Genomic DNA, 1,153,433 nt, shown 5'->3' on the forward strand with positions numbered 1-1,153,433 from the left:
GTGCTTGATCCTTCGGGTTTCCAGTTCACGTCCACGTCATCAGCAGTCGACCTGGGCAACTTTACAAGGGTTGAAATGACCCTGATGGGATTTGTTACTGAGGCGACGGCCAATGAGCAGTCGATGAATGAAGTAAATGAGCCCACCTGTCCAACTATTCTGGTGTTATACACTACTGGCCGACCTTTGGAGAGAAGAGAACCACTTGTATGAATACCAAGAGCTCAGATGGCAACCCAGTTCTAAGCAAAGAAGAGAAAGCAGAAAGGTGGAAGGAGTATATAAAGGGTTTATACAAGGGCGATGTACTTGAGGACAATATTATTGAAAGGGAGGAGGATGTAGATGAAGACGAAATGGGAGATAGGATACTGCGTGAAGAGTTTGACAGAGCACTGAAAGACCTGAGTCGAAACAAGGCCCCGGGAGTAGACAACATTCCGTTAGAGCTACTGATGGCCTTGGGAGAGCCAGTCATGACAAAACTCTACCAGCTAGTGAGCAAGATGTATGAGACAGGCGAAATACCCTCAGACTTCAAGAAGAATATAATAATTCCAATCCCAAAGAAAGTAGGTGCTGACAAATGTGAAAATTACCGAACTATCAGTTTAATAAGTCACAGCTGCAAAATACTAACGCGAATTCTTTACAGACGAATGGAAAAACTGGTAGATGCGGATCTCGGGGAGGATCACTTTGGATTCCGTCGAAATGTTGGAACACGTGAGGCAATACTGACCTTACGACTTATCTTAGAAGAAAGATTAAAGAAAAGGGAAACCTACGTTTCTAGCATTTGTAGACTTGGAGAAAGCTTTTGATAATGTTGAATGGAACACTATCTTTCAAATTCTGAACGTAGCAGGGGTAAAGTACATGGAGCGAAAGGCTATTTACAATTTGTACAGAAACCAGATGGCAGTCATGAGTCGAGGGGCATGAAAGGGAAGCAGTGGTTGGGAAAGGAGTGAGACATGGTTCTAGCCTCTCCCCGATGTTATTCAATCTGTATATTGAGCAAGCAGTAAAGGAAACAGAAGAAAAATTCGGAGTAGGTATTAAAATTCATGGAGAAGAAGTAAAAACTTTGAGGTTCGCCGATGACATTGTAATTCTGTCAGAGACAGCAAAGGACCTGGAAGAGCAGTTGAACGGAATGGACATTGTCTTGAAAGGAGGATATAAGATTAACATCAACAAAAGAAAAACGAGGATTATGGAATGTAGTCAAATTAAATCGGGTGATGCTGAGGGAATTAGATTAGGAAATGAGACACTTAAAGTAGTAAAGGGATTTTGCTATTTGGGGAGCCAAATAACTGATGATGGTCGAAGTAGAGAGGATCTAAAATGTAGACTGTCAATGGCAAGGAAAGCGTTTCTGAAGAAGAGAAATTTGTTAACATCGAGTATAAATTTATGTGTCAGGAAGTCGTTTCTGAAATTATTTGTATGGAGTGTAGCCATGTATGGAAGTGAAACATGGACGATAACTAGTTTGGACAAGAAGAGAATAGAAGCTTTCGAAATGTGGTGTTACAGAAGAATGCTGAAGATAAGGTGGATAGGTCATGTAACTAATGAGGAGGTATTGAATAGGATTGTGGAGAAGAGAAGTTTGTGGCACAACTTGACTAGAAGAAGTGATCGTTTGCTAGGACATGTTTTGAGGCTTCAAGGGATCACAAATTTAGCATTGGAGGGCAGCGTGGAGGGTAAAAATCGTAGAGGGAGACCAAGAGATGAATACACTAAGCACATTCAGAAGGATGTAGGTTGCAGTAGGTACTGGGAGATGAAGAAGCTTGCACAGGACAGAGTAGCATGGAGAGCTGCATCAAACCAATCTCAGGACTGAAGACCACAGCAACAACAACAACACACTACTGGCCATTACGATTGCTTCACCAATAAGAATTGCAGATGATAAACGGGTATTTGTTGGACAAATATACTATACTAGAACTGACATGTGATTATATTTTCACGCAAGTTGGGTGCAGAGATCCTGAGAAATCAGTACCCAGAACAACCACGTCTCGCCGTAATAACGGCCTTGATAAGCCTGGGCATTGAGTCAAACAAAGCTTGGATGGCGTGTACAAGTACAGCTACCCATGCAGCTTCAACACGATACTACAGTTCATCAAGAGTAGTGGCTGGCGTATTGTGACGAGCCAGTTGCTCGGCCACCATTGACCAGATGTTTTCAGTTGGTGAGAGATCTGGAGAATGTGCTGGCCATGGCAGAAGTCGAACATTTTCTGTATCCAGAAAGGCCCGTACACGACCTGCAACATTCGGTCGTGCATTATCCTGCTGAAATGTACGGTTTCGCAGGGATCGAATGAAGGGTAGAGGCACAGATCGTAACACATCTGAAATGTAACGTCCACTGTTCAAAGTGCCGTCAATGCAAACAAGAGGTGACCGAGATGTGTAACCTGTGGCACCCCATACCATCACGCCCGGTGACACGTCAGTATGGCGATGACAAATACACGCTTCCAATGTGCGTTCACAGAGATGTCGCCAAACACGGATGCGACCATCATGATGCTGTAAACAGAACCTCGATTCATCCGAAAAAATGACGTTTTGCCATTCGTGCACCCAGGTTCGTCGTTGAGTACACAATCGCAGAGGCTCCTGTCTCTGATGCAGCATCAAGTGTAACCGCAGCCATGGTCTCCGAGCTGATCTGCAAACGTCTTCGAACTGTTCGTGCGGATGGTTGTTGTCTTACAAACGTCCCCATCTGTCGACTCAGAGATGGTGACGTCGCTGCACGTACCGTTACAGCCATGCGGATAATATGCCTGTCATCTCGACTACTAGTGATACGAGGCCGTTGGGATCCATCACGGCGTTCCGTGTTACCCTCGTGAACCCACCGATTCCATATTCTGCTAACAGTCATTGGTTCTCGACCAACGCGAACAGCAATGTCGCGATACGATAATCCGCAATCGCGATAGGCTACAATCCGACCTTTATCAAAGTCGGAAACGTGATGGTGTGCGTTTCTTCTCCTTACACTAGCCATCACAAGAACGTTTCACCAGGCAACGCCGGTCAACTGCTGTGTGTGTGTGAGAAATCGGTTGGAAACTTTCCTCATGTCAGCAAGTTGTAGGTGTCGCCACGGGCGCCAACTTAGTGTGAATGCTCTGAAAAGTTAATCATTTGCATATCACAGCATCTTCTTCCTGTCGGCTAAATTTCGCGTGTTTAGCACGTCATCTTCGTGGAGTAGGAATTTTAACAGCCAGTAGTGTATATTGAGGTAGTATCTGTTCCCGAAAGAACATATACCATTGACGACCGTGCAGGTTGTCTAGAATGAAATGATAATTAGATCGACACCCTAGCTGCAAACATGCCCTGATACACATCATTGGGGACATGTTGAAAATGTGTGCCCTGACTGGGACTCGAAACTTGGATCTCCTGCTTACATGGCAGACGCTCTATCCATCTGAGACATCGAGGGCACAGAGGATAGTGCGCCTTCAGGGACTTATCCCTTACACGCTCCCCGTGAGACCCACATTCCCATGTCCACACCACTACATTCGTCGTGCGCCTAATAGATGGTTGCCCATCACACTCATTACTCGTGGCAGATTTATCTACCAAGTCACGTACGAGTTTGGGCATAGCGTGTGCGTTCGCACAAGAAGGTCAATGGCCGGGTAGCCATGTTTTAACTCTATATGAAGGTATTTCATTCTAGAGAGGCTGTACGGTCATCAATGGTATCTGTTCTTCTGGGAACAGATACTACCTTCATATAGAGTTAAAACATGGCTACCCGACCATTGACCGTCTTGTGCGAACGCACACACTATGCTCCAACTCGTACGGGACTTGGTATATTAATCTGCCACGAGTAATGAGTGTGATGGGCAAACGTCTATTAGGCGCCCTACGAATGTAGTGGTGTGGACATGCTGGGAATGTGAGGGCCTCACGGGTAGCGTGCAAGGGATATGTCCCTGTAGGCGTACTATCCTCTGTGCTCTTGATGGCTCACATGGAGGCAGCACGGTAGCTCAGCGTGTTCGGTCAGAGGGTTTAGCTACCCCCTGCAATGAAAAAACTGAGTGAACGGATCAACGAACAACGTGAACGAGTGACATCGGACGTCCGCCACGAACAATTTCAACGAGCAATATAGCCATCTAAGCAGGAGATCCCGGGTTCGAGTCCCGGTCGGGGTACACATTTGCAACATGTCCTCAATGATGTATACCATCACTTGTTTGCAGCTAGGGTGTCGATTTAATTATCATTTCATTCTGGTGTTTCTGCTTCTCGACTGATAACTCACTCACCTCTTCTTTTTATGCTGGCATGCTTGTTTCTCGTGTCATCCATCCGTCAGTTCCATATTACGTAGAGGTGTCCGGACACTTCTGATGAGATACCGTGTGTAGACGTAGAACAACGTACCATCATTATCACGGCGTCAGAAAAAAACTGGGGTACGTTAAAACAAAGAAAACAGTTTTATGAAATGAAGGCCGGTGGTGAACTGCGGAAGGGTTTTGCTGCTGTCACGTAAAGTGATGTATTTGCTAATGGAGTTTTATGACAAAACACGTGCTCGTTAACGGCTGTGACACCCCATCAATTACCCTGTCCGGCAAAATTAATATCGTATCCGCGTCGGCGGCCGTCATTGCTGCCAATGCAGTTAGTGATTACGCTAATGGATCCGACTTTCAGTGTTGAGCAGCCAGCTGTGAACGCTGTCTAAACTGGACGCATTCGCTGCTCCTTCATTCTGAAGCGTCACCGGCAGCCAACAACTTCCTTCTTTAAGGTAATCACGTTAACCACATTAGGGTGTCTTTCCCGATTTTGATACTCAACGGCGTTTTCAGTATCCGTATGATATTACTGAGAGTTTTGAACACTGGCCTGTTCCAGTTTTTCGTCTCGTGGTGTGTATGCTATGTTGGGAAGACTGTCTTCAAGGGTCTGCCAATGCAGGTGTGTCATCGTTTCTGTGAAGCCCTCCCGCTATTCAAATAAACCTGCGGCCATACGTACAACCCTTCTTTGTATGAGCCCTATTCAGTGCGTATCCCACACATTTCAGCAGTATTCTAAGATAGGACGTACAAGTGAATCAGTTTTCTGTAGTCCGCCGTTGATGCACTTCATCATGCAGAATGAGATTTTCACTCTGCAGCGGAGTGTGCGCTGATATGAAACTTCCGATTAAAACTGTGTGCCAGACCGAGACTCGAACTCAGGACCAATATGGTTATCAACGCACACTCCGGTGCAGAGTGAAATTCTCATTCTCGAAACATCCCCCAGGCTCTGGCTAAGTCATATCTCCGCAATATCCTTTGCTCCAGGAGTGTGAGTTCTGCAAGGTTCGCAGAAGAGCTTCTGTGAAGTTTGGAAGGTAGGAGACGAGATACTGGCAGAAGTAAAGCTGTGAGGACGGGGTGTGAGTCGTGCTTGGGTAGCTCAGATGGTAGAGCACTTGCCCGCGCAAGGCAAAGGTCCCGAGTTCGAGTCTCGGTCTGGCACACAGTTTTAATCTGCCAGGAAGTTTCACTTCATCATGTTTCGTACCTCAGTTACTTCTCATCAAACCATTCCATCACCAATTCCTTCGCATCTACAGTCATGATATCACGGCAAAGACTACCCCTCTGCTCGAGGTCTGGGAAATATATATTTTTCTGCAGATACAGAGAATTCCTCTAACTAATTGAAGCATATAGATGACTTGTGTAGCTGTGCTTGTTTCAAATAAGAAAGTCTCATTCCCAAGCCGTTTTACCGATTTCAGTGTCGTAGGGCTACATTGTAATGGTTCCTGAATATGGAATAGCAACAGCTTCCCGAATGACCTTCCATTCTTTTCGGTTATTGTAAGTACAGGGTGACAATTATTGAACTATATGAAAAGGACGTTAATTAATTACAAACTACGGCGTGCACATACTTTATGCAACATATACACGTCACTACAGATATTCGTATTTAGGATATGACATGTTCGATATGCCTGCAGTCTTTGGCGATGATTTGGCGCAGTAGAATAGCGAAATTCTGCATGACCCGCTGAAGTATCGGAACATCGATGATGTCGATGACTTCCTGAACGGCTGTTTTCAGCTCAGGAATGGTTTCGGGGTTATTGCTGCACACCTTGTCTTTATCATGTGTTCAGTTACGGAGGATATGGTGTTTAATGGAGGCCCATGCCAGTTGGTCTTGGATACATCAGAGCCAAAATGCAACCCCGAAGTGCACCTCCAGAACATCACTCTCCTGCTTCTATGGGGTCGAGCTGCGTCTTGCACGAATCATGTATTGTCGAAATCAGGGTCACTTTGGATAATGGAAATGAAATATTCTTCCGAAACCTTGACGTACCGTTCGGTAGTCAGTGCACCATCAAGGAATATCGCACTGATTATTACGTGACATAATACTGCAAGTCACAGTTGAGCCGTGGTAAAAATTGCTGTTTTGAAGAGCGCGCCGCAGCGCATATTGTGAAGCAGTCGCCCTCCTTTTCTGGCGGTGGGGCCGCTGTGGCATCGCAGCTTTGGTGTCTCCCTCTGGTGGGAAAGGGGAAAGGTTGCCTGTTCACGTCCATTTAACGGGCGCTATGAGCTCACCAGTCTTAATGCCACCTTACCTATCAACTCGTCCAAGTACTGGTCAGCCTTCCGCCGCCTTACCGGATCTAAACCCTCTCCCTACTACCCTCTCCTTCATGATGACCACCCCTTCCCTGATGCCCTTAGTAAGGCCAACCATTTCGCCTCCTACCTCTCCGATATCCTTACCATCCCTGACGATCCCCAGTTCGATTATTCCCTCTTTCCTGATGTCCGTGATCGAACTGATACCTCTGTCCCCCCGCTTGCTCCTGGCTTCCAGTACTTGGACAACATCACACACACAGAACTAAATACCCCAATCACCACTCAAGATATCATTGCTACACTTCGCCCTAAACGCAACACTGCTCCCGGTCACGATCGTGTTACTTACCGTCACCTCCGTGAAGCTCCTGCCTCCTTCCTCTCCACATTGGCCAGGCTCTACAATGTGATCCTGTCCACCGGCTACTACCCCGACCTGTGGAAAACCTCCCGGATCCTGATGTTCCTCAAGCCCGACAAACCGCCTTCCGCTGTCTCCTCCTACCGTCCCATCAGCCTTACCTCGGTCTTCAGCAAGGTCCTGGAATCCATTCTTACCCGCCGCCTACACAAGCACCTTCACCAACACCGCCTCCTCCCCCCTACCCAATGTGGCTTTCGGCCGTCCTTCTCAGCCGATGACCTCCTCCTTCACCTCACTCACCTCCTCTCCGAACAACTCAATTCCCGTCGTTCCGCCATCTTCCTTTCCCTCGACCTCGAACGCGCATATGACCGTGTGTGGCATTCCGGTCTCCTTTTCAAGCTCCAAACCTTTGCTCTTCCTCTCAACTATGTCCGTCTGGTCGCTTCCTTCCTTTCCCACCGTCCTTCCTATGTCACCATCCACAACACTGATTCCTACACCTTCTACCCCTCCGCCGGTGTGCCCCAAGGTTCCGTCCTTTCCCCTCTTCTCTACCTCCTTTACACGGCAGACATGCCTCCACCTGCACCTCCCCTACACCTTCTCCAGTACGCCGATGACACTGCCTTCCTTGCCCTCGCTCCCACCCTGCAACGCTCCCAGCACCTTCTCCAATCCTATCTTGACCGGTTCACCACTTGGTGTAACCAGTGGTTGCTCAAGGTCAATCCTTCCAAGACCCAGGCGATCATTGTAGGCAAAACCACTCGTTCCTTCCGTCTCCTTGATTTCTATCTTACTATTTATGGCCGTCCCATCACCCTCACACCTACTCTCAAGTACCTTGGTGTCACCCTCGACCGTCGCCTCTCCTGGAACCCACATCTCCGGACGATCCAAGCCAAGGCACGCTCCCGCCTCCGCCTCCTTAAGCTCCTTTCTGGCCGTACATGGGGTCTGGACCCTTCCACCATCCTCTACACCTACAAGTCCCTCATCCGTCCTATCCTTTGCTATGCTCATCCCGCCTGGATCTCTGCCCCTCCTACCTTCTACAAGTCCATTCAGATCCTAGAACGCCATGCGCTCCGCCTCGCCTATCGCATCCGTCTCCCTTCCCCCACGCGGATCCTCTATGACCTGATTCCCTTCCCGCACCTCCTCCTTTTCCTCGAACGGTTACGGATCCTCTACACCTCCCGCAAGCTTGATCCTCCACACCCTCTTGTCTCTCCCATCCTCTCCCACCCCAACCCGCTGCCGCGCCTGCATTCCTATATCCCACCTGCTCTCCATCTTTACACCCTCTACACCCTCTCCCTCGGTGGCTTCCGTCAACTCCCCCTCCCTGATGATGCCCTCCTCCCCTCCATCTACCCCTCCTACCAACTTTGAGCCTTACCTTCCCTCTCCTCTCCTTTTCCTGTGGGCACCCTCTCTCCCTTCTCTCCCTCCCTCCCCTCCCCTTTCTCCTTGGGCTTCCACTCCCCCTACCCTCCCCCTTCTCCTCCATCCCTCTCCTCCACTGGCATCTTCCCCTCCCCCTCTCTCTCCTCTTCCCCACACCTTTTCCCCTTGGCAGGCCACGACTCTGCTGTCTTCCATCAGTTACTTTCATCGTCCTACGCCGAAGACCATCGCATGTGTTTGTGCCTCGACTCTCCTGCAGTGTGTTTGTGTTTCGTCGTTTGTGCTCCGCTGGTTCACGTGTGGCCATCTGCCATCTGCGTTTGTGCACCATGTTTCTCCGCTTTTATCCATTGTGCTACGCACGTGACCGACTCCGTTTTAACTCTGTTTTGTCTACTGTTTGTACCCCGCCGTCTTGATTGTTTTTATATCTCACTCATCTCTGTTCTGTGTATACTCTGAGGCCGAAGAGCGGCATACTTGGTCCGCTGCCGGCCTACCTGTTTGTCACAGGTATTAAAATCACAATAAAGGAAAAAAAAAAAAAAAAAAAACTCACCAGTCGGTCAGTCGGGGCCAGTCCGGAGTGAGTCTGGGTCAGTCTCTCGCCCAGAGCTTGCTAGTCTGTCTCTCGTCCGAATCTGTGAGGCAGTTAGTGTCTATCTGTCGTCCGGAGTGCCAGTATGTCTGTCGTTCGGATCAACCTTTATAGCCGGCAAAATGAGAGTCTTTCCACTCCGCCAGTAAGAGAACGTAGCGAGTGGTCGCCCGGTCGGGGCTTAGTTCCTGCATCTGAGTCTGCGCCTTAGGCCGCCAGTTTGCTCGAGTTGTTCAGGCAATGGTCATTGGCAGTTGATCGATCGGTTGGTCGGTCGCGCACTGAGACACAAGATGACTTGTCCGTCTTGCGCGACGGCGCATGTGAGGTCGCCACGTGAGTCCAGTGGACCGCGGCGTATAGCGAGGGGTAGTGACGTCGCGGTCGACATGAGAGCAACAGGAGTCAACCCACGACATCGGCCTGGCCGGTGCGAGCTGCGACGCCGTGGTGTAACTGGTTCTACGAGCGCTTCTGGGCCCCTTCAGTTACCATGTTGTGGAGCTTGGCTCGGTCCTTTCCTGGTGCAGGGATGTCGTTTTTTCAGTGAGCGTGTTTCCTCTGCACGGTTGTTTCCGAGCCATTATTTCCGCCGTCGTGTGTCTGGAAGTGAGTGGGAGACGCACCAGCAGTGCAGTCGTGACGCAGCAGCAGTCGCGGACGGAGCAGCGGGCAGTCGGTCGGTTGGTGTGGACCAGGAGAGACGAGAGATCGGCGCGCCTTCCTGCGTCCGTTGAAGCGGCTGGCAGCGGACGGTTCGTGAGAGCGATTTGGGGGTGCTGCGCCAGGTCTTCTCGAGAAATCGCAGTTTATTATAACTTAAGTGATTGTTGTCTCTCGTCCGCATTTTTTAGGCAGTTAGTGTCTGTCTTTCGTTCGGCACTGCCTCTGCCAAATTTGACGGATTTGGTGTGTTTACGAATTTATTGCTGGGAGTGTAACGGCCTAATTCCTGAAACATGTTTTGATCTTGCCTGTCATCTTGAGAGGCGGTATCTGTGTACTGCAGAGAGTCTTAACGTGTTTGGCCAACCCTGTAGAATTTTATAAAAGATTGAATTTCATAGGCTTTTATTAAATGATCATTTTAGTATATAAAGTTGCCACCTTTCACCATGAGACTTTCTTAGAAGTTAAAATCAAGTTGCTTCTTTTGTGGCAAAGTTAATATTTTAATTTTTAGTGTTTTTTACCATTTCCATCCCTCCTACCGGGGTGCATAGTTTGTGTGCATGTGTAAATTGTTAAACCTTTTAGTTTAAAGTAATCTGGTGTGTTGCAGGTTTGCACCAGTGTAATCTTTCAGAGGCTGTTGTAAGCGGCAGTAACTACGGTCGTGTCGAAAGGGAGTGGCAAGGCTCCCTGCCCGGAAGCTCATTCAGTCAAAACTTGTTTGTTTCTGTCTCTGAATAAATTGAAACTTGATATTTAGAGAGTGCCTTCTGATTATAATTTTAAATTTGTTTCTTTAAAAAAATATTTTTGGCACCATTAAAGGGAATAAATTATCGTTTGTTAAAAAGGAATTTGCCTATGATTGTATCAGTTACTCCCTGGCAACTACTTCCACGCCCTCGTAGTGTGATTAAATGTGTTAATGTTCTTGATGAATCGCTAGTAAAATGGTTCAAATGGCTCTGAGCACTATGGGACTTAACTTCTGAGGTCAACAGTTCCCTAGAACTTAGAACTACTTAAACCAAACTAACCTAAGGACATCACAAACATCCATGCCCGAGGCAGGATTCGAACCTACGACCGTAGCGGTCGAGCGGTTCCAGACTGTAGCGCCTAGAACCGCTCGGCCACCACGGCCGGCGAATCGTTAGTAAATAAAATAAATTCTTAAGAATATTCATTGAAAATAAATAACGGTTCAACAGTCACCCGTGTAGTGTGAAGAGATTTCTCGATCGCGAAGTGCGGTTTCTCATTCACGCAAATGGGCCAATTTTGCTTATTGACTAACGCATCCAAATGAAAGTGGTGGGCTTCGTCTATCAACCAAACCACATTCACATCAAAGACGTGTTCGTCAATTCTGTGGACAGCAGTGCTGACGAAACAAAAATTACTGTTCCATGGCCCCGGGGGCTTAATGGCTGATGCATTTGAATTTTGTGTGGGGAGATATTCAGATCTTCAACAGCAATTTCTCGCAGTGTCTCCCGGCTGGTTCTCGCCTGTTCTGCATCTCGTTTTATCGATTTCCTGGGGCTGGTTTGAAACACAGCGCGTGTCTTCTCGACGTTTTCACCCTTTTTGGACGACCGACATTGCCAACACTATCATCACGAACACTACCCTTTCTCTCAAACTTACAAATCAAATTCTTGATTGTTAGCGCACTTGGACCGGTTGTCCTTAGCTTGAACTCCGTCGCAAACTTCCTTCTAGCCGCAGTTGGGCTGTTATTGCTCGCACAGTAGGCCTTCACAAGCTCTATATGCTCAGGCACACTGTACCGTGACATTTTCACGTGCAAATAGCCGATAACAACATCACGCCCCGCGGCCAACCGTGCAGTTGAAACGTCCTAATGCAAACCGAAGTCATGACGATTTTATTTCATGTAGTTCAATAACTGTCACCCTGACAAGTCAAAGAAAAAAAAACCGAAGCATCACGAAGGAATTATCAGAATGGGACGGAAATCGGTAGATGTGATGTCCTTGATGTCCTGCTCCTTCAGCAAGGTCCGAGCAGGCACACGGGGGGAGGGGTTTATTAGTTATTGGGAGCTCCAACGTTAGGCGGGTGATGGAGCCCCTTAGGGAAATAGCGGAAAGGTCGGGGAAGAAGGCCAGTGTTCACTCTGTCTGCTTGCCGGGGGGTCTCATCCGAGATGTGGAGGAGGCCCTACCCGCGGCGATAGAGAGCACTGGGTGCACCCGACTGCAAATTGTTGCTCATGTCGGCACCAATGACTCTTGCCGTCTGGGTTCAGAGGTCATCCTCAGTTCGTACAGGCGGTTGGCGGAGTTGGTGAAGGTGGAAAGCCTCGCTCGCGGGGTGGAATCAGAGCTAACTATTTGTAGTATCGTTCCGAGAACCGATCGCGGTCCTCTGGTTTGGAGCCGAGTGGAAGGCTTAAACCAGAGGCTCAGACGATTCTGCGGAGAGCTGGGGTGCAAATTTCTCGACCTCCGCTATCGGGTGGAGAAATGTAGGGTCCCCCTGAATAGGTCAGGCGTGCACTACACGCCGGAAGCGGCTACGAGGGTAGCGGAGTACGTGTGGAGTGCACATGGGGTTTTTTTAGGTTAGAGAATTCCCTCCCTAGGCCCGACAAGACGCCTCCTGAGACGCGGCAAAGCAGGAGTAGGCAAAATGCAACAAGGAATAACAATATTAATGTGCTAATAGTAAACTGCAGAAGCGTCTATAGAAAGGTCCCAGAACTGCTCTCATTAATAAACGGTCACAACGCCCATATAGTACTAGGAACAGAAAGTTGGCTGAAACCAGACGTAAACAGTAATGAAATCCTAAACTCTGATTGGAATGTATACCGCAGAGATAGGCTGGACAGTGAAGGGGGAGGCGTGTTTATAGCGATAAGAAGTGCAATAGTATCGAAGGAAATTGACGGAGATTCGAATTGTGAAATGATTTGGGTGAAGGTCACGGTTAAAGCAGGCTCAGACATGGTAATTGGATGTCTCTATAGGCCCCCGGGCTCAGCAGCTGTTGTGGCTCAGCACCTGAAGAATAATTTGGAAAATATTTCGAGTAGATTTCCCCACCATGTTATAGTTCTGGGTGGAGATTTTAATTTGCCGGATATAGACTGGGAGACTCAAACGTTCATAACGGGTGGCAAGGACAAAGAATCCAGTGAAATATTTTTAAGTGCTTTATCTGAAAACTACCTTGAGCAGTTAAACAGAAAACCGACTCGTGGCGATAACATATTAGACCTTCTGGTGACAAACAGACCCGAACTATTTGAATCAGTTAATGCAGAACAGGGAATCAGCGATCATAAAGCGGTTACTGCGTCGATGATTTCAGCCGTAAATAGAAATATTAAAAAAGGTAGGAAGATTTTTCTGTTTAGCAAAAGTGACAAAAAGCAGATTACAGAGTACCTGACGGCTCAACACAAAAGTTTTGTCTCAAGTGCAGATAGTGTTGAGGATCAGTGGACAAAGTTCAAAACCATGGTACAATATGCGTTAGATGAGTATGTGCCAAGCAAGATCGTAAGAGATGGAAAAGAGCCACCGTGGTACAACAACCGAGTTAGAAAACTGCTGCGGAAGCAAAGGGAACTTCACAGCAAACATAAACATAGCCAAAGCCTTGCAGACAAACAAAAATTACGCGAAGCGAAATGTAGTGTGAGGAGGGCTATGCGAGAGGCTTTCAATGAATTCGAAAGTAACGTTCTATGTACTGACTTGGCAGAAAATCCTAAGAAATTTTGGTCCTATGTCAAAGCGGTAGGTGGATCAAAACAAAATGTCCAGACACTCTGTGACCAAAATGGTACTGAAACAGAGGATGACAGACTAAAGGCCGAATTACTAAATGTCTTCTTCCAAAGCTGTTTCACAGAGGAAGACTGCACTGTGCTTCCTTCTCTAGATTGTCGCACAGTTGACAAAATGGTAGATATCGAAGTAGACGACAGAGGGATAGAGAAACAATTAAAATCGCTCAAAAGAGGAAAGGCCGCTGGTCCTGATGGGATACCAGTTCGATTTTACACAGAGTACGCGAAGGAACTTGCCCCCCTTCTTGCAGCGGTGTACCGTAGGTCTCTAGAAGAGCGAAGCGTTCCAAAGGATTGGAAAAGGGCACAGGTCATCCCCGTTCTCAAGAAGGGACGTCGAACAGATGTGCAGAACTATAGACCTATATCTCTAACGTCGATCAGTTGTAGAATTTTGGAACACGTATTATGTTCGAGTATAATGTCTTTTCTGGAGACTAGAAATCTACTCTGTAGGAATCAGCATGGGTTTCGAAAAAGACGATCGTGTGAAACCCAGCTCGCGCTATTCGTCCACGAGACTCAGAGGGCCTTAGACACGGGTTCACAGGTAGATGCCGTGTTTCTTGACTTCCGCAAGGCGTTTGACACAGTCCCCCATAGTCGTTTAATGAACAAAGTAAGAGCATACGGACTATCAGATCAATTGTGTGATTGGATTGAGGAGTTCCTAGATAGCAGAACGCAGCACGTCATTCTCAATGGAGAGAAGTCTTCCGAAGTAAGAGTGATTTCAGGTGTGCCGCAGGGGAGTGTCATAGGACCGTTGCTATTCACAATATACATAAATGACCTGGTGGATGACATCGGAAGTTCACTGAGGCTTTTTGCAGATGATGCTGTGGTGTATCGAGAGGTTGCAACAATGGAAAATTGTACTGAAATGCAGGAGGATCTGCAGCGAATTGACGCATGGTGCACGGAATGGCAATTGAATCTCAATGTAGCGAAGTGTAATGTGATGCGAATACATAGAAAGATAGGTCCCTTATCATTTAGCTACAAAATAGCAGGTCAGCAACTGGAAGCAGTTAATTCCATAAATTATCTGGGAGTACGCATTAGGAGTGATTTAAAATGGAATGATCATATAAAGTTGATCGTCGGTAAAGCAGATGCCAGACTGAGATTCATTGGAAGAATCCTAAGGAAATGCAATCCGACAACAAAGGAAGTAGGTTACAGTACGCTTGTTCGCCCAATGCTTGAATACTGCTCAGCAGTGTGGGATCCGCACCAGGTAGGGTTGATAGAAGAGATAGAGAAGATCCAACGGAGAGCAGCGCGCTTCGTTACAGGATCATTTAGTAATTGCGAAAGCGTTACGGAGATGATAGATAAACTCCAGTGGAAGACTCTGCAGGAGAGACGCTCAGTAGCTCGGTACGGGCTTTTGTTGAAGTTTCGAGAACATACCTTCACCGAAGAGTCAAGCAGTATATTGCTCCCTCCTACATATATCTCGCGAAGAGACCATGAGGATAAAATCAGAGAGATTAGAGCCCACACAGAGGCATACCGACAGTCCTTCTTTCCACGTACAATACGAGACTGGAATAGAAGGGAGAACCGATAGAGGTACTCAGGGTACCCTCCGCCACACACCGTCAGGTGGCTTGCGGAGTACGGATGTAGATGTAGATGTAGAAATGAATACAAGTTCAGAAAAAAACAGCTTGATTTATTCAAGAGAAAAACTTCAGAAATTGAACAAGTCATTAACGCGTTGAGTCACCTCTGGCCCTTATGCAAGCATTTATTCGGCTTGGCACTGATTGACAGAGTTGTTGGAGTCCTCCTGAGGGATGTCGTGCCAAATTACGTCCAGTTGGCGCGTTGGATCACCAATATCCCGAGCTGGTTGGAAGGCTCTGTACATAAAGCTCCAAGCTTTCTCAATTGGAGATAGATTCCGAAGCCTTGCTGGCCAAGGTACGGTTTGGTAACCGCGAAGACAAGCACTAGAAAGTCTCGCAGCATGCGGAAGGCCATTATCTTGCTGAAATGTAAGCCCAGGATGGCTTGTCACGAAGGTCAACAAAACTGAAACGTTCCTCTACGGGGAATAGGGAAACAAATAGCGAGGACTGGACCCTTTTCGTTATCACTCGTTTTATTTAACAATCATATAAACAAATTCCTTTAAAACAACAATATCTTATTCTGTTACCAATGTCTTTTATGAAACAAGGTCTATCTCACATATAAGAAAAATTTAAAAAAACAACCAATTATGTACCTGACGGCTTCAAATTAATTCACAATTGTATGTTGCTCTTCAGACAGAGTTTAATAAATGTAATAAGTACCCGAGTAAACGTAATTAGCACCAGAATAATTAGCGAGGAGTGACGCCAGATCGCTCGAAGGCGGAACGGAAACTTAACCTGGAGAAGCCAAGGCGGAAGGCGGAATCCGGCAGTTCGTACAAGAGCTACTTCTCGAGCTTCGACCCGGAGTCACTTGCCGCTACCCAGGTTTTCTCAGCACCGGTACCCGTAGGTGGAAAGGTAGCGCTTACTCCAAAACACCAGCCAGCCAACTGTAACGTTTAACAAGCGCACAGAACATGCCCAAAGGGACAACGTAAACAACCAGCAAAAGATATTAAATACAGGTTGGATTGTTCACTAATAAAACGGCACACTGCCTTCTTTAAGATCAAGTACTTAATGTTTCGGCCGGACGGTGTGGCCGAATGGTTCTAGGCGCTTCAGTCTGGAACCGCGCGACCGCTACGGTCGCAGGTTCGAATCCTGCCTCGGGCGTGGATGTGTGTGATGTCCTTAGAACTACTTAAACCTAACTAACCTAAGTTCTAGGGGACTGATGACATCAGGTGTTAAGTCCCATAGTGCTCAGAGCCATTTGAACCATTTTTTGAACTTAATGTTTCGATTAACATTTATAAACATTTCTCCTCCGGAGTGACGACCATGCAGACACAGCTAAACAGCTTCCAAATATAAATACACTGTACAACAGGTCTTATCACTTATCTGATAGATGAAGGCACAAAATCAGTTTTAACAACTATGTGCATCTATTTTCAATGAAAAATACTGAATCTTGGATTAATTGTGGCAATACAGTGAAGCATACACATTTGATGGTAAAAGAAGACTTACACACCTCACTAAATAAATGGTTCCTACATACAAAGCTTATTACATAGCATATCACTCTGAACATCTTCAGAACTGATACACCCAAGTTTTCAGCAAAACACTCAATAGTGGATCCACAGAATGCATTCACACCACAGGAAGTTTATTATGGCATAAGATAAATACACTACTGGCCATTAAAATTGCTACACCACGAAGATGACGTTCTACAGACGCGAAATTTAACCGACAGGAAGAAGATGCTGTGATATGCAAATGATTAGCTTTTCAGAGCATTCACACAAGGTTGGCGCCGGTGGCGACACCTACAACGTGCTGACATGAGGAAAGTTTCCAACCGAATTCTCATACACAAACAGCAGTTAACCGGCGTCGTCTGGTGAAACGTTGTTGTGATGCCTCGTGTAAGGAGGAGAAATGCGTACCATTACGTTTCCGACTTTGGTAAAGGTCGGATTGTAGCCATTGAGAAAGCGATTTATCGTATCGCGACATTGCTGCTCGAGTTGGTCGAGATCCAATGACTGTTGGCAGAATATGGAAAACTTCTGAGTACACGACAGAGAATCTTTAGTGATGGATTCTCTAAACTAATGTATGCTCGTTAGGCCTATACTTTGGTAACAACAACTTCCTTCAGTAATATAACACCACAGTTTTATTTAGGCCGTTAGTGTTGAAAAGAGTAGGCAACCTGTACGCGTACGTTATATGCAACAAAATTAATCTGACACCGACACATTGGATAAAATAGTTTTTTTTTCTTTTCAGCAGATGTCCAGCTCCTCTTCAATTCAACACCCAAATATAAACTCAAAACGTTGTAATTCCAAGTCGGCAAATCACAAATTCACAAATTACTTCCCTACTTATAACTTCCGCTCAAATAAATGCCAATATACACTCCTGGAAATTGAAATAAGAACACCGTGAATTCATTGTCCCAGGAAGGGGAAACTTTATTGACACATTCCTGGGGTCAGATACATCACATGATTACACTGACAGAACCACAGGCACATAGACACAGGCAACAGAGCATGCACAATGTCGGCACTAATACAGTGTATATCCACCTTTCGCAGCAATGCAGGCTGCTATTCTCCCATGGAGACGATCGTAGAGATGCTGGATGTAGTCCTGTGGAACGGCTTGCCATGCCATTTCCACCTGGCGCCTCAGTTGGACCAGAGTTCCTGCTGGACGTGCAGACCGCGTGAGACGACGCTTCATCCAGTCCCAAACATTCTCAATGGGGGACTGATCCGGAGATCTTGCTGGCCAGGGTAGTTGACTTACACCTTCTAGAGCATGTTGGGTGGCACGGGATACATGCGGACGTGCATTGTCCTGTTGGAACAGGAAGTTCCCTTGCCGGTCTAGGAATGGTAGAACGATGGGTTCGATGACGGTTTGGATGTACCGTGCACTATTCAGTGCCTCTCGACGATCACCAGAGGTGTACGGCCAGTGTAGGAGATCGCTCCCCACACCATGATGCCGGGTGTTGGCCCTGTGTGCCTCGGTCGTATGCAGTCCTGATTGTGGCGCTCACCTGCACGGCGCCAAACACGCATACGACCATCATTGGCACCAAGGCAGAAGCGACTCTCATCGCTGAAGACGACACGTCTCCATTCGCGACACCACTGGAGGCGGGCTGCACGATGTTGGGGCGTGAGCGGAAGACGGCCTAACGGTGTGCGGGACCGTAGCCCAGCTTCATGGAGACGGTTGCGAATGGTCCTCGCCGATACCCCAGGAGCAACAGTGTCCCTAATTTGCTGGGAAGTGGCGGTGCGGTCCCCTACGGCACTGCGTAGGATCCTACGGTCTTGGCGTGCATCCGTGCGTCGCTGCGATCCGGTCCCAGGTCGACGGGCATGTGCACTTTCCGCCGACTACTGGCGACAACATCGATGTACTGTGGAGACCTCACGCCCCACGTGTTGAGCAATTCGGCGGTACGTCCGCCCAGCCTCCCGCATGCCCACTATACGCCCTCGCTCAAAGTCCGTTAACTGCACATACGGTTCACGTCCACGCTGTCGCGGCATGCTACCAGTGTTAAAGACTGCGATGGAGCTCCGTATGCCATGGCAAACTGGCTAACACTGACGGCGGCGGTGCACAAATGCTGCGCAGCTAGCGCCATTCGACTGCCAACACCGCGGTTCCTGGTGTGTCCGCTGTGCCGTGCGTGTGATCATTGCTTGTACAGCCCTCTCGCAGTGTCCGGAGCGAGTATGGTGGGTCTGACACACCGGTGTCAATGTGTTCTTTTTTCCATTTCCAGGAGTGTAGATACTAGTGGGACTCACAGTGCATAGACGCTCAAAATATTACGTATCCGAGTATTGCAATCTGTATGTCATGTTTGCTTACGGTAAAACAATCCTATGTCTGTGCCCTGTATTTGAAGACGAATAATATAAAAAGGTATTTCTTTAGATAATAAAAGAAATCGTTATTTACATCAGATTGTTAAATCAACGTTAAAGAAAATTAACGACACAAAAACGCCTATTTGCGATCAGCTGATTTGATGGACAAATTACTACTGTTTGCGCATTGTTTCGATGTGATAAAAGATATCTTTTCTACCAGAGGCAGTTAACCTCTCTGACAGCTGAATCTTATGCTTTTCTTTTCACTTTAGAGAAAAACGTTACTAAATATTTCTGTTCAGAAGCATTTGTATTATTATTTCTACATTTAAAATGCTCAGAGACATTGACACAAGAATATAAGTAGTATTGACTAACTACACAATAAGTTAGGATACCAGTGGAACTTTGATTTTAATTTAACCATGAACGTTACTTTATTGCCCTTGAGGAACGTTACACAATATTTCAGTCTTTTATGCTTCAACAATTTCAGTTGTTATATAATCTTTTGCTGGAAAATATTTTAAAAAAAATCCCTATTTTCGGTATGAATATTAAATCAAAAATAAAGAAAAACAAATCACTAAACTCCACCGCCACTTTTGTCCCTGTATGAAATAATGTATAAGACTCAACATCTTCAGGCGTTGGACATTCGCCGTTACTAACCCTTTTTAAAATATCTTTTCCAGCAATGTAGAATAAGAACTTTTTTTTTAGTATGACCGGTAATTGTTCACTTTACTTACTATTCAAGAGTAATGTCATCACCGTAAGTGCTCACAGTTATTGAACTCGCAATTGCTTATTTCAGTATGAAACGGGAAGAACAACTATTACAATAGTACAATTTCTTTAGGTGAAATGACCAGGATATAATCACACAATCGTTTACACTCTCCACAGGGGTTAGTAGTCACAACCACCAACAAATATACCGACACCTATCATTAAAATAAATCAATATACGACAGAGGCTTCACTTACGCTAGTCGTCACTTTTTCATCAATTGATAGGTTCGCGTTTTTTTACAATATAGAACTAATAACACGAATTCCACCAAAATCAAGTGCGTCACTTTCGACCCAAACAAAACTTATTCTGAAATTAACTTCAGATACTACACTGAACCTCTGTTCAACTTTCTAGGACAGCTCAGTCCTTACTTTATAAACCATTTGGAAGCGTCTAGCTTCAAAACTTCCCATTTCAATCGACATAAGAACAATCTCCGACCGAGAATTATTTCCTTTTTTTACAACGAACTTTATATGGTTGTTCACTCACCGTAAGTGAAAACAGACTTATCTTCTTCAGAATTAAACGAAAACATGAGCCTTACGTAAGTGATGACAAATTTCAAACTTTCCAATCAGGATAGAATCCAATATTATCTTGCTAATTTTCCTTTCTTTGCGTATCGATGTAAATACGTCAGTCAGTTCATAAATTCTCCTACTGCCAGATATAGTATTAATTAAGCGTCAAACACCGAACTAGTGTCCTAACCATGAACAAACGACAAACTCTGTGTCTACTTCAGACCTACTTCGGATATACTACTAAAGTTCTTATTCTTTTACATCATTGCTGTTTTAATGATTAACTCTTCTTTGGCCTTCTGTATTCTTTGTTCTTTAGACGCCAGGTCGTTGTACAGCGATCGGCAGCCAAGCCCACCTCTTCAGCGTGCGGTCTATAACATATAACAGAATTCCTTTTAACAAATACAATTTATATATTTATTATCCAATCACTTTGCGTATTTTGAGGCTACGTACATCTTATGCTGATAAAATATGAGCAAATTTTTACTCAGGGACAGCACATAGGTTCAGGAGGGTAATACGGAACGCCGTGGTGGATCCCAACGGCCTCGTATCACTAGCAGTCGAGATGACAGGCATCTTATCCACATGGCTGTATTGGATCGTGCAGCCACGTCTCGATCCATGAGTCAACAGAGGGGGACGTTTGCAAGACGACAACCATCTGCAGGAACAGTTCGACGACGTTTGCAGCAGCATGGACTATCAGCTCGGAGACCATGGCTGCGGTTACCTTTGACGCTGCATCACAGACAGGAACGCCTGCGATGGTGTATGGCAAAAACGTCATTTTTTCGGATGAATCGAGGTTCTGTTTACAGCATCATGATTGTCGTATCCGTGTTTGGCGACATCGCGGTAAACGCACATTGGAAGCGTGTATTCGTCATCGCCATACTGGCGTATCACCCGACATGATGGTATGGGGTGCCATTGGTTACACGTCTCGGTCACCTCTTGTTCTCACTGACGGCACTCTGAACAGTGGACGTTACATTTCAGATGTGTTACTACCCTTTATTCGATCCCTGCGAAACCGTACATTTCAGCAGGCTAATGCACGACCGCATGTTGCAAGTCCTGTTCGGGCCTTTCTGGATACAGAAAATTTTCGACTGCTGTCCTGGCCAGCACATTCTCCAGATCTCTCACCAACTGAAAACGTCTGGTTAATGGTGGCCGAGCAACTGGGTCGTCACAATACGCTAGTCACTACTCTTGATGAACTGTGGTATCGTGTTGAAGCTGCATGGACAACTGTACCTGTACACGCCGTCCAAGCTCTGTTTGACTCAATGCCCAGGCGTATCAAGGCCGTTATTACGGCCAGAGGTGGTTGTTGTGGGTACTGATTTCTCAGGATCTACGCACCTAAGTTGCGTGAAAATGTAATCACATGTCAGTTCTAGTACAATATATTTGTCGAATGAATATCCGTTTATCATCTGCATTTCTTGTTGGTGTAGCAATTTTAATGGCCAGTAGTGTAAAAACGTTCGATATATTTTAAAGCACTACAGCAATGTTGGCAACTCTGCCAGTCACGGACAAATTCACTTAACTTTTCGTTGGACGACCGATATTGCTTGCGTCGGGTACAGCAGGCGGCAATAAGGCAGCCGACGACCGTAGACAGCCGCGTGCGGAACTGGCAGCACGCAATCCAAGGCAGCAACAAGCCTCCTCGCAGGTGACAGGGAAGGCTCTCCACCAAGCTGCCCCATACACGTGGTCGGTTCCCGCTCCACCACAAGCGCACCCCAGCCTCAGGTAACATCGAACGCCAACTGTCCACGTCCTTGGCGAGAGCAACCAGTCAACTCCTCCGGCAAGACTCAGTACGCACAACAAGCAAAGATAAGAGCTCGAAGGCGAGGTACTTGCAAATACACTGGCGCGCCAGCAAAACGCCACGGCTAAAAAACGAAGCGTAGAATCTCGTGGACGTACCGCTGTGCTGTAAGGGTGCCGCGACTGACAACCAAAGGGCTCCTGCTATGAAATGAAACGGCACCCCAGGCGAGCACACCTGGTTGTCGGGCCGTATGAAGGGCGACAGTCGCGTTGGCATCCCGTCGCTGTCTGGAGCGTCTCCAGACACGTCTTCGGCAGTCACGGAGCCTGGAATAGCAGCACTGTCTTCAGCGTCGAGTCCCAGTTCGTACTGAATCCTGACGATCAGCGAAGACGTGAAGACATAACGATGCACAGATGTATCAAAGTACAGGCTCTAAGAAAGAAAACGACGTACCACGAAATAATTATCCGGGTGGCACTGAAATTAATAGGTGTGGCGTACAGACAAATTAATGCTTACTATTTCTGGTATATAGGGTAAACCACTAGCGACTTTTCAGACTAATTCGACGATGTTTGAACCTGACCGAAAACAGCAATGTATGCTTCTGCTTTTCCAGCACTCTGTTTCGCACCCTGCTGTAGGGTGAGTGCAGGGAAGGAGGGGTGTGGGGTACAAAATTGTCTCACGCATGAATAAAATGGCAAAGGGTCCCTCTAAGACCATGTAGTTCGGCAACACTCCCGGTGCCATCCACTCACTTTTCGTGAGCACATTAAAAATGTACCTATACAGAGACAATATTCGACTGATTTCTAGGCTACCCATCCGATATCCCCTATATTCCACATGTCCACGAGCAGGCGCTAGATCAGCAGCACAATGTGTCTCAGTAAGGGGTGCCGAAGGTTTTGTTATTCACAGGCACCTAGGAATCGGTCAAGGGTTGTCTTTGCACAAGTGCTCAATAAAGGTTGCCGAACTGTGGTGTCTTAAAGGCAACCTCTACCATTTTATTCATGCAACCCTCTCTGATCACCGCACACCAGTGTGTGAAATGGAGGGCTGGACAAGCATAAACACCCTTTGCAGCCACTGATCACAATCAAATATTGTCGTATGGCTTTCAACAGTCTCTTACTGGTACTGTAAACCGGAGCACAAACTGGGGTCACGCTATGCTCCAGAGGAGTCACGTTACGTCCAATGGTGTTGCAGCCCCACTCTAACAACCCTATCTCAACAAACGTCAAAAATTAATTATGATTATAGTGTTGCTCAAGCTGCTAAATATTGCATTTTCGGGCAACAACAAAGTTATATTATTTGGCAGGTGTCATTAGAGCACAGTTAATAAAGTAATTTCATGAAATAATGGATAAACTAGCACTCATCTTTTCGAATTTCCCACGCTGCTCTCGTTGAGAACTCATGGCTCAATCGTCGAAAATATAGGTGGTGATGATTCCAAGCTCGGATGCAAAGAGGCCTAGGTGTTATTCTGCGATATTCAAAAGCTTTATAGATGTGTTTCATAAACCATTCTTGAAGATTAAACTTTTGCAAGTTAGCACAGTGGTGGTGTAAAAAAGCAATCAGCACTACGAATTTAAGTTACACTTCTTTTTTATTACTTTTGTTGCAATATCACGTAACTCAAAAAACATCACTTCAAAATATAAAACATACTTGAAAATATCTTCCTCACTGTTAAAGTTCACATTTTATAAACTGACTACAATTTGCGTCTTTTCAACATGACGACCAAGACTTGAATCTCTAATAACCGCTTACGCGCCCAAAAATCATAGTTACAAGTACGTCAAAGATCATAGTGACAAAGAAAGAATTCACATAAGAATAATATCATTGCAATATAAACATATCGATGTATCAAACTACCTCTACCTTAATGAAATCAAATCTGAATGGTGTCTCAGAAATATGTTAACTACTTTACAGAAACACAGTAGAATATTGCTGGTATCGAGAGGTTGAGGTCAGGTGCCGTAATGGTTACGTAATTCAATTACCATTACACCACGAAGACCTTAGATGAGGGTAGAATCTTCTGGAGGATATGAGCAGTATCAATCGTTGTCAAGAACGTCGTGCCAGGGCAGTACACACTGCAAACTGCCATTTTGGACCTCTAAATGTGTGTAAATGAACGTCTCAGAGGTAAAGGGTGATTTTATTGACGCTCCAGACGATTCCGAGCGGTGGCGAGTCTGAGATGTTTTACTCGCCCACCCATTACAAAATCGAGCGTTCGGTTCTAGTCTCTCTCGCAGAGCCGTCAGGAGAGAGAGTGAGACGTGGGTGAAGAGGGTTGCGACGACCTACCCATTATGTGACACGTCCACAATGCCACTGGGCAGAATTGTGGTGAAAGTTGGCGCCAATGTGACATCACTATCGCACCCTGCGCCTCACATGAACTTCTGAGCTGTGGCCTTTCTCCCGCATGTGTCGACACCTTATTGTTCGAAGCGTTGTCGAGCCGTAGGGACCCAGGCTGTTCCACCATTACAAAGGAAGCTTGCAGGCACGTCTGAGCCCCAATTCAAACTTCTGATTCGCAGTGGGAGCCAGTTATGATGTTTCGAAATAGTGCCCCTTTAATTGCCATGCGCAGTGTATTTACGCTGCACTGTGCCCACTACGTTTGTTACTGGGACGCCCGACTGAGAGATAATGTGTGGATGTGAAGGAGAAGAGACGTGAATTTTTCCGTGCGCATTTTACGTAACTTTTCTGGGCAATAGTGTCATTTGAACTGAACTTGCTGATTGATAACCAGAAATTACAAATCAATTTACAGCTAGAGTGCTTTTGTGACAAGACAGAGTCGTTATACGCTACCCTGTACGTACGCAATCCCTAACCTTGCACAGGCAACCCAGACAAGAACATCCGAGAACCAACGATTACGTCACCGCTCGGTTTTTCTCACAAACCACGGAGTTGGAGCGCATGAACGACATGAGGCGTGGAAGGCACACACCAATTTCGAGCCGAGAATCCGAGTTACGTTTTAGCTTCCCTGCACTGTTCGCAGGAAGTTACGTGTGGGTGAAGTAAAACGTGTTATGCCTGAGTGTTTTTTCTGTATTCGTGCTTGTTCACTGGGAGCAGCTTGTTGTCGTGCAGGATCGTCATAATGTTTGAGCTTCGATTACGCTGAAGGTTCATGCAACATACGAATGTTAACGGTTGTTCTTGTTATTGTGGTCTTCAGTCGAGAGACCTGTTTGATGCAGCCCTCATGCTACTCTCTCCTGTGCAAGCCTATTCATCTTCGAGGAACTACTGCAACCTACATCTTAGTAAATCTGCCTACTGAAGTCGTCTCTTCGTCTCCCTCTACGATTTTTTACCCGCTAAACTTCCCTCCAGTACTAAATTGGTCAAAAAATGGCTCTGAGCTCTATGGGACTTAACATTTGACGTCATAAGTCTCCTAGAACTTAAAACTACTTAAACCTAACTAACCTAAGGACATCACGCATATTCATCCCCGAGGCAGGATTCGAGCCTGCGACAGTAGCGGTCGCGCGGTTAAAAACTGAAGCGCCTAGAACCACTCGGCTACAGCGGCTGGCACTAAATTGGTGATCCCTTAATGTCTCAGAATGTGTCATACCAACCGATCCCTTCTTCTACTCAGGCTGTGACAAATTTCTCTTCTCCTCAATTCTGTTCCGTACCTCCTCATTAGTTAGCTGATGTACCCATCTAATCGTCAGCATTCTTCTTTTGCACCACATTCCGAAAGCTTATATTCTCTTCTTGTCTAAACTGTTTATCGTCCATGTTTCACTTCCACATATGGCTACACTCCAGACAAATACTTTCAGAAGAGACTTCTTCACATTTAAATCTATTCTGAATGTTAACGATTGTCTCTTCTTCAGAAACGCATTTCTTGCCATTGCCGGTCTATATTTTATATCTTTCTTAATTCGACATTGATCAGTTATTTTGTTGCCCAAATAGCAGATCTCATGTACTACTTTAAGTGTCTCATTTCCTAATCTAATTCCCTCAGCACCACCTGATTTAATTCGACTACATCCATTACCCTAATATTGCTTTTGTTGATGTTAATCTTACATCCTTCTGTCAAGACACTATCCATTCCGTTCAAATGGTCTTCCAAGTCCCTTACTGTCCCTGACAGTATTACAAAGTCATCGGCAAACTTCAACATTTTACTTCTCGTCCCTGGACTTTAATTCCTACTCCAAATTTTTCTTTTGCTTCCTTTACTGCTTGCTGACTATAGAGATTTAATAACAGCGGGGATAGGCTACAAGCACTGCTTCCCTTTCGTAACCTCGACACTTATAACTACAATCTGGTTTCTGTACAAATTGTAAATAGCCTTACGCTCCCTTTATTTTACCCTTCTACCTTTAGAATGTGAACGAGAACATCCCAGTCAGCATTATCAAAAACTTTCTCTAAGTATACAAATGCTATAAACGTAGGTTTGCCATTCCATAACCTATCTTCTATGAGAAGTCGTAGGGCTAGTATTGCCTCGTGTGTTCCTACATTTCTCTGGAATCCAAACAGATCTTCCCCTAGGTCGGCTTCTACGAGTTTATCCATTTTTCTGTAAATGATTGGTGTTATGATTTTGCAGTGGTGACCTTTTAAAATGTTACTTTGGTGATTTTCACACCTTTGAGCACCTGATTTCCTTAGAACTGGGATTGTTATATTCTTCTTAAAGTCTGGTGGTATTTCGTCTGTCTCATACATCTTGCTTACCAGAAGGAACAGTTTTGTCATGGCTGGCTCTCTGAACGCCATGAGGAGTTAGCGGTATTGCTGTATAGGTCTCTGCACCAGACGTTTTATCATTTTTCTGAACAGGAGTGAGCTGCACTCATTTCCAGTCACATTGCAGTAGCTATTCGCTGCGTGGCGGGAGCGATTCTTGATAAGCATCTGTTACGCCTGCGAAACACCGCCCCTGCCAGGCAGACTACACTCAAGACACCCCTGTGTACCATATAACATACACAAGCACTTGCAGGCGCAACCAAGAGGAAAACAAGTCTTCAAAACAAACCGAACCTGCTAGAGACTAATGCGAACCTTTTTCTGTAGAGGTCGCCTCACAGATACAGGGAAAGTTGGAGTATTCCGCCGGCCTCCTCTGGTTTTATAAGGCCAGTGCAGCAGCAGTACTGCCAGTTCCTCGCCGAACTAGGACCAGCTCCGACGGACCTCACCGACGCTCTTGAGGAATGGTCGTCTACAATTTTTTTTTGGGTGTATAGTGATTGTTTGAGAAGTGTAGTTCAGTTTCAATAAACGACATTATACTGAGTGTTCTACAATACTGAGTATTCCTCAGCATCAGTTCCAGCCGCGATACACTCAATTAGCAGGGAAGATGAGAGAAGTTTGGTACGCCAGGAGGCTGTTCCCAGGTGACGGGAAGCACGCCACGCCCCATCCCCCTGGTGGCGCGTGTACTAACTTGGAGGGCTGGTCGCTAATCACCGAGACAGCACCTCGCCTGCTGTCTGGGGAGCGGCTATTAGGAGCGGAGCGGGATTAATCCTCGCTGCGTACTGCTCGGCTCATCCGCCACAGTGGGACGAAGCGTCGCAAACGCACCTGAGGCGCCTTCGAGGCGGACGGAGCGGCGAAGCTGTACAGCACTCCAGCTGGTCTCGCCACAGGATGCGGACTCGTTACCCCGTGTATCCACTGTGGTGACAGCTACACGTGCTGTTCGCTTAGAACTGGCAACGAGCAGAAGAGAGGTACGCAATGTTCACACTTAGCTCCGAGGTTTCTGATAGCGCGGACAGGTGAAAAGCGTGCGAAGGTACATCTACATCTACATCTTCGTGATTACTCCGCTATTCACAATAAAGTGCCTGGCAGAGGGTTCAATGAACCATCTTCATGCTGTCTCTCCACCGTTCCTCTCTCAAACGGCACGCGGAAAAAAACGAGCACTTAAATTTTTCCGTGCGAGCCCTGATTTAGCTTATTTTATCGTGATGATCATTTCTCCCTATGTAGGTGGGTGCCAACAGAATGTTTTCGCAATCGGAGGAGAAAACTGGTGATTGAAATTTCGTGAGAAGATCCCGTCGCAACGAAAACGCCTTTGTTTTAATGATTGCCACTCCAATTCATGTATAATGTCTGTGGCACTATCTCCCCTATTTCACGATAATACAAAACGAGATGCCCTTCTTTGAACTTTTTCCGATGTCATCCGTCAGTCCCACCTGATGCGGATCCCACACCGCACACCAGCACTCCAGAATAGGGCGGACAAGCGTAGTGTAAGCAGTACCTTTAGTAGACCTGTTGCACCTTCTAAGTGTTCTGACAATGAATCGCAGCCTTTGGTTTGCTCTACCCACAATATTATCTATGTGAGCGTTCCAATTTAGGTTATTAATAATTGTAATCCCTGAGTATTTAGTTGAATTTACAGCCCTCAGATTTGTGTGACTTATCGCGTAATCGAAATTTAGCTGATTTCTTTTAGTACTCATGCCACTTTTCGCACCATACAGATATCTTATCTAAATCATTTTGCAAGTCGTTTTGATCATCTGATGACTTTACAAGGCGGTAAATGACAGCAATATCTGCAAGCAATCTAAGACGGCTACTTAGATTGTCTTCTATGTCGTTAATATAGATCAGGAACAATAGACGGCCTAAAACACTTACTTGGGGAACGCCGGAAATTATTTCTGTTTTACTCGATGACTTTCCGTCTGTTACTACGAACTGTGACCTTTCTGACAGGAAATCACGAATCCAGTCGCACAACTGAGGCGATACTCCGTAGGCACGTAGATTGATTAGAACACACTTGTGAGGAACTGTGTCAAAAGTCTTCTGGAAATTTAAAAATATGGAATCAATTTGACATCCTCTGTCGATAGCTCCCAATACTTCATGAGTATAAAGAGCTAGTTGTGTTTCACAAGAATGATATTTTCTGAATGCGTGCTGACTGTGTCAATAAATCGTTTTATTCGAGTACTTCATAATGTTCGAAAACAGTATGTGCTCCAAAACCCTACTGCAAATCGACGTTAGTGCTATGGGCCTATAATTTAGTGGATTACTCCTATTTCCCTTTTTCGGTATTAGTGTGCCTTGAGCAATTTTCCTGTCTTTAGATACGGATCTTTCTGTGAGCGTGCGGTTGTATATAATTGCTAAATATGGAGCTTTTGTATCAGCATACTCTGAGAGGAACCTGACTGGTATACAATCTGGATCGGAGGCTTTGCCTTTAGTAAGTGATTTAAGCTGCTTTGTACACCGAGGTTATCTACTTCTATTTTTCTCATCTTGACAGTTGTTATTGGTTGGAATTCACTAATACTTACTTTGTCTTCTTCGGTGAAGGAGTTTCGGAAAACCGTGTTTAATAACTCTGCTTTAGTGGCACTGTCATCAGTCAGTTCACCGTTGTTATCGCACACTGAAGGTTTGATTGTGTCTTGCCTCTGGTGTGGTTTATGTATGACCAGAATCTCTTTGGGTTTTCTGCCAGATTTCGAGACAGAATTTTGTTGTGGAAATTATTAAAAGGACCTCGGATTGAAGTACCCGCCATATTTCGCACTTCTGTAAAACTTTGCCAATCTTGGGGATTTTGCATTCTTTTAAATTTGGCATGCTTTTTTCGTTGCTTCTGCAACAACGATCTGACCCGTTTTGTGTACCATGGGGAATGAGTACCATCACTTCTTAATTTATGTGGTATATATCTCTCAATTGCTGTTGATACTATCTCTTTGAAGACATCCACAACTTTTCTACACTCACATGATCAGATCGGAAGGAGTGAAGAATGTCTCTTAAAAAGGCGTTAAGAGCATTATCAGCTTTTTTAAATAGATATACTTTGCGTTTCTTTTTGATAGTTGTAGGTGTTACGGTATTCAGCCTAGCAGCAACTGCCTTGTGGTCGCTAATCCCTGTATTCGTCACAACACTCACTATTTGTCCAGGATAATTTCTTGCTAAAAGGTCAAGTATGCTTTCGCAACCATTTACGCTTCGAGTGGGCTCATGAACTAATTGTTCAAAATAATTTTCTGAGAAAGCATTCAGTACAATTTCGGATGATGTTTTATGCCTGCCGCCGGCTTTAAACGTATAATTTTTCCATCATATGGAGTGCAGATTGAAGTCACCACCGACCATAATTGTATGAGCGAGGTACTTATTTGAATGAGACTCAAGTTTTCTTTGAACTGGTCAGCAACTATGTCTTCTGAGTCGGGGGGGGGGGTCGGTAAAACGATCCAATTAAGTTTAGTCCGATTGTCAGGTATAGCCTCTACCCGTACTATTTCACATCAACTATCTACTTCAATTTCGCTACAAGGAAGCCAGTGTGTTGAGATTGGATTACGTTAGATATATCGTTTGTTCTGTAGTTAGGAGCTACTCAAAACTGTACAACAGGTCGTAAACCGAGAATACGTAATACATATTTACAACAAACGACGTGCTAATGTCACTGCCAAAAATCCTACGTGAAAAGGTCCCAATAGATGTGCAATAAACCGAAAATCTTAAACATACACTGACGGATAAAAAATCTCAACACCCAAAAATATTTAAAATAGAGTAATTAAATTTCGGGAATATATTTGTCTAGGCGACATATAAAAGCGATTAACAATGTGAGATCTCGCGTTATTGTTAGCGTGAGATAACCAATGACAAATGTGAAATGCGGGTACATTAACAACCGGAGCAACTTCCAGAATGTTAAATTCAAGCATGATAACGTGAATGCTTGTTTTGTACTGGTGCCAGATGTCAGTCTGTGGGATGGACTTCCATGCCTGTTGCACTAGGTCGGTCAGTACGGGGACAATTAATATTGGTTGTGAATGGCGCTGGCGTTTTCGTCCGATGATGTCCATGTGCTCTATTCGAGACAGATCTGGTGATCGAGCAAGCCACTCTGTTGAGCATGTTGGGTTACAACGTTGGTACGTCAGCAGCCGTTATCCTGTTGGATAACGGCTGCTGACACCCCTTGGAGTACTGTTCATGAATGGCAGTACAACAGGTCCAGTCAACAGACTGACGTACAATTTTGCAGTCCGGCTGTGTGGGATAACCACGATAGCGCTCCTGCTGTCATTTGAGATCGCACCCCAGACCATAATTCCGGGTGTAAATCCAGTGTGGCTAGCACGTAGACAGGTTGGATGCAGGCTCTCAACTGGCCTCCTCTACATCTACGTCTACATCCATACTCCGCAAGCCACCTGACGGTGTGTGGCGGAGGGTACTTTATGTACCTCTATAGGTTCTCTTTTCTATTCCAATCTCGTATCGTTCGTGGAATGAAAGATTGTCGGTATGCCCCTGTGTGAGCTCTAATCTCTCTGATTTTATCCTCATGGTCTCTTCGCGAGATATACGGGTGAGGGAGAAATATACTGCTTGACTCCTCGGTGAAGGTATGTTCTCGAAACTTCAACAAAATCCTGTACCGAGCTACTGTACGTCTCTCTTGCAGATTCTCCCACTGGAGTTTATCATTTCCGTAACGCTTTCGCGACTACTAAATGATCCTGTAACGAAGCGCGCTGCTCGCCGTTGGATCTTCTCTATCTCTTCTATCAACGCTACCTCGTACGGATTCCACACTGGTGAGCAATATTCAAGCAGTGGGCGAACAAGTGTACTGTAACCTACTTCCTTTGTTTTCGGATTCCATTTCCTTAGGACTCTTTCACTGAATCTCAGTCGGGCATCTGCTTTACCGACGATCAACTTTATACGATCAGTCCATTTTAAATCACTCCTAATGCCTACTCCCAGATAATTTATGGAATTAACTGCTTCCAGTTGCTGACCTGATATACTGTAGTTAAATGATAAAGGATCTTTCTTTCTGTGTATTCGCAGCACATTACACTTGTCTACATTGAGATTGAATTGCCATTCCCTTGCACCATGCATCAATTCGTTGCAGATCCTCCTGAATTTCAGTACAGTTTTCCATTGCTACAACCTCTCGATATGCCACAGCATCATCCGCAAAAAGCCTCAGCGAACTTCCGATGTTATCCACAAGGTCATTTATGTATATTGTGAATAGCAACGGTCCTAGGACACTCCCCTGTGGCACACATGAAATCACTCTTACTTTGGAAGACTTCTCTCCATTGAGAATGTCATGCTGCGTTCTGTTATCTAGGAACTCTTCAATCCAATCACGCAATTGGTCTGATAGTCCATATGCTCTTACTTTGTTCATTAAACGACTATGGGGAGCTGTATCGAACGCCTTGTCGTAGTCAAGAAACATGGCATCTACCTGGGAACCACTGTCTATGGCCCTCTGACTCTTGTGAACGAATAGCGCGAGCTGGGTTTCACACGATCGTCTTTTTCGAAACCTATGCTGATTCCTACAGAGTAGATTTCTAGACTCCAGGAAAGTCTTTCTTGTTGTTATGGTCTTCAGTCCTGAGACTGGTTTGATGCAGCTCTCCATGCTTCTCTACCCTGTGCAAGCTTCTTCATCTCCCAGTACCTACTGCAACATACATCCGTCTGAATCTGCTTAGTGTATTCATCTCTTGGTCTCCCTCTACAATTTTTACCTTCTACGCTGCCCTCCAATACTAAGCTGGTGATCCCTTGATGCCTCAGAACATGTCCTACCAACCGATCCCTTCTTCTAGTCACGTTGTGGCACAAACGTCTCTTCTCCCCAATCCTATTCAATACTTCCTCATTAGTTATGTGATCTACCCATCTAAGCTTCAGCATTCTTCTGTAGCACCACATTTCGAAAGCTCTATTCTCTTCTTGTCTAAACTATTTATCGTCCATGTTTCCCTTGCATACATGGCTACACTCCATACAAATACTTTCAGAAACGACTTCCTGACAATTAAATCTATACTTTGCTCCCCAAATAGCAAAACTCATTTACTACTTTAAGTGTCTCATTTCCTAATCTAATTCCCTCAGCATCAACCGACTTAATTCGACAACATTCCATTGTCCTAGTTTTGATTTTGTTGATGTTAATCTTACATCCTCCTTTCAAGACACTATCCATTCCATTCAACTTCTCTTCCAAGTTCTTTGCTGTCTCTGACAGAATTACACTGTCACCGGAGAACGTCAAAGTTTTTATTTCTTCTTCGTGGATTTTAATACCTACTCCGAATTTTTCTTTTGTTTCCTTCACTGCTTGCTCAATATACAGATTGAATAACATCGGGGAGAGGCTACAACCCTGTCTCACTCCCTTCCCAATCGCTGTTTCCCTTTCATGCCCCTCGACTGTTATAACTACAATTTGGTTTCTGTACAAATTGTAAATACCTTTTCGCTCCCTGTATGTTACACCTGCCATCTTCATAATATGAAAGAGATAATTCCAGTCATCATTATCAAAAGCTTTCTCTAAGTCTACATATGCTAGAAATGTAAGTTTGCCTTTCCTTAATCTAGCTTCTAAGATAAGTTGTAGGGTCAGTATTGCCTCACGTGTTCCGATATTTCTACGGAATCCAAACTGATCATCCTCGAGGTCGGTTTCTACTAGTTTTTCCATTCGTCTGTAAAGAATTCGCGTCAGTATTTTGCAGCCGCGACTTATTAAACTGTCGCATCTGTCAACACCTGCTTTCTTTGGGATTGGAATTATTATATTCTTCTTGAAGTCTGAGTGTATTTCGCCGGTCTCATACATCTGGCTCGCCAGATGGTATAGTTTTGTCAGGACTGGCTCTCCCAAGGCTGTCAGTAGTTCTAATGGAATGTTGTCTACTCCCGTGGCCTTGTTTCGACTCAGGTCTTTCAGTGCTCTGTCAAACTCTTCACGCAGTATCATATCTCCCATTTCATCTTCATCTACGTCCTCTTCCATTTCCAGAATATTGTACTCAAGTACATCGCCTTTGTATAGACCCTCTATATACTCCTTCCACCTTTCTGCTTTCCTTTCTTAGCTGGGTTTCCATCTGAGCTCTTGATATTCATACAAGTGGTTCTCTTTACTCCAAAGGTCTCTTTAATTTTCCTGTAGGCAGTATGAATTTCACCCCTCGTGAGATAAGCCTCTACATCCTTACATTTGTCCTCTAGCCATCCCTGCTTAGCCATTTTGCACTTCCTGTCGATCTCATTTTTGAGACGTTTGTATTCCTTTTTGCCTGCTTCATTTACTGCATTTTTATATTTTCTCCTTTCGTCAATTAAATTCAATATTTCTTGTTACCCAAGGATTTCTACTAGCCGTCGTCTTTTTACCTACTTGATCCTCTGCTGCCTTCACTACTTCATCCCTCAGAGCTACCCATTCTTCTTCTACTGTATTTCTTTCCCCCATTCCTGTCAATTTTTCCCTTAAGCCCTCCCTGAAACTCTGTGCAACCTCTGTTTTAGTCAGTTTATCCAGGTCCCATCTCCTTTTTGTAGTTTCTTCAGTTTTAAGCTACAGTTCATAACCAATAGATTGTGGTCAGAGTCCACATCTGCCCCTGGAAATGTCTTATAATTTAAAACATGGTTCCTAAATCTCTGTCTCACCATTATATAATCTATCTGAAACTTGTCAGTATCTCTAGGCTTCTTCCATGTATACAATCTTCTTTTATGATTCTTGAACCAAGTGTTAGCTATGATTATGTTGTTCTCTGTGCAAAATTCTACCAGGCGGCTTCCTCTTTCATTTCTTACCCCCAATCCATATTCACCTACTACGTTTCCTTCCCTCCCTTTTCCTACTGACGAATTCCAGTCACCCAAGACTATTAAATTTTCGTCTCCCTTCACTATCTGAATAATTTCTTTTATTTCTTCATACATTTCTTCAATTTCTTCGTCATCTGGAGAGCTAGGTGGCATATAAACTTGTACTACTGTGGTAGGCATGGGCTTTGTATCTATTTTGGCCACAATAATGCGTTCGCTGTGCTGTTTGTAGTAGCTTACCCGCATTCCTATTTTCCTATTCATTATTGAACCTACTCCTGCATTACCCCTTTTTGATTTTGTGTTTATAACCCTGTATTCACCTGACCAAAAGTCTTGCTCCTCCTGCCACCGAACTTCAATAATTCCTACTATATCTAACTTTAACCTATTCATTTCCCTTTTTAAATTTTCTAACCTACCTGCCCGATTAAGGGATCTGACATTCCACGCTCCGATCCGTAGAACGCCAGTTTTCTTTCTCCTGATTATAAGTCTTTATACTCGAACCTTATACGTGTTCAAAAATTCTACAACTGATCGACGTTAGAGATATAGGTCTATAATTCTGCACATCTGCTCGACGTCACTTCTTGAAAACTTTTCCAATACTTCGGAACGCTACGGTCTTCTAGAGACCTACGGTCCGCTGCAAGAAGGGGGGGCAAGTTCCTTCGCGTACTCTGTGTAAAATCGAACTGGTATGCCATCCGGTCCAGCGGCCTTTCCTCTTTTGAGCGATTTTAATTGTTTTTCTATCCCTCTGTCATCTATTTCGATAACTACCATTTTGTCATCTGTGCGACAATCTAGAGAAGGAACTACAGTGCAGTCTTCCTCTGTGAAACAGCTTAGTATTTCGGCCTTTAGTCTGTCATTCTCTGTTTCAGTACCATTTTGGTCACAGCCATCATTGGCACCAAGGCAGAACCAGCTTTCATCAGAAGACACAAGAGACCTCGATCCTGCCCTACAATTAGTTCCCGCTTGACATCACTGAAGTCACAAATGGGGGTCAGTGAAATGCACGCTATACGGCGTCTGCCTCGGAGCTGTCCCTGAAATGACCGATTTGTAACAGTTCGTTGTGTCACTGTGGTGTCAACTTCTGCTCCAGTTGCTTTTGTAGATGCATTACGATGCTCGAGAGCCACACGCCGAACACGGTGGTCTTCCCTCTTGGTAGTTCCACTTGGCCGTCCGAAGCCAGGTCTCCTTGCGACCATCCATTCTCGTGACCACCGCTGCCAGCAGTCATGTACATAGGCTACGTTCCTCCAAGTCTTTCTGCAATATAGCATAGGGAACATCCAGATTCTCGTAGCCCTATTACAAGACATCTCAACTCAGTGATGTGTTCATAATGGTGTCTTTGTACAATTAATGGCACTACTGACTAGCAACAACTTACCGTTTCCAATCTCAAAGGCAACTAATGCTCACGACCGTTACACCGTGCATTTAAAGTAAAACTCATTTGCTTCCTCATAGATGCATTAGTAGAGCCACTCTTATGCGACTGCGGGCGGGATTTGCCGAGCGGTCTTGGCGCTGCAGTCGTGGACGGTGCCGCTGGTCCCGGCGGAGATTCGAGTCCTCCCTCGGGCATGAGTGTGTGTTTGTCATTAGGATAATTTAGATTAAGTAGTGTGTAAGCTAAGGGACTGATGACCTTAGCAGTTAAGTCCCATAAGATTTCGCACACATCTGAACATTTCTTATGCGACTGGCGCGAAATATGAACAGAGAGCTTCTTTCAGATGTAGATAAAATTCCTCAGTAGAATAGTATTACTTCGTAACAAAGTAAATCCTTGACACTCCTCTTAAACTGAACTTTAGTAGCTAAGCTTTTTATGTCTGCTCGCACGTTATTGAAAATGGGCTTTTCTCAATCAAAGCAAGTATTTAAATCTTTATGAAGACTCCACGAACTGAGGAGATGGTTTGAAAATAATACATTTTGTGGTAAATTTCATAAAAGAATAAACGTACTGCCAGTTTTCGTCAATGACGTAGATGTGTGTAACGAAGTACTATCTGAAAAAAGCTCCATAACTTTTCTGTCAGGTCCTGACACGCTTTCAGATTGGCCCAGCGATTGGGAACTTGCATAACTGCTCAGAAATGTACAATTGCGCACTTCAAAAAACGAAAAAGACATAATATCCCATGACGAAAATATCAGTGACTCACGGTTGGATTCGGCCACCTCTTCACTGAAGAGCCAAATAAACTGGTACACCTACCTAATATCGTGTAGAGCCCCCGCTGCAACTCGACGTGGCATGGACTCGACTGATGTCTGAAGTAGAGCTGGAGGGAATTGACACCATGAATCCTGCTGGGTTGTCCATAAATTCGTGAGTACGACGGGGCGGAGATCTCTTCTGAACAGAACGTTGCAGGGCATCCCAAATACGCTCAATAATGTTCATGTCTGGGGAGTTTGGTGGCCAGCGGAAGTGTTTGAACTCGGAAGCGTGCTCCTGGAGCCACTCTGTGGCACTTCTGGACGTGTGGGGTGTAGCATTGTCCTGCTGGGACTGCTCAAGTCCGTCGGAATGCACAATGGACATGAATGGATGCAGCTGATCAGATAGGATGCTTCGTGTTACCTATCAGAGACGTATCTATACGTATCAGGGGTTCATATCACTCCAACTGCACACGCCCCACAGCATTACAGAGCCTCCACCAACTTGAACAGTCCCCTATTGACATGCAGAATTCACTGATTCACGAGGTTGTCTTCATAACCGTACACGTCTATCCGCTCCATACAATTTGAAACGAGACTCGTCTGGCCAGGCATCATGTTTCCAGTCATCAACAATCCAGTGTAGATGTTGACGGGCCCAAGCGAGGCGTAAAGCTTTGTGTCGTGCAGTCATCAACGCAGCCATCAAGGGTATACGAGTGGGGCTTTGGCTCCGAAAGCCCTTATCGATGATGTTTCGTTGAATGGTTCGCATGGTGACACTTGTTGATCGCCCAGCATTGAAATCTGCAGCAATTTGCGGAAGAGTTTCACTTCTGTCTCGTTGAACGATTGTCTTCAGTCGTCGTTGGTCCTGTTCTTGCAGAATCTTCTTCCGGCCTCAGTAATGTTGGAGATTTGATGTTTTACCGGGTTCCTGATATTCACGGTACACTTGTGAAATGTTCGTATGCGAAAATCGCCACTTCATCGCTACCTCGGAGATACTGTGTCCCATCGCTCCTTTGCCGACTGTAACACCACGTCCAAACTCAGTTAAATGTTGATATCCTGCCATTGCAGTAGCAGTAACCGACGTAAGAACTGCCCCAGACACTTATTGTCTTATACAGACGTTGCCGACAGCATCGCCGTATTCTTCCTATATTTCAATACGCATGCGTCCACAGCTTGAAAGATGGCCATTTCTTTTTTAAGCTGTGAACCTCAGAAAAGTCGTAGAAATTAGTCTTGCTTCCTCTTCCTATATTTCTGTTACTTTAAACCTGCGTAATTTGTGGCCACTTTTTTTGTTATAAACTGAAATATAGTTCCAATGTTGTACTATGTAATATGAATAAACAGTTTCTTGTTTTATTCAAAAGCAAAATGTTCATGTAATATTCCACTCTTGTCCGGATAAGATACTTAGCAAAATAGAGAAGAAAAACTGAATTGTGTGTATGTGTATGTGTGTGTGTGTGAGATAGAGAGATAGAGAGATAGAGATAGATAGAGAGATATAGAGATAGAGAGAGATAGAGAGATAGATAGAGATATAGAGATAGAGAGATAGAGACAGAAGTCGAACTGTGAGCAACAAATACTCTCGGTTATAACACAGTCTATGTTTCTAGTACTATACAACGACACAACAAAACTGTTTGGTTGTATCGCTCAAGTATAACAGTAGAACGCATGAATGTTAAAATGTTAGTGCAACTACATACCACAAAAATTCTATTACGTCTACAAGTCTGAAACTACAGTGCCTGGTGTGTAGTACTTTGCCCCGAGACACAGCCACAAACACTGAGCGACAGACACAGAAGAACCCACTCAACCCAGAATGACCAGAACAGCAGCTCGCTCGCGCTCTTAAACCCTCGCAACCCCTCGGAAATTCGCAACATACTTAAAATGTAAAAAATGGACCACCATTCAAAATATGCATGTTACGAATACGTCACATACGTTATATCAGAAGTCTTTCTCTCCTCGCCACCATCAGCCCATACAAATTGTTCTATAACTAATAGTTTAAGCACAAGCATAATCAATCAGAACAAGAATTTTGTACATGCAGACTTACGAAAAATAACAAAGAAGAAGTTGCTAAAACCTGTAAAACAATAAAGTAGAAGCGGGTTTTTATGCACGTTCCATTGGCGGTAACAAATTCACATTCTTATTACCATTTAAAAATGACAAGTGTCTTTAATATAGCCTGAATTAACGTTTAATCGCATGATTAAAACATCAAGTAATAATATAGACATTTATGACATGTTTAACTAGGGTGAGGTATGGAAAATCCCATACTACGTTCACTTGCTGTTTAACTGTGGACAATCCAATGATAGGTCACATTTAAATAATTATTAAAAATGTAATAAGTAAATAAATGAAAAATGTAAAAATGTGTGACTTTCAGGGATTATTGCTAATGCCTTAAACTATCATCCAATATCTTGTTTGTCTGGATTGCATGATGCGATCAGAAGTTATTAGGTCTTAATGGTTTTTATAAGATTTTTCATTTATTGTAACTACCTACTACAGTACCTTTTGTGATACTGATAGTATTAATATCTCAACACGTGCACCTCTGTGCCATGAATATGTTGGTGTGGCTGATTTTGCGTTACGCTGAAACTGTGAATTTCGAAGTATTTCAGTGTAGTCACATTGCAGCATGTTGAGGAGGCAGCGGTCTCATAAACCACTGGCACGCCAGACGTCGCGTTCTGATGGCCGACCGCCTGCCCGCGAACTCCTGCTGCCTGGGGACAACCACTGGGTGCTTGCTTGCCGGTGACCGCGGGGCTTAGCGTCACCGTCTCAGCCATTGGCTTTCGTCTCGGCTTCTCCACCCACTCCAACACTTTGAACGGTTCGACTCGACGACTTTTATCTGCCTTGTAGTTCCCTAGCATAAGCGTTACGTTACTGATCGTAATGCACTGACGGAAAAAGAATCGCAACACCACAAACTAATTAATGTAGAGAAATGAAATTTCGTACACACATTTTTGTAGGAAACATATTTAAGTTATCAACACTGCAAGATCCGTAAGTGCGAGATAAGCCATTGCAAATGTGAAATGCTGGTACTTTAATAACCGATGTAAGCGCCAGAAAGGTGAATGCAATGATACAAACATGCGTGTATTGTGTTGCACATGTGCCGGCTGTCAGTTTGTGGGATTTCTGTTACACTCAATCGGTCAATACAGGGACTATTAACCCTTTAACTGCTCTGGACGTGTTAATGCGCGCCTTTGTACCTGTCCCTGTCTGCTCTGAACGTGTTTGCGTGCGCCACCAGTCCATCTACCTGGTTCAAAAAATGGTTCAAGTGGCTCTGAGCACTATGGGACTCAACTGCTGTGGTCATCAGTCCCCTAGAACTTAGAACTACTTAAACCTAACTAACCTAAGGACATCACACACATCCATGCCCGAGACAGGACTCGAACCTGCGACCGTAGCGGTCACACGGTTCCGGACTCCGCGCCTAGCACCGCGAGACCACCGCGGCCGGCCCTTCTACCTCGTACTCTAGAACGTGTCTACGCGCGCCGCCTTAAGCCTTCGGCACACGGACCGTGCATCTGAACGTTGAGCGTTGAGAGTGCAGAGTTTCTGACGTCATAGGGTGGAACAGCAAGTTCGGGAGTCTTTTCGAACGTGCAGAGCAATATCTGGCATGTCAGATATTCTGTGCATGCGTCTCAGCGTTGACCAATGAGATGGCACAACGCCACCTACGTCACACGCACGCCGTCTCCCTTCAGTACACACTTGTGAGGCGCCATATTGGCATTCACTTCAAGCCTATATGTATATATGCCGTTTCTGAGCGCCAGCAAATTGAGAAACACTGGAAAACCCGTCGTTAACTGCGTGATTCGTTCAAATAAAATATTGAGAAACATCATATTCGTGGAAAAAGAATTATTGTAACTTGTGTATTATGAGAGTAGGCTGTTTGAAGGCAGCGACACATTGAAGATCTACCTAAAACGCATTGTTTTTGGTACAATTTGTTATAATTAAATTGCAGTTAGTAACGTATCTACGATTAAGGTTTTCAGCTAGGGGTAACATACTACGATTAGGAAAGAAAGCAGTGATATTGGTTTAGCGTAATGAGTAACAGTACTGTCCTGCATTGAGTTACTTTGTTGGGGCGGTTGTTAGCGTCTTGCCACAACCGAATTTTTTTCTAACATTGGCGTTTTTATTAGGTTCTGATACTTTATTATTAGTTTAATGTAGGTATTTACTATAATATTTGATGTTATGTAAATATAAGTTCACCTTTTTTTTGAGGGGGGACTTTGTTCGACTGGCTTAATCTACAGGACAGCTTGCGCTACTTGTATAAAGATACTTTGCTCCTTTTTCTTTTACGCTTCATAATTCACACGTTGCAAAGATTCTGCTACTGGATACGAACAGTGATGAAGTAAGACTGACCTTGGAGTTCTACTAAAATGTGGGAATGATGAAATAATGTTTATCTTATGTGGAGAAGTATTCCAAATTTGTAACGCACTTTTTGTAATGGAACTTTAATAAACCTGCGACCTTAATGATTGGACATGGTACTTTCCTTTTCGTGGACGATGGAGGAAATGTGCGTTTTAATAGATCTGACGTGGGAATTTTACGAGCGCCCGTTGAGTAAACAGTGTGATTTACGAACTAGAAACATCCCTCAACTGCCGCTGGAGTGCGTTGCGATCGCATATACGACGTTGGGGCCCACGTACCGTGTGCACAAGGCGCATCGTTCCTGAGCGTTCAGCAGCACGTGGAACTCGGCACGCTCAACGTTAACGTTCGACAGCACGGTCCGTGTGGCGACGGCTTTAGTGCCACGTGTGTCTTCGTGACGTGTTGAGACGCGCTGCCGCTTCTTCCCCTGTGGCCTCTGGCAAAGCCTTGCAGATACAAGGCCTAAGCACAGTGGCCATATTGGCACGTGGCGTCACAAACTGTTGGCCATCTTACCTGTAGTCGGCAGTTCTGTTGACGTGTATGTTGTGTTGAAAGTGTGTGCCACGTGAGACTGATATAGATTCCATACAGTTCCTCGAAGTGTTGCGTTCCCTTTTGCCAGGGAAATTATAACTCCCAGAAAGGCATGAAAGTGCACATGTTTCGATTTCCCAAATGTGGGAAGCTGAGAAATCGCTAGATTGCAGCTATTCCCAGACAGGAATTTGTGTCTACGCATCATTCAAGGGTAAGTAAATGACAAAAAATTTATAGCGTGTTACTTGTTTCCATTGCACCACATTTGCCAATTGTATTTAAAAGCAGTTATGTATCATGTACCATTATAATGTGTTTCTTAATTCTGGACCATTGCTGCGAAGTTAATACGAAGCTGGCTGTGAAATGTCTCTCATATTTGCAACTATTGTCACACACAACGGTTATATTAATTAGCGTGACTTGAAAATGTTTAGTATTCCTTATGATTCCTTCCAGATTATTGAGTTTCCAGTAATTTATTTGGAAGAGCTACAGAATGATTTTATTCAGTTTTACATATACAGCTATTCGGAAATAATTTCAATTTGAGTAAACTACCTTTGAAAATGGTTTTAATGAATTCAGCAGTATATAAAGCAGAATTCCGAGGTAAGCGCATTGTGATTAAATTAACAGCACTCTGTGACACGAATTTCAGTCAAAGATATAGGAGAAACCATCTTTTCATATTTAAGGTTCTGAAGTTCTGGAGAAAGAGGGAAATAAAATATTTTTTCGGGTTTTTTGATTTATTAAACATTATGTCATGAGGTGCTCCATTTCGTCGAATGATCTGAGTTTCGTGTGAGGTCAGCAAATTTTGAAGTGGAGAGGAAAATTTACGAAAATAACTGGGGAAACAAATTCTTAAATTCTGTAGGAGCTCCAGCTGCTTTATTTAGAACCGAAACGCATGCTTGTTGTTGCATATTGGCGATTTTTTACTGCAAGAAAGCGTAGCTCCTGAGGTAAAAGACAGAATTTAAAATTACAGTTTGTATTCAAGCCTAGAAACGCGTATTTAAGGCAAATCGTCAAAATAATTTTACTTCTTCAAATAACATAGGGCAGTTTTGTTCAGTTACTTTATGCAGTGATATAAATTTCCATACATCCATTACAAGGCCGTGTAGACGAGGAAAGCACGAGCATCCCTATGCGGTCTCAGCTCTAAAACTCGTTAAGTTCGTACAGCTGCAGAGTGCTTAACCGGAGCGTTCCGATACAGACCCGGCCATCAGTATGTGACGTCACAAGCGTGCGCGCAGGCCTGTAGTCTAGGTGGTGTTGCCTCTGGCAGGGTTAACGCGCCCATCCGTATATTCGTGCCGAGCGCCTAGTAGCTATTCAGCGTTCCGCCGGCAGTCTCGTGAGCGTTTGCTGCTGTCTTCTTGTGTTGCAGTTTTCGTCTGTGATTGTACTGACTGTTGACGTTGTTAATGTTTTGAGAAGAAAATGGCACGCCGTCGTGGTTGTGGAGACGAAGTAATCGTCGAAATTCTCACTAGAAGCGACAGTGAGAATGAAAATTTCCATAGCGATGGTAGTGATTATTCTTCGAGTGAATCTCGAAGTAACATTCCTGTGCCGTGTGCTTCATCTGGAACAACGCATCTGTCATCAAGGGAGGGATATCATTCAGAATCTGATGAGTCTGAGAGTGATAGTGAAGTGACAGTGCAAAGAGCTCACTTTAGCGACACGTTTGACTCGAAGAAAAGTGATTTTCGTCAATTTATGCATGCGTTAGATGCTTCAGATTCTGGGCACAAGTGTGGTTTACTGCCAGATTCAAGTGTTTTGTCATATTTCCTGATATTTTTAACGGAGGAACTGATGAAATTTGTGGGACATGAAACTAACGGATCTATTTATATACGAAAGAAAATACGCCAGAATCAGAGCATTCTCGTTTGTCCAGATGGAAAGAAACGAGTTTCGAGGAACTGTATTTCTTCGTCGCTGTTTTTATGCTAATGGCTCGCGCGAAAAAGCTGAAAATCAGTGACTGTAGGTCCACAGACATACTCTTGAACACTCCTGTTTTCGGCGAAACTATGTCCGGGGACCGTTTTCGGTTAATTTTAAGAATGCTTCACTTCAGTGGTAACTCTGTCAGCAATGAAGGGGACACGTTATTTAAAGTTAAGTAAGATTCGCGCAACATTTCGCAGCACATTTCATCCATACGAAAATCTCTGCATTGACAAAGCCTCTTGTTGTTCATAGGGCGATTATCGTTCAAACAATACATTCCCTCCAAAAGAAGTAGGTTTGGAATAAAAACATTTGTGCTGTGCGACCGCGAGACGGGCTATATCCTGGATTTCATTGTTTACACGGGAACAAATACTGAAATTGACTTCCACAGCCTGGGGAAAAGTGGCGACACAGTAGCAACATTGATGAAACCATTTTTATGAAGGGGACATACGCTCTATGTCGATAATTGGTATTCAAGTCCAGACCTGTTCCTCAGGCTTCATAACCATGGAACAAATGCATGTGATACTGTGCGCAAAAACAGACGCAACATGCCAAAATTACAGAGCAAACTAAAATGAGAAGAAACACAGTTTATGTCCACTGACAAATCCTTGTGATGAAATGGGGTGACAAAAGAGAAGTGTGGATGCTGACCACCTGTAAAACTGCAGAAATTGTTGAGATGGAAAAGACAAACACAAAAACAGGTGAAAGATTAAGGAAACCACGATGTGTTGCAGATTACAACAGGAGTATGGGTGCTGTTGGCCGCTGTAATATTCTGCTGAGTTCAGTGCAATCAATACGAAAGACCGTCAAGTAGTACAAAAGGCTATTTTTCCACGTACTGGATCCGTGCATTTTAAATGCCCGTGCACTCCACAGAGTAGTAACAGGACGAAAAATGCAAGCTTACGCAAAGGAACGGAGGAAAACTGGCAGCGGAAGGTCATTGAGATGGAAAACTCGAAGAAACATACGCCAATGCATCGGTGGGCAGTATGCTCTAAGCAGAAAGTGCGCCGAGAATAGAGATACGAATGTAAAGCATGCAACATACTACTATGCGTAGTGCCACATTTTGAGGCCTCTCACACTATACAAAACAATCAACCGTCTATAATCACTCAGAAGAGAAGAAGCGACTTCGATAATTTTCTCGAGTTCTATAAGTGAGGTGAGCTACAGTGCCAATGCAGTGTAAGAAAAAGCTGAAAACAGCAAAAGAGACTGCCAGCTTTATGTGTACAAGGCCGTCGTCTTTAGATGTCAACCTCCGATAATGAAGAGAGGGAAAGGAATGGTGTGCAAAGGATGTAAACATGAAGCAGGAATACCAGTGAGCAGAGAAGATGCTTTGTAAATAAAAGCGAAATACGTCTGTAGTGAAAATCTTTTTCATTAACTGCAGTAAGCTTACGACGGCAAGGAAAACCAGTGAGCAGAGAAGATACTTTGTAAATAAAAGCGAAATACGTCTGTAGTGAAATTCTTTTTCATTAACTGCAGTAAGCTTAAGACGGCGAAGTTGACAATAATTAATTCAAATGGTTCAAATGGCTCTGAGCACTATGGGACTTAACTTCTAAGGTCATCAGTCCCCTAGAACTTAGAACTAATTAAACCTAACTAACCTAAGGACATCACACACATCCATGCCCGAGGCGGGATTCGAACCTGCGACCGCAGCGGTAGGGTCGTTCCAGACTGTAGCGCCCAGAATCGCTCGGCCACCCCGGCCGGCTAATAATTAATTCTACATATCGTTTATTATAGTGATTCTTAGCAACACAAGCAGTTTCAATGCACATCATGTGTGTCCAGTAACTGATCTGCAGATTCAAACGCACGGAAAAAGTACATCGTGTGTCAGTGATCACACTTAGAAGGCGAGATAGCCGCGAACTCCCTGGCTCGAGAAATATTCATCACAGGGCGATCTCGGCCAAGCAGTGAGCTCAGCCGCAGGCAACGGTCCGTGGGGAAAGCCATTAGTGCATATACCAGGATTAGACAGCGTCAACGGCGCGCTCGACCCGGCTAGATGGATGCACGGCTGCAGTAGCCAAGGGGTTGATGCTGTTGTGGATGACACTGGAGATGTCGTCCGATGATGTCCCGTATGTGGTCCACTGGAGACGGATCTGGTATCGAACAGGCCAAGGCAACATGTCGACACTCCGAAAGGCATGTTGGCTTACAACAGCGGTGTGTGGGCGAGCGTTATCCTGTTTGAAAACACCCCTCAAAAATGGTTCAAATGGCTCTGAACACTATGCGACTTAACGTCTGAGGTCATCAGTCGCCTAGAACTTAGAACTAATTAAACCTAACTAACCTAAGGACATCACACACATCCGTCCCCGAGGCAGGATTCGAACCTGCGATCGTAGCGGTCGTTCGGCTCCAGACTGTAGGGCCTAGAACCGCACGGCCACTCCGGCCGGCAACGCCCCTTAGAATGCTGTTCATGAATGGCACCACAACAGGTCGAATCACCAGACTGGCGTACATATTTTCAGTTGGCATGCTTGGGACAACCTTAAGAGTGCTCCTGCTATCATACGAAATTACATCCCAGACCACAGGTTCAGGTGTAGGTCCAGTGTATCTACCACGCAGACTGGTTGGTTTCAGGGCCGCAATTGGCCTCCTTATAACCAACACACGGCCGCCACTGGCACCGAGAGAGAACCAGCTTTCATCAGAGAACACAACAGACGTCCACTATGTCCTCCAATGAGCTCATGCTTGTCATCACTGAAATCGCAAATGGCGGTGATTTGGGGTCAGTGGACTGCACGATATACGGCGTCTGGTTCGGGGTTGTCCTTAAAGTAACCAATTTGTAACGGTTCATTATGGCGCAGTGGTTCCAACTGCTGCTCAGATTACTGCTGCAGATGCCGTAGGATGCGCCAGAGCCATACGCCGAACACAATGGTCTTCCCTCTCGGTAGTGCCAACTGGCCGTCCCGAGCCCGGTCTTCTCGTACATTCTCGTCACCACGGCTGCCAGCAGTCATGTACGGTGACTGCTTTCCTGCCAAGTCTTTCTGCAGTACCGGTACTGCGGAAGGAACATGCACCCTCTCTGTTACACGACCTCATTCAAACCGAGTGAGGTGTTGATAATGCCGTCTTTGTCACTTTAAAGGCTCTCTTTACTAACAACAACTCACTCCAGTCTGAAAGGTAACTAACGCTGACGGCCGTTACAACGTGTATTTAAAGCAAATGTGATTTGGATCCTCATAGTGGCACTACTACCGCCACTGTTCTGCAGCTCGTGCGAAATCTGCATAGACATCATCTTTCAGACGTAGAAACACGCCTACCAACTTTCGCCTCGCAGGATTAGCCGAGCGGTCGAGGCGCTGCAGTCATGGACTGTGCGGCTGGTCGCGGCGGAGGTTCGAGTCCTCCCTCGGGCATGCGTGTGTGTGTGTGTGTGTGTGTGTGTGTGTGTGTGTGTGTGTGTGTGTGTTTGTCCTTAGGATAATTTAGGCTAAGTTGTATGTAAGCTTAGGGACTGATGATCTTAGCAGTTAAGTCCCATAAGATTTCATACACAGCTGAACCAACTTTCGTTTGTCTCATACAACTCTTCTTGGTGTTGTGATTGTTCTTGCAGTCAGTGCACACATAAACGTGATTCTTCGCGGTTAGTGTCTCATGTCACACTCAGCAGAAGAGGGGTTGAAATCACCGTACGCCCAACCTTTTATACATTTTCATCGATTTCCGTAAGTTACTTAAGAAGATAGCCGGATTTCTCCTTCAAGAAACTTACAAAAATTGGCAATTGACCCTAGATAATGAAAAGTGTGAGGTCATCAACATGAGTGCTAAAAGGAATGCGGTAAACTTCGGTTACGCGATAAATCAGTCTAATCTAAAGGCCGTAAATTCAACTAAATACCTAGGAATTACAGTTACGATCAATTTAAATTGGAAAGAACACATATAAATTGTTGTTGGGAAGGCAAACCAAAGACTGCGTTTTATTGGCAGAACGCTTAGAAAAGAGACTACCTACACTACGCTTGTACCTATTCTTTTGGATTACCACTGCACGGTGTGGATCCTTACCAGATAGTATTAGCGGGATACGCAGAGAAAGTACAAAGAACAGTAGTACTTTTTGTATTATCACAAAATAGAGGAGAGAGTGTCACGGCCGTAATAAAGAATTTGGGATGGATACCACTAAAACAATGGCTTTTCCCGTTGAGGCGGAATCTTCTCACGAAATTTCAATCATCAAGTTTCTCGTCCTAATACGACAATAGTTTGTTGACTCCGATCTACAGAGGGAGAAAAGATCACCATGATAAATTAAATAAGGGAAATCAGAGCTCGCACGGAAAGATATAGGTGTTCATGTTTTCCGCGCGCCCTTCGAGAGTGGAATAATAGAGAATTATTCTGAAGGTGGTTCGATGAATCCTCTGCCAGGCACTTATGTGTGATTTGCAGAGTATCCATGTAAATGCAGCTGTAGATACGGTTCATTCACTTCCTACTCCCTCTCTACCTGAAAGTGGATCGTGGTTCTTGTGACCCGGATATCGACGACACGAAACTTTTGGTCCTTACTCTACTTCTAGACGGTACTTTACTACACACTGTATCATTCCACTGATGTAATAATAACTTTTCTTCTACGAAATTTATTAACATGAGAAGGAAAGTGATGGTTGAAATACATTTCTTCAGCATTATTATGTTTCATTTGTCTGGTTACAAATTTGAAATATTTGAGAAAAGCATTGGGAATACTAGGCGAGGACGTTGTAGTTTCAACAGGATTGGATTCGTCAACAGGATCAACTCTCTATGCATGTAAAAGGGAATCTGATTGACGTTACAAAGTGTACTGAAAAAAAAAAAACAGTACCACAAGCACGAAATATCGAGAGTAAGTTCTTTCTTTTACTTAGGCGCTTGGTAAGAAATATTTTCTGAAAATTCGACCCCAAGGGCGTTAAGCTGGAGTCCAACATTTCTCGCTGAATCGACATTCACTTAATCAGTTCGTTCTAGAAACATGAAATTTGTTGGCAATATTTTTGATTTATCTCTTGCTGAGATAGGGGTTGTAAAATTGAACCAATGAGGGGTTGAGGTGGATTTTAATGTAGTTTGTGGGAGCACGACGTGGTACAGTATAAGACTCAACGGCGAGGCTAAACAGCACTGCCCAACAAATGAGTAAAAGACACGAGGACGTCACCAGATGTCAATGTAACCTAGCACATCTACGCACAATCGGCTGGTATGTACATGATTAGAATGGCAGTTCTCTGTCACAGGTAGAATGCTCACCACCGTAACTTAGAGTTGTTAGTGTTTAATGTTGTTACCGGGCGTAGTAGGGCATATAAGGAGTGTAAATAGCGCCGGATGTTGAGTGAGCACCCTGAAGAACCCCGGCTCTGGCAGTTGACTCTGAACGTAAATAAATGTAACGTACTGCGCATACACAGTAAAAGAATTCCTCTACTGTAAAGTTACACTATTGATGACAAAGAGCTGGAGACAGTATCTGTCGTCAAATATCTAGGCGCAACTATCCAGAGACCTTAAGTGGAACAACCATATAAAACAGATAGTGGGAAAAGCAGGCACCAGACTCAGATTGCCGGCCTGAGTGGCCGAGCGGTTCTAGCCGTTGCATCCTGGAACAGCGATATCGCTACGGCCGCAGATTAGAATCCTGCCTCGGGCATTGATGAGTGTGAAGTCCTTAGGTTACTTAAGTTGTTCTAAGTTCTAGGGGACTGGTGACCTCATAAGTTAAGTCCCATAGAGCTCAGGGCCATTTAAAACTTTTTTTTTTTTTTGACTGAGATTCATCGGAAGAATCTTAAGGAAATGTAACTCATCCACGAAAGAAGTGGCTTATAAGGCACTTGTGCGCCCGATTCTTGAGTATTATTCGTCTATCTGGGATCCCTATGAGGTAGACTGACAGAGGAGATAGAGAAGATCCAACGAAGAACGGCGCGTTTCGTCACGGGATCGTTTAGCTGGCGAGAACGTTACGGGAAAGCTGAACAAACTCCACTGGCAGACATTAGAATAAAGGCGTTGTGCATCACGGAGAGAGCTACTACTGAAATTTCGAGAGAGCATTTTCTGGGAAGAGTCGGACAGAATATTAATTCTCCCCACATACATCTCGCGTGTTGACCACGAGGAGAACATTCGAGAAATTAGAGCCAATATAATGTTTACCGACAATCATTCTTCTCACACACTATTCGCGAGTGGAACGGGGTTTGAGGGTTCAGATAGTGGCGCCTAAAGTACCCTCCGCCACACAGCCGTAGGGGGTTTGCGGAGTATGATGTAAATGTAGATGAGATGGCGCGCATCCGTGTGACACAGCATATCAGCAACCAACAGAGTTTGAAAGAGGCTGAGTGTGGGTCTCAATTTTATTGGCGGGCGAAAGCGTGCAGTATCGAGATTTGCCACTCGGATGCGACAGTGGCCTGATGTTGAACTGCATGGGATCTTCAAGGCAGACATGCTCATTGTCAAAGTTCCTGTTGACCACGTCTGGCCACCAAATACGAGAAGCGTGCAGTCGTGCATCAAGTAAATCTTAACACCTTCGCATCTGTGCCTGCTGTCTGAGAACAAGCAGTGGACTGTCAGCAGTATCCTGTGTCTTCCAGCAACATTAGTCGGACTAGGGAGTTACCATCTCATGTAAAGGCTGCCGTTAAAACCACAACACAAACGGCGGCGTTTTGAATGTTGCCACAACTAGGAAACATGGATTGCTGATCAATGGCTGCCCATTATGTTCAGCGACAAAACACGGTTATGTACTGTACCGGACGACCGTCATCGGTTGAGTATGGCGATGATGTGGTAGAGCTCCCATTCCTCCAACGTTTCGGACAGGCGCAGCGTTGTAACTGCTAGATTCATGGTGTGGAAAGCCATCGGTTACGACTTGATGTCAAGGCTAGGACTGCCTGGCCCCAAAACCACCAGATGTCAGATACTCAGATCGGTACGAAACGTTGTGCGTCCATACGGTATCAGCCGAAACACCGATGTAGTTCGTACTGTGTGTTGTCGTACAGTAGAACATATGTAAACTGTAATCAAATGTAACACCAGAAAAATACGGAGAATAGGTAAAGCGTATCTTTAAGGTATTAGTATGAAGATATCTGGTAGGTGAGTTGGTAGAGCGTCACATCCTCGTAACAAAGGTCCCGAGTTCCAGCGTCACTGATAATTTTTTTTTAATTACTATTATATCAGGAGAAAGAAAACTGGCGTTCTACCGATCGGAGCGTGGAATGTCAGATCCCTTAATCGGGCAGGTAGGTTAGAAAATTTAAAAAGGGAAATGGATAGGATGAAGTTAGATATAGTGGGAATTAGTGAAGTTCGGTGGCAGGAGGAACAAGACTTTTGGTCAGGTGAATACAGGGTTATAAACACAAAATCAAATGGGGGTAATGCAGGAGTAGGTTTAATAATGAATAAAAAAATAGGAGTGCGGGTAAGCTACTACAAACAGCATAGTGAACGCATTATTGTGGCCAAGATAGACACGAAGCCCAGGCCTACTACAGTAGTACAAGTTTATACGCCAACTAGCTCTGCAGATGATGAAGAAATTGATGAAATGTATGATGAGATAAAATAAATTATTCAGGTAGTGAGGGGAGATGAAAATTTAATAGTCATGGGTGACTGGAATTCGAGAGTAGGAAAAGGGAGAGAAGGAAACATAGTGGGTTAATATGGATTGGGGAAGAGAAATGAAAGAGGAAGCCGTCTTGTAGAATTTTGCACAGAGCATAACTTAATCATAGCTAACACTTGGTTTAAGAATCATAAAAAAGGTTGTTTACATGGAAGAATCCTGGAGATACTAGAAGGTATCAGATAGATTATATAATGGTAAGACAGAGATTTCGGAACCAGGTTTTAAATTATAAGACATATCCAGGGGCAGATGTGGACTCTGACCACAATCTGTTGGTTATGAACTGTAGATTAAAACTGAAGAAAGTGCAAAAAGGTGAGAATTTAAGGAGATGGTACCTGGATAAACAGACTAAGGCAGAGGTTGTACAGAGTTTCATGGAGACTATAAGGGATCAACTGACAGGAATGGGGGAAAGAAATACAGTAGAAGAAGAATGGGTAGCTTTGAGGAATGAAGTAGTGAAGGCAGCAGAGGAGCAGGTAGGTAAAAAGACGAGGGCGAGTAGAAATCCTTTGGTAAGAGAAGAAATATTGAATTTAATTGATGAAAGGAGAAAGTATAAAAACACAGTAAATGAAGCAGGCAAAAAGGAATACAAACGTCTCAAAAATAAGATCGACAGGAAGTGCAAAATGTCTAAGCAGGGATGGCTAGAGGACAAATGTAAGGATGTAGAGGCTTATCTCACTAGAGGTAAGATAGATACTGCCTACAGGAAAATTAGAGAGACCTTTGGAGAAAAGAGAGCCACTTGTATGTATATCAAGAGCTCAGATGGAAACCCAATTCTAAGCAAAGAAGGGAAAGCAGAAAGGTGGAAGGAGTATATAGAGGGTCTATACAAGGGCGATGTACTCGAGGACAATATTATGGAAATGGAAGAGGATGTAGATGAAGATGAAATGAGAGATACGACACGGCGTGGAGTTTAACAGAGCACTGAAAGACCTGAGTCGAAACAAGGCCCCGGGAGTAGACAACATTCCATTGGAACTACTGACGTCCTTGGGTGAGCCAGTCCTGCCAAATTCTACCATCTGGTGAGCAAGATGTATGAGACAGGTGAAATACTTCAAGAAGAATATAATAATTCCAATCCCAAAGAAATCAGGTGTTGACAGATGTGAAAATTACCAACAATCAGTTTAATAAGTCACGGCTCCAAAAACCTAACACGAATTCTTTACACACGAATGGAAAAACTGGTAGAAGCCGACCTCGGGGAAGATCAGTTTGGATTCCGCAGAAATGTTGGAACACGTGAGGCAATACTGACGCTACGACTTATCTTAGAAAATAGATTATGGAAAGGCAAACCTATATTTCTAGTATCTGTAGACTTAGAGAAAGCTTTTGGCAATGTGGACTGGAATATTCTCTTTGAAATTCTAAAAGTGGCAGAGGTAAAAAGAGGCAGCGAAAGGCTATTTACAATTTGTAAAGAAACCAGATGTCAGTTATGAGTCGAGGGGCATGAAAGAGAAGCAGTGGAGGATAATGGAATGTAGTCGAATTAAGTCGGGTGATGCTGAGGGAATTAGATTAGGAAATGAGACACTTAAAGTAGTAAAGTGATTTTGCTATTTGGGGAGCCACATAACTGATGATGGTCGAAGTAGAGAGGATCTAAAATGTAGACTGGCATTGGCAAGGAAAGCGTTTCTGAAGAAGAGAGATTTGTTAACATCGAGGATTGATTTAAGTGTCAGGAAGTCGTCTCTGAAAGTATTTGTATGGTGTGTAGCCATGTATGGAAGTGAAACATGTACAATAAATAGTTTGGAGAAGAAGAGAATAGAAGCTTTCGAAATGTGGTGTTACGGAAGAACGCTGAAGAGTAGATTGGTAGATCACATAACTAATGGGGAGGTATTGAACAGAATTGGGGTGAGAGGATTTTGTGGCACAACTTGACAAGAAGAAGGGACCGGTTGGTAGGACATGTTCTGAGGGATCAAGGGATCACAAATTTAGCATTGGAGGGCAGCGTAGAGGGTAAAAATCATAGAGGGAGACCAAGAGATGAATACACGAAGCAGATTCAGAAGGATGTAGGTTGCAGTAGGTACTGGGAGATGAAGAAGCTTGCACAGGATGAGTAGCATGGAGAGCTGCATCAAACCAGTCTCAGGACTGAAGACAACAACAACAACAACAACAACATACTATTATAATTACGAACGAAACAGTTACCTGGGAGATAGTTTTCCTGACATGTAAAATGACTTTTCGGAGTTTGTAGCAATATTCTTTTGGCAGTCTGCTTCCGCTTCATTAGCTGAATGTAGCAAATCTATAGAGTACAATTGTCTAAATGGGTGTGGTGTTATAAATACAAATGTATGCTACTGGTTTGCTACTTTCAACTAACGAAGAGATAGCAGACTACAAAGGAACATTGCTACAAACTCCGAAACGTCCTGTTGCGTGTCAGAAAAAATGTTCTCCTACATAACTGTTTCATGTATAAATTGTTAAAAAAGTCACAATCATTGGGTTTCGATCTCGGTACCATTAATTTAACGATCTAAGACACACCTACCCAAAGACCTATTTTGTTACCTGACAGATACGCTTTCCTGTTATCGGTACGTCTGGCGTTACTTTTAATTACTGTTTACGCATGTTCTACTAAATGACAGCACAGAGCACGAACTAAATCGGTGTTCAGATTGATACGCTATGGACGCACAATGTCTGGTGCCGATCTGAGGGCAGGCGGACGGGCGTGAGAAACTCAGAGGACACAGAGGTACGACACGGACACACTGCGACCTCGTGTGTTACTTCTCATGCGGTAGTGTCGTGGTGCCATTTTTCAACAGGACAATGCTCTTCCACACGCAGTACGTGTCTCTATGAACTATCTGCGTGGTACTGAGCTACTCCTGTGTGCCAGCAATAACTCCAGAACTGTCCTAGATAGAAAATGTCTGGTATCAGTTCGGACGTCAACATTGCTCCACTGTCAGTGTCCAGGATATCGATGACCAGCTGTGGGCCAGCTTGCCTCAGGAATACAAAGGCCTTAAGACGCCTGGGACACAGCGTATATCGAAAACCGACACACACGGACCGATACCTGCACAAACTGTCAAATCACTACCCGAGCCAGAACAGGGTCATGATTAACATGCTCGTAACGCGAACAAGACAAATATGTGACCTGCAGTACCTCAGACGCGAATTGCAAATCCTAGAAAGCGTTTTGAGGAGCATCGAGTACTCCGCGAGTAACATAAGAAGTGTTGCAGAATCAAACAAAATTATAGCCATTGCACACAGACAATTTCGGCTTCCCTTGAAGACAGAGTTTACCACCAATTTACATTAGCATCAGTCGTAGGATATGGTGTGAGCATTTGGGCTCATAGATTGCAGCTAGTGAAACCAGCCTCAGTAGTGACAAGAGTTCAACGGAGCGTGTTATTAAGATTATTGGGCGCGCCTACTGCACTACCCCGAATGATACTATGTTAGTACCTCTACCAATATTCCCACTGGACTTGGCAATAAGGAAAAGGGGAGCCTTTTACTAGCTAAAGAAAGGCAATCAAATGGAAGTACGAAGAGTGCTTGGAACTGAGGCTAATTCGAAAAAGTCAATAAAAGATGTCGTATTACAACTGTGGCAAAATGTATGGGACACTTCAGACACTGGGAAGAGAACATATGAATTTCTCCCTAACATCAGGGAGAGATTATAAATGAGATTTCTTAACTCATTGAGTGCACTGGTGCAATAGCTGACTGGCCATGGCCCCTATGCCACCTATCTGTATAAAATCAGAAGACAGATGAATGATAGCTGCTCCTGCGCCAGTGTGGGCACAGTGGAACACACACTGAGGGACTGCAGGCTCTATCAAGCTGCTAATGGACGTCAGGTATTAAGGACACTGGATTCCAAAGCAGCACTGAGGAACCAGTCGACCTGGTCCATCTTGGACGATACCGCAGCCACAGTATGCAGGAAGGGCAAGAAAGACATCACGAGGCATTCAACCATAAGTCATCATTCTGTAGTATACGCTAGAGCCGACCGGTTCTAGGCGCTACAGTCTGGAACCGCGCGACCGCTACGGTCGCAGGCTCGAACCCTGCCTCGGGCATGGATGTGTGTGATGTCCTTAGGTTAGTTAGGTTTAAGTAGGTCTAAGTGCTAGGGGACTGATGACCTCAGATGTTAAGTCCCATAGTGCTCAGAGCCATTTGAACTATTTTGTTATATCTACGGGGCAAGCCTGGTGGTCGCTTGGAAGACCGATTTACAAGTTTACTCCCGTCCTTTATAAGGAGCCTTGTTCAAATAACCTCGCATGCCGTTTCACTTTCTCTTCTCGGTTCATTCGAGGTTCTTGTCTACTACGACAAATACACCTCCGTTTTCCCTTATCCTATCCTTTCGATATACACTTAGGATTTACCTAAAAAATCTCAGTGCTAATCAGCTTTCTGTACCTTGTATTTTGTGAGGTCGACAGCTTTTTAGCACTTCTTCAAACTCTGGGAGATTGTTGCGAATGCTTCGGCAGCTGATCAATAGAATTCTCATAGATTCGTCTCTGGAGACCATTTGTTTGAAGCTTACACTAATGTGTCGGAGTGTCCTACAATTATCATTATCTGGAATTGATAGAGAGTCGTCTTAGCGAAAACCCCCTTGTGTGTAGTCCACACTCAGTCAGCCACTTGGATAGCAGCCTCTGATACACATAGGGGGCACCTACAATTCTCATCCCTACGGTACACGTCCAGGAAGTCACAGCACCCTAGAAGTGTTTGGTTCAAGACTTCTACTCAGCTCGGAACCAGAGAGTCCCGACCATTTCAGGAGACAATACTGCAGACTGCGAATGAGTTTTGTTGAAACTCCTTCAGCAAGGGCGGGCTTCTCAGCCCCGTCTGGCAGTCACCGGATTGATCCAAATGCGTCCTCAGATGACAGTAGGAAAAGGAAGAGAAGGAAACGAAGTAGGTGAATATGGATTGGGGGTAAGAAATGAATGAGGACGCCGCATGATAGAATTTTGTACGAAGCATAACTTAATCATAGCTATCACTACTAGGTTCAAGAATCATCAAAGAAGGTTGTATACATGGAAGAAGCCTGGAGATACTGACAGGTTTCAGGTAGATTATATAATTGTAAGACAGAGATTTAGGAACCAGGTTTTAAATTGTAAGACATTTTAAGGGGCAGATGTGGACTCTGACCACAATCTATTGGTTATTAACTATAGATTAAAACTGAAGAAATTAAAAAGAGGTGGGAATTTAAGGAGATGGGACCTGGATAAGCTGGCTAACCCAGAAGTTGTGCAGAGTTTCAGGGAGAGAATAAGGGAACAGTTGATAAGAATGGGGGAAAGAAATAAAGTAGAAGAAGAATGGGTAGCATTGAGGGATGAAGTAGTGAAGGCAAAGAGGATCAAGTTGGTAAAAAGACAGGGCTAGTAGAATTCCTTGGGTAACAAAAGATTTATTCAATTTAATTGATGAAAGGAGAGAATATAAAAATGCAGTAAATGAAGCAGGCAAAAAGGAATACTAAGGTCTTAAAATGCGATCGACAGGAAATGCAAAATGGCTAAGAAGGGATGACTAGGGGACAAATGTAAATATATAGAGGCATATCTCACAAGGAGTAAGATAGATACGGGCTACAGGAAATTAAAGAGACCTTTTGAGAAAAGAGAACCACTTGTATGAGTATCAGGAGCTCAGATGGGAACCCCTTTCTAAGCAAAGAAGGGAAAGCAGAAAGGTGGCAGGAATATATAGAGGGTCTATACACGGCCGATGTACTTGAGGACAATATTATGGAAATGTAAGAGGATGTAGTTGAAGATGAAATGGGAGATATGATACTACGTGAAGAGTTTGACAAAGCACTGAAAGACCTAAGTCGAAACAAGGCCTTGGGAATAGACAACATTCCTTCAGAACTACTGACAGAGCGAGCTTTGACAAAACTCTACCATCTGGTGAGAAAGATGTATGAGACAGGTGAAATACCCTCAGACTTCAAGAAGAATATAATAATTCAAATCCCAAAAAAAGCAGGTGTGGACAGATGTGAAAATTACCGAACTATCAGTTTAATAAGCCACGGCTGCAAAATACTAACATGAATTCTTTACAGACGGATGGAAAACCTGGTAGAAGCCGACCTCGGGGAAGATCAGTTTGTATTCCGTAGAAATACTGGATCACTTGAGGCAATACTGACGCTACGACTTATCTTAGAAGAAAGATTAAGGAAAGGCAAACCTACGTTTCTAGCATTTGTAGACTTAGAGAAAGCTTTTGACAATGTTGACTGGAATATTCTCTTTGAAATTTTGAATGTGGCAGTGGTAAAATACAGGGAGCGAAAGGCTATTTACAATTCGTACAGAAACCAGATGGCAGTTAGAAGAGTCGAAGGGCATGAAAGGGAAGCAGTGGTTAGGAAAGGAGTGAGACAGGGTTGTAGCATCTCCCCGATGTTATTCAATCTGTATATTGAGCAAGCAGTGAAGGAAACAAAAGAAAAATTCGGAGTAGCTATTAAAGTCAATGGAGAAGAAATAAAAACTTTGTGGTTTGCCGATGACATTGTAATTCTGTCAGAGACAGCAAAGGACATGGAAGAGCAGTTGAACGGAATGGATAGTGTCTTGAAAGGAGGATATAAGATTAACATCAACAAAACCAAAACGAGGATAATGGAATGTAATCGAATTAAGTTGGGTGATGCTGAGCGAATTAGATTAGGAAATGAGACACTTAAAGTAGTAAAGTGATTTTGCTATTTGGGGAGCCACATAACTGATGATGGTCGAAGTAGAGAGGATATAAAATGTAGACTGGCAATGGCAAGGAAAGCGTTTCTGAAGAAGAGAAATTTGTTAACATCGAGTATAGATTTAAGTGCCAGGAAGTCGTTTCTGAAAGTATTTGTTTGGGGTGTACCCATGTATGGAAGTGAAACGTGGACGATAAATAGTTTAGACAAGAAGAGAATAGAAGCTTTCGAAATGTGGTGCTTCAGAAGAATACTGAAGATTACATGGGTAGATTACATAACTAATAAGGAGGTACTGAACAAAATTAGGGAGAAGAGAAATTTGTGAGACAACTTGACTAGAAGAAGTGATCGGTTGGTAGGACATGTTCTAAGGCATCAGGGGATCACCAACGTAGTATTGGAGGGCAGCGTGGAGGGTAAAAATCGTAGAGGGAGACAAAGTCGACAAATCCTATGAACATGTCTTGATTTTTCTTTAGTCTTGCTTCCATTATTAACCGCAACGTCAGAATTGCCTCTCTCGTGCCTTTACCTTTTCTAAAGCCGAAGTGATCGTCATGTAGCGCATTCTCAATTTTCTTTTCCATTCTTCTGTATATTATTCTTGTAAGCAGCTTCGATGCATGAGCTGTTTAGCTGATTGTCGATAATTCTCGCACTTGTCAGCTCTTGCCGTCTTCGGAATTGTGCGCATGATGCTTTTTCGAAGGTGAGATGGTATGTCGCGAGACTCATACATTCTACACACCAACATGAACAGTCGTTTAGTTGACACTTCCCCAAATGATTTTAGAAATTCTGATGGAATGTTATCTATCCCTTCTGCCTTATTTGACCGTAAGTCCTCCAAAGCTCTTTTAAATTCTGATTCTAATACTGGATCCCCTGTCTATTCTAAATCGATACCTGTTTCTTCTTCCAGCACATCAGACAAATCTTCCCCTCTCTTAGAGGCTTTCAATGTATTCTTTCCACCTACCTGCTCTCTCCTCTGCATTTGACAGTGGAATTCCCATTGCACTCTTAATTTTGTCACCGAAGGTTGTTTTTACTTTCCTGTATGCTGAGTCTGTCCTTCCGACAATCATTTCTTTTTCGATGTCTTCACATTTTTCCTACAGCCATTTCGTCTTAGCTTTCCTGCACTTCCTATTTATTTCATTCCTCAGCGACTTTTATTTCTTTATTCCTGAGTTCCCCGGAACATTTTTGTACTTCTTCCTTTCACCGATCAATTGAAGATTTCTTCTGTTACCCATGGTTTATCTGCAGTTACGTTGTTTGTACCTGTGTTTTCCTTCCCAACTTCTGTGATAGCCCTTTTTAGAGGTGTTCAATTCCTCTTCAACTGTACTGCCTATTGAACTATTCCTTATTGCTGTATCTACAGCATTAGAGAACTTTAACCGTATCTCGTTACTCTGTAGTACTTTCGTATCCCACTTCTTTGTGTATTGATTCTTCCTGATTAATGTCTTAAACTTCAGCCTACTCTTCATCACTACTATTTTGCGATCTGAGTCTACGTCTGCTCCTGGGTACGTTTTAAAACCCAGCATCTGATTTTGGAATCTCTGTCTGACCATGGTGTAATGTAACTGAAATCCTCACGTATCACGCGGCCTTTTCTATGTATACCTCTTCCTCTTGTGATTATTGAACACAGTATTCGCTATTACTAACTGAAACTTGTTACAGAACTCAATTATTCTCATCTCTCATGCCTTGTCTCAAGCCCATATTCTCCTGTAACCTCTCATCTACATGCATGCATCTACATCTACATCTACATGACTACTCTGCAATTCACATTTAAGTGCTTGGCAGAGGGTTCATCGAACCACAATCATACTATCTCTCTACTATTCCACTCCCGAACAGCGAGCGGGAAAAACGAACACCTAAACCTTTCTGTTCGAGCTCTGATTTCTCTTATTTTATTTTGATGATCATTCCTACCTATGTAGGTTGGGCTCAACAAAATATTTTCGCATTCGGAAGAGAAAGTTGGTGACTGAAATTTCGTAAAAAGGTCTCGCCGCGACGAAAAACGTCTATGCTGTAATGACTTCCATCCCAACTCGTGTATCATATCTGCCACACTCTCTCCCCTATAACGCGATAATACAAAACGAGCTGCCCTTCTTTGCACCCTCTCGATGTCCTCCGTCAATCCCACCTGGTAAGGATCCCACACCTTCTACACCTTCCGCTACAACTGCCTTTCAGTCTCCCACGACTATTAGATTTTGATATCCCTTTACATACTGTATTTCCCTTTCATTATCTTTATACGCTTTCTCTATCTCTTCATCTTCAACTTGCGACGTCGGCATGTATACCCGAACTATCGTTGTCGGTTGGTTTGCTGTCGATTCTGATAAGAACAACCCTATCAATGAACTGTTGACAGTTCCTGAATACACAATTAAATAAGTAACTATTTTTATTAGAGAAAGATAACTATTCTCAAAAGTTTCTAAGAAGCACAAACTAAATATGCAGTCACGATACGTTACGAATTTCGCGCGGCACTCAGAGAATGCTCGAAAATACTCCCAGTATATCACGATACACTAAAGCTTACACGCAGTCAATGAAAGACAATGCGAAGACGACATGAGCAGTAGAATGTTAGAATCCAGAATTTAGAATGGGGCCTATTTGGCACACATTGTCTCAAATAAAGGCCACAAGTGCCAAAGATATACGCTGCAGTTTCTATCACAGTGAAAATGGCGAAAATAGTCTTCCTCTTTCGGTGGCTAACGGTGTGGATACTATGGAGTTTTCTGTCTCTTTCATACTGCCGCGTTCTTGAGTTCTGTTCAACTTGAGTGGTTCACTCCCTCTCTTTTATGCCCGGTGATGAACTGCAGCTTGAAGACAAATTGTTAAGGTGAATTTCTGTGTGGAAGCCACATTACAGAAGACGTGTGAACTCGATCCATCACTTCGTGTTTGCATTATAACAGTAGCATAGTAATCCCAAGTCGTGGCGGACAAGCTCTCTCCTATTGAGTTCAATGATCCTGGGTGAAAAATATTGTGCAACAAAATATACATATTGGTGTTCGGTTTATTTTTATAAGCTTGATATTTTCCGAGACTCAACACTTCTCAAATACTTCTAGACTTCGGTGCACCTCTTAAGGGAGAATCCGACCCCGAAATGAAAGACACTTCACGTTAAAAAAATTGTAACTTTTGCGGGAATGTTTTTGTTTCATTATTATTTAGCATGCATTTCTACCAAAACCACATCGCGCTACTTGTTACGCTTTTTGAACTGTTAATTTTTCACTTTTTGACGGTAATGCTCTCGATCACTCGGTATATTTCCCGATGTTTTTCTGTAATTATAGGGGATGTGTTTTTAATGCAATTGAACGTCATTAATTGACGTCGTTCATTTATTTCAAGCGAATGCGTAACGTATCTACACGCAATTAAACCTCCCAGAGCTAACATTGACGTAGTAATGACTGCAGATTGGTTTACATTCGTTAGCGCAGTTCTCACTTCCGCGCAGCAATTTACACATTCTAGAGCCAGCGGTCAGTATACAGTATGATCTCTCGCTACGATTGGCGTTGTATCTCATTCGCTGGAATACTCAATCGGCTTTAAGAGGACTTGTTATGACCCCAAAAAATAATGTCTCTGGCTCGAGATTCGTTTAGACACAGAGAATTACATTTCTTCACCCTAAATGTCTGCTATTTCATACGAGGAAACGGAATTTTAAAGTTGTTGCCAGTACCGCTTGGTCAACATTTTTTGGTAAGGCACAAATTCTTTGTTTTCCAGTGAGTAGAAATACTGTGTGTGGGAAGTAATTTTTGCGAAGTCTTATTTTTCAGGCGTCAATGTAAAACGGATGCTAAAATATTGAGGAAGTTCCGATCATTAGCTTCAGATTTCCTTAAAGTGACAGCTACAGCGCGCAGGAGGAAACAGAGAAAGCCCAGGAAAATCAGGAAAACACTCAGTATGTGTATCGCGAGAAACTGACACCGGTAACTGTGCACCGGTAACGTCCGGGTAGCCTCTATCACATATCACGCACGTGAACCGATAGTAAAACAAGAGCAGCAACACTTGATCGCTAAAACTGACTCCGCTGGGACACACAACAACCGTCATCACAGTGTGTTTTGGGGAAGTGTAAAGTGCTTTTTCACGACAAAATTTCTGAAAATATGTGTTATATGTACGGGTGCTTCTCACCTCATCAGGATGCTGATGAAAAAGGACTTGCCACACAAAAACATGAGAAGCTACCAGTACGAAATAACACGCAAGTGGTCCTGCGAAACTATATAAACCGAATGTAAAGATTAAATAAAACCGAAAGCCTCTGATGATGGCACAGAGATGCTGAAACATGTATGGGAGCTTAAAAAACGGTGTTTTGCATGACTGGCGTACCTTACATCCAACAATTTTAACTGAAAACACGAAAAACACAAGAGCTGCAAGCCAAAAAGATGAATAGCTTTTATGCATATTCATAAATCGCCGACCTTCAGTCTCGGCGGAAAGCGTGGAAGCAGTAGGATAATATTTTGAGAGGAGGTCAGCTCGAATGACCTCAAGTAAATTACCAGTTTGTATACATATCACCCTATTAAAAATTTATTGAGGGAGCCACCTGGAAAGCAACGTCCGTTGTCATGTAACAAGCGACGTAGCGGCAGGACTGTAAGAATCGCCTCACTGACTCGCTGAGTAGTTCAGCGTTCTTAGAGCTGCGAAACCATGTAAAGAAAAGCCACACTGCTTTTCTTTCATTTGCGGCAGCCGCTCACAATGATCGTTGCAAATCGAAAATCCAGCCGTATGTAAAATGTATACTGTAGTACTCTTTTTAGTGACAAAAAAATCTGAAAGTTAAGAAACAAAGGAATCAGAGACATTGGCTGCCATTGGGCGTTGATTTAGATCAATGGGGAAAGTTGAAAAGTTGTGTCGGACGGGAATTCGAACCTGGGTCTTCTGCTTACTAGGCAGATGTTCTGACCACTACGCCATCCGGACACAGTGGTCGTCGCAACTGCACGGAATACCCTAGCACGCCCCCCCCTCCCCCCTCAGATCCAAATTCTCAACCTACCCACACACTACTGATGTAGTGCCCCGAAAGAACGGACAACACATATATATATATATATATATATATATATATATATATATATATATATATAACTGAGGGAAGGACAGCCCCTCTTCAATGGGATGCACAACAAGCTAAAACTCTTACGGGAATCTGCGGAATTCCGGGAGTAAAGGGTACTGCATCAGTAGTGTGTGGACAGGTTGAGAATTTGGATCTGAGGGGAAGCGTGCCAGGGAAGTCGTTGGAGTTGCGTCCGGATGGCGTAGAGGTCAGAGCGTCTGCCTAGTAAGCGGAAGACGCAGGTTCGAAACCCGGTCCGACACAACTTTCCAACTTTCCTCATTGATGTAAATCAATCCCCACCCGCACACAATGACTGTAATTCCTTTGTGTTTTAATTCATAGTGGCTGTTGGGTGAAAATAATGTCTTTCGTACTTGTCCGAAAGAACAGACACAGCATATATACGGGGTGTACAAACTCTAGAGATTGGGTTATTTACACTTCACATTTGTAAACTCAACTGAACTTACGTGTGTTTCTCACTCTGCACAATGTGATAAATGAAAGCGCAACGCTTCTAGTGTGATTTTCTGTAATTAAACTGCAGTAAGCTCAAGATGGAAAACCAATAAAACCTTATTTTAACAGCTACTGCGGAAAATCTTCTTGCAAAGAAACATAACACTTATCTAACTTTACAGTGAGAAAACATTCTGTTTCATCGTACAAACATTAGTACACTTGCTTAAAAACTTTGAATCATAAAAAAATTCATCGAAAAGTAAAACTGGAAGGAAAAAGTTTGGTAGTGCACAGAGTTTGGGCCCTGAACGGTTGAGGCTTGGGACATTCCAGGCAGCTATGATGAAATCGTTTATCATTTCTTCTTGCGGAGTTTATCTTGCATTAAGTCCCTCTGATATCTGAGACTGATGTGACTTTTCAATTTGATTCGATTTTTTGGTATACGATAGTCAGTTTGCCCACTTTCCCTTCCCCGCTTCCCTGCACACACCAACCTGGAGGACCTGGAAATCTCCTGTCAGGGTCGCCATAACCTGGCTGAAAGGAACAGTTTAAAGGCGCCTGTCATTACCCTTCATCCTTCCCATCAAGGGATAGGATTTACTGGTTTCAAACATAAAGATGTGTATATACCAGTTCGACATCGGTATATGTCTCAAGACTTATCATATAGTCATTTACTCTTCCTCCTTCTTCCAAATTGACTTGGGGCCAGCTACCTCCCTGCCCTTTCACATTCATATAGAAACTGACTGCATTTGTCTATTGGCATTGTTCACCTCCTGTAGTGATAAAGTAAGTAATGGGAGGGTATCAGGAGATGGAAAGGAATAGGGAGGGTGCGGAACATGAAGGAAGACGGGATGCTGTGAGACATACTTTGTCACACCTTGTCTGGCTCCTCTGCTGAGACCTGTGCAGATAGGTTAGAGCCCATACTGCACTGGATCACCACTACAGCTCTGCCTCCAGCGTTCCAGTCAGCCGTTACGTCTGACAACAGGGCCACCAGTTATACCTTCAGTCTGCACTCAGTAGCTATCGTCTGTGGTTTGCGTCACATAAACAGGTTATTTCAAACACTATACAATGATTTAAGGTATACTGTAAACTAAATAGAAGGGCAATTGTAGGTAGATTGTTATATTTAATTAATGATACTATGTGTCACATAAGTAGTACGAATTTCTAAAGTCAGAAATATGAAACACCATGGGATCCTCGCTGAGAAATGTACCACCGTTACCTTACAGCTCTGCAACTTCTTTGTTGTTACCAAGGAATTGGCAGAAAACTGAATTCTGATGAAATCTTGTTAAGTCAACGACTTCAAATCTGTAAGCATATGTAGCAGACATGCAGGTCTTCAGGTACAAATGCCTTGCACAAGCCTCTTCCTCTTCTTGAAGACCCTATCATATGGCAAGTGCTTATTGCCAGATACTAAGAACTTTTTCCAATGATGCCAAAATTTCCAAGTGACCCTAGATAAAAAAAGGAAGATCATCAGACTCTTTTTTTCTGTAGTGCTGAATTGTCACTCTCTAATGTCAAGTGTGTTATTAAGTCAACACTGTTTATTACATGAAGGAAACAGGACGCTATCTCATTGCCTCGCCAGTGTGTACTAAGGTCATGCCACATACACGTATAGGCTTTATTAAAATCACACACACATGGATACAAATGTTATAGTAGTGTAACTGTGTCTTATGTCCCAGTGGAGGTTAGAATCCTCCCTCGGGCATGGGTGTGTGTGTTTGTCCTTAGGTTAGTTTAGGTTAAGTAGTGTGTAAGCTTAGGGACTGAAACCTTAGCTGTTAAGTCCCATAAGATTTCACAAGCATTTGAACATAACTGTGTCTTATACAACATATCAGAATGCGCAAGTGTCAGAACAAATAAAACCTGCTCGAGGCCTATTTACTTACGGTGCTACCAGGCACCTCAGACTTTTAGGCCTTACCTTTAAGGAGTCTCATTGCCATTTCAGATTTAATGTGGTATATAACCACATTTCTAAAAAGTATTAAATATATTTCCTTTATGCTGATGTATCGAAGTACTGCATTTGTATCGACACTTCCATGCAGCCCACACAAAGAGATGAACAGAGGTTATACAGAACTTTAAAAGTATAAATAGTATGAAATAATAACTGTTTCACATTACCAATTTATGTGAAATATTCTGCAAGAACAATAATTGCGTCCAGTTTTCAGGCTGGACATGGTGGCTTTTTTCTGGTTTCTGCTTATTCGAAGATATTTTATATGGTTTGCCATTAATTATCAGTTCCTCCTGCACATCTAACTCTTATCCAATTCCTTTCTTTCTTCTCTTCTCCCCAACTACAACATTATTTGAATGCGAAATGCTTGAATCATTACCCTCCATTGTTCAAATCAGCTGTTGGTACTTAGCAGACTTGGGGGTAAACAGGTGAGCAACATAGCAAAACCTCCATCTTGTGCAGAATTTATGAAGTTAAGTACCCAATGCGCCACATAACCATGTCTTGCATCCATTGACAATATTACATACATAGGTTAAAATACAAAAACTAGATCATTTCAAAAGTGGTACATAGCACTTTTTTGGGTCACATTCTTCAGTCTTAGTTGTAATAGTAATAAATACATAGAATTTAATGATTTCTTGAATACCACATGCTTCCAAGTCCTTCCTAAACCCCCTAATACATTATTCAAAGAGGATGTTACATATGGAATCAATTCATGCAAAAGCATATTCTCCAAGTTTGAAGGAAAACTGTTAACTGATATGAACCCAGTGCCTCCTAGAATGTATGGGTTTCCTAAACTACATAAACAAGATGTTCCTATTCATCCAGTTGTATCATCATTCACTATGCCATCTTACAAACTAGCTAGTAAATTGGATGTCCTAATTAAGAGCAAGACTAAATTCAAACCAAAGCAGGGTATTTCAAACTTTGTGGACCTAGTAAACAAGTTAAAAGGTAAATCTGTCTCACACAGTGATAAATCGGTATCCTTTGATGTCTGCAGTTTTGTTCCAACATACCAGTGGTAGAATGTATTGATATCCTGACAGAGCTGATGCGCAAGTCTGTCAATACTGTGGAACTGAATGACTTGAGACTGGGCCTTCAGACATTCTTATTTCTAGTTCCAAGGGTGTCTTATAAACAATTAGATAGCTTAGCTACGGGTTTCCCTCTTAGTACACTGTTGGCTGAAATATTTATGGACCATTATGAACAAAACTTTTTTATAAACAGAGCCTTTGAGAGCAAATATCAAATACTGGTTTAGAAAATGTAGATGATGTCCTGTGTAATTGGACTAGTACTACAAGACAACTCAACACATTTTTGAAAAGCCTAAACAGTCAACATAAAAATATTCAGTTCACAATGAAGATTAGCAACAAATCCATAAACTTCTTAGATCACACCATTGACATCAGTACATACACACACATTATTTCAAAATTTATAGAAAAATACGACTACAGAAACATTAATACCTTCCTGTTCACAACATCCTATAGCTCAGAAACATGCAGCTTTCCACTCAATAGTACACTGTCTCATATCTATCCCCATGTCCATAGATGATTTTAAAGCAGAGTTAGATACAATAAAATTTATTGCCACAGCAAATGGCTAAAGTCCAGTTCTTATTGACCACAACTTGCATAGGAAACATACCTGCTTCCCCATCCACTGTCTGCAAGAAATGGTGTACACTACCATTTCTAGGTGAGGTATCACACACTACCATTTCTAGGTGAGGTATCACAGATTGTTGCCATAGCACTGAAAGCCTGCAAGTATAGGCTTTCCTACTATGTTAAGAACACGGAAGCCCAGTGTGTTTTAGTAGCAAAGATAACATACAGTTATTAGCTAACATTGGGTATACGAAATGACCTGTTCTGATTGTGACAAATTTTACATCGGTTAGTCAGGAAGAGACATAGCAACTAGGCTGACTGAACATGAATGCAGCTGGAGGTTGAAGAATTCTGTCTCTGTCATTTGCTGAGCATGTACTGAGTGAAGGTCACAACTACCAGCCAGTGCCCCATGTACTTCACTTAGCCAGCAAAGGCCATAAAGTCAACCATCTGGAAGCTCTGGAAATTAACAAACATCTTCCTCACAGTCCAGATCTAATCATAAATGACCAGACACAGCTCAACACTTCCCCTCTCCTAAACTTTATATAATTATCTCTGTTGTTCATTACTTCCCACACTCTCTCTTCCTACATATTCCCATTTTCCTGGGTTCATTAAGTTATTTTGTTTTAGCAAAGAATATATTCCAAATAGACTGTAGTTTCAATAGATGAGGCTTTCGTTTAACTGGTACTTGTGTTACTGTCCATGTTTAACACCCCTTGCAGTTGTCTCATCAAATATTGTTCATAATTTACTTTGTTCATTTATTTAATGCAAACTGTTACATAGCCACTGTTTTGAATACAATGTTACTGTTAAAATGCAGTAACACCACATCATCAAAGATTGCATTTACTTTATGTTCCCTCAGACGCCTCCGTTTTCCTGAATTCATTTATTTCTGTTTATCTTGTTGACATTGCATAAGTTATGTATGTATTCTGTACTTACATTGATGATTGTTTCTTCTTAGTTTGTGTATCACTCTCCATGTTTCATACCTCCTGATGTAGCCTTGTCAAGTACTAATTTTATTCTATTAGTTTTGTTTATTAACAGAAACTGTTATGTAGGCATGCTATTCCTATTTTCTGTTAAGGTTTTTCATGTCTACTCCATTTTTATTTATTTACTGTTCAATTTTTTACTTTTTCATTATATTACCACCATACTGTCAAGGATGTTACTTCCTGTATGTTTCTGCTACGGTCTAGACGTGTTACTTTTCTTCCATTGTTGCTTACAAACATTGTAATTTCTTTGGTAACAGTAATCAGTAAATTTCTGAAGATGGCCTTGTAAGCCGAAAACCGGTTAACACAATAAAAATAATATTGTTGAACAAAGGCAAACTGGTGCTTTTCATTTATTATAATGTTGTTCTACCAAAAACCGACGGAAGATTCTGTTAATAAATAGAAGTGATTTTTCAGTTTTCGTTTGAAAAGTACTTGATCATAGAATCAACAAAATCAGCTTCATTTATTTATCTCACATTTCTTAACATAACTAAACTCTGTTTGACATATCAGAGCCATTAGCATCAGTTGCTCCAGCAGAAAATGTAGTTGTCGTATTTCGTTATGAAAGAAGATTTTGAGAAGAACTTTCATATTATGGATAGATAATGTGCTTTGTTTGTGTTGTAAAGTTCTTGTGATTGGGGTGCAGCAACAGCAACAGGCTGTGAAAAAATCGACGATCGATAATTTCCACGTTTTCCAGGTGCCCAGTGTCTAGAAAGTGCCTTATTATACACTACTGGCCATTAAAATTGCTACACCACGAAGATGATATGCTACAGACACGAAATTTGACCGACATGAGGAAGATACTGTGAAATGCAAATAATTAGCTTTTCAGGGCATTCACATAAGGTTGACGACACCTATGACGTGCTGACATGAGGAAAGTTTCCAACTGATTTCTCCTACACAAACAGCAGTTGACCGGCATTGCCTGGTGAAACGTTCTTATCATGCCTCGTGTAAGGAGGAGAAATGCGTACCATCACGTTTCCGACTTTGTTAAAGGTCGGATTGTAGACTATCTCGATTCCGATTTATCGTATCGCGACATTGCTCCTCGCATTGGTCGAGATCCAATGACTGTTAGCAGGATATGGAATCCGTGGGTACAGGAGGGTAATACGCCAACGGCCTCGTATCACTAGCAGTCGAGGTGGCAGGCATCTTATCCGCATGGCTGTAACGGATCGTGCAGCCACGTCTCGATCCATTAGTCAACAGATGGGGACGTTTGCAAGACAACAACCATCTGCACGAACAGTTCGACGACGTTTGCAGCAGCATGGACTATCAGCTCGGAGAACATGGCTGCGGTTACCCTTGACGCTGCATGACAGACAGGAGCGCCTGCGATGGTGTACTCAAAGACGAACCTGACTGCACGAATGGCAAAACATCATTTTTTCGGATGAATTCAGGTTCTGCTTACAGCATCATGATGGTCGCATCCGTGTTTGGAGACATCGCGGTGAACGCACATTGGAAGCGTTTATTCGTCATCGCCATACTGGCATATCACCCGGCGTGATGGTATGGGGTGCCACTGGTTGCACTTCTCGGTCACCTCTTGTTCGCATTGACGGCACTTTGAACAGTGGACGTTACATTTCAGATGTGTTACGACCCGTGGCTCTACCCTTCGTTCGATCCCTGCAAAACCCTATATTTCAGCCTGATAATGCACGACCGCATGTTGCAGGTCCTGTACGGATCTTTCTGGATACAGAAAATGTTCGACTGCTGCCCTGGTCAGCACATTCTCCAGATCTCTCACCAACTGTAAACGTCTGGTCAATGGTGGCCGAGCAACTGGCTCGTCACAATGCACCAGTCACTACTCTTGATGAACTGTGGTATCGTGTTGAAGGTGTATGGGCAGCTGTAGCCGTAGACGCCATCCAAGCACTGTTTGACTGAATGCCGGGGTGTATCAAATCCGTTATTAATGCCAGAGGTGGTTGTTCTGGGTAATGATTTCTCAGGATCTATGCACCCAAATTGCGTGAAAACGTAATAACATGTCAGTTCTAGTATAATATATTTGTCCAATGAATACCCGTGTATCGTCGCATTTCTTCTTGGTGTAGCAATTTTAATGGCCAGTAATGTATGTAGTTGGAGTGTGAGTTTATGCTGTGTGGAGGGGAATATGCATGAAGCTTGGCTTCACTCAGTAATTTCATTCTTTTCTCTTCAGAATTTGAATAGTTCTGAGATGAAATGACACAAAGTACTTATCTTGTTTGAATCTTGCATATGAAAGATTCGGTGTCAAGACTATCCGCAGCATTCACTTGGTCCATGAAAAGTACGTATGGGTGAGCGGAAGTTGGAAGCTTGGCAGATCTGCTGGAACTCTGGCACACTACTACCGCTAGATGGTAGGGGCAGCACGCTCCATTTAGAGAGCCTGTATAGGCAGAGAGAGGCCAACCGGACGATACGGCGGCCATATTTCTGCCAAACTGCGGGCGGAACTTTTGAATGGCCAGTAGTGGAGTAAACACTCACCGAACCAAAGGCGCAAGACAATATGGCGAAATAATTCGTTAAATGCCTTTGTTTATAACAATAATGTGTTATAATAATTTTCATACAGCCGATTTACAGGTCTGTTTTCAAATTTAACTATGTATATTGCAAGTTGTTTTATATGTACTAAAAAGCAAAAACGACTTACTTCGCATAGATAAGAGTGCTTGGTTGGTCTCCACACGGCTCCTGTGTGATTTATGTCAGCCCTGTTGACTGCGACTGCCCACTGCTTTCGTCTTCCTTCATTGCGTAGAAATGCTAACATGGGAAATCCACTTTCGCCTCTATTGGAACAACCAAATGCAGCGCAGTCTGGCATCGTTTACGAATGTCTGCAGAACGAATTACAGATGTCAAAAACAATACTGTAAAATTACTAACGTGTTTACTTCAAACATGTAGGCCTACCAACATCATCACAAAACGCTTCATTATTTCAACTCGTATTTAAGATCGCAAACGCTAATTACGTACTAATAACGATATACAACTAAAACGAACATTCATGCACAACGCATGCCAAGACTCTCAATAATTCAAGTACGTTTTAATCGTTTCCAAAAGTCCTCTGAACTTTAGTTCAACTCAAAAGCACGGCGAACATAGGAAGAGCGAGAGGCGTTTGGCGCCATTTTTCTGCCAAAGCTAATCAACCAATCACGGGCAACTTCACCTATGGACCCTCTCTTCCTCTACAGGCTCTCTAGCTCCATTGCGGCCCATGCATTTTGTCTAACATCGGCGCTCGGGCTCACAGCACCAAGCACAACGCCTGAAGGCGGGCGTATAAGAGCCCGTAACCGGTCGTGTTTTAAATAAAAGAACCTTACAACTGTAACGATATTTTCAATCTCTGGTATAATGCTCAGTTGCGGATGTTCCTGCGACAGGATTGTTTGTACATTGACAAGGTTGAATCGGAGCAACCTTGGAATCCTTCTAAAATAAAATTAAAAAAGAAATTCTTTTTAGGCACTTTAAATGCAAATTCTCCAATCTACTTTATTTATTACTGTCAGATGCTCCCCTTGGTTAGACATTTCATTTCTTACTTTTAGATATTTCACTTAGCATTTCAAGGTGTTTTGCTCATTTAAAAAAAAAAAATTATCCTTCATGACGAAGCCGAAAGTTTGCAGTCGCAGCAGTGGTTACTTTTATAGCAAGTGCAACCGTGCGGTGGTAGGCAGGTTGCAGCATAGCTGGCGCAAGGGGCGGCAATCCCTGCGGCCCCCACACGCGCCGCTGCGCCGGAGGAATGTTCCGCCTCGCAGCCATACAGGCCGCGCGATCAACTTCTGCTCCACACACCACACCACAACACAACACTGCAAAACCTCTCGCCCTCGGCAGAAGGGAAGGCGACGAAATTCCGTCACACACAGAAGCCCGCAAGCGCGGAGACGAAAGAGAGAGAAAAAGAGAAGAAACGACAAGTAGAGGGAGGGTGGGAGGGGGGGGGGGGGGGGGAGAGACGCGTGGAACCGATGCTGCCCTGCGGACGGAACTCTGCGCCGTAACTCACGGGATGGCCCGCTGTGGTGAGCGGCGGACGTTAACGGCGCATCGCCTAGGCACCGCTACACCCTCCACCCTCCTTCCTCTTTCTGCGAGAAGAACGCCACGCCGTGTCGCCGCCGACTGCCAGTCGTAAACAACGCGAAAGCCAGCCGCCGAGGCGACTCCGCCGCCCCGATTCCCCCCACTGAAAACACGCGGAAAAATATAAGCACGCCGTTAAACGGCGCAAGAAACATGGAAATGAAGAGCCGGCAGCCACACGTATATATACACCTATACGTCTCAAGGCGCTCCACAAATCTCTGCGGCCTTCGAGTGGCCTCTCGTCTCTCCATTCTGGGAAGCATCGTTCCCCGACAATGGCCTGGCCTCTTCGGAGGAACTCATAACATTATACCGTACCGTTCCCTGTGCGGCAGTATAGCACGCACACACATGTGGAGCACCACCGTCTACGGCTCAGTTTTCAGTGAACCCATTCCGTTATCTGGCAATAGCTTACTTCCAGATCGTGCAGGTCAATTTTGCGCGCAAGGCGGCTCCAAGAGAACTCTACGAATATGATAAGAAGTTAGTAATGACGCTTTTGGACCGTGATAAGGCGTATGATCGTGTGAAAAGAAGCAAGATCTGGGAAACACATCAGAAACGCAGTATAGGAAGACTGACTCTGTGAATATTAACGGAAATGTGTAAAGAAAGTGTGAGTTCTGTAAAAGTAGTGGGAGAGGAGAGAGTCCAATTACACTACTGGCCATTAAAATTGCTACACCAAGAAGAAATGCAAATGATAAACGGGTATTCTATGCACACATATATTTTACTAGAACTGACTTGTGATTACATTTTCACGCAGTTTGGGTGCATAGATCCTGAGAAATAAGTGCCGCCGGCCGCGGTGGTCTCGCGGTTCTAGGCGCGCAGTCCGGAACCGTGCGACATCTACGGTCGCAGGTTCGAATCCTGCCTCGGGCATGGTTGTGTGTGATGTCCTTAGGTTAGTTAGGTTTAAGTAGTTCTAAGTTCTAGGGGACTGATGACCAAGGCAGTTAAGTCCCATAGTGCTCAGAACCATTTGAACCAAATAAGTGCCCAGAACAACCACCTCTGGCCGTAATAACGGCCTTGATACGCCTGTGCATTGAGTCAAACAGAGCTTGGATGGCGTCTACAGGTACAGCTGCCCATGCAACTTCAGCACGATACCACAGTTCATCAAGAGTAGTGACTGTGTGTTGTGACGAGCCAGTTGCTCGGCCACCATTGACCAGACGTTTAAAATTGGTGAGAGATCTGGAGAATGTGCGGCCAGGGCAGCAGTGGAACATTTTCTGTATCCAGAAACGCCCGTACAGGACCTGAAACATGCGGTCGCGCATTATCGTGTTGAAATGTAGAGTTTCGCAGGAATGGAATGAAGGGTAGAGCCAAGGGGCGTAACACATCTGAAATGTAACGTCCACTGTTCAAAGTGCCGTCAATGCGAACAAGAGGTGACCGAGACGTGTAACCAATGGCACTCCATAACATCACGCCGGGTGATACGCCAGTATGGCGATGACGAATACACGCTTCTATTGTGCGTTCACCGAGACGTCGCCAAACACGGATGCGACCATCATGATGCTCTAAACAGATCCTGAATTCATCCGAAAAAATGACGTTTTGCCATTCGTGCACCCAGGATCGTCGTTGAGTGCACCATCGCAGGCGCTCCTGTCTGTGATGCAGCATCAAGGGTAACCGCAGCCATGGCCTCCGCGATGATAGTCCATGCTGCTGAAAACGTCGTCGAACTGTTCGTGAAGATGGTTGTTGTCTTTCAAACGTCCCCATCTGTTGACTTAGGGGTCGAGACGTGTCTGCACGATCCGTTACAGCCATGCGCATAAGATGCCTGTCATCTCGACTGCTAGTGATACGAGGCCGTTGGGATCCAGCATGGCTTTCCGTATTACTCTCCTGAACCCACGGATTCCATATTCTGCTAACAGTCATTGGATCTCGACGAACACGAGCAGCAATGTCGCGATACGATAAACCGCAATGGCGATAGGCTACAATCCGACCTTTATGAATGTCGGAAATGCCATGGTACGCATTCCTCCTCCTTACACGAGGCATCACAACAACGTTTCACCAGGCAACGCCGGTCAACTGCTGTTTGTGTATGAGAAATCGGTTGGAAACTTTCCTCATGTCAGCACGTTGTAGGAGTCGCCACCGGCTCCAGCCTTGTGTTAATGCTCTGAAAAGCTAATCATTTGCATATCACAGCATCTTATTCCTGTAAGGTAAATTCCGCGTCTGTAACACGTCATCTTCCTGGTGTAGCAGTTATTAATGGCCAGTAGTGTAGAAAAAAAAATTGGAGTGAGGAATTGGACTTCTCCCTCTACTTGTCATTTGTTTACGAATTAGTTAATGGCTGAGTGTCAGTCCAAATAGGAGATGAAAATATGACAGCAGTTACGTTTGCAGATGGTTAATTGATGTGGGGAAGTGGAGACTGAGAGGAACAAAATGGCATGATTATGGAAAGAAATGATGGGTGAGTAGGGATTGAAATTTATTGCGAAGAAACCTGTCCGTCCACAGAAACTCATACAGGAGCAGGCAAAATTCTAAAATTGCCATTTCGTTTACGTAAGAGACTGGACAAGTTTGAGAATGTGTCGTGTCGCAACAACTAAATTTGACAGTAAAGCCAACAAATTCACATCTCAAACGTGTAACACATATCCAAAAAGTTATTAATATCGATTGCTTTAATCTCTAAAAAGTTAAGCGTTTATCACTATCCCTCTTCATGGACTAACACCATAATATAGTGAGGAGGTTTGTATGTCTCAGTGATGCACAGAGCCACGCAGGCAGAAGCTATGCTCCTGATAGGATCACCCAAGGCACTTTTGTTAGTAGGTAAGATACCATACAAAGAGTAGTCTGCCTAAAGAGATCTCTTTTTCGGAGTATTCAGGCGGTAACCACAGGGGCATTTGGACAAGTCTGACATTGTCTCTGCTTACTTGTGTCAGACTTCTTCTGTTTTCTGTTCTATCGGTCTCTCCTGGCCAACTTACCGACACTGACAGTATTACGATACTCGCCATTAAAATTGCTACACCACGAAGGTGACGTACTACAGACGCGAAATTTAACCGACAGGAAGGAGATGCTGTGATATGCAAATGATTAGCTTTTCAGAGCATTCACACAAGGTTGGCGCCAGTAGCGACACCTACAACGTGCTGACATGAGGAAAGTTTACAACCGATTTCTCTTACACAAACAGCAGTTGGCAGGAGGTGCCTGGTGAAACGTTGTCGTGATACCTCGTGTAAGGAGGAGGAATGCGTACCATCACGTTTCCGACCTTGATAAAGGTCGGATTGTAGCCTATTGCGATTGCCGTTTATCGTATCGCAACATTGCTGCTCTCATTGGTCGAGATCCAATGACTGTTGGCAGAATGTGGAATCGGTGGGTTCAGGAGGGTAATACGGAATGCCATGCTGGATCCCAACGGCCGCGTATCACTAGCAATCTAGATGACAGACATCTTATACGCATGGCTGTAACGGATCGTGCAACCAAGCCTCGATCCCTGAGTCAACAGACGGGGACGTTTGAAAGACAACAACCATCTTCACGAACAGTTCGACGACGTTTGCAGCAGCATGGAGTATCAGCTCGGAGACCTTGACTGCGGTTACTCTTGACGCTGCATCACAGAGAGGAGCGCCTGCGATGGTGTACTCAACGACGAATCTGCTTGCACGAATGCCAAACGTCATTTCTTCGGATGAATCCAGGTTCTGTTTAGAGCACCATGATGGTCGGATCCGTGTTTGGCAACATCGCGGTGAACACACATTGGAAGCGTCTATTCTTCATCGCCATGCTGGCGTATCACCCAGCGTGATGGTATGGGGTGCCATTGGTTACACGCCTTGGTCACCTCTTGTTCGCATAGACGGCGTTCAAATGTCTCTGAGCACTATGGGACTTACCTTCTATGGTCATCAGTCCCATAAAACTTAGAACTACTTAAACCTAACTAACCTAAGGACATCACACAACACCCACCCATAACGAGGCAGAGAAAATCCCTGACCCCGCCGGGAATCGAACCCGGGAACCCGGGCGTGGGAGAAGGTGGTTCGATGAACCCTCTGCCAGGCACGTAATTGTCAATTGCAGAGTAATCGCGTAAGTGCAGATGCGGTCGTCTGTTTGTCTCGCGACAACGTGACTGACTAAACGAAAATGCCAGGACTTTACTCCTGAAGTATATGAGTATCAGTGAACTTAGCGGCTTTCAACTAACTTAACTCATAATTTCAAACATCTTTGAAACGTTTCCTTGCACACACTAGCACAAAAGGACGAGCGGAAAATAGTTCATCTCTTACTACATTTTCACTGTTCATGTAGTAAAAAGACAGCATCAGGTATGACGTATTAATTTTTTACTTCTTTACTGCCATTCGAACACAGTTTGCAGAACGTAGCAACATGTACCCATTTAATTTAACTGCAAAATTACGTCATTGTATTACATGTAGTTCAGGAGATATGGCGTCATAAACAGTTAGATGAGTTAAAAACTAGCTCTTGCTTGAAATGCCTCTCAGTAAAACATCAGTATCACGCATGACGTACCAATTTATTGCTTCTTTACAACTCTGTTGGTAATGCGCTTTGCAGACGTTATCTACGTGTACCACTCATGTACCTGGCAAGTTCTAACATTGTACGACAGATAATGTTTGGACTTATGACTTCATAAACACTAAGATGCGTAGTAAATTAGTTTTTACTTAAAATGCAGCACAAATCAGCCAGTTTAAATTCATCCAGTGTTTCATAATGAAAGTAGGCTTTTTGAGTAATGAGTCCGAAGCTACCGGCCACGAATTCCTCTCCTGTGACAACCTCTTCATCTCAGAGTAGCACCTGCAACCTACGTCCTCGATTATTTGCTGGGTGTACTCCAATGTTGACTGGAATACTCTCTTTCAAATTCTGAAGGTGGCAGGGAGCGAAAGGGTCTTTACAATATGTACAGAAACCAGATGGCAGTTATAAGAGTCGAGGGACATGAAAGGGAAGCAGTGGTTGGGAAGGGAGTGAGACAGGGTTGTCGCCTCTCCCCGATGCTGTTCAATCTGTATATTGAGCAAGCAGTAAAGGAAACAAAAGAAAAGTTCGGAGTAGGTATTAAAATCCATGGAGGAGAAATAATAACTTTGAGGTTCGCCGATGACATTGTAATTCTGTCAGAGCAGCATATGACTTGGAAGAGCAATTGAACGGAATGGACAGTGTCTTGAAAGGAGGGTATAAGATGAACATCAACAAAAGCAAAGGAGGATATTGGAATGTAGTCGAATTAAGTCGGGTGATGGTGAGGGAATTATATTAGGAAATGAGACACTTAAAGTAGTAAAGGAGTTTTGCTATTTGGGGAGCAAAATAACTGATGATGGTCGAAGTAGAGAGGATATAAAATGTAGACTGGCAACAGCAAGGAAATCATTTCTGAAGAAGAGAAATTTGTTAATACCGAGTATTGATTTAAGTACCAGGAAGTTGTTTCTGAAAGTATTTGTATGAAGTGTAGCCATGTATGGATGTGAAACATGGACGGTAAGTAATTTGGACAAGAAGAGAATAGAAGATTTCGAAATGAGGTGCTACAGAAGAATGCTGAAGATTAGATGGGTAGATCACATAACTAATGAGGAGGTATTGAATAGAATTGGGGAGAAGAGGAGTTTGTGGCACCACTTGACTAGAAGAAGGGATCGATTGGTGGGACATGTTCTGAGGCATCAAGGGATCACCAATTTAATACTGGAGGGCAGCGTGGAGGGTAAAAATCGTAGACGGAGGCCAAGAGATGAATACACTAAGCAGATTCAGAAGGATGTTGGCTGCAGCAGGTACTGGGAGATGAAGAAGCTTGCACAGGATGGAGTAGCAAGGGGAGCTGCATCAAACCAGTCTCAGGACTGAAGACCAACAACTGCAGTCTCTGTTTTCCTCTGCAGTTTTTGCCCTCAACAGCTCTCTAGTACCATTGTAGTCATTCCCTGATGTCTTAACAGATGTCCTACCACCCTGTCCCTTTTTCTTATAGTGTTTTCCATATACTCCTTTCCTTGCCGATTTTGTGGACACCCCACTCATTCCTTATCTTATCAGTCTACCTAATTCTCATCGTTCTTCTGTAGCACAACATCTCAGATGCATTGATTCTCTTCTTTTTCGGCTCTCCCACAGTCCATGTGTGAAAGTACTTAGAGTCTTACAACATACTTAAGCGTAATTTCAAAACTTTCCTAAACTTTTTATGCCTTACATGCTTCATGCAAATATTTAACACATTAACACGTATGTAATCAAAATTTCGAACCTGTTCCACACGTGGGAGTTCCAATCTACACTACTGGCCATTAAAATTGCTACACATCGAAGATAACGTGCTATAGACGCGAAATTTAACCGACAGGAAGAAGATGCTGTGATATGCAAAAGATTAGCTTCTCAGAGCATTCACACAAGGTTGGCGCCGATGACGACACCTACAACGTGCCGACACGAGGAAAGTTTCCATCGATTTATCATACACAAACAGCAGTTGACCGGTGTTGCCTGGTGAAACGTTGTTGTGATGCCTCGTGTAAGGAGGAGAAATGCGTACCATCACGTTCCCGACTTTGATAAAGGTCGGTTTGTGGTCTATCGCGATTGCGGTTTATCGTATCGCGACATTGCTGCTCGTGTTGGTCGAGATCCAATGACTGATAGCAGAATTTGGAATCGGAGGGTTCAGGAGGGTAATACGAAACGCCGTGCTGGATCACAACGGCCGCGTATCACTAGCAGTCGAGATGACAGGCATCTTATCCGCAAGGCTGTAACGGCTCGTGCAGGCACGTCTCGATCCCTGAGTCAAGAGATGGGGATGTTTGCAAGACAGCAACCATCTGCACGAACAGTTCGACGTCGTTTTCAGCAGCATGGACTATCATCTCGGAGACCCTTGATGCTGCATCACAGACAGGAGCGCCTGCAATGGTGTAATGAACGACGATCCTGGGTGCACGAATGGCAAAACGTCATTTCTTCGTATGAATCCAGGTTCTGTTTACAGTATCATGATGGTCGGATCCGTGTTTGGCGACATCGCGGTGAACACACATTGGAAGCCTGTATTCTTCATCGCCATGCTGGCGTATCACCCGGCGTGATGGTATGGGGTGCCATTGGTTACACGCCTTGGTCACCTCTTGTTCGCATTGACGGCGTTTTGAATAGTGGGCGTTGCATTTCAGATGTGTTACGACCCGTGGGTCTACCCTTCATTCGATCCTTGCGAAACCCCACATTTCATCAGGATAATGCACGACCGCATGTTGCAAGTCCTGTATGGGCCTTTCTGGATACAGAAAATGTTCAACTGCTGCCCTGGCCAGCACATTCTCCAGATCTCTCACCAATTGAAAACGTCTGGTCAATGGTGGCCTAGCAACTGGCTCGCCACAATACGCCAGTCACCAATCTTTATGAACTGTGGTATCGTGCTGAATCAGCATGGGCAGCTGTACCTGTACACTCCATCCAAGCTCTGTTTGACTCAGTGCCGGGGCGTATCAAGGCCGTCATTACGGCCAGAGGTGGTTGTTATGGGTACTGATTTCTCAGGATCTATGGACTCAAATTGCGTGAAAATATAATTACATGTCAGTTCTTGTATAATATATTTGTCCAATGAATACTCGTTTATCATATGCGTTTCTTCTTGGTGTAGCAATGTTAATAGCCAGTAGTGTAGGTTTCGAGCCTTGAGTATTTTCTTCATACTTATCTTCACCCAAAATGCCAACGGCTTCGGGTGTTATGGAGGGATATGGTTCCACAGTGGAGGAAAAGTCACTGGACAGCATAATGACAGAGGGCAGCAACTTCGTTATTAGTGGATATCTGTGCCAGTCTAGATACGGGCTGGTATCGTGTCATAACACATTTGAGAGCACAGCCACAGTGGCGTAAGCGATCTCGAAACTATACGAAGAAGGCAAGAGAATCTCCAGGAAAATTGGAAATTTGTGGTAAGGTCTTCTGGAACCAAACTGCTGAGGTCATCGGTCCATAAGGTTACGCACTACTTGATCTAACTTAAACTAACTTACGATAAGGACAACACACACACGCATGTCCGAGGGAGGACTCGAACCTCCGACTGGGGGAGCCGCGAGGACTGTGACAATACGCCTCAAATGTATGTGGGGGGAAGTAATATGTTGTCTTCTCCTGAGACGCCCAGAATCTCCAGTACAGTCGAAAGAAGGATATCTACTTCGAACGACCGCAACTTATTTAAAAGAGGACAGATTCAAAACACTGATCTAATTTGGAAAAAAATGTAACGTTGCTGCTTATCAGAATACTGGTTGTAAAAAAAGTAGTCTGTATTTTGAGAGATGGTAGTGTCCAGTAAATATAGTCTCTGAAACGCATACCTTAAGCGCTATGAGCACTTTGCTACTGTTAAACACATCTCTCCTACTGCAAGCTGTTTGCTGTTATAAACGACCTAGAGAAGGCAGGCAAACACATGAGCACACATCACTCTATTACTGTCCATGAATACAGCGTGCAGTAAACATCATCTGTTAGTTCTGTCTCCCGCCTACAAGACGGCAGCCTGCAACACAGCCGCGTTTTACCGGTGGCCACGCTCCGGGTAATTGTCTGTCGACACAGGCACAACCGCCTGCAAGTCAAACACAGATGGAACCTCGTCTCGTATATTGGTAAATATTCCGGACAAAAAGAATGCAAAAAAAAGTTATTCTCGGAATCTCTGGCAGCAGCCACGAGCGGCGCCTAGGACGCTGCCAGCAGAGCACGTTTCCACGACCAATCTACATCTATATCTAAAACATACTCCGCAAGCTACCTAATGGTGTGTCGCGGAGGGTACTTTCGGTACCACTATCTGATCCCTCCAACCCTGTTCCACACGCGAATTGGGCGTTGGAAGAATGATTGTCGGTAAGCCTCTGTATTGGCTCTAATTTCTCGGATTTTTTTCCTCGTGATCAATACACGAGATGTATGTGGGGGGAAGTAATATGTTGTCCGACTCCTCCTGCAAAGTGCTGCCAGTGGAGTTTGTTCAGCATCTCCTTAACGCTATCTCGCCAGCTAAGCGATCCCGTGACGAAACGCACCGCTTTTCGTTGTATCTTCTCCATCTCCTCTGTCAGTCCTACCTGATAGGGATCCAAGATATACGAACAATAAAGAATCTGGCGAACAAGCTCAAAATAAGCCACTTCTTTGGTGGATGAGTTACATTTCCGTAAGATTCTTCCGATGGATCTGAGTCTTGTGTCTGCTCTACCCACTATCTGTTTTATATGGTCATTCCACTTAAGGTCGCTCTGGGTAGTTATTCCTAGATATTTTACGGCAGACACTGTCTCCAGCTGTTTGTAATCAATAGTGTAGCTGTACAGTAGTGGATTTCTCTTCCTATGAATGCGCAATATGTTACATTTATTTACGCTCAGGGTCAACTGCCAGAGTCTGCGCCATTTATCAATTCTCTGCAGGTCGTTCTGCAAATTCTTACTATCTTCTGGCGTTGCTACTGTGGTATAAACAACTGCATCATCTGCGAATAGACTTAAAGAGCATCCGACGCTTTCTACTAGATCATATATATATATATATATATATATATATATATATATATATATATATATATATATATATATATTGTGAACAGCAACGGTGCTATCACACTTCCCTGTGGTACTCCGGATATTACGTTTACATCTGTCGCTTTAGTTCCAATGGGCTGCGATCGCTGGCGCTACTTTGCTGCGCCACGTCACATGCCCATCAGCCGCTCGCGTTGAATCCGTGCGTCGTGACGGTATTTAGGCCGGGGCTCAACCACGGATCGGCAGTTCGGTCACTTGCTATTGAACCAGTCACTCCTTCGAGTCCTCTGGGCCAGGTGTCATCAATCAGTGATCTCACTAGGAATCATAGTCGTATAGCCGCCATACAGTAACTTCTAACCTCTATCGAGTTTAGGGCTGTGACTTTACTTCTTTGGTCTTTGGCTTCACACCAGCTAAGCACTGATGGCAAAACGTCATTGTAGAGACCATCAACTGTTTATTTTTATGTTCAATGCTACCCGTTTCGATCAGTAGACCATTATGAAACCGAAGCCTAACGGACAGACAAAGCCTTTAAACAGTATAGTTCAAAATCTGCTGGCAAAGTTAAAATTATTACGTTTAATAACGTAGAAATTACTCACCTAGCGTGACCAGCTTGTCACTGCTATGTTTGAAGCGGACAACTTCGATGTAGGTAGAAAAACATAGCTTCTGTTATGGTAAATAATCTCCAGAACACATAGATATGGAGGAGGCCCACACAGAACGATAATACATTTCAAACCGAAGGAAAATATAACGGACATGTAGCAAAACAAAATTAACAGCAAATATCAAAGACAAATTGCTGTGAACCTTATACAGAGATCTTAAGAGTGTTTCTATAGCTATAATATCGATAATTTACACATATTACAGGTGCATGTGAGATCTTTTGAGTATTTTGGAGTACAATTTTAGAACGATGTAAACAGTGAAGTGGCTTAACAAAAAAGTACATAAAAAAGTATCAACAAATCATAATCATAAAAACCTGTGATATGCATAGATTATCGATGTTATAGCTACAGACACTTGATCTTTGTCAAAAATTCATAGCAAATTGCCTCTGATCTTTGCTGTCTTTTTTTTTTTTTTTTTTGTTGCTACAAGTCCATTACAGTTTTCTTTAGTTTGAGATGTATGATCGTCTTGTGTGCGTCTCTTATCTGTGTCTTTCGGATAGCATTTATTGTAACAGAAGCTGTGTTTTTCCACCTTGTTGTGCACTTCAGATGTTATAGTGACACGGTGGTTACGCTTTATCAGTAATTTCTACGTTATTTAACGTTATAATTTTAATTTTGTCAGCATATTCTGACCAGTGCACTGTAAAGGTTTTGGCTGTTCGTTAGGCTTCGGCTTGATAACGCTCTACTGTTGGAAACCTGTAGTACTGAGCGTAAAAATAAACAGCTGAAAGTTTCACAACTATCTGACAGCTATAAAGCCCCACCTCATCACAAATCTAAATAAATACTGATCGTTTTATTAAATTCAGAACATTCCAGGTGAGCCTGGAATTGTAACTTTTGTTACTTATTTTGGTCTTCTGCCGCTTAATTATTACGTCATTTAGTTGTTGGGACCCAAGGTACCAACCAAATTTTCATTTGTAAATAACTTACTCCGAGAAAGAGCTTTTGTTTGTGTGGTTGTAAATAAACTTCTGCTGCATTTGTCTTCGTGGGTGGTGCTCTCATTGCGTCTCCACTGGCGCAAGAAACATCAGTTGGTGTTGCTAATGTACAGCGTATTCATAGTTCTGGGTGAGTGCAGCAATTAGATTAGTACTAATGGAACCAGGTTGTGTTGATTTAAGTTTGTGAAATGTTTTTACACTGTAGTTTTGTCTTCGCACTCACCAGCATAATGGTAGCCTATTATTCTACATAGGAATGTCAAACATGATAACTTTTTATGGTCTGGCAAATGGATGCAACCGACGATTCTGTTCAAATGGTTCAAATGGCTCTGAGCACTATGAGACTTAACATCTGAGGTCATGTCCCCTAGAACTTAGAACTAATTGAACCTAACAAACCTAAGAACATCACACACATCCATGCCCGAGGCAGGATTCGAACCTGCGACTGTAGCGGTCGCGCGGTTCCAGTCTGAAGCGCTTAGAACAGCTAGGCCACTCCGTCCGGCGACGATTCTGTGTCCTTTGCTGAAACACGTCGAGAATGCTGGTTCAAACAACGGCGGATCGTGACAGACGTAACATCGGTACTCGTATTGTGGAGGAGCGAGTATTGCAACGAGTCGAAAAGAGCCTGGGGCAAGGGTATGTAGAACTTCAGCGCCTATCGGCGTTAGTGATCCTCTAGTCTTTTCTATTCTACATTACTATTTGCTACGCATATATCACGTACAGCGTGTCACAGTCCTTCGACCACAAGATAAGTCTACCGGAATGCAGTTCCGCCAATGACTGTTGCAAAGATGTGCTGAAGATGCACTTTTCACAACGAAGATGCTGTTCACAGACGAGGCTGGTTTCACTGAATATGGGATTATCAGTTTTCATAACAAGCATGTGTAGGCTGATACAAATTCATAGCCGATTCAAAAAGCAAGGCAGCAGCAGCGATTTTCAATCAATTTATGGGCAGGAATTATTGGCAATAGACTAACAGGACCTTAACAGGCTACCAAACAGGTTAACTGGCGCCAAGAGTCATAAATTCCTATCAAAGGGGTTGCGGTTTCTGTTACAGGAGGTACTGCTCCTATAACCGCTGGAGGTATGGTTCAAACATGATGGAGCACTTGCCATTTTTTCCGAAACGTGCGGTAACGCCCCACATAGACACTTGATGAACAAAGAATGGACGGAGGAGATTCAGTACGTTGACCAGATCGTTCTCCCGATTTTAATCTCTTGGATTTTTGCTCGTGGGACACTGTAAATCTTTGGTGTATCTATGCCTGACTGATGAGTAGAAACACTGTAGGACCACATCATCAGTGTCAGTGAATTTCTTCAGAGTTCGTGAGTCCCTAATACGTCGGCCAGATGCGTCCCTTACTCTGAATAGAAACCATATTCAGCAAATTATTTACCTCAGAAGAGCAGGTCGTGTGTGACTAGAAGAAATGCTCTTCGCAGTAACCCAATAATGCGTTCTCATTTTCTTACTGAATTCTGTAGGTCTTTCGCAACAGCAAATAGCTTTTTGTAGAAGAGATGTATTCCAAAGTAGTATAGCCATTGAGGTATACATCTTAGAGCCGATGTTTGCTACACTTTTTCTCTTGTTGTGGTCCATAATACCACATCTTAAAATATGGAATAAGTTTTATTTTACAATTCTACACTATGGAGACACCAAATTCCTCATCACTTCGTTGGAGCAGCTTTCACAGTACACCCATTATCAATGCCAACATACATATATACATAAGCAGCGAGCACAGGCCCTGCAGAGCAAGTGCTGCTTCCACAAATTGCCTCCACTGTGTTCTGACTTGTGATCTCGGTTCCTCCAGGTGTCTTCAGTCCCCAGAACTGGCAGGTCATTCGCCAGCTCGTCCATCCAGCTTTGCTCTTGTCGTCTTAAAGGGGCGTCTGCTGTTTCGTTTCCTCCCATGTTTCTTCTTCACCTACCTTTGTTCTGGAATGAGGGCTACATGGCGCGCCCACTGGATTCTTTTACTCTTCAGATCTGTGGGCTTATTGGTTGTTACATACAGAGGTAGATTTCATCGTTCTTCCTCTTCGTCCGTTGTCCTCTGTTTAAGATTCGTCCCCATATCTCCCTCATAACTTTTCTATCAAATATTGAAACTTTGTCCTTTTCTCGTTTAGTCATGTTCGAGGTTTCTGAACCTTACATGTATTGCTGGGCACTTAATTGTCTTACAGATTCTCGTCTTCGTGTTTGCTGATAACTGATTTTGAGGTGAGCGTCTCGTGGTGGGATACACGCTTTTCTTGCTCACTGTTATTTGTAATCTGTTCCCTCCTTCCTAATTGTAGCTGTTGTCTACATTAGTCTTTTATGAAGATTTGAGAGTAGCTAAGATTACAATAAACTTTCTAATTTACTTATCTTTTCACGTAGAGTTGCCTTCAGTTCTTCTTGTCCAGGGGTCTGATCCTTGAAGCTGAAATTCTCTCATTTTCGGACATAATGATTGAATTGATCCACATAAATTTGAAGATTGTTGTTGCAAATTTTTTGTTTTTATGTAGCTATATTTTCTCACATTTTAGTATATCATAAAATCTTCTGGTTTTTCACGTTAACAAAGCCGAAATTACATTGTTCACACATAGTACAAAAATACGTCCGATCACATCAGAGGCATGCTGTCTCATTCAGCGAAAATAACAATATTCCAAAGGGTTTACAAGTTTCGTGACAAATGAATTTATATTAGTTTCGATTATTATTTTGTAAACGAATCCAGAAATAAACATAATAAACAGTACTGGCTTGCGTAATTAATAACAGAAATTTTAAGTGTGCCAAATAATTTGCAATTTGAAATGTTTCCGAAAAAATAATTTTAACTGTACATTCAGAGCTAGTATTTATCGATTACAACATCCGAAATAAAGTAATTCCTTTTCATAAATTTTAGCTTGAAATATAAAATACTGTGTAAAAAAATATATATGAATGTTTTTAGAAAAGCCGCTGAGATAATGCTGACTTGTCCAAAATTCTAAAAATAATACTGGTATCGACAATTACAATTGAGGAAAAGTAATGCTAGAGAAGGATTTCCCGTTACACATTCTATCGTTGATATCCATTTCGATGTTATTGTCACTAATAAACCAAGATCACAAGTATTTCAACTCGGAAAATGGCAAGAAATTTGCGTGTTTGCATCTTTTTGTATTGTTAAATGCAGAACCCATTTTGACGAATGCTGGCCAGGCGTATGGCCCAACTGGTGATGCATCAGGTGACGACATCGAAACTCTTTACACTTAGTCCTGTTTTTCACCAAATTAACAGAGAATACCATAGTGAGTGACGATTCCAGCGCCAAGTTCTGCTCGCTGGTATGGTAGATAGTCTTCGTTTAGGGACTGCTAATGTTCGAGGTGATCGGCTGGTCCAGCTATGCCAGGAGAGGGAGTTCATAATAGAAAACACTCATTTTCAGTTGCCTCTACGTCGTATCTACACGGGGACTTAATCCATCGACGAAAATCTCAGGAATCAAATTGACTACGTCCTCATCAATAAACGGTCGAGATATTCGTTAAGAAGTGTAAAAAGATATCATGACGCCGCTATTGACTATGACCACAAACATCTACAAACCGCAATGAATATGGAAATGAGAAAAAAAAGGATCTAAGTGAAACAAATTAGTAGAATTGCCATCCATAAACTCCAAGATACAGTATTGTCGGACGAAGTTCAGACACCGTTGCGTACAAAACTAGATTACTTTTAGTCAAACATCATACGAATACCGTTGAAGACACAAGGAACCAAGCCAGATGTATAGAAAATGAAGTGACCAAACAGAAACTAAACGAAACAGAGAATAAGAAATGCAATCCTTGGCTGACAGGTGAAATGCTTCGACTGACAGACCGCAGAACATACGTGCACATATAACTGCACAAAGTAATGCAAAAGACATTAGGTAATAAAAAGGAATAACATCTTACAAAAGCATATTACTAAACAGAGAAACAGAATTCAGAGCATGACTCAGTCAACATGCCCAAGAAAGTAAGGAAAACAGTAGGGATTTACAACAGCGGAGGAAACGGGCTTCTCATAAAGATGGAAACATCCTCCCAAATATTGAAGAGAAACTGGGTAAGTGGAAGGAATAGAGCGAAAATCGCTTCAAGTACAACAGTGTGTTGATAATGGTGTCAGAAAGAGTGATGATACGGATGGAAAGTAGAGCCATGCCATAACAGTATCAAAGAGTGGGAAGTGTCCAGTTCCTAATGAAATGCACTTTGAAATACTAAAGCTGCTCAAGGATGAACGATCTTATTCCTTGATGGCTTCTTCAACAGTATATATCGAAGCGGAATAATACCACATGGCTGGCTCATATCAAAGTTTGTTCCATTTATCAACAAGTCCAACGCAAAGTGCTCTAATGACTACAGTATGATCAATTTAATGAGACGTGCCCTCACATTATTCCTTCAAATATTAGGTTTCGGAATATACCAGTATTGGAGATTCTTAGTTTGAGTTCAGGAGTGGTTTCTGGACGCTGGAGGCTTTACTCAGTCTTTAAGTGTTGATCAAACAATGTCGTGACGTTTATGTTGATGTTTACGCTTATTTAATAGATTATTAAAAAGCTTTTGTCGCTACTGAGCATGACAGACTGTTGCACATCGTGGGTGAACTGGGGCTGGATAGTTGTGACATCAGACTGAGGGGAAAGCTGTACTGGAACCAAAGTTCTGATGTGCGTGTCGACGGTCAGAAGGGAGTTCGTCAGGGCTGCATATTCTCCACGTTACGTTTCATCGCCTATCCTGAAAAGTTTTTGTGAGATGCTGTTGATAGAATGTATCAAGGAGTGGTGGTTAACAGAATTATCATCGGTAACATCAGATATATTGATCATACCGCAGCCATGTATGAAGGTCTGCATGAACTACTAAACACTGTTACATAAGAGAGCAAGAAGACGAAATGTGTCAGCAGAAATCGAAACTCAATTCAGGGGACTCTTGCACTCGGTGATGATATGATCGAAAGGCTCCATCGCATGATTACTTGGGGTGTCGAAGCAACGATAATTAGGACAGAATTGAACGGTCCAGAAGTTCTTTTCAGAAACTAAAGAAAGATCTGAGTAACTGTGACGGAAGTATTATACTTCGCAGTCAACTACTTCCGCGCTACATGTTCAGCATCCTACTCTATGGAAATGAGTTGTGGGCACTTATCACAGTATTAGGTAAGAGACTGGGGGCATTTAAACGTCGAAATAAATATATTAAGTACCGTGGAGAGAAAAAGTCACAAATGTGGCACTAATGCATCGTATGACCAAAGAACTAGAACTTCTCAGTACCATCAAGATTAGATTAGATTAGATTAATAATTGTCCCATAGATCATGAATGCGACACTTCGATATGATGTGGAACGTGTCAGTTAATAAAAGATGTCTGTACAAGATATTACATTACACAAAATATTGCATGACACTAATGTTTAAGTTGGTTTTTTCCCTTAATTTATATCTAAAAATTCAGCCAATGAGTAGAAGGAGTTGTCATCTAGAAATTCTTTTAATTTATTTTTAAATGTTGGTTGGCAATCTGTCAGGCTTTTGATGCTGTTTGGTAGGTGACCAAAGACTTTTGTGGCAAAATAATTTACCCCTTTCTGTACCAAAGTCAGATTTAACCCTGCATAGTGAAGATCATCCTTTCTCCTGGTGTTATAGCTGTGCACACTGCCATTACTTTTGAACTGGGTTGGATTATTAACAACAAATTTCATAAGTGAATATATATATACTGTGAGGTTACTGTGAGGATCCCTAGATCCTTAAACAGATGTCTGCAGGATGACCGTGGGTGGGCTCCAGCAATTATTCTGATTACACGTTTTTGAGCAATGAATACTTTTCTACTCAACGATGAATTACCCCAGAATATTATGCCATACGAAAGCAGTGAATGAAAGTAGGCATAATAAGCTAATTTACTGAGATTCGTATCACCAAAATTTGCAATAACCCTAATAGCATACGCAGCTGAACTCAGACGTTTCAGCAGACCATCAATGTGTTGCTTCCAGTTTAACCTCTCATCAATGGACACACCTAAAATTTTTGAAAATTCTACCTTAGCTACAGACTTCTGTTCAAAGTCTATATTTATCACTGGAGTTGTGCCATTTACTGTACGGAACTGTATATACGGTGTTTTATCAAAATTTAAAGAGAGTCCGTTTGCTGAGAATCACTTAATAATTTTGCGAAAAACATCATTTACAATTACATCACTTAGTTCTTGGTTTTTTGGATGTTATTACTATACTTGTATCATCAGCAAAAAGAACTAACTTTGCTTTGAATATACAGGGTGATTTTTTCCACTCTGTACAGCCTCTGGGGATTGATCGATGAGAGGATACGGTATAAAAAAGGTCTTATGAAGCTATGTTCGGAAATCCATGGTTTCCATGCTAGAGACCATTTATTCAATCACGCTTTGGGCCCACCTTTACGCGGAGTGGTATCTCCAACTTTTATAACAGTGATCTGTGGGATGCTGTTAGAACCCTCATGGTATGGTAACAGCTAACCATCAGCATCGATGCGGCCGGAATGTGTGAGCCGGGATAACTGGCGACCGTATTTCGGGACCAGTCTTGCTTCCACGACGTCTAACAGGCCGGAACTATCGGCATTTCTTGCGGGTGACTTTGCATCCCCTGCTGGAAGAAGTGCCATAGATGATTCGAAGGGTTATGTGGCTGCTACATGATGGTGCTCCAGCTCAGTTCGCAGTTAACGTTCGGACGAATCTCAATTGTGTCTTTTCTGGTTGACGGATCGGATGAGGGGGTCCTGTTGCATGGCCTGCTCGTCCACCGGATCTCAACCCGTACTATTTATGGTTATGGGCCCATTTCATAAGTATCGTGTATGCAGAACCCATTAAGATGTGGAGACAATGGAGAAGCGTATTCATGCTGCCTTTGGCCTGTTCGGATGCAGCCTGGTCGGTGTGAACGTGTCAGGCAGAACATGGTACGGCGCATACACGTATGCGTTGAGGCACATGGAAACCATTTTCAGCACATACTGTAACTGTGGCTACATGGTACAGCGCTTATTAGACCGCAGTCTCTGTAACAAGGTGTGACTGAAAACATGGAAACGATGCACTACCGGACATAAGTCCATTAGAACTTGTTTGTTCCGTTTCCTCCCATCGATCAATCCCTAGAGTTTGTACGCGGTGGAAAAAAAAAATCATGCTGTATAATGCCATGTGTTCAAACTAATATTTCAAGTAAAGATTGATGACAGACGTGATCCAGTACGTAGAAGTGTATCCTGGTTCAAGAAGAGAAGCCAGTGGTTTGGACAGGCGCAGAATCGCTTTCCAGAAAAGCCGTGGTCAAAAAGTGATCATGCCACTGATCGCCAATGTTGTTGGAGATAAAGGCACTTAAAGATATTCTACCCACATTACCAACTTTCCATGGGAATCGTCATCTTAGCCGGCGCGAGTAATGAGTGAATGGGCAAATATCTATTAAGTACATTCATTACGTATGTAGATTGTGGACAGTTGGCAATGTGGGTCACACGGGAAGCGTGCAAGTGAAAAGTCCCTGCAGTCGCCCTATTCATCTGTGTCCTCAGTGGCTCAGATGAATAGAGCGTTGCCATGTAAGCAGGATATCCTGGGTTCGAGTCCCGGTCGGGGCACACATTTTCAACTGTCCCCATCGAGGCATATCAAAAATTCCTGTCGGCAGCTGAGGGTTTCAATTAATTACCATTTATTCTAGAGAAGCTGCACTGTCATCAATGGCGTCTGTTCTTTCGGGAACAGTTACTGTCTTCAAATGCAGCGTAGAGAATTACAGGAAAGCACATGCGGCTGCCTTCTATAACGATGGCGTTGGAAATTTGATATAATGCTCCGACAAATGTCTAAGTCGGACTGTCGGCTATGTTGAGAAGTATCCGGAAAGTGTGGCTAATTCTTGCAAATAAAATGTTTCTGATTTTCACTGTGTTTCCAGTTAGCGACCGAAGGAACTTACTTTCTGGACAGCCCTCGTATATATGGTGAGTTATGTAAGACGCAACACCCCTTTTATTTCGTGAACGATTACATATATCGAAACGCGGTTTCCGGCAATGTGAGAGTGTCGTTTCCAGTTACCGACCGAAGGAACTTACTTTCTGGACAGCCGTCGTATATATGGTGAGTCACGTAAGACCCAACACCCCTTTTATTTCGTCAACGATTAAATATATCGAAACGCGGTTTTCGGCAATGTCAGAGTGTCGAGAGACTCGTACGTTTTTGTGTGGTTAATGTTCCTAGCGCTGATGTCAGCGCACATGTTGAACCAAATACGTGTTTTTTTTTAATGGGACCTTACACTGCATTCGATAGCTCTGGAGAAGACAATTACAGTGATACAGCGTTTGTCAAGGTTGAAATCTATCGTAAAAAACTTCTAGGGATGTCCTGGAATTTGAGAGCTCGATGGTCGGAATCGCCATGAGCGGCGCAAACACCGCCAAGCAGAGCTCTCGTGATACACCCTATCAAAATAATAATACATTTGCCCGTTTACTTGTCTACACTCCAGGATGCTCATTTCCGCTTCGATATCCATTGCGTGTATACATGTATACCAGTGAGAAGACGTTGGATATGCTACTTTTGTATGGAGGACGTAAAATAAATGCCGTAAAAACAGTACAGCGGTTCAGGGCTACCTATGCCGATCGCCAATGTCCGACGCGTCAGGCAGTTGCACAAATTATTAACACGCTCGTGTGGACAGGCTGAGGACAAAAAAGAAGACTGCAGCTGACAGAGAACATAAAGAACCTGTTCTGGCTACGACGCTAATGAATCCGCACAGTGATACGAGATTATTGCCAAGGAATGTGGAATCAGCCAGACCAGTGCGTTTCGCATCCTGCATCGACAGAATTTCGATCCCTATCGTCTGTCATTACATCAGGCTCCCGACAACCGTGATTTCGAACGTCGTATAGAATTTTCTTGGTTTTTCGTATCAGCTACTGAGCGATGACGCTACGTTTCTTCAATGTGTGCTCTTTACCGATTAAGCAACGTTTACTAACCACGCTAATGTATATTTGCATAACATGCACTACTGGGCAGCCGAAAATCCACACTGGCTTCGTCAGGTGCAACATCAAACGGCCGTGGAGAGTAAACATATGGTGTGGCAGCATAAGAAATTACATTGTGGGACCTTACTTCATCTCAGGCGTTCTAAATCGATATTCGTGCTCACATTTTCTGTCGAACATTCTGCCAGTTCTTCTAGAAGAGGTACCCTGGATATTCGACAGTGTGTGTGGTTGCAACACGACTGATCTCTGTGCTCTACCATATCATATAGTTTAATTGCATTTGTTCTAGTTTCTTTGGTACAGCGATTGCAAATGTGCCTTTCAGTCCATGGACAAAAGTTTGAATGCATGCTTAAGCAAAGGATGAAATAATTTTTTTGGAAGACAAAGTTTATGTTATTTGAATTGCCTGGTTACCAGATCATTGTTAGTAAACTTTTATTTTATTTACGTGTTTACGAAATTGCGTTGCAGTGTCGAATTAGTCGACAGCGTATTTTGCACGTAGCTGGTAACACTGTCATTTCACGTATTCAGCACGAAACGACGTTTAGTCAAGAAGAAGATTTATTTTGCTGTGTGCAGGTGGTCACCAAAGTATTTTTTTAAAAAAATGTTTAGTTCAAATGGTTCAAATGGCTCCAAGCACTATGGGACTTAACATCTGAGGTCATCATTGTCCCCTAGACTTAGATCTACTTATACCTAACCAACCTAAGGACATCACACACATCCATGTCCGAGGCTGGATTCGAACCTGCGACCGTAGCAGCAGCGCGGTTCCGGACTGAAGCACCTAGAAACGCTCGGCCACCACGGCTGGCGTTTAGTTTAACGAATGTATCTCATATGATTTAATTTAGAGCAGTATAGTTAGAGACAATTGTCTGACAGCATGTATTTTACCTCTAAGAAGCAGACAACCACCTACAGGAAAATATAGGTCAAATCTTCCTTCTAACATTTAGATACGTAATACAGCTGTTGGTTTTTGCACCCTATAAGACCTCTTTATTTTTTGTAGAATGAACAGTTGATTTCTGTGTTTCAGCTCTCGTTAATCTGGGAGGATAAACAAAGGTGAAATAGTTTTCCTAAGCGCAGGTGTTGACAGATGTGAAAATTACCGACCTATCGTTTTAATAAGTCACAGCAGCAAAATACTGACACGAATTCTTTACAGACGAATGGAAAAACTGATAGAAGCCGACCTCGGGTAAGATCAGTTTGGATTCCATAGAAATGTTGGAACACGTGAGGCAATACTGACCCTACGACTTATCTTAGAAGCTACATTAAGGAAAGGCAAACCTATGTTTCTAGCGTTTGTAGACTTAGAGAAAGCTTTTGACAATGCTGATTGGAATACTCTCTTTCAAATTCTGAAGGTGGCAGGGATAAAATACAGGAGGCGAAAGGCTATTTACAATTTGTACAGAAACCAGAAGGCAGTTATTAGAGTCGAGGGACATCAAAGGGAAGCAGTGGCTGGGAAGGGAGTGAGACAGGGTTGTAGCCTATTCCCCATGTTATTCAATAAGTGTATTGACCAGGCGATAAAGAAAACAAAAGAAAAGTTCGGAGTAGGTATTAAAATCCATGGAGAAGAAATAAAAAACTTTGAGGTTCGCTGATGACATTGTAATTCTGTCAGAGACAGCAAATGATTTGGAAGAGCAGTTGAACGGAATGGACAGTGTCTTGAAAGGAGGGAATAAGATGAACATCAACAAAAGCAAACCGAGGATAATTGACTGTAGTGGAATTAAGTCGGGTGATGCCGAGGGAATTAGATTAGAAATGAGATACTTAAAGTAGTAAAGGAGTTTTGCTATTTGGGGAGCGAAATAACGGATGATGGTTGAAGTAGAGAGGATCTAAAATGTAGACTGGCAATGGCAAGGAAAGCGTTTCTCTAGAAGAAAAATTTGTTAACATCGAGTATAGATTTAAATGTCAGGAAGTCGTTTCTGAAAGTATTTGTATGGCGTGTAGCCATGTATGGAAGTGAAACGTGGATGACAATTAGTTTAGACAAGAAGAGAATAGAAGCTTTCGAAATGTGGTGCTACGAAAGAATGCTGAAGATTAGATGGGTAGATCACATAACTAATGAGGAGGTATTGAATAGAATTGGGGAGAAGATGAGGTTGTGGCAGAACTTGACTAGAAGAAGGGGTCCGTTGGTGGGACATGTTCTGAGATATCGAGGGATCACCATTTTAATATTGGAGGGCAGCGTGAGGGGTAAAACTCGTAGAGAGAGACCAAGAGATGAATACACTATCAGATTCAAAAGGATGTAGGCTGCAGTAGGTACTGGGAGATGAAGAAGCTTGCACAGGATAGAGTAGCATGTAGAGCTGCATCAAACCAGTCTCAGGACTGAAGACCACATCAACAACAACAAGATAGTACGTGAAGCTGCATCTAAGTCGTAAGTTGGTTCAAGTGGAGATAAAGCTTTCGTCTCGTAGCGCAGGCTTACCTCACGGTACACAACCAAGCAGACTGGTCCGAGACGCCTGACTGGTAAATGCCGCTTCCGGCCACAGTGCTCTCACAGTCTAGGACATTTCACGAATTTTTAAGACATCTTTCAACGTCAACACTAAAAAACGCTGTATCACTGTAATTGTCTTCTCAAGAGCTACCGAATACATTTATAGAAAGTAGACAGTTCTATTAAGAAAAGGGTACTTACTTCAGTACCTCAGTTGATACCAGTGCTAAAAACATTACAAGAAACACTTCCTGATATTTCTGCGCTGTAGCGATTTATGGCCGTTCAGGTACACCCAAGTCTGATGCCTGTCGACGAGTCGAGCTTTGCTCTGAGACCCATTGTCGACACGCAGGCAGTAATAGCCCTCGCGTGTCCACCGGTCCATTACTGCATCAGAGGCGGGGAGGGGTAAAAATGTCGGACGCACGCCGCCATCCGTCTGAGACAGAGGCGACACACACACACACACACTCTCACACACACACACACACACACATACACCACTCCGGCGCCAGTGCGAGCTGCATCTCCACCCTGTAATGATGCAATTTTCCTTTCCCTCGCCACGTATCTGATATGCCTTCTGTTTCGATATCTTCAAAGGTGAACTGCCGCCTGCTGTTAACAGTATCGCGAAAGGTCATCGCGCAGGTAGTTGATTTAAAGCGTCTCCGAGTTAATGATGCTCGCATTTCGTTTTCCGTCTTTTGTTTCTCCTTTCATCGTCCCGTCGACAGCCGGGTCATTAAGGAGGAAGAATAGCTCCCAGACAGACGTCGGTATCCGCCACTCAAAAAAGAGAAAGCACTCCAGCACGCGACTGAGCGATTTCAGGGAAGTCTCGAGAATTTCAGATCAATAGGACTGGCACGGAATTTAAAGATACATTTGGACTTTTCCCAGCTATATGCCGTCAGGGTCAAAAAGTGCTGCTAAAGTGTCGGCTGCAGGTGCTGTTGCCTACAGGGAAGAATAGTCTTTGAACAATCATAACGGAACGCCCGAACGACTCGGCATAATTTCCACTTCGCGTAATGTATGACTTCTCTCATTAACTGCTGACGAACATAAGGCATGTTGTGGGCATAGAAAGAACTAGATAGTACCCGTCCAGTGAAGCCTACCCTAGATTCTTTAAAGAATCCAACTGTCATGTGTAAAATTTTCGCATTTCATCGTAGCAGGCTGATACAGCAACCGGTTTAAAAATGTCTCAGAACAAAAACAATCTCGGTTGCGAAATTATTTAATGTCAATGACGCATTTCATCCTTTTGGGGCATCATCAGATTATCTACAAAAACAAGAAAGCAGTCAATTAGATACAAATGGAGAAACGGGCATGGTCGTAACTTACAAGGCTACGCAGACAACTTGAACTAAAAGTAAGAAAAGCTTATGTAAAAGTAGCTGGAAACGTGACCCATCTGTCATGAAACAATGTACAGTGTAATGTGAAATAGACACCAAGGGCCGGCCACCGTGGCCGTGCGGTTCTAGGCGCTTCAGTCCGGAACCGGGCGACTGCTAAGGTCGCAGGTTCGAATCCTGCCTCGGGCATGGATGTGTGTGATATGCCTAGGTTAGTTAGGTTTCATTAGTTATAAGTTCTAGGGGACTGATGACCTCCGATGTTAAGTCCCATAGTACTCAGAGCCATTTGAACCATTTCAAGGTAACCGGATGTATAATCCTTCATGAAACATCTAAATATGAAGTGGACCTAGTGAAAGGAGAGAAACAGCCAGAATAACACCGAGAAAGTGCAAATACACTCCTGGAAATTGAAATAAGAACACCGTGAATTCATTGTCCCAGGAAGGGGAAACTTTATTGACACATTCCTGGGGTAAGATACATCACATGATCACACTGACAGAACCACAGGCACATAGACACAGGCAACAGAGCATGCACAATGTCGGCACTAGTACAGTGTATATCCACCTTTCGCAACAATGCAGGCTGCTATTCTCCCATGGAGACTATCGTAGAGATGCTGGATGTAGTCCTGTGGAACGGCTTGCCGTGCCATTTCCACCTGGCGCCTCAGTTGGACCAGCGTTCGTGCTGGACGTGCAGACCGCGTGAGACGACGCTTCATCCAGTCCCAAACATGCGCAATGGGGGACAGATCCGGAGATCTTGCTGGCCAGGATAGTTGACTTACACCTTCTAGAGCACGCTGGGTGGCACGGGATACATGCGGACGTGCATTGTCCTGTTGGAACAGCAAGTTCCCTTGCCGGTCTAGGAATGGTAGAACGATGGGTTCGATGACGGTTTGGATGTACCGTGCACTATTCAGTGTCCCCTCGACGATCACCAGAGGTGTACGGCCAGTGTAGGAGATCGCTCCCCACACCATGATGCCGGGTGTTGGCCCTGTGTGCCTCGGTCGTATGCAGTCCTGATTGTGGCGCTCACCTGCACGGCGCCAAACACGCATACGACCATCATTGGCACCAAGGCAGAAGCGACTCTCATCGCTGAAGACGACACGTCTCCATTCGTCCCTCCATTCACGCCTGTCGTGACACCACTGGAGGCGGGCTGCACGATGTTGGGGCGTGAGCGGAAGACGGCCTAACGGTGTGCGGGACCGTAGCCCAGCTTCATGGAGACGGTTGCGAATGGTCCTCGCCGGTACCCCAGGAGCAACAGTGTCCCTAATTTGCTGGGAAGTGGCGGTGCGGTCCCCTACGGCACTGCGTAGCATCCTACGGTCTTGGCGTGCATCCGTGCGTCGCTGCGGTCCGGTCCCAGGTCGACGGGCACGTGCACCTTCCGCCGACCACTGGCGACAACATCGATGTACTGTGGAGACCTCACGCCCCACGTGTTGAGCAATTCGGCGGTACGTCCACTCGGCCTCCCGCATATCCACTATACGCCCTCGTTCAAAGTCCGTCAACTGCACATACGGTTCACGTCCACCCTGTCGCGGCATGCTACCAGTGTTAAAGACTGCGATGGAGCTCCGTATGCCACGGCAAACTGGCTGACACTGACGGCGGCGGTGCACAAATGCTGCGCAGCTAGCGCCATTCGACGGCCAACACCGCGGTTCCTGGTGTGTCCGCTGTGCCGTGCGTGTGATCATTGGTTGTACAGCCCTCTCGCAGTGTCCGGAGCAAGTATGGTGGGTCTGACACACCGGTGTCAATGTGTTCTTTTTTCCATTTCCAGGAGTGTATTAGGCGGAAAAATTTTGAACAGTTATCGTATGTTACCTTGAGTTCACCAGCCGCGTCCACCGTGGCAATACAAGGTAGGGCCACACTTACAAAACTGGGGTACGAGCCGCACACGGCGCAGTGTTCGTATTGGCGCCCAAATTTGAAATACAGCGCTGTAAACAACGCGTACAGTCCTGCAATCGTTAATAATCTATATAACGAAAAACATCAGTAGAAGAGTGTAGAGGTCTGCCGACCGCGCGGGGTAGCCGCGCGGTCTTAGGCGCCTTGTCAGAGTTCGTGCAGCTTCCCACGTCGGAGGTTTGAGTCCTCCCTCGGGCATGGGTGTGTGTGTTGTCTTTAGTGTAAATCAGCTTAAGTTAGCTTAAGTAGAGTGTAGGCCTAGGGCCGATGACCTCTGCAGTTTGGCCCCATAAGACCTTACCCCATATTTCCAATCTCCTCGTCTCACGGCTTTCGCGATTCAAGTTCGTGGGGATCCTCTCCTATGATTTAACCACATTTTTTTTAAAACTAGGATTCGAGCGTTGTTTACATTACTGGTAACAAGATTAAGTATAATTATATTCACAATGAACGCCCCCAGAGATATAAGTATGCATGGTCAAACGTATATAAATTGCCTAGACTGGCAGAAGGGTCAAGACCAGGTTCAGGGAACACTTGCTAACTAAGAAAGGTCAGATTAAACAAAATTCCGCATTTGCTGAGCATCTAAACCCCAACACGCACCAGTTCTACTTAATAGAAAATCTGAGGATACTACACCTTGCTCAGAAAGGAAAGAAGTTGAATCTACTGGAGCAGCTGGAAATTGTTAAACTTCTCGATATTGACAAAGACAGGGTGTTGAAAATCAGTTGACTAGTCAAATATATTAGGATGCAATGTTTCCGGTGTTCCGAATGTTGGTGCAATGATTATGTCGACATTATCACTCTCAATTTGTTGGTCCTTTGTGTATGTGTTGGGGAACCATATTTTAAAGGGTGCTGTCTGATGTACTTTTTTTAGATGTTTTTCCTCTTTAGATTTTATAGCTTATGGTTCTTTATTTTAACAACTGTTGTTGTTGTTGAGGTCTTGAGTACACTGACTGGTTTGATGCAGCTCTCCGTGCTTCTGTATCCTGTGCAAGCTTCTTCATCTGCGAGTAAATACTGCAACCTATATCCTTTTCAATCTGCTTAGTGTATTCATGCCTTAGTCTCCCTCTACGATTTTTACGCTCCGCACTTCCCTCCAATACTACATTGTTGATTCGTTGATGCCTCAGGACGTGTCCTACCAACCGATCCCTTCTTCTAGTCACGTTGTGCCACAAATTACTCTTCTCCCCAATTCTATTCACTATATCCTCATTAGTTGCGTGACATACCCATCTAATGTTCAGCATTCTTCCGTAGCACCACATTTCGAAAGCTTTTATTCTCTTCTTGTCCAAAGTATTTATCGTCCATGTTTCACTTCCATGCATGGCTACACGCAATAAAAATACTTTCAGAAACGACTTCCTCACACTTCAATATATACTCGTTGTTAACAAATTCCTATTCTTCAGATACACTTTCCTTGCGATATCCAGTCTATTTTTTATACCCTCTCTACTTAGACCGTCATCAGATATTTTGCTGCCCAAATAGCAAAACCCATCGACAACTTTAAGTGTCTCATTTCCTAATCTAATTCCCTCAGCATCACCTGATTTAATTTCTACATTCCATTATCCTCGTACTGCTTTTGTTGATTTTCATCTTATATACTCCATTCAAGACACTATCCATTCCGTGTAACTGCTCTTCCAGGTCCTTTGCTGTCTCTGACAGAATTACAATGTCGACGGAAAACCTCAAAGTTTTTTTAGTCTCCATGGATTTTAATTCCTACTCCAAATTTTTATGATGTTTCCTTTACTGTTTGCTCAATATACTGATAGAATAACATGTCTCACTTCCTTCCCGACCGCTGCTTCCCTTTCATATCCCTCGACTCTTATAACTGCCATCTGGTTTCTGTACAAATTGTAAATAGCCTTTCACTCCCCGTATTTGACCCCTGCCACCTTCAGAATTTGAAAGAGAGTATTCCACTCAGCATTTCAAAAGCTTTCTCTAAGTCTACAAATGCTAGAAACGTAGGTTTGCCTTTCCTTAATCTAGCTTCTAAGATAAGTCGTAGGGTCAGTATTGCCTCACATGTTCCAACATTTCTACGGAATCCAAACTGATCTTGCCCGACGTCGGCGCGTACCAGTTTTTCCATTCGTCTGTAAAGAATTCGTATTAGTATTTTGCAGCCGTGACATTAAACTTATAGTTCGGTAATTTTCACATGTGTCAAATCCTGCTTTCTTTGGAATATGAATTATTATATTCTTCTGGAAGTCTGAGGGTATTTCGCCTGTCTCATACATCTTGCTCACCAGATGGTGAGGCTGTGAGTAGTTCTGAAGGAATGTTGACTATTCCCAGGGCCTTGTTTCGACTTAGGTCTTTCAGTGCTCTGTCGAACTCTTCACGCAGTACCACATCTCCAATTTCATCTTCATCAACGTCCTCTTCCATTTTCATAGTATTGCCCTCAATTCATAGCCCTTGTATGGGCCCTCTATATTCTCCTTCCACTTTTCTGTCTTCCCTTCTTTGCTTAGAACTGGTTTTCCATCTGAGCTCTTTATATTGATACAAGTGGTTCTCTTTTCTCCAAAGGTCTCTCTAATTTTCCGGTAGGCAGTATCTATCTTACTCCTAGTGATACATCGCTGCATAGCCATTTTGATCTTCCTGTCGATATCATTTTTGAGACGTTTGTATACCTTTTTGCAAGCTACATTTAGAGCATTTTTTAAATTTTCTCCTTTCATCACTTAAATTCAATATCTCTTTTTTTACTCAAGGATATCCTGAAGACCTCGTCTTCTTACCTACTTGATCCTCTGCTGCCTTTACTATTGATCTCTCAAAGCTACGCATTCTTCTTCTACCGTATTTCTTTCCCCCGTTCTTGTCAATCGTTCCCTGATGCTGTCTCTGAAAAACTCAAAAACCTCCAGTTCTTTCGGTTTATCCAGGTCCCATCTCCTTAAATCCCCACTTTTTTGCAGTTTTTTCAGTTTTAATCTACAGTTCATAACCAATAGATTTTTGCCTGCCCCTGGAAATGTATTACAATTTAAAAAATGGTTCCTAAATCTCTGTCTTATCATTATATAATCTACCTGAGACCTTCCGGTGTTTACAGACCTCTTCCACGTACACAACTTTCTTTCATGATACTTGATCCAAGTGTTAGCTATGATTAAGTTATGCTCTGTGCAAAATTCTACCACGAAGCTTCCTCTTTCATTCCTTACCCCCATTCAATATTCATCTACTATTTTTCCTTCGCTTCCTTTTCCTACTGTCGAATTCCAGTCCCCCCTGACTATTATTTCGTCTCCGTTCACTATCTGAATAATCTCTTTTATGTCACCTTACATTTCGTCAATCTCTTCGTCATCTGAAGAACTAGTTGGCATTTAAACTTGTAGTATTGTGATAGGGATGGGATTCATGTCTATTTTTGCTATAATAATGCGTTCACTATGCTGTTCGTAATAGCGTAGCCGCGCTCCTACTCTTTTGTTCATTATTAACCCTACTCCTGCATTATCCCTCTGTATTCACCTGATCAGAAGTCTTGTTCCTCCTGCCATCGAACTTATCCACTTCCCTCTATACCTAAATTTTAACCTATCCATATCCCTTTTTAAATTTTGTAACTTACCTGCCCGATTAAGGGATCGACATTCCACGCTCCGACCCGTAGAACGCCAGTTTTCTGTATCCTGAGTAGTCCCCACTCGGAGGTCAGAATGGAGTACTATTTTACTTCTAGAATATTTTACCCAAGAGGATGCCATTATAATTTAACCACGCAGTAGAGCTGCACGCCCGCTTTGGTTGATGTTACAAGGCCAGCTCAGTCAATCATCCAGACTGTTGCCCCTGCAACTGCTGAAAAGGCTGCTGTCCCTCTTTAGGAACCACACGTTTGTGTGGCCTCTCAACAGATACCCCTCCATTGTGGTTGCACCTATGGTACGGCTAACTGTATCGCTGGGGCACGCAAGCCTCCCCACCTACTTCAAGATCCATGGTTCATTGGTGGAGGTAACGCCTAAGAATATTTTTGTCTCTTGCTTGCAATGCTTAAGACTGCCCCAATCCTGGTGTCGTGAAGTTTTATCGATTCAGAATGTGTACGCTATGAATGTGCTCCAAAATTTAGCTGTTTTACTCAGTGTGACGGTGTTTTAATGACATATTTTGATTCCTTGTAATCATTCTACATATTCTTTTTGCTATGGGTTTTTTTTATTTTATGAGAGTTGGAACTTAAATAGTGGCAACTATTTATTCACAACCAATACAAAATAGTTACATGTTTTCACCTGTTACTACCCTTAAACGCAGTCACCAGAGTGTGTGGAATCAATTGCCAGCGACATGGAAGGCATAGAATACTGTTAGCAGAGCATGTTCTGTTGATGGTGCGAATGGAGCGGTCTACTGCCTGTCGAATCACTGGAACAGTTCTGAAGCGAATGCCACGAAGTTGTGTCTTCATCCTCGGAATCAAATCAAAGTCACAAGGACTTAAGTCCGGGGAGTATGGTGGATGGTACAGTAGTTCTCAGGCCCATCGACCGAACAGAGCAGCCACAGCCTGCGCGGTATGCGCCCGCGCATTGTCGGGTGGGTTGCGTAGAAAGTGTCGCCGCTTCTTTTTGAAAGCTGGTCGCGGGTGATGCTCCAAAACGATCACTAATACTGTGCATTGACGGTCTGCCGTGAAGGAACGTAATGAGTTAGGATAGCACCATCACAGTCGTACACGAGAATCACCATAACTTTCACCATACTGTGGCTCTGACGCACTTTAGACTTCCGCGCGACCCATAATGACGCCATTCGTTGAATTGGCCTTTCAGTTTTGGCTTTTACGATGTGGCCCATGTCTCATCCAGTGTTAAGATATGGCGTAAGAAAGCCTCTCATTCGCGCTCACAGTGCTCCAAGTGCGTCTTAGCAGCGTCGTAATGGATCCATTTCTGAATTTCCGTCAAGTCGTGTGGAACCTATCGTGATGCTATTTTTCGCTTGTCCAGCCGTTCCTTCTGGATGCGAAGCACAGTCGTGGGCGACCTCACGAATCGTATGGCTTCGATCACTGTCCACTAACGCGGCAACAGCACGCACTTATTCTGCAGAGACGGTAGGACGACCTGCCCGATGCATGTCTGCCACAGTTTGCCGACCTTCGTTGAAGGCTTTTACCCAACGTGGCACTGTTCTGTACGGCAATGCCGATTCCCCGCACGCCTTTTGAAGACCTTGATGACACTGTCGTGTTGTACAACCTCTGGTACATTCAATCTTGATCCATCTCCGTTGTTCCTGTTTCGAAAACATAGTGACACCGTTACGTTAGACCGTTCGCTCACAAGTGACTGTGTTTCCCACGATTGTGCGCACACCGGTGACGTAGGACGGGCGAGTCCATTTGCTCGGAGGTAAGGTAGGTATGTCAATAACGTGTGCTATCAGCGACAATAGTAGATTACATTTCATAGTGTCTCCACAACAGTGTTGCCTATATTTAAGTTCCAACCTACGTATGTTTGGGTTTTATGCGTCTGCACTGGTTTGCGTATACGTGTTTTTAATTTCTAGTTTCACGCCCTTTCGTTTTTCGAAACTGCCCCTTAAGCCGATCACGCGCACCTCCTGGGTTTTTGTTGCCGCACTATACGCGGCAACTATATCTCAGTTTGTCATAGTAATGGTTGTGTGAGCGCCAATACAGACACTGTGCGGCGCTCGTAGCGCGGTTTTGTAAGCGTGGCTCCATCTTACACTGCCACGGCGAAGATGGTTGGTGTGCTCAAGGCAACATAGGATAACGTTGGAAAATTTTTCCGCCACATATTTGTACTTTCTCGGTGTTATTCGGGCTGTTTCTCTCCTTTCGCTAGGTCCACTTCATGGTTTAGATGTTTCAAGACAGATGGATTATATATGCGATTAGATTTGTGTCTATTTTACGTTATTTGTGGTTTTATGGCTGAAGGGTCAGTATCCACCTACTTTTACGTAAGCTTTCATTACTTTTAATCCACGTTGTCTGCGTGGCCGTGCAAGATTGGGCCATGCCCTTTTCTCCATTTGTATGTAATTGGCTGGTTTCTTGTTTTTGTAGACAATCCGATGATGCCCCAAAAGGTGAATCACGTCATTGGCATTCACAAGCGAGACTGTTTTTCTTGTGGACATATCACTCGTAAAACTGATTAAAACGTCTAAACCACTCTCCCGGAATACGGGACACGGTACCGCGTCCCACTTACGGTTTAAGATACTCTTGCAGTACATCCACAACTGTTGCTAAAATTTTTCATGATGAATAAATCCGCTCTAGTTGTACATGACAAGCCGGCCCTGTGACCGAGCGGTTCTAGATGCTTCAGTCTGGAACCGTGCGACCGCCACCGTCGGAGGCTCGAATCATGCCTCGGGCATGGCTGTGTGTGATGTCCTTAGGTTTATGTAGTTATAAGTGAAACCTTCCCGTCTCCTCTATACCTCTTTTGTTAATGATAACCTTCCCTTTTACAATAACCTATGTACCCTTCCTTTAGGATTTCTATCTCTTGCTTAATAATAACAAATGAAATCTTCCCTTTGAAATTTATGCTCTTTCTCAATCTTCGCATACAAATTTAATTGCTGATTATTAAAAGTGATTATCTGATTATTTCGACGAAACATAGAATGTGTCGTCATCGTGTGGCCCTCTGTCGTTATCTGCAATAACCCAAAACTGTTCCTTGCCTTTCTTTACTGTTACTGGATCGCCATCTGATTGCTACATCGAACTGCGACATGAATATACTTACTCTGGTTTACTAGACTCTGTTAACTGCTGGTGGGATGTCATAATGAGTGGCTGTACTTACTACCAAAGCTGACGTTATTCTTTATTAGCAAAGCTGACGTTATTCTTTAATTAATTTGACTGAAGTTACGTAATTCATAGTTACACTTTCTCTTGACAACAATAAAATTTTTGCAAAGTTTTATGTGGATGGTTTTTGGGATGGATTATAATCAGTAATGCAACATTGCTGGCAAAAAAATAATTATATTCCGAAAACGCTTGAAATATTTACTGTTGGTAATGAAATGATTTTACAAACGTTCAAATGGGACTTACTTTTTACAATAATCTTACAACTAGCATTACGCAAACATAGCTTCAGTAGTCTTGAGTTTCACAAAGAAAATAATTCAATAATATTAGTTCCTCTTATTAAAATAGTTAGCTGATGTCTCCGTACATCCGTTTATAGTCTCTTATAAATCGTAGCTGGTGGCTGGCAGGCACACTACTCCTCTCAACCTCTCGCTTCAGACCTGCTACCGACTCGCTTCACATCTCGCTTACTACTGACTTCCTACGGACGCTAAAGTGCGGTCTCTCCTGCCAGCAATGCTTTCTGGTGCAGACAATCCCTGCTACCATTACAAAATGTATCAATGCGCGGTCTTTCCCGCTCTTTTCTTAAAATGTATCCTTACGCGGCCTCTCCCGCCCTTTTTAAAATTATGTCAATTTGCGGTCTCTCTTGTCAGTGCAGAAATTCCCTGCTACCACAATTATTTCCAACATGACAAATATTAATTATTCCTACTTAATCCTATTAATAAAATACACACATCTTTCATAAATTGTGATTTGACAATAGACAATTGAAATATACACGTTGTATTTTTTACTACATGAACAGTGAAAATGTAGTAAGAGATGAACTATTTTCCGCTCGTCATTTTGTGATAGTGTGTGCAAGGAAACGTTTCAAAGATGTTTGAAATTATGAGTAAAGTCAGTTAAAAGCCGCTAAGTTCACTGATTCTCATATACTTCAGGAGTAAAGTCCTGGCATTTTCGTTTAGTCAGTCACGTTGTCACGAGACAAACAGAAGACCGCATCTGCACTTACGTGATTACTCTGCAATTGACAATTACGTGCCTGGCAGAGGGTTCATCGAACCACCTACTCCCACGCCCGGGTTCCCGGGTTTGATTCCCGGCGGGGTCAGGGATTTTCTCTGCCTCCTTATGGCTGGGTGTTGTGTGATGTCCTTAGGTTAGTTAGGTTTAAGTAGTTCTAAGTTCTAGGGGACTGATGACCATAGATGTTAAGTCCCATAGTGCTCAGAGCCATTTGAACCATTTTTGAACCACCTTCAAGCTATTTTTCTATCGTTCCACTCTGGAATGGCGCGGAAAAGAAGAGTACTTAAATCTCTCCGTGCGTGCTCTGATTTCTTTTTCGCAATCAGAGAAGAAATTGGTAGTTGAAATTTCACGAGAAGATGCCTTTCTTTCAATGATTGCCACCCCAGTTCCCGTATCATATCCGTGGCACTCCCTCCTCTTTACCGCGGTGGTACAAACCGAGCTGCCCTTCTCTGAACTTTTTCGACATCCTCCGTCAGTCCTACCTGATGCGGAATCCACAGCGCACAGCAATACTCCAGAAGAGGTCGGACAAGCGTGGTGCAAGCAGTCTCTCTACACGACCCGTTGCACTTTCTAAGTATTCTGGTAATAACCGGCAGTCTACAAATTTATCTATATGCTCGTTCTCGTAATTGTAATCCCTAAGTATTTAGTTGAATCTACAGCCTTTAGATTTGTGACATCTAACGTCCAACCGAAATTTAGCGGATTTCTTTTAGTACTCATGTGGACGACTTCACACTTTCCATTATGTAGAGTCAATTGCTACTTTTCACACCATACAGATATCTTATTGAAATCATTTTGCAATTAGTTTTGATCATCTCATGACATTAGAAGACGGTAAAGGATTGCGTTATCGATAAACAATATAAGAGAGCTGCTCAGATTGTGTCTCAAGTCGCTTATGTAGATCAGGACCAGCAGAGGGACTATAACATTTCCTTGGGGAACGCCAGATATTACTCTAGTTTTACTGGATGTCTTTCCATCAATTACTATGAACTGTGACCTTCCTGACAGGAAATCACAAATCCAGTCGCACAATTGAGGCGATACTCCATAAGCACGCAATCAATTTAATTAGCATCGCTTATGAGGAACGGTGTCAAAAGCCTACTGGAAATAAAGAGCTAGTTGTGTTTCACAATAAAGATATTTTTTGAATCTGTGCAGTCTATTTATCAATAAATTGCTTTCTTCCAGGCAATTAATAATGCTCGAACACAGTTTATGTTCCAAAACCCTACAGTAAATCGACGTCAGTTATGTGGGTGTGTAATTCAGTCTATTACTCATATTTCCTTTCTTGAATATTGGTGTGACCTGTGCAACTTTCCTGTCTTCAGGTACGGATCTTTCGAAAAGCGAGCGGTTGTATGTGATTTCTAAGTATAGTGCCATTGTGTCAACACCGTCTGAAAGGAAGCTGACTGGTATACAATCTGGACCGTGTAATCTCCCCCTCACTTTGCGACCTTAATGACAGCGAAAAATTAAACCGCGTGTACCTAATGGAAATTTGGGAAAAGCAATCGTCACCGAAGGTAATCTGTCGGTAAAGAGGGAGGAAGGGTTCCATCTAAATGAAAGGAAAAATGCAAATGAAATTGGTGGAAATTAATTTTGAAAAAGGGTAAAGTTAATAAAGCAAGTAAATGTGCGGTCGTTACGTTCACAATTAACTGGCGTTAATTAGATATTTGAGATTTGGGGAAAATTATTGTCGCCAGTCCTATGGACAACTACTATAATAACTGAAAAAGAAAGGTTAATGCACATATAATTAGCACTAAAAGTGTGGCAACTGAAGGTTGACGCTTGTTGTCTGAAAACTGAATGTCTGTCAGAATTAATAAATTTCGCTACACTCTGACTTAATTTAGCAAAACAAATAATAAAACCGGAAAATTGAAAGTTAATTTAGTGACTGAAATTAATAGTGAACTTTGCTTCTGAAGCACTACGAAATAAATTAAAATAAGGTTAGTCTTGGGCTACCTCAACAATCATTTCAAAAGCTACATGAATCTACGCAATTTAGAAATAAGAGATTTAACTTTGAACTTGAATTGAATGATTTTGAAAAATTAACCTGTTACATCTGCCATTACGGCCCACGCCAGGCAGACTACACTCAAGACACCCCTGTGTACCATATAACATACACAAGCACTTGCAGGCGCAACCAAGAGGAAAACAATTCTTCAAAATAAACAGAACTTGCTAGAGACTAATGCGAACTTTTTTCTTCAGAGGTCGCCTCACAGATACAGGGAAAGTTGGAGTACACCGCCGACCTCCGCCGGCTTCATAAGGCCAGCGCAGCAGCAGTACAGCCAGTTGGCGTGCAATGTCCTGGGGGCGTGGTCCACCAAGTGGCGACTCAAATTTAACGCCGCCAAGAGCCAGGCGGTCGTCTTCACTCGGAGACGGCTGCCTCCTGCCCTGCCGCCTGTCTCGATCTCGGGAGGCCCCATCCCGTGGTCACCGACCGGTACATACCTCGGTGTGACGCTGGACAGGCATCTCACGTGGCTGCCGCACATCAGAGACATTAGGGGGCGGGCGATTGGGCGTCTCCGGGCGCTCTACCCGCTGCTGGACACCTCATCCACCCTCCCCCCTCGGCACGGCCTGACCGTGTACTTGGCCCTCATCCGGCCGGTACTCGAGTACGCCGCCGTAGTGTGGGGGAATGCTGCTCCGTCGCACGTTGCGATGTTCTAGCGTGTCCAGAATTGGGTGCTAAGACTCGCTCTCCAAAAGCCGCCTCGTTACTCGACGAGGCTCCTTCATGAGGAAGCTGGCGTCCCGTTGCTGCGGGATCGCTTCAGGCAGTCCGCCAGGGTGTTCTATGCCTCTGCCGAACACTCTGGCAGTCGTCTTATACGCTGACTGGGACACTAAGTCCACCACAGGCCGACCACGCGTTTGCCTGATCTGCTGCTGGAGTAGTTTCTTCCGCAGCCCCGATGACGATTTTACCGCAGCGTCCGCACACACGCGGACGCTCACATAGGCCAATCCTAACCGTGAGGCCAAACATAGTTCTCGAGGTCCACACGGGAACAGCAGCTTCGCTGCTTAGCCTGTCTCACTTCTGGTAGATGTAACCAGAGATTTGCAGTGCAGTGCAGTGCAGTACAGCCAGTTCCTCGCCGAGTTAGGACCAGCTCCAACGGACCTCACCGACGCTCTTGATGAATAGTCGTCTACATGTTATTTGTTTTCTTTGTGTGTATATAGTGATTGTTCGAGAAATGTAGTTCAGTTTCAATAAACGACATTATATTGAGTGTCCTACAAAACTGAGTATTCTTCATAATCATACTAAACTTTAGTATGTACCACGCTGAGCTGCAGTCACAGGAAAGCTAAAATATGTTAAAACAGCACTCGCATCTTAATTTGTGCTTGTGTAATCTAAATATTTTAGCCAGCTATGAACACTTTAACTGAACTTTGAAATTAAAGCAGTGAAATGGAATGATATTACTTTAATCCTGGCGTTTGAATTTCAACGACACTCGGGCTCATTTCGGAAAAGGAAGTGACCGTGCTTGGTAATGCAATTGGGACAATGAGCAACAAAGGTTCATGCTAATTTGCTGTATTTTAGTGATGCAAATGGAACAGTTTGAAAAGCTGAGATCTGCCATACAGTTCTAAAACTTTACGTGCTTTCAGTCTTCCTTGTTGGTTGATTGAAGATTTGAAGTCGTCGATAGAGGAGATTGCGACAATCACTTATTGTCGGCTGTCGCTGTTGCAGAAGCTGGATGTTGGCGCGCCTTCTTCTCGACATCGTCACCAGGCGAAACGGGCTCTTGATGTGTGACAGCTAATGTTTCCCGTCCGCGACACCTTGCCAGAAACTATCACAGCAAGTCGAGCGCAATTACATGCTGCCAAACCCCAAAAGAGCGGCAACTCGCAGGAGCTTCACTCAACACAGCTGCTCCACCGCCCTACTCCAGCCACACTCCGCTCTGCACGCGCTCCGTGTAGCAGAGTTAACACTACCAAAGATCCTAAACACTTTGGTTCTCCACACGTCCTATTGATGCAATCGTTCGATAGCATAGTTTTCCCTAGGCAAGGCCCAGCGTAAAAATAGAAATAATATTTACAAAACAAACCAATTATACATCGACATTTATATATATATATATATATATATATATATATATATATATATATATATATATATATATATATATATATAAATTGTAAAACAATTACAATATAGGAAGACACAGAAATGTCATATCTTCAGGTAACAAAGTAAGGAAAAAATTTATAGTACAATAAATGGAAATAGGAGGATATGCATTTCCGGCGTTACAACCAGAGGCCTTGTCTTTATTAAGAGATTTAAGCTGTTTCGCTACACTGAGGATATTTACTTGTAAGTACTCGTATTGGCAGTTATTCATGATTGAAATTCTGGAATATTTACTTCGTCTTCTTTGGTGAAGGAGTTTCGGGAACCTGTATTTAGTAACTCTGCTTTAGCAGCACTGTCATGAGTGACATTAATATTTTTATCACAGACTGAAAGAATTAATTGCGTCTTGCCACTGGTGTACTTTACATATGTCAGGGACCGTTTTGGATTCTCTGCCAAATTTCGAGACACTGTTTCGTCCTGAAAACTATTAAAATCATCTGGCGTTGAAGTTCGCGCTAAATTTCGAACTTCCGTAAAACTTTATCAATCTTAGGGATTTCTGCTTTCATTTAAATTTGGCATGCTTTTTTCGTTGCTTCTGCAACAGCGTTCGGAGCCGATTTGAGTACCGTGGGGGATTAGTACCATCTCTTATTTATTTATATGGTATCTAATCGTAATACTGTGTTAAAGCGTTGACGTAAGATTATACCTCTTAATAAGTAGATTATGACCGCATTTGGAATTTGGAATTCAGTTAATAACAACACGAAATAATAAAAATCAAATTTTGTTGTACCTGGAGCATTCGGGAGGACGACAATTCAAAGCCGTGTCCGGCCGTCGAGATTTAGGTTTTCCGTGATTTCTCTAAATCGCTCCAGCCAAATCCCGGGGTGCTTCCTTTGAAAGGGCTCGTCCAATTTCCTTCCCCTTCCCCGAAACAATATGAGCTTGTGCTCCTTTCTAATGACCTCGGTATCGACAGGACGTTAAGCCGTAATCTTCCTTCCTTCCTTCCTTTGGCTCCGCTCGAAGCAGTTAGACAGGAAACCTGTAAATGTTTTTCTTGATGAATAAATCCTCTCCAGTTGCTGTTGTCAAATCCTTTATTTGGATAAAGTCGTACACACGACCCACATGTAAATCCCATCTCCAAGGGCTAAAAAAACTAAGAGAAATTCTTGATAAAACTAATTAAAGTGGCCCATACAAATGTGAAAATCCGGCCTATCTTGGACAATTCCCTGCACAATTAAGGTGGTTTCAGCGCTATTAATAGCGGGTGGTGTTTTGGAGGAAACTTGGGGGTAGGGGTGGCCATGTTGTCAGATACGATTTCTTCAGTGGTCCTTCCCGACCTCAGTATTAGTTCCGGTAGCGGCCACTTTCTCACACGGGAGTGGCATTGCGGTTCGCGCGGCAGTGTGTTGACAGGTCTTGCTGGGCGTCCCCGATGTGCAGTGGGCTGGGCACTTACATGGCGAGCTGCAGCTGAAGTTACCGAAGTGGCCTCCTACGGCTACTATGCCTTCATTTTAATTTCTAAAGCCCGAACCACGTGTTCAGTAGTTCACATTCGGTACATAGGTTACATTAAGTGCGCAGTGTGTGCTTACCCACTGTTACATTGATGTTATTTCGGTTAGTACCCGGTTATCAGGTGTGGTACTCGTTGACTCAGAGAAACTTCTCATGTCTCACCCCCAAGGGATCATGCACACTGCCTGATAAATTTCCTGGATTTTCTATGTGGCTGGTACGACTTTCTCGTACGCAATTCGAATACTACCTGATTTTCACATTTTTAGAGGCTCTTTTAATTTTTATTAATTTTCGTAGCGCTTGAAGATGGGATTTGCATCCTGAAACTCGGGTAGTGTGTATGATTTTATCCAAATAAAAGGTTTGTCATGTACAAATAAATGGTTCAAATGGCTCTGAGCACTATGGGACTTAACATCTGAGGTCATCAGTCCCCTAGAACTTTCGTAGTCGAATTAAGTCGGGTGATGCTGAGGGAATTAGATTAGAAAATGAGACACTTAAAGTAGTAAAGGAGTTTTACTATTTGGGGAGCAAAATAACTGATGATGGTCGAAGTAGAGAGGATATAAAATGCAGACTGGGAATGACAAGGAAATCATTTCTGAAGAAGAGAAATTTGTTAATATCGAGTATTGATTTAAGTGTCAGGAAGTCGTCTCTGAAAGTATTTGTATGGAGTGTAGCCATGTATGGAAGTGCAACATGAACGGTAAGTAATTTGGACAAGAAGAGAATAGAAGCTTTCGAAATGCGGTGCTACAGAAGAATGCCGAAGATTAGATGGGTAGATCACATAACTAATGAGGAGGTATTGAATAGATTTGGGGAGAAGAGGAGTTTGTGGCACCACTTGACCAAAAGAAGGGATCGGTTGGTAGGACATGTTCTGAGGCATCAAGGGATCACCAATTTAGTACTGGAGGGCAGCGTGGAGGGTAAAATTCGTAGACGGAGACCAAGAGATGAATACACTAAGCAGATTCAGAAGGATGTAGGCTGCAGCAGGTACTGGGAGATGAAGAAGCTTGCACAGGATAGAGTAGCATGGGGAACTGCATCAAACCAGTCTCAGGACTGAAGACCACAACAGCAACAACTGCAGTCTCTGTTTTCCTCTGCACTTTTTGCCCTCAACAGCTCTCTCTAGTACCATTGTAGTCATTCCCTGATGTCTTAACAGATGTCCTACCAGCCTGTCCCTTTTTCTTATAGTGTTTTCCATATACTCCTTTCCTCGCCGATTTTGTGGACACCCCACTCATTCCTTATCTTATCAGTCTTCCTAATTCTCAACATTCTTCTGTAGCACAACATCTCAGATGCATTGATTCTCTTCTTTTCGGCTCTCCCACAGTCCATGTGTGAAAGTACTTAAAATCTTACAACATACTTAAGCATAATTTCAAAACTTTCCTAAACTTTTTATGCCTTACATGCTTCATGCAAATATTTAACACATTAACACGTATGTAATCAAAATTTTGAACCTGTTCCCTACATGGGAGCTCCAATCTACACTACTGGCCATTAAAATTTCTACACATCGAAGATAATGTGCTACAGACGCGAAATTTAACCGACAGGAAGAAGATGCTGTGATTTGCAAATGATTAGCTTTTCAGAGCATTCACACAAGGTTGGCGCCGATTTCTCATACACAAACAGCAGTTGACCGGCGTTGCCTGGTGAAAAGTTGATGTGATGCCTCGTGTAAGGAGGAGAAATGCGTACCATCACGTTTCCGACTTTGATAAAGGTCGGATTGTGGCCTATCGCGATTGCGGTTTATCGTATCGCGACATTGCTGCTCGCGTTGGTCGAGATCCAATGACTGTTAGCAGAATTTGGAATCGGAGGGTTCAGGAGGGTAATACGAAACGCCATGCTGGATCCCAACGGCCGCGTATCACTAGCAGTCGAGATTACAGGCATATTATCCGCATGGCTGTAACGTATCGTGCAACCAAGTCTCGAACCCTAGTCAACAGACGGGGACGTTTGCAAGACAACAACCATTTCCACGAACAGTTCGACGACGTTTGCAGCAGCATGGAGTATCAGCTCGGAGACCATGACTGCGGTTACTCTTGACGCTGCATCACAGAGAGGAGCGCCTGCGATGGTGTACTCAACGACGAATCTGGTTGCACGAATGGCAAAACGTCATTTCTTCGGATGAATCCAGGTTCTGTTTAGAGCACCATGATGGTCGCATCCGTGTTTGGCGACATCGCTGTGAACGCACATTCGTCATCGCCATGCTGGCGTATCACCCGGCGTATGGGGTGCAACTGTGTACACGTCTCGGTCACCTCTTGTTCGCATTGACTGCATTTCGAACAGTGAATGTTCCATTACAGTTGTGTCATGACCCGTGGCTCTACCCATCATTCGATCCTTGCGGATCGCTACACTTCAAAAGGATAATGCACGTCCGCATGTTACAGGTCCTGTACGGGCTTTTTCTGGATACAGAGAATGTACAACTGCTGCCCTGGCCAGCACATTCTCTAGATCTCTCATCAATTGAAAACGTCTGGTCAATGGTGGCCGAGCAACTGGCTCGTCACAATACGCCAGTCACTACACTTGATGAACTGTGGTAGCGTGTTGAAGCCACATGGGCGGCTGTACCTCTGCACGCCATCCGAGCTCTGTCTGACTCAATGTCGGGGCGTATCAAGGCCGTTATTACGGCCAGAGGTGGTTGTTCTGGGTACTGATTTCTCAGGATCTATGCACACAAATTGCGTGAAAATGTAATCACATATCAGTTATAGTATAATATATTTGTCCAATGAATACCCGTTTATCATCTGCATTTCTTCTTGGTGTAGTAATTTTAATGGCCAGTAGTGTATAAAGAGGCGCAGAGTTATTGGCTACTTTACAGATGTTTTAACGTGTTAACTACTTGACGTTAATCATGTAAAACTTTCATGGCTGAAGGTGGAAAACCGTAATTATGTTACTTTTATTAGGTACTGGTAATTCATCCATGGTTTTGTGAAACCGTTCGAAATTACGCTTACATTCTAGTGTAAGTCGCTTAAGTGCATTCAGTACCAAAGACTGTATGATAGTAGTCTGCCTGGACGCCAGTAAGTGGGGGAAGGGAGGGGGGACGTAGGGACGGCATTTCCCCTTCTTTGAATCTCGGTACAGGCATTTTACTCATTGCAAAATTCCTTCGAATTTCTAGCGATGATTATCTGCGATGTTTTTGAACTGCAAAGTAACATTGCCTGGAGCGATGAGAAACACTGCGAGTTTAACAATGACTTCTTGTCTTTTTTTTTGTTGATATCACGTTGTTGACGAAAAGTTACGCTGATTCCTTGGTGCAGTGGAAGTTCCGGTTCTATTCTGCAGTCGACACGGACGTGAATTTTTGTGGAACACTGCAGAAATAGAGCCACCAATCGTTTCTGTGTCTGTTCCTCGTACAGAATTTTTCGATCCCTGACCGGTACACTGCCGTGTGACTCCGATTCGAGTACAATGTGAGCATCGCAGCGGTGCACGTTCCTGTCATCCGTTCCCAGCTTCCAGTAGTCTACTGTCTGTCTGTGTACCAACTGGACGCTTGATTGCTTGCAAAGTCTGCCTTTAGTTTTACACGGCATAGCTACTGCAGCAGACTCTGAAAAACACTGTTGCCTTTCCTTAATTCAAGAGACCAAACGCTTCAGTCGAAACAGAAAATCCATTTCTTTTTGGCCTAGAAGAGAAGAAAACGAGCGTGAAATTTCAAACTCCAATAGATGTACTTTTCACTGGTGTAAAACTGCGCTACTTGAAGTCATAGTGCTACGAGTTAGACAGTCGATATGGCTGCACATTAAGAGGACTGACTTCGTTCCGTAGTAGGCTGTTAAAAGTCGATTTTACTGAGCAATTTGAGGGTGCTTTTGGAAGATGTCTCATGTTCGTCTAGTCGCTTACGGTATTCAAACCTTGCGGGCGGTAACATACATGAGCCGCGCGGGATTAGCCAAGCGGTCTTAGGCGCTGCAGTCATGGACTGTGCGGCTGGTCCCAGCGGAGCTTCGAGTCCTCCTTCGGGCATGGGTGTGTGTGTTTGTCCTTAGGATAATTTAGGTTAAGTAGTGTGTAAGCTTGGGGACTGATGATCTCAGCAGTTAAGTCCCATAAGCTTTCACACACATTGGAACATTTGTACATTCATGAAATCGACTGCCCTGCCCAGAGTGTCGATTTGAACCCAATGGAACAACAGCTCTAGAACGACTTAAAACGTCGATTTCTCTCTACACTTCACCATCAGGTATCACTACCTTTGCTGGTTTCGGCAGGGAATGGGTAGCCATTCGTCCACAGCCATTTGGTCAACTCATTGAGGATATCTCCAGCAGAGTTCAAGCGGTCGTATAGGTGAAGGATAGACACAGCCCGTTTTAATGTGCATTAACAGATGTCCGCATACTTTTAATCAGTAAATGTATGTTGATTGGGATGATCGACAGTCACTGATGTATACAAAATATCGAATTTTAAACATCGATGTTTCAGTGTCGATACTAGAGCGTGATTCGTCGATACACCGGTGTTAAAGAGAGAATATCGGCTTTATAAGTTGGCAAAGAACAAGGCAGCTAGTTACCACTGTAAATAATTTTTTCGTCACTTAAACGAATCCTTTTCTGAACCCAGTGCAGTGGTCAAAGAAGTAGTGATAGCATTTGTAAGGAAAGTTTAAATATCGTGTTTTACCCACATGCTCAATTTGATAGCTAACTATTCTACTGCAAAGACTGACAAACTTCCTGAGTTGATTACAGCTGTGGAAAAGATTGCTATGTGATTCAGACAAAGCGTAGTAGCAAGGAATGAGCTAAGAAAAGCGTAATGCCTCAAACTAATTGAAGATGTATCCACTAGATGGAATTCAACGTTTTGCACAACTGAAAGATTTTTGGCGCTGCGTCCAGTGCTGATGATATCGTTAATTGCGGTGCTAGTGCACCATCCATGCTTACAGTCTCATATATTGTAGGTGTGGTGTGCGTACTGTAAGACCTTCGGTACACACACCATCAGATTATTTGACTTGTCGCTCTAATGAAGTAGGCAAGTGTCAGCAATATGTCTCGTGGTCTTATCGTGGCGTGTTTATCTTCTGCCGTTAAGTCAGACGATAGAAATGCCACTTGCGCGCTTACAGTAGCAGATTGACAGTGACCGACTTTAAACAGAACTTGATTAATTTTCACACACATTTATTAAAATAATAAAGAACATAGACATTACGTAACTTGATTCTGGATGCTGTTTACAATTGACAATCTGAAGTTCCTTTGGTCTTGGTACGTTAATATTATTCTCACATATCTCTGATACTTGACAAAGTGTCCATACATTTCTCTTCATGGCTATGTACAGGAATATGATAATCTTATTAGGCGCAGACTGAAACTTGACTATATACTGGTACAGGCTAATGCACACAAATGCAGACTAATACAGACTAATGCTGACTGACTAATCGGAGGTCTGTACACTCGTTATAATACCTCAAGCGTTCAGGTATCACTGCGCGAGTGTGATCCGCCAGGAGAAAAGGTTCTATGTTAGCAGCAGTCTCATTGGCTGCGTTACATATTAATACACGGATCGGCGGAAGCAGAATTTGGTCCGTCTCTAAGACAGCGCCATCTCGCAGTGCGGAGACGGACGAGCGCTGAGCCTGCGCTGTTGTGCTTAGCGGGGCGCGCTTTAGTCGGAAAGTTGTGTACACAACAGTAGGTCTGACCGACTGTTGTGATATTCTGCGGCCTGCGGATGTAGCTACTCGTGAAATCTGCGCAGAGGAGTACGTTGTAAGCTCTGAAGTTATCCCAGTGACTAGTAATTTAAATATCGAAATACCTGGCTTGCAACGAATGTAGACTATTTGACAGATTCTGTAGACTGACAACGAACGGAAATCAAAAGCGCTTATTATCATCTGAACATGTCAACATATTAACCATATTAATCTTATTCGATCCTAAATTCAAGAGCATACACTTTCAAGATGCTTTAGCGTACGGCCAGGAATTTACTTGCAGCTGTCGAAATTATTGTCATTGCGGATGGAGAACACGCTGAAACATTACAGAGAAACAGAGAAGGGTATTTTGATTTATGGAGAGAACATTATACAATTGCAGACTGGTACATGGAAATGAAAAATGGAAATGAGCGTTTGGCGTCATTGGCCGGGGGGCCCCCTTACGGGGTAGGTCCGACCGCCCTGGTGCAGGTATCATTACATTCGACGCCACATTGGGCGATCTGCGGACCGGATGGGATGAAATGATGATGAAGACAACACAACACCCAGTTTCTGAGCAGAGAAAATCCTCGACCCAGCCGGTAATCGAATCCGTGCCGCTAACCACTCAGCTATCGGGGCCAACAGACGGGTACAGAAATGGAGCTACCATCGGAGTTCAGTTAAAATGTGGAAGGTCCCCTTCTCGATTTTAAACAAATTCCATTAGAAGTATGGAATCACTTCATCGGTACGACCTATCCAAAACTTCAATAGATACGCTGAAATGTTTGAACAGCATAGTCACGTCGTCAGCTTCTGAAAGCTTTTCTCAAAATCTGGATACTCTCTCTGTCAGCAACACAACAGAATGCAGGGGAAATCTCTCGCAAAAACATTATTTTTGTAGTCTGTGTACAAAAACCTGTGGCATATGTAATGTTAATTATTGTTATTTTCATTGATTACTAAATGTGACATTTGATGTTTTAGTATGTTGTTTTTTACACCATTCTACATTCTATAAATCCACCATTTTGAACCGATGGCAGAAGAATCTCTGTTTTGGGATCGGTTATTATCAGTAATAGATGTTTAGACGTCGACGACGAACATTAAATGAGTCGATAATTTGCTAACATCACACATTCCTGTAGGTGTAGTCGCACATGTTGATGTAGATTCGTAGCACTGGCTGAGTGAGTCGGGGTGCGTGCGGTTCCGATACCATCTCGAGAAAACAGAACTCATTTTGCGAACGTCCGCATATCCAATGTACTGCAGCACCCGCTGTGTTACAGCGAGAGCACTCTGAGAAAAGCCCTCTACTGCTGAAGCAGTATAAGTGAAGCGGACGGGAATTAAATTAGAGTTCCGCTATGGAGCGAATTATAGCCGAAATGGCCGTCTAGAAATTGCTGAAGTACAAATGTACCGTCTTGTTCTGTCTTTAGAAAGCGTCGAAATATTTCACTACAGATGTTAACACAATTTATCTAGCAGTTTATACTATCGGAAGATGCAGTCCACCTACTGCTGTTCTTCACTAGTTTTTACCCATTATGAGCACATACCTGTATAAAACAGCTGCTGGAATATCTGCACAATAGATTAAGAACTTTATTTTGTTGGTACTACATTTAATAGTCCAGAATCGCATGTCCGCAAATTCACAGTTTTGAAATTGCTCGTTGAGTTGATGGGCGCCAACTTATTACATGAAAAAGAAACTGTTGCTAATATTAGGCGTTTATATCATAATCAGACAAAGACGGGTCACAGTAACGGACTAATACGCATGAAAGCACGAGAAGAGACTATTTTCCCCCGTGTACCAAATTTTCTGCCTTTTTTTTTACTACTGGCAACGTGTTTAAAATTTTTTCCCTCTGCTGTCATTACATTACTTTATTAGGTCGTTTGCTGCCCGATTCATCCAATCACGTTCTGAGAGGTAATATGACTCAAACTTTTGTACCAGGTTTGGTTTATTTAGTTATTTTTCTCTGTTCTATGATCGATATTATTGGCTTTCTTTTATGGCTTGATACGCCACGTACTAGTAAATAATTAAAGAAAGTATCTACAGCCGCGTCCATTGCACAAAATTTTGTCAACTGATCGCGGTTCGATTGCACTAGGGCAATGATGTCCTTAGGTTAGTTAGGTTTAAGTAGTTCTAAGTTCTAGGGGACTGATGACCTTAGAAGTTAAGTCCCATAGTGCTCAGAGCCATTTGAACCATTTTCAAAAAACTGCGCCAGACACTTGTTGGCTCATATAGGGGTTTTCGACCGCAGTGCCGTATTCTACCTGTTTACATATCTCTTATTTGAATACGCATGCCTATAACAGTTTCTTTGGCGGTTCAGTGTAAACTGTATTGGAAATTTGGGTCATTGTATAAAGATTATTTGAAGACTTTTGCTCATAATGTAAGGTGGACATGTCAGTTTCATTTTTGTAAGTTATCAATGTGCACATCAGAAATGGAACTGGCCATGTTACTGTTAAACAATCTGCGGTCATGTTGTGGCACAGTCTTTGCCTCTGTGCAGTCTGATGCTTTCTTAGTTAAAGCGTGGCAGGTAATGGAGGTTCTCAATAGTGCTGTGTTGACTTGTGATTGTATCAGTTACATGAACAATTTGGTTGTAATGGAGAGCAAGGATGATGAATGTATCGAAAGGCGAAAAGAATGTAAATTCGGATTTTTTTTTGAAGAGAAGACGTTTGAGGTAAGACTGTAGCATTGGGCAGCTAGTTTCTCGGAATGATTATTGTCAGCTAATTAACATGTTCAGAGCTGAGAGACAGACCATCCCACTTCCGTGAGTCATGCATTGAGATATCAATTGATTAAGATGTTTCATTTTGATAGAAATTCTCTGTTAACATTTCAACCTTTGCAAATCACTGTTCATTTTATTAAGCATAGTATTGTTGAGATCAGTGTTGTGTGTGTGTGTGTGTGTGTGTGTGTGTGCATGTAAGTTCTAGTTTGTATTTTTTAATACATACTTCATTTTAAAATCGTTGTTTTGGAATATCATTTCATAGAAATAATTACTCTTCAAAAATGGTTGAGCTGTGAACGTATGTTAGGACACAAAATAGTGGCGCCTGCTACCTGTTTACACTGCAAACGTAATGGGTGAGAAGAATTATTTGCAGTTCTTGTGGTTCCCAAGTTTTCAAAACTAGATTAATTATGTTTGCACATGAAATTGCTCTCTATAAGAGGTATAACATGCATCTTAATAGTAACAAACGTCTCTTCTGATGCACAGCTCAGTTACAATATTATGTTACGCCTAGGTGTGCCATTTGAAAGAAAGGCCACTTCTGTGACTTAAAGTTAGTAGATGCCTGGTGCTTGTTGATTTGTTGACACATGAAATCCACTGGTTGAAATTCAAATGGCTCTGAGCACTTTGGGACTTAACATCTGAAGTCATCAGTCCCCTAGATCTTAGAACTACTTAAACCTAACTAACCTAAGGACATGACACACATCCATACCCGAGGCAGGGTTCGAACCTGGCGTAGCGGTCGCGCGGTTCCAGACTAAAGCGCCTAGAACCGCTCGGCTACGATGGTCGGCTAGTAATTACTTTCCCCATCCCTCTATTTAGAGAAGATTTATCATTCCACATTACCAAATTGCACCACACTGTACGCAACAGTCTGAATATTGTTCGGAAATTTTATTTAAAAATATAAATTTAGCGTAGCCGTTGCAGCTTGCTGTTTGCCGTTGTGTTTTCGATAAACCTGCAACAATGTTGCCAAGACGCGAGCTGAGTGACAACATTTATCAGGCTCAGACAATTGCTTTGCTTCAGTTACGCATTTTACGTAAAGATAAGTTGTATCCAGACCAGTTACAGTACAATTCAACTTAGGTTCTGCTTAGTCAAACGCAAGTATACGAGTTAAAGTTGGATAACAGTTTATGGGTACATACTTTTGGTAATACGTAGTCTTTTATAGAGTGGGAGGTAAATTTGGGGTAAATTTTATACAGAAATACGTAGTGAGGAATTAGAACAAATATTATTGCACTAACCCACAATAAGTGAACTCAGCGTTCTTCATCAAGGTTTTGTCTTTCAGATAAGGTTGCGGTCGTGGTCTTCAGTCCTGAAACTGGTTTGATGCAGCTCTCCATGCAACCCTATCCTGTGCAAGCTTCATCTCCCTGTACCTACTGCAACCCACATCCTTCTGAATCCGCTTAGTGTATTCATCTCTTGGTCTCCCTCTACGATTTTTACCCTCCACGCTGCCATCCAGTACTAAACTGGTGATCCCTTAATGCCTCAGAACATGTCCTACCAAACGATCCCTTCTTCTGGTCAAGTTGTGCCGCAAACTTCTCTTCTCCCCAATCCTATTCAATACCTCCTCATTAGTTACGTGATCTATCCACCTTATCTTCAGCATTCTTCTGTAGCACCACATTTCGAAAGCTTCTATTCTCTTCTTGTTCAAACTATTTATCGCCCATGTTTCACTTCCATACATGGCTACAGTCAATACAAATACTATTAGAAACGACTTCCTGACACTTAAATCTATACTCGATGTTAACAAATTTCTCTTCTTCGGAAACGCTTTCCTTGCCTTTGCCAGTCTATAATTTATATCCTCTCTACTTCGTCCATGGGCAGTTATTTTGCTCCCCAAATAGTAAACTCCTTTAGTACTTTAAGCGTCTCGTTTCGTAATATAATTCCCTTAGCATCACCTGATTTAATTTTACTACATTCCATTATCCTCGTTTTGATTTTGTTGATATTCATCTTATATCCTCCTTTGAAGACACTGCCCATTCCGTTCAACTGATCTTCTAGGTCCTTTGCTGTCTCTGACAGAATTACAATGTATTGCCTTTCTTAACCGTACAAGCAATCGAAGTTCCAAATACATTATGTTACCTTAAATCCAACTGACCGTCCAACATGTTTTGTCCATTACCTTTCTTGTATCTAAAAATTTCCACTTCCTCTAATAGATTCTGAACTTGGCCTTTATCTTTGCGATGGACGATTACAACGTTTTCGGCAAGACGTGATACTGTGTTGCGCTTCTCATAGGTGCGAAGTTAAGGCAGATTTGGAATATTTTAAATTAAGACGTTCTTTGACCTCCTTCTGAATGACCTACCAGTTTGCCCTACGTATTTTTGGGGGGCAATTATTGCATTGATACAGTAAACACCCGCTGCTTTAAACATGTCACAGGAAACACTTTCTCTACGTCTAAGTTTTACATTCAGTTTAGAAGAAACGAAATGTGCGGAAAAAATATTTTTGCCTCTCATACAGCGGCCAATTTTCTCCAAGTTCGAACCTGGATGGCCGGCCGGGGTGGCCGAGCCTTTCTAGGCGCTACAGTCTGGAACCGCGCTACCACTACGGTCGCAGGTTCGAATCCTGCCTCGGGCAGGGATGTGTGTGATGTCCTTAGGTTAGTTAGGTTTAAGTAGTTCTAAGTTCTAGGGGACTGATGACGTTAGACGTTAAGTCCCATAGTGCTCAGAGCCATTTGAACCATTTTGAACTTGGATAGAAAATTTAGACGTAAAATTAGTAGTTATTGTACATTGATATCCACCATAAGCTGTGCTCATATTACACTGTGGTGACAAGTCATGGGACATCTCCTGATGTCGTGTCGCACCCCCTTTTACTTGGCATAGTGTAGCATCTTGTTGTGGCAACTCAACAAGTCGCTGGAAGCCCCTGCAGAAATACTGAGCCATGCTGCCTCTACAGCCGTCCAAAACAGCGGGCGTGTTGCTGGTGCAGGATTTTGTGCATGAACGGCCCTCTCGATTATGCCTCATAAATGTTCGATGTGAATCATGGTGGGTTATTTGTGTGGCCAAACCCATCGCTTGAATTGTTCATAGTGTTTCTCAAACCAATTGCGAACACTTATGACCTGGTGACGCAGCGCATTGTCTTCCATAAAAATGCCAATGTTATTTGGGAATATGAAATCCATGAATGGCTACAATGTGTCTTGAAGTAGCCGAATATAACCATTTAGAGACAGTGATCCGTTCATTTGGACCACAGGACCCAGTATATCCTATTATGAGTTAACGAGCATTGCGCTCTTATTTAAATATATGGCCGAAAGAGTCAGCCAACAGGAATCGTGGAACGAACCCTGTCGTCCAGGACCGGTTGCCACAAAGGGCGCAGATTCTCCTCGATATGGGGAAACCCACAGGCGTCTACTGTCTATTGAGGCATAAGGGCTGTAGCGTGCGAGTGAGACGGACGAGAACCTACGTCATAGGGAAATCCAACAGAAGGCGTTTGTGGCCAGGGAGACGTAGCAGTGTTAAGTATGGCGGACCTGAGATCGGCCATAAACGGAAACATTTATGCAAGCTATTTAATTCTGTACTAGTTCAGGGAATGAAACCACTGTAATTTTAATCTGCCATCCTCCATAAATTTTCATGGCAATCTCAATAAAACTTGAATACTGATCATATCTATAATATGATTCTTGAGTTTCTCCCGGCGTATTTGATAATCAAAATATCCACGGGTGTACTGCCGGTCTATAGTGTCCAACGGGCACAATATTTCGGCGATCAAACATGTCGCCATCATCAGGTGAACTGACGGACTGAGCTCCTGTGAACGTGCCGGCACGGAGATCCGTACGCTATGGCTGCTCAGGGGGAACTGGGTTCGGTCGCGGCGGCGGCCGATTTAAATACCCTCCGCCCGCGGTGCGCTCCCTACGCCGTCCGCGCCCCGCGCCACGGTAGCGGGGTGGAACAGATCACGACGACGTCTGAGATGACGTCGGTGTGATGGCTCTGTCCGCCGTGGTCGTCACAACTATGCGTTTGCTCGATTTACTCTTGGTTAACCCAATCGCTGGTTCCCAAGCCTTGCTAAGATTATAGCCACAGGCATCGATCCTCGACAGTACGCATGCCATGAACACCAGAGGCACACTCGACTAATGTATCCGAGCAAGTCGGCGGTCGCTGAACATTGTTTGTCGGAAAATCACGCTATGGAGTATGACCGCAAGAGGATTCTGGTACAGACGTCGAGATACTGGGACAGCGTTGTTAGAGAGGCCATCGAAATTCGCACCAATGACGACCTCATAAACCGTGACTGTGGCTATAATCTTAGCAAGGCTTGGGAACCAGCGATTGGGTTAATCAAGAGTAAATCGAGCAAACGCATAGTTGTGACGACCACGGCGGACAGAGCCATCACACCGACGTCATCTCAGACGCCGTCGCAATCTGTTCCACCGCGAGACCGTGGCGCGGGGCGCGGACGGCGGAGGGAGCGCACCGCGGGCGGAGGGTATTTAAATCGGCCGCCGCCGCGACCGAACCCAGTTCCCCCTGAGCAGCCATAGCGTACGGATCTCCGTGCCGGCACGTTCACAGGAGCTCAGTCCGTCAGTTCACCTGATGATGGCGACATGTTTGATCGCCGAAATATTGTGCCCGTTGGACACTATAGACCGCCAGTACACCCGTGGATATTTTGAATATCTATAATAGTTTAGGATTTGCTGTTAAAGTGAAATTAACAAGTATGGTAACAAAGACCTGAATGCTAAAATCTGAATGCTTTGGCCGACCTTAACGATCGACATTTCACATAGAAGCGCATCATTAAAATGACAAACATTGTGAATACAAACTCTGTAACTTTAATTGTTTAAAAGATACAGTAAATTTAAAGTATCGGTATTTTCAGTTAAGCATCAGATCATCATTTCCTCCACACAAAACACATTGAACGATGACAGTATGGCACCATATTGAATCATTAGGTAATATAATCTTTGTTGTAAAGTTTTGTGCATAATAGTTACTTTTGTTCTTTATGTATTTATCAGAAAGCACATTGGTACAAGGCTACTGACCATGGCATTCAAAGCTAAGAAGCAAATTCTATTTGTTTTTTGTAAGAGAATGTAACGTTTATTATGTAATGGTTATTATTGTGACTTTATTTAGAATGTGAAAGTGGTCACGCTTTGATTATTTAATTATGTCAAAATGTAAAATGATGTAGAATAAGCCTGCAGCCAATCAGATGGACGGCTTCAGGAACTGGAACTGCCCCACTCAGCTGAGCGAGGATATTCGGCGTGCGGGAAACGCGCTCGGGGACGGCCAGAGGGACAGTTCGGGAGCGTGCGCGAAAGCGGACGCTCGCTCTTTAGGCAGCTAGGAAGAGAAACAACTTAGAAAATTTCGCGCTGTATGGTATTGCGGGTCTTAGTCTGTGAGCGGTGAGCAGCTGCACGCCCGGTGTGAACTCTTAACATTTCGTGCAGTTTACTAGATGGACATGTATTTCGCGATGAGATTCTGAATGATCGAACTGTGTCAAATGTGCCCTCGAGTGTAACAGTAACTCTAAATACCACCACTTCCGCTGTTAGTTTGCTTTCTGAATAAACATTATGCTTATCAAATCGCAACTGAGTGGCCTACATCATTTATGGGTCGTTAATTTAGTTCCCGATACTACTATTACCGTTATTATGTATCATACAGGGTGTTTCAAAAATGACCGGTATATTTGAAACGGCAATAAAAACTAAACGAGCAGCGATAGAAATACACCGTTTGTTGCAATATGCTCGGGACAACAGTACATTTTCAGGCGGACAAACTTTAGAAATTATAGTAGTTACAATTTTCAACAACAGATGGCGCTGCAAGTGATGTGAAAGATATAGAAGACGACGCAGTCTGTGGATGCGCCATTCTGTACGTCGTCTTTCTGCTGTAAGCGTGTGCTGTTCACAACGTGCAAGTGTGCTGTGGACAACATGGTTTATTCCTCAGAACAGAGGATTTTTCTGGTGTTGGAATTCCACCGCCTAGAACACAGTGTTGTTGCAACAAGACGAAGTTTTCAACGGAGGTTTAATGTAACCAAAGGACCGAAAAGCGATACAATAAAGGACCTGTTTGAAAAATTTCAACGGACTGGGAACGTGACGGATGAACGTGCTGGAAAGGTAGGGCGACCGCGTACGGCAACCACAGAGGGCAACGCACAGCTAGTGCAGCAGGTGATCCAACAGCGGCCTCGGGTTTCCGTTCACCGTGTTGCAGCTGCGGTCCAAATGACGCCAACGTCCACGTATCGTCTCATCCGCCAGAGTTTACACCTCTATCCATACAAAATTCAAACGCGGCAACCCCTCAGCGCCGCTACCATTGCTGCACGAGAGACATTCGCTAACGATATAGTGCACAGGATTGATGATGGCGATATGCATGTGGGCAGTATTTGGTTTACTGACGAAGCTTATTTTTACCTGGACGGCTTCGTCAATAAACAGAACTGGCGCATATGGGGAACCGAAAAGCCACATGTTGCAGTCCCATCGTCCTTGCATCCTCAAAAAGTACTGGTCTGGGCCGCCATTTCTTCCAAAGGAATCATTGGCCCATTTTTCAGATCCGAAACGATTACTGCATCACGCTATCTGGACATTCTTCGTGAATTTGTGGCGGTACAAACTGCCTTAGACGTCACTGCGAACACCTCGTGGTTTATGCAAGATGGTGCCCGGCCACATCGCACGGCCGACGTCTTTAATTTCCTGAATGAATATTTCGATGATCGTGTGATTGCTTTGGGCTATCCGAAACATACAGGAGGCGGCGTGGATTGGCCTCCCTATTCGCCAGACATGAACCCCTGTGACTTCTTTCTGTGGGGACACTTGAAAGACCAGGTGTACCGCCAGAATCCAGAAACAATTGAACAGCTGAAGCAGTACATCTTATCTGGATGTGAAACCATTCCGCCAGACACGTTGTCAAAGGTTTCGGGTAATTTCATCCAGAGACTACGCCATATTATTGCTACACATGGTGCATATGTGGAAAATATCGTACTATAGAGTTTCCCAGACCGCAGCGCCATCTGTTGTTGACAATTGTAACTACTGTAACTTCGAAAGTTTGTCTGCCTGAAAATGTACTGTTGTCCCAAGCATATTGCACCAAACGGTGTATTTCTTTCGCTGCTCCTTTAGTCTGTATTGCCGTTTCAAATATACCGTTCATTTTTGAAACACCCTGTATTAACTTTGTATTTCGCAAACTTGCCATCAGCCAGACAATTTAACCAAAGGGTCACAAGTATATAATTTAGGGCGTGTAATGCGACACGTGCGGCTCAATCCCTAGAAGAGTTTGAGCTAAGACATTTCGATGAAGGGGAACCGCATGTGAGCCGGAACATCTTTGATGTGTTAGCTCGCACCATGTAAACACAGCCCACACAACTATGGAGCCCACATCAGGTTGCAATGTGCCCTGTTGACGATGTGGGTCCATTAGCGCCACACTCGTGCCCTATCGTCAGCTCTTACCAACTGAAATCTGGACTATTGTGAGCAGGTCACGGTTTTCCAGTCGTCTAGGGTCTCACTGATATGGTTGCGGGCCAAGGAGAGGTGCTGCAGGCGATGTCGTGCTGCTAACAAAGGCACTGCCATAGCCCATTAACGCCAAATTTCGTCGTATATGCTACATTGCGGTTATTTCACGCAGTATTGCTTGTCTGTCAGCACTAACAATTTTTCTGAAACTCCACTGCTCTCGGTAATTAAGTGAAGGCAGTTGGCCACTGCGCTGTCCGTGGTGAGATGTAATGCTTGAATTGGTATTTTCTACACATTCCTGACACTGTGGATCTCGGAATACTGAATTCCCTAAACATTTTCGAAACGGAACGTCTCACACGTCTGGCTCCAACTACCATTCCACCTCCTATGTCTGTTAATTCCCGCCGGAGCCGGCCGCTGTGGCCTAGCATTTCTAGACGCTTCAGTCCGCAAAAGGCGCGACCGCTACTGTCGCAGGTTCGAATCCTGCCTTGGGCATGGATGTGTGTGATGTCCTTAGGTTAGCTAGGTTAAGCAATTCTAAGTTGTAGGGGACTGATGCCCTCAGATTTTAAGTCCCATAGTGCTACGAGCCATTTGAACCATTTGAATTCCCGTCGGAGACCTTCCCCCATGAATCAGCTGAGTACAAATTACAGCTCCGCCAGCTCACTGCCGTTTCATAGCTGTCCAAGATGCTACTCCAGGCGGGTGTAAAATAAATGTGCGAACGGAGAATAATACACGCTAAAATGAAGATTTGGCCTTGTCTGACTACCCTCTGAAGCAGATCTTACGATCTCTTAATTGTATAAATTACAATCTAAACTTAAATAATGATGAAGGCAACTAATCCTCCTAATGATAAACGTTCTTCCTGCTCTACCATCTGGTGAGCAAGATGTATGAGACAGGCGAAATACCCTCAGACTTCAAGAAGAATATAATAATTCCCATCCCAAAGAAAGCAGGTGTTGACAGATGTGAAAATTACCGAACTATCAGTTTAATAAGTCACGGCTGCAAAATACTAACGCGAATTCTTTACAGACGAATGGAAAAACTAGTAGAAGCCGACCTCGGGGAAGATCAGTTTGGATTCCGTAGAAATGTTGGAACACGTGAGGCAATACTAACCTTACGACTTATCTTAGAAGAAAGATTAAGAAAAGGCAAACCTACGTTTCTAGCATTTGTAGAGTTAGAGAAAGCTTTTGACAATGTTGACTGGAATACTCTCTTTCAAATTCTGATGGTGGCAGGAGTAAAATACAGGGAGCTAAAGGCTATTTACAATTTGTACACAAACCAGATGGCAGTTGTAAGAGTCGAGGGACATGAAAGGGAAGCAGTGATTGGGAAGGGAGTGAGACAGGGTTGTAGCCTATCCACGATGTTATTCAATCTTTATATTTAGCAAGCAGTGAAGGAAACAAAAGAAAAATTCGGAGTACGTATTAAAATCCATCAAGGAGTTATGAAAACTTTGAAGCTTGCCGATGACATTGTAATTCTGTCAGAGACAGAAAAAGACTTGGAAGAGCAGTTGAACGAAATGGATAGTGTCTGGAAAGGAGGATTCATGAACAGAAGTAAAACGAGGATAATGGAATGTAGTCGAATTAAGTCGGGTGATGCTGAGGGAATTAGACTAGGAAATGAGACACTTAAAGTAGTAAAGGAGTTTTTCTATTTGGGGAGCAAAATAACTTATGATGGTCGAAGGGGAGAGGATATAAAATGTAGACTGGCAATGGCAAGGAAGGTGTTTCTGAAGAAGAGAAATTTGTTAACATCGAATATAGATTTAAGTGTCAGGAAGTCATTTCTGAAAGTATTTGTATGGAGCGTGGCCATGTATGGATGTGAAACGTGAACGGTAATTAGTTTGGACAAGAAGAGAATAGAAGCTTTCTAATTGTGGTGCAACAGAAGCATGCTGAAGATTAGATGGGTACATAACTAATAAGTAGGTATTGAATAGGATTGGGGAGAAGAGAAGTTTGTGGCACAACTTGACCAGAAGAAGGGATCGGTTGGTAGGACATGTTCTGAGGCATCAAGGGATCACCAATGCAGTATTGGAGGGCAGCGTGGAGAGTAAAAATCATAGAGGGAGACCAAGAGATGAATACACTAAGCATATTCAAAAGAATGTAGGTTGCAGTAGGTACTGGGAGATGAAGAAGCTTGCACAGGGTAGAGTAGCATGGAGAGCTGTATCAAACCAGTCTAAGGACTGAAGACCACAACAACGATATAATTATCGTAGATTAAAAAACCTTTATATTACAAAGTTTATATTTACTAAGTAAAATTACTAATGAATTGCCCAACTCTGCCCCTCATTATGACTGTGCGGTCTAACATGAATAACGCGATATGACTGACATCATCTACGTACCAAACATTAGAAGACACTACTTTCAAAGGTGATCTACGATGGTGTGAAACCTCAGTGGAAGTAAACTAACGTGATCACAGCTGTTTAGCATTTATAGCCCTAATAAGCGGAAGCAATTTGCGATATCATCGTATGTACAGCGCCTGGTGCGTCGGCGTGCTGGTTCTCGTACACGTCTGCGTCGGTGGAAGAACTCCAGCCGGAAATGAACTGTTTCAAACACTGGGCCCGCAGAAGGCGGTCCTCTGACTAATATATTCTAATACTTTCTTCTCCTCTCTGTGTTCTACAGACGAGAAACGCGAACTCCCAGCCACAAGGACGGAGTTCAGGTAACGTCTCAACGTAAGTATAGGAAGAGGAGGTGCTCTCAATTACTGAACGTTGTGTGTTCAACGACCACTTCCAACCTCGAGGTGAAGTCCAGAATCGTATAGGTTCGCCACAGTACAATGCCTAACCGTTCTAACTGTAAACTCTCCTGAAAGCAAAGACAGCAAGTCCGTCCGTACCAACAAAGCTGATATCGAGCGACTGTCACACACGGGCGCTCACAACGGAAGACCACGTCTCTCCACCGCTGGCCTCCCAGCAAGGCTCAGCCCCCCACCATCGTAATTCCGAAAACGAATCATATTCCCGAAACCACGGAATATTCTCTCTCTCTCTCTCTCTCTCTCTCTCTCTCTCTCTCTCTCTCTACAGATTCTTCCGAACGACAACCGACCATATTTTTGTCTTTTGTCGTCCAGCGCGTAAAGTTTGCGAGGAAATACCTATACTCATACAATGGTACACTTCTGAGTAAAAAGCCTTGGAAATAACCCAACCTGCGTGGTTTCCGAGGTGCCGCTTCTTCGTTCCTCTCAACTGCGTCCAAGATTTGCAACGTTCGGAAGTATTACCCGGTTTATCCTTCTGGCCCTACTACTCGTACAATAGCGGCCGGTCGCGACTCTTTTGTGCTCCAGTGCTCAGGTGTCTCAACGCCCGCCTTGCTACTTCCTGTTTTTAAGCAGGACCAACACACCTGTCTGGGCCTTCCACCCAGGGGTTGAATTCCGTCTGCGGTTTCATTTCCACTGGCGTTCTAACCTCTACTATCATAGGCAATCATTCATTACGCCGTTTTTATAATAACAAAACTCCGTCATCTTTCATGCAATAAGCGTTAACAATTATTTACAAGGCCTACGTGACAATATCAGTCTCCTTTAAATATTCATATATACGATGTACAACCTATCAAATGATATCTAATTGTGGTTATACTTCACGACAAAGTATGTGGATGTGTGCTTGTAAGGTGCGAAATTATAGCCACCTTACAGCTTCTGTACGCGATACTACCGTACTTGTATACGTGCTTTTGCTATCCCGTGAGTTTTGTACTCTCAGTGCAACGTGACCGGACCATGTACTTTGTAAAGCAAAATTAGAATTTATGAAAATTTATCAGGTCCAACACCTGGAAATTTTGCTTGTTCTGTGAAAAACTCAATTTAAAAAATTCACAGAAATATTTTTATAATTAATTTCGAATTAATAATTGTTCTTCAAAGATAGCTAAAATGTGTTAGAGTATAATACTATTTCCTATCATTACAGTAACAAAGAATATAGAATTAATATGTTTGCATTTTTAATTCAAGCAATTCATAGACCGGCAACATGCAGAAGTCGCTTACGTCGTGGCCACAGCAGACTCAGCGTACACGGCTGATGTTGTGAACATACCTCCATCAGAATGTTGCACTGCGTGTGCGCTGCGCACGAAACGTTCAAAAATAATCAAAGGGGGGCTCTGAGCACTATGCGACTTAACTTCTGAGGTCATCAGTCGCCTAGAACTTAGAACTAATTAAACCTAACTAACCTAAGGACATCACACACGTCCATGCCCGAGGCAGGATTCGAACCTGCGACCGTAGTGGTCGCTCGGCTCCAGACTGTAGCGCCTAGAACTGCACGGCCACTACGGCCGGCCAAAAATATTCATGAAGAGTGAGTTACAAGTAAGTTCCTTAACACACAGAATCAAATTAATGAGGGGAACACCATAGCACCTCATTATACAGCATGTTTCAGTAATAGTACACATTTGAGAGGACGACTGTGTAGACTAATTTGCATAAATCATTCCGCAGAACTTGTGTCCAGTTTTTGTTGGTTACTGAGGTAAGTTATTACGTAGGGTTGGTATTCCAGGTTTTTTTATCGACAGTCATTTTTGTTTTGACATTCAATTTATGAATTTATCCTAGAGTTCACATAATCCAGTTTTTGAACTGTTATTGTGTAGCATGGGATTTAGGTGGAATGTTTCTCAGGTTGGGGGTTGTACAGACATAGGGCTCAGTATTTTCGTTACCATTTTATTTACAATCCAAAGACCAATTTAAGAAAACAGAAAACACAATTGTAAAAAAAAAAAGAGTCCTTGAGGCCCAAGTAAACCTGATCAGGGCTTCAACAACACAAAATGTCTTCTTGAAATAACAACAGTAATTAAAACAAAACAATCCAACCTCACCCGATACAGGTAATCCAAATAACGATGTAAAACTTTACAACTCACCGCGTTTGGTCTGTAGTAGTCATGACAATAGTACCTTACCATACCAGAAAATATCCACTTATCAATAATCGAAAACTGAGTAAAATGGCTATTAACCACTTCTTGCTTAGCTACTGTTAGCTACCCCCTGTCACGAATACCAACGGACAGCACTACTCAGCTATCCACACTTACGTCTAAGTTATCTGTATGCCTATTACATATATGAGGATTCATTTATTTAATCAGTTATTTCACAGTTAGCCAGACCAGACAAGCGCTTTAAGGCCCTTTCTTACGGCTAACGGGGAACAACACGATTATTTATTAATGAAAATGATAATTGCCGAAATTAATAATAACACTAATAATAATAAAATAATGGGGCATTAAGAATAACATAGGTTAGTTATTTCATAACAATTTCAATAATAATAATAATAATAATAATAATAATAATAATAATTTGCATTACTTACAAAAATAATAATTTGTAGTAATAAAAGTAACACCAGTAATAATAATAAAATAATAGATGCATTAAGAATGATATTGATTAGTTTAGCACATTTGTAGCCTTGTTTGGTATTGGAAGAAGTGGAAGAGAGAATGAAAGAGGAGAAGATGGGAACGAAAGCGACAACATCTGTCAGGAAAGAAGAGAATTTCAATAGAGAATTCTGTAGACAAGGGAGAGGGGAAAGTGGTGAGAGAAGGGTGGTACTCGAGAGTGGGTTGCAGACGAGAGAGCTGTTGCGATAGAAGGTGGGCTGTTAGCTGTATTTTGAAGTTTGAAAGAATTCTAATTTCTTTTATATTTTTAAGAAGATTGTTACAAAATCGGGCTCCTGATACAGAAAAAAGATTTGTAGAACAGAGCAAGATTGTGCACCGTTGGAGAGATGGTATTTCTCTTATGCTATTCAAATAGAAGCGTAAGGGTTGAAGACAAATAAGAAGCAGTGTTTAGGAATGAGTACTTCTACAGTGCTGTTCAGATAGTAGCATAAGGATTGAAGATGAAGAGGAAGGAGTGCAATGATTGAGAAGGAGATACAGCAGACACGGAGTACGATAACATCTACGCACGTATCGATGATAACTGTTCGCAGATAGGAGTGATATGGTCTAAATGGTACATGTCACAAATCTATCACAGACAAGCAATCATCGGAAGCTTGAGAGGAAGTACTTCTTTATATTTCTGTAGTGGAGTGATGCTGACACCTTCTTACAGACTGCAGTTGTGTGTTCAGTCCAATCTACGTGATGGTCCAGAATTGTGCTCAAGTTCTTTGCAGAAAGAGAGTAGGGTATTTCTATCACGTTTAGGATTAACGGTGGAACAGGTTCTCTGAACTGAGGATTAAGAAGCTGTCAGCGACTATGATTACTTGCGTTTTACATGGGTTAAGTTTCAAACCTGTGTTCTCTGCCCACTCTGATGAAGCAAGTAATTTAGCATGGCTGTGTGCAAGTTTGATGGACTTGTACTTAGGTATAACTGAAGATAGTCAGCACATAATGATATTTTTAATGGGAGATAATAGTCGACTCAGCAGTGACGTATAATAAGAAAAGTAGCAGGTCCAATACTAATGCTTGCAAGACGCCTGGTACTGCGACCTCTTTGTTTCGATCATTATACAACGTTGGAGGGATGAAAGGTATGAGTGAACCCTTTTTACAGCACTTGCAGAAAAATTATGACTTAAGTTTAGCAACTAGCTATCAAAGTCGACCGTGTCGAAAGTTCTGCTGAAATCCAAAAAGCACATAAGTCACCTCTTATCTGTTCAGGCCTTGTTTCAGTCCATGTAACTTTGATAACAGCAGTCGTGGTGCTGTGATTTTTCCGGAAACCAGGCTGGAAACATTCAGAAGTTTATATGATCTGAAGTAATTTGTAATTTTTATCCTTCTCTATATTTCTTGTCCTTTGCTCTTAATCATTATCTTAAAGTGCACTATGTACAGGAACACCTCACTTCGTTCTTATTTTGTACTATTTTCTTTACAATGTGTTAGTGGAACATTTTGTAGTCTAATTATAATTGATTTTTTTAGTCCTGCTTTCAAGCTTGCTTTATTACTTTCTTCCATTCGCTTCCGAAGTTTTTTTGCAGGGAAGGCTAACAGTACCCAGAAAGAATGTGGTACACGCATGTTACACAAATGCGTTGGCCTATTCTTCTTAATTTTTTCATTTTATCGCCGTACAGACTTCTCTGTCAGAGCTGACAAGTATTTTGCTGATATGAGATATTCTTGTGTGACGCCTTTTTCAGTTCTGAATTAAAGGGATCTACGGAGGAAAGTGGTAATCTACAAAGGTGTATTTGGAGGTAGTGTACTAAGTACGAGGGTTGAAACTTTAATAGTGACAACTATTTATTTAAAACTAATACAAAATAGGTATATGTTTCACACTCTTACTGTCCTTCAAAGTAGCCACCAACATTGTGCATAACCCGCTGCAAGCGATGTGGAAGTCGTAGCAAACCCTTCGCAATGCGAGTTGTGTTGATAGTTCGAGTGGAGCGGTCTATTGCCCCATGAACCTCAGTAACAGTCTTGAAGCGAATGCCATGAGGTGCTTCCTTCAATTTAGGAATAAATTGAAGTTACACTACCTAAAGTCCGGGAGTGTAGATGGTACAGCACTTTGATCGAACATTTGTGTTACAACTTGGCCGGCTGGAGTGGCCGAGCGGTTCTAGGCGCATTAGTCCGGAACCGTGCGACCGCTACGGTCGCAGGTTCGAATCCTGCTTCGGGCATGGATGTGTGTGATGTCCTTAGGTTAGTTAGGTTTAAGTAATTCTAAGTTCTAGGGGACTGATGACCTCAGTAGTTAAGTCCCATAGTGCTCAGAGCCATTTGAACCATTTGTTACAACTTGGGCGGCATGCGCCAGAGCAATGTCCTGCTAAATTATGGGTGGGTGCTGCAGAAATTGCCTCCGCTTCTTTCTCTATTCTGGTCGCAGACTAAGGTCTGTAAATGAACAGCTTTCTCCAGAATTAGTTTCAGTACCTCTTCATTAATTACACGATGTACCCAACTAATCTTCTGCATTCACTGACAATACACCATATTAAGAATTTCTATTATCTTCTTGCCTCTACTGTACGTTATCCTGTTTCACTTCTGTGCAGTCCACCCAGATAGATGAATTGTCAGCGTGACGGGCTGTCTTCCTAAGGGGCCCAGTTCGATTCCTGGCTGGGTCGGGGATTTTCTCCGCTCAGGGACTGGGTGTTCTGTTGTCTTCATCATCATTTCATCCCCCATCTGGGACGCCGATCGCCCAATGTGGCGTCGAATGTAATAAGACCTGCACCAAGACGGCCGGACCTGCCCTGTAAGGGGCTCCCGGCCAATGACGCCAAACGCTCATTTCCATTTTACTTGTGTACAAGACTACATACTGGGCAAAGACGTTGAGGAAATAGTTTCTCACACTCATATTTATGTTAGATTTTTAAATGTGTGTCTTGTCTAGTCCAGAAACGATTATCATGCTATTAGCAGCTTACAGTTTATATGCCCTTTACGTCTGCTAATATCAGTTATTTTGTATCCAAAATAGTGCAACTCGTCTTCTACTTTCAGTGCCTAATCTAATCCTTCAGGATCGCCTGATTTAACTAGATTACGCTCCATTTCCCCTATTTTAATTCTGTCGATGTTCACTTTACAATCCCTTTTCAAGACACTATCGACTGCATTGCAGTCTCTGAGGGAACTACCTTGTCATTGACAACTGCAAAGTAATTATTTCTTGCCGAATGAGATTTTCACTCTGCACCGGAGTGTGCGCTGATATGAAACTTCCTGGCAGATTACAACTGTTAAGTTTGGATGGTAGGAGACGAGGTACTGGCAGAAGTGTAGCTGTGAGGACGGGGCGTGAGTCGTGCTTGGGTGGTTCAGTCGATAGAGCACTTGCCCACGAAAGGCAAAGGTCCCGAGTTCGAGTCTCGGTCCGGCACACAGTTTTAATCTGCCAGGAAGTTTCTTAATTATTTCTTGTCTCTGTACTTTAAATTCTTTCCAAATTTCTCCTTGGTTTCCTTTACTGTGTGTTCAACGTGCAGAATGAATAACATCAGAGGTAGGCTACATCACTGTGTCACTCCCTTCTACATTACCGCCTATTTTCCATGTGTTCCACTCCATATGAAAGCATACAACTTCCCATCGCATCTGGACGTGTTCTCCTGATGACAGATCACAGGCCTAGGCAGGTCAGTCAAAGATCGGTACATTTCGTAACACGTTTGTGATGAAACTTCGGTGTCACACCTCGCGTTATCCTACTGGAATACAAAATTTCGTGCCTCAGACATGAAGGGCGTGTTACAGGGTTTCTCATTCTTGCCATGCTGTTTTGAGCATTCAGCCTCCTTTCAGTATTTCCAGATCATTCATCTTGTCATATCCGATAGCTCCGCACACAGTGATTACAAGAGTTGGAAAGGTATGCTGCTTGCTGCGACCTTTGACCAAGTCATGTACAGACATACTGACGTTGGTTTGATCGCCACAAAGAGAAGCGAAACTCATCATTGACTAACAAAGCAGGTCACTCACAATGTCCCTGTTGACTTTGACTCCGCGCCACACAACTATGGTTACCACCATGCAGGTCTCCGTTGTGTGGCAAGTGAGGCAGGGCAACTCGAAATGTCAACCTAGTTTCCAGTAACCTACTCCCGACCGTTGAAGATGAAACTCTGCCGGCCGGCCGGGGTGGCCATGCGGTTCTAGGCGCTACAGTCTGGAACCGAGCGACCGCTACGGTCGCAGGTTCGAATCCTGCCTCGGGCATGGATGTGTGTGATGTCCTTAGGTTAGTTAGGTTTAATTAGTTCTAAGTTCTAGGCGACCGATGACCTCAGAAGTTAAGTCGCATACTGCTTAGAGCCATTTGAAACTCTGCCTATAATCTCCAGGCAGAGCATTCGAGAGCATTCGAAAGTGGTGATTCTGCTTACTAGGCAGATGTGCTAACCTTTACGCCACACTGGCACACTGGGACTACCACAGCCACGATAAATATTCTAGTACGTGTCCCTCCACAATAAAAATTGCAACTTACACCTCAGCCCATTGCTATTCCCCTTCTAAACTTGTGTCAGTAGTGAGAAGGCTCTCCAATACTAGAATAGCACTTTAGTAATGAGCGAAATGGGTTTAATCTGCTTGTACGTCGGGTTTAAGTTGCATATTAATCATACACAGCTGATGTTCCTCTTCTGGGAATGCAGAATCTGTAGTAGAAATAAGTTGATAGAGGAACAGGAGTGTAAGATCTGTGCCATTCAGGTGCAGTTACAATGTGCAAAAGAGCAACTAGATAGATTGAGGAGGGTGAAGGATGGTGGGGCATGGGAACTGGCAGTTGGCAAGAAGGCAGGTATTCAGACAGTTATACATTGCATATATGTAATAGATTTGACCAACCGTCAGAGTTGAATGGAGAGGAGCCTCTCACAGCCGTAAGTGTAGGGAACATGCAGCAGTCCTCAGCAGTTAGGAGGCCTAGGTCAGTTGTAGAGTCTAACAGAAAGAAGAAGGTTCTGCTGCTAGGTAGTTCGTGCGGTACAGGTGTGGGCCAGCAGTTGCAGGAACTGTTGGTGAGTGAGTACCAGGCCACCAGCATTGTGAAGCCTAGTGCAGGGTTGGCTCAGGTGGCTGACAGCACAGGGGAGTTATATAGGAATTTTACGAAGGAGGATCAGGTAGTGATAGTTGGGGGGGGGGGGCAGGGAACAGTCTTGATAGGGATGGGGAATATGATATAGGTGGTGACCTGGTAAACATAGTTACTCAAGCTGGTGGCACTAATGTGCATTTCGAGCAACTTTTTTAGTGTCATGATCGGCCTCACCTTAATGCGGCTGTTAGGCGCGATAACGTGGGGCTGGTGAGGGCGCTTATGACAGAGGGCATGGGTCTCATTTCAGTGTTGCCAGTTGGGTCTATCAGTAGATCAGGTTCCACAAGGTATGGCCTGCACATCAATAGGCATTGGAAGGGGAGGCTGGCAAATCTTATAGGTGACAGTGTAGTGAGTGGTGGTGATGGGATCACTCATGGAAAAATTCCTGCAGTAGTTGGTGTTAGAGCTGCAGCTATTTTAGGCTGAAGTCAGCTGATAGATATACCTGCTTAAAGGAAGTCCCTCTAACTAAGGGCTCACCTCCAAAGGATGTAATGTTTCCAAGTAGGGAAGGAATTACCAAATTTCATCCAAATATGAGAGGTTTTAGAGATAAAGTTAGTTAACTGCTTATAGATGTTGGCTCTGAAATTAGTTGTATATCAGAGCACCACTCAAATAATTTGCCAATTAGAGGCCTCCTTTACCAGGTTACAGATTAGCTGGCTGCTTTTCAAGGAGTTCCTTGCGGGGTGGAGGATTGGCTATGTACGTAAAAAACATATCACCGCACAGCACTGAACAGATACTTGAATGTTGTGCAGGGGCAGTTGAATTTAGTGATCCGAAACGTCTAATTATTGTTGTTTATAGGTCCCCTAACTCTGATTTCACAGAATTTCTGTTCAAGCTAGAGAGGGTTCTTGATTCGCTTTGTAGGAAGTACCAGAAATTAGTTATATGTGGTGACTTCAATATAAATTTTGTATATTTTGTTGCAGGAAAAAGGTTGTTGGTAGGTCTCCTAAATTCATATGATCTGATGCAGACTGTGTAATTTTCCAGCTAGGGTGCAGGGGAACAGTAGCACAGCCATAGTCAATATTTTTATTCATTCTTCTTATAAGATGGACGTTCTGTTAGTAAAACGGTGAATGGCATTTCAGATCATGGTGCACAAATTTTAACACAGAAAGGCTTTTGTACTCAAACAAATGTCACATATAATTACAAACTCTGTAGGAAAATTAATACAACAGCAGTAGAGTGTTCTTTAAACCTTGTGAAGGAACAGGAGTGGTAGGATGTTTATAGTGCCGATAATACAGATGATAAATATAATGCTTTCCTTAACGCATTTCTTATGCTCTTTGAGAGCTGCTTTCCATTTGAACGTTCTAAACGTGGTACTAGCAGTAACAGGCAGCCCAGGTGGCTGACTAGTTGGGTAAGGATATGATGTAGAACAAAGTGGGAATGATATCAAAATGTTAGAAATAGTCACAATCAAGCTACAGTAGCCCATTACAAGCAGTATTGTAAGGTGCTTAAAATGTTATTAGGAAGCCAAAGAGTATTTGGTGTGCAAATAGAATAGCTAATTCACATGCTAAAACTAAAACCATATGGCTACTTGTGAAGAAATTGTCTGGTCAGCAGCACAACGTCAACAATATAAAGTCAGTTTGCAGTAAAACCATTTCTGTTACTGATATATCAGATATATGTACAGTATTTAACAATCATTTTCTGAGCATTGCTGGTGAATTAAATAAAAATTTAGTTTCTACAGGGAATCATATAACTTTCTTGACAAATGCCTTTCTGAGATTGATGTCTGAAATACGTCTCTGTGAAACAGACAAGAGGGAGATTGAGTCAATAATTAAATCACGAATGACAAAGGACTCTCATGGTTATGACAGAGTGCCTAGCAGAATATTAAAGTACTGTGCTGCACACTTTTGCCCTGTATTTAGACATATTTGTAATTTTTCCTTTAGGAATAGTCAGTTTCCTGAGCGATTAAAGTACTCAGTAGCAAAGCCGCTTTGTAGAAAGGGAGAAAGGGATGATATAGATAATTTTAGACCAATTTCTATGCCATCATTGTTTACTAAACGTATTGTAAAAGCTGTGTATGTAAGGAAAATTGATCATTTTATATCACACGATTTGCTCTTAGCTGGTCACTGTGCCAACCGGTGTGGCCGAGCGGTTCTAGGAGCTTCAGTCTGGAACCACGTGACCACTATGGTCGCAGGTTCGCATCCTGCCTCGGGCATGGATGTGTGTGAAGTTAGTTAGGTTTAAGTAGTACTAAGATCTAGGGGACTGATGACCTCAGATGTTAAGTCCCATAGTCCTCAGAGCCATTTGAACCACCTGAATCGGCCGCTGTGGCCTAGCGCTTCTAGACGCTTCGGTCAACAACTGTGCTGTTGCTATGGTCGCAGGTTCTAATCCTGCCTCGGGTATTGATGTGTGTGGTGTCCTTAGGTTAGTTAGGTTTAAGTAGTTGTAAGTTCTAGGGGATTGATGATCTCAGTTCTTAAGTTCCATAGTGCTTAGAGCAATTTGAACCATTTGATTTGCTCTCAAATGTACAGTTCGGATTTAGAAGTCATTTAACAACTGAAAATGCTATATTCTCTTTTCCCTGTGACGTACTGGATGGATTAAATAAAAGGTTTCTAAGGCTAGGCACATTTTTTGGTTTAACTATGGCATTTGACTGTGGTGATCACAAAATATTTCTCCAGAAGTTGGACCCTTACGGAATAAGGTGAGTAGCTCACAGTTGGTTCACGTCTTACTTTAGCAACAGGTTATTATTCACGATCTTGAGAATGGCTGTGATTTAGGGTCTGAGAGGGGTACTGTCAAGTGGGGGGTGCCCCAGGGATTATTGTTGCGGCCACTCCTGTTCCTTATTTATATAAATGATATCCCATCTAGTCTTATGGCTAACTATAAAATATTTCTGTTTGCTGATGACAATAACTTGGTAGTAAAGGATGTCGTGTGCAACATTGGCTCGTTTTCAAATAGTTCAGGTCATGACCTAAGCTCATGGCTTGTAGAAAATAAACTAACGCTAAATCACAGTAATACTCAGTTGTTACGGTTTCTAACACACAATTCAACAAAACCTGACGTTTTAATTTCACAGAATGGGCATATAATTAGTGAAACTGAATAGTTCAGATGTTTAGGTGTTCAGATAGATAGTAAGCTGTCGTGTATAGCCGACGTTCGGGATCTTGTTGAAAGACATAATGCTGCCATTTTTACTATTCGAACGGTATCTGAAGTGAGTGAGCGTTCGACGCGAAAATTAGTCTACTTTGCTCATTTTCAATGGCTTATGACGTATGGTATTATATTTTCGGGTAACTCTTCCTACTCTAAAAGGATGTTTTTGGCTCATAAACGGGCGGTTCGGGCAATAAGTGGTGTAAGTTCACAAACCTCTTGTCGACCCCTGTTCAGGTGTCTGGGTATTTTGACATTGACCTCGGAGTATATATATTTCTTACTGTCATTTCTTGTTAACAATATTAGCTTATTCCCAAGAATAAGCAGCTTTCACTCAGTTAATACTCGGCAGATATCAAACCTGCATTTGGATCAGGCTTCCTTAACTCTTGTGCAGAAAGGTGTGCAATATACTGTGGCATCCATTTTCAATAAGCTACCACTTGAATTCAAAAATCTTTGCAGTAATCCACGCTCTTTCAAATCGAAACTGAAGAGTTTCCTCGTGGGTCACTCCTTCTATTCTGTCCAGGAGTTCCCTGAAAAATTAAGCTGATTCTTGTTGTATTGTTGATTGCGTTTACTTAAAACTTATGGAGTGACATTTTTTGGCTTCATAAACATTTATTTTTATCTGTTATTACTTTTATGTTGTAATTTCATGTTCTGATGCGTCCCATGACCTTGGCAATTTGCTCCTCAGTTTGGTCCTACGAGACTCGAGGTGTAAATAAATAAATAAATAACATATTGAGTCTCACCTTTATCTAAGATAGTGACTTAGACGAAGTGATGAACAAAAATTCGTACCAGCGTCGGGATTCGTACGTAGGTCTTCTGATTACTAGCCTACATCATTATCATAGGCAAAGGCGATACTCAATATGTCTTGGGAGCATCAGCTCTATACAGTGTTCCTGTGGTTTTGTCTTTCTGGAAAGACCCGAGGCTAACCTTGTTACCACACTACTCCTCCACGTCCGCACCATAAGCACTCGTTTTGCCGTCCTTGCACGACAGCCAACTGGATGTGTCGGTGTAATGGCTTCAAGTCCCTCATTCTAATAATTCGACATATCTGATAGTGTGAAAGTTGGAGATAAGTTGCAAGTGCAAGTCCCCTGGGGATACTGTTTTGTGATCTTTACCTGAAGAGGCTCAATGAAGTTACACAGACTGAACAGACATCACATAGTAACACAATTCTTAATCTGGAGGAATGGATACAATGAGAATCACACACTCAGATAACCGAAACTCAAAAGATTATTCAAACGTTTACCTAGGTTCTTCCTCTGAAGTCATATTTACAAATAAAAGAAACATAAAAAATACATACAGTAGACGTATAAAATAAACATGTGTTTTACATATTGCATTGGCATTTCAAGTACACCATTATTTTGTCCAGCTGTGTTGTTGCCTCTGTATGTGCCATAATGACATTAGACTGAGTGCCACATCCGGCTCATCCATCGTCACTACTGTCATTGTTATTTTGCAGCCAATCATTTACATCTATGTGAGCAGCCTGTGTGTTGGTGGACCTTCCTTCCGAATTATCAAATAGTGAACACAATTACTAAACAAACTATCCAGATTAAATAGGTATGTGACATCGTCACACTTTTGGAGATTAAACATCATGTGCGAAATAGTTTAAATCAGGCTGTAACTTTAAATGTAATTTCCTCAGATTGGCCATAAAGATGCATTCGATCCTAAGTTTACTAAATGGCCTGATACATGCCAATTTCTGAAACATATAGCTTGTCTGTTCAGGTTTTTGGCATGCACATGTAGTTTTGAATAAATAACTGGTATATTTGGTTACTAGTTGGAGGATTTTCCCTCAGTCTGTATTTGGCAAGTTAATCAGACTGTGATGCATATTGTTGCCATGTCGTTCATTGAACACACACACATACAGAGAGAAAGAGAGAGAGAGGGGGGGGGGAAGCGGCAATGGTTCCTTGCTTGAATTTTAATATGCCTACCAATCCATTTTGCAGGCTTTACTGGAGGATAATAACAGGTCACATCTTTCTTTTCTCTTTTCACGCAAGATGACACATAAGTTCATTTTATATTTCTGTTGTATGTAATGTTTGATGTTTCTTTATGCTACATATGTGATTTTCATGTGTTGGTTGTAACATATCCTATTTTAGATGTTATTAGTTCGTTTGATGAAAACAGATTTATATCTGTCGAAACTTAGGTAGAGTTTTGAATAAACTGCCACATACAATTGGAGACTCGATGTTCCCCATTGTGTCCATAATTCTACAGTTACTGACTGCTGCCATGTTCAAATTTTACTGGAGAATTCGCTTTTGTTATGTCCTGAAAATAAGCTCACATAAGGATAAATTCTAATCAGCGTATCACTCAGGCTTCGAAATACTGGAATACCGGAATGAATTTTCACTCTGCACAAGAGTCTGCGTTGATTTGAAACTGCGTGCTGGAGCAGGACTCGAACCTGGATCCTTTGCCTTCTGTGGGCAAGTGCTCTACCGATTGAGCTACCGTAACACGACCAGCCCTCACAGCTTTACTTCCACCAGTTTATCTCCTACCTTCGAAACTTCTCAAAATTTCTTCTGCTGCGTACTTTGTCTAGCACCCTAGACAAAAGGACATTGCTGAGAAAAAGGCGCTGGTGATTGTTCAGTCGCACTTGGCGTCGTTAAGTGACACCAAGACACTGTTGCGTGGTTGGTTTGTGGCCAGCTGCCTGCAGAGGTCGCCGGCCCACGCTGTGGCGTGGCGTGCCGTGGCTCGGGCACACTCTGCAGCCAGGCGGCTCTCTAATGACGGCGGCCGCGCCCGGCAGTGCTGCCTGGCTCCGCTCCGCCTCCGCCCGCTCGCTCGTCAGTAATCAGCCAAATTACTGTGCGCCGCGTCGCCGGCCGCCCGCCGGCCCTCTGTGCCGTGTGTGCTGCCGCCTGCAGGCGCTCGGCGCGGCAACAGCACGGCACACAGTTACGCACACACGTACACACAGGAGAGCGGCCGACACACCAACACGTACACACTGGAGAGCAGTCTACACACCCACGTGAACACGTACATACAGGAGAGCAGCCAACAGGATCCTGCTTGTGGACGCGCCCGCGGTCCTCTGGTCACGCGCACAGTTCTAGCTGCAGTACACTGCCCTTAGCTGGACGCCCAAGAGCACCTCGGTGAGGATGAGGGAGAGTTAGTGTGTGGCCATGTGACACGTAGGTATTCGGTATTTTTTGGTTTGTGTGCACTGGAGCAACTTTTTGTGACAGGCACCTTGAGCAGGTGTCATGATACGAGTGTTACATACACCATATTCCTACAGAACTGAACATCCAATCCCATACAGCTGTTCACATGCCATGAGAGACTATTCAGTGAGCACTAGACTACTCCATCCCCTATTATGAGACTTCCTGACACACTGCTTGAATACAAGACTTAAGTGTACTGGGTGTTACACACATAAGGCAAGCATTGTATCCTGTATTGCATGGAAACAAGTACTGGGGAGACAGACTATGATTTCCACACAGGGCTCAACGTGTACCTCAGACTTTGACAAGTGGTGTATTGATTTTAGCCACGCTATACGGTAAATAATGGCTTTGGAATAAGTTCAAGTAAATCCTCTGGTGTGTCAGTGTCATCTCCTCACAGAGCTGTGCAGAAACTCAGACTGAAGCCTTACAAAGTATTAATGATGCATTGACTGGCATACTGAGATAGTATAGTTTTTATCTGGAAAAACATGTCATTGATAGTGGTGTGTATTCTTGCATCATCCTGTTCGAAATAGATGTATATTTTTTGTTAGTACTCTGAAAAAAAAATGTTTATTGGTCCCATTGCTATCGGAAGTTATTTTTTGACAGATAACAACTGGTGCTGTAAGTCATGTTGCACCAACTGTTTACCAGACCCTTGCTTGCAATGCAAATGCTCTTACTGTACCTCGCTATGCTACAAGATAGCCGCCGTAAGGTGGAATTGATCAAATTAATTTGGATTGGATTGGATTGATCTGGGTTAGGTTGTTTGGTGAAGGAGACCAGACAGCGAGGTCATCGGTCTCGTCGGGTTAGGGAAGGATGGGGAAGGAAGTCAGCCCTGCCCTGTGAAACAACCATCCCGGAATTCGCCTGAAGCGATTTGGGGAAATCATGGGAAATCTAACTCAGGAAGGCCGGACGTGGGATTGAACCGTCGTCCTCCCGAATGCGAGTCCAGTATGCTAACCACTGCGCCATCTCGCTCGATCCAAATTAATTTATTATAAGTGCACCAGCGGAATTTTCTGCCTTGTGGCCATTAGTGTTCAGGTTACCTGCCCTGGCCGCTAACGTAATTTCAGGCAGAGTCCATTTTGGGTGAAGTTAACTGTATTATCTTCTTTCGTAGTTAAATGAACCAGTGGAATTTTCTGCCTTGTAGTCAATAGTGTTCTGGTTACCTGCCCTGGCCGCTAACATAATTTTTAGGCAGTGTCTTTTCCTCACCTGTTGTTGCTGCCCAACATGGTGTGTAGTTTTGGCAGCTCAGTTGACATACGTGTTTGTTTGGGCATAGTGATACTTGCAATTTTGAGGGCCTTGAATTCTCGTGTACTCTGTCGTGGCAAGCAAGCGATTGGTCGGTCCGTGACTGTCCCTTGGTTGGGTTCGCACGAATTAGGTGTAGTTGGACTCACCACTTGTCTCGCATAAGTGAACGAGGGCAGACCGATCCACTGGAGACTCCTGAGTGCAACTCTCTTAATCATGCTTTTGGCAGTGTTAATTTTGTTGTAATTTAACTGTATTCTATATTTTTAATTTGGAAATGTTAGTTGTGGGCCTTCAGCCCTTGAAACATGTTCTCAGACGTTCCTTCAAGTCCAAACATTATCGCCTACTGCTCTTGAAAGGTTATTGTACTTTCCTCTGAAAGATTTTACAAGTTAATGTGGGCCTTCCGCCTTTGGTGTTGCAAAAGGAAATTTTTAAAATTAATGTATTGTTTCACGGATTGTTGCAGTATATATTTCCTTAATTTGCAGAATTTAACTTTGTGGTCTTCAGCCATCTTATTGCGTTTGTTTATCTCTTTCTTTGCACATTGTGGGCCATCAGCCCTGTTATCGTCTTAAAACATTGTGGCCTTCTCCATTCAGTAATCATCATAGTATATTTGGAATTTTGGTGATTTAATCCAGTGGCCTTCAGCCGCTCCACATGCTGATATCATGTATGTATACTATTTATCTTATTCGTAAATTTAACTGCCTTTCCAAAATTAAACTTTCTCTAAAGCATCTGAGTGGAGTCCTTCAGCCGTGAAGCAAATTTAATTCTTTCAAAAGTATATTTGTGAACTAAATGATACTAAATTACTATTGTGAAATGAATCCGACCGCAACCCCCTAAGCCTGGTTTCCACAAACCTAATTACCTGTTAGCCCTGCGTGATTTAGAGGGCGTTTCAAGAATTTTCAGAATATTTAAATAAGTTGTCATTTACTGTTCTGTCTCAGTTGTGCATTTTATATTAGATTACATGTTTTGATCACTCTGGGTCATCTTCAGCTCTAAAACAAAATAAAATGAAATATGTACCATCTAATATTTTACAATAGGTAAAAAAAGAAAAGAATTGTACATAAATATACATTTTATCTAAGTAGTTGCGTCAGCGAACCGTCTTGTCTACTCAAAACTGCATATCAGACTACTGTATTTCCAACTGTATTCAATGTTTAAAATAGGTATATGTTGGAGGTTAGGAGGAGAGGGGAAGGGGAAATGGAGAGACGCTGATCGAACGAGCGGCAAGGGAAGCAGGGCGGGGGTGGTGGGATTGCCATGAGTTTAACAAGAGGAGTATGATAAAGTTATAGAATGTACAATTACGTAAAAATTCTCGTTGAAATATTAAGTGTGGAACAATGGGTATGTAAAATGTAAACGTCATAGAATGATGAAGTATAAAATGGAGCAAGGTTAATGAAACATAAAATGGAGCAAGGTTAATTGAGAGTGGGCAGGGAGAATTATCTAAAACATCTTTGCAGTTGCTGAATCTCTCATGATGTCGACTATACTGAATTTTCAAAATGCTGTCGATTGTTCAGGACATTCACGTTCCCCAAGAGCAGCAGTCATGTCTCACCAGAAAAAAATAGCGTTTATGGATCAATTTCTCCATCATGTACGGGCTACAATAGCCATTTTCAATACTAACGGTGTTAAGCAGTCGTATCAGAATCGGTCAGTTGATGTGCTGTTATTGATATGTGAGGATTCAGTTGGAGTTTGCACACAGCTCTCCCCTAGTTTGTCAAAATCCGGCAGATCACCTGCAAGAAGCTCAGACTGCCATGTCCTTGGCTACCGACCCTGCCACTACCACTGTTTACGTATCGTGTTGGCTCTGCCATCTTCCCTTACCCTCCCCCCCCCCACCTCTCCCCCACTCCCGCCACCGAAGGGGAGAGGAGTGCCCTGTACGGCTGGTGCCTGATGACGTGGCACATCCACCACACAGCACTGCCCTGCAGTTTGCCATCCAGCCAGTTGTCTGCTGCTCGAATTCACTGTGCCATCCATCACCGGACACAGCCATCACTGTTTCGCATCCGTGAAGCCACATGATTGTGGCCACTTCCAGTATCCATACATCAGGTGCCCTTTGTGTGACTATTGCCTGCAGTTCTCTCTCAGTCTATCGACAAATCTGATGTCATGTCTCATTCCGAGTCTGACTGCAAGTAAACAACGAGGCAACGATGAAGCAATGCTGGACCAAGACACTGCCGGTGTAATTGTGTACATGCCCGATTCTGATTTTGTAGAGTAACCTATGGCGACAGACTGTGTGCTTTCTCTTGCACATTTGTTGAATTATACTCAATGAGTGACAATTTTCTGACTAGATCAGGGCGACCTCATGTGTTCTTTAATAGATAATCAGTATTCTGATGTTCATGTTTTTTGTAGCTTTCTTATAGAAATAAATTTCTATTGCTCAGTGTTATCCGGGCACCTTCTCCTTTTCTGCATACCCCATCACGCACAGTATACATTTATATGTGAAGACTGACTCCTTGGTATTCACTCCCCCTCCAACACCAGAGACAGCAATTGTATTGGACATGATTCACAGTGCATGACCCATCTATCTACATCTACATGACTACTCTGCAATTCACATTTAAGTGCTTGGCAGAGGGTTCATCGAACCACAATCATACTATCTCTCTACTATTCCACTCCCGAACAGCGAGCGGGAAAAACGAACACCTAAACCTTTCTGTTCGAGCTCTGATGTCTCTTATTTTATTTTGATGATCATTCCTACCTATGTAGGTTGGGATCAACAAAATATTTTCGCATTCGGAAGAGAAAGTTGGTGACTGAAATTTCGTAAAAAGGTCTCGCCGCGACGAAAAACGTCTATGCTGTAATGACTTCCATCCCAACTCGTGTATCATATCTGCCACACTCTCTCCCCTATAACGTGATAATACAAAACGAGCTGCCCTTTTTTGCACCCTTTCGATGTCCTCCGTCAATCCCACCTGGTAAGGATCCCACACCGCGCAGCAATATTCTAACAGAGGACGAACGAGTGTAGTGTAAGCTGTCCCTTTAGTGCACTTGTTGCATCTTCTAAGTGTCCTGCCAATGAAACGCAACCTTTGGCTCGCCTTCCCGACAATATTATCTATGTGGTCCTTCCAACTGAAGTTGTTCGTAATTTTAACACCCAGGTACTTAGTTGAATTGACAGCCTTGAGAATTGTACTACTTATCGAGTAATCGAATTCCAACGGATTTCTTTTGGAACTCATGTGGATCATCTCACACTTTTCGTTATTTAGCGTCAACTGCCACCTGACACACCATACAGCAATCTTTTCTAAATCGCTTTGCAACTGATACTGGTCTTCGGATGACCTTACTAGACGGTAAATTACAGCATCATCTGCGAACAGTCTAAGAGAACTGCTCAGATTGTCACCCATGTCATTTATATAGATCAGGAACAGTAGAGGTCCCAGGACGCTTCCCTGGGGAACACCTGATATCACTTCAGTTTTACTCGATGATTTGCCGTCTATTACTACGAACTGCGACCTTCCTGACAGGAAATCACGAATCCAGTCGCACAACTGAGACGATACCCCATAGCTCCGCAGCTTGATTAGAAGTCGCTTGTGAGGAACGGTGTCAAAAGCTTTCCGGAAATCTAGAAATACGAAATCAACTTGAGATCCCCTGTCGATAGCGGCCATTACTTCGTGCGAATAAAGAGCTAGCTGCGTTGCACAAGAGCGATGTTTTCTGAAGCCATGCTGATTACGTGTCAATAGATCGTTCCCTTCGAGGTGATTCATAATCTTTGAGTACAGTATATGCTCCTAAACCCTACTGCAAACCGACGTCAATGATATAGGTCTGTAGTTAAATGGATTACTCCTACTACCCATCTTGAACACTGGTGCGACCTGCGCAATTTTCCAATCTGTAGGTACAGATCTATCGGTGAGCGAGTGGTTGTATATGAGTGCTAAGTAGGGAGCTATAGTATCAGCGTAATCTGAAAGGAACCTAATCGGTATACAATCTGGACCTGAAGACTTGCCCGTATCAAGCGATTTGAGTTGCTTCGCAACCCCTAAGATATCTACTTCTAAGAGACTCATGCTAGCAGACGTTCGTGTTTCAAATTCTGGAATATTCCATTCGTCTTCCCTGGTGAAGGAATTTCGGAAAACTGCGTTCAATAACTCCTCCTTAGCGGCACAGTCGTCGATAACAGTACCATCGGCACTGCGCAGCGAAGGTATTGACTGCGTCTTGCCGCTTGTGTACTTTACATACGACCAGAATTTCTTCGGATTTTCTACCAAATTTCGAGACAATGTTTCGTTGTGGAACCTATTAAAGGCATCTCGCATCGAAGTACGTGCCAAATTTCGCGCGTCTGTAAATTTAACCCGTCTTCGGGATTTCGCGTTCTTCTGAACTTCGCATGCTTTTTCCGTTGCCTCTGCAACAGCGTTCGGACCTTTTTTGTGTACCACGGGGGATCCGTTCCAGCTCTTACCAATTTATGAGGTATGAATATCTCAATTGCTGTTGCTACTATATCTTTGAATTTGAGCCACATCTCGTCTACATTCGCATAGTCAGTTCGGAAGGAATGGAAATTGTCTTTTAGGAAGGCTTCTAGTGGCACTTTATCCGCTTTTTTAAATAAAATTATTTTGCGTTTGTTTCTGATGGATTTGGAAGAAATGGTTTTGAGCCTAGCTGCAATGACCTTGTGATCACTAATCCCTGTATCAGTCATGATGCTCTCTATCAGCTCTGGATTGTTTGTGGCTAAGAGGTCAAGTGTGTTTTCGCAACCATTTACAATTCGCGTGGGTTCGTGGACTAACTGCTCGAAATAATTTTCGGAGAATGCATTTAGGACAATCTCGGAAGACGTTTTCTGTCTACCACCGGTTTTGAACAAGTATTTTTGCCAACATACCGAGGGTAGGTTGAAGTCCCCACCAACTATAACCGTATGAGTGGGGTATTTATTTGTTACGAGACTCAAACTTTCTCTGAACTGTTCCGCAACTGTATCATCGGAGTCTGGGGGTCGGTAGAAGGAGCCAATTATTAACTTAATTCGGGTGTTAAGTATAACCTCCACCCACACCAATTCGCACGGAGTATCTACTTCGACTTCACTACAAGATAAACCACTACTGACAGACACAAACACTCCACCACCAATTCTGCCTAATCTATCTTTCCTGAACACCGTCTAAGACTCCGTAAAAATTTCTGCAGAACTTATTTCAGGCTTTAGCCAGCTTTTTGTACCTATAACGATATCAGCTTCTGTGCTTTCTATTAGCGCTTGAACCTCAGGGACTTTTTCAGCGCAACTACAACAATTTACAACTATAATTCCGACTGTTCCTTGATCCAAGCACGTCCTGTAATTGCCAAGCACCCTTTGACATTGCAGCCCATCCCGCACTTTCCCGAGGCCTTCTAACCTAAAAAACCGCCCAGTTCACGCCACACAGCCTCCGCTACCCATGTAGCCGCCAGCTGAATGTAGTGAACTCCTGACCTATTCAGCGGAACCCGAAACCCCACCACCCTATGGCGCAAGTCAAGGAATCTGCAGCCAATACGGTCGCAAAACCGTCTGAGCCTCTGATTCAGACCCTCCACCCGGCTCTGCACCAAAGGTCCGCAGTCGGTTCTGTCAACGATGCTGCAGATGGTGAGCTCTGCCTTCATCTCGTAAGAAAGACCGGCAGCCTTCACCAAATCAGATAACCGCTGGAATCCAGAGAGAATTTCCTCAGATCCAAAGCGACACACGTCATTAGTGCCGACAAGTGCCACCACCTGCAGCTGGCTGCACCCTGTGCTCTCATGGCATCCGGAAGGACCCTTCCACATCAGGAATGACTCCTCCCGGAATGCACACGGAGTGCACACCGGATTTCTTCCCCTCCTTAGCCGCCGTATCCCTAAGGGGCCCCATTACGCTCCTAACATTGGAGCTCCCAACTACCAGTAAGCCCACCCTCTGCGATTGCCCGGACCTTGAAGGCTGAGAATGATCCTCTGAAACAGGGCAGGCAGCTGCATCTGGCTCAGCCAGAGACAGTGCCTGAAACCGGTTTGTCAGACGCACCGGGGAGGCTTTCTGATCAGCCTCCGGGGACGCCTTTCGCTGCCTGCCACGCCTTGGAACCCATGTAAAAAAGAAAACCTCATGTAAGTACCTTGAATCATTCACAAAATAATGAAAGTGATAGAGGTTACTTACCTTGCAATACGCAACATGGACATTCTTAATTGGACAATATTTGAGAAAATTGTGAGACACAGTAGTAATTGTCTAATGTAAAGGAAAGAGTAGAAAATGGACAGCTAAAAGGCAACTGAGATGGGTTTCATGCTGTCATGTCATTGGTCTCTATCACATTTGTTATCCAGGTATCAGCCCTTGCCTTGCTCCTCTACAATTTTTATACAATATTTCTGTCATTATGAACACACAGTCCTGGACGTTTGGCTACATGGATGACTGAGCTATACCTGCACAATATGAATCCACTTGAATCACCTTGAGTTGCAACTTAAATCTTCCGAGTGGCTCATTTGACAAATGGAGACTGCATCTGAACCCAAATGAAGGCAAAAGAATAATTAATCCCCCTTTGTAAGAGCTCCGCAGGAAGAGAACTTAATGTCAGCTTTGGAGGGAAATGTCTCAACGATTATTTTTTTTCCCTTCATCAGTCACTGCTTGATGCGGCCCACCACGAATTCTGTTCCTGTGCCAACTTCTTCATCTCAGAGTGGTACTTTCTGCCTACGTCCTCAATTATTTGCTGGATGTATCCCAATCTCTGTCTTCCTCTACAGTTTTTGCCCTCTACAGTACCCTCAAGTACCACGGCAGACATTCCATGATGTCTTGACAGATGTCCTGTCATCCTGTCCCTTCTTCTTGTCAGTGATTTCCATATATTACTTTCCTCTCTGATTATGCACAGAATTTTCCTTGTCTTTCAGTCCACTTAATTCTCAACATTCTTCTGTAGCACCACATCTCAAATGCTTCGATTCTCTTCTGTTCCAGTTTTCCCACAGTCCATGTTTCACTACCATACAATGCTGTACTCCATACGTACGTTCTCAGAAATTTCTTCCTCAAATTAAGGCCTGTGTATGATACTAGTAGATTTCTCTTAGGCAGGATTGCTGTTTTTGCTATTGCGAGCACTTTTGATGTCCTCCTTGCTCCGCCTGTCATTGGTTATTTTACTGCCTAGATAGCTGAGTTCCTGAACTTCATCTACTTCGTTACCATCAATCCTGATGTTTAGTTTGTCGCTGTTCTCATTTCTGCTACTTCTCATTACTTTCGTCTTTCTTCGATTTACTTTCAATCCATATTCTGTACCCACTGGGTTGTTCATTCCGTTCGGCAGATCATGTAATTCATCTTCAGTTACACAGGATAGTAATGTCATCAGCGAATCGTATCATTGATGCCATTTCACCTTGAATTTTAATTCCACTCGTGAACCTTTCTTTTATTTCTATCTTTGCTTCCTCGATGTACAGATTGAACAGTAGGTGGGAAAAACTACATCCCTGTCTTACACCCTTTTTAATCCGAGTACTTCGTTCTTGGTCGTCCACTCTTATTATTCCCTCTTGGCTCTTGTACTCACTGTATATTACCCATCTATCTCTGTAGCTCACCCCTGTTTTTCTCAGAATTTCGAACATCTTTCACCATTTTACGTTGTCGAAGGCTTTTTCCAGGTCGACAAATCCTTTAAATGTTTCTTGATTTTTCTTTATTCTTGCTTCCATTATCAATTGCAACGCTATAATTGCCTCCCTTGTGTCTTTACCTTTTCTAAAGCCAAAGTTATCGTCATCAAGCACATCCTCAATTTTCTTTTCCATTCTTCAGTATATTATTCTTGTCAGCAACTTGGATGCATGAACTTTTAAGCTGATTGTGCGATAATTCCCTCACTTGTCAGTTCTTGCAGTCTTCGGCACTGTGTGGGTGATATTTTCCCGAAAGTGAACCGGTATGTCGCCAGACTCATAAATTCTCACACCACCCTGAATAGTCGATTTGTTGCCACTTCCCCCAATGATTTTAGAAATTCTGAGGGAATGTTGTTTATCCCTTCTGCCTTATTTGATCTTAAGTCCTCGAAAGCTCTTTTAAATTCTGATTCTAATAGTGGCTCCCCTATCTCTTCTAAATCGACTTCTGTTTCCTCTTCCATCACATCATACAAACCTTACCCCTCAAAGAGGCTTTCTATGTATTTTTTCTACCTATCCGTTCTCTCCTCTGCACTTAGCAGTGTAATTCCCGTTACACTATTAATGTTACCACTGTCGTTTTTAACGTCACCGAGGATTGTTTTGACTTTCCCGTATGCTGAGTCTGTCCTTGCAACAATCATTTCGTTTTAGATTTCTGCACATCTTTCATGCAGCCATCATCTGCATTTCCTATTTATTTCAATCCTCAGCAACTTGTATTTCTGTATTCCTGAGTTTCCAGAAATATTTTTGTACTTCCTCCATTCTTCGAATTTTTTTATTTCCCATTGTTTCTTCGTAAATACCTTCTTTATACCTATGTTTTCCAATCCATTTTCTGTAATGGCTCATTTAGAGATGTCCATTTCTCGTCAACTGTACTGCCTACTGGGCTATTCGTTATCGCTGTGTCTGTAGCCTTAGAGAACTTCAAGCATATCTCATCATTCCCTAGTACTTCTGCATCCCATTTCTTTGCGTATTGATTTTTCTTGACTAATGTCTTGAACTTCAACCTACTCTTCATCACTACTGTATTGCGACCTTAGTCTACATCTGCTTCTGGGTATGCCTTACAATCCAGAATCTTATTTCAGAATCCCTTTATGACCATGATGTGACCATGATGGAATCTAATTGAAATCTTTCCGTATCATCTATCCTTCACCAAATATGCCTCCGCCTCTTGTGATTCTTGAACAGAGTATTCGCTGCTACTAGCTGAAACTTGTTACACAACTCAATTAGTCTTTCCCTTCTCTCATTCCTTGTCCCAAGCCCATATTCTCCTGTAACCTTTTCATCTGCTCCTTCCTCTACAACTGCATTCCAATCTCCCACGGCTATTAGATTTTCATCTCCCTTTATGTACTATATTACCCTTTCAATATCCTCACATACTTTGTGTATCTCTTTATCTTCAGCTTGCGAAGTCGGCATATACACCTGAAATATCGTTGTCGGTGTTGGCTTGCTGTCGATTCTGATAAATTCAACAAAAACAGTTGATACTATGTGGATTCACATTAAAATTACAGGTATAGAGATGCTACAGAATTAGGTTTTCGTCATCCTTGATTTCATGCTGTGACAGTTTGAGCCTTTTATTGCAGCACATATGGGTTCTGTACCTTAGTCCTTAATGACGTAAATCATGCACACTTTTTTAATCGTTGTTAGTCCACTGCCTTTTATAAACCTGCATATAATATCTTCACTTCATCACATAACTCTTTATTAGGCTATTTAATAAGGTTCAAGGTATAAAAACAAACTTTTTGCTATGAAGCAGTACGTGGAGGAACACCGATGTAATATTATTATCTACCTAGATTGAGAAAAATTGAAAATTTTCCTTTTTAATTAAACAGTGCAGCTAGAACCACATTACTGTATCTCTGGATGACAATAATTATAGTACCCTATCATCTGTTAAAGTGTAGTGCACTACTTGTGATTTGTTAAGTACGTAGGCATTTACTGTATGGATGAGTCTTTCATGTTGTATGTCTTAAATTTCGTAATAAGCAGTCCATAATTAATTCAGTGAAAGGATTTAGAGAGATTCAAGAAGGTGACTGTTGTCATGCGCCTTCTCCTAGGAGATGACACACTTCATAGAGAAATTCAGTAACTGCGGTAGTTATGTTGCGGTCTTTCCTAAAGCCATACAATATTTTGTTAGCAATTTGTTTTGTGCAAAGTGAGTAGTGAACTGTGAAAGGATAACTGCTCCAAAAAGCTGATGGGGAACAATAATATTTGGTTGTAATTTGAAGTCTGCTTTGTATTTCCCTTCTTATACACTGGTTTAACAAAGCGTATTTATAGAGCCCTTGCATAAGTGTTTCCTCTATTTTGGCAGTGTGTGAAATAGGTTACCAGTTAACATTTTATATGCATTTTTTAGCTAAAGCACTTGACGTACTATTCCACTTATCTGAATATTCCTTCTTTGGCGCGAAGTTTATTTTGATTATTTCACGTTCATTAGCCTACTCAGATTCAAAAAGCACTGCTTCAGTGGCGCGATTTGGTATCACTCAATGCATGCCAATAGTTTGAGTTGGGTTGTCTAAACACCAACATCAATAAGCCCCAGCTACTAATATTTAAAGCAATCAGCCCTTATCAGATCGAAGTAAACACTGTAACATTTCATAGATATATATAAAATTAAATTTCTTTGTTATAAATCTTCGTTGAGTGAACAATATTAATTCTGAATGTGAGAAAATCAGGAGTGGTCTGTATCTGATAATCCAGTGGGCAAAAATAGTCCCCAGATAAATCTTAAAAATTGTGTACTTGGGAACAGTTCAATCATTTCTCAGTCATGGTGTTGACTAGGGACTGTGCAACAGACAGATACCTGAATACAATATTGATATTACGGAAGAGAGATTAAATTGATGAATCGAGTAATGTCTTGAGAGCCCTGTGAGGGATCCTTTGTTCAGCATAAGTATCTGATAATATATTCCTTGTGTCTACACAAACTGATTATACTTCCTGTGCATAGTCAAAAGAAAGTGGGCATGTGCAGTAATACATATATTTAATATATATGGCACCAAAAGTAAGGACTCCTCAGCAAGGGGACAAAATTACAAATAACAGACCGTAGTCAGTATATAAACAGGCGTATATGTTTCAAGAATCTGGCACATTCTTTGAAAACTTTTAAAATAAAGCTGTTCCACAAGAAGTTACAAGCTTTCTTAGCAAATATGTGTTTGTATTCACTCAGTGAATGCTAAGCAACAGGGCTTCTGTACAATATGTAATAGATTAAGAATATTAAGATAAAACAGGACCGTGAGGATAAGATTACAATAATTACTGCACGCACAGAAGCATTCAGTCAATCAATCATTCTTCCCATGTTCCATATGTGAATGGAACAGGAAGAAATCCTAATAACTGGTACAATGGACGTACCCTCTGCCATACACGTCAAGGTTGTTTGCAAAATATAGATGTAGATGTAAAATTATGTACCATTACTGTGTGTAAATATTATTTATATTATTTGGTTCGAACTGATTGTGACGTTTGTAAAAGTTATCAACTTGATAGCTACTTACAAAGAAACGTAAATAAAAATGAACGCACAATACGGTATTAAATGACAATGAAACACAGTTTGGTTGAGTTTCTGGCAACAACTGGGACTCAGGCTATGACATGAATGAATGAGTTTTAGAATTATGGTAGCAGAGAGTTGTACTTTGGAACACTTTTCACGCTATCGCCTCTAGAATGCTCCAGAATAGAAATGTAATATATTTTCTTATTCCATTTTGTCCACCCCGATAGCTGAGTGGTCAGCGTGACGGATTGCCGTCCTGCAGGCCCGGGTTTGATTTCCGGCTGGGTCGGGAATTTGTTCCGCTAAGGGACTGGGTGTTGTGCTGTCTTCATCATCATTTCATCCCCATCTGGCGCATGGGTCGCCCAATGTGGCGTCGAATGTAATAAGACCTGCACCAAGGCGGCAAGACCTGCCCCGCAAGAGGCCTCTCAGCCAATGACGCCAAGTGCTCATTTCCATTTTTTATTCTATTTTGAAATGATACAATTCACTTTGTGTGGGCTGCAGTCTTCTTCTGAAATTACAGAAATTACTCCAAAAAAGTAAGTTTTTTTCAAAGTTGAAAAACTATTACAACGTACAACATGGTCATGTACCTAGGAACAAATATTCTACTCAAACTTAAAGTATTACAATCGATAAAGTCTTACCAAAATCGTACTTAATAGTCTATAGGTTACATTGTTATTCTACCATACATCAGTATTCAGTAAGTGAAATGAAATTAAGAAGTGTTATTCAACACCAGTTAAAAGTGAAAAACCTTTTGAAACAGAAGCTATTGGCAACTAACAAGTTTCCATTTTCGAGACTGAGAAACTTTTCAAAACATTAAAGAAACGCAACTATTGCACGGCAGAGAGACTTCCCATTTCAGGGTAAAAGACGGTGTACTACTAATGAAATAAGGCTTAAACGTCCACGTGTTGTGTAACTGGTTTTAAAACTGTAGAGAATTTTACTCGCCATAAAAATTTGTAACTGAAGAATTAACAATGGCCCCAAAATAGTTTTAATAGATAATTATTATACAGCACTTAAATAGTGGAACTGATAACATTTCCAAACGCTGCACAAAACACAACGTCATGTCTTACAACAGCAAATACTTGTAACCTCCCCCTCACTTATCGACCTTAATGACAGTGAAAAATTAAACCTCGTGCACCTAATGAAAAGCAATCTTCACCGAAGTTAATTTGTGGGTAAAGAGGGAGGAAAGGGTTACATCTAAATCAAAGAAAAAATCAAAATGAAATTGGTGAAAATTAATTTTGAGAAAAGGGTAAAATTAATAAAGAAAGTAAATGTGCAGTCTTTACGTTAACAATTAATTGGTGTTAATTGGATATTTGAGATTTGGGGAAAATTACGGTCGCCAGTCCTATGGACAACTACTATAATAACTGAAAATGAAAGACTAATGCACATATAATTAGCACCAAAAGCGTGGCAACTGAAGGTTGACACATGTAGTGTGAAAACCGAATGTTTGCCAGAAGTAATAAATTTCACTACACCCTGACTTAATTTAGCAAAAGAATTAATAAAACCGGGAAATTGAAAGTTAATTTAGTGACTGAAATTAATAGTGAACTTTGTTTCTGACGCACTACGAAATTTAATAAAATAAGGTTAGTCTTGGGCTACCTCAACAATCATTTCAAAAGCTACTTGAATCTATGCAATTTACAAATAAGAGAGTTAACTTTGAACTCGAATTAAATGATTCTGAACAATTAACAATAGTAAAATTTAGTACGTACCAAGCTGAGCTGCAGTCACAGGTAAGCTAAAGTATGGTAACAGAACTCGCACTCTTAATTTCTCCTTGTGTAATCTAAATATTATAGCCAGCTATGAGTACTTTAAGTGAACTTTGAAATTAAAGCAGTGAAATGGAATTATATTACTTTAATTCTGGCGTAGGAATTTCAACGAGACTCGGGTTCATTCCAGAAAAGGAAGGGACCCTGCTTGGTAATGCCATTGGGACAATGAGCAACAAAGGTTCATGCTAAGTTGCTGTAATTTAGTCAGAAAAATTTAGCAGTTTGGAAAGCTGAGGTCTGCCATACAGTTCTAAAACTTTACGTGCTTTTAGTCTTCCTTGTTGGTTGATTGAAGGTTTGCAGTCGTCGATAAGGGAGGTGGCGACAGTCACTCATTGTCGGCCATCGCTGTTGCAGAAGCTGGATGTTGGCGCGTCTTCTTCTCGACACGGTCACCATTCGAAACGGGCTCTCGATGTGCGCCAGCTAATGCTTCCTGTCCGCGAGACCGTGTCAGAAGCTATCATAGCAAGTCTAGTACAATTACATGCTGCCAAACCCCCGAAAGCGCGGCAACTCGTGGGAGCGTCACTCAACACACCTGCTCCACCGCCCTACTCCATACAGACTCCCTCCACCTGCGCTCCGTGTGGCAGAGTTAACAATACCAAAGTTCCTACACACTTTGGTTCTCCACACGTCCTGTCGATGTAATCGTTCGATAGCATAGTTTTCCCTAGGCCAGACCCAGCATAAAAATACAAGTAATATTTAAAAAAACAAAACAATTATACATCGGTATAAATGCGTAAATACATATATACAAATAGTAAAAGAATTACAATATATAAAGACACAGAAATGTCAGATCTTCAGGTAACAAAATAGGGAAAAAATAGTACATACTGTAGGAAATTCTGGAAGCTGCTTATGGCGGTCTGTAGTGCTCTAATGCGCGTTCCTTCACGTGATTCTCATGTCGGTCACTAGGCTGAAGTAACGACCGGAAAAAATCATGTGCTGCTAGGTATAGTACACTACCGTGCAGGTGCGCCACTGTCCCCTACACATGATTAAGAAAGCAATGTCAACATACTGTGTTAAGATTTTTCGCCAACCACTTTTTTGACTGTCGTATACAAAATCTGAACAGCTTCACGGAAAAGTATTCTAGGTGCCGGCCGGTCGCTGTGGTCAAGCAGTTATAGGTGCATCAGTCCGTAATAGCGCGACTGCTACCATAGCAGGTTCGAATGCTGCCTCGGGCATGGATGTGTGTGATGTCCTTAGGTTAGTTAGGTTTAAGTAGTTCTAAGTTCTAGGGGACTGATGACCTCAGCTGTTGAGTCCCATAGCGCTCAGAGCGATTTGAACCATTTGCCTAGCAGCCACAACAGAAGAGCGCAGGCTGACAGCCTTAATCGCACAGGTGAACACACAAGTCGTACCTTGGTTAAGTGCTTTCTTACATTCGGTGCCCAAAGGCAGACTTTATGGGACCTTTCCTCGTGTCAGCGGTGCAGTGGTTCGTGGCGCTGGTGCCTTGCTACTGTTTGATGAAGTTTAGTGCACGTCATCTCGCTGACGTCTTCTTTTATGACCCTTTCCGATGAGAGAGCGAAAGTACAAAAGTGCAAAATACTACAACTACGTCTGCTTCTACAGAACTACAATAAAACCCGTAACCAATTACCAAACTACTAATATAAGCCCCGAAGAATGTGTATAACCTTCGTACAGAGGGGTTAGGGAGGATAAAACACAGTGACGTTAATAACTAGCGGACATGGCCGATGGCTGCGTAAGTTTTTAATTAGATGTGGAAAGTACACGGAAAGATAGGAAGGACCAGCATAAGATTGTCAAAAATGCGCCGTGGGAGCAAGAAACTAGATGCGTGAATTTAAGATCGCGTACTCGCATTTTGAAGGGAGCCAATCAGATTAGTTTATAAACTGCTTCGCTTGCCGCGAAGCTGCTCCATCTTACAAATCTAGCAGTGCGTAAATAAACAGGCTGGCGAAGGCAGCGAGTGGTAGGTGTGATTTCAGCCATCCTTCTGTACTCAGAGTTTTTAAGTGCAGACATCCTCACGTCGGCAGAGAGGCTCGACTCGCCTCTGTTGTGCCGACTTGACATCTTTACTCTGAACTGAAGTCATTACTGGACGAAAGCCTAACACGAAGTGCTTACTACACAGGAATGATAGAAGCTGTCTGAAACTCATCTGCCTTGCTGCCAGAAGTGGAACTCGCCGCCAACGATTGTGCAGATTCCAAGAACCGACGAACGAAAAATACATAACAATGTTGAACGATTTTTAGCTGTTTCCTATTACGCTGCAGCCAGTCGCTCAGAGGCGGGCAATTAGAGCAAGAAGACTTCTCCCACTCGATGACATGATTATTAAATTGACGAATGAGAGACTCTGCACTGAACAAAAATACGGGCTTTCCCGAAAACTACAGAATGACGCAATTAGAAGACAGCATTATGAAAGTTTAATCTGAATGGTATTCCGAGGAATCGTAGCGAACAGTCACAAGCCTTCAGAGGAACGACATCTTCGTAGAGCGTTATTGTTGTTGTTGTTGTTGTTGTTGTTGTTGTTGTTGTGGTCTTCAGTCCTGAGACTGGTTTGATGCAGCTCCCCATGCTACTCTACCCTGTACAAGCTTCTTCATCTCCCAGTACCTACTGCAGCCTACATCCTTCTGAATCTGATAGTGTATTCATCTCTTGGTCTCTCTCTACGAGTTTTACCCCTCACGCTGACCTCCAATATTAAATTTGTGATCCCTCGATATCTCAGAACATGTCCCACCAACCGACCCCTTTTTCTAGTCAAGTTGTGCCACAAGCTCCTCTTCTCCCTAATTCTATTCAATACCTCCTCATTAGTTATGTGATCTACCCATCTAATCTTCAGAAATCTTTCGTAACACCACATTTCGAAAGCTTCTATTCTCTTCTTGTCTAAACTAATTGTCATCCACGTTTCACTTCCATACATAGCTACACTCCATAGAAATACTTTCAGAAACGACTTCCTGACATTTAAATCTATACTCGATTTTTCTTCTACAGAAACGCTTTCCTTGCCATTGCCAGTATACATTTTATATCCTCTGTACTTCGACCAACATCAGTTATTTTGCTGCCCAAATAGCAAAACTCCTTTACTACTTTAAGTGTCTCATTTCCTAATCTAATTCCCTCAGCATCACCCGACTTAATTCGACTACATTCCATTATCCTCGTTTGCTTTTGTTGATGTTCATCTTATACCCTCATTTCAAGACACTGTCCATTCCGTTCAAGTGCTCTTCTGAGTCCTTTGTTGTCTCTCATAGAATTATAATGTCATCGGCGAACCTCAAAGTTTTCATTTCTTCTCCATGGATTTTAATACTTACTCTGAACTTTTCTTTTGTTTCCTTTACTCCTTGCTCAAAATACAGATTGAATAGAATCGAGGAGTGGCTACAACTCTGTCTCACTCGCTTCCCAACCACTACATCCCGTTTATGTCCCTCGACTCTTATAACTGCCATCTGGTTTTTGTACAAATTTTAAATAGCCTTTCGCTCCCTTTATTTTACCTCTGCCACCTTCAGAATTCGAAACAGAGTATTCCAGACAACATTGTCAAAAGCTTTCTCTAAGTCTACAAATGCTAGAAACGAAGGTTTGCCTTTTCTTAATCTTTCTTCTAAGATAAGACGTAAGGCCAGTACTGCCTCACGTGTTCCAACATTTATACGGAACCCAAACTGATTTTCCCCGAGGATGGCTTCTACCAGTTTTTCCATTCGTCTGTAAAGAATTCGCGTTAGTATTTTGCAGCCGTGACTTATTAAGCTGATAGTTCGGTAATTTTCACATCTGTTAACACCTGCTTTTTTTCGGATTGGAATTATTATATTCTTCTTGAAGTCTGCGGGTATTTCACCCGTCTCATACATTTTTCTCACCAGATGGTAGAGTTTTGTCAGGACTGGCTCTCCCAAGGCTGTCAATAGTTCTAATGGAATGTTGTCTACTCCCGGGGCCTTGTTTCGTCTCATGTCTTTCAGTGCTCTGTCAAACTCTTCACGCAGTGTCGTATCTCCAATTTCATCTTCATATACCTCCTCTTCCATTCCCATAATATTGTCCTCAAGAACATTGCCCCTGTATAGACCCTGTGTATACTCCTTCCACCTTTCTGCTTTCCCTTCTTTGCTTAGAACTGGGATTCCATCTGTGCTCTTGGCTAAAATGGTTTCTGTAAGGAATTTTACGTTCCCTTCGAGAGAGGAAAGCGTGTCCAGCAACCCCTCTGCAGTGTGAGCTGGGGGAACTCCAAGGCCAGCGTCGCTACCCGCGGACTAGGGTTTGTCCATAGCACTACAGCTTTCTAGCGGCAGTTCCTTTTAAGAGGATCCTCATCTCGCGCATCCAACTTGTTAGGTCTCAGACTGACGAAACGTTCACCAAAAGCACAAAAACAAACAGTGAGGTGAAAGCATCCACTGGCGTTGTTAATCTAGATATGCAATTACAAAGCGGTGTAATGAAAAAGGGGATTTGCATAACATCCCCTAAAACACGTTAGTGGACGTTTGCAGCGAGAAATTGCTACTTCACACGGTCGTGCTGGGCCAATCATTGGTCGACAGACGAACTTGGAAATTGGATGCCACTGTAGCGTGTGGATTTTCCAGCAGCCATCGATGATTTTTTACGAGTGTTGTTGATCCAGTTCCGTGTAAATGTGGCTTCACCAGTGAACAGTATTAATGGGAGCAAACCACGATTTTCGTATAACCAGTGACAAAATTGGAATCGCGTGGCACTGTGGCTACTGTGGACACGCTGCATGTGAAATGGGTACAAGTTTTCGCATGTAGTGTTCACCATGCTCGATACGTGCAGAAAGTCGCCGTGTGGTGGTGGTAGAACTACACTGCGCCATTTCAACAAAGTGTTGCTGTTCCTGTATAGGTTGTTGAAGATACGTTCAGAATAAAAACGAGAACTTGGAGGAATGCTTACTCCACACAGTGTGATGAAAACTCTGGTAGAGGCTCTTACGATGAGGAATTCGATGTGTCCGAAAGCGCCAACGGTATTCTTCGAGAGCAGCAGGGGTATTACCGTTGCACAAGCCGTAACATACACCGTACCTGCATTTTCTTCATTAGTGTAGATGTGTGGCATTGTAGCCAGCTGTTGTACGAACTCAGTTAATCGATGCTTCTCTCTGATACACGCTCATTCCCTCGCAGTACTCCACTTATAACTCACCATGAACAACTGCACCTTAAGTGGGCTAGTTTAAGGGGACATCGTATGCCCTACACCCCCAATGTTAAATTATCGAATTTTGTGGCCCATTATCTCGGAAGCTTTTTAAGACACCAACTTACAATTTTCCATAATTAATGAATGCACCTTTCTAGATACACAGAACTAGAATTACTAATAAAATTGCATTGTGGGGCATGTTATCTCACTCAATTTTTTGACAGAATTTTGTAAACAGTTGAACTTAAAAACAAAACAACTCAGGATATTTCAATTATTCTAGTTCCATATGTGTTGAATCTCACCCTTGGCATACTCTGAAAACTTTGTGTCTCTACCATCAGTACTTTTTTTAGAAAACGGGTAATTTATTGCAAAAAATGTAGTCCAGAAATATTGAGGTTAAAAACTTTATTTACTACAAATTTCTATACAGACATTTCTGCGTCTTTTATGCACTAGAATTGCCCTGGTCCATAGGCCCTGTCTTTTTCAGTATCACAACAGCCCAGTGCTTGCCTCCTCCTTTTCTTTCTTGCTTCTTTTGTCATTTGCTGAGCAGCCAACTCTGATTCACGTACACGCAGCTCATCCAGTTCCCGCATTCCTTTAGCTGTGTTCTGTCCTAATCTTACCCCTAACTTCTCCAGAACCTTAAGTTTTCATAGTTCCCACTATTAAAAGTAATTACAGCATCAGACGCTGCTAACTATAGAGTCATAAGGCCAACAAATACATTTTTAGGCACACGGCACCACACAGCATTACTGAAGGACTCATTCACATTCTGGGTCTTCCCATGTAAACACTTCTTCAGTAGTTCCAGATTTGTCAAATCTCTGTAAATAGGTTTTATTGGCTCCATTATTGTTAAAGGAAGAGAATGTAACTTCATGCAGTGTGCCAGAAAATTCAGCTTGCCTATGTTTACACCAAGTGTTTGGTGAAGATGGACACAAAGCATGACATGGCTTTTCATCGGTTGATATTCAATGACAGAGAGTGCTCCACACAGCTCTTTTCATCTTCCTAAATTGTCAAGAGTTATCTCTAATGGCCTTCCCATAATATTCCTGTAAGTCATCAATTACTTTGTCCATTAGTATTCCAGCATATTTTATTGTCTTGCCATCAGACAGTTTTGTGTTACGCAGCTTGGTTTTGCAAGGACTTGAAGATCAGTAATGACGTTGTCCATAATATCATTACTTTTACCACTGAAATCCGTTTCTAAAGCTACTTTCCTTTTCGATGAAATTCACAGCCTTCTAGACTGTGTATTTCCCAAGATATGACTGCTCGACTGTGGCATTAAATGAGTAGCCCCGAAATTTGACAGTCACATGTTGACATTCAAAATATTATTTGAAGGTCTCACAATTGTCTGATTTTAATGTATTACATACCAAAATGTTCAGGAAAGTCCAAATACATTATGGAGTGTAGAAAACAAAAAATATCAAATTTTAGCGAATTTCACTTACAATGGTCCCATTAATGGCAGATATACGTCCCCAGCAAAGAGGTTGAAAGCAACAAACTAGATTGGCTTAGAATAAAACGTGGAAGAGGCGCAAATGGTTCAAATGGTCAAAATGTCTCTGAGCACTATGGGACTTAACAACTGAGGTCATCATTCCCCTAGAACTTAGAACTACTTAAACCTAACTAACGTAAGGACATCACACGCATCCATGCCTGAGGCAGGATTCGAACCTGCGACCGTTGCGCTCGCGTGGTTCCAGACTGAAGCGCCTAGAACCACTCGGCCACACTGGCCGGCCGCAAAGAAGTTGCGTGGGTAAGACACATACGTTTGCACCATTAGCCCAAAACCAAATGTATATTAAATGTGTTCTATCCCGAAAACCATTCGGAATAGGGCATATGTGTGTCCTTATGAGCTTTTTGCTTCAAGTGAGACTTCCTATGACATCCATGAATATAGAACAGCCTTACTGGGGCGCCCTGAACACGGGATGTGTCATAAGTAATAACGAAAACTGACACAGGTCAAAGTATACGATAAGAGGGGTAAAAAAGTGCCAGTACACATGGGTCTGCGAAAGAGCCTGTTGTGGGGCACCTGCGGACGTGTGGTTAACATCTGCATCTACATCCACATCACTGCTCTGCAATTCACATCCAAGTACTTGGCAGAGAGTTCATCGACCCAATTACAGAGTGTTCCTCTTCATTTCCACTTTCGAACAGCACGAGGGAAAAACGTGTACCTCAATCTTTCCGTGCAACCTCTGATGTCTCGTATTTTATTGCGATGGTTGTTTCTCACTATGTGGGTTCAAATGGTTCAAATGGCTCTGAGCACTACGGGACTTAACAGCTGAAGTCATCAGTCCCCCAGAGCTTAGAACTATTTAAACCTAACTAACCTAAGGACATCACACACATCCATGCCCGAGGCAGGATTCGAACCTGCGACCGTAGCGGTGTGGATGGAAGAAAACAAAATGTTTTCGCACTCTGAGAGAAAGATGCTGACTGAACTTTTTTGAAAAGACCTCACTGCAATGAAAAGCGCCTTTATTTTAATGATTGACACCCCACTTCACGTATAACATCCGTGACAGTTTTCCGCATTTCGTGCAACAGTAAAGAACGACCTGCCTTCGTATTAACTTTCTCGATGTCCTACGTGGATGCTGTGTGGTAATGATGCCTACAGGGCAGTAGTACCTCCAGCAAAGGACAAGTGTTGGCACTCCCTGTAGTACAAGGGACAGTCAAACAAAAGCGAGATAGACGGAAAAAAGTAAGTAAACTGGTTATTGTTTCAAATCTAATCGCCATAACTGTTAATAAATTTAGGTCACTGTCAGACAAGACGGTTAGTGTCTTCATGGAAAAATGTTCACTGTCGCCTACAGAACCAGAACTGTACGTGCAACTTCTCGAGCGAAGAAAATCCACAGCCACGTTTTTCTTAAGAACTGCAAATATACGGAGATCGCATGGCGAGAGATCGGGACCGTATATAAGACGTGTAAGCGCCTCCCGTTGAAAGATTTGCGACGTAGTCGAAACAGTCTGCCGGCGAAACGCCCGCCTGCACGTTGTCAAGTTAGTTTCGAATACGCTGCAGAAGTTTCGTTTGGGGCTGTTGATATTTTTACAAAATTGGGATTCCAATATGTCGATATTAAAAAAAATATCACTATCGGCCCTCGTTATATTGAAAAAGTTATCGAAATATCGATATTACAACGGAAAAATTATCGAAGAAACGGCAAAATGAAAAAAAAAAATCGACTACACATTGTAAATATACTTCCAGTTTTAAAGTTGTATTTGAGGGTCGTTCCAAAAGTAAGTTCCGTTTGGTTATATAAAACAAACATGAACAGATACAGAAAAAAATATTTATTGTACGAAAATATGCAACTGTTAAACTACTTTTCTACATAGCTTCCGAAATTTTCTAGGCACTTGTCATAGCGTGGCATAAGTTTTTGTATGCCTTCTGCATAGAAAGTTCATGTATTCAATCATGTGGGGACATGTTCTTTCAGTTCGTCATCATCATTGAAGTGTTGACCACCAAGGACAGATTTTAGGTTTAAGAAGAGATGAAAGTTGCTAGGAGCGAGGTCCAAACTGTTCGGAGGATGATCAAACGCGTCCCAGTGAAATTCCGGTAAGAATTGTTTGGTCACATTCGCCGTGTGAGGTCGGGCATTATGGTGGAAAAAACAACACCTTTTGACAGTAATCCTCGGCGCTTGTTTTGTATTGCGCTGCGAAATTTCTTAATGGTCTCGCAATAACCATGTGCATTGATTGTTTGGCCTCGAGGTAAGAAATCAATCAGCAAAATGCCTTTTCTGTCCCAAAAAATTTGCACATGAATTTTCGAGGTGTCAAGTTTTGATTAGGCTTAATCTTAGTTGGGGATGAAGTGTGCCTCCATTCATTTGATTGCCATTTTGTTTCAGGGGTGTCGTACGATACCCAAGTTTCATCCCCCGTGACTATTCGAGAGAGAAAACCATCGCCTTCTTCATTGCAGCGTGTCAAAAACTGAAGTGCACTGCTCTTATGTTGCTTTTTATGTTGTTCGGCAAGAAATTTGGGTACCCAAAGTGAGAAAAGTTTTCGAAATTTCAGTTTTTCAGTAACAATTTCATGAATTAGTGAACTGCGGAACTTCCATAGCAAGGGCACTAACAAGGGAACCTCACCATCGCACCCCCCTCAGATTTAGTTATAAGTTGGCACAGGGGATAGGCCTTGAAAAACTGAACACAGATCACTCGAGAAAACAGGAAGAAGTTGTGTGGAACTATGAAAAAAATAAGCAAAATATTCAAACTGAGTAGCCCATGTGCAAGATAGACAACATCAAGGAGAACGTGATCTTAGGAGCGCCGTGGTCCCGTGGTTAGCGTAAGCAGCTGGCGTACGAAAGGCCCTTGGTTCAAGTATTCCCTCGAGTGACAATTTTAATATTTTATTTTCTGTTAATGTGACAAACTTTTATGTTTCTATCACTTTTTGGGAGTGATTATCACATCCACAAGAAAACCTAACACGGGCAAAGTATAAGAATCTCTTTGCCCATTCGCCAAGTCTACAAGTCAGGTGGGTCGACAACATATTCCTGTCATGTGACGCACCTGCTGTCACCATTGTCGTATAGAATATTTCAGACGTGGTTTCCTGTGGAGGAATCGGTTGACCTATGACCTTGCTATCAAATGTTTTCGGTTTCCATTGGAGAGGGGAACGCACGGTTTTGCGGTGCGGTTGCAAGACACAGACACTAAACTTATTACAGTGAACAGAGACGTCAATGAAGGAACGGACAGATCATAACTTTGAGAAAATAATGAAAGTAAACTTTTCACTCGACGGAAAACTTGAACCAAGGACCTCTCGGTTCGTAGCTAACCTCGGGACCACAGCGCTCCTAAGCTCACGCTCTCCTTGATGTTGTCTATCTTACGCATGGACTACTCAGTTTGTATATTTCGGTTATTTTTTCATAGTTCCACACAGCTTCTTCCTGTTTTCTCGAGTGATCTGTGTTCAGTTTTTCAAGGCCTATCCACTGTGCCAACTCATAACTAAATCTGAGGGGGATGCGATGGGGATGTTCCCTTGTAAGTGTAAACTTACGGTTGTGCTTAATCTTCTCTTCAGTTGTGTGGACCAGTTCATCAGTAAGCACAAATGGGCGTCCTCTTCGTTCTTCATCGTGCCCTTCATCACATCCTTCATTGAACGGTCTGACCCATCTTCTAACCATTGAAGCACCCGTAGCATTTTGTCCGTAAACCTAGCAGATTTGCAGATGAATTTCCTTTGGTTTAAATTTCTTTGCATTTTGAAACCGAACCACAGATCTGATTTCAAACGTGGCAGCATTTTCAATTACGGCTGACATTATAAAGAAGCACTATGATGCACTCGTCGGCAGCAGCGATCTGAAAATGGAGCATGCTCGGAACTGCCATCGTAGCGTTGCCGCGTATAGAAATAGAAACTGAACTTGCTTTGTAGACGATACTCGTATTAACTACTGATTTATTATTAGATATTCTGCACATCAACAATCTAGCAGCCTGATTATTCCGCTTAGAGCAACAACTGAAGGGAGATCGATGTACCTTCACGCTTTGCGATAGCCATTTTGCTAACAATGGTAACTGGATGTAAATGGTACAACAGAGAGTGTCCGTTGGGCCGGTCGTTCGGTTTCGTCACAGCGGATTTGTTTGGAACACTTCATGTCGATTTCTTTGTTTTTCCATTTCTCCAGACGCCGACGAACTACCAATCGTAGTGTCAAAATTGCGTAATGAAGTTAAACGTTGCAGTTTCTGTTGGTAGCTCCGAGCGTCGATTACGTCAGCATTTACCCTCACATGTCTCCCCCTATCGCAAAGACTAATCTTAGAATTTACGTTTTCGTTCATCATTTTCACCAGGTGTTTTTGAGGAATGCGGATGCGAAGCAATAGCACAATACTTGCATTAAAAGTTGTTTTGTAACGTAACTGGTGTGCTATTTCTTAACATCAGATATTTTGTTATTCCATTCACACCCCAATCCCCAGGACTTCCTCTTTGTGCCATCTATATTTGCTTCTCACAGTCTAAGAGGAAGACTGGACGTGATGAGAGCTCAAAAAATAGTAAGACACATTAACACAGTGAAAGTAAAATTATGTTCTACTACAATTTCAAGAGAGCAGTTTCAACTATTTACCGAAAATTGCTAAATAATATGATATAACTAAAAATATAGACACTGATATTGCCATTTCAAAAAATATCATCGATATATATCAATATCTTTTTGGAAGAATTATCGGTATATCCGTATTTTATCAACATCCCTAGTTTCGTTGCAAGCCCTTACACATCCTTCATACATCCCCCATACACTCCCAACCTGTTCCCATCAGAAATCCTTACTTTTTTGGACATCTTGAGAAAAACATTCGTGGCTGTCGATTTGCTTCATACGAAGAGGTACACGACGGGGTACAATCGTGTTGTCGTAGGCAACCATAAACAATTTTTCATGAACACACTGACCGTCTCGTCTGGCAGGGAGATAAATGTATTAACAGTTATGGTGATAACTTTTGAAATAATGAACAGTTTACTTGCTTTTTTCCGTCTGTCTCGTTTTCATTTGCCGGTGGCTTATACATTTGTTGCATCTTCTGAGTGTCCTGCCAATAAAACGGAGCCTTCGCTTAACCTTCTCCTGCAACATTCCCTACGTCATGGTTCCATCTGAAGTTATTCTTAATTGTAATACCCAGGCCAGGTACTAAATGTAATTGACAACCCTTTAAATTCGTATTATTTATAGCGTAACATAAATTAAAGGGATTGTTTTTAATACTCAAGCGGATGATATCGCACCCTTTATTGTTGAGGATCAATTCCCACTTTCCGCCCCATGCAGACACCTTGTCTATATCAGTATGAAATATTGTCCTGGTTTGTGGAAAATTATTTGAAATGTAAAGTTTCCTGTCATCTGACTGGCACTAAATTCCTACCCATTGTTGAATAAAGGCATATCCTGCCGTCTTGAGATGCATGCCTTCAACTTCTCGCCCATGCTTTCTAACGTCTTCCGCCCACTTTGTGCTAGGTCGTCACCTCAGCCTTTACCTGCCACTTGTGACAGGCGACGAACTTCTTTGGTCCTGCTGCCATCCATTCGGCTGCCTATATGACCCACTCGACGCCATTTAATTTTCTTAACGATCACAGTCACTCCATTCGATGCTATTCTGTTTTCTGATCCAGTTCATGTTTTCTTATCTCTCGTAGCAATTCTCAACAGTGTCTTGCCACGGTTCCCGCGGCTCCCCATGTCGGAGGTTCGAATCCTCCCTCGGACATGGGTGTGTGCGTTGTCCTTAGCGTAAGTTAGTTTAAGTCAGATTAAGTAGTGTGTAAGCCTAGGGACTGATGACCTCAGCAGTTTGATCCCACAGGAACTTAGCACAAATTTCCAAAAATTCTCGACAATTCACGATGAGCAAACATCATCATTTCAATGAATTTTCCATTAAACGTCCATTTATCGATGTCATTAAGTCAGCGTTATGCATACTGACTGAAAGTTTCGCTTTTCACAGACTTACAATTGAAACTCTCCATCGCACTCCTTTCAGTTTTAGTGCTAAAAAGGCACAGAGGACAGCCCATCAAAAACTGAACAGAGATCAAGCAGGAAAACAGGAAGAAGGTGTAGTGGACTGTGGAAAACGAAGCAAAATAGAAACAGAGAACAGTCCTAGTTCAAGATATCCAACATCGAGCAAATTGCAAGAAGGGCGTAGTTGTAGTTGTGTGGTCACGATGTTGGACGGCAAAACGGCAAATCTTTTTTCAAATCTTCTTTCTTTCGCTGACACCTTAGTCCCGCAGCGATTGCAGGGTCGTCGTGATTACAACGGATTTAGCAATGTTAGGGTTAGGGATGGCCGGATGCCCTTACTGCCGCCACCCCGTACCCCCCAGAACGGAATCAGTGCACCCCAACTGTCTGCGTCTAGTGTAAAACCTGAAATAGTGCGGACGTGTTTCACATGCCTGCGACGCGTGTAACTGAGGCGGAACGTGGGGACCAGCCTGGTATTCACCTAGCGGGATGTGGAAAACCGCCTAAAAACCACATCCAGGCTGGCTGGCACACCGACCCTAGTCATTAATCCGCTGGGCGGATTCGATCCGGGGCCGGCGCATCTGCCCGAGTCATGGAAGCAGCGCGTTAGCGCTTTCGGCTACCCTGGCGGGTTAGATCTTTCTTCAAATCTAGCTCGTGCCTATTTTTTTTTCACAAAGTTATGAACTTTCCATCCGGTCATTGACGTATCTGTTCTCCTTCTGTAGTATTGGCAAAAGTGCTATACATTGGTTATAGAACATGAATCACATGGTAAGAATGTATTACCAGGTAAACGTGGTGAATAATGACAGCAGGCGAGATGACGCATAGAGCTGCACAACAATGAAAACAACAAACTGCTGTAAACTACGTTTCAACAAATTAATTCAAGAATCAAAACTTTCAAAACGGAACTTAAGAGTCATAACATGCGGTACCTGCGTAGAGCAAATAGATTGTACCGCCGTCTGGAGGTGCCTTCCTTACATCTCACTATCACAAACTGGCGTTAAACCACGACACAGACACAAATCTGAATACAGTCAACAGACACGGTCAGTTCATAATTTTGCGAAGAAAATATGTATGTGGCGCACGAGGGAGATTAGAACAAGGGCCTCCTTCTAAGCAGTCCAACACAGTCACCACACAACCACGAAGCCCTAGCTATTTACACTCCATCGATGTTGGAAATCTTAAGCTTGGACTGTTCATTGTTTCTATTTCGCTTCTTTCTTCGCAGTTCAGAACGCGTTCTTCCTGTTTGAACCCTTGATCTCTGTTCAGTTTTTGACGGGCTACCCACTGGGCATCTTACCACTAAATCTGAACGGGGTGCGATGGGGAGTTACCATTTTCAGGCGATAGTCTCAGAAAGCAGGCTGCAAGCGGCGTTCGTGCCGGCATGGGCTACGATACGCAGTCGGTCGCACTCAGTGCTTTCAGAAGCCCTCGGCAGAGCCTCCTCCACATCTTGGACGGCGAACACATCGAGAACACATTGGCCTTCTTTCCTGAACTGCCTGCTTTTTCTCCGAGGGCCTCCATTACTCGTCTAACTTTCGAGCTCCTAGTCTCCGGCATGCGGACATCTGCACCTGTCCGGACCTCACAGGATAACCGACCATGGCCGAACAGGAGAGGCAAACAGTGCCTGCTCTGATGTTTCGTCAGTAGTCGTAATCGAAAAAGTCTCGTTAATAATGGTGGCTGCACTAGCGCCTGTGGCTGACAAGATCTTGGCCTTTAAATTTGACAACTTTTTCTTTCAGAATGAGATTTTCACTCTGCAGCGGAGTGTGCGCTGATATGAAACTTCCTGGCAGATTAAAACTGTGTGCCCGACCGAGACTCGAACTGTCTGCCAGGAAGTTTCAACTTTTTCTTTATTGTGAATGGATTTATGTGTTTACAACTATCTAGGGGAGTCGTACCGCCCGCTTTGCTTGGCAAGATCCTGAAACATAGGTTTCATGGCAAGCATAACAACATTTGGTATGGTAATTTTGTGCGAGGAAGTGTCTACTTAACCCTCCTCTATCGCCTTCAAGTATTTACACCATTCAGTGGAACACAGGTTGTGTATTGGTTCAGCATCTGTAGACAGCTTGTGAAAATAAATTGCCCAAACAGCTCTCTTCATACCATCTAAACTATCTCTGTTACTTCTAATTGCCATACCATAATATTGTGTAATCTGATCAATTTGTTTATCAGTTAGTCGACGTCTTATACTTAGACCATCATATAACTTGGTACACCCAACTGCTGTTTGAGTCTACTTAGTCTCGTGCCCATCCTTTTTTTGCACATGATTAATGCACTCTAGTTTTGTAATTGACAAATCACCAAAGGATTTACTCTCCACCACTGCCTTATACGATTGTGAGTCTCCATCACCAAGAAAACTCATGTAGCTAACAGCACGGTCATGCTGGGAACGTTGGAATATTTTCACTGCATAAGCAACCTCCATCCCTCCACTAGTTCCTTTATAGTTTCTCTGACAATTCATTTCATGCTTAGTCTGCTTTTCAGTACTCTCGCCTGCTTGCCTACAACCCTGACAGTACACGGTCGGTCAACACATCAACATCCAACACTTTCCCATTGTCGATGCTGATAATAGATGTACATGAATTCTTTGACTGCAAACTTCTTTTTTGCCAGGATCCGTCGAATGACATTGCTGTGTCAGAACTACCATTTTTTCCTACAGCCTGCTCTGCTGCTGTAGTCATTGACTCCATAGCACACGCCTTGGCACTACTTCTTTCTATGGAGTTGTATTTGATAGATTTTGTAGGGGGACTAGGGAGGTTCAGCAAGCCACAAAGAACCTTACCAGCGTAACACCTTTTCTTATGCATCTAAGTCCATAGAAGTATCTTAGATTAGTGTCAAAAAGTCCATTCTTTACGCTTACTTCTGAAGTCGTGAAAGTCTTTCCGCTTTAAAAGTCCAAACACATTATTTGTAAAGTGCGCACTAGACCACTGCGTTGAGATAGCTTTTCAGAAATTTCCATTACCCCTCCACATATACGACAACACCCTGTTTCACACAAAGCTGAAAGAAGTATATGGATATTAATAATGATATTGCAGTTTGTTTCACTGCCTGAAGCTGCGTATGTATTTTACATAATTACCCAGCACTTTTTTCTTGGAAACACTCAGAGGAGTAGAAGGACTGTCACTATTTACAACCAAATTATTACGCCCTTCGGCGCTAGCCACTGTTTTTACTGCTGCTATATTTGTTCTGTAATATCTGTTTCCTTTGTTTCGTATTTTTTTAAACACTCCTTTTGGTTTAGTCATGACGAAAACTATCACAGGAAACACAGAAACTAAAACTCGGCTAGTGGATAACATCTACAGTTCAAAGAGTTTACTGCGAAGTACCGCCAGTGTAGGCAACTTATGAAACGGACATTCTCTACAAAACAAAAGAAACCACAGCTTTGTAGACTATATAGTTCCAGAGGAAAATGCCAATATGCGAAATGATGGAAAACAAAATTCTCGGAAATATCATTGCTTGATTGTTTTCAAAAATTAATTTAAAATAGTAAATAATCGAATATTTCAATAAAACCAATACCAAATTAAGCATTAACATCCATATTTTCATAAATTGCATAAAAGTAAAATGTCAAATTTTGTCATTTCGGGCGGTACGATTCCCCTTAAGTTGAAGAGCAGAGTAGCTGTAACGAAGACAGTTCACTCCTCCTGTGTATGTTGGGCAAGAGGTATGAAATTACAACAACGGAAAAAAAGATAATTATGTGATAAAGCTCACATTAAATTTGACCAGCTGCTATGACTTAACTATATAACGCTAGTCTCTAGTAGCAGTATGTTCTGAACCACACTGCAGGACCTTCCGCTTCAAGATGGAGCATTCGAATTTTTTTTGTTATACTAGCGCAAAGGCCGGAGCAATCGCGGCCATTGTCTCGCCCTGCGTAACGTATTAGACGCGGTCTGGCCGGGACGTGTAGTCGATAAGCACCGCCGCAGTTGGTCGCCTTTCTTCCCGCTACCCACCCGTGATCCGTGCACAGTGCAGCAGGATGTATGTCCGCTCGTGTCTCGGGAGAGATGAATCTTGCTGACTGACGTTCAGATCCACTGCGTGAAAACTGTCATTGACATTGTTCCTTAAATTGCTACACCAAGAAGAAATGGAGATGATAAACGGGTGTTTATTGGACAAATATATTATACTACAACTGACATATGATTACATTTTCACGCAATTTGGGTGCATAGATCCTGAGAAATCAGTACCCAGAACAACCACCTCTGGCCGTAATAACGGCCTTGATACGCCTGGGCATTGATTCAAACAGAGCTTGGGTGGCGTGTGCATGCTGCCCATGCAGCTTCAACACGATACCACAAGTTCATCAAGAGCAGTGACTGGCGTATTGTGACGAGCCAGTTGCTCGGCCACCATTGACCAGACATTTTCAACTGGTGAGAGATCTGGAGAATGTGCTGGCAAGGGCAGCAGTCGAGCACTTTCTGTATCCAAAAAGGCCCGTACAAGACCTGCAACATGCGGTCGTGCATTATCCTGCTAAAATGTAAAGTTTAGCAGGGATCGAATCAAGGGTAGAGCCACGAACAAGAGGTGACAGAGACGTGTAACCAATGGCACCCCATACCATCACGTCGGGTGATACGCCAGCATGGCGACGACGAATACACGCTTCCAATGTGCGTTCACCGCGATGTCGTCAAACACGGATACGACCAACACGATGCTGTAAACAGAACCTGGATTCATCCGAAAAAATGACGTTTTGCCATTCGCGCACCGAGGTTCGTCGTTGAGTACACCATCGCAGGTGCCCCTGTCTGTGATGCAGCGACAAGGGTAAGCCATGGTCTCCGAGCTGATAGTCCATGCTGCTGCAAACGTCGTCGTCCTGTTCACTCAGGGATCGAGACGTGGCTGCACGATCCGTTACAGCCATGCTTATAAGATGCCTGTCATCTTGACTGCTAGTGATATGAGGCCGTTGGGATCCAGCATGGCGTTCCGTATTAGCCTCCTGAACCCACTGATTCCATATTCTGCTAACAGTCATTGGATCGCGACCAACGCGAGCAGCACTGTCGCGATACGATAAACCGCAATCGCGATAGGCTACAATCCGACCTTTATCAAAGTCGGAAACGTGATGTTACGCATGTCTCCTCCTTATACGAGGCATCACAACAACGTTTCATCAGACAACGCCGGTCAACTGGTGTTTGTGTATGAGAAATCAATTGGAAACTTTCTTCATGTCGGCACGTTGTAGGTGTCGACACCGGCGCCAACCTTGTGTGAATGCTATGAAAAGCTAGTCATTTGCATATCACAGCATCTTCTTCCTTTCGGTAGAATCTCGCGTCTGTAGCACGTCACCTTCGTGGTGTAGCAATTTTAATGGCCAGTAGTGTATGTGCCGATACATGGACGATTATTTAAAGGATACCGAAGTTGCTCAAGAGTGAGAACGCGTCAGGTATCCAGATGATGTTATACAGACCAACCTTTCGGCCAACGTTGCCTGTTACCTAAATAATCAAGCTGCTGTATTCCACGGCTGTTGCCACACTTTTGGTGGATAAATTTGGGTTTCCTTCAGTCTCATTCCAGTAACACTCTTATTATTTAATACCATTTTAACAGCCTCGAGTATCACCTCCCACTCTTGCCCAGGCTGTGCACGTTACGGATACGGCAGCTGTTTGAGTGCACACCGACATGTTCTCTAGCGTCTAGGGCCATGTGTCCTATCATCGTGTCAGGTATATCTTAAACAGAAATACCACAGCTCCGAAATAGTTGATTGCCAGTTTTCAACCTCAAACTAAAAAACACAGCAACAGCAATATCGTGGATTTTACCGGATAAAACACGCCGAATTGTCTTCAGTTAAACTTTTCTGGCAAGTGACCACATTGTCTTGTTGTTATGTAGACCGACGGATTTTCGGCCAACGTTGCACATTACCTTCATCAGGGTGCTGTGTTTGCGACTGTGCAAGGCCCACGTTCAGATCTTACATAACAACATACCGACCTCGTCACATACCTCGAAAAGTTTTACTGAAAATCGCAGTAACCGAAACAAGCCTATGATTGAGCTCAGTGGACAGGAAACAGTAACATGTGTAGGCGATGATGGTACTTTAAAGTTCTTTGGGAAACTATTTTATGTTTCACGACCGATTTATTATAACATGCAGCTTGTAATCGAATTTCCATAAATCAACTTTATTAATTTGTTCCACCAATCAACTTATTTGTTAAGAACTTTCACTGTTGTTATGAAACGCTTCTTTTTGGAAGCTAAATGAAACGCAGATTTTCTAAAATTGTGTGTCTAAGAACATCCCGTAATGCGCGATGTTGTATGTATGTGAAACGCGGAGAATAAACAGTTCACATAGGAAGAAAACAGAGAATTTTGAAATGCTGTCTTACAGAAGAATACTGAAGATTAGACGAGTAGCTCGAGAAATTAATAAGGAAGCACTCAACCAAATTGAGGAAAAACATTATAGTATAATGTGACGAAAAGAAGGGGTAAGTCGACAGGACACATTCTGAGACATCAAGGAACTGTCAGTTTGGTAATGGAGGTGAATAGGAAGTATGTAAACAAGGGAGCCAGGGGGGAATTAGTAGAAGTCGATCAATGCTTGGCTACGTTAACCACATCGTCATGAAGGAGACGTTCCAGGAATGTGAGTGAAGGTATACACTAACAGGCAGAAGCAGCCACTGCAGGCTAGTGTTGTAAGATATACTAAGAACAAGTTGCGACTAGTGGTGATTTATCCACACTGACAACTATGGAAATATCTTTCTCCTCTCCGTCTCTCTCTCTCTCTCTCTCTCTCTCTCTCTCTCTCTCTCTCTCTCTCTCTCTCTCTCTCTGCCTCTGCCTCTGTCTCTGTCTCTCTAATATATAGATAGTGTTTCAGAGGTGATAGTCAGTATTCAGGCAAATCTCAGTAATGATCATGCGAAACAAAAAAGTCAAGTGAACATGGGCTCTGAAACGCATATCGTAAGAGCTATGAGCAATTCTTGATCTTCGATACTGCGAAACAAATATCTTCTACTGTAAAGTCTATAGTTATTTTGGAAAGTGGTAGTACGGACCCAAATATGTGCTCTAAAATGCATACCTTACGAGCACTTGTTCATCTTTGCTAATTTGAAACACAATTCTTCTAATGAACAAGAGCTCATAACTTTTAAGGTATGCGTTTTAGAGCATATGTTTACTGCACGTTTCTTTCCTGTTTTGGTCCATACTAACACTTCCCAAAATATGGAGAGCAAAGAGCTTGCAGTAGGAGGGATTTGTTTCACAGCATCGGAGATCAAGAATTGTTCACAGCTCTTGAGGTATACCCTTTAGAGTCCATGTTTACTTCACTTTTTTGTTTCGAATGATCATTTCTGTGCAGAATGAGATGTTCATTCTGCAGCGGAGTGTGCGCTGATATGTAACTTCCTGGCAGATTAAAACTGTGTGCCGGACCGAGACTCGAACTCGGGACCTTTGTCTTTCGCGGACAAGTGCTCTGCCATCTGAACTACCCAAGTACGACTCTCGCCCCGTCCTCACAGCTTTACTTCTGCCAGTATCTCGTCTCCTACCTTCCCAACTTCACAGAAGCTCTTCTGCGGACCTGGCAGAACTAGCACACCTGAAAGAAAGGATATTGCGGAGACATGCTTAGCCGTAGCCTAGGGGATGTTTCCAGAGTGAGATTTTCACTCTGCAGCGGAGTGTGCGCTGATATGAAACTTCCTGGCAGATTAAAACTGTGTGCCGGACAACAAATAAGTTTTAATCTGCCAGGAAGTTTCATCATTCCTGTCGTATCCCTGAATATTGACCATCACTTCTTAAACACTATGGTATATACCACTGGGAAAAAAACATTAGTCACTCTTCAAAAACACCTCTCTGATCGCGTGCAGACAATATGGCTCCCATATCAAGCGGTCATGTGGCCCTCCACTGCTGGCGCAAGTTACAACATTGAGTGGTGTGTGTGTGTGTGTGTGTGTGTGTGTGTGTGTGTGTGTGTGTGTGTGTCAGTCTGTCGTTTGACTCAACGGAGGAAGATGGGTCGACATCGAGACATAAGAGAATGGCAGAGAGCGCCTATCGTGTTCAGACGTGCTCACTCGTGAATGACGTTGCCATCCTTGTTGGCTTATCAACGCGGACCATCCAATGTGCCTACAGGGCATGCTGCAGTACTGACAGCCACTTAGCAAGGCGTAAGGGCAGCGGTCGTAAAAAGATCCTAATCGACAGACGGCAGGGAGGAGAGCACGTCTCGTCAGTGACGAGCGGTTTCAAACCCGGCACGCACTATTGCTATCAGTAAATACAGGCCTGTCTCAACCAGTTTCCGAGCGAACGTTCCGAACGGAACCACATCCAGTGCCCATCTTGTAGTCGGGTACCTCGCAAAAGGACATTGCTCAGAGCAGCAACATAAAGGTGCACGGCTTCAGTGGCCCAAACGACACACGTACCGGGCAGTCCTGACTGGAGGCGTGCAGTGCGGTCGGAAGAGTCGCGACGCCGCGACGCCTCTTCTGAGACGGTGGACGCCGACGAGTGAACCCCGACAACCTGACGAGGTGTTTAACCCGCGATGTGTGTCGCGTGTGCTTCAGGCCAGAGGCCGTGCCGCGATGTTTTGCGGCTGTTTTCCGCACCACGATTACAGCCCACTCACTCGGGTTATCGTTAACAGGAACCGCGGTCTTTACCTCAAAGTGCCAGAATCTGTGTTTGCTATGAACACGACTTCTTGCTCATCTACATCTACATCCATACTCCGCAAGCCACCTGACGCGGTGTATGGCGGAGGGTACTTTGAGTACCTGTATCGGTTCTCTACTCTATTCCGGTCTCATATTGTTCGTCGAAAGAAATATTGTCGGTATACCTCTTTGTGGGCTTTAATCTGTCTGATTTTGTCCTCATGGTCTCTTCGCGAGATATACGTAGGAGGGAGCAATATACTGCTTGACTCCTCGGTGGAGGTATATTCTCGAAACTTCAACAAAAGCCCGTACCGAGCTACTGAGCGTCTCTCCCGCAGAGTCTTCCACTGGAGTTTATCTATTACTAAACGATCCTGTAACGAAAAGCTCTGCTCTCCGTTAGATCCTCTCTATCTCTTCTATCAACCCTATCTGGTACGGATCCCACACTGCTGAGCAGTACTCAAGCAGTGGGCGGACAAGTCTAGTGTAACCTACTTTCTTTGTTTTCGGATTGCATTTCCTTAGGATTCTTCCAATGAATCTCAGTCTGGCATCTGCTTTACCGACGATCAACTTTATATGATCATTCCATTTTAAATCACTCCTGATGCCTACTCCCAGATAATTTATGGAATTAACTCCTTCCAGTTGCTGACCTGCTATATTGTAGCTAAATGATAAAGGATCTTTCTTTCTATGTATTCGCAGCGCATTACACTTGTCTACATTGAGATCCAATTGCCATTCTCTGCACCATGTGTTAATACGTTGCAGATCCTTCTGAATTTCAGTACAATTTTCCGTTGTTACAAACTCTCGAAATACTACAGCATTATCCACAAAAACCCTCAGTGAACTTCCTATGTTATCCACAAGGTCATTTATATATACTGTGAATAGCAACGGTCCTACAACACTCCCCTGCGGCACAACTGAAATCACTCTTAATTCGGAAGACTTCTCTCCATTGAGAATGACATTCGTTCTGCTATGAAGGAACTCTTCAATCCAATCACACAATTGGTCTGATAGTCCATATGCTCTTACTTTGTTCATTAAACGACTGTGGTGAACTATATCAAACGCCTTGCGGAAGTCAAGAAACACGGCTTCTACCTGGGAACTCGTATCTATGGCCCTCTGAGTCTCCTGGACGAATTGCGTGAGCTGGGTTTCAAACTATCGTCTTTATCGAAACCCATGCTGATTCCTGCAGAGTAGATTTCTAGTCTCCAGAAAAGTCATTATACTCGAACATAATGCGTGTTCCAAAGTTCTACAACTGATCGAATTTAGAGATATACACTCCTGGAAATTGAAATAAGAACACCGTGAATTCATTGTCCCAGGAAGGGGAAACTTTATTGACACATTCCTGGGGTCAGATACATCACATGATCACACTGACAGAACCACAGGCACATATACACTGGCAACATAGCATGCACAATGTCGGCACTCGTACAGTGTATATCCACCTTTCGCAGCAATGCAGGCTGCTATTCTCCAATGGAGACGATCGTAGAGATGCTGGATGTAGTCCTGTAGAACGGCTTGCATTGCCATTTCCACCTGGCGCCTCATTTGGACCAGCGTTCGTTCTGGACGTGCAGATCGCGTGAGACGACGCTTCATCCAGTCCCAAACATGCTCAATGGGGGACAGATCCGGAGATCTTGCTGGCCAAGGTAGTTGAATTACACCTTCTAGAGCACGTTGGGTGGTACGGGATACATGCGGACGTGCATTGTCCTGTTGGGACAGCAAGTTTCCTTGCCGGTCTAGGAATGGTAGAACGATGGGTTCGATGACGGTTTGGATGTACCGTGCACTATTCAGTGTCCCCTCGACGATCACCAGAGGTGTACGGCCAGTGTAGCAGATCGCTCCCCACACCATGATGCCGGGTGTTGGCCCTGTGTGCCTCGGTCGTATGCAGTCCTGATTGTGGGGCTCATCTGCACGGCGCCAAACACGCATACGACCATCATTGGCACCAAGGCAGAAGCGACTCTCATCGCTGAAGACGACACGTCTCCATTAGTCCCTCCATTCACGCCTGTCGCGACACCACTGGAGGCGGGCTGCACGATGTTGGGGCGTGAGCGGAAGACGGCCTAACGGTGTGCGGGAATGTAGCCCAGCATTATGGAGACGGTTGCGAATGGTCCTCGCCGATACCCCAGGACCAACAGTGTCCCTAATTTGCTGGGAAGTGGCGGTGCGGTCCCCTACGGCACTGCGTAGGATCCTACGGTCTTGGCGTGCATCCGTGCGTCGCTGCGCCCGGTCCCAGGTCGACGGCCACGTGCACCTTCCGCCGACCACTGGCGACAACATCGATGTACTGTGGAGACCTCACGCCCCACGTGTTGAGCAATTCGGCGGTACGTCCACCCGGCCTCCCGCATGCTACCAGTGTTAAAGACTGCGATGGAGCTCCGTATGCCACGGCAAACTGGCTGACACTGACGGCGGCGGTGCGCAAATGCTGCGTAGCTAGCGCCATTCGACGGCCAACACCGCGGTTCCTGGTGTGTCCGCTGTGCTGTGCGTGTGATCATTGCTTGTACAGCCCTCTCGCAGTGTCCGGAGCAAGTATGGTGGGTCTGACACACCGGTGTCAATGTGTTCTTTTTTTCATTTTCAGGAGTGTAGCTCTATATTTATCCACTTTTGTTCGATGTCCCTTCTTGAAAACGGGAATGACCTTTGCCCTTTTCTAATCTTTTGGAACGCTACGCTCTTCTAGAGACCTACGATACACCGCTGCAAGAAGGGGGGCAAGTTCCTTCGCGTACTCTGTGTAAAATCGAACTGGTATCCCATCAGGTCCAGCGGCATTCCCTCTTTTGAGCGATTTTAATTGTTTCTCTATCCCTCTGTCGTCTATTTCGATATCTGCCATTTTGTCATCTGTGCGTCAATCTAGAGAAGAAACTAGAGTTGGTTGGATGGGAACATCAGGACAGGCATATTCAAGGGGGGGTCGACTTTTTGTGCACCATAACATATCATAATATCTTCACATCTGTGCCTGCCTCCCGAAAAAAAGCAATCAACTCCTTGCAGCATTCTGTGTCGTCGCACACCACTGGTTGCTGACTGGTAGCAGCCGGATAAGGGAATTTCTGTCTGCCGTTAACGCGTCAGCACAAGCGGCCACTGTTTGAGTGGTGGCGTGACCAGAAATGACGAACAGAGCCTCACTGTGATCACAGATGAATCTCAGTCCAGCATCATCCTGGATGACCACAGTCGGCGAATTTGGCTGCGACCCAAAGAGTGGCCCAACTCTTCCAGTAGTTTGGAGAGGCACTACGATGTTACGCCTGGCGGCACGATGCGGGGAGTCATCGGTGTGCCTCCACGTCACGACTGGTAGCGATTGAGGGAACTCTGGCAGCACAGCGATCGTCACAGACATCCTGCGCCCTCAAGTGTTACCTATTTTGCGACAGTATCGTGGTGCCAATTTTGAACAGGATAATGTTCGTCCATATGTCACGTGCCACTAGAAACAGTATGCGTGGAGTTGAGGTACTCCTGTGGCCAGAAAGATTCCCAGATCTGTCTCCAACAGAGTGCGTGTGGGATCAGCTCGGACGTCAACTCAACACCGATCTAATATCAAGGACCAGTTACGACAGCCCTGAGCCAAGTAGTCTCAGGAGAGCATGCAACGACTTTATGACTCCCTTACTAACCTAATCAGTGCACGCATCCAGGCCAGAGGGGGTGCAACGTCATACCGATAAGTCCATACACCCTGGCAAGTACACTGCTGGCAATTAAAATTGCTACACCACGAGGATGACATGCTACAGATGCGAATTTTAACCGACGGGAAGAAGATGCTGTGATATGCAAGTGATTAGCTTTGCAGAGCACTCACACAAGGCTGTCGCCGGTGGCGACACCTACAACGTGCTGACATGAAGAAAGTTTCCAATCGATTTCTCATACATAAACAGCAGTTGACCGGCGTTGCCTGGTGAAACGTTGTTGTGATGCCTCGAGTAAGGAGGAGAAATGCGCACCATGACGTTTCCGACTTTGATACAGGTCGGATTGTGGCCTATCGCGATTGCGGTTTATGGTATCGCGACGTTGCTGCTCGCGTTGGTCGAGATCCTATGACTGTTAGCAGAATCAGGAATCGGTGGGTTCAGGAGGCTAATACGGAACGCCGTGCTGGATCCCAACGGCCTCGTATCACTAGCAGTAGAGATGACAGGCATCTTATCCGCATAGCTGTAACGGATCGTGCAGCCACGTCTCGATCCCTGAGTTAACAGATAGGGACGTTTACAAGGCAACAACCACGAACAGTTCGACGACTTTTGCAGCAGCATGGACTATCAGCTCGGAGACCATGGCTGCGGCTACCCTCGACGCTGCACCACAGACAGGAGCGCCTGCGATAGTGTACCCAACGACGAACCTGGGTGCACAAATGGCAACACGTAATTTTTTCGGATGAATCCAGGTTCTGTTTACAGCATCTTGATGGTCGCATCCGTGTTTGGCGACATCGCGGTGAACGCACATTGCAAGCGTGTATTCGTCATCGCCATACTCGCGTATCACCTGGCGTGATGTTACGGGGTGCCATTGGTTACACGTCTCGGTCACCTCTTGTTCGTATTGACGGCACTTTGAACAGTGGACGTTACATATCAGATGCGTTACGACCCTTGGCTGTACCCTTCATTCGATCCCTGCGAAACCCTACATTTCAGCAGGACAATGCACGGCAGCATGTTGCAGGTCCTGTACAGGCCTTTCTGGATACAGAAAATGTTCGACTGCTGCCCTGACCAGCACATTCTCCAGATCTCTCACCAATTGAAAACGTCTGGTCAATGGTGGCCGAGCAACTGGCTCGTCACAATACGCCAGTCACTACTCTTTATGAACTGTGGTATCCTGTTGAAGCTGCATGGGCAGCTGTACCTGTACACGCCATCCAAGCTCTGTTTGACTCAATGCCGGGGCGTATCAAGGCCGTTATTACGGTCAGAGGTGGTTGTTCTGGGTACTGATGTCTCAGGATCTGTGCACCCAAACTGCGTGAAGATGTAATCACATATCAGTTGTAGTATAATATATTTGTCCAATGACTACCCGTTTATCATGTGCATTTCTTCTAGGTGTAGCAATTTTAATGGCCAGTGGTGTATTTTGCAAATTTTACTCGATTTTGTGTGAATTAAGATCAGATACCCTCTCAACCCTACAAGTTTCTTTTCGCTTCCTCCTCACCTTCTGCGTGCTAGCCTTTTTTTAAACAGGCAGTGTACGCTGGTAATGTTTTCAATTGAATTTGTAATTGCTGTTACTCGTACACTGATCAGTCACAAGATTGCGGCCTCCTATTTGATAACCGGTATGTCTACCTTCGGCAAGGATGACCGCGGCGACGCGTCGTGGGATGTACTCAATGAGGCCTTGGTGGGTCGCTGGAGCTAGTAGGTATCACATCTTCACACGCTAGTCAGCTAATTCCCATAAATTCCGTGGAGGGGCCCGATGAGCTCTGACGCCACGTTCAATCACATCCAAGATGTGTTCGATCCGGTTCATATCTGGCCAGTTCTTGGCCAGCACGGCAATTGGAATTCGCCACTGTGTTACTCTAACCACTTCATCACTCTCCTGGCCTTGTGACATGGCGCATTATCTTGCTGAATAATGCCACTGTCGTCGAGAAACATGATCTTCGTGAAGGACTGTACGTGGTCTTCAGCCATTGCACGATACTCCTTGGCCATCATGGTGCCTTGCACGAGCTCCACTGGAGCCACTGATGGCCACATGAGTGATCCGCAGAGCATACCATGGGCCTCGCCAGCTTGTCTCTGTCCCGCAGGTGTCTAGGAGAGCAGTTCCCCTGGTACTCTCTCCCATCGGTATGATGATGAAGGTATCGGGGTTCATCAGACCATGCAACGCTCTGTCACTGCGCCAACGTCCATTGCCAATGGTCACAGTCTCATTTCAGTCATATTTGCCGATGTTGTGTCGTTGAATTTTGCCATATGCATGCTTCGGCGGCTTCGGAGGCTCATCGTTAGGAGCGTTCGGTGCACTGTGTGTTCAGACACACTTGTATATTTGTCCAGCATTAAAATCTGATGTTAGTTTAATAATCCGCCCATCCTACGACGGCCGACATTGTAATGAGGAGTGGCCGCCCAACCCCATGACGTCTGGCCATCACATTGTACCCTCGGTCAAATTCAGATAGATCGCGCGCCTTCCCGTCTACACACAAGGACAGCACACTCCCTGTGCCTTAAAGTGAGTAATAGTCTTTTCTGTTTCGAACTACCTTTTGAAGGATGCATTTTCACTGGTTAGATCATGCAAAACTCAGTCAAGCGAACCTTAAATTTCTCGTGAGTTGTCGATAGTTGTTGCTGTTGTGGTTTGATGGGCTCTCCATGTTACTCTTCCCTCTGCAAGCCTCTTCATCTCCAAATAATTATTGCAATCCACATCCATTTGAACCTGTTTACTGGGTTCATCCCTTGGTCTCCCTCTAAGATTTTTAACACCCGACCCTGAAATTTGTTATCATTACGCTTCCTTATTGTGTTCTATCAACCGATCCTTTATTTTAGTTAAATTCTGCCAGAAATTTGTTTTTCCTCTATCCCATTCAGAGCTTCCTCATTATTGGCCCAATCTACCCACCTAACCTGCATCATTCTCCTGTTAATACCACGTTTCAAAAGTTTCTATTCTCTTACTGTCTGAAATGCTTACCGTCTACGTTTTTCTTCCACACAAGACTACATTGCGTACAATTACCTATAGAACATTCTTCCTGACACTCCAATTTATGTTAAAGGTTAGCAAACTTCTATTTTTGTGCTGTAGCCACTTTCCATATTTCATCATCTCTACTTCGGCAGTCATCAGTTATTTTGCTGTTCAAATAGAGAAACACAACTAATACTTTTATTTTGTCTGTTCCTAATCTGATTCCGTCAGTATCATCTGTTTCAGTTCTACTGCATTCCATTACACTTGTTTCTTTGTTCATGTTCATCTTATTACCACCTTTCAAGACACTATCCATGCCATTTAGTTACTGTACCAAGTCTTTCGATGTTTGTGAAAAATTTATAATGTCATAGACAAATCTTAGTGTTATTTCTTCTCTGTGAGATTTAGTTCCCTCTCCAAACTTTTCGTAAGTTTTCTTCATTGCTTGCACAATGTACAGACTGAATAACACAGAGGATAGCGTACAACCCTGCCTCACTCTGTTCTCAATCATTGCTTGCCTTTCATTTCCTTCGAAACTTGTAAGTACCGCCAGTTTTCTATACGACTTGTAAATAACCTTTCGCTTCCTGAATTTTAACCACGCTACCGTCAGAATTTTGAAGCGTGTGTTGCCGTAAATATTGTCAAAACTTCATGGAAATCTGCAAATGCTATATAGATAGAACCACCATGAATAAAAGTCATCTTCCTCCAGATCCTAAAATAGAGTTTTGTACTGTCCATGTTCGCATATTTTGCTGTAAATATTATGCTCCATATATCTTTTACGTAATCTTTTCTTCTTCTTTTTGCTTACATCGAGCACAATGAGAGCTACTTATATAACTCTTCATCATTACACAGTATGTAGCAGAAGTTGAGAGTCGCATTCAGATTCAATCTGTACACTGAGAGAAACGTGGCTAGCTCGCTTGCTTACGGTGCAGTCGTTGCTGGTGGTTGGCATACCTGTCATCTACATCTACGTGATTATTCACAATAACGTGCCTGGCAGAGGGTGCAATAAACCACCTTCAAGATGTCATCTACCGTTCCACTCTCGAACAGCACGCGGGGAAAAGACGCATTTAAATTTATCTATGCAATCCTGATTTCGATTTTTTTTTTCGTGATGATCATTTCTCCCTGTGTAGGTAGGTGCCAACAGAATGTTTTCGCAATCGGAGGAGAAAACTGGTGATTGAAATTTCACGAGAAGATCCCGTCGCAACGAAAATCGCCTTTGTTTTAATGACTGCCACTCCAATTCATGTATCATGTCTGTGGCACTATGTCTGCTATTTTGGGATAATACAAAACGAGATTCCCTTCTTTGAACTTTTTCGATGTCATCCGTCAGTCCCACCTGATGCTGATCCCACACCGCACAGCTATACTCCAGAATGGAGCGGACAAGCGTGGAGTAAGCAGGCTCTTTAGTAGAGATGTTGCACCTTCTAAGTGCTCTGCCAATGAATCGCAGCTTTGGTTTGCTCTACCCACAACATTATCTATATGATCATTCCAATTTAAATTATTTGTAATTGTAATCCCTAAGTGTTTAGTTGAATTTACAGCCTTCAGGTTTCTTTGACTTTTGCATAATTGAAATTTGGCGGATTTCTTTTAGTACTCATGTGAACAACTTCACAATTCTCTCTATTCAGGGTCAATTGCCACTTTTCGCACCATACAGATATCTTAAAAAAGCACTTGCCCGCGAAAGGCACAGGTCCCGAGTTCGAGTCTCGGTCGGGCACACAGTTTTAATCTGCCAGGAAGATTCATATCAGCGCACACTCCGCTGCAGAGTGAAAATCTCATTCTGGAAACATCCCCCAGGCTGTGGCTAAGCCATGTCTCCGCTATATCCTTTCTTTCAGGAGTGCTAGTTCTGCAAAGCTCGCAGAAGAGCTTCTGTAAAGTTTGGAAGGTAGGAGACGAGATACTGGCAGAAGTAAAGCTGTGAGTACCGGGCGTGTGTCGTGCTTCGGTAGCTCAGTTGGTAGAGCACTTGCCCGCGAAAGGCAAAGGTCCCGAGTTCGAGTCTCGGTCAGGCACACAGTTTTAATCTGCCAGGAAGTTTCATCTTAAAAAATGTTCAAATGTGTATGAAATCTTTTGAGACTTAACTGCTAAGGTCATCAGTCCCTAAGCTTACACACTACTTAACCTAAATTATCCTAAGAACAAACACACACACCCTTACCCGAGGGAGGACTCGAACCTCCGCTGGGACCAGCCGCACAGTTCATGACTGCAGCGCCTAAGGCCGCTCGGCTGATCCTACGCGACAATTCAAATACCTTATCTAAATCATTTTTCAATTCGTTTTGGTCATCTGATGACTGTAGAAGACGGTAGATGACAGCATCATCCGCAAACAATCTAATAGGACTACTCAGATTGTCTCCTATGTCATTAATATAAATCAGGAACAATAGTGGGCCTATAACACTTTCTTGGGGAACGCTGGATATTAATTTTTCTTTACTCGATGACTTTCCATCTATTATTATGAACTGTGACCTTTCTGACAGGAAATCAAGAATCCAGTATCACAACTAAGACGATATTCTATAGGCACACAGTTTGATTAGAAGACGCTTGTGAGGAACTGTGTCGAAACCCTTCTGGAAATGTAAAAATATTGAATCATTTTGACATCCCCTGTCGATAGCACTAATTACTTTATGAGTATAGAGAGCTAGTTGTGTTTCACAAGACGATATTTTCGGAATCCGTGCTGACTATCTGTATATAAATCGTTTTCTTTGAGTTAATTCATAATGTTCGAAAATAGTATATGTTCCAAAACCCTACTGCAAATAGTCGTCAGTGACATGGGGCTGTTTTTCAGCGGATTACTCCTATTTCCATTTTTGGATATTGGTGTGACTTGAGCAATTTTCCAGTCTTTAGGTAAGGAACTTTCTGTGAGCAAGCGGTTGTATATAACTGCTAAATATGGAGTTATTGTATCAGCATACTCTGAAAGGAACCTGACTGGTATACAATCTGGACCGGAGGCCTTGCCTTTATTAAGGTAACCCAGTGAATACTTACCTTTAGGGGATACTGCCCCGCGAAGTAATTTTCCGATAGCTTTCGAGCTTGCTGTCTCGTACATCACGCAGAAAAGTCAGGGTTCGGAATACCGGAGGAGTGGTTCAGAAGCTGGGGAGTTAATGTTTACAGCTGGAGCACCACACGAGGGCCCGCGGTGCAGCTTCCAGTGGCGCTGGAGGAGAGGAGAAACAGTGGCACGGCGGCGCCTGCGGCCGACAGCGCAGACAAAAGCCTGCCGACTCTGGAGAGGCCCGTGTATCCGCTCTGCAGAACGGAAGCGCGCGACGAAACAGAAAGAACCGAATGGACGTCACGGGCAGGGCCGCGCGCGCCGCTCCGCTTTTGTTTCGGCGGCCGCTGCTTTTGACGAGTGTCGCTGGCGCCCGGTGTGTTTGTTATCTGTGGCGAGTGCTGCAGTAGCATCTCTGGTCGCAGGCCTCATTAGCGAGTCCGGCCCCCGCTGGAGCGGCTTTTTTTCAGCTCCCGCCTGCGTGTTTATTTCCGGCGAGAGCTCCGCTGCTTCGAGGTGGAGGCTGGCTGTGTCAATGAGTCCTGCTCGCCGAGGTGAACGCGTCATCAGGTATATTGGTTGCTAGGAGCGCGGATGCGAATTATGGGGTGACAGCATGGTAGCACACTGTAGGTCTTCATGTATGACGTCAAAGCTGACACGAACATGGTGTTGGAAGCATTTTGTGACGTCACAACATCGATTCAGGAAAGACAAGAAGGTAACTGTGACAAAATAACAGCTGTTGTCCTAAAACTCTTCGAAAAATGAGCAGTACATGAAACGACTAATGTTATAAACACTCCAGTTTAGGGGAAAAATTCGCACAGTGGCAAATTTTTGGACAGTGGCGGGGGGAAGGGGGCAGAGTAATACTAAAATCCTGATCAGTGTGATGTGATCTTGGGGTTGGGAGGGCGTTTGTAGGTCAGTTTTTTAAGTTTTTCTTGAATAACTTGAAAACTGCAGCTTCTGGTTGTGGAGTCCTAAGGCATCGACGGCACACCTACCAGCACAGCGACACGAAACAGCATCAAGAAGGCCCTAACCCGCCTGACAATGGAAAGAGTGGGCAGCGCCACACCACGAGGAAGACAGAGTTCAGCGCCCCCTGTCACTGTTGACTTAACCGGCAGCCCATCGCTGGTCGGCCCAGTTTGGTCGCAGACTTCGAGAGCATTAGTGCTGAGTAACAGGAAGACGATACCAGTATGAGATTTTCTCTCTGCAGCGCAGTGTGCGCTGATATGAAACTTCCTGGCACATTAAAACTGTGTGCCGGACCGAGACTCGAACTCGGGACCTTTGCCTTTCGCGGGCAAGTGCTGTACCGACTGAGCTCGAGTATCGGTCCGGGACAGTTTTAATCTGCCAGGAAGTTTCATATCAGCGCGCACTCCGCTGCAGAGTGAAAATTTCATTCTGGAAACATCCCCCAGGCTGTGGCTAAGCCTTGTCTCCGCAATATCCTTTCTTTCAGGAGTGCTAGTTCTGCAAGGTTCGCAGGAGAGCTTCTGTTAAGTTTGGAAGGTAGGAGACGAAGTACTGGCAGAAGTAAAGCTGTGAGGACGGGGCGTGAGTTGTGCTTGGGTAGCTCGTCGGTACAGCACTTGCCAGCGAAAGGCAAAGGTCCCGAGTTCGAGTCTCGGTCCGGCACACAGTTTTTATCTGCCAGGAAGTTTCAGAAAGACGATACTTAGCCTGTGTTCTGCAAGTAGTAATACTGTGTGAAAATAAATGCTAGGAGGCATAAAAGCACATCAGATAAGTTGTGGTTCTATTTTAGAAATAAATTGTTCTATTAAGTTGAAAGTGTATGCACAGATCATTTTGGATTTCTGCCACTGGGTATCGGAACTTCTTTCCTTCCTTGTTTATGTAGGTGCTTACTCCCACAGTAACCGACATAACACTGATGACAAAGTTTCCCACAAAAAAAACTACATTAAATGTCCTCAAGAATGTTCTTATTCATTTTTACAATAGGACTAACAATTTCCACGTTTGAGCAGATGGAAATGTCGCATATTATTGTTTTAATAGTAGAGAACTGATGTTTATTGTCAAATGAAGTATGTTAAGAACAGATATTAAATACATACATAGCACATGGAAGGTAATACAAACATAAAAAAATGAGATTGACTTGAAGTGCAAAATGATTAAGCAAGAATGGCTAGAGGTTGGATTTAGAAGTAGATGGCACTATGAGAAACATAGATACTACCTACAGGAAAATGAAAGAGGTTTTTGGAGCAAAGAGAAGCAGCTGTATGCGCATCAAGAGGTCAGATGGAAAACCACTCCTATGCAAAGAAGGGAAAGCAGAAAGGTGGAGTGTGGAAGGAGTATATAAGGAACCTGTATAAGGAAGATGAACTTCGAGGTAATGTTATTGAAATGGAAGAGGGCATAGATGAAGATTACATGGGAAATGTGATACTTCGAGAAGAATTTGACAGAGCACTGAAATATTTAAGTCGAAACAAGGCCCAGGGAGTAGAAGACATTCTATCAGAACTAATGATAGCCTTGGGAGATCTAGCCATGACAAAACTCTTCAACCTGGTGAGGAAAATGTATGACACAAATCAAACACTCCCAGACTTCAAGAAGAATCTACTAATTGCAATTCAAAAGAAAACAGGTGCTGGCAGATGTGAATATTAGCGAACAAGTCACGGTTGATAAATACTAAAACAAATTCCTTACAGAAGAATGGAAAAAGTTGGTAGAAGCCGACCTCAGGGAGGATCAGTTTGGATTCTGGAGAAATATAGGAACAAAAGAAGCAAAACTGCCCCTACGACTTATCTTAGAAGATAAGTTAAAGAAAGACAAACCTACCTTTAAAGCATACAGTGAGTGAAATGCTATTTACAACTTGTACATTAACCAGACGGCAGTAATGAGAGTTGAGGGGCCTGAAGGGGAGGCAGTGGTTGAGAAGAGAGTGAGACAGGATTGTAGCCTGTTCCAGATGTTATTCAATCCCTGCACTGAACAAACATAAAGCACACCAAAGAAAAATCTGGTGCTGAAATCAAAGTCCAATAAGGAGAAATAAAGACTTTGAGGTTTGTCAATGACTTTGTAATTCTCTAAGAGACAACAAAGGACTTGGAAGAGCAGTTGAACGGAATGGACAGTGTCTTGAAAGGAGGGTATACGATTAACATCAACAGCAGCAAATCGAGGATAATGGAATGTAATCGAATTAAATCAGATGATGCTCAGGGAACTATATTATGAAAGGAAGCACTTAAAATGTAGATGAGTTTTGTTATTTGGGCAGAAAAATAACTGATGATGACCGAAATAGAGAGCATATAAAACGTAGATTGACAATTTCAAGAAAGACTTTTTTGAAGAAAGGAAATTTCTTAACATAGAGTATAGCTTTAAGTGCCAGGTAGTCTTTCCTGAAAGTATTTGTATGGGGTGTAGCCATGTGAGGAAATGAAATAAGAATGATAAACAGTTTAGTCAAGAAGAGAATTGAAGCTTTTGTACTGTAGTGCTACAGAAGAATGCTGAAGATTAAATAAGAAAATCATGTAAGTAATGAGGAGGTGCTGAACAGAGTTCGAGAGAAAAGAAAATTGTGGCCCAACCTGTCTAGAAGAAGGCATCGATTGCTAGGAAGCAGTCTAAGACATCAGGGGATCACCGATTTAGTACTGAAGGGAAGTGTGGAAGGGTAAAAATCGTAGTGGGAGAAAAAGAGATGAATACAGTAAGTAGATTCAGAAGGATGTAGGTTGCAGTCGTTATTTGGAGCTGAAGAGGCTCGCACAGAATAGGGCAGCACGAACAGCTGCATTAAACCAGTCTTCGGACTGAATGCCACAACAACAACAACAACAACACAAACAACAACTTTAGCAACATCTAACTGCAGTAGAGCTTTGTTAAGGGATAAATTGTGTTCAGCGGGTGTAACGGTGTAGAGGATGCAAGCGCGAGGGAAGGTAAGTCGGCGGATTGTGGTTCGAGGACTTTCCTCTGTTACAGACTTACAAAATGGAGAGCGAGCAGGAAATTCCCCATTCTCTCTACCGTACTACACTACAAAGACAACCGCAGGGTATTTCCCAAAGTTAGAACGAACGTCCCACAAGATCCCTTATGAATCACTGGCAACACAGGGCGAAGACACTCCTTTGGGGTGGTGCTTATTTTCGGCTGACTGTGTTAATGCTACATTGAATACAAATATGGGCTGCTAATAATACACACACAAGAAAAGAAAATGGATAGGTTCTACGTAAAACTTTGCACAAAGTTCTACATTGTTACAGGGAAATTGATCCTTCCTCGCTCTCTACAGCAGATGTAGCATAAATCCGCGGAAAGCGACTTCCTCCACCGAGTTGCCAATGAAAGTGATTTCCTGTTGCATTTATGACCCGAAAAGGACACGTTGTCCATCCGTCTAAATGTTGGTGCTTGTCGAAGACGCTTCTCGGTGTATCCATCTAGGTTATTTAATCCCTCGACCTACAACCACGTGTGAGACTCGTGGTCCAGTATTCGTGCTAGTGTGATTATCAAAGACCTCACCTGTCCTACGTCAGGCGGGCGAAAGGTAAACTTCATGGTGCTGGCCCGTGGTACATTATTCGGGCCACATGGAAACTTCACTTGCTTAGCCCGTGGTACGACGGTCGCGACTTATGTGTGTTCACCACACACAGCACAGACTACGCTCAGGATAGAGTCTTATTGTCTCTTTGTATTGCACTCAGTTACATGTTATTCTTGGTCGCGTTCCCACGTCGAAATACAGTGTGTTAAAAAAAAAATACTTTGAGAGGTGACAGTACTCGTCGAAACAAGAAAAATTAGTCCAATAAACATGGATCAGCAAACGCATATTTTCTGAGATAAAGACATGTTTATGGGAAGGGCTGTGCGACGCCTGGTTGCGGATTCCAGCAGAGCCATTGCATTAGCGTCCTGTCAAAAGTGTCGACAGGGTATTAAGATGTCTTATTCACGGTACTCTACCTGCCATTGGGTGGTCTGCAGTCAGTTGTGTGGGTCGAGTAGTGTTGCAGGCTACGTTAGTTTTTCTCATGTTTGTGTGCCTTATTGTACAATACTGTCAACCCTGAGTACGTACCATGGTGTTTTACCTTCTTCCAAACACGGATTAGCTTATGTGTGTACTGTTACTGCGCTTTTGTACCTACAACTGTTGTAAGACACTAATTTCCATTAAAATTTCTACACCAAGAAGAAATGCAGATGATAATCGGGTATTCATTGGACAAATATATTATACTAGAACACACGTGTGATTACATTTTCACGCAGTTTGGGTGCACAGATCCTGAGAAATCAGTACCCAGAACAACCACCTCTGGCCGTAATAACGGCCTTGATACGCCTGGGCATTGAGTCAAACACAACTTGGATGGCGTGTACATGTACAGCTGCCCATGCAGCTTCAACACGATACCACAGTTCATGAAGAGTAGTGACTGGCGTATTGTGACGAGCCAATTGCTCGGCCCCCATTGACCAGACGTTTTTAATTGGTGAGAGATCTGGAGAATGTGCTGGCCAGGGCAGCAGTCGAACATTTTACGTATCCAGAAAGGCCCGTACAGGGCCTGCAACATGTGGTCCTGCTGAACTGTAGGATTTCTCACGAATCGAATGAAGGGTAGAGCCACGAGTCGAAACACATCTGAAATGTAACGTCCACTGTTTAAAGTGCCGTCAATGCGAACAAGGGGTAACCGAGAAGTGTAACCAATCGCAACCCATACCATCACGCCAGTATCGCAATGACGAATACACGCTTCCTATGTGCGTTCATCACGATGTCGCCAAACACGGATGCGACCCTCATGATGCTGTAAACAGCACCTGGATTCATCCAAAAAATTACGATTCGCCATTTGTGCACCCAGACTCGTCGCTGAATACACCATCGCAGGAGCTCCTGTCTGTGATGCAGCTTCGAGGTTAACCGCAGCCATGGTCTCCGAGCTGATAGTCCATGCTGCTGCAAACGTCGTCAAACTGTTCGTGCAGATGGTTGTTGTCTTGCAAACGTCCTATCTGTTAATTCAGGGATCGAGACGTGGCTGCACGATCCGTTACAGCTATGCGGGTAAGAGGCCTGTCATCTCGACTGCTAGTGAAACGAGGCCGTTGGGATCCAGCACGGCGTTCCGTATTACCCTCCTGAAACCACCGATTCCATATTCTGATAACAGTCATTGGATATCGACCAACGCGAGCAGCAATGTCGCGATATGATAAACCGCAATCTCGATAGGCTACAATCCGACCTTTATGAAAGTCGGAAACGTGATGGTACGCATGTCTCCTCCTTACACGAGGCATCACAACGTTTCACCAGGCAACGCCGCTCAACTGCTGTTTGTGTATGAAAATTGGTTGGAAACTTTCCCCATGTCAGCACGCTGTAGGTGTCGGCACTGGCGCCAACCTTGTGTGAATGCTCTGAAAAGCTAATCACTTGCAGATCACAGCATGTTCTTCCTGTCGGTTAAATTTCGGGTTTGTAGCACGTCATCTTCGTGGTGTAGCAATTTTAATGGCCAGTAGTGTACATTTAAATTTCCTCTCATCTACGATATGTTAGCAATGGAAGCCTACTACTCGACAAATGAAGTGTCGGATATGATAATCTGCTACAGTTTAGCAAATGAACATAGCCTGCGATCCAGTGCCCTCTACGCTGAAAATATCCACAGCGTGGTGTGCCTTCTGATAAGCTGTTCGGCAAAGTTTTCCAGCGGCTGAGGGACACAGGTGCCTTCGCACCTCGGAAGACTAACAGCGGAAGGCACTGCAAAGTCCGCACTCCTGACACGAAGGTGCGTGTGATATGTCTCTCTGTTATCGGGGGGGGGGGGGGGGGAGGGGGGGGGGGGAGTGGGTACGTCATGAATAATTGCTGTATCCATGTCACCTACAGCGCGTTCAGGCCATAAGGCCACAGGATCGTGACGGCGATACTGTCAACGGCTGTTGCAGAAATGCACCACACTGTTCACATTCAAGATTTAATTTACCAATGAGGCAGGGTTCACGAGAGATGGTGTTTTGAATTCCCGTATCCAGCATGTATGGGCGGATGTAAATCTCCAAGCAATACAGGAAAGAGGGCTTCAACACCGATTCTCAATCACTGTATCGGCAGGCGTACTTGGCAATAGATTAATAGGGCCATACGTGTTCCCGTAAAGGTTAACTGGGGAGCATTAACTGGACTTTCTCATTAATGTATTGCCTAATTTGCTGGAGATTGCGCCATTGCAGCAACGAGTACAAATGTTGTTCATGCATGATGGCCCACCAGCAACATTTTCGTTACATCGTGTACGAACATCTGACGCAGACATTTCAGGACCTCTGGATTGGTCGGTGGGGCCCCACAACTTGGCCTGCTCGTTCACTCAGTCTTTACGCTTTCGGTTACGGATACACTTGACGGAACTGGTCAGTCAACGATGTGCGGATAATACAGGGTCACGTCTTCATTGCTTGCCAGCAGGTATAGCAACAACTCGGTATACTGCAAAGAGTGCGTCATTTCTTATGCCGGAGGGCAGATGGGTCTATCACAGAACGCATGCATTTCTGGGCCAATGTTTATTGGACTTATGTCGGAAAATATGCATTTCTGGTCCCATGTTTGTTGGACTTATCTCGGAAAGTATGCATTTCTGGTCCCATGTTTATTAGAATTATTTTTCTTTTTTCGATGAGTAGTACTACCTCTCAGAGTATTCGACACTATTTTTTGGACACCCTGTATATATGTTCGTAAATATTAGAATGCATGCGCACAGAATGTCTTCAAAACATGTTTCTACGATTTTATGGTGACTGAACGTTATCTTTCTACCGACAGTGACAATAGTGACGTCACACATCCTGTGCGATAAAAACGCAATCGGTCAGTCACTGAAGAATGACAGAGCCGGTAAACATCAACTGCCATAGCGCTGGATTTCGAAAGAAATATGAAATTGCCCGAAACTCTGAAACTAACCAATGACTCTCGGCATAAAAGAGGCAATCTTACGTCAGGTAGGAGTAAATAAAAGGTAATTATATACGTTTAACATATGTGATAACTTGTTTTGGGAGAATATTGTAACCGCGACTAACTGGTGCTCAGAACAAATACGAACGAGTTGAAATAGAATCTTGTGGATTGTAATGAAATTAAAAGATATTGTGCATTGTACACAATAATGCCGTATGAGGGAAAACTGGTAGATGAGGGCCATCACAGGAACGCACTTATTTAGAAAAACAGTGGCGCTGAAGAGATATCTGCAAATAATGATGTGGTTGGAAATGGAGAAAAATTGAACAAAATAAGACAAAATAAGAACTGTGTGGATCGAAAATTTAAGGAAGTGTGTACAGTAAAACGGGACTTTACTATAGATGAATTGCCAATGCAATTTAAGGGATGTATATCTTACAAACACTTCAGTCCATCAAAATGGGCACGATTCTGTATTAAATTTGACAATTTATGTGAGTAAGAGTCAGGTTATTGTTTTGAATGTAAAATATACACAGGCCATGATAGGTAAATTGTGTTGATACCGCCTCCGAAATGTAAAACAAATGTGACTGACACAGTACTCACAAACAGAAAGAATACGCCAAAAAATTTCTGTAAAGCGGGAATACGGAATGAGGAGTGTGCTGGCGTAAGCTGCCGCTCGCACACCAGTCGGCAAATATGAAGCGCGAAGATCGATCAGTAGGTGCAGGATGAAATGCGCCTATCACGAGAGAGGCCAGAGACACACCGACAAGCAACACGCCGCCAATGCCCTCTCCACAGGATGTATTTAGGCCGCCGCCGCTGATCCGACTCACTGTCCCTAGGCATCACTCATCTTCCAGTTGGTGTCTGTCATTCACTCACAGTGTGGGCTCAGTTCAGGTGAGAGGCTACGACAGGGCATAGCGACTAGATTAGTGACTACAGCGAGAGTAAAGTTTGTAATAGCAAGGTTACTGAAGACCTTGTACCACAACACATGAACTCTATTCAAGCTACGTAAAAGTACAAGTCCATAAAGAATCCTATTAATCCACGTTGCAGAAGGACGGTACCGGCAACCCATAATGACATCCTCTCCTTTGCTTCCTTGCTGTACAAGACTCTACAACGAGCTGCTGTGGAATACTTACTGTAAAATGAGAAGATAAGCGAGATGTTCATATTATGGCGACAAAACACGAAACATTAGAAATGATTACACAAGGATCCAATCGTAATTCGAAACCGAGTTGTGTTATCGAGTACAGTAAGGGAATGATTGAGATTGATCGGCAAGACCAAATACGGGCATGCTTCCCAATCACGAGAAATTATATGAAGGATATCGAAAAACCTTTTTATGTGACGATATGGTGGTGTTTTCATTTCGTACATTTAGTGCAGACGAATGAATAACGGGAAAAAATAGAGTTACTATGATTATAGTGTTGAAACATCCGAATCATTACTGAAGAATATACCAAAACCAGATTATAAAGGATGAGGACGAGCGTCGTACGGAGATTTACCGGAGAGACTGGTCCCGTTTCGGTTCCAACAGTATTAAAATGAAGACCATAAAGAGTGCCAAGTTTGCACTGTATATGTATATAACGTGGTGAAACAACGTGGGAGTGTAAGAGATGAAAAGCTCCATTACATGTATTCGTATGTTAAGAACGATATCGTACTTTTGAACATTACTGATTTGTGTTATTGCTTTTTGTAAGAGTGCTAACTACTTGAACTGTGAATGTATTCAGGAATAAGAGACAAATGGTACTGATTTATATTGTATAGTATTGACTGAATAAATCTTTTGTGGTCTTTCTCACATAATTATTACGTGAGATGGTGATTACTTATCAGATATTTCACAAAATTAAATCAGTTGGAGCTTATGTACGTAGTTACATTTCCTAAGTCGTGCACGGTTTACTACAACGTCGGACAGATCTGGCGAACGTAGAATGGCTCGAAGGCCGGGTGAAAGTGCTTACTTTTCGAGTCCAGGCCGTCGGAACTTAAATCGTATGTTAAAGGGTTAAATACTATTCCCTGGCCTAGCGACTGCGTTATGCTGGTATATTTTTAGAGGAAGTTATGATTATGCATATGAAGAATTGAACTTGTTATAAAAAGACAGTTGTGAATGGACACTATGGCCGCTGACGCAGGATGGATGCTTGTTTACTGGATCCACACGGCAGTGTATCATGTATAGGGGCAACTTCTCAAGAAGTTTCACATTTTTGTTTTGGTAATTTCTGTTGCATGCTGTCAGTATTGTGGCGGAGGGAAAAATACCGGGTTTCCCCGCGAAGTCACCTACCTGTCCTCGCTGTTTATCTCGAGCCTCTGTGCTCTACCTATCTCTAATACTGTCCACCTGTACCATACACTGCTGGATCGGCCAAATCCACGAACAGCCGTGTAGGCAGGCCACTGATCAACACTGAAAGCCGGACTGGCAGCCACTACGTTAACGCCAGCACGAAATTCCTGCGTGCCAATAAAGCGAGTAACGCACGTCGACTCACGCACCTCGTTACGTGGGCAGCGGTTTCTGTCCGCGCGTTCTGATCGATATTCATACTCGCACAGTACACTGGTGTCGATCATCTGAGAGAATTTCGTAATGGAGAAACAAACAGCCTAATAACGGCCCTTCCGAGTTTAGGGGCAAAAAGCATCCATATCGCGACATCTCACTTGCTCGCTCACAGACGTGTCATATCAGCCTGAACTTAATTATAACAGACAAATACACGTAACTGTAATGCTACCACTTCTCATCAATGCACATGTAACTGAGAAGTAATGAGTACGTTTACAAAATGTCCAACAGCGGTTCATAACTTTTTATGTTGTTTTCACCCATATGACACCTTTCCCGACATTTTAAGTTTTCGGGTATTACTGTCATCTCTCCTAATTATCTCGGAGAAATGCGGTGTAGACACTGTGCTGTGTTACAATATATCTATTCACAACCGGTTTCGATCATTGATCATCTTCACAGTGGAAAAATACTGTGACGACTTCACATATCATACCTGCTATTTAACCAGAAAAGATGTTGCAAACAAGGGGTGAAGTATTTTCTTCTGATGTTTGCAAGTCAGATATGGCATTCTTTCTGGTTAAATAGCATGTATGACATGTGAATTTGTCACAATATTTTTCCAGTGTCAAGGTTGTAAGTAGGCTGTTTAGGTTTTTATGTTGGTAACGCCATGTGGCGCTCTATTGAAAATCACTGACTGTGCTGTGTGCAGTCTGTGGCTGGTTTGCATGGTTGGAATTTGCTATTGTAGTGTTGGGCAGTTGGCTGTTAGCAGCGCGTAGCGTTGCGTAGTTGGAGGTAGGCCGCCAGCAGTGGTGGATGTGGGGAGAGAGATGGCGGAGTTTTGAGAGCGGATGATGTGGACGTGTGTCCATCAGAGACAGTAAATTTTTAAGACTGGCTGTCATGAACTGATGTATACATTATGACTTTTGAACACTATTAAGGTAAATACATTGTTTGTTCGCTATCAAAATCAATCATTTGCTAACTATGCCTATCAGCAGTTAGTGCCTTCAGTAGTTAGAATCTTTTATTTAGCTGGCAGTAGTGGCGCTCGCTCTATTGCAGTAGTTTGAGTAACAAAGATTTTTGTGAGGTAAATGATTCATGAAAGGTATAGGTTATTGTTAGCCAGGGCCATTCTTTTGTAGTGATTTTTGAAAATAAGATTGAGTTGCGCTAAAAATATTGTGTGTCAGTTTAGTGATGATCAGAATAAGTAAAGAGAGAAATGTCTGAGTACGTTCAGTTTTGCTCAGCTGTTTGAAAATCAAATAACGTAAGCGGTTTATCAGCACAGTAATTCATTAATTTTTCTAAGGGGACGTTTCATAAGGTGATCAATAATCGAAAAGGGTTGTGAATAAATATACTCTAAGACAGCACAGTGTTTACCATGCAATTGTCCAAGTGTTTTAATGGTGTTGACAGTCGCCTCAAAAAAAAAAAAAAAAAAAAAAAAAAAAAAAAAAAAAAAAAAAAAAAATCTTCATTTAATTCTCACGGTTTCCTTCTGTCTTTTCTCCTCCGTGTCTAGGTGGCAGATTGCTCTAAATGTAGAAAAATGTAAGTTAGTGCAGATGAGGAGAAAAAAAGGTCCAGGCGCGAATAGGACTCGCGCATTTATGGTTCTGTAGAAACTTAATTATATATATGTGGACAGTTCATTCATTTTCCTGCCGTTATCATTGTGGCGTAGCTAGAACACTCCGATTGCGTGGCATAGGAGAGTTGTGGACAGCCGCTCACTGATTGGCTCATCGTGTGTAGCCTTCGATACTTTGAGATCATTTTAGCGTTATCCGTTCGTTGCACGATTTAGTCTCTGATCACCATGCAAATGTGGTATTACAATTATTAAGGGCCGATATTCTTCATCCGTGATACAGTCGTGTGTTTCGTGAAGGATGGACCTTATACTCCTGGAAATTGAAATAAGAACACCGTGAATTCATTGTCCCAGGAAGGGGAAACTTTATTGACACATTCCTGGGGTCAGATACATCACATGATCACACTGACAGAACCACAGGCACATAGACACAGGCAACAGAGCATGCACAATGTCGGCACTAGTACAGTGTATATCCACCTTTCGCAGCAATGCAGGCTGCTATTCTCCCATGGAGACGATCGTAGAGATGCTGGATGTAGTCCTGTGGAACGGCTTGCCATGCCATTTCCACCTGGCGCCTCAGTTGGACCAGCGTTCGTGCTGGACGTGCAGACCGCGTGAGACGACGCTTCATCCAGTCGCAAACATGCTCAATGGGGGACAGATCCGGAGATCTTGCTGGCCAGGGTAGTTGACTTACACCTTCTAGAGCACGTTGGGTGGCACGGGATACAAGCGGACGTGCATTGTCCTGTTGGAACAGCAAGTTCCCTTGCCGGTCTAGGAATGGTAGAACAATGGGTTCGAAGACGGTTTGGATGTACCGTGCACTATTCAATGTCCCCTCGACGATCACCAGAGGTGTACGGCCAGTGTAAGAGATCGCTCCCCACACCATGATGCCGGGTGTTGGCCCTGTGTGCCTCGGTCGTATGCAGTCCTGATTGTGGCGCTCACCTGCACGGCGCCAAACACGCATACGACCATCATTGGCACCAAGGCAGAAGCGACTCTCATCGCTGAAGACGACACGTCTCCATTCGTCCGTCCATTCACGCCTGTCGCGACACCACTGGAGGCGGGCTGCACGATGTTGGGGCGTGAGCGGAAGACGGCCTAACGGTGTGCGGGACCGTAGCCCAGCTTCATGAAGACGGTTGCGAATGGTCCTCGCCGATACCCCAGGAGCAACAGTGTCTCTAATTTGCTGGGAAGTGGCGGTGCGGTCCCCTACGGCACTGCGTAGGATCCTACGGTCTTGGCGTGCATCCGTGCGTCGCTGCGATCCGGTCCGGTCCCAGGTCGACGGGCACGTGCACCTTCCGCCGACCACTGGCGACAACATCGATGTACTGTGGAGAGCTCACGCCCCACGTGTTGAGCAATTCGGCGGTACGTCCACCCGGCCTCCCGCATGCCCACTATACGCCCTCGCACAAAGTCCGTCAACTGCACATATGGTTCACGTCCACGCTGTCGCGGCATGCTACCAGTGTTAAAGAGTGCGATGGAGCTCCGTATGCCACGGCAAACTGGCTGACACTGACGGCGGCGGTGCACAAATGCTACGCAGCTAGCGCCATTCGACGGCCAATACCACGGTTCCTGGTGTGTCCGCTGTGCCGTGCGTGTGATCATTGCTTGTACAGCCCTCTCGTAGTGTCCGGAACAAGTATGGTGGGTCTGACACACCGGTGTCAACGTGTTCTTTTTTCCATTTCCAGGAGTATATATATATATATATATATATATATATATATATATATATATATATATACCCTGCCAGGGTGGCCGAGCGGTTCTAGGCGCTACAGTCTGGAACCGCGCGACCGCAGGTTCGAATCCTGCCTCGGGCATGGATGTGCGTGATGTCCTTAGGTTAGTTAGATTTAAGTAGTTCTAAGTACTAGGGGACTGATGACCACTGCAGTTGAGTCCCATAGTGCTCAGAGCCATTTTGAACCATATATGATCGGGGCTGTGACCACATTACGTCTGGCCACCTCGTACTTGCACACATCTCTTGTCTAAGGTAGCGTGACTCTGATACACTAGGAGTAGGGATTCGTTATGTCATAATAATATTCAGCTAGAGCCACGGTACAGCAAAAAAAAAAAAAAAAAAAAAAAAAAAAAAAACACAGGAAAATACTAGAAACAAAATAATTCTGACCACACCCTCTCAAAATATCTAGGCTAACGTTGCAAACCGATCTGAGATGGAACGATCATCTAACGGCGGTTGTAGGGAAGGCAAATGTAGACTTCGGTTTAATGGGGTAATTTTAGGATAGTATCGTTCTTGTGTAATGGAGACCGGGTACAGAGCACTGAAGCGTCCATCCTTGAGTGTTTTGGATCCCGAACAGGTCGAATTAACGGAAGAGATCGAACCATTTCAGAGGCTAACCGCTAGATTTGGTACCGATAGGCTGCATCACCACGCGAAAGGCATCGTACTTTAAATACTGCTGAGAAAATTGCGAGAACCATCATTTGAGGCCGAACGATTCTACTGCCTCCAATGTACATTTCACGTAAGGACCATGAAGATAGGATTAGAGTTGTTAGGGCTGGTGCGGAGCCATGTAGACCATCGTTTATCTCTCGCTCTGTCTGAGAGTGGATCAGGAAAGGAAATGAAACTTCCTGGCAGATTAAAACTGTGTGCCGGACCGAGACTCGAACTCAGGACTTTTGCCTTTGGTGGGCAAGTGCTCTACCAACTGGGCTACCCAAGCACGACTCACAGCCTTACTTCTGCCAGGACCTCGTCTCCTACCTTCCAAACTTTACAGAAGCTCTCCTGCGAACCTTGCAGAACTAGCACTCCTGAAAGAAAGGATATTGCAGAGACATGGCTAGCCACAGCCCGGGGGATGTTTCCAGAATGAAATTTTCACTCTGCAGCAGCGGAGTATGCGCTGATATGAAACTTCCTGCAGATTAAAACTGTGTGCCGTACCGAGACTCGAACTCGGGACCTTTGCCTTTCGCGGGCAAATGACTAGAATTGGTACAGGGTACCCTCCGCTACGCAAAAAAATGGTTCAAATGGCTCTGAGCACTATGGGACTCAACTTCTGAGGTCATCAGTCCCCTAGAACTTAGAAATACTTAAACCTAACTAATCTACGGACGTCACACACATCCATGCCCGGCCGGCTCCGCTACGCACCATACGGTGATTTGCACAGTATGTATGTAGATGCAGACGAACCTTTTTCCCATAAAATGTATTATTTGCTGCCATTGTAGTCTTCTGTTTCTGCTAGCGTCTTTTAGTGTACACAGAGGTGATAAAATTCATGGGGTACCTCCTCATAACGTGCCGGACCACCTATTGCTCGGCGTAGTGCAGCAACTGGACGTTTCAAAGACTTAACAAGCCGTTCAAAGTACCCTGAAGAAATATTGAGCCATACTGCCTCTATAGCCGTCAACATTTGCTGAAGTACGGTCGGTGCAAGATTTTCTGTACCATCCGGCCTCTCAGTTATGTCCCATAAATCTTCGATGGGATTCATGACGGGAGGTCTGGGTGGCCAAATCATTCGCTCACATTCTCCAGAGTGTTCTTCAAAACAATCACGAGCAACTGTGACCCGGTGACATGGCTCACTGTCATTTGTAAAAATTCTATCTTTGTTTGGGAACACGAAAGTCCATGAATGGCTGCAAATGGTCTCCATGTAGGCGAACACAGGCATTTCATGTCAATGATCGATTCAGTTTGACTGGAGGACCATTCTGTGTAGACACCACTCACATTATGATGGAGCCACGTCAGCATGCACAGTGCCTTATTGACAACTTGGTTCCATGGTTTCGTCGGAACTGCGCCACCCTTGAACCCGACAATCAGCTCTTACCAGCGGAAAACGGGACAGTTTTCCTGTCATCTAGGCTCCAGACCGACATTGATTTCAGCCGTTATTTCACGTAGTGTTGCTTGTCTGTTAGCACTGACAACTCTACGCAAAAGCCACTTATCTCGGTCTTTAAGTGAAGCAGTCGGCGACTGCATTGTTCCGTGGTGAGAGGTAATGCCTGAAATTTGGTATGCCGGCACTCTCTTTGACACTGTAGATCTTGGAATAGTGAGTTCTCCAACGATTTGCGAAATACACGACTAGCCATTAAAATTGTTACACCAAAAAGAAATGCAGATGATCAACGGGTATTCATTGGACAAATATATTATAGTAGAACTGACATGTGATTACATTTTTACGCAGTGTGGGTGCATAGATCCTGAACAATCAGTACCCAGAACAACCACCTCTGGCCGTAATAACGGCCTTGATACGCCTGGGCATTGAGTCAAACACAACTTGGATGGCGTGTACATGTACAGCTGCCCATGCAGCTTCAACACGATACCACAGTTCATGAAGAGTAGTGACTGGCGTATTGTGACGAGCCAGTTGCTCGGCCCCCATTGACCAGACGTTTTTAATTGGTGAGAGATCTGGAGAATGTGCTGGCCAGGGCAGCAGTCGAACATTTTACGTATCCAGAAAGGCCCGTACAGGGCCTGCAACATGTGGTCCTGCTGAACTGTAGGATTTCTCACGAATCGAATGAAGGGTAGAGCCACGAGTCGAAACACATCTGAAATGTAACGTCCACTGTTTAAAGTGCCGTCAATGCGAACAAGGGGTAACCGAGAAGTGTAACCAATCGCAACCCATACCATCACGCCAGTATCGCAATGACGAATACACGCTTCCTATGTGCGTTCATCACGATGTCGCCAAACACGGATGCGACCCTCATGATGCTGTAAACAGAACCTGGATTCATCCGAAAAAATGACGTTTTCCCATTCGTGCACCCAGGTACGTCGTTGAGTACACCATCGCAGGCGCTGTGATGCAGCGTCAAGGGTAACTGCAGCCATGGTCTCAGAGCTGATAGTCCATGCTACTGCAAACGTCGTCGAACTGTTCGTGCAGATGGTTGTTGTCTTGCAAATGTCCCCGTCTGTTGACTCAGGAATCGAGAAGTGACTGCACGATCTGTTAAAGCAATGCTGATAAGATGCCTGTCATCTCGACTGCTAGTGAAACGAGGCCGTTGGGATCCAGCATGGCGCTCCGTATTACCCTCCGGAACCCACCGACTCCATATTCTGCTAACAGTCATTGGATCTCGACCATCCCGAGCAGAAATGTCGTTATACGATGAACCGCAATCGCGATAGCTACAATCCGACCTTTATGAAAGTCGGAAACGTGATGGTACGCATGTCTCCTCCTTACACGAGGCATCACAATAACGTTACACCAGGCAACGCCCGTCAACTGCTGTTTGTGTATGAGAAATCAGTTGGATACTTTCCTCACGTCAGCACGTCGTTGGTGTTGCCACCGGCGCCAACCTTGTGTGAATGCTCTGAAAAGCTAATCGCAAGATGTACCGAGTCATTCCTCGAGTGTGTGCCAGTTAAGGTTTCCCGACAGTCCTGTTACACTCGGTTGCCATTCAGACCAGCACACACTTACAACGTCCTCCTTTTTAAACGCAGTCTCTCGATTCCGTTCACTCTAACAATATTAAAGTATGTACGGGTCAAGTGTTTTACAGTAGTCTCTCTTTTTTTTTGGCAAACTGCTGTTTACCAGTACCTTATCAGTACATCGTTGTCTGTAATTTACTTAACGTACGACTGAGAACATGCGGTCATTCCACTCGCGATCCAGCGTTCGAATGACCTCGATAATTCAACGCGGAGTGTGTACGCATCTGGACTCATCGAATTCGAAAACCTGCCACTCGAGACACGAATGCTTCTCATCTTTAATAAATCAGAAAAATAAAAATTCTCGGAAGGCGTATACATCAAAAGTACAAGAAAATTTATGTTTACAACGGGAGAAAGTCTCAGGACAGTTTCTTTTAAATACACACTCTAAGACAAAAAAGACGACGGGTCTTGAAGAAATTATCCGAATGAGACGGAATCGGAAAATGTGATGTGCATGTGCAGACAAGCAAGTGATTACGATTCCAGAAGGTGCAAAGATTCACAAAATGAGCAAGTCAGTAAAACGTTGGTCCACCTCTGACCCTCATTAAGAAGTTATATGGCTCGACATTTATTGACAAGTTGTTGGGTATCCTCCTAAGGGGCACCGTGTCAAATTCTGGCGCGTTATATCACAAAAATGCAGTTAATTGAAGGGACCTGTCCCTAACGCTCCTAACGTTCTCAGTTGGCGAGAGATCCGGAGACCACGCTGGCCAAAGTAGGTCATGCCAAGCACGAACACAAGTTCTAGAAACTCTCGTGTACAGGCAGGCATTATCTTGCTGAAATGTAAGCCGAGGATGTCTTGCCACAAAATGAAAAAAAATCGGGGGGTAGAATTAGGGGAGCACCTCACAATTGGTTCACCTCTTACTTTAGCAACAGGCAGCAAAAGGTCATTATTCACAATGTTGATAACGGCTATGATGTGGGATCTGAGTGGGGTACTGTCAAGTGGGGGGTACCCCAGGGATCAGTGTTGGAGCCGCTCCTGTTCCTTAGTTATATAAATGATGTGCCCTCTAGTATTATGGGTAACTCTGAAATATTTCTGTTTGATGATGACACTAGCTTGGTAGTAAAGGATGTTGTGTGCAACATTGACGCGGTTTCAAGTAGTGCAGTTGACCTCAGTTCATGGCTTGTAGAAAATAAACTAACGTTAAATCGCAGTAAGACTCAGCTTTTACAGTTTCTAACACATAATTGAACAAAATATGACGTTTTAATCTCACAGAACGGGCACATGATTAGTGAAAGTGAACAGTTCAAATTCCTAGGTGTTCAGATAGATAGTAAGCTGTCGTGGAAAGCCCACGTTCAGGATCTTGTTCAAAGACTTAATACTGCAATTTTCACTATTCGAACGGTATCGAAAGTGAGTGATACTTTGACACATAAATTAGTCTACTTTGCTTATTTTCATTCACTTATGTCGTATGGTATTATGTTTTGGAGTAACTCTTCCCATTCTAGAAGGATATTTTTGGCTCAGAAACGGGCGGTTCGGGCAATAAGTGGTGTGAGTTCACGAACCTCTTGTCGACCTCTGTTCACAAGTCTGGGTATTTTGACATTGGCCTCTCAATATGTATATTCCTTATTGTCGTTTCTTGTTACCAAAATTAGTCTATTTCCAACAATAAGCAGCTTTGACTCGGTTAATACTCAGCAGAAATCAGACCTCCATTTGGATCGGTTTTCCTTAACTCTTTTCCAATAAGGTGTGCAGTATACTGCCGCATCCATTTTCAATAAGCTGCCACTCGAATTCAAAAATCTTAGCAGTAATCCACGCGTTTTCAAATCGGAACTGAAGAGTTTCCTCATGCGTCACTCCTTCTATTCTGTTGAGGAAATCCTTGAAAAATTAATCTGATTCTCATTGTATTGCTGATAGCGTTTGCTTAAACTTATGGACTGATTTTATTTCAGGTTCATGAATATTTATTTTTATCTATTATTACTTTTATGTCGTACGTTGGTGTACTGACACGTTCCATGACCTTGGAGATTTGCTCCTGAATTTGGTCCTACGGAACTTGGTATGTAAATAAATAAATAAAAAAAATACCGCTTATGTGCCTCCTTGCGTTGCGGATGACAACGTAACGGGTCCTGCTATGAAATCAAGTGGCACACCAGGCCATCAGTGCTGGCTGTCGGACCGTATGACGAGTGTCAGTCGGGGTTGGTACCCGTCCGCTGTCCTCAGTGTCTCCAGACACGTCTTCGCTGGTTCTAAACATTCATGGTGGTGTCTGATTGTACTATATCGTGTCTCCCTACCACTTTCGCGCAACGACGCTCTGAGCGTGTTTTTTAGGGAATTAACTAGTTTGAACGAGGGACCTGTTGCTGGTAAGGAGACGCCAGACCACACATGACATGTAGAATTCAGAAGAGTTCAGTGAGACTAGCGATGATATAACCAAATACTAAATGATCTCAGCGTCAGCTCCACTGCACTCCCTGTAAAGGAATCTTAATACTAACTAAATTTAGTGGAAAGGGTTCAAGGCTTTCCTATTTTTAGTTAGATGGTAAAATAACGTCGAAAAAGCAGTTAAGTTTACCATTGGAAATTTTATTCTACTCTCAAAACATTGTTTATAAATTACACTATTGATAAAAGGAAATGTTTTAATACAGGATGGTAAAAACCAACTGCGTTCAACAAAAATGTGAACGAATATTCCCTGAATGGGTTTCCAAGTTCTACAATCGATCGAAGGATGACCTATGCCATATCACATCTATAATCTCGGTTTAATTTAAGTTTCACAAAAGAGAAAACTATCAAAATGGTCTACAACTATCAAAATGGTCTACAGTGACCCTTAATTATCTTTAATTACTTATTTAACTTGTCGTAAATTACAGTGGCTGATGGGGCTTCTCAATAACTATATAAAAGAAAAATCATCGCGTTTCAGATCTGTTCTTCAAGTGGCAAATGTGAACACCTTGAGTTTTAATTAACGATCGACACTAGTATTATGCAAAAAAGGGGTGTAACAGATGAGACTTCTGCAGTTCTGAGTGAAGTCTTATGCGCTCAAAAATGCGGCATCGCGTGCGTTCATTACCTTGTCGGTGTTTAAGCAGCGTCGGGGCGGCAGCGGCCGGCGCAGCAGCCATCCAGCTCGCCGTCTCGGAACCAACTCCCTAACTTCTCCTTACTACAATTTACCGAAGTTAGTTAAAAAAAAACTATCTGGCTCTGTTTTCATCTGACCAATCAGGGTCTCAATGTTAACCTTAAGCTCCACCTACAAAAATTCTGTCTATCCAGTGAGAAACGTTATACTTTTCGTGGTGGGGCAATGTTTTTTAAAGTTTGCAACGTAACAGAGACGCTAAAAAGTCTCACGCTAAAACCTGCAGCTAGTGTGGTCCTTTTAGCGTTATCGTGAGATCTATACTGTTCTTCTGGAGGGCTCTATCTTTTAACATGGGCTGGAGGATTGTCCTAATGTAACAGACACGCGAAAAAGTCTCACACTAAAACTTGTGGGTGGTAGTGGCCCTTTTTGTATTATCGTAAGATCTATACTGCTTTTCTGTAGGGCTCTAGCTTTTAACATGGGCTGGGGGTTGTCATTGACGTACCTGAGACGCGAAAAAGCCTCACGCTAAAACGAGCGGGTTGTATAGTCGTACAGGTAGGCTCGCGGCGTGGGTGTCCAGCCCCTCACTTATCTAGCTTAACACGGTTCTGCTCTCGGCTTCTGTCCTCGTTCTCCCCTCGGAACTGCGTCTGCCTCACGGTGGGAAGGTACGACATGCATTTAGGCATTCTTGTGTCAGTCTGTGGTATTCCATTTGCTCACTCGTTACTCGTATTACTTTGGTTAATTTAATGCCACGATTTATTCGGAGCTATGTGACATACTACTGGATTTGCTTATCATGTCTGGGTTTTCATGTAAGGTGTTGGATTTGCCTGACACCTTACATGGTCACAGAAGACTGTTCCGCTCCGGCCAGTGAGAATCCAGGCCGAAGACTCGTCAGGAGATGCTCCGGACCAACGCGTTATTGACATGCTCAATTTATGAAGCTCTTTCTCTTGGATAAATATTTTTTTCTGAAACAGCATTCATTTATTTGTCTGCACACGCACATCTCATCTACGGATTTCCGTCGCATTCAGATAATTTCTTGGTGGTCCGTCGCTTTCTGGCCTTAGAGAGGATAATACGGTCGCTAATCTCATTGCGAAAATAGTAGATCGCAGCAGAGTAATAACAAAAAGCTACTATTTAAATTACTTGCAGTAATTACGATGTAAGGTAAGTCCGCTCCAAAACTGTAGATAAATATATTTTCAAGCCACGTGGTAAATGAAGCACGAGTAGTGCAATCATAGCAATGCCTAACTTAGTGTGGTCCACCAGAGTAGTACTCTTTCATAATTTTATCTAACACTTCACGCACTGTACGGATCAGTAATGTTGAATACAGCGTGAGGGCAAGCTTGATTGTATTTTCAGCGCCGTAGATGAAACACAACGGTCTAGACAACAGTTTGAAACAGTTCTTCATAAATAAAGATTTCTGAAAACACTGTAAATGAATAACCAGACTTCAATAGTCCGTCACTCTAGTAGTTTTACTGACTTCATTATTTTAAAAAAAATGCAACTGCTATAACCATACTGGGTATACAAATCACTTGTGATATATGTCGGAAGCTATCATCTACATCTACATCTACGTGATTACTCTGCTATGCACAATAAAGTGCCTGGTAGAGGGTTCAATGAACCACCTTCCAGCTCTCTCTCTGCCCGCATCTCGTGGTCGTGCGGTAGCGTTCTTGCTTCCCGCGCCCGGGTTCCCGGGTTCGATTCCCGGCGGGATCAGGGATTTTCTCTGCCTCGTGATGGCTGGGTGTTGTGTGTTGTCCTTAGGTTAGTTAGGTCTAAGTAGTTCTAGGGGACTGATGACCATAGATGTTAAGTCCCATAGTGCTCAGAGCCATTTTTTTGAGCTCTCTCTCTCTACCGTTCCACTCTTGAACGACGAGCGGGAAAAAGAGCACTTTAATTTTTCTGTGCGAGCCCTGATTTCCCTTATTTTATCGTGCTGATCATTTCTCCCTATGTAGGCGGGTGCCAACAGAATGTTTTCGCAATTGGACAATAATGTTAATGATAGTCACGACTTAGATAGAAACATGCAATTTGTTTATATATAATTACTCCGCAAAGTGTGCATATTCTTATAGTCTACACAGATACCAAAAATGTTAACATGCGAAGGAAAGCCTGCATAATACTCAATAGTGTCGGTTACACAGCGTGTACTATATGTACTGCAAGTTTGTTCAAAAGCAGTTGTAAGTAGGCTGTTTAGGTTTTTTATGTTGGTAACGCCACGTAGCGCTCTGTATGAAAATCACTGACTGTGCTGTGTGCAGCTGTGGCTGGTTGGCATTGATGAAATATTCGCTATTGTAGTGTTGGGCAGTTGGATGTGAACAGCACGTAGTGTTGCGCAGTTGGAGGTGAGCCACCAGCAGGCCTCCGATTTTGTATACAGGTTCTAATGGTTATAGGTTGCAGTAGTCGTGGAGAAATGAAGTGACTTGCACATGGGACATTAGATAGACCACAGCAACTAAAATGATGTTAAGAACCAGAAGATAGTCCTTCCCACTCGTAATACATCAGACTTCCTAATGAGAACCACGATTGTGACTCAAGGATGGTGTGACCGTAAGTCAGTCATGGCTCCAGAAGTACCTGTTTTTTCCCTTTATTGTATTTCGATTTCCCCCAAAGGGGACGGGCTGGCAGCAGCTCATTACGCTGCTCTGCAGCCTGCAGACTTTGTAAAACGTAAGAAGAAGATAAGAAACAATAAAAGTGGGCAATAAAACGGTGACTGAAATTGTAAAACGGAGGAAAATTGTGGAAAGGTAAAACATAAAGCAAAGGGTTGGCAAAGCTAATAAAATACACAGGAAGCAGACAGGTAACATAGTAGACAGACAATTAAAAAACATGGCGACAGTCTGGTTTCCGTTTACAAGAGATATAAAAATCACACCCAGCGACAGTATGATGTCTGTTCACAACACTTCGGAGAAGACACACGACACTGAACACTCACTGTAAACACTGCACTAAAATGTCGGCACAAAGATAACACACCAGAGCCGAGGGCAGATAGGGGGGGGGGACCTGGACAGATGGGGGGGTGGGGGGGAAACAAGGAGGGACGAGAGTAAAAACAAAATGAGGGGAACCAAAGGAGGGAGAGGACTCATAAGGGGGGGGGGGGGGGAGGGGCAGGGCAGATGCAAGAGGGAATGGGGAAAGGCAGAGGAGGGAAATGCAAAAGGACTCGGGGGAGAGAAGGGGGGAAAAAGATGACAGGTGGGGAAAGAAAGAGGATGGAAGGGGCGAAAGGGAGCCCAGGAAAAGGACAGAGGAAAGGATTGGGGGTGAGGATCAGAGTTGATAGGAGGGATAAATGGAGGGAGAGAGGGCATCATCCAGGAGGGGGAGTTGATGGAAGCCACCTTGGGAAAGGAGATGAAGGGTGTAGAAATGGAAGGTAGGAGGGACACTACAGGGGCAGGGGGCAGGGATAGGAGAGGAGAGGAGCAACCAGGGGGTGAGGGGGATCAAGGTGGTGGGAGTTGTAGAGTATGCGGATATGTCCAAGGAACAGGAGCAGATGGGGGAGAGGAATGAGGTCATAGAGGATCTGCGTGGGGGACGGGAGGCCTATACAGAAGGTGAGGCGGAGCACATGACGCTCAAGGATCTGGAGGGACTTATAGAATTTGGGGGGAGGCAGATATCCAGGTGGGACTGGCATAACAGGGGATGGGACAGATTAAGGATTTGTAGGTGTGGAGGATGGTAGAGGGGCTCAACCCCCATGTCTGGCCAAAGAGGAGTTTGAGGAGTCAGAGGTGATTGTGGGCTTTGGACTGGATGTAGTGGAGATGAGGGATCCAGGTGAGGTGACGGTCAATGGTGAGGCCAAGGTAAGTGGGGGGGGGGGGAGGGGGGGAGTGAGATGGACAGGACGGGTGCAGACGGTAAGGGAGAAATCCAGGAACCGGTAGGAGCAAGTGGTACGACCTGCGATACTTGCCTGCGATTGATTTTCAGGAGTCAGTGGTTACACCATGCTGCAAAAAGGTCAAGCCAGAAGTACCCACTATGGGTAAAATAAAAGCCGTTATTTGTCACGCAGCCGTCTCGTTGAAGACTCCGAACCACGGTACAGTTAACTATAGTGGAAAACAATGGATGCCTGCTGTATCATGACAGCGCATTGTAAAGGGAAAAGACACTTTATTCAGTCACAAACTGCGACCGTGGAAGCACAGGCGGCTGCTGAGATCGGGGCATGTTCGTGCTGACAGCTGAAATCAGCTTGACAGGAGGCCAGTTTCACACTGTGCTCCACAGATGGCGTTGTCTCCGGACTTCCACCGGCCTCTACGGTGACAGCGTGACCGGGAAAACCCGTCCGCTGGGCAACACAATGGCTGCTCGTTTGTCACGGCGACTTTTCGTGTCCAGTTCAAAATTAAAGCTTACCCCAGAATTAATGAATATTGAACCAAATGTTTGGCTGAAGAGCCAGTAGGGTCATTTGAAGCGGTAAAGGTGGACGATTCCGCGAGTGAAGAAGAAACTTCGATATCCGTATTAGTTTATTAGTTACTGTGAGTTGAATGTTATAAATAATTCCTGTATAGGAGAAAAGAATACATCGGCAATGCATTATGTGATTGCAACAAACGAGGTGTCTGCGAACAGCAGATTTACTGAAATTATTTACATATTTAAATGAAAGGCCGAAAAGTGGATTTGGTGTAATTAAAAACAGCTTTGCTTACTAAACAAATAGAAAGGCATTAAAGGTATCGGAAATAGTGTAAACTTCAGGCTAATTTAAATTGTTTGTTAATATTTACACGTATAAATCCAAAAACGGAGGAAAATCATATAAATTATTGTTTATACATAAACATGGCAAGACATAGTCAATACCTTCGCTGCGCAGTGCCGATGGTACTGTTATCGACGACTGTGCCGCTAAAGCGGAGTTATTGAACGCAGTTTTCCGAAATTCCTTCACCATGGAAGACGAATGGAATATTCCAGAATTTGAAACACGAACATCTGCTAGCATGAGTTTCTTAGAAGTAGATACCTTAGGGGTTGGGAAGCAACTCAAATCGCTTCATACGGGCAAGTCTTCAGGTCCAGATTGTATACCGATTAGGTTCCTTTCAGATTACGCTGATACTATAGCTCCCTACTTAGCACTCATATACAACCGCTCGCTCACCGATAGATCTGTACCTACAGATTGGAAAATTGCACAGGTCGCACCAGTGTTCAAGAAGGGTAGTAGGAGTAATCCATTTAACTACATCTACATCTACATCTACATCTACATGACTACTCTGCAATTCACATTTAAGTGCTTGGCAGAGGGTTCATCGAACCACAATCATACTATCTCTCTACTATTCCACTCCCGAACAGCGAGCGGGAAAAACGAACACCTAAACCTTTCTGTTCGAGCTCTGATTTCTCTTATTTTATTTTGATGATCATTCCTACCTATGTAGGTTGGGCTCAACAAAATATTTTCGCATTCGGAAGAGAAAGTTGGTGACTGAAATTTCGTAAAAAGGTCTCGCCGCGACGAAAAACGTCTATGCTGTAATGACTTCCATCCCAACTCGTGTATCATATCTGCCACACTCTCTCCCCCATAACGCGATAATACAAAACGAGCTGCCCTTCTTTGCACCCTCTCGATGTCCTCCGTCAATCCCACCTGGTAAGGATCCCAAACCGCGCAGCAATATTCTAACAGAGGACGAACGAGTGTAGTGTAAGCTGTCTCTTTAGTGGACTTGTTGCATCTTCTAAGTGTCCTGCCAATGAAACGCAACCTTTGGCTCGCCTTCCCGACAATATTATCTATGTGGTCCTTCCAACTGAAGTTGTTTGTAATTTTAACACCCAGGTACTTAGTTGAATTGACAGCCTTGAGAATTGTACTATTTATCGAGTAATCGAATTCCAACGGATTTCTTTTGGAACTCATGTGGATCATCTCACACGTTTCGTTATTTAGCGTCAACTGCCACCTGTCACACCATACAGCAATCTTTTCTAAATCGCTTTGCAGCTGATACTGGTCTTCGGATGACCTTACTAGACGGTAAATTACAGCATCATCTGCGAACAACCTAAGAGAACTGCTCAGATTGTCACCCAGGTCATTTATATAGATCAGGAACAGTAGAGGTCCCAGGACGCTTCCCTGGGGAACACCTGATATCACTTCAGTTTTACTCGATGATTTGCCGTCTATTACTACGAACTGCGACCTTCCTGACAGGAAATCACGAATCCAGTCGCACAACTGAGACGATACCCCATAGCTCCGCAGCTTGATTAGAAGTCGCTTGTGAGGAACGGTGTCAAAAGCTTTCCGGAAATCTAGAAATATGGAATCAACTTGAGATCCCCTGTCGATAGCGGCCATTACTTCGTGCGAATAAAGAGCTAGCTGCGTTGCACAAGAGCGATGTTTTCTGAAGCCATGCTGATTACGTGTCAATAGATCGTTCCCTTCGAGGTGATTCATAATGTTTGAATACAGTATATGCTCCAAAACCCTACTGCAAACCGACGTCAATGATATAGGTCTGTAGTTAAATGGATTACTCCTACTACCCTTCTTGAACACTGGTGCGACCTGCGCAATTTTCCAATCTGTAGGTACAGATCTATCGGTGAGCGAGCGGTTGTATATGAGTGCTAAGTAGGGAGCTATAGTATCAGCGTAATCTGAGAGGAACCTAATCGGTATACAATCTGGACCTGAAGACTTGCCCGTATCAAGCGATTTGAGTTGCTTCGCAACCCCTAAGGTATCTACTTCTAAGAAACTCATGCTAGCAGATGTTCGTGTTTCAAATTCTGGAATATTCCATTCGTCTTCCCTGGTGAAGGAATTTCGGAAAACTGCGTTCAATAACTCCGCTTTAGCGGCGCAGTCGTCGATAACAGTACCATCGGCACTGCGCAACGAAGGTATTGACTGCGTCTTGCCGCTTGTGTACTTTACATACGACCAGAATTTCTTCGGATTTTCTACCAAATTTCGAGACAATGTTTCGTTGTGGAACCTATTAAAGGCATCTCGCATCGAAGTACGTGCCAAATTTCGCGCGTCAGTAAATTTTAGCCCATCTTCAGGATTTCGCGTTCTTCTGAACTTCGCATGCTTTTTCCGTTGCCTCTGCAACAGCGTTCGGACCTTTTTTGTGTACCACGGGGGATCCGTTCCATCTCTTACCAATTTATGAGGTATGAATATCTCAATTGCTGTTGCTACTATATCTTTGAATTTGAGCCACATCTCGTCTACATTCGCATAGTCAGTTCGGAAGGAATGGAAATTGTCTTTTAGGAAGGCTTCTGGTGGCACTTTATCCGCTTTTTTAAATAAAATTATTTTGCGTTTGTTTCTGATGGATTTGGAAGAAATGGTATTGAGCCTAGCTACTATGACCTTGTGATCACTAATCCCTGTATCAGTCATGATGCTCTCTATCAGCTACAGACCGATATCATTGACGTCGGTTTGCAGTAGGGTATAGGAGCATATACTGCATTCAAACATTATGAATCACCTCGAAGGGAACGATCTATTGACACGTAATCAGCATGGCTTCAGAAAACATCGCTCTTGTGCAACGGAGCTAGCTCTTTATTCGCACGAAGTAATGGCCGCTATCGACAGGGGATCTCAAGTTGATTCCATATTTCTAGATTTCCGGAAAGCTTTTGACACCGTTCCTCACAAGCGACTTCTAATCAAGCTGCGGAGCTATGGGGTATCGTCTCAGTTGTGCGACTGGATTCATGATTTCCTGTCAGGAAGGTCGCAGTTCGTAGTAATAGACGGCAAATCATCGAGTAAAACTGAAGTGATATCAGGTGTTCCCCAGGGAAGTGTCCTGGGACCTCTGCTGTTCCTGATCTATATAAATGACCTGGGTGACAATCTGAGCAGTTCTCTTAGATTGTTCGCAGATGATGCTGTAATTTACCGTCTAGTAAGGTCATCCGAAGACCAGTATCAGTTGCAAAGCGATTTAGAAAAGATTGCTGTATGGTGTGTCAGGTGGCAGTTGACGCTAAATAACGAAACGTGTGAGATGATCCACATGAGTTCCAAAAGAAATCCGTTGGAATTCGATTACTCGATAAATAGTACAATTCTCAAGGCTGTCAATTCAACTAAGTACCTGGGTGTTAAAATTACGAACAACTTCAGTTGGAAGGACCACATAGATAATATTGTCGGGAAGGCGAGCCAAAGGTTGCGTTTCATTGGCAGGACACTTAGAAGATGCAACAAGTCCACTAAAGAGACAGCTTACACTACACTCGTTCGTCCTCTTTTAGAATATTGCTGCTCGGTGTGGGATCCTTACCAGGTGGGATTGACGGAGGTCATCGAAAGGGTGCAAAGAAGGGCAGCTCGTTTTGTATTATCACGTTATAGGGGAGAGAGTGTGGCAGATATGATACACGAGTTAGGATGGAAGTCATTACAGCATAGACGTTTTTCGTCGCGGTGAGACCTTTTTACGAAATTTCAGTCACCAACTTTCTCTTCCGAATGCGAAAATATTTTCTTGAGCCTAACCTACATAGGTAGGAATGATCATCAAAATAAAATAAGAGAAATCAGAGCTCGAACAGAAAGGTTTAGGTGTTCGTTTTTCCCGCTCGCTGTTCGGGAGTGGAATAGTAGAGAGATAGTACGATTGTGGTTCGATGATCCCTCTGCCAAGCACTTAAATGTGAATTGCAGAGTAGTCATGTAGATGTAGATGTAGATGGCAAAGAAAAGAAAACTAATGAATGCGTAATATTTCTCTTAAAATTTCCATTTGATTTGATGTATCGTGTGTGTATAAAAAGTTAAAATTAAAAATTTCAGCAACTTCCATGTTCAGTAGTTTGACATCAGCGGTGCCTGACCGAGGTTTCCTAGGTGAACGACATTTTGGAGGGAGTCTATGTTCGGACGCCGTTGGAGGCAGTCAGGCTGTGTTAGTCTTTGTTTCGAGAAAGTTTTATATGACGAGAAGCGAAATAGCAACTAGTTCGTGTGTGTGAGTTACTCAGCGTTCCTTCTTTCGGAGACGGAATTTTTTCGGCATCTGATCGACTTATTTCTGGATTGCATGTGGTACAAGCCGCACTTGCAAGTTTTCAGTGCAATTAATCGTGGCTCATTCAGCCGGCTCCAAGATCTTAAGAAACTCGGTCGGGCGCTGAAATTAATTTACTGTGAACTGTGACTCGATTTTTATATGTTCTTATTGGAAATAAAATCAAATTTGAGAATTTGTTTTTTAAAAAATAGTTAAGTGCTTACATGATTTTTGAATAGTAGATTCTGCCTGCATTTATATTAAATACTTTTGTGAAACATTGAGCACATTGCGACGAATGTGAGTTGGCGTCCCATAAACGAAATGTAGCGAAATTTTTAAGTCCAACTACACTCATGGGGGTCCACTGAAGTCTTTGCGCTGAGTAATGTGTGGTTAAGTCTTTTCGTGCAGTACCACCTGGAGGCTCCGAGCTGCTATTGTTGTCAGCAGTTTAGAACTCTGATTTTCAGCGTGATGATGACAGAGGTAGAAATTTATTTCGTCTTCCGTATCATATGCACATTCCCGTACAACCTGTATGGTCGCACTGTCTACACAGCGATCGTTGAATGTTCAGATTCAAAGAAGGACATCGGACAGTAGCAAAAATTCCTAACTTTGTGCAGGTCTACATATAGACTGTAACGTAGTCATCATCGGTGCATTACCAGAAGAGTCACACAAGTACCTACATATCAGAGCACAAACCTGTGACAAATGACACTGGCCTTTACACACCATTAGTCACAAGTTTTTGCCCTGACATGTTGGTACTCGTATGACACTTATGGTAATGCACCAAAGATGGTTACGTTACTGTTGGAATCTAGACCTCGAATAAGTTACGGATTTTTGCTACTGATTGTGTCCCTTCTGCAACACTTAACTGATACAATGAGGGTCAAAACGCCGCTTCTGAGGTCCTTCTTTTAAAAATTCTGTTATGTTTTATGATCTAATCCTCGTGATTACAGTACTTTCTCTCTCAGCGTCACAAATCAACTATCACCAAAATCCCTTTGTTGAAAAAAATCCGATTGGTTATCAAAACGCACAGTATACCAGTTGCAGAAGGTGACTCATTTCTTTCATTACTGTAGTCTAATAAAAGGTTAGCAGTGGCAAAGCAGTTTATTCAGGTTGTATTTATTTAACAGTTTTGATACTGAAGAAGGAAGTGAAGCTGACGAGACAGCATACTAAGAGAGTGAACATGATCTAGGCGCTAAATTGTCTCCTTGTGAAGATGAATGGCCAGATACAGGTAACAATTCTTATTTGTTTAGGAAAGGAAATAATTTCAGATGGTCATCACAGACTCCAGTGCGCTATTGAGAACACTAGCGCTTAAATTTGTCGGGAAATTTCCAGACTTGCGAGGTGTTGCAAGGAATATTGACAGTGAGGCAAATGAAATCTAATTTTGGTCGTGTCTCTTCTCTGATAGTATGGTGAATGAACCACTAAAATATATAAATGAAAAGAAATTGCAAAAAACTGCAGCAACATGGTTTATGAAGAAGACATGATTGAAATGAAAGCGTTTTTCGGTCTGCTGTACTTTTCTGGTGAATTCAAATCAGGATATAAAGATATGAATTCTCTCTTTGCATCTGCTGGAACCAGTCGTGATGTGTTTCGATCCTCCATGACTCCCAAGCGCCTCCCGCTTCCGCTCACGTTTGTTCAAATGTGTGTGAAATCTTATGGGACTTAACTGCTAAGGTCATCAGTCCCTAAGCTTACACATTATTTAACCTAAATTATCCTAAGGACAAACACACACATCCATGCCCGAGGGAGGAGTCGAACCTCCGCCGGGATCAGCCGCACAGTCCATGACTGCAGCGCCCCAGACTGCTCGGCTAATCCCACGCGGCCCGCTCACCTTTCTTAGATTTGACAATATGCATGACCGTGATCAGAGGGAACTGGAAGACCCTCTCGCTGCTGTTATATACGTATATAACTAGTGAAAAACCGTCAGGCTTCGTTTACTCGAGGCACAGACTTAGGCATTAACGAAATATTGGTTGGATTCAGCGACAGATGCTCCCTCGAAATGCATATGGCGTACAAACACACCAAATATGGACTAAAGGTACTGATCTTGGCGGATGTGAAAATGGGCTACTTCTGAAATGTTTATTACTACACAGGAAAAGATATTAATGGTTGAGGCCTAATTGTCAATCTGGTAAAATTACCAAAGCTAATTCAAGCTGTTGTCAGGCTTATAAAACCTATAAAGAAGACATATATGAACATTACATTGGAGAACTAGTTCACCTCAATTCCTTTGTTGGAATATCTACTAGAAAGAGACCTGACATACGTTGGCACAATGGAAAAGGACAAGCGTGAAATATCTGCTCAATTTCTTTCACAGAGAATGAAAGAAGTAAATTCAACACTGTATGGATTTAAAAGAAAATTACAATTTTATCTCATGTTCCTAGAAAGAACAAGAACTTTTCACAAGATACTGAACCTGAAATTATAGCGCTTTACAGTTCCACAAAATATGCTGTCCATAGTCTTGGGCAGAAATGTGCCAGCTGTTTTGTCACTAGGAGAAGTCGTCGGTGGCCAATGCTCTCTTATGGGCCATTCCAAATACTTGCAGAATAAATGCCTATGTTCTTCGGTAGTGCCGGCCGGTGTGGCCGAGCGGTTCTAGGCGCTACAGTCTGGAACCGCGCGACCGCTACGGTCGCAGGTTCGAATCCTGCCTTTGTCATGGGTGTATGTGATGTCCTTAGTTTAGTTAGGTTTAAGTAGATCTATGTTCTAGGAGACTGATGACCTCAGAAGTAAAGTCCCATAGTGCTCAGAGCCATTCTTCGGTAGTTGGCGAACAAAGACTATGGGCTGACCCGACTAACGTTTCTAAAAAAATCTAGGATAGCAGTCGATAAACCAACAACTAATGAGGAGGATTCATAATCTCAGTCTGCGCACAGAAAAGCGTCATTCCATTGGTTGGCAGACTCCAGTTCCTCTCAAAAGACACGCAGGAAGTTCCGTCAACATCAAGGAAGAAATGTTACAGCTGTCCTTCAGAACATGAGGACCAGCTAATCTTGCAATACCTGCAAAAGAATCATATGTGGAATGTGCACTGTGCATGTTTTTAAAGTGTGTGCCTCGCAAAGTAATGAGAATCTATATAAAAAACCTCTTCAGTTTTCTTGATTGTATACAGTAATTTTATAAGAGAAGAAAGTGTTGACATCACTCCTTGTTCTAGGCAGTGTATATATTTGTCATACATTATACATTGTATATGTTTTACTGGTTATCCAGCAGTCTCGCAACAACCTCAAGGAACTCATAAAGACTATTATTCAAAGTAATTTTTGTAATGCAGCATAATCTGTTACATGATTTGCTAACCATTACTGTATTTTGCATAGTTGTCAAAGGGACACATAAAGCGTGTTTCTTAGTGGTAATCTGAAAGATAATACTGTTTTCACAATTTAAGAAGATTGGTCATTTTGGCTTGCACCATACTAGTTACGCAACAATTTCTGTCCATACCAGTCATGGGCTAAATTCGGACTTAGTTATTAAATCTGTTCCTGTAACCACTCAGTTGCTTGGAAACCTACCAACAAATTGGAGGAGTGATGTGTTCCCACAGTGGTTAGTTGTGGCTCTCTGTCAAGGTGTGACCGACCATACACTGGCACAATATCTTCCTGAATCTGATTGTCTGTAGCTGCCTGTGCTGTAATTCAACTTTTAGAAATGTCACAGAATTAGCCTTAGGAGACAGTTCTCAGTTTAATCTTGAGAGAGAACAAGTTAATCTCTCACCCTATTTCGTATATGGAAAATAATTAAAGATTTCATTACAATCTGATGCACCTTAAGCGAGACTCTAGAAAGTTAAAGGCCTGAGCAGATGTTTGATGGAGCTTGGTAGGGCGCTAAAAGCATGAGGGATTTTTATGATTCTTAGCTCATGGAAACGGCTTATTTGGAGTTAAAAGCAATTGGTGGCGAGCCCATCCCTCAGTATATCTTGCTGGACGGGTCCAAAGCCATACAGGGCAGACAGGGAAGCCCCTCTTGGGACAGGGCTCTAGCAGAACAATGCCATGATACCTGCTGCAGCAACAGTGAAAACCTGGGAAGGGGCGACAGTCTAAAGGAACACGACTACACAGTGGAGTCATAAAACGGGAATTGTGTGCACAGCCACATATAATAAAAATTCACATGTTTTTGTGTTCGCCACTAGTGCAAGTGCCTGTGAACCACTTCCCTCGACCGCCTCAGTTGTATAAGAAAAGTCTGGTGTCTGAGAAACGTTTGGAGACAGAATCTTGATTACACCTCATAGCTAGGACTAACAAGCGCCAAGGCACAGGTGATTTAGATAAAGATCTTTGAGATTGTCTCTGTTCGCCTGTTGCTGTGGAAAGAGACGTGACTTCGAAAAAAATCACTTTCCCCCTCTGCAAAAATTTAAAAAAAGCTGGTAATTGGCGGTTTCTTTTTTTTTTTTATCAGAGACACAGGTTTTTCATCTCTTTTCATCTCTTGAGTTGGTGCTGTCATATGGGGGAGGGGGGGGGGGGGGGAGAGATTTAACGCCTCTAAAGCTTTGTGATTGGCTCAAGATAGGGTGAAGGCGGTATCGTTCACGCACTTTGCAGGACAACGGAATTTTTTTCTGGAGAGGTGCTAGGTACTCAGGTATGGGACTTTGGGCCTGGTAAGCACTTGTGGTCGAAGCTCTGGATTGTGTGGTTTGTAATAGGGACCTGTCCTGAAGGCTACTTTACTTGTGAGTAGTTTGGACTGGGAGCCTGTGGTGAAGTTCTTACTGTATCGACAATGTGGCTTCAAACGTCTCGGACGACTCGTTTGCCGAGGCACACTTATTCGAATTTGGTGGTTTACCAGTCTTGACGTTTGGTATCCTTGTGCGCTCTGTCGTATAAGTGAGACAAATTAGTACTTGGTACGACCAGCGAACAGGTGTCTCACACACTGAAATCCACTGTGATTTCAAGGCTCTAGTAGAAAGAGTAAATTATGATCCGTCTGCCCGATCGCTAGACCGTCAGATTTTTCTCTCGCGGCCGCGATCGATTCACAGGTGCTGTCTCCACGACTCTGCTTCTCAGCCGCACACATCTCTTCAGTAATTTTGTGTCACGTCGCCGCACGAAGTACGCAGGGTAATGTACTGCCACTCCGGCACTGTCAGTGGTACATATCTCAATCGCCACTTGCTCTCAGCTGCACCTATGTAGAGAAACTTCAGTAGATTTGATCAATAAAAGTCTGGTTAGCGTCAGATCAATTCTGCTTGTGTTATCCACATTTTTAGGGCCGAGTACTTGACTCACTGATCACATAGTTAAACTGTTTTTGCCACCCAGGATCCACTCAGTGGAGTGGTAAATAACCTGATAGTAGTTTTCAATCTATAACTTGTTTAGTATAGTTTATGTCTGGTTTCATAAAAATAAATGTTGTTAGTACACAAAATTTTGCCTACATTCTCAACCATTTAAAGAGTCCCACCAGAGTTACCTTTCATTATGGTGTCCCATGCCAGGATCTCGGATTGATGGCACCTTCTGTGACTGTCAGATCACGTTACCTAGCGTAGTTGTTCAATTTGGCGGCCCTTGCGCAGAATTTTGAATTGATGGCACTTTCTGTGACCTTCAGATAGTAGATCGTATTGTCTACTGAAGTTTCTGTTTCCCATATTTCATGTGGTGCACGGGGTAGAGTAGATTCGCGTTGCTGGCACGTAGACATAGTACTAATACCTAATTATTGTATCTGTGTTTTTTCATGTTGTGGTTGTGACGTCTGTGTCACTTGATTGTTAGTTTCTGTCGCCGAAAGGCGTTGCGCTGATTTGTTAGGGTAGATTGAGATTTTCATTTGTGAGCATAGACCAACGTGCTGTTATTTGAATTCGTTGTCAGGAATAAGGAATCAGTAGCTCAAGGGAGTAAAATTTAGGGTAGAATCTGTGTGGCATAGGAATGTGTAGAGCTTAAATTCGTTTGGGTCGGAATTAGAGTGTATGCTTACAAGAAGCAAGGCACGTTTGTTACAGAGTAGTGGGAGTAATTGTGTTTTGTTAAGCATGGATCCACGTCAGATTATTAGTGTTGACCATGCAGATATTAGACAGGATTCTCAGGTAAATTCAGTGGCAGACCGGGCAGAAATGCCGAACGCGGAATCTGCAGGGTATGCCGACATGCCTCAGTCAGGTGACGAAAGTGGACGGGAGGCCGCAGCAGAACGAAATGGAGGAGCTACTGGCACAGGACGCACGATAAGTCAGATTGGCAGACCAGAATCACAAAGGAAACCTCACGGAATGATGGAATCTCTTAAATCTAGTCCTGGAAGTGTTGACGATGGATATCAGTGTCAGGCTCTCATGCAATTCATGCAAGAGGGAGTAAGGAAGAAACTACAGACGGAAGGAAAAGACAAGAAGCAGAGAAAAAGAGAGGGGAGGAAGAGGAGGAAAGGCGCAAATTAGTCATAAGAAAGGTCACAGATGATATAGTTGGGATAAAGAAAGAGATCGCAGGAATCCAAAAAGAGCTAGAGAATGTCAAGAAAACGACAGTAGATACGTGTGAGTTCGCAGACCAGGGGAAGCACGATGCCAAAACAGCGCGATTGGTAGCGCAAGTAACACGAAAGGACGTATCAGTGGCCAAAGAACAAGTTAAACTGGCAAGAACTGAGGTGTGTAAGAGATAAAAAGGCAATTGTTCAAGAAACGCAGGAAAAAATGAGTCACGTGGCGAAGCGAACCGAACAAATAGAAATCAAACAGGCCGAAGTCTCTGAAGTTGAAGATCAGCAGACCCGAGTCGCCGCTCGACTAAACGAGTTGGCAAAGGACGATCGGCCGGCTCACGACCGGGTCTTTGCAAACACGATCTCGCCCGGCAGAGCGCCCTTGAGAACATCAAAGAAGTGAAGAAAATGTTTTGCGACTCTCCGGACCGCTATATGAGGACACACCTCCTGCATTTGGGCGAATGCAGCAGGAATATGCTCCTGCCACGGGGGAACGCGTAATATAAAATCAGAGACAGGGCCGGAAAACAACTGTACACGTCTACAGAGGTCAGAAACGTTATTACGTGAATCTGACAACACGAGGGGTTACCATAACAGTGCACGAGGATCGATGAGGCTCGGATACATGGAATCGCGCTGCAGACGAGAGGGAAAATTCGTACGGTGGATACGCCGAACCTTTCGACCACAAACTTTTCTTGACCTTCCAGAATTTTCAAGTCTACAAGGAGGCAAACAACGCATTACATCCAGAGACCTGGATGACTCAGTACGACCACGTGCTACCAGAATGTTGGCCACTGAAGTACAAGCTTTAGTTTATCTGTGGTTTTTTAGAAAGGTTGATTGCAGAACACATGCGCGGAGTTGCGGAGTGTTGTAGCTCCTGCCAAGAATTTAAGGACGCATTCCTTAGCACATACTGGTCGCAAGACTCTCAGGAGAGGATAAATCAGGAGATCATGTTAGGAAAGGACTTACAAGGAGACGGCACGGGGATTTGTCCGAAATTTTTTGTGGTGAAAGAGGACATTAGGGCGCACTACCCAGAAAATCTAGGGAAAAATCGATCCAAAGTTTCTTAGGTGCCTTATGAGTATACAATGTTAGTGCGCTGCCGAGCCGTCGTCTGGTCTAGATGGTTAGGACTCGGACCCTTACGCCAGATGCCTCGGGTTCGATTCCTCCTCCGGCGCTTTTTTCCCTTCTGTTTCATTTTCTTTTGTTATTCCACCAATTATTCAAAAAGTTTCTCAAACGTACATTATTTTAAAACATTATTTTAACACAAGAACGTAAAGTTTTTCATTCACTGAAAAATATTCGTGTTCGTTGCTCTATTTCGTTTCATGGGATTTCAAGGTTTAAAGGGGCTTTGTAAGGGTCCCCTTGGGATTATAATGGTGTAAAGTTTTTCATTCACTGAAAAATATTCGTGTTCGTTGCTCTATTTCGTTTCATGGGATTTCAAGGTTTAAAGGGGCTTTGTAAGGGTCCCCTTGGGATTATAATGGTGTAAAGTTTTTCATTCACTGAAAAATATTCGTGTTCGTTGCTCTATTTCGTTTCATGGGATTTCAAGGTTTAAAGGGGCTTTGTAAGGGTCCCCTTGGGATTATAATGGTGTAAAGTTTTTCATTCACTGAAAAATATTCGTGTTCGTTGCTCTATTTCGTTTCATGGGATTTCAAGGTTTAAAGGGGCTTTGTAAGGGTCCCCTTGGGATTATAACGGTCATCTGCGCATAGGACTGTGCGCGACCCGTGAGAAGTAAATGGCAGTTTGTTTTTCGATTTCGTCATGAACAGACGTGCCTGTCTCAAATTTCAAAGTATTATTCCGATTCGAGGCTAAACATGTCGACTGAAGAAGTTGCTGGCTCGTCAGGAATAGGGGAAGAAATTCCTGAAGAATCCATTCATAGTGATCTATCACAATTACGATTGAAGGACGCAGTGGTGTATTATGAAAGCTGTTGATGAAAAATAATTTAATTGCATCGACATCTTCGGAAGAAATCTCTCGCGATGCTATGTATAAAAATTGAATGTTTCCCATTCGACTTTGTTATTCTGATTAAAAATCCAATGTTTCTCCTCATATACTTTACAATGAAAAACCGCCATGAATTGTATTGTTCGACAAAAAGAAAATAATTTTTATTCAATAATGTAACTAATTTGTTAAAGATAATGTAGGTTTGGGAAACTTTCTGAATAATTGTGGAACAACAACAAAAAATGAAACAGAAGAAAAAGTGACAGAGGAGGTATCGAACCCGAGACATCTGGGGTTAGAGTGCGAGCCCTAACCATCTAGGCCAGACGGCGTCTTGGCAGTGGACTAACATTGTATACTCATAAGGCACCTACAAAACTTTTTCCGGGTAGTGCGTCCTGATATTTTAACCACGTGGGGTGTTAGGGGTCCTCTTTCACCACAAAAAATTTCGGACAAATCCCCAACCCCACGGTCGTGCCGTCTCCTTGTTAGAAGTGTCAAGATTCCGCAGGCCTGTCAAATTCTTCGGATCCCTGGTCAAGAAGAACCGATTCTTGGATCCACCGTGCAGTCCCAAAGAAATTATTAGGCACTGCTGCATTAAATTACCTTTACGTTACAAACAACTGCTCATCGGTAGATGCAGTGATTCAACCGAAGACTTCAAGAGTGCGCTGCGCGAACTCGATTACGTGAATGAAATTCACAGCTCGCGGGAAAGAAGTACAAATAATGAACGTAACTGGCCAGATTCGCCACAGAGGAATGACAATGGGGGAAAACATCGATCGAAGCGAAACCAAAATTCAAACTTCAATGGGAATAACTAACCACCATGGGAAAATAGAAGGAGATGAGGACATTATAATCATAACAACAACAACAACTACTACCGACGAAACGGGAACTGGAGAGAGCAACAGAACTCGAACCAGGATCAACAGGAGTCTAGGGGCTAACAGCAAAGCAATAGCAGGACATACAACGGTCAAGGTCAATGGAATGGCTAACGTAGCGAACATGTTGAACTGAGGCCACCTAACCCATCGCAGGGGTCAGGCAGGGAAAATTAAAACAGGAATTGATACACAGCCGCTGCGGACTCAGCTCAAAACAACGCCGCAGAAACTATCGGATCGAGTAATACACTCCTGGAAATTGAAATAAGAACACCGTGAATTCATTGTTCCAGGAAGGGGAAACTTTATTGACACATTCCTGGGGTCAGATACATCACATGATCACACTGACAGAACCACAGGCACATAGACACAGGCAACAGAGCATGCACAATGTCGGCACTAGTACAGTGTATATCCACCTTTCGCAGCAATGCAGGTTGCTATTCTCCCATGGAGACGATCGTAGAGATGCTGGATGTAGTCCTGTGGAACGGCTTGCCATGCCATTTCCACCTGGCGCCTCAGTTGGACCAGCGTTCGTGCTGGACGTGCAGACCGCGTGAGACGACGCTTCATCCAGTCCCAAACATGCTCAATGGGGGACAGATCCGGAGATCTTGCTGGCCACGGTAGTTGACTTACACCTTCTAGAATACGTTGGGTGGCACGGGATACATGCGGACGTGCATTGTCCTGTTGGAACAGCAAGTTCCCATGCCGGTCTAGGAATTGTAGAACGATAGGTTCGATGACGGTTTGGATGTACCGTGCACGGCCAGTGTAGGAGATCGCTCCCCACACCATGATGCCGGGTGTTGGCCCTGTGTGCCTCGGTCGTATGCAGTCCTGATTGTGGCGCTCACCTGCACGGCGCCAAACACGCATACGACCATCATTGGCACCAAGCCAGAAGCGACTCTCATCGCTGAAGACGACACGTCTCCATTCGTCCCTCCATTCACGCCTGTCGCGACACCACTGGAGGCGGGCTGCACGATGTTGGGGCGTGAGCGGAAGACGGCCTAACGGTGTGCGGGACCGTAGCCCAGCTTCATGGAGACGGTTGCGAATGGTCCTCGCCGATACTCCAGGAGCAACAGTGTCCCTAATTTGCTGGGAAGTGGCGGTGCGGTCCCCTATGGCACTGCGTAGGATCCTACGGTCTTGGCGTGCATCCGTGCGTCGCTGCGGTCCGGTCCCAGGTCGACGGGCACGTGCACCTTCCGCCGACCACTGGCGACAACATCGATGTACTGTGGAGACCTCACGCCCCACGTGTTGAGCAATTCGGCGGTACGTCCACCCGGCCTCCCGCATGCCCACTATACGCCCTCGCTCAAAGTCCGTCAACTGCACATACGGTTCACGTCCACGCTGTCGCGGCTTGCTACCAGTGTTAAAGACTGCGATGGACCTCCGTATGCCACGGCAAACTGGCTGACACTGACGGCGGCGGTGCACAAATGCTGCGCAGCTAGCGCCATTCGACGGCCAACACCGCGGTTCCTGGTGTTTCCGCTGTGCCGTGCGTGTGATCATTGCTTGTACAGCCCTCTCGTAGTGTCCGGAGGAAGTATGGTGGGTCTGACACACCGGTGTCAATGTGTTCTTTTTTCCATTTCCAGGAGTGTATTAACCTGTTGGAGTACGAAGATACAAGAGAGCTGCAAAGGTTGGAGAAGGTGCAGTATGTAAATAGTCTCCATGGGCGAACTGTTTAACGTAATTTAATGTTGATATTGTGTTGCTTAGCGTAATTTTCCATTTGTTCTATTTCGGTGTTACTTTGTTTGCTTGTCATTTCCATTAGTTTTCAGCATGAGTCCTTGTTGAACGTAGTCAAATGAGTTGCGTATTTGTGACATCTTCACGCCAACATTCATTGGCAGTTGGCAATTCCGTTGCAAGTTATATGTCATCACCAGCTGGCACTTTTTGTGGCGTACCAAACCAGGCACGTTGCAATACTGAGTACTCCAAAGAACTTACTACTGCTATTAGTTCTTTGGACCTTACAATTGTTGTCCGATTTCCACAATTGAGCATCGTATGCTGTCATAGCATTCGCGTAGAAGAGCCTTCACTATTATCACCATGGTGGTGAAATTGTTTCTGTTTACTTTCTTGTACACTGTCCAAGGGACGTGTATACGCCACTTTATGTTTTTCGTGATATCAAGACGGTAAATCGTGCCATAGAGCATGTGCGTCTCTATTTTTGGATGAGTTTCGTATTATGTTAGCGCACCATGATTTGGGCATGTGTCGACGCGAAGACTCACTGTGTTATGAGCGTGTGCGTCTCGATCTTCGGATGTGTTTCCTATGTTGTTATCGGTGCACGCTTTGGGCGCGTGTCGACGCTAAGACTCGGTGTGTTACGAGCCATTCATCGCCTGTCGTGCAGTGTAGCCTGTCTCATGGTGAAATTTTGCCAGCGCCATGTGAGCGCCATCGAAAGAAATATTGTGTATGGGAAATTAGCACGGACAACTGCAAGTCACATTAGAGTGGCGAACCCCAGACCCGGAAATAGGAAGCAGTAACGAAATGATCGACCATGGATGAGACCTAAACGAGAAATATATAATGATCGTGTTTCATTTCAGCAGCATCGATCCTGACAGAGGAGACCAGAAGCATCATTGCACTATGTAAAATTTCGTGTGCATATTCATAAATGCCACTACAAAGGTTTCAGGTAAATCACCAGCATCTGAGTGAGTAGACGCACTTACTGACTACTTCAGCGGCAGCAGACACCACCGGACATCGGAAAATAAAAGAGGAGTATACAAGAAATAAAATGCATGAAAAATCGCTTCAGTAGTATTAGCAAAGACATAGGGTAGCACAATAAGTTAGTATGTAGTACTGGGAGAAGTCAGCACGTTTGGTGGAGGTATAGAAGTAGCGCGAGCGTAAAATTAGAGTGCATGACAGAACTAACCAAAAACCAACAAAGGCAGGTGCACACACAAACAAAGACACCTCAAAGCACATAATCTAAGTCCATACAACGTTAACAGGGCCCTGCAGTCATTAAATTTATTTTTGGATTTGCATCCTTAGTAATACTGCCAACTGCCTTGCCGCAGTGGTAACACCGGTTCCCGTCAGATCACCGAAGTTAAGCGCTGCAGGCCTGGGCTAGCACTTGGATGGGTGACCATCCGGTGTGCCGAGCGCTGTTGGCAAGCGGGCTGCAGTCAGCCCCTGTGAGGCAAACTGAGGAGCTAATTGATTGAGAAGTAGCGGCTTCGGTCTCGGAAACTGACATACGGCCGGGAGAGCAGTGTGCTGACCACATGCCCCTCCATATCCGCATCCAGTGACGCCTATGAGCTGAGGATGACACGGCGGACGGTTAGTACCGATGGGCCTTCATGGCCTGTTCTGGAGTGGTTTAGTTTAGTTCATCCTTAGTAATATTATAGAAAAAAATAAAGAAAAAATTTCGCTCTTCATTTTTTTTCTGTAAATTGATTATATCAATGTAATGACATTTGTCAGAGAATATAGCAGTTGAACATACTTGAGGATTCTGCAGATTGCGGAACCAACATGGGAGACCGACGGCACGGCCCACACCAGCAAGTCAGGGGCGAATGTAGTGGGCATCTGTAATGAGTCAGCTGTAGCGGTCCAGGTGTGGGGGACGCCCCTTTGAGACAGAACTGGCCGTTGCCAGCTGACGTGCCTACGTCACGCAGCCCGGCCGTCTACCAGTGCAGGAGGCATGTCTCAAGCCAGCGCAGACAGCGGGACTCCACCACGCGCCAATCACGACCCTCTAGTAGCCAACGATCCGCCATGCAGCTAATCGAGGGACAAGCGACTCACGTGGCACCACAGCTGATGCATGCGCGGAACCTAACCGACTCAGCGGGTTGCGGAGAGTGATGTGTTCCGTCGACAAAAGGCGAGCTAATCCAGCTAATTAGATGTCCCGCGCAGGCAGGGGCGCGTTTGATGCAGAGGTTGTGGCGTTCGCTGTGTTATTCAGTGGTTTGGTATTTAATTAATTTGTAAATGGAAATGATAATCTTATTTTATTACATTGAGTAATTAGTAAATAATTTTTCTCCCGTCTAAAGAGTTGATCAACTTGCTAAAGAACTCCAAGTTAACGTCGTGTTTAAGTGTTGTCTGTAAGTTGTGTAAGTGTCACTAAATCACAGTTCATACAACAGATTCTATACAACTATGGATTAAGATGGAAACAGTCATCTTCAGCAAAATCATCATTAAAACCACAGAATATCAGCCGCGCACAACACTGACCTATGTTACCTGAAACAATATTCTTCGCAACTCGTGCATAATTAATTTCGGCTCCATACATCAGCTAGAAAAGTTTGTTATAACGATCGTGCTATGAGCACTGTTTTTAAGAACCAATCTGATTCGAACTATTTTCATTAAAATGAGTTCGGGACCACCGGTGCACATTTATTTTTACACATTTGTATTACCTTCGGAATTTATGTCTGCAGAGTTGCGTAATTTGAACTTGCCGCTGTGATAATTGTCAAGATGGCGGCAGACAATTGATAGAGGCTTTCTATTGTTAGAGCAAATAAGTAAATATTTAAAATGTTTATTAAACGCTATAAACTATACTTTCATATTGTGCAGTATTTAGACCTCATCAAGCAAACATTTGATTTGTTTCTAAGGAAAACACAGACAAAAACGCGATACAAAGCGCTATAATCAATGGATGCGCTCGTTGCAGCGGAGAGAAATAATTAACACAGATAATGCATACTGAGAGAGGAATTAAAGTTACAAATAATTATTCACTCATATTTATAATAATAATAAACTCTATTTTCAAGTAATAATTAACAAATAAATACAGTATCTTAACAGACCTCAGTTTGATATGCGTCCGCAACCTACATAAGCCAACCAACAAAAGATAAAAACAAAGGAAGACAAACACAGATCATAAAAGGATTTTACAATTATCATTGTCTTTGTATGATACACATCGATATGTCCAATTACATCATAGAATGTTATATAAATAATTAATATTTTAAAGTTTTCAGCGTTTTTTCATATGTCGAATAGATAATGTTTATAACTGTTAGAGGCATAATTTCCTCTCGTCGCACTGTAGCCAAAAACTTATCACGTGGGTGTTACAAGGTGAATGGGAAGAGTAGGACTGTCCCACGGCCCACTAACGCTGAATGAATTTCTACACAAGGGGCAGCTTCCATGTCAAATGCACTGCTGACCCGCCAGTCCCTGAGGGCTGACTGCGTCCTGACCAGGATGAGGCCAAGGGTCCAGCTGTGGTCCGGAAGCTGCCAAAGATGGCGGTTGCTGCCAAGACACCAATTGCTGCCAGAGATGCGAGGAAACGCCAGGGACGACTGCCGCCACTTCTGCCATGTCAGGCGCTGAGTGAGAAGCCATTCCACTCTGGCGCAAATTGCTGTTCTTCAGCCCTATCACTCACGGCTGGCGCGTGTGTGCATAAGTGCGATGTTCTGAATTCGTGTGACATTTTCAATTGTAAAATTTATCTCACCGGGCTGACTTATGCAGGGAGCAATAGGCTACCTTTCTATAATATCATTATGTAATAGCTTATTGTGTTTTTCTATGTATCAACTGAACTGTCTTGATTGTGAGGCCTATGTTTTTTTCTGCATGTTCATTAATGCTCTCAACACTGATTTTGTAGTAACCACAACCAACAGCGGGAACGCCTTGGGCTGCGGATCTGAGCCGCCAGGCGGGGAAGCCGCCGGCGGTGGAGCAGGCACCACCGGGTAAACACAGGACGAGTCGGACGACAGACCAACGACAACTGACAACAACCGACCACGACCGACTATGAGCGACACAACGAGGAAGACAGAAACAACGGAGGCTTGTAGAAACCACAACACCAAACACCAAACGTAAATCCACTCGGAACCAGAGCCACGCAAATGTAAACAACCAGCGACGGCCAGAACGCAGTACCGCCGAGATAGAAACGAAATCCAGAGCGAGTACCAGATTGGCTGGACTAGGGCAGAGCGGGTCCCTATATACGAAACCGGAGGGAGCGGCTATTGGCCGCTGTCTGCACGTGGCTTAGCGGTGGCGCCCTCACTGCCGCGGAGGCGGAGCCCTCTATGGGCTGACCACGTCCATTTGTTCTGCCGCGTGTTCGACTTCCGCGGCGGAAGATACTAGAGATTTCGTGCCTGTATTTCTTTTCATGTCATAGAAAATAATACACAAATTTTCACAACTTAGGTAATAAAACAAACAGATTACACATGTGATTTCCTTGTTCACTGAGAATTTGAGAATGTATGTGTTTGATGATTGAGACCAAATGAGTGATAGAGCGGGGGTAAATCAGTGAGCAGATAACAGTTCATACTCCAGGCCATTGTAGATGATTAGGGACATTAGGCATCTCTGATGTTAGGATATGATGTGAATGGGTACATTTCACTCGTGCAAGGCGCTTTAACCACACATCAAATGTTTAAAGGTAGTCTGTGATGTAGCAATGACCCCTGGGTGTAACATAATTCATACTACTCACAGCAGTGCTTTCATGTACTTTTGATGGCTTGCAGCTGCATGTGAGCGAATGACCCCTGGAACGAATGAGGTCAAGGTAGGATGTGTTCTAGCCATGGGCAATCCTGATTGGCAAAGTTACCTTTTCCATATATATATCGGTTGTCACGATGAGATTCTCCTACTATTTTCAATTGTTTGCTCTGGTTCATGTAACACTAAACAATATTGAAGTGAGACACTACCCATGCAGAAATTAACGGCGGGTAGGGGGTAGTCAGAGAGGACAACTTACTCCCTCACCCATTTGTAGCATACGGAAAATTATTAAAGATTTCATTACAAACTGACGCACCTTGAGCATGAGGTATTTTTATGTTTCTTAGTCCATAGAAACGGCTTGTTGGGAGTTGAAAGCAATTGGCAGCGAGACTATTCCTTAGTAAATCTTGCAGCCCCTCCACCAGAAGAATGCCACGATTCCTACCGCAGAGCCAGCAGAAGCCTGGGCTAGGGCAACGGTCTAAAGGAGCATGAGTACGCAGTGGAATCGTAAACCGGCATTGCGTGCAGAGCTACGTATAATAAAAATGACATGTTTTCGTGTTCGCGGCCAATGCACATAGGCCAGTGAACCACTTTCCTCCGGCATCTGAGAAACGTTTAGAGATAGAATCTTTATTATACCTCATAGCTAGGACTAACAAGCTCCAAAGCACAGGCAATTTAAATAAAGATCTTTGAGATTGTATATGTTCGCCTGCTGCCGTGGGAAGAGACAAGATTTCGAAAAAAATCACCTTCCACCTCTGCGAACCCTTAAAAAAGCCAGTAATTGCTGGTTTCTCTTTTCTTCAGAGACGTAGGTTTCTTAACTCTTTCCCTGGTTCGACATGAGTTGGTGCTGTCGTGTGGGAGGGGAGATTTAGCGCCTCTAAGGTCTTGTGATTGGCTCAAGACGGGGTAAAGGTGTTGTTGTCCATGCAACATGCGGGAAAACGGAATTTTTTTCTGGGAAGGTGTGAGGTACTCGGGTGCGGGAGTTTGGTATGGTAAGCACTTCTTGTCGATGCTCTGGCATGGGTGGTTGGTACTTGGGACCTGTCCTGACTTTGACTTTACTTGCGAGTAGTTTAGACTAGTGAGCCTGTGGTGATGTTCTTACTGTACCAACAGTGTGACTTCAAACGTCTCGTACTACTCGTTTGCCGAAGGCAAACTTATCGTTCTTTTTTTTTTTTGTTTACCAATCTAGACATTTGGTATCCTTGTAAACTCTGTCGTATAAGTGAACCAAATTGGTCCTTGGTACGACCAGCGAACGGGTGTCTTACACAGTGAAATCCACTGCGATTTCAAGGCTGTGGTAGAAAGAGTAAATTGCCATCCGTCTGCCTGATCGCTAGATGGTGAGTTTTTTAAATTTCTTTCGTGGCCGCGATCGATTCACAGGTGCCACCTCGACGTCTCACCTGCTCCGCCGAACACATCTCGCCCGCTGCAAGTCACGTCGCCGCACGAAGTACACAGGGTAACGTAATGCTGCTCTGGCAGTGTCAGAGGGTACAGATCTCAATCGCCACTTGCTCTCAGCTGCACCTATGTAGAGAAACGTCAGTAGATTTGATCAATCAGCGTCAGATCAATTCAGCTTGTGTTATCCCCATCCGCATTTTTAGGGCCGAGTTCAAATGGTTCAAATGGCTCTGAGCACTATGGGACTTAACATCTATGGTCATCAGTCCCCTAGAACTTATAACTACTTAAACCTAACTAACCTAAGGACAACACACAACAGCCAGCCATCATGAGGCAGAGGAAATCGCTGATCCCGCCGGGAATCGAACCTGGGAATCCGGGCGCGGGAAGCGAGAACGCTACCGCACGACCACGAGATGCGGGCTTAGGGCCGAGTACTTGACTCACTGATCACCTAATTAAAATGTCTTTGCCACCCAGAATCCACCCAGTGGAATAGTAAATAACCTGGTAGTTGTTTAGGGTATTCAATCTATAACTTGTTTAGTATCATTTATGTCTGGTTTCATAAAAATAAATGTTGTTAGTACACAAAATTTTGCCTTCATTCTCAATCATTTACATAGATCCGCCAGAGTTGCCTTTCAATCTTAAGTTCAGGAGTTTACTTATTAAAATATCAGCCCTAAATGGCACTTGTGTACGCTTTATTGTGGACACAGAGACTAAACACAATTGCGAGTAACAACTATGATCAGCTGGAGAATTTAATGAAGACAATGAAAATTTGTGCCGGACCAGGACTCGAACCTGAATTTCCCGCTTATGGCGAGCTGTCACCTTAAAATTTGACTATACGTGCACGACTCACAGTTAGTCAACCATTGTTGTCATTTGATTCTACTGCTGATGGTAGTCCGTATTTGAAACTGTGAATTCATTTGATATGTGTCGTAATGGCCGTGGTGGTCGCAGTGCCTGTTCCTTTGGACATGCATGCATGACCAAGGAACTTTGCACCGTAATCAGAATAACAGAGACACGATGCAAGTCCATGTGCTACCCTGTCAGTCCAACAGTTTAGAGATTAGAGTAATAAAGAATAGAGAAAGTTAAGACGATGGTTTTAAAGCTTCAGAAGTTCTACGTGATCTGCCCCTACTTGAGTACAAAGCATAGAAGTTCAACAACCGTGTGAAACTATAAGAACAAATTCTTCTTTGGGATGTTGTTCAACTGGCGCATGACGCTGGCTAGGATGCCGATTATTTCGTCAAAGTGTTGACGCTTCAGGTGGATTTATTTACTTTGCCGTCGTGGTTGGTTCGTATTGATAACACTAATTTTCCCCACCTGTGATGAGTTTCACCAGAAAACAATAGTCAGCGTTCTGCACTTCAGTCAAGTCGCGGGATGCGCCCACACGCCTCTGTTTCTGCTCGGGAGTCAAGATTTGAGAAACAAAATTTACACACATTTTTCTCTTCTTCAGTATAGTCTGGAGAATGTCTTGAATACTTGATTTAGTGATGTTCAACTGCGATTTGTGGCACAACATATTACAGTCGCATCTTCACTACTTAATACATCCTGGTCACAAGCAACTGCTCGAACAGACATCTATTGTTTACGGCTACAAACTGACACCATAGTTACTGATCTGACGTCGCCGATAAGCGAGGAATAAAATCAACCTCGCAACTTTTTCGACGGATGGTGTATGTTCCCATACTTGGCTTAGTAATTCACAAGTTCCAAGTTAATGATCAACAGTACTACATTTAATAGCAAATTCAACACTGAATTTATTTCCAAGTCACGAACTGTAGCTCTCGGCAACTCAGATTAATCCTGTAGCTACTAATATAGATGATAACGAGTTTTAAATCCCTATCATGCGATGACAGCGCCTTACAGCTGCCTAGAGCAGTCTTACAAAGTCCGCAGCACTGGGGTTCACGACGGACTATAGTAATAATCTACGACACCTGTAACCTCCCCCTCACTTATCGACCTTAATGACAGGGAAAAATTAAACCGCGTGAACCTAATGGAAATTTGGGAAAAGCAATCGTCACCGAAGTTAATTTCTCGGTAAAGAGGGAGGAAAGGGTTACATATAAATGAAACGAAAAATGCAAATGTCGGTGGAAATAAAATATGAGAAAAGGGTAAAATTAATAAAGAAAGAAAATGTGCAGTCGTTATGTTAACAATTAATTGGCGTTAATTAGATACTTGAGATTTGGGGAAAATTACGGTCGCCAGTCCTATGGACAACTACTATAATGACTGAAATTGAAAGATTAATGCACATATAATTAGCACTAAAAGCGTGGCAACTGAAGGTTGACACGTGCTGTATGAAAACTGATTGTTTGTCAGAAGTAATAAATTTCGCTACACTCTGACTTAATTTAGCAAAAGAATTAATAAAACCGGAAAATTGAAAGTTAATTTAGTGACTGAAATTAATAGTGAACTTTGTTTATGAAGCATTACGAAATTCAGTAAAATAAGGTTAGTCTTGGGCTACCTCAACAATCATTTCAAAAACTACTTGAATATACGCAATTTAGAAATAAGAGATTTAACTTTGAACTTGAATTAAACGATTCTGGACAATTAACAATAGTAACATTTAGTACGTACCAAGCCGAGCTGCAGTCACAGGTAAGCTAAAATATGGTAACAAAACTCGCAGTCTTAATTTGTGCTTGTGTAATCTAAATATTGTAGCCAGCTATAAATACTTTAACCGAACTTTGAAATTAAAACAGTGAAATGGAATTATATTACTTTAATGCTGGCGTTTGAATTTGAACGACACTCGGTTTCATTCCGGAAAAGGAAAGGATCCTGCTTGGTAATGCCATTGGGACAATGAGCAACAAAGATTCATGCTACGTTTCTGTAATTTGGTGACACAAATCGAGCAGTTTGAAAAGCTGAGATCTGCCATATAGTTCTAAAACTTTACGTGCTTCCAGTCTTCCTTGTTGGTTGATTGAAGGTTTGAAGTCGTCGATCGAGGAGGTGGCGACAGTCACTCATTGTCGGCCGTCGCTGTTGCAGAAGGTGGATGTTGGCGCGCCTTCTTCTCGATACGGTCTCCAGCAGAAACGGGCTCTTGATGTGTGCCAGCTAACGCTTCCCGTCCGCGACACCATGTCAGAAACTAACATAGCAAGTCGAGCGCAATTACATGCTACCAAACCCCGAAAGCGCGGCAACTCGCGGGGGCGTCACACAACACACCAACACCGAGCGAGGTGGCGCAGTGGTTAGCACACTGGACTCGCATTCAGGAGGACGACGGTTCAATCCCGTCTCCAGCCATCCTGATTTAGGTTTTCCGTGATTTCCCTAAATCGTTTCAGGCAAATGCCGGGGTGGTTCCTCTGAAAGGGCACGGCCGATTTCCTTCCCAATCCTTCCCTAACCCGAGCTTTCGCTCCGTCTCTAATGACCTCGTTGTCGACGGGACGTTAAACACTAACCACCCCCCCCCCCCCCACAACACACCTGCTCCACTGCCCTCCTCCAGCCAGACTCTCCCTGCTCTGCCCGCGCTCCACGCGGCAAAGTTAACACTACCAAAGATCCTAAACACTTTGGTTCTCCACACGATCTATCGATGTATTCGTTCGATAGCATAGTTTTTCCTAGGCAAGACCCAGCGTAAAAATACAAATAATATTTACAAAACCAACCAATTACGTAAAACAATTACAACATATAAAGACACAGAAATGCCATATCTTCAGGTAACAAAATAAGGAAAAGATTCATAGTATATTAGATGGAAATAGGGGGATATGCATTTCCGGCGTTACACACCACAGTAATGGAGATGTATAGTACGGGCAGGCATTACTCTCTTCACGTATGAAATACCTGTCATAATTCTGTAACTGCAATACAAGATATTTCATACGCTCAGCATCTTGATTTTACTCTTCCCATAACCATAATTCTGCCTATTCATCCATCTCCTTTTGTCGCGTCTCGGCGCAGGTTCCCTATCCCTATGTGGCACACTGATGACGTTAACGATATGTGCGTTTAGTCCGCTATGTTGTCAAACTTTATAGCGGAGATGAGAGGGAGAAAATCTCCTTGGTTGAAGGGCGTTAGTTTACAGAAGATTGGTAACTTTCATGGAGTTGGCATAAATGTTTTGCTTCTGTAACCAATTTGTAACTCTATACAAACACATTTACTTAATGAGGTGTTGAATTAAAACCCCTTATCAGAACATCAGATACTCTGAGTGATTATGAGAAAGAATATCTATCAGAGACGAATGCATGACTGTCACTCGATCTGTTAACTACCGGCCACTTGGCCCAGATAATCAATAATCAATAGTGTGTACTACTTCCCTAGTACTCACAGGACATTTTGCCTACCGTACAAGAAAGAAGCACCAACCAGTAACTTGTCCCTGATATTCAATGAAATTGATCTATTCTCTTTGTGACAGAGTCACTGTTCAGCACTTTTCCAGTGAATACTGTGAAACGCTACTTAGCTTTCAGTTACTGTGTATCTACCAGACTCTGTCACCGTCTTCTCACAGTTGAAGTATTCACTGCTCCATCAGGTGCCGCTGCGTAGCTTCGCTGCCCTCTGGATGCTCGACGATGAAACTGAATACTAAACCTACTCACTGCTAACATGATTCTTTCATATCGTTGTTAACTGACTCTGGTTGCAAAGGGCCCTCTTCAATCTCTTTCAGGGAGATCCCATTCGGCTCTTCCCTCAATACTTGATAGCCTCAATATTTAATTACATTTCTAAATCGTATTTAGAATTCTTCCATTATGCACGTTGGAAAGTTACACCGCTCACCACGACCTTCGCTGCCACTGGCGAGGTGCCAAGTGCACTACTTGCTAGCGTGTTTGCCCAGCCTTGAAGAAGGAAACAGCGTCCATGTGGTATCACGAATCAGTACGACACAAAAGCACATGAAGGTTGGTAACGGAATTGCAAGTATCCACCCAACGCTAATAGTGGTCGTGTGGGATATGACGGGCCCAATGGTGCGCGCCCTCTGAGCCAGGCCTCCACTGGGTCTGGACTTCGAGCGTCCTCTGCCACTGCAACATCATATGACTGGCAGAAGACACAGAACACACTTGTGGTTGGAGGCTCTTCGTTGTGATACCGATAGCTGGACTCTGTTTCTTGGTGTATTATTTGCGATGACTCTTTGTACCCTTGGAGAAATACAAGTTAGATAAATCTTCTGTCTGCTGTGATACCTTGTTTGCTTCTCATTTCTGCCCCTGTCCAGCTTCCCTACGACGACAGTTGCTGCCCCACAATTTAGCCCACCTTTCTTAACCGTTGTGTAAAAAAGTATTCACAGCAGTCCAGTTGCCCCTGATAACCTGTTAGGTTTTCCTCTCCTATGCACCCCTGCTGTCTTGCATACGAAACATAACTACTTTCTCTCATTATGATCTAAATGTAATACAATTTATTAGACATTTCTGGAGTCGCTGTATCTTCCCGTTTCAGCCATACGTCGCTGGAGCGACCTGCATCTTATACAAACCCACGATGGATTGAGGAGAGGACTAAACTTTTTATTTATTTATTGTTCCGTGGGACCAAATTAAGGAGAAGTCTCCATGGTGATGGAACGAGTCAATACATGAAATTATAACACGACAGTAGAAACAGATAAAATTAAATATAAGAAACATAGCCGGCCGTGATGGCCGTGCGGTTCTGGCGCTGAGATCCGGAACCGCGAGACTGCTACGGTCGCAAGTTCGAATCCTGCCTCGGGCATGGGTGTGTGTGATGTCCTTAGGTTAGTTAGGTTTAAGTAGTTCTAAGTTCTAGGGGACTTATGACCTAAGATGTTGAGTTCCATAGTGCTCAGAGCCATTTGAACCATTTGAACCAAGAAACATATTCAGGCGACAAGTCGTAAGTTTAAATGAAGAAAATTAACAATGTAACACTGGAATCTGCTTAATTTTTCAGCTCTTCCAGGAGCTCCTCGACAGAATAGAAGGAGTGAGCTATGAGGAAACTCTTCAGTTGTACATTTGACAGCAAATTACGTGAATTAATGCTCCAGTAACCTTGTATATACAACCTTCTCGATAACTTTAACAAACACCGATGGCATAGAAATAGGTCTAATATTGTCAACATTGTCCCTGTCTCCCTTTTTATAAAGTGGCTTAACTACTGAGTACTTTAATCGCTCAGGAAACCGACCACTCCTAAAGGAAAAGTTACAGATATGGCTAAGTACTGGGCCAACATACATAGAATAATACTTCAGTATTCTGTTAGATACCCCGTAATATCCATGAGAGTTCTTGGTCTTTAGTGATTTAATTATTAACTCAATCTCCCTCTTGTCAGTGTCATGAAGGAGCATTTCAGGTAACAGTCTCGGAACACTTTTTTCTAAGAGCGCTATATGATTCCCTGTTGGGACTAGGTTTCTATTTAGTCCACTTGCTATATTCAGAAAGTGATTATTAAATACTGTACATATATGCGACTTATCAGTAACACGGACATTCCCACTACGCACTGATTCTATATCCTCGACCTGTCTCTGCAGACCAGCCACTTCCTTTACGACTAATCATATGGTTTTAATTTTATCCTGAGACTTGGCTATTCTATCTGCATAGCATATACTTTTTGCCTTCCTAATAACATTTTTAAGCACCTTACAATACTGTTTGTAATGGGCTGCTGCAATTAGATTTTGACTGTTTCTAACGTTTTGATATAATTGCCACTTTGTTCTACAAGATTTTCTTATCCCTCTAGTCAGCCACCCAGGCTGCCTGTTTGAGCTAGTACCCTGTTTTGAACGTTCTAACGGAAAGCAACTTTCAAAGAGCACGAGGAGAGTCTTGAGGAAAGCATTATATCCATCGTCTACTGTATCAGCACTATAAACATGTTGCCAGTTTTGTTCCTTGATAAGGTTTACAAAGGTCTCTACAGCAACTGGATCAGCTTTCCTAAAGCGTTGATAACAATATTTAACATGTGTTGCAGCACAAAAATCTTTTAGAGTTAAAATTTGTGCATCATGATCTGAAAGGCCATTCACCTTTTTGCTAACAGAATGCCCTACCAGTAATGATGAATGAATAAAAATGTTGTCTACGGTTGTCCTACTGTTCTCTTACACTCTCGTTGGAAAGAATACTGTTTGCATAAGATTATATGAATTAAGGAGTTCTACCAGTATCCTTTTCCTTGCAAAATCACTTATACAATTAATATTGAAGTCACCACATATAACTAACTTTTTGTATTTCCTATAAAGTGAACCAAGAACCTCCTCTAGCTGTAGCAAAAATGTTGTGAAATCGGAGTCTGGGGATCTATAAATAACAACAGTTAGAAGTTTAGCTCCACTAAATTTAACCACACCTGCACAACATTCAAACACCTTTTCAGTGCAGTACTTTGAAACATCAATTGACTCAAATGGGATGCCGTTTTTCACATACATGGCTACGCCCCCATACCGCAAAGAGCTACTAGAAAAGCTGCCAGCCAACCTGAATCATGGTAAAGAAAGCGTCTGAATTATCTCTTTATTTAAGAAGTGTTCAGATATACCAATAATTTCAGAGTTAATAGCTATAAGTAGTTCACTAACTTTATCTCTAATACCTTGTATATTTTGATGAAATATACTAATTCCCTCATTACTCGGATACATTTTCCTGTTATCATCGGGATAATTTTCCTCTCGCCATATCGCAAGTGCCTTGCTTCCGTCCAGCAGTAAACTACAGTGTATTCTCGAATTTCTAGCAGCGTCAGTACTGCCTGCGACCTCGAGCTAATGGCAGTTGCGCCCATCATAGTCTTCAGGATCCACTGACCGTCGTGGCTGCTGCTGTGGTGACCTACTGTAGGCAATGTGCGGAATCTGACTGTTTGGATGGTTCCTCATGCTGCCACTGATGGTGTCGACGTCTTCGCTGGTGGCGCCAGCCTTCCAGTAGGAGCGTTAAAAATGTGTATCCTGTTACAAGGGGACCAAACGAACGTTCCCCCACCCATCTGATTCATATTGACAGGGTATGATGTCACGACTAGGACTTCAGTATATGTAAAGAGGAAGACGAAACTCTCAAGCGTTTCCGAGAGAATCGAGTTTGAAAATTTTAAGCGCGCTGAATAGTTCGAATGGGCGGCGATATTCAAGGATGTCGTAGTCGAGCGAGGGAGCGCTTAGTTTCATAACTGTTTATTAGTTTCATATCTGTGGATCGAATATCGCTGGCGGGACGTTTTTTCTCCATTTGCCAAAAAATGTTCAAATGTGTGTGAAATCTTATGGGACGTAACTGCTAAGGTCATCAGTCCTCACCCTCCCAGCCCATGTTAAAAGCTAGAGCCCTCCAGAAAAACAGTATAGATCTTACGATAACACAAAGAGGGCCACTACCACCCGCAAGTTTTAGCATGAGACTTTTTCGCGTCTCTGTTACATTAGGACCACCCCCAGCCCATGTTAAAAGATAGAGCCCTCCAGAAGAACAGTATAGATCTTACGATAACGCTAAAAGGACCACACCAGCTGCAGGTTTTAGCGTGAGACTTTTTCGCGTCTCTGTTACGTTGCAAACTTTAATAACGTTGCCCCACCACGAAAAGTATAACGTTTCTCATTGGATGGACAGAATTTTTGTAGGCGGAGCTTAAGGTCAACATTGAGACCCTGATTGGTCAGATGAAAACACAGCCAGATAGTTTTTTTAAACCAACTTCGGTAAATTGTAGTAAGGAGAAGTTAGGAGGGTTAGTCGGAGACGGCGAGCTGGGTGGCTGCTGCGCCGGCCGCTGCCCCCCCCCCCCCCTACTCCCCCCGAAGCTGCCAAAACACCGACAAGGTAATGAACGCACGCGATGCCTCATTTTTGAGCTCATAAGGCTTCACTCAGAACTGCAGAAGTCTTATCTGTTACACCCCCTTTTTGCGTAATACTAGTGTCGGTCGTCAATTAAAGCTCATGGTGTTCACATTTGCCACTTTAGGTAAAAATCTGAAACGCGATGATTTTTCTGTTATATAAGTATTGAGAAGCCACATCAGCCACTGTAATTTACGACAAGTTAGATAAGTAATTAAAGATAATTGAGGGTCACTGTAGACCATTTTGATAGTTTTCTCTTTTGCGAAACTTAATTTAAACCTAGATTATAGATGTGATATGGCATAGGTCATCCTTCGATCCATTGTAGAACTTGGAAACCCATTCAGGGAATATTCGTTCACATTTTTGTTGAACGCAGTTGGTTTTTACCATCCTGTATTAAAACATTTCCTTTTATCAATAGTGCAATTTATGAACGATGTTTTGTGAGTAGAATAAAATTTCCAATGGTAAACTTAACTGCTTTCTCGACGTTATTTTACCAGCTAACTAAAAATAGGAAAGCCTTGAACCTCTTCCACTAAATTTAGTTAGTATTAAGATTCTTTTACAGGGAGTGCAGTGCAGCCGACGCTGAAATAATTATTTGGTTATATCATCGTTAGTCTCACTGAACTCTTCTGAATTCTACATGTCATGTGTGATCTGGCGTCTCCTTACCAGCAACAGGTCCGAGGTTCAAACTAGTCAATTTCCTAAAAAACAGGATCAGAGCGTCGTTGCGCGAAAGTGGTAGGGAAACACGATATAGAACAAACAGACACCACCATGAATGTTTAGATGTAGAAGCTGTGGACAAAACTGTCGTTTCATGAAACAGTATTTTGTGTCTATTTATGAGGCTTAGCAACTATAGTTTCTCGTTCGTGATTTCTAATGTGCCGTTGATGTTCTGCGCAGCGGTCGGAAACTGTACCGACCGATACCGTTGTTTCCCTGCACACAAGCGATATCATGAAGCCCAGGGACGTGAGGCCGAGATTGTCCTCAGCCAGGTGCTGCGTCTCCTTTATCTTCTCAGGTTGTCGGGAAACAGGTCGTACACCTCGTCTGCTGAGAATGCCGCCATTTTGCTAGTCGCATCACCACAGACAGGAGCTCAATGGATCGCCCATCACGTGATTTTTCGATATTTCACGTTTCCGTTTCTTGCGTGACCTGTTGCCATTCTCTCTGAACACGTTCTTCAGACGATTAATTTTGAAGTGGGACTAGTTCGAAACTGTTGTAGCTGTGTATGTCAATATATTTAAAACGGCTCTCTGCTGGACTGAATGGTAAAAACTGCACGCTGAGATAGAAACAAAAGTGCGTCGTCTTGCAGTACACGACGTGGACGAGACGCCCATCCAACTTTTGTTGCAACAAAACATGTAAAGTTTCTGCGTATAAATTTAATATCTAATAGCCACAGTTTACGCGTTTTCGTTTGCGTAGGAAAGTAAACCAATTTTGTGACATATTACAAGTTCCTAATCAGGGCCAAATTATTTAATTCCACCTGAGTGCTTTGGTAGTTAGGTTTTCAACTATCTGCTTATTACTAGACACTGTTCGTGTGTTTCCAACAGGGTCTAAAGTTCCGCAGCACGTGCCAATAGTACTTTTATCTGCATAGTTTAGTTTTCCACGCTCTTTGGTACAGACAGGGACTGCTATTGTTGTGTGCGGATGCGAGCCAAGTTTCTGACACTTCGCTCTCAGCGTCAGGCTGTGATGGCTTCGGTTACACAGCTTGAGGCTGCAGTGGATGTCCAACACTGTTGTGGGCCGGCTGTGGGGATTCAACGGACGTCCAGCACGTCAGAGTTCTCAGATCGGTCCTCACCTGTGGCCATCCCACTTACTGCTTGCACTAACCCTTCACCTGTGGTCGAGTGGGAGGTCCTCCTTTGGGCGAAGCAGGGGGCGAAAGACTTCCCAGGCAGCCGCACGTAAGGCCTCCCCGGTTTGTCTGACAAACGGGTTCCAGGTGCTGTCTGTGGCTGACACTGTCGCTAAGCCAGATGCTGTCACCTGTCCTGTTTCAGAGGAAACCACTCAGCCTGCAAAATCCGGGCAATCGCAGAGGGTGGGATTACTGGTAGTTGGGAGCTCCAACGTTAGGCGCGTTATGTGGCCCCTTAGAGACTTGGCTGACAAGAAGAGTAAGACAACCAGTGTGCACTCCTTGTGCAAACCGGATGGAGTCATTCCAGATGTGGGAAGGGTCCTCCTAGATGCCATGAAGAGCACTGGATGCAGCCAACTGCAGGTGGTTGCTCACGTCAGCTCCAATCATGTGTGTCCCTTTGGATCAGAAGAGATTCTCTCTGGTTTCGAGCAGCTAACAGAAGTGGTAAAGGGAGCCAGTCTTGCTTGCAAGATGAAAGCAGAGATGACCATTTGCACCATAGTCGACAGGACCGATTGCGGACCTCTGGTACAGGGTCTGAATAAGAGGCTCAGACGCCAAAGAGTGGTTGGGTTTCGGGTTCTGCTGGATAGGTCAGGTATCCACTATACGCAGGAGGCGGCAACACGGGTAGCAGGGGCTGTGTGGCGTGGATTGGGAGGTTTTTTAGGTTAGAGGGCTCAAATTGTTCAAATGGCTCTGAGCACTTTGGGACTTAACATCTATGGTCATCAGTCCCCTAGAACTACTTAAACCTAACTAACCTAAGGACAGTTCACAACACCCAGCCATCACGAGGCAGAGAAAATCCCTAACCCCGCCGAGAATCGAACGCGGGCGTGGGAAGCGAGAACGCTACCGCACGACCACGAGATGCGAGCAGGTTAGAGGGTCTCGGGAGAACACAAGAAGGGCTTCAGTCACAAAGGGTGCAGGCTGAACACAAGAAGAACCTAGATACAGCAACCATTGTTTCGCTGTCTCTATTTGCTTGTTATTGCTCGCGTAACAACTAATATGTGAGATAAAATATGTTGCTACGAAAAGAGCCCTGAAATACTTTTTAGTGATGCTGTGCTGTGACTTTCTTTTGATTATTAATTTTCAACAAAACAAAATATATTATGTTCTTATTATTGTGGATCTTGCTTTCTATTAAAGGAACATTGTTTCGTTACTGTAACTCGCTATAAAGTTCAACATATCTTCCTTACTTTACAGTTATTGAAAAGGTTACAGAAAATTATTTCGTTATCAATACTGATGTTACAGTACGCAATGTTTGTTCAACATCAAAATTTTGCAGTGGATTTTTGTTGACAGTAAAACACCAATAAGTACCACGACTAACACGAGAACATGAGACTATTGTCAGAGAAAAAGACGTTTTTACTGTAATGTTTACCAGAACAGAACTACGCACAGCAAGATTTCTTTTATGGTTGAAATGGCTCTGAGCACTGTGGGACTTAACATCTGTGGTCATCAGTCCCCTAGAACTTAGAACTACTTAAACCTAACTAGGACATCACACACATCCATGCCCGAGGCAGGATTCGAACCTGCGACCGTAGCAGTCGCGCGGCTCCTGACTGAGAGCCTAGAACCGCGAGATTTCTTTTATGTTATGAAGGTAAATTATCTTTTTGCACTGTTAATATTATATATCCGCAGCCCGTGTCCACCTGTAAAACACACAATAAAATCTGTTGCTCTGCCCTGCAATTCCGAAAGCTGAAAGAAATAATTTTAGTTCACTATTACCTGTCCGCTTCTTTGCGGTATGATTGGTTTCATTTAATGTAGTTTGAATGCGCCGCGGCAGCGGCTCGTTCGTTCGTAGCGCAGCTCTGCACCACGAATAATATTTACATAGCTGAAAATGCCTTAAAAGGGTGGGACAAAATACCACGCAAGCTTATTACAAATCATAATGCAAGTTTTCACTAAGTAACTCTATTGAAAACATTTAGACAGATTAAATTATTACACACCTTTACAAATCAATACCTAATGGCGTCCTTCTCTCAATCTTGACAAAAGAATGCTACACGAGCATATAAAATAGCGTCACAGGCTCTTCCTACTCACGTAACTCCAAGAAGACGACAGAGAAATTAATGCTAGGTCACTACTGTTTATACTCGTTATGACATATTCGCATCTTTGTTTCATATTTAATAAGTATCGTCTGTGGCGGTTTCAGTACTCGCCGACACAGATATTATCTTTTAAAAATTCGGTACATAATTCTATACAAGTATAAAACATGACTCATAATGTTTTCCCTTTATTACATAACGTTCACACAATAATTGTCCACGCAATTACAATCACCCAGTTCAATTATTCTTTTCTCCTTTTTTACCACATATAATAAGTGTTTTGCCAGGAGACGTTACAGTGCCCCCTGGCAGCAACTGATTAACGTTAAGAATGTTCGGCAATATGCCGCCACTAGCGTCCGTTTCGTCATTGTTTCTCACCTTATTTGCGATATTCACTATTTACTTTGTTTGCTCTTTTGAACTATAGTTAGCTCGCATGTCGTGATCGTGCGGTAGCGTTGTCGCTTTCCACGCCCGGGTTCCCGGGTTCGATTCCTGGCGGGGTCAGGGATTTTCTCTGCGTCGTGATGCCTGGGTGTTGTGTGATGTCCTTAGGTTAGTTAGGTTTAAATAGGTCTAAGTTCTAGGGGACTGATGACCTAAGATGTTAAGTCCCACAGTGCTCAGAGCCATTTTTTGTACTATAATTTCATTTACACTGTTTATGGTTTTCTAACACTTTGCTAGGTGACTGTAAAACTAGTCTCAGGGTCACTATAGTTTTCTGGCTCCCCAATTTGGGCTATGTGCGTTCAGGAAACCTGGGAAAAGTGCGCTGGAGCCATGGTCACCTCACCTGGTTTGCAGTGAATCGCAGTCTGATTGTTCATAACAAAAGGTTGGCATTCATCAAATGTTCATAGATAACAAAAATTATTTATGACAAAATGTTAAACTTTTCGTCCCCTTGTTGAAAATGTACTTTCTACACTCTACCACATCCGTGGCAATGTTTGAGTTTGTGTTCCTTGTCACACAGAAAGTCAATCATTATATATTTTTACAGTAGTATAGAAACTTGTCTCTACAATTATTCACGACAAATGTTCTGCCATGGTATGGCATTCGTGGCAGTTTGCTTGTCTAATATGACGAAAACATATAACATATATCATCTAACAAATTAATATTTTGAGTTTATAAAGAAAAATTGTCTGTCACGTAATTTCGTGTCCAATAAATCATTTTCATGTTAGTACATTAACAGCGTAGTTAGTAATGTACGGTTGAATGTCGACAGTGTTGTTCGGAGGTGGCGGCGCGAAGCAATTGTTGCGTAGGGTCGTCTGGAACGCGGCGTGCCAACGACCGCTGGGTTCGCCGTCCTGCCCGCCGTAACAGCGACGGGGTGTTGGGGTGGCGCCCGCGCAGTCGCGAACTGCGCCGAACGATTTACCAATGTCGGCGTGTTGCAGTTGTTTCCCGCGACCGGCTGGCGGGCGGCACGGCACCCGTCTCTGCTTCTCCGCACGGCTCCGCGTCACAACGTATGAAACAAATATTCCGCAACGGTATACTGTCTTTAAGGGTACAGGTTATTAGCTGTGGAAGAAAAGGCAACTTGGTTAAAAGCGTTTACTGTTCAGTAGACCGTCGTTTCGCTAGTCTGCACAGAATGTTTTGGCGTGATAACGTCTTTCTTGTGGATTCACAACTGAATCGCAATTTGACACTGGTATTTAGGGTTCGTCACACGCACGTTCTACTACACACTTTCATTATTTCTCACGGTCGATACGCTGCCGGAGCGTCTCTCAACACGCGAAAATATTTCGGATCACACACACTAAATGTTTCTGTCGAGCGATGTTTGTTTTAATCGACTCCGAGCGGGTCACTAACTACCATTTTTATACACAGTAAATGTATTGTTCGTTGAGCACTGGACTGTGACAGTGTCACTCAACACTTGACTTACTCCGACGTATATATTGGTGCAGATCCAACATTCATTTTCTGTCCCTGCTACACACAATATTCCGTCCTTCCCTAGATTGTTTGTGCACACTGTTTATTTTTAATGCATATCAACTGTTCTTCGCATAATCACTCTCACATATATTGAGTCCATCGTGTTTGGCTCTGATGGTTCAAATGGCTCTGAGCACTATGGGACTTAACATCTGTGGTCATCAGTTCCCTAGAACTTAGAACTACTTAAACCTAACTGACCTAAGGACATCACACACATCCATGCCCGAGGCAGGATTCGAACCTGCGACCGTAGCAGTCGCGCGGTTCCGGACTGAGCGCCTAGAACCGCTAGACCACCGCGGCCGGCTCATCGTGTTTACCATGTTCATTACACACTTTTAGTATTGTTACTAGGCATATGGCTTTTTTGTAATTGTTTAAAGGTGTGTGATTACTGGTACATAGTTTTCTTTTCCTTTTTCGGTGTAGCTTCCCAGGTTATCACCAATCCAACAAAAAGATTTTACCATGTGTATGACAGCTGGACTTGGGCGTAATGCTCAATAAATACTTCACTTGGCATTAGAATTCTTTTTTTTTTTAATGAATGATCTGTCCTACGGGACTACAGTGTAGATTCCGCGTGGATTGACTTGATTCGCGTACCGCGTAGTTTATATTCGGATGTACCAAGTACACGGGTTTCAATTGAAGCATCGATACATACAAAAAGTAGGTTACACGGAACGGGTTTGCCTTTGATTGAATCCTGCTCCAGTGTCGTTCTCAGATAACTATTGGCAGTAACATTACTGCACATAATTGTTTTGTACTACAAAGTAATTTTTTGTCCAGTAGTGACTCTCTCAGGATTCCTTAATTCTAACACAATTACACCTGTTACATTACTATATGAAATCTCATAATTAATTGTACATACTGACAACAAATGAAAAATGATTCAAGAAATTATTCATTACCCTGTCAAAGAAAAAAAAAATGGTTCAATTGGCTCTGAGCACTATGGGACTCAACTGCTGTGGTCATTAGTTCCCTAGAACTTAGAACTACTTAAACCTAACTAACCTAAGGACATCATACACATCAATGCCCGAGGCAGGATTCGAACCTCCGACCGTAGCAGTCGCACGGTTCCGGACTGCGTGCCTAGAACCGCGATACCACCGCGGCCGGCTGTCAACAAACAGATTGTTCATTGCTTGATGAGCATATAGTATTTTAACGACATTAATTGTCTGTAAAAAATCTTCAATTTGCATGCTGTTGCCCAGTTTATTGATTCTACTATCATGATATACATATGTATTAAATGTTTTACTTTCTCAAAATTTTAAATACACATAAATTCTTTCTTAAATCTAACATAAATGGTTCAAATGGCTCTGAGCACTATGGGACTCAACATCTATAGTGATCAGTCCCCTAGAACGTAAAACTACTTAAAGCTAACTAACCTAAGGACAACACACAACACCCAGCCATGACGAAGCACAGAAAATCCCTGACTCCGCCGGGAATCGAACCCGGGTACCCGGGCGCGTGAAGCGAGAACGCTACCGCACCACCACGAGATGCAGTCTGAATCTAACATACTTATACTCTAAAACACAATTGAAATCTTCTTACTGCCACTATTTAATCAGACAGATCATTGAATAAATAATTTTACTCCCCACTCTAAAATCTTCCGAATCTCTTTAGCCACTACTTCCCTTCTCGACCAAGGGATGGAGTAAGATGCGCGACAGTATGTTTTGTGGGGCATCACTTCTATGTGATAGTGGTACCCCTTGATTATTCGTAGTCGGGCGGTAAATACCATGGTATATTCCAATAGCAGGTGCGTTAACTGTTGCTTTTGTACGTTGCTTAAACTTTCAGATTCCTGTACTTTGGTTTGAAATGCAACAACATTTGTTCCAAAATTTCTATCTTCCACACTAAGATAATCGAGATCTGCCACATGTGAATAATCATGTAGGTGTAGTACCCAGGGTTTCTTACATTTGATATTAATTCGGTTGCAACAAGGCACAAGTACCTCCTTCGATTTCATCATAGACAACTCAATCCTCGTACTTTTATTAACTAAGCTTAGTTTTCCCGAGGAGAGGTCACAAGTACCTCCTTCGATTTCATCATAGACAACTCAATCCTCGTACTTTTATTAACTAAGCTTAGTTTTCCCGAGGAGAGGTCGATCACTGCGCCTCTCTCACGAAAAAATCTACTCACAGAACTTTAACAATGAGGGACGAGCTCACTATGACTTCGCCCTCCTTACAAATCTCCACCTGCACTTGGTGCTTAACTAATTGGCTCTGTGCACTGGGAAAGTCGGTATGCTACGTCCCTTCCCCAGCGCTTTAAACAATACTGTACTCATTACTCTCACTGAGGCACCTGTTTCGATGATTATATTCACTGCAACATCATTGATTTTCGCTTCTATTATGGCTTGCAAATTTTCGTTGCTATCTTTATTACACTCATGGGGTTCGGTCAGTAGATCTTGCTCCACACTGGTGCCGTCGTCGTATCGCAGCGTATGTATTCCAGGCATATTATTGGCATTCGTATTGCTCTCACTCCACCCCTCGGCCAGCGACGCAGAGCATATCGTGGTCGATTCTAGTTTGTTGGATGGCTTGCTTGCGAGGTACTTGGATGGCTATTGTCCGTGACCTCCACTATGTGTACGTTTTTATTTGTAGGCCGTCACGATTGCGCAATAGACGCGTTTTGCAGCGGTGGTCTGTTGTTATAGTACTGGTCATTACCTTGCCGCTCTGTGTCTGGGCGGTGATTCTGATTCCAAATGCGATTACTGTCGCTGTAATTGCTATGCCACTGACCTCGCGCATATTTCCAGCGGTTGGTCCCGGGCGGTCCGGAATCGTACCAGTCATCAAATTGACTCTTTTAATTATGGGACTGCTTCCCATAGCCGTTCTGACTTCTGCCATTATTACCATTTTGCGAGTGCTCTTGCCGCTTGTTACCGCTCCCATCATTTCTATGATTGTGGTTTGGTGCACTGTCATTTTTACACCCTGATCCATTGTTCCGTGAGTTATCACACGCTGCTTTTGCGTCTTCCTGGATTAAGTCTATTGAATCTAGAACAGCCAGGAAATGTTCCATGTCGTTCTCTGGAACGTGTATTAGTTTCTCTTTGATATGAATGGGTAAATGTGATTTTACGAGTCTTATTATGTCTCTTGGTGGTAGAGGCTCATCCCAGTAGCGCGTGTTGTTTATATACTTCTTGAAATACCGTCTCAGATTCCCAAGACGGGCTGAGAACGGTTCGGGATTGCATACTTCTTTTCTTAGCCGCTCTTGTATACAAGGCGACCAGTACTTCGACAAAAACGCCCTTTCTAGCTGTTCATACGTCATGAAGCTGTCTGCTGCTTCCGTAGCCCACAACGCTGCATCACCCTGAATGTATGACAGTCCGTATTGCGTTTTCTGTGCTTCGTTCCACGCACTATTCAAGATATTTCTAAATTTTTTTTATGAATACTACTGGGTGTACTGACTTCCGTTCAGTAGTAAACGTTTGAAACTACCTATTTTTGATCAAACTTTCTTCAACCCACTATACTGGTTTGCTCCTTGGACATAGGCTGTGTGTTCCGAACCGAAGCTACAGCTCTTCGCATTATCGCCTAAGATTCACCGTTGTTGCATCGCGCATAAGTTTGTGCGTTGCCAAAAACATTGGCTGTTGGCGACATAGTTTCATGTTCAAGATGTTTGCTGCTCTATGCTAAACCCTTATCCAAGTCGGATATCCGTTTGGTGATATTCACTTGCCACTGCGGAACATCCACATTGAGTATTTGTTTGACGGTTTGCGCGTCATTCTGTACTTGACTATTTACTGCGGTACTGAACGATTCGGAATCTCTATCTGCCATGGCTTAGAATCAATATTTTTGTCGATCTCGCTCTCCTCCGCTTCTACCCATGAGTTGAATTCTGTTTTAGACGCTTGTTCGTTCCACTTCTGCTCTACAAGCTGTGTGGTACCTATTTCTAGTTTTTCTAATCGGTTGGCAAAAACACCCATCTCGTCTACTATGTTAGGGTTTGCTACTTGCAGGTTGTTGGCCTGTACAGTGAACTCCTGCACGGCCTTAGGTATCGACTCATAATTCTATTCCAGACAGGCAACCTCTCTTTTCATAATTTCTAACGATTGCACAAGTTGCTGGTCATGCTCAGCTTGCTAGCGATCCCGCTCAGCCTACTGGGCAAGAAACTTTTCCTCTAGCTGGCTTCCTGGGAAGGAAATTTTCCGTTAGCTAGCGATCTCGCTCAGCTTGCTGTGCGAGAAAGCTCTCATTTTTTTCGTTCTTTTAAGCTATTTGTTACGCAAAGTTTGACTGGCAATCCAGCACGAGCTCTTAATATTGCCTGAAGTGAATACCCATCAGGCAGATTACCACTCTCTGGTTCCTGCTTTTCTGGGGGTGGTACAATTTCTTTATCTACATCTCCTTGAGCACTTGTGGGCGGTAGCACCACTTCCAATGCATCCACCCCCACATTTTCATGTGCTATATCCTCAAAGAGAGTACTTGTACTGCTTAATGCAACCGTTCCTACATTTCATGCACTGACTAATTGCTGTCCCTCAGTATCTATATTGCTCGGACGTTGACTACGCAATTTAAGCATATTCATAAATTACCTACTCGAACACAAAATATGTCAGTTTTGCCACTAGCACACAAAACATGGTAATTCATCTACAATACACTGCACACTAAAAATTACTATCTACACTCAATTTTGCCCTGTCATAAATACTGACGTCAAACTCGGCGCACCACTAGCGATATGAGATCACATCACTGGAGTTAAGCTTCTACGAACAGGACAACTACCCTGTAGTATTACTTTTAGTTTATCTGATTTCGGAGTTCAGCTGCCTCCTGATTATGTAGCTGTTACAGTTTCTTAGTAGTATCAGGATTTTTTCATCTGACTCGCTTGCAATGGTGCGTTTTTTCATGAAAGAATTTTTGTACATTCATTAATACATGCCATTAATCATGAGACACATACATACATTTATCACGAAATATGTGGATGTATATAACAATAAACAATGAAAGAAAACACATAAAACAGTTACTATTTTCGTGGCCCCTGCAAATTCTGCCCCACGCTTTAGGGCGACAGTTTCGCTGTCTCTGCTTTGCTTTGTTATTACTCGCGTAACAACTAATATATGAGATCAAATTTGTTGCTACGAAAAGTGCCCTAAAATACTTTTTAGGGATGCTGTGCTGTGACTTTCTTTTGATCATTAATTTTCAACAAAACAAAATATATTATGTTCTTATTATTAGGGAGCTGGCTTTCTATGAAAGGAACATTGTATCGTTACTGTAACTCAATATAAAGTTCAACATATCTTCCTTACTTTACAGTTATTGAAAAGGTTACAGAAAATTATTTCGTTATCAGTACTGATGTTACAGTAAGCAATGTTTGTTCAACATAAAAATTTTGCATTTGATATTTGTTAACAGCAAAACATCAATAAGTACTACAACTAACACGAGAACTTGAGACTATTGTCAGAGAAAAAGATGTTTTTACTATAATGTTTGCCTAACCAGAATTAGGCACAGCAAGATTTCTTTTATGTTATGAAGGTAAATTATCTTTTTGCACTGTTAATACTATATTATCCGCAGCCCGCGTCCACCTGTAAAACACATAATAAAATCTGCTGCTCTGCTCTGCAATTCCTAAAGCTGAAAGAAATAATTTTAGTTCACTATTACCTGTCCACTTCTTTGCGGTATGATTGGTTTCATTTAATACAGATTGAATGCACCGCCGCAGCGGCTCATTCGTTCGTACCGCAGCTCTGCACCACGAATAATATTTACATAGCTGAAAATGCCTTAAAAGGGTGGGACAAAATACCACGCAAGCTTATTACAAATCATAATGCAAGTTTTCACTAAGTAACTCTATTGAAAACATTTAGACAGATTAAATTATTACACACCTTTACAAATAAATACCTAATGGAGTCCTTTCAATCTTGACAAAGAATGCTACACCAGCATACAATATAGCGTCACAGGCTCTTCCTACTCACGTAGGTCCAGGAAGACGACAGAGAAATTAATGCTAGGTCATTACTACTTATACTAGTTGTGACATATTCTCATCTTTGTTTGATATTTAATAAGTATCTTCTGTGGCGGTTTCAGTACTCGCCGACACAGATATTATCTTTATAAAAATCGGTACATAATTCTATACAAATATAAAACATGACTCATAATGATTTCCCTATATTACATAAAGTTCACACAATCATTGTCCACCCAATTACAATCATCCAGTTCAATTATTCTTTTCTCCTTTTTTACCACATATAATATGTGTTTTGCCAGGAGACATTACAATTGGTATTACAGTTGTAAATTGTCGTAGCTATGTTGGGAAAGTACCAGAGCTCCAAGCGCTAATAGAAAGCACATATGCTCAAATTGTTATAGGCACTGAAAGCTTGCTAAAGCGGGATATAAGCTCAGCCGAAATTTTTGCGAAGAACCTAACGGTGTTCCGAAAGGATAGGCTAAACACGGTTGGCGGTGGCGTGCTTATTGCTGTCAGGAGTAGTTTATCTTTCGCGAAATTGATGTAGATAATTCCTGTGAGTTAGTATGGGCAGAGGTCATTGTTGGCAACCGGAATAAGATAATAATTGGATCATTTTACCGACCTCCCAATTCAGATGATACAGTTGCTGAAAGGTTCAAAGAAAACTTGAGTTTGATTTCAAACACGTACCCGACTCATACGACAATAGTTCGTGTGGACTTTAATTTACCCTCGATATGTTAGCGAAAATATATGTTGAATTCCGGAGGTACGCATAAAATATCATCCGAAATTGCGCTGAACGCGTTCTCTGAAAATTATTTCGAGCAGTTAGTTCATGAGCCCACGCGAATAGTAAGCGGTTGTGAAAACACAGTTGACTTCTTAGCAACAAATAATCAAGAGTTAATAACGAGAACCAAAACCTATGTACGGATTAGTGAACACAGGATTGTCGTAGCGAGACTGAATACTGTAATCCCCAAATCCTCGAAAAATAAGCGAAAAATATACTCATTAAAAAAGCAGATAAAATTTCACTTGACGCCTTCCTGAGAGACAATCTCCACTCATTCCAAATTCATAACGTAAGTGTAGACCAGATGTGGCTTAAATTCAAAGAAATAGTATCGGCCGCAACTGAGAGATTTATACCAAATAAATTAACAAACGACGGAGCTGATCCTCCTTGGTACACAAAACAGTCTCCACAACGAAACTTTGTCTCGAAACCTGGCAGAAAATCCAAAAAGATTCTGGTCGTATGTGAAGTATGTTAGCGGCAAGAAACAATCAATGCCTTCTCTGCGCGATAGCAATGGAGATACTATCAAAGACAATGCTGCCAAAGCAGAGTTACTAAACACAGTCTTCTGAAATGCTTTTACAAAAAAAGACGAAGTAAATATTCCAGAATTCGAATCGAGATCAGCTGCCAATATGAGTAACGTAGAAGTAAATATCCTCGGAGTAGTGAAGCAACTTAAATCACTAAATAAAAGCAAGTCTTCTGGTCCAGACTGTTTACCAATTAGTTTCCTTTCGGAGTATGCTGATACATTTGCTCCCTGCTTAAGAATCAAACAACCGTTCGCTCGAGGTGGCGCAGTGGTTAGCACACTGGACTCGCATTCGGGAGGAAGACGGTTCAATCACGTCTCCGGCCATCCAGAATTAGGTTTTCCGTGATTTCCCTAAATCGTTTCAGGCAAATGCCGGGAAGGATCCTTTGAAAGGGCACGGCCGATTTCCTTCCCAATCTTTCCCTAACCCGAGCTTGCGCTCCGTCTCTAATGACTTCGTTGTCAACGGGACGTTAAACACTAACAACCACCACCACCACGTTCGCTCGACGAAAGATCCGTACGCAAAGACTGAAAAGTTTCACAGGTCACACCAATATTCCAGAAAGGTAGTAGGAGTAATCCACTAAATTACAGGCCCATATCGTTAACGTCGATATGCAGCAGTATTTTCGAACATATATTGTGTTCGAACATTATGAATTACCTCGAAGAAAACGGTCTATTGACACATAGTCAACATGGATTTAGAAAACATTGTTCCTGTGAAACACAACTAGCTCTTTATTCACATGAAGCGTTGAGAGCTATTGACAAGAGATTTCAGATCGATTCCGTATTTCTGGATTTCCGGAAGGCTTTTGATACTGTTCCATACAAGCGACTGACAGTGAAATCGAGTGCTTATGGAATATCGTCTCAGTTCTGTGACTGGATTTGTGATTTCCTGTCAGAGAGGTCATAGTTCGTAGTATCTGACGTAAAGTCATCGAGTAAACAGAAGTGATTTCTGGCGTTCCCCAAGGTACTGTTACAGGCCCTTTGCTGTTCCTTATCTACATAAACGATTTTGGAGACAATCTGAGCAGCCGCCTTCGGCTATTTACAGATGATGCTGTCGTTTATCGACTAATAAAGTCATTTTTTGTTTTGATCATCAGAAGATCCAAACCAATTGAAAAAAGATTTAGAAAAGATGTCTGAATGGTGCGAAAAGTGGCAGTTGACACTAAATAACGAAAAGTGTGAAGTCATCCACATGAGTGCTAAAAAGGAACTCACTAAACTTCGGTTACACGATAAATCAGTGTAATCTAAAAGCCGTAAATTCAACTAAATACCTTGGTATTACAATTACTGACAACTTAAATTGGTAGGAACAGATAGAAAGTACTGTGGGGAAGGCTAACCAAAGACTGTGTTTTATTGGCAGGACACTTGGAAAATTTAACAGACCTACTAAAGAGACTGCCTACACTACGCTTGTCCGTCCTCTTTTATAATACTGCTGCACGTTGTGGGATCCCTACCAGATAGGACTGACAGAACACATCGAAAAAGTACAAAGAAAGACAGCACGTTTTGTATTATTGCGAAATATGGGAGAGAGTGTCACAGAAATGATACAGGATTTGGGCTGGAAATCATTAAAAGAAAGGCGTTTTGGCCGGCTGGTGTGGCCGAGCGGTTCTAGGCGCTTCAGTCTGGAACGGCGCGACCGCTCCGGTCTCAGTTTCGAATCCTGCCTCGGTCATGGATGTGTCTAATGTCCTTAGGTTAGTTAGGTTTAAGTAGTTCTAAGTTCTAGGGGACTGATGACCTCAGCTGTTAAGTCTCATAGTGCTCAGAGTCATTTGAACCATTTTTGAAAGACTGTGCCCACTGGAATCATAACTGACGATGTTGTTGAGTCAGCATGGGAACACACAGGGGTCCTTGGTGCGGAACACCATGTTTACAACTGTGCTCTGAACGGTGTGCTCCGAAACACTCGTGTCTGTGTCGCCAGCACTATGCTCTGCCGTCAGATTCGCCACAGATCGCCGCCTTTGTTGCTTTAGATAGCGGGCAAGCCTCCAACGCTGTGTTCTGTGACGAGGTGTGGACGTCCGACTGCTTGTCACCTACCAGTGGTTTCAGCATTCGTCAACCACTTTCCACAGACGCTCACGACGGTGGCACACGAGTATTCGACCAGCACCGCCGTTTCCGTGACTCTCGCTCCCAGCCACTGGGCCACAACAACCTGGCTTTTGTCAAAGCCGCTTAAGTCGGCCGATTTTCGCATCTGCGTCACTAATCGTCACTAGACCAATTCCCCATTCCTCTCTTATCCCCTTCATATACCTCTCTTACCACGTCACGTGCCCTCTGCGCCACCACGCAGCATAAAATCGCGCGGTGGGCCGTGGTCACAAAGTTTTGGTTCATCAGTGTACTCTATTGCTTTCTAATTGGCGACGAAAAACAACAGAGTCCGAGGAATAGGATAACATTTGTAGAAGTGTCTACTAACTCACAATATGTTCCGTTTGGAAATTTTCACTTTCGTATTTTTCTGAGAGCTTAGTGCCACAAGTTGTAGCTACACTACTGGCCATTAAAATTTCTACAAGAAGAAGAAATGAAGATGATAAACGGGTATTCATTGGTCAAATATATTATACTAGAACTGACTTGTGATTACATTTCCACGCAGTTTGAGTGCATAGATCCCGAGAAATTAGTACCCAGAACAACCACCTCTGGCTGTAATAACGGTCTTGATACGCCTGGGCACTGAGCCAAACATCGCTTGGATGACGTGTACAGGTTCAGCTGCCCATGCAGCTTCAACACGATACCACAGTTCATCGAGAGTAGTAACAGGCGTATTGTGAGGAGTCAGTTGCTCGGCCACCATTGACCAGACGTTTTCAATTGGTGAGAGATATGGAGAATATGCTGGCCACGGCAGCAGTAGAACATTTTCTCTATCCAGAAAGGCCCTATAGGACCTGCAACATGCGGTCGCGCATTATCCTGCTGAAATGTAGGGTTTCGCAGGGATTAAATGAAGGGTACAGCCACGGGTCGTAACACATCTGAAATGTAACGTCTACTGTTCAAAGTGCCGTCAATGCGAACAAGAGGTGACCTAGACGTGTAACCAATGGCACCCCATACCATCACACCGAGTGATACGCCAGTATGGCGATGACGAATACACGCTTCCAATGTGCGTTCACCGCGATGTCGCCAAACACGGATGCGACCATCATGATGCTGTAAACAGAATGACGTTTTGCTATTCGTGCACCCAGGATCGTCGTTAAGTACACCATCGCATGCGCTCCTGTCTGTGATGCAGCGTCAAGGGTAACCGCAGCCATGGTCTCCGAGCTGATAGTCCATGCTGCTGCAAACGTCATCGAACTGTTCGTGCAGATGGCTGTTGTCTTGCAAATGCCTGTCATCTCGACTCCTAGTGATACGAGGCCATTGGGATCCAGCACGACGTTCCGTATTACACTCCTGAACCCACCTATTTCATATTCTGCTAACAGTCATTGGATCTCGACCAACGTGAGCAGCAATGCCGTGATACGATCGCGATAGGCTACAATCCGACCTTTATCGAAGTCGGAAACGTGATGGTAAGCATTTATGCTCCATACACGAGCCATCACAACACTGTTTCACCAGGAAATGCCGGTCAACTGCTTTTTGTGTGTGGGAAATCGGTTGGAATCTTTCCTCATGTCAGCACGTTGTAGGTGTCGCCATCGGCGCCAAACTTGTGTGAATGGTCTGAAAAGCTAATCATTTGCATATCACAGCATCTTCTTCCTGTCGGTTAAATTTCGGGTCTGTGGTACGTCATCTTCGTGGTGTAGCAATTTTAATGGCCAGTAGTGTAATTACCTCTCATATCCGTCCCAGAGGAGCCTTGATTTCGATTTTTCAATTTTAACGGGAAGAAGGGAGGAAGATTAGGATTTAATGTCCTGTCGATCGAGGTCATTAGAGACGGTTAAGAAAAAGAATAATGGGCGGTTTCAGCGTACCCTCAAGCAGTGCAGGGTCAGTAAACTAATTACCGTCGGTCGATACAGGTGTGCTCCCCAATGTCATTTTTCCTCTTTTTTCCCCTTGGCACGCCGAGCCGCAAGGACATAGGAATCCTCATTGTTCGACAGCCGGTATACAAGATCGTAGATAACGCATGCTCTTACATCAGTATTACATCAGTTTTTCATCACCAGATAGTCTATGCTATCATATAGAACGATGACTTCATTACTTTATTTGGATTGTTTTGGTACTGCAGTGACTCGTCAGGTTTTTAAGTACAGCAGAAATATGAGGTTGTGGACTCATGCCGTGTATAGCAACAGGCTATTAGTAGAGAGTACTTTACATAAATAAGTAAAACCATCCCCAAAAATTTTACTCGTATTTCAGAATGGATGATTAATACATTTCATGATGTGCTGCAGAACATTCAAGATCTAAGACACATCAGGAAGTAATTAGCGTCATCGTCTCCGGTAATATCTTGCTGCGCCTTCATCAGAGGCATTTCGAACTAGAAATATTCAATGTGTTTCCCATTAGGTGTTTTCTTTATTCTTAATGATCTTCATCGACTGGAACCAATGACAGCTTTTCAGAATAAACTTCATTGTACTGTGACACAGACTGATAAATTCTTGACATAATACCATTTGGCTCACAGGGTCTGTTTTCATTCACGAGGACCTGCATGGGTCTTGGTATTAAGGCAGCTTTCAAGAAATTGAGATTAGACCAATGGCAAACGGAACTACTTTTCGATGAACTTATTCCTGGATTTTACCAAGCTTTTCTCTGTAACTGTATCTGAGGTGTTTCTATTTGAATTACATCATTTTCATTTGAAGAATAATGAAAAGGTGGATAAAAACTGTGGCTCTTTAGTTCTGTATTGATATAGATGTATAAAAAAGATGGAATAAGTAAACATAATCGGACTAAGTAACCTAGCATGTATCATTACTATACTTATACGAGGGGCGTTCAATACAACACATTTTTTCTCGGCCTATTTCAGTTTCAAAAGTGCAGAACTTGTGGGACAACCTGGAATATTTCCGCCTCAGCTCGCATCGTCTCATGGAACTCCGATAGCTCGTGGCTCTATCCAAACCCGACTGAATGAGGTAGGTACATGTGTTGCACAACTGAAATAATTTCAGAAAAATTGGATGAATTATTCAATAGAAAGAGCTTCAAAAATTGAGCAAGTGAACAACGCGTTGGTTTACCTCTCGGCTCTCATGTAAGCAGTTATTCGGCTTGACACTGACTGACAGAGTTATTGGATGTCCTCCTGGCAGATGTTGTACCAAATGATGTTCAACTGGCGCGCTAGATCTTCAAAATGCCGAGCTGGTTGGAGGGCCCTTCCTGTAATGCTCCAAACGTTCTCAGTTGGGGACAAATCGGCGTCCTCGCTGCCCAAGGTAGGGTTGGGCAACCACGAAGACAAGGAGCACAAACCCTCGTCGTATGCAACGTGCAGCTATTAAAAATTATCTGGACACTTTTAAGTGACTATGAAAATGTTCGTGTTGAGGCAAGAGGAAGGACTTTGATCACGTAATCGAAGAAAAAACATGAGTCGACACGTTAGAGATAGACCATCCAGTATGAAAATCAGGATTTGAAATACTTTTGGACGACTTAATATCAAATAAGACAGAAGGAAAAGATAACATTCCATTGGTATTTCTACAATCGTTGGAGGAAGTAGCAATAAAACAACTATTTATGTTGGTGCGTAGAATATATGAGACCGGTGATATGCCATCAGACTTTCGGAAAAATATTATGCTCAAAATCCCGTAGAATTCAAGAGCAGATAACTGTGAGGATTATCGCACAATGTTTAACAGCTCATGCGTCGTAGTTTCTGACGAGAGTAACAGACAGAAGAATGGAAAAGAAAATTGAGAGTCTATTAGATGAGGATGAGGTTGGGTTTAGGAAATGTAAAGGCACCAGAGAGTTTTGACGTTGCGGTTGATAATGGAAGGAAGGCTGAAGAAAAATCAAGAAACGTCCATAGGATCTGTTGAACTGGAAAAGCTCTTATGAAATTTAAAATGCTCCAAGATATTCGAAATTCTGAGAAAGATAGTGATAAGCTATAGGGAAAGACAAGTAATATACGATATATACAAAAAACAAGAGGAAACAATAATACGGGAAGACCAAGAACGAAGTGATGAAATGAAAAAGGATGTAAGACAGGTGCGTAGTCTTTCGCCCCTACTGTTCAGTCTATACCTGGAAGAAGCAATGATGGAATTAAAAAAAGAGGTTGAAGAGTGAAATTAAAATTGAAGTGAAAGGAAGTCAATGATAAAATTCGCTGGTGACTTTCCTATCTTCGGTGAAAATGAGGAAGAATTACAGATGTGTTGAATAGAATGAACAGTGTAATGAGTACAGAATACGAATTGAGAGTAAATCGAAGAAAGACGAAAGTAATGAGAAGTAGTAGAAATGAGGACAGCCAGAAACTTAATATCAGGATTGATGGTCACGAAGTAGATGAAGTTAAGGAATTCTGCTGCCTAGGCAGTAAAATAACCAGTGAGGGACGCAGCAAGGAGGACATCAAAAGCTGAGTAGCTGTGGCAAAAATGCCATTCCTGGACAAGAGAAGTCTACTAGTATCAAATATAGACCATAATTCAAGGAAGAAATTTCTGAGAACGTACTGTTGGAGCGTAGCATTGTCTGGTGGTGGAACATGGACTTTGAGAAAACCGGAAAGACAATCGAAGCATTTGATTTGTGGTGCTGCAGGGAAATACAAAATTATATCGACTGATTAGGAGAGAAATGAGGAGGTTCTCCGCATAATCGGAGAGAAAAGAAACAGGTGGAAAACATTGAAAAGAAGCAGGGATGAGAAGGCATCTGTTAAGACATGAGGGAATGACTTCCATGGTACTAGAGGGAGCTGTAGAGGGCAACAACTGTAGAGGAAGACAGGGACTGGGATACATCCAGCAAGTAATTGAGGACGTGGGTTGCAAGTGCTACTCTGAGATGAGGAGGTTAGCACACGAGAAGAATTCGTGGCGGGCTGCATCAAACCAGACAGGAGACTGTTGCTGTTGTTGTGGTCTTCAGTCCTGAGACTGGTTTGATGCAGCTCTCCATGCTACTCTGTCCTGTGCAAGCTTCTTCATCTCCCAGTACCTACTGCAACCTACATCCTTCTGAATCCGTTTAGTGTATTCATCTCTTGGTCTCCCTCTACGATTTTTACCCTCCACGCTGCCCTCCAATGCTAAATTTGTGATCCCTTGATGCCTCAAAGGATGTCCTACCAACCGATCCCTTCTTCTAGTCAAGTTGTGCCACAAACTTCTCTTCTCCCCAATCCTATTCAATACCTCCTCATTAGTTACTATATGCAGGAGGCGGCTACACGGGTAGCAGGGGCTGTGTGGCGTGGACTGGGCGGCTTTTTAGGTTAGAGGGTCTCGGGAAAACACAAGAAGGGTTTCAGTCACAAATGGTGCAGGCTGAACACAGGATGAAGTAGATACATGAACCATTGGTATAATAGTTGTAAATTGTCGTAGTTGTGTTGGGAAAGTATCAGAGCTCTAAGCGCTAGTACAAAGCACTGATGCTCAAATTGAAAGCTGGCTAAAGCTGGATATAAGCTCAGCCGAAATTTTTGCGAAGAACCTAACGGTGTTCCGAAAAGATAGGCGAAACACTGTTGGCAGTGGCGTGTTTGTTGCTGTTAGACGTAGTTTAACTTGTCTCGAAATTGAAGTAGATACTTCCTGTGAGTTAGTATGGGCAGAGGTCATTGTTGGTAACCGAAATAAAATAATAATTGGATCCTTTTACCAACCTCCCAGTTCAGATGATGCTGTTTCTGAAAGGTTCAAAGAAAACTTAAGTCTGATTTCAAACACGTACCCGACTCATACCAAAATAGTTGGTGGTGACTTTAATTTTCCCTCGATATGTTGGCGAAAATACATGTTGAATTCCGGAAGTACGCATAAAATATCATCCGAAACTGTGCTAAAAGCATTCTTGAAAATTGTTTCGAGCAGTTAGTTCATGAGCCTACGCGAATAGTAAACAGTTGTGAAAACACAGTTGAGCTTTTAGCAACAAATAATCCAGAGTTAATAACCAGCATAAAAAACCAATTTAGGGATTAGTGAACACAGGATTGTCGTAGCGAGACTAAATATTGTAGTCCCTAAATCCTCGAAAAATAAGCGTAAAATATACCCATTAAACAAGGAGATAAAAATTCACTTGACGACTAGTTGTTGTTGTTATTGTTGTCTTCAGTCCTGAGACTGGTTTGATGCAGCTCTCCATGCTACTCTATCCTGTGCAAGCTTCTTCATCTTCATCTCCCAATACCTACTGCAACCCACATTCTTCTGAATCTGCTTAGTGTATTCATCTCTTGGTCTCCCTCTACGATTTTTACCCTCCACGCTGCCCTCCAATGTTAAATTTCTGATCCCTTGTTGCCTCAAAACATGTCCTACCAACAGATCCCTTCTTATAGTCAAGTTGTGCCACAAACTTCTCTTCCCCCCAATCCTATTCAATACCTCCTTTTTAGTTACGTGATCTATCCACCTTATCTTCAGCATTCTTCTGTAGCACCACATTTCGAAAGCTTCTATTCTCTTCTTGTCCAAACTAGTTATCGTCCATGTTTCACTTCCATACATGGCTCCACTCCATACAAATACTTTCAGAAAAGACTTCCTGACACTTAAATCTATATTCGATGTTAACAAATTTCTCTTCTTCAGAAACGCTTTCCTTGCCATTGCCAGTCTACATTTTGTATCCTCTCTACTTCGACCATCATAAGTTATTTTACTTCCTAAATAGTAAAACTGCTTTACTACTTTAAGTGTCTCATTTCATAATCTAATTCCCTCATCATCACCCGACTTAATACGACTACATTCCATTATCCTCGTTTTGCTTTTGTTGATGTTGATCTTATATCCGCCTTCCTGAGAGATAATCTCCACTCATTCCAAATTCATAAGTGTAGACCAGATGTGGCTTAAATTCGAAGAAATAGTATCGGCAGCAATTGAGAGGTTTATACCAAATAAACTAATAAACGACGGCGCTGATCCTTCTTGGTACACAAAACGGGTTAAAACACTGTTGCAGAAACAACGTAACAAACATGCCAAATTTAAACAGACGCAAAATGCCCAAGATTGGCGATCCTTTATAGAAGCTCGAAACTTGGCGCGGAGTTCAATGCGGGACGCCTATAACAGTTTCCTTAAAGAAACTTTGTCTCGATACCTGGCATAAAATCCAAAGAGATTCTGGTCGTATGTGAAGTATGTTAGCGGCAAGAAACAATCAATGCCTTCTCTGTGCGATAGCAATGGAGATACTATCGAAGACAGTGCTTCAAAAGCAGATTTAGTAAACACAGCCTTCCGAAACGCCTTCTCAAAAGAAGACGAAGTAAATATTCCAGAATTCGAATCGAGAACACCTGCCAACATAAGTAACGTAGAAGTAAATATCCTCGGAGTAGTGAAGCAACTTAAATCACTAAATAAAAGCAAGTCTTCTGGTCCAGACTGTATACCAATTAGTTTCCTTTCGGAGTATGCTGATGTATTAGCTCCATACTTAAGAATCATATACAACCGTTCGCTCGACGAAAGATCCGTACCCAAAGCCTGAAAAGTTGCACAGGTCACACCAATATTCAAGAAAGGCAGTAGGAATAATCCATTAAATTACAGGCCCATATCGTTAACGTCGATATGCAGCAGGATTTTCGAACATATATTGTGTTCGAACATTATGAATTACCTATAAGAAAACGGTCTACTGACACACGGTCAACATGGGTTTAGAAAACATCCTTCCTGTGAAACTCGACTAGCTCTTTATTCACATGAAGAGCTGTGTGCTTTTGATAAGGGATTTCAGATCGATTCCGTATTCCTGGATTTCCGGAAGGCTTTTGATGCCGTCGTAGTAAAATTGGGTGCTTATGGAATATCGTCTCAATTATGTGACTGGATTTGTGATTTCCTGTCAGAGAGGTCACAGTTCGTAGTAATTGAAGGAAAATCATCGAGTAAAACAGAAGTGATATCAGGCCTTCCCCAAGGAAGTGTTATAGTTCCTTTGCTGTTCCTTATCTATATAAAAGTTTTGGGAGACAATCTGAGCAGCCTTCTTCGGTTGTTTGCAGATGACGCTGTCGTTTATCGGATAATAAAGTCATCAGAAGACCAAAAGGAACTGCAAAACGGTTTAGAACAGATATCTGAATGGTGCGAAAAGTGGCAGTTGACCCTAAATAACGAAAAGTGTGAGGTCATCCACATGAGTGCTACAAGGAACTTTTTAAACTTCGGTTAGACAATAAATCAGTGTAATTTAAAAGCCTTAAATTTGACTTAATACCTAGGTATTACAATTACGAACAACTTTAATTGGAAAGAACACATAGGAAATGTTGTGGGGAAGGCTAACCAAAGGTTGCGTTTTATTGACAGGACACTTAGAAAATGTAACAGACCTACTAAGGAGACTGTCTACACTACGCTTGTCCGTCGTCTTTTAGAATGCTGCTGTGCCGTATGGGATCCTTACCAGACAGGACTGACGAAGTGCATCTAAAAAGTTCAAAAAAAAAAAAAAAAAAGCAGCGCGTTTTTTATTATCGCGAAATATGGGAGAGAGTGTCACAAAATTGATACGGGATTTGGGTTGTAAATCATTAGAAGTAAGGCGTTTTTCCTTGCGACGGAATCTTCTCACGAAATTCCAATCACCAAATTTCTCCCCCGAATGCGAAAATATTTTGTTGACACCTACCTACACAGAGCGGAACGATCACCACGATAAAATAAGGGAAATCAGAGCTCGTACGGAAAGATATAGGTTTAGATTCTTTCCGCGTGTTATACGAGATTGGAATAATAGAGAATTGTGAAGGTGGTTCGATGAACCCTCTGCCAGGCACGTAAATGTGATTTGCACAGTATCTATGTAGATGTAGATGTAGAAGTCCTAACCGTCCTGATATGTCTGCTTTTACAAAGACAACTTTTGTACCCACCCGTAAATAGATTGTCTGGTTTGTGGGACCGTGTGAAACGTGTTCTAGAATTTCCAATGCACGGCAGCTGGGGACTCGCTCTTGCAGAACTCTTTCACACAAAACGCCTTTTTTCGTTGGTCTGGCAGCCACGTTGCTGGAGATCAATCTAATTAAAAAAAACTTCTTGGGTTGTTGTCTTCATACATGTAATACCTTCCCTCTCTCCGTCATAACTGGCCTTGTAAGGCCAACGGTACCGACCGAACTGCGTGTCATTCTCTCCCGCTAAGCGTCACTGGATGCGGATACAGAGGAGCACATGGTCAGCACACAGTTCTACCAGCCGTTGTCAGTTTTCGTGATCGGAGCCGCTTCTTCTCTGTCAAGTAGCTCCTTACAAGGGCTGAGTGCAGCCCGCTTGCCAACAGCGCTTGGCAGACCCGGAGGGTCACCTATCCGAGTGTTAGCCAAGTCTGACGGCGCTTAATGTCGATGATTTGACGGAAACAGGTATTACCACTGCGGCAAGGCCGTTACCTGAATACAAACAAATGTAAAATCACTAGAAACTGTCCAAACAATTTTTAATAACCCTGTATTTGTTGACTCGTCTAGAATAGTATGCGCTCGGAACTTCAACGACAATCCACAACGTGATGCACAACTCCTCCCCTGTAGCGTCTGCCGCTGCAGTTGGTTAACCGCCTCTCTGACGATTTCTTGCTTACTGAATGAATCAGTAACGAAACGCGCTGCCCTACTTCGGTGGATCTTCTCTATTTTTATATCAAAAATGAATAAATTCCTCCAGCTGTATTTAAGGTGTCGATTTTATTTTGGCAAATAGTTTCAACGTTGTAACAACGTCATCTGCAAGCCCATACACTTGTTGAAGTCAGTAGTGAGATACGGACGTGCTCCGTGTGGAAGGGGGTTTGAGTTACTAACCACCTTCCACAAATAGTTGCCAAAATAAAATCGACACCTTAAATACAGCTGGAGGAATTTCTTCACCTTTAATATAAATTTATATCAGCTGTCGTCCCACTGTCCTCCAGCTGACCGGTGTGGCCGTGCGGTTCTAGGCGCTTCAGTCTGGAACCGCGTGACCGCTACGGTCGCAGGTTCGAATCCTGTCTCGGGTATGGGTGTGTGTGATGTCCTTAGGTTAGTTAGGTTTAAGTAGTTCTAAGTTCTAGGGGACTGATGACCACAGATGTCAAGTCCCATAGTGCTCAGAGCCAGTTGAACCCACTGTCCTCCATTTCAAATATGGATGTACGAAGACTTCTCTATTTTCTCTGTCAATTCTGTGTGGTACAGCTGCCAGACCAATAGGTAGTAATGAAGTATCGGACTAAAGAGGGTTTGGTATACCACATCATTTGTTGATGGACTCCATTTCCTGAGGATTCTTCCAATATGAGATTTTCGCTCTGCAGCGGAGTGTGCTCTGACACGAAACTTCCTGGCAGATTATAACTGGTTGCCCGTCCGAGACTCGAACTCGGGACCTTTGCCTTTCGCGGGCAAGTGCTCTACCATCAGAGGTACCCGTCTTCAAAGCTTTACTTCTGCCATTATCTCGTCTCTTACCTTCCTAACTGCACAGAAACTCTACTGCGAACATTGCAGAACTAGCACTCCTGGAAGAAAGGATATTGCGGAGACATGGCTTAGCCACAGCCTGGGGGATGTTTCCAGACTGAGATTTTCACTCTGCAGCGGAGTGTGCACTGATATGAAACTTCCTGGCAGATTACTGATCCTTCCAATGATTCTCAGTCTGGCATGTACACTACTGGCCATTAAAATTGCTACACCACGACGATGACGCGCTACAGACGCGAAATTTAACCGACAGGAAAAAGATGCTGTGATATGCAAATAATTAGCTTTTCAGAGCATTCACACAAAGTTGGCGCCTGTGGCGACACCTACAACGTGCTGATATGAGGAAAGTTTCCAACCGATTTCTCATACACAAACAACAGTTGACTGGCGTTTGCCTGCTGAAAAGGTGTTGTGATGCCTCGTGTAAGGAGCAGAAATGCGTGCCATCACGTATCCGACTTTGATAAAGGTCGGATTGTAGCCTATCGCGATTGCGGTTTATCGTATCGCGACATTGCTGCTCGCGTTGGTCGACATCCAATGACTGTTAGCAGGATATGGAATTGGTGGGTTCAGGAGGGTAATAGGGAACGCCGTGCTGGATCCCAACGGCCTCTTATCACTAGCAGTCGAGATGACAGGCATCTTATCTGCATGGCTGTAACGGATCCTGCAGCCACGTCTCAATCCCTGAGTCAACAGATGGGGACGAAAAAATGGTACAAATGGCTCTGAGCACTATGGGACTTACCATCTATGGTCATCAGTCCCCTAGAACTTAGAACTACTTAAACCTTACTAACCTAAGGGCATCACACAACACCCAGTCATCACGAGGCAGAGAAAATCCCTGACCCAGATGGGGACGTTTGCAAGACAACAACCATCTGCACGAACAGTTCGACGACGTTTGTAGCAGCATGGGCTATCAACTAGGAGCCCATGGCTGCGATTACTCTTGACGCTGCATCACAGATAGGAGCGCCGGCCGCGGTGGTCTCGCGGTTCTAGGCGCGCAGTCCGGAACCGTGCGACTGCTACGTTCGCAGGTTCGAATCCTGCCTCGGGCATGGATGTGTGTGATGTCGTTAGATTAGTTAAGTTTAAGTAGTTCTAAGTTCTAGGGGACTAATGACCACAGCAGTTGAGTCCGATAGTGCTCAAAGCCATTTGAACCATTTGAACAGATAGCAGCGCCTATGATGGTGTACTCATACGACGAACCTGGGTGCAAGAATGGCACAACGTCATTTTTTTGGATGAATCCAGGTTCTGTTTACAGCAGCATGATGGTCGCATCCGCATCGCCATACTGGCGTATCACCCGGCGTAATGGTATGGGGTGCCATTAGTTACACGTCTGGGTCACCTCTTGTTCGCATTGACGGCACTTTGAACAGTGGACGTTACATTTCAGATGTGGTTCTACCCTTCATTCGATCCTTGCGAAACCCTCATTTCAGCAGGATAATGCACGACCGCATGTTGCAGGTCCTGTACGGGCCTTTCTGGATAAGGAAAATGTTCGATTGCTGCCCTGGCCAGCACATTCTCCAGATCTCTCATCAATTGAAAACGTCTGGTCAATGGTGGCCGAACAACTGGCTCCTCAGAATACACCAGTCACTACTCTTGATGAACTGTGGTATCGTGTTGAAGCTGCATGGGCAGCTGTACTTGTACACGCCACCCAAGCTTTCTTTGACTCAATGCCCAGGCGTAACAAGGCCGTTATTACGGCCAGAGGTGGTTGTTCTGGGTACTGATTTCTTAGGATCTATGCACCCAAATTTCGTGAAAATGTAATCACATTTAAGTTCTAGTGTAATATATATTTATCCAGTGAATACCAGTTTATCATCTGCATTTCTTCTTGGTGTAGCAATTTTAATGGCCAGTAGTGTAAGAACCGGTATTCGTTTTTAAATTTCAGTTACGATGTAAATGTAAACCTTTGTGTTTGAACGGTGAAGTTTATGTTCGAAATTTACTTCAGTGATGAAAATTTGATTGGACTCTACAATATAACCAGCCGTTTCAATGACTGGTTGTCCGTCCCCGGTAGCTGAGTGGATATGCCAGCACGGTAACTCAGCGTGTTCGGTCTGAGGGCTGCGTGCTCAATGTATTAAAAAAAAAAACTGAGCCAAGGAATCAACGATCAACTTGAACGGATGTCTTGTGACGTCCGCCCACACCAAACGCAACGAACTATATCGAACAAAATGAAAAAAAAGTGGTCAGCGCGACAGAATGTCAGTCCTAAGGGTCCGGGTTGGATTTCCGGCTGGGTCGGAGATTTTCTCCGCTCAGGGAGTGGGTGTTGTGTTGTCCTAATCATCATCATTTCAACCCCATCGACGCCCAAGTCGCCGCAGTGCCGTCAACTCGAGAGACTTGCACCCGGCGAACGGTCTTCCCGACGGGAGGCCCTAGTCACACGACATTTTTTTTTTAAATGACTGATTAGAAACTACGTTTAGCGTAATCTAGAAGCACCGTCATGGATATGAAAGTTTTCTTTTTCCGTCCAAATGCTTGACATCGGTGAATTCCCTTGCCTCTGACAACTGGGTGTCTGATTTCGGTGTGACGTCCTACCACTCACCTTTGGAGTACTTTAGTTCGGTGACAGTCCGTGGGAGGTGCGCCTGTTACTACCACCTCGTGGATATTTTACCTTACTACAGTGGCTGTGGTTTGTATTCTACAGGCAGCCCCGTAGCACCAACACGAGATTTACGGCGGCTGGAAGGAGACACACATCGAAATCGGTCACTGTGGTGGCGGGGCTCGAGGGCGGCCACCGAAATCAACCGTTCCGATGACGGGGGATCCGCCAAAATCAACCCCTTAGAGAAAAGAAAACTGCGTCACCGCACAAGTGACTTGCCTGCCATACTAGCCATACTACACTCCTGGAAATTGAAATAAGAACACCGTGAATTCATTGTCCCAGGAAGGGGAAACTTTATTGACACATTCCTGGGGTCAGATACATCACATGATCACACTGACAGAACCACAGGCACATAGACACAGGCAACAGAGCATGCACAATGGCACTAGTACAGTGTATATCCACCTTTCGCAGCAATGCAGGCTGCTATTCTCCCATGGAGACGATCGTAGAGATGCTGGATGTAGTCCTGTGGAACGGCTTGACATGCCATTTCCACCTGGCGCCTCAGTTGGACAAGCGTTCGTGCTGGACGTGCAGACCGCGTGAGACGACGCTTCATCCAGTCCCAAACATGCTCAATGGGGGACAGATCCGGAGATCTTGCTGGCCAGGGTAGTTGACTTAGACCTTCTAGAGCACGTAGGGTGGCACGGGATACATGCGGACGTGCATTGTCCTGTTGGAACAGCAAGTTCCCTTGCCGGTCTAGGAATGGTAGAACGATGGGTTCGATGACGGTTTGGATGTACCGTGCACTATTCAGTGTCCCCTCGACGATCACCAGAGGTGTACGGCCAGTGTAGGAGATCGCTCCCCACACCATGACGCCGGGTGTTGGCCCTGTGTGCCTCGGTCGTGTGCAGTCCTGATTGTGGCGCTCACCTACACGGCGCCAAACACGCATACAACCATCATTGGCACCAAGGCAGAAGCGACTCTCATCGCTGAAGACGACACGTCTCCATTCGTCACTCCATTCACGCCTGTCGCGACACCACTGGAGGCGGGCTGCACGATGTTGGGGCGTGAGCGGAAGACGGCCTAACGGTGTGCGGGACCGTAGCCCAGCTTCATGGAGACGGTTGCGAATGGTCCTCGCCGATACCCCAGGAGCAACAGTGTCCCTAATTTGCTGGGAAGTGGCGGTGCGGTCCCCTACGGCACTGCGTAGGATCCTACGGTCTTTGCGTGCATCCGTGCGTCACTGCGGTCCGGTCCCAGGTCGACGGGCACGTGCACCTTCCGCCGACCACTGGCGACAACATCGATGTACTGTGGAGACCTCACGCCCCACGTGTTGAGCAATTCGGCGGTACGTCCACCCGGCCTCCTGCATGCCCACTATACGCCCTCGCTCAAAGTCCATCAACTGCACATACGGTTCACGTCGACGCTGTCGCGGCATGCTACCAGTGTTAAAGACTGCGATGGAGCTCCGTATGCCACGGCAAACTGGCTGACACTGACGGCGGCGGTGAACAAATGCTGCGCAGCTAGCGCCATTCGACAGCCAACACCGCGGTTCCTGGTGTGTCCGCTGTGCCGTGCGTGTGATCATTGCTTGTACAGCCCTCTCGCAGTGTCCGGAGCAAGTATGGTGGGTCTGACACACCGGTGTCAATGTGTTCTTTTTTCCATTTCCAGGAGTGTATTTGTGATGTACAGTCACATTTGCAGTACTCCATTAACATCTAAACGTATGTGTAAACCGTTAGAACACAAAGGTTTACATTTATATCGTAAATCTACATCTACATATAAATTCGCTAGCCACCAAGCGGTGTGTTGGGAAGGGCACAATTCGCGCCAAAGTTACATTCCCCCCCCCCCCCCCCCCCCCCGTCTGTTCCACTTGCGGATCGCACGAGGCAAAAACGACTGTCTAAACGCCTCAGCACAAGCTTTGAATGGTGGTCATTTCGACATTTGAAAGTTGCTGGTAATAATATATGTTCTACATCCTCGACGAAGATCGAATTTCGGCATTTAGTGAGCAGCCACTTCCGTTTAGCCCGTCGTCTATCTGCAAGTGTATCCCACTTAAAACTTTCTATGAGATTTGTAACTCTCTCGCGATGGCTAAATGTACCAGTCACGAATCTTGCTGCTCTTCTTTGGACCTTCTCAATCTTTTGTATGAGACCCAACTGGTAAGGGTCCGATACAGACGAACAATACTCTAATACTGGACGAACTAACGTATTGTAAGCAATTTCCTTTGTTGAAGGACTACATCGCTTCAGGACTCTGCCAATAAACCGAAATCTAGAGCTCGCCTTGCCCGTTACTTGTGTAGTCTGATCATTCCATTTGAGATCATTTCGAATAGTCACACCCAGATACTTGACCGGTGTTACCACTTCCAAAGACTGGGCCTTTATATTGTACTCGTATATTAATAGGAATTTTCGCTTTGATATACACAGTAAGTTACACTTACTAATATTGAGAGATAACTGCCAGTCATTAGACCAAGCATTTAATTTCTGCAAGTCCTCATTGATTTGTTCACAACTTTCGTGTGATACTACTTTCCTGTAGACTACAGCATCATAGGCAAACAGTCTAATGCCGCTGTCAATACCATCAACGAGATCGTTTACGTAAATAGTAAAAAGCAGCGGACTTATTACGCTGCCCTGGGGCGCACCTGAAGTTACGATTGTTTCTGTTGAAGTCTCCACATTCAGGACCACATACTGCTCTCTGTCTGTTAGAAAACTTTCTATCCAACCGCATATGTCATCTGATAGACCGTAAGCCCGCACTTTTTGTAGCAAGCGGCAGTGCGGAACTGAGTCTAAGGTCTTTCGAAAGTCGAGAAATATGGCATCAACCTGGAAGTCGATATCTAGAGCTTGTTGTATATCATGCACAAAGAGGGTCAGCTGTGTCTTGCATGACCGCTTTTTCCTAAAACCGTGCTGGTTTCTGCAGATGAGCTTCTCAGAGTCTAGAAATGTCATTATGTCTGAACACAAAATATATTTCGTGATTCTACAACAAATCAATGTCAGCGAAACTGGCCGGTAATTATGTGCACCCGATTTTCTACCCTTTTTATAGATTGCTATGACCTGGACCTTCTTCCAGTCTCGTGGAACTTTCCCCTATTCCAATGATCTCTGATAGATGATGGACAACTATGGTGCTATATTTGTAGCATAGTCAGCATATAATCTTACGGTGATATCGTTTGGGCCAAGTGCCTTCCTGGATCTTAACTGTTTTACAGTCCCAGATACACTATGTCAGCCATCCTTGCGTTTGTTCGATAATTGAAAGGGGGAATGGTGCAGCAGTCCTCTACCGTAAACGAGTTTTTGAAAGCTGGGTTAAGAATTTCTCCCTTCCTTTTATCATCATCCGTGACATTACCCGTACTGTCAGCAAGAGAAGGTATTGAATTATTCGTAGCGTTCATAGATTTTACGTCCGACCAAAATTTTTTGGTGTTATTTTTAGAATCTGCAGATAAAATATTTTTTTTCAAATTCGTTAAAAGAATCTCTCATTGACCTTGCGACAGCTGCTTTCATTTCGCATAATATCTGTTTGTCAGCGGGGCAGTGACTACGTTTAAAACGGCTGTGTAAAACTTTCTGCTTTGTCAGCAATTTCCTAGTATGTTTGTTGTACCAAGGTGATCCTTCCTTTCCCCTATATTTTTGCTAGGTACATACTTCTCTAGCACGTGGTGCACAATACCTTTAAATTCCAACCAAAGATGCTCAATATCTTTGTGTCCCGCGGTGAATGCTTGGAGCTGACTATGAAGATATTCATTAATGACACTTTTATTTGCTTTCCCAAACGTAGAATGAAATGCGTCGGTTCTTAATTGGAAAAACAGGCACACATGATATTTATCGATTACGGTGTCATCTACCACGAGTGTGAAACAATGGTCCGAGTAAATCACACGTATTTTGTGTGTAGCATCCGAATATGGAGTAAAATAGGGGGTTCACCAGTTGAAAATACCAAGTTGATCCACTGAGGAGTGATGGTTAGGAAACGGTCAGTTGTGGCACAGCTAGTATTAACTTTTCACCTAGAAAATTTTTTTCCGTATCACGCGGCTGCTTCGAGAAACTTAGTTGTCTCAAGTTAAAAAAAATGGCTCTCGGCGCTATGGGACTTAACATCTGAGGTCATCAGTCCCCTAGACTTAGAACTACTTAAACCTGACAAACCTAAGGACATCACACACATCCATGCCCGAGGCAGGATTTGAACCTGAGACGGCAGCAGCAGCGCGGTTCCGGACTGAAGCGCCTAGAACCGCTCGGCCACAGCGGCCGGCTGTCTAAAGTTAAGACAAACACCTGTATAGTTGTGAAAGTAATGGTCCTATACAGTAGTGGAAATCAGTATAAAGACAGGACTTCTATGAAAGTAATAGTGCAATGTCTGAAACAATTATGAATTAATTATGAAAGTAGTAGATACACATAAGACATAAATAGTCATGACGGAATTAAGTAGTCCCTTTCATAATAGGAATGACAAAATAAGGCTTTTACATCTCCTGGATGGGAATAGGTATAAAGATGCTGATTCTCCTGTTGTGGTATCGCATTGTTAGTACTTTATCCAAACTGTGTTCTGCCTACTCATCTCAAATATTGTCATTTGCTTTGATTTTGTTAGTATTTGTTCCTGTAACGAAAGTGTTGCGTATTCTTTTCAGCTCACAAACGGCCTCAAATTGTCTTCCGTTGCAATACACATACCTTGAAAATATTCCAGGCTACGTTAAGGCTAGATCAAGACGTAAATATGTTTATCTTAAAACCACCTCTTTGTTGTAGCTGAAACATGCACAGATGCAGTGTCTTGTTGAAACATTAGACTTCCGTGCCCTAGGTCCTCATTCATTCTAATCAGTTCTGCCTCTAGTATCTCAGTGCACATGTTTCAGTTCATTCTAGTGCTCAAATAAGGAGTGTGTGACTTACCTTTAGCGCAGAAAGCTGCCCAAATCATAACACTTCCACCACGAAAATTTGTCCTCATTCTTATCTGCTGCTCTGATCTCAGATAGTGCCAATGAAATCCATCTGGCCCATCTAAATGAAACGTCTTACCGTCACCGGAAATCACTTCATCCTATTCCGAAGTACATGGCTTATGTGTTTCAACAAAAATTTAGGCAGTTTAAGTTCTGGTATTAGAGCAAGTTTCTGCATTAGTTTCTCGAATGCAAGATTTTTGTCATGCAATAAAATTTGTCATACACATCTGCCAGTAACTGATAGCTGTAAATCACCGACAAGGAGACAAGAATGACGGTTTGTGGCCATTGCTTTGCGCAAAAGGAACCGTTTCGATGCCTCAAATAATTTTCTACTTTGTCCATATTTTCCGCTCTGTCCATATCGTGCGCCCAATCTACCGAAATTATCAATCACTGTACTTGAGGGGTTCAGCTTCTTGGCGATTTGACAATTAGAGAATCCCATTTTCTAGTGCGCACCGACTTCTGCATTTTCATCACGTGACAATTGTTTTGCGGATAGCATTGTCACAGTCGTGGTTTATGTAGACATGATTCAGTGTCACTATTGGTGTCTGTTCGTTGCGCGCTGTAAAAGCTCGTACGTACACACTAACACCGCACAGAGCCGAGTGCCGTTATGCCTGAATCGCTGACGTCTTATTTTATACTGTACTACTGCTATGAAATGGTATACTATTTGACTGAATTTATCAGTATACTAGATCTCATACTATTACATGTACACTGGGCACAACGATTCCAACCGACAACATTAATTTTCCTACAAATAGCCATGTCTGCACACTGATTTCCAGTACTGTAAGTCTTCGTCTGGAGCACGCCCGAATGTACTTTTACGTCTGAAGATTTCTCTCCGTTCAAATGACATACTATATTGTCTTTGCCAGGAGATCTTCAGTCCAATCACAGATCTTGTTTCATATTCCATATGCTGGTGTTTTGTTTATTGGGCGGCAGTGTAGAACTGTATGGAATGCCTTTCGGGAGTCAAGGAACAAAGGCCTGCATCCACTTGTATCTGGGTCTCGTGGACGTGAAGAGCGACCTGGGATTCACACGATTGTTGTTATGGAATCCACTTTGGCTCCTACAGAGATTTTCGGTCTCCAGCAATGTCAAGGGACTTTTTTCCTGATGGATTGTAGATAGACAGTAATGGCGTAATTGCCGACCAACTAATAAGCTCACGTATGTAATAGCTCTTTGGAGCAGGGTGTTTTCCCTGATAGACTGAAATATGCCATTGTAAAACCATTGCATAAAAAGGGGGATATGTCGGATGTCAACAACTACCGCCCAATCTCTCTTCTGACAGCTCTATCAAAAATTTTTGAGAAAGTAATGTATTCAAGAGTAGCCTCCCATATTTGTAAAAATAAAGTACTAACAAAATGTCAGTTTGGTTTTCAGAAAGGCTTTTCAACAGAAAATGCTATATATGCTTTCACTGATCAAATATTAAATGCTCTGAATAACCGGACATCACCCATTGGTATTTTTTGTGATCTCTCAAAGGCCTTTGATTGTGTAAATCATGGAATTCTTTTAGATAAGCTAAATCATTATGGTTTGAGTGGGGCAGTGCACAAATGGTTTAATTCATACTTAACTGGAAGAATGCAGAAAGTTGAAATAAGTGGTTCGTGTAATGTTAAAACAGCTGATTCCTCAAACTGGGGTGCTATCAAGCACGGGGTCCCACAGGGTTCGGTCTTAGGTCCTTTACTGTTCTTGATATACATTAATGACTTACCATTCCACATTGATGAAGATGCAAAGTTAGTTCTTTTTGCTGATGATACAAGTATAGTAATAACATCCAAAAACCAAGAACTAAGTGATGTAATTGTAAATGATGTTTTTCACAAAATTATTAAGTGGTTCTCAGCAAACGGACTCTCTTTAAATTTTGATAAAACACAGTATATACAGTTCCGTACAGTAAATGGCAAAACTCCAGTAATAAATATAGAATTTGAACAGAAGTCTGTAGCTAAGGTAGAATTTTCAAAATTTTTAGGTGTGTCCATTGATGAGAGGTTAAACTGGAAGCAACACATTGATGGTCTGCTGAAACGTCTGAGTTCAGCTACGTATGCTATTAGGGTTATTGCAAATTTTGGTGATAAGAATCTCAGTAAATTAGCTTACTATGCCTACTTTCATTCACTGCTTTCGTATGGCATCATATTCTGGGGTAATTCATCGTTGAGTAGAAAAGTATTCATTGCACAAAAACGTGTAATCAGAATAATTGCTGGAGCCCACCCACGGTCATCCTGCAGACATCTATTTAAGGATCTAGGGATCCTCACAGTAACCTCACAGTATATATATTCCCTTATGAAATTTGTTGATAATAATCCAACCCAATTCAAAAGTAATAGCAGTGTGCATACCTATAACACCAGGAGAAAGGATGATCTTCACTATGCAGGGTTAAATCTGACTTTGGCACAGAAAGGGGTAAATTATGCTGCCACAAAAGTCTTTGGGCACCTACCAAACAGCATCAAAAGCCTGACAGATAGCCAACTAACATTTAAAAATAAATTAAAAGAATTTCTAGATGACAACTCCTTCTACTCATTGGCTGAATTTTTAGATATAAAGTAAGTAAAAAAAAAAAAAAAAAAAAAAAACTTAATCATTAGTGTCATGCAATATTTTGTGTAATGTAATTTCTTGTACAGACATCTTTTATTAACCTGACACGTTCCACATCATTACGAAGTGTCGTATTCATGATCTATGGAACAAGTATTAATCTAATCTAATCTAATCTAATCTAATCTAATCTAAGAAGCCACCCACGAGCTATCCCAGGCCTCCGCAGCAACGTCCACGACAATTAATTGTTCTGACGACTTGGGTGGTGGTAACTGTCGAACGTTCGAGGTTTTACCCAGAACTGATGTGGCAAGAAGTCCGAAAATATGTTACACGAGAGTGTCATTTCTGAAAATTTCCTTCTCGGTAAAATAAATTTCTTTGTCAGATTGCCAACGTTATCAGTGCTCTCCTCATCCCTATCTATTTCTCTGTGTCTTCTTTCTCTCTCATCTGTTAACTGTGCCGTATTTCTGTCACTCTTCTCTTAGCCAGTAAACTTTTTCACGACATTTGATTCCTTCCGTACTGGTGCTGTGCGTTTGTTTTAGTAAGTTATTGCTCCCTTTATACAAGGACATTATGATTGAGAAAATTACTTATCACAACGCTAATAAGACTGACATTACTGTAGTAACATACATTGGTTACTCTAAGTATTATTGCGATTATGTACAATAACGGTACAGTGGATTTAAGCTTCCGAATCTGTTTAAACCTTTAAGGATTGGGATGAAGGAAAATGTCATGGAAATATAATTCTAACAGTTTTCTTTGTTTTCTTTTTGGTAAAGGTCTCCTTTTTTAATTTTCGTGTGTGTACATACTGTAATGTGAACGTTCTTTTCAGTGAACAATTCAAGGGGTATGATTACATAAGGGCTATCTGATGAAAGAGCTCGCCAGCAATTATCTTCTAGCAAAAAGTAATTTAAAAACCAAAAACTATATACTAAATGACGCATCATGTGAAACTCCGTATTATGCAGTGCAGTCAACAGTGCTTGACGTCACTGTACATATCTCGCAATTATAACACATAAAACTAAAAGAGTAAAAATCCTACACCAAATTACATAGGTATGAAAAAAAAATTTTTGTCAGCTGCATGAGGTATTTTTACTAAATTACATGTTTTAGAATGCGCTGATTTCAGAAGTGATGTCCATTTTTTCTATCACATAAGGTGTTTTTGCAAATTGAAACCAAAAAAACTGGTAAAAGCACTCGTTTATTCAAAATTAAAACATAATATTTTTTACAACCAATGAAACATTATTTTGAGGCACATAGTAACAGTATTATACTTATTAATGTTTTTTTGAAACCTTTTCTTCTTATGCTTGATACTTTGCTGAGTCATTTTCCGATTTCCATCTTTAGTTTCCCACTTAAGCATACAACAGTAGTCAGCGAGCATAGTGACATCCCATCTTCCTTGGCACCGTCTCTCGATATCGCGCACATCCTGGTGAAACCGCTCCCCCTATTCTTCACTGTAAGCTCCCATGTTGTTAGGAAAACTGTCTATGTGGGAGTGTAAAAACTGGACCTTCAAGCTCATCTTGCAGCCTTGAGCTTCGTATGCTGCTAGCATCCGTTGAACAATGCTTTTGTAGTCAGGATCCTTAGTATTTCCCCAAAACTTTCGTACTACATCCTTGAACGATACCGAAGCTTCTTTTTCCTTCTCATTCATACTTTCCACAAAGAGGGTGTCAGTTAAAAGTTTTCTTATGCCGGGGCTGGTGAAAACTCCCTCTTTCATCTTTGCTTCTGGCAGCTTCGAGAATTTTGTACATAGATATTTAAGACAGTCCCCATCCTGTTGCAGCTATTTTAGAAATTGTTTCACCAATCCCAATTTGATATGGAAAGGGGGCAACAAAGCTTTTTCTGGTGGCACCAATGTAGTATTGATAACATTTTCTCTCCAGGATTTAAAGTTTCTCGGGGTGGCCAATCACTTTTAGTCCAATGCTATTCTCTGGCTGTACTATCCCACAAGCGTAAGAAGCATGGATATTTTGTATAGCTTGCCTGCTGACCAAAAAGCATCGTGAGTATTTTGAAGTCCCTACAAACCATCCATTGATGGTCATGATATTTGATTTTTGTCAGGATAATGGTCAAATCGTTATAGTTTTCGTCCGCATGCACGAATGTCCCATCGGAAGTGGTGCAAATTTATTTCCATTGTGCAATAATACTACTTTAAGACTAATTTTGGATGAATCAATGAATAGGCGCCATTCAGATGAGTCACACTATATATCAAAGCAATACATGAGTCCTTCCACATCATTGCAAAAAACTAAATTTCCTTCTTCTGAGAAAAACTTAGTCATTTCTTTTTCTCGGTATCTGTACCAAGAAAATGAGGTGCCAGATGATAAAAGGTTTTTATTTTTTAACGTGGAACCTAACAGTTCGGCTGCATCTTTTGAAAGGCCTAAATCTCCTTCTAGATCATTGACCTCACTTTGAGAAAATAGTTGAGGCCTTTCGTCTTCGTCTGAAGAAAAATGTGAGCTTGATTCACCCTGAGGAGGTAATGTAGCTTCGTCCTCCAGCTCACTCAGGTATTTATCCAAACTGGAAGGTAGCTGTGGGACAGGTATTTCAGAGCTGTGGGGCACTGGTCTTGTAGCTGAGTCAAGGTTAGGATAAATTATGCTTCTTTAGTTTTTTGAATTGAATCCCTCTACGTCATCTGAATGGAAGTAGCAATCAGTGGTATGGTTTTTCTGCTCATGCTGTATCAAAGCAATTCCAAATCGAAATGCAATTTTCTTACCCTTAAAACCACAAACGAAGATCTCTTCACATCTTCTACACACCTTACGCAGGGCCCATGGTTTATCTTGATCACCAAATTTTAATTTAAAGTAAGAAAAATAAACTTTCCTCGAAAAATCACTTATATTTCTCTGTCGACTTTTAATAGTATATTCACCACAGATATAACAAAAACTGTTTGGAGAAATAACACAACCTCTTGTAGCTATGACTAGATAGAAACAACAACACTGTTCACTTGAATAGCAATATGTCTACTGAGAGTTTCTCTTCATTTCATGCGAGATACAAATCGTCATTTGACTTGTCGCAACATGATAAAACTGAACAATAAAATCGTTTGCATTTGTTTCTGGCGACCAGGAGTTCACAGTGAAACCTGCAAGTGGTAACAAAGAATAGTTAAAATCGTAATTTTTTATAATTTAAGTTTATTTTATCAATTATAATTGATATAATTTTTAATAATTATTAAATTGGATAACACATAGGTTTATTACTAATAAACATAGATACTCCAATATGCATAAAAACCTGTGTGACAGAAGTTTTTGAAGATTTTCCTTGGTTTTGGGAGAAAATTTATGTATACAGATTAAGTAAAATTCTGAACATTGAGTGACATGCACATGAACGTATAACGCAGCACCTTAAGAGTAAGAATGTATGACCAAAGAAATGAGACTTGAACTAAACAGTGGAGATTTTGTAGCTAAACTAAGAAATTCGGGAATTATATGCTAAAAAGCAGTCTGTCAACACTGAACTTTACCAAACACATTTCGATTTGGCCAACAAATTTACAAAACCAGCTCACTTTGAGAAAATAACAGAGAGAGAAAAGGCGTATATTCGGTAAGTAATGCAACAAAAAAGAGAGAAACCAAACAGAAAACTCAACAGAATAATCTACAGCACAAACACACCAACTAAAAACAATCTCAACCAACAATATAAGTTCCATGACAGAATCGTTAACCTACTACAAAAAGGGGCAAAACACAACATTAACACAAACATAGCACACAAAACAATAGAAAACCTCATAACGGAATCAGAACACATTATACTGGAACAAGAAAGACTGAGCACACCAAATTTTAATGCAAACTTGACAGGAGAGTTAGTAGCCGCAGAAATAACACAGATAATCAGAACACACAAATCCATCATTATTTCTAATAAAAAAACATCAGAGGAAATCACAGCCAGAAAACTTAAACAAAACCTAAACAGGACAGTGCCATAGTAACAAGAGCAGACAAAGGGAATATTACTGTAATTATGGATGAAAAATAATACATAGAGAAAACACTAGGTTTTCTCAAAGACAACATCACAAAACTGATCAGTGACCCAAAAGCAATATACCAGAAGGACATTCAACAGACACTGAAAAACATCAATAACACATTCTCACAAGGCCAGGTAAAGAGGATGACACAGAAAAATCCAAAAGCACTTACCCTCAATGCCCTACCAAAGGTTCACAAGGATAATATCCCATTAAGACCTGTCATTAACTTCCAAAATGCTCCAGCCTACCACCTAGCCCAACAAACACACACACTACTGAAATTAACTGTACACGTTTGATAACAACAGGAATCTGAAAAACTCAAAGGAGTTAATAGACAGTATCAAGAACATACATGTACCGGACACAGCAACCCTCATATCATTCGACGTCACATCAATGTACACTTGCATTCCAATAAATGAAACACTCAACATCATCACACAAAGATTAAAACAACAAGGAAACATACCAGACACACACATCAATGATATAACAATCACACTCAAGACCATAAGACCACAAAATTATTTTGTATCCAACAAAGAATTTTATTCTCAACATGAAGGACTGCCAATGGAATCACCAATTAGTGGCCTCCTAGCTAACATACTCATGAACAACCTGGAGAACATGATCTTCAGACATATAATAAAACAAAGAACTACAAAATTATTTGCTGGTACTGTTATATCAGTGACATAATATGCCCGATTGATGAACCACATACAGACATAGAACAGCTACAGAATGAAATAAACAACTTACACCCAAAAATTAACTTCACAGTATGAACAGAAACTGACAACACACTAAACTTTCTAGATCTCACCATACAAAAACAAACAACACACAAAACTTCACAACATTCAGGAAACTGACAACCACAAGCACTACCATTCACAACCTATCAAACCACCCATGGACACATAAGCATTTAAACTTCAGATTCATGTCCCACAGATTAAACAGAACACCCTTGAAGAAACAGAACTACACACAAGAACGAAACACAATAAAACAAATAGTAGTAGAAAATGGTTGTACTACCCATATGGTACACAAGTTAAATAAAAAAAATATGCAACACCACACACACACAAATCCTCACCTGGCACAAAACAACACAAAACACAAACAATGACCATGCACAAGACACAACAGAGCAACAACACACATACAAAACGATATGGCACATACTCACCTACAATAACAAGATTGTTCACAGAATAAAGAAACAGGAATTCTAAATAGGGTACAAGATGGAGAACACAACACAGAAAAAGATCAGAACACAAGAAACACCCATGGATAAATTTAACAGATCAGGAATATATGAACTCACATGTAACACTTGCCAGTCAGTGTACATAGGACAAACACGCAGAAACTTCAAAACATCTCAGAGCTTTAAAAAGCAACAGCCCCCATAGCACATTTGCTGACCACCTTGTAGACAACAAGCACCACCTTATCACAATAGAAACAGACCTAAAAATATTAAAACCCAGCCACAGCCAATATAGCAAATTGACCATTGAGGAAAATTTCTATATACAGAAGGCAGTAGCAGAAGGAAAAAAGGTCTTAAACGAATACAACACACGCTGCAAGGGCACACTATTTAACACATTAAAGGAACTTTACAAATAAAAGCAGCACAAACGGATAATGTCTACACACACACACTCACACACTCAAAAGCAGATAAACTAAAATCTGCAAAGACGCACCATTTACACACAAAAGGAATACCATATAAAAGTCAACACACACAGCAAAAAGCGCACAGAAAACACGCACGCACACACACACACACACACACACACACACACACACACACACACACGCACGCACACACACACACACAAAGATAAAATGCAAACAAAATTCAAATTTGTCGCCGTACCCTCTGGCGAAAGAATGAACACTGACTGGGCTGGGACACATAACAAACCACAATCACACTGTGTTCTGGTGAAGTGAAAAGATTTTTACTACGTTATTTGTGAAAAATACCTGTTTCAGATACGTGTGCATCACAACACCTCAGTATTATGCTAAGAATGGAAGTACTTGTTACACGAAAACGTAAGTAAAAATGAATATAGGCGCGAAAACATCGCGAAAAACTGATTTACATTCTAGAAGATAGGTTGACTCTCATGGAAAGAAACAAAAAGAACATCAACATCGTTTGGTTGCAGATGACAGGCTACATGCACTCCAAATGTAGAGGTATTTACAAAAAGAAACGATCTGTTGTTTGAACTAGAAATGCACATAATTTTATAATCATTCAACAAAAATATTCACATTGCAGAATAAATAAAAACGAAAACCCACTGACGATGGCACAGTGGTGCCGAAACATGTTCGGGTACTGAGAAAAACGGTGTTTTACATAACTGTCGGACCTCACATTCAACAATTTTAACTGCAAACACGGCCAATACAAGGAGCTGCAAATCAAAATGATGGATAATATATTTCCTTTATTATATTACCATGTTCTTCATAGATCTATTTCTGATAACATAGAATATTTCTCATTTGGTTATGTAGTGTAGAATATGAAGTATGTGTGTCTATGTTTACTTTGCTATTTTCTGTACGAGTTCCTTATGGAAAGACTTGGATTTTTTTCTGACGATCTTTCAGATAGTTTTATTAAATGTATTTTGTGAAACAGAATGCAGTAGGCAGAAGTGTTTTAAGAACTGTGGAGCGAGAGAGGTATCTATAGTTGTCGAGACGAACATTGTGTAGCAGACAGTCGCTGATGACGCTTAAGCGTGGCGGTACGAAAGCAAGAGCTGCGTGTAATAATGTTGTGCGTTTAACGCGATATTAATACCGGACTTTCTTGTGTTAGATCGGTTAGAAATTTGTCTTTATGATGGATATTCTAAACGGACGCTGAGTTACGCAAACGCTGTTGGTTTTTGCAAAACGATGGGCGTTGCAGTGACAATACTCTCGTGAACAGACAGTATTGTCGTCGATTTCGAATTGAGCTGCATTACATAAACTGTGAATTTAGTATTGCCTATTTTCTTGACTACGATATATGAATTGTGTTAAAACACAAACTGTCAATGTGGTGCTACGTAAATGACTATTTTCGAGGGAACCATGAATATTAACTGTAGATGGACAAATTACAGCAAATAGAATGTTAATTTAAACACGTCATGCTGACTTTGCCAAACTATCGTGTGTGAAAGTTGCAATTGAAGTAATACGACCTTCAGGTGCTGCATAAGCAGTTACTTTGTTCCGGCCTACGACAAATGGATGCTACGCAACTTATTATCAGTGCCATCTCAAACAGGATATAAGGAAAGAGGATATTTTAATGCCACGGACACGACAGGATGAACTTATAGGATTCATATCAGCAACTTCAAACTGCTTCTACCACCGTAGCCACATCACGCCGACCCAGAACAGATAAGACTCAAAATCATACCTCTCTTCGAGAAACACAATTGTAACCAATTTATTTCTGTCTGCTTTGTAATAGGGTATCTCTTAATGTTTCTCTCTGTAGTTAAAAGTGAAACGTCCCCTTAGAAAACTTTATACACGACTGTGGTTAAACTGACACACAATATTTTTAGTGCAACGCAATCTGACTTCCAAAAATCCCTGCGAAAGAATGGCCCTGACTAACAATAACCTATACGTTTCACAAATCACTTACCTCACAAAAATCTTCGTTACTCAAGCTACTGCAATACAGCGAGCGCCACTACTGCCAGCTAAATAAAAGATTCAAACTACTGAAGGCACTAACTGCTGATAGGCATAGTTAGCAAATGAAAGATTTTAATACAGAACAAACAATGTATTTACCTTAATAGTCATAATATATATAGCAGTTCATGACATCCAGTCTTACAAATTTCAAAACTCCGCCATCTCTCTCCCCACGTCCACCACTGATGGCGGCTCACCTCCAACTGCGCAACGCTACGCGCTGTTAACATCCAGCTGCCGCTGCCCAACACTACAATGGCAGACAACAATGCAAACCAGCCACAGATTGCACACGGCACAGCCAGTGACTTTCATACAGAGCGCTACGTGGTGGCGGCATTACCAATAAAAAACCTAAACATCCTACTTACATAGCCCCTATGCTCCCCACAAAAAGATTTACAAATTGTTTTGGGCAGTGGCCAATACAGATTTGAAAATTTTTTTCATAATTACAATAACAAAGAAATGAAATGCACACACTTATCGATAAAATGTTGGTCAAAGGCTAACATTTTCTCACAGTCCATAAAGACAGTCCTGATCATTCATCAAAGTAAAATTGCAGTGTTTTTCTCGAAGTCTGAGTAGTAAAAGAAAATTAACACGGAAGTTGTGGATTTCCATGCAGTCTTGAACAAGTAGTGGTGTCCTTCCAACGGAAAGACAGTGCTGACTCTTGACATGCAGACAGGTAATGGGCCACAACAGAGCAAACCCACAGCAGAGTCAGTCGAAGTTTTAAAGAATATTGGTAGGTAGGTCGTCACAGAGTAGACCCATTGTAGTCCTGGTAGAGATTACAGTATTGGTGGGCCACCAGAGGTGCAGACCCACTACACTCCTTGTAGAAATAATGGTATTGGAGAGTCATCAAAGATGTAGACCCACTGTAGACCTTGCAGTGATGGCCAGCAGCCATCTGTTTGACTGTGCAAGCGCACAATCACCATTGAAGAGTCTTGTGGATAATATAGCAAGTCCATAACCCACGACTTGTCCACTCACAAAGTTTTTGGAATTGTCCTTAGAACCAGCAATGCTGTTAACCAGTCCCTTTCTGAATTATCAACACACTTGCAAACACTATCAGTCCGTACTTCTCACATATTGTCCATATACTATGACCAACAGAAATGTGTGCAGTGAAATGTAACTTACAAGTTACTTAATTTGATGAACAGGTGTCAATTACAATTTTATAACATGAGAATACAATAACAAAGGCACAAAATATATTATTAAAGAACATAATAGTACAGATAACATTTGCAGTAATACAGGCTTTACAAAAGAATCGAAATAGCAAATACATCAGTGTTAAAAAAATTTACGACATAAGTACATACATAAAAGATCAGAATAACTTTTGAAACATCAACTTCACACATGAGCATTAGAACAAAACAGAATAAATAATGTGTAAACATCTTTACAAAGTAAATAACATGTTATTAATGCAAATTATATTTGAGGATAACAGTATTCCTCATCATAGTGAATGTAGCTTAGTATTAGAAAAATTCTGCAACATAAGTCTTATCAGATAAACATATAAAGACTGGTAGAACATAAATACACAAGGGTACACAAACACATAGTGGGATAACAGAAGGAAAGGACAGGGTTTGTTTTCAGTGTAACATTTGGTACTGCAGTCCAACTCAAAACTTCATTCTGTAGATCTTTCGTCATATCTCAACATTTGTTTCCACCAAAAACGTCCTACCCAAGCATGCTTTCTGTATTTTGTTCACATCCTCTTTCAAAAATAGTTTTTATCCACTGTACACTACATTTTTTTGACCAAATCATTTCTTATAGCTTCTCAATGCATTTCTTCCAATTCATCACAACTCGTTCTCTTTTATTACCTACCCCATCTTAAGCTAACTTAAAGCTACTGAGCTCAGATGCTAAACTAAGGGACGAGGCAATGCAGCAGCACAAAACAATTAATACAAACAGCAATAACAAAAGAAAATAGAAATTGGCAAAGCAAGCAGCAGTAAATGTAATAACTTATATCTAAACATGACAAACCCACAAGCAGAAAAAAATAGTACACTAAAGACAACAATGCAGATAAGGGAAATGTATATTCACATCTTAATATCTATGAAATTAAAGTGGCGCACAACAAAAACCAATTCTAAAAAAAATTCACCAAGTACTGGAAAAGAAAATTATATATGCAGTTACTGTTACTAGTCCCTTCTTATTGTTCTTTCCTTTCCAAGTGCTCCTTTTTTTGAAGAATGTGTATCATAAAATTATTATTTAACATATCTGTTGACAGAAAGTTTTCACATTAGCAAATGCATTTAATTTTATTTTATAAAACCAATGCGGTAACACAGCTGGAAAACAGATATCAAATGAAACAAGCAACTATGAAAGGCAAAGCATAAAAATATCATTTAATAGTCATGTGACATTTCATAAGTTAGTACAAATTCTATCAACTCTCGTAGAAAGACGCTTGTCATTATCAGGTGTGCAGATGTAAGAAAGTATCTTTCCAAGTAATGAGCGTGTCGTTTTTGCGATGCTTTCTACAAAGGAATGTCAATAGCGACAATAATGGCCTCTTTATTTTTTTCGCCACCTGTGCCTCTGAAAGGCACACACTAATGGCTTGTTTCCAGGTGGCTGTCGCCCAGCTGGGTGCCCACGCCGCATTACGTGCAGGTGGTCACTTAACTTTCTTACCGAAATATTTACGACACCAGTTTCCGCTACAGTGGCAGTCTCATATAAAAAATTTCACAGGTCAAGAATTTGCGTTACACATCTGTAGAAACAAAATTCTATTAATATAACAGTGTCCAAAAAAGTTCTGTCGGCATTGTAATACATTCACGCATTTACATACATTTCATAAATCTTAAAGTACGATTCTCGGTTTCCAACATCCTTTTTCACAAACCAGAGTCCCTAACCACTACTCATTATTCCTTACCTTATTACACATATACATATTCGTCGACACTTATTCAATATTTCATCATAACAAATAAGTAGCATAATCAAATTCCTCATATAGCATCAGCTTATTAATCGTAAACATACCTCAACAGCGTAATACACATAGTCATTCTAATAATAACATCATAACACTTCAGTCAACTCTCAAAAACGTCGTAGCTTTCTTCAATAATGTCAAAACCTAAAAAAAATTCTCTGCTCATGTGAAAAGTGTCATCTACCTCAAACGTACTTTAAAAATCATGATCTCACCAAATATGTCATTCACAGCTCTCATAGTATCACAATGGTTCCGAAAAAATATGAACAGTTCACAAAGTACAGACAAAATACAATTTCGTAAGTGTGAAGTTATCCAACTGTGTAATTACGTAAACATCTGTCACTGATGTAGTAAAAGAAATGTTTGTCTCTCCCAGTTAAATGATCAGATAGCTGTGTAGTTCTGTGTTAGAGAAATATGGTACCGATGTGTAAAGTTGTATAAGCAAATACCATATTAGCTAGGGCTCCTTATGCTTGCCAAACACATGGTACACAAAGTAAGCCTGTACCCCCCTGAGGATTAATGTTATTATATCCTCAGGTGTTGCAGATTACAACAATGGAATGAAATGTATCACGGAAAATCTCTGTATCATTGTACTTCAAATATCTTTAAAATAAATGTTTTAAGTACAAAATTAGTCACTCAAATACGTGTATTGCAGCGCTAAACTGTGCGTCGTGTTGTAAGATAATCTCTGTGGAAGTGTCGTAGTTATCGTCCTCCGAAAGCTAAGTTCTGCAGAAGTCAATGTACTTACCTCATGATAAACAAAAGTGAAATGCTTTGCGTATAGGTATCGTAGTTACTACGCTTATTGCCGTGATAAAGTACTGTACTGTAACGTATTTTTGTGCTACAGAAAAGGCTGTCTCATTGAAGCTATACCACAAAGTTACTACTAAAACATGTTTTACTTTCCAAAATAATTCAGAAAAACTGTGCAGATATAAAACAGATACACCGCAAAAGCGACAATGTAAATCGTGTCACATATTAGTGGCGTCGTGATATAATCGTGTAGCTGTCAGAGAAACCAAATGCTAAGTCATCTTTAATCTCACCGAATGTACTTCAAATAAAGAATGTATTTTCAAGTAAACCAAAATGTTGTATTAAAATCTCATTAACAGTACTGGTATATGTTCTAAGTATGTAAGCCTTATAGTCGTTAGTAATCGTGAAACTATCAAGCAAAAACGTACACACACAATAACAATGTAACGTCTGTTCACTATAACAATGCATTCGTAATTTCTGTTAAAATAAGTTCTCTTGGTTCTTGACTGGGTATTTAACTTCAAAAATTATTGCATGTTAACAGTTTCTCAGTGTGACAAATTGTACTAGCAGCGTGAAGTGAAAATTTTTATGGCAAAGACTAAGTTAAAAAGCAGATTATCGCTCAATAACGGTTTTACATGTGAAATATGGTGAAATCCTTTGCTCTTCATAGTACTCAGACTTTCAACTTGAACGCAATTATCATGCGGTAAACGTCGGTAAAGAATACTGGAGTTTTTCTCACGGTTAGCGCCTATGTTATTTTTCTCTGAGCCAGCCAGCGCACGTGGCTGCCTGCGGTGCGAGTCATTGTCTGCTATCTCTTTGCTGGCGTGCGTCGTTATTGGGATTAGGAGACCTAACTTCTACAAATTCACCTTGCCGAGAGGGCCCAGCTCTGTTTGAATCCCGCCAGTTCTGACGAAATTCCGGTCTGTCGTTATGATTATATCGTCTGTCGTCATGTCGGTAGTTCCTGTAGTTTCTTTCTTGTCGGTTAAGTGGTGCAGAATTTCTCCCTGAATTATCACTGCGCGGTGGACCCTTGCGTCTGAAATTATTCTGCCTCCCCTGATAATAATAGTTCTGGTTGCCATATTGTCTGTTTCTATGATTGTCTCTGTTATATTCATTACTACGGAAATGCGATCTTTCTCTGTAACTATTACTCTGCCAGTGGTTGTCATATGGGTGGTGTCTGTTTTGTTCACGATTTGCGTTGTACGAATAGCCATGTGGTGTGTTATTTCTGTCATCGCGGAATTGTGACAGGTGTGACCTGTAATTGTTGTGCTCCTGTTTTCGCGTTCCACGATTGTCAGTGTCAATTTCCAGTTCTTGTAACAGTCTCTGAAAAGCTTCAATGTCGTCTTTGCATCGTCCTGTTAAAATAATCTGTCGTAAACGTTCAGGTAATTTGATTAAGCAAATGCGGATGAGTTCTGGGGGGCTGTATGGGTTTGAAAGATACTGATTCTTATGTAACATGTCTTCAAAATATTTGACAAGACTGGAAAATTCAGATTGTTCGAAATGTTTCATCATTATGATGCTATGTTTTACTCGGTCTTGTGTAGCTTGAGACCAATATGCTGAGAGGAAGGCACGATAAAATTCTCCTTCGCTATGACAATCGTGAATGACCGATCGCATTCTTACAGCTGGTTCATTCTCCAAGTAGCCACACATAAATTCTAATCTGTGCTCTAATGACCAGTTGGGAGGAAAACAATGAGAGAATTGATGGAGCCACGCTTGTGGATGAATGTCGTTGCCAGAATTCTTAAATGTTTTGAATTTACGTGTAGTAATGAACAGCTTATAGTCAAAATCATCGTGTCGGCGAGTAGCATATCGGTCATTGTTACGTCGTGTCGGCGGTTCCATCTCAAAATTCGGTGCACCTTGCCAATTTCTTTCATAATTTCCGAAATGCCCTGAGTTATTATTTTGTGGCTTTTCCGTATTTCTAAGTCCCTCTTCCCGTGTTGGAGCGCGAGTGTCCTCTGAAATACGTAATTCTTGTATTACCTGTCTCAGCTGATCTTGTACTTCCCGGAATTCTCTTTGGTGTTGCGTATTAATTTGATTCTAATTTTGTTTGAATTTCCTAATTTGTTCGCACTCTTCTGTATCATTCAGATCATCATCTACCTTTGTAGATAAGTTAGTGAACTGATCTGAAAGTTCGGCTACTTTCTCTGATAGTGAACACATTTCCTCAGTGTGTTTTTCTGAACCAAGTTTCAGAGTGTCCATTTGTGTTGAAATCGAATCTACTGTGTCCTTTAAGTTTTCCTGAGTTCTTGCAAGTTGCGCAACCGAATCGGTGGATGCAACTGAGTCCATTTTAGCTTGCAAGGTGTCGTGATTTTCACAAACAATAGCTTGCAGTTCTTTTATGGCTGCTTCATGATTCTGTAATGCATTTTCATGCCGCGAAAAAATAGGTTGAAAATGCTCACAAATTTGTGTTTTTACCTCATTACAGATTTTTTGGCACTTCGATTCAATGTTATGTAACTCAGTAGTTAAATCTTCACGTGTTTGTTCAAGTGTGGTGTCTAACTTTTGAAGCATTTGCTGTGTTTGTCTCTGGTGTTGTTCCATTGTGTCCAACTTTTGAAGATTTTGTTCGATTGTGTCTAACTTTTGAAGCTTTTGCTGTGTTTGTCTCTGATTTTGTTCCATTGTGTCTAACTTTTGAAGATTTTGTCCCATTCGTTTCTGATTTTGTTCAAGCGTTGTGTCTAACTTTTGTAGCCTTTGTCCCATTTGTTGCATTAACTGTAATAACAGTGCACTGGTGTCTGAAACATGTTGCTCAGTGCTTTTCGGCAGTTCATTTGAACCGGCAATATTCGCATTTTGAAAAGCAGAAAATGTGTCTTGATTTATTTGAGAAAACGGCGAGGACCCAAAATCTGAATCTACAGTATTTGCAAGATTGTTTCCTGTCATTTCGGAATCCTGAGGCGAGCTGTTGCCGACCGATCGATCGATAATGCGTCCCTGTTCACTACCTGTTTGACTGTCTACACCATTGTTTGACGCCCGCTCCATTTCCCTATGCATAGTTACCAAATTACTACTTATAATGTCTGTTAATTCATTACACAGTGGTGCTGGTAAGCTACGCTCGTCGTCACTATTATTTCTCAGTTTACTTTGGAGCCTAGTGTTACGTTTTTCACACGCCATTATTGTCACAATATTTCACACGACAACACAGAAAACCACAATTTGAAGAGCAAAATAAGAGAATACATTAACATAGCACTGAAAATAATATCTAGTTAATTGCAAGTGTAGCTGCGAAATACTTGGTGTAAATCTACATGCATGCCACAACTGTTTTACTGTACAACAATGAAAAACTACAACTACAGAGGAAATTCTATCTACAATTACGCGCTAGCAATAAACAAAGGCTACACTAACTACAAGAAAAAATCAGAAGATTCCAGTGAGGTATCCTCAGCTAAGGGTCGACATATGAAACGTCCCCTTTGAAAAATTATCCAAGACTGTGCTTAAACTGAACACAATATTTTTTGCGCAACGCAATCTGACTTCCAAAAATCCCTGCAAAAGAATGGCACTGACTAACATTAACCTATACGTTTCACAAATCACTTACCTGACAAAAATCTTCGTTACTCAAGCTACTGCAATACAGCGAGCGCCACTACTGCCAGCTAAATAAAAGATTCAAACTACTGAAGGCACTAACTACTGATAGGCATAGTTAGCAAATGAAAGATTTTAATACAGAACAAACAATGTATTTACCTTAATAGTCATAATATATATAGCAGTTCATGACATCCAGTCTTACAAATTTCAAAACTCCGCCATTTCTCTCCCCACGTCCACCACTGAAGGTGGCTCACCTCTAACTGCGCAACGCTACGCGCTGTTAGCATCCATCTGCCGCTGCCCAACAGTACAATGGCAGACAACAATGCAAACCAGCCACAGATTGCACACGGCACAGCCAGTGATTTTCATGCAGAGCGCTACGTGGCGGCGGCATTACCAATAAAAAAAAACTAAACATCCTACTTACAAAAGTAGCATATTGTAAAGTCTATTCACCTTCAGTGATTGTTGACTCCCGGGTTCGATTCACTGCGGGGTCAGGGATTTTCTCTGCCTTGTGATCTACATACACATCTACGTTTATACTCCGCAAGCCACCCAACGGTGTGTGGCGGAGGGCACTTTACGTGCCACTGGTATTACCTCTCTTTCCTGTTCCAGTCTCGTATGGTTCGCGGGAAGAACGACTGTCTGAAAGCCTCCGTGCACGCTCTAATCTCTCTAATTTTACATTCGTGTCTCCTCGGGAGGTATAAGTAGGGGGAAGCAATATATTCGATACCTCATCCAGAAACGCACTCTCTCGAAACCTGGTGAGCAAGCTACACCGCGATGCAGATGACTGGGTGCACCCAGATGACTGGGTGTTGGGTGATGTCCTTAGGCTAGTTAGGTTTAAGTAGTTCTAAGTTTTAGGGGACTGATGACCATGGATGTTAAGTCCCATAGTGCTCAGAGCCATTTGAACCATTTTTTTTATTGTTGACCTCACCACTAACAGTAGTTATTGCCTTCATTTATTTGTTTTTTGCTTTTCATTGCATTTGTACTAGTCGTTGCATGCGTTGTGTGTGTCTTTTGGAAGGGTGTGCTTCAATGTGTGTATACAGTAATTTAAAAAGGAGAATTTATGTGTTGCACTGTGAAATGTTGCCAAACGTGTAAGTTGAGGCATCTGCCATTGAAGTGATTTACAGCGACCAATTACAAAGATGTAGATTATATGCTATTGGTTCAAGTTAGTGTATTAGAAGGAACTTTGAATCTGACCACTGTCAAAGTATGCGATTTTGTTTACATGGTGCTTAATGTCATATTTCCATTCATTCAAGTTTAGATGGAAATTTATCTGGGTTTAACTGTTACTGGTAAGCAAAATTACAGTATACTGTACTTTTATTTGTCAAATTAGCTTCAGAGTGTTTTACTGCTTTCCACGATCAAAGGAGTTTATAATCAAAATTTTAACAGCATTGGGAAACTTCTCATAAGGAGGTTTGCTTTTGAAGTTTCCAAATGTAAAACGGGTTAGAGGGGTTTCCATAATATTAATTTACTTCATGCAGTTTTTCTTTGAACTTTTTCTGATTACAAATTCACAGTCATTGTAAATCTCCAGGAACCATTTTCTTCACATACGTCGACTGTGGAGTGACAGGACAGGGTAGTTCGAAACTATCTTAAAGAATTAGCAATCTTTGAATCGAAGTTTCAAAATGATTGGGAATGGTTTGTTTGTGTTTGTAACATATATTAGAAAAGATCACTATCAAAGAGGATGAATGGGTAGCCAGTTTTAGGGTGTGGGGTGATGAGCAAGGGGAAAGTAAGGAACAGAAAAGTGCAAGGTAAAACATGGGAAAAGATGTAGTAAGTAAGGCAGAATCAGGTATTTAGAGAGAAGTAGGGGAGAAAGTTCAAATAGTGTGTTTGCTGTACTGTTAGCGGAAATGAAAGGAATTAAAGAAGGTTTATGAGAAGATTTAATGAATGTAAGACAAGAAATGATGTAAAAGGATTGAGTAGAAAGATGGAAGCAAGCTGTTAGTAGGGAGGTAGAACGGGTTAAGAAATTTCAAAAGGATATGGAAGAAGAGGAATTTAGATATGAAATTTGAAGAAAGGTTTAAGGTTTTTAAAAGGGATCTAAATTATGGAATAGAAAAGAAGATTTCTGAGATACAGTCAGATGTACGTAAAGATTATGACAAATTTTAAAGATCATGTTAAAGAGACATTTAAAGAATTCGAGTTGGTGGAAAAGCAAAAGAGGTTCAGGGAGGAGGTAAATGGAAGGGTGGAATGTTTGGATAAAATCATAATATACAAGCTGAAGCGTGCGATAAAAGAAAGACAAAAGAAAAGGAGAATTGTGATAGAATGTTGTAGGAACATAACAAGGAAGCTCAAGCAGAAGTAGAAGAAAACAAAGGGTCCATATCTATGATTGAGAAGAGAGTAGGGACTCTGGAAAGAAAGGTAGAAGATAGGAATTGCACAGCTCTGTCTGTGGTGGTACATTTGAGAGATGGTAGTAATTTTAATTTTGTGTTTTATTGTAAAGGCAATGTCCATCCAGTGTCTTTTTTTAATAGTTTAAGAAGCCAGTTTACTGTAGAGTGGATTAAGAAAGATAAATTAAGAAGGACCAGCGTTTGTTTCAATGGTGAGAGTTTAGATAAATATGAAACTTTTGAGGATTTTATGCTAACTTTCCTAGCAGAGTACTGGTCTAAGGACAAACAGAGTGATATGATAAAGGCTGTTAAGAAAACACCGCGGTCTGATAGCCAAAATATGGAGAGTATGAAAGAATATTGTGAGAGATGGATCAATAGGTTGAAACATTTGGATAGTACTTTGAGTGATCTAGGTACTGTAGAGTTATTGATCGGGAAATTACCTCCTAATACGAGATGTGGATTACTTGTGCATAATAATAATCTGGAAGATTATTAGGGTGATAGATGTAGATAGATGGCAGTCAAATTGTTTATTTAGTGAAGATAGAGATTCTTGGAGTTATCAAGAGAACAGGGAACAGACCAACACAGTGAATGAAGTAAATGCGAGAGATAGAGGAGAAAGAGGTCAAGGAAATTTTAGGGGTAGTACTAGAGGTTATGATAGGAGAGGAAGTTTTAATATGGGAACAGTACCCCGAAACAGGGAAGGCCCATGATGGAGCAGGTCAACTGTCTGGACCTACCAATGTTTCCAATTGCTCCAACGATGATAGATGTTTTGTAATGAGCAGCAATAGTAATGCTAATCATGGTGATAGGGATTGTGAAAGTCAGAGCTTGGTGATTGAAGAGATAGGGCCCAAAATTAACAGTGGGAATAATGTAGAATCAGGTGGTTAATGTATGGAGGTGTTTTCCCAAATGTATGATGGTGTTAAAGAATATGAAAGAGAGCAAGTAGACAAGGAGAAGGAGGCTAAAGTAATACAATTGGAAAGTAGTGGAAGTGGGGACGAAGAAAAAGGCAGTGAGAGTAGTGATAGTGTGGAGGGAGAAGATGAGGTTCAGGAGGAGACATTTCTTTAGCAAAGTAATTTGCATAACAGTAGCGAGGGTGAGATAGGGCCAATTTCTGAGATTATTGAGGGAAGGACGTCTACCATTTTCTTGGGCTGTAGCATAGATACTAATGAGGAGGAGAAAGTTAATATGTACATTATTGGCAAGGTTAAGGGTGTGACAAGTGGTAGCGAGGAGGAAGAGAGTTTATGTGCAATCAGAAAGGGGTCAAAAGAGGAAGAAAGCTCAGAGATAGGTCATAGAAAGTGGGAATATGACAATTTTAAAAGAGATTTGTTACATGCAGATGAAGATGTGGGGGATATTAAAGCAGGACTACCTTTTGTGAAAATAAAAGCGTATGGCAGGGAGTAAAATGCTCTTTTGTTCACAGGAAGCGAAATAAGTGGCATAGCTGAAGAATTCTATAATTCTATAAAGGAAGGTAATTAGTTAATGGACGTACTTTTGTTTGGGTCGAAAATAATGAGTGCCACAGACAAATTGAGCAAAGCTGTCAAGTGACAGAAGATTTATAATTTGAACTTGGCATAAGCTTAGTACATAATTTTTTTGTGGTTCCTGGGCTCACTGTCGATATTATCCTGGGAATGGACTGGTTGATAGAGTGTAAAGCAGAAGTAAATTATGTGGACAGTTTTATCACTTGTCATAGTGAAGGATCAGAAACAAGTGTGAATTTTGATGGAATGAAAGTGGATAGCAATGATTTAACTGGTCAGTTAAAAACGAGAGTGATGAGAGTAGGAGTCGATATGGGAGATTTAGGATTGACCTTGGATTATGGGGGTAGCAGATTTAATGCGATTCTTTCTGTTTTAATTATTCGGGAGTTGACCGTCTGGTTTTAAGCTTTCTTTGCTTTTCGTGTTTAATTTGAATGCGAAATGGTTGATATTGAACTTAACACGTACATGTATGGACATGAGAAATGAAAGGTTGCAATGAATTTTTCATCTGTGATTATTACTTTACGTATGAAATATTCTGTTGCAGATTAATAAAAATGAATTCCTTGGAATATTCCAAAATAATGATTCAAGTTTTACTTTTATTCAAGTACTAATGCTGTTTGTGTAAGAATGAAAATATTATTGTCAGCAAACATTCTCACATTGCAGTGGATTTTTGTTTAACTGGATATACCCCGACTAGCTTTGAAGCATAAGACTATCTTTACTATATGAAAATATTTTCTTTTTTTATATTGCTAAGCTCTCATGAAAATTATCCACTTTTAAATACACTTTACGATATGTTCAGATTTTTCACTTTTTTGAATGAAAATTGTACCCACCTGTGAAAGCACAAGATAAAATCTACTATCTCTTTTTATTCTGCGTCTGGGATACAGAGAAGAGAAACACTATTATTTTCCTTCACCTCTACCTGTACCCTTTTTAGGATGTGGTCGTTATTGCGATCGTATATTTAAATCTGCCACTGCTGCGGACTGCTCGTTTGCAGCGCAGCTCCGTACCGCCAGCCATATCCAATAAATGCCGAAATTTCTTAAACAAAATGGGTAATGTCTGGTGTGAATTTCGCAGTAATTGTGACACAGATTTTACTAGATAAATATATTTTAACAGAAACAATTAAAATCTTAACACACCTTTTACAATCCCAGCTACAAATGGCGTCGATCATCGACTTGTGAGAAATGAAGACCACCTAAGAGCCTAATGCAACATAATGGGTTCCTCTCCCATTCAGTCTGTGCAGAAGACAACCGATTCTATTACAATACATTGCCTATTTATATCTTAACTAATTCTTGTACAGTCTTTGTCATTTTTAATTACATATCGTTTCTTCTGTGGAGGATTTCACATCTTCCGCCACAGATAGTATTTCTCACTCTGAATAATCATTTATAATAGCAAAATTCATAATTATCTTTTTCCTCAGAAAATTAAATGTCATTTTGAAATTCAATTAACAGAAATACATATAAATTTTCACAGTGAGCATTATACATCAAAATGTTCTTTTAACTTTCACTTTGCGTGTGTGCTGCCTGAGAACGTTACATTGCCCCCTGGCAGCATTGCACAATGCTGCCATTAACGTTCATACTACCGTTGTCCTTTGGTTTATGAACACTTATACTTCACTTATGGGATGACCACTTCCTAGACCCAGGGTTATATTAGCTTTTACGGCTCCCCCATTCGGGTAAGGTGCAAACAGGAAACCTGGGCAAAACTGTGCCGGATCCCAGCCATCCCATCTGGTTCGTAATCGGATTTGTCGATTTTTCCATTAAGCTCTAACAGTCTATAATCAAATGTCACATATTAACACTGTCACATACATTGATATTATAGTTTTGTTGTGTAAAAGTCTCTCTCGTGCTTACTATGTCATGATACTACTTAGGTTTTGCGTATGTTTTGACCTATCGCATCAGTTTGTAAATGTTATTCACACGACACTTTATCGTTAAAGTTTCATCACAACACATGGTTTTACTTGGTTCATTCTGCCAAATCATTTACGTATATTATATACAGTCAATGTTTTTAGAATTTAAATACAGCAAATCTTAAGTGTCTTTTGCATAAATCGTGTTCATACATATGTTTGTGTTTTGAAAGCAATACATGAAGACTTTCCTACTGGCTTGCTAGGCCTAACGCAAGAAAGGATTTTCTGTTGGGGTTGTCTCCCTTAGCCTTTGGAGTTTCTCCTCCACCACAAGGCAGTAGTTCCCTTCTCATTTAATCCCAAGAAAGGAGGGTTACCTCATCTGCCAGCTACGCCGTTCCGAAGTCTTTCATTTCCTATTATCTTGAATGGAGAACCTCTCAAAGCGGTAGAAAGTTTCACTTATTTAGGGACTGAAATATCTAGGCATGGAAGAATAACTAACGAAATTAATAGGAGGTTGCAGAAGGGAGGCAATTTATACCAAACAATAAAACACCTGATTTGGAATAATGAAGTTTCAGAAAGAGCAAAACTCCTTATGTATAAGAATTATTGCATCCCTATTGTCACCTGTGGTGGAGAAACATGGACAATGACACAAAGGGACTGGAGCAGACTGTAAGCAGGGGAAATGAAATTTCTCAGAGCAGTTAAGGGAAAAACAAGAATGGACAGAGTAAGGAATGTAGAGATTAGAAAGGACCTTAAACAAGAAAGTATGAGAGAAGAAATTGAAAGAAACAGATTAAGATGGTGTGGGCATGTTAAGAGGATGCATAGGCAGAGACTCCCTAAAATTATGGAAGAACTAAAGATGGACAGGAAAAGACTTAGAGGGCGCCCAAGAACACGGTGGAAAATGGGAGTGAGAATATCTGTAGAAAGCAGATGTGTGACCTGGCAGCAAGTCGAGGAAGAAAAGTGGTGGGAGGACCGAGCGAAGTGGAGAGGACTCATCAACACCCAGACCCGGCAGTAGCTGGAGCGGGATTCGGGTATGGATAAACAAATGTTTGTCGTGGTATTTTATTTGGAAGTTTTGGCAAACGTTTAATTACAAATCGACAATGACATATTCGCCGAGCGACGTGAAGTAATTGTTGCACGGCGAGTCGCGTCGCGTCGGCCCCCGCTGAGGTCGATGCCCGCGGTGTTGACAGCCAAGGCGGGGAGGAGAGTGGCGCTGTCGCAGCTGCTTCGTACCGCCACGACCACTGCGTGGTTGAAGTTACCGCAGACGCGTATTACAGTCCAGACTCCCAGCGTGCCCTCTTCTTGTGGTACTCCATCAAACATGGAACAAATTCACACACAGTGTAGTATCTACATCTACATACATACTCTGCAATCGACCATACTGTGCGTGGCGGAGGGTGCCTCGTACCACAACTAGCATCTTCTCTCCCTGTTCCACTCCCAAACAGAACGAGGGAAAAATGCCTGCCTATATGCCTCTGTACGAGCCCTAATCTCTCTTATCTTATCATTGTGGTCTTTCCGCGAAATGTAAGTTGGCGGCAGTAAAATTGTACAGCAGTCAGCTTCAAATGCTCGTTCTCTAAATTTCCTCAGTAGCGATTCACGAAAAGAACGCCTCCTTTCCTCTAGAGACGCCCACCCGACTTCCTGAAGTATATCCGTAACACTCGCGCGATGATCAAACCTACCAGTAACAAATCTAGCAGCCCGCCTCTGAATTGCTTCTATGTCCTCCCTCAATCCGACGTGATACGGATCCCAAACGCTCGAGCAGTACTCAAGAACAGCTCGTATTAGTGTTTTATAAGCGGTCTCCTTTACAGATGAACCACATCTTCCCAAAATTCTACCAATGAACCGATGACGACTATCCGCCTTCCCCAACAACTGCCATTACATGCTAGTCCCAATTCATATCGCTCTGCAAAGTTACGTCCAAATATTTAATCGACGTGACTGTGTCAAGCGGTACACTACTAATGGAGTATTCAAACATTACAGGATTCTTTTTCCTATTCATCTGCATTAATTTACAATGAAGCGATCGTATGGCATTGTTGGCTGGGAGGCCCCATACGGGGAAGTACGGCCGCCGTATTGCAAGTCCTTTTTAGTTGACGACACTTGAGCGCTTTGCGAGTCAATGATGATGAAATGATGAAAGACACACAACACCCAGTCATCACGAAGCAGAGAAAACCCCTAACCCCTCCGGGAATCGAACCCGGGACCCCGTGAGCGGGAAGCGAGAAGGCTACCGCAAGACTACGAGCTGCGGACATTAATTTACATTTATCTATATTTAGAGTTAGCTGCCATTCTTTACACCAATCACAAATCCTGTCCAAGTCATCTTGTATCTTCCTACAGGCACTCAACGACGACACCTTCCTGTACACCACAGCATCATCAGCAAACAGCCGCACATTGCTGTCCACCCTGTCCAAAAGATCATTTATGTAGCGGACCTACCACACTTCCCTGGGGCACTCCAGATGATACCCTCGCCTCCGATGAACACTCACCATCGAGGACAACGTACTGGGTTCTATTACTTAAGAAGTCTTCGAGCCACTCACATACTTGGGAACCAATCCCATATGCTCGTACCTTAGTTAGGAGTCTTCAGTGCGTCACCGAGTCAAACGATTTCCGGAAGTCAAGGAATATGGCGTCCGTCTGACACCCTTCATCCATGGTTCGCAAAATATCATGTGAAAAAAAGGGCGAGTTGCGTTTCGCAGGAGCGATGCTTTTTAGAGCCGTGCTGATGCATGGACAGCAACTTCTCTGCCTCAAGGAAATTCATTATATTCGAACTGAGAATGTGTTCGAGAATCCTGCAACAAACCAATGTTAAGGATATTGGTCTGTAATTTTGAGGATCCGTCCTTCCACCCTTCTTATATACAGGCGTCACCTGCGCTTTTTTCCAGTCGCTCGGACTTTACGCTGAGCAAGAGATTCCCGAAAAACGCAAGCTAAGTAAGGAGCCAATGCAGTAGAGTACTCTCTATGAAACCGAACTGGAATCCCATCAGAACCTGGCGATTTATTTATTTTCAGCCCATTCAGCTGCTTCACAACCCCAGGGACGTCTATCAATATGTCCTCCCTACGGGAATCTGTACGAGACTCAAACGCTGGTACGTTTGTACTATCTTCCTGCATGAAAGATTTCTCAAATGCTACATTTAAAATTTGAGCTTTCGTTTTGCTGTCTTCCGTTGCCAGGCCAGACTGATCAGTGAGTGACTGGATGGAAGCCTTCGCCCTGCTTACCGATTTTACTAGTATTCTAATTGACGTTACTTTTAGCTGTGGGAGAGAATGCACACAGTTAGCGGCAGTTATCACTCAGTAGGCCTTCACTGATCTGTTTTGCACAATGTCGTTTGGGTATGATAACATGTTTCACTGGGCACACAATATCCCTACACCATGTCACGACTCTGTCGTCCGTCACATGCAAGTCTATGTCTCAGTATAAATATATCTCCGCAGTCAATGCGCTTTCACAGCGTCCCTTGACAGACAAAGACCTTTTTTTTAGGTTCATAGACACTGTAAATGTTGCTGTTAGACACTAATGTGTTTCACCGTCCTTTCGCTGATCACTGTTTGTGTCTTGTGGATTACTTATTTTCCTATGAACACTGCAATGACACAGTTTTCTTTTGTTTGGCATTAATAATCTCTCGACGTATTGCTGTAGTCTTAACAGTCACTATCTATCTCTGCTGTACGATACTTCGTTTGTTCTTATATGTCTTTGGTTACAATGTCCATTATGCCATCTTTGTAACAGTACAACTGTAACTTAGTCATTCGTTTATATTAAAGGTGTGTGACTTTGCATACATGGTCACATTTACAGTATTTTTCCTTTCTGAGTTTTCCCGGTTATCACCCATTTTATTCTTAAGCAGACTTTACTTGTGCATCCCAGCCGGATTCAGGCGTATTGTTCAATAACTTTTTTTGTTTTTTGTATATAAAACAACATCACATTTCATTTACAGGTTCCTACATGACTACAGTGTAGTTTCTGTAGGGGAAGGTTGGTTTCATAAGTTTTGGCTAGCTATTCTTACACGTGCAATTCACATGTGCTCTAATTGGAGCTTTACTTATCAGTAACTTTATGTTACCTCAATTGGATTTATCGCCATTGAATTTGTCTCCAGTGGTGTACTCAGATCGCTACTGGTTGCATTATTGCCTTTCATAATATAACTTCAAAACATAATTGTCTCAGGGTTTCTTAACACTAACATCATTCTGGTCCAGTATACAGGGTGTTACAAAAAGGTACGGCCAAACTTTCAGGAAACATCCCTCACACACAAAGAAAGAAAATATGTAATGTGGACATGTATCCGGAAACGCTTACTTTCCATGTTAGAGCTCATTTTATTACTTCTCTTCAAATCACATTAATCATGGAATGGAAACACACAGCAACAGAACGTACCAGCGTGACTTCAAACACTTTGTTACAGGAAATGTTCAAAATGTCCTCCGTTAGCGAGGATACATACATCCACCCTCCGTCGCATGGAATCCCTGATGCGCTGATGCAGCCCTGGAGAATGGCGTTTTGTATCACAGCTGTCCACAATACGAGCACGAAGAGTCTCTACATTTGGTACCGGGGTTGCGTAGACAAGAGCTTTCAAATGCCCCCAAAAATGAAAGTCAAGAGGGTTGAGGTCAGGAGAGCGTGGAGGCCATGGAATCGGACCGCCTCTACCAATCCATCGGTCACCGAATCTGTTGTTGAGAAGCGTACGGACACTTCGACTGAAATGTGCAGGAGCTTCATCGTGCATGAACAATACGTTGTGTCGTACTTGTAAAGGCACATGTTCTAGCAGCACAAATAGAGTATCCCGTATGAAATCATGATAACGTGCTCCATTGAGCGTATGTGGAAGAACATGGGGCCCAATCAAGACATCACCAAAAATGCCTGCCCAAATGTCAAATGTCAAAAGAGTGGCATGTCAACACAGGCACCGAAGTCAACATTACCTTCCTTCAATTGGGCAAACTGGTGGTGAATCGAGGAAGTACAGTACATACTGACGAAACTAAAATGAGCTCTAACATGGAAATTAAGCGTTTCCGGACACATGTTCACATAACATCTTGTCTTTATTTGTGTGTGAGGAATGTTTCCTGAAAGTTTGGCAGTACCTCTTTGTAACACCCTGTATACTAACTGCCACTTGCTGTTTTGTTTTAGTGTCGCTGAGGACTTAGGGTGCTTGCGTATAAGTACTAAGTCCCAACACTGAGTTTTTCGTCATTTGTCACACTTCGGTCATATTTCTCCTTTCTTATCCGTGCACAACTGGTTAAGTTGTACATTGCCTTTCTTATCTTCTCTTCTTTAGTTTCTGGAATGACTGGTAACCTCGGCAGAGGTATCAGAAATTCGTTCAGTATTCTATAATTGTCCTTTACAATTTCTGATGGTGTGTGCCCTGTAGAGACGCGTGGGGTTGAATTATGAATTTCCAGAAACTTGGGTATAAAGTCTGGCCATTTTGGGTGTTGATGAGCAATGTACAGTCTGAAAAATTTATGTAGTTCCCCAAAGGTCCTCTCAACTAAGTTTGGCTGTGGATGGAATCGGGATATCAATATTTGCTTTATGACTTGTTCTTTCATAAAATTTCCCGAGGTATATCCTGTGAAATAAGAGGCATTGTCCGATAGTATTGCTTCGGGATTCCCCACTTGTATTAAGCATTCTTTGTCCAACCATCTGACTATGCCTTTGGCTGTGGCTAACTTGAGACGGAATATTTCTAAATACTTGGAGAAAATATCATACACAGCTAAGATATATTTTAATCCTCCCCTGGCCCGCGAGTAGGGGCTGGCTATATTCACATATACTAATTGAAGTGGTTTCTGGGGTACTATTGGATATAGCTCAAACTTTATTGATCTGTTTTTGAATTTCGCTTTTTGACATAAGACACAAGTTCTAATTATTGCACTTGTCTGTAGGCTCATTTCTTTAAAATAACAGTATCTTGACCTTATTCTTATACATTTGCCAATCCGAGAATGACCCCACGATATATGCGTGTGCCATACTACAGTTTTGTTTGCCTGCTGTGGTATGCACACTACCCAGCTGACACTTGTTACATTTACCTTATGGTATAAAATATTGTCAACAATTTTGAAGCTTTGTTTATCTTTAAAATTATTATCGTCTTTAATCTTCTTAATGAACTCATGCCAGATTGGGTCGGTTTTCCGCAATTCTGATATGTTCTTACACGTGTGCAGAAAGTCCCTTCTATGAATTTTTTCTTGTACCAGAAGTACACGGTATTCTTCATCCTGTTCCAAAATATCTACAACTGCTGGTAATCCCACCGGTAATCTCGACACGGCGTCGGCTACGACGTTATCCTCTTCTTTTACATACATGATCTTAATGCTATACTCTTTGTAATGTTAGCCTCCATCTCCTGAGGCGAGTATGAAATAGTTTACGTGACATGAGAAAACTTAGTGTCCGATGGTCACTATATACTTTTGATTTCCTTTCCGTAGGCTTACTAATTGAACTTCTTTACTGCCCAGACAAACGCAAGCGCTTCTAACTCCTCTCGCAGTTATTTAGCGTACTGCTGGCGAACCCCATTATTTTGATTGTTGTGAGGTCATCGTCTCTTTCCCACTGGAATAAGCAAGCGCCTAAGCCGTAGGAACAAGAATCCGTTCCAAGGCAAAAATCCTTCGTCATATCTGGGTGCTGCAATATATTCGAATTCACCAAAGCATCTTTATATGCTTCAAATGCACGCTGACATCTTTCGTCCACACCTATTGCACATTCTTCCGCAATAAGGTTCAGTAATGATTCGTCATTATTTAATTGATTCGGTATGAATCTCCTGAAAAAAGACGCAAGACCTATAAATGTCTTTAATTGTTTGTTGGTCCTCGGATTTGGAAAACCACGGATCGCCTCGAGTTTTTTGCTTTCTGAAGTGACACCTTGCGGTGTTAACGATATGACCTAAAAACTTGATCGTACTACGTCCAAACATAGATTTTTCTAGATATGCCGTCACTCCAGCTTGATTAATTCTCTCCAAAACCCTACACAGTAATTCCAGGTGTTCTTGTTACTTTTTCCAGCAAATCCGGACCCAGAACCGCGCCGAGGGCTGTGATAAAAACCCCTGCACTTACATTTAGGCCGTAACGTAGCACATTAAACTGGTAGCTCCTTCTCCCAAATATAGACCCAGTGTATTTCCGCGACTCGGGTGTGAGTGGGATTTGCCAATATGAACTTTTCATATCAACTGATGTTAAATACTGTATTCCATGGAACTTTTGAATCCGTTCGTCCAAGTTTTCAGGGCGAGTACTGACAGGTACGATGAGTTCATTTATATCTCTAGCATCCAGTACTAGTCTTATCTTTGCTACTGCCACCAAGGGGCTACTATACGGAGATAAGGACGACTCTATAATATCCCAACCCAGCATCTTTCGGATTTCTTTTGCGACTACCTCTCTCTTGGACCAAGGAATGCAATACGACGCACGACAGTATGTTTCATGTGGTTTCACTTAGATGTTGTATTGAAACCCTTTTACGATTCCAGGTCGGTCATAAAACCCTTCCGTGTAGTCCGATAACAACTGTACTAAATCTCGTTGCTGTGCTAAGTTTAAATTCTCTGATTGTGTCACTTTATCCATAAGTGCTTCTCCATTTGCACTAAATTGACCTCTTTGTACATCCGGATAATAGAGATCCCTTCCTAATGAGTGATTATCTAAATGTAGTATCCATTGATTCCCACATTTGACATTAATCTCATTACGGCTGGGCGCAAGTGCCTCCTCAGATTTCAGCATGGGCAACTCCACTCTTCTACCTGAATTCATTAAACTTAATTTTCCCAGACAAAGGTCAATAATTGTGTCCCTTTCTCTCAAGAAATCTACACCCAAGATACAGGCTACCTTCAAACCCTTTACTGTTAAGAACGAGCACGCTATGGTTTCGCTTCCTATATACACTTCCACCCTCGCTTGGTGTTTGATTATCTGTTCAAAAAGGTTCAGATGGCTCTGAGCACTATGGGACTTAACGTCTGAAGTCATCAGTCTCCTAGAACTTAGAACTACTTAAACCTAACTAACCTAAGGACATCACACACATCCATACCCGAGGCAGGATTCGAACCTTCGATCGATTATCTGTCCCTGTGCACTAATGGGATTCTACAATTATTCACGGGAAAAGTCGGCATATTCCTTTATCTTCCCTGAACCTTGAACAACCATGCTCATATCGCTGACAGTGGCTACTGTATCCACTAGAGCTTTCACTTCAATGTCATTGATTTTGACCTCTAGTATCGCCCGTACCTTTTCATTATGTTCTCTTGAACATTTGTGTCCTTCTGTCAATAGCTCCTGTCCCATATGTATTCCGTTATTGTACCTTAGCATATAGATTCCAGGTATGTCGTATTGCGTTGAATTGCTCTCACTCCATTCCTCGGCCAACGATGGAGAGCGTATCTCGGCCGCACTTAGTTTGTTGGATTGCTGGTTGTCGACGTGTAAGGTCGTTCCGTGTCATTGACCTCCACTAGATGTACAGTTTGGTGCGCCGGCCTCCACGGTTGCGCAATTGGCGCGTTTTGTGTTATTGTCCTACTATTATCGTGTCTCTCGCCGTTTTGCCGTTCCGGGCGAGGCCTGCGAGTTTGTTGCCAGGTTCGGTTTCCGTCACTGTAATTATTGTTATTCCATGGACCTCTGGAATTTTTCCATCGGCTATTTCCTGGGTGTCCAGCTTCGTACGGGTCATCGAACCTCCGTTCCTATCGTTATTGAACGGTGGACCATTGCCGTTTCGGTTCCTCCCATTATTCCCGTTCTGCACTAATTCTTGCCGTTCCTTGCTTCCTCCGCCGTTTCCGCAATTAGTGTTTGGCGTATTATTATTTCGGTCATTTCTGTATCCGGATCCGTGATGTGTCGCCTGATCAGATGTTGCCTTTACGTCTTCTTGAATAAGATCAATGGAATCAAGAACAGACAAAAAAATGCTCCCTGTCATTTTCTGGCACATGTATGAGTTTTTATTTTACATGGATTGGTAAGCGCGTCTTGAAGAGTCTTATTAGATCTCTTGCTGAAATTTTTTCATACCAGTAGCAGGTTTTATTTATATACTTTTTTAAATATTTCCTAAAATTTCCTAGGCGTGGGGAATATGGCTTCATTACGCAGTCGCTCTTGTATGCATGCTGACCAGTATTTAGCCAAAAATGCTTTCTCAAATTGTTCGTAGGTTGTGAAGTTGCCAGCTACTTCTGTGGCCCACAATGCGGCATCTCCTTGTGTATATGACATCACGTACGGTATTTTTTGAACGTGGCGCCATACACTGGGTAGGATGTTCCTAAACCCCTTTATAAACTCGACGGGGTTGACAGATTTTTTTGTCTGTGGTAAATATCTCAAATTGTCTATTCTTTGTGAAACTTTCTTCGATTACCACTTTCGAAAGATACTTGTTTACTTCACCTGCGTCAATCGCCTGCTCCATTTTACAGTCAAATGCTTCAAATGGCTCTGAGCATTATGGGACTTAACATCTGTGGTGATCAGTCCCGTAGAACTCAGAACTACTTAAACCTAACTAACCTAAGGACATCACATACACTCCTGGAAATGGAAAAAAGAACACATTGACACCGGTGTGTCAGACCCACCATACTTGCTCCGGACACTGCGAGAGGGCTGTACAAGCAATGATCACACGCACGGCACAGCGGACACACCAGGAACCGCGGTGTTGGCCGTCGAATGGCGCTAGCTGCGCAGCATTTGTGCACCGCCGCCGTCAGTGTCAGCCAGTTTGCCGTGGCATACGGAGCTCCATCGCAGCCTTTAACACTGGTAACATGCCGCGACAGCGTGGACGTGAACCGTATGTGCAGTTGACGGACTTTGAGTGAGGGCGTATAGTGGGCATGCGGGAGGCCGGGTGGACGTACCGCCGAATTGCTCAACACGTGGGGCGTGAGCTCTCCACAGTACATCGATGTTGTCGCCAGTGGTCGGCGGAAGGTGCATGTACCCGTCGACCTGGGACCGGACCGCAGCGACGCACGGGTGCACGCCAAGACCGTAGGATCCTACGCAGTGCCGTAGAGGACCGCACCGCCACTTCCCAGCAAATTAGGGACACTGTTGCTCCTGGGGTATCGGCGAGGACCATTCGCAACCGTCTCCATGAAGCTGGGCTACGGTCCCGCACACCGTTAGGCCGTCTTCCGCTCACGCCCCAACATCGTGCAGCCCGCCTCCAGTGGTGTCGCGACAGGCGTGAATAGAGGGACGAATGGAGACGTGTCGTCTTCAGCGATGAGAGTCGCTTCTGCCTTGGTGCCAATGATGGTCGTATGCGTGTTTGGCGCCGTGCAGGTGAGCGCCACAATCAGGACTGCATACGACCTAGGCACACAGGGCCAACACCCGGCATCATGGTGTGGGGAGCGATCTCCTACACTGGCCGTACACCTCTGGTGATCGTCGAGGGGACACTGAATAGTGCACGGTACATCCAAACCGTCATCGAACCCATCGTTCTACCATTCCTAGACCGGCAAGGGAACTTGCTGTTCCAACAGGACAATGCACGTCCGCATGTATCCCGTGCCACCCAACGTGCTCTAGAAGGTGTAAGTCAACTACCCTGGCCAGCAAGATCTCCGGATCTGTCCCCCATTGAGCATGTTTGGGACTGGATGAAGCGTCGTCTCACGCGGTCTGCACGTCCAGCACGAACGCTGGTCCAACTGAGGCACCAGGTGGAAATGGCATGGCAAGCCGTTCCACAGGACTACATCCAGCATATCTACGATCGTCTCCATGGGAGAATAGCAGCTTGCATTGCTGCGAAAGGTGGATATACACTGTACTAGTGCCGACATTATGCATGCTCTGTTGCCTGTGTCTATGTGCCTGTGGTTCTGTCAGTGTGATCATGTGATGTATCTGACCCCAGGAATGTGTCAATAAAGTTTCCCCTTCCTGGGACAATGAATTCACGGTGTTCTTATTTCAATTTCCATGCCCGAGGCAGGATACGAACCTGCGACCGTAGCGGTCACGCGGTTCCAGACTGAAGCGCCTAGAACCGCAAGGCGACACCGGCCGGTCGCAGTCATTTCTTTTCGCTTCGTCATTGTTGGGCCTGGCTAACGTTCGTGCATTTCCGTACGATTCCGTACTTGTCCGAGTCACAGACCACCGCACGGTATGTTTGTCACTCTGTGACAGTTCTTTCTCGGGTTTGTCCATACGTCTGCTGATATTCCACTGCCATTGTGGAATATCGTTGTGCAGTATTCGTTTAAGGTTCTGCACTTCTTTATTGGATCCTAAGTCTTTTTCTTCTACTGCTGCTTGTACCTTTTCATCAATTTTTTTGTCAATGTCAGTATCTTTCGTCTCTAAACACGTATTAAATTCCTTTTCAATTTTATTGTCTTGTTCTCACAGTTTTTGTGCTATGACTTGTGTCGTGTCTATTTCTAGTTTCTCCATTCTGTTGGCCAGTACACCTATATCATCATCTATGCTGGTGCTGGTCACCTGTAGGTTGTTAACCTTTTCGCTCAGTTCTCGTACGGCTTACGGGATTGCTTCATAATTCTGCTTTAAGCTAGCAGTCTCGCTCAGCGTAACTTCTAGCGACTGCATTAGTTGCAGGTCTCTCTCTTGTTTCTGATCACGTTCAGCCTGCTTACCGTGACGCTCTGCCTGTTGTTGGACAAACCTAACCGGAAAATTGAGTATGTGTTCTGACACTGCTTGCACCGACTGGTTCCCTGACACCTCACCACTCTCTGGTTCTTGTCCTGTTTGCGTGGGTGGTACAGTTCCTTTACTTCCTACTGGAGCACTGGTAGGCTGTGCAACCGTTCCTAGCGCCCTGCCCCCAGATTCTCACACTGTATATCCTTGAATAAATTGCTAGTGCTACTCAGAGCCACACCTACTTCAGCATCACCGCTTACTTATTGCTGTTCCGAATACATATTGATGTTCCTTTGGCTACGCAACTTAACCATAGTCAGGCAAAAATTAACTTAAATATTCTGTCACTCAGATTTGGAGTGCCTAATCACACACAAAAAATTGTCATTCCTTGTAAACACACTACACACAAAGATAACTAATTACTTTCACTTGGTCCTGTTGTATTCACTACAAGCACACCATTAATGATCACTGCGCTGGAGCTACTCCACTACCAATAGGACAACTACACCGTAGTCTTACCTTTCGTTGATTTACCTTGAGGTGCAGCTGCCCATTGGTACTATGGTATGTACTATTTCTTAATGGTATGTGAAGTTGTCTTCAGCCTCTCTACCGATGTTGTTTTTTCCCATGTAAAAGATCGTTTACACAGATTACCACACAGTATGGATTGTATAACACATAGAACACATTTGAAAATGATTTATCTTTTTACAACAAAGTTCAATCGCAACGATTCCCAAACTATTTCTCAGTTATTGTGGACACTGCATATTCGAGCCCCACGTTCTGGGCGACAGTTTAATGCGATTCTGTCTGTTTTAATTATTCGGGAGTTGACCGTCTGGTTTTAAAATTTCTTTGCTTTTTGCGTTGAATTTGATTGGGAAACCGTTGAGATTGAACTTAACATATACATGGATGGACATGAGAAATGAAAGGTTGCAATGAATTTTCATCTGTGATTATTACTTTAGATATGAAATATCCTGTTGCGGATTAATGAAAATGAATTTCTTGAAATATTCCAAAATAGTGATTCAAGTTTTACTTTTATTCGAGTACTAAGGCTGTTTGTGCAAGAATGAAAATATTATTGTCCATCGAACTTAGCAAACATTCGCACGTTGCAGTGGATTATTGTTTAACTGGATGTATCCCGACTAGCTTTGAAGCATAAGACTATCTTTACTATATGAAAATATTTTCTTTTTTTATATTACTAAGCTCTCATGAAAATTATCCACTTTTAAATACACTTGTTCAGAATTTTTCACTTTTTTGAATGAAAATGTACAAAAGCTGCAGCTTGTATCCACCTGTGAATGCACGACATAAAATCTACTATCTCCTTTTATTCTGCATCTGGAATGCTGTGAAAAGAAACACTTTATTATTTTCCTTCACCTTCACCTCTACCTGTACCCTTTTTAGGATGTGGTCGTTATTGCGATCGTATATTTAAATCTACCACTGCTGCGGACTGCTCAACTGCGGCGCAATAAAATGCTGAAATTTCTTAAATAAAATGGGTAATGTCCGTTGCGAACTTCGCAGTAATTGCGACAAACAGATTGTACTGGATAAATATATTTTAACAGAAACAATTAAAATATTTGCACACCTTTAACAATCCCATCGACTTATGACAAATGAAGACTACCTAAGAGCCTAATGCAACGTCACTGGTTTCTCTTCCATTCAGTCCGTGCAGAAGACAAGAGATTCTATTACAATATATTGCCTATTTACATCTTAACTAATTCTTGTACAGTCTTTGTCATTTTTAATTACATATCGTTTCTTTTGTTGCAGTTTTCACATCCTCCGGCGCAGATAGTATTTCACACTCTTTGAATAATCATTTATATTAGCAAAATTCATAATTATCTTTTTCCTCACAAAATTAAGTGTCCTTTTGAAATTCACTTAACAGAAATACATATAAATTATTTGTCACAGTGAGCATTATACATCGAGATGTTCTTTTAACTTTCACTTTTCGTGCGTGGTGCCAGAGACGCGTAATACAGAGAGGAAAGAGAGATATTATTTGAATTGAAGAACCAGATGGACAAGGTAGAAGGGTTAAGTAAGCAACAGAAAGAAGAATTAAAGGAAGTCGTATGGGTAAATAGGTATTTATGGACAGGCCTGGTAAAGTTAAGAACTTAGAATGTAAACTAGATGTGAAACCACATGAACCTTTTGCAAGAAAACCTTTTTCTATACCATTTTCTTTGAGGGCAGTTGTATATAAAGAAATTGAGAGGACGGTAGACTGTAGGGGTAATAGAAAGGAGTAAGAGTGAATAAAAATAGTCCCTTAATAGTATTGGGTAAGAAAGATGGTAGTGTAATCGTGGTCATTGATGCTAGGGCTTTGAATACCATAGTTAGTAGAGAGACGGATCACCCAGAGAAAATGGATGGGATATTGCAAAAATATTATAAAATGAACTACATGACTAGCCTCAATCTCACAGCTGGGTACTGGCAAGTCCCATTAGTGGAGGAATATAGGAAGTATACGGCATTACTGGTAAATGGGAAATATTACCAATATATTGCAGTACCATTGTTTGAATATTAGTGTGTCAGTGTTCATTCGGCCACTGGAGCAAGTCTTAGGACCAGAATTGACTTCGAAAATAACTGTATATGTAGGTGATTTGTTAATTGCTACTGAATTGTGGTATTTTAGGGTTTGAGAAAAGGGGGCATGACCCTTAGACTTAAGAAATGCGAGTTTGAGAGAAAGGAAATTAACTTCCCAGGTAGAATCTAATCCACTATAGGTATCAAAGTTGACCCTGAAAAGATCAAAGCTATTAAGGAATGTCCATCTCTGAAGAATCGAAAACAATTGAAATCTTTTCTCAGTTTATGTAACTTTTATAGAAATTTTGTATCAGGACAAATATTTAACAATCCAAGTTTGAATAAGTTATTAAGCCCTAAAGAGCCATTTGTTTGGACCAGTGAGTGTCAGGAAGCTTTTAACCAGCTTAAGGAAGCTTTAAAAGAGGATAGAATTTGGCATCATCCTGACTTTAATAGACCATTTTGTTTGGGGACTGATTCTGGTTGATATAGTATTGGAGTAGAATTGTTTCAGGATTTTGGAGAAAACGGGAAGGAAGAGCATAGAGCAATTGCATTTGCGAGCACGTCATTAACTAAGTAAGAAACAAATTGTAGTGTGACAGAAAAAGAGGCTTTTGCAATTATTTGGCGGTTTAAAAAGGTTCAGGGATTATCTCTGGGGAAATAAAACCATCGTATATACTGATCATAGGGATCTGATATTTTTCAAGAAGTTTAGGTTGATGCATAATGGGCTGACAAGGTGGGTAGTATTCACACAACAACTTGCAGATGCTTTGTCCAGATTGCCTTTAGGGGAAAATGGGAGTATAAGACAAGAGACCCAGATGAAGAACATGTGAAATTGTTTTATATTAAAGGGTTAAATGGGAAAAGAAAATAGAGAATATATGTAAATACACGAGGAGGTATTAAAAAACCTTGATGAGATATGGAAATTGATCAAGAGGGAGTTAGATATGCCAAATGGTAATGATAAATTGCCGAAATACTATAAGGTCCACGATGGGATCTTGTTTAGGCGAACTAATGAGGATTGGAACTTGTGTTGGCCTAGTGAGTGCATTGATGAAATAATTGACTATATTCATCTGAGTTTTGGGCATATAGGTGAAGGAAGTGCATACAGAAAATAAGGGAGCTTGTAGCTTTTGAAAATATGGTAAAGAGAGTAAATAACCGGATTAAATGGCTCTGAGCACTATGCGACTTAGCTTCTGAGGTCATCAGTCGCCTAGAACATAGAACTAATTAAACCTAACTAACCTAAGGACATCATACACATCCATGCCCGAGGCAGGATTCGAACCTGCCACCGTAGCGGTCGCTCGGCTCCAGACTGTAGCGCCTACAACCGCACGGCCACTTCGGCCGGCTTAACCATATTAAGACGTGTGATAAATGTCAGAGAGCCAAGGATACAGATCAGAAGTGCCGGCTTCCAATGCAAAATGTAAAACCTAAGCATTTGATGGAGTTATTAGCTGTGGGTTTCCACAGACCTTTTCCAAAGACAAGAGGAGGTTTTGCCTGTATTTTTGCAGTATTGGAAGTATTTTCTAAATTCATAAGGTTGTAGTCTTTGTGTAAAGCAACTGGTAAGGCGATTCTGACTGAACTTGAAAGGACTATTTTATAAAACTTAACCAAAGGCAATACTTTCCGACAATGGATCACAGTTGACTGGTAAGCATTAGAAGGCAGATCATACAAACCAGGGAACAGCAGTGACATATACTGAGACTTACCACCCAGCAGAGAGCCCAGCCAAGCGTTATGTGATGGAAATTGGAAGGTTATGCCACACGTATTGCAGTAGTAATCGTAGTTCATGGGGAGATATTGTGGAAAATAGGATGTAATGAACACTGTACCTCATGATGTAACTGGGTTTACCCCATATGAGATTATGAAGGGAGAGAGATCCTTGAGTTTTATACAGGAGAAGTTGTCGTTTCCCCCCAAAGGATGAGTTGAGCTGGGGTGAAAAGAAGATAGGACTGAGAGAATTAGTGGAATATAGGGTAGAGGAGAGGAGCAGACGGCATGATGAAAAGATAAGGAAGGTCGAGATAAAGGTGGGACTGAAGACTTATGAGAAATCTAAGGAGATTATCAACGAGATATCAAAGTTTTTGATGTAGTTTGAGGTAGTGGATGCAACTGATCCGAATGCATATTATCTGGTGTATCCAAAGTCAAGGAAGAAGTTTGATCTGAAGAATATAGTAGTTTTGAAACCGTATGGACCCAAAGTGTAAGACCTCAGGTAATTCACTACATTTTGGTGAATATGTGCCGTAGCATGCACAGGACCCCAAGCTGTAGTAGTGCTATTTCTTCTTTAGTTTTCTATGCTGCTGCCTACTATTTTACTATTCTTTATATCAAAGCAACTCTTGAACTGTCAACCTGTCCAGGATTAGGAATGAGTAAAGATAACCTGATATGAACAAGTTTTACCTGAAAGTGACAGTTTTCATGATGATGAATTAAAGATATAAGAGTGGTTAGGAATCAATGAGCAGAGTAAAGTTGTTTGGGAATATCTTGTTGGGAAACAGTAGTGGCGCTATGTAGGAATATTTCTGGCTCAAAGCGCACAATTTATAAAGGACTAACAAGGAATTTTAGGTATTTGTTTCTGTGTGATAGAATTAAAGATTGAAGATATGTCAGGGTCAGTGATGCATAATAAATATAGCGTGGAGAGTAACTAAGAGGTATGGTTGTTTTGCTGATGTGAGTGAATAAAAGTGTTAGGTGTGAGGGCTGAAAGAGGTCAGTAATTTTGATGAACAGTGGAAAGGAAAACTATATATTACATAATTGGTAGAATGAAGAAGGAATAAATGGGAATAATAAATAGGGAACGAGGAATAAGTGAAGTAAGATGAGGAGTAAGAAAGTGAAAAGTAGTAAGAGTATTATATTAAGATGAGTTGAGGCAGAGTGTGTAATTTTGCTTTGAAAGACAAGAAGGGAAAATGGATGAATGGGGTTGAAGGTAGTTCTCAGCATCTAGATGGAGGACTTAATTGCAATATTGATGACTTAATCTAAAGATATGGTTAAAGAGAACTTCTTGCTGATAGGATTTTGTAGTATTGTGATTTGCAATAATGAAGAAGTAAGCTGACAGAAGGGGCGAGAACTTTGGAAATATGACACGAAATTAAATTAGTAATTTGATAATCGAGTTTGAGTTGTTACAGCATATGATGAGAAGCAATAACTTCCTAGGAAGTTACGGCATATAATACGAAAACCACATGCAATGACTATTTGTAAAGGAATTTAATGACTGAGAATTCAAGTACCTATAAATGGGACTTCCTGATTTAGAGCCATTAGTGTGAAGAAGTAGTAAAGACACTCAAAGGAGTGATGAAAAGTGTTGTGTAATGTGCAATGTAGGAAAGAACTGATCGGATATGGCTTCAGTTTTAGAATGTAAATTTATGGTAATTAATAATTTTGCTTGACTATTTGTACCAGTGCATACATCTCTTGTTATTGTTTTTGGGATCATAAACCCAATGATGTGTTTAATTATTGAACTTTTGATATTCTTCGATACAAGTTTGTAGACAACTCTTTCATTATTATTGGACAAATTCAATACTTTTTCATGATATATTGAATTATTGACGCTATATGTAGTGAATGTAATTTTAAAACTTAAAATGACATAATCAGAGACCATGACTAGAATTAGGTAGATGGGACTCGCATGTGTTAAGGACATTTTATCTAGAGAGGTTCTTGGGAAAATCTCATGATAAAATGGGAGGCACTATGAAGCCATGACTAATGAAGAGATGTAATGTATTTCCTTTCTTGTACTACCTCGTACGCCGGCCGGTGTGGCCAAGCGGTTCTAGGTGCTTCAGTTTGGAACCGCGCGACAACTACGGTCGCAGGTTGGAATCCTGCCTTGGGCATGGATGTGTGTGATGTCCTTAGGTTAGTTACGTTTAAGTAGTTCTAAGTCTAGGGGACTGTTGACCCCAGATGTTAAGTCGAATAGTGCTCAGAGCCATTTTAACCATTTGAACTATCTTGTACTTCATAGATCTATTTTTGCTGACAGAATATTTCTCATTTGGTTATGTAGTGTAGAATATGAAGTACATGTGTCTATGTTTACTGTGCTATTTTCTGTACGAGTTCCTTATGCAAAGACTTTCTTCTGATGATCTTTCAGATAGTTGTATTGTGTGAAACAGAACGCAGTGGGCAGAAGTGTTTTAAGAACTGTGGAGCGAGAGAGGTATCTATAGTTGTCGGATCGAACAGTATGTAACAGACAGTCGCAGATGGCGCTTAAGCATGGCGGTACGGAAGCAAGTACTGTGTGTAATAATGTTGTGCGTTTAACGCGATATTGATACCGGACTGTCTTGTGTTAGATTGGTTAGAAATTTGATTTTATGATGGATATTCTAAACGGACGTTGTATGACGCAAATCTGTTGGTTTTTGCAAAACGATGCTCGTTGCAGTGACAATGCACTCGTGAACAGACAGTATTGTCGTCGGTTTAGATTTAAGTTTCATTACATAAACTGTGAATTTAGTATTGCCCATTTTCTTGACTACGATATATGACGAGTGCTACAACACAAACAACCAATGTAAAAACTGTGTTACATAAGTGACTGGTTTTGCGGGAACAGTGTTATCGTGATACATGAATATTAACAGTAGAGTAACTGTCTAGCTTCGAAGTTGGCGAAGTATAGCAAGTGGAATGTTAATTTAAACACGTCATGCTGACTTTGCCAAACTATCGTGTGTGAAAGTTGCAATTGAAGTAATACGACCTTCAGGTGCTGCATAAGCAGTTACTTTGTTCCAGCCTACGACAAATGGATGCTACGTAACTTATTACCACCACCAGCTGAAACAGGATGTAAGGAAAGAGGATATTTTAATGCCACGGACACGACTGGATGAACTTATAGGATTCATATAAGCAACTTCAAACAGCTTCTTCCGCCGTCACCACATCACGCCGACCCAGAACAGATAACACTCAAAACTATACCTCTCTTCGAGAAACACGATTGCAACCAATTTAATTTCTATCTGCTTTGTAATAGACTATCTTTTAGTGTTTCTCTCTCTAATTAAAAGCAGTATAATGTAAAGACTGTTCACCTTCATTGTTTGTTGACCCCACCACTAACAGTAGTTATTGCCATCATTTATTTGTTTTTTGCTTTTCATTGTATTTATACTAGTCGTTGCATGCATTGTTGTGTGTCTTTTGGAAGGGTGTGCTTCGATGTGTGTGTATAGTAATTTCGAAAGGAGAATTTATGTGTTGCACTGTGAAATGTTGCCAAACGTGTAAGTTTACACCGACCAATTAGAAAGATGTAGGTTATATTCCATTGGTTAAAGTTAGCGTATTAGAGGGAACTTTGAATCTGACAACTGTCAAAGTACGCGTATCTTTGTTTACATGGCACTTAATGTCATATTTCCATTCATTCATGTTTAGATGGAAATTTATCTGGGTTTAACTGTTAATGGTATGCAAAATTACAGTTTACAGTGTTTTTATTTGCCAAACTAGCTTCAGAGTGTTTTATTGTTTTCCACAATCAAAGGTTTTTATTATCAAAAATTTGACGGGATTGAGAAACTTCTCATACAGAGATTTGCTTTTGAAGTTGCATGGGGGCTTAATTAAATAAAATGCAAATATTTTTAATTTTAGTCGCTGTTTGTCCGGTTACGCAGTCTCATAACCGGTTGGACCTGAATAATATTAGTACGCAATCTGACTGCATGGAATAACAAGAAAGAATGAAAGGAAATTTCCGTTAACACAATTAATTAATGAAGTCCCCAGCAATTATAAAAGCTACGAAACAACAAAGCATGTGTTTAGCTGTTCTGTGTGTGGAAGTGTGATCTAACGTACACATGTGCCACGGTTCTAGCTCAATACGATAAGATGCTTTAAACGCCATTTACAATGCAGTAATTTAAAAAACCAGAAATACTATGATTGCACATAGAAACCAGAACACGAGCCAGATGCTTTGTTGACTGAACCTGTGACCAAGAGGCATTGTTATTTAGGACATTTAAAATAAAATAAATCTTTACCTTCATATATATTGACGAAAAATACACTTTTATCATTACAACATCCCCAATCGAATAATATATGGTGTCTTGCCCAACAGAACAACTGCACACGACATGCTCACAACTAGTACTCTATCGACACCGTCTCAACAAGCACTGATCACGCCTAACTACAACTACCCACAGCAACTTCTCAGCTGCAACTGCCAGGGGAGGCGGCTGAATAATAATCTTTGGCGCAATCTCTGGCGCTGTGACTCAGTGTAGCCACCTTTCATATGCACCTCCTCCACGGGCTAGAATTTGATGGTATTTTTGCCAACATTGATGGTGAAAATACCACCAAATTCGTCAAAAAAATACAGACAAAAAGAAAAGATAATATTAAATAAGTAAATACCACATAACTAAATAAATTTTGGCTTTTCACTGACCTTTCAATAACCTAATATATAAAACACCGTAAGGAATACAAATGCTTGCATACATCTGATTTTACATAATAGTTTACACCAGTATCATGTGGTTAAACAATTCAATCAATAGCGTCAGCAATGACTAATAGGTGCAGGTAAGAGTCTCATAACATTTCATAAACAGTAAACACATAAAAAATCAGTTTATACAAATATTCACATAAAATCCTTTCAGTAGTTCAATAAACAAGTACCACTCCTCAGAGTAGTTGACAGTTCCAGCAGTATCACCCAGCAATGGTCAACAGGTGCAAATAGCAGTCTCATAACATTTCATCAGCAGTATTTAAACAGCTTCAACAGTGGCACCCAGAAATCGCCAGCAGGTGCAGACAGCATCAACTGACATTATCGTAGTAGCAGCAGTTCCATCAGTGGCACCCAGCACTGTTGAACAGGTGCAGACACCAACAAGTGACATTATCGTAGTAGCAGCAGTTCCATCAGTGGCACCCAGCAATGTTGAACAGGTGCAGACACCAACAAGTGACATTATCTTAGTAGCAGCAGTTCCATCAGTGGCACCCAGCAATGTTGAACAGGTGCAGACACCAACAAGTGACATTATCTTAGTAGCAGCAGTTCCATCAGTGGCACCCAGCAATGTTGAACAGGTGCAGACACCAACCAGTGACATTATCTTAGTAGCAGCAGTTCCATCAGTGGCACCCAGCAATGTTGAACAGGTGCAGACACCAACAAGTGACATCATTTCAGTAGAAGCAGTTCCATCAGTGGCACCCAGCAATGTTGAACAGGTGCAGACACCAACAAGTGACATCATTTCAGTAGAAGCAGTTCCATCAGTGGCACCCAGCAATGTTGAGCAGGTGCAGACACCAGCAGGTGACATCATTTCATTAGAAACAGTTCCATCAGTGACACCCAGCAATGTTTAGCAAGTGCAGGTAACAGTACGTAATATTCACTATCACTAATCAGACAGTTCATCAGAGTTCATCAGCAGAAATTAAACATTTCCAAGTGGCACCCATCAATGTTAATACGTGTAAGCACGAACAACCGTTTGAATGCACACACAATTGCTTTTACAAAATTATCATCAATGCTCTTACACTAAACATACAAATTATAATAAACACACAAATGGTATCAGATAATTGTCATATTAACTATTACAAATACACAAATATCAGTAAACCTATAATATTTAAGGGTGTCAGTGCAAGCCACAACAAACAAGTAAAATAATATTTAGGAGATAGGTCGGAACCAATTATTTGGGATTAGGAAAGGAAAACACACAAAACACACTCACTCATCTTTCATCCACATTTAAGTACTACTATGTAATTGAATGGTGTTAACTGTGTAAATGCAATTCTGTCAAAATTTGATGCTCAATATGTGTATCAAATAGTGGTGGTACAGTGTATAACAGTCAATAACAGTTAGTCAACGTCATAGTCATCATGTCAAGACCAATGTTTGTTAAGCCAAATTTTTCTGAACAACTGTCAATGTACCATGATATGCAAATACTTACTTTATCCAAAAAAAAGTATATACTGCTTATTGATTTAACAAAGTGTGTGTGTAGACAATCTTCTAGTGTTTTAGTCTGCCATCTTCATCCTCCTTGTTCCATATAAAGCAACAACAACAACAAAAATTATGCTCCTCACTTACTTTACCTCTTATCCACCAAAACCCCAATAATCATCAGCACCACATAATCTTAATACTTCAATAATACCTCTTACGTCGATACATATAAACCTTACCATCAGTATCATTCACCTTACCTCTTGTCCACCAAAACTCCAATAATCATCAACTTCACACAATCTCAATACCTCAATAATACCTCTTCGATACGTCGATACATATAAACCTTATCGCCATCAGTTCACTTCCATAACAACTATTTCCTCTAGTCAGTCTCCTCGAACAAGTACAGATAAAATTCTAGAGCAAACTTCAGTTCATCATCCCATACAATCCGAAGACACAATGTCCACACACAACCTCTGTGTAACCCATCTGACCCAAATCTTCTACTCATTATGAATTGTTGTTGTTGTTGTTGTTGTCTTCAGTCCTGAGACTGGTTTGATGCAGCTCTCCACGCTACTCTATCCTGTGCAAGCTGCTTCATCTCCCAGTACCTACTGCAACCTTCATCCTTCTGAATCTGCTTAGTGTACTCATCTCTCGGTCTCCCTCTACGATTTTTACCCTCCACGCTGCCCTCCAATGCTAAATTTGTGATCCCTTGATGCCTCAAAACATGTCCTACCAACCGATCCCTTCTTCTAGTCAAGTTGTGCCACAAACTTCTCTTCTCCCCAATCCTATTCAATACCTCCTCATTAGTTACGTGATCTATCCACCTTATCTTCAGTATTCTTCTGTAGCACCACATTTCGAAAGCTTCTATTCTCTTCTTGTCCAAACTAGTTATCGTCCATGTTTCACTTCCATACATGGCTACACTCCAAACAAATACTTTCAGAAACGACTTCCTGATACATAAATCTATATTCGATGTTAACAAATTTCTCTTCTTCAGAAACGCTTTCCTTGCCATTGCCAGTCTACATTTTATATCCTCTCTACTTCGACCATCATCAGTTATTTTACTTCCTAAATAGCAAAACTCCTTTACTACTTTAAGTGTCTCATTTCCTAATCTAATTCCCTCAGCATCACCCGATTTAATTTGACTACATTCCATTATCCTCGTTTTGCTTTTGTTAATGTTCATCTTATATCCTCCTTTCAAGACACTGTCCATTCCGTTCAACTGCTCTTCCAAGTCCTTTGCCGTCTCTGACAGAATTACAATGTCATCGGCGAACCTCAAAGTTTTTACTTCGTCTCCATGAATTTTAATACCTACTCCAAATTTTTCTTTTGTTTCCTTTACTGCCTGCTCAATATACAGATTGAATAACATCGGGGAGAGGCTACAACCCTGTCTCACTCCTTTCCCAACCACTGCTTCCCTTTCATGCCCCTCGACTCTTATTACTGCCATCTGGTTTCTGTACAAATTATAAATAGCCTTTCGCTCCCTGTATTTTACCCCTGCCACCTTTAGAATTTGAAAAAGAGTATTCCAGTCAACATTGTCAAAAGCTTTCTCTAAGTCTACAAATGCTAGAAACGTAGGTTTGCCTTTTCTTAATCTTTCTTCTAAGATAAGTCGTAAGGTCAGTATTGCCTCACGTGTTCCAACATTTCGACGGAATCCAAACTGATCCTCCCCGAGGTCTGCATCTACCAGTTTTTCCATTCGTCTGTAAAGAATTCGCGTTAGTATTTTGCAGCCGTGGCTTATTAAACTGATAGTTCGGTAATTTTCACATCTGTCAGCACCTGCTTTCTTTGGGATTGGAATTATTATATTCTTCTTGAAGTCTGAGGGTACTTCGCCTGTCTCATACATCTTGCTCACCAGCTGGTAGAGTTTTGTCATGACTGGCTCTCCCAAGGCCGTCAGTAGTTCTAATGGAATGTTGTCTACTCCCGGGGCCTTGTTTCGACTCAGGTCTTTCAGTGCTCTGTCAAACTCTTCACGCAGTATCGTATCTCCCATTTCGTCTTCATCTACATCCTCTTCTATTTCCATAATATTGTCCTCAAGTACATCGCCCTTGTATAAACCTTCTATATACTCCTTCCACCTTTCTGCCTTCCCTTCTTTGCTTAGAACTGGGCTGCCATCTGAGCTCTTGATATTCATACACGTGGTTCTCTTCCCTCCAAAGGTCTCTTTAATTTTCCTGTAGGCAGTATCTATCTTACCCCTAGTGAGGTAAGCTTCTACATCCTTACATTTGTCCTCTAGCCATCCCTGTTTAGCCATTTTGCACTTCCTGTCGATCTCATTTTTGAGACGTTTGTATTCCTTTTTGCCTGCTTCATTTACTGCATTTTTATATTTTCTCCTTTCATCAATTAAATTCAATATTTCTTCTGTTACCCAAGGATTTCTAGCAGCCCTCGTCTTTGTACCTACTTTATCCTCTGCTGCCTTCACTACTACATCCCTCAGAGCTACCCATTCTTCTTCTACTGTATTTCTTTCCCCTATTCCTGTCAATTGTTCCCTTATGCTCTCTCTGAAACTCTGTACAACCTCTGGTTCTTTCAGTTTATCCAGGTCCCATCTCATTAATTTCCCACATTTTTGCAGTTTCTTCAGTTTTAATCTACCATTATGAATTATAAAATACATTTTGGTTACCTTGTCCATCATTAAATAAAAGAAATGCATACATGACCTCTAACAGCCTTTAGTTTGAATAACTTTCAATAAGTAAGTACGAGTAGGGAGTGGGAATGATCGTAATATTTCACAGTGCGTACACCACTTCAAGAACCATGGCACAACAGAAGCAAACATGTGGAGTATTTCTTGTGTCAAGTGTCTTTTGTTATTTCAATTTCTCACGAAGAATGCAGTGTAATAACTGTCAATCGTCTAAACCTAGTGTTGGTATGTCATATCGTTAGCTTCCTTCCTATTAGCATAAATTTATACAGCTTCCATAAAACCTCCAGCTCATGTGACTTCAATGAAGTTTCTTGTACCAATGTCGTTCGTAGAATTATAGCAGTCCATTTTCTTATCTTAAAATATAAGGCACTGAGCGTAAGCAAAACATGCAATAGCGAATAAATGTACCAGTAGAGAACAGAATGTCAACAAGTGGATGTATCACAATCATTATAACGAGGCTCTGCCAAGCGAACAATCTATAATTAATACCATAGTGTGGCCTAAACTTCATGTTCGTACACCGTATATCAGCATTTCTATATACCAAATTAAAGAGTAGTTATGACAACAAAACATAAATGTGTAAATATGCAATCCATACGCAAAACAGCAAATATATACCAGAATGAGATTTTCACTCTGCAGCGGAGTGTGCGCTGATATGAAACTTCCTGGCAAATTGAAACTGTCTGCCCGACCGAGACTCGAACTCGGGACCTTTGCCTTTCGCGGACAAGTGCTCTACCAACTGAGCTACCGAAGCACTACTCACGCCCGGTACTCACAGCATCATATCAGCATAAGCAAATAAATGTTCATATGTAATCTTAATAAGTAAACATGAGGGCGCAAGCAGATAAATCACAAAGTATAACTTACATACATAACCATATCAGCACAATTTGTCAGGTGACAAATATAATTTAAATCAATAAGCACAGCAGGCACATAATAAAAAAAATGTGACATCACTGAAAAAGCAGTGCAGCCAAGCGATGCATAATATACATAATTAACAACCCTGTTCATTAATCAATCATTGTCAAAATCAGTTAACACAACGTATAAATCACGTAATCGCGAGCAGCAAATTACGTCTAAAGTACGTAGCTAAGTGGAAATATGTTTCCTGAAAAATAAACTCAATTAATAGTTACTTCTTTAGTTTATTACTTTCTTCTTCGAAATTACATTCTTCGTAAAATTTTCTCGATAGCAAGTCCTCTTAACGTCGGACACACACAGGATTTACCTGAAGTTCTTAAATATTTTATACAACTGTATCCTGAAAAATACTGAACGTTAATAACATAATTCATCAAGTCACTATAGCTTTATACTCAATCAGAGAAATTAGACTGTGTATTTCTTTACGGCTGTCAGTACATTCGCACTGAGCAGCGCTCGATCAGCTGTTGGTACGCGTGACGTAAGAAGTAATTGTTTGCGGTCAACGACTGCCTTGTGCGGCGCGCAGACTTCCCTGTTGCTTTGTGTATGTGCCGCCGCCGAAACACGGCGCGGTATCCTTGTACTCTCCGTGTGTTTACGTATAACTGTTAGTTTCTCAAAAGTATGTCATTCCACAAAAATTTTAACGTTCGATATATGATGTATTCCCTTAGAGCGCCGTGATTTAAGAGTTTCTACTTCGACAGTATCATCATGAATAATTTTGCTAATTCTATATGGACCGTTATAAAGCAGAAAAAATGTGTGACACAAGCCTTTTTCTTTGTGAGACAAACGATGAGACTTAATTAACACCTTTTGACCAACTGACAAGGTTTTTATACGACCAAGACGTTTAGCTGATTTCTCTCTTCTAGCAGGCGCAGATGCAATATTTTGTACAGCCAGATTGACAACTTCAGAATGCCGCAGTTTCCGTGAAGGCGGAGAAATGCGATTTGTCGGTGCTTTAATTTTTAATATCAATGTAGGCGGTAAGGAAGTTGAATCATAACGGAGTTCATTCAGAATGTTTTGAAAAATATGAAGATACTGATCCCACGTTCTGTAATTCTGATGACAATAAAGTCGACACAGTTTATTGATTTCCTTCATCCATCTCTCTGCACCGTTATATTGAGGGTGAAAAAGTGAAATGAAAATTGATTTAATCTTACGACACCGTAGAGTACGAAGCCAAATTTTAGAGCGAAACTGTGATCCATTATCTGATATAACCTTATTAACATGACACACTTCTTTAAGAAAACGTTGGATGAAAGCATTAGATACTGAACGAGCTGTTGCTTTGCGTAAAGGTGTAAAACACACATATTTTTATTTCAATTCCACTGCTACCAAAATGTACGCAAAATCATTAGTAGAACGAACCACTGAATAATACTCTTTGGCGCAACCTCTGGCGCTGTGACTCAGTGTAGCCACCTTTCAAAGTTTCCAGACGTAAAACGAGTTAGAGGGGTTTACACAATATTAATTTACTTCATGCTGTTTTTCTTTAAACATTTTCTGATTACAAATTGACAGTCATAGTAAATCCCTAGGGACAGTTTTCTTCACAACCGGAAACTCGATACTGGACAGGTAACGGGGGTCGTAAGGGAGTGGTGAATCTATGACTCTGGGTCCAAGCCATTAAAGTAGATTATTTTGTTTAATCTCCTCTCCACAGTCTGACTTATCCTAATCAATAAAGAAAAATCATTCCGAAAATTTGCCTTTCTCAAACCCACCATAAATTTACACGGGCAAGCTATGCATTTCCAACATGATCTGAATTTTTTCAAACTTCTAGAAGCGCTCTTTACAGAACCATATTACCAAAAAATTGCATCCTCTGCTTCTGCATCTCATGTTCTGGTAGTCATTTTCCGAAACCGTTCAGCAGGTTGATCGACACCAGACCCTAGCATTCTTGAATGCTAGACTGGCAACGACAAACTACTGAGAAAAAAGATCTCTCTGGTTGCACTGATATCTCTGTGAGGTAGCATATCGACTGTTAAATATACCTGTCTGAAAAATATCAAGTGTGCAAGTATGAAGTACGAATCACCGTCTAACACTGTCGCGATAATCACTGCTGTGAAAATTGTTACCGTCTGACATTTCATGCGAGACTAGCGCCCCAAGAGGGAAAGAAGCAGCCGCAAAATTAAAATTCGTTTTTAATTATTTTTCTAGTTAATTAGCGAAATATTCACTACATTTTTGAATCCGTATAATTAGTAAATTATCAAGAGACGTGAATGATTATGAAATACATACAAAAACAACCGAATCTCCGTCGTTCAGTGACGTAAGCTACAGATTAATGGTGAAGATACTTTCATCTTACTCCGCTGAAAACCAGTGAATGTAAACGTATATTTCATGTATGAGAAGAATAAATTTCTTTTGTGTGGTACTAGGCAAGGCACTTTCCTTGACACGTAACTACTTTGTAAGGAGCCTAATGTTTTGCACAGTCATATACTTCATTCGACTTTTTGATACATAAACCTTTCTGTAAGTGTAGTTAGTTTTGCTCCAAAAGCGGATATGTTGAGGATTCCTGTAGTTTGTTTCTCAGATTCAGCAACAACTGCAGAAATGGTTTCTTTTGTGTTGGGAAACAGTTTTATTGTTTTTGTTCTTTTATTATCACGTCTGTGTAGTTTTCCCTTCAGCTACAGTTGTGGTAGATACTGCATTTCATACACTTTTCCTATGTTCCGGATTAACTGATTTGACTGGAAGTGTAGTGAAGAATACTTGATGTTTTTGAGTAGATGTACTATGCTTTTCTACAAAAGATCGTGTCTTTTGCTGCTTACTAGAAATTTTTTGTTCTTTAAGAACACCACATTCTCCAGTAAACATCTGTAGGACACAAGAAAATCGTAAATAAACTGTTCTGTAATGTAGCAGTGCACACCTCATAGGATCGTTAAAAAAAGACGAATGTGGTGCCTTTTACTTATTGTTGCTACAATTTATTGCGCTACAGAAACTCCAGTTTGTAAAAGCCGATGTACACATTGATATAAGCAACTACGATTCGGTTTAGCTTTCACATGATCTCGCCAAACTGAGTAGTATAACTTGCTGGCCACTAGGCGCACTGCAGTTGCTGTGGGTAACAAAAGAGAGAAAGAGTGTCGCGACTCTTATGTTAGACTATGGCATGACTCATTGAATAAAAAGAGAAGTTGCATCACTTTCATCGATTACCAAAAGTGAGCTAGAGACCTTAGATCATCTTACGTACCGTTTAGCTTTCGTAGATGAAATGTCAGCCTTAATGACAGATGGAGTCCCATGCTTCTTGACATAGCATAGGAGCATGGGACACCCACACCGCCGTACTGGGCAAAATCCTAATGGGGGTGGTTTGCCGTTGCCTTCCTCCGACCGTAATGAGGATGAATGGTGATGATGAAGACGACACAACAATATCCAATCATCTCGGGGGTCATGCCTGACCCTGCCGGGAATCGAACAAGGTACCCCGTGATAGGGGAGCGAGGACGCTACCACGAGACCAAGAGCTACAGACCGAGCTACAGACCTTAATGACTGAAGATTTTGTAATAACAAAAGAAGGAAGTGGTCAAAGGAGTAGCGGAACATAATGCCTTGCAAATATCTCCTGTAAACAGAAGAACGTAACTTACTTTAATCTATTAAGGACAAAACAACCCAATAAGACACCAGATATGGACCAAAAACTGGAAACTTGCCAGAATGGACTAAACCTAAAAGAATAGGTACAGATATCTCGAAAGTAAAAATCTAAAAAGTGGCAACTGACTTCCAAGCGACACAAAACATTTAGAGCAAAACATCCTTGTCCACAACTAGCAAAATTCATCAGTAGAAATTCGTCATTAACGGGGAGCTGCTATTGTAACTGAGTGTTCCCCACCGCGCGGCCAAATATAACTCGCCGTCACCGTGCGCTTTCAACGTGCCACAGAAACCTCGGAGTTTAAGAACAATGACAATAATGTACTCAAACGTGAAAACTACGCGCGCCGCTTTGCATTAATAGGCGATGCAGTCGGCGATTCGGAACGACTTATTTTTATGGCCATCGATCCACACTCATACCTGTTTTACGACATGCGCCTACATACTTATTTTATTTTCGATTTTTCATTACTGTCTCATTTGATGGAAGCTGTCTGAAGGTAACGCTTTGAGAATGTTCTTGTTGCGGTCTTTAGTCAGAAGACTTATTAGACACAGCTCTCCTTGTTAGGCTCGTCATCTCTCCGTAACCGCTTTACACTATGTCCATCCGAAGCTGCTTTCTGTATCAAGTCTTGGTCTTCGTCCACCAAATCTTAATGTTTAACCACCATACTATAACTACAAAATGGTTCAAATGGCTCTGAGCACTATGGGACTTAACATCTTAGGTCAACAGCCCCCTAGAACTTAGAACTACTTAAACCTAACAAACATAAGGACATCACAGACATCCATGCCCGAGGCAGGATTCTAACCTGCGACCGTACCACTTTCCTAATAGGAGTACTTTGGACTGCAGTTAGTTTCGCTACAACGGATGCTCTGAGTATTCACTAATGAGAGCAGTTATCTGTGGCAGTAGGTGCTGTTGTATCATTCAGCTGCACATCGCACACACACTAACAGGAAGCTGGTTTCGGACGCATTTGATCAAAGGCAGTTGTCTGTCTCTGAACAGCATACCAGCATTAGCACGCAGAATTGTGAAATGTGAAACAGACAGTGCAGTGTGATTCGCTCACAAGATGAAAATTGAAAACACGTAATGGCAAGAGCCTATTCTATGTAAATGGTAATTAATACCAATATCACATATGGGAGAGAGAATTCGACTTTACGAATCGAAAGAAATTAACTGCGCTTAGTAACATTACGTGGACACTCTCACTGTTCAACACTACGTTTAAAAAAATATTCAGGTCGAAGCACCTTATCTTTGTTTCACATATTTCTACTTAATGATAGTTAATTCCGCCTGCTGCAGTAACTTCAGCATGTATTAGCGGAGATAAGAGGCTACCCATCGCCACTCCTTCAGTCTGTTCATAAAATTGTCCTCCACATAGGACGAAGCACTTCGTCCTCAGGCCACAAGTGGCCCATCGAGACCATCCGACCGCCGTGTCATCCTCACAGAGGATGCGGATAGGAGGGGCGTGTGGTGAGCACACCACTCTCCCGGTCGTTATGATGGTTTTCTGTGACCAGAGCCGCTACTGTTCGGTCGAGTAGCTCCTCAATTGGCATCACGAGGCTGAGTGCACCCCGAAAAATGGCAACAGCGCATGGCGGTCTGGATGGTCACCCATCCATGTTACGGCCACGCGCGACAGCGCATAACTTCGGTGATCTGACGGGAACCGGTGAACCCACTGCAGCAATGCCGGTGCCCACACAGGAAGAAAGTCGATGTTAAAATATGTTTGTAAAGGTCGAGCAATGCTCCATCATATCTCTCACTGATTAAATAACTAATATTACTGGCGACAAGATTGGGATGTTGTGCAGAAAGGGTGTGATTACAGGTTGTAGAACGTCATTCACGTAGGTCACACTGGTCACAGTGCCCTGGACACACACCAACTGTGATTTGTGGTTGCACCCAATAACATCTCATACCATAAGGCCTTGAGTTGGCGCTGTATGTCGTGTGCGTATGCAGTCACTGTGATGCCACTCCTGCTGTCTGCGGCGAAGCAAAATGCGGGCATCATTTTCCAACAATCAGAAATTGGATTCTTCCGAAGACACTATCTGATGCCAGTCCTGATCCACTCAGTACACACCCGTAGTCCTGCCAAACACTTCGTCCCATACGAACAGCAGTTTCCCGGAAGGATGCATCACATTCTCTCATGCCAGTAATGCGCCCTCTTTCAAACCAGCTGATTTGACGGTAGGGTTCACGTATACGTCTGCTCAAGTCACACTGAGCCATCACTTTGGGTTTATAGCGACAACGAGAACCGCAGGCACGCTTTATTGGTAGGTGATGTTGCATCACGATATCGACGTTGGCCTTGAAACCGCGGGCCGACACAGTACCGATGCTAGTCATTTCTGCAGAACTTACTAACGTACATGTCCTGTGAATATGGACGTCCTGTCTCTAGTCGTACAAGGTGTTCTGTTTTTTTTTCTGAACAGGGGCGTGTATCGTTTGATTTATATTCATATCTATTTATTTCAATATTGAATGGAATGAAGAAGTACTGTGAGAGTTCACGGAGTGAATGGAACGAATCTTTTGGTTGAGGAAGACGTGTTAAGACGAGTATGAGGTGGTGGACGATGAAGACCGAAAGTTGGGAAAGGGAGAGGGGATTAGTTGCAAGACGGAGAAGGGGGGTGGCAGCATAAGGTGAAATATTGAGAGAGACAGAGAGACAAAAATTTTTTTTTTATACCCATGCGATCGTTCTTTCATTCATAAGCTTTGGTGTGTTACTGAGACGTCCGAGATGGACGAGCGGTTCTAGGCGCTGCAGTCTGGAACCGCTCGACCGCTACGGTCGCAGGTTCGAATCCTGCCTCGGGCATGGATGTGTGTGATGTCCTTAGGTTAGTTAGGTTTGAGTAGTTCTAAGTTCTAGGGGACTGATGACATCAGAAATTAACTCCCATAATGCTCAGAGCCACTTGAACCATTTTTTGTGTTACTGAGATAAATTCTTTTCGGAATTCAAGGAATACTTCGTGTACCAGTTTACATAGATCTATCTCTTCCAGTATGTGATGTGACGAAAGCGCGAATTGGGTTTTGTATGACCGATTATTTCGGTATTCCAAATTGGCTGTCATGGCCATTTATTCTGTTCAAGATACATAATTTTGTCGGAGCTCAGAATAAGTTCTACGATTCTACTGCAAATGGACGTCAATGAGAAAGCACTGTCGTTTTGTGGCTCGCTTCTGCCACAGCAGATGGGTGAGACCTGCGTTTTTTGCCACTCTATGGGCACAATGTTTTGCTTAACGGATATAGAATACATTACGGTCAGGATGGGAGCTACACTATGTGATCAAAAGTATCCGGACACCCTCAAAAACATACGTTTTTCATACTAGGTGCACTGAGCTACCACGTACTCCATATGAGCCACCTCAGTAGTCATTAGGCGTTGTGAGAGAGCAGAATGCGGAGCTCCGCGAACTCACGGACTTCGAACATGGTCAGGTGAGTGGTTGTCGCTTGTCTCATACGTATGCGCACGTAATTTCCACACTCCCAAACATCCCTAGGTCCACTGTTTCCAATGTGTTAGTAAAGTGGAAACGTGAAGGGAGACGTACAGCACAAAAGCGTACAGGCTGATCTCGTCTGTTGACTGACAGAGACTGCCGGCAATTGAAGAGGTTCGTAAAGTGTAATAGGCAGTCATCTATACAGACCGTCACACAGGAATTCTAAACTACATCAGGATCCACTGCAAGTGCTATGACAGGTAGGCGGGAGGTGAGAAAACTTGGATTTCATGGTCGAGCGGCTGCTCATAAGCCACACATCGCGCCCGCGAATGCCAAACAACGCCTCACTTGGTGTAAGGAGCACACTATGTAGTACATTGGATGATCGAACAGTGTAAAACCGTTGTATGGAGTGACGAATCAAGAAACACAGTGTTGCTATCCTATGGCAGGATGTGGGTATTTGCCCGTGTGTGTAGTGCCAACAGTAAAATTCGGAGGCGGGAAGAGGGGTTATGGTGTGGTTGTGTTTCTCATGGAGGGGCCGTGCAACCCTTATTATTTTGTGTGGCACTATCACAGTACAGGCCTACATTGACGTTTTAAACACGTTCTAGCTTCCCACTGTTGAAGAGCAATTTGGTTATGGCGATTACATCTTTCAACACCTTCGAGGACCTATTCATACTGCACGGCCTGTGGCGGAGTGGTTGCACGACAATAACATCCCTGTAATGGACTGTCCAGCACACAGTGCTGATCTGTATCCTATAAAACACCTTTGAGATGTTTTGGAACGTCGACTTCGTGCCAGGCTTCACCGACCGACATCGCTCCTCTCCTCAGTGCAGCACTCCGTGAAGAATGGGCTGCCATTTCCCAAGAAACCTTCCAGCACCTGATTGAACCTGCGAGAGTGGAAGCTGTCGTCAAGCCTAAGGGTGGGCCAACACAATGTTGATTTCCAGCATTACCGATGGAGGGCGCCGCAAACATGTAAGTCACTTTCAGCCAGGTGTCCAGATACTTTTCATCACATAGTGTAACTCAGTTGCAAATTCTTATAGAATCTGACGGGCAATCCATCTGGCACTGGAGTCTTGTCTAATTTCAGCGATATTCGTTGTTTCTCAATGAAACTTTAATATCCGAATCATTAATCTTAGAAGTAATGTGGGAAGTCCACGGGTTTCAGGAAGTCATGTGAGAAAACTACGACGTGGGATTAGCATTTATCGAATCCATTCCAGCTTGTTTAAAGAAGGCCATTCTGTCGGAGATACTCCGCTACGCTTGAGTTCAAAGTAAGTTCTACGATTCTACAAAAGACGTACGTCAGTGACACTGGACGGTAGTTTTGTGGATCGCTTGTGCTAGCCTTTTTGTAAACCGATGTGATTTGGGCTTCCTTCTAACTATTGGGCGTAGTTGCTTTTTTTTTCAGGATCTACAGGGTGAAACGGTTAAAAGATGGGCTAATTCAGGAGAAAACTGCATACAGAATCTGCTACAGATTGCATGGGACCCTGGAATGTTGATAAATTTTGTCGATTTTCAGCTGTTCCTCGACACGGGTAACTCTATTAAGAATATGAGTCGACATTACTGTGCTGCACGTATCATGACACTAGATCGCGTGTTGAACCATAACGGCAGCGAACAATACACTAGAAATATTCTCTCCTCTCCACCCTGCTGGTGCCAGAAAATAGACTGAGTTCACAACTCACCTCTTACTGAAGGTATCATCTAAAGTCCTCCTCACTATAATCTATTAGACTTTTATACAGGAGCAATCACTTCAGTTCTTTTTCGGTAGGAAGTATTTCTGCACACATCTGTGCGTGAACTGTTCAACATTGTCGGCGAGTATGGCGTTGTTCACTGTTGGAGCAAAGTAAGAAAAACAGCACTACACATTTTTCATGTGAGGCTTACGTGCTACATTTCTACGTCATTGGGTATGGCTTATGTGAATACGTTTGTGTTTTCAAAGCCCAAAGAAGGCAATATAGCATCCACCATTTAAATATATTGTAATGGACTGTACCAGGTTATCATGTCACGCGCTCTAAATGCGTAGTGCGCATAAGCAACTAAGGACATGAAAGGGAAGCCATCGCTGACAAGGGAGTAAGAGAGCGTTGACGTTTATCCTCAGTATTAGGCAATCTGTTCACTGATCATGTAGTAAAGCAAAACTAATTTTATACAGTTGCAACCCGAATAACTTACCATCTGCTTCGCATGGTTGTAGTGCGTTGAATAACCGCAAGAAAAATAGGCCAAGGAAACAGTGTGAATAGCATACCAGCAAGTCCACAACCAAATGTGGTTTAAAAAGAGAAATTGTTATCTAGAAGTTGTGGGGTCTAATAATTTTACTTTACAAAGTTTACAGTTTCGAAGTGGTCAGACCTCGACACCAACAGAGCAGCGATTCTGCATGACTTTCATTCGACAACGTCCTTGATGGGTCTCTAGAGGGATTTAGTATCAGATGCCTACGCACAGGTTGCACAGTTCCAGTAACCTACGTGCCAGTGATCGATTGTGTCGGAGAGTGCGCCCAATAGCGTCCCAGATGCATTCTGTAATGGCTCAGCCACCGACAACCGGGACCGCAGCCCAGCAGCCGAAACCAGGCCGCAGCCAGAAGCCAATGCCCTGCCAGCTCAGCAGAGTCAGCAGACATGGCTTCTGCAGCTGGCGCTTGCGCGTGAGGGACGTCACCGCTAGAGCGACTGACCTACCGATTACGCCACCCCAGGCCGTCGACACCGCTCCAGACTTTTCTGTCCGTCCTCAATATAGGGGGCCTTCCACAACTGTCAGCTCGTGGAAATGGGAATTAAAACATCGGGACCAGCCCATCAACAACCGGTCACTGCTGGAATGTCTGATGATGTACAGGCTGCGACGGTCGTCAGCGCATCTACGACAGTGCCTCCGCCGGGCTGTGAACCAACGACCGCAACCTGAGTGTCCAACTTGGGCAGAGAGACGGCTCGTTGCTGACGCACCACCTCCCTGCAGCCGTCAGCTGCCATCCGTCGGCGTCTTGTGCTAGAGTCTGCGCAAAATGCCACGGTTGGTAGATGCGCAGACGGCAGGGCACAGGTGAGGAGAGCGGAAGTGGTGGGGGCTGAGGCCAGGCGCCGCACGCGAAAAGCCAAGCGTCGGAGACGAAGTGCCATTATAAACTGAAGCCTACACTCACATTTTTTGTATATAGTAAGTGAACTCCCTCCACACCCTCACTTGTACGTTGACCTTTCAAAATGATGTGTTACCTCTGCATGAAAGGGAAGCAGTGGTTGGGAAGGGAGTGAGACAGGGTTGTAGCCTCTCCCCGGTGTTATTCAATCTGTTTATTGAGCAAGCACTAAAGGAAAAAAAAGAAAAGTTCGGAGTAGGTATTAAAATCCATGGAGAAGAAATAAAAACTTTGAGGTTCGCCGATGACATTGTAATTCTGTCAGAGACAGCAAAGGACTTGGAAGAGCAGTTGAACGGAATGGACAGTGTCCTGAAAGGAGGATATAAGATGAACATCAACAAAAGCAAAACAAGGATAATGGAATGTAGTCGAATTAAGTCGGGTGATGCTGAGGGAATTAGATTAGGAAATGAGACGCTTAAAGTAGTAAATGAGTTTTGCTATTTGGGGAGCAAAATAACTGATGATGGTCGAAGTAGAGAGGATATAAAATGTAGACTGGCAATGGCAAGGAAAGCGTTTCTGAAGAAGAGAAATTTGTTAACATCGAGTATAGATTTCAGTGTCAGGAAGTCGTTTCTGTATGGAGTGTAGCCATGTATGGAAGTGAAACATGGACGATAAATAGTTTGGACAGGAAGAGAATAGAAGCTTTCGAAATGTGGTGCTACAGAAGAATGCCGAAAATTAGATCGGTAGATCATGTAACTAATGAGGAGGTATTGAATAGAATAGGGGAGAAGAGGAGTTTGTGGCACAACTTGACAATAAGAAGGGACTGATTGGTAGGGCATGTACTGAGGCATCAAGGGATCATAAACTTAGCATTGGAGGGCAGCGTGGAGGGTAAAAATCGTGTAGGGAGACCAAGAGATGAATACACTAAGCAGATTCAGAAGGATGTAGGTTGTAGTACGTACTGGGAGATGAAGAAGCTTGCACAGGATAGAGTAGCATGGAGAGTTGCATCAAACCAGTCTCAGGACTGAAGACCGCAACAACAAACTCTGCATTCGCTACTATCTCATAAGAATTCCTCTGAAGATGCAGCGATTTATTTTCGCTTGGTTTCTTAACAATTTGTAATTTTTTTGAGTACTGCGATCTTAAAATTTCCTTCTTTGGCCAAAACACAGTGGAGTTTACAAACTGTCGTCTCACGAAGATTTGTGCAGACGCAATGGCGAGAGAATTCTGAAACACTGGTTTATTAAGTTTATGAAGTATGGAACTGACCGAAAGTAAGACCAATAACTTATGAAAAAACACATTCTCGGAGAAAATAAACGTGTAATGTCTTCAATCATATTGTTTGAAAACCCATACCATATCTCGTTTCACCAGCTGACGATGGCTCTTAAAAATTGCTTTCTTTCATTGAAAAAGTCTGTAATTAGTGTAATAACACGATAGATAATGAAGTGTCGCAGCAGGCCGCTGTGCCGGGCGGTTCTAGGCGCTTCAGTCCGGAACCGCGCTGCTGCTACGGTCGCAGGTTCGAATCCTGCCTCGGGCATGGATGTCAGCAATGTCCTTAGGTTTAGGTAGTTCTACGTCTAGGGGACTGGTGACCTCAGATGTCAAGTCCCATAGTGCTTAGAGCCATTTGAAGTTTTGCATAATAAACACACGCCAAAATGGTCTCCTCTTTGCGTGCTGTCTTTTGATATCTCAAATCGTTGTGCATATTTCACTCCGGTCTTATCGCTGGTGTGACGCGATCGCAAATGAGTGTGCTACATGAGATCAATTTTCTCGAGTTTTGTGGCAGAGACCAGCACCCATGCCTAAGCAGTGTCGGACTGGGCTAGCAATTTGATGGGTGACCATCCAGTCTGCCGAGCTCTGTTAGCAAGCGGGTGTACTCAGCCCTTGTGAGGCAAACTGAGGAGCTACTCGATTGAGAAGTAGCGGCTCCAGTCTCGTAAACTGACATACGGCCGTGAGAGCGGTGTGCTGGCGACATGCCGCTCTGTATCCGCATTAAGTGACGCCTGTGGCTGAGGATGACACGGCGGCCGGTCGGAACCGTTGGGCCTTCATGGGCTGTTCAATTTCAAACGGAGCATCAGGGTGTGCGCCTTGATTCTGTTATCGCCGATCGGCCGAAGTAGGGCAAACAGTGTACGCCCCCCCCCCCCCCCCCACCCGAAAAAGGGGAATGAACTTGCCCATCGCTAGTTAGTCACTGCATATCGGCCTCCGTATCCTATGTGAACTCTTATCTGGGCCACTGCTACGGTTTGCGAGAAACGCTTGTGTCAGCACACCCATTCCAGTGTTTTGGGGTCTGAGAATCATCTCCTGTCATTTGCCGTCTAGTCTCTCTGTCTGCCTGTTCGTGTTCTGTCAACTGATTTGTTGCTTTCTTTGCCAACCTCCAGCAGAGAATCGCTCGTCCACGTCTGCCTTGCAGTAAGACCATTTACAGTTCCATCGAGTTAAGGTCAGACGAACTTGTAGCCAAGGCCTCAAGGTGCGTTTACTATCGAGCTCCACGAGCCATGCTAGTCCCATTCTGGGCTTGTGACACGGGCAGTTATCATCCTGTAACATGTCATACCAGTGAGGCAAGATATGACACATTAAGGGATACAGTCAGTCCGCAGTAATGTTCTCATAGTTCACAGATTAAACGGTACCTTTGATTAGTATCACTGGTCCCATGTTACCCATGGCATAATACTGCCCCCATCAGCGTGCATCCATGGCGCGGCGCATGTTTAGAGCAACCATTTGTCTGTTTGTGAATACGGTCGTGGACCTGGTGTAACGAAAAACGAGTTTACTTGACCAGACGATGCGTTTCCATTGTTCTGTGGTTCAATCTAGAGGTTCACGTCCCCCTGCAAACGTAACTGATGAAGTCGTTGATCCGTCATAGCAACACGTAGCAGCCGTCTGCTGTGGACCCCTATGTTCAACAATGTTGACTGAACAGTGTAGTGCCGGCCGGTGTGGCCGAGTGGTTCTAGGCACTTCAGTCTGGAACCGCGCGACCACTACTGTCGCGGGTTCGAATCTTGCCTCGGGCATGGATGTGTGTGATGTCCTTAGGTTAGTTAGGTTTAACTAGCTCCAAGTTCTAGGGTGCTGATGACCTCAGATGTTAAGTCCCATAGTGCTCAGAGCAATTTGAACCATTTGAACAGTGTACTCCGAATCACTTGTGCCTACAACCAGCATTGATCTTTGTCGTAAAATTTGCCAGAGATCGCCTCCTGTTCTGCTTTGCATAGTGGGCTAACCTCCCACCTCCGCCTTTTGTGACGATGCGTGGACGTCCAACTTGCTCTTTACAACTACATACATAAGAAACAAACACTGAAAAGGGTGCCGTCATATTTGAATCCAACTCAAACTTATTCGCCATGTTTTGCAACATCATGTTGTGCAATCCCGGTCATCTGCTCCCACGGAATTGTTGCCGGTTATAGAAACGACGCCTTTCGGCAAATGATCCCGACAATGAAGTGCGTTTGTCGTGCACAATGTCACCGTAAGCGAAATATTTGCTATGTGCGAGCTGGTGCAATATTTTGGTAACTTTACCGTAATGTATTAATGCGCGAAGGGAAGTGGTAATCTCGTCACGGGGGCGCCACCATAGTTATTACGCCCGAGATGGAGGGGGGGAGGAGGGGGGGAAATAATACTGCCGTACACTGGACCAGTGTCACACACCGCGCCTATCACCACATTTACACGCGACTCAATTTGCCAAAGAAGAAAATCTAATAACGACATACGAATGCGCTATCCACTGTGTGTTTACATGTTCATCCTGTATCTGTTTCGCTAACCCGATCAAATATCAGTTATCAAGTGACACTTGGCTAATGCGAATAGATTATGTAAACGTGCAATTATGATTTAGTCAACTGTGTTAAGTGAGGTTGCCAGCGTGTAACACCGATAATACAGATCAAATACCTTCTGCATCATGTAAAATTTATCGCCGTCTACTGTCAGTTGATAACTTCAACTGTACTTCTAATTCTGAATCTGTAAGCCTTCTTACAGAAACTATATTTAATATGTAAGTAGGCTGTTTAGGTTTTCTTGTTGGTAACGCCGCTTAGCGCTCGGTATGAAAAATCACTGGCTGTGCCGTGTACAGTCTGTGTTTAGTCTGCATTGTTGTCTGCCATTGTAGTGTTGGGCAGCGGCAGCTGGATGCTAACAGCGCGTAGCGTTGCGCAGTTGGAGGTGAGCCGCCAGCAGTGGTGGACGTGGGGAGAGAGATGGCGGAGTTTTGTAATTTGTAAGACTGGATGTCATGAACTATCATATATATTTTGACTATTAAGGTAAATACACTGTTTGTTCTCTATTAAAATCTTTCATTTGCTAACTATACCTATCAGTAGTTAGTGCCTTCCGTAGTTAGAATCTTTTATTTAGCTGGCAGTAGTGGTGCACGCTGTATTGCAGTAGTTCGAGTAACGAAGATTTTTTGTGAGGTAAGTGATTTGTGAAAGGTATAGGTTAATGTTAGTCAGGGCCATTCTTTTGTAGGGATTATTGAAAGTCAGATTGCGTTGCGCTAAAAATCTTGTGTGTCAGATTAAGCACAGTCGTGTATAAATTTTTCAAAGAGGACGTTTCACATAGACCAGTCGTGTATAATTTTTCTAAGGGGACGTTTCAAATATGTAATCGATGTAATAGTGTGTTTATTTGTGACTGTATATCATTGATTGTAATTATTATTTAAAAAATTTAAATTGTTGGGTAATCGCCAAGGGAACTTTGTTCAAACGTATCGACAGCAGCGACGAAATGGCAGTAGCTGTACTGTTGTTTATCTTTTGCGCATGGAGAGTCTCTGCCGCGTTGCGAGCAGAGAGGAGGCAGAGCAGCTTGAGTCACGGAAGAGTGTGGAGGTGTTTGTTGGGTGCTGCTGCAGACGCGGTGTGCAGCCATGGTCACGCCAGTGTAGGCGCAAATAATTCGTTAACCCGCGAGTATTGAGGGCACGGATGGTGTGGGCAGGCTGAAGGAGCTGCTATCATAACCATTGACTGTCCTGTAATTATCTGTGGCTCTGGAGACGAATCGGTGTTCTCGTCTGCACAGCTACAACATCATAAGACTGTTAACTGACAGAATAAACTAATATTGTACAGGCATTACCCAGTGGCATTACGTTCATAAAGTTTAATGATTTTTGTCAGTAATAACCTGCAATAGTTAAAACTTGTATAGCAGCTTTGTTGTCATTGTCCACAGACGTCATATTACCAAACTGGGGCCCTTTCTTTTCCATACAGTCACCGAGTGTCGTAAAAATATGAAAATTGATTAACTATTTACTGACAGATCTGCTTGTTTGCTAATCACCAGTTTCAGTCCAAATTTCGCTGCTTCAGCAACTGTTCATTCTTGTATTGCATAATAGTGGCTTAACTAATTTGCAGTTTTGAATATTAACTTCACTCACTTAAAGTAACGTAAAATTTCAATGGCAAAACTAATAACTAAACATACAGAACCAATTAAGAGTGCGCAATTGCATTTACTCTGCTTTAGCTTAGCGAGCGACTTCTAATGGCTTGGTATGTATTTTATTTTTGTTATATTAAAAGTAAAATCAATTGCTCATTTGCTTAAAGTAAATTCAGTTCAGTATTTCAATAATTATAAGTAAATTGCTTGCCTTTTTCCAAATTTTGCTTTACGGTATGCTAAGGTTATTGAAAATCGTATTTTAGGAGAAAGTTTCAGTTACAGTCAGTCATTTATTTAACCCGCAACTTCGTTTAACTAAAATTTAGTATTTCAGAATAAGTAGCTGCCTACTCAGTTCTGTCTGATTCATTTATTTTCTCGTGGACTGTTGTGTTGTCGAAAAGTGTGACAACGTTCTGTTGCCACCCCAGTGATTATTTGCTTAATTTCTTTTGCCCTTACTTATCTTAAGATTCTGCAGATCCAATGTCTTAGTTGGCTGATGACCGTTTAATTATCCCATTTTTACTAATCAGTATGTTTTGTATTCATTTTTTTGTATTGAAAATATTATGTGGTACCCTTTTCCACCCCTGTGTGGTTCATGAGCGATTGGACTAAATTTCCACCCATTTCAAAATTATTGGCAGCATTTAAATAAGGTTTAGAAAAGATTCTTCCTTCAGGAGAGTCTGTTGTACACTTTCCTCCTACTAACTAGCATTATTTTCATTGGGGACTGATAGCCTTATTCACCGTAAAATTTCATTAGGTATATGCAATCAAGGTCAATTATATGGCAATCCTGTAGGCCGATTAGGAAGGGGGAGGCTACAAGCGCCTTCGTACCTTTTTTTTCAAATTTAATAGAGAGAGAAGACACTTCAAGCAGAGATGTATAAAAATCTTATCCGTTCGAGAAGGTTTTATACTCCCACAAAATTACGTGCATTATGAAAAACAACTGCGTAGAGGTCACTGGTTTGACGCTATTGTAATCAAACATTTTGGGCACTTAAAATGGCTAGAAACATATCTCAAGGTAGAGATATTGCGAATAATCAACTAAAAGTATTTGCATAATGATCTGGACTCAAGAGTCTACATCTCAAAACCAAGAATGTTGTCATGATGAGTGGTGTAGTGTAGAAGTATAACACATATACCTGCCACGCAAGAGATTGTGAGTCCGAACCGCTTCGGGTGCGTTGAAATTTTGAAATTTTTATCAAAACGGCTGTATTCGTCATTTAATTAACTGTATTTACGTTATTCCTAATCCTTTATCGCATCATTTACTCATCCTATTAGCTTATTTATTTGCTCTTCACCGTATACAGTGTTTGAAAAAGCCGATCCAATGCCTCCCATTGTGAGTTACGGAATGTCTCGTCAGGAGCAAATGATTGCGAACAAGAGTATGTGCCAGTTTGGGAAATTTGGTATAATAATTTAAAAATTAGCCTGCTGCGAAGAACAACACGGTTGTCGCCAGTTATTTTGATTTGTTCAGTTAGAAAACATTTGAGCATTTGTAGATCTTGTTCTGTCAAAGACAGATAAAATACGACTTTCCTTAAATAAATAACGAAAAAGTTCATGGTCTGTTTCTGAGTGACAGTCCGACGTTTTGGTGTTTGAGGGATATATGTGGAGTGAACATTTAATAATCCGCCCATGTCTCTACCTGCATGCACAACAATTAAAAGCTGACTGGCGCTTTCATTCGGTAACACTTCTTGCACGTTTTCTCTTTGCCAACATATGTTTTCGGTGTAATGTGTTCGAATCCATGTCTCATCTAAGTAAACCACTGGCCTCTTGGATTATCACGGTTCATTCTTCCGCATGAAACTAATGTAATGGGCCCTTTTTACAACTGCGCCCTTTCATTCACCCGTAACACGTTTACTTTAACGGCTTTTAAAATTAATTCTCATGGACAGGTTCCTTGTTAGAATTGTAGCTCATTTCTGCGCGACAAAAGCTGTATAATTTTCCCAAAGTTCATATCGTTTGTCATGTTCGCAATGGAGTAGAAACTTCTACGTTTATCCACATCATCACAGGATCACTTATTGTGAGCACCTCGCGTCTCCGTCTTTGGGGAATTCCACCCTGCTCGGCTTCCTGCCCCTCCATCCGTAATTTGCAAACCGTCCTCTTGCTCAACTTTAATGTTTTGGCAGCAAGTTCCCTCATCTTCTCCGACGCCACGGTAAATCCCTTTTCTTAATCTCGTCGTCAGCAAATTTTGTCACGTTAACCGGAAGCCGTCGCGACAGCGGGCGAAGAAATTTTCCACTCTGAGTTCCACTCCTGCACTGCGACGTAACAACACGCCGTACTTAAATCGGAGCGCGACTGTACCTAGTCACGTGAGAAAGTTATGGCCTGCTGTTGCTGCATTACCACGTCGCTTTGTCGGTTAATAAACGAGCGTATTTTTGTAATTACCAATGCATTCTTTCCGTATACATACAGGCGATTTCGTTTATAACTTTTACATGTAGCCCAGTAGAGGAGCCGGCCGCTGTGACCGAGCGGTTCTAGGCCCTTCAGTCTGGAACCGCGGGACCGCCACGGTCGCAGGTTCAAATCCTGCCTCGGGCATGGATGTGTGTGATCCCCTTAGGTTAGTTAGGTTTAAGAAGTTCTAAGTTCTAGTGGACTGTTGCCCTCAGATGTTAAGTCCCATAGAGCTCAGAGCCAGTTGAACCATTTTTTAACCCAGTAGAGGTAGATGGGTCAGACTGTTCAATGAAGGACGTGATCAAGTGCACGATGAAGAACGAAGTGAACGCCCGTTTGTGGTTACTGATGAACTGGTTCACACAATTGAAAAGAAGATTAAGCACAACCGTAAGTTTACAGTTAGTGCCCTTGTTATGGAATTTCCACAAATCTCACGATCACTGATTCATTAAATTGTTACTGAAAAACTGAAATTTCGAAAACTTTGCTCATGTTGGGTACCCAAAATTCTTACTGAACCACACAAAAAAGAACGGATGGGCAGTGCAATTCAGTTTTTGACGCGCTACGATGAATAAGGCGATGGCTTTCTTTCTCGGATAGTCACGGGGGATGAAACTTGGGTATCATACGACACCCCTGAAACAAAACGGCAACCAATGGAATCGAGGCACACTTCATCCCCAACGGAGGTTAAGCCTAAGCAAATCTTGACACTTCGGAAAGTTATGTGCACCGTTTTTTGGGACAGAAAAGGTATTTTGCTGATTGATTTCTTACCACGAGACCAAACAATCAATGCACATGATTACTGCGAGACCATTAAGAAATTGCGCCGCGCAATACAGATAATGCCCGACCTCACACGGAGAACGTGACCAAACAACTCTTGCGGGAATTTCACTGAGACGCGTTTGATCACCCTCCGTACAGCCCGGACCTCGCTCCTAGCGACTTTCATCTCTTCTTGCACCTAAAATATGTCCTTGGTGGTCAACACTTCAAGGATGATGACGAGTTGAAAGAACATGTTACCACTTGGATGAATGAAGAAGGCTTACAAAATCTTGTGCCACGCTATGCCAAGTGCCTACAAAATTTCGGAAGCTGTTTAGAAAAGTAGTTTAACAGTTGTTGATTTTTATACAGTAAATATTTTTTCTGTATTGTACTTGTTTGTTTTATATAACCAAACGGAACTTACTTTGTGGACGACCCTCGTACTTAAGGGGTAGAAGGTCTAAAACTTGAATTTTTCACGAGAGGGGTAATACATACAACATACCTGAAAATCAAGTTTTCTCCACCTTTTGCATTCCAAAATGTTGCCTCTACTGGGTTAATTCGGTTGTTCTTCTTCTGACTCGGGGAACCACTGCCTTGCATATTTATCACAAGTACATAGAAAAACATCGGTGGTATTTATAGTGAAAGCGAATGATGAGTAAAACCTCTTAAAAAACGTGGTTCTTAAGTTTAATTGTCATTGTTGTTTAGGAGAATTACGTAAGTGTAAGCACGATTTTTCGTTGTTGTAGCGTTACGTTGTGTTCGTGTGGTATTGTGTTGCGATATTTCTTTCCTGGAAAAGTGCAATGATCAATTCATTTAAGTTGAATATTCATACAGTTGGGTGACCTGCTGCATGATTCGTCATCGTACAGGACACCCTAAATCTGATGGCAACTCTCTGCTGTCAGCGTACAAAAACAGGTATTACTGTTTAGCAAGCAAATTCAATTATTTTTACAGAGAAAGACTTTCAAAGACACTTTGATAATGAACAAAATCAAACTGATTATTATTATTATTATTATTATTACTATACGTTGTACACTGAGCTAATAAGCAAATCTCTAATGAAAATGTAATATTTCTGTTGTAAAGCTGATAGTAGGTAAGAGAAATGAAGTAAAACACGTTCATGGTATACATTAGTTGAAAGTTTAGCAATAAATAGTGCTCTGTTACGGATGCCTATAACCATTCGACATTAAAATGTAGTTGAGAATATATTTCTACATTAAGAAGGACAATTTACAAGAAAGGGTAACCATTGTTTTGTAAACAATATTGACATTGTGTACATTTTTCTGATCGGTTTTACTCTGTCCTCCATTGACTTAGTTTCGAACAAATGATGTAACCTACAAGTGAGGTAATGTTTCTTTGTTTTTTTACTTTTTTTTCCATCAGTTTCCTAACTGGTTTGTTGCGTCTTGCCACGAATTTTTCTGCTGCGCTCATATCTTCATCTCAGAGTAGCACTTGCAAGCTACGTCCTCAGTTTTTTGTTGGATGTAATCATATCTTCAGCTTTCCCTACAGTTTTTACCACCTGCAGGTCCCTCTACGATCATGCAGGTTATGCCCTGTAAGCCTTTTTTTAACAACAGCTTTATCAGAATGCAGTAATGGTATTCTTCTCCTAATGCAGAGAAAAGCATTACGCGATTAAACCCAGTAAACAAACTCAGTCTATATCTCAGCATGCTGAATGTGTAGAGGTATAAGCTTAAAATAAAATTATCGTTGCGTGCTGATGTTTGACAGTTCCTTAATACGCTTTCTGCCACTTTCAACAAACACTGCGCGTGATATACAAGTCAGAAAAAATACGTTAGATTTCTATCACAAAACAAAGCTTCTGCTGCTTGGGAGAGACGTGTAATGTTCATATAGGTGGTTGTGTTGCATCCACGTAGCTGATTTGGCATGTGTGCTGACGTTGCAAAATATGTTAGCCTGTGTTTCTTGCTACTGCCACCCAGAGCACTGTTAACCCGTAGTTAGCCTCTCTACGCTGATCATAAACCTCTTTGCCTTGCCATCTACACGTGGTTGCACTGTCCTTAAACCGGTTTCCATTCGTACTCCCGGCAGATGCCCGTCCTCAGGCGCTGATCAATGACAGTCTGCCCCTTTCCCAAATCACTTGTCTCATATGTTTTACCGATCTGCGGACCCGGCCGCCGCTGCAGTGATGCCCCGTTCGTCTCTGCTTGGCTCATGTGCTTTCCTTATTGCGTCAGCTTCCCTTATTGGCACCAGTTGGTATTCAGTCTCGCTATGGGCAGTGCTCATAATGTTCCGGCTCCTGAGTGTACAATCGATACACCAAGTAGCATCAGTACTTGCTCATGGAAATTCACTTCTGTCAAGACTTTTGCTACCAAGCGGGTCTTTAATCAAAACTGTTAAGGATCCGGAGTATTAGATCTGCCTTAAACAAAATTACACTTGCGAAGCCGAGGTAGAGTCTCCTGCAGAAGTGAATTTCATCGGCGATTGTTACCTCTACAACGTATCATGTTATTGTTGTGGTCTTCAGACCAGTTTATTGCAGCTCTCCATGCTACTCTGACTTGTGCAAGCCTCTTCATCTCCGAGTAACTACTGCAACATACGTCCTTCTGAATCTGCTTACTGTATTCCTCTCTCGGTCTCCCTCTATGACTTTTACACCCATCACGCCTCCCTACAGTACTAAATCAGTAATCCCTTGATGCCTCAGAAAGTGTCCTACCAACCGATCCCTTCTTCTAGTCAGTTTATACTTCAAATTTTTATTCTCCCCAGTTCTGTTCACTACCTCCTCATTAGTTATATGATCTACCCATCTAATCTTCAGCATTCTTCTGTAGCACCACATTTCAGAAGCTTCTATTCTTGTCTACACTGTTTATCGGCCATGTTTCACTTCCATAAAGGCTGCACTTCATACAAATACTTTCACAAAAGACTACCTGACACATAAATCTATACTCGATGCTAAGAAATTTCTCTTCTTCAGAAACACTTTCCTTGCCATAGCAAGTCTACATATTATATCCTCTCTGCTTCGACTATCATCAGTTATTTTGTTTCCCAGATAGCAAAATTCATCTACTGCTTTGAGTGTCTCATTTCCTAATCTAATTCCCGCAGCATCCTCTTATTTAATTCGACTGCACTCCGTTATCCTCGTTTTGCTTTTATTGATGTTCATCTTATATCCTCCTTTCAAGACACAGTACATTGCGTTCAGCCACTCTCCCAGGTCCTTTGCTGTCTCTGAGAGAATTACAATGTCGTCGGCAAACATCAAAGTTTTTATTTGTTCTCCATGGATTTTAATTCCTTCTCTAAATTTTTCTTTTGTTTCCTTTATTGCTTGCTCAGTATACAGATTGTATAACATCGGGGATAGGCTACAACTCTGTCTCACACTGTTCCCAACCACTGCTTCCCTTTCATGCCTCTCGACTCCTATAACTGCCGTCTGGTTTCTGTATAAATTGTAAATAGCCTTTCGCTCCCTCTGTTTTACCCCTGCCACCTTCAGAATTTGAAAGAGAGTATTCCAATCAACATTGTCAAAAGCTTTCTCTAAAGCTATAAATGCTATAAACGTAGGTTTGCCTTTCCTTAATCTATCTTCTAAGATAAGTTGTGAGTCAATATTGCCTCGCGTATTTTTATGGAATCCAAAGCGATCTTCACCGAGGTCGGCTTCTACCAGTTTACCGATCTTCACCGAGGTCGGCTGTAAAGGACTGGTGTTAATATTGTGCAAGCGAGACCTATTAAACTGATATTTCGGTTATTTTCACATCTGTCAACACTTGCTCTCTTTGGGATTGAAATTATTATATCCTTCTTGAAGTCTGAAGGTATTTCGCCTGTCTCATACATCTCCCTCGCCAGATGGAAAGTTTCGTCCTTGCTGGCTCTCCCAAGTCTACCAATAGCTCTAACGTAATGTTGTCTATCCTGAGGCCTTGTTTCGACTTGTCTTTCAGTGCTTTGACCATTTCTTCACGCAGTACCATATCTCGTTTCTCATCTTTATCTACGTCCTCTTCTATTTTCACTGTATATACCCTCTATATACTCCTTCCACCTTTCTGCTTTCCCATCTTTGCTTACGACTGGATTTACATCTGAGCTCTTGATATCCATATGGGTGGTTCTCTTTTCTACAGTTTCCTGTAGGTACCGCCTATTTTACCCCTTAGTGATATATGCTTCTACATACTTACATTTGTCCTCTAGCCATCCCTGTGCAGCCATTTTGAACTTCCTGCCGATCTCATTTTTTAGACGTTTGTATTCCTTTTCACCTGCTTCATTTATTGCATTTATGTATTTTCTCCGTCCGTTTATTAAATTCAGTATCTTTTGTGTTACCCAGGGATTTCTTTCTCGTCTTTTTACCAACTTGATCCTCTGCTGCCTTCACTATTTCATCTCTCAAAGCTACCCATTCTTCTTCTACTGTATTGCTTTCCCCTGTCCTTTTCAATCGTTCCCTAATGCTCCCTCTGAAACTCTGTACGATCTCTTTCTAGTTCCTGACCAATAAAAGGTTGTCAGAGTCCTCATCCTCACCAAAGGCAAGGTCCATTGTTCATGGGGGGGGGGGGGGGGAAGAGGGCGCCAAGGTCCATTGTTCATGGGGGGGAGGTTAAGAGGGCACAAAGGTCCATTGTTCATGGGGGGAGGGGGAAGAGGGCGCCAAGGTCCATTGTTCATGGGGGGGAGGGGAAGAGGGCGCCAAGGTCCATTGTTCATAGGGGGGAAGAGGGCGCCAAGGTCCATTGTTCATGGGGGGGGAAGAGGGCGCCAAGGTCCATTGTTCATGGGGGGAGGGGAAGAGGGCGCCAAAGTCCATTGTTCATGGGGGGGGGGGGAAGAGGGCGCCAAAGTCCATTGTTCATAGGGGGGGAAGAGGGCGCCAAGGTCCATTGTTCATGGGGGGGGGAGGTTAAGAGGGCGCAAAGGTCCATTGTTCATGGGGGGGAAGAGGGCGCCAAGGTCCATTGTTCATGGGGGGAAGAGGGCGCCAAGGTCCATTGTTCATGGGGGGGGGGGAGGGCAGAGGGCGCCAAAGTCCATTGTTCATGGTTGGGGGAAGAGGGCGCCAAGGTCCATTGTTCATGGGGAGGGGGAGGGAAAGAGGGCGCCAAGGTCCATTGTTCATGGGGGGGAGGGGAAGAGGGCGCCAAGGTTCATTGTTCATGGGGGGGGGGAAGAGGGCGCCAAGGTCCATTGTTCATGGGGGGGAAGAGGGCGCCAAGGTCCATTGTTCATGGGGGGGAAGAGGGCGCCAAGGTCCATTGTTCATGGGGGGGGAAGAGGGCGCCAAGGACCATTGTTCATGGGGAGGGGGAGGGGAAGTGGGCGCCAAAGTTCATTGTTCATGGAGGGGGAGGGGAAGAGGGCGCCAACGTCCATTGTTCATGGGGGGGAAGAGGGTGCAATATATCATAATATATGGTAATTATTGAGTAAAATGATGATCAGATGAAACAAATCGTTGTTATTTCCTCAGATATGTCCAAACTATAGGATGTAAGAAATAACGTAATTCTGTGGTTGTTCAAGTCTGGCACAGTTTGAGTGACATTAGACACATGATGCCACGGGTTATGCTACGCAAAACTAAAAGTGTATTCAGAATTCACCTCGTAGTTAAATTCTTTTTATAATTAACTGTCGCTGATAAATAAATACAATTTTTAATACCTAATGTTATTCTGTTTTCGGATAAACTCACTAAGTCTTGAATGTTATAGATCAAGACTAATGCACTCTGAAAAGAAGGGATCAAAATGCTATGTATTCGTATTCAAGTCCCCATAATTTCAGAGGCAATAGAAAAATAGAAAGGTGGGACTATGTTCAATACGACGTATCAATTAGCAGTATCTTACCTTCCTCTGTTAGGCCATTTCAGTGAAATTCAGTGACGCTGTATTTACAGATTCTGTAATTTCGCTGTGGTTTGAGGAGAGACTGTATGTCAAATTTAGGTGAAATTTGTATTCCCTAATGTATTTTAGTTTGTGTTGAAAATTTGGAACGTCATACACTAAAAATAGACAGTTTTAACACCTTCAAATAACATTATTGAATTTGACATGCGACAGCCAGTTTCCTGCACCTCGTATATACTGCCGAAGTTGAACAGTCGTATCTTGGGAACCATAAAGTCTAAAAGGCTGTGAATTGCCTTCTTTTGGTGCCCCTGTCACATCGCTAAAGCTGGCAATACAAACAAACAAATTAATTCTTTGTTCCTGGCCAGCGATTTCTGTAGTGTACTTGTAAATGTTGTTCTTTTATACGTATATAATATGAGTAAAAGTATCTTTAAGAAACGTAGATTCGCAGGTAACAGGTATGTCATATCCAAATCTGCTTCTGAAGCTGTAGAAAGCACGTATGCAAGCAGGGAAGGAAGCATAAACAACCAGAGTAATGGGACCTGGCTCCCTATTACTCGGTGTAAGTATAGACAAGCTGAATTTTCTGGTAACGTTTGGTAGAAATGGTGACAGTGAAATCTCTATTAAAAAATTTGGTACATCCAGAGCTGCTAAAGACATGTTTGTGGTAAGACACGGAATGTGAATAAAACCTTCACTAATTTTGTACTGTACGACGTGCCTTAAAGTGTTTTCTTGGCCTCATTACTCTAAAATTTGGCACTGTCTGATGCTTTAAGATTCTGGGAGAAGGTAGGGTTGAGATTAGGGCAGAACACAGCTAGAGTTATGCGAGAAGTGGATGTGCTGAGAATAGGCCAAGCGGAGTTTGCTCCTCATTGAATGACAAAAGAAGCACGAAAGAAAAGAAGAAGGTAAGCACTGGGCGATTGTGACACTGCAGAGGATTCAGATAATGGACCAGGATAATTCTAGTGCATAAAAAAGGCAGAACTATAAGTGTGTATAAATGTTTGTAAGTAAAAAACTTTGGATCTCAATATCTCAGAACTGCTGTTTTTGGTATAAATGACCTGTTCTCTCAAAATGTACTGAAAGTAGAGGCACAAAATTTTCACAGCATGCCAATAATAAGATTCAACACATTTGAAAATAGATAAATTAAAATGTTCTATGTTGCTTAGTTTTTATGTTCATTTATTTACAAAGTTCTGGCAAAAAATTAAGAGTTTGTGAAAAAATCAGAATACAATTTTTGCAATAATTCTAATTCATAATATCTACAAAAGTGTACTCATTAGTTATGCAAAATTGGAAGCTGGTGTCTTAAACGCTTTCCAAGATAATGGGTCATAACTTTTGATAATGTAATATTTGCAGCAGATGGCGTACAATATCGCCTTGAGTGTAATAGTCACAGTCAGAAATGCGAAGTGTGTAATAATTGCAGAGCACAAAATTTGAGATTGGTATGAAGGACAAGGTAAATAATGGCTTTGATATTCTTAATATTAATACATTTATAGGCACAGTGGTAATCACGTAACAAAGACGTGTCCGCGAGTAAGAGCTAGAAATCAGGACCGTTAGAATTTCAGAGGTACGTAAAAAATAGAAATAAATAGGAACACCAATGAATGTGTCTCATGAAAAAAAGACTATATTTGTACAAAACATACACACAGACATTATCATTGTACACCAATCACATGTACGTCCGCTTACACACACACATTACTAATAAAGCACCAATGAGCAACATGGAAGAGTTCTTTTAAGTTAAACATACAGACTAGTTTAAGGAAGAAGGAAATTAAAACAATGTGTAGTATTTTGTACATCACACAACGACGTTACTGTAGAATCATATCGGAAGCATATGTCCCCTAGCGCTTTTAAAATCCAGCTTTTGCAAAAATCCATCTGTTTATCTGAACACTTCACCTCGACGTCGCTTTGCTCACAGTTGCAGAAAATGTGTGAGCACTGTGCTCTAGAAATGCAGGGCTGCAGTCTGAATGAGCATGTAAAATACAATTTTTCTCTTACCTGTATCGACACAACCACATTTATGTAAAACTAATCCCCATTATTCTTCACCACCGTGCATTATCACGTAGCACAACACATCCAAGAGAAAATAATATCTACCAGAACGCTTAACGTAACGCAGACAGCTTCGTAGTTGAAGCTAGGCCGATTTGCTAAGATGAAGGATTACATTAAGAAATTGTTCGAAATAAATACATGATGCATGTACATTTCTGTATAGCAGTTTTAAAATCAAGTCATAGTAGTAATGTTTTGGATACAAATGAATTAGTTCCAAGTCTGTTTATGAAAGTGACAGCATCACGGAGGATTCATCAAAAAATAAAAAATAAAATAATTCTTCGTGTGGTCGGGTCAGTGATGATATGGTGAGACAAAAGACGGTTCCTTTCGTGACAGTAGCTGGGTAGAATCTTGTCGGTACCTCTCAAGAGCGCGACAGTGTAAATCAGGATAAATGCGCATTGGTATGAATCCCGCTACTTGCGAGTATGAATAAGGAAGAATGGAAGATTACTGTCTAAGATCCCGTTAACTGTACTTAGGGCCGGCAGCATAAGGCAGCATTGCTGGGAGGCTGAGGAAGAAAAGCGGCCACACGCTTTTCAAACGACCAGCTGTTTTCCTTGAGAGGTTTAGGGGAAACATGAAAAGCTGAATCCCACAGACCTTATCTGGATGGTTCGACGGGGATTTGACGCGCCGTCTTCACCAGTGCGAGTCCAGTGCTGTCCTGACCAATGCGAACTTTCTTACGGTGGCCCAAAGCAAATGTCGAGATTTCCTGTTCGTGCAGTGGTGGAGAGTTGCAGACCCACTACCGGAGTACACTTTCGCTGTTCACTGCCGAGCGCACTTTGGCTGACGCGAGACACTGCTCAGCTGTGGAGCACATCTTGCTCTCACAGTCTCCCACGTAAAGGCGACGTAAAAGGTGTGCTCATCTTATCCGGACAATACAATACAATATGATTTTGTGAGGAAAGCAATGAAAAATTTTGCAACTCCTGTAGACATATACGTTCACCTTCCATCCCTTGTGTCTCGTTATTCAGCGCTTACGTAGCGAAGTCAACAGGAGGGTGGGTCGGGGATTTTCTTTGCTAGGGATTGGGTGTATGTGTGTATGTATATGTTGTGCTCAACATCGTCGACAAGCAAGTCCTCGAATAAAAGGCTTCTACTTGGCGGCCGAACTCGGATCACAAATATACCATATGCACATTCATTTTTTTTAATTTTTTTTTTTTAACGTAGCGAAAGGAGTGAGACTGTGCTGTGCTGGCATTTATTCCGGATGACAAGAGATAGTGCGCCTCGCTTATTTTGGCAAAACATTAGAAACCTGAATTTCTCGCGACATACGAAAATTTCAGGCACACGGAGTCTGAAAAACAGACTATCTGGTTATTATGAGCACGCATCTCAAAAATATAATTATTAATTGTTGCCTTCGCAGGAGAAATCTGATTTTCTACACGATTGTATTTTCTTGAGTAACTGTTTAAACAACATTACAATATGATTAACGAACAAACTCTTTACGTAATACAACACCAAATGTGTAGCTGAAAGTGGGAAGGCATGCATAAGTAAGATCCTAATTACAGATGCCGATTACAATGTGTTTCCAGTAAGGAATGGGAAGCATCTTCATTGTCAGTCTCAAATGGTAGCGGCTTTGTGTTTCCATTTCGATGTTGAGGAGGAACAGAGGAATGAGCTGAATTTATGGCGTGACTACGAGAGCGCCTTCTGCGTCAGTGCAGAGTCTCTAGTAGCATAACGTAATGATGGCGTATGCTGAGCAATTAAAAGCCATCTGTGGGCTATAAGTGGTCACCACGAAAGAAGCTACGATAGTCAGTTGTTCCTGACAACCAACGAACAAGATTTTACGCAGTAAGTGAACCGAGAATGACGTGAAGGTCGATGGCAGCATGTCATGACCTCCCACAAATGCAGGATGCTTTTCGATCGGTACCCCTGGGATTTGCAGTGGGATGATAGAGGCTAGCTCCAGCAGACTCCTTTTATTTCCAAAGTTGAAAACCCCGTTGAAAGGACAAAGATTTACAACGATAGACGAGACAAAAGAAAAGCTGCAGACGCGCGCTTCGCGCGATCCAGAAAGAGACGTACCGAGACTGCTTCCGGAAGTGGAAAAGGCGTTGAGGGTGATGTTTCAATTGTGGAGGAGAGTATTTGAAAAGAGCTATTGGACAATAATGAGCGTAGAAAAAAATTGTCGACAAATTTCCGCAGTTATTTATTTTTTTAAACAGACCTCGTTAATTTACTCTCTAGTTACTTCACTAGGTGTATTGTATAGTGTTTCAGGGAGCAGATTTTGCTGGCGAGAAGCTATGTGGCTGAGACGGTCGTCCCCGGATGTTTCGTAGACTGCAGCAGTCTCAGCCACGCTGGTCTTCACGAAGGCGCCGCAGTCTTCCCGTCGGAGCGGCAGGTGGTTCTGAGGGCAGAGGCGCCCTGCAGTCGCCTCCTCCCTGCCAGAGTGGTACGCTGGCGGCTGGCAGCGGCGAGCTGTCCCTGGTCTCAGGAGGCACCCGGGCTCCTGTCCGGAGCACACCTTCCCTGCACACACCAAGAAACGAAATAAGCGCTGCAGTTGCTTCGCGATCTGGACTTTTCAGCGAGAGAGAAAGTACACTACTGGCCATTAAAATTGCTACACCAAGAAGAAATGCAGATGATAAACGGGTATTCAATTGGACAAATATATTATACTAGAACTGACATGTGATTACATTTTCACGCAATTTGGGTGCATAGATCCTGAGAAATCAGTGGCCAGAACAACCACCTCTGGCCGTAATAACGGCCTTAACACGTCTGGGCATTGAGTCAAGCAGAGCTTGGATGGCGTGTACAAATATAGCTGCCCATGCAGCTTCAACACGATACCACAGTTCATCAAGAGCAGTGACTGGTGTATTGTGACGAGCCAGTTGCTTGGCCACCATTGACCAGACGTTTTCAATTGGTGCAAGATCTGGAGAATATTCTGGCCAGGGCAGCAGTCGAATATTTTCTGTATCCAGACAGGCCCGTACAGGACCTGCAACATGCAGTCGTGCATTTTCCTGTTGAAGTGTAGGGTTTCCCAGGGATCGAATGAAGGGTAAAGCCACGGGTCGTAAGCCATCTGAAATGTAACGTCCACTGTTCAAAATGCAGTCAAATCGAACAAGAGGTGAACGAGAAGTGTAACCAGTGGCATCCAATACCATCACGCCGGGTGATTCACCAGTATGGCGATGACAAATACACGCTTCCAATGTGCGTTCACCGCGATGTCGCAACACGCGGATGCTACCATCATGATACTGAAAACAGAACCGCGATTTATCCGGAAAAAAAGACCTGTTGCCATTTGTGCACCCAGGCTCGTCGTTGAGTACACCATCGCAGACACTCCTGTCTGTGACGCAGCGTTAAGGTTAACCGCAGCCATGTTCTCCGAGCTGATAGTCCATGCTGCTACAAACGTAGTCGAACTGTTCGTGCAGATGATTGTTGTCTTGCAAGCGTCCCCATCTGTTGACTTAGGAAACGAGACGTGGCTGCACGATCCGTTACAGCCATGCGGATAAGATGCCTGTCATCTCGACTGCTAGTGACACGAGGCCTTTGGGATCCAGCACGGCGTTCCGTCTTACCCTCCTGAACCCACTGATTCCATATTCTGCTAACAGTCATTGGATCTCGACCAACGCGAGCAGCAATGTCGCGATACGATAAAACTCAATCGCGATAAGCTACAATCCGACCTTTATCAAAGTCGGAAACGTGATGGTACGCATTTATCCTCCTTACACGAGGCATCACAAAAACCTTTCACCAGGCAACGCCGGTCAACGGCTGTTTGTGTATGAGAAATCGGTTGGAAACTTTCCTCATGTCAGCACGTTGTAGGTGTCGCCACCGGCGCCAGCCTTGTGTGAATGCTCTGAAAAGCTAATCATTTGCATATCATAGCATATTCTTCCTGTCGGTTAAATTTCGCGTCTGTATGACGTCATATTCGTGGTGTAGCAATTGTAATGGTCAGTAGTGTATTTTGTAACTAAAATAGCTCTGAGCACTATGGGATTCAACTGCTGTGGTCATCAGTCCCCTAGAACTTAGAACTACTTAAACCTAAATAACCTAAGGACATCACACACATCCATGCCCGAGGCAGGATTCGAACCTGCGACCGTAGCAGTCCCACGGTTCTGGACTGCGCGCCTAGAACCGCGAGACCACCGCGACCGGCCTTATTTTGATACACTAATGAGCAAAACGTTATGACCAGCTACTGAACAATATAAATATTTCCTTGTGGGACATTCACAACTGTTCTGCAACATGTTCGTGGTAAACAAATTCGCCACACCGAGCGAGGTGGCGCAGTGGTTAGCACATTGGATTTAAATTGGGGAGAACGACGTTTCAAATTCGCATCCGGCCATCCTGATTTAGGTTTTCCACGATTTCCCTAAATCGCTTCAGGCAATTGCGGGGATGGTTCCCTTGATAGAGCACGGCCGTCTTCCTTCCCCTTCCTTCACTAATCCGATGGGACCGATGACCTCGTGGTTTGATCCTCTCCCCCAAATCAACCAACCAACCAAATCCACAACAGTTGTAAATAAGTTATTGACAGCAGTCTTGCACGACAGGAGACGCTACACAGCTTCAAGAATTCAGGGGTACCTGATATCTGACGCATTTGTTTACCACAAGTGTGTACTTAACAATGTTTCGGTCCACCTAGAAACACAATAACGCTGCGATTCTACATTCGAAAAGACCCTGGTAGGATCCTGGAAGCATGTCACTACACATATTTATGCACAGGTTACGCGTGGCCATAAATTATGGACCGGTGGTTCGCGGGCACAGAGCCCGACAGCGTTGCAGATGTTCCATAGGACCCAGATCAGGCGAATTTAATGGCAAAGACATCAAATTTGACTCCACTCTCACGCTCCTCAAATCAATGTAACAAGGTTATAGCCTTCTGACACGGACATTTGTCTTGCAGGAAAATGTCATCGCCATCGGGGAGACATCAGGCATGGAGGGACGCTGGACGTCTGCAGTCACGTTCACGCAGTCCACAGCTGTCATGGTGTCTTCGACTAGCACCACAGATCCCATGGAAGACCTGGACAGTGTCTCCCATGGTATAATACTGCCCCTTTGCTCTCACCCCCTAAGCTTTGTCTGTGGCGCCTTGCGTGTTTCATTCAGGAGTTCGCCAGGATAACGGCTTATCCAAGACACCCACAACCTCGTGTAACCAGAATGTGGTTGATCCGATCAGGTGACGCGGTGTCTTCGACTAGTACCACAGACCCCATGGAAGACCTGGACAGTGTCTCCCATGGTATAATACCTCCCCTTTGCTCGCACCCCCTTGGCTTTTGTCTGTGGCGCCGTGCATGTTTCATTCAGGAGTTCGCCTGGGTAACGGCTTATCCGAGACAACCACAACCTCGTGTAACCAGAATGTGGTTGATCCGATCAGGTGACTCGGTGTCTTCGATTAGTACCCCACGTCCCATGGAAGTCCTGGTCAGTGACTCCCATGGCATAATACCGCCCCTTTGCTCCCACCCCCTAGGCGTTTGTCTGTGGCGCCGTACGTGTTTCATTCAGGAGTTCGCCTGGGTAACGGCTTATACAAGACACCCACAACCTCGTGTAACCAGAATGTGGTTGATCCGATCAGGTGATACGGTGTCTTCGACTAGTACCACAGACCCCATGGAAGACCTGGAGAGTGTCTCCCATGCCATAATACTGCCCCTTTGCTCCCACCCCCGTGGCATTTGTCTGTGGCGCCGTGCGTGTTTCACTCAGGAGTTCGCCTGGGAAACGGCTTATCCGAGACAACCACAACCTCGTGTAATCAGAATGTGGTTGATCCGATCAGGTGACATTGTGTCTTCGATTAGTACCCCACGTCCCATGGAAGTCCTGGTCAGTGACTCCCATGGCATAATACCGCCCCTTTGCTCCCACCCCCTATGCTTTGTCTGTGGCGCCGTGCGTGTTTCATTCAGGAGTTCGCCTGGGTAACGGCTTATCCAAGACACCCACAACCTCGTGTAACCAGAATGTGGTTGATCCGATCAGGTGACACGGTGTCTTCGACTAGTACCACAGACCCCATGGAAGACCTGGAGAGTGTCTCCCATGCCATAATACTGCCCCTTTGCTCCCACCCCCGTGGCATTTGTCTGTGGCGCCGTGCGTGTTTCACTCAGGAGTTCGCCTGGGAAACGGCTTATCCGAGACAACCACAACCTCGTGTAATCAGAATGTGGTTGATCCGATCAGGTGACATTGTGTCTTCGATTAGTACCCCACGTCCCATGGAAGTCCTGGTCAGTGACTCCCATGGCATAATACCGCCCCTTTGCTCCCACCCCCTAGGCGTTTGTCTGTGGCGCCGTACGTGTTTCATTCAGGAGTTCGCCTGGGTAACGGCTTATACAAGACACCCACAACCTCGTGTAACCAGAATGTGGTTGATCCGATCAGGTGACACGGTGTCTTCGACTAGTACCACAGACCCCATGGAAGACCTGGAGAGTGTCTCCCATGCCATAATACTGCCCCTTTGCTCCCACCCCCGTGGCATTTGTCTGTGGCGCCGTGCGTGTTTCACTCAGGAGTTCGCCTGGGAAACGGCTTATCCGAGACAACCACAACCTCGTGTAATCAGAATGTGGTTGATCCGATCAGGTGACATTGTGTCTTCGATTAGTACCCCACGTCCCATGGAAGTCCTGGTCAGTGACTCCCATGGCATAATACCGCCCCTTTGCTCCCACCCCCTAGGCGTTTGTCTGTGGCGCCGTACGTGTTTCATTCAGGAGTTCGCCTGGGTAACGGCTTATACAAGACACCCACAACCTCGTGTAACCAGAATGTGGTTGATCCGATCAGGTGACACGGTGTCTTCGACTAGTACCACAGACCCCATGGAAGACCTGGAGAGTGTCTCCCATGCCATAATACTGCCCCTTTGCTCCCACCCCCGTGGCATTTGTCTGTGGCGCCGTGCGTGTTTCACTCAGGAGTTCGCCTGGGAAACGGCTTATCCGAGACAACCACAACCTCGTGTAATCAGAATGTGGTTGATCCGATCAGGTGACATTGTGTCTTCGATTAGTACCCCACGTCCCATGGAAGTCCTGGTCAGTGACTCCCATGGCATAATACCGCCCCTTTGCTCCCACCCCCTATGCTTTGTCTGTGGCACCGTGCGTGTTTCATTCAGGAGTTCGCCTGGGTAACGGCTTATCCAAGACACCCACAACCTCGTGTAACCAGAATGTGGTTGATCCGATCAGGTGACACGGTGTCTTCGACTAGTACCACAGACCCCATGGAAGACCTGGAGAGTGTCTCCCATGCCATAATACTGCCCCTTTGCTCCCACCCCCGTGGCATTTGTCTGTGGCGCCGTGCGTGTTTCATTCAGGAGTTCGCCTGGGAAACGTCTTATCCGAGACAACCACAACCTCGTGTAATCAGAATGTGGTTGATCCGATCAGGTGACATTGTGTCTTCGATTAGTACCCCACGTCCCATGGAAGGCCTGGTCAGTGTCTCCCATGGCATAATACCGCCCCTTTGCTCCCACCCCCTAGGCGTTTGTCTGTGGCGCCGTGCGTGTTTCATTCAGGAGTTCGCCTGGGTAACGTCTTATCCAAGACACCCACAACCTCGTGTAACCAGAATGTGGTTGATCCGATCAGGTGACGCGGTGTCTTCGACTAGTACCACAGACCCCATGGAAGACCTGGAGAGTGTCTCCCATGCCATAATACTGCCCCTTTGCTCCCACCCCCGTGGCATTTGTCTGTGGCGCCGTGCGTGTTTCACTCAGGAGTTCGCCTGGGAAACGGCTTATCCGAGACAACCACAACCTCGTGTAATCAGAATGTGGTTGATCCGATCAGGTGACATTGTGTCTTCGATTAGTACCCCACGTCCCATGGAAGTCCTGGTCAGTGACTCCCATGGCATAATACCGCCCCTTTGCTCCCACCCCCTATGCTTTGTCTGTGGCGCCGTGCGTGTTTCATTCAGGAGTTCGCCTGGGTAACGGCTTATCCAAGACACCCACAACCTCGTGTAACCAGAATGTGGTTGATCCGATCAGGTGACACGGTGTCTTCGACTAGTACCACAGACCCCATGGAAGACCTGGAGAGTGTCTCCCATGCCATAATACTGCCCCTTTGCTCCCACCCCCGTGGCATTTGTCTGTGGCGCCGTGCGTGTTTCATTCAGGAGTTCGCCTGGGAAACGGCTTATCCGAGACAACCACAACCTCGTGTAATCAGAATGTGGTTGATCCGATCAGGTGACATTGTGTCTTCGATTAGTACCCCACGTCCCATGGAAGTCCTGGTCAGTGACTCCCATGGCATAATACCGCCCCTTTGCTCCCACCCCCTATGCTTTGTCTGTGGCGCCGTGCGTGTTTCATTCAGGAGTTCGCCTGGGTAACGGCTTATCCAAGACACCCACAACCTCGTGTAACCAGAATGTGGTTGATCCGATCAGGTGACACGGTGTCTTCGACTAGTACCACAGACCCCATGGAAGACCTGGAGAGTGTCTCCCATGCCATAATACTGCCCCTTTGCTCCCACCCCCGTGGCATTTGTCTGTGGCGCCGTGCGTGTTTCATTCAGGAGTTCGCCTGGGAAACGGCTTATCCGAGACAACCACAACCTCGTGTGATCAGAATGTGGTTGATCCGATCAGGTGACATTGTGTCTTCGATTAGTACCCCACGTCCCATGGAAGTCCTGGTCAGTGACTCCCATGGCATAATACCGCCCCTTTGCTCCCACCCCCTATGCTTTGTCTGTGGCGCCGTGCGTGTTTCATTCAGGAGTTCGCCTGGGTAACGGCTTATCCAAGACACCCACAACCTCGTGTAACCAGAATGTGGTTGATCCGATCAGGTGACACGGTGTCTTCGACTAGTACCACAGACCCCATGGAAGACCTGGAGAGTGTCTCCCATGCCATAATACTGCCCCTTTGCTCCCACCCCCGTGGCATTTGTCTGTGGCGCCGTGCGTGTTTCATTCAGGAGTTCGCCTGGGAAACGGCTTATCCGAGACAACCACAACCTCGTGTAATCAGAATGTGGTTGATCCGATCAGGTGACATTGTGTCTTCGATTAGTACCCCACGTCCCATGGAAGGCCTGGTCAGTGTCTCCCATGGCATAATACCGCCCCTTTGCTCCCACCCCCTAGGCGTTTGTCTGTGGCGCCGTGCGTGTTTCATTCAGGAGTTCGCCTGGGTAACGTCTTATCCGAGACAACCACAACCTCGTGTAACCAGAATGTGGTTGATCCAATCAGGTGACACGCGTCCATTGATCCACAGTCCATACACGACGATCCCGTACGATCTTCAATCGTCGCTCACGATGTCGTATGATCGGCAGGTAAGATGTATGGATCGGGTTCTACATAAACCCCATCTCCAACAATGTGAATTTAACGATGCGCTGTGAGAACACTTTCGCCTGCACCAGCATTGTGACCTATAGTCAGTTCTACGACACATCACCGCCTATCCTGCTTCACAGACTGGACAAACCTCTAACCTCCACGATCTATGACGAGGTGTGGAATTCCAACACCGTGCTGCTCGCTGGTGGTTTTACTGTCCTTCAACCTCTCTCGACACATGTTCACAACAGTATCGCGCGAAAAACTAACCATCTTCGCCGCTTCTCAGATCCTCGCTTCCGTTCCGGCACCGCACCACAATAATGTGTACGTTTGTCAAAGTAGCGAGTGTTAGTGAACTCCCTTATCTTATTCCCGTATCGTCGCTAGAACGGTACGGGGATGTATGTCCAATTCTCATACAAACGTAGCAATTGTAAAGCACTGTCGCGTTCGCTAGTTAAAAAGTGCATGTTTACGCCAACAAAAAAATTAACCTCTAAGCACTAGTTTACTATCTCAACGTACTCATTTCGAAGCTCTGGCAGGTGATAGCAAAACAGCACACACTCCACTGCAGAGTGACAAATCCATTATGGAAATTACCCTACGCAAAGGCAAAGGAATTTCTCCACAATATCCTTTCTTCCAGGAGCGCTGATCCATGAAGGTATACAGCAGAGTGTAGCTTCTGTGAACTTGGCAAATAGGCAAGTCAAGTTCTAAGGGAGGGCGGGAGGTGGGGGGGGGGGGGGGGCGGCGCGCAAGCAGGGGTATCTGCCCCGGTCGCCAAACTCATATTCTTGAAGAAAAAAACCTTGTTTCGCAAAGTGCCTGGCATACAGCACACGTTGGTCCATGTATTATTCATTTGATTTTGAATCGCACAACTGTTGGTTTTTGGACATTTTTGGACACATTCTAAGTACATTTCTGAACGAATCATAAGCTGACTTTTAGATGCATGCATAGTGCACGTGATGTCTCTGCCAGAGGCATCCCGGTGTCGCATCTAGAAGTAAAAAAACTTTCCCGCAGATAAAAGGGGACGACGCTATACGATCTGAGAGAAATAGACCCGAACGGGTGACTGCCAATCAGCGCTGTTACAGTTCGCGAAATACATAGATTCAGACTACCAGAGTGGAAATAAACGACTAATAGGAATAACAGGTAAGAAATATTACATATTATCTTTTCAGTGTGTGCAAGAAAATGAAATTTTGATAGAATATTTTTGCCAGATTGCTACAGCATGGACCATTTGTACAGTCCCCGTTTAGCAGCCGATAAAGTTCTATTCTCGGAATAGTGAGGGACATGCGTTGTACGAACAGGTAATAACGCCTAACAGGAGAATAAACGCGTGATAATTAAACCAGCGAACTGGCCGGGTAAGTGAAGTTAACCGAAGGATGAGTTTTCACAATGGCAGGAACAGTTACAGAAATAGTGATGAGAAGATTGTTTGCCAGAACAAGGAAGGAGAAGAAACTGGGACATTATACAAATGAATATGACGATTTCTAATCCGTATAAAAATTTCGTACTGCTACTTTTCGATCTCATGCTTGATAAACTGGAGCATATGAATGAAATGTGAAACTATTTTCTAAAATAAAATTTTTCGGTTGTAGTGCCTAATGGACATATAATGTTGGTACTTCGCGAATTCCATGCTGTTATGTTACAGAAAGACCGTTTGTGCCAAAACAGTCTCGCTTATTTGGCGTGTGTTACAATTGCTCCAATATTAGAAAGACCCACTTCGTTTTGTCCAGCAGACGGTGACAAAATAGATGTAATCAGATCGAGAAACCACACCAGTCTCCGGTACTATTCAGACTAACAGCCTTTTCAGTATTAGACAAATAACTTTCTAATTTTTCATGTAGCGAAACGTTCGACGAACGTTGATGAGGTAATAGATTCATTCGGAAAAAGGAAAGCACGCCGTCTAAAGCTGTAGCAAGATTAGAGAGGAAAAAATGCTGGGACCCAAGAATTGAAGATATGTGTTCTGTCTTGCTTGTCTCTCGTCTTTACTGGTTTTATGTTTCCTACATTTCATTTTATGTCACTCAAGAGAGAACGTTATTAGGTAATAGGCAATAAAGAGTGCAAATTTTATGAACAGTTTTCGTTCTCTCGGTTAGAAATATTTGTAGGATGTCAAATCGGCCGACTGGAAGCAGGAGAAGGACCAGAGGCCACTTTAGTTTCCACTGTCCTGAATGTACGTTTGATGGCTTCCTTTACAAAATATACACGTTTGAATTCCATAGGGCAAAATACAGTGACGTTCGATAGAAGAATGCTGTGTGAAAAGGCGTGGCACTGCAGTTTGGCACACTTAAGACCTTACAACACGTCTTACATTTCCTCGAACATATACACTACTGGCCATTAAAATTGCTACACCACGAAGATGACGTGCTACACACGCGAAATTTAACCGACCGGAAGAAGATGCTGTGATACGTAAATACACGCCACCCAAGCTCTGTTTGGCTCAATGCCCAGGCGTATCAAGGCCGTTATTGCGGCCAGAGGCGGTTGTTCTGGGTACTGATTTCTCAGGATCTATGCACCCAAATTGTGTGAAATTGTAATCACATGTGAGTTCTAGTATAATATACACTCCTGGAAATGGAAAAAAGAACACATTGACACAGGTGTGTCAGAGCCACCATACTTGCTCCGGACACTGCGAGAGGGCTGTACAAGCAATGATCACACGCACGGCACAGCGGACACACCAGAAACCGCGGTGTTGGCCGTCGAATGGCGCTAGCTGCGCAGCATTTGTGCACCGCCGCCGTCAGTGTCAGCCAGTTTGCCGTGGCATACGGAGCTCCATCGCAGTCTTTAACACTGGTAGCATGCCGCGACAGCGTGGACGTGAACCATATGTGCAGTTGACGGACTTTGAGCGAGAGCGTATAGTGGGCATGCGGGAGGCCGGGTGGACGTACCGCCGAATTGCTCAACACGTGGGGCGTGAGGTCTCCACAGTACATCGAAGTTGTCGCCAGTGGTCGGCGGAAGGTGCACGTGCCCGTCGACCTGGGACCAGACAGCAGCGACGCACGGATGCACGCCAAGACCGTAGGATCCTACGCAGTGCCGTAGGGGACCGCACCGCCACTTCCCAGCAAATTAGGGACACTGTTGCTCCTGGGGTATCGGCGAGGACCATTCGCAACCGTCTCCATGAAGCTGGGCTACGGTCCCGCACACCGTTAGGCCATCTTCCGCTCACGCCCCAACATCGTGCAGCCCGCCTCCAGTGGTGTCGCGACAGGCGAGAATGGAGGGACGAATGGAGACGTGTCGTCTTCAGCGATGAGAGTCGCTTCTGCCTTGGTGCCAATGATGGTCGTATGCGTGTTTGGCGCCGTGCAGGTGAGCGCCACAATCAGGACTGCATACGACCGAGGCACACAGGGCCAACACCCGGCATCATGGTGTGGTGAGCGATCTCCTACACTGGCCGTACACCTCTGGTGATCGTCGAGGGGACACTGAATAGTGCACGGTAAATCCAAACCGTCATCGAACCCATCGTTCTACCATTCCTAGACCGGCAAGGGAACTTGCTGTTCCAACAGGACAATGCACGTCTGCATGTATCCCGTGCCACCCAACGTGCTCTAGAAGGTGTAAGTCAACTACCCTGGCCAGCAAGATCTCCGGATCTGTCCCCCATTGAGCATGTTTGGGACTGGATGAAGCGTCGTCTCACGCGGTCTGCACGTCCAGCACGAACGCTGGTCCAACTGTGGTGCCAGGTGGAAATGGCACGGCAAGCCGTTCCACAGGACTGTTCAGGAAGATGTGCTCTACAAAATGAATTTATTTTTTGAAAAATCAATTTTTTAAAAATTTGTGACGTCGTATTTCAGGGCGCTCGAAAGGGTGGGGGCCTATCAAGTTTTACTCCTGGTCGGAAGCCTGCGACGGCGGTTCCTTAGTAGCTCTTGGGAAGCTTAGTCGGTAGAAGACTTGTATGCAAAAGGCAAAGGTCCCAGATTCGGACACTAGTCCAGTCCAGCGTACAGCTTTGATCTACCAGGGAGTTTTACAACAGTGCACACTCCGTGGCGTGTATAGAGATTCAGCCCCAAAGCTCTGAAGTATTTCAAAAGACTGCGTTTCGTTTAGCGACCACGTGTATACGAAAGAGAGAAATGTTTACTCCGCGCGCAGGTTGCACCACGTCCGAGAGACATTGCAGTATCGAGTTACGAACAGATGGGCGACGCCAGTTGTGCCGGGCCGGTGTGCTTCTGGGAACGCTCCGTTGTTTTGGTAGCGGCGCGCTGCGAGGAGCAGGCAGTGGGTCAGGTCAGGTGAAGGGCGCACGTCGCGACGCATCGACCTGTCGGCGCCCAACAGGTGGCTGGATGAGCCTGCTGACGTCGCTCTGTCTTCCAGAGAGAGGTTGGGCCACGCGAGGACCGCCGCCGAGTATACGGACGCAGGCCCCGTCCCTCGGATTCATTCAACATACGTTACATACATTTGCTGACTCCTAACAACAACATCTCTAGCCTTATTTGTTCATGGGACCCAGAAAATATTAGATACAGGCTCCCAGGTAGATGCCATTTTCTTTGGCTTCTTGAAGGCGTTCGATACCGTTCCGCACTGTCGCCTGATAAACAAAGTAAGAGCCTACGGAATATCTGACCAGCTCGGTGGCTGGATTGAAGAGTTTTTAGCAAACAGAACGCAGCATGTTGTTCTCAATGGAGAGACGTCTACAGACGTTAAAGTAACCTCTGGCGTGCCGCAGGGGAGTGTTATGGGTCCATTGCTTTTCGCAATGACCTAGTAGATAGTGTTGGAAGTCCCATGCGGCTTTTCGCGGATGATGCTGTAGTATACAGAGAAGTTGCAGCATTAGAAAATTGCTGCGAAATGCAGGAAGATCTGCAGCGGATAGACACTTGGTGCAGGGAGTGGCAACTGACCCTTAACATAGACAAATGTAATGTATTGCGAATACATAGAAAGAAGGATCGCGAATACATAGAAAGAAGGATCCTTTATTGTATGATTGATTATATGATAGCGGAACAAATATCTGGGAATGTGCGTGCGGAACGATTTGAAGTGGAATGATCATATAAAATTAATTGTTGGTAAGGTGGGTACCAGGTTGAGATTCATTGGGGGAGTCCTCCGAAAACGTAGTCCATCAACAAAGGAGATGGCTTACAAAACACTCGTTCGACCTATACTTGAGTATTGCTCATCAGTGTTCGATCCGTACCAGGTCTGGTTGACAGAGGAGACAGAAAAGATCCAAAAAAGAGCGGCGCGTTTCGTCACAGGGTTATTTAGTAAGCGTGATAGCGTTACGGATATGTTTAACAAACTCAAGTGACAGACTCTGCAAAAGAGGCGCTCTGCATCGCGGTGTAGCTTGCTGTCCAGGTTTCGAGAGGGTGCGTCTCTGGATGAGGTATCGAATATATTGCTTCCCTCTACTTATACCTCCCGAGGAGATCACGAATGTAATATTAGAGAGATTCGAGCCCGCACGGAGGCTTTCCAGCAGTCGTTCTTCCCGCAAACCATACGCGACTGGGGCAGGAAAGGGAGGTAATGACAGTGGGCACGTAAAGTGCCCTCCACCACACACCATTGGGTGGGTTGCGGAGTATAAATGTAGATGCAGATGTAGATGTATCACTCACGGACCTAAGGTTACCGGGGTGGTAGAGAACCGTACAAAACATTAGCCACACCTCAAATTGGGACACTGTTCACTTCGGATCGCTGCAGACCGTCCACAACTGACCCTCCATCGTTGACACGGAGGTGATGTGCTCGGTATGAGATGTGTGAGAAAAGTAATGGGAGTGATTTTTTATCTATAATTTTTTTTCAAACAATAACAACATTATTGCTCCCCTCGAAGTAGTTCCCTTCAGCAATGCTGAAGGGGTTCAACTGGTAGTGACTTTAACATGTCAGTCACATCTTTTTGAATGTACTCCAGAGTCCTAAAACGACGTTGATTTTTATTTTTTTTTAAACGTGTGTGGGCCCTTATGGGACTTAACTGGTAAGGTCATCAGTCCCTAAGCTTACACACTACTTAACCTAAATTATCCTAAGGACAAACACACACATCTATGCACGAGGGAGGACTCGAACCTCCGCTGCGACCAGCCGCACAGTCCATGACTGCAGCGCCTCAGACCACTCGGCTAAACCCGCGGGGCAAATGACGTTGTTTTAAGAAAAGAAAGGCGTCACAGGGCCTCAGATCAGGTGAATAGGGGGGGGGGGGGGGCTGTGGAAGAACGGGAATTCCTTTTGAGATCAAAAATTCCTTATAGAGGCGGCGTGCGACTTGGGGTGTTGTCATGATGGGGCATCCACTTGCCTGAGATGTCTCGTCGTAACACCGAAAATGCACACAAAATACCTTCTGCACCATTCAATATTTTTCGCCATTTAATATCCGTTGATAAATTGTACTGTACTTCTGATTCAGAATCTGTAAGCTTCATTACAGAAAATATAGTTAACACGTAATGGATGTACACTATTGACCATTAAAATTGCTACACCACGAATATGACGTGCTACAGACGCGAAATTTAAGCGACAGGAAGAAAATACTGTGATATGCAAATGATTAGCTTTTCAGAGCGTTCACATAAGGCTGGCGCCGGTGGCGACACCCACAACGTGCTCACATGAGCAAAGTTTACAACTGATTTCTCATACACAAACAGCAGTTGACCGGCGTTGCCTGGTGAAACGTCGTTGTGATGACTCTTGTAAGGAAGAGATACGCGTACCATCACGTTTCCGACTTTGATAAAGGTCGGATTGTAGCCCATCACAATGCGGTTTTTTCGTATGACTACATTGCTGCTCGCTTTGGTCGAGATCCAATGACTGTTAGCAGAATATGGAATCGGTCGGTTCAGGAGGGTAATACGGAACGCCGTGCTGGATCCCAACGGTCTCATATCACTAGCAGTGGAGATGACAGCCATCTTATCCGCATGGCTCTAATGGATCGTGCAGCCACGTCTCGATCCCTGAGTCAACAGATGGGCACGTTTGCAAGACACCAACCATCTGCACGAACAGTTCGACTACGTTTGTAGCAGCATGGACTATCAGCTCGAAGACCATGGCTGCGGTTACCCTTGACGCTGAATCACAGACAGGAGCATCTGTGAAGGTGTACTCAACGACGAACCTGGGTGCACGAATGGCGAAACGTCTTTTTTTCGGATGAATCCAGGTTCTGTTTACAGTATCATGACAGTTGCATCCGTGTTTGGCGACATCACGGTGAACGCACATTGTAAGCGTGTATTCGTCATCGCCATACTGGCGTATCACCCGGCGTGATTATATGGGGTGCCATTGGTTACAAGTCTCGTGACCTCTTGTTCGCACTGACGGCACTTTGAACAGTGGACGTTACATTTCAGATGTGTTGCCACCCGTGGCTCTACCCTTCATTCGATCCCTGCAAAACCCTACTTTTCAGCAGGATAATGCGCGACCGCATGTTGCAGGTTCTATACGGGCCTTTCTGGATACAGAAAATGTTCTACTGCTGCCGTGGCCAGCATATTCTCCAGATCTCTCACCAACTGAAAACGTCTGGTCAATGGTGGCCGAGCAACTGACTCGTCACAATACGCCTGTTACTACTCTCGATGAACTGTGGTATCGTGTTGAAGCTGCATGGGCAGCTGTACCTGTAGACGCCGTTCAAGCTCTGTTTGACTCAATGCCCAGGCACATCAAGGCCGTCATTACGGCCAGATTTGGTTGTTCTAGGTACTGTTTTCTCTGGATCGATGCACCCAAATTGGGTGAAAATATAATCACATGTCAGTTCTAGTAAAATATATTTGTCCAATGAATACCCGTTTATCATCTGCATTTTTTCTTGGTGTAGCAATTTTAATGGCCAGTAGTGTAATAATGTATTTATTTACGACTGTATGCAATTAATTATAAATATAATGAAAATATTGTAAATTTATGGTAATAGCCCAGGGAACTTTATTCAAATATATGTATAGCAACGACGAAATGGCACTAGGAAAAATTATATACTTACGTAGGCATAACCCAGTGAGATGTCTTTCACAAAGTAGGGTACCTTGTATAATTACCTGCGATAGTTAATCTTGTAGGACACCTGTGTTGCAATTGTCCTCAGACATTATTACCGGGCAGGGTCTCTTTCCTCTCCATGCAATCAGAGAGTGTCGTAAGAGTATGAAAACTGATTAACTATTTACTGCCAGTTTTGTGTGTTTGCTAATGGTCAGTGTCAGTAGAAATTTTCTGCCTCAGTGACTGTTCATTCTTTTATTGCATAACAGTAATATGATATTTTGCCAATTAACTCAATTCACTTAAAGTAACGTTAAATTTCACACGCAAAGCTAATAACTAAAGATACAGCAGAAATTAAGAGTGCACATCTCATTTATCCTGTGTTTAGCTTAGCGAGCGACTTCTGCTGGCTTGGTATGTATCTTATTGCTATTTTATAAATTAAAATCAGTCATTTCCTTACAGTAAACTTAATTCAGTCATTCAATAATCAAAAGTACATTTCTTGCCGTTTTCTAAATTTTGCATTACGTTGCACTGAAGTGAGTTGAGTTTCAAGCCAATCACTTATTTAACCGGCAAATTTCATTTAACGTTACTTTTAAAATTTAGTATTTCAGAATGACTAACTGCAAACTTAGTGATTTCTGATTCATTTATTTTCTCGTGAAGTGTTGTACTGTGGAAAAGCGTGACAAGCGTCTGTTGCCATGCCAGTGATTATTTGCTTAAATTTCCTAGCCATTACCTTTCTTAACAGTCTGGAGATTCATTGCCCCAGCAGGCATGTGACCGTTTAATTATCCCGTTTTTAGCTAATCAGTGTTGTATTTGTATTACCAGTGATTTTTGTAGTAAATATTACGTGGTACCATTTTACACCCTGTGTGGTTCCTGAGCAATCGCACTACATTCAACCTACTTCAAAATTATCATCAATATTTAGCTTAAGTTTAGCATAGATTTTTCCTTCAGAAGAGTCTGTTGTACACTTTCCTCCAAGTACCCCGACTTATTTTCCTTCGGTAAAGAAAGATTTAGTCACTGTAAAATTTCGCCAGCCGCTGTGGCCGAGCGGTTCTAGGCGCTACAGTTCGGAACCGCACTGCTGCTACGGTCGCAGTTTCGAATCCTGCCTCGGGCATGGATGCGTGTGATGTCCTTAGTTAGGTTTCAGTAGTTCTAAGTCTAGGGGACTGATGAACTCAGATGTTAAGTCGCATACTGCTTAGAACCGTTTGAACTATTCTGTAAAATTTCGGTAGGCTTATGCGATTGCGGTCATTTATATCGCAATCCAGTGGGCCGATTAGGAAGGGGGAGGTTACACGGTCTTACTCGATTCACCCTTTTCCTCGGGCTTTGCAGGGCATCTTTGTAAAACACTTGAGTGACGGTTTTTCCTCGAAGAATAAATTCTTTATGCACGATATCCCTAATGTCATAAAAGGAAATCCGCATTGTTTCAGAGCTTTTTTCGTTCTACTAGGCGCCTGAGTGGGACACTCACCCTTTTGTGCTTTGTCTGAGGATCGTACTCAAAAACCTAGGACTCATCATTTGCGATCACGCGACTGACCATTCGTCATCACTGTCAATCCTCTGCCAGGCACTTAAATATAATTTGCAGAGTATCCGTGTACATATAGACTTAGAAGATCTACACATACGTTTCTTAGGTTGTCCTTCCACTCATTTCTGACGTTTTAGGCACCATTTTGGCATAAACCTTTCCCATGTGGAAATTTTCGATCAAACTTTGATGTGCGGTGAAAGTGTTTAGTAAGCCGCGCATCAGCGTGATTGCTAAATGTCGGTCTGATCGCACACGTTTGACGTTTTCGGCAGTTTTTGAAGATCTCCTTGAGCGAGGTCCGTTCAAATGGCTCTGAGCACTATGAGACTTAACATCGGTGGTCATCAGTCCCCTAGAACTTAGAACTACTTAAACCTAACTAACCTAAGGACATCACACACATCCATGCCCGAGGCAGGATTCGAACATGCGACAGTAGCAATCGCGCGGTTCTGGACTGAGCGCCTAGAACCGCTAGACCACCGCGGCCGGCAGTGAGGTCCGTCTTCATCTGATCTCGGCCTTCCAAAAATGATTTGTATCGAAGAAAAGCTTGTGCTCTCGAAGAGGAATGCTGTGCATGGCCAATTTCAACTTTTGAAAGGTCACTCTTTCGGACTTCCAACGTTTAACACGAAACTTGGTTACATAACGTTGCTCTAAATTCCGATGTTCCATTTTCGTAACATAGACTAAAACACAGCTTCATTGATGGCGCTCACAAAAATCTCGTGATGGAGCTTGAACTCGGACTGAGCATGTTAAGGGGATGAACGCACCGGTCTAAACAAGTAGAACAACACAGCTTTGCCATATCTACGCAGTGTTGTCAGTCATCTCTCACATACCTCGTGCGCGCCAGTCGGTTGTTTGGAATCAGGACAGTACAATGGGAGACCTGACAGAGTGGCAGGAAGCAGCTGTGGTCTTAAGACGTGCCCGTGAGCACACCATGGTAGAAGCTGGTCAGGTTTTTTTTTGCTGTGTGAAAGCATTTCTACAAGGAACTACGTACCAGTAGCAGCCATGAAACACGGTATAAGGAGAGTAATCGTATGAAGAGTACTACCGGCAGGGGCTGGATGCAAGTGTCCGGTCCTCGTTAGTGAGTGAACTGCTGCGGTCGGTGAATGCAGGTCCACAAACAGTCAGCTTCTGAGTGAACTGCGTGCGAGTCGGGGACTTTGCAGAACTAACGTCACGATCGCTTTGTTCACAACGTTGAAGGCTAAAGTCTACGACCAAACTCAAGATTAAGAATATCGTAATATGTTTGTTTCCATAGCCATCTTCGGCAGCAGAATTTCGGTTTCAGCAGGAAAAGCATGCTTTAATTTCTGGTTGTCAGGCTGTCCTCGCACTGGCTGCATGGGATGCCACTGGTACCAACCGATGAGCAGTCGTTTTTGGACTTGGTTGCAGATAGGAGACACAAGCAGATTCCAAACGAAAAAAGAGTTGCAGGAAGAAAAATAGGAACAAATAAAAGAGTCAGTACGATGGTGTAAATGACACGGCAAGGTATTACATTACCGGCCATTAAAATTGCTACACCAAGAAGAAATGCAGATATTAACAGGAATTCATGGGGCAAACATATTGTGTAGGAACTTGTAAGCTGTCAGGCAAATCCAACACCTTCCATGAAAACCCTGACATGATAAGCAAATCCAGTAGTATGTCACATAGCTCCGAATAAATCGTGACATTAAATTAACCAAAGTAATATGAGTAACGAGTGAGAAAATGGAATACCACAGACTAACACAAGAATACCTAAATGCATGTCGTACCTTCCCACCGAGAGACCGACGCAGTTGCGAGGGGAGAAACGAGAACAGAAGCCGAGAGCAGAACCGTGTTAAGCTAGAAGGCCCTACGATAAGGGACAGACTAGACACCCACGTCGGCAGCCTACCGCTAAGACTACAACCCACACGTTTTAGCGTGAGACTTTTTCGCGTCTCTGTTACGTCAAGGACCACCCCCCAGGCCATGTTAAAAACTAGAGTCCTCCAGATAAACAGTATAGATCTTACGATAACACAAAAAGGGCCACTACCACCAGCAAGTTTTAGCGTGAACCTTTTCGCGTGTCTGTTATATTAGGACCACTCCCCAGCCCATGTTAAAAGATAGAGCACTCCAGAAGAACAGTATAGATCTTACGATAACGCTAAAAGGACCACACCAGCTGCAGGTTTTAGCGTGAAACTTTTCAGCGTCTCTCTAACGTTGCAAACTTTAAAAACATTGCCCCACCACGAAAAGTATAACGTTTCTCTTTGGACAGACAGAATTTTTGTAGGCAGAGCTTAAGGTTAACATTGAGACCCTGATTGGTCAGATGAAAACACAGCCAGATAGTGTTTTTTAAACCTAATTCGGTAAATTGTAGTAAGGAGAAATTAGGAGAGAGTTGCTGTGCTGCCCGCCGCTGCCCTGACGCTGCCTAAACACCGACAAGGTAATGAACGCACGCGATGCCGCATTTTTGAGCTCATAAGGCTTCACTCAGAACTGCAGAAGTCTCATCTGTTACACCCCCTTTTTGCGTAATACTAGTGTCGATCGTTAATTAAAACTGATGGTGTTCACATTTGCCACTTGAAGTAAAAATCTGAAACGCGATAATTGCTCTGTTATATAGTTATTGAGAAGCCACATCAGCCACTGTAATTTACGACAAGTTAGATAAGTAATTAAAGATAATTGAGGGTCACTGTGTAGACACTTTTGATAGTTTTCTCTTTTGTGAAACTTTATTTAAACCTAGATTATAGATGTGATATGGCATAGGTCATCCTTCGATCCATTGTAGAACTTGGAAAACCCTTCAGCGAATATTCGTTCACATTTTTGTTGAACGCAGTTGGTTTTTACCATCATGTATTAAAACATTTCCTCTTATCAATAGTGCAATTTATAAACGATGTTTTGTGACTAGAATAAAATTTCCAATGGTAAACTTAACTGCTTTTTCGGCGTTTTTTTTACCAGCTAACTAAAAACAGGAAAGCCTTGGACCCCTTCCACTAAATTTAGTTATTATTAAGATTCTTTTACAGGGAGGACAGTGGAGCGGACACTGAGATCGTTTAGTATTTGGTTATATCATCGCTAGTCTCACTGAACTCTTCTGAATTCTAAATGTCATGTGTGGTCTGGCGTCTCCTTACCAGCAACAGGTCCCAGGTTCAAACAAGTCAATTTCCTAAAAAACACGCTCAGAGCATCGTTGCGTGAAAGTGGTATGGAGACACGATATAGAACAGACACCACCATGAATGTTTAGAAAATGGCGACCCTGCCAGGATGGTAAAATACCATGATTGAAGGTTGACCACATGCCTAACTAAGTCAGAAAAATATCTTGTTGAAAAAATTTTCGTAGTAAAATTTTTTTTCTAATGTTATAAATAGTCGAGAACAGTAGCTGCAGCGATAGATAGTAATAAACTATTCAATAGATAGACAGTCTAGCAGAGACAAAGCATATTTAAGTTATGAATTTTAATATTGTTAGAATTAAGTTTTCTCTGCAATGCAAACGCACAGGTGGCGGATACATCATTGATAAGTTGGTTCTGACCCAACAAGTACGTGAATGGATTGTCAGTCTTGGTAGTGTGAAGTCGTGTGAAAAAAAAGTTTATGACACGCGTGAGAGCGTATGAGCGCATGTTGACGCGAAGTAGGGCGCGTGAATTGCTTTTAAAACAGAAAATAAGGGGTTCTGAAAGATTAGCAGTGGCAGATCGAGACCTTGACAGAATTGAGGTAAAGACCCAGAATGAAAATGGGCAGAGAATAGAGGACAGTACAACAGACGATGCAGTATCGCGAGAAATAGGACATATAACGCACCATAACGAGGATAATGTACGCCAAGGTACAGAGAACATAAGTCAGCATACGACAGAGGAGCAGGAAAGTAGTGAGACAGGCGATGAGGATTCTAACTTGCGTCTTGAATATGTAGAACCCATAGTACAAGTAATCAGAGCTCCCTCACCACAGAGTACAAGGAATGCGAGCAGAAACGTGTCACAGCACAGTTCAATGCAATCGGTTGCGACCCAACACTTGGGAGAAAACACAGAACGTAGGACGACGGAAGAAAACCGCGATAGGACCTACCAATCTGGCAGAATTATTATAACAAATTACGGAAATCATGACAAGGCAAAATAAAGACATAGCGGACCAAATTCAAATTCAGAATGCAGAAACCACGAGACAAATGCGTGAGATTAAAGAACAAAACAAAGAAATTCAGTTACACCTACGTCATATTGAAGACGAGGCAAAAGAATCTCGAGAAGTGATAGGAAACTTAATAATAGGTCACAATGAATTGAGAATAGACATTGACAAGGTACAAGCGGACGTACAAACATTGCGTAATGACATTCAGGACGAGTTCAAAACATTACGTAACAACACCCAGGGAGAAGTCAAGAAACTAAAGAAACAGACAAACGTAATTACTAGACAAGCAGCAGGTACAGCGCGTGAGATTGTTGAAAACAGTGTGTTACACAAACGTATCACAAAAGCAACGCTGAAAAGATATGATAACCGCATAGTCAAAATATAAGAGCAAACGGAGCGATAATTTCTGAAATTGCGAACAGAGTTGTTGCAAACTATTGAAGAGGGTAGTGAACAGGATCGAACAAGCCCAGAGTCTGCAACCACATCAGAATCTGTAACAATACCGGAAAAACAAGCAATTAACGAAGATATTACGAATTTGCGATTCCAATCACATGCGGAAAGTAACATACGTGAAATGAGACAGCCTGCACAGCAACAAACACGTTTCGAAATTCTTGATGAACAAACGTCATCACAAACACATGCGGAACCACAAATGTATGTTTGAAGACAGTTTGGATCATGCAATGAAGCAGCAAGGTTAGCCAGACAAGATACCCAACCAATACGTGACAATGGGAAGCTAGGTAGCGAAGAGTACAGTGCAATGCATTCAGCTACACGTTCACAACCGATGGAAGAAAATTATTGCGTACCACTCCAACGATACTACGCAAGGGTAGACGAAAGTTACAGTGGACAATATCCAATGGATCTACCACAACCGGAAAGAACGACGGGAGAAATGATCAGAAACAAAAGTGGCGAAGAATCGCGAATTTCATATGGAACTATGACGAAGTACGACAACGATCATTTCCTCACATTCAGAAAATTTCAACACTTTCGAGAAGGAAACTCATTACATCCACGAACTTTTATTGATCAGTTCCGAGTAGGATTACCAGAGCACTGGACGCTAGCACACAAATTAGACTTTATATGTGCACACATGTCAGGAACAGTCGCAGAAACCATGCAGAATGTTGCAGCGACATGCCGATCGTACGAAGATTTCAGAGAGAAGTTTCTCTCACGATATTGGTCCAGCGAAGCACAGAACAGAGTGAAGTACGAATTATTACAGAACCCATATTTTGAAAATTCAGGAGAGAAGAGTCCCGTGAAATTTTTCGAAGTAAGGGCAAACAAAAATCAATGGTTAGATGTACCATACAGTGACGGAGAGTTGATTAAATTATGCGCGATGAAGCTACCATTGAAATACCAGCAATCATTAGTAGGTCGCGGAGGCAATGACATTGAAGCATTTAAAGGTATTCTAAGAGAACTAGAGTTCATATTTTCGGAAGATGACGCAAGAAAAAGACGAAGCGCACGTGAAAACGAAAGCAAAAGGCAGTGGAATCCACAAGACACAGCACGAAGAAACAATAATTACGAACCACGTGCTAACTTGGCACCAAGAAACTACGGTTATGGATTTAGAAGACAATATGGCAATAACTATAATTCACCCAGGAACGGCAACAACTATTACAGAGGGAATAACGACAACTGGAACAGGTACTGGAGAACCAATAGACCGACAAATTATCAACAAAGAAACCACTATCAACAAGCTGAACAAGAAAAGCGAATACAGACAGAAGAGGTGGAGGTAAGCCCACCAAACCCCGATAAACGTTCGAATTGACAGCTAAGTGCCCATGCCAAAGAGAATGATTCACCGACCCATGACAATTGCAGCACCTTGAACAGAGAGGTAAAAATCTTATCACGAGGAGAGAAGAAGGAAGAAACAAATCCGCAGGGACCAGACAAAAACGAAGACAAGAAAATAACACTATTGTGTTGGAACGAAATTAATTGGGAGAATACTGACGAGGAAGATGAATTACCAGAGGCATGCACAACGAATGTAGGAGGAAAGGACGAAGTAATGAGTGTTGCAGAGCTATTTGAGATGGAAACCAGGGAAAGCGAATTCAATGAGGATAATGCGCAGTCGACAGAAGTTGAAAATAAGTTACCAGTGGGCACACAACCCAACGTATATAATGAAGGAAGTTATGAAGCGATAATTAGTGCATTTAGATGGGATAGTGTGGAAGTAGCGACGAAGAAAGAGAAGATAGATGAGGATGAGGAAAACGTAGAGGATGTAGAAGAAAGCGTAAATGAAGGAAGAAATAGAGAAGAGGAAATAAAAGAGAGAGAAGTAGCAGTCAAAGCTTATCCTATAGAAAGCTCGAACTCACAAGGGAAATTCCTAAAAAGACTCATGTATGATTCAGTGGAGGATTCGTTGATGCAAGAAGAAGAAGAACAGAACCAACCCTTTGAAATTCAACCAATTGTGAAGGCCATGGTAAAGCATATCCCAGTCAATATTGTAACTGATAGCGGAATTGAATTTACTGCGATCTCAGAAAATTTATTCATGCAGTGTAATGCCAATGAGGAATTGCCAGTTCTGAAAACACGTAAGATTAAAGTAAGAGGTCCTATTATAAACAATGCTGCGGAAGTTATGAGACAAACAAGGTTAACTCTTTCGTGCCAAGATCAAAATATCGAAGCCAACTTCGTGATTATACGTAAATAACTGTAGATTTGATTATAGGTGCAGATTTTTTAAATGAGAGACGAGCGATAATAGATATGGGGAAAGGTAGCGTAACATTCGGGAATATCACACTTCTCTTTGAGCACAAGCTAAAATTAGAAGAAGTACCAGTTATAAACAAACAATTAAGAATGATGCGAGATAAAGAGGATGAAAACTTAGAATGGTATGCACAAAAGGAGGAATCGCCTCAACTCATGTTAGAAGTCCATAAAGAAATCGACGAAAAATTGCAAGAAGTTCAAGGTATTTCAGAACACAGTAAAAGAGAATTAGAGGGTATTTTACGAGATAAAGCAGGGGTATTTTTACCTAAGACTGGCAGTATTAAACACTTTCAGTACAAGTTTGAAGATTAATTTTATTACTGGTAAATAATCAGCACAATATTGCAAGATTATGTTGCAGATAAGATCGTCAGGAGAAAGAAGAATGAAGAGAGAGGAAGGTGTGAAAAAGAAAGTAGTTTCAATAATAACACCAATAGTACCATAGATTAAGGTGAAGGGATAAAGCGTAGATAGTATAACAGCATGAAATACTAAAATGCTATACACCACGACACTACACAAAAATAAAAAACGAATTTGAGGATTCTTAAGTAGACGTTAAGACTCCAAATATCTTAGAATTGTAACATGGAAAGGGCGTCGAAATTTGTAAAGCTTTTTAAGAAGGCGTAAAACAAGTAGATACTAGACATACGTTAGATGATTATAAGTAAAACTTTTTGTAAGAACCATTGTAAAAACTCCAACAAAGACCAGATGCAACGACCCACAAGTTGGAATGCAAGATGTATCAAGAAAGAAAAGGACGTAATTAGCAAGACATGATTCTTACATAGCAGGAGCGTCGAGAGAAGGAAAAGGACAGTGAAACCAACAGAAGGCCCTTGTATAGAAAGTGAGCAATAAATTTGACCGCTAGGTGGAACCCTGCTGGGATGTACAGTGACAGAGCCCTGCAGAGACGCGCTGAACGTCAGAAGGGGCTGGTTGCACGGACAGACAAGCAGACACCGGATTTTCACTGCTCGTAAACCCCCCAGCGCCCCGACTCAGCGGAGCAAGCAAAAAAAACTGCCAGACGAGAAGACCACTTGGGCAAGCCACCGCTGGCAAAAAATATGTGTAAAAGTCACACTACTGCTATTAAACAGCACGCTGATTAAAGAAACTGAAGAAAACTTCCACAAAGTAAAAATGAAGCGCTCAAACAATTTATCAAACTGTTACTAGGAGGAGAACTTCAAAGCGACTAGTTATCAATAAATATTTCCATATCCTGCCCAAAGAAGAACCAAGAAGCAAGTAAGAAGCAGAGGAAAAGCAGGAAGAACAGAAGTTGAAGATTCGCAAGATTGAGACCAAGAAAGAAGATGGGTGAAGAATAGACGACATACCTTCCCAAATCCCTATCCTATTGTAAACTAGTCGTCTGCGAAGTATCACAACGAAAAACTACCGCATTCAGCGACACATAACGATGACTTTCATGCATACAAAGCCAGTAAACCACGAGATTCTGCACTCAGAGCTCCATTCCGTTATGGGACCTCCACAACAGCAACACACACTTGAAAAGCCAACAAGGAACGATGAATGAAGATGTACATCAAATACTTGCCCACATCCATCTCGCTCAAGTCCATCACCATCGTGCAAAAACATTCGCCAACCTCGTGCTTGAACATTCATAGGATTGTGTGAATGTGTGAAATCAAATTATGTGATGTAGGAATTGTGCAAAAGAAACGTGTAAAAACTAAATAAGTTAAGCACACCACACAGTTAATAAACTACTTCTTAACAGTCATTGACTATGGACTTAAGTAAAAAATAGACTATCGATAAAAATAAGTCATTAGTTCTGAAATGGACAGTATACAAAGAAACTATATACCACTTATTTTCTCCTCATAAAAATAAAAGAATAACTGTATTTTACTTATTTCCTCCTTATAAAAACAAAGAATAAAAAATTATCTTGTTGGATGTTTTCCCTTTCTTTAACATTTGTACCATTTATTAGGATAATACCTCCAAATGTGTATTTCTTTGTCAAAACAAATTTTTTAACATTTGTACCATTTATTAGGATAATATCTCAATACTTGTGTATGTATATTTCCTTGTCAAAGCAATTCATGAAAATAATTCTTATTTGTTAGTGTAACAATGTTGAAATGAGTGTCTAGAAACAAAAACATTTTACTTGTACATGATATTTAGAAAATGTTTTAGGAATAGATTTTACTTATTTACTACATTTATAAAAACAATATTTCTAAGAAAATCGGTGTGAAAGACTCCTCACTTTCGATAACAAACTTCTTAAAAAAAAACAATCTTCACAGTTAAATAAAGAAAGAAAAATAATTAAAAATTAATAATAGCATAAAAATATTCTTCTCTTGTCATTTTTAATTATAATCTTGAATAATATAAAAATATAAATTAGTAATACAAACTAGCATAGAACAGAATAACATGGCTGAACAGTAGGCAACAAAAATGAAATAAATTAGAAAATTTTTGCCTGACTTAGACAACGATTCAATCATTGCCTAAATTCAGTGCAAAAATTAAGTTCGAAGGGTGGTGATATGTAAGGTGTCAGGCAAATCCAACACCTTCCATTAAAACCCTGACATGATAAGCAAATCCAGTAGTATGTCACATAACTCCGAATAAATCGTGACATTAAATTAACCAAAGTAATACGACACGGCGTTCCGTATTACCCTCCTGAACCGACCGATTCCATATTCTGCTAACAGTCATTGGATCTCGACCAACGCGAGCAGCAGTGTCGTCATACGATAAACCGCAATCGCGATAGGCTACAATCCGACCTTTATCAAAATCGGAAACGTGATGGTACCCATTTCTCCTTACACGAGGCATCACAACAACGTTTCACCAGGCAACGCCGGTCAACTGCTGTTTGTATATGAGAAATCGGTTGGAAACTTTCCTCATGTCAGCACGTTGTGGGTGTCGCCACCGGCCGCAACCTTGTGTGAATGCTCTGAAAAGCTAGTCATTTGCATATCACAGCATCTTCTTCCTGTCTGTGGTGTAGCAATTCTAATGACCAGTAGTGTATAAATAAAAAAATTACATTTAAACCATTTAATTGAATAAAACTGATAATCACTCGTTTGACTACATTTTAAAAAGTAAGAAAATTTAGCTGCATTTGACGGGATTCGAACCTTCGACATGAGGAGTTTATACGCCAATAGCAACAAGCTGTTATATTTATGACCATGCTGTCCCAACGCCAACGATTAACTGGTAGCCTTCAAAAAAGTGTTGCTGATACGCGTCTCGTTGGAAAGGATCCTATAGTGCTCGTCAGTGCTGTGTTTGAAATACGTGTACTTCTTTAGCATCGTTATGTGTGTGTGTTGCTTATTGGTGTGATTATTATGTGTGATAAAATACGAAGTAAAAGGACCAGACGCAGGATCCGGTATGCAAGCACATCAAGAAGAAAAGTCACACTAGTAATTGGAAGTGAACTGAGCGATTGTTGTGGCAGTTTGGCAACGGCGATCGGTTCGGACGTGATGACTGTAGGAAACTAGTTACAACGTGTGAAGTATCAACTATCAATTTTAATCGGGCTTTAGGGTCCAATTTTTAATAGTTAATATCTGCATGGATAATACTTGAAGTTGAAGACTACTCGTTTCAGAACAATGAACAATTGAAAAAAGCTTGAGTAATTTGCATGTCAAATACACATGATGTGCAGATAAAATTAAAAAGAAAAAAGAAAAAGTGCGTATACTTGGCAAAATTATGAGAAATCACGGTACAATTTTTGTGTGGTATGAAGATGAGAAAAGCGAGAGGGTGAAACCTATTGCCGACTCCTGACCTACTCCTTCTAGGATACCACCAACACCGTCGACCTTAACGCCCCCTGGCGATGGATGGTTCACCATGAAGAGTGTCACATGCCTTCATTCCACGCAATCTTATGGAGACGTCTGGAATTTAATCAAAGACCGTGACGCCAAGTCTAGTGAGCAGAGACTATTCACCACAACTTCTTGCCCCTTGCCGTCCAAATACTGGCAATGATTTTCCAACAACAGGATTGGAAGTGGCTATCTCCAGACATTAATGCTTTAGCGATCTCTGTTACGGAGGCGGCTGCTGCGCTTACAGCTTAGCGATGAAATTTTATTTTTGTAACCTCTTGTCTCATAACTTCAAAATTGACCCTATAATTATTAAATTATTCAATCTGTATATTGAGCAAGCGCTAAATGAAACAAAAGAAAAATGTGGAGTAGGTATTAAAATCCATGGAGAAGAAGTAAAAACTTTGAGGTTCGCCGATGACATTGTAATTCTGTCAGAGACAGCAAAGGACTTGGAAGAGAAGTTGAACGGAATGGACAGTGTCTTGAAAGGAGGATATAAGATGAACATCAACAAAAGCAAAACGAGGATAATGGAATGTAGTCGAATTAAGTCGGGTGATGCTGAAGGAATTAGATTAGGAAATGAGACACTTAAAGTAGTAAAGGAGTTTTGCTATTTGGGGAGCAAAATAACTAATAATGGTCGAAGTAGAGAAGACATAAAATGTGGACTGGGAATGGCAAGGAAAGCGTTTCTGAACAAGAGAAATTTGTTAACATCGAGTATAGATTTAAGTGTGAGAAAGTCGTTTCTGAAAGTAATTGTACGGAGTGTAGCCATGTATGGAAGCGAATCATGGACAATAAATAGTTTGACAAGAAGAGAATAGAAGCTTTCAAAATGATGTGCTACAGAAGAATGCTGAAGATTAGATTCGTAGATCACATAACTAATGGTGAAGTATTGAATAGAATTGGGGATAAGAGGAGTTTGTGTCACAACTTGACAAAAAGAAGGGACCGGTTAGCAGGACATGTTCTCAGGCATCAAGGGATCACAAATTTAGCTTTGGAAGGCAGCGTGGAGGGTAAAAATCGTAGAGGGAGACCAGGAGATGAATACACTAAGCAGATTCAGAAGGAGAGCTGCATCAAACCAGTCTCAGGACTGAAGACCACAACAACAACAACAACAACAACAACAACAATTACTAAAAAAACTGTGTTGTTATGAAGAGAAAGGACCCTACAATACCCGATTAGAAGATTAGTGGAAAATACCTGAAGAACCTCACAGAAACTTGAGGGTGCTAGTAAGAAGTAGTCTGAAATATAACGCGTTTGCAAATGACGAACGGGAGACTTAGTTTTGTTGGAAATGTTTTGAGGATGCGCTGTACTACAACAAAGGAAGGCTCATACAAGAGGCCAGTGGGACTAATTGTAAATTACTGTTACTGGACTACTTCTCAAGTAAGCATGACAACAAAATGCAACACATTCAGAGACGAACTCTCAGGTCCGTCCATTTGAAAGTGTAACAGATTTACTCGGTGTACGTAGACGGTAATCTTTGGACGAAAGGCTGCGTCGTTTTCACGGAACCTGCTGGGTAAGGACTCTGTGACTATTCCGCTCGCACGATCTTATACCCCGGGTAGTGACCAAGAGAGTAATAGAAGACAGCTTAGGAGGCGTACAGCGGTACCGAAAAATGTCTTCGAGAACAGCTACTGTGACAAAACACGTTTGGAACTTGATCAGATAGCAACAACATAACAACGCAGCAAACTTCTGTAACGAGACGAGGTCACAGAAAGGTCCCCCCCTACTGCACCTGATATGAGCAGGAGAGGTGACTCGGGTACGGTTCGTACCTTTATTGTTGTGACTGTCATCGCATCAAGCGCTCAAATGAATGACGTTAGGTACTGGAAATGATTCCGCAAAGACAGAACTACACGTTGACTTTGCTCTGTAATTATTGCCCTGTTGTATCGTGTATCATGTTCTCGGGAGACGCCGGTGTTTCTTTGCAGACTTTTAATGTTTTACTTTTTCCCACAAATGGATGTCCAGAGGTGTTATGCGCCACGAGGAAGTAGGTAGACCTGTGTTTCCCGATGGAACGATCTGCAAATGTCATTTCAAGAACGTGTGTAGCTGTGTGTGCTGCCTTCTATACGCGCAGTGGCAGCTTAGTAGTTAGGGACAGTAGATACTTACCGCTATTTAGAATCCATGAATAAAACAGGGACCAATAATGCGATTCTTGAAACGTTGAAGTCACACATTGACAGGCGAAAGTCATTGTGTGTCCGTTCCTCTCTGCCAGCGTGGATTTTAGACTGACAGCAGCACATTTTGGAAGATCAGTGATTTGTCCGTGGTTTGGAAGGTACTCTTCGTCCGTAAACAAAATTTGACATGGAGACGCCACATCACTTTGTAGATTTTGTAGATACCATTCGAAGAACTCTAAGCTATATTTAATGTAGTTGGCACGAAAGTGTTGATGGAGGGAAGAGTGGAAAGGATGAATCAGGATGGAACGTAGTATTCGTTGCGGAACACTAATGGTTGATCTCACTGACACATTCAAGCTGCCTGGCACTGACGTGTGAATTGCGTCTTGCCCCTGCTAAAACGTTAGCTGCATTTGTCTTGTCAGTTGTTCCCCTTTTATGTTGTCGTGATTCATTCTTCACACTCACAGTTTCTTGAGCTTTTTTCATTCTGTTTGGAAAAAGACAGAACCTGAGGGATCGTCATGGTTATAATACCTCTCAGCACACAGCCACAACGCTGCTCCAACAGTTCAGCGACATTCGTCGTAAACGAAAACCGAAACCTATTTTCCGACAGTTGTATGCAATGTGAAAGTCTGAATAATTTCGCTAGCAGGTTTTCCGATCGATTAAACACCAGGAGCTGAATTACTATTTTCTGACATCTAGTACAGTTGTACAGTAGTACAGACGTCTGTTGGCTCCTGGCGGCAGGACGGTGGTTTTCGCCGATATCAGCTGGTTACTACGTGATCAAGTTGTAAGATTTCGTAGTTGAGCACACCATCGCAGGCGCTCCTGTCTGTGCTGCAGCGTCAAGGGTAACAGCAGCCACGGTCTCAGAGCACATAGTCTATGCTGCTGCAAACGTCGTCGAACTGTTCGTGCAGATGGCTGTTTTCTTGCAAATGTCTCCATCTGTTGACTCAGGGATCGAGACGTGGCTGCACGATCCGTTACAGCCATGCGGATAAGATGCCTGTCATCTTGACTGCTAGTGATACGAGGCCGTTGGGATCCAGCACGGCGTTCCGTATTACCCTACTGAACCCACCAATTCCATATTCTGCTAACAGTCATTGGATCTCGACCAACGCGAGCGGCAATATCGTGTTACGATAAACCGCAATAGCGATACGCTACAATCCGACCTTTATCAAAGTCAGAAACGTGACAGTACGCTTTTCTCCAACTTACACGAGGCATCACAACGACGTTTCACCAGGCAATGCCCGTCAACTGCTGTTTGTGTCTGAGAAATCGGTCGTAAACTTTCCTCATGTCAGCTCGTTGTAGGTGTCACCACCGGCCCCAACCTTGTGTGAATGCTCTGAAAAGCTAATCGTTCACATGTCACAGCATCTTCTTCCTGTCGGTTAAGTTTCGCGTCTGTAGCACGTCATCACCGTGGTATAGCAATTTTAATGGCCAGTAGTGTATGTTGTGATTTGGTACGGACTTTATGGTGTATAAATTCATAGTGTATCGTTTCTAAAGCTGACTTTAAATTCAAAGAAAACTAATAAAGTTCATTTCAAATCATAACTAAGAAGAGTAGCAATAATCAACAGTAAATGGTGTCACATTCGTTATCTCTGGAAGGGAAACAATTAATGTAGCGCTATACACCTTGTAATACACTCCTGGAAATGGAAAAAAGAACACATTGACACTGGTGTGTCAGACCCACCATACTTGCTCCGGACACTGCGAGAGGGCTGTACAAGCAATGATCACACGCACGGCACAGCGGACACACCAGGAACCGCGGTGTTGGCCGTCGAATGGCGCTAGCTGCGCAGCATTTGTGCACCGCCGCCGTCAGTGTCAGCCAGTTTGCCGTGGCATACGGAGCTCCATCGCAGTCGAACACTGGTAGCATGCCGCGACAGCGTGGACGTGAACCGTATGTGCAGTTGACGGACTTTGAGCGAGGGCGTATAGTGGGCATGCGGGAGGCCGGGTGGACGTACCGCCGAATTGCTCAACACGTGGGGCGTGAGGTCTCCACAGTACATCGATGTTGTCGCCAGTGGTCGGCGGAAGGTGCACGTGTCCGTCGACCTGGGACCGGACCGGACCGCAGCGACGCACGGATGCACGCCAAGACCGTAAGATCCTTCGCAGTGCCGTAGGGGACAGCACCGCCACTTCCCAGCAAATTAGGGACACTGTTGCTCCTGGGGTATCGGCGAGGACCATTCGCAACCGTCTCCATGAAGCTGGGCTACGGTCCCGCACACCGTTAGGCCGTCTTCCGATCACGCCCCAACATCGTGCAGCCCGCCTCCAGTGGTGTCGCGACAGGCGTGAATGGAGGGACGAATGGAGACGTGTCGTCTTCAGCGATGAGAGTCGCTTCTGCCTTGGTGCCAATGATGGTCGTATGCGTGTTTGGCGCCGTGCAGGTGAGCGCCACAATCAGGACTGCATACGACCGAGGCACACAGGGCCAACATCCGGCATCATGGTGTGGGTAGCGATCTTCTACACGGGCCGTACACCTCTGGTGATCGTCGAGGTATCCCGTGCCACCCAACGTGCTCTAGAAGGTGTAAGTCAACTACCCTGGCCAGCAAGATCTCCGGATCTGTCCCCCATTGAGCATGTTTGGGACTGGATGAAGGGTTGTCTCACGCGGTCTGCACGTCCAGCACGAACGCTGGTCCAACTGAGGCACCAGGTGGAAATGGCATGGCAAGCCGTTCCACAGGACTACATCCAGCATCTCTACGATCGTCTCCATGGGAGAATAGCAGCCTGTATTGCTGCGAAAGGTACACTGTACTAGTGCCGACATTGTGCATGCTCTGTTGCCTGTGTCTATGTGCCTGAGGTTCTGTCAGTGTGATCACGTGATGTATCTGACCCCAGTCAATAAAGTTTCCCCTTCCAGGGACAATGAATTCACGGTGTTCTTATTTCAATTTCCAGGAGTGTACATAGGCAAGTAGTGTTAGAAAGTTGCGCACATGTCATGTCGTGATAACTGTCTTAGAAAGCATTAATAGAAAAAATATTGAGATCTATTACCAAAACGTCCATGTCCTAATTCGGCAGTTGTAAACGTTAACTATTTGCGTATGCTAGAAAGTTAACCAGTGTCTGAGAAAACCCGCAGCTCGGTGCATTTGGTCGTGCTGAACACATTTGGGGTAGCATGTCTTAGCTTACTGATGCTTTATGTTCGGCGTCAGATTATTTACTGACTTATGCAACCCTGTCTTACATATAGCCAGGTGTTCTACATGTTTTACATTTCATTCGTAACCATAAGCTTGTCATAAGTTTGGTTAAATATACAACATTCCAAAACATTTTGGGATTACTACAGAGCACAAAGAGGAAAAAATGAATACATTTTACATTCATTCACCCAAAACATTTTGGGATTACTACAGAGCACAAAGAGAAAAAAATGAATACATTTTACATTCATTCATGCGTAAATCAATAGAGACGGGTTACAGGAACATAGTTTTAAATTATATGCGCTGGTGGCAGCAGAGATGGCAGAAGGAGTGCAAGGAGGAGAGAGAGAGAGGAACGAAACAAAAACACTTTTAATGAATGTAGGGGTATAGAAACTGACGTATTTGATGGAGAAAGAAGTGTAAATAGAAGACTATGGAAGCATTTCTTTTACTGTTTAACGGACGGGAAAACTAACCCTTATGTGTACGTTAATACAGCGACGGAAAGAAATCGTAACACCAAGCAGGAATTGTGCTATATAAAATAAAGATGTTAGGAGTGTCTACATCTGAAAGATGATGTCTATTTGAGTTTCGCGCCAGTTGCATAAGAGTGCAGCTAATAGCGTCAGTATGAGGATGGAAATCTAGATTGCTTTAAATACACGCAACAACGGTCGTGAGAGTTAGCTAGCTTTGGGATCGGACGTGGTGCGTTGATGTTAGTAAAGAATGCCTTTAAGGCGACGTAGACGTCGTCATCAACACCTCACTGAGTCTCAACGACGTCTTGTAATAGCTACACGAGACGCTGGATGTTCCTTCCGCCATACTGCAGAAAGACTGGGCGGGAATGTAACAGTTGTACGTGATTGCTAACAACGGTGGTCGCGGCAATGTGTGGTCGCAATAATACCGGGCTCCGGACGATTACGTGACACTATGGAGAAGGAGCACCATCGTATTCGGCGTATGGCTCTGGCACATCGTACTGAATCTGCAGCAACAATATGAGCAGTAACTGATACCACAGTGTCACAACGAACTTTACAAATCGGTTAGTTCAAGGACAGGTCCGAGTCAGATGCCCTGCAGCATGCGTTCCACTGACCCCAGCCAATTACGGGTTGGGATGCGACTTCGTGTGACTTCAGGGGCACTCTCGTGGTTATCCGCAGCACGCTGATTGCAAATTTGTATGTCAGTCTGGCAATTCGACCTGTAGTGCTGCCGTTCATAAACAATGTTCCAGGAGCTGTTTTCCAACAGGATAATGCTCTGCCACATACTGCTGTTGTAGCCCAACATGCTCTATAGAGTTCCGACGTGTTGTCCTGGCCTGCTCAATCATCAGATCTGTCTCCAGTCGAGCACATATGGGGCACCATCGGACACCAACTATACTGTCATCCACAACCAGCATTAACCATCCCTGTACTGAGCGACCAAGAGAAACACACATGGAATTCTATCACATAAACTGGCACCTGCATAATACAATTTGTTCAAGTTTGCATGCTTGCATTCAACGTTCTGGCGGTTACATCGGTTTTTAAAATACCAGCATTTTACATTTGCAGTGCCCCATCTCGCGCTTACATTAATATGCGATCTTACAATGTTAATAACTTAATATGTTACCTAGAGAAATGTATTCCCGAAATTTCGTAACTCTACCTTAATCATTCTTTGTTGATGTGATATATTTACATCTACATCTACATCTAAGTTTATACTCCGCAACCCACCCAACGGTGTGTGGCGGAGGGCACTTTACGTGCTACTGTCATTACCTCCCTTTCCTGCCCCAGTCGCGTATGGTTTGCGGGAAGAACGCTGCTGAAAAGCCTCCTTGCACCAAGTGCCTATCCGCTGCAGATCTTCCTGCATTTCGCTGCAATTTTGTAATGCTGCAACTTCTCTGTATACTACAGAACCATCCGCGAAAAGCCGCATGGAACTTCCGACACTATCTACTAGGTCATTTATATGTATTGTGAATACTTGGGGAAACTCTACGAGGGTGATGGCAGGAAGTGTTCCAGCATGTTCTTAAAAGCAACAGCGAGTTTGATTCTGAGCAGCCAGCAGGGTAGTTTCTTTCAGGAGCGTACGGTAGCAACAGAGGAGGAGTGTACAAATATGTAAGTTTTGTGGCTGCACACAGTAAGGGTATAAGGGTGCTAGTTAAGTGAGGTCTTGTGGGTCGACTGTGATGAGGTGACAGGTACATAATTTATGGTGCAAGGCACTGCGATGCATTCTCACTGAGAGGCCGATGAAGCGGATATGGCGACAGTATGCTGTAGCAGAAGAGACAATACAATAATTGTAGCTGCGGGGAAAACAGATTTTTGTCACGTTTTTCTTTTAGTAGTACTGCGTCAGCGTATCGTTTTGGACTTGGCGGGAGCCTTGGGGTGCTTTGGAAGTACCGTTAGCTGGTTGACAGCTGCCGGCCGCTCGCGTGTCTGCCACACTGCTTGTCTACACAGAGCGACAAGCAAACAGGTGCTACTACGCAATACGATCCCGACTGCCTGTATCTAGTCTATTCTTATTCCCGTGGTACAGCAATGCAGCAGATACAGACGGATTGGTAACGTAAGGCGTCATCTAGAGCGATTCAGAATGAAAAAGTTATGTATCGTAGAGTAGCTTCACACCTTTGTAAAAATAAAGTTTTAGTAAAATGTCAGTTTGGTTTCCAGAACGGTTTTTCAACGGAAAATGCTATATGTACTTTCACTAATTAAGTATTAAATGCTCTGAGTAACCAGAAGTTACCCGTTTTTGTGGCCTATCAAAGGCTTTTGATTGTGTAAATCATTGAATACTTCTAGATAAGCTCAAGTACTGCGGTATGAATGGGACTGTCCTCAAATGGTTTAAATCACACCTAACTGGAAGAGTGCAGAATGTTGAAATAGACAGATCACATAATATACAAAAAACTGGTTATTTCTCAAACTGGGGAACAATCAAGAATGGCGTGCTGCAAGGTTCGGGCTTGGGGCCCCTTCTGTTATTAATATATATTGATGACTTGCCATTCTATATTCACGAAGATGCAAAGCTGGTACTTTTTGCCGATGATACAAGTATAGCTATCACACCCAACAGACAAGAATTAACTGGTGAAATTGTAAACGATGATTTTCAGAAAATCATGAAGTTGTTCTCTGCAAATGGGCTCTCATTAAACTTTGACAAAACACAGTATATACAGTTCCACACAGTAAATGGAATGACACCATTAATAAATATAGATTTCGATCAGAAATCTGTAGCTAAAGTAGAATATTCAAAATTTCTAGGTGTATGCATTGATGAGGGGTTGAACTGAAAAAAAAAAAAAACACACTGAGGATCTGTTGAAACGTTTGCTACTTATGCTATTAGGGTCATTGCAAATTTTGACGATATACATCTGAGTAAATTAGCTTACCACGCCTATTTTCATTCTCTGCTTTCGTATGACATTATATTCTGGGGTAACTAATCATTGAGTAAAAGAGTGTTCATAGCACAAAAGCGTGTAACCATAATAATTGCTGGAGCTCATGCAACATCATCCGGCAGACACTTATTTAAGGAGCTAGAAATCTTCACTGTACCCTCACAAAATATATATTCACTTATGAAATTTGTTATTAACAATCCAAACGAATTCAAAAGTAATAGCAGTGTACATGGCTACAACACTAGGAGAAAGGATGATCATCACTGCTCAAGGTTAAATATAACTTTGGCTCAGAAGGGGGTAAATTATGCTGCATCAAAAGTCTGACAGACAGCCATAAAGCATTTAAAAGGAAATTAAAAGAATTTCTTAATGGCAACTCCTTCTACTCATTAGATGAATTTTTGGATATAGTTAGTGGGTAATTTCCCAACCCCCACAAAACAAATTGAGTCTCGTGTAATATTTTGTCTAATGTAATATCTTGTATAGACACCTTTTATTAACCTGACTCGTTCAACATCATTACGAAGTGTCGATTCATGATCTATGGAACAAGTACTAGTGTAATCTAATCTAATTTAATCTGAACTACACCATGGGCACACATGCAGGGCTTAACTGTGAAACACATAGCACATGTGACACCCCACTATGAGAGGTCTTGGGCATAGCTCACCTGACCGCGTCGTGTATATTTTGCACACACCGATTTGGAAGTAGAATAACGTAGTGAGATGTAGTTCTCAGGTTGTGAGCTTACCTAACCTACCGGGACCAGGCTCCTAACCGCGAGGCAAACAGTGGGAATTTAGGAATTTTCATTTGAGGACGTGAGCCAAGACTGATATAGACAATGAGAAAAGCTTTTGAAATGTGATGAGAGAAAGCATATTAATCAGTGACGTGGGTGATACTAGCAGTAGATTTTAATAGCACAGTAGGCAAAGACAGGGACCGCAAACCGGATGGGATGTATGAGTAGGGTGTTACGAATGAGAATGGCAAAAGGTTCGTGGATTTATGGGAGCCTTACCATTTTTTATATTTACCTGTCTTCTGACTGGATTGGTGAGACCTGCCAACATTTTTGTCTCAAAGTAGTACACTACTGGCCATTAAAATTGCTACACCACGATGATGACGTGCTACAGACGTGAAATTAACCGACAGGAAGAAGATTCTGTGATTTGCACATGATTAGCTTTTCAGAGCATTCACACAAGGTTGGCGCCGGTGGTGACACCCACAACGTGCTGACATGAGAAAAGTTTGCAACCGATTTCTCATACACAAACAGCAGTTGACCGGCGTTGCCTGGTGAAACGTTGTTGTGATGCCTCGTGTAAGGAGGAAAAATGCGTACCATCACATTTCCGTCTTTGATAAAGGTCGGTTTGTAGCCTATCGCGATTGCGGTTTATCGTAACACGATATTGCCGCTCGCGTTGGTCGAGATCCAATGACTGTTAGCAGAATATGGAATCGGTGGGTTCAGGAGGGTAATACGGAACGCCGTGCTGAATCCAAACGGCCTCGTATCACTAGCAGTCAAGTTGGCAGGCATTTGTTCCTCATGGCTGTAACTATGGGGACGGTTGCAAGACAACAACCATCTGCACGAACAGTTCGACGACGTTTGCAGCAGCATGGTCTATCAACTCGGAGACCATGGCTGTGTTTACCCTTGACGCTACATCACAGACAGGAGCGACTGCGATGATGTACTCAACGACGAACCAGGGTGCACGTATAGCAAAACATGTTTTTTTCGAATGAATCCAGGTCCTGTTTACAGCATCGCGGTGAACGCATACTGGAAGCGTGTATTCGTCATCGCTATACTGACGTATCACCCGGCGTGATGGTATGGTTACACGTCTGTTTACAACATCGCGGTGAACGCATATTGGAAGCGTGTATTCGTCATCGCCATACTGGCGTATCACCCGGCGTGATGGTATGATTACACGCCTCGATCACCTCTTGTTCGCACTGACGGCACTTTGAACAATGGACGTTACATTTAAGATGTGTTACGACCCGTGGCTCTACCCTTCATTCGATCCATGCGAAACCCTACGTCTCAGCAGGCTAATGCACGAACGCATGTTGCAGGTCTTGTACAGAAAATGTGCGACTGCTGCCCTGGCCAGCACATTCTCCAGTTTTCTCACCAATCGAAAACGTCTGGTCAATCGTGACCGAGCAACTGGCTCGTCATAATACGCCAGTCACTACTCTTGATGAACTGTGGTATCGTGTTGAAGTTGCAGGGGCAGCTGTACCTGTACACGCCATCCAAGCTCTGTTTGACTCAATGCCCAGGCGTATCAAGTCCGTTATAACTGCCAGAGGTGATTGTTCTGGGTACTGATTTCTCAGGACCTGTGCACCTAAATTGCGTGAAAATGTAATCACACGTCAGTTCTAGTATAATATATTTGTCCAATGAATACCCGTTTATCATCTGCACTTCTTCGTGGTGTAACAATTTTAATGGCCAGTAGTGTAATTGCAATCTACATCCTCAATTATTTGCTGAATGTGTTCCAAACTCTGTCTTCCTCTACAGTTTTAACTCGCTACAGTTCCCGCTAGAATGATGCCTTGACAGATACTCTATCACCCTGCCCCTTCTTCTTGTCACTGATTGTCATATATTACTTTCCTCTACGATTCTGTGGATAACATCTTCGTTTCTTACTTTATCAATCCATCTAACTTTCAGCATTCTTCTGTAGCACCATATCTTCCATTCCCTTCTGTACCAGTTTTCCCACAGTTCATTTTTCACTGCCACACACCACTGTGCGCTGAAGGTATATTCTCAGAAATTTCTCCTGAAGTTGAGGCCTGTGTATGATGCTTGTAGACTTCTCCTAGCCAGGAATGTTCTTTTAGCCAATGATAGTGTGCTTTTTATATCATTCTTATTCCGTCCGTCATGCGTAATTTTGCTGCCTACGTAGAAGAATTCCTTGATTTGTCTAATTCGTAACCCACAATTCTGATCTTAAGTTTCTCGCTACGGTACTCTCATTTCTGCTACTTCTCATTAATTTAATCATTCTTTCGTTTACTCTTAATCAATATCCTGTATTGATTAGATTGTTCATTCCATTCAATACAGCTTGTAATTCTTCCTCACATTCACCGAAGACAGCATAGTCGTCCGTCAATCTTATCATTGATATCCTTTCACACTGAATTTTAATCCCACTCTTAAAACTGTTTTTCTTTCCGTCATTATTTCTTCGATTTTTGAATTTAACATTAGGGGCGTTTGTGAATCTTACCATTGATATCCTTTCACTCTGAATTTTAATCCCACTCTTAAAACTTCCTTTAGTCGAGCACTTCGTCCTTGGTCTTCCAGTCTTATTGTTCCCTCTTGGTTCTAGTACACTTCGTATATTACGTGACTTTCCCTATGGCTTACCCCTACTTTTCTCAGAATTTCGAACATCTTGCACCATTTTACATTGTCGAACGCTTTTATCAGGTTGACAGATCCAATGAACTTGTCTCGATGTTTCTTCCGTCTTGTTTTTATTTTCAACCGCAACGTCAGAACTGCCTATCTGATGCCTCTATCTTCCAAATGATCGCCAACTAACAAATCCTCAGTTTCATTTTCCATCCTTGTGTGTATTATTCGGTCAGAAAATTGGATGCATGAGCTGTGTGATAATTTTCGCACTTGTCGGTTCTTTCTATCTTCGTAATTACGTGGATGATGTTTTCCCGAAAGACAGACGGTATATCGCCAGGCTCGTACATTCTACATGCAGATGTGAACAGTCGTTCTGGATCCACTTTGTAAATGATTTTAGGGATCGCAGTGGAGTATTATGTATGCCTTCCTCATTATTTGATCTTAAGTTTTCCAAAGCTATATTAAATTCTGATTCTAGTACTGGGTCTCTCATCGACTCTTGTTTCTTCTCCTATCAGGTCACCAGTCAAGTTCTTCGCCTCACAGACGCCTTCAACATACTCTTTCCATCATCTTCTCTCTCCTCCTCATTTAACAGTGGAATTCTCACTGCACTGTTAATGTTACTTTGTTTTTGTACTTTTATTTCCGTATTCCGGAATTTACCTGAAGATTTATGTACTTCCTTCTTTTGTCGATCATCTGAAGTATTTTTTCTGTTACCCATTGTTTCTTGGCAGTTAACTTAGTTTGACCTATGTTTTTCTTTCCAGTTTCTGCGATAGGCCTTTGTAGAGAAGCCCATTCCTCTTCAACGGAACTGCCTACTAGCTACTAAATATCGCATTATCTACAGCCTCTGAGAACTTCAAGCGAATCTCTTCATTCCTTAATACTTCTGTGTCCCACTTGCTCCCGCATTGGTTCTTCCTGAGTAATCTCTTGAATTTCAGTCTGCAATTCACCATTACTAAATTGTGATCTCAGTCTACATCTGTTCCTGGGTACGCCTTACAATTCAGTATCTGATTTTGGTGTCTCTGCCTGACCATTATGTAGGCTAATTGAAATTTTCCCTTACATAATTTTTTCCTATCCATCCTATTACAGCCTGAGATTCGTCTTAAGTAATCCATCTCAGTGACAAACAATTTTTCCCCAGATAACGTCCCAAGCTTCCACGCTGTACAAAACTACAACACTCTGTGATGTAACACTATACATTCTCTTCTTTGTTGCTCTTTTTATCTTTTTGTTCCACAAAACAGAGTTCATTGCCCTTTTTATAACTCCTCCTTTATTGATCCAAAGAGTGATTTCATCATTACTTGTGCTCTATTTATTAAACGGCCTTATACCCCAAGATATTTTCTCTTTCTTACACCTACTCTTACTTCTCCATCTACGTCCAAATTACTTATTTTTCCCGTTCCAACGGCGAAGGACGCACACTTCTTCATATTCAACTTCAGAACAACCTTATTCCTCTATTACATGTATCCTTAAACTTACTTATCATACAGCTCAGATCATCTTCATCTAGTAGAATCTGATCATCTGGAAAACATAGGCTGCATATCTTGTTGTCCTCTGCTGCCATCCCCACAACCATGCCTTTTGTATGCCAAGTTTGAGGGACAGCGTCTAAATACTGTTTAAAGTGGTTAGGTGACAACCTACATCGCTGTCAAAGACCCTCATTCACCTTGAATTCATCTGTCCAGCTATTCTCCATACTTACTCTCGTTGCATTATTTTCATATAATCTCACAACAGCCCTTAACTGTCTTTGACCAAATTCTGTCTTTTTCAACTTTTCCCACAGATTGTAGGTGGACACATTATAATAGGCTTTTTCTGGGTCAATCAATGCAACACCCGTCTCCAGTCCAAACTTTGTACGTTTTTCACGTATTAATATCATTGTAAATATAGCGGAAAGGTCGGGGAAGAAGGCCAGTGTTCACTCTGTCTGCTTGCCGGGGGGTCTCATCCGAGATGTGGAGGACGCCCTACCGGCGGCGACAGAGAGCACTGGGTGCACCCGACTGCAAATTGTTGCTCATGTCGGCACCAATGACTCCTGCCGTCTGGGTTCAGAGGTCATCCTCAGTTCGTCCAGGCGGTTGGCGGAGTTGGTGAAGGCGGAAAGCCTCGCTCGCGGGGTGGAATCAGAGCTAACTATTTGTAGAATCGTTCCCAGAACCGATCGCGGTCCTCTGGTTTGGAGCCGAGTGGAAGGCTTAAACCAGAGGCTCAGACGATTCTGCGGAGAGCTGGGGTGCAAATTTCTCGACCTCCGCTATCGGGTGGAGAAATGTAGGATCCCCCTGAATAGGTCAGACGTGCACTACACGCCGGAAGCGGCTACGAGGGTAGCGGAGTACGTGTGGAGTGCACATGGGGTTTTTTTAGGTTAGAGAATTCCCTCCCTAGGCCCGACAAGACGCCTCCTGAGACGCGGCAAGGCAGGAGTAGGCAAAATGCAACAAGGAATAACAATATTAATGTGCTAATAGTAAACTGCAGGAGCGTCTATAGAAAGGTCCCAGAACTGCTCTCATTAATAAACGGTCACAACGCCCATATACTACTAGGAACAGGAAGTTGGCTGAAACCAGACGTAAACAGTAATGAAATCCTAAACTCTGATTGGAATGTATACCGCAGAGATAGGCTGGACAGTGAAGGGGGAGTCGTGTTTATAGCGATAAGAAGTGCAATAGTATCGAAGGAAATTGACGGAGATTCGAATTGTGAAATGATTTGGGTGAAGGTCACGGTTAAAGCAGGCTCAGACATGGGAAGTGGATGTCTCTATAGGCCCCCGGGCTCAGCAGCTGTTGTGGCTCAGCACCTGAAGAATAATTTGGAAAATATTTCGAGTAGATTTCCCCACCATGTTATAGTTCTGGGTGGAGATTTTAATTTGCCGGATATAGACTGGGAGACTCAAACTTCATAACGGGTGGCAGGGACAAAGAATCCAGTGAAATATTTTTAAGTGCTTTATCTGAAAACTACCTTGAGCAGTTAAACAGAAAACCGACTCGTGGCGGTAACATATTAGACCTTCTGGTGACAAACAGACCCGAACTATTTGAATCAGTTAATGCAGAATAGGGAATCAGCGATCATAAAGCGGTTACTGCATCGATGATTTCAGCCGTAAATAGAAATATTAAAAAAGGTAGGGAGATTTTTCTGTTTAGCAAAAGTGACAAAAAGCAGATTACAGAGTACCTGACGGCTCAACACAGAAGTTTTGTCTCAAGTGCAGATAGTGTTAAGGATCAGTGGACAAAGTTCAAAACCATGGTACAATATGCGTTAGATGAGTATGTGCCAAGCAAGATCGTAAAAGATGGGAATGAGCCACCGTGGTACAACAACCGAGTTAGAAAACTGCTGCGGAAGCAAAGGGAACTTCACAGCAAACATAAACGTAGCCAAAGCCTTGCAGACAAACAAAAATTACGCGAAGCGAAATGTAGTGTGAGGAGGGCTATGCGAGAGGCTTTCAATGAATTCGAAAATAAAGTTCTATGTACTGACTTGGCAGAAAATCCTAAGAAATTTTGGTCCTATGTCAAAGCGGTAGGTGGATCAAAACAAAATGTCCAGACACTCTGTGACCAAAATGGTACTGAAACAGAGGATGACAGACTAAAGACCGAAATACTAAATGTCTTCTTCAAAAGCTGTTTCACAGAGGAAGACTGCACTGTGCTTCCTTCTCTAGATTGTCGCAGAGCTGACAAAATGGTAGATATCGAAGTAGACGACAGAGGGAGAGAGAAACAATTAAAATCGCACAAAAGAGGAAAGGCCGCTGGTCCTGATGGGATAACAGTTCGAGTTTACACAGAGTACGCGAAGGAACTTGCCCCCCTTCTTGCAGCGGTGTACCGTAGGTCTCTAGAAGAGCGAAGCGTTCCAAAGGATTGGAAAAGGGCACAGGTCATCCCCGTTTTCAAGAAGGGACGTCGAACAGATGTGCAGAACTATAGACCTATAACTCTAACGTCGATCAGTTGTAGAATTTTGGAACACGTATTATGTTCGAATATAATGTCTTTTCTGGAGACTAAAAAACTACTCTGTAGGAATCAGCATGGGATTCGAAAAAGACGGTCGTGTGAAACCCAGCTCGCGCTATTCGTCCATGAGACTCAGAGGGCCTTAGACACGGGTTCACAGGTAGATGCCGTGTTTCTTGATTTCCGCAAGGCGTTTGACACAGTTCCCCACAGTCGTTTAATGAACAAAGTAAGAGCATACGGACTATTAGATCAATTGTGTGATTGGATTGAGGAGTTCCTAGATAACAGAACGCAGCATGTCATTCTCAATGGAGAGAAGTCTTCCGAAGTAAGAGTGATTTCAGGTGTGCCGCAGGGGAGTGTCATAGGACCGTTGCTATTCACAATATACATAAATGACCTGGTGGATGACATCGGAAGTTCACTGAGGCTTTTTGCAGATGATGCTGTGGTGTATCGAGAGGTTGCAACAATGGAAAATTGTACTGAAATGCAGGAGGATCTGCAGCGAATTGGCGCATGGTGCACGGAATGGCAATTGAATCTCAATGTAGCGAAGTGTAATGTGATGCGAATACATAGAAAGATAGGTCCCTGATCATTTAGCTACAAAATAGCAGGTCAGCAACTGGAAGCAGTTAATTCCATAAATTATCTGGGAGTACGCATTAGGAGTGATTTAAAATGGAATGATCATATAAAGTTGATCGTCGGTAAAGCAGATGCCAGACTGAGATTCATTGGAAGAATCCTAAGGAAATGCAATCCGACAACAAAGGAAGTAGGTTACAGTACGCTTGTTCGCCCAATGCTTGAATACTGCTCAGCAGTGTGGGATCCGCACCAGGTAGGGTTGATAGAAGAGATAGAGAAGATCCAACGGAGAGCAGCGCGCTTCGTTACAGGATCATTTAGTAATTGCGAAAGCGTTACGGAGATGATAGATAAACTCCAGTGGAAGACTCTGCAGGAGAGACGCTCAGTAGCTCGGTACGGGCTTTTGTTAAAGTTTCGTAGATGTAAAGATGCTGTTCATTACCGGTCTTCCAGCTCGGAATCCTGCTTGCTCTTCTTGCTACATGTGACCCGTTTCTTACTCTACCAGATCTTTCAGTTTCTGCGAGTACAGTCTTCCAACGAAAGGGATCACTGCCAATCACCTATAATTATTTGTGTTATTACGTGACCCTTTCTTATGCGCCGGTCTAATGTAACTTGTTTCCCATTCCGATGGAACACCTTCTCTATCAGTACTCTTTCAAATAGCACCTTTAGCATCTTCAGTGCTCCAATCTTCGCCAGCTCTGGATGTGTTGCTCTTTATCCTCGTGCCTTCTTCATCTTACAGCTGCTCACAGGATGTTGAAGACTTTTTTTTTATCTAAAGGCCGTAACTCCTGTTCCATCTTCACGTCACATCTACGTGGAATTTCAGACCGAATTTCCCGGAATAAATGCTTAAAATAGTTTCTCCGCTGACTATAAGTAATATTATTATGATGTGTCACTAGTTAGCACTCGCATTTACTTGATTGTTCTCCATGCCTCAGCACTACGAGCCCCACAAATTATCCCTATTTAATGCCCTATTTAGAGACCTGTATTTATCTCTACTTTGATTGTCGTCCACACGGGGGAACGTCAAACAAATTTCGTTTACCTTTCAGTCATCTGTGCTAGTTTTACATTCTACCAAACTGATTCCTTCTTCTCTTCATGTTTTCCAATGGCTTCTTTTGCAGGTATGACCTTCTTTATATGCTCATACTGCTGTTCTGCTGTTCTCTCTGCACTCTCCAATTTCTTCGTCAGTTGCTGTTAGTATAAATATTTAATACTATCTTCCCTTAGACTGTCAAACGTACACATTATTACCTCAGGTTGGCCAGCACGTAGCGATCTCTTCTGGTCACTACTACTCCAGAGACTGTAGGGGAAATAAATTGTACATTCCTCTACATACTGGTCAAGTCCACAACTCCCTCCCTTAAATTCTAACATACTGAATTTTTAAATTGTCCTTTTGCTTCGAGACTGGATAATCAGTAATTGATTTCAGCCGTCTAGTCTGCTTGTACGATATAAATTAAAGTACGTCTTTATAACCAAAGAATGTATTTTCTGCTCTTAGTTCATACAGCGTACCCTTGGTCTACAGGATAGCGTTCTTGACTAATACTCAAAATATCATGGATCCCGGGTTCGAAACTCGCTACCCGTTAAATTTAGAATAAAAATCACCAGCAATGGCGTCGAAATTTTCTATATAAAAAGTCACCATCGTTCTAGCAACGGCCTTGTGTAAGAGGACAGAGTAGCGGACAGAGGTTCAGCGCATTCTCTTGCACTTGGGGTAGGAAAATACCCCTATGGGAGAAGAATCATCAGTGGTCAACGGCATGAGGATGCAGAAGGCAATGGAAACCACTGCATTAAAGACACATGTGGCCTGTAATTGAAAAATTGTCATGATGAGTTCTCCGTTGACAAAAGATTCCAGAATAGTACCCCATTCGCATCACCACGAGGGAACTGCCAAGAGTGGAGGTGACCATGAGAAAAAGACTGAACAATCAATGAAAGGATAACGTTCTACGAGTCGGGGCGTGGAATGTAGGGAAGCTAGAAAATCTGAAAAGGGAAATGCAAAGGCTCAACTAGATATGGTGAGAGTCAGTGGAGTTTAATGGAATGAAGGCAAGGATTTCTGGCTAAATGAGTATAGGGAAAAATTAACAGCAGCAGAAAATGGTATAACTGGAGTAGGATTCGTTATGAATAGGAAGGTAGAGCAGACTGAACTGTCGTTAACAGTTTAGTGATAGGATTGTTATCATCAGAACTGACAGCAAACCAACATCGTCAACAATAGTTCAGGTGCACATGTTAACGTAGCAATTAGAAGATGGAGAGATAGAGAATATACACTCCTGGAAATTGAAATAAGAACACCGTGAATTCATTGTCCCAGGAGGGGGAAACTTTATTGACACATTCCTGGGGTCAGATACATCACATGATCGCACTGACAGAACCACAAGCATATAGACACAGGCAACAGAGCATGCACAATGTCTGCACTAGTACAGTGTATATCCACCTTTCGCAGCAATGCAGGCTGCTATTCTCCCATGGAGACGATCGTAGAGTTGCTGGATGTAGTCCGGTGGAACGGCTTGCCATGACATTTCCACCTGGCGCCTCAGTTGGACCAGCGTTCGTGCTGGACGTGCAGACCGCGTGAGACGACGCTTCATCTAGTCCCAAACATGCTCAATGGGGGACAGATCCGGAGATCTTGCTGGCCAGGGTAGTTGACTTACACCTTCTAGAGCACGTTGGGTGGCACGGGATACATGCGGACGTGGATTGTCTTGTTGGGACAGCAAGTTCCCTTGCCGGTCTAGGAATGGTAGAACGATGGGTTCGATGACGGTTTGGATGTACCGTGCACTATTCAGTGTCCCCTCGACGATCACCAGAGGTGTACGGCCAGTGTAGGAGATCGCTCCCCACACCATGATGCTGGGTGTTGGCCCTGTGTGCCTCGGTCGTATGCAGTCCTGATTGTGGCGCTCACCTGCACGGCTCCAAACACGCATACGACCATCATTGGCACCAAGGCAGAAGCGACTCTCATCGCTGAAGACGACACGTCTCCATTCGTCCCTCCATTCACGCCTGTCGCGACACCACTGGAGGCGGGCTGCACGATGTTGGGGCGTGAGCGGAAGACGGCCTAACGGTGTGCGGGATCGTAGCCCAGCTTCATGGAGACGGTTGCGAATGGTCCTCGCCAATACCCCAGGAGCAACAGTGTCCCTAATTTGCTGGGAAGTGGCGGTGCGGTCCCCTACGGCACTGCGTAGGATCCTACGGTCTTGGCGTGCATCCGTGCGTCGCTGCGGTCCGGTCCCAGGTCGACGGGCACGTGCACCTTCCGCTGACCACTGGCGACAACATCGATGTACTGCGGAGACCTCACGCCCCACGTGTTGAGCAATTCGGCAGTACGTCCACCCGGCCTCCCGCATGCCCACTATACGCCCTCGCTCAAAGTCCGTCAACTGCACATACGGTTCACGTCCACGCTGTCGCGGCATGCTACCAGTGTTCGACTGCGATGGAGCTCCGTATGCCACGGCAAACTGGCTGACACTGACGGCGGCGGTGCACAAATGCTGCGCAGCTAGCGCCATTCGACGGCCAACACCGCGGATCCTGGTGTGTCCGCTGTGCCGTGCGTGTGATCATTGCTTGTACAGCCCTCTCGCAGTGTCCGGAGAAAGTATGGTGGGTCTGACACACCGGTGTCAATGTGTTCTTTTTTCCATTTCCAGGAGTGTATATAAGGATACCGAATGACAATCTCATAACTTAAAGGGAGACAAAAATCTAATGGTCCTTTGGGAATGGAATGTAGCTGCATGGGAAGGAGTAGAAAAAAGGGTTATGGGAGAGTATGGACTTGGTACTAGAAATGAGCGAGGAGGAAGACAAGTTCTACAATAAATTTCATTTAGTAACACTGAATACTCTGTTCAAGAAACACAAGAGAAGCAGTTATACTTGGAAAAGATTCGATCAAAATGGATAAGGATATCTGTGACGACAACCAAGAAAAACAGCTCACGTGGTTTGGTAATGTCAGTAAGCTGTAGTAAGACAGGATAGTACGATGGATACCATCCAAGAAAAGGGGTTGCTCAAGAAACAACTGGCCAAATGATGTGGAGGAGCCAATGGAAACAAGGAATATGGATGATGAGGAAAGTCAAGGCAAAAGAAGGAAGCGACTGGGGGCAGAGAGGTGGCGCCAGCAGTAGATAATCGTCAAGTGAAAGTAGTGAAAGGGCTGCGATGATGAGGTACTTGAGCAGTTATACTCAGATGAAGAGTCGGTACGCTACTTTGCTACCGGGCCTCTGTCTCACAGACTTTACGGGAAAATGTAAGTAACGCAGATGAGTAGCAAAACAATCCTTCAATTTTGAAATAAAGTGTTAGTAATACGTTGCTTGAAGCATTCATGTAGATTAAATACCTAGGCGTTACCATGAAAAGCGACATGAAATGGAACGAGCACATCAGGATGGTAGAAGGTAGGCGAATGGATGACTTCGGTGTGTTTTGAGAATTGTAGAAAAGAGTAGCTCATCTAGAAATCAGACCACGTACAGAACACTTGTGCAATCCATTCTTGAATACCGCTCAAATGTTTTGAATCACTACTAGGTCTTATCATGGGAAGATACTGAAACAATTCAGAGGTGTGCTATGAGAGAAGTTTCCTGAAGGATTCGGATGGGAATCTCTGGAGGGAAGAATTCGATATTTTCATGAAATACTGGTGAGAAACTTTCAGGGACAAGTATTTGATACAAACTGCAGAAAGATCCTACCACCATCAACATGTACCTCACGCAAGTGACACGAATACACCAGACATCACGGTTCGTACGAAAGCATGCAGACAGTCGTTTTTCCTTCACTCCATGTGCGAATGGAACAAAAAGGAAATGACTATCAGTGGTACAAGGAACCCTCCACCATGGACAATACAATGACTTGCACACTACACCTGTGGACAGATGCCCTCACTCCTGCCTCCAGTAGGGAGGCAATTTGCATCCGGTCTTTTATAATGCCAGGCATTGCACTCGTTTACCAACATGGTTACACAGTGTATTTATGTTGCCAATATGCACATTCAGAGAAATCTGGTAAGTACTCTTCAGTTTTCACAACTCTGGAAGTAGCCGAAACAGAATAAAAGAAGTCGTTCTTGGGCCATCTTGGAGAGTGGAAGAATCAAGTAATTCAATCGGAAGAACTATGTCCAGTCTCCATTGTACCACAAAAAGACATTAACATATTTTGTAATAATTTTATGTCTCACTTGTGTACATTTTCAGAGAGCACTTTAATGCACAAAATATGCCACTTGATTTATTTGGAAGGTAGACAAAAGTCTGAAGTATCGGATTTTTCCACTGACTAGGCAGATATAGGGATCAGATAGTTGACGACCAAAACAGTTTGCAGGATACATGGAGACGTTGAGTGTCGATCAAAATGAGGAGGGAAATTTCTCACTGAGAACTCCTGGAGCAGTTCAGTAGATAATAGGTCTCAAGCGCATGGACTTATTTACAAGAACCCCAGCCTCGGACACTTCGAGCAGACACGGAAATGCTTCTTATAGGTAGGGCGAGAACGGCTTCCGGCGCACCCACCTGTTGAGCGGGCAAGTGCGGCGCCGCCGCGGCATGTCGGTAGAGGTCTCTGTCGGCGGCCTTGGCGGCGCCGGTGTCGGGCTCTGGCGCGGCCTGCAGCAACTGCGCCAGTCGGCGTCCTGCCGCCGCCGTGGCCGCTTCGTGCGCGGCGGGGTCCCGCAGGCCCTCGCTGCTGAGCCGTGCGCACCGGGCGTACAGCTGCGCCGCCTCCGGGCGCCGACCCATCGCCTCCAGCAGGCGGCCCAGCGACACGTAAGCCACTGCAACACGTTAAGCGTGTTACATTGGTACACTAGATGCCCTATCCGACACCAAAAATATGACGTGCAAAGGTTTAAACCTTTTCGCTTTCTAAATATATATATTTTTTTAAAAAAAGTTTTGCCTCACCCCACTTCCCAGAACTCCTGAATATAGACGTTCACTGTGGATATTGTATCACAGACACAGTCCCTTTCACTGTAGAGATATCACTAAACCCGCCCAAAGATTTAACAACAATGCATGAGCAGCGCCTGTTAGACGGAGGGGGTCCGACTGCCGATCAGTTTCAGTCATTCCACCAGGAAGGAGATACACAGCTAGAGTTGTCTGCAGTTGAACAATGCCTAGACGGTCAATACCGCGGTTCCATCGCGTCCGCATTTCTACATCTACATCTACATCCATACTCCGCAAGCCACCTGACGGTGTGTGGCGGAGTGTACCTTGAGTACCTCTATCGGTTCTCCCTTCTATTCCAGTCTCGTATTGTTCGTGGAAAGAAGGATTGTCAGTATGCCTCTGTGTGGGCTCTAATCTATCTGATTTTATCCTCATGGTCTCTTCGCGAGATATACGTAGGAAGGAGCAATATGCTGCTTGACTCCTCGGTGAAGGTATGTTCTCGAAACTTCAACAAAAGCCCATACCGAGCTACTGAGCGTCTCTCCTGCAGAGTCTTCCACTGGAGTTTATCTATCATCTCCGTAACGCTTTCGCGAATACTAAATGATCCTGTAACGAAGCGCGCTGCTCTCCGTTGGATCTTCTCTATCTCTTCTGTCAACCCTATCTGGTACGGATTCCACACTGCTGAGCAGTATTCAAGCAGTGGGCGAATAAGCGTACTGTAAACTACTTCCTTTGTTTTCGGATTGTATTTCCTTAGGATTCTTCCAATGAATCTCAGTCTGGCATCTGCTTTACCGACGATCAATTTTATATGATCATTCCATTTTAAATCACTCCTAATGCGTACTCCCAGATAATTTATGGAATTAACTCCTTCCAGTTGCTGACCTGCTATATTGTAGCTAAATGATAAGGGATCTTTCTTTCTATGTATTCGCAGCACATTACACTTGTCTACATTGAGATTCAATTGCCATTCCCTGCATCATGCGTCAATTCGCTGCAGATCCTCCTGCATTTCAGCACAATTTTCCATTGTTACAATCTCTTGATATACCACAGTACCATCCGCAAAAAGCCTCACTGACTTTCCGATGCCAGCCACAAGGTCAATTATGTACATTGTGAATGGCAACGCTCCTACGACACTCCCTGCGGCACATCTGAAATCACTCTTACTTCGGAAGAGACATGCTGCGTTCTGTTATCTAGGAACTCTTCAATCCAATCACACAATTGGTCTGATAGTCCATATGCTCTTACTTTGTTCATTAAACAACTGTGGGGAACTGTATCGAACGCCTTGGGGATGTCAAGAAACACGGCATCTACCTAGGAACCCGTGTCTATGGCCCTCTGAGTCCCGTGGACGAAGAGCGCGAACTGGGTTTCACAAGATCGTCTTTTTGGAAACCCATGCTGAGTCCTACAGAGTAGATTTCTAGTCTCCAGAAAAGTCATTATACTCGAAGATAATACGTGTTCCAAAATTCTACAACTGATAGACGTTAGAGATATAGGTCTATAGTTTTGTACATCTGTTCGACGTCCCTTCTTGAAAACTGGGAAACCTGTGCCCTTTTCCAATCCTCTGGAACGCTACGCTCTTCTAGAGACATACGGTACACCGCTGCAAGAAGGGGGTCAAGTTCTTTTGCGTACTCTGTGTGACAGGAAGGGCTCTCAACAGCCGGCCGCAGTGGCCGAGCTGATCTAGGCGCTTCAGTCTGGAACGGCGCGGCCACTACTGTCGCAGGTTCGAATCCTACCTCGGGCATGGATGTGTGTGATGTCCTTAGGTTAGTTATAAGAAGTTCTAAGTTCTAGGGGACTGATGACCTCAGATTTTAAGTCCCATTGTGCTCAGAGCCATTTGAACCATTTGGCTCTCAACAAGGGAAGTGTCCAGGCGTCTCAGAGTTAACCAAAGCGATGTTGTTCGGACATGGAGGAGATACAGAGAGAGAGGAACTGTTAATTACATGCCTCGCTCAGGCCTCCCAAAGGCTACTGCTGCAGTGGATGACCGCTACCTATCGATTATGGCTCGGAGGATCCCTGACAGCAATGCGACCATGTTGAATAATGCTTTTCGTGCAGCCACACGACGTCGTGTTACGACTCAAATTGTGTGCAATACGCTGCATGATGCGTAATTTTACTCCCGACTTCAATGGCGAGGTCCATCTTTGCAACCATGACACCTTGCAGCGCGGTACAGATGAGCCCAACAACATACCGAATCGACCGCTCAGGATTGGCGTCACGTTCTCTTCACCAATGAGCGTCGGATATGCCTTCAACCAGACAATCGTCGGAGACGTGTCTGGAGCCAACCCGGTCAGGCTGAACGCCTTAGACACATTTTCCAGAGAGTGCTGCAAGGTGGAGTTTCCCTGCTGTTTTGGGGTGGCATTATGTGGGGCCGACGTACGCCGCTGGTAGTCATTGAAGGCGCCATAACGGCTTTACGATACGTAAATGTCCTCCTCCGAACGATAGTGCAACCATATCGGCAGCATATTGGCGAGGCATTCGTCTTCATGAACGACAATTCGCGCCCCCATCGTGCACATCTTGTGAATGACTTCCTTCAGGATAATGACACCACTCGACTACAGTGGCCAGCATGTTCTTCAGACATGAATCGTATCGAAAATGCCTGAGATAGACTCAAAAGTACTGTTTATGGACGACGCAACCCAACAACCACTCTGAGGGATCTAAGCCGAATCGCCGTTGAGGAGTGGGACAATCTGGACCAACAGGGTCTTGATAAACTTGCGAATAGTATGCCACGATGAATACAGGCATGCATCAATGCAAGAGGACGTGCTTTTGGGTGTTAGAGGTACCGATGTGTACAGCAATCTGGACCTCCACCTCTGAAGGTTTCGCTGTATGGTGGTACAGCATGCATGTGTGATTTTCATGAGCAATAAAAAGAGGGGAAATGATCTTTATGTTGATTTCTATTCCAGTTTTCTTTATAGGTTCCGGAACTCACCAAACCGAGGTTATTCAAAACTTTTTTTGATGTGTGTATTAGTTGTTTGTTGTTGTTGTTGTTGTTGTTGTTGTTGTTGTTGTTGTAAGAGCACAGTCGAGAGCAGTAATGTATGCAAGCAAGCGCCACACCTTCCACATGATACGAGAAAGGTGTTAAGGTCACAGAGAATCGGATATTACTTACGATGCTGCATATAACCCTCAAAAAATGAGCTTTAATATAAAAATATAATATAACACAATGGAACGATCTTGTTGTGACATGTAAAAATTCGTTTTCACTTAATATTTTTAAATTTTGCATGAAACATTTATAATATTTTATGCAAGTGAGACGAAATTGATGAAAAATGTTGTGCAAAAGGGACAAGGAGGGAAAATTAAGATATTGCTGTAAGAATTTTACAGACTACTAAGTCGAACCAAGGCCTGTAGAGTAGATGGAATTCCCTTAGTATTATTGTAATCCTTGCAAGTCATATGAGAGAGCCGAAATGCCCTCAAACGTCAAGAAGAACGTAGTAATTCTATTACCAAGAAAGGCAAGTGGTCATAAATGTGAATATTACCGAAAAATCATACGTCATGGCCGCAAAGTACCGCTATCAGCATTATTTACGTAGTAATTGTAAATACTAATAGATGTAGACCTCAGGGAGTACCAGTTTGCGTTCTAGAAAAATGTATGTGCGTGGAAAGGAATTATAGCACTGTGACATACCTTACAAGAAAGGCAAATGTAGGTTTATAGCATTTTTAGATTTGGAGAAAGCATTTGATAATGTTGAGTGGATACACCCTTTGAAATTCTTATGGTAGCAGGGATAAAATACAGGAAACTGAACGTTACTCTCAACTTGTGCAGAAATCAAACTGTAAGAATCGAAGGGCGTTAAAGGGAAGCAGTGATCGAGAGGGGAATGAGACAGAGACGTTATTCAGCCTGTAGTAAAGGAGATCAGGGGGAAATTCGGAAAGCGACTTAAAGTTGAAGGACAAGAAATAAAAAAATTGTTATTGGAATCCTGTCAGAGAAAGTGAACGATTTAGAAGATCACGTGACCGTTTTGCATAGAGTCTTGGAAAGATAACGCTAGATAAAAATTAACCAAAGAGAAGCAGAGGTATTTCAATGTATTCGAATTAAACCACATGATGCTGAGGGAATAAGATTAGGAAATGAAAAGCTGAAAGTAGTAGGCGATGATCGCTGAAGAAGAGACGATATAAAATGCAGACAGGCAAAAACAAGAAAAGCTTTACTGACAAGATAAAATTGTTATAATAAATTATAAATTTAAGTGTCAGACAGCTTTTCCTCAAGGTATTGGTATAGCTTGTTGCCTCACATGGAAATGAAACGTGGACGATAAACAGTCAAGACATTAATAGCAGTTTTCGAAATGCGGTGCTACAGAAGAATGTTGAAGGTTCCATGGGTAGATCGAATCACTAATGTGGAGGTAATGAATCGAGTTGCGGAGAAAAGAAAGGTATGGCACAACTCAACTAAAAGAAAAACACATTCAAAAGCGTCAAGGAATCATCGATTTGGTAACGGAGGAAATGTAAGGAGAAAAACACTGTAGAGGGAGACGAAGACTTGACTACACTGAACAGGTGCAAATGGATGTAGTTTGCTGCATAAAGCCAGTCTTCGGACTGAAGACAACAATTTCAACAAGAACGACAACATTATTATAGTTATCTTCAGACATCTCCCATTAAATGTAAAACAGTACTTAAAAGTCGAAAGTAAAAACAAAATGTCGACGCTTCCATATTTCATTAAATATCCATGTCTATGTTTCGGTGGTGGCAACAATAAATCCTTTGGAACCACCATTCAAATTTCTGAATAATGCAACGTGGTTCATGTAGTTTTCACTTGTGCCTCACCGCAGCCAGTATGAAATCCTAATATGGCAACGAGCAGCAGATTCGTGAATGATACAGACCTAGTGGTTGCCACAGTTCACAGGCCTTTGGTCCCACACACTATCCTAAACTTAGAAAATATTAATCAGCTGTTGTGACACACTATACAGTTCAGATGTACATACTAGATCTGGCCAGTGCATGAAGCCTGAATTTCTGAATAGGGTGCTCTGTCCAGTTATCTCTAGTATTTGAGGCCAAAAGAAGCTTAAGAAAATTTGTAACTCGTGGAATGTGGCACTGGCCTGTGTCTCCAGTCCACTCAATGCTTCATTGGACATATTTGCATCATAAAGGTAATTATTACATAATTACTTTGTGTACAAATACAAATAAAGGAAATAAATAATGAGGTAGGACAAATTTTTTATTGAATGACTAGCATTTGCCACATAACTTTGCCTGTATATGTTTTCGACACTTACACTGAACATACCTCCTCCTGCTTCTCTTTGTGTTCACCTCTTCCTCCCTCTGTTCACCTCGTCCTCTCATCTATCTGTCTCCTTCTTTCCACTCTCTCTGTCCCTTCATCTCTTCCTCCACCTTTTTGTACATTTCCTCTACCCCCTCTCTCTGGCCATATTTTCCTCCATTTCTCTCTGGTCATGTCCTACTCTTCCTCCTACTCCTCCTCTCTCTTCCCATCTCCCACTCTCCCTCTTCCTTTTCCACTTGCTCACTATGCCTCTACACCTTCCACCTACTTCATAAATCTCCTCCTCCCCCTGTCCCTGTTCATTTCCTCCTCTTCTCACACAGTCCATCCCCACCTCTTCTCATCTTAACTTGTCCCTAGCCATGTTCATTGGCATTTGCAACCCCTGCGATACATTTCAATAAAGCTGGCTGATACTCCCATAACATGCTTGTCATGCAGGGTGGGCTATGCATCAGAGGCCTGACAATAATTTATGTGCCCCCTGAGGTACAGGCCACCATGCAAAGCAGGTCGGTAAAGCAGGCTGATACTACTCCAAACCAATATACCTGTCATGCAAGGTAGCCTACATATGTTTCTTTCAAGGTAGCCCACATATAGGCTGCCTTGCAAAGCAGGTTGATTTGGCAGCCCAATACTGTTCCAATACCTGATGTGCAGGACACCCCATACACTAGGAGTTGGACAAAAAACATTTTTGCTATAAGCTCTTTCTTGGAGCTAGGAGGTTTACATTGCTTATACTCAGAGATCTGCTGTTTCTGTGCCACATTTGGTTGAAATCGATCCAGGAGTTTTGGAGGAAATCCTAGATGTATATACATACACTACACTTTGATTTATATAGGCCTATATAACAGATTTTGATAGGTAATTGATTTTGCAATACACTGTCTGCTCGAAAGATGCATAAAAGGAATTAAAGCAGAGAGAGCCAATACGGTCGACTTTATGGCACATCTCATAGCAGAGGTGTAGATAGTTGGATCTCTGGGTGATGTAAGGTGGAGGCAACGGATACAATTTGAGTTGCACGTCTCGAAGCTTCTAGTACATCAGCGCTTCTTTATGTTGTTCGAGCACTGGCCTAATAGTTGGGGAGGAGGAGGCAGGGAAAGGTGTATAAATCAACTTCATTGAGTTCCCAAGGTATTTCAGAAGAAAGATTTACTCAAAATGGCTATAAGTTCTTTCTTGCTTTTGGTTTTTAAGGAGAAGTTTCCATGTCAGAATGCTCGACAGAAGATCTTTGTGACTCATAGTCATGACTTCTGGATCTTATCCTCCCAAGAGTTTCAGGGAATCTGCTTTACTATTCCGTCATTTGATCACTATGAATTATGCTGAGGGCACCTCCAGCGTCCTCATAGAATTCCAGCAGTTGATGTAAAACCATCCACTACTGTTAGAGACTAATCCGCAGTTCTGCAACTTGCCTCTTCTGTGAAATGAGTCTCTCAAGCGCTAGCACTTCCTGCCTGCGTCTTCTTAGCGACACTAGATAAACCGATGATGGCCACTGGGTCGCGATTAGTATCGTTCCTCTGTAAGTTCTCCCCTTTTTGGTGAGGTTCTCTGAGTGATTTTATATGTAGGACCTCCTGACAAAACCAGTATTAAAGGGAGTAGCCCATTAATTTATCATTGCCTCACGAGAAGTAGAAAAACGTATGTCAGCTGGACAATGCTAAAGGACACCTGTCTGGGAACGTACGGGTTCGGCGTCATTTAGAACGATTTGGCTCTCTCCTCTTTGGTGGTAGAAGTGGAGTTGGGGAAGTGCTTTGTCTTTTATTTGCAAGTCCAGAAAGTCTCTGGGCTTCTAAATGCACAGTATTCCTTTTTTAATGGCAATTCTGTTCTGACTGGCCAATCGGCCCTTATTCGCATGTGTAATGGGGAAAAATGCGCCACTTGCTGACATTTCCAAAGATCGATAAGCACTTAGGTGTCGCAGACCTCCACCCATCGTCAGCTGGGCGATGTATACAAAGGGCTTCACTTGCACGCTAACTGGGCGCCAGTAGAACAGTGGCGGCAGGCGTCTTCCTCAAGGTCAGAAACATGCATCGACGCAGGTCACTGTGGTCCTCCTAACGCAGTATACCTATTCTGCGTACACGGAAGAGCGAAACTATTACGACCGCCTGTTTATAGCGCGTTGGTCTACCTTGGAGCAGAATACAGCAGCGATTATGCGAAGCATGAATTCCAAAAGCCTTTGTTCGGTTCCCCGAGATATTTGGCATCAGATGTCTACGATCAGGTCAGGCAATTCCTGTTAGTTACGGTCCAGTGTCTTACGCGCGAGGAGAGGCCGCCCGACAGCGTCCCAGACGAGCTCCATTGGTTTCAGATCAGTCGAATGCGGTGGCCAAGGCACCAGTTTGAGTCAGTAGCAAACGCCTGAAACCAATGTAGTACAATTCTGGAATTATCACACGGACAGTTATCTTACTGGAAGATGATATCGCTGTCTAGGAAGACGTCCAGCCGACAGGTGGTTCACGATAATGTCCATATAGGCCCCAGGTGTCATAGTGCCTTTGATTACCAGCGCAGAATCCACGGTAGCCGAGGTGAATGTCTCCTTTAGCACAATACTGCACCCCTATTCATTACGTATGTGATTAACCTCCGTCTTAACATTCAACAAGAAAGAATGGTACTTTTCGCATACGATACCAGTGTGATACTAGAGCCTCCTAGAGAGAGAGCAACAGAAGAATTGGTAAATGACATTTTCCAAAGAATTATTAAATGGTTCTCTGAAAATTGACTCTCCTTAAATTTTGAAAAAGCACACTACAGTCAGAGGCATACCAACAGCTGATGTAGCATATGATCAGGAGTCAGTTAATATAGGGTAGAATGCTCCAAAGTTTTGGGTTTACATATTGATGTAAACTTGAAGGAGCATATTACTGCGCTTTTGAAACAATTCAGTTCAGCTACTTTTGCGCGTCTTCTAATTGCTAATCTTGGAAACAAACGTATCGGCCTCATTATATCCAGAATGAGATTTTCACTCTGCAGCGGAATGTGCGCTGATATGAGACTTCCTGGCAGATTAAAACTGTGTGCCGGACCGAGCCTCGAACTCTGGAACTTACCCTTTCGCGGGCAAGTGCTCTACCAACTGAGCTACCCAAGCATGACTCACGTCCCCTCCTCACAGCTTTCCTTCCGTCAGTACCTCGTCCCTACTTTTCAAACTTTACACAAGCTCTCCTTGGAAGAGCACTTGACCGCGAAAGGCAAAGGTCCCGAGTTCGAGCCTCGGTCCGACACACAGTTTTAATCTGCCAAGAGTTTCAGCCTCATGATATATTTTGCATATTTCCACTCAATAATGTCTTACCGAATAATTTTCTGCAGTAACACATCACTTGGAAAAACAGTACTGATTGCACAAATGCTAGCTGTAAGAATAATATGTGGTTCATCAAATGATCAAATGTGTGTGAAATCTTATGGGACTTAACTGCTAAGGTCATCAGGCCCTAAGCTTTCACACTACTTAACCTTTACAAGGGGCGGTCAACCCTCATAACACCCGATTGATGGCTTCGGAGAATTCGTATCATACGGTAGCAGCAAACCATCAGCACCGGATTTAACCTCAATGTGTGGCTGGGGAGTGTTGGCGACCACCTCAGGGGGCCAGTCACCCTTCCACAACCCTCACAGGCGAGGCATATCTGCACTTCCTGGGGGGGGGGGGGGGGGCGAGCCAGCCTCCTCTGCTGGAAGACATGCCTTTGGTGGTACGAAGAGTAATGTGGGTACTACACGATGGTTCTCCAGCTCATTCTTTCTCTTTGTTTCGTGAGGAGACATCTCGACATCTCATACACTGTAAGGTGTCAGGCAAATCCAACACCTTCCATGAAAACCCTGACATGATAAGCAAATTCAATAGCATGTCACATAGCTCCGAATAAATCGTGACATTAAATTAACCAAAGTAATACGAGTAACGAGTGAGCAAATGGAATACCACAGACTAACACAAGAATGCCTAAATGCATGTCATACCTTCCCACCGTGAGACAGACGCAGTTCCAAGGGGAGAAACGAAAACAGAAGCCGAGAGCAGAACCGTGTTAAGCTAGAAGGCCCTACGATAATGGACGGACTGGACACCCACGTCGCCAGCTAACCACTAGGACAACGCCAGCTGCAAGTTTTAGCGTAAGACTTTTTCGCGTCTCTGTTACTTTGCGAACTTTAAAAACATTGCCCCACAACGAAAAGTATAACGTTTCTCATTGGATAGACAGAATTTTTGTAGGCGGAGCTTAAGGTTAGCATTGAGATCCTGATTGGTCAGATGAAAACACAGCCAGACAGTTTTTTATCAAACCAACTTCGGTAAATGGTAGTAAGGAAAAGTTAGGAGAAGTGAGTTACTTTCGAGACGGCGAGGTGAACAGAGCTGTGCTGATCGCCGCCCCCTGACGATCACCGACAAGGTAATGAACGCGCGCGATGCCGCATAACAGCGCATAAAGCTTCACTCAGAACTGCAGAAGTCTCATCTGTTACATCTCCTTTTTGTGTAATACTACTATCGATCGTCAATTAAAGCTCATGGTATTCACATTTGCCACTTGAAGTAAAAATCTGAAACGCGATGATTTTTCTGTTATATAGTTATGGAGAAGCCACATCAGCCACTGTAATTTACGACAAGTTAGATAAACAATTAAAGATAATTGAGGGTCACTGTAGACCATTTTGATAGTTTTCTCTTTTGTGAAACTTAATTTAAACCTGGATTATAGATGTGATACGGCCTAGGCCATCCTTCGATCCATTGTAGAACTTGGAAACCCATTCAGGGAATATTCGTTCACATTTTTGTTGAACGCAGTTGGTGTTTACCATCCTGTATTAAAACACTTCCTTTTATCAATAGTGCAGTTTATAAACAATGTTTTGTGAGAAAAATAAAATTTTCAATGGTAAACGTAACTGCTTTTTCGACGTTATTTTACCAGCTAACTAAAAATAGGAAAGCCTTGAACCCCTTCCACTAAATTTGGTTCGTATTAAGATTCTTTTACAGGGAGTGCAGTGGAACTTGCGGTGAAATCATTAAGTATTTGGTTATATCATCGCTAGTCTCACTGAACTCTTCTGAATTCTACATGTCATGTGTGGTCTGGCGTCTCCTTACCAGCAACAGGTCCCAGGTTCAAACAAGTCAATTCCCTAAAAAACACGCTCAGACCGTCGTTGCGCGAAAGTGGTAGGGAGACACGATATAGAACAAACAGACACCACCCAGAATGTTAGAACACTCAAAACTTGTTTCTTTTGCATCCGAATATATTGTAACATCAATATTTAGATCGTGCTTTCTGATTATAATCTTAAATCTGTTTCTTTTAAAAAGATGCTTTTACGCACTATTAAAGTGAATAAAATTGCCATTTGTTAAAGGGAATTTGGTTATGATTTCATCAGTTACTCCTTGGCAACTACTCCCATGCTTACATAGTGTGATTAAATGTGTTAATGTTCTTGATGAATCGCTAGTAAATAAAATAAATTCTTAAGAACGTTGTTTGAAAATAAATCACGGTTCATATGGGTCAACACATAAGATATAATGTTATTGAAGAACGTCTTGTGCTTGATGATGATTAGGATCAATTGGACGTGGTAGCAGTAGTAAAGGTTTTCATAGCGTTTGAGGGTTCCTCGACACGGTCTGCCTCACAGAGCTGGCAGCTGCCTGCTGGCAGTACTTGCGACTCACCCGCCAGGGAGGGTCGGTAGTGGATGGCCGCCCGGTAGCTGCGCTCCGCCTCCTCGACGCGCCCCAGCCGCGCCAGCAGGTTGCCCCTGCAACACACGCAACCAGGCGCTACACGGCAGGCGTACCACGTTAAGGGCCCTTGTAAACGACAGAACGTGTTTGTCAAATCCGCTCTTCTCATGCCACGTGTTTGTCAGAAATACCCGTAAACCGACCAGCAAAGTTTGTCAATTCAACCTCACTTTTAAAGCAGACGCTGTTCGTGTATGCTGCATTTTGACAGTAGCGGGAATCCCCACAAATGCAGATAAAACATGCATTGACTCTGGTACTGTATTTAAAGAAGAAGAAGAAAAAGAGAACATGGCGCTGGTCCAGAGATTGGTTTAAACTGAACGGAAATATAAACATGAAAATCTGTTAAAATATGACACTCGGAGCATGATGATTATATCAACTTTCTCTGATTGGACAGTGCAACTTTTAATAGCTTGTTTAGAGTTACCTCATCTTCACATTGAAAAAGAAGGCAAAAGCAAGAGAAAATTTATTTTCTGCTTCGTCCTCTAATGACAGTTCATTAAAATACCACAGCGTGGTGGCCTACATAACTGTTGAAGAACTGGAGAGCTTCGACCATTTTTATTTTATTCCACTTTCACTTGTATGTTGTGTGTACGACATCGACATTTCTCTTAATATATCACTGGGAAAGACGCGACATCTCTACTATTTTGCCAATTGCCAGTGCTTCTATGTTTTTATTCTTGATCCTAATTTCCATAGTCGTGGAAGCATTAAGATAACTTGTAACAGAACTCTTTTTCATTGAACATATGCAGCGAAACATCAACACAAACAACGTCTACCGTCTTGCCAAATTTTCCATGTGTCAGAATTTCTCCCAAACACGTCTAACAGGCGCTATGTTTGACAAACACATCAGGCAGCACGGTAAACGGTAAAATATTTGGCATAGATAGTAAATTTTGACAAACTGTTTCATCGTTTACAGGGTCCGATATATTCACCTCCACCACGCGGCGCAGCCAGACCTGTAGTTTCCCCTGCAGCATACGCAACCAGGCACTCCACAACAGGCACACAATGCAGCTTACCTCAGCAGCTAGCTCCTGCGACACTCGCAGCCAGGCGCTACACAGCTGTCCCACTCTTCACGTTACCAGGTGGAGTCATAAATTTACAAATATCACCTACGACAAATTCAAGCTTCATCTCTACATACTCATTGTGTAATATACCACGTTTTCACCTCATCGTAATGCTGGGGATGGCCGTCACTGCATGCTTTCTTCATCCGACAAAGGAGAAAGTAGTCACCGTGAGCTATGTCAGGACAGTACAGAGAGGTGAAACAAAATTTGATAGCCAAAGAAGCAGCATGTGTGACTCTGCACTGTGCAGAACGAGGTGGTGCATTGTCGTAGGACAAAACAACCCACTCAAACGGCTTCCCACGACACTCCGACCTCACAGAGACTCCGGTAGTACGCTAATGTGACGGTTTGTCGCTTACAGGCATAATCTGTAAGCACAACACTGTGGCAGTCCCAAAAAACGTTCTTCAATATCGTCCATGCAATCGACGTTTCGTCCCCACTGCTGGGGTCTTCTTCAGAATCTTCTGGTGTTCATAGTCAGCCAGACACTGTCAACGACCATTGTCATGTTCACTTATGAAAGGGGAGTTTTCCTGTGTTTATTCTGAAAAAGTAGGATTACTGGATAACATTCGTCCAGTTACTGTTGGTGGACCATCGTTATATGATAGAAAGCGAAATAGGCAAAGTACAAGAGGGTGTATGCTTATCGAAATATTATCATACCAGAGAGGTCGTTACTTGTATACCTCGCGTACTGTGGCTGTCTATTTACTTCCTTGATGGCAGGAATTCACGAAGCTGTAAGCCTATATCAGTCTTCTGTACTGAAGTGTGAAATCTGAGGTATCGGAATGACAGGAACGCTGCGGCCATGATATTCATTTCAACAACGTATGCATGCGGCCAAGGAAAATCAACACTTATAGAAGGAAGTCCGAGAAGGGGATTAGGTTTCCAAGAACGAATGTAATTTTAATAGAGAGCACGACAACAGGACATTTTTACCTTAAAAAAAAAGAATAAAGCGCGAGGTTGCGCAGTGATCAGCACACTGGACTCGCATTCGGAAAGACAAAAAAATTGGGTTTCCAATGACTTCCCTAAATCGCTCCCACTGAAAAGAGCTTGGCTGATTTCCTTCTCCTTCCTTCCATAATCCGAGCTTGTGGTCCGTCTCGAATGACCTCGTTATCGGCGGGACGTTAAAGTCTAATCTTCCTTTTTTTCAAAAAAGGAAATGATAGTTTGTCGTTTTTAAACTTAAATATTGCGCTAAAATAAAGCAGAAATAAAACATGAAAGATAGCTCAGAATGGAAGGATGTGTTAAAAATAAGCTTGTCACGTTCACTGAACTGGTAAGGTCTGCATTGGAAGAGCTAATTATCAGAGGAGGATAGTGGTTCTGCAGGGTTGTAGGGTGCGTGTATAATGAAAGGGATTGGGTGGGTTGCAGTGAGCCGATGAGGGTAGAAGAGGAGAGCGGGGCGGCGATAGTAGGAGGTGGAAATGAAGAGGATAGGGGTCTGTGTGTCTTGTGGGGGGAGGGGGGGAAGGGGACTTGGTGAATGAGAGGAGGTGGATGGCAGAGAGAGGCAGACACGATGTGGAGCAGGACAGTGAGGAAAGATGCTGTACTCAGATGTGTGTCTCAAATGCTGTACATCTCCTCTGCAGATAAGCCTCAAATACCTCCAAGACGAAAATCAATGATCTTTTTCTATGTGACTGGTTGCAAGTAGCTGCAAATATAAATGATAAACGATTATTTTTCTTATCTAAACGAAACCAATATATGGATGCACACTAAATGTTTAATTTGCCGATATCATTGATCTGTTTTGATCTATGACGTCACCGAAATGGAGAACATGAACCACTTTCTGAAATGCAATATGCATAAAATAAACATCGTAAGATGACCGTAAGGCATGTAGCGTGTGGTTCAAAAACTGTCAGAATGATAATTCGGTTGGCAAAAGATTCCAGATTGGTTCTTTCCAAAGAGGAGATGACCATCACAGAAATATCAGAAAACCAACTAAAGGGTAACATTCTCCGAGTTGTGGCGTGGAATGTCGGAGGTGTTAATATGGCTGGGAAGATAGAAAATCTCAAAAGAGAAATAGAAAGGCTACATCTACACACACATAGGGCCAGTGAAAGGAAATGAAAAGAAGATAAGGATTTCTGATCAGAGGAATATGGGGTAATAGCAATATCAGCAGAAAATGATACAACGGGAGTAGGATTAGTTATGAATAGGAAGGTAGTGGAGGGTGTGAGCTACTGTAAACAGTTCGATGATAGGATTCTTCTCATTGCAACTGACAGCAAACCAACGCCAATAACAACAGTGCAGCTATACATGTCGACGTTACTAACAGAAGATCAAGAGGTACAGAAACGGTGTGAAGATATTGAACAGGTAATTCTGTAAGTGAATGGAGAAGATAAACTAATAAACAAGAGGATTTGGAATGAATTAGTAGAAGAAGGAATAGAAGAGAGAGTTACGGGAGAATCTGGGCTTGGTAACAATGAGATAGGAGAAAGCCTAATTGAGTTTTGCAATAAATTTTAGTTAGTAATGGTCAATACTCTGTTCATGAATCAGAAGAGGGGGAGGTATAATATGGCTTTGAGGTACTAGAAGAGTCGAGCGGGATTCCATCATGGTCAGACAGAGATTACGAAGTCAGAAATTGGACTGTAAGGTGTACCCGGGAGCAAATGCGCTATGTGATCAAAAGTATCCGGACACTCCAAAAGCATACGTTTTTCGTATTAGGTGCATTGTGCTACCACCTACTGCCAGGTACTCCATATCAGCGACCTCATTATTCATTAGAAATCATATGAGAGCAGAATGGGGCGCTCCGCGCAACACACGGACTTCGAACGTCGTCAGATGATTAGGTGTCACTTGCGTCACACGTCTGTGCGCTAGATTTCCACACTCCTCAACATCGCTAGGTCCACTGTTTTCGATGTGATACTGAAGTGGAAATGTGAAAGGACACATACAACACAAAAGCGTACAAGCCGACCTCGTCTGTTGACTGACAGAGACCGCCGACAGTTGAAGAGGGGCGTAATGTGTGATAGGCAGACATCTATCCAGACCATCACACAGGAATTCCAAACTGCATCAGAATCCACTACAAGTACAACGATAGTTAGGCGGGAGTTGGGAAAACTTGGATTTCATGGTCGAGCGGTTGCACATAAGCCGGTAAATGCCAAACGACGCCTCGCTTGGTGTAAGGAGCGAAAAAATTGGACGACTGAACAGTGGAAAAACGTTGTGTGGAGTGACGAATTCCGGTACACAATGTGGCGATCCGACGGCAGGGTGTTGGTAGGACGAATGTCCAGCGAAAGTCTTCTGCCAGCGTGTGCAGTGCCAACAGTTAAATTCGGAGGCTGTGGTGTTATGGTGTGGTCGTGTTTTTCGTGGTGGGGCTTGCACCCGTTGTTGCTTTGCGTGGCACTAACACAGCACAGGGCTACATTGATGTTTTATGCCCCTTCTTGCTTCCCACTGTTGAAGAGCAATTCGGGGATGACGATCGAACACCTTTTCATAATCCACGGCCTGTGGCGGAGTAGTTTCACGACAATAACATCCCTGTAATCGATTGGCCTGAACAGCGTCCTAACCTGAATCCTATAGAACACCTTTGGGGTGTTTTGGAATGCCGAATTCGTGCCAAGCCTCGCCGACCGTCATCGATACCTCTCCTCAGTGTACCATTCCGTGAAGAATGGGCTGCTATTCCCAAAGAAACCTTCCAGCAGCTGACTGAATTTATGTGTGCGAGAGTGGAACGTGTCATCAAAGCTAAGGGTGGGCCAACACCATATTGAGTTCCAGCATTACCGATGGAGGGCGCCACGAACTTGTAAGTAATATTCAGCCAGGTGACCGGTTACTTTTGATCACGTAGTGTATAAAGTCGGATGACATTTTAGTAATGATGAACGACAGAATGAAGCTAAAGAGAACTGTTCGTAAAAATCAGTACAGAAAGAAACTGGATACTGAAGTACTGAGAAATATTAAGATGCCTCTGAAGTTCTCTAAGGCTGTAGAGAGGGTGGTCATGAATGTTGCAGTAAGCAGTCGAGGTGAAGAAGAATGAAAACTTGTGATAAAGGAAGGTAACTGCGAAAGAACCAAAGGATGACTGAAGAAATAATTCAATTGATTGACGAAGGATGTAACTACAAAAACAGAAATACGACGAAGGATGTAACTACAAAAACAGGAATACGACGATATAAATCACTTAGGAATGAAATAAACAGGAAGAGCAAGGAAGCCCCTTGGCTGTAGGAAAAAATCGTATAAATCCGGAAGGAAATGATCGTCGGAAGGACTGAATGAACATGTAGGCACGTCAAGTCAACCTTCTGTGAAATTCAGCTGCTGAGAATTCTTCCGGGCTGTATGGCCGTGCTCCATGGAACTCTTCAATCCCTGGCGTTCCGTCAAGGCTACGTCCGACATCTTCGGAGGTGCTCCTGGTTGTGCTGAGTCTTGCCGACTGACGAGTCGGACGTCGAAGAGCGGCCTAAATACAGTGGAAAGTGGGCGTGGTCTGGATTTCACGTGATAGCAGAGATAAACCTTATCAAAGATAAAATTCTTTAACTATCGATCATAGTACGTCAAAGATAAAAACTTCACTGAGTTTCATGGCTTCTTCTTTTCTGTTAAAATTATCCTCATGTTTATTTATTTCGATGATAATAGTTCATCGTATTACATAAAACTTCAGTTTCCGAAAATTGCACTACGTGATCACCTGATTGAAGAGCATGTTCCGCCACGGCTGATTTGTCTGTTTTCCCTAGTCGGCAAAGACTTTTATGTTCCTTCAACCGAGTATTGAAAATTAAAAGTAACGATTGCAATGTGAATTCCGCTGTTAAACGCAGAGGCGTGAAGTGGATAAGTGGAAAGACTATACTAAGTAAGGTAGAAGGGATAGGTAACATTCCTTCGGAATTTCTGAAATCATTGCTAGAAGTTGAAAGATGATTAATCGCGAATGCTTACATCCTTTCCATTTTTATTACTATTATGACGTTTCATGAAATGGGTTGACAGTGATTGCATACTGCATGCCACATCATCTAGTTGCACTGGCTAATTAGAGGCGACGGCTCTTTCCTTCTGATGACTAAGGTATTGTGATGTGTTTGTGCTACCGCTCGGTGGGCACAGACACACTGCTCTGAGTGCTTAACTACAAATTTCAGCCCTCTCTAATGACGGGTTGTCAACCTCGAAATTGTTCCATATTGGGAGAAAAACGTTTCTGGAATCGGCAGGTATTTGCGGGATGATGGCAGAGAACCTTTTTCAGAGTGCCACATCTGTTAGCATGGTGAAACCCTTCTCCTCGGAGTCGAAGCCACTCGCTGTTGGGTGTCCGACAGTTTATTGCCAATGCAGCCGGTAATTTTTTAAGACGTTTTGGTTCCCATGCAAAGTGATTTCCTACGCAATCTGAAAATAAGCGGCATGTCTGGAAATCATGCTGTGTCGTCAGAAGCCGCACCGAGGGCGTCAGTGACCTTTGCTGACAAGCCACCCCGTTATGGAAGGGACTTTCACTCGCTGCTGTTGGGAGACAGTGCGAGGAGTTTTGATTACGCGATTTACGTGGAGAAAATCCTGCTACATGCAGTTGGTACTTTGAGTTTTTTGAGACATTCCACGTGGACTGTTTTTTGTGAGCTCGTGCGGGGGTGCCAGTCTAGGGAGAGTTCATTTGGGTGCAGAGTCTTGTACGCAACACATAGTTCACCTGAGAGAGGAGAGTCCAACGTGTGAGACTGGGTGCCGTGGACTTAAGAGATTTTTGCAGTGCTGAGCACAGGGTTAACTTAGGACGGCAGAGCTTTGTGGTGAGCATATTTGCAGCTCCGGCACACAGGGATGTTTCTGTGTTCCCTCACACCATCTGCAGTTGTTTACTTAATGCAGGCACCACAGCCTCACAATCGCTAACACGTAAGATAGAGTGTTAGGTAGCGCTAATGTTCATATTGTCACACAGATGACAAAATGGTAGATATCGAAATAGACGACAGAGGGATAGAGAAACAATTAAAATCGCTCAAAAGAGGAAAGGCGGCAGGACCTGATGGGATACCAGTTCGATTTTACACAGAGTACGCGAAGGAACTTGCCCCCATTCTTGCAGCGGTGTACCGAAGGTCTCTAGAAGAGCGTAGCGTGCCAAAGGATTGGAAAAGGGCACAGGTCATCCCCGTTTTCAAGAAGGGACGTCGAACAGACGTGCAGAACTATATCTCTAACGTCGATCATTTGGAGAATTTTGGAACACGTATTATGTTCGAGAATAATGACTTTTCTGGAGACTAGAAATCTAGCCTGTACGAATCAGCATGGGTTTCGAAAAAGACGATCGTGTGAAACCAAACTCGCGCTATTTGTCCACGAGACCCAGACGGCCACAGACATGGGTTCCCAGGTATATGCCGTGTTTCCTGACTTCCGCAAGGCATTCGATACAGTTTCCCACAGTCGTTTAATGAACAAAGTAAGAGCATATGGACTATCAGACCAATTGTGTGATTGGATTGAAGAGTTCCTAGATAACAGAACGCAACACGTCATTCTCAATGCAGAGAAGTCTTCCGAAGTAAGAGTGATTTCAGGTGTGCCGCAGGGAGTGTCATAGGACCGTTGCTGTTCACAATATACGTAAATGACCTTGTGGATGACATCGGAAGTTCACTGAGGCTTTTTGCGGAGGATGCTGTGGTATATCGAGAGGTTGTAACAATGGAAAATTATACGGAGATGCAGGAGCATCTGCAGCGAATTGACGCATGGTGCTAGGAATGGCAATTGAATCTCAATGTAGACAAGTGTAATGTGCTGCGAATACATAGCAAGAAACATCCCTTGTCATTTAGCTACAATATAGCAGGTCAACAACTCGAAGCAGTTAATTCCATAAATTATCTGGGAGTACGCATTTGGAGTGGTTTAAAATGGAATGATCATGTAAAGTTGATCGTCGGTAAAGCAGATGCCAGACTGAGATTCATTGGAAGAATCATAAGGAAATGCAATCCGAAAACAAAGGAAGTAGGTTACACTACGCTTGTTCGCCCACTGCTTGAATACTGCTCAGCAGTGTGGAATCCGTACCAGATAGGATTGATAGAAGAGATAGAGAAGATCCAACGGAAAGCAGCGCGCTTCCTTACAGGATCATTTAGTAATCGCGAAAGCGTTACGGAGATGATAGATAAACTCCAGTGTAGGACTGCAGGAGAGACGCTCAGTAGCTCGGTACGGGCTTTTGTTGAAGTTTCGAGAACATACCTTCACCGAGGAGTCAAGCAGTATATTGCTCCCTCCTACGTATATCTCGCGAAGAGACCATGAGGACAAAATCAGAGAGATTAGAGCCCACACAGAGGCATACCGACAATCCTTCTTTCCACTAACAATACGAGACTGGAACAGAAGGGAGAACCGATAGAGGTACTCAAGGTACCCTCCGTCACACACCGTCAGGTGGCTTGCGGAGTATGGATGTAGATGCAGATGTAGATATTCGCAGAGGGAGGCGTCACATAGAGAATTTCAATTCTTCATGCCATCATCGCCAGTCAATCATTACTACTGATACAATTTTGATTTATAAATGTCTTGTTGGTCACATTCCACGCAACTATTTCAATCAATAACCTCCCTCATTTCAGTAGAGAAGATTGCTCGTTCATGTAATAATTCTGTCTCTGTTTGTGGGATATTTCATGTTATTTATCTTCTCATCACAAGATGCCAACTTGAGGGTACCACAAGTGCCACATAATATTAATTCGCATTTAGATAGACAAATTTCAGTGATATGTCCGAAGGGTTGTCCAGAGCCAGGAGTTATTCCAGTACAGAAATTAATATCGGCTAATTCCCACATTACCATACCACCGGGGCATCTTGTAGAAAGGTAACAAAGCGACTATTGGGGTTGGTGCATAGAGTCTGTGAGACTGGAGATATACGGTTAGATCAATCAGATTTTCTTTAAAGTATTGTCGACACCATCCCAAAGACAGCAAGGACAGACAAGTACGAGAATCACAGCACAATCAGCTTAACAACCCACACACTCAAGGTACTGTGAAGGATATTCTACGGAAAGATGGAAAAGAAAAAAAGACCATGAATATTACTTTGGCAATAGGAGAGGTAAAGAGAAAAGAGAGGCAGTTCTGACCTTATGAGTTTATAATTGGAACAAGACTGAAGAAAAACTGAGAGACATTGATAGGAGTTTTTTATTTAGAAAAAGCGTTCGAGAATTTAAAATGGTGCAAGAGGATCGGAATTCTTACAAAAATAGGAACAAGATATAGGTAATGATGAGTAATATAAAGAATAATCAAGACAGTCTGAAAAGGTTGTAGAGGCGTTGCACGGTCGTTTCTGCTGAGAAATAATTGTTAAGAAAAAAATTTCAAACGTTGTGTCGTTTCCGAGTTAATTTGCGTCGAAGTTAACCAATCAGGCTGCTCCACGCGCAAATTCAAGCAGCTCGCCAGAGATGCTGTCACCAACAGTGTCCTATTTTGTTTTTCTAAAATCGAAAAAGAGATCGATACAAAAATTGGACTTGCAAAGGTAGTAAGGATCGAACCCGAGCCAAAAGGCCTATCACTCTCGAGCGCTATCACCTACGCTATGAGAACAACTGTCTTAATTGCGTCTCGCGTTCTGTTTGAATTTGTGCGCTCAACGACCTGATTGTCTAACTACAGTACTAATTAACTCGGAAACGGCGTAACGTATCACATTTTTTTCTTGATAGTGATTTGTCAGCAGAGCCCTCCCTGCAACATCATTAAAAGCCCTTAAACCTGTTTCTGACCATCCTGTACAATGCGTACAATAACTAAGAGAGAACAGTAAGAACAGAAGACCAACAATGAGATTATCTAATCAAAAAGGGTGTAAGACAGCGATGTAGAGTACCGCCCCTGCTATTCACATTGTGCATCGAAGAAGCAACAACAGAAATAATATACAGTTTCAAAAGTGCGATTAAAATTCAAGTTGAGATGATATCAATGATAAGATTCGCTTACGACATTGTTGAGTGAAAGTAAGGAAGAATTACAGGACCTGTTGAACAGAATCAACAATTTAATGAGCACAGTGTATGGATTAAGGGTAAACCGAAGGAAGACGAAAGTAATGAGGAGCAGGAGAAATGAAATTAGCGGTAAACTTACCATCAAAATTAGTGCTCCTACCTTGGAGGCCAAATAACCCACAACGGAAGAAACAAGGAGAACATAAAAAAGACAGACTAGCGCAGGCAAAGTGGGTATTTCTGGGCAAGAGAAGTCTGCTGGTATCAAACATTTGACAAAATTTCTGAGAATGTACATTTCTTCTTCTTCTTCTTCTTCTTCTCCTCAGCGATCACAGGCCCTGCAGACCACGCGCTGCATCAACTATCTGCTTCCAATACCTTCTATCTCTCGCAGTCTCTCTCCTCCCTACGGAAATTCCTAATGCTGCGATGTCCTTCTCTATGTTATTTTTCCACCTTATAAGAGTCGGCCCAATGGTCTTGTCGCCTGGAGAGTTCCTTCAAATGCTTTTTTTGGTGATTCTGTTGTTTTCCGTTCTAGCCACATGCTTAGACCATTCCAATCTCCTACTTTTTAATTTCTGGTTGATAGTGGTTGCTTTATTAGCTGATAAATTTCATTGTTCTTTCGGATTCTCCATCTGTCATTCTCCAACACAGGTCCCCAGATTTTTCTCATTACTTTTCTTTCGCAAACATTCAGTTTTTCTCTTTCATTCTTCGTAAGCGTCCAGTTTTCTGAACCGTACAGTACTATGGGGCAGATGATAGTATTGTATATCTTCATCTTTGTGGTGATTGACATAGCTTTGCTTTTGAGTGGGTTGCTTAGTGAGTACTGAAATGTTGACCCTGAGGCTATTCTTTCGTTTATATCCATTGTTATGATATTTTTACAATTGAAACGTAATCCAAGGTATTTAAACTGAAGAATTTAGAATGTTAGTCAATTTAAAAGTAAGGATTTGGGCTTATGACTCGAGCTATTTCCATATATTCTGTTTTCTCTTGGTTAACCAAAAGCCATATTTTGCTGGCACTGTGCCTGAGAGATATGTACATGTCTTTCAGTTCTTCTTTAGTTTGACTCAGCAACGCTATATCATCTGCATAAGCCAGGAGTTTTACTTCGAATCGGAGACCATTTTATAGATGTAAATTAATCTCCTGAACCACTTTCTCTAATGCAAGGTTGAAGAGGACCCATGAAAGAGCGTCTCCTTGTCGTAAGCCTGTTTTAATTGGAAAGGCGGGGGTAAGGATCCTCTAAATTTCATTGCTGCCTGGGAGCCATCCATGCACAGTTGTATCATCTTAATGATTGTACTGGGTATACTAAATTCTCATAACTTGTTGTAGAGGCTACTTCTGTGGATGCTGCCATAGGCCCGCTGAAAGTCAATGAAGAGACAGTGGATGTTTTTGTTGAATTCTCAGGATTTCTCAAACATCTACATTTACATCTACATGGTTACTCTGAAATTTACACTTAAGTGCCTGGCAGAGGGTTCATCGAACCATTTTCATACTACTTCTCTACCATTCCACTCTCGAATGGCCTGTGGGAAAAAGGAACACCTAAATCTTTCCGTTCGAACTCTAATTTCTCTTATTTTATTATGATGATCATTTCTCCCTACGTAGGCGGGCGTCAACAAAATATTTACGCATTCGGAAGAGAAAGTTGGTGATTGAAATTTCGTAAATAGATCTCGCCACAAAGAAATCCACCTTTGTTTCAGTGACTGCCACCTGAAATCGTGTATCAATCAGTGACACTCTCACCCCTATTGCGCGATAACACGAAACGAGCTTCCCTTCTTTTCACCTTTTCGATGTCCTTCGTCAATCCTACGTGGTAAGGATCCCATACCGCGGAGCAGTATTCCAGCAGAGGACGGACAACTGTAATGTAGGCTGTCTCTTTAGCGGGTTTGTCGCACCTTCTAAGTGTTCAGCCAACAAAGCCCACTCTTTGTTTCGCCTTCCCCATAATATTACCTATGGAGTCTTTCCAATTTGCTCGTAATTGTAATTCCTAGCCCTTAGATCTGTCGTGGCAACGGCCTTGCCGCAAAGGATCCACCGGTTCTTGTGAGATCACCGAAGTTAAGCGCTGTTGGGCGTGGCCGGCACTTGGATGGGTGACCATCCAGCCACCATGCGCTGTTGCCATTTTCCAGGGTACACTCAGCCTCGTGATGCCAATTGAGGAGCCACTCGACCGAATAGTAGTGGCTTCGGTCAAGAATACCATCATAACGACCGGGAGAGTGGTGTGCTAACCCCAAGCCCCTCCTATCCGCATCTTCGTCTGAGGATGACACGGCGGTCGGATGGTCCCATTAAGCCACCCGTGGCCTGAAGAAGGAGTGCCAGATATGTCGTATAGTGAACAAATTATCAGTCGTGGAACGGTTTGTTCGAAATCCAGCCTGGTAATCTTGAATAATGTTTTCTGTGTAAGTTATGTATGGCAGGGAATCATATACTAGGTGAGTGGGAATAGAAGAGAATCTAAGCGTTTGTAAAGTGGTACTATAGAAGGATGTTGAAAATTAGGTTGACTGATAAGATAAGAATTAGTGAATAAAGGAATGTTTGGAAAAGACTGACAAGAACAGGGGACGGGATGGTAGGGCATTTATTGGGACATGACAGAATAATTTCCATGGTGCTAGAGGGAACTGTAGAGGGCAAAAATTGTAGCAGTAGACACAGAATGGAATAGATCCACGAAGTAACTGAAGAAGTATTGTGTAAACATTACTTTGAGAGGAAGAGGCTGCCATGGGTGAGGAATTCGTGGCTGGCTGCACCAAACCAATCAGAAAACTGAAAAAATCACAGACAAAAAGACAAGAATTGCAGTTATACTGACGACACCACCTAATTCGTTTCATCAGTTCCCAACCGAAGTGCCACCTTGAAGTGCAAACTAGACCTCGTACTGTGCTGAAGATCAGTCGGCCACCACAGTTTACACTGCAGGAAATACCACAGAAACAAAGTCAATATTGTCAGTGTTCTACTTCTGCTTGAGTTCGTGCCTGACGATGCTACAACACTGTTGCGTCACAGCCCTAAGCCGATGTCCGGTGTACGCAGGCTCCACTTGCACCTCCGCACAGAGCGCGCGCTGCTGGCTGGCGGGGCAGAGCAGTCGTAGCACCAGTGGCAGTGGCGGCGGCGGCGGCAGCGCTGCTGGGGCGCTGCTGGGGTACTCACAGGTTGTAGTGGACGTCGGCCATGTTGGGCCTGTGCCTGAGCGCCTGCCTCAGCGCCCACTCCGCCTCCTGCAGGCGGCCGGCGGAACTCAGCACCGAACCCAGGTTGCCGTAAGCTGTCAACAATAACAACAACCACAACACTTGTAATGAGTCATTTCTAAGGTTGGCGCGTCACTCACAAACTACATTCTAATCTTCTTCAGTTAGTAAGTTTTACGTTCCATGGATTATTTAACATTCACATTACTCGGTGGCAGCAATGTGTACCCTTCTTTGTGCCAACGAAAACTTTAATGTGGAATAATGAATGAACATTTTTCTTCTGGTAACGGTCTTGCCACAGTGGGTACACCGGTTCCCGTCAGATCACCGAAGTTAAGCACTGTCGAGCGTGGCCGGCACTTGGATCGGTGACCATCCAGGCCGCCATGCACTGTTGCCATTTGTCGGGGTGCACTCAGCCTCGTGATGCCAATTGAGGACCTACTCGACCGAATAGTATCGGCTCCGGTCAAAGAAAACCATCGTAACGACTGGGAGATTGGTGTGCTGACCGCACGACCCTCCTATCCGCATCCTCATCTGAGGATGACACGGATGGTCCCGATGGGCCACTTCTGGCCTGATGAAGGAGTGCTGTAAATTTTTCTTCTGGTGTTGTATTTATTTAAGTACGTTATCGTCCCTTTTGAACTGCAGCGGGTTGTTTACAACGAACTTCACGAGGAATTAAACATACAGTGATGCAGTAATCAAAATGTCTAACTCCTGAGAGAGATATCTACAAGATGATTGTGTGTGAGCACCACATTTTATTCTCACAGCATGTTTTCGTGCAATGGACACTTTTTTTTGTATATATGGGTAACCCAAGAACATAATTCCATATGACACCACTGAAGGAAAATATGCAAAATATGTTAACTTACTGATTTGCGTCTCCCCAAGTAAAAATGTGACTGAAGAGTCCACAAATGTATTTCTTTCCAATTTAAATTCCCGTCAATACGGGCATATAAATGTTTTGAAATTACCACCTTACTTACCACTTCCTTACCACGTGTTACATTCATCACTGGTATAGTGCCTCTACATGTCCAGAATCGAAGGTTTTGTGTTTTTGAAGTTGAGACAGACCGGTTGCAGAATACTTTCGAGAACATGCAATATTCGGCAGGTTTAATTTTCAGTGGGTTTCCAACAGAGCTGAAAAAATTGAGTGATGAACCTCAACTATTCAAATCCAAGTTTGGGCGGGCACAATACAGCTCAGCGCAGACTGTGGAATATGAGGCTCTGGATGATACTACCCCTACGGGTTCATCTGTTGTCTCAACGACATCAGCAACAGGACGGGTGGTAGGGACAGAGCATCGAGTGACATTATACTGAGTGCACTATCTGAAAATTACCTCGAGCAATTAAACAGAGAGCCGACTCGTGGAGATAACATCTTGGACCTACTGATAACAAACAGACCCGAACTTTTCGACTCTGTATGTGCAGAACAGGGAATAGGTGATCATAAGGCCGTTGCAGCATCCCTGAATATGGAAGTTAATAGGAATATAAAAAAAGGGAGGAAGGTTTATCTGTTTAGCAAGCAGATTTCAGACTACCTAACAGATCAAAACGAAAATTTCTGTTCCGACACTGACAATGTTGAGTGTTTATGGAAAAAGTTCAAGGCAATCGTAAAATGCGTTTTAGACAGGTATGTGCAGAGTAAAACTGTGAGGGACGGGAAAAACCCACCGTGGTTCAACAAAAAAGTTAGGAAACTACTGTGAAAGCAAAGAGAGCTTCACTCCAAGTGTAAATGCAGCCAAAACCTCTCAGACAAACAGAAGCTAAACGCTGTCAAAGTTAGCGTAAGGAGGGCTATGCATGAAGCGTTCAGTGAATTCGAAAGTAAAATTCTATGTACCGACTTTACAGGAAGTCCTAGGAAGTTCTGGTCTTACGTTAAATCAGTAATTGGCTCGAAACATGATATCCAGACACTCCGGGATGATGATGGCATTGAAACAGAGGATGACACGCGTAAAGCTGAAATACTAAACACCTTTTTCCAAACCTGTTTCACAGAGGGAGACCGCACTGCAGTTCCTTCTCTAAATCCTCGCACAAACGAAAAAATGGCTCACATCGAAATAAGTGTCCAAGGAATAGAAAAGCAACTGGAATCACTCAACAGAGGAAAGTCCACTGGACCTGACGGGATACCAATTCGATTCTACACAGAGTACGAGAAAGAACTTGCCCTCCTTCTAATAGCCGTGTACCGCAAGTCTCTAGAGGAACGCAAGGTTCCAAATGATTGGAAAAGAGCACAGGTAGTCCCAGTCTTCAAGAATGGTCGTCGAGCAGATGCGCAAAACTATAGACCTATATATCTGACGTCGATCTGATGTAGAATTTTAGAACATGTTTTTTGCTCGAGTATCATGTCGGTTTTGGAAACCCAGAATCTACTCTGTAGGAATCAACATGGATTCCGGAAACAGCGATCGTGTGAGACCCAACTCGCTTTATTTGTTCATGAGACCCCGAAAATATTAGATACAGGCTCCCAGGTAGATGCTATTTTTCGTGACTTCCGGAAGGCGTTCGATATAGTTCCGCACTGTTGCCTGATAAACAAAGTAAGAGCCTACGGAATATCAGATCAGCTGTGTGGCTGGATTGAAGAGTTTTTAGCAAACAGAACACAGCATGAGACGTCTACAGACGTTAATGTAACCTCTGGGTGCCACAGGGGAGTGTTATGGGACCATTGCTTTTCACAATATATATATATATATATATGACCTAGTAGATAGTGTCGGAAGTTCCATGCAGCTTTTCGGGGATCATGCTGTAGTATACAGAGAAGTTGAAGCATTAGAAAATTGTAGCGAAATGCAGGAATATCTGCAGCGGATAGGCACTTGGTGCAGGGAGTGGCAACTGACCTTTAACATAGACAAATGTAATGTATTGCGAATACATAGAAAGAAGGATCCTTTATTGTATGATTATATGATAGTGGAACAAACACTGGTAGCAGTTACTTCTGTAAAATATCTGGGAGTATGCGTACGGAATGATTTGAAGTGGAATGATCATATAAAACTAATTGTTGGTAAGGCGAGTACCAGGTTGAGATTAATTGGGAGAGTCCTTAGAAAATGTAGTCCATCAACGAAAGAGGTGGCTTACAAAACACTCGTTCGACCTATACTTGAGTATTGCTCATCAGTGTGGGATCCGTACCAGATCGGGTTGGCGGAGGAGATAGAGAAGATCCAAAGAAGAGCGGCGCGTTTTGTCACAGGGTTATTTGGTAACCGTGATAGCGTTCCGGAGATGTTTAAGAAACTCAAGTGGCAGACTCTGCAAGAGAGGAGCTCTGCATCGCGGTGTAGTTTGATCGCCAGGTTTCGAGAGGGTGCGTTTCTGGATGAGGTATCGAATATATTGCTTCCCCCTACTTATACCTCCCGAGGAGATCACGAATGTAAAATTAGAGACATTAGAGCGCGCACGGAGGCTTTCAGACAGTCGTTCTTCCCGCGAACCATACGCCACACACCGTTGGCTGGCTTGCGGAGTATAAATGTAGACGTAGATGTAGCAATAACGACTGCAGTGTGCACGGGGCCATCGAGATTGGACCTTGGAGCAGTGGATACATGCCGCCTGGACGGAGGTGTCACTTTTTTTGTTATACCAGGTGGGTCTTCGTGTCCCGATAACACGACATCCAGGTGAACGACTGCTCGGAACACGCACCGCGTCGTGGACACGGAACAGTAGGACCTGCTGGTAGTAACAGAAGGCTCCAAGGCAGCCGTGAACAGCGTGAACATTATTGAGGACCATCTGCATCGCTTCATGCTCGGTGTTTTCCCCGACGGCATGGAATCTTCCAGCAAGATATCTGTCCGTGTCAGAAGGCAAGGATCGTGCTACACTGGGTTGAAAAGCGTTGTTCGGAGCTGACGTTGACGCGTTGGCCATCATATTCGCCTGTTCTGAACCCGGAGGGACACAACCGAGGCTCCGTCGGGCGTCAGCTCCGCTCGCGTAAACCATCGTCCTGTAATTTACGAGAACTGCGAGACCCGTGCGTAGACGTCTGGTGCGACGTACCTCGGGAGAGCTGACAACAACTTGTCGTAACCATCAGAGGCACAGTGTCTTCCGACTGTGTTCTAGAGGTGGACCACACACTTCCTCTTTTTTAGTTTACACGTCTAGTCCCGTAGGACGAAATTGAGGAGTAAATCTCCAATGTCATGTAATGTCTCAGTACATGAAATTACAACATAAAAATAATAACAGATAAGATAAAATGTTTATGAACCCGAAAAAAAAGAAAAGCCATACGTTTATGTAAAGGCAGTCAGCAATACAACATAGGGTTGAGTTGTATGGGGAAGGAGACCAGACAGCGAGGTCATCGGTCTCATCGGATTAGGGAAGGATGGGGAAGGAAGTCGGCCGTGCCCTTTCAGAGAAACCATCCCGGCATTTGCCTGGAGTGATTTAGGGAAATCACGGAAGACCTAAATCAGGATGGCCGTCGTCCTCCCGAATGTGAGTCCAGTGTCTACAACATAGGAATCGGCTTAATTTTTCAAGGACAGAACAGAAGGAATGACCCATAAGAGAACTCTTCAGTTTCAATTGCTAGGATTTTTGAATTCTTCTGGTAGCTTATTGAAAATGGTTGCAGCAGCACTGTTAAACTTCATAATATTTAGTCTCTTCTGTGTATTGGTTTGAAATTAGATTTTGCTTAGAGAGTAAGGAGATCTTCCGTTTCTGGAAATACTGGTCTACAGAAAGGACATTGGGACTCTGCCACAGCACCAAGGCCGGTATCTACACGCGACGAGTTGTCGCAGACCGTACCAAAGGACTGGTTCTTGCGGACGTTGTCAAGGAGGTCTTACGCCATCCAGGACGCGGTAAGCTAGACAAAAAAATCTAGAATACCTTAAACTCGTCTTCAAGCAGAATGGCTACGCTAATAAACAGATCCGTTGTGCCTTCCACAATGGAACCTGGCCGGAAACAGTACACCATGTTTATTGATCGCTTGTTGTCTTATCAAAGCTCGTGGTGTATCTTCAAAGATGGGAGGGATTTTGAAGATATATGGTATTATTTCGCCCACCAGTCCACATTAGAGTGCTCCTTGCCTCGGTAAAAGATGATGTAGGATTGAGAAAGCCCGGCTTTTACAGAATCCCTTACCATTGTGGGAAAATGTGTACTGGCCATACCATTCGCACCATGCACGACAGATGTGTTGAGCACCATCGTCATATACTATATACTACTACTATGAACTGAGAGTACTACACACTGAGAAATGTGCATTCACAGACCAATCTCTAACATAGTGTCACATAATGATGCATGATGAGATGCAAATAGTTACCAATGCATCTCGCTGTTGGCTCTCTGTATCTAAGAAATCATGAGTTACACTACTGGTCATTAACATTGCTACACCAAGAAGAATTGCAGATGTTAGACGGGTATTCATTGGTCAAATATATTACACCAGAAATGACATAAGATTACATTTTCACGCAATTTGAGTGCATAGATGCTGAGAAATCAGTACCCAGAACAACCACCTCTGGCCGTAATAACGGCCTTTATACGCCTGGGCATTGAATCAAACAGAGCTTGGATGGCGTGTACAGGTACAGCTGCCAATGCAGCTTCAACACGATACCACAGTTCATCAAGAGTTCGTATTGTGGCGAACCAGTTACTCGGTCACCATTGACCAGACGTTTTCAGTTGGTGAAAGATCTGGAGAATGTGCTGGCCAGGGCAGCAGTCGAACATTTTCTGTTTCCAGAACGGCCCGTACAGGACCTGTAACATGCGGTCGTGCATTATCCTGCTGAAATGTAGCGTTTCGCAGGGATCGAATGAAGGGTAGAGACACGGGTCGTAACACATGAAATGTCACGTCCACTGTTGAATGTGCCGTCAATGCGAACAATAGGCGAGCGAGACGTGTAACCAATGGCACCCCATACCATCACACCGGGTGATACGCCAGTATGGCGATGACGAATACACGCTTCCAATATGCGTTCACTGCAATGTCACCAAACACGGATGCGACCATCATGATGCTGTAAACAGAACCTGAATTCATCCGAAAAATGACATTTTGCCATTCGTGCACCCAGGTTGGTCGTTGAGTACACCATCGCAGGCTCTCCTGCCTCTGATGCAGCGTCAAGGGTAACCGCAGCCGTGGTCTCCGAGCTGATAGTCCGTGCTGGTGCAAACGTCGTCGAACTGTTCGTGGAGGTGGTTGTTGTCTTGCAAACGTCCCCATCTGTTGACTCAGGGATCGAGTCGTGGCTACACGATCCGTTACAGCCATGCGGATAAAATGCCTGTCATCTCGACTGCTAGTGATACGCGGCCGTTGGGATACAGCACGAGGTTCCGTATTACCCTCCTGAACCCACCGATTCCATATTCTGCTAACAGTCACTGGATCTCGATCAACGTGAGCAGAAATGTCGCGATATGATAAACCGCAAATGCGATAGGCTACAATCCGATCTTTATCAAAGTCGGAAAGGTGATGGTACGCATTTCTCCTCCTTACACGAGGCATCACAACAACGTTTCACCAGGCAACGCCGGTCAACTGCTGTTTGTGTATAAGAAAACGGTTGGAAACTTCCCTCATGTCAACACGTTGTAGGTGTCACCACCGGCGCCAACCTTGTGTGAACGCTCTGAAAAGCTAATGATTTGCATATCACAGCATAGTCTTCTTGTCGGTTGAATTTGGCGTCTGTAGCACGTCATCTTCGTGCTGTAGCAATTTTAATGGCTAATAGTGTAGTAGAGTGCCAAACAATATTTTCAATGGACATAAGGGCTAAGCACTAAGCGAATATGTGGTATCCTGTTTTATCTGAGACTATAAAACAATGGTCTTTCAGTCAGCAGGTACTCACAGCGAATCATCGTTTCTGTTACCTCTCACCGCTGGGACCAGCTGCTTTCACGTGCGGTACAAAGCAGCAGCGACATTTCCTGACACATGCTCTGTGGCTCTACCACGGTGAATAAAAACACCGGTGTTCGCAGTATCAATCATTTCTGGGGAGATCAGCAAACAGGTTTCTCACCTCAAGATGGCGGCCAGAATGATCGTAGAAACACTGTGTCTAAGTGACTGTAAGACCGCTCTGCAGTCCCACCAAGAATAGCATCAGTTATTATGCCGGGAAAGCCTACGTAATCACATCAAATTACAAAATCACTTACCAAATATTTTCTTGTGGCAAATAGTCGCAGTTGACTCCGAACAACAGAAAACGTGAGGTCCTCCACATGAGTGCTTAAAAAAATTCCCTTACATTTCAGTTACACGACAAATCAAACTGATTTAAAGATTAACGATTCAATTAAATAATCAGGCTTACAATTACGAAGAATTTAAATTGGAAGCATCACAGAGCAGACGTAGTGAGGAAGACAAACCGAAGACTGCTTTTTATTGGCAAAAGCATTAGGAAGTAGAACAAATCCACTAAAATGGCTGCCTGCACTAGACTAGCCCGTCTTCTTGTAGCACTGCTGGGCGATGTGGGATGCTCACCAGACAGGACAGATGGAGGGGAAAACACATTAAAAGTGTGGCAGCTCGTTTTGTATCATCACGAAATAATGGCGAAGGTGTCAGAAGTGACAAGCATATTGAAATGCCAATAACTAGGCTTTTTCAACAGTGGGTTAGATATTTTCAAGGAATTTTATTGAGAAACTCTCTCCTCTGAATGCCGAAACGTTTTGTGGGCTAACCCATACATAAGACGAATTGATTGTTGCTGTGTTAAAATGAGAGAAAGCAGAGCTAGCACGGAAAGATTTATGTGTTCATTTTCCCATGTGCTATTACAGTAGCGACATAATGAAAATTCCACTTTGCAGAGGTGTCTGCGCTGATATGAAACTTCGTGGCAGATGTATGTGACGGACCGAGACTCAAACTCGGGACCTTTGTCATTCGCGGGCAAGTGCTCTACCGACTGAGCTTCCCATCCGCTCCTAGCTCTACTTCCGCCAGTACCTGACCGCGAAAGCAAAGGTTCTGAGTTCGAGTCTCCGTCCTGTACACAGTTTTAATCTGCCAGCAAGTTTCAAAAGGAAAATAGTCTGTAAGTGACTCTTCGAGAGGACTTCACACGTATTTATGACAGTAATTTTTGTCGAACATAGCAGTACACTTCAATGTGACACTCCTGTACAGCGACACTATCGATGACAAACCGCTGAAAACAGTATCTGGCGTAGAATATCTAGGAGTAACTATCCGGTGTGTCCTTAAGTGGAACGACGACATAAAACAAATAGTGGGATAAGCAGATGCCAGGCTCAGATTGACAGGAAGAATCTTGAGGGAATGCCGACCGCGGTGGTCTCGCGGTTAAGGCGCTCACTCCGAAACCGCGTGACTGCTACGGTCGCAGGTTCGAATCCTGCCTCGGGCATGGATGTGTGTGATGTCCTTAGGTTAGTTAGGTTTAAGTAGTTCTAAGTTCTAGGGGACTGATGACCACAGTCCCATAGTGCTCAGAGCCATTTGAACCATCTTGAGGGAATGTAGCTCATCCACGAAGGAAGTGGCTTATAAGGTGCTTGTTCGACTCATTCTTGAGTAGTGTTCATCTATCTGGGATCCCGACCACATAGGACTGTTAGAGAGGTAGAGAAGAAACTTCCTGACAGATTAAAATGTGTGCCCGACCGAGACTCGAACTCGGGACCTTTGCCTTTCGTGGGCAAGTGCTCTACCACCTGAGCTACCGAAGCACGACTCACGCCCGGTACTCACAGCTTTACTTCTGCCAGTATCTCATCTCCTACCTTCCAGTAGGTTCGCAGGAGAGCATCTGCAAAGTTTGGAAGGTAGGAGACGAGATACTGGCAGAAGTAAAGCTGTGAGTACCGGGCGTGAGTCGTGCTTCGGCAGCTCAGCTGGTAGAGCACTTGCCCTCTAAAGGCAAAGGTCCCGAGTTCGAGTCTCGGTCGGGCACACAGTTTTAATCTGCCAGGAAGTTTCATATCAGCGCACACTCCGCTGCAGAGTGAAAGTCTCATTCAGGCAGAGAAGATTCAGCGAAGAGCGGCACGTTTTTCACGGGATCGTTTAGATAGCGAGAGAGCGTTAAAGAGATGCTCAACAAACTACTTTTGCAGTCATTAGAAGCGAGGCTTTGTTCATTACGGAGATATTTGCTATTGAAATTTCGAGAGAGCACTTTCTAGGAAGAGTCGGACAACATATTACTTCCCCCTACGTACGTCTCGCGTAATGACCACGAGGAGAAAATTCGATAAATTAGAGCCAATATAGAGGGCTACTGACAATCATTCTTTCCACACCCTATTAACGAGTGGAACAAGATTGGCTCAGTTACTGGTTCAAAAAGTACCCTTCGCTACACATCTTTAGGTGCCTTGCGGAGTATGACGTATATGTAGATTCGTGACAAAAATTTTCAACGTAGTCATTGAGCCTCTGTAAACAACTGTTACAACTATCTACCAGTTGCTGAGTTCCTCGGCGATACAAATCCGCCCGTTGACTATTCGAGAACAGCTGCGTCAACGCCTTTATCGTAAAACGCCCTGTTAGCCTTCATAAAGGATGTAAATCCCACGGTGCCAGATCTGGACTTGTCGATCGGCGTCACCCAAGTCCGAACTGGACCGTGTCACCTCTGCCGACATCGTGTCACTACGGCTGGTTGCGACCATGTATTTGGTCCACATACCGCCGGAACTTCACAGTCAATACGTGGGCAACTTAGACGTTTTGCTCACAAGAATCGTACTGTTTGGCTTGGTTCCACTACGGAGTAGACTGCCGCGCCAGTGCTCTTCCACTCTGTGACTACACCTGCTATAACTGTGTCTGCAGGAAACCCGAAACAACATCGTTCCCTGCCTTCTGACAATCCGCCACTCTTGTTGCGCAGTGGTATTAGCGTGGGGCCATGTTTGTGACTTACTTCTTGCAGTCACAACGTATGATGCCTGTGCCAAATAGATCAATATGAATTTCTGAGCAATGACTCAGGAGTAGATGCAGAGACGTACATCAACTTCCAGTTACAGATGCCACAAGAGGGGAGGTTCTGCATTTAAGCGAAAATTTTAGGTTCAATATAAAACGCAGAAGACCTCCATTTAACAAGCAATGATACCATAAATATCGAGCGATAGAAAATAGCACAAATAATGGGGGAAAGAAACCGATAGTTTTTGGTCATTTGCAGACGATGAACAACAGGCTAACAAAAGATGTGTTGAAGTATCTCTGGAAGAAATCAATAAGAATTTGGATTCGACAAGTTGAAAACGATTTAGAAATGTAAATCATAGAAGGAGAAAACAAGAAAGAAATGCTTGCAGAGGTGAAGGAGCCGAAGGCAGAACTGGGAACAGAAATGTAAATCATAGAAGGAGAAAACAAGAAAGAAATGTTTGCAGAAGTGAAGGAGCCGAAGGCAGAACTGGGAACAGAGCAATTGTAAAATTATCATTTTTTAAAATATAGCTGTTGGAAGTCAGCTGTCAAAATAGAATATTAGAAATTGATTATAAAACGGTCTAGATCGAAAAGGTACTTTTATTACAAAGTGATTCCTTTCGATTATGACATGATCATCTTGAGACCTTCGAAACTGTAATATGATACAGGATTTAAAGTATAGGGATACATAGAAGGAACTTAAAATTAATTATGAAATTACGAAATGCAGATATATCCAAGTTGATGAACAAAAGCTGTACATGGTGCAGATTCCGTTCAGTGACGACATTCAGTTGTTGGAGAGAACAGCGCAGCTATTCTTAAACCCTGCGGACTCCACCTACAGCTGATGGCATGGTGTCAGCGTTAGGCAATCAGGTATACGTCGAAAGAATTGTGTACAAAAAGACATACTTATTAGTAAACAGAACGTCAAAATTTCATGGAGTAATTTTCTAGCAAAGCTTGTTACTGCAATTATTGTCAGATAAATATAATAAGAACTTTAGAATGGGAACAAATAGCCATCGCGTTCATTGTGTATAGGTTGCCCTCTACTGGCATGTTAGAAAAATAATTTCGATGTTGTTAATTTATATGGAGAGAGTCTACGCCATCCCGAAGATGCACCAGTACGGTGATTTTCAAAGAGATAGTATCGATAGGTGGCGTCCAATAGACGATATTCTCTACTACGATCCATCTCTCGATGGTTGTGGCCGCTACAATAGAAACCACCCGACATCAGCGTCTTCCATTTCCATAGTAACCAACAACTTCGTTCGGCTACAGAATATCGCCTGCTGAACATCACCTGTCGATAATCACCGCCATGTCTTTGGAAATCGCCCTGCTGATACATCTTTGGAACGCCGTCCATCACCTCCGTAGAAACCAACAACATAGTAATTAGTTTTCGAACATGCTCCTAGAGGGCAACCTATATACAACGAATGCGATATTTATTTGTTTACTTTTTAGAGTTCTTAGTATCTTCATTTGACAACAGTGGCAGTAACAAGCTCTCTTATTATAAAATTATTCGATGTTCTATTTACTATAGGTAAATCAACCAAGAGGGCTCTGCTGTACTGGTACTGCGAACACCTCAAAGCAATCCGAAACCTCAGCCGTAATATTTCCCGAGGCCATCAAGCTTTACTGTGTAGTTAAATGATGATGGAGTCCTCTTGGGTAAAATATTCCGACGGTAAAATAGTCCCCCATTCGGATCTCTTGGCGGGGACAGCTCAGGAGGACGTAGTTATCAGGAGAAAGTAACTGGCGTTCTATGCATCGGAGAGTTGAATGTTAGATCCCTTAATCGCTTAGGTAGGTTAGACAATTAAAAAAGGGAGATGGATAGATTAAGTATTATAGTGGAAGTTAGTGAAGTTCCGTGGCAGGACAGGAGCAATCGGAAATTCTGGTCAGGTGAATACAGGGTTATAAATACAAAATATAATGGAGATAATGCAGGAATTGGTTGAATAAAGAGTAAGAAAATAGGAATGCAGGTGAGGCAGTGTGATCAGCATACTGTATGCATTATCGAGATCAAGATGGACACGAAGCCCACACCCAGTAAAAGTTTATATGCCAAATAGCTCCGCAAATGTTGAAGAGAATGAAGAAATATATGCTATATCATGATAAAAGAAATTATTCAGATAGTCAAGGGAGACGAAAATTTAACTGCTATGTGGGAATGAAATCCGACTGCAGGAAAAGCAAGAGAAAGAAAAATAGTAGGTGAATATGGACCTGGGAGAAAGGAATGAGAGAGGAAGGGCCTAGTAGAATTTTGCACAAAGCATAATTTAATCATCACTAACACTTGATTTAATAATCATGAAAGAAGGTTATACTTACAGGTGCAGATGTGGACTCACGTCACAACTGGTAAGGAATTGTAGATTAAAACTGAAGGAATTGCAAAAAGACAAGAAATTAAAGAGATGGAACATGGATAAGTTGAAAGAGCCCAAGGTTGTTGAGAACTTCAGATGGAGCATTAGGCAACTACTGACAAAAAAGGGGGAAATGAATACAGTAAAAGATGAATGGGTAGCTTTGAGACATCATATAGTAATGGCAAGAAAGGATCAAGGAGGTCAAAACACAAGGCCTAGTAGAAATCCTAGGATAACACAGGAGATACTGAATGCAACTCACGAAAGGAGAAAAATATAAAAATACGGTCTATGAAGCTGGCGAAAGTGAATACAAACGTCTAAAAATAAGATTGACGGGAAGAGCAAAATGGCTAAGCAGGAATGGCTAAACGATAAATGCAAGGATGTAAAACCATATAACACTAGTGGAAAGACTGATACTGCCTCCTGGAAAATCAAACAGACCTTTGGAGAAATAGTAGGCAGGTGTGTGAATATTAAAAGATCAAATGAAAAACCAAGCAAACTAAGCAATGTAGGGAAAGTTGAAAGTTGGAAGGAATATATAGCGGGTCACTACAAGGGGGATGTACTTGACAACAATATTATAGAAATGGAAGAGGGCGTAGATGAAGATGATAGGGGAGATATGATACTGCTAGATGAATCTGAAAGAGAACTGAAAGGCCTATGTCAAAACAAGGTCACAGAAGTAGATGACACTCTCTCAGAATTACTGACAGCATTACGAGAGCCAGCCATCACAGAACTAGTCAGTACGGTGTGCAAGTTGTACGACACAGGCGAAATACCCCCAGACTTCAAGAAGAATGTAATAATTCCTACTCCGAAGAAACAAGGTCCTGACAAGTATGTATATTACCAAACTATCAGTTTAATAAAACGTGTTTGCAAAATACTATCACGAATTATTAACAGGAAAATGGAAAAAACTGGCGACCCCGGACAAGATCAATTTAGCATCTGGTGAAATGCGGGAACACGCTAGGTAATACTGACCCTACAACTTATAGCATCTGTAGACTTAGAGAAAGTTTTGTGCAATGCCAACTGAAATACTCTATTTCAAATTCTAAAGGTGGCACGGGTAAAATACAGGGAGCGAAAGGCTATTTACAGTTTGAAAGGAAACCAAATTGCAATTATAAGAGTCGAAGGGCAGGAAAGGGAAGTAATGGTTGATAAGGGAGTGAGACAGGGTTGTAGCCTATCCCCAGTGTTATTCGAACTGTGTATTGAGCAATCAAAAAGGAAACAAATGAAAAATTGGGAGTAGGAATTAAAGTCCATGGAGAAGAAATGAAAACTTTGAGATTTGCCGCTGCAGAGGCGCTGACTTATAAAAAATATTTGGGGTGCACATACTGGGGGTATTGCCCCGGGAAATTTTCGAAATTTTATTTGAAAAATAGTGAGATTTAATGTTTTTATAGAATTTTGGAGTCATACGATCAGCATTAGACCCACGAAAACTGGACTCTCGATAACTTGACACTCCAGGAAACTCGACAACCCTGATACATTTTGTGGCTTTGAAAAAAGAAACGAAACATAAACACGCAACGTATTTTCGTAAAAAGCTAATTTAATTTACAGCAATAATCATGCTCATAGGCTATTATAGAGCAGTGAATATAGAGCTCTGAAAAGACTGAAATTACGTTTAAAGAAATCCTAAACTATCCTTAAAAGAATAAAACATAAAATATTGCTGTTGCACAGTAATGGCACTTTGATTTGTAAGTGAAATAGCTAATTTAAGCTTACTTTGATAAGGCTCAGGGTTCATTAAATAAAAACAATATCTCAAAGTTAATGCTTTAATACAATTAATAAAGTTAATACAGTACGCCTAATACTTTCAGTAAAAAAAAAAAAATATCTAAAGAGAAGGTATTAATTGGGTTTTACAACCTAAAAATATTTAAGTATTTGAAAATAACTAATACAGTACTATAGTAATATAGTAATACAATACTAAACTAGTACCAATACTTCGAAACTGAAAATTTAACATTATTTATGTATTTAATTCTCTATTTTATAAAGATTTTTAATATTGCTCGAAATGCCATTATTACGGCTAAAGTGTCTTTAGAAAGGTGCAAATGTCGACTATATGACAGGATTACTGAATATGAAGTCATTGATGACTGGTCAGATATTTAATTCATCCAAAACGTCTCGGTGGGTATGAAGAACAGCCAAGTTGTTCAATATCTTCTGTCCCATTGTTGATGGGAGATATGACTTCAGACATCTAAGGGCGCTAAATGGCTGTTTTGCTATTCCTGTAGTGATTGGAATTACTTGGAGAAGCTTAATGCACTTAACTACTTCACATAACATTTCTTCAACTGCAGACTCTTGTGTAATGTACGAGGGTCGGTCAAAAAGTAATGCCCCCCATTTTTTTTCTACTTAAAAAAATTAAGTTAAGTGAAAAATTTGAATTTGGCGCCATTCCTCAAACCTTCTGCAATCCACTGCAGTAGTAACTTTCTGTGTCAACAGGTGGCAGCACAGCAGAAGTTTGTAAGATGGCCGACATCGATATTCGTTTGAGACAGCGTTGTGTGATTGAATTCTTGAATGCAGAAGGTGAAACGCCCATACGCATTCATGAAAGACTGAAGAAGGTGTATGGTGTTGTGACAGTGGATGTCAGCACTGTTAGACGATGGGTTCGTCGTTGTAAGGAAGCTGAAGGGCAAACACCGTTGACTGACGAAAAGCGGAGCGGCAGGCCGGTGAGTGCAGTGACTCCACACAACATTCAGCAAGTTGATGACATCATTCGTGGTGACCGTCGGGTGACTGCAGATGAAGTGTGTCGCATTATTTCTCTTAGTAAAGGCAGTGTGATCACGATTATTAAACAATTGGGGTACTCAAAAGTTTGTGCACGGTGGGTTCCAAGAATGTTAACCGATCAGAATAAAGAGGCAAGGAAAACAATAGCCTCCCAACACTTGCAGCGCTTCCGTTTGGACGGAGATGAGTTTCTGAAAAAAATTGTGACCGGGGACGAAACATGGGTGCATTTTTTTGAACCCGAATCAAAGAGGCAGTCAATGGAGTGGCGTCACACAAGCTCGCCGAGGAAGAAAAAATTCAAAACTGTGCGATCGGCAGGGAAAGTTATGGCAACAGTTTTCTGGGATACAGAGGGTGTGATTGTGGTTGATTTTTTGGAGCAGGTATGCACAATAAATTCTGTTCAATACGTCACAACCCTCAAAAAACTTAAAGCACGTCTTCAGCGAGTTCGCCCAACAAAATCAATGGCAGATGTTCTTCTTTTGCATGACAATGCAAGACCACACACCAGTCGTCACACCTCTGACGAGATTGTCAAAATTGGATGGGAAGTTTTGCCTCATCCCCCATACAGCCCTGACCTGGCACCATCAGACTTCCATCTGTTCGGGCTACTAAAAGAAGCTCATCGTGGGATTCATTTTGAAGATGAGGAGGCCGTCAAAACATCCGTGCGTCAATGGCTTAGGAAGCAGAGCTGTGATTTTTACCGTGCTGGGATACATGCCCTTGTTCAAAGATGGACCAAAACTGTAGAGATGGGCGGAGACTACATTGAAAAATACAAAATGATCCTCAATGTTGTGGTTTTCAACCTATGTAATTGCATTTAAATTTCCTGACAATTAAAAGTAGAAAAAAAATAGGAGGCATTACTTTTTGACTGACCCTCGTACTTTCTACAGCCACATGTGTTTTTTAAGACCAGCTGCTTTTTTATTAGCGATATTGGCTAACACACTCAAGTGTAAGCGCAGTCTATCAATGTCTAGGTCATTTTTGAAAAACGCAGTTGATTTTTCCAAATTTGTTACACCTCTGTTTACTAAAAGCAAGCACTCTTGTTCAACTGCAATGACCTGTATGAGTCCAGTTAAAGAAAACCGCTCTGTTACGGCTTCTGCACCACTTGTTAGCAGCAGACACAGTGGCTGCACCAAAGACTGAGATGGCGTGGAGTTTTACAATTATTTATTGAACTTTCTTCACAATTTCTCCCTCGTCGTCGCTACCCAGCCCGGCGGATCCCTCTGCCTGGCTGCTGGTGTGTAGATCCTCCGACAATGCTCTCAACGTGCGCCGCTGATCGTACTCAGGAGCTTCGGGCCACCAGTGCTCCACAGAAACCAGGATGCCCTGTGGTTGAGATGAAATCATCGCCGCTCAGCGCCCCAGTACGGGCACGTCCACGGAACCGCGTCGCCGTGAGGTGAGCTGCTGACGCCTGCTGCACCGGCGGCTGGGAAGCCGTCAGTCACGATGTCCGCGAGGTCCCGTCATGGACGGACCACGTGCTGTGTGGCAGGGTCGTCATGAAGTCCGGGCGTCTGTCACCGGCGGTGCCTGTGACCAAGACCGCGCTGCGGCTGGTCCTGTTGTAAGTTCTGACTGTAGTAAGTCAGCCATGGTGCCGACCGTACTCGGACCGACCTCCACAGCTGAAGTATCATCTGGCGGCGAACGGCTGACTCCTACGAGCTGGAACAGACTTCCAGAATCGTCACCTACGAAGACTGAACATTCGGACGCGGACCACGTCCGTCCTCAGATCCGAACAGCTTCTTAATGGCTTCTCCTGTTGCTGCCTGTGCTCAATATTTATATCCGGCAGGAGGGCATGTTTTACCCTCGGTTGTAGCTTTTTGTTATTACTCCTGCAATATATTGCAGCATAACTTAGCGCGCTGTCCTCACGTCCCCTTACTCAGCACTCACCAGTCTTCGCTCGGCGCTCGGTCTGTGTGCGTCCTTGCGTCAGTCTGTTGGTAGACTGCTGCTGTCAGCAAGGCTATCTGTGCCTGCCTACTTCGCAACGCCTCGGTCGCCGGCGTGCCTCTGTTTTGCCATTTTCCACTGTGTGAAGCAATGCTTACTACATGTGGCCGCAACAGCTCAGTAATTTTGCACTGTTTCATAAACTTCAGTGTAAATAGCTATGCAGTATTCCTTTGGGGTTTTGAAAGTGTGCAGTGAGCTGGCTTCATTGATTTCGTACTTCTTTGGTATACTTGAGTTGGGTGGACGCGAAGGACCATTAACTTGTGAAGGTTTTTCTTTCAAACACAATTCCCAAAAGTGTTCAAAACTATAACGCCTTCCATTCAATATACAAATCAAGTCCTCAAATATTTTTTCTAGATCAGCAACACTTAGATGAGGGCATTGAATTTTTTCATTGACATATTCTACTGGGTTCACTGTATAGCAATAAAGACGTAAAAAGAATTAAGTCTTGAATTGACATTGACTCAAGGTAGCCTGCACATTTATAACTTGCCTCTGATTTGTCCTCTGCAGAAAATGTTTCAAAAAACTCTAGCAGTTCTCCAAAGTTTTTCACTATTCTCAAGATACTAGAAGCTCGCATAGTCCATCGAGTAGGGCAAAGGGGTCGTAGACCATCTTGGGCGTTGGTGCTCTCACAGCGTATGCTTCTCAAAAGTCCCATCCATTTGTTGGATTCCCTTACGGTGTCTATTAAGGCCTTGGCTAAAACCATAATATCCCTCATAGACGTAAGATGGTGGAGACTGTCTAAACTGTGGGCAGTGCAGTGCACATAATGTGCTTTTCGTTGTATATCCAAAGCTAACTTTTTTAAGTCCTTAGAACTTACTTCTCATTTTCGAGGCACCATCATAGCACTATCCTCCTACGTTATCCATTGACAAATCAAGACGAGCAAAAACATCTTTTAAAATACTAAACAGAGTTTGTAATTTAGTGTTAGGGGTCTCGTATAAGCCAATAAAGTCTTCATTGATGATTAAAGAATCATCGACAGTACGAATACAAAATGGTACTTGTTCGTTAATTGAAGAATCACTTGTTTCGTCAACCATAATAGAAAAATGTTCAGTCTTCTTGATTGAAGCTAATACCTTTCTCAACACAGACTTTCCTAGTAGATCAATGATCTCGTTTTGAATATCGTGGGACGTCCACTTATACCCCGAACGCTCTAACCAACCTTTAACCTCAGGTATGTCATTCTTACAGAGTTCCAACAATTGAAAAAAAAATTGAGTTTTCACCTTTGTGCCTTCTAATTGCTAGTCCTTGTCGGCATAGAAATTGCACGGAAGTAAAAATTGTCTCAAGAGCTAAACAGCCTATCTTCATATCACTATCTAGCTGTTCATTCAATTGAGATGCCACACTTCGGTTAGTGATAGAATTTAGTTTCAGAACATCATAGTTATGTGTAAACGTATTTTTATGAAGACAGAATTTTTCTAAACCCTTTTTCTAGTTACAAAACCCTACAGAAGTAGATGCATCTTCTTTTTTTTTTTTTGAAGAAAATTTTAATAGGTTTTTAGCATCTGCCTCTTTGCAGGTTTTGCCAAAAACTTTTTCGTTAGGTGCTTCATATTCTAGCCATATATATCTGATCAAGCAAGACTTCTGAAATGATCTTCCCTTACTGGATTGTCCAGGTTTTGGCTGTGAACGGTTCTCACCTGAAGCCGACGAAGCAATTGACGACACAATAATTTTGGACGTTGACTTGCAGTATCATCAACTTCCAAGCGCGCCTTTTTGGTGACAAATTTATCCATTGCAAACCAAATGCACAATACACTAAGATACTAAAGTAAACGAATAAAATATAGTCATATAAAATAGCTCACTAGACACTAAAGTTGGAACACTAAACACGTCTGCAGCGTGCACTGAACGAAACTATCCACTCTAAATGACTACGACAGAGGGTGGATTTTATATAGCCACAGTGTCATAATGTCTCGAAGCGTCAAGGTGACGCAAGGCAGAAGGTTCCAGGCACTTCTGCTCCAGTCCTTTTGATATCGCGGCAGCCGCATCGCTGGCCCATCGGCGCCGGACTTTACTCGAAAGTTTGCTCACCAGGACAACTTCTAAGTGCGCCCGCAGCACCGTAACACTATCTTGATTCACACCACTCGTTTTCAGTTAAACCGCGTACTCCGTAATAATAATTTGTTTTAACTCATTACTGAGTGTACTGAGTGTATTTTAAGAGGTAACTATCGTCAAACATGGAAAATAAAAAATTCCAACATAATTTTGTGATTTTACAAAGCATAACATAACTAATAATTTTCTTAAATTACTGGTGGGTCTCCACCCCACAAATGAATTTTTGAGGGGGCTCGGGCCCCCTCAGGCCCCATGGAGTCGGCACCTGTGTGCTGATGACATTGTAATCCTGTCACAGACAGCAAAGGACTTGGAAGAACAGTAGAGCGGAATGGACACTGTCTTGAAACTGGGATATAAGATGAACATCAACAAAAGCAAAACAAGGATAATGGAATTTAGTCGAATTAAATCAGGTGATGCTGAAGGAATTAGATTAGGAAATGAAACATTTCAAGTAGTAGATGAGTTTTGCTATTTGGGCAGTAAAATAACTGATGATGATGTCCGAAGTAACTAGGATATAAGATATAAACTGGCACCAGAAAGAAAAGCGTTTCTGAAAAAGAGAAAAATGTTAACATCGAATACAGATTTAAGTGTGAGGAAGCCTGCTGTGAAAATATGTGTATGGAGTGTAGCCATGTATGAAAGTGAAACATGGACGATAAACAATTTAGATAAAAAGAGAATAGAAGCTTTCGAAATGTGGTACTACGGAAGAATGCTGAAAATTAGGTGGATAGATCATGTAACTAATGAGAAGGTACTGAATAGAACTGGGGAGAAGAGGAATTAGTGGCACAACTTGACTAGAAGTAAACAGATTCAGAAGACTGAAGTTGCAGTAGTTAAGTGGAGACGAAGAAACTCACACAGGATAGAGTAACAGAGAGCTACATTGAACCACTGTTCGGAGTGAAGACTAGAATAGTAGCAACAACGACAACAGCAACATCTTTTTGTGCATAATTCTTTCGATTTATACCTGGTTGGCTAACGCTGATAGCATGCTGTCAGCTGTAGGCAGAGCCTCCATTATTTAAGAAATAGCAGCGCTTCTCTCTACAACATTTGACTGTTGTCATTCCTGCTCTGTGTAGAGCCATTATCCATCAGTAAGGTTATATCAGTGCTTTTTAAATTTATAGCTAGTATGAAGTAGTTTTTATGTATCCCCCCAGTTTAAATCCTGTACCATATTACACTTCTGAAGGTCTGAAGATGATCATGTAATGCCCGAAACCGATCACCTTGTAATGAGCATGCCTCTACGATCTACACTGTTTTGTGATTAATTTCAAGTATAAAGCGATCTGAAGAAAGGAAACAGATACAGTGAATAAAAGGAAGTTCTGGTGCTAAGGAAAACTTCTAATGCGACACAACATAAATTGACATCTGACCACATCGGAAAGAAATAAAAATGGGCGCTGGTTCTTAAAAATACAGTTCAGACCATGTAATGATAGCTCCTTTTCATTTTTTTCCGATTACGACAGCATATTTCGTCTTGACTCATCGGCGTTCAACAACAACAATAAATTACGAGAACACATTTCACATTTTATCTTACTTAGAAGACCTCCGGCAACTGCGGTTATATTGCCACCTATTTCGCAAAATAGACGCTATAAAAAGCAGAGCGGGGAACAGATGTATAAGCATCGCCCATTTAAAGTTGCGAATGTCTTTTTTCTCCTTCTTCTACGAGAAAGGCAACAGCTCGAAGAACTTTCGCTTTCACGAATTCAGCAGTCGCGCGCGGTCCATAAAGCCTGAACTAGCGGTATAAGAAGCGCAGGAAATCTGATTACCTCCCGAGATGGAGTTAATAAAATACGCCTCGCGAATACCCACGCCGGCGGCCTTGTCTTGAGGGCTCCGACTCCTCCATATTTTGCGGTCGGATCCGCGCTGAATGGGGAGATAATTTCATTAGTACCAACCGCGCGCGCTTGATTTCCCTTGTCGTCGTCGTCCTCTTCTATTTCGGATGCAAATTGACTCCTTCAATTACGTTGTCCCTAATAGGATTTCAGCTGTCGGATTAATCTGACGCGCCGGCGACGCGCTGAAGAGCTGACGGCGCGCAGTGAAAATTCTCTAACCGATCGGCCTTTCCTAGGGGTGTGTTTTTCGCTAGCGGCTCTCCCGAGTAACTGGGGAAAGTGCGGTACAGATCTCGCCAAAATAAACAGCCCCTTACAAGCAGAGTAGGCCTAAAGTCTTGGATCGCCTTTTAACGCACAGAGCAAAGTTGGTTGCCAATCGCTGCAAAGTAATATGTTTTTTCTCTCACCTCTTGTTCTAGACCCCGTGGGCAACAGGCAAAATAGTAAAAATATTTGCTTAAGCGAGACGCTATGAGGCCAAAGCGAAATGTCCCTTGCCTGGTAGTCAATGAGTTTTCTTCACAAAGTACTTCACTTATTTTTCGACATTCGCTGCCTTCAGGTGAATGTATTTTGTTGTTGTTGTGGTCCTGTCAGTCCGAAGACAGGTTCGATGCAGCTCTCCATGCCACTCTATCCCGTGCAAGCCTCTTCATATACTAATAATATTGCCGGCTTACTGTATTCATTTCTTGGTCTCCCTCTACGGTTTTTACTCCCTCCCACTCTTCCCTCTAGTGTGATAACTTGATGTGTCAGAATGAGTCATATATACGGATCCCCTCCTTTAGTAAGGTTACGCCACAAATTTCTTTTCTTCCAAATCCTATTCAGTATTTACTAATTGGTAAGATGATCTACTCATCTGATCCTCAGCATTCCTCCGTAGCACTACATTTTAAAACCTTGTGTTCTCTTCTTTTTTGAACAGTTTATCGCCCACATTTCACTTTCACACAAGGCTACCCGCCAGGCAAATCTTCAGAAAAGACTTACTAACATTTAAATCTATGTTCCGTGTTAACAAATTTCTCTTCTTCAGAAACGCTGTTCTTGGCATTGCCAGTGTACATTTTATATCCTCTCTACTACAGCCACCATCAGTTCTTCTATTGCCGAAATAGCAAACCTCATCTACTACTTTTAGTATTCATTTCCTAATCCAATTCTTTCAGCATCACCTGATTCGTTCGAATACGTTCTGTTATCTTTATTTTGCTTTTGTTGGTGTTCATCTTACATCTTTCTTTCAAAACACTACCCATTCCATTGAACTGCCCTTGCGAGTCCTTTGCTGCCTCTGACAGAATTACGAAGTCATCGGCAAATCTCAAAGTTTTTATTTCTTCTTCCTAGACTTTAGTGCCCACTTCAAACTTTTCTTTGGTTTCCTGTACTGCTTGCTCAATGTACAGATTGAATAACATTTGGGATAGGATACAATCCTATCTCACTTCCATTCTCTACCACTGCATCCCTTTCATACCCCTCGACTCTTATAACCAACACCTGGTTTCTGTGCAAGTTGTAGATAGCCTTTCGCTCCCTGTATTTTACCACTGCTATCAGCAGAATTTCAAAGAGCACGCCAGTCAGCATATTCAAAACCTTTCTCTAAGTCTACAATGCTGTAAACGTAGATTTGACTTTTTTTAACCTTCTTGTTAGGTGAGAAGTATTGCCTCGTGTGTCCTACATTTCTCTGCAATCAAAACTGATCTCCCCTGAGGTCGTCTTCTTCAGCTTTTCCAGTCTTCTGTAAAGAACTAGTGTTAGTATTTTGCATCCATGACTCGTTAAACTGATAGTTAGGTAATGTTCACACACATCAGAAAATGGAGTCCTTGGAATCGGAATTATTGTATTCTTCTTGAAGTCAGAGTATATCGCGTCTCACATACATATTGCACATCAGACGGAACAGTTTTGTCATGGCTGGCTCTCCTGAGACAATCAGTAATTCTGACGGTATGTCGTCTACTTCCGGGTTCTTGCTTCGACTTGGGTCTTACATTTTCTATCAAATTCTTCTGGCAGTGTTATATCTCCCATCTCATCTTCATTTATCTCCTCTTCCATTTCCACCATATTGCCCTCAAGTACATCTCCCCTTGTGAATTAACAAGCATTTCGCACTCATTTAAATATATGGCAGAAAGAGTCAGCCTTCAGGAACTGTGAAACGATCCCTGTCGTTCAGGACCGTTTGCCGCAAAGAGTGCAGACTCGCCACGAGATGGGGAAACTCACAGACGTCTATTGTCTATTGAGGCCTAAGCGCTGAAGTGTGTGAGTGAGACAGACGAACCTACGTCTTAGGGAAACCCAGCAGGAGCCATTTGTGGCCAAGCAGACGTAGCAGTGTTAAATACGGCGGATCTAAGATAAGCCATAAAGGAAAACATTTATGGAAACTATTTAATTCTGAATTAATTAAGGAAATGAAAAAAAAACAGTAATTTTAATCTGCCATCCTCCGTAAATTTTCATGGTGATCCCAATAAAACTTCAATATTCATCATATCTATAATAGTTTAGGATTTACTGTTAAAGTGAAATTAACGAGTTTTGTAACAAAGACCTCAATAATAAAATCTGAACGCTTGGGTCGATCTAAACGATGGACATTTAATATAGAAGCGCATCATTAAAATGACAAACGTTGTAAATATCACTTCCTCCACACAAAACCCATTGAAAGATGACAGCATGACACCTTATTGAATCATTAGGTAATAGAATATTAGTTGTAAAGTTTAGTGCACAATAGTTATTTTTGTTTTTAATTTATTTATTTATCAGAAAGCACACTGGTGCAAGGCTACTGGCCGTGGCATTCAAAGCTAAGAAGGTTCAAATGGCTTTGAGCACTATGCGACTTAACATCGGAGGTCATCAGTCCCCTAGAACTTAGAACTACTTAAATCTAAGTAACCTAAGGACATCACACACATCCATACCCGAGGCATGATTCGATCCTGCCACCGTAGCGGTCGCACGGTTCCAAACCGTAGCGCCTAGAACCGCTCGGCCACAGCGACCGGCGCGAAAGCGGACAGTTCGGCTGGAGACATCAAAGGGTACAGTTGGGACAGTCAGTCTTTAGGCAGCTAGGAAGTGAAACGACAGAAAATTTCGCGTTGTGTGGTATCGCGGAACTTAGTCTCTGAGCGGTGAGCAGCCGCGCGCCTGGTGTAAACTTTAACTTTTCGTGTAAATATCGAGGTGGAGTATCGGACTTGTGTTTCGTGATGAGACTGTGAATGATCGAACGGTGTCAAATTGATATACGCTCAAGTGTAATAGTAATTCTAAATTCGACCACTTTCGCTATTAGTTTTCTTTCTGAATACACATTATTCTAACCAAGTCGCAACTGTGTGGCCTACATCAATTATGGGTCGTTATTTTAGTTCTCATATTATTATTACTGTTATTATATGTTACATTAAAACTCTTTCATAGAATTTGGCAAACTTGCCATCAGCCAGCCAATTTAACCAAAGTGTCACAAGTGTCTAAGTTAGGGCGTGTAATGCGACACGTGCGATTCAACCCCTAGACATGTTTGAGCCAAGACTTTTCGACGAAGAGGAACCGCATGTGAGCCGGAACATCTTTTGGTTGTTAACTCGCATCCTGTATAGACCCTTTATATGTTCCTTCCACCTTTCAGCTGTCCCTTTTTTCCTTAGGACTGGTTTTCCGTTTGAACTTTTGATTTTCATACAGCTGCTTCTCTTTTCTCCAAAGGCCATTTTAATTATTCTTTAGGCGGTATCCATCTTTCCTCTAGTGATACACGCTTCTAAATTCTTAAATTTGTCATGTAGCCATTCCCGCTAGCCTTTTTGCTCTTCCTAGCAATCTAATTTTTAGACTTTGTAGTCCTTTCGACTGCTCCATTTGCTGCATTTTTACAGTTTCTCTTTCCATCAATTACATTCAATATCTCTTGAGTTACCCAAGGATTACTAGGCCTTGTGTTTTCACGTATTTGATCACCTACTGCCTTCCTTGTTTCATCTCTCAAAGCTACTAGTTCGTCAGTCTATGCCTAATGCTTCCTCTGAAACTCCCAACAACCTCTGGTTCCTGCAACTTATCCACGTCCCATCTCTTTGATTTCCTGCCTTTTTGCAATTTCTACAGTTGTAATTTACAGTACATAATCTACAGTTCATACTTTTTTATTTCGAAGACCACCTTCCGTCATTTTCAAAGGCTATAAAATTCGACACAAAACTGAAATCAGAAGATATGAAAATATGTTACATTTGACCGTTGATTATAGACATAGCGTAATGAGTAAAACACCACATTCTAGCTCACCACTGTTATGTCAATCATATAAAATTGTTCATTAGATCCATTGTATCTCGTCAACATTCTTAGTCAGGAGACAAGTGTAAACTACTACCAAGGGACAAATTGGAAAAAAATGGACTAAACCACTATACGACGCTGGATGTGTGGTACACGCTGCATTTGTTTGCTTAGGTCTGCATTTTCATCGTTACATCGTATAAAACAATATAATCATTAAACCATTCATGGAAAAAGCAATTACAATTTTCTACAAAAGGTATTTCCTTACAAGACTCTGTGTAACAGATCTTTTAAGTGGTGGACTGAAAGAGTACGAGAAGTGGCGCTAGCGTATGTGCGTCTAATTTTATATCTATAAACAATGTTTTATATACAACTTGCAGTGCATGAATTACCAGCATCAGAAAAATTCATAAAAAACCATTTTATAAGAATTTACAAAGTCTAGAAATACCAGTTGAGGCACGTAGCACATTTCTGTTTCTGCCAGTGGGGCATATGCATGTATACAGGAAATTCAAACAATTTGAGAAGGTGCAATCTTGGAAACCCATCCACTAATTCCATCCCAGACTGCCTCATGGACACTCTTTAACCCCGAAAATCAGTTTAAAGTACCATCCGAAGTACAATGATGTAAAAGCTAGTGCAGTATTACTGCAATGATACAATGGCAATTGTTCTACCTTACACAACATGTTCTCTCTTATTTAAATTACATGACACAGTTAACAGAACATATCTGTAATTGTTACATATTAAATTAAGAATTAACAAAAGTTACAGAGATTAGTAGAGGGTGGGAAGGGTATACCGTTAGAAATGTTACATAAGGTCTTCTGTGCTTCTAAGAGCATAAAACTGTTTTCTGTGAACAGCAAACATTAGAAAATGTCCATGATGCCATTAAAGAGGTTGGGGGGGGGGGGGGGTGGATTGAAGGGGTGAACAAGATTGTGGCTAACTGAAAAATCAGTTTAAACTGTTTGTAGAACTGTAACTACAAATGTTTTATAAAATGACAACATTAAATAAAACAACGCGAATACATTTTGGAACAGCATAATTGTGGCATGGTATGTTGGTTGGACACAGAAAACACTTTAATGGGTATAAAATCACAGAAGATTATTTCTAACATTTCAAAACCTATACCCTTACCCCTCTTTCAATTTCTATTATTTTTTGATAATTTTTGATTGTAGCATATTTAATAACAGCTATGGTTTGTTACATAGTTATCTCTATTTGTGTAAGATTTTTATTTGATTACTGGAGAGAGAACTGTTACATGAAACATAAATGAAAGATAACAGGTTATGTGAAGTAGTACAATTGCCAGCGTACCATAGCAGTAATATTCCACTGGTTTTTACACGATTGTATTTTGGGTGATGCTTTAAACGTATGATTGGGGTTTAAGGAGTGTCGATAAGCCAGTCTGGGATGGCTGTCGTATGCTATTGACGGAACTGATGGATGGGGTTCCAAGACTGCACATTTTCAAATGGTTTAGATTTCCTGTATACATGCATTTGCTCCCATTGGCGCAAATAGCAATGAATGGGCGCCACCTGTTCCTCATAAGTGAATACAACATGCCTCAACAGATACTTCTAGAATTTGTAAACTCATATAAAATTGTTTGTATCAACTATTACTGATGCTAATAATTTATACGTTGTGAGTTGAGTGTAAAAGAATCATTTACTAATGGACAGCCAACTCATGTACCCTACCGCCTCCCAGCGTACTCTTCCAGTATTATTTTCGACCACTCAATGGATCTGTTACACATTGTCTGTAAGGAAATACCTGTTGTAAAACACTGTAATAGTATTTTCCATGAATGGTTTAGTGATAAAATTGTTTTATACAATGTAACGATGATAACGCAGCTCTAAGCAAACAAATGCAGCGTGTACCACGTATCCAGGGCCACCTAGCGGTTTAGTCCACCTGGCTTCTAACTTCCCCCTAGGTAGTAGTTTGCACTTGTCTCGTGACCGAGAATGTTGATCAGAAATCAGTGATGGCTCTAAGCACATGGGACTTAATATCTGAGGTCATCAGTCTCCTAGACTTAGAACTACTTAAAATCTAACTAACCTAAGGACATCAGACACATTCATGCCCGAGGCATGGATTCGAAACTGCGACCTTAGCAGTAACGTGGTTCCCGACTGAAGCGCCTAGAACCCCTCAGCCACAGCGGCCGGCTCTAATCAATGGTGAATTGTAATATACTTTGATATCCTCTGATACCAGTTTTGTGTTGTATTTTGTAGCGTTTTAGAATGACGGAGTGTCGAAAAATGTAAGGTGATCTTAGAAATAATTAAATGTGCGGTCAAGAAATCAGAAAAGTTATTATAGTGCATCCAATGGCCGCTCCGTCTAGAGCATTTTCACGAAAATTGCATAAGCGCTAAATTGTGCTCAGCGTCCACAACTGCCCCCGGAAATCTGTTAGAATTTAAGGTCTGTTTCCGAAATCTTTTCGTTACCATTATATAATCAGTCTGAAACCTTTCGGTGTTTCCAGGTCTCTTCCACGTAGACAGCCTTCTTTCGTGATACTTGAACCAAGTGTTAGCCATGGTTAAACAGCTAGCGACTGTTAAATTATGCTCTAGCGGCCGGCTTACTCTGTCATTTCTTTCCCCCATTCCAGATTCACCTACTTTTTCCCTTCTCTTCCTTTTCCTATTAACGATTTCCAGTCCTCACTAACTGAATAATTTCTTTTATCGCATCATACATTTCTTCCATCTTTTCATCATCTATTGGGCCAGTTGTACTACTCTAGTGGGTGTGGACTTCGCGTCCACCTCGGTTATGACAATGCGCTCGCTATGCTGTTCATAGTAGGTCACCGGCATTCCTATTTAGTTATCCATTACTAAACCCACTCCTGTATTACACCTATTTGACTTTGTATTTTTACTCCTGATGTGGCCGTGGTGAACCTATCCCTTAGTCTCCTAATAGCCCCCATCTAACTCCTACAGACTTTTTTGTGTTTGGCGGGGGGCGGGGCTTCGTCAAATGTCAACAGTGTACGCACAGTGCAAGATGGCTGCGAGGTATGATACGTGGTGCATTCGCAATGGCAGACATGCTGAGTGCTACTGTGGAGTGACAGAAACTTCAGACACAAACTCCATACTCTCCTACACATGTATGTACCGTTAACAAACAATAAATTTGCTTCGTTCTTGAAAATGGTGTTTTACTTTTCTGACATCTCAATCCGATCACTGTGTAGAATCAGATGGTGAACACCAAGCGAATATGAGTGAAATTGGTATTGAAACATTACACACTAAAGTTAGTGATGTTGTCAAAACAAAGGATGAGATTAGTGAACTCGGCGGCACAGGTCATCCACTTGAGGGTGCATGGGCTGATTCAACGTCTGTAAAGACAACACTAATGTGATTTGCGTCAGTTTGAGAGAATTTGCGGCTAAAGAGAAATTTACCGTAGTAGTGAACGAAACTATAACAGTTAATGTCACTGAACGTACACGGAAGGCTAAATCCCAAGCGTAATAACGGCGTCATCGGGAAAAAAGAGAAAATAGCATTATTAAAAATGACACAGTACATTAGGTTACTCCATGCAAGGTTCACACTTTGTCGAAGAGAAAGAAATGTGTGGTCATTGACAGTCATGAGTCAGCTAGTCCAATGCAATGGGCACAACAACAAGTATTCCAGTGGGCTGCATGAATATTTAAAGTACCTCAGATGTGAATAGTGATTACCAAAGGTGCATACAATGTTGTTGGTTTGCATGTGAAAGCAATAACGGCAGATGTAAATACGATGTTGTAGTGTTGGTGCAAATGATGTTTGAATAGTTATCTCAGGGGGCAAGCAATCTTTGCTATGTCAGGTAACTGAAGACTACCAGCAGCCCGAGTTATTTGACAATATTATCTAATTTATTCAATTCTTCCTTTTTCTGTAATTCAGATCTACACCTGTCGTATTCATTATTCTTTACTATTAGAGTTAAGTTTTAGAGAAGGAAGCAACGTAATTTAAGAGCAGTGAGAAAAGTATATTGAGTAAGTAAAAATAGATGTAGACAGAAAATCTTCTGCATACGTAAACATTATGTAAGTATGACAAGAGAGTATGGAGACATAACAGTATTATACCAACATGTCACGATGATATGTAAAGAAAAAAAGAAACGAAGACATTGTGAAGCACTCTGGGTATCTAGAAAAGCAACAAGCAATAACATGTCTTGATTTAGAGAACAACTTTACCTTTGCGTTAGCAGTAAGAACACTTGACTGAAACGAGACTGGAACATTTATGACTCAAACTATACAGTGAAACAACAAATTATTTCCTAATGTACACGAAATCTATAGTAGCATGAGACTCATTATTGTGCACAGTTTGTCAATGATCAGAGTTTCTTAAAATATAAAACAAAGATATCAAAGCTCTTAAGAAACAAATGACACCGAGAAACACAGTATTGTATAGTATTTTATACGTTCGCCGCAGCAGAAGAAGTGGATTAGATAAAACTAGGCAAGTGGTCTGACGAAATAACGAAGCAATGAAGTAGGTGTTATTACACACAGCTAGTACACTCCCTCGTGGTCATAATGAAGTGTGAACTATGAACAGTGGTTCAAATGGTTCATATGGCTCTGAACACTATGGGACTTAACATCTATGGTCATCAGTCCCCTAGAACTTAGAACTACTTAAACCTAACTAACCTAAGGACAGCACACAACACCCAGACATCACGAGGCAGAGAAAATCCCTGACCCCGCAGGGAATGGAACCCGGGGACCTGGGCGCGGGAAGTGAGAACGCTACCGCACGACCACGAGCTGCGGACTATGAACAATGTTTTGTATTTGTAGCAACAGTTTATTAGGCGAGGTGTATTTCTTCCAATACGATTTATGTTGAAGTTTAGAAGCGAAAGGATGCTCCTGCCAATGAGGTTTATGGTGTACTAGGGAGCAGTCAACAAGTAAGCTCGCCAAAAGAGTTGTGTTTGTGGAGATTATTTAAGGTGATGTGTAAGTCGGCCAATTACTTATTTGTTAGAGATTGAGGTACTAGGAGATTTAAGGCGATGTGGTTTCTACCAATGATTACTAAAAAGTAAGGGAGTAGACATACACAGCTGGTAAGAATAGCATAGCGTTAGCGATATGAAAGACATTAGTGAGGCAAGGTATAGTATTTAAAAAAAAATATTACGACTAATTCCACAATGTAGTGAACAAGCGGGAACCTCATGTACTTAACAGAACCCGTGTTTTCTTTGCACATAGGATTAACTCGGGGGTGGAGTATTTAATTAGCTTAATGACATGAGTCACACTTTCATAAGAAAAGTTTTATTGCAACAGAGACAATAACAGACCGAGAAGATAGCTTGAGACGTTGATCCGTGCGTACACATGCACACATATAGTTAACGAATACTGTTCCACAGGTTTTGAAATAGAGACGAGATGACGGATACGTTTTGGGTTTGTAAAAATGAATTTAGGTCACAAGTAACAACAGAGAAAAAGGAATGAACGTCTAACTGTCGACGGAAACCAGCAGAAGACAAGGAACAGCCAGATGAAAACGAGACAGATAGAAAAAGTAAACTGTCTATTATTTCAAAAGTAAACGCCATAACAGTTAATACGTTTATCCCACTGTGATATAAGACGATCAATACCTTCATGGAAAAATGTTTGGGGTTGCCTGTGGCACCATGATTGTACCCAGAAGGAAATGGACGGTGGCGAATGTCTTTCTTGAGGGCTCGGAAAATATGAAAATCGTGCGTGCTGTATGGAGGAAACGTCTAGTTGTGACTACGTCACGTCATGGGGAACAACAATATGTTCACTGATGTTTCCCGTCGAAGCTAAGTGTCCTGTACTTTTCACCAACCCTGGGATGACGAGAATTCACCGAACTGGCTTGCTCCATTAGTCCAGTACGCTGCATACTGCCTACCCCAGTAAACTGATAGGGTGATTTTCAACAGCAAAACGCTAAGACTGAGTGTTTCTCAGTGGTGAAAGACATTTTGGACCCAAAACAGAAACTTTGCTGAGCCTATCTCCTTTCTAACTTTGATGAGCCTGTTCCCTTTCATATGGAGCACATGATGAGTGCTATTTTTTCTTCAGCCTCTGACCGGGAACGAAATGAAAACCACAATGAACATCCAATGAAGCAGTATCTGTAGTATGCTCGCCGACCGCGCTACCCAGTACTTTCCAGTTCTGAGCACACAGATGGCTAGAACAGAGTCTCCCGCCAAGTCTGAAGTACCTGCTGCTGACAGGTTCCGCCTGATTTCATGCAACCCATACAACGTAACTGCTATGCGTTTCCCTCTTCATGACAGTGCTCAGCTGCACACAGCCGATGCAACGACTCTTCTGCAGTGTTTTCGATGGGAAGTGTTTGATCACCCGCCACATAGCAAGAACTTGACTCCATTTGGGTTTTATCTCTTGGCTCACATGAGTCGCTGGCTACGAGGACAGCATTTTGGCACAGACAGCGAGCTGCTGAGCAGCGCAGAAAAGTAGCACAAAGACATGCAGCTGTCTTCTATGATGAGGGTGTTGGAAAGCTGTTAGCACATTACGACAAAATGTCTAAGTCTGAGAAGCGACAATGTAGAGAAGTAGGTGGAAGGTGTAGCTAAATATTTGAAATAAAACATTTTTGGTTTTCACTGTGGCTTCAATTTCGCGATCATCTACATCTATGTTTATACTCAGGAATCTAATGTAAAGTGCATGACGATAGGGTACATCCCACTGTAATAGTTTTGGTGTGGGAAAAATGATTGTGCAGGAAGAATGATTGTTTAAATGCCTCTGTGCGTGCTCCATTTAATCTAATCTTGTCTTCACGATTCCTATGAAAGTGATGTATAGGGACTTGTAGTATATTCCTAGAGTCATCAATGAAAACCTGTTTTTGAAACTTTGTTACTACTAACAAGCAGATTCTTGGCAGGGTTTCCATCTATCTTCAAGAGTCTGTTAGTTCAGTTCTTTCAGTATCAGTGTGACACTCACCGAAGGGTCAAATAAAACCATGACCATTCGTGTTGCCCTTTTCTGTATGTATTCAATATCCCCTGGTAGTCTTATTTGGTATGGCTCCTACACACATGAGCAATATTCTAGAACCGGTTGTATGAGTGATTTGTAAGCAATATCTTTTGTAGACTGACTGCACTTACCCACTATCTTGCCCATAAACCAAAGTCCACCACCTCCTTCACCCACGACTGACCCTATGTGATCGTTCCATTTCATGTCCCTGCTAAGTGTCACACTCACATACTTTTATGAGTGAACCCACTCCATATGTGACTCACTGATATTATATTCACAGAATACTAAGCTTTTTCTAGATTTGTGAAGTGCACAATTTAAAATTTCTGATCTTTTAAAGTAAGTTGCCAATCCTTGAACCACTCTGAAATCTTATCAAGACCTGACTGAATATTTGTACAGCTTCGTCCAGACTACTTCGTTGTAAATAACTACATCATTCGCGAAAAGTTTGAGGTTGCTATTAATATAATCCGCAAGATCATTAATATACAACACGAGCAGCAGGGGTCCCAACAGGCTTCCCTGGGGTACACGAGAAGTTAGTTCCCCATCTATTGTTGACTGTCCATTCAAGACAACATCCTGCGTCCCCCTTGTCAATAAATACTTAATCCATTCACTAATTTCGTCTGATATCCCATACGATCTTATTTTCGATAATAAGCGTAGGTGTAATATTGATTCAAACGCTTTTCGCAAATCGACAAATCACAACATCTACATGACTGCCTTGATCCATGACTTTCAGGATGTCATGTGAGAAAAGTGAGAGTTGGATTTCACATGATCTGGGTTTAAGAAATCCATGCTGTTTGGCTTGGAACAGGTCTCTCTGTTCGAGGTTTCGCATTATGTTTGAGCTTAGAATATATTATAAGATTCTGCAACAAATAATGTCAAGAATATTGGACCTTAGTCCTGTGGATCACTTACATTACGCTTCTGGCCGAAAGACGTGACTTGTGCTTTCTTCCAGCTACTGGGCACAGTCCTTTGTTCGAGGGATCGACGATAGATTATAGTTGACAAAGGGCGTAACTCAGCCGCTAATGGGATATATAACCCGATAGTGACCCAATCGAGGCCTGGTGTTTCGCTCAATTTTATCAGTTTTAGTTGTTTCTCAACGCCAGTGGCACTAATATGTGTTTCACTCATCTCTTCAGTACTACAAGAATTAAACAGGGCCATTAAGTCTTGGTTTTCCTTTGTAAAGGAACATTTTCAAACAGAGCTAAACATTTCTGCTTCTTCTTTGCTACCTTCAGCTTCAGTTCCTGCCTTATGCGTGAGTGATTTTAGTTCTGTGAAAGATCTTTAGACAATATTCTGATATGAAAATCACTGAAGAATTCACACATTACTCCATTGATTGCAAAAAGAGTTTCATTCATCATCTCTCTATCTATAGCCCTACGCTTCATTTTATACCTGTTATACAGTAGGCTCTGTTTCTTTAGAAGTTTCTTTCCAGTGCTTGTATACCATGGAGGATCTCTCCATCATGAACTGTTCTCCTGCTTACATACACTCCTGGAAATTGAAATAAGAACACCGTGAATTCATTGTCCCAGGAAGGGGAAACTTTATTGACACATTCCTGGGGTCAGATACATCACATGATCACACTGAGAGAACCACAGGCACATAGACACAGGCAATAGAGCATGCACAATGTCGGCACTAGTACAGTGTATATCCACCTTTCGCAGCAATGCAAGCTGCTATTCTCCCATGGAGACGATCGTAGAGATGCTGGATGTAGTCCTGTGGAACGGCTTGCCATGTCATTTCCACCTGGCGCCTCAATTGGATCGTCGTTCGTGCTGGACGTGCAGACCGCGTGAGACGACGCTTCATCCAGTCCCAAACATGCTTAATGGGGGACAGATCCGGAGATCTTGCTGGCCAGGGTATTTGACTTACACCTTCTTGAGCACGTTGGGTGGCACGGGATACATGCGGACGTGCATTGTCCTGTTGGAACAGCAAGTTCCCTTGCCGGTCTAGGAATGGTAGAACGATGGGTTCGATGACGGCTTGGATGTACCGTGCACTATTCAGTGTCCCCTCGACGATCACCAGAGGTGTACGGCCAGTGTAGGAGATCGCTCCCCACACCATGATGGCGGGTGTTGGCCCTGTGTGCCTCGGTCGTATGCAGTCCTGATTGTGGCGCTCACCTGCACGGCGCCAAACACGCATACGACCATCATTGGCACCAAGGCAGAAGCGACTCTCATCGCTGAAGACGACACGTCTCCATTCGTCCCTCCATTCTCGCCTGTCGCGACACCACTGGAGACGGGCTGCACGATGTTGGGGCGTGAGACGGCCTAACGATGAGCGGGACCGTAGCCCAGCTTCATGGAGACAGTTGCGAATGCTCCTCGCCGATACCCCAGGAGCAACAGTGTCCCTAATTTGCTGGGAAGTGGCGGTGCGGTCCCCTACAGCACTGCGTAGGATCCTACGGTCTTGGCGTGCTTCCGTGCGTCGCTGCGGTCCGGTCCCTAGTCGACGGGCACGTGCACCTTCCGCCGACCACTGGCGACAACATCGATGTGCTGTGGAGACCTCACGCCCCACGTGTTGAGCAATTCGGCGGTACGTCCACCCGGCCTCCCGCATGCCCACTATACGCCCTCGCTCAAAGTCCGTCAACTCTACATACGGTTCACGTCCACGCTGTCGCGGCATGCTACCAGTGTTAAAGACTGCGATGGAGCTCCGTATGCTACGGCAAACTGGCTGACACTGACGGCGGCGGTGCACAAATGCTGCGCAGCTAGCGCCATTCGACGGCCAACACCGCGGTTCCTGGTGTGTCCGCTGTGCCGTGCGTGTGATTATTGCTTGTACAGCCCTTTCGCAGTGTCCGGAGCAAGTATGGTGGGTCTGACACACCGGTGTCAATGTGTTCTTTTTTCCATTTCCAGGAGTGTATATGGTGCAGGGTCAACTATAACTCTGAATTTTAGCCTTAGTTCCTCTACATGCTCCTGTTATGAACTAAAACTATCAAGTTCCTCATTGAGATATGACACTATCCTGCTTATATCTCTAGTTTGATGAACATATCTTTCTGCTTGTTTCAGTTTCCCATTGTAATTTGGTATTTATTGCTGCTGTAAATGTATCATGGTATCTGACATCAGTTTTGATGTGGAAGTGCTCAAAGAGGTCAAGTCTGTTGTTGCTATTAAATATATTTCCACCATGAGTTGAGTGTGTTTCTGAACTATCTGTTCCAGGTAGTTTAGAGGGATGGCATTTAGTAACGTTTCACATGATTTCTTGTCACGTCCATCACCACTACAGCTATAATTATTCCAGTTGACTGTTGGATGATTAAAGTCTCCTCCAATCATTACAGTATGATTAGGGAACTTACATACAATCGATCTGAGGTTTTCTCTGTAGTTTTCAGTTACATCTGCTGGGTTTCCTGCAGCTGTCGTTATCTGAATTAGATGGAGAGTCACATAATCTACAAAACCCTTGTGTCCACCTCACGTACAGTCATCTATGTGGGTAGCTGCCTCTGATGTGTAGTGCACACCTGGTACATTTGCGTGTACCATACGTCTCTTAGCGTTATGGCCAAGTCTAGGAAGTCACAGAACCTTTGAAGTTTCTAGTCCAAGCATTACACTCGAATCAGAGACGGGAGGCACGATCTGTTCCGGGAACAATTTTGCACATTGTGAGCTTCGTTGAATTTCCGTGAGCAAGGGCCGCTATTCTCAACCCCGTCTGTTAGGCGTTGGAATGATCCAAGTATGACCTTGGAGCCCAGACGACAGGCACAATTTGTTCGAACGTGCGCCACAATCTGTTCTGCATGCTGAATGAGGTCTCCATGTGTACACACTGAGTGTACCTGGTGTTCTTTCTCATCCCTTGCTGCCATTCCTCTGAGGGTCGCCATTATTCGTCGTACGTTTGAATTGCTGACAATGACAAAAATCAGAGATGTGCAATTCGTTTTGTACTATCACGAGACAGGTGAGAGAGTGTTACTGACATGATAAGGAGTTGGTATGGGAAACATTAAAAAGAGGCGTTTATCATTGCGGAGATATATTTTCACGGAATCCCAGTCACCAATTTTCTCCTCTGAATGTGAAAACTTTTTATTTCCACCAACCTATATAGGAAAAAAAGGATCACCATAATAAAGTAACAGAAATCAGAGCTCGTACAGAAAGATTTAAGTGTTCATTTTCAACTTGTGCTTTAGACTGTGGAACGGTAGGGAAACAGTCTGAAGGTGGTTCGAAGAAACCTCTGCCAGGCACGTCATTGTGAATTGTAGGGTAGTCACGTGTATGTAGATTACAAGCCACCTAACGCTTTGCTTTTGCTGCCCCTTGACACAAGACACAGCAGGTTTCCCAATGCAATATACATTGTACAAGGCATACACACGACGCAGAGCGTCACAGGTATAGCCAACACATTATTAAAAAGTCTTTCCTGAAAGTAGTTGTCTACGTATGGCTTTGTACAGAAGTGAAACGTTAGATGAGGAGATACTGAATCGAACTGAAAAAAAAAGATCATTGCATGCATTTAGACTATATGAGGTGTAACGTCATTCTGATAACTGGCAAATCATGCCATATAATTTTTAAATTTGACTCGATTTTGCAATGAGTGAAATAAAATCACATACCCCATCAAGCTGTGGAGTTTGATTTCCTTCCCTCTTTCCCTTCTGGAAGGTTAACATTTTTTGGTCAGGCAGTGTATTTCGCTAACGAAAAGCAAAATTTTTCTACTACTTCTAGCGTCTCATTTCTTAATCTAATTCCGTCTGCATCTATCGATTTAATCCGACAACATTCCATTACCCTTACTTTACTTTTCTTCTTAATTATGTTATATCCTCTATTGAAGACACTGTCCATTTCATTAAATTGATCTTGTAAGTACTTTGCAGTCTCTGATAAAATTACTATGTCATCGGCAAAGCTTAAAGTTTTTATTTCTTCGAACTCTAACACAGTTTCAAAGTTTCTCCTTGATTCTCTTTACTGCTCGGTCATTATGCAAACCGAATAACGAAGGGGATAGCCTACAGCTCTGTCTCGCTCCATTTGATAACTGCTGTCTGGTTTTGTTCTAGTAGTCGATAACCTTGCGTTCCTTATATTTATATATTTTATCCGTTTTGGGTTATGAAAGAGTGGATTCCAGTTAAGACTGCCAAAACCTTTCACTAAAAAATCTATGAATTTTATAAATAAGGTTTGACTCTTTTTTAGTCTGTGTGCTCGTATATTGCAACCGAAACTGAACATCTCCTTCAAGGTTTTCAGTTCTTATACAATTCTTGAGAGTATTTCGCAACCATGACTGACGAAACTGAAGTTTGCATTAATATTCACACATGTCAGAAACTGCCGTCTGTGGAATTAGAACTGCCACATTCTTCTTGAAGTCTGAGGGTACTTCACCTGTCTCCAATCTCTTGTATGCAAAGTGGATCTCCCATGGAGCTCTGTGATTGTAGAAGTTACAACCTGTTGCTATGTTTATTTGAGTCTGAGTGCGAATCTCATTTCAGAAACTTGCTAATAGCACACTACTGGCCATTAAAATTGCTACACCACGAGGATGACCTGCTACAGACGCGAAATTTAACCGACAGGAAGAAGAAGCTGTGATATGCAAATGATTAGCTTTTCAGAGCATTCACACAAGGTTTGCACCGGTGGCGACACCTATAACGTGCTGACACGAGGAAAGTTTCTAACCGATTTCTCATACACAAACAGCAGTTGACCGGCGTTGCCTGGTGAAACGTTGTTGTGATGCCTCGTGTAAGGAGGAGAAATGCGTACCATCACGTTTCCGACTTTGATAAAGGTTGGATTGTAGCCTATCGCGATTGCGGTTTATCTTATAGCGACATTGCTGCTCGCGTTGGTCGAGATCCAATGACTGTTATCGGAATATGGAATCGCTGGGTTCAGGAAGGTAGTACGGAACGCCGTGCAGGATTACAACGGCCTCGCATCACTTGCAGTCGACATGACAGGCATCTTATCCGCATGGCTGTAACGGATCGTGCAGCCACGTCTCGATCCCTGAGTCAACAGATGAGGACGTTTCTAAGAGAACAACCACCTGCACGAACAGTTCGACGGCGTTTGCAGCAGCATGGACTGTCAGCTCGAAGACCATGGCTGCGGTTACCCTAGGCGCTGCATCACAGACAGGGGCGCCTGCGATGGTGTACTCAACGACGAACCTGTGTGCGCGAATGGCAAAACATTATTCTTTCGGATGAATCGCAGTGCTGTTTACAGCATCATGATGGTCGCATCCGTGTTTGGCGACATTGCGGTGAACGCACATTGGAAGCGTGTATACGTCATCGCCATACTGGCGTATCACCCGGTGAGATGGTATGTGGTGCCATTGGTTCCACGTCTCCATCACCTCTTGTTCGCATTGACGGGACTTTGAACAGCGGACGTTACATTTCAGATATGTTAGGACCCGTGGCTCTACCCGTCATTCGATTGCTGCGAAATCCTACATTTCAGCAGGGTAATGCATGATTGCATTTTGGAGGTCCTGGACGAGCCTTTCTGGATACAGAAAATGTTCGACTGCTGCCCTGGCCAGCACATTCTCCAGATGTCTCACGAATTGAAAAAGTCTGGTCAATGGTGGCCGAGCAACTGGCTCGTCACAATACGCCAGTCACTACTCTTGATGAACTGTGATATGGTGTTGAATCTGCATGGACAGCTGTACCTGTACACGTCATCCAATCTCTGTTTCACTCAATGCCCAGTCGTATCAAGGCATTTATTACGGCCAGAGGTGGTTGTTCTGGGTACTGATTTCTCAGGATCTATGCACCCAAACTGCGTGAAAATGAAATAACATGTCAGTTGTAGTATAATATATTTGTCCAATGTATACCCATTTATCATCTGCATTTCTTCTTGGTGCAGCAATTTTAATGGCCAGTAGCGTAGCTTTAATCATGACAACTGCAATGAAACAAAATTCTGCTTTTAATCTCACATGCTAGCGGGCAATGAAAATTGGTGCCCAGGTCACGGCCCGCACAGGCAAGCTGTGAGGATGGCGTGTTCGCAACTGAGCAGGACCTGAGAGCACAGTAGAGGGATTACCGGCGTATAGGGTCCACAGCCGACCCGTGCCTGTGTTTCGCTTCTGAGACCTGAGGACGCCGACGTTTCGACCTAGCAGGCGCGCGCTCTGGATTCCAGTAAGGGCGGCAGAAGATCGTACACCCCTTCTGCGTGCGCACACGTCGTGGGGTGAGGGTGGGACTACCTCTCCCTCCAATAACATCACTGGCCCCCCCTCCCCCGCTGGGGTTCCAGCCAGTGTTTTCGGCCGCCCTCATTGCGTATTCCGCCAAGACGCGCCTCCACGCCTTCAGAACAAAGAAATTTAATCTCCCCCCCATCTCCCCCCCCTCCCCGTTCTGTCTCCGCCCGACGTTCGCCATTCTGTGCCGCAAGGCGAGTGACTCCTACACAGCAGGAGACGGCCTCTTCTGAATGTATTGGGCGGCGGCGCGCCGTATTTCCACTGTGGCAGATGCTATTAAATACCAGGCGTTCTTTCCGCCCGGCAAGCGGCCGGAATCGAATTCCTTTTCGATCGCTCTGCCGCCACTGCTCCCCCCCCCCCCCCCACCCTAGTTGTTGTATTGATGACGTTGCGGCCGGCGCCACGCCTCCAGGAGCCTCCCTGCAAGTCGGCCGCTTCTGCCAGCCCTTTCTTCCCCCTCCACCCTCCTCCACCTCCCACTCGTCCAGCAAGCAACTTGAATCGCTCTTACTTGGATCCTTCACTCTAGCACTGGAGCACACTTTCACGGAGTTGGCAAGTGATCTTATTTTATAATGTTATGACCAAAATAGTATGGATCACGTTTTCTCTATTTAAGTCTGATAATCGTTTTCCACCAACTTAGTCCAAGTTTGGTAATGCACTTATCAGAGTCTCCATGTAAGAGATAAGACACAGATTTATACAGGGTGAAAATATTTAAACCGACAGACTCTGGGAGGTTGTAGGGGACATCAAAACAAATATTTTTCCCTAATGTCATTTTTTCCTACGAGGATTATTTAAACAGTTGAAGGCCGTATTACGCTCTTCAGTTGATAAAGCCGTATTGCGATCTTCAGTAGTTAGAGGGCGTATTAAGCTCTTCAGTTGTAGGCAACTGCTGTCTACCAGTGTAGTAGTGCATTGTCTCTGTTTGCTAATGGAACGATACACCTGGGGTGAGTACACTGATATGGTTTGTTCGTACTACATAGGGCACCACAATGGACGAGCTGCACAGCAGGTTTATCAACAACAATATCCTAATCGCCGTCTCCCGCATCATACGACCTTTGATGCTGTGTACCAACGTCTGCGTGATACCAGGTCATTTAGCACATTTCCTGGACAGGAATGACGTCGCACGGTAAGAACGTTGCAACTTGAGGTAGCTGTCTTGCAGCATGTGGAGTGGGATCCTTCAATCAGCACTCGTGCAATTGCACGTAACATGGGGACGAATCTGACGAACGTAAGAACAGTCCTTCGAGAGCAATTGTTAATTCGATTTCACTTACAGCGTGCCCACAACATGGAACGAGTTGATCATCCACCTGGAGCACAGTTTTCGCAGTGGTACCTGGAAGAGTGTGAAATGCACCCTACATTTCCATCCTGTGTGTTTTTTTACCTATGAAGCAACGTTCGGGCGTGATGGAGTCTTCAACATGCACAATTCGCATGTTTGGAGTGAGGATGACCCACTCGCGCTCATCAAGTGTGGTTATTCGTTAATGTGTGGGTCGGTGTTGTTGGAGACTGTTTAATTGGGCCGTATCTGCTACCTAGTTGTTGTCTCTTGGTCATAAAAAATGGAAAAGTTTTTGTTGTTTTAATTAATTTGTCGCCAGAGAAACATTCCTCTACCGGTTTAAATAGTCCTCGTAGGAAAAAATGACATTAGGGAAAAATATTTGTTTTGATGTCCCCTACAACCTCCCAGAGTTTGTCGGTTTAAATACTTTTCACCCTGTAGAATAGTGACATTGTGTCAAAGCAAGACTGTTTAATTCGGCCAAAAACGGTTATTACATTTAAATGAAACATTTAAATTAAAGACACGTGGTTTAATTTTTTTTAATAGGCGGTCTGACATCATTCACATTCAGTCAGTGATACACATGACAGTTGCAACTCAGAAACTCATAAGTGCTGCCGGTGTCTTTGTCCCAAAATCTCTCGTTCCCGTTAGTAAATAAACCATGTACCAAGCTTGGTTGAAATCTCTCTAGAACATTCAATAATTATGCATCCATGTGGTTCCTTACAACCGCTATCCAAAGTTCTAAGGGTAAAATGTCACCTACAAATCAACAGCAGTGTCTACAGGACACTGATAATGGTTTCGATTATTTTTACTCCGTCACCCCTCTCTAACACCAACAGCCCAGTCTTAAGGCTACTAACAAGGGAACCTCCCTATCGCACCCCCCTCAGATGTAGTTATAATTTGGCTCAGTGGATAGGCCTTGAAAAACTGAACACAGATCAATCGACAAAACAGGAAGAAGTCGTTTGGAACTATGAAAAAAAAAGCAAAATATACAAACTGAGTAGCCCATGCGCAAGATAGGCAACATAAAGGATTGTTTGAGCTCAGGAGCGCCGTTGTCCCGTGGTTAGCGTAAGCAGCTGTAGAACGAGAGGTCCTTGCTTCAAGTCTTCTCTCAAGTGAAAAGTTTAATTTTTTATTTTCAGACAATTATTATCTGACAACCTCTTATGTTTCCATCACTTTTTTGGGAGTGATTATCACATCCACAAGGCAGAAGAATCTTTTTACCTATTCGCCAAGTGTTCAAGTTAGGTGGGTCGACAACGTATTCATGTCATGTGACGCACATGCCGTCACCAGTGTCGTAAAGAACATATCAGACGTGTTTACCTGTGGAGGAATCGATTGACCTATGACCTTGCGATCAAATGGTCTCGGTTCCCATTGGAGAGGCACGTCCTTTCATCTACCAATCGCACGGTTTTGCGCAAAACACAGACACTAAACTTATTACAGTGAACAGAGACGTCAATGAACGAACGGACAGAGCATATCTTTGCGAAAATAAAAAAGTAAACTTTTCACTCAAGGAAAGACTTGAACCAAGAACCTCTCGTCCCGCAGCTGCTCACGCTAACCACGGGACCACGGCGCTCCTTTATGTTGTCTGTCTTGTGCATGGACTACTCAGTTTGTATATTTTGATTTTTTTTTTCATAGTTCCACACAACTTCTTCCTGTTTTCTCGATTGATCTGTATTCAGTTTTTCAAGGCCTATACCACTGTGCCAACTTATAACTAAATCTGGAGGGGGGGGGGGGGGGGAGGGCTGGGGAGGTTCCCTTGTAAGTCTCGTTCTGGATAAGAAGTCACGATGCATCACACTTGGCCACGATTGTTCCAGAGTTATGCTGGGACATACATATCTACGAGGTCTGTTTGGAAAGTAATTTCCGTTCGGTCACGAAATGGAAAGCACCGCGAAAATCGAAAATGTTTTATTTGCAAAAGTCAGATACACCTTCCAGCTACTACTCTACATAGTCACTTCACCCACTGAGGATTTTGTCGTCGTGTTGTGCCAACTTTCCAATACTCTCCCGGTAGAAGCCACCTCCTGTGCTTTCGACCAATACTCTACGCTGGTCTGCAGCTCTTTGGGACTGTGCCAAAATGTTGTCCTCAAAGTCAGCGGTTCAAGTGAGGAAAGATGAAACTCAGGGGCATCTAGTTCCGCGCTGTATTGTTGGTGTTTAACATTTCCAATCGAAAACACTGAAGGGGTATGTTCATTTCCCCTCCAAAGTGCGGCCGAGAATTGTCAAGAGGCCGGTCGCTATGGCCGAGCGGTTCTAGGCACTTCAGTCTGGAACCGAGCGACCGCTGCTGTCACAGATTCGAATCCTGCCTCGGGCACGGATGTGTGTGATGTCCTTAGGTCAGTTAGGTTTAAGTAGTTGTGAGTTCTAGGGGACTGATGACCTCAGCTGTTAAGTCCCATAGTGCTCAGAGCCATTTGAACCATTTTTGTCAAGAACAAGGAACCACATGACAGTTACGTTATGTGGGATGCGTGACATCAGGCGAAATCCCTCAACAGGCCCTCGTACTTGGCGGGAGACACTATCATTGTAGGCAACTTTACGCATTCACCGTGCGGGCATACTGGAGACACTGCCCATCACATCTGACAACTGCACAAAGCTTCATCGGATTTTTGCAATAGTTTCCATTTGTTGACCAACTGGAACTCACTTTCCGAATAGTCCTTGACATAAATGCATACATAGACACACACACACACACACACACACACACACACACACACACACACACACAAACACACACACTGATGAAGCAAATCATTACGCCGGCAGCCCCCTGAAAAATTCAGTGCCGACTGGTTGCATAGTGGACACGTGACGCGGTATGGAAAGTACACAAGAGGAGCGTAGACGAATGGAGAATCACTGTAGCAAGGATATGGTCCACAAATGGGGAATCGGGCAATCGGCTGCGGTCCGGCGCCTGGGACTGAAGATTTCTGAGACAGCGAAACTGGTCCGCCTTTCGCATGCTGCTGCTGTCGGAAGTGCTTATGGCAAGTGTTTGACTATGAAACCACAAGCAGGTGACGAGGTGTCAGACTCCCACAGCTCATCACAGAGCGTGGAGGTCGGAGGCTCTGTGACGCATGATAGGCGGCGATCTGACGACACGATACAGCGCTGCTGCAATGTTGCGGAGCATACCACTTAAGTGCACATTGCTGAAGATGGGGCTCTGCAGCAGACAGTTTCTAGAGTGCCCCCTCGCTGGCTCAACAACATCCACCATGGGATCTTCGGTATTGGACCATGGATCCATGGAAATGTGGCGCCTGGCTGATGGATCTCGCTTCTTGTTACACTACGTCGATGGCATGTCGAGACACGCCTTCATCCAGGAGAACAGCAGCTCTAAACATCCACCACACCAAGGACGATGGCCAACGGGGCCCATGTTATACTATGGGAGAATTGGTTGGGGGGGGGGGGGGAGTTCACACTAATTTACGTGGGACCACTCGAGTTAAGTGGAGGCATCATGTGAGCTGTACACATAATTGCAGACCACCTGCATATTTTCATGCTATGTGTCTTCTCCTATGGCTATGACATCTTCCAGCACAATAACCATCCTGTGTCACAGGGCCAGAATCGTGCTACAGGGGTTTGAGGAGCATTACTGTGATTTTTTGGTGACCAAATTCGCGTGATTCTTTATTATGTCATAGTTACTTAATAAGAAATAACAATTTTAATGTGACAAATAATATTAAAATGATTTGAGTGTGTACGTGCTCGTATAGTGGTTAAAGATGGTAGGAATTCCCGATATTTCGGGCTAATGAGCCTAGGATGACCAACCAGTACTGTGTGGGTTTTGGCTGGGTGGAGCTTTAATTCTACATCCTGCGCCCATTTTCAAAGTGCATACACAACTGTGTTGACATTCTCAATAGCTGTGTTCAGATTTATTGGTTTTGAATTCAGATAGAACTGGAGGGCATCAGTGTACATGTGGTATGTGCAGTAGGATAAGATTGATGACACATCATGTACATACAATGAAAGGAGTATAGGGCCTAACTCCAAACCCTGGGGGACAACTCATACTTCCTGCCCACGTTGGTAGATATTTCATCAACTGTCTTCTAATGTTTGAGATGTTATTCAGTTTTCTAATATAATGCAGGAGATTATGCCAAAGTCGGTTCCCTGCTACTGAGAAGGGCATGACACACTGCTGGCGAGACTTCCGATATGAGTGGAACCATGGCACTGCACTTGGCGAGAAATTGAGGTTGCGAAGTTTGAAAGTAAAATGTCGCTGTCGTCAGTGTCAAATGCTTTGATGAAGTCTAAGGAGAACATGATAATTTTCTCTTGTGCATCCACAGCAAGCCTCAGGTCATCTGTCACCTTTATCAAGGTAGATCTTGTGCTGTGATGTTTGCTAAAACCTGATTGGCATTCTTCTAGAAGGTTGTTTGTAGTTAGACAGTTTTTTAGCTGGTCGTGGACTATAGCTATATTCCAAGGCGTCGGATAGTGCTGGAAGAATCGGAACATGTCACTAAGCGGAGGGTTCTATGGCAACATCCCTTTTTTTACCGATTTTTCATAACCTGTGCCTAGACTTCAGGTGTCATATACCTCCAGAAACCTACCAAGTCGAATCCATGGCATACAGAATCTCTACTGTATTGGGGTGTAAAGGTGGGTAGGCACTCTATTAAGCAATGGATACAATATTTTGCCTCATCAACGTACATTCATCTACGATATATAGACAATAGACTTAACTATTGCATTTTGTACTTCCTATAAACGTGTTCTGTGTACAACACATCTCTACAGGTCGTTAGTAAAGTTAGTCAGGAACACGTGTCACAAAATTATCAGCCTGCCCGGTGCGAGGAGAGGCAAAATGGATACACGCTTTCAATTTTCGTGCCAACAAAATCACTTAAAAAGATGTCACTTTGAATGAAGTAAATTCACTTGCAACACGATCCTGCAGATTCTAGTGCATCTTTATCAAGGTGTGAGCACGTGTCATCAAAGTTGTTATAATTGGTGTCTTCCTCACCACCAACTGACCTCCCTGAAGAGTTGTGACTGGAGTTACTGAAGGGAGCAACATTCATGAAAACATGGTGGTCCAACGTGACATGTAAGCACGTGACATGCAGATCTCATGTCAGAACAGTTGGTCCCCACAATTTGCATATAATTTGGCTGTATACACTACACAGTGGATTTCTCTACGTAGTTAGTTCCAGTATACACTGTTATTTATTTTGGGTCCACAATCTTGTGACTGGTTTGATGCGGCCCACTGTGACTTTCTCTACTGTACCCAACTCTCCATCTCAGAGTTGCAGTTACACCCAACGTCCTCAGTTATTTGTTGGCTATATTCTGGCCTGTCTGCACCTACAGATTTTCCCCCTCTGCAGTTCCCTCTAGTGTCATGGAAATTATTCCCTGATGTCTCAACATATTTCCTATCATACTGTTCCTTCCTCTTGTCAGTGTTTACCATGTTCCTTCCCTCGCTAATTCTGTGGAGAACCCCATCATTCACTATATTATCAGTCCAATTAATTTTCAACGACATTCTACAACACCAAATCTCAAACACTTATACTCTCATCTTTTCCGGTTTTCTTACTGTCCATGATTCACTTCCGTTCAGTGCTCTGCTCCAAACGAACATCCTCAGAAAATTTTTCCTCCAATTAAGGCCCTTGATCGATACCAGTGCTAGTCTGTGTTCTCTGTCTTATTTGCTTTGTCTGTTGTGTGATTTTTCCTTCAAGGCAACAGAATTCCTTCACCTTGACTACTTTGTGGTCATTATCTTAAGATCTTTTCTGCTCCTCCTAATCACTTTGTACTTTATTCAGTCTGTTCTGCATTCATTGTGTACGCTCATTGCACTGTTCATTTCATTCAACAGGTATCGCGACTATTCTTGACTGTCACTGAGGATGGCCAGTCTCATCATTGATATCCTTTTACCCTGAATTTTAATCCCACTCCTGAGCCTTTCTTTTATTTTCATCACTGCTTCTTCGATGTTTAGATTCACCTGTAGAGGCGAAACATTGCATATCTTACACTCTTTCGAATCTGAACATTTCGTTCTTGGTCTCCCTTTCTGATTCTTCCCTCTTGGTGTTTGTACATATTTTGTATTACCTGCCTTTCTTTATACCTTACTTTTTCTGACAATTTTGAACATCCTGCTCAATTTCACCATTTCAAGCCCTATAACGTGTCTTGATTTTTCTTAAGTCTTGCTTCTTTTATCAAGTGCAATGCCACAACTGGCTCCTTAATGCCTTTACCTTTCCTAAACGGAAACTGATCAGCAACTAACGGATACTTATTTATTTTTCCATTCGTCTTTACTTCTCCTAATATCTCTTACCTTACTCCCAGAATTTCTGTGTGAGATATTTTATAGTGGTAGCATAACTCACACAGTTTTCTCCCAGTATATGTTCTAGAAATATATCCAACAGGCTGATGGTTGAGTGGAGATAATTTGTAAGATTTCGATTTGAGTCTTTGCACAGATCTCTGAGCAGATGCTAGTCACATGCATATCTTAGGTGTTAAACAGCACCATGATTTTCACAGACACCTTTTTAATGCCTCTCCTAACTCATCTAGTTTATTTTGAACTGAAAACCAATATGGTACCTGATGTACTGACCAAGCAACAAGGCACGGTGTCATGTGATGATCACAGCCTGCTTACAAGGCTTACACATTGCTGTTCATATGCTGGTGATAGCATTTGTATCGTGTGTCATGTAGATCCATAGACCCATGAAAGAAAAAAAACTTCAGGCGGTTCTGTAATGTATTACCTGCTGTTACTTCACCAAGGAACCATAATACATGGTAGAATAGAATGTACCCTGTGCCATACACATAAGAATGGCTTGCATAGTGTTCTTGCAGACCACGTTTTTCTTGACAGTTATAAAGATTGCAGTGTGTACGATAGTCCCCGACAGCGGCAGAGTGAGAATGTGGCGACCCTGCCAGAGGAAGGAACTACGAGCTACAGTAGAAGAGAAATTAATTTACAGTAGTACGCAGATTGTGGTTGTAGCTTCTGGTTTTCTGCCGCTTGTAGAGACTGCGATGTAGTCTGCTTGACAAGCAGCGGAGCAGTGAGAATGTGGCGACCACACCAGGCGGAAGGAAGTCGTCCAGAGACAGCGGCGGTCAGTGCCGGCTGCAGTTGGGACTGGGGTTGGGGGTGGGGGTGGCTGTTTGGCACCACAGACCCCCTCCTCCTCCTCCTCCTCCCCCACTGCTCTCTCATTTCCAACACTGACGCCCTCTGGGCGCCCGCAGAAGATTTAACGAGTCTCAGGATCAAAGGCGAATTTTAATGAGAAACATCCCTCTGCGTGCCTCGGCATTCTCCCTCACCTCCTTTGTTCCCAGGACTGAAACTTTTCAAGTTAAATTTGTTATCCGTTACGTTTGGCCGAGGAAGGGTCGCGCCAACTTTTCCATTTATATTCCTCAGCTGTCTTCCATATTATTTCTTTCCCTATGCCTGATCAAAGGCCGCGGCAGCTCCGGCGATAACAACCGGTACCGTATTGAGAAATGACTTTGTGGCACACTAACTTCCCTTATCCACCTGAACTAATGCAGTCACCTCGTTAGTGTGAGACCATTTAGGTCACTGGTATCTGCTGTCTTTAATATAACAGAGAAATTAATTTTCGTGCTTTTGCTGAGAGAAACGCTGGCGTAGACGCAGGTGTTCGTGCAGTAGATAGATGGTACATCTGTTCAGTTAAAGATGTGTCCATCTCGTGATCCACATGGTCAATGTTCAAAATCGTTACATCAGAGCACAGGTGTGTGATATGTCCTACAAAATTGACGCTGGTGTTGTGTATAACCGATATGAAATTCACTCTCTGATGTCCTGATCGAAAATGTGTCAGTGAACAACGGCAACAAGAGAGACCAATAGGAATATCTGACTGAGTGCCACAACAACGCATATTAACTAAAGTATGCTGATGTGGCGCAAGATGTGGAATTTCCGATTGGACTATAAATTTATGGTAGGGAAGATGCAGCCCACTTTTTCTATTAGTTTTTCCATTCGTCTGTAAAGAATTCGTGTTAATATTTTGCAGCTGTGGCTTATTAAACTGATAGTTCGGTAATTTTCACATCTGTCAACACCTGCTTTCTTTGGGATTGGAAATATTATATTCTTCTTGAAGTTCGAGGGTATTTCGCCCGTTTCATACATCTTGCTCACCAGATGGTAGAGTTTTGTCAGGACTGGCTCTCCCAAGGCCGTCAGTTGTTCCAATGGAATGTTATCTACTCCAGGGGCCTTGTTTCGACTCAGGTCATTCAGTGCTCTGTCAAACTCTTCACGCAGGATCTTATCTCCCATTTCATCTTCATCTACATCCTCTTCCATTTCCATAATATTGTCCTCAAGTACATCGCCCTTGTATAGACCCTCTATATACTCCTTCCACCTTTCTGCTTTCCCTTCTTTGGTTAGAGCTGGGTTTCCATCTGAGCTCTTGATATTCATACAAGTGGTTCTCTTTTCTCCAAGGGTCTCTTTAATTTTCCTGTAGGCAGTATCTATCTTACCCCTAGTGAGATAAGCCTCTACATCCTTACATTTGGCCGCTAGCCAACCCTGCTTAGCCGTTTTGCACTTCCTGTCGATCTCATTTTTGAGACGTTTGTATTCCTTTTTGCCTGCTTCATTTATTGCATTTTTGTATTTTCTCCTTTCATCAATTAAATTCAATATTTCTTCTGTTACCCAAGGATTTCTACTAGCCCTCGTCTTTTTACCTACTTGATCCTCTGCTGCCTTCACTACTTCATCTCTCAAAACTACCCATTCTTCTTCTACTGTATTTCTTTCCCCCATTCCTGTCAATTGTTCCCTTATGCTCTCCCTGATACTCTGTACAACCTCTGGTTCTTTCAGTTTTAATCTACAGGTCATAAGCAATAGATTGTGGTCAGAGTCCACATCTGTCCCTGGAAATGTCTTACAATTTAAACCTGGTTCCTAAATCTCTGTCTTACCATTATATAATCTATCTGATACCTTTTCGTATCTCCAGTGTCTCTCTGTATCTCCTACATATCCGAACAACGTCGCTTTGGTTCACTTCGAGGCGCCTGGACTCTCCCCTGGTTGAGAGTCCTTCCTGGCACAAAGTAACAATGCGGACGCGTTCGAACCGCGGTATTGACCGTCTAGGCATGGTTGAACTACAGACAAGACGAGCCGTGTACCTCCATCCTGGTGGAATGACTGGAACTGATCGGCTGTCGGACCCCCTCCGTCTGCTAGGCGCTGCTCATTGATGGGTATTCACATCTTTGGATGGGTTTAGTGACATCTCTGAACAGTCAACATCTATCTTCAGGAGTTCTGGGAACCGTGGTTGATGCAAGACTTTTTTCGAGGTGTGTATAAATAAGTATTATATAGAACGCTAAGCCTCGCGGTTCTTAACTATCCCGCTTAAAATACAGGGTTATTCTAAGTGATAGACCCGTTTTCAAAACTTCGTACTTATTCAAGTACAAATCCAAAATGAACAAGCTTTATGCCATTGAAAAGAGGAAGTTTCAACAGTTTTTTTAATAACGTTTGATATAAATTTAATATATTTAATAATTTATAATAATTTGTAATTAATTAGTTTCTAATAATTAGTTAATAATGAGAAATGTGATAAATAATATAAATGTTCAACGTGGCCACCGTTGGCTGCACCTCAAACATCCACGCGGAAGCCAACCTCTTCCCACACACGCGAAAGGGCATCTGCTCTTGCTGAGTGCACGGCAGCAGCGAGCCGGTTCCGCAGATCGTTCAGAGTGGTTGGTAGAAGCGGGACGTAAACAGCTTCCTTCACATAACCCCAATAAGAAATAGTTGCAGGGTGTGAGATCAGGAGATCTCGGTGGCCAGAAGTGCAGAGCCAGGTCCTCAAGTCCGCTGCGACCGATCCAGCGCTGAGGAAGGGAGTTATTCAAAAAGGCTCGTACATCACGGTGCAAATGAGGAGGAGCTCCATCCTATTCGGAAATGAAGTCCTGGGAATCTTTCATAAATTTGAGGGAGCAGCCATTGTTCCAACATGTCCAGGTACGTGATACCCATTAAAGTTCTTTCTGCAAAGAAAAGTGGTCCCTAAACCTTTCTACGAGATACGGCACAGAACAACTTGATCTTCGGTGAGTCTCTTTCCTGTTGCAACCATGAATATGGATGAGACGCTTCTCTTTGTCACTGGGGTTGAGAGTCTGCACAAGTTGTAATCTGTAGGGATTCTGCAGCATACGCCGTCTCAGAACTTTTCGTACAGTTGGTTAAGGTATTCCAAGTTCTCGATTAGCTCTATTGGTAAAATTACTGGAACTGCGCAAAAAACTTTCTCGAATCCTTCGGACATCATTCCCTGACAGACGCAGTCGGCCTGTGCTTTTTTCTTTGCACACACTCCCAGACTGTTCAAATTGCTTAAGCCAACGGATAAAGCTTTTGCGAGTTGGTGGTTGTATACCGAATTTGGTACGAAATGCCCGCTACACTGCAATTTGCAACTCACGTTTCGCGAAGTAATGAACTCAGGAAACCTTGTGCTCTACAGCCGATATCTCACTCACAATTGACAGTGAAACGAAACGACGGCCCAATGTCCCGCGACCTCTACCGGCCGCTTCTGAAACCATCACCACCCGCCCGCTGCCGTCCGCCAAAAGCTTTGAAACATTCTCTTTTCATTTGTATAAGGCTTGTTCAATTTGGATTTGTACTTGAATGCGTACGAATTTTTCAAAATGGGCCCATCATTTAGAATAACCCTGTATTAAATTTCAGTAACGGGGTTCGAGGTATGACCACATATTCAGATTGATCAGCTGATTACGTTACATTTTTGTTTCCTCCTTGTAATCACTTGGTTGTTTTGAACTTCATTTCACTACAATGAAGGTATAATTTGCAGTTGCTACCGTAATATGGGACTGAGATTGTAAATTTTAAGTAATAAGAATAAAAGTAATGTCATAAATCACGAAAACAACTCAGAAGTCACCAAACCGATACGGTAATGATTTGCGCATTTTTGAGTTACAATAACGATACCAATACAACACATGACCATACGTAGACTTAAATATTTTTTAGTCTCGACGGGTGCTGTGGATTGCCCACGAAGAAAGAGAAGTTTAACACAAATCAGAGATTGTTTTATTGGTTTGGTTCATTATAAATGGTTGTCCGCTGGCGTTCTAACATTGATACATACGAACTGAAGTCTTACAAAGCTTTGTTGGAATCGCCACATTAGTTCTAGTGTACAGCGATATTGTGTACAACAAACAACATGTTAAGAGAGCAATTCACGAGGCTGCAGGCAGTGAATAACAAATCCTTAGAACCGCAGATCTGAGAGGAGCGCAATACAAATACACCGATTGGAGTTGCGCTAGAGTGTGTGTTGATGTCTCTAGAGGAGATTATGTTCATCAAGAAAATTTATCAAACGTGTTTCATAATTCCACAATGAACAGACGTGAAGAAACTGGTAAACTGTCGTCTTGCCGAAGCTGTAACACGGACGCTGCTAGACGTCGCCTGTGAGTAGGGCTGCTTACACACACAGCAGCAACCGAGATGGACGTAAGCGTGGGCTTTAGGCTAGACCTCAGAGTAATTCTGTTTCGACCACGAGGTAAATAAAAGCAAATCTGATTCACGAACTGGTCTACAACATGCTCCTGCTCTGATACGGAGAGCAGTAATACCACCTCTGGTTTGCGACAGCTTAAGTTATTTTCACAGCTAGCTGCCACGGCTGATTGTACCAGATATACGGAGTGTCGAGCTCCAAGGCTACTGAGGGGGTGGGGAAACCCTGGCGAATTACTTCCCTGCCGTGGGCAGCCGCTGCCGTGTTGAAGGAACTGGTCGCGTGACACGGCGCAATTTATCAGGCGTCCTGTAGCCGTTGTATCATGCTTACCAATGCACGCCTGCTCCCAATGACAGTGTCACCTCGTAGCCTTGACGAAATCGATCCTTGAATGTTACGACCCATGCCTCGTACTCCCCGTAACAGCTCTCGATTGTGTGACTTTTCATTGTTCAAGAACTTCACAACTGCATTTGCTTCCGTCTGCGCTATCGCGTTGTGGACCTTATAACTCATTAAAGCATTACATAAATTATATAACAGACTTGCATATGTATGCGGCATTTTTTACGACCGTCGTCATTTCTCGCTCTCAAATTTAATTAATCGCATCTTTTAACATCAGATAAGAATTCACTTGACGCTTTCCTGAGAGACAATCTCCACTCATTCCAAATTAATAATATAAGTGTAGACCAGATGTGGCTTAAATTCAAAGAAATAGTATCGGCAGCAATTGAGAGATTTACACCAAATAAATTAACAAACGACGGAGCTGATACTCCTTGGTACAGAAAATGGATTAGAACACTCTTGCAGAAACAACGAAACAAACGTGCCAAATTTAAACAGACGCAATATCCCCAAGATTGGCGATCTTTTACAGAAGCTCGAAATTTAGCGCGTAATTCAATGCGAGATGCCTATAACAGTTTCCACAAAGAAACTTTGTCTCGAAACCTGGCAGAAAATACAAAGAGAATCTGATCGTATGTGAACTATGGTGCTCCAAAAGCGGAGTTACTAAACACAGCCTTCTGAAACGCTTTCACAAAAGAAGACAAAGTAAATATTCCAGAATTCGAATCGTGAACAGCAGCCAACATGAGTAATATAGAAGTAAATATCCTCGGAGTAGTGAAGCAACTTAAATCACTTAATAAAAGCAAGTCTTCTGGTTCAGATTGTATACCAATTACGTTCCTTTCGGAGTATATTGATGCATTAGCTCCATACTTAACAATCATATACAACCGTTCGCTCGACGAAAGATGCGTAACCAAAGATTGGAAAGTTGCACAGGTCACACCAATATTCAAGAAAGGTAGTAGGAGTAAGCCACTAAATTACAGGCCCATATCGTTAACGTCGATATGCAGCAGGACTTTAGAATATATATTGTGTCAGAACGTATTGAATTACCTCGAAGAAAACGGTCTATTGACACACAGTCAACATGGGTTTAGAAAATATCGTCCTTGTGAAACACAACTTGCTCTTTATTCACATGAAGTGCTGGGTGTTATTAGCAAGGGATTTCTGATCGATTCCGTATTTCTGGATTTGCGGAAGGCTTTTGACACTGTACCACACAAGCGGCTGGTAGTGAAATTGCGTGATTATGGAATATCGTCTCAGTTATGTGACTGGATCTGTGATTTCCTCTCAGAGAGGTTACAGTTCGTTGTAATTGACGGAAAGCCATCGAGTAAAACAGAAGTGATTTCTGGCGTTCCCCAAGGTAGTGTTATAGGCCCTTTGCTGTTCCGTATCTATATAAACGATTTTGGAGACAATCTGAGCAGCCGTCTTCGGTTGTTTGCAGATGATGCTGCCGTTTATCGTCTAATAAAGTCATCAGAAGATCAAAACAAACTGGAAAACAATTTAGAAGAAATATCGAAATGGTGCGAAAAGTGGCAGTTGACTTTAAATAACGAAAAGTGTGAGGTCATCCACATGAGTATTAAAAATAAGGCGTTGAACGTCGGTTACACGATAAATCAGTCTAATCTAAAAGCCGTAAATTCAACTCAATACCTAGGAATTACAATTACGAACAATTTAAATTGGAAGGAACACATAGAAAATGTTGTGGGGGAGGCTAACCAGTTACTGCGTTTCATTGGCAGGACACTTAGAAAATGTAACAGACGTACTAAGGAGACTGCCTACACTACGCTTGTCTGTCCTCTTTTAGAATACAGTTGTGCGGTGTAAGATCATTACCAGATAGAACTGACTGAGTACACCGAAAACGTTCAACGAAAGGCAGCACGTTTTATCACGAATTATGGAAGAGAATGTCACAGGATTTGGGCTGGACATCATTAAAAGAAAGGCGTTTTTCTTTGCGACATAATGTTCTCGCGAAATCCCAATCACCAACTTTTTCCTCCGAATGCGAAAATATTTTGTCGACACCGACTGACATAGGGACGAACGATCACGAAGATAAAATAAGGGAAATCAGAGCTCGTACGGAAAGATATAGGTGTTCATTCTTCCCGCGCGCTATATGAGATTGGAATAATAGAGAATTGTGAAGGTGGTTTCATGAAACCTCTGCCAGGCACTTACATGTGATTTGCAGAGTATCCATGTAGATGTAGATGTAGATCTTGCATCCATCTTCTAGTCGGTTTTGCGATCATCTGGTGTACATTCATTTATATTTTGTAGCCATCGGTTAACATTCATTCGTTGGAGGTGGCCGCACCAAGTTAACATTTAGCTATCCGTGGCATCGAGTGTCTTTTTCTCGTACAGTTTCCGGTATTTTTTGGTTTCTGTTACGTTCCAATCTGTAAATGCTACATCTTCTTCGCCAAAAATCAATCTCAAGCTTAACCAAATTTATTTTTGTCCTTTTCGGCTAGCTAATATATTTCAGCACCATACGTGGTGATACTCGCTACGAGTATCCTGGGCAGCAAGACCTCCGGTTTGTTTGTAATTTTGTCACTTCATAGGAGGAACGTAAGGTGGCCACTTATTCTTTTGCTTCCCCAATTTTATTTGTCATGACTTGTGCGCTTCTTCCGTTTCTTGTAACAGTGATGCCTAAGTATTTGAATGAACAGACATTTTTAATTTGCAGAATGTTACAGCCTAGGTCAGCGAGAAGATTTGAACGTAGTATTATGCAAAAATAAAAATATCTGTACGTTTTAATACAAATGGAAGAAGAGCACGAGAGATCACAAATAAAACTGGCAAGTAAAATGAGTAACTGGCCAACTTAACTCTTTGCTTTGGAGTGACAAAATTACAAAGAAAACGAAGGTCTTTCCGTACAAGTCAGTTGCGGAGAGTATCAGCTCATATGGCGCTGAAATATGGGAGCTAAACAAAAAAGTTGTATCAGAATAAGGTTTTAAAAATTTGGGGAAAGATGGCCAACATCAGAACAAGAAAAACATATGCTGAAAGCATCGGCTGTAAAATGCATACCTTAATAGCTATGAGCACAGTTGTTCACCCTCGATACTGTTAAACACATCTCTTCAACTACAAGCTCTTTCCTTTCCATATTTTGCGAGGAGGTAATACGAAAAAGAACAAGAACAAGGAAAAAAAGTCCAGTAAACATGGGCTCTAAACAACATACCTTAAGAACTATGAAAACTTCTTCATCATCTCTACTGTGACACACATCTCTTCTAGTCACCGAGTGCTTATAGCTCTTAAGATACGAACTTTAGAACCAGTGCTTAGCGTACATCTTTGTTTTGTTTCGATCCATGCTACTGCCTCACAGAAAAGGAAGAGCAAAGAGCTGCAGTAGAAGAGATGTATTTCAAGTAACAAGGAGGAACAAGAGCTCAAAACTCTTAAGATATACATATGAAAGCCCATGTTTACTGGATATGCTTTCTTATTTTGGTGTAAGGAAACTGTCCCCAAAGTTTTAAAATGTCCTTCTGAAACACCCTGTACATAAATATAAAATATAAATTTTAGCATATGTGATTCGAAATATGTACCTGTCCTGTGTGTGTGTGTGTGTGTGTGTGTGTGTGTGTGTGCATCCAAAATCTCGCACTACAGATCAGAAACGGAGAGGGTACAACTCGAGTGTTGCGGGTAGCGTACTTCACAAAACAAGGCGTTGCTCTTACACTAATGCTGACGGTCTTCCTTTGTTCTTGCTGCAGTTTCGTGGGAATGACGAGTCTCAGAACTGTGGCGCTGCGGTCACTTCATACTTGTAGACTCGTTCTCACTTACTGAATAGAGCACGAATGTAAGACAAATCGTGACTTAATGATAATACAGAAGATGAGTACACGACTTTGCTGGTGTAAAGTAGCATGACAAAGCGGAATGACCGATTCACGGAATCAGATGACCTTTATTGAAGCTGTGTTATGTGGGAATCTGGAGGATGCAAGACGAAAACTAATTGATTTAAAGTACACAACCGCGGATGTTTTCCATTAGAGGAGGAGTTATATAGGGAATAAGTTTCATGTTATACAATCATGACGTGAAACATACAAATTTCGTCGAATACAAACAAAAGGATTGTATTATTTTTTTATTCCACATCCACCATGAGAAAACATACGTTCTGCGTCAAACGAAAAGTGGGCACAAAGCAAAGTCAGAGTTATATTCATTGGACAAAAAAAGCGCTCTATATCAGTATGCATTTGGTCGTGGAAACTTGCGTTTTTGGGCTAAGAGCAAGTTGTGTAGCTTATCATTTATTTCTGTAATTTATTTTAATAATTAATAACCTTTTAGAGATTTCAGTTCATCCTCATTTCATGTTTTTTCTTGTACTGTTGTTGCAAATTCTGAAACGCCTTGAATTTGTGTGTATGTCATCTAAATTGTTAGACATCCTGAGAATATACAGGGTGGATAGCTGAAGACTTGCACCACTAATACTGCGGAAATTGAAAGTTCTATTGACGTGCAGTTTTCGTAGAATGGATCGGTATCAGTCGCTTGTATTGTTAGCCAATCAACAGATCGCAATAATATTTACAAAGTGCACTTTTTCAGCAAACATACGCTTTACTTAATGGAACAATGCCTATTGACATTAACTAACTGAAAGTAGCGTATATTAGAATGTCAGTGTTGTTTGTTGCAGGTTTCTAGTGCGAGTCGTTTATGAGGTATCGTATTTTGAAAAGTTTCCACAGTGACACTTGTTTGTGCCATTCAGACTGAGTAGTTGCTAGGTGTGATGTTGTTATGTTTGCTTACAGTGTGCTTCTGTGTTCCTTGAGTGCACTGCAGACACAGAACCCAAATGAATATTTCAATAGCATAATTTGGAAATGCCTTCCTAAAACGGCATTTGTAGGCATGCATACAATGAAACTAGAAGTTCGTGATGTTGTTATTACATTCAGTTGTGGTAATATTGGAAAGTGGTGGGTACTGAAAAAGATGGGAATCAATCCTGGTGAAAATATGATCACTGGGCTGCAACACTGCGATAAAATGAGGAAAGCTGATGCAGACAGGTCTACATCTAATATGGCTAAGAAAGCAAAATAAACATCCAGGAAGGTGAAAAAGAAGCTGGAAGACCTGCTAGAGGCCAAAGAAGGGTCATCATATGCAGCAGGACAGTTTTAATTAACTGTAAGTGACAAATTTCAAAGTTTTTTCCTTAAAGTCAGTTTCCCAAAACTAAAATTTTCAGTACTTATTCCCCATTATATCAGAAACTATCATAGATAAATGAATTAATTTTCAATGACTCATAAAAAGCCACCTCTGCTACTACATTCATTAATATTACCCCATTAGGAAGTTCACAAAAAATATTTTCTGCAGAAAAAACTTATTATTTTTTGTTAATAAACTTAAAAAAGTATTTCTTAAAAACTATAAAATGGATAAAGTAGATTTTAGTACATTTGACTCTATTAGCATCATGTAACATACAGTAAAAATATTAAGGTCTTGCATCAAATAGTTTTTTCGAAAATGGGTCAAATTCTTGCCTGAATTAACGTGGGTTATATAGGCAGAGTGTGGTCCCCTTAACCTGTGAACTTGCAATGTTACTGTAGTCCAGAAACTTCATTACTCTACATTCATTATTTTTCGGTGTTGCGATTTTTTTCCATCACTATAGAAAAACAAAAAATAAAAAGCCTGCATTTTTGCAATTCTGTTTAATGTAAAAATGAAAGGAAAAAAGAAAGAGGAAAAGGATGACTTTGTAATTTCGTTTTTGTAATGTGTAGCTGGTGCTAGCGCAAACAAATGCTGCTAATCATGTCTTTTATGTGATGCCCTGCTTATGCAGATCGATATTAGCTTTTTATATCGATACCTATTAACAGGAAGGGCAAAACGCCAAGAATACCCAGTACTCCAGCAGTGAGTGAGCAGTGCTGCTGCATGTCGATAGAAGTCAGTGCTGGCCAGGTCGGTACGCGAGTCGGTGCTGGAGTACCGGGTGTTCTTCGCGTTTTGCGGTTCCTGTTAAAACGTATCGATAAAAAACTATCGTTGTGCATAAGCAGGACACCGCATAATAGACGTGATGATCTGCATTTTTTTGGGTTGTTTCCAGCTACACACTGAGAAACCTAAATTACATGTACTTGCCGTAACAGCAGGAAAAATGCACCTGCCGACTCTCAGAAAACACACCCAGTATGTCGGATTATTACAGCTTATTACGCATACCTGGATATGGTGTGTTTCGATCGAGTCTTGACATATCTCTCAATGCAAAGCGTTTTGGATAGCCAGCTGGTTAGGCAATATTCCGCATGTTCTGTGGTTCTTAACCATGACGTCTTACTGTGGTGTGAAACAAGTTTGTTTTACAATGATAATATATCCTCGGGGTGATTAATTATAGCAGCGTCCAGGCCATTTTCATGATCTAGTTTACTGTGTTTTAAGCTTAACCATGTTCATTGTGTACGCCCTCTTGAACACACACAAACCATACACCACACCTCATACTTCTACACATTCAGAATTGCTGGCCCACCCACTGGAACCAACTCTCGCAGCCTTGCTTCCCACATCAGTCTTCAGTACACTACAGCCGTCCTTTCGTCCCATCTTAGACTCCCCTGATCAGCCCCGTTCTCTCGAAGGTTCACATCTGCACACAGTTGTTCATTGACCGTAAGCTGCCATTTGCTGTCTCACAGACTATAACCTGTACGTGATCGTTGCTATCCAATACCGATTTATTCATTTATCTAACATGAACACAATTTTTAATCCTTTAACAGTGTTGTGCTATATTTACAGTTTACTGTAACCTCCTTTTTATGTTCATCAGATTCAGATTCAAAATGGTTAGTTACGTTTGCTTCTACGAATGCTGGTAGCTTTAACTCTGTATTCACAATAAAGCGGCTCTGTCCGCAAGCAGGTGACAACAGGGTCTGTTACATTGAATAGGTTGTTTGACGAGGGGCGGGCACTGCGATTGTAACTTCTGTAATTATAACTTCATTGATGTAGCTATCAATAAGCCAGCAGAAGACCACACCAGCGATTGCATATGGCAATAGCACGACAAAATTACAGTATATATCCGCTCTTGCCAGAAAACTAAAACAGCCTGACTGGATTAAATACCAATAAACTGCGCTTAGCACTCACTAATGTTGTGATGACTGATCGGATAGCAGTGAATATTGTTCTGTTTATACACACATTTGTATAGATAAAACTTTTTCGAATAGTGGTGTCAATTTATTGTAATATTTGATATACACTCCTGGAAATGGAAAAAAGAACACATTGACACAGGTGTGTCAGACTCACCATACTTTCTCCGGACACTGCGAGAGGGCTGTACAAGCAATGATCACACGCTCGGCACAGCGGACACACCACAATATTTATGAAGTGTACTTTTTGTGGAAACATACTTTTTAAATGGAACAGTAAGAAACTAAAAGTAGGGTAGATTGTAATGTTAGTAGTGTTTGTTTCAGGATTCTAGTGGGAGTCATTTACGAGGTTTCGTATTTTGGAAACTTCCCATACTGACAGTTGTACACTACCTGTGGTAGCACACACTAAAGAACACTACGCATGTCGTCTGCGACCAGTAACTAGACAACTGACCATCACAGCTTGTGTTCGAAATGACCACCGGCAGCGGCCGTACACCCTTCTAGTATGGAAAGGAACGACTGCTGCATGCGTGCTAGTATTTCAGAGCGAAGATGTCCGTGCAGGCGGCAGTAATGCGTCGTTGCGTATCATCTGGTGTGGTTGTTACCTCTTTGTAGACAGCGTCTTTCATCTTTCCCCATAGATATAAGTCTACAGGCGTCAAATCTGGGGAACGGACCGGCTAAGCTACAGCTCCTCGGTGTCCATTCCAACGATTCGGAAGCAGTTCGTGAGGATATGCTGTGGTACTTCGTGCACTATGGGCTGGACAGCCATCATGTTAGTACGAACGTCATCTAACATCCTTTGAAGCTGCTATACTTGTGTGTGTTCAGTGTTCCCGTTTATGAAACACCTGATGAAGTTAATCGGATTGTCGACAGACAAGCAGTGAATGTGTCGTGTATTTATCTAGACATGACTGGTAAATGTGACTGCATCACTAAACAAGATACATGGTATCCTGTCATAATAGTCATATACAGAAGTTAACACCTTCTCATAATCGATTCCATGCAGCTCTTGATGGAGAGAGGTGTGATAGTGATGCAACCTATGTCTATGGAGAATGCGTAGGACAGTGACCTGAGTCATGCCGCTTCCTCGTGCAATTGCGCTGGAGCTAACGTGCGGATCAACTGCAACACCAGCAAGAAAATTCATTTCACCTCTTCTATCATCACTTGTTTCCTTCTGTTACGTTGTCTAGGTGTTCCAGTACCACATTCATGTAACTGGTTGAAGAGATTGATAAATAACTGCCGAGACGGTTTACCTTGCTGCAAACACCGTACAAGAACGAACTGCATTCTTCCTAAACTCGACTCACGACCTAAGTATGCCGGCTTTGCCGGCCGCAGTGGTCTCGCGGTTCTAGGCGCGCAGTCCGGAACCGTGGGACTGCTACGGTCGCAGGTTGGTATCCTGCCTCGGGCATGGATGTGTGTGATGTCCTTAGGTTAGTTAGATTTAAGTAGTTCTAAGTTCTAGGGGACTAATGACCACAGCAGTTGAGTCCCATAGTGCTCAGAGCCATTAGAACCATTATGCCGGCTTTTTCTGCATTCGTAAATCCCACAGCCCACTCACGACTTACTGTTTGACTGTCTCACGCTAACCCTGTCCGGTCAACAATTTTCCATCTTCTAATTTTGTTTCCTCTCAATATCAACAGTTAGTTTTCTCAGCCTTCTTCTCAAACGTTTTTGAACATGGCTTACACATTCTATTTTGCTAATAATGGCATCTCCATATGGCTTAGAGTTCACCACATTGTTGTATGCCTTACTGTCACCATCACCCAAATATTTGGTGTACCGTACGCCTCTTGTTTCTACAGAGCTATGAAATATTTGTTGTGCTCCATGAACTTCCATACCATCACTTGTGCCTCTAAAATTAGCCACACAGTTGTGTTCTTTATGTTCATTGACTTTAAAACATTTGCAATATTTAGACATTATCTCCACATCTAACACTTTACTGGTGTCTACACTCGTGGCAGTCACTACTCCATTAAGAGAAGTATGTCCTCCTTTCTGCCAAATTCCATCAAGTGCAACTGCAACATCTGAATATCTATCATTTTCTTCCACTGCTTCCCTAGCAGCCAGTTTCATGCTTCCCTCGCTGACCTCACATACAGCTTTCTCTAATATTGCAGTCAGTTTTTCAAATTTATTTGGTGGTTGATGTAAGTTCATCACAGAAGAAAATGTTCTCCCTGGAGCCCTGCCCTTGCCAGTGGATCGTAAGGCATAAACTAATGTAGTATTGATTTCATAAGGGCCACTTGCATCTGGTTTTGAAGCACTCATAAATAAAATCACAGCTGAGCATTTAGTGTAAATTAAATCCAAAGTAATTGCTAGGTCTTTTCTCCCACTGGCACTCTCACAAATTTTCACACTCTATGACTCACCAAACTGTCTACATGTACAAATATAGAAATTTCATCTGATAATATTCTCAAATTTATAATAATGTTACAGCACTCCTTGTCGCTTACGGTAAATTCATTGTAACTCTCTTGAAATGATGAGAGCTTCTTTGGTGATGCACTTGTTGAAGAATTACAATTAGAAAGATCGTTGCCAGGCGACAGAAAGCTTTCTTCTACAGAAAGCTTCCTTAACTTGTTTCCTCTAAACTGTTGTTTCTTGAAAATGCCTTTACGTTTCGTCGTCTTCAATAAACACAACAAAACACACGTAAACAAACACTGAAAACGTAAGTATAACAACTACTCGCAATCACACTTGAACAAAACTAACCACGTGTTTGAAAGCGTGTTCTTTACAAACAGCAGAAACACGAGAATACCGACCATTTCCTTCCAAGGATAGCCGACACACTCGGGAGTAAAAAAATCCCTAACGTGCAATGTAGGGCATATATAAGATCTAAAACATATGCAGAAAAGTGGGTGACTGAAAAGTGGGCGTAGCATATAAATACATGTGGTAGTAATTTGCTCTTTAAACGCTCGAAAAAAAAATTTTCAGCAATATCCTTTTCAGAGTACTTCAATAAAACCTTAATTTATCGAAATATGATGAAAACCGAAAATCGATTTTTTTCGACCTGAACCGCGGTGTGATCCCCTTAATACAAGCCAAATTAAGCAGTCGCAGATGTGAAATGCTGGTACTTTAATAACCGGCGTAGCCTCCAAAACATTGAATGCAAACATGCAAACGTGCATGCATTGTGTTGCACGATTGGCGTTTGTCTGTTTGTGGGATAGAATTCAATACCTGTTGCCGTTGATCAATCAATACAGGATTGGTTAATGCTGTTTTATGGATGACGCTGGAGTTGTAGTTGGACAATGTCCCATATGTGCTCAACTGGAGACAGATCTGGCGATAGACCAGGCCAAAGCAACATGTCTACACTCTGTAGAGCATGTTGGATTTGAACAGCGGTATGTGGGCGAGCGTTATCCTGTTGGCAAACGCCATCTGGAATGCTATTCATAAATGGCAGCACAGTAGATCGAATCACCAGCTCTTCCTGTCATAAGAGATCACACCGCAGACCATGCCTCCAGGTGTAATTCCAGTATGTGTAGCTCGCAGACAGGTTGCTTGCAGGCCCTCAACTGTCCTCCTCCTAACCAACACGTGGCCATCACCGGCACCGAGGCAGAACGACCTTTCATGGCAAACATAACAGACCTTCATCCTGTACTTCAATGAGCTCTCGCTTGACATCACTGAAGGCGTAGATGTGGTGGTTTGGGATAAGTTGAATGCACTGCTACAGAGCGTATGATTCGGAGCTGTCCTTGAAATAACCGATTGTAACAGTTCGTTGTCTGACTGTGGTGCCAACTGCTGCTCAAATTGCTGCTACAGATACAGCACGATGTACCAAAACCATCCGCCGCACACGATGGTCTTCCCTCTCGGCAGTTCCACATGGCAGTCCAGAGCTCGGTCTCCTTGCGACCATCCATTCTTGTGACCACCGCTGCAGCAGTCATGTACAGAAGCTACGTTCCTGTCAAGACTCCAGCTTTTAGTACCTCTATTAGGCGACCTCGTTCAAACTTAATAGGGCGTTCATAATAACGTCATTATCGTCTTGACTAACATCAACTCAACACGTCCAATCTCAAAGGAAACTAACGCTCACTACCGTTACAGCGTGTATTTAAAGCAAACCTGATTTGCATCCTCATAGTGGCGCTGCTAGTTTCATTCTAATGCGAATGGCACGAAATATGAATAGACCTCATTCTACCGACTTTCATTTATGTCGCACAACTCATCCTTGGTGCTGCGATCTTTTTTCCGTCAGAAGATACCAGATAGATTATATAATGGTAAGACAGAGATTTAGGAACCAGGTTTTAATTTGTAAGCCATTTCCAGGGGCAGATGTGGACTCTGGCCACAATCTATTGGCAATGAACTATAGATTATAACTGAAGAAACTGCAAAAAGATGGAAATTTAAGGATATGGGACCTGGATAAACTGGAAGAACCAGAGGTTGTACAGGGTTTCAGGGAGAGCATAAGGGGACAATTGACAGAATTGGGGAAAGAAATACAGTAGAAAAAGAATGGCTAGTTTTGAGGAATGAAATAGTGAAGGCAGCAGAGGATCAAGTAGGTAAAAAGACGAGGGATAGTAGAAATCCTTGGGTAACGGAAGAGATACTGAATTTAATTAATGAAAGGAGAAAATACAAAAATGCAGTAAACGAAGTAGGCAAAAGGAATATAAACATCTCAAAAATGAGATCTACAGGAAGTGCAAAATGGCTAAGCACGGATGGATAGAGGACAAATGTAAAGATGTAGAGGCTTATCTCACTAGGGTAAGATAGATACTGCCTACAGGAAAATTTAAGAGACCTTTGGAGAAAGGAGAACAACTTGCATGAATATCAAGAGCTTTGATGGAAACCCAGTACTAAGCAAAGAAGGGAAAACAGAAAGGTGGAAGGAGTATGTAGAGGGTCTATACAAGGGCGATGTACTTGATGACAATATTATGGAAATGGAAGAGGATGTAGATGAAGATGAAATGGGAGATAAGATCCTGCGTGAAGAGTTTGACAGAGCACTGAAAGACCTGAGTCGAAACAAGGCCGCCGGAGTAGACAACATTCCATTAGAACTACTGACGGCCTTGGGAGAGCCAGTCCTGACAAAATTCTACCATCTGGTGAGCAAGATGTATGAGACAGGCGAAATACCCTCAGACTTCAAGAAGAATACAATAATTCCAATCCCAAAGAAAGCAGGTGTTGACAGATGTTAAAATTACCGAACTATCAGTTTAATAAGTCACAGCTGCAAAATACTGACGCGGATTCTTTGCAGACGAATGGAAAAACTGATAGAAGCTGACCTCGAGGAAGATCAGTTGGATTCCGTAGAAATGTTGGAACACGTGAGGCAATACTGACCTTACGACTTATCTTAGAAGAAATATTAAGGAAAGGCAAACCTACGTTTCTTGCATTTATAGACTTTAGAAAGCGGTTGACAATGTTGATTGGAATACTCTCTTTCAAATTCTAAAGCTGACAGGCGTAAAATACAGGGAGCGAAAGGCTAATTACAATTTGTACAGAAACCAGATGACAGTTATAAGAGTCCCCAAAGTTATTCAATCTCTATATTGAGCAAGCAGTAAAGGAAACAAAAGAAAAATTCGGAGTAGGTATTAAAATCCATGGAGAAGAAATACAAAACTTTGAGGTTCGCCGATGACATTATAATTCTGTCAGAGACAGCAAAGGACCTGGAAGAGCAGATGAACGGAATGGACAGCGTCTTGAAAGTAGGATATAGCATGAATATCAACAAAAGCAAAACGAGGATAATGGAATGTAGTCGAATCAAGTGTGGTGATGCAGAGGGAATTAGGTTAGGAAATGAGACACTTAAAGTAGCAAAGGAGTTTTGCTATTTGGGGAGCAAAATAATTGATGATGGTCGAAGTAGAGAGGATATAAAATGCAGATTGGCAATGGCGAGGAAAGCGTTTCTGAAGAAGAGAAATTTGTTAATATCGAGCATAGATTTAAATGTTAGGAAGTCGTTTCTGAAAGTATTTGCATGGAGTGTAGCCTTGTATGGAAGTGAAACTTAGGCGATAATTAGTTTAGAAAAGAAGATAATAGAAGCTTTCGAAATGTGGTGCTACAGAAGAATGCTGAAGATTAGATGGTTAGATCACATAACTAGTGAGGAGGTGTGGAATAGAATTCGGGAGAAGAGAAATTTATGGCACAACTTGACTAGAAGGAGGGATCGGTTCGTAGGACATATTCTGAGACATCGAGGGGTCGCCAACTTATTATTGGAGGGCAGCATGGAGAGTAAAAATCGAACAGGGAGACCAAGAGATGAATACACTAAGCAGATTCAGAAAGCTGTAGGCTGCAGTAGGTACTGGGAGATGAAGAGGCTTGCACAGGATAGAGTAGCATGGAGAGCTGCATCAAACCAGTCTCAGGACTGAAGACCACAACAACAGCATGCACGTTTTGTAACTCCAATTCATATAATTCTCTGCTTTTGCGTACGTAAAATATTTCGACGTGTGTAACATTATACATTAATGTAAATTCGTAATTTCGATTAAAAGTTTAAAATATTGAAATCTACGTAATATTCTGCGAGAAATCATCTCTGAAGTGTATCGGGAGGGCGCCATGAGGAAACGGTGTCAAACGAGTCTGGGCAGCACAGAAGGGGCTGATTAATACTGCAGTGCGTGAGCGAGGGGCTAGCGTGTTCGTAACAGCGGTTTTAGACCGTGTTTTCAGTGTATAACGCGGACTGTTTTCGATACATATCGCGGACTGTGAATTTGAAATATACATAAATTAGTGTCTCCTGCCGTGGACAGCCATCTCACAAAGTAAACTTTAAAATTACGGGGTGCGGGCAGAGTAGTAACAAGTTTGCTTATTGGAGCGTTTCCGGTACGTAGCGTGGACTGCCAGCTTAATAGACGTACGGAACAAAGGTTATTTTTTCTACACGAAGTGACCTCAGAAAATAATAATCTGAGAGCTACGATGTTCGGACAGTGCAGTAACGTGCTTACCATGTGGACTGTTTTCGATGCATAGTGCGTAATCTGAAATATAAATGTAGTGAACAGCTTGCCGGTATAAACTACACTGATGCGATAAAAGTCAGGGGGTATACAGACGGCAGTAGTATCGACAACAAAAGGTATAAAAGGGCAGTGCATTGGCGGAGCTGTCTTTTGTACTCTGTGGATTCATGTGAAAAGGTTTCCAACGCGACTATGGCCGCACGACGGGGATAAACTGACTTTCAACGCAGAATGGTCAATGATCGAGTCAGTTATACCAGAGGCCTCCCTCCATTCCGTGCAAATAAAGCCCACACATTTAAGGAGCCTACACCAGGTTGCAGAGTGCCTTGACGGCTTGGGTCCATGGGTTCGTGGGGGCTGCACCACACTAACCTTACCACCAGCTCTAACCAGCTGCCCTTGGGACTCATCTGATAAGGCCACGGTTTTCCAGTCGTCTAGTTTCATGCAGTGCCTGAGATCCATCCGCGGAGTAACGTGGAAGGACCGAGTGACCAACGAAGCAGTGCTATCTAAAACTAACTGCAACAGTATCTCAGCTATCTTGAAGCAGAGACGACTCCGCTGGCTGGGACACGTCCACCGTATGGATCCTGACAGATTACCACGTGAGGTGATGCTTGGAGAGATCTCTATAGCCAAAAGACCTGTAGGAGGTCCTGTATTGAGGTTCAAGGACTCCTGTAAACGAGATATGGACAGCTTTGGAATCGACACAAACTGATGGAAGGTAAGGACTAGCATGAGACCAGAGTGGCGTGATGATATATCATCTGGCATGTCGAAGCATGATGAAGGATTGTTAGACAGATTAAGACAGAAAAAGCTGCGCAATGCCACCACTGCTCCTGCCTCAGCAGCCAGACACACTTGTGACAATTGCGGCAAGAGATGCCGTGCTGCCATTGGCTTGACAAGTCATATGAAAAAATGCAACCCATAAACACACAGACACTGAAACAATCATCTACCAAGATGTCGTGGCCAATTTAATTATTGTCTAATCGATATGGTCACGAGCCCATGAGAGGCGAGATCTTGCTGTTGGCAAAGGCTTTCGCATAGGTCGTATGCTGACATAGCCCGTTAAAGCCGAATTGCGCCACGATATCATAATGAATACATTCATCGTACATCCCATATTGATTTCTGTGGTTTTAGCTTTAACACTCATAGGCTGACGCTGCTGCTCCCGATCGTTAAGTGAAGCCAGTCAGCCACTGCGTCATCCGTGATGAGTGATGAGAGGTAATGGTTCAAATGGCTCTGAGCACTATGAGACTTAACATCTGTGGTCATCAGTGCCCTAGAACTTAGAACTACTTAAACCTAACTAACCTAAGGACATCACACACATCCATGTCCGAGGCAGGATTCGAACCTGCGACCATAGCAGTCACGCGGTTCCAAGCTGAACCGCACGATGAGAGGTAGTGCCTGAAATCTGATATCCTCAGCACGCTCTTGACACTGTGTATCTCGGAATATTGAATTTCCTAACAATTTCCGAAATGGAATATCCCATGCATCTAGCTCCATGTGCCACTCCACATTCAAAGTCTCTTCATTCCCATTGTGCGGCCATAAACACGTCGGAAACCTTCTCACATGAATCACCTGAGTATAAATGACAGCTCCGCCAACACATTGTCCTTTTATACCTTGTGTATGCGATTTTAAACCCATCTGTATATGTGCATGTTGCTGTCCCATGACTTTTGTTACCTCGTTGTTGTGTGACCTTTGGGTATGTTAGTAGAGAAGAATCGGGTCAGAAGAGAGTTACTTACCCTTGGGCGGGTTGATGTGCAGCGCAGACCGGAAGAGGCTCTCCTCGTCTCGCCAGTCGCGGTTGCGCACGACGGTGCGGGCGCCCAGGCTGGCCAACGTGACTGCGAGCGCGACGAGCAGCAGTGCGTGCAGGCGGCCGCCGCCAGCAGAGGTGGCAGCCCTGAGGCGCGCCCAGCCGAGACCGAGCAGCAGGCAGTGGCCGGCGCTGGGCAGGTAGAGCACGCGCTCCGCCGCCACGAAGCCCACGTAGAAGAGCGCGTTGCTCGCCGGCACGTACGGCAGCACCAGCAGCGACAGCGACACCAGCAGCGCCACGCGGCCCGGCACCGCGCACCTGCCGCACCAGCAGGGGGCGCGTACTATGGTGCTGTAGGACTGGTAGCAGCTGAAGATATACCACTGCCAGTAGGGGGCACTGTTAGGCCGCCACTAGCAGGGGGCACATGCTGTGGCTCTGTTGGACGGCGGGCAGCTGGCAATATACCACTGGCAGTAGGGACACTGTTAGGCCACCACCAGCAGGGGGCACATACTGTGGCACTGCAGGACGGCAGGCAGCTGGCAGCTGGCAATATACCACTGGCAGTAGGGGGCACTCCTAGGCATCCACCAGCAGGAGGCACATACTGTGGCGCTGTGGGACGGCGGGCAGCTGGCAGTATACCACTGGCAGTAGGGAGCGCTGTTATGCCACCATTAGCAGGGGGCACATACTGTGGCACTGTGGGACTGTGGGCAGCTGGCAATATACCACTGGTAGCATGGGGCGCTGCTAGGTCGCCACCAGCAGTGGGCGCGCCACTAGTGGTTTTATAAGCTGCCTGAGGGTCCATCAAATGGTCAACTGGTGGCGCAAGTTTTCTATGATAACTCACTTGTCTTGAGGAAATACACTGGTGAATGATGACACTATGACCACCTGCCTCACATCGTGCTGATCCACCTCTAGAATGCAAAGTATTAGTGAATCTGCATGTAATGGATTCGACAAGTCCTTAGTCAGTTGCCAGATGTATTGCTACCAGATATACAAACACAGGTCTCGCACTATCCTGGAAATGACTGGCAGTGGTTTGTGGGCCCTGTGCCATGATGGAATGATGAGTTATATTGGCACTAACCGGTCTGGGTCGGTCAGACTGCATTGCCCATGCATGTGGAACTCCTCTGAGGAGGAGAGAGATTTACCTGTGGAATGAGGAGGCTTGAAAGTGGGCAGATCAGTGGTTGTAAGGACAGAGGGTGGACACACAGATTTGGAAGTGTGACACCAGCTGACTGCGCCAGTGTGTACTTGAAGAAAGCTACACTGGCAACAGTGTTTAACTCTCTACACACAGGATGCAAGAGGCACAGTGCCTCAAAGCAGATACCGCAGCATGTAACATGACGCAAGGGGCCAGATATGTGAAGTGTTAATGTGGCCTCTGGGTTAATGGAAAAATCGGCAAAAGGTACTGTCATTTGTCAGTTTTATAGGAGAACCGTCTTGGTTGAACATTAACGTATGATGCGTCAGTATCACATTACTCAGTCTTGTGGTTAAAGACTTCTCTTCTGTAGGTTGGGAAAACTTTGAGTTACAAACTAACTGATTGCTTAAGTGTGTTGTGGTACAGACGTTCATGGAGTTAGGAATTTCACTCATTATGGAATTAGTTGTTGCTCACTTTTTGTCTAACTGTTTGTTGAGCAAGTTGGTAAAGGCTGCTTGCAGGGACTGTGGTATCAACTGGCTGCAATCGAAACTATTTGCCAATAAAAACTGTTATTTCTGGTTTCTGATACTAATTGACACTCATGGATGGAGCATTTAGTTGGACAAGGTGTGATGTAGTAATGGTCCTGACGCATACATTACTAAAAGAGAAGCTGTGTTCCATTTGTTATTGTATCAAAACAAATTTTAGTGTATGGTAAGATCATTTAATTACCAGTGAGTCTTCTACAATTTCTAAACAAAATTTGCATTTTCATTTGTATATTCTTATAAGTTTAGATATTTGGTAATTGATATGGTTATCCACATTCTGCCTCATAAGTAAGTTTGGAAAAGATGGAGTTGATTATGGCTTAAGTAATGAAATGTCTAAGGATTGAATTGAAATGTGCAAGGAAGAACAGTAGTTGAAAAACTTGTATAAAACTTTCAGTTTATAAGATGTTAAATTGCAAATTTTGTTATCAGTATTGGTATGGTTGCAATTTTTATAAAAAAAATGCTTTTGTTAATGAAATATTTTAATTGGAGTTGTTTATGCTATGTTGGATAACTGTATTGACTACTGTTGTTGGATTATAACTGACTCTCCAGTTTTAAAATCAATGTTTCATGTGGTGAAGTTGTCTCTACTTAAGAAATTGCTACACCCATTTCCATTGTGGCTCAGCTACCTTACAGCTGTACACCATCAACTCAGATCAGGTGAATGTGGTGGCCAAGACAACAAAGTCAGTTCACCATCATGCTCCTTAGACTATAGTAGCACAATTATGACCTTATGACACAGATAGTTATCCTAATGGAATATGCCATCCTTGTCATGAAGACATTACGCACTAACTGATGCAGGTGGTGTACAAAAATGTTCATGCAGTATATTGGTGTCATACTACCTCTGGTTATTACCACAGATCCAATGGCAGCCCAGGTAACTCTCCTCCATAACATTAGACTGCCACCACCAGCTTGTGTCTGTGAGACAGTGCATATGCAAGCGACATTTACCCTCGATAACAGCGTATTAAGACACAACTACAATTTTGGTATAGCAACAAACGTGGTTCAGGTGACCAGGCAAACACGTTTTCAGTGATTCAGGGTCCAATCCTGATGACCCAATGCACACTGCAATTGTATTTAACGATTGAGTTGGGCCACCAGGGGGACATGTAAGGGTTGTCTTCTGTGGAGGTCCATGACCAACAGTATACAATGATTAGTGTTTTCCAAAACAGATGTACATGCGCTAGCATTTAGTCTGTCATCTGGTGTGCCATGGGTAGTAGCCTGTCCTGCTTTAAAGACCAAGTAAGCCTCAAAGCACTACGTTCTGTAACAAGTTATCGACATCTAACACCTTGTCGCCTACTTCTTGTTTCACTGTTCTTAAACCGCTCTATATCAGTGTTCAAGACAGTAGCTGACCTGCTTTGGCGTTTCTAATATGCTCGTACCCAGTGCATAATCATAACCATCTGCCCTGTGCAAAGGAGTTTGCGGCAGTGTATTTGCCATTTACGGTTTGTAGCATAGCTAGACTGATTCTCCATTCGACTCTGCTCTGTTTATACACGTTCGTAATGGGTACATGCCGGCAACACCATCAGGTAGCACTTAGTCTCACTGTGGGAGACGGTTCACAATGAAATTCCCTGTCAGATTAGAACTGTTTACACATCGTTACTTGAACATAGGACCTTTACCTTTCACAGGCAAAATGCTGTACCAACTGAGCTAACCAAGCACGACTCACGACCCATCCTCAGACTTTTAGTTTCAAACTTCACAGAAGTTCTCCTGTGAAACTTGTAGCATTCCTGGACGAAAGGAAAGGTCACATGTTCAAGCCCTTGTCTGGCACACTGTTTTCATCTCATAAGGAGTTCGATATCAGCATGTATTTTGCCACAGGGCATAAATTCACTTTTGAATAATCATAATGTTTCGTCTCATCAGCATACTCGTTTGGGAGAAGGGCGTCCTATAAAGGAACTTTTATCTTTAGACTTTAATTCAAAAGAAATTACTGGAGGTTAGGATAATGGTAAAACACCCTACATATGTTACCCTAGTCCATGGAGGTATATATTATATGCTATTCGATAACATAAATGTAGATGACAGTAAATTTTTCAGCTATTCTTCAGTTCCAGAATCGATGTTTTATAAAGTGGCTTGGCTGCATAACGGAGTTCATTGCAGAGCTAAATAAACGTTTCTGTGCAAGAAATAAGCCTTTTCTAATACTGAGGCATTTAAAACTGCACCATTGCATTAATTAAAAATTAAAAATAACTGTAAAAATCGCAGGTTATTTTTATTCCACTGAAGGCTAATGAATTTCCGTTATACAAGTAATAACCAATATAAGACGAGAATCCTGACTCATGATCACAGTGGGGGCTGCTACACTGGACAGCTGTGTAAGACTATAAACTACCCACCACCACTGAAGAGTCTGGGAGAGAAGTTCACAATATGAACAGGGTTGTTCAGTTGACTACTTAGTAAATGTATCTGACGATGACCTCGTAAGAAGCTGAAACGTGACACTATTTCTGTGACTTGAGGATGAAAATACAAAAAGTAATTGCGTTTACATGATAGTCACTGAGTTTCCCTTAGGCAGTATGCCCAGTCTGTGTAACATTACATTGCTATGTCCCTTGATTTGTCTATATATGTATCCTAATGTGAGTTGGCATGCTACTGTGTATACTTTTTTCCAGGTTAGTTAGGCTAGGTGCCAGGCCTGCAGTGGCAGCTCACCTGGAGCAGGTGCAGAGTGGTGAGCCATGACTGCAGGGGCTGCTGCTGCTGCTGCTGGCAGGAGTGGTGACGTCGCTGGTGACAGTGGCGGTGACTGGCTGCCTGGCGGTTCTGACCCTCTTGCTGACGGAGAGGGGGTGGGTGTTCGCCGGCGCCCTGCTGTGGCGGGGAGGGGGCGGCCCGGCTGACCCCACCTGTTGAACAGTGGGGCGCCACAGGTCATCACCGGCAGCAGGGAGAGAGAGAGATGAAGGAGAAGTAGAAACAACACACACTGTGGAACACTGATATCCAGCAGATTGTAATATGTTGCAACATGTCACATGACCTACTCTGTGTCTAAAGTAGGGGTTCCCAACAAAATTTTCTCAAGGACCCCCAGACCCCCCTCATCGAGCATGATTGGTACCTTGTGGTATCACAGTATCAAGTACCTAAAAAAGTCTTTTTATACGTTTTCTATTTTTGGTACTTAGAAAAAACATTGACATATTCATTACTGAAAAAATATTGAGCGGTCAAAACAAAAAATCTGTTATCATATGAAATATGTTTAATGTATTTTTTTTATTCTAATAGCAACTTGCGGACCCCTCTGGCATAGCTTGCGGACCCCTGGAGGTCTGCGGACCATCTGATGCGAACCACTGGTCTAAAGGATAGTGTCATAACCCACCGGGAAACAGCGTCGTTATTTGCTGCTGATAGGTGAAAGTACGACCGTATAAGATAGCACAGATTTCCTGGCCTGTGATTGGTTAAAACGCTCAAGACAGAAGCTCTCTTGTGGTGGCAGACAGAGTTGGGCACAACCTGTAGACAAGGGCAGTTGCGAATGTAATGGTGGGTTAACAGTTTTCATATCTTATTGGAAAGAGACTCAGGCATGGACTGGAAATCAGTGCATATATGAACTAATATGTTAGTAGTTCTGACGATTTGTGAGAGGGAGTCAGATAACATCCATAGCTTAATGTGTTCACAAATGTTATCTCGCACAATACCAAGGGGGACAGAGATGTAGAGCTGTACTTTACGTTTTTGAAAATATTGTTACCTACTCAATTAATTTATAGTTTAAAACTTTGAAAAAATATTCATTGTTTTAATGAATTGTTCTGGTAGATTCCATAATTTTATTTAATTTTCTAGTTAAACTAAAAAATTTAAGTATTATGAATGCATATTCAGTATTTTCAGGTTCAGGGCATCATTTACACATGAATACCTCTTTAAATACAATGTTGTGAGTAAAAGTCCACAACAATTTTTATGGTGTGCATAAAGTATGCCCTGTTAGTAGTCCACATAACTGAAAGTGTTTTGGTATTTTTAATGTATAGGATCCCACTTCTGGTCACCAATGTTAATGTATACAGACAGGGGAGTGGGGAGAAGATTGTTACATATGCCTCTTGAAGACAGTGTGCAGGAGGTTGAGCGGTCAGGATTAGAAAGTGGGCATCCAGGGTTGCCGTTAAAAGACAAAACAGGAAATTACGTACAACAAAGACGATATATTTCAGTGTACGTTGTACAAGGGGCGCGCCTAGGATCGGAAGTTAACAGGTTTACGCCAGTCTAGGAGGTCGAACAATTAACTGAAATGGGCAACGGATGGGGAAGCGGTTCATGTTAACTCATGCTGGTGGCCGGTCGTGAAACGCAGAGCCAGAGGCTCTGCCTTCCGAAAATACGTCTGTTCTGCTCGAGGTCTGGATTACAAGAGAGAGAGGCAACTGTGTTCCGCACCGCAGAACGCTCCAGCGTCCACACACTTGACCTGTATCCCACGCACGCTATTGGCTAATACCAATGGAGTGAATTCGCTGGCAGTTTCAGCAGAGGGCTCAGGGCGTCTTCTGTCAGCAGCTTTAACTGGACGGATCTGCCTCGGTTTAGCAAGACAGGCGACTTGTGTCACGTAGGTACAGCGTAAGAAACTCTGGGACAAAACATGTAAGATTTCCCTGGGCCTTTGAAATAAATTTCTTAAACGAATTCCCTAAAATATTCCATGACTTGCTGCCACCATGTACAGTATTGTTAAGAGTGTGCTAAAAGACATCTTCAGGTTCTGGACCCTACTTACACATCAGTATGTCTTTAAAAATGCATGTTGTTGTTATGACTCAATAACAGACACCGAATTTCACATTTTGTCAATATTTTTAGAATGTGTATGAAGGAATTCCCCTCCCCCACAATTGTAATGTACATTATGGAAAATGCGTTTTTATTGCTAGGTACAAGTTACTGTATGATTATTATAGTGTGAAATTTTGTTAATATTCCTCATCGTTTTCTGACACATTGCAGTCTAGTCATGGACTGGTGCATCTCATGTACCAATCATAATATGATTTATAAGTATTACTATACGAATGTTATTCCTGTCACTTAGCAAAATACTTAACTACTGTAAAGAATAGTGTCAGTGACAACCAGAAGAAGCTGCCTACCACGATATAAAATCCTTCTTTTACCAGTGGAGGTTTTTCACGTAATTTTCTTTGTAGGAAAGTTACGTGCATAATGATCCAAGCCAGGCAGACAATCCATACAGGCAGGTATGGGACACCGACCCTGCCACTGAAAAGAGCTGCTGTTTTCGTGTAATGCCTTGTGTGATGGGGGTCCAGGACTGCTTTCGCCAAGAAAGGTAATGTAACATGTCGAACATCTGCATTCGTGAGGACTTTTTGCTAGCAGGGACATCCAAACAAAAACAAACATCAAAGGAATTTTGTTTAGTGCCGAGAAAATGAGCATGGGAATGCGGTGTGAGTGGCAGCCACTGATAGATAAACGTCTCGACATGCTATGAGAAGCATCTGGCCTGCCTTGTGAATAGAAATTCCTTTCTGTTTAAACAGGATAAGGTCGAGTCGCTGTCACCACTTTATGCAAGCAGGATGTTCTCTTACCTGTAAAGTTGTAAGAGGCCTTCTTATTGAAAAACCCAAACAAATATGAGAGTAGGGGAAGCCAAGATCATTTTTCGAGAAGTGAACACAGGAGGCGAACTCATTGGCTGAAATACCAAAGTGGCTGAAGGCTGCAAGAGTAACTTAGCATTGTTTAAGAACTGCAAGCTCGGATGTGTAACGATTGGTTAATCTCACAAAATTTGAGCATGGAGTGGACATTGTTGACTTACCAAGGAATATATCATTGCACAGCAGTTCTCATAGGCAAATGAGAATTGCACAGATTTGCAGAGTGGAGAATGAACTGAATTCTCGATATAGACTGCATTTCTATTCGAGGTACAGTAGAGCACATCTCGGTTCAAGGAGCTGTAGAGGAGTATGGCTTGAAGTATGAAGAAGGAGACTTTGGTGGAGGGACGAAAAAGAATACTTGACTTAGAGCCTATATCTATAGATGTGAGGCAGAGCTGATATGTTGCAATTCATGGCAGATTATAGCGTACGTTTCCGAGGAGGTGAAGCTTCATTACAACTCATTTGCAAATACTAGTTGCATGCACAGCTCTTTCACTCTTCTGGCAAATTCAGGCATTCACTTCACGACAACCGCAGAATTACCTTCCCATAATTCATGTATGGATTACAGCCTTGTCCTGGTCACTCGAATCATTCAATCTTTGCTGAGGTATTCACACATTAGATTTGTATTGACGCACGTTGACAATCGTATTATGTGCAGTGCGTGTAATTGAGCTGATCCTGTAATAATTTCTTTACGATAACGTTGGAAGTTGAAGAAGTGAATTAAAATTCGTGCTGCAGTCGGGACTCGAACGCCTGTCTTCTTACTTATTAGGCAGATATGTTGACAATTACATCACTGCAGCATTATGGTGAACATAGCTGCACGAACTACCCAAGTCACTGCTGGTCCCGGCGGAGGTTCGAGTCCTCCCTCGGGCATGGGTGTGCGTGTTTGTCCTTAGGATAATTTAGGTTAAGTAGTGTGTAAGCTTAGGGACTGATGACCTTAGCAGTTAAGTCCCATAAGATTTCACACACATTTGAACATTTATGTTTACTCGTTGTTAATATATCTTCTATTCTCTCTCACTCTCTCTCTCTCTCTCTCTCTGACACTCTTACCCAAGCCAAGTACCTTCCCCAACACAAACTCCAATTCGCAGCTCCCCTTATATTGTCACTAATACCAGGGCTCTCCGACATTGGAATAGCACCCCAGCATTATTATACACGCAATTGAGCAATGAACTTTATAATAAATAGAGCTTAATGAGGTATCAAACATGGGCCTTAGTTTGAGGAAGAGAATTCTGAGAATGTACATTTGGAGCACAGTACTCTATGGCTGTGAGCCACGGAGTATGGTAAAACCGGAAGACAAGGGAATCGGAGTACTTGAGATGTGATGCTTCAGAAGATATTGAAAATCAGGTTTACTGGTAACATAAAAAATGAGGAGGTTCTCTGCAGAATTCAGAAAGAAGGGAATTTATGGAAAACACTGACGAGAAGATGGGACAGGATGGTAGGATATGTGTTAATACATCAGGGAATAACTCCCATGGAACAGTAGGGAGCAGTAGAGAGTAAAAGCTGTAGTACAATACGAACTCTGAAATACATCCAACAAATAACTGAGGAGGTAGGGGGCAGTTGCTTCTCTGAGATGAAGAGATTTGCGTAGCAGAGAAATTAATGGTGGGCAGCATCAGTACAATCAGAACACTGATGATTCAAAAGAAAAAAAATATGTTGTGTGAATTAAAGCAGCCTTGTGTCGCGTTCGCTAGGGCACCCCTGTCCCGATGGTTTTCTGTTTCATTAAGTGCACCCGGATCTATGGGGAACGGTCGAAATATCGGCCAGTCTAGTCGATGTAGATCATTCTAACAGCCACAGGATTACGTCAGAGAATCAGTCATAATCTTATATTACATTAAAACTCATCTTAAAGGTTGGTAATGGATTCATGATTTTAAGATTTGTTCAACATGGTTATTATTTAGAAGCGTCCATTGCTGATTTATACGAAAGACGTGTAACACCTTGTGTGTAACGGTACCAGAGCTGTATCAAGAAATACAGCACTCAATAAAAAGGTATCGCTTGGGAAAAAAATGCGTGGCTTGTGTATTGAAAGGTAGTTCCGCGTTTTCCTTTGATCACCACAGCTGCAGCAGTACTTCGAAGCCGCGACCGAGCGTTACCGTCTGCTTGCCTTCTGCAGCGAGAGATACATCTTTAGAAAATGTGACGTGAGTTCTAACCACAAACATTGCGAGGTGTGTTTCCACTACAGCTCTCAGGTGTATGTTCAGTCTCTTACAACCAGCTACCAGCTTTCTAAGTGGTGGAGGCGTTGTAACTGTGCGACAGGTCACCACCAGCAGCAGCAGAGGGAGACTTCCTTTGGGGCCGATGCAGGCTTGAAGACTGAAGGCTATCCACTTCTACATCTATGCGATTACCCTGCAATTCACAGTTGCTTGGCTCAGGACTCAAAATCTGGAGGACCTTGGTTCAAATTTGCATGGGTGCATCCAAATTTATATTTACCGTGACTTCCCTAATCCGCTCCACCCAAATGCCACGTTGGTTACTTTTAAAGGGCACGACGATTCCCTTCTCAATTCTTGAATCTGTGAGAGCCTGTACCCCGTCTCTACTGACCCTGATGTCGACGGAATGTTAACCCTTAGTTTCCTTCCTTGAGGGACTCGTGACACCACTTCTAAACAATATCTATTCTTGCGTTATTTGCAGTACCTGTTCTAATTATGACGCAATGTTGCACGACGCACGGCCATATACCAACTTCCGTATGTCGTCAACCGATCTCAATGACGAGAAATCAGGGTTCGAGTGCCTATCCGTCACAAATTTTCAATGTCTTCACTCCATTAGTCAGCTGATGGTTGTCTATATTCGCAACTGCGAATACATTTCATGAATATCTCTTGTTCCGTTCTCAAATAGCACATGACGAAATGTACTGGGAGGCAAAAAATTATTTTAGCGTTAAAATTGGGTGAAAAGATTTAATTGCAATGAGAAACATCTTTGCTTCATGCCATCCCAAGTCGCTTATCGTATCCTTGAAATTTTCTAGCCTGTTTCATGATAATACAGAACGAGGCGCCATTCTTTGAACTTTTCAGTGTCTTTCTACAAACCCTGTCTGCTAAGTATCCAATAATTGTTTTCTATTTGGATAAATAAAGCGGTGAATAGACAGTTATATACAAGTACTTCATCATGGTCGCTTACCTCTACAACTACAACTCTGTCTTCCATTTCAGTGTGCAGTGATAGTGTAGAAAGCGTGTACAAGCATAGTACGAGCAGTTTCCTCAGTAGGGTTGTTGCAGTATTTGTTGTACCAACAAAAAGATGTCTTTGGTTTTCAGTCTCAGACTGATGAGCAATACTCAAGAACTGAGTGAACAATATGGCAGCAAGACACTTCTTTCGTGGCTGAATTGCATTTCTTTAAGATTGTTTCAATGTACCTCAGCCAGGCTTCTGGTTTTCCTGCTGTTTTTCATGTGGTCATTCCAATTTATGTTCGTAAGGTTGGCTACTCACAGATAATTAGCGTTCGTCATAATTCCCAGAGATTTTTCATCAACAGGCTGACAATCTAATGTTTTCGCCATTTTACGTGCAATGCGTTACATTTATTTGTGTTCAGGTTCAAATGGCTCTGAGCACTACGTGACTTAGCTTCTGAGGTCATCAGTACCTTAGAACTCAGAACTACTTAAACCTAACTAACCTACTAACCTAAGGACCTGACACACATCCATGCCCGAGGCAGGATTCGAACCTGCGACTGTAGCGGTCGCGCAGTTACAGACTATAGCGCCTAGAACCGTTCGGCCACTTCGGCCGGCATTTGCGATCAGGATCAGTCTCTGCACCAAAAGTCGATCCCCCCAGTAGTTCTTCCTTCATTTTGCTACAGTCTCGTCCCGTTGCAACCCTCTTACAGCCAATAGCATCAACTCTGAACAGTGCCACGCAGTTTCTGACGTTACGCACTAGATTCTTTATATACACTGTCCAGACTAATTAATGTGACCACCTGGCAGAAGCCTGAATAACCAACTTTTGTGGCACGGGATGCTGCGATACGTGCAGGAAGAGAGACAATCATTGTCTGGAAGATACAGACAGAGATGTGGAACCATGCCCATTCCAGGGCTGTCGCCAGCTGTGCTAGGTTTCTCGGCTGAGGATGGGATTCTCGACTGGATTAAATCTGAAGGTATAACTAAATTTTCCTTGAGACATTTGAGTCTGAACTTTACCTACGATAATGATAGAAGCCGAAGAAAGGAATTAAAATTTGTGCCATGGATGGGACTTGACCACAGGCCTGCTTGGTAACTAGGCAGGTGTACTAGCCACTTCACCACCGCACCAGCATAGCTAACACAGGTGCACGGACTACCACAGTTCACAGCCCTATATCGTAGATAAAATTGAGACTCAAATTTCTCAAGGAAAACTTAATTATGTCAGATCTACAGATCACTTACGCCTGAGGTACAGGCAAGATTTCCCCATTCAATCCAACGCTGGAGTGCTGTTCCAGTACCGGAGAGCTTCGACAGTAGTGACGATCTAATGAGGGTAAAATAAGGTAAATACGTGAACTGAAGTTTGTGTTATGGAGGGCACTGGATTAGGGCAGTCCACTCAGGGGCATTAGCTATAATGCTACTATAGTGGTGTAATACCTAACACGCCTGCCTAGCAGGTAAGGAAACCTGGGTTCAGGTCCTAGCTGTGGTAGGAATTTTATGTCATTTCAGCTTCTACCATAATCAGGGGAGAACGGTAAACAAATCCTGCTGCTCTTAGAACGACGCACGTACACTGCGAGCTATGTGTCGCATTGCACTGTCCTCTTGTTAGATGCTACTGTACCAAAGGGATGAATACTGCAACGAATTAATGACATTTAGTTGCTGGTGGACATTTATTTACATCCATGGGGAAGTAGAAAATTTGTGTTGAGCTGGGATTCGCACACGTGTCTCCAGTTTACTAGGCCGTTGCTCTTACCACTAAGCCAACCGGGCACAGTGGCCAGCCTAACTGCACGCACCACCCTAACGCGCCTCCCGTCAGACCCAAATTCTCAACCTGTCCACACACTACTGACGTAGTGCCCCATGCCCATTACCCTCATTACTCGCGGCATTTCGCCGAATTCCGTAAAAGTGTGCATCTGCACTGAAGGGATCATTGGCCTGTCTCGCATTGATTGTATATGTGGTGTCCGTTCTTTCAGACATGCCCGAAAGAACAGGCACCACGCAAATGCAAGTATAGACAGTTCACTTGCTCGGAGTACGATAAAGACACGGTACCATTAGTCTAAAGTACCCACCACCAGACTCTCTGGAGATATGCAGACTACGAAAATATGCTTTAAATGCTTCTATTTTAGTACAATGTGAATGGAAAAATGTTTTTAAATGACATGTTGATGGTCAAGATTGCTACCAAGCATTTAACTGCAAACAAAAGGGGGGGGGGGAAATAGTGGTAAGACAGAGATTTAGGAACCAGGTTTTAAATTGTAAGACATTTCCAGGGGCAGATGTGGACTCTGACCACAATCTGTTGGTTATGACCAGTAGATTAAAACTGAAGAAACTGCAAAAAGTTGGGAATTTAAGGAGATGGGACCTGGATAAACTAAAAGAACCAGAGGTTGTACGGAGTTTCAAGGAGAGCATAAGGGAGCAATTGACAGGAATGGGGGAAAGAAATAGAATAGAAGAAGAATGGGTAGCTTTGAGGGATGAAGTAGTGAAGGCAGTAGAGGATCAAGTAGGTAAAAAGACGAGGGCTAGTAGAAATCCTTGGGTAACAGAAGAAATATTGAATTTAATTGATGAAAGGAGAAAATATAAAAATGCAGTAAATGAAGCAGGCAAAAAGGAATACAAACGTCTCAAAAATGACATCGACAGGAAGTGTAAAATGGGTAAGCAGGGATGGCTAGAGGACAAATGTAAGGATGTAGAGGCTTATCTCACTAGGGGTAAGATAGATACTGCGTATAGGAAAATTAAAGAGACCTTTGAACGAAAGAGAACGACTTGTATGAATATCAAGAGCTCAGATGGAAACCCAGTTCTAAGCAAAGAAGGGAAAGCAGAAAGGTGGAAGGAGTACATAGAGGGTCTATACAAGGGCGATGTACTTGAGGACAATATTATGGAAATGCAAGAGGATGTACTTGAGGACAATATTATGGAAATGGAAGAGGATGTAGATGAAGATGAAATGGGAGATACGATACTGCGTGAAGAGTTTGACAGAGCACTGAAAGACCTGAGTCGAAACAAGGCCCCTGGAGTAGACAACATTCCATTGGAACTACTGACGGCCTTGGGAGAGCCAGTCCTGACAAAACTCCACCATCTGGTGAGCAAGATGTATGAGACAGGCGAAATACCCTCAGACTTCAAGAAGAATATAATAATTCCAATACCAAAGAAAGCAGGTGTTGACAGATGTGAAAATTACCGAACTATCAGTTTAATAAGTCACAGCTGCAAAATACTAACGCGAGTTCTTTACAGACGAATGGAAAAACTAGTAGAAGCCGACCTCGGGGAAGATCAGTTTGGATTCCGTACAAATGTAGGAACACGTGAGGCAATACTGACCCTACGACTTATCTTAGAAGCTAGATTAAGGAAGGGCAAACCTACGTATCTAGCATTTGTAGACTTAGAGAAAGCTTTTGACAATGTTGACTGGAATACTCTCTTTAAAATTCTGAAGGTGGCAGGGTTAAAATACAGGGAGCGAAAGGCTATTTAAAATTTGTACAGAAACCAGATGGCAGTTATAAGATTCGAGGGACATGAAAGGGAAGCAGTGGTGGGGAAGGGAGTGAGACAGGGCTGTAGTCTATCCCCGATGTTATTCAGTCTGTATATTGAGCAAGCAGTGAAGGAAACAAAAGAAAAATTCGGAGTAGGTATTAAAATCCATGGAGAAGAAATAAAAACTTTGAGGTTCGCCGATGACATCGTAATTCTGTCAGAGACAGCAAAGGACTTGGAAGAGCAGTTGAACGGAATGGATAGTGTCTTGAAAGGAGGATATAAGATGACTAACAACAAAAGCAAAACGAGGATAATGTAATGTAGTAGAATTAAGTCGGGTGATGCTGAGGGAATTAGATTAGGAAGTGAGACACTTAAAGTAGTAAAGGAGTTTTGCTATTTGGGGAGCAAAATAACTGATGATGGTCGAAGTAGAGAGGATATAAAATGTAGACTGGCAATGGCAAGAAAAGCGTTTCTGAAGGAGAGAAATTCGTTAACATCGAGTATAGATTTAAGTGTCAGGAAGTCATTTCTGAAAGTATTTGTGTGGAGTGTAGCCATGTATGGAAGTGAATCATGGACGATAAATAGTTTGGACAAGAAGAGAATAGAAGCTTTCGAAATGTGGTGCTACAGAAGAATGCTGAAGATTAGATGGGTAGATCACATAACTAATGAGGAAGTATTGAACAGAATTGGGGAGAAGAGGAGTTTGTGGCACAACTTGACCAGAAGGAGGGATCGGTTCGTAGGACATGTTCTGAGGCGTCAAGGGATCACCAGTTTAGTATTGAAGGGCAGCGTGGAGGGTAAAAATCGTAGAGGGAGACCAAGAGATGACTACTCTAAGCAGATTCAGAAGGATGTAGGTTGCAGTAGGTACTGGGAGATGAAGAAGCTTGCACAGGATAGAGTAGCATGGAGAGCTGCATCAAACCAGTTTCAGGACTGAAGACCACAACAACAACATAAACTTTTCGAAAAAGTTTTCCTCACCGTATGTTCTTGAGCATCTTCAGTGTTATTGTAAGCAGGTTAGAGCAGGAGAATTAATTCTCGTTAGTAAAAATTAAAGGTTTAATACGTTCCATGGGAATTTTGGTCATTTACACATTCTAAATGTATAAGAAAGATTTTTATTGATACAAAAAGTAGCTATTGTGCTTTTATTTATTGAGCCGGAGGACGTCTCACAAAGAAACTTTAGATCCGACATTTTCTTTCGACCTGTCATTGATTGTACTCGTATGTTGTTGGGCAAAAGATTGAAAGAACTTCATTCTGCTTCATTATGCAGTGAACATCTTCCTCCGCCACTGGCAGCAGTGTAGCAAGAAATCATGATTACTTCAGGCACGTAGTGAGCGGTGTGAGCTTCCAGGATTGTTGGCAGCATTTTCTTAGTTCTTTGATAGGACCGTACGCACTGCAGTTTATCCGGACCAGGGATTAAATTCAAGGTGAAAAGATATCAGTGTTAATATTACTTGATGATGTTGTTAACTTCTGGGAACACAGTGAAAAATTACAGGATCTATTGGGTGGAGTGAAGTGTTCATTGAGGACAAAATACTGACTTAGAATAACCCAAAGAAAGACGAGACGACTGAATGAACTGTTCACTGAACGCAAAATACAGACTGAGAGTAACCCAAAGAAAGACGAGGCGACTGAATGAACTGTTCATTGAGCACAAAATACTGACAAAGTAAACCAAAGAAAGACAAGACGACTGAATGAAATGTTCATTGAGCACAAAATACAGACTGAGAGTAACCCAAAGAAAGACGAGACGACTGAACGAACTGTTCATTGAGCACAAAATACAGACTGAGAGTAACCCAAAGAAAGACGAGGCGACTGAATGAACTGTTCATTGAGCACAAAATAAAGACTGAGACTAACCCAAAGAAAGATGAGACGACTGAATGAACTGTTCATTGAGCACAAAATACAGACTGAGAGTAACCCAAAGAAAGACGAGACGACTGAACGAACTGTTCATTGAGCACAAAATACAGACTGAGAGTAACCCAAAGAAAGACGAGACGACTGAATGAACTGTTCACTGAACACAAAATACAGACTGAGAGTAACCCAAAGAAAGACGAGGCGACTGAATGAACTGTTCATTGAGCACAAAATACTGACAAAGTACCCCAAAGAAAGACGAGACGACTGAATGAATTGTTCATTGAGCACGAAATACTGAATGAGAGTAACCCAAAGAACTACGAGACGACTGAGCTGCTGCAGCAGTGAGAACAGCGACAAACAAAACAAAATCGATGATCTGGTAGCAGACGAAGTGGAAGAATTTATCCAGCTTCAGAGCAATGTAACGAGTGATGGACAAATCGAGAAATCTTTGCCAAAGTACGTCTACAAGCATGAGACGAGGGGCTTACTTCGAAAAAGACATTCCTAAGAATGCACGTAAATAGCACAGAACTATGTTAAACTGAATATGATCTCTGGGAAAAAATGAAAAAGTAGGGAATGGAAGTGCTGGAGATGTGGCGTTACAGAGGAAAGCCGAATAGGCGAGGGAAGAGATATACGCAAAAACACCGAATAGAAGTAAGGGCGTGACGGTGGATCGAGTGTTAAGACATCGGGGAATAACTTTCTAGTATTTAAGTGACACGGAGCAGAGAAGTGCAATTAGTCTACAAAAGAGATTGCTTGAAAATCACTCGTGCGACCGTTTCTAGAATATTACTCAGGTGTGTGGGGTCCATATCAGATAGGTTTAACGGGGACACTGAACGTATGCAGAGAAGCGCAACACGAATGGTCGCAGGTTTGTTTAATCCGTGGGAGAGTGTCACAGAGATACTGAAGGAATTAAACTGGAAGACTCATGAAGAAAAACGTGAGACATCCCCAGAAAGCCTATTAACAAAGTTAAAAGAACAAGCTTTAAATGATTACTCTATGGCTATACTACAACCCCCAAAGTATCGCTCACAAATGGATCGTGAAGATAAGAATGGTTCAAATGGCTCTGAGCACTATGGGACTTAACTTCTGAGGTGATCAGTCCCCTAGAACTTAGAACTACTTAAACCTAACTAACCTAAGGATATCACACACACCCATGCCCGATGCAGGATTCGAACCCGCAACCGTAGCCGTCGCGCGGTTCCAAACTGTAGCGCCGAGAACCGCTCGGCCACATCGGCCGGCGTGAAGATAAGAGTAGAATAATTACTGCACACACAGAGGAATTCAAAGAACAATTCTTCCCGCTCTCCATACGTGAATGGAACGGGAAGAATCCCTAATAACTGGTGCAGTGGAACGTACCTTCTACCTTGTACCTCACCGTGGTTTGTAGAGTATATATGTAGACGTAAATGGTGCTTTGATATGAAGATATTTTCACAAGAGGCGAAATAGTGCTAGACTGCATGAAACCAGTCAGATGATTTCCCGCACCCGTTCCCTCGCACCACCCACGGCCAAATAAATAAAAAAAATATAGTTAGTTGTTGATGCCTTCTAGTTGTTCCTGGAGTTTTCTAAATGTAAGTAATTCTGCGTACAAAGGAATCTCATGGCTCTCCAAGTCACACGATTTGTGTTGCCTACATTTAGTGCGAGGCCCAGTGTTGACCCGTCTGAAGTCTGGGTCACATAATCCCCTGACGTAATCCTGATGTTTACCTTCATTTCTCGCCACACTCTGCTAGTGGCTGAGGAAGATGTTCAGTGCAGAAAGAAGTATCTTTTAATCTTTTGCCCAACAACATACGAGTCAGTCAATGACAAGTCGAAAGAAAATGTTGAATTTAAAGTTCCTTTGTGAGACGTCCTCCTGTTCAGTAAATAAAAGCACAATAGCTACTGTTTATCTCAATAAAAATCTTTTTTAAACATTTAGAAGTTGTAAATCATTGCCTCCTTGCAATAATTAATTTTTTGTTTTTGTTTGTTTCTTTTTTTTCGCTCGTTTCCGCTATTTCCACGTAATATTCTCCTGCAGCTGATAGAGCTGATCGCCTTCACTTTAAATAGTCTTCTTAAAAACTAGTCACATTTGTGCTAGGAAAGGAAGAGATGATCACTTTCGCTGTCGAATTTGAGGACTAGTGTTAACAAGAGCAGAGTTGAAACAAGCAGTGTCATTTTTGTAGAATTTAAGTCTGATGGTTATCCACGAACAAGCCAGGGATGTTTTACACCCTCAAATAACGGTGTTTAGAAACAATTTCGTCGTGGCTTTGTACACCGCAGTATGTCCATGCATTCCAAAAATGGCATTTTCACCTGGAGAGGTGAATTCATTCCGTTTAGGGTTAAAATTAGTTAAACAGTTTGCGGGGAAAATTTTCTGTTTTTACTACTAGGAAAAAGGCGTTAGCTTCAAACAGCGATATTTTTGCATACCAGGCACACCACGCGAACGCAGGAATTTCCAATAAAGCGCCACCAAATATTGTTTGCCGCAAAAGCTCCGAAACAATATTTGTTTTTGCAAGGAAGGGAATGAAAAGCAGTGCGGAGATACCGTTAAAAAAATTCGTTTTAGAAACTCCAGTCAGCATTACTCGAAGTTTTCGCGTTTATCTCAGATCAAAGACTGGTGTAAACTGAGACGTAAAACCCTTAACTGTGCAACACAAATACTCTTTGAGGTATAATCAGAGAGATTATTCTGTGGAAATAGTCTCGTTTACGATGTAGTTACCCTTTTTCTGGTACAGTATGGTCAGTGTTGGACGGCTGTTACTTCGTGATTATTCTATACGGAGTCGATAGACGTGTGGTATTCTACACTATCCTTTTAGGCTCTTCCTACACGTATGCATCCGTACTTCGCAAGCCAGGATACCAGTGGCCAGCACCATTTTCCTCCCCTTACCTACATTCACAGCGAGCACGCGAGAAAAGAGACTACAAATAACATTCAATATGAGTCCATATTTCTCTAATCGTTACGTTATGTGGTCATTACGCGGGCTGTACATCGATGAGACAAACTTTATGGCCGCCGACTGCCACGAGATTAAAAACCTCCTGCTGGCGTTGATGGCACTTGACACAGTTAGGAAAATATGGGGCGATCCACACAAGCCTTAACTGCTTCAATGATCATAACTTACCTCAGAAAGCTCGTACAAACAGGAAAGTTGTTTTAATGACCTCGGTAGCTCTGAGAGAATCAGAAGTACCGCCTTTTGTTGGCAAGTTGATTGTTGTTTGTGCGCATGAGGTCCTTTCTCCGGTGAAATGCCGCCTTTGCTCCCCTCTTGTTAATGTTTTCGTAACCTCGTTGGTCACTGTTTGTTAAGTCTCTGAATGTGCAGTTAGATCCGCGTGACAATAAGAAGCAAATTAGTGGTTCGCTCGCAGTCTTTAGTTGGCAGAACATGCAGCAGGTACACAGGTTTTTATTGTGAAAACATACTGCCAGACAGACGCATTGGTTACAACGCCATGGGCATTCTGGAGAGAATTCAATGTGCACGGCGTTCCAGCAAATGAAGCAATTTTGTCGACTACGAGGAAACTAGAGACAAATGGAATACTAAACAGTGACACTAGTAAAAACAGACCATCACTGTGTGCAGCGATTGTTGATAATGTTCGAAGACACTTGGAAAACTCTCGAAGGAAATCGTTGCTCCGATTGAGTCAGGAGTCTGGTATTTCATACGGGACACGTCACAGGGCTGCGAAGAAATCGATACAGCGACGGTACAGAGTGCACATGATGCAAGCATTTCAAGAAACAGATAATGAGAGAATTAGTGTCGATTGTTTCAGGTGTTTCTTATTTACCGTCCAGACATTCTCTCCATAACTTGGTTTACACATGAGGCGTGGTTCCGTCTTTCAGGTTACGTCAACACACTAAATAGCAGATACTGGGCTGGTCTAAGTCCCCATCTCATGCGCGAAACTCCACCCCAAGATGAAAAGGTTGGATTGTAGTGCGCGGGGCTAGCCGATCGCTCTTGGGCGCTGCAGTCATAGACAGTGCGGCTGGTCCTGGCGGAGGTTCGAGTCCTCCCTCGGGCATGGGTGTGTTTGTTTGTCCTTAGGATAATTTAGTTTAAGTAGTGTGTAAGCTTAGGGACTAATGACCTTAGTCGTTAAGTCCCAAGAGATTTCACACACATTTGAACATTTTTTTGTAGTGCGCGGTGCGAGCTTCCGGGATTGTTGGTCGCATTTTCTTTGTTCAGGACCATACGCACTGCAGTTTATACGGACATATTCAACACATTTGTGGAACAGCTGGATGACGTCGAACATACCGGAGAATATTTTCAACAAGATGGAGCAACGTGTCATTCGTCTAACGCTTCCATGGATCTTGCAAGCAGGTTCTTCGGTGACCGAATAATATCAAAAAAATTGTGCCCTCTCCCCCCCCCCCCCCCCCCCTCCCCGTTCCCTTATCACTGACATAACCGCATACGCACACGGATTTTGCCTTGTAATGGCATCTTAAAAAGCTGAGTGTACAAGAATAGGCCATGGACAACTGCAGACCTCCGTGAGGCCATTAAACACGAAATTAGCAACATTGGCGAGGACACACTTTACCCAACGTTGCGGAAGATGGTGAAACGAGTACAGTCGGGCTACGATATGTGGTGAAGAGCACTTCCAAAATTTGCTATGACGACTTTGTGTGTACGCATGTGATTTCTCAATTGTGTACTATCATCCACCAAAATTGCAAATGTGTCCCACTATTGGTTCAAATGTTACGATCCATCAAAGTAGTTCAGGATCATATGGATGGTACTGTTTATGAGCGCTGAAGAGACGAATAGCGAATCGTTCTAGTGACAGAACGCGCTGCGAAAGGGAAATTTACCGACATAAGCAACTGTGAGAAAGGGTAGATTGTTAAGAACCGGCTTCACGGAAAAGCAACTCGGAAGTGGCTAAGCTGTTCGGCTGCTCGCGTGCCACTGTCGTGAGCATATGTGGGAAGTGGTTGAACCACGAGTAGGCGAGAGTTGTTTGGGAGGTCGGAGGCTTGCTCTCTATATATATCAAGACGGCCATCAGTGGTAAATCTGACGAAAGAGTACAGAGTTGGTGCAGATAAGAGGGTTTCAATACACACCGGTCAGCGCACATCGCTGGACATGAGTCTTCGCGGCAGATAACTCCTCAATGCTCTCAGGTTGGCCAAATAACGTTGTCGTTTACGATAGCAATGGGGATGGAAGTATCGAGGGACGAGCGTCTGTTAGTAAAAGCCTGTCCACTGGTCTGATGAAATAGTTTTCTTGTTACACTAGGTTGAGGATCGTATCAGCATATGCCGTCATTGGGTGACCGGCTGCTCGAAACATTCATCTCGCCGCGTTCACTGGCCGGTGGGGGCAGTATTACGCTATGGGCCAGAGTCACCGATGGTTTCGCGGGACAAGTGGCAGCAACCAATGGCACCATGACACCTGTGGACTACGTGAACATTAATGCGGACCACCTACGTCCCTTCATACTTGATGTCTTCCATGTCGGGGATGGCATTTTCCAGCAACACTGATGTCCGTGCCATAAGGCCAGCATAGTGCTACAGTAGTTCGTTCTGATCCCGAGAGGACACATCTCGGAAGCTATGGTGTGCCAGCTCCGCGCACACGCACTATGGGCCCAATTTGCATTTATTGCCTAACCTGTGTGTAGACATTTGGTGCCACGTACCTCTGGAACCTATCAAAGACTTGATGAAGCCATGCCACGTTGAACTGCTGCTTTATCGGTCTTCAACGGAGAGCCAACACGCTATTGACCAGGTGGTCACAATGTTTCGTCTTGCAAAAAGAATAAGAAAACGATGTTAGTAGTATGTGCAGCAGATGGACAAGCACGGTGAATGAATGTTAAACATGATGAAAAGATTCTTGAAGAGGTGAAGGAATTCTGTTTTCTAGGAAGTAGAGTAGAGAAAGAAGATACAATGAAAACGCAGTAGCCAATATTTCACAAGATAAAAATACTCTCTGTAAAAGCAAAATACCTGCTAAGATCGAAAAATATAAATTCTTTGATGAGAAGAAGATTCTTGACAAACTGTGTTTGGAATACAGCAGTGTATGGGTGTGAAACGCGGCCAGAAGGGAACACTGTAAGGGAGCGATCAGAAGCGGGAGACCGATTAACTTCAAATGGTTTATTGAGGCATAGAATTTAAATCGTCCGCAAGGAAAATGGCTAATAAAGAACATAATCAAAGGAAGAGATAGAATAGTTGCTCACACATTACAAGAGGCGTTGCTGAAAACCATAGTTGAAAGGTTGATGGAAGGAAAGAACTAGAGGGAGAGGCGTGTATACGAGTTGATGATGTAGTACGCAGTAGTTGTGTTGAAATGAAGAGGGTAGTCGGAAAGGCACAGGAAAGGAGGTAAGTTCATGTGGAGTCTCCCTGCATACATCCAAATGGATAACTGACTGTCTAACAGAACATACTACATCATACTGGACGTCGAACTTTCGAAAGAAATTTAAAAAAATAATCGGACGCTCTCCAAGTAAGCGCAACAAGGCTTCTAATTCTCTCAGAATAAGTCAGCCACTTACCAGATAGGGTCAGAAGTAACGTCAGGTTGTTCGCTGACGTATCTATTGTCTTGGACGGAAGTAAGGAAATGCGGAAGGACTTCAAAAATAATTCCACTTGTACAGCGACTGTCTTTAAATGTGAATAAACGCGAAATAATGCATGTTACGAAGACAAGGAAGCCGATGGTACTCGACAAAAATATGAGGGACGAAAGTATGGAACACGTCACATAGTATAAGTACACTGGTGTGCAAACAAAGGACGAAAGTACCTTTCGCATGGTGTCTCACCTCCAAAATGGGTTCAAATGACTCTGAGCACTATGGGACTGCTGTGGTCATCAGTCCCCTAGAACGTAGAACTACTTAAACCTAACTAACCTAAGGACATCACACACATCCATGCCCGAGGCAGGATTCGAACCTGCGACCGTAGCGATCACGCGGTTCCAGACTGTAGCGCCTAGAACCGCACGGCCACTACGGCCGGCTCTCACCTCCAAGCAACGTACATCGGTGAAAATTGTACTATAAATAGAAACAACTGCTAATGTGTAAAAAACAGAACGTAATTAAAAGAAATACGAGTACGCAGTGAGAGAAGTAGTGATCACACTTTTATTCAAAGACAATAGTCACACTGAATTCACCGCTCTTAATGGTCCCCTGAACATCTAAAAACGGGCGACATAGTTTATGCTTTGGTTCATTTAGTTCATCATGAACGGCAATGCATACTCTACAATGCGCTACCATGTTGTAAACAAGGCTGGTAAGGCATTCTTATGGTAGGACGCTCCATTCCTCGACCAGTGCGGTTGTCAAGCGCTGGATGATCGTTTGTGTATGTAGACGTGATGCAGTACGTCCACCCAACTCATCTCACTGGCGGCCGATGGGACTTAAGTCGGGGAACGGGATGGACAGTCCATTCGACGAATCTCCCCTCCTTCCAAGAACCCCTCCACCTGGGGTGTTCGATACGGCCATCCATAAAAATCATGAAACGGCCGAATGCACCAACAATCCGGAAATCTAAACACTCATATATCCAGAACAATGACAGACACTCGCACCACTACCATAACAAATAAACGAAGAACACATCTCGCAATAGCCAAACAAAACACACGAAGTGGCGAGATGACAGTACTTCTTCACAAGACAAAAACGTGGGTATTGGGTATGTTTAGTGTTAGCGAAAGCGGGTGTGCTAAAATCTAGCACATGTATGTGGAAGAACAGGAACTATTGTGTAAACAACAAAAAACCATAGATACCAACAAAAATTAATGCTGTTTATGATAGTAAGAGAAAACATGAGAACTGTTCATGATCCTAGCAAACAAAATTGTGACAGAAGAAACCATATCGTTACAGTGACTACTGAAGACGCTTTAGAATAAACCGAAACGCGTTTGGTCTTAATAAGACTCACTGCAGTTCCAAAAGACAGTTGCAAAAGATGGTATTTAACCTACACAACTTTTATATCTGCAACTGAGGAAATTAGAAGCCAAAAAGAAGACAACATGTAAAGCAATTAGTGCCATAGTACGGAGGTCAACTATTCATGTGTAAGTTATGTACTGCATGCACCGTACGTTTTTCGTTTTAAAGCATAGCTATCAAAAACACATTCACCAATTTTCAGGACTGCATGTGTGGGCTTAGGAACCAATGTGGGCCTTGGAGAAATAGTTGCATACTTTTTAGTCTTTTAAAAAACGATGTATATTAAAAATTCGTTTTTATTTAAATAATTATTTTGAGCTTTTTAGTGTTGTGTGTGTGAATTTTGTCAACTGATTCCAACATTTTGATGATATTACAACATACATATGTAAATTTTCGGTTTATTGAGTTTCTCTTCTCATGACGCAACCGGTATTTTGGCTCCTTCCTCTGTACCTCCTAAAAGACTGCGAAGGTAAAAATGAGAGATATTTGAATTCACACTAAGGCTTATCAGCAATAGTATCTTCTGCTGTAATACACTCCTGGAAATGGAAAAAAGTACACATTGACACCGGTGTGTCAGACCCACCATACTTGCTCCGGACACTGCGAGAGTGCTGTACAAGCAATGATCACACGCACGGCACAGCGGACACACCAGGAACCGCGGTGTTGGCCGTCGAATGGCGCTAGCTGCGCAGCATTTGTGCACCGCCGCCGTCAGTGTCAGCCAGTTTGCCGTGGCATACGGAGCTCCATCGCAGTCTTTAACACTGGTAGCATGCCGCGACAGCGTGGACGTGAACCGTATGTGCAGTTGACGGACTTTGAGCGAGGGCGTATAGTGGGCATGCGGGAGGCCGGGTGGACGTACCGCCGAATTGCTCAACACGTGGGGCGTGAGGTCTCCACAGTACATCGATGTTGTCGCCAGTGGTCGGCGGAAGGTGCAGGTGCCCGTCAACCTGGGACCGGACCGCAGCGACGCACGGATGCACGCCAAGACCGTAGGATCCTACGCAGTGCCGTAGGGGATGCACCGCCACTTCCCAGCAAATTAGGGACACTGTTGCTCCTGGGGGATGGGTGAGGACCATTCGCAACCGTCTCCATGAATCTGGGCTACGGTCCCGCACACTGTTAGGCCGTCTTCCGCTCACGCCCCAACATCGTGCAGCCCGCCTCCAGTGGTGTCGCGACAGGCGTGAATGGAGGGACGAATGGAGACGTGTCGTCTTCAGCGATGAGAGTCGCTTCTGCCTTGGTGCCAATGATGGTCGTATGCGTGTTTGGCGCCGTGCAGGTGAGCGCCACAATCAGGACTGCATACGACCGAATCACACAGGGCCAACACCCGGCATCATGGTGTGGGGAGCGATCTCCTACACTGGCCGTACACCTCTGGTGATCGTCGAGGGGACACTGAATAGTGCACGGTACATCCAAACCGCCATCAAACCCTTCGTTCTACCATTCCTAGACCGGCAAGGAAACTTGCTGTTCCAACAGGACAATGCACGTCCGCATGTATCCCGTGCCACCCAACGTGCTCTAGAAGGTGTAAGTCAACTACCCTGGCCAGCAAGATCTTCGGATCTGTCCCCAATTGAGCATGTTTGGGACTGGATGAAGCGTCGTCTCACGCGGTCTGCACGTCCAGCACGAACGTTGGTCCAACTGAGGCGCCAGGTGGAAATGGCATGGCAAGCCGTTCCACAGGACTACATCCAGTATCTCTACGATCGTCTCCATGGGAGAATAGCAGCCTGCATTGCTGCGAAAGGTGGATATACACTGTACTAGTGCCGATATTGTGCATGCTCTGTTGCCTGTGTCTATGTGCCTGTGGTTCTGTCAGTGTGGTCATGTGATGTATCTGACCCCAGGAATGTGTCAATAAAGTTTCCCCTTCCTGGGACAATGAATTCACGGTGTTCTTATTTCAATTTCCAGGAGTGTACTTTCGCCTATTATCGATTGTGTGCTATGTGTATTCTTTCTTCTTTGACTCGACACATACGTAAATATGTTTCTTTTTTTCTAATTCTGTGACGTTATGTAATTCCAGATATTCATAAATATCTTTTTCAAAGTTGTGACATGTTGTGTTACATTTGTAATAAGTTGTAGTGCATGAGTGTGTAACTGGACCATGCTTAATGACTGTATTACTGTATAGAGTAGAAAACGTGGGGGCAAGTCTTCCCATAACAAAAAGGTTTGGGCGGTAATGTAAATAATGGATACGTTGAATTTGCATGTGTAGTCTTTGTGTGGCAAGGAGTCAGCGGTTGGCCTTCGAACAGCACACATCTGGAGAGCTCTGTGAGTCAAGCATATCTGGAAAATAGGATTAAATATGCCTAAATGTGAACTGGTATTGGCCGTTGGAATTTATTGAACTGATCTGACATTTTGATTTCCAACGCCAAGAAGAAATATTCAGGGCACAGTACTTCAAGAGCCATGACTGCTCCACACTGTATTGTTTTATTATCACAGCAAATCACCTCCACATCCACGTTCGGACAAACTAATATTTAGCTTTGTATATACTTCGCGTGGAGTAGTGTGTGGTTGAAGTTTTCAGATTATGTGTGCGTTACCTTAACTGTTTGTCACAGACCTTGATTTATCCTAAATCAGTCACGTTGTCAGGTTCTTACCCAAGTTCGAAGAATATTTCAAGTATTAAAATCATCAAACTGAGCTAATGCGATAATGGGAAGAAGAAGAGGAGGTACTGGCGGAAGTAAAGTTATGGGGATGGTTTGTGAGTCATGCTCGGATAGCTCCGATGGTGGAGCACCTGCCTGCGAGAGGCAAAGGTCCCGTGTTCGAGTCTCGACCCGGCACACAATTTTAATCTGCCAGTAAGTTTCAACTGGAAGAAATGATGAATTCTTGGAGCAATAGTCTTTTGTGTAACGTGCTCCGTGTGGTATTCACGGTTAGTAAGTTGGATTCATAATAACAGGATATTTACGTGAGATACCTATTTAGAGAAGTAACATTTTGGAATTTCTAGAATCATTTCACAGAATATAAAATTTACTAGTAAAAACGGTGATTACCAAATCGATCCTATACCATAACAGATTAAAGGCCTGCTGTATTTATAGTCGTATAACAGATCTGTAATAGTCAATATGTGTATTTATTGGTATGTGGGTTTGGTGCTATTATTTTGTGTTGAAGATGTTTGTGTGAGCGCTTCCTGTAAGAAGGAACAGTTTTAGGGTCCCTTCCCCCCCCCCCCCCCCCCCCTTCACCCGCCCCTTCACCCGCCCCTTCACCGCCGTACTGTAGAAACTCTGTCAGGAATGTTACATTCAAAGTTTGTCTAAAGCTTAGGTATGTTGTTGTGGTCTTCAGTCCAGAGACTGATTTGATGCAGCTCTCCATGCTACTCTACCCTGTGCAAGGTTCTTTATCTCCCAATACCTACTGCATCCCTTGATACCTCAGAACATGTCCTACCAACCGGTGCCTTCTTCTGGTCAAGTTGTGTCACAAATTTCTCTTCTCCCCAGTTCTAATCCGTACCTCCTCATTAGTTATGTGATCTATCCATCTGATCTTCAGCATTATTCTGTACCTCCACATTTTGAAAGCTTCTTTCTCTTCTTGTCTAAACTGTTTATCGTCCACTTTTCGCTTCCAGCAGGGGAGCAAAGATTTAAAGCATTACCAAATTTTTCACTCTCTACCACACCCCTAACGAACACGCCGAAAAGAAAGCGAGTTAATATCGTGTTTCTCTGCTGTCCTGAGCTACATTTAAAATTTCCGTTGTACAGCTCATATGGAAGCTAGTCAAACATGATTTCCAGACAGACAAGAAAGTGGCCCAATAGAAAGTTTTAGAAACGCCCTTCCACAGTCGGTCAACGACGCAGCGACTCACCTGCTGTGCGGGCGGCCGGCAGAGAGCGGCGCGCAGAGCGCAGGCGAGCGCCGCGTAGAAGGCTGCGGCGGCGGCGGCCCGCGGCTCCAGCGGCGAGTGGAGCAGCGGCAGCGCCGACATGCCCCAGTCGAAGCAGAGCGCGTGCGGCGCCAGCAGCAGCCGCAGCCAGCAGAAGGCGGGCGCGTAGCCCAGCGTGAGGCAGCGCGTCAGCAGCCGCGGCGCGCCGCGCGCCGGGTTGTCCGCCCTGGAGAAGGCGGCGCGGCCTCCGCTGCCGGCCACGGCGAGCCGCGCAGCCACCAGGCAGCACAGGCACACGCAGAGCGCCGCCAGCGAGGCCAGCGCCCGCCGCCCGCACCGCTGCCGACACCACACCAGCGCCGCGTCTCATTCACACTGAAGCGCCGAGGAATCTGCTACAGACGTGCGTATTCAAACACACAGGTATGTAAACAAGCGGGATACAACCCTGTGGTTGGCAACGCCTATACAGGGTGTTACAAACAGGTACGGCCAAACTTTCAGGAAACATTCCTCACACACAAAGAAAGAAAATATGTTATGTGGACATGTGCCCGGAAACGCTTATTTTCCTTGTTAGAGCTCATTTTATTACTTCTCATCAAATCACATTAATCGTGGAATGGAAACACACAGCAACAGAACGTACCAGCGTCACTTCAAACACTTTGTTACAGGAAATGTTCAAAATGTCCTCCGTTAGCGACGATACATGCATCCACCCTCCGTCGCATGGAATCCCTGATGCGTTGATGCAGCCCTGGAGAATGGCGTATTGAATCACAGCCGCCCACAATACGAGCACGAAGAGTCTCTACATTTGGAACCGGGGTTGCGTAGACAAAAGCTTTCAAATGCCCCCCCCATAAATGAATGTCAAGATGGTTGAGGTCAGGAGAGCGTGGAGGCCATGGAATTGGTCCGCCTCTACCAATCCATCGGTCATCGAAACTATTGTTGAGAAGCGTACGAACACTTCGACTGAAATGTGCAGGAACTCCATCGTGCATGAACCACATGTTGTGTCGTACTTGTAAAGGCACATGTTCTAGCAGCACAGGTAGAGTATCCCGTATGAAATCATGACAACGTGCTCCATTGAGCATGGGACCCAATCGAGACATCACCAACAATGCCTGCCCAAACGTTCACAGAAAATCTGTGTTGATGACGTGATTGCGCAATTGCGTGCGGATTCTCGTCAGCCCACACATGCTGATTGTGAAAATTTACAATTTGATCACGTTGGAATGAAGCCTCATCCGTAAAGAGAACAGTTACACTGAAATGAGGATTGAAACATTGTTGGATGAAGCGAGGACGCCAATCAGCTGCTGACAGTGCCTGCACACGCTGTACATGGTACGGAAACAACTGGTTCTCCCGTAGCACTCTCCATACAGTGACGTGGTCAACGTTACCTTGTGCAGCAGCAACTTCTCTGACGCTGACATTAGGGTTATCGTCAACTGCACGAAGAATTGCCTCGTCCATTGCAGGTGTCCTCGTTCTTCTAGGTCTTCCCCAGTCGCGAGTCATAGGCTGGAACGTTCCGTGCTCCCTGAGAAGCCGATCAATTGCCTCGAACGTCATCCTGTCGGGACACCTTCGTTCTGGAAATCTGTCTCGATACAAACGTACCGCGCCACAGCTATTGACCCGTGCTAATCCATACATCAAATGGGCATCTGCCAACTCCGCATCTGTAAACATTGCACTGACTGCAAAAACACGTTCGTGATGAACACTAACCTGTTGATGCTACGTACTGATGTGCTTGATGCTAGTACTGTAGAGAAATGAGTCTCACGTCAACACAAGCACCGAAGTCAACATTACCTTCCTTCAATTGGGCCAACTGGCGGTGAATCGAGGAAGTAAAGTACATACTGACGAAACTAAAATGAGCTCTAACATGGAAAGTAAGCGTTTCCGGACACATGTCCACATAATATCTTTTCTTTATTTGTGTGTGTGAGAAATGTTTCCTGAAAGTTTGGCCGTACCTTTTTGTAACACCCTGTATAAGACAACAAGTTTTGGATGCAGTTGCAAACCCATCCTGACAGGTTCACCACTTGGTGCAACTAGTGGCTGCTCAAGGTCAATCCTTCCAAAACCCAGGCGATCATTGTAGGCAAAACCACCCCTTCCTTCCGCCTCCTCGACTTCTATGTCACCATCTATGGCCGTCCTATCGCCCTCACCCCCACCCTTAAGTACCTCGGCGACACCCTCGACCGTCGCCTCTCCTGGACGCCCCACCTTCGGACAATCCGAGCCGAGGCACGCTCCCGACTCCATCTCCTCGAGCTCCTTTCTGACCGTATGTGGGGTCTGGACCCCTCCACCATCCTCCATACCTATAAATCCCTCATCCGCCCTATCCTCTGCTACTCCCAACCTGCCTGGATCTCCACCCCTCCTATCTTTTACAAATCCCTTCAAATCCTCGAACGCTATGCTCTGCACCTCGCCTATTGTATCTGTATCACCTCCCCTACGCGGATCCTGTACGACCTTATCCCGTTTCCGCACCTCCTCCTTTTCCTCGAACTGATACAGATCGCCTACACCTCCCGTAAACTAGATCCCCCTCACCTGCTCGTCTCTCACATCCTATCCTATCCCATCCGCTGCTGCGCCTGGGGTGTTGTGTGATGTCCTTAGGTTAGTTAGGTTTAAGTAGTTCTACGTTCTAGGGGACTGATGACCATAGATCTTAAGTCCCATAGTGCTCAGAGCCATTTAAACCTTTTTTTTTGCTGCGCCTGTATTTCCACGTCCCACCAGCTCCCCATCTCTCCACCCTTCTTACCCTCTCCCAAGGTGGCTTCCGCCAGCTCCCACTCCCTGATAATGTCCTCCTCCCCTCCATTTACCCCTCCTATAAACTTTGATACTCTCCTCCCACTTCCTGTGTTCTTTACTAGGGGCACTCTCTCACCCTTCTCTTTCCCTTCCCCCCCTCCTCCCTTCCTCCCCCCTCCACCCCGGGCTTCCCCTACCCCCATACCTTCGTTCCTCCCACAATCTCCTCTGCCATTGGCATCTCTGCTCTCTCCGCTCCCGCCCCCACCCCCACCACCTTCTTTCCCCCTTGGTTGGTGCCCGGACATTCGCGCGCCGGAGATCATCGCCGTCAGTTTTTCGTGTGTGTGTGCCGTCGTGTTTGTGATTCAGAGGTTTTCGCCGCCCACACTCCTTCGTTCACCTGTATCGTCTAAATCATCAGTGTTTGTGTATAGTGCCGACAGTTTTTCATGCTTTTCGTCGAGTGTGAACGGCTTCATGTTTTTTAATTATTGTATCTACTGTTTTTTAACCGCCATTGTGTTAATTTTCTTTCTTCATTGATTTTCTCGTTTATTGTACTGCTTGTGGCTGAAGAGCGGAATAACCATTTCCGCTGCCAGCTCACCTTGTATGAGGTGCAAAATAACAACAAAGAAAAAAAATGACGCAGTTGTTAAATCGCTTAATGCTGTTACAATGGCAAATTATCTAGATTGAAGTGAGTGTGAATGTGGTGTTATAGTCGGCTCACATGCGATGGGACACAGCATCTCCGAGATAGCAATGAAGAGGGGATTTTCTCGTATGACCATTTCAAGAGGGTACCATGAATATCTATATACGCTCTACCATCTGGTGAGCAAAATGTATGACACAGGCGAAATACCCTCAGACTTCAAGAAGAATATAATAATTACAATCTCAAAGAAAGCAAGTGTTGACAGATGTGAAAATAACCGAACTATCAGTTTAATAAGTCACAGCTGCAAAATACTAACGCGAATTCTTTACAGACGAGTGGAAAAACTGCTAGAAGCCGACCTCGGGAAAGATCAGTTTGGATTCCGTAGAAATATTGGAACACATGAGGCAATACTGATCCTACGACTTATCTTAGAAGCTAGATTAAGAAAAGGCAAACCTACGTTTCTAGCACTTGTAGGCTGAGAGAAACCTTTCGACAATGTTGACTGGAATACTCTCTTTCAAATTCTGAAGGTGGCAGGGGTAAAACAGAGGGAACGAATGGCTGTTTACAATTTATGCAGAAACCAAAAGGCAGTTATAGCTTGCACAGGATAGAGTAGAATGGACACCTGCATCAAACCAGTCTCAGGACTGAAGACCACAACAACAACAACAACAACATCATGGATATCAGGAATCCAGTAAAACATCAAGTCTTCGACATCGTTGCGGCCGGAAAAAGATCCTTCAATAACAGGACCAACAACGACTAAAAGAATCGTTCAACGTGACACAAGTGCAACCCTTCCGGAAATGTCTGCAGATTTCAATGCTGGACCATCAACAAGTGTCAGCGTGTGGACCATTCAACGAAACATCATCGAAATGGGCTTTCAGAGCCGAAGGTCCACTCGTGTACCCTTGATGACTTCACAACAAAAAGCTTTACGCCTCGCCTGGGCCCATCAACAACATCGGACTGTTGATGGCTGGAAACATGTAGTCTGGGTATCGTATGAAATTGTATCGAGAGGATGGACGTGTACATGTATGGAGACAGCCTTACGAATCCGTGGGCCCTGCATGTCGGAATGGGACTGTTCAAGGTGGTGGAGGCTCTGTAATGGTGTGGGGCATGTGCAGTTAGAGTAATATGGGACCACTGATACTCCTACGTCACACATACGTAAGCAACCTGTCTGGTCAACTGCATCCATTCATGTTAATTGTGCATCCCGACGGATTTGGAAAATTCCAGCAGGACAATGCGACGCCCCACACGTTCAAAATTGCTACGGAGTGGCTCTAGGAACACTCTTCTGAGTTTAAACACTTTCGCTGGCCACCAAGCTCCCGAGACATGAACATTATTGAGCATATTGTCTCTGGGATGCCTTGCAATGTCTTGTTCAGGAGAGATCTCCACCCTCTCTTACATTTACGGATTTATGGACAGCCCTGTAGGATTCATGGAGTCAGTTTCCTCCAGCACTGCTTCAGATATTAATCGAGTCTATGTGAAGTGGTGTTGCGACACTTCTGCGTGCTCCCGAAGGCCCTATACGAAATTAGGCAGCTGTACCAGTATCATTGGCTTTTCAGTGTACTTACTACTGGCTTTTTTACCTGAGGCTTCGCCCGCGTACAACTACGTCACACATATTCCAAAGCTGCACTGACAGACAAATATTTCAACACAAAAAAGTACAGTAATGAAGTTTCGGAAATACATTTGACTAGGTAATTTATTTAAGTGATGAACATTGCCAATTCACCGGTTAATGTAAGCACGAGATAAGCCATTACAAATGTAAAATGCTGGTACATTAATAACCAGTGCAATTCCCGGTATTCTGAATGCAATGATTCTCATGTGTATACATTGTGTTGTACAGGCGCCAGATGCCAGTTCGTGAGATGAAATTCCAAGCCTGTTAAATTTCGTCAGTCAGTACAGGCACAGTTAATGCTGGTTGTAGATGACGGTGGAATTGTTGCCCGATGACCTACAATATGTGCTCGACTGCAGAAAGATCTGGTAGTTGAGCATGCCAAAGAAACATGTCGACATTCTGTACAGCATGTTGGGATTGAACGCCTGTGGGCGAGTGTTATCCAGCTGGAAAACAGCCCCTGGAATGCCGTTTCTGAATGGCAGCACAACAGGTCGAATCACCAGATTGACGTACAAATTTGCAGTTATGGTGCTTGGATTAGCGACGAGAGTGTTCCTCCTGTCGTTAAAGTCGTTAAAGTCACATACCAGACCAGAACTCCTAGTCCAGTGTGCCTAGCACGCAAACAGGTTCGTTGCATGCCCTCAACTGACTTCCTCCTAACCAACAGCTAACCAAGACTGACGCAGAGACAGAAAGAGGTTTCATCAGAAAACACAATACACCTCCAGCCTGCCCTCCAATGGGCCATCGCTTGACACCACTGAAGTCGTAAACGGTAGCAGTTAGGGGGCAGTGGAATGCGCACTTCAGAGCGTGTGGTTAGGAGCTGTCGTTGAAGTAATCGACATCTAATAGTTTGTTGACAGACTGTGGTGCCAACTGCTGTTCACATTGCTGCTGTAGATACAGTACGATACGACAGAGCCATACTCCGAATACGATGTTCTTCCTTCTCCACCGTGTCACATGCCCATCAGGAGTCTGGTCTTCTTGCTACCGCACATTGTCGAGACCACCGCTGCCAACAGTTACGTACAGTGGCTATATTTCTGTCACGTCTTCCTGCAATAGCACAGGCTGAACATCCAGCTTCTCGTAACCCCACTGCATGACCTTCTTCACACTCGGTGAGCTGTTGATAAAGCAACCTTGTCTCCTTAAAAGCACTTTTGAGTAACATCAACTGACTACGTCCAGTGTCAAAGGTAACAAGCGCGAACGACCATTACAGCTCGTACGTAAGGCAAACTTGATTTACAACCTCATAATGGCGCTACTAGCACTACTCTTGTGCGACTGGCACGAAATTTGAATAGACATCATCTTTTAGGAGTAGAAACACGCCTACCAACTTTCGTGTATGTCGCATAGCTCCTTCCTGGTGTTAGAATTTTTTTCCTCAGTGTAGATACGACAACAGACCGAATATTGTACAGAAACCATTGTGCAGTTATCCCAGGATTAATGGTCAGAATTCAAAGATATGACAGGAACGATCATTCGAAACAAAAAAGTCCACTAAACATGGGCTCTAACCTGCGTATCTGGACAGTTGTGAGCACGTCATCCTCGCTATTGTCCAAGACGTCTCTTCTGCAGAACAGGTGCTCGTACCTCTTAAAATATTCAGTTTAAAGCTCGTGTTTACTGGATTTCTTTGCTTGTTTTGGACCATACTACCTCCTCCCATAGTACGGAAAGCAAAGAGCTTCCACTAGAAGAGATTTGTTTCACAATATCTAACATGAGCAAGTGCTCATAGCTCTTAAGTTATGCGTTTTAGAGGGCGCGTTTACTACACTTTTTTACCTCGAATTTCTGTCATTCCCCTGAATACTGACCATTCTTCCAGAACCACCCTGTTTATCAGTGGACTAATCCTTAGCAACATTACAAATGCGAAAGTAACTTCATCTCTTACGTTTTCACGAGTAAACTATGAGCCGATTTTTATGAAATTTGATATGGATGCAGCGTGAACCCTGGGTAGCTTGAACCCAGGGGGATAACACGGGCTACTTCAGAACGTAAAGCAAAAATGTCGACTCGTAAGACGATGAAGCTGGGAGGCACCCGACGCTTGCGCAGAGGTCAGCGACTGGGATTGCTTATACATTATTCCGTGACAGTGCGAATCGAACAATAACTTGTTCGTTCACGCAGTTTCTGAAACTTTAAAAAGAATTGGTACACCACCTGGCGAAGCTGTACAGGTGTTACACCGAATCATAGTAGAGAACAATAATAAAATTCGACATTAAACCAGTGAACCACATTTATAACTGTTACGGTATATACCGGACTTACTGCTAGGTGGCAGAGATTGGTAACCGAGTAAGTTGAATTCACGCACTTCGCCGTCCAATTTTGTATATACATGCAGTGCCAAAGTTACGGTAATGTATAAGGCTACATTAAATCTAACAATGTACTCTGAGGAGTCAATTTTTGTCTTGTCACGCAAAATTTCGTAATAGGAGGCTGGTAAATTTTTTATTCCCCGTTTCGTTGCAGGAATGCGCATTTCTATTGAGTCTACATTTTCTAAGATCTCTAACTACTTTTCAATTGCACTGAGACCCTTCCGTCAAGATTGTGACTACCAATTCATCTGACTGAACTCGGTCTAGACAATGAGATTGCTCTTGCTCACGCATTTCTATAAGCTCATCCTGAATGTATGAATCAAGCGTTTCTTCAACTTCATCACCATCCACCTCTATATTTTGTTGTCTGGCATGATCGACCACTTCTTCACTCACATTATCAATTTGACAAAAATGTGGTACTAATTGCCCTGGGTTTCGGTTTTGAAAAAATGGACAAAGCTTTATCCAGACGCCATTTAAAGGTTTTTGTGAAACTTCATTTCAAGATTGTCCAATGTTTTCATGGCATCCAAAACAATGAATTGCTTCCAAATGTCTTTAACGGAGAGTTTATACTTTTGTCTCCTAGTTTGATGTAGATGTTCAGACAATCGTCTCCTGTAGTAAGCTTTAAATGTTTAAATGTCCTCCTGCCCCATCGGTTGAAGCAAGCTGGTGGTGTTCGGTGCCAAAAATACAACATTTACATGTCGGTCGAGATTAATTAGAACAGGAGGATGAAATGGTGCGTTCTCGATTAATAGCGTCACTTTAAGTGTTTTTTTTTTCAATTTGCAATAACGTTTGGCTTCAGGTATGAAAAGTTGCCCAAACCAGTCCTCAAAAATGGAAGCTCTCACCCAAGCTTCAGCATTCGAATTCCAAATCACGGGCAACACAGCTTTAGTTGAATTATTTAAAGCTCTGGGGTTTCCTGAACGATAAACTAAGAGAAGCTTTTAATTTACAATCACCAGGTGCATTTGCACCACTATCACTGTCAACAAACGTTTTCACTTTAGGCGTGATAAAACTGCTTTAAGGCAATTTCTTTTAGAGCAAACCAGTTTCGTCTACGTTGAATGTGGTTTGACTGGTATAACCATCTTCTTCTACCATTGCTTTGAATTTCTCTGCATGGAGAACGAAGTCTATTCACCAGCACCTGCTGCCCCTCCACTTTCTACGATGCTTAGCCAATTTCAACGACTTTTCAATCGGTTAAACCAACCATTATGACCTTTAAACAGTTCGCCTTTGACCGCCTCCCGAACTTCACTGTTCAGTCTCTTAAAAATCAGCTCAGGTTCACACCACAGCACGTTCGGACGAACAACGCAATTTTTCACTCTTACTTAATTACCACACCATCATTTTAACATTGATACTATCTGAATGATAATAGTATGACGTTTACGAGTGATACTCGAATTCAAATATCGAGCATTTTTCATAGGTTCGAGAATTTTTTCTTTACCTGTTACAATTATTCTGACTGCTCATTACGGTAGATGAAACTTCTTCGCGAATCGAAACATTTTTGCGCCGTACTCTTTGATAGTATTAAGTTTACATTCCTATCATAATGATTTATTTTCTTATTTGATGGAAATGAATCAGTTTTGCTTCGTTCGGGTGGCACAGGATCTATCAATCAGTCCTACTCCGTCGATAAAACAGTTTCGCACGAAACGCGCCAGAACCTGTCGAAAGCCGAACACAGTGTGGGTGGCTTAGGGGAATGGAGAGGTGCACAGCGTTCAAACAGAAAAATCTCACAACTCCAGATTAGCATAAAACGGGAGACCGCAAAGTCGGGGTATTGCTATACTTCTGGAAAGTCTTAAGTAAAACATTATTTTACAATATGTCTCGTACATGTAAGTCAGATTCAGCGCGTAGTTCTGAGAGAGCTCGAACCCAACAAGCCGGCCGGAGTAGCCAAGCGGTTCTAGGCGCTACAGTCTGGAACTGCGCAACCGCTACGGTCGCAGGTTCGAATCCTGCCTCGGGTATGGATATGTGTGATGTCCTTAGGTTAGTTAGGTTTAAGTAGTTCTAAGTTCTAGGGGACTGATGACCTTAGAAGTTTAGTCCCATAGTGCTCAGAGCCATTTGAACCATTTTTGAACCCAACAGACCCTGGAGCAATCTCACATCCGAAGGGAGTTAGAAACACAACGTAATGTGGTCTGAGCTACACAGAAATTGGAACAGGTACAAGCCCGTCGCATTTTAGATGCTGTGCGTCACGGCCGGCCTTTGTGACCGATCGGTTCTAATCGCTTCAGTCTGGAACCGCGCGATTGCTACGGTCGCAGTTTCGAATCCTGCCTCGGGCATGGATGTATTTGATGTCATTAGATTAGTTAGGTTTAAGTAGTTCTACCTTCTAGGGGACTGATGACCTCAGATGTTAAGTCACATAGTGCTCAGAGCCATTTGAACCATTTGTGCGTCACCCGTTTCTTATAGCTTCTGATACGCTCGAAGACGCAGAACGACGACATCATTTAAAATCTTTGGACACTAAAGTCACATACCGCTTTGCAACAGTAAGCACATTTCGCATCTGTATTTTTTTTAACTTTGCTGGAGGGATAAACGTTAGACTCTTTAATTTTCTTTCCCTGAGGCAGGCGAGCGGATGTGTTGGCAAAAGTCAGGGTGCTCTTGGCAGTTTGAATACTGGACAGCTTAGAATCCCCCGTTCAGCTGCTGGTTCACAACACTGCTTGGCCACATACCAGCCAAGTTCCGTTCCCCGAGAGATTACACGAGTCTTAGAAGTTGTTAGTAGGTTGTTTAGGGTTATTTATTGGTAACGCCACATAGCGCTCTGTATGAAAAATTACTGGCTGCGCTGTATGCAGTCAGTGGATGGTTGGCATTGTTGTAATACTCGCCATTGTAGTGTTGGGCGGCTGGATGTTAACAGCGCGTAGCGTTGCGCAGTTGGAGGTGAGCCGCCAGCAGTGGTGGACGTGGGGAGAGAGATGGCGGAGTTTTGAAATTTGTAAGAATTGATGTCATGAACTGATATATATAGTATGACTATTAAGATAAATACATTGTTTGTTCTCTATTAAAATCTTTCATTTGCTAACTGTGCCTATCAGTAGTTAGTGACTTCCGTAGTTTGAATCTTTTAGTTAGCTGGCAGTAGTGGCGCTCGCTGTATTGCAATAGTTCGAGTAACGAAGATTTTTAGTGAGGTAAGCGATTTGTGAAAGGTATAGGTTAATGTTAGTCAGGGCTATTCTTTTGTAGGGATTATTCAAAGTCAGATTGCGTTGCGCTAAAAATATTGTGTGTCAGTTTAAGCACAGTCGTGTATAATTGTTTTGAGGGGACGTTTCAAAGTTACAGCAGAGCGACAGCATGTCCGCGTTAGTATTTCTGGCGTGACTAATCAACACATATTGTGAGTTGATGCAAACACGGAACACCACCACTTTGGTGTCCACACTATGCGAAAATTTCACACTCTTACATACCGGATGTAGCAGGATGTAGCTGTGGCGTGAATGTCTGAACCAGCAAGTGGCGAGACAGCAAATACAATGGTACCAACCTCCGCTCAGGCTTTTAACATACAGTAAGCGATGATGGAGAAATTTTAACATGTTTCCCCTGCTTTTTGGCTTATTCAGAGAAATTCTTGTCCATCACTGCGGCGACAGCTGTGAATCGTCCCCTGTAAGCCGAGGGCATCTAGGAGCGGAGAGGAACGTAGGGAAGACACGTGGTGGCGCCGTGTGACCGTGGGGTCATGTCGGGGAGGCAAGGGCACGTGGCTGCAGCCTTGCGTGATTTTTATGAGTCCTTTGAGTAAAGACCGTTTTTAGCGTTAGCACTGCCTTCGCTCTGAGCAACTCACTATTTGCGAGATCTATTCCGCAACCTGTGTTGCTTCTTCAGTGATTTTGCTTATTTGGGTCTTCGATTCTTTGTTATCTAGCATTTGTGAACTGCACAGATTTGGAAAGACAATTGTTGTTCCGTAAGGATCTTCCATATCGCTTGAGGTATTGACCAGTTATTAACAGGACATTCTGCATCTGCATGAGCTTGACTCAAATAATAATTTATTGTACTTTTACACACATCAGCGTGCATTTCGTTGTGGACTTGAAAGTCCCAAAGACATTTTTTCAAAGCATACAATTTCCTTTGTGCTCCAAATAAACAGTCATTTGAGATATAAACATGTGAATTAACGTTCACTTTTGGTACAAAAATTTAACTACACATCATCCATTTGTGACACTAATTTGAGGAAATAAAGTAAGGACTGAACCAAGACTGAATTCCTTTTTTTTCCTACAACGGTTCAGATCAAGCGCCCTGATTAAAAAATATATATATACGACCCATTCCTTTTGCGTAATGTAAGAGCTGTCACTGTAGCACCCTAATTGGAAGAGTGGCAGGAAATGTAACTTATTTGCTTTATTAGTGATTAATGAAACTTTCTCTCATTTGTACAAGGGTATGTCAATTATTATCTGCAATTTAGTTATATTTTTTTATTTTGGCAGTACTGTCGTTTTACGTTGAAGACGGTTCAAAAATGGTTCAGATGGCTCTGAGCACTATGGGACATAACATCTGTGGTCATCAATCCCCTAGAACTTAGAACTACTTAAACCTAACTAAGCTAAGGACATCACACACATCCATGCCCGAGGCAGGATTCGAACCTGCGACCGTAGCAGTCCCGCGGTTCCTGACTGAGCGCCTAGAACCGCTAGACCACCGCGGCCGGCTACGTTGAAGACGCATGCTTAGTTTATTTGTTGTTATATCTTTGCAATTTTCAAGCTGCTGGGTTAGTTTCGTTATCACTGTCGTGCTGTGAATCAAGGCTGCTCCGCTGTCTGTTTGCACTGAAGAAGAGTAACGTTCAGTGATCCGTTTTTTGTGGTTGAAAGGAGTATCAGGGGCCGAAATTCACTGAAGACGTTCGGTACAGTACGGGAACAGTGTGTTGCCACAACAGAGCGTCTCGAATGGATTGAAAAATTCCGAAATGGTCGCACAAGTGTTACGCATGATGAAGTAGCCGGACGACCGTTTACCGCCACAAATGAAGAAACTATTGAGCGTTCACGTGAAATGATTCTCTCAGACAGACGATTATCTATTAACAAAGTGGTACATCGTCTGAAAATTAGTCACGATACTGCTTACGAAATCATCCACAACAGACTTGGGTTTCATAAAGTTTGTACAAAATGGGTCCCAAAACAACTCACACAGTTGCATAAACAATGGCTCTTGGACATCTGCAAAACCAAATTGGATCGCTTTGGTAACGAAGGGGACAACTTCTTATGATCATTACGAGTAACGAAATATGGATCCATCATTACGAGTCGGAGAGTAAACGGCTGAGTATGGAATGGAAACATCCAAGTTCGTCGTACAAGAAAAAGTTCAAGACCCAACAGGACGCAGGAAAACTGATGCTTGTGGCTTTTTGGGACGCACAAGATCCAGTACCGGAACATCACAGAGAGAAGTCGTGCCTTTACATTTACAGCGGGTCTGTAACTAGGGCACCAGTCTCAAAACGCTGTGGAAAGAGAACCACAGCTCAGAATGATGTTAAAATTGAACAGGGTGTTACCGACTCACGGAGGATCGTTGCCGGCCGGGTTGACCGTGCGGCTCTAGGCGCTTCAGTCTAGAACCGCGCGACCGCTACGGTCGCAGGTTCGAATCCCGCCTCGGGCATGGATGTGTGTGATGCCCTTAGGTTAGTTAGGTTTAAGTACTTCTAAGTTCTATGGGACTGATGACCTCAGATGTTAAGTCCCATAGTGCTCAGAGCCATTTGAACCATTTGAGGATCGTTATGAAAAAAAATCAACGAAAATTTAACCAATAGATGGTGCTTAAGCGTCAGAATATGCATATCAATAGACACGCGGCACACAGCTGTTTCTCAGTCTGCGTCCAAGACGCCCAGCGTTACTGTCTCCATGAAGGATAGCGCGCTCCTTCTGTTAAAGCACTTTTACAACAACGGCGAGTGGGCGCCAGTAGCTCTACAGAAGTTCCAGACACTGAAGGATATGAAAAAGTTATTGGCCCGATGACTGCTAAGGGTCCAGGCAAAATGATCACAAAATTCGAAAATACAGCTTCTTTTGAAGTGCAATGTCACACAGAGAGGAAAACAACTGATCCGACGTCTGTCGATAATGTGGCCACAGCATTGCAGAAGCGTGAGAGCGGTGGTGTTCAAACACGCAGTGCATGGGGAATTGCCTGAACATGGACTTGCTTGCGAGAACGGTGCATAAAATCCTGCGCGACAGCCTGCACTGCTGTCCACACAAAATGACCCATGTTCAGGGGTTGCATCCTGCTGACCTGCCAGCAATAGAAACGTTTGCTTTTGTATTTCCAGCTCAGATGGAAGTGGACAATGAATGACCATGGAACGTTCTGTGGAGAGACGAAGCCCATTTCCATCTGCAAGGACATATCAATATGCAGAATAGCAGAATATGGGCCCTAGTCCAGTGACATTTCATTTCACCTCACTGACAGGGCCACAGCTTTTGAATACCGAAGTTGTGTGATCTGTAGCCGATCCTATATACATTAAGAAGCTTATATCACCATCCATTGGCACAACTGTAGTTAAGTTGCTTTTGTTCTATGACGTTTCCCTTGCGTCAGTAATATGCTGTTCAAGTCATTGTGAGCAGTGGTTCTCATTATACAGTATTTTTAAACTGGAACTTAATTGTGAACACCTTGTAGGACGTGGGAGGCTTAGAGTGAGACTGAATTTGATTATGATGTATTAACTGACTGAGTTAATCATCGATCAGTTATCTAGCTTACTCAACATCATTCGCGGGTAGCAGATATTATTTAACATAGAATTTAATTCAAATGTATCAGTACAGTATGATTCAGAAAAACAGGAAATGTTGAAACTTGTGTTGGTAGTCCTCGGCGATTGTGAACGATGAGACGAATACAGAGACCAACCCACGCCTGTACTTGACGTGGGTACCAGTGGTGGTGCGCGACGTTTTCCTGCCTTCAAAGCTTTTTACAGAAACAGTGGCTATTTGGAGGTTGCACGTAGAAAATTTCGCCAACACTTCATTTTAGAATCACACGTTCACGTCACGTCAGCACATACAGCGACCCTATGGATACGTAATTTTGAGGAAATAGGTTCAACAATGAAAAAGAAACGTCTAGGTCGTGATCTATACGTTCGCAAACCGGACAATATCAAAGTTGTTCGAACTACTGTCATAAGAAGCCCGTTACATTCAATCCGGCGTTATGCACCGCTTTTACAGCACCTTACTTCAATGGTCGAAGAAAACTGGTGCAAAACTTACAGTAGCGACCATACAAGTTGCACATTGGCCGCCAACTTGGCATTTCAGAGTTGCTGCATCTCGACCGAAACGGGGACAAACACAAGCTCTGCGAGATGAGATAATCCAAGATTAACCACCTCTACGCTGAACAGTGTTACGGCGCTGCGATTTTTAGCTCGCCCAAAGGCGACAGCCGTTTATGTGGAGACTCGGGTGTCGTCGGCCACGAATTAGTAGCCGGAGAAAGTCACGGTCGCATGTCGGAGGTATATTCAAGAGTAATTTGCAAGTAGGGATTGACAACCAAGACATGACTATGAAAGTTTAACCTTTGCTCGAATCCCATGGCATGATTTCTTTGCTTTAAGTTAATAATACCTTTTCACACAGGATTTATTTAGCTAGTAGTAATATCTCAGTTCACTTTGCTTAATTTACTTCATCCAGCAGGTCATCAAATAATACTACTGATGGAACAAAACATCATCCATAAGCAGAAGGTTAATTATCAACAGAGTGAGGCAAGACCAGCTTCCTTACAATCTCAACCCCAACAATCACCTAATTTGACGACATTTCCGTGAACTAGTGCTTGAAAAGATACAAGGCGACAATCAGTTTAATAACAACTCGTGGTTGTCGGACGAAGCCCATTTACATCTTAGTTTTCATTATTGGGTACAAAAACTCCTACTCAGTTTCACCAACTTCCATTGCATAGCAAAAAAGTTATCGTGTGGTGTGCTCTCCCAATATGAGAGCGAAAATGGAATTCGACTACAGACAAATCCGATCATAAATACTTACTGACGTTTATACAGGTCATTGCACAACAGCAGGCTTCAGCAAGACAGGTCAAAATCACACACAGCGCGAATATCGATTATTCTTGTAAGCCAGTTGTATGGTAACCGTGTAGCTTCTCGAGACTGTCATATTTGATGGTGTCCCAGATCCCCTGAACAGTCAGCGAGCGATTTTTCTTGTGGGACCACCTTAAAAGTAAAGTGTATCGTAGTCCACCTGCTACAGTAGAAAACTTGAGAGCTAAGATCCGAGAAGAAATTGCCAAAACTCCCTTGGAAATGTTGCCTCGTAATACCCACAGATCTACCAGACAGCAAGAAAGGTTGCGCAGAAATCTTGTTCGCCTGCAATGTGTCATTATCATGCCGGCCAAGTGGTCGACCGGTTCTAGGCGCTTCAGGCCGGAACAATGCGACTGCTACGGTCGCAGGTTCGAAACCTGCCTCGGACGTGGATATGTGTGATGTCATTAGGTTAGTTAGGTTTAGGTAGTTCTAAGTTCTAGGGGACTGATGACCTCAGATGTTAAGTCCCATAGTGCTCAGATCGATTTGAACCATTTTATGTGCAAAGTTGCCCCGGCACGCCTTTCGACGTCTGCTGAAACTTGAGTGAAATTCACAACTCGGACAGTTTCTTTCTGAAAACGAGACTTGGTGTTGGTAATTACGAACCTACGACAAAACGATGGAGAGGAGAAATTGACGCAAAGAGTGAACACTTTTACGACGTAACCGACAGCCAAGAAAATGTGAAGCACGAGATGAACAACGTCTCACTGAAGGCCTTCTTACCATGGTTATATGAACGCTTCCTGCTTTTAACTCTAGTGGGGGGGGGGGGGGGGGGGGGAGATTATGTAGAACACATGAAGCCTTAAAACGATCACCGTAAACTCTTATCTACTTTTATTAATCCAGTCTCGAAACTTCTTTTGGAGTTACTGTATATGCTCATCCGGACTACAGAAGGCACAGGCTCCATCCTCCTCTACTTCATTCCTGCAACGCAGATATTGTAATGTATAGTTCTAGAGTATTCTGTATAGCACTTAACGACAATACACTTCACTGCCGTACTTGATGTCAGCAGGAAAAGATAATTTACTCATTTTGTATGGATTGTTATCCCCTGGTGCTCTGACGCAGATCTCAGTAGTCAGAGGGGCTGTACTGCTGTAGATGTGGCTTTGGGGATGTCAGAAAATCTTTCCCAGTGCTCATCTCCTCGCTGTTTACGGATGGTCGTTATGGCTGTATGTTCAGCCATGGAATGTTGCGCTGTCTTTTTTATTGTGTTTCGGCCATGTAAGCTAACAGTTCGAAAACCGATATTTTTGGCTGTCAGCAGGTTTACATTGATCCCCAGAACCTCATTCCTTAAGATACTATAGGCAGGTGTATTACCCGAGATGCGGGGGACAAGGAAGGAGCCTCCACGCGTGCACTATCTGAGATAAGAGACCGAGAATCATCTGTCAGATAATGCCGGCGTCCCCCGGAAACGTTGCAATACAAGACAACGGCCAATCCTTCCAACACCGAAAAAGCAAAAAGAATGGGCCCTTCTAAGAGCCAACTCTGACGAGTACAAGCCTAAACGTAGAGGGTATCACCAAAAACAAACAACAAATCATATCACAACTTTGCCGCACGCACAAATGAGACATACTGTATATACAAGAAACACACAAGAAAGAAGGGGCAATAAGACTAGAAATAGAAGGAATGAAATTAGCCATAGAAAATCCACATCCTAAATATGGCAGCGATGTCTTCACAAAACCTGAGATGGCCATAATATCAACTAACAGAACTACATACAATAACATAGAATTACTGACTGTCGAGTGTAGCACCTTCACCGTAACGTCAGTATACAAGCCGCCCGGAGAGAAGTTCAACTTGACTTTGCCGCCAAACTTCAACAACCAGACAACACAGTTCATCTTAGGAGACTTCAACTGCCACAGCACATCATGGGGCTACAAACATACAGACGCCAACGGACATAAATTAGAGCAGTGGGTGGAAATAAATAACTTATCCCTGATCCATGATCCCAAGCTACCATGCTCGTTCAGCAGCAACATCTGGAAGCGCGAATACAACCCTGATATTTGTTTTGTAAGCGCAAACGTGGAAGACCGATCTTTAAAAACTGCATACGCACCTCTTCCTAAAACACAACACCGATCTATCGAAATCCAAATATACGCTGCTCTGAGAATAACGAAATTACCATTCCGCACACGCTTCAACTTTAAAAAAGCTAAATGGACAGAATATTCTGTGGAAGTGGATGCAGAAATAAAAAATCTACACCCAATTCCAGAAAATTATCAAACTTTCGTAGAGACCCTCCAAAATATTTCTCGAAGACACATGCCCCGAGGCTACAGAGAGAATTTCATCCCAGGTCTCTCTGACGAATCAAAGAACATCCTGAGGGAGTACGAAATGCTTTACGAACAGGACCCCTTTAGTGAAGAAGTAGTCCAATGTGGAGAAACACTAATGGAAATGATTAGAGAATCAAGACAAAGGAAATGGGTCGAACTCTGGAAAGAATGGATATGACCCACAGCAGCAAAGTCGCCTGGAACTTAATAAAAAACTCTAATTATGACTTTGGGACAGCTAAACAATGCTCTTCAGTAACACCCAATCAAATTGCCCGTCAGCTCCTACTAAATGGAAAACCCAACAAGAAATGTCAGAAAATAAAAATCAGCAGAATTCAGAGTCAAGAGTCATGAATGTTCGAAATAACATTTACCATGAAAGATCTTAATCATGGAAGGAACTCAATGAAAAACGGGAAGGCAGCGAGAGTCGACAATATATGCGTGGAACAGATCAAACAGCTCGTACCTAGTGCCAAGCAATGGATCCTGCAGCTCTTTAATCATTGCTTAAAAACGTGTGAGATCCCAAAGATGTGGAGGAAATCAAAGGTAGTGGCGCTACTAATACCTGGGAAAGACGCAGGTCAACCGGAGAACTACCGCCCAGTAGCACTCCTGTGCCATCTGTACAAACCTTACGAACCGCGTAGCAAATGTCGCAGACCAAAATCTCATTCCCCAACAGGCTGAATTCAGACCCGGTAAATCATGCACCAGTCAAATCCTAGCACTCACAGAACACATAGAGGAAGGGTTTGAAAACAAACAAATAACAGGTGTAGCATAGGTGGACTTAAGTTCTGCATACGACACCGTCAACCACAGAAAGCTCATGGAAAAACTGTACTGTACAATTAAGGATTATCAGTTCACAAAAATCATTGAATCTCTGCTGCAAAACAGACAGTTCTATGTAATGCTGGAGAGAAAAAAAGCCGATGGTGTCGACAAAAGAACGGTCTCGCCCAGGGCAGCGTGCTGGCCCCCCTACTATTTAACCTATCAACCAACACCGGAACGTACTACACATTTCTTGTACGCCAATGATCTGGCCATTACAGCGCAAGGAAATAGCTTCGAGGAAGTAGAAGAGAACTAGAAAGCTCGCTACACGTAATGTCTGAATACTATAAAGAGAACTGCCTCAAACCAAATCCATCTAAGACACAGGTTAGCGCTTTCCACCTTCGCACAAAACAGGCAAACAGGAAGCTGAACGTCACCTGGAATGACAACAAATTGGACCATACGGACAAACCAACATACCTTGGTGTCGTGCTGGATAGATCACTGACGTACAGATATCACTGTGAAAAAAACCGCCAAAAAGTTGCTGCCAGGAACAATATTTTAAGAAAACTGACGAATAGTAAATGGGGAGCTAGTCCGCCTGTATTACGAACAACTGCTCAAGTACTTTGCTTCTCCACGGCAGAATATGCATGCCCTGTATGGTCTCGATCTACACATGCCAAAAAAAGGCACTACAGTCCTTAATGAAACATGCTTGGGAAAATATACAAAGCAGCTGGATTATCATCAAAAAAATGGCTCTGAGCACTATGGGACTTAACTACTCTGGTCATCAGTCCCCTAGAACTTAGAACTACTTAAACCTAACTAACCTAAGGACATCACACACATCCATGCCCGAGGCAGGATTCGAACCTGCGTCCGTAGCAGTCGCGCGGTTCCGGACTGCGCGCCTAGAACCGCTAGACCACCGTGGCAGGCCGATTATCATCTCCTGAATCCCGAAGAATTGCGCACGAACATACAGAAAAATTTAAACAGATTTTCGACGAGCGCCACCCGCTGCATGGTTCTTCATGTGGACGTAGCAGACTTAAATCCCGCAAGAGATTTCTCACTAGTGAATTGAACGAGCCTCCGAAGGACTACCCTGCCTCACGAGAAATACCCAGTGGCAGTACATCAAGCTGGAAGATTTGGAGAACACTGAAGCGCATCAGATCAGGCGTAGCACCAGTTAAAGCAAACCTAGTCAAATGGGGCTTCAAGGACGAAGGCGACAACAAATGCGACTGTGGTGAAGCTCAGAATATGGAACACCTTCTACAGTGTTCCATCTGCCCTACAACGTGTACCCCTGACGAACTATGGCTTGAGAAGAGAGAAACATTGGACTTTGCCCGACATTGGGCTGAAAGGCTTTGAAACAAATCTCCGGACACGAAAAAGTAAAGTAAGTACCAAAGATGTTCCTTTCCGGGTCTGTTGCACCATGTCTATGGGACATTCACAAGTATATACGGTGCGTTGGCGTATTTTCAGTAACTCGTCTATGGGACACATCGCGAGATGCAGTGTATTGCCCCCTTGGCTGGAGAGAAGTATAATGTTTTTTATCTTTCCATTATGTTAGGAAGTGGTAGGTTCTCTTCCCTGTTACTGCGCTGTCCCACATTTCCTAACATTCAACCTTTGTTATCTTTTCGATGTAGCTCTTACCTTATCATGTTCCCTCTTTTTAAGCCAATATTGTGCCCCTCGTCTAGGTCCAGTGATAGTAAGGCTAGTATCACCGGCAGCACCTCAATCGGTGTTAAATCTAGACGCACTTTTTAAGGATACCATTATCGCTAGCTTTAGTGATAATCGACCACAGCCACCTACTTCCGGTGACTGCTATATAGTTGGCCTTCAAGTGGTTACAGAAGGAATGGTCTCGCTCGTGGTTCGGATGGAGAAGCGGACGAAGGTGACAGTCCGGGATACGGCGCCAGTGTTGGAGAAAGTTTATGTCGTGGAAAAAAATATTTATTTGATCATGATTATGGAAAGTACTGTGAATAGAGAAAGTGTATCTGTACACGTGGAAGACGTTTCATGAACTTATAAGTGAAGCATCGAAAGCTATTAGTGGAAATGAGGATTGTGGCAATTTGAATATTGAAACTTCCTGGCAGATTAAAACTGTGTGCCCGACCGAGACTCGAACTCAGGACCTTTGCCTTTCGCGGGCAAATGCTCTACCAACTGAGCTACCGAAGTGCTTCGGTAGCTCAGTTGGTAGAGGACTTGCCCGCGGAAGGCAAAGGTCCTGAGTTCGAGTCTCGGTCGGGCACACAGTTTTAATCTGCCAGGAAGTTTCATATCAGCGCACACTCCGCTGCAGAGTGAAAATCTCCTTCTGGAGTTTGATTATTGTTAAGGTGACCATCGACATAACTGGTACACTTGCCCAATATCGTGAAGGGCCCCCCGAGCACGCAGTATTTCTGCAATACGACTGATGTCTGACTTTGTGGTGGAAGGAACTAACACCATGAATCCTGCACGGCTGTCCATAAATCCGTAAGAGTACGAGGGGGTGGAGATCTCTTCTGAACAGCCCGTTGCTAGGCATCCCAGATATGCTTAATGATGTTCATCCCTGTGGAGTTTGTTGGTGGCCAGCGAAAGTGCTTAAACTCAGAAGAGTGTTCCTGGAGCCAGTCTGTAGCACTTCTGCACATGTGGGGTGTTGCATTGTCATGCTAGAATTGCCTTAGTCCGTCGCAACGTACAATAGACATGAATGGATGCAGGTGCTCAGACAGGATTCTTACGCACGTGTCAGAGTCGTATCTAGACGTATCAGGGGTCCTATATCACTCCAACTGCACACATACCACACCATTACAGAGCCTCCACCACCTTAAACAGTCCTCTGTTGGCATGCAGGGGATGTCTCCATACCCGTACACATCCATCCGCTCGTTACAATCTGAAACGTGACTCATCAGATCAAGCAACATATCTCCGGTCATCAACAGTCCAGTGTCGTTGTAGATGGGCTCAGGCGAGGCGTAGAGCATTGTGTTGTGGGGTCATAAAGGATACACGAGTGGGCTTTCGGCTCTGAAAGCCCATATCGATGACATTTCATTGAATGGTTCGCACGCTGACACTTGTTGATGTTCCAGCACTGAAATCTGCAGCAATTTGTGGAAGGGTTGCACTTTTGTCACGTTGAGCGATTCTTTTCAGTCGCCGTTGGTTCCGTTCTTGCAGGATCTTTTCCCGGCCGCAGCGATGTCGGATAGTGATGTTTTACTGGATTCCTGATATTCACGGCACACTCGTGAAATGGTCGTATGTGAAAGTCCCCAATTGATGCTACCTCTGAGATGGTGTGTCCTATCGCTCGTGCGGAGACTATAGCATCAAATTCAAACTCACTTAAATCTTGATAACCTGCCATTGTAGCAACAGTACCTGATCTAACAACTGCACCAGACACTTGTTGACTTATATAGGCGTTGCCGACCGCAGCTCCTTATTCCGCCTGTTTACATATCTCTGTGTTTGAATACGCTGAACTGAACCAGTTTCTTTGGCAGTTTAGTGTGTTAGAAGCTATATTGTTTATTGAATGACCTACAGAGACAGTTAAATCTACCTACGTGTTATTTACAAGGTGAATCTTTTCGTTGTGGCTAGACAGTGAGTGGTGTGTGACTGGTGAGGAAGAAAATGGTTCAAATGGCTCTGAGCACTATGGGACTTAACATCTGAGGTCATCAGTCCCCTAGAACTTAGAACTACTTGAACCTAACTAACCTAAGGACATCACACACATCCATGCCCGAGGCAGGATTCGAACCGGCGACCGTAGCAGCCATGTGAGGTAGACCAGACGCCATTTAGTTATTTCAAGGATTTCAAGGATAAACAAAATGTGCATACATCAAAGTTTGGGATGTTAAAATCTACATCTACATCTACATCTACATCCATACTCCGCAAGCCACCTGACGGTGTGTGGCGGAGGGTACCCTGAGTACCTCTATCGGTTCTCCCTTCTATTCCAGTCTCGTATTGTACGTGGAAAGAAGGATTGTCGGTATGCTTCTGTGTGGGCTCTAATCTCTCTGATTTTATCCTCATGGTCTCTTCGCGAGATATACGTAGGAGGGAGCAATATACTGCTTGACTCTTCGGTGAAGGTATGTTCTCGAAACTTTAACAAAAGCCCGTACCGAGCTACTGAGCGTCTCTCCTGCAGAGTCTTCCACTGGAGTTTATCTATCATCTCCGTAACGCTTTCGCAATTACTAAATGATCCTGTAACGAAGCGCTCTGCTCTCCGTTGGATCTTCTCTATCTCTTCTATCAACCCTACCTGGTGCGGATCCCACACTGCTGAGCAGTATTCAAGCATTGGGCGAACAAGCGTACTGCAACCTACTTCCTTTGTTGTCGGATTGCATTTCCTTAGGATTCTTCCAATGAATCTCAGTCTGGCATCTGCTTTACCGACGATCAACTTTATATGATCATTCCATTTTAAATCACTCCTAATGCGTACTCCCAGATAATTTATGGAATTAACTGCTTCCAGTTGCTGATCTGCTATTTTGTAGCTAAATGATAAGGGACCTATCTTTCTATGTATTCGCATCACATTACACTTGTCTACATTGAGATTCAATTGCCATTCCCTGCACCATGCGTCAATTCGCTGCAGATCCTCCTGCATTTCAGTACAATTTTCCATTGTTGCAACCTCTCGATACACCACAGCATCATCTGCAAAAAGCCTCAGTGAACTTCCGATGTCATCCACCAGGTCATTTATGTATATTGTGAATAGCAACGGTCCTATGACACTCCCCTGCGGCACACCTGAAATCACTCTTACTTCGGAAGACTTCTCTCCATTGAGAATGACATGCTGCGTTCTGTTATCTAGGAACTCCTCAATCCAATCACACAATTGATCTGATAGTCCGTATGCTCTTACTTTGTTCATTAAACGACTGTGGGGAACTGTGTCAAACGTCTTGCGGAAGTCAAGAAACACGGCATCTACCTGGAAACCCGTGTCTATGGCCCTCTGAGTCTCGTGGACGAATAGCGCGAGCTGGGTTTCACACGACCGTCGTTTTCGAAACCCATGCTGATTCCTACAAAGTAGATTTCTAGTCTCCAGAAAAGACATTATACATAATACGTGTTCCAAAATTCTATAACTTATAGACGTTAGAGATATAGGTCTATAGTTCTGCACATCTGTTCGACGTCCCTTCTTGAAAACGGGGATGACCTGTGCCCTTTTCCAATCCTTTGGAACGTTTCGCTCTTCTAGAGACCTACGGTACACCGCTGCAAGAAGGGGGGCAAGTTCCTTCGCGTACTCTGTGTAAAATCGAACTGGTATCCCATCAGGACCAGCGGCCTTTCCTCTTTTGAGCGATTTTAATTGTTTCTCTATCCCTCTGTCGCCTACTTCGATATCTACCATTTTGTCAACTGTGCGACAATCTAGAGAAGGAAGCACAGTGCAGTCTTCCTCTGTGAAACAGCTTTGGAAGAAGACATTTAGTATTTCGGCCTTTAGTCTGTCATCCTCTGTTTCAGTACCATTTTGGTCACAGAGTGTCTGGACATTTTGTTTTGATCCACCTACCGCTTTGACATAGGACCAAAATTTCTTAGGATTTTCTGCCAAGTCAGTACATAGAACTTTACTTTCGAATTCATTGAAAGCCTCTCGCATAGCCCTCCTCACACTGCATTTCGCTTCGCGTAATTTTTGTTTGTCTGCAAGGCTTTGGCTATGTTTATGTTCCCTTTGCTTCCGCAGCAGTTTTCTAACTCGGTTGTTGTACCACGGTGGCTCTTTCCCATCTCTTACGATCTTGCTTGGCACATACTCATCTAACGCATATTGTACCATGGTTTTGAACTTTGTCCACTGATCCTCAACACTATCTGCATATGCATTCGTTACTGAGTAACGTGTATTTCACGAGACTATAGATAGAGTTAATTCATTACTGCCTGAAACGCTTCATTACTCGCATGTTTTCTTCCCCATACCTGGGGGGGCCTAAACAGGGCCACGACAAGTCCCAGAACACAGCTACTGCCGTCCGGCGACCGTGCGGTACAGTCTATATGGTCAGAAGTATCCGAACATTGGTAAGTTTACATTAACATTGGGCATTAACAGGCGATCGGTACACCCTTCGCGTTTATGATACCTTGAGTTTGTTGCGAGCAGATTGAATCAGGTGTCTGAATATCTGTGATGCAATGGGAGCCCATTCTTCCTCAGGCCTCGAAACAAAAGAAGGTAGTGATGTTGGACGCTAGCGTCTGGAAAGAAGTCCGCGTTGTAACTCACAACATGAGTATTCCATTAGATTAGATTTGGACTCTTGACAGGCCATCCATTTTAGGAATGTTTTTGTCTACAGATCATTGCCCCACAGATGCTACTTTGTAACAGACTGCTCTACCAGTCACCGTCTCCGATCTGCTCGTCTACTGCACACTGTACACAATGCTGTGAATGTGTTCACTTCATTCCGCATCCAGCGTTCTAATAAGCGCAACAACGGGAACCCAGCATAACCGCGAAATACACTCCCGTAACATCAACTACTCTGTTCCTCTGTACTTCAGTGTTGTGGCACTACACGTGGTGTCAGGTTCGTTTTCCAGGCATTCGACAAACCCAAACCCTGCCATCGCATTGCGACAGCGTGTAATGGGATACATCACTCCAAATCACTTGTTTCCAGCCCTCCACAACACAATGTCGGGACTACCGTATTTAGACACACCTCAAGCGTCTTTTAGCAATGACTGCGGAAACTTGTGGCTCATGAGAAGCTGCTCGACCATTCTATCCCATACTTTTTAATTCGTAACGTGCCATTCTTGTACTAACTATAGTTTGCAACTAGCGAGTGCTTCTCTCCGCTGATCTGATACGATCTTTTGCACCACCCTCCATATTGCTTGACGATCACTATCCATCAGCGCATGAGATCAGATGGTGCGGTGTGCGTAGTGTTGGTTTAGCCGCTGTTGTTGTTCCTTCGCGTTCCCATTTCACAGTCGCATCACCAGCAATAGACTTGGGCACAGTCACAAGAGCTGAAACGTTTCTGATGGTTTTGTTACTCAGATGTCATCCAATGACTACTCAAATAAATGTCGCGTTTGCAGCCGGTCGTCGTTTAATTCATCGCACGATATTTCGACTGGCCATCTTCAAGTGACCACGTTCGAAGTCAATGAACTCTCCTGACAACATACACTCTGTTGTTAGCGCTTCGTCACTGACAACACACGACGGTACTCGACGCTTCCTCTTAAACTGGTGAGCCCGTGACATCCTGTGACTCCTGGTGGTCAAGTGCGCATCATATAGGAGTGTACGGATACTTTTGATCAGAAAGCGTATACATGTTTCGACACCAGTGTAGCATCTTCAGCATGTCTCATTTTATATCTGTGGCATACTAAGCAAACATGTGGTAACTTGTATATTTTCGAACTAAAGGCTGTAACTTGTATTTTATTTTAGTGCATCGCGTATCTTAAAGTGTATTAATTTTTTAGGCTGGATTGCACAGAGTGACCGTTTTTGTAGCAGCTATAGGAAGTAGTTGCTGTATGAAGGACTTGACTTCAGTTCCCGGTACCGCCAGAGATTTTTTGGTTGTTGGGAGGACTGTAGCAGGATCCTCTCAAACTCGTGATACAAATCGAGGAGTTAAGTAGCGCCTCTGAGATGTGGAGAGCCGAGAACGTCCGCAAGAGCTGTTTGCTGACAACACGCCCCTCCATCTGATATAGGATGACACGGTGACCGGTGGGCATAGAGCAGTTTTGAGGACCAGATCGAGGAGTTTATTTATTTATTTATTTACTTTAGAGTGCATTGAGGCCTGCATTTATGCATTTTATGGTCATCTGCAAACTAGGTGGGGGAAAAAATATTTTTCGCTAAAAATGTCACTCTTTTTCAGCATGCTTTCCCCGAGAACAGCGGTACTTATAGTGCATTGGAAATCAGAGGTAGTTACACCAAGTTTCTTACCCCCATCTTTGTATAGGTAACAAGAAAAGAAAATGGTATTATAGTCATCGGAGTCCGAATTTGTTAAATATGTTGTTTCGATATTTTTTGCACATAAATGTTTGTTTCTGTTTCTTTCATCTCGTTAGGAAGAGTACAGCAACGTATGATGAGTGCTGAAAGTGCTTTTGCTCCTCTAAGTGTTTATCAGAAAACTTCAGGCATTTAATTGAAACTGATAACCGAAATACGAACACCGTCAAGAACGATTAAATGAAATATTTAATTGACTGCAAGGATGATTAACTGAAAATCGAACTTCTGCTTCACTTATACCTTGGAACCAGGGACCGTAAAGCCGCATAAGGCATGTTGTATGCTTATGTTTTTCGTTACAACACGTATCCTAGGACTTTTTTGTGGGTTGTATACATGCGCACTTTCACACTTTTTTTTCACTTCAGTCTCACCTAATATAGCAAGTTGTCATACGCAAAAAAAAAAAATTAAAAAAAGTGTTACCACACTCGTCTTTCGCCACACAGAGTCGCTGCAGACATTCAAAATTGGTGCCACAATGCACGAGAAAACCGCAAAGAACAAGTGAACAGCAGCTGCAAAGTATTTTTTACTTACTTATTAAACCATCTTCCGTTGAGGATGACTAAATAAGTAAATAACCAGTTGATCAATAGTTTAGCTTCGTAGAACTCCCACCGTCCAACACGTTCGATGCGATTTACTAGAAAATAACAATTTCGCCACACCGAGTTACAAATTGTTTGCCACGCTTAGATGTGCAAAGAAAACCGACCCGAGCTCCTAGCGTTATTGCATGCGCTTTACACTGCAAACCGTGAGCAGCTGTGTGCTTAATGACGTCACATTCGACATTGCGACAGAGCTTCGTCGGAGACAAAAGAATAGTTGGGAACTATTTTAATCGTGTGTCCTCTGTTGGTCCTCATTAAGAAAGACAAATGAAGACTCCAGGTTAGCAACGGTAGTGTGACTCTAGTCGCACATTTCTCGTCTCTCCTTAATTAAGGACTGGCAGCACCGCTGCGTATTACCTGCTGGCTCTCCAACGTAGCCAGACCACACTACGATACAGTTGGAACAAGTTCAGAGTGACATTAACTCGCTTTGACGTGTAACGACGTACGAACAGCGTCCGTAACTCATGAAGCTAGACGGGTCATTATTAAGAAAGAGCTGCTTGCAGTCTAGGTGGTGAACGTTTCTGTTACATTTCTCTTACATTTTTGCATCCTTTTACGGAAACACCCTGCATATATGATAAACTGTACACTGAATTAGAAAATTCTTTTACGTAGCAACAAATAATGGTTAAATATATAGAAAATGGAGTACATGCAATGTGAATCTCATACAAGCGAGGAGAGAACCAACCACTCAGTAAAACGACGCACATTCAACACCTCATCTTTCTTGTAACTTACAGGGCGACGTGGCTAAGATACTGCTATGACACTTGACTCGTATTCAGGATGATTCCAGTTCAGATCCTGTACTACCATCCACGTTTAGGTTTTCCACGGTATCTTCAAATTTCTCAAGACTAATCCCGGGATGATGGCTATGCAAAGAACGCGGCCGATTTCCTTCCCTCGACTTTCCCCAAAGCATCGCTAATGTGTGTGTGTGTGTGTGTGTGTGAATTCCTAAGAGACCAAACTTCTGAGGTCGTCGGTCCCTAGACTTAAACACTGCTTAGACTAACTTGCGCTAAGGGCAACACACATACCCATGCCCGAGGGAGGACTCAAACCTCCGGCGGGAGGGCATGGCTAATGATCTTATCGACGGTACATTAAACCCTACGCTGCTTTCCTTGTGACTCTGAATGTCAAGGCGTTCCCAGACGCTCGAGCACGAGTCGGAGCCGCCCGGCTGAAATTGCGCCGAGTCACTGTAGTGTTGCGCGGCAGGTACGTACACGCCAGTGTCCCCACGCCCATCGTCCGCCCTGTGGCTCTGCACGACTTAGAAAGTAGGACAGCAGCAACTACACGAGGACCAGCGATGCCCAGAATGTAAAATATGACGCTCCGTTTGCGTCATGAGGTTGGAAAGTGGAACGTCCGGTGGCACAGATGAAACTAACAAGAGTCTCTAACAGACTGAGAGAGACACTTCCTCAGTACGTACCGGTAGCACACTCACACACACATACCCCGATTCCGTGGGTGAGTATAGTCTGGATAATTTGCGTTCCATTTTAAGCACAGGCTAGTTTTTCGGCCATCTCAGTGTTTATGATGCCATTCCTTGGCAATTACATAATTTTGCAGCCACATCCAGTGGTATGTGTGGAGACTGTGTACAAAATGTGCTGCGACAAGATTAAACAGCAAGGAAGTAATATATTTTGTGTCATGCCTGATGCTAAAGTCTTACAACATCAAAAGCGAAAATGTAATAAGCGACAGACTTATTATCTTTCATCATATTGTGGAGGGGACAGCGAGAAAAAGTTTCCAAAAGCTTTGAAACTCTGTGTAAAGTATTTGCAAGTCGCTCAATGAGGTCATTCTGAAACACAGGGTGAATATCCTCTGTGTATTTAGAGCGCCGTGACTTATCTCTCCTCAAGGCAGATACACAGTTTGAACTTAATGATACTTGAGTTATTGTGTGCAGGATTTATGCATCTCAATGAATACATTATGAAAGTACACTACTAGCCATTAAAATTGCTACACCAAGAAGAAATGCAGATGATAAACGGGTATTCATTGGACATATATGTTATACTAGAACTGACATGTGATTACATTTTCACTCAATTTGGGTGCATAAATCCTGAGAAACCAGTGCCCCGAACAACCGCCTTTGGCCGTAATAACGGCCTTGATACGACAGAGCATTGAGTCAAACAGACCTTGGATGGAGTGCACAGGTACAGCTGCCCATGCAGCTTCAACACGATACCACAGTTCCACAGTTCATCAAGAGTAGTGACTGGCGTATTGTCACGAGCCAGTTGCTCGGCCACCATTGACCAGACGTTTTCAATTGGTGAGAGATCTGGAGAATGTGCTGGCCAGGGCAGCAGTCGAACATTTTCTGTATCCAGAAAGGCCCGTGCAGTACCTGCAACATGCGGTCCTGCATCATCCTATTGAAGTGTAGCGTTTCGCAGGGATCGAATGAACGGTAGAGCCACGGATCGTAACACATCTGAAATGTAACGACCACTGTTCAAAGTGCCGTCAATGGGAACAAGAGGTGACCGAGACGTGTAACCAATGGCACCTCATATCATCACGTCGGGTGATACACCAGCATGCCGATGACGAATACACGCTTCCAATGTGCGTTCATCTCAAAAAATGACGTTTTGCCATTCGTGCACCCAGGTTTGTCGTTGAGTACACCATCGCAGGCGCTCCTGTCTCTGATGCAGCGTCAAGGGTAACCGCAGCCATAGCCTCCGAGCTGGTAGTCCATGCTGCTGCAAACGCCGTCGAACTGTTCGTGCAAGTGGTTGTTCTCTTGCAAACGTCCCCATCTGTTGACTCAGGGATCGAGACGTGGCTGCACTCCGTTACAGCCATGCGGATAAGATGCCTGTCATCTCCACTGCTAGTGATACGAGGCCGTTGGGATCCACCACGGCTTTCCGCATTGCCCTCCTGAACCTACCGATTCCATTTTCTGCTAACAGTCATTGGATCTCGACCAACGCTAGCAGCAGTGTCGCAATATGATGAACCGCAATCGCGGTAGGCTACAATCCGACCTTATCAAAGTTGGAAACGTGATGGTACGCATTTCTCCTCCTTACACGAGGCATCACAACAACGTTTCACCAGGCAACGCTGGTCAATTGCTGTTTGTGTATGGCAAATCGGTTGGAAACTTTCCTCATGTCAGCTCGTTGTGGGTGTCGCCACCGGTGCCAACGTTTTGTGAATGCTCTGAAAAGCTAATCATTTGCACATCACAACATCTTCTTCCTGTTGATTAAAATTCGCGTGTTTAGCACGTCATCTTAGTGGTGTAGCAATTTTAATGACCTGTAGTATGTATTAAATTGTTAACTAGGTCAATAATTATATGAAAATTAAATTTTTGTTGCCCTGGAAGCCATAAGACAGTCAACGTGCAACTCATATCGTGTGACTTCTGAGCCATTCGCTAATATACTCATAGAAGTGCAAGAGATGACAGCACATTACCAAAATTCGACCCGTGTTACCATCTAGAAGGAAGTCGACCCTATATCTGTCCCACAAAACGGTGCTTAGAGAAGTGAACAGACCACATGAAATTGGCGGGCGGACCACTGCCTCTCCAGTAAACATAGCACGAATTATAATGGCGCCAACTTGTTAAAACATGCCAACACATTCCGGGACTGTGTTTTAAGCCAATCTATAGATATCTAGCTATACAATGTGATGAAAAATAGCACTGCGCTGAGTAAGGCTCGGAACCCAGCCCTGGCCGTCTTCAAAGCACAGCGACAGTCTGTGGGGATATTAATCCATGCTGCACCAACTGAAAGCCAGAGACCACACGATGAACACAAGCTTCCATCGCGTCTGCTGCGTCCCGACCCCCGCAGTTGTGTCGCAGAGGCAGAGGGTCGTGATTCGTGTCCCGGCACACCAGTTTCCCCTCGAGCTCGTCAGCAGAGCCGTCCAAGTTTACTACGAACCGGAGAGCCAGGGCTGGAGGGAAGATGTATATAGCACGGCCACCTTGAGAACAAATCGGTGATCAGGAAAGTCTGAAGATGACAGCGAATCAGTATGGGGGAAATATCACACCATTTGGACTATGGCACCCGTGTGAGCACCCAAGAATATTTCAAAAATAGTAAAATGCGAGAGCAGTCGAACGAAAGTGCAATAAATCTAATTTTAGCAAGCGGAAAAGCTGGGAGAGAAACGACAGTACCAGTTTCACCTGTCATTAGCAACAGACAATAAACAGCTCTTAGCCAATGACAACATCGAAACATGCCAGGAGTCAACATTTTCATCATGCTCCTATTAGAAGACTCTCAGATACTAGAGGACTCCCAGATGGGAGATGACTATCAGATACTAGACGACTCTCAGATACTGGATCACTCTCAGATACTAGAGGACCCTTGGATACTACAAAACTCTCTGAATCTAGAGGACTGTCAGGTACTGAAGAACTCTTTCAACAAGTCTCAGGTGCTACACAAATCTCTATTATATATGACTGTCACATACTAGAGGAGTCACAGGTAGTAGAGGACTCTTCTGTACAAGAGGACTGTCAGGTACTAGAGGGCTCTCAGATACTAGAGGACGTATACTATAGAGGACTCTCAGGCAGTAGAGACTCTCAGGTACTAGTGGAGTCCGAGATACTAGACTAGCCTCGATTCCAGAGGGTTCACAGATGCTAGAAGATACTGAGAAGTTGGCGTACTCTCAGATGTTAGAGTTCTCTCAGATGCTAGAGGACATTCAGAAAGAAGAGAAGTCTCAGAGAGTAGAGGACTCTCAGATTCTACTTGACTCTGAGATATTAGTTCTTTAGTCGGAGCTTCATGGAAATGCTGACTCCATGTATTGAGAAAGCCGCCAGCTAAGATCTGTTTACGGATAGTGATTACAACTAATGAGTAGAAACCGGTACAGCTATCAAACAATTTATGTGAGAATTGATTTAAATTCGAATTGTTCAGATGGACATGTCTATGGTAGCCAATGACAACGAATTTGGTAGCGAGTGTACAGTCTGCAACAGGTCGTAAAGAATTAATACGTTTGACGCAAAATAGACTATGAAAAGATATAATATAATAAGAAATAAAAGATATCTTACATAATTGTTTTTTCGCTCTAAAACTATTGTTTGCAAAGTGCTTTTGTTTTTGATACCAGTGTTTGTATGTTTCTGAAAGTATCATTGCTAATGAGAAAAACCATCTCTAAGCAAGTGGGGTCACGGGCATGTACAAAATCCATATTGCAGCAGTGCCCGAGTACGTCGGAGAGCGATGTGCCCTGCGGAGATTTCACTGTAGGGTGGGGCGACATGATGGGGTGTTGAGAGAGTGTGCCGAGCCAGACAGAGCGTGGAGTGGTGCGGTGGCGGTGGTGGCAGCTGCCACTACAGCGGCGGGGGCGGCGGGGGTGGCGGGGGCGGCGGGGGCGGCGCCAGGTGGGCCGACATGGCAGCCGCTGGCGCCGGCTGCCGCCACGAGAGGCGCCGCCCCGGCCGCAGCCGCAACCCGGCGCACACCACTGCGCCGCACGTCTGCCTGAACTGCCGGCGCTTCACCGCACTGTGGAGTCTGCTCACTCCTGGCGCTCCGCTCTCACGCTGTGACGTCATGCGGCTATCTCTCAGTTCGCGCCAAAGTTTATGGAAAAAAACGCCAGTTTCCGGTAATCGTGTTTCAGCGGTATATAATCCGTGCTAGATCTTGTTGAAGTCCTTGACTGTTGTTCAGTTAAAGACTATTAAGTGAGCCTGCACCAGTAATAAGTACAAAACAATGGTTTCTCCATTATTACGACCGGCTTCAGGGTATTACGTCCATTTAAGATTGCTGCCACTGTTTCATTACACGATCAACGCAGAAGGCATCCAGCCCGGTAATACACTGACAAGCCAGAACATTACGAACACTGCCCACCTCGAGGAGGAATGGTGTCCGAAGGAGATACGGGCACGACACGCAAAGAGGAAAGTATATAAACGGAGCAAAGACGAATGAGGAATCATTCTAGCAACTCACAAATGCGTAAATCCTGTGGCGTAAGCGACTTTGGCAAAGTGTAGATAGTTACGACCGAGGCCTGGTGTAATGTCTCTTGCAGCGGTCTGTCCGCGATATTTTTCAGAAATTTTATAAGTTATATAACTCACTACATATCTCTAAATATCTCTTCTTATCTTACCAATTCCTAAACTTTAATATACGATGATTATCAATGCAAAGTAGTTTCAAGCCCTATTATTCCTTGGATCGTTCATTTACTCCATGGAATAGCTTCTCTGTTAGCTATGTATTCTCTTATGAAAAGAATGATTCAGATCTTGCGGATTAGCAGTGAAAGAACGAAGATGTATATGTATGTATTGTTGAGCTAGTCACCATCCTGATGAGATTCTGTATGAGAAGGATTTAATTAAAGAACTAAACTAAAGTAAGTGTGTTCGCGTATTATTTAATTGGTTATTATTGACAGTGTCTGCTTACTACGCTGTGTTGAACGGTATCAGTGGGGAATGTCTAATTTACACTGGACGAACCTGCCGCTTTGTATGCTCAAGATATCCAGTTTATTACTTCAAATAAATAGGCTAACACGGTCTTACCAGCAGATCTCCGTTCTTCCCCATGAGATCACCAAAAGTTAATAATTATTACAAATGTTTTCAGGAGATCGACTGTCAATTTTCGTCGCATCGAGACTTCGAAATTGCTTCACTGCCTTATGGAATTTAAGTTAAGCTCAATTTAATCAGGATAGAACAGTATTTAACTGTGTGAATATGATAATCCTGCCTTGTGAATGAAAATTCCCTTAATATACGCATGTTTTTTACTATCCTTATCAGTGAAGCTAAATCAGGCCGGTGTGAGAGAGGTTTTTAAATTTCAGATCCCACAAAAATATTAAACTGGGAATAGCATCTCGAAAACAGCGGAAGGTGGTCTACTGTTCGCGTGCTGCTGTCGTCAGCTTCTATGGAAAGTGTCTTGAAGAACACTGAAACCACGACGAGGCGACAAGGTGTTGCACTCCCAAGCTTCATGACAGAATGTTGGCCTCGGAATCTTACCCTCTCTGTAAACCAGGACGCCAGCGATTTGTGGTATGTCTGACAACAGAGTACAGTGTTGGTATTTCCGAACGTGACGTTCGGTGCACACTGCTGAACATGGGAGTCCGTACGTTGACACAGCAACATTACGATTCAGTGGGCATGGGACCATCGAGACTGAACCGTGGATCAATGGAAACGTGTCGCCTAATCGGATGAACCACGTTTCTTTTTCCACGTGATGAACAGTCGTGACCGGGGTGGCATTATCATGCAGGATAGTGACTGCTAGAGAGATGCACCGCGCAACTTGCGCGTGCCGTTGAGTGCATTATTATTATGCATAACGTTTACCAGGGCTTCGATGAGACCTTTGATAATAATCGAAAGCACCGTGAAAGCTACGCACTACGTGAAAATTATTGTGGACCAGGTGCATCCCTTCATGCTTCATGTTTACCCCAACGGCAACGAAATATTCCAGCTTTGGAATTGTCCATGCAACAAGACCTGAATCGTGCTACAGTGGTTCGGGAAGCCGCCATGATGTGGTTTGACTCTTGGCCGCAAGCTTAGCATGATCTCAATTGGATAGAACACATGTGGGTCACTATCGGCTCCCGCTTCGACCCCACAATCCAATGGCCCGTAATTCACGGGAATTGCGTGTCCTGTTCGTAGACATCTAGTGTCACATACCTTTGGAAAACTACCGGGGACTTCTCGGATCTACACCAAGCAGTGTTATGTTCTAAAGGCGACTTATGATGTTCATGAGATGGTCATAATCTTTTCTATCAATCGGCTATTGTCCACAAACGCATAATAATATTCTTCAAAAGAGTTGCAGCTACCGACATCTTTAATCAGATCTCATACTGGCTGCAGAGAACCTCCACAAATTATAATCTCGGCTATAACCAATATTGATTGACATTTTGGTTTTTTCGAGTATTCGCGCAGTCAAGTTTCAATAAGTTGTCGTAAATAAAATGTTACATGTACATACAATGTGATTATTTTATCCATATACTTCATTGATTTCACATATATTCACCGCATCGACTTATTTTTAGAATGGTAAATTGTACACACAATTTTGTTCTTAACGTTTCGTAAACGGGTACTTAACATCGTTTACTTGCAAACCGAGTGCGCATTGCATTAGTTACAATTGACTTACCATTCTTTACTTGGTCTACTCCAAAAACTCTTCACAATATAGAAATCCTTTTGACCGCAAACAACCTTGTAGGTACGAATGCTGCCTATCATAGGAATTCAGCTGCTGAATACGCGTTGCTGCTCTTCTTCACTTATACACCCAAAACGCGTTTTAGAGCATGCACATGGAGAGCCTATGTTCTCATACAACAACACCTCCGTTGACCATGTAAATCCTACACTCCTTTCCTTCTTTTCTCTTTTTCTTCATTTGTTTCTGGATACCTCCATGTTTTACCCTCTTCATCCTCCGGTTCGTACAGCTCGTTCCAGGAAAGCATTTTCTTCGCACGGTCAATGCACACGTTATGACTGCAGGCAGCCATGTTTGCGGTACTAGCCACTGTTTGCATGCACACATCCTGCCAAAGTCGCCACTAGCTAGAATCTGAATAATTACATGATATAGCTGCCATCGCTCAGATTATCGTGGAACTCAGAAGTAATAAGATTGAAGCACGTAACCTACTATGTTTTGTAAACCAAGACTCTGTTTCCCATCTAGTGCCGCTTACCATTGTTTACTGTAGAGGTCTTAAAATATCCAAGTGGCTCGTCCAGTGTTAAACTGAACGGCCAATTTTCATCAGAAAAGAAAAGAAAATTGCATGTACCACAAAAGAGCACATTTGCTGTTGTTGTTCTCAAAGTGCATAAATGATTTATTAGAGAGAATCAGCGGCGCTATAGGAGTTTAGATGACGATTTTGTTGTCTACAGTCTTCCACGTTCGTAAGGAGATACAGAAAGAACTGCTCAAAATTTCTACTTCGTGTAATGAATAACATCCCTCATTCATCAAGGATCGGTGTAAGATGATGTCTATAACAAAAGTAACCTCATAGTATCAGATTGGAGGATTATTGGGGAGGGTCTGCAGCATGTCATATCATTTACGTATTTAGAGGCAATAATAAGAGGCGATATCAAATAGGTGTAGCACATGAAATCAAGCGTGTTGATTAAGATTGAGATTAAATTACGAACTGTAAAATGGAGTAAACAAGGAACATACAAATGCACCGTAAATATCGTATTTATTAAATTTCAAACTGATAGGCATTATGTATCGTACAATCCCTCGTATACTGAGCGTGATATTTTTGGCAGACGTTTCGCCTTCAGGCCATTTCCTGCTTCTTCGAATTCGGCTTTCGGTAACGGACGATGTGCCCATATAGCTCACTATTTAAGTGTCTCGTTGTTAACTTCGGATAGGTTATATCAACGACGAAATTCCACTTTTGTGATAGATATTGTGTTAGTCCTAAAAGAGGGTCTTGCTGGTAATACTTCACCATGGTGACACGTCTATTTCAGTTACAGCTAGTGAACTATTTCTCTTGTGGTATTTTATAATGGTCATCAAGAAATCAAACTTAGTTTCACTGTTTCCCTACTACCCGCAATAACATATTGCCACAACGTATTCTCAAGCAGGTCGTAGCTTTCGAATATTCTGTCATGCAACATTATCTTGAAGGTATGTGTTCATGTATCTCCTATCGGCCAACGTTGATATGGCCAAAATGTTTACTTATTCCAACTGGCAGTAAGTGCCTCTCAATATGAGTTATGACATTGCTCATATTTGGCCCATTTGGCTGTTTTTGCTACACGTCGGATGTTTCTCTGAATTTACCGTCCTAGATCATGGAATCGTTTGTGTGACCGTTATAAATTCAGTGCAGAGAAAGATTCCTTTAAATAATATAAACTGCTGACAATCGCATCAAATAGTCTGGAAATTCTGGCATAACCAAATGTCGCTATTCTGCTTTAAACACAGGCTTTGCGAAGTTCCCTCGAATTAAGAATCGATATTGCACCGTTGATGATCTAGATTGCAAACATTGATATTTTGTAAATGTCTGTTTGCTACAGAGAAAAATCTGAAGGGAACATTTCACCTCACCATGTGTGTCTTATCAAGTCTTTTATAATCAAGGGGTCAAATCTCAATTTGTCAATAAAGCATTCCTGCACCAACAACTTTCAGCAACACAAAAGGAACTTAAATTCTAAATTGCTCTCATATAAGAAGTTTCCATACGAAGTTTTGACTTCCAGATACTCTACTACGAAATAACCTGAGCCGCAGTATCAACTAAGTTACAGACTTCTCCAGTCTCACACAAATATTAATCGATTATCTTCCAAAGTAACTAGAGATCAGAGGAAAGTTCACTGTGAATTTATTTATTCACTACACTGTGTTGTTGCAGAAGACTAACTCTCTTCATCGTATGTCTATCATTTAAAACAAACAAGCAAGTAACTATTTAACACTAAAACAATAATGAATTAGAAAATCAGGTAAGTCACTTACGAAACATGATAATTAAATTTTTTTTATAAGTGGATAACAAACGAAACTCACTAGTGACAATTTTAGAAATCTATTAAAAAAATTTCAGTTAATCAGTTACCAATAAAGAAAACGATAAAAAATTAGTAAAGTCGAGAGGTTAATAAATATGAATGCACAAGAGCCCATAGGGGCAAGTTATAGGAATGGTAATTCACTAAATTATAAAAATTCAAGTACAAAAACTGTCCATTTGAATAGAGTGACATAAATAGCTAATAAAAAAACACCCAAAAAACCAATTGATAGTAGCAGAAAAAGCATGGCAATGTCAAACAACGCCTTACATGAAGGAGTGATGCCGCCAGTATGGAGGAACCAAATCCATGAAAACACACTACAACTAGGCTACAGAAGTGTAGATGATCACAAAGCTCCTCCATGGTAATCGAAAGAACGACAAGGACATAAGCTAATACACGGCTTCCAGTTCCATCCTACAGCAGTGAGTGGAAGTTATTTTATATACGATAGAATAGAAATACGATAAAACAAAAATTTCTGATCACGTAATCGTGAAGGAAATTACTACTAGCCCTTCCTTTTGGCTAGCACAGCGTGAACAATCCTGTAGAACAGACACCGTCATTTCGTGAGAGTGAGATCATACTAACGTCACGTTTCCATGATGTGGACTACCTATCCGCATATCAGTGACGTTATGTATCCTCGTATTTCACTGCGTGATCACCCCACTTTGCTTCTGCTCTGCTCTAATTGCGTGGTGACATTCGCCGAGGTATAGATTCAGTGCAGACTCTGAAACGCGATATTTCAGTAACGGTGAAAATGATACTCTCTCTGCCAGTTAACTCAGCACGAACAAAATAATCATTACAGCAGAAATCTTCATAGCATTTATCCTGTCAGGATCTTCGTTATTAGAAAGCACATAGTTCGTAGAAATTTACAGAAAGTTCACGAGTGAAACAGAAGTGATAGCTGTCGTTGCAGAAGCGTATGTTGCTGACCCCCTGCTGTTAATGATCTATAGAAAAGATTTAGGAGACAATATGAACAGCCGTCTTAGATTGTTTTCAGATAATGCAGTCGTTTACCGTTTAGTAAAGTCATTAGAAGATCAATGCAAGTTACAAAATCATTTAGTCATCTGTATTGTGCGAAAAGTGGTAACTGACCCCGAAAAGTAAAAACTGTAAGATCCTCAATACCAGTGATAAAGAGCATCCATTAAGGATCAGTTGCACGGAAAATCACGCAGATTTAAAGATTGTTTACACAGTCGAATACCTGTGGATTGCTATTAAGAACAACAGAAAATGATTTGGGGAAAGCGAAAAAAAGACTGCGTTTTACTGACAGAACACTTAGAAGATGCAACAGATCTACTAAACACAGCGGAACCCATAACAGACAGGGCAGACGGAGGATGTCGAAAAAGTTGAAATAACGACAGAACGTTTTGTAGTATCGCTAAACAGGGGAGAGAGTTTCACGCATAAAAAGCGCGAGTTGGGATGGCAATCGCCAAAAAGAAAAAAAAAATGCATTTTCCGTTGCGGTGGGGTGTTTTAAGGAAATTTCAGTCACCGTCGTTGTTATCCGAATCCGCAAACAATTTTGTGCCTGCAATCTATGCAGGGTGTATCATAATTAATGTCATAAACGTATAAAGTAGAAAGTATACGACACTAGAATCAAAAAAGTCTCAGCAAACATGGGGTCGATAATGCATACCTTAAAAGTTATGAGCACTTGTTCATTAGAAGAGTTATGTTTCAGAGTAGCGAAGATGAACAAGGGCTCTTCGTTCTTAAGGACCGGCTGCTTTGGCCGAGCGGTTCTAGGCGCTTCAGCCTGGAACCGCGTTGCTGCTACTGTCGCAGGTTCGAATCTTGCATCGGGCGTGGATGTGTATGATGTACTTAGGCTATTTAGGTTTAAGTAGTAGGGGACTGATGACCTCAGATGTCATGTCCCACAGTGCTTATACCCATTTGAACCATTTTTGAAGCTCTTAAGTTATGTACACTCCTGGAAATTGAAATAAGAACATCGTGAATTCATTGTCCCAGGAAGGGGAAACTTTATTGACACATTCCTGGGGTCAGATACATCACATGATCACACTGACAGAACCACAGGCACATAGACACAGGCAACAGAGCATGCACAATGTCGCCACTAGTACAGTGTATATTCACCTTTCGCAGCAATGCAGGCTGCTATTCTCCCATGGAGACGATCGTAGAGATGCTGGATGTAGTCCTGTGGAACGGCTTGCCATGCCATTTCCACCTGGCGCCTCAGTTGGACCAGCGTTCGTGCTGGACGTGCAGACCGCGTGAGACGACGCTTCATCCAGTCCCAAACATGCTCAATGGGGGACAGATCCGGAGATGTTGCTGGCCAGGGTAGTTGACTTACACCTTCTAGAGCACGTTGGGTGGCACGGGATACATGCGGACGTGCATTATCCTGTTGGAACAGCAAGTTCCCTTGCCGGTCTAGGAATGGTAGAACGATGGGTTCGATGACGGTTTGGATGTACCGTGCACTATTCAGTGTCCCCTCGACGATCACCATAGGTGTACGGCCAGTGTAGGAGATCGCTCCCCACACCATGATGCCGGGTGTTGGCCATGTGTGCCTCGGTCGTATGCAGTCCTCATTGTGGCGCTCACCTGCACGGCGCCAAACACGCATACGACCATCATTGGCACCAAAGCAGAAGCGACTCTCATCGCTGAAGACGACACGTCTCCATTCGTCCCTCCATTCACGCCTGTCGCGACACCACTGGAGGCGGGCTGCACGATGTTGGGACGTGAGCGAAAGACGGCCTAACGGTGTGCGGGACCGTAGCCCAGCTTCATGGAGACGGTTGCGAATGGTCCTCGCCGATACCCCAGGAGCAACAGTGTCCCTAATTTGCTGGGAAGTGGCGGTGCGGTCCCCTACGGCACTGCGTAGGATCCTACGGTCTTGGCGTGCATCCGTGCGTCGCTGCGGTCCGGTCCCAGGTCGACGGGCACGTGCACCTTCCGCCGACCACTGGTGACAACATCGATGTACTGTGGAGACCTCACGCCCCACGTGTTGAGCAATTCGGCGGTACGTCCACCCGGCCTCCCGCATGCCCACTATACGCCCTCGCTCAAAGTCCGTCAACTGCACATACGGTTCACGTCCACGCTGTCGCGACATACTACCAGTGTTAAAGACTGCGATGGAGCTCCGTATGTCACGGCAAACTGGCTGACACTGACGGCGGCGGTGCACAAATGCTGCGCAGCTAGCGCCATTCGACGGCCAACAGCGCAGTTCCTGGTGTGTCCGCTGTGCCGTGCGTGTGATCATTGCTTGTACAGCCCTCTCGCAGTGTCCGGAGCAAGTATGGTGGGTCTGACACACCGGTGTCAATGTGTTCTTTTTTCCATTTCCAGGAGCGTATTTTCGACTTCATGTTCACTGAGACCTTCTTGCTTCTAGTATCGTGTACTTTCAGCTGTGTGCGTTTACGTCGTTAATTATGATACACTCTGTATAGCTAGAAACGACCATCGGAACAAAATAAGTGAAAGTAGTTACGAGAATCTCACGATTATAAGTAGACAAACAAAGCTTTGGCAGTAAATAGTCGCCGAAAAAAAAACCTTTTCAATCCGAACGTTCGTTTTAACACCACATTGCTTCACTATGCTTCGTGCTGTGTAGGAGGTTGCCCGTACCTGATGTAAGCCCTCTACTAATAACGTGTTAATACAATTAATTTTGGCAGTTGGCCCGTGTGACTAGTAGTAGAACTCAAATTCGTTGGTCAAATTAGCTTCTAACAATGGCAGTGTGTCCTAAACCAAAACGTTCATGACTAAGGACATTATTAGGATATGTGTTATTAATGATCGTTCTACCATTTTCCTATATCTCCATCCTTCCTACCAATCTGTCCCACCTTTGCATCCGCTCTTAACAGTCCTGATTGGCATTGGCACTTGGCTAAGGCGAGAAAAGCTGTTCTGTGGTTGTTTTCCCTTAGTGGTGAATACTCTGAAAAAAGAAATACCTGAATCTGTAAAATTAGCATCACTCTTTGATCGCAAATATTTTTTATTTGAATACTACTTTTCATAAGTGATGGTCGTCTTCAGAACGGCCTATGTCAGTAAAATGGTATGAAAAGCCTAAAAATTTTAACTAGGAATCTGGAGCGTCAAAAATGTAAATCATGATAATTATGAAAGATAAACAATAGTAAGTGACCAATGTGAAGGTCAACGAGGATCCCAACCGTATGGGTCACGCACAACTGTTAATCTTCCTTATTTATAAACATTTATATTTTAGACGCTTCTTTTTGGTTCAAAAATGGCTCTGAACACTATGGGACTTAACATCTATGGACATCAGTCCCCTAGAACATTTTTTTTTTTTTTTGGTCATCAGTTTACTGACTGGTTTGATGCGGCCCGCCATGAATTCCTTTCCTGTGCTAACCTCTTCATCTCAGAGTAGCACTTGCAACCTACGTCCTCAATTATTTGCTTGACGTATTCCAATCTCTGTCTTCCTCTACAGTTTTTGCCCTCTACAGCTCCCTCTAGTACCATGGAAGTCATTCCCTCATGCCTTAGCATCCTGTCCCTTCTCCTTATCAGTGTTTTCCACATATTCCTTTCCTCTCCGATTCTGCGTAGAATCTCCTCATTCCTTACCTTATCAGTCCACCCAATTTTCAACATTCGTCTATAGCACCACATCTCAAATGCTTCGATTCTCTTCTGTTCCGGTTTTCCCACAGTCCATGTTTCACTACCATACAATGCTGTACTCCAGACGTACATTCTCAGAAATTTCTTCCTCAAATTAAGGCCGGTATTGGATATTAGTAGACTTCTCTTGGCCAGAAATGCCTTTTTTGCCATAGCGAGTCTGCTTTTGATGTCCTCCTTGCTCCGTCCGTCATTGGTTATTTTACTGTCTAGGTAGCAGAATTCCTTAACTTCATTGACTTCGTGACCATCAATCCTGATGTTAAGTTTCTCGCTGTTCTCATTTCTACTACTTGTCATTATCTTCGTCTTTCTCCGATTTACTCTCAAACCATACTGTGTACTCATTAGACTGTTCATTCCGTTCAGCAGATCATTTAATTCTTCTTCACTTTTCAGTCAGGATAGCAATGTCATCAGCGAATCGTATCATTGATATCCTTTCACCTTGTATTTTAATTCCACTCCTGAACCTTTCTTTTATTTCCATCATTGCTTCCTCGATGTAAAGATTGAAGAGTAAGGGCGAAAGGCTACAGCCTTGTCTTACTCCCTTCTTAATACGAGCACTTCGTTCTTGATTGTCCACTCTTATTATTCCCTCTTGGTTGTTGTACATGTTGTATATGACCCGTCTCTCATTATAGCTTACCCCTACTTTTTTCAGAATCTTGAACAGCTTGCACCATTTTATATTGTGGAACGCTTTTTCCAGGTCGACAAATCCTATGAACGTGTCTTGATTTTTCTTTTGCCTTGCTTCCATTATTAGCCGTAACGTCAGAATTGCCTCTCTCGTGCCTTTACTTTTCCTAAAGCCAAACTGATCGTCACCTAGCGCATTCTCAGTTTTTTTTTCCATTCTTCTTTATATTATTCGTGTAAGCAGCTTCGATGCATGAGCTGTTAAGCTGATTGTGCGATAATTCTCGCACTTGTCAGCTCTTGCCGTCTTCGGAATTGTGTGGATGATGCTTTTATGAAGGTCAGATGGTATGTCGCCAGACTCATATATTCTACACACCAACGTGAATAGTCGTTTTGTTGCCACTTCCCCTAATGATTTTAGATGGAATGTTATTTATCCCTTCTGCCTTATTTGACCGTAAGTCCTCCAAAGCTCTTTTAAATTCCGATTCTAATTCTGGATCCCCTATCTCTTCTAAATCGACTCCTGTTTCTTCTTCTATCACATCAGACAAATCTTCACCCTCATACAGGCTTTCAATGTATTCTTTCCACCTATCTGCTCTCTCCTCTGCATTTAACACTGGAATTCCCGTTGCACTCTTAATGTTACCTCCGTTGCTTTTAATGTCACCAAAGGTTGTTTTGACTTTCCTGTATGCTGTGTCTGTCCTTACGACAATCATATCTTTTTCGATGGATTCACATTTTTCCTGCAGCCATTTCGTCTTAGCTTCCCTGCACTTCCTATTTATTTCATTCCTCAGCCACTTGTGTTTCTGTATTCCTGTTTTCCCGGAACATGTTTGTACTTCCTCCTTTCATCAATCAACTGAAGAATTTCTTCTGTTACCCATGGTTTCTTGGCAGCTACCTTCTTTGTACCTTTACTTTCGTTCCCAACTTCTGTGATGGCGCTTTTTAGAGACGTCCATTCCTCTTCAACTGTGTTGCCTACTGCGCTATTCCTTATTGCTGTATCTATAGCGTTAGAGAACTTAAACGTATCTCGTCATTCCTTGGAACTTCCGTATCCCACTTCTTTGCGTATTGATTCTTCCTGACTAATGTCTTGTACTTCAGCCTACTCTTCATCAGTACTATATTGTGATCTGAATCTATATCTGCTCCTGGGTACGCCTTACAATCCAGTATATGATTTCGGAATCTCTGTCTGACCATGATGTAATCTAATTGAAATCTTAGCGTATCTCCCGGCCTTTTCCAAGTATACCTCCTCCTCTTGTGATTGTGGACAGGGTATTCGCTATTACTAGCTGAAACTTGTTACAGAACTCAATTAGTCGTTCTCCTCTTTCATTCCTTGTCGGAAGCCCATATTCTCCTGTAACGTTTTCTTCTAGTCCTTCCCCTACAACTGCATTCCAGTCGCCCATGACTATTAGATTTTCGTCCCCCTTTACATGCTGCATTACCCTTTCAATATCCTCATACACTTTCTCTATCTGTTCATCTTCAGCATGTATACCTGAACTATCGTTGTCGGTGTTGGTCTGCTGTCGATTCTGATTAGAACAACCCGGTCACTGAACTGTTTACAGTAACAGACCCTCTGCCCTACCTTCCTATTCATAACGAATCCTACACCTGTTATACCATTTTCTGCTGCTGTTGATATTACCCGATACTCATCTGACCAGAAATCCTTGTCTTCCTTCCACTTCACTTCACTGTCCCCTTATATCTAGATTGAGCCTTTGCATTTCCCTTTTCAGATTTTCTAGTTTCCCTACTACGTTCAAGCTCCTGACATTCCACGCCCCGACTCGTAGAGCATTATCCTTTCGTTGGTTATTCAATCTTTTTCTCATGGTAACCTCCCCCTTGGCAGTCCCCTCCCGGAGATCCGAATGGAGGACTATTCCGGAATCTTTTTCCAATGGGGAGATCATCATGACACTTCTTCAACTACCGGCCACATGTCCTGCATCCTCATGTCGTTGATCATTGCTGATTCTTTCGCCTTGAGGGGCAATTTCCCACCCCTAGGAGAAGAGAGTGCCCTGAACCTCTATCCGCTCCTCCGCCCTCTTTGACAAGGCCGTTGGCAGAATGAGGCTGATTTCTTATGCCGGAAGTCTTCGGCCGCCAATGCTGATTATTTATCAAAATTTAGGCAGTGGCGGGGATCGAACCCGGGACAGAAGACGTTTTTGATTATGAATCAACGACGCTACCCCTAGACTACGGGTACTCCCCCTAGAACCTAACTAACCTAAGGACATCACTTAATACCCAGTCATCACGAGGCAGAGCTTGGTTAAAATTCCTATTTTAATACCGCATACCGATTAGAAAATGATCGTAAATGAAGCAAACTTGTACTCAAATAGAAATATTTGCTCTCAGAGAGTGATAAAATTTCTAGAGTTCAGACTATGGAACCCTGTACCCTAAACGCGACCATGTCAGTTTCGAAACCGAAATCTTTGCCAAGAATTGGAACTCTAAGGAAATAAAGTCCCTGTCTACAAAACGACTACAACGATTATCTAGTCGTAGTTTCAGATGGTCTATCTGTTGGTTTCCAGGGGCAACAAAATTTTATCTTTTTATTGTATGGTTATTCACCGAATATAAAAATTTAGATAGTTGTCATGAGCTGCTCATTAAGAGGTATAATATTGTATTAAAAGTTTAATGCAGATATTACGAGTACAATTATAAACTGTGTTATATTCATCCAGTGCTCGAGTAGGACCGCAGTTAGCGACTTCCTACAAGCTTTACACATAATTTCAAATCTTTCTGAAACTTTCCCTCGTAGACAACCCTCACAAAATCACGAAATAATTTTTTTTATCGTTTGCTACATTTTCACCGCACCTGTCCTAAAACTTCAGCTTTAGGACTGACGTTGTAATTTATTACCTCTTTGCTACCTACTCCATTCGTAACACAGTTTGGGGAAAGTATCCACATTCACCACAGAATGTGCCTGAAAGACAGCCAATATGTCCACCTTTGGCACGGATAACAACAGCGACGCATCGTGGCATGGAAGCAGTGAGGCCTTGGTTGGTCGCTGGAGGGAGTTTGAACCGCACTTAAGCTCACAAGTCACCTAATTCCCGTTAATTCCGGGGACAGGGGTGATGAGCTCTGACGCCACGTTCAGTCACATCCCAAATGTGTTCGATTCATCTGGCGAGTTGGAGGGCCAGCACAGAAACTGTAACTCGCCACTGTGTTCTGCGAATCACTCCATCACATTCCTGGCCTTGTGAAATGGCGTATTAACTTGTTGAAAAATGTCTCTGCCGTCGGGAAACACGATCGTCTTAAAGGAGTGTACGAGGTCTGTGACCAGCGCGCGATACTCCTTGGCCGTCACGGTGTCTCGCACGAGCTGCACTAGACCCATGGATGCCCACGTGAATCTTCCCCAGAGCTTAATGCGGCCGCTGCCAGCTTGTCTCTGTCCTTCAGTACAAGTGTCAAAGAGCTGTTTCCCTGGAAGGCGACGGATTCACGCTCTCCCATCGTCACGGTGAAGAGGCTATCGAGATTCATCACGTCATGCAATGCCCTGCTAGTGCGCCAGCGTCCAGTGACGATGGTCACGTGCCGATTTCAGTCGTAGTTGCCGATATCGTGGTGTTAACATTGGCGGATGCATGGGTCGTTGGCTGCGGAGGCCCATCGTTGAGAGAGTTCGGCGCACTGTGTGTTCAGACACACTTGTACTCTGCCCAGTATTAAAGTCTGATGTTAGTTACGCCACATTTCGTCGTGTGTCCTATGTCACCAGTCTTCCCAGCCTACGACGTCCGACATCTGTAATGAGGGGTGGCCGCCTGTAATGTCTCTTGCAGCGGTCTCTCCGCGATATTTTCATAAATTTTATAAATTATATAAGTCAGTGCATATCTTGAAATATCTCTTCTTATCTTACCAATTCCTAAACTTTAATATACGATGATTATCAATGCAAAGTAGTTTCAAGCCCTATTATTCTTTGGATCGTTCATTTACTCCACGGAATAGCTTCTCTGTTAGCTATGTATTCTCTTATGAAAAGAATGATTCAGATCTTGCGGATTAGCAGTGAAAGAACGAAGATGTATATGTATGTATTGTTGAGCTAGTCACCATCTTGATGAGATTCTGTATGAGAAGGATTTAATTAAAGAACTAAACTAAAGTAAGTGTGTTCGCGTATTATTTAATTGGTTATTATTGACAGTGTCTGCTTACTACGCTGTGTTGAACGGTATCAGTGGGGAATGTCTAATTTACACTGGACGAACCTGCCGCTTTGTATGCTCAAGATATCCAGTTTATTACTTCAAATAAATAGGCTAACACGGTCTTACCAGCAGATCTCCGTTCTTCCCCATGAGATCACCAAAAGTTAATAATTATTACAAATGTTTTCAGGAGATCGACTGTCAATTTTCGTCGCATCGAGACTTCGAAATTGCTTCACTGACTTATGGAATTTAAGTTAAGCTCAATTTAATCAGGATAGAACAGTATTTAACTGTGTGAATGTGATAAGCCTGCCTTGTGAATGAAAATTCCCTTAATATACGCATGTTTTTTACTATCCTTATCAGTGAAGCTAAATCAGGCCGGTGTGAGAGAGGTTTTTAAATTTTGGATCCCATAAAAAATATTAAACGCCCAACCTCACGACGTGTGGAAGTCGTTTCAGCTTGGTTTCGCCACTCAGCACAGCGCTCTTCGAACACCCGACAACTCGTGCGGTTTCCAAAATGCTCGTGCCGAGCCTCCAGGCCATCACAATCTGCTTTCGGTCAAACGCAGATAGATCGCGCACCTTCCCCATTCTCGACAAGCGCAGAACGCTCACTGGTACTACATGCACCGAGCTCTGTCTGAGTAGCTGTCATTCCTTGCCAGGTGACGCCCCTATCACATAGACGGGATTATATCGGTAGCAGGTTGGTGGTCATAACTTTCTGGCTGATCAGTATATACGAGGGTTGAAACTTAAATATTGGCAACTATTTGTTCACAACCGACATAAAAGAGCTACATCTTCGCACCTGCTAATGGTATACTACGCCTTCCACATCGCTGCCAATGGGTTCTATACAACGGTGGTAACTACTCTGAAGGACAGTAACAGGTGCAAACATGTTTTGTATCGGTTTTGAATAAATAGTTGCCACTATTTAAGTTCCAATCCTCGTAGTTCAGGAAATAATGCATCGTAGACGTCATACGTGGAAAACTAGCTTTTCTTAAGACGGAGCGCAAATCTCCCGGACTACACTGTTCCAATGTTTTATAATGAGACCACCTGGCGGATTTCAAAGTAAGGTAATTAGACGTTTAAAGCTGTTTTATACATGGAAGTGCGATTGTTAGGAATCGGTGGTTGGGGGGTACGGTTACTGGTTGATGCTAAAGCCATCTTGATGTCATGTAAACACTATGTCACAGGGAAAGGACTAAGAGACGAACACAACCAATTAGAAATTAGCAGTGAATTCCAGAACTGAGGCAGCCCACATCACTGATCACTGGTCGTTCTCGACACGAGTAAAAGAGACCACATCTCAGCAAGGGTTCGCTCCCGGAGATACTATTAAGGCAGCTTTTCCTAGTGCTATGTACTGTAAGAATTTGGGACACCTTCTTTTTAACACCCACTAAAGGAAGAAGTAAAGTTTTCACCACATGAAGGTTGAACAGCAAAGGGTATTACATGGCATTGTCCGATTGCATGTGCGATTCCAGTCTCTGAACTGACTTACCAAGACAGTCAGTTGACGGAGGGAATGGGGGCGGAGATGGTGGGGTGGGGGGAGGGGGCTGGACACGATGACGACGACGACTTACCATTTAACATTGACATCGGATCACGGTGCAACTTTCAATTTTTCACACCAACAAATTTTGACCTAGGTGACACATAAAATCACTAGGAATGACCACACATTGAACCGTAGCGCCTCGCTGCGTTGCAAAGCAATCTGTGTTTACTAGAAGAATTCCTTCTCTGACACACCGAATCGTATTGTTCATGTTGTTACACCAGTTGTTTGGATGTGTAATGAAGTGAAATAACCAACTCTCTTTGACATACACCTAGATCACGCGTATCTTCTCTGGCCTGGAATGTGGGCATTAGCCTCTTCTGCGTCTAATATTTCTTAACGGTAAGATATAATTTCGAAAAGTTTCTTAAATGTTTTCTGGCACTCGGACTGGTTTCAAATGACTCTGAGCACTATGGGACTTCACTATGGAGGTAATCAGTCCCCTAGAACTTAGAACTACTTAAACCTAACTAAGAACATCACACACATCCATTTCCGAGGCAGGATTCGAACCTGCGACTGTAGCGGTTGCGCGGTTCCAGGCTGTAGCGCCTAGAACCGCTCGGCCACTCCGGCCGGCACACTCGCACTGAAACAAATATGTTAGTTAATATATGGGGGTTTATAAGATAACGTTTTCAGCAATCACTCACAATTTTCTTTTTATTTATATTTCGCACAATGCGTTTAGGGAAAGGATCCAGTTTCTATGTACGCTTTTCGTGTGATATTCTATTTATTCGTGATGTCACTCAAACAAGCAGCGTGTTTATCAGCGCTGCACGGGGCAGTTAAATCACCTTTGAACAAAGAAAACATGCAATGGAAGTAAACATAAGAAACAGATTGATGGAGCCAATGACCACTGCTTCCATGGTTTACAAGACAAAGTAAAGAAAGTCCCAGACACAAACCGACACGACGGAAGATATAGATAAAAACAGATGTATATCTTAGCACCCCATAAATTGACTATATATCATAAAAGGTTGCAAACATCTTCAAGAACCTCAGGATAGAAACACGATTCTGTACATCTAATACACTCCAACAGGTACTAATGCATGTCATGAAGTATAATCTTAACCTGTATTGAACAAAGCAATATGCCCGAAATGCTCCATGGCCTACATAGAACAAACAGGCTGGTACGCAGAGCACATTTAAGCCTATAGACGGTACAGAGACGTAATATCAGCAGTAGCCACACACATACGCAGTGCAAGCCACCCACTTGGAAAAACAGAACAACATGTAAAAATACTTCACTCTTTAAAAGAAGGTCATAAGCTGGACCTGTTGGAAGAACTGTAGATATATTCTTATCACCAAAAATTTGAACAAAAAGTATTAAACGAAAAACTGGAAGAAGATCAGTGATTTTCTTAAAATGCTCGGATAGTAGATTTAAATAAAAGTAGTGATGCCCAGAAATAGAGAGATTTGTCAATATGCGTAAGCAAATAATTATCAAGGCTATTGAGATAAACTCGAAAAGAAAGAGTAGTATATCACACTCTGTGGACGACGAGCCACGATATGTCCATTGGGTATATATAACAATAATTTTAGTTTTACTGTGCGTGGGAAATTGTGCCTGATATTTAATATGTGGGGATTTCTGCGAAATGGATCACAAGAAAACAGTGAATACAGTAAAAAAAAAAGGTCCAAATGGCTCTGAGCACAATGGTACTTAACATCTGAGGTTCCAGACTGAAGCGCCTAGAACCGCTCGGCCACAACGGCCGGCCAAATACAGTATACACAAATTCTTTCCCAAGCCCCCATTAACTCTATATAAGCATCGACCATTAATTAAAATTTGCCCCTGTTTTTATGCAGGGCGTTCCAGAAGGAATGGTCATTATCCCGGGATATGACTGGAACGATCATTCGAAGAAAAAAAAAATCCAGTAAACATGGGCTCTAAAATGGATGACCTGAGAGTTATGAGCACTTCTTCATTTTCGATACTGTGAAACTAATCCCTTCTACTGCAAGCTCTTTGCTTTCCATATTTTGACAGGTGGTGGTATGGACCAAAACAATGAAAAACGCATCGTAAACAGGGTCTATAAAGTGCATACCTTAAGTAATGTGAGGACTTGTTCATTTTCGCTAGTGCGAAAGAGATCTATTCACTGTACAAGTGCTCATAGCTCAAAACGTATGCATTTTAGAGGCCGTTTAACTCAACAATTTTTTCTTGTTTTGATCAATACTACCTCCCCCAAAATATGGAAAGCAAAGAGCTTGGAGTAGAACAGATTATTTTCACAGTATCGAGAATGAAGAAGTGATTGTAGCTGTTAAGGCAGGCATTCAGAGCCCGTGTGTACTCGACATTTGCTTCGACTGATAGTTCTTGTCATACCCCTGAAAGATAACCATTTCTCCTGTGGTACTCTGTATGTTACACTAAAGACAACAGAACCATGAATTACCTCAAGCATCGAAATCAACACAAGTAAATGGCATAGCACAGACAAAACACACTTGAAAATAAGAACCAATTTCCGAATCACGTCGTGCAAAATATAAACAAAAATAAAATTGTGACTGATAGCATAAAAATTTATTTCCGAAGCAAATCCATTATTTCTAGAGTCACAGGCTTTCACCAACAATTTGTAATGGATCAGATCAATAACTATAATTGGGGTATCAACATATCTTAGTGGATTTCAAAATATGGAGCACTTATGTCTATTTGTGTATCAGGCTACGTAACGATTAAGTCCTTTCATTTTCGGTGTTCTCCAATTATATTTAATTTCTCCTGTTATATTTTACATAGTCTTATGAAATGACTCAGTAATTTGATTTACAGTTTGTTTGAATTAATATTATCTCTGTGCACACAAAAGATTTTTATTTACGATGTTCTTTTTTTAAGTTATCATCCTTTCTTCTGTTTGATGCTGTGCCCTACCTTTTTCCATTTCGCACTACTTTTTCCATCCCTGCTTAGCTACTACACTACACATCCTCTTTAATCTGTCATGCTTATTCTAGTTACTTTCTACCACTACTGTTTCTCCCATCTACCGCTCCTCCAAAAACAAAGTTAACTCGTGCTAGATGCTCCGATTAATGTCGTACTACACTCCATCTTCGCATTTAAGACTTTCCCCACGTATTGTTTTTAGTACGTCATCATTTCGTGTTTTACCTGTGCAATATATTTTCCAAATTCTTAGATAGCAATTGCCGCCTGTTTCTTTCTCTACACATAGTTTAACGTAACTTAGAACCTCAGTATCCCATTCGTCCCATACTGGTTGGAATCGTGTATGTCCTGACACGTCAAATACCGTTTCACGGTACACGGGAACTCAGGGTTAGATCGCAAACGGTGCCCTCTTGTGCTTATTGTCGAACGTTAGCGCCCGTACACTTTAGAGTGTCCCAGTTCCAGGCTGTTGCTGCAATGCACTACGGACCCCTGGAGGACAATCGATGTGTAGCGCAGCACTTCAGTCTCATCCCCCCACCCAACCCCTCCAACCCTATCACTAGCCCCTACTACGCGCCATCGCATCACAACCGATTTCACGTGTCCAGCGGGAGCGATGCATGGCACCAGTCTCTGTGTTGGCGAGCAATGCTGCAGTTACTGGCGCCAGCATCGTGTTTCCAGATGCTGCATTCACCGATCCTGATGCTTCGAGATAGCTGGTCAGTATCAACGCGTCCCGACATAAATTCTGTTGCTCCATGTAGTGTGTTGTAGCAGTTTGCGTATTTAACTAGCTATGCGCAAGGTGTGCTTAGCGAGACGCAAGATGTCAGTGACCCGACTAAGTCTGATTAGAGACACGAGGTCCAAAATGGCTCGTGTAAACATTATTTTGCGAAAATCAGCTCCTCTCATAATATTTGTATAAAATGATCATTACCAGTGATAGAGATAATTACCAGTAGACGGGCACTGAAACTTCAACCTAATACACCTGATTAAATAGAAGTAACAGAATTGAAAAGAATATATATATATATATATATATATATATATATATATATATATATATATATATGCTGGTTTCTCCCCCCCATCCCCCCCCCCCCCCCCCCATGAACCATGGACCTTGCCGTTGGTGGGGAGGCTTGCGTGCCTCAGTGATACAGATGGCCCTACCGTAGGTGCAACCACAACGGAGGGGTATCTGTTGAGAGATCAGACAAACATGTGGTTCCTGAAGAGGGACAGCAGCCTTTCCAGTAGTTGCAGGGGCAACAGTCTGGGTGATTGACTGATCTGGCCTTGCAACATTAACCAAAACGGCCTTGCTTTGCTGGTACTGCGAACGGCTGAAAGCAAGGAGAAACTACAGCCGTAATTTTTCCCGAGGACATGCAGCTTTACTGTATGATTAAATGATGATGGCGTCCCCTTGAGTAAAATATTCCGGAGGTAAAATAGTCCCCCATACGGATCTCCGGGTGGGGACTACTCAGGATGACGTCGTTATCAGGAGAAAGAAATCTGGCGTTCTACGGATCGGAGTGTGGAATGTCAGATCCCTTAATCGGGCAGGTAGGTTAGTAAATTTAAAAAGGGAAATGGATAGGTTAGAGTTAGATATAGTGGGAATTAGTGAAGTTCGGTGGCAGGAGGAACAAGACTTTTGGTCAGGTGAATACAGGGTTATAAATACAAAATCAAATAGGGGTAATGCAGGAGTAGGTTTAATAATGAATTAAAAAATAGGAGTGCGGGTAAGCTACTACAAACAGCATAGTGAATGCGTTATTGTGGCCACGATAGACACAAAGCCCATGCCTACTACAGTAGTACAAGTTTATATGCCAACTAGCTCTGCAGATGATGAAGAAATTGATGAATGTATGATGAGATAAAAGAAATTATTCAGGTAGTGAAGGGAGACGAAAATTTAATAGTCATGGGCGACTGGAATTCGTCAGTAGGAAAAGGGAGAGAAGGAAACATGGTGGGTGAATATGGATTGGGGCTAAGGAATGAAAGAGGAAGCCGTCTGGTAGAATTTTGCACAGAGCATAACTTAATCATAGCTAACACTTGGTTCAAGAATCATAAAAGAAGGTTGTATACATCCTGGAGATACTGACACGTTTCAGATAGATTATATAATGGTAAGACAGAGATTTAGGAATCAGGTTTTAAATTGTAGGACATTTCCATGGGCAGACGTGGACTCTGACCACAATCTGTTAGTTATGACCTGTAGATTAAAACTGAAGAAACTGCAAAAAGGTGGGTATTTAAGGACATGGGATCTGGACAAGCTGAAAGAACCAGACGTTGTACAGAGTTTCAAGGAGAGCATAAGGGAACAATTTACAGGAATGGGGGAAAGAAACACAGTAGAAGAAGAATGGGTAGCTCTGAGGGATGAAGTAGTGAAGGCAGGAGAGGATCAAGTAGGTAAAAAGACGAGGGCTGCTAGAAATCCTTGGGTAACTGAAGAAATATTGAATTTAATTGATGAAAGGAGAAAATATAAAAATGCAGTAAATGAAGCAGGTAAAAAGGAATACAAACGTCTCAAAAATGTGATCGGCAGAAAGTGCAGAAAGGCTAAGCAGGGATGGCTAGAGGACAAATGTAAGGATGTAGAGGCTTATCTCACTAGGGGTAAAATTAAAGGGACCTTTGGAGAGAAGAGAACCACCTGTATGAATATCAAGAGCTCAGATGGTAACGCAGTTCTAAGGAAAGAAGGGAAAGCAGAAAGGTGGAAGGAGTATATAGAGGGTTTATACAAGGGCGATGTACTTGAGGACAAGACTATGGAAAGGGAAGAGGATGTAGATGAAGAGGAAATGGGAGATAAGCTACTGCGTGAAGAGTTTGACAGAGCACTGAAAGACCTGAATCGAAACAAGGCCCCAGGAGTAGACAACATTCCATTAGAACTACTGACGGCCTTGGGAGAGCCAGTCATAACAAAACTCTACCAGCTGGTGAGCAAGATGTATGAGACAGGCGAAATACCCTCAGCCTTCAAGAAGAATATAATAATTCAAATCCCAAAGAAAGCAGGTGCTGACAGATGTGAAAATTACTGAACTATCATTTTAATAAGTCACAGCTGCAAAATACTAACGCGAATTCTTTACAGACGAATGGAAAAACTGGTAGATGCGGACCTCGGGGAGGATCAGTTTGGATTCCGTAGAAATGTTGGAACACGTGAGGCAATACTGACCTTACGACTTATCTTAGATGAAAGATTAAGAAAAGGCAAACCTACGTTTCTAGCATTTGTAGGGGAACTTCGTAGGACATCTGCTGAGGCGTCAGGGTAGAGCTTCGATGGAACTAGAGGGAACTGTAGAGGGTGAAAACTGTAGAGGAAGACAGAGACAGGAATACATCCAAATACATGCAGGATGTAGGTTGCAAGTGCTACTCTGAGATGAAGAGGTTGACAAAGGAGAGGAATCTATGGTAGGCTGCGTCAAAACAGTCAGAATGCTCATGACTCGAAAAAAAAGTTAATGACGCTTCTCAGCAATGCTACATGTCTTTTTATTGAATTCCCCACCCCTGGGACAACGATGTTTCACTGAACTAGTAGGATCTACTAATCACGTGTGCTGCCTACTACCTACCCATTAAATTGATAGAGTGATTTTCAACAACAAAACCTCTAGAACAAATTAGTAGTGGGGCTAGGCCATATATGGCACAGATTGTATTGTTGCCAAATTTATCCAAGGATCCAAGATATGGCAACATTGCAGTGAAAGTGTGGAGTGTTAAAATGTGAGAACTGCAGTCATATTATAAAACTGAACTACTGATATCTGCTACCAATAATCACACCGCCGGCCGCTGTGGCCGAGCAGTTCTAGGCGCATCAGTCCGGAACTGCGCTGCTGCTACAGTCGCCGGTTTGAATCCTGCCTCGGGCATGGATGTGTGTGATGTCCATAGGTTAGTTTTGTATAAGTAGTTCTAAGTCTAGGGGACTGATGACCTCAGATTTTAAGTCCCATAGTGCTTAAAGCCATTTGAACCAATAGCAAAACGGATTTAGTAGCAGTGACATAAGGTATGCTCCACAATGTGTTGTATGCAGGCGCGCCGAGTACGCATTTCAGTCCTATTTGTAAGGTTCTAGGCTTAGCAGAAGCTGCGTCAGAGCCTTTAACACCTCGTTTCTGATAGTTTGCAAAGATGCTGATACAGGAAAATATATCGTAGTAGTTCATACAGAATTATCATCCTGATGTACCATAGCGATCTACATACAATTTTCATGGATAGCACAATAACTTTTTAACTAATTCCGCTTCTCGCTGTATACTTGCCTTGGTCCGATGAGAATTTGCTATCCATGCAGGCGAAATGTTAAACTCCAAGCATTCTTCCTATAAACAGAACGTGGTCCAGTGTCAGGGCTGACTCTGTGTTTGTAAGTGGTTCCTCACATAAGTTTTAGGTGTCTTATGTTGTACACTGAACATGTAATATTTCCAACAGATTTCTATCCACTACACACCTGTAGTGTCCAGGCGTACTACCCATCAATAATGAAGTCTCTGCTACAAATTTCTAACATTTTAGCCGCACCTGACATTTCAAAACAGTACACCATCGAACAGGGTAATGTTATTTCCATGACATCATCTTGAAGGTACTAACCTGCATAGTTCTATGTGTAGAATTCATGACGCCTTCAGTGACGTCAGAATAGAAGATAACTTACTTGGGGAGATGAATGCTTGCCAGAATATTCATTCCAGTTCCCAATGTAATGTGAAACGATCACACACGTGGACTTTGAGAAACTACTCAGCACTGTGCAAGGATGCCAGATATGACAGAGAAACGATATAGTTGAAACACCGTCATTTGTGTCCTCGTTTGGCAGACTAACTTCAATAAGGAATGAAATTTGATTTTTCAGTTTGAGCTGAAATAAAGTTTTCCAGTTTTTTGATTTTGATGAGATACGATGTCAATATACCTGTTTTTCTGAGGCCATTGTAGCTTAGCAGAAGAAGCGTGAATGTCTCATACTGAGGTGCCTCAAACACCTCTAGACATGAGAGAACAATCTTTTTTAGTAGTGAAACCCTCGCCTTGGTGTCTGCCAGATAAACAGAGGTAAGTGCCGTGGTTTTGTGATCGGAGACAACATCGGAGGCACACATATCCATCGAAATGTGTATGTTTCATGGAAACGTCAGAGCGAGCAGCGATGTATGATAGCAAAAGGCAAAGTGATCCCATGATAGTGAAAGAGGCAACGTCTGCATCTACATCTACATCGTTACTCTGCAATTCACACTTAAGTGCCTGGCAGAGGGTTCATCAAATCATTTTCATACTACTTCTCTACCATTCCACTCTCGAATGGCACGTGGGAAAAATGAACACCTAAATCTTTCCGTTCGAGATCTGATTTCTCTATTTTATTATGATGATCATTTCTCTCTTCGTAGGTGAGTGTCAACAAAATATTTTCGCATTCGGAAGAGAAAGTTGGTGATTGAAATTTCGTGAATAGATCTCGCCGCAAAGAAAACCGCCTTTGTTTCAGTGACTGTCACCCCAACTCGCGTATCATATCAGTGACACTCTCATCCCTATTGCGCGATAACACGAAACGAGCTGCCCTTCTTTTCACTTGTTCGATGTCCTCTGTCAATCCTACCTGGTAAGGATCCCACACCGCGCATCAATATTCCAGCAGAGGACGGACAGGTGTAATGTAGGCTGTCTGTTTAGTGGGTTTGTCGCATCTTCTAAGTGTTCTGCCAACAAAGCGCAGTCCCCACAATATTATCTATGTGGTCTTTCCAATTTAAGTTGCTCGAAATTGTAATTCCGAGGTATTTAGTCGAATTGACAGCCCTTAGATTTGTGCGATTTATCGTATACCCAAAAATCAGATTTCTTTTAGTACCCATGTGGATGACCCCGGACGTTTCTTTGTTCAGTGCCAATTACCACTTCTCACACTATACAGAAATTCTCTCTAGATCATTTTGTAATTGGAACTGATCGTCTGATGATTTTACTAGATGGTAAATTACTGAGCCATCTGCAAACAATCTAAGGGGGCTCCTCAGATTATCACCTTGATCATTTATGTAAATCATAAACAACAGAGAGCCTATGACACTACCTTGCGGAACGCCAGATATCACTTCTGTTCTACTCAATGATTTACCGTCCATCACTACGAACCGTGACCTCTCTGACAGGAAATCACGAATCCAGTCACACAACTGAGACAATACTCCAAATGCACGCAATTTGATTAATAATCGATTGTGAGGTACGAGGCTTCTGTCTCTGTAAGACATACTCACATTACAGACCTGAGAAAGACTGTCCTGCACACCGGTAGAACTAAACCTTAAGTGGGTAAATCTTACATGAGTCCGAAACAAATCTTCGGTTGTGATCCGCCCATCTTATTCGAAACTCTCTGAGTCTTTATTCGAGTGACATTTAAGTAATAAAATTCAGTGCGTTATAACAGCTGAATATATCCAACCGGTTGGATGAAGTGTAATTTCACATCAACAATTTCGCACACACTTTATCATGCAACTGTCAGTTCGTCTGTACGTGAAGGAGGCAAAACAGGAGCCAAACGTCACAAATCTGCTAGAAGCGTGTAGAGGTACCGTTATCTAGTGCTATGGCAGCTCGCATAGTCTCTGGAGCTCATAATATAAGAAGAATGACTACAAATCTGAAATCAACATAACAGATGCAACGTCAGCAGGACGCAGAACCGGTTCCTTACAAACTCTGTGATACGCGGGAACAGGGCACGCATAACTGTTTCCAGACTTTGCTTTGACGGAGCGTGTTATTTCTAGTCTGCACCCAACTACATTGTTGCATTACAGTTAGAGAACAGTATGTGCACGTCTAACAAGAAACGCATTCCATCTACTATTTATAGCTGTCCTGGTCCCACCCCAAAACAGTTTCAAGTGTGCAAACACGTTTTTCACTCACCTCGAATGTAACAGAGTAATCTACATTGAAGGGTAATGGTATTTCTGTGACAATACCCTGCAGGTGCTTACCTGCAGCGGACCTGCTTCATCGAAGTCTCTTAGGTAGTTCCCACTGCAACGACAGCATAAGTCAGTCATCGGAACGAGCACTTCATTTTGTATGTTAGATCAGTAGTACTCGCATGTGAGTTTTGTAAGGTGATAGGACAAATCTTTACGTATTTCGATAAATAATACCCGAAACTTCCGTGGTGTATTTATTGTCATGACACGAAGAGCCTAAGAGTTAGATTTTCAGCTGCAGTTCCTCGCAGTTTCTTTCAACACATGACCATTACCAGGTATCTTCCTATCATATTTCTGTAGTGGTGGACGGAAGAATCTGCTACACGGTCAATCTGCTACACGGTCACACGGACACACAGTAACACAATTTTCTGGTACCAGTTTTCGAAGATTTTGTGGAGTTTTAATATTAGCTGCAACCTTTGGCGTAACCTTTCCGTCTCTCTTCTGACAAATGTTGTCTACAAAATGCTTACACCTCGCAAAAAGCACAAACAGCCTCCTGGAAAACCACACAGCATGTTGAACCCATGGGTTATTCACTTATTGCAATATTTCAATCCTTCACGACAATGGAAACAGTGGTTTCTTCTCTGTCATCGGTACGAAAGAATCCAGCTTCATTTAGTTTGTGAGGACGCATCTTAACAGCTACAGACCGATCTTCAAAAGATACCAGGCTTGCATCGTATGTTCTACATTTAGGGTGAGCTAATCTAATCCGCTGCACATCACAGTTTGAACTGCATATCAATGTCCATTCTGTACAGGTTACAAAACAAACAGTTCGACCGACCGGTATACCTCCGCAACACCCTCAGACATCTATTATATTACAGAGCAACCTGCTTTCAAAGCTCCCTTTATATACAGCCTTCTCTAAGAGTCCAAGATGCCAATACTTCTGTTCATGTTATCATGATGTCACTTCAGAAGACATATTCTAAATTTTCTTGCAAATGCAGTGCAATTGTAAGCATTTAGCACAACAGCATTATTTTTCTATATGTGTATGTATCAGTTTCTCACAGGGGGCTCCACGGTAAAGAGTAGGTCTGGCACAGGAATGGGATAGATCTCGTAGGGGGATTCACCACGTGTTACATCTGGGATAGAGTTTGGACAAACATCCGTCACAAATGGCTCTGAGTACAATGCGACTTAACTTCTAAGGTTATCATTCGCCTAGAACTTCGAACTAATTAAACCTAACAAACCTAAGGACATCACACACATCCATGCCCGAGGCAGGATTCGAATCTGTGACCGTAGCGGTCGTTCGGTTCCAGACTGTAGCGCCTAGAACCGCACTGCCACTCTGCCCGGCAAACATCCATCACATGTTATGGTTTGGATAGAATTCAAATGTGAATACAACCACGATACTTTTGGGACGATGGCTGAAGATGGATACATCGACGGTGGGTTCGAGGTAGGGTCCGGCGGCAAAACCACTCCTAGTTCTTTTTTGGTCTTCCAATGACAAGAAGCCTGTTACAACACTGGGGACGTGGTTATGGCAGCAATGTGCCTGGCCCTGCTTGCTGTTTTTGGCAGTGCACAGCTGTGGCAGTCCCTTGAGGGTTTTTGGACAATCTGTCGATTGTGAACTTACAGGAAGAGGCCTTCCCTGGAGTGATGCTTGAGATGCGGTTGTTCCTATCCTAATTTTGTTCTTAGTGGGGGTTCCATGGACAGGGTGATGGTGGACTTCTCGGCCTGTCTGGTGATTATGAACTTTGCGACCACAGAATAGGGAGCTCTCCCCCTGCAAGGTATTTGTTGAAATAAGGATGTAGGTGTTCCTACTGTACAGTGTGTACTTTGAACTTTAACTTAGGGGAATATGACAGGTCTGCTGCCTAGTGGTGCTAGCACAGTGGGAGACGGTTATACACTGTGATGTCGGCCAGACTGGCCGTGCGGTTCTAGGCGCTACAGTCTGGAACCGAACGACCACTAAGATCGCAGGTTCGAATCCTGCCTCGGACATGGATGTGTGTGCTGTCCTTAGGTTAGTTAGGTTTAATTAGTTCTACGTTATAGGCGACTGGTGGCCTCAGAAGTTAAGTCGCATAGTGCTCAGAGCCATTTTTACGCTGTGATGGAGGATAGCAGCAGCCACAGATATTATTTGCGAGTTGGAGCAGTAATCAAGCGTTTTTCATTGCAGGACAGGTTTCTTTTACTGGGTGAGACAATGCTTACAGGAAATGTATGACACACTGAAGTATAGGAATTTTATGATACTTTAGCAACGTGAAAACATGTGTTTGCTCCAGTTTCCTCAGTCATTACTAATACGGGGCTAGATATACATTTAGGAAAGGACGGTTAGCAGACATGTATTTTATTGTTGGTCATGGGGCTGGCATCTGTCAGTTTTCAGAAAGCATTTTCTTCAGCGTTCAGAAAGATCTTTAAATACTTAATAGTTGGTGAGTTACTCTAGAAAGGAAAATTGTTTATGAAGAACTGTTCGGTTTTGTCAGGTATTACCTCTCTCTCTCCCTCTATGCTGCAAATGCTTTTAGCATTAATGTCAGAATGCTGTGGAAATGTCCGCAACATTGCAGGCTTTTGCTGAAAGTTTTGACAGTGGGTGGTTAGAGCTGTATCTCTTGAAGGACTATCTGTGAAAACGATCGACAAATTCCATTATTTATGAATGGAGAGGACCGCTGGCGGTACACTGCACACACACACTCACACACACACACACACACACACACACACACACACACACACTGGGGTTGTGGAAGTGTGATATTGTTCTAGACTGGCAGCAGTTTCTGTTTGCTGTTGTCCATCTATAAAAGTGAAGATGAGTGCATATTTGTGTTTGTATCCTGCAGACTGGATCCTGTCGCTCTTGTGAAATCATAACAGGAATCTCCATGCCTCGCTATAGTTCCACTGGCGGCCATAAGGTATTGTGACAGTCAGCTGCAGTCGCCTATAGAGTGTCAAGTGTAGAACAAAATGCGTCACGCCCTCCCACAACAGCCCAGAACCTCGCGCCATGCCACACTGTGCAATGTGTACGTATTGGTGAGCGTCCTGTGCAGTAGTTTTCATCCCCCACTGCACTTGCAACTGGTAATGCACAAAGCTTTTTCATATTGCTTTTATATCCCTCAGCATACAGCTGTAATTTACATATGAAGTGGTGTTACACTTAGTACAGTCGTTATTGGCACAGCGTTGTTATCAGTAACAGGTATGTGTTGTCAGATTTGTTAACATCACTCTAGTCCTCGGTTTTTAACACTCCATAATTTATATCTTTATACCAGTGTATGTGGTTGTTTCAATTATCATTTTAGACCAAGTCTTTTTCCTGTCAATTCACGAGTGAAGCAGAGTGATTTATTTCGACTTGTAGGTGACAGGAGTCTCCTATGTAGAGCTACTATTTATTTTGAGTCCACCTACTACTAGTTTCGAGTGGTATAGTGAACTTATTCCAGAAGGACAACACCAGTTGTGTTACATTGTCAATTTTGAGCCATTTCATGATTTTAGGCACTTTTTGTGTAGCACTATTCGTATAGACGTGTAATTACGAGCGATATTTCCTTCAGTTTTCCACGAAAAATAAACAAAGTACACTAATCTAACCTTCCTCTCTGGCAGCTGGACAGAGAGTGGCCGTTTTCCACCATTTTCAGGGGAGCAGTGATGACGAGGGTTGCATGATGTTGTAAGAGTGGGGGGAGAGGTGGAGGTACCCCAATTGCCATGTTGTCCACAAAAATTTGATTTTCCTGTAGTGACGTCAATGCGACGTCGACAGCTGTCATCTTGGAGCGCCATCTTGCATACATTTTGCAAGAATGCAAGCTGCGCCAGGAACAACCTAACCTCACTACTCAGGTGTCACTAAGTTGACAAAGATATTTCAGAAGCGATTCAGGAACTATTGTTTTGTTTGGCCTACCCACTTTCACGTGGAGAGTGACTGGAGTATAGGCAACACATATTGCGTACGGCCTCTGCAGAATGCCCACATCCTGCTGTTTGTCAAGGGCATAACTAGTAATAAAAGACGCCTAGCGTCGCTAGGAAATGGCAGCAATATTTTCTCTCAACAAAAGTTGTTCCCCATGACGTGATCCATCACGTCTAAAATTTTGATGCAAGCATTTCGAAATATCCTTTACGCAGATGACTTAGTGCATAACGCTAGCCGCTGCATAAAATTTTTCACGGATGATGAAGTTTTATACAGAGAAATCGGAGTGAAATGAAAGTGTAGTGAAATGCAGGAAGACATACAGAGGATCGCTGCTTCGTGCAGGGACTGCCACTTGAACCTCAACATAAACAAAAGTAACGCACTGCGAATAAAAAGACGTAAAGACCCTGTATTGTATGATTACGTAATTTGCCGAACAATCTTTGGGAGCAGTCACATACATTAAATATCAGGGAGCATGCGCTTGGAGTGATTTAATGAGGGATGACCACGTAAAATTAATTGAGGGAATGGCAGATGCCGTATTAACATTCACTGGAAGAACATTGAGGCACTGTAGTCGACCTTTGAAGGAAGTAGCTTGCAAAACAGTCGTTCGAGCAAAAGTTGAATATTACTCGTCACTGCAGCCCTTACCACATAGGGTCGATACAGGATATGAGAAGCTCCTAAGAACATTTCTAGATTTACGAAAAGCATTGGATACAATACTCAACTGCATACAGTATACGAAGGTATTTGCATACAGAATAGGCTCCCAGAGATGTGACTGGCTCACAAACTTCTTAATTAATAGAGCCTAGTATGTTGTCCTCGATGATGAGTGTTCACTGTAGACAGGAGTAATATCAGGAGTCCCCGATGGAGGTGTGATAGGATTGTTGCTATTTTCTGTAAACGAGGGTTGGAAATTTAATTGTGGAAACTATTTATTTACAGATCGTACAAAATGGATACGTGTTTCAAAGTTTTACTGACCTTCAAAGTAGTCACCAGCATTGTATATAAGCCGTTGCTAGCGATGCGGAAGTCATAGGATACTCTTAGCAGTGCCAGTTGTGTTGACAGTTTGAGCGGTACAGTCTAGTGCTCGACGAATATGCAGCATTTCTGAAGCGAATACCGTGAAGTGCTACCTTCAGTTTAGAAATCTAGTTGAACTCACGAGGGCTAAAGTCAGGGGACTGCAGTAGGTGGTACAGCACTTAACAGCTCCATCAGTCAAACAAATCGGTAACAGCTTGCACTGTACATGCTTGAGCACTGTCCTGCAAAATGATGGTCTGGTCGAGCAGAAAGTGTAATCACTTCTGTCTCAAAGCTGGTCATAGGTTGACTTACTAAAATGAACAACATAGACACAGAAGTGACGACACTTTCTGCAGGACCTGACTATCATTTTACAGGACAATGCTCAAGCACGTACAGTGCAAGCTGTTAGTGATTTGTTTGACTGACGGGGCTGCTAAGTGCTATACCACCTACTGCACTCTCCTGACTTGAACTCCTACAAATTCGTCGGGCAATAGACCGCGCCGCTCGAACTGTCAACACAACTGGCACTGCTAAGACTATCCTACGACTTCCACATCGCTGGCAACGGGTTATACACAATGCTGGTGACTACTTTGAAGGAAAGTAAGACTTTGGAACACGTATCTATTTTGTACGATCTGTAAATAAATAGTTGACCCTGTTGAAGTTCCAACCATGGTACATAAATGATCTGGCAGACAGGGCGGGCAGCAATCTGCTAACGAAGCTATGGTGTACAGGCAGGTGTCGAAGATACGTGACTGTGAGTTGATACAGGATGGCCTAGACAAAATTTCTTGTTTGTGTGATGAAAATGGCTCAAATGGCTCTGAGCACTATGCGACTTAACATCTGAGGTCATCAGTCGCCTAGAACGTTTTTTTTTTTTTTTTTTTTTTTTTTTTGGTCATCAGTCTAATGACTGGTTTGATGCGGCCCTGTGCTAACCTCTTCATCTCAGAGTAGCACTTGCAACCTACGTCCTCAATTATTTGCTTGACGTATTCCAATCTCTGTCTTCCTCTACAGTTTTTGCCCTCTACAGCTCCCTCTAGTACCATGGAAGTCATTCCCTCATGCCTTAACAGATGTCCTATCATCCTGTCCCTTCTCCTTATCAGTGTTTTCCACTTCTTCCTTTCCTCTCCGATTCTGCGTAGAACCTCCTCATTCCTTACCTTATCAGGCCACCTAATTTTCAACATTCGTCTATAACACCACATCTCAAATGCTTCGATTGTCTTCTGTTCCGGTTTTCCCACAGTCCATACAATGCTGTACTCCAGACGTACATTCTCAGAAATTTCTTCCTCAAATTAAGGCCGGTATTTGATATCAGTAGACTTCTCTTGGCCAGAAATGCCTTTTTTGCCATAGCGAGTCTGCTTTTGATATCTTCCTTCCTCCGTCCGTCATTGGTTATTTTACTGCCTAGGTAGCAGAATTCCTTAACTTCATTGACTTCGTGACCACCAATCCTGATGTTAAGTTTCTCGCTGTTCTCATTTCTACTACTTCTCATTACCTTCGTCTTTCTCCGATTTACTCTCAAACCATACTGTGTACTCATTAGACTGCTCATTCCGTTCAGCAGATCATTTAATTCTTCTTCACTTTCAGTCAGGATAGCAATGTCATCAGCGAATCGTATCATTGATATCCTTTCACCTTGTATTTTAATTCCACTCCTGAACCTTTCTTTTATTTCCATCATTGCTTCCTGGATGTACAGATTGAAGAGTAGGGGCGAAAGGCTACAGCCTTGTCTTACACCCTTCTTAATACGAGCACTTCGTTCTTGATCGTCCACTCTTATTATTCCCTCTTCGTTGTTGTACGTATTGTATATGACCCGTCTCTCCCTATAGCTTACCCCTACATTTTTCAGAATCTTGAAGAGCTTGCACCATTTTATATTGTCGAACGCTTTTTCCAGGTCGACAAATCCTATGAACGTGTCTTGATTTTTCTTTAGCCTTGCTTCCATTATTAGCCGTAACGTCAGAATTGCCTCTCTCGTGCCGTTACTTTTTCTAAAGCCAAATTGATCGTCACCTAGCGCATTCTCAATTTTCTTTTCCATTCTTCTGTATATTATTCTTGTAATCAGCTTCGATGCATGAGATGTTAAGCTGATTGTGCGATAATTCTCGCACTTGTCAGCTCTTGCCGTATTCGGAATTGTGTGGATGATGCTTTTCCGAAAGTCAGATAGTATGTCGCCAGACTCATATATCCTACACACCAACGTGAATAGTCGTTTTGTTGCCACTTCCCCTAATTATTTTAGAAATTGCGATGGAATGTTATCTATCCCTTCTGCCTTATTTGACCGTAAGTCCTCCAAAGCTCTTTTAAATTCCCATTCTAATACTGGATATCCTATCTCTTCTAAATCGACTCCTGTTTCTTCTTCTATCACATCAGACAAATCTTCACCCTCATAGAGGCTTTCAATGTATTCTTTCCACCTATCTGCTCTCTCGTCTGCATTTAACAGTGGAATTCCCGTTGCACTCTTAATGTTGCCTCCGTTGCTTTTAATGTCACGAAAGGTTGTTTTGACTTTCCTGTATGCTGTGTCTGTCCTTCCGACAATCATATCTTCACATTTTTCCTGCAGCCATTTCGTCTTAGTTTCCCTGCACTTCCTATTTATTTCATTCCTCAGCGACTTGTATTTCTGTATTCCTGATTTTCCCGGAACATGTTTGTATTTCCTCCTTTCATCAATCAACTGAAGTATTTCTTCTGTTCCCGATGGTTTTTTGGCAGCTACCTTCTTTGTACCTATGTTTTCCTTCCCAACTTCTGTGATGGCCCTTTTTAGAGACGTCCATTCCTCTTCAACTGTGTTGCCTACTGCGCTATTCCATATTATAATGTTACTTAAAAACTGTCTTGATTGCAAATATTTTTAGTCATATGACCGGTTTCGGTTCATTCAGAACCATCTTCAGATCTGATATTTCAGTTACAGGAGTAACCCGTCCAAATCCAGCAGTTTTCACATGCTACGTCAAGTTCTTAATGAACCGAAACCGGTCATATGAATATAAATATTTTCAATCAAGGCGGTTTTTAAGTAACATTATAAAATCACTGATTGCTGTTGTCCCATAATACATTATGTCTGTTTTTGCAAAACTATTCCTTATTGCTGTGTCTATAGCGTTAGAGAACTTCAAACGTATCTCGTCATTCCTTAGAACTTCCGTATCCCACTTCTTAGCGTATTGATTCTTCCTGACTAATGTCTTAAACTTCAGTCTACTCTTCATCACTACTATATTGTGATCTGAGTCTATATCTGCTCCTGGGTACGCCTTACAATCCAGTATCTGATTTCGGAATCTCTGTCTGACCATGATGTAATCTAATTGAAATCTTCCCGTATCTCCCGGCCTTTTCCAAGTATACCTCCTCCTCTTGTGATTCTTGAACAGGGTTTTCGCTATTACTAGCTGAAACTTGTTACAGAACTCAATTAGTCGTTCTCCTCTTTCATTCCTTGTCCCAAGCCCATATTCTCCTGTAACCTTTTCTTCTACTCCTTCCCCTACAACTGCATTCCAGTCGCCCATGACTATTAGATTTTCGTCCCCCTTTACACACTGCATTACCCTTTCAATATCCTCATACACTTTCTCTAACTGTTCATCTTTAGCTTGCGACGTCGGCATGTATACCTGAACTATCGTTGTCGGTGTTGGTCTGCTGTCCATTCTGATTAGAACAACCCGGTCACTGAACTGTTCACAGTAACACACCCTCTGCCCTACCTTCCTATTCATAAGGAATCCTACACCTCATATACCATTTTCTGCTGCTGTTGATATTACCCGATACTCATCTGACCAGAAATCCTTGTCTTCCTTCCACTTCACTTCACTGACCCCTACTATATCTAGATTGAGCCTTTGCATTTCCTTTTTCAGATTTTCTAGTTTCCCTACCACGTTCAAGCTTCTGACATTCCATGCCCCGACTCGTAGAACGTTATCCTTTCGTTGATTATTCAATCTTTTTCTGATGGTAAGTTCCCCCTTGGCAGTCCCCTCCCGGAGATCCGAATGGGGGACTATTCCGGAATCTTTTGCCAATGGAGAGATAATCATGACACTTCTTTAACTACAGGCCACATGTCCTGTGGATACACGTTACGTGTCTTTAATGCAGTGGTTTCCATTGCCTTCTGCATTCTCATGTCGTTGATCATTGCTGAGTCTTCGGCCTTTAGGGGCAATTTCCCACCCCTAGGACAAGAGAGTGCCCTGAACCTCTATCCGCTCCTCCGCCCTCATTGACAAGGACGTTGGCAGAATGAGGCTGACTTCTTATGCCGGAAGTCTTCGGCCGCCAATGCTGATTATTTATCAACATTTAGGCAGTGGCGGGGATCGAACCCGGGACCGAAGACGTTTTGATTATGAATCAAAATCAAGCTACCCTTACACCACGGGTATCGAGGCCTAGAACGTAGAACTGATTAAACCTAACTAACCTAAGGACATCACACACATCCATGCCCGAGGCAGGATTCGAACCTGCGACCGTAGCGGTCGCCCGGTTCTGGACTGTAGCGCCTAGAACCGGACGGCCACTAGTGTGATGAATGGCAGCTGGATCTTTATATAGAAATATCTAAGTTAATACGGATGAGTGGAAAAAACAAACCCGTAATGTTCGGGTACAGCGTTGGCAGTGTCCTGCTTGACACAGCCACGTCGTTGAAATATCTGGGAGAAACGCTGCAAAGCGATATGAAGTGGAACCCGCATGTGAGGATTGTGGCAAAGAAGGCGAATGGTCGACATCGGTTTGTTGAGAGAACTTTAGCAAAGTGTGGTTCATCTGTAAAGGAGCCCATATATAGGACACTATTGCGGCCTATTCTTGAGTACTGCTCAAGTGTTTAAGATCTGCACGATGTCGGATTGAAAGAAGACATCGAAGGTGCTAGATTTGTTACCGGTTGGTCCAATCATCATGCAAGTGGTACACATATGCTTCGGGACCACGAAGATAAGACACGAGAAAAGGGCTTATACGGAGGCATCCAAACAATCGCTTTTCCCTCGCTCTGTCTGCGAGTGGAACATGAAAGGAAATGACAAGGAGTGGTACAGGGTACCCTCCGCCACTCACCGTGCTGTGGCCTGCGGAGTATGTCTATAGATGAAGATGTAGAAGCGCAGCGCATTTGGTTACTGGTTCATTTAGCACGCGCGGAAGCGCCATGCAGATGCTGAGCCAACTCCACTGGCAGACGTTACAAGAGAGGTGGTGTGCATCACGGTGTGATTAAGAGTTAAAATACCGAGAGTACTTGCCAAGAAGAGTCAACCAATATATGCGTTCCTCCTACTTATTTCTCGCGAAAAGATCTTGAACGTAAAATTACAGAGATTTGTGGAGCCCACACAAAGCATTAACAGTAATCGTCCTTCCCGCGAACCATTGGCGATTGGAACGGGAATGGAGGGGGTGGGAGGGGGGGGGGGGAGGGGGTTACAGTGGCAGGCACAGTACCCTTTGCCACACACAAAAAGATGTCTTGAGGAATTCAGATTCATTTGTAGATGTAATGCTGTCTTTCACGCTCAAAAAACACAATGTATTATACCATAAGCCTGTTGAATACATTTCATTTCACTAATTCGGCCAAGAGCCGCTTCTTATACGCAGTAGGTGTTTTGTGTGTGTATTGTCACTACGTCTCTTTGCTAGTTTCAGTGCTATTCCGCTGCGATTGGCACTGTGGGCCATCCTTACGACGTCGCTGCTTTTTATGTTGTTTTTTATGTAGAATGTTGTTGCCTGTCGTTAATGAGGCCACTTGTAACCTGCTATATAAGTAGCACACGTGCAGGACCCGTGCTGTTTTTGGAAGCAGTAACATTTCCGTTCGTCAGATGAGCGCTCTAACGGAAATCTGTGTTATTTTGCACTTTATTCCGCGTAAGCTGGTTAAAAAGTCATCTTTTTTATATTAAGGATAGAAAATCCTCAAAGTTAAGATGGAAAATAATTTTTTGTTTATTGTGGTAACTAGCGTTAGTTGCACACGAGCGATCGACGGATCGACGTTATAAAATAGCACGTAAGGAAACAGCAACGTTACAGATCCAAAATATGAAACTGCATATAAAATTATACAAAGTCGAAAGTATATAAAAAGGAAATTACAGGATGCATATCATAAACCATTCTCGGTAAGTGTAATTGCCATGACTCATGGTTAAAGTCTACTCGATTGGCTATGAAAGATGTAAAGTTATTTTACCTATGCCTTCTGTATGGATGTTCCGAATTAAAAAAAAAAAAAAAATAATGATGTGTTGACCTGTCATGGCAGTTACAGTAATTAAGACTAGTTTTATGGTATGTAACCTGTAATTACTTTTTATACAGTTTTTAACTTTGCTATAATTTCATTTGCAGTTTTATATTTTGGATCTGTGATGTTGAGTTCTAAAAGCTGTTGTACGTTCCTGTATTTTTATGCTGAGTTTTATATCTTAGATCTGAATGACTCATGTGTTTTCAATTCTTCGTATAAAAATTACGAAGGATCGCTTGTATCTAATCTTGATAAATCTTGATAATACCAACAAAGATGGCAAAAGTATTTCGATGCCAATATTAATTGCTTTGAACCAAAAACTGGACAAGTTTAATTTTACATCTCAGTATTTCAATTGGTGACGTGTATTACTAGTGTTAGTATAATTAAGAATCCCATGGGTAAATATGTTAATCTTGTGACTCACAGTAGACACAGAGCTATTTCTGGTCATCCATTGGTGCTTGTTTTTCGAAACATTCGGTTCGTGATCCATTTGTATCAGGTATCTTAATAAAGCTATTACTTAAAAGCCTTCCGCGGAAACATTTTTCTAGGACACTTTGATGATTTGCTTATCATATACGTGGGGACGTAAAGGAGACGCAACAATAATGTCCAAAATCTGTTCATATGAAGAATCTGTGTGTCATGGAAAAAATAAATGCACTGACTTACGAAATATCATGCATCAGAATAACTAATTTTTTCTACGCTTGCCACCGATTTATAAGCACACACACACCTTCATGATTATCGCAGATACATTAAGCTGTGACTGTTCTCGTTGATCGGACGGTACCACACGTTACACACACCTACAGAAATGAGGTAGGTCCGATCCAAAGAACAACAGTCCTACATTATTCACATGTATGTGTCGCAATACACAAGAACTTATTCCGAGTTCAGACATTTTGGATCTACCTAGAAAAAATAGCTTTTTTGTGGAAAGCAGCATGGTTTCCAGTAACCTCGATCACGCAAAACCAACGTATGACGTACACTCATCTACATTCATCTACAGACAGGGAAATATCTGATATGCTCCAGGAGCGTGTAATATAACATTTGCAGTTCAAATTACTCCCCGATGAATTACCGGATACAGCAGCGATGTGCAAAACTGATGGACGAAAATAATTTTTCCATGACGTGTCACTGCCAAGTAACATAACTCGCTGAGACTTGGAGCATGCATAGAAAGAACTGCTGCAGTATAGTACAGACGCTAACTGAAAGAAATGCGCAATGACAAGAACAGAAATGACAGTTTCATTTGAAGAGAATGGTTACACTCAAGTTACGGCTATTCTTGACGGTCTCCTGGACATTACAAAAGCCGGGACGTGTTTGTTAACAAGATGTGGGACAGTCACGGATGCAGTGCGTGCTCTGCAACGTGCTTCCATGCTGGGCAGGAGACTGGTAACGTGTTGTTGTGGTACGACGTTCCATCGCTCCATACGCGCTGCTAACAGCTGCTGTATGTTCGCTGGTGTGTGTGGACTGTGCTGCAACATGTCTCCACAACGAATCCAACACGTGCTCCATGAGATTTAAGTCGGGGGAACGGAAGGCCAGCCCATTAGCCGAAAATTCCATCGTTCCAGCATTACCATCGACAAAAGTGAAGTCAGAACCGGGTGCATCCCTGAAAACACGCACATGGTGAAGCAGCAGAGTGTGACATTAACTCTGATGGGTGAGTCTCCTGTGTGCGGCGGGGCGGGGTTTGTGGGACTCGTTTTGCGATTTATTTAATGTCCACCTACCTCAGTATAGCGTCCATTCACCACCCGTTGCTCTGCATTCGTAGGTACTATGTAGAAGATGGGAAAAGCAGAGTTGAAGAAAATCACCGTCCAGATTTACGATTACGCAGTCCTTGTAACCCAAGTAACAAGATAAACCTGTAAATCTCTATTAAAAACTGCAAAAGTGGGTGCTTTTATTACGGTCCTTTTCATTTACACTCCTGGAAATGGAAAAAAGAACACATTGACACCGGTGTGTCAGACCCACCATACTTGCTCCGGACACTGCGAGAGGGCTGTACAAGCAATGATCACACTCACGGCACAGCGGACACACCAGGAACCGCGGTGTTGGCCGTCGAATGGCGCTAGCTGCGCAGCATTTGTGCACCGCCGCCGTCAGTGTCAGCCAGTTTGCCGTGGCATAAGGAGCTCCATCGCAGTCTTTAACACTGGTAGCATGCCGCGACAGCGTGGACGTGAACTGTATGTCCAGTTGACGGACTTTGAGCGAGGGCGTATAGTGGGCATGCGGGAGGCCGGGTGGACGTACCGCCGAATTGCTCAACACGTGGGGCGTGAGGTCTCCACAGTACATCGATGTTGTCGCCAGTGGTCGGCGGAAGGTGCACGTGCCCGTCGACCTGGGACCGGACCGCAGAGACGCACGGATGCACGCTAAGACCGTTGGATCCTACGGAGTACCGTAGGTGACCGCACCGCCACTTCCCAGCAAATTAGGGACACTGTTGCTCCTGGGGTATCGGCGAGGACCATTCGCAACCGTCTCCATGAAGCTGGGCTACGGTCCCGCACACCGTTAGGCCGTCTTCCGCCCACGCCCCAACATCGTGCAGCCCGCCTCCAGTGGTGTCGCGACAGGCGTGAATGGAGGGACGAATGGAGACGTGTCGTCTTCAGCGATGAGAGTCGCTTCTGCCTTGATGCCAATGATGGTCGTATGCGTGTTTGGCGCCGTGCAGGTGAGCGCCACAATCAGGACTGCATACGACCGAGGCATACAGGGCCAACACCCGACATCATGGTGTGGGGAGCGATCTCCTACACTGGCCGTACAATTCTAGTGATCGTCGAGGGGACACTGAATAGTGCACGGTACATCCAAACCGTCATCGAACCCATCGTTCTACCATTCCTAGACCGGCAAGGGTACTTGCTGTTCCAACAGGACAATGCACGTCCGCATGTATCCCGTGCCACCCAACGTGCTCAAGAAGGTGTAAGTCAACTACCCTGGCCAGCAAGATCTCCGGATCTGTCCCCCATTGAGCATGTTTGGGACTGGATGAAGCGTCGTCTCACGCGGTCTGCACGTCCAGCACGAACGCTGGTCCAACTGAGGCGCCAGGTGGAAATGGCATGGCAAGCCGTTCCACAGGACTACATCCAGCATCTCTACGATCGTCTCCATGGGAGAATAGCAGCCTGCATTGCTGCGAAAGGTGGATATACACTGTACTAGTGCCGACATTGTGCATGCTCTGTTGCCTGTGTCTATGTGCCTGTGGTTCTGTCAGTGTGATCATGTGATGTATCTGACCCCAGGAATGTGTCAATAAAGTTTCCCCTTCCTGGGACAATGAATTCACGGTGTTCTTATTTCAATTTCCAGGAGTGTATGATGTCACCAAGCCCCCATTTACGTTGGTAGTACATCTACTACTAGTTCGTACAGCTTATATCACCCGCAAGACAGGCAGAAATGTGCTAAGTCCAGTCCGAAATATTACGAGATACACACAGGCAACACACAGTTACAAAATGAGTTCACATTCGTTTCTTTTCAGGGATTCTTCGAAAGAAGATGCTCTCCAAAATGTTCTGCCCATGCATACGGAACACGCCACGCAGAATATTCACAAAAGCCGATAGTCTCACACGCGGTTTATTCTACGTCAACACCGACATTGAACTGTTTATGATTGGAAACATGTTGCCTGGTCGGACGAGGAACGTTTCAAAATTGTATCGAGCAGATGTATGTGTAGGGGTGTGGAGACAATCTCATGAATCCATGGACCCTGCATTTCAGCAGGGGCTGTTCAACGTGGTGGAGGCTCTGTAATGGAGTGGGGCGTGTGCAGCTGGAGTGATATTGGACCACTGATACGTCTAGATACGACTCTGACTGGTGACACGTATTTATGCATCCTGTCTGATCACCTGTATCCATTTACGTCCATTATGCATTCCGACAGACTTGGGCAATTCCAACAGGACAGTGAGATACCCCTCACGTCTAGAATTGCTACAGAGTGGCTCCAGGAACACTGTTCTGAATTTGAACACTTCCGTTGGCCACACCAAACTCCACAAACATGAACATTATTGTGCATACCTGGGGTGCCTTACAACGTGCTGATCAGAAGAGATCTCCATCCCCTCGTACTTTTATGGATTTATGGACAGCCCTGCAGGATTCATGCTGTCAGTTCTCTCCAGCACTTCTACGGACATTAGTCGATCCATGCCACGTCATGTTGCGGCACTTCTGAGTGCTCGCGGGGGCCCTGCATAGCATTAGGCAGTTGTAAAGTTTCTCTGGCTCTTCAGTGTATATACACGTCACTGCTAACACAACCATACGGAAGGCATTTGCCACTACAGAAGGCTTTATGATAAAACACGACGTATTGTTACTTCATTACGCTTGCCTCATGACCCAGTCCCTGGAAAGGTTTTGCAAGAAAGCGCGGCTCTGTCCTAGATATGGGGAGAGTAAAGATGAGTTTCCGACATTTTGGAAGACCTGGATTAAGTGTTGAGAGAACGCACGTGGGGGGCGCATGCAAGTGGAGGCGGTACGGTACTTTCAGGAGCCCTTACCTTAAAGTCAAACCTAGCTTCAGGCATCTTACGTTACATGTAGCACATCTCATCGACGCCGCGGAGAGATTCGGCAGACGAGATACATGCAAGATATCGACGTGCGAGGTATCGATGTAGGAGCACCTACACGTGTCGTTATGAGAACGTAATACCGTGTTAGTTATTCTGCGCCCTACCTCTTTGGTTACCAAACGGCGTGCGTTAATTAACTGTCGTCTGGTTTCTCGAAATACAACCGCTTAGTTTACTAGCGTTGGCGTGGAGCACACGAAATCAATGCGACCCCTGTCGGCGAACATCGGTTCCTTTTTCACGTACTTCACAAATAAATTTCCCTCAGTAAATACGTAACAAGCTTAGGAACACAACTGGCTTCAGTCCATATGCACTAATGAGCAAATTAACGACCGGCCTTAAACTCAGTAGCGTATAGTAGAAGCCGACCTGGACTATGATTAGTTTGAGTTCCGGAGAAAGAAAGATACACGCTGCATTGTATCTACCCTACAAAATATCTTAAGAAATTGATTGAAGAAAGACAGATCTACAATTACAGCATTTGTAGACGTAGAGAAAGCTTCTGGAAATGTTAACTGGAATACACTTTTTGCAGTTTTGTAGGTGGAAGGGATAAAACACAGGGAATGAGACGCTATCTACAATTTATACAAAAGACAGACGGCAGTTCACGCACGGGAAGCAGTAGCCGCGGAATGAGTAAGATAGGATAATTGCCTATCCCCGATGCCATTCAGTCTGAACACTGAGAAAGCCGTAACAGAAACTAAATTAAAGTTCACGAGGAAAAAAAAAAAAGTTTTGAGTTTTGATGATGATACAGCAATTCAATGTGAGGTGAACATCAGTCGAAGGGCCCTTTAAAAGAGGATCTGAGATGAATGTAAAACAATGGTGGTGAAATGTAGACGAATTTAATAAGGTGATTATGAGAAATTAGATTACGAACTGAGATAATGAAATTATTTTTTGTTTACTGGCTTCTACACTAATTTAGGAATGTATACATTTTAAGATGTGGCTCTGATTGCACGTATTTATGCACAGTCGCGATTTGGACCTGCTTTCCCCCTCTCAAGTGACAGTGCACAATAATTAGTTTTTAGAGAACACTACCCCTATGACAGGCATGCATATAAACGAACATAGTCCTTCGAGCACTGAAACACCGCAGTCGAAACAAGCCCACTGAAGTAGATGACAATCCCACAGAACTACTGATATCCTTGGGAGATCCACCCATGACAAAACCATTCCACTTGGTATGCAAAATGTATGTGGCAAACTAAATACCCTCAGACTTGAAGAAGAATATAGTAATTCCATTTCCGAAGAAAGCGAATGATGACAAATGTGAACATTATCGAACTATCAGTTCAGTAAGTCATGATTTCAAAATACTGTCACGAATTATTTAGAGAAGAATGGAAGAAGTGGTAGAAGCCGACTTCGGGGAAGATCAGTTAGGATTCCGGAGAAACGTAGAGAGACATGAGGAAATACTGACCCTACTAACTATCTTAGAAGAAAAGTTAAGCAAAGGCAAACCTTCCCTCATAGCATCTTTAGACTTGGAGAAAGCTTTTGACAGTGTTGCCTAGAATACACTTTTAGCAGTTCTGCAGGCAGCGGAGTAAAATCTACAGAACTAAAGATTATATACAAATTGTACAAAAACAAGACGGCGGTTATGAGTAGAAGGGCATGAAACGGAAGCAATGGTTGAGAAGGAAGTCAGACACGGTCTTAGCCTAACACCTATGTTATTCAATCTGTACGTTTAGCAAGTGATTTAGGGAACTCTCGGAAAACCTAAATCAGGATGGCCGCATGCGGGATTGAACCGTCGTCCTCCCGAATGAGAGTTCAGCGTGCTAACCACTGCGCCACCTCGCTCGGTTAGACAGTGTCGCAAAACGAGGATTTAAGATGAAACATCAACAAAGCAGAACAAGTGTAACTGAAAAAAGTCGAATTAAATAAGGCGATGCTGAGGGAAATATATTAGGTTATGAAACTCTAAATGTAGTAGATGAGGTTTCCTATGCGGGCAGTAAAATAACTCGAGGTGGCAGACCTAGAGAGAATATAGAAGGTAGACTGGCAACTGCAAGAAAAGCGTTTCTGATGAAGAGAAATTTGTTAATATCGAACATAAATTTAAATGTTTTGACGTCTTTTACGAAGCAATTTGTCTGGAGTGTAGCCTTCAACGCAAGCGAAACGTGGATGATAAGTAGTTCAGAAAAGTAGGGAATAGAACCTTTCGCAATGTGGCGCTACTGAAGAATACTGTAGATTAGATGGCTGGATCGTGTAACTAATGAGGAGGTAATGGATCGAAGAGGGGACGCAACGGTACCACCGACCACCTTAATCGATAATGATGCTCACATGATATCTCTACAAGGAATTTTTAAGTAGTTGTGACCGTGAGAAAACGTAATGGAAACAGAGCAATCAAACTGGGATTCGTTTCCGAAATACTCTAGCAGAGTACAAACAGTAGTAAACAGCGGGTCAGGAACAGATGTTCTCCCAGCACAAAAGCAAGTTGTAACATTACATATTAAAACCGGTCGCCAGCCTAATTAGGCATTCTTGTGTCAAGCAAAATAATAAAGCAGAAGGCAGTGCTAAGGCTGACCTAACCTTCCTTGACACACACACTAAACTCTTTCCTTACATCTGTTCACATTACAACACAGTAACCTAACCTTGCAGATAAAAGTGTTACTAACTAGTAAGTCAGATAAGCAAATGGCCAATGTGATAGTAAGCAGCAGAAAATGCCTCTCAACACCACGTACCTTAAATGAATCAGGTGCAGCAGTTTATAAAACCAAATACACACATGAAATTAGTTGGAATGCTGAACAGGGAAAAACCTGAAATGATTCTGCATTTAAATCAGGGGGTCTAAAAATGATCATAATCTATAACTTCATTGCCTGTTACAGGGTCTCTCTGCCTGTGCACTAATCAACTTGTATTACAGTACATAACATAATGAACAGTTCTTTCGTAAACTCGTTTTGAAGCACCTAAACAGAATTCAGATCTAACTACATAGGCTCTGAAGAAGCTTTTGTATTGCTTCATTAAGCAACTTTCATGGTTTGAAGAACCATGCTCATTAACAAAAACTACACCATTATGTATGAGAAAAGGTAAGTATTCTTATCATTAATTATTAGTTAAGTAAATCAGAACAAACTATAACTCTTAAAATAACAAATGTACTTTCATAAGCAGTCTTTTGACTTACTCAAAAGTGTAATTGGCTCTGCAAATTACAATACAACGTTAAATTCAAATTCAGCCACTTTCTCATAATAATTTACGGCACTCGAAATTAAATTCACTGGTATAGGAATCCTGTCTAGGTTTATGATTTGGGATAATCACACGTGTAAGATACAGTTTTTAGTAACACCACGATTATTATTACAATCAAGCAAAGTTCACAAAAACATGGTCCATTTACAGGGTGCAAAATACAGAACAATTTAGTGGAAGGCTGGTGACACTGGTGGCGCGATTTGAAGTGGTTATTAACCGGGCGGCGATGCACTCATGACAGTACTGTTGGCCTCGCTCTATTACTGATTTTGTTGGCGTCGAAATAATGTCTTCATAGGGTCAAAACCATGCCGTGATGATGATAATGGTATCACCAAATTCAGCATCCGATCCGCATTAATACTGCCCTTAAGCTCTTGTGGCCTCAAAACTGCAGGAACATGGGCCACTGTGATCTGCTGGTGTTAGCGAGGTGTTAACCACAGCACTGCTCAGCCCAGACTCGTTACCCGCCACAAAGGACGAGTCGCCACGTCTCGCGAACCACATCTTTTCCAATCCGCCAGGCTACTTCCGTAGCTGCGGGGCTAACCCGCATCTTTTACATTTAACCCTACGTTCCCTAACTATGGAACAAGTCATGTATAGTACATTACATAACCATCATTTCAGTAGTTATTTAAATCCACAAACAACATCGTTCAAAATTTCACATAACTGAAACATAAAATACATAAAATGTAGACTGGCAATGGCAAGAAAAGCATTTCTGAAGAAGAGAAATTTGTTAACATCGAGTATAGATTTAAGGGTCAGGAAGTCGTTTCTGAAAGTATTTGTATGGAAATGAAACATGGACGATAAATAGTTTGGACAAGAAGAGAATAGAAGCTTTTGAAATGTAGTGCTACAGAAGAATGCTGAAGATTAGATGCGTAGATCACATAACTAATGAGGAGGTACTGAATGGGATTGGGGAGAAGAGAAGTTTCTGGCACAATTTGACTAGAAGAAGGGATAGGTTGGTAGGACATGTTCTGAGGCATCAAGGGATCACCAATTTGGTATTGGAGGGCAGCATGGAGGGTAAAAATCGTAGAGGGAGACCAAGAGATGAATACACCAAACAGATACAGAAGGATGTACGTTGCAGTAAGTACTGGGAGATGAAGAAGCTTGCACAGGATAGAGTAGCGTGGAGAGCTGCATCAAACCAGTCTCAGGACTGAAAATCACAACAACAACAACATGAAACATATATACATAGTCAAAGAATTTTCATGACAGATACAACATCATAAATAAGCTATGCTACAAACTGACACAGAAATATCGATACAGATACAAAACAGATCAAAATTAGGTGATACAGGAAGAAAAGAAAAGGGTCGTTTGATAGGACACATTCTGAGACATCGAAGAATTGTCTGTTCAGTGCTGGAGGGAACTGTGAGAGGTGTAAAATTTGTAGAGGGAGACCAACGCTTGAATAGAGTTAGCAGGTTCAGATGGATGTAGGTTGCGGTAGTTACTCGGAGATAAAGAGGCTTGCACAGGATAGAGTGGCACGGAGGGCTGTATCAAGCTAACAAAACAACAGCGGAAATTCTTGAAATAACTCCTGTTGAAGTCATGTCACATACTCACTTAATGCACGCTGTGCTTCCGCCAGCTGCAAGGCAAGTGTGGGCAGTTCTGAAGAGTGTTCAGTTAGCTAGACGGAGTGCTTCTGATGGTTCGGCGCGGTTAAATACAGGGTGTTTCATAAAGAACGACTTGATTTCTAAACTCCATATTTATTGATAAAAACATAGTACAAACATAGGATTAATTGCAAAACACTTAAGAAACCCTAACGTTTTAGCTGTGCTATTACAAATGCTCTATATTTCAACCAGCAGCAGCACGGATAATCTGTAGATGATACGTAAATTCGTCATAAACTTTGCACAACGTATCTGCTTTTGCAGCAGGTATGAGGGCTGTCACGAGGTAAAGGATTGGTGAACACACTTTCCTTCACACCCCTAAGCGAATAAATCGCATGGAGTTATGACTGACGGTCTTGGAGGCCAAGAATGCAGGGCAGTGTCTCGGAGTCCTGTGAGGCCTGTACAGCGTTGATGCAGAGTGTCACAATGAGAAACTGACGTCCTTTGTTGTGCCAGTGAGGTGTAGCTCCATCGTGTTGGAAAATGAAGTCATCGGAGTCCTTCTGAAGTTCTGGAGAAAGCCAGCTCTGCAATATTTCAAGGTAGCTCGTTCCAGTCAATGTGTTTTCTTCAAAGAAGAAGGGACCATACACTTTTTGACGAAAAATAGTACAAAAGACGTTAGCTTTAGGTGAGTCTCTTTCGTGCTCAGTAATGTTATGAGGGTTCTGGAGTCTCCATATGTGCATACTTAGCGCTAACATGAAATGTTGCTTCATCACAGAAAATTAACCATGGTAAAAATGTATCGTCTTCCATGTCCTATATCAGAGCACTTCGGTAGATAACCCATTTCCTTTCATCACCAGCCAGAAGAAGTTGCACCAGTTGCAGTCTATATGGTTTATAGTCCAAACGACGGCTAAACAATCGCCAGAAATTCGTGTGAAGCATTGCCAGTTCTCTGCTGAAACGTTTGCCGAATTCTTTCCACCATCTCATCTGAAGTGCGGGGTCGACGTGGACTCTTTCCATTGCACAAGCATCCTGTCTTTTCAAATTTGTGACACCAATAACGAATTTTTTGGATGTAGGCGGATCAGTGTCAAAATGCTGACGAAAAGCACGCTGGACCGTAATCACTAACATACTTTTTGCGAACTGCAGCACACGAAACGCCTTCTGTTGAACGGACGCCATCTTACCTGGAATGACTGCAAACTGAGAAGACCCATTGACTGATATCTAACGACGATTTACTGAAACTTTAGGCTACGCCCATTCAAAAAACACACATTTCCTTGCCGATACGTCTTATCTTTCGTAATTACAAAGGGCGTTCAAAATGTTTTGTACAGTCGTCTCTAATTGTTTTATTTTGTGCAGGAGGAGTAAGAAATTTGTTGTGAACATACTTGGAACATTTAGCTATAAGTTGGTATATAAAAGCATTTTCTTTTATTTACAGGTGAGCCATAATGTACCGTGAAGTGGATGTCAAGTTGCGACAACGGTCGATGATGGAGTTCAAGACCGGCGATGACTCTGCCACATCGATTCACAGGAAGTTGCTCCCTGTTTATGGGAAGTAAACAGTTGATCACAGCAGTATCCAGCGGTGGTTGCAGAGGTTTAAAGAAGGTGATTTCTCTCTACTGGACAATCCACGATGCGGTAGAACATCGACGTCATTGTGTGATGTGAATAAGGAGACCATTGATCAAATCATACAAAATGACAGATGTGTGACGACACGACAGCTTGCTGAAATGACTCGCTTGTCATTGGGTAGTGTGGTACCACTGGCACAGAAAAATCTGTGCTCGTTGGGTGCCTAGCTTATTGACAAGAGAAATGAAAACAATGAGGAAGAATGTGTGCGAGGTGCTAAATGGCTCTGCGTACTAAGGGACTTAACACCTGAGATCATCAGACCCCTATAACTTACAACTACTTAAACCTAACTAACCTAAGGACATCACACATATCCATGCCCGAGAAAGGATTCGAACTTGCGACCGTAGCAGTTGGGCGGTTCCGGACTGACGCGCCTAGAACCGCTCGACCACCGCGGCCGGCTGCGAGGGTCTCATGAAGACCTTTACGGAAGAGTGGAAACAGTGTTTTGACGGCGTCATTACCCAGAATGGAACATGGTTGTTTTTGTCCGAACCTGAGAGCAAAACCCAATCCGTGGAATGGCGTCAGCCGGATTCCCCCCGGAAGAAGAAACCAAGACTTTCACTAACAGCAGACCGAAAGGTGTTGCCTCCTTCTTCTGGGATCAGTGTGGAGTCACTTTCATTGACTTTTTGGTACGTGGCTCCACAATTAACCGGGACCGTTAGGCTGCGTTCACACTGCCGGCCGGGCCGAGCCGAGCCTGGCTGGGCCGCCGCCCGCTTTGATATCAAACACATTGTTTTGAATTGCGGTGTTCACACTGGCGGCCGGGCCGCGCCGATATGGCGTGAGCCTCCCGGAGCCGAGCCGGCGACATCCCGAGTGTTTAATATTGCCGGCGCGAACCGACCGCAGGCGCGAGCCTGTGGAGCAGCACTACAGCTTCTGAACTACACGCATCACACGTCTCCCTTCTGCTTTCGTCACAAGTGTGACTGCACACGTCTTTTATTTTAAGATGTTACCTCACATTTCACAATCAGTGAGGAAAAATTACGTTTATTATAATGATGCATGCGAAATTACTTTTATTTCATTCATTTAATCTATCGTATTTACATGCATTTACAACAGTAGCCTGCCAGCGATCGCGACATTGCCGCCACTGAATAGTTCGCATTTACTTGTAAACGGAGGCAGATATGAGTGTCACCGAGGGACGGAAATGTGTCCCTACCGGATGACAATGCATTGTAAAGTCATGCTGTGGCACGTTACTATTAGCTGTTGTCTGTGACTTCTTTTTGTGATGTTCTTACTTTAATGAATGCAATATAACATATACATGACATTAACTTGTGTCCATCAATTTGGTATCAGAAATTCGGCTAGTATGACAGTAATGATGCAGTATCCACATCATGGAACGAAGTAACCAAGGAGAGTGTTTCAGATAGTACGCACAAATATAAATTATTTTCCTTTATAATTTTATTTGTTTCATTTACAGTGAAACGAGATACACAAAAATACAGTAAATAGCTAAGTACTTTCAAGTCCAAAATTTATTTTTGAAAGGTTTTTTAATTATTTTAAGTTGCATTTTTAACGAAATATTCAACAAAAGTGTTCCTGACAGTGTTTGAACGTAATGTGGAATTTCTGTTGAATGTGGCACCAGCTGTCTGCATATCAGCATTGTTACAAAACTTTTCAGCTTCAACGTTGCATCCTTCTCTGTCAATGACAATATTATGAAGTAGACAAATGCACTTGACTATGTGATCAGCTAAGTCAATGGATGTTTCATTTTCCATCCTCAGTAGTCTCCATTTATTGGTCATTATACCAAATGCACATACAACAACTTCTCTTGCTCTGGAATGCATATCATTGTATAGAATCTTCTCGTTGTCCAAATTTCTGCGAGGAAAAGGTCTCATCAAATTCTCTAATAAGGGGTAAGCTTCATCTCCCAAAATGACGTACGGTAGTTCCTGACACATTCCTTCAAGTCTTGTTGGTGGCGGTAATAACAGCTCCCCATTTGTAAGTTTCTTATATAGCACACTTTCTTTAAACATGCCTGCATCAGTCTGTTTACCGTAGGCACCAACATCTACAGCTATAAATTTGTAATTTGCATCAGCAACTGTTTGGAGTACAATCGAATAATACTGTTTGTAATTGTAAAACATGCTGCCAGAAAGTTTAGGACATTGAACACGTATGTTCATCCCATCTATACGTCCGACACAGTTTGGAAATCCCCATCTCGTATGCATTTCAATGGCAATTTATTTAAATCGAGAAACAGTTGGCGTTGGTAAATGAATGGGAGCAAGTGACTCCCATATGGCCATACAAACGTCTTTCACCACCACTGATAGGGTGGACACTCCTAATCGGAATGACGATGCTAGTGCATGAAAGGAGATGCCACTGGACAAATACCTGAGAAAAAAAATCGTAAAATGTGTTACTCAAGTGTGGTGTTGGGCGAAGTTTTTACAGTTTTGTTTGCACAGTAGATATTTACATAATCCATGTCATTTCACAGTTGTACAACAACAAATAATTAAAGAGGCATGGCCATACTATATTCTTTCAATTAAGATAATGAAATCGAAATGCAAAGACCTGGGAGACAGTTACAGAGAATAACTTGTATAACTTGGCAAAATGTCATGTGATCCAGGGAATAGTATATTAAAATGAAATTCCACTCGGGCTTTGTTCTGATTTTCCTAAGTTCCAAGAGCTATGCGCAGTTCCTTATCAGTGGACATAGAACCACCGAGTCAAAGGGCATTATATCAAAACTCTTAGCCTGTCAATATGCCTATCTTACAAGGTAATGAAAAGAATTCTGTGAGGTCATCAGTGGCTCAACATGATGAACCATCACCACTGCCCAGCGCTCCATCATGAAGAAAAAAGTTGGAAAATTCTGAAGGAGTATTTCTGCGATTCTTCGTTGAAGGCACAGCAAGACATTACCCAAAATGACGAAGCTAATTACTTACTAATCATTCTCAGTAGTCCTATAAAGTATCTTCCTCTCAGAGTTAAGCTTTTGTGAAATTTAAAATACAAAAGCATGACTACAATTAATTGGAGGTAGTGAATGCTGCACAAAGTTCTGCTGCAAACCAAAAAGTGTGTACTCACGAATCTTCCCTTATCATTATAGACAAGTTATATTCTGCTGTTATACTTCTGTGAAAATTTGTGTTCCGTTTCGAAATTTTGTCTTGAATGTTCTGCAGCACATACTGAAATGTATTATGATTCATTCTGTAATATGAATAAAAATTTTCAGGATAGTTTTTAAGTTCTTCATGTAAAGAAAAAACTCTCCTAAATGTCTGTCGCTATTTATGGGATGAATCCATAACCTACGAGTTCTTCTGTACTTCAAAACTCGAAGAGTACTGTAGAGTCAAAACAATACCAATAAAAGAGTGAAGTCATTGTTCTACCGACAGCACAGACTAGCTAAAGGCGAGCAACTGTTGACTGCAGCTGCGTTTTCCACTGATTTGCTTGTCAGCTGTCGAAGGGTCAGGATTTTTTTAAATTTATTTATTTGGCCTCCGGCAGCTAACAGCCATTTAGCCAAAGAGTGGGGATTACCTTGACAGCGCAGCGCAGCCCGCCAAGGAAAAAAAAAAAAAAAAAATGAAGAACAATGAAACGCACATCTGTGTCGATCTACAGTAAATTCATTAACTCTCCATTATTTTTTATTTTTTCACAACGTAAGTAATTCTTTTAAGAAAGAAATAAGTTCATAAAACGATGTGGCAAAGTCTCACATAGCGCTAAGAATTTTTAAGACATGAAAATCGGAGAAGTGGGTTTTCCCCCATTTCACCGTCCCGGCTCGGCGCGGCGCGCTATGTGTATGTACCACACGTCGGCCTGAGCTGGCTAGGCACGAGCCGAGCCAGCATGCATCAGCTCGGCCCGGCCCGGCCGGCAGTGTGAACGCAGCCTCACTGTTCGTCACTGGACAAGCTGCGACGTGCCATGAAGGCGCACAGACCACAGCTTCAGGGTCAGCTCATCAGAGTACACCATGACTATGCCTAAGCCCAGACAGCCCTTACAACGCAGGGGAAATATCAGGAAAATGTGTTGGAAAATTGTTCCTCATCCTCCCTACAGTTCGGACTTGGCTCCGTCTGATTTTTAGCTCTTTTGGTCGTCTGAAGGCCCACCTGCACGGTAAAACAGTTGATAGTGAGAAAGACCTTATTTCCTGTGTCAAGCGATGGTGTAAAAGTCAATCCACAGAATTTTACCACAGTGCATTTACATCATGGACAGAACGTTGGGGCACATGCGTCACAGCTGATGAAGGCTTCATTGAGTAGGCTTAATGTATAGCTAAATGTTACAGGTATGTCCACAAAATAATTCAGTCATCTCTTGCAAAGAATAAAAAAAATTAGAGAGGACTGTGCAAAACTTTTTGACCGTCCTTTGTACTACCGTCCAACATTAAGTCATACTTTTTGAAACGCTCAGTGGTGTGGTGTGCCAGGTGAAAGCGGAACAATATACCTTCATCTTCTCCTGAACCACGATAAAGAAACATTACGGAACTTGAACGTATAATCTTGGACGAAACAACGATTACAAGAAAGGTGTAAACAAATCCAGTTGAATTGTGAGTATGAGGATCTATTGGAGTATCATCTTTTATTAAAAAAATAACAGAAAGTTTCTGAGTGCACAGAATGATAACGCCAATGTCTATAGCGCGTGTCATTTGCGAACGCAGCAGGAACGGGGAAAATACGCTGACTGATGCAAACACTACTCACCTCGCACCACGCAAGGTACGCTTGCTGGTTATGCGCATATGGTGTAGACGTAGTGAGTATCGCAGATTACGTCATCGTTGTCTCCTTCACCACAGTAACAGGTTACGGCTTGCGTAGTTGTCATCTAGGTCAGCGTTTCAAAATTTTTGGATGCGCAGCTCCAGTGACGAGAACATAATCATCTGCGCCCTCTTTCGGACGTGACATCCGATTCGATGGTTGGGGTAAATAAACACAAACTTGAAGAAAATACTATTTATTTCTTTATTAACTGTTGACGTAATGCATTTAGTTAACTTTTTAAAGTTATTCTTACAACGAAATCAACGGTAAGAGTGAGCATGCTTCTACATGAGTTCTTGAATTCTCGGCATTAGAGTGAAAATTGCGACACGGAACTTCTTTCTCGACATTCATTCACGATCTAGATTTGTGTTGATGACTGTCAATGCTCTAAAACCTGCTTCATATAAGTACAATAGGTAACAAAAGACCTTGTTATCTACTTGCGTATACTTCTGCTTCGCCAAGCTCCATAACAGAAGCAGTGAGAAAGAAACGAACTTCGATGTATGCGTAGAATGTAAAGAAATATCAATAAATTGCTCTTGTTCCTCAGTGGTAAGTGTTAATAGATGTTCTGTACGGAAAGGATCTTTGATCGAGTTGTGTTGATCAACTTATTCTGGAAACGACACATTCAACGAATTGGATTTTTCAGAGATGTCAAAAAGATATACCAGCTTCAAAACGAAGTCACTGTCCATGAACTTCTCGGAACCACCATGTTTCCCTTTAACAACATAAGAGCGAAATTCATTCTTGAGTTGATATACTCTTTTCGAAACAAACCCACCTGAAAGCCATCGAGAATGATTGTAATGAATTGGGGAAGTGTTCTGAGCCTCCAAATCAACGCAAATTACTTACGTGGCCGACTTTTAATGAAGTTTATCGCTTCGATAACTGACTGAATAACCACGTGACGGATAGACATCATACTTCTTCATACCAGAGCTTCTTAGTGAATAAAACAGTGTGTACAAACAGCATGAGGAGCCTCTTCGCTAACCAGATCTTGCAGTTAGGCGTTGCAGCCAGCCATCCTGCACGTCTACAAAATTTTCCCAGTTAATGTTGCTTTGTTCCACAAAAGTATGCAATATTTAACAGAATAGTTTTGCTTTTGTTCTAAGAGCTATTTTCCTGCAGAAAAAAAATTGCCATGAAATTCTTTGCCATGTACAGAACGCACATATCAATTTCGATGCGAATCATTGTGATCGGCTGCAGCTTCATCCAACTGAATAGTGAAATCACCGTTACCTTTGACTTTTGCATCGAACTCACCATTAATGGGGTCAGACATATCAGGTATTCGACGGCTAATAGCTAAACCTACCAATTTTTTCCCACGAGAATAAGGAACACCTGAGAAGTCTGTGATCAAATGATCAATAATTTCTGAAGTAATGTGTTAACAGAACACTAAAATGACAGAAATATAATATTGAATAAATGCAGTTCGCATCAGAACAATGTTTATTAACACCATGAGTGAAGAACACTTACAAATCCTTCATTTTACTATAATTGCCCAAGTGTACTTGCTCACATAACTGAAATCTATCGGTAAAAGTCTACACACGAAGTACTTAGATTACACTTGAGAGTCAATGCATTGGCAATTGTATATCTAAAACTTTCATTGTATCACATGACCAAGAATGATTTATTTTTGAAAACAGATTTCCAGTTCCTGCATCAACACCAGGATGCACAGAGTAAATTCTAAAATTTTTACTTTTACTTTTATGCAATTTTCGTTTAAAACTTTAAATATTCTGAACTGGGGACCTAGAAACGACGGAGAGGCTTCATCCCCGCCGTAGCCCTCAGTGGTTCACAATCCCACAACAAGCTACAGCAGTTCACCCACCCCACCGCTGCCACAGACCGAAATATCCAAGTGCTACATTACTGAATGAATGAACCTACGAATGAAACCTGCTGTGAGCAGCTTGTTCACTGTCATACAATTCCTTCAGCATAGATTTAAGCTTAAAACTCACAACATTACTTTCTTTACTGTTTAGGGAATAATGCGTAACAAGATATTGTCTGCAAGGCAGGCATTCTGCTTTTCGATTGCTAGAATACTTGTTTCAGAAAGACTGATCTGACTATGCGCAACCCAAAGAAGTAATTCAAATTCCTCGTTGTTAAAAACTGATTGTAAAGATAAAGGCCAACCTGGCACAGACAGGAAAAATTATTTTTTATCAGGTTACAAATTCAAAATTCTTTCTGTAACAGGAAGCAATGCCAACCATGCTGTACTGCTGTAGCCTAGTTATTGACTGTAATTGACATGTACACAATTACAGAACTCTTTCAGTCTTTCCACCCTTGTAATATAAATATGCAAATATTTCAAAATTTTACGAATGAATGGCTGTTTCGACGCTGTTGTGGTTGACGTGTGCCATGCAACCCACCCCTAATGCGTAATTCCTACCAAGACATGCTCGTAATTTAGTAAAAACACTTCTCTGACACTTCTCTTTACTCCACAGACATACTGTTCGTAATGACAGCAGATAAACACTGAACCTTTCATTCTAGACAGTGATCACACAGAACAGACATCACATTTTTAGATATTAGATTAGTAATTTTATTTTCAATAGAAATGAATACCAATATTTTTCATGCACCTCGCTTTCCGAAATTAAACATTTTGCTGAAACTGGAACAAACTTCGTTGATTTGTAGTTACTGGTATCAATGGATAAACTTACAAAGTTTGCAAAAAAAATGGTTCAAATGGCTCTGAGCACTATGGGACTTAACTTCTGAGGTTATCAGTCCCCTAGAACTTAGAACTACTTAAACCTCACTAACCTAAGGACATCACACACATACATGCCCGAGGCAGGATTCGAACCTGCGACCGTAGCGGTCGCGCGGTTCCAGACTGTAGCGCCTAGAACCGCTCGGTCACTCTGGCCGGCACAAAGTTTGCATGTCAATATCGTTATCAAGGGCGTCAGATTTAGTTCATGCAGAACTAAACTTGACATTATAGAGTTTTTTAATAACATTTTTTCTTTGCAATCCGTGAAACTGTAGCTGTGATTATGACCCAGAGTATGGTGTGCAAAAGTTCCTCAGCTGCAGCCAGTGTAGCTTATTCTTTTCCTGGGGAGTCACAGATTACGCTTTTACTATTTGCCCCTTCTATCTTGATACAAATTGGAGCTCATAACTGTAACTTGTGTTGTTCTCACTATATAGAGCCGACTTTAAGGAAATGTCTTATAGCAACTACCGTGCGGTGGGTGCGCCGCGGTATTCTATGGGTACAATATATTTATTCCAGGTAAAGTTATATTGTAAGGAATCCTGAAGAGGTACTACGACTTCTAGCGGAAATTTTGGAAGACACGTTGACGCGTGGTGAATCTGATGACGACTTTGATATGGAAGAGGAAATTATTGACGCTAACAACCACAGCAGTGAATCCTAACAGTCACAGGAAGAAGATGACAGTCAGGAAACAGCAGCACATTATTTTACGGAAGGTAACTATACATTTTATATTGGAAAAGACTGTGAAACTGTTTGGATTAATCAGCCCCTAACTGCAGGAAAACAAGTGCTAAAAACATTATCAGAACTTTACCAAGTCAAAAATGGACTGCTGGAAACGCACTTACACCTTTAGATGCATTTTATCTTCTTATCACTAAAAACATGATAGAAGACATCGAAGCTCATACCAAGAGAGGGATTGGGAAAAACGTAGTGATGTCAATATTCTAGAGCTCGGGATTGCAAAGACACTTCAGCAGAAAAATTCATGCTCTTTTTAGGGAACGTTTTTTGATTGGCATAAAAAAGTACATCATGCCATCTAGAGTGAACTGTGGGCATCTAATGGTACTGGAATGACTATCTTAAACCGCTCTTCAGTTATAAGCGTTTCTGGTTTTTTCTTAGAACAATTAGGTTTGACAATATAGAAACAAGAATTGAAAGAAGCTCTACAGATAAACTAGAACCTCTTCGTGAGTTTCACCGTGAATTTGTAAATAACTGTATTGCTCACTATAATGTCAGTGAATTTGTGACAACTGATGAAATTCTGCAGGCTTCTAGAGGCCGATGCGCGTTTGTTCAGTACATTTCAAATAAGCCTGCGGAGTATATCAAAATATACGCTCGTGGTGACGCAAAAAAAAAATTATATCCTCAATTTCGAAGTTTATTGTGGCAAAGAGTTCGCTGGGCCTAATTAAAATCAACTACTCTTGAAGATGTCGTCGAAAGATCGGTAACTCCAATAGAGGGCACGAACAGGAATGTTACGACTGATAACTACTTTATCAGTTACGGTCTAGCTCAGAATATACTAGATAAAAGTTGACCATCATAGGCACTTCGAAAAAAAAAAAAAAGAAAAACGAGAAGGAAATTGCACCTGAATTTCAGGCTAGTAACATAAGGGAAAGCAAATCGACACTCAATGGCTTTCAGCAAGACTTCTGTTTATCTTCAACAGTCACTAAAAAACGATGCTCTGATCCTTCTCTCTACGATGCACGATACATATGAAATTCACCTCGAAACTGGGAAATCAGCAGTAAATTGAACTATAACACAACCGAGACAGGAATGGATACTGTAGATCAGATGTGTGCATCATATACAAAAGTCAGAATAACCAGGAGATGGCCGCTGTCATTATTCTATTGACATACTGATATCGGAGGAATAAATTCGAACGTCATCTCTAGCCACAACAACCTAGACAATAAAGCCAGACGACGGCTTTTTCTAAAAAACCTATCGTATAGTCTTATGCATGCCCATCTAGGACAAAGAGCCAAACTAACGAACCTTCCGAAAGATATACAAATATTTCTTTAAAAAATTCAGAAGACGAGGCCCAGTTAGTCACGAACCCAAACCTGGAATATGTCAAATATGTGGACGACACAAAAATGTCAGGACGAAGACAGCGTGCAACAATCGTAGAAACAATGTCTGCAAGAAACATTTTCATCAGAAAGTTATCTGTTCCTCTTGTAATGCTAATGACCAGTGGATGGAAATTTGTTCAGACTGAAGACGTTTACTTATTTAACCTATTTTAATAGAGTTGGTAGATTTTTTCTGTTACTTTCAAACGAAATAAATAATTAACGCAATGAAGCGCTGTTTTATTTCAGTTTTAAAACTTTGGTTTGCCTAAAAACGATAACAATGTGAAGACGAAATTGCAATGTAAATCCCACGGCGGGCCCACTCACGTGAAATCAGAAGACGCGCCATCAGAGGGTTTATCTTATAGCAAAATACAAATGAAACTCTGTGATTCCAGAGAGGTTTTCAAGTCTCAAACACCTGTGATGTATAAATGGCTCTGAGCACTATGGGACTTAACATCTATGGTCATCAGTCTCCTAGAACTTAGAATTACTTAAACCTAACTAAACTAAGGACATCACACAACACCCAGTCATCACGAGGCACAGAGACAATCCCTGACCCCGCCGGGAATCGAACCCGGGAACCCGGGCGCGGGAAGCGAGAACGCTACCGCACGACCACGATCTCCGGACCCTGTGATGTATAAATGCATACTGAAACGACAAATGAAAATTTGTGCAATGCTGATTTAGTTCAGGGGAATACCAAGTAGGCTCAGGTGTGGATGGGAATTTGGACTGAGGGGAGCGGCGTGCTAGGGTACCCAGCGCTGTTGTTCATTGCCCTTGTGCAAGGGCAATGATTAGTTCATCTGCCTAGTCAGCTCGAGAGCAGGATTCGAGTTCCACCTTTGGAAAAAATTTTCATTTGTTGCTTCAGTCTGCATATACAGATACATGAATTCTTAAGGTTTGTTAACCAAAATACTGCGATTTGACTCCAAATGTTTCATCCTGCTAGGAAGCATACTGTCGGCTGCTAGGACTCCGAAACAAATGCTAAACAGTGGTTGTTCTTAATTTTAAACAGGAGTACACGTAACAACGAAATTCAAGACTCTGTTCTCTTACTTCCTGAATTTTTATCTAATTATGTCTTTAGAACTTTTGCACTTACAATTAAAATTTTGTCTATGCTGAAAGAGAAACATAAATCACAGAAGAAAAACAACAAATAAAGACGATCTGCGGTCGAAAAACCTAACCTCCAACCTGATTGTTACTGAAAACAAATGAGTCATGTACTACGAGCTGACTGCCATCTAGCAAGCTGGCACGGTAACACCACCTCCTCGCCGGCTAGCTAGGTGTCGGTATTAGGGCACATGTTGTTCCGTAACTCAGAAAGCAGATTATTATCACCCTTACTGGAAGGCTGCGACACACAGTTTGGAAACAGCTGCTCCAGGCGACACAGCGAGAGTGCTCCATTTAAGTTCCCATACCAGAACTGTTTCAATTTAACTCGAATTCCATCTGTGCCGAGTTCTGTATTCGCTGCCTCGTTCGCTTAGGCTGACGTGCAATAGCTTTCTTAATTTAAAACGAATTCCACTTACGGCAAAGTTTCCATATTTTGATTGGTCCATTTACGTTGAGACGTAATAGCATTTTTAATTTAAAATGTGTTTTTGTTGTGATATATTGAGGATAGACTTGTTATATTCCGTTGCGAACATGATAACTTTATCAACTTGAAACGCTTTTAATATTGTTATGTGTTTTATACGCACTGTATGGTTCATCCAAGTTACGATGGAATAGCTTTTACAATTTCAAGTGAATTCATCCTACGATAGGATCCAGTACAGAGCTTTTTTTTTAGTTTATAGAAACGAGAATTTTTATATCATATTCTTGTACAACGTGAATCGTAGTCCCCATATCAGTGATGCCGTTAGAGTGCACATTTCACGTTTAGACACCCTCCTGCGATGAACCTGTTTTCCCTGAGAGTTGTTTTGCACCAACGAAATAAATTACTGTGAGCAAAAAGCTGTGCTGCCAACAGAGATAGCGAGACATCCCGATTAGTCACTACAAATCCGGTCTGTTACGCCGTGCTCTAATGGATTTCACATTAAAACACAGCGTTTCGTCTCTATCTGCAGAAGACATAATCAAGGGGGTTCGTGACTTCTGTAAGTGTCCTACTTCACACCATGGCTCGCTACTGACTGCGGGAAAATTCCATGTAGCGTGCTCCCGCGCAGCGACGGGACGTCATATACTATGAATACCACAGCGATGATGATTTCTATGAACAGACGGATGGCGTGGCTGTGGGGAGCCCCTTAAGCCCAATTATAGCGAAAATTCTTTATGGAAAAGTTAGAAGAGCAGGCACTGAAGACTGCCAACAGGAACCCGAGTATCCACACTACTGGCCACTAAAAATGCTACACCAAGAAGAAATTGAGATGATAAATGGGTATCCATTGGACAAATATATATTATACTAGAACTGTCATGTGATTACATTTTCACGCAATTTGGGTGCATAGATCCGGAGAAATAAGTACCCAGAACAACCACCTCTGGCCGTAATAACGGCGTTGATACGCCTGGGCTTTGAGTCAAACAGAGCTTGGATGGCGTGAACAGGTACAGCTGCTCATTCAGCTTCAACACGGCACCACAGTTCATCAAGAGTAGTGACTCGCATATTGTGACGAGCCAGGTGCTCGGCCACCATTGACCAGACGTTTTAAATTGGTGAGGGATCTGGAGAATGTGCTGCCCAGGGCAGCAGTCGAACATTTTCTGTATCCAGAAAGTCCCGTACAGGACCTGCAACATGCGGTCGTGCATTATCCTGATGAACTGTAGGGTTTCGGATGGATCGAATGAAGGGTAGAGCCACGGGTCATAACACATCTAAAATGCATCGTTCACTGTTCAAAATGCCGTCAACGCGAACAAGAGGTGACCGAGACGTGTAACCAATGGCACCCCATACCATCACGTCGGGTGATACGACAGTATGGCGTTGACGAATACACGCTTCCAATGTGCGTTCACCGCCATGTCGCCAAACACGGGTGCGACCATCATGATGCTATAAACAGAACCTGGATTCATCCGAAAAAATAACGTTTAGCCATTCGTGCACCCAGGTTCGTCGTTGAGTACACCATCGCAAGCGCTCCTGTCTCTGCTGCAGCGTCAAGGGTAACCGCAGCCATGGTCTCCGAGCTGATAGTCCATGCTGCTGCAAACGTCGTCGAACTGTTCGTGCAGATGGTTGTTGTCTTTTGACTCAGGGATCGAGACGTGGCTGCACGATCCGTTGTAGCCAAACGGATAAGATATGTGTCATCTCGACTGCTAGTGATACGAGGCAGTTGGGATCCAGCACGGCGTTCCGTATTACCCTCCTGAACCTATCGATTCCATATTCTGCTAACAGTCATTGGATCTCGATCAACGCGAGCAGCAGTGTCGCGATACGATAAAATGCAATCGTGTTAGCTTACAATCCGATCCTTATCAAAGTCGGAAACGTGATGGTACGCATTTCTCCTCCTTAGATGAGGCATCACAACGTTTCTACAGGCAACACCGGTCAACTGATGTTTGTGTGTGAGAAATCGGTTGGAAACGTTCCTCATGTCAGCACCTTGTAGGTGTGGCCAACTTTGTGTCAATGCTCTGACAAACTAATCATTTGCACATCACAGCATCTTCTTCCTGTCTGTTAAATGTTGCGTCTGTAGCAAGTCATCTTCGTGGTGCAGCAATTTTAATGGCTAGTAGTGTAGATGCGCAGCGCGGGCAATACGTTTATTTCATGAAGCATCTCGAAGGCATTAATGCGAAGATTCAGTTTCTGATGTCTGAGGAGGCAGGCGAAAGATTAAATTTTCTTTATGCGCTAGTTTCCAAGAAAGAAGACGGTAGCTGAGGCCACACGGTTTACTGAAAGCCCAAGCACACAGACTATTACGTACACTTGTATTCGAACCACCGCTCTCAACAAAAGTGAGGCATCATTGGAACATTGGTGCATAGAACAAGAAACATTTGCGAAGCAGAGCTGCTAGGCGCGGACTTAAATCACCTCACTAACTCTTTGCTCAAGAATGAATATGCGCCTGCTGCGGTAAAAGAGGTGTTAAGACCGCCGCGCAAAAATCATAGGGATGCACAAGTGCCTGTGATGTCACAAGTTTTCCTGCCTTTCATTGAGAACGTTCGCACGGGAATGCAAAAATCTGGAACAAACCCACCCGGAATACAGGGGATCACCTAAATAGTTGCGGAGAGGTGTACGTGGGTACTACAAAAAGAGCGGCTAGAACATAAGGGCTACTGCTGAAGGGGGGGGGGGGGATGGAGATTGACAGACCACCTGTTTTGGAACGTGCTTCGCAGCCAGTAGTCCACCAAATTCATTTTGATAGGAGTCAAGTACTGGCAGACATAAGCCGGTACCATCAAAGGCTATACAGGGAGTCCATAGAGATTGTAAAACACCCCAGAAATTTTTTTAGGAAGGAGGAGGTTGTCAAAAGTGTATGACATGTGGATTCCGGTGCTGAGGATGTGTTTGCGGCAGTCAGTAGCGAGGCAAGGTGTGAATGGAGCACTCAAAGAAGCTACGATTCCCCTTGGAAACATCCTCCGCACATGGGGACGAAACGTTGCGTTTTTAATATGATATTCATTCGACCGTGGCAAAATAGCCCGGAATATTTTATTAATTGTGAATTTTCCGGCCGTTAAAGTTTACATTTTAGAGTTTGCTTGTACGCTCTCATCTTGACATTGCCCGCCCCCGGCAGCTGAGTGGTCAGCGCGACAGAATGTCAATCCCAAGGGCCCGGGTTCGATTCCCGGCTGGGTCGGAGGTTTTCTCCGCTCAGGGACTGGGTGTTGTGTTGTGCTAATAGTCATTATTTCATCGCCAGCGACGCGCAGGTCGGCGAAGTGCGTCAAATTGAAAAACTTGCACCCGGCGAACGGTCTACCCGACGCGAGGCCCTAGTCACACGACATTTCATCTTGACGTTAATCATCAGTTGCGGAGGTAGAATTTTAATAGAAAAACAAATACTGATGAACAAGCTGCAAGGGAAGAACAGTGCGGTGTTAAACAAAATAAAAAGATACTAATGAACAACCTGCAATCTCATTTCCACTGCGTGCAGAAACCCTTTGCGGCATACGAACGAGGGTGCCACAAAATGTTTTCATAAGACGATCCTCACCACTGAGAGCTCTAGACCTTAATGAAACATTCGAAAAGTTGTTGGAATCACTGTGATGAAATCCAGTGAAGTGATTGTGTAGGGAGTACTGCTACCTTTGATTTTACGACGTATAGATATTGTACTCCTTACTTGTCGCTGGCTTGTGGAATTTCCGAAGCTGAGCGCGCCTTTCCTGTAGAAGGTATATTGTCTTACTGCTTAACGTCAACAGTGCCCCAGCTGTGGTAGTCGGGCGACAAGTTTGTGCGGAGGGTCGTTAGTCGGGATCAGCGCAGCCGCGTCGCGGATGATTAGTATGGAGAATTTGGTAGAAATTTGTCTTTTTATAAAAAGCTGAAGATGTGGCCTGCCACAGAAACTGACGAAGGTGACTGAAACCTGGGTAGAACGAATCATATTTTGTAACACGTTTCGTATTTATTTTAGGACAGTTTTGTGAACACTTACAGACATAAAGTTAATACTGAATATATTCAGTGGTTTAGGTTCAAAAACATTGAGAAACAATAACTTATTTGGTGATCCAGATCTACATCTATGCTCGGCAAACCACCGTGAGGTGCATGGTGCTAGCTAACATTCTATAGATGTCCGGGCTCACATGCGGTTCGTCTTCGTCGAAATGTCTTGGCTCAAACTCGTCTAGGGGTTGAACCGCACGTGTCGCAGTACACGCCCTAAATTAGACGCTTGTGACCCTTTGGTTAAATTGTCTGGCTGATGGCAAGTCTGCGAAATACAAATTTAACATAACATATAATGACAGTAATAATAATATCTGGAACTAAATTAACGACCCTTATATGATGTAGGCCACACAGTTGCGATTTAGTTTGAATAATGTTTATTCAGAAAGCAAACTAACAGCGAAAGTGGTAGTATTTAGAGGTACACTCGAACGCATATCCATTTGACACAGTTAGATCATTCACAATCTCATCGCGAAATACAAGTCCAATACTCCACCTCATTAACTATGCGAGAAGTTAGAGTTCACGCCAGGCACACGGCTGCTCACCGCTCAGAGATTAAGTCCCCCGACACCACACAACCCGAAATTTTCTAAGTCATTTCACTTCCTAGCTGTCTAAAGAAGTACTGTCCGCTTCTACGTCTCAATCCTAACTGTACTCTTTGGTGTATCGAGCCGAACTGCCCGCGTTTCCCTCGCGCCGAATATCCTCACTCAACTGACTACGGCAGTTCCCTGTACCTGTCCATCTGATTGGTTACAGCTTATCTATATTATTTTACATTTTACCATATTTAAATAATCAAAGCTTGGCCACTTTCACGTTCTAAATAAAGTAACAAGAATATACATTACATAATAAACGTTAAATTCTTTTACATAGAACGATTAGATTATCCTTCTTAGGTTTGAATGCCATGGCCAGCAGCCTTGCACCAATGTGCTTTCTGTTAAGTAAATGAAGAAAAAAAGTAACTGTTGTGCACTAAAATTAACAACCAATATTCTGTTACCTTATGATCGAAGAAGGTGTTATGCTGTCATCGTTCAATGCGTTTTGTGTGGAGGAAATGATGATGTGATGCTTAACTGAAAATATTGATAATTTAAATTTACTATATATTTTAAACAAGTAAAGTTATAGAGTTGATATTTACAATGTTTGTCATTTTAATGATGTGCTTCTATATGAAATGTCGATCCTTAAAATCGACCTAAGCGTCAGATTTTGGCATTCAGGCCTTTGCTGCAAAACTTGTGGATTTCACTTTAACAGTAAATCCTAAACTATTATAGATATGATCAATATTCAAGTTTTATTGGGATCACCGTGAAAGTTTATGGAGGATGACAGATTAAAATTGCTGTGGCTTGATTCCCTGCCTTACTACAGAATTAAATAGTTTTCATGAATGGTTCCCTTTATGGCCGATCTTAGGCCCTCCATATTTAACACTGCTACGTCTCCTCGGCTACTAATGGATCCTACTGGGTTTCCCTGTGACGTAGGTTCTCGTCTGTCTCACTCGCACACTACAGCGCTTAGGCCTCAATACACAATAGATGCCTGTGAGTTTCCCCATCTCGTGGTGGATCTGCGCCCTTTCTGTCACACGGTCCTCGATGACATTGTTCGTTTCACAATTACTGCAGGCTGACTCTTTGGGCCATATATTTAAATGAGAGCACAATTCTCGTTAACTAAAAACGGTACAGCGTCTGTCCCACTCTACCAGTTATTACGGTTCATTCTTGTTCCATTCACGTATGAGAGCGGGAAGAATGAAAGCTTGAATGGCCCTGTGCGTGCAGTAATTATTCTAATGTTATCCTCATTATCCCCACGTGGGCGGTACGTAGGGGGTTGTAGTATATCCCAAGCGTAATCATTTAAAGCCCGTTCTTGAAACTTTGTTAATAAACTTCCTCGGCATAGTTTACATCTGTCTTCAAGAGTCAACTGTTTCAGTTCCTTCAGTATCTCTGTGAGATCTCCGGAGGATTAAACAAACCTGTGACCATTCGTCCTGCCCTTCTCTGTATACGTTCGGTATCCCCTGTTAGTCCTATCTGGTACGGGTGCCACACACTCGTATGTATATCATTTAAATGTATTTCGTAACGTAATTACGTTCCCTAGCAACGCATTGTTCTGTGCAATAGTAAGTTCGTGATAGACATACTTACTTTATATTACACTTATTTAGCACTAAATATTGAAATTTATTATTTATAATTAATATATTCGCAGTAAAATATATGTTTCCTGTTTTACGTTTTGATATGAAGTGGGACAAGCATGTAATGGCAGTCGTGGGAAAGGCGGATGGTCGTCTTCGGTTCATTGGTAGAATTTTGGGTAGATGTGTTTCATGTGTAAAGGAGACCGCTTATAGAACGCTGGTGCGCCCTATTCTTGAGTACTGCTCGAGCGTTTGGGATCCCTATCAGGTCAGATTGAGGGAGGACATAGAAGCAATTCAGAGGCGGGCTGCTAGATTTGTTACTGGTTTGATCATCGCGCGAGTGTTACGGAAATGCTTCAGGAACTCGGGTGGGAGTCTCTAGAGGCAAGGAGTCGTTGTTTTCGTGAATCGCTACTGAGGAAATTTAGAGAACCAGCATTTGAGGCGGACTGCAGTACAATTTTACTGCCGCCAACTTACATTTCGCGGAAAGACAACAAAGATAAGATAAGAGAGGCATATAGGCAGTCATTTTTCCCTCGTTTTGTTTGGGAGTGGAACAGGGAGAGAAGATGCTAGTTGTGGTACGAGGTGCCCTCCGCGACGCACCGTATGGTGGACTGCGGAGTATATATGTAGATGTAGATATAGCGGGAAGGCGAGAAGTCGCTACAAACATTTCAAGCTAAGTAATATTGCCCTCATCCATTCCAGAGAACGAATTATTTCACACTGCAGAAAGAAACTCGCTATTGAATTGTTTAACAAGTTTGTGGCATCTTATTCTTCCTGCTAAATGATTTATCAATCGTTAGTTGTTTCCCTTTAGAAACGAGCGACTCAATTTCCGTGTTTATGAGGGATAGAGGAACGAATCGTGGTACCAGAAGTATCGTCCGCCACACGCCTAAGGTGGTTTGTACAGTGCAGCTGTGGATGCAGAACAGGAGATAGGTTACGAGTTCACCCACAAACAGTGCACGTGGAGCTGAAATAATCAGCAACGCAAAATGTAGAACGCGAAGTTGCGAACCAACGATTTACGATGCAGGCGGAAGCGTTCGGCTTCTATATGGAACCACGCTAATCCCCCGCGCTGTAGCGTCACAGATTCGCAGCAGAGCCGCATTATCTTTCACCAGCGCAACAGGGCGGCAGCAGCGATGATTTATTAATGACTTTAATTGGAGACGAGGCCGACAGCGGCTCGCCCTGCCGGATGGTTTCCATTGTCGTCCGCGCAGGGTTTTGCGCTGATTGATTGGACAGCTGGATGCGTCTCTTTCATCCGGCCTCTCTCTCTCTCTCTTCTGTGTTCTGCGGTCGGTGCGCCTGTCTTTGGAAATGGCGGCGGTGATTAATCGGATTCCGCCAAACGTTGTGACCTCTGCTGATTGTCGTCCGCCATTGTCAGAACCCCCCGTGTAATTTTCACTCCGCTCTCGCTAACTTTCTCAGCTTCCAACTCCTTTCACTTCTCGAGTCTGGAAGTCACTTCAGGAAGTTCTTCACCGGATAGAAAGGTTGCCACTAGAGTCGAGTCAGCAATACTTGAAACTTAGACGCTAGGCCTACGTCGTAATACTGTCAGGTAGATCTTCAATGTGAATATAAAAAATAATGACTCAGACGTTCTGAAATGTATTTGTTGTTGGTAGTTATCCATGTAGTTATTTCTGCTGTAAATACTTCCGCGCATGGTCAACATCTGTATTAAACATTATAAGTAATATTTATTGTAGAATGTTATGCCCACAGAGATTAATACAGCGATGTAAATTCCATGTAGACTCTGTGGAAGAGAACATAGATTAGGAATATCTATGACGTGAGCATAGTGGACTACGCATGCCGTCAACATCAAACTGATATACTCAGCAACGTTAGTCTGTTGCTGTTGTTTACGTTTTCCTCTTCAACCGAGACTTTGATATTACTTGCATTTACCGGTTTTCATTCATGTAGTTTTAATAATAGCAAGGGTGCTGAATTATTGCTGCTGTGGATGCAAATTGAAATTCTTACGTAAGTACCAAAAAGATATAGTTATCATACTAGTAAGAGGCACATAATTTGTTGATTAATATCGAGACAAAATGTCAGGAAACCATAAAATCGCATGGTAAATTTATGTGACTGTACGGCCACATATTTTTCAGATAAGATAAAAGTGATAGTGTGGGAGTGTCCTGCTATTACACGCGTAAACGAAGTTGAAACTCGGCGCGGTGGCTAATGGGAGCGACAGTAAAGGCATTTCCCGTCAACTTTGCGCGAGTAATACTAAATCCGTTGAATTTATACGCATTGCGAGTATCCGCAGATGACATTCCTGTTTGACAGTCTGAGTTATTGCCTCCGTATTTCATAAAGTTACAAACTGTTATGCTTTTTTAGGTAGTCGCAATAGGAAGTTATTCAACTAATATCTGCGGCGTGCAGACTAATTATGTGCGATTAATGTTTTGGAGTTCCTAAGGATAAACGATGATTAAGAAGACTTGGAGAAATTCGTCCCCAAAAATACTTAAAAATGTTATAAGTCGCTAATTTGTTGTATTTAGTAGTTCTAAATTTATTGATTTCAGGAAAAGTTTTGACTTTGGTTTACTAGGATACCATTGCGCTATGCCACCTAAGCATAATTTATTAAATTAGTGACCATCAAATGCAGTAAAATACTTAAAAAGCTGAAGTGTCTATTTCTTCCTATCACAAGGCAAACCTACGTTTCTAGCATTTGTAGACTTAGAGAAAGCTTTTGACAATGTAGATTGGAATACTCTCCTTCAAATTCTAAACGTGGCAGGGGTGAAATACAGGGAGCGAAAGGCTATTTACAATTAGTACAGAAACCAGATGGCAGTTATAAGAGTCGAGGGGCATGAAAGGGAAGCAGTGGTTGGGAAGGGGGTGAGACAGGGTTGTAGCCTGTCCCCGATGTTATTCAGTCTGTATATTGAGCAAGCAGTGAAGGAAACAAAAGAAAAATTCGGAGTAGGTAATAAAATCCAGGGAGAAGAAATAAAAACTTTGAGGTTCGACGATGATATTGTAATTCTGGCAGAGACAGCAAAGGACTTGGAAGAGCAGTTGAACGGAATGGACAGTGTCCTGAAAGGAGGGTATAAGATGAACATCAACAAAAGCAAATCGAGGATAATGGAATGTAGTCAAATTAAGTCAGGTGATGCTGAGGGAATTAGATTAGGAAATGAGACACTTAAAGTAATAAAGGAGTTTTTCTATTTGGGGAGCAAATTAACTGATGATGGTCGAAGTAGAGAGGATATAAAATGTAGACTGGCAATGGCAAGGAAAGCATTTCTGAAGAAGAGAAATTTGTTAACATCGAGTGTAGATCTAAGTGTCAGGAAGTCGTTTCTGAAAGTATTTGTATGGAGTGTAGCCATGTATGAAAGTGAAACATGGAAGATAAATAGCTTAGACAAGAAGAGAATAGAAGCTTTCGAAATGTGCTGCTACAGAAGAATGTTGAAGATTATATGGGTAGATCACATAACTAACGAGGAGGTATTGAACAGGATTGGGGAGAAGAGGAGTTTGTGGCACAACTTGACTAGAAGAAGGGATCGGTTGGTAGGACATGTTCTGAGGCATCAAGGGATCACATATTTAGCATTGGAGGGCAGTGTGGAGGGTAAAAATCGTAGAGGGAGACCAAGAGATGAATACACTAAGCAGATTCAGAAGGATGTAGGTTGCAGTAGGTACTGGGAGTTGAAGAGGCTTGCACAGGATAGAGTGGCATGGAGAGCTGCATCAAACCAGTCTCAGGACTGAAGACTACAACAACAACAACAATGAAACAAGCGAAATGCCCTTGCGTTTATCTCTTCAAAGCTTTCAGCTAAATTTTTTCCAGGTATCGAATGCAAATAGTTAATGTGCCTATAAAACTCATGTAAAAACGTCCACGGTAGTTTTGAGGGGAACATATCTGTACTAGAGAAGAAGCGACCTTCAGAGTAATCTGCAGGGGGTTAAGGTCAATCCTTATGCCGCACGAAGTTACAAGTGCATAGCGCTGTGACGTCATGGTGAAAGCTTGTTGAGATTTTGGTAACAGTTTCTGAAAGGTGAGGAGCTTCAATACGAGCCGTAATAGAAGAAAGTAATTTACTTCGTGGTGAAATCTTCCTAGTAATTAACAGTGAGTAGTGACTAATTACCGAGCAATAGTTTTGTTACGGTATAGCACATCTATTTTATTTGTGACTTTTTTTCCTATTAATAAATGATCGCTCTTCTACGATATGATGTTGTAATACATGCAACTAAAAATGCGCTTGGGAGAAAAATCTAAAATATTAGTACTTGGGTTTTCCTACATACTCTGCTACGAATACATTTGTACTATTCAGATAACCTATTTAATTCAACTAATTCGTCGCGTAGACCGACAGCAATAATTGTGGTGAGCGTTCACATAAAATGCAGAAAGGTGGCGCTACATCTTAGCACAATCGGTGAGAGACGTTCAGAGATATTGCTGCCGCACCGCCTTTAGAACAGAAGACGATAAACAGCAGACGGTTGCAGATAATAAAATTTAACAGTTTCTGCTTCAGTAGACAAAAAACTTAATTAATTAGAAAAAAGTCATTGTTGCAACAGTGGTTATACATGATTCGTCCAGAATTTTCAAAATGAGCATGGAGATAAGAATTATTCTTGCTGTTTCTTGTGATGAATCGAAGCTGGTAGTTCAAAAGCAGTTTGGCAGCATAGTTTCTTTTCAGTAGAGATGTAATACTGCGTAACTGTTTGTCGGTTTACCAGTAGCCTAACACTGATCAGTGATAAACCATAACATTTAACTGATAGTTAAAAGTTATCCAATGCCATTAATATTTATCATTATCACCTCTGTAAACGTAAATATTAAGAGAGCTGTTCATTTGCAGTTCATTTTAATATGACAACACGCCACATACTATCTATAAACGCAGCACTATATTAGTTGATTTTCATGTAATCCGGCCCGCGATTGATTTCATTCCGGCCCGCAGAAGATGGCTCAAATGGTTCAAATGGCTCTGTTCACTATGGGACTTAACATCTGTGGTCATCAGTCCCCTAGAACTTAGAACTACTTAAACCTAACTAACCTAAGGACATCACACACATCCATGCCCGAGGCAGGATTCGAACCTGCGACCGTAGCAGTCCCGCGGTTCCGGACTGAGCGCCTAGAACCGCTAGTCCACCGCGGCCGGCTCCGCGGAAGAAGTTCCAGGTCAACATAAATTAAGTGTACTCTCAAAACCACGCGTTTTGAGGCATAATTTGTGGGCATGGACGGTGTAGTTTTGACTCTATGCACTAGAAGCGTTGCTATCGTGTCACGTGACAAATGGGCCAAAGCGAGTTTGAGTAAGTATGTCAATCAGGCCTGCGAGTCATCAAAGGTTGCCCATGGCTGGTTTTGAGTCTAACGCAAAATGAGAAAAGTACGCAGCATATTGGGGAAAGTGAAAACCAAGTCTTATCGAAATACTTCCAGTGACACTTTAAAATTAATACGTTGCGTGTTACTGTTGTTAGGGAGATCTCTTATGAGTACACATCAACTACTATAGCGCACACATTGACGTCTTTCATTGGGAGTACAAAAGTAAATCTCTCATCACCTGGAAGGTTAGTTAAGTTTTTACAATACTCATACCAATACGTGAGCTTTTTCTAAATGTTCCCGCAAAACAATGCTATGATGCGTTGCTTAATAGAATTATAAAAGTCGATGTTACAAGAAAATACGTTCGTTGATTTCTTAATATTTTTATTCCTTTGCAGTGTGGTTCTTTTAAATTTTACGGGTGTGTATCGGACGTGAAACGGAAATGTGTAAAAAAAAAGTCATTTTGTTGCAAAAACGTTTTAATAGAGCCGTAAATGGCTATAAACTTCAACTTAAACATCAGCTCACCTAGTTTGTCAAGGAATCTGTTAATTGCTCCTTGTTGAAACCTGGTTTTACGCTGCAAACTCCTGAACTGGGCTGGCCTCAGCAGAGAGTCCTCATGCCTTATCATAAAATCATAGCAAAAGTCTTTCCGCTATCATTTTTGTTTTCTTGAACCTGTGCTTTATTTTCAATTGCTGTCCATGTTTGTGCACTACATTTAATAACATACGCTGACCTTGGCCGCAGATCCCGTTGCCTCCCCGGGCACCTACCCCCTCCCCTTCCCGGCCGCTTTCACTGCACATAACTGGGAGGACACTCCCTCACCCCCCTCCTTCACACGCCTTTTGCATTCCTCATGCCAGACCCTCTAGTCACCGCCAACCACGACCCGCAAACATCGGTCGGCAACCTCCTCGGGCAATCAACACCCGAACGCACCAAGTTGCATATTGCACATGCAAATGTCCAGTCTCTGCCAGCTCACTTCGACGAGTTCAAATATATATTTCAAACTGCTGATATACACGTAATACTTTTGTCAGAGACTTGGCTCAAACCAAGTATTCCTACAACTTCCGTAAACCTAGATGGCTATATCTTTCTCAGGCACGACAGATGCAACAGACGAGGGGGCGGAATAGGGGCGTACATACGCTCTGATTTGTCACCTACAGTACTACACATATCCGACAACAATGTAGATAAACAAGTGGAATATATGTTCATAGAGATCAAATCACTTAACAGAAAGTGCTTAATATGTGTCCTTTACAAACCTCCTAAAGTAGGTGGGTTCGCCTGCTTCGAAACTGCCCTCTCTAGTCTCGAATCGTCATATGAACATGTAATTATAGCAGGTGCCACTAACATTAATTTTCTGTGCAATAGTCCTTCCACTGGGAAATTTAAGAGGATGCTTTCTTCCTCAAATATGACGCTACTTGAGCTGGCGCCTACTCATCACACGACTACCAGTCACACGTTCATTGATATATTCGCAACGAAATCTCCGAACAGAATAATCCGCACCTCTCAAATGTCTGCGCCTGGCATGTCTGCCCATGACATCATTTCCATGACGTATTCACTAGAATGTCCTAGAAAGAAACAAAAACTGTCTACATACCGAGACCTCAAACGCAAAAATTTGCCTGAACTCGAAACTGAGGCACAAGAAATAGTTTGGTGGGATGACCTCTATTCCCCTCATGGACATAAACGACAAACTACAGGATTTCACTAACAAAATTACTCAACTGTATGACAAATATGCTCCAATAAAGACCAGAAAAGTAAAAAGGCATCCTGCACCCTGGCTGACTGATGAACTAAAACAGCTCTTGAATCTCAGAGATGCTGCACATCGAGCATACAAGATACGCCCTACACCTGAAAATCATGCTGTATACAAGCAGAAACGAAACAAAGTCACTCAAGCGGTGAGAAACGCTAAGCTCAGACATGCCCGTACATTAGCTGACAATAGATGTAGACCAGCTATCCTGTGGAAAAATCTTCGTAGTCTCGGTTTAGGCAAAATAAAAGTTGCAGAAAATCACATGGTCCCAGCTGAAGAACTAAACCGTTTCTTCACGTTACCTACAAACAAAATTGTACCGCAAAAAAAAACAGAGAATCATTGATTACTTCATGGGGTTGAACGACTGTAGCAAAGAAAAAATTTATCCACAGCACGTCACTTGCAGTACTGTCAAGAAAGCCATAATGCGGATTAGATCAGCATCTACTGGACATGATGGTATCACTATCCAGATGGTAAAACTTATTATTGACCAACTACTGCCCTCTGTAACAGACATTTTCAACGATTCATTAATCACAAGTGTTTTCTCTGAGGTCTGGAAACTGGGACAAATTAAGCCACTGCCTAAAAAGGACATAGCCACAGCACCCTCTGACTACCGCCCCATCTGCCTTCTTCCTGCACTATCAAAGGCCTTAGAATATATAGTTCATGACCAGCTCACCATCTACCTCACTACTAACAACCTTTTAGACGAATACCAATCAGGTTTCCGTAAACATCGAAGCACAACATCTGCTCTGATAAAGGTGACAGATGACCTGAAACTTGCCATGGACAGACAAGAAGCGACTATCATTTGCTTCTTAGATTTCAGCAAAGCATTTGATACTGTCGACTTCGACATCTTACTGGCCAAACTTAGCTGTACAAATTTCTCACGAAGTGCAGTGCAATGGTTTCGCTCATACATGACGTCTCGTCAGCAACGCGTCCTGTCTGGGAATATAAAATCACAATGGCGGCAGGTAGTGTCAGGCATTCCCCAAGGCTCAGTATTAGGTCCTATACTCTTCTCCCTGTATGTCAGTGATGTGTCATCGGTTCTGACCTATTGCAAATACCATATGTATGCTGATGACCTTCAGTTGTATCTAAGTGCGAAACCAAGCAATCCCAAGAAAGCTATTGAAAATGTCAATACTGACCTCGATGCACTGTCAAAATGGGCACAGGACATAGGTCTAAAACTATACCCATCTAAAACACAAGCGGTACTTGTTGGTCACTCTAAGCTCATTAGCCCAAAACATCGGGAATCTGTACCATCTCTTATCCTAAATGGAACAAATATTAACTTCTCTCCCTCAGCAAAGAGTTTGGGAGTAATAATAGATGAAAATCTAAACTGGACAGAGCACGTAACTGCAGTGTGCAAAAAGGCATCAGCATCCCTTCATGTCCTACAAAAATATAAAAAACTCTTCCCTTTCGACCTGAAAAGGAAATTAGTACAAACGCATATACTCCCAATCATTGACTACAGCGATATTATCCTACAAGGCCTCTCTCAGGAAAATTCCCGACGTCTAGAACTGGTCATGAATGCCTGCGTCCGATATATTTGTGACGTTCGACTTTTTGATCACATTTCACCAGCATATGCAAAATTGTCCTGGCTGCGTGCAGACAAACGCAGAGATTTCCATACACTCTGTCTCATCTACTGCCTTATAAATGTAAACTGTCCCTCATATCTCTCCTCGTCCCTAACGCTCATGTCGGAACAACATGACAGAAACACACGTTCCCATTATAATAAAATCCTCTCCGTTCCACTGCATCGCTCAGTCACCTTCTCCAAGTCCTTTACAGTAGCGGGAACCCGACTCTGGAATAACCTCCCTCGTTATGTTAGAGAACTTAAAAACATGTCTAGCTTCAAAAAACAGTTAATGACGTATCTACTTAAGCAACAGTAATGCCTTCCTCTGTACATGAATGCACTTCACCTAATTACTTCCCTCTTTCCCCCTCCTTAAATCGCCATTCCCCAAAACACGCTAAACTAGTAAACATCTACTTTACACACATCTGCACAAACCTTCATTACTATTGCCAATCCTTCTCATGTTTGTCATTATTATTTGATTTTTTTACTGTTATTATTATTGCTTACTATTGCTTTTATCATAGTCTGTATGTATAGCACTGGCTGTAAAAATACTGCCAGCATTTAATCTATTAGGTCTTAGTCATGTTTATCATTACATTTTTTTACTTTTATTATTATTGCTTTTATCATAATCTGTATGTATAGCACCTGTTGTAAAAATACTGCCGCATTTACTTTATTAGGTCTTAGTCACTACTCTTTATTCATATTGTCACTAGAGTAAGATAATATTCTCATTTAAACTATGGTCATGATGTAACTCTGATGTGTGAAATGCTGCATGTGTGGAACACTGGTCCGATGTAAGAGAGGGCCTGATGGCCCTAATATGATCAGGTTAAATAAATAAATAAAAATAAGCTGTATGTGACTACAGTGACATAGATAAGAAACCTAAGAACTCCCGTTAAAACATGCAAAGAATCATACTCATTGTAAAATTGCTATGGCTTGCAGATAAATTTTATCTTTATAATCATATTCGAATTTATGTAAACAACAGCTGTTTGATATAACTACGGAATAACGCAAAGTAATGACTTTCGCTGCAATTGACCTTATTTACGACATTTATAAGTGTAAAAAGTGTACAGCGGTTAAATCATATATATTCGTCCACACAAAATCCGGCTCAAAGGATGTCGTACGTTGTTCTGCATCGATTAAGGTATTCCTTAATACTCTCATAAAATTCCGATTTAATTCAATGGTGAAAACGTTGTTTTTATGTCTTGTTGTTTTGGTGATGCCGATATTAAACAATTTTATTCTCATATCATATGTACTGTAATAATTTCGTGGTGATAAAATAGTGTTACAGACGCTTCTTTACTGCAGTTTTTGGCGTTAAATCTCCTGTTGAGTTGGAAACAACTTTTTGACACATAAAATAACTGAAGATTTTTATTTATCTTTTGCACAAACGAACATTTACGTGAATACCAATAAAAATGTATATGTATAAATAAAATGTAATATTTAAGGGGAAGCGTTGTTAACAAAAACTTCGAAAAGTTTTTGGCCGACGTTCTTTAAATTTTTACGTAGTACTCCAAAGAACATTCAGGAGGATAGGTGAAACTTCCACTTTAAGTTTATGGAAGTGGAAAGTGCTATTGGTGTGCGGTTTTCGCAGAATGAATTGGTAGTCAGGGTTCGTATTGTTGGCCAATGGACAGATTGTAATAATACTTAGAAAGTGTATTTTTGTGGAAACAAATGGGTTTTTAAATGGAACAATCCCTATTGACATTAACAAACTAAAAGTAAGCTAAATTATAATCTCAGTGGTGTTTGTTGCAGGATTGTAGTGCGACTCGTTTACGAGATACCGCGTTTTGAAAAGTTCCCACACCGTCACTTGTACAATACATGTGACAGCACACACTAAATAACAGCGCAAGTGCATCCACTAGTTACGTGGATTATGATCAGAAAAGAGAGAGTTGACCATCACAGGTTGTATTCAAAATGACCACCGGCAATACACGCTTCCAGTCAGGTATGGAACGACTGCTGCACACGTGCTAGGATTTCAGCGGAGATGTATGAACAGGCTGCAATAATACGCCGTTGCTTATCATCGGGTGTAGTTGATATGTCCTTGTGGACAGCGTCTTTCAGCTTTCCCCAGAGAAAAGTCAATAGGCTTCAAACCTGGGCAACGAGCCGGCCATGGTACACGTCCTCTGCGTCCAATCCAACGATTTGGAAACAGTTCGTGAAGGCATGCTGTAGTACTCCGTGCACTATGGGCCAGACAGCCAACATGTTGGTACCACAGGTTCCTCCTAGTCTGTAAAGGAACTACTTCTAGCATCCGCGGAAAATAACCTATTAGCAGGCTGCGATGCTTGTGCGCGTTCACTGTTCCGTCTATGAAAAAGGGTTCGTGGACTGTCTTGTTCGACGTGGTACGCAATACGCTAACCTTCTACGAATCCTGGACATGTTCCACAGTTGCATGATTCTTCTCTACCCCCATACGTGTGCGGTGCGTGGCTTGCTCTTACCCGAAAATGAAAAGTGGCTTCGTCACTGAAGATTAACGTGCTAGCGACGTTGTCGTGTTTGAGATGGTTTTGCATATTAATGCAGATGTGCAGACGGCGCACTTTGTTGTCGGCGCTTCTGGCTTAAAGGCGCTGCGATCCGTACGGCTTCGCTCTTAATGGATTACAAAGGATTTTATATATTGGTGGAGCACGGACTTTCAGATCTGCACCAACCGGATAGGTAGGCTTCGTCAGATGTCACAACAGCGCGTCGCTCTCACGGTCCACTGTGCAATCTGTCACGTGTGGTAGGTCCGAATGTTTTGCATGCCTCAAACAGCCATCCTCCTCGAATGTCTTATAGCATCTCACAATGCATCTGTAATCTGACGGTATCTTGTGAAACTTGCCGCGGAAAGCTCTCTGCACAGTCAGTGCCGATAGGCAACGGGAAAATTCTAGCGCGCAAGATTCTTTCTACGCGTGATTTGCCGCCATTTTCAGTAACTACCGTCAGTGGCGCCACTATCGGCTGTTTTCTAAACTAAATTTCCGGTACCATGGTCAGAATAAATTTTTGAAAGTTAATCTTTCATGTATTATATCATTTATCGCGTTGTGTGTAGCATTTTATCCGTACCGCGTTTTTAAAATGTTTCACGGACTTTACACTTATTCTGTGTCAATTGTATTACAGTCCTTGAACATGCTTAACAAATAAAAGAAACGAAACATAAATGCCAGTCAATCAATCTTCCTTTTATTTAATTGCCGAGAGACACGTTGCAAGACCCCTCGCAGTATCAAAGCTCCATAAACGTTTCTCAGTTTAGCCACGAGTTAGTAGGAACTGCAGTAGGAGGCGTGCAGTATAACTGGCCATGTCCTACCACGCGAGACTCCACTAGTTAAACTACCCCTACCCTAGAATATCTTAATGAGTCGACACGTAGGATTTCCTCCAACCTGCTTTGTGTGAATCTCTCGTTGATGTTATCTTTCGGAGAAGTACTTGTAGCGCAGTTGTTTCTTTAGAAGACACAGTCAGGCGAACTGTGATTATAAGTAGGCATGTAGGCAACGAATTAACCTGAAATAAATTCTGGGCTGTCATTACGATCCACTTATTAGCTAACGCCCTTAAAAAAGTTACATGTAAATAGCCTAAAACGATCCATAACAAAAAGTAAATGGAATTCGAGAGCATGGCAAAACCACCTATTACAATCCTATTGGATTGGCGCACAGCCGAAATCTGTCGCGTGCTTCGTGAAACATAGTAGCCGTTCGGACATCGTTGGTAACTTTCATTTGTCTACTGATTTAAATGGTTTGCTGCATAGCGTTATTTTTGTATTATAGTTCTGATGAAGCGTAGGCAGCTCCTACTATAGCGGAGCTTAATAACTAATATTAAAAGGGGGGGGGGGGGTAAGACGTCAAACGGGCCGACTTGGAGCAGGAGAGGCACCAAAGGGCATTTTAATTTCCACTGTCTCTACTAGTCAATTCATAAAACTTTGTCAGCATGACCAGGAAGGATTCAGGATCCACACTCGTAGCAGCGGAAGTTCAAAAACATAAGAAAATAATTTTTTTGCATGTGAAATTTCATCATTTACTTACTATTGGCTGCATTTGTTGCTATAGGTACACTTTTCTTCATAAGTAAGAGAGACTGTTCGATGAACTTTGCGCAGCATACAAACCATACTTACAGGTGTCTTAAACTCTAGAATCTATTTCATTTATGAAAAAATGAATGAGCTGTTACGTTTTAAACTTTGTTTAGAAAAAAATCTAATTTTGTAGTTAATTATCTCAATTTTTACAACAGTTTTTAATATATTTGGAAAATTCTTGAGATTAATACACCTGTAAGTATTGTTTGTACGCTGTGCAAAATTCATCAAAGAATCTCTCTTACTTGTGAACAAAACTGTACCTATAGCGACAAATGTAGCTAACAGTAAGTGAAGAAATGATGAAATATCATTTCTAAAAAAACAAATTATTTTGTTATGTTTTTGCACTTCCACTGCTATGAGTGTGAATCCTGAATCCTTCCTGCTCATGCTGACAAAGTTTTATGAATTTATTTGTAAAAGTATAGACAGTAGAAAATAAAATGTGCTGTGGTGCCTCTCCTGCTCCTAGTCGGCCTGTTTGACGTCCTACCCCCCTTAAAAAAGAAAACTCTGAGTTTGGTGCCGGAACGCCTGTGGTTCCTATGCGTATCGACCGTCAAACAAAATCTTTTCTCGTGTCTCGCATTCGCCCTTCCCATTCTAATGACTCACTAATGCTCCATATTATCCACTCGTCGCCAATGCGTACGTGAGAACCAGCTTCTTATTTTGTGCTATTGTATTGTACCGCGCTGCTTAAGGAAGCGAATTACTCCTGCCTGCTGCAGAGTATCAGTACAATGTAAAATTTAGAAAATAAAATGCTGTCGCAAACAAGACGGAGCTCAAAACACTACGCTATGACGGCAGCAATGAGCTTCGTACGCCTCAAGTAAGATCGACAACTCGAATTTCATAATTACCCACAAGTTGAGTAATTTAATTCAGCGACGTACCACAGGCAGGCAGTAGGTAGCGTAGCATGTTTACGCAGGTAGCCTTATTGGCTGCACGGCGCAGGGCTGGGTGCGAGATGGTATCAGACGCTGGGCTGCCGCAGGCGGGGCCCTGGTTCTTTCGTCGAGATTAGGTTTCATTTTTTAAAAGAGATAATAATGCGGGTTAGATAAAGTCGGGTTTATAATTACACGCCGTGAAATATTGTATCACTTCATCGCATCGCCCGACCGCCGCGGGGGGGCACAACGCTGCGAAATTAATTCTTGTTCGCTGCTAACAAGCAGCAGCCAGGCCAGGCAAAAGTTGCTCGCCGCCTGATGCCTGTCTTCTGCAGCAGCCTCAAAGCTGAGGCCGTCCGTCGTACCAATATTGCCCGCGGCCTTGTAGCTCCCTAACTACGTAAATAGCGCACTGCGGTTTAAGTAACTCCCGTGCACTCGCCTAAGTAGTGAAAATCTCGCACCGTTCCCCGGTGACATCCCTATCCTGTACTTAGTAACTTTGCACAGTAATAATATTTTTTTGACTTACAGCCGTAGTATAGCTAAGTACTGTGCATGCTACCTATCAGCTTGTAACACCATAGCTCTAATACTCTACTGATTTATTTTGCTTTTGTTTTATTTAATGTTATATCGTTGCACTTCTGTAAATGTTATTTGATTGAATCGATAACACAAAATTGTATACTCCTTTATTTGTTAAAACTTGGATGTCATGATTTGTTTCTATGCAATGTAGTATATCTGTCAATTAAATTTTTTGTCCCAATTGGAGGGAGACAAGACTTAATGTACATATGTGGAATTTGTTTAAATAATTTTGTTTGGAACTACCTATATGTGCAAATGACATGTTTTGTTTAAAATGATTGTTTGCTGTTATGTAAACTGCTGATCCCCACTTAGGGTTCTTAGTTCTTTAGTATATAAAAGGTGTAGTGGTTCCCCTCGGGAACGGAACTGTGTAGCGCGCGCAAATTGTGGTTGGCTAGGTAGAAAAGGTGGAACCAAGAGTCGGGTACGAGCTACCAAACTGTGCACTGCCATGTAAAAGTTGTATATTGTGCTGGTTCCGAGAGAGGCTTATTCTGCCACTTTCCAATGCCTCCCATGGATGGATAAATAGCTGCAACGATTCTGGAATTGGTATCCATCATCGCCACCAAGAAGGGACAGAGTCGAGCAATTCTGCCTGCAAATCCACCTACCAACATGTACTTGCCACCACATTGCGCAATCACTGTAACGGAATACTATAATAATGTACAGTGAAGGATCAGCTTATTAGATGTGTTAGTGTGCTCAAATATAAGGTAACTTATAATTGAATTCATGCACCTACCTTGATTTTTTCCCTATCACAACCCCTCTCAGGTTCCTCTCCATTTGAACTATGATTACCAAGTGTCCTAGTTTGTGGGAAAAAATGAAACCCTCAGAACATTAAATAATGTTGTTTGATCTTCGGTAAGAAGGGAGTGTTCAGATTTACTGTGGATTTAGTGAAATTGTGGGAGACAGTAAATGTAGTCTTGTGAAAGCCTCCCTGAAATGGAAACAATCTAATTCAAAGTTTTGTGGAGTTTCAAAGTCGCCTATTTAATCATTTACTTGAAAGTAGAAGACTGTGGTAATAAAGACAATTTGCAGTTTCTTTTAAAGATTAAAAGCTCTTAAAACTGAGGCTTATAAAGTGTTGCTTAGTTAATGATCATAATGCTGCCTGTAGTAAATTTTAAAAGGTCAGTCAGTTTCTTGTAAATTTCTGAACATTGTGTCTCACTGCAACAAACGTCGTGAAATGCAGTTGTGGAAAGTTATATTTGCTTGTTAAGCACTTGTTTCTTTCGGGTATTGAAAGTGCATATTAATAGTGTAATAAGATCCACAGGTTATCCTTTACTACTATTTATGAAAATAATAATTTCTTTATTCAAAAGATAGTGAGAAGTAACCTGTTAGTGAATTCCCATTAACTTTCATTTTAAATAGTAAAGTATTTAACTGAGAGAGAGACTTAAACTGTGGCCAACTCATAATTTTGCAGTGAACAACATTTATAATTCTATGTCAAACAGAAAAGTGTTTCAAAAATAATACTTAGTCTATGTCCAATCTATGGTCTTACAGTGAATATTATTAGTAATGTTATAAAGACCACTCAGTTTGAACAAGCCCTGAAAGTAATAGTGTGTTTCGTTATTTGTTATATTTTTGCAATAGTTTGTGCTGCTCTAGCTGTTAGCTTCAGTCTTACCGTGAACATACACTCCTGGAAATGGAAAAAGGAACACATTGACACCGGTGTGTCAGACGCACCACACTTGCCCCGGACACTGCGAGAGGGCAGTACAAGCAATGATCACACGCACGGCACAGCGGACACACCAGGAACCGCGGTGTTGGCCGTCGAATGGCGCTAGCTGCGCAGCATTTGTGCACCGCCGCCGTCTGTGTCCGCCAGTTTGCCGTGGCATACGGAGGTCCATCGCAGTCTTTAACACTGGTAGCATGCCGCGACAGCGTGGGCGTGAACCGTATGTGCAGTTGACGGACTTTGAGCGAGGGCGTATAGTGGGCATGCGGGAGGCCGGGTGGACGTACCGCCGAATTGCTCAACACGTGGGGCGTGAGGTCTCCACAGTACATCGATGTTGTCGCCAGTGGTCTGCGGAAGGTGCACGTGCCCGTCGACCTGGGACCGGACCGCAGCGACGCACGGATGCACGCCAAGACCGTAGGATCCTACGCAGGGACCGCACCGCCACTTCCCAGCAAATTAGGGACACTGTTGCTCCTGGGGTATCGGCGAGGACCATTCGCAACCGTCTCCATGAAGCTGGGCTACGGTCCCGCACACCGTTAGGCCGTCTTCCGCTCACGCCCCAACATCGTGCAGCCCGCCTCCAGTGGTGTCGCGACAGGCGTGAATGGAGGGACGAATGGAGACGTGTCGTCTTCAGCGATGAGAGTCGCTTCTGCCTTGGTGCCAATGATGGTCGTATGCGTGTTTGGCGCCGTGCAGGTGAGCGCCAGAGTCAGGACTGCATACGACCGAGGCACACAGGGCCAACACCCGGCATCATGGTGTGGGGAGCGATCTCCTACACTGGCCGTACACCTCTGGTGATCGTCGAGGGGACACTGAATAGTGCACGGCACATCCAAACCGTCATCGAACCCATCGTTCTACCATTCCTAGACCAGCAAGGGAACTTGCTGTTCCAACAGGACAATGCACGTCCGCATGTATCCCGTGCCACCCAACGTGCTCTAGAAGGTGTAAGTCAACTACCCTGGCCAGCAACATCTCCGGATCTGTCCCCCATTGAGCATGTTTGGGACTGGATGAAGCGTCGTCTCTCGCGGTCTGCACGTCCAGCACGAACGCTGGTCCAACTGAGGCGCCAGGTGGAAATGGCATGGCAAGCCGTTCCACAAGACTACATCCAGCATCTCTACGATCGTCTCCATGGGAGAATAGCAGCCTGCATTGCTGCGAAAGGTGGATATACACTGTACTAGTGCCGACATTGTGCATGCTGTGCATGCTGTGTCTTTGTGCCTGTGGTTCTGTCAGTGTGATCATGTGATGTATCTGACCCCAGGAATGTGTCAATAAAGTGTCCCCTTCCTGGGACAATGAATTCACAGTGTTCTTATTTCAATTTCCAGGAGTGTATGTTTGTGTCAGAGTTCATTGCACTCGCGTGTGGTAAAGTATAGGTTGTGTTTGTCCGTTAAAGTTACTCATACCTATTTTCTTAAACAAGAACGTTAATCTTTCTGGCGACCGTTTTCCTATTCTTTAAACAGTGTAGCTATATAAAACATTATTTGTTACTGTTTGAATGTTTACGTAATTCTGACTTTCACCACCGATAAGCCACCTCCGTTAGGTACAACACGGTCAACATAACAAAATTCTTCTCAGAGGGTAACAATACTCTGTTGCTTTATACCATAATTGGTTTAATAAGATAGTTACATTTCACAACCTGCCTCCAGCTTTAAGGTTATAGTACACCAGTAGCGGACAGGAGTGCTATAAGCTGTGTTTACAGTCCATGATTATGTCCAGTTTGTTTACTTCTTGCTCCCAAGACTACACTAACAAATGAACACCTCTCTCCCACATCTGGAACCTAGTTCCCAGTATTTAGTCCACCCATAAACACAACTTAATACACGAAGCAAATGCTTGAGTAACGAAGAGAATGCCCCTGGTGATAACTCACTTGTGTAAGAGTACTGTCATCTGAACGAATATTCTCACTCTTCACAGTAATCTTTCTTCACTTCTAAAGTGCTATGCTTCATACAGGCTACTATGCAGACCCATCCAGACGTTTCCTTAAATCCAACATACACTTCCCACTCTTCCGTCGGTCTCACGTCGGTGTTCATCTAAGTTTTTCAATGCAGCCTCTCTCAAGGCGTCCATAAACACGTAGACCAACGCCCATACCTCCCTGACAACCAGTGAGGATTGTTTCCGAACCATTCCTGCAACGACCACCTCCTACACGACACCAAAACTTTTTGCACAATCTCAATAGCCATAAAGCTGTTATGTTTGTGTGTCTTGACCTTGGCAAATTCTTGACATATACATTCTAGTAAATCATGTCCACCTCATTAAATCCTTTGCATCCTACGTTCCATCTTAGGTCAAAATACAAAGTACCAACGCCCATGTCTTCCATGGCCTCTGTCCATGCTCCACTCCTACATACGCTCCAACCACCACCGACACATCAAAAAATATTACGACGACAGCGCCTTCGCAGCACTATACCCTGCCATCCATAAATTCCAAAGAACCCTTCAGCTCCACCTCAGTCTGTTTACATCTTTGTGCTCCTCAGAAATCAACGCCTTGGAACGTTTTCGTTTGTACTTTCTTCACAGTATGAGCCTTCTCCATCTTCCGTTTGTCACTGCGAACTGCGAATCTAATACCTCATTGTGCAAGCCAATTAGAATTTGAAATTGTAGGCATCTTAATTAAAAAAACACTGACACGCAGCGCTGTAATTTATGAGCGGTATATTACCACATCATGTGGTTCTAATGGCTCTGAGCACTATGGGACTTAACATTTGTGGTCATCAGTCCCCTAGAACTTAGAACTACTTAAACCTAACTAACCTAAGGACATGACACACATCCATGCCTGAGACAGGATTCGAACCTGCGACCGTAGCAATCGCGCGGTTCCGAACTGAGCACCTAGAACCGGAAGACCACCGCGGCCGGCACTACACCATGTACAGGGTAACAATTATTGAGGTGAATGAAAAAAAATAGTCTTAACTTCTCAACGGTTAGAACTGCACGGTTGGCCTCGTGGCATGATGGGAGTTAGTATGTGCACTCATGGTTTGATTTAGCGATGATACCCACTTCATTTGGATGGGTTCATCAATTAGCAAAACTGGCGCATTTGGGGGACTGAGAATCCACATTTCGCGGTTGAGAAGTCACTTCACCATCAACGGGCGACTGTGTGATGTGCAACGTCCCGTCATGGAATAATCTGTGCGGTATTCCTTAATGGCATGGTGACTACCAAACTGATCCCAATGAAGCAGGACAGTGTTGGATGTCATGGAGGAGCACTTTGGGGACCTCATTCTGGCTCTGGGGTATCCAGAGGTCTGTAGAAGGGGCCTCGATTCGCCGCCATATACTCTGAATGTGAACCCATGCGACTCCTTTTTGTGGGGCTATATTAAAGACAAGGTGTACAACAGTAACCCCAAAACCATTGCTGAGCTGAAAACAGCCATTTAGGTCATCGACAACTCGATGCTCCGACCCTTCAGCGGTTGATACAGAATTTCCTTATTCGTCTGCGCCACATCATCACCAATAATGGCAGGCATATCGAACATATCATAACCTAAATCCAAATATCTGTAGTGACCTCTACATGTTGAATAAAGTGTGTATACGCCATAGTTTGTAACCAATTTACGTTTTTACCATACAGTTCAATCTTTATCATGTCAGATACTAATCTTCCAGAGAATCTCGAAATACACTCACCACGATAACTGTTCACTGGTCGGTTTCATGTAAGCACACGGTTGAAGGTTCAGTGCTTAAATTGTATGCTCTCCATTTTCATTACATTCATATGGTTCTTCACAATTCTGGCAATACCCCTGCACAGTAGACTTCAGTATTTTCACATAGGCTTCCACCACTGATGTCAACATAGTTAGTGCTATCGTGAATGGATAGCCCGACGGTCCACCTACTGGCAGCAATGCGACACTGCATAGATTTTAGTCAAGCACAGGGAGATGCTACATAATTAATAACACGACAGAGACAACTTATAAAGATAACAAGACCTGATTTTTACAACTATTCACTTCTTGTGCCAAATATTTCGTTGTTGTTGTTGTGGTCTTCAGTTCTGAGACAGGTTTGATGCAGCTCTCCATGCTACTCTATCCTGTGCAAGCTTCTTCATCTCCCAGTAACTACTGCAACATACGTCCTTCTGAATCTGCTTAGTTTATTCATCTCTTAGTCTCCCTCTACGATTTTTACCCTCCACGCTGCCCTACAGTACTAAATTGGTGATCCCTTGATGTCTCAGAACATGTTCTACCAACCGATCCCTTCTTCTAGTCAAGTTGTGCCACAAACTTCTCTTCTCCCCAATCGTATTTAGTACCTCCTCATTAGTTACATGATCTACCCATCTAATCTTCAGCATTCTACAGTAGCACTACATTTCGAAAGCTTCCATTTCCTTCTTGTCTAAACTATTTATCGTCCATACTTCACTTTCATACATGGCTACACTCCATACAAACACTTTCAGAAACGACTTCCTGACACTTAAATCTATACTCGATGTTAACAAATTTCTCTTGTTCGGAAATGCTTTCCTTGCCATTGCCAGTCTGCATTTTATATCCTCTCAACTTCGACCACCATCAGTTATTTTGCTCCCCAAATAGCAAAACGCATTTACTACTTTAAGTGTCTCATTTCCTAATCTAATTCCCTGAGCATCACCCAACTTAATTAGACCACATTCCATTATCCTCGTTTTGCTTTTGTTGATATTCATCTTATATCCTCCTTTCAAGACCCTATCCATTCCGTTCAACTGCTCTTCCAAGTCCTTTGCTGTCTCTGACAGAATTACAATGTCATCGGCGAACCTCAAAGTTTTTATTTCTTCTCTCTGGATTTTAATACCTACTCAAAAATTTCTTTTTGTTTCCTTCACTGCTTGCTCAAAATACAGATTGAATAACATCGGGAAGATTCTACAACCCTGTCTCACTCCCTTCCCAAACACTGCTTCCCTTTCGTGTCCCTCGCCTCTTATAACTGCCATCTGGTTTCTGTACAAATTGTAAATAGCCTCTCGCTCCATGTATTTTACAACAGCCACCTTCAGAATTTGAAGGAGAGTATCCACTCAACATTGTCAAAAGCTTTCTCTAAGTCTACAAATGGCAGAAACGTAAGTTTGCCTTTCTGTAATCTAGCTTCTAAGATAAATCATAGGGCAGTATTGCCTCATGTGTTCCAATACTTCTACGGAATCCAAACTGATCTCCCCCGAGATCGATTTCTACTAGTTTTTCCATTCGTCTGTAAAGAATTCGCGTTAGTATTTTGCAGACGTGACTTATTAAACTGATTGTTTCATAATTTTCGTATCTGTCAACACCTGCTTTCTTTGGGATTCGAATTATTATATTCTTCTTGAAGTCTGAGGAAATTTCGCCCGTCTCATACATCTTGCTCATTAGATGGTAGAGTTTTGTCAGGACTGGCTCTCCCAAGGCTGTCAGTAGTTCTAATGGAATGTGGTCTACGCCCAGGGCCTTGTTTCGATTCAGGTCTTTCAGTGCTCTGTCAAACACTTCACGCAGTATCATATCTCCCATTTCATCTTCATCTACATCCTCTTCCATTTCCATAATATTGTACTCAAGTATATCGCCCTTGTATAGACCCTCTATATACTACTTCCACCTTTCTGCTTTCCCTTCTTTGCTTAGAACTGGGTATCCATCTGAGCTCTCGATATTCATACAAGTTGTTCTCTTTTCTCCAAAGGTCTCTTTAATTTTCCTGTAGGCAGTATCTATCTTACCCCTAGTGAGATAAGCCTCTACATCCTTACATTTGTCCTCTAGCCATCCCTGCTTAGCCATTTTGCACTTCCTGTTGATCTCATTTTTGAGACGTTTGTATTCCTTTTTGCCTGCTTCATTTACTGCATTTTTATATTTTCTTCTTTCATCAATATTTCGTCTGTTACTCAAGAATTTCTAGTAGCCCTTGTCTTCGTACCTACTTGATCCTCTGCTGCCTTCACTACTTCATCCCTCAAAGCTAAATATTTCGAATCGTTGTGTTTCACAGATCACTGAAAAGTACTTTACAGCCATGGAACGTACGCTAGTATGTTCTTATGTCATTGAATGTACACTACTGGCCATTAAGAAGAAATGCATTGATAAACGGGTATTCATTGGACAAATATGTTATACTAGATTACATTTTCACGCAATTTGGGTGCATAGATCCTGAGAAATCAGTACCCAGAACAACCACCTCTGGCCGTAATAACGGCGTTGATACGCCTGGGCTTTGAGTCAAACAGAGCTTGGATGGCGTGAACAGGTACAGCTGCTCATTCAGCTTCAACACGGCACCACAGTTCATCAAGAGTAGTGACTCGCATATTGTGATGAGCCAGTTGCTCGGCCACCATTGACCAGACGTTTTCAGTTGGTGAGAGATCTGGAGGATGTGCTGGCCACGGCAGCAGTCGAACATTTCCTGTATCCAGAAAGGCCAGTATAGGACATGCAACACATGGTCGTGCATTATCCTGATGAAATGTAGGGTTCCGCAGGGATCGAATGAAGGGTAGATCCACTGGTCGTAACACATCTTAAATCTAACGTCCACTGTTTAAAGTGCCGTCAATGTGAAAAATAGGTGACCGGGACGTGTAACCAATGACACCCCATACGATCACGCTGGGTGATACGCCAGTATGAAGATGACGAATACACGCTTCCAATGTCTGTTCACCGCGATGTCGCCAAACAAGGATGCGGCTATCAGAATGCTGTAAACAGAACCTGGATTCAACTGAAAAAATGACGTTTTGCCATTCGTGCACACAGGTTCGTCGTTGAGTACACCATCGCAAGCGCTCCTGTCTCTGATGCAGCGTCAAGGGTAACCGCAGCCATGGTATCCGAGCTGATAGTCCATTCAGCAGCAAACATCGTCGAACTGCTCATGTAGATGGTTGTTGTCTTGCAAACGACCCTATCTGTTGACTCAGGGGTCGAGACGTGGTTGCACGATCCGTTAAAGCCATGCGGATAAGATGCCTGTCATCTCTACTGCTAGTGATACGAGGCCGTTGGCATCCAGCACGGCGTTCCGTATTACCCTTCTGAACCCACCGATTCCATATTCTGCTAACAGTCATTGGATCTCGACCAACGCGAGCGGCAATGTCGAGATACGATAAACCGCAATCGCGATAGGCTACAATCCGACCTTTATCAAAGTCGGAAACGTGATGGTACGCATTTCTCCTCCTTACACGAGGCATCACAACAACGTTTCACAATGTAACGCCGGTCAGCTCGAAACTTCCCCTTAAAACAATTATACAAGACTGTGCTTAAACTGAAACACAATATTTTTGGCGTAACGCAATCTGACTTCCAACAATCCCTACGAAAGAATGGCCTTGAATAACATTAACCGTCGACACTTCTTCAATATTTCATCATAACAGATATGTAGCATAACCAAATAACTCATACAGCATCAGCTTATTGATCATAAACATACCGCAACAGCATAATACACATAGTCATCCTAATAATAACATCATAACACCTCAGTCAACTCTCAAAATCGTCGTAGCTTCCTCCAATAATTTCAAAACCTAAAAAAAATTCTCTGCTCATGTCAAAAGTGTCATCTGCCTCAAAAGTACTTTAAAAATCATGATCCCATAGCAAATATATCATTCAAAGCTCTCATAGTATCACAATGGTTCCGAAAAAATAAGAACATTTCACAAAGTACAGACAAAATACAATTTCATAAGTGTGAAGTTATCCAGCGGTGTAAATACGTAAACATCTGTCACTGATGTAGTATAATAAATGTTTGTTTCTTTAAGTTAAATGATCAGATAGCTGTGTAATTTATGTGTTGGAGAAATATGGTACCGATGTGTAAAGTTGTATAAGCAAATACCACATTAGCTAGGGCTCCTTGTGCTTGCCAAACACATGGTACACAAAGTAAGCGTGTACCCCCCTGAGGATTAATGTAATTATATCCTCAGGTGTTGCAGATTACAGCAATGGAATGAAATGTATCACGGAAAACCTTTGTATCATTGTACTTCAAATATCTTTATAAATAAATGTTTTAGTACAAAATTAATCACTTATAGACGTGTACGGTAGCGCTAAACTGTGCGTCTTGTTGTAAGATAATCTCTGCGAAGTGTCGTAGTTATCGTCCTCCGAAAGCTAAGTTCTTCTGAAGTCAATGTACTTACCTCATGATAAACAAAAGTGAAATGCTTTGCGTATAGATATCGTAGTTACTACGCTTATTGCCGTGATAAAGTAAGTACTGTATTGTAACATATTGTTGTGCTACAGAAAAGGCTGTCTCATAGTAGCTATACCACAAAGTTACTACTAAAACATGTTTTCCTTTCCAGAAGAATTCAGAAAAACGGTGCAGATATAAAACAGATACACCGCAAAAGCACAATGTAAATTGTGTCACACATTAGTAGCGTCGTGATATAATCGTGTAGCTATCAAAGAAACCAAATGCTAAGATATCTTTAATCTCACAGAAAGTACTTCAAATAAAGTATGTCTTTTCAACTAAACCAAAATGTTGCATTAAAATCTCATTAACAGTATATGTTCTAAGTATGTAAGCCTTATAGTCGTTACGTAATCGTGCAACTAACAAGCAAGAATTTACAAATAACAACAGTGTGTCGTGTGTTCACTATAACAATGCATTCGTAATTTCTGTTTAAAAATGTTCCCTAGGTTCTAGACTGGATGGTTAACTTCAAAACATTGTTGCATGTTAACAGTTTCTCAGTGTGACAAAGAATACTAGAAATATGAAGTGAAATGTTTTATGGCAAAGACAAAGTTAAAAAGCAGATTATCTTTCAATAAACGGTTTTACATGTGAAATGTGGTGTAAACTTTTACTCTTTCTAGTACGCATAGTTTCAACTTCAACGCAATTATCATGTGGTATACGTCGGATTCTGTAAGGTCCATTGTAAACGAGAAAGAATTTGTGACTCAAGTGTTTCTTCTTATGTGACAATGAATGAGCTTTAATGAGAACTTTCTGACCAATATATAATTTCTTTGCATTTGCTATACCGTGTAATTTTCTCCTTTTGTCTGCAGCAGAATTTATATTTTTAATAGCCAAGTCAATTATGTCTTTGTGTCGAAGTTTACGCGTATTCGGAAAAGGTACAAGCTCTCTAATTCTGTTCGGTGGTTCTTTATTCTTCAGTACAAGAACAGGTGGTAAAGCAGTGGAGTCATGAGGCATTTCATTCAGCACGTTTTGAAATAAGTGTAAATATCCATCCCAATGCTGATGCTTTCTGTGACAATAAAGTCTGCAAAGCTTATTGATTTCTTTCATAATCCGTGCATACGGGTTACAATGTGGTGAGTACAATGAAATAAAAACAGATTTGATTTTATGGTTACGAAGCATGCGTGACCAAACAGCAAATCTGAATTGCGGTCCGTTATCTGAAATGACTTTACTAACGTGTCCAACTTCACGTAAGAAATTTTTAACGAAGGCGATCGATACAGACCGTCCAGTGGCTTTACGTAACGGAGTGAAAGAAACAAATTTTGAAGTAAGTTCAACAGCGACTAGAACGTACGAAAATCCATTAGATGTTCTGGCAAGCGGTCCCAAGAGATCAAGAGCAGCAAATTCTTTTAATTTAGAAGGAATGATAGGAAACAATGGAGCACGATGAGAGACAGTAGATACTTTCGCCTTTTGACAAAGTTTACAAATAGACATGACTCTTCGAATTCTCTTTTCCATATTGTTAAAATAACAAGTCGTTCGAAGAATATGATAACATTTTCGTGGACCAAAATGTGCATAGCTGAAATGAATGTACCAAATGAGCTTATTAACAAAATCGTCTGGAATGCAAAGTACCCATAGCTTGTCATCAACAGTGCATCGTTTGAACAGTATGTTGTTTCTAACCAGATAATAATGCCGAATCTGTGTGTGTATCTTTTCATGCCATTTACTTTTGATGGAAATCGGATCTTTATCTTGTTCATAAGCAATGTCCTTTAAAGATGTGGTGATGGAGTTTTCAAAGGTGACTTTCTGATTGTAAAGAATACTGAAATTTTTCTCGAGGTTGCCTTCTGTGTTACTTTTCTCAAGCCCAGCCGGTGCACGTGACAGTGCGTCCGCAACAATGTTCTCCTTGCCGGGAATGTAGACTATTGTGAAGTGGAATTCTTGCAGAAACAATGCCCAACGTTTTAACCTGTCATGATTTAATATTGAAGACATAAAAAATTGAAATGCACGATGGTCACTGTATACTTTTACGTGCTTACCATAAAGAAAGAAACGGAATTTGTTAAATGCCCAAACGATAGCTAAAGCTTCTAATTCAGTAACGGAATAATTTTTTTCAGATTTTGTTAGCACTCGGCTAGCAAAAGCAATGGTTTTCTGAACGGTAGTGTCATTTTCTATGGCTTCGTGAAATAAATGGGCACCAAGACCGACTTTAGAAGAATCCGTGCTAAGGCAGAAATCTTGTGACAGATCTGGATGAGCTAGTATTGGCGCGTTAAGTAGCGATTCTTTCAAAGAACTGAATTCCAACTGTGTTTGTTCGTCCCAGTTCCAAATAGTATTTTTTCCTGTGAGAGAACAAAGTTTTGGTGTAACTAGAATTTGCATATTCAGAAAACGACGGTAAAAATTTACTAGACCTAGAAAATTGCGGACTTGCTTGTTTGTGGATGGAACTGGAATGGCTCTGATTGCTTCTAACTTTTCAGGATCCGGCTGAATGCCTTTGTCCTACCGAATTCAGACTTTTCCAAGTTAACTGTAATTCCAGATTCTGCAAAAATATGTAACACGCTGTTGAGGATGCGATTATGTTGTTCCCATGAGGCTTCTGCTATCAGAATATCGTCCACATATAAGGTGATGTGACGTTTTAAGAGCTCGGGTAATATGGAATTTAGCCCGCGAATGAATGCTGCCGAGGAAATGTTCAGACCAAAAGGAAGTTTCCGAAACTGGTAACAAACGCCGAAACAAAGGAAAGCTGTGTATTTTCTACAGTCTGGATGAAGTTCGATCTGATAAAAGCTGGATCTGAGATCAATGGAAGACAACACTTTTACACCATTAAAATTTTGAAGAAGTTCTTCCAACGTTTGCGGCCTGTCTGTTTCAGGAATAATGATAGTATTGATTTGTTTCGAATCTAAGACAAGCCTGATCGATCCATTTTTCTTCTCAACAAGATGTATTGGATTGTTGTATGAGCTAACTGCAGGCTCAATAATGCCCTCGTCAAGCATAGATTGTATTTCTGTTCTAACACGGTCCCTATAATGTGCTAGAATTACGTATGGTCTAACACAAAATTTAGTATGCTCACGAACACGAAATTAGTATTGAAATCCCTTGATTGTTCCTGTTTTGTGAGTAAAAACTGTGGAATGTGCTTGTAAAATCTCAAAAAGGTCCTGGCTATCAGTGTCATTACAATTCTCAATTGTTTGAATTTTATTCTGAAGTAACTGATTAGTATTAAATATGCCGTTGATATCATCCCTGTCAGTACTTGCAGAGTGATTGTTAGTGTCTAGTTTCGTAGAAAATTCCGAACTGTTGTCTAACAGAAGGTAAAGCCGATTAATTTCCTCGTCATGGTTTAAGAGCCAATCTTCAAATTTCTAAGCTGTTGACTTACCTTCTTTCTCTAAACTTATTTCAGCATCGTGAAAGTTTAAGATCGCTTTGTATTCATTCAAAAAGTCTACTCCCAGTATAATTTCTGTCGATAATAATGGAACAATAAGAAAGTTCATAGAGAAGCTGTGACTTTGACAAAAGAATTCTAAGTTGGTTTGTTGGCGTACATCTACACTTTTATCAATGACTGCACCTTGTAATTTAATCTTGCGTAACGGAAGCGTGGGGCAATCGTTCGATTTGTTGCATTTGCTAAAAGTGTTTCACTAATTACTGAAATGGGACTGCCTGAGTCAAGTACTGCCGTAAATATTACGTCATTTACAGTAATGTGAATCACAGGATATGCAATGTCTTACGTCGTGTTCCTGGAGTAAGATGTCTCTAATGTCTTCCATTTTAACGTAATTACTAGCTACGAGTTTCATAAGTACATTTTGTGGCTGCCAGCGGTATGTCATTGCCTATTGTGTCTTTGTTGGCGCGCGTCGTTATTGGGATTTGGAGACCTAACTTCTACAAATTCACCTTGTCGAGAGGGCCCTGCTCTGTTTGAATCCCGCCAGTTCTGCTGCAATTCAGGCCTGTCGTTACGATCATATCTTCTGTCGTCATGTCGGTAGATTCCATAGTTTCTTTCTTGTCGGTCACGTGGTGGAGAATTTCTCTCTGAATCGTAACTGCGCGCTAGACCATTGCGTCTTAAGTTATTCTGTCTCCCTTGATAATAATTATTTTGGTTTCCATATTGTCTGTTTCTCTGATTGTCTCTGTGATAGTCACTACTGCAGAGAGGTGATCTTTCCTTGTAATTATTACTACTCTGCCAACGGTTGTCATACGGGTGGTGTCTGTTTTGGTCACGATTTGTATTGTGAGAATAGCCTTGTCGTGTCCAGTCATTATTTCTTTCATCGCGGAATTGCGACGGATGTGACCTGTAATTGTTGTGTTCCTGTTTTCGCGTTCCGCGATTGTCAGTGTCAATTTCTAATTCTTGTAAGAGTCCCTGAAAAGCTTCAATGTCGTCTTTGCAACGGCCTGCCAAAATAATATTCCGTAAATGTTCAGGCAATTTGATTGAGCAGATGTGGATGAGTTCTGACGGGCTGTATGGGTTTGAAAGATACTGATTCTTATGTAACATGTCTTCAAAATATTTCACAAGACTTGAAAATTCAGATTGTTCGAAATGTTTCATCATTATGATGCCATGTTTTACTCGGTCTTGTGTGGCTTGAGACCAATATGCTGAGAGGAAGGCATGGTAAAATTCTCCTTCACTGTGGCAATCGTGAATGGCCGATCGCATTCTTACAGCTGGTTCATTCTCTAAGTAGCCACACATAAATTCTAATCTGTGCTCTAATGACCAGTTGGGGGGCAAACAATGAGAGAATTGATGAAGCCACGCTTGTGGATGAATGTCGTTGCCAGAATTCTTAAATGTTTTGAATTTACTTGTAGTAAAGAACAGCTTATAGTCAAAATCATCGTGTCGGCTAGTCGCATGTCGGTCATTGTAACGTCGTGTCGACGGTTCCATCTCAAAATTCGGTTTACCTTGCCAATTTCTTTCATAATCTCCGAAGTGCCCTGTGTTATTATTTTGAGGCAGTTCCGTATTTTTATGTCCCTCTTCCCGTATTGGAGTGCGAGTGTCCACTGAAATACGTAATTGTTGTACTACCTGTGTCAGCTGATCTTGTACTTCCCGGATTTCTCTTTGGTGTTGCGTATTAATTTGATTCTGATTTTGTTTGAATTTCCTAATTTGTTCGAACTCTTCTGTGTCATTAAAGACTACCGGTTTTGTATCATTCAGATTATCATCTACCTTCGTAGATAAATTATTTAGCTGATCCGAAAGTTCAACTACTTTCTATGATAATGAACTAATGTCCTCCATGTGTCTTTCTGAACCAATTTTCAGAGTATCTACTGTGTCCTTTAAGTTTTCTTGAGTTTTTGCAAGTTGTGTAACCGAATCGGTAGATGCAACTGAGTCAATTTTAGCTTGCAAGGTCTCATGATTTTCATGAACAATAGTTTGGAGTTCTTTTATGGCTGCTTCGTGTTTCTGTAATGCATTTTCATGACGTGAAAAAATAGGTTGGAAATGCTCACAAATTTGTGTTTTTACGTCATTACAGACTTTTTGACATTTCGATTCGATTTTTTGTAATTCAGTTTTTAAATCTTCACGTGTTTGTTCAAGCGTATGTTCCACTGAGTCTAACTTTTGAAGCTTTTGTTCTATTGCGTATAACTTTTGCTGTGTTTGTCTCTGATTTTGTTCCATTGTGTCTAACTTTTGAAGCTTTTGCTGTGTTTGTCTCTGATTTTGTTCCATTGTGTCTAACGTTTGAAGATTTTGTTCCATTGTGTCTAACTTTTGAAGATTTTGTTCCATTGTGTCTAACTGTTGCTGTGTTTGTCTCTGATTTTGTTTCATTTGTTGCATTAATTGCAATAATAATGTATTAGAGTCTGGAATCTGTTCCTCTGTGCTTTTCGGCAGTGAATTTGCACCGGCAACATTCACATTTTGACAAGCGGAAAATGTGTCTTGACTCATTTGAGAAAACGGTGAGAACCCAAAACCTGAGTCTGCAGTATCTGCAATGTTGTGTTCTGTCATTCCCGATTCCTGAGGCGAGCTGTTGCCGACCGATCGATCGATAATGCTTCCCTGTTCACTACCTGTTTCACTGTCTACACCATTATTTGACGCCCGCTCCATTTTCCTATGCATAGTTACCAAATTACTACTTAGAATGCCTATTAAGTCATTACACAGTGGTGCTGGTAAGCTACGCTCGTCGTCACTATTATTTCTCAGTTTACTTTGGTGCCTAGTGTTACGTTTTTCACACGCCAATATTGTCACAATATTTCACACGACAACACAGAAAACCACAATTTGAAGGGCAAAATAAGAGAACACATTAACGTAGCACTGAAAATAATATATAGTTAATTACAAGTGTAGCTGCGAAATACTTCGTGCAAAACTACATGCATGGCACAACTGTTTTACTGTACAACAATGAAAAACTACAACTACAGAGGAAATTCTCTTTACAATTACGATCTAGCAATAAACGAAGGCTACACTAACTACACAAACTACAAGAAAAAAATCAGAAGATTCGAGTGAGGTATCGTCGGCTAAGGGTCGACATATAAAACGTCCCCTTAAAACAATTATACAAGACTGTGCTAAAACTGAAACACAATATTTTTGGCGCAACGCAATCTGACTTCCAAAAATCCCTACGAAAGAATGGCCCTGACTAACATTAACCTATACGTTTCACAAATCACTTACCTCACAAAAATCTTCGTTACTCAAGCTACTGCAATACAGCGAGCGCCACTACTGCCAGCTAAGTAAAAGATTCAAACTACTGAAGGCACTAACTACTGATAGGCTTAGTTAGCAAATGAAAGATTTCAATACAGAACAAACAATGTATTTACCTTAATAGTCATAATATATATAGCAGTTCATGACATCCAGTCTTACAAATTTCAAAACTCCGCCATCTCTCTCCCCACGTCCACCACTGCTGGCGGCTCACCTCCAACTGCGCAACGCTACGCGCTGTTAACATCCAGCCGCCCAACTAGTCAATGGCGAGTATTACAACAATGCCAACCAGCCACTGACTGCACACAGCACAGCCAGTGATTTTCATGCAGAACGCTACGTGGCGGCGGCGTTACCAATAAAAACACCTAAACAGCCTACTTACAAGCTGTTCCACCCTTTTAACAACATTCTGGATCAGATTTCGCAGGACACCTTTGCTTTATCTCCTTCGCTTCAATAAACCGCGCAGATGGAAACTCTTAGCGTCTTTGGTAGGAAGATCAAGAAATTTTACCAAAATGTCATTATGTCGCTTTGTATCAATAGAATAATAACATTTCCGTCTGTAGGCGAAAGGAAATTAATAATAAGAACATAGTGTAGCAGATAAAAATCAGTACTACTTACATATCATGCATTAGCATTCTGTGTTCTGAGTAATTGCCTTTGAAATACCAATAAGGCAATCGTTTTATACGAGCTGCCTTTATCTTATTTCTATTATAAGCTGCAATATCACTCTTCTTTTTCGAATCCATAGCAATATTTCCACTGCTGCTCAAATAAAAGATAATGAACGTTAACAGTGATTGTTAGCGCCACGAGAAAGGAAGAGGAAAAGTAGATTAACAATGTGTAGCATTGCAAGCAAACAGTTTCCCCGCAGGTATGATCAACGAAGTAAGTCAGACACATACTTGGTTTCGACAACAAACACGTCGAGTGAGCCCCCATCCCTACCATTTCTAGGACCATGACATGTTTCAATACCAAACGACTGGTTATAGACTGAAATGTAATAATCAGTGAAAACACAAAAACTGAAAATTTCGACCTATATGGTTTCAGGAATTCGCGTGTCAGTTATCCTTTCTTTACGTTAGTTGGCTTTGTGAACATCACGAGTTGTTTGGAGTTACATGTGTTAATGCTACGTGGGCTGTACTGGTAACTACGCAAGAACGGTCAGCCTAGTTCCTCCTCTTTTTGTTAGTGATGCCTGTGTAGAGGTCAAACTAGTTACTAAGTAAGACTATCTACCTTGCTCTGGTTGCGTCAATCCCTCTCCTAAATGATACCATATAGCAACAGTATTTCATATTATATACATGTGTATTCTTTCAGGTAAGGAAGGTCGGTGTTTTCGCGCAGTGTAACCAATCTATATGAAGCATGTAAGCATATTGTCATGTCGCTGGCTTGGTTGCGGAGTATCTTTGCCTGCGACTACATTTTGCAGAGCCGAGCACGGGACACGGAGCTGCTATTTTGTGTTGTGGGTAGCTCTGAAAGGGGAAAGGCATTATTATGGAAGTTCAGATGTGGCAGGAAGTACTATTATTGTGAAGTAACGAGGTATGGAAGTGGATTCAGTGAAAAGTGGGCAAAGAAGTAATTAAATATGAGGAGCGCCGCCCGTTTGCCTGTCGTACCGTGCACCATCAATCATCCGCGTCGTGTTCGGCCTCCCAGAATGAACGAATGTGAATCAGTAAATTAGTTTAACACAAAGGAGAGCAATCAAGTGCCAGTGTCTTGTAGCGAGCGTGACAACATGCGTTCGCTCATCGCGTTTCCGCATCAACAACAATCAGCTGTGTCGGAACTGTTATGCGCATGGTCTTACAAGTGAGAACTGCGGACTGTAGTAGTTGTGGACTGATAATCATCATCATTGCGCGTATATCTATCGGCGAAGTTTCATCCAGAGTACGGCTGTGAAATACGTGTGACGGCGCGAAGTACAATAGTGACAGGTATTAAGATAGTCAAGAATACAGTACAGTAATAAGGGACTGATAATTATGACCCCTCATCAAATCAGCAAGAACGGTAATTGGCATCACCACTTACTACTTAGAGTGGAAACATTGCAACCTGCGATTTCTTATCGTCTCAGAATATAATTGTTCGTGCCAGACGTGGGACAGTGTCGTGTTTAGTGTTGAGAGGCTCTAGTAAACACGCTTGCATATTTATAAACATAATTTCAGCCAAGCCAGCAGCAATGTTGAGCAGAGAAAATACGACCGCCGCGAGAGTATCAGGTAAGTGGCGTGGACAGGGCGCACGGTCAAGGCGACAACAGTTTACGAGATCGCAGCCAGTTGTGCTCCCGGGCGTGTTACAAACATTAATAAACAACTTTCATTTGCCGCAATATTAAAGTACATAAGCGATGCCGAGCACCACAGAGAGTCAGTATATGATTTAAGTATGCCCGTCATCTTACAGGATTGTTGTTTAAGTTGTGTGGTCAACTATGGCCCATTGTACACTACTGCCCATTAAAATTGCTACACCACGATGATGACGGGCTACAGACGCGAAATTTAACCGACAGGAAAATGATGCTGTGATATACAAATGATTAGCTTTTCAGAGCATTAACAAAAGGTTGGCGGCGATGGCGACGCCTACAACGTGCTGACATGAGGAACGTTTCCAACCGATTTCTCTTACACAAACAAAAGATGACCGGCGTTGCCTGGGGAAACGTTGTTGTGATGCCTCGTATAAGGAGGAGAAATGCGTACCATCACGTTTCCGACTTTGATAAAGGTCGGATTGTAGCCTATGGCGATTGCGGTTTATCGTATCACGACATTGCTGCTCGCGTTGGTCGAGATCCAATGACTGTTAGCAGAATATGGAATCGGCGGGTTCAGGAGGGTAATACGGAACGCCGTGCTGGATCCCGACGGCCTCGTATCACTAGCAGTCGAGATGACAGGCATCTTATCCGCATGACTGTAACGGATCGTGCAGCCACGTCTCGATCCCTGAGTCAACAGATGGGGACGACCATTTCGACGACGTTTGCAAAAATGGTTCAAATGGCTCTGAGCACTATGGGACATAACTACTGAGGTCATCAATCCCCTAGAACTTAGAATTACTTAAACCTAGCTAACCTAAAGACATCGCACACATCCATGCCCGAGGCAGGATTCGAACCTGCGACCGTAGCGGTCACGCGGTTCCTAACTGAAGGGCTTAGAACCGCACGGCAGCAGCATGGACTATCAGCTCGGAGACCATGGCTGCGGTCACCCTTGACGCTGCATCACAGACAGGAGCGCTTGCGATGGTGTACTCAACGACGATCTTGGGTGCCCGAATGGCAAAACGTCATTTTTTCGGATGAGTCCAGGTTCTGTTTACAGTATCATGATGGTCGCATCCGTCTTCCGCGACATCGCGCTGAACGCACATTGGAAGCATGTATTCGTCATCTTCATACTGGCGTATCACCCGGCGTTATGGTATGGGGCGCCATTGATTACACGACTCGGTCACCTCTTGTTCGCATTGATGGCACTTTGAACAGTGGACGTTACATTTCAGATGTGTTACGAAAAAAAAGTTGAAAAGTATGTGAAATCTTATGGGACTTAACTGCTGAGGTCATCAGTCCCTAAGCTTACACACTACTTAATTGTTCGAAGGAAAATGTCCGACTGCTGCCCTGGCCAGCACATTCTCCAGATCTCTCACCAATTGGAAACGTCTGGTCAATGGTGGCCGAGCAACTGGCTCGTCACAATACGCCAGTCACTACTCTTGATGAACTATGGTATCGTGTTGAAGCTGCATGGACAGCTGTACCTGTACACGCTATCCAAGCTCTGTTTGACTCAATGCCCAGGCGTATCAAGGCCGTTATTACGGCCAGAGGTGGTTGTTCTGCGTACTGATTTCTCAGGATCTATGCACACATTACTATGTAATCACATGTCAGTTCTAGTATAATATATTTGTCCAATGAATACCCGTTTATCATCTGCATTTCTTCTTGGTGTAGCAATTTTAATGCCCAGTAGCGTATGTTGGCATACAGTCTAATTCAGATAGCGGTTATCGATTTTTCTTATAATGTACACTGACGGAAAGAAAATCGCAAAACCAAACAATAATGAATGTAGAGTAATCAAATTTCGGAATTTCGTTTGTCTAGGTAACGTATTTAAGCAGGATACAAGTTAATGTAAGCGCGAGATAATCTATTGCAAATATGAAATGTTGGCACATTAATGACAAGCATAACCGCCAGAATGTTGACTGTAGCGTGCAAATGTACACACATTGTGTTATACAGGCACCAGATGTCAGTTTGTGGGTTGGTGTTCCTCACCTGTTGCACTTAGTCGGCAGTACATGGGCAGTTACTGTTTGAGGGTGGCGCTGTTGTCAGCTGATGATGTCCCATATGTGTTCGATTGGAGGCAGATCTGTTAATACAGCAGGCCAAGGCAAGACGTTGAAAATCTGTAGAGCATCTAGGGCTACAACACCGGTATGTGGGGCACCGTTATTCTGTTGGAAAACACCGCCTGGATTATTGTTTATGAATGACAGCACAACAGGTCGAATCATCAGATAGATGTACAGGTCTGCAGTCAGAGTGCTCCTGCTGTAGGTCCGTTGCGTCTAGCACGTAGAAAGGTTGGTTTGCAGACCCTCAACTGACCTCCTTCTATCCAACATAGGGCGATCGCTGGCACTGACACAGAAACGGTATTTATTAGGAAACAAAACAGACGTCCCCCTGCGCTCCGGTGCACACTCGGTTTGCATCACTGAAGTCGCGGTGGCGGTTTGGGGTCAGTGGAACGCACACTACAGGAAGGAAAGGAAGACTGGGTTTAACGTCCCGTCGACATCGAGTTGGTGAGAGACAGCACGTTACTGGGTGTCCGGTTTGTGCTGTCCTTGAAATAATCGATTTGTAACACTTCGTTGTGTCACTTGTGCCAACAACTGCTCAGATTGCTGCTGCAGATGCAATACGATGCGCCAGAGCCCCCGCCGAACATAGTGCTCTTCCCTCTCGGCAGTGCCAGGTGGTCGTCCGGAGTCCGGTCTTCTTATGTCCGTACATTCATGCATCGACCACAGCCAGCAGTCGTGTACAGTGGCTACGTTCATGCCAGGTCTTTCTGAAATATCGCCGAAGGAAAGTCCAGCTTCTCGTAGCCCTATTACACGACCTCGCTCATAGTCAGCTAGGTGTCGATAATGGCATCCTTGTCGCATTAAAGGTATTTTTGACTAACGTCAACTCTCCAAGTCCAATCTCAAAAGTAACTAATGCTCACGACCGTTCCAATCTGTACTTAAAGCAAACCTGATTTGATTACGCATAGTGGCGCTACTAACGCCACCATTATGTGACTCACGTGAAATTTGAACGGACATCAACATTCAGATGTAGAAACACGCCTGCCAACTTTCGTTTATGTTGCACAACTCCTTCTTGCTGTTGCGATTTTTTTCCGTCAGTTTCTAAAGTGTGAAGTGATGTTGAACCTACATAGTCAAATTAGTGTTCAGTTTTCTTGTTCATTCAAATATATTTACATTCACAGAAGAGGGACGAACATGAGAATTGGACAAGGTATTGGAAAACACTACTTTATTATACTAAAGGATTTATGATTTTATGCAATTATCTCAGGACTAAATTACGTGTGTTATATTATTGGTACAACTTTCCCACGAGACTGAACTATGGTGTTAATGCTGAATGTGTAGTTCGTCAAGTCGTATTTCTCCAGAAGCGTTTCTTAATAGAAACAACAAGTATGAAATTTAGTTTCACTTGACTTTCCTACCCCAGTCAAACGTGACTCTCAGTGGTTGCCATGAAGCTGGTATCTCTGGTTTTGCTGACGCGGCCTTCTGAAGATAGTGAACACGGGCAGTCGGTAGATGACAAATAGGGCGGCTGCAGCTCAGGAAACCCCCGCTATGTAGACTGTGCGGGCGTAAGCTGTCGCCAGCATACCAGTCGGCAAAGGTGCAGAGGGGCCAGAGACACACCGACAGGTAACACGACGCCAACGCCTTCTCGACAGCACGTATTTAGGCCGCCGCCGCTGACCGGAGGGCCTCACTGACTGACACTCTAGTTTGGCGTCTGTCAGTTCAATCACAGAGCGGGCTCAGCTCACGTCACAGTCTATGACAGTGCATAGCAACCAGATTAGTGGCTACATTGAGACTAAAGTCTGTAATAGCAAGATACCGATACTGTCTGCAAGAGCACTATTACTGATGAGCTTGTACCACAAACACGGACTCTGTTCAAGGTAAGTAGCAGCTTCATGTAAGTAAAGAACCATAATAATCCACTCGTGTATTTGTGTTGCAGAAAGAGGATAGGAGCCACCCATAGCAACATCTTCTCCCTTGCTTCCTTACCGTACAAGACTCTACAGAGACCACGCCAGTACGAGGAGGGCAGCTGCAATTGTCTGGAAGCAAACGGAAGAGCTGTCCACAGCGCCAGTGCCATACCCTACATGAGGGAGAGCTGACGGCGTTCGGCGGGATGGCGAGTTCTTCGTCTGTTGTCACTGCGTGCCTGTGTGGTATCAGAATGTAAGTGTTCGCGATGTGGGCAAAGGCTTGTTTCACGGTTGTCGCAGTTGTGAACGCGCGCCGCATGTCCTACTGAAATGTGCGACGTATTGAGTGTTGCACAGTTTTGGATTAAGGCTCAGTTCATGTAACGACACCTGTTTGAATTCTTTTGTACTTAATAGATCGTGATGTGGTTGCTGTTGGTAGCACCTGGGACAGCGCACATCTACATCCTTCAGGTATTGTTCATAAAAAAGACGCATGGTTAGTATTATTTGTTAATAATTGTCAACTCCCTTTACGATCTGTTGTTCGAAGCATTTGTAAATCTTTATCTTTTTATTCCAGAGGGGGGTGGTGCCGCCTGATTATGGGGTAATAATCAGAATAGTTAAAATTTTATAAGAAATTTGTAATGTTTAAATTAAATGAATGTTTGCGTTCAGAACAGTTGCCTTTTAGACAGAATTTGTGAAAAATCTTCGCGTTTTCATGTTTTGTGTGTTTAATGTTTTTAGTACCTTCAATTAGTTTAATGTAGTTAAACTGTGTTCAGGCCGATTCGAAATTTTTTGTATAGTCTTTCAGCCTTAATGTTTAATTTTTTTACAGGGTTAAGTGCTGGAAGTTGTGAACAGGCAGTTAAAGCTTCTTGGAAAATAAAAAGGTGTGTCGAAGGAAATGTTATTTCTGGCCGGCGAGCCAATTAGTAACCCCCGCGTCCTTATTAAGCCGTTCTCAAATAGCGTCCCACGCGGGAAACACAATTACGTTTCCACATTTGTTATGTATGTAATTACAAAATGGTTCAAATGGCTCTGAGCACTATGGGACTTAACATCTGAGGTCATGAGTCCCCTAGAACTTAGAACTACTTAAACCTAACTAAGCTAAGGACATCACACACATCCATTCCCGAGGTAGGATTCGAACCTGCGACCGTAGTGGCCGCGCGGTTTCAGACTGAAGCGCCTAGAACCGCTCGGCCACACCGGCCGGCATGTAATTACACTCGAGTCGTATGATCATCCTATGACGTCCGTTTCAAATCGTTAAATATTCACGGAACGGAAATTTGTAATGTATTGGTAGCGTGCGAGGAACCGCACTGTGAGGTCTTCATACGTGAAGGTTTTTATCTTACGTATTTAAAACAAAATTTTCTTGACATCGAAATATCGTGTTTGGAAGAGGCTGATAACCGGCAGAAAACGCGATTTCCACGAGATGTCGTCAAATCGCCGGGAAAGTCGAAGAAAATTTTCTTGGTTTACGGCGGGTCACGTTTTTTTCATTTTTCATACAATAAGCACTGATTTCAGTGTCAAAGTGACAGAAACCGAATAATATTTCCACAATCCATTCATGACGCCAAATGTTAGGCGGTTGTGTCCGACACTTTCTCCTTCCAGTGAATTGTAGTGGGCTAACATCCCTTAATGTCACTGCTACAAAACGAAAGTAAAAATAAATGCTAATGAGCCGTATTATACATATGAAACACTGACGTGATTTAAAAGCTACAAAAGTTACTTGGCGCACATAAGCATCCGGTGTTAGATAATTTAGAAACACATACAATTACGATTTATGCGTTTGTAGTCCACACACTCTCATAGAGTCTGACCAGGCAGGCGTTGCTGGGCCCCACTGTGCCAGCCAATTAACCGACGGAGCGAAGCAGAGGCTGTCAGTCTCATCTAAAATCACATCTATCAGGTTAGGTGACACCAGTAATTATGCCCCTCGTCCCCGCACATGATTTCATTTAGGAGTTTAGTATTCATTACATACACTGTGTTGTGCGTGTCTGTGGAGGAGGTGGAGCGAGGGGGGGGGGAGGGGAGCACTCTCGTGCGACAGAGCGCACGTACTCCACTTCCATATAATAATTATTTTCCTACATGTCTTCACATTGGACTGTTGTTGTTGTTGTGGTCTTCAATCCTCAGACTGGTTTGATGCAGCTCTCCATGCTACTCTATCCTGTGCAAGGTTCTTGATCTCCCAGTACTTACTGCAACCTACATCCTTCTGAATCTGCTAAGTGTATTTATCTCTTGGTCTCCCTCTACGATTTTTACCCTCCACGCTGCCCTCCAATGCTAAATTTGTGATCCTTTGATACCTCAGAACATGTCCTACCAACCGGTCCCTTCTTCTTGTCAAGTTGTGCCACAAACTCCTCTTCTCCCCAATCCTATTCAATACCTCTTCATTAGTTATGTGATCTACCCATCTAATCTTCAGCATTCTTCGGTAGCACCACATTTAGAAAGATTCTATTCTCTTCTTGTCCAAACTATTTATCGTCCATGTTTCACTTCCATACATGGCTACACTCCATACAAATACTTTCAGAACGACTTCCTGACACTTAAATCTATACTCGATGTTAATAAATTTCTCTTCTTCAGAAATGCTTTCCTTGCCATTGCCAGTCTACATTTTATATCCCCTCTACTTCGACCATCATCAGTTATTTTGCTCCCCAAATAGCAAAACTCCTTTACTACTTCAAGTGCCTCATTTCCTAATCTGATTCCCTCAGCATCACCTGATTTAATTCGACTACATTCCATAATCCTCGTTTTGCTTTTGTTGATGTTCATCTTATATCCTCCTTTCAAGACACTGTCCATTCCTTTTAACTGTTGTTCCAAGTCCTTTACTGTCTCTGACAGAATTACAATGTCATCGGCGAACCTCGAACTTTTTATTTCTTCTCCATGGATTTTAGTTCCTACTCCGAATTTTTCATTTGTTTCCTTCACTGCTTGCTCAATATACAGATTGAATAACATCGGGGAGAGGGTACAATCCTGTCTCACTCCCTGCCCAACGACTGCTTCCCTTTCATGTCCCTCGACTCTTATAACTGCCATCTGGTTTCTGTAAAAATTGTAAATAGCCTTTTGCTCCCTGTATTTTACTCCTACCACCTTTAAAATTTGAAAGACAATATTCCAGTCAAGATTGTCAAAAGCTTTCTCTAAGTCTACAAATGCTAGAAACGTAGTTTTGCGTTTCCTTAAACTATATTCTAAGATTAATTGGATTAAACATGGGAAAAGACATGAATAACATAGCGCGCGCGCGCGCGCTCGTGTGTGTGTGTGTGTGTGTGTGTGTGTGTGTGTGTGTGTGTGTGTGTGTCAGTCAGTGACTTGTACGCTGTCATTTTACAATCAATTACGACAGAGAAAGATTCTTTGTAGGCTTCAATCTTAAGATCTGTTTATTGCAGTTCACCACGGTAGTCTATCCAAAGCATTGCTCTTCCTCTCTGAACAGCTGCTGCAACCTACATACATATGGACCTGCTTGCTGTATTCAGATGGTGGAGGAATTACGCCGGACATCCGCGGGACCTGTGGTAGGAGTCTAACGTACCATCATACCAGTGGACTACGTGTGCATCCGTGATTGATGTCATCCTCGACAGCCGAGCCATTTTCCAGCAATATATCTCTGCCTGTCAGGCCCAGAATTGTGCCACAGTGGTTTAACGAGCAATGTAGTGAACTCATATTGATGACTTGATCAAAAAATTCACCTGATCTGAACCAGATGGAACACATCTGGGATGATATTGTGCACCACATTGTCGTGACAACCACCGGACCGTTATTCACGGGAATTGCGTGGCCTTGACTCAACACCTGTTACCACTTTCTTTTGGAAACATGAGAAAAACTTGTAGAGTCCATGTTATGCACAATCGTAGCTTTATTAAGCTCCAGAAGTGGACCAAAACTCTAGTAAGCAGGTGGCCATAACGTTTTGGTTTATTGGCGTATGCAGGGTGTGACAGAAAGGTACGGTCAACCTTTCATGTCACGTTCGTCGCACACAGGACATGAAAATATTTTTTTGTGGGCGTTAGGCTGGCAAGGTTTTACTTCCGAGAAGAATTATTTCCCCACATGTCTTTATATTGCATTAACCATGGGAAAGGACAGTAATAACGTAGCATGGGAATATCTATTACACGAAATGTTCATACTGCCTCCGTCAGCAGTGATACCCGCCGTCGCATTGAATCCCAGATGTTCTACGAGGGATATTCGGAAAGCAAGGAACGATACGTCTAGAAATGGAAACCACAGTTAAAATCAAAACTGTTTTATTTGCAACGGTTAGCAACACCTTCCAGCTACTTCTATACACAGTCGCCTCTCAGAATTAGACATCTGTCGTAGCGTTGTACCAACTTTTCAATTCCCTCGTTATTGAAGTCAGCCGCCAGTGCTTTTCGACAATTTTCTACTCTGGACTGCAGCTCGTTGTCTGTGTCAAAATATTGTCTTCATATCCAGCGGTTCATATGAGCAGAGATGAACCTCAGGGGTAGCTAGTTACGGGGTGTATTGTGGGTGATCAAACACTTCCCATAGAAAACGCTGCAGGAGCATCTTCATTGCCTCTGCAGAGTGCGGCCGAGTATTGTCGTGTAGAACGAACCGCATGACAGTTATGTTATGTGGATAGCGTAGCTTCAGGCGAAATCTTTCGCCAGGCCTTCATACTTGGCGGGAGATGCTAATTTCTAGCCCTCTTTACGTTCTCGCTGTGAGCTGAGAACTGAGAAGAGGACATGATGCGATTGACGGGCATTCTAGACACAGTGCCCAATGCATCTGTGCAAAGCTTCATCAGATTTTCACTCTATTTTCCATTTCGCGACAGATCGTTCCTTACTTTCCGAATAATCCTCGTATAAATTTGTGGAGTCTCGCAGCTTTCCTTAACAGCTACACCAAGACTCTCTGTACTTTGTCATACTGCGATAAGGTGCTGGAGGACTTCCAAACGTCCTCGCAAATAAACGTCTAGTGGGCTCAGATGCTGAGAAGATGGGCAGCAGAGAATTGGTCCATCTCTTGCTGTCCATCTGTCAACATTAGTTGGTCATAGAAGTTGACAGCTATCAGCACTGAAACACGGCACTGTGTGGACAAAATAAAACTGCTCCAGAAATATATCATGCTCCTAAAGACAGGCAATCCAACACATGTAATTTGCTCCAGCTGCAGGTTATGTAAATTGGCTTGCCTATCTTCAGGTGCACGAAATATTTTACGGGGCAGTCTTATTTTGCCCACATTGTGTGATCAAAATAGTGTTTTTTAATATTCTGCGTGAAACAGTTTCATATACTACGCTTATTCTTTTATGTGTCCCATAAAGACGAGTTGTGGAAGACAACTGTAACATGCGAGTAGAACATTACAGGACCCATTTGCATGCAATGTACTTTCTTCTGCTGTGAGTGTGGATGGGGTACAGAGACTTTGGTTGTAACTTACACATTCCGTTTATTGGCTAAAGCAGCGATTATAGAATAAAAACAGAATTAATTTGTGTTAAAATGTGTGTATTTGACAGATAATTTTAGTAAAGTGGTTTCCTCCAACACGAGAACTAAAAATTAAGAGCTTTGCAACAACTGCCCAAAAGTAAAGCGCTCTTAAAATAGCGATAACAGTTTCTAATTTATTTTAATTAATATAAGTGCAGTCATAAGAGCAAGCTCATACATGTCATAATATACCATTAAAGAATCGTCCATAAAATACTTGAAAATGCCCTAAAGGTGGGCAATCGCACATCAGGAGAGAATGAGAGCTGAACGAAATCGGTAAAAATTATAGTGTATTGCGATAGCTCATTTGCAACGATATTCCCATTGCGGGTTTAAGCACCAGGTCAATAAATTCTCAACTGTCCCTGCAGTAACCGTAGCGTTACTCGCAATACAAATTTATGATTACCATAATCGGATTTTAACGTACAGACGGGGTGTGGGGGATTTAGGAGTGCAGTCCGTTTGCAAGGTTCCTTGTTGTTGTGGTCTTCAGTATGAAGATTAGTTTGATGCAGGTCCCCACGTGACTCTATCCTGTGCAAACATTTCATCTTCGAGTAACTACTGCAACCCACATCCTTCTGAATCAGCTTACTGTATTCATCTCCTGGTCTCCGATTTTTATTCACTTACACTTCCCTCCAGTACAAAATTGGTGATCCCTTGATGTCTCAGAATGTGTCCTATCAACGAATCCCTTTTTAGTCCAGTTGTAACAAATATTTCTTGTCTCCACAATTCTATTCAGTACCTCCTAATAGTTTCGTCATCTACCCACCTAATCTTCAGCAGTCTTCTGTAGCACCACAGTTCAAAATCTTCTATTCTGTTCTTGTTTCAACTGTTTGTCAACCATGTTTCACTTTCTTACCTATTGCGAACCTCGCCATGAGAGTACGTCCTGCTCTCAAGAAAAGTGCCAATCTGATGGGGTTGTTATAGACGAAGTACACTACTGTCTATTACCTTCGAATCACACATTTAAAGGTGGGTGCATTCCTTCCTACACAGAAAACACCGTTGTCGTTTGTGAGCGATATTTATGTCAATTACGTTGACGGCATACCTCTTTCCTTTGTTTTCCCGTTCTTTCGGGAAAACTCAACTTGTTGACATAATCGCATGAATAGTGTGTGCTGCTCCCATGTGCACCTACCAAAACGGCAACCACGTACGGTTTCCCTGCTATGTATATAGTGGTGAAGATCTGGCCTCATAAAATATTGAGTAATTTGTTATTGAAAACCACTGATGAAAATGGTTGGCATATGTATTTTACTTTTATTATGTAGGAAAAAGTATTATTTTCCTATTCTTCAATTCGTTCCATGTGCTATCGTTGTTTTCTAAATGTGTCAATACACCTTGCCAATAATGGATTCACAGTCCGTAATTAGGTATTTTCTTTGCGCGCGTTAAGAAGAAATATACAGGAAGGGCATAATCAGGAGCGTTGGTATACCTTAAGGGAGTGCGGTAGGGGTGCCGGTGTTCACGGTATACGTAAAGCACCTGGCAGGTAATGTGCCAGGCAGTGAGGCTCTTTGAAGACGATACATAAACGAATAACGACGCGACATGGTTAGAAAATTGTTACGAAAAGCAGAGAGACTTTGTAGATGACAAGTGGTTGATGCAAAGATTGGTACCTGATCCTAAAAACAAAGAACTGCACCGTAGTGCGGATAAATAGACAGAAGGATCGGATATCGCTTGACTATTTCAACGGTGATTAGTCGGTGACCCCTGTTGCGAACTCTTTGAGCCAGGTGTCTGTATGTCTGTGGAGGAACGTCAGCTCATCCATGCTGAAGAGCGGAAACCAGAAAAGGCAGAAATGAGGACACAGGTGTGTGAAGCGAAGTCTCTGTTCCAGCTCATCCCAAAGGTTTTCCACTGGTTTCACGTCGTGCATTTGGGCGGGGCAGTACATTTCGAGAATGTTATTATCCATAAAAGGATTGCCTAACTCATGCTGCTATAAGAGAGTGTACATTGTTATGCTGATACCAACAATCATCGTCTCCGTGCTATTCACTTACTGTACGCAGCACACAGTCCTGTAATATATGTTCCTATTCTTCGGCATTTAACACTGTCTTAAGTGCAGTAAGCGGCCCATTACCTAACCATGCAAAATACCCCCATAACGTAACACCACTTCCTCCATTTTTCATTGTTGACACTACAGATGATGGCAGGTAATGTTCTCCATGCGTTCGTCCAACCCAAACCATTCCTTCGGATTGCCACAGGGTATAGAGTGATTCATCACTCCAAACCACTAGTTTCCACTTATCCACTGTCCAGTGACTTCGCTCGTTACACTGCCTCAAGCGTCGCTTTCCACGTCGCTTTCCACTGACTACAGAAATGTGTGATTTATAAGGGGCTAATCGACCGTTGTACATCATCATTTTCAACTCCCTACGCAGTCGTCGTGCTAGTTGGACTGCTGGTAGAACTCTGGAAATCACCACTGATTACTTCAACAAATATCACGCGATTTGTTACAACCACCCTCTGCAGTACTCGATGCTCCCTGTGCGTCAGTACATGAGGTGTGAATGGTCTTTGCTTAGCTGTGCTTGCTCCTTCGCGTCGCAATTACCTGACCGATAGTCAACTTCGACAGCTTTAGAAAGGTCGAAATATCCGTGATGGGTCTGTTACTCAGATGACATTCGGTGACTAGACCACAATTGAAGTCACTGAGTTGTCCTGAGTCACTCATTCTGCTGTTACTGGAGCTCTGCTAACAACACAATACTCCCCGCCTCTTTTTATACTGGCACGTCCACCGGTCGTGACATCTAGCGATCAATTCAGCGTTACATAAGGGTGTCTGATTCATTTGAAAGGCAACCTTTTGACTGCCTGTCCAATAGTCACAGGCAACATTTTCGACGCTCTTCAGCTGAGTAGCACTAAGTCGCTGCACCAGCGCCTCCTGGCCAGATGAGAAATCTAAGGGGTGTCGGAAGGGATGGCTGCCAATCTGGTTCTTAGGTAATAGTGAATGGCTGTCTCTGTTCAGAGACATTTATAAAGTGTGCAACAGAACTGCACGGGTGGCACCGAGAGTTTTGGCAAACAAGGGGATCTTCAAGAGACCGTTTGCCGGTTTGTTCACGCACGTTTCAACGTCGCCAATCCCCGCTATTACGCCAAAGGAGAGTGTGAGGCTAGAGGGCTGGAAAAACATAAAGAAACTTTACTGCTTCGGATCACGTTCTAATTTCGACACAGGCTACTGAACGGTCCCTAGTGGTGCCACCCTGTTCACCAGAGCAAAAATTGTTGTCTGGCTACTCTTCAAAGGGATGGTGCTTAGTTAGCCTTCAGGCCCCAGGTTTTCCTTAGAGGAGAGATGAAGTGTCTGGAGGATTTTAGCAGTGTCGAAAGACTGTCGAGAACACCATCCTGTTGCTCACCACGCCGCTAACTGTAGTTTTTGGCCACTTAATGTGCGAGAATCAGCGTCCCAAGGGAAGGGGTGATTCCATTGACGTCCTTTATACTCTCCCCTGAGCTCTTTTCGCGCTGATTCCGAGCGGCTGCATTTCCGAGCTGTTTTGCTCGGCCACCCAGAAGAAAATCGAATGATTTCAACTCTGGGCGTTGCGATTCAAACATCTATCGTAGAGGCGACAAGAGAAGGGGTTTAATGTGGGTAATACGAGGTGTGATGACTTTCACATCATACGGCACGTGCCAGTGGCATATCATTAAACGACCTGATACCTCACATGAACTTGTGAGCTCTGGCCTTTTTCCGCATATGGCGACATCTTGCTGTATGAAGCGTTACGAATCCCGAGAATGACGTCGCAGGGAGACAAGCTTTTGCATCGCTACAGCGGATGATTTTAGGCACCTTTGAGCCAAATTTTGAACTGCTTTCCAATGTGATTCAACTACGGGGTTTCAGAATAGTTGTCCTTCAGCGGTGTTGCGCAGTGTAGAAGGCTCTTGACCAACTCATCAGTGCTGTAGTAGAAGGTTGTAGACCGACTCATGTTCCGTAGAAGGATCTGATTATAACTGTATGAACATACCGCAGTAAGTTCCACAAGAAAGTGTATGCCGTTATCTGCATGAAATAAAAGACACAATTAAAAATATTTGATCACATGAAAATACATGTTGTTACTAATTGCACAATCACCTAATACTTAATCCAATCGCCTTCATTATCTATTATAGTTTGGCACTTTTTGGCACCATTTTTTCGAGTTTTTTTGCACATACTCTCGGTAACAATCTTCATATTGTCCTGACTTAAGGACAACTGTTTCCTAGTATATTTTGGCTTCCGTTTAAGCTTCATCGTAATATACGACCAAACATTTTTGATCGGATTGGCATCCATAGATTTTGCGGACCAATCCATCGCGGACACCCCATTGTCTTGTTTCCACGCTGTATAGAAACTGCAGAGATGTTTCGAATCATTATCCTCTTTAGGCACCCAGTTTGTTTTGTTAGAACCAAATAGCTTCTTAACGGACCTCAGAAAGCATTTTTGGTAAATATTGCACACGTTTTCAGCGTTTAAATTGGCTTCAGATATTTTGCACTCATTTTAAACTGCAGCTGACGAAACATTCAACTTTCACACTGTTTATCTATATACTGTGTAAAAACGCTTTGAGTACAGGTTCTAAACCACTACTAGATATGTCGCTGCGGACGTTACATTTAAAATTATGGCGTACAGTTTCTTGTGTAACTAATTATAGATGACGGAGATGTACTCACCTTCCCCAGCAGTGCCATATTAGAAGGATTAGAAGGCTGTGGACAGATTAACGTGCGACAGCAGTGCTGTACTAGAAGGCTGTGCAGAGACTAAGTTGCGCCGGCAGAGTTGTACTGGAAGGCTGTGGAGAGACTCACATTCACCAGCAGCTCTGTCCTAGAAGGCTGTGGAGCTCAGGTGCGCCTGCAGTAGTGTACTAGAAGGCTGTGGAGAGACTCACGTGGGCCAGCAACAGCCTGGGCCGGGCTAGGCCCCTGGCCAGCAGCAGAGCGGCGTCGTAGGCGGCGCAGACGGCCAGCGCCGCGACGCCCGTCTCCTTGCAGAGCAGCGCGCAGGTGGACAGCGCGACGCACGCCACCAACGGCGGCAGCGACGACGGCGTCGGCGACAGCGGCATTGATGACGTGGACAGCCTGCGGCCGCAGCGCAGGCAACCCGCGGCATCCGCGCTGCAGCACGGAGACGTGACGAGTGTTAAGAGGTGGAAGCTCCTGCTTTTACATACATAATGTTTCACGGATTTTAAAAAAGCCCAGAAGTACCATTTAGTCGGTGAGCTGTAGGATGCGCTATGACGTCAGCATGTGCTGCAGCCACTCACTGGGTTTGTCTGTAGGGGTGGGAGGGGGTAAGTAGACTTGCCGTGACTACCTCTGGGTCCACAGTACTTGGCTAACTCCATTCGGAAAACATCGACTGAATTGTGTCCGTACGTTCATGAAGTTCGGAGCCAGTGGACAGCATATAAATCGCCGGCTGCTGTGGCCGAGCGGTTCTAGGCACTGCAGTCCGGAACCGCGCGACTGCTACGGTCGCAGGTTCGAATCCTGCCTCAGGCAAGGATGTGTGTGAGGTCCTTAAGTTAACTAGGTTCAAGTAGTTCTAAGTTCTAGGGGACTTATGACCTCAGATGTTAAGTCTCATTGTGCTCAGACCCATTTGAACCATACTAATCATTTGAAAATTGTTTAATCACATCTTCTTGATGCTATGTGTATTTAAGATGTATTATAATTAACGGTGTCGAAACATAGAGACGAAACATCAGGTCCGCATACGAATCATTTGGAAGATAATTATAACTTTGTGGTCACCAGCCACCACTGGCTCGGGTGTGTGTAAACATCATTCCAGCTAGGAAAAAGTAACAATACTGAACAGTATTAACTTATTAGAGGTACTTTGGCAGAAGTACAGGTGTTTTTTATGAACATGACAGCAGTTATTTGACTGTACTCGTACTTAAAGGAAGTGCTTAAAAAGTGTAGTCCTTGTACCCGCATATAGGCCTGTACCCGTCGCCGTAATATTTTCAAACAGGCGTGGTTCGTTTCGACTTTCTTGACAAGCAGTGACAAGTCTCTGCACGAGTGCTTCAACTGTGTTAACTGTAGTGGCATACACTACATCTTTAAGGTGGCCCCAGACATAGAAATCCATGGGATTTGGATCAGGTTAGAGACCACAGTAGGGGTCCACCTCCAGGTCCTCCTAACCCAATCCATCTCTGGTCCTATCGACGCATTAGATATCGTCTCACCACAGCAGCAAAAGGTGCCGCTGCTCCATCACGAATGTATCACAACCTCTGGCGTTGCTCTAAGGAAACAGCCTCAAGTAACGCTGCAGATATCGAAGGTAATTCCGTCCACTGTGTGTGTTTCGTGAGGTGTACGATCCAACAAGACGATCGCCTAGTACCCCTAACTACACACTCAATGAGCAACGTCGCTGATGTATAGACTCATGCACAGCGTGTGAGTTGTGCCTAGATGTGCCAGGAGTGAACTCTCCTTCATCTGTAAATAAAATGTTAGTTTCAAACGTGAGATTGCCTACAGCCTGTTGTTGTATCCACTAACAGAAAACTGGTATTAGGAAAAAAGTCCGCCTCTCTCTGACACTCTCGTGGTGGTCGTATGGGATCACAGCATTATGATGCATTATTCTCCAACAAACTACTGTGGTTCATTCCAATAATTTGTGTGGTAAGTCTCCTTGCCGAGGTTCCTGGAGAGCGTTCGATTGTTTCCATCACCAAAGTTTCAAGCAGACGTGTAATTCTTACAAGCTTTCCAGCTGCCGCAGCACTTGTAAATCTCCCAGTTTCTCGAAGACATCGATGCATCCTTGTAGACGTTCGACTCTCGGGGTGCTTTCGGGCAGAGCACGCTTCTTTGTACAAGTGTGCAGCCTTCCGTGTATTGCTGTTAGCCCCACCAAACACGAAGAGCACATCCGAATACCCCTCGTTACTCCAATCGTCAAGTTACCACCAATACTCGTGGATCACAACTGACCCTCCAGAAACAACTGACGTATGTGGCACTGTGACTGTGTACTGCACTGTAGTATCCATACTGTTTGCAGCCCCACGTCTAGAAAATGTGAACAACGGCCACGCAATGACCCACCGGCATGCAGCGTTTACAGAGGATCGCGGCAGTAGTGGCTGGTAATCACAAAGTCGCAGTTATCTCTTAAACGATTAGTCTGCAGACCTTCGATTACTGAAACTTTTTTGCTTCGACTGTCGTTTGCTTTGAACTGTATGCATTGACTCCACTATGATACAGGCTGTATATACATATATCTTGAAATGCAGTGCGAGGGGCTCTCATAGAGCTGACAAAGAAGCTGAAGCTGAATCACTAAACAGTATGAAACAGGAATAATCTATAACGGAAGAAGACAATCCTGACAAATGTTTCATTCGTTGAGCAGTACACTGTTTCCACAATACTAATGCTAAATCTTTCCAGTATTAGAAGAAAAGGACTTTTAGGTATTCAGCTGGATTTCAAAGAAGTTTAGCAATGATTTGAGATACACATGTAGACATAGTGCAAAAAGTCTGATGTTGCTATCGAGAAAGGAAAATATTTACAATGACTGGCTGCAATATTTCAGAATAATTAAGAAGTACTGTAATAGTGAGAAGTCTACTATATACGTAGGGACTTCAGTAAGTCAGTTACACATGGTTTCTCAACGCTGAGGCCATTGTGCAACAAGAGTGACACTTAGATAGATTACTAAAATAAACAACGTCAGATTCTATTTATTTATAACTAAATATATAAACAAACAGTTGTGATACAATCTGCTTCCTCAAAGCTTACTTAAACTAATTTGCAGTACAGCGAAAGAAGTGAAAGAAGAATATTAGATCCGTGCACTTGTGTAAAGAAACACCTTCATATTATAACGTAAAATATGCTTCTCGATACAGTCACGAAAAGAAAGAGGAATAAGTGTTAGCGTAATGACAGAACAGATCATTGTCAGTGTAGAAGCGAACATCATTGAGTAATGATGTAAGCAGCATCAATATCTCATAGGACACAGACAACTATTACTAACAGCAACATCGAGTACACTAGAGGCGTCAGTCTGACGTAGCGAGTGTGGTGTGAGCCCCAATATTTTCAAGTTGAGTATTAGCAGGGGTTCGCACCATCCCTTCCCCTCGCTCAGCTGCTTCCTTCCCCTTATTCATAGCTTGCAGCTCACACTACACCTCGCCAGGTATACATGTAAACACGATAAGCACTTAACGCTGAATTTAAGAGTGATATCTTTCACAGATTTCAGCCAGCAGATTACATGTAACTACCCATTACCAGCAACACCGTCCTCTGTGTGTTAGTATTTAATTTTAGTGCCGTAAATATATACTCCACATTCTAAATTCTTAATTTCCAGGCTTTCCATAAATATTGGGTTGGTGCATAAGTTTACAGAGTTTTTGTTTTGCATATTGGGATTCCTCTGGGTTTATTTAGCGATCGCTATTTTTTATTTGTAGTTCACTGTTTGATTTTTCATACTGTCGTCTTATCACCTGGAGATTGTGAGCGGAGCTGAGGACGCTAGAAGATGGAGTGCCAAGTGGGTAAATCGGAATATTTCCGACAGATTCTTCTGAGTTCAATAGACGCGTGACAGCAGCGGAAGCAGCCCGAAACACGAGGTCGTGTACGGGGACAATGCCAATGTACAGAGCACGGCAGGAAAACTGTTTTCTCGTATCAAGACGGATTGTTTCGACATTAGTGTTTTGACGAAGATTGTTTAAACACATTAATCCACATCGATGTACTCGAGCACTGGCACATGGGATGAACTGTGCACATTCCACCATCATACGACATTTACATGGGTATCACATGATCTATGCCAAAATCACGAAAATCAGCATATGTGCTTCTCTGCTTGCTCATTATCAACTGGCTTGTGGACAACACTGACCATTCCTATCCTGTATCGTCACTGGTGAAGAGAAACGGTGTGTTTCGCCAATATAAGGAAAGGAAAAGAATGGTTGAGCCAAAACAAAGCAGCAACTCTCCGTACAAAGACCTGTGCACAGCCACAGAAGACAATGTTATGCATCTGGTGGAACAGCGATGGGGTGGTGTAGATGAATTGCTTCTCCAATGTGTAAACATCACTACTGATATCTGACAGAAAACCCAAAGAGATTCTGGTCATACATAACGCTCACCAGTGGCAAGGCACGATCAATACCTTCACTGCGCGATAACAACGGTGAAGTCACTGATGACAGTGCCACTAAAGCAGAGTTATTAAACACGGTTTTCCGAAACTCCTTCACCAAAGAAGACAAAGTAAATATTCCTGAATTCCAATCAAGAACAACTGCCAAGATGAGAAACATAGAAGTAGATATCCTCGGTGTAACAAAGGAGCTTAAATCACTTAATAAAGGCAAGTCCTCCGGTCCAGATTGTATACTAGTCAGGTTCCTCTCAGAGTGTGCTGATAAAATAGTTCCATATTTAGCAATTATATACAACCACTCGCTTACAGAAAGATCCGTACATAAAAAATTGCTCAACTCACACCAATAGCGAAAAAGGGAAGTAGGAGTAATCCGCTGAATTACAGGCCTATATCACTAACGTCGATATGCAGCAGGGTTTTAGAACATATACTGTATTCAAACATTGTGAAGCACCTCAAAGAAAACGATTTATTGACGTGTAGTCAGCACGGATTCAGAAAATATCGTTCTTGTCAAACACAAGTAGCACTTTCAACTCATGAAGTAATAAGTGCTTTCGACAGGGGATGTCAAATTGATTCCATATTTTTAGATTTCCAGAAGGTTTTCGACACCGTTACTCCCAAGCGTCTTCTAATCAAACTGCATGCCTACGGAGAATCGACTCAGTTGTGCGACTGGACTCGTGATTTCCTGTCAGAAAGGTCACAGTTCGTAGTAATAGACGGAAAGTCATCGAGTGAAACAGAAATATTATCCGGCGTTCCCCAAGGCAGTGTTATAGGCCCTCTATTGTTTCTGATCTATATTAACGAAATAGGAGACAATCTGAGTAGCCGTCTTAGATTGTTTGCAGATGATGCTGTCATTTACCGTCTTGTAAAGTCATCAGATGATCAAAACGACTTGCAAAATGATTTACATAAAATATTTGTATGGTGCGAAAAGTGGCAATTGACCCTGAATAAAGAAAAGTGCGAAGTTATTCACATGAGTAGTAAAAGAAATCAGCTAAATTTCGACTACGCGATAAGTCACACAAATCTGAGGGCTGTAACTTCAACTAAATACTTAGGGATTACAATTACAAATGACCTAAATTGGAACGATCACATAGATAATATTGTGGGTAGAGCAAACCAAAGACTGCGATTCATTGGTAGAACACTTAGAAAGTGCAACGGGTCTACCAAAGAGACTGCTTACACTACGCTTGTCCGCGCTATTCTGGAGTACTGCTGTGGAGTGTGGGATCCGCATCAGGTGGGACAGACGGATGACATCGAAGAAGTACAAAGAAGGGCACCTCGTTTTGTATTATCGCGAAACAGGGGAGATAGTGTCACAGACATGATACGTGAATTGGATTGGCAATTATTAAAACAAAGGCGTTTTTCCCTACGACGGGATCTTCTCATGAAATTTCAATCACCAGTTTTCTCCTCCGATTGCGAAAACATTCTGTTGGCACCCACCTACATAAGGAGAAATGATCATCACGATAAAATAAGAGAAACCAGGGCTCGCATGGAAAAATTTAAGTGCTCGTTTTACCCGTTCGAGAGTGGAACGGTAGAGAGACAGCATGAAGTTGGTTCATTGAACACTCTGTCAGGGACTTTATTGTGAATAGCAGAGTAATCACGTAGATGTAGATGTAGATTGTCAACAACTGAGATATCTTGCATACGCAGTCCAAGTACAATGACCAGGAAGAATAGGTGAAGTGATGCTAGTACATGATAACGCCCCGCTGCACTCTGACGGACTGACAAAAAACACTATTCAGGATCTGGGTTGGGAAGTCATTCCGCACCCGCCTCATTCACCTGATCTTGCGCCCTCAGATTTTCATCTTTTCCGCTTTCCATCGAAGAAGCTCCAAGAAACTTCCTTTCCCGATGAAAATGCGCTTCAAATATGGCTCGACAAGTTTTCCGACACAAAATCAAGTGAATTATGCAGTCGCAGAATCTAACAGCTACCCCAGCGTTGGCAGCATGTCGTAAATAGTGAAGGGGAATATATTATTGATGACTAAAGTGTCCGTTATGTTTATCTGTTGTGTTTATAAAACTTACGGGAAAATGTTACGAACTTATGCACCAACGCCATAATTTCACCAAGACCATTCAGACGAGACGATTAAAATGCACTACAAAACTAATCATACAGATAAAAAATCTGTAATTACTAAATAATTTAATAAAGTGTTAAGTATAATACCATATAGATAAAATAATTATATTTGTTTATTACTTCATTTAGTCTTAAAAATCACTATCAGCTCGTATTTAGTCTGAGCTGGCATCAAAGTACTGATGTAGTAAATAAAACAATCATTAAGTGGATGAGATAGTGTTATTATCGAAAGAGCTGTGTTCACTTTTTCTTGACCGTTTATTAGAGAGGGGTGTGGTGTAGTTGAATGGAGTGGGGACAGAGCACTTCCTGCTCTCCTCATACAGTGCTGCCATTACTCTTGTAGATTATAATTTGTGACAACGACGGAGAATACCTATGTATCTCCACAGAGAAATTGGGTAATATCTGCTACATGGCGAGCACTGCATCAGCGTTCCCTTGACCACAAATAATGGTATGGTACAACAAAACTTAACCCAGCATTCAGACCGATTGTGACATTATTACTGCTCACAGTGCGTTTCGATGACTAACGTTTGGAGCAACTGCACGCAAAACACTATAGGTCTGAAGACATTGGGCGTACCCCAGTTCACAAGGCTGGGACGAAATATTGAAGCAAAAGAGAACAGTCACAGAGTAAAATCTCAGGAATTACCTTTGTGTGATAGAGTCAGCACTGTGGTCCACACGGAAGCGTTTCCGTTTCTTCGCCCTCCGTGAACTCCTTTTCAGCAATGTCGCTGTCCTGTCTGCTATTGAAGCTCCTTCCTTGAAGTTCTCTCCAGCTGCGCAGCTCGTCACCGTGTTGTTGTTGTTGTTCAAGAAGTGTTGCCGGTGAGTTCCACCGACCGTTGCGCCGTTTGGACAGAGAATTGGTTTGAGAAGTTTGTCAGAGAGGAAGGCACTGCTAAGACCGTTGAGGCTGCACACTTCGGACATAGCGGTTTTGGGTTCACAAGGAGACTCATTGGCTGTCTGTGTGGTACGTTCATACGTCGTCGAAACTGCACTGGATCTACAGGACCACTGAAACAGCTTTCTGACGTAGTACTTAAAATACCAGTGTAGAGAAATTGTGTGGCAGTTTGTATGAGAGTTCTGAACAGGTGTCGCGTGCAGGGTACAACTCGTAACATGTCCATTTGTAATGTGGTTGCGCCAGTGGGGAGCGTCGGTTTGGAGAGTGTGTGCGCTGAAGGGTTGGTCAGTGTCTGGTTGCAGGTTATCAACAACGTTCTTCTCTAGGGTGTAGCGGGAAGTGGTTGCCATAGCAAACGGATGGGGTCGGTGTGGAGTGTCTTGATATGTGAGAGTGTCGAGTCCTTTATGGCAGCGGTCGTTACCTTGGAGGGTATACTTGCTAAAGTGTCGGTCAGTGTCCGTTTCCAACCTGTCGAGCACGTTCTCGTCCAGAGTACAGCTGGTTACGTGACCATTGCCTACGTTGTAAGGACAGTGGGTAGCCTCTCGATATGTGCTGTTGAATTCGTCACCTAGTGGGGAATGTGTGCTGAAGTTTTGGTAAGCAGCTGGTTCGAGGCTGTCCAGAATGTTGTTGTTTTCTTCTTCAGTGATAGGTTCAACAATGTGGTTATAGTTGTAGCTGGCCGACTGAGTAGGGTTACAACTATTTTTGGTGTCCTGTGAGGGTGAATGCCGGTTGTGGGTACTTTTGGCGTCCCGTGTCGCCGGACCCCAGCCCGGGTGGTAGAGGGAGGCGAGGAACCGCCGGACCGTCAGGCACCAGACGGGCGGGGTCGGGGTAGGGGTGGGTGTGGCAGACCGACGGCGGTGGGCGGCGGCGTTGCCGCACCGGCGGCAGCGGGGGCGGTCGCGCAGGTCGACGTGGCGCAGGTAGCAGAGCAGCGCGAGCAGCGCGCAGGCGGCGGCGGCGACGTCGGCGCGGCCCACCAGGCCGGCCACGGCCTCGCAGTGCACGGGGTGCAGCGCGAAGGCGGCGCCCGCGACGCCCGCCGCCGCCCCCAGGCGGCGCGCCAGCCGCACCAGCAGCGCGGCGCAGAGCGCGTGGCCGGCCACGTTGGCCGCGTGCCAGCCGCCGCCCAGCAGGTGGTTGGCGCGGAAGCTCAGCGTCACCAGCGGCCGCCACGAGCCGTGCGAGCCGGAGTGGCTCAGCGGCGTCCCCCAGAAGTCCGCCGACAGCAGCCGCCGCAGCGACGGCGTCGCGTTGCCCACCACGTCCGGGTTGGTCAGGATGGCGCGCCTGCGGGCGACACACCATACGCTGCTAATAGGCTGGCCGAAAGATGAGACGCAGGCGCGTGAGGTGACGCAGGGGGCCTCACGCCAAATTCCTCACGGCAGCGTCAGTCACGGCGACAATCATCGCAAGTTGGATCGCAGTTCCAATACGCAGTTTGCTGAGGAACTTTGGCTCTGGCAGAGATGCCGACTACTTCTGCTATGTTAATAGATATAAGTTCAGAAACCGATTCCGATTCTGAGTTTGAGTTGGAAACGGTATGTTACATCGCTTTGATGAAACAAAAAGCAGAAAAAAGTGTGTACATGAAAAGAAGGCTAAGTCATGGGGAATTCGCTTTAACTAAGGAATTTGATGATGAAAAATTCACGAACTATTTTAGATTAAACCGTGATGAATTCCAAGAAGTACACGGTCTCATCAAGAATGAAATTGACAGACAGGAAGCAACGCTACAAGGCCGATTGGAACCAAGGAGATACTAGCTGTGTTTTTAAGGTAAGATATTATGATTAACATATATCTCTATATATAAAAATGTTCTGTTGGTTTGTGTGTAGCCACTAACCTCCGAAAACTCTTGACCGATTGCTTTGAAATTTTGACACAACGTTGCATTCTAATACAGGATGGCTTCCAGGTACCTATTTCTTTAAATTATGATATATAACCTATATACATGTAATTTTTGACGATTTTTCGTAACAATGTTTCCCCGTTATAAAATGTATACTCGGACGACAGTTTCGATTCTATATTGATATATACGCTAGTAAGGAATGATATTGTAAGGAACCTAGGCATCTTTTTTGATAAACATTTAACCAGGACAGAGCACATCACGAAAATTTGCTACAGAGTTTTAACAGTGTCAATGTAGAATGTTAACAACGAATTACAATGCAACTTACCATTTCGTATGTCCGCTTCCTTGGTCACTTCCACCCACTTCTTAGCTTTTAGCTTCGTTTTCAAGTAACCTTTATGGCTTGTATCATACAGAACTTTGCGAACACATGCGGCTTCAGTTAGCTTTTCCTCCATTTCGAACTACCAACAGCCAGAACCACCGTGAGCCTCGCACTAAACTGCGTACAGGAGACTGCGGTCCACTGGGTCACCAAGCGCAGGAACTGCGTCACGTCACGCTGAGCTCTAACGTGCGCAGGACCATTCAGTTCTGTGGTTCGCAAAAACTCACCGTGAGTCACCCTGCGTCACCTCACGGACCTGCGTCTCATCTTGCGGCCCGCCTAAACTGAGTTCAGGAGACTGCGGTCAGCAGGGTCACCAAGCACAGGAACTGCGTCACGTCACGCTGCGCTCTAACGTGCGCAGGACCATTCAGTTGTGTGGTTCGCAAAAACTCACCGTGAGTCACCCTGCGTCACCTCACGGACCTGCGTCTCATCTTGCGGCCCGTCTAAACTGAGTTCAGGAGACTTCGGTCAGCAGGGTCACCAAGCACAGGAACTGCGTCACGTCACCCTGCGCTCTAACGTGCGCAGGACCATTCAGTTGTGTGGTTCGCAAAAACTCACCGTGAGTCACCCTGCGTCACCTCACGGACCTGCGTCTCATCTTGCGGCCCGCCTAAACTGCGTTCAGGAGACTGCGGTCAGCAGGGTCACCAAGCACAGGAACTGCGTCACGTCACGCTGAGCTCTAACGTGCGCAGGATCATTCAGTTGTGTGGTTCGCAAAAACTCACCGTGAGTCACCCTGCGTCACCTCACGGACCTGCGTCTCATCTTGCGGCCCGCCTAAACTGCGTTCAGGAGACTGCGGTCAGCAGGGTCACCAAGCACAGGAACTGCGTCACGTCACGCTGCGCTCTAACGTGCGCAGGACCATTCAGTTGTGTGGTTCGCAAAAACTCACCGTGAGTCACCCTGCGTCACCTCACGGACCTGCGTCTCATCTTGCGGCCCGCCTAAACTGCGTTCAGGAGACTGCGGTCAGCAGGGTCACCCCGCACAGGAACTGCGTCACGTCACGCTGAGCTCTAACGTGCGCAGGATCATTCAGTTGTGTGGTTCGCAAAAACTCACCGTGAGTCACCCTGCGTCACCTCACGGACCTGCGTCTCATCTTGCGGCCCGCCTAAACTGCGTTCAGGAGACTGCGGTCAGCAGGGTCACCCCGCACAGGAACTGCGTCACGTCACGCTGCGCTCTAACGTGCGCAGGACCATTCAGTTGTGTGGTTCGCAAAAACTCACCGTGAGTCACCCTGCGTCACCTCACGGACCTGCGTCTCATCTTGCGGCCCGCCTAAACTGAGTTCAGGAGACTGTGGTCAGCAGGGTCACCAAGCACAGGAACTGCGTCACGTCACGCTGCGCTCTAACGTGCGCAGGACCATTCAGTTGTGTGGTTCGCAAAAACTCACCGTGAGTCACCCTGCGTCACCTCACGGACCTGCGTCTCATCTTGCGGCCCGCCTAAACTGAGTTCAGGAGACTGCGGTCAGCAGGGTCACCAAGCACAGGAACTGCGTCACGTCACGCTGCGCTCTAACGTGCGCAGGACCATTCAGTTGTGTGGTTCGCAAAAACTCACCGTGAGTCACCCTGCGTCACCTCACGGACTTGCGTCTCATCTTGCGGCCAGCCGTTCCTGCGAGGCTCACGGTTGTTCTGGCTATTGGTAGTTCGAAATGGAGCAAAAGCTAATTGAAGCCGTACGTGTTCGCAAAGTCCTGTATGATACAAGCCATGAAGATTACATGAAAACGAAGCTGAAAGCTGAGAAGTAGGAGGAAGTGTCCAAGGAAACGGACATAAAAATGGCTCTGAGCACTATGCGACTTAACTTCTGAGGTCATCAGTCACGTAGAACTTAGAACTAATTAATCCTGACTAACCTAAGGACACCACACACATCCATGCCCGAGGCAGGAATTGAAACTGCGACCGTAGCGGTCGCGTGGTTCCAGACTGAAGCGCCTAGGACAGCACGGCCAGTCCGGCCGGCGAAACGGACATACGAAATGGTAAGTTGCACTGTAATTCGTTGTTAACATTCTACATTCACATTGTTAAAACTCTATAGTAAGAATTCGTGATGTGCTCTGTCTTGGTTAAATGTTTATCAAAAAAGATGCCTAGGTTCCTTGCATTATCATTCCTTACTAGCGTGTAGCCCTTCATATCTACCAGTGAAAACGGAATAGTTGGATTTAACCACGTCTTTGATATCAATATAGAATCGAAACTATCGTCCGAGTACAATTCTGATATATATATATATATATATATATATATATATATATATATATATATATATATATATATATATACAAATTTTATAATGGGGAAACATTGTTACGAAAAATCGTGAAAAATTACATGTATATAGATTATATATAATATATTAAAGAAATAGGTACCTGGTACCTAAAAACCGTCATGTATTAGAATGCAACCTTGTGTCAAAATTTCAAAGCAATCGGTCAAGAGCTTTCGGAGGTTAGTGGCTACACACAAACAAACAGAACATTTTTATATATAGAGATACATGTTAATCATAATAGCTTACCTGAAAAACACAGCTAGTTTCTCCTTGGTTCCAATCGGCCTTGTAGCGTTGCATCCCTGTCTGTCAATTTCAATCTTGATGAGACCATGCACTTCTTGGAATCGATCACGGTGTAACCTAAAATAGTTCGTGAATTTTTCATCATCAAATTCCTTAGTTAAAGCGAATTCCCCATGACTTAGTCTTCTTTTAATGTACGTTCTTTTGTTTTATCAAAGCGATGTAACACACCGTTTCGAACTCAAACTCAGAATCGGAATCCGATTCTGAATTTATATCTATTAAAATAGCAGAAGTAGTCGCCATCTCTGCCAGAGCCAAAGTTCCTGAGCAAACTGCGTATTCAAACTACGACACAACTTGCGATGATTGTCGCCGTGACTGGCTACAGGTTTTCACGCCGAAGCTTGCACGAGGAGGACCATATGGCGTGAGTCACACTGTTGTTGTTGTTGTCTTCAGTCCTGAGACTGGTTTGATGCAGCTCTCCATGCTACTCTATCCTGTGCAAGCTGCTTCATCTCCCAGTACCTACTGCAACCTACATCCTTCTGAATCTGCTTAGTGTACTCATCTCTTGGTCTCCCTCTACGATTTTTACCCTCCACGCTGCCCTCCAATGCTAAATTTGTGATCCCTTGATGCCTCAAAACATGTCCTACCAACCGATCCCTTCTTCTAGTCAAGTTGTGCCACAAATTTCTCTTCTCCCCAATCCTAGTCAATACCTCCTCATTAGTTACGTGATCTATCCACCTTATCTTCAGTATTCTTCTGTAGCACCACATTTCGAAAGCTTCTATTCTCTTCTTGTCCAAACTAGTTATCGTCCATGTTTCACTTCCATACATGGCTACACTCCAAACAAATACTTTCAGAAACGACTTCCTGATACATAAATCTATATTCGATGTTAACAAATTTCTCTTCTTCAGAAACGCTTTCCTTGCCATTGCCAGTCTACATTTTATATCCTCTCTACTTCGACCATCATCAGTTATTTTACTTCCTAAATAGCAAAACTCCTTTACTACTTTAAGTCTCTCATTTCCTAATCTAATTCCTCAGCATCACCCGATTTAATTCCACTACATTCCATTATCCTTGTTTTGCTTTTGTTAATGTTCATCTTATATCCTCCTTTCAAGACAGTGTCCATTCCGTTCAATTGCTCTTCCAAGTCCTTTGCCGTCTCTGATAGAATTACAATGTCATCGGCGAACCTCAAAGTTTTTACTTCGTCTCCATGAATTTTAATACCTACTCCAAATTTTTCTTTTGTTTCCTTTATTGCTTGCTCAATATACAGATTGAATAACATCCGGGAGAGGCTACAACCCTGTCTCACTCCCTTCCCAACCACTGCTTCCCTTTCATGCCCCTCGACTCTTATGACGGCCATCTGGTTTCTGTACAAATTATAAATAGCCTTTCGCTCCCTGTATTTTACCCCTGCCACCTTTAGAATTTGAAAAAGAGTATTCCAGTCAACATTGTCAAAAGCTTTCTCTAAGTCTACAAATGCTAGAAACGTAGGTTTGCCTTTTCTTAATCTTTCTTCTAAGATAAGTCGTAAGGTCAGTATTGCCTCACGTGTTCCAACATTTCGACGGAATCCAAACTGATCCTCCCCGAGGTCTGCATCTACCAGTTTTTCCATTCGTCTGTAAAGAATTCGCGTTAGTATTTTGCAGCCGTGGCTTATTAAACTGATAGTTCGGTAATTTTCACATCTGTCAGCACCTGCTTTCTTTGGGATTGGAATTATTATATTCTTCTTGAAGTCTGAGGGTATTTCGCCTGTCTCATACATCTTGCTCACCAGCTGGTAGAGTTTTGACAGGACTGGTTGTCCCAAGGCCGTCAGTAGTTCTAATGGAATGTTGTCTACACCGGGGGCCTTGTTTCGACTCAGGTCTTTCAGTGCTCTGTCAAACTCTTCACGCAGTATCGTATCTCCCATTTCGTCTTCATCTACATCGTCTTCCATTTCCATAATTTCCATAATATTGTCCTCAAGTACATCGCCCTTGTACAAACCTTCTATATACTCCTTCCACCTTTCTGCCTTCCCTTCTTTGCTTAGAACTGGGCTGCCATCTGAGCTCTTGATATTCATACACGTGGTTCTCTTCTCTCCAAAGGTCTCTTTAATTTTCCTGTAGGCAGTATCTATCTTACCCCTAGTGAGATAAGCTTCTACATCCTTACATTTGTCCTCTAGCCATACCTGCTTAGCCGTTTTGCACTTTCTGTCGATCTCGTTTTTGAGACGTTTGTATTCCTTTTTGCCTGCTTCATTTACTGCGTTTTTATATTTTCTCCTTTCATCAATTAAATTCAATATTTCTTCTGTTACCCAAGGATTTCTAGCAGCCCTCGTCTTTGTACCTACTTTATCCTCTGCTGCCTTCACTACTACATCCTTCAGAGCTACCCATTCATTTCTTCATCATCTGCAGAGCTAGTTGGCATATAAACTTGTACTACTGTAGTTGGTGTGGGCTTCGTATCTATCTTGGCCACAATAATGCGTTCACTATGCTGTTTGTAGTAGCTTACCTGCATTCCTATTTTCCTATTCATTATTAAACCTACTCCTGCATTACCCATATTTGATTTTGTGTTTATAACCCTGTGTTCACCTGACCAGAAGTCTTGTTCCTCCTGCCACCGAACTTCACTAATTCCCACTATATCTAACTTTAACCTATCCATTTCCCTTTTTAAATTTTCTAACCTACCTGCCCGATTAAGGGATCTGACATTCCACGCTCCGATCTGTAGAACGCCAGTTTTCTTTCTCCTGATAACGACATCCTCCTGAGTAGTCCCCGCCCGGAGATCCGAATGGGGGACTATTTTACCTCCGGAATATTTTACCCAAGAGGATGCCATCATCATTTAATCATACAGTAAAGCTGCATGTCCTCGGGAAAAATTACGGCTGTAGTTTCCCCTTGCTTTCAGCCGTTAGCAGTACCAGCACAGCAAGGCCGTTTTGGTTAATGTTGCAAGGCCAGATCAGTCAATCATCCAGACTGTTGCCCCTGCAACTACTGAAAAGGCTGCTGCCCCTCTTCAGGAACCACACGTTTGTCTGGCCTCTCAACAGATACCCCTCCGTTGTGGTTGCACCTACGGTACGGCCATCTGTATCGCTGAGGCACGCAAGCCTCCCCACCAACGGCAAGGTCCATGGTTCATGGGGGGGGGGGGGGGGGTGAGTCACACTAGGGCTACTGTATATATAGCTAGAAGTGGGCAAATTTCATTATTATCAATTAACAGAAACCGTATTTTCACAGACAGACATTAGCAGAAACAGAATCCTAATGGTCATCATGACTATCCAACAACAAATGAAATTTAAACAGCACTCATAGAACTCTGGGTCTCATCGCTGCCTGGTTCAGCAGTTTTATCCAGCAGAGTGTGGAAGTCTCGGAAACATGCTTCGTGCAGAGATCTGCCTATCCAAAACATGGTGCTGCTTTCTACACTCCTGGAAAAGGAAAAAAGAACACATTGACACCGGTGTGTCAGACCCACCATACTTGCTCCGGACACTGCTAGAGGGCTGTACAAGCAATGATCACACACACGGCACAGCGGACACACCAGGAACCGCGGTGTTGGCCGTCGAAGGGCGCTAGCTGCGCAGGATTTGTGCACCGCCGCCGTCAGTGTCAGCCAGTTTGCCGTGGCATACGGAGCTCCATCGCAGTCTTTAACACTGGTAGCATGCCGCGACAGCGTGGACGTGAACCGTATGTGCAGTTGACGGACTTTGAGCGAGGGCGTATAGTGGGCATGCGGGAGGCCGGGTGGACGTACCACCGAATTGCTCAACACGTGGGGCGTGAGGTCTCCACAGTACATCGATGTTGTCGCCAGTGGTCGGCGGAAGGTGCACGTGCCCGTCGAGCTGGGACCGGACCGCAGCGACGCACGGATGCACGCCAAGACCGTAGGATCCTACGCAGTGCCGTAGGGGACTGCACCGCCACTTCCCAGCAAATTAGGGACACTGTTGCTCCTGGGGTATCGGCGAGGACCATTCGCAACCGTCTCCATGAAGCTGGGCTACGGTCCCGCACACCGTTAGGCCGTCTTCCGGTCACGCCCCAACATCGTGCAGCCCGCCTCCAGTGGTGTCGCGACAGGCGTGAATGGAGGGACGAATGGAGACGTGTCGTCTTCAGCGATGAGAGTCGCTTTTGCCTTGGTGCCAATGATGGTCGTATGCGTGTTTGTCGCCGTGCAGGTGAGCGCCTCAATCAGGACTGCATACGACCGAGGCACACAGGGCCAACACCCGGCATCATGGTGTGGGGAGCGATCTCCTACACTGGCCGTACACCTCTGGTGATCGTCGAGGGGACAATGAATAGTGCACGGTGCATCCAAACCATCATCGAACCCATCGTTTTACCATTCCTAGACCGGCAAGGGAACTTGCTGTTCCAACAGGACAATGCACGTCCACATGTTTCCCGTGCTACGCAACGTGCTCTAGAAGGTGTAAGTCAACTACCCTGGCCAGCAAGATCTCCGGATCTGTCCCCCATTGAGCATGTTTGGGACTGGATGAAGCGTCGTCTCACGCGGTCTGCACGTCCAGCACGAACGCTGGTCCAACTGAGGCGCCAGGTGGAAATGGCATGGCAAGCCGTTCCACAGGACTACATCCAGCATCTCTACGCTCGTCTCCATGGGAGAATAGCAGCCTGCATTGCTGCGAAAGGTGGATATACACTGTACTAGTGCCGACATTGTGCATGCTCTGTTGCCTGTGTCTATCAGCCTGTGGTTCTATCAGTGTGATCACGTGATGTATCTGACCCCAGGAATGTGTCAATAAAGTTTCCCCTTCCTGGGACAATGAATTCATGGTGTTCTTATTTCAATTTCCAGGAGTGTATAAGATTTTCCATGTTCCTTAGCCGTCGGCACAAGGACCGTGCATCCGGACGTTGAGCGTTGGGCGTTCCGAGTTTCTGACGTCATAGCGTGGAAATATCTGGCATGTCAGATATTCTGAGCGTGCGTCTGACAAGGGGAAGGCCTCAGACACGGCCAACCGATTCGGCTCAGATTTGGCAGGTCGCTTGTGTACAAATTAAAACGAAGGAATCTAAGATATTTTGGGTCAACACCCCAGCGTTTTTGAGAAAATCTCCCCTAAAGGTTATGACGAGCGATCGATTCAAAGTTGGCGGGATCGATAGATAATTGTAAATAGAGCATTTTTCATCACCTTGTATGGGGTCCGAAGATGCTTACTTTTCCAGAAATCGAGGTAAGAAACTTTTACAACTGCCGCTTCTGTACCACATGGTCAACGTTTTTCGCCGACAGCACCGATAGCGCAACGGCCAAGGTAACTGGCTGCGAATCTCGAAGAAATGTAGTGGATGTTATTTTTTTGTTTTGTATTTTTCCATATCTCAATTGATAGGGATAGGAGGGTTAATAAGGTGAGTAAATCAGCAAGGAATGATAATAAGGTAGGCAAATAAGTTACTCAAACCTCTTGGAATAGTAAACAACTAAAATGTTACTCCAGGTCACTTTACAATGACTCTTCCAGTCACTGTTACGTGTCCTCACTTTTCTTCGAACAACTAGATGGATAGTACTTTTCACATAAACATTCGAAACAAATATACTCACGGCACCAAGAGCTTCTAATGAATGCAGTCTTCCGGCCGCTACACTGTTCCTTCCCTATGATATGACGAAGAGGCAACAGGGACAACATAACTCTCCACGCTTGCATTCTATCCCGTGCCTCGCTGTAAACAAGCGTCGCACGGTTGGCTATCTGTGATCCCTCGTGAGGAAGTCGCAGCACTTTTACTCGGAGATGTTTTCATGTGACAAGGCTTAAAAGTTTAATACTTTACTATCTCACGGCGTTTGGGAAATTAGTTTGCCTACCTTATTATTATCATTCGTTATTAATTTACTTCCTTGCTAACCCTCCTATCCCTCCAGGGACCCCACAATAGTGAATGTATCTTGACGTTCGTTCAATTTAGTGTGCAATACATTGGTACTGCACAATTTCCGTCAATTTGTGGCGACACGTAGAGAAATTCAATTCACTCCGAACGAATTTTCGCAAAGAAATGCAAAACAGCAAATGAGAAAAGATAAGGAAGTCGGCCGGAACATTTTTATGAAAATGGCGTGTGCTACTTTGAAGAACTGAAGTTCCTAACTGTTGGTATACGCCATATCAATCTGAAATCGTGGTTTCATGACAACAAGAAGAAACGTTTACATCACTTGCAGCACTTCTCAGAATTGGCAAACAGAATCAGGTCAGCTATCCAGTGGGCACACATATTTAGTGTTCTTGCAACTGTTTTCACATTACACATATTCCTTTGTAAAAGTAGTTGCAGTAGACAGATTGACGAAAAAACAGCACATGAATGCTATAAAGTACACAGTTCGCTTGCTGAATTTGTAATTAGTAGTTATGGTTTACGAATGTATACTCCAATGAAACAGTATCTGATCCATCGACATGTTCACCGAAAGCTTCTCGGACTTGTTTCAAAAATGGTTCAAATGGCTCTGAGCACTATGGGACTCAACTTCTGAGGCCATTGGTCCCGTAGAACGTAGAACTAGTTAAACCTAACTAATCTAAGGACATCACACACATGATGCCCGAGGCAGGATTCGAAGCTGCGACCGTAGCGGTCTCGCGGATCCAGACTGCAGCGCCTAGAACCGCACGGCGACTTGTTTCACCAGTGTTAGCTTATGTTCCGCAAGGCAGGCAACACTTGCTAGTTTGACACTGTCGAGCGCCAACATGTTCGCTGTGTAGGCGTAGTTGTAACTGACGTGCTCCGGGCAAAAATATTGCGCAGCAACATTCTGCCGATCTTGGACTCGCACTTTCGCGCAATATACTGACACAGTATTTTATTGTGCATAATATTCAGCGTGTGAGGGCCGCTTTACAGTACAAGGGAGCGTTGCCATTACTAAACTCCGAGAACTGGGATTCCAGAACAGCCTGACACGAAGTTGTGGCTTCATTCTCGTACTTTGCGCAAGGGCATTTCTGATGATAGATATCTTGCCTTCACTAAAACATATTTAATTTCCAAATGCCAACATCGGAGCAGGCTGTGAAACATTTGTGATGATTCTCATCGCGGTCTAGCACTGTGGTATCTACGGGCGTGCGGCCTGCAGAAGGGACACGGCGGCAAAAGGCGTAAACTTAGCGGAAAGAAAACACGCGACTTACTGTACTTACATTTAATGATAGTATATTTGACGGATCAGACTATGCCGTAACAAGTTTATACATAGCCACCTGCAGCTCCCGCGTGAAGCACCTGGCTGTTACAACCGGTTCGTATCATCATAATGTCGACAAGAGAGGTTGCAGCTAGCTCACAGTTACTAGAATGCTTGACAGGTAATTATATACTTACAGTTGCAGCTTGACAAGGCTGGGACAACTGGTCGACGTGACCACACGCTAGGAACCAACCAGAAATTTTCGTCAAGTAATTTAAGGAAATCACGGAAAACCTAAATGAGGATGGGCAAGTGGAGATTAGATCGTCCATGCCCCAGAAGACAAGGCCAGTCTAATTTGAAACAGCGCAACCTCATTCCGTTTATCCGTAGTGTACAGTGCAGCTCTGCAAGGGAATTGTTTACTAATGTGAAAAGCTAGTGCTACACTGTCCATTCGTTTCCCGTTATCTGTCACTGCACAGAATTTACGCTCCTAAGGAGCATGGCGACGATGTTTGAATTCCATTTAGTGTATCGCTACTTTCCATTTACTTGCCTGAAAATTGATACAGTGGCCTTCCATCATAATTGTAGCATGGAAATCAGAAAAGCAAATATTCCAGAATTCGAAACCAGAACAGTTGTTAGCATGAGTGACATAAAAGTAAATATCTTAAGTGTTGCGAAACAACTCAAATCACTTAAGAAAGGCGTCTTCCGGTCCAGATGGTATACCAATCAGGTTCCTCTCAGAGTATGCAGACACAATAGTGGCTTTCTTAGCAATCGTATACAACCGCTGACTTGACGAAAGGTGTGTTCCTAAAGACTGGAAAGTAGCACAGATAACACCAATATTCAAGAAAGGAAACAGGAGGAACCTGTTGAATTACAGACCCATATCACTGACCTCAGTTTGCAGTAGGGTTTTGGAGTATATACCGTACTCGAACATTATGATTCACCTTAAAGAAAATAACTAATTGATACATAACCAACACGGATTCAGAAAATATCGTTGTTGTGCAACACAGCTAGCTCTTTATTCCCCTGAAGTAATGAGTGCTGTCGACAAGGGATCTCAGATCGATTCCATATCCCTAGATTTCCAGAAGGCTTTTGATACCGTTCCTCACAAGCGACTGTTAATCAGATTGCGTGCATGTGGACTATCGTGTCAGTTGTGTGACTGGATTCGTGGTTTACTCTCAGACAGGTCACAGTTCGTAGTGATAGATGGTAAATCATCGATCGGAACAGAAGTGATATCTGGAGTTCCTCAAGGTAGTGCCATGGGCTCTCTGCTGTTCCTGACTTACATAAATGATCTAGGTGATAATCTGAGATGCCCCCTTAGATTGTTTGCAGATGACGCTGTAATTTACCGTCTAGTAAAATCATCAGACGGCCAATTCCAGTTACAAAATGATCTAGAGAGAATTTCTGTATGGTGCGAAAAGTGGCAATTGGCACTAAACAAAGAAATGTGCGAGGTCATCCACATAGCTACTAAAAGAAATCTGAAAAATTTTTGGTATACGATAAATCACACAAATCTAAGGGCTGTTAATTCGACTAAATATCTAGGAATTACAATTACGGGCAATGTAAATTGGGAAGACCACATAGATAATATTGTGGAGAAGGCGAAGCAAAGACTGCGCTTTGTTGGTAGAACACTTAGAAGATGCGACAAACCCACTAAAGAAAAAGCCTACATTACACTTGTCCGTCCTCTGCTGGAATATTGCTGCGCGGTGTGGGATCCTTACCAGGTAGGATTGACGGAGGACATCGAAAAAGTGCGAAGAAGGCAGCTAGTTTCGTGTTATCGCGCAATATGGGTGAGAGTATCACTGATATGATACGCGAGTTGGGGTGACAGTCACTAAAACAAAGGCGGTTCTCTTTGCGGCGAGATCTATTTACGAAATTTTAATCACTTCCGAATGCGAAAATATTTTGTTGACACCCACCTACGTAGGTAGAAATGATCATCATAATAAAATGAGAGAAATCAGAGCTAGAACGGAAAGATTTAGGTGTTCTTTTTTCCCACGCACTATTCGAGAGTGGAATGGTAGAGAACTAGTATGAAAATGGTTCGATGAAGTCTCTGCCAGGCACTCAAGTGTGAATTTCAGAGTAACCATGTAGATGTAGATGTATAAGATGTTAATACCATGGGGCTCAAAAAGTAACTTACGCTTTATTATGGCAGGGCAAGTAACTTTTTTTTGAATGGCGCTGTACAGTTCACAGTGGGAGAGACGCATGAGACTATCTGTGAACACAGATATCAACTGCCTGTTAACAACAGTCGGGACTTTCTACAAGTCGTTCCGTTCTTGGACGACAGAAAATCTCTCCATGGTCACGGAGCGAATCGAGAACCGCTGTGTGAATCTCCTAATCGTTGGAAAATATTACTTTGCAGATACTCTTTCAGCTTGCCGAAAAGATGGAAACGGCATTGTGCAAGATTTGGACTGCATGGAGGATGAGCGCCGCCTACATCTGTGCGCCCTCCGTCATTTTGTTGGCACAATTTCACTACGGCTGGACACGACACTGTATTTGGCCCACATACCACCGTAGTGTACCGCAGTCCGACATGTCTAACTTAATCCTTAATGTCTCTTCGTATTAAACATTATAAAGCTTTGGCAGCGCATTTTCGAAACGAAAAAAAAGGTTAAAAACACCTGATTTCGAAAGTGTTAATGTGAAATGACATATTTTTTGCCAGCCGGGCTGGCGGAGCGGTTCTAGGCGCTACAGTCTGGAACCGCGCTGCTGCTACCGTCGCAGGTTCGAATCCTGCCTAGGCCATGGATGTGTGTAATGTCCTTAGGTTAGTTAGGCTTAAGTAGTTCTACGTTCTAGGGGACTGATGACCTCAGAAGTTAAGTCCTATAGGGCTCAGAGCCATTTGAACCATTTGAACATATTTTTTATTGTTTTTCTTCACGTGTGTTACATTATTTATCAATGTCACCTCAGCAGAGTCAAGGGATGACTACTGGCGGTCTGCTGTGAACCAGTTCTCCGCTCATTCGTGGGGCTCGGGAAACCAGGCAGATTCATGGTACAGGCTTCATCAGCCAATGGCCGGCATCACATCCAGTGTGTTGTCATAATTTCTGGCCACGGAGTGCATTTTGCACTGAGCTCAGATTTTTTTTATTTGAAGACACTCATCAGGGATATGCTGTTGGTAGCCGCGCCTCTTTAATTACCAGGAAGACCGGCCACAATATAAGTGTCATAGTGGCAGGTGCTAGGTGGCGCATGGTAGGTGGCTGATCAGTGGGATAACAAACTGTACGCCATTTGAGTGGTGGTTTGCTTGTATTCCAGCCGAAGCTATCTATTCTTATTATTATTTGTATAACTAGATCGTGGACCAGCGGATCAGGCGCCAAACAAAAAGTGATAGAGTTCGCCGTAGCGATTTCGCAAGAACGCGCCTCCGGTTCGTTCGTAACAGATGTCTACTGCGCTGGTTGAAAGGTAACATACTACCACTACCAGAGGATGGGCCTTAGGCAGAGGCAATGTATCACCACAGCCCTCTACACCACACTTTAGAGACTTCGAGTGTGTCATGTTGTCCCACTTGTGACATATCCTCATCTACGTTTATTTTTCCTAATTTCCACATGTCCCGTCCATATTCTTGAACGCAATTCATTACGTGCAGCTTACACCTCCTTCCAATCCTCTACTCCCAATTCTTCAGCCACAAAATTTCCATGACAAAATTTCCCTCCTTTGCCTACAACACTGAATACCTCTGCGAATGCTATAATCCCAGTGAACTAGAATTCAGCACCCTGATCGTTATCTCCTCTATGCTACTCACTCGGAGCTATTAATCGTAACAACCGTCCGCCCCCGGTAGCTGAGGGGTCAGCGCGACGGAATGTCAATCCTAAGGGTCCGGGTGCAATTCCCGGCTGGGTCGGAGATTTTCTCTGCTTAGGGACTGGGTGTTGTGTTGTCCTAATCATCATCATTTCATCCCCATCGACGTGCAAGTCGCCGAAGTGGCGTCAAATCGAAAGATATGCTGCACCCAGTGAATAGTCTACCCGTCGGGAGGCCCTAGTCACACGACGATCGTAACACCTGCCGAAACAATATCAACACATGCCATCCACCATATAGCCACACATTATCTAAGTTATCTCTCAACGGTAATTCCACAGGCTCTACTTCACAGACAGTGAAATCCCCCTTACATAGTTCCTTCGTATTACTTCTCATCTGAGCTATGAGGGACAGGGCGGGGTAGGAGGGAGGAGGGGGCGGGTGGTACTCATTTTAGTCGGTTTCCACGACAAATGGTTATGGATACATTTGCTGCTAGTCAGCACCCATCACGCACTTCGCCTTTCTTCAGACGGATCTGAAGTTACATGTCTATCTACCTCGTGGGGCAGGAAGCGATTTCGGTTTTTTCTACGGGGTAACTATCTTCCCAAGCCACCCCCTTCTCATTTTCCGCTGGTTACTGCCAATGTCTAAGATATTCCCATCAGAAATCCATCTCCTATGTGCTCCAACCCATTCTCGCACATTTGGTCCATATTCCCTCGCAATCCCCCCACTCCCAGCCTATCCTTTTAGCGTGCAGGACCTATCTTATTGAGTGCAGAACAGTAAAGTGGAGTATTGTTATTATAAAGACTTCCACAAAATTGGATTTTAATAGGCAATAAACAGTAATTTATAATAATTTTTTAATCAATTGCACAATCATATGATTATTTGAATTGAAGACCGAAAATGTACCATTGCTATTCATTAAGAGGAAATGTGTTGTTGTTGTGGTCTTCAGTCCTGAGACTGGTTTGATGCAACTCTCCATGCTACTATATCTTGTGCAAGCTTCTTCATCTCCTAGTACCTACTGCAACCTGTATCCTTCTGAATCTGCTTAGTGTATTCATCTCTTGGTCTCCCTCTACGAGTTTCACCCTCCACGCTGCCCTCCAATACTAAATTGGTGATTCCTTGATGCCTCAGAACATGTCCTACCAACCGATCCCTTCTTCTAGTCACGTTGTGCCACAAATTTCTCTTCTACCCAATCCTATTCAACACTTCCTCGTTACTTATGTGATCTACCCATCTAATCTTCAGCATTCTTCTATAGCACCACATTTAGAAACGTTCTATTCTCTTCTCTTAAGCTATTTATCGTCCACGTTTCACTTCCATACATTGCTACACTCCATACAAATACTTTCAGAAATGACTTCCTGAGACTTTAATCTATACTCGATGTTAACAAATTTCTCTTCTTCAGAAACGCTTTCCTTGCCATTTGCCAGTCTACATTTTATATCCTCTCTACTTCGACCATCATCAGTTATTTTGCTCCCCAAATAGCAAAACTCCTTTACTACTTGCAGTGTCTCATTTCCTAATCTAATTCCCGCACCATCACCCGACTTACTTCGACTACATTCACATTATCCTTGTTTTGCTTTTGTTGATGTTCATCTTATATCCTCCTTTCAAGACCCTATCCATTCCGTTCAACTGCTCTTCCAAGTCCTTTGCTGTCTCTGACAGAATTACAATGTCATCGGCGAACCTCAAAGTTTTTATTTCTTCTCCATGGATTTTAATTCCTACTCCGAATTTTTCTTTTGTTTCCTTCACTGCTTGCTCAATATCCAGATTGAATAACATCGGGGAGAGACTACAACCCTGTCTCACTCCCTTCCCAACCACTGCTTCCCTTTCATGTCCCTCGACTCTTATAACTGTCTTACTCTTATAACTTTCTGTACAAGTTGTAAATAGCCATTCGCTCCCTGTATTTTACCCCTGCCACCTTCAGAATTTGAAAGAGAGTATTCCAGTCAACATTGTCAAAAGCTTTCTCTAAGTCTACAAATGCTAGAAACGTAGGTTTGCCCTTCCTTAATCTAGCTTCTAAGATAAGTCGTAGGGTCAGTATTGCCTCACGTGTTCCAATATTTCTACGGAAACCAAACTGATCTTCCCCGAGGTCGGCCTCTACTAGTTTTTCCATTCGTCTGTAAAGAATTCGCGTTAGTATTTTGCAGCTGGGACTTATTAAACTGATAGTTCGGTAACTTCCACATCTGTCAACACCTGCTTTCTTTGGGATTGGAATTATTATATTCTTCTTGAAGTCTGAGGGTATTTCGCCTGTTTCATACATCTCGCTCACCAGATGGTAGAGTTTTCTCAGGACTGGCTCTCCCAAGGCCGTCAGTAGTTCCAATGGAATTTTGTCTACTCCGGGGGCCTTGTTTAGACTCAGGTCTTTCAGTGCTCTGTCAAACTCTTCACGCAGTATCGTATCTCCCATTTCATCTTCATCTACATTCTCTTCCATTTCAATAATATTGTCCTCAAGTACATCGCCCTTGTATAGACCCTCTATATACTCCTTCCACCTTCCTGCTTTCCCTTCTTTGCTTGAAACTGGGTTTCCATCTGAGCTCTTGATATTCATACAAGTCGTTCTCTTTCGTCCAAAGGTCTCTTTAATTTTCCTATACGCAGTATCTATCTTACCCCTAGTGAGATAAGCCTCTACATCCTTACATTTGTCCTCTAGCCATCCCTGCTTAGCCATTTTGCACTTCCTGTCGTTTACATTTTTGAGACGTTTATATTCCTTTTTGCCCATTTAATTTACTGAATTTTTATATTTTCTCCTTTCATCAATTAAATTCAATATTTCTTCTGTTACCCAAGGATTTCTACTAGCCCTCGTCTTTTTACCTACTTGATCCTCTGCTGCCTTCACTATTTCATCCCTCAAAGCTACCCATTCTTCTTCTACTGTGTTTCTTTCCCCAATTCCTGTCAATTGTTCCCTTATGCTCTCCCTTAAACTCTGTACAACCTCTGGTTCTTTCAGTTTATCCAGGTCCCATCTTCTTATATTCCCACCTTTTTGCAGTTTCTTCAGTTTTAATCTACAGGTCATAACCAATAAATTGTGGTCAGAGTCCACATCTGCCCCTGGAAATGTTTTACAATTTAAAACCTGGTTCCTAAATCTCTATCTTACCATTATATAATCTATCTGAAACCTGTCAGTATCTCCAGGCTTCTTCCATCTACACAGCCTTCATATATGATTCTTGAATCAAGTGTTAGCTATGATTAAGTTGTACTCTGTGCAAAATTCTACCAAGCTGCTTCCTCTTTCATTTCTTAGGCCCAATCCATATTCACCTACTACGTTTCCTTCTCTCCCTTTTCCTAATACCGAATTCCAGTCACCCATGACTATTAACTTTTCGTCACCCTTCACTACGTGAATAATTTCTTTTATTTCATCACACATTTCTTCAATTTCTTCGTCATCTGCAGAGCTTGTTGGCATATAAACTTGTACTACTGTAGTAGGCTTCGTATCTACCTTGGCCACAATAATGCGTTCACTATGCTGTTTGTAGTAGCTTACCCGCATTCCTATTTTCCTATTCATTATTAAACCTATCCCTATTTCATTTTGTTTTTATAACCCTGTAGTCACCTGACCAGCAGTCTAGTTCCTCCTGCCACTGAACTTCACTAATTCCCACAATATCTAACTTTAATCTATCCATTTCCCTTTTTAAATTTTCTAACCTATCTGCCCGATTAAGGGATCTGACATTCCACGCTCCGATCCGTAGAACACCAGTTTTCTTTCTCCTGATAACAACGTCCTCTTGAGTAGGCCCCGCCCAGAGATCCGAATGGGGGACTATTGTACCTCCGGAATATTTTACCCAAGAGGACGCCATCATCATTTAACCATACAGTAAAGCTGCATGCCCTCGGAAAAAATTACGGTCGTAGTTTCCCCTTGCTTTCAGCCGTTCGCAGTACCAGCACAGCCAGGCTGTTTTGGTTATAGTTGCCCTTGCAATTAGTGAAAAGGCTGCTGCCCCTCTTCAGGAACCACGCGCTTGTCTGGCCTCTCAACAGATACCCCTCCATTGTGGTTGCACCTACGGTACGGCTATCTGTATCACTGAGGCACGCAAGCCTCCCCACCAACGGCAAGGTCCATGGTTCATGGGGGGAAGAGGAAATGATACTACAGTAAAGCCAAAATTAATCGTAACATAACGTGGCTAAAGACTACCCATATTCTGCTGCTCTCAGAGGGTGTGGTTCAAAGAGAGGGGGCAGGGGCACGTGACGTTGAACGGACGGAAGGAGATAAAACGACAAATAAAAAAATATTGCGGAATGCTCAGGAAAACTCATGACAGTAAGCTGGCATAGCACTTAAACCTACTAATGATTCAAAAGAAAGCAGGAAGTAGAGGAAAAAGGTTGGTATTACTAACTGATGAAGCAAATGCATACCTACAAAACGTTTACCCCACCTATCCATTTTGCATATGTCTGTCATTCCAACAAAACCGTTTACTTTCAGGCAATCCAATTCACTTTTCACATCAGATTACCCTTTTCAATAAAAACCTTTTAGAGGCTCTAGAAATTTCTACTAAACAACTGTGTATGTTTCGTATAGTCCCCAGACAAGAATCAAATGGCCTCTTGTTACTCCCCATGATTTAAAATCTTGCCTCTGTACTCTTCCTTCACCAATGCATCCGCAAACGTACACTTATACATCAAACTCTCACCAAGACACTTTTTCCAAATCTCACTCCTACGCCATAAATTCCTCCCTAATACAGATCTCACCTGTCACTCCTAACATCCTCTTTATTAGGCTAAGTACCTGTTCATTTCTTTCTTATACTTTTCTTAACCGAGCCCTGCTCTCCAACGAGCTATATTCATCCCTAATCACAAAGTTTTTATGTTACAAATGACCGAACACATGAACTCAAAGGCTCTGCTGTTTCGCGCCGTGCTACAACGCCAGACAATCCCTCAAACCTTCGTACACATTCATTATTCTTCCCTAGTGTTCTTCAGTCCAGTACAGTGCTCATTCCACTATCTTTAGCGTCCTACATAAAAACAGCAGTGTTCCACAGCTTCAGATACCAGTTACAACACATTATCATATTATCCTTTTGTAAAAAACAGGTCGTATCACGACAGTACCGATAAAATTACAGGGACTACAGCTGTGAATCACTTTTTGCGGACGCTGCCAACTTTATAATTAATGCTATTCGAGAGAAAGTAACAAAAAGTTACAGAACAGTGTTTCTCAAAGAATTATTAAATCGTTCTCTCAAAATGAAGTGTCCATCTATTCTGGAAAGAATACAATACGTTCTGTACTGTAAAACAAGAAGAAGAACATAATCAATTATACGGTTTTAAAAAAAGCCAGTCGATCGTCTGTAATTTTATTTTTATTTCGTATACGTATTTCGCAGTGAATGTTCCATCATCAGAGTTTCCCACTTTGACTTTAGATTTTTGTCACGTCTTAGAGAAGCAGTGTCAGCTGATCAGTTTATATTGTTACATAAACGGAAAAACTGGTAGAAGCCGACGTCGGAGAAGATCAGTTAGGATTTTGTAGAAATGTTGGAACACGTGAGGCAATACTGCCCCTACGACTTATCTTAGAAAATAAATTAAGGAAAGGCAAACCTACGTTTCTAGCATTTGTAGACATAGAGAAAGCTTTTGACAATGTTGACTGGAATACTCTCTTTCAAATTCTGAAGGTGGCAGTTACCTTCACCCATAACCACAAAGGGGGCGAGAAGCTGTTTACAATTTGTACAATAACCAGATGTCAGTTATAAGAGTCGAGGGGCATGAAAGGGAATCAGTGGTTGGGAAGGGAGTGAGACAGGGTTGTAACCCATCCCCGATATTATTCAATCTGTATATTGAGCAAGCAGTAAAGGGAACAAAACAAGAATTCGGTGTAGGTGTTAAACTTCATGGAGAAGAAATAAAAACTTTGAGGGTCGCCGATGACATTGTAATTCTGTCAGAGACATCAAAGGATTTGGAAGAGCAGTTGAGCGGAATGGACAGTGTATGGAAAGGAGGATATAAGATGAACATCAACAAAAGGAAAACAAGAATAATGGAATGTAGTCGAATTAAATCGGGTGATGCTGAGGGAACTACACTCTTGGAAATTGAAATAAGAACACCGTGAATTCATTGTCCCAGGAAGGGGAAACTTTATTGACACATTCCTGCGATCAGATACATCACATGATCACACTGACAGAACCACAGGCTGATAGACACAGGCAACAAATGGTTCAAATGGCTCTGAGCACTATGGGACTCAACTGCTGTGGTCATTAGTCCCCTAGAACTTAGAACTACTTAAACCTAACTAACCTATGGACATCACACACATCCATGCCCGAGGCAGGATTCGAACCTGCGACCGCAGCAGTCGCACGGTTCCGGACTGCGCGCCTAGAACCGCGAGACCACCGCGGCCGGCCACAGGCAACAGAGCACGCACAATGTCGGCACTAGTACAGTGTATATCCACCTTTCGCAGCAATGCACGCTGCTATTCTCCCATGGAGACGATCGTACAGATGCTGGATGTAGTCCTGTGGAACGGCTTGCCGTGCCATTTCCACCTGGCGCCTCAGTTGGACCAGCGTTCGTGCTGGACGTGCAGACCGCGTGAGACGACGCTTCATCCAGTCACAAACATGCTCAATGGGGGACAGATCCAGAGATCTTGCTGGCCAGGGTAGTTGACTTACACCTTCTAGAGCACGTTGGGTGGCACGGGATACATGCGGACGTGCATAGTCCTGTTGGAACAGCAAGTTCCCTTGCCGGTCTAGGAATGGTAGAACGATGGGTTCGATGACGGTTTGGATGTACCGTGCACTATTCAGTGTCCCCTCGACGATCACCAGAGGTGTACGGCCAGTGTAGGAGATCGCTCCCCACACCATGATGCCGGGTGTTGGCCCTGTGTGCCTCGGTCGTATGCAGTCCTGATTGTGGCGCTCACCTGCACGGCGCCAAACACGCATACGACCATCATTGGCACCAAGGCAGAAGCGACTCTCATCGATGAAGGCGACACGTCTCCATTCGTCCCTCCATTCACGCCTGTCGCGACACCACTGGAGGCGGGCTGCACGATGTTGGGGCGTGAGCGGAAGACGGCCTAACGGTGTGCGGGACCGTAGCCCAGCTTCATGGAGACGGTTGCGAATGGTCCTCGCCGATACCCCAGGAGCAACAGTGTCCCTAATTTGCTGGGAAGTGGCGGTGCGGTCCCCTACGGCACTGCGTAGGATCCTACGGTCTTGGCGTGCATCCGTGCGTCGCTGCGGTCCGGTCCCAGGTCGACGGGCACGTGCACCTTCCGCCGACCACTGGCGACAACATCGATGTACTGTGGAGACCTCACGCCCCACGTGTTGAGCAATTCGGCGGTACGTCCACCCGACCTCCCGCATGCCCATTATACGCCCTCGCTCAAAGTCCGTCAACTGCACATACGGTTCACGTCCACGCTGTCGCGGCATGCTACCAGTGTTAAAGACTGCGATGGAGCTCCGTATGCCACGGCAAACTGGCTGACACTGACGGCGGCGGTGCACAAATGCTGCGCAGCTAGCGCCATTCGACGGCCAACACCTCGGTTCCTGGTGTGTCCGCTGTGCCGTGCGTGTGATCATTGCTTGTACAGCCCTCTCGCAGTGTCCGGAGCAAGTATGGTGGGTCTGACACACCGGTGTCAATGTGTTCTTTTTTCCATTTCCAGGAGTGTATATTAGGAACTGGACGCTTAAAGTGGTAAATGAGTTTTGCTATTTGGGGAGCAAAATAACTGATGATGGTCGAAGTAGAGAGGATATAAAATGTAGACTGGCAATGGCAAGGAAAGCGTTTCTGAAGAAGAAAAATTTGTTAACATCGAGTATAGATTTAAGTGTCACGAAGCCGTTTCTGAAAGTATTTGTATGGAGTGTAGCCATATATGGAAGTGATACGTGGACGATAAATAGCTTAAGAGAAGAGAATAGAAGCTTTCGAAATGTGGTGCTACAGAAAAATGCTGAAGATTAGATGGGTAGATCACATAACTAATGAGGAGTTATTGAATAGAATTGGGGAGAAGAGAAATTTGTGGCACAACTTGACTAGAAGAAGGGATCGGTTGGTAGGACATATTTTGATGCATCAAGGGATCACCAATTTAGTACTGGAGGGCAGCGTGGAGTGTAAAAATCGTAGAGGAAGACCAAGAGATGAATACACTAAACAGATGCAGAAGGATGTCGGTTTCAGTAGGTACTGGGAGATGAAGAAGCTTGCACAGGATAGAGTAGCATGGAGAGCTGCATCAAACCAGTCTCTGGACTGAAGACCACAACAACAACAAACGGAAAAAAGTAGGCATTCAGAAACAACAAACTGCAGGTTAGAATATACCAACATCTTCGCTGTTTCTCATGGAGTGAGGGCGTGTGACCCAGTCGATGGTGGTCAGTCCATAGTGTGGTTCGGTTAAGTCCGATGGTTCCCTTGGTGCTTTTTCACTGTCTCATTATCGAACACATTCATGACACGACATTGTACATACTCTCAGTACAGTCTCCTGCTCTCACCAGATATTCTAAATACCCAAGAATCACGCTTCTGAAATGGAGGTGGCTACTCGGCTCCAATCAGTAAAGACGTTCTAATACAATGGGTGATTTCATAAACTATACTACTACCAATGACGCCCTACGGAATTAATATTTACTTTTATTGATTTCACATGACACAGGAAGACATCTGACTGAGTCGATCATGTCGTATTATCGTGTCCCACACTTCCTCCTGCTTCGACATAGATCTTCCAGACAGATACCCATTTCAAACGATTTCTAGTACCTTCAAAGCGGCTGTGATGTACAGTTCGAGCTCACGCTCTAGAAGGTACGAACAACCGATAGCGCATGTCCGTCGCCTTTCAGTCACGTCATCGCTAGATGAATGACTCATTTAACAGTCGCTGCGGTATTGTTATTGTTTCAGTACCAGATTAATGAAATGATGAGCTTTCATTTATAGCATCACATTATTTCAACCCGTTAACATTTGAGTTCTTAGTATTGTTGTAGAATCGTTCGCAAGTTGAAAATAGCCGAAGTGGTGGCTTCTATGCTATTAAGAAAAGGCGACATTTGCAAGTATATAGTGGCAAGGGAATTTACTTACGGCCCAGAAGGGTAGATTACACAATGATAACAAATCGCCCCAGCCATGAAATCCTAATGTGAGTTAATAACTGGGTACACATAGTCGACTGAGTACTCTTGTAATAAACTCCTTCACGCAGTGAGCTCAAGTGCGTGTTTATTACCTCAACATTATCGCTCCGTGGTGACCAGTCGAATGCTAGACCGAGAGTAAACGCTACAAAATTACGCACACACCTGCCGTGTCTATCAAGCTGCAAAACGATCCCCGCGCCTAAACACAGCCTTCGTCAGCCAGTGGTGGGTAACTACTGGCGCACACGAAGGCCGCCGGTCACCGGCTTGCAGGCCTGCCTAACGACCGAAATCGGCCGGTATCTAAATCTAATGGCCTGGATGTATATTGCAGCCTCGACTGGCACAGACGCTAATCGCTGGCAAGCCCCATGCTTCATGCAGTAGCCGGCCAGCTAAATAATGCAGGCGCGTTCTGGCGAGCGCTGTGCACGAGTGATTCCAAATGTTCCGCAATGACCTTTATCAATAAACCATTGCCACTGTGTCGCTTTGCCAACTACCGACTGCAAACCGTGTAAAGAATGCATTAGCAAGTGAACTTGAGAAGTATTACATCAGTTTTAGATTCATTTTATTAATTTCTCTCTTTTCTTTGCAGTACCTGTCTTACAAGTGTCAACTGGACCTTCTCCACTTTCCCCTGTACTGTGCCTCTTCCTCAATCCGCTCCTAACTTCGTCAATTTTATATACCATCTAGCATTCCTACTCCAACGCTTCCTCTCACTATCTTCCGTGCAATCTATCCTTTGATGGATAGAGGCAATATTTTTAACACGCTCTTATCTTATTGTTATAAACACATCTTCATTTCTTATTCTGTGAGTCCATCTCACTTGAAGAATTTTTCCTCCACAACCACATTTGGATACCATCCACGCATTTCTCCTTCTGCGTTGTGACTGTTCATGTAAAAACACTTGGTGAACCTCTTCATCAATTCTAATACAATCATTTTGTTGTATAGAAACGTTACAGTTTACATCTAGCGCCTTATAACCCTCCCATTGTTAGCGCCCACCGCATAGACGGCGGTATACGGCCGCGATCACTGTCAGGCTGTCACCGAGGGATGTATAAAAACTGCGTCCAGTGGTATTTTCATCCATAGAAATATCTTTGACATCTGCATCCAACATTTTTGGAAACTACATGCTCACCATGTCATGGCCTACATGCACTCACAGTGACTTCGTCCACAGTAGTGAATATAATGAGTTACCCGGCTGCTGCGGTTCACTTCTGCTCGATTTGTCTCGTCTGGTGCCGACAGTGAGGTGCCGAGCCGCCCTGTCTGATCTGCAGCAACCTGAACATCCTGCCGCCAGAAGAAGAGCGCCAACAATGGTCGCCATAAAGTTCTATGGTGCGCCACGTTACATAGTACACTGAAGAGCCAAAGAAACTGGTACACCTGACTAATATAGTGTGGAGTCCCCAAGAACACGCGAAAGTGCCGAAACACGACGTGGAATGGACTCGACTGATGTCTGAAGTAATGCTAGAGGGTTCTGGCACCATGAATCCTGCAGGGTCATCTATAAATCCGTTAGAGTACTCGGGGGTGAAGGACCTCTTCTGAACAGCACGTTGCGAGGCATCCCAGATATGCTCAATAATGGTCATGTCTGGGTAGTCTGGTGGCCAACGGAGGTATTTAAACTCAGAAGAGCGTTCCTGGAAAACTATGTAGCAATTCTGGACGCGTGGGGTGTCGAATTGTCCCGCTGGAATTGCCCAAATCCACCGGAATGCACAACGGCATGGATGGATGCAGGTGATCAGACAAGATGCTTACGTACGTGTCACCTGTCAGAGTCGTATATAGACGTATCAGGGGTGCCAAATCACTCCAACTGCACACGCCCCACACCATTACAGGGCCTCTACCAATTTGAACAGTCTCCTGCTGACATTCAGGATCCATGGATTCATGAGGTTGTCTCCGTGCCCGTACACATCCATCCGCTCTACACAATTCGAAAAGAGACTTGTCTGCCCATAAAACATGTTTCCAGTCATCAACAGCCAATGTCGCAGTTGAAGGGCCCAGGCGAAGCGAAAACCTTTGGGTCGTGCAGTCATCAAGGGTACAAGAATGGGCCTTCGGCTCAGAAAGCCCATTCGTTGAATCATTCGCACGCTGACCTTGTTGATGGCCCAGTATTGAAATCTGCAGTAATTTTCGGAAGGGTTGCACTTCTATCACGTTGAGCGATTCTGTTCAGTCATGAGTGGCCCTGTTGTTGCAGGATCTTTTTCCAGCCGCAGCGATGACGGAGATCCGATGTTTTCACGGACACCTGATATTCACGGTACACTCGTGGAATTGTCGTACGGGAAATCCGCTTTTCATCGCTTCCTCGGTAATGCTGTGTCTCATCGCTCATGAGCCGACTATAACACCACGTTCAGACTCTCTTCAATCTTGATGATCTGCCATTGTAGCAACAGCAGTTGATCTAACAACTGCGCCAAATACTTGTATTATTATACAGGCGTTGCGACCGCAGCGCCGTATTCTGGCTGTTTACGTATCTCTGTACTTGAATACGCATGCCTATACGAGTTTCTTGGCCGCTTCATTGTATGTTGCGCTGGTTGTAGTAATTTTACCATTCAGATCCTGCTTTTTCTTTCTTTTATTATCCATGCTATGAAAAATCATGTTAAGCATTGTCGCCTTAAATTCTTTGCTTGTTATTACGTGACGGTATTTTATGTTGCGTATTCTAGTCTCTTCAATTATGTCATAGTTAATATATTTTATAATGCTCGATTATCTCCCACTTGTCAACAATGACAGTAATATATAGAATTATATTTATTGAGAATATTGTTTTAGTATTTTGAAATAACATATGGAGCATGTGTGTACAGAGGGCTACGACAAGCGAGAAGGAGAAGCTGTGTATGGCTTATGTCTCTATATTTATTTGAAAGTATATTTTGTCAAATAGAAAAGTTAAAGTTTTTTAAATTCAGCGTTTACAATTTGACTTTTATGTTTTCCAGTGAAGCCCCAGAAATCTCGTAAGTAAATACTTTATGATTGCGTGTGACAGAAAATGAAATAAATTGTATTGCTTCGGATCGTAAAAATTTTATCATTACGATACTCGCTAGAGCATCTCTAGTTCTGTGCCTCAGTACACCAGGTGGGAGCGCTCGCCTCTTCTAACTGCCGAGCAAGTTGCACAGTTTCGACATGGTTATCAGTGGACGTTCCCTCGACATTTTTGTGCGCAGATTTCACAGGATGCTGTTTACATGACACTGCCACCGACCGAGGATAATAGCCTCTGTTATTAGGCAGGATCTGAATTTAAACGGAAACGACTTAGCAGTGGGTCGTAAAATCGGTTGCCCGACAACCCTTCCTTGTTTGACCAGCGAAAAGAAGACTGCCGGTATAACAACACGTCGCGTAAGCGGTCGCCACGTTGGTTGCTACAGGCTCCCACAGACGTCGCTTTCAAAAGAGCGTCTCGTGGCATACAGGGCAAGTAACGTTAATATGGCTCCGTCCAAACAGGCCTCAGAAGGCCTGACGGTGTCGACCGACTGCCGTGTCATCCTCAGTCGATATACGTCACTGGATGAGGATATGGAAGGCCATGTGGTCATCAGAGCGCTCCCCTGGCCGTTGTCATTTTTCACCACTGGAGCCAGTACTTCTCAGTCAAGCAGCTCAAATGGTTCAAATGGCTCTGAGCACTATGGGACTTAACATCTGCGGTCATCAGTCCCCTAGAACTTAGAACTACGTAAACTTAACCAACCTAAGGACATCACACACATCCATGCCCGAGGCAGGATTCGAACCTGCGACCGTAGTGGTCTCGCGGTTCCAGACTGAAGCACCTTGAAGCACTCGGCCACCGCGGCCAGCTCAGTCAAGCAGCTCCTCAATTGTTCTCGCTAGGGCTGAATGCATCCCGCATGCCGACAGCGCTTGGCACGGCCGTACGGTCACCCATCCAAGTGCTAGCCAAGCCCGACAAGGAGACTGAGGTAGATGGCGTTAAGGTTAAACCTCTAATTTAAAAGCAAGTTAAAGATTAAAAATGGATGTATTCTGAGAACAGAGTTACATAAGCTGAGAACAGTTTTTATTAACAAAAATTTCGTACGAAGTTATACAGGATACATCAATAGAGACGTGAACCAGAGACAAGTAGTCTGTGTGTCAAAAAAATATACAAAGGAGATTTGTCCGAGGCGAGGTGGAACAGTGGTTAGCACACTGGACTTGCAGTCGAAAGGACGACGGTTCAAACCCCCGTCCAGGCAGCCTGATTTGGATTTTCCATGACTTCCTTAAATTGTTTCAGGGAAATGACGGGATGATTCCTTTGAAAGGGCATGGACCACTTCCTTCCCCATCCATCACTAATCCGATGGGACGATGACCTCACTTTTTTGATCCCCCAAATCAACCATCCAATGGAGATTTGAAGCAGACCAACAGTAGCTCTGGTCCTGAGAGAGTGTGCGTGAATGGTTACTGTCGGACTAGAGAGATAGAGGGGGGAGAGAGGGAGAGGGAGGGAGGGAGAGAGAGAGAGAGAGAGAGAGAGAGAGAAAGAGAGAGAGAATTAAAAAAACTAAACCAGCCCGTCCAGCTAGCCGCGGTCTAACACGCTGCTCCCCGGCACGAATCCACCCGGCAGATTAGTGTCGAGGTCCGGTGTGCCGGCCAGCGTGTGGATGGTTTTCCAGGCGGTTTTCCCTCTACCTCGGCGAATGCGGCCTGGTTCCCCTCATACAGCCTCAGTTACACTGTGTCGGCGATTGCTGCACAAACGCCGTTTCCACGTACACATAGACCATAGTTATTCTACCTCGCAAACATTTGGGGTAACACTCGTCTGGAATGAGACGTTCCCGAGGGGTCCACTTGGGGCTGAACGGCACATTAACCCGGGGTTCGGTGTGGGGTGGCGGCGGGGTAGATGGAATGCTGTGGTCTGTTGTGAACCACTGAGGGCTACTGCGGAACGAAGCCTCTCCGTCATTTCTAGGTCCCCAGTTTAATACATACGTACACACATCCTTACATACACGTAAGTTCTAAACCCATGAAATCGTATTCGTTTGAGGAAAGAGGTGGCTGGAGTGGTTTCTTACCACGTGGCTGGCGCTGTCTGCGTTCGGCCGAATAATTACGATGACGTCTGACGATGAATGGCATTATGACGTTCTGCATAAAGTAATGAGCAAGCAACCTGTGAATGGCTACCAGGTGACAAATGCCAGGTACAAAGCGCGTTCGCTTTTGCATCTTTTCGTGTCTCGCTGTGTGGACGCAGGCTAGCGAATGAGAAAACGAGAATACGCTCCAGACGATTATGGCCTCGGAGGCTCTGCACTTCAGTGAGTTACCGACTCTAAAAAAATAGGGTCGTTTCGAACGGAGGGGAGGAGCAAAAGCCAAAGACAACTAGTTGTAGCATAGGGACACTGAGCACCACGTCTTTAGCAGACAGAGGTTCGTCATACAGATCAGTTCTAAGCATTGAAGGCGGTTTCTCCTGTATCCCTATGATCCTCCAAGAACCCTTTTGAAATATGTGCGCTTTTTAACAGCTGCAGCCATTTTGACCAAGTTATCAACCTTTTCTCTAAATGACGGGGACTGAAATGCGATTTCTGATTTCAGTTTCTCAGTACCTCAGGAATCTGTTTATTCTGATCCCCTTTCTCTTTGAATTTTTATTGAGCAATTAATCCGCAATCGAAGTTGTAAGAAGCTCGAAATTAAATACCTCCAAAGGAATGCACTCGGGGTTAGACATCGGAAAAAGATCTCGAAACTGTAATTAGACTGAGGATTGTTCGTTATTAATCGTCTCTTTCTTAGTCTGCCTTCATAGCTGTGTGGGCTGCACAGCTGACACATCGGGAGGACGCGGGTTCGATTCCCGGTACTGCAAGGGATTTTCCCTCGGTCGGAGGATTGGAAGTGGGTGCACTGAGCCTCGTGATGCCGGTTGAGGAGCTGTTTGACCGAGCAGCAGTGGTCCGACAAAGGTCGGGAGAGCGGCATGCTGACCCCACATCGTGCCATACCGCATCTCGATGACGTCATTACCCCAGGATGACTCAACAGTCGGTCAGGACCCGTTGGCAAGTCTGTGGCCAGAACCACGCAGCTTTTTTTTATTATTTAAAAAATGCCTTCTGCCGGTCACTCGTATGCATCCCAAAACATGGCGCTTATGAGGAAGGTAGTTGCATTACACACTTTCGCTTTACATCCTGCGCTACTAAAATGGTATCTAGGATAAGGTATACTAAGAGACGAAATAGTGACGAGGCACTGGGAGATGCTGAGCAAAATTATCTGGGAAGAATTACGCTATTCCTTTTCGATCATGGATTAGAAAAAATAAACTTAACTGAAAAGCCATCCGGCTGAAAGAAAAAACAAAGAAAAGAGTTAGGGAGGAAGGAAGTTTATGGTTTCACATCTCGTTGAGACGGAAATAAAGAAAAATGAGGAAATCTTCTTACCGCTAGTGTATTCAGAGAAAGCCGTTCGCAAAGTGATGCTGACTAGCTGGGGATGACACGTAGAGAAAGGGAGTTTGCCACATAGCCAATCATTTGTTAGTTACGTACAAACAGGCAATCGGCTGTATTTTTCTTGATGTGTTCTGCAGTGTACTGATAGTTCCTTCTTCAGCATTATGATACAAGTTACGCTCTCTCTTATGATGTGTTACAGATTTATAGTAACTTTGTAGAGTTTGAGAAGCATACGAAAAGTTTTTCTTAAAGATGCAACCATAAAAACATTTTACTACCTCCAATCTTGAATAAAAAGTGTTGACTACAACCCGTTAACATTGTAGATACACTGTGCATAACGTAGACCCATTATGAGAAAATACTCAATGATGTGGACCCCATAAAAAAGAAACAATGATACATAAAACATGTATACAAAAGAAGTGATGTACAAATGTTCCTAACTGAGATGGTGTTCAAGTAAGAGTATGTTGAAAAACTATTATACATTACATCTTTTCACATTAGTTACAAAAAAAGTCTAAATGTAAGCATTGGACAAGATAATGGAAAAAGCCATTGCACCGAAGTATCGGAAAAAAGGAAAACAGGGATTGATCGAAGGTACTTAGTTTACCTATATGTGTAAGAGTGTCAAAAACTTTAGACAGATTACTGACTCCAGAATAAAGTGAAATGAAACTCCGGACGTGTAAACACTACGTTATTCTGCCTGAATGGATAAAAAGGAATCTGGCATTGGCGCTGTTGCTGTATCATAAGACAACCCATTGTTAGTCAGATTATCGATACAGATAACAAAACAGCACATAATGTCTTCCAGAAATCTGTGCGATCGATGAAATGATAAGGATAATTTATGCCAGCAGAAAAATACTCCTGTCTGTATAAAAAAAATTTAAAAAATGCTGCTCTTTCAAAGACTGCAAAAAGTAGGGAACCATTTGCCCCAAAGCTCAGTCTGACTTCCTCACCAAAAATTTTGGAATGCGAACATATTCGTACTCTTTTAACAGAGCATATTCTAAATCCTTTTACTAACTCTCTCCATTCTCTCTTTGCAGTCAACCTTTCATAGTCAGCATCTCCCTCTCATAGCCACCATCTATATGCATCTCTCTCTCACTGTCTCCTTTTTCTCACATTGGTACTTTCTCTTGTCTGTGTGTCCCACTGTCACTGTCTTCATCCCACTTTTTCGCTCTTCGTTGCCACTGCCTGCTTCTATGTTACTGTGACTGTCGCTATCTCGCTGCCATTGCCTTTGTTTCATACTTTTTCCAACCCATTGCATTGTCTTCTTATTTCCAGCTTATAGTCTGCTGTCTTTCAGTTCAACCACAATCGTCTTGTCTCCACCCAAGTCATTGTGGATGGTTTGCTGTAACTCTTGACCCCTGGAACAAGAGACGTGAACAATCGGGTATAGGGGTGGAAGAAAGTGACCACACTTTCTCGTGTCAAAGTTCTCCGGTATGGGGTGGATGGGGGGGGGGGGAGGGAGGGGAGGGGAAGATCCAGACGTCCCAAAGCCAATGTAGTTTTCATTTCACTGTCTCCTCTGTGATTTCCTCCCACTGCTACTATCTCCACTCATTTCTCTTTCTCTTTCGCTACAACTGCCTATCATTGACCATCGTTATCTCCTCTCTCTTTGGCTCTCACTTCTATTGTCTTCAGCCATCTCTCTTTCTCTTTCATTGCCACTTTCACTCTCCCACAATCACTGTCTCCTCTATCCTTTCTCTCCCACTGGCTCCGTCTCCTCTCTCTTTTATCAACACTATATCACTGCTACACTCTTTCACCACAAAAAAGCACGAATATAATAACAAGCCAAAATTTTTGGAGAGGGAAGCAGAATGAGGATTTAGATAGATGGTTCCCCTTTTTTCTGCCAGGCTCTGTTAAAAAGGAGCACATTCGCCTTTTTTGTGCTCCGACAGGAGCGGTTTACCGCTACTTCCCTGGTGTATTGCTTATACAAAACAAATTCTGTAAGTCATTAAAATTTTGACAATTTGTTTATACGCTTCGATACACTTATGTACTTTGGCGGAAAAGCTACAAATAAAAAACACATATTACAAGGAAAATTGGTTCCACTCCATGCTGGGCTCCTGGTATAGCGATTAGTTATAAATTTCTTGAAATAAGACACTCTTGGCTGCAAACTGTTTTTATCTGTATACTAATACTGATGCGTTACGAGCTTGTGGGGCATCCTGAGATTAAAGCAACAAGTAATGCTGGCATTAAAGGAGGTATGTTGGTCACCACATTACTTCTTCCGTTAATCTGAAGACATCTCACTAGGTCTAATCACGTCATTGCCAATAAATAGATAAAAACAACTTGCAACAAAGACTGACATATTTCTAGACATAATTATAGGGTAAACAAAAAATCGTCTCCCATCCAAAATATGTTATGTTTGCACTGATTTACACAAAAATGTACAAAATTTTTGGGTTCACCAGCAGTATACCAAAAAATGCGATTTTTGATTTTTAAGCACGAAGAACTTCGTATGACAAAATAATTTTTTGTGAGGTGTCTTCTCTGCCAGGTGGTACCAGCGAATAATTTTCAAGTCGAGGCACCCTACATAGCTGTGAAGTGGCCGTTATACCGAGACAGCACTTTATAAAGTTTTATTGATGAAAAAATGGCGACTAACGCATAGTTTGGTGACCTCAGAAGTTGTTCGTACTCAGAAAGCATGGTTTTCCGCGGCTTTCTCAGGAATGATCCATGAACATATGATGCTTTTGTCTGCTGGCTGAAGCCCATCCTAGACTACTGTGAGCGACGTGGGTGCTATTCTGTAATTCTGCGCAACGGATTAATCTGAGATGTACCCTTTACCCTGTGTGTCCTGCAAGATGTAATTTCCACCCCCACACTGCTACGGAAGTCAGACAGACGCTCCTAACTTTCTAAAAAGAAATGCCTGAAAAACTTTCAGCAATAAATATCTTCTGGAGTCGTCTGCTGTAAGGAAATGACACAAAAATTCACAAAATTTCTTACGTAACCAGTGGGGTACCTGGGTACAGGAGTAGTGCTAGTTAGTGTAAGAAAAACATGGAACTAACGAAAACTATTATTATTATTATTATAATTGTTGCAAAAATTCTGAGAAATCACCATGGCACTTTTAGTTATGAACTCAACAAGTTATTTCTGGGTTGTTTTCGGAATGTGAAGTTACCTCTTAACGATAGGATTCGCTAATGAAATTCCTATACAAAGTTTAAGATTGTTATTGACTTGGCAGAATGACTGAGAGCGGCACCTACTCATCTTGAATAATTATCCATTAGAATGTTGCTAGGTATGGTCGAGGCTGCCGCATGTGAAATACAGTGAAGTGTACTGTTGTGGAGGAAATATGGGGCTCGCAAGAGCTGCAGTGCACAATACCATAAGCTGCAATGACTGTTGTCTGCAACGCTCGCTGCTGACAAATAAGATAACTCTCGTTCTATCTGGATTGACCTTCACCAATCAAACTCTTCCTACGAATTGATGAAGTCAATTCTCTCGCAGGCTTTTAACTATAACTCTGTCCATTCACACCGCACATTAAGTGTGGCGGCTAACACAGTGAACAACGCTTAGTCGCAAGGACTCAATATAGAGTTGCACTCCGATTCGCTCTCGACAGAGGTGCTCTCCCAGTGAAGTACTGAGGAGAGACTTGTTCCTCGCTCTTTGAGTACACGTTTGAGAACACATGCTCTCGTTACGTGTTCTCGCTCCAAGAGCGGCAACGGAACAGCCCCTCTCCACACCAGTCATGAAGGTGTATATCTTGAGATCTCTTCCATTACTCCTTCAGCTCAAAGCATCAAGAATATCATCTGCCAACCAGCATTGCTCTTCTAAAACGGGAAAAGTTTCGTTTAAGGCGACCAATCCGGAAATCTGTAGCATCGGCGTTTGGCGTCTGCTGTATCCCTGTGAAAACCTCTGAAACTGCGTGCTATGTTTGTAAAGAATGCGTAGGCTGGGCGCTCCTACACAATGTAGCGGAATTTGCTTTTAAGCCGAACACGGGATCGTTCTCCCCTTCACTTAGGCAAACAATGTCTCCTTTACAGGCAGTCGCCAGCCGACGTAGATAGGTTGACTCGTCCTCTGAAGGGACCGGCCTCCTGGCGTGCGGTTTGCCTCCCCTGAACTATAAGCTCTTGTGGCCGTCGTGTCCTGAATGTGTGTGTGTACGCCAGCCTCGAGTATTTCAATCTCGGTGTGCACCTGTGACTTACTTGTTATTTGCATATTGTTTACATTAATTCATACAACATTGACTTTATCTTATCCAGTTTGGTTCGAATGAAGCGTCTTGATGTGCGGAATATGATTGTGAGGGTGGAATATGTAAGCAGCGAAGGACAGCAGACCACGACGTCTTACGCTACACCTAATGCAAAAGAACCAACCGATTTGCGGAATTTGAGTGGAGGAAGTGAGTAATATTTAAACTTTGACCAGATTGCTAAAGTATGAGCGTTCTTCCGATATGTGTACAAATGATGGCTCTGCCAAGGGCTAGCCAAAACACTTGACCTCATATCTCTGTGATCAATAGGAATCGTGGTATGACTATGAAAAATCACTTTTTCGCGCGCGGATTTTTGGAACATATGTATACCATGCACTGTCGTGCAAGGACCGATGAACTATCATCATTAAACAAATGTCTGAGTAGCGCTTATTTGAACCGTAGGCTTCCTCGTTTCCACGGATGTACGGATTTGAACCGGAAGGCTCTATTATGATAATACTGGAGTCCAAAACGGCGCGCACACACTCCAGCGCCTGCCGGCTACGAGCATAGCGGCCGCCCGTTCAAGCGAGTCCATTGGGCCTGCCTCTAAGAGCTCCGTAATTACTTAGCGCTCGTTGCCGAGGAGGCAGTTAAATTTAAGCAGGAAGTCTACGGCTGCCGGCCGCCCGCGAGGAGCAATGCTGAAAGGGCGCCCGCTCTCAGAAATGAACCACGACCGGTGAGTTTTGCAGGAGACAGCGAGCAGCGAGCGGCGAGGGGAGGCAGCCTGTTAGCTGACAGGCCCTCAGGCCGCTGTATAGTTGATCGCGATGCCCGTCACAGTGTTCCATGGACAGGAGAAGTAAGATTACAGATACTTCTCCTTAAATAATTAGTCATTAACGCAGAAAAGCAGGTAAACTCTCAGCATGTAGCATGTAAACACTTGTTTCAATTTTAAAAATATGTCTAGTCTTTCCGAAACAATTCGTTCAAATTAAAACAGGGGCTACAGAGCATCATATTTCGATAAGGAGTAAGTATGGTCAGAGATAATTGTTGGAAACCGGAATAAACTAATAATTGGATCCTTTTACTGACCTCCCAATTCAGGTGGTACAATTGCCGAAAGGTTCAAAGACAACTAGAGTTTGATTTCAAACACGTAAACGACTCATACGATTGTAGTTGGTGGTGACTTTTATTTATCCCCAATATGTTGGCAAAAGTACATGTTTAATTCCGGAGGTACGGATAAAACATCATCAGAAATTGTGCTAAACGATTCTCTGAAAATTATTTCGAGCAGTTAGTTCATGAGGCCATGCGAATAGAAAACGGTTCTGTAAACATACTTGACAAATAATCCTGAGTTAATAACGAGCATCAAAACGGTTACAGGGATTAGTGAACACAGGGTCGTCGTAGCGAGATTGAATATTGTAACCCCCAAATCCTCCAAAAATAAACGAAAAATATACCTATTCAAAAAAGCAGATAAAAACTCACTTGACGCCTTCCTGAGAGACAATCTTCACTCTTTCCAAGTTAATAATACAAGTGTAGACCAGATGTGGCTTGAATTCAAACAAATAGTATAGGCAGCAACTGAAAGATTTATACCAAATAAATTAACAAACAACGGAGCTGATCCTCCTTGGTACACAAAACGGGTTAGAACGCTGTTGCAGAAACAACGAAACAAACATGCCAAATTTAAACAGACACAAAATCTCGAAAATTGGAGATCTTTTCAGGAACTTGAAATTAAGCGTGGACTTAAATGCGAGATGTTTATAATAGTTTCCATAACGAAACTTTGTCTCGAAACCTGGCGGAAAATCCAAAGAGATTCTGGTCGTATGTGAAGTATGATAGTGGCAAGAAAAAATCAATGCCTTCTCTGGGTGATAACAATGGAGATACTATTGAAGACAGTGCTGTCAAAGAAGAGTTACTAAACACAGCCTTCCGACATCCCTTGACAAAAGAAACCGAAGTAAATATTCTAGAATTCGAATCGAGAACAGCTACCAACATGAATAACGCATAAGAAAATATAGTCGGATTATATCTTATAACTTTATAAAAGCAAATCTTCTGGTACAGACTGTATACCTTTCCTTTCAGAGTATTCCGATGCATTAGCTCCATACTTAACAATCATATACAACCGTTCACTCGATGAAAGATCCGTACCCAAAGACTGGAGAGTTGCACAGGTCACACCAATATTCAAGAAGTGTAGTAGGAGTATTCCACTAAGTTACAAGCCCATAACATTAATGTCAATATGCAACAGGATTTTGGAACATATAATGTGTTCGAAAATTATGAATTACCTCGAAGAAAACGGTCTATTTACGCACAGTCAACGCGGATTTAGAAAATATCGTTCTTGTGAAACACAACTAGCTGCTTACTCGCATGAAGTGTTGAGTGCTATTGACAAGGGATTTCAAATTGAATCCGTATTTCTGGATTTTCGGAAGGCTTTTGACATTGTATCATACAAACGCACAAGCGGCTTGTAGCGAAATTGCGTGCTTATCGAATATCGTCTCAGTTATGTGACTGGATTCGTGATTTCCTGTCAGAGAGGTCGCAGTTCACAGTAACAGACATAAAGTCATCGAGTAAAACAGAAGTGATTTCTGGCGTTCCCCAAGTTAGTGTTATAGGCCCTTTGCTGTTCTTTATATATATAAACGATTTGGGAGACAATCTGAGCTCCGTCTTATGTCGTTTGCAGATGACGCTGTCGTTTATCGACTAATGAAGTCATCAGAAGATCAAAACAAATTGCAAAACGATTTAGAAATGATATCTGTATGGCAGATCATTCTAAATAACTAAAAGTGTGAGATCATCCACATGAGTGTTAAAACCAATTCGTTAAACTTCGGTTACACGATAAATCAGTCAAATCTAAAGGCCGTAAATTCAAGTAAATACCTAGGAATTACAATTACGAACAATTTAAATCGGAAGGAACACATAAAAAATGTTGTGGGGAAGGCTTACAAAAGACTGGGTTTTATTTGCAGGATACTTAGAAACTGTAACAGATATACTAGCGACACTGCCTACACTACGCTTGTCTGTCCTCTTTTAGAATACTGCTGCTCGGTGTGGGATCCTTGCCAGATAGGATTGACCGTGTACTTGGAAAAAGCTCAAGAAAGGGCAGCACGTATTGTATCATCGCGAAACAGGGGAGAGAGTGTGACTGAAATCATACAGGATTTGGGGTGGACATAATTAAAACAAAGGCGTTTTCAGTTGCGATAGAATCTTCTAACGAAATTCCAGTCACCAACTTTCTCCTCAGTATGCGAAAATATTTTGGTTTAAATGGCTCTGAGCACTATGGCACTTAACATCTGATGTCATCAGTCCCCTAGAACTTAGAACTACTTAAACCTAACCAACCTAAGGACATCACACACATCCATGCCCGAGGCAGGATTCGAACCTGCGATCTCAGCGGTCGCGCGGTTCCAGACTGAAGCGCCTAGAACCGCTCGGCCACACCGGCCGGCGAGAAAATATTTTGTTGACACCGTCCTACATAGGGAGAAATTATCACCATGACAAAATAAGGGAAATCAGAACTCGTACGGAAAGATATAGGTGTTCGATCTATACTCTCCCTATACGAGATTGATCTAATAGAGAATTTTGAATGTGGATCGATGAACCCTCTGCCAGGCAGAGCTATCCGTGTAGATGTAGATACGGTCTCTGCAGTGTCAGGGACCATTTTGTTGGTGGTGCTGGCGTAAGCCTTTGGTCTGTGTACTGAATGGAAATGTGTACTAATATTCAAAACCGCTCTGTATAATGGCGGCTGCGTTGAGGTCTGCTGGGAAACACACTGCTTCATTCGCAGGCATCTCCCCCTTGTGACACAGCGGCGAGTTCCTTGTGAACACACCAGTTCAGTTGTAACGGCTACCGCCTTTTGACAACAACAGTGAACGTAGAGCGGTTTTACGTATGTTGAAATGACTGACATGTATCTGGTATACTTTTCTGTGATAGAGTATCGACAGTGCTTTCCCAACAGACAGGTTCCACAACACCAAACATTCGGACGTATGCGTAGCGTGTCACGTGGTACAGGCACTTACCGTGCAAGTGTGCATGATAAGGATCGGAATCGAACAGTGCGAGTTCCCGAAATGGGAGACGCTTTTCTGCGACATGTTAAAGACACTCCATGTACAAGTACACCAACTATTGCACACATCCTTGATGTCAGGCATAGCCTTATGTGGAATGTGTTACACGGCAAGCAGCTTCATCATTTCCACCTTATTGTATGCCGAAGCTGCCGAACTACGGCTGTCCTACTGCCGTGACTTTCTCCTCAGCAGATACGCATGCCGTTTGTCTGCCGTGCGTGAACATCCATCCTATACCTCCTTCTTCGGTGACTCCTTTCATCGCCTGTATGGGGCGCGTCCCTGTTACTTCCTGAAGTTCGCTTTCGGCTAATGCTCCGGCAGTTTAACTTCATGCTACCTGCCACTTTTGCGATGGGTGTGAACCCTTCACCACGTTGGCTTCGTGCGGCCCGTGTTCACCTCGGACTTCATTCTCTTCCTAAGGACACTACTAAAGGTTCTATCTATCGGTGTAAGGTTTTTGGACTTCGCACGGAACTTCGCGACAGTACCTTTGTGTACACTGATGGCTCTCGGACTGATCGTGGTGTCAGGTGTGCCTTCGTCATTTGCTCCGACCATTTCCGGCTTCGGCTTCCGGAACACTGCTCAGTATTTACAGCGGAGCGCTTCGCCGTGCATCAGGCCACGCAGAACACCCGGCGACACAGGCTCTTCAACTGCGTCACCTACTCCGACTCTCTTGGTGCCCTTCAGAGCCTCAGTGTGCTGTACACCGTCCATCCCTTAGAGCAACGAGTCCAGCAAAGCTGTCACTTGCTCACTCATGATGGAGGCACTGCGATCTTCATGTAGGTTCAAAAAATGGTTCAAATGGCTCTGAGCACTATGGGACTTAACTTATGAGGTCATCAGTCCCCTAGATCTTAGAACTACTTAAATCTAACTAACCTAAGGACATCACACACATCCATGCCCGAAGCAGGATTAGAACCTGCGACTGTAGCGGTCACGCGGTTCCAGACTGTAGCGCCTAGAACCACTCGGCCCCTCCGCCAGCTATGTAGGTTCCTGGTCCTGTCGTTCTGACGGGAAACGGGGCCGCTTACGCTGCTGCAAGGCTACAGTCCCCTTATCTTGGTAATTGTTCCTTTCCCGACGTCCGTGTTTTTAGCTGTCTTTCCTTCCGTCGATTGGGCTTAACGCGCAGTCGTTTTTAACTCCTCCCTTAGTCTTCGTCTTCTACTCTTCTGACTTGGACTCGTATGGCCCTAGTTGTTTATATGCCCTACAGCAAAACAAAACAAAACAATTTACATCCTCAGTGCTTGGCAGTACTAGCACCTGAACATTTTTCCCAGTGTGTGCAGTTCGCACAGCGGTTTTTCTAACAGACTGCATTGCAACCCTTATTTCCAGCCGACGTCCTGTACACCGATGAGGCTTTGCTTACTCGTGAAGACTACTTCAGTACCCACAACCGGCATGTCTGCCTCATGTGAATCCACGACGTACTCGACCTGACGCTCATCAACAGCGATTCGGTGTTGAATAGGTGGGCCAGAATTCTTGGTGATAGGTTGACATTCTTCCACTCCACCTCAAAGGATGGAGAGGTCGATACTTCGTGGAACTTCCGTTGCCATAACTGCTGCAGGATCTACAACTGAATGTTAGACAAACTATGTACTTCTAGCTCGATGGGGCGCCACCCCATTTCAACTTTCATGTCAGCAGTCATCTCAGAGCCACCTTCGGAAATCGATGGATCTGTGGAAGTGGCCCTTTGGCCTGGCCACCCGGGTCTACTGACCTCACGGCGTGTATGAAACCGTTGTGGAAATAGAGAAAGACATCGCTGCTAGAACTACATTCACTGCTGGTACCGTTGAGGACAAACCAGTAATGTTCCAACTGGCACAAGAATCAATGGTCGGACGATGTACTGCGAGGAGATAGGCCAATGGTAGTAGATTCGAGCAGTTCCTCTGAATCCCTTTGCTGTAATCAGCATCCTAAACTACCTTCTGTGTAACTGGTCCCTAGCATCAGAAATTTCTACCAGGGATCATGTGAACCATAACCACACATATTTGTTTCGGTTTTTTCTCTACCCCCTATTCTAATGCGATCAAATAGTTTTGGAACACCCTGCATATGCCTTCAGTCTTTGTTCTATTGACATCTTACACATCACAACGTTTGTCGTGAATATGATTTATGGTTCACGAAACTAAATAACTAGCTTACAGACAAAGCGAAAGAAACAACGTGTCTTGACTCAGGTACAAAAGACACCGCAGTAAAATCGACTATGAGAGAATGCAAGAAGTGTTTCATCTCAACATCTTGATAAGTCACAGAGCGATAGTAAGCTCTAAACGAATTGCCTCTCTCAGAATGCACTCTTGCATCAAAAGCAGCCCAACGATTCAGCAGGCCTACTATACAGCTTTTCCACTTAAGGATTTCATCAATACGCACACCTAACAACTTAGAACATTCTATCCTACTTATTATTTCCTTTTCGCTTATAATACTGAAACAAGTAGTATATTTCTGACAGTACGAAATTGTGTAACCTTCCTGTACACATAAAAAATATAAAATAATTGAATTTGGATAATTAAATTCTGACGTATTAAAACTGATGAATCTTAACTCATGAAAACTGATAAATTTTGACGTAAGCAGCGCTATGCCATGGCCCTGTAAAATCAATCTGAATCTGTCCGTGAGAAATAAACTCGTGATGGTGTCGCCGGATAACGCTGTCTGTATATCTGTTGGCAAATGGCACAGCTTAGTGCGATTCTGTCCTATCTACTAATAGTGGATAACATTTGTCTGAGATCTGAATAACTAGAAAAACTGACTTTACTTAGTGAAACAGCTGTACTGCTGGTCGTCTGATTACTAAAGAGCACATGACTATAGTCTGACAAAAATTCTGGAATATTTTAATGTAGATAAAAGACTGTATCGGTACTGGCACTGACTTAAGGGGAAATTATACTTTTATAGTTGACTGGTAAAAACAATAATATTCAGAAAATTTTTTGCGTTATTGATAAAGATCTACAATCCATTACACGCGAAAAACTGAATATATTACAAATCTGGGTCAACTGGTGCTGACGAATCACAAAAGAAAAGATTGAAACAAATTCATATTAACATCTCCGACAAGTGACTTAATTACGCACATGCCAATAAAAATAATAAAATTTACCTTACAATAGATGGTTGACTTAATTACACTGTTGATTTTTCATTATATTAAGAATTATTTATTTGCTCATCATCATCTCTTTCTATGGTATCATTTAGCTCTGCAGCTGGTCACAATTATTATTCAGTTCCATGTAATAAAAATTTTATAAGTTGTTCTGCACTGTGAATTTAACAGCTACTAACTGTAAGCTGCGCTGTACCAGCGACAGACTACAACTACACTGTAGCAGCGAGCGACTGCAACTGCCACAGAGACTGCTCTGACCAGCGACTCTATTGCAGCTCTCTTTTAACAGGGGCAAATATATTTTATGTCTCAGGCAGCGCACGTGAATTGTCGTTCTAGCAAGTGAGCAATACATCGAGATCACATTTGCTCCAGCAGGGTGATGAACCCCTTACAACTGAACTTTGTTTTCCACAGTTTAAAAATAGCCCATTCGTCCAGACCCGTTAAATAACGATACTATTTCCTCTTTCTTTTTCTTTCTTGGCTTCGCGCCAATGCAAACAATACTAATTCTGCCCCTTGATTCAAAAAAAAAATTGTAGACCATTAACGTATAGTTAGTACAATAGTGAGTCAATGATCGAATGTGACATCAGTTCCGGTGACCATATAGAAGGTAAGACTTCGGTGTGAACGCGGGACAGTCAATCCTGTGGCAGGTGATACAGGGTGTTGTGCCGTCGCGAGAGCGTCAAATGGTTCGCGTTTCCAGGAGTGTACATAATAACGAAAACTTTCGGTATCTTTGTGTGCATTGTGAAAGGCCTTCAGCATTTTAACAATAGTGTAGAATCGTTGAGTTTTCTTGCGAAATCAACTCTCATTCACTAAAGAATTACTGCAGTCATTTCACAACAACTACACTAATGGCCATTAATATTGCTACACCAAGAAGAAATGCAGATGACAAGCGGGTATTCATTGGACAAATATATTATACTAGAACTGACATGTGATTACATTTTCGCCCAATTTGGGTGCATAGATCCTGAGAAATCAGTACCCAGAACAACCACCTCTGGCCGTAATAACGGCCTTGATACGCCTGGGCATTGAGTCAAACAGAGCTTGGATGGCGTGTAGAGGCACAGCTGCCCATGCAGCTTCAACACGATACCACAGTTGATCAAGAGTAGTGACTGGCGTATTGCGACGAGCCAGTTGCTCGGCCACCATTGACCTGTCGTTTTCAATTGATGAGAGATATGGAGAATGTGCTGGCCAGGGCAGCAGTCGAACATTTTCTGTATCCAGAAAGGCCCGTACAGGACCTGCAACATGCGGTCGTGCATTAACCTGCTGAAATGTAGGGTTTCGGAAGGATCTAATGAAGGGTAGAGCCACGGCTCGTAACACATTTGAAATGTAACTTCCACTGCTCAATGCGAACAAGAGGTGACCGAGACGTGTAACCAATGGCACCCCATACCATCACGCCCGGTGATACGCCAGTATGGCGATGACGAATACACGCTTCCAGTGTGCGTTCACCGCGATGTCGCCAAACACGGATGCGACCATCATGATGCTGTAAACAGAACCTGGATTCATCCGAAAAAATGACGTTTTGCCATTCGTGCACTCAGGTTCGTCGTTGAGTACACCATCGCAGGCGCTCCTGTCAATGATGCTGCGTCAAGGGTAACCGCAGCCATGGTCTCCGAGCTGATAGTCCATGCTGCTGCAAACGCCGTCGAAACGTTGGTGCAGATGGTTGTTGTCTTGCAAACGTCCCCATCTGTTTACTCAGGGATCGAGACGTAGCTGCACGATCCGTTACAGCCATGAGGATAAGATACCTGTCATCTCGACTGCTAGTGATACGAGGCCGTTGGGATCCAGCACGGAGTTCCGTATTACCCTCCTGAACCCACCGATTCCATATTCTGCTAACAGTCATTGGATCTCGACCGACGCGAGCAGAAATGTCGCGATACGATAAACCGTAATCGCGATAGGCTACAATCCGACTTTTATCAAAGCCGGAAACGTGATGGTACGCATTTATCCTCCTTACACGAGGCATCACAACAACGTTTCACCAAACAACGCCGGACAACTGCTGTTTGTGTATGAGAAATCGATTGGAAACTTTCCTCATGTCAGTTAGGTGTCGCCACCGGCGCCAAACCTTGTAAATGCTCTGAAAAGCTATCCTTTGCATATCACAGCATCTTCTTCCTGTCGGTTAAATTTCGCGTCTGTAGCACGTAATCTTCGTGGTGTAGCAATTTTAATGGTCAGTAGAGTATTTTGCAGAACTAACATACGTTTTGTGAGCCCCATTTGTTTCCTAACCACCCTTACTCCTTGTGCTAATGACTGAGTGAATCGAATGCCTCAGTTTGGCAAAATTGTAGATTGACCTTTTCACTTAGTTTCTTATTTTGGGACTTTTACTTGAACTGTCATTTGTACTAGGGCTGTTCGGAAAGTAAGTTCCGGTAGATGGCGAAATGTAAGTCATTGTGAAAATCCGATGAAGCTCTGCACAGATGCGTTGGGCAGTGTGTCTACCACACTCATCGATCGCGTCACGTCCCTCTTTTCAGTTGTGAGTGCGTACAGAGCACGTAATGACGCCAAGGAAATAGCGTCTCCCGCCGTGTATGACGGCCTCGTCAGAGATTTTGCCTGATATCATGCAGCCCACTCTGTTTAATTCTTGGCATGACTATTTGTCGTACAGAACTAAATACAATGTGCTTCTCCGAAACTTAGAACTAGTCCATTTTTGAACTAGTTCATTTACCATCTCTTCTGTTGCTTTCTCTCTAATGAGATTTGTTATGACGCTAGTATCTTCTGCAAAAAAATTAGCTCGAAGTTATTCACATATAAGGCTGATTCAGAAAGACATTTACAAGCTGACATGGCACATCGGACATTCAACAAGGATCAGTAATCTCACAGGAGCCGGTTGTGACAAAGGCCGTCCGGGGCTATTAAATGGTGTTTCAGTTATTGAGTCATAAGCTACAAATGTGATGTGCAGTACAGGAGATGCTCAAAGTTTTGTCCATATGCACGGAGACACGTCTGACATCGGCAGCGCATTGAACGGCGCACCCTCTCAAAGATACCTGGTGTATCTCGAAGACATCCTACTACCTCGACAACCCTGCCCAGTAGGTCCTCCGGCGACGTAATAGGTGTTTCAAACACAAAGCATTTCAGATGGCTCTACAGGAGAAATCGATTGGGGAGAGATTGGGTGGTCGTTGTGGCCAAGCGACTGGTCCACCGCGACCAATCCAGGGCCCAGCGGCCGTGATGGCTTGCTTGCAGATGCGCCTTCACATGTCTATTGAAATGCACGGAGGCCCCGTAGTGCTGCAATAAAATATGGCGACGAATAGGCATGGGAACATCAGTCAGCATGTTTGGAAGAACCTCTCACAGGGTACGAGATACGTGCGACTACTAAGTCGATCACGGAGAATGTATGCGCAAAGTAAACAGTCTCCAACGATGCCAGCCCACTCGTTAGGGATAAATTTGCTTTATGAGGCATGCGTACGTAGTCTAGTAAATGGGTTCACTTCCGCCCACGCACGCAGATTAGGACCATTCATCGCACTCTTGAGTGAGAACGCAGCCTCATCGACGAAGACGATACATCCTCGCTGGGTCGCTGGAAACCTTCGGTCTGCAGTGGATTCCTGCAGAAATCACCGCGAAAAACCCGTGCCCTTTTGTCGTCACCCGGTTGGACGCATTGGAAATGAAATTTATGCTTTCTTCTGTCGCAACTGCCCGTGTTATTCGTTGACGACCAGCATCCGGCATGTGCACAGAGAACGAACCAGTTTCAACTACATCTACATCATACTCCGCAAGTCACCTAATGGTGTGTGGCGGAGGGTACTTTCGGTACCACTACCTGATCCCTCCAACCTTGTTCCACTCGCGAATAATGCATGGGAGGAGTGATTGTCGGTAAGCCTCTGTATTGGCTCTAATGTCTCGAATCTTCTCCTCGTGGTCAATACGCGAGAAGTATGTGGCGGGAAGTAATATGTTGTCTGACTCCTCCTGAAAAGTCCTGTCTCAAAATTTCTATAGGAAATCTCTCCGTGATGCACAGCGCCTCTCTTGTAACGTCTGCCAGTGGAGTTTGTTTAGCATCTCCGTAACGCTCTCTCGCCAACTAAGCGATTCCGTGACGAAACGCGCTGCTCTTCGTTGGATCTTCTCTATCTCCTCTATCAGTCCTAACTGATAGGGATTACAGACAGATGAACAATATTCAAGAATGGGGCGAACAAGCGCCTTATAAGCCACTTCTTTAGTAGTTGAGTTACATTTCCTTAGGATTATTATGATGAATCTGAGTCTGGTGTCTGCTTTTCCCACTACCTGTTTTACATGGTCATTCCACTTATGGTCACTCTGGATAGTTATGCCTAGATATTTTACGGCAGACGCTGTCTCCATCTGTTTGTCATCAATAGTGCAGCTGTAGAGTAGTGGATTCCTTTTCCTGTGAATGCGCCATATGTCACATTTATTTACGTTCAAGGTCAACTGCCAGAGCCTGCATCATTCATCAGTTATCTGCTGGTCGTTCTGAAAATTCTTACTATCTTCTGGGGTTGCTACTTTGGTATGAAGAATTGCATCATCCGCGAATAGCCTTAGAGAGCATCCTACACTTTCTACTAGATCATTTATATACACCGTAAACAACAACAGTCCTATCACACTTACATGTGGTACTCCGGGTATTACCTTTACATCTGTCGATTTAGTTCCGTTAAGAGCGACGTGTTGAGTCCTATCTGCAAGAAAGTCCTGAATCCAATCGGAGTTTCGGACAGTCGGCGATGCAGGGTTGCCGAATAATGTGTTACATGGCACCTTTCTATCAGGATACAATCGCACGGTTTCTCGTCCACTGCTGTAAATCAAATGCTTGTCAGCCATTTCGCTCTACTTGTAGCTGGCCACGTTACTCCCAGCGCTTCAACAGCGTGAAAGGCGGTCTCCGTGAGCTCCAGCCGTGCGCCCTCTCGTGGCGTTTGCGACCGCCAGTTTCTATGTGATTACTGATCCTTGTTGTATGCCCGATGTGCCATGTCAGTTTCTAAACTTTTTCTGCAACTCCCTATACAAGGAATGGGAGTGGAGCCAAAACTGAGCCCTGTGTGACTTCACCACAGTTACTGTAGTTTCGACCATTCCGACATTGCTTGAATTATTCAGCACAACCTTTTTCATTCTGCTTGTTAAGTATGATTCAAAGGAGCTGTGCATAAAGCCGTCGATTCCTAACTTGATCTACACAATCGAACGCCTTGCAAGGATCACAAAAAAGAGTGATTAGCGATATTTTTTGTTTAAGGCTTATACTATTTAATTAGTCAGTGTGGCATTATCAGTCCATGAAACATTCTGGAATCCACACTGTGATAGATAAGTAAATAATTTCCACTTAGAGTGTGAGATTGCTTTTTATTACATTACCTATCCGAATGTTTTGGAAACAGATGTCAGTAAAGAACTTGGATGATAATTGTTTGAGTCTGTCTCGTCACCTTTCTTATGTCAACGCGTTGACCCTTCATGTGATTTTCTGCCCTTTATCGTACGTTAGTATTAATTACGCGAAGTCTCGTAACCGACGTTAAATTTTTTCCAAAACACAGCTGTCTGTATTTTGCATTTCAGTAAGTTCGCAGCGGACAGCCACACGTTGTTGCTCTTCTTCAGGAGTCAAGGTGTGCGGGACGAACTTTGCACAAAGTTCTTTCTTCTTCGTAATATTCTGGAGAATGTTTTGAACAGGTGATTAAGAAGTGGTGCCCCAGTGTGACTTGTGACGCAACAACTTTGACACAGAACGCCCGCACGTCCATTACTTAACACTGCCTGCTCAGAAATGACTGGAGAGCTGATGTTTACAGTTTTTAGTTACAGCTGCAAGAGTAGTTAGTGCGCTGACGTCGTTTATACCCAGGAATAAAGTAAGTCTCGGAGCTTATTGATAGGACTATGTAGGAGCGACCGGTCTCAAAAAGTTACACAGTTAAGTTTGTGGTGATACTCGCCGCACGTCGCCACCCTGTTGCCCTCCCCCCCCCCCCCCCCTTTTCCACCATTTCGTCTAGGAAGTGGAACGCCAAAAAGCGATGCCCCACCGTATGGCCTTGGAAGAATCTGACTCGCCCCTTTTTACAGACGTGAATGAAGTAATTCATCTGAATATCGGATCATCAAAACTTACCGTGGAGATTCAGGTGAACAGGAAGGACCGTACCACAATCGTAAAAACGCGAGGAGGGAGGAGCCTGAATTTGATTCATTTATTGATATGTGTTTTGCGTTTAATATTTTCAAACAATCAGGAAAACGATTATGAAGCAGTGAAACTGGAAGAAAGAGTGCTCTATAATTCAATAACAGCTTTCATATGTGATCGAGTATCAGTTGAAAGTAAATGTTGAGAAATGATATCAAGGAATCCACTATAGAAGTGAGCGTAGCGACACGGAAGTAAACTACCAGCGAGTAGCAAGAGATGAGCATGGTGGCGTGTTACCTAACCTACAGGCCATGTTATGCAGACAGCGGCCAGCAGTTTTCTTACAGTAGCGTAAATGACAAATAATTTACATGTCGTGAAAGTAAACGCCATAGTCGAGTTCAAAAGGCTCTCAGCATTCCTGTAAGTGCGCGATTCCTTAGCCAAACTTTTGCCGGCATGGCGCCTACCACGAGGTCCTCTGTGACGGCCGCCGACGCTACATGTTAACTGCCCCAGGACACCAGCGACAAAATCGAGGCTGATGGGTGCTGCTGGCTTCTGTCTGACAACTCGGTCCCGCCAAGGAGAGAACAAACTGTAGGTGTAGACACTCCCCGCTTGCCTAAACGGCGAATTCGCAGGGAACTCTGCTGAACAATTATGTCGCCATTACCTGGCTAGTGCTAACCAATACCTCCCCTGCACCCGGGGCATTCTTCTTCAAACCAAGAAGCCACTCTAGCCGTTATACCACCTTACTGACCACCAATAACTGCAACTTCGTTGCATTAAAATCATGGTGGCCCAAACTCCTGTACAGATTGTACAGGATGGTGTAAATTCTGTCCTACTCTCGTCTCGGGTGATACAGCGATTTCCGTCAGATCACCGAATTTATGCTCTGTCTGGCATGGCCGGCACTTGGATGGGTGATCAGCAGGGATGCCATGCCATGTTTCCATTTTTCGTGGTGCACTCAGCCTCGTGATGCCAATTGAGGAGCTACTCGACAGAATACATCTACATCTAAGTGATCACAATAAAGTGCCTGGCACAGGCTTCAACGAACCACCTCCAAGCAGTCTCTCTAGCGTTCCACTCTCGAAATGCGCGTGGAGAAAACGGGCACTTAAATTGTTCTGTGTGGGCCCTGATTTCTCTTATTTTATCGTGATGATCATTTCTCCCTATGTAGGTGGGTGCCAACAGAATGTTTTCGCAATCGGAGGTGAAAACTGGTGATTGAAATTTCATGAGAAGATCCCGTCGCAATGAAAAACGCCGTTGTTTTAATGATTGGCACTCCAATTCTTGTATCATGTAGTAGTGGTCCCTTTCACAGAAAACCACCATAACGACCGGAAGAGCGGTGTGCTGACCACACGCCCCTCCTATCCGCATCCTTATGAGGATGACACGGCGGTTGGATGGTCCCGATGAGCCACTTGTAGCCTGAAGACGGAGTGGCTCCTTTCGGGTACAGATATAAAATAGGGAGTCAGGGTTTTTTATTTAAATTTATAACTTAATATCCTAACAAATCAAAATTAGCATCACAATTTCGCGGATCAGTAATTCGTAGGCGTCAAGTGAATTTTTTTCTACCTTTTTGGAATAGGTATACTTTTCGCTTATTTTTGAAGGATTTGGGGATTACAGTATTCAATCCCGCTACGACAACCCTGTGTTCACTAATCCCTGATTCGGTTATGATGATCATTATTAACTCAGGATTATTTGTTGCTGAGAGGTTAAGTGAGTTTTCACAACCGTTTACTATTCGCGTGGCCTCAGGAACTAATTGTTCGAAATAATTTTCAGAGAATGCGTTTTGCACAATTTCGGACGTCGTTTTATGCATACCTCCGGAAATAAACATGTATTTTCGCCAACATATCGAGGGCAAATTAAAGTCAACATCAACCAAATCGCATGAGTCGGGTACGTGTTTGAAATCAAACTCAAGTTTTCTTTGAATCTTTCAGCAACTGTATCATCCGAATTGGGAGGTCGGTAAAAGGCTCCAGTTACTATTTTATTCCGGTTGCCAACAATGACCTCTGCCCGTATTAACTCACAGGAACTATGTACTTCAATTTCGCGACAAGTTATACTACTTCTAACAGCAACAAACACGCCACCGCCAACCGTGTTTCGCGTATCCTTTCGGAACACTGTTAAGTTCTTCGTAAAACTTTCGGCTGAGGTTATCTCCAGCATTAACCAGCTTTTAGTGCTTATAATGATTTGAGCATCAGTGCTTCCTATTATCGCTTGGAGCTCTAGTGCTTTCCCAACACAGCTACGACAATTTACAACTGTTACACCGATGGTTCCTGTATCTACGTTCTCCTACAAACATATTCGTCCACTGGACAGTGGACCACGCCAGGTAAAACTATTTGTATAATCTAATGTCGCTGGAGATGCAAAAATTTAGTATTCATTGCAATATGCATTCATTGTTTTGAATGCTGCTACTCAGTGTTTTGAGATTCCCGTTACAAACTCCTAGGACTTGTAGATTGGAGTGGGTACATAATATTTTGAATAGGAACCCATGTCCGGAAACGTACCATTTCCGCTCTATCATGGTTTCAGTCAAGATGTTTAACTAATCCACTTCTGCCAGGAAGTAAATTAGGCATGCTGTAGTACAATCATTAGGTAAAAATTCAAAAGGAAACATAACGAACATCCATTTATCACTTAAGCCTATATGATTGTATTAACACTTAAACATTAGGTTCTGTATGTAGAGCATGCTTTCTTTTTCTTTTTTAACAATGTAAAGACGTAATGTTTAAGTGTTAATACAAACAAGTGAACTTAAGTTATAAGTGGATGTTTCTTTGTTTCCTTTCGAATTGTTATCTAATACTTGTACTACGCCACCCGTAATTCAGTTCCTCGAGCAGAAGTCGATGAATTAAACATCTAAATGGTAATCGTCGCGTAGTAAAACGGAAACTGTCTGTTTCCGGACGTGGATTCCTATTCAGAATATAATGTACTCACTCCCCTCTGAAAGTCCTAGAAGTTTCTAACGAGAATTTTCGAGTACCCTGAACAACAGTTTTATTTAGTTGCTTAAACTGATGCAACCCCCAAGACCGACGTGTCACTCCTGAACGGGGAAACTCTCGTTAGAGGAAGTGCAACACCTAGAATGTGCGGGAGAAAGAACATACGCTTCAAGACGCGTTTCTTTACTCGTTGTGCAGGTATACCAATTGAACCAGATCTCCAGCGACAAACACTCTGGGTATTTTTGTGTAAGAGACCCACGGTGTCTGACAGCTTGTTATAGAGCAATAATGTAATTATGACTTATTCAGTTTGTTACACTGTCTACTTTCGTTTCTGTGTACATACCGTCAAAATAGTGTAGAAGACTGTAATAAGAAATTAATGAAGAGGACTGTAATATGAAATCACCAAAACATGCAACACATCCGGTTCCAAGTAGAAGACTGTGTACCGATGCAGAATGATTGTAATGTTGTTGTCATCACTACGAGGAAAACTCAGCGTAGGAGTAGTTGTGTCGCTCTTCCACTGCATTCACTGAAACCACACATGAGGTGCATGTCGATCAGCTCATCAGTAAACTTGTTCATGCAGCTGTGTATCACTGTTGACGTACAACTAGCGCTAGAAAAACCAACCCGAGACAGAACAGTGCAGTAATGAATGCACTTTTGAGGCAAAGGATAAATTGGATATTATTGATGTCAACAACAAGTACAGTGAGTGAATGGAAGAAGTAAGTTTCCAAACGAGGAAGGAAGAGTATACAGTCGACATTTTCACTCCAATACAGATACAAAGACCGTCGGGGCAGGAAACCAAATGAAACACAGTAACTCTGAAATGGACTGCCGGAAACCGTGGGTCGCTAATACGAAAATACTCGGTAGGGATCACTGAAAAATCCCAGAACGTTTGACGGAGGAGTTCTGGTTCACGCTGTATAAATCCCCAGAAGTATCTATGACCATCCTAGTTATCAACACTTTTACAGCGATGTGATCTCGTGATAGTGTAGCGAATCAGCATAAAACATGGACTGTGGATGGAAAGACAGAAGCCCGATGTAAATATTGTGGCAAGCTCTATCATTAGGCACGAGCGTTATGCTCCAGTATCTTCATAAAGGACAGGTATGTCCAAAATTTATGAAGGGTATGGTTTCGTTACAACGTTCGAGAACAGAAGAACAGAGGCAGTCATCAATAGAAGTTGGAACGAGAAGTGTTGGACCCATGGCTTCTACATCAGCGACCAGGTCGTGGTCTGCAGAGACCTCCACACTGACCCTTGCATTGTTGCCCGTACCATTGCCTGCCATCAGTAAGAACCACAGACGAAGAATTTGACGAAGGAGTTGCTGCAGCAGTGCGTGTAACAGATGTACCGCTTTGACTATTAGTGCTTGAATACTGGCAAAATGCCTTCCAGAAGATCTGACCTAGTTACGAGCCTCCTATGCGTCTTGCAGCTGAAGGCCTCGTAGACACTGAATACCAAAGTGTGCAAGCAGATGTTATGCACAAGTCCCATTCTCTCGCATAAATTTTTGATGGCTGAAAGAACGTTGCGGGCCACGGTGTAGCTAATTTAATAATAACCACCCCGGATCCAATACTTAACAAGAGCATTAGTACTCGATAGCAAAAGGAAACAGAGCAGTATTGTACTGATACTACCATGGACGATATCGATGAAAATGAAAAGGGAATGAAAAGTTCGATGCTGTACTGGAAATGTTCTGTCTGGAAGCGATGTTTAATACGAACAGTAACCACATACAGCCATCATAGGCCGCACAACGTACAGAATCAACGTACTGATATATTACTTTATGCCTCTAAAAGTAGTTCATGAACTTAACTGTGTAGACATAAAGACAATTAAATCTTTGAAGCACTGCCGTGTTATCTATGCAAACTGGTGGCCAAGACGAAACAGAAATACACTGCATTATCTGTTACACTCACGCTTCTGCGACGAACACGATAGGCTGCTGTAGCAAACACGTTCTTGCAGGTAGTTTAGAAACAAAGAAGCAGTGCTGGATAGAACTGTTTGTCGCAGTTCGAAAAAGCCGTGATGAGCATCGTGCTAGAGGATGAGACGAGGCAAAAACTGGAAAAATCTTTGCATGACGCTATAATGCGAACACAAACAAATAATACCATTTTGTTGGAAGAACATGAAATTTTTACTGTAATTTCAGGTAACATAGGTGTCGTCTCCAAAAATAGTAAAATATTTTCTTCAGAAGACTAATCAGTTATAGAAACTGTCGTGACACAGGAAAAAGTTTACGTGTAAAATGATCCATGCAGTGGTAAACCTTCTGGTGCCATAGTTTAAGGAGTTCTTGCTACAGTTGAGGTAAGTCAGACAACGGACTGTGCAGGAATGGTAAATAATTTGCTTAAACTTGACTGCAGCATTACTCCGGCAAATCTAGTGGAATATCAAGGGTATGTTGCTTTCTTTCCTGAAGCCCGTTTTTGAAACGTTGCTAATCATATGTCTACATGGAGTAAAGCAACAGTTGTGCGGTCTGGCGTCCAGGATTTTAAAAATGTCACCTACATCAGCTGCGGCAGAACTCAACAGGTTCGCTCCCTGTAGCATTCACACCAAAGTCGGAAACAGTTTCGCACCAGTAGACACAGGAAAAAAACACTGGTGTCAGTGTAATAGAATCTCAGATACTATTGTCATCTAACAGATACGCAAAAAAAATCTTCCAAAAAATATCTGCCTCTCATCGGATGACGACTCATTGTATAACGTCCGTATGTACATAGCAAACACTGGTGATAACTTTGTGAATTTGTTTAGCGTATCAGTTTATCTCTGTTCAAGCTCCAAGAAAATGCTGCAGTTAGGCGTTCTTATACCCGTGTATAACTGTTGTCCCCGTGTATATCTGTTGCCTGGAATAAAGGAAACTGAGCAGTTAAACAAAACTTTTGGATTTCAAATAACTGCTTTAGATGATAACTGTATGAGCCTGAAATTTGGGATATAAACTCCAAAAACTAATGATAATATACCTTTCCCAGTCCTTAAATTGTATCATTTAAACTCATTACGAAACCTTTTTAAATCAACTTTTACGTTTAAACAAATCTTACTCAACCATTTTAAACTACCCTCGCATTTTTGGGGATCGTGCTAACAGAGTACCTCGTGACACGTGAATATATGCAATATCCGAATCGGTTGTGTCCAACCTTCATCTTTATGACGGCCTGAACTCCGCTGGGGACCCTTTCAGTCACGTGTCTGAATGTCCATTGAGGAACGGCAGCCTATTCTTCCTCAAGAGCCGAAACCATAGAAGGTGATGCCGTGGGACTGGAACGAAGTCTGTATTCTAACTCATCCCAAAGGTATTATCCGGTTCAGCACAGGACTCTGGGCAGGTCGGTCCATTTCAGGAACGTTATAGCCCACATACCATTGCATCAGACATGCTGCTTTATGACAGGATGCATCGTCACGCCGATGCAAACAAAAATCATCTCTTAACTGATCCTCCACTGTACGCATACCGAATGCTGTAAAATCTGTTCATATCATTCCACATGTACCGTTTTTCTAAGCAGAAGAAGGGGACCACACTAAAACTACGAAAAACAGCCCCATACGCTAACACCTCCTCCTCTCTGCTTCACTGTTGGCACTACTCATGGTGGCAGGTAACGTTCTGTAGGCATTCCCCAGACCCAAACCACGAAGCAGATTTTCCACATGGTATAGTGTGATTCATCATGCCAAACCACTCATTTGCAGTCATCGACCGCCCAGTGGTATCGCTCTGCGCACCATCTCAATCGTCAATTGGCACAGACCACACAGGTATTTATGTCTTGTGAGAAGCTTCTCGGCCACTGTACCCCACTATTTTTAACTCCCTGATCACAGTCAGCGTGCTAACTGCGCTGCTGGTAGCACTTTGGAAATCACGAGCTATTCCTCCCACTGAGTTCACTCGAGTTGTTTATAACCACCATCCGCAATACTCGACGGTCACTCCCTGTCAGTATATGATGTCTGCCCGGAGTTGCTTTAGCTGGGGTTCTTCCTTAGCGTTTTTACTTCGCAATCACAGCACCAGCATTCGACTTGAGCAGCTTTAAAACATCTGCAATGTCCCCGATGGAATTAGTACGCTTATGGCATCATCCAGTGCAGTTTTTCTTGTGGTCCTCAGTACAGAAACTGGTTTGATGCGCCTCTCCATGCTACTCTGTCCTGTGCAAGCCTCTGAATAACTGCTGCAAACTACAGCCTTCTCAATCTGCTTAGTGTATTCATCTCTTGGTCTCCCTGTACGATTTTTACCCTCTACACTCCCCTCCAATACTAAACTGGTGACCCCTTGATGCCTCAGAACGTGTCCTATGATCCGATCCCTACTTCAAGTTCTGCCACAAATTCCTCTTCTCCAGCATTTCTTCAGCACTTCCTCATTAGCTGTGTCATCTATCCACCTAATCTTCAGCATTCTTCTGTAGTACCACATTTCGAAAGCTTCTATTCTCTTCTTGTCTGAACTAGTTATCGTCCAAGTTTCACTTGCATACATGGCTACACTCCAAACAAATACTTTCAGAAAAGACTTCAAGACACTTGAATCTACACTCGATGTTAAGAAATTTCTCTTCGTCAAAAACGCTTTCCTTGCCATAGCCAGTCGGCGTTTTTATATCCATACTTCGACCATCATCAGTTATTTTACTCCCCAAATAGCAAAACTCATCTACTGCTTTAAGTGTCTCATTTCATAATCTAATTACCTCAGCATCACCTGATTTAGTCCGACTACATTCCATTATCCTCGTTTTGGTTTTGTTGATGTTCATCTTTCCTCGCAGAGTGTCCCCTCGGTTTAGGGCGCCATGTCATGGACTGTGCGGCCGCTCCCGCGGGAGGTTCAAGTCCTCCCTCAGGCATGGGTGTGTGTGGTGTTGTTAGCGTAAGATATTTTAAGTTAGTTCATGTAGTGTGTAAGTCTAGGGACCGATGACCTAAGCAGTTTGGTCCCTTAGGAGTTCACTTCTTTCTTTCTTTCTTTTGCTTACGCCATAGTCCCGCAGCGATGGCAGGGTCGGTTTGGTTACAACGGATTCGGCAATGTTAGTGTTAGGGATGGCCGGATGCGCTTCCTACCACCACCCCGTAACCCCCAGGACGGAATCTGTGAACCCCAACTGTCTGCGTCTAGTGTAAATCGTGAAATAGTGCGGACGTGTTTCAAATGTCTGCGACGCGTCTAACTGATGCAGAACGTGGGGACCAGCCCGGTATTCACCTAGCGGGGTGTGGAAAACCGCCTAAAAAACCACATCGAGGCTGGCCAGCACACCGGCCCTTGTCGTTAATCCGCCGGGCGGATTCGATCCGGGGCTGGCGCGCCTACCCGAGTCCAGGAAGCAGCGCGTCGGCGCAATCGGCTGTCCTGGCAGGTTTTGGGAATTCACACACATTTCAACACATTTGATGTTCATCTTATATCCCCCTGTCAAGAAACTGTACATTCCGTTCAGCTGCTCTTCCAGGTCGTTTGCTGTCTCTGGCAGAATTACAATGTCGTCGGCAAACCTCAGTGTTTTTATTTCTTCTCCATGGATTGTAATTCCTACTCCAATTTTTTCTTCTCTTTCCTTTATTGCTTACTCAGTATACAGATTGAATAACACCGGAGATAGGTTACTCACTAGCTTCGCAAACCACTGCTTCCCTTTCGTGCCCCTCGACTCTTATACCGTCATCTGGTTTCTGTACAAATTGTAAATAGCCTTTTACCCCCTTTATTTTACCCGTGGCATCTTTATAATTCAGTGACTAGTCCACGTTAAAAGTCACTGACCTCTCCGGTTCTCTGCTAACGACACAGCAATCCCCGCCATCGTTTATATTAACGATTTAGTGGTCAGTTCAGCACGACATAGGAGTGTCCGGATACTTTTGTTTTGATCAGATAGTGAGCTGCAGCCTCCTCGGTTACTGCTCGCTTCGTCCCTCTCGTTACCCGGAAGTGGAGCGCCGCTAGTTTCCGAGTTGCGGCGTCTTCAGTGGCGAGCAGTTAATTCGCGGACCCCTCCGCCACCCGCAGGCCGTTAGCTAAACAGCGCTCAGAGCTCTGGCCCTGTTTTCGACAGGCGGTCACCCCCCCCCCCCCCCCCTTCTCTGCCTGGCCAGCGCTCCGCTTTACAGCCCCTAGAGAGGCAGCGAGCAGCGCCAGCAATTAGCCCGCGTGCCACTGACTCCCGATTGCCCCGGAAACGACGCGGGCTAACCGACGTGCCCCGGCCACTTGCTGCGTTTACGACCTTATTTTTCTCCCCACGCAGCTCGCGAGCTCGGGGAGATGGAACTGCCGGGCGGGCCACTGTATAATGCCGTCCCAGACGCCGTTCCAGTCTGCACTGCGTTCCGTTTACAGCTTCTTGGAAGCGGCGGCACACAGTTGAGATTTCGGGAACAACAGTCTGCCGTATGGTTTCTCTTCTGATTAGTGCACTACAGCAAGTTTGGAATCGTCATAAAAACGGATGAATGGAAAAAATGGTACTTGGCAATTTGTAAAGGAGCCAAGGTTGGACAATAGGAAAGGAAGACCAAGAGAACTGTGCTTGATATGTTGATTAGGCAGTAGAGGACAATTTGGCGTACGTAGATGCGAACTGGCCGACCTCAGATTGTCCTCCGAGCGAATGTAATAAATATCACAGTGGCCGTGCGGTTCTAGGCGCTACAGTTTGGAACCGAGCGACCGCTGCGGTCGCAGATTCGAATCCTGCCTCGGGCATGGATGTGTGTGATGTCCATAGGTTAGTTAAGTTTAAGTAGTTCTAAGTTCTAGGGGACTGATGACTTCAGAAGTTAAGTCGCATAGTGCTCAGAACCTTTAAATATCACAGACTTAAGTGTGCTGTTTAATCTCAAGATGTTCAGCAACCTTTCATTTAATTTAACATTTTAATTACAATTATTTTTAGGTACAGGGTGACAATTATTAAACTATATGAAACAAAATCGTCATAACTTCTGAGCGGTTTGTGTTGGGACTTTCAAAAAGCACGGTTCACCGGCAGACATGATGGGAATTACTCCGCGCATGCGTCCGCGCCTTGTTATTGTAGTCCATTTGCACGTGTAAATGTCATGATACAACGTGCATGAGCGTATACGCTTGTGAGGGCCAACTATGCGAGCAAATACAGCCCAACTCCGTCTCAAAGGAAGTTTGCGACCGAGTTCAAGCTGAAGACAACCGGTCTAAGTGTCCTAAAAATCAAGAATTTGATTCGCAAGTTTGAGAGAACGGGTAGTGTTCGTGATGATAGTGTCGACAATTTCGATCGTCCAAAAACGGGAAAACGCCTGAAACCACCGAGGAAATCGCTCAGACGAGCTGTATAGAAGGTAGGAATGAACCGTGAGACACTGCGACAAATAGTTGTTGAAGACCTGCATCTCTTCTCGTACAAAATTCAAATCCATCAGCCGCTAAGCCGCAGAGCCATGGAACAGTGGTTGCGTTTCGCCAACACTATTGTCGACAGAATTGACGAACAGGACTTTGAAGTAAATACCGTTTGGTTTAGCGACGAAGCCCACTTTCATTTGAATGGCTTCATCAATAAGCAGAATTGGCTAATTTGGGAGATTAAGAATCCACATTTTGCGATCGAGAAGTCTCTTCATCCTCAACGGGTGACTGTGTGGTGTGCAATGTCCAGTCACGGAATAATCGGTGCAATGACCCTCGAAGGCACGGTGACTACCGAAGAGTACATGAAGGGTCTGGAAGATGATTCCATCCCCATTATCCAAAGTGACCCTGATTTCGATAAGATGTGGTTCATGCGAGACGGATCCCGACCCCTTCGAAACAGGAGACTGTTTGATGTCCTGGAGGAGTTATCTGCGAACCGCTTTCTGGCTCTGGGGTATCCAGAGGACACTGGCATCGATCTCGATAGGCCGCCATATTCTGCGTATCTGAACACATGCGACTCCTTTTTGTGGGGCTATGTTAATGACATGGTGCACAGCAATAACCCCAAAACCACTGATGAGCTGAAAAGAGCCCTTCAGGAGGTCAACGGCAGCTTCTATGTTCAGACACTTCAGCGGTTCATGCAGAATTTCGCTATCTGTTTGTGCCACATCATCGCCAATGATGGCACGCATATCGAACATATCATAATCTCAAAAATAGTTAAAATGACTCTGAGCACTATGGGACTTAACATCTGAGGTCATCAGTCCCCTATAACTTAGAACTACTTAAATCTAACTAACTTAAGGACATCACACACATCCCTGCCCGAGGCAGGATTCGAACCTGCGACTGTAGAGCTCGAGCGGTTCCAGTCTGTAGCGCCTAGAACCGCTCGGCCATAGCATTATCTAAATCCGAATATCTTTAGTGACGTTTACATGTTGATAGTTTGTAACTAATTTACTTTTTCTTTCTTGTAGTTCAATAATTGTCACCCTGCACTTCGAAATAAAATTGATATACGAATTTTGAGTACAGCAGCGATTTGTTTCTCAGCGAAAGGTTCGTAATATATATTCGTTGATTATTTCTCGACTCATCTCTCGTTTCCATTCTTTCGAGACCGGCCATGTGCTGTTTACGGCACGTGGCTTTCTTAGAAGGGTTCGCAACACGACGTGTTACTATTTCCACCAAGATTTGTTCTGTATTGTTCGGAATCATTTTTATACAGACATAATTGTACGAAATTCACCGTCCCTTTCTGCCGTTTCGTTTGTGTCTTTAAAGTCTTTTTTTACTTTCATACGATTCATTTAAATTTTGAATTGCCATCCTTACCGCTTCCACTAGTCAGTGGATTCCTCTACATGTTCTCCACTTGGGCCTCATACTGACGTCTCGGCGAAGGTTGGCGTGCCTGTCATCATATGGTACAATCATTCGTCCTTGACTTAAAATTCAGAAATATTTTCTTCACTTCTCAAATAGAACGTGATCGTTACAGCTGGTTGATACAACCTCGAAGAAACTCTAACAGAGATTCTCGGGGAAGTAAGACGGGAATCTTTGAAAAACAGGCAACTTATTCCTGTGAAACCCTTTTGGGCAAATTGAGATTACTGGTATTGAATAAACACTATGCGACAGTTCTGCTGCCACTACCGTATGTCTGGGGTAGCGAGTATGAGAAAAAGACAAGAGGAAAAAAAAAGAATAAAATGAATAATTTATGGCCAAGATACGTTGTATGAGACGTCATTTGAAGAAGTTTATCTACTTCTCCAAAGGAAACAATGATGATACACTTTTATTTTCCATGCAAAGGCAGCATCAGAACTTAGGATATGGCAATATCTACATATAAATCTACATAATTTGGACGTACATCTACATTATAATTCTTCATTGATATTTAAGTTATTTTCGCCGCTGAGGTTTCTGTATCAGCAGGTAAATGAAACCTGACTGAGCGACTCTTATATTTCTTACAGCTTCAACTAACAGGTGTACCTCATTGCTTGGCAAAAATGCTGAAACTGACAAATTCATTCCAGTGTCAAAAAAATGTAAAACGTCGTTCATTCCGAGCACATCGCACAAAATCTCAAAATCTCTCATTATTTTCGTATGATATCTTGAAAACTTAACTCCGCCTGAACAGGCCAAGGAACAAGTAAAAAGAAAAAAAAACTGCCGAACCGTAGATTGAACGTGAACACAACTGCATCAGCAGCGACATCCCTAAGAAGCTTCACAGAAACGAAAAGGAACAGCTTTGAAGAATACGAGATGAAATCTGATTAGTTGGCTGTCTGCAATGAAAATGGAGACAAAACACAGCACAAGTGCGAAATAAAGATGCGGCGGATATCTCTTGAATGTATCGAACCATCAGATTTCAAACTCAACTTTTCGGAAAAATTACGAACCAAGAGTTCCTTGCTTTCAGCGATGAATTTAAATCTATATCGATGCGGAAGCTGTTGGCATGCAAACTAGTTGATTCTCTTTTTGGGTTTCGCATCGAATTGACTTAGACAAATCATAAATCAATTGATTTAGTTCAAACCTTCTCACAAAAATTTCAAAAGATGATGAAAATGAGAGGAGTTAATCAGAAGAGGTTGATGCATAAACGGTCGTTGAAGAAAAAATAGGTCAGACGTTGAAACTTTCTGGCAGATTCAAACTGTGTGCTGCAGCAGAACTCGAACCCGGGACGTTTACCTTTTTTGGGCAAGTGCTCTACCGACTTTTTTTAGTCTGTTACTTGATAACAAAAAATGAGTCGTGAGGGGAAGGGCACGAGGGCGTGGCAGGCAAGGGTCCAAGTGTCTCAAAAAACAAAAATGGTTCAAATGGCTCTGAGCACTATGGGACTCAACTGCTGTGGCCATCAGTCCCCTAGAACTTAGAACTACTTAAACCTAACCAACCTAAGGATATCACACACATCCATGCCCGAGGCAGGATAAGAAACCTGCGACCGTAGCAGTCGCACGGTTCCGGACTGCGCGACTAGAACCGCGAGACCAGCGCGGCCGGCCCAGGTGTCTCAGCCCGAGATCTGGCCACCATGTCCACCCCACACCACTCCGCTACGACGGATATGACGGGAAAGGAATTAGGGATAGGCATTTTGTATTTCTTTTTTCTTCTGTTATTTTTTATTTTTGTAATTTTTAAATACATATTCACTAGACAAGAATGGGTCGCCATATCAGGCCATTCGTAGATAGCTGGGGAAGGGGGACGGGGAGGTGAAGGGTGAGGGGAAGACATTACACGTATACAAACACAGAAACTGAAATTTAAATACAGGAAAAAATTTAAAAAAAAACACCTTCAGGCCGTAAAATTCCCTCTGCACACATTAGGTCCTGGCCTGGATATATTGATACACTGCACCTTTTCAGAATGATCTTACACGTGTCAAGGACGTAGTAGGCTGGGTACTCCACAGCTACGGGAAGAGGGGGTGGGGGCTAGTTGTTGAACTTCGGTCTTACTATAAGGTACCAGTACATGGCATCAAAAATTTAGTGTGGAGTTTAGGTGATTATGGAGAAGGTAGATGATTGCCCGACCTATGAAACATGTGATAGCGTTGTGATTAGCTGGGGGCAAATGAGCACTGAGTGGGAGTAGGAACAGATTGGGGTGGGCCATTACTGGTGGGGCACGGAGGTAGCAGGCCAATGTACACTGTGTTAGGAACCAGACCTCGCATTTGTTAGTGCATTTCAGGCGGTGTATGGCAGTGTCCTCACATAGACAACTTGTGCAAAGTGACAATGCAGCCAGACCGATACAGTGTAGTCACTGTTTGATCGAAATGTTGCCATTCACAATGTGGTACCAAAATGCCCTGACGTCAGAAAAAAGTAAATGTGCATGGATAGCCTTCCACATCGTCGACCATTCGACGTCTGGGCGTTATGGCTCCATCATGTAGCAGGAGGTGTGCATCAACAAAAGATCATAAAAATCTTTCACCCTTGGTGGGCGCGTTGATGGAAGAATGTCGTGTTTATAATTCAACAACGTAGGTGGAACTGTGACACAGTGCTGGGACAATGTGCGCCAATTTGATTGGTGAGACGGGCGAGCATTTCCAAAGTGGGCCGAGGAAGACGGCCGTAACGCGGCTTCCTCATTGTTACTGACTGCAACGACGTCCGAGTGATTGTGCGGAGACATATCGCTGTAGACGAGGTGGCCATGCGATGGATTTGGGCCTGTCATCGTCGCGATGGATGCCACCGCATATGTCGCCGTGGTCGGGGGTGGCACGTTCGTAAGAGGAAATTGCGTAACACGCCGCACATGGCCCACTTTCCCGCAACCAGAGCATACACGTGGTTGACCATCGTACAAAATTATCGCCCTGCAACCTCCAGTCCGTAGGCAGGGGGGCACATGGCTCCGAAGTTTGTTGTGGACTTGGCTGAACACAGTTTAATACAGGATAAGTCCTCAACTGTGTCCGCATTTTGGCAACGTGTTCTATGAACGTACTGTAGGGTCAGAGAGCCTCGATCACAACATTCGCTTGGAATTCAAATGGCACTTCGAATACACTGATCGTTCTGACACCGAGACCAGCGTTGTCAGAGGTGATGGGTCCTATGTTGCCGTCAGAGTGACAGAAGCGTAATCCTTCTTGTATCATTTTGTCATTTGCCATGTCAGAAATCATCTCCACATAGACGGTACTACTGACAATGGAAATACGGATCCCTATGATATCATCTCGAGGTATCTTTGCTTCATCGAGAAGGAATCGTTCGATAAAAGTGAATCGCAATGTCGCTTTGCGGTAGTTGCATCCCATGGTGTATTGTTAGGTAAATGACGACATGCGGCTATGGGCTCACTAAACACAAGCACCGGCTAGCAGCGCAACAGTCACAACTCCGCACCGTAGCGTCGCTGAAGGCAAACTGACAGATACCTGAGCGCAACTCCTCACAGCTTTACACGTTATGAGTCGAGCTCAGTTGCTGGAGCACTCTCTCGCGAAAGGCAAATGTTCTGGGATCGATTACCGGTATGGCACAAAATTTTAATCTGGCTGGAAGATTCATATCAGTGCACACACTACTGCAGAGTGAAAATTCGTTCTGAATGGTTCAAATGGCTCTGAGCACTATGGGACTCAACTGCTGTGGTCATCCGTCCCCTAGAACTTAGAACTACGTAAGCCTAACTAACCTAAGGACATCACGCATATCCATGCCCGAGGCAGGATTCGAACCTGCGACCGTAGCAGCCGCACGGTTCCGGACTGCACGCCTAGAACCGCGAGACCACCGTGGCCGGCAATTCGTTCTGGAAGTTAAGTATTCTTTTCTTAATATCGAGGTTGTTCTAAGAATGTAACTGCCACTTACATCTACGGAAGAATGCAGACAGTAAACCATTTTCTTTTGAGAGAAACAGACTGCAGCTTCTGAGGGGAACAAATAGAACACTGTACACTGGAAAAAAAGAAGCCTTTTATAGAGTAGCGGCACCACTTTTCAAGATAGGAAAGTTATATTTGGTGCGACATCTCTGAGCGGACAAGTTACAGCCAGGCAGGGACCTGTTGACAGTAAGTTACGCTCACACCAGCAGTTGTGAATTAGAATGGAGGCCATAGGGCCGTTGAACCACTAAAAACCGTAAACGCAGTGGTTTGCAAGGCGGAAGTTACTGGCAGAAGGGGCCCACTGGTGCAACCTAAGTGTTGTTAGTACGTGAGTCAGAGCAGCACGTCAGCAAAACAGAGGCACACAGCTGTGTATAAATAGGTGTAGGTTTCTAACGAGATTCATTGAAGTCTGGCAGCTCTCCTGGGCAGCAGAGCGTGTCACACCACCAGCTACACGCAGCAGCAGATGGGGTGCCAGCATTCCACTCCAAGGCGGGTCGCTGGGTTGACCCTGTGAGGCCGATGAGGGGTCTGAAGTCAGCCAGCCAGCGGTGGGCCACTCTTCGGCTTGCTACTGCGGGCATTTTTCTTGGCTCCAAACGCACACCGTAGGCAACCCAAGGCGAGGGCCGCAGATTCGGACGCTGGATAGCGAGCGCTTGTGGTCGCCACGATCTCTGCTATACCAGTGAGGAAGGACGCAGCTCGTCACTAGGCGGCTTCCAGCGGAGTGGCGTTGACTCAACATGAATGGCTGACTCGGCCTCCAGCACAGCCCTGACGACGATGCAACTGCACCGGCATATGAGGCCAGCTCGACACAGCATAGCATTGCATGGGGCGCTCGGGTGCTTCTTCAGTATTGTGGGACCCTGTGACGTGGACCGAGGTGAACGGTGCACTGTAGTCAAAACGAATAAATCATTTGTAAAGCTCTGACGAGTCTTAATATGGTGCCTTCTACCTCTTCCCACAACATTTGTTCATCCTGATACATTCGGTGGAAGAAGTCGCCACTACATTTGGTGTCAGAATAGCGGACGTCATCTGTACAGTATGACGTTCTGGCCCACCGCCTGCATTACAGTCACAAGATGCGGTGAGTTTCGAACAGTTTACTTTTGAGTGTTGGACGTTTTCTTTCTTGTTCGTGTTTTGGGTATGGCGTGCCAGGACCCACATTTTAGATGTTTTGAGAGGGCATACTATTTTTTGTTGTCAGAGCAAGTGTTACTGTATTTGGGGCAGTAAGATCTATTATTTTTCTTTCATGGCATTTAATTACTTTTGTATCTACATCTACATCTATATGATTACTCTGCAATTCACATTTAAGTGCTTGGCAGAGGGTTCATCGAACCACAATCATACTATCTCTCTACTATTCCACTTCCGAACAGCGAGCGGGAAAAACGAACACCTAAACCTTTCTGTTCGAGCTCTGATTTCTCTTATTTTATTTTGATGATCATTCCTACCTATGTAGGTTGGGCTCAACAAAATATTTTCGCATTCGGAAGAGAAAGTTGGTGACTGAAATTTAGTAAAAAGGTCTCGCCGCGACGAAAAACGTCTATGCTGTAATGACTTCCATCCCAACTCGTGTATCATATCTGCCACACTCTCTCCCCTATTACGTGATAATACAAAACGAGCTGCCCTTTTTTGCACCCTTTCGATGTCCTCCGTCAATCCCACCTGGTAAGGATCCCACGCCGCGCAGCAATATTCTAACAGAGGACGAACGAGTGTAGTGTAAGCTGTCTCTTCAGTAGACTTGTTGCATCTTCTAAGTGTCCTGCCAATGAAACGCAACCTTTGGCTCGCCTTCCCCACAATATTATCTATGTGGTCTTTCCAACTGAAGTTGTTCGTAATTTTAACACCCAGGTACTTAGTTGCATTGACAGCCTTGAGAATTGTACTATTTATCGAGTAATCGAATTCCAACGGATTTCTTTTGGAACTCATGTGGATCACCTCACACTTTTCGTTATTTAGAGTCAACTGCCACCTGCCACACCATACAGCAATCTTTTCTAAATCGCTTTGCAACTGATACTGGTCTTCGGATGATCTTGCTAGACGGTAAATTATAGCATCATCTGCGAACAACCTAAGAGAACTGCTCAGATTGTCACCCAGGTCATTTATATAGACCAGGAACAGCAGAGGTCCCAGGACGCTTCCCTGGGGAACACCTGATACCACTCCAGTTTTACTAGATGATTTGCCGTCTATTACTACGAGCTGCAACCTTCCTGACAGGAAATCACGAATCCAGTCGCACAACTGAGACGATACCCCATAGGCTCGCAGCTTGATTAGAAGTCGCTTCTGGGGAACGGTGACAAAAGCTTTCCGGAAATCTAGGAATACGGAATCAACTTGAGATCCCCTGTCGATAACGGCCATTGGTTTATGATGATACTGAGTGTGATGATACGGAGATGTAGGAAGTCAGGTTATTCTTGTACTTAAATGTTTTGTTTCGGGACTAACTGGGATTGAAAGCAACACAATGGTAGAGTCAGGGACGCGAGGTGTGTCAGAACTTGAAGCGGTACGGATTTTTTTGGAAAATGTAGCACAATTGACAGCAGACAATACGCAGTTGAGAAATGAATTAATATCTAGAAGTGAGTGGGAAACCGCATCTGATCAGTCGTTGTTGCCTAGGGTGCATGAGATTGAGCCAGCTGCCGTGAGTTTGATTATTCCATTTTCTGGCAAGGCATCTGAGGATGTGTGTTCGTTTGTGGAGGACTTGGAGACTTGAGCTGTGATGAATGGTTGGTCTGATGAGCAGTTATTACACATAACCAAGATTAGATTAACGGGTGAAGTGAAAGCATATGTAAGGTGTTCTGAGGCCTTAAGGAAGGCAGGACAGTTTAAGCAGTTAAAGGAAGGGCTTTTACAAAGGTACAAAATACAGACTAGCGCTTGGTACTTTAGAGAGAGTTTAAGTACAATGTCAAAGAGACAGAAGGAGAAGATGGAGAAATTTGCGACAGGATAAGGGAAATTAATGAGTATACTTACGAGTTGGGTCAGAGCAATGAAGCGAATAGTTTTCTGTTGCAGGAGGTCGAGCAAAGGTCATTTGATGTATTTTTGAGATGGTTACCGGTGCATATGTCCTGGACAGTGCGTGAAGGGACTTCGAAGGATTTGTATTTGGCCATTCAACTGGCAATTCAATGGGAGGAAATAGACGTGACAACAGGGGTAGGCGAGAGGCAAACAGTGTTTACAGTGGTTGTGAAATGTTTTAAGAGTGGTCGTATGGGACGTGTGCAGAGGCAGTGTACCCAGTCAACGAGGAATAAAGGTAGGAGGGTGGCAAAAGTAGAAGTCAGAGTTTATGACCTAGCAGTATCGCAAAAATTTACAGGACATGGGCAACAACTGTAAATTGTTGTGGACACAGCTACAGTTTAATATAAACGGCAGTCTTCTGTGCAGGGGAAGGACGGTTGGGCCAAGGGTAGCAGTGCCAGCGAAGTTGAGGGATGAGGTTTTAAGGAAAGCACATGATCACGTGTTATCTGGTCAAGGAGTGTGTAGAGCTATGAACAGGAGAGTGGCGGAGAGGTATTGGTGGAGAGGTAGGAGAGGAGATGTGGATCAGTATGACAGGAACTGTATACCATGCACCCAGAGAGCAGATTTGAGTCGCAAACATATACAGCTACAACAATTACCAGAGCGACATGTCCATTTTCTATGCTGGGAATCGATGTCTTAAGACCTTTTAGGCGAACAACATTGTGGAACAGGTTCGTTCTCACAATAACAGACCATTTTTTGAGGTATTTGGAGATGGTAGTTATGTCAAATCAATAGGCAGCAATAGTCACGCAAGCGTTAGTAAACAACTGGATTTTGAAGTTTGGTGTACCGGAGACACTAATCACTGACCAAAGGACCAATTTCACGTAGTATTTAATGAAGGAACTGTGTAAATTGTTGAACATAAAGAAGTTGAGGACGAGCGCATTGTATCCACACCCCAACGGAAGGACAAAACAGGTACAAAGAACAATCGGGAAGATGCCGAGTTTTTATGTGGATTCTCATCACCGCCAATGGGACGAGTATTTGAAGCATATTGTATGCGCATACAATGCAAAAGTCCATACAAATACCGGTTTGTCTCCATATGAGGTAGTGTACGGGCGAAAAATGCTGTCACCGTTTGATTTGGTGAGGCTACAGAAATGAAGGACTGGTGAATCTGTATGTCAATTCGCAAGGACAATTTGGGATGTTTGGAAGCGGGTACAAAAGGCGAATACAAAGGCTTTGGAAAGGCAGGAAGGCGCAGTAAAGTGGAGAAGGAGTTTACCGCAGTACAGAGTGGGGCAATAGGTAATGCTGTCCAGCCCCTATACGCAAAAGCGGGAAACGAAGAAGTTCCTCACTAGGTATCAGGGCCCATCATACCAAGTTGTTGAAACCACATCGCTCGTTAATGTTAAGCTCCAGCTGCCAACTAGAACAACGATAGTACACATTGAGCGTTTACGGTCACTTAAGGCTTGCCCGGATGTGGTTCCAGGCGTGTCACAGGAAGGAAAGAGGAAGAAAGAGAGAGTGAAGAGAAGTGCTAAGCACAGAGAAAACCAGGAAGATAGGGTACAGCATGAAGTACCGTATGCTTTGTAATCCAGAAAGTAGTAGAGTACTTGTACTTTTTTTGCGTGTCTTGTATCGTTGGGTTTGTGTAGAGTAATTAGGCATTGTATTTTCTTATGTTGTATGCATTATCGAATATAGCCTGCTGTGGACAGTAGTCCTTTTGAGGAGGGAGGAAGGGTGATGGTGATCCCTGTCCATGAAAAGGGAAGTGTAGCTTATGCCATTTCTGACGAGGAACATTTGAAAGAAGAACTTGATCATTTGAAGATTGTTTTTAAACAGAATTGATATACGGAACAACAGATATGCCGTGCTCTTCACTTCGGTCCGTCACGCTAGCCAATAGAGGATACTTTTGAAGCTGTTGCTTATTTACCCTTTGCAGGAAATATATCATGGAAAATTTCAAGAATTTTAAGAAAATATGATATTAAAAGTGTTTTTTACGCCGGTGGCCAAGACTAGAGCCCTTCTTAGCTCAGTTAAACATAATTTGGGCTTGAGCAAGCCAGGGGCTTATGAAATTCCGGGTCACTGTGGAAAGAAGTATATTGGTCAAACTATTCGAACCATGCAGGACTGGAGAGGTGGAACATGATCGGCACACTCGGTTGTTCCAGCCTGAGAAGTCGGCAGTGGTGGAACACTGCCTTAACGAAGGACACAGTATGATGTATGACACAACTGATCTCTCCTGCTTCTCGTTATTGGGGCAGTGTTCTTATAGAATCAATTGAAATTAGATTAGCAAGTAATATTATTACAGGGATAAAGGTTTTCCTCTAAGTGATATATGGAATCCGATTTTGTCCGACATTAAACAACAACGGTCTTCTTTACTATCACTGGATTCTTCCAACTAGTGCTGTTGCGATTTATCGTTTCTGCCGTCTTCTCCCACCGGCGCACTGCTTGTCTACTTGCCGCCAGGAGGCGCTGCCCTTCATCTCGCACACGCGCCGTGTTCTGTCCGTGGTGTATAAAGGTTTCCGTCGTTGTGGCTGGAATTCAGTTCCGGTGAGGCAGTGCACGATTTTATAGGGAAGTGCTTGGAGGACAGCATCGCTGTAGTCAAGTTTGGGGAGTATTAGTGGTTCTAAGAGCTTCTTTTTACGTAAGCTCGAAAGGAAGTACTTTTTTATATATCTGTAGTGAGTAATGTCATTTTGATGGCTTATTACAGACTGCAGTTTTGTGTTCTGTAAAGTCTGAACGAAGCCCGAGAATGGTCTCCAAGTTCTTTGCAGAAGAGGAAAATGTTAATTCTGTGGCGTTTAGGACTTATGGTGGAAGAGATTCTCTGAACTTAGGGGAAATAAGTCTTTAGTGAGCGACTAAGATTGATTTGTTTTAAATGAGTTACGTTTGAAACCTACGGTCTGCGCCGACACTGATAGGGCAAGTAAATCGACATTTACACGCTGGATGGCTGTGCACAGGCCTGTTGGACTTGCACTTGGATATAGATGAATGTAGTAAGCATATAGGTTAGATATAGTGGACGAGAAAGTTGACGCATCTTTAACCTAATCGGCCCAGCATTGATCCTTGTGGTACCCATGATACTACATCCATTCTTTGCAACCTTTTTGTTCCCAAGATCACACACATTTGGCGAGATGTAAGGTATGAGTGGAACAACTGTACAGCAAATACCTAGTAAGAACACATACGCTCACCACTAATGCACTGTGGTGGCCATTCTACCTGTTCCAACTTCAGTTATTTACGTACCGGCCAAAGACTAGTATGAAGTTACATTGACATCCGACCATGATTTCTGAGCGCTTCGCTTCTTTTGTCAGGCCGAGTATAAACCGAAGTTCCACACCCCCTCTAGCTCAGCTACTTTCGGCATTATGTCCCTAAGGTGGACGTTTCTGTCTCTCCCATAGAGCTGGGATTTTTCGGAAGGACAATGTAAAAAACAGATGTTATATGACAGAGATATTTGTTCAGCCTGAGCAGCGTGACGAGTTGGAGATCTCCCATGATGGCCAATGAAGACCCTGAAATGAAATGTAAGTTCGAAAGAATCGTATAGGAAACACGTAAAATTATAGAAGGAGGACACTTTTATTTTGGTATCTCCCCCAGCAGAAACACACCCTGAACAAAATACTTTCGATCACATTTTTGGGTGCATATGAATAGTCAATTTCACAGATTAGCTCGCTGCTAATTACAAGCGACCGTAACGGTTTGCAAAGTAATCACTCAGAAATCGCAGTGACAGGTGTAAGGCGACTGCAGTGTGGAAATGAAGTAAGAACTGGAAGTGCTGCGTGCCTGGGACTTCATTTGTTCCGCTGGCTGCAGGCGGACACGCAATCCGAGAGTCCAGTAGCTCTCTCGACCTTGGCACCGCAAGGTGTTACGATTGGGGCGGAGAACTATTATCGGACTCATAACAGCGTGAGTATTGATAAGCTGCCTGCCCCCGCCAAGATGGCGACGACAAGATTGTAGCAGCTCCAACATGCAAAGGGGCGTAGAAACTGTTCTGAAAATACGAAGCACTATACTGGAAGAGTTACAGAAGTAGTGAGTACCTACTTCTCATTGTGTTCACTCAGTTGATTTTGGCTAATAGGTTTACAGGCTTAATGTACCAGAACTAACGTCGCGAAATCGTCTCGATTTCCACTATTAATCTGTGATACCGCCAAACGACGTCTGACATGCACCGCTCGCAAAATCAATTTGCCTGGATTTCCAGAACAATGTGCGTATATAGATTCAAATTTCTTCTTGAATTGCGGACTTATGTGAGTGTTCCATCATAGTTCTAAAAATACAGGAGTATTCTATGATATGTGTAACATTTTTTCTGCAAACAGTGTTGCACGTTTAAGTGTATTTACAGAACGGCGTCATGGAGGCACTGAAAAATTCTTCAATGTGTATTTCCTCATAGATAAAACTGTTTCGGTGAAGCGTCTATCTTCAAGTGACGTACATATGCTTAGAAACGTTTAAGAAACACGATAAGCCAAAATAGTTGTCGTGTACTATTCTATATAACAGATACTCATCGTCTGACGTTGTATCATGTTAAAGGAAGGTTTCTTGGCAACAAATACGTACTACTTTTAGTGTCCAGCATGTAAGTGCTGGCCGGCCGGAATGGCCGAGCGGTTCTAGGCGCTACAGTCTGGAACCGCGCGACTGCTACGGTCGCAGGTTCGAATCCTGCCTAGGGCATGGATGTGTGTGATGTCCTTAGGTTAGTTAGGTTTAAGTAGTTCTAAGTTCTAGGGGACTGATGACCTCAGAAGTTAAGTCCCATAGTGCTCAGAGCCATTTGAACCATTTTTGAATCTAAATGATTCCAATCGCTCTAGGCACTATGGGAGTTAACATCTGAGGTCATCAGTCTCCTAGACTAAGAACTACTTAAACCTAACATCCATGCCGAAGGCAGGATTCGAACATGAGACCGTAGCAGCAGCACGGTTCCGGATTGAAGCGCCTAGAACCGCTCGGCCACAGAGGCCGGCAGCATCTAAATAAAACATTTAAAATGCAATTTGTGTGAAGATATTAGAATATATACAATACCTAAAAAAGTGAAATGACCGGAGACATTCACTGAAGTCTCAAAGAAACTGGTATAGGCATGCTTATTCAGATACAGAGATATGTAACAAGGTGGAATACGGCGCTGCGGACGGCAACGCCTATAATATGAGACAACAAGTGTCTGGCGCAGTTATTACATTGGTTACTGCTGCTGCAATGGCAGGTTATCAAGATTTAAGTGAACCTGAAAGTGGTGTTACAGTAGGTGCACGAGCTATGGGACATAGCATCTCTGAGGCAGCAATGAAGTGGTGATTTTCCTCTGCGACCATTTCAGGAGTGTACCGTGAATATCAGGAATCCGGTAAAATATCAAATCTCCGACATCGCTGAGGCCGGATAAAGATCCGGCAAGGACGGGTCCAACGACGGCTGAAGAGAATCGTTCAATGTGACAGAAGCGCAACCCTTCCGTAAATTGCTGAAGATATAAAAGATGGGTCATCAACAAATATCAGCGTGCGAACCATTCAACAAAACATCATCGATACGGGTTTCGGAACCGAAAGCCCACTGGTGTACCCTTGATGACTCCACGTTACAGAGCCTTACGCCTCGCCTGTGACCATCAACACCGACATTGGACTGTTGATGATTGGAAACATGTACCTGGAAGCACGAGTCTCGTTTCATATTGTATCGAGCGGATGGACATGTACGGGTCTGGAGACAGCCTCATGAATCCACAGATCCTCCAGTCAGCAGGGGACTGTTCAAATTTGTGGAGGCTCTGTAATGGTATGTGGCGCGTTGGATCACTTGCATCCATTCATGTCCATTGTGCATTCCGACGGACTTGAGAAATTCCAGCAGGGCAATGTGACCCTCACACGTCCTAAATTGCTACAGAGTGGCTCCGGGAATACTCTGAGTCTAAACACTTCGGTTGGCCACCGAACTCCACAGACATGAACATTATTAAGCATATGGGGGATGGCTTGCAACGTTCTATCCGGAAGACCCCTCCACCCCCTCTATCTCTCACGGATTTATGGACAGCCCTGCAGGATTCATGGTGTCAATCCTCTCCTGCACTACTTCAGACATTAGTCGCGTCCACGCCACGCCATATTGCGGCACTTCTGCGCGCTCGCGGGGGACCTTGCAACGTGCTATCCGGAAGATCCCTCCACCCCCTCTATCTCTCACGGATTTATGGACAGCCCTGCAGGATTCATGGTGTCAATCCTCTCCTGCACTACTTCAGACATTAGTCGCGTCCACGCCACGCCATATTGCGGCACTTCTGCGTGCTTGTGGGGGACCTTGCAACGTGCTAACCGGAAGTTCCCTCCACCCCCTCTATCTCTCACGGATTTATTGACAGCCCTGCAGGATTCATGATGTCAATTCTCTCCTGCACTACTTCAGACATTAGTCGTGTCCACACCACGCCATATTGCGGCACTTCTGCGTGCTCGCGGGGGACCTTGCAACGTGCTATCTGGAAGATCCCCCAACCCCCTCTATCTCTCACGGATTTATTGACAGCCCTGCAGGATTCATGGTGTCAATCCTCTCCTGCACTACTTCAGACATTAGTCGCGTCCACGCCACGCCATATTGCGGCACTTCTGCGTGCTTGTGGGGGACCTTGCAACGTGCTAACCGGAAGTTCCCTCCACCCCCTCTATCTCTCACGGATTTATTGACAGCCGTGCAGGATTCATGATGTCAATCCTCTCCTGCACTACTTCAGACATTAGTCGTGTCCACACCACGCCATATTGCGGCACTTCTGCGTGCTCGCGGGGGACCTTGCAACGTGCTATCTGGAAGATCCCTCCACCCCCTCTATCTCTCACGGATTTATTGACAGCCCTGCAGGATTCATGGTGTCAATCCTCTCCTGCACTACTTCAGACATTAGTCGTGTCCACACCACGCCATATTGCGGCACTTCTGCGTGCTCGCGGGGGACCTTGCAACGTGCTATCCGGAAGATCCCTCCACCCCCTCTATCTCTCACGGATTTATGGACAGCCCTGCAGGATTCATGGTGTCAATCCTCTCCTGCACTACTTCAGACATTAGTCGCGTCCACGCCACGCCATATTGCGGCACTTCTGCGTGCTCGTGGGGGACCTTGCAACGTGCTATCCGGAAGATCCCTCCACCCCCTCTATCTCTCACGGATTTATGGACAGCCCTGCAGGATTCATGGTGTCAATCCTCTCCTGCACTACTTCAGACATTAGTCGCGTCCACGCCACGCCATATTGCGGCACTTCTGCGTGCTCGTGGGGGACCTTGCAACGTGCTATCTGGAAGTTCCCTCCACCCCCTCTATCTCTCACGGATTTATGGACAGCCCTGCAGGATTCATGATGTCAATCCTCTCCTGCACTACTTCAGACATTAGTCGTGTCCACACCACGCCATATTGCGGCACTTCTGCGTGCTCGCGGGGGACCTTGCAACGTGCTATCTGGAAGATCCCTCCACCCCCTCTATCTCTCACGGATTTATGGACAGCCCTGCAGGATTCATGGTGTCAATCCTCTCCTGCACTACTTCAGACATTAGTCATGTCCACGCCACGCCATATTGCGGCACTTCTGCGTGCTCGCGGCGGACCTTGCAACGTGCTATCCGGAAGATCCCTCCACCCCCTCTATCTCTCACGGATTTATGGACAGCCCTGCAGGATTCATGGTGTCAATCCTCTCCTGCACTACTTCAGACATTAGTCGCGTCCACGCCACGCCATATTGCGGCACTTCTGCGTGCTCGTGGGGGACCTTGCAACGTGCTATCCGGAAGATCCCTCCACCCCCTCTATCTCTCACGGATTTATGGACAGCCCTGCAGGATTCATGGTGTCAATCCTCTCCTGCACTACTTCAGACATTAGTCGCGCCCACGCCACGCCATATTGCGGCACTTCTGCGTGCTCGTGGGGGACCTTGCAACGTGCTATCTGGAAGTTCCCTCCACCCCCTCTCTCACGGATTTATTGACAGCCCTGCAGGATTCATGATGTCAATCCTCTCCTGCACTACTTCAGACATTAGTCGTGTCCACACCACGCCATATTGCGGCACTTCTGCGTGCTCGCGGGGGACCTTGCAACGTGCTATCTGGAAGATCCCTCCACCCCCTCTATCTCTCACGGATTTATGGACAGCCCTGCAGGATTCATGGTGTCAATCCTCTCCTGCGCTACTTCAGACATTAGTCGTGTCCACGCCACGCCATATTGCGGCACTTCTGCGTGCTCGCGGCGGACCTTGCAACGTGCTATCCGGAAGATCCCTCCACCCCCTCTATCTCTCACGGATTTATGGACAGCCCTGCAGGATTCATGGTGTCAATCCTCTCCTGCACTACTTCAGACATTAGTCGCGTCCACGCCACGCCATATTGCGGCACTTCTGCGTGACGTTCAGTGATCCCTGTGAAAGGCACGGGGACGCTGTGTGTGTGACAGTTATCAGCAAGTGACTCAATCCATAAATGTGAGGCATTCGCATGTGAGAGCGGCCTGATGTTTGGTTGCATGGGAGCGTAATGCACCCGTAATCGTCGGCACGTTTCTGGTCGACCAGCCCTGAGTATCGCCGTATTGGGCACCAGGCACATCGTGACACCTTCCCATCTGCGGCTGCCACTCAAGAACAAATAACGGGCACCCAGCTGCATTTTATATGTCATTCCGCTCTATTCGTCGGAGATCGGCATCAGCCTGATCAGGGAATTGCAGTCCCATGAGGAGGCTGAAGTTGACACTACAGCACAAACGGCTGCGCCAGGAGCGGTGCTGTGGCCAAGAAGCACACATATCTGAAGGGCTGTGTACTGTGCTCAGCGATTACTCACGTTTCTGCACTTCCCCGTGTGACCTTTATCGGCGAGTATGGCGTGGACCTTTGAGAGTGGTCCTTTTGTTCCAGTATCACAGAGGCGCAGGGCGGTGTTAGTCCTTGAGTCACTGTGTGGGGAGCCATCCAGTACGACTTCAGATCGCGGCCGGCAGTGGTTGAGTAGACGGTGACGGCAGAACTATAGGTCACAGGCGCCTTGCGTCCACATGTGCTACATGTTATGTGACTGTTTTGTGGCGCAATTTATCAGCAGAACAATGCTGGTCCTCACGTAGCATACACCTCTACGAACTATCTGTGTGATGCAGCCCCGTGGCCAAACAGAGGCCAACGAGATCCCCAGAACTGTCTGCGACGGAACGTTTTGCTGGACCAGCTCAAGAGTCAACTCTGTCCAAGTGCAGTATCCAGGATATCAAAGACCTATTCCAACAGTTGTGGGGCAGTCTGCCTCCAGAGAGGTAACAGCGCCTTCAAGACACCTTTCGAAAACGAATCAGTGCATGCATCCAGACAGAGGGGTGCAACGTCATACTGATAAGTGAGCTTATGCTGCTTTTTTTTTTCTTGTCAGGCAAAGTATTACAAGTATGTGAAGTAGTCCTACAGCATTGACAGATGACAGACGACAGTTCGATAGTTACGTTTTTCCTCTGACAAGGATTATCTCGCCGATAACGCGTAACTTGTGTCACGCCCCCCATTCCACTGTCTTTATGTTGGTCTCCGACGTCCGGCCCACCAGTCGACAAGACTCAACGGAACCGGGACCGCTCCTGAAAGATGTTCAACACAGTTCTAGATTAAACGTCAAGAAAAAGAAATTTTCCATGGGCTACGACCATACAACACGGACGATTCATCACCAACTAAGACAATCAAACGTGAAAATAGCTGTTGTATTATGATACAGATTTGTTACTCTGGCTCATAAATTACTGTAATTCCATAGAAAAATTGGTGTATCTCGATTTTAACGAGGTTTCGAAATCATCTTGCTCATTGTTTCAATTGTCCCTGACAATGATTTTTCTAGATGGATAGCGGTTGCGGCCTACGTACAGACGGTTAGGGGTATAAAAGCAGGTATTGTGATAATTAATACCTTAACGTGAACCCACTCCAGTGTGTTATTTGTTTTTTTTCTTTGCCTCTATCAGTTTTCCCACAGACATGTCACGCAGTTTCTGTCTGATGTTTTCTGCACGGTCGGAATTGCACCAGTAAGTGGACTACACCTGTTAGTATAGCCTAACCCTTTTGCGTCCACGCGACGCCACTTCAACACCTGACCTCCTGCCCAGAAGGAAATAAGCACTCATGACTTGCTCCCGCCACGTGTTCTCGGTGGTACAACCAACCTAAAAACATACTACTTTTAGTACCTATAATTATTAGTCTGCAGATGAAGTAAAAACTGACGCAATGTTGTTCAGCACGCTGTCTGCACTCAGCAGTAAAAACATCTGTACTTACACCACCAACAACCTGTATCTCCTTAACGAGTAAAAAATTATTTAGGGTGAAATAATTAAGCACCACCTCCTGTATGTTGAAGTGTATAGGACATATACAAAAAGCCAATATTCGTTTCCTGCTCGCTGAACACACGTGTCGTGGGGAGACTACCGTAGTCTGTCGTCACAGTACCCAGTGTCACGACGGTGGGGGAACGGAGGACGTTTATAGATATAAACGCGCAGGCCATTTCGAGTCAGATCGATGCGGTGTAAAAACATCCCGTGCGGCTGTTTCTCGCACGTTTTGCGAACCCGCCGTCCAGTTGGCAGGCAGACGATGCATTAGGCAGAAACCCACCCACCCACCCACACACACACACACACACACACACACACACACATACACTGTGCCAGTGTTTCAGGCCAGCGCCGATGCGTGATCGACGCTGCCGTAAAAGCCAAGTTGCTGCGACTCGGACCAAGTTTGGCGCTGGCTTTTCGTCGACCGCGGACGATTACGCGACGGCCAACAAGAAAGCCACGCATTATCCCGCAGCCGATGAGGCGAGATAGCGCGTCCCCACGTAACGACCGCCATGTTGGCCGCCCCCTCCCCCTCTCCCTTTCCCCCGCGACGCAAAGTAGCGGATCGCGTGCGGCCGGTGTCTTTGCGGCTTCCATTTGACCCCCCCCCCCCCCCATGCCACCCATCTGTCCCTCACTTCCGTCCATTCGGCAACGCCCCTGACTTCAACTCTGCGTCACTTTCTTGCCTACGAGAGACATCGTGATGTGGAGCCAAGGGCGGAGTGAAAATAAGGACTCGTACTAGTTTGCACCCTAAACATTAGAACAGGTTAAATTTTTTAATTCCAAGGCATACCAGACTACACGTAAAACGTTCTCAACCTCCTACACGGAACAAACTGGCAGAAATTTTCCTCCGAAATACGCTGAACACATCAACTTATAGACGCATAACAAGTTCACAAAATCAGCCATAGCAACAAACGCTGTACAAAATAATCCAAATGGCTCTGAGCACTAAGGGACTTAACATCTGAGGTCATCAGTCCCCTAGAACGTAGAACTATTTAAATCTAACTAACCTAAGGTCATCACACACATCCATGCCCGAGGCAGGATTCGAAACTGCGACCGTAGCAGTCGCGCGGTTCCGGACTGAAGGACCTAGAACCGCTCGGCCACCGCGGCCGGCTAAACGCTGTACACCGATACACAACATACTGAAATACTCTTACTACTTTCAGATTTCAGGTACAATCGATTTAATGGGCTACTGAGACAAATTTTTGTCAAAGTTCAAAAGAAAAAAATTCTCTATGACAAGCTATTCAGTACGTTGATTAATTTCTTCCAATGTTTCTACTGGGCATAATAACCGTGGGACATCTGTAAATACAGGAAAAAAAAGAAAACACTCCCTCGGAAAGTGTGTCATGCAGCTTAAGACAGGAAACCTAACTTACAACATTTGCCCAAATTGCAGACGATGTTGGTTGGGTTGCCTGTCTTATGATTATGAAAATACTTTCCGAGCCTGTTTTATTTGAACACTCTTTATGTCCGACTCTTCATACATTAATCACAACATTTGCAACAGAATAGGATAAAAATAGAATGTAGAGCATAATTGTTAATTTAAATAATCATTGCTGTTACTGAGAGCAGTTACAAGCTACAATTTAACGTAAATACAATTGTAGTCCACTAAAATGTAGCATCTCTGACTGGATTCAAACTCTTTGGCAAGTCATGTTGTTGCAGTACGTTTACGCCGCGTAATGATTTTACGTGTTTGCGAATAAATGTGCATTGAAGGAGGCACAATACTTATAAGTGGATACGCACGAAAATGTTTCTTACACTAGTATCTGGCAGTTATAAGATGGATTATTTCCGATATTCTGACTGCACTACAACTATAGAAAGCGACTGCAGGGCAAGCGAAGTAGAACGACACACACGCAAACACAAATGTGGACTGCTACGTCACCTGAAAATGGGAATAATTTTCCGAAACAAGTAGTGTTTCGCATGAAAAAATGTTAAATCGTGTAGAGATTCGTTATTCACATGTCATTGAGTTGCAGTGTTTCGAAAAACAACGTCAATTATGAGTGAAATCAAGTCATGTATTTTTGTCCCATAAAGCATTCTAACAATGATGAAAGTAATACATATTAGCAAACATGTTGCTGCTAAAGTGCTTCTGTTCGAAGCGAATTTTGGAAAGACTTGTGATGCCTTAGAAACTAACCCTACACAGATGTCTACGTACACATGGAGTCACGTAAGAACAGCACAAGATATTCGGTTCGAGGTTCTGCGCAAATGAAGAGGGTTATGAAATTTTGTTTTGCTTATTGATACACTTGTATCAACCGAAATACTAAACCGTCAATGTTTTCTTTCTTTTTTTGGGTTTCATACCACAATCGGTAAAAATGCAACCGTTATGGGATCACTTTGTTTCCCATCCATCCCTCTATCTGTCTTTCGAATTGTTCAAAACCATTTTTCTCAGAAACCAGGACAGGAATCAACCTGAAATTTAAGTCATATATATATATATATATATATATATATATATATATATATATATATATATATAGGTCTATAGTTACTGTGCTGCGTAAAACATTGAAGCTTCTAGGTCAATGCAATCAAAAGATAATGCAATTTACGTTTTATATTTTAATACGCGCAAGCTCACTCGTCAGCACCTACAGTCCACTTGCTGTTGGTCTAGAAACATGAAATCTGGCCAGAAGCACGCTTTCGCAGTACCAAAAAAAAAAAAAAAAAAAAAAAAAAAAAAAAAAAAAAAAAAAAAAAACTGTAAATCTGTAATTATATCAAACGATTTTTTTTCTTTTTATCGTTCCTTATCCAACACTCTGTCTGTTCCTCCGTCTGTTAAGACCCATTTTCCTCAGGAACAGATACACGTATCGAGCTGAAGTTTACGTCACACAATAAGGTCTACAGGCCTTGACGGTGTAAGCTTTTAACTCGATGCATACAAAAGACACGGCCATTTAGGTCACATACTTTGGTACTTGCTAACTGACTCATTAATACGTATGGCTTACTTCCCATTGACCTGGAGTCATGAAATTAACCAAGGATCAAGGTTTCACAGCACAACCTAAGGGGAAAACACGAAAACGTAATTTTAATTATATCACACGAAAAAATATTTCTTTGTAATATGATATAAGACGTCCAACTTCAAATTGAAACAATCAGGCGTTCTACGAATGTTTGTTTCAGAAACAACTTGAAACGCCATGTCCACGTACTGTAGTCGCTCCTCGACACCTGATGATGGATAAATTCCGAAACGCGTCGTATGATGTTTGACTTTTACCACTGAGAGCCACTAGCCTGAATGGAGAACTACTGATTATCATAATAATGGTCCCCTGCCCCCTGCATGCCTTTATGTCACATTTATATTACACAGATTAAAACATTCTCAAAAATTTTAGAATCTCTAGGACCGATATATCGCCAGTATCAGTAGCGATAGCAGGCTAAAACTTTCAAGATTTTCGATTTGCGGAATAGATTATCTGTCTATTCACATAATTAAGTTAGTAAGGAACCCTCAGTACGCCAGTCCTACCAGAACGTGGCCATATTTTTTTTTTTTTTAAGAAATGGGACGATATACGGAATTCGGCATCTGAAATGTCATTCAAAGTAAAGTTATATGACGGTGGCCGAGCGGTTCTACCATAAGCGCTTTAGTCCGGAACCGCGCGGCTGCTACTATCGCAGGTTCGAATCCTGCCTCTGGCATGGATGTATGTGATGTCCTTATGTTAGTTTGGTTCAAGTAGTTCTAAGTTCTAGGGGACTGATGACCTCAGATGTCAAGTCCCATGGTGCTCAGAGCCATTTGAACCATTTTTAAAGTTATATGAAAGTTGGTAATGGTAACGTGGACGTCAATTCCGTCGAGAAAGGCATCTCAGAAGTGTGTGTGAAGCTTTTGTGCGAAAGCATTTGGAATGGGCTGTTGCGGTGTATGCAAAACGTTTGCGCTAGACTACGTAACAGCGTGCACCCAGAACGTGGGCTTCACCGGCAGCAATACGGGGTGCGTCAGCAGAGACTCTTGTAACTGTACGATAACATTAAGAATATCAGAGGCGTACAGGGAAAGCTATTTCAGTTACGGGTGTGTCCTCGTCTTTAATGCAGCACTGCATACAAGGATGTAGCTTGGCATGAGAGCCATACTTGGTGGTGTTGATACACCAACGAAGGATTTCGGCCGTTTGCCACTTAATTTTTGCACCTTTCTCAGATTGGCGCAGATTTCCTCATTTTTTATAGAGCCTTACAAGGAAATTTAAAAAAGGGGGTATCATTCCATTAGCAAAGCGATACATGCTTCAGTAGCTCAGTTAAAAGAAGAGTTAGCAGTTTCAATCGTATCATCTCTCCGTGTACTGTCATTTGCTGTTGGAGCTTCTGTAAATGTAACCAACAGGAGCGGGCGAGGCAACGTCGCCTTCCTTTCGCAGATTCCCATTTAGCGGTGTCTCCGCCATTGGGGCGCATGAGGTCCACGGTAAATTATCAGAGAAGCAACGGTAATTCAGTGAATGTTATTCCTACGTATCATTCTTGTTGTGCTGGTAAAGGGAAGCCTGAAGCCTGATAATGCTTCACAGAAATCTTACAATTATAGATTGGATGTGTAGGCTGTGCTGCCTTCATGTTTCACTGTTAATAATCTGTTTGCTAGATGACTCGCCGTGAAAAAATGATTGAATGATTTGAATACTATCCGAATTGCAGAGCGTATGATTACGTTGCCTAAGAAAGACGCGATGGTCAAAAGAAAGAGAGCTACTGGATACAAATTTATGGGGAATGTTGAGGACCATCTACCTTCTGAAGGAAAAACAAGAAGATGCGCAGGTTGTGCTGAGAGAAAGGCGTGTAGAGGCGCGACTCAGTCTTTGGACGGAAAATTGTTTGTAACAAAAGTAAGGAAAAGTAGCGCGGAAGCGCCGTAGAGCGTAATGTTGACAGCGGCGGGTCGGCAGCCGTCATTGTAGTGACCAGCAGGTCACAGTAACAGACGCACCACAGTTAGGGTAGCTGAGCACTGAGGTAGGCGGTGATGCGTAGCCGTAGCCGTGTAGCAAGTAGGGCCGTTGATAAAATATCGATATATCGGTACCTCTTACCAAACTTGACGATGTACTGATATATCGACACTTTTTCACAAAAAGTACCGGTATATATATCGGCGATATTTTTCCCCGATATACCTCTATCAAAACGGAAATTTCGAATCCAGATACTTTCTATGTTATAATTTTTCACAATTTTCTGAAAATATTTGTAGGTGATCTTTTGAAATTGTAGTGCAACATAACTTTCCTATCACTGTGCCAAGGATTTTTACTACTTTCTGAGCTTTCATCACATCCATTCCCTCTCTTTGACTGTGTGAAGAAAGCATATGAGGCACAAAAGTGGAACTCTGACTGTCTGCACTGCGGGGGTGGAAGTGTCGTGGAATAACAAGATCTCCGACGTGAAGAAATAGCACATTAGGTGCGTTAAAAATTATTTTTAACGCAACTGGTGTTCTTCAAAAACAATTGCTGAAAATGATAAATGAAAATCTAAATGGTAAGATTGGTCCTTGTGGTGGGAGGAGACTCTAGTAGTGGAACAACAAGGTCGTCACCCCACTACCCATTGTTGCCGATTTTATTGAAGATGGCTGAGGTAGATATGGCAATGTTGCAATAATGTCATGGTAGGAAGTTCAAATTTTGCCAGGAATACAGGTCAATTGGGCTACCTCCACTAATGTAACCCCCACCTGTCCCCTCTAACGACGACTCCCCAAGAAACTGGTGGAAAGATCAAATTTTGGCGGAAAATAGGTCACTTGGGCTACCTCCACTAAACTGAGAAAATGCTAAGAAAAAAAGGAACTTGGGCTACCTTCACTAACCTAAGTCATCCGACCGCCACCTCTTCCTAGGAATTGGTGGAAAAAGGAGTCAGCCTGTGCCGGGATGCTAGATAATATGGACATAAGTCTTTAGCTTGCAGGCAGTGTTTAATTAAACAATTTGAGGCAGTAGCTCCATCCAGTGTGTTCACCATGAGGTCTGGAGTCCAACTGATCTACTGCACAGTACCACCACCAGAGGGCACTGTATCCCTTCTGTGACGTAATCCAAGATGGCAGTCTGTGGGAAAAACGGGGGGAGAAGCACTGTGCCTGTTCTGGGCTGCTCAATAGGAAGGAGTGTATTTTATTTACATTGGAACAATTTATTTAGGGATGGATTTCGTGTAGTTTATTTATTACACTGATACAAAACACACTCTCTGAGATGCATGGGGTCACAATACACAGCCTACAGACCTGCAAACTACTCGTAAGTCACTGAAATAATGCAGTACACTGATGTGCAGACATGAAAACAACTTTTAAATTGTCAAAATAATGGATGTAAAACGCTCTGCAGACACACTCACTAATTCTCTACTTTCCAAATAATGCATAGCACAGCCTACAGACCTGTTCACAAAATAATGCGACAGACATGTCCACTATATGTTAAAATTGTCATAGTGAAGCATCTGCCAACCACTCACAACGCTTAAACAGCCAAAACAATGTAGTGCACAAACTCTCACTCTACTGGAAAAAGGCTTTCGAACTATCATCAACTGCAACATATCAGAGGCTCCAACATGCATGAGTTGATGCTGCAGCAAGCCACTACATGAGAGGTTGCTTTCAGGCCACTGTCCCTTACAGCCAGCAGGTGAAAGTCAAGTCTATTTTCAGGTATACATTTAGAATACTTCAAGTCACATGTCTATGTAAATAAGAGCCAAGTCACCCTCTGGAAGCGCATGTCTTTACTGTTGCTGCTGCAACGCCTCTCTACCTGCAGTGCAGCGAAGACCTAATTGCTGAGTGACTCACCCTCACAGACGTAGTTAAAAGGTTCTCAATGGTATACTGACATCACAAGTCACGCTACAGAAATCTATTCCAACATATCCCAAACAGCAAAGGGTGCATTGTTCCTAGCAATTCTAATGAGACATGCGAGCTGTGTCTAGCCATGCATGCATTTACTTGTCCTGCATGGCTGACACAACGCCAGGAAATGTTCATGTAACAACTCACCATTGCAGACACATCTAAAAGGTTCTCAATTTTACACTGACGTCATAAGGCTGTGTAAATAAGAGCCATGTGGACCTCTTGGTTCAAATTGTTCGAATGGCTCTGAGCACTATGGGACTTCTGAGGTCATCAGTCCCCTAGAACTCAGAACTACTTAAACCTAAATAACCTAAGGACATCACACACTTCCATGCCCGAGGCAGGATTCGAACCTGCAACTACAGCGGTCGCGCGGTTCCAGACTGAAGCGCCTAGAACCGCTTGGCCACTGCGGCCGGCGGACCACTTGGAAATTGTTAAGTGTCACAGAAATAGTTAACAGTCGCTTTTGTAGGAACTTTCGTGATGTCTCGGCTTGTCCGCATGGAAATTCTTGTCCTAACACAAACTGTTTATGAAAATAGCCCAGAAAAAGGCTGAATGCACTCCTCCTGATGGTCCTAATGCGGCACCCCGTCCATCACTTGTTACCCTTCCTAGAAATCATTACGTCCTGCTTTCAACAAACGTCTTCGAAATGCAAACGTTTTAACTGCTAGATAGAGTCTCCTGTATCCTGGGCCGGCCAGAGTGGCCGTGCGGTTCTAGGCACTACAGTCTGGAACCGCATGACTGCTACAGTCGCAGGTTCGAATCCTGTCTCAGGCATGGATGTGTGTGATGCCCTTAGGTTAGTTAGGTATAAGTTGTTCTAAGTTCTGGGGGACTGATGACTACATCAGTTAAGTCCCATAGTCCCATAGTGCTCAGAGCCATTTGAACCATTTTCTTTCTATGTCCTGGCACAAAGGATGTCTTGTGAATGAATGAAACATTACGATCGGCTCTTACTGAATTTGCTGGCCAAATTACTGATGCTGCCGGTGTGGAAGCACCGTCCACTTTCAGCGGCAAAACTGTTTTGTACAGAGTGCCAATTTGCACTGACAATTAAACCCTGAAAAAGTGGCCTACAGATCGTCAAATACGATAAGATTCTTACTCAATTACACTGCTCTGCCACAGAGGACGGAATCTTTAATATTAGCGCGCGAAACCGAACTCCAACCCAACAATATATCACAGTCTACCATGTCGATGTAGTAAACATAAAAAATCGCCCATTTTGCATCATTCGTATTGCTATCCACCGCCAAACACTTGTACATATACTGCAAAGACAGACAGTATAAGTACATGCGCTCTAGGTATACTCCTCGCAGCACTAGATATTTTCTTGCAACGTCGGGCGGCCATCCACCGCAGCCAACAGTTATACGTCATTCGCTCCTTATGTATGAACAGAGCCCCCTAAGCAGACCGCAGTCCCTTGCTGAATTGTTGTACTAAGATAGGCTGGTTTCCCCTCAGCAGAAAGATGTTCCTGGCCACAATCTCCATGCTTGCTTGCTTTCTACACCCACCGTCAGACTCTGGGATTACAATGACATATATAATTTCACATGGTTTGTCAGAATATCATACCATTTACACGATACTTCTCGATATCATGCTCACAGCAATATTACTTGCTTAACAGTAGTATCACTCGCAAAGTATAATTCCTAAGACATAGACTGGAAATTATATCTCTAGAAACCCAAAATCTTAGCGAGGTGTAGTGTGCTGTAAACCACTGCGTAGCTACAAACCTCTTCCAGCTGCAAAGACATTTACGCGAGAACTCGAAAAAAAAAAAAAATAGAGGAAACTGATATTTGCAGTTGCGCATACCGATGTTATGAATGTAACAATTTGAAATCATTCTTATAATTTACAAACTCAACTATGGTGTTTCTCATGTCTACAGAATCAGAAAACGTGTTTTCCACCTGTCTTTCACCTCCTAGATGCACACAGCACAATTGAAGTCCCCTCAACTAAATAAAGGCGCGAAATGTGTTTAGCAGTCAACAAGACAAATCACATGGCAGCTAATAATGGTCCGGCGTAAACACACGTCCATATTGAATTTCTTAAATTTCCAAGCGATGAGGAAAGCTATCCAACACATACTAAGTATTAGTCCGCTATTCAGCCATCTAGAGGACGCCATGGTTAAGACAGCTAACTTCCTGCATCCCAACAGGCTTCTCCATTCGTACAGCTACTACCGTTAGCCAGAAACGTGAACCATTCCCGCCACTGGTCACCGACGCAGACAGCATCATCCTAGGAAACCGGTCACATAAATGTTCTATCACTGTACTTACAGTTAAATATTACGATTGTGGTCTCAATAGGAGGACATTTGACAGTGAGCAAAGTGTCGGAAATACACCCTGCTGACGGTTGTGGCTCTGGAAATAGAAATATCTGTACCAATCTTATTACTTGATATACTTTCCGCTTTGCTAGCACAGTATTCCACATCAGATACATACCTTCCTTACGACTGCACATAGTCAGTCCCTCTGCACATGTCGGAACACACACACATACTTTATAAGCCTGATGTTCAAGGCGAACCTATCACACATCCCCTTCGTCAATAACTGATTGCTGGTGATACGAATTAATGCAGACCGAAAATCAGCCACGGGGGAGGACAGCAGTGTAACTGAGTTAAGAGTCTTCCCGTATTTGACGAGCTTTAGGCCACTTTTGAAGGGTTTAACTGTCAGTGCAATATGGAGATCTGTACAAGATAGTTTTGCCGCTGAAAGTCTCACCTAAAGAAAGAAAAATGAGGACAGTTGCTCCACAACGGCAGCATCAGTAATTTGACCAGTAAATTCATTAAGAGCCGATCATAATGCTCCATTCATTCACAAGACATCCTTTGTGCCAGGACATAGGAGCCTCTATATAGAGGTGAGAACGTTTGCGTTTCGAAGATGTTCATTGAAAGCAGGACATAACGATTTCCAGGAAGGGTAACAAGTGATGGATGAGGTGCCACATTAGGGCCATCAGGAGGAATGCATTCAGCGTTATTCTGAGCTATTTTCATAAACAGGATCTGTTAGGACAAGGATTTCCATGCGGACAAACTGAGACTTCACGGAAGTTCCTACAAAAGCGACTGTTTACTATTTCTGTGACACTTTATAATTTCCAAGAGGTCGACTTGGCTCTTATTTACACAGCCATGTGACGTCAGTATAGCAGTGAGAACCATTTATATGCACCTGTAATGGTGAGTCATTACGTGAACATTTCCTGGTAGTGCGTCAGCCACACTGAACAGGTAAACGCATGCACGGCTAGATACAGTTCGCATGTACAATTAGGATTGCTAGGGACAATACATCCTGTGCTCTTCTGGGAAGATTTGGAACAGATTTCAGTAGCATGACTTGTGATGTCAGTATACCATTGAGAACCCTTTAGCTACATCTGTGAGGGTGAGTCACTCAACAATTAGGTATTTGCTAGACTGAAGGTAGAGAGGCATTGCACCAGAAACAGTAAAGACATGAGGATCCAGAGGGTGACTTGGTTCTTATTTACAAAGACACGTGACGTCAGTAGTACTCTCAAAGGATTCAAACTGTATACCCGAAAACAGACACTACTTTCGCCTGCTGGCTGTAAGTGACAGCGGCCTGCGAGCAATGGCTGCATTCGTCTGTCTGGCAGTGGCTTGCGGCAGCATCAGCTCGTGCATCCATTGGAGTCTCTGATACATTGCAGTTGACGATATTTCGAAAGCGTTGTTCTATTTACACTGAGTGTTTGTGCACTACATTATTTTGGCTGTTTAAGCATCTTGAGGGGCTGGTAGATTGTTATATCTGCATTATTTTGACAATTTTACGCGTGGTGGACGTGTCTGTTGCATTATTCTTCGAACAGGTCTGCAGGCTGTGCTATGGACTTTGGGGACACCCCTTTAACGTAGCACTGTCCATCGGGTGAGGAGGTTTGCGTGCTCTGGATCCTGTGCACTATGCTGGCGGTAGTGTACATACCAGCTGGGTCACTCATGCCAGAGAGGGCAAAAAGGAGGAGCAAGACCTATCTAAAACCAGTCTCCTATCCTTTTCCTATCCCTAGTCCATCCTTTCTCTTCTCCTTCCCATTTTCCCCCACTTAATAGATGCTGGCAGTTAAACCATGTATAGGGGTGTGAAGGAAATGCCAAGCCCATAAGCTGAACATTGGGCAAATTGTCAGTGCCTGGGCAATAAGGTGGCAGCCCTAGCAACGCAGTCAGAAGCAGTGGGCCAATCACCCCTCCCCCCCCCCCCCCCCGCCCCCTTCTTAAATGACCTGATGACTGAAACTGAAGATGCATTATTTGGGCAGTTTAGAATTAGTGTGTGTGTCTGTAGAGCGTTTTACATTCATTATTTCGATAATTTACGAGTTGTTTTCGTTTCTGCACATCAGTGTATTGCATTATTTTGGTGACTTACGAGTAGTTTTCAGGTCAGTGGCTGTCAGAGCGAGTGTTTTGTATCATCATAATAAATAAACTATGTGAAATTCATCCCTAAATAAAGTGTTCTAAAATAAATAAAGTACACTCCTTCCTATACAGCAGCCCAGAACAGACTGAGTCCTTTTCTTGCCATCTTCCCCACAGACCGCCATCTTGGATTACGTCACAGAAGGGATGACAGCATCCTCTGGCGGCGGTACTGTGCAGTAGATCAGTCGGAATCCAGACCTCATGGTCAACACACTGGATGGAGCTACTGCCTCAAATTGTTTAAATAAATACTGCCTGCAAAATAAAGACTTATATCCATCCTATCCAGCAGCCCAGTACAGGCTGAATCCTTTTCCCGCCAATTCCTAGGAAGAGGTGGCGGTCGGATCACTTAGATTAGTGGAGGTAGTCCAAGTGTCCTTTTTTCTTTTTCTGGGGGAGGGGAGGGGGAAGGGGAAATGATTATGTTAGTGGAGGTATCCCAATTTCCAAAAATTCACGCCCAAATTTGAACTTCCCACCATGATGTCATTGTGACATTGCCACGTCTACTTCCGCCATCTTGAATAAATTCGGCAACAATGGAGAGTGGGGCGACGTCCTTGTTGTCCCACTGCTGACGCTTGAGGGGAAATGCTGACAATGCGCTACCAACAGAAACTGCAACGTTTAGCTTCACCACGCAGTTTTGACACTACAACTGCTAGGTCACTGGCATTGGCAGAAATAAAAAGAAAAGCAAAAAAAGAAAATAAAAAAAATAGGGAAGTCGATATGATGTGTTCTCGACAAGACCGATATGTGACGAAACAGAATGATGGACCCATCAGACACCTTTTATTGTGCCACTTTTCTGCGATTACCATTGTTCGCAAAGTGGTTATTGCCAAGCTTCTGCATGTATCGTTTTATTTTCAAGTCTTGCTATGAGTGATATAGGGACACTGCTAGCTTGTTGATTTACAGAGTATCTAATCATAACTGAAAAGTGAACTATACAGCTCTACAACCAGCAGAATATTTTGAATGTGCAACCGATATTTTTATAGGAGGATATGTCGATACTTTTTCCGCCAATATATCAGTACATTATTTCGATGTAGTGAGAGCGGATACTAACTGTTTTTAAATACCGATCTGCCGGATTCACGATGTTTTTAAAAATATCAATAGACTTAGTAGCAAGTGACGCTGTGTCCCCACATTAGGGGGCGTCTCATGTTTCGGCCACGTGATTAGGCAGCAGTTTTTAGTGAAACAAATGACTGCTGGAGGCATATTAATAAACCTCGATTTTAAGGCAGGGATCACCTGTCGCCGGAAGCCAGCAGTACCAGCACGACACCAGAGCAACTCTGGACAGCAAGACAACTGTGCTCTTCCAGCTATAGCCACAGGTTCGAGACCTGGCTTCATCCGCCATCTGCACTGAGTTTTTCAAGGGATCTGGGGTATCAGCAGTGCCGATCACCTGTCTGCGCCTGCAAACTCTAACGTTTAGTGCGTAGACGGACCAAGCACCACAACGTCAAAAGTTTAGAAAGTATTCTGTAATTGGAGCACAGTGATCGGTATAAAATCCTAACAATCACATAAGAACAGCCTCAATCGCTTTTTCAGATTTTTGTTCGTTAGCAACCCTTTTCGGCCCTTCTCAGACCACCTTCAGGCTTTTTGCGGCAATTATGGCTGTTGTTGGCGGTAGAGGGAGCGAGATCCATAGAAGTAAGGTCGCTGAAAGTGACTAATGAGGAGGAATCAATGCGCAAAGAAGTGGGACACGCAAGCACTAAGGAATAAAGAGATTCGCTTGAAGTTCTCTGAGGTTATAGATACTGTGATAAGGAGCAGCTCAGTAGCCAGTTCAGTTGAAGAGCAATAGACATATCTAAAAAGGCCGGCCGCGTTGTATTAGCCGAGCCGCCTAAGGCGCTGCAGTCATGGACTGTGCGGCTGGTCTCGCCGGAGGTTCGAGTCCTCCCTCGGGCATTGGTGTATGTGTTTGTCCTTAGGATAATTTAGGTTAAGTAGTGTGTAAGCTTGGGACTGATGACCTTAGCAGTTAAGTCCCACAAGATTTCACACACATTTGAACATTTTTCTAATAAGGCCAGTCACTGACGCTGGAAAAGAAACACGGGGACAAGGAAGCTAACTGTGAAGAAACAATGAGTAAGAGAAGAAATATTTTAGTTGATCGATGAAAGAAGAAAGTACAAAAATATTCAGGGATGTTCAGGAACACAGAAATACAAGTCACTTAGGAATGAAATAAATAGAAAGTGCAGGGAAGGTAAGGCCACATGGCTGCACGAAAAATGTGAAAAAATCGAAAAAGAAATGATTGCGGAAGCACTAACTCATCATATAGAAAAGTCAAATTAACCCTCGGTGAAATTACAAGCAAGTGTAGTAACATTTTAGCGCAATGGGGATTCACTGTTAAATATACAACACAGGTGGAAAAAAATATGTTGAAGGCCACTGTGAGGGTGCAGATTTGTCTGATGATGTGACAGGAGTCGATGTAGAAGAGATACGGGATTCAATATTAGAATCAGAATTTAAAAAAGCTTTTGGAAGATCAAGATTGAACAAGGCAGCAGGGATAGATAACGTTCCATCAGAACTTCTAAAATAATCGGGGGAAGTGGCAACAAAACGAATATTCACGTTGGTGTACAGAATGTATGATACTGACGGTATACCATCTCACATTCGGAAATAGATCATCCACACTATCTCGAGTCGACAGGCACGATAATTATCGCAAAATCAGCTTAAAAGCTCACACATCCAAGTTACTGAGAAAAATACACTGAAGAGCCAATGAAACTGGTACACCTGCCCACTAACGTGTAGGGCCCCTGCGTGCACGCCGATGTGCTGCAACACGACGTGGCATGGAGTCAACTAATATCTGAAGTAGTGCTGGAGGGAATTGAGACCATGAATCCTGCAGGCCTATTAATAAATGCGTAAGAGTACGAAGGGGTGGATATCTCTTCTGAACAGCACGTTACAAGGCATCCCATATGTGCTCAATGATGTTGTTGTCTGAGGAGACTGGTGGCCAGCGGAAATGTTTATAGTCAGAAGTGTGTTCCTGCAGCTACTCTGTAACAATTCTGGACGTGTGGGATGTTGCATTGTCCTGCTGGAATTGCCCAAGTCCGTCGGCATGCACAACAGACATGAATGGATGCAGGTGATCAGACAGGATGCTTACGTACATGTCACCTGTCACAGTCGTGTCTGGACGTATCAGGGGTCCAATATCACTTCAACTGCACACGCGCCACACCATGACAGAGCCTCCATCACCTTGAAGAGTCCCCTAGTAACATGCAGGGCCGACGGATTCATGATGTTGTCTCCATACCCGTACATGTCCATCCGATCGATAGAATTTGAAATGAGACTCGTCCGACCAGGCAACATGTTTCCAGTCCTCAATAGTCCAATGTCAGTGTTAACATGCCGAGGCGAGACGTAAAGCTTTGTGTAGTGCAGTGATCAAGGGTACACCAGTGGGCCGATATCAATGATGTTTCAATGAATGGTTCGCACGGTGGCACTTGTTGATGGCCCAGCTTTTAAGTCTGCAGCAATTTGCGGAAGGGCTGCTCTTCCGTCACACTGAACGATTTTCTTCAGTCGTTGTTAGTCCCGTTCTTTCAGGATCTTTTTCCGACCGCAGCGATGTCGGAGATTTGATGTTTTATGGGATTCTTGATGTTCACGAAACATTCATGAAATGGTCGTAAGGGAAAATCCCCACTTTATCGCTACTTTGGATATGCTATGTTCCATCGCTCGTGCGCCGACAATAATACCACGTTCAGACTCACTTAAATCTTGATAAAGTGCCATTGCAGCAGCAGTAACGGATCTACGAAGTACGACAGACACTTGTCTCATATAGGCGTTGTCGACCGCAGCGCCGTATTCTGCCTGTTTGCACCTATCTGTATTTGATTACGTATGCCTATAACAGTTTCTTTGGCGTTTGGAAAAGAAATTTTGAGTATGTGTTAGATGACAATCAGTTTGAAATTAGGAGAGCCATTTGCAACGTAGTGGTTGATAATGGAAGCAAGACTGAAAAAAAATCAAGACACGTTCGTTGTCGATTTGGAGAAAGCGTTCGACAATGTCACATAGTGAAAGATGTTCAAAATTTGAGAAAATTTGGGGTAAGCTATAGGAAAACGAGAGGGAACAATAAGACTGGAAGACCAAGATCGAAATACTCGGACTAAAAAGGGTGTAAGGCAGGGATGAAGTCTTTCGCCCCTAATGTTCAGTATGTCCAAGAAATAATGACAGAAACAAAAGAAAGGTTCAAGAGTGAATTTAAAATTCAAGATTAAAGGATATCAGTGATAAGATTCGCATATCACATTGCTATCCCGAGTGAAAGTGGAGAAGAATTATATGATGAGTTGAATGGAATGGACAGTCTAATGAGCACAGAACATGGACTGAGAGTAAATCGAAGAAAGAGAACAGTAATGAGAACAGCGAGAAACGTAACATCAGAACTGGTGATCACGAAGCAGATGACGTTAAGGAATTCTGCTAACTATGCAGCAAAATAACTCACGACTAAAGGAACAAGGATGACATAAGAAATAGATTAGCACAGGGAAAAAGGGCATACTTGGCAAAATGCAATCTACTAGTCTCAAACATAGGTATGAAAAGAGAATCTAAGTATTTTAGATGTGTTGAAAATAAGATGGACTGATAGGTGAGGAATGAGGAGCTTCTCCAGAGAATCGGCGAGGAAAGGAGTATGTGGAAAACACTGACAAGAAGACGGGAGAGAATGATGACATCTGTTAAGGCAAAGCGGAATAACTTCCATGGTACTAGAAGGCGCTGTAGAGGGTAAAAGCTGCAGGGGAAAATAGAGTTAGGCGCACCATCGAAAAGTGCTTGTCAACGGTAGACTGTCGAACCATACAATGAAGGCTTTCACGACAAGATGGTACTGTTGTTGATAATTCTTCCGGGTTATATGGCCGTGGTCCATGGAATACTTCAATTCCTAACGTTTCATCCAATACTACGTTGGACATCCTCAGAGGTATGGCTGGTCCTGTTGAGTCCTGCCGACTGACGAGTCGGGCGTCGGAGAGCGACCTAAATACCGATAAATCCCGAGGAAAGTAGGCGTGGTCTTGCTTGCACATAGAAGCAGAGAGAAAACTAGTCAAAGATAAAATGTAACTATCGATAATAGTTCGTCATAGATAAAAATCACTTATCGATTCTGTAACACCACTGTCCATATCTCGCTTAATTACAAGGCATCTTCTTTTCTATTAAAATTATCTTCATGTTTATAAATTTCAATAGCCTCCCTATATAGTCGTGGATAATAGTTCGTGGTAGCATTTAAAACTGTAGTTTCATAAAACATGGTCACAGGACTGAAGTGCATGGTCCGCAACGGCCGATTTATTTATTTTACCCAGTCGGCAAAGGTAAAGAATGATCAACAACAGACTGTCGACACCTTGCAGGTTCGTCGCTCTGTTAGATAAGGATGCCACTTATCGACGATACCGTAAACCTTAGCAGTGGAATCATTGTTATATGGTCTGCGACACCGCCTCGCGGGATTGTCTATCGGTGACACCTTTTTTAGGTGTACCGCGTACGCAGATGTTGTTAACACTTCGTGAAGAACATAATGTCCACAGAACCTGGTGAAGCTCCGGAATCGGTGTAAATGTACTTAAATCGGTGGCCTTGATTACTGGCACTGTGCAATAGAAACCGCTGCGCTGGTATCGACTTAAGGCACGACATTTAACGGAAGAAGATCCTTAATCGTCGAAGCCTCTGCCAACATATCCGTGCTGGGCTAGTGGAACCACATCTCCGGGCTTTACGAGTATAAACGTCTGTCAGGCATCACTAACAGTGCAAGTAGCACAAACGCCACGAACGCCTAAACACACAGACGGGAGCCCCCGGTTCGTTTTTCAGAGCTGAAATGATACACTCCGGGAAATGGAAAAAAGAACACATTGACACCGGTGTGTCAGACCCACCATACTTGCTCCGGACACTGCGAGAGGGCTGTACAAGCAATGATCACACGCACGTCACAGCGGACACACCAGGAACCGCGGTGTTGGCCGTCGAATGGCGCTAGCTGCGCAGCATTTGTGCACCGCCGCCGTCAGTGTCAGCCAGTTTGCCGTGGCATACGGAGCTCCAACGCAGTCTTTAACACTGGTAGCATGCCGCGACAGCGTGGACGTAAACCGTATGTGCAGTTGACGGACTTTGAGCGAGGGCGTATAGTGGGCATGCGGGAGGCCGGGTGGACGTACCGCCGAATTGCTCAACACGTGGGGCGTGAGGTCTCCACAGTACATCGATGTTGTCGCCAGTGGTCGGCGGAAGATGCACGTGCCCGTCGACCTGGGACCGGACCGCAGCGACGCACGGATGCACGCCAAGACCGTAGGATCCTACGCAGTGCCGTAGGGGACCGCACCGCCACTTCCCAGCAAATTAGGGACACTGTTGCTCCTGGGGTATCGGCGAGGACCATTCGCAACCGTCTCCATGAACCTGGGCTACGGTCCCGCACACCGTTAGGCCGTCTTCCGCTCACGCCCCAACATCGTGCAGCCCGCCTCCAGTGGTGTCGCGACAGGCGTGAATGGAGGGACGAATGGAGACGTGTCGTCTTCAGCGATGAGAGTCGCTTCTGCCTTGGTGCCAATGATGGTCGTATGCGTGTTTGGCGCCGTGCAGGTGAGCGCCACAACCAGGACTGCATACGACTGAGGCACACAGGGCCAACACCCGGCATCATGGTGTGGGGAGCGATCTGCTACACTGGCCGTACACCTCTGGTGATCGTCGAGGGGACACTGAATAGTGCACGGTACATCCAAACCGTCATCGAACCTATCGTTCTACCATTCCTATACCGGCAAGGGAACTTTCAGTTCCAACGGGACGATGCACGTCCGCATGTATCCCGTGCCACCCAACGTGCTCTAGAAGGTGTAAGTCAACTACCCTGGCCAGCAAGATCTCCGGATCTGTCCCCCATTGAGCATGTTTGGGACTGGAAGAAGCATCGTCTCACGCGGTCTGCACGTCCAGCACGAACGCTGGTCCAACTGAGGCGCCAGGTGGAAATGGCATGGCAAGCCGTTCCACAGGACTACATCCAGCATCTGTACGATCGTCTCCATGGGAGAATAGCAGCCTGCATTGCTGCGAATGGTGGATATACACTGTACTAGTGCCGACATTGTGCATGCTCTGTTGCCTGTGTCTATGTGCCTGTGGTTCTGTCAGTGTGATAATGTGATGTATCTGACCCCAGCAATGTGTCAATAAAGTTTCCCCTTCCTGGGACAATGAATTCACGGTGTTCTTATTTCAATTTCCAGGAGTGTATTTAAAAGGTACGAGACGGCTGCTTCACTCTTCCTAAAGAATGCGGCAGGCGTGGCCTTGTCAGTGTTTATGATCGAGAAGTGTCTCTCTAGGCTGGTCTGCACCTCTAGTTTTATCGACGATGGCCGACCAGCCTCAAAAGCTCCTAGGTTTGCACAAGTCAAGATTAGAAAACGTGACTGGGTCAGCTGTACCATAAAGACGAAAAAGGCTGTGACAATTTCGTATGAATCAGCTGCACAACGATTTGAATTCACGATATCCAATTTTATGGCGCTATACGATAAGTTAGTCGACTTGAAGAAAGCGTACGGTGCCTGAAGATGACAAAATGAATTGCCGAAATTGGCTGCTTTCAGATCAAAATAAATTATCTTGAAGTGTTCGGCTGCTGGTAAAGTTTATTGAATTGAAAAATACGATTCATTGCTTGTTTGGGGTGGTATCATAGATCTCATGAAACTATTTAAACGATCGTCATTTTGCTACTGTGAAGAACCCTAATTATAGCCAATAGGTTTCCAACTTCTTGCGAAGCATCTTCCACGATCGGCGCCGCAGTTGGGTCATTCATGGCAGGAGATGAATTTGATACATTCACACGTAGATGATTGAACCGAGAACACTACCTACACGATATTGAGGGAACACATGCCGTGAAGATGGGGCGGCGTCTCCCACGGAGTACCGCCGCCGGATGTTCGGCTTACAGAAGTGCTCCCTTGTGTTTTGCGTATTTCTTTTCCAATCACTTATTACGTGTCCCTACTGGTTTTAAAATCCTGGGTACAGACACACGCCATGGAAGAAGGTGGATTTATTTCTTGTCAATAAATAAATGTGTATTCTCTTGTGGCCCTTTAACCTTTGCATTTCTTTCTGTTTGGCGACGCAGACATTGTGTCCAATATACGAGATATTGGCCCCTGCCTATTTTGTCTCCGGGAACATTGAAAATAAAAAAAGCACTCATGCAAATATTATAATAAAAGTGCATGTTATATGAGCATTTTCGTGAAATGTAAAAAAATAAATAAAGTAAAGATGGAACAAAATTTGGTAGTGCTCGAGACTAGTGAAAACTGGTTTGAGTCTCGTTTTTTATGAGAAATGCTCATCTTCTCATTATTTATAATTATATCTCGCTCACAAATATGCATTTTTTATTGCAAATCTAAATTCTTAATTACCGATATTGTGTGAAAGGTCATTAAAACACTATTTAAATTAAAAAATCATTTTAGTTATTTGTCATCATTATGTGTTACACGCTTTACAAAAATACTGGTAGAATACGCACATTTGTTTAAAAATTTACTCTAGAAGAGAACCGAACCTAGGTCGCCGATTTGGTATGCGTACACCCTACCACAAACCTCGCCGGAAAAAAAAATGGCCTTACTTCAGGATCTTAAAGAGACTTGGAAACAGAAGACCTTTTGTGAAGTTTGGAAGGCAGGAGACAAGGTACTGGAAGAACTGAAGCTATGAGGACGGGTCGTGAGTCATGCTTGGGTAGCTCAATGGTGGTCAGGAGGTCAACTGCCCTTTGCAATAAAAATCACTGAGTGCATGGGTCAACGGTGAACTTAAACGGGTGTAATGGGACATCCGTGACATCCGCCCCGAGCAAACGCAAAGTACAATACCGAACAAAAATAAGAATAACAAAAAAACATAAAAAATAAAAAAATGGCAGAGCACTCACCCACGAAAGGCAAAGGTCCCGAGTTCGAGTCTCGGATCGGCATAGAGTTTTAATCTGCAAGGAAATTTCATATCAGCGCACACTCCACTGTATAGTGAATATCTCATTCAGGCTTGGTAAACTTCAATGTCTTATTTTCTTCAGATTTTTTTATAGTTGAATCAAACTGCTTTGGGGAACTGATATTTGAGTTCATTAATTCCATTTATCTTAAATATAAAAAAATTTAAAAGTCAGATTACCGTGTGGTCTTCTTGTTAGAGGGGAAGAAAACTCGCGGTGTCTGCCGTACCGCGACACGCTTAACCTGCCTCGAAGTGCCCAGCGTTACGTAACGTGCCGCGGTTTTGTGATTATGTAAGTCTCCATGTAGGAGTTTCTGCTGCGACTGAAATGTCTTTCTAGGCAGTATTCCTTCCTATCGATTAAAAGAGTTTGGCTCATTAGAGCGTGACTGTTACGTCTGACCGCCAGAGCGTTTCGGCGCAGTCATATTCCGGTGCGGACGACTTTGTCGTCGATGCAGCGCTAAGCGCCAGTATTCGTTCTTTGTTTTCCAGCCGATAAACAGAGCAGCTTTTGTTGCCTAGACTGAACGGACTTCACACGAAGTGTGGAGAATATTCATCACAAAGTGTGTAAATAGTCTTTACGATATTTCCTCTGAGCAACAATCCGACATCTTCAGGTGTCTCAAATTTGCTGGTGGCTAGGTACGACTGACGGTATATAGAAAACGCGCGCGATGAATGTGTAGGCGCGGAGTCTCGCATGCGCAGCGATTTTCAAATAGATGGCTCCATACTCAAGTGCAAAGTTCCTTAACGTCTAACAGAACACCGTAACAGCGGAGGACCATCTGTGCGGAACTGCTTGGGCTTTACGAGGCTGATTGCGACAATTTTTCTGTCGAACATCGTAACAGGCGATGAAATGCGGGTTTATCACTTTGAGCCGGAAACAAAGCATCAATCCATGGAGTGACACCACACCATCCCTCCTCCAAAGAAAAACTTGAAAGCCGCACACTCAGCCGACAAGGTCATGGCGACAGTCTCCTGGGACTCCAACGGGCTTCTTCTGTTCGATATGTCCTCCCTCATTGTGCAACTATCAACTGTGAAATGTATTGTGCTATCCTCAGGAAACTGAAGAAACGACTTCAACGTGATTGTCGCCACAAAAGTTTAAACGAACGTCTTGTTCTCCATAACAAAGCAAGGCCTGCCTCAAGCAAGTCTGTGCAGCGAGAGAAGATCACCAAAAAAAATTCATTGGACTGTTCTTCCTCCCCGACCCTACAGCCCGGTCTCTCATCTTACGATTTCCAACTGTTGGGCCCAATAAAAGGTGAATTCCGCGGGAAGCACCACGTGGATGATGGGGAGGTTATTGATGCAAGGAGGCATTGGCTCCGACGTTGACTAGCGGAGTGATAATATGAGGGCAGAAAGGTCCTTCCAGTAAGGTGTCGTAAGGATGTCAAATTGAACAGGAAATTATGTTGAAAATAGGGTACACTTCTGGCAATTAAAATTGCTACACCACGAAGATGACGTGCTACAGACGCGGAATTTAACCGACAGGAAGAAGATGCTGTGATTTGCAAATGATAGCTTTTCAGAGCATTCACACAAGGTTGGCGCCGGTGGTGACACTACAACGTGATAACATGAGGAACGTTTCCAACCGATTACTCATACACAAGATTGGACTGTAGCCTATCGCGATTGCGGTTTACCGTATCGCGACATTGCTGCTCGAGTTGTCAGAATATGGAATCCGTTGGTTCAGGAGGGTAATACGGAACGCCGTGCTGGATCCCAACGGCCTCGTGTCACTAGCAGTCGAGATGACAGGCATCTTAGCCGCAAGGCTGTAATGGATCGTGCAGCCACGTCTCTATCCCTGAGTCAACAGATGGGGACGTTTGCAAGACAACAACCTCTGCACGAACAGTTCGACGACGTTTGCAGCAGCATGGACTATCAGCTCGGAGACCATGGCTGCGGTTACCCTTGACGCAACAACATTGGCAGGAGCGACTGCGATGGTGTACTCAACGACGAACATGGGTGCACCAATGGCAAAACGTCATTTTTTCGGATGAATCCAGGTTCTGTTTACAGCATCATGATGGTCACATCCGTGTTTGGCGACATCGCGGTGAACGCACACTGGAAGCGTGTATTCGTCATCGCCATACTGGCGTATCACCCGGCGTGACGGTATGGGGTGCCATTGGTTACACGTCTCGGTCACCTCTTGTTCGCATTGAGCAGTGGACGTTACATTTCAGATGTGTTACGACCCGTGGCTCTACCCTTTATTCGATCCCTGCGAAACCCTAAATTTCAGCAGGATAATTCACGACCGTATGTTGCAGGTCCTGTAAGGGCCTTTCTGGATACACAAAATGTTCGACTGCTGCCCTGGCCAGCACATTCTCCAGATCTCTCGCCAGTTGATAACGTCTGGTCAATGGTGGCCGAGCAACTGGCTCGTCACAATACGCCAGTCACTACTCTTGATGAGCTGTGGTATCGTGTTGAGGCTGCATAGGCAGCTGTACCTGTACACGCCATCCAAGCTCTGTTTGACTCAATGCCCAGGCGTATCAAGGCCGTTATTACGGCCAGAGGTAGTTGGTCTTAGTACCGATTTTCCAGGATCTATGCCACCAAATTGCGTGAAAATGTAATCACATGTCAGTTCTAGTATAATATATTTGTCCAATTAATACCCGCTTATCATCTGCATTTCTTCTTGGTGTAGCAATTGCAGTGGCCAGTAGCGTATTGTAGCGAAAACCAATATGGTGTATTGGAATCATTAATGAATCCAATCTGCTTTCAGAAAAAAAAGTATCGCACTACTTATTGGAAGCCCATCATACAACGCAACATAGTCTGGTTGGCGGTGTCTTTCGCTGTACTGATTCGACGCCGGAAAGCGTTCGCTATTCTGTTTCTCGCGGTATTTCTCGTTCGAAAAGCGCAGTCCCGCCAGCTAGCTGGATCGGAGCCTTACTGCATTAAACCTGCAGCAGCAAAGCGACAACACTGTCGACGCAGAGAGGAGAATTACCAGAACTGTGACAGCGAAGCGCTGTAAAGGAATACCACAGCTCCCTGCCACCTGCTGCTGGAATGTGGCCGGCGCCTCGCTTGAAAAGCCTGCTCGCTCCCAGCCATTCTAATTACTTGATTCAGCTGCACGGTGGCATTCAGTACTAGCGTAGTTTCTGATTGCACCCAGCACACAGCAGGTCTCTTACAATGGTGGCATTCTATGATCTCCGGAAATGATCCAGTATGCCAGAACAAAATTATCAGCTATCCAGAAGGTTAGAAGAAACGAAATGAAGCTTCACGGAGACTGTGAGGATATTTATGTTATTTCAGTGGCTACAATGTCGGGTCAGATTTACGAGGAACTTGGAGTATGCAAACATTTTTGAATCAAATACTACAATATTTCTCACAAATCTTCTCTCGTTAAACTTTAATACCAAAGAAAAATCTTTATTGTGTTCCAGAATGTAATGGGCACAACATAAGTCGAGTCTGTAGATGAGAATATAATACATTCTGGAAACTTTTAAAAAGCTATATTCAGTCACTTTCAGATTTTGTCTAGCTGTACGCTGCTGAGATAAATACGAGGGTTATTCGAAAAGTAAGGAACCATCGGTCACGGAATGGAAACCACACTGAATACCCGATGAAGTTTTGCACAGGTGTGTTGGGCAGTGTCTCTAGTATGTCCGTCGATAACGTTACGTCGCTCATTTTAGTTCTGGTCACACAGGGAGCACATAAAGATACAATAGTGTCTCCCGCCAAGTACGAGGTTCTCGTGAGACATTTCGCCCGAAACTATGCAGCCAACGTTACATAACTGTCGTGCCGTTTCTTCTTCAAGACAATACCCTCAGGCAGCATTTGCAGTGGCATTGAAGATGCTCCTACATCGTTTTCAATTATAAATGTTTGATTACCCACAATACTGCCCGTAATTGTCTCCCTCTGAGTTTCATCTCTGCTCACATCAACCGCTGGCTATGATGACAACATTTTGGCACAGACAACGAGCTGTAGGTCAGCGTAGAGAATTGGCGGAAAGCACTGGCGGCTGCCTTCTATAACGAGGGTACTGGCAAGTTGGTACAACGCTACGACAAACGTGTAAGTCGGATCGGAGACTATGGAGATAAGTAACTGTAAGTTGTAGCTAACTGTTGCAAATAAAACAGTTTTGATTTTCACTGTGGTTTCCATTTCGTGACCTATCGTTCGTTACTTTTCGAATAGCCCTCGTATATAAAGAAATTGACATACTTCGCCCGTATGCATTCTGTAAAGTCAAATAGGAACAAAATTCTGGTGCAACGTTTCCATTAAAATGGAAGTGCTCACAGCAAGAAATAAGTTATTATCATGTATTGAACATCATGTGTACATAGTGATAGGCGTATAAATTCAGATATTTCTTTTGACAACTAAGGACAGTGTACTGAACAACATTACTTCAGTATTTACGTCATCTGCGGACTAATAATTATAGTTATTAGGAGTAGTAAGTTTTTAGGTTTAGTACCTCCAAATACATATAGCAAGAGCAAGTCATTAATGTTTTATTTTCCCCTGAGCACCGGGTCAGGTGCCGAAGTGTGAACGGGTAGACTGAAAACGGTTAGTCTGTAGTGACAGGCGTAATGCAATTATTGTTTGTGATGCAGTTACGACTGTGCAGGAAACATCAGGTAATAAATTATGTGGCGCATTTGTAGGAAGACTGTTAGATGCTGAGAAAAAGGCGACTAACACACTGAAGTGGTTACACATTTTAAGGTACCGATAATCACAGTAGAAACCACTTATACCAGGGTGAAGAAAAATGCCGCACTTCGACATCGGTATGCGATTCTCCATCCAGATCCAAGACAAAGTTTAATGAAGTGGGAGGAGTGATTTTGGGCCCTTGCCTATCGCCGGTGAAGCTGACTACACCCCTAACTGTTTTTTTTCTTTTTGCATTACTTTGTCTGACGCATTCCATTTGGTGTTCTGCGACAACTATAATTTCAGCACAATGGTACACCGACACACTCTGAAATAAATGTGCGTAACTATTTAAATGAAGCGTTTCCAAGGAACTGAATTGGTACAGGAGGTCCAATGTTTTGGCCTTCACATTCCCTGGACCTTAATCCACTAGATTTTCGTTTGTGGGGACATTTAAAGGAATAGGTTTACAGTACTACACTCATGGACGTATAAGGCCAAATAACTTGCGTGGATGGCACTTCGGAATTGGTTGATGCAGGTTTGTTGCATAGCGTCCAGCAAAGTATAATCCCGCGAGTGACAAAGTGTTTTCAGATGCAACGGGGCCGATTTGAACATCTTATCTAACGAGTACGTTGCTAATATGTGTATGTAGTGACTCTGAATACAAGCCTACATGTTGAACATAGAGAATTTAGTTATTGTGTGTAGCGTAGCGTGGAGTGTACTACAGCCTGCCAATTGTGTTTTTGGATCTCTTGTGTACGGACAACTTTGCTGTATTCACTGTTGTCCTCTATTGGGTTCATTTTGGTGGTGAAAGGTACAGAGTGGTCATTTACGTTTGTAAGTCTTAATCTTTACATAAACATAAAAATAACGGAAAGATATACACAAGATAACACACTGTGGAGTTGTAAACTGGATATAATTTGATACTTTACCCGAACGCGACTCAATCATCGGTGAGTATACATGCATATCCGTTCGTCATGGCATTGCCTCGCCTCACTGAGGTAATGGAACAGCCGCAGCAGGGCGCAGAGTTCATGCTATCTGTTCATGGCCGCACTGCATCGCCGTTACAGCGCTACCGGTGTCTCGTTTCTTAAAACGTATTTCTACTAAACCTATTGGTGGGACTAGGTATTGCTAGATACACTTTTCTCTTTAACTATTGCGAGGAATCGCCTACTGACGGTCAAGTGTGGCATTTCTCTTCATGCTATATACACTACTGACCATTAAAATCGCTACACCACGAATATGACGTACTACAGACGCGGAATTTAACCGACAGCAAGAAGATGCTGTGATATGCAAATGATTAGCTTTTCAGAGCATTCACACAATGTTGGCGCCTGTGGCGACACCTACAACGTGCTGACATGAGGATAATTTCCAACCGATTTCTCATACACAAACAGCAGTTGACCGGCGTTGCCTGCTGAAACGTCAATGGTTCAAATGGTTCAAATGGCTCTGAGCACTATGGGACTTAACATCTATGGTCATCAGTCCCCTAGAACTTAGAACTACTTAAGCCTAACTAACCTAAGGACATCACAAATATCCATGCCCAAGGCAGGATTCGAACCTGCGACCGTAGCAGTCCCGCGGTTCCTGACTGAGCGCCTAGAACCGCAAGACCACCGCGGCCGGTTGCTGAAACGTCGTTGTGATGCCTAGTGTAAGGAGGAGAAATGCGTACCATCACGTTTCCGACTTTCATAAATGTCGGATTGTAGCCTATCGCGATTGCGGTTTACCTGTAAGTAGGCTGTTTAGGTTTTTATATTGGTAACGCCACGTAGCGCTCTGTATAAAATTCACTGGCTGTGCTGTGTGCAGTCTGTGGATAGTTTGCATTGTTGTCTGCCATTGTAGTGTTGGGCAGCGGCAGCTGGATGTGAACAGTGCGTAGCGTTGGGCAGTTGGGCAGTTGGAGGTAGTGATGGGCTAAACTGCGATTTTCCGATATCAGTGATTTCTGTGAATGCTACTTTTCAGTATCTGCTATTCTTAACTGTGATTTGTCGCACTTAAGAGTCGCAGTTAAGGAACGTAGGTCGCGTATCCCTCCGCCACTGCTATTTCTGCGATTTCTGCTGCTTCCGCGATATCAGTGACTTCTGCGATTTCTGCTACTTCTGCGATTTCTGTGACTTCTGCTACTTCTGCGATTTCTGTGACTTCTGCGATTTTTTCGACTTACCACCGTATGAAAAAGTTACATCTGCCCACACAGAAAATTGCACCTCAACAAATGTCATTGGTAAGTAAGTTTTACGTTTGTTCTTCCGTTGGCTTTAATTATGTATTAAAGAAACAACTGTGAAAATATTAATAGTGTAATTAATATGTAAGTAGCCATACAGTAGCGTAATAGTTCGTGTTTAGAAAATGAATTCTAACATATTGTTTTGTTCACAGGTACCCGAACTACATTTCAGTCACTCAGTAAATTGATAACTCAAAACATCATTGTCAACAGATCTGAAGAAATTGCCACTGCGTCTTTAGACCGTTTTCGTCAGACGAGAGGATAGTTTCTAAGTGTTTTGATGGACTTAATTACTTCAGTGAGATCGTTCTTGCAAATGTGAAATATACCCCATTGAATGGCTTTCATTATAGCAGATATTAGCAATCTACTCTGTCAATTGTATTGCTTGTAATTAGTGACAGCAAAAATTGTTTAATAATCCTTGTGATTTTGCAGACACAGTTCTGACTCTTGATTACTGGTTGCTGTACGTATCTATCCACATGAAGGCTATTGAGAGAGACTCGTGAAGATTCAAGACAGGATTTGCAGTTTAAAAGTGACATAATTGTGAAATAAGTGTGCAGATGAGTGATTAAACTGTGTTTTATTGAAGTTGTTATGCGATTTTAAAGGAATAATAAATGTTAAATACAGTGAGTGAATAATGAAAATCTCATTTTCCACATGTTTAAGGCGTCCTATACCCGTAATTTTCCGCCACATATTTACTGGTAATAAACACTAGTTGAAGAGTGACATGCCGCCGCCCCCCTCCCCCTTTCTCCACAATCTTGGTGTGACACTGACTTGTAACATAGCCCAAGGCGTAGAATATGCATTTTGAGGCTGTTGATATGAAAGTGGGAAGTACAGATCTTCCAGTTAAATCAGGAATAGCTTAAGTGCAGTACTTGAAAGTAACACAGGAAAAGCTTACTTATGTAGGTGGTTGTAATGTCTGCAAAAAGTTCGTGTGTGTGAAGTTGCCATGTAGAACACCAGGGGCAAAACTTTTATCCCGAGTCTTGAACTGTGTCGGAATAAAAGTGAGGCATTCATATGACTCAATAATGCTGTTTTCATTTCACTACACTTATACAGATGTCTGAGTTCTGCTGTGTTAACATTGCAAAGTCCTGTAGACATGTGGAGTGTTAACCAAAATTGTCATATTGGAAGCAGAATCACATTTGTTACGTTACTTGATATTTTCAGGAGAAAAAGGCAATGTTGCTTCTTATTAATATATTACATTCAGAGTCACAGCTGTGTTTGACCAATCATAACTGATGCTGAATGTGCATGTCGTCATATAATGTGAAGGGCTTATTTCAATAGTGGTACAAGTCCATTACCTCCACTTTTCTGTCTATAAGGCTTCTGAAATTAATGATCCAAACAAACATTAATAAAGGTTCATTTCTAGCAAGAACCCATATGCTTGAATATTTCTGGTATCTCAACTGTAGATTTTTCAGCGCTCATTTAACTTTACGACTCCGTATCTCAAAATGAACAAAAATGGACTTGTACCACTAATGAAATAAGTCCTTCATACGCACACACAGCACACCGATCTCGTGAGCCACAAGGCTCTTATAACGAAGTACGTACGTCGTTCAACAGATGGCACTAGGAAAAGAATGTTAACTGCGGTTTTTAGTTGCTACTTGCGACTCTTAGTTGCGATTTGCCACGGAAATCGCACTTTGACTCGATAGCGAATAGCATAGTATGAGCTTTGCTCATCAGATGGCACTGCTAACTGCGCTTTTTAGTTGCTACTTGCGACTCTTAGTTGCGACTTGTCACAGAAATCGCAGTTAAACTCGATATCGTGTCGCAGAGATGAGCGTAGTACGAACTTTGGCCAACAGATGGCACTGTTAACTGCGCTTTTTAGTTGCTACTTGCGACTCTTAGTTGCGACTTGTCACGGAAATCGCAGTTAGACTCGATAGCGTGTCGCAGTTAGATTTTGTAAAGTTGTTACTGTGGTATCTGTGACTTCTCAATCACTGTGATTTCTAACAGATAAGCGATTTCCTGCCCACCACTAGTTGGAGGTGAGCCGCCAGCAGTGGTGGATGTGGGGAGAGAAATGGCGGAGTTTTGAAATTTGTAAGACTGGATGTCATGAACTGCTATATATATTATGACTTTTGATGATATTAAGGTAAATACATTGTTTGTTTTCTATTAAAATCTTTCATTTGCTAACTATCCCTATCAGTAGTTAGTGCCTTCCGTAGTTTGAACCTTTTATTTAGCTGGCAGTAGTGGCGCTCGCTGTATTGCAGTAGTTCGAGTAACCAAGATTTTTGTGAGGTAAGCGATTTGTGAAACGTATAGGTTAATGTTAGTCAGGGCCATTTTTTTGTAGCGATTTTTGAAAGTCGGATTGCGTTGCGCTAAAGTTATTGTCAGTTATTGTCAGTTGAAGCCAAGTCATGTATAATTGTTCAAAAGGCATGTTTCATACCGTATCGCGACATTGCTGCTTGCGTTAGTCGAGATCCAATGACTGTTAGCAGAATATGGAATCGGTGGGTTCAGGAGGGTAATACGGAACGCCGTGCTGGATCCCAACGGCGCCGTATCACTAGCAGTCGAGATAACAGGCATCTTATCCGCATGGCTGTAGTGGATCGTGCAGCCACGTCTCGATCCCTGAGTCAACAGATGCGGACGTTTGCAAGACAACAACCTCTGCACGAACAGTTCGACGACGTTTGCAGCAGCATGGACTATCAGCTCGGAGACCATGGCTGCGGTTACCCTTGACGCTGCAACATTGACAGGAGAGCCTGCGATGGTGTACTCAACGACAAACCTGGGTGCACGAATGGCAAAACGTCATTTTTTCGGATGAATCCAGGTTCTGTTTACAGCATCGTGATGGTCGCATCCGTGTTTGGCAAGATCGCGGTGAACGCACACTGGAAGCGTGTATTCGTCATCGCCATACTGGCGTATCACCCGGCGTGATGGTATGGGGTGCGATTGGTTACACGTCTCGGTCACCTCTTTTTCGCATTGACGGCACTTTGAACAGTGGACGTTACATTTCAGATGTGTTACGACCCGTGGGTCTACCCTTCTATTGGATTCCTGCGAAACCCTACATTTCAGCAAGATAAAGCACGACCGAAATTTGCAGGTCCTGTACGGGCCTTTCTGGATACAGATAATTCTGACTACTGCCCTGGCCAGCACATTCTCCAGATCTCTCACCAATTGAAAACGTCTGGTCAATGTTGGTCGAGCAACTGGCATGTTACAATAAGCCAGTCACACCTCTTGATGAACTATGGTATTGTGTTGAAGCTGCATGGACAGCTGTAGCTGTACACGCCATCCAGGCTGTGTTTGACTCAAAGCCTAGGCGTATCAAGGCCGTTAATACGGCCAGATGTGGTTGTTCTGGGTACTGATTTCTCATTATCTATGCACCCAAATTGCGTGAAAATGTAATCACATGTCAGTTCTAGTATAATATATTTGTCCAATGAAAACCCGTTTATCATCTGCATTTCTTCTTGGTGTAGCAATTCTAATGGCCAGTAGTGTATATATAGTTCTGCTTATTCGAGACCGTTGATTTTATGTTTTCAATAACATATGGTACGTCTGTTTAATGGCTTGGAAATTTTTGCAATATAGCCTCTCGGCAGTACTCATTTATGGCTTATGGAACCCATATCTAAGTAATTAATACGTAAGCGTAATATGAGCCATAAGTTACCTTGCAATAGTGCCTTCTCTTTACAGTGATACACATCAACAAATTAAGGTTCTCTGTGGAAGACAGGGTAAACCTAAAGTGTGGAGGAGAATGGTACATGTTGCAATGCATCTCGAATTTTTTTTATCAGTTACTACCTACATTCGTTCGCAATTTACCTCTTCCTTTCAGATGTATGGAAATCTTTTCCGTTTACTTCGTTAGTCTCCAATACGCGTTTTAGTGGTTTACTAAATGTAGACTAGTTAGCGACGCTTATAGGAATTACGGCGTTCTCATCCCTAGCAGTGCAGCATTGCTTTTCCACAAATGGATAGGAAAAGAATGGCGAGGAAGAGGATGGAGGAGACAGGAAGATAAAATAAGAACTAGAAGGAAAAGAGGTCCTTCATCGGGCCAAGGGTAGCGGGTGGGGGGGGGGGGGGGGGGCACAGGAAGAAAAGCTTCGCTGAAAGAGTTTGGAAAACAGAATCCCAACTGCTTCAGCCTAGGCAGTGCTGTGGGCGCCATGCATCTGTATCTCTTAATTATAATCATTCTTCCGTTCCTGAAAAGAGGTGAAAACTTTTCTCGTAATTATCTACAGAAGTTGTTTGTGAATAAGAAATTTCTTGTAAGTTCCAGTACAGTGCATCTTGGTGAGGTGACATTGCGTCACCCATGTAAAAGAATGCCAGTAGCGGAACCTGGATGCAATACATACAGTCATACAAAATTATTGCAGCACTGGTTGGCAGAAAAACAAGCAATCGGTTCCCTGGGAATTGTAAAAGGAGCTGGACAGGCACTGAGCTAGTGGAGGCCATCATGAGTGGTCATGTGTTGGTCTTAGCTCCCAATCATTACGTCAAGCATACCATTTCTAATTAAAGACAGAATCATTGTCGGTGACCTCCATAATGAATGTGTAGAAAACGGTTTCTCAATGACTGCACTTTTGTGTACGTGGTAATTTCGTGGACCGTGAGTGTGAAAGGCAGCAGGCCCTCATACCCTTGTTAAGGGCCTTCGAAGCAGCCTATTTTCCATTTATAAAATATGGATTTGCATACATTCAAATTAATGTCAGTTTGCAACTATCATGCAAAGTAGGTAATCGCATGATTGACTTGGACTAGGCTGCATACATATGAGAATTCATTTCACGTTGTACACGAGTAGTTTTCGGCGGTGAGAGGACCAGCTGCTCTTGTTAGCAGCGAATGGTCAGTAGGCGGGGGAAGATCCGGTCACTGGGAACAGCGGACGGAGTCCTGTCCTGTCTCCTGGCTGGCGGTTCTCTCTTTTGATGTCGTGTCTCAGCGGTCAGAGCGACGGACTCTCACTGTTTTTACAATGGCTGGGGCAGTTTTCTCGCGAAAGACTCATGTTTTTGCCAGGACCATGCCAGCGCAAATGTAGTGGTTACACTCGTCTGGTGTGAGACGTTCCCTGGGGAGGTGGAGGGGGGGGGGGGGGAGGGAGGGCTCCACCGGGAGCCGAACCGCACAATAGCCCTGGGTTCGGTGGGGGGCGGCGCAGGGGTGAAGTGGACTGCGGTAGTCGTTGTGGGGTTGTGGACCACTGCGGCAGCGGCGGGGACGGAGTCTCTCCGTTGTTTCTAAGCCCCCGGTTAACATACAATACAATACAATACAACTGTAAAGAAATATAAACATAACTATTATGCTGCTGTGTTAGATTGTATTTTTTTTTATTACATTAGGCCTATTATGGCGTGATTAACATCTTCAGCTTATCTGTGGAAATACATGGTTTGGTACAATATCTCAGAGTCTGGAGTAGATAGATTGAAGAGAATTAAGCTTAAAGTATTATGGAATAGACTCAAGCTTTGTTATGTACACCAGGTGGTCTTGATAGCCACAGGATATCGATGTCTTAATTGCTGTCACAAGAGTATAAGTCTGCTGCTTTGATTAATGGAGCTGTAGCAGGTCTCGGTCTCACAGCGTAATACATAATGTCCTTATATGACATATGCGACGCAGCGGGGACAGATGAGTACAAATAAATATAACCATAAAAAACTGGAAAGCAAGTAGATCCGATGGTAATATAGCTCATCAAATAAAAATGCTCTTTCTCACCGACCTTGGATTGTGAAGTGTTCTTCAGTTACCATACATTGCAGATCACGCCCACGTTGACCATGTCACGAACATGTAAATAGATAATTCTGACGAACAGGAAAATTGAGACACTGTGAGGGAAGTACCCTTTATTGTCACATTATTTTGATTCCGTTAATATAGGTACAAGTTCAGATCGAGTCGAAAAATATCCAGAGACGAATTCCAAATAGGAATTAGAGCTGTTGAAAGAGGAAAATAGTGCAAGACAACCACGTTATTTTAGTCTTGGCGTTAGGAACGCAACTGAGGTAGCAGATCGTAACGTGAGACAGACAGGATGGAATTTAATTTCGTTTCTCGACTGTCTAGCGGCGTTCTTTTCCTCGCCGCAAAAATAAAAAGAAGTAGCGTCCGGGGTGCCGACGTGGCGGAGGTGTTGCGTGGTATTCGCACGGCGGGCCGTCTGATCTCTGATAACCGACACCCCTTCCCCTCCACTCTCCTCCCTTCCCCCGCGGGCCCCTGATCGCCGCGGCGCCTGTTGGCAGCATCGGCGCCAACCTGCCCCCCACCACCGCCTACACACGTAACCCGCTACTCCCCTTCCCCCACTACCGCTCTGCCGGCGACCTGCGCCGCATACGGTGTTGGCGAGCGGCGCCTTCCGGTGTCGGCGCCTTTGATCTCGCGAGAATGGCCCGCATTTGGTGCCGCCGCAGCCAGAAGGGCACTCAGCGGCTTCCGAGGGAAGTGGCGCAAAATCGGCGCCGGTCCTCAACCCGCCCTCGTTCTCTTGTCTTCCCTTCCTTTCTCCGCCGTAGTCCTTCCAGACTTGTATTGTCTGCAGACTCAGCCCAGAGCGGCGTGAGAAGCTGGCAACTTCCGATGAGAAAACTGCTTCCGGGACCGGGTCACACACCGGCTGATCTACTGACAGAATTACAGAGGGAACCAGAAGAATGTAGACATTCTTTGATAGTCAATATCTGTGAAACAAAATGACACATCGTTGCAATTTTGCTCGGTAGCTTAGTCCTTGTTTCTTCGACAGATCTTGGCGTGCGTTTTCTAACAGAAGACGGTGCAGCAATGAGTGAAGTATGATAGTCGTCTGAGCAACGCAAGGTCATGTTTAAGTAGTACTGGAAGTCCGAAGACATGATGGAGGTACAACGGCAATGAAGTAATATATACGGATCTCATCCACAAACACGTAACAACAATTTATCGTATTCTTCTTCGAATGCACCGTAACTGGTGAAATGTGTCTTCAATGCTGCAAACATCGATTTTATTTTCTGTCCGAGGGGTGTTTTTGCAAATGAAAGATTTTACGTACAAGATGAAGTTCCACCCCACTACCGTAGAGATGTCCTATCCTACTTGGATCAAAATCTACCTGGACGATGGACAGGTCAAAAAGAATGAAAGTAAATTGTAAAACTTATTACGTGTTCGTATTTATTTAAACTCCTGTCTGTGTCAGGCTGGTCTCTGAGAAGTGCATAAATCTTATTTTGATATCGAACTATGTAAATCACAGTCCAGAGCATCAGACGCCTGTGAAAATTTAATTTTGAACGGAAAATATGTGGAGCTGATGGTGCGTCATGCAAAACCCAGACTGCAATTCTTCTGCGAGAAAGCAATCCATATTGAATTAAATTTATGTATGCTACGTGACTGCAAACCAAATGAGTCAGATTAAAATGTTGGCTTTGAATATAGCTAATCTTTATCTTAGTCTTGCAAACAATCACTATATCACAACTGTTGTTGTAATTACAGAGCAAATATAAAAAAAAAACGTATCTGGCTTTCTGATACAACTGCTTGAAAATTCACAAGATAGCAATTTATTGAAATATTCTACTGGTATTAAGCCTATGAAGTGATACATTATTTCCACAATTAAACTGTGACAATCATTGTATCTTACAATGAACAGGAATTTTGCTACTAATAAAATTTATTGGCCTACCTGTGTCCACGGAACGCTCGTCTTCTCCGCAACCTGTCACTATTAGGATAATGATGAGACTGTCAAAACTCAAAATTTCATTTGCTGTCCTTGCGATGCTCAATGCAAGACGGTACCTTACCAGTTTTCACAAAATGCTTCTCAGTACACAACTCGTGATGTACAATGCGAGAATGCAGAGGCAGTCATGAAAGTAAGTGAAAACGGGAAACCATGACTACACTACACCTATAAAGTTCTGACACCTAGACCAATTAACACAATTTTTCTTTAGCACTTTCTTGAGTACAATTATCTTCATTGACGTTTATTTCAACTGTCAGACGAGTCCATATCCGTCACTATCAAATTTCTACAGCAGACTTTAACCATGCACTATGTTCTAACAATAAGGAACTACACAATTAAATATATAAACTGGATTGACCTTTAACAGTTCGTGATGCCATGACTAACAACGAGATATAATTTCTTTCCTTTCTTTTACTACCTTATACTTCATATATATATATATTTCTGATGACGTGGAATATTTTTCATTTGGGTATATAGTGTAGAACATAAGTGAGTGCGGTTATGTTTACTTTGCTATTTTCTGTACGAATTCCTTATGTTGAAACGGAACTTGTTGTACCGTTCCAATGTTTTATTAAATTTCTGGCACGCATAAATTATTAGCAAGAGTTTCTTCTCTTGCAGGTAATATCTCAGCTGGTGCCCAAAAGGAAAGAATGGACTAAACAGTGTAAGTTATTGAATTTTTTTCTGTTGTGTACCACGTTTCCCATTTTCCTTTCCTTTGTGCGGCCTGGAGGATATAAATGAGTCAGTGTGTGAACTAGCAGAAAGTTTTAGGCACAGATTGTAACATTGCATGAATGGGCGTTCTGGGGTAGGGTAGTACCAACCCCTAAGCGTGAACAAGTTTAGCAGAGACCAAGTTTGCAGGTCAGGGCAAAGATGACACGTAGGCGCACGAATTGGCTCTGTCAGGTTGGCGCGCCACCCCCTCCACGTTTGTTAGCGGAACGGTTAGGCGAATTCGGTTGGAAGAGCACTTGTTCCTGGCCAGCGGCACGGTACAGACGTAGAAGCTGGAGTTCTGTACTTTACGGTAGTATGATGTAAGGTATTGGACTGTTTCAAAACTGCTACTGATTAAGGTCAGGATGGTGAAAGCAGCTGTAACATTACCAGCAAACCCCCATAAGAGAATTTATTTTCGCTACTTGGTTTAAATTTCCGTAAGAATTTTGAGTTTGTGCCTTGCACAAGCATGGACCATGGGTCCTAAGCTCACGGTCGGATTTTGGGTGTTCAATTAGCTTCGGTACAATTTCGTTAGTAAATTAGTTCATTGATTATAAATACGTGCCTAAAATTAAATTTGATGTTAAGAAATGTGCGCGGGCTCATTTTGGCGCGAAGCTGGAACAACGGCCATTTATAAGAAAACAGGTCAGATTTGTCGATATGAGACGGAAATGAATAATTAAACAGTAGTGCACGACTGCAATTAACGGTCGAGTTAATCTGGCCTGTCAAGGTTTCGTAAATTTTCCATGCCTTGAGTTACTCCAACTTAGCCACGTGTGCGAGCTGGGACCAATGTTACTTGGTAGATGTGCGTGTGTCCTCCTCTTTAAACATTTTGCCTTGCTAAGAATGAAGTTTACTGTGTAACTTGCGGAGTACAGTACTGTTTACCTGGTAATGAGCTCCGGTTTTGCTGGCATTAATACTCGTGCGATTTTGGGCACCACGTGGTAATAGGTAGATGTTCTTGAGTTCCTTTAATCACTTAGCTTTAAAATAATGGAGGTTGCCTCGAAATGTTTAGTGCGCGATACAGTTTATTAGAGTAATTTCAGTTTGCGGTATAATTTGTGCTGTTATCAAGACTTCCATAACTCTCGCCACCACGTGGTACGAGGTAAACGTTATTGAGCTCCCCCAACCACATTGCTTTAGAATAATGGTGGCTCCCACGCAATCTTCAGTGAACGATACCGTTTATTAGAGTGATTTCTAATTTTTTATGGATAATTATGCTATCACTAACATTCGCGTAACAGTAATGCACTATTTATTTCAAAGAGTTCCGATTTTATGTATAGTTTCGATGGCCCTGATAGTTGTATCATTTCCCAGCCACTTGGTACTTAGTAAATGTGCGTGTATGCCCATTTTATATATGTGTGAACAGTAAATGTGTCTGAAATTTATTTGCTCCAATTTACGGGTTACAATCAAGGAAGCTATGTTTAATAGGGAATGCTGGGTCGTGGAATATGACAGTGTATCTGTGTAGTCTTAACACATAAACAAATCCGAATTGCCAAACCAAATATAAGCAGACACATGCTATATCCTTATGAAACACATGTTAGCACATCGTGCATCCTGTTCATACTGACCAGTATGCTTGTGTTCTCGATAGCTGGACTTTTCTGCGTTTCAGTTGTAGTACTTAGCAATAATACCAAAGCAAAGCATGGGTCTAGGCATGACTGTATGGTTGAATATGTACTTACATTGAAGCCTGGTCAGCATTCCTCCCCCCCCCCCTCTTTCCCACAATTGCGTGGCAATAACCATAGGTTTATTTTGTTAGAGAGACCTTCTTTGAGAGTAAATAGGGCTGATGCCCTTGCAGTTGTATGACTTCTCGCTTAGTATTAATGTGTTAACAATTGTCTTGGTATAATTTAGACAATAAATTCCAATCAGTATAGAACTGCCAGTAGATTTTCCTCAAACCTGTCATTAATAATTTAAAGCCATAGTCAAATGTCAAATAGCTCAAATGCTCCAGTACTGAAAATTAGAAATTAATTAATCTTCCGTAAGAGGTGAGAGACAAATGAATCCCATTAGCTACTCAAATGTTTGATCTAATCAACACATATGGAAAGATCAGATGCCCCCTGATACGCTCTGTGTAGGTGCTTTCTGTAGCGGCTTTTATAGATGCGCTATCCGTTGCGTTTATAATTTGGTGGGTTAATTAAACCACCTTGTTGAAGCATGAACACGCCAGTATTAAGTCTCGGCCCTATTGTTTCTTGAACCACACGAATTTTGAGCCAAAGCTACCGAGGGCAACTTGCATAAGCTCCGGACTTGTTAAGTAATGGTAGTCCTCCCACTGGGTAGAGTTCTACTGAAACTTAACCCACACACACACCCAGAGGGTTACGTTGCAATGTAAAGACTTAGATTTTTTCTGATGATCTTTCAAATAGTTTTATTAAATGTACTGTCTGAGGCGGAGAGTAATAGGCAGAAGTGTGGTAAGAACTGTGGAGCGAGGGAGGTAGCGATAGTTGTCGAGTCGAACAGTGTGTGGTGGTACTAAAGATAGTACTGTTTGTAGTAGCAGCGTGCGTTTAACGCGGTATTAATTCCGGACTTTCGTGCCTTAGACACGGTTTGAAATTAGACTTGACGATGGACATTCTAAACGGACGTTATATTACGCAAACGCTGTTGGTTTTTGCAAAACGATGCTTGTGGCAATGACAATGCACTCGTGAACCGACAGTATTGTCGTCGGTTTAGAATTGAGCTGCAGTACCTGAACTGTGAATTTAATATTGCTCATTTTCTTGACTACGATATATGACGTGTGCTAAAGCACTAGCTGCCAATGTGGAAACTGTCAACTGTGTTGCCACGTAAGTGACTGTTTTCGCGGGAACAGTGTTGTCGTGAACCATGAATGTTAACAGTAGAGGGACCGTCTAACTTCGCAATTGGCAAATTATAGCATATGGAATATTAATCTAAAGACGTTGTACGGACTGTGCCAAACTGCCGTGTGTGAAAGTTGAACTAATAGGACCGTCAGGTGCTGCATAAGCAGTTACTTTGTTCCGGCCTACGACAAATGGATACTACGCAACTTATTACCACCACCAGCCGAAACACGATGTAAGGAAAAAGGATATATTAATGCCAGGGACACGACTGGATGAACTTACAGTTTTCATATCAGCAACTTCAAACTGCTTCTACCGTCGTCGCCTCATCACGCCGACCCATAATAGATAAGACTCAAAACCATTCCTCTCTTCGAGAAACTCAGAATGTAAACAATTTAATTTCCTTTTGCTTTGTAATAAACTATTTCGTGATGTTTATTTCCGTAAATAAAGTTAGTGTATTGTAAAGACCGTTCACCTACATTGATCGTTGACCCCACCACTAACAGTAGCTATGGCCATCATTTACTTGGTTTTGCTTTTCATTGTATTTGTATTAGACGTTGCATACATTGTATGTCTTTTGGAAGGGTGTGGTTCGACGTGTATATACAGTCGTTTAGACAGGAGAATTTATGTGTTGTACTGTGAAATATGGCCAGACGTGTAAGTTGAGGCATCCGCCATTAAAGTTATTTACACCGACCAATTACAAAAAAGAAGCTTAATCACCATTGGTTCAAGTTAGCGTATTAGAGGAAACTTTGAATCTGACAGATGTCTAAGTACGCGATCTTTTATTTAGATGCCACTTAAAGTCATATCTCCATTCATTCATGATTATAAGCAAATTTATCTGGGTTTAACTGTTACAGGTAAGCAGAAGTACAGTATACTGTGTCATTATTTATCAAATTAACTTCGAAGTGTTATACTATTTTCCAGTATCAAAGGACTTCATTATCAGAATTTTAATAGGATTGGGGAACTTCTCATATAGAAGTTTGCTTTTAAAGTTTCCGGAAGTAAAACGGGTTTCTGGGGCTTATACAATATTAATCTACTCCATGCAGTTTTTCATCATCATTTAAGACTGATTATGCCTTTCAGCGTTCAGTCTGAATTATAGCCCCCTTATAAAATTCCTCCATGATCCCCTATTCAATGCTAACATTGGTGCATCTTCTGATGTTAAGCCTATTACTTCAAAATCATCCTTAACTGAATCCAAGTACCTTCTCCTTGGTCTACCCCGACTCCTCCTACCCTCTATTACTGAACCCATGAGTCTCTTGGGTAACCGTGTTTCTCCCATGCGTGTAACATCACCCAACCATCTAAGCCTGTTCGCCCTGACTGCTACATCTATAGAGTTCATTCCCAGTTTTTTTTTTATTTCCTCATTGTGCACACCCTGCTGCCATTGTTCCCATCTACTAGTACCTGCAATCATCCTAGCTACTTTCATGTCCGTAACCTCAACCTTATGGATAAGGTAACCTGAATCCACCCAGCTTTCGCTCCCATACAACAAAGTTGGTCGAAAGATTGAACGGTACACAGATAACTTAGTGTTGGTACTGACTTCCTTCTTGCAGAAGAGAGTAGATCGTAGCTGAGCGCTCACTGCATTAGCTTTGCTACACCTCGCTACCAGTTCTTTCACTATGTTGCCATCTTGTGAGAATATGCATCCTAAGTACTTGAAACCGTCCACCTGTTCTAACTTTGTTCCTCCTATTTGGCAATCAATCCGTTTATATTTCTTTCCCACTGACATTACTTTTGCTTTGGAGATGCTAATCTTCATACCATAGTCCTTACATTTCTGATCTAGCTCAGAAATATTACTTTGCAAACTTTCAATCGAATCTGCCATCACAACTAAGTCATCCGCATATGCAAGACTGCTTATTTTGTGTTCGCATATCTTAATCTCCCCCAGCCAGTCTATTGTTTTCAACATATGATCCATAAATAATATGAACAACAGTGGAGACAGGTTGCAGCCTTGTCTTACCCCTGAAAATAATCTGCACCATGAACTCAATTTACCGTCAACTCTAACTGCTGCCTGACTATCCATGTACAGACCTTTTATTGCTTGCAAAAGTTTGCCTTCTATTCCATAATCTCGTAGGACAGACAATAACTTCATCCTAGGAACCCGGTCATAAGCCTTTCCTAGATCTATAAAGCATAGATACAGTTCCCTGTTCGACTCATAACACTTCTCCATTATTTGCCGTAAGCTAAAAATCTGGTCCTAACAACCTCTAAGAGGCCTAAACCCACACTGATTTTCATCCAATTGGTCCTCAACTAATACTCGCACTTTCCTTTCAACAATACCTTAGAATATTTTACCCGCAACACTGATTAAAGAGATAGCTCTGTAGTTGTTACGATCTTTTCTGTTTCCATGTTTAAAGATTGGTGTGATTACTGCTTTTGTCCAGTCTGTTGGAACCTGTCCCGACTCCCAGGCCATTTCAGTTATTCTGTGTAGCCATTTAAGACTTGACATTCCACTGTATTTGATGAGTTCCGACTTAATTTCATCCACCCCAGCTGCTTTATTGCACTGCAATCTATTGACCATTTTCTCCGCTTCCTCAAATGTGATCCTATTTCCATCATCATTCCTATCCCATTCTGCCTCGAAATCTGAAACATGCTGATCGTATTTTCACCTACATTGAGCAGTTCTTCAAAATATTCCCTCCATCTGCCCAAGGCATCCACAGGATTCACCAGCAGTTTTCCTAACCTGTCCAAAATTCTTGTCATTTCCTTCTTACCTCCCTTTCGAAGACTGCTGATTACACTCCAGAATGGTTTTCCAGCAGCTTGACCCATAGTCTCCAACCTGTTTCCAAAGTCTTCCCAAGATGTCTTCGTGGATGCTGCAATTATCTGTTTGGCTTTTTCTTTCTTCAACATAACTTTCTCTGTCTACATGAGTTCTAGTATGTAGCCATTTTTGATACGCCTTCTTTTTCCTTTTACAGGCTGCCTTAACTGTGTCATTCCATCAAGCTGTTTGCTTCATCCTACTTTTACACACTACTGTTCCCAGACATTCTTTGTCCATTCCTTTTCCAATAACTGTAATTGACTACATTCAACTAACTGGTACCTTTCTGAGATCGCTGTTATGTACTTTTGCCTTATTTCCTTATCCTGAACTTTCTCCACTCTTATCTCCCTACATATGGACCTGACCTCCTGCACTTTCTGCCTCTGAATCCCAATTTCACTGCAGATTAAATAATGATCAGTGTCATCAAAGAATCCTCTGAATACACGTGTGTCCCTCATAGCCTTCCTGAGTTCCTGATCTGTTATTATATAGCCAATGACAGATCTGGTTCCCCTGCCTTCCCAAGTATACCGGTGAATGTTCTTATGTTTAAAAAAGGAGTTTGTGATTACTAAGCCCATACTGGCACAGAAATCCAAGAGCTGTTTCCCGTTCCTGTTGGCCTCCATATCCTCTCCAAATTTACCCATAACTTTTTCATGCCCTTCTGTTCGATTTCCAATCCTGGCAATAAAATTACCCATGAGCAGAACACTGTCCTTGTCCTTTACTCTAACAACTACATCACTGAGTGCCTTATAAAAACTATCCGTCTTATCTTGATCTGTCCCTTCACAATGCGAATATACTGACACAATCCTAATTTTCTTGCTAAACACTGTCAAATCTACCCACATCAGTCGTTCGTTTACATACCTTACTGCAACTACGCTGGGTTCCATTTCTTTCCTGATGTAAAGCCCTACACCCCATTGTGCTATTCCTGCTTTGGCTCCTGACAGGTAGACCTTGTATTCTCCCACTTCCTCTTCTTTCTCACCCCTTACCCGAATGTCACTAACAGCTAAAACGTCCAGCCCCATCTTACTTGCAGCCTCTGCCAGCTCTACCTTCTTCCCAGAGTAGCCCCCATTGATATTAATAGCTCCCCATCTAATTACCATTTGTTTGCCAAGTCGTATCTTAGGAGTCCCTGGTTTGTCAGTTAGAGATGGGACTCCGTCACCTCCAAAGGTCCGAGGCATTTTGCTCTGATTGTTGCCAGCATCACATTTAAAGTATCGGGGAAGCAGGTTGCTAGCCTTACTTGCCCCGAGTCCCATTGAGTTTTACCCCTAACGGTTGAGCGACTAACCGGTGGATTTGGTAGTCTTTGCCGTATGAACACAAAGGTGACCACGACTCAGAATATGCCCGAGATGCCCAGCCTTATTCCAAAGTAACTGGTGTCCCGACTGTCAGGACCACTTACTTGGCCACTCATACGTTACCCGTGGTTCATGAACTAGGACATGACTACACTACCACCCATGCAGTTTTTCTTTAAACATTTTCTGATTGCAAATTGACGGTCATAGTAAATCTCCAGGAACTGTCTCCTTCACAAGTTGGATTTTACCATTCTTCCACTAATATAGTCCCATGAGTAACTGTCCTTAAAACGTATTCTAACTAAATCCCTTTTCAAATAATGCTGCCTCCTTTACACGGCAGGTAAGCTTTCATCCTTTTCAAATCAAGTACATTGCCAGACTGTCCAACACACTCTCCACACTACAACTGTCTGCCTTACTCTAAACTTTTTTGTCTCAGAACTCAGACTTACAAAGATTATGGTTATATCGATATTAAAGAGGTCGAATGCATTTATCAGATCACACCTTCGTTTGTTTTTTCATTGGACAACTAAAACAAATGACTTACGTACAGTGAAACATTGCAAAAGTATCTAATCGTTTGAGAATGAACGAAAATGTTCGAAGCTACTCACTAATAGAAATATTATATGCAACACTAATTGATACCTTAACTCATAAATTACAAATAGAAGATGGAGAAAAATCGTGTCACGAAATTTTAACCCTGGATAGCTGATGCCAGTAGGAACCAAAATTACTAATGTTGTGTAGGTCGACAATGCACTATTTTTAAACTACGGAAATTTGCCGCACCGCGCTCCGATTGACCGGATGCTCTTGACAACGCATGATCGCGAATGCTTTGCCGGCCGGAGATCTCGATGTACCCACATGCTATGTGGCAGCGCGCCAACCTTCCACTTTGAGGGCCTGGGGGCGAATCCGCCGAGGTTCCGACACATCCATTGTAGTTTCATGATAAGGAATACCGGGAGAGAAACCGTCAAAAGCTGTTAGTTCGCGTACAGAAAGTCTTTTACAAATTGTGTCGGTCTGTAAAGGAACTTTTTTGTAGCTAGGACACTGTTTACTTAAAGCAGGTGCTCCAACTGGCGACCCTCTGACGCGACACAAGTTTGGTAACGTCGAATGGTGTTTTGCCGAACTCTTTCAAAAATTCCTGGCATTGCCCTCATGTGATTGGCGGCTTGTTGAATGCGACCCATCAATTCCTCTTCGTTTCTAGGTGGTTCGTGTCCACGTGGGTGAACTAGAACCTTGAACAATCTCCACAGTAAAAAGTCCTGTGGCGTGAGGTCTGGCGATCACGGGGGTGGGGGGGAGGGGGGTGGGGGGTGGGGGGCTGTGTCCTACGAGCACCTCTGCGTATTACCCGGCCGTCGAAGAGTTCATTTAAACATCCGCATACAGCACGACTGTTATGTGCAGGCGCCCCATCATGCTGCAACCACGTGCGTAGCCGTATGTCCAAGGGAACATCTTCCAGTAGGCCGGGTAGAGTTTCTTGCAAAAAATGAAGGTAATTTGCCCCAGTAAGTCGAGGAAGAAAACGGAACAGCCCAATCAGAGATCATCTACATTGCCTGTCAAAATGTTGGGCGAAACTCGTTCCTGGTGTCCGTGTACGTACGTGACGTGAGGATTTCCCCTTGCACAGTAATGAATGTTTTGTGTGTTGTAAAGGCTATCCCGATGGAAGGTGAGCTCGTCGGTAAACGACTCAATGGCGGGAAAGAAATTAGTTCAAATGGCTCTGAGCAATATGGGGGACTAAACATCTGAGGTCATCAGTCCCCTAAACTTAGAACTACTTAAACCTAACTAACTTAAGGACATCACACACACCCATGCCCGAGGCAGGACTCGAACTGTGACCGTAGCAGCAGCGAGGTTCCGGACTGAAGCGCCTAGAAACGCTCGACCACAGCGGCAGGCGCACAATGGCGGGGAAGTCGGGATCCCGTGCAACAAGTCGCAGAAACCAACGGCAAAATCCTTGCCTGTGTTCATAGTGCGCCACAGGATTTAGGTCTTGGACAAGGTGGAAGCTAAAGAGACGCTGGCCGTCATCCCTCAAAACCTCACAGACTAGCCGATGAGTGACCCCCATGTCGTGTCCAGCCGCTCGAGTGTTTGTAGTAGGTGCTTCCTCTAAGCGCTCGAGAACAGTCTCTTCAAATGCAGAATCCCGTCGTGTTCGAAATCTTCCAGCACCTCCATGATATCCCGCTAGCGAGTCTGTTTCGCCTAGTCGCGGGTGAATTGCTGTAAACGTTTGTGGATCTGGGGGGCGTCTTTCTGTGTACTCTTCTTCATACAAACGTCGAGCCTCGTGCGCATTACCGTCTGCTAGTCCATAAACAGAAACCATATCTCGTTGTTCTTCAAACGAATACTGAGCCGCCATGCATACTGTATGACTGAATCCCAGGTGATGTGTGTGTGCTCCGAAGAGAAGTTACGTGTGAATGCCTCTGATATGAAGTGGTATTCGACACGGGTGCCTATCACGTTGGGGCAGTGACGGGGCGAGGGACGTTTGTATGTGTGAACCGGCAACCATAGCGCTGCCCGTCAACCGACGAACGGCAACAACACAATCCCACGGCCAATCGGAGAGCGTGGGGCCAAGTTGCGGTAGCTTAAAAATGGTGCGCTGTCGACCTACACAACATTAGTAATTTTGGTTCCTACTGGCATCAGCTATGCAGTGTTATATTTCGTAACACCATTTTTCTCCAACCTGTATAATGAGTTGCTGATCCTTATACCAACACAATGATGAAATTACGTAAACTGACTATACAGTTCAGTCCCATAGCTTGTCAGTATGAGGAGGTAAGCAAAGTGACTTCCTGGAGTGTAACTTATTTCAAGTGGGGGACGCCCCGAGCAATAGCTAAGGCTGGACAGAAATCCAAGTTAAGTGAAACAGTGGTACTCACTGTGTATGTTCCAAACCCAGAACCAATACGAGTCGAAAATTCCGAAATTAACCGTGAGAAAATGCGTTGGCAGATAACAAAGTATCCCACAATTCGCTAATTCTTATTTGTCTTTCGTTTTCTTTTTTTCGTTGTCCTTATTATCTTTCCTTGCGTACATATACTCCATGCGAATATGTGCTTCGCACCTGTTTTGATATGTCACTCTGCACTGCGTGGGACTCACACTGGAAGTTCGACAGGTGTAGTAATAATTTCCACACGCTTCGCTTTTATGTTCATTAAAAACGATCGGTGACAGACGCTGATACATCTGAAGCTGACAAATGCGGCGCTTCACGCATCCATCCCTATAGCTGTCTAATTAAAGTCTTCCGTATTGCGAATCTTCCTGGGACTCCCCTTTAGAACAGAACCGAGCTTTTGATTCCCCCCAGACTGTATTAGCACCGCGCATTTTGTCGCACACAGGTGCCATATCCAAGTCGTTTCAACAATGCAGTGCTACGCTAAGCGGATCGTGCCGTTGCCTAGCATCAGTCCGAAGCAGAACTTTCAGACGAGAGAGCGGCCGCACTAGCGTACTTTCGCCGAAGACAAATACGTAAGGCCTACGGACAGTTGATAGAAGCCACAAGGTAGGTAGTCCAGAGATATTTGATAAGCTATTCAGTCTCAGCAACCAGATCAGGCTAACAGTGGCATTTGTCTAGTAGGGATGTATTTAAAAACATCACAGCTATCTCGCACGACACAAATCAGTGTTGTCTTACCATGTATTTGTTTACAACAAGGGGGAAAAATTATTTGACTTGAGCAACATTGAGCTAGAATTTCCATTTCTGCTCTACCTATTCTCAAAAGTTTGATAACTTTTACGCTTTTAGAAACCTTTGACTCTGATGCGTTTTCGTGCGAGAAGTGGCACTCAGTCACTGGCACATCGTGTCATTGGCACGCCGCGATTCGTAAACATCATAAATTCAGGGATTCAGAACGAATCAAGTTAAAAGTTAACAGCTAGAAGCCAGGATACTTCTGTAAAGTATTCTGACAACAAATTATAACTCATGCTAACCCACTGGCTTTGATAATTATGGAGCGTATAAGAACCTGATTTTCCAGGGGTTCATACGTCGGATTGTACTTATAATAGGAAGGCAGGGAGAAGTATTTTGGATAGTTCTTGGGACAGGGACCACTTGTAGAACCAATGTAAGTATCGTCTTACTGTTCTGTCCTAGAGTACAGGGTCAAAGTTTAAAAAATTGCGCACTTCCTGCAGCTTAGAGAAATGGAGCAAATCTATTGGTTCATTTGGCATGAGTCGTTGTCTACTGTGCGCCTTTAGGGGCCTACTTCATGGGCGGTTCCTCAAAAAACCCAAAAAAGCGTTTTGCACCATTTTTTGCTGTCAGCAGTGGATATCTAAATAACTAGAACTGTTGAAATTTTAACGGTGCATGCTCTACGAACTTATCTAACAGTGCCATCTTCACGTTTTCAAAAATCTTTACCTTTTTTCAAGAAACGTCCCTGAAACGTGGTTTTTGGGTAAGGCAACCTATCCGCGGTTTCCAAGATGGCTGTGCACAAAAAACACTTGTAATTTTTACGATGTATCACTACCATCCCCATTTCGAACAGTCTTGAAAATGTTGTTGACATCTTTATCCATTTCCAAGATACAGAGGTTCAATATTACTGTAGTCCTACACATAAGATAAGCACGTGACATCCGGCGTGAGGTGAAAACTGCGTTATCAACTGACGCAGCTCGAAGAAATAAGCTACAAAGTGTCTCCATTATCATCATAAGTCTTCTAGGAATCCCATGTTGTGGTATGAAAGCACGTGAAAATTTTTTGTGTAAGTAAAATCCTTTCTGAGGTGTAAAATTAGTTTTGAGTTATTTAAATTTCACTTAAGTAAACTATCAAAAGTTTAATAACCCATAAAGTTTTTTTGATGTAAGTGACGCGCCCTGCCAGAGCAGGGAAAAGAAGGGAAGCAGTGGAAAAATGCACATAAAAGACAAATATGCTCCTGCTTAAAAGACACTGATTGACAAGTTGGGTTCCAGCAGCATCATTCTACCATATTCAGTAACTTTAAAAGTTTTCTCAAAAAAGTTTGGCATTCTAATGTATTCGTTCCTTTTTATGCTGAGAGAGAAGGAGGTAGCTGCAGTGGGGAAAGAGAATAAAAAGTAATAAATATTGGAAGACAGAAGACAGTGTTGTTATACAAGCAGCGAAGGAGACGAGGGCAATGTGGAAGAAAGAGAGGGACACACTACCAGTGGAATGTAATTGACAGAAGCAAACGATGCTAGGATAGGAGTGAAGGAAACAGTGGCAGAAGGAGCGGAATAAAGAGAAGGAGAAAGTGAAATTGGGTGAGAGTCAGTGATAATGAGAGACAGAGACTACGACAATGACGACGACGAAGAGAGAGATAGTGACAGTGAGATGAGGCAGCAGCAGTGGGAAGGAATGATTGATATAAGAGCAGTAGAAGAGAGAAAGAGGGAAACAGTGACAGTGACAGGGGACAGTAGCAGTAGGGCAGAACGAAGGAGGTTGTGGGTGTGAGACAGGAGACAGTGACAGAGAGACAGAGATAATGACAATACGTTGGGGTGAATGAGTGAGTGAGAAGGAGCAGTGGGAGTGGATGGGCATGAGCGACGTACAGCAAAGGTCTAGTCGGAGTGGGAGAGTCACAGTTAGAGTTGGTTGTGGGAGTTTGTGATGAGCTGCAAGTTTAAAAGAGCACCAATATGTTTGCTCGCTAAAATTTTTGGGAAAACTTCTGGAAGGTGCTGAGGAAAGTAGAATGAGGCGGCTGGTACGCCACTTTTGAGTCAGAGTCTCTTAAACAGGAGGGTATTCGACGAAAGGCGATTTTTCCGCTGGTGATTTCTAGATCATTTTACATGTGTATTTGTAGACTTATATATTAAAAAAAAAACAGTAACTCTGCGATCCCTTAGAGAAGACCACACGATGCCGACTGGCACAGTAACATCGTGATCCGTAGGGCGTAGTCTGGCTGCGCTAGGTGTCTGCTCGGCCCGTCTCCCGGCCGTTTACAACGTACCAGATCTTGGAGCCGCTACGTCTTCACCAAGTAGCTGCTCAGGTAGCCACACGACGATGAATGTACCCCGCTACAATTTTCCGCCACAGTAAAAATTCCTGTTAAACCGGGTAATGTGTCCCGTCCCTCTTCATGGCAGTCATTCACGCCAACTGCTGAGAATGAACGAACTTTGGTTCCCTAAACAAGTTTTCGAGTTTTTGATATGATAAGTTGTGTCGAAAAACGTATTTGTTTACCACCTGCAACATTATGGGTGGCATAAGTTTGAATATCCATCTGACAGCTTCCAGTTTAGTTGCCTACCGAAAGCAAAATTAAGCAGTATTCACTACAAATACTGGACGCCACCAGATATCGGATAATGACGAGCATGTACTGCACAAGTGATCTACAGGCTCCCGTTCACTGTCCGTCTCTCTCTCTCTCTCTCTCTCTCTCTCTCTCTCTCTCTCTCTCTCTCTCTCTCTCTCTATCTCTCTCTCTCTCTCCATATTCTCCTGCCCCATCTCTGTCCACGTCCTCCTTTCCGCTGGTACAGGTATGCGTAATCAAATACAGAGATACGTGAATACGGCGCTGCGGTCGGCAACGCCTATATGAGACAACGAGTGTCTGGCACACTTGTTAGATCGGTTACTGTTGCCTCAGTGGCAATTTATCCAAGATTTAAGTGAGTTTGAACGTGGTGTTATAGTCGGCGCACAACCGATGGAACACAGTATCTTCGAGGTAGCAATGAAGTGGAGGTTTTCCCTTACGACCATTTCACGAGTGTACCGTGAATATCAGGAATCTTGAAAAATATCAAATCTCCTAGATCGCTCCGGCCGGAGAAATATCCTGCAAGAACGGGACCAAAGACGACTGAAGAGAACCGTTTAACGTGACAGAAGTGCAACCCTTACGCACCTTGCTGCAGATTTCGATGCTTGGCCATCAGCAAGTATCAGCGTGCGAACCAATTGAAAAAAAAATCATCGATATGGGCTTTCGGAGCCGAAGGCCTACTCGTATACCCTTCATGGCTGCGCGACACAAAGCTTTAAGTGTCGCCTGGCACCGTCAACACCGACATTGGACTGTTGATGACTGAAGACATGTTGCCTGGTCTGACGAGTCTCGTTTCAAATTGTATCGAGCGGATGCACGTGTATGTGTACTGAGACATACTCAATAATCCATGGACATTGCATGTCAGCAGCGGACTGCTGAAGCTGGTTGAGGCTCTGTAATGGTATGGGGCGTATTCAGTTGGAGTGGTATGGAAGCCCTGATACGTGTTGATACGTACGTAAGCATCCTGTCTGATCACCTGCATCCATTCTTGTCCATTGTGCATTCCGACGGACTTGGGCAGTTCCAGCAAGACAGTGTGACACCCCACACGTCCATGAACTCTTCTGAGTATAAACACTGTCGATGGCGACCAAACTCCCAGGACGTGAACATTATTGAGCATATCTGGAATGCCTATCAACGTGCTGTTCAGAAGAGATCGCCACCCCCTCGTACTCTTACGGTTTTATGGACAACCCTGCAGGATTCATGGTGCCATCTCCCTCCAACACTACTTCGGGCATTAGTAGAATCCATGCCACGTTGTGTTGCGGCACTTCTGCGTGCTCGCGGGGGCCCTACAAGATATTAGATATGTGTACTAATTGTTTTGGCTCTTAAGTCTACATCCGTCAGAGTATTGTGTAAAAATTTGAAGTTAATGGCTCAATAACCTTTAGAAAGGTTTGGTAATAACGTTTCCTCTTTATATATTACAGATTTTTATGTAAAAAAAAGGTCTATCGAAACGTGAGGGAAATCGAATGAAACATTGTGTCAGAATTTCAAAACAATCGACGAAGAACTTTCGGAGATATAAGATTTTGAACAAGGAACATTTACATAAATACTTATATGGATGTAAACGTTGGTTTGTTCAAAATCTTAAACCTCCCAAAGGTATTCATCAATTGCCTCAAAATTTCTACACAACGTTGTTTTCGAAAGAGCGCTTGTTTTTATATACCCACTGGAGAACCACATGATATACAAATAGATATAAAATATACAAACGCTGTATTTTTATTTGTTATATGCGCTATAAACGAATATTTAGATAATGTATGGCATTCCCATAGGTGTAGAGAAAACGTTGTTGCAAAATTTCAAGTAAATCTGTGAATAACTTTCCGGGGTATACGGTCTTGAAGAAACTAACACTTTCATTTTTATTTATTTGAACTGATATCCAGTGACGGTGTTTCAGTATACCACAAATGGGTAAGCTTAATCTGAACCGACTAATTTTTACTGTACTTTCGTATGTTTACTATTTTCCAGCATCGAAAACAATTATTAGCTATGTCATTTAACAGAAAAACCATTAAGGCAAATACGTTTATAAATTAAAATGGTTGGTTGGTTTGGGGAAGGAGACCAGACAGCGAGGTCATCGGTCTCGTCGGATTAGGGAAGGACGGAGAAGGAAGTCGGCCGTGCCCTTTGAAAGGAACCATCCCGGCATTTGCCTGGAGCGACTTAGGGAAATCACGGAAAACCTAAATCAGGATGGCCGGACGCGGGATTGAACCGTCGTCCTCCCGAATGCGAGTCCAGTGTTGAACTACTGCGCCACCTCGCTCGGTAAATTAAAATGAATTACCTGTGTGCATACCGGGACATGTTTACTTAATGTTCTGTTTCTTCTTTATTGTTTAGAAGTATGTAGAATCACAAACTAGATGTCAACCTCAGCAGAAACACATTGTGTTAAACTAATATTTAAAGATGTCATTTTACATTAGTACATCTGTGTTACATACGTATCTGATTTGATTATAGTGTATTAAATGTCACGTGTAAATAGCTGCATCTTTCATGAAAGTGATATCGCGTGGTACGCTGGTGGACCGCTATATACGGGGAAATGGTTGCACGTGTTGGCTGAAGGATCCCCAATTTTCCAATAGGCATATACACCATGTTTTGCTGAGCAGAGATTTTTCAGCGTACCAGGACTACATTTCTTATGTCTGCTTCTTCGTCCGAATGACATCAGGATTTGAGTGAGTCGACAACTTTTCTTTTACACAGGTGTTCAAAAATTCAATGACCAAGCTGAGGGAGGTAATGACAGAGATAACACTCAACAAATAAATATTTTTACTAACCAGGTACAGGAAATGTATACCGAGTGATTACAGAGTATCCAGGAGGTCACCAGGTGTGACTAAGAATATCTTTATTGTTCTGAGCGGCTTTACAATTAGAATTCAAAATGAGTAGAATTAACAGTACAGAGCTGGCATCGACGTAGCAGGACATCCAAAATTCAATGAAAAATTTGTGGAGTATTCTGTAAGCGGGTGGTCATTGCAAGAACTCGCTCACCTAATATTCCTGCTCTGATCTTACAGTCCCAGCGACTGGCGAGCGGGTTACTACAGAAAGTACGGGTTTGCAGCGTGCGCCGGTACCCGATCGTGCTGGAACCGCACCATCCCTCTGATACGTAAAGAGGCTACCTCCTGTAATGACGCCGGCAGGTGCTATTGGGAGAACAGTGTGAGTCGAGGTGACAACATGAAGGTCCTAGTAAGCAGACGCCCAAGACCATGTCCGATACGTTTACTGCAAGTTGTCTCTGGTGACCTCGCATAAATGTTGTTCGTAGGTTTTTCATCCGCCAGTACATGCGAGTTATGACAATTGTACCCGATTTCGAGAGTAAATTGAGCCTTATCAGAGAACAGAACAACTTTAGGAAACTGCTGGTCTTCGTGGCGTGTTGCAGAAACCAGTGTATACACTGCAGTCGAGGTGAATATTCATCTGGTCTCAAGACCTGTACTCTGGTAGGACGGACACGATGAAGCAGCTGTTAACGCAGCACATTCCGCGCTAAACAACCGAACTAAGAGGTAAATGATCATCTGCTTGCCTCTGGCCTGTTGACATTGCGTAATAGCATGTGTTCCTCAAAAGTCCGCGGTCTGTCTCCATTAGGAATGTGTGCTCACCCACAGAGTGCCAGCATCGGCCACCCGAACGCGCTCTGTAGTAAGTGTGCGACAATGCGCACATCTTGCTGCAGGGGCACTTTAGCGATGCATTCACCGGCCTGCTTGGCCGTTCCCCTCAGTTGCGCTGTAAACATGTCTCACAGTTCCCTCCACGTGTTTTCTCCACGTAATGTAATCCGACCATGCGGCAGACAGAGTTATACACGTTATTTTCTGGCTTAATGCGGATGTCAGAACGTCACAACACAACAACAATGGTATAACAATGTTTCAAGAAGATCCATTTACTTTATCTCATTCACCACTAACGCACGCTTAGTGCTCATTCAACGTTTCAGACATCTGGGTGCTTAGCGCAATATATTTGTTGTTTCTTCTGACATATCTCTCAGTTTGGGCGTTGCTTTATTGCACACCCTATACCGGTAGCGTGCTTGACCCACTGGCATTCTACTGATGGTAATTGAATGTCTTGTGGTGAGATTAGTTCGCACCTAGGTCGTTAATGACGGCGTAATGTCAATCTCTCGCATTGTCATGCGGTCCACGGTATGGACCTCCGGTGTATTAACGTTTTATTTCACACAAGACCAGAACAACAACGTATCTGTGCAATACAGAAAAAAAGATCCAGCCTCTTTCTACAACATCGACACTTTGCAAGCAAGTTTATGATGTGTAGTGGAGCGTACATTCTACGTTGTATGTTGTATGTGAACTGCGGACCTAGAAACGACAGACAGGCTCCGTCCCCGCCGCAGCCGCAGTGATCCACAATACCACGACGACTACTGCAGTCCACTTCACCCCTCCGCCGCCCCACACCGAACCCAGGGTTATTGTGCGGTTCGGCCCCTGGTGGACCCCTCCAGCGAACGTCTCACACCAGTCGAGTGTAACCCCTATGTTTGTGTGGTAGAGTAATGGTGGTGTACGCGAACGTGGAGAACTTGTTTGAGCAGCAATCGCCGACATAGTGTAGCCGAGGCGGAATGAGGGGAACCAGCATGCATTCGCCGAGGCAGATGGAAAACCGCCTAAAAACCATCCACAGACTGGCCGGCTCTCTAGACCTCGACATAGGTCCGCCGGGCGGATTCGTGCCGGGGCCAGGCGCTCCCTCCCGCTCCGGAAAGCCGTGCGTTAGAGCGCTGAGCTAACCGCGCGGTCACATTTTACGTTACTTCCCAGCCTTAAGATTTCAGTCGCGAACAATTAGGGCGAAGAGCGACTCTTGGTAACCTCCTCTGTGGGACTCAGATCTCTTTCATTTTACCTTCACGGTGTTTCCGCAAGATATATACCAGGAAGCAATACATTGGTTGACTTTTCTAGAAACGAACGGTCTCCAAACTGTAACGGTAAGCACATTGTAATGCACAATTCCTTTTTCGTAGTGTCTGCCACTGGGGGGGAACGTTCCCTTACTCTTTCGCATTTACTAAATGAACCTGAGACTAATCGCACTGGGCTTTTACGAATATTTAATATTTTCTCCGTGAACCCTGTCTGGTACGGATACCAGACGTACGAACAGTTGGTCGAATGGGATTTCTGTAAGCTACTTTCTTCGCATCCAGACTACACTTCCTGAGAATTCCTCTAATTAATCTCTGTCTAGTATCTGTCTTACCTACGATTACTTTTCTGTCACTGTTCCACTTGCAATCACTCGGTAAACCTTACACATACTCCAATATATTTCTTGGATGTGACCCCTTCCAATGATTGTTCTGCAACCATGTGATCATATAGTATGGGTCTTTTTGCCTCTTTATGAGCAATAATAAACATGTTTAATTATGAGGGCCAATTTCCTCCAAAAGTATGAATATACTGCAATTTTTCGTCTACTTCTCTACAATTTTCTAACGATGCGACTTCTGTGTGCCGACCGCGGTGGTCTCGCGGTTCTAGGCGCGCAGTCCGGAACCGTGCGACTGCTACGGTAGCAGGTTCGAATCCTGCCTCGGCCATGGATGTGTGTGATGTCCTTAGGTTAGTTAGGTTTAAGTAGTTCTAAGTTCTAGGGGACTGATGACCACAGCAGTTGAGTCCCATAGTGCTCAGAGCCATTTGAACAATTTTTTGACTTCTGTGTGTATAAAAGTATCATCTCCAAAAAGACCTATGGAATTTCAGATAGTATACACTAGATCATCTATGTATATTGTGAAAAGTTCGGAATATGCCCGAAATAATTTTTATTTTCGCAGATACCTCTTCGTTGACAATGACTTATTGCATTCTGTTTGCTAGAAACTCTTCAATCGCATCACGCTACTGATATGATATTCTGTTCGCTCGTATATTTTTCAATGGGCGGCAGTACACAACTGTATCGAAAGTCTTCTGAAAGTTGAGGAATACGACGTCAACCTGTGCGTAGGTATCTGCTGGTTTGTGAGTCTCGTGGACTAGCAGAGCGAGCGAGCGAGCGAGCTGTATATTGAGTTTCACAGATGAGATTTTCGTTCTGCGAGAATTTCATAATAATCTAATTTGAGCCCTCATAAATGGCTTGTGAACGCGTTCAACTGTGAAAACAATGGGTATGTTTACAAATAACTTTATGCTACCAGACACGATTCTTTTTTTCACGTTTTCCACCACGGGTTTCGGGAAATGATTTCCATTTTCTAGTGTATTTTCTCTGTGCATTGTGCCATTTTTACAAGTGGTTTTTATACATGAGGTTCTGCTTTCAGGGCGCTGTTTGTTGTTGGTTATCGATCTTTTTGTGTAGGCAATGACGAAATAAAAAGAACTTGTACATACAGTTTTTTATGCTCCATTTGCACATCTCACAAACATGTTAAACATTCATACTCAGTTTTCTGTGCACAGATCGAGAATAATTTACATAAACAAGCAGTTACAAAGATGTTTTTAGGTGTAGTTGACAGACGTAATGTTAAAGGACTTCCAAACAGTACGATATGCTTTTTTTACAGAGGGTGTTTATCCTAACAATCATAATTCTCTTATATCTATTTTATAATTGTGCTTATTTCTATGTATTAAGATTTTTATTTAAGTATACTGTCTTAGTACCTGAAGAAATTCACTGATTCACTTTCAAGTTTTTCATTTAGTATTTCATCTTGACATTTTCTGTAATGTGAATATATCTCAAGTTCTTCTTATAAATCCACATTATGCCCTTCACTAAAATACAACATAAAGCCTAAGCTCAAAACTCATACACTAAAACAGGTCATAGTTGCAACTGAAAACGTAGCAGAAGCTGCATTATTAAATTCAAATACAAATGTAACACTAGGTCGCAACGTAAGTGAACTACTTGAGAAAGAAATGAAGAAAGACAAATAAAGATCCATATACGCAACAAATTATGCAAAAACCCTAAAAATCCATAAATAATAAAATGAAAAACAACAAATACGTAGTTTCAGGTAAAAGCAATACATTAGTTTTGATGAAAACAAAAGAGTCATGGACAAAGTACATGAACTCTTTGATGCTAATAATATTCAACACATTGAAAAAGACCCAACAAAAACCTTTCAAAGCGAAATTAAGGAACAACCAAACATTTCCTACTGACAAAAACTGAAAAGATATATCTTACATATATGAATCCAAAAGCACCATGCCTACGAGCACAGCCAAAAAGAGAGGTAATCCAGTATGTCATGTGGTAAGCTCTATAAATAGCCCAGCATACAAACTGTCACAGAAACTGAATAAAATACTAATAAAAAATTGTGCATGTGAAACAATATATTCTATAAAAGCAGTGTGATACTAGATGAAGATCGAAAAGCCAAAAAACTCCTACAAAATGTTCAGTTTTTATCACTTGACATTGCCAGTTGTTACGCAAACATACCAACACAAGACGTTGTAACAATAATCCAACAAAAAACGGTAAGCGAAATAAACCTGCATTCACACTTACAACCAGTATACCTTTTATGGAAACATTTATAAGCAACCAGATGGCATTGTAATGGAATCATGTGTATCTTGTACGATAGCTGACATATACAGAAATCGCTTGGAACAAAAATTATTTCGTAGCCAAGAACCCTGCATAAAGAAAATGTAATTTTGTAGAAAATGCGTGGATGACGCTGTTAGGGAAAGGGGATACTAAAGACATAACATACATTCTAAATTGCTTCAATAATCTACATGAGAAAATTACATTTACAGTAGAACATTAACAAGGCGAAAGTATTACTCGTAATTACATGGATCTACATATTAGAAGACACAACAACACATACACATTCAAAATTTCAGAGAAAAAATACAATGACTGCCACACATTCCTCGAAACCTCATGTCACCCAAACATTCATAAACAGGCAGTATACTGGTCAGTGCTAAATAGGGTAAATAACATTTGAACCTAGAAAACATACGACAAGAGATAAACACAGTAAAGCAGATTAGAGTTGCCAATGATTACACTGCTACTATGATTGATACAGTCGCAAATGACGAAGTAAAGGAAGTCTCACACATAAACTGCCCCACACAAAGAAAAAGGCGAAAACAAATGTATATTTAGCATCCCATACACTGGCAGTATATCACAAAAGATTGCAAATATTTTCAAAACCACAGACGCTCAACAGACACACATCAGCAAAAGCGACACGCACATACATAACACAGGACACGAATTTGGAAAAGCAGAGAAAACTGTCGAAGCACTTACCAACTAAATAAAGGGCATAAAGTGGGTTTGTTAGAAGAACTGGAGATAAATTCACATTAATGAAATAATGAAGATAACATATTAACTGAAAAACTTAAAAGTGAACAAGTGAATTTCTTCAGATGCTTCGACAGCATTTTTAAATAAAAGTAGTAAAACACAGAAAGAAGCGTCACTGTAAACAGAGCTAAACAAATTATCATTGTTAAGATAAACACTCTCTGTACAAAAGCATATCGTACTCTTTGGAAGACCTATAATATTATCTCTGTTGACTACATCTAAAAAAAACTTCATAATTGTTTGTTCATGTGAGTTATTCTCAATGTATATTGTGCACAGAAAAATATGTGTGATTTTTAACATGTGTGAGACTCTGCACAAATGGACCCTAAGAAAACTGCAAGTACAAATTCGAATCTCTCTACTACCTACACGTAAAGACTGATAACCAATGAAAAGTAGCGCGGTCAAAGCAGAACCTCACACATCAAAAACACGGTGTAAAAATGTCATAGTATACAGAGAAAAATGCCCTACAAAATCAGAATCATTTCCCGAAACGCGTCGTGTAAAATATAAATAAAAAAATCGTGATGGGTAGCAGAAAAGTTATTTACAAACAAAACCAACGACATAATAAGCGAGCATAAAATATGTTTCAGAATTCTACAGCATTCTGATACCTGCATCTATTCGACACCCCTTACAGGAATGACTGTATTTTTCCAGTTACTTCACTTCTCCAGCGACATACGGTACATTCCTGCGAGATGTGGAATACTACAGGAATCCCAACGCGTTAGCTTTGCTGAGCGATTTCAGGTCGTGTCATTTAGTCTTGTAGTTGCCACGTGTTAGACACAGTTCCTTGTCCATATAATCCAATTGACCCCACTTTTCTAAGAACGAACTAGAACATATCTTTACAAGACAGGGCTTCAAAATAATGTTGGTGTTGTGGTCTTTAGTGCGAAGACTGGTCTGATGGAATTCTCCACGTTAGTCCATCCAGTGCAAGTATCATCGTCTCTTCATAACTTCCTCCCGAGTGGTTTCCACACGGTCATCCGAATGGGGATCTTTTCTACCTCCCGATATTTTACCCGATAGGATCCGATTGTCATTGAGTCAGGCAGTGAAGCAGCATATTTTCGTGACATTTAGCGCCTATATTTTCGCGTTGCTTTCAGTTCAGCAGTTCATGGTGCCTACGTGGCAGGATCATGATGGATAATGTTGCAAAATGAGATCAGTGAGTCATCCAGACCGTTGCCCCTGCAACCACTGAAAAGCCTGCCGCCCCTCTCCAGGAACCACACGTTTGTCTGGCATCTCCATAGATACCCCTCTGATGTGTTTGCACCTACGATACGGCCTTCTGTATCCTTCAGTGACGTTAGTTATCCTAAGGTCCATGTTTCTTGGCGTCTCAAAACAATGTACGAGAAAAGTAGAAACACGTTACAATAAAATATTAGACAGAGCACCAAAGTCAGCGCACAGATGCATAGACAAAAGCAGGTATACACCAAGGCTACTGGGATTGCTGGGAAGCGCCCTATGAAACACAGTTTTTAAGGAGGGACCACAGCCTGAGAATGTCAGATATCATTCCACATTTGCTGACGACTTTCTTGCGCAGGTTCAAACTCTAGCTTACAGACATTACTCCTTTCACTTTAATTAACAATCAGAAACAAGTCACAAGTCAAGATAACTTTCACCCGTATAAAAACATAGTGAAACACGAAACAAGTACTAAATATCTGCATAAACTCTATACAACGTTATTCTGTGCAGACTGAAAAAAATAAGGAAAGAGTGGCGTTTTCCAGTAATGTTACGTCTTACCACTATCAAAACAATGATCCATAAGTGTGGCGTCAGGAAAAAACGAAAATACGAATTATAAACTGCATGCGTAACGGAATGTACGAAAATACACGTTATATCATAGCACAATAAACAATGTTGGATAACATATGTTGCCCTATGATTAATACCTGATTGAATGTAATATCACCTCCTCTCATCCATTTCTGTATTTGGTATGTAACCAACGAGCGGCTGGTTAACTCTTGAATTTCAAGACAACGTTTTCTGCATTGAAGTGCGTTTTGAATCACACAAATATTATTTGCACGAGTCTGCGCCTAGCACGATGTATAAGTAATTTCTCTCTGAGACACGTGGATATGTAAATAATTATAAATCACAGGTTGTTCATCAACAACAATTGTTGAAGGCTACAGAATTACCATCTGAACTCACTGCAATACTGGCAGTTACGCTGTGTTCCCTGTCCTTGGGAAAGTTGAAAGGGAGAAACAAATAAATACAAAAACTGTAGAGAAAGACAAAGACTGGAATACCCATCTAACAAATAACTGAGAGCGTAGGTTGCAAGTGTTCCTCCGAGATGAAGTGGTTGGCACAGGAGAGGAGTTTGTGGCGGGTCGCATCAGATCTATCTGGACATCGATGACTAAAAAAAAAAAAAAACTCACAGCTGATGGTGAATCGTCAGATACAATGATGTGCATCTACATCTACATGATTACTCTTGAATTCACAATTAAGTGCCTGGCAGAGCCTTCATCGAACTGTCTTCAAACTATATCTCCACAGTTTTCCATCGAACGGCGCACGGGAAAAACGGATAATTAAATCTCTCTGTGCGAGGTCGGATTTCTCTTATATTATGATGATGATCAATCCTCCATATGTAGGTGGGCGCCGAAAGAACATTTTCGCAAACGGAAGAGAAAGTTGATGATTGAAATTTCACAAACATATCCTGCCGCAACGGATCCATCAAGACGAGAGCGAACAATGTATCAGACGGTCTGTACTGGAGGAGGTTGCGTCCTTTTTTTATTTTTTTTAAAGAAAGAGCCGAAGAACGCTCCTTAAACAGAAACTCGAGAAACATTCAATTATTCCGAAGAAAAAACAGAGGGGAGGCACTCAAATGGTGAAGAGGCTATCAGAAAATACAGTGCCGAGGGGAGGAAGACAGTAGGGTGGTAACATATAGGAGCCTGAGACAGGGGAACTGGGGCTGGGAGCAGTGAGGAGTGGAGGGCAGAAACAAGCAAGCATCTACAAAGTCCGCCGAAAAAATGTGTGCACCTATTAACCAACGAGAGCTATTTAGTGCGTGTTCGTTATGTATTTAAATACTAACAAACATATAGTACTGTCTTCAGTTAAGCAGATGGTTATGACGTTGTTATTATTGTGGTTATCAGTTCGAAGACTAGTTTCACGTAGATCTCCATGCTACTCTATCCTGTGCGAGCCTAACTACTGCAACTTACATCCTTCCGAATGTGCTTACTGTATTCATCTCTTGGTCTCCCTCTACGATTTTTACTCTCCACGCTTCCCTCCAACACTCAATCTTTGATCCCTTGATGTCTCAGAAAGTGTCCTACCAACCTATACCTCCTAGTCAGGGTTTTACACAAATTTCATTTCTCTCCAGTTCTGTTCATTACTTTCCCCTTTGTTAAGTAATCTATCCATCTAATCCTTCCCTCCAACACTCAATCTTTGATTCCTTGATGTCTCAGAAAGTGTCCTACCAACCTATACCTCCTAGTCAGGGTTTTCCACAAATTTCATTTCTCTCCAGTTCTGTTCATTACTTTCCCCTTAGTTAAGTAATCTATCCATCTAATCTTAGGGAAGGGAAAGAATCAACTTTGGTACAACAAACATATTAGGAAGTTGCTAAGAAAGCAGAGAATTTTGCACAGTAGTTTTCAACGTAGTCACTGCCCCGCTGACAAACAGAAATTATGCGAAATGAAAGCAGCTATAAAAAGGTCAATGACGCATTCTTTTAACGAATTTGAAAGCAATATTTTATCTGCAGATTCTAAAAATAACCCATAAAATTTTTGTCCTATGGAACGCTACAAATAATTCAGTACCTTCTCTTGCCAACAGTACGGGTAAAGTAACGGATGATGATAAACAGAAGACCGAAATTCTAAATCTAACTTTCAAACCTCCCCCCATGAACCATGGACCTTGCCGTTGGTGGGGAGGCTTGCGTGCCTCAGCGATACAGATGGCCGTACCGTAGGTGCAACCACAACGGAGGGGTATCTGTTGAGAGGCCAGACAAACGTGTGGTTCCTGAAGAGGGGCAGCAGCCTTTTCAGTAGTTGCAGGGGCAACAGTCTGGATGATTGACTGATCTGGCCTTGCAACATTAACCAAAACGGCCTTGCTGTGCTGGTACTGCGAACGGCTGAAAGCAAGGGGAAACTACAGCCGTAATTTTTCCCGAGGACATGCAGCTTTACTGTATGATTAAATGATGATGGCATCCTCTTGGGTAAAATATTCCGGAGGTAAAATAGTCCCCCATTCGGATCTCCGGGCGGGGACTACTCAGGAGGATGTCGTTATCAGGAGAAAGAAAACTGGCGTTCTACGGATCGGAGCGTGGAATGTCAGATCCCTTAATCGGGCAGGTAGGTTAGAAAATTTAAAAAGGGAAATGGATAGGTTAAAGTTAGATATAGTGGGAATTAGTGAAGTTCGGTGGCAGGAGGAACAAGACTTCTGGTCAGGTGACTACAGGGTTATAAACACAAAATCAAATAGGGGTAATGCAGGAGTAGGTTTAATAATGAATAGGAAAATAGGAATGCGGGTAAGCTACTACAAACAGCATAGTGAACGCATTATTGTGGCCAAGATAGATACGAAGCCCACACCTACTACAGTAGTACAAGTTTATATGCCAACTAGCTCTGCAGATGATGAAGAAATTGAAGAAATGTACGATGAAATAAAAGAAATTATTCAGATAGTGAAGGGAGACGAAAATTTAATGGTAATGGGTGACTGGAATTCGAGTGTAGGAAAAGGGAGAGAAGGAAACATAGTAGGTGAATATGGATTGGGGCTAAGAAATGAAAGAGGAAGCCGCCTAGTAGAATTTTGCACGGAGCACAACTTAATCATAGCTAACACTTGGTTTAAGAATCATGAAAGAAGGTTGTATACGTGGAAGAACCCTGGAGATACTAAAAGGTATCAGATAGATTATATAATGGTAAGACAGAGATTTAGGAACCAGGTTTTAAGTTGTAAGACATTTCCAGGGGCAGATGTGGACTCTGACCACAATCTATTGGTTATGACCTGTAGATTAAAACTGAAGAAACTGCAAAAATGTGGGAAATTAAGGAGATGGGACCTGGGTAAACTGAAAGAACCAGAGGTTGTACAGAGTTTCAGAGAGAGCATAAGGGAACAATTGACTGGAATAGGGGAAAGAAGTACAGTAGAAGAAGAATGGGTAGCTCTGAGGGATGTAGTAGTGAAGGCAGCAGAGGATAAAGTAGGTACAAAGACGAGGGCTGCTAGAAATCCTTGGGTAACAGAAGAAATATTGAATTTAATTGATGAAAGGAGAAAATATAAAAATGCAGTAAATGAAGCAGGCAAAAAGGAATACAAACGTCTCAAAAATGCGATCGACAGGAAGTGCAAAGTGGCTAAACAGGGATGGCTAGAGGACAAATGTAAGGATGTAGAAGCTTATCTCACTAGGGGTAAGATAGATACTGCCTACAGGAAAATTAAAGAGACCTTTGGAGAGAAGAGAACCATGTGTATGAATATCAAGAGCTCAGATGGCAGCCCAGTTCTAAGCAAAGAAGGGAAGGCAGAAAGGTGGAAGGAGTATATAGAAGCTTTATACAAGGGCGATGTACTTGAGGACAATATTATGGAAATAGAAGAGGATGTAGATGAAGACGAAATGGGAGATACGATACTGCGTGAAGAGTTTGACAGAGCACTGAAAGACCTGAGTCGAAACAAGGCCCCCGGAGTAGACAACATTCCATTAGAACTACTGACGGCCTTGGGAGAGCCAGTCATGACAAAACTCTACCAGCTGGTGAGCAAGATGTATGAGACAGGCGAAATACCCTCAGACTTCAAGAAGAATATAATAATTCCAATCCCAAAGAAAGCAGGTGCTGACAGTTGTGAAAATTACCGAACTGTCAGTTTAATAAGCCACGGCTGCAAAATACTAACGCGAATTCTTTACAGACGAATGGAAAAACTGGTAGATGCAGACCTCGGGGAGGATCAGTTTGGATTCCGTCGAAATGTTGGAACACGTGAGGCAATACTGACCTTACGACTTATCTTAGAAGAAAGATTAAGAAAGGGCAAACCTACGTTTCTAGCATTTGTAGACTTAGAGAAAGCTTTTGACAATGTTGACTGGAATACTCTTTTTCAAATTCTAAAGGTGGCAGGGGTAAAATACAGGGAGCGAAAGGCTATTTACAATTTGTACAGAAACCAGGTGGCAGTCATAAAAGTCGAGGGGCATGAAAGGGAAGCAGTGGTGGGGAAAGGAGTGAGACAGGGTTGTAGCCTCTCCCCGATGTTATTCAATCTGTATATTGAGCAAGCAGTAAAGGAAACAAAAGAAAAATTTGGAGTAGGTATTAAAGTCCATGGAGACGAAGTAAAAACTTTGAGGTTCGCCGATGACACTGTAATTCTGTCAGAGACGGCAAAGGACTTGGAAGAGCAGTTGAACGGAATGGACAGTGTCTTGAAAGGAGGATATAAGATGAACATTAACAAAAGCAAAACGAGGATAATGGAATGTAGTCAAATTAAATCGGGTGATGCTGAGGGAATTAGATTAGGAAATGAGACACTTAAAGTAGTAAAGGAGTTTTGCTATTTAGGAAGTAAAATAACTGATGATGGTCGAAGTAGAGAGGATATAAAATGTAGACTGGCAATGGCAAGGAAAGCGTTTCTCAAGAAGAGAAATTTGTTAACATCGAATATAGATTTATGTATCAGGAAGTCGTTTCTGAAAGTATTTGTTTGGAGTGTAGCCATGTATGGAAGTGAAACATGGACGATAACTAGTTTGGACAAGAAGAGAATAGAAGCTTTCGAAATGTGGTGCTACAGAAGAATACTGAAGATAAGGTGGATAGATCACGTAACTAATGAGGAGGTATTGAATAGGATTGGGGAGAAGAGAAGTTTGTGGCACAACTTGACTAGAAGAAGGGATCGGTTGGTAGGACATGTTTTGAGGCATCAAGGGATCACAAATTTAGCATTGGAGGGCAGCGTGGAGGGTAAAAATCGTAGAGGGAGACCGAGAGATGAGTACACTAAGCAGATTCAGAAGGATGTAGGTTGCAGTAGGTACTGGGAGATGAAGCAGCTTGCACAGGATAGAGTAGCATGGAGAGCTGCATCAAACCAGTCTCAGGACTGATGACAACAACAACAACAACAACAACTTTCAAAAACTCGTTTAAGTTAGAGGACTGCAGCACCATTCCCCCTTTCAATTGTCGAACAAAAGCAAGGATGGCTGACATAGTGTTCATTGTATCTGGGATTGTAAAACATTTAAGATCCTTAAACGCCAGGAAGGCATCTGGCTCAGACGGTATCCCCGTAAGATTATATGTTGACTATGCTACAAATATAGCACCTTTCTTATCCATCATCTATCAGAGATCATTGGAACAGCGGAACGTTCCACGGGACCGGAAGAAGGCCCAGGTCGTAGCAATCTATAAAAGGATAGAAAATCGTATGCACATAATTACCGGCCAATTTCACTGACATCGATTTGTTGTAGAATCATGGAATATATTTTGTGTTCAGACATAATGACCTTTCTAGACTCTGAGAAGCTCATCTGCAGAAACCAGCACGGTTTTAGGAAACAGCGGTCATGCGAGACACAGCTGGCCCTCTTATGAGCATGAGATACAACAAGCTCTAGATACCGGCTTTCAGGTTGATGCCATATTTCTCGACTTTCGAAAGGCCTTCGAGTCAGTTCCGCACTGTCGCTTGCTACAAAAAGTGCACACTTACGGTCTATCCGATGGCATATGCGGTTGGACAGAAAGTTTTCTAACAGACAGAGAGCAGTATGTCGTCCTGAATGGGGTGACTTTAACAGACACAAGCGTAACTTCAGTTGTGCCCCATGGAAGAGTAATAGGTCAGCTGCTGTATACGATTTACATTAACAATCTGGTTGATGGTATTTACAGCGGCATTAGATTGTTTGCCGATGATGCTGTAGTCTACAGGAAAGTAGTATCAGACGAAAGTTGTGAACAAATCAATAAGGATTTGCAGAAAATAAATGTGTGGTGTAATGACTGGCAGTTATCTTTGAATATTAGTAGTTGTAATCTACTGCGTATAACAAAGCGGAGAGCCCCATTAATGTACGAGTAAAAAGTAAATGCCCAGCCTTTGGAAGCGGTAACATCCGTTAAGTATCTGGGTGTGACTATTCGAAATGATCTCAAATGGAATGATCACATTACACAAGTAACGGGTAAGGCGAACTCTAGATTGCGGTTTATTGGTAGAATCCTGAAGCGATGCAGTCTCTATGGGACCCTTTCCAGTTGAGTCTGATTCAAGAGACAGAGAAGGTCCAAAGAAGAGCGGCAATATTAGTGACCGGTACATTTAGCCATCGTGAGAATGTTACAAATCTCATAGAAAGTTTGAAGTGGGACACACTTGCAGATAGACGACGCGCTAAACGGAAGGGGCTGCTCACTAAATTCCGAAATCCGATCTTCGCGGAGGATGTAGAGCATATATTATTACCACAAACTTTCAAACAGCGTAACGATAACCATTCGAAGATAAGGGAAATTCGCGATGCGCAAGTGGAACAGAGGGGGGGAAATATGACTTTGGCCCGAATTGTGCCCTCCGCCACACACCACTTGGTGGTTAGTGGAGTATATATGTAGATGTAATCTTCAGCATTTTTCTGGAGTAACACTTTGAAAACCTTCTATTCTCCTCTTACCTAAACTGTTTATCGTCCACGTTTTGTTTCCAAACATGTCTATTCCCCATACAAATACTTTCGGAGTAGACTTCCTAACACTTAAAATCTATATTCGGTGTTAAAATATTTCTTCTTCAGAAAAGCTTATCTTGCCATTGCCTGCATACATTTTATATCCTCTCTACTTCAGCCATCATCAGTTATTTTGCTGCCAAATACCAAAACTCATCTATTACTGTAAAAGTCTCTTTTCGTAAACTAATTCACTCAACATCACTTAATTTAATTCGACTACATTCCATTTTCCTTGTTTTGCTTTTGTTGATGTCTCCTTTCGAGACATTGTCGATTCCGTTCAACTGCTCTTCCAATTCCTTTCCTGTCTCTGATAGGATTATAATGTCATCAATAAACCTCAAAGTTTTTATTCCTTCTCCCTGAACTTTAATTCATAATCCAGAATTTTATTTGGTTTCCTTTTGCTCGCCCAACACACAGATTGAATAGCAACTAGCATAGGCTACAGCCTTGTCTCACTCCCATCTCAACTATTGCTTTCCTTTCATGCCCCTCGACTCTTGTAGCTGCAGTCTGGTCTCTGTACAAGTTGTAAATGGTCTTTCCCTTCCTGGGTTCTACTCCTGCTATCTTTATAATTTCAAAGAGTGCTCCATTCAACATTGTCAAAAGCTTTCTTTAAGTGTACTTCAATGAGAAGTTGTAGGGTGAGAATTGCCTCGCGTGTTCCTACGTTTCTGTAGAATCCAAACTGATCTACTTCGAGGTCGGCTTCTACCAGTTTTTCCATTCTCTGTAAAGGATTCGTGTTAGTATTATGCCACCTTGATTTACACATCAGATACAGAGGAACTGATACACCTGCCTAATATCGTGTAGGGTCCCGCGCGAGCGCGCTGTAATGCCGCAACACGGCGTGTCATGGACTCGTCAGATGTCTGAAATAGTGCTGGAGGGAACTGACATGATGAATCCTGCAGGGCTGTCCATAAATCCGTAAGAGTACGAGATGGTGGGGATCTCTTCGGAACAGCACGTTGCAAGGCGCACCACGTTGCAAGGCGCACCAGATATGCTCAATAATGTTCATGACTGCGGAGTTTGGTGGCCAGCGGAAGTGTTTAATCTCAGAAGAGTGCACCTGGAAACTGCTGCGGGACGTGTCGGGTATCACATTGTCTTGCTGGAATTGCTGAAGTCCGCCGGAATGCACAATGGATATGAGTGGATGCAGGTGATCAGACTGGGTGCTTATGTACGTGTCACCTGTCAGAGTATTATCTATACGTATCACGAGTCCCATATCACTGTAACTGTACACATCCCACAGCATTACAGAGCCTCCACGAGCTTGAACAGGCCGCTGCTGACATGCAGGGTCCACGGATTCATGAGATTGTCTCCATACCCGTAGACGTTCATCCACTCGATACAATTTGAAATGAGACTCGTTCACACAGGCAACATATTTCCAGTCATCAACAGTCTCATGTGAGTGTTGTCGGGCCCAGGTGACGGGTAAAGCTTTGTGACGCGCATTCATCAAGGGCACACGAGTAGGCCTTCGGTTCCGAAAGCCCATATCAATTATGCTTCGTTGAATGGTTCGGACACTGACACTTGTTGAGGGCCCAGCATTGAAATGTGTAGCAATGTGCGGAAGTGTTGTACTTCTGTCACGTTGAACGGCTCTCTTCAGTCATCGTTGGTCCCGTTCTTGCAGGATCTTTTTCCAGCGGCAGCGATGTCAGAGGTCTGATGTTTTACCGGATTCCTGATATGTACTGTTCACTCGTGAAATGATCGTACTGGAAAATCCCCAGTTCATCGATGCCTCAGAGATTCTGTATCCAATCGCTCGTGCGCCGACTATAACACTACGTTCAACTCAAACTCACTTATGGACTCGCATTCGGGAGGACGACGGTTCAATCCCGTCTCCGGCCATCCTGATTTAGATTTTCCGTGATTTCCGTAAATCGTTTCAGGCAAATGCCGGGATGATTCCTTTGAAAGGGCACGGCCGATTTGCTTCCCAATCCTTCCCTAACCCGAGCTTACGCTCCGTCTCTAATGACCTCGTTGTCTACGGGACGTTAAACACTAACCACCACCAGCAAACTCACTTAAACCTTGATAAGTTGCCGCTGTAGCAGCAGTGACAGATCTAAAACTGTAGCCGACACTTGTCTTACAGTTTATAGGCGTTGCCGAACGCAGCGCCAGTTTACAGTCTCTGTATTTGAATACGCATGGGTATACCAGATTCTTTGCCACTTCAGTGTATTAAACCCACATTCTCATTTGTCAGCATATGCTTTCTCTGGAGTAGGACGTACTACATTTTTTTTGAAGTCTGAGTGTATTGCGCCTATCTCATACATCTTGCCTGCCAGATGGAAAAGTTTTGTCATGGTTGGCTCTCCAAAGGCTATCAATAGTTCTGACGGAATGGCGTCTACTCCAGGGGCCTTGCTTCGAATTATCGTATTTTACGGACTATAAAAGGCACTTTTTCCTTCAAAAATTGCTTCCAAAATACAGATGCGTCTTTTACTCGAAATGTAATATATAAACGTCCAGTGTTTGATTTAAAATTCCCTCTTGTCTTAAAATTATCCGTATATTCGATATATCTGGAATCTGGCAACAATGGACTCAACTGGCAGCAGCAGAGCATCGATGCGAGGAACAGGAGTTGCGGGGACTCACAAGCCTGCTAACACTGTCTCCCTCCTGCCCTGCCATCACAAACGCAGAAAAATGTCTCGCCTATTATGAGTCTTTGCTGTCTACGGTGCCAGTGGACTTTAACTGAAAATAAAACAGTCCTGGTCTAGAGTGAGAGAAGATATTGTTGTTAAATCTTTCATTAAGTTGAGGTGTAAGTAACGCTCTCGACGGCAATAAAGAATATCTTGTGTATGAGGAGGACAAAGATGACGACAAAGACGAGGAAGAAGAAGAAGAAGAAGAAGAAGAAGAAGAAGAAAATTCAGATGACAATTTTCAGTCCGCAGCTCGTGGTATCACAGTAGCGTTCTCGCTTCCCGCGGCGGGGTCAGGGCTTTTCTCTGCCTCGTGATGACTGGGTGTTGTGTGTTCATCATCATTTCATCATCATTGACCCGCAAGTCGCCGAAGTGGCGTCAACTAAAAAGGACTTGCAATACGGCGGCCCACCTTCCCCGCATGGGGCCTCCCGGCCAATAATGCCATACGATCATTGCATTTCACTGGTTTTAAAAGTCAGTTCGGTTTTATAAAGTATGACTTTCTTTTAGTCTGACATTGCAATCTAATAATAAGAATGGTAAAATGTCATTTTTTCCAAAAGAAGGCTTAAAAATTAAGATGCGTCTTATAGTGCGTATCGTCTTATAGTTGGCAAAATGCGGTAGGTGTTTCGGCACAGTATATAATTATTCTTGTGTCATCGTCTCTGCCATCTCCGCTGCATTTACATCTTCTTCCATTTCCATAATAAGAGTCTGTTAGAGGTTCAAAATGTGCGCCACCGGCGGCCAGATACACCGCGGAACGACGGCTGCAAGTGCCGCTGTCATCGCCTCGCGAAGGTCCTGCTACGTACGCAGCTCTTACGTCGATAGACTAGATCCTTCACAAATCGCCACAGTAGGGGTTAGAAATGGAGACAGGGAGGGGAACTTGATGGACCCTCTTTGCCCAGTCCAGTGTTCCTGCAGACTGGCACCCTAAAAAGCTCGTACTGCTTGGTGCCAGCGTGCTGCAGTCGCTTCCTATTAGTAGGAAGTCTGCCCGCAACCGGTAGCTGAATGATCAGCGTGACGGATTGTCAGTCCTCTGCGCCCGGGTTCGATTACCGTCTGGATCGGGGAATTTTCTTCGCCCAGGGCCTGGGTGTTGTGCTGTCCTCATCATCATCCTATCATTCTCATCGACTGCAGGTCGCCGAAGTGGCGTCAAATTGAAAGACTGGCACCCGACGAACGGCCTGCCCGACAGGGGGCCCCTATCCATACGATTAAATAAAATAAAGTAGAAGGTCTCATCATCAGCTCCATACAGCGCACTGATACCGGCTAAAATTAATTCCCCTAGCATTTCCATGTCCTGTTTTCCAATGATATTATCTAAAAAGAAAACGGGTCTTACTAACAAGGGGAGGCCACGACGTAGGGATCGTAGGTTTACTTCACACTTTTTACACCTTTAGTAGGCCACTAAAACAACACAATGTGCGGGTAATTAGGTGCTCTACTCCGGCAATTCCAAGAAATTCGCGACAGACGTTTTACGCTCCTATATTGTGTGGCTTATGTATGTGCGCCAAGGTGCTGGTCGTTGTGTGTTCACGGTGGTCAAGTGATTAGCGTTCGATCTTGACGCCGGCACGGTAGCTCAGTGTGCTCGGTCAGAGGGTTAGCTACCCTCTGTAATAAAAAAAAAACTGAGTGACCGGATCAACAAACAACTTGAATGGGTGTCATCGAACGTCCGCCACGAACAACTTCAACGAACAATATAGAACAAAATGAGATCGACGGCACGGTAGCTCAACGTGTTCGGTCACAGGGCTTCTTGTCCTCTGTAATATAAAAACTGAGTAAAGGAATCAAAGATCGTCTTGAACGGATGTCTTGTGACGTCCGCCTAGACCAAACGCAACGAACTATTACGGAAAAAAGGCGTATGGGGCGAGGGTTCGACTCCCGATCGACCTTAATTACAAATGTATTTTGTTTTCATCACTGGACACAGTAATCAATATATATATGAAGATGGAGAGGTAATATAATAAAGAAACGACTTATATCTGTACGAAGTTGTAATATGTGTTTTCCATGCCTGTATATCAAATACCATCCTGCAACGTGTGATGTCGAGAGCACATCCTACGAGTGACTGTGCATTACTCGTGTGATCTGGCACATTGTGACTTAGTGCATTACTGACTGCGAATAACATCATAACATTTATCGAGGGGCCGCCGGGGTGGCCGAGCGGTTCTAGGTGCTACAGTCTGGAACGACGCGATCGCTACGGTCGCAGGTTCGAATACTACTTCGGGCACGGATGTGTGTGATGTCCTTAGGTTAGTTATGTTTAATTAGTTCTAAGGGACTGATGACCTCAGAAGTTAAGTCCCATAGTGCTCAGAGCAATTTGAACCATTTATCAAGGTCTGACTTGGGCTTCCATTTTTCTGCCCCTCGTTCTTGAAAATTTAATTACAAATAATAAATAGTCAAATAACATACGAAGTTCACTACAACCGTATGAAAATTCATGTGTTTTTTTCTGTATATTACCTCTAAAATGTCATGTAAATTAAATAATGTGACCAGTGACGAAAAAAATATAGATTAAGAAAACAAGTGTTCGCGGAATTCGAACCATCGCCTCCTACATGATCATGTTGTTAAGCACGAACGCTGATCGGTTGACAACACTGACTTCTTATTGCAGATACTTTCGCATAGATACATCAGTCACATAATAGACGCTTCTCTTGCGATTTTCTCGTAATTGCCACAGCAGTGCACGTTACTACTTGGACGTTATGTTGTTCTTATGGCCTAATAAAGGTGTACAAAGACTGAATTAATTTCGTGATCCCAATGTCGTGGCACCCCCTTGTAAGTGCTAGATGATCGTTGAGACGGTAAATCCGTAATATTCATATGGGAAGCTTAATGAACAGACGGGGCCGGGCGCGCGCGTCCTGACGTGACACTGGCAGCCGAGTCGGCAGGTGTAGAGGGGTCTGACAGCTGTGCGCCGAGCTAGGCCCGAAGAGGTTTGCAGCGTGGTCAGCGGGTGAGAGCACCTGTGACGCGCGATGACCGGCGGGCCTCAAAGTATGAGAAACGAGTCGAACTTGGGCAGAAGCAACTCTGAATAACGTCACCATCTGTCTTTTATTTTTTTATCAGGCAAGCAGCACGAAGGGCAGAAAATTTTAGAATGAACATTTTTACCCCAAATATTACCACAAGTTACTTTGCATATGGTTGGTCCCGTCCGGCATCAAATAAACATTGCCTCACCCTCCGCCCTCCCCCGCCCCCCCTCCCCTCCCAAATATTAGCTCTTCGCCGTCCCATAGTCCACGCCACTCGTCAACCTCCTTATCCATGTGAACATGCGAATTTTCCTGTGTCTTTTGGGTGAAGCTCGCGCCATGCACTATACCATTAAGTTTAAATTGGACCTCTTCAGACAACTATACTTTCGTCACAAGTTTTACATCTTCAGTTATCATTTATCTGGCACCATTCGCAAAATTGCGATCCTCATCATTAATCGCGAGCAATAGTCGTGCGAATTAAACTTTTCTTTTAGCAGCTTTTAGAATTCGTTGTAGATTCGCACTGCTAATCCTCGCTTGACATGCGTTTTGGCTAACATACTTGTGTGGGGAAGAACAAACCTTACCAGCTAAGGAGCCGACGAAGCAGAGCTTGTATTTGTACTCGGATTTTTAGACCTTTTTTATGAATATCAGCAGTCGTTCGATGAGCCACAGACTTATCAATACTGCGTTTAATAGTTAGGCGCGTGGGGGTTCTGCTTGAAACTCCCGATTCCAGTGACGGGCAGGGCCGATTTAAGGGACTCGTGTGGACAAACCGCCGCTTGTGACACGAAGATCATCACAGTCAGTAGCGGCCGCTCGGAGCAGTACAAGATTTGTACACAGTGTGTACTACAATTTGTAGCGAATACTGACACGGTTGAAAGCGTGCGAGAGGGTATGGCGGGAGAAGACAGAGGGTGGGGGAGAGAGGGAGGGAGGGAGGGGGGAAAGATAAGTCACTTGTGTGGAAGAATGATCTCGAAGCTGCCCTGGTGACGCTGTCATTCAACGGCGTTATCAAAGTCGATAAATCACTACCATGATGAAAGTAATGTGAAGTAATGTAATATCATGATGCCAAAAAGGATACTGCAACATACCCGAAATTCAGATCACTTGACTATTAACATACATACGCATAATGCAGATCAATTGACTATAATTGATTTGAATTACGAGTATGTTGTATGCTCATTGGCTCAACAGATGTCTGCATGTCCCAGGTGGCCTCCGCAAGCTGTACTCTATGGTTTCATGTGTCCCGCATACATTAGTGCATTAAGGGTTGCCCCCGCCATTGCTGTCCAAAGGGCAATTTAAATGAGCGTATGGCATTGTGGGCTGGGAGTCCCCCATTCGGGGAAGTTCGACCGCCGAGGGCAAGTACTTATTGAATTCGACGCCACATTGGGCGACTTATGCGTCGGAGATGGGGATGATATGATGATGAGGACAGCACAACACTGAGTCCCTGAGCGGAGAAAATCTAGGCGCTAGGCGCTACAGTCTGGAGCCGAGCGACCGCTACGGTCGCAGGTTCGAATCCTGCCTCGGGAATGGATGTGTGTGATTTCCTTAGGTTAGTTAGGTTTAATTAGTTCTATGTTCTAGGCGACTGATGGCCCAGCCTGGAACTGTGCACAAATACGATACTGATCTATGGGGATACGCACCGCAGTGCAGCTGACGCCAGAAGGCTGTTATCACGCCGTTTTCGAACGCGACGTCTACCTTCAGCGCATGTTTTTAGACGTACGTTTAAGAACCAGAGAGATTTACAGGTACATGTCGTGCAAAGATAAACTGACGACGCACCCGATATTGCCCGGAACTTTATTGACTATTTTGGTGCACATCCCACGTACGTTAAGTGTAGCGTAAATGAAAATAACGCGTACGTAAATGTAGTACAAACGGAAGTGTTAGCGTGCTGTTGAATTTAGGTTGCAGTATTATTTGTATCTACAAGGTGAAAAGTATTTAAACCGAAAAACTCTGGGAGGTTGCAGGGGACATCAAAACAAATATTTTTCCCTAATGTCATACTTTCCTATGAGGAGTATTTAAACCGGTAGAGGAAGATTTCTCTGGCGGCAAATTAATTAAACCAACAAACACCTTTCATTTTTCCATTTTTTTTTTATGACCAAGAGACAACACATTAACATAACCCAATTTCAATTACAGTAGATTTTCAAAAATGCCTCTATTGACACGTAAACATAGGTTACACTGTCGGATCATGTTCTGTCTGACACGGGCAAAAACCCCAGGACTCTCCTGAATTGTTCCCGCCGCTGCTACTATCCGGCCAACAGATCATCTTCTGATGCAACAGGAGTTGCGTAAACAAGGTTGCGCATCTCTTCCCACACAAAAAAAGTCCAGAGGGCACACATCAGGGAATCGAGCAGGTACAGGACCACGTTTCTGGGAACCGTCGGTCCAGGAATCGACGCACACGACGACTGGAATGTGCCGGCGCCCGGTCATGTTGTAACCACATGCACTGTCTTGTAGGGAGTGGGTCGTCTTCCAGCAATAATGGCAATGCTCTGGCGAGAAAATTGTAATAGTGCCTGCCGTTTAATGGCCTAGGTAGCAGATACGGCCCAATTAAACAGCCCCAATAACTCCGACCCAGACATTAACGAAGAACCGCACTTGATAAGTGCTAGTAACTGTGGCATGTGGGTTATCCTTACTCCAAACATGCTAATTGTGCATGTTGAAGACTGCATCACGCCCGAACGTTGCTTCATCGGTAAACAACACAGAGGATGGAAATGTACGATGCATTTCACACTGTTCCAGGTACCACTGCGAAAACTGTGCTCTGGGTGGATGATCAACTGGTTTCAGATTGCGGACGCGCTGTAAGTGAAATTGACGTAACAATTGCTCTCGAAGGAGTGTTCTTACATTCGTCTGATTCGTCCCCATGTTACGTACAATTGCACGAGTGCTGATTGAAGGATCCCGCTCCACATGCTGCACGACAGCTTCCTCAAATTGCAGAGTTGTTACCGTGCGACGGCATCCCTGTCCAGGTAATCTGCTCAATGACCCGGTCTCACGCAGACGTTGGTACACAGCAGCAAAGGTCGTATGATACGGGACACGGCGATTAGGATATTGTTGTTGATAAACCCACTGTGCAGCTCGTCCGTTGTTGTGCGCTACGTAGTACGCACCAACCATATCAGTGTACCCACTCCAGGTGTATCGCTCCATTAGTAAACAGAGAAAATGCACTACTACACTGGTGGACAGCTGTTGCCTACAACTGAAGAGCGTAATACGCCCTCTACCAACTGAAGAGCGTAATGCGGCCTCCACCGTTTTAAATAAACCTCATCGGAAAATATTACATTGGTGAAAAATACACTCCTGGAAATTGAAATAAGAACACCGTGAATTCATTGTCCCAGGAAGAGGAAACTTTATTGACACATTCCTGGGGTCAGATACATCACATGATCACACTGACAGAACCACAGGCACATAGACACAGGCAACAGAGCATGCACAATGTCGGCACTAGTACAGTGTATATCTACCTTTCGCGGCAATGCAGGCTGCTATTCTCCCATGGAGACGATCGTAGAGATGCTGGATGTAGTCCTGTGGAACGGCTTTCCATGCCATTTCCACCTGGCGCCTCAGTTGGACCAGCGTTCGTGCTGGACGTGCAGACCGCGTGAGACGACGCTTCATCCAGTCCCAAACATGCTCAATGGGGGACAGATCCGGAGATCTGGCACGTTGGGTGGCACGGGATACATGCGGACGTGCATTGTCCCGTTGGAACAGCAAGTTCCCTTGCCGGTCTAGGAATGGTAGAACGATGGGTTCAATGACGGTTTGGATGTACCGTGCACTATTCAGTGTCCCCTCGACGATCACCAGAGGTGTACGGCCAGTGTAGGAGATCGCTCCCCACACCATGATGCCGGGTGTTGGCCCTGTGGGCCTCGGTCGTATGCAGTCATGATTGTGGCGCTCACCTGCACGGCGCCAAACACGCATACGGCCATCATTGGCACCAAGGCAGAAGCGACTCTCATCGCTGAAGACGACACGTCTCCATTCGTCCCTCCATTCACGCCTGTCGCGACACCACTGGAGGCGGGCTGCACGATGTTGGGGCGTGAGCGGAAGACGGCCTAACGGTGTGCGGGACCGTAGCCCAGCTTCATGGAGGCGGTTGCGAATGGTCCTCGCCGATACCCCAGGAGCAACAGTGTCCCTAATTTGCTGGGAAGTGGCGGTGCGGTCCCCTACGGCACTGCGTAGGATCCTACGGTCTTGACGTGCATCCGTGCGTCGCTGCGGTCCGGTCCCAGGTCGACGGGCACGTGCACCTCCCGCCGACCACTGGCGACAACATCGATGTACTATGGAGACCTGACGCCCCACGTGTTGAGCAATTCGGCGGTACGTCCACCCGGCCTCCCGCGTGCCCACTATACGCCCTCGCTCAAAGTCCGTCAACTGCACATACGGTTCACGTCCACGCTGTCGCGGCATGCTACCAGTGTTAAAGACTGCGATGGAGCTCCGTATGCCACGGCAAACTGGCTGACACTGACGGCGGCGGTGCACAAATGCTGCGCAGCTAGCGCCATTCGACGGCCAACACCGCGGTTCCTGGTGTGTCCGCTGTGCCGTGCGTGTGATCATTGCTTGTACAGCCCTGTCGCAGTGTCCGGAGCAAGTATGGTGTGTCGGACACACCTGTGTCAATGTGTTCTTTTTTGCATTTCCAGGAGTGTATTTGTTTTGATGTCCCCTACAACCTCGCAGAGTTTGTCGGTTTAAATACTTTTCACCCTGTATAATAATAATAATAATAATAATAATAATATGGTCATTATAATTAATGTTATGAAAGTCATTAGATCTCGCCCAGTAATACCTGTTTCTAATCATAATTAGGACAAAGATGATCTGCAGCAGATATCGGGATATCGACGGTTTCCGTACAAAGATTCTGGAGGAACGAAAACTGCATCCTTTAAGTTGCATCTACACCAATAACTATAGGGAAACGATTTCCAAAATCGGGTATCCGTCTGCAGACGTCTTAGAAATAAGGAAAATGTAAATCCGGACTTCATCAGGCCGGTTTTATGGGGAGACGAATGCTGTTTCGCCAATGATGCGACTGTGAATAGGCACAAGCTACATTACTGGGCTACTGCAAATCGTCACCGGTTACGACCACATCACATGCAAGCGCACTGGGGTGTTAAAGTAAAGTGCCCGCATCTCGTGGTCGTGCGGTATCGTTCTCGCTGCTCACGTCCGGGTTCCCGGGTTCGATTCTTGGCGGGGTGAGGGATTTTCTCTGCCTCGTGATGGCTGGGTGTTGTGTGATGTCCTCAGGTTAGTTAGGTTTAAGTAGTTCTAAGTTCTAGGGGACTGATGTCCATAGATGTTAAGTCCCATAGAGCTCAGAGCCAAAGTAAGGTGAAGCACTCGAGGATCTAACATTCTGGGTGGTGTCTGTCTGTTCTGAGTCGTGTCTCCCAACCACTTTCGTGCTACGACGCTCTGAGCGTGTTTTTTAGGGAATTAACGAGTTTAAACCTGGGACCTGTTGCTGGTAAGGAGACGCCAGATCACACATGAGTTGTAGAGTTCAGAAGAGTTCAGTGAGACAAGCGATGATATAACCAAATACTTAATGATTTCATCGTCAGCTGCACTGCACTCCCTGTAAAAGAATCTTAATACTAACTAAATTTAGTGGGAGGGGTTCAAGGCTTTCTATTTTTAGTTAGCTAGTAAAATAACGTCGAAAAAGCAGTTAAGTTTACAATTGGAATTTTTATTCTACTCACAAAACATTATTTATAAATTGCACTATTGATAAAAGGAAATATTTTAATACAGAATGATAAAAACCAACTGTGTTCAACAAAAATGTGACCGAATATTCCCTGAATGGGATGTTTTTAATGTTTGCAATGTAACAGAGACGCATATAGTCTCACACTAAAACTTGCAGCTGGTGTGACCCTTTTAGTGTTATCGTAAGATCTATAATGTTCTTCTGGAGGGCTCTATCTTTTAATATGTAGGACCTTCTAGCTTACACAGCTCTGCTCTTGGCTTCTGTCCTCGTTTCTCCCCTCGGAACTGCGTCTGTTTCACGGTGGGAACGTATGACATGCATTTAGGCGTTCTTGTGTTAGTCTGTGGTATTCCATTTGCTCACTCGTTGATCGTATTACTTTGGTTAATTTAATGTCAGGATTTATTCGGAGCTATTTTGACATACTGCCGGATTTGCTTACAAGGAGACCACCACATTGGAGCAGTCTATTTGGCTCCCAGAGTAACTGGTCGGCTGCATTTGCAATTCCTACAGAATGATCTGAGTGTTGGGCCTCTCCTAGACGATGTCCCACTTCGGTTAACTCTGAGGCACTGGTTTCATCACTATGGTACAACAGTCCATTATTGTAGAGGGGTTAGGGAATATCTCAGCAACACAATTATAAAGATCTGTCAGTCTATAAAATAGGTTTAAAGGAATATCATGTACGATATTCATTATTCTTCACTGCAATCAATGACATGAGAGCGTTTATGTAATACTGCCAATTGTGAAGCATGAATCGGTGCTTTATGTGTTTCTAATGAATTGCTATACCTCGAAACAGATAATTACTATGCTTTAGCCTTTCTGCGTATTGTTTTGGTCAGGGACAGTCATTCTTCTACACCGACACCTTTCTTAAGAGCAGGAATCGAACCCGGCACCCCTCCTACAGCAAGAAAGTTTTGTAGCGACGAGCTGTAGGGCGAGGTATAGCTGTAAAGTGCTCGTGTTCCATAGCTGGTGTTACGTTTAGCAGGGTCTCCTCTCTGTTGGTATTGAGTCACTTTTTATGTTCTGCTTAGGCAAACCTTTTGGCGTCTGTGGAACCCGGGATTACCTAACGTCAGTGGAAGACGGCGCGCGTGGGCTACCTGTTATATGGCACCGCAAATGTCGGAAACTACACCGTAGCGGATTACAAACGTTGGACACGTGACATCAAACCAGACGACGTACTGCACCGCATGTGCAGTGACTGTGTAAGTACGCGTTTAGGTTTTTATGTTGGTAAAGCCACTAGTGCTCTGTATGAAAACCGCTGACTTCGCTGTGTGCAGTCTGTGGTTGGTTGGACTCATTGTTGGAATATTTGCTTGTGTAGTGTTGGGCAGTTGGGTGTGAACAGCGCGTAGCGATCGGCAGTTGGAGGTGATCCGCCAGCAATGGTGGATGATGTGGGGAGAGAGACGACAGAGTTTTGAGAGCGGACCGTTTGGACGTGTGTCCGTCAGAATATATGGACAGTAGTAAGGTAAATACATTGTTTGTTCTCTATCAAAATCTTTCATTTGCTAACTATGCCTATCAGTAGTTAGTGCCTTCAGTAGTTAGAATCTTTTATTTAGCTGGCAGTGGTGGCGCTCGCTGTCCTGCAGCAGTTCCAGCAACGTAGATTTTTGTGAGGTAAGTCATTCATGAAAAGTATAGGTTATTGTTAGTCAGGGCCATTCTTTTGTAGGGATTATTGAAAGTCAGATTGCGTTGCGCTAAAAATATTTTGTGTCAGTTTAGTGTTGATCAGAATACTTAAAGAGAAAACAGTCTGAGTGCGTTGAGTTTTGCTCATCTGTTTGAAAATCAAACAACGTAAGAGTTTTTCCAGCACTGTCATTCTTTACTTACAAAGGGGAAGTTTCAACTGGATCTGTTTATCCTGCCCTGGCTGGTAGGTGGCATTAATGCTGCACATCGCTCCACTAAGCTAATCTGTTTCTGAACACTTTTGTAAATGTGATCTGTTGTAAACGTAGAAGTTACAAAATTATTAACCTCGCTGTAAGCAAGCAAAAGCTGTTCTTATTTTGTGTTTCTTCGCTTTCGTTCCTTCCTTATTATAGACTTTATTTAGTACAGAATATGTAGATCATTTACTACTAGCGACGGAATTTGGAAGATCATACAAATTTACTTGTGACGCAGTATGGTTTGTTTTTGTTGCACTATACTTCTCAATTAACTAACGGAGATCGCGAGATCAGTAAATAAAATAATAAATCTTACCTCAATGTAAACATATAATTGTCTAAAGGAATGCAAAAAAATACTGCCTGCTAGACGTAAGGCTCGAACCCTCAGTCCCAAGCGTTTAAGTCGCGCACGTTGGCCCGGATCCACACCGACGTGGATACTTGACTTGGGTTGGGATGACCAGGTGTGACAGACTGACAGGCTCCACGGCTGCACGTTTGGCGACGTATGTCTACTGGTGATGTCACATGTTCAAAATCTGTCATCCAATTTTGTAATACAGGGTGGCGCACGAAATGTGTTACCAATTGTTTCTTTCACAAATTACGACGTACATTAGGTATCCCGCTGGGATCTCTATAGCAGCACCAGCAGACCTTGGAAAAACAAATGAGTTACGAAATGACGTGTAATTCACGATAATGCCGCTAGGAGACTAGTAAGCAGCAATGGCTGACAATGGAAGACTGACGACAAAGCAACGATCGGCAATTGTGTTACTTTTTCATGAAACGAAAAGCCTTGTTGTGACTCGGAGGCGTTTTCGGCAACAGTATAACACATGATGGGTCCCTTGCAGGAAGACCATCCACATGTTGTACGATAAATTTCTACAGGAAGGAACAGTTTTGGAAGCGAAGCGACCTCGGCCGAAGCAGGTTTGCTCTCCGGAGAATATTGAAGTGGTACGAGTTGCTGTATAGAAGAGTCTCGGGGAATCGTGTAGAAAGGCAGCAGTGCAACTGGTAATATCCAGACGCTCCGTTCAACGCCTTCTTAAAAGTGACCTCCATATGTGCCCATACAAGATGACCTGTGCACAGAAGCTCACTGAAGAACACAAGCAGCAGAGACTACTGTTTGCTCAGTGGGCGGAGGATAGGGAAGAAACTCTCAAGAACGTTTGGTTTTCAGACGAGGCGCATTTTCATTTAGACGGTGTGGTTAACAAACAAAATGTACACTTTTGGGGCACTGAAAACCCACAAGTGCTTCATGAACGACAACATTATGCTCCGAGGATTACAGCGTGGGCAGCAATTTCCAGTCACGGTCTTATTGGACCCTTTTTCTTTGAAGAAACTGTGAACAGCGACCGTTATATGATGGTTCGCAATAGCTTCATTCCACAGTTTCTTGCTACTGCCTTGCCCTTCACCGTGCAGTGATTCATGCAAGATGGAGCAAGGCCACATACTGCAAACACTCTGTTGGAGTTTCTACACGAGCATTTCGACATGCGGATCATTTCACTCAGGTTTCCAGGTCGCTTCAATGACAGACAAAATTGCCCCCTTCCCCCCCCCCCCCCCCCCCCCAATAATCCGGACCATAATGCATGTGATATTTTTCCTGAATCGTCCACGTGATTTAATGGAGCTCAGAAGACTTATTCTTCAAGCTTGCAGTGAAATTACGGAAGACATGTGCCGTAGAGTAATCACTAAATACAGTGTTCGTTTGAAGGAAGTTAGGAAACGAAATTGTGGACATATTGAGCATGTGCTGAGTTAGAACAAATCTCCGTGGACGGCTCATCATTGTAGTATGTGTTCCTTCCAGATTGTACTGACAATAAAGTTTAAATTCAGAAACAAAATGCTAACACATTTCGTGCACCACCCTGCATTTTCCGTATTTGTGGCCCTATGTGTCTCATATTAAATTACTTGTCTCGGCGTCATATAAATGGCTTCTGGGATTTTTAAGCGTTAATAAGAATCACCACATATATATCAGACAATACTGCATATGAATATTATCGATCTGAGACTGACAGAGGAGGACAAGTGTCTATGCATGTGTACGCTTCCTAATCTCATTATCATCGTCCCCTAGCTACTAATTAATCTCTCTGTCGACGATTTCGTTCACGACTAAAGAATGGTTCGTCTCTAATGACATTGATGTCGACTGGAGGTTATACCCTAATTTTCCTTCTGAAAATGTCCCTCCTGTCCTTTAACCAATCGTGAAGCTCCATTAAATTTACAGTACTTTCGTATCCTTAGTGAATATCGTGTACGTACGTTATGGAGTATTATAGCAGTAACTCTAAAACTATCCATTGAAGTTGAAAAGAAGTGGTCGTCTATGAATGGAATTTATAGTTGTTTAAATTTTTGTTTTCTAGCCACCCGTCCATTCAGTCGGCTTGTGGTAGACTGTAATACGAAGGATGATATCGAAATCAACGGACAACATTTCGGAAGTTGTACATTAACAGTTTCTGAGCATTTTGGTGTAACGGACACGTGCTCTCTGGTGCTTAGTGGCAGAGTCATGATGTAGTTACGATTTATTCCGTTTGCTGTGCCAATTATTTTATGTTTCTGTGAAAATACCATCACAATTGTGAGAAAGCCTATGATATATAATCAGCAAAACTCACAACACAAAACGTAAAGTAATGCAAAAGTCCTCAAACGGGAAAGTATCGAGACGTGGTCGCCGTCGCTAGGGGAGCAGCTCAGTATAGAGGCGTTGTACCGGTTCATTCCACAGCATTCAGTAAACCCAGAGACGAGGTGCTTGTTGCCTAGCTCTTCATCAGCAACCCTGTCCGTAGAACTGCTGTGTATAACCGTCAGTACTTTTTTGCTGCGAGAGCGCAGGGGGGCTGGTACACCTAAACTTTTCTGTCCGCAAAGTGACTTCGCTATGATGTTCCAGAGATTAACAGTTTCCCAACGATTTATTTCACTGACGTAAAACGGATTTATTTCATTTTATCACGTCGGTAGTCGCAGTACTAACGATGCCAGTGCAGTCTGTGGTGGAAAAAGCTACACAAGTGCATTTAACTGTTTCATGCATTTCGGGTCAGCAGGAAACCGTTGAAAAACTCAGGAATTTCGCCGTTGTCTATGGAAGTGAAAACGTAAACCTGAACGCTGATCCCGTGTGTGAAAATATGGTAAACGAATCTGTGTAGGATACCAAATCGACCAGAATTTTAGACTTTGATTCACGAAATCGCGCTTTGTGAGAAAATTGGCTGTTTAATCGCTTCAAATAAAGGACTTGGTTGCAAAATTTGCAAAGAAGTAGGAAGTTTTGGCGTAGAAACAAATAAGCGTTGCGTCAACTGTCCACAACTTTGGGCTTTCGTGTCTGTGTCATCTTAAGGTGATTCAACAAAAGAGGATATAGTTTCTTTGCGGGAAAATTTTTTTTTGAAACAAGAAGAACGTTTCGATCATCAAGTAGTTGCCCAAATATTACCTTGTGTTAGAGAGAAGACATTGGAATATTTAATACAGTTACGATGCCTAATATAATAAATCATTAAAAGCAATAATTATTTTTTGTTTTGTAAATAAAATCAGTTTCTCCTTTTGCACTGTATTTTATTTCACAGACGGCGTTTCACCTTTCTTCACTTTGAAGCATCACCAGTGGGATCTATAAAGATACAGTCATGATACACTATTGTTTTGATATGTATCATTCGTAGATCATAAAATAGGTCACTTCTCGCTTTTTATGTGAATAAAAATTGACTGGTTAATATAAACAAAAAACCTGAAGTGAACTGTTTTATAACCTTAATCTGCGAATATTAGATCTCAAAGAAAATTGGATCATAACTGTATCATTATAGATCCCACTGATGATGCCTTAAAGTGAAAAAAAGGCGAAGCGCGTCTGGGAGAATAAAATGTAGTGCAGCAAGGGAATGAGTTTATAGTTTATAATAACAAATTTTGCTGTGCTTGCTTCAAATGATGGCCACGCAAACTTGAGACCGTAAGAAAGAATCAGTCTTTCATGGATTTCGGGCCGAAATTTACCTGCAAGAATTTATCGTAGTTGATATGGGCCGCATTTTACATTTTGTAAATACGTGTACAAACGTTATTCATCATATTTCAAAAGAAATGAATCATTGATGACAGCACAACAATTAGCCAGTTATCATCTTTAATAATTTATTTACGAATCAAACTCCCAGACGTGAGAGAGCCCACAAATATTTTCTATGATACTGTTGAGCTAAATAATAGTACCTCCGAAGGTATTTGTAACATCTTGCTAAACTGTTTGGAATCCATAGGATTTTCCAACGAGTTCCTGAAAGAAAATTTTATTTCAGTTGCAACAGATAGAGGAGCAGCAATGTTGGGAAGAAATAAAAAGGGTTGTTACAATACCTGATACCAGGAGTAACTAAGAAGACATGAACAGTACAGTAGGCATGAATTAATGTCAGTTTGTAAACACAAACATACACACACACACACACACACACACACACACACACACACACACACACACACACACACACACGAGCGCGCGCGCGTGAGCTTGCACACACATATGTTATGCTGAAGAATAATTAATTTTGTGAACAATAATAAACTCAGTTAAGGTGTCACATTGAGTTGATTTCAATCGTTGTGGCATTGTGGAGCAGTGTCAACGGGTAAAGTTTTCGTATAATTCACTGCTCCAAAAAGCTCTAGTGCTCGTTTTGTTTTGTAATTGCGTTGTCTGCTGATATCAGGTAGCTGTGACAGCCAATAAATCTGCACCTGTGTTAGAGAAACAACGGTGAAATGAACACACAACGGCCCCCATGCTCATCGTTTTAAAAGTAAGGATTTGCGGCGAAGACAAAGCGCAATGCATGATTTACGCTTCCTGTGATGATATCACGTAGCAGAGTTGACTAGTAAAGTTTAGACAATGCGACGAGTTCGACGGTTGATAACGCAACATGTTAGGCGTATTTCCGTCCGCTATAGTCTACGAAGTGTTGTGAAAGAAGATGTAAGCATCAACCAAATGCTTGAAGAGTTGCTTAACCTGATATCAGAACTGATGATAAAAAAATCTCGAAGACATTGGCAAAAGCCTGCCAGGGTATGATAATTTACACGCACGTTATCTTAGGACAACCGGACAACCTATTTTTCGATGGATCTCAAAAAAAAAAAAAAAAGGTTCAAATGGCTCTGAGCACTATGGGACTTAACATCTGAGGTCATCAGTTCCCTAGAACTTAGACCTACTTAAACCTAACTAACCTAAGGACATCACACGCACATCCATGCCCGAGACAGGATTCGAACCTGCGACAGCAGCGGTGGCGCGGCTCCAGACTGTAGCGTCTAGAACCGCTCGGCCACACGGGCTGGCTCGATGGATCTATGTTTTCATCGTTGAAGACTGTGACAACACACGCACTGAAATCTAACGTCTAAGGCTTCTTTATAACGTATAATACTGAACTCTGAAATAACTGTACTCCAAGCTTTCGTAATATAAATATCTGGCCATCAAAAAGAACTGTTGAGGCCCTTATGCTAAGCAGTACCTAGGGGAAAGACTAAGGCGTTTACCAGGTCCCTATCGCCAAAATTAAAGAGAAGTATGTGCTAAACCCACATTTAATTCCTTCGGTACTCTGAAATGTAACAGGCACACATTCAATAAAACTTTTAATATTTAATAAGCCGAACTACTGTAAAAGTTACTAAAATATGAAGCCTGTACCGCGATTATATTTCAAAGAAATTTATGGTACAACCTGACTAGTAGGAGGGGTCGGTTTGTTACGTAACAAATTGCTACGAGTTGTCACCTTCCATTGAAAGCGTAGCCTGCCTTGGAGCCGAGGAGGAGAGCACAGATGTAGTTTCTCACGCTGGCACAGCCGACGCTGGCTACTGGGCCAAGCGAGCTGTTGTACTTGCCTAACACTGCGTGCGATATGTTACATAGTCTCTATGAATCTGAATAAGTACTATTAAATGTGAATCGATCTTTTTCATACTAAATTCTATGGATATCACAACCATACTGTGAAAATTTCAAATCAATAACTTCATTACTTTCGGAGGTATAAATTTGTACCTAAAATACATAATAACCGTGCTGGCATTGTGAAACTGAGCTAAGGACACTAATGTAGTGATCTATAGTATCAGCTGAAACTGCAACCAAGACTATAGGTTCACACAATCCAATATTCTTTAGTTTCATTACCACAGATTTCTGACGTAATTAAAACTACTTTGGAATTTTTTTTAATTTCATCGCATGTTTTGGTTGTGTGTGTGTTTTGAAGAGAGAGCGAGAGAGAAAGAGAAAGAGAGAGAGAGAGAGAGAGAGAGAGAGAGAGAGAGAGAGTGGAGTGCAAACGACAAATGAGAATGTGATATTTTATTAAAACTATATAAATATATGCGTGAGAAAATTCTTGTGCAATAGGGGAAGTTGTGACGTATGTCCGAGTGAGCTTGATTAGTGCAGCCAGAAGTTACGTGGAGCAGTAAATTTACTATCAGTTTATCTTGTGGAAAGGAATCGTATTTTCTTTTCATTAAATTTTATTTAGTTTCGGAATTACGAGATGTATAGGCTAAATTACTTGTGGTAATGTGATTGGCTGACATTAAAAATATTGAGAGTACTTATCTGATTACTTGATGCAATATGATGCAGCCAGTATATCTTCTGCAACCCTCTTCATCTCTGCGTAGCTACTACAGCTGATCTCTATTACAAACTGCTTGCTTTATTACTAATCAGGTTTTTTGTAAACATCGCAGCACAACACCTGCCTTAATAAAGGTAACAGATAACATGAGGCTTACGACGGATGCACAAGAGACAGATCTCGTATGCTTCTTAGAGTTCATCAGAGCCTGTGACATTGTCGACTTCGGCATTTTACTTGCCAAATTTATCTGCCTAAAGTTCTCGCCAATTGCACTGCAATGGTTTCGGTCATACCTGACATCTCGCCAGAGATGCATGATATCCGGCACCAAAAGTGACCACGGGGGCCAGGTAGCACCCAAAGGTTTAATTCTACTTAACTGACGTCATCAGTTTGGTTCTACTCCAAATACGACACATACGGTGATTACCTCTGCTGGTATCTAAGTGCAAAACCAATAAACCCGAAGAAAGCTATCGAGAACCTCAGTACGGACACGTGTTCATTACCAAAATGGGCACAGGATATAGGGTTAAAGCTCAGCCCATCCAAACCCCAAGGGATACTGATTGGTCACTGTAGACTCATTTGCCCGAAATATCGGGAATGCTTACAATCGTTAAGCCTAAATGGAACAAATATCGACTTCTCTCCTTCAGCATAGAGACTAGGAATAATAATAGATGAAAATAAATTGGATTTAGTATGAAACTGCAGTGAACACGAAGATATCAGCATCTCTCCACTTTTTTCTTTATTGGGCCCTTTGTCCCGTTTCACCGCGGGGCCTTCCTTGTTTGCTATTGATTTGGCAGTGTTAGTTGCAGAGAGTGGCTGGATGCCCTTCCTGCCGCCAATCCGAACCCCCTGGGACGGAATTAGTGTACGACAGCTGTCTGCGTGTAGTGTAAGCCATTGAATAATGCTAACGTTTCCAATTGTCTGAGAGTCGTGTAACTGAGGCGGAACGTGGGAACCAGCTCGATATCCACCTAGCGGGATGTGGAAAACCGCCTGAAAACCACATCCAGGCTGGCCAGCAGACCGGCCCTCACGTTAATCCGCTGGGCGGATTCGATCCAGGACCGTCGCGCTTACCGAGTCCAGGTTACCATGGTGGGTAAGCATCAGCATCTATCCATACCCTAAAAAACTATAAGAAGCTGTTCCCTCTTGACCTGAAAAAGAAACATGTACAAGCACGTACTTCCAGTTATTGATGCAGCGATGCCATCTTGCAGGGCCTTTCTCATGAAAGCTCACGATGGCGAGAACTGGTTATGAATGTCTGTCTTTTTCTTATCTGCGATTTACGGCTCTTTGATCACATTTCACCATCATATGCACAGGTATCCTGCCTGTGTGGAGATAGCGCAGAGATTTCCATTGGCTCTGTCTTCTCTACTGTCTTATGAACGAACACTGCTCCTCACGTTTCTCCTCGACTTTTAGCGTTCTTGGGAAAACAACATGGCAGAAACACCTGCATAATATTAGAGAACATCTCCAGATTCAGAAGAGATTCCGTGACACATCTAGTAAAGCAACAGTAACGTCTACCACTGTCCCTGTCTGCATTCGTTACCGTCTTATACCCTTCTTCCCAACCAGATCTTTTCCCAGTATTCTTAGCAGCTGGTGTAGTCTCTTTAAATTTGCTTTCCCCAGAACTCGCCATATAAGCAAACATTTCTCTTGTACACCTATAAATTCTGTTTATATCTGTCGCTACCATTACTCTCACTACTGTTACCGTCTTTATTATTATTACTGTTATCACTATTAGTGGCAGCAGTATAAGTACTGCCAACATTAACTTCATTAGTTCATAGCCTGTATTATTTACTCACATTGCCACTTCAGACACTGATTATTTTGATGCTATTTGTTGTATTAAAATTGTTATTTCTTAGGAAACTATGATGTAAAAGAGGTACTGTATGTCTGAAACCCTGCACTGATGTAAGATATAACCTGAGGGTCTTAATCAAATCAGCTTAAGTAATAAATAAATAAACAAATATGTTGGAACCTCAGCCTCACTCTACTGTTTTTATCCCCTCACTACCCTCCGTTGTCAGTTCACCATTCGTCCGTGACTCACTGTCGCTCCTACCAATTGATGCCTTCCTTTACTCCGGTTGCACCAATAATTTTGTTTATTTATTTTCTTTACACATGTATATTCTGCATGGAAGTTACGTAATTTACCTGTACGATACGCAGCAGTCTCCTGTAGCACTACTTATCAAAATCATCTGTTCGTATCTCTGCTGTTTATTGTCCACGTTTCCCTCCCATCAGCGCAGGTTTAATTCTGTGCCTATTCATTAGTTATGCGATCCAGTCATATAATCTACAGCATTGTCCCGAAGCAGGGCATTTCAAAAGCATCTATTCTTTACCGATTTGTACTGTTTCTTATGTACGCTTTATTTCTGTACAAGACTACACTTCATACAAATACCTTCAGGGAAGACTTCGTAACACAAAAATTTAAATTTGATGCTAACAGATTGCTCTTATTTGGAAATTGTTTTGTTGCTACTAACAGTCTGCATGTTATGCCCTCTCTAAGTTGTTTTACTGCCCAAATAGTGAAATACCTCGGTGTCTCGTTTTCTAATGTAAATCCATCACCCTTACCTGATTTAAATCAAATACATTACATTACGCTTGTTTTAATTTGTTCCGACATTCATCTTATAATATCATTCCAATGTACAACATAATAGACCAAGTGAGCATCCGGAACTGAGGAATATATTCATAGAATCAAAATCATTTTAATACTGGTGACTGAAGCGGATTTTTATTCTCTAAATATCTGTCAAACATACTATCGATTCAGTTGCTCGTCCAAGTCCTTTGCTGTCTCTCAGAGAATGACAGTGCCATCGGCTAAACCCACATCGAGATAAATTTCTCCTTGGTTTCTGCTACTGCTTGCTGAGAGCACAGTTTGAATGAAATCAGTGGCAAGCTACACTCGTGTCTCACTCGATTTCCAATCGCTGTTTCCCTTCCATGTCCATCGGCTCTTGTGAGCTCTTCTAAACCAGGGTCTGCCGCGGCGTGACAAACCTCATCCGAACGGGATGTGCAGGTCGCGACCGGGCCGAAGCCGAGCCTAGCTGGGCTTTGGTCGGTGCTCCTCGCAAGTGCCCGGTAGAGCCAGAAATTTCATTTAGCACTGCGGTGTCGCATTTCTCGGCACGACTCTTCTTCAGTTCTGCAGAACCGTGGTGTCAGTGCTGTACACCCTTCACTATTTATTCGTGGTATGGAGGACGTTCGCCGGCCGCGGTGGTCTCGCGGTTCTAGGCGCGCAGTCCGGAACCGTGCGACTGCTACGGTCGCAGGTTCGAATCCTGCCTCGGGCATGGATGTGTGTGATGTCCTTAGGTTAGTTAGCTTTAAGTAGTTCTAAGTTCTAGGGGACAGATAACCACAGCAGTTGAGTCCTATAGCGCTCAGAGCCATTTGAACCATTTTTTTTTGGAGGATGTTCACAAGTCGATCGGCTCCTTCCACAAAAAGGGGCAGTCTAGCGAACTGACGTCACGGGCCATCGAAAATGAATGGAAATGACAGAACAGACGGATGATAATTCTCACTATCTATTATTTACAAGCCCATACCATTAACGTCGGTATGCAGCAGGATTATGGAACATACACTACTGGCCATTAAATTTGCTGCACCACGAAGATGACGTGATACAGACGCGAAATTTAACCGACAGGAAGAAGGAGCTGTGATATGCAAATGATTAACTTTTCAGAGCATTCACACAAGGTTGGCGCCGGTGGTGACACCTACACCGAGCTGACATGAGGTAAGTTTCCAACCGATTTCTCATACACTATCAGCAGTTGACCGGCGTTGCCTGGTGAAACGTTGTTGTGATGCCTCGTGTAAGGAGGAGAAATGCGTACCATCACGTTTCCGACTTTGATAAAGGTCGGATTGTAGCCTATCGCGATTGCGGTTTATCGCACCGAGACATTGCTGCTCGAGTTGGTCGAGATCCAATGACTGCTAGCAGAATATGGAATCGGTGGGTTCAGGAGGGTAATACGGAACGCCGTGCTAGATCCCAACGGCCTCGTATCACTAGCAGTCGAGATGACAGGCATCTTATCCGCATGGCCGTAATGGATCGTGCAGCCAGGTCTCGATCCATGAGTCAACAGATGGGGACGTTTGCAAGACAACAACCATCTGCACGAACAGTTCGACGACGTTTGCAGCAGCATGGACTATCAGCTCGAAGACCATGGCTGCGGTTACCCTTCACGCTACATCACAGACAGGAGCGCCTGTGATGGTGTACTCAACGACGAACCTGGGTGCACGAATGGCGAAACGTCATTTTTTCGGATGAATCCAGGTTTTGTTTACAGCATCATGAGGGTTGCATCCGTCTATGGCGACATTGCGGTGAACGCACATACTGGCGTATCACCCGGCGTGATGGCATGGGCGCCATTGGTTACAGGTCTCGGTCACCTCTTGTTCGCATTGACGGCACTTTGAACAGTGGACTTTACATTTCAGATGTGTTACGACCCGTGGCTCTACCCTTCATTCGACCCCTGCGAAACCCTAAATTTCAGCAGGATAATTCACGACCGCATGTTGCAGGTACTGTACGGGCCTTTCTGGATACAGAAAATGTTAGACTGCTTCCCTGGCCAGCACATTCTCCAGATCTCTCACCAACTGAAAACGTCTGGTCAATGGTGGCAGAGCAACTCGCTCGTCACAATATGCCAGTCACTACTCTAAATGAGCTGTGGTATCGTGTTGAAGCTGCATGGGCAGCTGTACCTGTACACGCCATTCAAGCTCTGTTTGACCCAATGCCCAGGCGAATCAAAGCCGTTATTACGGCCAGAGTTGGTTGTTCTGGGTACTGATTTCCCAGGATCTATGCACCCAAATTACGTGAAAATGTAATCATATGTCAGTTCTAGTATAATATATTTCTCCAATGAATACTCGTTTATCATCTGCATTTCTTCTTGGTGTAGCAATTTTAATAGCCAGTAGTGTATACTGTGTTCGAACATAATGAATTATCTCGAACAGAACGGTCTATTGACACACAGTCAACAGGGATTTAGAAAACATCGTTCTTGTGAAACACAACTATCTCTTTACTCACACGAAGCATTGAGTGGTATTGACAAGGAATTTCAAATTTATTCCGTATTTCCAAAGGGCTTTTGGCACTGTACCACACAAGTGGCTTTTAGTGAAATTGCGTGGTTATGTAATATCATCTCAGTTTTGACTGGATTAGTGATTTCTTGTCACAGAAAGTTATCGTGTAAAACAGAAGTGATTTCTGGTGAGACAATCTTAGCAGCCGCCTTAGGTTGATTGTAGATGATGCTGTCGTTTATCGTCTAGATAACTCATCAGAAGATCGAGAAAAGTTACAAAACGATTTAGAAAAATCTGTATTGTGCGAAAATTGTTAACTGTCCCTAGGTAACGGGAAGTGTGAGGTCATCCATAACAGTGCTAAAAGGAATTCGTCAAACTTCGGTTACACGATAAATCAGTCAAATATAAAGGTCGGAAATTCAACTAAATACGTGGGAGTTACAATTACAACTCAAATTGCAAGGAATACACGGAAAATATTGTGGGGAAGGATAAACGAAGACTGCATATTGTAGGCAGAACACTTAGAAAATGTAACAGTTGTACTAAAGATACTACCTACACTACGGTTGTCCGAACTCTCTCAGAATACTGCTGCATGGTCTGGGATTTGAACCAGATAGGAGTAACGGTGTACATCGAGAAGGTCCAAAAAAGAGCAGAACATTTTCTATTATCGCGAGTAGGGGAGAGAGTGTCACGAACATGATACAGGATTTGTGGTGGAAATCATTAAAATAAAGGTGTTTTTCGTTGGCGGAGGAATCTTCTCACGAAATTTCAGTCACCAACATTCTCCTCCGAATGTGATAACATTTTGTTGACACCAGCCTACATAAGGAGAAACGATCATAAAAAAATAAGGGAAATCAGAGCTCCCACGGTAAGATATAGGTGTTCGTTTTTTTCCGAGCGCTCTTCGAGATTGGAAAAACAGAGAATTATTATGAAGGGGGTTCGATGAATGCTCAGCAAGGCACTTCAGTTTGATCTGCAGAGTATCTACTTGGACTTAGATGTAGATCTATTATGCCGTCGCATAATCATCCCATACTGTAAATCTGCTATGAAACAACATTACGATATCATGCAGAAAGGATTTAACAATCTAGTTGGTAATGAAAGAGCAAAAAATTATAACGACTGTCAGATGGGATTCAGTGCTCTATACATGAAGGAGAATTTTGTGCTACATTTGCAGGGATGGAGCACGTGTAGAAATTAGTACTGTGGATAGTAAAATTTCTGAAATGGCACACATTATTGTACTGACAATTGCAACAGTTTTCGATGGAATTGAACGAAGACTATGGAGTCTTTGTACACTAATGTAAAGTACGTTGGTTAAGCCGAGGGGCATAACTAGACCAGTTTTTCGATTTAAAACCCTCTATTGCTGAATTTATAAGGGAAAAAGGAGTGTAGGAACGAAAATCAAAACATCCGGAATGGATTGCAGGTTTCGCATTTTAAGTGAACTTGACTGCACGCTGACCAAAGTAAGACATAGCAAGCTGAGAGACAACGTATTTCTGATATCATGGAGATGAATTCAAAAACAACATCGCAAAGCGGAAGGGGACAAATTGTGACAAACTCAGTCACGCTTCCTAAGCCCACTGGCGTTAAAAATACGTTAAGCTTCGGTATCTGTAGACAATATCTCGATACAGGACAGCGTGCTGCACCTTCCATACTACAGAACTTTTCGCAAAAAGTGTAGTTAGAGTGTCGGTGCGGATTTGCCGTTCCGTGCTGCACCTGGTAACTGCTTGCGCAATGGATGATGGGAAGTGGGGACGGCGAATCATGAGTCGGATGACTAGGCAAGATGGCGGAACCATTGAGGAAAAATGGCGTGCGACAAACGCCGTCATGTCATCGAGTGCATAACATTGCGCGACAATACAGGGTGATTCAAAAATGTGTATTTAATGAAAGAAACATAATATAACCTTCTGTTATACATCATTACAAAGAGTGTTTAAAAAGGTTTTTTTTCACTCAAAAACAAGTTCAGAGAAGTTCAATATGGCCCCCTCCAGACACTCGAGCAATATCAACCCGATACTCCAACTCGTTCCACACTCTCTGTAGCATATCAGGCGTAACAGTTTGGATAGCTGCTGTTATTTCTCGTTTCAAATCATCAATGGTGGCTGGGAGAGGTGGCCGAAACACCATATCATTAACATACCCCCATAAGAAAAAATCGCATTGGTAAGATCAGGGCTTCTTGGAGGCCAGTGATGAAGTGCTCTGTCACGGGCTGCCTGGCGGCCGATCCATCGCCTCGGGTAGTTGACGTTCAGACGATAAGGTTTCATAACTAACCTTTTTCGTAGGACCCTCCATACAGTTGATTGTGGAATTTGCAGCTCTCTGCTAGCTCTGCGAGTCGATTTTCCTGGGCTGCGAACAAATGCTTGCTGGATGCGTGCTACATTTTCATCACTCGTTCTCGGCCGTTCTGACTTTTCCCTTTGCACAAACACCCATTCTCTGTAAACTGTTTATACCAACGTTTAATACACCACCTGTCAGGAGGTTTAACACCATACTTCGTTCGAAATGTACGCTGAACAACTGTCGTCGATTCACTTCTGCCTTTGAACAACTGTCGTCGATTCACTTCTGCCGTACTGAATAACACAAAAAGCTTTCTGTGGAGCGGTCGCCATCTTAGCATCAACTGACGCTGACGCCTAGTCAACAGCGCCTCAAGCGAACAAATGTACAACTAAATGAAACTTTATAGCTCCCTTAATTCGCCGACAGATAGTGCTTAGCTCTGCCTTTTGTCGTTGCAGAGATTTAAATTCCTAAAGTTGTCGTATTCTTTTTGAATCACCCTGTATAATGGAATACACTGTGTAGAATCGACATCTATATGACTACTCTGCAAATCACATTTAAGTGTCTGGCAGACGGTTCATCGAACCAACTTCACAGTAATTCTTCATTATTTCACTTTCGAACACCGCTCGGAAAAAACGAACAGCTATATCTTTCCGCAGGAGCTCCTATTTCCCTTATTTTATTATGATTACTGTTTCTCCCTATGTAGGTCGGAGTCAACAAAATTACCGTCCATATTAGACAATACCCAATCAAAGTAATTAATAAGCAAAGTCTTTTATGAAGATCTGAGAGGAGCGAAGATTACAATTAACATTCAAGTTTACTTAGCTTGTCATGTTGAGATGGCTTCAGTTCTTCTTGAAGCTGAAAATCTAATATCAGGTCCTCACGGTTCGCTTGAACTAAATAAATTTGAAGATTGTTGTTGTAGAATTTTTTACGTAAATATGATATTTTCACATTTTAGTGTATCATACAGTATTTTGATTTCTCATATTAATAAAGCCAAAATTACATTGTTCACAGCTATTACAGAAAAATACGTCCGATCACATCAGAGGCAAGTTTACGACTCTGCGGAAATACCCATATTCCAAGTTAGGTTTACAATTTGTCTTAACGAATGAATACCTGCTAGTTTTCGTTACACTATTAATTTAGATTATTATTTCATAACTGAATCTAGAAATAAACATAGTAAGCAGTACAGGATTGCGAAATTAATAATAGAAATTTTAAGTGTGTAAATAATTCGTAATTTCAAATGCTCCCACAAACACAATGTTAACTGTACATTCAGAACAAGTACTTATCGATTATTACATCAAAACTAAAATATTTTATAAAGTAATTCTTTTTCATAATATTTAGATTAATATAGCATACTGTGTATAAAATTATACGAAAGTTTTCAGAAAAGCAACTGAGATAATATTCACCTGTCCAAAATTTGAAAAATAATACTCATACCGACAACTACTGTTGAGCAAAAGTAATACCAGAGGAGTATGTCCCTTCCCAACCGGAAGACTTGCTTTTATTAAGTGATGTATATTGCTTCACTACTCCGAGAATATCTACAGCTAAGTTACTCTCATTTTTAGCTGCCCTTGATTCGAATTGTGGAATGTTTACTTCGTCTACTTTGGTGAAAAAATTTCGGAAGGCTGTTTTAGTAACTCTGCTTAAGCAGCACTGTCACCGATAGTATTTCCATTGCAATCGCGCAGAGAAGGCATCGACTGTGTCTTGCCGCCAACATACCTTACTGCTGTCAAAATAGAAAAATACGTAAAATTTTAACTGCGCCGTTAGGTTCCCGCCTAACCACCATCTTAGAAATTGCGGCATTCTGAAAATACCCCACAAAATTTTGGAAATGATCACCAGATTAAGCTACAGATCGGTCCGTCGCCACAACGGTTTTCCTCTCGTCACATTCATTGGTTTCACCAACTCACAAGCAAACTATAACATTGGATACGAAACAGAATTTCTAGAGATTCTGTCATATTCCGAAAGACATTGAATAAAAGAAATAAATACGAAAACCAATAACGAACTTTATAATCCACAGTAACTGTATCAATTATCTTTCGCGGTTTAGCTGTCGAAAACAAAAGTAATCAATTCGTTTATTGTGCAATGCAAGGCATTAGATTCGACGATTCTGTTTGGCTAGGGCCAACGAAAATGAATTGGCAACAGCAGGACGCAGTAGGAAAAGCGAATTTTCCCTTCACTCACAAGCCTGGTTGGCTTTACCAGAGTTTCCTTAGAGATGTGGTTCTAAGTCAAAAACATTTTGAATGTCTAGAAAAACTTAACCACCTCGGCTTCCTCTATGCATGGCGCTAAGTATTTCGTGTGCGAAGAGCAACAGTTGAACTGCACCACAATTTAGGGCTACATTGCGAGAAAGAAATTACAGAAGCGTGTCTGACGGTTTAAAATTGCAGTTAAAACAGCCGTAACAATGTTGCAAAGTACGGCAATGGCTCCAGCAGAAACAAGTTACTGTCGCTCGAAATGGCTGTTGTTACTGCCAGGCGCCAATTGCGAATCAGAAGAGCAAGACTGCAGTTTGATTGCCAATAATGTGGTGTGTATTAATTAATGAAGCGATAAATTATTGTTTACACAGAGCCCGGGGTCGCCGGAATCAAATTATAAGGCAATTAGCGTGCCACATGGCGTGGGGGCGGCGATGTAGCGACCTCTGTTCAGAACGGCCCCCGCATTGAAATAAGCGTACCGAACACACGCTCGCACGCACACACACACACACACACACACACACACACACACACACACATTCACACACACACGGTTTCGAAATGTTTTTCTCTTCCTCATATCCTGAGCACCCTGTTTCTCCGATGTGACACCCGTCTCGTCTGGTGTTTAACGGTTCTCTCGCGCCGTTCTACCTTAAAAAACCGTGCCCCGTCTTAACTACATGGTGCTGGAGTTGCTATGGGAAACAAATGAAAGCACTGGGAGTTGATAGCCCTGTGCGGACGATTCCTTATTGGTCACGTTTATTGTACGGTATCATATTCATTCTAATACTGCAAACTGTAAACCTGTGGTACATCTGGAAGCCAGTACGTGCTTTTCTCACGTCACATCCTGAAAGCCGTGGGTCGAGCAAGACTGGTATATGCAGTATTTCTTGGCTTCCATACTGTATATGACTCAGTACCACACATACGCTTATTATGGGAAATACGATCGCATAGGATATCAAACAAATTTTGTGACTGAATTGAGGATTTGTTGGTAGGGGGAACCAATGTATTATTTTGTGTGGAGACTCCTCGACAGATGTAAAATTAAGTTTAAATGTGCTTCAGGGACGTGTTCTGCAGGCCTTACTGTTCATGTTTAGTACTAATGACCTTGTGGGTGATATTAATAGCAGCCTCAGGTTCTTGCAGATGATGCATTTCCGTGATAAACTCTGCTAAAATATCCAGACTAATGTCGATAAGATTTCAAATTGTATGCAGGTGGAAGACATCGGTTCATTAAAGGAAATGCAGTCGGTATATCAAATTGACTGCTTGCCAAACACTCTTGCGACCCGACCTAGAATATTGATCACGTGTCTTGACCCGTACCAAATAGGAGTACGAGCATATATTGACAGTATAGGGAAGAGGACAGCAGAAATGCCCACCGCTTTGTTTGACATATGGGAGAGGGCCACAAAGATGCTAGAAATGGTGAAATGGCAGACACTTGCAGACAGACGCAACCTATACCCTTGAAACGTTACGTAAAATGTTTCAGGAAACAGGAAAAAATGGTTCTGAGCACTATGGGACTTAACATCTGAGGTCACCAGTCCCCTAGAACTTAGAAATACTTAAACCTAACTAACCTAAGAACAACACACACATCCATGCCCGAGGCAGGATTCGAACCTGCGACCGTAGCAGTTGCGCTGCTCCAGACTGAGCGCCTAGAACCGCGAGACCACCGCGGCCGGCAAGGAAACAGGAAACTAGGAATATATTACCGTGTGATTATAATTAAACTGATGATGATGATGATGACGATGAGAGTGCTGCAGTGCGTGCTGCATACATCACAGGACGCTGACATATCATAGGTACGTTCATTAACCGGTGCAGTCACGTAGTATGCTGAAAAAACAATAGTTTTACTCTCTGCCACCACGTGACAATATGGCCCTGAAAGCAGTCAAAACGTGGTGTGGGTCTACATCTGCATATACATCTACAGCTACATCCATACTCTGCAAGCCACATGACGGTGTGTGGCGGAGGGTACCTTGAGTACCTCTATCCGGTTCTCCCTTCTATTCCAGTCTCGTATTGTTCGTGGAAAGAAGGATTGTCGGTATGCTTCTGTGTGGGCTCTAATCTCTCTGATTTTATCCTCATGGTCTCTTCACGAGATATACGTAGGAGGGAGCACTATACTGCTTGACTCTTCGGTGAAGGTATGTTCTCGAAACTTTAACAAAAGACCGTACCGAGCTACTGAGCGTCTCTCCTGCAGAGTCTTCCACTGGAGTTTATCTATCATCTCCGTAACGCTTTCGCGATTACTAAATGATCGTGTAACGAAGCGCGCAGCTCTCCGATGGATTCTCTCTATCTCTTCCATCAACCCTATCTGGTACGGATCCCACACTGCTGAGCAGTATTCAAGCAGTGGTCGAACAAGCGTACTGTAACCTACTTCCTTTCTTTTGGGATTGCATTTCCTTAGGATTCTTCCAATGAATCTCAGTCTGGCATCTGCTTTACCGACGATCAACTTTATATGATCATTCCATTTTAAATCACTCCTAATGCGTACTTCCAGATAATTTACGGAATTAACTAATTCCAGTAGCTGACCTGCTATATTGTAGCTAAATGATAAGGGATCTATCTTTCTATGTATTCGCAGCACATTACACTTGTCTACATTGAGATTCAATTGCCATTCCCTGCACCATGCGTCAATTCGCTGCAGATCCTCCTGCATTTCAGTACAATTTTCCATTGTTACACCCTCTTGATATACCAAAGCATCAACCGCAAAAAGCCTCATTGAACTTCCGATGTCATCCACAAGGTCATCTATGTATATTGTGAATAGCAACGGTCCTACGACTCTCCCCTGTGGCATACCTGAAATCACTCTTACTTCTGAAGACTTCTCTCCATTGAGAATGACATGCTGCGCTCTGTTATCTAGGAACTCTTCAATCCAATCACACAATTGGTCTGATAGTCCGTCTGCTCTTACTTTGTTCATTAATCGAAAATGGGGGGGGGGGGGGGTCTATCACAGTCATGATATCGGTGCTTCTGTCACGTTTAATAGGATAAGGTCGCAAGTTCCAACGTACCCAATGCGCTGTCCCAATTCAGCTACACAGCGTATTCCTAAGACGGCATGATTTTTTTTATTTTACACGTCTAGTTAAAAAAAATGGTTCAAATGGCTCTGAGCACTATGGGACTTAACATCTATGGTCATCAGTCCCTGAGAACTTAGAACTTCTTAAACCTAACTAACCTAAGGACAACACACAACACCCAACCATCACGAGGCAGAGAAAATCCCTGATCCCGCCAGGAATCGAACCCGGGGACCCGGGCGTGGGAAGCGAGAACGCTACTGCACGACCACGAGGTGCGGGCACACGTCTAGTTCCGTAGGGCGAAAATGAGGAGCAAATCTCCAAGGTCATGGCACGTGTCAGTGCATGGAGTTACAACAGAGGAATAATAACAGATAAAACAAAAGATAAGCCTTAAGTTTAAGTAAACGCAATTAACAATATAACATAGGAATCGGCGTAATGTTTCAAGGAACTCCTCGACGCAATAGAAGGAGTGGCCCACGAAGAAACTGTTCAGTTTCGATTTAAATCGCGTGAATTACTGCAAAGCTTATTCGAAATGGATGCAGCAATATACTGCACACCTTTCTACACAAGAGCCAAGGAAGTGCGATCCAGATGCAGATTAGATTTCTACCTAGTATTAACTGAGAGAAAGCTGCTGATTCTTTGGAATAAGCTAATGTTGCTAACAAGAAACGACAGTAAAGAATAAATGTATTGAGAGGCCAATGTCAAAATACCCAGACTAGTGTACAGGGGTCGACAAGGCGTTCGCGAACTTACACCACTTATGTTTCGAAGTGCCCCTTTCCGTGCCAAAATTACCCTTTGAGAATGGGAAGAGTTACCCCAAAATAAAATATCACTCGACATAACCTAATAAAAGTAATCAAAGTAAACTACTTTTCGTATCGAAAGATCACTTACTTCAGATACCGTGCGAATAATAAAAATGGCAGATTTAAGTCTTTGAACAAGATGTTGAACTTAGGCTTTCTACGACAGTTTACTATCTATCTGAACTCCTAGAAATTTGAATTGTTCAGTTTCACTAACCGTATGCCCACTCTGTGAAATAAAAACATTGGGTTTTGTTGAATCATGTGTTAGAAACTGTAAAAACTGAGTCTTACTGTGATTTAGCGTTACTTTATTTTCCGCAATCCGTGAACTTATGTCATGAACTGCACTATATGAAACGGAGCCATTATTGCACACGACATCCTTTACTACCAAGCTAGCGTCATCAGCAAACAGGAATATTTTAGAATTACCTGTAATACTAAAGGGAATATCATTTATATAACTAAGGAACAGGAGTGGCCCCAACACTGATCCCTGGGACCCTCATTTGATCATGCCCCACTCAGACCCCTCATCACAGCCATTCTCATCACTGTGAATGACGACCTTTTGCTCTCTGCTGTTAAACTAAAGGGTGAACCAACTGTGAGCCACTCCCCGTATTCCATAATGGTCCAACTTCTGGAGAAATATTTTGCGATCAACACAATCAAATGCCTTTGTCAAATCAAAAAAAGGTGCCTAGCATTCGAAACCTTTTCTTTAACCCATCTAGTACCTCACAGACAAAAGAAAATATAGCATTTTCATCTGTTAAACCACTTCTAAAACGGAAGTGTACGTTCATACCAAACTGTGTGATGTAAAATTATGAAGTACCCTTACATACACAGCCTTTTCAATAGTTTTAGAAAACACTGATGACATCGAAATAGGTCTAAAATTGTCTACATTATCCCTTCCTCCCTTTTTATAAAGCGCCTTTACTACTGACAATCTTTCAGGAAACTGACCATTCTTACAAATATTGCTAAGTGCAGGGCTAACATGTGCAGCACAGTACTTGAATATTCCGCTCGCAGCATATCTGATGTAATAAGAACGACACGCTGTCGTATGCTACCCTCCAGATCATGAAAAGTCCGGATACATCCCTGATAGAGACGATTTTGGTATATCTACATCTACATCTACATCCATACTTCGCAAGCCTCCTGACGGTGTGTGGCGGAGGGTACCCTGAGTACCTCTATCGGTTCTCCCTTCTATTCCAATCTCGTATTGTTCGTGGAAAGAAGGATTGTCGGTATGCTTCTGTGTGGGCTCTAATTTCTCTGATTTTATCCTCATGGTCTCTTCGCGAGATATACATAGGAGGGAGCAATATACTGCTTGACCCTTCGGTGAAAGTAAGTTCTCGAAACTTTAACAAAGCCTTACCGAGCTGCTGAGCGTCTCTCCTGCAGAGTCTTCCACTGGAGTTTATCTATGATCTCCGTAACGCTTTCGCGATTACTAAATGATCCTGTAACGAAGCGCACTGCTCTCCGTTGGATCTTCTCTATCTCTTCCACCAATCCTATCTGGTACGGATCCCACACTGTTTAGCAGTATTCAGGCAGTGGGCGAACAAGCGTACTGTAACCTACTTCCTTTGTTTTCAGATTGCATCTCCTTAGGATTCTTCCAATGAATCTCAGTCTGGCATCTGCTTTACCGACGATCAGCTTAATATGATCATTCCATTTTAAATCACTCCGAATGGCTACTCCAACAAGACATCCGTACAACAAGAACTCACATTGATTTAGGCCGGGGTACCTGGAAGGCCACACATCTTGAAACTGCATAGGGATGATGAGTACGTTATCGAAGGTTTCTCGAAGAAAATCGTTCACTTGGCAGGGGACATGTGATGTCTCTCCACCATGCATGAAAATAGTGGTGCGAACACAGCTGCATTTTTGCAAGGTTACAGTCATGAGTTGCGCAAGGAGGTCCTTATAACAGGCCTGCAAGGTGTCAGCCCCTGGAAGAAATCCGAACCGAGAATGAAGTAGGAGACTGTGAAACCGCAGCACATAGTGACATAAGCTGAGTACCGTAGACGTAATTGCACAACATGTGGTGAAGTAGATCCCCGTATGCGTCAGTTCTGCGCATTCACGACACCGTGCAGCGAAAAATGTGCCTCGTCCGTGCAAACAATATTTCCTGCTCACATGTTATTCATTTCCATGCGTGCCAGAAAACGAAGGGCAACGTCACGGAATTGTAGATCATCTTGGAGGTTCATCTGTTGCACATTCTGAATCTTATAGGGATACTGGTATAAAATGTGCCGCAAAATGTTTTGAACTGTCGGCCAAGGCAGAGACAATTCCTGTGACACTGCTAGACCAGTGGCTGCACACCTGAGCCAGGTGCTGCACTAGCTACAGCAACTTTATCAGCAGCTACCAAGAGAACGTTACACCTTCTAATTCACCTGTTTCTTAAAATTTCTTGATCATATTCTATATCCCAGTTACTAACATGAGGCTACTTCACAGCTGTTTCTGTCGGCGGTATACCCTAATCTGCAAGCAGTGCGCCGTCTGTTTTTTCTTAACAGCCAATGCGTTTTGTATGATAAACTCCCACCTTCTGAAACCTATAGATCAACAGTCACTTCAGAAAAGAAACCAAAACACGTCAAACAAGGGACAAACAGCATATTGAAGCATGTCACAATTCGATTGCTTACAGCGCCATGTTTTCACCCAGCGGTAGAAAGTGCATCGCGTGTATTGGGCAATGAAGACACCTACGATGTTTCAGCCTCCTGCTATGTATGCAACCCGCACTGCAGCACTCAAATGACTCTGAGCACTATGGGACTTTCTGAGGTCATCAGTACCCTAGAACTTAGAACCACTTAAGCCTAAGTAACCTAAGGACATCACACACATCCATGCCCGAGTCAGGATTCGAACTTGCGACCGTAGCGGTCGCGCGGTTCCAGATTGGAGCACCTAGAACCCCTCGGTCACACCGGCCGGCGCACTCGTAACACCTTCACATTAATAAAAACAGCTGGTACGTCCCTCTACGTGTCGCTTCCGTAGATATCACGACGGTAAGTTTACACTAATTTCCGCTGCTGTGGCCGAGCGGTTCTAGGCGCTTCAGTCCAGGATCGCGCTGCTGCTACGGTCGCAGGTTCGAATCGTGCCTCGGCCATGGATGTGTGTGATGTCCTTAGGATTGTTAGGTTTAAGTAGTTTTAAGTCTAGACTAATTACAGCGCCCTCTGAGGCTTTTAAGCATTCTTCGCTCCTGTGCTGCATATGCGAATGGAACAGGCAGAAGTTTTTATAACTGATAGAGTGGAAAGTACCCTCTGCCATGCAAATCACAGAGCTTTGTAAAGTATACATGCAATGTAGATGTAATTAGACGCAAACTGAGGAGTCATCCCATTAATGACGTCTGCTTTCGAAATGAGTAACATATTGTCGGTTAATGTCGGACGTAGGCCAATGGAGGTAGTATTATGTTATGGGTAACATTCGCATTGCCTTCCATCGGACGTCTGGTAATAATCGAAGGCATCACGACAGCTGTACACTGTGTGAACATTGCTGCAGATCACCTGTAGTCCTTCATGTTTGATGTCTTTCTCTATGGCGATGACATCTTATGGCTGGGTAACTACCCGAACCACAAGGCCAGCACAAGACAATGGTCTAAAGAGCACGGCAGTGAAGTGATCTGAAACCGATGGAACTCTTTTGCCACTCTATCGGACACCAGCTCCGTGTAGACAAACAACCGTGTCGTAGTTTACGGGAATTGTCGTAGTTTACGGGAATTTCGAGGCTTGTGAGTAGACATGTGGCGTGATATAAATCCGAAAACGGACCAACCCTCCAACTCACTTGAAACAGTTGCTGGAAAGTTCGAAGAAATCGTGAGTCCCATTTCAAAAGCCGGCTGGAGTGGCCGAGCTGTTCTAGGTGCTTCAGTCTGGAACCGAGCGATCGCTACGGTCGCCGGTTCGAATCCTGCCTTGGGCATGGATGTGTGTGATGTCCTTAGGTTAGTTAGGTTTAAGTAATTCTAAGTTCTAGGGGACTGATGACCTTAGTTGTTAAGTCCCATAGTGCTCAGAGCCATTTGAACCATTTCTAATAGGTACCTATCTCACCCAATTACTAAAGGTGAGATTTCAATCTAACTTCCTTATATTCGCGAAAATACATGTTTAAATTCGGTGGTAGGCGCAAAGTGTCGTCCGAAATTGTTATAAATGCTTTCTTCGAAAATTATTTTGAGCAACTGGTACAGGAGCCCTTTCGAAGTGTGAATGGTTGCAATAATATTCTTGACCTCTTAGCAGCAAGAAACACTGAGGAAATTGAGAGCACCATTGTGGATGCAGGACTAACTGCCCACAGAGTCGTTGTAATGAAACTGAATACCGTAACATACTAATCCACTTAAAATAAATGCTAAATATATCTACTTAAATAGCTAATAAAACTGCCCTTGACACCTTCCTGAGAGACAGTCTCCATTGCTTCAAGACTTGCTATGTAAGCTTAGACCTCTTGTGGCTTGAATTAAAATAAAAAGTATCGCCGGATGTTTGAGTATTTATACAAAATAAATTAATAAAAGACGGAACAGGTCCTCCGTGGTACACAAAAATATCAGAACACTGTTGCAGAAGGAACGAAAACGCCATGTTTACGAGAAAGCAAAATCTCCAAGATTGGCGATCTTTTACGAAGCTACAAACTGAGTGCGGACTTAAATCTGAGCTGCTTTTAATAATTTCCAGAAAGAAATTCCTGTCTCGAAAACTGGCAGAAACTACAAAGAGGTTCTGGCTATATGTAAAGTATACCAGCGGCAAGAAACAATAAATGCCTTCTCTGCAAGACAACAATGACAATTTAACTTACAGCGGTGCCACTAGAGCGGAGGTACTAAACACTGAAATTTCCTCGCCACAGAAGACGAAGCAAATATTCCATAATTCCCATCAAGAATGGCTGCCAACATGGAGAACTTAAAAACGGATACTATCGGTGTTTCGAAGCAACTTAAGTCACTTAATAAAGGCAAGTTTTCTGCTCCAGACTGTACACCAATTAGATTCATTTCAGAGTATGTCGATATAACAGCTACCTACTCAGCAATCATATGCAGCCGCTCGCTCGACGAAAGATATGTACCTTAAGGACTGGAATGTTGGACAGATCACATCAACAGTGAAGAAAGTCAATAGAAGTAATTCGCAGAATTACAGACCAATATCATAGACATCTATTTGTAGTATCATTTCGTAACGTTATGAATTACCTCGAACAAAACGATCTAATGCCACATAGTCAGCTCGGATTCAGAAAACATCGTCTTTGTAAAACACAACTATCTCTTTATTCGCACGAAGTAATGAGTCTTATTGACAGGGTATCTCAAATTGGTTCTACGTTTCTACATTTCTGGAGTGCTTTTGACATCGGTCTCCACAAGCGGTTTCTAATTTAACTACACATCTACCGCACATCTCAGCTGTGCAGTTGGATGCTTTATTTCCTGTCGGAAAGGTCACAGTTCGTAATAACTGACAAAAAGACATGGAGCACAACGGAAGTAATGTCCTGCGTTTCACAAGGAAGTGTTACAGGCCCTCTGCTGTTCCTAATCTACATAAAGGATTTAGGAGACAATCGGAGCAGGCTTTTTAAATTCTTTGCAGATGATGCTATCATTTACAGTCTCGTAATGACACAAGATGATCAAAACCAACTGGAAGATGATTTAGACGAGGTAACTGTATAGTGTGAAAAGCGGCAATTAATTCTACACAATAAGATGTGTGAGGTCATCCACATAAATACTAAGGAAACTTCGTTGAACTTATGTAACGCGATGAATCATACAAATCTAAAGGTCTCAGTTCAAGTAAATACCTAGAGATTACAATTACGAACAGTTCAAACGGGAAAGATCGTAGAGGAAACGTTGTGGGAAGGCGAACCAAAGATTGTGCTTTATTGGCAGGACACTTATAAGATGCTACAAGTCCACTAAACAGGCTGTCTACACTACGCTTCGCTGTCCCCTGCTAGACTATTACTGTGTAGTTGGGAGTCTTTACCAGACAGGATTGACGTTTAGTATTATTGCGAAACAGGGGAGAGACTATCACGGAGACGATACACGATTCGATGTGACAGTCATTAAAAGAAAGGCATTTGTCCCCCGAATGAGAAAATGTTTTGTTGATGCCTACCTACGTGGGGAGGAATGATCACTATCATAAAAACAGAGAAATCAGAGCTCGTGCGGAAAGATTTAAGTGTTTGTTTTCTCCTTGCGCTGTTCGCTAGTAGAACGGCAGACAAATAGACTGAGGTAGTTCGATAAGCCCTCTGCCAGGCACTGAACTGTGAACTGCAGAGCAGTCGTGTGGATGTAGATGTAAAAGGGTTTGTCAAATCTATACCACTCAGAACTGCATTACGAAATATGGCGGAAGGTCATAACATTTATCGTCATCAGTGTACTTTATAACACTGGAGCGCTTTACATTTAGTTCCTGTGACCACAGTTATACATTGAATTTTATACCTTAGTTTATACCTCGATTTTTTATAGCAAACATCGCTGTGTAATACTGTTTTTCAGCATGACTCTCAGAATTCTGTGGGGGAAAAATGACTAAGTAGAGTAGCTAAGTAACGCTTTGCCTCTGATGGTGAGTGAGGCTTTGGCTGTTGATCCCAAGTACTCTTCCGAATTTATTTGTACTTTTGCGAAAGAAAATTCTTAGATTTAAGCCAATCTGTCCTGCAAGGGTGTCAATAATTATAGATAGCGTGTTAAAATGTTAGTCCCATTTCTAAGTTCCTTCATATACTCCTCCAAATTTATTTTTACTATTCAGGAAAGCTGTTTGATGCAAGCTAGTTTGTCACACAAGAGCGTCAATTATTATTTTGGTGTGTATTCGCCATCTTAGCAAAGTCAGCGAATCCATAGATGGCAGCATCACTCGCCGTCTTCATACGTCACAAGGTAGGAGAGACTTCTTTGTCTACATTTTTGTGCATCGAAAAGACTGACAGCCAAAGTGGAGAAAGCAAACAGCGTGCAGTGTACCATTTCCTATCCACCCAGGTTCTGTAGACCCTTTTCGGTATTGTAATCGTCTCAGCCAGTTTCCGGGAGCAAAGCGAAGGGGGCTTTTACTGGCCCTTAAGAAGGCGGTCTGTATTTTCCCTAATAGCCCTAAATGAGTGCCGGTTGGAGCCGACTCGTATGGCCTACGAGGAGAGAGATTTTCTAGCAAGGTCTTTGTAGAAAGGGTTCTTAAAGCACTGCCAGGTATCAGCAATTTACATAAGCGCTGTTACCGTGAACGAGGAATCACTAATGAAATGTTATTAAATGATAAACTTGAAATTAATAATATTAACTTCTTACCTCCCCATTGTTGAATGCCTATTTCATTGGAGAAAAAATTTGTTTTACACGCCTCTCATCTAATATTTGCCATTACATACATATATTGAGATTCAAATGTTTCCTCTTCACTGTATACTACTGATATAGTAATAGAAACAATCTTATCTTATCTTTCAAGATTCTTTGAATTGACGAAAACAAATTATTGTGAAAGTTTTAAGTGATGAGATACTTATTACCGTGCTCTGTGTGCCAGACAACGAAGCTACCAACAAAAATGTAAGTGAATGCAATAACAAATTGACTAATCATACTTATCACAAAATGTTGTCACTACAACTTATTTATCTACATGAACAGGCGTCGGTTTCGACACTTAAGCTCACTGGCACACATTGCAGCGGACACCAACGTCACTTCATATTAATTACAGCGAAGATGTAACTATAAAAGCACCTGACGGTGGCAGCATGCTGCCGAAACGCGTCGTTCTAATAAAATATTAATATCAGGTGACAGTTGCCTTATACACTCCTGGAAATTGAAATAAGAACACCGTGAATTCATTGTCCCAGGAAGGGGAAACTTTATTGACACATTCCTGGGGTCAGATACGTCACATGATCACACTGACAGAACCACAGGCACATACACACAGGCAACAGAGCATGCACAATGTCGGCACTAGTATAGTGTATATCCACCTTTCGCAGCAATGCAGGCTGCTATTCTCCCATGGAGACGATCGTAGAGATGCTGGATGTAGTCCTGTGGAACGGCTTGCCATGCCATTTCCACCTGGCGCCTCAGTTGGACCAGCGTTCGTGCTGGACGTGCAGACCGCGTGAGACGACGCTTCATCCAGTCCCAAACATGCTCAATGGGGGACAGATCCGGAGATCTTGCTGGCCAGGGTAGTTGACTTACACCTTCTAGAGCACGTTGGGTGGTACGGGATACATGCGGACGTGCATTGTCCTGTTGGGACAGCAAGTTCCCTTGCCGGTCTAGGAATGGTAGAACGATGGGTTCGATGACGGTTTGGATGTACTGTGCACTATCCAGTGTCCCCTCGACGATCACCAGAGGTGTACGGCCAGTGTAGGAGATCGCTCCCCACACCATGATGCCGGGTGTTGGCCCTGTGTGCCTCGGTCGTATGCAGTCCTGATTGTGGCGCTCATCTGCACGGCGCCAAACACGCATACGACCATCATTGACACCAAGGCAGAAGCGACTCTCATCGCTGAAGACGACACGTCTCCATTCGTCCCTCCATTCACGCCTGTGGAGGCGGGCTGCACGATGTTGGGGCGTGAGCGGAAGACGGCCTAACGGTGTGTGGGACCGTAGCCCAGCTTTATGGAGACGGTTGCGAATGGTCCTCGGCGATACCCCAGGAGCAACAGTGTCCCTAATTTGCTGGGAAGTGGCGGTGCGGTCCCCTACGGCACTGCGTAGGATCCTACGGTCTTGGCGTGCATCCGTGCGTCGCTGCGGTCCGGTCCCAGGTCGACGGGCACGTGCACCTCCCGCCGACCACTGGCGACAACATCGATGTACTATGGAGACCTGACGCCCCACGTGTTGAGCAATTCGGCGGTACGTCCACTCGGCCTCCCGCATGCCCACTATACGCGCTCGCTGAAAGTCCGTCAACTGCACATACGGTTCACGTCCACGCTGTCGCGGCATGCTACCAGTGTTAAAGACTGCGATGGAGCTCCGTATGCCCCGGCAAACTGGCTGACACTGACGGCGGCGGTGCGCAAATGCTGCGCAGCTAGCGCCATTCGACGGCCAACACCGCGTTTCCTGGTGTGTCCGCTGTGCCGTGCGTGTGATCATTGCTTGTACAGCCCTCTCGCAGTGTCCGGAGCAAGTATGGTGGGTCTGACACACCGGTGTCAATGTGTTCTTTTTTCCATTTCCAGGAGTGTATATTATTTCATAAAAATCCAACAACACAACCGCTGCCTCCAAAGAACATCCATATAACATGGATAAATTTAAGACTAATCAAATTGCCTGCACGCGCCCATTGAGTCTGATTGGTCGAATGATCTGAACGTTAAATAATTACGCGGTGCGTTGAAGGGTTGGCGGAATCGTGGAGTTGGCCCGCATATCTTGTGGGGTGCCACTAGTGGTGCGCCCTCTGGGACGAATGAGGGGAGTTCGTTGTGTATTTGTCAAGTCGCGAGTAGGCGATGCTTTGTGGCCAGCCGAGCTATTGAGTACAGTAGGAAGACTAGGAGGATCCGAAGAGCGTTACCGTTGCATTCTGCCCAGGCACCTTCCTGTTCTTCCTCGGCGAGTATTGCGTATTAGTTAGCGTGGATTTGTTTTGTAACTACAGACATCAGAACATAGCGTGGAACCTGTAGCTAGCTGCGCGGTGGTGTTTTGGCTAGGGTTAAGTCATGACAATGAATTTTACTTGCACCCATGAAAATCTGAGGGTGAATCTTTTTGAGTGACCTATCCCCTGCCGAATTTGAACTGTGTTCGTATTTGTTGTTAGGGTAATTACGAGGGCTACTTTCTCCAGCCTCCTATCAGTCGCGAAATGGAAACCACAGTGGGAATCAAAAATGTTTTATTTGCAACATTTAGTTACACCTTCCAGCTACTTCTCTACATAGTCGCCACTCCGACCTAGATATTTGTCGCAGTGTAGTACCAGTTTTCCCATATCCCGTCATAGAAGGCAGCCGCCTACACTGGTCTGAAGCTCTCTGTCTGTGCTAAAGTGCTGCTCTTGTAGCCAGCGGTTCGTGTGAGCAAAGAGATGAAAATCAGAGGGAGCCAGGGAGCCATGTCTGGCCTGCATGGTGGGTGATCAAAACACTTCCCCCCGAAAAAGCTGCAGGGGCGTCTTTGTTGCTCCTGCAGTGAATTCCTGCAATCATTGCCGCTCTTTGCTGTCACTCACGACAGTTACGCTATGCGGGCTGCATCAAATCAGGCAGAACCTGTCAGCGACCAGTGTACGCACTTCCTCACGACGGGAGAGGCTGTTCTAGGCCCATTTATTTGCTTACTGTCCATTCAGAAATGAATCGGAGGGTGGTGTACTGGAGACACTGCGCAACACATCTGTGCAAAGTTTCATCGGATTTTCATTGTGGTTTTAATTAAACGGCCAATCAGTGCTTGGAAAAAATAGCCACCGTATAGATGGCAATTTCTAATAGCTAGGTGATTTATTGAACTGTTAGCGACGAATCCTTCTAAGCCATTGGTCGGACCTCGGAATCATTCCTGAAAGTAGTTAGATAGCTACAGGACTTTTTAATTATAGGTTTCTGGGCTGCGAAGTTTAGCGCTGTTTAGCGGGTGAAATACAGGTTCGCGACGCTTACATACACTGATTTTGTAATGTGGCGCTGCAGGCAATTAATCAGGGTTTACTAAATAAAGGGTTTTGGTTAAGTGCTCTGAGCAGATGGTCATGACTTTGGCGTCGCGCTCCGCACATCGCCAGGAGTTCAGGCCACCCCGGCGAATGAGATTTCGCGTGAAGCCACAGAGACTCCAAAGAATGGACGAAAGGACTGTTTTAGCGTTTACATCACAAGAATGAAAATAAATATTTAATTAATAAAATTGTTGTAGGAGCACTGATGCAGGCGCACTGTACAGTAACACCAGCGCACGTACACGACAAATGCATTCAAAACTTATGCACAAAATTGTAGTAATTGTTTGAGACAATGAATTACATTGCTCCAAAAATAAATTATGCTACGTTCAACCCCCCAGTTCACACCACGGCAACTGGGAGGTATCCCTTGATTGACAGGTACATAACGGAAAAGGTAATGGCCTCCCAGTTATTCCGAATTGCGAACCTCCATGCTCCTCCACTACTGAGTCACTTGATAAATGGTTTAAAAGAACCACAACTCTACAGGGGGTCGAATGTAGAACAGCTAGTTCTTATTGTCCCAATAGAATAAACTCATTTAGGTCCGCCCCCGGTAGCTGACTGGTCAGCGCGACAGAATGTCAATCATAAGGGCCCGGGTTCGATTCCTGGCTGGGTCGGAGATTTTCTCAGCTCAGGGAGTAGGTGTTGTGTTGTCCTAATCATCATCATTTCATCCCAATCGACGCTCAAGTCGCCGAAGTGGCGAAGACTTGCACCAGGCGAACGGTCTACACGAGGGGAGGCCCAACTCACACGGCATTTAGTTATTTAACTCATTTAGAACGTGTGGCTTCGCAATTGCGCTAGTAGAAATGTTCAAAATTGTGGAAATTCTACTTGTATCGACGTTGTGTATTGCAATGTTTGTATGTATGTTCTGAATGTAATATTGTCAATATAGCTAAGTTATATATGTGGTGACTGTCCTTTCGGACATGTCCAAAAGAATAGACACCATTTTTGATCCCGTAGTCGCTCTGAATCAAGACACACTGATATTGGCAGTTGGTATTGACTTAAATCAAATGCGAACTTGAAAATTTGTGCCGGAGCGGGATTTGAACTAGGGTCTCCATCTTACTAGGTAGATGTGCTGACCACTATGCCATCTGGACTATGTAATTAAGGCGGATATGGCGAATGACACCGTCAGTGCAGATGCACACCAAACTTGAACTTTTACGGGAATCGGCGAAATGATCTTGATGTTTGGTTTGTGGGGCGCTCAACTGCGCGGTTATCAGAAACTATACAAATTCCCAAACAATGCTCAGTCCAATCTCGCCACTTTCAAGAATGATGATGAAATGATAAGGCAACCGCCCAGCCATCTCGAGGCAGGTGAAAATCCTAGACCGTACCGGGAATCGAACCCGGGACCCTGTGCTCGGGAAGCGAGAAGGCGACCGCCAGACCACGAGCTTCGGACAACTGGCGAAATGTCGCGAATGGTGAGGATAATGACTGAAGGGCACTGCGTCAGTTTTGTTTGGATATAGCGAGAATCTGGATTTAACAGGAGGCTTTCTAGTGTCTAGATGGTGAAGTGGTCCGCACATCTGCCTAATAAGCAGGAGGCCCGAGTTCAAATGCCGCTCAGGCACAAATTTTCAAGTTCGCCTTTGATTTAAATCAACAGCCTCTGTCAGCTAACGTTTTTAATTCCTTTGTGTCTTGAGAGTTAAAACAAACTTCGGGAGAACATCAGTACGGAAGAATAATGAGGGATAAGGAAAACGACGCAACTATAAATCGGATAACCATTATCCCTAGATTACTAAACACCCCTAAAATTTACGATTGCGGTAGTGCGTAAAATCAGGGCAGTTGGTATTTTCTTTGGTAGGTAACATACCACTGGACATCTAATGATTGTAATTAACTAATGCTTAACCTAAATAATATGACTTTCGCCGGATAAAATATCGATTAGTAAACCTTACGATGGTTTAGTAGTAATGTAACATTTTCCCCACTTAAAAAATTGCTATACCACGCAAATGACGTGCTACAGACGCGAAATTTAACCGACAGGAAGAAGATGCTGGGATATGCCAATTATTAGCTTTTCAGAGCATTCACACAAGGTTGGCACCAGGGGCGACACCTACAACGTGCTGACATGAGGATAGTTTCCAACCGATTTCTCACACACAAACAGCAGCTGATCAGCGTTGCCTGGTGAAACGTTTTTGTGTTGCCTCGTGTAAGGAGTAGAAATGCGTACCATGACGTTTCTGACTTTGTAAAGGTCGGATTGTAGCCTATCGCGATTGCGGTTTATTGTATCGTGACATTGCTGCTCGCGTTAGTCGAGATCCAATGACTGTGAACAGAATATGGAATCGGTGGGTTAAGGACGGTAATACGGAACGCCGTGCTGGATCCCAACGGCCTCGTATCACTAGCAGTAATGACAGGTATCTTATCCTCATGGCTGTAACGGATCGTGCAGCCACGTCTCGATCTCTGAGTCAACAGATGGGGACGTTTGCAAGACAACAACCATCTACACGAACAGTTCGACGACGTTTACAGCAGCATGGACTATCAGCTCGGAGACCATGGCTGCGGTTTCCTCTGACGCTGCATCACAGACAGGAGCGCCTGCGATTGTGCACTCAACGACGAACCTGAGTGCACGAATGGCAAATCGTCATTTTTTCGGATGAATCCAGGTTCTGTTTACAGCATCATGATGATCGTATCCCTGTTTGGAGACATGGCAGTGAACGCACATTGGAAGCGTGTATTCGTCATCGCCATACTTTTGTATCACCCGGCGTGATGGTATGAGATGGCATTAGTTACAAGTCTCGGTCACCTCTTGTTCGCATTGACGGCACTTTGAACAGTGGACTTTACATTTCAGATGTGTTACGGCCCGTGGCTCTACCCGTCAGTCGATCCCTGCAAAACCCTGCATTTCAGCAGAATAATGCACGACCGCATGTTGCAGGTCCTGTACGGGCCTTTCTGGATACAGAAAATGTTCGAATGCTGCCCTATCCAGCACATTCTCCAGATATCTCACCAACTGAAAATGTCTGATCAATAGGGGCCGAGCAACTTGCTTATGACAATACGCCAGTCACCACTCTTCATGAATTGTGGTATCGTATTGATGCTGCATGGGCAGCTGTACCTGTACACGCCATCCAAGTTCTGTTGACTCATGCCCAGGCGTATCAAAGCCGTTATTACGGCCAGAGGTGGTGGTTCTGGGTACTGATTTCTCAGGATCTATGCACCCAAATTGCGTGAGAATGTAATCAAATGGCTCTGAGCACTATGAGATTTAACTGCTGATGTCATCAGTCGCCTAGAACATAGAACTACTTAAACCTAACTAACCTAAGGACATCACACACATCCACGCAGAATTCGAACCTGCGACTGTAGCGGTCGTGCTTCTCCAGACTGTAGCGCCAAGAACCGCTCGGCCACCACGGCCGACGAAAATGTAATCACATGTCAGTTCTAGTATAATATATTTGTCCAATGAATACCCGTTTTATCATCTGCATTACTTCTTGGTGTAGCAATTTTAATGGCAAGGAGTGTATGTATAGCATAGAAGTACAGTCACAACCGCAGCGTATACAATGTGTATAAGTATAACGACGGACTCAGTGCGTAACTGTTGCGCCCGTTCAGGCTGCGGAGATGCTTGTAACGTGTGGCCACACGTGGTTGACAGCTTGAGAGAAACACGATGCAAACAACACCAGAGTGACTGGAGAGAGCGAACGCCGGCCGGCACTCACCTGTCATCGTAGACGAAGCCCGCGTCCAGCGTGTTCCAGTAGACGGCGGCGGCCAGCATCGCGCACGCCAGGGCCGTCGCGTCCATGGTGGGGGTGGGGGCCGCGACCTGTTGCCTCGCCAGGCACTTGTTGGCTCGGCCGCCCGGTGACGTAGCGCGCCGGCCGAGCTGCAAGCAGAGGGGGCCGCAGAGCGACTTAGGGCAGGCGCATACACTGGCTCCTCATCCGTCACTCTACGGGCACAGCATAACAATAAAGCGCGTCTAGTCTCTTTGCAGTGGTGTAACACCCACCTTGTGTACGTCACATCGATTTTCACAATTCTGGCTGGAGTGCGCTCTTTCGAATACTGAAGCTTTAAGGTATGAAAGAAAAGGAGTGAAACGTTATCTACAACTTGTACAGAAACCAGACAGCAGTTATAACCGACGAGAATGACGCAATGGTAGGGGGTAATTTAGAAGGGAGAGAGACAGGAAGGAGAGGGAAAGAAGTTGCTGTCCGTGCATCAGCGCGGCTCTAGAAAGCATCGCTCCTGCGAAACGCAGCTCGCCCTTTTTTCACATGATATCTTGCGGACTATGGATGAAGGGTATCAGACGGATGCCATATTCCCTGGCTTCCAGAAAGCGTTTGACTCGGTGCCCCACTGCAGACTTCTAACTATGGTACGAGCATATGCGTGTGTGTGTGTGATTTGAGGTTTTCGGGCGCTAAACAACGTGGTCATGAGCGCCCAAACGCATAGAAACAGGAACACATGCGGTGAAGGGACGAAGACGGACAGCGGACAAGGGGAACGTCTAAAAGACACAGACCTGACGCAGTTGAAAATCCTCACATACAGAGGCAAAACAAGAGGAGAAGAAACGCACTATAAAGGGAAAGGAAGCACAAGGAAAAGAAAACAGAAATCGAAGTGAAAGAAGTAGCTAATCGTGACTGGCGGACCTCTTACCTAAAACCTGGGTGAGCCAGTCAGCCAGCAGCACATTAAAATCTGCTCCCTAAAATCCGAGGCAACAAATTGGACAGGACACAAAACCGTAAAACCTTAACCACAGTCGTTGCGTCTTCTTCCAAAATAGTGGGCAAATCCGGTGGCAAAAAACCACCTCCCTCTGGTGAGAGAATAAAAGACAGTCAAGTAAAATATGGCGCACAGTAATCTGGACGCCACAAGCACTGCAGATTGGGGGGGGGGGGGGGTCCTCCCGCCGGAGTAAAAAAACCATGCGTTAAGGCACTGTGCCCGATGCGGAGGCGAGTGACGAGAACCTCATCCCGCCTGCAGGATGTACGCCAAGGCCTCGTGGTGGTCTTGACCAGACGCAGCTTATTTTCACCGACTACCAGCCACTCCTCTTCCCATTGACGCATAACACGAAAACGCAAAACGGAGGTAACAGCATGGGATTGGTTTCCAAGTATGTGATTGGCTCGAACGTCTTAAGTAATAGAACCCAGTACGTTGTCCTCAATCCTGAGTGTTCATCGGAGGTAAGGGTATCATCTGGAGTGCCCCATGGAAGTGTGGTAGGTCCGCCGTTGTTTTCTATCTACATAAATGGTCTTTTGGATAGGGTGGATAGCAATGTGCGGCTGTTTGCTGATGATGCTATGGTGTACGGGAAGGTGTCGTCGTTGAGTGACTGTAGGAGGATACAAGATGACTTGGACAGGATTTGTGATTGGTGTGAAGAATGGCATCTAACTCTAAATATAGATAAATGTTAAGTAATGCAGATGAATAGGAAAAAGAATCCTGTAATGTTTGAATACTCTATTAGTAGTGTAGAGCTTGACACAGTCACGTCGATTAAATATTTGGGCATAACACTGCAGAGCGATATGAAGTGGGACAAGCATATAACGGCAGTTGTGGGGAAGGCGGATAGTCGTCTTCGGTTCATTGGTAGAATTTTGATAAGATGCGGTTCATCTGTAAAGGAGACCGCTTATAAAACACTAATACGACCTATTCTTGAATACTGCTTGTGCGTTTGTGATCCCTATCAGGTCGGATTGCGGGAGGACATAGAGGCAATTCAGAGGCGGGCTACTAGATTTGTTACTGGTAGGTTTGATCATCACGCGAGTGTTACAGAAATGCTTCAGGAACTCGGGTGGGAGTCTCTAGAGGAAAGGAGGCGTTCTTTTCGTGATTCGCTACTGAGGAAATTTAGACAACCAGCATTTGAAGCTGACTGAAGCACAATTTTACTGCCGCGAAACTTACATTTCGCGGAAAGACCACAAAGATAAGAGAGATTAGGGCTCGTACAGAGGCATATAGGCAGTCATTTTTCCCTCGTTCTGTTTGGGAGTGGAACAGGGAGAGAAGATACTAGTTGTGTTACGAGGTACCCTCCACCTCACACCGTATGGTGGATTGCGGAGTATGTATGTAGATGTAGACAGCATTATGACCTATCCCCCACATTATTCAACACAGACGTTGAGCAAGAAGTAAAGGAAATCAAAGAGAAAGCCGGAAAGTGAATCAAAATCTAAAACTTTAAAGTGTGCCAATTAATCATAATTCTATCACAAACGGACAACAACTTGGGAGAAATGCTCAACGCAATGGACAGTGGCATGTAAATATGTTTAAGATGATCAAAAACAAGATTAAAACAGCGGTACTTGAGTGCTATCGGATTAAGCCAGACGATGCTGCCGGAATTAGATTAGAGAACGAGACACTGAAAGTAGAAAATGCGTTTTCCGAAGTGGGTGCAAAAAATTGTAGTCGAAGTAAAGAGCACATAAAATGTATACAGGTAATTAGTAAGACAAGTGTTCCTGTGAAGCGTAAATAAGTAAAATGAAGTAGGCATTGAAATGTTTGCGATTCTGACTCTACTGTTTGGTGTGTCACTTCATGCGAAAGCGAAATGTGGGTGGTAACACAGTACAGACAACAAGACGATAGGAGCTATTGAAATGTGGTATTGCAGAGGACTGTTGAAAATTAGGTGGAAAGACAGAGTAGTAAATGAGAAGATACTGGAAGGAAATGGGGGAAAAGATTTGCAAGGCAAAACTCGACTACATGTTGCTAGGTCGAAAGCTGAGACGTGAGGGAACAGTTAATTTGGCACTGAAAGGAAGTGTGGGGAGTAAATTTTGTACAGGGAGGCCAAGTCATGACCATACTAAAGAAACACAGGTGTACATCGGACCCATGGATGATCAGAGTGTGCAGCAGAGACTGGTATGGGGAGCTCAAGACCATAATAACATTGTCATGGTTTTCCTGTGCATATAAACAAAAAAAGAGTAATTTATGGTTCACCTAGTACCCTATCAGTTGGGAAAAAAAGGAAATGCAGAGGAAATAGTAAAACAAGTATTGAAAATTACGAAATCAACTACTTTGGCACTGAAAAATTGGCAGCCAATGTTGTGCAAATTAGAATGAAACCTCGAGTGTCATACATACGATATGCGATTATTTAAAGCACAGTTAAAACTATTTGGTACGCTATGCAGTCTCTAATCTGAATCAGAATTTTAGTGACTACGTTTGAGATTTTGTCAAGAAGGAGAAAGAATTTTAAACAATTTTCAGATATATGTATTTCGTTAAAAAAAATCGATAGTGCGGTACTGTGAAACTTATGTGTCATCCACTACGTTCATAGTTTTGTTACACTTTTTCCTCTTTCTGAAAAACCTTAAGTATCCTTAAAGTGTATCAAAGGAAATTCAAAACAGTTCATGGACAGAGGGTAGATACACCGTTAATCTTGACAAGGTGGACGATATTGTAAAACAATAGTAAGTGTTCTGCATCATTGTATGACACGTTGCGAACGCTGAGTTCTGTGGCGTCATAGTCTTTGGTGGCGATGTGCCTGAATGAAATTTTCTCGGTTTCCAGATCGCACCATTTCAATTGAACCCTTGAAGTCTCCACAGCTATCTCTGTCAGCACCGTCAGGAGAAGACTGTATTCAATTGTGTGCTGCGCTAAGAACGCCGAATTGTGTGTAGTGCATCTACATGTCTGCAGCACCGCAGCGCTCATTTCTCGGTACTGAGCAGCTCACGGGATATTCGAGAAATATGAAAGCGAGGACTTCCTTAACTAAAGGCAATGGGTATAGCAGACTAACAAGATGTGTAAATACGGGGAAGGGTGTTATCGCAATTGGCGAACTACTGATGTGATATCAGTTTATTGTAATCGTAAACTTAACCAAATGTCAACAGAACTCTGGTCATGCTGTCACGCCTGCAGTACCCTCCATAATGTCTTTCCGCGTAATAACATTACATCTGTGAGGCGTCTTCACTGGAATCCTACTTGGTTACAGCATTTTACACGTGTGAAAATTGATGTGGTGCACTGCTCTAAGAGAAAGCTCATACCAGTAGCCTATACTTTATTTAAAAGCCGTATTGGTGTAGTGGTAACTGTATGTGAAAAGTCATCATCAAGGTTCGCTGATGGAAACTGTCAGTTACCTTTTATACGGTATACATCAATAAACTTTCTATTTTTTAAAACCATTTTGAGATAAATGTAATGGTATGTTCAGAAATACTTCAGTATCTTGGCTTGTATAATTACAACAGTCTTATTCTATGAACATCACAGTGAGTGATCTGGAATGTGGAAATGAGTTAAAGATATGAGTTTAATCATGTTCTACACAGTAAAATGGCTTAACATTAGGAAATACTATAGTATTATAGTACTAATTATAGTTTTAAAACGAACGAAAACATTAAATGCAAGTTTTTCGGTGTGGATACTCCTCAGCAATAAGATGTCCACATTCCTTAGAAGAATAAGGCTAAAGTACAGAGATGGAATATAAATTTAGAACACCTACCAAACTAAACTAAGAATAACAAAAGTGGAAAACCACGAAGGACAACATCATCTAGTAAGTATACTTTATTTAATCTTATTACACTTGCGTAGCTATTATTTTTTTGTTTTTCTTGAGAGTACTATCAGGTTAAATAGAAAACTTCGTTAATTCTACCCATAAGATGTACATAGTGCTACAATACAACGTATTTTACTGATATTTGTCTTGTTCTAAGTGAACTAAACGCAAATTTGCATAATGGTATACATTGATTTTTGGCACTTAGAGGACTAAAAAACACATTGTAGATACTCTACAAAAATTTGTAATAAACACATAGTAAATTTTATAGACAGAGCTATCGAAGTATTGCCGCTTACTTTCATTGTCACACCAAACGACAAAAGTTACGGCGCCAGATATACTCAGACAAAACAGTTTAAAAGAACTAGCAACATACTCCCGGAATGTGTCATCCCACACTAAATAATGGTATCAAAACGAGAGAAAAGGAGAGTCTTGATTTAGATGAGCACGGAATATTTAAGGTGTTATAGAATTATCATTGATAAATATTAACGCCAGGAAGTAAAATCCTGTGTGGTGGCCAATAAAACAAAACATGTAGAAGATTCTAATACATGAAGAATGAACAATGAGAGTAAAAGACGAGCAATGAGTCGGCACATATGCAGTGGCTGCTGTCCTGAGTGTCTGATTATCTCTGAGTTATTGAGGAAAATTATATAATAGGGCAAGAGAAATAAAGGATTTTGATTATTACGAAAGGGCATGTCGGTTTTAGCAATAACAAATATGCGTCTTCGATATTTTTCTAAGACTGGAAAGAACCTGCATCTTATTATATTAACGAAAAAAGTAAATATTCAGAAGTAACAGTGAGGAATAACTTGTGTTTTGCGAACCAGTGTAACGTTTTACATGGCTTAGTGTTAATCCGTACACAGTCGTATACGAAAACAGTATCTTCTGACAAATAAATAATTAAACTGCCGATCGTAGCAACAGAGACGGATACCCATAGAATTCAAGTGCGCGGCGAAACTTATCTGGGTGGTGAAACAGAAAAAGGAAGAGAAAAGTGGATTACGGTCGTTGGTGGAGTCATATTCTGCAGAAAGAGCACGAATATTCATTTTATAAATAAAACGCCTTTCCCTTCTGCAATACCAAATGGAGTGGATCGCGTTTTATGTCAACTGGAGTAATGTACAGTTTTGTTTTCACACACGGATGTGAAACAGGTCACACTGTGATATCTAGATAAGTAAAATGTTACATTGCTTTTTGTCTTTCCTGGTTATTTCACCACCAAGTCTGATGCGTTTTTCGGTTGAGAGACGCACTTTTAGTCTTTTTAAGTATTCCATTAATATCGTCATGTGGCTGATCAATCTCTGCTGGTTGTCCATCTATTAAGCGGAAGATATCATCTCTGCATGTGACCAGTATGTGCTGTACAAATTTTCAAGTATTTTTTGTGAAAGTGATTTCTCAGAATGATTTATAAATATACTTACTCAGTCCTAAAATTACGGAAACCGTTGGTGATGCACACTCATGCAAACAAAATTCAGCGGACGGATCCTCAAGACGTATGCAAAAACAAAACAGTACGTTATTCCAAAGAAAGCCGCCGAAGATGTATTTAATATAAACTAGCGACGCACGCTGGTTTCGCACGAGTAGCACGAAGTACGTACTGATAGAAAAATTGTCTAGCTTAGGGGTCATAAATTACAGACACAAACCTTCCTCGTGAGTCAGTCTATTTGTGGAAACCATATCAAAATCCCTACAATGCTTGCTGAGATTAGCCTTCACATACGGACTGGAAAACGCAGACAATGAAACGCGTGTGGGAACTGTACAGGGTGTTAGCGGCATCTTAATATGTACACACGTCAGTACGCTGTTTGTTTTTTGCTCTGTGTCCAACAGTCTTCCCACGAACACGTCACATAATTTACTACCTGATGTTTTCTGTACGGTCGTGGCTGCATCACTGAGTGAACTACGGCTGTTACTATAGATTGACCTTTTTGCGTCCATGCTTGCACACTTCAACCAAGGGCTTCAAATGGTTCAAATGGCTCTGAGCACTATGGGACTTAACGTCTGAGGTGATCAGTTCCCTAGAACTTAGAACTACTTATACCTAACTAACCTAAGGACATCACACGCATCCATGCCCGAGGTAGGATTCGAAACTGCGACCGTAGCGGTCGCGCGGTTCCAGACTTTAGCGCCTAGAACCGCTCGGCCACTCCGGCCGGCAAACAAGAGGAAAATAATCATTAATGTCTTGCTGTTACCACATATCTTTGGAAGTACTAGCCAACTTGAAAAAATACTACTTGTTACAACAATGATTATTAGTGTGCAAATGACATAAATACGTAATGTTGTTTAGTACACCATCGTCAGTAGCCAACAGAAATACCACTAACGCCCTGCGTTTTACCCTTGCAGCAAGAAAGAGAAGTTTAATCTGGAAAACTAATATACGAAAATAGATATTTGCTGAGGATGCATTTCGAATACTAAATTTAATCCGCAAACGAGGGCTTGAAAAGGGCTACAAAAATACCGGGGTGCACAGTAATGAATAAATGCACCCATTGTCTAGAACTTGAGCAACTGTAAGGAACGGTACGTGGACCAGTACCTGACGGTAGCAGCGGAGCGCTTATGCTTGCACGCTCAGATCCGCAGTGTCGTGGTGGCGCGGCAGTGCGTAGCGACGCCGGACGCCGGACGCGCAGCGTCGCCAGCCAGACGCCTGTGGACGCAGCTGTCTCCGGCGGCGGGCCGCGGTGCGCCCCTTATAACGGGAAGCGGCGCGACGCGACGCCGACCGACTGCTGCCGGCGCGCGCGCACGGCCGCCTCCGGGTCACAGTCCGCCGCGACGCCGGCGCGGGAGCAGCCGCGCATGCGCAGTGTGTGGGCAGCACAGCACGTCGGGGAGAGCCTTCAACTGTCTCCCTCACCAGCGGTGGGCTAACCAGTTTTCGAGTCACACGTCTGGTTCGATGCGGCACGAAACGAGTTCCTCTCTCGTGGCAGCACTTTCATCTCAAACCAGCGCCGTCGCCCCACGCCCTCAATTGTTGCATGTATTGACCTCTGCCTTCCCGTACAGTATTTACCCTCTACAGCTGTGGTCGTCAACAATTTTCGTTGTTGTTGTTGTTGTGGTCTTCAGTCCTGAGACTGGTTTGATGCAGCTCTCCATGCTACTCTATCCTGTGCAAGCTTCTTCATCTCCCAGTACCTACTGCAACCTTCTGAATCTGCTTAGTGTATTCATCTCTTGGTCTCCCTCTACTATTTTGACCCTCCAGTCTAAATTGGTGATCCCTTGATGCCTCAGAACATGTCCTACCAACCGATCCCTTCTTCTAGTCAAGTTGTGCCCCAAACTCCTCTTCTCCCCAATTCGATTCAACACTTCATCATTAGTTATATGATTTACCCATCTAATCTTCAGAATTCTTCTGTAGCACCACATTTCGAAAGCTTCTATTCTCTTCTTCTCCAACTATTTATCGTCGATGTCTCACTTCCATACATGGGTACACTCCATACAAATACTTTCAGAAACCACTTCCTGACACTTAAATCAATACTCGATGTTAACAAATTTCTCTTCTTCAGAAACGCTTTCCTTCCCATTGTCAGTCTATATTTTATATCGTCTCTACTTCGACTATCATCAGTTATTTTGCTCCCCAAATAGCAAAACTCCTTCACTACTTTAAGTGTCTCATTTCCTAATATAATACCCCCAGCATCACACGACTTCATTTGACTACATTCCATTACCCTCGTTTTGCTTTTGTTGATATTCATCTTATACTCTCCTTTCAAGGCACTGTCCATTCCGTTCAACTGCTCTTGCAAGTCCTTTGCTGTCTCTGACAGAATTACAATGTCATCGGCGAAGCTCAAAGTTTTTATTTCTTCTCCATGGATTTTAATACCTTCTCCAAACTTTTCTTTTGTTTCCTTTACTGCTTGCTCAATATACAGATTGAATAACATCGGGGAGAGGCTACAACCCTGTCTCACTCAGTTCCCAACCACTGCTTCCCTTTCATGCCCCTCGATTCTTATAACTGCCATCTCTTTCTGTACAAATTGTAAATAGCCTTTCGCTCCCTGTATTTTACCCCTGCCACCTTCAGAATTTGAAAGAGAGTATTCCAGTCAACATTTTCGTATCAGCAGTCAAAACTGACATTTTGGGCGGCACGTCGAACCACAGGCGTAGTGATCTGATTATTTACTGCTAACGTACACAAATTACTATGTTATGAGTCCCCAATACACTAAATCTAGTAAGGGCGTTCTTGCCTGACATCCATCCTCGGTGTAACGTGGAAGGACCGAGTGACCAACGAAGCAGTACTGTCTAACACCTACTGCAACAACATTTCAGCTGTCTTGAAGGAGTAGTTGTACAGTGTGGACTTCTTTTCCTATGTATGCGCAATTTGTCAACTTCCAGACCCTGCCCCATTCATCAATTCCCTCCGCTCATTGGAACGCCTCCACGGTATGGCTCCTAAGAGCTTATCCGTAGGACGTCGCGTGTTGTGGTTCAAGGACTCCTGTAGACGAGATATGGAGAGCGTTGCCATAAACACCAACAGGTCGGACACGCGCGCCAGCATGAGACCACAGTGGAGTAATACTGTATCGTCTGGAATACTGAAGCGTCACGAAAGAGATGCCGGGCTGACATTGGCTTGATAAGCCATACGAAAAAGTACAACTCATAGCCACACAGACACTGTAACAATCGTCTACAATCGTTGTCTGAAGTAGCGCTGGAGGGAACTGAAACCATGAATCCTGCTGGACTGTCCACAAATCCGTCTATGAAGACGATGACGTTTGGGGAACCATAGTGATGGGAAGAGGAGTATATACACCGAAGAGCCAAAGAAACTGGTACACCTACCTAATAACGTTTTTAACAGTCAGATAGACAGATAGCCAGAAATACAGACAGGTGGACAACAAAGTGATCCTGTTAGGGTTCTGTTTTTAATGACGAATGTATGGGACCTTTATAGTCTAGTCAACATGAGTGTGTTCCAGATATGCTCAGCAAATTATAAAAGCAAGGTCTATGAGAAAGATAATGTACGTAAAATTAATAGTTTTGAATTTTTAAGTATAACCCTCTCCACAGAGGTTTTCATAACATATTAGTACTCACTGCATACAGTAACTGTTGCATAAGTACTACAGTGATATAATTAAACAAACTAGGTGACATACAGGAATCCTGCTGGACTGTCCACAAATCCGTCTATGAAGACGATGACGTTTGGGGAACCATAGTGATGGGAAGAGGAGTACGTACACTGAAGAGCCAAAGAAACTGGTACACCTACCTAATAACGTGTAGGTCTCTCGCAAAGAAGCAAACGTGCCGCAACACGACGTGGCATGAACTCGACTAATGTCTGAAATATTGCTGGAGGGAAATGACACCATCAATCCTGCAGCGCTGTCCACAAATCCGTGCGAGTACGACGAAGTGGAGATCTCTTCCGAACAGCACGTTACAAGACATTCCAGATATGCTCAATAATGTTCATGTCTGGGGAGTTTAGAGTCCAGCGGAAGTGTTTAAACTCATAAGAGTGTTCCTGGAGCCAATCTGTAGCAATTCTGCATGTGTGGCGCGGCGCATTGTGTTGCTGGAATTTCCCAAGGATGTCGGAATGCACAATGGACACGAATGGATGCAGGTCATCAGACAGGAAGCTTACGTAAGTGTCACCTGTCAGAGTCGTATCTAGACGTATCAGGGATCCCTTATCACTCCAGTTGCACACTCCAAACACCATTACATAGCCTCCACCAGCTTGAAAAGCTTGGATTCATGAGGTTCTCTCCATACCCGTACACGACCATCCGCTCGACGCAATTTGAAACAAGACTCGTCAGAACCAGATAACATGTTTCCAGTCATGAACAGTCCAATGTTTCGGTTCCGAAAGCCCATATAGATGATATTTCGTTGAATGGTTGGCACGCTGACATTTGTTGATGGTGCAGCAATTTGCGGAAGGGTTGCACTTCTGTCACTCTGAACGACTTCTTCAGTCGTTGTTGGTCCCGTTCTTGCAGGATCTTTTTGCAGCCTCAGCGATGTCGGAGATGGTGTTTTGCCGGATTCCTGATATTCACGGTACAATCGTGAAATGATCGTATGGGAAAATTCGCACTTCATCCCTACCTCGGAGATGTTATGCCCCATCACTTGGGCACCGACTACAACACCACGTTTAAAGTCACTTAAATCTTGATAACCTGCAATGGTGTCAGCAGTAACAGATGTAACTGCGCCAGACACTTGTTGTGTTATATAGCGGCTGCCGACCGCAGCGCCGTATCCTGCTGCTTACATATCTGTGTATTTGAATACGAATGCCCATACCAGTTTCTTTGACGCTTCAGTGTATAAAAAGGGCGTCGAAAAGTTACCCACCGACCACCAAGTACTGATCGGCACCAACAGTCGGCACCATTCGGAACGTTTCGTTTCGACTGTTCTGTTTCAGATTCCTGCCAACCTCAGCCGCCTGACGAAGCGTTATTGTTTTGTCTATGTGAGCGGATGATTAACTGATTAATTATTATATTTAAATCTATTCTTCTTCTTATTATTATTACATATTATTTAATTTTAATATATTAATTATTATTTACAATAATAATATTTAATATTGTATTTAATTATATTATATATATATAATTAAATCCAATTCCCAATATTTAATTATATTTAAATTATTATGCAATATCAGACACGATCGGAAATGTTTACCAAACGATTTGAATGCAATTTTTCTTCTATTCATTACAGCTGCTTTAATTTCACAGCGTGATTCCGTGATGATGTATAATTTTGTGGTAATGGCCCCTGGTCCGGAAACGACCAAGTCAAAAGTTACATGTAGAACTCGTTCTGATACCTCTGACAGTGGAATCCGTGGACCGGTACTGTTGTTGCTAAGACTGTAGGGTAGGCAGCCTTCAGGGGTGGTAGTAACTACCAAAATACGAAAAAAGGTGTGGTAATTATGGGCTCTAAAGTGCATGAGCACCTCTTCATCTTCACTACTGTGGCACACATTTCTTGAAGTGAACAAGTATTCATCGTTTCTTAAGTATACATATTTCGGCCATATATACCACACATTTTTTTCTTATTTTGGTAGTTAATACCATCGCTAAAAGTTGCCCACCATACAGCCTTAGCGACGACAACACCGGTGCGTATATTCCACTGACAGAGCTATCAGAACGAGATTTACATGTAACTTTCGACTCGCTCGTTTCCGGACCAGCGTTTCTTACCGCAAATTGATACATTTACCCTTCTCCATCATTCCTGTAAGTTTGTAACATCATCACACAGTCACCGTGTATACGCCACAATTGAAGATGACCGTCTCTGTAACGTACATTTACGAACCCATGTTACGTCCTTTTGAGATTTGTACCTTAGTAGCTGAACGGTGTAAGTCGCGGACGACGGTCAGTTTTCAGTGCTGGAAGACAAAGAACAAAACATTCCCCTCTCACACCCCCGAAGTTATGCGAATGCCCCTGCGGCAAGCGCAGAATTCAGAAACGTCAGTGAAAGTTGAGCACGTGTTACAATATTACTGTCTCTGTAACTCTGCCGGCCGCGGTGGGCGAGCGGTTCTAGGCGCTTCAGTCCGGACCCGCGCGACTACTACGGTCGCAGGTGCCAATCCTGCCTCGGGCATGGATGTGTGTGATGTCCTTAGGTTAGTTAGGTTTAAGTAGTTCTAAGTTCTAGGGGACTTATGACCACAGATGTTGAGTCCAATAGTGCTCAGAGCCATTTGAACCATTTTTTTTTTTGAACTGATACACAGTATTTTATTTTACTTTCTTCCTAGAAGAATTCCAGCAATCTGTCTACTCTGTTATTCCTAGTTGTGGTGTTAAATTTATAGCTAATCTCATAACTTTCGTCTTTCTTTGATTCACTTTCTATCCATACTCCGTGCTCAGACGATGCTGATTTTATTAAATATAACCTTTTACTTCTACTGGTATTTTTAACGTTCACTTTTCATTCCATTTCTGAACCTTGAGAACTGATGCCCTTGTACACAGACTTCCATAGACCGATACAAAAGTGCCAGCAAGATAGACAGCCTTTCGACACCCATTAGACTTCACATGTGGCGAGCGAGAACTAGGGCAGCACAGTACTGCCATTTGGCTGTTTTGTTTCGATGCACGATGAAATCATTTTCAGGGCAAAGGAGAATACACATTCTGATTTTAACGATTTGAATGAATATCCAGGAGCAGGGGGTACCACCTCTAGGAATGATGACAGTATGGCAACGGCGGCTGCAGTTGCAGATCAGGAAATTGATGTAAGCCTGAGATGTGATTACCAGATGTCTTGTAATACATCAGCCAAATACTGACCTGCTGACCAACCTGGCCACTGTGAGTCGCGTCATCGCCCTGCATCAGTGCCAGTTGTGGCCCAAACACTGCAGCTTCTAGACTGACGTGTGGCTCCACTGCCTCTTACTGGTAACACTGACTGTTAAACGCTGGAGGTGGCACAATGACGAGGGGTATTTTCCCGTTAAGCCTAATGCCTCCACATTTCATGACAGATCCGTTCCCAAATGCAGCCTGTGTGGGAATAACGTTCAGATGATTCATTACGTCTACTTTGCGGCGCCATATACGCATTCTGCCACAATGCCCTTTCCTGGAGAAGCGTGACTTACCTGTGAAGAGCACCTGACCCAGTGCTCTATACCCCACTTCACTTCCTGTCTGGCGAACTGCATTCTGGCCACACGATAAGCACACGTCAAATTGGGCACCTTCAGTCGCTTGTACACATGAAGGAACAGTTCCCACAACCCTCACGGAGGTGTCTGTGCTGACATCACTTGACGAGCATCAGGAGCATGGCCACTGCCCGGGTCCACGCTCCTGTCCAACAGCGAGACCCTCCCACGACGTAGGGCAACGGTGACAGCCCTGACCTGGAGGCTGAGTAGTGAGACACGTCTCCTGATGTCGTTCCAGCATCCTTTCTACCACTCTCTGTGACGCAATTAGCACACCTTCAGACAGGCAACTGCTTTGCTAGTCTTTGCTAATCTCAGTGGAAGACAGCTATCTCATACTATGATTCTATAAAACAAAATAGACTTACCAATTCTTCGGCACTGAGATGAGCCAAAGCTTAAGGCACAGATCGTTATTCACTGACTCCTTACCGTGCACTGGAAACAATGACAATAACACGACGAGCACACACACACCACATTGTGTGAGAGCCGTCTGCAAAATGGTTTGATTGCGTATCAAAACAAAACGGCCGAGTGTGCTACGCTACTGTGCCAGAGCTTGCTGGCCGAATGCGAATTCCGAGGGCTGTGGAAACAGTTGTGTAACCCGACAGTTACTGGGAATTCGTGTATTGGTGTCTCTGCACGAGGACATTTTCAAGGAGACAAACAGAGGTGGTAGATTCCCGTTAACGCTATTCTTTGCATCGTGTAAGTACTCCGACATCGACAGTAACAATCTGAGAGCGAAACATGAGAGGGAGATTCTGAGCATTGTCTTTAGACGATGTCTGTCTGCGAGGGTGGAAGTAGTAGTGTCGGTCGAGAGCTTGGGGACAGAAGACGTGTCACGCTGCCCTCACGTTGGTCATGGCAGATCTTACCACACTGAAGTCCTGATTTCATTTATATATCCAGGAGTGATTCAGATGACTTAACTACGCTTGAAGATGGAATTCAAGGTAAAATTCGCAAGCATAGCGTATAACACCTATGTACGTACGTTGTGCCAAATATGATGTTAACGTACAACAAGCGTTTCCCTCTGGGAGGAATTTTGAGGTTTGACCGTGAGTTAAACTAATGGGCAGAGGGCATCGAATATGTATGTCGTTACTATGGCAATTAGTAGAAAACTGAAAGACTTTAATTTTGTACGTAACGAAAGTAGTAAAATTCACGTAAATGACATACTAAACGGTCGCCAGCCTAATTAGGTATAATAATTTGAAACATTAAGCTCAAAGAATTTAAATATAATTTAGCAAAAAGGGGGTTTCATTATTTCACTCTTGGTAAAGTGCAGAGAACACACACAAATACCAGACGAACTGACCCGTGGTGAACAGTAGTTATCATTTGCATAAACTTGCAATCACAGAAAGATGATAATAATTACCACCTCAACCATTAACCAATTCAGCATCAAAAGGTTATCAAAGACCTCACGAGGCTAAGTGAAGTATGACAAGGGTCACATCTCAAATGCAGATAAATAACACTTACAAATACTTTTTTGCCCTCTCTCTCACTTATGGAAATACTTCAGATTTCTTTAGCAAAACAACTTTAGTTTAACATTCTCATAATAGATAAGAATATAGTGGGTACCCATAAACAGTCACTATGGGTAAGCTAACTATGTACACATTTCATGAACAGTTTGCATCACACTAATGCTGATTTTTAACCCCACCTGAAATTATTTATCTTTTAATGCTTCACAGCAATTTACACTAACAGTGTTCTTAATTAACTTCCGACATAAGTTAAAGGTAAAGTTAAGTTTCAAGTGGGTTCAAAATTGTGTATCCAAATTATGTGCCTCTCTCTTTATGTGTGTAATAAGTAATTTCACTAGCAACATTTATATGCTTTAACATTGAAACTTAGGCGCATTCAAATAGAAACAAGTTAGTGGTTCTTCGTAAACAGGATACTCGGTCTTTAGCACGTTTAAGATAGGACCCTGCTTGGTTTCATGAACAGGACAGTTTCAAAATTCAAACACGAATTTTTTATAATTGAAATTATTGTAGAAAAACAGTCACATCAATATACTGGTCCATGTTGTTGTTGTGGTCTTCAGTCCAGAGACTGGATTGATGCAGCTCTCCATGCTACTCTATCCTATGTAAGCTTCTTCATCTCCCAGTACCAACAGCAACCTACAGCCTTTTGAATCTGCTTAGTGTATTCACCTCTTGGTCTCCCTCTACGATTTTTTCCCTCCACGCTGCCCTCCAATACGTCATTGGTGATCCGTTGATGCCTCAGAACATGTCCTACCAACCGATCCCCTCTTCTAGTCAAGGTGTGCCACAAATTTCTCTTCTCCCTAATTATATTCACTGTGATACATATCTGAACTCCTGCAGTTGGTGGAGCAGTGGCGCAATAGCGGTGGCAAGCACGTGACGGCTATCTGGTCTCACACTCTTGCTGTTCTATGCTCTTTATAAACTCTTCTTGGCGACGTATTATCCTCGTTTTAGAGCCATTCCATAATAACAAGAGCACCATACAACATCCAAAACCACATCCGAGGCAATTTCATCATCAATTTGCTTCCAGATTCCTCACTCACTGGCGTTATTAACAGTACAACGTCTAGCCACTGACTGCGCACATTTACTCTCTCTTTCTTGCCGCCCAGATTGACCACCAGATCCACCTTTTCCCACACGCCAAGCCCCTTCCGCCGCGGAGGGGGTTCCCTACATCTTTTAAGTTAAATCATACAACCAGAATTCAAACTAATATTCTCTTTTATAAACAGGCATTATTTAGAAAATTTCATCATTTATAAAAAAAATTTAAAGTTTTTATATTACATATATTACACATATAAACTTTCCGTTGACAACTCATTGAACTTAATCAGTAAAGAATAACCACCTCATAGTCACATACATATAATTACACATATAAACTACTTACAATCGATATTGGTGCTACAAGCGCAAAAGCAATTTCAGGGTTAGGCTCGTGATTATTAGTCCGAGCTTGCATAATGCCATGTTTTGCTTGTCAGTTAAAGAAGCCTCCTTAACCTCCAAACAATAATTACTATTCTCCGCATCTAATAAATATATAAATGCTCAGGTTATTAATGTTAATGTAACTTTGAAACTGAAATAATTTGTTAATCTGGCAGCCTGCCATTATTGATACCTATGTCATTGTAACTCTCAATGTCTATTATTGGTCATGATGATTCTGAAGTTTTGAATAGACTTAACTTATGAATTCCCTTCTCACAAGTTATTTAGAAGTTAACAGGACCCAAGCAAACCCATTTTTATTAAATTCATTCTTAGTAACAACAAGCTCCAGCCGCTACTGCTGCATGCTGCTGTGAATTGCCGTAAACCACATGGAAAAAGGCAGTCATCTAAAGAGATTAGTGCAAAGCTTAGGGCCAAAACGGAGACACTGACATACCACAACAAATTATGAACTCTAATCCAGTAAATTCCGTTGCACAAGCCAGATTCTGTATCTCTTGTAAGTTCTTGTTCAAATACGCAGTCAGATAGCTTATCCAAATGTTAGTTTTAAGTTTTTCATGTAACGATCTCTTGAGGGCTTAAATGGCAGTGAAACTGATACTCATACAACTCGCACACCGTGTTATACAGGTCAGATTCCGTTAAATGACAGCTCAGGTTGCTTATCGAGTAAATTTTCACTAACGAACATAGGCAATATTGGTTGTAGACACAATACACATTTGTTGCATATACGTTACACATGATTCTTCAAAGCAGTGAGATCATATTCGATGGGGTTAGAGACCCAAGGTATCCTTAGAGACAGGTTGAATCATCCGGATAGTGTCAGCGGTGACAAAGGTTAACGAAGATGTTGCGCTGTTGCACACTGCAAAATGTCGTTTTCGACCTCAAAATGTGTGAAAACGAACGCCCCAAGCGAAGGAGTGATTTCATTCACGCTCCTTGTGACACTTCCTGAAGCGTTTTCGTGCCGATTCTGAGCAGCGATGTTGCCGAAATATTGCACGGGGTTTCCCATAAGAAAACGGCTCGACTTCAGCTCTGGCCTCTGTCACAGAGGCGCCAAGAGAAGTAAGGGGAGATGTAACTGCGTTCCAATGGGGTGACGTTTGCGGTGGCGTTGGGCGGACACTGCAAATGATCTGAGCTCTCACTTTTTTTCACCTGTCGGTGAGCGATATCACAGTGCCACCCTTACATAGGAAGGTTGTCGGCACCTTGGAGCACAATGTCTAACTTCTGTGTCGCGATGAGAGAAAGTTACAGTGCTTCAAAAAGTGCCACTTTGATTTTGTTGCACAGTTTAACTAAGCACAAAACTGCGATCTGTTGCAAGTCCTGGGTATCTTTAATGTAGTGGTTGGGCGAAATAAATGTGGAAGACTATTAAGGGGATACACTTTGCACGAAAAAAGCGATGAGAATGGAACTATGCTACGTCAGTTTTGCACACAAGAAATACATTTGAAAACGTAAAAATCTAAAGTGAACTAGATAACAAAACAGACCAATTGTTAGTAAACATAGCTGTAGAGATCTGCAGGGGTGCAAATTATAATTCAGTCCACAGGAATGAAAATTATGATTCAGTCCACTAAGTTGTAAACAGCGTATTGAGACAGAAGTGTAGTTGAAAACAAAATTCGAATGGAAAAAAGCAAACTGAAATACAGAAAAACCGAGTAATTTCGAAACTGTAAATCACACCAAATAAAAATTAAATGTGTTCTGATATCAGGCGAGAAAACAGTAGAAAACCAAGATAGGTGGAGCAGCGTCCAGAAAGCGGTGAAAGACGCAGCTGAAGATATAACTGAGATGAGAAAAAATGAAAGAAATGAAATATTTGCTGACGAACGTAGACTACCAATAGAATATAAAAATGCGATAATACTGAGAACTGAGAATGCTACGGAGAGAGACAGGAAGAAATGTGAAGATGTGTACAGAACTAAGGTCTAATGCTTACTGGATGTGTAAGGAAAAGAAAAAGAAATGGCTGTAAACGAAGATTCAATTGATAGAAGAACTAAAGGAACAGAATGAAACGAAAAAGTTCAGTAACGCAATATGAAAGACGAAGAAAAACTACCAACACAAAATGCATCTAAAAATAGACATAGTAAGATATTAAGACGCGCATAATAAATGTTGTGGAGATGCGCAGAATATCTTGACGATTTGCTCAATGCCAACTGAGGCCAGGTACCAAGAGTTTCACAAGAGAAGGAGCAAGAGAAGACGGAAGGGCAAAAGCAAATAAACCATCAATTAAAGAGGTGTAGCCGGTGTTAAATTGAACAATAACAGTGAGTCTGGTGAAGACGGGGTAGTGTGATAGCTTACAAAATTTGGCGGTCAACCTGTAATATGTGAAATACATGCACTTATTAACACACAGGAGAATAAAAGCATGCCAGAGGTCTCGAACAGTCAGAAAAATTGCCGTGTATATAAAAAAAAGTGAAACTTGTTATTAAACCTTAAATAAAGAAAGGAAAAATTTTAGCCTGTGAAAATTGTGGAAGCTATAGCCACCAAGATATTTTCAGGAAACTGGAAAAAAGATTAAATAGTGAATATCATTGTGGTTTACGGACAAATAAAGCACTTCTTACCAGTTCTTTTTTATGAGACAACTAATCAAAAAATGATGAATATGACGTAGATCTCCACTTCCTGCCTGTTGATTTTAAACAAGTTTATGTCTGTGTTAATAGGTCGTTATTGTGTAAAGCACAAAAGAACTGAGCAACTGTGACAAGTTATGGAGGTTAGATGAGTTGATAATGAGGGACACAAGGCAAAAGTAAAGGTTAACAACAAAATGACCAAGAACTGCCCCTGTGAAATATAAAAATATTTAATATTGGTACGATAACGATTAAATCCAGTCAGGTATGTGCATATACAGATGATATTTTCTATTATGGCAAAAGATGTAAACACCCTTAAAGAAGTGTACAAAGTAATGAAAGTAGAAGGAGTGGAAACTCCACTTACTATAAACGAAAGCAAGACAAAATATGTAGCAACGTCCAATTGTAAGGTTAGAAGAACACAACATTACTTAGAGGCCTCTAATAAATGTTTTACAACTGTCATCTTTTCCCATTACGTAGATGTCCTTATAAACAGCTATAATAATACAGTGCTTTAGAGAAAGGATTCTCGTTGTTTAGCTCCCTAAACCACTAACCGCTAAAAGCAGGAAATGGAACCTATTACGCGAACTTACAGGTATTTATGAATTCTCTAATTGCAAGAACAACCAAGTTAAGAGTATACTTTTGCCTTGTACGATCGGTCGTTACATACAGGTGTGGGTCATAAATGTGGTTGATGACTGAAGCGGATATGAGCAAACTAAGGGCAAAGTCTGTGAGAGGGGTGGAGGATTGGAAGGTTCAACCATGAAATAGAAGAACTTATACAAGGGAAATATTTATTGAAATTTATTAAATCTCGGAGAATACCCTGGTTTAAAACATATGTAGAGGCCGTCAGATGACTGGATGCCCCAACGAACAATGAAAGGTTATGTTCCACCGGAAAGAAGGGACGACAAGAGCGAGGTAGATGGACGATGCGTTGACTGACCTTACCGAGATGGAGGTTCAGGATGGCGGAGAAAAGGAGCGAACCGGGACGTGTGAAGGCACACTGTTGAGGACGCCAAGGCTTATCAAACGCTGTAGCGTCAAAGAAAGAACATACATTGTGTTCGAACATTATGAATTACTTGAAGGAAACGGTCTATTGACACACAGTCAACATGGGTTTAGAAAACGTCGTTCCTGGGAAACACAACAAGCTATTTATTCACGTGAAGTGCTGAGTGCGATTGACAAGGGATTTCCGTATTCCTGGATTTCGGAGGGCTTTTGACACTGTACCTCACAAGCGTCTCGTAGTGAAATTGCGTGCTTATGGAATATCGTCTCGGTTATGTGACTGGATTTGCGATTTCCTCTCAGAGAGGTCACAGTTCGTAGTAATTGACGGACAATCATCGTGTAAAACAGAAGTGATTTCAGGTGTTCCCCAAGGTAGCGTTGTAGGCCCTTTGCTGTTCCTTACATATATAAACGATTTGGGAGACAATCTGAGCAGCCGTCTTAGGTTGTTTGCAGATGACGCTGTCGTTTATCGACAAATAAAGTCATCAGAAGATCAAAACAAACTGCAAAACTATTTTGAAAAAATATATGAAAGGTGCGAAAAGTGGCAGTTGACCCTAAATGAGGAAAAGTGTGAGGTCATCCACATGAGTGCTAAAAGGAACTCAAACTTCGGTTACACGATAAATCAGTCTAATTTAAAAGCCGTAAATTCAACTAAATGCCTAGGTATTACAATCACGCACAACATAAATTGGAAAGAACACACACAAAATGTTGTGGGGAAGGCTAACCAAAGGCTGCGTTTTATTGGCAGGACACTTAGAAAATGTAACAGACCTACTAAGGAGACTGCCTACATTGCGCTTGTCCGCCCTCTTTTAGAACATTGCTGCGCAGTGTGAGATCCTTACCAGATAGGGCTGACGGAGTACATCAAAAAAGTTCATAGAAAGGCAGCGCGTTTTGTATTATCGCGAAATATGGGAGAGAGTGTCACAGAAATGATACAGGATTTGGGCTGGAAATCATTAAAAGAAAGGCGTTTTTCGTTGGGACGGAATCTTCTCACGAAATTCCAATCACCAACTTTCTCCCCCGAATGCGAAAATATTTTGTTGACGCCGATCTACTTAGGGCGGAACGATCACCACTATAAAATAAGGGAAATCAGGAAATATATAGGTGTTCATTCTTTCCGCGCGCTATATGAGATTGGAATAATAGAGAATTGTGAAAGTGGTTCAATGAACTCTCTGCCTGGCACTTAAGTGTAATTTGCACAGTATCCATGTAGATGTAGATGTAGACGTAGATGTAGATGTAGATGCAGAAGAAGAAGAAGAAGAAGCAGAAGCAGATGAATAAAGAGATCTTTTTTCCATTTGTCGCCCTTATCCCACGTCAGCAACAGTTTAAAAATTCATCGTGCTCTCCGTTCATTTGAAAGTATTTTAGCAGAGAATAAAAAATGTATGTAACTGTACCTTTACAAATCTTAATTCTCGCAGACGAAAGGTCACAATTACCTGAACCGTCTGATGCAACCATTTTATGTATAATGGCAGAAGTACTCTGGTAACTAAGTTAATACAAATGTACGGGACGCCATAATGCAAGGATCAGAGTGGCAGGCGCATTTTGTGTTGGACAGGTAGAGAGAATGCTAAATGTGACATAAGAGGCGCACTCTTGGGAAAGAGACAGGTACTTATGCCGGACGCGATCAGACGGCTGCCACGTGGAGAGCCCACAAGAGCTTCGAGAACGTTCTAGAACACCGCAGTGAGTGGTCTTTCGATGTATAGTAGTTTGAAAGACGCAGTAAACCTGGGAAGACACCATCCAGGCAAGTCTTAGGAAAGTGATAGTAGAAGAAAAATACTGCTGTGGAAAATTACTATTTTTCCGATCGTTACAATCTGATCAAAACTTTTTATAATCTCATACTGAAGCCTCAACTCAAAGAGAGATGTCAGAAACATCTGAAGTGAAATCACAAGCGAGGGTGAAGGAGTATGAAAGTGTGTCCTGCAAAGGCACAAGTGAAAGCTCGAATAGCTGTTAGCATTGAGATTCAGTCTACTTGCTCAGTTTGATAAGAAAAGAAAAGGAAAAGGAAAAAATCCGTCCAATAGCAGGAAGAGAGCACAGGTCTCACTGAAAACAACGAAGGTAGTCAAGTGTTCCATAAAACAATCTACCAATTTCGTTGATGCCCATCATTTGTAGAATTCTTTCCACGAGCTCAAACGTAATGACGTATCTCGAACGGGATGATCACCTGCATGGCAGCCTGCGTGCATTTCAAAAATACCAATCATGAGAAATTCAGTTCACGGTTTTCTCACACGACATCCCGAAAGCGGTGGTTCCAGGCAGCGATGTGGATGCGGTATCTCATGTGTCCCGAAAAGCTTTAGAATCGGTACGACGCTAAAGAAAAGTATAATTATATGTGTTATCAAACAAAATTTGTCATTGACTTGCGAATTTGTTAGTTGGGAGGACGCAGGACGGACTCAGGATGGTCAGTCTTCGACAAATGTAGAAGTAATGTCAAGAATTCCTCTATGGAAGCATGCAGGGACTCTTGGTGTTCATGTTGTGCATTAGTGCCTTGGCAGACAATGAAACGTCCCCTTAGAAAACTTAATGAATTACTGTGCTGATAAACCTCTTACATTATTGATTTTCAAACAGCTGAGCAGAACTGAACGGCTCACCTCCAACTGCGCAACGCTACGCGCTGTTAACAGCCAACTGCCCAACACTACAACAGCTAGACTGCACACAGCACAGCCAGTGATTTTCATACAGAGCGTTACGTGGCGTTACCAATATAAAAACCTAAACAGCCTACTTACAACAATATTAATAGTAACTTCAGATTTTCCTGCATGATGCAGTTATCTATAATGAATTACAATCTGAAAAATGCAGCACAAATATGCGGTCAAATGAGGATAATATCTCAAAGTTAATGACAGTTTGCTTTGAATGTTGTTTATTGGTTCTCCACTTCGATGAGTGCTTTCTATACTCATGAATAGGTCTCATTCTACAATTTTTAGCCCAACCCACTTCCCTATATAACTTAACTACTTCTTTATGTTTCAGGATGTCTTCTATCCGCATATCCCTTCGTTTAGTCCAGTTCTGCCATAAACTGATGTTTTCCCCACTCATCTTCTCATCTAATTTTCAGCAGTCTTCTGTAGTACAACATTTCAAAATATTCTGTTCTCTTCTTTGTGGGTACTGCTTATCGCCCACGTTTCACCTCTGTAAAAGACTTCACTCCAGACAAATATCTTCTGGAAAGACTTTCTAACACTTGAAATTGTATTAGATGTTAACCAATCCACATTTTTTAGAAATGATTTTGTTGTTATTGCCAAACTGCACTTTATGTCGTTTGTACTTCGGCCCCCATCAGCTATTTTGATGCTCAAGTAGCAAACGTCATGCAGTATTCTTAATGTCTAATTTCCTTATGTCCGCAACTCGTGGTCTTGCGGTAGCTTTCTCGCTTCCCGCGTCCGGGTTCCCGGGTTTGATTCCCGGCTGGGTCAGGGATTTTCTCTGCCTGGTGATGACTGGGTGTTATGTGATGTCATTAGGTTAGTTAGGTTTAAGTGGTTCTAAGTTCTAGGAGACTGATGACCCTAGATGTTAAGTCCCATAGTGCTCAGAGCTATTTGAACCGTTTAATTTTCTTATACAATTCCCTCAGCATCACCTGATTTAATTAGACTGCATTCCATTACCTTTCTTTTACTTTTATTGGTGTTCATCTTACAATCTCTCTTCAAGACACTATCCATTCCGCTCCACTATCGTCCGAATCTTTTGCCGCCTATGACGAAATCATGGTGTCAAAAGTGTCTGTTTCTTCATCATGAACTTTATTTCCCTTTCCTAAATTCTGTTCGGCATCATTTATTGCTTGCTCAGTGGCTAAACTGAACAGAGATGTAAAATTGTGCGTACCATAAAACCCAGAAAAAACTCTATGATTACCAATATCAATGAGGCAAAACTTCTCATAGCCAGAGTGGGGTTGAATGCACTTTTTATAGCGTCTCTGCCAGTCCTCTAACATACGCTGTAGACCATTCTTTGTCAGGTCCTTGAGAGCCGTTCACTTTTCATGAGCACTGTTTCAGTGTTCTCAAATCGAATGCCCCCAAAACTTTGATTTTAGTGGTGGGATAAAAACAAAATCACTGGGTGCAAGATCGTGGCTATAGGGCGGATTTGGTACACAGGTAATGTTGGATTGAGCCAGGAAATGCGTGACATGAAATACAACGGAGACCTCACATTGTCGTGAAGAAGTCGCCACCCAGTCCGAGAAAGTTCAAGTCGTTTCCTTCCTCACTTCAGCCAACACTGGCATATACTACGCTGCTGTAGTAATATTGTGAGGGGAACTACTTGTGGTAAATGAGTTCAAATAGTTAAAAAATGTTGTGAATCAGTCCACAGTTGAAAAATATTATCACCATCGCTTTCCCTGCAAATGGAACAACTTTCGCGTTTTTGTGGTGTTGGAGAACCGAACGATTTCCACATTATGCTGGCCCGTTTTCCTTTAGAATGACAATGATGCAGCTGTTGATACCCGCTTCTAGAAACGCATCGTCTTCATCACCAAAGAGACTCAATCCTTCACGACTTGTCTCCATTCCCGCAGCCCTTTGTTCGGGAGTCAACAGCCATGGCACCCACTGCGCGCAAACATGGGTCATACAGAGATGATCTTGGACAAACTTAACGAAACTGCCATATGAAATTCTCAACACTTCACTGAGGTTACATATGTAATCAGCTGGTCCTCTTACAGACAATCGCAGCAGCTGGGTTGACGTTGACAACACAAGCCGAAACATCAGACCCACCTAATTTAACACTGACAAGTCGAACTTTTTTTAAAGTTCTTAAACCGACTAATCACTGTTGCGCGAGGTAGTTCGTCTTCGCCGTGCCCTTGCTGCAGCTTTTCGTTAAGTTTCAGTGACTGTATGGTTTTAACGGGCACAGAATTTTGTTGCGACATACTGCTTCTCTTGATCCCCACCACCATTGTGTGATTGCGAAATGCAAAGATCGTCTATAAAACGGATCACTACTATACTACCAACCTACCGACACAGCAGTGTTGCCGTCTGTGAATCGCTCTTTTCAAATATTTACACATACATTAATCCTTGTTCCATAGATCATGAATACGACGTTTCGTAATGATGTGGAACGTGTCACTTTGACATAAGTTTTCTTTACACATAATAATTAATATTTTTACAGTTAATACTTTATTGTGCAGATTTTTTCTTATCGAGAAGCTACAGGAAAAAAATCTGTCTCGTTCTTTGTTTTTCGACTCTCGTAGATTAACTCTAGACGCGGACAGATGGGGTACACAAGGAGGGCACCCGGTATCCAATTCCCCTAACATTGCTTCAACCCATTTCCCAATTCTGATACAGGTAACGGGAAAAAGCAGAAGATGAAGATGAAAAAGAATCTTCGAGTACTCATATGAAGGCCGAAGTAGTTCTTGAAAGAAGAAACAAGGAAAGAAGATTATAAAAAAGTTTCTAAGAAAACGGAACAGCTTAATGAGGTAGAACATCTGCTAAGATATCCAGAAATATTTAACTTTACATTGTAAGAAGCAGTGGATGGGTCAAATTTTATAGGTAGACAAATATTGGAACACGTAGAAAGGACTGTCACGTATTTTGGGCTCTCATAGGTACGCGGATACTAAAAGATTTGTGCAAAAGAAGAAGGAATTGTGTACGAACAAAGAAGTAGGAAGGTTAATGGTTTTCACGGATTCAGTATCATCATCACGTTTCTACAATTCTTTCTTTTCCACCCAACCACTGAGCTGCTGGAAACCACTCCGCAGAACTGCCTTGCAAGTTCGTGTTTCTGTTATTTATAGACCATTACAGAAACAATAAAATAACCAATAAAAACACTCATATTACAGAGCAATTGTGCGTCCGGTGTTAGAATATTACTGAGATTTATGAGCACCGTACATAACAGTGCTTATAGGGAAACGAAACGTATACCAAGAAGGTCTACATGTTTGTTCACAGGTTAGTGTGACTCACCAGAAATGCAGTGTCAGGTGAGGAAGATAGAGATATTCTGCAGTCCTCTAAGTATCGCTACTCCAGCGATAGCGAACACAAAATTAGACAATTTACGGGACACGTATAGGCTTTGAAGTGGGTATTCTTCCACACCCGACCCGAACGGAGAGAAACACTAACATGCCGTACTAAGCTAACCGTCTTCTGCCGTGCACCTCGCAGTGTTTTACAGAATGTATATGTAGATGTACATATGACATGGATACAAGTAATTGTATGAATTACGTACATACTGCCGGCCGGTGTGGCGAGCGGTTTTAGGGGCTTCAGTCTGGAATCGCGCGACCGCTACGGTCGCAGGTTCGAATCCTGTCTCGGGCATGGATGTCTGTGATGTCCTTAGGTTAGTTAGCCTTAAGTAGTTCTAAGTTCTAGGGGACTGATGACCACAGATGTTAAGTCCCATATTACTCAGAGCCATTTGAACCATTTGAACGTACATGTCTCATATTGCTCAAACACACACACACACACCAGACATGCAGATTCACATACATATATATTAACATCAAACATACCATTTCATACACTTAATTTTAGGCAAACAGTTATTGTCGTTTTTGGCCAGTCTTACTCCAACAGCTGAATATCTGAAACATACAAAGAGACAAGCAGCCGTAAAAACATTATTTATACCAAGGCAACAGAAAAACGCGTCACTCATCCTGTATAATGCAGGAGACCTATCCCAGTATGTGCAGTGTGTGAGTACAACAAACTGGTCAAGAGAAGTCTTCTGATATCAAACATAGACCTCAATTTGAGGAAGAAATTTCTGGAATGTGCGTTTGGAGTACATAATTGTAAGATAATGAAACATGGACTATTAGTAAAACGAGAAGAGAAGGGAATCGAAGCATTTGAGATGTGGTGCTACAGAAGAATGTTGAAAATGAGGTGGACTGATAAGGTAAGTAATGGGGAGATGCTCTGCAGAATTGACGAAGAAAGGAACACATGGAATACACTGACAAGAAGAAGGGAAAAGATGACACGCCATGAGTTAAAACATCAAGGAATAACCTTCGCGGTACTAGATGGAGCTGTAGAGGACAAAAAGTGTACAGGAAGACAGAGATTGGAATACATCGACCAAATAATTGAGGCCATACGTTGCAAGTGCTATTCTAAGATGAAGAGGTTGGCACAGGAGACGAATCCATAGAGGGCCGCATCAAATCAGACAGATGACAGCTCACTCAAAAACTAAATAAATAAAAACTCCGCGCTATAGGAATAATTAAATATCATCAATATTTTCCACCCTTTCTTGAGTGTAACTAATATATCCTAATTTTTTATATTCTTTATTTTTGGGCGTTACGTACTGAAGATTATTTTGCGTTTATATTGTCCAGTGTTCTTGTTGTGTTGCTATCTAGGAAAGTAATTCCTAATTCTAGTTTGATAATTGTAAATTTGATTATTAAGTGGGGAAAAGTACTTCCAAGTAAACCAAAAAGAGTGAAAACTCATAAATTATTTCAACATGTTACCGTATTGTTTCATGCTGGTAACGTCTGTCATTATCGTTGTTGGTCGATTTTGAGTTTTAAGAGACTCTTTTGCAAGATTTACGTTTCCCCAGAACATCACACCACAACGTTACACGCTACGCACATTCACCTAGTGAGAACAGAGATCCGTATCATTGTTACTGTATTGTCAAGCGTTTTAAAGACGTAACTATTTAGTCAACTTTTTGTTCAGCAGTTCAGTAAATTCTTCCCATCTTAAAATATCACTTCACGAAGCACATAAAAAATTTTTATAAGATCTTTTTTCAGTGATACAGATCGGGTATTTTAAGATTATATTCCTTCTAGCTTTTGTTGTCTCTAAAGCACATCCATATCCTTAGCTTCTGGTTTACCACCACACAATTGTCACTAAAATATCTTTCTGCTTTTTCTGTTAGATGTTTTCTGCTGCAAATCAGCTTTATACAGTCCTCTAATGAAAATCGTGTGTGGGAAACGTTGGCACATCATCTGGAAAAAAATAGAATAACTGAGGGGCTAATGCAAAGGACTGAGGTACTTCATTACTAACATTCCTAAATCCTGAGAAGCAACTTTTATTTTTATGACACTGTTGAATACACGAAAGGGTATTTCTCTTCTTGTACGTGCACACGCTTGCACGCTAGTGTCTGTTTGACCGAAATACTTTTGAGTATTAGGCAATGTCATTGTGGAACACTACAAACAAGAAAGCGGTCTTTCCAACAGTCTCCATCAGGCTGGCGAGCCAGCTCGGTTGTTAAGAAGACAGTCGAATCGTCGGTCTTGTTTTGCAGTTGTTTTTAGCGTTACAAAATGACGCAGCCGATTCCCCTTAGCAGTCTAGCATAACACCAAGAAATGAGGACGTGTGCGAGTATTTTAGCCGGAGAGAACAGAAAGACGGCGCGTGAATTAACAGCGCCCGCTGCCAAAGAGGGGACGGCAGAAGAACTCTTCCAGAGTCCGGACAAGGGGAGGCGAGAGTTGTGTGTCAGCCGTGAGACAGCAGTCGCCTCGGAAGCCGCGCCGAATTGTCTGGAAAATTCCAATCAGAAAGTTGCGCCGCGCACGTGGGGGCGGAGGCGCCCAGGCCCTTGCGAGGGGGCGGAAATACGTGCGGCGCCACACCACGTGGTCGTCGTCCAGGCGGAACTTCTCGCATAGAATTGTCCCCGTCTGGAATGCTAAGAGCGAGTGAGTGCTCGTTGTATCTGCGCCTTAAATTTTACTGTGACTCAGGAGAACAGGGAAATAAAAGAATCCCACTTTACAACGCTCGTAAGTTGCTGGTAACTTCATTCACTCCTGGTACCGTGATACATTTCCTCCGTCTCCCGTAAGCCCCTGCACGAGCGGTGGTTTCTCTCATTTTCTTTTCCTGGCTGTTTCGTGAAACACTCAGATGAAAAAAGGCGTGGGATGCCACCTAATAGCGTGTCGGAACTCCTTTGCCTGGCGCAGTGCAGCTACTCGACTTGGCATGGACTCAACACATCGTTGGAAATCCCGTGCAGAAAATTTGAGCCATGCTGCCTCTACAACCAACCTCAATTGCGAAAGTGTTGCCGGTGCAGGATTTTCTGCACGAACTCAACTCTCGATTATGTCCCACAAGTGTTCGATGGGATTCGTGTCGGACGATCTGGATGGTAAAGTTCTGCAGGCAGTCGCCAAACCCAAACCCATGCATCGGACTGCTTCAGGGTGTCACTCTTATCCAGCCATGGACTGCCCAGTGCCGTCGCTCTAGCGCAGTTTAGCACAGACTGTAGAAATATGTGTTGGTTGTGGGAAGCTGCTCGACCGTTTTACCACATTGTTTCAACTGCCTACGCAAAGTCAACGTGTCAGATGACCTGCTGATAGCTCTTTGAAACTCACGAGCCATACCCTTCCACTTAACTCATGCTTGACAATATTCTGGTGTGCAGCCGGATCATAACGTCATCTTGACACAATATTTCAGCGGTCCATCTGCTGCCTTCTTCAGGTGAGAGTGCTGGTACACGATCGCGCCGGAACTGACTTCTCAAAGCAACCGCCGGCCCCTATATAGGCCGCAGAAGGGCCACAACGCGTGCGCGAGAAGGTGCCGTAACTGCCCTCTAGCGCAAGTAAACATACAGATCCCCAGTGATGGAAACAGGCGAATCGAGATACCGCTATCAATAAGGATATAATTAAAAGACTCGCTAAACATTTTGCTGTCGTTAGTGAAAATAATGAAGACTTACAGCATTTGTTGAACTGTCTGGAATTAGCAGTCTCATGAAGAGAGACTATGATATGAGAGTAAACAAGTGAAAGAGGAAAGCAATGAGGAGTTAGATGCAACGAGTTTAACAATAAACTTCTCTCGAAAATTGGACACCACGAAGTATACGAATTGAAGGAATTCTGCTGCCTTGATATGAAAATAATGCATGGCAGATGAATCACGGAAGACATAAGAAGAAGACTACCATACACAACCTGGGCATTCTTCACTAAAAGTGGTCTACTACATATAGGGCTTAATTCCAGGAACACGTTTTGAGCGAGTGTCCATTTGCAGCAAATAATTTTATGGAAATGAATAGTGGATTGTGGGGAAACTGGAAAAGAAGATAGTCGAAGCGTTTGAGATGTTGAGTTACAGAGCGATACTCAGAATTTAGTGCGCCGGTGAAATAAAAAATTACGTAGAAAGTCCTCGGAAGAAACGACGACGAAAGTAACATGTAGAAAACGCTAGACTGATTATAGGAATAGACAGGGTGACAGGACATGCGATGCAACATTAGGGAATAACATGCTTGGCTCCAGAAGGAAATAATAGAGAGGACACACTGTAGTGGAAGACAAAGAATGCAATGCATCGAACAACAAACTTAGGACGTTGTTTGTAAGCGCTACCTTGATGTGAAGAGGTTGACACAGGAGATGAAGTCAGAAGCGCAACAGTGTGGAATTGTGTCTAATGCCATCCGGAGGTCAAGAAGGAGCAAGGTTCCGCGTAGTTTCCGGCTTTCACGACACAGTGGTCGCGGCCGGTCACAGTGTTAGGTGAACGAGCTTCACACGGGGTTAAAACACTGGCCTATCATTGACTGATTAGCTTTAGTCTTCATGGGGGTTTTCTAACCGAGTGTCGCGATGGCATCATTGAAAAGGAGACAGTATATTTCCTTTTCCAACTTTGTGCTCCAGCACTAATGACCTTCGTCGTCGACGGAAGGTTAAACACTGGCATTCCTCCATCTCCCAATTCAAGTGACGTATCTATTTTACTATGTGACCTTGGTGTCTTCGGTGTAAACGCTTCATAAATTCTTAACTAGTCGAATCCGGCCAAGTCAGTCGTGTGACTAGGGCATCCCGTCTGGTAGACCGTTCGCCGGGTGCGAGTTGTTTCATTTACGCCAGTTCGACGACTTGCTCGTCTATGGGGATGAATTGATGATGATTAGGGAAACACAATATCCAGTCACTGAGCAGAGAAAATCTCCGACCCAGCAGGGAATCTAACCCGGGCCCTTAGGACTTACATTGCTACTGGGGGCGGACGTCATGTCAGTGGGACTACAACATAATAAATAGAAACACCGTATGAGGAGCGGCAACTCCTCACGTCGCACATGCGAGATAGTATGTTACTACCATCGCAACTGACACCACGTTCTCGGTCTGAACCGGCTGCAGCTTGCAACATTGTCGGCTCCTTCACTCCTACGACATCTCCTCCCTCTTCCATTTAACGCTTTCACTGCTACGGAGACATATGTCTCCCACAATAGGTTGTCAGAGAAGAGAGAATTTGCTGTATGTTACTGCTGATGAAAGGTAGGTCTGCTAATAAATAGTCTTCAGAATTCCTGTAGCTACAGACTGTACCTGTAGGTTTCGCTGTCTTCAAATTTCATTGTTAAATGTCTGATGGCGACAATAATTCGCGCCTGAAAACGGCCAACACAATGAACACATTTGAAAAGCGCGATTCCATTGACCCTCCTCGGAAATTTGGTTGGTTTTATTGTAAATTAATGTAGTTTTGGGACCACAAAAACATATAATCTGTTAGTACTAGTGTTATAAATTTAATGAAATCGAATAATAATTAATTAATTTATTGGTTGTGCTTGTTCACGATTGCCGATGAGCTCTTTTTTTTTTTTTTTTTTTTTTTTTTTTTTTTTTTTTTTTTTTTGAACGTATGAAAAGTGAATGGCTGAAGTTATAAGGTTTTTTCTTACGTTACACGTGTGATTACTAGAAGAGTCGATTAATACTATTTTCAACAAAACGAGTTCAGGACACGACTTGCATACTTGATCATTTTCGCTATTAAAAATAGGTCCACCATCCGTGTTTTGTTACACTGTCTCTATAATGAGTACTACATAAATATTGTGAGATCTTGATGAGACCTCAACATGATGCAAAGGCTGTCTACTTGCTTTGATTGCTCTGAGATGGAAAGTTGTGCACTCCAGGGAACTAAAATATCAGTCAGTGAGCTCACACAAATACCTGAGCGTTGACAGTTATGTTGAATGGACCGACCACATACACTCAGCGGAGGGTGAAACAAACGGGAAACTTTGGGTTATTTGGTGGGTGCTGGTGAAATACAGTCTACCAAAGATATAGCTCACAAAACACTCCTAGATAATATCTCAAGTGTGTGGTACTTATAGCAACAGGACTAACAGGCAATTCTGTAAGAGCAAGCAAAAGGGCACAAAGAATGGCCACAGGTTTGTCTGACCAACGTGGAAGCATTGGCGAAATACTGGAAAATATAATCTGGCTGATGTTTGAACAGGGACGCCAAATCATTCCATGAAAGCTTTAAGTTTCAGGAAACAGTTTCAAGTGAGGGATGAGGCACAGAGGCACCATTACGTGCTCACAGAAAGGTAGTTGCAGTCACTGTTCCCATCCTCCACAGGTGAATGAAACGGGAAGAAACCCTAACGTGTGATACGCTGGGAAGTAACCTCCGCTGTGCACTTCACAGTGGTTTGCAGAGTATTAACGTAGTTGTTGATGCGGATACCAAATCAACTGTTTGGAGGACACTGTCGACTTCCTTTCCCCAGTACAACTTAAGTACCTAGTGCTCCGTGCGTAACGGACGAGATGTTGACGGGAGGATTGTGACTTGTGTCTTGAATTTTGTCCCTGTCGCTTTAATATCTGCGTGCTTACGTGTTGTGTCTTTGTGCGTTCTGAAAACGGTAATTTGATCATGAGCTGTGCGCCTATCTTAATGATTCATGTTTGTCGTCAACGTTCACCACAATGTTTATAACAAGTCTTTTACAGTTTCCGTGTACTAACGGCGTGGAAATATTTTATTAGAAAGAACCTGCCTTGCTTCTGTAAACAGGAAAGGCACCTTTTTTTAAATTTTTTTTCTGCTGAGAAGACGTGAACAAAGAAACAAAGTATTTTTCCGCCAGCAAGTGTTCTTGATACACTTATTTCCAGATTTCTAAGCTTATACGTTGCAACTCTTTCTATTCAGTTGTTTATAAAATTAGAAGGTTACATTACGTCTTTGCTCTCGTGCTCGTAATATCAATGGAATACCAAACCAAAGTACTTGTAGTATAAGGTATCAAGTACCAGTTAGAACGTGTTATTTATAAATCCAGACATGTCTTTTGTACACACATCAAAAAAAGATTTGCATCACCTCAGTTCCCAGAACTCCTGAAGATAGACGTTGACTATGAATATTGTATCACAGACACCGCCCCTATGACTGTTCAAGATGCCATTAAATCCGCCCAAAGATGTAAAAAACCATCCATGAGCACCTCCTATTAGACGGAGGGGGTCCGACAGCCGATCATTCCCAGTCATTCCACCAGGAAGGAGGAGAACGGTTCATGTTATCTGTAGTTCAACCATGCCTAGACGGTCAATAACGCTGTTCTATTGCGTCCCCATTGTTAATTTGTGCCACGAAGGGCTCTCAACAAGGGAAATGTCCAAGCGTCTCTGAGTGAACCAAAGCGATGTTGTTCGAATACGGAGGGGATACAGAGAGACAGGAACTGTCGATGACATGCCTCGCCCAGGCCGCCCAAGGGCTACGACTGCAGTGGATGACCGCTAGCTACGGATTATGGCTCGGAGGAACCCTGACAGCAACGCCACGATGTTCAATAATGCTTTTTGTGCAGCCACGGGACGTCGTGTTACGACTAAAGCTGTGCGGAGTAGGCTGTATGATGCGCAACTTCACTCACGTCGTGCATGGCGAGGTCCACCTTTGCAACCATGACACCATGCAGCGCGGTACAGGTAGATACAGCAACATGCCGAATGGGCCACTAAGGATTGGCATCGCTTTCTCTTCACCGATGAGTGTCGCATATGCCTTCAACCAGACAATCGTGGGAGACGTGTTTGGAGGCAACCCGGTGAGGCCGAACGCCTTAGGTTCACTGTCCAGCGAGTGCAGCAAGGTGGAGATTCTCTGCTGTTTTGGGGTGCATTATTTGGGACCGACGTATGCCGCTGGTGGTCGTGGAAGACGCCGGAACGGCTGTACGATACGTCAATGCCATCCCCCGACTCATAGCGCAACAATATCGACAGCATATTGGCGAGGCATTCGTCTTCATGGACGACAATTCGCGCCCCCATCGTGCACATCTTGTTAATGACTTCCGTTACGATAATAACATCCCTCGACTAGAGTGGCCAGCATGTTCTCCAGACATGAACCCCATCTAACATGCCTGGGATAGATTAAAAAGGTTGTCTTTGGACGACGTGACACACCAACCACTCTGAGGGATCTACGCCGAATCGCCGTTAAGGAGTGGGACAATCTGGACCTTGATGAACTTGTGGATAGTATGCGACGATGAATACAGGTATGCATCAATGCAAGAGGACGTGCTACTGGGTAGGAGAGGTACCGGTGTGTACAGCAATGCGGACCACCACCTCTGAAGGTCTCGCTGTACAAGATGCGATGTGTGGTTTTCATGAAAAAAAAACTCTATTCCACATTTCTATACAGGTTGCGGAACACTCGTAACCGGGTAATGCAAAACTTTTTTGATGTGTGTACATCGTTGGTGTATAAAATACACCCCTGATAAAGGGTAATTTCATTTTACGCTGTTACTTGGTTTACTTGCAGCCGCATTGCACCACGTAACTTCTTAATGAGCTGTGTACAGCTGCCCCTGTATCTACATCTGCTTCAAGTTCAAATGGTTCAAATGGCTCTGAGCACTATGGAACTTGAGTTCCCTTAGAATTTAGAGCATCTTAAACCTAACTAACCTAAGGACATCACACACATCCATTCCCGAGGCAAGATTCGAACTTGCGACCGTAGACGTCGCTCGGTTCCAGACTGTAGCGCCTAGAACCTCTCGGCCACTCCGGCCGGCCTTCTTCAAGTTGCGTATGGTTCGCGAGAAGAATGATTTCTCGTGGAAGCAATGTACTACTTGATTCTTCTAGGAGCGTACGCTCTCGGAACTTGAACAGTAGACCACACAGCGATGCAGAATGCAGAATGCCTCTCTTGCAGTGTTTGCCACTACAGCTGGCTTAGTATCTCCGTCACGCTTACTAAATGAGCCTGAAACGAAAGCTGCTGCTCTTCTTTGGATCTTCTGTATCTCCTGCGTCAAAGCTATCTGGTGCGGATCCCGAACTAACAAGCATTATTCACGTATTGGTCGTATGAGGCTTTTATGTGCTACCTCACTACGCAAGCAAGTTTATGGTGTGATGACGAGGCACTTATTGTATCGCCGTTAGTTCCAATCCTTTCGTGTTCGAGCACCAGGAGTGCAGCACGCTACGTTTTGTTTCAGATACTTAACAATTCTGTTCATTATTTCCAGATAGTATCAGTTTAGTATGATTGTTGAAAAAGTCGTCCTTCTTATTTTCCATCCATTCGTATTTTCTGCAGCCTAAAACTTACGTTCAGCGAATACCTGTGTGGTGTTTACATTCTCGTGTTTACATCTGTCCGCCTTCTGTAAGTTAGCTGCGAAACATATCGCTAGATATGTACTCACTGGTTCTTACTTCATTGCATTGCGAATGTGTGTTAGTGTTTTTCCGTTTACTATAAAAGTAACGTTTGATAATTGTTCATGTCGTAGTAGGCTGTCCAGTATGGTAGATACATGTCAGGATTGTGGGTTGGTGACTCAATGGGGCGACTGTAGGTGGGAGGTCAGTAAAGTATCAGATGAAGCTCCCCCATGGAGTTGTAGATTATGAGATTATGCAGTCGAGGCAAGAGAGTTGTGGAACAGGGAAGGCCCTTCAGGATGAATTACAGGCGGTGTGTTTCGAGTCAGGTAGGTTTAAGGAGGAAAAAGTCCATGGGAGCTTGGAAAAAACGACAAGTAATCAGAAAAGCGAAAAAAACTCAGAAATTGCGTTTGAAATTCCGGTCATTTCACTTTGGGTCGCACCGAATGGCTACTACTAGGTATTTTACTATCGCTACTGATTACTCCTAGGTATTTTAGGGTCGTCACTGTTTACTCCTAGATATTTTACAGTCGTTACTCTTTTAAGTGGTATTTCGCCAATAATGAAAAGTTACCGCAACAACTTACCGCAACGTATCTCTTCCCCTGCATCCGGTCAATAAGTTACAATTATTTACATTCATGTTCACCTGCCATCCTCAGCACCAGTGGTCGCCCATCTGCAAGTCTTCCTGTAATTCGCTACTATCTTCTGTCGTTGCATTCCTGCTGTAGACAACAGCATAGTCGCGAACAATCTTCATGGAACTTCGAACTCTATCGTCTACCTCTGAATATCTTAAACAGTGTAGTCACTCAAGGTTCAGCGCATTTTTTCACAGCATTGAGAAAATACACAATTAATAAAGTATTCCGGGCTATTATGCCATGATTGAATGATTTCACACTGAAACCCGACAATTCGTCCCTACCTGCGGAGCCCTTCCCAAGGGTGGTCGTAGCTTCTTTGAGGGTCCGATTTACACTCTAGCTTGCTGCTAACTGTAGCAAAATTCCGTTTACTTGTAATGCCGCGCAATGGCATGACGTCATAAGCTTTGAACACCCAAATGATGATGAGTTTCTGTGAACACACTGCTCGCGTGGCTTTAGAGACCCCTTAACCGCAGTAGTAGCGAATTTCTTTATGGAAAAATTCGGGTGGAGCCATTGGAAACAGCTAACGAAACACCGTATGTTTGGTTCTATGCGTCTCGACAGGATTAATCCGAAGTTTCATTTTAACATAGAGGACGAGGCAGGCGGAAGATTAAATTTTCTTGATGTGCCAGATTTCAAGAAAGAAGACGGTGGCTTGGGATACACAGTTCACCGAAAACCCACGCACCTACGCCAGGATTCAAACACCCACACCAAAAGCGAGACATCATAAAAACGTTTTGGGATAGAGCAAGGAACATGTGCGAACCGGAGGTGTTTGACGCAGAATTAAAATACCTCAGCGGTGCTCTGCTGAAGAATGGTTAATCTCTCTCTGAGGTAAAAAGAGTATTAAGACCGCGCAGAACCCGTAGCGATGCACAAGTGCCTGTGAAATCGAGAGTTACGTTACTGACCGCATGGGAAAAGATCCACCCTGAAGATATACGATCAATTAAAACTGGAGAAGAATGCTCCCAAACCGCTGGAAAAGGCAGGAATTTACGGGATTCCGTGTAGTTGTGATGTGGTGTACGTGGGTACTACAAAAAGAAAGGTAAAAAAAAAAACGATTAGAAGAGCAGAAGGGAACACAGATCAGCTGTTGCGGATCATGCTAGGCAGACAGGCATCCACCATGTTTATTTTGATAGGAGTCAGGTACTGGCAGCCTCAAGCGGGTACCATGAAAGGTTGTACAGAGAGTGTACAGAGACCGTGAAGCACCCCACGTATTTCAATAGGAAGGAGGAGGGCGGGGAACTGAAAGACATCTGGATCCCAGCCATGAAAGGGGTGTGCACCAGCCTTCGACTAGTGGGGTGGTAGCAATAGCGGACGTCGGCAACCGACAACGGCCTATTGGGCTCGGGTATTCAAAGCAACTGCAAGGCAGCACTCGTAAACGGAATGTTGTTGCATTGTCAGCAGAAAGCCAGAGTGTGAATCGGACACTCAAAGAAGCTACGATCCCCGCTTTAAAGCGTCCTCCGCAGACGGGGACGAAACATTTGGTCTGTGTGTGAAAGCCATTCCACAACGGTAGAATAGTCCGGAATATTTTTATTAATTGTGACATTTCTGGCAGTGGAAGTTTACATTTTACAGTTGAAGAAAGTAGCTTAGAAAACAATAAAGAGTAACACCTCATTAGTTAGAATATATTTTACATAGTTCATTTCAACTATTTCTTTTATCTAAACAATATGGAACGAGAGAGTTTGTATTATATGTACAGATGATTAGTGTTAAAGTAGGTGAACATATTATTTTATTTTTGCACCTACTATTAAAAACGAATTTTTTACGAGTTACCAGTCTTTAAATAAAAATTTGTCACTGCGATAAAAGGATTTGTTAGGATGATATTGTTTCAGGTTGGGTTCAAAACTCGCTTTGCTGCCTGCTAGACAATATATGTTAGTGGGAAAATGCTCAGAAATTTTTGGTGGTATATATTGAACTACTCTCTCAGCCATTGACAGCTTCAATAAGGGGCAATGAAGGCCACTTCTAATGTTCCATACGTCGATCGGTAAAAACAAAACTGTTATTGTATCGATTTATTGTCTGTCTGTTTGTATGTTCGACTGTTGAAAACCGTTTTTCTGAGGAACCTTATCAAGTTGAAATTTATATCACTTACTAAGGTTTATGGTTCCTTCGTGGTGTAATAAACGTAAGCTTGTTCGTCAGTACAATCAAAAGATGCGGCCGTTTACGCTATATATTTTCATACTTGCAAACTCAGTCATCAAAATCTATTGGGTACTTCACGCTAGCTCAGAACACTGAAATACGGCAAGAAGTAAGGTTTCACAGTACAAGTAACGTAAAATTGTGAATTTGTAATCACATCGCACAAAAACATTTTTGTCATTTGGTATCCGACTATCCGTCTGTCCGTTCGCCTGTTAAGACTCCTTTTTGTCAGGAAATGGTAGAGGTATGAAGCTGAAGTTTATTTCGCAAACGGATGTCTACTGTTATTTGGCGGTGCACAAGATTGAAGCTTCTAAGTCAGTACAGCCAAAAGATACGACCATTTGTGGCACATACTTTGTCTCTGGCAAACTCATGGAGTTTGCTGAGAAGCAGTGTTTCCCACTACTAGAAAAGGAAAAAAAACAGAAAATCGTTAATTTGTAATTAAATCGGAAGAAAACATGTATCTTCTGTCATTTGTTTTTTCTTTTGTCTTGGAAGCATTATCTTGCCAGTATCAACGTGTACAAGAGAGAAAAATTACCGAGATTTGCGATTCCCAGCGTGGATGAACCGTCTGTATTTTGTACGGAACCTTCAGTGCGTGAATGCTACTCACACCTGGCCAACTCTTTCTTCTAGCGTTGTAATTATGGACACCAGTATTCTAATCAAACTGCACCTGCAAGATTATTGTGCCTACGAGATGAATGCAGGAGAACTCCACTTATTGTCCAACAAATACTTCGTTCCTTAGTGAGGACTAATCTCTGAAAATTATTCCATATAAGATTACTAAGTGGAAATAGGCAAAACATGTTCGGAGAGTGATTCGTTTCTTTCGAAGTCTGGCAATTACACAAAGAAAAAGCAGTTGAGCTTAGTTTTTTGAGCAGCTCGGTAACGTGTTTATTCTAGTTCAAGTATCCTTCAGTGTATACACCAAAAAATGTGAAGCATTGTATCTTGTTCAGAGACTCCCCTTCATGCACTGCGTCGGTTGTTGGTATCACTAATTTAGGGAGCGTCCGTTTCGAGACAACCACTTAATAATTCTTTGAAAAGCATCGTCTTCAGAAAGTTTCAGTTCTACTTGATGAACGTCGAGTAGGTCATTCCGTAGAGCTTATGTGGAACAGCAGAGGACCCAAAAAGAAACCTTCGGATTCCCTCCCTGATTTTTTGCAGAAACCGAAATTCTCTCTTCTTTCAAGATCGAATGCACCATTCAGCACAACGTTTTTCACTCTGTTTCTTAAATTTTGTTTAGACTGGCTGTTTTTACAACCATGAGGTCCGCTAAACTACAAAATTAAGAAAGATAGTATGACACTTAACCTTAACCTGCACTTACTTATCTAGGTAGTTGGTACTAATACGGCATCGACAGCAAATAACACGTGTATTTATCAAAGATCACACGGCAATTTTGCACGCGACAAATTCAGAAGCGAGGGAGCGACTGCACAAGGTGTCATTAAAGCTGGTAGGCCGTTAAAACTGTCACCATCGTCGGCCTCATAGTGTACTAGGAATGTGGGACGTTAGAAAATAATCGTTGCTGCTTTACATTCCATCACTGACTTCTAAATATCGATTCTGTACAGTAATCGATGTTAAAAACATCGATGGCAAATGATAGGTTTGTAGAGTAATGCCAGCAATAATTAACAGTGCACATCCTACAACTTTGTATGGCAGTAAAAACTGATTAGCAACTCACATGCATGAATTACGTAATTTTACAAAATAAATGGAACTGAAAGACTAAATTTACAAATTAATATCTAAATTTTCAATCCATTCAGCGGCTGCTTCTGTCACTTCAAATAAATCTTATAGATTTCCTGGGAAATCTCATCTGCTACAGCTTGTTACAATGTCTCTGACGGACTGATGTTCATTGTCACGTTAACATTGAGAGGATGAAGCCTTTCACCATCGGTGGAGACTTTCTGCACAGGTAACGCCTGTATGAATCTTGTTAATCGTTTTCGAAGCACGTTGTGGTAATTACGTGTTGGCTGGCCTTGTACCAGGTCTTACGGTTGTCCAATATTCTTCATGGGCAACGCAGCTCGACGTTTCTGACCACTACCTTCTCATGTTTAAATCCGCTGCTTGTAGCAACTCTGCCGATGCGACATGAGTGCCTGGATTTTAATCGACTCAGGAACGTCAGATTGGATTGGGAGATGAGGCACTTTAAGTAACTTTTCACATTTCTTCTTTCTTTTATGTCTTCGAAGATCTGGTGGCGCAATGTGACTTCGAGTTGGTAACCACCGAAGAGCGGTACATCTGACGCAACCTCTTATTGACGACATCGCTGTGTTTATCTGAACATCGATTTTTCGCACATGTGAGCTGTTAAGCCGCCGCACTGGAGCACAGCAGTCAGCAGTGGAGTACAAGAGTCCTGATTATGAACATCGTAGCGTCGCAGCTCTTGCATCCCACGGGGAACCACTTAGCTTGTGCATGATGTTATTACGCGATCTCAGCTTCGCTATGTGTTTCTTGTAGGACAAGTTTCTATCAAGATTTGCTCTTAGGTATTTTGGGGAGTCTTAGTGGTGGAGGACTTGAACACTGAAGATGACATGTAGCTTTGCATGGCCATGCTATTATTAAGATGAAAGCAGCTAACTTCGGTCTTTGCTGGATGTTAATGTCCACTTTTTGAAGTATTCGCGCATAGTACTTAGATCTGCAAAGAGTATCTGTTCATCAGCTTCAAGTCTTCTCTGCTGAGTGGCGAAAGCCAGATCGTCCTGGGCGGTGCTAAACGAGCATCAAAGCTGGCAGCCAGACCTATCTATGAAGGATCTCCTGGGATAAACAGGAATGCTCAACTACATCACAACGGTTCCCCACAGGATCAATCTAACAAACATGTCTGTCACCATATTCGATTTTCTTTGTATACAGCCTAACCATAACGTCTTTCAGGACGGTTCCCCTTTTTGACAGAGACCACGTCCAACTCTTAATAACAGTCTTTTGGAAACTAGCGATGTGGCTAAACAGCACAAATATTGAAATAGAAATTTTCGTAGCTTTGTGTAGGTAGCAAAAATTGTTATATTTCACCCTTGTCTAGAAAATGATCTTTCAGATAATAACTCAACTGTGGCGATAGGCCAGTTTCTGTTCCGGTTTGCAAATTATTCTTCCCTTGAGCTACTTTACAATGTTCATTCCATAAAACAAATTGAGTTTCTTTTTTTACCTATAATGTATTAATATGTTGCATAGCTTCACTGAGACTCAGTTCAACAGCTGCAAGCAAATCCTTGGGGGTTTTGATTGGTTTCGAACATACTAAAACATTTTGAAAATGTTTGTTCCTGAATTTGGGACGAAGCAACGTTGAACTGACTAGTAGGTTAACATGTTCAGTGGGTAAAAATCACTTTTTGTTTTCTATTATGTGTGTCTTCTAGTTCGAGTCTCCTTCCGAATGTACACAAAAAAATTTGTAGCATTATACCTGTTCATGTGCTACATCAGTTGTTGGTTAAGCAGAAACGAATGTAGGGAGTTTTCTCAAAATTTTGGGAGTGTCTGTTTTAAGACAAACACTTAATAATTCTTTGAAAAGCGCCACTAACAAATTTTCGTAGCTTCGCGTAGGTAGAAAAAATTATTTTATTTCATCCTAGTAACGGACCTTGTCTAGAAAATGATTTTTCAGATAAAAACTCAACTGTCATGACAGGTCCGATTCTGTTCCAGTGGTCAAATTATTCTTTCCTTGAGCTTCTTTATAATGTTCACTCCATAAAACAAACTGAGTTTATTTGTTTACCTGTAATGTATTATTATGTTGCTTACCCTACTGAAGCAAATCCTTGGTGGTTTTGATTGGCTTCGAACATGCTAAAACATTTTGAATGTGTTTGTTCCTGAATTTGGGATAGAGCAACGTTGAATAGACTAATAGGTTAACATGTTCAGGGGATAAAAATCACTTTTCTATTTCTATTATGACGTTTTCTTCAGATTCCGTCCAACAATCTGTGTCGTCTACGAGCTAGATACTTTGGTATTCGATATATCGGATTATTGGCATTGCGTTACTGAGTGCAACATTCATTTCTACAAAAATTTAGAAATCGAGGGGTGTTTCGATGGCGAGAGAGAGAGAGAGAGACAGAGTAAGTACGCTTGATGAAGTGAATTACACTTTGTTGGAGCGTCGCATGAAACGCACATATAATACGGCCGCCGTGCTGTTTATACAAGCTGTAGTGCCAGCGTCCGCTGATTAATCGGCTATCGTCCAAGGCCGATGGCAGCGGGGAGCGAGCTGTGTAGGCGCCGCCGCATGGGGTGTAATTTGTAATCCGATACGGGCCTGTTTTCTCAGCCATTAATAGCGGCACGGCAACGCCGTTAGCCGTAATTCTAAATTCCGCCCTGCCGCCCTAACCGTGTTGTCGAACCCCGACCTCCGCCTCGCTGGTTTCCGCAAAGCCCGCCGAAACGACGTTTATGAGCGCTTAATGGCTTTTACCGAGCTGTTAATGAGGCCGCCCGTATTACTACGTTAAGGACGTTTTTTTTTCCCCAGCCCCACCCCTCGCTGCTGCCCTACCCTGCCCCGGACGCCGGCTTATTTTCCAGCTGGAAGCTTCGTTACCACCGTAACACGGCACGGCCCCGCCAGCGCCGAACCAGGGGCGACTGGAAAAGCCGGTGGCCTGGCACCCACGGGGTAGCCGCCCTCTTCTGTAATGTGGGCTGCAAACTCTTCATTCACTACAGAATTCCCACACTCTCGGAAATTATTGCCTGTGATTGTAGTATACTGTAGGTTTGGCATTACTAAGTGCAACGGGCAACAATGTAACCTTTGCGAGCGCTATTAACGTTCCAATCAAACTGAAGACCTGACATGGGTAGCACAACCGTCAAATTTACTCCCCAGAAACATGGAAGCAGGTTAGAAATGCTGTAAGTAGGCTGTTTAGGTTTTTATGTTGGTAACGCCACGTAGCGCTCTGTATGAAATCACTGGCTGTGCTGTGTGCAACCTGTGGCTGGTTGACATTGTTGGTATATTTGGTATTGTAGTGTTTGGCAGTTGGATGTGAACAGAGCGTAGCGTTGCGCAGTTGGAGGCAGTGTTGCCAATTTAGCGACTTCGTCGCTAGAAATAGCGACTATTGCCTTCGTCTTAGCGACAAAAACCTTTTTAGGGACAAAAACGTTTTAGCGATTTATCTGGCGACTTTTGGAGTGCTGACGACTTTTTAAGTGCAAATCAAAACTATTTTGGGCCAGTATTTTCATTAACAAAACTAAGATTTTATCTATAGAATGGGTACTACACTGACTTTGTTCTAGATTTACTAAGTTAAATTAAGTTCTTAGCAGATCATGTAGCACTGTTCAGCATTTAGTAACCCTGAATATGGGAATTGCCTACAGAGTAACAAAACCTTGACTATAGAAAAATTCATTATTCATTACCCACTACCCTGTTACCGTCGATACCGTATCGATCTATAATTCTTCAACTTTTAAACTCCCTTTATTTTTCGAACTGACAAAAAACATACTTAATATTAAGTATAATAAAATACATTTCTGTCCAGGAACCTCTAATTTTTCGAAATGTTAACTCGCAGTCAAATTATTACCACATGCACAGTTGTAACGCAAGAACAATTCGGTGGCGTATCTCAGACATTATTACGTTTTAAGCAATGAACAACAGGACTGATATCGAGTTACCGAGTGAGTAGATTGTTTCATGACCTCTAGTTCGCCTGAGTTTTAATGTATTTTCAGTGATTATAAATTGGTGAAACTTATGTTGTGGTGGCTTACATAATGGATTTACCGCAGGAGAAGAAGCAGTACGCTCAAAAATATCGGAATGCGTGGGAAGCAGAGCCTTAATTCAATAGGTGGCTGATACCAGTCGTTGGAGACTTATCCAAGGCAAGATGTCAAGTATGTGCAACAGAGCTATATGCTAAATTGTGAGATATTAGAAAGCATTCGAAAATTATTAAGCATAAAGAAAAAATTGATTTAAAAAATCCACAAGCCCCCTTACCTGTGAAAATTGTTCCGAAAACTACAGTTAGAATAGCAAGCAGAGCGTAAGGCGCCCTTTCTTTATTTATTGCTGAACATTGTTCTGTTTTAGCTGTAGATCATTAGGAATACTGTGCAAGAAGGTGTTTTCCGTTGATGAGGGCGCTAAAAACATGCAATTACATAGTACAAAGTGCACTAACATTATAACTGAAATTTTGGCTCCATTTTTTACACAATCATAGGTTGAAGATATAGGTAATCAAAAATACAGTGTACTAACAGATGAATCCACAGATGTATCAATATCTAAAATGGTAGGTATCGTTATACGGTGCTATAATGTAAAAAAGCAAACCATTAGATCAGAATTTCTCAAACTCGCTCTTGTAGAAACTGTAGATGCAAGAAATCTGGCTGCTGTTCTAGTGCATTCTTTGAAAGATCTCAAAATTCCAATCGCTAGTATGGTAGGAATTGACACAGGTAATGCTTCTGCAATGGTTGGAATAAACAATGGGCTTTTCGAACAACTCAAGAGAGAATATGGTTTGAAGCATTTGGTATTGATCCGTTGCATTTGTCACTCTCTTCAGCTTTCAGTTTCGCACGCCTCAGTGAATACCATACCTAGAAACATAGAGTTTCTTGTACGGGAAATCTACAATTGGTTCTCTATTTCACCCAAAAGACAAGAATAATATAAAAAGGTTTATGAGACAATTCATTGTGGAAAACAGCCACAAATAGTTTTGAAGGTCTGTGCAACACGTTGGCTTTCAATTGAACCAGCAATACGAAGAATTCTGGAGCAGTGGGAAGAACTGAAGCTACATTTTTCACTTGCCATGGTTCAAGACAATTGTTACACTGCCAATCTTTTGTACAAGATGTATTGGGACGACTCAAATCATCTTGACATATTTTACCTCAAACATGCTTTAAAAGACGTACAAATAGCAATAAAAGCTTTAGAAGGAGAAGACAATAACCCCATTAAATTACTAGATACACTTGTATTTCTCATGCAGTCACTCGGACAAAACATAGTTTTTCCAGCTGTTGATTTGTTGACAACACCAGTTCAAAGCGGATGTATGCACGCAAATCCGAACCTTGGCTATATGTTTGAACAGAAATTGTCTGAGTCGAGTTTGTCTGAAGAAAATAAAGTTTATTTGAAGAAGAGATGAATTCAGTTTAGTCTGAAACTCATAAAAGAAATTCAACAAAGATTGACAAGTAACGTTACGATCGTGAAAAAAATGTCAATGCTGAATGTTGAAGACACACTAAAAGTGAATAAAAAGTAATGTTGTAGCGGATGTAGCCAAAGAACTGGGTTTTAGTGGCTATTTCAAAGACGGTATGCTGCAGGAATGGCGTAATATCAACTTCATTAGGTGGAATAACACCACCAACACTGTTTGACTTTGGAGTGAGGTTTTGCGGTACAAAAATGCCGCAGGGGAGAATCCTTTTTCTTTGATTTCACAGCTAGCAATGACTGTTCTATGCCTACCGCATTCAAATGCAGAAGCGGAAAGAATACTCAGTTTTATGAGCATTATAAAAAGTAAACAACGTAACAGGTTATCGTTAAAGATAATTGATGCTTTGATCATATTGAGAGACCAGCTGAAGAAACAAAATAAAGATTGTGCATCTTTTGACATACCGTCAGACGTATTGGAGCTTATTGGAACGAACAGAAGTTACTCTTTTGCGACAAAAACAGTCGAACTGCAACATCATCTTTTGAGCGACGTTCAACCCTCTACATCAACTACAGTTCTGTAAGAGCATGAAACAGAATTGTCATTCGGTTTTCTGAGTGACGACGATGAATAGCTCAAATACCGGTAGACAACAGAATAGCTTCAGAGTTGTCATTGCAAGAAATACAGTGATACATAACTCACAACATTCTGTATCGCTGGGACCAGTTTCCTCGTAGAGCACGCAAAGCGCCGGTAGTGGTGGCTGAGGTGTTCTAAGCGTTTCAGTCCAGAACCAAGCGACCGCTACGATCGCAGGTTCGAATCCTGCCTCGGGCATGGATGTGTGTGATGTACTTAGGTTAGTTAGGTTTAATTAGTTCTAAGTTCTAGGCGACTGATGACCTTATAAGTCAAGCCGCAAAGTGATCAGAGCCATTTGAACCATTTTTTTTGAAACAACAATTTATGTGTTGCATCAATTATGATAACATTTTTAAATAAACGTTAGCGTATTTTATATGTATGTTGTTGCAAGCGATGTGTCACTTAATTAAGACAATGTAGCTATTACGTATGAGTCTGTTTTTATTAATATTTTATTACCACCCCCCCCCCCCCCCGCCCACTGGCTTATTGCACCATTCACAGCACGACATTTTCAGTACACCCCTACTAAAATCAGTTTTAGCGACTTTCTAGCGACTTTTGATATTGAATCTAGCGACTCGGTTTTTTTTTTGAGTTGGCAACACTGGTTGGATGTGAGCCGCCAGAGTGGTGGATGTGGGGAGAGAGATGGCAGAATTTTAAGAGCGGCCGATCTGGACGTGTGTCCGCCAGAAAGAGCGAATTTGTAATACTGGAAGTCATGAACTGATATATATATATATATTATGAATTTGAACACTATTAAGGTAAATATATTTTTTGTCTATCAAAATCTTTCATTTCCTAACTATGCCTATCAGTAGTTAGTGCCTTCAGTAGTAAAAATCTTTTATTTAGCTGGCAGTATTGGCGCCCGATGTATTGTAGTAGTTCGAGTAACGAAAATTTTTGTGAGGTAAGTGATTCATGAAAGGTACAGGTTATTGTTAGTCAGATTGCATTGAAAGTCAGATTGCGTTGCGCTAAAAATATTGTGTGTAAGTTTAGTGTTGATCAAAATAAGTAAAGAGAGTAATGTCTGAGTACGTTCAGTTTTGCTCAGATGTTTGAAAATCAAATAACGTAGAGGTTTATCAGCCCAGTAATTCATTAATTTTTCTAAGGGGACGTTTCATAATGCCGTAGACTCCAGTTTTGTCACCAGTGCAAAATGGGAGAGGGAGGTACAGACAAGTAGGTCGTCTGAAAACAGTGTTTTCCACGACTGCCACCATTCTTCTTCCTTTGAGTAAACCCGCGTCTAATAGAGACCTTTTAAATTTCCGGAGGCTTCCAGAATATCTTTGCAGTAATGGCTCAGCGCTGGAAACTGCTTAAACACTCGCGTCTTGATAATATGTGTTTTATGTATGTAGTGATTTAAACGTAGGCGCTGAATTTGTATCTCGACTCATCCTATTAGTTTCATTTCTTCAACTTACGCTACCAGAGCTGTTAAACGCCCTGTAAAATTTTACGGAGCATGTGAAACACATATGCTGAACGTGCACATGTAGGACGCCGTGATGAAAAGTAATGACTGAGAATTTATCATGTGTATACTCTTAGCGTTTTTGAAACGAAACAGACGTAATTAAAATTCTACATTTTTATTCATCATATTTCACACATTTCCAGCATTCTGCCGCTAGAGGGCTCCGAATTGTAGAGTGTATAACATGCCGGTGTGCGACGTAACTACACTCTCTACTTTACTTTTACTTTACATGTGGCAAGGGCCTTATCGACCATACGCCTGCTCTATGAGCCTCTTCCACTTCTACCTGTCCAGTGCGCTGTTTGCCCAGTTGCTGCTGCTGTTCATCCTCATTGTGTCCTCCCTAATGTTATCCCACCATCCGTTTCTGGGTCTCCCTCTTCTTCTCGTTCCTTCTATTGTTGAATGACACTCTAGGTAGTCTATTCTCTGTTATTCTTGCTATATGGCCTGCCCAATTCAACCTTCTCCTCTTGAGCACTTCGACGACGTTACAGTGTTTGTACAGCCCTCTCAATTCTTCATTTCTTCTTATTCTCCATTCCATGTTATTTTTGTCGTATACTCGAATAGTTGTTTTGTTGCCATTTCCCTCAATGATTTTAGAAATTCAGATGGAACGTTACCTGTCTTTCTGTCTCTTCTGTTGTATTTGATCTCAAGTCATGCAGAGCTCTTTTAAATTCTGACCCTAATACTGGATCCCGTATGTCTTCCTTACGGACACCAGTTGTGTTTTTTTTTTTTATTAAATTGCGGATTTTGCTAGTCTCCCATCGGGCGCCTCTCCAGGTGGCTGATAGGGGAATGCTCTCTAGACATAGAGGGTACGGGGGAAATTAAATTACCCGGGGTGGACCAAAACTAGCACGGGCAGGAGAGGCTCGCTCACCCGCGGTGAAGGCAACCCTCCTGGGGGTAGAGTACCCCAAAATCTAGATGCCTGGTGCTCCAGGTTGGGGTTTGTGCAGAGGGCTACCAACCCACTCATGTAAAAAAAAAAAAAAAAAAACAAAAAACAAAAAAAAAAAACTAAACGGTCTGGATACTCAATGCCAGCCTCGGAAACAGGACAGGATATACTACACTCACTGAAAGAAAATCGCAAGACGAAGAAGGAGTTGTGCGACATAAACGAAAAACGTAAGTTTCTAGGTGTGTTTCCACGTCTGAAAGATTTCGGGCCAGTTATGTAACAGTGGCGCTACTAGCGCCGCTATGAGGATACAAACCGGGTTATCTTTAAATACACCCTGTAATGGTCGTTAGCGGCAGTTACCTTCGAGACTGGACACGGTGAGATGATGATAGTCGGGAACGCCTTTACGATGACAAAGGCGCTATTATCAACATCTTACTGAGTTTGAACGTAGTCAGGAATGCCTTTACGGTGACAAAGGCGCTATTATCAACATCTTACTGAGTTTGAACGACGCCGCGTAATAAGGCTACGAGAACCTGTACATTCCTTCTGCGATATTCGAGAGAGACTTGACAGGAATGTAGGCACTGTATATGATTGCTAGGAGTGGTGGTCGCGAGAATGTACAGTCGCAAGAAGATGGGCTCAAGACGTCCACGTGGCGCTTCCGAGAGGGAAGACCGTCGTGTTACGCCTTTAGCTCTCGCACATCGCACCACATCTGCAACAGCAATTTGAGCAGCAGTTGGCACCGCAGTGACATAAGGAACTCTTACAAATCGGTTCCTTTAAGGACAGCTCCGAGATAGACAACCTGTAACGTGCATTCCACTGGCTCCAAACCATCGCCATTTGCGACTTCAATTGTGTCAAGCGAGAGCTCATTGGAGGGCGGGGTGGGGGTCTGTTGTGTTTCCTGATGAAAGTTGGTTCTTCCTCGGTGCCAGATATGGCCGTGTGGTTGCTTAGAAAGAAGCCAACCGAGGGCCTGCAACATGCCTGTGTACTAGATACGCTGGAACTACAGCAGTAGCTATAGCCTGGGAGCGATTTCGTATGACAGCAGACCGCCCTCGTGACTGTCCGATGCTTCCTGACTGCAAAATTTAAGCGAATCTGGTGTTTCGACTTGTTTTGGTAATTTTCATGAACAGTAGTACAGGGGTGTTCTCCAAGAGGATAACACTCCTTCACATGCTGCAGTTGTAACTCAACATCCTCTACAGAGTGTCGACACGTTGCCTTGGCCTGCTCGATCACCAGATCGGTCTCCGATCGAACACATATGGGACATCATCGGACGACCAATTCAGAGGCATCCCCGAACAGTGTTATTGATGAACGAAGTGGAACAGGCATGAGACTCCATCCCACAGACTGACATCCAGCATCACTGCAACACGATACATGTTTGTCTGCACCTTTGAATTCAACATCCTGGCGGTTACACCAGTTATTAATGTACCAGCATTTCCCATTTGGAACGTGTTACCCTGCGCTTACAATGACCTGTGCTCTGCCAATGTTAATCACTTAACTATGTTACCTAGACAAATGTATTCCCAGAATTTCATTACTCTGGACTCATTACTTATGGGTGCTGTGAATTCTTTTCCCGTCACTGTATGTCGACACGCGACTAACAGTGTGCTGTTATCGAGTTGGTAACCAGAGAAAACGCGCCTCCAAATGAAACCCATGGGAGAATGAAAGTTGTGTACGATGATGATTGTATTGACACCAGTACTGTGCGACGTGGGGTTGTTCGCGCTCGTAATGAAGGAAATAGCGGTGCCAACCTCAACTTCTGTGACTGACTCGGAGTGGAGGACCGCGAACGGCAAACGGGAGACTCATCAGAATGGGGTTCATGAACTCAGCGGGGAAAATCGTTGCATAGCACAGACACGGCGCTGAGGTTAGTGTAGCGTGTAACCAGAGCGTGTACAGCCCATCAGTGCGAAAGTGCGGTACAGAGAGCTGTATGCACAGTTGGTGCCTCGAATGCTCACTCCTGACACGAAACAGAGGACTGTGGACATTGTCAACAATTTCTTTTGCGTTTTTAGCGTGAGACTGATGAACACTGGGTTGCCATTTTGACAACCGAGAAGAAGAGAGCATCAGTGGAGTTCCGCCGGAAGGAATTACTGACGTCAAGAAAAGTTCAAGACTGTGCCACCATACGATAAAGTCATGCTCACAGTGTTCTGAGTCGGTCAAGGTGTAGTGCATTTGGGATTCATACCAAAAAGCACGACCCTCAGAAATTTTTATTTATTTATTTACATTACAGAGTGACCCATCGCCTTGGTAGCTATGGTGGGTCGTTTACTACCAAAAATTAGTAACAGGCTGCAGAGACAGGCACTTCTTTTTTCTCTAGAGCTTCTCTTGCTGGTGTTATTTTTCTTGTCGTTCACATAATATTTTGTTCTTAGTTAAAAATAAAGCATGTGGTACATAAAGTCTGAGAACCATTCAACGAAACAACATCGATATGGGCTTTCAGAGCCGAATGTCAACTCGTGTACCCTTGATGACTGTACGAAACAAAGATTTGCGTCTCGCCTTGGACCGCCACACAGACATTGAACTGTTGATGACTGGAAACATGTTGCCCGGTCGCACGAGTCTCGCTTCAATTTGTATCGAGCTTATGGACATATTTGAGTATGGAGACAACCTCATGAATCCATAGACCCTGCATGTCAGGAGGGGACTGTTCAAGTTGGTGGAGGCTCTGTAATGGTGGGGCGTGTGAGGTTGGAGTGATTTGGGACCCTGATACGTCTAGATAAAGCTCTGAGAGGTCACACGTTGCTGTTCATTTTTGGAACACAATCTATGACCAGGTTAGAGACTGGAAGTGATGACACTTTCTGCAGGACCTGACAGTCAATTTGCAGGATAATGCTCAAACAGGTACAGTGCAAGTTGTGAAACGTCCCCTTTGAAAAATTTATACAAGACTGTGCTTAAACTGACACACAATATTTTTTTTGCGCAACGCAATCTGACTTTCAGTAATCCCTACAAGAGAATGGCCCTGACTAACATTAACCTATATGTTTCACAAATCACTTACCTCACAAAAATCTTCGTTACTCGAACTACTACAATACAGCAAGCGCCACTACTGCCAGCTAACTAAAAGATTCAAACTACGGAAGTCACTAACTACTGATAGGCACAGTTAGCAAATAAAAGATTTTAATAGAGAACAAACAATGTATTTACCTTAATAGTCATAATATATATAGCAGTTCATGACACCAATTCTTACAAATTTCAAAACTCCGCCATCTCTCTCCCCACGTCCACCACTGCTGGCGGCTCACCTCCAACTGTGCAACGCTACGCGCTGTTAGCATCCAGCTGCCGCTGCCCAACACTACAATGGCGAGTATTACAACAATGCCAACCAGCCACAGACTGCACACGGCACAGCCAGTGATTTTCATACAGAGCGCTACGTGGCGGCGGCGTTACCAATAAAAAAACCTAAACAGCCTACTTACATAGCCCCCATGCTCCCCACAAAAAAATTTACAAGTTGTTTTGGGCAGTGGCCAATACAGATTTGAAAATTTTTTTTCATAATTACACTAACAAAGAAATGAAATGCACACACTTATCGATACAATGTTGGTCAAAAGCTAAAATTTTCTCACAGTCCATAAAGACAGTCCTGATCATTCATCAAAGTAAAATTGCAGTGTTTTTCTCAAAGTCTGAGCAATAAAAGAAATTGCACTTGGAAGTAGTGGATTTCTAAGCAGTCTTGAAGAAGTAGTGTTGTCCTTCCAACGAAAGGCAGTGCTGAGTCTTGACATGCAGGCAGGTAATGGGCCACAGCAGAGTCAGTCGACGTTGAAGACTATCGGTAGGTAGGTCATCACAGAGCAGACCCACTGTAGTCCTGGTAGAGATTACGGTATTGGTGGGCCACCAGAGGTGCAGACCCATTGCAGTCCTTGTAGAAATAATGGTATCGGTGGGTCGTCAAAGGTGTAGACCCACTGTAGTCCTTGTAGAGATGGCCAGCAGCCATCTGTTTGACTGTGCAGGCGCACAATCACCATTGAAGAGTCTTGCGGATAATATAACAAGTCCATAACCACCACTTGTGAACTCAGAAAATTTTTTTTGAAATGTCCTTAGAACCAGCAATGCTGTTATCCAGTCCCTTACTGAGTTATTAACACACGTGCAAACACTATCAGTCCCTACTTCTCACACATTGTCCATATACTATGACCAACAGAAACGTGTGCAGTGAAATGTAATTTACAAGTTACTTAATTTGATGAACTGGTGTCAATTACAATTTTATAACATAAGAATGCAATAACAAAGGTACAAAATACATCTTTAAAGAACATAACAATACAGATAACATTTGCAGTAGTACAGGCTTTACAAAAGAATCGAAATAGCAAATACATCAGTGTTACGAAAATTACGACATAAGTACATACATAAAAGATCAGAATAACTTTTGAAACATCAACTTCACTCATGAGCATTAGAACAAAACAGAATAAATAACGTGTAAACATCTTTACAAAGTAAATAGCATGTTATTAATGCAAATTATATGTGAGGATAACAGTATTCCTCATCATAGTGAATGTAGCTTAGTATTAGAAAAATTCTGCAACATAAGTCTTATCAGATAAACATTTAAAGACAGGAAGAACATAAATACACAAGGGTACACAAACACACAGTGGGATAACACAAGGAAAGGGCAGGGTTTGTTTTACTGCAGTATTTTGCAAACAAAACTTTCTTTACTTCTCGGAGATCTCCTTCGTTCTTCATTATTTCCAAAAAGTCCTATCTATACCTGCTTTCTGTACTTTTCTCATCCTCTTTCAAAAATAGTTTTTCTCCACTATACACTATTTTTTTTGGCCAAATCATTTTCATATAGCTTCTCAATGCTTCTCTTCCAATTCATCATAGTTAGTTTCTTATATAGTCTACCCCCTCTTAAGCTAACTTAAAATCTACTGAGCTCAGATGCTAAACTAAGGGACGACGCAATGCAGCAGCACAAAACAAATTAACACAAACAGCAATGACCCAAAAAAATGGAAATTGGTAAAGCAATTGCAATATTACAACTAATATAAGGCGCTGTGCAGCAAACAAGAGAAATAAATCAGTAATAAAATTGGCTTAACCTAGTAATACAAAGTGACATTCAGTAGCACTATGCCTGGCACATAGCAGCAGCAGCAAATGCTATAAATTATACCTAAACATGACAAAGCTCAAGCAGAAAAAATATTACGCTAAAGACAACAATGCACATAAGGGAAATGTATATTCACATCTTAATGTCTATATAATTAAAATGTTGCACCACTACTTATTCAATTAAATAAATTACCAAGTACTTGAAAAGAAAATTATGTATGCAGTTCCTGTTACTAGTCCCTTCTTATTGTTCTTTCCTTTCCAAGTGCTCCTTTTTTTTAAGAATGTGGATCATAAAATTATTATTTAACAGATCTGTTGACAGAAAGTTTTCACATTAGCAAATGCATTTACTTTTATTTTATAAAATCAATGATGCAACACAGCTGGAAAACAGATATCAAATGAAACAAGCAACTATGAAAGGCAAAGCATAAAAATATCATTCAATAGTCATGTGACATTTCATAAGTTAGTACAAATTCTCTCAACTCTCGTAGAAAGACGCTTGTCATTGTCAGGTATGCATATGTAAGAAAATATCTTTCCAAGTAATGAGCGTGTCGTTTTTGCGATGCTTTCTACAAAGGAATTTCTATAGCGAGGGTAATGCCCTCTTTATTTTTTTCTCCACCTGTGCCTCTGAAAGGCACACACTAATGGCTTGTTTCCAGGTGGCTGTCGCCCAGCTGGGTGCCCACGACGCATTACGAGCAGGTGGTCTCTTAACTGTCTTACCGAAATATTTACGACACCAGTTTCCGCTACAGTGGCAGTCTCATATAAAAAATTTCACAGGTCAAGAAATTGCGTTACAAATCTGTAGAAACAAAATCCTGTAAATAGAACAGTGTCCAAAATATTTTCGGCGGCATTGTGGTACATTCACGCATTTACATACATTTCATCTCTTAAAGTACGATTCTTGGTTTCCAGCCACCTTTTTCACAAACCAGAGTCCCTAACCACTACTCATTATTCTCATTATTCCTTACATTATTACATATATACATATTCGTCCACACTTCTTCAATATTTCATCATAACAAATAAGTAGCATAATCAAATTCCTCATATAGCATCAGCTTATTGATCATAAACATGCCACAACACCATAATACACATCGTCATCGTAATAATAACATCATAACACCTCAGTCAAATCTCTAAAACAACGTAGCTTTCTGCAATAATGTCAAAACCTAAAAAATTCTCTGCTCATTTCGATATTGTCAGCTACCTCAAACGTACTTTAAAAATCATGATCCCACACAAAGTACATAATTCAAAGCTGTCATAGTATCACAATGGTTCTGAAAAAATATGAACAGTTCACAAAGTACAGACGAAATAGAATTTCATAAGTGTGAAGTTATCCATCTGCGTAATTGCTTAAATATGTGTTACTGACGTAGTAAAAAGATGTTTGTTTCTCTGTCAAATAATCAGATAGCTGTGTAATTCTGTGTTAGAGAAATATGGTACCGATGTGTAAAGTTGTATAAGCAAATACCATATTAGCTAGGGCTCCTTGTGCTTGCCAAACACATGGTACACAAAGTAGGCGTGTACCCCCCTGAGGATTAATGTAATTATATCCTCAGGTGTTACAGATTACAGCAATGGAATGGAATGTATCACGGAAAACTTTCTTTGTAATTCAAATATGTTGAAAAATAAATAGTTTAATGCGTGTCCTGTAGCGCTAAATGTGCGTCTTGCTGTAAGACAATCTCTGTGGAAGTGTCGTAGTTATTGTCCTCTGAAAGGTAAGTTCTGCAGAAGTCAATGTACTTACCTAATGATAAACGAAATTGAAATGCTTTGCGTATAGATATCGTAGTTACTACGCTTATTGCCGTGATGAAGTAAGTACTGTTGTAAGTATTGTTGTGCTACAGAAAAGGCTGTCTCATTGTAACTATACCACAAAAGTTACTACTAAAACATGTTTTACTTTCCAGAAAAATTCAGAAAAACTGTGCAGATATAAAACAGATAAACTGCAAAAGCAACATTGTAAATTGTTTCTCATTAGTAGCGTCGTGATAAAATCGTGTAGCTGTCACATAAACTAACCACTGTATCATCTGGTATCTCACAGAAAGTACTTTAAATCCAGAATGTATTTTCAAGTAAACGAAAATGTTGCATTAAAATCTCATTAGCAATACTGGTAAATGTTCTAAGCATGTGAGCCTTATAGTCGTTACGTCATCGTGCAACTAACAAGCAAGAATGTACACACACAATAACACGGTGACATCTGTTCACTATAACAATGCACTCGTAAATACTGTCTAAATATGTGCCGTAGGTTCTAGACTGGATAGTGAACTTCAAAACATTGTTGCATGTTAACAGTTTCTAAGTGTGACAAAGCATACTAGAAATGTGAAGTGAAATGTTTTATGGCAAAGACAAAGTTAAAAAGCAGATTATCTTTCAATAAACGGTTTTACATGTGAAATGCGGTGTAAACCTTTACTCTTCCTAGTACGAAAACTGTCAACTGAAAAGCAATTATCATGTGGTTACGTCGGTAAAGAATACAGGAACTTTTCTCAAGGTTAGCGTCTATGTTATTTTTCGCTAAGCCAGCCGGCGCACGTGGCTGCCTGCGGTGCGAGTCATTGTCTGTCCCTTTGTTGGCACGCGCCGTTATTGGGATTAGGAGACCTAACTTCTACAAATTCACCTTGCCGAGAGGGCCCTACCCTGTTTGAATCCCACCAGTTCTGATGCAATTCAGGTCTGTCGTTAAGATCATATCGTCTGTCGTCATGTCGGTAATTTCTGTAATTAATTTCTTGTCGGTCACGTGGTGGAGAATTTCTCCCTGAATCGTAACTGCGCGCTGGACCGTTGCGTCTGAAGTTATTCAGACTCCCTTGATGATAATAGTTCTGGTTGCCATATTGTCTGTTTCTATGATTGTCTCTGTCATATTCATTACTACGGAAATGCGATCTTTCTCTGTAATTATTATTACTCCGCCAGTGGTTGTCATATGGGTGGTGTCTGTTTTGGTCACGATTTGCGTTGTAGGAATAGACCTGTCGTGTCCAGTTATTGTTTCTGTCGTCACGGAATTGTGACGGATGTGACCTGTAGTGATTGTTTTCCTGTTTTCGTATCTGGCTACGGTCTGTATCAATTTCTAATTCTTGTAAGAATCCCTGAAAAGCTTCAATGTCATCTTTGCAACGTCCCGCCAAAATCATATGTCGTAAATGTTCCGGCAATTTCATTAAGCAAATGTGGATGAGTTCTGTGGGGCTGTACGGGTTTGACAGGTACTGATTCTTGTGCAACATGTCTTCAAAATATTTCACAAGACTGGAAAATTCAGATTGTTCGAAATTTTTCATCATTATGATGCCATGTTTTACTCGGTCTTGTGTGGCTTGGGACAAATATGCTGAGAGGAAGGCACGGTAAAATTCTCCTTCACTGTGGCAATCGTGAATGACCGATCGCATTCTTACAGCTGGTTCATTCTCTAAGTAGCCACACATAAATTCTAATCTGTGTTCTAATGACCAGTTGGGAGGAAAACAATGACAGAATTGATGGAGCCACGCTTGTGGATGAATGTCGTTGCCAGAATTCTTAAATGTTTTGAATTTATGTGCAGTAATGAACAGCTTATAGTCAAAATCATCGTGTCGGCGGGTAGCATATCGGTCATTGTTACGTCGTTTCGGCGGTTCCATCTCAAAATTCGGTGCACCTTGCCAATTACTTTCATGATTTCCGAAATGCCCTGTGTTATTATTTTGTGGTTGTTCTGTATTGCTATGTCCCTCTTCCCATACTGGGGCGCGAGTGTCCACTGAAATATGTAATTCTTGTATTACTTGAGCCAACTGATCTTGTACTTCCCGCATTTCTCTTTTGTACTGTGTGTTGATTTGATTTTGATTCTGTTTGAATGTCCTAATTTGTTCATACTCTTCAGTGTCAGTGAAGGCTACAGGTTTTGTGTCATTCAGATCATCATCTACCTTCGTAGATAAGTTAGTGAACTGATCTGAAAGTTCGGCTACTTTATCCGACAGTGAAATTATTTCCTCTGTGTGTCTTTCTGAACCAATTTTCAGAGTATCTACTGTGTCCTTTAAGTTCGCTTGAGTTTTTGCAAGTTGCGTAACCGAATCGGTAGATGCAACTGAGTCAAATTTAGCTTGCAAGGTCTCATGATTTTCATGAACAATAGTTTGCAGTTCTTTTATGGCTGCTTCGTGATTCTGTAATGCATTTTCATGGCGCGAAAAAATAGGTTGGAAATGCTCACAAATTTGTGTTTTTACGTCATTACAGACTTTTTGACATTTCGATTCGATGTTATGTAACTCATTAGTTAAATCTTCACGTGTTTGTTCAAGTGTGGTGTCTAACTTTTGAAGCTTTTGTTCCATTGTGTCTAACGTTTGAAGCTTTTGTTCCATTGTGTCTAACGTTTGAAGCTTTTGTTCCATTGTGTCTAACGTTTTAAGCTTTTGCTGTGTTTGTCTCTGATTTTGTTCCATTGTGTCTAACTTTTGAAGATTATGTTCCATTGTGTCCAACTGTTGCTGTGTTTGTCTCTGATTTTGTTCCATTGTGTCTAACTTTTGAAGCTTTTGTCCCATTTGTTGCATTAATTGTAATAACAGTGCACTGGTGTCTGAAACATGTTCCTTAGTGCTATTCGGCAATGCATTTGAACCGCCAATATTCGCAGTTTGAAAAACAGAAAATGTGTCCTGATTTATTTGAGAAAACGGTGAGGACGCAAAATCTGAATGTACAGTATTTGCAAGATTGTGTCCTGTCATTTCGGAATCGTGAGGCGAGCTGTTGCCGACCTATCGATCGATAATGCTTCCCTGTTCACTAATTGTTTCACTGCCTACACTATTATTTGCAGCCCGCTCCATTTCCCTATGCGCTATTACCAAATTACTACTTTGAACGTTAGTGAATTCATTACATGGTGACGCTAACACACTGCTTTCGTCTTCACTGTCATTTCTCAGTTTACTTTGGAGCCTAGTGTTACGTTTTTCACAAGCCATTATTGTCACAATATTTCACACGATAACACAAGAAAGCACAATTTGAGGAGCAAAAATAAGAGAACACATTAACATAGCACTGAAAATAATATTTAGTTAATTGCAAGCGCAGCTGCGAAATACTTGGTGCAAATCTACATGCATACCACAACTATTTTACTGTACAACAATGAAAGACTGCAACTACAAAGGAGATTCTTTCTACAATTACGCACTAGCAATAAACAAAATCTACATTAATTACACAAACTACAAGAAAAAATCAGAAGATTCCAGTGAGGTATCCTTGGCTAAGGGTCGACATATGAAACGTCCCCTTTGAAAAATTTATACAAGACTGTGCTTAAACTGACACACAATATTTTTTTTGCGCAACGCAATCTGACTTTCAGTAATCCCTACAAGAGAATGGCCCTGACTAACATTAACCTATATGTTTCACAAATCACTTACCTCACAAAAATCTTCGTTACTCGAACTACTACAATACAGCAAGCGCCACTACTGCCAGCTAACTAAAAGATTCAAACTACGGAAGTCACTAACTACTGATAGGCACAGTTAGCAAATAAAAGATTTTAATAGAGAACAAACAATGTATTTACCTTAATAGTCATAATATATATAGCAGTTCATGACACCAATTCTTACAAATTTCAAAACTCCGCCATCTCTCTCCCCACGTCCACCACTGCTGGCGGCTCACCTCCAACTGTGCAACGCTACGCGCTGTTAGCATCCAGCTGCCGCTGCCCAACACTACAACGGCGAGTATTACAACAATGCCAACCAGCCACAGACTGCACACGGCACAGCCAGTGATTTTCATACAGAGCGCTACGTGGCGGCGGCGTTACCAATAAAAAAACCTAAACAGCCTACTTACAGTTGTTACTGATTTTTTTCGACTGATGGGGCTGCCAAGTGTCATACCATCTACTGCGCTCCCCTGACTTAAGCCCTCGTAAGCTTAACTCGATTTCTACTTCACGGCATTCTCTTCAGAACTGCTACAAATTCGTCGGGCAATATACCGCGCCGCTCGAACTGTCAACACAACTGGCACTGCTAAGAGTATCCTACGACTTCCATATCACTGCCAACGGGTTATACACAATGCTGGTGACTATCTTGAAAGTCAGTAATACTTTGAAAGAGGTATCTATTTTGTACGAGCTGTAAATAAATAGTTGCCTCTATTAAGTTCCATCCCTCGTATATCTCGGTTTTGCTCTCGTAGATGTATCGTGCAAAGTATATATGTAGTGGGTGGGTTACTTCAGGAAGATGTTGATACATTCGTAACACATGCTGTAAACTGCACCACAGGGTCTCGCGCTTCAACACTAGTATACGAATTTTAAAAAAATGTGATTATTGGCAACTATGTAATCAGTATTACAGTCTTACGAAACAGCGCTGATTTTTAAAAAAATTCGTTTCGTGACCGAAAGGCAATTGAACGCTTTTGTTTTTTAACCCTAATAAAATTGCGTTTTACCCCTCATGGGGCAGTTACGCCCAGGTAGCCAGCCACTGCTATAGATGCTTAATAAGGAATATTTCTCAAAATTCGAGAGAGCCGTAACTGATTAGACCACCGACTGTGTCCACCGAGGTCCGCGCTACCGGAACAACAACGACGCCACGGAGTTTCTCTCGACACAAGGCAGTGTATGGTTTTAGTATTGTAGACAACTACAGAACAGAAAATTTCCTGCCACTGTATATAGCGGAGCTTTGTTTGGCCAACAGCAAGCGAGGGCGCTTTCACAGGGTGGGTGACGCTATGACACATCAGCTAACCGCTACGTTGAGAATAAAACCACGTTGTTCTTCTGCCCAGACCTCGAGTCTTGAGACGTACTGCACAAAACTATGGATGTTCGATACTCATTTTAACATTAGTGTTACAGTGGTCTGGTCACTGTTATTTGGCGACCGACCCAAAAAAATCACATGTTCACTGAGTGTGAAACAAGTTCTTTTTCCATCCAGGCCACTTTATTCTTGAATCAGTCGGTCTATTATTTCCCCTCGACCATCTGGTGATGCCTTGTGGGCATTTTCAAGTGATAAAAATATCATGTCCACGTGACATTTATGAAACAGAGCAAAGCCTGCCGTGTATACTATCACAATGACCAAACGATCGAAAACAGCTAGTCAGAGCGGAACAATGAACTAACGAAAAGAACAAGGCAAATGCCAGAGCCCTATTAACGAGTAACTTCGCTCATTGGAAGAGGGGTGAAAATAAGAACACACGCGTCTCTGCTTACCCGTGGATACTTTGTCGCTCCTCCGAAAATGAGCGTCAAAAAATTTTTTTTCTACGTAATTAAGATGCCTTCCAGCAGAGTCAAGTGCCTCTCTGCTGGCGGCATAGTGGCTTGTCGCTATATCTCACTTTTTCGCCCCGTGTTCGAAATCCGATTATTGTTTTTATTTATTTCATTCTCTTCATTTTTCTACCCATGTGCCTAGAAGGTTACTACACGAAGGTTTATTATCAAATTAGCGGATCGTCGGCCGCCCCCGTTAGCTGAGCGGTCGACCAGTGCAACTCTCGCAGCCGAGCGAAGCAGACGTGCGGTGTGTGCTCTCCGCTGACAGAGAGGGCCCGCGCGCCTTGTTTACTTTCTTCGGCCGACACTAACGTGACGCCGTAGCGCTACAAGACCATGGCAAACAAATACAGAAGAACAACCTTGAAATTTACATTTCGGAACAACTTTACCCGACCAAAGGCGCTCGAAGTCGAACGCTTTTTACATGAGGAAGCCAAGATCCCGTCTGCCGCCATTGTCGGCATTCACTTTTCGATCGTCAGTAGCAGGGTTTATGTAAAGCTCATAAACGAAACTACATGCGACAAGATGCTTCCTGAGATGAAACAAGCACTCCGCTTCTGCCACGCAGATGACAATGTTGGCAACGTCGAGGTCGGCCATGCCACAATGGGACTGCGGACTGTACGCATCTTCGAACTTCCATTTGAACTCCCGGCGGCAGAAGTTGTAGCGGAGCTCCGCCCCTACGGCACGGTACACGAACACGTGGCTGAAAAATGGACCCAGTTCAAGACGTATCCAGTACTCAATGGAGTACGCCAAGTGTGCATAATCTCCAACGACACGTGCCACCCTATCTACAGATAGGAGGATGCCGGGCCATAATTATTTATGACGGCCAGCCAAAGACGTGTTCCGGATGCGGCAAGGAAGGTCACGTTCGTTCCGAGTGCCTCCAGCGTCGGATCACACGACTCCCACCGAAGGACGTTGCACCGCCAGCGGCGAAGACTATTCTACCCGTGACTTAAGCGGCGGCGCCCACGACGTTCTCCACACAACAGACACGGCCGACCGCTTCAGCGGTACAAGAATCACTTTCCACGGACAAAAACCTGGATGATCCGCCGACCTGGCCAGTGGTGGAACATAGTACTACGACTCTGGAGCTACCGAACGCGACAGACATTGACGAAAGTAAGATGGCAATTGATTCCCTTATTGTACCGACCGAAGCGTTTGTTCCGGCGGAGCGTGAGTCAGTGCCGTCTTCTGACAATGAAGACCACGTACGGAAACAGCGATCACCAAAACGCCGGAAGCGCCGTCGTCGGTTCGCATTCGGCCGGGGAAGAACAACTGACCACTCAAGAAGCCAGCCGCGAAGCTGAGGCTGTTTGCACTGACTCCAACCTTGCAGAACAGACAGAAAAACATGCAGCTTTCGACCATCAGCCCATTGACAGAAAAAGTGAGCAGCGGGAAGGTACCAGTGCAGGCACCGAGGTCGCCCGGTCCCTTACTATCAAACATTCCGAGGCAATGGAACATGAACACACATCCGCGCCCGCTTTGTGGGCCGAGGACGTCGAGACACAAGATCCCGACCCGCGGCCAGCTGAGGCGCCGCCGGATCATGCAGCATAAGCAGCACCAGGAGGACCGCGTTCGGCGGGGGGTGACATCACTTCCGATGTTCGCTTCTCTCCAACATGGACAACCTCGCCCAACAACGCGTTGCCAGGCTTACCGCCTGGCGACAATGAATATCAACATGATCAGTTCTCCTGTCGAGATCCAACTTTTGAAAGAAACCATACGAGCCATGGGGGTTGACTTTGCTTTCCTACAAGAAGTGAAAACGACTGCACTCCCGCACTTTTACGGGTACACCACACATGTGATGCCCGGTAGCCCTGCAGATACCGGAGTGGCAATATTAGTGCGTGAAGGTGTTGAAGTTACCGACGTCACGTTTCTTCCCTCCGCGCGAGGAATAGCATTTACGGCACTCAACACCCGATTCATTAATGTTTACGCGCCGTCGGGTACCACAAGACGTCACGACCGCGCCAGATTCTACTCCACAGATGTCGCTCCCCTTTTCCTTGGACGATACGACCACAGCGTCTTCGCCGGCGATTTTAATTGCGTACTTCACCCAACGGACCAAATGCCACATTACATGCCATGTCCGGAATTGCGTGCGATGATCCAAGAACTTCACTTGTGCGACACGTGGGAAAAAGTCCACGGTAACCGCTCTGGCCACACTCATCTTACGATTCATTCGGCCAGCCGACTTGACCGCATACAAGCCTATTCTGATCACAGTGCCTGTATCTGCACTATACATCTACGCCCCCAACAAGTCTGGCGCACCAATGGCTTTTGGAAGATCAACATAACTCATCTCCAGGACCTGGATTGCCGTCAGCAAGTTGCAGCAACGTGGACTGACTGTAAACGCCGCCACCCACGATACACGTCGACCCTGGAGTGGTGGCTCCTCTGTGCCAAACCAGCAATCCGTAGGACACTTATGCAATATGGCAAGGACGTGACTGCGTGGCATCGACAGACCTTCGATTTTTACTACGCGGCACTCAGGGACCTCGACGCCTTACCCCCTTCCCCGGAGAGACAACATGACCCAAGTAGAATCAAGGCTCACATACTATCATTGATGAAGCGCCGACTTGAAAGGTGCAGTAGTCCGCTCGTGACGGCACGACCGAACGGTTGCAGAGGAACCCACTATGCACCACGTTGTGGCGGATAAGCGCCGACAACGCCAACATTTAATCACACAACTCAGGAGACACGGCGGTCGCTTATGTACGACCCAAGCAACCATAGTAAAGGCGGTGGAGGATCATTTTCGTCATCTTTACAAGAAAAGAACCGTCAATGACGAGGCCACTACTGAAGTGTTACAGCAAGTAACACGTACTATCGACGAGGCTACTGTGAATGCACTAACAGAGGAAATCTTACTCGAAGAAGTCGAAAGCGCCGTGGACAGAGGTGCTGCCAATAAGTCTCCTGGACCTGATGGATTGCCCATCGAATTCTACCGGTGTTTCCGTGACATCATGATGCTTCGCTGGGTTATAACGTTCCGCGAACTTCTGTCTCCAGACTGTGTTGCGCCGCCAGCGTTTGTAGAAGGTACACAAGCCAGGTGGAGGGCTATCGATTAACGACTATCGGCCGCTTACAATGCTGAACGCCGATTACAAGATTTTCACCAGGATTATGGCGAGCCGTATTAAGACGACTTTGCCGATGATCCTCGCTCCAGAACAGACGTCGCAGGGGGGAGAAGCCAGCATACACATGGCCACCGGTGACTGCAGGGACTTAATAGCGATTGCTTCTGCGTGCCGTCTGAGAGCGGCGATCGTCTCCGTAGATTTCAACCGCGCCTTTGATAGAGTGCACCACAACTTCCTCCTACGAGTGATGGACTTTATGGGGTTCCCCCCGGGCCTCATCGACACCCTACGGCGTCTTTGGACCGCAGCCAGTGCTCACGTCCAGGTCAATGGAAGGACGGTAGGACCAGTACCCATTAAGAGGTCTCTACGAAAGGGTTGTCCCCTTTCTACCTACCATTATGCCACCGCACTCGAGCCACTCCTAGGGGGCCTTAACCACTGCCTATATGGCATCACGCTGCGGGACGTCACCTTTCGCTATAGGACATACGCTGACGACCTGCTACTGCTGGTTCGTTCCACTGACGAAGTTCAAAGCGTACTAACCTGGATTGAGCGATACGGACGGGCCGCAGGCAGTCTTCTGAACATCAACACGTCGGTGGCGTTGGATGTTGGGCGTGCTCGCTCCCCTCCCACCAGTTTCTGATCTGCGACATTTGGGAATCACGTTCAAGAAAATGTACGTAAAACAGCTTCAAGCAAACTACCGACGGTTATTACAGATCATACGCGCAATGGTGCGACAGAACCTGCTCCGGGACTTGAATCAGCTACAACGTGTTGAATACCTGAACTTCTACGTAGCATCAAAACTCAACCTCGTGGCACAGGTCCTCCCACTACCGCTGCAGCTAGGTCGCCGGCTTCTGGCGGCCTTCAGTTACAACGTTTCCGCAGGTCATATCTTTAAAGTACGATACGACACTCTTACCCTCCCAGTGCACAAAGGAGGGCTGGGATTGGTCAACGTCAGGGCGAGAGCAGCTGCCCTTTACATGAGCAACATGAGAAAGCGATGGAAAAGTCAATATACCTCTCTCACGGGTCGTTTACTACAGGTACTGATGTCGGTCTCTAACGTCCCGCCGGTGTCGGTTGCGCACGTCACATCACAGCTCTCCCATGTGTCGACCTTCATTCTTGATTACAGTTATGTCAGCTCGAACCTCTCCGCCACACGTCCACCAAAGGCGAAAGATTTTTATACCAACCTTCTGCAGGCTGTTCCCCATAACGTGGTGGAAAACAAGTACCCTACGGTTCACTGGCCAAGAGGGTGGAAAACGATACATCACAACTTTCTGTCATCCACGGTACGTTCGAAGTGGTATCAGATGGCCAACAAAAAAATATGCCACACGACAGCGACTTCACACTATTGGACTGGCAGACTCCCCTTATTGCCCAGATTGTCACCTTTTGGATACCAATGAACACCGTTTTACTTGCGCATCATCGTCCGGAGTTTGGCGACTAACACGGAAGATATTGACTTGTTACCTCCGGGTCACGCCTGATATGATTGACCCTCCGACCCTACTCTATCCCGATGAAGCTTACTTTCCGACTGCAAAATATCATGCGCTTACATGGTTCAAAGGACTTACCGTCACCTACATATTTAACGACGGAGAGAAAGAGCAGCTGGTGGTTCCTACAGAATGCTCACAATGCCCTCGAACGCACACCGAAATACCGTACGCTCTTCGCAAATTATTTACGCAGCATTTTCGTTAACCCCCCACTCAGCTGGGGAGTGCCAAGCTGCAGTTAATGTTCTGTGCCGCATCACACTAACGGCTGAACGTTCTGCCTTGTCAGCCATGAGCGAAGGAAGAGACAAGCTGCTGCAAGGATGCTGTTTTCCTTGAGGCACTAGCGAAACAGAATGCCTCCGTTGCAGATGCCCTTCAAAGGCGCTATTGGAGATATCAGATAACGATGTCGAGGCTCCAAGTGGAACCAGTTGCATTATTGAAGAACCTTTTAGTTGGAATTACATCAGTGATTTATATTTTTATTTTCTGATTATTCTTTTATGCCACCTTTGTTGTTGTAACACTTACTTGTTACACTTAGTTACTAGAATTCTCATTTGTACACGTTCCCTATATGTAATCATGTGAAAAAAAAGTGGTAAAGTATAGCCCTAACCTTGATTTCCCATATTTCCCCTGGTATATAGGCAGCTCTCTGGGGTGGGTTTACTCAGGAGCCAACGCCTGAAGTGGATTAGATTTTTTGTTATAGGATGAAAAGTGGCGGTGGCACTTAGGTTTTTTTAGGTCCATTTTCCTAAGGGGCTTTTTAAGAAAAAAAAAGGCGGTAGCATTCGTTCTTTCTGTCTACAATGTCAGTGGATTGAGACCAGCTAAAAAAAAAAAAACGGTCTAAGGCGCTGCAAAATTTTAAAAAAGGTGGTCAGCGCGGCAGAATGCCACGCCAAGGGGACCGCGTTCGATCCCCGGCTGGGGCAGGAGATTTTTCCCGCTCAGGGACTGCGTGTTGTGTTGTGCTCATCACCAGTTCATCTCCATCTCCGACGTGCAAGTCGCCCAATGTGGCGTCGAATGCAATAAGTACTTGCCCTCGGCGGCCGAACTTCCACAAATGGGGGATTCCCGGCCCACAATGCCGTACGCTCATTTCATTTCCAGGATATCGTCATATTAATTGCAAAAGTACAACAGGTTTTCTTAACAACTGTCGCATGTTTGTTATACAGGGTGTTACAAAAAGGTACTGCCAAACTTTCTGGAAACATTCCTCACACATAAATAAAGAAAAGATGTTATGTGGACATGTGTCCGGAAACGCTTAATTTCCATGTTAGAGCTCATTTTAGTTTCGTCAGTATGTACTGTACTTCCTCGATTCACCGCCAGTTGACCCAATTGAAGGAAAGTAATGTTGACTTCGGTCCTTGTGTTGACATTGCTTTACACTTCTAGCATCAGGCACATCAGTACGTAGGATCAACAGGTTAGTGTTCATCACGAACGTGGTTTTGCAGTCAGTGCAATGTTTACAAATGCGGAGTTGGCAGGTGCCCATTTGATGTATGGATTAGCACGGGGCTTTAGCCGTGGCGCGGTACGTTTGTATCGAGACAGATTTCCAGAGCGAAGGTGCCCCGACAGCAAGATGTTCGAAGCAGTTGATCGGCGTCGTAGGGTGCACGGAACATTCCAGCCTATGACTCGCGTCTGCGGAAGACCTAGAACGACGAGGACACCTGCAATGGACGAGGCAATTCTTCGTGAAGTAGACGATAACCCTAATGTCAGCGTCAGAGAAGTTGCTGCTGTACAAGGTAACGTTGACCACGTCACTGTATGGAGAGTGCTACGGGAGAACCAGTTGTTTCCGTACCCTGTACAGCGTGTGCAGGCACTATCAGCAGCTGACTAGCCTCCATGGGTACACTTATGCGAGTGATTCATCCAATAATGTGTCAATCCTCACTTCAGTGCAAATGTTCTCTTTACGGATGAGGCTTCATTCCAACGTGATCAAATTGTAAATTTTCACAAACAAGATGTGTGGGCTGACGAGAATCCGTACGCAATTGTGCAATCACCTCATCAACACAGATTTTCTGTGAACGTTTAGGCAGGCATTGTTGGTGATGTCTTGATTGGGCCCCAAGTCCTTCCACCTACGCTGAATGGAGCACGCTATCATGATTTCATAGGGGATACTCTACCTGTGCTGCTAGAACATGTGCATTTACAAGTACGAGACCACATGTGCTTCTTGCACGATGGAGCTCCTGCACTTTTCAGTCGAAGTGTTCGTACGCTTCTAAACGACAGATTCGGTGACCGATGGATTGCTAGAGGTGGACCAATTCCATGGCCTCCACGCTCTCCTGACCTCAACCCTCTTGACTTTCATTTATGGGGGCATTTGAAAGCTCTTGTCTACGTAACCCCGGTACCAAATGTAGAGACTCTTCGTGCTCGTATTGTGGTCGGCTGTGAAACAATAAGCCATTCTCCAGGGCTGCATCAGCGCATCACGGATTCCATACGACGGAGGGTGGCTGCATGTATCCTCGCTAACGGAGGACATTTTGAACATTTCCTGTAACAAAGTGTTTGAAGTCATGCTATTACGTTCTGTTGCTGTGTGCTTCCATTCCTTGATTAATGTGATTTGAAGAGAAGTAATAAAATGAGCTATAACATGGAAAGTAAGCGTTTCCGGACACATGTTCACATAACATATTTTCTTTCTTTGTGTGTGAGGAATGTTTCCTGAAAGTTTGGCCGTACCTTTTTGCAGCACCCTGTATAATATAGCTGCTATGGTATTTTCATGGTTTACAATGTTATACCCATTGCTACTTCTTATATTTTATTGTTATGTTTATTCTTCAGGAAAATTTGGAGCATTCCCTAGGATGACACCAATCGCAGAAACATTTCAAACATAAAAATCGTGAACACAACGAGCATGGCGCGTAGACAGGTTTGCCACAGCGACGTTTGATCGTATGAATCTCAATCACGAAAGAAACATCGTTAAGACTGCTGAAGATTTTATGCGTTGCCAATACTTTTGCGGCAAAGCACGTATAACGGATGACTTTTCCGAAATCTGGCACTTGCATACGATTATGAACCATGGAATTTCACTGAAGACAATTTAGAGTAATTTTTCCATTCGCTTACGTTATCTTAAATTCATTCACCAGAAATACAATTAGCAGACGAATGAGGTCGATGTTGTTTTAATATGAATTGGAAAATATTCATATAGTAATCCTCTACGGACATGGATAGATAAAAGAAAAAGAAAAATTGAAATTAAAACCGGGTGTCGAACGCAGAGCAAGAAATGTGAAGCCACCGCGGGAGCCACAGTACCAATGGTTCTGATGAATATTTGCTCACGGAAACGCACATAAAGGACCTCGAAAACTTTGACGATAGATTTCTCAGAAACAGTGGAGCATTTATGGCCAAGTCGAGACACGAGTTCGCTTATTTTTACGCCTCTGCCAATGAGCGAAGTTTCTCGGAAATCGAGTAACAGCACTTGCCGTGTTCTCCTCGTACCCCTACACTGACGATGAGTTACTTTTCGTCTCTGCAAAATTTTTGCAATCTATAGAAACACGCAAAAAAGAACGCTGTTTACATGTTGTTTCTGCCCGCATAAAGTTCCTCCCACCCTGATACCGCTTGCCAGCTGTACAGGAAAACATCTGAATCAGTAAACAGTTCGGACAAGAAAGGTTCAGAGGCAGATGGAACAGTTAGCGGTAGTTCTTTTTTTTCGCCACTGAAGTGTTTTTCTTTTGAGGAGTGAGAGACGTGTAAAGGTCAGAATGTCATTAGCGGAGTGTTTGCCTCCGCTGCAGTGAGCACCCTTCCGATGACCCCGGGTGGACGTCAGTTAATTTTATTTGGCTTGCCTCCGATCACAGCACACAGGGGTGGGCGGGATCCTGTTGGCTGGGCACACTGCCATTAGGCTAGACAAACAGACGCATTGTTTTTTGACGAGCAAGTGAACTCGGGGCGAAACTCACAGGCCTTTGTGATGAAGGAGCGCAATGTGCTTAACGAGAAAAAAAAGTCTACTCTGTTGTACCATGTGCTAAACATACTACCTACACTGCGCTTTTCCGTCCTGTGTTAAGAATACTGCTGCGCGGTGATGAATCCTTGCCAGGTAGGATTGGCAGATGACATTGAAAAATTTCAAAGAAGAGCGGCTCGTTTTCTATCATCACCAAGTAGAGAAGAGAATGTCACGGATATCACACGCCAGCTAGGGTGTCAATCAATGCTCGAAAGGCATTTTCGTTGCTGCCAGATCTTTTCATGAAATTTCAATCACTAAATTTCTCCTCCGAATGCGATAAAACATACATCAAAAAAAGTTCAGGTTCAACTCGGTTTTGAGAGTCCCGGAACCTGTACAAAAAATTGTAACAGAGATCAACATAGACATCATTTGCGCCCTTTTTATTACTCATGAAAACCACACATAGCAGGTTTACCACCATACAGCGAGACGTTCAGAAGTGGTGGTCCAGATTGCTGTACACACCGGTATCTCTAATACCCAGTAGCACGTCCTCTTGCATTGGTGCATGCCGCCTATATCCGTCGTGGCATACTATCCGCATGTTCATCCAGGCACTGTTGGTCCAGATTGTCCCACTCCTCAACAGCGACTCAGCGTAGATCCCCCAGAGTGGTTGGCGGGTCACGTCGTCCATAAACTGCCCTTTTCAATCTTTACGAGGCATGTGCGATAGGGTTCGAGTCTGGAGAACATACTGGCCACTCTAGTCGAGCGATGTCGTTATCCTGAAGGAAACCATTCACAAGATGTGCACGATGGGGACGCGAATTGTCGTCCATGAAGACGAATGCCTCACCAACATTCCGCCGATCGGTCGGAGGATGGCATTCACGTATCGTACAGTCGTTACGGCGCCTTCGATGACCACCAGCGACGTACGTTGGCCCCATATAATGCCACCCCGAAACAGCAAGGAACCTCCACCTTGCTGCACAGGCTGTACAGTGTGTCTAAGGCGTTCAGACTGACCGGATTGCCTCCAGACACGTCTCCGACGATTGTCTGGTTGAAGACATATGCAACTCTCATCGGTGTAGAGGACTTGATGGCAATCCTGAGCGGTTCATTAGGCATGATGTTGGGCCCATCTGCACCGCGCTGCGTGATGTCGTGGTTGCAAAGGTGAACCCTGCCATCGACGTCGGGAGTGAAGTTGCATATCATGCAGCCTATTGCGCAAAGTTTGAGTCGTAACACGACGTCCTGTGGCTGCACGAAAAGCATTATTCAATATGGTGGTGTTGCTGTCAGAGTTTCTCCGAGACATAATGCGCAGATAGCGGTCATCCACTACAGTAGTAGCCTTTGGGCGGCCTGAGCGATGCATGTCATCGACAGTTCCTGTCTCTCTGTGTATCCTCCATGCACGAACAACATCACTTTGGTTCACTCCGAGACGCCTGGACACTTCCCTGGTTGAGAGCCCTTCCTGGCGCAAATTAACAATGCGGACGCGTTCGAACCGCGGTATTGACCGTCTAGGCATGGTTGACCTACTCTTTGGGCGGGTTTAGTGACATCTCTGAACATTCAAAGGGAGTGTGTCTGTGATACAATATCCACAGTCAACGTCTATCTCCAGGAGTTCTGGGAACCGGGGTGATGCAAAACATTTTTTTATGTGTGTATATTGTTGACTACAACTTATATAGGGAGAAATGACCATCGTAATACAATAACAGAAATCAGAGCTCCCACGGAAAAATTTAAGTGTTCATTTTTCCGAGCTGCTAATCGCGACTGGAACGGTAAAGAAGTGGTCTAAAAGTGGTTATGTGTACCCTCTGCCAGGCACTGTAGTGTGAACTACAGAGTGGTCATCTAGACTGGCTCAGGAAACACTTTGTGTGAACGGTTTCTGATTCTGGACAGAAGCAACACCTGTGAGGCAAGATTGGCCGTGCAAGAATCGTACGAGAGAGATATGCTTTTCTTATTCCTACCTGTTCATCATGAAAATATAATCACTACAAACGATGCGTTAATACGTTGAATATATATCAACCTCTTACGACAACTGATACAAGAAAATAATAGAGCAAATTTGAAAGTACGTCTGAAAATCAGTCATAGTGATACTACGATTGGGTGCTGAAGCAAAGCATCCGACTTTTTATGCAAATAAAAGAAACGTTATTAACGAAAAACATATTCATTCTTCATGTCTACACATTTATTTCTCAACATATCAACCCTAGTGAGGAGCACATTGCTCGTAGCGAGAGACCAGTCTGCTGAATCCGTCACTGTAGAGTGTTTGACTTTAATGACGGAGCCACAACCTCACCTCACCACGGATCGCTTTATCCCTCTCAAAGTGAAGTCTTGGAATGTGGTCTTTAAGTTTTGGAAACAAATCAAAATTGGGTGGTGCCAGGTCGGGACTGTATAGAGAATGATCGATGACAGTGAATACAAGGCGTCGCCCTATCGCAGATGCCACATCACTCGTGTGTGGTCTGGCATCGTCTTGCTGAGGGAGGGGTGCCCCATGCGTGGACGAACTCTTGGATTTGGGAACTCAATTACAGCGCGCTGTTTCTCACGCACCGACATCGTTACGTTAATCACCATGTTATAAGCTACAATCCGGAGTTCTCAAGCGGCACAAGACTGCAAATATGTTGTTGTTATTGTGGTCTTCAGTCCTGAGGCTGGATTGATGCAGCTCTCCATGCTACTCTATCCTGTGCAAGCTTCTTCATCTCCCAGTATCTACTGCAACCTACATCCTTCTGAATCTGCTTAATGTATTCATCTCCCTCTACATTTACCCTCCACGCTGCCCTCTAATGCTAAATTTGTGATCCCTTGATGTCTCAGAATATGTCCTACCAACCGGTTCCTTCTTCTTGTCAAGTTGTGCCACAAACTCCTCTTTTCCCCAATTCTATTCAATACCTACTTATTAGTTATGTGATCTACCCATCTAATCTTCAGCATTCTTCTGTAGCACCATATTTCGAAAGCTTCTTTTCTCTTCTCGTCCATGTTTCACTTCCATTCATGGCTACATTACATACAAATACTTTCAGAAACGATGTTAACAAATTTCTCTTCTTCAGAAACGCTTTCCTTGCCATTGCCAGTCTACATTTTATATCCTCTCTACTTCGACCATCATCAGTTATTTTGCTCCCCAAATAGCAAAACTCCTTTAATACTTTAAGTGCCTCATTTCCTAATACAATTCCCTCAGCATCACACGACTTAATTCGACTACATTCCATTATCCTCGTTTTGCTTTTGTTGATATTCATCTTATACCCTCCTTTCAAGACACTGTCAATTCCGTTCAACTGCTCTCGCAAGCCCTTTGCTGTCTCTGACAGTATTACAATGGCATCGGAGAACCTCAAAGTTTTTATTTTTTCTTCTTGGATTTTAATAGTTACTCCGAATTTTTCTTTTGTTTCCTTTACTGCTTGCTCAATATACAGATTGAATAACATCGGAGAGTGGCTACAACCCTGTCTCACTCCCTTCCCAACCGCTGCTGTAGACAAGAAAAATAAGGGTGTAGAACGTTAATAACGTTTGTTTACCTTAAAAAGCTTTATTTTTACTTAAAAAATTCGGAGGCATTACTTTTGAACACGCCATCGTAAAGCAATGTATCACCGACATGTCGAAAGGTAAAAAACGTACAAAGTAACACTGAAGTCGTAGAAAGATAGCAGATGGAACAAAGTGCGAAAACAAAATTGAGAAGTGGAGAGGTACCAATGACAAAAGATCTGAGAACGCCAGGAAGGAAACAGAGAACAGTAAGAAATGAAGGAAGGAATTGAATGCATGAAAGGGTACTGGAGAAAGTGTAAAGATTACCTAGAAGCTTAAACATGTTTCGTAGCTGGTCAGTACGAAATATGAAGATGAAGGCATATAATCAAAATATGGACTTTTGTTTCCAGGACAGTTGAAGACATTCCCGCGCGCTGTTAGGGAGTGGAATGGTAGAGAGATAGTATTATTGTGGTTCGATGAACCCTCTGCGAAGCACTTAAATGTGAGTTGCAGAGTAGTCACGTAGATGTAGATGTAGATGTTGGTATTCCTGAATGTAAGTATGTACTAATGATGATAGCGTTGTTTTTGTTGTTGTTGTTGTAAACCTAACAGGGCTCTGATAGATAATTTTGCAATGAGTCCGAAGGGTGTGTTGCAACGGAGAGACATAGTGGTATAATACTGTCCGGGCTGTCACAAACATCTGGAATCTCCGTCTGCCCATCCAGTTTTCCCGCAGTTTCTCTAAATCGCTTTAGACAACTGTTTATCGAGTTCCTTTAGAAAGACACCGCCGACAGCCCTATTTATCCTTCCTCAATCAAAGTTCGAGCCATCTCTCTAATGACCTCGTCTTCGACGGGACGTTAAATCGTAATCTGCGTTCCTTTTTTGAAAAATGTATCACCAGTTTTCACTTATGAAAGTGATGCGAAAATAATTGAAAAAGTTGGGTATTTCTAGAGGAGAAGACAAACAGAGATGTGGATTAGGAAACTGATTGTGCGGTAGTAACCTCCCTTGTGTGTCTCAGAATAATCAGTAGCCCATTCCCAATTAAATACTTGGACTGTCTGGCTGATTCAGGCAAATGGATGATAGACGGTCGCCAGATTAATAATACTCGATGATTTTTGAACAACAGTAGCAGCTCACAATAATGAAAATGTTAACTGCAGACAGGCTCCGAAGCAGGTAGACCGGATTGATCCTTACTGTGCGTTTGAACAGCAATATTGTCACCCATTATCGATTCCAGAGCTGGTAGGCGGGCGAGAGTAGCAACACACAGTCTGTTGCTTGAGCTGGTCGTGGAAATGAATTTCTGAATACAGGAGAGCCGGGTTAAAATTGGGTATGTTCTATAGGCGTCTCATACGAACACCGTGTGACGAGAAGAGCGCACTGCATTCCATTGAACACGGAAGAAATCAGAGAAGATATTGCGAGAGGTTTCTCTACTCCCGAAGGCGCTAGCTGCATACGAAGGTTTCTCTACTCCCGAAGGCGCTAGCTGCATACGATAACGAGGATAGCGGCTGGGGCTGAGACCTCGGGGCCGCGTATACTGCAGAGTCGGGCTCGGTGCGGATGTTGCCGGAATGGCAACAAATGTGTACGGCGGTTTCACGAATCGACTAGGAAAATATAACTCAGAAATAATTATTACAACCAAGTTACGATTAAGTTGAATAACTTTTCAAACAAACGTGTAAGGAGACCATTCTTTGCAGACCTCTTGTGCCACGTGGCGTTTTTGTTAACTGATAAAAGATTACAATTTTGTTTATGAAAAGTTGAAGCTAAATTCATCCTGAACTCAGCAACATATTTTATGTAACAGTGGACGCATGGGAAATGAAATAGAAGGATTTTTTCTTTAACATTTCTGTTCTTGCTGTCATATCGTGATATATCTGCGCAAATGTGAAGTAGAAGCGTTTATAATCTTGCAAACAAGTCAAACCAAAGATTAAATACGCTAATAAGACATTTTATCGATGTGTAATGTGCATATACTATCATTTGTTAAATAAAGAGACTGTAGAAATCTCTTGAGGGAAGAGACTCCTTCCATTTGGATTATTCTTGTCTTCGCCTCTGGCTATGATTGTACTCGGCATGTGGCCAATCTGAATGATGTATTCTGAATAATAAGTAATTACTTCTATAGAAAGGTGTCTGCAATTATTTTCGTCTGCTATAGGTGTCTTATATGTATTTTCATGGCAAGTTCCTTCTGTTCTAGAGAAGATGTTTCAAGAACAGTAATGTACGTTGTTAGGAACCCAACAGTACGATCTTATATCGTGTGTCGATGTACAAGCATTTTCATTTCAAACAAAACCTGTATCTTAACACGAACTCCGAATCAGTTTTACTACAACTACTTAAGGAGGACACTAAATTAACGGTTTTCACCCTCAATCTGCTTATAGAACAATGTTCATTCATCAGTACCTACGGCTTGATACCCTCATCGATCAGACGACCAGCAGGAGATAGCCGTTCCAGTTTATTTCCAGGAAGCCAAATTAGTACTCAATGGGATAATTAATATTTGAGTGCAGGCGTGATTTGTTTAATAGCCTACAGCCAAGATACTGACCTCGTTTCGACGCGATCTATGGGTATTTTCGTAAGGAAAACAAAAATTAGTTACCTATAAAGATAACGAAACCATTAACATAGAGGAAAATCAAGTACAAATAGTTATTACACTGAACAAGTTTGTAAGATGGCTGTACTAATACGTGCGGAGAGATGCAGATACACTCCTGGAAATGGAAAAAAAAACACATTGACACCGGTGTGTCAGATCCACCATACTTGCTCCGGACACTGCGAGAGGGCTGTACAAGCAATGATCACACGCATGGCACAGCGGACACACCAGGAACCGCGGTGTTGGCCGTCGAATGGCGCTAGCTGCGCAGCATTTGTGCACTGCCGCCGTCAGTGTCAGTCAGTTTGCCGTGGCATACGGAGCTCCATCACAGTCTTTAACACTGGTAGCATGCCGCGACAGCGTGGACGTGAACCGTTTGTGCAGTTGACAGACTTTGAGCGAGGGCGTATAGTGGGCATGCGGGAGGCCAGGTGGACGTACCGCCGAATTGCTCAACACGTGGGGCGTGAGGTCTCCACAGTACATCGATGTTGTCGCCAGTGGTCGGCGGAAGGTGCACGTGCCCGTCGACCTGGGACCGGACCGCAGCGACGCACGGATGCACGCCAAGACCGTAGGATCCTACGCAGTGCCGTAGGGGACCGCACCGCCACTTCCCAGCAAATTAGGGACACTGTTGCTCCTGGGGTATCGGCGAGGACCTTTCGCAACCGTCTCCATGAAGCTGGGCTACGGTCCCGCACACCGTTAGGCCGTCTTCCGCTCACGCCCCAACATCGTGCAGCCCGCCTCCAGTGGTGTCGCGACAGGCGTGAATGGAGGGACGAATGGAGACGTGTCGTCTTCAGCGATGAGAGTCGCTTCTGCCTTGGTGCCAATGATGGTCGTATGTGTGTTTGGCGCCGTGCAGGTGAGCGGCACAATCAGGACTGCATACGACCGAGGCACACAGGGCCAGCACCCGGCATCATGGTGTGGGGAGCGATCTCCTACACTGGCCGTACACCTCTGGTGATCGTCGAGGGGACACTGAATAGTGCACGGTACATCCAAACCGTCATCGAACCCATCGTTCTACCATTCCTAGACCGGCAAGGGAACTTGCTGTTCCAACAGGACAATGCACGTCCGCATGTATCCCGTGCCACCCAACGTGCTCTAGAAGGTGTAAGTCAACTACCCTGGCCAGCAAGATCTCCGGATCTGTCCCCCATTGAGCATTTTTGGGACTGGATGAAGCGTCGTCTCACGCGGTCTGCACGTCCAGCACGAACGCTGGTCCAACTGAGGCGCCAGGTGGAAATGGCATGGCAAGCCGTTCCACAGGACTACATCCAGCATCTCTACGATCGTCTCCATGGGAGAATAGCAGCCTGCATTGCTGCGAAAGGTGGATATACACTGTACTAGTGCCGACATTGTGCATGCTCTGTTGCCTGTGTCTATGTGCCTGTGGTTCTGTCAGTGTGATCATGTGATGTATCTGACCCCAGGAATGTGTCAATAAAGTTTCCCCTTCCTGGGACAATGAATTCACGGTGTTCTTATTTCAATTTCCAGGAGTGTAGATTTACGAGCAAAGCGCTCTCGTCGAATAAAATAATATCCTAAAATCATATTTAAAAACATTTAAAGTTACAGGTACAAGAATTGAGATAACCGTGGTATTTGTCAGTAACAATTATAGCTGCTTCACGTAGCACAAACTGTACGCTGCTAAGGGCTGTACAAGGAAACAGGTACTGGAGGTGGCGTCAGACAAGCGGCTCACAGGCTGAAGTTGCCACAACGTGGACGCGGAACAAGACGCGCCATCTAGCAACGGCCGCAGAAATCAGGACATTACATTAGCAAAAATATTTTAAGTAGCATATAAACCAGTGATCAACATAGGACGAGCTATATGTATTTGTAACTTTATGGCCTGGGCTAAGAGGTGTTCTTTAAACCTGACAGCAATTGCTCGTCCTGTCTATCCTTTTTAATAGGCTGGACGCAGTATAATAGGCTGGACGTGTGTCACAACTAACTAACACCTAAGGTTTGTAAAGGAAACTGCACTATCAACTATGTCCGTCTGATTGCCTCCTTCCTCTCCCACCACCCTTCCTATGTTACCATCCATAAGGCCAATTCCCGCACCTCCTACCCCTCTGCAGGTGTGCCCCAGGTTTCTGTCCTCTCCCCTCTCTTCGACCTCCTGTACACGGCAGATATGCTCCAACTCCCCCCCCCCCCCCCTCCTGTACACCTCCTGAAGTATGCCGATGACACCGCCTTCCTTGCTCTCGCTCCTACCCTTCAACGTTCCCAACGCCTTCTCCAGATCATCTTGGTCTTTTTGCCGCATGGTGTAACCATTGGCTCCTGAAAATCAATCCTTCCAAGACCCAGGTAATCATCGTAGATCGTACCACTCGCTCCTTCCAGCTCCTTGATTTTTCCCTTACCATCTGCACCCGTCTTGTCCGCATCTCCCTCACCCTCACCTACCTTGGCGTCACCATTGACTGTCACCTCACCTGGATCCCTCATCTCCGCTCTATCCAATCCAAAGCCCACAACTGTCTCTGACTCATTAAACTCCTCTCTGGCCGTTCATGGGGGTTGAGCCCCTCTACCATCCTCCACACCTACAAATCCTTAATCTGTCCCATCCTACATTATGCCAGTCCCACCTGGATATCCACCCGCCCACAAATTCTATAAGTCCCTCCATGTCCTCGAGTGCCATGCACTCTAGCTCGCCTTCTGTATACACCTCACATCCTCCATGCGAATCCTCGATGATCTGATTCCTTTCCCTCATCTGCTCATTTTCCTTGAACATATCGGTGTCCTCTACACCACCCCGCCGACTTGATGCCCCTGCTCCCCTGGTAGCTCCTTTTCTCTCCAACTTGTGCCCTCTGCAGCGCCTTCTCCATTGTGTCCCCCCTACCCTCCACCTGTACGCCCTTCATCTCCTTTCCCAAGGTGGCTTCCATCGACTCCCCCTCCTGGCTGTTGCCCTCCCTCCCTCCATTTATTCCTCCTATCAACTCTGATCCTCAACTCCCCCTCCCTCCCTCTGTCCTTTTCCAGGCTCCCCCTCCCCCTCCTTCCATCCTGTTTTTTCCCTGCATACCCTCTCTCTGACTCCCTTCTCTCCTCCAAGTCCTTTTGCTGTCCCTTCCACTGCCTTTCCTAATCCTCACGTCCACCCAGTCCCCCTTTTCTATGTCCCCTCCCTCCATCAGCTCCCCCCTTTTTTTCTTTTCCTCTCCTCCCCCTTTTCCCCCTCATCTGTCCGGGTCCTCCCTCCCCCATCTGTAGCTGTGTCACCACTATGACGCTGTTTTAAGTGAGTGTTCAGTGTTGTGCGTCCCCTGTCAGTGTTGCGAACAGCCACAATACTGTCGCTAGTTGTGTTTTTTATCTCGTGTGAACAGAAACCAGACTGTTGCCATGTTTTTTAAATTGTGCCTGTCTATTTACCATGTGTTTTAATCAGCATCACCGACCGTTTGTTCTTATATTTTCTTCGCATCTTTTTCTCCATGTTTCAGTTTATAATATTCCCCGTTTTATCGCCTGCTTTTATTGTTCTGATATCTCCTACTTCTGTTTCTTAACTTTTCTGTAGGTTGCAGAGCGGAGTATTGTGCTGCTGCCAGCCCGCCCCCCTCCCCCTCTGGAGGTGGAATCGAAATCCAGTAAGGAAAAAAAAAGGGAGAATGCACTGGTTTCGCATTATGAATAAGGTTATTTTTCAAATTATTGCTAGTAGAAAATGCTACTTTACAATCGTATTTGTTCCGGAGGAGACGCTGAATCCTATAAAACACATGCCCTAAAAGTTATGTAGGTTTTTTTTCATTTCATTAGGTTCGTTCTTCTAAGAAGTGCAAATAGTGGTGATTCTATTATTGGTTTTATTTTTCAAAATATCGTCCACTATCGTTGTTTAGTATTGACTGCGACAGCTTTAATCAAATTGACTTCAGCATCGAGATTTTCACCAGATTAAAGGAGTGGGAACAGCTCTGTGGATGGAAGAATAAAGAAAGACTCTTTTGTGAGAGTGAGGGTGTCTAGAAGAGGACGGTCCTGCCTGGTCAGTGCTGCTTTCTTGGTGAGTAGTACTGAAAGAAGTATTGTTATCAGCTATCATTAAAGTTAGATCCAAATAATGTCATGGGCGGAATTCGCTTTCGAGCTTACTTTCGACACTAATTTTTTCGTGAAGTCCATTAAAGATTTTGAATATCTGATCAGCGCCGTTTTTAGGCCCTATATAAATCAGCAGAATATGTACATATGTGGAGTATGAAAGAATACGAAGGGTGGCGGCTGAAAAATTTTTAAAAAACTTTTATTCTAAGGAATTTTTGAATATAGTAGCTAATTGATTACCAATAGCAAGACCGTGGGACTGTTGATGCAATTGTCCGTTATATTTGACAAGAGTTTGAGCTAAATTCCTGAACTCAATAATCGGCTCATTAGAAACCTCTTTTTTATGAAGAGGTAAATTTTTTGTACTGAATTTTTAATATCGAACTATAGCAGCTCGGTATTTTGGTCGCAACGCAAGTCTTTTATTTTACTAACGAGATTCTGACTGTTGGAAACTGAATAATTGTTTTGAAAAACATAATATATTTTTAACTCGTCATAAAGAAACATTGCTAGGTCTTGATAAGCACTATGTATACAATTCGAAATGGGACGAATCGGATTTTGTGAACTTTAAACTTAGAAAATAACTCTGGAGATTGAGGGTTCATCTTAATCAACTGTCTATTATGAAACGGTCTGAATAGCGTAATTAATAGTGGATCTAATTTCTCTTTGTAAAATTAGAGTGGTTGCCTCACATGCCAGCCGGTGTGAGTGAGCGGTTCTAGGCGCTTCAGTCTGGAATCGCTCGACCGCTACGGTAGCAGGTTCGAATCCTGCCTCGGGCATGGATGTGTCTGATGTCCTTAGGTTAATTAGACTTAAGTAGTTCTAAGTTGTAGGGGACTGATAACTTCCTATGTTAAGTCCCATTGTGCTCAGAGCCATTTTTGATGCCTTACGTAGCTCGAAAAAATTGCTAATCTCAAAAAACTGTAAGGTTTGTGTGGCAGTTCAAAACGTGATGCTATCGCTTTTGTGATTTGTCCTTTCGACGGCAAACCTTTAATTTATGAGCAGAATAGAAGATTTAGTTATATCTGTATTTTATTTGTTCCTCAATGACGGACAAAGAATATGTAAGTAGGCTGTTTAGATTTTTTATGGGTAACGCCACGTAGCGCTCTGTTTGAAAATAACTGGCTGTGCTGTGTGCAGTCTGTGGCTGGTTGTCATTGTTGAAAAATTCTCTATTGTAGTGGGCAGTTGGATGTTGACAGCGCGTAGCGTTGCGCAGTTGGAGGTGAGCCGCCAGCAGTCGTGGATGTGGGGAGAGAGATGGCGGAGATTTGAGAGCGGATGATCTAGACGTATGTCCATCAGAGACAGTAAATTTGTGAGACTGGATGTCACTATTTGAACACTATTAAGATAAATACATTGTTTGTTCTCTATCAAAATCTTTCATTTGCTAACTATGCCTATCAGTAGTTAGTGCCTTCAGTAGTTTGAATCCTTTATTTAGCTGGCAGTACTGGGGCTCCCTGTATTGCAGTAGTTCGAGTAACGAAGATTTCTGTGAGGTAAGTGATTTGTGAAAGGTATAGGTTAATGTTAGTCAGGGCCATTCTTTTGTAGGAATTATTGAAAGTCAGATTGCGTTGAGCTAGAGATATTGTGTGTCAGTTTAGTGTTGATCAGAAAAGGCAAAGAGCGAAATGTCTGAGTACGTTCAGTTCCGCTGTTTGAAAATCAAATAATGTAAGACGTTTATCAGCGCAGTAATTCATTAATTTTTCTAAGGGGATGTTTCAAATACATCACACACTTTGATGATAGAAAGCGCAGTTAAGAAAAGGAAACTGCTCAGAAGAACATAACACATATCGGCAGATCACGGGAACAGCACGTGTGCGTTTTGTGGAGGTCAACCCCGTGGGAGCTTTACGTAAGAGTAGCGTGTGGCACAGGGACTCCTACTCGCTGCAGCAGGTCACAACACAGGCCAGGGAGCTAGGGTGGCGAGAACGTCCGAAGGTAGCGCGAGCGTCGACGAATTGCATGGGCGTGCGGGTAGAATTATTTATAAATTTAACATTTATGAGATAGAATACTGATGGTCTAGATAGGAGAGATTATTGCACATGAAAAGCAATCTAAAGAGATTTGTTTGGTAAAGTGTGGAACATCGTGAAACAATGAACTTCAGTCGGTGCTATTTTGGTATGTTAACAGTACGTCTCTTCTTCCATTTAACAATTTTTGTACCAATCATCTTCCAGAAAAGATTGACGCTCTGGGCGCCTGCCAGTCATCTGCAGGTGAGCCGTCGCCCAGTTGAAATATCGTGCCAAGTATTGAACGACGACCGGCTGCAAGCCCGAAATTTGTTTGAACAGTCAATTCGCCGGGAAAATTTTAAAATTCACAGCTAAGAGAATATTACATGCATGTGTGGCAAAATACTTCTTCAAACATGCACGATACTTCGGAACACTATCTCAAGATAACGACTATGGAATTCATTGCTCAAGATTAAATATTGCATGCCACAGATTCTGACACATTTCACTGCAGTCAGATATATCATACGAAGAGATATAAATTCTGTAGCGCAAATAGGCAGTAAAATTAACATTTAAAAGACAGAGACAGTTTAAAAAGTAAAACTGCGAAGCGTTTTACGTAGCAACACCTCCACTGCCTAACATCGACTATCTAGAGATGGCCCCTTATTGGACCTCGGAAATCGTTGCTCTGTTTTGAGCAATTGCTTTCAGAGATTGTCTCGCACTCGGTCCCCCCGCCCATTTTACCAACCCAGTGATGTTCTCTGTCGGCACGCTGGTTTCCTGGTAACATCGACTTCTGCTTGAGTTATGTGACCGACACCATCTGTGGCTTCCCAGTTGAGTCTCAACTCAAGTACCTCGCTCTCAGTTCGCTTCCATACAGAGTTACACTTTATAAGGACGTCCCGGCACGCAATCACAGTCCATGAGCCGGCAAATCGGCGCCTCGCTTTCATTCTGCTGTTTATAAAACATCAGCTACACATACCTAACACTGATACATACCTCCGGCTGTGTGGAAAAGAATCGTAATATTTGTGTCGCTAAAACTAGACTTGCAGGCGAAATCATGACCGTGGTTCTTAAATAACTCCTGGACTGCGTGTTAAGGCCTTCATTGATAATATATAACCCAAGTGTAATGTTATTAACAGTTCGGCATTCATATTACCTTCCAGTGTCGCGTACGTGATGGCCCATACAATATTTAAATTTTTATCATTAATCTCCATTTTTTTTTAAATTTGAACTCGGCACACGCAAATTTCACAGCTAACAAACGTGACTCAAGCTACTGTTCATTATTTTCAGTTTTCTCGTTTAGAGTTGGGAATGAGCTGGGATTTTTTTCCTTGAACGTAAAAGTTAGCTTTAAAAATGGATAAGAAAAGCAACTTATTCTAAGGTAAATCTTTATAACTGGTACGTCACTTGATTAACAGTGATAACTGCGCTAATATCACAAAATAAGGAACATTATGTTCCAGAGCTGGCAGTGTCACAGGTAGTTTTGTAAAATTACTGTAGTTATCTTGTAGTGTTGCATTTATTCTAATGTCCGTGCTCGCTATGAACATAGGATGAGGAATTCCGCCTAATGCGAAACACCTTTTCAGTTTCGTTTACCTATGTATTTTTCAGCACGTTCTGTGCTATCTTCAGTGGGTTATTATATTTTCTTACTTACATGAAGCTGTTGCTTATTTATGTTGGTAGTTAGTCTGCTACACAATCTACAACTTGTCGTAGGTTTGATGTTGTAGTGTTTTCTCATACGTTTAGGCGATGTGAATACGCTGATTCCTGTGACTTATGTTCGTTTGACCACGCGCTTTCTACGAATTGAGGTTATACACGAAATGGCGGTGAAAACACCGCCCATATTTGAAAATTAGTAGAAAGTGCGTTGTCAAACGACCATAAGCCACAGGAATCACCAGATTCACCTCGCCTAAACATATGAGAAATCACTGCAACATCAAAGCCACTAGCTGCAGATCTTGTAGAAGACTAGGTGCCAACATAAATATCCACTAGCTTCATTTAAGTAGGAAAATAAAATAACCCAGTGAAGATAGCTCAAAAAGTGCCGAAAGATGTGTGGGTAAAAAAGAACTGAAAATGTGTCTTGCATAAGGCGAAATTCCTGTAGTCTGACAAAAGTCATGTCACTGCTTAAAATACTTGTTGAACTCGAATCAGTGTACACAGCCATTATTACTTGGTGGCACATCCTTTCGCCTTACTTACAGCCGCACAGCATGATGGATGGAGTCAACAACGGCAGTCAAACGATGCAGGGGGGGGGGGGGGGGACTTTCTGCCATTGTTTAAAGAAAGATGTGCAATAATTAGTAGCGGCTGGAGACTTTTCGTCGCCTTAGCATTCGATCCAGTTCCTCCAGAACGTGTTCAATCGAATTGGGATCTGGGCTTTGTCAAGGCCACTTAAGCATCCTTACTCGTATCTTTCTCAAAAAGTCTTAGCCATGAGCAGATGTGCACCTAAGAGCAGAGTTGTGCTGAAGTTCCAAGTTTCGTCCAATTTTGTCTTTGGCAAGGGGGATAGGTGCGTTCTCAATATTTTAAACGGTCCATAGTGCCTTCAATAGGCACCAGAGGACCGACACCTGAACGGACGAAGCATACGTATGTCACTACGTTGGCACGACCATGCTTAACAGTGGGTACTTGATACCAGACATCGTTTTTTGCACTGCCTGTTGTTCGAACATATCAATTCCCATTGAAAGAAAACGTATTAAAATTACCTCCGTCGACCCAGAGCACGCGCGACCACTGCTGACGTGTCCAGCCCTTATGCGCTCTGGCAAACTCAAATCGAGCCTTCCTGCTCTTCACCGAATGAACAGATTTTTGCCTGGGCACCGGCCATGGAGATTAGAGTCTCCAAGGATCCATTTTAAGGTACTGTTCGATGTTTCCACGTAGTAGAATTCACACACCTCTTTATGTCAACAGCAATCTTCCTTGGGTCCCCCTTCATGAGATTTTTCGTTCGGAGTGTGACTTTTCTGAGCCTACCCGTTCTTTGTGTATTATCTGTGGCCACTGTTAATCGTTTCTTCTTATTCTGAACACTCACTACTTATCTGGACAAACCAAAATCAAGAACAACATGTGTCTGAGACTTACCTCGCTTTAGGCCGTCGCTTACCGCATTTAAAAGGTCTGCTGAATACTCTTTGACCTTCGGTACATTGCGAACTGCGTAAAAACAAAACAAAAGCTAATGTAATCCAGAGGTATTCGACGTAATACTGGCGTGGACACTTGTTTTCGGACAATAAAGCACAGTATCAAAATATTTTTAGACCGACCACGACTTTGTCAGTGTTATACTGAATGTGATGCATATTCTCATATGGACGCGCGCTGCTGCACTATGAACAAAGACACGCTAGCTAGACAGGAAAGAGTACGACGCACACCCAAGAGGCGAAAATGTGTTTGTCAAAACACGCAGTGCTTTATACATATTTCACTTCACATATCATCCATAATGTTATTCTGTTTCACACTGAGCCCTATTTACTTCCGCCGGCCGCGGTGGTCTCGCGGTTCTAGACGCGCAGTCCGGAACTGTGCGACTGCTACGGTCGCAGGTTCGAATCCTGCCTCGGGCATGGATGTGTGTGATGTCCTTAGGTTAGTTAGGTTTAAGTAGTTCTAAGTTCTAGGGGACTCATGACCACAGCAGTTGAGTCCCATAGTGCTCAGAGCCATTTTTTGAACCTATTTACTTCCGCGAACAGACTCGAATCAAGTAAACTGCGTGAGACTATAACTCTGGAGCACGTAAATCACCAGAAATGTGAATAATGGAAAGGAAAAATAAAAATTACTCGACATCTGGGGAAGCTGAAACCTTACGTGACTTAGGGCTTTCAAGATGCCAAAAGCCATGTTCAGAAGGTTACGTGCATACGTTCCGTCTTCCATGAACAATGAGACAGCGTATTGCACTTCGACTGGCGGACTTAACCCAATAGAGAATTTCTGACAAGATAAGGAGCATCTGATGAAACATAACAATTACTATCCCCAGTATTCGTTAGCTCTTGGTACATAACCATTAGCTTCAACTGAATGTGGCACACCTGAAAGAAAAAAAAATTGAGGACACTCTTCCTCGCCGAGCTGAAGCCGTTATCGAGGCTACAAGGGTGATATGCATTATTAACGTGGTGTTTCATGGACGTCTGTAATGTTTTCTCTAGTGCGTGTATATAAAACCCATAATTTTTACTGTACGTCTCATCCCTTTTCCTCTTATCTATTTATCTCGTCTCCATAACTACGGAATGTGGTGTGATCCCGTGCAGTTACTACAAGTCCCGCTCTTCCCTCCAAACTATTAAGAATTTTTAATTACCCTCTGTTCACATAAAACGCATCTCCACACCCCAACTCATTTACTTCAACATTTTCTCTCACTCTAGATGTACACTCACTACCCATCTCCTAAATTATCTTTCATCAATCTGCTCCTTTCATTCAATGTAACATTCCGCTCACCATAATCTTCACTTTCATCGACACTATTCCTACGATACTTTAGCATATAATCCTTTAAAGAAATATTTAAAAACAGCATTAATTTCACAGTTCGGTGAAGTGAAATTTGCATTGAACTGCCCTCATTCGTGTGGTGTGAGTGCTCTTTTTGTTCTTCTTCTTCTTCTTCTTCTGCTACTACTTCAAAAAAAGGCTAGGTAAAAGAAATCTTGTTCTGAATGTAATGGAACTGTTGACTATATCTTGCTTATTGTCGGCTTACGTATCGCCTTCCTCTCACCTTTTATCTACCTATTCACTAACATACTCGCGAGCCACAGTAAACTGCATTACCGAGGGTACTTCGTGTCAATACAACTACATCTACATCTTAATGGATACTCTGCAGATCACATTTAAGTGCCTGACAGCGGTCTTATCAAACCCCCTTCACAATTCTCTATTATTCTAATCTCTTTTAGCGCGCGGAAAGAATGAACACCTAGATTTTTCCGTACGAGCTCTGTTTTCCCTTGTTTTATCGTGGTGAGCCATTTTGTGCCCTGTTCCTGCTGGGTACGCAGCGAGGAAAAAAATGACTATCTATACGTCTCTGTGCATGTCGTACTCCATTCCTCTTTGTCATGACCACTACGAAAGATAAATGAAAACGGTAGCACTATACCTCTTTAGACTTCTTCGAATACAGATTCTTTATAGCTGTTCGACGGGGCATCTCGAGAAACACGTCGTCACTCTTACCTTTTAACTTCCCCGAATACTTGTGTTATATTTTCTTCACCGCTATATCGACCTGTTACGAACACAGCAGAGCGTTTCTGAATCCAATCGACGTTTGTTGTCATGACTATGAGACTACCTGAAAAGAACTCCAAACGCCAGAACAGTTGAAACCTCTTTGTTTGGATCCACTGAAATAACTGAGTAGGTGAAACTTCTTAGTGTTTACTTAAACTGGTTGGTGCAACGGAACCTACTGTCTCGTTACTTATTTTTATCGTATCAACACTGACCTACAGAATTTTCCCTGGCAAAGATAACTCAAATTTAACCTATTCCTTTATTACCCACAATATACAAGCGTAATGCAATCTGACTGCCCTAAAATGACAACATGACTTCAAATAATTAACCCAGAACAATAGCCCTGAATTGGAAGAAATCCTAACAATAAACCGCACTTTTCCATAACTCACTTACCTCACAGAAAATCTTCATAACACGAACTACAGCAATTACAGCGAGCAGCAAATACAGCCAGCTAAATAAAAAGACTAACTACTATAGGCTCTAGCTACTAGGAGGCATATGGTTAGCAAAAGAAAGATTTTGTTGAAGAGCAAACAATGTATTTAGCAGATTTTACCTAATTCATGTAACATCCAGTTCCAAACATTATATAGTTGTCAATAATTCCACTACCCAAACATTACCAACTACATCCATCATCATTTTACAATGCATGTCCCACCAACACTGAGTCTCCATGAAGGACCTATGTCCAAGCCGTCGGCTCGCTAACTGCTAATCCTCCAACTATAGAGTCTCTTATCGAGGGCGTAGAGCGCTCTCAGCGATATTAATTACAGTCTATGGCGCTTCCAATATACAGACAGGCTACTTAAAAGTACCTCAGATTGGGCGAAATTTCCTTTACAGGTACGCTTCGCTTCCCCAGACCCCTTGCAACAAATCCATTCGCTTCTCCCTTCACTGATTTCACGTGATCATTGCATTTCACAAGTGTTCCTAACATTAATCTTTAATACTTATACGATGTGACGTGCTCAAGATGTTTATTGCTAATCGGACTATATGGCCTTCTTTCCCTTTATCATACGAATTATCGTACGTTTATCCACATTTCAGTCATACGAAACAGGAATTCTTCTCTACATACTTCGCGTTTCCTGACTGTCGACGAACAGAAGTGCTTTATTACATACAGCAGCAAGTCAGCGAATAATCTATAGTTCTGGTGATTTTCTCTGAAGTTCACGTAGTACTTCTGATCCTACGTGATAAATGGTTTATGGATGGAGGGTGTAAGTGATAACTGATCGTAACGTAGAACAGTGGTGTAGGGAAGTCGAGACGAACAACTGGCTGTAGGACACCTCTTCTCTATCGAATCGGGAAACAGCCTATAATTGATCTACAAAAGCCATCTAAGGTAAAGTGCACTCTCGGTGCACGAGATTTTCAATATTGTCTAGCTTTCTGCAAGTAAACTAGTGCCTCTAGACGAAAAATAAATAAGATCTTTTTTTGTAGGAATTTTAGTATGGATTAATTTTGTGCTGACAGACGTTTCCGCTAGAGGTCGCGATTTTCGAGTTACTGAAGAGAAGCGTTTATGGATGGTGTAACCTAGCCCTTACTAATCGACCTATCCTGCTTGCAATATAAAATATGACCGTGGATTGCGTGTATACCTGATAGAATTTTTCTAATTGGATAAGGCTACCTTTCCCGAAGACTTAATACCGATAAGTAGGGGGAAAGTGTACAACCGATCTATCTGACAGAAAAGTCTACTAAAAATAAAAAAAAGTAATTAAACCGAACAGTTCTACAATTTGGAAAAATGAAAGTTATTTTGTGCATTCACGCACCAACAACACTGGACAGAAAAGTGGTACCACTGGTCATGAATCCAAAAGTTACATTAACGAACGAAAATGAAATAATTGCAGTTGCCAGCCCACTTGGGCGATTTACATCCAGAATCCTGTACAAGATGATGGGAAAGAAAAACATTTATTATTAAACACTGACGTGGCAACTAAAGGTTGCCACGTTTTTTGACACTAATTTTAAGTGAGAATGTAATGATAAAGAAAATTGAGAAGTAACTTGTACGATAAGTTTGCCATTAAATTTTGAAAAAGGCAATCGAGTAATGATTTGAAAATATCAACTTAAACTGTATGTTAGTACTGAACTTCGTTGCGTGAACAATGACTTTCAGAGACCTCAACATAACGCCATCAAAGAAATTTAGAGAAAGGCAAGCACTTTTTACTTTGCAGTTACTTAATTTTCAAATTGGATTTGATACTATTGTCTGAACAACTGAGCCTTTTTTATTGACTTGAACAGAATTAAATACTAGAATACGTGTCAAACCAAACAGCCATGTGCCCCAAGCTAAAATAAATAAAACTTCCACACTCCTATTTTGTGAATTTTCTTTAGATTTGAATTTTTTCCAGTGATAGATTCTCAAACTTCGGTTAGCATATAAGTTAAAAAAAAAAAGGGAACAAGGACCATGCTTGGTAAAAACGTCTGGGAGCAATGAGGACACAATTGCTCTGAATTTAACTGATTATTATTTAAATAAAGTTCATTAATCAAATCGCATTCAGTTGTGCTGCTGGGTTAGCCGTTAATACTTTCTGCCAATGAACGGTCTTACTGCAGTGCTGTGCGGGTGACGAAACTCGGAGCCGACGACGAATCTGTGTGGCTGGAACTGCTGCTGTTGTTGAAGACGGTAGCATCTTATGGGGCCACGAATAATTACAGGAACGGGCAATTGTAATTAATACAGCCTCTTCCTCCCGTCCACTGTCCTTCCTCCTGTTACTAGTCATCTGGCCGGCGCGCGTACACGATGACGCCGAGATGGTACTCTCTACTGCGAGAGCGTTAACATCACACTTCCGCACACTACAAGCGCTGGAACCCGTCTCTTGCTCCCTCCGCGCGCTCTGCGCAACAACCCCCTACCCAAAGTTTTTACAACGCACAAGCACTGCTATTATCGTTGCTAGTCGATGCAACTAACAGTTCCTTTGGCTTTTTCCCAGAGCTTATATGTTTCACTGTAAAACACAGATAAATACAATAAAACGTCAACAGACTTTTAACTAAATGAACACATACAGTGAAGCAATGTTCTTACTTATTAAAAAGAAAGCAATTAAATTACAAACATTAACATACAATTAAAAAATTATATATCGGTAGCAGGTGCCATGCATCCTGCATTTTCGGTGTTACAGTGGCAGTGGAGATTATTGCTTAACACTCTACTCATTAATCGATTGCTGAGTTGAACCTCTGACTAATCTTCACGAAGTTCTTTGTAAAGGTTTACGCACACGGTGAATATTCTTTTGCGTTCCGCTTATTTTTACACTATGATCCTCTTTTGTTTGTAGAGCGACCAGTGGTTGCAAAGTTTCTCAGTTAAAGGTTGACAGCGGTCGAAGATGGCACGGAATCCCATCGGGGTAAATTAAATTCTTGACAGAAAGTATGCTGAGTTATAACAAAATTATCCGAGTTTTTGTGATACATTTCAGCAGCAAGTGCACGTTACCCACTTCACCAATGCTGCATGGCCTCTAAACCTTTTGCCTGTCTACACGCCCAAAGTCATGTCCCCCGCTCCCCTAAAATCCCTGACCACGGCGGCCAGACAGTCGTCAAATCTTCACGTTTGACTGCCCCTCCATGGGTTACGATCTTCCATATTTTTTTGCCAAATTAAATATGGGGCTGAGAGGAACAAAGATCCAAATCCTGGACCCACACCACGCCTGCACGCTGTCTTTGGTTGCTCGGCGACAGCCTCAAACATAACGGAGCCACCAGCCAGAAGTGTCTCCGGTTCGCGCAGAGCTGCTCGCCGCGCCTGCTTTCCTCGTGTTTGCTGCCTTATTTACAGCCAGGGACGGGCAGCCGCCTGGAACAGCCGGAGGCAGATGCGGCGCGCGCAGAAGGAGCCATTAGTAATTCCGCCGGCGTCGCGACGCTCCGCGTCTGTAATGAGCGGACGGCATCGGAGGCGGTAATAGCGCGGAAAGGCGAGCCAGCGCGGAGCCGCCATCTTTCCAGCGTCTCTGCCGCTGGAGCGTGGAAGGAGCCAGACAGTCGCCGATTTATGGGGCTCTGAAAAGGGGTGAGGACCGGAGTGTGGAAAGGGCGGGGGGAGGGGGGGGAGGGGGGAATAGAGGGTTCCCTCTGGTGTCAGCGGCAGTCGCCAGCCAAGTGGCCTTCGCGCCTTACCCACTCATTCTCGCAAAAATCTCTTTTTATATCCCGTTGACAGTATTTACGGCCGTAACTTAGTGTCGGCAAGATGCACCGCATCAACCGTAGTATAATTTCTTTTTCTCTTACACCCCTCGCAGTCACATCGTACCATCCCATCCAGCCTGTACTTCGTCTCGGAGACATCTGCCAGTGACAGCCCGCGGCGCCAGTGATGTTGGTGGTTTGGTGGTCTTGGACGCCGATGACAAGTCTGATAAAACTTCTCACGGTAGTCTACCCTGTGAGGGCTTCTTCATTTCTGTGTAAGTACTAAAACGTCAATCAAATTGATACTGCTTACTATAGAAACCACCGGACATGCCTGTTGAACGCACCAGTTCCCACGAGATTACCAATGTTATGCAAGGTCTTGCGTGGCCGACTTTTGGATGGGTAACTGCCCTCATGCGCCCTGCACTTCTCGTAACTTCCCCTCTACATTTATGGCGAAGGCGAGGAAGGGTGGTGGCGCACAGTTCCTGATGACCAGTCTTTACGTCAATACTCTGGATTAAATTCCGAACCTTACCGCTGTGTCTGCTGAAGGAAGACCACGTGACTCTGCTCGGTTTCGCCTTGGTGCTACTCGAGAGCTCTAGGTAGACTTGTAAAACTACTGTAGGCTACCATAAATAGTAGAATGTCGTAGTTTACCCATTGGAATCCGTCGGTTTGGATCATAACTGCATTACCAGCGTGTTAGGTGTGTTGCATGCCTATCAGGCGTTGCCTCACTTCGATTGCTTTGATTGAATATGTGATCCGTGTCTTACTAGAGTCCCCCTGAAACTGAGAGCGATGAACCTTCTAGAAACTGAGTGTGGGTACATAAAGGGCTGCACAACCTACGAAACATTTTTATCCCACATAGTTATCCTCCAGCATGTTACTTCAAAATAAACAGTATTTATAGCAACATTGAATGTATATTTAACTCAGGTTTCATTGAAAATTGTTGATTTGTAACGTGAATCAGGAGGATGTTGTGGTAAAAGTAAAGAATTGAAACCAGAATTATCATACAGAGATAGAAAATGCATTTCTTCAAAAAAATAAAAATAAAAAATAAAAATAAAATAAACTAAAATAAAAAACGCAAAATTAAAATAAATGCAAGATCAAAATATATTAAACATTGCTTCAATACTTAGTCGCGCTTATATAAATCATGTTTCTGTTATTGCTAAGCAACTTTCGCTCTTAATCACTTATAAAAGGGAACTCTTGCCTTCGAGCGTGATGACAAAAATTCTACTGAGTACAAAATAATAACAACAATTATAAAGATTTTTTTGTGTCTTTGCACGTAAAGTGTACTTGCATCAAAATTAATTGTTTTGGCTACTTAAGAGCGCGGAAGTTACGCCAGGAACTAGATTTTTAGCTGATAAAACGTTATTTATATTTTGTAAGGATGTAAAATAAACAAAGGACTAAGACTGCAAGATGTGCGGTTCTAATTACGCGCAAAACCAACAAACAAAACAAAGTCACCGGCTCCCAGTTTCTCTCTCACACATTCAGTTACGTTTCTTTCCCTACCAAGGCTCCCAATACTACCGGCAAACCTACGATTTGTTACGTTATTTACACACTGTAGTAAGAATACCGAGCCGCAGTCTCGGCAGGGCGCGACTTTACATGTAGGAAATGGACGGGCACTGCGTTTCATCCTCTTCCTTCTCCCGTCACCGTCATCATCTGTGTGGGACATGACGGTACACTACACTACACATACACACACACGCACAAACACACAAGGGCGCGCGCGCGGGCACGAGAATTACCTGCGCTTCTCAGCTAGACTTAAATACACAAGTCTCACTCTTCAAAAAGGGGAATTAGACAGTTGAACCTGTCCTTCGGGAACTCTTAATCAACCATGCCATTCGATTTTAGGGTTTCCGGCAGTGGAGCCTCGGCCACAGTTTGTATTTGCTGTCTCCCACACTTCCCCCCAGTGCCGCATGAACTACTCGTTCATGCCACAGGATGTGGCCCATCAACAGATCGCTTGATTTTGTTTAAGTTGATCCACAAAGCTCTTTTCTCCTTCAGTCTTGTAATTATCCGTTATTGTTAACGTTGTACGGCACTGTCGGCTAGAATATCCCGCGCTGTGGGTTCCGCCACCTGGCTTAAAGGGTCTTCTTCCTCCTCGTACACTGGCCTTTTCTTTTTTAATTTTCTTTATTTTTCCTTTGGGTTACAAGGCCATACAGCAAGCAAAGATTTTAAAGTGCGAAGAAACATAATCGAAAGAACCGAAACAGCACAAAATTACGAAGTTAGCATACAAAACACTCTTAATTTAAAATGACAGCGCAAAAATACGAACACCAGACAGCCGGCGGCACTGATGACAACGATACTCGAGCAGAATTACAGACAGCAGTATACAGCAACATTGTGACGCACATGCATATGCTTCAAAAACGGTCCAGATGTCTCTAAGCAGTAAGGGACTTAGCATCTGAGGTCATCAGTTCCCTAGTCTTAGAACTACTTAAACCTAACTAACCTAAGGACATCACACACATCCATTCCCGAGGCAGGATTCCAACCTGCGGCCGTAGGAGCAGCGCGGTTCCGGCCTGAAGCGCCTAGAACCGCTCGGCCACATTGGCATGCTGCATATGTTCATATAGTGATAGACAAAACATTAAAGTGTAAAGAGCGTCGAAAATTTAATAAGTACAACAATGGCTGGAAACGGGCTGATACAATGTAAAAATAAAAACCTCGGCAATTCGTAAATTGAATTCGGATGCCGGTGGCTTTCAAATACTATGTCAGCAACATTAAAACGGTGAAATAAAACAGGAACACTGGTGAGAAGGTGGTAATCTCTCGCAACCAATTTCTTATGCAAGCCTGATTGTGCAGTCGTGTACTTGGAGCATGCCATTATGATGTGGTTGAGGTCCGCTACAACCGTTGTTTCCTTTATTGGCAGTTCTGCCTCTGGATATGTGAGAGCTATGTTGTGTGTGTATCTGTCAAGTATGGGTGAGTGTAATGCATGAATTTACAGTGTAGTGTTGTGTGATGAAGATGAGAGAAGGGAGAGAGACAATGAAACCAGATGTTGGTACTTAGCCGCTCTTCTCGAGTGACACCTTGTAACTTCCCAACAGATCATTTCCGTAACCTCCCAATACAAATGTGATTAACCTCCCAATAAGAATGTGTCTCGTATATAACCTTTCAAAAGAAATCTCGTAATTTAACCTTTCACTAATCTGGTAAATCTGGACGTCAGCAGTGCTGCGTCTTTAATGGGATTCTGTCTGTTTTAAGTATTCGGGAGTTGACGGTCTGGTTTTAAACTTTCTTTGCTTTTTTGCGTTTAATTTGATTGGGAAACCGTTGAGACTGAACTTAACACGTACATGGGTGGACATGAGAAATGAAAGGTTGCAATAAATTTTTCATCTGTGATTCTTACTTTACGTATGAAATATTCTGTTGCAGATTAATAAAATGAATCTCTTAGAATATTCCAAAATAATGATTCAAGTTTTACTTTTATTCAAGTACTACAGCTGTTTGTGCAGGAATGAAAATATTATTGTCCATCGAACTTAGCAAACATTTTCTCACGTTGCAGTGGATTTTTGTTTAACTGGATATACCCTGACTAGCTTTGAAGCATAAGACTATCTTAACTATATGAAAATGTTTTCTTTTTTTATATAGCTAAGCTCTCATGAAAATTATCCACTTTTAAATACACTTTACGATATGTTCATAATTTATCACTTTTTTGAATGAAATTTACAAAAGCTGCAGCTTGTATCCACTTGTGAATGCACAAGATAAAATCTAATATCTCTTTTTATTTTACGTCTGGAATGCAGCGAACAGAAACACTTTATTATTTTCCTTCACCTCCACCTGTACCAGCGATATCCAATAAAATACTGAAATTTCTTAAATAAAATGGGTAATTTCTGGTGAGAACTTTGCAGTAATTGTGACAAACAGATTTTACTAGATTAATATATTTTAACAGAAACAATTAAAATCTTTACGCATCTTTTACAATCCCAGCTACAAATGGCATCGATCATCGACTTACGACAAATGAAGACTACCTAAGAGCCTAATGCAACGTCACCGGTTCCTCTCCCATTCAGTCCGTGCAAGAAGAGAAGCGATTCTATTACAATATATTGCTTATTTATATCTTAACTAATTCTTGTACAGTCTTTGTCATTTCTCATTACATATTGTCCTTCTGTGGCGGTTTTCACATCCTCCGCCACAGATAGTATTTCTCACTCTTTGAATAATAATTTATAATAGCAAAATTCATATTCATCTTTTTCCTCGCAAAATTAAGTGTCCTTTTGAAATTCAGTTAACAGAAGTGCATATACATTATTTGTTACAGTGAGCATTATAGATCTAAATGTTCTTTTAACTTTCACTTACACCCTGGCCGAGCGACGTGGGTAGCACATCGGACTCGTATTCGAGAGGACGACTGTTCAAACCCGCGTCCGGCCATTCTGATTTAGGTTTTCCGTGATTTCCCTAAATCGTTTAAGGCAAATGTTGACATGTTCCTGCGAAAGGGCGCGGCTCCTTTCCTTCCCCATCCTTCCCCAATTGGAGCTTGTGCTCCTTCTCTAATGACCCCGTTGTCGACGGGACGTTAAACACTAATCTCCTCATTCGAGTAGCATCAAGGCGGCCACCCATCTGAAGGTCCTCTTCCGGCGGACGGACCACTATCAACAGTGTCGCATGCTCTCCGTCCTAGCCTACGGGGTATAGAGCTTGCGACAACTGACAGGTAGTCCGCGTGACGTCACAAACTGAGTGCGGAGCCGCGGGGAAGTCCCGTACGCTTCCGGTGCGGGACTTGTGCGTTTAGTAAGTTTTTAGTGACAGTCTGAGCACCATCGCCTACAAGTGAGCTTTCTTGAGTTGAATTTGTTTCAAGACTTGCTTGTCTTCATAAGAGTCCACAAAACTGATGGATATACAAGGTAAGAACAAACACTCTATGCTTAATCGTGAGTAGCGTGTTTTTCTTGCTTTTGAAAAGGATACATCGGTACGTTACTTCTTGTAGGTGTCCGAAATGAGGCCTACGTGCTGTGTAACAGGTTGTACTGTAAATTGTAGGAAGAACCAAAGAAAAAAATATTTCAATATCTTTATTTCCAAAAGACGCAAACACACGGGCCAAATGGTTGCGAACAGTTCATCTCGCAAATTTCACACCTTAGGATTGTGTAGTTTGTGCTAATCATTTCCCAGAGAAGCACATAATTACTGAAGATAAACGAAGAGATCAAATGGTTTTGTGCTAACAGTTCGTAGGAAATTCTCAAGTTGTCACCCGATACTGTTCCTTCTGTTTTCTGACCAAACATCCTACATGTCTGTTCATCTATGTAATGAAAGAAAATCGCCTGAAGGTAGAAAAAAGAAGATTTTGTATCGAGAGCAACGAAATTTCAGTTTAATGTGTGTGCAGGACGAAATGACTAACTATAATGCTTTTACAAATACAGTAAATTAAATACATTTAAGTGACTCCGTACAGGATTATTTTACAGACTTAGTGTCAAATCATAGGGCAGTTCTCAAACAGCTTCTGGAAACGACAGTTCACTGTTATTGCTTTTCAGAGACATGCATTTGTGGTAAAGACGTAGAAGATATAACGTTAAAAACATGTATATTTTGGGAAATATTTTTACACATAATTAGTCTAAAATAAGGAACAACAGCCCTGTAACCAACAGTAGCCGTAAATTACTTAAATTAATAAATAAATCCACATCTATGTGCAGTGGTCTATGTTTCTTCTTGTCGGCCAAATACGGGTACTGAAAATTTCATCCACCACCAGGATTCGAACCCCCTCACCTCTGATTCGAGTGCCAGCGCGTAAGCATGCATTTGATATCTCAGCAATGGAGGTGTAATTAATTACCTTATCATTTGTAACTCTATCACCCGTCTACTCTTCAATATTCTCTTGTAGCACCAAATTTCAAAACCTTCTATTCTCTTCTTGTCTTTATTATTTACTGTCCACATTTCACATCCGTACATCGCTGCAGTTCAGACACTTTGCCAAAAAACTTTCTAACACTTAAACTGATTTTCAGTGTTAAAATACTTCTTGCTATTTCTGAAAGCTTTACTTGCTGTAACGAGTCTGCGTTTAATATCCTCTCTCTTCAGCCATCATCATTTATTTTGTTGCCTGAACAGTGAAAGAGCTTTACTGTTTAAAGTGTATCATTTCAGTTCCGATTACCCAACCTTAGCCTAATTTAATTCGACTACACTGGCCGGCCAGAGTGGCCGTGCGGTTCTAGGGGCTTGCAGTCTGGAACCGCGTGACCGCTACGGTCGCAGGTTCGAATCCTGCCTCGGGCATGGCTGTGTGTGATGTCCTTGGGTTAGTTAGGTTTAAGTAGTACTAAGTTATAGGGGAGTGATGACCATAGCAGTTAAGTCCCATAGTGCTCAGAGCCAATTCGACTAGACTACATTAATTTTATTGAGTTCAAGTTATAACGTCTTAACAAGACGCTATCCATTCAGTCCAACTGACTTTCCAAGTCGTTTACCATCTCCGACAGAATTAAAATTTTATCGTCAAACCTTAAAGCTGTAATTCCTTCTCTCTGAATTTTAATTTATTTTCCACATTTTTCCTCGATTTCATTTACATTTATGTCTGTGTGCAGACTGAATAAGAAGGCGGAGCGCTACGAAGCCGTGTCACTTCGTTCTCAACTAGCGCCTTCCTCTCGTATCCTTCAACATTTATCTTTGTGGCGTCATAAGAATGATTATTTTTGTATCTCCAGCGATAATAAATCCAGTTACGGGCTATTGGCCTGCCGCGGTGGTCTCGCGGTTCTAGGCGCGCAGTCCGGAACCGTGCGACTGCTACGGTCGCAGGTTCGAATCCTGCCTCGGGCATGGATGTGTGTGATGTCCTTAGGTTAGTTAGGTTTAAGTAGTTCTAAGTTCTAGGGGATTAATGACCACAGCAGTTGAGTCCCATAGTGCTCAGAGCCATTTGAACCATTTTGAACGGGCTATTGAATGTTACTTTTGAGAGAAGATGGCAATTTCGCTCGTCGCTGGTTTTGAACCGTGTTATAATAAAGTCGATGCAGGCTCTTGAAATTATTTTCGCTATAGGATGTAAATCTTCGTGGTAAAACTTAAACATATCTAATGTCCAATGGGAAGTGCCGGGTTTCTAAAACAATGAATTTCCTTTTCCTGTTTTCCTGTCTTTGACGATTATTATATCCGCCGTTTATTCATCAAGATGAGCTCTTTCGAATTACAATGGTTTTTAGTACTTCCAACTTTTGTGTATAGACACCAAACATTAAAGTTACAATTGTGATTGCAATAGCTGACTTTCCCTTTCATACAACAATATATATGTCTCTCTTCTCCGCTAGGAAGACAACAACAAAATGAACCAGAATTAGAAATTATATCCAAGTCGGCTAACAAAGCCAGAGATACAATATACAAAAATATTGTATAGCTGTACAGATCGGACGTAAATAAAAAAAATATTATGCATTACATTTCAAAACATAAGCGACGTAGATATTTGGCCGCCACGATCTTTTTAACAAAATATAAGAATCATTTCCATCGCGTGGACACTTTCCCACAGGCGTCGTAAGACAGAGAATACAGTGAAATATCAAATTCACTATACGTGATACTACAGCGTTTGGTATTAAACAGAAGTTGTGTGCACAACCAGTTACAGCGTCACAAAAAAATCTTCATTTACTATTTTTCAGAACTGATACATTATGATTCATTGCTACTTCTCGCCCAGCTATGATTCATTACTTCTTGCACACTTACAGACTGGGCAGCCCGTATAAAGTTATCATCGTCGTCAGGTAAAAACAAAACTGTTATTAACAAATGGCAGAATTTATGTTGCAGGAAATGAAAAGGAACAAGGTTATGACGAATTGTAACATTAGAATGTAAAAGAAAATTAATTATTCGTCGCAATGTCAACGACTTACATCGTTCCTCATTGAGGAGTAATATCGTCAGCTTCGTAAAGCTGCCGCACATTCGCTTTCCTGTTTCACTCACAAATAAATCAAAGGGATAAGTATTGCCGGCATACCTCAGTACGAGCCCTGGTAATCCCTTAAGTTTCCAAAATGCACACTGGTGTTAGCAGAACCTTTCTGTCGCAAGACCTGGTTCTCTAAAGTTTTTCATGTTGTGGAAACATCAACTGAAGAAGCTGGATAAGCTTCGCGAACGGAAGGAGCGTCTACTGAGATCTCTCGCCCTCTTGATGCGGTTCCGCTACCACAGCATAAAACCGACATTCGCGAGGATTACCCATCACATAAACACCGCGGCCGCCCACAGGATCACAAGGAGAGCCAGTCTGGCGCTTGTAACGGAAAGGATCCAGTACACCCGTCGGCGGTTAGACACGACATCTAAGGAATTACACGCACTCCACTTAGAGATGGCTTGTTTGCTCTCGCCCTACTCTTGGGAGTGGGTCGACACTGTATCTTGGGTTCATGCGGTCCTGTCTCGACACAGAGCCACTTCTAAACAAGTCTCCAACTTCATTGGGAAGGAGATTGACGACGCAGCAAAATCAGTTCTGGAAAAGGGACTAAATTTCGCACTAACACTGACTACTATACCCATCGCAGACGTCATCAGTGGTATAGAACAAGTAATTCCCACCCTTCACAGCGAAGAAGCAGAAGAGATACGTCGGGAAACGTGCCGTGCGATTACCAAAGCCGCTTCACCCGAGGCCGAACATCACGAAAGCAGAAACAGCTGCCATTCGAGAACTACGGAATGATCCTAAAATAGTTATTTTATCAGCGGATAAAGAAAATGCAACTCTACTGCTTCCATTATCAGAGTACAATCAAAAAATGTACGACCTACTCGAGGATCCAGTATACAGAAAACTGAAGGGAGACCCGACCAACAGGGTGAAAAAGAAGACTATTGAACTTCTACGCCAGTGCCTGCTGAAGGAAATCGTCAAGAAGCTCCGTCCTCGAACTGCTGCAGCCCCAACGTCTATGGGTCACCAAAGATGCACAAAATGGATGTTCCTTTGAGCCCTATCGTCAGCAACACAGGCGCTCCAACGTACCAGCTAGCCAAATATTTAACGGCAGAATTAAGCCCTTACGTCGGGAAATGTCAGCATCACATCAGGAATTCTGTACATTTCATTCAACGATTGCAGGAGCTGTGCCTTGTTAACCAGCACCTCATGGTGAGCTTCGATGTGGTCTCGCTTTTCACGAGAGTGCCGCTTGATGACTCCCTTAAGTTGATTAGGGAGAAATTCAACCCGACAATGACTAATCTTTTCGAATTTGTCCTCGCATCAACATTCTTTCTCTTCGATGGAACGAACAAACGGATGGCGTGGTAGCAAACTTGTTTATGGAGGACTTCGAAGAGAAAGCATTGGAAACTGCAGCACTGAAGTCTATGTGCTTTTACAGATATGTTGGTGACAAATTTGTTATATGGCCCAATGCAAGAGAAAAACGTCAAGAGTTTTTCCAACATCTGAAATCTTTACATCCCAACATCAAATTCAAAAAAATTTTCAAATGTTTGTTAAATCTTATGGGACTTAACTGCGAAGGTCATCAGTCCCTAAGCTTACACGCCAGTTAACCTAAATTATCCTAACGACAAACACACACACCCATGCCTGAGGGAGGACTCGAACCTTCGTCGGGACCAGCCGCACAGTCCATGATTGCAGCGCCTTAGAACGCTCGGCTAATCCCGTGCGGCCATCAAATTCACCATGGAGATGGAAGAGACGTTTCTGGACGTCCTAGTCAAGTGCAAAGCGGATGGCACCTTGGGACACAGTGTATACATTAAAGAAACCCACAATGATTTGTATCTCAACGCTACCAGCTGCCATCATCCTTCACAGCGTGAGGGTGTACTGCGAACACAGGTACACAGGGCGCGCGCAATATCGTATGAGGAAAGCCTACAAGGAGAACCTAACCACCTTGAGGACGTTTTCAAGAAGAACGGATGTAACGAGAGTCAAATTCGACATGCTTTCAGGCAGAATGCACAAGCCCAGCAGAGAGAGAACAAAGAGGACGAGAAGACAATGACGTATCTGCCTTACGCCGGCAAAGTAACCAACAAAATCGGCAGAATTCTGGCTCGGCATAACATCAACTGTGTCTTGCGCCCACCTCCGAAAAAGCGTGCCCTGCTAGGTACAATAAAAATGACCTGAGGCTCCGCAAAACCGGGTGTTTACCGTATTCTGTCTAAATGCGTTGAGGAATACATCGGGCAAACTGTACAGTCAATCGCAGAAAGATGCCAGGAACACAGAAGGCACACTGAACTGAAGCAGCCTACAAAATCTGCGGTTCCAGAACATTACTTGGATACTGGAGGCACTATGGAGTACGCGGAAACGGAAGTTTTACGGCAGGCCTCGTCATTTTGGGACTGTGTTCTGAAGGAGGCGATTGAAATAACTGTAGCTGATGGGCTGATCAACAGAGACGCCGGGTTCAACCTCAGCAAAGCTTGCGACCCAGCACTCAGCAAACTAAAAGCACAGCGCCGACCCAAAGCGATTTCCGCGCGCCCGACGAAGTCAACAGGACATCTGATGGTCCACAGTTCGCATCCAGCAGCCAGCAGTCCGCCCCTCCCCTCCACCACTCCACTAAGCGACGCGTACTGCTAGACACTGGGGAAGGGGTGGGGAGCGATCAGAGTATAGGGGAGGAGATTCAGCTTAGACGCTCAGTCTGCAGTTATCACCTGAAGATGACGGCAAGCAACGCTGTCGGAATATCGTGGTTTGGAAAGGAGTTCACCCGGCTGGAGACCCGAGAGCAGTAGAAACAAACATAACTATTTCCAGTCTATGATCAGTTCGACCAGACGACACAGTCCATTCATTGTATACAGTGTGAGTCACCTAACATTACCGCTGGATATATTTCGTAAACCACATCAAAAACTGATGAATCGATTTCTACAGACCGAACGTGACGAGGGCGGCTTCTGTAATTGGTTAATACAAACCATAAAAAATGCACGGAAGTATGTTTTTTAACACAAACCTACGTTTTTTAAATGGAACCCCATTAGTTTTCTTAGCACATCTGAACATATAAACAAATACGTAATCAGTGCCGTTTGTTGCATTGTAAAACGTTAATTACATTCGGAAATATGGTTATCTAAAGTTGACGCTTGAGTACCAATCCTCCGTTGTTCGATCGTGTGTATCGGAGAGCACCGAATTACGTAGGGATCCAAAGGGAACGGTGATTGACCTTAGGTACAGAAGAGACTGGAGCAGCACATTACGTCCACATGCTAACACCTTTCTATTGCTATTTTTTCACTGACGCACATGTACATTACCATGAGGGGTGAGGTACACGTACACACGTAGTTTCCGTTTTCAATTCCGCAGTGGAATAGGGTGTGTACCGACATGTCAGGCCAATAGATGTTCAATGCGGTGGCTATCATTTGCTGCACACAATTGCAATCTCTGGTTTAATGAATGTCGTACACGCCGCAGTATATCTGGTGTAATGTCGCCGCAGCCTGCCACAATACGTTGTTTCATATCCTCTGGGGTTGTAGGCACATCAAGGTCCACACGGTACATGATGGCCACCACATTGAACATCTATTGACCTGACAAGTCGGCACAAACTCTATTCCACTCCGTAATTGAAAACGGAAAGCACGTGTGTACGTGTACCTCACCCCTCATGGTAATGTACATGTGCGTCAGTGAAAAAGACCAATAATAAGGTGTTAAAATGTGAACGTAATGTGTTGCTCCAGTCTCTTCTGTAACTAAGGTCCATCACCGTTCCCTTTGGATCCCTACCTAATTCGGTGCTCTCCGATACACACGATCGAACAGCGGAGGAGTGGTACTCAAGCGTCAACTTTAGGTTACAATATCTCCGGATGTATTTAACATTTTACAATGTAACAAACGGCACTGATTACGTATTTGTTTATATGTTCAGATGTGCTAACAAAACTTAGATTTTAAAAAAAAAACGTAGATTTGTGTTAAAAAACATACTTCCGTGCATTTTTGTATGGTTTGTATTAAACAATTACACTAGCCCCTCTCCTCACGTTCGGTCTGTGGAATCGGTTCGTCAGTGTTTGATGTGGTTTACGAAATATATCCAGCGGTAACGTTAGGTGACTCACCCTGTGTACAAACCACATCAGGCTGCAGAGTGCCTTGTTGACGACTTTGGTCTATGGATCCCTGGAGTCTGCGTCACACTCGAACCCTATCGTCTGCTCTTACCAACTGAGACAGGGACCCACTTGACGACGCCACGATTCTCCAGCCGCCTAAGGGCCAACCGATATGGTCACGAGCCCAGGCAGGAGAAGCGCTGCAAGAGACGTCGTACTGTTAGCAAAGCACTCGCGTCGGTCGTCTGGTGCCGTAGCCCATTAACGCCAAATATCGCCGCACTGCCCTAAAGGATACGTTCGTCGTACGTCCCACATTGATTCTTGCAGTTATCTCACGCAATGTTGATTGTCAGTTAGCAATGACAACTGTACACAAACGTCGCTGCTCTCGATCGTTAAATGAAGTCCGTCGGCCACTACGTTGTCTGTGGTGAGAGGTAATGTCCGTAATTTGCTATTTCCGCCACACTCTTCGACACTGAGGATCTCGGAATACTGAATTCCCTCACGATACCGGAAATGGCATGTCCCATGCGTCTAGCGCCGACTGCCATTCCGTGTTCAAAGTTTGTTAATTCCCGTTGTGCGTCCATAACCACTACGGAAATCATTTGGTCCCGGCGGAGGTTCGAGTCCTCCCTCGGGCATGGGTGTGTGTGTGTTTGTCCTTGGGATAATTTAGATTAAGCAGTATGTAAGCTTAGGGACTGGTGACCTTAGCAGTTAAGTCCCATAAGATTTCGCACACATCTGAACATTTTGAAATCATTTTGTGAATCACCTGAATACAAATGACAGATCCGCCAATGCTGCGTGCTTTTGTATCATGTGTACGCGATACGACTGCCACCTGTATGTGTTCACGTAGCTATCCCATGACTTTTGTCGCCTTAGTCTATATGCATACTTTCTGAAAGGTTTGACAGACCTGTCACTCTATCCACTCTATCCCCATACGTTCCAGAGTGTCTTCCGTGTGTAAATATTAGAACTGTAACAGCACAATAGATATATGTCACGTATTTATCCCCTGCTACATCACAAAGATATAACAGTAATCACTTGTAGCATCCAATTTTCTTTTCTGAAAGGAACTTCCATTGTTTGTGTTAATGTTCTTTTAATGTCTTCCTCGTCGAAATGCAATTGTCATTTACGCTTCGAATAAAAAGAATGCAGCAGAGCCATTTACAAATGACGGCAAGAAAGTCTTTCTAATGAAATATGCTGACGCAACTTGGAATGATAAATTGTCCCGAAACATCAGAGAGAGCATCAGACTCGGCTAATGAATTGTGGACGTCGTTTTCTGCAGATACGCCTGACTTTCTTGACAGCCTTACAGTTTAATAATGCTATGACAGAAATTAAATGTTGTGCGCATAGTTCCGCGTAGTCAGCGCGTACACAACTTTCCCAATAGAGCGCGCCCCGCTAAGCACAATAGCGCAGGCGCAGCGCTCGTCCGTCTCCGAACTACGAGATGGCGCTGTCTTAGAGACGGACCAAATTCTGCTTCCGCCGATCCGCGTATTAATATGTAACGCAGCCAATGAGATTGATGCTAACGTAGAACCTTTTCTCGTCACGGATCACACTCGCGCAGTGATACATGAAGGCGCGAGTGTGCAGTGTGCAGACGTCCGATTAGTCAGTGTGCATTGGTCTGCACCAGTCTGTACCAGTCTGCATTAGTCTGTACCAGTCTATAGTCAAGTTTCAGTCTGCACCTAAGAAGATTATCATATTCCTGTACATAGCCAGGAAGATAAATGTATAGACACTTTGTCAAGTATCAGAGATAAGTGAAAATAAGATTAACGTACCAAAACCAAAGGAACTTCAGATTGTCAATTGTAAATAGCATCCAGAATCAAGTTAAGTAAGGTTTATGACTGTTATTATTTTAATAAATGTGTGTGAAAATTAATCAAGTTCTGTTTAAAGTTGGTCACCGTCAATCTGCTACTGTAAGTGTGCAAGTGGCATTTCTGCATTTATATCGTCTGACCTAACGGCAGAAGATAAACACGCCACGATAAGACCACAAGACTTATTGCTGACACTCGCGTACTTCGTTAGAGCGACAAGTCAAATAATCTGATGGTGTGTGTACCGAAGGTCTTACAGTACGCACACCACATTAAACATCTGAAGACGAAGTCCTTCCAGTCTTCAGTCAGTGGGATAAAGTGTTAGCAAATCTCATACAGTGCAGTTATTAAGTAATGCTTCCTCTTGAATACAATATGTATAATTTACGTTCGTTGTCCGTAGCGATCTAAAATTCAGAACGAACAGGTTCATATTTCATATTTGCATTTTGGTCCAGAAGGTTGCAGATTACTATATTACTACTTCTGCATTTACATCTACATCGATGCTCCTAAAGGCACCCTACGGTGCGTGGCGGAGGGTACCCTGCACCACTGTTAGTCGTTTCCTTTCCTGCTCCTTTCAGAGCGACGAAAAAAGACAAGTGTCTACATGTCTCCGTATGAAATCTGATTTCTCTTATCTTATCTTTGTGGGCCTTAAGCGCAGTGTAAGTTGGCGGCGATAGAATCGATTGGGAATCAGCTTCAAATTCCATTTTCTCTAAATTTTCTCAATAGTGTGTCTCGAAAAGAACGTCGTCTTCCCTGCAGGGATTCCCATTTGAGTTCCCGAAGGATCTCCGTAACATTTACGTGTTGTTCGAATCTAGTGGTAACAGCCCTCTTCTGAACTGCTGTTCAATCCGACCTGGTGCAGATCCCGAACACTCGAGTAGTACTCAACATGCGGTCGCCTTTACAGGTGAACCCCTCTTTCCTAAAAATTCTCCCAATAAATCGAAGTCGACCATTCGCCTTCCCTACCACAGTTCTCACATGCTCATTCCATTTAATATCGCTTTGAAACTTTATATCCAGCTATTTAAACGACTTGACTGTGTCAAGCTGGACGTTAGGAGTACTGTATCTGAACATTACAGGTTTGATCTTCCTACTCATCCGCATAACATTTTTCCACATCAACTTGAAATTGTGTTGAAGTCGTCTTGTATCTTCCTACAGTTACTCAACTTCTACACCTTACCGTACACAACAGCATCGACAGCAACAACTGCAGTTGCTGTCCACCCTGTCCGCCAAATAATTTATGTATATAGAGAACAGCAGCGGTCCCATTATACTTGCCTGGGGCACTCCTGATGATACTATTGTCTCTGGTGAACACTCGCCGTCACGGAAGGCATACTGTGTTCTGTTACTTATAATCTTCGTACATCCATAGATGAAATGGAGGACAGTGGGACGTCAGCTGGTATAAATTTATATTACAAATGAAGAAATTCCTCCAGATGTATTTAAGGTGTCGATTTTATTTTGGCAAGTAGTTTCAACGTTGTAGCCACGTTATCTTCAGGCTCATACCCTTGTGGTCGTCAGCTGGGTGCGGCTGATACAAGAAGTCAGTGGTGAGATATGGACGTTCTCCGTGTGGAAGGTGGTTAGTAACTCACTTATGAGGTCTTCGAGCCACTCAAATGTCTGTGAACTCATACCGTATCCTCGTACCTTCGTTAACAGCCTGCAATGGGGCATCGTATGAAATTATTTCCGGAAATCTAGAAATATGTAATCTGCCTGTTGCCCCTCATCTATTGTCCGGATTATCTCATGTGGGGAAAGGGAAAGCTGAGTTTCGCACCAGCGATGCTTTGTAAAACCAAGCTGATTCTTTGATTTTCATAAAAAAACTCTAATAAGTAGCTTCATCGTTTGTAAACGACCACAAAGGAAGGTTGGAGAAAATGATCGCAATTTCCACACAACATATGTCATTACTGCAGATAATACCGTAAATGTTTATCGCAAAAGTAGTAGTTACGTTGCAGTGTCAATTACTATATGCTCGAGAAATGTGAATGGTGACCCGCAGTCTTTCAGATCTCGATTTTAAATATTAAATGACAACAAGAGCTAATTCGTGTAACAACGTCTAAACTACGTCAGCAATTTATGGTATGTGACGAAACTTGCTTCTCTGGCGTCTCCCTCCCCCCCCCCCCCCCCCCCACCCTTTCCTGCTCCAGGCGCCACTGGTTCGTGGAAGAACGATTGTCGGTAAACCTCGGGATGAACTCTGATTCTCCGATTTTGCAATCACGGTCATTTCGTGGGACATATGTGGGTGGAAGCAACATGCCACCCGACTCTTCCTCGCAACGCACACTTTTGGAATTTCAACAGTAAACCTCCCAGTGTTGCACAGTACCTCTTCTGTAGCGCCTGCCACTGGACTTATATGAGCATGTTGCACTGGAGGTAACTGAAAGTCAGCCTGTCAAAACACACGTCGCTCTTCGTCGGGTCTTTTCTATTCCCTCTAGTAATCTAACGTGGTAAGATTCCCAGAGCGGCGAGTAATACTCAAGAATTGGTCGACTGAGTGTTTCGTAAGCCACTTCCTTGGTGAACCGATTACATTTCAGGTAAGATTCCTCCACTGAATCCGACATCTTGTAAAGCCGGAAATGCATATCTTTCCATCGATTGTACTATAAATTTTTCCTTATTTTGTTACCTGAAGATATATATATATATATATGCAGGCAGAGAAGAGTCTGGCTGGAGCAGGGCTGTGGAGAAGGTGTGTCGAGTGATGCTCCCGCGAGTTTCCGGGCATTCGGGGTTTGGCAGCATGTTTAATTGCGCTCGACTTGCTATGATAGTTTCTGGCACGGTGTCGCGGATGGGAAACATTAGCTGGCCTGATGACCGTGGGAAACATTAGCTGGCCTGATGACCGTATCGAGAAGAAGGCGCCCCAACATCCAGCTTTTGCAACAGCGACGGCCGGCAATAAGTGACTGTCGCCACCTCCTCGGTCGACGACTTCAAACCTTCAATCAACCAACAAGGAAGACTGAAAGCACGTAAAGTTTTAGAACTGCATGGCAGACCTCAGCTTTTCTAACTGTTCCATTTGCATCACTAAAATACAGCAACTTAGCATGAACGTTTGTTGCTCATTGTCCCAATTGCATCACCAAGCAGGGTCCCTTCCTTTTCCGAAATTAACCCGAGTGTCGTTGAAAAGCAAACGCCAGCATTAAAGTAATATCATTCCATTTCACTGCTTTAATTTCAAAGTTCAGTTAAAGTATTCATAACCAAACAGAATTATATTTAGATTCCACAAGCACAAATTAAGGGTGCGAGTTTTGTTACCACATTTTAGCTTACCTGTGACTGCAGCTCAGCTTGGTACATACTAAATTTTACCATTGTTAATTGCTCAAAATCATTTAATTCAAGTTCAAAGTTAAATATCTTATTTCTAAATTGCGTAGATTCAAGTTACTTTTGAGCTGATTGTTGAGGTAGCCCAAGACTAATCTTATTTTATTGAATTTCATAGTGCTTCAGAAACAAAGTTCACTATTAATTTGAGTCACTATATCAACTTTCAATTTTCTGGTTTTATTAATTCTTTTGCTTAATTAAGTCATAGTGTAGCGAAATTTATTACTTCTGACAAACATTCAGTTTTCACACAACACGTGTCAACCTTCAGTTGCCACGCTTTTAGTGCTAATTATATGTGCATTAACCTTTCTTTTTCAGTTATTATAGTAGTTGTCCATAGGACTGGCGACCGTAATTTTCCCCAAATCTCAAATATCTAATTAACGCGACTTAATTGTTAACGTAACGACCGCACATTTACTTTCTTTATTAACTTTAGCCTTTTTCAAAATTTATTTCTACCAATTTCATTTGCATTTTTCCTTTCATTTAGATGTAACCCTTCCTCCCTCTTTACCGACATATTAATTTCAGTGACGATTGCTTTTCCCAAATTTCCATTAGGTACACGCGATTTAATTTTTCACGGTCATTAAGGTCGGTAAGTGAGGGGGAGGTTACAATTTGCCTCTAACACAATTACTTTCAAGTGGTCGTTTGACTTTAGGTTGCTCTCTAAGGACATTAATGAGGACGCTATCTGATGAAAAGTTCAAAAATGGTTCAAATGGCTCTGAGCACTATGGGACTTAACTGTTGTGGTCATCAGTCCCCTAGAGCTTAGAACTACTTAAACCTAACTAACCTAAGGACATCACACACATCCACGCCCGAGGCAGGATTCGTACCTGCGACCGTAGCGGTCGCTCGGCTCCAGACTGTAGCGCCTAGAACCGCTCGGTCACTCCGGCCGGCCTGATCAAAAGTAATCCGGACACACCTGTGTAGTGCCAAGTTGACGACTGGGTGTCATAGGAGGCGGATCCGCCAGTATAAACGGCGTGGGGTACCGTTTTGTAAGTAGAGGAGCAGAAACAGCAGAATGGGTGGGTCTGGAGAGCTCAGTGGCTTGGAACGAAAAGTAGTCGTTCGACATTGTCACATGAGCAGGAAACTCATCAGGCATGTTTAAACCCTTCTAAAGCTGCCCAAGTCAACTGCTGGTGATATGACTGCGAAGTGGAAAGCAAAGGAACAGCCGTAGCTAACCTAAGACCAGGCAAACCTCGTGATGCAATGGTGGAGCGACTCGTCATAAGCCACATGTTTCCTCTGTCAGTGCTACGCGACGCTTGAGTTACTGTAAACAGCAGATCCCTTGACAGGAGGGATTTTTAATGCTGAATGACGCTATACGGTGTGGTAATCCGATGGAAGGCTATTGGTTTAGCAGTTGCCTGGTTGGTTGGTTGGTTGATTGGTTGGTTAGTTGCCTGGCTTACGGGAAGGGACCAAACATCGAGGTCATCTGTCCCGTCGGATTACGGAAGGATGTGGAAGGGAGTCGGCCGTGCCCTTTCAAAGGAACCATCCCGGCATTTCCATGAAGCGGTTTACAGAAATCATGGAAAACTTAAATCAGGATGGCGGGACGCGGGAATGAACCGTCGTCCTACCAAATGCGAGTCCAGTGTGCTAAGCACTGGATTGCCTGGAGTACGTTATCTGCCCTCATATGTGGTGGCAACAGTGAAGGAACAAGGACGTGGTAGTACAGTATGGCGGTGTTTTTTGTGGTTAGGGTGTGGTTCAAATGGTTCAAATGGCTCTCAGCACTATGGGACTTAACATCTGAGGTCATCAGTCCCCAGACTCAGAAATACTTAAACCTAACTAATCTAAGGACTTCATACACATTCATGCCCGAGCAGGATTCGAACCTGCGACCGTAGCAGCAGCACGGTTCCGGACTGAAGCGCCTAGAACCGCTAAGGTCATAGCGGCCGGCAAGTGTGTCATCCTTTTGTGTTAAGAAATCGGTAAATTTGAAATAACGTGAAAACATTTTATAGCAGTGCGTACCTACTGAATGTGTTTCTTTGATCTCTCTCTCTCTCTCTCTCTCTCTCTCTCTCTCTCTCTCTCTCTCTCTCTGATGTGTGTGCGTGTGTGTGTGTGTGTGTGTGTGAGAGAGAGAGAGAGAGAGAGAGAGAGAGAGAGAGAGAGACGATTGTATTTTTTAGTGAGGCTGTCCATGCAGGTGGAAAGATTTTTATTTGTTCATTTCTTTCATTTTTAAATTTTTACCCGTGTTCAGTTGTCTCCTACACAGAAGCTGCAAGACACAAGTTAAAGGATCGCAGTCCGTATATAGAACGAGGAAGGAACAGTTCTTCCGGATAATAATGCGAATTTCTGACGAGCGGGAAATAATTTTTAACGAATTACGACAGCTTTTTATGAAACTTTATACTTTCTCCCATGGCGTCAGAAAGAGCCAACGAATAGGACTTCACGACATAGCAGGCTTGGCAGCTGATCAAATAGTAAGAAGGCAGCAGCGCCTAAAACTACTTTACCTTAGCAGAAGAATTAGCACAAACGTCTCCCCTAAAGTACCAAATGCCTGTGTGTTCGTCTTTTAAGCCCGTCGGTCTGTGCTCTGCTGTTATCGCGATCAGACAACTTTGCTGGTGAAGCTGTTCAGATTTTCACAACGTGTACGGCATTCGAAAAAGTGGGCATGATTTTCGTTTACTACAAACGTCGCCAGACAGCAGTACGGTGTATGGATTATCGTCATTGTGACAAGACCTCGCGATGTGTCTCTTCAAGAAAACAAATAAATAAATGACTAAATCAAGAAGATTCCAGAACTTAAAACAAGACACATTGAGGTTCCGTAGCTTACAGTTTATCAGAGTCCCACGAGTGAGCTCACGAGTAAATAACAGGTCTTATACACCCAGCGAACAAGTGACGTAACCGTAGTTTAATCTTAGCAGTCCACTTGCGGATACTACAACACACCAACATTTCCATAAATCTTCAGTAGAAAAAAAAGTTGATGGAACTTAAACCACGTCACATTACTCGCAGCCGGAGCCAAGGCAGTCACTTGAAATAAAATCTCGAGCCAGCTCTGAGTCACGCTGGCAGTGCAAGTGCAGAAGAAAACAGTCACAACGCTTGGACACGGGATCCCGAGCACTAATACCAGCGCTTCCGCAACATCGGCTTCCTCCTCCAAAAATGTGGCCAGAGGAGGAACGGCAGGGTGACGGACGAAAATTTAGGATTTTTTTCTCCATACTGGAATATAGTAGGGAAATGGAGGTTTGCAACAATGAATAAAGGATACACTGAAATTTTTATTGGTATTTTTGACTGAAAAATATTAATATCTTCACTGTGTAATTGGGATTTTCGCGAGGCAGCTCTAAGAGGAGGTAGACCGTCGGTAGTCTGTGTAATTGTGGTTGTGTTATCTGAAAAATGAAATTATCATATCATCCTGATAGCTACAGATGTAATTTTAGTTCATAGTAGGGATTTGAAAAAACTGGCGAAATTAGCTACAGATGTAGTTTTAGATCATGGTGGGAATTTACAAAAGAAAAAAAAATGGCGAAATTATAGGTATTTGGAAAAAAATTGCCATTTTTGGGCTCCTATTTTTTTGGCCGAAGTAGAAACTAAATATAAACGTAAAAAAATCTGTTACGATGAAGCGAAGAGAATTCACTTTGCTTCAAGTGAAAGGTCTCCTTTGAACAATTATAAATGGCTGTGCTTAAACTGACACACAATATTTTAGCGCAACACAATCTGACTTTCAAAAATCCATACAAAAGAATGGCCCTGACTAACATTAACCTATACGTTTCACAAATAACTTACCTCACAAAAATCTTCGTTACTCGAACTACTGCAATACAGCGAGCGCCACTACTGCCAGCTAAATAAAAGATTCAAACTACTGAAGGCACTAACCACTGATAGGCACAGTTAGCAAAAGTAAGATTCTGATAGAGAACAAACAATGTGTTTACCTTAATATTGTTCAATTTATATATCAGTTCATGATATCCAATAATACAAATTTACTGTGTCTGTCCAGATCATCCTCTCTCACAACTCCGCCATCTCACCCCCCACATCCACCACTGCTGGCGGCTCACCTCCAACTGCGCAACGCTACGCGCTGTTAACAGCCAACAGCCCAACACTACAATGGCAGACAACAATGCAAACTAGCCACAGACTACACCCAGCGCACCCAGTGATTTTCATACAGAGCGCTACGTGGCGTTACCAATAAGAAAACATAAACAGCCTACTTACACAAGGGAGACGAACAATCATTAAAATCAGCTGAAAATTGTAGCGTAGACGACAACCATACCGAAAAACATGGTTTTGAGAAAAACGCGTTTAAAGCTTGACAAGTATTTATCATATAACAAAAGGAACAAAGCTTGAAACTTACGAGATATTTTCGATGCCTTGTCTATAATAACTGTTGCTCCGGCTAGTGGATGGCCGCTTTCTGCTACTTTTACCTGATACGCCGTTCGCCCCCGGTAGCTGAGTGGTCAACGCGACAGACTGTCAATCCTAAGGGCTCGAGTTCGACTCCCGGCTGGGTCGGAGATTTTCTCTGCTCAGGGACTGGCTGCTGTGTTATCATCATTTCATCCCCATCGACGCGCAAGTTGCCGAAGTGGCGTCAAATCGAAAGACTTGCACCCGGCGAACGGTCTACCCGACGGGAGGCCCTAGTCACAGGGCATTTACATTTACCTGATAAGCTCTCATTTTAGTCCTCAAAGACCTTTCCGTCCCTGAGCGCATCGCCACTGGCGTCTCTATCTTCATACAATCGGTGCATTTCGTAGGCGCTTTTGATAAAAAGCGCACGTGGCACGTGCATTACTGCAGTATGGCCTACATGGAATAACATACTACCAAATTTGGAGCAGTGTTGACAATTTCATTCCGGCTGAATGTTATTTTGGTGCGTATCTGCAAATGAGACTACTGAAACTTTCGTTCACATTTTGAGTAAAACCAGCACTCCAGCAAACCACATTTAGTCAGATCGGTATAAATAGGGGTGATGGCATCGATAACGACTTGTGGCAACCGGTCCTCTAACGCAAAGGCGTGCCGTGCACACTCGGATTCAAACGCTCACAGAATCAAAAATGGCTCTGATCTCTATGGGACTTAACCTCTGAGGTCATCAGTCCCCTAGAATTTAGGACTAGTTAAACCTAACTAACCTAAGGACGTCACACACATCCATGCCCGAGGCAGGATTCGAACCTGCGACCACAGCGGTCCCGCGGTTCCAGACTGTAGCGCCTAGAACCGCTCGGCCACCCCGGCCGGCACAAATCGAAAACATCTAAATTACATTATTACTCTGTATCGATCTGCTGCATAACACGGGTCTCGCATATGAAATACCCAGAAAATATCACTGAACAACCTCCGGCATTTTGTCGCTGGCGCTCGGGTTCGCCTTTTGTATACCTGAATGAAGAGGGTGACAATTATTGAACTATATGAGAAAAAAAACGTAACTAATTACAAACTACGGCGAGTACGCTTTATTCAACATGTAAACGTCACTACAGATATTCGGATGTAGGTTATGACATGTTCGACATGCATGCCATCACTGGCGATGATGTGGCGCAGACGAATAGCGAAATTCTGCATGACCCGCTGAAGTCTCGGAACATCGAAGCTGCCGATGACCTCCTGAATGGCTGTTTTCACCTCAGCATTGGTTTTGGGATTATTGCTGTACACCTTTTCTTTAATGTAGCCTCTCAAAAAGGAGTCGAGTCGCATGTGTTCCGATCAGGAGGATATGGCGGCCAATCGAGGTCCATGGCAGTGGCCTATGGGTACCCCAGAGCCAGAGCCAGAATGCGGCACCCAAAGTGCTCCTACAAGACTTCAGACACTCTCTTGCTTCAATGGGATCGAGCACATGAACCACATCTTGTCGAAATCAGGGTCACTTTGTATAATGGGGACGAAATCCTCTGGCGAAACATTCATCATGCCATCAAGGAATTTCGCACCGATTAATCCTTGACTGCGTATTGCACACCACACGGTCACCTTTTGACGGTGAAGAGAAGTCTCGATCGCGAAATGCGGATTCTCAGTCGCCCAAATGCGCGAGTGTTGCTTATTGACGAACCCATTCAAATGAAAGTGGGCTTCGTCGCTACACCAAACCATGCATGCTCATACTAATACCCATCATACCCAGCTGCCAGCCGTGCAGTTTGAACTTTCTAAAGCAAACCGTACAGAAGTTATGGCGATTTTATTTCGTATAGTTCAATAATTGTCAGCCTGTGCGAGGCGACGTATAATCTAAGTATACTTTATGTACACCAATGTAGGGGGTAAATCTAAGCACTGTAGATGGTGAATCTAAGCAATTAATCCACATCGCTTCCTGTTTCACGCTCTTTACTTCTGTTTATGTACACACCGATGTAACTGGAGCCGTATAATGCTCATTTTTGCTTCTTCAGTTTTAATTTTCGCTTTCACGTCAAATACATTACTAAGTCTGTACTTGTCTAGCTGCTGTAGTCGCGTTTTACGGTTTATGTTTCAGTAAGTATGCAACACGTCTTGGAGAAGTCAATAAACTGAAGCGAAGGCGAAATGATTGTGTCATTTAACAGAGATTATTGCATTTTTTCTGGCGTCCCCCTGCGTTTTTCCCACTGGGAAGCGAAATTTTGTACAGGTCTTCCTGAGGCATCGATCTTGGGACTCTACGTCGCGGCGCGGCGGCAGCGGGGCGGTTGCCGGGAACTCGGCGTGATGGCATCACCACCTGGATATATCTGCAGCTCCGACACCACAAAGCCATTAGCAGCAAATCGAGCGAAATGCGTTTCGTTTGCGTCCGCGGTACGGCTTCACGCGTGTGGGCGCGAACGTTCCTCCCACCACACGCAATTTCGCTACAAGCGGTTCAGTAAACAGCAGATGGTTTCCGTTTAATTTGCTGTATTTTTGTTCCATTACACGAGGGGATGTTCCTGATACGGCTCTCAAACGCGTTCAGTTTCTGTGTCTCTGCGAGAGGTAGGCACGTAACCATCATACTTTGTACAAAATGTAGGTAAACCACGTGGTGTTAAGGTCAGAGCTAGGTAGGACCGCACGATTAGTGCAAAATTTCGGACTGGAAGTCGGAGATGCACTGTTTTAGTGCTATGTGCAATTTCTCCAGACGATGACAATGTAGACGTAAATTAAAACAGTTACGTGTGTTAAGTTGAAACGTCCCCTTAGAAAAATTATACAAGACTCTGCTTAAACTGACACAATATTTTTAGCGCAACGCAATCTGACTTTAAAAAATCCCTACAAAAAATATGGCCCTGACTAACATTAACCTACACGTTTCACAAATCACTTACCTCACAAAAATCTTGGTGACTCGAACTACTGCAATACAGCGAGCGCCACTACTGCCAGCTAAAGAAAAGATTCAAACTACGGAAGGCACTAACTACTGATAGGGATAGTTAGCAAATGAAAGATTTTAATAGAGAACAAACAATGTATTTACCTTAATATCATCAAAAGTTATAATATATATAGCAGTTCATGACATCCAGTCTTACAAATTTCAAAACTCCGCCATTTTTCTCCCCACATCCACTACTGCTGGCGGCTCACCTCCAACTGCGCAACGCTACGCGCTGTTAACATCCAGCTGCCCAACACTACAATGGCGAGTATTACAACAATGCCAACCAGCCACTGACTGCACACAGCACAGCCAGTGATTTTCATACAGAGCGCTACGTGGCGTTACCAATATAAAAAACCTAAATAGACTACTTACAAAGTCACTTTTTATTTTCTCCCGCGAAGTAATTCGAAGGCTTACACATTCATCTTCAAATAGGTCACTGGGTTGAATCTCATCTTTGTGTGACACCCAGTTGTCTGTTTTTAAGTTAATTCCGCTACAGATAGGGTACAATCAAAACTTGTTTTCGTAATGACTTCCGCCCTCCGAATAGATTTCGGAAGACCCAACGGTACCGACTGACCACCGTGTCATGCTCAGCCAATAGGCTTCACTGGATGCGGATATGGAGGCGCACGAGGTCAGTACAGAGTTGTCAGTTTTCGTGATCGGCGCAGCTACTTATTAGTCAAGTACATCTTAAATTGGCTTCGCACTTGCCAACAGCGCTCGGCAGAGCTAGACGGGTCACCTATCCAAGCGCTATCCAAGCCCGGCGTTTAAGTAAGAAGATGTGTACTTTGATCTTATCTATTCCCTATACTGCTCAGTCCTGTTAACAAAAAAAATTAATTTTTTAGGGGACATACTCATGAGTAAGCGTCAGAAGAAAACAGATACTCTTATCAGCCAGCAACATAAAATAGCAAGGGATTCCTTCATGAGTGTGCATAGGTTCTATCCAAGGATTTTCAATTTCCCTGACATTCATTTTACTCCTGCTGAAACAGACCTTTTAAACACAAGGCTTAAATATAATTTAACGCCCACTCTTGACGATGTAAACATCAAATGTTGAAGTTGCGAAGAAACGATCCCATTTGAGTAAATCAGACGTTTTCCAAACTTGCCCTAAAACTAAAGACATAATCATGAAAAAGTAAACGGAAAAAGAGAAAATGAATCCCAAATAGCGAAAAAATTTTAATGACAAGCTTACAATTAATAAAGCAATTATGACAAAGCCAGATACAGGTAATATATTTGTACAAAATTAATGAAAGTGGTTATATCTCAAAGATTTTGACGTTTTTTAGTGAAAATGACATTACCGTAATTAACAAGGATCCATCTCCGACATTTCAAAATACGACTAAAGAACCGATTAATGATAATAATTTCCTTCTTTTACCGAAAAAAAAAACATCACTGAAGATGCTGTATCCTCAAGTACATAAATGAAGATCTCAACCACAGCTAGATAATCTTAATAAGATGTTTCCTCCAATTGTTAATAATATAAACTGTCCATCGCACAACCTGATGATATTTTGAAAGTTTTTTACGGTTTTGAAGAGAATTACAGCATAAAGAACAGCTATGAAGTAGCATAGTCAATCTACAACAACGAAGTTCCTGGCGATGCTCGATTGATGTCATGAGAATTTACGAACACACCTGTCATCGAAACAATAGCCATTATTACAAATAATTTACTTCAAAATAAGATTATGATTACAGGAGAAATAGCAGAGTTCATTGAGTTACTTGAAAATATTCTTGCTTTCACCTATCTTTCATTTAATGACATTATCTACGCTCCTGGAAATTGAAATAAGAACACCGTGAATTCATTGTCCCAGGAAGGGCAAACTTTATTGACACATTCCTGGGGTCAGATACATCACATGATCACACTGACAGAACCACAGGCACATAGACACAGGCAACAGAGCATGCACAATGTGGCACTAGTACAGTGTATATCCACCTTTCGCAGCAATGCAGGTTGCTATTCTCCCATGGACACGATCGTAGAGATGCTGGATGTAGTCCTGTGGAACGGCTTGCCATGCCATTTCCACCTGGCGCCTCAGTTGGACCAGCGTTCGTGCTGGACGTGCAGACCGCGTGAGACGACGCTCCATCCAGTCCCAAACATGCTCAATGGGGGACAGATCCGGAGATCTTGCTGGCCAGGGTAGTTGACTTACATCTTCTAGAGCACGTTGGGTGGCACGGGATACATGCGGTCGTGCATTGTCCTGTTGGAACAGCAAGTTCCCTTGCCGGTCTAGGAATGGTAGAACGATGGGTTCGATGACGGTTTGGATGTACCGTGCACTATTCAGTGTCCCCTCGACGATCACCAGAGGTGTACGGCCAGTGTAGGAGATCGCTCCCCACACCATGATGCCGGGTGTTGGCCCTGTGTGCCTCGGTCGTATGCAGTCCTGATTGTGGCGCTCACCTGCATGGCGCCAAACACGCATTCGACCATCATTGGCACCAAGGCAGAAGCGACTCTCATCGCTGAAGACGACACGTCTCCATTCGTCCCTCCATTCACGCCTGTCGCGACACCACTGAAGGCGGGCTGAACGATGTTGGGGCGTGAGCGGAAGACGGCCTAACGGTGTGCGGAACCGTAGACCAGCTTCATGGAGACGGTTGCGAATGGTCCTCGCCGATACCCCTGGAGCAACAGTGTCCCTAATTTGCTCGGAAGTGGCGGTGCGGTCCCCTACGGCACTGCGTAGGATCCTACGGTCTTGGCGTGCATCCGTGCGTCGCTGCGGTCCGGTCCCAGGTCGACGGGCACGTGCACCTTCCGCCGACCACTGGCGACAACATCGATGTACTGTGGAGACCTCACGCCCCACGTGTTGAGCAATTCAGCGGTACGTCCACCCGGCCTCCCGCATGCCCACTATACGCCCTCGCTCAAAGTCCGTCAACTGCACATACGGTTCACGTCCTCGCTGTCGCGGCATGCTACCAGTGTTAAAGACTGCGATGGAGCTCCGTATGCCACGGCAAACTGGCTGACACTGACGGCGGCGGTTCACAAATGCTGCGCAGCTAGCGCCATTCGACTGCCAACACCGCGGTTCCTGGTGTGTCCGCTGTGCCGTGCGTGTGATCATTGCTTGTACAGCCCTCTCGCAGTGTTCGGAGCAAGTATGGTGGGCCTGACACACCGGTGTCAATGTGTTCTTTTTTCCATTTCCTGGAGTGTATTTCCAAAAAGGACAGATTAGCCATGGCCAATTCACTTGCAGGTACCAATAGCTGACATGTTGGTTAACCTTGAAGAAGAAACAGTCCGTAGACCACGAATAAAAATTTTATATTTTAAGAGATATGTTGATAATACATTGTTGTTATACGTAGGTTCCAGAGACGAGGTGTATTCACTCACTAACATTTTAAATAACGTTTATCCTAATTTTGTTTTTACAGTAGAACACAATAACAACAATACCATTAACTTTTTGGATCTAACCATTTCAAATTGCAGCGGTAAAAATTGTTTTGTCATTTACCGGAAGCCAACTGTCACTGATGTAATTATTACTGCCAAACTGATGTCAGCCTAATAAATATAAATAGCCTTTTTCAAATCTGTAATTCACAGACTACTTTGATTACCTCTCCAACCAGATGCGATCCAAAAAGAACTAAACAAATTATAACAATCTGCCAAAGTTTTTCACAAAGCACCTAACGAAATGTTACTTAACACATTAGAAGAGATAGAAATCTATGATCACTTGAAAAATATGCCTTCGTCCATGCTCAACGAGCAATTAGACTTCAAAGAATAATATTTCTGTGGTCTTTTTAAAGTCTTGCTGTAGAATGTTCCTGCTCTTCTGTTCCTGGTATACTCTTACTTTTATATTTTATGAAATGTATTCATGGTTGTATAAAATTTTGTTCAACATGTTTTAAACTCTTGCATCATTACGTTTTTTTTTTCATGACTACCTTAAAACTCCCAGTTTGTTTTACGACAATTACTGTGCAGTGCTTACCTTCATGTAATATCATGATTTTACTCTAGGGTAACTAAAGAACACTATTTTACTTCTGTTCATTTCTGTTCCTCTTTTTTTGTTTCTCCAAATAATAATTGTGACTTCATGCTTATTTCTATTTTACGGACTTTTTGTGACTGTAAACAACTATATTCACAGTATCTTATGACTTTTGGCTGCTTAAGCATTTGTTTTACATTTATGAGTACTTATATGGGTATTTGATGTATTGTATTGTAGTGATGTACTTAGTATTTCCATACATCTGACATTATGTACACCTATGTTATGGAATTTCGTGGAATATCTATGACTGTAAACAACTATGTTTACAGTTTTTAAACATCAATTTCTTATGCTCTTTGTTCTATCATGTGTTGTTGACTAGCTCAGTGAGTCAATCAGATTTTGTGCTGTAGTTCTTTTGATGTAACATATGTTTCAATGCTTTATGTATTATATACCCTACTTTACTTTTTATATTGTTGGTTACTTGGTCATTGTCGTCTGAGATATCTGACACATATTACAACAATTGTCTTATTTGCATTCCACTATTTGTATCGAGTAGTTGCTGTCGCAACTATGAATTCGCCTACTGATGAAACGAGCATATCGACACCTCTACGTCGCTACCATGGTAAATAATGGCGTAACTCAAGCAGCATTTTTAATGTAACTTCTATCTAGGAGCAATCTGAAATACCGGTAAACATTTGTACAGGTCGACCTGCATGCCAGTACGTATTTAACATTCAGAGGCTGTTGCACCTCTGAAACATCTTCTGCAGAATGGCGCATATCGATGTGACAACACCGCCTCCATGGGAACCATTGGCGTCCCTAAGCCACTACCTCTGCTGGCATACAATCTACGAGTTTGCAATAAATGCCCAGAGATGGCTATCGGTGTTCTCACAACCGATTATGATTGGTTACCTGTTTTATATATAGAATTTTTATCACATTTTGACGAGACACACATTTCGACGATATGCTGTGTATAACAGTTACTTTACGTAATGTAATTTAAGTATTTCTTCATTTCTTGTTAGCCTCCGAGTAGCTGTTCTGTTTGTATCGTATTGTAACTACTGTTTTAGATCCTGCATGCCCGATTCGCTATCACGGAAGTAATTCGGTATGCAGTGGACGAAGAATCGCGTATTTTAGCAATAACTGCGTTGCTGTTCTTAGCCTCACTTTACCACAAAATGCAGGGAGTTGTGAGTGACCTGTTCATATCGAAAATCCTGTTGGGCGCAAGTATTCGCCGGTGGGGTGAGCTGTCGGAACACCGCAGATAATGCCAGCATTCCTCCCTCTGCCCTGGCATCTCGCATCGATAACAGACGGGGCAGAATGAACCACGGCCAGACAACTTGCCCCGCGCACCAAAAATTAAGTTATGAATTGCCGGGCAGAAAGTTTCAGGTAATTAATTCTCGCCGGCAATTGAGAGCTAAGTGGAGCGGTCGTAATTAGATTTGGTGCAATTTTCCGTTAATTTAAAGCGGTCTCAGCACATTGCCTCCGCGAGAGTAGAGTATCGCCGCCCCCATTGTTTTAATTAAGGCAATTAAAGCAAATCGCGGCCGAGTAAAAGAGGGGGCGAGGGAGGAGCGTGCTTGGCCAGGGAAATCTCCCGCGATAAGTGGTGACCGGAAAGATAAGTGTGGGGGTGGGGAGGGGAAGGGGGGGGGGGGAAGGGTAGGTGTAGTCAGTCGGTCGGTCGTTTCTCTCACTGAGAATGCCGTCCGCCCCGTAAAACTTGAAACGTCGCACCTTCCCAGGAGCGCCAGCACTCCTTCGAATCGCAGTGCCGAGGTAGGAATGTCGGGCCTCTGGAAAACGGCGCCGTACCGTTACAGCTTTCGCAGTCTGTCGCGAAACGTCCAAACAGCGTTCCATCACGAGGAATTGTCTTTGGAGTCTTGGCAGTAGTCGTAGCTCACAGAAAGTACTCCTAGTCGCTAATTTTACCCATAAGGAAAATTACGAACAACTTCATGATGGCCGAAAACAGAACGATAGACGAGTAAGAACAGTAACCCAGTTACTTTAGATAGCATTCATTGAAACATCTACATCTACATCTTCATCTACATACTTACTCTACAATCCACCATGCGGTGCATCGCGGAAGGTACCTCGTACCACAACTAGAATCTTCTCTCCCTGTTCCACTCCCAAACAGAACGAGGGAAAAATGACTGCCTATATGCCTCTGTACGAGCCCTAATCTCTCTCGTCTTATCTTTGTGGTCTCTCCGCGAAATGTAAGTTGGTGGCAGTAAAATTGTACTGCAGTCAGCTTCAAATGCTGGTTCTCTAAATTTCCTCAGTGGCGATTCACGAAAAGAACGCCTCCTTTTCTCTAGAGACTTCCACCCGAGTTCCTGAAGCATTACCGTAACACTCGCGTGATGATCAAACCTACCAGTAACATATCTAGCAGCCCGCCTCTGAATTGCTTCTATGTCCTCCCTCAATCCGACCTGACAGGGATCCCAAGCGCTCGAGCAGTACTCAAGAATAGGTCGCACCAGCGTTCTATCAGCGGTCTCCTTTACAGATGAACCACACCTTCCCAAAATTCTACCAATGAACCGAAGACGACTATCCGCCTTCCCCACAACTGCCATTACATGCTTGTCCCACTTCATATCGCTCTGCAATGTTACGCCCAAATATTTCATCGACGTGACTGTGTCAAGCGCTACACTACTAATGGAGTATTCAAACATTACACGATTCTTTTTCATATTCATCTGAATCAATTTACATTTATCTATATTTAGAGTTAGCTGCCATTTCTTACACCAATCATAAATCCTGTCCAAGTCATCTTGTATCCTCCTATATTCACTCAACGACGACACCTTCCCGTACACCACAGCACCATCAGCAAACAGCCGCACATTGCTATCCACCCTATCCAAAAGATCAATTATGTAGATAGAAAACAACAGCGAACTTACCACACATCCCTGGGGCACTCCAGATGATACCCTCACCTTCGATGAACACTCACCGCCGAGGACAAATTATCGGTTTCGAGAAGCAAAGCTCAATTTCAGCTGGTACGATCTCATCGAAATAAACTCTACACTCTCCCCTAGCTTTCAGAGAACATGTAAATTCCCCTTACTAAACGGCCATTTGGATTGCGATACAAATCACCGTAATCGTGTGTGCCTAATGAAATATTACAATGAATTACGCTCTCATCATCGAGGGAAAATAATTGCTGTTACTAGGAGGTAAGTGTACAACAGGCCCTTCTGAAGGAAGAATCTATTCTAAACCTAATCTAAATACTGATAATAATTTTGAAGTGCAATCGCTCACGAACCACACGGGGGAATAAAGGATACCACGTAATGTGTAATGTTAAAAATACCGAGCAGCAACGAAAGGGACGATTACACGCTCGCCAGCCCACTAGGGCAATGAATAAGTTGGTTATTACAAAACGACTTTCAGTAACCTCAGCGTAACGTATTGCAAAATTTGGAAAAATCAAGCAGATTACCTTGAATTATTGAAAGATTGAATTTAATTTGCTTTACACAAATGAAGAATTGCTTTGTTTTTAACATAAGAACAACAGAATACCTACCAAACCAGTAGAAGTCACTCGATAAGCTAAATACAGAATAAATGAAATTACGCACTCTTAATTTGTGCTGTATCTTTAGTTATTAGATTTCCCTATGAAATTTTATGTTACGTTAAGTGAGAGAAGTTAATACTAAAAATTTCAAATTCCTAGTGAAGAATAAACAGTTACTGAGGCAGCGAAATCTACACTGAAACTACAAACAAATCTGCCGGTAAATACTTAACCAGTTTTCATGTTTTAGGACACTCTGTGATTGCGTGGATAAGGAAAGAGACCCTGCTTGCTAATAATGTCTGAGGACAGTGACAACACAGGTGCCCTACAAGTTTAAATTATTGCAGGTTGCTATTCGAGGAAATTAGTCATTAATGTTTCTTAAAGAAATGCCACTGGGTAACGCTTATACAATATTAGTTAAACTCTGTGAATGGACAGTATTAGGATGTTTTAGCTGTGTGGATGGTGGAGAATGTAGCCGACGACAAGCTGAGCAGCTGCTGCTGCAGCTGGTTGAGGAACCCGAGTCATCTCCAGAGCCACAGATAATTATGGGACAGGCAACAGTTATAGAGCTGCAACTTCCTCCACCTGTCTACTCTGAGCTACAATCACTACCTGCTGGTTAATAAATCAGGTGTTCCTACATTGGCGCGATCATAGCTGCACACTGCGCCCGAACAACACCTCCGCACTCTTTCAAGACTCGGGGTGATATGCCTTCTCTCTGCTTACTGTGCGACAGACTTTCCAAACGCGAAGAAAAAAATGCACAGCTACTGCCATTCCGTCATTGATTATCTTCGTGATTACCCAGCAATTTACAATATTTACATTATGATTACAATCAATTGTACATGTTCACAAATAAATACACTATTACGTCCCTTGCGTATTAAATGCAGTTTCTGTAATAAAGCTTACAGACTCAGAAATAATAGTGTATTACATGTTATCAACAGATCCTAATTGGCAAAAAAATTTGGATGATTCGGAAGGTATCTTATCTGCATTTATCGTTTTACAAAAAGATTAATGCTTAACTGGAAGGAAACGCAATGCATACAGTTTCTCATACGGAACTCTCACAAAAGCGAAATCTTGATCAAGAAAGACAGCTAAGCAGTTAATGAAGACGACTATTTAAGCTTCTTAGCACTGAGGCTGGATGAGAAACTTCCTTGGAAACTTCGCTTTCATTACGCGGTGATTCAGCTGTCCCAACCACTGGGTTTTATACAACCCACTATACTTTCGTACACCAGCCTACCACCTGCAAGATTTTCAGATTCTTTCGCTCTCCGCAGGCGAACTACAGAAAAAATGAACTGTACCTTTATGTAGGAAATGTAGTAGAGTTAAATTTTGCGTTTTCGCTACAAGCTGAAGTTTAGGAATTATTCAAGAAAAATGTACAAAAGTAACACTCAAACGCCAGATGCTTTGTTGACTGAACCTGTGACCAAGAGACATAAGACATTTGAAATATAAAAATTTTATTTACCTTCATACATATTGACAAAAAATACACTTTGATCATTACAGCATCCCCAATCGAATAACATAAGGTGTCTTGCCCAACAGAACAACTAGTACTCTATCGACTTCTCAACAAGCAGAGATCACGCCTACCACAGAATTACTACTGCCCTCAACACTTCTCAGCGACCACTGCCAGTGGAGGCGGCTGAATAATACTCTTTGGCGCAATCTCTGGCGCTGTGACTCAGTGTAGCCACCTTTCATATACCCCTCCTCCACGGGCTAGAATTTGATATTTTTGCCAGCATTAGTGGTCAAAATATACCACCAAATTCGTCCCAAAAAAATATAGACTAAAAGGTAATATTAATAAGTAAATATCACATAACTACATAAATTTTGGCTTTGCACTGACCCTTCAATGACCTAATATATAAAATACAGTAAGGAATACAAATGCTTGCATACATGTGATTTTACATAATAGTTTACACAAGTATCATGAGGTTAAACAATTCAATCAATAGCGTCAGCAATGACTAATAGGTACAGGTAAGAGTCTCATAACATTTCATACACAAAAAATCAGTTTATACAAATATTCACATAAAATCCTTTCAATAGTTCAATAAACAAGTAGAGTAGTTGACATTTCCAGCAGTAGCACCCAGCAATGGTCAACAGGTGCAAATAGCAGTCTCATAACATTTCATAAACATTAAAGACACAAAAAAATCAGTTTATACAAATATTCACATAAAATCCTTTCAATAGTTCAATAAACAAGTAGGACTCCTCAGAGTAGTTGACAGTAGAACAATAGCGCCCAGAAGTGGTCAACAGGTGCAAATAGCAGTCTCATAACATTTCATCAGTAGTATTTAAACAGCTCCAACAGTGGCACCCAAAAATGGCGAGCAGGTGCAGACAACAACAAGTAACATTATTTCAGTAGAAGCAGTCCCAACAGTGGCACCCAGTAATGTTGAGCAGGTGCAGACAGCAACAATTAACATTATCTCAGTAGAAGCAGTTCCATCAGTGGCACCCAGTAATGTTGAAGAGGTGCAGGTAACAGTCCATAATATTCACTATCACTAATTAGACAGTTCATCAGAGTTTATCAGCAGAAATTAAAGATTTCCAAGTGGCACCCACCATGTTGAACAAGTGTAGGTAACAGTCCATAATATTTACTGTCACTAATCAGACAGCTCATCAGAGTTTATCAGCAGAAATTAAAGATTTCCAAGTGGCACCCACCAATGTTAATACGTGTAAGCACGGACAACAGTTTGAATGCACACACAATTGCTTTTACAAAATCATTATCAATGCTCATAGACTAAACACACAAATTATAGCAAACACACAAATGATATCAGATAATTGTCACATTAACTATTACAATACACAAATAACAGTAAACCTATAATATGTATGGGTGTCAGTGCAAGACACAACAAAAAAGGAAAATAAAATTTAGGAGGTAGGTTGGTACCAATTATTTGGGATTGGGAAAGGAAAGCACACAAAACACTCCCACTCATCTTTCATCTACTGTGTAATTGAACAGTGTTAACTGTGTAAATGCAATTCTGTCAAAATTTGATGTTCAACATGTGTATCAAGTAGTTGTGGCAACAGTGTATAACAGTCAATAATACTCAGTCAACATCATAGTCATCATGTCAAGACCAATGTTTGCCAAGGCAACTTTTTCTCAACAACTGTCAGTGTTCAAAAATGGTTCATATGGCTCTGAGCACTATGGGACTCAACTGCTGTGGTCTTTAGTCCCGTAGAACATAGAACTACTTAAACCTAACGAACCTAAGGACATCACACACATCCATGCCGAGGCAGGATTTGATCCTGCCGTAGCAGTCGCACGGTTCCGGACTGCGCGCCTAGAACCGCGAGATCACCGCGGCCGGCTACTGCCAGTGTCCCATGATAGGCAAATACTTCCTTTCTCCAAAGAAAAGTATATACTGCTTATTGATTTAACAAAGTGTGTGTGTGTAGATAATTTTCTAGTGTTCTAGTCTGCCATCTTCATCCTCCTTGTTCCATATAAACAAAAAAAATATGCTCCTCACTTACTTTACCTCTTATCCACCAAAACTCCAATAATTATCAGCATCACATAATCTTAATACTTCAATAATACCTCTTACGTCGATACATATAAACCTCATTATCAATATCATTTATCTTACCTCTTGTCCACCAAAACGCCAATAATCATCAACTTCACACAATCTCAATACCTCAATAATACCTCTTCATTACGTCGATACATATAAACGTTATTACCAACATCATTTCACTTCCATAACAGCTCTTTCCTCTAGTCAGTCTCCTCGAACAAGTACAGATAAAATCCTAGTGCAAATTTCAATTCATCATCCCATACAATCCGAAGACACAATGTCCACACACAACCTCTGTGTAATCCATCTGACCCAAACCTACTACTCATTATGAATTATAAAATACACATTGGTTAACTTGTCCATCATTAAATAAAAGAAATGCATATATGACCTCTAACAGTTAGTTTGAATAACTTTCAGTAAGTAAGTACGTGTACGGAGTGTGAATGATCGTAATATTTCACAGTGTGTACAACACTTCAAGAATCATGGCAAAACAGAAGCAAACATGTGGAGTATTTCTTGTGTCAAGTGTCACTTGCTATTTCAATTGCTCACGAAGAATGCAGTGTAATAACTGTCAATGGTCTAAACCTAGTGTTGGTATGTCATGTCGTTAGCTTCCTTCCTATTAGCATAAATTTATACAGCTTCCATAAAACCTCCAGCTCATGTCACTTCAATGAAGTTTCTTGTACCAATGTCGTTTGGAGAATTATAGAAGTTCATTTTCTTATCTTAAAATATAAAGCACTGAGCGTAAGCAAACCATGCAATAGCGAGTAAACATACCAGTAGAGAACAGAATGTTAACAAGTGGATGTAGCACAATCCCTATAATGATGTAGTCGTAGGAAAAGACAGCAGAAGAAATTTAGAATCATGGATAGCACAGGGCTTTGAAGAAAATAATTTATTTCATTTACGAGACGCAACAAGAGAGCGCCAGGCGCCGGAGAGCTTGTGTAAAGTTTGGAAGGTAGGAGACGAGGTACTGGTAGAAGTAAAGTTGTGAGTACCGGCCGTGCGTCGTGCTCCGGTAGCTCAGTTGGTAGAGCACTTGCCCGCGAAAGACAAAGGTGCCGAGTTAGAGTCTCGGTCGGGCACACAGTTTTAATCTGCCAGGAAGTTTCATTTCAGCACACACTCTGCTGCAGAGTGAAAATCTCATTCTGGTATTTTTGAGGTATTAAGATTATGTGATGCTGATGATTATTGGAGTTTTGGTGGATAAGAGGTAAAGTAAGTGAGGAGCATATTTTTTTTTTTTTTTGTTGGTTTATATGGAACAAGGAGGATGAAGATATGAAGATGGCTGACTAGAACACTCAAGTAGAAGGAAGATTGTCTACATACACACTTTGTTAAATCAATAAGAAATATATACTTCTTTTTTTTAGAAAGGAAGTATTTGCATATCATGGGACACTGACAGTTGTTCAGAAAAAGTTGTCTTGGCAAACATTGGTCTTGACATGATGACTATGACGTTGACTGACTATTATTGACTGTTATACACTGTTGCCACAACTACTTGATACACATGTTGAACATCAAATTTTGACAGAATTGCATTTACACAGTTAACACTATTCAATTACACAGTAATACTTAAATGTGGATGAAAGATGAGTGAGTGTATTTTGTGTGATTTCCTTTCCCAATCCCAAATAATTGGTACCGAACTATCTCCTAAATATTATTTTACTCGTTTGTTGTGGCTTGCACTGACAACCATAAATATTATAGGTTTACTGTTATTTGTGTATTGTAATAGTCAATATGACAATTATCTGATATCATTTGTGTGTTTGCTGTAATTTGTATGTTTAGTGTAAGAGCATTGATAATGACTTTGTAAAAGCAATTGTGTTTGCATTTAAACTGCTGTTCGTGCTTATACGTATTAACTTTGGTGGGTGCCACTTGGAAATCTTTAATTTCTGCTGATAAACTCTGATGAACTGTCTGATTAGTGATAGTGAGTGTTATGGACTGTTACCTGCACTTGTTCAACAATGATGGGTGCCACTTGGAAATGTTTTCTGCTGATGAACGCTAATGAACTGTCTAATTAGTGACAGTGAATATTATGGACTGTTACCTGCACCTGTTCAACATTACTGGGTGCCACTGATGGAACTGTTTCTACTGAAATGATGTCACTTGTTGGTGTCTGCACCTGTTCAACATTGCTGGGTGCCACTGATGGATTGCTTCTACTGAGATGATGTCACTTGGTGCTGTCTGCACCTGCTCAACATTGCTGGGTGCCACTGATGGCCTGCTTCTACTGGAATGATGTCACTTGTTGGTGTCTGCACCTGTTCAACATTGCTGGGTGCCACTGATGGAACTGCTTCTACTGAGATGATGTCACTTGTTGCTGTCTGCACCTGCTCAACACTGCTAAGTGCCACTGATGGCCTGCTTCTACTGGAATGGTGTCACTTGTTGGTGTCTGCACCTGCTCAACATTGCTGGCTGTCACTAATGGAACTGCTTCTACTGAGATGATGTCACTTGTTGGTGTCTGCACCTGCTCGCCATTTTTGGTTCCACTGTTGGAGCTGCTTAAATACTGCTGATTAAATGTTATGAGACTGCTATTTGCACCTGTTAACCATTGCTGGGTGCTACTGTTGGAACTGTCAACTACTCTGAGGAGTTCTACTTGTTTATTGAACTATTGAAAGGATTTTATGTGAATATTTGTATAAACTGATTTTTTGTGTCTTTACTGTTTATGAAATGTTATGAGACTGCTATTTGCACCTGTTGACCATTGCTGGGTGCTACTGCTGGAAATGTCAACTACTCTACTTGTTTATTGAACTATTGAAAGGATTTTATGTGAATATTTGTATAAACTGATTTTTTTGTGTATGAAATGTTATGAGACTCTTACCTGCACCTATTAGTCATTGATGACGCTATTGATTGAATTGTTTAACCTAATGATACTTGTGTAAACTATTATGTAAAATCACATGTATGCAAGCATTTGTATTCCTCACTGTATTTTATATATTAGGTCATTGAAGGGTAGTGAAAAGCCAAAATTTATGTAGTTATGTGATATTTACTTATTAATATTACCTTTTAGTCTATATTTTTTTGGGACGAATTTGGTGGTATATTTTGACCACTAATGCTGGCAAAAATATCAAATTCTAGCCCGTGGAGGAGGGGTATATGAAAGGTGGCTACACTGAGTCACAGCGCCAGAGATTGCGCCAAAGAGTATTATTCAGCCGCCTCCACTGGCAGTTGCCGCTGAGAAATTGCTGAGGGCAGTAGTAATTCTGAGGTAGGCGTGATCTGTGCTTGTTGAGACGTCGATAGAGTAGTAGCTGTTCTGTTGGGCAAGACACCATATGTTATTCGATTGGGGATGTTGTAATGATCAAAGTGTATTTTTCGTCAATATATATGAAGGTAAATAAATTTTTTTATTTCAAATGTCTTATGCCTCTTGGTCACAGGTTCAGTCAACAAAGCATCTGGCTCGTGTTCTTGTGTTAGACTGTAATTCGTTTCTATATGCAATTATAGTATTTCTAGTTTTTTTTATATTACTTCAGTGTAAATCGTGTTTAAAATATCTTGTCTTATTGAGGTAGAACCGTGCCAGACGTGTACGTTGAATCACACTTCCACACACAGAACAGTTTCATTTGTACTTTGTTGTTTCGTAGCTTTTACAGTTGCTGGGGACTTAATTAATTATGTTAACGGAAATTTCCTTTCATTCTTTGTCGTTATTCTGTGCAGTCAGATTGCGTACTAATATTATTCAGGGCCAATCGGGTACGAGACTGCGTAACCGGAAAAACAGCGACAAAAACTAAAAATATTTGCATTATAGTTAATTAAGCCCCCATGTAACCTTCATTTCCTTTATCTCCAACACTTCAGTTCCTCCCTTTTTGTTGAGGAGTAACCGTTCCGTTGCTCCAAGGTATTCCTGTTTTATGACAGTGCTGGACTTTTGTTTTCACTGAGAGTGATTTTTTTTATGTAAGTTCCTTCGTTGGTTGATGAACCATTTCCATTTATTGGGCTCTTATTTTATTTGCTTACTTACCTAGATTTTTGCCTGTATTACTTCTCCGAAGCTTATTCACTCTGTTGATTCTACCGCGTCTTGTGCTTTGGAATTTTGGAGTATTTTTAATGTTTATTATGAAATGCAGTCTTCTCGAAAGAAATTAGTAATGTAACCTTTTCCGCCATCTATTTCAACACGTCGATTTGCTCAGTTGCTGTTTAGTCGTTTTTTTAGAAAATATTGCTGAATCATCTGTAGAGACTGTCAAGTGAAGGTTGACGTTCGAGTTTTTATATTCAGATTTCGTGAATTCCTTCTTTTCGGAGTCTAAGATCCCATTCCCTTATTACCTTTTTCCAAAAGGCCGCTAAAGAGCATTGAGGTGATGACATTATCTCGTCTAACACCAGTTTTGATTTCAAATGGTTCGAAATCTCTACGCAGAATTTTATTTCGTACTTTTCTTCTATCGGTGTTTCTTTATTTACGGCCAACGTCTTTTTTTCGAGTTCTTATAGCGTGTTTGAGTGTGTTTGTCTGTTCACGGGGCCAGGGGCATACTTGAAGTCGCCTAGAAAGGTTACAATAAGATTTTTGCTTCTTAGTCAATGTTTCTTTGCGATGAGTTTCAAATTGTTCTACACAGGAGCGGCCCTTTCTGAATCCACCACGCTATTATCTTTCTGTTATTATTGGCTGCTTATTCATTACCCTCAAAGAATATGTGACTGGGCTGGATTTGTGCTAAGGCTAGGCTAGCATATAGCAGAACACGATAAGTGCCATAACCCGATTTTCAGAAACTCTGTTTAGTGAAAGAGGGGTGAAAATAAGCGAATCTGTGTCTCGGTTTTCTCTTGGACACTCGACCGTTTCTGAGAAAACGACGGCCAAAGTTTTCTAGGTACATCTTGTGCCACATAGCGAGTACATAGCTGAACCGAAGCGCTGGCACAGTGCCCGGCGTCGCGGTTTTACGGTTTTGAGCCCCGTCTTCGAAATCCGATTGTTATTTTTATTTTTGTTTTTCATTTACCTACCCATGTACGTAGAAGATTACTACATGAATGTTTTCCAGTGTACATTGAAATAATGTTGTCCTCATTCTTCTACTAATTGTATGTCTGGTGAACAAATTAAAAAATAAACACTAAATGAATGATAAAGTTATTTGCAATTATTTTTAATGAAATTCCTGTAGTATATCGTGGTCTATAATCAATTACAAGCGCCAGATATCGCTAAAATCATTCGTTATCCGCGGTCTTCGCGAAATTATTGCCAACGCATGAAATCTTCAGCTTTGTTGACGACGTTCTTTCCCCGGTAATATTCATTCAAAGGAATGTGACTGTGGCCAATCCGCCTTCACGCAATGCTCATGGTGTTCGGAATTTCTGTCTTTCCAATGTTTCTCCGGTCGGTATCACCCAATGGAATGCACCAAACGTTCCTGAAGGATAAACATATGACTAAAATATAAAAATTAATATAAGAATTGATATAAGAATGAAATATAAGGTTATGAGAATTTAAAAAGATTTTAAACCCTGAAAATACTATACAGACGCACATAATAAATGTATGATACATATTACGAAATGCAGTTATCATTTTACAATAACATAACGCCCTTGTATCCCATAACTTGAAAAGAAACATTCTTATAGAAACGTTCTACGGACTTGGGTAAATAAATGAACAAATAAAATAAATGGACACAATAATCGGGTTTCGAACACAGGGTGCGTAAGCGGGAAAACCACGCCGCTGGCCACGGTGCCACCATTTCGGCTGAGATTGTTTTGCGCTAAAATGCATCTAAATTACACTCAAAACTTTGACCGTCGTTCCCTCAGAAACGGTAGAGTATCTACGGATAAGCTAAGGCAAGTGATCGGTTATTTTGACTCCAATTCAACTGAGCGAAGTTCCTGAGAAATCGGGTTATGGAACTTGTTGTGTTCTCATCGTTAGTTGTAATTTCTATCAGTGTACCTCTGACACTACATTGCAGATCTGTGCTACATGATGTTTACATGATTTTAGAGTTACTATTTGGTTTGTCGTGAGCACGTGTACCATAGGATTAACCTATAGACACTAGAAGTTTTTTTTTTTTTTAGAATTCTGTTGATATGTTTGCATCGCTTAAAACGCCTACTGTTCGCTTATTTATGCCTTCATCCAGTCCCCCATCTCGTCGACGAAAATTAATATTAGCACGATACTGGTGATTACATGGTATACGGAGCTAATCCTACGAATTGGTAAATGCGTAAACCAATTACAGACTAAAACGAAGGGTTTGCTTTCGATGTAAACAGTGAGTTTAAAAAAAATGTATCACATATTCCTGTAGGACGTAGGTGATCAAAACTAGAAGAAGAGTCCCTATAATGATACGCCTGGAAACGAGTAGCTGTTAAGATACGGGCTCGCCAGTCCTCTCATTGCAATGTGTCTGTTACATTGCCATCTGTCTGTTGCTTGCAAGTAAACACTGTAAGCAATGCTGCGTTCTATTGTCGCGCATCCTCATGTGTACTTCATCCTTCTTCGCAGTGAATCATGCACGCTGCATTTGGATTGCTTCACATGCATTGGTCACAGGTTCCTGTAACGTCAGCGCATTGTCGATGGTGTGGGCACACACCATTGCCTTTAAATGTCCCCAGGGCCAGAAATCCAGCCGCCTCAGGGCAGATAAACGCGGAGGTCACGTTAGTGGACCACCTTGACCAATTCATCGCCCATGAAAGTTTGCACTGAAGTACTGTGGCAGGATTAGTAGAAAACTGGGTGGTGCCCTCTCCTACGTCAACCGTGGTCGTTGTCTTTCAGCAGCGGTAACCTTCTCCCATAGGGCCGGTAATTAATCCCGTAGAACTCTGTGACATGCAACACCCGTTAACCTATTTGATAAAGTGCAAGAGCGCTACTAGCGCCTCTACGAGGAGGCAGAAAAAGTTTGCTTTAAACAGGCGCTGTAGCGGCCGTGGGTGTTAGTTACCTTTGAGATTAGACATGGTATACATCTACAACTACATCCATACACCGCAAGTCACCTGACGGTGTGTACCTCTACCAGTTCTCCCTTCTTTTCCAGTCTCGTATTGTTCGTGGAAAGAAAGATTTTCGGCATGCCTCTGTGTGGGCTCTAATGTCTTTGATTTTATCCTCATGGTCTCTTCGAGAGATATACGTAGGAGGGAGCAATATACTGCTTGACTCCTCGGTGAAGGTATGTTCTCGAAACTTCAACAAAAGCCAGTACGGAGCTACTGAGCGTCTCTCTTGCAGAGTCTTCCACTGGAGTCTATCTATCATCTCCGTAGCGCTTTCGCGATTACTAAAAGATCCTGTAACGAAGCGCGCTGTTCTCCGTTGGATCTTCTCTATCTCTTCTATCAACCCTATCTGGTACGGATCCCACACTGCTGAGCAGTATTCAAGCAGTGGGTGAATAAGCGTACTGTAACCTACTTCCTTTGTTTTCGGATTGCATTTCCTTAGTTTTCTCCCAATTAATCTCAGTCTGGCATCTGATTTACCGACGATCAACGTTATATGATCATTCCATTTTAAATCACTCCTAATGCGTACTCCCAGATAATTTATGGAATTAACTGCTTCCAGTTGCTGACCTGCTATATTGTAGCTAAATGATAAGGGATCTTTCTTTCTATGTATTCGCAGCACATTACAGTAGTCTACATTGAGATTGAATTACCATTCCCTGCACCATGCGTCCAATCGCTGCAGATCCTCGTGCATTTCAGTACAATTTTTCATTGTCACAACCTCTCGATGTACCACAGCATCATCCGCAAAAAGCCTCAGTGAACTTTCGACGTTATCCACAAGGTCATTTATGTCTATTGTGAATAGCAACGGTCCTATGACATTCCCCTGCGACACACGTGAAATCACTCTTATTTCGAAAGACTTCTCTCCATTGAGATGACATGCTGCGTTCTGTTATCTAGGAACTCTTCAATCCAATCACACAATTGGTCTGACAGTCCATATGCTCTCACTTTGATCATTAAACGACTGTGGGGAACTGTATCGAACGCCTTTCGGAAGTCAAGAAACACGGCATCTACCTGGAAACCCGTGTCTATGGCCATCTGAGTCTCGTGGACGAATAGCGCGAGCTGGGTTTCACACGACCGTCTTTTTCGAAACCCATGCTGATTTCTACAGAGTAGATTTCTAGTCTCCAGAAAAGTCATTATACTCGAACATAATACGTGTTCCAAAATTCTCCAACTGATCAACGTTAGAGATATAGGTCTATAGTTCTGCACATCTGTTCGACGTCCCTTCTTGAAAATTGGGATGACCTGTGCCGTTTTCCAATCGTTTGGAACGCTACGCTCTTCTACAGACCTACGGTACACCGCTGCAAGAAGGGGGGCAAGTTCCTTCGCGTACGCTGTGTAAAATCGAACTATTATCCCATCAGGTCCAGCGGCCTCTCCTCTTTTGAGTGATTTTTAATTGTTTCTCTATCCCTCTGTCGTCTATTTCCATATCTACCATTTTTTCATCTGTGCGAAAATCTAGAGAAGGAACTACAGCGCAGTATTCCTCTGTGAAACAGCTTTGGAAAAAACATTTAGTATTTCGGCCTTTAGTCTGTCATCGTCTGTTTCAGTGCCATTTTGGTCACAGAGTGTCTGGACATTTTGTTTTGAACCACCTACATGGTGAGTTGATGTTAGTCGACAATGCTTTTAAGGCGACAAAGACGCCATCATCAATACTTCATTATCTTTCAACCAGGTCGGGTATTAGGGCTACGAGAAGCTCGATGTTCCTTCTGCGGTACTATAGAAAGACGTGGCAGGAATGGCTGCGCTGTAGATGACTTCTGGCAGCGGTGGTTAAGAGAAGGTACGGTGGCAAGAAGTCCGGGCTCCGGTCGGTGGAGAGAGATCATCGTGCTCCGAGTATGGCTCTGGCGCATCGTACTGCATCTCCAGCAGCAATTTGGGCAGCAGTTGGCGCCACAGTGACACAACGAACTGTTGCAAATCGGTTACTTCAAGGGCAGCTACCAGACACATGCCCTGTAGGGTGCATTCAACTGACTCCCAACCATCGCCAAGAGCGACTTCAATGTTGTCATGCGCGAGCTCGTTAATGTGTAGGGTGGAGGTCTATCGTGTTTCCTGATGAAAGCTGTTTCGGAGGTGCCAGTGATGCCTGTATATTGACGAGAACGAGGCTAGAAGAGGGCCTGCAACCAACCTGCCTGCATGCTAGACACAATGGACCTACAACTGAGGTTATAGTTTCCGGTGCGATTTCGTATGACAGCAGGAGCACTCTCGTGGTTATCCCACGCAGTCTGTAAAATTTTTGTGTCAGTCTGGTGATTCGACTTGTTGTGGTGTCGTTAAAAGCATTCCAGGGTTTTTTCTGGAACAAGATAACGGTCACCTACAATGTCGCTGTTGAGGCCCAACATGCTCTACAATCCGTCGTTATGCAACCTTGGCCTGCTCGATCACCACATCAGCCTCAAATCGAGCACATTCGGTATATCATCGGTCGTCCAACATTATCCACAAACAGCAGTAACCGACGCTGTACTGTCCGACCAGTGGAACAGGCATGGAACTCCATCCAATGGACTGGCAGCTGACACCTGTACAACACAACGTATGCATGTCTGAGTGGTTGCATTCAGCATTCTGGCCGTTCCACCAGTTATTAATGTACCAGCGTTTCATAGTTGCAATTGCTTATCTACCACTTACTTTAACACGTGATCGTGCAATGTTAATGACTTATATATTTTACCTACTGGCCATTAAAATGCGTACCATCAAGTTTCCGACTTTGATAAAGGTCGGATTGTTGCCTATCGCGATTGCGGTTTATAGTATCGCGACATTGCTGCTCGCGTTGGTGGAGATCCAATGACTGTCAGCAGAATATAGAATCGGTCGGTTCAGGAGGGTAATACGGAACGCCGTGTCGTATTACAGCACATAGGTTCAGGAGGGTAATACGGAACGCCCTGCTGGATCCCAACGGCCTCGTATCACTACCAGTCGAGATGCCAGGTATCTTATCCGCTCGGCTGTAACGGATCGTGCGACCACGTTTCGATCCCTGAGTCAACGGATGGGGACAATTGCAAGACAACAATCATGTGCACGATCAGTTCGAAGACGTTTGCAGCAGCATGGACTATCAGCTCGGAGACCATGTCCGCGGTTACCCTTGACGCTGCATCATAGACAGGAGCGCCTGCGATGGTGCACTCAACGAGGAACCTGGGTGCACGAATGACAAAAGGTCATTTTTTCGGATGAATCCAGGTTCTGTTTACAGCATCATGATAGTCGCATCCGTGTTTGGCGACATCGCGGTGAACGCACATCGGAAGCGTGTATTCGTCATCGCCATACTGGTGTATCACCCGGCGTGATGGTACACGTCTCTGTCTTCTCTTGTTCGCATGGACGGCACTTTGAACAGTGGGCGTTACATTTCACATGTGTTACGACCCGTGGCTCTACCCTTCATTCGATACCTGCGAAACCTTACATTTCAGTAAGATAATGCACGACACGTGTTGCAGATCCTGTACGGGCCTTTCTGGATACATAAAATGTTAGACAGCTGCCCTGGCCAGCACATTTTTCAGATCTCTCACCAATTGGAAACATCTCGTCAATGGTGGCCGAGCAACTGGCTCGTCACAATACGCTAGTCACTACTCTTGATGAACTGTGGCAACGTGTTGAAGCTGCATGGGCAGCTGTACCTGTACACGCCATCCAAGCTCTGTTTGACTAAATGTCCAGGCGTATCAAGGCCGTTATTACGGGCAGAGGTGGTTGTTCTGGGTACTGATTTCTCAGGATCTATGCACCCAAATTGCGTGAAAATGTAATAACATGTCAGTTCTAGTATATTTGTCCAATGAATACCCCTTTATCATCTAATTTTTTTCTTGGTCTAACAATTTTATTGGCCAGTAGTGTAAAGTAAACTCCACCCGAAGAGGCCGTGAAGACCCAAGGGGACCGACTGGCCGCCATGTCATCCTCAGCCCACATACGTCACTGGATGCGATTTGGAGGGGTATGTGGCGATTTGGAGGGGTATGTGGTCAGCACACCGCTCTCCCGGCCGTATGTCAGTTTATGAGACCGGAGCCGCTACTTCTCAGTCAAGTAGCTCCTCAGTTTGCCTCACTAACTCAGCCCGATGGTGCTTAACGTAGACAAAGGTAGACCCAAGATTTCATTGCTCTACATTAATTATTTCTCGTATTTGCGATTTTTTTCCCCGAGTGTGTGCTATTATAACAACTTTTCTTGTAGTTTTGACTATTACTATCTCCTGTCGTTGTAGCAGTCACTTTCTTTTATAAACTCCCTACGCAAGCACACGTGCTCCCAGTACTTGGTCAGTTAACGATAGCCTGATAGATGACAGCCTCCCCCACGGATATCTGCTGACCCCTTTTCAGCGCCGCACTTCTGCCCTGCACGCCTTCCTCCCTCCCTCCCTCCTCTCTAGGCCACGCAGCGCAGCTCCTGGCAGGTGCGACCAGAAATAACCGGCGGCGGGCCGTGCGTCATTTTAATTCGCGCCCCGCCTCCCACATCCCCCCCCCCCCCCCCAAGCCGCCCCTTTAAGAGCGGGCAGACAAACGACCCCATGTCGTGCGCGCTGTCTGCAGCCACGAGGCGAGGCAGCCAGTCTGTGTCGCCACCCCACCCATCCCCCCCAAGTGTTTTATTGGTTCCTGCGGCGCGCCCTCACATGCGCCGACACCCGCCTCTAATTACTTGCACCCCTCGCACACCCCCGCCCCTAGCAGTGGAGTCCGTACAGAGCAGCCCCTACTGACAGCGCAAACGGAGACTGCCAAGTTCAAACGCTACAGACGGTGGTTAGTAACAAAATTGCAAAAGGCTGAGAAAACAAAGATCGTTGTACTCTAGGTTCAAATAAGAAAGTAGAGACGTCGATAAGGAAACGTCACGGCAAATCTGTGTGTTTACACAACTACTTTCACAGTCACACGTTAGGGAACGATAAGATCCTGGTGCTACGTAACACCCACAACAGGATCCTGTGCCGCTACTCTACATTTAAATCTGCATACATACCCCGCAAGCGACCGTCTGGAGCGTGGCGGAGGCTACCATGTAAAACTACTAGTCACTCCCTTCCCTGTTCCACTCGCAAACAGAGCGAGGAGAAAACGACTGTCCATACTCCTCCCTACGAGCCCTACTCTCTCTAGTCGTTACTTCATGATCCTTACGCGAGATGCACATTGGCGGCAGTAGAATCGCTTCGCAGTCAGTCTTATACGCCTGTTTTCTGAATTTTCTCAATAGCATTCCAAGAAAAGAATGTTCTGTCCCCTCCAGTAATTCCCATTTGAGTTCCCGAAGCATCTCCGTAAAAACTTGCGTTTTGTTCGAATCTACCGGTAGCAAATGTAGCAGCTCGCCTCGGAATTGCTTCGGTGTCTTCCATTAATCCCACCTGCTGCGAATCCAAAACACTCAAACAGCAAAAAATGGTTCAAATGGCTCTGAGCATGGCATGGGACTTAACATCTGTGGTCACCAGTCCCCTAGACTTAGAACTACTGTAAGTGGCTGGTAGCTGTTTTTATTATAAATTATAAACCTTACTGTAAGTACGCTGTTTAGGTTTTTATGTTGGTAACGCCACGTAGCGCTCTGTATGAAAATCACTGATTGTGCTGTGTGCAGTCTGTGGCTGGTTTGCATTGTTGAAATATTTGCTATTGTAGTGTTGGGTGTGAACAGCGCGTAGCGTTGTGCAGTTGGTGGTGAACTGCCAGCAGTGGTGGGTGTGTGGAGAGAGATGGCAGAATTTTGAGAACGGACGATCTGGACGTGTGTCCGTCAGAAAAACGAAATTTGTAAGACTGGATGTCATGAACTGATATATGACTTTGGAACACTATTAATGTAAATACATTGTTTGTTCGCTATCAAAATCTTTTATTTGCTAACTTTGCCTATCAGTAGTTAGTGCCTTCAGTAGTTAAAATCTTTTATTTAGCTGATAGCATTGGCGCTCGCTGTATTGCAGTAGTTCGGGCAACGAAGATTTTTGCGAGGTAAGTGATTCATGAAAGGAAAGGTTATTGTTAGTCACGGCCATTCTTTTGTAGGGATTATTCAAAGTCAGATTGCGCTGCGCTAAAAAAAAAATTGTGTGTCAGTTTACTGTTGATCAGAATAAATAATCTGAGTACGTACAGTTTTGTTCAGCTGTTTGAAAATCAAATAACGTAAAAGGTTTACCAGCACTGTCATTTATTAATTTTTATAAGGGCATGTTTCACTACTTAAACCTAACTAATCTAAGGACAACACACACATCCATGCCCGAGGCAGGATCTGAACCTCTGACCGCAGCAGCAGCGCGGTTCGTACTGAAGCGCCTTGAACCGCTCGGTCACACCGGCCATCCCTCGAACAGCACTCAACAACTATTAAGCGACCTGTCAACCAGGGCGGTATAGCAGTAGAAGACAGCAAAGAAAAAACTGAAGTGTTAAATTTCGTGTTACTTTGTGAGTCCGCAGAAGATGGTGTGAGAGATGTACCGTATGGATAGCCGTGCTTTGCCATCAAAGATTTGCAGAAATTAATACAATCCGTTCTTGGATTATCTTAGAGAGTTGTCGCGTAGCAGTTCTTCCTATCCGTTAAGGCTTTCCTAGTTGATATCCCTCGCAGGAGCAGTACCAGCGCCGAAGGATTCTCTTGAAAGTGCAATTTTGTATCCTATAATTCTAAGAGATGATGCAGGGTGCAATACGACTTACGATAATGATCGTGGATGCCCTTAAGACATGTTCATTGGCGGAAACACCGTAATCTGAAAATAAATTAAAAATATATTACTTGCTAACTCAAAACTCAAAATGGAAGAGGATGTAGATGAAGACGAAATGGGAGATAAGATACTGCGTGAAGTGTTTGACAGAGCACTGAAAGACCTGAGTAGAAACAAGGACCCAGGACTAGACAACATTCCATTAGAACTACTGACGGCCTTTGGAGAGCCAGTCATGACAAAACTTTACCAGCTGGTGAGCAAGATGTATGAGACAGGCGAAATACCCTCAGACTTCAAGAAGAATATAATAATTCCAATAAAAAAAAACAAAAAAAGCAGGTGCTGACAGATGTGAAAATTACCGAACTATCAGTTTAATAAGTCACAGCTGCAAAATACTAACGCGAATTCTTTACCGACGAATGGAAAAACTGGTAGATGCGGACCTTGGGGAGGATCAGTTTGGATTCCGTAGAAATGTTGGAACACGTGACGCAATACTGACCTTACCACTTATCTTAGAAGAAAGATTAAGAAAAGTCAAACCTACGTTCCTAGCATTTGTAGACTTAGAGAAAGGTTTTGACAATGTTGACTGGAATACTCTCTTTCAAATTCTGAAGGTGGCAGGGGTAAAATACAGGGAGCGAAAGGCTATTTACAATTTGTACAGAAACCAGATGGCAGTCATAAGAGTCGAGAGGCATGAAAGGGAAGCAGTGGTTGGGAAAGGAGTGAGACAGGGTTGTAGCCTTTCCCCGATGTTATTCAATCTGTATATTGAGCAAGCAGTAAAGGAAACAAAAGAAAAATTTGGAGTAGGTATTAAAATTCATGGAGAAGAAGTAAAAACTTTGAGGTTCGCCGATGACATTGTAATTCTGTCAGAGACGGCAAAGGACTTGGAAGAGCAGTTGAACGGAATGGACAGCGGCTTGAAAGGAGGATATAAGATGAACATCAACAAAAGCAAAACTAGGATAATGGAATGTAGTCACATGAAATCGGGTGATGCTGAGGGAATTAGATTAGGAAATGAGACACTTAAAGTAGTAAAGGAGTTTTGCTATTTAGGAAGTAAAATAACTGATGATGGTCGAAGTAGAGAGGATATAATATGTAAACTGGCAATGGCAAGGAAAGCGTTTCTGAAGAAGAGAAATTTGTTAACATCGAGTATAGATTTATGTATCAGGAAGTCGTTTCTGAAAGTATTTGTGTGGAGTGTAGCCATGCATTGAAGTGAAACATGGACGATAACCAGTTTGGACAAGAAGAGAATAGAAGCTTTCGAAATGTTGTGCTACAGAAGAATGCTGAAGATAAGGTGGATAGTCACGTAACTAATGAGGTATTGAATAGGATTGGGGAGAAGTTTGTGGCACAACTTGACTAGAAGAAGGGATCGGTTGGTAGGACATGTTTTGAGGCATCAAGGGATCACAAATTTAGCATTGGAGGGCAGCGTGGAGGGTAAAAACCGTAGAGGGAGACCAAGAGATGAATACACTAAGCAGATTCAGAAGGATGTAGGTTGCAGTAGGTACTGGGAGATGAAGAAGCTTGCACAGGATAGAGTAGCATGGAGAGCTGCGTCAAACCAGTCTCAGGACTAAAGACGACAACAACAACAACAACAACCAGTCTCAGGACTAAAGACGACGACGACAACAACAACAACAACAACAACTCAAAACTAGCAATTTCTTGTGAGCATGGTCTTACGACAGAACTACTTCCGAAGGCCTCTTATCTGCGACCGGCAACTATAGCGTGCAGTCTAGATCTCGTCCTTACAATCGTGAAACGTCGTAGCTGTTCGAACAACTTTATTACCTTAAACACTGTTTGTCTGTTTATTGAAGCGTCTGCTTTCTTGCTTCGTAATATTGTCCTAAGAAAGTGCTTGAGACCGGTAGGCTTCTCCTAATATCTGTAGTGGAGAAAGTGGCAATTATTAGTAAATACTTATTAAACAAAATCATTTGCTTCGCGCCAGAGTGGCTGTAGTTTCCTTGGGTACCGTGCGCTGATGTAACCGTCCATCGCACAGCTAGTGTCAGTGCCTCCAGATGGTCCAGCGACTTCTTCAACCAGCGTGGGATCTGAAATATTATTCCCTGCTCTCCGTTCTACAGTAATGCTTCAGCTTATTGAATGCTACAGATACCTGCAGACGCAATATAAAGTGTAAATCCGGATAATAATAAGGAAATAAAATGCTGGTTGAAAGTAAGGGGTATTTTACATCTGGGACTTGGAAATAGGTATCCTTTGCTTAAAATATAACTGAAAGAGTTCAGAACAAATAACTCTCCAGTCCCAGAAGAAATCCCAGTTCGGTGTTTTATAGAGAGTACTCTTCGGCATGTATTTAACTTGCATTTATTCTGAATCCGTCTATCAGCGCAAAGTCCGAAGCGACTAGGAAAAAAGCGCGAGCACATTCTAAGTTCGAATATAATACGTTTCCTTGTGAAAGGAAGACTTGCATCCACAAATCAACAAGGATTTAAAAAGCATCTTTGGTGCGAAACGTAGTTTGCCCTTTTTTCGCTAGATATCCGACGAACTATTGGTGAACAGCAACGGACAGATTCCATACACACACATCTCCGATAAGCGTTTGAGACGTTGCCTCAATGCATACTCTTAACGAAGATCCAATACGGAATAGGGTCTCAGAAATGTGAGCAGTAGGAAAAATTGTTTAGTAATCGAACACAGTATCATGTCCTACACGGCTAGTGTTCGTGAGAGACAAGGTATCGTTACGATTGCCCCAGGGAAGTGTCATACGACCACTATTATTCTCTACATACACTATGTGATCAAAAACATCCGGACACCCCTCAAAACATACGTTTTTCATATTAGGTGCATTGTGCTGCCACCTACTGCCAGGTACTCCATATCAGCGACCTCAGTAGTCATTAGACATCGTGAGAGAACACAATGGGGCGCTACGCGGAACTCACAGACTTCAAACTTGGTCAGGTGATTGGGTGTCGCTTGTGTCATATGTCTGTACGGGAGATTTCCGCACTCCTAAATATCCATAGGTCCACTCCTTCCGATGTGATAGTGAAATAGAGACGCGAAGGGATATGTACAGCACAAAAGCGTATAGGCCAACCTCGTCTGTTGACTGACTGACACAACCTTCATTTGAAGAGGGTCGTAATGTGTAATAGGCAGACGTCTATCCAGACCATCACACAGGAATTCCAAACTGCATCAGCATCCACTGCAAGTACTATGACAGTTAGGCGGGAGGTGAGAAAACTTGGATTTCATGGTCGAGCGGCTGCTCATAAACCACACATCACGCTAGTAAATGGCAAACGACGAATGGTTCAAATGGCTCTGAGCAGTATGGGACTTAACTTCTGAGGTCATCAGTCCCCTAGAACATAGAACTACTTAAACCTAACTAACCTAATGACATTACACACATTCATGCTCGAGGCAGGATTCGAACCTGCGACCGTAGCCGTCGCGCGGTTCCAGACTGTAGCGCATAGCACCGCTCGGCCACTCCGGCCTGGCCAAACGACGTCTCCTTGGTGTAAGGAGCGTAAAAATAGGACGATTGAACAGTGGTAAAACTTTGTGAAGAATCACGGTACACAATGTGGCGATCCGATGGAAGGGTATGGGTATGGTGAATGCCCGGCGAACGTCATCTGCAAGTGTGTGTAGTACCAACACTAAAATTCGGAGGCGGTGGTGTTACGGTGTGCTCGTGTTTTTCCTGAAGGGAGCTTGCATCTCTTGTTGTTCTGCGTGGAACTATTACAGCACAGGCCCTCATTGATGTCTGAAGCACTTTCTTGCTTCCTTGCTTCCCACTGTCGAAGAGCGATTTGGGAATGGCGATTGCATCTTGCAACACGATTCAGAGCCTCTTCATAATGCACAGCCTGTGACGGAGTGGTTATATGACGATAACATCCCTGTAAAGGACTGACCTGCACAGAGTCATAACCTGAGTCCTATAAAACACCTTTGGGGTGTTTTTGAACGATGACTTTCTTCCAGGCCTCACCGACCGACATTGATACCTCGCCTCAGCGCAGCACTCCGTGAAGAATTGGCTGCTATTCCGCAAGAAACCTTCCAGCACCTGATTGAACGTATGCCTGCGAAAGTGGAAGCTGTCATCAAGGATAAGGATGGGCCAACAACATACTGATTTTGAGCATTACCGATGGAGAGCGCCACGAACTTGTAAGTCATTTACAGCCAGGTGTCGGGATGCTTTTGATCACATAGCGTACGTAAACGATGCCATGGACAAGATGAACAGGAACCTGCGAATTTTTGCTGATAACGCTGTATTGTACGGGAAAATGTCATTTTTGAGTGACTGTAAGATACGGGGTACAGAAGACAGATTTTTATTTACTTATTTATTCATTTAGTTTTCGGTGTAACGAATGGCAGCTTGCTCTAAATGTGAAAAATATGAAATAGTGCAGATGAGTATGAAAAACAATCATGTTGTGTTCGAATACAGTATCAGTAGTGTTCTGCTCGCTGCAACAACCTCAGTTAAATATCTGGGTGTAACGTTACAAAGCGATGTCGAAAGAAACGAGCACGTAAAATCGATTGTAGGGAAGGGAATGACCGACGTTGGTTTATTGGGAGAATTCTAGGAATGTGTAGCTCTTCTACAAAGGACACCGCGTGCAGAACACTTGTGCAACCATCCTTGAGTACTGGTCCAATGTTTGGATTCTCCATGAGGTCGGATTCAAGGACGAGATAGAAACTAATTCAGAGGCTTGCTGTTAGATTTATCTATAGGTTCGAGCAATAGCTGAGTATTACACAAGTGCTCCGTGAATTCAAATGGGAATTCCTGGAGAGAGGACGACCTTCTTATCTAGGAATAATATAAATCTTGCGCAAGCACTACGAGGAAAAGCAAATTGACAGTCCTTTTTCCCTCGCTCCATTTGCGATGGAACACGAAAGACAATGACCAGCAGTGGTACAAGATGGCCTCCACCATGCAGTGTTCAGTAGCTTGTGGAGAACGTACGTAGATATACATGTGCATGTAGTAGGAGCCTGGATTCTAACTGAGCTAAAGGATTGCGTTCCTACAAATGACGTTTCACCAAGTTGCCCTTTGTCGTGAAAGGCATGGGGAAGACATACATCTGTACTGTGTAGATGGAGCGTAGATTTCATGTTATTAAATGAAAATAAAATAAATTATCAGACTGGGACATCCACACATTTGAAATCCATAAATTAAGGAAAAATTACAAAGAAAGAAAACTATACGCTTAGCTGAGAAAAGTCATGGAATACCTCCTAATATCGTGTCGGACCTCCTTTGCGCGGCAAAGTGCAGCAATTCGACGTGGCATAGACTCAACCAGTCGTTCGAAGTCCCCTCTAGAAATATTGAGGCATGCTGCCTCTACAGCAGTCCATAATGGCGAAAGTATTGCTAGTGCAGGATTTTGTGAACGAGCTGTCCTCTCCCATTATGGCCCATTAATGTTTGACGGACTTCACGTCGGGAGATCTGAGTGGCCAAATCATTCGCTCGAATTATCCAGTACGTTCTTCAAACCAATACCCGACAGTTGTGGCCCGGTGAGATGACACATTGTCATCCATAGAAATTCCATCGTTTTTCCGCAACAAGTAGCCGAACATAAACATTTTCAGTCAAACATAAACATTTTCAGTCAATGATCGGTTCAGTTGGACCAGAGGACCCTATCCATTCCATGTAAACACAGCCCGCACCGTTATGGAGCCACCACCAGCTTGTACAGTGCCTTGTTGACAACTTGGGTCCATGGCTTCTTGGGGTCTGCGACGCACTCGAACCCTGCTGTCAGTTCCTACCAACGGTGACCGGGACTCAACTGACCAGGCCACGATTACCCAGTCGTCTAGGATCCAACCAGTATGGTCACGAGATTAGATTAGATCAGATTAGTTTTTCGTTCCATAGATCCGTGCTGAGGAGATCCTCGTGGATGTGGAACATGTCAATATTTTTTAAAGCTGAAATAACAATACTAATAGCATGAATAAAATATATACAGTACATCGTTTGTTTCTATTAAAAACTTCGTCAATGGAGTAGACGGAGTTGGCAACTAGTAAGTCTTTCAGGCTCCTTTTAAACTGATCTTTATTTGTAACTAAACTTTTTATGTTTGCTGGCAAATTATTGAAGATGAGTGTTCCTGAGTGTTTTGAACTAAAGTAAGTGCTTTTAAGTCCTTGTGCAGATCATTTTTGTTCCTAGTATTGTATGTATGAACTGAGCTCGTTTGTTGGAAAAAGAGATATATTATTTAAGACAAATTTCATTACGGAGTAAATATACTGAGAGGCAGTAGTTAGTACACCCAATTCTTTGAAGAGGTTTCTACAGGATGTCCGTGAATTTAGTCCACAAATAATACGTATTACACGCTTTTGGACTCTAAAAAACTTTTGTTTGAATTGAAGAGTTACCCCAAAATGTTTTACCATATGACATCACGGATTGAAAGTAGGCAAAGTATGCAAGATTTTTCATTTTTATGTGGCCTATGTCAGCTAACTCTCGAATTGCAAATACAGATTTGTTAAGGCGTTTCTGCAGTTCTGTGGGGTGCTCCTCCCAACTGAATTTGTTATCAAGTTGTAATGCCAGGAATTTAAGACTGTCGACCACTTCTATCTGCTCGTCTTCATACTTTATCCAAATGCTGGGTGGAAACCTCTTACAGGAGCCTAGGAGAAGCGCTGCAGGCGACGTCGTGGTGTTAGCAGAGGTACTCGGATCCGTTTGTCGCACGTCCCACATTGATTTCTGCACTTATTTCACGAAGTGCTGCTTGAGTGTCAGCACTGACAACTCTACGCAAACTCCGCTGCTCTCGGTCGTTAAGTGAAGGCCGTCGACCATTGCGTTGTCCATGGTGAGAGGCAATGCTTGAAATTTGGTATTCTCGGCACACTCTTGACTCTGTGGATCTCTTGCATGGGGGCTTAATGAAATAGAATGCAAATAATTTTAATTTTAGTCGCTGTTTTTCCGGTTACGCAGTCTCGTAACCGGTTGGCCCTAACTACTATTAGTCCGCAATCTGACTGCACAGAATAACAACAAAGAATGAAAGGAAATTTCGGTTAACACAATTAATTAATTAAGTTCCCAGCAACTATAAAAGCTACGAAACAACAAAGTCCAAATGTAACTGTTCTGTGTGTGGAAGTGTGATTCAACGTACACATCTGGCACGGTTCTACCTCAATAAGACAAGATATTTTAAACACGATTTACACTGAAGTAATTAAAAAAAACTAGAAATATAGAAACCAGAATTACAGTCTAACACGAGAACACGAGCCAGATGCTTTGTTGACTGAACCTGTGACCAAGAGGCGTTATTGTTTAAGACATTTGAAATAAAAAAAATTCTTTACCTTCATATATATTGACGAAAAAATACACTCTGATCATTACAACATCCCCAATCGAACAACATATGGTGTCTTGCGCAACGGAACAATTGCACACGACATGGTCACAATTAGTACTCTAACTACGGCTACCTCAGAACTACTACAGCCCTCAGCAACTTCTCAGCTGCAACTGCCAGTGGAGGCGGCTGAATAATACTCTTTGGCGCAATCTCTGGCACTGTGACTCAGTGTAGCCACGTTTCACTCTGAATATGTAATTCCCTGACGATTTTCGAAATGGAGCGTCCCATGGTTCTAGTTCCAACTACGATTCCGCATTCCAAGTCTGTTACATCCCGTCGTGCGGCCACAACCACGTCGGGAATCTTTTCACATGAGTATCCCGAGTATAAATGATAGCTCCGCCAATGACTTTTGTCACCTCAGAGTATATGATAAGGAAAGAGATTATATACTGAAAGTCATGAAACTTTACTAAAGTGTCAAAGAGTTGCCTTGATACAAACAAGTGAAAGAGTTCCGACAAAAAACTTATCCGTTAGATGTAGCGTATATTTGAAATGTACTATGCTAGGCCACTTTATTTGGTCCATCTGTTTCCTATCAGCAGTTATGTTACATATTGGGGACCAGAAGTGCTGAAGGTAAACCATGGAAGACAAAATTTATAGTATTAGGAACGCGTTCAAATCAAATGGCTCTGAACACTATGGGGCTTAACCTCTGAGGTCATCAGTCCCCTAGAACGTAAAGATACTTAAACCTAACTAACCTAAGCACATCACATACACCCATGTCCGAGGCAGGATTCGAACCTGCGACCGTAGCGGTCCCGCGGTCCCAGACTGAAGCGCCTAGAACCGCACGGTCACACAGGCCGGCTAGGAACATGTTAGTTATTTACCAAGTGAGTCGGTTTTGAGGGTATGGAAGCATGGTTTTAATTCTGAAATGATTACATCGTGTTCATCTACAGATTACTATATGGCTTAATTTTTTAAGGAAAAGGTTGTTGAAAGATCAGAGATAATAAGGACAACATACTTTCCTGTGAAGGTCACAACCGTTTTGTCCACCACAGGCAATTTGCTTTGTTGGAATAAGCGGAAGTTACACTTCACTGTTTATTTGGTATACCTAACCAGTTTCATCTGTTGACCATTTACAGCGAATGGAAACTTGATAAACAACAACCCAGAAGTCGAAAACATTTTAAATAATCATTTTTAAATGTTGTAGAGAAAATAGGATCTAAATGTTCATTAGAAGAGGCAAGGCAGTTAATGGAAGAGGCCTTACCCACACCATTTGATACAATTGAAATTCCACCCGCCTCTCCGTCCGAAATTAGGAAGACAATAAACTCTCTCAAGAATAAAAGCTCACATGGAATTGATGGTATTTCCAGCAGGATAATAAAAGCTTGTTCCCAAGAAATAAGTGGGATTCTTAGCCACATACGTAATAACTCTCTGAAGCAGCGTGTTTTTCCAGATAGACTGAAGTATGCCATTGATAAACCACTACATAAGAAAGGGGACACGTCTGATGTCAACAACTACCACCCAATCTCTCTTCTGACTGCCTTATCCAAAATTCTTGAAAACGTAATATATTGTAGAGTAGCTTCATACCTTTGTAAAAATAAAGTTTTAACAAAATCTCAGTTTGGTTTCCAGAAGGGTTTTTCAACGGAAAATGCTATATATACTTTCACTAATGAAATATTAAATGCTCTGAGTTACCGAAAGGCACCCATTGGGATTTTTTGTGATCTATCAAAGGCTTTTGATTGTGTAAATCATGGAATACTTCTAGATAAGCTCAAGTAGTGTGGTATGAATGGAACAGTGCTCAAATGGTTTAAATCATACCTAACTGGAAGAGTGCAGAAAGTTGAAATAAGCAGTTCACATAATATGCAAAAAACTGGTGATTTCTCAAACTGGGGAACAATCAAGATTGGGGTGCCACAAGGTTCGGTCTTGGGTCCTCTGCTGTTCTAATATATATTAATGACTTGCCATTCTATATTCGCGAAGATGCAAAGCTGGTACTTTTTACCGATGATATAAGTATAGCTATCCCATCCAACAGACAAGAATTAACTGGTGAAATTGTAAACGACGTTTTTCAGAAAATCATTAAGTGATTCTCTGTAAATGGGCTCTCATTAAACTTTGACAAAACAAAGTATATACATTTCCACACAGTAAATGGAAAGACACCATTAATAAATATAGACTTCGATCAGAAATCGGTAGCTAAGGTAGAATATTCAAAATTTCTAGGTGTATGCGTTGATGAGGAGTTGAACTGGAAAAAAAAACACTGAGGATCTGCTGAAACGTTTGAGTTCAGTTACTTATGCTATTAGGGTCATTGCAAATTTTGGAGATATACATCTCAGTTAATTAGCTTACCACGCCTATTTTCATTCTCTGCTTTCGTATGGCATCACATTCTGGGGTAACTCATCGTTGAGTAAAAGTGTGTTCATTGCACAAAAGCGTGTAATCACAATAATTGCTGGTGCTCATCCAAGATCATCTGGCAGACAGTTATTTAAAGAGCTAGAGATCTTCACTGTAGCCACACAATATATATATTTATTCACTTATGAGATTTGTTATTAACAATCCGAACGAATTCAAACGTAATAGCAGTGTACATTCCTACAACATTAGGAGAAAGGATGATCTTCACTACTCAAGGCTAAATCTAACTTTGGTTCAGAAAGGGGGTAAATTATGCTGCCACAAGTCTTTGGTCACTTGCCTAATGGCATCAGAAGTCTGACAGATAGCCATATAGCATTTAAAAGGAAATTAAAAGAATTTCTTGATGGCATCTCCTACTCATTAGATGAATTTTTGGATACAGTAAGTGGGTAATTTCCCCACCTCCTCCCCCCCAAAAAATTAAGTGTCATGTAATATTTTGTGTAATGTATTGTCTTGTATAGACACCTTTTATTAACCTGCCACATTCCACATCATTACGAAGTGTCGTATTCACACTCCATGGAGCAAGTACTAATCTAATCTAATCTTCCAAATGCAGTTGTTATCACCAACGTTAACAAACTAATAGAAGTTCAAAACAGTCATATCTTTACAATATGTAGCTCCTAATGCTACTGTAGCTACTTACATGTAATTCGAGGACGTATGTCATCAAATATGAAACTAGCACCTGTTAAATGGGAATAAAACTTTGCTGTCACACTTCAAGTCAATTTGTTTGTACATAAATGCGATTTCAATCAGAACGATACTAAGCAACATTGCATTACATGCTTCGATCTTCAGAATATACTCTGACGCCTAGGACCGGAACATGAAGAGGCTGATGGGAACGTTAAAACAAATGGCTTGTTATTTTCACTTAGAATCAAACTAGTATAAGCCATTGACCGGTACATATGAGTTCTTGACTGAAGTGGGTGATTAACTATTCGTTACTTATTCCGTTTGAATCCATGGGCGAGTGGCAATGTATATAGTCAATTCATTGCCATTCCGAACTTCTTATGTGTTTCAAATTTGAAATCTAGATGTTAGGAATGTTTTTATAAGTTATTTTAGTCGTTGAAGAAAAACAGTGCTAATTACACCTTCAAATTTTGTTTGGTTGTAGTAGTGAATGTCTGCCTCTTCCTGACTGAAGGATATCCTTAGAATGATTTGAAATTTGAGGGTTCATCATGTTGGAGCACTTTTGCAGTCATCATACGAAGACTTTAATTTCGCACATCATATTCACACTTCTCGTGTAACTGGTTTTCCATTTTCCAGTATATTGCATGCAAAGAGACTTAACTGGCTAAGATAAGTTAGCACATTTCGCACAGTAGTCGTCGGGAGTCTGTCTGCGCTTGCTGTGTTGTGTGAGTGGCATCCACTGCTGTATGCACATCTGGTTGACGGCCGCTGTTGTTTGAAAGCACAGGTGCGAGTGCCCTTAGGTCTTTGACTCACAAAGGCAATCCTTCCGAATCCGATACTGAAAGATGGCGGAATAACTGATCCTCTGTGTCTTGCCTTTACCAATTTGCTTCTTGTCTGAAATCCCATTCATCATTCTTGGACGTAGGGTATCTTGATAAACTGAAACGTTCGGCAGTTGTAGGAAATGGCATCTCTTTTTCTATAAAGTGCTTTTTTTTATTTCTGCAGCATCTTCTACATTCCAATGTCTCCTCTTATTTTTATATTTCCATGGCATTTTTCCGCATACAAGAAAAACAGAGAGCAGGTATTAAAATGAGCGTTGATTCAAAGTAAGGGAGACCTGGATAAGTGTCGTGGTCACCTGCTTGGGGACAGTCCAAACCAGGGGCTAACTGGGTTAGGGATCTGGGGCAACCAATGCCCCAGGCTATGCGAGAACAAGGGGTCTCCTGCTGTCCGAAGTCAAGAAATGAGAAAAGAATAATGAAAAATTAAAATGGAGAGGAGAACTAGAACAATTAGTAAAAGTGATCAGTCACCTAACTATTTTTCAGAAGTTCCGGATGGTTATAATTAAAGTGTAGGTACTCACAGAGGTCCAATGTGAGTTGCAAATATCGTATGTCAGCGAAACTTGGTAGCTATTCTAACTCGTAAATGCGGAACCGCTCCGCTACTGGAAAAGGTATTAATTCCAATTTGGCTACAGGTACAAATCTGTATCCGGCCGCTGTGGTCAAGCGGTTCTGGGCGCTTCAGTCTGGAGCTACGCAACCGCTATAGTCTCAGGTTCGAATCCTGCCTCGGACATGGATGTGTACGATGTCATTAGGTTATTTAGGTTTAGGTAGTTCTACGTTCTAGGGGACTGATGACCTCGTATTTTAAGTCCCATAGTGCTCAGAGCCAATTGAACATTTTTTTTTTCTTTCAAATCTAGAGCTCTGAATGCAAAACTGAAGTATAGAAATGTTCCCTTAGGTAATGGATTAGGAACGGCAAGTACGCGTAAAAAGTCAAACAAGTGAGTAAGGTGTAAGTTTGATATTATTATTAACCGCGTCTTACACAATTTGTTCATTTTGAGCACCGTAGGCCTCGACGAGATGCTGCGTCCGTAAAACGACGTGGCAGCAAGAGCGCACAGCAGTTCCACTGGAATTTGAGCAGCGTGTTGCCGTACACTGGCCTTCAGATCAGGAAGAGACCAAACGTGTCCCTGGTAAAAGCGTTCATTTACACTACTGGCAATTAAAATTGCTACACCACGAAGATGACGCGCTACAGACGCCAAATTTAACCGACAGGAAGACGATGCTGTGATTGCCAATAATTAGCTTTTCAGAGCATTCTCACACGGCTGGCGCCGGTGGCTACACCTACAACGAGCTGACATGAGGGAAGATTCCAACCTATTTCTCATACACAAACAGCAGTTGACGTACGTTGCCTGGTGAAACGCTGTTGTGATGCCTTGTGTAAGGAGATGAAACCCGTACCATCAGGTTTCCGACTTTGATAAACGTCGTTTTGTAGCCTATCAAGATTGTGGTTTATCGAATCACGACATTGTTGCTCGCGTTGGTCGAGATCCAGTGACTGTTAGCAGAATATGGAATCGGTGGGTTCGGGAGGGTATACGGAACGCCGCCCTGGATACCAACGGACTCGTATCACTAGCAGTCGAGATGACAGGTATCTTATCCGCATGGCTGTAACAGATCGAGCAGCTACGTCTCGATCCCTGAGTCAACAGATGGGGACGTTTGGAAGATAACAACCATCTACACGAACAGTTCGACGACGTTTGCAGCAGCATGGACTATCAGCTCGGAGACCGTGGCTACGGTTACCCTTCACGCTGCACCACAGACAGGAGCGCCTGCGGTGGTGTACTCAACGATGAACCTGAGCGCACGAATTGCAAAACGTGATTTTTTCGGATGAATCCAGGTTCTGTTTACAGTATCTTGATGGTCGATTCCGTGTTTGGCGACATGGCAGTGAACGTACACTGGAAGCGTGTATTCGTCATCGCCATACTGGTGTATCACCCGGCCTGATGGTATGGGGTGCCATTGGTTACAAGTCTCGGTCACCTCTTGTTCCCACTGAAATTTCATTTTAGATGTGTTACGACCGGTGGCTCTACCCTTCATTCGATCCCTGCGAAACCCTACATTTCAGCACGATAATGCACGACCGCATGTTGCAGGTCCTATACGAACCTTTCTGGATACAGAAAATGTTCGACTGCTGCCCTGGCCAGCACATTCTCCAGATCTCTCACCAATTGAAAACGTCTCGTCAATGGTGGCCGAGCAACTGGGTCGTCACAATACGGCAGTCACTACTCTTGACGAACTGTGGTATCGTGTTGAAGCTGCATGGGCAGCTGTACCTGTACATGCCATCCAAGCTCTGTTTGACTCAATGCCCAGGCGTATCAAGGCCGTTATTACGGCTAGAGGTGGTTGTTCTGGGTACTGCTTTCTCAGGGTCTATGCACCCAAATTACGTGAAAATCACATGTCAGTACCAGCATAATATATTTGTCCAATGAATACCCGTTTATTATCAGCATGTCTTCCAGGTGTAGCAATTTTAACGGCCAATAGTATATATACCCCAGAGTCAAAAGACAAATGGATTCCCATCAGGTGATCTTCCAGGCCTTGCATTCGTATTATCCCTGGAGGTAACACATTCGTGGAAGGTTGCACTAAGCAAGGTTTTCACCGGACGAAAGCTGTGAGGTGCTGCCCATCTCGTATGAGAACATCTGCATCTACGGTGGTTTCCGCGCAGTTGCGCTCTTCCAAAGCAGGGACCATATGCTGTACAAGGCGGTATCAACAACGTGGAGGCACGATACGCCTGACATGGACTCTGGGAGTATGCTCTTCAAAGATGAACGGACCGAGAACCACACAGTCACATGCGGCGAGTGCAATGGCTCTACGTGCAGAACACGTGGCACCCAAAATTTGAAAATTTTGTGTATTCACTGTACCCTGTAGTGTCAAATGCGCCTCGTTACTCCATAGACTCATGCCCGGCCATAGGTCATCAACTCCGATACGTGCCAGAGGTCGATGATCAAATTCAGAATGTTGTTGCGGTTCATGACGTTTCAGTTTCTGTACCGTATGGATTTTTGCGGGTACCAGTGTAAAACAGGCAACAAAACTTTCCATACTGTTGACGGAGGGCTGGAAAATTATCTTCACACGGCACGAGCGCTGGCAATACCGTGCGCACGTGATGCGTGGTCAGTTACAGCAACAGCAACAGCAACATCGTGAATAACTTTCAACGGGACAGGGCGCCTGCGTCTTCCTGGTGCCACACTTAGCTCACCCGTGTTTTCAAATTTCAATATCACTTTCTTTAAACCATTTAATAACAACGGTCTCTTTTCTCGATAGCCATACTGTTGACTCCCTTTTCGGTTTGTCATAGAGTGTATGTGTGTGTGAAATCTTATGGGACTTAACTGCTAAGGTCATCAGTCCCTAAGCCTACCCACTACTCAACATAAATTATCCTAAAGACAAACACACACACCCATGCCGAGGGAGGACTCGAATCTTCACCGGGACCAGCCGCACAGTCCATGACTGCAACGCCCGAGACCGCTCGGCTAACCCCGCGCGGCCAAAGAGTGTAGAGCGCCAGTTATGCTCCCGGTGGCCACAACTGGAACTAATTTGTTTTGCCCCATAAATCGGTCCAAAGAGGGCGGAGGAGCGGATAGAGGTTCAGGGCACTCTCTTGTCCTAGGGGTGGGAAATTGCCCCTAAAGGCGGAAGAATCAGCAACGATCAACGACATGAGGATGCAGAAGGCAATGGAAACCACTGCATTAAAGACACGTAACGTGTATCCACAGGACATTTGGCCTGTATTTGAAGAAGTGTCATAATGATCTCTCCATTGGCAAAAGATTCCGGAATAGTCCCCCATTCGGATCTCCGGGAGGGGACTGCCAAGGGGGAGGTTACCATGAGAAAAAGATTGAATAATCAACGAAAGGATAATGTTCTACGAGTCGGGGCGTGGAATGTCAGAAGCTTGAACGTGGTAGGGAAGCTAGAAAATCTGAAAAGGGAAATGCAAAGGCTCAATCTAGATATAGTAGGGGTCAGTAAAGTGAAGTGGAAGGAAGACAAGGATTTCTGGTCAGATGAGTATCGAGTAATATCAAGAGCAGCATAAAATGGTATAACAGGTGCAAGATTCGTTATGAATAGGAAGGTAGGGCAGAGGGTGTGTTACTGTGAACAGTTCAGTGACCGGGTTGTTCTAATCAGAATCGGCAGCAGACCAACACCGACGATAGTTCAGGTATACATGCCGACGTCGCAAGCAGAAGATGAACAGATAGAGAAAGTATATGAGGATATTGAAAGGGTAATGCAGTACGTAAAGGGGGACGAAAATCTAATAGTCATGGGCGACTGGAATGCAGTTGTAGGGGAAGGAGTAGAAGAAAACGTTACAGGAGAATATGGGCTTGGGACAAGGAATGAAAGAGGAGAAAGACTAATTGAGTTCTGTAACAAGTTTCAGCTAGTAATAGCGAATACCCTGTTCAAGAATCACAAGAGGAGGAGTTATACCTGGAGAAGGCCGGCAGATACGGGAAGATTTCAATTAGATTACATCATGGTCAGACAGCGATTCCGAAATCAGATACTGGATTGTAAGGCGTACCCAGGAGCATATATAGACACAGATCACAATGTAGTAGTGATAAAGAGTAGGCTGAAGTTCAAGACATTAGTCAGGAAGAATCGAAACGCAAAGAAGTGGGATACGGAAGTTCTAAGGAATGACGAGATACGTTTGAAGTTCTCTAACGCTATAGATACAGCAATAAGGAATAGCGCAGTAGGCAGCACAGTTGAAGGGGAATGGACATCTCTAAAAAGGGCCAGCACATAAGTTGGGAAGGAAAACATAGGTACAAAGAAGGTAGCTGCGAAGAAACCGTGGGTAACAGAAGCAATACTTCAGTTGATTGATGAAAGGAGGAAGTACAAACATGTTCCGGGAAAATCAGGAATACAGAAATACAAGTAACTGAGGAATGAAATAAATAGGAAGTGCAGGGAAGCTAAGACGAAATGGCTGCAGGAAAAATGTGAAGACATCGAAAAAGATATGATTGTCGGAAGGACAGACTCAGCATACAGGAAAGTCAAAACAACCTTTGGTGACATTAAAAGCAACGGTGGTAACATTAAGAGTGCAACGGGAATTCCACTGTTAAATGCAGAGGAGAGAGCAGATAGGTGGAAAGAATACATTGAAAGCCTCTATGAGGGTGAAGATTTGTCTGATGTGATAGAAGAAGAAACAGGAGTCGATTTAGAAGAGATAGGGGATCCAGCATTAGAATCGGAATTTAAAAGAGCTTTGGAGGACTTACGGTCAAATAAGGCAGAAGGGATAGATAACATTCCATCAGATCCTCTAAAATCATTAGGGGAAGTGGCAACAAAACGACTATTCACGTTGGTGTGTAGAATATATGAGTCTGGCGCCATACCATCTGACTTTCGGAAAAGCATCACCCACACAATTCCGAAGACGGCAAGAGCTGACAAGTGCGAGAATTATCGCACAATCAGCTTAACAGCTCATGCATCGAAGCTGCTTACAAGAATAATATACAGAAGAATGGAAAAGAAAATTGATAATGCGCTAGGTGACGATCAGTTTGGCTTTAGGAAAAGTAAAGGCACGAGAGAGGCAATTCTGACGTTACGGTTAATAATGGAAGCAAGGCTAAAGAAAAATCAAGACACGTTCATAGGATTTGTCGACTTGTAAAAAGCGTTCGACAATATAAAATGGTACAAGCTGTTCGAGATTCTGAAAAAAGTTGGGGTAAGCTATAGGGAGAGACGGGTCATGTACAATATGTACAACAACCAAGAGGGAATAATAAGAGTGGACGATCAAGAACGAAGTGCTCGTATTAAGAAGGGAGTAAGACAAGGCTGTAGCCTTTCGCCCCTACTCTTCAATCTGTACATCGAGAAAGCAATGCTGGGAATAAAAGAAAGGTTCAGGAGTGGAATTAAAATACAAGGTGAAAGGATATCAATGATACGATTCGATTCGCTGATGACATTGCTATCCTGAGTGAAAGTGAAGAAGAATTAAATGATCTGCTGAACGGAATGAACAGTCTAATGAGTACACGGTATGGTTTGAGAGTAAATCGGAGAAAGACAAAGGTAATGAGAAGTTGTAGAAATGAGAACAGCGAGAAACTTAACATCAGGATTGATGGTCACGAAGTCAATGAAGTTAATTAATTCTGCTACCTAGGCAGTAAAATAACCAATGACGGACGGAGCAAGGAGGACATCAAAAGCAGACTCGCTATGGCAAGAAAGGCATTTCTGGCCAATAGAAGTCTACTAACATCAAATACCGGCCTTAATTTGAGGAAGAAATTTCTGAGGATGCACGTCTGGAGTACAGCATTGTATGGTAGTGAAACATGAACTGTGGGAAAACCGGAACAAAAGAGAATCGAAGCATTTGAGATGTGGTGCTATAGACGAATGTTGAAAATTAGGTGGACTGTAAGGTAAGGAATGAGGAGGTTCTACGCAGAATCGGAGAGGAAAGGAAACACAGCAGATAAATTTAATTATCTTTCAACACAAGCACCATATCGCATTTCGTTCGGTTAACAGCCGAAGTGGTAATTTCCAAGAATGATTGCCTATCGAAGTCGCGGGGTTCAAACGATACATATTTGACGTGCGATCGTAAATCGATCATGCGACAGTGGTAGCGGGCGTTATGAGTATGTTTACGGTGCTCGCTACAGCAACGACAAAAGAAGAGCATTACAAAAATAGCCAATTGCAAAGGAGACGACTTACATTACTCGTCGTCGGTGTTGTCATCGTGTGATAGTCCATTACGGTGGTCTGGATGGATAATTTGGAAAAGTCGAATCATGTACTCTTCCTGATATTCGTTCGTTTTCCGTACTGTCCGCAACGAAATTGTAAACTGTATTTCAGTATCGAAACTGTTCTCACGAAGTTTTAAATGCTTCTCACCACCACAGTCTACATAGTCCCTTCTTTCCTAGTCCGGTGGTACTCCATATTTGCGACTAAAAGTTGAAGAATTTCGTGCGCCGCAGAAACATGGAATTAGATTTTTCCATGTGAGAGAATGCGCCGAACAAACGCCAAGAACACCAGACATCCCACCCACTAACGACGTAAATCGTCTGGGATTCCCGATAACTCACACATAATTCGCGGAGGTATATTATTTAGAGCAAGGGAACGACGGAAAACAGATAAAAATGACGATCACAACGCCCGCCACCAGTGTCGCATGATTGATTTACGATATCACGTTCGATATGTATCGTTTGGACACTACAACTTCGATAGGCAGTCATTTTTGGTAAATACAGCCGTACTCCACAAGACACCTTCGATTTTAATGCAAATTTTTTAAGGGAAAATGGAGCTTACAGCACGAAATAAATTTTTGATGCGTTCCGAATGTTTATAAAACGTATCATATTTTATGATATATGCATTGAAAACGTGTATTTGAAGAGACTTTGGTGATACACTCGATTGGTCGAACATTATTTACACGTGCGCGTACATAAGTGCTCTTCGGACGGAGACGTCGTAGAAGAGAGTGGATAATTTATACTAGAGCGATTTTCTTGAATTTAAAATATTTCTAAAATCCAAGCTTCTACAAACTAAAGTGTTTCCCACAAGTCGTGATAAACCGTTCGGTCGACTGGTTTGCATAACCAGCTACCCTGAATATAATAACCCTGTAGAAAAACCTCCATATTCATTACGTGTGTACGCAAGTGCTTATTTGTGTTGTGCGCTCTCAGAAAGGTACAGTCGATTTTATGCTTACTCACCTTCTAACCGCTGCCGTTGCTCCGTGTCCTCAGTACGCTTCACGGCTCTCTTGAGATGCTGCTGAGTTGGGCTGGCACATTCATGTCGCTCGCCCCACCGAGACTGTTGCTATGCAACAGCGTGCGCTCGGACAGGAACCCATGCATTGTTGACAATTGCGTCACTACGCGATACGCTGTTTAGTCCGACAAAGGGTCCGCGCCTTACCAAACTTACTCCATATTAATAGTACATGCAGCGCTTGGCCAGAAATGAAAGTGACAGAAACGGCAGACCCTGATGTCCAACCGTTTAGCAAAAAATTCCATTTTTGGCATGGGACAGGCAAAACATAATCATTTTATTTTAGTTAGTTTCTAGGCAGTGATTAGCGCAGAGGAAAAATTACAGAATGGTAATCTGCGGCTTGTGGGGTCGAGTCCCTAGGTGAAAACTTTTTTTTTTTATTTTCGCTTTTTACGTTACCTTTTGTGCAAATAAACCGTACTCAATGTGTTGTATTTATTAATAATTCCATCAATGGCATGAAGGAGAGGGGTCAATGAAAATTAATGAAACAACGACGCGCGATGAAGGAATTGTCCGAATGGTACGGAAATAGGTAGATGTGGTGTGCATGTAAAGACAAACAAATAATTACGATTTCAGAAAAAATGGATAATTTAATCAAGAGAAAGAGCTTCAAAAACTGAGCAAGTCAATAACGCATTGGTCCACATCTGCCCCTTATGCAAGCAAGTATTCGTCTTGGCATTGATTGATAGAGTTGTCGGATGACCTGCCGAGACGTATCGGGCCAAACTCTCTCCGATTGGCGCGTTAGATGGTCAAAATCAACAGCTGGTTGCAGAGCCCTGTCAATAATGCTCTCAACGTTCTCAATTGGGAAGAGATCTGGCGATCTTGCTGGCCAGTTTGACAAGCATGAAGAAAGGCAGTAGTAACTCTCCCCGTGTGCGGATGGGCATTTTCTTGCTGAAATATAAGCCCAGGATGCCTTTCCATGAAGTGCAAGGCCGCGTGGGATATCCGCGCGGTCTGGCCGTCTTGTCACGGTCCGCGCGGTGTCCTCCGTCGGAGGTTCGAATCTTCATTCGGGCATGGGTGTGTGTGTTGTCCTTAGCGTAAGTTAGTTCATCTAGTGCGTAAGCTTAGGGACCGATGACCTCAGCAGTTTGGTTGCGTAACACCATACCACAAATTTCCAATCTGAAGCGCAAGAAAACGGGCCGTAGAATATCGTCGCCGTACCGCTGTGCTGTAAGGGTGCAGTGGACGACAACCAAAGGTGTCCTGGTAGGAAATGAAATGGCACCCCAGACCATCACTCCTGGTTGTCGGGCCATACGACTGGCAACAGTCAGGTTGGTATCCAACTGCTATCCGCTGCCTATGTGGACACATCTTCAGCCTGGAATGTCATTGACTGGAATACAACTGTCTTCAGTGATGGGTGCACTGAGCCGTATGACCAGCGAAGACGTGTATGGAGACACCCTAGCGGTGGGATACCAGTGTGACCGTCACCCATCATACAGGCTGACAACCAGGAATGGTGCTTTCATAACAGGACCGCTTTGGTTGTCATCGGCGACACTCTTACAGCTTAGCGGTACATCGCCAATGTTGTACACCCCCCCCCCTCCCCCCTCCCGCCTCCTCCCCGTTTTGGAGCCCTTCCTGGCAGACCATCCTGGCCTTAGGTTACAGCAAGATATTGCCCACCTGCACGTGGCGAGGGTTTCTACTGCTTGTTTTCGTTCTTGTCGAAATCTACCTTGGCCAGCGAGGTCGCCAGATCCCTCCCCTGTTGAGAACGCGAAAGGTGGCTACACTGAGTCACAGCGCCAGAGATTGCGCCAAAGGTTCTACTGGTACAGTAGTACTGCAGACGATGTCAAGGGCAGTTGTTGTTCTGTTGGGCGAGAGAGTAGACGCTGGTCGGTTGGTGTAATGTATAGATGGAAGAAGTTGCAATTGTCAGAATGTATTTGAGAAAGGAGATGGGCTTTTGATTTATGATGATAGTGTAATGGAATATTTTCGTCAATATATAATGAGGTAAAAAGGTATTACAGTTTTCTTTAATGACAATCCCTCTTGCTCACAAGTACAGTCAACAAAGCATCTGTCACGTGTTCATTTATTAGACTTGTAATTCTGGTTTCTATGTGCAATTATAGTATTTCTGGTTTTTAAAATATTTTGTCGTATTGAGAAAGAACCGAGCCAGAACAGGGAATCAGTGATCATAAGGCCGTTGCAGCATCCCTGAATATGGAACTAAATAGGAATATAAAAAAAGGGAGGGAGGTTTATCTGTTTACCAAGAGTAATAGGAGGCAGATTTCAGTCTACTTAACAGATCAAAACGAAAATTTCTGTTCCGACACTGACCATGTTGAGTGTTTATGGGAAAAGTTCAAGGCAGTCGTAAAATGCGTTTTAGACAGGTACGTGACGAGTAAAACTGTTAGGGACGGGAAAAACCCACACTGGTTCAACAACAAAGTTAGGAAACTACTGTGAAAGCAAAGAGAGCTTCACTGCAAATTTAAACGCATGCAAAACCACTTAGACGAGGAGAAGCTAAATGATGTCAAAGTTAAGCGCAAAGAGGGCTATGCGTGAATCGTTCAGTGAATTCGAAAGTAAAATTCTATGTACCGACTTTACAAAAAATCCTAGGAAGCTCTAGTTTTACGTTAAGTCAGTAAGTGGATCGAAACATCACATCCAGACACTCTGGGGTGATAACGGCATTGAAACAGAGGATGACACACGTAAATCTGAAATACTAAACACCTTTTTCCAAAGCTGTTTCACAGAGGAAGACCGTACTGGAGTTCCTGCTCTAAATCCTCGCACGAACGAAAAAATGGCTAACATCGAAATAAGTGTCCTAGCAATAGAAAAGCAACTGAAATCACTCACCAGAGGAAAGTCCACTGGACCTGACGGAATACCTATTCGATTCTACACAAAGTACGCGAAAGAACTTGCCCCACTTCTAATAGCCATGTACCGCAAGTCTCTAGAGGAACGGAAGGTTCCAAATGATTGGAAAAGAGCACAGGTAGTTCCAGTTTTCAAGACGGGTGTCGAGCACATGCGCAAAACTATAGGCATATATCTCTGACATCGATATGTTGTAGAATTTTAGAACATGCTTTTTGCTCGCGTATTATGTCATTTCTGGAAACCCAGAATCTACTCCGTATGAATCAACATGGATTCCGGAAACAACGATCGTGTGAGACCCAGCTCCCTTTATTTGTTCATGAGACTAAGAAAATATTACATACAGGCTCCCAGGTAGATGCCATTTTCCTTGACTTCCGGAAGGCGTTCGATACAGTTCCGCACTGTGGCCTGACAAAAAAGTAAGAGCCTACGGAATATCAGACTAGGTGTGTGGCTGGATTGAAGAGTTTTTAGCAAACAGAACACAGAATGTTGTTCTCAATGGAGAGACGTCTACAGACGTTAACGTAACCTCTGGCGTGCCACAGGGGAGTGTTATGGGACCATTGCTTTTCACAATATATATAAATGACCTAGTAGATAGTGTGGGAAGTTCCATGCGGCTTTTCACGGATGATGCTGTAGTATACAGAGAATTTACAGCATTAGAAAATTACAGCGAAATGCAGGAAGATCTGTAGCGGATAGGCACTTGGTGCAGGGAGTGGCAACTGACCCTTAACATAGACAAATGTAATGTATTGCGAATACATAGAAAGAAGAATCCTTTACTTCTGTAAAATATGTGGGAGTATGCGTGCGGTATGATTTGAAGTGAAATGATCATATAAAATTAATTGTTGGGAAGGTGGGTACCAGAGATTCATTTGGAGAGTCCTTAGAAAATGTAGTCCGTCAACAAAGGATGTGGCTTAGAAAACACTCGTTCGACCTATACTTGAGTATTACTCATCAGTGTGGGATCCGTACCAGGTCGGGTTGACGGAGGAGGTAGAAAGGATCCAAAGAAGAGCGGCGTGTTTCGTCACAGGGTTGTTTGCTAAGCGTGATAGCGTTACGGAGATGTTTAGCAAACTCAAGTGGCAGACTCTGCAAGAGAGGCGCTCTGCATCGCGGCGTAGCTTGCTGTCCATGTTTTGAGAGGGTGTGTTTCTGGATGAGGTATCGAATATATTGCTTCCCCCTACTTATACCTCCCGAGGAGATCACGAATGTAAAATTAGAGAGATTCGAGCGCGCACGGAGGCTTTCCGAAAGTCGTTCTTCCCGCGACTGGAACAGGAAAGGGAGGTAATGACAGTGGCACGTAAAGTGCCCTCCGCCACACACCGTTGGGTGGCTTGCGGAGTGTGAATGTAGATGTAGATGTATAATTCTAGCCGCTCTCTTGGTACACGCTGTATAACGTAACCGTATCATTACATTAGGAAACAGTAAGCTTTGCAAGTGGATTCTCTGCGCTTTGTATTTGACTTGGGGGTAGGGAAGGACCTGTATTGTATTGGCGCGCAATATGTTTGCGCTAGAGCGAAGCTACCACGAGGGGAAGTGAGTAGCCACCCTCAACGCCGACTGCGCTATCGCTTCGCGACAGGCGCGGGCACGGCGCTATCGCTGAGGTGTGGACTCGTGTGATAGGGGCTGGCGTGTGGGGGTGGACAGGGGGAACAAGTGGGGGAAGAAGCGGCGAGGGCGGCGGGAGAGAGCGCCGCGCCGGCGGGGCTGTGTGCGTCGGCAGCTGGGGGACTCAGGTAATCGAACCGTACCCTAAAACGACACCGCTGGCTTTCTGCAGTTTCCACCGCTGCTCGCGGCTTTGCGGTGACACTGTTGCGCGGATGCGGCGTAATTTTTCGTAGGGGGGGATTATGTACGAGGTCTGTTCAAAAAATTTCGAAAATTCGTAATTTCGCACTGATGATGTATTGGAGCGAAATGTGGTTGCCATTTCTACACGTACCTGTGTGTAATGTGTAACTACCGGAAGTTTCATTGTTGTACGTCTGTTAGTTCGTTTCCAGCTGTATTGAGTAGTACGTTGTGTCGCACAGTTTGCGAATTTCAAGATGGCAGAGTTAGAGGAGTAGCGCGTCTGCATTAAACTTTGTATGGAAAAAAAACGCTACAGACGAAACACCAAATGATGCAGGAAGCGTACGGTGATGAGTGCTTAAGCCGTACTCGGTGTTACGAACAGTTCACACAATTCAAAAATGGCCGGACAGAAGTTAAAGATGACCGTCGTTCAGGACGGCCTTCGACGTCCTTCGACGACGCTCATGTCGACAACGCCAACGAATTTGTGCGTGCCAATCGGAGACTGACTGTCCAAGAGATTGCAGAAGAATGTAACATTTCAGTTGGATAATGTCATGAAATCCTGACATAGCTTCTTGGAATGCATGGAGTTGCCACCAAAATCGACCGACGCCGCCAAAAGCAGAAAAACCTTTCCTTCGCAATATGTGAAGAGATTTTGGATCTAGCAAATGAGAACGAGATGTTCCTTAAGAAAATCGTGGGTCGAAGATTACGATGTCGAGAACAAGGTTCGAACTTCACAACGGGTCGGGATAGGTTCACCAATGCCAAATACAACTCGTCAGATAAGGTCAAATGTCAGAGGCATGCTGATACTTTTCTTTGACTTTAAAGGATTTGTTCATCATGAATTCCTGTCGGGACAAACTGTTACCGGCCGGGGTGGCCGAGCGGTTCTAGGCGCTACAGTCTGGAACCGAGCGACCGCTACGGTCGCAGGTTCGAATCATGCCTCCGGCATGGATGTGTGTGATGTCCTTAGGTTAGTTAAGTTTAAGTAGTTCTAAGTTACAGGGGACTGATGACCTCAGATGTTAAGTCCCATAGTGCTCAGAGCCATTTGAACCATTTTTTTGGACCTTCTTTATTATATTTCCAAAGAGGAAAGCCCCATCGAAAGGACGAAGATTGCAATGATAGACGAGATAAAGGGGGCGCTTTGCACGTTCCGGAAAGAGACGTACCAAGACTGCTTCCGAAAGTGGAACCGGTGTTTGGAGCGGTGTATCAGTTGTGGATGAGAGTATTTCAAAGGAGACTATGCACACAATAAGTAAAAGGTAAACGTAGAAAAAATTAGTGGACGAAGTTGCGGAATGTTTTGAACAGACCTCGTACTTAGATTTTTTCTTTACGAAATTCTTTTTGGGCCAATTCTCCTGATTAGTTATATAGTCCAGTTGCGACATTACCTCTGGTTACCACTCTTCAGTGTAAATGACACATAAAAAATACAGGATGTATGTAAATTAGTTATACAAGTGTAACCTTTAATTACGAAAAAGGTCAATAACTCACTCAAATGTTTGAAACAGCACTGAATTCAGCATATCCTCAAGGTTTATTTACAAACGTTCGACCTGGCTATCTTATATTAACACGACAAACGCCCATCTGTAATCAGTTTCCTGACAAATCCTATAAAGCAAGTCTTGATACACGGTGGCAGCTGTTAGTGTTGTTCGTAGTCGCAGCTCGTCGACGTCTCCCAGAAGCGGAGGAACAAATCTCTGTCTTTAATGAAGTCCCATCCACAGAAGTCCATTGGATTTAAATCGAGTGAGCTTGGTAGCTATCATATTGTACCGCAACGTCCAGTACACGTCTGACATTCGTACAGATACACGCGGCAACGTCTCCATCATAATGTTGTGGTGCACCATCTTGCCGCGAAAGAAATTATGTGCCATTATCCTGTCGTAATTGCGGCAGTAGATAATGTTCAAGCCCGTCCAGATGTGATATGTTACACTACTCGCGATTAAAATTGCTACACCACGAAGATGACGTGCTACAGACGCGACATTTAACCGACAGGAAGAAGATGCTGTGATATGCAAATGATTAGCTTTTCAAGAGCATTCACACAAGGTTGGCCCCGGTGGCGACACCTACAACATGCTGACATGAGGAAAGTTTCCAACCGACTTCTAATACACAGACAGCAGTTGACCGGCGTTGCCTGGTGAAACGTTGTTGTGATGCCTCGTGTGAGGAGGAGAAATGCGTACCATCACGTTTCCGACTTTGATAAAGGTCGGATCGTAGCCTATCGCGATTCCGGTTTATCGCTTCCCGACATTGCTACTCGCGTTGGTCGAGATTCAATGACTGTTAGCAGAATATGGAATCGGTGGGTTCAGGAGGGTAATACGGAACGCCGTGCTGGATCCCAATGGCCTCGTATCACTAGCAGTCTAGGTGACAGGTATCTTATCCGCATGGCTGTAACGGATGGTGCAGCCACATCTCGATCCCTGAGTCAACAGATGGGGACGTTTGCAAGACAACGACCATCTGCATGAACAGTTCGACGACGTTTGCAGCAGCGTGGACTATCAGCTCGGAGACTATGGCTGCGGTTACCCTTCACGCTGCATCACAGACAGGAGCGCCTGCGATGGTGTACTCAGTGACGAACCTGGGTGCACGAATGACGAAAGTCATTTTTTCGGATGAATGCAGGTTCTGTTTACTGCATCATGATGGTCGCATCCGTGTTTGGCGACATCACGGTGACCGCACATTGGATGCGTGTATTCGTCATCGCCATACTGGCGTATCACCCGACGTGATGTTAGCGGGTGCCATTGGTTACACGTCTCGGTCTCCTCTTGTTCGCATTGACGGCACTTTGAACAGCGGAGGTTACATTTCACATGTGTTACGACCCGTGGCAGTACCATTCATTCGATCCCTGGAAACCCTAGATTTCAGCAGGATAATGCACGACCGCATGTTGCAGGTCCTGTACGGATCTTTCTGGATACAGAAAATATTCGACTGCTGCCCTGGCCAGACGTTCTCCAGATCTCTCAGCAACTGAAAACGACTGGTAAATGGTGGCCGAGCAACTGGCTCTTCATAATATGCCAGTCACTACTCTTGATGAACTGTGGTATCGTGTTGTAGATACATGGGCAGCTGTACCTGTACACGCCATCCAAGCCCTGTTTGGCTCAATGCCCAGACGTATGAAGGCCGTTATTACGGCCCGAGGTGGTTGTTCTGGGTACTGATTTCTGAGGATCTGTGCACCCAAATTGCGTGAAAATGTTATCACATGTCAATTCTAGTATATGTTTGTCCAAGAATACCCGTTTATCATCTGTTATTCTTCTTGGTGTAGCAATTTTAATGGCCAGTAATGTAGTTACAGTCGACTTGCAAAAAAGAAAGGACGGTTAACCTTGTTACAACTTAGATCGCAAAAAAATTTACCTTAGGCAAGTTCCGCACCCGATCGATTATGCGACGTGGTTTCTGCTCGTCCCATATCCGAATATTATGCCTATTCACTTTACAGCAGGAATGTAAGGTAGCTTGGTCATTGAACACAATTTTATTAAGAAAATAAAATCATCTTCAGTCTGCAATTTGTCAGATATTTCTACAAAATCTAAATTCGTTTTTGCTTTTCACTTTCTCTTAAAGCTTGCATCTGTCCCAATTTGTAGGGCTTGAATGATTTTCCGTAGTACCTTCTACACTGTAACACTAGGCACATTCACCTCTAAGCTGGCACGTCTCGCTGATTTACCCAGATTATGAACGTAAGGCTTCCAAAACGTGTTCAATTGTTGCGTCAAGTACTGCTGGCCGACACTGACACGGATTTCTGCGTGGTAGACAGCCAATTTCCATGAAACGACTGTACCAGTAAACGACAATTTTATGTAAATTGAAGGTGGAGTGGGGTGATGGAAAGGAGAGGAATTGTTGATGTCAACTGTATCGGGACATTGTGCGGAGTCAACGGCAAGGAGGGAAAATAATAATAATAATAATAATAATAATAATAATAATAATAATAATAATAATAACAGTTTGCTTCTGAGGTCGTGGCTTGCAATATTTAGTTCTGAATTGTCTCTGAACTGAAGTAGTCAATTTGGATTCATGAAACCATAAACAATCCGGACGCGCTGCTCCATGGTGACCGTTGCAATAGCTCATACGCACATGCCACCTACCGGGAATGTCGGAATCTGTGTTAAGCGGGAATAAAACTTGTGGACATACTGCATTCAGTCCTGTTTCAAACAGTTCTGTTAGTTATTTCCCGTCTTCACAATTAAATGTTACTAACATACAGCTTATTTATAAACACCATGTACTGGAAGAAAAACTGCCTCTGTAAGACTTAAAATTGTAGGCTCCTTTCAGGTGTCTTTAATGAGAACTGCAACTTCTCCAGCAGGCATGTTTTGTAACACAATTTCACATTAGAAAGTGAAATAGTATTGTGTACTGACAGCTTCAACACACGTTTTTATAAAAGCAAGATTTTGTTTTTGAATTAAGTATTTATTTATTGTGAAACATTATTACAAATCACATTAATGAATATAAACTAAGAATAACATTGACAAAAAACATCTAAGTTACCTATATACTTAATCGAGCTGTCAGTCAATTTTATAATTTTCCATTTCCATATTTGATGTATCATAATTTCGAGAAGTGATCATAGTTATGTCTTAAACAAAAAATATTGGCCAAGTGCGAATATGACTCGCGCACTGACAGTTCCGTACAAACATTATTAAGCCTATAGATAGTTCATCCATTCTGGCAGTCGAGGATCTCGACAATTTTTGCATGTTATCGATTCGATACTGGTTAAACATCGGTCCCGTAAATTTCAAAACCATAAACCTCTTCACCAGTTCCTCAGTCTATCCCAGACGTACAAAACGAAGCGAGCAGGTGTAGCGAGGTAAGGGGTACCAAATTTCTTATAAAGGTGAGTAAATTACTCAACGGACACTATTTCTCACTACAGGTATTTCGTTCATTCCCAGCAAGCATCGATTCGTGACGTCATCGTCTAGACACGAGTTGACCGTAATCTGAATCCGATTTAGCAAACTAATAATTTCTTTCAGGCGATGAAATTTTATGGATTATGAAATACAAGTTCTTGAAGTTTATTAAGAATGGGAAATTAGTAATTGCAGGTCATAATTTATCTGTTTAATTTAAAGGTGTTTTGAATTTTGTTAGCATGAAAAGTGTGGATTTATGAGCGTATTTTACGCTGAGACGAGTTATCACTTAAAGTACAAAAAGTGCGCGTGTACAGGTCGCTGACCTGCACAGTGAATTTTATTTTATGATGTTGACCCGAATGGATAGTAAATCCAGTTTCATTTAGACATTACGTGAGATAGGCACATCACGTTATTACAAAAGAGTCGTTTAGCCCATTAGGGAACACTAAAATCTGCGCGCTCGATTTGAAATACCGTACACGCTAGTGCGTGATCGACTTGTCCAGTGAATCACGTACAATGGTTGCAAACGCGGACTTAATGCACGGAGTTGGAAATTAATTTTGTGACAAGTGCTAATTTTGAAAAAAATGAACCGAAAGTTTATTCAAAATATCGAGATTCTGTTTTAATTGAGACACATATTCCCTTGTTGATCACGTTGCTTAGCAACACTGTAATGCAGATCAATTAATTCATTAGAATGTTTTGCAACGTAATAAGTTCCATTACAGATACAAAATGTTTCACGAAATTTGCTGACCGCATGAGAGTATGAGAGTGATTTTATTTCCAGGAATGTCAATAAACCGGCGGTTTCAAAAGTTAAATTACTAACTGTTGTGTAACTTCATAGATTGTCCCAAGCCACTACTGAACGTGTTGTACCCTGTCTCGTCACAAGAGATCTAAAGAAGCCGGGATAAACAAGAAACAAGAAGAAGACTAAAGAAGAGGCATAGATATACAGGGGAGTTCGTTTACATACGTAGAGAAAGGGAAGATTTAAAAAATGTTTTTTATTTACTTGCTACATCATGACTAAAACTTACATTTTATGTTTGAATGCAGTGATATGTTTCATTTATGCTTTTGACGGATGATAAATTCAACGAAGATTCTAACGGCAAAAATACACGAATGGTAATTAAAATTGTTACACCAAGAAGAAATGCAGATCATAAACGGGTATTCATTGGACAAATATATTATACTAGAACTGACACGTGATTTCATTTTCACGCAATTTGGGTCCGTAGATCCTGAGAAATCAGTACCCAGAACAACCACCTCTGGCCGTAATAACGGCCTTAATACGCCTGGGCATTTAGCAAGAGTAGTGACTGGCGAACTGCGAAGAGCCATTTGCTGGGCCACCATAGACCCGACGTTTTCAATTGGTGAGAGATCTGGAGAATGTGCTGGCCAGGGCAGCAGTCTAACATTTTCTGTATCCAGAAAGGCCCGTACAGGACCTGCAACATGCGGTCGTGCATTATCCTGCTGATATGTAGGGTTTCGCAGGGATCGAATGAAGGGTAGAACCATGAGTCGTAACACATCTGAAATGTAACGTCCACTGTTCAAAGTGCCGTCAATGCGAACAAGAAGTGACCGAGACGTGTAACCAATGGCACCCCATACCATCACGCCAGGTGATATGCCAGTATGGCGATGACGAATACACGCTTCCAATCTGCATTTACCACGATGTCGCCAAACACGGATGCGACCATCATGATGCAGTAAACAGAACCTGCATTCATCCGATAAAATGACATTTTGCAATTCGTGCACTCAGGTTCGTCGCTGAGTACACCATCGCAGGCGTTCCTGTCTGTGATGCAGCGTCAAGGGTAACCGCAGCCATGGTCTCCGAGCTGATAGTCCATGCTGCTGCAAACGTCGTCGAACTGGTCGTGCAGAAGGTTGTTGTCTTGCAAACGTCCCCATCTGTTGACTCAGAGATCGAGACGTGGTTGCACGATCCGATACAGCCATGCGGATAAGATGTCTGTCATCTCGACTGCTAGTGATACGAGGCCGTAGGGATCCAGCACGGCGTTCCGTATTACCCTCCTGAACCCACCGATTCCATATTCTGCTAACAGCCATTGGATGTCGACCAACGCGAGCAGCAATGTCGCGATACGATAAAGCGCAATCGCGATAGGCTACGATCCGACCTTTACCAAAGTCGGAAACGTGATGGTACGCATTTCTCCTCCTCACACGAGGCATCACAACAACCTTTCATCAGGCAACGCCGGTCAGCTGCTGTTTGTGTATGAGAAATCGGTTGGAAACTTTCCTCATGTCAGCTCGTTGTAGGTGTCGCCACCGTCGCCAACCTTGTGTGAATGTTCTGAAAGCTAATCATTTGCATATCATAGCATCTTCTTTCTGTCGGTTAAATTTCGCGTCTGTACCACGTCATCTTCGTGGTGTACTAATTTTAATGGCCAGTAGTGTATGTTCTTTATTTGATGAAATTACAATTTAACAATTTTTGGTTTTTTTACCTGTACTGCCAAACTTTGCTTCTTGCCAAATTGATTCCGTCAACGGGAAGTAGCTTACAGATTTTGATGAATGAGCTTGCGAGTGTCAAATACGTGACATAAATGGCAGTATCTTTTGGTTGCATTGAGTTATAAGATTGAAAGATTTACACTGCGAAGCGCTGTACGCCTTAGTATGGGACATAAATTTCAACTGGGCACGTGTATCCGTTACAGAGCAAAATGAGTTCTTAACATTCGGCCAGACAGACGGGCAGGCAGACAACAAAGTCATCCTCTACAGTTTCCTGTCTTACCGACTCAGATGCAGAACAAAGGCATTCATCCATCCGCATCTCCACTTATTGTATGGCAACGGCTGCCGTGACATCAACTGCGTTGCCAAATTTCGTTGCACGGTGGGGGCAGTGGGTAGAGGCTAAGCGGACTGAGTGACTATGTTGTATCTTTTGATTGCATTGAGTTACAAGATTGAAGTTTTACACTGCCACATGAATTTCAACTGGACACGTATGTCCGTCCTGATATTTTATCAGATGATTGGCCTTACTTGTCTAATTGCAGCCCAGTAAAAAAATATGCAGCCGTGTCAATCGTAATCAGGAAGACTTTAAACTGTCCCGTGTCGGTTTCTAGGGAACATGTCTGCACTACAAGCTGGAGCTTCTGCTTTTCCCCTCCACAGTCGCATTTCGGAGGTGTGAGTTCGCAGATCTGCCATGTTTGGTTCTAATTAAGAAAAGAATTACCCTAAGGTTTCCTGGGGTGAAAACAGTCGCCTTTTCAGAGATTCTAGAGATCGGCTGTTTCAGTATCTTAGCAGCTTTCTTCCAGTATTGCACAATATTTTTTGAGCATACGAGGGCAACCGCAAAAAAACTCAATTATCTTTTAAAAGGTGTATACATTGAAGCGCCAAAGAAACTGGTGTAGGCATAGGTATTCAAATACACAGATATGTAAACAGGCAGAATACCGCGCTGCGGTGGACAACGCCTTTCTAAGAAGACACGTGCCTGGCGCAGTTGTTAGATCGGTTACTGCTGCTGCAATGGCACATTATCAAGATTAGAGTGAGCTTGAACGTGGTGTTACAGTTGGCGCAACAGCGATGGCACACAGCATCTCCGAGGTAGCGATGAGATTTTCCCGTACGACCATTTCACGAGTGTACCGTACAGTGAATATCAGGAATCCGATAAAATACCAAATCTCCGACGTCACTGCGCCGGAGAAGGATCCTACAAGAACAGGACCAATGACGGCTGAAGAGAATGGTTTAACCTGACAACCCTTCCGCAAACTACTCCACATTTCAATGCTGGCCACCAACAAGAGTCAGCGTTCGAACCACTCAGCGCTTTCGGAGCTGCAGGTCCACTCGTGTACCCTTCATGACTGCACGACATGAAGCCTTACATCTCGCCTGGGCCAATCGACACCGACATTGACTCTTGATGATGGTATCAGTTGCCTGGTCGGACCAATCTCATTTCAAATTGTATCGAGCCGATGAACTTATACGAGTGTGGAGACAACCTCGTGAATTCATGGACCCTGCATGTCAGTAGGGGACTGTTCAAGCTGGTAGAGTCTCTGTATTGGTGTGGGACGTCTATAGTTGGAGTTACATGGGACCTTTGATATGCCTCTGACAGGTGACACGTATGTAAGCATCCTGTCTGATCATCTGCATCCACTCATGTCCATTGTGCGTTCCGACGGACTTGGGCGGTTTCAACGGGATAATGTCAAACCCCACACATCCAGAATTGCTACAGAGTGGCTCCAGGAACACACTTCTGAGTTTAAACACTTCCGCTGGCCACCAAACTCTCAAGACATGAACATCACTGAACATATCTGGGATGCCTTGCAACGTGTTGTTCAGAAGAGATCTGCAGCCTCTGATGGTGCCAGTTCCCTCCAGCACTAGTTCAGACATTAGTCGAGTCCGTGCCACGTCGTGTTGCGGCACTCCAGCAATCTCGCGGGGGTCCTACACGATATTAGGCATGTGTACCAGTTTCTTTGGCTCTTCAGTCTTTTTTCAAGCCGGCCGAAGTGACCGTGCGGTTCTAGGCGCTGCAGTCTGGAACCGCGAGACCGCTACGGTCGCAGGTTCGAATCCTGCCTCGGGCATGGATGTGTGTGATGTCCTTACGTTAGTTATGTTTAACTAGTTCTAAGTTCTAGGGGGCTAATGACCTCAGAAGTTGAGTCCCACAGTGCTAAGAGCCATTTGAACCATTTTTCGATTTTCAAACTGTTTACAAAACAACCTTATCCCCTTCAAAATGCTCTCCATTACAACTAAAACTTTTCTCCCACCGATAGTACTTCCACTATTAGCCGGATGCTGTGACCGAGCGGTTCTAGGCGCTTCAATCCGGAACCGTGGTGCTACTACGGTCGCAGGTTCGAATCCTGCCTAGGCCATGAATGTGTGTGATGTCGTTAGGTTAGTTGGGTTTAAGTACTTCTAAGTCTAGGGGACTGACGACCTCAGATGTTAAGTCCCATAGTGCTTAGAGCATTAAGAACTTCCACTGTTCGAAACATTTTTGTTCTCATCTTTAGAACTATCTGACAGCTCCTCGCACGTTTTTTTCTTGATTTTACCTTCAATGTTGTCAAACCTTTAATGCCACTTTTCATGCGTGGAAGTAAGAAAATGTCGCGCGGAGGCAGGTCACGTCCGCGAGGCAGTGGAACTGTGCTATTTTTACCTAGAAACTGTGTAAAGTGATGGCTGTGTGTGCAGGTGCATTGTGTTGGTGGATGAACCAGTCTCCTGTCTGCCACAAATTAGGTCTTTTTTGACGAACACTGTTGCGCAATCTTCTTAAAACATCCAAATAAAGGATTTGATTGACGGTCTGATCTGGCTCAGCAGACTTTGAATGAACTACGCCCTTGGCATCAAAAAATCAAATCAGCGTTGTTTTGATGTTTGATTTGACTTTCAGACAACATCTTCTGTGACTGGAGGCCTAGGTCATCTCCCACTTCTTTAACTGTTACTTTGAATTCGAGTCGTAAACTACAGCACCATGATCCATGGTGAAAGACATCTCTCAGCTCGACTTCCACATAATATTATCAGCACTACCCTCACTTCCGTGCGACGAATTGATATTGTATTGATCGTCATATAACGACTGCGAGAATCTGTCGTTCCGTGCTACGAACGCATCTCTGTGTCTTACGGAACCACAGAGCTGTTTTAGGGACTTTTTGTGAAGGAAATGGAGAGATAAGATGTGTGAGAGGAGGACAGAGATTGTATAGTTGTGAGACGCCATTACGGTATATAGCAAATGTTCAAATAGTTTTTTTGCTCAAAATAAAATCCAATAACTAACATCAAGTATTCAAGCTGTGTATACCGCAATTTGTATCTCAGATATTACGAGATGTAGATCACTCGGAGGTGAAGTTTGGAACGATAGTGCGAACCTGTATTTTTCACGGTCATAATTCGTCTAGAGGTTATCTCCGAATTAATGGTTCAAATGGCTCCGAGCACTATGTGACTTAACATCTATGGTCATCAGTCCCCTAGAACTTAGAACTACTTAAACCTAACTAATCTAAGGACATCACACAACACCCAGCCATCACGGGGCAGAGAAAAATCCCTGACCCCGCCGGGAATCGAACCCGGGAACCCGGTCAGAATTAATAAACTTTAACTTGCTAAATTGGTGGACCTATCATCCAGACTCATCAAACAACATAGGACATGGTTGTGCCGATTGATCTGCGTAGCGAGTAAAGGTCGAAATGTTCAAACTAATCAAAGGACATCACACACATCCATACCCGAGGAAGGATTCGAACCTGCGACTGTAGCAGCAGCGCGGTTCCGGACTGAAGAGCATAGAACCGCTCGGCCACAGAGAACGGCGATCTCAAGAGTCGCAGACGGTGGTTGAATTGCCAACTTAGGTCATACGCTGAAACAGTGCCAACCGTGGCACAACAGTGTGACAATCAAATAATACTGATTGTTAAAGCCACGGAATTTCCCACAGCTTTCCGAAATGGTTACTCTGTGGTTTTGTAGAATCGCAAAGAGTCATTGGCAAAAATGCATGTGATTTTCGTAATCTCTTAAAAGTCGATACTCCCAGAATTCAGTATGTACGGTAACTGTCTTCGAAGACGCGAATACTTATTATGAAAGCCTAAGACATCTCGTCCTGGGTTACGCCTCTTTAGATGGTTAGTTTTTTCCTTACATTTGAAGAAACATTACGTTATGAAAAAAAGGTTGTTTACCAGAGTAAAAAAAGTTTTAATGTGCATTCCAATCATTTCAGTGCTATTAATTTATTATTCTCATTTCAGTAACTGAAAAATAACATGTAGAAACTCCAGTTATAAATTATTCGACATTATTCTCACATAGCATAATGTTTGTACATGATACATTCTGAAATATGGTTACTTTCACGTCTGCACTAATATGTTGTGTATTTTGCGGTTGCCTTTCTGATTAGCTTTTCTTTTCATTTAGCTAAGGCTACCGTGCGTATCTTCTGGGTTATCGTTTTACTTGGCAGAGACAGAATTATCTTCCAGTAAAGACATTCATGCAGACAGGCTGCTGAGTTGCAAGAGAGGAACTCGGCCTGGGAGTGTCTTGGCGCATTAGTGATTCAGCGCATAGTACCTGTAGCAGTTAAGACAAAGTCACCTTCTTATATTTTACTTTACTGTGGAGAATGTGTGGATTCACTCGACATGTAAGGAAACAATGAAATGCAAATTTACTCCACCAGTCAACTGTTTTCTACTCAGCCTCTCACGACATTCTCTGATTACACATAAATGCCGACGTGTTTTTGAGCTGTTGATAAAATAAAGATATCTCGACATTGTTACAATAAATATCAATACACATCAACGGTACATCAACCAACGATATGTCGATATCAAAATGGCAACATCGAATGCCGATTTTTTATTGCATATTATATTTTTCCAACAATTTTTGGTAAATATTTGAAGTCTTTCATTCGAGATTATAGTAGACCGTAATTTTATTTTCACTGTGTGAAGGAGTGTTACTACTTCTCGAGGTTTCATCACGTCCAGTCTTTCCCTATGACTGTGTGAAGAAAGAACATGTGGCACGAAAGAAAAAGTCCGATTTCACTGGGGGCAGTTGGGTGGGGCGGAGGCGGGGGGGGGGGGGGGGGTGGAGGGGTACTGTGTGAGTGGAATAACAGCATTTACGATGTCCAGAAATAGCAGATCAGTTGCGTCAAAAAACAATTTGTAACTCACCTAGTGTGCAATTCCTGCACATCGGCATTCTTCAAACACAGTTACTGAAAAAAAACTTTGTGTTCTGCCTTACAACAGGTCTTGTCATGGGGATGCCTCCTCAGAGAGGCCCACCGCATGAGCGTCTAGGGAAGTAATTCCAGTGGTAGTTTCCTGTTGCCTTCCGCCGATGATGATGAAATGATTATGAGGGCAACACAACACTCAGTCCCTGAGCGGAGAAAATCTTCCACCCAGCCGGGAATCGTACCCTGGCCCCTTGACTAGGCAGACCGCCTCGCTGACCACTCAGCTATCTTTTTTTCTTTATTTTGTTCGATGTTGTTCGTTGCGTTTAGTCTGGGCGGACGTCACATGACATCCATTCAAGTCCATCGTTGACTCCTTTACTCAGTTCTTTTGTAACAGAGGGCCACCGCCTCTCTGACCGAACACACTGGGCTACCCTGCCGGCGATCGCGGCCGACAGTTACTGAAACTGACGAACAAAAATCTAAATCACAAGACTGGCCTTTGCGGGGGGCGGAGACGAGTGAGGGGCAATGCTGACGTAATCGGCGCTCGGCGATACGAACAGAAACTGCAACGTTTAGCTTCACCACGCAATTTTGACACCACAACTACTGGGTCGTTGGCGTTGAAAAAAAAAAAAAAAAAGAAAGAAAGAAAGAAAAAGGAGCTAAGTCACCATTAAGTGTTCCGGACAAATCCGATTTGTAACAAAACCGAACGACGGACCCATCGGACAGCTTATATTGCGCCACTTGCATGTAGTTACCACAGTTCGGAAAGTGGTTATCGCGAAGCGTGAAAGTGCGTCGTTCTCCTTTCAGTTCGCTCTAAGGGGGATAGGCACGCTACTATCTAGCTTATGTACAGACTATGTAATAATACATAAATTCTTAAATATAGAGCTCTAAAACCGGCAGTATGTTTACGATCGGCAGCCAACGTTTCTATAGGCGGGTACGTCGATGTTTGTGCCGTCGACATATCGATGGTTATCCTCGACGTATCGAGAGCACCTATCATTTTTTTAATATCGATACATCGGAAGCCAGATATTTAAAAAAATATATCAGTAGTCCTATGTGTCTTAGAAACTACATTTCCCTAGTGACATAATGAGCTGATGTAACTCACTGGTGTGCAAAAATTAAGAGTAAAATAACTTTTGCATAATGTGTAACTGCTTTGTAACGTAGCTCGATGAAACTTGAACCATACATACTTATTACTACGACAGTATAGTACAGAAGGTAGCCGAAAGAAATACGTAATGACACAAACAGAAATGAGACTTTTATTCAAAGACAGTAATTACACTGAGGTTACTGGGATTTCTGAAGGCACCCTCAAGTTTATAAAAGGAATGCCACTGGTTGGCTCTGAGCACTATGGTACTTAACATCTAAGGTCATCAGTCCCCTAGAACTTAGAACTAATTAAACCTAACTAACCTAAGGACGTCACACACATCCATGCCCGAGGCAGGATTCGAACCTGCGACCGTAGCGGTGTCGCGGTTCCAAACTGACGCGCCTAGAACCGCTCGGCCACACTGGCCGGCGGCATGCCACAGTTATTAATACTGTTGTAGTCATCACAAAAGGCAGTGCATGCTTCAAAGGAGGCAGGCCATTTGGAGCCGCCTTTTATTTCATTTACTTACCCAATTGGACAGACAGTTGCAGACTCCATGGTAAGTGAGGCTATGAGGAAGGGGTTGACAGTGGTTATGATACCGAATTTAATGGTAGTCAGATGCATGAGATCATTACAGGTGGACAGCCTTGGCTGTAGCAGGTGGCGCTTGGTGATGCCAGTTCTGAGAACACAGCAAGTGGCAATTATAGAGGGACAGTGAAGGGGGACCTAGGGCTGCACCTTCCCACAGCGGAATCCACTGCAGAGGACTGTGCATGAGCCACGAGGGGGCACTCGCCTTAGGAAACGAGGGGTCTGGAGAGCGGCCGCAGTGTACTGTCCCTGAGACCTGCGGCAAAACACTTCACGACTGCTTTCGCCGAGTTGCGATGAGCTGCGGAAGTGATAATGGTTTCATAATGGTTTCCGGACGAGGTGAATCGCATTCCGCCATTTCGACAAGGCTCCTCCCGTTGTATTCTGGGAAGCACCCTGTTATTGTTGTTGTTGTTGTGGTCTTCAGTCCTGCGACTGGTTTGATGCAACTCTCCATGCAACTCTCCATGCTACTCTCCCTGTGGAAGCCTCTTCAGCTCCCAGTACCTACTGCAACCTACATCCTTCTGAATCTGCTTAGTGTATTCATCCCTTGGCCTCCCTCTACGATTTTTACTCTCCACGCTGCCCACCAGTACTAAAGTGGTGATCCCTTGATGCCTCAGAACATGTCCTACCAACCGATCCCTTCTTCTACACTCCTGGAAATTGAAATAAGAACACCGTGAATTCATTGTCCCAGGAAGGGGAAACTTTATTGACACATTCCTGGGGTCAGATACATCACATGAGCACACTGACAGAACCACAGGCACATAGACACAGGCAACAGAGCATGCACAATGTCGGCACTAGTACAGTGTATGTCCACTTTTCGCAGCAATGCAGGCTGCTATTCTCACATGGAGACGATCGTAGAGATGCTGGATGTAGTCCTGTGGAACGGCTTGCCATGCCATTTCCATCTGGCGCCTCAGTTGGACTAGCGTTCGTGCTGGACGTGCAGACCGCGTGACACGACGCTTCATCCAGTCCCAAAAATGCTCAATGGGGGACAGATCCGGAGATCTTGCTGGCCAGGGTAGTTGACTTACACCTTCTAGAGCACGTCGGGTGGCACGGGATACATGCGGACGTGCATTGTCCTGTTGGAACAGCAAGTTCCCTTGCCGGTCTAGGAATGGTAGAACGATGGGTTCGATGACGGTTTGGATGTACCGTGCACTATTCACTGTAACCTCGACGATCACCAGAGGTGTATGGCCAGTGTAGGAAACCGCTCCCCACACCATGATGCCGGGTGTTGGCCCTGTGTGCCTCGGTCGTATGCAGTCCCGATTGTGGCGCTCACCTGCACGGCGCAAAACACGCATACGACCATCATTGGCACCTAGGCAGAAGCGACTCTACTCGCTGAAAACGACACGTCTCCATTCGTCCCTGCATTCACGCCTGTCGCGACACCACTGGAGGCGGGCTGCACGATGTTGGGGCGTGAGCGGAAGACGGCCTAACGGTGTGCGGGACCGTAGCCCAGCTTCATGCAGACGGTTGCGAATGGTCCTCGCCGATACCCCGGGAGCAACAGTGTCCCTAATTTGCTGGGAAGTGGCGGTGCGGTTCCCTACGGCACTGTGTAGGATCCTACTGTCTTGGCGTGCATGCGTGCGTCGCTGCGGTTCGGTTCCAGGTCGACGGGCACGTGCACCTTCCGCCGACCACTGGCGACAGCATCGATGTACTGTGGAGACCTCACGCCCCACGTGTTGAGCAATTCGGCGGTACGTCCACCCGGGCTCCCGCATGCCCACTATACGCCCTCGCTCAAAGTCCGTCAACTGCACATACGGTTCACGTCCACGCTGTCGCGGCATGCTACCAGTGTTAAAGACTGCGATGGAGGACCGTATGCCACGGCAAACTGGCTGACACTGACGGCGGCGGTGCACAAATGCTGCGCAGCTAGCGCCATTCGACGGCCAACACCGCGGTTCCTGGTGTGTCCGCTGTGCCGTGCGTGTGATCATTGCTTGTACAGTCCTCTCGCAGTGTCAGGAGCAAGTATGGTGGGTCTGACACACCGGTGTCAATGTGTTCTTTTTTCCATTTCCAGGAGTGTAGTTAAGTTATGCCACAAACTCCTCTTCTCCCCAATTCTATTCAATACCTCAACATTAGTTGTGTGATCTACCCATCTAATCTTCAGCATTCTTCTGTAGCACCCCCTTTCGAAAGCTTCTATTCTCTTCTTATATAAACTATTTGTCGTCCATGTTTCGCTTCCATACATGGCTGCACTTCATACAAATACTTTCAGAAACGACTTCCTGACACTTAAATCTATATTCGACGTTAACAAATTTCTCTTCTTCAGAAACGTTTTCCTTGGCATTGCCAGTCTACATTTTATACCCTCTCTACTGCGAACATCATCAGTTATTTTGCTCCCTAAATAGCAAAACTCCTTTACTACTTTCAGTGTCTCATTTCCTAATCTAATTCCCGCAGCATCACCTGACATAATGCGACTACATTCTATTATCCTAGTTTTGCTTTTGTTGATGTTCATCTCATATCCTAGTTTGAAGACATTGCCCATTCCGTTCAACTGCTTTTCGAGGTCCTTTGCTGTCTCTGACACAATTGCATTGTCATCGGGGAACCTCAATGGTTTTATTTCTTCTCCATGCATTTAAATACCTACTCCGAATTTATCTTTTGTTTCCTTTACTGCTTGCTCAATACACAGATTGAATAACATCGGGGATAGACTACAACCCTGTCTCACTCCCTTCCCAACCACTGCTTCCCTTTCATGTCCCTCGACTCTTATAACTGCCATCTGGTTTCTGTACAAATTGTAAATAGCCTTTCGCTCGCTGTATTTCACCCCTGGCACGTTCAGAACTTGAAAGAGAGTATTCCAGTCAACATTGTCAAAAGCTTTCTCTAAGTCTACAAATGCTAGAAACCTAGGTTTGCCTTTCCTTAATCTATCTTCTAAGATAAGTCGTAGGGTCATTATTGCCTCACGCGTTCTAGTATTTCTACGGAATCTAACCTGGTTTTCCCAGAGGTCGGCTTCTACCAGTTTTTCGCGTTAGTATTTTGCAGCCGTGACTTATTAAGCTGATAGTTCGGTAATTTTCACATCTTTCAACACCTGCTTTCTTTGGGATTGGAATTATTATATTCTTCTTGAAGTCTGAGGGTATTTCGCCGATCTCATAGATCTTGCTCACCAGATGGTAGAGTTTTGTTAGGCCTGACTCTCCCAAGGTTGTCAGTAATAGTAACGGAATGTTGTCTACTCCGGGGCCTTGTTTCGACTCAGGTCTTTCAGTGCTCTGTCGAACGCTTCACGCAGTATCATATCTCCCATTTCATCTTCATCTACATCCTCTTCCATTTCCATAATATTGTCCTCAAGTACATCGCCCTTGTATAGAGCCACTATATACTCCTTCCACCTTTCTGCATTCCCTTCTTTGCTTAATCTGGGTTTCCATCTGAGCTCTCGATATTCATAGAAGTGGTTCTCTTTTCTACAAAGGTCGCTTTAATTTTCCTGTAGGCAGTATCTACCTTACTCCTAGTAAGATAAGCCTCTACATCCTTACATTTGTCCTCTAGCCAGTCCTTACTCTCAATCTCATTTTTGAGACGTTTGTATTCCTTTTGGCCTGCTTCATTTACTGCATTGTTATATTTTCTCCTTTCTTCAATTAAATTCAATATTTCTTCTGTTACCCAAGAATTCCTACTAGCCCTCATCTTTTTACCTACTTGATCCTCTGTTGCCTTCACTATTTCATCCCTTAAATCTACCCCTTCTTCTTCTACTGTATTTCTTTTCCCCATTCCTGTCAATTGTTCCCTTATGCTCTCCCTGAAACTCTGTACAACCTCTGGTTTAGTCAGTTTATCCAGGTCCCATCTGCTTAAATTCCCACCTTTCTGTAAAATCAGTAAACATTTCGGCGGAATGGCCGAAGTGGGGCGACACTGCAGGAGGGCGGCCACTGGGTGGTCGATAGAGCTGTGGCGTCCTTTTTTTTACCGCCTTTCAGCTGGTGATTTTCGGTTTTTGGCGCAAACTCTATGTGGAGCTTTTGGTGGTGGAGTGCAGTGTGTCGAAGGCGGGAACTCGATCGTGCAGTGCGGGGGAGAGTAGTTGATTAAGTCGTGGAGAAGAGCTCTGGTACTGGAGTCTGGTCGCGAAAGTGGAACGGAGTAACAGGAGGAGACGTGGACCCACCGTTCGATGCGTTGCTCAGCTGCACTGGACACCACATCTGGAGATTTCTAATTGCTCGTACAGAGCATTTTGCAGCACCAGCCCTGGGAAGCTTTAGAGTGAATTTCTTTTGCTGCACAGAAGCAGCAGGACTCGCTGTCCCATTCAAATGCGCCGTGGAAGTTTCTTTCGGAGTGCAGCTCACAATCACTGTCATTCACATTAATCACATTCGGATCGGATTACCCATTTTTAAAGTCAAAATTACAGTCAAGTCACAAGTCTTCATCCACCTTTGTCAACCGTCTATCACAACACGTCACTTTATGTACAGGAGGAAGAATATAATCGATGTGTTATATTGAACTATGTTCCATTTAACTCATATCTCTTAGAAATAAACCTGTTGTGATACTGAATTCCTTTATTCACCTATACAAGATCCGTTTATTAGTTTTAGTACTGTACATGGGAATAAGTCCGCCGCTCTTGGTCTCGCGGTAGCGTTCTCGCTTCCCGAGGGCAGAGTCCCGGGTTCGATTCCCGGCGGGGCCAGAGATTTTCACCTGCGCCGAAATGAATAGATATTGTTGTGTCCTCATCATCATCATTCATCCCCATTACGGTCGGAGGTCGGCAACGGCCAACCAACTCCACTAGGACCTTGCCCAGCACCGGAGGTGCGGGTCTCCCGCATCGTTCCCATTCGCTGTGTCACGGAGTATGGGACTTCATTTCCATATGGGGAAAAATAAGAATAGTCTTGGAATAAAATTACAATCTGTCATCTTCAATTTCACTACATAAGGCCACATTTCTTGTTGTTTGTGTTTACTATACGTTGCCTATCATTTTCACCATAATGGTACTGGAGGAGTGGTTGTGTCTTAGGCCGCTACTACACTGTCAAATTTCTTTGTCAAAGATTTGATCAAAGATGTGATCAAATGTTCCGTAAAATATATTTGACAAAGATCTTTGACGTAGCGCTAGAAGGGGTATTACACTGTCATCATATTTATCGTCAAAGTTCAATATGGCTGACAACAACTTGTTATTGACCGCAGCAGTTGCATGTACCACAATTGCACTGTGTGCATATGCGGAAGAGAATCGGGGGAAAAAAGGGAATCATACCTGGGTGAAGCCGTGGGTTTTACGACGACACGATAAAAGCATTCAACAAAACTTGTTACGTGAGCTTATAGTGGAGGATGTCAAGTCGTACATCAATTACTTAAGAATGGATGAGTATACATTTCTGTATGCGGTCAATATCCGAGCGGTTCTACAGTCTGGAACCGCGCGACCGCTACGGTCGCAGGTTCGAATCCTGCCTCGGGCATGGATGTGTGTGATGTCGTTAGGTTGGTTAGGTTTAAGTAGTTCTTCGTTCTAGGGGACTGATGACTTCAGATGTTAAGTCCCATAGTGCTCAGAGCCATTTGAACCATTTCTTTGTGCTCAATGAAGTGTATCCTCATATGACAAAGCATAATATTCACTTAAGAACTGCTACATCTGCAGAAGACTGGCTCACTGCAACACTCCTATTCCTTGCTACAGGAGAGGGCTAGGTTAGGTTAGGTCAGGTCTCCAATCTACGTAATCTATTTGTGTTTTCAGCGTGCCTCACGTTGTAAAGCGCCTCGTCACCTTCATACATAACTATTAATTTTGTAGTTGTCGGCACACACCAATTGTATTTACCCGCAATGTTTATAAAAACACTACAGACGACAGAATGCAGCGATGCTAGAGCTCCATGTGGTGACATGTCACATTGCAATGAACAGAAGACAAGCGACTTCTTTGATCAAATCTACAGCGAGGCCCTAGATTTGATCAAATATAGGATGGCATTTGACAAAGTTCAATATTACACCATCAAATATCTATGACAAAGATATTGGACAAAGATATTGGACAAAGATATTTGACAAAGAAATTTGATAGTGTAATAAAGGCCTTAGATATATTCAGAAGTTCGCTGAAGGTGCCCGTACACCTCCTCAACAGAGAGGCATTTTGTGTACTCTGCAACGTGCTGCCATGCTGGTCACATGGTTTGTAAAAAGTCGTTGTCGTAGTGCATTCCATTTCTCCATCAGTGTAGTTAAGTACTGCTGGATGGCCGTAGGTGAGTGTGGGTGTATTGTGTAATAAGTCTCACCACCGCTTACCCTCACGTGCTCCATGGTATTCAAGTCAGAGGTGTGGACGGGCCAGACCGATCGCCAAACATCCTCTCGTTTGAAGAACTCTTCGATGCGGTCGAATGTTGTCATCCATAAATATGACCTCAGGGCAAAACGCAGCTCTGAAAAGGCAAACGAGGCTAAGGAGTGTGACAGTAACGTTGACCAATGAATGACCTATGTTCAAAGATCTGAACTCGATTTTGCCCATGTAACATATTGCCTCTTCTAACAACCTTACCACAACAAAGGTCAAAATTTAATAATAATTGTGGTGTTTCTCACGCTGCTAAATACTGCATTTTCGGGCAACAACAAAGTTATTATGTGGCAGGTGTCATTAGAGCATAGTTAATAAAGTCATTTCATGTAATAATGAATAAATTAGGTACTCATCTTTTAATGTTTCCAACACTGGTCTCGTTGTAAAATCATGGCTCAATCGTCGAAAATCTAGGTGGTGATGATTCCAAGCTCGGCTGCAAAAAGGCCTAGGTTTTATTCTGCTATATTCAAAAGTTTTGTAGATGCGCTTCACAAACCATTCTTGAAGATTAAACCTTTCAAAGTTGGCACAGTAGCGATGTAAAAAATAATAATAATAATAATAATAATCAGCACTGCGAATTTAAGTTACACTTCCTTTTTAATGCTTTTGCAATATCACGTAACACACAAAACATCACTTCACAATACAAAACATACTTGAAAACATCTTCCTCACAGTCACCGTTAAAGTTCACATTTTATAAGCTGACTACAATATGCGTCTTTCCAACATGACGTCCAAGACTTGACTTTCTCAAGGTCCGACTCTGTAACAACTGCTTACGCGCCCAAAAATCAAGAGTTACAAGTACGTCAAAGATCATAGTGACAAAAGAAAGAATACACATCAGAATAATATCATTGCTATATAAACATATCGATGTATCAAAGTATCTCTACATTAATGAAATCAAATCTGAATGTTGTCTCAGAAATATGTCAACTACTTTACAGAAACACAGTAGAATATTACTGGTATCGAGAGGTTCAGATGAGGTGCAGTAATGGTTGCGTAATTCAAGTACCATTACACTCTCCATACCATAACAGCTGGACCACCAAAACGTTCACGTTACACAATGCCGGATGTAGCTTTTCATCTCATTTGGCCAGAGCTGGGAACACGTAATGCAGCCAGGAACATTGTCAAATGATGTGGTCCCCGGTCTACCAAAATTTTCGGGTCCAGTCAGTTGAGGCACAGACGGAGGAGAGGCCGCCCACTGACTCTCATAAGACAAGCATACCAAAGGAGGGATCCCCCCTTCTACATTTCCCACTTTTTGAGGTATTCCTCACAGTTTGGAGAGTGAGAAGACGGACTCTCAGCTCTCCTGCGGCAGGTGTCCGGCCTGGAGAGGTTTCCGTGCCGGCGCCCTATACGTCAGCGCGGCGGCCAGTATTTATGGCTTATAAGGAGTTATTCAGCGGCCCGGCGCACTTACACGACCCGGGCGCTCGCTGCCCCCCGCCCCCGGACGTGACCGCCCCCCGGCCCCCATAAATTCGCCCCCGGGCGTCCGCGCAACGCCGCTAATTATTGGCTGCGGCGTTCCGCGCTAACCAGGAAGATACGCCGTGTTCCCTAATAACAGTCCGCCGCCGTGACTCACTGCGCATGCGCCAGGCTTATCAACGGAGCCGACCCACTAGCCGCCAGCCTCCCCCCCCCCCCGCCCCCTTTCCCCCTCTCCGACCCTTACTCGATTATGCGGGGCCACACTTATCTCTGGCTAATTATTGGGGAACCCGCATGCAAATTACGTCCTTCCTCTCCGTTTCCGGTTTCAATTATTAAGAAAACGCCCGGACGTGAAGGCTGGAGAACTTTCGAATCGTTATCTAGACTGATAACGGTTAGTTTCGGTGGGCGAGAGCTGACTTCACCAGGGTAAAACAAACAGAACAGATGAGGCCGACACGTGACGTAGTAGCCCTCCGCCCCCGACGCCTCTACAAGTGCACCAGCTATGGTGTGTCGAATAATCAGCTCAAGTGGCGTAGTCCAAACAAACTTAAAGTGATCCCACAGAAATATCAAGCTATCACATTTGACAACATCACTTGACTATACAGAAACTCGAGACATTCGCTGAACCCGTTTATTCTGAATCTGCGGAACTACGACCACAACCATAGATGGAAACATAAAAGACCAAAAGAGGTACTTGTAAGGACCTAACATTTATGGCCAAGCATACGCAAACATAACGGTACAGGCGAGCCCCTGTTAATCAGACGCCATTACTGGATATCCAGCGGGAATACACTGCCGAATAACTGGCACCACAGAGGGAAGCCGTACCGTACACTGCATACAGACAAGCTCCACACATCCCTCACACAGTGAGATGAGCTGTGGTCGATGTCCCACTACTGTATAACGATCTTGATTGCTCCAGGAATGTAGCAGCTGCAGCAACTGGGATACATCGCCATCGCTTCCCACGGTAATGATGCATGATACCTATACTAACAAATCCAACCTTGCATGAACTATCGCAGCTAGTAAGCCACTACTGCTCTTACTACCCATCCCACTGTCGCAGAGGTTTTTTTCCCACGGCACGAGCCATGGCACTTTTTTCCCTCTGCTCTTCAAATCGCTACCCTCACTCGCGTTTCGTCCACTATCTATCACCTGATGGACCGTGCTAATGCGTAGTCTTACCCAGGCGCACGGATAACATCACAGCCCAGCATCCTGTGATCCACTTACTAGATAACTAACATGTTTACGGAGGTGACAGTAGAACTTTTGGTTTGGTCACCACGTTGGTGCGGGCGTGGAGGGGCCCCATCTCTATATAAAACAAAAAGGTGAGCCTATTGTCCCCATTTCCAGCTTGCCAGGTTCTTCCGAGCAGTTCCTCATACCAGCAGAGTGAAGCACACTGTGTTTCACGTATGAAACAATCGCTGTGTCCACGGCTGCGCAGTAATTAACGCTGGTAGCCAAATGCAGCTCTGACCTGTTCTCTGGACTGTCGCAAGTGGCGTATTGGTTTTAGCAAAACGATAGTAGTGGTCGCCTCGAAACTAGGTGAGCCAAGGTCATCTCATCTACTTACAGCGTTGGCAGAACGTGATAATTTCAAATGTTAGCAAAAATTCCGAAAATGAACCTCCAACGTTTTGGAAACAGCTACTACCTCCTACAGTTGAACTTAAGTGTGCATATATGATTCCCTTATTAAAGGCTGGGCAATACTCCTCTTGGCACAAATATCTGACCCACTGTAAAACTTGTATCAGTCCAACTTCACATAATTTTGTAATTTTAGAATTTCATGGCTCGATGAAGAACACAAAGCGTCTTTTCCCTGCACGTGTTTTCTCATATTTTACAGGCCAGAGAGGAGTAACATGCTGGGAACCGAAACTGAGTCAGTTTTATGTTCATCTCAGCTACAATAAACACTAAATATCCTTGCCCGCATCTAGTGGTCGTGCGGTAGCGTTCTCGCTTCCCACGCCCGGGTTCCCGGGTTCGATTCCCGCCGGGGTCAAGGATTTTCTCTGCCTCGTGATGGCTGGGTGTTGTGTGATGTCCTTAGGTTAGTTAGGTTGAAATAGTTCTAAGTTCTAGGGGACTAATGACCATAGAGGTTAAGTCCCATAGTACTCAGAGCCATTTGAACCATTTTTTGAACACTACATACGTGTATCCACCTGTCCAAAACATGAATGGTTGCTGGAGTGAATGAATGTTGGTGTAACTGAAAACCACATGTTGAATAAAAACCACAGCAGCTCTTGTAAATCCTTTATTTAAGTCACGACGGGTTTCGTAATTTTAAATTACATCAACGGCTGCAAATCTGAATAGAAAGAAGACGCAGCACTTACCTCATGTGATGTGATCAGGCAACTTCCACAGTCCAATAACATATCGTAAGTTGGTCAGCTGATTGACCTTGGGGGAGAGGATAAAACAGCGAGTTCATCGGTGCCGTCGGATTAAGTAAGGATGGGAAAGAAAGTCGGCGTGCCCTTTCAAAGAAAACATCCCGGTATTTGCTTGAAGCGATTTATGGAAATCACGGAAAACCTAGATCACGATGTCCGGACGCGGGTTTGAACCGTCCTCCTCCTGAATGTGAGTCCAGTGCGCTAACCACTCCGCAACCTCGCTCGGCGTAACGCAGGTTCAAAAGTGGTTCAAATGGCTCTGAGCACTATGGGACTTAACAGCTGTGGTCATCAGTACCCTAGAACTAACTAAGCTCAGGACATCACACACATCCATGCCCGAGGCAGGATTCGAACCTGCGACCGTAACAGTCGCACGGTTCCGAACTGCGTGCCTAGAACCGCGAGACAACCGCGGCAGGCTTCGTAACGCAGGTATTCGGTCTAGCGGACACTTTTTGTCACAGTCATATGGCGTTTGCGTAAAAATGTTTACAGTCTCTTTCTTCTTTCTGTTCAAATTTGCATCTGATGAAGTAACTTAAAATTGCGAAACTGGTGATTCCTTTAACAAAGGATTTACAACAGCTGCAGCCGTTTTTATTCAACATGCAAACGTTTGGCTGCGGATGCCCACGCAGCAAGCCGTTATGATTCAGAACACATGCGAATCGTTGAATTCAAGCGAAAACTCGTGCTCTAACTTCGCTGTAGTGGCCTGGGAACGGCAGTTAAATTTTCAAAGCTGGATCGAGCCACCAGTCTGGCTGGAGTTGCAGGGTTTTCAGCGCGGGTCTTCGTACCAGCCTGGCTATCCCAGATCGCACGGCAGTGTCGCTTTCGTTCGAATTTCGTACGTTAAACAGACTGGACAATTCTGAGGCTTAAGAACCAGGCACTATTTCTCCTGTTTTCTGACCGGAGTTTAGACGCTTGCCATTACCGGCAAACTCATCTTGTTGATTGGTGAGCGCTTCCACAGCAAGTTTGTTCCCTCTCCGTACGTAAATGCAAGGCAGTTTTGGTTTTGGACAGCATCTGCCGAGACGCGGACGAAACAAGTCGCAGCAGTAAGTCGCTCTTCCGTAAGAGTGATGTGCGGGTTCGTTGCGTACTTCAACCGCGATTCTACACTCGAGTTTCTTCAGTTTTGAGTCAGAATGATGTATAACGGTCACCCCTGTCGTCAGCAGTGCGAGATCGTCGCGAGATATATTTCCCCCCTACCGATTTATTTACGCCCACATGGAACCAAAATTGCTTTCTAACCAGCCACGATTCACATCACGCGTTGTGTGCCCAGTTAACTTTCATGATTCTTTTCGTGCTTGTCTCAAGCCAGCTTTGACGATTGAGGTACTGGGAGATGGCGAATTTTGCTTCCGAATATTCTGAGAGTTTGAATCTTCTTGTGTGAACAACTGTGCGTCCATGTTGCATCCGTTAGTCAGCCCGATACTTGCTGAATACTGACGATCTTTAAGTTGTTGTAATTTGTTTTTAAGGCACCATAGTGCCTGGTTTCATTTGTGTCCCATGTTAAATGCAGTCCAGTAGTACACTACATCTTTGTGAATAAAAGTGTTTCATGCAGCTATTTACTTCCTCATACTTCGTCACAACTTGCATACCAGCACACCTTCCCCCACCTAGTGATCTCTAAGAGAAAATTACTTCGAAATACGTTCTAAATAAATACGGGGTGTTCAAAAAGTCTCTCCGCAGTGGCGTATGATTGATAGCTGCGCGTGCCGTACGATTGTTCGCCTGCCTGGGTTACTTCCACCATGCGGACTTTTCTCCATGGGAGTGATGTCTCAAACTGTCTTCGCTTTGATCGATTTCTGGACTACCAGTAGTAGTTTTCGAAGCACATCTGGAGGCATTCTGTAAACTGTGGACCTTCAGAGTGTTGATGAAACACAGAAATTGCATCGTAATTGAATACAACAGGCACCATGCGGACTTTTCTCCATGGGAGAAATGTCTCAAACTGTCTACGTTTTGATCGTTCCCTGGAAGACCAGTAGTAGTTTTCGAAGCACATCTGGAGGCATTCTGTAAACTGTGGACCTTCAGAGTGTTGATAAAACACAGAAATTGCATCGGGATTGAATACAAGAGGAACCATGCGGACTTTTCTCCATGGGAGTAACGTCTCAAACTGTCTACGCATTGATCGATTCCTGGACGAACAGTAGTAGTTTCCGAAGCACAGCTGGAGGCATTCTGTAAACTGTGGACCTTCAGAGTGTTGATGAAACACAGAAATTGCATCGTAATTGAATACAACAGGTACCATGCGGACTTTTCTCCATGGGAGAAATGTCTCAAACTGTCTACGTTTTGATCGTTCCCTGGAAGACCAGTAGTAGTTTTCGAAGCACATCTGGAGGCATTCTGAAATCTGTGGATCTTCAGAGTGTTGATGAAACACAGAAATTGCATCGGGATTGAATACAACAGGCACCTTCAAGTGGACTCTCCCAACATTCCACTGTTTCAGTTTATCTCAGCCAGCGTCAGTAGTATCGTTGGTGTGTGTCGTTAACGTGTTGACGTGAACGTTTAAGTTTAGTTCCTTTGTTCGTTTGTTTCGATTTTGTCACTGTTAAAATGGTAACCATTGAAGAACGTGTGTTTTTAGTCGAACAAGTGATCAAGCTGGCGGTAAATACACAGTTTCAGTTCGTCAAACATTTAATTCAGTTTTCCTGGAGACAGCACTTCCACATCGCGATACTGTTCGAGATTTGATTAACGAATTTCGAAGTACGGGTTGAGTGACACATGCACTGAGAAGTGGTCGTCCTAGCGTTTTGTCTGAGGATAAGCTACTCGATATTTCCGATAAAACGTCCATGAGTCTGAACAAGTCAGTAAGGAAACTTGCCCAGGAAACATGTTAGTGTCGGAACGGCCCACACTGCTGTAAGAAAAAAACTAGAACTTTTCGCATACAAAGTGACAGTCGTGCAAGAACTGAAAAATACTGACCATGGCAGGAGACAGCATTATTGTCAATCGTTCAAAAATTTCGTTCAACAAAATGGAAGGGATATCCTTAATTAAATGTTTTTCACTGATGAGGAGTGGTTTCGTTTATCCAGGAACATTAACTCGCAAAATTCTCGTATGTGGAGTACTGAAAATCCATTGCGTATTCATCAGGAACCACTTCATTCTGTGAAAATAGGAGTTTGGATTGCAATTTCTAGACGTCGGATTATGAGTCCCATATTTTTCAACGAAACAATAAACGCACAACGATACTGCAGTGATATTCTGTACCCATTCATAGGAGAACTTGTGTTAAGTGAAATACTGAACGGTTATTTCCATCAAGATGGTGCAACCGGGCATACAGCTCTCGTTTCAATGTCACTGGTTACTGATATTTTTGGTGATCGGATAATTTCACAGGGACTTTGCCCCTGACGTAGTACCACCCGACTTTTTCTTCTGGGGTGCAGAGAAAGCAGCTGTCTCTAAAAACCGACCAAAATTCATCGATGATTTGAAAACTGCAATATCCACTTTCACTGCTCCTGTTACAGAAGAAATGTTACAGCTTGCACTACTCGTATGTACTCGAAAAGTATCAACAAGGAGTGCAAATACCCATGCTGAGTGCTGAGTACTGGCGGCACAAGAAGTTCTACCTCTGTCCTTTCCACTAACTCAAAGCCTGTATGTTTAGTTACTTTAATAAAGAGGATTATTGATGGTTTGCATAACTGAATAGACAATATTTATTCATCTCAATGAAACAATAATCTAGAATTTGGGAAGATAAATCTAAAGTTGATTAATTACTAGTGATGCTTGTTTTATGTATTATGAATATCTTAAATATTGTTTTAATCTACAACTCTAAAGCATTTGTGTGTATGCTTGAGTTTCTAAGTATTGGTGTCAGGTGAATGGAACAGTGTAGCATTGTTACGACACCGAGTGGATGAGCATGCAAAATTATAACAAGAACAGCATGAACCCAAGTAATCTCAAGCCATCACAGGATGAAAGAGAGTGAACGTTTGATGTCAAACACTGAAGTCTTGCGTTTGTAATGTACAGTAGTATGAGTAGATTTGATGTTAATGCCCACATTGTTGTAGCAAACTGAAATGAATGGGGATTAGTAGCTGGATATTATGTAGTTGGTTAATAAATTGTGTTGGGATCCACCAGCCTTGAGTGTGTGTATGTGTGTGTGTGTGTGTGTGTGTGTGTGTGTGTGTGTGTGTGATGTCGCAAGTTGAACGGATGTGGGAAGCTTGCTTATGTGGAAGTGAGACCAAAATAACTTTTCTTTTCATACAGATCAACCCTTTTTGTTTTTCTTCATCACAGGTGCCTCAGGGAAAAATCGACTGGGAAAGGCTACATCCCTTTACTGAGTATAACCACCCTGGCGTCAATTTTTTCCGTCTTGATAAGGGTGAAGTGACGTGTATGACTGGTTGATCCCTACACCTCCAGTTTTCACTTCAGGTTGATACAAAATAAATTCTAGTATACACATCTTTGTTTGTTTTTTAGCTTGAACTTCTTTTTTTTCTGTATTAACCAATGAGTGGCTTGATGTTAATGTGGAAGGGTTCTTCATTCAATTTCTTTCATAGTTTTGTCTTGTAGTTAGAATTCAAATAGTACATTATATGTTCTGGGGAGTAGCTTCCTGGAAGAAGTTTGGTTCAGTCAGCTGTGTTGCGCAAGGCAACTGAGGGGCGAGTTCTTATCTGTCAGGTGGCTGGCAGGGTGGCACTCCACAGGAACAGGCTTGGGCATTGTGTAAGCAGCTTCAGGAACTACATCCGTAGTGGAGTTGGTTCTGCAAACAAGAGGAGGCGTTGTTTGATTTGTGCCTGGCCAGACTGGTTTTGTAGACTTCCCCTTAGACAGAATGCACACACAGTGCAGGAGTGTGGTGACAGGAGATTAAGTGTAGCTTTCAGTTGTGTGAGACAAGTGAGTGGGCGACAGGATAGCATTGCCATTCAGTCTCAGACAGAGGAATATAGGCGGCAGAGCTTGCAGGTCTGATAGCATCTACTCTGGACTTATCAGAACAGATAAAAACTCAGAATCACGTGTTTGGTAATTGGCTAATTTGCTGTGGTTAGAGGAAACCCAGCGCTGATGCGTTGAGGTGTAAGGGTGCCTTTGATGAAGGCAGGTGTGATGGACTTCTGTCTTGTTGAATACGCTGGTGGGAGATTAATTTTTTTTGGAAATTATTTCCACTGGTATCTGCATCTCACATCTGCCCGGCAACTGGTCGGGGGCAAGTCAAGGTCACACCACTCCGAGGTCAGGTGGAGATTCTCAGTCTTGAAGCAGCGTCCATTTGGGTTTAGGACTTAGAAGAAGCTAGAGTCAGGGCTTGGATCTCATCATTTGTTCGCCGTTTGGAGTTAGAATAGGACACACTTGCTGTCCATACTGGAACCAGAATCTTCCACAATACAGCGCCTGTCATATTTAAAAAAGCTAAACCTCATTTGGTTTATCTTTAGTGTAGTCTTCTATTTTGTGAATAAATATTTAGTAAAGGAAAAATAATTTACTGCTACATACTGCACACACTATACATATACACAATACATACATTATTTAATGGCTCTGAGCACTATGGGACTTAACAGCGGAGGTCATCAGTCCTGTAGAACTTAGAACTACTTAAACCTAACTAACCTAAGGACATCACACACATCCCTGCCCGAGGCAGGATTCGAACCTGCGACCGTAGCGGTTTACCGGTTCCAGACTGAAGCGCTTAGAACCGCTCGGCCACAGCGGCTGGCTTATTATTTAATAACATAAGACGAAATATACCGCTTCCACTAACATCTGATTATGTACACATTATAAAAAGTAGGAAAACATGGTGTAGAAATAAATCCAAAGTCAAGAATGTACCAAGGAGGCTTTATACGTTCCCAACCCACGCGCTAGGAACAGAAGAGAACAAAGCTGAGGCTATATGCAGGGAGTGCCACACATGGTACAGTACACACCCTCTCTCGACGCCCCATTCTGCACTGGTTTCGCCGTCCCAGGCCTCCAGCTCCATGTGGATAACTGAAGACTGTCATTACAGTGATTGACTCCACTTGTAACAGGTCAGGAACAGCTACTGTTCTCGTTTTCATTACATCCCTTGATAGCAGGATAGCCAAATGACAAGAACCAATGGACTGCAACTGCATGTGTAACTGGTGCACCCAGGACAAAGATTTATTACGTTTTCTCAGGTGGGCCTTTCATCTTAATGGTCTAGCTGCTACTTACGAGAAGAACGTACGTCATGGTGCACATGTAATAGCTCTATGTTTCAGAACTGGGATCGTATGAGTGCTCTACTCGATGACCCTTACATGTATGTGTGGTCGACATCTCAGTCTACTGTGACAGGTTATGATGGGGTGCCACACTCAAACGGAGAAATAAGAAGTGTGTAGCAACTTCATGTCTCAAAGAAATCTATTTCATCACATCAAATAATGGGATACTTACTTCGAATACCATTTTCTATGACATTCTACCACTTTTCATTTATTTTTTCTTGATTGTAATTTCATGCTTCTGCCCCACACAGGCAGTGGAGGGCCAGCAGCAACACAGTCTATCGCTCTTCAGCCAAACGATATACAATTTTTTTCCTTTATTGTGATTTCATTCCCCAGTCCCATATGGGCAGGGGAGGGCTGTCAGCGGCACAATCCACCGCTCTTCAGCCGAGTGACAGGACAACTTAAAATAACAATAAAATGTTACATACATAAGGCGATAAAAGGGAACGTAAAACAGAATAATGGGGGAAAATGGAGGTACAAAATATAGACTAACATGGAGACGTTCATGGAGGACAGTTCAAAAAAAGTCACCAGAAAGTTAAAAAAAATACAGTTGGTGATTCTTAAAAACTCAGAGAAGACACTGAATGGACACGCACACGTTAAAAGTCGGCCACAGTAGTAAAAACACTCCAGAACAACACACTTAAAACCCTCTTGGAGCACACATGACGAAGAATCAAACTGCCAGGCGGGACCTGCCGAGGAAAAGGACAGAGAGGATGGAAAAGGAGGGAAGAGCTACAAAGAATGAAACTTGTCTAGCTTGAAGGTGGAAACCAGATGGCGCTATGGTTGGCACGCTAGATGGCGCTGCTATAGGTCAAACGGATACCAACTGCGTTTATTAAAATAGGAACCCCCATTTTATTACATATTCATGTAGTACATAAAGAAATATGATTGTTTTAGTTGGACCACTTTTTTCACTTTGTGATAGATGCCGCTGTAAAAGTCACAAAGATATGGTTCACAATTGTAGACGAACAGTTGGTAACAGGTAGGATTTTTAAATTAAAATTCAGAACGTAGATACATTTGAACATTTTATTTCGGTTGATCCAATGTGATACATGTAATTTTGTGAACTTATCATTTTTGAGAACGCATGCTGCTACAGCATGATTACCTGTAAATACCACAATAAGGGAATAAATGCTCAAAATGATGTCCGTCAACCTCAGTGCATTTGGCAATACGTGTAACGACATTCCTCTCAACAGCAAGTAGTTCGCCTTCCGTAATGTTCGCACATACACTGACAATGCGATGACGCATGTTGTCAGGCGTTGTCGGTGGATCACGGTAGCAAATACCCTTCAACTTTCCCCACAGAAAGAAATCTGGGGACGTCAGATCCGACGAACGTGCGGGCCATGGTATGGTGCTTTGACGACCAATCCACCTGTAATGAAATATGCTATTCAATACCGCTTAAACCGCACGCGAGCTATGTGCCGAACATCCATCATGATGGAAGTGCATCGCCATTATGTCATGCAGTGAAACATCTTCTAATAACATCGGTAGAACATTACGTAGGAAATCAGCATACATTGCACCATTTAGATTGTCATCGATAAAATGGGGCCCAATTATCCTTCCTGCCATAATGCCGCACCATACATTAACCCGCCAAGGTCGCTGACGTTCCACTTGTAGCAGGCATAGTGGATTTTCCGTTGCCCAATAGTGCATACTGTGCCGGTTTACGTTAACGTTGTTGGTGAATGACGCTTTGTCGCTAAATAGAACGCGTCCACAAAATCTGTCATCGTCCTGTAATTTCTCTTGTACACGACGTTCAAAGTCTTCGCCATGCAGTTCCTGGTGCATAGAAATATGGTACGCGTGCAATCGATGTTGATGTGGCATTCTCAACACCGACGTTTTTGAGATTCCCGATTCTCGCGCAATTTGTCTGCTACAGATGTGCGGATTAGCCGCGACAGCAGCTAAAACACCTACTTGGGCATCATCATTTGTTGCAGGTCGTGGTTGACGTTTCACATGTGGCTGAACACTTTTTCTTTCCTTAAATAACGGAACTATCGGGCGAACGGTCCGGACACTTGGATAATGTCGTCCAGGATACCGAGCAGCATACATAGCACACGCCCATTGGGCATTTTGATCACAACAGCCATACATCAACACGATATCGATCCTATCCGCAATTGATAAACGGTCCATTTTAACACAGGTAATGTATCACGAAGCAAATACCATCCGCACTGGCGGAATGTTACGTGATACCACGTACTTATAAGTTTGTGACTATTACAGCGCCATCTATCACAAAGTGAAAAAAGTGGTCCAACTAAAACATTTATATTTCTTTACGTACTACACGAATATGTAATTAAAAATGGGGGTTTCTATTTTAAAAAGACGCAGTTGATATCCGTTTGACCTATGGTAGAGCCATCTAGCAGGCCAACCATAGCGCCATCTGGTTTCCCCCTTCAAGCTAGGCGAGTTTCGTCCTTTGTAGTTTTTTTCGTTTGATGCTTATTTCGTGAGATATTTGGCCCGGTCACTATCAGTGGACAACCCTGTATACGACTGGCCATATCACTGACGCCGTCGTCACCCACCTCCAAAGACAGGTGGACGCCACCATCACCTGGTGCCAGACGAACAAAATAGCTCTTAATGCCGCTAAAACTGCGCAGTCCATTTCAGCGAATGGCGCCCAGTCCTCCGACGCAATATTTCGATCGCAGGCGTGCAGGTGCCCTGGTCCCCAACGACCACCTATCTAGGGCTCTCGATAGACTACAAGTTGCTGTTCGACTGTCATGCGGTGTATGTCTCCAGCAAGTGGCAAAAGCTGACCAGGGCTTTGTACCCCCTTAACCTGTATACCAAGCTCCGCAACTACCAGGCAGTTATCCTGCCTGCCCTCACGTATAGCTCCACTGCGTGGGCCACGATTAGTGTCACCAGGTTGCGGACGCAGTAGCGCCTGCAGAACAAGGTTCTCTGGTGGAGCCTGCACTCCTCACCACTCACGAGAATTGTGACTCTCCCCGAGGAAGTGGATGTCGTTCCCCTCACGACGACCATATGCAACAACGCATGTTGGCTCTATGATAAAGTGGATGCCCTGCGGCACACTGTCCATGGGTTGCGCCACGTTTGGACCACACTTCCATGCTGCTGGCATCGACATCCGGTTCCTCTAACCATCCTAGAGGAATCGGATACCGGCCTTTGCTAACGCCTGCCGCGCGCACCATGGCTACATCTTTCTGCGGGACTAGTACCCCATTTTACGTCCAATACTTCCACATCCTACCTGCCCATGTCGGGCTACGTTTTTCTGCCTGACGGATGAGTACTGTCACTGGTGGAGGGTGGTTGGAGGGCGGTACGAGGCTACAAGTCCCACCGCCACGTCTCCAAAGTGTACTGCAGTGACGCAGCGTCACTGCCCTGTGGTTAAATTTACTGCCGGACCAACACAGTTAGACCGCGAAAGACTGGTAATGCTGTATTCTACAATATCACATTTTAAAAAATTACCATTGTGACTGGTGACCCAGTCGTTAAACGAATTTTTGGAAGTCAGCAATGCTAAAAAAATGTTTGGTACTTCATAAAGTTCAGACGCTTCATTGTATTTGGTTGCTGAACAGGTGTGTGTGGTGTCTCCTATTGCATCCCCTTAGCACGTGGCTGCCTGCACTGCTGCTGATGTCATGAATCCTGGAATGGTCTTGGAGATAAGATGGTGCTGCTGCTAATAGCACATGATTCCGGGTCCCCTCCCCCTCCCCCTCCCCTTCCCCCTCCTCCCCCCCTACCACTACCCATCCCCCTCCTACTTCTTTCCTTGGCCTTGGTACGTGACCAGTTGTCTCCTTTCCTGGGATGACCTTGGAGGTAAGGAGGTGCTTATGTCGTTGTCAGCGAAGTATAAGACGCAAAATTGCCTCAGATATAATATGACACCACAGTAAGGAAGCACATTCTGCACCCATATGTCCAGTGCCTGGAAGTATAGAAGAATCGCCTGATAGCAGCGCCTATACATAGTACAAATAATTTCACATCTTTTTTTGTACCAGCTTTTGCAGTGACACAGGACCTGCTGTGCATATACCCCAGGCTTACAGCTCGTGAGTAAGTGAGCATGTGCGTCGGAAGGGACTCTTGACAAACGTGAGCTACAAAGAGGGGAAATTCTGTAGGATTTTTATGAACTCGCTGTAAAAGCAATGGCTGGTTCGTTTGAGACGGACACGGCCATTTTTCTTCCCCATCCTAAGCTACCCCGAACTTGTGCTCTGTCTAGCAACCAGGCTGTCGACGTGACATTAAAGCAATGGTAGACGGGACAGAGTGCTGTCAGAGTGGGTTACTTTCCAGACAGTTTCTTTCTGGACTGTAGAACTCTAGCCTGACCAGGCTCTTTTCTGAGCAAAACAGCTATCTTCCTCTCAGACGCTAGCTCACGAATCTGCATGTAAATATTGCTGTAATTTCTTTGTGCTGTACAATTTTTCCTCGTACGGCTTTAGAAAAAAGGCACGGCAAAAAGACGCCTAGCGTCCCACTACCCAACAGGCAGTGGTCGTAAAATGCTGCCTGCTAACTTAACTTAATGTATCTTACAAACTTTTGTCTCGATCAGTGAGTTTCGAGGATTGTAGTAGCGTTTAAACGAATAGGTTTTCAAGAAAGGCAGGAATCTGAATGTTCCGAAAGTCGATAAAATATCAAACAGCAGAGCAGCGACGGAAACGGTACCATTTTCCATCCTCTGAAATGAACTTAAAACGAACGTCCCATTTTCAATTAGCGCGCCTTTTGTCTGCGACTGTTCTCTGGCGAAAATGAAAGCGCAGCAGCTCTCATTAGGGAATAAATATTGCACTCGCGAAATGTCTGTAAAAAAGACAGAAAAAAAGAACGGGCGAGACAAGATAATTGCTGTGGCAGTGCATTCTGTAAGAACAATTGTCCCTCTCCTTTTGAAAGTACAAACTGCTTTTTAAAACCGTTGCTTTTATGCCCAGCAAAGAGGAAATTCGAACTAAATGTTTCGAGTGCTGTTATTATCTTCTGATTACTCTAGCATTACTGGCAGTAATATCCCTCAAGTGGACTTGAAGACACACGAAGAAATATATAAAATATGAGGCAGGAAACTGAAGTTACAATTTTCTTGTCATTTTTAGCATATGCTGTTATACAGGGTGTTACAAAAAGGTACGGCCAAACTTTCAGGAAACATTCCTCACACACAAATAAAGAAAACATGTTAAGTGGATATGTGTCCGGAAACGCTAAATTTCCATGTTGGAGCTCATTTCAGTTTCGTCAGTATGTACTGTACTTCCTCGATTCACCGCCAGTTGGCCCAAATGAAGCAAGGTAATGTTGACTTCAGTGCTTGTGTTGACATGAGACTCATTGCTCGACGGTACTAGCATCAAGCACATCAGTCCGTAGTATCAACAGGTTAGTCTTCATCACGAACGTGCTTTTGCTGTCAGTGCAATGTCTACAAATGCGGAGTTGCCAGATGCCCATTTGATGTATGGATTAGCACGGGGCAATAGCCGTGGCGCGGTACGTTTGTATCGAGACAGATTTCCGAATGGAGGTGTCCCGACAAGAAGAAATTTGAAGCAATTGATCGGCGTCTTAGGGAGCACGGAACATTCCAGCCTATGACTAGCGACTGAGGAAGACCTAGAACGACGAGGACACCTGCAATGAACGAGGCAATCATTCGTGCAGTTGACGATAACCCTAATAGCGTCAGAGAAGTTGATGCTGTACAAGGCAACGTTGACCACGTCACTGTATGGAGAGTGCTACGGGAGAACCAGTTGTTTCCGTGCCATGTACAGCTTGTGCAGGCACTATCAGCAGCTGATTGGCCTCCACGGGTACACTTCTGCGAATGGTTCATCCAACAATGTGTCAATCCTCATTTCTGTGCAAATGTTCTCTTAACGGATGAGGCTTCATTCCAACGTGATCAAATTGTAAATTTTCACAGTCAACATGTGTGGGCTGATGAGAATCCGCACGCAATTGTGCAATCACGTCATCAACACAGATTTTCTGTGAACGTTTGGGCAGGCATTGTTGGTGATGTCTTGATTGGGCCCCATGTTCTTCCACCTACGCTCAATGGAGCACGTTATCATGATTTCTTACGGGATACTCTACCTGTGCTGCTAGAACATGTGCCTTCACAAGTACGACACAACATGTGGTTAATGCACAATGGATCTCCTGCACATTTCAGTCTAAGTGTTCGTACGCTTCTCAACAACAGATTCGGTGACCGATGGACTGGTAGAGGCGGACCAATTCCATGGCCTCCACGCTCTCCTGACCTCAACCCTCTTGACTTTCATTTATGAGGGTATTTGAAAGCTCTTGTCTACGCAATCCCGGTACCAAATGTAGAGACTCTTCATGCTCGTATTGTAGACGGCTGTGATACAATACGCCATCCTCCATGGCTGCATCAGCGCATCAGGGATTCCATGCGACGGAGGGTTGGTGCATGTATCCTCGCTAACGGAGGACATTTTGAACATTTCCTGTAACAAAGTGTTTGAAGTCACGCTGGTATGTTCTGTTGTTATGTATTTCCATTCCATGATGAGTGATTTGAAGAGAATTGATTTGAATAGAAGTAATAAAATGAGCTCTAACAAGGAAAGTAAGCGTTTCCGGACACATGTCCACATAACAGATTTTCTTTCTTTGTGTGTGAGGAATGTTTCCTGAAAGTTTGGCCGTGCCTTTTTGTAACACCTTGCATAGCGATTAGGTGTATAACATTTTTCAGACGACGTTACGTGTGAGGGGCAATCAAGTGTCATGACGAGACGTGCATCACGTATCTGTCAGAAAAGGGACAAGAATAACATTCACAATGTCCATTCCAAGGGGCGACTCCGTACCGTGATGTTTGCCGTGCAGGCAGAGACGTTCGCGTGTTCACATGACGCTGAGAATTACACCGCCAGTGGCATAGTCACTCGCACGGCTCTCCCAGCCTGACGCGTTCTAGCACATGAACCACACCAAGTGCAGTTCGCTCCGAGAGGCGGAAGAGACAACAGCATTGGCGCGCAACGGTGTAAACACTTCCTGCCTACCTAGTGCTTGCAAAGAGTATACAGTGATAATTCGTGCCGGAATTTGTTGTCCTTCCATAGACTCTGCCGAATCGTTAAAACTTTTGTTAAGCTGTGATCACCATCATAGACGGTGGCGATTGTAGCAGACGCCCCTCCCCCATCCTCTCCTTCTCCACAAACTTCACAAAACCAGTCGCACAGTGACGCAATGGGTACTGAAGCATTTCTTCCATTCTTCAGTGAAATGATAGCGGCGCAATCACACCTACAGACACACACGCAGACAGACACACACACACAGACACACACACACACACACACACACACACACACACACACACACACACACACACACACACACACACGTATCCACACCGATGCGTTCACCTATCGATATAACTACAGCAAGAGACCTGTAGTCTTCGCAGGATCACCGGCGGGACCGCACAGTGAAAGGACAAGATGATCAACGGGACGAAATGGAGAAAGTTATACGTATCTACCTCACAGAAGAAGGAACCATCACCAACCAATATGTAAGCTGCCTAGCTTACTTATACGCAGTTACCCACAAAAGCCGGCCCATGTGGCCGTGCGGTTCTAGGCGCTTCAGTCTGGAAGCGCGTGACCGCTACGGTCGCAGGTTCGAATCCTGCCTCGGGCATGGATATGTATGATGTCCTTAGGATGCTTAGGTTTAAGTAGTTCTAAGTTCTAGGGGGCTGATGACCAGAGATGTTAAGTCCCATATTACTCAGAGCCATTTGAGGTACCCACAAAGGGCCTTTCATCTTATTTGTTGAAAATAGAGACAGAAACATAGGTAACCTCCACCATATGGCACCCTATATCACTGTTTTCTGTCATCAGTCTTCTGAATGGTTTGATGCGGCCTACCATGAAGTCCTCTCACGTGAAAACCTCTTCACATTAGAATAGCACTTGCGACCTAAGTCCTCAATTATCAGCTGTATGTTTTCCAATTTTCTTCTTCCTCTACAGCTTTTACCATCTAAGATCCCTCTAGTACCATGGAAGACATTCCCTGAAGTCTTAACAGATGTCCTATCATCCTGTCCCTTCCCCTTGTCAGTGTTTTCCACATATTCCTCTCGTCTCCGATTCCACCGATTCTGCGCAGTACCTCCTCGTTCCTTAGCCTGTCAGTCCACCTAATTTTCAACATTCGTCTGTAGCAGCACATCACAAATGCATGGATTCTCTTCTGTTCCCGTTTTCTCACAGCCCATGTTTCACTACCATACGGTGCTGTGCTCCAAACGTATTTTATGAGATTAATACCACCATATGTTGTTGATTTTATAATGCTCGGTACCACATTGCCTATTGCACTAGGCAAACTCATTAGGCGGGACTAGGTGTCATTATTCGAGCACATAAGAAATATTACGTAGGCTGCGAAAAAGTTATTGCCGTCAGGAGATTTAATAAAATTGTAATTCTGAACGGAAAAAAGGTAAGAAAACCGTCTCCAGTTTGTGTTGTAACATTTAGGTAACTTTTGTTTTTCATTCACCACGCTGATTAAGTGGGACTTATCTCTTGTGTCTATTGTGAACACGGATTTTTAAATCATGTCAAGTGTTAGTCATTTTTTAACCTGTGGTGATACGTGTTCTCGTGTGGTGTTCTGAAGAATGTACAGATTTACACCATCATATGATATTGATTTTGGAGTTTTCGGTGCCATGTTGCCGCACTTGACAACTCATGTTGTTAATTGGGTACGATTGCTACACGTAAGAAATTACACATTTTTTATGGTGGTATTTGTATACTTTGTATAATTTTGTGTGTGTGAGGGGGGGGGGGTGACTGGTTGCTTCCAGACCATTTGATAGTGACAAAAATCAAAATTTCATTTCAACCTAGAGATATAAAGATTTTTGGTATTGCCTAAACGGAATGAAAACTTTCAGTAATTTTGAGTATAATTGTTTCAGCGGTGAACTGATATATCGTAATCGTATCAGCAGGCTGCTAATGGGCCTATTCCAGTACAACAAAGATATTTGATCCGGATGTCAACCCAAAATAGTTTGACCCCATTTCTTACACCCCAAAATGGTCTATAAAATCATTCAATGGAACGCAAGAGCGCTCAAGGCAAACAGTGGTAGCCTTGGACATTTTTCTGCTCGAAATTCATGTAGGTATTTGTGACATCACCGAAACAGGGTTGAAACCGAACGAACTCTTCGCACTCCCATCCTACCCTGTTATTAGAAGAGATGCAGTGTTTATGGTGAAACACGACAGCCGCTTTTCTGTTGTCAATACTGGCAATCAACATGACACAACGCATTCGGTGGGTGTTCGTCTGTCGATCAAGGACCTCCCTCTGAGTCTGATCTCAGCATACAAGTCATCTGACGGAAGACTTTCCAAACAGCAGTTAACAATAGTCATTGCTTCCCTCAGAAAACTATTTCTGGTACTACGTCACTTTAACGGTCGCCGTACGCTGTGGGGCAGCGGAAATGCCAAAGCAATGGGAATAATACTAGTGCATCTATTAGATTCGGAAAACCAAACAGTTACTAAGTGATAGCTGGCCTACACGAATAGTTAAACCAAATGAAGACCTCACGGCAGTGGACTTCAGTTACCATACCTTGCACTGTCTAACGCAGGGCCGCACAAACACGGAAAACCGCACGCATGCAAAGCGAGGTGCAGCGAGTGCCTGCACAGTGCATCGGTTCAACTCGGCATACTTCGCCTCAACTCGGCTTGCTAGGTGAGGCCGACGCTGTGCGCTGCCGAATGCGCTGCCAGACGGCTTAGTCAACATTGGAATACGTAAGCGCAAGGCAATTACCGGAATAATGGAACCATCTGCTCCAAAAAAAGGGAAAATTGCCGAAAATCAATTTAAACCGGAATGGGAACTCTCCTGCTTTTTTGTGCGTTGTGACGATAAAGCCAAATGTCTAATCTGCTGTACACTAATTACGTGTGTCAGAAAATCGTCTTTTGAAAGGCACTACAGCAAATTGCATTCAGAAAAGTATAGTGATACAACAGGGGATGCCAGAGAGGAAGAATTACGGAAGTTGCAAACTCTTGGAGAAGAGAATTCTGTATCTACAAACGAGGTTTGTTGCAAGTACTTTAGAGCATGTATATTTTGCTTGAAGACCATGCGAAACGAAATAACATTTGTTTAGATTCCTTAGTTTTCGTTTTCGCATAAATTATTTCTAACATATCATTTTTTCTCTACTTAAGGGCGAAGAAGATGAGGGGCGTTGCGAAAGGACTCTCAGAGCTAGTTACAAGGTTGCTCTACGTTTAGCAAGAGCTGGGAGGCCATTTATGGACAGGCCATTAATAAAAAACATTATTTTGGACGTAGTAGAGACAATGAATCCCACATTAGCTCCCGCGTACAGCAGAATACCACTTTCCAAAATGACAATACATCGCAGAATCAACGACATTGCTAAGAATTTGCATGAACAACTGACAGCCAAAACTGAAAACTTCCTAGCGTACTCCATCGCACTTGATGAGTCCATGGATATTAACGACGCGGCTCAGTTAGCAATATTTTTGCGTGGCGTGGACGACGACCTACATGTAACGGAAGAGCTCCTGGATATGATTTCGTTGAAGGACACTGTTACAGGGGCGGATATTTTAGCAGTTGTTGAAATGGCAGCTGAAGGTATAGGACTCCCTTGGGAAAAGCTATTTTCCGTAACCACTGACTGGGCACCAGCAATGTGCGGTAAAGCAAAAGGGTTTATTGGTGTACTGCGGAAAAAACTTAACATGCCGAATTTATTTTCCGTTCATTGTTTTGCACACCAAGAGGCCCTTTTACGAAAGTTATCGGCCTTCAATATGTGATGAAGGTAGTGGTGCGTATCGTGAACTACATTCCTTCTCATGGACTCACTCATCGTCAATTCAAATAATTTTTTATTTCCTTTGAAGTGGAGTATCCAGATATTCCCTACCACGCTGAGGTGCGCTGGCTGAGCAAAGGGAAAGTGATTTCCCGAATTTTTCGACTACGCCACACTGTGGCTCAGTTTTTGGAGAGCAAAGGACGTCCGGAGCCACTTTTTCATGACCCTGAATAGGTAGCTGATTTAGGATTTTTAGCAGACATTATGGCTCTCCTAAATGATTTAAGTCTGAAACTCCAAAAAGAAAACAATCTCATCAACGATATGATCAGCAAAATAAACGCTTTCCAGTATAAACTGAAGCTCCTCAAAAACAACCTTTCAGAGAAAAATAAATACGCAACACTTTCCTGAACTAGGTAAGCGAGATATAAATTGTACCTTTATTAAAACAGCCTGATTTTTATAACCGCTCTAACCAAAACGGTACTATGTTTTTGTTTGACAACATCTGTGCAGGAAGGAGCGCGCTTTGAAAAATACGTCGAGGTACTACAATCCCTTGAAAACTCGTTTAACGACCGATTCCAAGTAATGTGCCAGTATATGACATACAGCTAAATAAAGGAGATTGCATTACATCTGCAAGTGTAACATTACATTAAAACCACTAGTACACATTACATGTTTATTAAAATCTATCGCATTTTAGTGCTTCGAAACAACGGCATACATTAATTTCATTTATTAACATTGGCTTTGTTATTGTTTCAGGAAACTATCTACCTGCAGCCAATTCTCGATGTTTTTGTGAAAACTTTTTCGATGGATATTGAAAGCGTGCCTTCAGATTTACATTTCGAACTAATTGATTTGCAAAGCGATGTTCACCGAAAGGATGTGTTTTACAATACAAAAGGTTTGCTCCAATTCTACCAGAATTTGTCGCAGGAAAAATTTCCCAAGTTACACAGAGAAGCAGCGAAGATTATTTATAAGTTTGGTTCCACTTGTGTATGTGAAAGGTTTTTTCCTGTTTTGTCTTGCACAAGAACTAGATTGCGTGCGAGTATTTCTAATTGTAATTTAAAAAATTCTGTCGTAATTGGTGTCAGCTAATCTCTTGTTCCACACATTAGTAGTATAATTGCAAATAAAATAAAGAGCACATAGGAAGATACATTTGGGTTGAAACCAAATTTAAAATTGTTACCATCTCTTTTGTACCGGTACACCAAACTAAGCTTTCCACCTAGTGTACATTAGTATTTGGCAATGACGAAGACAACAGGGAAAAGCTTTGAAAGAGGTCAAGACAGGTGGCGCGAGCGACACAAGCTAAGGAAGTGAGAGGCAGCGCTGTCGCACAAAGCAGAGGAAGGAGGGGGGGGGGGTCTGCACCCTCGTCAACAAAGCGTAGCCGTCTTCTGCACTCTGCACTGTGCGATGCACCGGTGCATGCACCTTGTGCGGCCCTGGGCTAACGAAACAACAAGGGAGGTGATGCAGGATACTTTAGGTTCGGATCACTTGCCAATTCAGGTCATAATAAACACACAACCTACGGACACTGTCAAACACACAATCATCCGGAAATGGAACACAGGCAAAGCCCACTGGATCCTACACGGAAAGCTACTGGTAGACAACTGGAATCTATCATCGAAACCGAAAATCCCGAAAGAGATTATGCGATCTTTGTAGCGTTTATCAGTGAAGCAGCGGAAGTCTCAATACTTCAAAACGGACATACACTGACTGCACATCGGCCATCATCCCGTTGGTGGGATTCAGAATGTGACGGAGCCCTTCAAGGAACGAGGGAGGCACTAAGAAAACATAAAAATTTCTCCTAAGTACACAAACTTTCTTGCTCTTAAGAAGGCACAAGTTGCAGCCAAGGAAATACTGCAGCACAAAACGAAAATCGCGATAGAATTTCTGCGCTGCAGTCTGCAAATAATATCGATTAACGGGGATATGTAATGTAGAACGGAACATTAAAACCGATCTGACAATGGGCATAAACACACATCCACCATCCGATAAAGTTTTAGAGTATATATATCATAGCTACACGTGATGTAATGGACAAGGAAGACGAGGTGGACTATGCAAAGGACAACAGTGTCATTACACAACGCTTTCAATAGAAGAACTCCCGAATGCGCTCTTCCAAGTTAAGGGTACTACACCTGGTCCACATTAAACTGACTACCCAAATATACGATACATCCCACACGAAGGAAAACTGTTGCTACTCGAAATTAGCAGTAGTATATAGACAAGGAAAATCAAAATCGACTCTTTAACAACATTTTGAGTCGTCCCCATCCACAAATCGGGAAAAAGGTGTGATAACCCCGTGTCATGTTGGCCTATCATCTTACTACCGTGTTCGGCGAAGATCATGGAAAAGGCTATTAAGCGGTGAATCGAATGGTTGTGTGAAAACAAGAAACTATTAGCGGTAAAATTACTTGGACCTCGAAAAGGAAAAAGGACAACTGAAATCCTTTTACAGTTAGTTACCGACATATTGCGAAATTTCTCTCGGAATAATTACGAGTATATGATAACTGCGTTCATAGACTTCACAAGCATAAGACAACGTCGTCTTGTCACACTTAGGGTAAAAATTGGAGACACTCCAGATTCCAAAACCACTGGTACATAATGATATAAGCTTTCTGAGCAATAGGAAGACAATCATTTTGCAACACGGAACTGTGCTATTGTACGCCTTCGCCAGCACACCGGTCTGCAGTATGAAATATTGTATAGCAGGTGCTGAACTAGGCGCGCTTATGACAAGAGAAGATCAAGACACGCCCCCAGGCTACGCTCCGATAACGCCCCCTGGGCAGCTTGCATATAGACCGCCGTCGCAAACCGAGATGTCTCAATCGCTCCATTTCAGTACCACAATACGTCGCATCGGGACTCAGCTATCACTGCACCTCAATACCTCGCAGTGTGCTCTAGTCTTCCATAGTGGTAGACGTCGTCTCGCACCTTAGCCAGCTGTGAGGGAGCGTTATTTATTGTATATAGTGATATAGACACGGATAAGATTCAAAATTAGTACATGTTATTTGATTGCTGTTAACTACAGAACATCCGAGTGGACATCACTGAAGTTTAGTACTCGGTTGGTTCCTGTAATAAAGTATATTTTAACCAAGAACGAATTTTGTATTGTAGTGAAAGAACACCGGCCACCGCCGGCCGGTGTGGCCGAGCGGTTCTAGGCGCTTCAGTCTGGAACCGCACGACCGCTACGGTCGCAGGTACGAATCCTGCCTCAGGCTTGGATGTGTGTGATGTCCTTACATTAGTTAGGTTTAAGCAGTTCTAAGTTCTAGGGGACTGATGGCCTCAGATGTTGAGTCCCATAGTGCTCAGAGCCATTTGAACCAAAACCGGCCACCCACCTATGGTGGTATGAAACCGACGTTTGCAACTCCCTCACTCCGCCGCCGCTAGATATTGCTCCAGTATTTGTAACATATTTCATCTAGATGCCCTGTCAGAGGTTCGGTGATGTATCGAATGGGTTATAGGTGATGGCTGTTTGAGTAGGATCACAAACAGTAGTAGATGGTGTGCTGACTGAGGCCGTAAGAAATGTACACTAGCTTTTCAGATCTCTAGTGGTATGCTGTACGCTAGAAATGCTGTCTGGCATTTGAAATCAAGTCTCTCCATTCAACCTCATACCTGCGTTGGATCCTATGGAATAGTCCTTTAATTATTACAGCCACCAGTGAATCATATTTGTGGCACTCTCATATCTCAAAACGAGTCACCTTTCTCGAACCTACCAGCTACAGTAAAATTCCAACGTCGTTTTATGTAGTCCCTATGCATATTGCAACTGCTGCCTTTTCTGACGCTACTAAGATGACTCTAAGCAGCGACAGGTGCTTGTGAGACACCGCAAATCCCATGCATACACCTGCTTGACAGATGTGCTGTTTCCGGAGTTACTGGTGGCATGACGTGCAATTTAACATGTCAGACGCCGCTGCTATGCGTTTATCTGTTTCCTTGTAAGAGGTATTCTCCGGTTCTAAGGATGCTTTTATATAGGACTGATGCGAGCATAGTATAATATCTGAACTGTGTTCGGATGTGGACAGTGGACGCTACACATCTCTGAGAAGCTACATTGCGCACGCATCACACATAACCGATATTTTAAGGAAGTCGTTTTTTTCATTTTACAGTTTGTTACCATAGTATATCGTAGAGAAACCTGCAGAAAGGTATGTCATGCGCTGGAAAAATATTTCCTACATTGGAGTGTTAACAGTGCTGCATTCCACATGACTGACAGGTCGGAAACTGAGGTGATCTAACATTATAGTGTGCTTTCAGTGCTGAACCGCATAGCCTTAGGAGTGCGAATGTTTATGTTCCATACTGGTACTGATCCCAGACATTAGAACAATACTTTAAAATTGATAGCGCAGTTGATTTACGTAAAATTCTTCGGATTCCATCCCTCTGGAGCACCATCATACATAAAAATCACCCATTTCTTGTTATTCTTAATCATCTGCTATTACATCACAACACTTTAAAAACTGTTATTACACACCGATAAAGAGTGCTATCCACCTCGGCATAGGTGCATCTGGAGAAATCTTGTGTACTTGAATGTGCGAAGATTCGGGAATCTCCATTCATTCACGAGATGTGGAATGTGGCGGTCTACTTCTGGTCGGCTGCAGATTAAATCGCTAACAGTGCTGCAGGGCAGGTTGGTCAAAGACAGTGCGAGGGGGTCTTTCAGACCCTAATTTTATCCTAAGACTGCGAAAATACTCTGTGACTCCCGTCCGCATAGAGATAGATCATAAATTAAGCACTATTCTAGAGGTGCTAGAAATGTGTAGAGTGCTGTCAGGTACACTTTGATGATGAATATGTTCGAGAATTAACAATGTATGGATGTACTTCACAGTCATCTATCTACATTCGCAATGATACTCCCAAAGTAGAGAAGTGACAGTTTAGCTATGATACTGAAATTGGAAAACATGCTGTCGCATCATTGGTGTTGAAATGACTGTAAAATTGCTAAAATTGTTTGCACTATCAACTGTGATGCTTATTGTTTCAGTATATCGACGGTGTCTTTTCCGTCCCATCTGTCCACTGGTACGCTGTTGGTTACCACATAATGACTGACTGACATCTCTTGTTTGAGTTGGAGAAAGAATTTTGGTAGAGGGACAACACCTTCTGGGGATGGCTAGCAGCAAAACAGTGATCGCGTACATGACTGCAATATGAGGAATCAGTCTAAACAGAATGCAGAGCAATCAGCTTTTCCGTCACTGTGACAGATGAGTTTAAATGTAGAGGTTGTCAATCACCTTCAGACAGCAGTTTGGAAACTACTCGCAACACTGCCAAATACTTCCAGTTTCCTTTTGTTGTAACTGTCCTTCATTTAAAATCATCCGCTGTGTGTAATGTGCTATGGTAGCACTTAACAACATGACTTATACCATCCGACGTCTAGTTTTCTGTGAGAACCAATGGATCACAACGTGTTTAGAACCTCACGGAGAACTCGAAGTGGTTGTGGAAAAAACAAAATTTATGGCAGTGTACGAAGTGCGGTACATATAGCCGCGCGGGATTAGCTGAGCGGTCTAGGGCGCTGCGTGTGCTGACCACATGCCCCTCCTTTCCGCATCCTCAGCTGAGGATGACACTGCGGTCGGATGGTCCCGATAGGCCATTTGTGGTCTGATGACGGAGCGCTTTTTTCTAAGGTGCTGCAGTCATGGACTGTGCGGCTGGTCCCAGCGGAGATCCGAGTCCTCACTCGGGCATGGGTATCTGTGTTTGTCCTTAGGATAATTTAGGTTAAGTAGTGTGTAAGCTTAGGGTCTGATGACATTAGCAGTTAAGTCCCATAATATTTCACTCACATTTGAACACATTTTTTGTGTTACATAAAAAAAAACATTGTTTCAATCAACGACACAGGGTCTCAGGGAGGGTCTCTTCTACTTACAGTATAGTTTGTGGGATACGGTCATCCTCCTACAATAAAGGCGATGTACCTTTACGCTGTTCCATGCAATGGATCAATACTTGTCTATTTAATAGGATTGTCACTTGTGGTCGATGCCAGCTTGAAGACGGTATTTGTTTTCGATATACGGAAGAGAAGAGATGCATTAAAAATATTATTGAGCTCTCTATTGGATGAGGTTAGTGGAGATTTTATAGTTCGTAATTTTTCTCTGTTGGATGTTACAGAATAACGAAGATAGCATGTTGGGGTGATAGACGTGAATGGGTCCTGAGCGAGGCGGATCTGCTTCGGACAGCAGTACTTGTATGTAGTTTGGGAAAGCACCATAATGGAGTAGCAAAATCCTCGTCCTTCTCCCTGTTGCAGTGCTGTTTTTTATACTGCTTCATGTTGCAGAAGGGGCTTCCTTTGGTACTGACCTTACACAGCATGCACAGTTGGCGGAGCTATGACAATATGTTTACGTTTTCATTGAATGGTCAAAACGCAGTCCTGTCGCAGTAACTCAGCTTAGCTTGTCTCTACACAGGTTGCAGAAGGTGGTAGATATTGCTTTCTTCGACTTTTACTCAGTTCCGACTTCAATTGGACCAATCACGTGCGCAAAGCTGCAGGGATAGTAGTGCAGAGTATGAGGGGCAGTTGCAAGATGCCTAGGCACTACCTAAATATACGCTGGAATTTTACTGTAGCAGATAGGTTTGAGAAAGGTGACTCTTTTCGAGATATTAAAGTGCCATAAATATAATTCACTAATGGCTGTAATGATTGAAGGACTTTTCCATAGGATCCAATTGAGGTATGTGGTTGAATGGAGAGACTTGATTCCAAATGCCAAACATCATTTCTAGCGGATAGCTTAACACCAGAGATCTGAAAAGCTAGTGTACTTTTCTTATGACCTCAATCAGCACACCGTCTACTGTTTGTGAACCTTCTCAATCAACCATCGCCTATAATTCAGTCGATATATCACCAAACCTCTGGCATCAAGACAGAATTCATTACAAGTACTGGAGAAACATCTAGTGGCGGCGGTGAGAGGGCGTTGCAAATAGCGGTTTCATACAACGATTCTTAACCAAATCACTTTCTAAATATTATTAGAAGATTGCACCGTTAGCGACGTGTGACCGAACTGTTGGTCTGGTACTATACACTCCGGCAATCACCGTCTATGTTCGGTGTCACAGTATTTATCTAGGAAAAAACACTTTATTCAGAGGTAACGCCATACCTCGATTCATAAATCGAATATAGCTTTTAACATGAATACTTATGTGCACCTATAGAACGAAGAGCGCTTGTGACAGTAACACACAGTAGTTGTTGCTATCGGGTATTATAACATCTGACAGTTTGTAAGACGATTACGCCTCTTTTTGTAAGACACAGTGGCACCACTCGAAAGAAAAAATTATGAGACATGTCCACCCGTCGTTGACTTTTGGTCAGTATTATTTCGTATCGCCAGCAATTAGTTATTGCCGAAGTATTGTACTTAGTAGTTGGGGATGTGTGATAGGTTCACCTTGTGCACCATACATATAAAGTATGTGTTTGTGTTCCGACACATGCAAAGGAAATGACTATGTGCAGTTGTACGGGAGGTATGAATTGACGTGGAATACTGTGATAGCAGAGGGAAGAGTATGTCACGTCATAATTTAGTTTCCTTTGTTCTTTTAGTATGCCGCTCTTCAGCGTACAGACTTTGTTTTAAAAAGATGAAGATGATAAACAATAAAAACAGGCGATAAAATTGGAGACTTAAATAGTAACACGGAGAAAAAGAAACGTGGAACTTAAAACAAAGAACAAAGGAATCCTAATAAAATACATATGAAGCCCACAGGTGAAATAATAGACAGACAATTAAAAAACACGGCGACAGTCTGGTTTCTGTTCGCAAAAGACATAAAATTCACACCCAGCGACAGCATGGTTTCTGTTCGCAACACTTTGGAAAGATGAACAACAAACAACACTGAACATTCACTGGAACACTGCACTAAAAAAAGTTGTCAAATATGACATACCACAACCGAGAGCAGGTGGGGGGAAACTGGACAGATGACGGGAAAATAAAAAGGGGGGAAGGAGAGGAAAAGCGAAGGGGGGAGGGGGGAAAGGAGCCGATGGAGGACGAGGTGGGGGAGGCAATTGCTGGGCAGACGTGACATTGAGTGGGGAAGGCAGAAGAGGAGAATACAAAAGGACTTGGGGGGAGGAGAAGGGAGGTAGGGAAAGGTTGGGTAGGGAGAAAACAGGATGGAAGAGGGAGGAAGAGGGAGCCCTGGGAAAGGACGGGGGAAAGGAGGGGGGGGATGAGGATCAGAGTTGATATGAGGGATAGATGGAGGGAGAGAGGGCACATCCGGGAGGGGTATTTGATGGAAGCCACCTTGGGAAAGGAGATCAAGAGTGTAGAGATGGAGAGTAGGGGGGACACAACAGTGAAGGCATGGCAGGGGGCGGGGACGGAAGAGGAGAGGGTCAACCAGGGGGTGAGGGGGAGCAAGGTGGCGGGAGGTTTAGAGTAGGCAGATATGTTCAAGGAATAGAAGCAGATGGGGGAAAGGAATGAGGCCATAGTGGATCCACGTGGGGGACGGGAGGCGTATACGGAAGGCGAGGCAGAGTGCATGATGCTCAAAGATCTGGAGGGACTTACAGAATTTGGGGGGGGGGGGGGCAGAAATCCAGGCAGGACTGGCATAACAGAGGATGGGACGGATTAAGGATTTGTAGGTGTGGAGGATGGTAGAGGGGCTCAACCCCCATGTCCAGCCACATAGGAGTTTAGTGAGTCAGATGCAGTTGTGGGCTTTGGATTCGATAGAGCGGAGATGCGGCATCCAGGTGATGTGACGGTCAATGGTGAGGCCAAGGTAGGTGAGGGTGGGGGAGAGATGGTCAGGATGGGCGCAGACGGTAAGGGAGAAATCCAGTAGCCGGAAGGAGCGAGTGGTACAACCTACGATGATTACCTGGGTCTTGGAAGGATTGAGTTTCAAGAGCTACTGGTTACACCATGCGGCAAAAAGGTGTAGGTGATTCTGGAGAAGCCTATGGAACTGTTGGATGGTAGGAGCGAGGGCGAGGAATGTAGTGTCATTGGCATACTGTAAGAGGTGTACTGGAGGTGGGGGGGGGGGGGTTGGGGCATATCTGCCGTGTACAGGAGGTAGAGGAGATGGGAGAGGACAGAGCACTGGGGCATACCTGCAGAGGGGTAGAAGGTGTGGGAATTGGCATTATGGATGGTAAGATAGGAGGGACGGTGGGAGAGGAAGGAGGCCATCAGACAGATGTAGTTGACAGGAAGGGCATAGGTTTGGAGTTTAAACAGGAGACCGGGATGCCAGACTCAGTCGTAGGCCTTTTCGAGGTCGAGGGAGACAAAAATGGTGGAGCGACAGGAGTTAGGCTGGAGGGAGAGGAGATGAGTGAGGCGTAGGAGTTGGTCATCGGCAGAGAAGGAAGGTCGAAAGCCACATTGGGTGTAGGGAAGGAGGTGGTTTTGGTGGAGGTGGTGATGGATGCGCCGGATAATGATGGATTCCAAGAGCTCGCTGAACACCGATGTGAGACAGATAGGATGATAGGAAGAGGTATCAGCTGGAGGCTTGTTGGGTTTGAAGAACGTCAGGATACGGGAGGTTTTCCACAGGTCAGGGTAGAAGCCGGTGGCAAGGATGACATTGTAAAGGGTGGCAAGGACTGAAAGGAAGGAGGGAGGGCAGTGTTTGAGGTGGCAGTAGGTAATGCGGTCGCGGCTGGGAGCAGTGTTGCGTTTAGTGCGGAGTGTGAGGCTGATGTCCTGTGTAGTGGTGGGAGTGTTAAAGTTCAAATGGTGATGTGTGACCCAAGTACTGGAAGCCAGGAGCAAGGAGAGGAACACCAGTATTCGTACGGTCCATGACGTCAGGGAAGAGGGGATAATCAAATTAGGGATCATCTGGTATGGAAAAAAGATCGGAGAGGTGAGAGGCAAAGTGGTTGGCCTTACTGAGGTCGCCAGGAAAGGGACGGTCATTAAGGAGGAGAGTCTACTGGTGGGTGAGGCGGTTCCCGGTAAGGCGGTTGAAAGCAGACCAATACTTGGAAGAGTTTGCAGGGAGCGTGATGTTGAGTTGTGTACATGTCTGGCGCCAGGCGCGGCTTTTTTTCGCAGTAAGCAGGTTGCGGATGTGTCATTGCAATTGTCGGTAGCGGGTAAATGGGTACCGGTCACGAGTGCGGAGAAATGAGGTTACGTCATAAGTATGGTACAGATATTTCTATTTCCAGAGCCACAGCCGTGAGCAGAGTGTATTTCCGATACTTTGCTCATTGTCGAATGTCGTTCAACTGAGACCGCAATCGTAACATTTAATTGTAAGTATAGCAATCAAGTATACAGAGTGGTCCATTGATAGTGACCAGGCGAAATATCTCACGAAATAAGCATCAAACGAAAAAAACTACAAAGAACGAAACTTGTCTAGCTCCAAGGTGGAAACCTGATGGCGCTATGGTTGGCCCGCTAGATGGCGCTGCCATAGGTCAAACGGATATCAACTGTGTTTTTTTAAATAGGAACCTCCATTTTTATTACATATCCGTGTAGCACGTAAGGAAATACAAATGTTTTAGTTGGACCAAATTTTCGCTTTGTGATAGATGGCGCTGTGCATCTAACTCCTGGCCAATTTTTGTATTTCGTTACTTTTTATTCTTTATACCTGTGACTAGTTTACGAGCCAGTGGAGGCTCATCACCAGATGGAAGTGACATTATCTTAAGCACGTGCAGTAAGACGCTAGCGTCGTGATGACTGATCTGTTATCAATGACTACATTGAGGTAATGTACAATTTAGGAACGCAGTATTTAATTCCACTTATATCACAGTAAAAACAAAAAAAACGGAAAGTTTCTGTTTTAAATATTTAAGTTTCATATTTCAAGAACTGAAGATTAATAACATTACCAGTCCGATAGCGTAAAACACTTAAGTGTCCTGTTGTTTGTGTCGCAAATAAGGATCTGTAGAGGGCATTGTGCTGGAGAAACCGTCCGTGTTTATCCAATTAGTGAACAAGGTGTTAGCAACTGCAGACAGGGATTAGACTACTGTTTTATGGCTGTTGCATTAGGGTCGTGTGTTTGACAAGTAGCGGTGTTTTCCGGTGCGGGAGTCGGCGGACGAGGTTTCCCCAGGCACCGCGGCACGGCAGGGACTGCCCTCGCCGGCTGCTAATAGCGTCCGAGGAGAAAGCCGGCGCGGCGGTAGGTGGCGGAGGGTGTGAATCATCCTTAGCGGTGATCCCGCCTGCCGGCAGACTCCCTCGTAACTCATCGTTAGCGGGATTTGCAGGTGGGCTTTAATTAACACGCTGGCAGCGCAGCCAGCGGACAAAGTGTGCGGCTGTGGGTGGGTGGGCGGGGGCTCCGCCTCCAGAGGGCGGAGGCGGAAGCGGAGGAGGCCCCCAAAGCTGCCGCCTCCTCACACACACACACACACTCTCTCTCTCTCTGTCTCTCTTTCTCCCTCTCTGCCTGCCTGCATGCTTCCATATGGACTGATCCGTGCGGTGCTCCGATATGGACTTGAGGCGTGGTATGATTTGTTTGCCTGTGTAGCTAGGCAACCACCTCCTTCGCGTCCCAGTACTCTGCCGCACCGAGTGAACTCTTCAGCCTACAACCACGTGTGGGACTCGTAGACCGGTATCCGGGGCAAACTTGACTTCAAGAGCGAGGCCCATCGTGCGTCGGTCGGGTAAACTTTGTACGAAACATAAGTAGTGAAACTACGTGGGACTGCAAGAGATGCAGAGTTCTATTACATGTACTCGTATGACTCCAGCGATATCACACGCGTGAAGATTATTGATTTGTGTTGTTGCTTTCTGTAATAGTGCCAATTACGTGAATTTGTGAGTGTTTTCAGGAACTGGAGATAAATGTTATTGACTCACATTGTGTTGATTGATAATAAACCTTTTGTGGTATTATTACGTGAGCTTGTGATTACTTATGAGATATTTCACAAAACCAGCTGGATCTTACACGTCGTAAGTCGTGCTCCATTCATACAAAGTGGGACAGATTTGACGAACCGCGGAATAGCTCGAAAGTCGGGCGAACTTATTTACAGTTCGGGCCCAAGCCGTTGGAACTTAAATGTAGATTGAGGGGTTAAAGGCAGTGCGCAAAAGCCCCCATTCAGTTGTTTGCCTCCATCGATAACTACAGTAATGGCCACCCAAGGGCAAGAGTTGTCAGTCGTGTGCCACGTGGATGCTACGAGGTTTTACCGATGTCGAATACCACACTTATGTGCCCGGGGATCACGCCGCTGAGACTTGGTGGAAACTTTGTTCCACTGAATTCGCAAGTGAAGTGGGATTAGATGAGCTGTAGTCATCGGCGATTTTTAAACTTATCTATGTGTATTCACTGTACGAACATTTATTCGGAGCTATCCGCTGTGCCATAGGATCCTTTGAACTACACTCCTGGAAATTGAAATAAAAACACCGTGAATTCATTGTCCCAGGAAGGGGAAACTTTATTGACACATTCCTGGGGTCAGATACATCACATGATCACACTGACAGAACCACAGGCACATAGACACAGGCAACATAGCATGCACAATGTCGGCACTAGTACAGTGTATATCCACCTTTCGCAGCAATGCAGGCTGCTAATCTCCCATGGAGACGATCGTAGAGATGCTGGATGTAGTCCTGTGGAACGGCTTGCCATGCCATTTCCACCTGGCGCCTTAGTTGGACCAGCGTTAGTGCTGGACGTGCAGACCGCGTGAGACGACGCTTCATCCAGTCCCAAACATGCTCAATGGGGGACAGATCCGGAGATCTTGCTGGCCAGGGTAGTTGACTTACACCTTCTAGAGCACGTTGGGTGGCACGGGATACATTCGGATGTGCATTGTCCTGTTGGAACAGCAAGTTCCCTTGCCGGTCTAGGAATGGTAGAACGATGGGTTCGATGACGGTTTAGATGTACCGTGCACTATTCAGTGTCCCCTCGACGATCACCAGAGGTGTACGGCCAGTGTAGGAGATCGCTCCCCACACCATGATGCCGGGTGTTAGCCCTGTGTGCCTCGGTCGTATGCAGTCCTGATTGTGGCGCTCACCTGCACGGCGCCAAACACGCATACGACCATCATTGGCACCAAGGCAGAAGCGACTCTCATCGCTGAAGACGACACGTCTCCATTCGTCCCTCCATTCACGCCTGTAGCGACACGACTGGAGGCGGGCTGCACGATGTTGGGGCGTGAGCGGAAGACGGCCTAACGGTGTGCGGGACCGTAGCCCAGCTTCATGGAGACGGTTGCGAATGGTCCTCGCCGATACCCCAGGAGCAACAGTGTCCCTAATTTGCTGGGAAGTGGCGGTGCGGTCCCCTACGGCACTGCGAAGGATCCTACGGTCTTGGCGTGCATCCGTGCGTCGCTGCGGTCCGGTCCCAGGTCGACGGGCACGTGCACCTTCCGCCGACCACTGGCGACAACATCGATGTACTGTGGAGACCTCACGCCCCACGTGTTGAGCAATTCGGCGGTACGTCCACCCGGCCTCCCGCATACCCACTATACGCCCTCGCTCAAAGTCCGTCAACTGTACATACGGTTCACGTCCACGCTGTCGCGGCATGCTACCAGTGTTAAAGACTGCGATGGAGCTCCGTATGCCACGGCAAACTGGCTGACACTGACGGCGGCGGTGCACAAATGCTGCGCAGCTAGCGCCATTCGACGGCCAACACCGCGGTTCCTGGTGTGTCCGCTGTGCCGTGCGTGTGATCATTGCTTGTACAGCCCTCTCGCAGTGTCCGGAGCAAGTATGCTGGGTCTGACACACCGGTGTCAATGTGTTTTTTTTTCATTTCCAGGAGTGTATATATGTTATTCATCTTGAGGTTGAAGCTGTTCTGTTCGTGATTACTTACACATAAATTCACTTTTGGATGACATCCGCCTTGAGCAAAACACAATTTTTCTTTTTTTATCAACCCAGACATGTTTCGGTGAAGCTTGAGCTTCATCAATGGGTTTTTATTGTTTTTCTATTAAATAACAGGAAAACTGTTCCTTACTACCTCTAAATACATAAATTATAGTGTTTACGAAAGCATCTGCAAATCTGAAAATAGACAAATGCTTTTTATTCGTATTGTCACCAAACACTGTGATTTCTCTTTTACCCCATTTCCACTGTTTGTCGTGTGCAGCCATACAGGACGTAGTTGTGAAGAATTATTTCCATCGCAGTTTTACGACTGAGAATGTTACGGATATTCCCGACATTAATAATACTATATGAAAGTTTTTGTTTTTGTGTGTGTATGTTTTTATGTCTGTACAAGCAACAGGTTTCACTTACTTTTCCTCATGTCTCCAATGTGACAAACTGCATGATTTAAATTTTCATTGTAATAGTAAACCAGGTGGCAGACAGCTAAACACTTTAATGTTTTCTGGACGGGCAGTTTTTAATCGTTGTAAAGTGGAGCTGACGTGTTTGTGTGTGTGTGTGTGTGTGTGTGTGTGTGTGTGTGTGTGAGAGAGAGAGAGAGAGAGAGAGAGAGAGAGAGAGAGAGAGAGAGAGAGAGAGTACAACCCTGGAACGCCTGGAGAAAATTCAACAAATTGTTTGTACAAATACAGCTACCTTCGTTCAGTTTTGAGACCATACTGTCTGTATTTGCTTTATAATTATTCAAGGTATATCTTTAATAAACGCGCCTTACTGTCTAGTGAAAAATAGTGTAAGTCAAAGGCTTCTGAGGCAGCCTTATTGGTAGGAATGCGCTTGGGAATGCTTCAAAGCTCCTTGGTTTGCAGATGACATTGTCTTGTTGTCCAGGAAAGAGGAGGTGCTATAGAACGCGTGTCACCAGAAAAATCGAAACTGAATATAGAGGTCAGGCAGGGCACATTTCCAGGAAATAACGCTACTGACGACAAATAGTGTCTACTAGTGTACTGGGAAACTACCGTTAAAGATCTACAGACGAGGCATGTGCTTGACGCGGGAAGAAATATGAAGCACGCGCCGTGAGGAAAAGGAAATCCTACAAGCTTTTGAGAAGAGGTGCTGGAGGGTAGCGTTGAAGAGGGAGTAGGGTGACAGAGGTACAGCGATGGAGTGCTGAGAAGAACACGACAGGGAAGGAGCTAACTCAAAGCAGCCTTTGGTCGCAGTTCACTACTCTGGTCGAGGGAACGGTGGAGGGAAAGAAGAAGAAACACAGGACAACCCAGGCAGGGGTTACTAAGTGCAACAAAAGCTATCAGAAGATACAACACCATCGAAAGGCTGACATCAACAACAAAGGAAGTAAGAGTGAGAGAGTGTCGGCCGGAGTGGCCGTGCGTTTCTAGGCGCTACAGTCTGGAGCCACGTGACCGCTGCGGTCGCAGGTTCGAATCCTGCCTCGGGCATGGATGTGTGTGATGTCCTTAGTTAGGTTTAAGTAGTTCTAAGTTCTAGGATACTGATAACCACAGCAGTTAAGTCCCATAGTGCTCAGAGCCATTTCAGAGTGAGAGTGACCACTTTCAGGTTGAGGTGGAAAGAACAAGGGGTGGGGAAAATAGTAGCATGCAGGTACGCTGGGGAGCTATGCAGCACCTGGAACATTATCAGTCAAATTTGTTAAATTTGTTAGACTACCTGAAAAAAATAACGGGTGCCTAGCGAGGTGGGTATGGATAGGTGGTGACATGGGGAGAAGTCGACAATTACTGATATGGAGCCATATCCAAAGGCCTTTTGATTGGTTGGACGACTGATGACATTTCGTCAGTCATTTTTAAAGATCTGTCCCGTGGTTCCGCGCAAAATTACACCTGTGTTCGCGGCTGGAATCCACACCACTCCAAGCGGCGTGTGGCGTGGGACGCAAATTACTCGACGAACTGCTCCGCGAATTTAATGGGGTTAATCCTCTGCATGCTACGCTATTAATAATAAGTAAAGGTCGCTAGTTTTGCTTTGATGCGCAAGACTGGGTTAAGCCACTCACCAGTCCAACATCAATAAGAATTAAAAGTAGCAAATGTAATTTCTTTCTTCAGAACCATTCCGTGGTCCAAACACTGGATTGTAAAAGGTACATTTATAAAACTTTTTTCACCTCTTCCAGCCGGATCCTAGCAACTTATGATCATAAAATCTACAGCAACAAAATATGAAATACGTTGACTGAAAAAATCGCAAAAACAAAAAATGTTTAATGTAGAAACGTGTCATTTCGAGAATACATTTGTCTAGGTAACATTGTTAGGAAATTAACATTGCAAGGTCACAGGCTAATGCAAGAGCCAGATAAGCCATTGCAAATGTCAATAGCCGGTACATCAGTAACCGGTCTAACCACCAGAATGTTGAATGCGAGCTTGCAAACGTGCAAGCATTGTGATGTACAAGCGCCGGATGTCAGTTTGTGGGATAGAGTCCATGCCTGCCGCACTTGGTCCGTCGATGCAGGGACTGGTAATGCTGGTTGTAAATGACGCTGCTGTTGTCGTCCGTCGGTGTCCGATGTGTGCTAGATTGCAGGCAGGGCTGGTGATCCAGCAGGCAAGCAGGTCGACACTCTGTAAAGCATCTGGATTTACAACAGCGGTATGTGAGCCAGCGTTATCCTGTTGGAAAATACCCTATGGTATGTTGTTCATGAATGGCAGCCTAAAATGTCGAATCACCAGACTGACGTACAAATTTCCAGTCAAGGTCAGTGGAATAACCACGAGAGTGCTCTCGCTGTCACACGAAATCGCATCGCAGCCCGTAACTCCAGGTGTACGTTCAAAAATGGTTCAAATGGCTTTGAGCACTATGGGACTTAAGTTCTGAGGTCATCAGTCCCCTAGAACTTAGAACTACACTACTGGCCATTAAAATTGCTATACCACGATGATGACTTTGTACAGACGAGAATTTTAACCGACAGGAAGAAGATGCTCTGATATGCAAATGATTAACTTTTCAGAGTGTTCACACAAGGTTGGCGCCTGTGGCGACACCTACAACGTGGTGGCGTGAAGAAAGTTTCCAACCGCTTTCTCATACACAAACAGCAGTTGCCCGGCGTTGCCTGATGAAACGTTGTTGTGATGCCTCGTGTAAGGAGGAGAAATGTGAACCATCACGTTTCCGACTTTGATAGAGGTCGGATTGTAGCCTATCGCGATTGCGGTTTATCGCATCGCGACATTGCTGCTCGCGTTGGTCGAGATCCAATTACTGTTCGCAGAATGTGGAATCGGTGGGTTCACGAGGGTAATACGGAAGGCCGTGATGGATCCCAACGGCCTCGTATCGCTAGCAGTCGAGATGACAGGCATCTTATCCGCATGGCTGTAACGGGTCGTGTAGCCACGTCTCGATCCCTGAGTCAACAGATGGGGACGTTTGCAAGACAACAACCATCTGCACCAACAGTTCGACGACGTTTGCAGCAGCATGGCCTATCAGCTCGGAGACCATAGCTGCGGTTACCCTTGCATCACAGACAGGAGCGCCTGACATGGTGTACTCAATGACGAACCTGGATGCACGAATGGCAAAACGTAATTTTTTCGGATGAATCCAGGTTCTGTTTACAGCATCATGATGGTAGCATCCGTGTTTGGCGACATCGCGGTGAACGCACATTGGAAGCGTGTATTCGTCATCGCCGTACTGATGTATCACTCGGCGTGATGGTGTGGGGTGCCATTGGTCACACGTCTCGGTCACCTCTTGTTCGCATTGACGGCACTTTGAACAGTGGACGTTACACTTCAGATGTGTTACGACCCGTGACTCTACCCTTCATTCGGTCCCTGCGAAATCCTACATTTCTGCAGGATAATGCACGACTGCATTTTGCAGGTCCTGTACGGGCCTTTCTCGATACAGAAAATCTTCGTCTGCTGCCCTAGCCAGCACATTGTCCAGATCTCTCACCAATTGAAAACGTGTGGTCAATGGTGGCCGAGCAACTGGTTCGTCACAATACGCCAGTCACTACTCTTGATGAACTGTGGTATCGCGTTGAAGCTGCATGGGCAGCTGTACCTGTACACGCCATCCAAGCTGTGTTTGACTCAATGCCCAGGCGTATCAAGGCCGTTATTACGGCCAGAGGTGGTTGTTCTGGGTACTGATTTCTCAGGATCGATGCACCCAAATTGCGTGAAAATGTTATCACATGTCTGTTCTAGTATAATATATTTGTTCGTTGGATACCCGTTTATCAACTGCATTTATTCTTGGTGTAGCAATTTTAATGGCCAGTAGTGTACTTAAACCTAACTAACCCAAGGACCTCACACACATCCACGCCCGAGGCAGGATTCGAACCCATGACCGTAGCGGTCGCGCGGTTCCAGACTGTAGCGCATAGAATCGTTCGGCTACCCCGGCCGGCCCAGGTGTAGGTCCTGTGCGTGTAGGACACAGACAGGTCGGTTATAGGCAGTCAGCTAGCTTCCTCTCAACCAACACATGACCATCACTGGAGCCGAAGCAGAACCATCTTTCATTAGAAAACACAAGACACCCGAACCCAGACCTCCAGTGAGCTCTCGCTTGACGCCACTGGTCATAAAAGGCAGTGTTTTGGGGTCAACGGAGTGCACCCTACGGGCGTCTGACTCTTAGGTGTCCTTGAAGTAACCTATTTGTAACAGTTCGTTGTGTCACAGTGGTGCCAATTGCTGCTGCAGACGCAGTAGATGCATTAGAGCTGTACGACGTTATTCAAACTCGGTGAGGTGATGATAATGGTGTCTTCTCCGCCTTAACTCGTAACTGAGTAATGTCAACTCACCACGATCACTCTCAGAGGTAACTAACGCTCACGACCGTTAAAGCGTCTATTTAAAGCCAACCTAATTCGCATTTTCAAAGTGGCATTGCTAGCACGACTCTTACGCTACTGGAGTGACATGTCAGTAGACATCACTTTCAGATTTAGAAACACACCTGCCAGCTTTCGTTTATGTCACACAATTCCTTCTTAGAGTTGCTATTTCTTTTCCATTAGTGTATTTCAAAGTAAGCGCTACGGCAAAAGCTCACACTGAAACACCACATTTCAAGTTTCCGTGAAAACAAAAATAGTTTATGAGCTTCAATTAAATAACGTAGAGTTAGTCTCGATTTTATTGCGACACCATCCAGTTAGCTACTGGGCTTCAGCTCGTTTCTAAATCATTTTCTGTTTCAGAAACTCGACTTTGGACCATTCTTTCTCAAAATAATTAAACTTAAAAAGACAACGAATGGTCCACGTTCTGTCACAATAGCCATATCTCACACAGCCTGTGCAGATGACTCTCGCCAGCCCCTCTCTCCCTTAATATGTCCCTACCCCTTATCGACAGAATTCCCCGTTTACATTCTGCTCTTTACCAACAGCCACTACCACTGTCATTACAGTCTTCTTCTCTCCCTTTATCCATTCCGTTTCCGATGATACTACACATGACTTCAAATGTGCTAAGTTAATCTGTATCATTCTAAATTCCTTTTGCTATTATTCTTATTTTGTTATCGTTATTAGTGTCAGAAACTAGTACCCTTATCTTTATTATTATTAGTAGTAGTAGTAGTATTAGAATTAGTGTTATGTGGAAGGTTTCGTAATATCTTTGATACGTGTTGCAAGAGAGGACCTTAATGATGGACCTCATACAACTTAAGACTTATGAGTAGTATGTGGGTACGTTGGGAACACCCCCTCTTCTAAGGTTCATTTTGACCATAAAATTATTTCTTTTTTAAGGTCCAAGACAACCTTAAAAAATATTTTGCTAATCTGTAGGGTGACCCTGTTTAAGATCAAATCTCACCATAAAACGCAATCAAAAGTTATGGATCAAACCAACCACAACCTCGCCAATGAGGTTTCCAAAAGTAATCTCTTTTAAAGTTGAAAACAACCATAAAAATTTTAAAAATTAACACCCCAGCCATAAAGATATTTTAAGGTTCTAAGTAACTATAAAACGCAATCAAAAGTAATGCTTAAAACTAACCATAAACAAGATTAAAGAAACACCACAAAATTTTATTAAAAATATGGCTCTAAGTAGCCATTAAAACCTACTCAAAAGTTCTGAGAAAAATTAAGGTTCACAACTACCCTAAATAACAGTCAAATTCCTGGTTAAAACCAACCATTATCCGAAATTAAAATTACCAGAAAACAGCATTAAATCTGTGGTGAAATTATCCATAAAAGTTACCAACGATTTTTTAAGGATGAATAAACATTTTTATTACCTACTGACATGTGGCGGAAGTCTACCTTAAAATTATTTCTTATTTTCCACAGGAAACTGATTCTGTTAAACCTTAAAAAACAATTCTCAATTTCTTATTTTCACGCAGGAAAATGGTTTGTGTCTACCTTAGTCTAATTATTATTTTCCTCAGGAAAATGGTTTGTGTCTACCATTATCTTAATTATTATTAGCCTTAACTTATGTTTACCCCTTATGGTTTTGAGCCTACCTTAACTTAACTAATATCCTTATGGTTTACGTCTACCTATTTATTTCTTAATATCTAATATCCCCAAGGCATCGTATCAATAATACCACCAACCTCACGCTCAATCATTCTAAGAACAACATGTAAAGTTGTTTTGAGAGAAGCTCCGCCTATTTTAGAACTAAAAGATTGTGAGAAATTTCGTGATGATGCTGGAAACACGTTTGAAGTAGAAGTAAGAGGAGTCAGAGAAGTTAATAAAATATACTTTAAAGCTATTGATATTGAAAAATTGTTTGAAATGGAAAACTTAATAAGAGATTTAACTCACAATACTAACAATTTTAATATAGATTTAGATTATACAAAATTTTTAATGCCCCAAAGTCGCCACAAAAACGAGTCAAACGAACATTTTTTACTTATAATGGTCTTTTAAAGGTTATTTTTAAATCCAATTCAGGTACAGGATATCGATTTCGTGATTGGGCTACTAAAGTAGTATATACAGCTCATCTCGGTACTGATGAACAAAGATTTGAGCAAGCTTTAGATATTGCTGGAGTAAACGCAACTCTCGTAAAACCTGTTGTTTCCATAAATTTTAATGGCTTGTGAACCATTAAAATTAAAACTTCTCCATCAAAAGTTTTCAGTAATTAGTCCATGCTTAAGATCATAAGTCAAGTTTCTTTTACCATACATAATTATGTATGCTAAAGTGTTGTCAGGAATAGGCGCATTAAATGTCGCCGATAACTTCATTGCTGTTTTCTGTGCAGTAACAACATTCTTGCGTCTACTCATATTGATTACGTAAATAGGGTACGAATTAATGAAACTGTATGCACTAATTTTATGGTCATCTTTCAATTCAGTTATTCTCTTAAAGTCTGCAAATGCATTGTATGCCTTCAAACAAGTACCCGGAGGGTCAATGTTCCACAGTTCTTCAGGAAATATCTCATTTCTACCATTCTTTAGATAAATGTTTTGGAGATGAACGTGATCATACACTGATGAATCAGCATCTTGGTTTCCTTTCCTGTTGGTCTGAAACACCACAAACACAAAATAAGGCATGTCAAACTCCATAGAGTTGTAGTAATTCGTTATGTCTAGCTCAAAGTTTCTCTTACCACTAATTCCTGCTATTTCCTGCGTCTGAAGATCAAAAAATGAAATCGGAATCTTAGGATCCTTTAGCATCTTTTCTCTTAGATCTAGTTCATAATTAGGCTCATACTTAACAATGGGTACTCTAATCTCTAAACTGGTAATGGTTACTTTACCCAACTCAGGTCGAGAGCCTTCAATATCTGCACCACTATTATTTTTTGAAAACCATCTAAACAAGGCATCGCCAGCGTTTGCGCTTCCCACAAAAGTTACTGTTAGGTCTCCTTCCTACATGATTTCTTTGTAATCCTTAAAAAATCCACCCAACATTTTTAGTGGATACAGTACCTCGTTTTCCTTTTTTCGTAACTTACCATTGTTAATGAAATTACCCTCGAATCTAATGTCATCGTCGAGAGAAGAAGTAAGGTGGTATAAAACCGTCGACGAAATGCTTGGATGCTCTAACCTGTAGATTATGTGACCTCTTTTCTTAACAATTACTGCACTCCATAACTGTGTCGGAAAGTTGTCAACGAGTTTAACATTCGATTTACCTTCGTAAAAAGTGTAATCTGATCCATTTGCATGAGTAACATTATAGGTCATATACAAGTAAGCATTGTTGTCAAACCAACCATCACCAACTTTGATGTCTATTTCTACATCTTTGTTCGGTAGGTTTAAATTATTCCTAGTCTTCTCATTTACTGGAAAAGACTGCCACTGATAACTTTCTATTTTATTCATTTTATTTACTGCAAGATTTTAATTAAAACATTTCTAAAAGAACTGTTACCGACGCTCCTCCAAAATCTATCGCAGCATCATTTTCATCCGTTACACTTACTTCCAGGTTTTGAACTTTATCGTGCACAGGGAAAAATAATGGATAACACGGTTCGTATATAATTGGACTGCCAAACTGTAAGTGACCACACATTTCCAACTTGGGTTTAAAACAAGCAATAATATTTGTCTCTCGATGAAAGTGGTCAGAATCCTTTACAAACATACCATCAGCTAAGTTAAAATGCACTTTAATTTTTTCAAAAGGGATTATTTTCGGTAGCTCATTTGCTACAACTTTTGTTGCAGGTTCCACAATTTCGTCTCTAAAACCTAGCATCCTCCCAATACTACATTCCTTATTAAAATACAGCTTAAAGTCTAAGCTTTCTATCTCAACTCTATTTAGGATTTCGTTAGCCTTAATCTTTATATTACTAGCATTGAAAGGTTCCTGGCTCTGAATACACCTCTCTAAATTGTCTAGACTGTACTGCCCTGATGGAATATTTAAAGCATTAACCACACCATCTTTCTCATAGTGTAATCTGTTATTATCCTTTGTGACATTTGGGGTTAAGAATGTTGAATAAAATCCGACCAAACCAACCTTTGTATACATGTTTCTTATTGGTACATTTAGCCTCTTTTTTAAGTTTGAGGATGTACCACTAATTTCAAAAATTCTATTCATTTATTAAGTAGTAAATAAAAAAGTAAAATGACTGATTGGGATCCAAAGATCAGAATTCGAGAAAAACGAATCAAAAGCAGACATGGGAAGTTATTACCTAGTTCAATTCGTTGCGCCATCGTTGGACCAAGTGGATGTGGTAAAACAACTTTAATGGTTGATAATTACCTTCTGTGCCCTGGATGGCTTAACTGGAACACCATTAAACACTTGTACATCTACTCGAAAAGCTTAGAACAGTTTAAGTACAAACATCTTATGGAAAAATGTGAAAGAATTGAAAATGAACACAATGAGAAGGTAGCTACATTTGTTAGTAACTGTGATGACATTATACCATTAGATGAGTGTGAAGACCGCTCTGTTGTGGTGTTTGACGACTTTATATCAGAAAACCAAGATATTGTAAGAGAATACTTTACCAGAGGAAGACATAAGAACATTGACTGTTTCTACTTAGCGCAAACATATTATAAAATACCCAAGCAGTTGGTGAGAGACAACCTTAACTTTTTGAACATATTTAGACAAGATGACATTAATTTGAAACACATCTACGACGAATTTGTAGGTGGAGACTTTAAATGGAATGACTTTAGAGAGCTTTGCAGTAAGGTGTGGAACGAGGACTTTGGATTCATAACTGTTGACATGACTCGAAAGCTGTATGACGGTAGGTACCGTAATAAAATTAAAACTTTTATCAGATTTTAATGGTTTTTTAACCATTAAAATACCACATTTTTTCTGTTTACCCAACTATTGTGTGAGCTATCAAAACCTAGCCACTTAACAAATACTTTGTCACCCTTTTTTGTTAAAACTTTTTCTACAAGATACACATCTGGATACTTTGTCTTTTGTAACTCCTGTTCGTAAAAACTTCCTTTAATTTCTTCTTCACTTGTATCTTTTAACTTGTATGTAGTCGGACTTGTGTTATTAATCTGAGTCACTTCAAATATTTCTGTCGACCAATTAGCAGTATAGCCTTTCTCGAACAAGCCTTTAAGTTTACTTATCCTGACTTTGTCACCTATCTTGAACTTGGGTGCATCTGTTTTGAGTTCCGCTGTAAAAGCGGCCTTCACCACCTTTTTTGCATTCTTTTCATCTACCTCTATAGGTTTCATCCCTATTGTCCTGTGTTTCCTGTTGTTGTAATCATACACCAGTTTTTGAAGTAGCTCAACCCATTTTTGATTGCCCTGGAGTGCAAATTGTTTCCACATTTTTTCCTTTAAAGTCCTGTTGAACCTTTCAACTACTGAAGCCTTAAGTTCTGTAAACGTAGAATAATGATTTACACCTGTAAGTTTCATGAGCTCTTTGAAGTGTTTGTTGTAGAATTCTTTGCCATTATCTGTTTGTAAGTGTTTCGGCGTCCTTTCTTGTAGTATACCTTTAAAAGCGTTGGTAATACTTTCACCTGATTTATCTTTAACAGGAATAGCCCAAGCATACTTTGAAAAGACGTCTATTACAGTCAGTAAATACTTCATACCCTTGTTGAATTTTGATATACCTTTAAGGTGACCAGAATCCATCTCAACCAAGTCAGCCTGCCACAAATCATCTATACCGTAGGATGTAACAGCTTTTCTTGGAAAATTCTTTCTCAGTGGCTTGTGAAGCTCTTGTATAATTTCTTCACGAATACTTTTACTTGTCGGAGACATTACTTTATTTTTATAAACTTACTTTTCTTGGTATTACACACCCCACAATAGCCCTCAATCCTATGACGACCGTTTTTCGTCACAACTCTCTTGGGATGAAGTGTAGTAGTAACTTTTTTGCAGCTTAGACACCAAATATGTTTATCATCCATCATTTATTTGTTAGGAAATTAAAAAATCAAGATTGTAAGCCCTCATCGATAGCATCAGTAATTGATGCAAGTTCACCAAATAGTAAGAGTTTTACGTCCACAGGGACTGTCTTCGCCGACTCTTTTAGTCTTACGGTTAGGAAATTTCCTTTATGAATTAATATTGGGTTATGCTTATTCTCAATTACGTGTACTTTGTCATACATACTTACTGCAACATCAAAATCATTAAATGTTAAATCTTTGTTTATATCTTTTCCAATGACAATAACTTTTTTCAGTACAAAATCATACTCGAAGGTGTACGTTTGTTGTTCTAATCCAGTCATAAAAGTGAATTCAACTGTTTGTTTATCACATATTTTGTTCAGGCCTTGTTCAGTTTTGTTGATGTATTGTGATAAATCACCTTTTGTATAATAATCTGAGAAAACTTTTTCTAGGTCCTTTTTACTGTAATAATGGTCGAGGTTGGTTTTACTTACATAATTATTAAGGGTTGTTAGTATACTTGTGTATTTGGCATTAGCAACATCATTAACAGCATCGAGCTGGCTTTTAGTGACTGCATCATATCCACCTATGGCATCTCCTATGTTTACAATGCGCCTTCCTTTCAATGATACCCAGTTCTTTGAAAATGAGAAATACTTCTTAATATTAAGTTTACTGATACTAGATTCTAGTCCGTTTATAACTTCTCTGACATCTTCTAGTTGTTCAGTACCTTTCTTTATCTTGTTTCCGAAAATATCCATTTATTGTATCAAGAATTTTAATAAAACTCCATCCATCTGTAAATAGCTTCAGTACCATCACACACAAATGACCGCATATAAACTGATCGAAATTCTGAATTCTTTCTGAGTTGTAAAACAGATTGTCAGGACCCAGGTATTTCACTAAAGTTTGTGGTATACTGCCACCGAATGAGTCAAAAACGTATTTTTCATTACCCTTCTTGTAATAGCATATCCAGTGAGTACCAATGTGATCAGATGTATCCAAGTTAACTACCCCTGATTCGATTTCTTTAGGTTCTAACGGTAGGTCGTCGGCCATGAATACACCTCTAAAATTTTTGATTTTTAAAGACTTTGCTAACCTCTCGATATCATAGTTGCTCAACGGGTGGTTAATCTTGTTGAAGATTAATTGCACAATTTTTTCGACTTTTTTTCGACTTTTTTCTTTAAAAAAATACCATATCCCGCTTTCTTTTCCATTTCAAGATTATGCCTCTTTTGCTCTGCTAACTCTGCGTCTTCCTTTTGCTTCTTGTCCACAGCACTTGTTGTTGCCGCAGCACCACCAGCTAAAGACCCGATTGCTCCCAACGCTGCAAGTATCAGTGGTAGAAATCCACCTTCGTGCTTATTCAATCCAGAACCTGCTTTCAATCTCTTAGAGTTTAGGTACTCGAGTATCTTCTTCACAACAGGTATAGAAAATGTTATCAATAAGCTACCACCTTTTTTAAGTTTATTAGCTTTCTGTTTCATTTGAGTCTCTGTAAGATAAGCATCTAGAAAGCCATGATTTTTCAGGTCGTCATTGGACAGTTTTATTTTAATAGATTTCGCTCTCGGATTCCCACTTGAGGGAATGTTATAGTCAATACTAAATCCTCTCATTTATTATTTCAATTAAATTAAAAATTTTAGTGCTACACTCGTATTAAATTTTAATATGTCACAACCCATTAAAATTACACCTCTTCATTCACATTCACAATGCCCATCCATTATCATCTAACCCTAGACCTAGCTTCCTTTTCCCAAACATTATTCCAGCTACAGCTGTTGAAGCTAATCTTTCTCCTAGGGAAGCATCTTTACTGAAAATCCTTTCCTTTGCCGCTTTCTGCAGTTCTTTATCAGCTTGATGTCTTTGTTCCAAATCTTTATGATCCCTGTATGCGATATCATGCCTTTTGCAAGCTTCATCTAGTGGATTTATTCCAGCATCTCCTCTTGCTAATCGTTCTTCTAGTTTTGTACCTGGCGGTACACCCTTCAAGTTTCCCCGAAGGCCGGACTGTATCTTAATGGATCACAGAAGCTGATCAGACTTCTCACCACCACACCCGTTCAGTCTCTGAGACGGCTCCATACTAGACTGATCTGTGTTAAATTTCTATTCTGCACAGTTCTTTAAAAGTTTCTCTGTAGAACTTCTCTTTCCCACGTACTTCTCTCATTTTCAGTTTTTGCCTGAGTTTCTCTTTTTCGTGCCACTCCGGATCTTTCATGTGTTTGTAATAGTAGTCTCTTCTAACCTTTCTTTTTTTCTCTTGATCCCGCGTCTTATCACGATTGTAAGAATAAGCTAGAAGTACATTAAGCAACTCTGAGGGGTTGTATTTGTCTATTTCAACTTGCTCTACAATTCTCAGCTCTTTTCTTGATGACACTATAACAGACCTAACTAATTCTATTTTAAACTTGTCAACACCAAGGTTTCTCATATGTTGTGAAACAGGCTTGGCATTATTCTTTCGTGCATCAGATCTGTGTCCTGCCATTCTTCTACATAACTTATCTGTTGTGCTACCAATGTATATCAGTTTATCAACAGTGTTTGTTATCTTGTAAATTGTACCGTGCATTACGTTTATTTAAACACAAAAACATATATCAATATTTGCTAGAACAGGAACTCGCCTGCGGATTACGCAATCCTAATCGTTTTTACCGTTGGAGCCGGTCATTACCCGGGTTCCCTCTAAAAGTTTCCAAATAGAGGTGGTAGATTAGGCTCTAAGGGCGTTCCCGCAACAAGGTGTGTATTGCCATGCTCTTTTCAAGCACAACAGTGGCCCAGTTGACCACAGTAATTGTATCCAGGTAAATGCATTTCAACAGGGAGATTATTAATTAACGTGTTCACTAAGCCCTTTCCATAACTTTCTGCCTTCCAGAATGTATGAGGGAGATTGTTTAGAAATCTAATTAGGTAAGGTATCCCCTTTGGATTATTTACTATGAAGTCATTAAATTTACTCGTAAGCATCTTGGTTATTCCAACCTTCTCATTGTGGAAGTTATTATTTCCCGCATTCTCTTCACCATGAATAACCATTAACCTATCAATTAAGTCTCTGACGTCATTCATCCACACGTACTCCACCGGTTTGTCTGTATACCTCTTTACAAAACCCATACCACCCTTTGTGTTTGGCGAGTTACCACGTTCTTTCTTGAGTGACTGCCATATTGGTTTAATGATGTTGTTGTATTTTTCGCTACTGCTTGACTTGGGTTTATTCCCCTTTGGATCATTGTTCTGATATATCGCATTGGTAACCTTCAGCATAGTTGTATAGGTATCAAGATCGTCAGATGTGTACTCTTCAGGTGATACGGTTTTCTGAGTCAGGAGCTTCATAAACCCATTGGTGGCTTTAAAGGAGTTACCCTTCACCATAATATTATCGTTGTTGAATGTTACTTCGGAGTCACCCATGTAATGCCTTCCATTGTCAAAACGGAGACCAAAAATTGTGTCACCTAGAGCGCCTAAGTATTTTGAAACTTTTGGGCCCAGGTAAGTTGTTGAGTAGTCTGAAACAGCCTTCATCTTCTGCCGTTCCTTGTCTTCAATTTGTTCCAACATAGGCTCCAACCTCTTACGTGTCTTTGGTGTGATGGGGTCATCAACAAATAAGCTTCTCTCAAACGATGTTACCTCAGGAGTAGGTGGTATAGGGAACATATCGTCAAACCCCCCATCGTAAGGTAGTAGCTGCTTTTCAATCTCACGATTTTTTTCTATAGCGTCAATCACTTCTTTCCCTATCGCATCTAATTTGTCAATTACTGGTTGGTCCTCCTTTTTGTATTTTTCGTATTCGGTTATAGGCTTAATTTTCCATTCTTTAAATTGGTCTTTGATTTGTTCAAATTTCTTTCTGTTCTTTTTTGCTTGCTTAACAAGCTTTTCATCATATTTTGCAAACATTTATTTAAGGAAAAATAATAAAATTATTCGTTGGACGTTGACGTTGGGACGTTGGGACGTTGACGTTGGGACGTTGACGTTGAGACGTTGACGTTGACGTTGGGACGTTGGGACGTTGACGTTGGGACGTTGGGATGTTGACGTTGGGACGTTGGGACGTTGACGTTGAGACGTTGACGTTGAGACGTTGACGTTGGGACGTTGACGTTGACGTTGGGACGTTGGGACGTTGACGTTGAGACGTTGACGTTGAGACGTTGACGTTGACGTTGGGACGTTGGGACGTTGACGTTGGGACGTTGGGACGTTGACGTTGAGACGTTGACGTTGACGTTGACGTTGGGACGTTGGGACGTTGACGTTGGGACGTTGGGACGTTGACGTTGAGACGTTGACGTTGACGTTGACGTTGGGACGTTGGGACGTTGACGTTGGGACGTTGACGTTGAGACGTTGACGTTGAGACGTTGACGTTGGGACGTTGACGTTGACGTTGGGACGTTGGGACGTTGACGTTGGGACGTTGGGACGTTGACGTTGAGACGTTGACGTTGACGTTGACGTTGGGACGTTGGGACGTTGACGTTGGGACGTTGGGACGTTGACGTTGACGTTGGGACGTTGGGACGTTGACGTTGGGACGTTGGGACGTTGACGTTGAGACGTTGACGTTGAGACGTTGACGTTGAGACGTTGACGTTGGGACGTTGACGTTGACGTTGGGACGTTGGGACGTTGACGTTGAGACGTTGACGTTGAGACGTTGAGACGTTGACGTTGACGTTGGGACGTTGGGACGTTGAGACGTTTTACGATGTAGATAGTTAGTATAGATTTTAATCTCTTTAAAGAGATTAAAAACCATTAAAATCAATTTAAAAGAACTCAATATCGTGTACCTTCTTGTCGTTGTTTGTTTCTTTGACACCATTGTATAACATCTTTAATGTACCAAAGTATTGCAATCATCCCAGCTTAATAATTTGGTGTATCTATCGGGTAATATAATCTTGTATTCACTGTCGAGTTGTAGACAAAACTTTTGGCCATATTTTGTACTTATATTCTCAGCATTTGTAATGGTATAAGTGTGTCCCTTTTCTAACTCATTCAGCTTTGTAAACGTTTTGTTGGCGCTGTTAAGTTTCAATAGCAGTTGATTTCGTTCCATTTATTTACTGCAATATTTAAAAAAAAATGATTTTAAAAAGAAAATAAATAATTAAATAAATGAAATCAGAGGTAGTATTTAAGTATTTTTGACACTCTGCCTATGTAAAAGAGATCTACCCACAGTACCTGTGTAACACTGGTATCAAAAACTTGTTTTACAAGAGTTGCGTTTACTCCAGCTATATCTAAAGCTTGCTCAAATCTTTGTTCTTCAGTACCAAGATGATCTGTATACACCACTTTAGTAGCCCAATCACGAAATCGATATCCTATACCCGAATTTGATCTAAATATAACCTTTAAAAGACCATTATAAGTAAAAAATGTTCGTTTGACTCGTTTTTGTTCTTCTGACCCATCACCGCTAATATGGCGGTTAATGGTTAGTAAAAATATTTATATATGAAGAATGCTCTTTTCATTTACGCTAGAATGAAGTGACGTGTCTCGCCTCTTGCGACATCTTCACGGCCAAGGCTGCTCCGACTGCGATAGCCAGCTGGGAGGCCAACGGTGAAGGTCGGTCCGCCGATGTCATGAGTGCCTGCATTAGTCACAACAGCGCTGCTCTAGCGTAATATTTTAACTTAAATGTATATTATTCACTTAAACGTAAATTTTCCGCTAATAAATTGTTGTTTTTGGCTGTTGTTGTATATGTTATACTACGTAATGTAAGTAAAAATATACGGTAAGTCAGATGAAGCGTAATGCTGAGAGAGAGTAAGATTAATAGCTTACTCGAATGCATTTGTTTCGCCGGCGCGGTAGCTCAGCGCGTTCGGTCAGGAAGACTGGCCACCTTTCTGAAGAAAAAACTGAGTAAAGTTTTCATCGTGGAATTTTGAGTGACGTCATGAGACGTCCGCACTGATCCGCTCTCCCTCATCTGCTAAGAAGTATGGGACGAGACGTGGTAACAAAGAGGAAAAAAACCCTGTGGGGCAGAAGAACAAGGACGACGAAGAAATGATACAAACAAAAGACCCCACAGGGTTCCTCGGCGCCGAGGTTTTGCTGTTTTCGACAAAAATTAATTTTTTTAATTAGATAATACATATAATAAATGTCTGTGAGCAATAAACTAATACCTCCTTGTAGCATGACGGCTATAATGAAAGGCAATGACAACCCCGCAGCACTTTGTTTTGATATAAATAAGGTGCCAGAAAACCTAAGATACATCGTTTTTAATTATCTGCGCAGCCTTCAGTATTTACAACTGATTATTATGGAATTGGTACAAGACGAGATAGCACTCAGTGAAATAGGTGAAGATATGTTACAACTAGAAAAACAATTTGAAAAGTTGATGGTTAAATTGGTACAAGACGAGATAGCACTCAGTGAAATAGGTGAAGATATGTTACAACTAGAAAAACAATTTGAAAAGTTGATGGTTGAAATAATACCACAATCTGACTCTGAGGCTGAACAATCTGACTCAGGCTAAATTCAAATATTATTTTTAAGGTCCACGAAACCTTAAAACTATTGATAGCAAGTAATAAGAAGATTTTTTCGAAAATAAAAAATTGATTTTTTTAATTTAATTTTTTAATAAAATAAATTAGTAAATAAATGAATATGCCGAAAGGAAATAAATATAACTATGAAGATAAATACTGCAACAAGTGTGGGTGGGAAATCACTTATAAGAATTGGTCTAGGCACTTGAAATCAAAGGGTCATCTTAAGAATGACCCAAACAACGAAGAGAAGGAGGTGCAGAAGATGGATAAAATATACCGGGAAGATCTTAAGATCTTGGCTAAGGATTATAATCTTAGTGGTGTTTCGAAAATGAAGAAATCGCAACTAATACCTCCTTGTAGCATGACGTTTATTATGTGGAGATCGTTGCTTTAGAGTACCTATGTATGATATAAATGAGGTGCCAGAAAACCTAAGAGACATCATTTTTAATTATGCAAGACGGCTTCAGCAATTGCAGTTAACTATACTAGATTTTGTAGAAGACGAGATAGCCCTCAGTGAAATAGGTGAAGATATGTCACAACTAGAAAAACAATTTGAAAAGTTGATGGTTGAAATAATACCACAATCTGACTAAATAAGGTGAAGAAATTATTTTTAAGGTCTTTAATCTCTTTAAAGAGATTAAAACTATTTTTAGCAATTGGTAAGAAGATTTTTTCGAAAATAAAAAATTGATTTTTTTAATTTAATTTTTTAATAAAATAAATCAGTAAATAAATAATATGTCTGAAGTAAAGAAATATAACTATGCAGATAAACACTGCAACAAGTGTTCTGTGGACGTCTCTTACAAAAACTGGTCCAGACACTTGAAATCTAAGACTCATCAAACCAACGATCCGGGAGGTGAGGAGATTTTGGATAAGAAGATAGTTAAAGTGACTATTGAAGATCTCAGGACCTTGGCTAAAGATTATAATCTTAGTGGTTTCTCCAAATGGAGAAAATCCCAACTTATTGATGCCATAGATAAGGCTAAAGATATGCTCTATAAAAGGACTGATTTGGAAAAGTTTACGGTACCACAGCTCATAGACATCGGCAGAAGTAAAAACATTAAGGTGACTGTTCGGATGAGGAAACCTGAAATAATTGAATCCATTTTAAAGACACAAGACATTGTCTTTCGTAATAAGGTAGCTCAAGAGTTAAGCTTTCACGAGGACTTGATAGAACCACCTAAGGAAGAACGCAAACCTCCATACCAGATCACAGAAACAAACTCACGATTCATTAAGAAATTTAACGCCACTGAAGTAGATTACGCTATAAAGGTAAGTAAAATAATGGAAGTTGAGAACGCCATCAACGCAATGATTAAACTGGCCAAAGAGAAGGGAAACTACAAAAAAGGAGACAAATTAACAGTAGTAGCAAGCAATCCAAATTTTCCCCACGACATTTCGACTGTTGTTCAATCTGACGTCAGTGCTAGAACATTCATGAACCATATCGGCAGAATTCTATCTTCTAACGAGAACTTAAACATCACACAAACCAGGTTTAATATTAAGATTATCAATATGCCTAGAGGCCAGAAAGCACAGAAAATAATAAATCTAAGTGAGGATGTTAGGACAAAGAAATGTATCACACAAATAAAGAACAGAGATAACTTGTGCTGCCCGCGAGCCATAGTAACAGCACTGACCTACCACTCGAATGAGGTTCTCGGTAGGCAACTGAGTCCTATGGATATTAAACAAGTCAGAATGGATAGAAAAATTCAAACTGAACTGACTGAAGAACTGTGTAAAAGACTCGGCAGTTACAACGAGGAAGGTTTCACTTTAGAGGATATAAAGAACGTGGAAAAATTATTGAATATTCAAATAAAGGTCGTCTGTGCTGAAAATTTTAATTCAGTTATATACTCGGGTCAAGAGAAGGATACTAGCCAGCTTCTAACGAAGTTGTATTTATACAAAAATGGAAACCATTTCGATGTCATAAACAGTATGAAAGCGTTTTTAAGAAGCTGTTATTACTGCGACAGGTGCGACTCACCTTACAACAACAAGGATAACCACAAGTGTAAGACGAACACAAAAGTATGTATATTATGCAAGAAACCAGCACACCCTCCTGAAGATAAAGCTAAAGTTTACTGTGACGATTGCAATAGGTATTGTTACAACCAGGAATGTTTGAGTAATCACTCTGAGGTTTGCAAGGAAATTTATAAGTGTAGAGGGTGTAATATTATTTTATCGAGATCTAAAGAACACAAATGTGGATACTCTTTTTGCTACAATTGTATGCAGCCTTATAAGACTGGTGAACATCAATGCTACATCCAATATAAACATCAGAAAGGTGGGAAATGTGAAGAAGTGTGTATTTGTAAGGCTACCGATAAAGACGCTTTTCTAAAACAATTCTTGGATGAAAATAGGTTAAAACTGTTCAAGAAACCGCATATTAAGGATCTTCAGAAACGTTTCTTAGCAGGGGAAATTTCAGAAGAGGAGTACAAAGTACTATTGAACAATGTCTTAATTGACATTATTACTTATGAAAACGGCTGCAGGTATACAGAGAAGTATATTTGGTTCGATTATGAAGCTGAGCAGGAGACAGGGGTTCACATTCCTAATCTGGTAGTAGCACATTACTTTGACGGGGCAAAAGTAAGCTTTAACACCAACGAAGAGTTCTGTAAGTGGCTGATATCAAAGGACCACAAAGGATACACGGCTATCGCCCACAATGCTAAAGGTTATGACTCACAATTTATCCTTAAATACTGCATAGAGAACACTTTGAAACCATACACTATATACAATGGTACAAAGCTGATGATGCTTGAGGTAAACGGCCTAATAAGCATTATCGATAGTCACAATTTTGTAGCTTCTCCCCTGAGCGAGTTTCCTAAAACATTCGGACTGAAAGAACTTAAGAAGGGTTACTTCCCCCACTTCTTCAACACAAGAGATAACCAAAATTATCTTGGACCGTTGCCTGAGAAGAAGTACTACGGAATTGATACAATGAAGGAGAAGGCTAGAAAAGAATTCCTTGAGTGGTATCATCAAAAGGTTAAAGAAAACTATATATTTGACTTTCAAAAGGAATTTATGGGTTACTGCAACTCTGATGTAGATATTTTGCGTAGGGGTTGTCTAGAGCTTAGAAAACAGTTTTTGGAAATAGCTAACATCGACCCATTTCAGTACATAACTATAGCCAGTGTATGTATTGCCATCTACCGTTCCAAGTATCTTCAGGAAAATACTATGGCTGTTATTAAGACCGATAAGAAAGAAATGTTCAGCAAAGAGTCCATTGCTTGGTTATCCACGTTCAAAAACGTACAGCACGCGCTAAATGGAGGGGAAGTAAGAATTCTAGGAGCAAAAGTTGACGGATACGACAAAGATACCAAGACTGTATACCAGTATCACGGCTGTTTTTGGCACGGTTGTCCTGACTGTTATGATTGTGAAACCATTAATAATGTAAACAATGAGAGTATGGACGACCTTTGGACAAAGACACAGGTACGGACTCAATCCTTACGAGATGCTGGTTATAAAGTAGTAGAAATTTGGAGTTGTGAATGGGTAAAATCGAGAGCTTACCGGCAAAGCTTAAATAAGAAAATTGAAATTGTTGAACCTCTCAATCCTCGAGATGCCTTTTATGGAGGAAGGACAAATGCAAGCAAGCTTAAAGTCACAGGTAAATTATTACGATACATAGACGTCTGTAGTCTCTACCCTACAGTACAGTATTTTGATTACTACCCAGTCGGTCACCCCATAAGAATTTATAAACCAAAAAAATACGATCAGAATTGGTATGGTTTGATTAAGTGCAAAGTACTACCACCGAGGAAACTGTACCACCCTGTGTTACCGGTAAAGAACGATAAGCTGATGTTTGGGTTGTGTAGGACGTGTATTGAGGAAAAATGTGGTGTTTGTCACCACACAGACGACGAAAGGGCAATAATAGGAACGTGGACGACTGATGAAGTGAATAAAGCTATCGAGAAGGGGTATAAAGTGGTACAAGTATACGAGGTTTGGCATTTTGAAGAAAAGAGTAATGATCTGTTTAAAGGCTACGTCAAAGACTTTATGAAAATAAAGCTAGAAACGAGTGGATGGAAAGATGACTTTGATACTATTGAAGAGTACATCGCTGCGGTTAAGAAATGCCTTGATATCAACCTGAATCCTGAAGAGGTGGTTCCAAACCCTGGTAAACGTGCTGTTTCTAAGATTTGTTTAAACTCATTGTGGGGAAAATTTGGTCAAAGGCAAAACCTGACCCAAAGTGAATACGTCGTTGATGTTAAGAGATGGTACAAACTAATGTTAGACGACCGCCTAGATATAAGCAATATGATATTTATTAATGATAATATAGTACAAGTTACCTACAAGTACAAAGATAATTTCGTTGAGGACTCCTACTCAACCAACGTTTTTATAGCAGCATTCACAACTTCAAATGCGCGGCTACGGCTTTATGATATGCTAGACAAATTAGGAAAAAATGTGGTCTACTACGATACGGATAGTATTGTTTACATCGATGACGAGACAAACATGGTTGAAACAGGTTGTATGTTGGGAGAATGGACTGATGAACTGGGGAAGGATGATCATATCACAGATTGGATCTCTACAGGACCTAAGAGCTATGGATACAGGACAAATAACGGTAAGGAAACTATGAAGGTGAAAGGCTTCACTTTAAATTATGAAAACTCTAAAGCACTCAACATAAATACCATGAAAAATATTGTGGATAAGGAGATAGATAAGGTTAAATTAAACTACAACATGATTACGAGAGATACAAAATCTAAAAGCTTGATTAATAAGGATGTTAGTAAAGAATTCAAATTCGAGTATGATAAGAGAATGATTAAGCCTGAGGTTGGTGGTATTATTGATACGATGCCTTGGGGATATTAGATATTAAGAAATAAATAGGTAGACGTAAACCATAAGGATATTAGTTAAGTTAAGGTAGGCTCAAAACCATAAGGGGTAAACATAAGTTAAGGCTAATAATAATTAAGATAATGGTAGACACAAACCATTTTCCTGAGGAAAATAATAATTAGACTAAGGTAGACACAAACCATTTTCCTGCGTGAAAATAAGAAATTGAGAATTGTTTTTTAAGGTTTAACAGAATCATTTTCCTGTGGAAAATAAGAAATAATTTTAAGGTAGACTTCCGCCACATGTCAGTAGGTAATAAAAATGTTTATTCATCCTTAAAAAATCGTTGGTAACTTTTATGGATAATTTCACCACAGATTTAACGCTGTTTTCTGGTAATTTTAATTTCGGATAATGGTTGGTTTTAACCAGGAATTTGACTGTTATTTAGGGTAGTTGTGAACCTTAATTTTTCTCAGAACTTTTGAGTAGGTTTTAATGGCTACTTAGAGCCATATTTTTAATAAAATTTTGTGGTGTTTCTTTAATCTTGTTTATGGTTAGTTTTAAGCATTACTTTTGATTGCGTTTTATAGTTACTTAGAACCTTAAAATATCTTTATGGCTGGGGTGTTAATTTTTAAAATTTTTATGGTTGTTTTCAACTTTAAAAGAGATTACTTTTGGAAACCTCATTGGCGAGGTTGTGGTTGGTTTGATCCATAACTTTTGATTGCGTTTTATGGTGAGATTTGATCTTAAACAGGGTCACCCTACAGATTAGCAAAATATTTTTTAAGGTTGTCTTGGACCTTAAAAAAGAAATAATTTTATGGTCAAAATGAACCTTAGAAGAGGGGGTGTTCCCAACGTACCCACATACTACTCTTATGGTGTTCCTTTTCCTTCCGTTCTTCCCAGTACTTCATTTTCTCGCCAACCGCTCGCCTCTGCTCATCTGTCCACACTCTTTTGCGTCGAGGTTTTGGCTCATCTTCCTCATAGTTTGCGTTTTCTATCAGTAGCCTGAAGTGATTCTTGTAACGTATTATTTCTTCTGTAACACCTATTTTGTTAGCGTCTGTCTTTCTTGCATCTATCCATCCTACAGTTTTTTTTTCAGCTGACTAACGCAATTAAAAATTTTCTTTGTAATCTGTGTTTCTTCCATTCTTTTTAAATATCCCTAGAATTTTAGCCCTTTCTTCCTCATTGTATCTGTGATCTTTTCTGCAGTTTTGTATAAGTCTTCATTTCTCCTTTTTAATTCACCTATTTTTCTTGATTTTCTCAGAACCTAGAATTTTTCTTAGTGTTTTTCTCTCTCTTTTTTCTAGTTCTCTTAATTCGACTTTCTTATTCAATGTTAGGCATTGTGATCCATACGTTGCTTGTGTCATAGTAAGTGAATTATAATGTTTAATCTTCGCTTATACGGATATTTATTTATTATTGTAGTAGTTTTGTGTTAATGTTTATGCAAATTCTAACTTTTTTATGCTTTCTTTATTTGTTGTTATCCAGTCCGTTGGCTTGGATCCACTCCCCCAAGTATTTGAATCTATCAACTCTTTTAATTTTTCCATATGAAACGTACCCTTAGAAAAATCTGTGAATTACTGTGATGATAAACCCATTACGTTGTTTTATTTTCAAACAACTGAGAAAAACTGAACCTACTCAGACATTTCTCCCTTTACTTATTCTGATCATCACTAAACTGACACACAATATTTTTAGAGCAACGCAATCTGACCTTCAATTATCCCTGCAAAAGAATGGCCCTGACTAACAATAACCTACACCTTTCATGAATCACTTACCTCACAAAAATCTTCATTACTCGAACTACTGCAATACAGCGAGCGCCACTACTGCCAGCTAAATAAAAGATTCTAACTACTGAAGTCACTAACTACTGATAGACATAGTTAGCAAATGAAAGATTTTGATAAAGAACAAACAATGTATTTACCTTAATAGTGTTCAAAAGTCATAATATAGATATCAGTTCAAGACATCCAGTCTTACAAATTTACTGTCTCTGATGGACACACGTCCGGATCATCCGCTCTCAAAACTATGCCATCTCTCTCCCCACATTCACCACTGCGGGCGGCTCACCTCCAACTGCGCAACGGTGCGCGCTGTTCACATCCAACTGCCCAACACTACAATAGCGAATATTACAACAATGCCACCCAGCCACAGACTGCTCACAGCACAGAGCGCTACGTGGCGTTACCAATACAAAAATCTAAACAGTCTACTTACACATACTTTGTTTTCATAAACTTTTCTGTATTATGTTTGTGTTCTATATACTCGGTTTTTTCGTAGGATATTTTAGCCCAGTCTTTTCAGCAATCTCGTGTTACAGATCAAGCATAACTGTTGCGTCTGTTCCGTTTTCAGTTATCAATGTCATATCATCCGCAAAGGGTAAACATTTCACTTCAAATTTCTTCTTTCCTTGGCCCAAGCTTATACCCTTTGTGCCTCTGTTTTTTAATGTGTCATACTATGTGATCAAAAGCATCCGGACACCCCTAAATACACACGTTTTCGTATTGGCTGCATTGTGCTGTCACCTACTGCCAGGTACGCCATATCAGCGAACTCAATAGTCATTAGACACCGCGAGAGAGCAGAATGGGGCGCTCTGCGGAACTCCGGAACTCATTGACTTCGAACGTGGTCATGTTATGTGCTGTCACTTGCGTCATACGTCTCTACGCGAGATTTCCACACTTCTAAACATCCCTACGTCCACTGTTTCCGAAGTGATAGTGGAGTGGTAACGTGAAGGGACACGTACAGCACAAACGCGTACAGGCCGACCTCGTCTGTTGACTGACAGAGACCGCCGACAGATGAACAGGGTCGTAATGTGTAATAGGCAGATATCTATCCAGACCATCACACAGGAATTCCAAACTGCATCAGGATCCGCACTTTCATAGATGGGCGAGAAGTGAGAGAACTTGGATTTCGTGGTCGAGCGGCTGCTCATAAACCACACATCACGCTGGTAAATGTCAAACGAGGCGTCGCTTGGTGTAAGTAGGGTAAACATTGGACGATTGAACCGTGGTAAAAAGTTGTGTGGAGAGAGGAATCACGGTACACAATGTGGCGATCCGAAGGCAGGGTGTGGGTATGGGGAATGCCCGGTGAACGACCTCCGCCAGCGTGTGTAGTGCCAACAGTAAAATTCGGAGGCGGTGGTGTTATGCTGTGGTCGTGTTTTTCATGGAGGAGGTTTGCGCCCCTTGTTGTTTTGCCTGGCACTATCGCAGCACAGGTATAGAGTGATGTTTTAGGCACCTTCTAGCTTCCCAGCCAGCGTGTGTAGTGCCAACAGTAAAATTCGGAGGCGGTGGTGTTATGCTGTGGTCGTGTTTTTCATGGAGGAGGTTTGCGCCCCTTGTTGTTTTGCCTGGCACTATCGCAGCACAGGTATAGAGTGATGTTTTAGGCACCTTCTAGCTTCCCAGCCAGCGTGTGTAGTGCCAACAGTAAAATTCGGAGGCGGTGGTGTTATGCTGTGGTCGTGTTTTTCATGGAGGAGGTTTGCGCCCCTTGTTGTTTTGCCTGGCACTATCGCAGCACAGGTATAGAGTGATGTTTTAGGCACCTTCTAGCTTCCCAGCCAGCGTGTGTAGTGCCAACAGTAAAATTCGGAGGCGGTGGTGTTATGCTGTGGTCGTGTTTTTCATGGAGGAGGTTTGCGCCCCTTGTTGTTTTGCCTGGCACTATCGCAGCACAGGTATAGAGTGATGTTTTAGGCACCTTCTAGCTTCCCAGCCAGCGTGTGTAGTGCCAACAGTAAAATTCGGAGGCGGTGGTGTTATGCTGTGGTCGTGTTTTTCATGGAGGAGGTTTGCGCCCCTTGTTGTTTTGCCTGGCACTATCGCAGCACAGGTATAGAGTGATGTTTTAGGCACCTTCTAGCTTCCCAGCCAGCGTGTGTAGTGCCAACAGTAAAATTCGGAGGCGGTGGTGTTATGCTGTGGTCGTGTTTTTCATGGAGGAGGTTTGCGCCCCTTGTTGTTTTGCCTGGCACTATCGCAGCACAGGTATAGAGTGATGTTTTAGGCACCTTCTAGCTTCCCAGCCAGCGTGTGTAGTGCCAACAGTAAAATTCGGAGGCGGTGGTGTTATGCTGTGGTCGTGTTTTTCATGGAGGAGGTTTGCGCCCCTTGTTGTTTTGCCTGGCACTATCGCAGCACAGGTATAGAGTGATGTTTTAGGCACCTTCTAGCTTCCCAGCCAGCGTGTGTAGTGCCAACAGTAAAATTCGGAGGCGGTGGTGTTATGCTGTGGTCGTGTTTTTCATGGAGGAGGTTTGCGCCCCTTGTTGTTTTGCCTGGCACTATCGCAGCACAGGTATAGAGTGATGTTTTAGGCACCTTCTAGCTTCCCAGCCAGCGTGTGTAGTGCCAACAGTAAAATTCGGAGGCGGTGGTGTTATGCTGTGGTCGTGTTTTTCATGGAGGAGGTTTGCGCCCCTTGTTGTTTTGCCTGGCACTATCGCAGCACAGGTATAGAGTGATGTTTTAGGCACCTTCTAGCTTCCCAGCCAGCGTGTGTAGTGCCAACAGTAAAATTCGGAGGCGGTGGTGTTATGCTGTGGTCGTGTTTTTCATGGAGGAGGTTTGCGCCCCTTGTTGTTTTGCCTGGCACTATCGCAGCACAGGTATAGAGTGATGTTTTAGGCACCTTCTAGCTTCCCAGCCAGCGTGTGTAGTGCCAACAGTAAAATTCGGAGGCGGTGGTGTTATGCTGTGGTCGTGTTTTTCATGGAGGAGGTTTGCGCCCCTTGTTGTTTTGCCTGGCACTATCGCAGCACAGGTATAGAGTGATGTTTTAGGCACCTTCTAGCTTCCCAGCCAGCGTGTGTAGTGCCAACAGTAAAATTCGGAGGCGGTGGTGTTATGCTGTGGTCGTGTTTTTCATGGAGGAGGTTTGCGCCCCTTGTTGTTTTGCCTGGCACTATCGCAGCACAGGTATAGAGTGATGTTTTAGGCACCTTCTAGCTTCCCAGCCAGCGTGTGTAGTGCCAACAGTAAAATTCGGAGGCGGTGGTGTTATGCTGTGGTCGTGTTTTTCATGGAGGAGGTTTGCGCCCCTTGTTGTTTTGCCTGGCACTATCGCAGCACAGGTATAGAGTGATGTTTTAGGCACCTTCTAGCTTCCCAGCCAGCGTGTGTAGTGCCAACAGTAAAATTCGGAGGCGGTGGTGTTATGCTGTGGTCGTGTTTTTCATGGAGGAGGTTTGCGCCCCTTGTTGTTTTGCCTGGCACTATCGCAGCACAGGTATAGAGTGATGTTTTAGGCACCTTCTAGCTTCCCAGCCAGCGTGTGTAGTGCCAACAGTAAAATTCGGAGGCGGTGGTGTTATGCTGTGGTCGTGTTTTTCATGGAGGAGGTTTGCGCCCCTTGTTGTTTTGCCTGGCACTATCGCAGCACAGGTATAGAGTGATGTTTTAGGCACCTTCTAGCTTCCCAGCCAGCGTGTGTAGTGCCAACAGTAAAATTCGGAGGCGGTGGTGTTATGCTGTGGTCGTGTTTTTCATGGAGGAGGTTTGCGCCCCTTGTTGTTTTGCCTGGCACTATCGCAGCACAGGTATAGAGTGATGTTTTAGGCACCTTCTAGCTTCCCAGCCAGCGTGTGTAGTGCCAACAGTAAAATTCGGAGGCGGTGGTGTTATGCTGTGGTCGTGTTTTTCATGGAGGAGGTTTGCGCCCCTTGTTGTTTTGCCTGGCACTATCGCAGCACAGGTATAGAGTGATGTTTTAGGCACCTTCTAGCTTCCCAGCCAGCGTGTGTAGTGCCAACAGTAAAATTCGGAGGCGGTGGTGTTATGCTGTGGTCGTGTTTTTCATGGAGGAGGTTTGCGCCCCTTGTTGTTTTGCCTGGCACTATCGCAGCACAGGTATAGAGTGATGTTTTAGGCACCTTCTAGCTTCCCAGCCAGCGTGTGTAGTGCCAACAGTAAAATTCGGAGGCGGTGGTGTTATGCTGTGGTCGTGTTTTTCATGGAGGAGGTTTGCGCCCCTTGTTGTTTTGCCTGGCACTATCGCAGCACAGGTATAGAGTGATGTTTTAGGCACCTTCTAGCTTCCCAGCCAGCGTGTGTAGTGCCAACAGTAAAATTCGGAGGCGGTGGTGTTATGCTGTGGTCGTGTTTTTCATGGAGGAGGTTTGCGCCCCTTGTTGTTTTGCCTGGCACTATCGCAGCACAGGTATAGAGTGATGTTTTAGGCACCTTCTAGCTTCCCAGCCAGCGTGTGTAGTGCCAACAGTAAAATTCGGAGGCGGTGGTGTTATGCTGTGGTCGTGTTTTTCATGGAGGAGGTTTGCGCCCCTTGTTGTTTTGCCTGGCACTATCGCAGCACAGGTATAGAGTGATGTTTTAGGCACCTTCTAGCTTCCCAGCCAGCGTGTGTAGTGCCAACAGTAAAATTCGGAGGCGGTGGTGTTATGCTGTGGTCGTGTTTTTCATGGAGGAGGTTTGCGCCCCTTGTTGTTTTGCCTGGCACTATCGCAGCACAGGTATAGAGTGATGTTTTAGGCACCTTCTAGCTTCCCAGCCAGCGTGTGTAGTGCCAACAGTAAAATTCGGAGGCGGTGGTGTTATGCTGTGGTCGTGTTTTTCATGGAGGAGGTTTGCGCCCCTTGTTGTTTTGCCTGGCACTATCGCAGCACAGGTATAGAGTGATGTTTTAGGCACCTTCTAGCTTCCCAGCCAGCGTGTGTAGTGCCAACAGTAAAATTCGGAGGCGGTGGTGTTATGCTGTGGTCGTGTTTTTCATGGAGGAGGTTTGCGCCCCTTGTTGTTTTGCCTGGCACTATCGCAGCACAGGTATAGAGTGATGTTTTAGGCACCTTCTAGCTTCCCAGCCAGCGTGTGTAGTGCCAACAGTAAAATTCGGAGGCGGTGGTGTTATGCTGTGGTCGTGTTTTTCATGGAGGAGGTTTGCGCCCCTTGTTGTTTTGCCTGGCACTATCGCAGCACAGGTATAGAGTGATGTTTTAGGCACCTTCTAGCTTCCCAGCCAGCGTGTGTAGTGCCAACAGTAAAATTCGGAGGCGGTGGTGTTATGCTGTGGTCGTGTTTTTCATGGAGGAGGTTTGCGCCCCTTGTTGTTTTGCCTGGCACTATCGCAGCACAGGTATAGAGTGATGTTTTAGGCACCTTCTAGCTTCCCAGCCAGCGTGTGTAGTGCCAACAGTAAAATTCGGAGGCGGTGGTGTTATGCTGTGGTCGTGTTTTTCATGGAGGAGGTTTGCGCCCCTTGTTGTTTTGCCTGGCACTATCGCAGCACAGGTATAGAGTGATGTTTTAGGCACCTTCTAGCTTCCCAGCCAGCGTGTGTAGTGCCAACAGTAAAATTCGGAGGCGGTGGTGTTATGCTGTGGTCGTGTTTTTCATGGAGGAGGTTTGCGCCCCTTGTTGTTTTGCCTGGCACTATCGCAGCACAGGTATAGAGTGATGTTTTAGGCACCTTCTAGCTTCCCAGCCAGCGTGTGTAGTGCCAACAGTAAAATTCGGAGGCGGTGGTGTTATGCTGTGGTCGTGTTTTTCATGGAGGAGGTTTGCGCCCCTTGTTGTTTTGCCTGGCACTATCGCAGCACAGGTATAGAGTGATGTTTTAGGCACCTTCTAGCTTCCCAGCCAGCGTGTGTAGTGCCAACAGTAAAATTCGGAGGCGGTGGTGTTATGCTGTGGTCGTGTTTTTCATGGAGGAGGTTTGCGCCCCTTGTTGTTTTGCCTGGCACTATCGCAGCACAGGTATAGAGTGATGTTTTAGGCACCTTCTAGCTTCCCAGCCAGCGTGTGTAGTGCCAACAGTAAAATTCGGAGGCGGTGGTGTTATGCTGTGGTCGTGTTTTTCATGGAGGAGGTTTGCGCCCCTTGTTGTTTTGCCTGGCACTATCGCAGCACAGGTATAGAGTGATGTTTTAGGCACCTTCTAGCTTCCCAGCCAGCGTGTGTAGTGCCAACAGTAAAATTCGGAGGCGGTGGTGTTATGCTGTGGTCGTGTTTTTCATGGAGGAGGTTTGCGCCCCTTGTTGTTTTGCCTGGCACTATCGCAGCACAGGTATAGAGTGATGTTTTAGGCACCTTCTAGCTTCCCAGCCAGCGTGTGTAGTGCCAACAGTAAAATTCGGAGGCGGTGGTGTTATGCTGTGGTCGTGTTTTTCATGGAGGAGGTTTGCGCCCCTTGTTGTTTTGCCTGGCACTATCGCAGCACAGGTATAGAGTGATGTTTTAGGCACCTTCTAGCTTCCCAGCCAGCGTGTGTAGTGCCAACAGTAAAATTCGGAGGCGGTGGTGTTATGCTGTGGTCGTGTTTTTCATGGAGGAGGTTTGCGCCCCTTGTTGTTTTGCCTGGCACTATCGCAGCACAGGTATAGAGTGATGTTTTAGGCACCTTCTAGCTTCCCAGCCAGCGTGTGTAGTGCCAACAGTAAAATTCGGAGGCGGTGGTGTTATGCTGTGGTCGTGTTTTTCATGGAGGAGGTTTGCGCCCCTTGTTGTTTTGCCTGGCACTATCGCAGCACAGGTATAGAGTGATGTTTTAGGCACCTTCTAGCTTCCCAGCCAGCGTGTGTAGTGCCAACAGTAAAATTCGGAGGCGGTGGTGTTATGCTGTGGTCGTGTTTTTCATGGAGGAGGTTTGCGCCCCTTGTTGTTTTGCCTGGCACTATCGCAGCACAGGTATAGAGTGATGTTTTAGGCACCTTCTAGCTTCCCAGCCAGCGTGTGTAGTGCCAACAGTAAAATTCGGAGGCGGTGGTGTTATGCTGTGGTCGTGTTTTTCATGGAGGAGGTTTGCGCCCCTTGTTGTTTTGCCTGGCACTATCGCAGCACAGGTATAGAGTGATGTTTTAGGCACCTTCTAGCTTCCCAGCCAGCGTGTGTAGTGCCAACAGTAAAATTCGGAGGCGGTGGTGTTATGCTGTGGTCGTGTTTTTCATGGAGGAGGTTTGCGCCCCTTGTTGTTTTGCCTGGCACTATCGCAGCACAGGTATAGAGTGATGTTTTAGGCACCTTCTAGCTTCCCAGCCAGCGTGTGTAGTGCCAACAGTAAAATTCGGAGGCGGTGGTGTTATGCTGTGGTCGTGTTTTTCATGGAGGAGGTTTGCGCCCCTTGTTGTTTTGCCTGGCACTATCGCAGCACAGGTATAGAGTGATGTTTTAGGCACCTTCTAGCTTCCCAGCCAGCGTGTGTAGTGCCAACAGTAAAATTCGGAGGTGGTGGTGTTATGCTGTGGTCGTGTTTTTCATGGAGGAGGTTTGCGCCCCTTGTTGTTTTGCCTGGCACTATCGCAGCACAGGTATAGAGTGATGTTTTAGGCACCTTCTAGCTTCCCAGCCAGCGTGTGTAGTGCCAACAGTAAAATTCGGAGGCGGTGGTGTTATGCTGTGGTCGTGTTTTTCATGGAGGAGGTTTGCGCCCCTTGTTGTTTTGCCTGGCACTATCGCAGCACAGGTATAGAGTGATGTTTTAGGCACCTTCTAGCTTCCCAGCCAGCGTGTGTAGTGCCAACAGTAAAATTCGGAGGCGGTGGTGTTATGCTGTGGTCGTGTTTTTCATGGAGGAGGTTTGCGCCCCTTGTTGTTTTGCCTGGCACTATCGCAGCACAGGTATAGAGTGATGTTTTAGGCACCTTCTAGCTTCCCAGCCAGCGTGTGTAGTGCCAACAGTAAAATTCGGAGGCGGTGGTGTTATGCTGTGGTCGTGTTTTTCATGGAGGAGGTTTGCGCCCCTTGTTGTTTTGCCTGGCACTATCGCAGCACAGGTATAGAGTGATGTTTTAGGCACCTTCTAGCTTCCCAGCCAGCGTGTGTAGTGCCAACAGTAAAATTCGGAGGCGGTGGTGTTATGCTGTGGTCGTGTTTTTCATGGAGGAGGTTTGCGCCCCTTGTTGTTTTGCCTGGCACTATCGCAGCACAGGTATAGAGTGATGTTTTAGGCACCTTCTAGCTTCCCAGCCAGCGTGTGTAGTGCCAACAGTAAAATTCGGAGGCGGTGGTGTTATGCTGTGGTCGTGTTTTTCATGGAGGAGGTTTGCGCCCCTTGTTGTTTTGCCTGGCACTATCGCAGCACAGGTATAGAGTGATGTTTTAGGCACCTTCTAGCTTCCCAGCCAGCGTGTGTAGTGCCAACAGTAAAATTCGGAGGCGGTGGTGTTATGCTGTGGTCGTGTTTTTCATGGAGGAGGTTTGCGCCCCTTGTTGTTTTGCCTGGCACTATCGCAGCACAGGTATAGAGTGATGTTTTAGGCACCTTCTAGCTTCCCAGCCAGCGTGTGTAGTGCCAACAGTAAAATTCGGAGGCGGTGGTGTTATGCTGTGGTCGTGTTTTTCATGGAGGAGGTTTGCGCCCCTTGTTGTTTTGCCTGGCACTATCGCAGCACAGGTATAGAGTGATGTTTTAGGCACCTTCTAGCTTCCCAGCCAGCGTGTGTAGTGCCAACAGTAAAATTCGGAGGCGGTGGTGTTATGCTGTGGTCGTGTTTTTCATGGAGGAGGTTTGCGCCCCTTGTTGTTTTGCCTGGCACTATCGCAGCACAGGTATAGAGTGATGTTTTAGGCACCTTCTAGCTTCCCAGCCAGCGTGTGTAGTGCCAACAGTAAAATTCGGAGGCGGTGGTGTTATGCTGTGGTCGTGTTTTTCATGGAGGAGGTTTGCGCCCCTTGTTGTTTTGCCTGGCACTATCGCAGCACAGGTATAGAGTGATGTTTTAGGCACCTTCTAGCTTCCCAGCCAGCGTGTGTAGTGCCAACAGTAAAATTCGGAGGCGGTGGTGTTATGCTGTGGTCGTGTTTTTCATGGAGGAGGTTTGCGCCCCTTGTTGTTTTGCCTGGCACTATCGCAGCACAGGTATAGAGTGATGTTTTAGGCACCTTCTAGCTTCCCAGCCAGCGTGTGTAGTGCCAACAGTAAAATTCGGAGGCGGTGGTGTTATGCTGTGGTCGTGTTTTTCATGGAGGAGGTTTGCGCCCCTTGTTGTTTTGCCTGGCACTATCGCAGCACAGGTATAGAGTGATGTTTTAGGCACCTTCTAGCTTCCCAGCCAGCGTGTGTAGTGCCAACAGTAAAATTCGGAGGCGGTGGTGTTATGCTGTGGTCGTGTTTTTCATGGAGGAGGTTTGCGCCCCTTGTTGTTTTGCCTGGCACTATCGCAGCACAGGTATAGAGTGATGTTTTAGGCACCTTCTAGCTTCCCAGCCAGCGTGTGTAGTGCCAACAGTAAAATTCGGAGGCGGTGGTGTTATGCTGTGGTCGTGTTTTTCATGGAGGAGGTTTGCGCCCCTTGTTGTTTTGCCTGGCACTATCGCAGCACAGGTATAGAGTGATGTTTTAGGCACCTTCTAGCTTCCCACTGTTGAAGAGCAATTCGGGTATGGCGATTGCATATTTCAGTATGATCGAGTACGTGTGGCGGAATGGTTACACGACAATAACATCCCTGTAAAGGACTGTCCTGCACAGGGTCCTGACCAGAATCCTATAGAACACCTTTGGGATGTTTTGAAACGCCGACTTCGTTCCAGGCCTCACCGACCGACATCGATATCGCTCCTCAGTGCAGTACTCCGTGAAGAATGGGCTGCCGTTCATCAAGAAACCTTCCAGCACCTGATTTAACGTATGCCTGCGGGAGTGGAAGCAGTCATCAAGGCTAAGGGTGGCCTAACACCATGTTGAATTCCAGCAGTATTACCGATGGAGGGCGCCACGAACTTGTCATTTTCAGCCAGGTGTCCGGATACATTTGATCACATAGTATAGTGAAATATTGTTAGGAAACAGGGCAGTGGTATTTATGGCTTATTAGTTTATGATTAAAATACTGCTACAAGAGCTGAAATTGTAATAACAATGAACAAGGCTCAAGGTGAGTCAGAGGGACAGAGGGAGGAAGAGAGATGGATTAAATGAACATAGAAAACGAAAAGGTAGATATAGAAACAGAGAGGATGAAGGAGGAGGATATGGACAAAGAAAGGGGTAGGGGAGATGGACAGAGACACGGGAGAAAAGAAGATTGTGACGTGTGACCAGTTCCGACTCATTTTAGAGGAACGCGTGAGTGTCACTTCTTTGTTTCCTGTTCAAGCAGACTGAGTCATAGCAATTCGTTGTCTGATCCAGGTTGTAAGCAATAAACAAATAAATTTCAGGCTTCTGCTTACTGCACCTCTCGCCCACAAAGATCGGAAAATACTGAACCAGGTATCCACGCCCTCTCACGGGAACGCATTTTCGGATTCTCTCAGTTTTCGTAATGCAAGAAACAACTTAGTTGTCGACAAAGGACTGCCAGCTGCCAGCTTCAGAAATATACTACGGAATCAGCATCTCCGACCCAGAGGGCACACTACTTCTGTATCTGATGAGGTCTGCCGGTTTCATGAGTTCCATATTGGTGCACAGAGTTGTTTTAACTTTCAATCCATTCAGCAAATCAGCCTTCAGGGCAGCTGCTGCTCCCTCTACCATGTGCAGCTTGCCGCCGGGAACCTCAGAAGATTTCTTACCAATGGGTGTAGGAAAACATTGGCCAGCATGGAAAATAACAAGTCCTTGTAACCCGGCCGCCGACATTTACTGTTTAATTATCCTCCTTAATTAAGAAAAATGGCCGCGAGCATCGTATACCCAACGCCGTATTTTAAAGAAATGTAAAGTACACACGGTAATAATATTTTCCTTATACATGTATAAAAATTAGAAACTAAATTAAAATATAAAGAAAGCATGTTCGTAACTGGAAGGTTAAGGTAGATATTGCTAATGATGTGATTTCCTGCAATGCAGACTTGAATACCTGCAATATGGCATAATAATGTATCACGATTCACATATCAATATACGTAAATTACTGTACTAATCATGCACTAAACAACGTCAATATTTATACAAATCATACCATACAGCTCGTGAAATCTACCATAACACTACAATGCAGTTTGAAATATTATAAAAATATATTTTAACAAGGTGACTTCAAATAATAACTATCTCAATTTTATATTCTCAAATGATAGCTACTACTGTTTTGTGATGACAGGTTCTGGGATAAATTACAGTCGATGCTGTTTATAGCGACATCGCTTTAAACGACGTATTGGAATAACAGTGAAATCCAAAAAACTCGCCTAAATTCTACGTAAACACTATATTTAAAAAATCGCCCAGCGCGACATCGCTTATTGTGACTTATCGTGTAAAACGATGTACTTTTATTGCATTTTTGGAGAAATACTTCGGCTATAACGTCCAGTGTTCATTTTTGTTTGTTACGTATTTGGTGATTATTAACAACAATGTAACGCTTATTTTCAGCTCTTGTTTTCTACAGATTGTTTGTTGGTTTCATATACGGCGTTAAAACGAATGTACTGCCAAATGCGTACGCACATCTTAAATGCAAAAAGCAAACAGAGATAACTGATTACCTGAAGTATGACAGTTCACTGTAGCATGCGTTACTGTACTGCATTTTAAAAGTTAAAGAAACTCGTTAAAAACTGAACAACCTTGTTTTTACTGTGATACCAATATGTGTCATTTTTTCAAACTGCAGAACTGGAATAATATATATTTGTCATTGACGTTTTGTTGTTATGTGTTAGATATTTTCAACGTGTTAGGTAAAGTTTATCACAATACTGTAAAGAGAAACACAGGAGAAAGCGTAGCCTTTCGAGTAATTTGTATATAGAATACTGTATTTCATTTTGGTTCTGCTAATCACGTTTTATAACAGAGTAAATGGAACTAGGTTGCGGTATTCATGTTTATTGTACGGTACATCATTTCCAGTAACTTTTAAACATGCTCAACAGTTTATCTCATTCATTATCCAAGACCGTGTTCCACATTATTGAACAATTTACGTTGTCACTATGACTTACTCCACTTATTAAAGGTTTTTGCATTTTTATGACTTTTATTGCTCTATGTACTCCATAAACACAAGAAAAATTATCTCTTCAATCCCTCTCCACAAATACTGAACTGTCAATAGTTTAGGTGTATTGTATTGGTCTTACTTTTTGAAGTGGTAACTCTACGGCAACTTAAAATTTACAGTTACAATTTTTTTTATTAAAAAGAAGCCGAAAAACCGTTTTTTGCGACCATCGGCACTAATGACCGTAAGCCGTCGGTCCCTTCGATGTCGTTCTAGCCGGTTTCGGCTGAGTTGACCACAAGCAAGTTCGTTAAATATATTTATCTTGTAATTAATCTGTAGTGAAGAACGTATGGAAATAGTCATTGAGGAGCCACACTCCGTAGTTTGTCTTTCAAATTATCTGAAATGTTGCAATGGACATCGCGAATTTAGTGGTAGATCGGTATTTTCTTGCTTTCGCCCTCAGTACTCCCGTTGCAGTTTGCTGTAGTGTAACCCAGTGTGACAGCTCTCTTCTTCCGACATCCCGACAAACTGCACTACATATCCATTGCCTGACGTGCCTTCTTCCAATCACCGTAACGTACATAGCCGTATTCACGTGCACTGACTCGCACAACATAAACAGTCAGCCCCAGACTATAGACTGTTACCCTTTTAACAGTATAGAACTCTTTCCTCTCCCCAGTGCAGTTCTCTCTGGCATGTCACCAAAAGTGTTATGCATCTTTTAGTTTCATGCAACTCATTCTGCTTTGAAAGGCAATGTCCTGAATGACAGACACAACATCGTCCACACCAAACTGCTATGGATAGAAACTTGAAATTTGGATAGGGTCTTGATCTTATACTGTAGGCGCCGTGTAAGAAGGTATTTTTTGAAATCCTGCCCCCCCCCCCCCCCTAAGGGGGTGAAATAGGGCACAAAAGGGTTTTGAAAATATATCGCTTTTAAGGCAATTGTGAAGTTAGACCTACGAAAAGTGGTGTTTGAGTTTTCGGTCGGAAATAAACAAATACGTGAATCAGTAATCATCAGTTTCGAAAATTTAGTCCCCATGGTGGAAAAATAGTGCGTGAAAGTTTTTTTAAATAAATCATTATTAAAGAACTACTAAAGTATTTCTAAAGCTACATCTATGAAAATTTGTAGCTGACTACTCGATTACAAATAAAAAATGCTTTGGAAATTCAACTTCTAAGCGGGTGATGGGAGATGAAGTGTTTTATTTTTATGAAATATTTCCTTATAAACGCATTTTTATAGCTAACTATATGAAAATCTGAATATGGCTTCTCGATTGAAAAAAAAAAAAAAAAAAACATATTTCTGTGTTTTTAGAAATTCAACATATGTGGGTTTGAAATTGGGGGAAAATGCGGTTATGAAAATATTTCATTGCAAAAGCATTTTTAAAGTCAAATCTATGTAAACTGTTATTTGGATTCTCTGTTGGAAATGAAAAAATGCATGTTTCACTGGTTGTGGAAATTCAACATGTAGAAGTGTTAAATGCGGCTAGGCTGATTTATTGTCCCGTCATCCCCCTGTCCTAACCGCTAAGAACAGCAACTTGACACATGGAGATGGTGTGGATCTTACACTGTAGGCATCGTTTAAGGAGGGATTATTCTAAATTCCAATCCTAGGGGGTGGTGTAGCGGATGAAATGCTTTTTGAAAATACTTCGCTTGACTAAGAGAATTTTGAAGTCAGAACTACAAAATTTGGTATTCGTTTCCTCAGTCAGAAATTAAAAAAAAACGCGTGATTCAGTATTTTTGGAAATTTAACCGTTAATGGGGTAAAATAAATCATTAGTAAGGAAGTACTGAAAATATTTAAAGCCGCATCCATGAAAAGTGGTAACTGGTTTCTCATTTAGAAATAAAAAATACGTATTTCAGTGTTTTTGGAAATATAAGCCCTAAAGAAGTCAAATACGGGATGAATATTTTTAGTATAATATTTCGTTATATTAAAAAAATTTAAAGCTATATCTATGAAAATTGGTATTTCACTTCTCGATTGGATGTAAAGAAATATGGGTAAGGGGGCAAAAATTTAAATCGGTGTCGGTACAAAAAGGTTAAAAGCATGATTTTAAAAAAAAAACTTAGATTCCAGCTACCAGAATCACTTTTTGGCCAGAAGCATATTTGGAGAAGACTATGCTTTTATGACCTTAATTAGCGTGAAATGTTTAGACGGTATTGCAGTTTGTGAACAACATCAAAATTCGATTAAAGAAAAAGAACAAATATCAATAACAAAAAACTTATAACTTTGCACAGATCATGTAAAAACATTGACACAACTAGTTCTCCGCACCACAAGCAGTTGTGAAACACAGGTTGTCCCAGTAGAAATGGTTTGGGATATAACAGGAACAATCGTTCGAATCAAAAATAGCTAGTAATCATGGGTTCTGCAACGCATACCTTAGAGCTCTAAGCACTTCTTCATTTTCGATACTGCAAAACGAATCTGTTCTGCTACTAGCTCTTTGCTTTCCATGTTTTGGGAGGAGCTAGTATGGACCAAACGGTCTTATCATCTGATATTCGGATGGGAGAGCGGTGTGCTGACCCTGTCCGCATCCAGTGACGCCTGTACGCTAAAGCTGATGTGGCGGTCGGTCAGTACCGTTAACCTTCACGGCCTATTCTTGCAGAGTTTTCCTTTTAGCTTGAACCAAAACTAGAAAATACTGTCTAGAAAACATGGGCTCTGAAATTCCCATCTTAAGTGCCATGAGCACTTGAACAGTAGAAGATGTATGTTTCACAGCAGTGGAGACTGACATGACTTCTCACAGTTCCTGAGGTATGCATTTCTCAGCACACGTTTACTACACGTTTTTGCTTGGTGTGATTATTCCTGTCATAGCCCTATTCATTGGCCAATCTTTTCGGGATACCCAGTGCAGAGAACAGTTGTGTATACCTCCAAATACTTAAAACTCGAATGATTAAACCAGTTGACAAATAAAAGAGAGAAAATTGTGTTGTGTCTTTATGATATGATAGTGTGTGTTTGGAACGTATGTCAGTCTTGAACTATGTCATTATATCTTTAAACCAGCCTAATTAGGCTCAGACAGCCATCCATTTAGAAGCATTACGGAAACACTGCTCAGCCACCTCCAGAGAAAAGAAGAAGAAGAGAGCCTCCTTCACGAGGATACTGAAAACATGGTGGGGATCGAGCTGCCGAAACGAGGTGGCATCTAAATATAAACAATCAGGCAGTTTAGGATAATACTTTAAAATATGCAGGGCGAACCAGAACTCCAAAGACATACATTCAGACGAGAAGTATGGGATTAAACAAGAAAAAAAAGAATCCAGTAAACATGGGTTATAAAGCGCATGTCTTAAGAGCTATCAGCACTTGTTCATCTTCGTTACTGTGAAAGCCCTTTTCTACTGCAAAAATACTGATAGCTCTTAAGGTATGTGTTTCAAAACCCATGTTTTTCCCGTTTTAGTCCGTACTACTAACTCTGAAAGTTTGTCTCTGGAGCTCTGGTTCTCGCTTTATATCGAGTCCCGTGCATCCGCCTTGATACCGGCACTTTTTGCTTTTAATTGTACAATTTTCAGGGGAACACCGTCATCTTCAGTGGATTTCTTTATTCTAAAAGTTGAAAATTAACATCGTTACGAAAATATGTTAATGTATGTTGGAGAGTTTCGTTCCAGATATATGTGCAAATAATCTTATAGCAACTTTTTTTTTAAAAAAAACTGGAAATTTGTGGTAATGCCTTCTGGGACCAAACTGCAGAGGTCGTCGGTCCCTAAGTCTACACACTACTTAATATAACTTCAACTAGCTTACACTATGGACAACACACACACTCATGCCAGAGGGAGGACTCGAACCTCCGACGGGGAGCGCTGCGCGGACCGTACAAGGCGCCCCAGATCGCGCAACTACCCTGGGCGGCCATATTTCAATTTATAGTCGTTGTATTCCTACATTTACTGCCGGTTTTCAGCATAAAATACGTCATCTGCACAGATATACGCGTCTGTTGGTTGGTTGATTTGGGGACGGAAGGGGACCAAACAGCGAGGCCATCGGTCCTATCGGATAAAGCGGCGGCGGGGGGGGGGGGGGGGGGGGGGGGAAGGGGGGGGGGGGGAATCGGGAAGGAAGTCGGCCGTGCAGTTGCCTGCAGTTTAGGGAAATCACGGAAAACATAAATCAGGATGGCTGGACGCATGTTTGAACTGTCGTCCTCCCGAATACGAGTCCAGTGTCCTAACCACTGCGCCACCTCGCTCGGTCATGAGCGTCCGTCATAAAAAAAGAGAATATCAACTAAAAGCTTCTCAGTTGCTGAAATGAAATTTGTGGCTATGTTGCGAAACAATTTCGGTGGACACTAGGCTACAAAGTGTTCTGTCTCGTCTGGCAGTGGTTAGTCTACTTTAGTTGCTTCGAAAATCACAGTAAAAGCATAATTTTCACTTCTGCCGTTAACTGAAATGTTAGAACATCCTCTTGCTGGCGTTTGGCAAGCCACGTATCGAGTATCACGAGAATTTTGAAAGCTGTAGCGATATGTCTGCCGGGTTCTGTTCAGCAGACATTGGTAGTGCAGGGGGAAAGTAACACTGTGTGTGTGTGTGTGTGTGTTTGATTTATGTTCTGTGTCATATATCACTTCTCTTAAAGCAGGAGCAGTATCAGTTGCAAAGCGATTTAGAAAATATTGCTGTATGGTGTGGCAGGTGGCAGTTGAAGCTAAATAACGAAAAGTGTGAGATGATCCACATGAGTTCCAAAAGAAATCCGTTGTAATTCGATTACTCGATAAATAGTACAATTCTGAAGGCTGTCAATTCAGCTAAGTACCTGGGTGTTAAAATTAGGAACACCTTCAGTTGGAAAGACCACACAGATAATATTGTGGGGAAGGCGAGCCAAAGGTTGCATTTCATTGGCAGGACACTTAGAAGATGCAACAAGTCCACTAAAGAGACAGATTACACTACACTCGTTCGTCCTCTGTTAGAATATTGCTGCGCGGTGTGGGATCCTTACCAGGTGGGATTGACGGAGCACATCGAAACGGTGCAAAAAAGGGCAGCTCATTTTGTATTATCAGGTAATAGGGGAGAGAGTGTGGCAGATATAATACGCGATTTTGGATGGAAGTCATTAAAGCAAAGACTTTTTCGTCACGGCGAGATCTATTTACGAAATTTCAGTCACCAACTTTCTCTGCTAAAATATTTTGTTGAGCCCAACCTACATAGGTAGGAATGATCATCAAAATAAATTAAGAGAAATCAGAGCTCGAACAGAAAGGTTTAGGTGTTCGTTTTTCCTGCGCGCTGTTCGGGAGTGGAATGGTAGAGAGGTAGTATGATTCTGGTTCGATAAACCCTCTGACAGGCACTTGAATGTTAATTGCAGAGTAATCATGTAGGTGTAGAAGCAGTAATGAATGTTACGATATTGCAGTGCCTGTGTTACTCAGAAGTACGATGCTATGTTCCCACAGACCTGCATGCATGGCCTAAGGAATAGGCACTGCAGTGAATACAGCCGTTATGAAATACATGAAATGTATTCGCAATTGCGATTGTGGATTACCGTCAGGTGTATAGTGGAAAGACGACGGTGAAGACTTGTGCAGCACTGGGACTCGAACCCGGATTTACCGCTTATCGCGATCGGTCGCCTTACCATCTATCTATCAGAGCATGACTCATGGTCAGACCCAACTTTCATACGTCGGCAACCATGTGCCTACATCCTGTACTCGCACATCCTTTACGTACATTCCCGTACAGGGAAGACATATTAATTGAAAGTCGCTTGCCCAATGTCGGCAGATAACTACGATACTGCAGTGCTTGTGTTTTCCTAAGTACAATGCAGTGTCCCTTGTCATCTGCATTTCACATACGTTAAAGGTTTCATTCCAGAAAAATAACTTCTGAAAAAACTAGATAAAACTTTTATTTTTATATATCGATGGCAATATTCTTCTGTCTTTCTTGTTGTTGCCAGTCATCATTTAAGATCATCTTTATTTCTACCATCGTGAGGTATTTTGGTGCTTAAATGTAAAACATATGGGTCCCTTATAGAGACTGTCTGAGTTCCTCACGTCACTTGATTAATTCGATTACATTCCATTGCAGTAATTTTTGTTTTGTTTAAGTTCCCTTTACTGCCCCTTTTCTGGAAGTCATCCATTATCTTCAGATTATCTTCCGAGAACTTTGGAGTCCTTGGCAGATTACAGTATCATCAAAAATCTACAATACCATTCGCAAATTTATCCTCAGTTTCTGCACTGGTTTCTCAGTGCGCATATTGAATAACATAGGCTACAACCCTACATCAATCCTTTGTCTATTATGTCTCCTATAACTCAACGGCGTTTCGTTTACATTCTGCTGTTGGGTAGTGCAGATCAGGCATATTGCCTGAGGAGAGTTCGGATTTCTGGTTCAACTGTTACAACGTGGTTCCGTTGTTATAAGGAAAAGTACGGTGTAACCATTAGTCGCACGTGGATAGTGAATGGGAAGGACCATTCTGGGATGTCTGCATTTCACACCATCGTCAGATAGTTTTGTGGCCAAGTGAAAACCATATGTTACTTATAGAGACTCACTTCCTAATCTAATTTCTCCAAGTTCATTTGATTTAATTCGACTACATTCTATTACAGTATTTTCACTTTTGTTTAGGTCCGCTTTCTTGCCTCTTTTCAGAAAGCCATCCATGAGCTTCAGGTTATCTTCCAAGTACTTTGATGTTCCTGACAGAATTTCAGTATCACCGGTAACCCGTAATACCAATTACAAATTTCTCCTGAGTTTCCTTTACTGATCATTCAATTTACAGACTGAATAAAATGGACTAAAACTCTATATCAGCTTCTTGTCTGTTATGTAACACTATTAATGTCCCTCGATTCTATCCATAAGAAGATTTCTGAATATCAGGAAACACAAAGCAACAGCGTTTCGTTTAGGTTCTGCTGTTGGGTACTGCAGATCGGAGATGTTACCTGGGAAAAGACCGGACTTATGGTTCAACTTTTACAAAGAGTTTCATTTGTTATAAGAGAGACCGAAGGGTAACTGCGTGTCCATGAGTCGCACAAGGATAGTGAGTGGAATGGGCCATTAAAGGGCGTCTTTCGAATGCTGGAGGAACGGTGAATGAACACGAAGCAATGGTACCAGCCCGTCGCAGGTTATGCAACCGGGTGACACGGCATGTCTGATATTACTCAGAGAGCATAACCTGTAATTCATTCGTCATAACTTCAGAATTGCGAATAGTGTATTCCGGTCAACATAGCCAAAACTGTTTTCTATATCTA

General features: G+C 43.2%; 1 protein-coding gene, 1 non-coding gene and 1 pseudogene across 2 annotated transcripts; 1 reads left to right on the forward strand and 2 right to left on the reverse strand.

The window, feature by feature from the left end:
* The first annotated feature begins 235,195 nt into the window (after positions 1 to 235,195).
* LOC126285533 (5S ribosomal RNA) lies at positions 235,196 to 235,313 on the forward strand (annotated as a pseudogene).
* Positions 235,314 to 332,715: 97,402 nt separating this feature from the next.
* Trnas-cga (transfer RNA serine (anticodon CGA)) lies at positions 332,716 to 332,790 on the reverse strand. Its single transcript has one exon. It is a non-coding gene; the product is annotated as a tRNA-Ser (tRNA).
* Positions 332,791 to 359,278: 26,488 nt separating this feature from the next.
* Positions 359,279 to 894,065, reverse strand: LOC126285222 (protein O-mannosyl-transferase TMTC2-like). Its single transcript, XM_049984523.1, has 11 exons — positions 893,906 to 894,065; positions 886,391 to 886,557; positions 691,073 to 692,638; positions 683,962 to 684,190; positions 535,765 to 536,121; positions 512,048 to 512,241; positions 507,555 to 507,889; positions 437,866 to 437,980; positions 424,363 to 424,448; positions 412,814 to 413,073; positions 359,279 to 362,704 (listed from the first exon to the last, which is right to left on the reverse strand). Exons 2-11 carry the CDS (start codon positions 886,474 to 886,476, stop codon positions 362,666 to 362,668), a joined length of 3,267 nt encoding a protein of 1,088 aa, XP_049840480.1. The 5' UTR covers positions 886,477 to 886,557; positions 893,906 to 894,065; the 3' UTR covers positions 359,279 to 362,665.
* Positions 894,066 to 1,153,433: the final 259,368 nt, after the last annotated feature.

Source organism: Schistocerca gregaria, chromosome 8, assembly GCF_023897955.1.
Source record: "Schistocerca gregaria isolate iqSchGreg1 chromosome 8, iqSchGreg1.2, whole genome shotgun sequence".
Taxonomy (NCBI): domain Eukaryota; kingdom Metazoa; phylum Arthropoda; class Insecta; order Orthoptera; family Acrididae; genus Schistocerca; species Schistocerca gregaria.

What these genes read in the sequence shown, in the direction of transcription:
- LOC126285222 (XM_049984523.1), bottom strand. Translation starts at nt 886,476, where the DNA reads ATGGACGCGACGGCCCTGGCGTGCGCGATGCTGGCCGCCGCCGTCTAC. An exon ending in GCTGACTCTATCACACAAAG is followed by an intron (nt 684,191 to 691,072) that starts GTAATTCCTGAG and finishes TCCGTGCTGCAG; the next exon opens with CGCGGATGCCGCGGGTTGCC. An exon ending in CGCACTTGCCCGCTCAACAG is followed by an intron (nt 362,705 to 412,813) that starts GTGGGTGCGCCG and finishes TGGTGTGTGCAG; the next exon opens with GGAAGGTGTGCTCCGGACAG.